The sequence below is a fragment of the Microcaecilia unicolor genome, chromosome 3, assembly GCF_901765095.1.
Source record: "Microcaecilia unicolor chromosome 3, aMicUni1.1, whole genome shotgun sequence".
Lineage (NCBI taxonomy): Eukaryota > Metazoa > Chordata > Amphibia > Gymnophiona > Siphonopidae > Microcaecilia > Microcaecilia unicolor.
Genome location: NC_044033.1, coordinates 262,494,452 through 263,416,323, shown reverse-complemented (window position 1 = coordinate 263,416,323; position 921,872 = coordinate 262,494,452). Strand labels below are relative to the sequence as shown.

General features: G+C 44.3%; 2 protein-coding genes and 1 long non-coding RNA gene across 10 annotated transcripts; 2 read left to right on the top strand and 1 right to left on the bottom strand.

Annotated features, from left to right (window-relative positions):
• The first annotated feature begins 25,656 nt into the window (after window positions 1-25,656).
• Window positions 25,657-73,106, top strand: MANEA (mannosidase endo-alpha). Of its 6 annotated transcripts, none has more exons than XM_030198043.1 (6): window positions 25,657-25,742; window positions 38,958-39,083; window positions 41,924-42,511; window positions 60,124-60,233; window positions 65,602-65,678; window positions 71,384-73,106. In XM_030198043.1, exons 3-6 carry the CDS (start codon window positions 41,965-41,967, stop codon window positions 72,015-72,017), a joined length of 1,368 nt encoding a protein of 455 aa, XP_030053903.1. In that variant the 5' UTR covers window positions 25,657-25,742; window positions 38,958-39,083; window positions 41,924-41,964; the 3' UTR covers window positions 72,018-73,106. The 6 variants fall into 6 exon arrangements, with proteins under 6 accessions (XP_030053903.1, XP_030053902.1, XP_030053901.1 ...); XM_030198042.1 differs by lacking the exon at window positions 25,657-25,742 and adding an exon at window positions 25,993-26,045; XM_030198041.1 differs by lacking the exon at window positions 25,657-25,742 and adding an exon at window positions 26,071-26,179.
• Window positions 73,107-87,165: 14,059 nt separating this feature from the next.
• On the bottom strand, window positions 87,166-655,799 carry SASH1 (SAM and SH3 domain containing 1). 3 transcript variants are annotated; one of them, XM_030198038.1, is made up of 20 exons: window positions 655,732-655,799; window positions 440,441-440,569; window positions 338,487-338,537; window positions 338,306-338,355; window positions 291,582-291,622; window positions 279,462-279,548; window positions 276,339-276,451; window positions 269,692-269,793; window positions 186,589-186,721; window positions 176,684-177,030; window positions 167,447-167,521; window positions 157,651-157,794; window positions 144,860-144,995; window positions 136,014-136,183; window positions 132,094-132,303; window positions 130,418-130,568; window positions 127,529-127,642; window positions 105,707-106,746; window positions 92,450-92,581; window positions 87,166-88,243 (listed from the first exon to the last, which is right to left on the bottom strand). In XM_030198038.1, the coding sequence occupies exons 2-20, from the start codon at window positions 440,483-440,485 to the stop codon at window positions 87,983-87,985; spliced, it is 3,402 nt and encodes a 1,133-aa protein (XP_030053898.1). In that variant the 5' UTR covers window positions 440,486-440,569; window positions 655,732-655,799; the 3' UTR covers window positions 87,166-87,982. The 3 variants fall into 3 exon arrangements, with proteins under 3 accessions (XP_030053898.1, XP_030053896.1, XP_030053897.1); XM_030198036.1 differs by lacking the exon at window positions 655,732-655,799 and adding an exon at window positions 529,735-530,593; XM_030198037.1 differs by lacking the exons at window positions 440,441-440,569; window positions 655,732-655,799 and adding an exon at window positions 529,735-530,590.
• Window positions 655,800-721,700: 65,901 nt separating this feature from the next.
• LOC115467370 lies at window positions 721,701-733,803 on the top strand. The gene is made up of 3 exons (XR_003941684.1): window positions 721,701-721,773; window positions 725,226-725,233; window positions 733,793-733,803. It is a non-coding gene; the product is annotated as an uncharacterized LOC115467370 (long non-coding RNA).
• The last annotated feature ends 188,069 nt before the right edge of the window (window positions 733,804-921,872 follow it).

Sequence of the window (921,872 nt, the reverse complement as noted above, 5' to 3'; positions counted from 1 at the left end):
TTCTGACTGTGAGGGAATAGTCTTAAGGGAAAGGAGCAGCATTCTATAGACTCTCTCACACCATCCTCTAAACAATCTAACTTTTATTGCTAAACTCAGAGAAAAAGTGATTCCCCAACAATTATCTACATTTTGGAGATCTATCAATGTTTATCATTCTAAACTATCCAGATTTCATTTTGGTCACAGCACAGAAACTATAAGGATACTGCGCATCACCATGATGCCAGGAATGACATTCTGCTTATTCAACTTCAGCATTTGATGTAGTGGATCATACTCTCTTTTTATCTTGTCTTAAAGATACAGGAATCAAAGGGGTTGTGCTCCTACCTTTCAGAGTGTTTATTCCAAGTCTTAGTTTCAGATAACTTGTCCAACTGTTATCCTCTATTCTGTGGGTTGCCTTAGTACTCTAAATTAGCTCCTGATCTTTTTAATCTTTTATTATTGCCTCTTTGGTGTCCCTTATTCAAGAGCTCATCATTTCAACAGTCTGTTGCATAACCCTTCTGACATTACCTCTTAGCAAGGACAATGTAGGCTTGTCCTTAGTTCTGCTAAATCAGAAGCCTTTTTTTCTCCCTCACCAAGCTTCCTGTATCCATTTTTGGCCTTGTATTACATCAACACACATTCCAGTTATGTTATGTTATTTATTTATTTATTTATTTGTCACATTTGTATCCCACATTTTCCCACCTATTTGCAGGCTCAATGTGGCTTACATAGTACCGTAGAGGCGATCGCCAATACTGGTTACAACAAATACAAAGTGAGGTTGTGGTAAAGTAAAGTTCATGTGTGACAGACACATTGGGGAATCGTAAGAAGAAGAGTTAAGTTATGTCCAGTATGTCCAGTGTGAGCTTTGGTTTTGTTGTGTTGCTGGGTTAAGGCATTTAAGTTGGATCATTTGGGTATGCCTTTTTTGAACAAGTTAGTTTTTAGTAATTTCCAGAATTTCAGGTGGTTATATGTTGTTTTCACGGCTTTGATATTCCGTTCCATAGTTGTGTGCTTATATAGGAGAAGCTGTATGCATAGGTTGATTTGTATTTGAGTCCTTTGCAGCTTGGGTGATGGAGATTTAGGTATGTTCGTGTTGATCTTGATGTGTTTCTGGTTGGTAGGTCTATGAGGTCTGTCATGTATCCCGGGGCTTCTCCGTAAATGATTTTGTGAACCATGGTGCAGATGTTGAGTGGAACATTTTCTTCGTTGTAGTTTTCACTTGGCTCTCTAGTGTGAGGTTTCAGTCGATAATGACAAGAATTTTCAGGCTGTCTGAGATAGGGAGGGTGTAGTCTGAGGTGGTTATGTTGGTGGGTTTGTTTGTGTTATATTGGGATGAGAGGATGAGACTGTGTGTTTTCTGCGTTAAGTTTTAGTTGAAATGCATTTGCCAATGAGTTCATGATGTTTAGGCTGAGATTGATTTCTTTGGTGATTTCTGTAAGGTCATGTTTGTATGGGATGTAAATTGTGACATCGTCTGCATATATGAAAGGGTTGAGGCCTTGATTGGATAAGGACTTGGCTAGTGGGGTCATCATTAGGTTGGAAAGGAGTGGTGATAGTGGTGATCTTTGAGGTACTCCACAGTCTGCTTTCCATGGTGATGATATGTTTGAATTTGATTTCACTTGATATGTTCTATTGGTTAGGAAACCCTTGATCCAGCTAAGTACACTTCCACCAATCCCGAAATATTCTAGGATGCTTAGTAGTATGTTGTGATTTACCATGTCAAATGCACTAGACATGTCGAATTGTAGGAGAAGTACGCTTTTGCCTGTTGCAATCTCTTGTTTGAATTTGGCTAAAAGAGTAATTAGAACTGTTTCGGTGCTGTGGTTGGAGCGGAATCCTGATTATGATTCATGCAGTATTGTGAATTTGTTTATGTAATCAGTTAGTTGTTTAGTTGCCATGCTTTCCATCAGTTTGACTATTAGTGGGATTGATGCTACTGGGCGGTAGTTGGTGATATATAAGGACTCTGTTTATAAGGACTCTGTTTAATCTTTAGGAGTCCTTATAGACAGTTCCCTCTCATTTGGTCTCCATACCTCTTGAGTGGTTCAAATTTTTTCGGGGGCCTACAGATCAGATCTCTTAGGTCATTTTTGGATGAGGGCATTACAAACTTAATTCACACCTTTATTTTGCATCATCTGGATAACTGTAACTCTCTCTTCTCCCTTAAATGGTTATAACTTACAAACCACAACAGTAAAATTGCTTTATCATGCCATAAAAGAGACCACGTCACTCCTCTCCTGTTGGCTTCCTATTACCAGCAGAATACATTTTAAAATTATGATGCTAAACACATAGGGCTTTCTAAATTGGTCAGCAACTATATTTGTCAAATCTGTTTATACCATTATGCTCCTTCCTGTTCTCTTTGGATGTCCAATATTTATCTTTTGGTGATCTCTTGACTCTTCCAATGCTAGACTTTGCCATGACACATCATGTTCTACAGTCTTTTGTGCCTGCCCCGTGGAATGTGCTGCCAGTAGATCTTAGATTAGAATCTCCCGTGAAATGGTTTAAGGCTGTCTTGAAAACCTGACTTTTTGCACAGCCTTTTGTTAATCAGCTAGTGATCTAATATTTTGCTCTTCATGTTTTTCTGTTCCCTCACGTGTACAGTTTGACATTTGTCTTTTTTGTTATTTCATACCCTTCCTATGATGTTTATAATGTGTTTGTGGTTATCCTATGTCCACTGTTAGATCTTTATATGTTGCAGTACATTCTCCAGTGGTTTGTACAACATCATAAAGGATTGCACGAGTGATGGTCTATCAAATATTGAATAAATAAATAATAAAAACCCCACTATTCACCCTTGTCCATTGAGAATATAGACCATTTAATCCTACTCTCTGTTTTCTTCTTTTAACCAGTTCTTAATCCACAGTAGCCCATTGCCCCCTATCCCATGACTTTCTAATTTCCTCAGGAGTCTCTCATGAGGTACTCCGTCAAATGCTTTTTGAAATTCCAGATAAATTTATTCACACTATGCGGTTCCTTTGAAATACAAAGGCACTATCACTTCCTTCCAAAGCTCTTTCCAGATCTGAAAGCAAACGCCGCTGTTGTGATGCCTCCTATAATTTTAATTGAATATTCAGATATCATTTTTACCTCATTCCGCATAAAGTTAATACAAGGAACACAATTCTCAGACGCTAGCCAAAATGGTATTAGGATAGTCCAACTGAAAGGGATCACCCCTAGAGCTTATTTGTTGACCTTTATTTCAGATCCATCCAATGGCCTATGGTTTTTCCCAAGGGGGTTTTACTTCCCCCCCCCTTGATAGAAACTAATTCTCTATAGCTATGAATCTTTCTTTCATTCATTCTTTCTTTCTCTGCTTTCTGTCAGTTTTGTGACCTTTGTATGAGGAACAAACTTTTCTTCCTTCTTTATCTAATTAGTATAATTACTTGTAATTACCAGAGGTACTGATGTTAGATTGTTGTAAGTTTGTTATAACTTGAAACTGATCTCTGATGCTGTGCTGGTGGGTGAGTAATTAAACAATTGTAATTCTCTGTAATTCCTGTAAATCATTTCTATGTTATTTTGTGATATTTCATAAGTTTTTAACGAATAGCAAACGAAATTGCGCAGCCTAGTACATGGGTCAAACAGGCTGATTTATTTTTCTTTTTAACTAGCTTGAAGAAGACAAATGAACTATATTGATGAGTATAATTCACTGTATCAAAGCATGCTGTGAAGAATGGAATAGAAAGCCAGGACTAAATTAATTTTATTTTCAGACTTCCCCACTTGCTCCTTTTGTGAATTTCTTGCAGGTGGAAAGCCAATAGTGCAGTAGAATAATCCTAATATTAGTGAAAGTGTTATAGAATGTTAACTATTTTATTTATTTATTGGGATTTATTAACCACCTTTATGAAGAGATTCACCCAAGGCGGTGTAAAGTAGGTACAGTTTAACATAAAACTTACAATTTTGTTAACAGCATAACAATAGTAAAATAACCAAGAATAAACATAAATACAATAAATGAGGTAAACTTGAAAACAGTAAACTGAAACCTAATAATAGAACTACCGTGAAACAGTATAAAAAACATACACATTTAACAGCACTGGAATTCAAATACCAGAGATATAACCAATGGGCAAAGGGGGCAGTTGCCCCTGGCCCCTGCATAGAGGGGGATCAACTGCACAGTTGCCCATTGGTAAGTTTAGCCCAGAGTCCAGTCTCTCAAACTCTCATTTTGTCTCTCTCTCCCCCCACACCCAACAAGTCCTGAAACTCCTGCTCTCTCCCCATCCCCCTTCCACTTTATGGCGGCCCTCTGTACTTCTCTAACTTCACAGACAGTGGCAGCGATTAGGACAGGCTACTGGCGTCGGAGCCTTTATGCTGCCACATCCCATCTACTCTGATTCAACTTCCTGCTTCCGTGTAGGCAGGACGCAGCTGTGAAAGGGTCCCGATGCTGGCAACTTGTGCTAAGAGCTGCTGCTGCTGCCTGCAAAATTGAAGTACAGAGGACTGCCGGGGAGTAGGGGGTAGATAGGGAAGAAGAGAAGGAGATGCAGGATTTACGGGAGAGAAAGACAAAGCAAGAGAGAGGCCAGAATGGAGGAGGAGAGAAAGAGAGGGATAGAGCTGCTAGACCATAAAGGGCTGGAGGGAGAGCAAGAGATGCAGGACTTGCGTCAGCACTGGGGGGGGGGGGGGGGGGGGGGGGGGAGGAGACAATGTGAGAGAGAGAGCCAGAGTGGAAGAGGGAAAGAGAGGGACAGAGCTGCTAGACTGCAAAGTGGGGGGGGGGGGGGAGGTCAGTGTGTGCAAAGGAGAGATGGTGCTGGAAGAAGGGAAGAGAGAGAGAGAGGAAAAGCTAAACACGAGGATAAACAGAGACATAGATTAGGGACCATAAGGACAGGGAAGCAAGGAGGACAATGCTGGAAGGGGGCAGATAGGTACACAAAGGGACAATGCAGAATAAAAAAGGGTGAGAAATAGGGTAATTGAAAGGGCAGATGGTAAACATGAGGGAAGAATAGCAGAGCTGTCAAGAGGTCCCGATTTTTGAGAGGGAGATTTTAGTACTTGCCCCCAGCCCCACCCCACTCTGCCTTGGCCCCACGTATTCTTCATGGCTCCACCCCCTAGCACACCTTAATCCTGCAGACATTGCAGAGAATATTTTATATACACCAGTGACAGTAGGGATGGGGTAAGAGGGAGTGTTTCAGTTCACTGTATCCAGCATCTATTCCCCACAGGGGTATAAATGCAAGGGTGCCTCGCCCCCCCCCCCCCCCAAACACACACACAAACACACTTTTGAGCTTATGCCTACTCCAAAATTGTGGCACTGGTTGAATCGCTGGCAGAAATGCCCAAGCCCCACTAGCTGAAGAGGTCCACTGCATGAGCCCCCTACTGTGCTGTTCGAAAAGTGCAGCAGTGGGCAGCATGCTTCAGCCACTGAAGCCGGACCTCCTGCATATGCTCAGTTCAGGCACTTGAAAATGGAAAATAGGCTAGTCCAATAAAATGGTATAATCTTAATACTTTTTTCCATTAGCTTTCAGAGGCCAAAACCTCCTGCCTCAGGTCAGGTCACTGTTGTTATAGTATTCAGGAAAGAAGTGTTGGTCTCTGAAGACTAGTCAAAAGTGTATTGAAATTAGTCCAATATAAAGGTATCATCTTATTTTCTATTGTGTGTTTTATTTCTATTTATTAACATTTATTAACACAGCTATATTACTTTATCCTAAATTAACAATAAAATTATTTTCTCTACTTTTGTTGTCTGGCCATTTACTTTTTCCAATTGTGTTGCTCCCATTCTCTTATTTCCTTCCTTCGTCTTCTCTTTACTCTTTTTCCAGAGTTTCCTTTCCATTTGTCATTTTTCTCCCTCCTTTTCTTTCAGTTTTCTTCAATTTATTTTTCTGCCTGATGTCCAGATTTAATTCATTCTTACTAGCCAGTCTTTAATTTCCCTCTTTTTACTTCATCTACCTATGGCTTTTAAGCTTTTCCTCACCCTTGTTCTCCCCATGCCCCTTCCTCTTATTCTCCAGTCTTTCACTAACTTTATCCTCTCCCCCTTTCCATCTAGCATCTCCCCTCTTTCTTTCCCTATCCCTCCATCCAGTATCTTCCTTCTTTCTCCCCATTCTTTCAGTGTCTCCTCTTTGCAACCTTCCATCCAGGGTTGCCTTTCTTTCTCTCAGTACCCTTTTATCCAGCGTCTTCCCTCTTTCTCTCCCCATCCTTCCAGTGTCTTCCCTCTCAATCCTCCTATCCAGCGTCTCTCCTCTTTCTGTCCCCATCCTTCCAGCATCTTCCCTCTTTCTCTTTCCATCCTTCCAGCCAGGGTCTCCCCCTTTTTCCCCATCTTTCTACCCAGCATCTTCTCCAGCCCTTTTCCATCCATGCCCCCTCTTTCTCTCTCCATCTTTCCATTCATCGCCTCTCTCTCTACCCCTCTTCCATCCAGGTACCCTCTTTTCTATCTTTTCCTCCCCTCTCTCCATTCAGCATCTCCTGCCTCCACACCCCCTCCCCTCCCCTTCCCTCTTATATGGCATCTTCTGTACAAACCTTTTTTGAACCCTGCTAAGCTAACTGGTTTTACCACATACTCTGGCAACGATTTTAATGATGGCCCGCATGTGGCCACCCCTGTGCTTGCATGTAGTTTGTGTGTAGCAATCTTTATGTGTTCTATTTTTCACTAGATGGTTTATTGGTGTTTTAGGGCCCATTTTAGGGTTGCCAATTAGATCCAGATTCGCCCGACAGGGTTGATCCAGTCCTGGGCTTACCCCAATGCATGCAGGGCCTTGCTTTTCTTAGGGAAGCCAATAGGGAAATCCAGAACCACAAGTCCCTGCATATAACATAGTAAGCCCAGGACTGGATCAACCCTGTCAGGTGAATCTGTATGTAATCTGAGTGATGCAGCAAGCTATGTGCAGAGACAGAACATTATTTGTAACTGCAACATTGCTTTAGAACAGTTTACTTGTAGATGCTTTGGAGAGAGCAGCTACAGAATTGCAACATGATTAAGGAGCTCCTCATCTCCCTGGACTAACAACATTATTTAACCTTTTAATTTGCAAGGAACACTTACATAATCCATTTCTTGGCCTTACATTTGATGGCTACTAGCAAACAATCCAAAATTGAATCGGCATTTGCAATGAGTTCTAGCTCCAAAAGATTGAAGCCGGATCCACCATCGCCGGACAAAACTACAAGAGACAAACCTGATAAAGCTGCCCCATTTGCATCAATCATGGAACAATTAACTTCCATAACTGGTATGCTTTCTGAGAACTCTTCTGATGTAAAATGTATAAAATCGGAGGTGGCAGGTATTAATGCGCGTCTCGAAATGTTTGAAGGAAGAATCGAGCAGTTAAAGCAGCGAGTCAGCCATATGGAAGACCAGGCCCTTGTATTTCAGTGCACTTCTAAATTGGCGCAGGACATTCAACTCATCATGGATGATGCAGGGAATCGGCAACGTCAAAACAATATTCGTTTATTTGTCTCCCAGAAAAATCAGAAGGGGAAAACCCCATTAAATTTCTTGAGGAATTTATTTCTAAGCTTTTGAAGCTCTCATTTCAATATCCTTTTGAAATAGAAAGGGCGCACAGAGTCCCATAGAGGACCTTTGGCTGGAAAATGCCTTGGCCTATTATTATGAAAATTCTGAGATTTCCTCAAGTTCTGGAGTGTGGTAGCCGTGTTAGTCCACTCTTAAGGTTATCAATAGAAATCAAACAAAATAAAACATGGAAAAGAAAATAAGATGATACCTTTTTTATTGGACATAACTTAATACATTTCTTGATTAGCTTTCGAAGGTTGCCCTTCTTCCTCAGATCGGAAATAAGCAAATGTGCTAGCTGACAGTGTATATAAGTGAAAACATTCAAGCATTACTATGACAGTCTGACAGGGTGGGAGGAGGGGGGTGGGTAGGAAGTATGCATGGGGACATCAAAGCATATCATTGATATTCTAACAGGATGGGTGTGGATAGGTGAGGGGAGGGTGATCAACAGAGACATACAGCTCTATGGTTTATAATGGGCTAGGAACCCCAGATTCTTGTTAAGTCCTTTCTGTTGGGTGTTAAAATATTCATTCTGACTTCAAAGGTCTTACATTCTTGTATGGTTTTAAAGGAGGACTTAACAAGGATCCGGGGTTCCTAGCCCATTATAAACCATAGAGCTGTATGTCTCTGTTGATCACCTTCCCCTCACCTATCCACACCCATCCTGTTAGAATATCAATGATATGCTTTGATGTCCCCATGCATACTTCCTACCCACCCCCCTCCTCCCACCCTGTCAGACTGTCATAGTAATGCTTGAATGTTTTCACTTATATACACTGTCAGCTAGCACATTTGCTTATTTCCGATCTGAGGAAGAAGGGCAACCTTCAAAAGCTAATCAAGAAATGTATTAAGTTATGTCCAATAAAAAAGGTATCATCTTGTTTTCTTTTCCATGTTTTATTTTGTTTGATTTCTATTGATAACCTCAAGTTCTGAAAATTCTGCAATCTGCTAAATCTCAGCACATCGTCAAATGGAATGGTCACCAGCTTAATTTTCTCCCTGACTTTACCAAAAATAACTGTGGATATTCGCAAGAAATTTCTCAGTCTCCGACCTCGTCTGAAGGACTTAAATGCTTGTTTTGGTCTGCTAAATCCTGCTCATATGAAAGTGACTCACCTCAATGCCACAAATACATATACCAATCCTGCTGCAATGGAAAAATATATTTCTGAACAGAAGGGATTTATTATACATACCTCTACGTGAGTTGTTATATAAAGAGTTACTGCAATCTTTTCCGAGATTCTGGCCTTGCACTTGACCAGATATATGTACACTGTGCTTACTGCTGCATATATATATATATATATAATTCTTTTATTCTATAGCATTGCTATTAACCTATTTGGTAACTTTTGTTCGTTGCTATTGAATATGCATCGTTGTTTTGTCAAATTTTATAAAGGTTATACTTAATACAGTCTCTCATTTTCGGGAGGGGTGAGGAGATTTTATTTCTTTTTCATCTCCATTCACACTCTCTCCTCCGCAGGACTCCTAAGGGAGGTTCAGACTGTTATGATGTTTTTTTCTTTTCTTTTTTTATGCCATAACTGTTCTGTTTTCACTTTCGTTATTGTCACAATCTATACACTGCAAACGTTCACCATATTTTTCTGGTGCCATATTGCTATCATATATTTTCTTGTACCATATCTCTAAATAATCATGTGAAATGTGTCTCTCTTAATGTAAAAGGTATTTTAAATCCTATTAAAAGGAAAAAAAAATTGTCTTATTTACAAGGGAACTTAAGGATTGGGGTTTAAAGCAGGAATTGTAGGTTAGTGATAGGCAAAATAAAAATATAAAAAAGCAAATTTTATCAACTAATCTCCATAGTCTTTTCCCCTTAGTTTTAAAAACTTTGTACCAAAGCATTAACAGATATTTTTTTATTATATTTGTACCCTGTGCTTTCCCACTCATGGCAGGTTCAATGCGGCATACATGGGGCAATGGAGGGTTGGGCAATGGAGGGTTAAGTGACTTGCCCAGAGTCACAAGGAGCTGCCTGTGCCTGAAATGGGAATTCTACTCAGTTCCCCAGGACCAAAGTCCACCACCCTAACCACTAGGCCACTCCTCCACTCTCTAGCAGGCACTGCAGGATCTAGTTTAGTTAGTGTTTAACTTTAAAAAAGGAGACTATGATAAAATGAGAAGAACGGTGAAAAAAAAACTAAGAAGAGCGGCTGCGAGGTTCAAAACTTTACATCAGGCGTGGATGCTGTTCAGAAACACCATCCTGGAAGCCCAGGCCAAATATATTCCGCATATTAAAAAAGGAGGACGGAAGACCAAACGACAGCCGACATGGTTAAAAAGTGAGGTGAAGCAAACTATTAAAGCTAAAAGAAAATCCTTCAGAAAATGGAAGAAGGAACTGACTGAAAGTAATAAGAAACAGCATAAGGAATGTCAAGTCGAATGCAAAGCGCTGATAAAGAAGGCTAAGAGGGACTTTGAAAAAAAGATTGCGTTGGAGGCAAAAACACATAGTAAAAATTTTTTTAGGTATATTAAAAGCAGGAAGCCGGCAAAAGAATCGGTTGGACCGCTAAATGACCGAGGAGTAAAAGGGGCAATTAGGGAAGACAAAGCCGTAGCGGAGAGATTAAATGAATTCTTTGCTTCGGTCTTCATCGAGGAAGATTTGGGTGGGATACCAGTGCCAGAAATAGTATTCGAAGCTGACGAGTCGGAGAAACTTAATGAATTCTCTGTAAACCTGGAGGATGTAATGGGGCAGTTCTACAAACTGAAGAGTAGCAAATCTCCTGGACCGGATGGTATTCATCCCAGAGTACTGATAGAACTGAAAAATTAACTTGCGGAGCTATTGTTAGTAATATAAGTTTTATCCTTAAAATAGAGCGTGGTACAGGAAGATTGGAGGGTGGCCAATGTAACGCCGATTTTTAAAAAATGTTCTAGAAGAGATCCAGGAAATTATAGACCAGTGAGTCTGACGTCGGTGCTGGGCAAAATGGTAGAGACTATTACAAAGAACAAAATTACAGAGCATATTCAAAAGCATGGATTAATGAGACAAAGTCAACATGGATTTAGTAAAGGGAAATCTTGCCTCACCAATCTACTACATTTCTTTGAAGGGGTGAACAAACATATGGATAAAGGTGAGCTGGTTGTTATTGGGTATCTGGATTTTCAGAAGGCGTTTGACAAAGAACCTCATGAAAGACTCCAGAGGAAATTGGAGAGTCATGGGATAGGAGGTAGTGTTCTATTGTGGATTAAAACTGGTTAAAAGATAGCAAACAGAGAGTAGGGTTAAATGGTCAGTATTCTCAATGGAGAAAGGTAGTTAGTGGGGTTCCCCAGGGGTCTGTGCTGGGACCGCTGTTTTTTAACATATTTATAAATGACCTAGAGATGGGAGTAACTAGTGAGGTAATTAAATTTGCTGATGATACAAAGTTGTTCAAAGTCGATAAATCACGGGAGGATTGTGAAAAATTACAAGAGGACCTTACAAGGCTGGGAGACTGGGCGGCTAAATGGCAGATGACGTTTAATGTGAGCAAGTGCAAAGTGATGCATGTGGGAAAGAGGAACCCGAATTATAGCTACGTCATGCAAGGTTCCACGTTAGGAGTCACAGACCAAGAAAGGGATCTAGGAGTCGTAGTTGATGATACTTTGAAAACTTTTGTTCAGTGTGCTGCGGCAGCTAAGAAAGCAAATAGAATGTTAGGTATTATTAGGAAAGGAATGGAAAACAAAAATGAGGATGTTGTAATGCCTTTGTATCGCTTCATGGTGCGACCACACCACGAATATTGTGTTCAATTCTGGTCACCGCATCTCAAAAAAGATATAGTGGAATTAGAAAAGGTACAGAGAAGGGCAACGAAAATGATAAAGGGGATGGAACCACTTCCCTATGAGGAAAGGCTAAAGCGGCTAGGGCTCTTCAGCTTGGAGAAAAGGCGGCTGAGGGGAGATATGATAGAGGTCTATTAAATAATGAGTGGAGTTGAATGGGTAGGTGTGAAGCGTCTGTTTATGCTTTCCAAAAATACTAGGACTAGGAGGCGTGCGATGAAGCTACAATGTAGTAAATTTAAAATGAATCAGAGAAAACTTTTCTTCACTCAACGTGTAATTAAACTCTGGAATTCATTGCCAGAGAATGTGGTAAAGGCGGTTAGCTTAGCGGAGTTTAAAAAAGGTTTGGACGGCTTCCTAAAGAAAAAGTCCATAGACCATTATTAAACTTGGTGAAAATTCACTATTTCTGGGATAAGCAGTATAGAATGTTTCGTACTTTTTTGGGATCTTGCCAGGTATTTGTGACCTGGATTGGACAGGATTCTGGGCCTGATGGACCTTTGGTCTTTCCCAGTATGGCAATACTTATGTACTTATGTATAATCTCTCTCCCCCCATCAATTGCTTTCTTACAAGAGACACATTTATCTTCTATAGAATCTGTAAAATTAAAATCTAAATGGTTTACTACTTGTTATTTTTCTCCTGGAAACTAAAGGAAAAATGGTATTGGTATTTTATTGGCCAAAAACCTTCAGTATTCCCTTTTAAATCGCCATACAGATTCTGAAGGAAGATGGGTTATTGTTGTATTGCAAATACATAATGTATCCTATGCTTTTATCAAATGTTTATGGTCCTAATCTTGACTGTCCTCAATTTTTCAAGGATTTATCTCATCAGATTTCACTTCTCAGTGTAGATCATGTTATAGTAGGTGGTGACATGAAAATTCCCATTAATAATAGGAGCCAGCTCTGTGGGTGCTGTGGGTGCTTGAGAACCCCCAATATTAAGAACATTCCTTGTATGTGTTCAGGGAGAGGTTATTTCCAGGGCTTAGCACCTCCAATAATTTTGAAAAATTGGCTCCTATGCCATTGATCATGTTCTTGATAGGAAATCTACAGTTAAATATAAAATTACCAATTCTTATAAAAGCACTTCATGATCTACTGTATTAACTCATTATGGTCTAGCTGATGCTTGGAGACTGCTTCATCCAGACACGTTGGATTACACCTTTTTCTCCAATCCTCACAAATCATATTCTAGATGGTTTCTTTCTAAATCCCATATTGACAATTTATTCACTTCATCGATTGAACAAATTCATATTTCAGATCATGCTGCTGTCACAATTTCTATGGCCATTTATTCTGAATTGCAGGAGGCCAAATTATGGCGTTTCAACTCATCCTTATTGCAAGAGGAAGCATTTCTTTAAAAAATGACTGAAAGTACTGTATCATTCTTTGAGCTGAATAATACTCCAGATGTTTCTCCCTTAACTATAGGGGGCTCATATAAGGCATATATTCGGGAAATCATTATTGCTCACTCAGCGTATATTCATAAACAACCAGTGCGTTTTTTCTAGCAAAAAAGGTGCCGGTACTCAAATGCCAGGCCACCCTTCAGGAGTGGGGTGATCACTGAGGGACCCACCCCACAATAGCCAGGGCCCCTGCAACCAGTCACGGAATCTATGACAAGGCAGAATTGGTGTGTAGAGCCTGAGCTCTTTCATTAAAATTTGGGGACCATGGGTCAATTTTAGTGGACCATGGACAAGGTGCTGGTACTCAGTACCCCCAAGTACCCCCTCAAAAAAGCCCTGTAAACAATGTAAACAAGATCTAGTCCAACTTGAAAAAGAAATTTGTACGCTTGAACACAAATATATGTTAACTGGTATGGCTGAAGACCTCACTAATCTTCAGAAACTTAAATTCAACTATAACAAAATACTAAGCTTAAAGGCTGGCATTCAACTTTCTGCTCAATCTGCAGTGTATTATTCTGGCATGAACAGAATTGGTAGAATCCTTGCCAACTATTTAAAGGGAGCAAAGAAAAAAACTATGATTCATGCTATTAACTACCAAGGTACTGTATTGACTAAGCAAAAAGATATTCTCAAGCATTTTTTGGACTTTTATAAAGATATCTACTCTTCTCGCCATAATGCATCTCCTGATCAAATGATCTCTTTTTTACAATCTCTGCAGTGTCCAAGTGTGGATTCACAATTCCTTTCACATTTGGATGCTGACATTTCCTTACCTGAGATCAAAAAAGGCATTTCTTCACTGAAACCCAGAAAATCTCCTGGAAGTGATGGTTTCACCATAGAATACTACCAAAAATTTGTTTCTATACTAATGCCTAGATTATTACACTTGTATAACTATTGTCTAACTAGAAAAAAATGTTCTTCTTCTATGTCAGAAGCAATTATTATCCTTTTTAGAAAAACCTGGTAGAGATCCTCTTTTGGCTGGCAACTATCGCCCTATATCTCTGTTAAATTATGACTGTAAAATTTTTGCAAACGTTTTGGCAGATAGATTAGATAGAATATGGCATTGATGGTATGATTTACATTGTTACTTCTCGTTTTGTATGACTTTCTTTCAAGTGAACCTTTGTATTATTCTTTTTAGCTATCTGAGGTTGCACTGATTTTCACAGTGACATTGCAATGTATGGAATATCTATATATCATATATATGATTGTTTGTTGTTGGGTTATATGTTTACCAGATTAAACTATTTGAAAATCTAATAAACATATTTGATCAAAAAGAACAGTTTACTTGTAGAGATCAAGCCAATATTCAAAACAATTATACATTTGCTGGCAGCTGTCAAATGCATAATTTCCCTCTTCTCATGCAGAGACCCTAGGGTTCTGCTATATTGGATCGCAGAGTGACCTCTAGTGGCTCTATAGGATTACTGACGATTGATTTTTTTTTCCCACTGTGCAGTTTCCAGAAAGAAGGACTTCTACCTGATCAGAATTTATAAGCAGGGGAGGAGATCAGTTTTGGAGGGAACTTTCCAGGGGTATAAAACGTTGTGTATAGTTCAGATCTTTGTCTTTGGATCCTGTCTCCCAATCATTGACCTTGAAATACAAATGCTCTTCGGAGGAGAAATAATACTCAATATATTTTTATTTTATTTATTTTATTGCATTTGTAACCCACATTTTCCCACCTATTTGCAGGCTCAATGTGGCTTACAGAGTTTTGTTATGACATAGTCATTCCAGGCTATCAGTTACAATTAGTAAAGTACAAAGATTAGGGAAGGGAGAAAGAAGGTGTGAGGCAGGTTAGTGTAGAAGGTGGACTTTAATGACTGGGTGGGTTGGTGAGGTAGTTTTGTAGGTTATGGGTTCTCTTTGTAGGCTTTGTTGAAGAGATGTGTCTTCAGAGATTTGCGAAAGTTAGTTATTTCATCCATGGTTTTCAGGGCTGTAGGTAGTGCATTCCACAACTTCGTGCTCATGTAAGAGAAGGTGGTGGCGTGTATCAGCTTGTATTTTAGTCCTTTACAGCCGGGGAAGTGCAGATTGAGGAATTTGCGGGCTGATCTTATGGTGTTTCTGGGAGGTAGGTCCATGAGGTTTAGCATGTAGATTGGGGCGTCTGCGTGAATGATTTTATGTACAATCGTGCAGATCTTGAATGCGATGCGTTCCTTTAGTGGTAGCCAGTGAAGTTTCTCTCTTAGGGGTTTTGCACTTTCACATTTAGTTTTTCCAAATATGAGTCTGGCTGCAGTATTCTGGGCTGTTTGGAGTTTTTTGATAGTCTGTTCTTTGCATAAAGTGCGTTGCAGTAGTCCAGGTGACTTATTACCATTGACTGTACCAGGGTATGGAAGATGTATCTCGGGAAGAAAGGTTTTACTCTTTTGAGTTTCCACATGGAGAGGCGCTGCATGAAATAAATGTGTTTATAGAGACCTTCAGTATTTTGTAAAGCAGAAATACTTTACAGACCTGTTTTCAAATGGTTCTTATTGCACCATCACATATACGGTCACTTATGGCATCAGACAAAATCACAGCATGTTATGTGCGCTTTTTTTGTGGCGGCTGCAATGTAAGCCACATTACATCATAGATCTCACTCTTTTTTAATAATATAACGTGCAAGTGCTCATAAAAGTCATAATTTGGGTTTTCCCAACTCAAAATGAAACTAGTGCCCAGAACAATCCAAATCTATTGTTACACCACAATTAGCTTTAATTAAATCCAACACAGCTTTCTTAAGGCTCGAATATTGAGACTGATGAGGGTCCTCATTTCGTAACCTGCTTCAGAGACCTGTCTCAGTTCAAAATCAGCCAGCAACTATTCAATGTAAGGGAAACTCTCCCCAACCGTTGACCTACATGTGAGGGGAGAGCCCATCCAGTCTAAAGACAACTAGCTATAGTAGAAGTACATAAGAAAGTTTTGGCTACCCTAGCCATAGCAACTTCAGCTGCTTAAGCTCTGTTGTGTGTTACTGGTATAGTGGAAACCTGTATGTAACATGTACACCACTTTGGTCCAGCTCTTGATTGTTGTAATCTGTCCTTGAACTGTATAGGTATAGGCGGAATACAAGAACTGAAGTGGTATATCACGAATCTAATAAACATAAACCCACTGTACCTACTCTTGGGGCAAAGGACAAAAGGAGAATTTGGACACTCAAGCAGGGGCGGACTGGCCATTCGGGCAACCGGGATCCTGAGTTTTCAAAGTAGCACTTTATTTATTTATTTCAGTACATTTATACCCCGCCTTTTGCCACAGTGTTGCAGCCCCAAAGCGGCTTACAATGAACTTATTAAAAATAAATAAAAACAAATACAGTGCAGTTACATTTTTCTGGTTGGGTATGAGAGAGGCCCCAGGAGACATGTTGCTGTAAGCGGTTCTTATTTCTTCAGCCTCTGGAACTATATTTCAGGATCCTATACAGGTGATACGTGGTCCTCAGTACCCTGCTGAAAATATACAACTACGACAGTGCAAAGAAGCAAATCACAAAAGCAAAGTCATTTTAAAACACTTTTTTCATGTGAGGTCCAGAACTAAAATGAGCCCGACATTGGCCGTGTTTTGCCCATGCAAGGGCTGCATTAGGTGGAAGATCATAATGTAGCTGTACTACCATATAATAGTGCCAGTGCACAGGTGTCATCCCTGATTTATAAATTTGGGGATGGTCTGATTTCTGGAGGTTACTTTATCCAACTGCCAGGGAATACTCCTTTTTCTCCGCTCCACACCGTACTTATTCAAGAATTGATTATCTTCTGGTGGAGTGGAACTATTTATTTGGTGTGCTTGTACATTTGGGGTTCCCTAATTCCTTTCTGCATATGGTTAATCTGTTCTATTCCCGGCCATCTGCACGGATAATGGCTAATGGTGAGTTCTCTGCCTCCTTTGAGTTGCTTAGAGGTACGAGGCAGGGCTGCCCCATTTCTCCCCTGCTGTTCAACTTGGCACTGGAGCCCCTGTTAGTAGCTATCCGAGACTCTACTGATGTTACTGGAGTGGTGATGGGAAATGAGGAATTTAAGCTCTCCGTATATGCGGATGATATCATGCTGTATCTCACTAATCCATTGGCATCATTGACTGTCCTTATTCAGCTAGTTTCTCATTTCTCCATCTTCTCTTTTTACAAAATTAATTGAGACAAAACTGAACTGATGCCTCTTAATGATGTTTGCACCCCTTTTACCCTTCCTAGTTACCCCCTTAAGTTGGTGGTCTCCTCCATCAAGTATCTGGGTGTCCTTTTTGATAGAGACCTTCATACTACTGTGCAACTTAACTCGGCTAGAATTGTCACCATGGTTGCGAATTCCCTTTCGTCTTGGTCTCCACTTCATCTCACTTGGTGGGGTCGACTTGACTCTATCAAGATGATGGTGGTCCCCAAAATCACGTATGCCCTTAGCATGATTCCTATCCTGTTTCCAGCTGCTTTTTATAAGAGGGTGGAAAGGTTAATTTCCAATTTTTTGTGGAACTCGAGGGCACCACGCATTTCCCTAGGAAAGCTTAAATTGTCTAAATTACAGGGGGAAGTAAAATTTCCAGACCTTTTGTTGTATCATAAAGCGTTTATTATTCACCAGGGTCTGGAATGGGTAGCCCCCTTTGATGTAAGTCTTCCACCCAGATGGTTGCTGCTGGACCGGTCTGTCCTCGCCCCTCTCACCCACACTTCTTTAGCTGGTGCGAACCTCCCCAAGCGCATTGCTTACAACCCTATTATCAACATCACTCATAAATTATTGTCTTCATTTGATAAAATGTTAAGCGTTCCCTGGTCCTCTACATTATGCATGCCTATTAGGCATAACCCTAAATTTACAATTGGTAAAAAGCAGGTTTCCTGGTCTCACTGGCAGCGGATCGGTATATGGAATCTTGGCCATTTTGTTGACTTCAATACTCGTACTTGGAAAACGTTCGCAGCTATGCAGGTTGATTTCCCCTTATTAGACTCAATTTTATCAGTGGTTGCAACTAAGCTCCATGCTGAAAAACAGCCAATTGCAACTCGCCAGGATGACTCCTTCTCCGGAGCTTCTTGAAGTAGCCAAAAAACTCCAATCTGCAAAACATGTTGCCTCGCATGTCTATACTTTCCTTTTAATTAAATGACCCACTACATGTCTGGGTCTGCGTAGGTGTTGGGAACAGGATATTCAGCAGCCCATTTCTGATCACAGTTGGCAACAGCTTTGGCGTTCTCTGTTTAAGTGTTCATGGGCTGCTGCCCTCACACAGTCTCTTTATTTTTTTATGCACAAGTCCTTATGGACATCCCTCCCGTCACATACCATTACCCCTTCCATTTCCAATCTCTGTTGGTCTTGCCATACTCAGCGGGGCACTCTCAAACACCTTATTTTTGACTGTGTGTGTCTTGCACCATTTTGGACTGATGTGTGGCTTACTTTAACAGATGTCTTTCACTTCGCTGGTCCTATGTTGTACAAGTATGTGTTGCTCAGAGACCAGTGTTTTCGTTCTCTGTTAAGCTACAATGACTGCTTACTTGTGAATATTTTGCTTGGTTTAGCTTTGAAAGTTGTCTTTGGGCACTGGAAGTCTCTGAGTCAAGCCACACATCAGGACTGGTGGAATTTAGTATTTCAGACTTATAAATATGAAACGTTCCTAGCTAGATATGAAACGTTCCTAGCTAAAAAGTCATGTCGATATATTCATCATAAGGAGAAGTGGTCTTTGTTACTGACCTACTTTAGAGATGCATGTTGAGAAGCTTTTCATTCTGTCCCCCTTTTTTTTTTTAACCCTTCCCCTCCTTCACACCTTTTGAAATTTGTTTACTGTTGTATTGACTTGTTCACTGTAATACTGTTTTAAAACAATAAAAATACTAAGAATAAATGTATTTTATGTTACAAAAGAACCTAATGTGTTAAGAACATCACTTTATCCATACTCCAAATTGGGTTTAAATAAACAACTAGTAACTTGTACTTACCATCTGTCTGGTTACTGGGTCCTAAAATCCTTTTAGTTTTCTTTCCCCTCCATGGTCTAGGACTTCGGAGACGAGGTTAGTTTAATTGTCTCCGAGCTCAGAGTTGAACTGCAGGCTTCAGGTATTCGGCCACCGGTAATAGTAGAGCTTGCAGGGCCTTCTGAGATGAGGAAGCTATATTTATCTTACCACAATATCACTTTGCATTTGTTTACACCGGAGTCTTCAAACACTTCTCCGGTACTATGTAAGCCACATTGAGCCTACAAATAGGTGGGAAAATGTGGGATACAAATGTAACAAATAAAGAAACAGCATCTACGCTCCTGTAGCACTGCAGAGTAATCTTGAAAGATGTGTACCAGAACTCCTTCATGTTTTAGATTGTAAGCTCCTTGAGCAGGGACTGTCCTTCCATGTTTAAATTGTACAGCGCTGCATAACCCTAGTAGCGCTTTAGAAATGTCAATTAGTAGTTGTTGTAAGGAATCATGTTTTTGGTGAACGCTTTGTAAGATTTCAACATTGTGAATATGATTGTGAACTTTCACCACCACCACCTGAAGGTGGCTGTTGCCATCTTGTATGCGGCCCACCCTGTGGGCCCCTTCCAAACACAGTGGGCCAACACTATCAGATAAGGCAAATTCAGAGCTCAGTCAGCGCTCTAATAGATTTCCTAAGATGCGATGTGGCAGTGTTTCAGGTAAATCCAGTATCCAGAGATTATCCCTCTGGGATCTACTTTCCAAGTCGTCTAACTGGGCAGCCTGTCCCATGACTTGCTTTTCTAGTGCCAGCAGCCGCTTTGCCGCATTCCCCACATCCTCCGCAGCTGACACCCTCTCCTCTAATTTCCTCATGTGGCGAGTAGTATCTGTGAGGAGAGATTCCAAATTGATTAATTGGTCTGATAATTTCCCCAATCGCGGCTTCATTGCTTTACATACTGAATCCGTTATTTGTTGTGAGCAGGGTGAATGAAGAAGATGGGGAAGGCTCTGCGAGTCTCATCTTATCTTCACTGCCGTGTATCTTCTCCCGTTCAAGTTTTGCAGCTTTGCAAGGCATGAGTCCCAACTTTGGAACTAGAAATTTGTCTATAAAATAAGGCTACTCCTTTCTACAAGCATCCAGTCCAAAAATTGTAATTGGGAGGGCAAAAGAATTGCATCGAGGCGCAGAAACCCCAGAGAGAACCAGGCACATGTCTGCTCCTCTCCGTATTAAAAAAAAATATTTGTATTGAATTAAAAAAAAAAAAAAACCAAACATTTCGAAGCAGAAGAAAGAAAAACATGTACAATAATACAATACATAATAAAATAGGCAAAGCTGAGTTTTAAAAGCAATGCTATATGGCTAAGTAATAGAAGAGAGAAAATGGTCTAAAGTTTTCCATTTCTTAAGACCAGTTGGAGGACCAAGCAAGGAATAAGTAATAGACTGTTCATATTTTTCATATAATAAAATCCAGTTCCACCAAAGATAAATATTCACTTGAGAGTTATCTTTCCAATGCGATATTATTAATTTTAATGAGACGGATACTAAAAAATCAAACAATAATTTATAATTTTCTGAAAGAAAAATGGAATACAAATGGACTTCCAGATTATATATTTTGGTAAAAAAGATTCTTGGAACCTAAAAATCCTTTTTAACTTATCCCAAACATCTGACTAGAATATGACTAGATTAGGGCATTCTAATAAGAGATGCATAAGAGTTCCAGTGTTTTTTTTGCATGACCAACATAGATCACAATTTGAGGACCCAGACAGCTTACTCTTTCTAAGTGTCCAAAGGGTCCTATGCATGGGCGTAGTTTGGAGGGGGCGAAATGCCCCCCCCAAATGTAGGGCCAGCGCGGCGCAACGCAGCAGGCAGCTTTCAACTCGTATGGTCCCTCCTCCCCCCCCCCGCATTTAACCCTTTTACTTTCAGTCACAGCGACAGCAGTGAAGAAGACAACACAGCGGGCTCGCCTCCAGTTTCTCCATTCCCTCGCACAGTGTCCCGCCCTCGCAGAAACAGGAAATTCATCATCGCAGAAGGCGGGACACTGTGTCAGGGAACGAAGAAGCTGGAGGGGGGGCAGGAAGGAACGGAGAAGAGGGCTGTCGGGGAGCTGAGGGAGAGCAGGGAGAATCGCTGGACACGGATGAGAGGGGAGGGCAGGGGGAGAGAAGAGATTGCTGGACATGGTGAGGAGGGCAGGGGGAGAGAAGAGATTGCTGGACAGGAGAGGAGGGGAGGGCAGGGGAGAGAGGAGAATTGCTGGACATGAATGGATGGAGGGGGCAGGGGAGAGAGCAAATTTGCTGGATATGGATGGAGGAGAGGGCAGGGGAGAATGGAGAGTTGCTGGACATGGATGCATGGAGGGGAGGGAAGTCAGGAAGAAGATGCACATGGATGGAGGGGAGGGAAGAGAGGAGAAATGCTGGACATGGGTGGAGTAGAGGGCAGGGAAAAGAGGAAAAATGTTGGACAAGGATGGAGGGAAGGAAAGACAAAGGAAGGAGATGCACACGGATGGAGGGGAAGGGAGTGAGGAGAAATGCTGGACATGGATGGAGGGGTGGGAAGACAGAGGAAGTAGATGCACATGGATGGTGGGGAGGGGAGTGAGGAGAAATGCTGGATATGGATGGAGGGAAAATTGCTGAATGTAAGGGCTGGATCGGAACACTTTGAGGGCAGATGCTGAAACTGGAGAAAGGTTAGGGACAGGACTACAGATGGTAGACAGGACGCATAAGGACACAGGAGGATGCAAATGAATATGCTAATATGCCCCACCCCATCCTTTGCCTCCCCCCAAATGAAACAGTCAAACTATGCCCATGGTCCTATTGTACATAAAGAAAAGAGATTTATTAATGCAGCTGATAAGGAGGCCCTTGGGCCAGTCAACCAAACATGAGACCATTCAATTTTTTGGATTTAATTACTCTACACAATTGATACCACTGTAATAATTTAAAATTAGGAATATTAAACTCAGCTTGTAACTGAGCAAAAGTTTTAAGACAACCATCATATATTGACTCAAAAACAGATATTGCAATTTTGCCAAAAATTATTTTTTTAATTTAACAGCATTTTTCTTATTTAAAAGCTTCCCATATTTCATTATATATATATATATATATATATATATATATATATATATATATATATATATATAATGAAATAAAACTGAAAATCACTCAGGGACCTTTTTAGTAAGGTGCGTCCAAAAGTAGCCTGCGCTGGTGTAGGCACGTGTTTTGGACACGCACTGGTCCATTTCCTGAGCACACCTGGAAAAAAGGGGATTTTTTAATGTGCAGGAAAATGGACATGCGGTAAAATGAAAACCAGCGCACATCCATTTTTTGGCCTCAAACCTTAATGCCACCCAATTACTTAGCAGTAGGGACCCACGCGCTAGCCTGGCGGTAAGCGTGCAGTGCATGCCAACTGCTGATTACTGCTGGATGAGGGCCCCGCGATATTTTCTACTGCGTGTTTTGGGAGCACGCCAAAAATGGAATTACCGCCCAGAGTATGCGGTAGCTGGGCGGTAGTGCCAATTTGACACATGTTGGACGTGTGTACGCACCTTTGTAAAAGGGCCCCTAAAACAGCATAAAAAATTATTGTAACTGGTAAAAACATCAGTAATAAACTCTCCTGCATTTTGTGCTAATTTTTCTATACTGTTCTATACAATACAGTGATTCATGGCCAAATTTCAGTGAGTATATCGTATTTCCTGATGGGTTCATCTTAACTGTTGTTGTAATCTGCATTGGGAAGCCTGGAGTTATTTAGACGGAATATACTGAAATTAAATAGAAGTAAAATTAACCTCTCATGGAAACATAGAAACATGCTGGCAGATAAGGGGCAAATGACCCATCCTCAGAAACCACTAACTCCTCCTTTTCCTAAGAGATCTGTCTGTCCCATGCCTTCTTAAATTCAGACACAGTCTTCGTCTCTACAACCTCCATCAGGAGGCCATTCCATGCATCCACCACCCTTTCTGTGAAAGATATTTTCTCAGATTTGTCCTAAGCCAATTTCCTCTTAACTTCATCTTATACCCTTTCATTCCACAGGTTTCCTTCATTTGAAAAAGGCTCACCTCCTGTACATTAACACCACTATCATATCCCCTCTCTCCCGCCTCTCTTCCAGGTTGAGGTACATGAGCCTGTTCCTATATGTTTTATGTCCGAGACCGCTGACCAATTTTGTAGCCGCCCTCTGGACCGACTCCATCTTGTTTATATCATTCCATAAGTGCAGTCTCCAGAATTGCACAAAGTATTCTAAATGCAGCCTCGCCAGAGACTTGTACAAGGGCACTTTCACCTCTTTTTTCCTGCTGGTCATCCCTCTCCTTATGCACCCGAGCATCCTTCTGGCTTTGAGTGTCACCTTTTCTACCTGTTTGGCCACCTTAAGATCATCAGACACAATCACCCCCAAGTCCTGCTCTTCTTTCGTACACAGAAGTTCTTCACTCCCTATACTGTACTGCTCCCTCAGGGTTTTGTGACCTAAGTGCAAGACCCTGTATTTCTTAGCATTAAATCTTAGTTGCCAATTTTTGGACCATTCTTAAAGCTTTGTCAGATCCTTTATCATACTATCCACACCCTTCAGAGTGACCACCCTATTACAGAGTTTGGTATCATCTGCAAAGAGACAAAGCTTACCAGACAGCAGTGGCGATCCTAGCTGGCATGACACCCGGGGCGGAGCGCTGATGCGCCCCCCCCCGGGTGCAGCGCGCGCCCCCGGGTGCATGCTGCTGGGGGGTGCCGCGGCGCGCGCCTGTCAGCTGAGTTCGCTGACTTTGCTAACTTCGCTGCAGCTCCCTCTGCCCCAGCTGGAACAGGAAGTAACCTGTTCTGGGGCAGAGGGAGCTGCAGCGAAGTTAACAAGTCAGCAAACTCAGCTGACAGGCGCGCGCCGCGGCACCCCCCCCAGCGGCGTGCACCCAGGGTGGACCGCCCCCACCGCCCCCCCTTGGTATGCCACTGCCAGACAGCCCTTCGGTAATATTACTCACAAAGATGTTAAAAAGAGCCGGTCCAAGTGGATAGTCTTCACAATGAACTCCTTTTATTATTGACCAGATAGAGATAAGAGTTTTCAGTTTTGGCTATAGCCCATTTAGCTATGTTTAAACAAAGGAGATCTGTATGAAACAACATATTTATTTTTATTTTGACTTGTAAAACCATTTGTCTCTGAAACATGTTCAAACAGAAAAATTAATTTGTGTATCTAAAATGTAAACTTCTACAAAACAGATGAAGATGTGATTCCATGTGCCTCAATGAAAGGAGAGTTTAATTTTACTTCCATTTCATTTCAATATATTCTATCTTTGTAACACCAGGCTTCCCAAGGCAGATAACAACAACAGTTAAGATGAACCCATTAGGAAACAGGATGTCCTCATTGAAATTTGGCTATATGTATTGTATAGAACAGTGCAGAAAAATGAGCAGAAACTAGAGTTTATAAGTGCTGTTTCTACCAGGCCAGCTACAGTAATTTGTAAGCTGTTTTAGTGATATTCAATTTTTATTACATGATATTTATACCTAGATATGGGAAGCTTTCAAATAAATGTTTAAAAGCTATGGACCACGCATAGGCAGTCCGTTATTTCCAATAATCTTTTGCTATTGTTTTCAATAACATTTGCTATTGTTTTAGGTGAACCAGTGTGGCGGCAAGCCACCCCGCCTCCTGTTTTATCTAACTTCCTTGACCATAACAATAACCCTTCCTTAGAGACAATTTTCCCTTCAGCACGCCCAATCACTGTTTCCATTGTATCACAAACAGGGGCATAATCGAAAGAGAAGGGTGCCCATCTTTCGACATAAATCGGGAGATGGGCGTCCTTCTCTCAGCATCGCCCAAACCAGCATAATTGAAAGCCGATTTTGGGCATCCTCAACTGCTTCCAGTTGTGGCGTGTCGGCAGCGTAGCGAAGGTGGGACGGGGGCGTGGTTAAGAGTTGGGCGTCCTCGGCCGATAATGGAAAAAAGAAGGGCGTCCCTGACGAGCATTTGGCCGACTTTACTTGGTCTGGATGTCTGGATGGGGCATGGCTGAGGGCAGATCTATGAGTGACAGCCCAGCCTAGGAACAGTACAGGACTTCAGTGTTTCACTGGCACGGAGTGAGCTTCAGAACGTTGGAGGTGGGAATTATTTATATAGATTACTATTCTACCTATGAAAAGTTATCCCGTTGTTATACTTCCTCTGTGTACATCCATATGCTGCACAAGCCGGCATGTTTGAAAATATAAGTGGGATCAAATAAAAATGCTACCAGCAATAAAGAACGACAACGTAGATGCAGCAGCTCATAGGTTTGTTTGGTTTGTAATATGTGTACTTGAATGACGGCTGCGCGGAGGAGGGAAAACTGAGATTAACCAAAGTGGCTTCAACTTTATGACATCATCCCGATGTTTTCTTCAACCTCCTTGGGGGAGAGCGCGTTGAGCTGGAGGTGGGGCGGAGAGTTCCGTTGGCCCCGCCCCCTCGAGGTGCCAACAGTATATTAGGGAGGGACTAATGTTAGCCGCTCTCTCCTCCTTTTCCACAATAAGCTAGCTGAGTGGCAATGTGGCTTTAGGGACGGAGAGTTTAGTTGGCCCGGGCCCCTGATCCCTCCTCTTTCTTCTCGATGCATAAGCAACGTAAGGAGCTGAGGGTTCACTGGCTGTAAGCGTTATAACTGAGAACTCAGTTGACTCCTGGGCGGTGAGAGTTAAGTCAAGGAGGTTGCTGGGTTCAAGTGGTCTCTCTTCCTTCTCGAGAGGCTGGCTGGTTGTTTGTTACAAGGAGGTTTACCGTTAGGTTAAACTTCTTCGGTTTGATAGAGTTGGGGGCGGGGCTGAGAATTCAATTGGCTCCGCCTCCTCATGGTCCTGCCCTCCCCCTGTACTGGGGCTGGTCACGTGTTGTGTTGTGTTGTGTTCTTTCGGGTGTCTAGTTGGTTGGTATGTATTCTTGTTGTGTGTCCATGTGCGTTTTGGTGTGACTGTACCGGTGGTAGCTGCTAATTTGAGATCTTGATTTCTCATGGTATCATGTGGAATGGTGCCCTCTCGTTCCTGGTTCTTCATCCATTGAGGTATGGGGTAGAGAGGGTGTTTGGCTACGAGGTCATCGTTAAGGTGGGTCCTTCACATGCCTCCTGATGTCTATAAACAGCGGATTGTGCCTTTGTCATTTTGGTTTCCTTTTAGGCCCGTATTAAAATAACGAATCAGGACGGAGCCCGGATCTCGCCGATATCATGTGTTTTGTATTCTGGCCTCTTTCTGGCAAGCGTCTGAGTCTCCCTTTTTGCATTTGGTGCTCCTCTCCCAGTCCCAGCAATAAAATAAATAAAATCTAACCCCCCCCCCCCAATAAAAGGTTTGTTTTGTGGGGGAGGGGAAAGAGGTGGTGTGCAAAGGCTAGAAACCTTTAAGATTATATATACTTATGTTTTAAAAATCCATGCAGAGTGTTGCTGTTAATGATGTTTCTTATGGCATACAAGCTAGCCCAAAGGGAAGCTGCCTCCAAGAAGCTCTAAATGCTGATTTTATTGTGGAAGAAGAAAATAGGTTTTAGGTATCTTGTACTGGCTGGATAAAAGAAAGCTTGGCACAACCATGCTTGGAATACTTGTGATGCTTCTGGTTTGTGACATGTACATATACCCCTGGATTCTGTATATAGCACCCAAAGTTGTGTGCACAACTAAGTTAATGAGCTCTAATTGGGTGCTAACAGACAATTGATGATTGATTCTCATTAAAATTTGCTCGTGCATATTGATGCATGCAAGTCGATGAGGCACAGCAGGTGTATCTCAAAAGGGGGCATGGGCATGTCAGAGTGATCTGAAAAGTTGGTCACAGAATTAGAAAATATTGCCAAAACATTGCTAACTTGGGTGCTGGCATTTACACCAGGTTTCAGCATAAGTCCACACACACATGCATGTTGCAGGTGGACCTTTTCAGGTAAATATATACTTTGAAAACAGGGCTAAAATTCCTTGGGTTCCAGTCTGGTTACTTGCCTAAAATTCGGCACCTGTGACTAGTCTGGAATAAGGAGAACCACTGTAACAGAGAGGTGCTGATGGAGGTGAAAGGAAGGAAGTGCAAGACAAAAGTAAGAAAGTGGAAAAGAATCCAGGGGCTCTTATTCTAAGCTGCATTATGTTCTCCCGCAACTTAAAATAGTGTACTGTTGGATGCGCTCAGGCATCATACGGTAACTACCAAATGTGCACGTGCTAACTCCCTGCTTAAATTTTTTTTTTTTTTTTTTTTTTGAGGAGGTGTTGGGGTGGAGAATGGAGTGGAGGAGTGGCCTAGTGGTTAGGGTGGTGGACTTTGGTCCTGGGGAACTGAGGAACTGAGTTCAATTCCCACTTCAGGCTCAGGCAGCTCCTTGTGACTCTGGGCAAGTCACTTAACCCTCCATTGCCCCATGTAAGCCGCATTGAGCCTGCCATGAGTGGGAAAGCGCGGGGTACAAATGTAACAAAAAAAAAAAGGGCTTTCCTGCTTTTAAACAGCACAGGAATACCATTTGAGCCCTTACCACCTACAAAAGGGTGATAGTAATTGTGTGGTAATTTTTAATAGCTGCATGCTAATGGCAACATTCACACATGACCATTAATACAAAAATAGAAAATCACCCATTTTAGGGCTGCAGTAAAAGTGACCATAGAGCATGGGAAAGACCCAAGTAAGGGCACACTAAAACTGCTCTTTATTGCAGCTTAGTAAAAGGACTTCTCAGAGAAGGAGAGCAAAGAGTGGAAAGTAGGGGGGGGGGGGGGGGAGGAAAATCAACCATGGATAGTAAAATATGTGCTTTCCTGTTTAAAAAAAATATCTGTGCCCCTCAATTTCTTGACTGGTGCTTTAATTTTCTAAATGTTTTCCACACCAGTTGAAATAGATATCCAGAGAGGATAGTTGTTCCTGCAGAAAGTTAGGCCCGAAATGTGGAGTGGAGGAGTAACCTACTGGTTAGTGCAGCGGACTTTTATCCTGGGGAACTGGGTTCAGTTCACTGCAGCTTCTCGTGACTCTGTGCAAATCACTTAACCTTTTTAGCACTCGATAAAAATGCTAACACGCCTTTGTAAAAGGTGTCCTTAATGCAGGTACACTGGTATTAGGTGCATCCCTACTAATTATGCTTGACTGTAATATGGGGAAGGGAACTTGTGTCTGAGGAAACTAGGGGGAATGCTAAGTGTAGCCTTTGCACAATTATGACAATAATTTTTATAAAGAACTTAGGGGTCCTGTTACTAAGCTGCTGCAAAAAGTGGCCTGTGGTAATGTAGGCGAGTGTTTTTGGCGCACTGCGGGACAGTTTTTACTGCATCTGGGGGGGGGGGGGGGGGGAAATGGCATTTTTCAATGGGCCGGGAAAAGGGCCTATGGTAAAATTGAAACCAGCATGCTCCTATTTATGGCCTGAGCCCATAAACGCTACCCGTTGATCTAGCAGTAAGGGCTCATGTGCGATGATTGGTCAGTGCGCGCCAACTGCCGATTTAATGCTGAAAATGCCGTGCATAGTAGAAAATTTAAAAGAAAATTTGTCTCTGTGGTATGGGAGCATGCCAAATCTGAAATTACTGCTGTTAATTGAAACGCTGGCCACTGGTGATCACGGTCGGTTCGAACAGATTGTTTGAAGGAAGGGAAGAGACCTGGCAGCCAGAGCTAAGTTCTGTGTATTGAATTTTGGTTGCACTCATTCAGCGGGCTGTTTTTAAATGAAAGGAGTTTTTTGCCAATGATGAAGTCCTGCTCCTGCAAGTTGTAATGTACATCTAGGAGCTTCTCCAGGCTTTTCCTTCTTGAATACTCCCCATGTTTGCTTGCTGTTTATAAGCAGGGCCGCCGAGAGGGGGGGACAGGGGGGACAAAAGTCCCGGGGCCCGGGCCTCCAGGGGGGCCCGGTGCCGCCGCAGCCTGGCCCACCCTCTGTCGCCGCCTGGCCCGCCCTCCATCACTCCTAGAACTAACCTTAGCCTCTTTTCACTTCGCAGCAAGCAGCAGCAGGTCAGGCCACTCCTTCCTTCCATGTCCCGCCCTCGCCTGACGTAACGTCCGCGAGGGCAGGGCACGGAAGGAAGGAGGAGAGGTCTGCCCTGCCGCTGCTTGCTACGAAGTGAAAGAAGGCTTAAGGTTAGTTCCGAGGGCCCGGCCCGATAGTGGGTGGAGGGGGGCCCGGCGACCTTGGGTGGGTGGCGGGGGGGGGGGCCCGGCGACCTCGGGTGGGCGGGGCCCGGGGGCAGCCTTGTCCCGGGCCCGGCTCTGGCTCTCGGCGGCCCTGTTTATAAGAGAACCCCTGTGTTTTGTATTTTGCAAAGTTTTCAGCAGGCCAGTTTAGGACTCAACCCTTAAGATGTCATCCTCAGAAAGATATGCTAAAAAAAACATGTTAAACACCTAACATTGTGGCATGTATGACAATCGAGTCTCTACAGACTTTTTGTCCCTTTAATGTTGAAACGTCCTGCACTAATTTATCAGTAACACAATAACTAACTACATCTTATGAAGTTAGCACATGCATTAATATGATCCACATATTTAGATTAGTAGCTGTGCACAGTTTTTGTTTTGTTTGGATGAAATAACCCTGTTACTCATGCTTGTTGATCAGTAATGCAGGTATGAGCATTAACACTCTTTAATTAGTGTATAGGCTCCTTACTGCTTTTTGCTTCTGATTGTTTGCTTGTTTCTGCAGAAATCAAAAGCCCTAAGCAGCGGCTTGCTTTGATAAATGAAACTGAACAGATTTAAAACACATTTTCAAAGCAGTATTCAAGAGAATCTGGAGTTTATCTGAGCCCAGGTTATTTGTGATTTATGTGGTCTTGTATCCGGGAAAGAGCTGAAAAAGCTTCTTTTTTTTTTTAAGCCTCTAGGGAGGCACTCTGTGGATAATTAGTTTGTTTGCAAATGGAAGAGCACGCTAAGGACTAGTGAGCTAAATGAGATTGTTTGTTTATTAGGTTCTTCATATATCATCTTTAGTGTTCTTTCAGAAAGAGCATAAGGATGTGGGAACTGTGGCTGGCTTTATTTTTTTTTAAGACCTGCAGAATTAAAAATGGGCACCATTATTCCCAGGAATCCATCTCCATGAGACACTTCCCTGTATACAGATTTATAAAGATGATATATAAATGGATACATTGAATTACATTTGGAGGCATGACAAAAGTTGGGGGCTGAATATCTTTGACTGGGGTGACCATAGAGTTGGATTGAGGGAGAATGCTAGATGTACTGACAGTAATTAGATTTTAGCAAAGCCTTTGACATGGTTTCGCATTGTGTTGTGGTTATGTGTGCCATTCGTTAATAAACATATTAAAAAAAAAAGTGCCCTCGGGGTTAGGAAGGCGACAGAAGGTAGTGGTAAATGGAGCTCATTCTGAGGAAGGAGATGTGCTGCAAGATTTGGTTCTTGGGCTGGTTCTTTTTTTTTTTCCCCTTCCAATTTTTATTTTAGGATATTTGTACAAATACAAAAATAAGTCTAAAGGTTACTGTTGGGGTCTGCTTACGATTGTCACACATTAGACAATCGTATCCGTGAGAGCTTACACCAACTGGCTATTGCTGGAACACTTATGTCCTTGGGTTTTTCCTACACTAACAAAACAAATAATACTCAGAAGTGAAATAAACAGGTTATTCTGGAAACAAGTAAATAATGGCTCAAGCAGAGGCTTATAGGAAGTCTGAAATACAGAGAGACCCCTTTGTCTCCAACCTATTCACTGCCCGAAACTATCTTAGCACATCCCACTAACCAATCATATACCTTCTATCCCATCCACATCTGACTTCTATCAATTGTTAGTTCATACCCTAATTCTTATGCCTCCCCACCTGAGCCACCCACCTACTAGAAACCTCTCTCCCACCATACCGTCTGTCACAAATTCCATGCCTCCCTCCTCATGCTGTTTCAGCAGTTTTATTGTATCACATATCCAAACTGTAACTAAGTTATTTTTTGCTATACTAGCTAACCTGTGGCTGGCTAGCAGACTGTTCCCAACTTCCCATTTTCACTATCTAGATATAATATAGTTTCAAACTGTATAAAACACAGGAAATCTTGACCCAAAGATTAATAGAAATCTAAATATCTGATAAAGTTATCTTAATGACACTGGACCATTCTGTATTCATATCCTTATCTACTAAAAGCTTGTAACAAATTTCACAATCAATACATTCTTAAGCTGTCTTGTATAGTATCTGGCCCTAGATATGACCTTAACACTGGTCAGCAAAAATACAAAAAAAAACCCCCAGGTTTATTTTTCCATGCTTGTGATGCACCTCCTTCCCCAGGATCTTCCATAACCATCTCCACAAGCACACACATCTGTGTTTCAGTGAAGGGTCCACTTTTCCCATCACTTGCCCAGCAAATCTTTGCTAAATGCATAAACATGTTTTTAGGTCCAGTCTAGTCAGGAAGAGTGTGGGTCACATGGCTGTCCTTGCACAATTTCCCAAGGCCACCATTCAGCCTGATCTAGTTAGCAAGGATTGAAAACAGCTCACAGAATAATTAGGGGGGAGGGGATGAAATAAATCTTACAGGTAACCCTTTTTTTCATTATTCAGAGGGATGCTCTGAACATACAAACAGGAGTCCGAGCCCCTCCTCCCAAGTTCCCTCTATTACAAATACCATTGTAAAGGCAAAAGGCCATAAGTAACAGAAAAAAGTAGAAGTATAATTGAATTAACATGCATATAAAACATTATCAAGGAGAATGTTGATGCAATGGAAGAAGGGATAAAAAAGGGTTAGAAGAGATGAGAACAATAAGTATATTAATGAGAAAATAAGCAGAAGAAGACACTTGACAATAATTATCTAGAATTGACCATGTCTTATGAAACGACAATATTTGTCCCTTCTGCATGGCATAGTAAACAGGGGGGACAGTAAATTCTACCATTCAATTAAAAGAACGTTTAAGTTGTTTTTCCAGTTATAATTAAATGGATTGCAAGTGAAATCATTAGATTAAACAGTTTTGTATTTTGATGTGTAATGTCTAAACCAGGAGTGGAGGATTTCAAAATGTTGAACGATAATGTATTGGAAGGGGAAAATATTGTCTTATGTAGATTGTAGTAATGCAGCTGAAAAGGGATAACCTTACGGTTTTTGTCCAAAATAGATCCCATTCCTTTTTAGAAAAGAAGTCCAGTTCTTTTTCCCAATCAGAGGCGAGTGTTGAACAAGTGTTCAGTTTAGACAATTGTAAAAGCTTTTAGAGGCTGTTTTAGGGGGCCATAAGAGCTTGGCATAAACTGGAAAAATTTGAGGTAGACTTTAATCGAGCATCCAGTGATGGGTAAAGTTGACAAATAGTATGAGTAAGTTGATCCCAAAAGGCTTTGTGGGTAGAGGGAATGTTGTGAAGTTGACAATATTCCTGAATAAGATAAGCAATTGACAACAATTGGTTGGGAGTCCATATTGTAGCAAAAAAAAGTTTATGAAGTTCAGGATAGGATTTACATGGGAAACTGGAAATTATACCATATAGATGCATCTGTTGCTGACCACTTAAAATTTAACATACCACGCACCACTAGATTAATGGAACAAGAGGTGTTTTTCAATATAATAAGGTCATCAGAAAATCAAAACTTGTCCATAGTAGGAAGTAAATGTAGAGGTGTGGGGGTTACTTTACCTTGTTCAAGAATTACTCACCTAGGTAAATCTGAAGTGGAAGAGGATGAGTACCAATATTTGGCCTGAGAAATTTGAAAAGTTAGATGGTATTGCTTAAAATTGGGAAGATTCAGGCCACCTGAATTACAGGGGAGTTGTAACTTTTTGAGGGTGATACAGGGTGTGGAGGATTTCCATATAAATTTTGAAATTATTGAATTGTTTTTTTGTAAAAAGAGTCTTTGAATAAGATAGGGATCGTACTGGAAAAGTAATTTTTGGTGCTAACACCATCTTTAAAGCTTCAATCCTGTCTCGCCATGAGAGAAAAAGTGAGGTCCAGGAGTGTATGTGTCTTTAGCTATTTGTAAAATCACAGATTCATTAAGTTGTGTATCCTGTGGGGAAGTACTATGGTTTATACCTAAATATTTTAGTTTTTGCAGTTCACAAGTAAAGGGAAATTGGGTGTCTTGAGATTTTAAAACAGAGAGGGGCATGACTTTTGCATCCTGATGTGTTTGTGAATGAGTTAATACAGTCAAGTAAGGGGCCCTTTTACTAAGCTGCGGTAAAAGGGGGCCTGTATTAGCGTGTGTTTTGGGCACACATTGAGGCCCCCTTTTACCGCAGTGGATAAAAGGCTATCTTTTTTTGGTTGAAAAGAAATGGCCATGAGGTAAGTGAACCACTTGCCACGCTGCCATTTTGGGAGGGGAGCTCTTAATGCCACCCATTGAGGTGGCGGTAAGGGCTCCCACGCTAACCCAAAGGTGCACGCTGCCTGATTAGTACTGGGTAAGCACCAGCGCTACAAAAATAGAACGTATATAGTTTAAGACGTGGGGATATCAACTAAACATATTCTATATAGAGCGCCTAAGTCTAGGCACTGCTTACAGAATACACTTAAGTGGAAATTTTTACTGCAAGGATTAATTTTAGGTGCTTTTATATAGAATCTGGTCCAATATGTGGATTTTTCTATGGATATGGAGGAGATGGCCTCCTTAGTATTGTATTACAATTCTATTTGGCTCCAAGGAGTTTTTGGTAGGTTTTGTTTTCTTGGAAGTGCAAATATTTATTTACTAAAGATTTAATTTCTTGTTCAAGATTTTTTATAGTGGCCTTATAAGCATCCCACCAAATATTTATAGGATAGTCTTGTATGCTTTTATTATTGTATCAATAAATAAATCTTGCTAATGAGAAACCTCTAATCTTTAAATCCAGCAAAAAGTCCCATTTCTATCATGTTGAATGGAGGAAAAGACTTCAGATGCTCGGCTTACTGTTGTGTATTTTCAACTGTAACTGCTGTGCGAACTTCCTCATCAGTCATAAAAATCTCAGTTGAATAAATATTGTTAATTCTTTATTGATTGTTTTCTTTTTCTTATTTTTCTCTTGTCTTAATAAACTAATATTACAGACTAGTAAAACATGCCCGTTTCTTGCGGCAACGAAACGGGCGCTAGCACGGTTTCTGTCCGGACCTAACCCCCTTCGTACTCACCCCGTCGGCTTTCGTCCACCGTTGTTGCGGACCTCGGCACGCCACCGTCAATTTGCTGACATTGCTGCGCCCGGACCTCCCCCCTCCCTACTCACCCCGTCGGCTTTCGTCCGCCATTGTTGCAGACCTCGGCACGTCGCCACCGTCAATCTGCTGACATTGCTCCGCCCTCGATGTCATCATGTTTGATGCGAGGGCGGGGCCCCAACACAGTGTTTTTGGTGGCTTCACCACCATGAAGGCTTCGAACCGGAAGGAAGTGCCCAGAGGACCTGACAGTGACGTCAGTGTCCTCAGAACGTTGAGGGTGAGTTTTATTATATAGGATATCATCCATATCAGGAACACTAAGAGGGGCATAATTGAAAGGGACGTCCAAGTTTTGCTCAGGATGTCCTCACAAAATGTCTCGGTGGGGAAACCCGTATTATTGAAACAAAATGGACATCCATCTTTCGTTTCGATAATACGGTCGGGGACGCCCAAATCTTGACGTTTAGGTCATCCTTAGAGATGGTCGTCCCTAGACATGGTCGTTTCTGATTCTCGGCGATAATGGAAACCAAGGACGCCCATCTCAGAAACGAGCAAATTCAAGCCCTTTGGTTGTGGGAGGAGCCAGCATTCATAGTACACTGGTCCCCCTGACATGCCAGGACACCAACTGCACACCCTAGGGGGCACTGTGGTGGACTTCATAAATTGCTCCCAGGTACATAGCGGCCTTACCTTTTGTGCTGAGCCCCCCAATACCCACTACCCACAACTGTACACAACTACCATAGCCCTTAGGGGTGAAGGGGGGCACTTAGATGTGGGTACAGTGGATTTTGGAGGGCTCACATTTACCACCACAAGTGTAACAGGTAGGGGGGATGGGCCTGGTCTGCCTGCCTGAAGTGCACTGCACCCACTAAAACTGCTCAAGGGACCTGCATACTGCTGTGATGGCCCTGAGTATGATATTTGAGGCTGGCACAAAATATTTTTAAAGATGTTTTTTGAGGGTGGGAGGCAGTTAGTGAGGTTAGTGACCACTGGGGAAGTAAGGGGAGGTGATCCCTGATTCTCTCCGGTGGTCATCTGGTCAGTTCGGGCACCTTTATGTGCCTTGGTTGTAAGAAAAACAGGACCAGGTAAAGTCGTCCAAGTGCTCGTCAGGGACGCCCTTTTCTTTTCCCCATTATGGGTCGAGGACGCCCATGTGTTAGGCACGCCCAAGTCCTGCCTTCGCTACGCCTCTGACACAACCCCCATGAACTTTGGTCGTCCCTGCGACGGAAACCAGTTGGGGACATCCAAAATCGGCTTTTGATTATACCGATTTGGTCGACCCTGTGAGAAGGATGCCCATCTTCCAATTTGTGTCAAAAGATGGGTGTCCTTCTCTTTTGAAAATGAGTCTGTAAGGCTCAAGGACACTTACTTTAATTTTAGTGTGGCTCTCATCGTTTTGCTCCCCGAGGATTAAGAATGAATGTGGGTCCACAGGTCTTTAAAATGGACGATGAATTCATTAACAAATGGAATCATATTTTAAACCGATGTTCCTTGGACTTAATGCTTCTTATTATAGACAAAATTAAAAAGGAAATAAATAAAAAAAAATAAAGATCAAAGAAGAAATCTTACAATTGCAAATAACAGTGGGACAAGATCTATTTGAGAAACAACAGCGGGAGATTAAAGACAATATAGAAAAATTTAAAGATCAATTGCAAAAACAAAAGTTGAAGAAATTTTCAAGGGATGAGAATGATTGATTGTAAAACAAATAGAGTGCACCGTTGAGTGTATTCAACAGAAAGGGAAGATAGAGAACAGTCGAAAAAGAAAACTGAAGGTACTTCCAATAAATCTCCCTCTTCATCATCATCAGGATCGGGAAGGAATATAATTCCAGGCAGGATTTTTTTAGGATGAGGACCAGAGGCATAGAAGAATAGGAGGATGAAATTGAGGGGTCACAAAACACCCGCCCTTGAACGAGATCACAGGACAAGTGGAAGATATGATCTTCAGTTTGTCATCTAAAGAATTAACACTGACAGTATCAGTATTATTAAAGAAACTGTCTTTTGTACCCCAGAGTAAACGTCATTTTTTCCAATTTCTTATAGATGTGGTACGATTTATATGCTCATTGTCTTTAAAACTTTATTTCCATGATAAAGAACAAGGTTTTGATAGATCAATAAAAAAGAATAGGTCAACTTGGACTCCATCAGGGCACCCGTTATTAGCAACCTTTAAAAAATTGGTGTTGCAAGATGTATCATAAGACCACTAACAATCACAGTATTTTCAATCAATCTAAAGAAGAGCCAGAATTTAAACAATATACGTCAAGATCAATCAGTAATAATGAGGGCTGACAAAGGGGGAGTGCTATGTAGTAATTCTAGATAGAACATATTATGAAGATAAAATAGGGCAACAATTGAGTGATGTATCAACTACCTTTGCAGGAAGATCCCACACCCTTGTTAGCTGAATTTATTTATTTAGATTTTGCTCACACCTTTTTCAGTAGTAGCTCAAGGTGAGTTACATTCAGGTACTCTGGATATTTCTCTGTCCCAGGAGGGCTCACAATCTAAGTTTGTACCTGAGGCAATGGAGGGTTAAGTGACTTGCCCAAGATCACAAGGAGCAGCAGCGGGATTTGAACCGGCCACCTCTGTATTGATAGCAAGACCAGTGCTCCAACCACTTGGCCACTCCTCCACTCCAATTAAGAATGTGACAATAGAAGATTTAAATCAGGGCTTTCTAACAAAAAAAGAGTTTGCCTTTTTAAATAAGGAGCATCCAGTGGTGCCATTTATACTGTCTCCAAAATTCACAAAAATGCTAGATTTCTGCCTGGGAGATTGATAGTTTCCAACAGTTCAGTTTTTGAGCCTTTATCACAATATGTGGATTGGTTTTTACAGCAACTGGAAAAACCAAGTAGCTTGTATATTAAGGATACAACACAACTTCGATATAGAAGCAATACCTATGCATGATTTCCCCCTTTATAATAGTGAGTTTTGATGTAGTAGCCTTATATACTTCATTACCTCAACAGGATTGTTTGAAGGTTTTAGAGCACTGTTTGGATTTAAGACCAAGTCCCTACTTTGTTAAAGCAATATTCACCAAAGTCATCAAAAACAAAGAACTTTTTCATGTTTAATGAAAAATATTTCTTCAGAAATGGGGAGTAGCAATGGGAGCAATGTTAGCTCCATCAACAGCATGTCTTTATATGGCACAATTTGAGAATAAATGGATTAATAAAAATCAGTGGGTACAATACATTTATGCTTGGTACAGATATATCAGTGGTGTATTTGTACTGTGGAAAGGACATGAACAGCAACTTTATAATTTTCACATTTGGTTAAATCAATGTGATAAAGATATACAATTTACTTACAATGTTCCAAAGAACAAATATACACTAAAGGAATTGCATTATCAAAGTAATCATCCAATAACGGTCAGAGTTTACTGTTTTCTTAATATCAAGATTTCGGAGAAGTTGTAGTCATAAGGACAGTTTTAAAAATCAATCGAAGCTCTTTACATCTAAGTTCCGGATAAAAGGTTATCCTGATAAGATTTTGAAACAAGTGTATACGAGAGCAAAGTACAATTATAGGGAACTCTTTTAAATACTACCAGAGAAACAGAAGACCCCACAAATACACAAACCTGTGTTTTGAAATATACACAAGGTGCATCACAAGCAATGAAGAGAATTAAAGAATGCTGGAGAATAATTCAAACACATCCAGTTTTCAAGGATCATCAATTGAGAATAGCATATTTGGGGGGGGGGGGGGCATTTACAGAAATTTTACAAAATAATGTTTCCAGTGCAATGCAAAATGAAGAAATAAAGGGGAACTTGTTCATTTTGATAAATGAACCCGATTGATAATAGGTGATATGTAATCAAAGGACACACAGATTGTAATAGCAATCATGTAGTTTATATTTTGATATGCCCCTGTCCAAAGATATATGTGGGGAATACAATTAGATCTTTGAAACAACGGTTAAGTGAACATAATGCGTCTAAATGGCAGATGACGTTCAATGTGAGCAAGTGCAAAGTGATGCATGTGGGTATTATTAGGAAAGGGATGGAAAACAAAAATGAGGATATTATAATGCCATTGTATCGGTCCATGGTGCGACTGCACCTAGAGTATTGTGTTCAATTCTGGTCGCCGCACCTCAAAAAAGATATAGAGGAAGTAGAAAAGGTGCAGAGAAGGGCGACAAAGATAATTAAGGGGATGGGACAACTTTCCTATGAGGAAAGGCTAAAGTGGCTGGGGCTCTTCAGCTTGGAGAAAAAGCGGCTGAGGGGTGATATGATAGAGGTATATAAAATAATGAGTGGAGTGGAAAAGATAGATATGGAGCGTCTGTTTACACCTTCCAAAAGTACTAGGACAAGGGGGCATGCAATGAAACTGGAGTGCAGTAAGTTTAAAACGAGAGAAATATTTTCTTTGCTCAGCATGTAATTCGACTCTGGAATTTGTTGCCGGAGAATGTGGTTAAGGCAGTTAAGTGGTTAAGTGCTTATTTCTGATGGACATCCATAACATGTATTTCTGTCATCCTGAAACAGCACCGGGTACAGTAACTTCACAAACAGCCATGTACAGTTATGGCTACATGAGCCGCTAAGAAATATGTCGCATCTCTGTTTTGGATTATGAGAGGAATTCCTTAGATGGAAAATATTCATAAAAGGGTAAGTTTATTTTAATAATTTCAAGAGACTAAATTTGTATATGGGTGGGAGTCTATGAACAAAAAAAAAGAATCTGAAGGTTTTGGTAATTGGTGGCTTGAATTGAGGATCATGGGAAGTGATTCCCCCCCCCCCCCCCCCCCCCCCCGTTTCATCCAGGGAAAACAAGCCTTCCATTTTATATGAAATTTCCTAGGGATCACAGTGACATCAAATTACAAAGCAACCTAGGGCAGTGAAATTGCTTTCATTGGTCCTGGTGATGGTGTTTAATGGGTTCCCTGTAGTCCTTTCACAGAGCCAAGCAGGCAGCATAAGCCTCATGCCTTGCTCCTTGTCCATTCTCTTATGCTTTACCTTCATCTTGTTCTGTATAATGCACTTCTTTCAGCATGCTGCCAGGCAAGTGTTTAAGTGATATCATTTGGCCAGCTGTAGACTAGAGAATTTTTATGCACAGAGTTTCTGAAAACGATCGCATTTGAAAGTCTACATGCCTGCGTTCTTTCCCTCTCTCCACACAAATCCCGATTTGTAAAATTATCTCTTGTGACATTACTGTCAACAGATGACCCCCCCCCCCCCCGAGACTTAAGCTACATCAGGTGTCAGTGGGGCTCTCTCTTCCTGCTGTAGGCTTTCACTACTCTCTTAGAGCTATGTAATTAAGTGATGCTCAAATCTAGACCTGAAGGACCCCAAACATGTTCTTCATGGTAACCACAGAGCATGTTAACTTTTTTTTTTAGACCAAGTACTTTTTTTAAATGGTTTGAGAAGTAGCCTAGTGGTTAGTGCAGTGGTCTTTGATCCTAAGGAACTGAGTTCGATTCCCACTGCAGCTCCTTGTGGCTCTGGGCAAGTCACTTAACTCTCCATTGCCCCTGGTACAAATAAGTACCTGAATATACTATGTAAACCACTTTGAATGTAGTTGCAAAAACCACAGAAAGGCGGTATATCCAGTCCCATTTCCCTTTCCCAGTTTTGTGCAGTGCTTTGATGTTTTTGATGAAAGGTGGTCAATCATATTAAAAACCCTTAAATCTTAGCAGACTTAAAAAAATGTTTGGACAATTTCCTAAAAGAAAAGTTCATAAGACATTGTTAAGATGGACTTGGGAGAAAATCTACTTCTTATTTCTAGGATAAGCAGAATAAAATCTGTTTTACTCCTTTGCCAGGTACTTGTGACCTGGATTGGCCACTGTTAGAAACAGGATATTGGGCTTGTTGGACTGTCCCAGCATGGCGATGCCTGTGTTCTTATGAATATTTACTCTATGTAGCTTAAAAACAGCGTTAGTTTGGGGACTTTGAGGACCAAGGGTTTGAGAGCTAGTAACAGAACTTAAATCAGGAGACATTTAGGTGGTAATTCTATATCTGTCAGCCTGTATTTAGGTACCTACTGTATAAAGGATTGCAGGCATCTACTTTGCTTTATAGAATGCTGGCGTAATGGAAAAATACATACCTATAATTTTAAGAACAATAAATCACTTAGGGCCCTGTTTACTAAGCCACGCTGTAAAAGCGCAAAAATTTTAGCGTGCTAAATATTGGCACACAGTAACACTGGAAACACTGCTGCTCCTTGTGATCTTGGGCAAGTCACTTAACCCTCCATTGCCTTAGGTACAAACCTAGATTGTGAGCCCTCCTGGGAACAAGAAATATCCAGAGTACCTGAACGTAACTCACCTTGAGCTACTACTGAAAAAGGTGTGAGCAAAATCCAAATAAATAAATGGGTTTCTCTATCGCTGGTGCACCTACAGTGTGGCTTGGTAAACAGGGTCCTCAGAAAAGGGCACCAAAAGCTTCACAGTTTAGAATGAATGAATAAATCTCAAAATCCAAACCATATAAGTTTTTTAGGAACTCATTGTGGGTATAATCTGATTCATACTCCTTTATAGATTCAATGAATTAATTTCTTTTAAAAGGACTATCAGAAGTGGTAGATACAGATGTTAATATGCCGGTGCACCAGTATGCTCCAAACCGCTATACTCTTCATTGGTCTAGTCTTATTTTCAAATAAATAGTCTTAAAACTCTCATATCTCATTCTAAACTTGCCTTTTATATTATCGAAAACAATCATTGTATCGCAATAAATGCAAATTCTTATGTGCAAACTAAGCAGTTATCTTTTTAAAGATGAATGGACCAATGAAAATAAGAAATGACCAATGAAGAGTACAGTGGTTTATAATTTAAGGACAAGCACTTCATGCCAGCCATAGTGCTGGTATAAATTCTTGCGCCTAAATCCTAGAGATCTGCACGCAACTTACAGTATTCTGAAAGTTGCATGCGTCTGAGTCTTGCTCACACACCACCTATACATACGCCCATCTGTTGAAATGCACTACGTAAGATATGTGCATATTTAAGGAATAGAGTTTAGGACAGTGGTTCCTAAACCCGGTCCTTGAGACACCCCAGCCAGCCAGTCAGGTTTTCAGGATATCCACAATGAATATTCATGAGAGAGATCCTGAAAATCTGACTGGTTGGGGTGCCTCCAGGACTGGGTTTGAGAACCACTGGCTGAGGCAGAATTACAGCATTTATGACAATCAGCATGTAAATGTTAGCTCCCCTTTTATAGAGCTACCCCATTAGTGCTGTGTAAAGCTTCTGATCCTCTCTTCAGAGGCTGAATGTACATCTATGGAATACCATAACCCCCAGTAGACAGAATCTAAACTGAGAACTGGCACACTGTAGTGCAGATTTCCACCATGTCTCAAGAGTAGAGCAGAAGGTTTTTTTTCTGTTCAAAATTACTAATATGCCGCCTTTTCCCCTTTCGTCTTTCTTTTGACACAGTACATCTGGAAGTTCATTTTTTGACACAGAACCATGCCATCATGACAAGATTTCGAAGGAGAGCATGTATCGTATTGCTGTTGCTTGTTTTATTTGTTTGCTCCCTCATGATGGGTTTGAAGACATTAATGCCTAACACAGCTGCATTTGGAAATCCCTTTGGACTTGGACTCTTACCAGAGTTTCACCAACGGAATGCTGTGCTAGAAAGCAAACGTGATCCCCAGAGCAGTGCTGGGGACGAAGGAGCAATAACGCAAAAGAATTTTCACAACATTATTCGCAGTGGTTCAAAGGCAACTATGGCAACTCAAGTTAAGCTGGAAGACTTGCCACCTCCTAATTACGATTTCCACGTGTTTTATTACACTTGGTATGGTAATCCACGGTTTGATGGCAAATACATTCACTGGAACCACCCCCTGCTACAACACTGGGATGCAAAAATTGCTAACAGTTTTCCAAAGGGGAGACACGCTCCTCCAGATGATATCGGATCCAGCTTTTATCCTGAATTGGGGGCCTACAGTTCCAGGGACCCTTCTACTATAGAGACCCACATGAAGCAGATGCGCTCAGCTTCCATTGGTAAAATGTTTTCTAGTTCTTCTTCTGTCAGATAACCTTTTCTTATTTCTAGAACATTAGTCAATTGTGGGATATTCTAGAAGCATAGTTAACCTCCTTACTCGGGGTTACGGGTTTTTTCTTTTTCAGCTTGTTCCACTTGTAGTCTCCCTTCACAGTGGAATCGGAACAAATGGAGCGCCGCTGTGTTAGGCAGTATCAGTTTGCTTCAGTGTCATGGGTTTTATGCACCAAACGAATGGCCACACAACAATAAATTTAGAACATTCTAATTCTGCATTGAGGAGCCGATGCAGAAAGCTACCAAGTGTCAAAGTGCATGGTTACTGCAGGATGTATCCACATGTTTCCAGCTGCATTATGCAGAAAGGGGTTGAGCGTGGGAGGTAACTTGCACGGTACACGTAAGTACACACTGCATTAAAGTACATGCTAATGAGGCCATCAAGTATTCCTCCACACTGCATAGAAGGAAATGGTGACTTTTAATATGTGTACAATGCGAGAAATTTTTCATCCAATCTGGGACAGTATAGAAGGGTTGGTTCAGAAGACCTAGTGCCAGCTTTAGGAGTTTAAATAATTTTTTTGTCATTATTGTTGTGGTTGTCCTGGTCTTGCATTGTTCTAGTAAGTGGAACTGACGTTTCAGCCAACATGTTGTGGCTTTCTTCAGGGTATGCAAGGAGGTCTGCAGTTTATATGTATATTTGGCTGGGGTTTGAGGTGAATGGCTGCCTCAGGAAGGAAGGAGATTTCAGCAAACTGCAGTTCCTTGTCATCAAGCAGATGAAGCTATTACGTATGGGTTATGTCCATCAACCAGCAGGGGAGATAGAGAGCACTCAAACTTTCACAGTGCCCTCTTGGCCAGCTAGCTCCACTGCCTCTCCAGTATTCTCTATCTCCCCTAGCAGGGTGGCTGCAGCTTGTTCGAGCTCCAGAAAAATCTGCTGGGAGGTGGTTCCTGGCTTGCCAGTTGTTAACCGGGGTGTTGGAGGCTATAGCAGCCTCACTTTAAAGGCACATAGGTTAGCTCTTTCCCTGCCTTACCCATACCTCTGTGGATGTGGACATATTGCCTTGCTTTCCCTGTCCTTACCCACCAACAGTGAATGCAGGCATATAGGTTCGCCCTTTCCCTGCCTTTCCCACTCATCTGAGCCTCCGGAGTCTTCAATACCTCAGCTTTCCTCACAGCTTAAAAAAAAAAAAAAAAAAAGTCGCGTCGCGTTTTTAAACGCAGAGACGCTGGAACAGAGGTTTTTGACTTGATTTTCAGCAGGATCGTAGTTGTACACTAGATCCTTTGAGGTAAGAGTGTTTTCCAACTCCTCCGGGGTGGGCCCGCGATCGGGGCGATTTTGGCGCGAAACCGCCATCTTGGATTTTACCGCCGTTTTTCGGCGATGGCTGCGGACAGTGTAAAGCGCTGTTCCACTTGTGGCAAGCGCAAATCAGCAGCAGGGCTCTGTAAATCGTGCTTGAAGAAAAGGCTAAACGAATATTTAATATAAAAGGTTTACTCATTTGTTTAGTGTACAAACTGATTACCATCAATAGGGGTAGTCAGGAAGCATTTCTGTACTCAAAGCATATCTACACACAAGCAATATACAGCAAGCTTAAGGCAAATCAAAATGCTATACACAGACAAAGAGAAATTCAAAATGCTTACTTATTTCTTTGTTCCCTCTCCTTATAATCTTCTCCTGATATCACGTGCTTGCAGGCTGTATGCAGGCAGGCTGTAACATACCATAAATCCTTAATGTATAGCAGAACATATGCTGCATCTGGTTCCCATTATCCACAGACTTTCTGGAGCCTGCCTTTGGCTAATGTGGGCCCCATCATGTCCCAGGAGGTTTTAGTGTTGAAACAGCTAGCTCTGCATGTTTTTTGAAGCATTCCACTTCAATTTTTTATGCTTTTATTCAACATTTTTATGCTTTTATTCAACATCCTCCCTTTTGAGGACTGATTGTTTCAGGCCTCAAACATCTGTTTTAGCTCCAGTCTGTTTCCTTTCCTCCCTTCTAAATCTCCTCCCCCTTGTTATTTATGATATGCTGTGCCTGCAAGCTCTGTCTTTTCATCATCTTTATCATACATCTTTCAATCTGTTGACATATTAAAGTTCTATTCATTCTGGATTTCAGTTACCATTATCATTTTAAAAGCATCCTGGCACATCTTTGCAAACATGCTAATACATGTTGCATTAAACAGATTCAATTGTACTAGGGTACAAAATTTATATCTCTTGAGGTATATAATTTATAGGACAGTGAGCTTCATCAAAGGGAAGTACACTGTCATTCATTCTTACTTTTCATTAGCTGATGTGGCATTAAAAATTACACAAATTAAAAGCATAACATTCATTGAATCAGTTGTTACAACATTTTGCGTGTAAGTGCACTTTATCAGGGGAATGTGTTCAGTTGTCATACTATTAATCAAACACCAACATGATGTCTGTGGGTACTTGTCCATAAGCAAGGCTTGCTTATAAATAGTCTCATTTGTCCAATGAAGGTTTTCATCATCTCTTACACAGATATTATTGGGATCACAGTCATGGTGCCCACTCAATTTTATCATTGTAGTCCCATACATCATAGCTGGCAAGGACAAGGATGTGGGCACATATGATACAATCAGTCAAATTCAACATCTTGGCCACTGTAACAAGTCTATTCTCATATGTGTTCATTGTCCATTAACAAACAACAACAGTCCAATACCATCATGTTTAGGGACATGATGTTTGTTTATTCTTTGTCCATTTCAATATTATTAATTCGTCGAATATCTGCTAAATGTATCCAAGAAGTATGACCTTCCAGACGGGCAGCGGTCTGAGTAAGGGCCGTGATAGCAAAAGGTCCTACATACACAGGATCCTTCCATGTTTTATGTGTAAAGTTCTTTCGCAGTACTAGATCACCTACTTTAAAAGCACAAACATCATTAGTAGTCCCTGCCTGTGATACTACATTTGTTCGGATCATATCACTTGTCAGGTTCAACATAGGTTGTAGCTTTTGCCAGTACTGAGCTGTGCTATCAGTACTTGCTGTCTGCATCGGGAAGAAATGACGTCCTGTCTGAATTTGGAATGGGGTCAATTTAGTACGCCCATTAGGTTGGGCCCTTATTGTCATTAATGCTAATGGCAATACATCAAGCCATGTATACAACTTTCCCACCACTTCTTTATTGAGAGATTTTAATAAGACTCTCAATTTTGTTTTTAAAATGCCATTGTAGCGCTCCACCAAACCATTGGAGGTGGGGCGATACACTGATACTTTTCTGTGTGTTAAACCCATAATCGTTTCCATTTCTTTCAAAACACTGTTATTAAAATGTGTCCCGTTATCAGAAATTATTCTAGACGGACATCCATGCCTTGGCATAATATGAGTTATCAGGCATTGTACCACCTCATGTGCTGTCTCCCTTTTACATGGAAATGCTTCTATCCACCTTGAGAAAGCATCCACCCAAACTAACAAATACCTTTTTCCCTGCACTGGAACAATCATATCGGTAAAATCAATATACCATTCTTTTGCTGGGCCTTCTGGTATTGGAAGTGTCCCAGGTGATATTTTAGGACCTCGTTTAGGTATGTTAATATTGCATACCATGCAATTTTGCACAACCTGTTGAATCAGGTTATCAATTTTTAAAGTCCAAAATCTTTGCTCAAATTGTTGCCTCATTGTTTCCTTATTCCAATGCATGGTTGCATGCCACTCAGCCAATACCTTAATCGCCTGGCTCATTGGCATACAAGGTAATCCTTCTTCTGCATTAAACCATTCACTTCCCAATTTCATACATCCTCTCTTCAACCATTTTTCACTTTCTTGTCCCTCTGGCTGCCACATTTCAATCTTATCTACATTCGTAAGTGGCCCTTCCTGTGTCTGTCTAGTATTATACAAAATCTTTTCACTTTGCTTAACCACCTCCGTTGCTGCTGCATCAGCCATTGCATTACCTAGTGCTTCAAAGGTTGGCTTTTCAGTGTGGGCCGGGGTCCACACAACTGCAGTTTTTCTACCTTCACGTTCCCTTCTTGCCAAAATTTCAAACAGCAATTTCCAATATGTGTAATGTTGTAGATTTTTACCTGCACTGGTTATTATCCCCCTACGCTGCCATTTTAATATATGATACTGTAGTGAACTTGCAACGTAACCACTATCAGTATATATAGTGACATTTTGAGTCATATCAGTGTGTTGTAAGGCCGTAATAACGGCTAAAAGTTCAGCATGCTGTGCAGTATGATTAGGAGGGGTTTTATATTGTACTTGCATTATCTTTCTTAGATTCTCATCTACCTGCACGCAGGCAAAGCCTGCAACAGTCCTTTCACAAGCTCCATCTGTAAACCATATTAACCCATCAGATAAGGGTTCAAAAGTAAGACAGTGAAATGTAGGGATTTCTATAGTATCAATCTCAATCTCTTGATCAACAGGAAAAAGCAGATCTATCTTATTTCTCTGTTCTTTAGTTAATGGTATTATTCTTATATCTTGTCCTAAAAGTACTGCTTGATATTTTCCAAATCTAGTAGCTGTCAATGCTGTTTGGCTAGGGCTCAACAGCGTTTTAATCGTGTGGTTGGTATGTATTACAATAGGAACAAAAGGCATTTGTGCTCTCCATTTGCCTATTGCTGCCACAATAGCTGTCAGTAACTTTGGTATTTCTTTCATTCCCTTTTCCACATGATTAAAAGAGCCTGACAAAAAAGCTACTGGTGCATTTACTTCATTGTTTTGATTAATCATAGCTGCCCAACTATTTCCCATATCTTTTACCCACAAATGCACAGGTGATTGGATATCTATTACTGCTAACGGTCCTGGAGATAACAAATCCCTCACAATCTTAGCCAGCACTATTTTATCCTGTTCTTCCAATACAATTAGTGTATTCTTTGGTGTGGCTGCGGGCAGTTTCAAATGTTTATAAAGTCTCATTACTTTTTGTGTATAATTTGGTATCCATTGTCTGCAGTAATTTAACATTCCCAAAACAGCACGTAACTGGGTAACTGTTTGCGGTACCGGAGTTTCATTTAAAATAGATATAACTTCCGGTATAATGACCTTATGTTCTGCTGAAACATTTTGTCCTAAAAAGGTGACAGTAGACTGAGCTATAACACATTTTTCCCTGTTACATTTATATCCTAACTCTCCTAATAACAAAAATAATTTTGTAGTCCAATCTAGGCATTCTGCTTCAGTCTCAGCAGACAGTAGAATATCATCTACATAGACAAACAATGACACCGTGTCAGGCAATTGACTCCTGAAATCCTTTAAATCCATCATTAGTTGTTTTGAGAATACCGATGGACTATCAGTAAAGCCTTGAGGCATCCTAGTCCACCTATATGCCTCATTCTGTACTATAAATGACGTCAAATCCCTAGACTCTGGATGAAGAGGTATTGAAAAGAATGCATTAGACAAGTCAATAACAGTGTTATATGCATATATATTCTGGGTATGCAAAAGAGTAGCAGGATTTGCACAAATCGGAAATTGATTTTTTGTAACCTCATTTAGCTCTCTTAAATCATGTACTATCCTTACATTGTTTTCCCCTTTCGGGACAGGAAACAATGGGGTATTATACGGGGATACTGAAGGTTCAATAATACCACATTTCAATAATTTACCAATGTGTTCCAGGGTTTTGGATACTAATTTAGGTCGTATGGGGTAAGGGTCTTGCTTCGGCCCCTTTGCCCCTTCTATTAATTCTATCTTATGGGGTTTTGCATTTATGGCTAGTCCATATGGTGAATCACTTGTACTCCAAATATGTTGTGGTAATTCTTCCATAACCCTTACTTTATTTTCATTATTCAACTGTTGGACCATAGTGAGCAAACTTGGTATTTCTTTATTTCCAAAATCTAAACACAATCCTAATTGAGACAATAAGTCTCTACCACACAAATTTACTGGGCAATCAGGTGCCACTAAAAAGGGTACCACAGCCTCCCTTGAACCGTGCGGTTGGCATTCCAAGCGCCCCAGAGTCGGTTCCGTTAGCCTTTTTCTTTGTTCTATCCCCGTAAATCCCATTGTTGTTCTATACTGATTTGAAAGCTTAACTCCCTGTGGTTTTGCACACAACACAGAGGTACTCGCCCCTGTATCTATCAAAAATCTCACAGGAGTTCCATATTTGCCAATTGTCAATGTAATAAAGGGTTCCCTTGTGTCTAACCTGAAAATCATTCCCTCTTCCTGACACTGGTCTGCTTCCAGTCAATAGCATTGGTCTGGAGTATTCTGCCAAGTTGGAAAAGCATTTACAGTACCCTGTCTCTGTACTGCAGCTCCTGGTCCCTGTGACTGCGTCGCCGGCTGCTGTATTGCAGTCTGCGGGGCACTCGCAGGTATCCCTACTACTTGTGGCATTAATCCTTGCTGCGTCTGCATTTGTACTTGGGGCATTCCTGCATTCTGATAACATTCTGAAGCATAGTGACCAAATTGCTGACAAATCATATTGTTCAGATGTTATTAAAGATTTTAAATCACCTCTTTTACCTATTAGCCCTACACACAGAACTAGCTAGGACTGTGACTAATTCAAGCCAGATGATCTCTTAACACTGCAGGAATCTCACTTAAAAAAGAGTCAAACAAAGTTAAATTGCAAAGACATTCCACATAGAGAACTAGAAACAGAATAACACATATTTTAAAATAAACAGAGATCACCTTATAAGACAAAATCAAACTTATTTAAATCTAATCTAAAACAATCTTTTAAAAGGAACAAAGAAAATTTCAGTTCTTCCTGACCTTTCTAAATCAAAACCAGATGACATTCCTCAACCTTCAGGCTGAACCAAAGGCTGCTTTTTTTTTCTACATCTGCATTCTAAGCTTTTCTTCTTCTTTTTATTTTGTTGTAAGTATTCCAGGAGAGATAATAATTTTGGACGATCAAACGATCCATCCTGAGACCAGCTCAAAACAGAATCTTTTGCATCATATTTGATCCATTTCTCATGTATCTTTTCAATCTGTTTTTTTTCTAATGGGAATAATTCTATGACATGCTGCAAAGGGGAGCATTTTTTTGAACTATCTAAATCTAAATACATAGCATATACAGGAGGCTTTTCTTTCTTATCTGCCCCTTTCCCTTTCATTGTATTCTGACTATTACAATTTCTCCTATAAAGCCACAATCTACAAAAATATACTAATGCACTTAAACAAAGAAAATATACAAAACAGAAAACTACAAAGCTAAACAAATATACCAGTAATAAGGCCACAGTGTAAGCTTACTCACGCGTCTTCTTATTTCTCTTTTTAGCAAGCCCAGGAGTTATCACCTGTATGTCCACGTCAGTAGTTTGATCAATCCCACATCAGTGGAGCACAGAAATCAGGCTTTAAACAACGCTTGCTCTCTCTCAGAATCCTGTAAAAAACTTCATTAACAACAACTTAATTTGTCCTTCGTCTCGCCTTCTCTTTTCCGTGTGCGGCCTACTCCTGGCTGGCTCGCCACTTTGAAGAAAAGGCTAAACGAATATTTAATATAAAAAGTTTACTCATTTGTTTAGTGTACAAACTGATTACCATCAATAGGGGTAGTCAGGAAGCATTTCTGTACTCAAAGCATATCTACACACAAGCAATATACAGCAAGCTTAAGGCAAATCAAAATGCTATACACAGACAAAGAGAAATTCAAAATGCTTACTTATTTCTTTGTTCCCTCTCCTTATAATCTTCTCCTGATATCACGTGCTTGCAGGCTGTATGCAGGCAGGCTGTAACATACCATAAATCCTTAATGTATAGCAGAACATATGCTGCATCTGGTTCCCATTATCCACAGACTTTCTGGAGCCTGCCTTTGGCTAATGTGGGCCCCATCATGTCCCAGGAGGTTTTAGTGTTGAAACAGCTAGTTCTGCATGTTTTTTGAAGCATTCCACTTCAATTTTTTATGCTTTTATTCAACATTTTTATGCTTTTATTCAACATGCTGTACTGGCGTAGGAGCTGGCCCGAGCATGGCGAGCGATGTTTCTTCCCGCTCTGAGCTGGCAGCGGGCGCCATTTTGCTTACACAACATGGTGCGGCCTCCGTGGACACGGAGAGACCTGAGCCGGGTGGGGCACCTCGAGATGAGGTTATTTCAGGAGTGGCTAGCACCGGACAGGATTTGGGTGCCCAGGATTTTCTCCCCGGATTTTGTGCTTTTGCTGCATAAAGCATACATGATGAAAAGAGCCCTTCCTCAAGGGTCGCCTGAGGCTCCTCTGATTGGCCCCCCCCCCGATGGATTCTGGCCTGGGACTGCCCAGTGAGGCTTTTTTCCTGGATGCTTGGCCTAAAGATAAGCGCAGAAGGGTTAATTCCCCTTCAGATTGTGGTGCACCTTTTTCCCCCCCGTGGTCGGGGTGTGAGGATTCGGAGAACTCTGACAGACGTTCTTGGTCTGAGGAACCAGAGTCAGGTGCAGATTTACCACAGGATCTGGATGATCCCTCCGCGGTGAGGATTTTCCACCGTGATGAGCTGCCAGCGCTTATTTCAGATACCATGCAGGCCCTCTCGATTGAAGATCCTGACAGTGGCATGGCCTCCTCGGGTAATCCCAGGATGGCTAGTACCAAGAAAGCTGCTCGGGCCTTCCCTTTGCATGACTCCATCCTAGAGCTTGTTTCGGCTCAGTGGGCTGACCCCGAGGGACCTTTGAGAGTTTCCAGGGCTATGGGGCATTTATACCCTCTGCGTGAGGGACATATGGCTCGTTTTCAAATGCCTACAGTGGATGCCCTAGTCACTACGGTGACAAAGAAAACTACCCTCCCTGTTGAAGGAGGTGTTGCCCTGAAGGATGTTCAAGACCGTAGGCTGGAAACAGCATTGAAACGGTCCTTTGAAATTGCAGGTCTCACTGTTCGGGCGTCTGCATGCAGCTGTTATGCTGTTAGAGCCTGCCTAGCTTGGCTGCAACAGGCAGTGGCTCAGCCCGGAGATGGAGCGGAGCCCTTCTTGGATGTGGCTCCGCGGATGGAGGTGGCCTTGTCCTTTCTGGCTGATGCCCTTTATGACCTTGTCAGAGCTTCGGCTAAACAAATGGCAGTAGCAGTGGCGGCTCGCCGTCGTCTGTGGCTATGACACTGGGCAGCGGACATGGCCTCTAAGCAAAGGTTGGTGAAGTTGCCTTTTCAAGGACTTCTCCTATTTGGTGAGGAGTTGGAGAAAATTGTGAAAGGCCTGGGTGATCCAAAACCCCAGCGCTTGCCCGAAGATAGGCGGAGGCCTTCCTCTAAGGGCCAGGCGGTCCACTCCTCGTACAGACCTCGCTTCCGTGAAGCTAGAAGGTACCGCCCGGGGCATTCTGCTGGGTTCACTTCACGTGCCCGTGGTCAGCAGAGGAACTCCTTTCGCTCGGACAAGCGTTCCGCAGCCGGTGGCTCAAGACCAGGAGTTCAGGGGCGACCCTCTCAATGATGGTGCGCCGGCCCTCTCCTCGATGCCTGTCATCGGAGGACGGCTTTCCCTTTTTGTCGAGGAGTGGGCCAAGATTTCCTCAGATCAGTGGGTTCTGGACCTGATCAGAGATGGTTACAGAATAGAATTCAACGCCCCAGTAAGAGACGTGTTTGTGGAGTCCCGATACGGTTCTGCCGTCAAACGGGCGGCGGTGGAGGAGACTTTACAAGGTCTGATTCAGTTAGGGGCAGTGACCCCGGTGCCTCCCGCCGAGCAAGGCTGTGGCCGATACTCCATCTACTTTGTGGTGCCGCGAAAAGGTGGGTCCTTTCGCCCTATTCTGGACTTAAAAGAAGTGAACAAGTCCCTGAGAGTGCGGCATTTCCACATGGAATCCCTGCGCTCCGTCATTGCGGCGGTACAGCCAGGAGAGTTTCTCACGTCTCTAGACCTGAAAGAAGCTTACTTGCACATACCGATTTGGCCCCCGCACCAGAAGTTTCTGAGGTTTGCAGTGTTGGGAAAACATTTCCAGTTCAGGGCCTTGCCTTTTGGCCTCGCCACAGCTCCCCGAACCTTTTCGAAGGTAATGGTGGTAGTAGCTGCTTTTCTCAGGCGAGAAGGTATCAGGGTTCACCCGTACCTAGACGACTGGCTCATCAGAGCAGACTCTGCAACAGAGAGCTTACAAGCTACAGCCAGAGTGGTCTCAGTACTGCAATCTCTAGGCTGGGTCGTCAATATGGCCAAAAGTCACCTGTCCCCTTCACAATCTCTAGAGTTTTTGGGGGCCAGGTTCGACACAGTCTCGGGCTATGTGTTCCTACCCGAGCTAAGGTGGTGCAAGCTTCAGAATCAGGTCCGTCTGCTCCTGAGGATGCCCCGCCCGCGAGCTTGGGACATTGTCCAGCTGCTGGGATCGATGACTGCCACGATGGAAGTGGTACCCTGGGCGAGAGCGCACCTGAGACCTCTACAGTATTCCCTACTCCGGAGATGGTCTCCTATTTCTCAGGTTTACCAATGCAGACTTACTTGGCTCCCTGCGGCCCGACTCAGCATGGAGTGGTGGCTCTCGGACAGCATGCTGCGGCGAGGAATGCCGCTGACGCTCCCCGTTTGGTGCCTGGTGGTAACAGATGCCAGCCTGAAGGGCTGGGGCGCACACTGCAAGGGGAAGCATGCCCAGGGTCTATGGACACCCGAGGAGTCGGAGTGGTCCATCAACCGCCTAGAGTTGAAAGCGGTGTTTCAGGCGCTTCTGGCCTTTCAAGTGACCCTGGAAGGATTGGCTGTCAGAGTGATGTCGGACAACACGACAACGGTGGCCTATATAAATCGACAAGGCGGAACAAGGTGCAGAGCACTAGCCACGCAGGCCGAACTGATTTGCCACTGGGCCGAGCTACATCTTCAGTGTCTGTCGGCAGCTCATATTGCAGGTCAGAGCAATGTGCAGGCCGATTATCTGAGCAGGCATCAGATCGATCCAGCAGAATGGAATCTGGCAGACGAAGTTTTCCTGCAGATCTGTGCCAAATGGGGCAAGCCCGTGATGGATCTAATGGCGACAAGTGCCAATACCAAAGTCCCGTGCTTCTTCAGCAGACGGAGAGATCCTCGCTCGGCGGGGTTGGATGCCTTGGCTCAACCCTGGCCTCCGGGTCTACTTTATGTGTTTCCCTCATGGCCCTTGATAGGGCGCCTGCTCTTGTGGATTCGGCTGCACCCAGGAGAAGTGGTCCTCATCGCCCCGGATTGGCCAAGGAGACCTTGGTATGCAGACCTCCGACAGATGCTCCTGGAGGCTCCTCTGCCATTACCTCTGGTACCGAACCTGTTGACTCAGGGACCGGTAGCCATGGAGGACGCCGGCCGCTTTGGTCTTACGGCATGGCTATTGAGAGGGCGCTATTGAGGGATAAAGGTTTTTCCAATAAAGTTATTTCCACTCTCCTGCAAGCCCGCAAGCGGTCCACTTCCGTGGCTTATGCCAGGATTTGGTGCCTGTTTGAGTCTTGGTGTGCTTCCAGAGCCATTGCTCCAATGCGGGCTCCTGTCTCGCCGATTCTGGACTTTTTGCAGGAAGGTGTACAAAAAGGCTTGGCCTATAATTCCCTGCGGGTGCAGGTGGCAGCATTGGCCTCCCTTCGTGGTAAGGTGGAAGGCGTGTCTTTGGCTGCTCACCCAGATGTAGCACGGTTTCTTAGAGGGGTGCTTCGGCTCCGACCTCCAGTGCGAGCACCCTGTCCAGCTTGGAACCTGGGGCTAGTTTTGAAAACCCTGCAGGCATCTCCTTTTGAGCCGCTTCGGCGAGCATCGGAGAAAGATTTGACACTGAAGGCCGTTTTTCTGGTGGCCATTATCTCGGCGAGACGGGTGTCAGAGCTCCAGGCGCTGTCCTGTAGAGACCCATTTCTGCAATTTTCAGAGTCCGGAGTCACGGTTCGGACCGTGCCTTCCTTTATGCCTAAGGTGGTTTCAGTCTTTCACCTAAACCAGCCTATTTGCTTGCCCTCTTTTTCAGAGGAAGAGTTTCCAGAATCTTTTGGGCAGCTGCACCTTTTGGATGTGCGCAGGACTCTGCTGCAGTATCTGCGAGTTACTAACTCTTTCAGGACTTCTGATCATCTGTTTGTTTTGCTATCCGGTTCTCGCAGAGGGTCTCCAGCGTCTAAAGCCACTATTGCCCGCTGGCTCAAAGAAACTATCTTTTCAGCTTATCTGCTGGCCGGCAGGGTTCCGCCTGTAGCCTTTAAGGCACATTCTACTAGAGCGATTTCTTCCTCTTGGGCTGAAACTGGAGCACTCTCTCTTCAAGAGATATGCAGTGCAGCAACATGGGCTTCTAAGCTCTCCTTTGCCCGACATTACAGGCTGGATGTGGCTGCCAGGAGGGATGCGCGTTTTGGTGCACAAGTGCTAGCGCGTGGTGTGGCTTGTTCCCACCCTATCTAGGGATTGCTTTGTTACATTCCATACGTAATGGCTTCATCTGCTTGATGACAAGGAAGGGAAAGTTAGGTTCTTACCTTGGTAATATTCTTTCCTTTAGTCATAGCAGATGAAGCCATGAGCCCTCCCTGTATGATTGTCTGTATGCTGTGAATCTGTTTTTCAGGTTCTGTTCTAATTTCCTGAAGTTCCTTCCTTGGGAGAAAGTTGGAAAACAATCTTCAGGATTCATGTTCAGTTTAAATTTAGGAGGATGTGTTCATTCCCTCCAGCATGTTTTTATTTGGAGGATGTGTTGATTCTCTCCAGGAGGCGCGTGTGTTCCCCTCCAGTTCTATAAATAGGAGGATGAGTTCATTCCCTCCAGTGTGTTGGGAGGATGTGTGATTCCCTCCAGGAGGCGCGTGTGTTCCCCTCCACTTATACAATAAGGAGGATGAGTTTATTCCCTCCAGGAGGATGTGCATTCCCTCCTTTATGAGTTCATGCCCTTGTGATGGGCCATCGTTCGCTGTGAGGAAAGCTCTTGTGATTCCCATTGCGGTTTGCCATACTGCTTTGGAAGCTTCAAATACTGAAGAGGCAGTGGAGCTAGCTGGCCAAGAGGGCACTGTGAAAGTTTGAGTGCTCTCTATCTCCCCTGCTGGTTGATGGACATAACCCATACGTAATGGCTTCATCTGCTATGACTAAAGGAAAAAAATTACCAAGGTAAGAACCTAATTTTCCCACCTCGCAGCATACTCTGAAGAAAGCCACAGTACGATGGCTGAAACGTGGGTTCCACTTAGAAATGGCAAGACCAGGACAACTGCAACAATCGCAGCAGCAGCCACGGAAGCCTAAGAGAACAAATTTTTCAGTGACCAGCACAAGTGCCTGCAACTTTAAAACCATATATGTTTTTTAGGAACTTATTGTGGATATAACCTGAATCTTACTTCCTTATAGATTCAGTGAATTACATTTTTTTTAAAGAATCATCAGAAGTGGTAAATAAAGGTGCACCAGTATGCTCCAAACCACTATACGCTTTATTGATCATTTCTTATTTTCTTATTTTTAAATAAATATTTTTCAAATCTGTCACATCTCATTCTAAACTTGCCTTTTATATTATCAAAAATAATCACCGTATCACATTAAATGAAGCAGTAAATAAAGGCGGTAATGTGCATGTGTCTGAACAGAACAAAAGTGCGAGCGCACATCTGTGGGAAGCTAATATTTACATTCTGAACAGGTGCAGATGTGTAATGACACTTACATTTTTCCTTCTTCTTTTCCCTTTCATTCTGTTTTATTTTTCCAAATTTTTAAATTTTATTGTTCTGATTTTTTGCATAGCCATATCATTTTATTGTTTCAGTACTACTTTTTTGAAGCCTGAGTCACTACCTACATTGAGGGCCCTGTTTATTAATGCGCTAAAAATGCTAGTGCATCTTAGTAAACAGGGCCCTAGGTGTCATTAATACACATTTTTAACATGAAAAGAAATGAACATGAAGATGCACCAGAAAACGCCAGAAATAAAGTAATTTTTTGCCATAGCTGATTAGATTTATTCATGCAGTTTTACAAATGTATTAACTTTGTTTTGATGCCGTTTAAAACAGATTTTAATCTCTTTGTAATTTTTTTATTTTCATTCTGTAGTTTTTAGGCTATTCTTTTGTAGTCAGTTTATATATTGGTAAATAATTTTTTATGGATTAAATGGACCAGGCCCGCAAATGCACCATTTTAAATACCTATCAGAACTTGTATAGTCCCTTCTTTCTGGGATAGAGATGAGAGCTTGTATGTATGAACGTCTGACCAGGATAAGTCCAAAGTTTCATTTGTTAAGATACGTCTGTGCAGCTTGGCTTTGATATCATATCTGAATTGGTTGGGGCACATTCAGAAGATTTTAGTACTTATATTTCAATGATTTTATTGTGCACTTTATTTTATAGTTCCCCCCCCCCCCCCCCCCCCACTTTGTTTAATGCTTATTTTTACAAAGCCACTAATCAGTTACTTTTGTCATCATATTTAAATATTATTTACTCATGCAGGCAATGCTAATCCTTGTAGCAGACTGGTTATTTATCTTTAACAAAATTCCTAATAAATAAATAAGTTCTTTTATTATATCACTGAGAATAGGAGTTGATAATGTTTTATAAAGTATGGTAGCCTCGTTTTCATGCTGTCAAAATATCACAGATTATTTTGATTCATTTTCCTATTTTTAACCTTAGGGCTTCATTTTTAAGGTGCACAAATGTGGAGCTGAGTTATTTTGATATCCACTTGAGAGCACACACTTTTACTCTATTGGAATAGTTTATAGGTATAGTGCGTTTGACTGGAATAAACTTGAAAAGTTCTTTAATACTTCTATGAAACAATTTCAACACCTTGTTTCTGGTAAGATACTCGGGGGATCTTTTTACTCAGCTACAGTACAAAGTGACCTTTAACATTAACAATAAATTTATATTCCGCCATATACCTTTCGGTTCAATGCGGATCACATTTCCGTGAATAATAAAACATAACCTAACCAAAACAGGGAAGGGGGAAAGGGGAAAAGAGAAATGGAAGGGGGGACCAAAGGTGCGTTAGGACAGGAACCTGTGTTATTTGCCCTTTAAACACATGTTAAAGGGCTCTAATGCTGGTTGGGGTGCCGTAACTCAGCAATAATTGTCACCTCTTGTTACATATTAATGAGATGTGACATGCAAATCCATGTAAAGCAGCTGATTATACTATGGGACTAAGTGCATACCAGAAGCCATGTTATAACCAGTTAAATAGATTAGTTTACTGCCTAGGCCCATGAGGAGGCCAAGCCACAGCCTGATGACTCTGGGCCATCTCTTTAAAGGGGATGGCACTCTTCTCAGTAGCTGTGACCAGAGTACTCCCCCGAACATATGGCCCCCACCACAAGTGTCCCCAACCCCTGGGCCTACCTTAGTCTAAATCTCTAGTTTCCCCAGTCAATCCTGCTCTCCCCAGTACCGCCTTCTAAAATGGTGCTGGTGACCTCTAGTGGTAGTCTTGTGGCCTGTTGCTAGGGGTCATGTTTCTGTACAAAGGCATCTACTGCCCTTATACAGAAACATTACTCCTATTGGTAACTCTGCCCTTATACAGAAGGGTGGTATGGCCCTTATACAGAAACATGATCCCTAGCATTAGTACTGTGAGACTACCATTAGCGAGGGCAGGGGCAATGGTTTATCGCTCCTGCCTGCAGCAGTAGACACTAGTGACTTAGTTCAAGGTAGGCCTAGAGGACAGCCTGTGGGTGGGGGTTGGGGGGGGGCTGAAGGAAGGGTTACTGCCTTGGTGAGGGGTTAGCCACAAGGTGAGGCCATTTGGATTGGCGAGGGTCTGGCTGTGGCAGTAAAAGGATGGTCCTTGATTTGTGAGAGTAGGATCTTTCAGGGATGTGCTCTGGCTATTGTGGAGGGTGTCAGCCCTTTTAACATGTGGCCCAGAAGTATGGAGCTGTGGCTTGACAGCCCAATGCTCCTAGGCCATACAATAATGCTACTTGAGGTGGCCAAAGGTTGAATAAATGCAACCTTGTGTAATCTTTTTGGAGATGGCTTTCACAAATGTGAGAAGGGTCACCAACTCTCAGTTCAGTCTCAAGCTTCTGGCTTCACAACATTTTGACAGAGTATGAGAGAATTATTTACAGTGACCACAAGCTCCAGCAGGTTTATGCTCCTATACAGGAGGACTTTGAGTTGGGCAGGGGTTCTGTATGTGAACTCACAAGATGGCATATAATGGGGATGGATCAGAGCCCAAGGCTCAAAACAGCATGCTCAGGTGTTGGCTACAAAGTTAAAAGCCAAGGCAATGGGCATAACCCAGGAAAAGTGAAAATCCCAATCTTATTGGTCTTTTTAAGGCTTTCTAAGATCATATCTGCCTGTATGTAAATGTCAAGGTTCTGGAAATAGTCTCTTTGGCTGTACCAGAGCTTGCTGGCACCAAATGGGTGAAACAGCAATTGTCCCTTATGGTCCAGTCAAGTACATAGTAGACTCAGGTGATGAGAGACAGACAGTAGAAGAACCTGTTTACTTATCAGGCCTTCTGGGTGGAGTCAAGTATAGCTGCTTCAGCATCTCCACAGCAGGTCCTGTATACATCTGTAAGTACACAGTGTGAGCAGTTGAAGGAAAGCACAATGTCTCTTTCACACAGACAAGCCTGTCACTCTCACTGCAGCATAACATATCCAAGAACCTATGCATATAGCATCTATGTAGATTGCTTCTTCAGAAGACATTACAGGAGTACAGCCTATCCCCTCAACCAAAGCCATGTTGGTATTCAAGAAATCAGAACTTCTAATGTCAAGAAGGAAAGGGTCTTGGATCACTCTGGGGTAGTCATCATAGTGCTAAAGGTTAAAACAGGTATCGTATGGTAGCTAATGACGAGCTCAGAAAGCCCTTTAAGAAGGAATTCCTAATTCTATGAATTGTATGTATTCCTGCTAGCTGACTTGTTTATTTTCCGTTAGTGGAGTGGATATTAGAGCTCCATTTCTGCCTCCTCACAAAAAAAAAAAAAAAAAAAGCTGTGTAAAAGGCATCCTTTATCTTGCCATCTACCAGAAGTCTGTAGATGCTTACCTCACAGTGCCATAGTACTGAAGCTAGTCCAGCCCCCCCCCCCCCACCACCACCATACTGACAAACACAGTGTAAACCAGTTAGAGGGGAAGATGTACTTTGAAAGGAAAGTATAGATGGGTGATAAGTGCAGTACTGCCCTGCAATTTCAGAAATAAGTCCATCCATTTTGGCCGATTTGTGTGAAGATAATTTGATTAATGGGGAAAACATGTTTTCCTTGATTTCTCTGCAGTGAACTTACTGCCTTTTGCCTCTGAAATATTGAAGATCTATGGAGATTACAGATAACATGTAACATAGTTTTACATTGCAGGGCAGTATAACTATAGCTGACCATTCAAGAACTATGCTTGCAAATTTTGAGAGAAAATTAACTTTATGAAAGTCTGTTCTTACAGAAAGTAAAACTGCTTTCTTGTAGTTGTAGGTACACCCTGTGTCTAGGATGAATGGAATCATTGTATCTTGGTCTTTCAGGAGTTGTCGCTCTTTCTTGGTACCCACCTGGTATGGCAGATGAGAACGGAGAGTCGACTGATGACTTGGTGCCCATCATTTTGGACAGAGCCCATAAATACAAATTGAAGGTAGTGTTGTAGAGGTCTCAGAGACATTTATTAGGTGCTTGATTTTAATTATTAGAATGTGCACTGAAAAAACAGGACCTCTTACATAGCTTCAAAATACTTTTTGTAATTGTTTAAACATTTGGTATGACCTTTGAAATATATACTTGACTATAAGTTGAGACATTCAGGTAAAACAAAAACCCCATCAAATACCCAGGGTTGTTTGCAGGTAACACCTGTACAAGCAAAACTAAAAATTTAGCAGTAACTCCCTCCCCCTGCACTCCTGTTGGAGGCACGAGTGGCATCGCAAGCCACCCTCCGCAGACTATGTACCTTCAGTTCTCAACTGTTTTCCTTACAGCATCAGCACCTCGGAAATATACCGCTTGAGGTTTGCTCTGGAGTGTACCCTCTGACCTTTCCTGTCCATGCTGAAACAGGAAGTTGAGTCAGATGGCGACTCTAGAGCAGACCTTAAGTGGTATATCTCTGCAGTCCTGGTGAGAGTTGAAGGTACACAGCTGGGAGTGAGGATTGCGATGCTGCTTGAACTGCAGACACTGTCTACCCAGAGATGGGGTATGACACTTCATAAGCTGTCAAAATCTACAAAATTTAGATGGATGAGTCCATTAGGGAGAGAGAATTAAATGTAAACCGCTTTGATTGTACCACAGGAAGGTGGTATATCAAATCATATTACCCTTACCCCCTCTGTTACCCAACAAATATGCACATCCCCAAATTTAGGTAATGCATGTCTTGCTGTGGTAGCAAAGTCCAGCTTCTTCTGGGCCCATCTCAGAAAGGGGTCCCATACTCTGTCAAAGTTCTCAAGTTGATTCCTCCGCCTTGCCACTAATCAACTAAAAATGTAAATATTTCAGATCCTCAGGATGAGGGAGTCCATTGTGGAGGCAGAAGACTGTCTCCTAAGCCCTATCGTACTATTTCACACTTCGCTGCAGTTCCACAGGTCGTCAACAAGGAACATGTATTCTTCTTAGCCCCTGTGGCATACATTGCGATAGTAAAGCTATGGCACATTTTCTACTTGCATCCCTGATATTTTAGTTAAATTTGTGCCTTTTCTTTTCTTTTTTTTCTTTTTTTTACCTCAGAATAATTGGGCTATCCCACCAGACATGTATGTAAGTACCCACACATCCATACTGTCCAACACTGGTAAGACAGTGAGCGAAACATCATACATAGCCTATTGGGGGGTCATGGACCATTTGTGCAGCATTTCCTATGCATTTTCTACTGTAAGGGGTGGGGTCACTATCAGGCTTATTATCGAAAGAGAAGAACGCCCATCTTTCAACACAAATCGGAAGATGGGCGTCCTTCTCACAGGGTCGCCCAGATTGGCGTAATCGAAAGCCGATTTTGGGCGTCCCCAACTGCTTTCTGTCACAGGGACGACCAAAGTTCACGGGGATGTGTCAGAGGTGGAGCGAAGGTGGAACTTGGGTGTGCCTAACACACGGGCATCCTCGACCCATAATGGAAAATAAAGGGCGTGTCTGACGAGCATTTGGACGACTTTACCTGGTCTGGTTTTTCTTACGATCAAGGCACAAAAAGGTGCCCGAACTGACCAGATGACCACCGGAGGGAATCAGGGATGACCTCCCCTTACTCCCCCAGTGGTCACTAACCCCCTCCCACCCTCAAAAAAGAACTTCAAAAATATTTTATGCCAGCCTCAAATGTCATACTCTGGTCCATCGCAGCAGTATGCAGGTCCCTGGAGCAGTTTTAGTGGGTGCAGTGCACTTCAGGCAGGCAGACCCAGGCCCAGGCCCATCCCCACCTACCTGTTAAACTTGTGATGGTAAATGTGAGCCCTCCAAAACCTACCACAAACCCACTGTACCCACATCTAGGTGCCCCCCTTCACCCGTAAGGGCTATGGTAGTGGTGTACAGTTGTGGGTAGGGGGTTTTGGGAGGCTCAGCACACAAGGTAAGGGAGCTATGTACCTGGGAGCTTTTTCTGAAGTCCACTGCAGTGCCCCCTAGGGTGCCCGGTTGGGGTCCTGGCATGTCAGGGGGACCAGTGCACTATGAATGCTGGTTCCTCGCATGACCAAAGGGTTTGCATTTGGTCGTTTCTGAGATGGGCCTCCTTAGTTTCCATTATTGCCGAAAATCAGAAACGACCAAGTCTAAGGATGACCATCTTTAGGGACGACCTAAATGTCAAGATTTGGGCATCCCCGACTGTATTATCGAAACGAAAGATGGACGCCCATCTTGTTTCGATAATACGGGTTTCTCCGCCCCTTCTCCGGGATGTCCTCAGGAAAACTTGGGCGCCCCTTTCGATTATTCTTTCCTTTGTTTATAGCCTCGACTTATACAGGGGTCACCCCAATTTTGGCCATTTTTAATAGTAGTTGAATCTTTTAGGAAACTCCCTTAGCAAATGCTTTGTGTCATATGCCTTATTTTGTCGCTAAAATTTAATTGCAACATTATCATTTTTGCTAAATGCCATTTTGCTAAAACAGATCTTAATGGTCACTTCCTGAATGATTACATTTTGAAAACAGAGATCATCCAGTTTTTATAGCATCTTGCAGTAACGCCTATAAATAATAATTTTTTAATAATAGTACATTTGTTTTTTGGTTATTTGGAAAAATGTTGGGGGGGGGGGGGGGGGTCCGGTTTTTTTTTCTGGACACTCCAGCCAATTGAAAACTATTTAAGTGGCCGGGAATGGCTCCTGGCCAGTTAAATAGCACTTCGCCAGCTAAGTGCTAATATTCAGTGTGAGACATATTAGCGCTTAGTTCATAGCAGCTAACTGGCTATATCACAATATATAACCAGCTACCTGCAAATATTCAGCACTTGGCTGGCTAAGTTTAGCAGAAAAATCAGGCTGCCTAAATGGCAGGCGTATCTTTGGCTGCTGTAAACCTTACTGGCCAGCACCAGTTGACCTGGCTGATTTTAAGATTAAGCGGGCCAAAAAAAACCTGGATACTCGATGCCGATCACTGGAAATGGCCCTGGCCTTTCCTCCTATCTGCCTAGCTTCTGTCTAGATGCCTGTGGACACTTGGAAGAAAATAGTGAATATAATATGTTTGAGAGAATCTGCAGGAGGGTGAATAGTCAAGTATCGAAGGAATCTGTACTAGGACCGGGGCTATTTAACATATTTATAAATTATCTGGAAATCAGAACGACAAGTGAGGTTATTAAATTTGCAGATGACACGAAACATTCAAAATGCATACGGATTGTGAAAAATTGCAGGAAAACCTTAGGAAACTGGAAGACTGAGCATCCAAATGGCAGATGAAATTTAAGTGGAGGAGTGGCCTAGTGGTTAGGGTGGTGGACTTTGGTCCTGGGGAACTGAGTTTGATTCCCACTTCAGGCACAGGCAGCTCCTTGTGACTCTGGGCAAGTCACTTAACCCTCCATTGCCCCATGTAAGCCGCATTGAGCCTGCCATGAGTGGGAAAGCGCGGGGTACAAATGTAACAAAAATAAAAATAATGTAGACAAATGCAAAGTGATGCACATCGACGGCAGCTAAAAAAAAGCAAACGGGATGTTAGGAATTATTAGGAGAGGGATGCAAGATAAAACCAAAAATATTATAATGCCTCTGTATAGCTCTGTGGTGCAACCTCACCTTGAGTATTGTGTTCAATTCTGGTCGCTGTATCTCAAAAAAGATATAGTGGAATTAGAAAAGGTTCAAAGAAGAGCAACCAAAACGATAAAGGGGATGGAACTGCTCCCATATGAGGAAAGGCTAAAGAGGTTGGGGCTCTTCAGCTTGGAAAAGGGTTGAGGGGGATATGATTGAGGTCTGCAAAATCCTTAGTGGTGTGGAGCGGGTGGAGGTGAATCGTTTTTTCACTCATTCAAAAAGTACAAAGATCAGGGGACACTCAACGAAACTGCATGGGAATACTTTTAGAACAAATAGGGGGAAATATTTATTTTCCTCAAAGAATAGTTAGGCTGGGTAGAAAAAAAGGTTTAGACAAGTTCTTGGAGGAAAGGTCCATAGTCTTTTATTGAGATGGACATGAAGGAAGCCATTGCTTGCCCTGGGATTGGTAGCATGGAATAGTGCTACTAATTGGGTTTCTGCCAGCTACTTGTGACCTGGATTGGCCACTGCTGGAAGCAGGATACTGGGCTGGATGGACCATTGGTCTGACTTACTATGGCTATTGTGTTCTTAATATTCTGATTTTTTAGGGAATTTGAGTAATTTGGGGCTTCCAGTAACCCTGGAAGTCTAATGGATGTACAAGAACAGTCCCCTAGTCTTTCTCCACTCCTGCCCTGTCCTCTAAACTATCAAGGCTACAGTGGTAAGTGCTGGGGGGAGGGGTTTTGTTCCAGTGGAGGGGTTATGTGATTGTGTTGGGGTCAGTTATCAATTGAGGATAGGTGGGTGCTGCAAGCTGATGTTACAGTAGCTGCGCTACTGGTGTTAGTAGCACAGGTACACTTAACAAAATCACTTGAGGTGGCGGCAAGTGTACCCGCACTATTGGTAGCATAGGCGCCGACTCTGTGGGTGCTCGAGCACCCACAATATTTGACCCGCCAGAAGTCCCGCCCGGAACGGAAGTTCCCAGCCAGCCCGACCTGCGCTGCCTGCCCTCTTCTCCCAGTCCTCCGCCTGTCCCTTTCCTTCCTGCGAGATTGGACATGAGGTTTTCTGAAATGTAAGTCAGCAAGTATAATGAAACAATCCTATTACTTTATAGAATGTGTTATGATACATTTTGGAAAGGCATTCTTTATGCATTACAGAAAATTTGTTAAAAGCAGAAATACCATTTGCTTGGAATCTAGAGGTGTTTGCAGGGATATAATCTGGTTCCTGTCCCCATCAATTCTGTTCCATCCCCACTTCATCATGCTCATCATATTGCTACCATCCCTGGTGAATTCTTTTCCATCCCTGTACCATCACCATCATATTGGTACTGTCCCCTGTCACCAGGGAGAGCGCTCCCGGTATAATCAAGAAACAAATGTCCACCAGCAACTTCAATCTTAAGGCTTTTATTCCGTGCAGGTTTCTAGTAGACCTGATACACCAGCATTCACCTTTTATCTTAAGCACATGTAAGCCACCTGAAAGTGTGTGGCAAATAGTCCCCTTTAAGCAGTGCTCTGTGAAACCCAACTATCATGAACACAATCTACCCACTGGGGCTCACTGCTGCAAAGTGTCTGATACCGTTAGGTCTGTGAATATTGTTTGTATCTTATATCTTTGGCCCTGGGAAGTAGAAGCCTCACCAGAGAATCAAATCCAGGTCCTGCATAATAGCACTTGACTCTAGGCTTGCTATTGTTTGACATCTAATAGAATGTTTATTTTACAGGTCGCATTCCATATTGAGCCATACAAAGGTCGAGATGATATCAGTATGTACAACCATGTCAAATATATTATAGACAAGTAAGTTCTGTGTGATCAGTTTAAAATTATTGCATACTCTATGGCTTTATTTGCAATACCTGTGATAGCGAAGCATTAGTTCTACTGTACTTTGCATTTTGGTGGGGGGGAGAGGGGAGGGAGGACATTAATGGACATAATATAGATGTATATCTGTCGGGAAGAATATGGAGCCCTAATATTTCTTACCTTTAGTGAACTGCTGTATACTAGCCTGCTGAAAGAGACAACCTCCGTGTTTGTGCAGTGCAAAAAGAAGAATTTTGAAAACCTGCCTTGGGGATATTTGTTTAAAAACAAACAAAAAGCCAGCTTTGCCTTGAGCTGTTGTTTGCTTTTTTGGTGTTTGATCTAACTCTGAATACGGTCTGCATGTCAGTCACCTGTATTCAGCTTTACCACGTTGGTGAGACTTGGCAGACATAGCCAGTGCACCGACATCAGTTTGTGTGTCATGGAGAAGAATTTTCAGCTACTGTTGGAGTTTATTATGAGGCTCATTTTCAAAGCACATGGACTTTCAAAGTTACATAGGTTACTATGTGCTTTGAAAATAAGGACTCATACCTGCTTATTTAACAAACGCTGAAAATTTTGAACACCTGGCAGACCCTCCATCCCAACTCTACTCAGTATTTCTTTTTTCTTGGTCATATTCCAGAATAGATTACCTGTTCCTCGATAGTGTCTTAATCCCTACTGTGTTAAATTCTGAAGTGGAAGCAATTGTGTGGTCAGATCATGCCCCACTGTCGGCTGCTATAGTTCTGGGCTTGTTAGATAATGAGGAAGAGATGGCTGACCTTACTGCACAAATCAAGGAATACTTAGCCCGCAATTCCCCTCAGGTACTTCCTTGGGGGCCTTCTGGGATGGGTTTAAAGCCATTGTCGGGACATTTCATTAAATGGGCTGCCAGACTTAAAATGTAAGAACAATCAACAGGATGCTGAACTTATATCTTTTTTTTTTTAATCTTGGGGAGAACAACAACTTTTCACTAAATTCTCTCCACAAATTCACTTACAACTCTCTAAATTGCAAGATCAACAGAAAAACGTGTGGGCTGATAAGATTAACTCTGAGTTGCGGATGACAGATTATATTTTGAGGAGGGAAATAGAGCTAGTTGACTGTTAGCACACCAACTCAAGGCAAAGAAACTACAAATTTCAATCAGTTCTGCTAGGGTTGATAAGAGTAATCTGGCCTGGAAACGTAATCGATTGAGGCATTTGCTTTCTTCAGATTTACCAAATGTTATATTCCTCAGAGGTCCATCCAATTGATATAGAGAAATAGGATTACTTAGAGAAAGCCCACTTAACAAAACTTAAGGAGGATCATGTTCAAATACTTGAACAGAAAGTTCAGTCTAAGGAAGTCAGAGACTATTTCCACATTTAAATCTGTTCTCCAAGGGGGTGCACTCCCTCCATCTATGATGGAAGCAAGGGATAACGGTATTGTCTAAGCCAGGTATGGATCCAACATTATGTGGTTCCTATAGACCAATCTCTCTTCTCACCTGAGATGTTAAATTGTTGGCCAGGTTACTTCCTGTTCTGGGGCAGAGGGAGCTGCAGCGAAGTTCGCGAAGTTGGAGCCCACAGGCGCGCGCTGCGGCACCCCCCCCCCCCCCCCAGCGGCGTGCACCCGGGGGGTGTCATTTTGCCGGGAGGGGGGAAGGTGTCATTTCGCAGGCGGGGGGGGGGGGGGGCGCATCGGCGATTCGCCCCGGGTGCCATCCACGCTAGGAACACCACTGATCTACGGCCGCTAATGTTTGTCGTACTTTTAATCTTATCTAGTTGGCTAAGTCTCGAGGAATCCCCTTAACTCGACTAACCGTTGACACTGAAAAAGAATTTGACAGGGTAGAATGGAAGCTTATGCAGCAAGCTCTGATCCAGTTAGGATTTGGGCCCCAATTTTAAAAGATAGATATTGGCTCTGTACTCTAACCTTACCACTGGAATAAGAGTGTATGGGGGCTTGGGGTGGGGGTAGAATACTCTGATAGCTTGAATCTTCGTCAAGGAACACCCTTCTTTTTGCCTTTGTAGTAGAGCCCTTGGCAGCACAAATTTGCTGTCATCAGTATATTTGGGGGGGGGGGGGGTCCAAGGTGGGAGAAGAATTTAAAATGTCTTTATTTGCAGACGTTATCCTCCTCACTGTAAGGTATCCATGCTGTTCTCTTCCCAAAATGTTAGTTGAGTTACAGGAATATGGTAAGCTCTCTGGATTTAAGATGAATGCTCTAGGTGGGCTAGAGGTTACATCCAATATTTGGGGGTGAAGATTATACACTCCTTGTACAAACTTAATTCTGGCAAATTATTACCAGAACTAGTAAAAAAGGCCAGTTTCTGACACAAATGAAACGGGCGCTAGCAAGGTTTTCCTCGGAGTGTGTATGTTTGAGAGAGTGTTTGAAAGTGACTGTGTGAGAGAGAGAGAGTGAATGTGCGAGTGTGTGTGTGTGTGACAGAGAGAGAGTGAGACTGGGTGCGAGTGTGTGTGTGAGCATGAGAGTGTATGCCAGAGTCCCCCCTCCCTCTCCCAGTTCCAGGGTCCCCCCTCCCTCCCGCCCTCTGAATTCCAGGGTCGTCCCTCCCTCCCTCCTTCCGAGTTCCAGGGTTGTTGTCCCCCTCCCTCCCTCCGAGTTCCAGGGTCGTCCCCTCCCTGCCTCCCTCCCTCTGAGTTTCAGGGTCCCCTTCCTCCCCTGCATTCGTCCATATGCAGGCAACGTCCTCTGTGCCCTGCCCCCTCCATCCATCCATGTGCGGCATCTCTCCCCTGCCCCCTCCACCTCCCTCCGAGTTCCAGGGTCCCCCTCCCTCCCTCCCATTTCCAGGGTCCCCCCTCCCTCTGTCTCTCCATCCCTCCCTCCCAGTTCCAGGGTCCCATGGAACTGGGAGGGAGGGGGGACGGAGAATGTTGGAGAAGTGACGTCAGCAGGTGGTTACAATCCCAGTGACACACATTGGAACGTTGGAGGAGTGATGTCAGCAGGTGGTTACGACCCCAGTGAGACACATTGGAATGTTGGAGAAGCAAATTATTATATTAGATTATCCACTCCTCTTGATTATTAGTCTATATTATACCATACATGGCTAGGACGTATCACTATTTGCATAATGATGATACTGCCTCGGCTCCTGTACCTTTGCCAGACCTTCTCTGTAGCAATCCTGAAGGCCAGTCTGCACCAGTTGCAAAGGAAAGTATTTTTGTATATATGGAAAAAGAGGCCTTCTCAGATCTCTAGGTTATATCTTACAATATAGGTGATCCCAGGGTGGGATGGAGGTTTCTGATTTTGTGAAGTATTATAAGGCTATGGTATAAGGGCACTTTTAGATTGGTATGGCCCCTCTCACCGAAGGTCTGGGTCTGTATCGCTACATGTTACCATCTCAGCAATGGTTTAGATTTGGGGTCCCTAGGGAATCAAAACTCAGCCAGAAAGGAGAGGATTTCTCCTTTCTTGCAGCATCTTATGTCTATATAGGCTAAAGTGAAGGTGGGGACCGAATGGTTATTTTTAGCTGCTCCATTGAAAGCCCTTTCACTCTTTGCCCCACAGTGGGACAATAGGGTGCTGGAAGCTTGGGAAAGGAAGGGTATCTCCAGAACAGGGGACTTGTGTGCTGGAGGGACATTACTGTCTTTTGAACAATTGCAGCCTGACTTTTTTTTCTCTCCCCGCTCCTGATCACCATCTGTATTTCTAAGTCGAGCACCTTCTGTGTTCCCAACCTGTACAAGAATGGTTGAGCAGTAAGCTCATTTCTTTGAAGAAACGTTGTGTCTGGGCCTTTTTCAGAAAATAGTGATCTCTTAATTAATATATATGACATGCTCTTTAAGCAGGGACAGATGAAACCTCTATGTGACTAAATGCGAATTTGACATGGGAGGGCCCTATTGTGAAAGGATTATCAAAGTATTCATGATAATACTTTTTTTTTAAGATTTTCATCTCCAGCTAATCTTATTGAGAATGGAGATAAATTACTATATCGATGGTCTACTTACCCGACTCATCTCATTATTTTGATCCAAGTATCACCCAATTGCTGGAGGGAATGTGTACGGGAGGGGCATATATGGTGTGAGTGTCCTAGTATCCGGGCCTTGTGGGCGGATTGGATAAAAACATTTTCTCACATGTTACATACAAGTGTTTCTGGAGACCCAAAATTTATGGCTGTTGCATTGGTACCACTTGATTTATCCAACCCACATTTTGACATTTTAGAATACTACTTTCTTGTTTGGTTCTCTTGAGAAGGAGTGGTATGGTGTTGGATGACTTGTGTCTTACCACAGGTGGAAAGTATTAAACCTAAACTATGGCAAGCCTATTATTTGAGTAAATTGACGGCTCTTAAACAGGGGTGCCTGGCTACATTTGAAAAATGATGGGAACCCTTTGTGGAGTGGTATGCCTCTAGCTGAATGGAACTTAGCCTTAATTCATATTGTGTACACGAGTTCTTTACCTTTCATTTTGTGTATTTATTTATTACAGATTTGCATCACTCTTGTGTACATACTGTAAAGGGATTTATTCATTTTGTAGTTTTCTTGCTTTGTTACTCGTTTGATGATTTGCTTCTCTTGAAAATACCAAAAAGAATTTAAAGTGTGTGTGGGGGGGGGGGGGGGGTGAGGGAGAAAAAACTTGAACTACACAGTTCTTGAGGCAGGAGAGAAAATAATTTATTATTTAATGTCTCTTCTTGATTTAACTGTGTATTCTTATATTTCCCTTTGTGGTGCATTGACAAAGATATGCAGATTGAAGCAACAACACTAATCTATCCTATCATACTAATTCTTCGTAGACTTAACAGCAGCTCATATTCAGTGTGCTGAGGTTATAAATAAATGTTGGTCATTAATGGGCCTGACAGGGGTCCCTTTGAATATTGGGAGATAAATAATATTGTAAACACATTTGCAAGCTAGATGAAATGTATGAACTGAGGTTGGAGACACCTCTGCAATGTGTTCTGGTCCTAGTAGATAGGCGGCTTAAGTTGTTTTTTTCTGCCTGCCAACACATAGGTTCAGCTCATTGTAGCTGTTTTCAATTTGTCTTAGAGTTTTATTTTGCTATAAAACCTTTGGTGACTAACCGCACATGACTTGTGTGGGTGACAACTGTCTTGAGTTGGAGGGCAAGTCTCTCCAACTATAACCCCTCGGCAACAGTAGGATGACCTGCCAAGGTGGCATCATATATCTCCATACTGCTGGGGCCCAATCCCAGTCAGTCCCAACAAACAAGCCTAAAGCCCAAGGCCATTTCCTATTTTTCACAACATCTTTCAATCTAAAATATATATAAAAATTAGTAGTGAGGCTGGTTAAGTGGCAGTGCCCTTGCTTGAAGCTGCCATTTTAACAACTGGGCTTAAGTGACTTGGGAGGGGGAATCTTTATGTAGTTGCAAATGAAGGCTCATGTTGCTGGTCCCCAGAACCATTTCTGATTGAGCTGGAACCCCAAAACAGCAGAAGGAAACTGATGGACCAAAAGTATTTGTAGCGCATCCTAGAGAATACACTCTGAAAGTATATGAAAGTTTTCTTATTATCGCTAAGCTTGGTTGTGTGTCAGATGTTATTGTCATGATAGTTGGAATCCATGAACTGTAACTAAATGCCATTTCTTCTTTTGGCACACAGATATGGAAGCCATCCAGCTTTCTACAGGTATAAGACGAGCACTGGTAAAACTCTTCCAATGTTTTATGTATATGACTCATACATAACAGCCCCTGAAATGTGGGCCAATTTACTAACCACCTCTGGATCCCAAAACATTCGCAATACCCCTTATGATGGAATTTTCATTGGGTTGCTTGTAGAGGAAAAACATAAGCATGAAATTCACAGAAGTGGATTTGATGGGATTTACACTTACTTTGCCACCAACGGCTTCTCTTATGGGTCATCTCATCACAACTGGTCGGGTCTGAAGGATTTCTGCAACAGCAACAACCTCCTGTTTATCCCAAGCGTGGGGCCAGGGTATGTCGACACCAGCATTCGACCTTGGAACAGCCAGAACACGCGGAACCGAGTCAACGGGAAATATTATGAGACTGCCCTAAGCGCAGCACTTCATGTGAGGCCTGACATTATTTCCATTACTTCATTTAACGAGTGGCATGAAGGAACCCAGATTGAAACAGCTGTTCCCAAAAGAGGTAAGGTAGTTTACCAGGATTACTTGCCTCACAAGCCGGACCTGTACCTGGAGCTCACTCGCAAATGGGCTAAAAAACACAGTGAGGAAAAAAAACTGTGGCTAATGTGACCGGACCCAGTGAGGTCCTGCCTAGCTTCGTGGCCTATGATAGCTATACAGTTTTAAGATGCCTTGCTTTCAAAATAGTTTTCCTGTGGAATCTGAGAAGAAGCTTTTGAAACACAATGTCAGTCAATCTAAAAACCACTCGTCATAGCCAAGAGTTCAATCTTCTCTTCATGACGTTTTTTGCCAGGGACAGATTTAGTGTTGTAAATTTTATTTTCTATTAAGTATAGGCTTGTAAGATTGTTCCAACCATTTTGGTCCCTTTAGAGTTGTAATATTTATGTAAATACCACCTAACTAGGTGTATAATAGTGAAATAATACATATGGCTATTTTGTGTGCTGTTAGGGGCACAGAGTAAAGTAGGTTGTCACAGCATTGTGTCAGCCATGATGTGTAAGGTGAAACATTCTCTGGACACACTTGCCTTGTGCTGCTCAACCTTATCCCTGTGCATGCAGTAAAGTGTGTGGGATTTGTTTTTCTAAACTTCATATTAAGCACAGCACCTATTTTCTGGATGGCCTTTAGTTTTGTAATGCTGTCAGTTGACACTGTTTGCTGTATGACTTTGGTAGCAGAAAAGCCAAATGCAGAGCTGAGAGTGTAAGCCGCTAGGGTGGTCTGTACTTTAGCACAGTTTATAATCAAAACATGAATATCTAAACCCTGATAAGACAGAGAAAAAGGGTTATAGTTTGATTATTTATTCAACGGTGTGTGAACCCTTCATTCAGTAACTGCTGGCACTTCCTTGAGCAGCAATAACTTCAGCTTTCCTGTACCTGTTGCTCAGTCTGTTGCATCACCCCTTTGGAATGTTGGCCTATTCTTCCATCCAGAACTTGTTTCAGCATTTGAGGGCTTTCTTGCAGGAACATGGTCCTTGCCCCATTTCAGTAGAGTTTACCAGTAGTACTTTGACTTGACCAGTAGGGATGTATATTCATTTGAAACAAAATCAGAAATATAAGTGACATTTCCTGTCATATTTTATTATGTTTAACCTAAAACAATATAAATCCCCCCCCCCCCCCCCAAAAAAAAAATCGGGTATTTCCTATGTCATAGTGCCATATCACGCATTAGTAAAAACACTGCCCCTGAAAGTGAAAAATGTTTAAATCCTAAGTAAAATGAAAAATCCTGTAAAACGGGAGGCTAAACAAAGTGAAGTATTTTTAGCCTGAACCACCCTTATTGACCAGTCCAAAACACCAAGGGACCCTTTTACAAAGCTGCGGGAAAGTGGCCTTAGCGCACCTTTACTTGGGTCTTTTCCCGCACGCTAAAGCCACTTTTTGCCGCCGTGAGAAAATAGTTGATCTTTTTCATTTTCTGATTTAATGGGCATGTGCTAATGTTGCCATGAACGTGCTGCCATTAGCAAAAATTAGCGCATGAGCCCTTACTGTCACCTGTTTTGTAGCCATTAAGAAGGCAATTCTATAACATTTAAGCACCATATATGCATGGACAGTGAGCCCATTCTATAAGAACATATAATGCAAATAAGTGTTTTTATAGAATAGTAGCGTAAACCAGCATTGGCTTATGTGACTGCGCAAACTTAGCCTGATCGTGTCTGGCGTAAATGAGCGTGTCTAAATTCGGCATGTATGCATGGATAGTAGTAAATGCCAGCCCTGCCTGTCACACACCCATGCCCCTCTCCTATGAATGCCCCCTTGCATTTATGCGTTAAGCCCTTTTAGCACGTAATTACAGAATAGCGGTTAGATATGCTCCTGCCATTCACATGCAGTAGTGTACTCTTACCCATGTGAATGGTAGTATCCTATAAAAGTAAGAAGAATGGCACAATATAGGACATCTGTTTTAGATTGTAAGACTCTGCATGATGTCCTCATGGAGGAAAGCCATTATACTTTCGCTGTTGTGCTTGGCTTTTGGAATGAGGTTTGTATTATGGAAAGCAGTGGAGGGGGGGGGGGGGGGGTTCCTTTTGCCAAAATGTATCAGTCCACTGAACATTACTCTAGAAGTCTTATGGGTCATCCAGATGTTCTTTGGTGAACCCAAGAGGCATCCGTGCACTTCGTAGAGTGCAGTTGTTTCTTCCCAGCTATCCTTCCATGAACACTATTCCTCCTCCAGTCTCGACATGGTGGTTGACATCCCCCACATCAACCATAGAGAGATAGAGGCTTGCAGATCTTTAGATGAGGCTTGGATTCTTTATGACGACAGTGATAATTTTCCAGTTTTCTCTCGGTTTGATCTTGGAATGACTAGTGTAGAATCCCTGTAATCTTCAGTATTTTCCATTTGTAGACTATCTGACAGTGGATGGATGGAGCCCAAGTGTTTAGAAATAGCCTAACCGATGACCATCAGCTACAAATGTCTTGATTGTGGTGTGATGACCGTTATGGTGCAGACCAAACTCAAAACCTTTTGTACTTTTATATAGGACAGGATGCCCACTCTCAATCGTGCAGCATGGTTTACTTTTATCCAATTATTTAAGCAATAATATTGCAATTAATTGTGCTAAGGAGATTAGGAATTCACTCGCTATTTCACATGCTGGTCTTATTGTTGTTCCTATGTTGTATATTTTGCGTGTAGAAACTATGATAGAGGGAATCCAAAGCACAACAAAGAGCACATGAACAAGTTCAATTTTAGCAACTCTTCAAAGGAGAATGCCAATGCTTAGGTCACTAAGACACGCCAAATTGAAAACTCTCTAATAGTACACACTGTTCTCTCAAGAAGCAGAGAAACGCTCAGAAGCCACCTGGGTTGATGTCCTAATCTTGAAGGCCCTTTGTACTTTTGTGTCTGGTATATTTTGGTGTCAAACAGAGAATTGTTTATATCCTTTTTATTGCATACCAAAAGACCAATTTCATTTAAGAACTGGTAAGAACTTATAAATTATTGTAAGTGGGGTTGATAAACATGTACAGCACTGTACTTTCATCATATGGAATATGTCTGTTTATATCACTAGATTGTCAATGTTGCACTAATAAACATGCTGAAACAAAAGAAAAATGGGAAAACAATTAAAAAACAATTTTAAAAATTTTAAAGAGCTCCTTTGATTTTGAATCAGTGTAGAAATTAGACCATCAACATTGCCAAAGCATAGTGCTCTGTAACTTTCATGCCAGTCTCTGTTCAGTCAAAAATCAATTTTATGTTCTGTTAGTGCAAAAAGAAAATGGAGTTCAAGATTTAATGTGTTTTTTCTTTGAGAAGGAATCGTTGTAGACATTTAATACATTTTAGTAGATCTGCCTAAAAAAGGATGTAGGACATGACCGTACAATACTTAAGGTTCTTTCTTTGTCCAAGGACAGCAAAAGTGAGGATAGTGATGAGCTGTTTACTCAAACTTCCATTACCCTTTGAATCTGCTTTTTTTCACTAGATAAAGAGATTTTCATCAATAAACCTTAGCAAACTTGGACTAGTCATGCGTCAGGCAACTTGTAAACTAGGGCTTCCCCAGCTTGTCCTACAGCTACCTGAATGAGATAAATTTGTATACAGGGGCGACCCAGTGTTTGTGAATTTTTCATGCATGCTCGTTGTGGATATACTGAAAACCCAATGGACGCTAGAGTTCCCATTGCGGCTTGGGGGACCTAAGAGATATGCATCCACTTTATATAATGGCATCTATCACTGGAGAACATTTCAGAGAAGAGAGTAATAGAACAAATAGTAGGTCCATTTGGATTGTTCCAAGTATTCCACCTGTTCTATTAATATGCCCAAGTTATTTTCCAAGTCTAAATAATTATAAATAGTCACTTTTCATGAAAAGTGCATTGATTTTAAGTAATGTGAAAGGGGGTAAGTGAAGATCAGGAGTTGTAAGTATTCAGACAGCTCCGTACAGGTACAATCCCATGTCTATGCTGAAGAGCAGTAGTAGTTTGGATTGGAGACTTAGGAACAATGTCAGGAAATACTTTTTTCACAGAAAGAGTGGTGGATGTCTGCAATGCCCTCCTGCAGGAGGTTGTGATTGTGAAAACAAAAACAGTGACGGAATTTAAGAATGCATGGGATAAACACAGAGGATCACTATACAGAAAAAGAATGGAATCCAGTTCAGATCATTTAAGTGTAGCTTGATTGCACACACACACACACAGCTAATCCGAGGATTCATTTTGCGCCCAAGATACACAAAAACATAGTATCCATGTGTAATTCTGTTAATTGGGTCAGTTCATTGACTATTTTTTGTAGCCCCCATGCTCAACAAGTAAAATCATATTTGCAGGATATAACATATTTTTCTGTGGGAATTGGAAAATATACAGTTAACACCTGTATAGTTTTCTGAAGGGGCAGCATTAACAACACTAGCTAACACTCTTAAACACCAGAGCAGGCAACACAAAGGTAGCTTGCTCAGTGTCAGGACTGTTCTCTTTTAAAGGGCTGGTGCTATTAGTAACAATCCACCACACTCCTTCCATTCCTGTATTTGCTAGTGTCACCCCTAGCACTAGTACTTCAAAAACTACTGCTAAGTTGATTTTGATACCATTTTGAAGATCTCTGCAGGGCAGGAGCGACCAGGTAGCAACTCCAGCTCCTACCACTAATCACCAGGGAAACCCCCTGATAGATGCCAAGGGGATTGGAAAGTAGGGGTCCATGTTAGGGGGCTGTTTGGGTCTTTGATTGGAAGAACTTTGACCAGAGAGGGCTGTTTGAGTGGCAGGGGAAGACTTTGATCAGGGGCGGGGAGTTGGTTGGAAGGTACTTTGAATGGGGGGTGGGAAGTGGGCGGTGCAAGTGCCATAGCACTGGTCCCTAAGAAGTTCCCTGGGAGCATTGGTGGCCCATTGCTCCCAGAGTGGAATGATAATGGGGCTGATGTAGAAAGCTACTGTGGGCTGCAGCAGACGATTAACAGCTCCTTAATGGCTTCTATATGCAAAAAAGGTTTCTGTGCTGGTTTACTCCTATGGTACAGAGTGTACACTATATTAAAATGTGTATATATATATATTTTTTTTAACTTATTAGTAATCCCACAGCACTGATATCTACCATGGGGGCACAATGTCAGAAACCTGGTTGGCATCGGCCCTATCTCCCTCCGCTCCAACCTGATCCCTTCCCTCACCACAAACTAAAACTGCCTGGTGTTTAGAAGCACCCTTCCACCCTCTGACTGGACCCCTCCTCCCTGACTTACAGATACTTCTTTGGTGTTTTGTGGCACCCCTGGCATGACTGCCTCCCCCAACTTAAAAAAGAAGCCTTGGTGTCTAGTAGCACCCCTCTTCCCTCCCTTCCAAAAGCCCTAGTATCTAGTGGCAGCCGACCTGACCCAACCCGACTTTCAAAAACTCCCTGGTGTCTAGTAACCCCAACTTCTCCCTTAGGTCCCCCAGACCCCTGTACCTGAAAGAGGCAGGAGCAATACCTGCCTCAGCCCCAGAATGTACCGAGTGAGGTCAGTCTGGGGCTGACCCCATAATGGAGACTACCACATAAGAGAAAAAAATCATTTTTAAAGATGGAGGCACCGAGGAAAGCGTGAATGGGCATTGCTCTTGCCTCTTGCAGGTATGGGAATTTGGGAGTGCACTAGATGCCAGGGAGCTTTTTGAAAGTTGGATCAGGTTGATCGGGGTGCCATTAGACACCAGGGCTTTTGGAGGTGGGGGGGGGGGGGGGTGGCACTAGATCCCAGGGCTTTTTTTTTATAAAGTTGGGAGGGGGTTAGTCATGTTGGGGAGGGGTGCCACTAGACACCAGGGAAGTGTCTGTTGAAGTTGGGGGGGGGGGGTGGGAGGGCAGAGATCAGGGCCAATGCAGACTGCTGGTAACTTTTTTTTTTGGGGGGGGGTCATCCTTCCTGTCAGTATCTGAGCCAATCACTGTTGCATTTTTAACAAGGCAGTTTTACGCAAGACACAGTATTTGGGGGTTGGTAATTTTGTGATAGAACTGGCACACTGAGCCCACTCTCTGCCCCTCAGACATGCACTCTCAAGAAAAATGTAAAATATTTTTAGCGCGCATTTAACTCGACTTACCGCAGGACACTTGAGTGCATGCCACAGAATGCCATTTAAGCTGAGTTGGGCAGTGTTACCGCCTAATGCAGTTTATTAAAAGGGCCCCTTAGATTTGTTTAATTTATACATGGAAATTCAGCAGTACTACCTAAATGGATATTGTTCCTGAATAAATATAACACTTGAAACTGTCAGATTTAGATGTTTCAAATTATATAGAGTGTATGCAGCTGTGTATTTTTCTGTCATACTCCAAATCATGGACTGAACAATGCTGATTATATAAGGCTGTTTGCCGTCCTACCTGTCAGGACGATTCGAAGGTATTCTATGTAGTATCCATCCAAGAGTGTGGAGAGCACCCTGACATGAAAAGAGCCAGTCCAGCCAGTGTGACAGACCTTACACGGCCCTCTTGTTACAGCTACTCTTCAGCTCCTGTATAACAGTAAAAATATTTTTATTGCTTTTAGGCAGGATCACCTTCTGTGTGGGGAGTTGGGGGGCAACTTTATTTATTTGGTGCTTTGTTTCCCTTACCATGCTTTTTAAATGGAAATCCAGTTTTAGTGTTTTTTTTCCATTGGGTTCCCACTACTACCCGACCCTCCTGGCATGCTGTGAAAAGGTAAAATCAGACCCACAATAGCTTCAGGGAATGAAAGTATTTATTTATTTTCATATGAACATTATAGACACAGGAAGAATCTTTTGTCAACAATTGTTTTGCTAGATGAAATAGTATAATAATCTTTAGACTTTTTTAATACACAGGTCTCTCAGGTGGAAGCAAACTGCAAGGTTGTTGTACTGATATATTACAGCTACTTACATTGTTTAAGAACAGCAAATGGCAAAAAATAAGTTATTTAAATATTGATTTCATGTACAGAAAGTGCAACATCGTTAGTTGTTACATAATTTGCTTAATTTGTTCTCTCCTGGAATGTCAACGAAGGATATAAGCATGTTGAAACTACCCATGAATTAATGTTTCAATATATGGTTGTACCGAGGTGCAGTGGTGAGATGAGACACTCAATTTAACATTTTGGATCTAAACGTTTTGAATGATATTTTTGAATCTGCGCCCAGGGCACCGCATTTGGAAATTAGCTATGGTGTAGGTTTTTAAGCAATTTTCTGTGACTGAGCAGGCGCTGGAGGTTCAAATCCACATCATATCCACAACAGCACAATCCAGAGTGAGAGGGTGACATTCTGATGCCACTCCGGGCAAAATAGGGCCGCTGTTGAGAGAAAGTTTCAAGACTCTTTGTCTTGCGCTGTTATGGATATGCTGTGGATTTGAATTACAAATATTTGGAATATATTCTACCGTATACTTTGAGACTGTTGAAGGATTTCAGGGTCTTACTGGTCCCTCCTTGCAAGTAATCCTGTTTTCCAGTCCTTGACCAAAAATGTATTTAATAATGAAAAATCTGTAAAAAAAAGATATTTTTGAATATTGTTATAGTGGAGTTCTTTTATTCCTCTTTAAACTTTGGTAGGACTGGTACAGCATACTAATTCACAACTGAGTCATATACAGTGTGTGTGTGTGTGTATATATATATATATATATACACACACACTGTAATTTTTTTTTAATACAGCACATATGGACTAAAATTAAGGCTTATGGCAGTGGCTCCCAAACCTGGTCCTGGAGGCCCCCCTAGCCAGTCAGGTTTTCAGAATATCCACAATGAATATTCATGAGAGAGATTTGCATGCAGTGGAGGCATTGCATGCAAATCTCTCTCATAAATATTCATTGTGGCCATCCTGAAAACCTCACTGGCTGGGGGAGCCTCCAGGACCAGGTTTGGGAACTACAGGTTTATGGCACAGATACCTTTAACAGTGACACAATCCAGCAGTCATTTCTCATAGACATCTCATCACCTTTCAGGTTGCTGTGCGCAGATTTCCAAGGGAATCGCTAACATCTTTAGGATCAAGACAATATAATGTGGATATTGTGATCCCAAATGGGAGGATGGGTGACTACCTAAAGGCAGTGGCGTTCCTAGACTGGCTGACACCCGGGGCGGATCGCCGATGCGCCCCCCCCCCCCCGGGTGCCGTTTTACCTGCTGGGGGGATGCCACGCGCCTGTCGGCTCCGAGTCCGCTCGTTCCCTGCTGCTCCCTCCGCCCCGGAACAGGAAGTAACCTGTTCCGCGCAGAGGGAGCAGCAGGGAGGGAACGAGCGGACTCGGCCAACAGGCATGCGGCACCCCCCCCCCCCCCAGCGGCGTGCACCCGGGGCGGACCACCCCCACCGCCTCCCCTTGGTATGCCATTGCCTAAAGGCAGTTTTCTCTAGAGGGAAACCATGCTTGAGGATGATTATTCTCTCTTCATGAGGATAGTTAATATTCTACTAACAAAGGAATGCATACTGGCTTTTAGTTGTAGCTTTCACCTTGTACAGAGGAACCCATAATGTGACGAAGGTACTGTGTTGACTGAAAGAGGAACCCTTGCCCTCGCTGAATGTCTGACGGGGCTTTTTTCTGCAGGTAAATATGCAGTTTTTTGGGTTGTTTTTTTTTTTTTAAATCTCCACATTAGCTGCTTTTAGATGACAGGAGGAGAGGGGCTGGGTTAGGGAACAGTGCTGTGCTGGGACAGGAGGGGCTGGACAGAACAGGACACACTGGGCTGTTTTCTGCAAGGTACTGACTAACAGAGCTGAGACATTAGCCCTGAATATTGTGAGCAGGGACAATACAGAACACCAAACTCTTGCAACTGTCCACACTGTTAATTATGCTGTACATCATAATTAACAGTGTGGACAGTTGCAAGAGTTTACATAATAGTGCTAATTCAAATGAAAATAAACACCTATCATTTGAATTAGCACTATTATGTAATTTATTTTCTCTCCTTTTAACCAATTTATAGGGTATTTTGGCAACACACAAATAATTTGTCATGCCAACAAAGCTCCTGAATCTAAAAAGAAGCACCGGGTAGGTATGAAGAGCAAAGAGCACCTGGGGTGGAAGTGGAGAAAAGCAAGTGTAATGCCTCTCCGCTGTCTTTCCTATGCCATGAAGGAGGCAGAGGAAGCACCAGCAAGTGAAAGCTGCTTTCTTGTACCTCCTCAGGAGGGTTGTGCTGTAACTAAGCTTTGCAGCCAGTTGCAGTGGTTAGGGTACTCACTCTAAGGGTGCAGAGCACTGCCACTGAGTGGTCGTACTCATTGTCCTCCTTCCCCCTCCCAAAGGCTGGCTCTACTTCTGAGTACCAGCACCTTTCTGGAAAGAAAGCACTGGGTTCTGATCCTTTTTCCATTGCAGAGGCGACATACTTAGGCCCATGGACAGTTGGCACTATGCTGGCCTGAGAGTGGCATGAAGGAAACATCCCTCCAGCCTTGAGGTTACAAAGCTTTCCTACTGCCTTTGTTGCCCTCTTGGTGGTTAAAAGACAGAGCAAAAATGGCAACACTTCCCCTCCACACACAAACCAGAAGCATAGCCAGGTTTTAATATCAGGGGGAGCAGACCTTTTATAAATAGGTGCCAGTGCCACGCTGTAGGCCTAGTTCGTATAGGTGCCATTCCATTCAAAACCCGTTTGGGGGAGCGGCTGGCTTCTCCCCTTGCACCCCACCTAGGCCTCTGACACAAATCCTCTTATGGTGGTTATGGTATTTCATTACAACAATGTGCTCGGTAATCTTTTGAAAATGTTAGTCTTCCTGTAAGTGTTAAAAGCATACAACAGTCCATTAATCTGCACAGACCCTATCAGTTACCTCAAATAATGAAGTTTACATGTACTTAAAAAAGTGAGTTCCCAAAATGACACAAGGAAAGGAGTATGCATGAAAAGGATATTAAAAGCAGTCTCTCAAGAATGACCTGGAAGGCTTGTTAACTGTGCTGGTCTCTGTACTGGAGGAGAATACACTGAAAACTAAAAGCAGCTACACCATTCCAAAAACAAGTGTCAGTTTTTAACATAAAAAGGTTCCTATTTATTAATGCATTTTCTAATTAAATGCTAAATTATAGCGTGTCGAAAGATTAGTTACTTAATTGTTTTAGGAGCAAGCAAGGTGACAGACTGCCACCCGGCGGTCAGCTGGGACATGTTCCTTGCCATCCTGGTCTTACTGTCGCTCTGCGCATGTTTTAAAGTTTTAATAAGCAATTAAACAGCAGTAAATGTCTCAATGAACCTACAGCCCCCTGATTTTTACTTGGCTACAGTACAGCTTTAAAAGCAGCAGTTGCAGAAAGGAGAGTAAAGGATATTTACAATCAAAACCCACCCGCAAAGCAGAACATACAGGCCCTGCTGCCTTTACTCTTTCAACCCATTCAGCTAGTCTGTGCCGTCTGTATCGCTACAGGGCTAGTGCAACAGATCCAAAGTGCTATGGAATAAGCCTTATATCACTCTTAAATTGCATTGAAATCTAATTGCAAATCTTTGTTAAAATTTGTTCAGGCTCTTCCTAACAGCAAACATTGATGGATTCTTAGATGCTTGGAAACATACCATGTGAGCAAAGAAGGATAACAAAACCTTTTGCTACCTTGATCTCCCTGTGCCACTATCATACCCTGTCTTGTGTATGATGAGCTGTTTGGCCCAACACCCTTGCCCTTGCAACATTTTCACAGCTGTGGATTATTGCCAGCTGTGCCAAAACAGCAAGACTGGTCTTCAGATTCAGCATAAATAATGCAGCGTGTGCTCGTAAACTCGACTGTGGAATCATTCTGTAATTGATGTTGTTGCCTCAATTAGAGCTGAGTGAAGAAGAAAGGCTTTGGGCGATAGTCGTGATAATTTCACTAGCCGTGACCTCCAGAGCCAATGTCGGGGACCAGCAAGCCTCTGTTTTAGTGTTTCAGATTAATTTCCGGGCCAACAGCAGTTCTACGACTTCCCTTCAGCCTCCAGAATAACGGGTGCTCTGCTCCAGCCCTTCCCTTCACGCACTCTACAGGGAAGAGGATGGGAGGGGGTGAAGCCTGGAGTAGCCACTTACTCTCTATCCAACCCCTCTTTTCCAAGTATTCCTGCTCCTGCCTCCACATTTCCACTTCCCTTTCTGAGTACAAATTAAGTCCTGGTTTCAGCACTCTGTAAACAAGCTCCTACTGACACTATCTGTACAAGATTACCAAATCAGCACCTGTGCCTGCTGTGGGGATGGGTGCAGGAATCTTGATTCCCCCCCCCCCCCTCCCCTTTCATGCCCATTCAACAGGCAGCCTAGTCTTTGGCAATATATGTGCGTCTTTCTGTCTAGACCATGCTTAATGTGCCAAAAAACACATAAAAGAAAAAAGAAGTAGGCAATTAAAGTAGGTGGATGCGTCTGTCTTGTGCTTAGCAGGTGTGGTATCAGCTGAGGCTAGTGGGAGACATACCAGGGTCCAGGGAAGCAAATAAGGAGTGGGTCATTGCAAGGCCGGTTACTCTGAAGCTCTGTCTTACAGGAGGATGATCAGAAGCAAACGCCAGCACCATACTAGCACCAGCGTTTGCTACCGCCCCATGATCAGAGCCCTCGAGCTAATGCAACCAGCATGCAAATGCATGCTAAACAGGGCTAAACATATTCATCCCCAATGATCAGCGACCAGCGCGCCAAAGATTGAGTCGCTGGCCACAACAAACCCTACACCAGCTCCGAGCTGGCGTTAGGGTTTGCAGATCATTGGGGAGGAATGGTGAGCCCTGTCCAGCATGCTGGCAGGCCCCAATTCCCCCCAACAAGACAAACTTGCCAGCAACAGGAGGCTGGAGGTCTGGTGGACCTCCGGTCCCCCCCCCCCCCCCCCAGGTTCAGGGAGGGCTGGAGATCTGGTGACTTCCGTCAACATGTACACCCAGTCCCTGGTGGCCCAGTGGGTGACCAACCCCCCCCCCCCCAGCGACAGGGGGGCTGGAGGTCTGCTGGATCGCCGATCCCCCCCCCCCTAGGTTCAGGGAGAGCTGGAGATCTGGGCAGGGATGGGGGCAGCCATTTTGCGGCATCAAAGGAAGAGGAGGGAGGCAGGCTACCTCCCTCCTCCGACCCACAAGGTAGGGGGGTAGGGAGAGGGGGGTGGGTAGGCAGGGAGAGGGGGGGCGGATTGATCACTGGACCTCCAGCCCCCCTGTTGCTGGGGGGGGGGTTGGTCACCCACTGGGCCACCAGGGACTGGGTGCACATGTTGAGAGGAGTTGGGGGGGGGGGCGGAGACCCACCGGATCTCCAGCCCTTCCTGAACCTGGGGGGGGGGGGGGACCGGAGGTCCGCCGGAACTCCAGCCCCCGTTGCTCGGGGCAGGGGTAGTTGGGGCCTAGTGGTCCCATGGACCTCCAGCCCCAGTGTTTGACAGGTTTGGGCTTTTGACAGCCCAGACCTGTCAAGTGTGGGAGGATTGTGCTCAGCGCATGCTCAGGCACAATTCTCCTGCACTTCTACCCCATGATCAGAGATAATTGCGTGCTTAAATTTGCATGCAATTATCTCTGATCATCGGTGCGGTAAAGCCCCGTGCTGTTCCAGTGCTATTTTAGAGCGCTGTTTGGAATAGCGCGGGGCTTTTGATCATCTGCTTGTTAGTGACACAGACATAATCTGAACAGGGCTAACTTATCTATTAGAAAAGATGAGGTGGCCACCTACGGTGGCTTCTTTTGAGAGGTGGCAAAGAGCAGCTGCACTCAATGCAACAAAGCATGACCTTACACAAAATCAAAGAACCATCAGTGTGTTCTTTTAGCTGCAGGGAGCAGGCCGCTTTCAAATGATTTATGGAAATTACCTTCATTACACATATACACACAAAGCAAAGTTTTCAATATTTAAACGTATGATGTCCAAATTATATTGTTGTGGGAGGGGTTGAATTATCAAAACCTCAGGAGGGCGGAGCTAGGAGCCTAAAAAATTAATTGAAGGGAGTGCATAAGGCTTAAAGGTTCATGGGAGCACCTTGATATCCTTCCACTAGCCCTGTCACCAAGTAGGATCCTTGTGACGCTTGAGCCCAGGCTGTTTCTCTTACCCAAAACTGGCCTGGTGCTGGTTCAGTGGCAGAGGAGGTCCAGAACTCTGTACGAGAAACAAAATTCTGAGCAGCTGAAATGTCATTTTTTTTAAATGTTGTTCATGTTTGTCACCGTTGTTTTTGGAATTTTAAACCAGCTAGCCCTTGCCCAATGTTAACTGGTGTAAAGGCTTAAAATGTGTTCTCTCAGGGGGAAGTTGTCAGCATGGGCTGCATAGAATGGAACTTTGTGCTAAAATAGCACACATTAATGGTAAAAAAAAATTGTATTAATGGTAGCCCATGTTGATAACTACACTGAATGACTGCAATCAGTGTGCCATAATTCAACAAATCGTTGCAAGGCTGCTCCTTCTTGCGATAATGGGTAGTTTTCTTCCAGGATTTTTTTCTTTCTTTTTGGTTTTCCATTATCACTGATCTGTATTTATAATGACAATGCATACATGTGCAATTCTGCTTTTTAGGTGTTGCAAACTAGATTTCTGAGTATCCATAATACACAAATCAATCTGCGCTGGCTGTTGGGTTAGTTGTAGACCAACTGTATGCAGAGTCGAGAATAGATTATTCTTTTGGAGTATCCTGAAAACAGCAAAATGTATGTGGCCTCCAAGGACCAGCGTTGCCCACTCCTGGTATGCGGCAGTATAAACAGTGGGAGAAAAAAACAGAAGCTGATTTTAAAATGAAGAAAAACAAATTTACAAAAGTAAAAGAAAACAAAGATACATCTTTTGTAAAATTCAAGAACAAACCACATGCAAACCACAGTGAACTGGAAGTTGGCATGACATCCAGAGTAGAGACCTGCACGGGAACAGGGTTTGTAGGAATCCCGCGGATCCCGTAGGGACAGAAGCAGTTCCTGCGGGGTTCCCGTGGGGATGGAAGCAGTGCCTGCGGGGTTCCCATGGGGATGGAAGCAGTGCCTGCGGGGGATCCCGTGGGGACGGAAGCAGTTCCTGCGGGGTTCCCATGGGGATGGAAGCAGTGCCTGCGGGGTTCCCATGGGGACGGAAGCAGTGCCTGCGGGGGATCCCGTGGGGATGGAAGCAGTTCCTGCGGGGTTCCCTTGGGGATGGAAGCAGTGCCTGTGGGGTTCCCATGGAAGAGTATACTGCACTTGTGCCAGCCTCTCGCCTACTGAATACCAAGTTCTTTGAGTGCTGTCTTCTCCTCCTCCTCCTTGCTTTAACAGAACAGATGTGGAAAGTCTCCATTAAGGAGGTGGTAGAGATACAAATGGAGTTGAAATTCATAAAGGCATGGGGTGAACACAGAGGATCTCTAATTAGAAAATGGAAGTTATAAAAAACCTAAACTTAAATGGCTGCATGTGTCACGTGGCACTTAGATGGTGACTCTGGCTGTGATGAACTAGGGCCAATACCGGGAGACCTGTACGGTCTGTGTCTCATATATGGCAATCTGGTTTAGGATGGGCTGGAAAGGGTTTAGACAGCAACTTTAGTGGCTGGAACATGAGGACAGTGCTGGACAGACTTTTATGGTCTGTGTCCCGCAAATGAGACGATGAATAGTCTGGAGTGGGCTTTGAGGGCAACTCCAGCAGTTGGAACATAAGGATAGGGCCAGGCGGACTTCTATGGTTTATATCCAAGAAACACCACAGAAAGACCATAATCAAGCATATGATGTCACATTCATTGTTGATTTAATCATGAATTGATAATGATTGTGACTATTGGGCAGAGTGAATGGACCAATCCGGTTTTTATCTGCTGTCATTTACTATGTTACTATTAATCCTCTCTGCTCCCGGGCTGATGAGCAGACCTCAGCTCTGACATAGGCACGAGCATAAGATGTCACCTGACCTACTGGCTTGTGCATGTGGTGATCTCTTAGCCCACAGTGCCAGTGAATCAGAGAAGTCTTACATGTGCGCGCACCAGAGTGTTCCAGCTTCCGTTCCTTCCTTGCCTGCAGTGCTGTGGCTCAAACCCAGAGACTGAGAGAGCCAACAGGAATTTTTTTAATGTACCATTAAATTCTTGTGGGACTGGGTGAGGACAGGTTAAATTCTTGCGGGGACGGGTTAGATTCCCCACGGGTGTGGGTGGGGATGGGTTAGATTCCCTACGGGGACGAGTGGGGACGGCTTGGATTTCTGTCCCCGTGCAACTCTCTAATCCAGAGCTCATGGTTCAGTCGTGTGCTGGAAAGCTTGAATGAACAGTGAGCAGAACTTGTTACACCAAGAAACCTGTGATGGCACCTGTGTGAGGAATGTTCTAGGTTGGTTATAAGTGTTCAGCAGTACAATCCAAGACTTACAGGTATGACAGATGGGACACTAGGAGATAACATATCACAAAAGCTTAGTTTAAGGCAAAATTGCTGATTGCTACAATGCATCAATTGTTTTTTTTTTTTTTATTAGATCTTACTCTTCAAAATGAGATTGCAAGCATAGTTTGGTTAGTAGTCCTGCAATCACAGATGTGGTTCGTGCTATAACCTTAATTTCCAGTCTGGGTTTTTTGTTTTTTTTTTGGCCTAGCCCTTTGTGGCCTCAAATTTTACACCGAGCAACAGAGATGATGTGTAAGTCACTTGTACTAGATTTTTAATCCTCCCAAGAAGCAGGTCTGCAAAACCATTGCTCTCTCCTTCACACTCTGGCTTTTGGGATTTTTAAAAACTATACTATTACTTTTGTGAGAGAGAGATCTGCATGGAATCCATGATCCCTGTTTGTTGGCTTGCCTTGTGTTTTTTCTCCTGCAAGTATAAGACGTGGAGAACTCCCGAGTTCCTTATTCTCTGTGTGTGTGCGCTTGCTTCATACTGGAATCTCTGGTGTATAATCTTTGCAGAAGGACAAAAGAATTCTGCATACGGAAGCAGGATGCAAGAAGCGTCCATTGTCTGGCAGCCTAAACTGCTTCCGGGTTTAGGGTCTTAACAAGTCTTGCTGCAGCCAGCAACATGTTTTGATGTCTTTCCTCTTGGATTCCAGCGTCCTGCAGGTGCGTTTGTGACAAGGAAGGCACTTGGCTTAGCGTGTTGATTCCAGCCTTGGCGAGGGGGCTGATGTACATGGGCAGTCCAATCGAAACCAGCCAGTCAGAGACAGAGGTGATGCAGCCGGGGGACATGGGCTTTCTGCACATTTCAGTGAGTCCTCCGCTTGGAATCTAGATATACAAGCAGATTTTCAATGTCAGTAGCTACATACTAAACAACCCCCACTGTCACCCCCAGGAAATGAATGCAACGTCTAATATTTATTTATTTTTTTGAGAGGGTGTGTTGGGGCAGAGAGTGGATGTTCCTGCACTAAAGAGTACATCCAGATTAACACAGGAATTTCACTGCAACTACAGCGTTGTTGTTGTTGGGTTTTTTTTTTGAGAGAGAGACTGTACCCAGAATCTAGCTTTGTATGGGGCCATTTACAAAGGCACGCTGAAAAATGACCTGCGGTAGTGTAGATGCGTGTTTTGGGTGCGCGCAGAATCATTTTTCAGTGCACATGTAAAAAATGCCTTTTTAAAAGTTTTGCCAAAAATGGACGTGCGTCAAAATGAAAATTGCCGCACAGCCATTTTCAGTCTGAGATCTTACCGCCAGTCATTGACCTAGCGGTAAAGTGTCACGCAGTAACCGGGCAGTAATGACCTATGTGAGTCAAATGTCATTTGGTGCACGTCTGAAAATATTTCAAATGCGCGTATCGGATGCATGCCCCAAAAAAAATTACTGCAAGAGCAACGCGGTAGTCGGGCGGTCACTCTATTTGGGCGCACATAGATGCTTACGCGGCTTAATGAAAGGGCCCCTATGTTTACAACCACACCAGCCTGGTTTATTTTGAAGTTTTTTATCAGCTTGTGACCTATTGCCCCTGATGCAGCCATTTTTATACTGGTGAAACATGGCCATGTTGGGCATTTAATGTTGAATACCTGGGAGCTTTTAATCTACTACTAAAGACTGTATTTTTACAAAGTCTGCCTCATTGTTTTATTTTCTATATTGGATTTGGCAGACAGCCTTGTTGTTTTCCAACTCCTGCACTAAAGAGTACATCCACATTAACACAGGAATATCGTGTGAGCCCTTACCACCTACAAAATGGGTGGCAGTAAGAGCTCACATAGTAATTATTTTTTTAATGGTTGCATGCTAATGGCCACATTAGCACATAGCCATTAATGCAAAATCAGCCATTTTATGGCTGCAGTAAAAATGGCCTTAGGTGGAAAACCCACATAGGGTGCACTAAAACCACTTTTTATTGCAGTTTAGTAAAAGGACCCCATAATTGTGTAAATAAATTAGGTAACTTCTACTTTGGTCAGGTGGTATTTCTACACAAATGAAGAGGTGTGGTAGCCGTGTTAGTCCACTCTTAAAGGTTATCAATAGAAATCAAACAAAATAAAACATGGAAAAGAAAATAAGATGATCCCTTTTTTATTGGACTTAACTTAATACATTTCTTGATTAGCTTTCGAAGGTTGCCCTTCTTTCCGATCTGACGAAGAAGGGCAACCTTCGAAAGCTAATCAAGAAATGTATTAAGTTATCTCTCTATATAAAACGCACCTCCAACGTTCTATGAAGCCTCTTTTAGCCAAAAGTGAAGGGGGTGAGATCGCATTGTGTCTGCCCCGCCCACGCGTCAAACGTGATGACGTCGAGGGCGGAGCAATGACACTCAACCAATGGCATCGCTCGGCAGCGAAGCGTCAGGGAAGGAGGCGGCGCTCTCGACGTCTAGCCTTCCCTTCGCTGTGTTCCGCCTTCTTCTGACGTCAAGGATGACGTCAAAAGAAGGCGGAACACAGCGAAGGGAAACCTAGACGTCGGGAGCGCCGCCTCCTTCCCTGACGCTTCGTTGCCGGAACCGCCATGGAGGTACATTTTAAAAGAAGAAAAAAAAAAACGGATGCATGGATGCGAAGGGGGAGAGAAGAAGAGGGCGGGCCAGGCTGGGACATGGGAGAGAGAGGAGCATGGATGCGAGGGGGGGGGTCATGGAAGGGAGAGAGGGGACTTGCTGGAAAAGGATGAATGGAGGCGGCAGGGGACAGAGGAGCATGGATTGCAGGGCAGGCCTCAGGCAGAGAGGGGAAATGCTGGATAGGGATGAATGGAGGGGGCAGGTGACAGAGTAACATGGATGGCCATGGATTGGGACGGCAGGGCTCAGGGAAAGGGGAATTGCTGGATAGGGATGAATGGAGGGGACAGATGGGCATGGATGGATATGGATTGCAGGACAGGCCTCAGGCAGAGAGGGGAAATGCTGGAAAGGGATGAATGGAGGGGACAGAGTAACATGGATGGCCATGGATTGGGAGGGCAGGGCTCAGGGAAAGGGGAATTGCTGGATAGGGATGAATGAAGGGGACAGATGGGCATGGATGGATATGGATTGCAGGACAGGCCTCAGGCAGAGAGGGGAAATGCTGGAAAGGGATGAATGGAGGGGCAGGGGACAGAGGAGCATGGATTGCAGGGCAGGCCTCAGGCAGAGAGGGGAAATGCTGGATAGGGATGAATGGAGGGGGCAGGTGACAGAGTAACATGGATGGCCATGGATTGGGACGGCAGGGCTCAGGGAAAGGGGAATTGCTGGATAGGGATGAATGGAGGGGACAGATGGGCATGGATGGATATGGATTGCAGGGCAGGCCTCAGGCACAGAGGGGAAATGCTGGAAAGGGATGAATGGAGGGGGCAGGGGACAGAGTAACATGGATGGCCATGGATTGGGAGGGCAGGGCTCAGGGAAAGGGGAATTGCTGGATAGGGATGAATGAAGGGGACAGATGGCCATGGATGGATATGGATTGCAGGACAGGCCTCAGGCAGAGAGGGGAAATGCTGGAAAGGGATGAATGCAGGGGGCAGGGGACAGAGGAGCATGGATTGCAGGGCAGGCCTCAGGCAGAGAGGGCAAATGCTGGATAGGGATGAATGGAGGGGGCAGGTGACAGAGTAACATGGATGGCCATGGATTGGGACGGCAGGGCTCAGGGAAAGGGGAATTGCTGGATAGGGATGAATGGAGGGGACAGATGGGCATGGATGGATATGGATTGCAGGGCAGGCCTCAGGCAAAGAGGGGAAATGCTGGAAAGGGATGAATGGAGGGGGCAGGGGACAGAGGAGCATGGATGGCCACACACACACACTCTCTATCACACTGTGTCTCACATACACACTTGCACACACTCTCATTCTCACACTCACACCCAGACTCACTCTCTCTCACACACTCACACTTTCACTCTGACTCTCAAACAGTCACTCTCACATACACTCTCCCAAACATACACACTCCGAGGAAAACCTTGCTAGCGCCCGTTTCATTTGTCTCTGAAACGGGCCTTTTTTACTAGTGTCCAATAAAAAAGGTATCATCTTATTTTCTTTTCCATGTTTTATTTTGTTTGATTTCTATTGATACACAAATGAACAATGGGGTGCCAAACTTCCCATCCAACTTTTTTAGTATCATGTGACTGACAATGACAAGCAGTGGGCACTTAGAGGAGATGTGTGAGAGAGGGATGTGGGCGGCCTTGTCCATCCTCTGTCCCATCGTTTCAGTTTCTGCTCTGGGGATTCACTGAACACTGAGCATAAGTCTTAGATCAATCCAGGGGTCTAACAGCTGTGGTATTTGTTATGGCTTGTTTATTTGATTTGTTTTGATTTATTGGTTTTGTGTGTATGTATTAATTACCCTGTATACTGATGCTTCTCTTTTTATAATCTGCTCTGAGCTGGCTGGTTGAGTGGAATACAAAAGATATGAATTATATTAAATAAATTTATACCTTGGCCTATGATGGTAGAGACAGACATATATACACCACTGTACAGGTTGGGACTACTTTTAAGCCACATTTTTAGTAATCCAAAAGGAAGTTGGTTCACTTACAACAATGATTGCATAACTCATTTTTGAACAAAACTTAGTGTAAAGACATGGGCTAATAAAGAACATATTTAATTGCTTGACATACTTTGAAAGCTTAAATTTTTTCCTTTTATCCCATTGGGTTGGGTGGGATTTTGTGAGATTTGTAAGAATCATATTTTCAACTGGATGGTAGGAATGGGAAACCTCAAAATAGTGTTGTTTGTAGCATTGTTGGGTTGGTTTTGGTTTGTCTTCATGTTCATTTTGGCGGCAATGTCAGTAAGAGTGCGTCCTCTGCAAATAGTGTGAATTATCGGCAAATGAAAAAAAAAACCCAAATCTATGTTTTTTATGCTTATTTTAATTGGTTAATGTCATGCAATGGCATGGGATATGTTGTTGACATTTCCTAGGTCATAGAAAGTGACGTAGAGAAAGCAACCATGTGTAGCAAGAGACTCACCGCCATGCGGTGCTGCTTCCGCAGCTGTTTCACCCGTATTTGGTCCAGATTTCCAGCCGTTTCCTTTTCAGGCTGATCCAGGTCTTCAGCATATCTCTGAACTAAAGCTTCAGGAATCCCACAGCGCCCGTGCTGCGCAAGTCCGACAAACCAGAAAAAGGAAGGAGGAAAGATCAATCATTTATTTTACATACTGAAACACAAATCCAATGGCATAAAATAGGAGAGAGGCTATGTGCTCATATTCTTTATCCTGGAAATTTGCTGACTGCCCCCTCCTCCCCCCCCCAATTCTGTGGCTATGTGAAAACTCACTGTAAAACTAAGCCTAATTTTCTAAAATGAAAACGATATATTCACATTCATTCTTTCACTCGGTTTCAAGAAAGGAGCACCAGGCACAGACCTCCCAACCTTAGTGAAAGAAAGGGAAAGGAGGCTTAAAGGAACTGTTCTGACTTGATTTTTAAAGCTTTCATTGGGTAAATAGTTTCACATCAATCTGTGCACAGAACATCAAACACCACTATAGAGTGGAAGACAAATATTGGCATCATGGCTTTTACAGTGCCCTGTAAAAATATTCATACCCTTGCACATCTTTTATATTCTGCTGTCTAAAAAAATGCAATTCAAATTAAGTAAGAGTTTGTTTCACTGCTCTACATAACATATTCTACACTTGCAGGCTGATAAAACAATCAGAGAAATATTCTTTAATTAAGACCAAAGGGGGAAAAACTGTAGAGCATGACTCATATTTTTTTTTCCAAACCCTCTATTTACATGTGCACATACACATCTGTTTGTATCTGTGTTACTTCTGCGCACGTGTCTCAGAGCTGGAGAGGCTAGGGCTGGGACTTTTTGAATGGAGAATAATATAAACCAAGTGTGATCATTTGATGCCACTGTCATTTCATTTATTTAAATTCGATATACTGTAGAATTGGGACAGGCAGGTCAAAGCAGTTCCCAATATTAATAAAATACAGATTTAAAGAATAGAACTGCAATTAAAATAGGAAAGGCACAATCAACCATAGAACACCAACATTTTCCAAATTTTCAAACAGGAGTAACATTGCAACCTCAAATTCCCTGAGCCAACTCCCTAAACACCCTCTGAAACAGATACTTAAAAAAAAAAAACTTCTAAATTTAACAAAAGGATAATTCTAATTACAAATGTGGAGGTAGTGTACTACAAGCAATAAAATTCGGAACTTTGGAGTGACTCCAGCCAGGCCTGGGATGATCAAATGTTAATCATTCAAAGAATGAAGAGTTCACATAGGCACTTAGGGTATTGTTGAATGTGTAAAATAAGATGGTAATCCAATATGTAAAGTCCCCACAAGTAAGAATTAAAATCTTAAAAAATATCCTATACCTTATTGGAAGCTAGTGCTTTTCCTTGAGAAGAGAGAGTGTGATCATATTTGTCAGCATGACAAAAAAATTGAATAGCAGTTGAACTGAGTAATGCCTGCATAAATAATGTTCCAAAAATCCAGCTGAAAAGTTAGAAATGAGTAGTAGTATACCTCAGTGGGATTTGTCAAAGCTAATTTGCATATATATGATAGGTGGCCACGTCCATGTTGGTCATGTCATCCAATCCGAAGTGAGGATATGCACAAGCTCCACTTTTATCTTTTGCAAACCCTGCCCCATCACCACATAATTTGGGTAGCCCTGCCCCACACCCCTTTTTATATAACCCCACCCATTTCAGTGTTATCACAGGAAGTGATATTATAGCCTCATCCCTTTTCCAAGATGGCAGCATGCACTGGACATATGTCATTTCCAGTTTCATACTACTTATTGCCATCTTGGATAGGGTCAGGTGATGGGAAGCGATGTCAAAAGCCCATGACACTGCCCTCTACTGAATTGGAGGAATGTGTGCAGCTTAATCCTTTTTTTTTTTCTCACAGGAAAGAAAATAATTATTTTTAGCCTTCAGACCATTTCTTTTTTATTTTTTCTTTCAAAAGGATACCTTGATGTTTAATCCACAGCTCTATTGATTTTCAGCCAGATCGAGTTTGTTTTAGCCCTGTCCTTAAACCATTTCTTTATTTTTCATTGTTTATTCCCTCCTCCCCACTTGCTATTTCAGACCTCTGTTATTTCACAACAGGTGGCATCAGGCAGAAGTCCGTTCACCTTTCTCTTATCAGAAAAAATCAGCAGATACAAAGCTGTTTTAAGATACCTTTCACAAGAAACCATAAGCACTGCAAAAGAAATGCTCCACCCCGGAAATTACATTTTAGGCTTTTAAAACAAAAGCTAATGGTTTTACAATCGATTCCCCTCTCCTCTCAACATAGAGATCAACAAACATGCTGTTTTACACTGTGCTGTGCAACATCATCTCTACCCCCTCAATCACTCCCCCCTACAGACAGCTGTTTATAGAGAGCAGAGCCTCCTAGTGTGCACAGCTACTCCTCCCTTATCCTCTCATTCAGCCCCATAACCCCTCCCTCATCATCCCTGGTAGGCAAGGTCTGGTGAATGAAGACATAAAAGAACAAAAGTGTATTAACATAACTGGGAAAAGTTACAGATTAGCAAACATTTTTTTTCTTTTTTAAACAAAAGTAGTTCCTCTTCCTCAGCAATGCTTTATTTTGCTCTAACAGTGTTAACCTAAGAAGCATACAAAAGGGAAGTGGGGGAAGAGCACATCCTGATCCTGGATCAGCAAATTCAGGACCCGCTGCCCTCCCTGTAAAGACAGTGAAGTGAAGGGCTCCGGCAGATCCAGAAAGGTCTGGCCTTCAATGCCAGTAAAGGAAAGAAAAAAAAATAGTCTGTTTTATTTCTCTCTCTTGCCTTTAAAGTGGAGTAACAGAGCCAGTTCACTGCACTGATCCCTCCCCCCCCCCCTCTCATCAGCAGATAGCCCTGCACAAGAGATTGCAGTGGTAGGGAATTCCCCCCCCCCCTCGCACTCCCCTTCCTGTCATTCCACAGCCCCCCCTCTCACAGCCAGCCCCTGCCCTGCAGCCCCCCTCCATTCTGACTGGCTGCAGTCAGACAGAAGTAGGTCAAAATGTATGGGTAGCTTCCGGGCATTTTGGAAAAAAGTTACAGATCAGCAAAGTTTTTTCCTTTTTAAACGAAAATAGTTCTAGAACAATGCTCTATTTTGCTCTAATAGTATTAACCTAACAAACATACAATTTTTTAAAAGTTAAATAGAGCACATGCAAAGAAGTTTTTTGTTTTTTTAGGATACAGGGAATGCTGTGCTCTAACAGTGTTAATCTTTCAACCTCCCTGGCTCCCCCACCCTTCACTGCCGAAGACTTAAAAAAAAAAAAAAAACCCTCTTTTTTTTACAATGCAGCACTAGTGTTGAAATGCACACTGCCCTATGAAGTATGGCCACCTTGAAAAATATGCAAATTAGCTTTGATAAAGGTGAGTTATACTACTTGCATGATATGTATGAACAATTTTATCATCAAAAAAGCTGCGACTTGATTGAAGCTGATGAAGGGACTCAAACCTTTACATAGTGGCATAGTAAGTAGATGATGACATTGAGGCTCATTTTCAAAGCACTTAGCCTCCCAAAGTTCCATAGAAGCCTATGGAACTTAGCCTCCCAAAGTGCTTTGAAAATATGCCTAATTGTGTCCAGCAGTCACACCCAACAAACAATGAATATGGTATAAAATACTTGATCCTGGTCTTTCTTTGCCATTTCTGGTACATAGACCGTGGAACTCCGCCCAGTACTGTCCTCATGTTCCAACCTCTGGAATTGACTGTCGAAGCTCTCTCCAGCCCATCCTAAACTGTCTTACGATATATGGGACACAGGGCATAGAAGTCTGCCTGGCACTGTCCTTAGTTCTTCACAGCTAGAGTTGCCATCTCAGCAGCACTTCAACCCATCAACACCACGTGTAGTCACTTAAGTATTTTTATATCATCCATTTTCTAATTAGGGTTCCACTGTGTTCATCCCGTGCCTTTCTGAATTTCGTCACCGTTTTTGTCTCTACCACCACCTTTGGGAGCACAATCTAGGCATTGACTATCCTTTCCATGAAAAAGAAATTTCCTGACATTATTCCTAAGTCTACAATCCTGCAACATCAATTCATGTCCTACTGTTTCCCCTTCTCTGGAAAATATATGTTTCTATATTAATATCTTTCAAGTATTTTAAACATCTTTATCATATCTCCCCTATCCCTCCTTTCCTCTAGGGTATACATATTCATATCTTCCAGTGTCTTCTCATACATCTTTTTTTGTGAAAGCCCCATACCATTTTAGTCACATTCTGAACTGCTTCAAGTCTTTTTACATACTTAGCAAGATGTGGCCTCCAACATAATACTCTAAGTGGGGCCTACTACTACTATTTAGCATTTCTATAGCGCTACAAGGCATACGCAGCGCTGCACAAACATAGAAGAAAGACAGTCCCTGCTCAAAGAGCTTACAATCTAATAGACAAAAAATAAAGTAAGCAAATCAAATCAATTAATGTGTACAGGAAGGAGGAGAGGAGGGTAGGTGGAGGCGAGTGGTTACGAGTCAAAAGCAATGTTAAAGAGGTGGGCTTTCAGTCTAGATTTAAAGGTGGCCAAGGATGGGGCAAGATGTAGGGGCTCAGGAAGTTTATTCCAGGCGTAGGGTGCAGCGAGACAGAAGGCGCGAAGTCTGGAGTTGGCAGTAGTGGAGAAGGGAACAGATAAGAAGGATTTATCCATGGAGCGGAGTGCACGGGAAGGGGTGTAGGGAAGGATGAGTGTGGAGAGATACTGGGGAGCAGCAGAGTGAGTACATATATAGGTTAGTAGAAGAAGTTTGAACAGGATGCGAAAACGGATAGGGAGCCAGTGAAGCGACTTGAGGAGAGGGGTAGTATGAGTAAAGCGACCCTGGCGGAAGATGAGACGAGCAGCAGAGTTTTGAACCGATTGGAGAGGGGAGAGGTGACTAAGTGGGAGGCCAGCAAAAAGCAGATTGCAGTAGTCTAACGAGGGTGTGGATGAAGGTTTGGTAGAGTGCTCGGAAAGAAAGGGGCGGATTTTACGGATGTTGTAAAGAAAGAAACGACAGGTCTTGGTGATCTGCTGGATATGAGCAGAGAAGGAGAGAGAAGAGTAAAAGATGACCCCAAGGTTTCGAGCTGAGGAGACAGGGAGAATGAGAGAGCCATCAACAGAAATAGAAAACGGGGGGAGTGGGGAGGTGGGTTTGGGGGGAAAAATGAGAATCTCGGTTTTGGTCATGTTTAATTTCAGGTGGCGTTGAGACATCCAGACAGCAATGTCAGACAAGCACGCTGAAACTTTGGTTTGGATGCAGGGTGAGATATCAGGGGTAGAAAGGTAGATTTGGGAGTCATCAGCATAGAGATGGTAGGAAAAGCCATGGGATGAGATTAATGAACCAAGGGAAGAAGTGTAGATAGAAAAGAGGAGGGGACCAAGAACAGAACCCTGAGGTACGCCGACAGGCAGAGGAATAGAAGTAGAAGAGGATCCACCACAGTGAACACTGAAGGTGCGGAGGGAGAGGTAGGAAGAGAACCAGGAAAGGACAGAGCCCTGGAATCCAAGTGAGGGCAGGGTATCAAGGAGTATGCTGTGATCGACAGTGTCAAAAGCAGCGGAAAGATCAAGAAGAATGAGGATGGAATAGAGACCTCTGGATTTAGCCAGTAATAGGTCATTGGAGACTTTAGTAAGTGTAGTTTCGGTTGAGTGAAGAGGGCGAAAACCAGATTGTAGTGGGTCAAGAATAGCATGTGAGGAGAGAAAATCAAGGCAGCGGTGGTGAACAGCACACTCAAGTAATCTGGAGAGAAAAGGGAGGAGGGAGATGGGTCGGTAATTAGAGGGACAAGTTGGGTCGAGTGAAGGCTTCTTAAGGAGAGGTGTGACCACAGCATGTTTAAAGGCAGTAGGGACAGTTGCAGTGGAAAGTGAGAGGTTGAGAATGTGACAGATAAAAGGAATAAGAGCAGGTGAGATGGCATTAAGAAGGTGAGTGGGAATGGGATCAGAGGAACAGGTGGTACATTTTGAGGAAGAAAGGAGAAGTGTAGTTTTCTCCATAGTAACTTCAGGAAAGGAGGAAAAGGAATGAGGGGAAGGAGAGAGAGGGGAACGGACTAGTGGAGGGAGAGGTGGCGAGGTAGAGAATTCAAGGTTTATCTTTTGAACCTTGTCGTGAAAGAATTCAGCAAGGGTCTGAGGAGATAATGAAGGGGAAGTTGGGAGAGGAGGCACCTTGAAGAGAGAGTTTAATGTGGTGAAGAGAAGTCGAGGGTTAGAGCCAAGAGAGTTGGTCAGTTGGATATAATAATCCTGTTTGGCGCGTAAAAGAGCAGATTGGAAGGAGGTCAGCATGAACCTAAAGTGTAAGAAATCAGCAAGGGCCTGAGATTTCCGCCAGAGGCGTTCAGCGGAGCGGGTACAGGAACGTAGGTAGCGGATATTAGAAGTCAGCCAAGGTTGGGGTTTTGTACGCCTTATAGGGCGGGTCATCAAAGGTGCAAGAGTGTCTAAGGCAGAGGATAGAGTATTGTTGTAAAAAGAAACAGCCTCGTTGACAGACGTGGATGGTGCCACAGTAGAGAGGAGGTTTGAAACATGGGAGGATAGAGATGAAGGGTCAATATCGTGAAGATTCCTAGATAAATTAGATAAGATAGGACGGGACTGGGAGGGAGGAGATTTAAGTGTGAAAGTTATAAGATGGTGATCAGAGAGGGGAAGATCAGAGGCAAGGAAACTAGAGGGTGAACAGTTGGAGGAGAAGATGAGATCAAGACAGTGACCATTTTGATGAGTGGGGGAGGTGGAGCATAGTCCTGTACAAGTAATTGGGGCCTCACCAATTACTTGTACAGGAGCATCAATACTGCCATTCTTCTGCTGGTTATGCCTCTCTGTATTTAGCCTAGCATCCTTCTGGCTAAGGCCGTCGCCTTGTCACACTATTTTGTCACCTTCAGAACCTCAGATACTTTCACCTCAAGATCCCTCTCCCTGTCTGTGCAGATCAGCCTCTCGCCTCCTAGCACATATGTCTCTCTGCTCCCTATATGCATCACTCTCCACTTCTTCACATTAAATTTTAACTGCCAAATATTTCAACATTCATCTAACTTTTGCAGATCCATTTTCATTTTGTCCACTCCCTCTGGGGGCTGTCCACTTTGTTGCAAATCTTGGTATCATCCACAAAAAGGTAGACATAATCTTCTTACCCTTTGGCAATGTTGCTTACAAATATATTGACTAGAATCAGCCCCAGCTCTGATCCTTGAGGCACTCCACTACTAACCATGTCTGTCTGTTACCCAGTTTCTAATCCAGTTCACCACTTTAGGCCCTAACTTCAGCCTGTCAAGTTTATTCAAGAGCGGTGTCAAATGGTTTTTGCTGAAATCCAAGTAGATTACATCTAGTATATGTCCTTGATCTAGTTCTCTGGTCACCCAGTCAAATAATTCAATAAGATTTGTTTGGCAGAATTTATGTTTGGTAAAACCATGTTGCCTTGAGTCTTATAACCCATTGGATTCCAGGAAATTCACTATCCTTTCTTTCAGCAGCATTTCCATTACTTTTCCAATGACCAAAATGAGGCTTACCCGCCTGTAGTTTTCTGTTTCTCTGTCACCACTTTTGTAAAGAGGGACCACATCTGTTCTTCTCCAATCCCACAGAACCTCTCCCATCTCCAAAGATTTATTAAACAAATCTTTAAGAGGATCCACCAGAACCTCTCTGAGCTTCCTCAATATCTTGAGATAGATCCCGTCTGGTCCCATACCTTTTTCCATCTTCACATTTTCTTCCATGAATGGTGCAATATCTGTTCCATTCTCATATATATCTTTGTCAACCGATCACGGTCCTTCTCCAGGATTTTCTTCCATGAACACAGAAGTATTTGTTTAGCACATTCGCTTTTTCCTCATTACTTTCCACATAGTGGATCACAGCATCTTTCAGTCTTAGAATTTAATTTTTTGCCTTCCTCCTTTCACTAATATAGCTGAAAAAATGTTGTCACCCCTCCATATATTTCTAACCATTTGTTCTTCCACTTGTTCTTTTGCCAACATAACATGAACATAAGAATAGCCATAGTGGGTGAGACCAATGGTCCATCTACCTCAGTATCCTGTTTTCAACAGTGGCCAATCCAGGTCACAAACACCTGGCAGAAACCCAAATAGTGGCAACATTCCAATCTGAAGAGCCCTAACCTATTTAGGTTTTCCTCATATGAGAGGAGTTCCATCCCCTTTGGACCTTTTATAATTCTGCTATATCTTCTTTGAGATATGGCGACCAGAACTGAATGCAATACTCAAGAAGAGGTCATACCATGGAGTGATACAGAAGCATTATAGTATTTTCAATCTTATTCAATGTCCCTTTCCTAATAATTCCTAGCATCCTGTTTGCTTTTTTGGCTGCCAATGCACACTGAGCAGAAGATTTCAGTGTATTATCTACCAAGACACCTAGATCTTTTTCTTGGGTGCTGACCCCCAAGGTTGACCCTAGCATCAGGTAACTATGATTCGGATTATTCTTCCCAATGTGCATCACTTTATATTTACCCACATTAAATTTCATCTGCCATTTGGATGCCCAGTCTTCCAATTTCCCAAGGTCTTCCTGCAATTTTTCACAGTCCGCATGTGTTTTAACAACCTTGAATAGTTTGTGTCATCTGCAAATTTAATTACCTCACTTGTTCAGATTCCATATCATTTATAAATATGTTAAATAGCACCGGACCCAGTACTGGTCCCTGCAGCACTCCACCCTCCTCCATTGAGAGAAATGACCATTTATTCCTACCCTCTGTTTTCTGTCTAATAACCAATTCCTAGTCCACACCAGAACATTGCTTCCTATCCCATGACTCTTTAATTTTCTCAGGTTTCTCTCATGAGGAACCTTGTCAAAAGCTTTCTGAAAATCCAGATATATTACATCAACCGGCTCACCTTTAAGACACATGTTTCTTGACAATGTCAGGCTTACTGGTTTGTAATTTCCTGGATTACCCTTGGAACCCTTTTTAAAAATCGGCGTTACATTGGCTATCTTCCAATCTTCAGCTACGACGGATGATTTTAATGACAGGTTACATATTACTGACAGCAGATCAGCAATTTCATACTCAAGTTCCTTGAGTATCCTTGGATGTGTGCAATCCAGTCCAGGTGATTTGCTACTCTTTAATTTGTTGATTTGGCTCAGTATATCTTCCAGGTTCACCGAGATTTCTTTCAGTTCCTCCGTATCATCACCCTTGAAAACCATTTCTGGTACAGGTAGATCTCTTACATCTCCTTTCGTAAAGACTGAAGGAAAAAATTCATTCAGTTTCTCTGCTATGGCCTTGTCCTCCCTGAGTGCCCCTTTTGCTCCTTTGTGGTCTAACGGTCCCACATGTATCTCTTTTCATTTCTTCTTTCAGTTTCATCTGGTATTTTTTTCTGTATTCCTCTTCTTGAGTTTTTCTGTATTTCATGAACACCAACTCTTTTGCCTTTATTTTCTCAGCCACTGGTTGGAGAACCATATTGGCTTCCTTTACTCTTGCTCGTATTAATTCTCCTTACGTAAAGGTCCGTAGCCATTTTTATAGCTCCTTTCAGTCTCCCATTCTGTCAGCTCTTTCTTCAGGAACTCTCTCATTTTACTAAAGTCAGCATGTTTGAAACCCAGGATTTTCAGTTTTGTGTGGCTGCTCTCGACTACAGATAAAAGTTGAGATGAAAAAGATAGTTGTTAATACATCGGTACTCCTAAGTATTTAAAAGATTGTACCGTCTTCGTGGGTCAACCAAACAGTAAATGCTCTAACATTGGACAATTGTGATGACCAGAAATCCAACATGCAATTGTTTTTTTACAGACACAAGACAAGGGATGATTAGACAATCAAATACTAATTGCATCCAAACAACAATGTAAAGGAACTAAATCTGGATTAGAAAATGTTGTGAAAAACAAAAGCGGAATAGAAACAGGTATGCAAAATGTTTGAATAAAAGTGGCTAGTGGACTAAGAAAAATATTAAATAATAAAGGAGAAAGAATTGAACCTTATGGAACTTAACATTCTAAAGAAAGAGAATAAGAAACAAATCTAGTAGTGACTTGAAATGTACGATCTTGTAAAAATGATACAAACCAGTCCAACACTTGGCCTTGTAACCCTATCTCTTGCAACCACTGAATAAGGAGACAGTGGTCCACTAAAATCCTTTGAAAGGATGGATTTTACAGCTTAATCACAGGGTGCCAACTGTCCACAACAGTAACATAAAATGTAACGTAGTAGATGACGGCAGATAAAGACCTGTATGGTCCACCCAGTCTGCCTAAAGAGATAAACTCATTGCATAAGGTATGAGTGATACAAGATGTGTATACCTGAACTTGATTTGTCCATTATATTTTCGGGGCAAAGACTGTAGAAGTCTGCCTGCCACTGTCCTTTTTCAAACATTTTTTGAAATTGTTATCAAAGCCCTATGCCATTATTCTTCACTACATAGCAACTAGTAGAAGCAAACTACATTGCTCAATCATTAGGTGTCACCATATGTAGCAACCATGAAAAAAGCTACAGTCAGATCATCAAAGATCCTACCTAAACCTACACTACCCAAATTGCAAAGGACTGAAATACAAAACAACTTATGCATCTGGCTTCTCCTACATAAGCGCACAACTATGGAATGGGCTCCCAAAAGCTGTGAAAACAATCCACAACCACTTGAACTTCAGGAAATCACTAGAAACCAACCTCTTCAAAAAGGCCTACCCCAACGACCCCACATAACCCTCTTCACCTACCAACACAGCATGACTATGATCGCACAGGACAACACGCAATCTTCATCCATTTCGACCCTCCACTTATATACATCATACGATTACTATACAACTTTGTATTTGTTATCCACCGACTGGGCAAATGCCTTTGACGGTACTATGTAAGCCACATTGAGCCTGCAAATAGGTGGGAAAATGTGGGGTACAAATGCAGCAAATATTCGATTTGATCTGGCCCTAAATAGTGCCCCAAATACATTATTCGTAGTCATGATTTAAATTTGAATACAAATAATCCGGGGGCTCTACTGTGCTAAATACTACCGAAATAAACACTCGATCTCTGATTTTATGCTGCTTCTTTTATTATTTATGTTAAAGCTCAATGCCCATATTCAGTCAAATAATATTTTTCATTATTTGTATTTGACTGAATAGTAAAATATGATAATTGGTTCAGCTCTACTAGATTTAGATGAAATATACATCCAAACCTCTGAGATTCAGCACACCCTGGGGAAGGGTTGATGGGAAATGCCTCCTCTCAGTACCCTTCTCCTCCACCGCCAACTCCAAGCTCCGCTCATTCTGCCTCGCCTCACCCTATGCTTGGAACAACCTTCCTGAGCCCATACGCCAAGCCCCCTCCCTGCCCATCTTCAAGTCTCTGCTTAAAACCCACCTCTTCATTGCTGCGTTCGGTACCTAACTCTTACCGTTCAGTAAATCAAGACTGCCCCAATTGACTGCCCCTATCGGACTGACCGTTCACTTGTCTTCTAGATTGTAAGCTCTTTGAGCAGGGACTGTCCCTCTATGTAAATTGTACAGCGCTTGCCCGCTGCATAACCCTAGTAGCGCTTTAGAAATGTTAAGTAGTAGTAGTAAATGAATGTGTGTGGTTTTTGTATGTATGTGTGACTATGTTTTGTTCACATGCTTTTTGTGTGTATCTGTTTTCTTTGTGTGTGTATAAGTGCCTGAGTCTGTTTTATTTGTGTGTGTGTGTGTGTGTGTTTGGCATAGGTTTGTGTGTATATATATGCATGTTTGTATTAGTATGGGTATGTATGTGGCTGTTTTGTTTCTGTAATCAGTAGAGGAGATGAGAGGGAGGGCACTTTAAAAGGTACAATTCCCTAATCACTATGTCACAGTGACTCAGTATTTGTATGCAGCAGCTGCTATAACTACCTCCACATAGACATGTATTGGACTTTTTAGGGGAGGGGGCAGGAGACATTTTTCTGGATCCCCCAGTCTGATCTAGCCCACTTTCAAACTACATATTTTTTCATGGTTTTATGTCCATGTCAAATTGGGTTGTGTTTGGTTAAAATTTTGGAGTTTACTTTATGTCCAAACATACTGACAGCTATTTTTTTCAAACCCTTGTGCATAATTCCTTTCTCTACATTCTATTGGCATGGAAAAAAGAATATGACACATTTTAGGTTTGTGTTTTCCTAATAAAAAATCTGGTTTGACCGTTCATCTGATCAGCTCGTTTCTGTTCCACATTGGAATTTGTAGATCTATGGCCCTGTTGTTTCTTGGGCCCTTCCTGCCAAATATCCAGAGTACCTGAATGTAACTCACCTTGAGCTACTACTCAAAAAGGTGTGAGCAAAATCTAAATAAATAAATATATGCATCTTTGCATATTTTAGCTGGAGGTGCCATCCATGGACCAGATGTCTCCACTGCATTTTGAAACCTCTTCAGCTCTGTAATGCAACTTACAATGATTTATGAAGTACCTAACATGGTTCTTCTTCCTTTTTTTTTTAAGCAGAGATTTGGCCAGAAGGTAAAGATTACCTTGCTTTAAGTTACGGTTTTATATGCCAGTACTATCCTGTCAAGATTTACAGCCAGCACTAAGGAATAGCGACAGCAATCAATCTTGTAGTCAATATCACCCTTATGTGGCCTGTACTGTTTGATCTCATTCTAGGCACATCAGAAAAATTAAACCCTCACCCCCCACCCTGAACCCCAGGAATGAGTTGTTTCGTTAGGGTGCACACAGCAACTCTATAAGTTCTATAATGGTCATTGGTCTTTGTAATTCTGTTTTATTTCTAGCTTTCTCCTACCCCTTTCTTGTTTGCTACACCTTTTAGGGAACAATTCTGAAATTGCCCCTGTTAGCTTGTGGATCCTTTCAAAAGGCAATGTCCCATGCATAGTCCCTTTATCTTCCAGCTGCTGAAGCGAGGATAATTTTCTGCCTAGCGAATTTACCCAGATATCTGCTTAATTACTTTTTCTTCCAATGGAAACAGTTAAGTAAGTTAATATTTTCAGTCATCTAGCTAGAAATGCTGCTTTAAAATAAGCTTCTTAAAAACACCCCTGGTTTAGTCATGGAAGTAATGGCTTTCCTTCCTACCTTGTCCGAGTATGGCTCCTCTGTAAGATCAATCCCTTCAGATTGTAGCTTGTTTTCTATTAGCATTTCCTGATCCATCCCTCGGCTGCCTGTGGCTTTCTTTGCTGAGACTGGGCCCAGTTTCACCATGTGATGAGTGATGCTGGAAACCTTGGGGTGCTCAGACAATTGTGGGAGCTGCACGTTGGGCTCCTGCTCAGCAGGTGGGCTACAGGCGGGCACAAAGTGACAATCACTGGGCATCACTGGGCTAGTTGTTTTTACCGGCAGGCTGGGTGCTTCTGGATTTGAAAGAGTGCCACTTGAAGTCATAGGTGGGTGGTACAGGCCGTTGGCAAGGCGTGCTCTGCTCTTTTTGGCAGGGACAGGTGGTGGCTGAGAAGATAGTTTTGGCTGCATTTTTGCTACTGTTGGGCACCTCTGCTCCGTGTCCCCAGAAACTGGTGTTTTACTGGCACTCCTGGGTTCCCAGCTGCTGTCGTCATGGCTTTCCACAGTTGTTCTGCTTGTGCTTTGCGTAACTGAAGCCTCACAGTTCTTGGTCAAATACAGGGTATGAGTCTTTGCCCCTGAGCAGTCCAATTTGTGAACATCAGTGACAGCAGTCCGCTGGCTTTGTCCTGCATTAGCCTCTTCTGTAGCACCACTGCTCACAGGGCTTTTAGTCTTGATCACATCCTGGCATAGGATGCAGAGTTTCCCGCTGAGGTCCTGCCTCTCAGCATTGCATTCCCTTTGGAGGTCATCCAAGGAATGGGACCGGGGCCAGCTCTCCAGGGGCTGCGTGCTGTCCAGTGTCTCACAGCTCCGGCAGACTGTCGCTGGTAAGCTTTTGCGGTTCTTCTTCAAGCCCGGCACGGTAACAGGCTTGAGGTAGGTCTTTGGAAAGAGTTGCCTGGCTGACCTCTGCTTCTCTGCCTGCTGTAGCACTTCCACGGACTGGGTCAGGGGCAGTGTTGGATAATTTGTCGGCTGATCTTGACTGAAGCTGTGCTCTGTAGCTGGTGTTTTAGGCAAGGAACAGGCCCTTCGGGTCTTGCCTAGAATAAAAGAAAAAATACTGTATATAGGTTGTAAATGTATAGAATGGAATGTAGTATATTATCTAAGGTACATTCAATGTTGTGGTAGGGAGGTACTCAGACATGTCCTAAGAGGATATCAGCCATAATGAATATGCATGAGAGAGATCTGTGTGTGAGGGAGATGTATTCAGATCTATTTCAGCACACAAAAGAGCTGTAGAGTGGGTAATACTACTATTTGTCATTTTTATAGCATTGCTGGATATTTGCAGTGCTGATAAGTACTCGGGTACATATTGGGTTGCCATATTGGGTCAGACCAAAGCTAAGGTCCATGAAGCCCAGTTGTTTCCAACAGTGGCCTATCAAGGTCACAAGTACCTGGTAAGATTCCAATAGAGTAAAAACAAACTTTATGCTGCTTATCTTAGAAATATGCAGTGGATTTTCCCAAGTCCATCTTAATGGCTCATGGACTTTTCTTTTAGGAACTTGTCTAAACCTTTTTAAACCCTGCTAAGCTAACTGCTTTTACCACATTCTCTAGCAACAAATTCCAGAGTTTAATTACATAGTGAGTGAAGAAATATTTTCTCTGGTTTGTTGTAAATTTACTACTTAGTAGCTTCATTCTGTGTCTCCTAGTCCTAGTATTTTTGGAAAGAGTAAACAAGTGATTCAAGAATAAATTGGAATTCCAAATGTGTATAGCCATTTCCCCAATTCCAAATCTTGATGTCTCAAACTCAATAAACATGATAAACCATTCTTTTAATTTTGTTCTTTATCCCATCTGGTTACTCAGATGCCTACTGTCGTTTGACTGATTCTCAAATGACTTCCAAGAGCAAGGAAGCAACCAGGAAAACTAAAACCAGGGCAAGCTCTAAAAAACCCCCTAAAGCATTGGTTTCTTATACATATAGAGCAGACTTCAATGAACATCCCCTGAAATGTTTGTTTTATGTTCACGACATACTGCCTAATCTGAACTAGCAAGTGAAGGTGGTTTAAATAACAAAATTCAAAAAATTGGAAAGGAACTCCAGATACTACCCACAGCAAGAAAGCATGCATCTCAATAATAATAAATAAAACTATTGAACAAGCAACTGATTGCCCAAACCCTTCTGTGTTACCCAATCATCCCTCCTGCCACCCCCCAACCAGACAAGACCCTCATCAACACACTAATCAACACACTAATTCTGCCCTCTTGATCCTCCAAAAGCTCCCCCCCAACCTGAGTCAGCCTCCCTCCCCCATCCCAGTAAGCCCCCCCCTCAAAGCCTATCTGTTGATCCTTGGTGGTCCAGTGGGTGATTGGGGCAGGAGTGAACCTCACTTGCTTCTGCTTCTAGTGTCTCTGGCGTAAAACAGCTGACATGACCTCCAGCAATAGTCTTGTGGTACTTCTGCTAAATATTGCCATTTTGCTGAGGTACTTCTGGCTAGAGGTTGTAGTAGCCATTTTGCTAGGGGCATGAGTGAGTGGGGTTTGTTTTTGCACCTATCACTCACCAAACCACTGGGACATTGAGGGGTGGGGGTTGTGAAGAAAATGAGGTTGGGGGTGTATGGGTGTTTTGGTGAAGGGCTTGTCTGGTTGGTGGGTAGGGAGGGGAGAACAGTGGCAGGTACAGGCTGGTACCCGGAAGCTATGTAGGTAAAAGCAGTTAGCTTAGCAGGGTTTAAAATAGGTTTGGATAATTTCCTAAAAGAAAGGGAAAGGGAAATGGCACTTGATATACAGCCTTTCTGTGGTATTTTGCAACTACATTCAAAGTGGTTTACATATATACAGGTACTTATTTTGTACCTGGGGCAATGGAGGGTTAAGTGACTTGCCCACAGTCACAAGGAGCTGCAGTGGGAATCGAACCCAGTTCCCCAGGATCAAAGTCTGCTGCACTAACCACTAGGTAAAATCCACGGTTTATTTCTAGGATAAGCAGCTTAAAATCTATTTTACTGTTTTGGGATCTTGTGATCTAGATTGGCCACTGTTCGAAACAGGATACTGGGCTTGATGGACCTTCAGTATGTCCCAGTATGGTACTCCCCCTTGCCATATGGATATAGTGCAGTTTTAGACATCCAGATCCTGGCTTTGTAAAATCAGGATTTGGACATCCATGCAGTATGGACATCTAAAAGCCGATTTTCAGATGTTCAAACCAGGAATAGAGCTTCTAAAATAACCATCATTGTATCCTTTACAATATTTTATTTTCTATATTGACTAATATTCATCAAACATATGAACTCTGTATGTCATAAAATTTTCATCTGTATTTTGTTTCCAACATAGGGGCCCTTTCAGTAAAGGGCGCTGGAATTCATACTTCTTAACACAGGACTTCCCATACACTAAACCCAGATTCAGTGCAGCACTTTTTAAAACATTTTTCTTTTTTTGTTTTGCAAGCTGTGCATTAATGTTGCAATTAACAGAGATGGGTAGTAACAAAGTACTTGTACTTCGTTGCAGTACTTTTACTTGTAAAGAGTAACATTTTTTTTTGCTATACGTTTTACTTGTAACTTGTTACAAGTAAGCTGTACTTTTGCACTTAGTAACAAAGTACAAATTAAGTAGTTTAAACTATTTTCTATCCCTCTGCTTCTCCCCCTCTACAGGCTTTCCAAGGGATGTCAGACACGGCTTGCAGCTGATCGGGCACAAATTTCTGGACCCAAAAACAGCTGAGCTGGGACAGGAAGTTTCAGCCCAATCAGTTGCAGCCAGGGTCTGGTATCACCTGCAAACCCTAGTCCCCGCCCTCTATACTTGCCCAGAGAAGCTGTTGATTGGCTATTACTTTGTTGTTGTCAGGCTCAGCTGCCTCCCCAGCTTGAACCGCTCCTTCACTGCATGCAGGTCTTGCTCCTTCTCCCCTCCCATCCATCATAGCCTGCAGCACAGTCTTGCTCCCTCCCTCGTTTCACCTTTGTTGGGCTCGTGCTGATAAACTACCATGGGAGATGCATGGGACCCAGCTCTCTGCAGCAGCACTAGTGCTTCCTTCCCCAAACCTGCCTCCTCTGATGTAAACTTCCGAATCTGAAGCAGGAAGCACTAGTGGCACTGCAGAGAGCTGGGTCCCATGCGTACGCTTTGTAGCGCTATAAAAATGCTAAATAGTAGTAGTAGGGTCCTTCGTGTCTCCCATGGTAGTTTTTTAGCGCGGGCCCGGTGGAGGTGCATGGGGGAGAGAGAGAGAGAGAGAGAAATTAGACAAAACTGGATGGGTGGGGAGGGAGAGAGAGTGACAGAGAGAGATGGAGGCAGAGGCTATGGGCTAGGGGGAGAGAGAAATTGGGGAAGACTGGATAGGTAGGGAGGGATAGAGAAAGGAGGTAAGACTGGATGGGAGGGGAGGAGAGACAGAAAGAGAGAGTGATAGCGAGATTGGCTGATACTGGATAAAGGGGGGAGAGACAGAGGCTATGGGCTGGGGAGAGTAAGAAAAATTGGGAAAGACTGGATAGGTGGGGACATAGGAGTCAACTTTTCAAAATGATTGGGCATGCTAAACCCAATAGAAATTACTCCTCCCTAGAGACAGTCAAAGGGTTTGCTCAATATTGGGGGTGCCCACAGAGCTGGAACAGATCAGAGTTGGAGTTGGTTATAGTGGAAGAAGTGAAGAAGACAGAAGAAGAGAAACAAATGGCACATGGACAGGAGACCCTTGGAAAGTGAGTTAAAAGATGACAGGGAAGCAGTAACCAGAGACTGGGACCAACACAATTAGATAAATTAAGTGTCCAGATAGTAAAGGTAAAAAAATAAATAAATTTATTTTTAGTTTAGGATGAAGTAATGCAGTAGCCATGTTACTCCACTTTAAAAGTTAATAAATATAAAAGAAATAAAGAAAAACATCAGGTGACACATTTGTATTGGACTATATACATTTTTTGGCTAACTTTCGGAGACCAAAATCTACTTCTCCAGGTCAGGACAATGTACTGCTGTCATAGTATGCTTGTCCTGACTTACGGAAGGAGGTTTTTAACTCCAAAAACGAGTCAAAAAGGGTAATGTTAGTCCAATAAAAATGTATCACTTTATTTTCTGTTTTATTTGTTAATTTTTAATGTAGCAATTGGAATATTTGAAATGTACATCTGCTGTCTTTATATTTTGCATGGTACAAAGGGACGTGCCAATGTTTCTGTTTTCTTAGTTTTGCACTGTATGCAGAGTATAGCTTCTTGAGGATTCAGTTTAATATTTGTGTACGTATTTCTATTTTTAGTTTGTGGTTACTTATTCTATACTTCATGAGGCCTACCTCTGTTCATGTGTGAATAAGACCAGGTATTTTGTTAGCATCACATGCCCGTGAAGGACTAATATGTAGTTGTTTTATTTTCTAATAGGTGTAGTTTTAAGAGTTGTACCTTATTACTTTTGCTTTAGTATTTTTTTCAATAAGACTTTCTACTTTTGAAGCCAGTACTTTTGCTTTTTACTTAAGTACTTTTAAAAAGTAATGATCCCATCTCTGGCCATTAGTGCATGGTACCTACAAAATGTTAATGCAGGAGTACTTACTGCCTGATCAGCACGCTAGCTGAATAATGCTTCCATGCCCATTTCCTGCTCATTAAATGCCCCCTCCCAAAAATTTGCAGGTGCAAAAGGGGAAATTACTGCAAAATGCTTTAACACTTTTTGCAGTAAAGGGTCCTTTTACCCAGCTGTGGTAAAAAGGACCCTGCAGAAGTGCCGGTGGCCGTTTTTGCTGCGTGCCAGGGCCCTTTTTACAGCACCGGGTAAAAGGCCCAAAAAATTCACATGGCAATGCAGGGGGGAGCACCCACTGAGGTGGCAGTAAGGGCTTCCATAGTACCCCATGGGTAACCAAGCAGTGATTACTGCCGGGTAACCCCTTGCAGTATATATTAAAAAAAAAATACAGCAGTGCCTGAAGTGGCGCATGTTGCAGGTGGAACTACTGCTGGCGGCTGCATTGGGCCGGTGGTAGTTCCGGGTTGCCATAAATTTACATGCGGTATTTAGAATACACTTAGGCATAGTTCATGCGTCCATTTACGCCAACGAAAAGCTGGTGTAAATCCCTGCACGTAGATTTTGGAATGCCCACAAAATGCCCAATTCCACGCCCCTAAGCATGCCCCAGTAGAATTTAGGAGCAGTACATTACAGAATACGCTTAGCAATGTACGACTGTAAATTCTAATTTTTCCAATTAGTGCTTGTTATCGCTTGTTAAGAGCTGTTACAATTAATCTATGTGCATAGTAAGGTGTGCCATATGGTACTAGCCTAATTCCATAAAATGCACTAAAAATTGAGCGTGCAAATTTGGGTGTGTGCCCAGTTTTGCACACACAATTTAATTTAATGAGCTAATTAGTATTGATAATTGGCTTTTTAACAAGCAATTATTGGCACTACTTAGAATTCATTTAAATGTATGCACATAATTTTAGGTGTGAATCAAAAAAGGAGGCATTGAAGTGGAAGGGTCATGGGTGACTCGGGGGGGGGGGGGGTTCCTTTTTCGGTTACACGCTTAAGTATAAATTAAGTTGGTATACATGCGTAATTTAGATATTAGCATTTGCACCACAGTTCCATTGTTGTAAATGGTCATGTCTAAATGTAATCATGGTTCCCAGGTAAAAGCGCTAATCTATAAACCATGCCTAACTTCAAGGGGGGTCTTTTACAAACCTGCGTTAGCGTTTTTAGCTCGCAGTAAATAAGTACATAAGTAATGCCACACTGGGAAAAGACCAAGGGTCCATCGAGCCCAGCATCCTGTCCACCACAGCGGCCAATCCAGGCCAAGGGCACCTGGCAAGCTTCCCAAACGTACAAACATTCTATACATGTTATTCCTGGAATTGTGGATTTTTCCCAAGTCCATTTAGTAGTGGTTTATGGACCTGTCCTTTAGGAAACCATCTAACCCCTTTGTAAACTCTGCCAAGCTAACCGCCTTCACCACGTTCTCTGGCAACGAATTCCAGAGTTTAATTATGCATTGGGTGAAGAAAAAATTTCTCCGATTTGTTTTAAATTTACTACACTGTAGTTTCATCGCTGGTGGTAAACATTGAGACGCCTATCCTATGGGTGTCTCAGCATTTACTATCAGCTGATTTTTACCAAGCGCTAAAAACACTAGCGCAGCTTTGTAAAAGGCCCCCTAAGTGTGGTTTATAGAATAGCACAGAGCAGGGATTTAGTCTTTAGTGCATGTTAGGGCTTAATGCCCTATAGTAAAAGGAACCTATAATTGTTTATTATTATATTCCTGTCCCCCCACCAACAACTCCTTGAATAAACGTAGTAACAGATTGTTTTGACATACCATGAGGCATATTTTGAAAGCACTTAGACTTACAAAGTTACGTGTTGGGGCATTTTCGATATGACAACTAAGTCAGACTTTGGACGTTTTGCGCTAAACGTCCCAAATCTGAATAGGAAATATAGCCATTTTCGAAACAGCAAAATGTCTTTTGGGGGGGGGGGGGGGGGGGGAAATGGCCATATACAAAATGTTTTTGTGCTCTGTGCATTTATCCTTTTGGTCCATTTTTGGAAAAAAAAATGTCCAAGTGAAAAATGCACAAAATCAAGCCATTGGGATGTAGGAGGAGCCAGCATTCTTAGTAGACTGCCCACCCAGACATCCAAAGAGAGCAATGGGATACCCTATGGGTCACTGCTTTGGACAATATAAAAGCTCCCAGGTACACATCTCACTGTTACCCCCTTATACGGTATGGTGAACCCTCCAAAACCCACTGCCCCCAACTGTACACTACTAAAATAGACTTTATGGGTGAAGGGATCACCTATATGTGGGTACAGTAGATTTCTGGTGAGTGTGGGAGGGTTCTCACCTTCCACCACAAGTGTAACAGGTAGAGTGGGATATGGGCCCGGGTCCTCCTCGCTACAGTGCACTGCGCCCACCACTACACTATGCCAGAGAGCTGCTTGCTGCTTTACTAGAATTGGCTATAACATCTGAAGCTGTCATACAGGCTGGTATGTACTGTTTTTATTCACATCTTTGGGGGGTGGGAGGGGGTCAGTGACCACTGGGGGAGTAAGGGGGAGTCATGCGTTCATCTAGGGCACCGTTTTTTTTGTTACATTTGTACCCCACGCTTTCCCACTCATGGCAGGCTCAATGCGGCTTACATGGGGCAATGGAGGGTTAAGTGACTTGCCCAGAGTCACAAGGAGCTGCCTGTGCCTGAAGTGGGAATCGAACTCAGTTCCTCAGTTCCCCAGGACCAAAGTCCACCACCCTAACCACTAGGCCACTCCTCCACACCTTATTCATTCTAAAAACAGGTCTAGACCAAAACAGTGCCTGAAGTACACTGCACCCACTACAACTGCGCCAGGTGGGAGGGGGTAAGTGACCACTGGGGGAGTAAAGGGAGGTCATCCCCGATTCCCTCCGGTGGTCATCTGGTCAGTTGGGGCACCTTTTTGAGGCTTGGTCGTGAAAAAAAATGGACCAAGTAAAGTCGGCCAAGTGCTCATCAAGGACGCCCTTCTTTTTTCTATTATCGGCCGAGGATGACCATCTCCTAATCACGCCCCAGTCCCGCCTTAGCTACCCTGCTGACATGCCCCCGTGAACTTTGGTTGTCCTCGCAACGGAAAGCAGTCGAGGGTGTCAAAAAAAATCTGCTTTCGATTATGCCGATTTGGATGACCTTGCGAGAAGGACGCCCATCTGCCGATTTGTGTTGAAAGATGGGCGTCCTTCTCTTTCGAAAATAAGTGTGATAGACACCTATGGAACTTTGTAAGTCTAAGTGCTTTGAAAATGAGCCCCCGTGTCAGTTAATAAGTGTTTCTAGGATGTCACACTTTCACAATATGCTCCTGATGACTCTAGTGGCCCTGTTTACTGAGTCGCACTGTAGGCGTTCTAACTTTTTAGTGCGTGCTAATGCTAGGGACACCCATACATTCCTATGGGTGTCTTTAGCATTAGTGTGCGCTAATAAGTTAGCCTGATATTAATTGTTACTATTTTTTACAGACATATTTTAGTGTTATCCTATTCAGAAGGAATGGATCCTAAGGAGCTTAGCCGAGATTGGGTGACAGAGCCAGCCGGTGGCGGGAGGCGGGGATAGTGTTGGGCAGACTTATACGGTCTGTGCCAGAGCCAGTGGTGGGAGGCGGGGCTGGTGGTTGGGAGGTGGGGATAGTGCTGGACAGACTTATACGGTCTGTGCCCTGAAGAGGACAGGTACAAATCAAAGTAGGGTATACATAAAAAGTAGCACATATGAGTTTGTCTTGTTGGGCAGACTGGATGGACCATGCAGGTCTTTTTCTGCCGTCATTTACTATGTTACTATGTTATTCCTGACATCTGCTGCTTTACGTGAGGCACATTGTTTACCTCAATGTATTCCTGTGCAGCAATTCCCTCTATTTATTGTGTCTTTTTTAACCCCAGCATTATTTTTCGGCACAAATCAGTGTGTGGTGTGTAGATAGTGTGCATGGCTCTATTTTGTTGTTTTAAGATTTGTAATTGAATTATTTATTTGTTTGGATTTTTCTCACACCTTTTTCAGTAGTAGCTCAAGGTGAGTTACATTCTGGTACACTGGGGTATGTTCCTGAACCTGGAGGACTCACAATCTAATTTTGTACCTGAGGTAATGGAGGGATTTGAATTGGCCACTTCTGGATGTCAAGACTGGTGCTCTAACCACTAGGCCAGTCCTCCACTCCACTTGAAACTTATTGACCAACAATAGGTGGCGGGTGCCGGCAAAGAATTTAGAGATAAGTACCGGCTCCCTATAGTAGGTTGATAAGTTTCAAATGAAAGAGACTATATATATATATATATATATATATATATATATATATATATATATATATATATATATATATATATATATGAAAATGAAAATGAAAATGAAAAAAATAATTGATAAAGATAATAAGGAGGTCTTTTAAGGGCTTATGAGGAAACCACTCAGCTACTAGTCCAGTGCAAAAAAAAATAAGGACAGATTCTGAGCTTCTGCTGTCCTTTTTCCTCCATTTTTGAATTCTCTTATCAAAAAGTACTTAGTATTGTTTATACTTTATTGAATCATTTACCATTCTTTTTCATCATAGGATTTCATCTTAGCTAGAATCAGGCGTCCTTTAGGGGGACTGCAAGATGCTTTGTAGAGCATTTTCTTTGACAGTCTCTCTGACAATTTGTTGCCGTATAATATACACTTTGGGGGAAATTCTAAAAATGGTGCCGAACAAAAACCGTGCTCAGCGCTATCCTATACACGCTGCTCCAAGTTGGACGCTGTTTATAGAAGAGTTCGTACCTCCGCGATCCACACACAATTTAGTCATGAGCATTTACACCAGCCGAAAGCTGGTATAAATCTTGGTGTGTAACTTAGGCGCAGATCCCCCAAATTCCATAATACTGCGCGCATCTCTAGTGAAAGGCCTTGGCCCACCCTTGCCCCCTCCCATGGCCACACCCCTTTCCAGTTTCGTACATCTTTATAGAATAGCGCTTTGCAGGATGTGCACATAAATCTAAATTTTTGCCAATTAATGCCAGTAATTGTTGTTAGCATCCAATTATTAGCGCTACTGTTTAATTGGCTAATTAACCAATTGCATGCACAAATTGGGCATATGCCCAAATTTGCACATGCAATTTTGAGTACCATATATACAGTCTGGCCCCTTATGTTTTTAATGATCATGGATTACATAAGTAGTGCCATACTGGGAAAGACCAAAGGTCCATCTAGCCCAGCATCCTGTCACCGACAGTGGCCAATCCAGGTCAAGGGCACCTGGCACGCTCCCCAAACGTAAAAACATTCCAGACAAGTTATACCTAAAAATGCGGAATTTTTCCAAGTCCATTTAATAGCGGTCTATGGACTTGTCCTTTAGGAATCTATCTAACCCCTTTTTAAACTCCGTCAAGCTAACCGCCCGTACCACGTTCTCCGGCAACGAATTCCAGAGTCTAATTACACGTTGGGTGAAGAAAAATTTTCTCCGATTCGTTTTAAATTTACCACACTGTAGCTTCAACTCATGCCCTCTAGTCCTAGTATTTTTGGATAGCGTGAACAGTCGCTTCACATCCACCCGATCCATTCCACTCATTATTTTATACACTTCTATCATATCTCCCCTCAGCCGTCTCGTCTCCAAGCTGAAAAGCCCTAGCCTTCTCAGCCTCTCTTCATAGGAAAGTCGTCCCATCCCCACTATCATTTTCGTCGCCCTTCGCTGTACCTTTTCATAGCTAGGCGTGTTATTTGAACACAAGTGTTTATATATGTTTTAGTGATAGTATTGCAACAGTTGCGAATTGGCTTTATTCACGGTTTTGTGCCCACCTTTGAAGCTGGGTGTAGACGAGTGCACTTTAGCATTTTGATAATGTTTTCACAAAATTTTTTTTTTTAAAGCGGCACAGTCCAGCCGATATGCAAAGCCAGTTAACATGGCAGCCAACTGGTTAACTCGCTTGCATGTGGCTACCTGGTCCTTTTCAGCAGCACTTAACCAGTTAGTGCCGAAGTGGAAGTCAGCTACGTTGGGGGCATTTCAGGGTCAGAGTCTGGTTAGCTCCCAATATTCACAACTAAGCGGCCATGTTAAGTACATAAATAAGACCTCATAAATAGCTGCCCTATCTTTATGCGCTAACCCATGGCCGGTTAAGTCTAATTATTGACTTAACTGGGCGGATAGCCAGCTTAAAAAAAAAGAAAAAAAATGGAAATTCAGTGCCGAAGCCCATACAGGGCCCAACATTGAATTTCCGGTTTTAGCACCAGCGGTGCATATCAGATTATATTTTACTGTATGCACTCTGATCTAGACTGGGTTTCTTTCAAGTTTTAGCAAGTTTGGACTACAATGGTCCTCTGTAAATATGGCCCCGATATTCAGACTGTGGGAGATAGCCGGGCTGTCTCTTGTGGTCAGTGCTAAACCCGGATATTCAATGCCGATCCGTTTCTGGTGACCGGCATTGAATATCTGGTTTAACTTTGGTCGGTCTGACTTTAATCGGCCAAGCTGATATTCAGCGCTGGCCGGTTAAAGTCAGACTGACCAAAGTTATTCCACCTATTGTGGCCGCCAGTGGGTCTGGTTTTGAAAATTGGCAGATAGCCGCTTATATCGCCTGATATAACCGGCTATCTTTAAACTGCTAAATGGTGATATTCAGTGCTGGATCGCTGACTATCCAGCACTAAATATTGCCAGATAGACACCTAACTTGCCATTTTAGTGGCCATTTGCTTTTAAATATCGGGTGGTATGATTTTTCATTTCATACTTTATATTGGCACTTCCCAAATGGTCATTTGTATTTCAAATCTATATCCCACACTGTTAAGATCCTTGTGATAGTAACATAGTAGATGACGGCAGAGAAAGACCTGTACTTCACCTCTTGAAGGAAAGTGGTTCAATTTATAAAGATAAGAAAACAACACAGCAAAAACCGATTGTCCGTACACAATCGACAAAAAAAAGAAAAATAATTAATATAAAAAATTAACAGATTGTATACAGATATAGGGAGGGAGGAGGTGGTCACCTTGAGAATCTCACCGGTGAGTGAGTAAGTGATTATTCAGTGACGGTATATGAGATTTCCCCTCATAAAAACAAACAATTGATTGAAAAAATCTAGATAGATATGAAGCTTAAAAATTAATAACAGAAGCAGATGGCAAGTTAAGAAGTTAGTCTGATCCCAGACAGTTTCATCTACCTTTGAGTGACACACACCTGCAGTGATTAAGTAGATTGTAGTCGCATTGATTTGACAGATACAATAGCAACTAGGGCAGACATGCACGCGAATCCAAATTGTTGCCAATTAACTCCAATTATTGTTAACACTTTATGAATTAATTTATGCGTGCTTCTGCCCCAAATGCAAATTTGGGTGTGCAAATTTTGGCGAACAATGTAGAAACTTGGAATTAATATTTTGTAATTTGTTTTCCTTTATTTGTATGTTAATGATTTTTTATGATTTGTAATTTTATATGGTTTTACAGACGTCACCATACCCCTTTATGCAGGCAGTTGGCAAAATATGGCTGCGTCAGGTCACTGGTCATGTTTTGTTTATTGTACAATAAATTATTCTGCTTTGCCAAAGTGGTGTGCTGATTTCTCCTGCATTGACCTGGTTTTATACCAGCACGAATCATGCATAGTTTTTAAAAAAAAACTGCTCTTTTTTTGGCCAGTGATTAAGGGTTTATTCTGCTTAACTCCATGTAGTTTATTTCCATCTCCAAAATGATACCAAGTTAAAATTGCTGACTCCTACTTTAATTGGTGTCACAAACACATGTAGGGTTGTTAAATGGGGCTGGTACACATGGAAGCAGTGCCATATGCATGTGAAAGTACCAACATCTCCACACAGAAACTGCTGGGTGTGTGCTATCCATTTTTATCAATGTGTATGTATAAAATGGCTATCTCCTGCTTCTCATATTAGGAAATACTTGTGTATTCCTACATTGGCAGACCCCTTTTTACAATCCCACTGGAACTGAGGACATCCTGACCTGGGCTTCTCAATTCAGATCTCTATATTCTATACTCTATATTCTGAGTATTAATTTATTTTCAGCATTTATATACCACCTAGACCTAAGTGGTTTACAATTTCTTTACAGGCACTGGCACTGTCCCTAATGGGCTCACAATTTGAGTAGTATATTGTACCTGAGGTAATTAAACCTGGTTCCCCAGGATCTTAACCCACTGCTGACTGTTAGGCTCCAGCAGGAATCGAACCCAGTTCCCCAGATCTGCAGTCCACTGCACTAATCATTAGACCACTCCTCCATCAGTATGATCAGGCATGTAGCGACCTCACATACCTGAGCTGGCGAGGTCCCCAAGCCCTGCCAGCTGAAACTTTCCTCCACCCAAAACCTGGCAGTTGGTGGCGCTTTTCCTGGGTCGCTGCTGTGCAAAGCCCCCCACCCTCACACTGAGCATACATAGGAGAGTTCTGCCCCCAGAGGCATGGCTAGAGGGGGTGCAAAGGGAGCGACTGCTCCCATAAATGGATTAACAGTGAAACAGTGCCTATGCTGATTGGGCCTGCAGCCTATTTACAAAATGTCTGCTCCCCCTGACATCAAAACCTGGCTACACTTCTGCCCGTCCCCTGCACGTGCTTGGTTTTGCACATGCGCAGGAGCCAGGACTCCCTCATGTATGCTGTTTCACAAAAACCAAGCAAGTGTGTGTGTGGGGGGGGGGGGGGGGGGGGGGAAGATGGTGTGGTGGCGGCCCAAGAAAAGCACTGCTAACTGCCAGGCTTTGGATGGAGGAGGGCTTTGGATGGAGGAGGGCTTCCACTGGCAGGGCTTGGGGACTCTCAACAGCCAAAGCAGCAGACAGCGCCTCAATTTTGAGGGGACCCAAATCCATACTGGAGGGGCCCAGCCCCCATGGATATTTACATAGGGTTACCATTCGTCCGGATTTCCCCGGACAAGTCCTCTTTTTGAGGGCACCGTCGGGAGTCCGGGCGGATTTCAGCATTTCCTTGATTTGTCTGGGTTTCTTGGGTCATCACACAGTGTGATGACCCGAGAAACCCCGACAAATCAAGGAAATGCTGAAATCCGCCCCGGACTCCCGACGGTGCCCTCAAAAAGACACACACAATCCTCTGACGAGTCCGACCTCACCTAACTCCTCCTCTGATGCACGCATGGCGGTGTGGGGCCGACGCAGGCAGGCTAGAGGCAGCGTCTGTGCTTGTGCGTGCCAGCCAGCGCCTGCCTGCTGATCAGCATCAGCTGATGTGATGATCCTGCACGCTGCACGCAGGCGCAGCGGCTTACTGCTACTGCAGCCTGCCGCCTTCTCTTCAGCTGCCGCCATAATAACTGAGTCAACATCGAAGAGCACGAGGCTGCAGCGTCTGGACAGTCTGGTCTTCTAGTCTTGTGCCCCTTGCTTGCTGCCCTTAGCCGCCGCCATAACAGTGAGGTAAGAAGATTAATACTTTTCCCAATACCTGAGATTTCTTCAGCTGCATCTAGGACCACTGAACCTGTTGTCCTTCTAGAGTCACCTGTCTCTCAGTAGGGGACTAGCCTGCATCTTATTTACAGTCAGATCCCTCCAATTCTCTGCTCTTAAGCTTTCTAGGGCTTTCTAAGGGCAAGGCTGATCCTCCCTCTCCCTCACTTCCAGTCAAGGGGGACCTCTGCTTTTTCCTGTTGTACTTTCTTTTCCTACTATACTCAGCAGGTTATCTCCCCAGTGGCTCCTGGCTGCCTCCTTCCCAGGTCTTGTGTGGGGTACAAGTACTTTGCTACAATTGCAAAGGATGATTCTGTATGGATACACAAGTAAATTGCAGGCTGCATAATAATAGAATGTAAAGTAAAAAGGAAGTAGCAAGGAAGGAAGAGTAGGTGATGTGTCAGCAGAGTGGCAGGAAGACTGACAGAGACAGTAGGATTATGCCTTGTACCAAAGTCATCACTGGGGGGGGGGGGGGATAGGGGACGGGGGGGGGGCATGACATATGTCCTCTTTTTCAGAGGACACAATATGGTAACCCTATATTTACAGGAGGAGCAGAGACCTCCAGGCCTGACCGTTGAATCTTAGTGACAACCTCTGTTTGCAATGCTCACCCACTAGTACAAGGTAACAGATTTTATACCCCCTCTCACTGCACAGTTGGTATCATGGGAAAGGGACATATTTATGAAAAATTCTCTTGTTAATGTTGTTGTTTATCACAGTAGTGACACCTTGTAAAGTTTTCACAGCTTTTGGCTGGTTTGTGGTGTAAAACAGCCTTTATACACTGCCAGCTGACATTTATTTACTCTTGTGGTCAGAGCCAGCCTTAGCACTTGTGAGGTCCTGTGCAGACCAGATTGGTGTCCCACGCACAGTTCAGCATCTCCTCCTCCCACAATCCCCCGTCTAATGTAAAATTTGTCTCTCCCCGTCTTTAGATGTCGCTGGCAGCAACAGCGGCAGCAATTAACATACACTACCTGCCTTTCCGCTGACTCTTTCTACCCCTGCGGAAACTGGAAGTTCCATCACAGGGGGCGGCATGGGTCAGAGGAAAGGCTCTGGAGCAGACCTCAGGCAGCGTATGTCAAGAGCTGCCTCTGTCGGCGGCACCAAAAGAGAGAGACAAATTTTAAGGTAGACAGGACATTCTGAACCCTGTCAGAGAGGAGGGGTAGAGAAGCAGAGGGAAAAATGGCGATAGGCAGAGAACAACGGCAGCAGCTAAGAAATATGGGAGTGCAGAGCCCTTTGCGGCCATCCCTGTCGCCTCTGCTTAAGGCCAGCCCTGCCTGTGATTTCTCTTTACTTAGTTTTACCATGGTCCCACAGTTGTCAACAAATGTGAGTGGAGGAGGAGCCTAAAAGTTACATCAGAGGGCTGAGAACCAGGAGAGCTCAGTTCAAATCCAACTGTGGCTCGTGACCTTGGGTAAATCACTTAACCCTCCATTGCCCACTGGGTACAAACTTAAATTGCAAGCCCAGTAGGGACAGGGAAAATACCTACTGTACCTGAATGTAACTTGCTTTGGAAAAAGGAGTGAGCTAAATGCATAAATAATAATAATAAAAATAAATATCAGATGTACCACAGTGCCCTCTTAACTTAAAAAGCATCTGATAGTGCAGAGAGTTTGTTGAAGAGTACTTTGCTGGACAGCAGCACCTGACACCAGACAGTTTTTTCAGCGGAAGGTGCACACAACTTTAGTGAGGCAAGCAGCGAAAGCATTAGCCATTCTGCACAGCAAGACAAAGCAAAACGGGCTAGAAAGCGGAGAATCACACCACAATGGAGACAAACATTTTTATTGCAATGAAGCATATTGTCAAACTGTAAACCTCCGATGTGATTTAAGTCAAATAGTACATCCCTGTACTACAGTTAATTCCTTTATCTATAGAACAGAAATCACATACGACATGTATATGTACACAGCCTATATTTACATATATTGTTTTCCAGTAACAAAATAATAAAAAAAACCCTTTAATGTTTTTAGCTTAAAGGACAATTCTGCTACAGCATCTGCAAACTGAAATTAAATTACAAAAAGAATCAAATCTTTTTTCACACCTTTTTGTAAGTGTGTTTTCAACAAGGAACATGTACACATTTTGAATTCTGTTCTACAACCTGGTGCAAAAAAAGCACTTAACAGGTGTCTATTGTCACAGAAAAGCCGTTCCATCAGCCAGTGATAATTTGGGCTTTAGGTACAGGATTATAAGTTTGCACCCAGGCCAACTTTCTGGCTTTTTCAGCCTCCCTTCCCCGCACACAATTTGGCTGCTTTTCTGTCAAAACAGGCTAGTAAGAAAGTCTCCCAAAATCTGGAGTGGTGTTTGGATCATGGCAGTGGCATATTTATTCAAGGTGAGTGTGTTGTTTACGCACCCTCTGTCAGACCTGCCCCCCCCCCCCCCCCCGCCTTAAAATCATCTCTGCTCCAGTCTTTGGCCAGGCAGTGACACTTATAGGCTGCTTGCAGCCTGCACCAAGACGTTCTCCCTGAATTGTCCCACCCCAACTGATGCAACTTCCTGTTCTGTGAAGGGCGGGACGATTCAAAGAGAATGTCTTGGTGCAGGCCACATGTAGCCTATGAGTGCCACTGGCAATGCCTAGGTGAAGACTGGCGCAGAGGTAATTTTAAGGTACCAGGGTCATGGTGAAAGAATGTGGGAGATGGGCAGGGAGACATACCCCCTGTTAAAAATTCCTGGTTACACCACTGGATCATGGTAACATATGGTATGTAATGTAGCTACTCAGACAACAGAAACGCTACTTGTCAGAGTGAGCTCTGTTCTATACAGTCACTGGGTGTGTGGTAATCCTGGAGTCCTCCCTGGCTAGTCCAGGTTTTGGCGTATCTGCAGAGATTCTGCATGTGGGGAATGCAATGAAGGCAGCGCCCGCAGATTTCTCTTATATCCTGAAGGATACTACAGAAGCGGCTGAAGAAACATCGCCTGTGCAGGCTGGGGCCGCCCTATGCGAGCTAGCTTATCACCACACTACACCGGAAGGGGCAGAGACAGGGGTACATTCAGTAAATTGTGCACAAAGTTAGACGCAGGGAAGATCCGCGTGGAACGACCTGTACAGAATACTGGCTTAGCGCACATCTCGCGCCTAACTCTGTCAAAAGCTGGTGTAAATGCTGGTGCTTAAGTAAATCAACTTAACGTGACCTTACAGTTTGGGAGTGGGGACTGTTCGTCAATATCTCAATATTATGTCCCAAACATCCAACTTTAACTGACACAGTTCAGTCTCTGACATCTTTTCATCTTTTCATTTTTGTAAGAGCAGACTATGAGCAAACCTCTACCCTGATGAAGAATCTCGAAACTCGGCCTGGTTAAAAGCTCATACAATTTAAAAAGTTTATAGAAAAAAATATACCGGGTGGATCTATTAAGATATATACAGCGCCATGGTTAATGGGACGCTGTGCCCAAATGGGAGCTGCTGATGAAATAATCTGATGATCCCTGAAAAAATCTAAAAAAAATTGAATAATGTTATTGTATGAATATTTAGAGAATAACGAATGTCAGAGACTGAACTGTGTCAGTTAAAGTTGGATGTTTGGTGCTTAAGTAAAGGCAGTTGGGTGTGTAAATGACACTATTCTAGAACACTGCACCTAAGCCACTGAACTGTCCTTGCCCCTCACATGGCCACACCCCTTTGGAGTTGCGTGAAAGAGGAGTTAGGTGTTCAGTTTACAGAACGTGGTGTATATCAGTTATGTGTGCAGCTGCTAATTAGTGCCAATTAGTGCTTGTTAAAAACAATTATTAGTCTGTATCTCCAATTAAGTGGCAATTTAGCGCCAGTTAGCTAATTCTGGGGGCCTTTTACAAAGCTGTGGTAACATTTTTAGCTTGCAGTAAAAATCAGCTAGAGGTAAACACTGAGACGCCCAGGTGTCTCAGCATTTACCGCAAGCCGATTTTTACCACGAGCTAAAAATGCTAGCGCGGCTTTGTAAAAGACCTCCTCTGTTATGCGCATGAGTGACTCTACACGCCTGACTTTAGATGCCCTGTGTAGAATTTGGAGGACAATGGCTGGTTTTGATCTGATTTCTGGATTTCACTTTCTGGCTTCTAGTTCCATAACCAGTGGATGTTGCTTTCAGGAGCTGCAACAGCAGATGGAACCAGAACAGCAAACTGGGGGAAGGGGGGAAATTACCTATTTAGCTGAGCGAAATTTTGCCTGCATAGTAATTTAAACAATTACTAAAATTGGGGATTTGCTGATCAATGCCTTTCATTTTAATTCTTTCTTTGAAAATGTTTTCTAGAGCATGATGTCCCCACTCGCAAAGCAGGAGAAGAGTACAAGGAACACTTTAAAAAAATCCCTTCCTTACAATAAGCTGTGGTACGTTTGTGAGATGGCGAGTTTATTGGCAATCCTCAGGCATACCTCAAGCATCTGGGAAAAGATCTGGGCCCCACTTTCAGCGAATTGCACTTATAGTTGAGGACATTACGCCTTAAACAGTTGATATATGTGAGGATAGTTCTACTTGCTATTTTAGTGCACCATGGGGAGGGGGTAATATTGAGGTTGGAGGGTTTGAGAAGCGGGGGAGGTTGGAATAATGGAGGGAGGAGGGGGAAAAAGGGGGTAGGTAAAATGTTTAAAACGTTTACTGTGATGATTTGGAAAGTGAAATGCGTATTTCTTCTACATACCTGTGAAGTTTTTATGTGTTTGGAATTCTTTTTTATACTTTTAATTTTGTATTTTGCTAATTGATGGTTCAATAAAATAACTTTTGGAAAAAAAGAAACCCTTCCCTTTAAAGAGCATTTAAAGTAAGGGAGCCATTTTCAGACTGTCCATTTTGCCACAAAGTCTGCAGGTTTGTGTTACCTGTGGGACTTCTGCAAACTTTCACTTTGAAACTCTTGCTTTTTTCCCAGGCACTTTTTCCATGGAAAACAACATGCGCAGAGTTAAACGATGCAATCGACATGCGATACTGCACCCATCCCCAGAAACAACCTACTTCCAATGCAACTAAAGGGATACACAAATTGGCACAATGCTCACGCCTTCAACCACAGCGAGAAGGGTCCAATCTTTTCGCAGCTGATTTATGCACATGCTTTGAAAATGGCCCCCTTATTTGTGTGCATTAAAAAAAAATTGTTCCTTTCTTTACACCCCACTTCCCCTTACTGGTTTCATGATGCATTGCTGTATTTGTTAACATTGTGCTGGGGTGTGTGCGCAACACTTCTTGGGAGCTCAATCAAACCAGGTGTATTTTGGGCAAGGTTTGTCTTTTTTTTTTTCTTGCACAGGGTTGTGATTCTGGCTTAGCTGTCAGTGCTCTTTATTGCTGGAAGCACAACAGATGGCCTGGTAAGAGCGCAAGCAGCAACTAACTAGAAAACAAAATGGAGCCCCATCAAAACTCCCCGCTATCTCCTTTTCTGTGAAGTTTACAAGTGTATCTGCTTATATTGTTAAATTTCACTGGCTGCCAGTAAGTAAGCATATTTTGTTTAAAGCAGCTTGTTTCTTACATCAAATTCTACATGGCTCAGCATCCGAACTTCTTAGAAATCTTGTCTCTTTTCCGGTAGGCAGATTTTCCTCTCGACTGAGTAATAAGCTCATTCTCTGTCCTCTATCTATTAGAAATATACGTTTCCATAGTGTAGCTAAGATTATATTTTCAGAATTAGGTGTTTCACTTTGGAATTCTTTTCCTTTTCTTATCAGGATGGAATAACGTTTAAATTTTGCAAAAAGATTAAAACTTTTCAGTTTAATAAGTAATATTTATGTTAATTTTCCTTCTTGTTGCTTTCTTAATTTTGACACTCTTTATTTTTTTGCATATTATGATATGTAATGGTTGAGTATTTTAAAAGTATTCTGTTGTATTTTCTTTTGGTATAATCTTTATTTGTGCACCGCTTTGAACCCATTATGGGGAACTAGTGCTTAACAAGCATCATATTGATATTGATATTGAAAAGGAGGCACCTTTACAGGGAAAGAGAGACAGAGAGACTTCAAATGGAACAAAAAAGTCATTCTTTGGTTTCTCTGTGTGCTGGAACAGGATGCCGTGGTATTTAAGAAATGTATTTTGCTCACTCACACATTCCTTTGCTTATCTTGAGAGACTGTGAAAGTTCTGGACAGCGCAAACAAATTTAAGGCTAAGGGACATTGCTCATGGCTGGCAATCTGAGGAAACCACCACATCCATCCACACGCTCAAACCTTCTAGAATCCTTCACAAAAAACAGTGAGAACATGCCACAAGACATTTTCCGAAAACAAGATGGGCACACTTTTTGTTCACCAATGATTTTCCTTCAACTTAAAAAATAATAATAATAATAAACTTGCTCATTTGGTTGGTAATTAGAAAAAAAAGCCACTCCCCTCAACATTTCCTAAAAGTAATGCATGTACTTAGAATCCTATCTGCCTATTCCAGCTGTAAAAATACAGGAAAGAACCAAAAGTGCATGAGGCAATGGAAGAGAAGAGAGAAGCATGCAGTCAAATGGTTGCAAGAAAGCCAAGCGTGAAGAGACTCCTTTTTTTAGCTGAAGCACGAGAGCGGGAAGGATGCAAACTGTCTGGAGAAAGCACAGCACGTGCATGTCAGAAGGCTTCCACGCCATCATTACCATTCCCCAGGTTTTCAGTGCTTTCGTAGCAGCCTGAATCGCGTGGTGAGCATCCGCTCAGACCCTGGCCATCAAGGAGCAGTTTCTCTTGGGACCCGGAGTGGTCGCTGTTACCTGGGCAAGAGCAGAGGTAGAATACAAAGGTGAAGAATGAGTCTGAGAAACATAAAACGACCGCCCTCCACCCCTCCCTAAATGTTTGGGGTTTTTTTTTAATTCAAAGTTTTTTATTGTAATTTCAAATACAAAGAAAAGAAAAACTCCAAAACTTGCTGGGACACAGTGAAAGAGAAAATACCCCCTCTCCGCAATCTTTACAAAATGTTTAACTACATATAGCTTAAACATCTGAACAACTACAAAAATGTGACCGTCTCTAGGAAAAGGTGACTAAAGTCTCAGATCCAAAATGTTGAGAATTGCCAGTTTTTCGTATCATGGGTCCATAAACAGTCTGCAAAAGTTACACGTTTGAACTTCTGTAACTGTTTAATGATTTCACATAAAAAGATGGGGTTTGGACTTTTGTATTTACAAATTGTTTGCTCTAACACATTTCATTAAAACCTCATGTTTTTGTTTCTGGAGACCTCAGTCACCTTTTCCCAGAGATGATCACAAATGATCGACAGGTGCCCAAACAGACTGAATGAGAAAACACTGCTCTTTGCATTCCGAGATCAGAATTTTAAAAAGAGCAGAACCAGCTACACAATGGAGGCAGAGTTCTCTCACCCACCTCTGGCTCTCTGTTGTTTAAAATGAGGACAGCGATGCAGTATCATTTGATTTCCATTTGAAATAAGCCACTTTCTAGGGATGTGCACAGTCCCAAAAACTGTGGTTTGTTTTCCACATTTTTCCTGATTTTCCAGTGCTTTTTCAGTTTGTTTTATGCATTTGTTTTAGTGCATGCATTGTATGCGAGTTATGTGTGGTAATTCATAAGTGTCTGTGCATACAATTAAGTTTCTGTACACCAAAATTTGTAAGGTGTGATGGATTGTAGCTTTCTTTCTGTTTTTCAGTATAATATTGTAAACCACGTGGCTGTATTCTTGTCCAAGGTTTAAACACGGTAATAAACTAAACCCACTCAGTGATGAAAAATTATGGGGTAAATATTCAAAGCATATTGAACAACCAGATATGACTTCTGGCTGTTTAGATCACTTGTCCAGGGCTAACCGGGCATTTTCTGCTGCACTTAACTAGACAGTGCTGAAAATGGCAAGTTAGCGCCTAAGCTGGAACCAGCTACTTTATGGGTGTACTGGGGGCGGAGACTATTGCAACTTGTTGCTCACAGGTCTCCCACTTAGCCATCTCTCTCCTCTTCAATCTGTTCAAAATTCTGCTGCACGACTAATATTCCGTCAGTGTCGTTATGCTCATATTAACCCTCTCCTCAAGTCACTTCACTGGCTTCCTATCTGTTTCTGCATACAGTTCAAACTCCTCTTATTGACCTATAAGTGCATTCACTGTGCAGCTCCTCAGTACCTCTCCACTCTCATCTCTCCCTACATTCCTCCCCAGGAACTCCCGTTCACTGGGTAAAACTCTCTTATTTGCACCCTTCTCCTCCACTGCTAACTCCAGACTCCGTTCCTTTTATCTTGCTGCACCTTATGCCTGGAATAGACTTCCTGAGCCGGTACGTCAAGCTCCATCTCTGGCCGTCTTCAAATCTAAGCTAAAAGCCCACCTTTTTGATGCTGCTTTTAACTCCTAACTCTTGTTCACTTGTTCAGAACCCTTATTTTATCATCCTCACTTTAATATTCCCTTATCTCTTGTTTGTCCTGTTTGTCTGTCCTAATTAGATTGTAAGCTCTGTTGAGCAGGGACTGTCTCTTTATGTTCAAGTGTACAGCGCTGCATACGTCTAGTAGCGCTATAGAAATGATAAGTAGTAGTAGTAGTAAATACCTATTCAGCACTTAAGCAACTAGGATAACCCCTATCTTTATGCAGTTCACCACTGCCACTTAAGTGCTGAATATCACACTTAAACAGCTATGTTTTCACTGCCTGCATATACCCAGAGATTCAGTGCCTGAGACCAGACATGACCCAGCATTGAATTTCTGGGGATAACGCCGGTGGCGATCATCAAAACGCTGAGCACCATCGGCTTTCTACCCCTACACACCTATTTTCTTCTCTTTATGCATGGGGATAAGGACAAAGGGAAATCCACGGGAATCTGAGGTGTTGGTGATAAAACAGTCATTAATACCGCAGGGATTGGAGGGGACAGATCCAAAGTGCATGGGAACAGAAGGGGATGGATCAGAAATGAATGGGGATGGGAGAGGGTGGGGACCAGATTATGTCCCAGTGCACACCTCGACTCAGAAACTTGAACACCAATATCTCAGCTTGAAACTCCTGATACCAGCACATCATCAGAACATTCTTTTGCAGTTGTAGGACGAACCATCGAGGAAAGCAGAATGGACCTGAGCTCTGGTTCTGTAGATGGTTTATTATTTTTATATAGTTGGAAGCGATTGTTTTTTCGCAGTCCCCAGTTGACTGGGGATGGGGATGGAAAAAGAGTTGACTGGGGATGGGGAGGAGATGGTACTGATATGATGGGGAGTGTATGGAAAAGAATTGACTGGGGATGGGGGACCAAATTATGTCCCTGTGCACATCTCTATCTGCTTGCACTTGCTTAGATTATCCTGGACCAAACAAGGGCCCTCATTCACTTAAGCCTCACTGAAAGAAGCAGATCCTGTTTCATTATGCTTGGATACCATATAATGACCCAAGAAGTAATTCTGCTCTTTGTTCGTGATCAATAGGACATTAGAATCCACAACAAAAAAGAAATCCCTTCTCCCTTTTTAGCATGCTGGACAGGAAACCCAGACTTACTGTCATATTCGTGCAGGAGCTCTACAGCAGTGAGAAGGACAGCCCGGTGCTCGGGATCCTGAATGTTCAGCTCATCCAGGTCTTCCTCCTCCAGCAGCTTGAAGGTGTCCAGGTCTTCATAACCGTTAAAGAGAAAGGTGGGCATGTGCTCCTGTGAAGGAATGAAGGACAACTAAGAAACTGTGCAAAAAAAACTCCCTCATTCTATCTCAAGATCCCAATTGCAAAGAAAGCAATTCACATTTCATCATCTGCAATCAAGCTTACAATTAGCAAAATCATTACAACCCTCCCCAAAACCTGCAAGAGTCTGTTGCAAAGCAGAGAAATCTCCTATGGCCTGTTTTCAGCTGGTTTCTGAATTTACACAAATACTTCTGCATTATGTAAATAGAACGTTCCAGGTTGTGACATCTAAATGAATAAATTACATAACACTGACTTTCTGAACTGTTATTGTTTGCTTAAAGCTGCTACAGAATGTCTCCAATTCTCACTGTAGTTAATAGGCCCTTATTAAATTACTGCGCTTGCAGGTGATGCTCTGGCACTAATAAAGTTTGTTTACAGTGATAAAATGTTGCAGTTCTGCTTGTTCCCAGGAATCAGTTTTCCCAGGTCTTCCTAATAATCAGCTGTGCGGCAGCTGTGTACAATTTGACCGCCAACCCAGAAACAGATCCCATCGCTGACTGCAACCCAACACCCTCTATTCTTTCTTTTAGAGCAGTATTTCTCAGGTCTCTCCTGGAGGCCTTTCCAGACAACCACAATGAATATGCATGAGGTAGATGTGAATACAATTGTTCCTGAAGCAGATTTCGCAATCCCTAGGGAGTGAAGATGAGCCCAGAGCTGTTCTTAAGTGACAATAAGTAACTGGCAAAAGGAATCTGTCTGAAACAGCATTGAAAAGAAATGCATTCTGCTACAGGAGAGGGCTACAGAATTTGACCTATATGTAAAAAAAACCTGGAATTGCGAAAGTCAGAAGGATGCTTGGGTGTGTAGGGACAGGAATGGCCAGAAGGAAAAAGGAGCTGATAATGCCTCTGTTATTTTCTCTCTTCTCCATTTTTATTGTATTATCAGAGGCTTTTTGCTTCTTTTTTATAAACAGTTTTTGTAATCCACACTAAATGGCAAGATGAAGACTAGAAGTCCCTCATATTGTACTTTATTGTATTTAGTGTACAGTGCCAAAAATAAACCCCCAAAAGGCAACGATCTGCTTGCTAAAGTAGATGAAGACTAAAAAAGCAGACTTGTTAAAAAATATATAAAAAGTAGTATAATGAAACAAAACCCAGAGGTAGGAGTTAAAACAATGCCCGACGTGGCCACGTTTCGCCCTCAGACTGCGTCAGGGGTAAAACTAAAAAAGAGGGGTTATGGAAATGCACGCCTTAAAAATAAAATATATTAGAACCTCTATGCTTGTTTCACTGCTCAGCATCCAACACTCCTTAATGCGGACACTGTCATGCATATTCATTATCTCCCCCCCCCCCCCCCCCAGATTCCAGTCTCAGTCCCACGGTGCAGAGTGGAAGAAGAAGATTCTCCAACCGAGTGTTCAACTGTCAGATTCCACAAAAATTTGGACACAATTCACAGATGATAACTAATTACTCAATGGGTATCTCTCCACATTTACAAAATGAAGATGAACAAACCTTCAAATTAATCCTGTCCAAAAGGTCTTCAACAGATTTTGGCTTTGGGGGTCTTCCTTTCCTTCGTCTTCTTGAGGACCGTTTAGGTTTTTCCTCCACGTCACTCAATACATCCACATAGATAAATTTGAAAGTGCCAACTTTGTTATTTAACAAGCCCATCCAGGTACCCATGGGGGGTTTGCTGATTATGTCAATTATGTCTCCTTTCTGCAAATCAAATACTAAGAATTATTCACTACCACAGCATCTTGAGATCTCAAGTAAAGATGCAAGAAACACACTCATTATAGTGATAAGAAGTCAAAGGGGTGACAAGCAAGATATTTAAGTTAATAACAAATTTATAGCCAGCCTTTTAATTTGACTGAATATACAAGGCAGATTACATCATACAATATCAGTAGTCATAAATAACCAACTTCAAATTATTAAATACATAATTCCAAAACTAAAAATATCAAAACATTATATAGCAGCAATGCAGTATGCAACGTTTCATGAATCACTTAATAAAGAATTAGGACTGCTATGAACAGCAAAATCTAGCAGCAAGTGGTTTAAAGAAAATACATTTAACACTCATCTTGAAAGAGTATTTCCAGGAAGCTTTTGTAAAATGAGGTAACCTCAAGCCAGGTGACATCAAAAATGTTTAACTACAGTTCTTTAAAATCCCACTAAATCCAATGGCAGATATCCCGGCCTTAACAAAAACGTCCAGCTTTCAGGCTGTAGAAACTTGAAATTCAGATCCTCTGCCTACCAACTTATTGATGCTAGGTATTTATAAAGAATTTTTGTGCTTGAGCTGCCTATTCATCACTACAGAGTCCTTTTACTAAACTGAATTAAGTGGAGGGTGAATAGTGGAGTGTCACAGGGATCTGTACCAGGACTGGTGCTATTTAACATATTTATAAATGATCTGGAAGTTGGAACAAGTGAGGTGATTACATTTGCAGATGACACAAAACTATTCAAAGCCGTCAAAACACAAGCAGACTGTGAAATATTGCAGGAAGACCGTAGCAAACTGGAAGACTGGGCATCCAAATGGCAGATGAAATTTAATGTGGACAAATGTAAAGTGATGCACATTGGGAAGAATAATCCGAATCATAGTTACCTGACGCTAGGGTCAACCTTGGGGGATCAGCACCCAAGAAAAAGATCTAGGTGTCATGGTAGATAATACACTGAAATCTTCTGCTCAGTGTGCGGTGGCGGCCAAAAAAGCAAACAGGGTGCTAAGAATTATTAGGAAAAGGATGCAAAATAAACCCAAGAATATTATAATGCCTCTGTATGGCTCTATGGTGTGACCTCACCTTGAGTACTGCATTCAGTTCTGATTGCCGTATCTCAAAAAAGATATAGCGGAATTAGAAAAGGTTCAAAGAAGAGCAACAAAAGGCTGAAGAGGTTAGGGCTCCTTGGAAAAGAGACCGCTGAGGGGAGATATGATTGAGGTCTACAAAATCCTGAGTGGTGTAGAACGGGTAGAAGTGAATTGATTTTTCACTCATTCAGAAAGTACAAAGACCAGGGGACACTCAATAAAATTACATGGAAATACTTTTAAAACAAATAGAAGGAAATATTTTTTCACTCAAAGCTCTGGAACTTGTTGCTGTAGGATGTGGTAACAGCAGTTAGCATATCTGGGTTTAAAAAAGGTTAGGACAAGTTCCTGCAGGAAAAGTCCATAGTCTGCTGTTGAGATAGACATGGGGGAAGCCACTTCTTGCCCTAAGATTAGTAACATGGAATGTTGCTATTTGGGTTTCTGCCAGGTACTTATAACCTGGATTGGCCACTGTTGGAAGCAGAATACTGGGCTAGATGTACTGGTCTGACCTAGTATGGCTATTCTTATGTTCTTATGTGCATTTAACATGTGAAAAAAAGCTTACTGCAAAATGTGTTAAAGTGTTTCGTGGTAATTTGTCTGTCAAACTAGCGCTAATCACATACTATTTTTTTGTTATTTTTCAGGAGGCAGCATACACTGTTCCCTCTAAACTGAACGGGGCACTGTTACCAGTGCGTGGTATTGCTTCAATATTGTGTCCAGTCATTAAGGACAGACAGATTCCTTGGAGTTCTGCAGAGCTTTCCCATCCTTCTATTTTGAAATCTGATAGTGAAACAGCACCACCCAGGGGTGCACAACCCAGTTGAGTTTTCAGGATTTCCCCAATGAATATGCATGAGATCTATTTGCATACATTGGAGGCACTGAATGCAACTAGATCTCACACATATTCATTGACATTTCCTAGTAACTTTGACTACTTTTGATATTTAACAAATCTTTATTTATTCATTATTCCTTCACAAATTTATAAATCCATAAAACTCCCTTGACCTTGAAACGTGGTAAGATGCATGCGTGGCGTCTGAGGAGAGGTGTTCTCCATTTTGGATAGCAGTGGCGTACCAAGGGAGGGGCAGTGGGTGCGGTCCGCCTCGGGTGCACGCCGCATGCCTGTCAACTCTGCTCGTTCCGTGCTCCCTCTGCTCCGGAGCAGGTTACTTCCTGTTTCCTGTTCCGGGGCAGAGGGAGCATGGAACGAGCAAAGCAGGTAAAAATGCACCGGGGGGGGGGGGGGGGGGGGGGGGGGGGGGGAGGGGGGGGGGGGGGGGTCCTTTCACCAGGGGGGTGAGGGGTCACGCTGCACCCAGGGGGGAGCATCAGGGATACACAGAGTGAAGTGAATAAACAGAGGAGGGACTGATAATGAGGAACTGCTTAGCCTAAGTAAGCAGAGTGGAGCCAAGCTTAACAAAGTGAAACCACATGAACAGCAGCCCTCAGATTGAAGTCCATTGCATCCCAAAGAGAATTGAGAGAAGGAGGCAATTAACAACCAGCTGGGAACTGAAAACAACTTAAGATAAGAGACTGCCTATGACACCAGGGAGAGTCTTTAGACTGTTTGATCTGATATTGAGAACTGTGGTTGTACAAAGGACCTCAGTGGATAAAACACAGAGATAGGAGTGATAAACAGTGCTGTTAGTGCACAGGCTGGATTTCAATTATGAATATGAGTTAGTTTGAACCACTCACACTGTGAATTTAATGTATTTTATGTTTGAATGCAGAGAGGTGTATGGTATGAACGTATGTGATTGAAACAGCGAGGACAAGGGAGTTTTATGGACTGACAAATTTGTGAAGGAATAATGAATACATAAAGATTTGATAAATATCAAAAGTAGTCAAAGTTACTAGGAAATGTTAATATATTTATTGTAACTTATTGAGGTAATTTCTTACAGGGGTAGGAGTGGGGAACGCATATTCATTGGGGAAATCCTAAAAACCCGACTGGGTTGCAGCCCTAAAAATCCGAGGATGCCCACCTCTGTGTTGGAGCAAACAATTTGCAAAACAGCAGTCCAAAACCCATCCTTTTATGTGAAAAAATAAAGCAGTTACAGAAGTTCAAACGTAACTTTTTCAGTCTGCTTATGGACCCATGACATGAGAAATCAGCCATTCTCAGCATTTTGTATCTGCTACTTTAGTCACCTTTTCCCACAGGCAGTCACGTATATACAGATAACTCAGAAGCAAAGTTAATCTGACTTGCTGCTGATGACTAGTTTAAAAAATAAATCCAGAACAAATAGATGAAATATAAATCTGTATTATCAATCAGCTGTAAGTAACCCAGACACTTACATCTCACTACTTCTCCTCTGTGCACCAGTTGCCAGAGAGAATGGAGATAAGCTTGCTGACCCTTCTTGCAAGCAGGGATCACTTTGTAGCCCATGGGGCTCCCTGCAGGTCCACAAAATGATGTACATCACCCAATCCCCATAGACCTGGTTGGAGGCATAGCATAACCTAGTAGAGTACATCTACAAGCCCTTCTCAGAATGAAGGGGTATAAACCAAAGAATACCTTGAGTTTGAGGGAGTCAGTGTCATAGGGACTGGGCGTAAAATCGGTGTGCACCCTGGCTCTTCCGCAGAAAGGCCCTCGGTAGGGAAGCTCTTCATCATCACCATCTTCTGATTTCACACTTTCCCTGTTGCTGGCTGAAGAATCAGTTGTGCTCACCGTTTGACCACCTGGGCTCGGAAAACAAGAGAAATTAGAACTTGCTACCTATTGTATATGCTCAGCAATCCCTCAAAGCCAGCATGGGATGGAGGGGGGAGGAAGAGAGAGATGCAGTAAAGAGGTGAAGAAGGGTGAGAAAGGGAAACATCTTGCACAAACTACAGCAGGGACACTGCAGTACCTTGAACATTTAATTCAGTGCACTATATCCAAAGACCTCAGCTTCTGATAAAGCCAAAAAGCCATTTTATCAGCAAGCCAGTCCTGAAGGAGTCAGTCAGGGCTGCTTTTATCAATGGGCAAAGGGGGCAGCTGCCCTAGGCCCAGCTTTACAGGGGACCCATAAATAAAAGGGGCTCTGAGCACCTTCCTTCTCTCCTTTCCCCTCTCGCAGAGCAGATCCTTCCCAGGGTCAAAAAGCAGCATAAAGGCATGGAGTTTTCATCAGCTCCTCAATATCTCTCCATTCGGATCTCTCCCTACATACCATTCATCGGTTAAGTCTCTCCTATCTGTACTCTTCTCCTGCACTGCCAACTCCAGACTCCATTTCTTTTATCTTGCTGCACCCTATGCCTAGAATCGACTTCCTGAGTTGGTATATCAAGCTCCATCTCTGGCCGTATCCAAATCTAGGCTAAAAGCCCACCTTTTTGAGGCTGCTTTTAACCCTTGACCCCTATTCACCTTTTCAGTACCCATTCCCACGATAACTCCCCAATCCCTTATTTGTCCTGTTCGTCTGCCTTGAATAGTCTGTAAGCTCTGTTGAGCAGAGTCTGTCTCATACATGTTTTATGTACAGTGATGCGTATGTCTAGAAGTGCTCTAGAAAATAATAATAAGTAGTAGTAGTAGTAGTGGTGATGGCTATGTCAGTCCCACCCCTTCTGATCTCACTTCCTGTTTCTGAGAGATGATCAGCAGAGCCAACAACAACGTGGACCTATGGTGGCTCCATGTTTTTATGCCATTTTTTAATCTTTGGGAAGCAAATTAAGCTGCACTGCTGGATGGGGGTGGGGGGCAGGAGGGAAGACAGAAGGGACAGGGAGATGTCAGGCTATGAGAGTGGGGAGGGGAGAAAGAGGGAACAACTGGGCTCTCTTTAGGCCTGCTACATCTGTGGTTGAGATATCTGGATAAAATTAGACAGATAGCAGCCAAACATCGCCACCATGAAGGTAATTCTCCACATAATGTAGACACCCGCTTTCCTATCTAGAGCAGTAACGTGATAGGTGAGATACGCACTTGTGTATACGTCTATATTCCAGAGATATGCATGTTTCTCACAGTAATCTGTAAGTTACGTGTGTATCCTTGCATCTTGTCCGCACTCTACCCAAACTCTGCCTAGGTGTATTCCCACTCTCAAACTATGCACTATTGAAGATGAGCACGTAATTCTAGAACGGTGCACAGGTGCATATTTGGCACATTATTTACTGAATTTGTATCCCATATTTTCCCATTGATAGGTTCAATGGGGCTTACATGATTCATTGGGGAGACGGTTACAGGGTATCGAACAACGTTACAATTCTTGAAAGATAGTGAGAGTCTGAAGTAAATTCCTCACAATTAATACTGAACCAGGTTAGGTGCTTGGAAGGATCAATGATATACCAGTATTTTAATGGTTTACACGCATATCTGGCACCTAAATATTGGTGTCGTCTTTAAAGAATAACCTCTATCTGGCTAACTTTAAATCCTGCCCCAGGGCACCCATAGCCCCTCTCCATTTATCCGGATAAGCTTTGGCTGGACAGTCACCTTGCAGGCGGCAGATTTTTAAACCAAGGGACTTACTATGAGTAGGTCCTAAAGTTACCCAGATCAGCCCTTTTGATTACTGACCAGTTTTCATTTGGTGTAGGCCATGCCATTGATTGTTTTCAGCAGCCAATGATGTAGTCCCTTTTTGAGTTCAACCTATCCTAAAACTCAGCGCTAGTACATTCTTCTGTAGAAGGCACAGAGTAACTTTTTCTTGGATGGTAGCTAGGACCTCAGCAGTGACTTGTTTCACATGAGGCTCACAGCTCATCATCGGTCCTTAAGCGCTGCCAGCCTTACTTGTGTTCAATTTTAATTCCTTAACAAAATGACTTATTGACCTCGTTTTTGTAAAATCCCCCAATTCTCAGATTATTTGATCAAATATTTAAATTTATATCAGTTGCACTTAGCTTAACTACACTGTATTGTCATCAGGATCCCAGCCGACATGGGTCATGTTTTGCTTAGCTGCTTCAGGGCACAATCCTGGCAATTGTCATAGCTCATATTCAGTTTCTCCTGCTTTCTGAGTTCATGCATATGTGCTGTTTACAGTGAGTGAAGTGGGAGGACCAGGAGGCAATATGAGGTAATAAGCCACACACTGGATAACAGTGTCCAGACTGTGCAGGAGACCACGAATGATATCACATGCAGCTTTGAGTACATCAGATGCCAGTGCGTGATATAATGGGCAGTTTCATTTTTACCCTGTATATTTTATATTTCGAAACAATGCAGTTCTGTTGAAAAGGCCTTAAAGGTACGCATGCTCAATCTTATACAGGGGGAGTATGGCAGTGCTACATGTGACATCACTTGAACTTGGGTTACATAAAAGCGCTTCATTCTGTAAGGAACAAGGGCCTGCTGCTCTACTGTGCCTCTATAACACAGAGAAATCATGTCCCGGAAATATCAGGCCACTCCCAGCTCTGGTCAGCTTGAAACTGGGGGGGCTTCAACTACCACAAGCATCCAAGGACAAGAACAGTGGATGCAACTGATGAATTTCACCGCTCTCTTGCATCTGGAAATGTCAAAAGGTCCCATTCTGTGCTCCTCATTACCATGTCGCCTCTAGTGCTTTTGAAGAGTGTGTGTCTTCCTTGCGGCAAGCGCTCAGTGCACACTGAACTGCTATTATTAGGACAAGGGACAATAAGAGCTATCATATCACAAAGCTTTTAAGCATCTGCATGCCGTTGGCAGAATTGCAAATTCCAGGGACCTTAGTGATAGCAAAACACTTCCCCTGCCTTCCTCACTGCCTCTCTGTCTTGCACCCTATTCCCTCAGCCAGCTTGCTTCTCTTCATTTCATTGTCAGTGTAGCTTTGAGGAACACAAAGTTTGTCATTTTGATCTCAAATCAGACAAACATTTTGCAAATAATCCAGTTAGCCACAACTAAAATGTAACTGCAGTGATGCAACAACAGATGTTAGAGATCCAACGGATCAAAGGCAGTAGAGTGTTCATCTGGAACTCATTGCCAGAGAATGTGGTAACATCTGTGAGCTTAGCAGGGTTTAAAAAAGGTTTGGACAAGTTCCTACCAGAAAAGTCTATAAGCCATTATTAAGGAGGACTTGGGAAAATCCACTGCTTATTCCAGGGATAAACAGCATAAAATCTGTGTTTTACTCTTTTGAGATCTTGTCAGGTACTTGTGACCTGGATTGGCTACTGCTGGAAACAAGATACTGGGTTTGATGGACCTTCAGTCTGACCCAGTATGGTAATGCTTGTGTTCTTATGTTCAGCAGCACAAAGCCAGTGATGGAAAGAGGAGGTATAGTTACATCTCATAAAAGAGGGGGGGGGGGGGGGGTTTACTGTCCTGATGAATATGAATCTTTTATTCAGTAATGAATTTGCATACAGGAAGTGGATGTAGTGGTTATACATCGCTATGAAGTAGCATAAGCAAAATCTGAAAAGGGAAGCAATCCTATATCTAAGACTTTTGTAGGTTTTTCATTTTTGGCTTTTAAACAATAAATGCCCTTTTTGACATTGACTGCATGTATCTGAACTTTGGGCCTAATATTCAGCGCGAGTTAACTGGCCGGAAACTGGTTAACTCACGTCTCGGCGGACAACCAGTCATTTTCAGTGGCATTTAACCAGTTATCACTTCTGAAAATACCTGCTTAGCACTGAAAATAAAGCCGGCGAAGTTGGGGGCATGACTGCTTTAGCCTGATATTTAAGAGGAAAATACTGTCACTGTAAGTATGCACGTCAGCCCATGGTTGGAAGGCCATGGTACCGTCAAGAGCCGAGAGGAAAATATACAATATACGTCTTCCCCGGTTTCTTGGAGGAGCCTTCCCTTCCTGCCAGATAGAGTAGAAAACATGTAATGTGCATAGATATAACCTGGAGATCTCTGCCACTCTCTGTAAGCTTTAGGGGCCCTTTTACTAAGCCGCGTAAGCGCCTATGCGCACCAAACGCACGCCAATTCCGAGTTACCGTCCGGCTACCGCGTGGCCCTTGGCGTGCATCTGCTACACGTGTCCGAAAAATATTTTTTTCCTGGCACACGTCAGCTACGCGTGTCAAGTGGCATTTGACGCACGTAGGTCATTACCACCCGGTTACTGCGCGAGACTTTACTGCTAGGTCTGGTGGTGGGGATAGTGCTGGGCAGACTTATACGGTCTGTGCCAGAGCCGGTGGTGGGAGGTGGGACTGGTGGTTGGGAGGCAGGGATAGTGCTGGGCAGACTTATACGGTCTGTGCCAGAGCCGGTGGTGGGAGGCAGGACTGGTGGTTGGGAGGCGGGGATAGTGCTGGGCAGACTTATACGGTCTGTGCCAGAGCCGGTGGTGGGAGGCGGGACTGGTGGTTGGGAGGCAGGGATAGTGCTGGGCAGACTTATACGGTCTGTGCCAGAGCTGGTGGCGGGAGGCGGGGCTGGTGGTTGGGAGGCGGGGATAGTGCTGGGCAGACTTATATGGTCTGTGCCAGAGCCGGTGGTGGGAGGCGGGACTGGTGGTTGGGAGGCGGGGATAGTGCTGGGCAGACTTGTACGGTCTGTGCCCTGAAAAGGACAGGTACAAATCAAGGTAGGGTATACACAAAAAGTAGCACATATGAGTTTATCTTGTTGGGCAGACTGGATGGACTGTGCAGGTCTTTTTCTGCCGTCATCTACTATGTTACTCCCTGCTGTGTGCGTTAGCCTGATATTTGAAATTTAACCGCCAGGCTTAGCAGCAAATAAAGCCACATAAAAAGCAGGGCTATCTTTGCCTGCTAAGCCATGGCTGGTTAAATCTGAATATTGACTTAATTGGACATGCGCTACCTGATATTGAAAACCCAGATATTCAATGCCGGTCACTGGAAACAGCCCAGCATAGAAAATCCAGCTTGAATGCTGGCAGGGGGCTGAATATTGGGGGGGGGGGGGGGTCTGTCTGAAATAGTATTCCCTTCCCCTACCCCCTCCCACAGACCAACAGACCAAAGGGAACAGTTTTTCAAAACTATGCGGGTGATTGCAAAGGATTGTTACCTGTGGACCTTGCACCATGCTTTCTCTTTCCCCAGAAAGAACATAGTAGTAGAGATTTACACTTCTTATTTCTGTAGGTATTTTGACAGTCAAAGTAACACATACAATTTTGAAAATGCAAAAGCACATGTTTTCTTGGCACCTCCTACCTAAATCTGCCCTAAGAACACCTCTGTGAAAATAAGGATAAATGTGTGCTGTGGAGCATTGCACATGCTTTTCAGGCACACAGGGTGGGCATTTTCAAGTCATTTGTGAGGGTAAATGGCTTTTGAAAACTTCTCTCTTGCTGTAGGTGAGACCCGTTTTTCATAGATATAGCAGGTGAGGGGAACTTTTTTATAACCTGTTAATCACACCTCCAAAACTAAACAAATATCTGGCTGGGTAGGTTAAATTAACAAAAGGTCAATTTATTCTGGTTCTATTACTACTGAAAATCTAGGGGGAAACAGTTTGCTAGATCCCAGCAGGCAACCAAATGTTGCTCTACATCTCTGATGAAACTGGTTTACTCCTTTTCACCCTCATGATCAAAAGCCCTGCGCTGTTCCAAACAGCACTCTAAAAATAGAGCTGGAACAGCGCGGGGCTTTACCGCACTGATGATCAGAGATAATTGCATGCAAATTTAAGCAGCGCAATTATCTCTGATTATGGGGTAGAAGTGTGGGCGAATTGTGCCTGAGCATGCGCTCAGCACAATCCTCCCGCACTTGTTTGACAGGTCGGGGCTGTCAAAAGCCCAAACCTGTCAAACCCTCATGATCAACAGGGCTGGCGGTCCATGGGACCACCAGGCCCTGTCTACCCCTGCCCTGAGCAACGGGGGCTGGAGGTCCGGTGGACCTCCGGTCCCCACGACGATCCCACCCCCTCCCATATTCCAGGAGGGCTGGAGATCCGGTGGGTCTCCAGCCCCCCCAAACCCCCAGAAAATGGTCCTGTAGTGGTCTAGTCAAGTGGCCGCCGGCCAAACCCTCTCCCACCCTGCCTCTCTCCTCTTCCCTGTGTTGCCGCCGCCGCAAAATGGCAGCGCCCAGCCCCCCCATCCTGGGATGCGCTAGGCGGGGCTACATACCATGTAAGGGAATCGCTCCCTTACATGGTCTGTAGCCCCGCCCAGCGCATCCCAGGATGCACTGGGCGCCGCCATTTTGCGGCGGCGACAACACAAGGAAGAGGAGGGAGGCAGCCTGCTTCCCTCCTCCAAGTAAAGGTAGGGGGGCCGGGAGGGGGTTGTCCTTAACGCTGGACCACCAGGGATTGGTCGGACAACGCTGGGGGGGGGGGTCAGCCCCCCCCCCTGTTGCTCACTGGGTGGAAGGGTGGGAGAGGGTTTGGCCGGCCGCCACTTGACTAGACCACTGTAGGACCATTTTCTGGGGGTTTGGTGGGGCTGGAAACCCACCGGATCTCCAGCCCTCCCTGAACATGGGGGGGGGGGGGTGGGATCATTGGGATCATTGGGGGGGGGGACCTCCAGCCCCCTGTTGGCAGCTTTGCTTTGGGGGGGAATGGGGGCCTGCCAGCATGCAACTGCATGCTGGACAGGGCTCACCATTCCTCCCCAATGATCGGCAAACCCTAACACCAGCTCGGAGCTGGTGTAGGGTTTGCCGCTGCCAGCAACCCAAATTTTGGTGCGCGGGCCGCTGATCATTGGGGAGGAATACCTAATGCCCTGTTTAGCATGCATTTGCATGCTACTTGCGCAAAGAGCCCTTGAGCGCGTTGTTTCACGCGCTCGAGGGCTCTAATCATGGGGCGGTAGCAAACGCCGGATCTAGTGTGGCGCTAACAGCCACTAGCGCCGGCGTTTGCTTTTGATCATCTGGATGTTTGTTTCTAGGAGTAAACCAGGAGTCTCGGCTCCTCACCATTAACTTTCCAGTTCAATCCATAACATGGTTAAAATAATTTGGAGGTTAATATTCAGACTCCGAGGTCAGTGTTTCATTTAAACACTGACCACAGTGGTCAAAGTTATACCTGAATATAATGTGCCAGCCAATATCCAGATATCAGCGTTGGTATACTGGCGATTACTGCTCTGGGATGCAGATTTAACTCATGCCTTTTTCTCAGCTCTTCAAGGTGAGTTACACTTTTTTGCTGTCTAAGTTATTCAGTTAGTTATCTGGACTTTCACTGGTCTCTGTATAAATCCCGGCTCTGCCCCCTCCCCCTGGACCACCTAGCTGCTATCATGATATCGCAGGGTGGTCAATGTTGCTCAAAATCCATGCGAGGTCCTGGTCAGCTGGACTTATCCGGATAGCAGGTGTTGCTACCTGGATATTTCCTTTGAAATAAATATTGGGCCCTTGATTTTTTTTGAGGGGAAAAGGGGGGGTTTGTGGTTTGGTCTAATAGTTTCTTCCTCCTCCAGCCCTCATTGTGTGCCTTCAGTTTAATTGGGACTGCCCCTACTCATGCCATTTCATTTACTGTATTTGTATACCATTATGCTAATAACCTCTTGATACTAGTGGGAGGATAATTTGACGTGTTTAACCCTCCCCTCTTCCATTTACCCCAGCCATCACACTGAGTGTGCTCAGCAAGGAGCCACACATCGAGAGTCCCCCCAGAACAGTAGCTGTGCATGCTGTATCTGGTCACTAGATGGCAGCATCCTTCTTACCACCTCTCTCTTCCTTCTGCTGATTGCCTCCCAGCTACAGAAGCATGACCCAACCCAGGTCTTCCATAGGGTAGTGCACAGCACTGCCACAGAGCCATTAAACCAGCTCATGGTAATTTTTTTGCTTCCAAAAAATCTCTAAAATCCAATTCAGAGGACCAAAGTAACCAAAGGGAAGGGAAATGGGACTTGATATGCCACCTTTCTGAGGTTTTTGCAACTACATTCAAAGCGGTTTACATATATTCAGGTACTTATTTTGTACCAGGGGCAATGGAGGGTTAAGTGACTTGCCCAGAGTCACAAGGAGCTGCAGTAGGAATTGAACTCAGTCCCCCTGGATCAAAGCTCACTGCACTAACCACTAGGCTACTCCTCCATGGGCAGCAAGATGTTATCTGCTGCCCATAACAGGAAGACTCTGCCAGATGCATAGACATGGAATTTTCAGATATCCATAAATTAGCATACAAAACCCTGCACCTACGCATCTCTTAACTGAAGAACTATCAGACTGGGTCAGACCTAAAGTTCTTCAGGTCCAGAATCCTGTCTCCAACAGTGACCAGCAGCGGATGCTTAGAGGATGTGTATAAACAAATGCCAGGACATGTAAAGTGGTTCATCCTGTTACAACTGTACCAGTTTCCAGCAGTCATGGTATGGTATGTATGATCAATGAGGGAAGAAAAAGCCACCAAAGACATTTAGAGGCTGAACTTACTCATTGAACTCTGCCCGCTTAAGGAGCTCCTGAGGCTTTCTACAGACCCTCCAGCTTTCAGTTTGGGTTTGTCCAGAGGATCACTGTCGGGCTGTGGGGACTGCGGGGAGCCTGGCATTCCATCAAGGCTGGAGTCCTGGAAGACATGTCCAAAAATACCAGTCACGAGGGTGAACAAAACCTCACCGCTACTTCCCAAATGCAACACATGTGGGAGTCTTTTGTCGGAATATCTCATTTCAATCTGTCTGCTCAGTAAATTATTCACCAGACTTCACTAGCCAAGAATAGAAATATAGGCAATGTTTTTCTCGGTTGTTTATCGGCAGGAGGCAATTTTGCCTTTTCAAGAGTCTGCAAACTTATTTAACACTTTCTCATCTTCCACAACATTCTGTTCTCACTGGAATTTTTGTTAGAAAGAAAAAAACCAATGTGATCGAAAACATTACAACCTTGTTTGGGGTGAAGGGGAATGTGGTAGGCACAGAAACATTTTGCAGAACATTGTATGTGAAGGGGAGCTGTACCCTGTGTTCCAGTCCATCCCAGTTAAAAATCAAACTACACACTTCTATTGAGCTAAAGGAACAAACCCAATGGCAGCGGACTGTGCTACTCAATAATTACCCAACCTACATGAAATTCAAGTTAGGGAAATTATTTGACGGCACAGCCCACTCAAAATTACTTGAGAACATTAACAACCCAATTTTAGTTGCCAAGTTTGAAAATCAAAACGATCACATTCTACACAAGAAAGGCATAACCCATACTGGTTTCATGTGCACATTTCTAGACCAGCACCCCATTCAGAATCACATAATACATTATCAGTTTTATTGAAATATGTATGACCCTCATTATTATTTTTGCAACATGCAAAGTTAGTCTCATGGGGGGGAGGGGGAGAATTTTATAAAGGCTTTTTATTGGGTGTATATGCTTATAGAATTTCCCCCCCCCCCCCCCCCCCCCCCCCCGGTATGTCTACTTTTATGCGACTCAGGTGCGGGCGTGTTTGGGATGAGTTTTGAGCTGAACAGGGATGAAGTCCGTGATTTTATTTGCCTGGGATTTCTGCGGCTTTTCTGGGGCGTTTTTACAGAGAGACAAGTGTGTGTGTGTCTTCATAAAATACACCTCCAGTAGGAACTCACTTGCCCTCACAATCTAGGTGACCTATTATAAAATTATTCTCATTGAGGGCAGTTCTAAAAAGTGTGTCTATATCGAGTCTATTCTATAAAGGAAATAGGTGCCTTTACAGACTGCTAGTGTAACCGGACCTATACGAGTGTTTGTGGAAAGCATGAGTACTTATGCCAGCTTTCATGCCTAGATCTGTGCTGCTCTCTACAGAATGACCCTCTACAGTGTCTGCAGTATCTGGAATTGAATGAACGAAATGAGCGTTTTGCCAGTGTGATGTCACCACAAAGCACGGTGGGAAGCAAACAGTGCCTGCTCCTCCACACATTGCCTCATTTAAATATGTTCAAAACCACTCACACAGCTCAACTGCAAAGAAACCAGTGTGAAAGTGAAGCACTCTGCAATACAGTGCCAGAGCCGGCTCAAGGGACTGTGGCACCCTGAGCCAACTTTTGCATTGGTGCCCCTCCCCCCACATGCTCTCTGGTTTGCTCCTCCTCTTTATCAAGACACACCCCCCCCAGCGATAAAGGGCACCAAAATCTCAAATCCCGTGAGATATGCCAAACTGGAATTTTGGCACCCTTTATCACTGGCGCCCTGAGCCAGTGCCTCATCTGGTCCATAGGTTGAGCCGGTCCTACCAATGCAAATGGAAACATTTTCTAGATAGGATTTCTTTGGAAACTGCTTGAATCTTATGAAAAAAACTAGTATCGTCATTTAATAATATGCTGGATAACATAAATGCTTCCTACACACTCCCTGTATTTCAACCTGCCACACAACAGATGCTCCAGGCAGCTGAACTGCTGGAAACCAAGACTTTCTTCCAGGAGGAGAGCAGCCTGCAAGAATCTCAGGCAAACAAAAACAAAAACAGGCAAACAAAAACATATTAGGATCTTGAAGCTAGAAGGATGCTAGACTATGGACCATAGACACAGAATGGTAAACAGCCTTAGTAAAGCAGATCCCCAAATGAAGCCGTGTGAGACCAGATTTTATCCTGGGATAGTGGAAGCCTTATGTCATGCTGACTGACATGTCTCACTGACAATGTTAGGAATCAAGAAATCTAATGTTAAGCGTAGACAGTGGGGTGCCATGGAAGGAGGTGCATGAATTCAAACCCAAGTGGAGATATGTGGGGCTACAAGTAGTCTTGTAGGTGTCCAGGATGAAGCACTATCTCAGAAGGGGGGGGGGTCACCCCTCCCTGAAATAACTTAGGGTGGAAGTTATCAAGGTGCGCTACTGAAAAAACATGTCATTTTACTGTTAACAACACAAGTGGAGTGGAGGAGTGGCCTAGTTGGTTAGAGCACCAGTCTTGAAATCCAGAGGTGGCCGGTTCAAATCCCACTGCTGCTCTTTGTGATCTTGGGCAAGTCACTTAACTCTCCATTGCCTCAGGTACAAACTTAGATTGTGAGCCCTTCAGGGACAGAGAAATACCCAATGTACCTGAATATAACTCACCTTGAGCTACTACTGAAAAAGGTGTGAGCAAAATCTAAATAAATAAAATAAGTTAGTGGTAAAATAAGTACACATCTTAACAGTAGCTCACATTAGAAACTACTCTCCTTATTTGCCTCATATTGATGCCCAAGAAGATACACTTAGCCGTACCTCTTAGCGCCCTCTCGTTATTATATGGCTATTACCATCCTCACTGTGCCATTCTCTAAGCATCAGCTGCCCCTGAACATTCCCTCCAGCAGCAGCTGCGGGCAGGATTCCACTCTCATCTGTCCTGAGAAGCTTGGTCAGAGCACTCAGGTATAGGCGTCATGCCTACTCAAGAGATAACTCTGTTGCATGATATCATGGGAGGAACATAGATGTCATGCTCTACAGACAGAATCCTACAGCAAAGAAATGTACTGCTAAATACAAGAAATATGTATTGAGATGACTGATTTAATCAATCGTGTCAAATCTGCTTACTATATCATCTTCTAGATGCTTACAGGACCACTGCTTGCTGAAAAAAACTACAGGACCCAAAGTAGTGCTTACTTCTCATGCTAAGAAACCCTCATCAGCCTCCACAATATCCCAACCTTCTAAGACCCCGTTCTCCACTCTCTACTAATAAGCTGAAAAAACACACTATCAAATGTCTGCATGTGAATGCCAGAAAACTATAAAATAAGATTGGAGAGTTAGAACATAATACAGACATAAATGTATCTCATAGTCCTGGGGGTTACTAGGGTACAAATTATAATGGCATGATAGGGCAGATCAAACTGGTTGAGGGGTGAAGCCATATGTTAAGGATGGCACAGAGACTAGCAGGATGTAAGTTCTACAGGAAACATACTGTATCCTAATCTTTATAGACAGAAGTTCCAAGGGTGATCTAGAAGAGTACAGCAGTAGGAGTATACTACTGTCTGCTTGACCAAGAAAAGGAAACAGACAATAGAATACTAACAGATTAAGAAGGCCTCCGTTGAATGTGGTGGACAGGATCTGGGTGTTTTTGAAGAGAGCTCATGAAGTGTAGCAAGAGCTAACTGGAATTTTTTCTGAATGCTCTATTTTCTGAAAATTTCAAAATAGAACTGCTGTTGACACATTAAGCAAATTTCACTAAGGGGTTTTTATGCCGATGATAAGTCTAGAGCCATGTAACAGACTGCTGAATTTGTTGAAATAGAGCCTGGGCTCATTGAGATTTTTTTCCTCTTAAGTGATACGCTTTCTGCACATTTGCCATTGTGTTTTATTTAAGGTTTGAATATTTTATTGGTTTTGGAATTGCACTCACTTCCTTCTTTTTGTTGAGTCATCTTATTGGGCAGACTGGATGGACCATACAGGTCTTGATCTGCGAACATAGTAAATATCACTATGTGAAAAGGGCTTCTGCAGTGTTGCCAATTCATTAGATTTTTTTGAAGGTGAAAACAAAAGTGGATAAAGTGAGCGGGCTGATATCTGGATTTTCTGAAGGTGTTTGGCATAGTCCCACATGACAGGAGGAAGAAGAATAGGAATCCATATGGAAAAAGGTCAAAAGTCTGTTCTGGGTCTTGTACTCTTTAACATTCACATAGGAAGAACATACATTGTACCAGCTGTGGGTACAAAATGTTGCGTTCTGAGTTACGAGTACCCACCCAAGAAAAAGATCTTGAAGTGATTGTGTATAATCGTTTTCAGCCCAGCATGGCACAGCTGCCGAAAGATCAAATAGAATATTAGAGGTTATTTGAAAAAGAATGGAGAACACAACAAAATATCATAATGCCTGTATAGTTCTGGCTGTCCCTTGTTAAAAAGAACATGGTGGAACTAGAACAGCTCAGAGATGAGCAACAAAAAGAATAACGGGGATGGAACACCTCCACTATTAAGAATGGCTAAACTGATCAGGGCTCCGCAGCTTGGAAAATAGATGACAGATGGGATATTAAAATGTTTTATTACGTATTGTGTTGACACTGCAATGTAATAAAGGGCCTTGAACAGTGACAGCTCTAAGCTACTGGAGACCATAAGCAGGAGGAGCTGAAGTCAGGGAAGTTCTTATAAAAATACTAAAATTTGTAAAAGTGAGTCCAGGGACATACTTCATCTCATGGGGACCTGCTCATTACTGGCTCTGGCTTTCAGAAGCACATAAATAGAGTGTATATATTTTGGTAAATAGATAATTTACAGATATCTATGGGAAGAATGGATCCTTTCCTGAGAATATTTTTCTTTCTCCCTAGTATTTGGTTTGAAGAGTGAAAGAGTAGCTTAATGCTTAGAGTAGTAGGCTGGGAACCTCAAAGCCTAGGTTGAATTCTCAAGGTGGCTCCTTATGGTCTTGGGCAAATCACTTAACCCTCCATGCCTTGGGAGAAAGCAATAAACCACTCCTGTTATCATGCCAAGAAAACCATGGGGGGGTGGGGGGGAGGCGGGAGAGGTCCTTCAGTGAGTGGTCTGAAAGAATCAACTCTGACTCAACGGCACATCTGAATCTGGATTTGGTTTGAACATTGCTCTTTGGGCTTTTAGCTCTGTTCACACTAGAATTTTCTAAAGAGACGCTTGGTATTAGAAAACAGAATTACAGCAGAACTGTAAAGCTATTCTATTTTTTAAAAAATTGTTACCATTCTGTAAGTGCTGTTAAGTATCAGCAGGCTTCTATACTCAGATAAGGAGTTGCTGAGGTCTCGCTGTTGATTGGTTAGTGGCCATGTTCAACTATTTTTGCAGAGTTGCAGGAAGGACAGGGCTCTCTGATCTGTGATGGTCCCTTCTGCTTCCTCAAGTGTCACTGTAAATCTGCAAAGGACCTATGACTATCATTTATAGCAAGTCCTTGCTCAGTCTGGACCGCTTCCTCCTTGCACTCTGGACCCAGAATGCATTCTCAGAACATTACAAAATGCAGAAGAGCTTTGCAAGGCAATCCACAGCCAGAAAATGCTGACTGACTAGGAAATCACACGTATGTGTGGTCGGAAACCCATCTCCATGAAACCTATTATTACAATTCTGCACAGACATCAGAAAATGGCTTTAGAGCATTTCAGTCTACATCTCAAGTAATACAAGAAGAGAGGATAAAAAAAAAAGAACCTCCCCCCCCCCCCCCATCAGATCACTAGTGTAATAGGCCTTATACTCACTATTTCGGGTTTTCCCTATGGTTTAAGTCCGATCTTGCTTGCATGTATTTAGTCTCCCACTATGTACATGGCTGAGGCTGGCTGGCCCATAGACACAGATGTTATGTGTGATTTGATATGTCTGGGTTTTGTGCTTTTGGTTTAGTTGCAGCCCTGGTGAATTTCATTACTTCAGAGGACAGGCGACGATGGAAACAATGAGCCTGCTGACCAGTGGTTCTCAGTTCAGTCATAGGACACACCCAGCTGTTCTGGATTTCAGGGTATCCACAGGAAATTAGCCTGACAGAGCACACACATCTATCTCAGGCATATTCACTGATGAGATTCTGAAATCCTGAATGGCTGGGTATATCCCAAGAACAGTGTCAAAACCACTGCTGTAAAGGGCCATAAGAAAAGTATCTTATTCTATGACATCCAGAGAGCAGGAATGGAGTTATCGGGGAAAGGGCGGAAATCAGCGTGGCAGTGCCTTAAATGATTTTAAATATCATTTCATTCCTGTGATGGGGCTTTTCAAACACATGTAACCGATGTCTTTAAGAGAATGTGAAGAATGGACACAGCTGATAACACCAACAGAGCACTGGTGTCCCCCCATGAGGTAGGAGGTGTGTCACAAAAAAATGTGGTGTAGACAGCAAGTTTGTGTTTCATTTACAAGCAGGGCTTTTTTTGAGGGGGTACTTGGGGGTACTGAGTACCGGCACCTTTTCCATTGTCTGCTAAAATTGACCCATGGACCCCAAGTTTTAATGACAGAGCTCAGGCTCTACACACCAATTCTGTCTTGTAATAGATTCTGTGACTGATTGCAGAGGGCCTGGCTATTATGGGGTGGGTCTCTCAGTGATCACCCCACTCCTGAAAGGTGGCCTAGCATTTGAGTACCAGCACCTTCTTTGCTAGAAAAGAACACACTATAACCATCAGTGTCTGCAAGTTGGGAAGACCATCAATATTGAGAGGAAGGTTCTTGAAATCTCCATAATTGGTCCTTATTTCTGCTTCCCCATTACCCCCAATAATAACTGCTGCTTCCAGCCCTAACTGAAAATGTTGCAGGTCTGCTGTCCACAGGTTCTGTTTGCTATACAGTTTCTAAGTAGCACATTTGCAGGTTTTTGTGTTGCTTCACAATATATGGCAGGGGAGGGGTTTGTGTTGCTGTTACACCAGAATTTGAATATGTATATTTTTTGTGTATGACGAGTGAGAAATCTGGGAGTGCTGTATTGCATACAGCTTTTTCATATGGGATAGGCAAATTCATACTAAACTTACAGCTAAACAATGAAATATTTAGATGTGCTTTGTTCAGCTGTGAATTTTAGTGTTCGATGTGTCACATACATGAACGTTGTCTCTCCTCGGGACACACCAAGCCAGTCTGATTTTCAACTTGCCTGAAATAAATTCACATGCACTGCCTCCATTGTATGCAAATCTATCTCATAAATGTTTATTGTGGTTATCTTGAAATTCTCACCGGCTGGGTGTGTCCCGAGAACTGGGTTGAAAACCCCGACTCTAGAGCAGTAGTTCTCAAACCTGTCCTGGGAGACCACCAATCAGTCAGGTTTTCAGGATATCCCTGATGAATATGCATGCGAGAGATTTACATATAATGGAGGTGACAGGCATGCAAATCTGTCTCATGCATATTCATCAGCGATAACTTGAAAACCTGCCTGGCTGGTGGCCCCCCCCCCCCCCCCCCACAGGATAGTTAAGAGAATCACTGCTCTAGAACAGCAGTTCTCAACCCAGTCCTTAGGACATACCTAGCCAATCAGGTTTCCCTGTTGAATACACATGAGACAGATTTGCATACTGTGGAAGTAGTAATGCAAATTTGCCTCATAAATGCATGTTCATCATGGATATCCTGAAAACCTGACTGGGTGGGTTTGTCCTGAGGACTGGGTTCAGAATCCCTGCTCTAGAATAAAGATGGCTTTAAAGCCTTTCAGAGGTATAATGACATGACATGATTTACATTTTCAGTTCTTGTTTCTTCCCATTCAGCTCTCACTAGGAGCTGTTTCTTTTCTCCCCAAATTATATTTAGGGATAATTAAAAAAAAAAGATAAAAGAAAGCTGTGTGTGTGAAAAATGCAGGTAACTTTGCACTTTTATAATTTTATGCAGATTATCAAACAAAATACACTGGGTAGCCTTGCACATGTTAGTTCTGAATTTTGAGGTCAAAACCATGGATTGACTGGAACATCTTCTCATAGTTTAGATCTGGTTGCTCAGAAATGTTTGGGCGTGTGTGTGTGTGTGTCTGTGTGAATGCTGAATCTGAGTCTCTTTCCTATTCAAGAATGGAGTTCCTTTCTCTTTGTAGTCCGCTGTGATCCTTTTGACAAAAGGGTATATAACATTTTGAATAAACTAAACTTACTTCTGCAGGATAACTTATGCTGAGTGAAAAAAAAGTACACATATTGGAAAATCTAATGTATGTGAGTAGTTTCATCCCATTACCTGCACATATCTCCCAGAATACCTTGTTTTATATTTTAGTTACTCAGCATGGGTAGATTTCACCATGACAAATTTAGGAGGAAGTTACTAAGTTTCAGTAAGATACAGTAAATAAAACTATGGTAAAATATCATTAAGAGTCAACAGTGGTAGCCACATAAGTTGCGTTATTCTGTTCTCCACTCAACGTGTAATTAAACTCTGGAATTCATGGCCAGAGAATGTAGTAAAAACAGTTTGCTTAGCGGGGTTTTAAAAAAGTTTGGATGGCTTCCTAAAGGAAAAGCCCATAGACCATTATTAAAATGGACTTAGGGAAAATCCACTGCTTATTTCTAGAATAAACAGCATAAAATGTATTGTACTGTTTTGGGATCTTGGCAGGTACTTGTGATCTGGCTTGGCCACTGTTGGAAATAGGATGCTGGGTTTGATGGACCTTCGGTCTGTCCCAGTATGGCAATACTTATATACTTATGAAGCCAATAAGGCATGGACCAATGTTCCTGTGAAGCCTTTCTTAAATGGGCTGGAGCCGTATAAATAGCAGTTCCTTTCCCCAAAGTAAAGTATCCCCCCAAATTGACCCACTCACTCCTAATCACCTTTGTAAAAACTAATCTAAGCCCCTCCCCAAACACTCCCTGTTGGCCCACCTGGTCCTACCTGACACAATCCCTGGTGGTCTAGTGGAACAGGGTAGGAGAGGTCCCCAGTTATTCCTACCCTTCAGCTCCAACTTCAAACTGGCAGCTACACCCTTAGCCTGGGTAAGATGCTGTTACCTCCTCCCTTACAAAGCCTGGGGGAGGAGTAATCAAGGGACTGGTGTCTTCATGAGGGGGTAAAGTGCAGGGCTCTGCAATCAGTACATCAAACCTTTGGCTCCGACTCCTACTGATATTAATACTTGAAATTTTTTGTTCTGGATCTAAAGTAGATCCAAGACATAAGTATAAAATGATAAATTTATCATATATTTTTATGATGTAAGTTTTTATTTTGAAGCTGGAATTGGAGTTGGTACATTTTTAAAAAATCCGACTCCACTCAAAATTGCTTCCAACTCCACAAATCCAACACTGACTCTGACTCCACTGCTCTACTCAGCAATAGGAGTGGAGAGGGGAAGGTACTTCAGCTGTGTTTATAAGCTGGGTGTTTAGTGGTTAGTAAAAGGCAAAGAACTGTACAGATTGGACAAGGTTACAAGTTTGTTGAGAAGGAACAAAGACCACTTTCAGAAAACATGGGGTGGTATCCCTTATAGTGGGGAATAGAAGGCTGGACACAGGATGGAGGATAAAGGCCACCAAACACATCTCCAGAAATTAGTGGCTAATGAATCTCCTCAAATACATAGTTCCTTTATTCTTCTCATTTCTTTAAAAATGACCATGTCCTGCTGTGGTAGGGGATTTTGAATTAATATTATATTATTTCTGACTTTGGGTAGGTTTGTCATAAAGGGGTGAGGGAGGGGGAGGGGGAATATAAAATTTAAATTTTAGTTGTAAGGGTTTCTTTTAGTTTAGTTCTCATTTCAATTCATTTCTTTTTTCATTTTCTTATGTATTAGGGCTTTCATTCATTCTTTCCTTCATTTCTTCAAATTAAAAATGTTTTCAACTGTACTAGATGGAAAATTCTGGCTAGCTCTTCTTGTAGATCTACAGAGGATTCAGCAGATATATACGGTTTGAGTACTAATGACCAGGGTTGGATGTTTCTCTTTATTTTGCTTGATCTATTACAAGTTGTTAAAGGAACAAAGTTATATCTTTAAAAAAGTGGATATTTAGAAGTGCAAAAAATCTAGATTCCCTCCCACCCACCTCATATAGAGTGTTAATAATTCCTCTATCTCCCTGCACTAAGGGCTAGATTCTATATAAGGCGCAGTGAGTAGCATGCGTTAAATTGTGTGTGTGGCTACTCAATTGAGTAACGAGCAAATCAGTGATGATAATTGGCCAATAACAACTAATTATCACTAATTGGTAATAATTGGAATTTACACACGTTTTTTAGGCATATTCTAAAGAGAGGCACGTGTAAATTCTAACACATGTAGCTGAAAAGGGGGTGTGGCCATGGCAGGAGTGTGGGCATGTTGGGGGTGTTACTTAAATTTACACGTGTTGTTATAGAATTCGAAAGAATGTGCCTACACCAGGTTTTCAGGGGTTAAATGGCTGTGTTTAAATGCAAGCGCATTGCCTGTTCCTATGTGTTATTCTATACACCACACTTAACTTTAGGCGCGTTATATAGGATAGCGCTAGGCGTGTTAATCGGACGTGTCTAGATTTTAGACGCCATTTACAGAATCTGGCCCCAAATGTCTTTATCCACTCACTTGTCATCAGTCAGCTCAATTACTGCAACACACTCTACAGGGGAACCAAAACAAAAGAATTCAGATGCCTACAGGTAATGCAAAACACAGCCATTAAGTTAATTACGGGACACAGGAAGTATGACCATGTCATACCCCTATTAAAAGATGTCCATTGGTTAACAGTCTCCCATTGAATCGGCTATAAAGCCCTCCTCCTTGTATATAAAATTAATTCCTCTGGTGAACCATCTTTTCTTTTCAGATTCTTAACCCCATACTGCCCCCTCAAGAATGCTGAGGTCCTCACAACAAAATCGGCACTGTTCCATCCTTCCACAAAATCATCTATGATTTCATTAGGCATTTCTCTTTTTCAGCTCAGGGCCCTGAGCTCTGGATCCTGTTGCCACCTAACCTCAGGCTCCCTTCTTCCCTGTCGCAATTTAAATCCGACCTTAAGACCTTTCTTTTCAATGACGCTTATACCTGAATTAGGAGTCCGTGGGTAGTATGACTGGACCGCACAGCTGCCTATTGTGTCCCCTCCCCCTTCTCTTATTAATATTGTAGTTCTCCCCTCCTTCCCTAATGCTGCAAGTCCTGGATATTAACCCTGTCAACCATCTATCTCTCTGTCTAGGTTGTAAGCTGCTATAACATTTATCTTGCTTTCTAGACTGTAAGCCACTCAGACATAGGTTGGATGGGCAGGATAGTAAATCCTTTAATGAACTTGAATTCACTTTACTTTTACAAAACTTGATAGCATGCTTCTCCAGAAAGCCCACCAGTTTATACTTACAGAAGAGCATGGCATGGTGAATATGGTACTAGCCGTAGAATAATAAGAGGGAGTTGAGAGGTACAGCTAAGTTTATCTTCATGGGCACTAATATCAGGAAAATATGGTGAAATGAGCACAGACAAAAATCATTATTTAAATAGGTGTTCCAATAACTAACACAGAGAGCCAGCAAAAGAGAAAACGCTCTCAAGGTGTTGTTTACAGTCCTGCAGGTGCCGTGCACCCACTGGTACCACCACTAGATGGTGCTAGTTGCCAGAATAAATATTTGCATTCTCTAGCTGTTTTAAAGTAATGATCAGCTGCTTGGTGGTTTGAAGCAAACTGTACGCACGTAAGAGGGATTTATACCAAACTGCACAAAAGAGGTTTACACAAACCAAAATGACAAGAGCCTGCCAAAGGGACCTCTCTTGCAAAAAAGCAAACTTACTGTAATTTGAAACTTGACAAATTCCTTGGTGATAGAATGAGAGAAATGGTAACAGCCACAAAGAAATAACAGTGTATTTGCAGAGTGCTGTGCAAGGTCATCCTCAAGGGTACAAGATTCTGTCCCCCAGGAGTTTACAGTGCGAGTTGGAGCACAGGGTGCTTTCAGACTGCATAACATGCGTTGTCCATAAAGACTGGAATGGCATGCAAGTTCTCTGTCCTGCGGTCTAAACTTTGTACCATAATGTCAGGACCATTCGTAGCATGGTCCAACAAAACCCGTCACAGTACCATCCAAACAAAACAACAGGAATGTAGCCATATCCTGCAAGCCGATCACTCCATTTTCCCTTGAGGATCTCATTTCTTGAAATGAAACATCTTCCGAAGAAGGGCTATTTACAGTCTCAAACATTCACATCAATAGCATGGCTAGGTGGGGCCATGGGGGCCTGGGCCCCCCAAATTTGCTCTAGGCTCCTGGTTGGCTGGCAGGGGTCCCCAACCTCCGCTAGCTGAAGACTTCATCCAGCACTGGTCTGCAGTGGCACTGCCGCATTGCCTGCCCTGCTCTGCTCTTTCTTCCCCTCACATCCAGGAAGAGAGAGCAGGACAGGCAATGTGGCAGCGCCGGAGACCAGCACTGGACGAAGTCTTCAGCTGGCGGGGGTGCTTCAGCTGGTGGGGTTGGGGGACCTCCGCCAGCCAAGATGAACAGCAGCAGCAGTGGGGCGGCGACCAAAATGTGCCCCCTCACCTTGGACTCTGGCCCCCTCCCCCCTCAAGGTATGGCTGCGCCCCTGATTCACGTATAGTCCCACCACCCTGCTGAAGTAGGTCCGATACCAGAGCCTGCAAAGAATCCTAATGTTTAGATGAACATGGTGCTTTATGTTGAGGGAATCACCGTCTTACCTGCTCAGTCATGGAGCTGCTGTATTTCTTGGACATCCTTTTCTTCATGGTCTCTTTCACTGACTTCACCTTCTTGCCCAGGGATATGCGGGAAGTGGTGGGGGATTTGATGACTTCTTTGTAAACCAGGTCTCCTTCTTTGCCCTACAGAGTCAAACACAGGTTTTCATGTGTTACGTAAACTACAATTTCCATACTGCCCGCATTATCTGCAAAGTCTGCGTGTAGTTGTTAACTTGAGAACTCTGCACTAATTTTCAAATTTCTGCATGTTGTTTTATTTTGAAAATTGCACCTCCTTTTTCTGCTATCCAAATGAAAACATTTTTGATAAAGGAAAACAAAAACAGTTCTCAGAGACACTGGTTGTGAGTGTTTCTGTTTTACATATTAGGTCTTATAACGATGCTTTTATTTTTGTTTGTGTTTTAGAAATATTTACCGCTGATGAAGCCATGCTGAAACATGTACGTGTAGGGTTTTAATGTTTGCTTTTAATTAACTTGTTGTTATACTGTTTTTGTTTTCATTTGGATATTCCATACTACCAGGCCTCTACGGTTTGCAATATATATTTTAGATAATACAGAAGCAGGTGTGTTGTTTCCGTCCCTGTCCCTGGAACAAATGTGGGGAACACTGTGCACATAATACATATAGTAACACAGTAAATGATGACAGTCTGCCCATCCAGTCTGCCCAACAAGATAAACTCATTTTACATGGTATGTGATACTTTATATATATACCCGAGTTTGATTTTCCTTGCCTTTCTCAGGGCCAGTGGCGTACCAAGGGGGGGGGGGGCGGTGGGGGCGGTCCGCCCCGGGTGCCAGTGGGTGGGGGGGTGCTCCGCTCCCGCCGCCTCCCGTGGCCGTTCCCGCGGTGCCGCACATTAAAAAAAACCGGCGAAGCAGCGTCGCAGGCAGCGCCTCGTGCCCTGCTTGTAAAAAAAAAAAAATCAAATCTCCTTCCTTATCCTCCTCGTCTTGACGTCGACTCGGGCCTTCCAATCAATTTGATTGGAAGGCCCGAGTCGACGTCAAGACGAGGAGAAGGAAGGAGATTTGATTTTTTTTTTACAAGCAGGGCACGAGGCGCTGCCTGCGACGCTGCTTCGCCGGTGGGGAAGGAGAGGGGCGAAAGGGACTCAGGTGGGGGTGTTCAGAGGGGAGAAGGGGACTGGGGTGGGGGTCTCAGACAGGGGAGGGGAGAAGGGGACTGGGGTGGGGTTCTCAGAGGGGAGAAGGGGACTGGGGTGGGGGTCTCAGACGGGGGAAGGGGAGGGGAGAAGGGGACTGGGGTGGGGTGCTCAGAGGGGAGAAGGGGACTGGGGTGGGGATCTCAGACAGGGGAGGGGGAGAGGAGAAGGGGACTGGGGTGGGGATCTCAGACAGGGGAGAAGGGGACTGGGGTGGGGGTGTTCAGAGGGGAAAAGGGGAGGGGAGAAGGGGACTGGGGTGGGGATCTCAGACAGGGGAGGGGAGAAGGGGACTAGGGTGGGGATCTCAGAGGGGAGAAGGGGACTGGGGTGGGGGTGTTCAGAGGGGAGAAGGGGAGTGGGGTGGGGATCTCAGACAGGGGAGGGGGAGAGGAGAAGGGGACTGGGGAGGGGATCTCAGACAGGGGAGAAGGGGACTGGGGTGGGGGTGTTCAGAAGGGAAAAGGGGAGGGGAGAAGGGGACTGGGGTGGGGATCTCAGACAGGGGAGGGGAGAAGGGGACTGGGGTGGGGATCTCAGAGGGGAGAAGGGGAGGGGAGAAGGAGACTGGGGTGGGGGTCTCAGACAGGGGAGGGGAGAAGGGGACTGTGGTGGGGGTCTCAGACAGGAGAAGGGGAGGGGAGAAGGAGACTGGGGTGGGGGTGTTCAGAGGGGAGAAGGGGGCTGGAACTGGGGGCTGAAAAAAGGGGCAGAGAGAGAGAGAGGGGACAGATCCTAGATGGAAGGGGGAGCGAGAGGGAGGGCAGACCCTGGATGGATGGGAGAGGGAGGGCAAATGGTGGATTGAAGGGGCAGAGAGAAAGGGCAGGCAGTGGATGGAAGGGACGGCAGAGAGGGCTGACACTGGATGGCAGAGAGAGAGAGAGAGAGAGAAAGAGAGAGAGAGAGAGAGAGTGAAGACAGATGCTGGATGGAAGGAAGACGGTGAAAAGAAGATGAGGAAAGCAGAAACCAGAGACAACAAACTGTAAATAAAATATATTTTTTTATTTTTTTTGCTTTAGGATAAAGTATTGTAGATGTGTTAAATGTTTATAATAGAACATGTAAATAAGGTAATCTTTTTATTGGACTAATTTTAATACATTTTGACTAACTTTCGGAGAACAAAACCCCCTTCCTCAGGTCAGGATAGGATACTGTAACAGCACTATACTGTACTGACCCGAGGACGGAGGTTTTGGCCTCTGAAAGCTAAATGTATTAGTCCAATAAAATGGTATTATTTTACTTTCTATATTTGTTTTATTTCTATTTGTTAATTTGTAAAGTGGTGATTGGTACTTGTTAGTTTTTTTCAAATTTACATCTGCTGTCTTTATATTTTGCACAGTACTAGGGGACAGTTTCTGTTTCTGTGGTGTTGCATTGTATGCAGAGTCTGGCATTGGGGGTTCAGTTTAATTTTTGTCTAAATAGAAAGTTTATGATTACTTATTCTATAGTGGATTAGGGTGTATCTGTGTTTGTGAAAAAGACATGGCTTTCAGTTGGCATTGACTGTGCAGGATCTACGATCTGTACTATTCTGTCTGGTTTCATTTTACAATAGGTGAATTGATGTTCTAGTGCTCACTGTAGTGTTTAAGATGCTTTCCTTTTCCTTGTGTGACTCGTAGAAATGACTGCTTATGGTATGGTAGAATTGCTCTATAGGTCCTGAGTGTTTTGTATTCTCGGCATGCCTAGTACTGGATTTGGGGGGGGGGGGGGGTGTTAAAAAATGACCGGCCCCGGGTGTCAACTACCCTAGGTACGCCACTGCTCAGGGCACAGACTGTAGAAGTCTGCCCAGTACTGTTCTTGTACTAAGTTCTGAAGCTAACATCGAAGCCCCTTAAAATTTACACTCCAGCCCATCCCTACCTACAGACCGTAGATATTGCACTGAGTGGGCAATATTTCCATGCCTAATACATTGTTTTAACTACGGAAATATTTTTGAAAATTGTATTCCTAGTCTTTTTCATCTGGACAGGTTCTGTAAATGCTCAATAGATGCTACCTCAGACTGGATGTGGCAGCCACCTTGGGGGGAGTGGGGTACGGGGAAGGAGACACAGCTATACTGGAATGGGTACAAATTACTTACAATGCTTTTATTATTCATGCCAAATTATTTTCTAAAAGATACTGGGTCTTTCTTTAAGCTAAACAGGTCACATCCCAATTGAACGTTTCAGCCTGAGGACTCTACCTGAAATTTATTTATTAGGATTTATTTACCGCCTTTTTGAAGGAATTCACTCAAGGCGGTGTACAGTAAGAATAGATCAAACATGAGCAATAGGCAATTACAGCAGTAAAAATATTCAAAAACAATACAAAGTATGGCATGGTATACTACTTGCAATGCCAACACAATATACAATAGAACATTATAATTGATAATGAAGGGTAAAGCAACGATGTAACATATGAAATGATAACAGGACTTCTTTAATAAGTTATTTGAAAGTTATCTCTGCTTGGGTATAGGAAGCCCAAACTGTAATGGCTGGGCTGTCACTATAAATGTTGGTTCTATCCTGCTTTCATGCTTTTGTCCTACTCCAGACCTTGGCAGAGCCCACTAGCAGTAGCTGGGCAGGGTTTATCAGGGGGAGGGAGATGCAGGGCTGCTTGGCTTGAACCTCACATAGACAAGGAGCCTTCAACTGGAAAAAATATTTGTTTGATATTATTAATTTGCATAACTAGATTTTTCCTTAATTATAAATGTTTGCCATCTTTTACAGCTACAAATCTGTCTCAACTGCTTATATATTGGGGTTTTTTTTTTTGTTTTTCAGTTCCAGGACAGTTTGAGGGCTCTGTAGCCTCCTAATTTTCAATGGCCTGAGCCTCTTCAATTCTCTGAAAAGCCATGTAGCAGGATGAAGTAGTCATTCACTGCTTTATGCTTCCAAGACTGAAGTGATCTTACTGCTGTTGGCCAAAAGCAGCCACTCCTTAGGACTCCTTTGTTCCTTGCAGGGGAGAACTGGTGAGGTGACCACCTCTCCCCCACCATCAGGCAGCTAGAATTGAGGCAGGGGCTCCTGCTTAGCATACATGACATGTCCTATCAACATTTAAAGTGGTTACACAATTATACCTGATATCATGCAGTGATGGGCAAAATTGTTTGCCTGATAGCCAGAATAATGGCTGTATATCATGCATAGAGGAGGACCAACCCCCTGCCAGAGAGCAGGAGGAATCCTCCCCCTTATAATTCCAGCTTCTTTGGTGGAAGAGAAGTGAGGCCCCTTTATCTACCCCAGTGGCATAGCCAAGGGGGGCATTGGGGGCCTGCCTGGGCCCCCCAGCTATTTTGGGTTCAGGCCCCCTCCAAACCTGCTACATGGTTGGTGGGGATGCCAATGCCCTGCCAGCCAAAGAGATTCGCTGTGTGAGCCATTCCCCTCCAACTCGTGCTGTTGCAGTAAAGAGAAACTCGACAGCATGCCAATGCTGGGACTCCTCGCACATGCTCTGTTCTTGCGTGAACTTACTGGCTAAAGCAGCAAACTTCTTTGGCTAGCAGGGCTTCGGCAGACCTGCCAACAAAGGTAACTTTTTTCATGTGGGGAGGGGGGTAGGGTGGAGGAAATGTGTTGCCCCCCCAAAAAAATGAAGGACTGGCTGCACCCCTATCTATCTTCCACGGAGGAGCAAGGATGCCCCCCATTTGAGTGTCTCTAGTCTGTGGGTGTCATTTCTGGGTGGAAGTGACAAACTACCACCACAGGCTGGGACCCCGAATGCCACCATAAGCTGTATAAGCTCTATCTACATTTCTTCCCTTGGTTCATTAATCTCATCCCATGGCTTTTCCTACCATCTCTATGCTGATGACTCCCAAATCTACCTTTCTACCCCTGATATCTCACCTTGCATCCAAACCAAAGGTTCAGTGTGCTTGTCTGACATTGCTGTCTGGATGTCTCAACGCCACCTGAAATTAAATATGACCAAAACCGAGCTTCTCATTTTCCCCCCCAAACTCACCTCCCCGCTCCCCCCATTTTCTATTTCTGTTGATGGCTCTCTCATTCTCCCTGTCTCCTCAGCTCGAAACCTTGGGGTCATCTTTGACTCTTCTCTCTCCTTCTCTCCTCATATCCAGCAGATTGCCAAGACCTGTCGTTTCTTTCTTTACAACATCCGTAAAATCCGCCCCTTTCTTTCTGAGCACTCTACCAAAACCCTCATCCACACCCTTGTCACCTCTCGTTTAGACTACTGCAATCTGCTTCTTGCTGGCCTCCCACTTAGTCACCTCTCCCCTCTCCACTCGGTTCAAAACTCTGCTGCCCGTCTCGTCTTCCGTCAGGGTCGCTTTACTCATACTACCCCTCTCCTCAAGACCCTTCACTGGCTCCCTATCCGTTTTCGCATCCTATTCAAACTTCTTCTGCTAACCTATAAATGTACTCACTCTGCTGCTCCCCAGTATCTCTTCACACTCGTCCTTCCCTACACCCCTTCCCGTGCACTCCGCTCCATGGATAAATCCTTCTTATCTGTTCCCTTCTCCACTACTGCCAACTCCAGACTTCGCCTCTTCTGTCTCGCTGCACCCTACGCCTGGAATAAACTTCCTGATCCCCTACGTCTTGCCCCATCCTTGGCCACCTTTAAATCTAGACTGAAAGCCCACCTCTTTAACATTGCTTTTGACTCGTAACCACTCGCCTCCACCTACCCTCCTCTCTTCCTTCCCGTTCACATTAATTGATTTGATTTGCTTACTTTATTTTTTGTCTATTAGATTGTAAGCTCTTTGAGCAGGGACTGTCTTTCTTCTATGTTTGTGCAGCGCTGCGTACGCCTTGTAGCGCTATAGAAATGCTAAATAGTAGTAGCAGTAGTAGTAATGTGTCCATGCATTCTATACACTGAGGTACATTTTCTAAAAGACATTTAAAAGATCAATAGTATTGTTGTTTAACTTTGTTGTTAAAAGTGCCACAGGGTGATTTTTTTTTTGAGGGAACCAATCCATAAATGTAAATAGTAAATAAATACATACTCTGCAGGGATTTTACAGATCTCTATGGACTGTATGTTTTTTCATGTGTTTTTAAAAATAAATATCCCTTGGTTGGTACGTCTCTGGTCATTCCCCCTTTTTGTTCTGTTGCTTCTCATCTAGTTAGATTTTCCTTCTTCTTTTGACTTGGCAAGGTCAGAGCACAGTTTGAAGCTGAACTAGCCTGCTTTTAAGAGTGTTTAAAAAAAAATCAATACTGGAATCTTCTTTTTTTCGTATCAGGGTGTAAAATTGTGGAATAAATTACCTTTAACTGTTAGGAGATTATCGCTATACTATGCTTTTAGAAGAGCATTAAAAACATTGCTGCTCATTGAGAATGACATCTATAAGAGTTAATAAGGTCAGGAGTTCGAATTGTTGTAATTTCCCTTGGTTAAAGGAATTTAATTTGTTATCTGCTTAGAATCTGTTTTGAACTTAGCGGAATATAAGAAACATGTATAGTATAGTATAGTATCTGTTGTCAGTAGTCCACAATTAGATGAAAAGCTCTTGGGCTGAATGCGGTACTCTGAGCGAAATATTACGCTCAATTGAAATGGAAGAGGATTTACAGAGCGCCGCTCAGGAGGAGACAGATGGAACAAGACTATGGCTCTTGTACAGAGTCATTTCAACAAGGAGGAGCCGGAAGCATGCCTTTTCAGAAGTGCTAAAGCAGACCTAAACCCCAAATTTATTAAAGTGTGTACCACGTTTCTGTACACTAACATGCATTAGTGTACATTAATTGCTGAAAGCACCATCTAATAGCAAATAGATCCCACTGCGTAACATGCATTAATAGAATTAGCTAATAAACTAGCACACTTTACTAAATCTAGCCCTAAATGCAAATTAGTGTAAACCAATAACAGCTTGTAGATATGGTGGGCATTAACCAAATCTCTTGCACTGTTTTATCCAGGGAAATGGGTTCTCTGGCTTTGATGCTCTTGTGATTTTTATCTGGGTGGGAGCAGCCAAGACCGAGCATGGCCTAGACCGAGCTCATTGTCTTTCCACCCAAACCCATTTCTCCTCTCCCTCCACTCTCTATTTCAGTCGATAACACCCTCATCCTCCCTGTCTCATCAGCCCGCAACCTCGGAGCCAACTTCGACTTCTCCCTCTCCTTCTCTGCCCATATCCAGCAGACAGCCAAGACCTGTCGCTTCTTTCTCTATAACATCAGCAAAATTCGCCCTTTCCTCTCTGAGCACACCACCCAAACTCTCATCACCTCTCACCTTGACTACGGCAACCTACTCCTCACTGGCCTCCCACTTAACCATCTATCCCCCCTTCAATCCGTTCAGAACTCTGCTGCACGTCTTATCTTCCACCTAGACCAATATGCTCATATCACCCCTCTCCTCAAGTCACTTCACTGGCTTCCGATCAGATACCGCATACAGTTCACGCTTCTCCTACTAACCTACAAATGCACTCAATCTGCAGGCCCTCACTACCTCTCTACCTCATCTCCCCTTACGCTCCTACCCGTAACCTCCACTCACAGGACAAATCCCTCCTCCACCACCGCCAACTCCAGACTCCGCCCTTTCTGCCTTGCCTCACCCTATGCTTGGAATAAACTCCCTGAGCCCATACGCCAAGCCCCCTCCCTACCCATCTTCAAATCTTTGCTCAAAGCCCACCTCTTCAATGTCGCTTTCGGCACCTAACCATTGTACCTCTATCCAGGAAATCTAAACTGCCTCAATCTTGATTGACTGCACTTTTTGTCCTTTAGATTGTAAGCTCCTTGGAGCAGGGACTGTCCTTGTTTGTTAATTGTACAGCGCTGCGCAACCCTGGTAGCGCTTTAGAAATGTTAAATAGTAGTAGTTGCCCCTTCCCAGAAAATGCCACTCACTGGGACCATGCACAGATTTTCAGAAGCATTATCTGCATGATGCTGCTAGAAATCTGTCCTGACTGCACCAGCACTATCCAGGTGGTGGCAGGGCGGCCTGGGGATGGAACAAAGGTAGAGCTAGAAGTTACTCGGTACTGCCAATATTCAGTGTTGATACCCGGATAACAATCTGCATAAGTTAGGACAGCAAATAGCTGAATATCAGTGATACCTGGACGTCTGGCAACTGCTCAATACCTGGATATTCTGCACTGGTATTCAGGTACCACCTGGCACTGAATATCTAGATATAACTCTAAACAGCATGGTCAGTGTTTTAAAGTGACGCTGACCACAGTGTTTAAATATCAGGGGTCTGATGACTGCTTGCTCACTCTGTAAATGGGTACAACAGGCGTAAGTTTACCTGCAGAGTTTAAGAGGCATTCTCAGGGTGGCGTTAGATTGTGGAAAGGAAATAAAAACACGTGGAACCCACGTGCAAATTCCTGTAAGCACTTTTCCTTCGGCAATAACTGAAGCCAAACTACCCGAAGCAAACCCCATGGATGAAAACTAGCTGTGGGATTTGCCTTTCCATGGACAGGCTGATTATTTAGGGAAGAAGTTATCGACATGGGCTACCGTTAAAATGGGTTATTTTACCACTAACTCCTGGTATTTTCGCATAGGTCCCATTTTATGCAATCAGACTTAGTTACTAATCTGGGTTAACAGTAAAATAACCCATCTTAACAGCAAGCAGCCCACATTGATAAATTTACCTCTTAATTACAGAATAAATAAATGTCTCTAGAAATTGAAATCACTACTATATATTATCAAAGTGAGCCAAGCATTGGGCAATCAAGCCATTGTGATATCACTGATGAGGTTGGTGGAATGAGCCATTATGACATCACAGTTTCAGCTCTGGTTACCAGAAACTGCAACTCTTCACACTAAGGGGGAAAGTTATCAACACGGGCTACCATTAAGATATGTTATTTTACCACTAACTCATGCTATTTTAGCTCTGGTCCCATTTTATGCAATGAGACTTAGTTACTAATCACTAGGGTTAACAGTAAAATAATCCATTTTAACAGTAACCCATGTTAATAATTTCCTTCCTTAGTTAAAGAAAAAAAAATGTCTCTAGAAATTGAAATCAATAATGTATATAATAAAAGTGAGCCAAGTATGGGGCAATCAAGCCATTGTGACATCACTGATGATGTTGGCTCTCAGACACTGGTGGAATGAGGCATTATGATATCACAATATCAGCTCTGGTTACTGGAGACTGAAACTCTTCACACTAAGGGAGGAAGTTATCAACATGGGATACTGTTAAGACGTGTTATTTTACCACTAACTCATGCTATTTTGGCAATGAGATGTAGTTACTAATCACTGGGGTTAACAGTAAAATAACCCATCTTAATGGTAGCCCACATTGATACCTTCCCCCTAAAGGAGCCCACTTAGCACATACAAACAGGTAACCCTTAGGACTTACATAGTTGGACTATGAGCATTTAAGGCAGCTTACATAAGTTCCATAAATACAACACTGGATCCTGGATAAGAAAAGACACATTCCTAATCATAAACAGCATAGAATGTACCATTATGGCCTATACAGACTTCTTCAACTTAAAATCACTGGCTCTCCTGCCTCTGTACTCACCATGAGGTCAGAACTGTTGTTTCCAATGTTCAGAGAACGATTGGTTAAGTCAAATCCACCAAAACTGCAGGTTCTCTGTAGGAAGAAAAGGAGGAAGAGAAGAAGAGAGGGGCAGAGACATTAAAAGAAAACTAAAATAAGTAAGCATCTCTTCTCATGTGGGTTACAATGCAGAAAAAAAGAACGCGTGTGCACATGAGACGGGAACAGGAAAATGAAATGATGAGAAATGGGAGGTTCACGTCCCACCACAGTGATTCATGCTGGGAGAGGAATCCAAGCCAGATGGTCCGACACAGACATTGCTGTTCACAGGGTCTCTAGCTCACACTGCTCCTGAGCACGAGTTCAAGAACCTTTGGTTGGAAGAAATGGTGTACTACATCTCCAGGCTGAATCCTACAGCTTCCTGACAGTCTTTTCCCCCTCACTAACTGGTCAAACGTGATACCAAAATCCATGGGAGCAAACCCTTTCAAGAAGTATAATGTTTCCGAGGGACAGCCTATCAGTTGAATACTATTCATCCTGAGAAATCCGGCCACAGGTTCAGGTACCCATTGCCATCTTCTCGGAGATAGGAAACGGATTTATTAAAAAAAAAAAATTAACACTCACTGTTGCATAACTAGCCTTACAGGGAGGGGTAGGGAGTGACTCAATGCCTCTCTGTCCTGTCCAGCCACTAATATGGCTCTTCAGACTGTTCCTGCTTACCAAATTGTCAGAATGGATTAGTCAGATGGGCAAATCTTTTCTTCCGAACGAGACACAGAGAAAAAGGCTTTATGAAGATAAAAGCCACATTTCTAGGGTAAGAAGTTGAACTTTCTGCGGTCTGACAAATCCTGTTTCCAAAGCTTACTTTTCATTTGAAAGATAAAAAGTGGTTAAACTATGCAATTGTACCCCAGTGTAACATGCAGCTATTCAAAAGTACTTAACTATAAACTATGTCAATAGACCTTAGCATGCCCTTACGCAGGTCTTTCCTGTGTGCTAAGGCCATTTTTACCATGGCTGTAAAAACCCCAGGCCCGATATTCAACCGGTGGCTTTCAGTGTTTTACTGACCGTCGCTGGCGTTGAACCAGAAAGTCAATGCCAGGCCATATCTGGATACCAGCACTGAATTTCCAGGTTTGCATAGCTATAGTTGGTTTTTAGCTTGGTAGTAATCAGCTATTTTCAGATGCATTAACTGGTTAAGTGCCACTGAAAATTAGCGGTTAGCCCCAAACAGCCAGACAGGAGCTACTGGCAGTTAGTTCACTTTGAATTTCTATTTTTCCCATTAATGGCAATGAGCTACTGTTGCCATTATCTACTATATATTGGAGATGTACACATACATTATTTATATTTATACATGTTTTAGATGCGTTTATGTTTATTTTAATTGCTCAATTTTGTTTTCAATATGTCATATTTCCTTGTAGACTCCTGAGGCAGGCGCTAGCTGAAACACGGTGCCCTGTCAAGTCTGTTATAAAAGAAGAGTGTTTTGTACAACTCAAGGACTTTTTGTGTCGATAAGCATTGTGTCGTTGCAAGTCCCATTGCCTGCTTAACCCTCCTCTGTTTCCAACTTCCTTGTTTTTCTGCCATTATTGCGTGGCCATTTTTAAAAATGACAGCAGGAGCACTTATCCCCTCCTATTTTGTAGGCAAAGGTCTACTGCATTATCCATGTGCTAACCAGTATGTGAGCAGCAATATAGATGCACTAACACAAGAATACCTACTCTCCACCCCAACACGCCCCCTCAAAAGTTATTTAAGCATGCAGTTAGCACATACACAATCAGAAACTACTGTGTGATGTATCCCGTGGTAGTCCATTTTTTTTTGCTGTATTAGGCTTGTATTAGTATCTAATAATAATTAGTATCCGTTCCCTTTATCTTGCTGCACCTCACACCTGGAATAGACTTCCCGAGCATGTACATCTAGCCCCGTCTTTAGCCGTTTTCAAGTCCAAACTCAAAACCCACCTCTTTACCACTGCATTTGACTCCTAACTCACTTACCCTGTTCTTTATCCTCACCTCTTCATTCCCTTACCCTTAATTGTTCTGTCTGTTTATCTGTCTTTATCCTCACCTCTTTTCCCTACCCTTAATTGTTCTGTCTGTTTACCTGTCTTATGTAGATTGTAAGCTCTTTGAGCAGGGACTGTCTTTTGTGTATGGTGTGCAGCGCTGCGTATGCCTTGTAGCGCTATAGAAATGATAAGTAGTAGTGGTAATGCAGCTTAGTGAAAGGGCCCTTTTGTTTACACCTGCTCCCTTGCATTTGAAATCCCTTAAGCAGCTCTTTTGTAATTGCCTAAGAGCGGAGGGAGGAGCCATACTGGGAAGGGTCACAAATGAAAAGTGACATCACAGCCCATATAGACCAAACATGACATCAACACACGTTACGTGGAAGAACGCGATATTATTACGCATGCATTCATCTGTGACACTGTTCTGAAGAGCTTAAAAAGTTTCAAAAGTTGTAGCTAATACAAAAATGAAAAAATAAATAAATAAAAGTTTCAAAAGTAATGACCTAGCAACAGAACTTTTCAGTGCTTGCCTATCTGAAATCAACAAGATTATGGAAAAGACAAAGCCCACACAGCACTGATGCTTTCAAACTGGAAAGACTAGTAAAAGAATAAGAACAAGAAAGAAAGTTCAATAACAAACACTAAAATTTCATTAAGAACCTTCTGTGCTGGCATCAGAAGGAACCCAAGGGTGAAACAAATACTTCTATCAAAAAAAGTACTTTTTGAAGAAGGTATCTTATAATAAAAGAACTTCTCAAAGACTTGCAGTTTGAGCAGTTTGCTATGTACATAGAAATGTGTGGTTCACTTTGAGGATCCTTCTCATTCCAACATAAAGATTCTAAAAGATTGTTAACTCCTCTCCAACCTCATTACATCTCTATTCCAATGAGGAGGGGGAGTTAACACATCTGAATGGTAGCCCACATTGATATTTTACCACTAAATGATGCTTGTTTTGTGCAATGAGACCTAGTTACTAATCACTAGGGTTAACAGTGAAATAACGTCTTAACGGTAGTCCACATTAACAGTTTCTTCCCTAAAAGATCCTATGTATGTATTTTGGAAGATCTGTGGATCATCAGTGTCAGAAACTAAACTGAACATGTTCTGGAACCACCATTAGGAAGTTTCAGCCATTTTCCTCTGCTACTTTTACTACCATCCATCAGCGTTAACAGAATCAATCTAGGGCTGGGGTCCCAAGCTTTTTATGAAAAGGGTCACATAGCCCTACTTCAGATCACCAAGGGGGTCAGATGAAAATTTTGATAGGTCTCTCCCTCCTCCCACAGAGCTGCTCCTCCCTCTCCCCTCTGTCCTGTTCTCTCCTTCTCCTTCCCAACAAGTTGCAGCTCACTCTGCTCCTTAGCTCCCTTCTTTTGCTGGAACTACCTCTGCTTTAACTTGATTGTTTGTTTCGCTTCTACTGCACTTGCCCCGTCTCTTATTTATGGGATGAGGGACTGAACAACATGGAAGGTCTCCAAAAAGGTTCAAAAATTTGAACGCCAGCAAGGTAGACAAATTCAATAGTTTAATATTGCGAAGTATTACACATCCCAGTAACTAAGGAGAATAAACACAATGGGGTTGATAGTCAAAGGTGCTTAAGCAGGCAGGAGAGTGGCACTTAAAATGGGACATGCCACTAAATATCTCCCCTAACTGCTGTGGCCCTGTCCGATTAGTTAGGGTTATCATATTTGCCCTGACAAAAAAAGAGGACACCAATAGTCATGCCTCCTCCGAACCCCACCATGCCCCCTCCCTATGCCACAAAGTCACCTTGATGACCCCCCCCCAAAGAAAGCCATCCCCTTCTATATATTTCCTTCCTCCAAATCTTTTTCCAGCCTCCCTCCACCCACCTTTTTTTTTACAGCTTCCTCTACCTACATTCCACATCCTCTCCCCTCCCTTATCATGCCCTGGTGGTCTAGTGGCCTGTTTGGGGCAGGAAAGGACCTCACTCTTTCCTGCCCAGCGATGCTGCTGCCTGCTCGCTGTCGGCGTTGCTTCAAAATGGCTGCCGACACTTCATGCAGTGACTTCTCAAGACTTCTGGAAGTCTTGCGAGGCTGCCGCTCGAAGTCTTGGCAGCCATTTTGAAGTGGCACCGGTAGCAAGCGGGAGACTTACTTGTCCTCTTCTTGAGGACACTGTGAGACGTCCGGGCGGGAGATTCCAGCCTCCCCATTTCTCAGCAAACTCGGACAAATGGGCAGGCTGGAAAAACCCACCTGAACATCCCAGAGTTTCCTCAAAAAGAGGACATGTCTGGGTGAAACCGGACATATGGTAACCCTACGATTCGTGCCAGGTGGGCTGGGGGTAGAGTCTGGACAGAGCTGGCAGATATGCAGGTACTGGCCATGTTCAGTGCTGCAGTCCACATACTAACCGGGCAAACAAGATTGCTTAAAAAGCGATCTATCTTGCCTGGTTAGGTAGACAGGTATCAGCACTGAATATCAGCTGGCACCTGCATAAATTCAGGGGTCTAAGGCTGACAGGGGGTCTTTGGCAGGTGTAATTTGACCGGCAGTGGTGAGCTAAAAATGCTCGTCCTCTCTTTCCATCTCTCTTGTCAAATATCCACTTCTCCCTCTCTCATTGTTTTTCATCTTTAGCTCAAACTGTTCCACCACCACTCTGAACCTCTATGCACCATATTCCTATCCCCTCCCCCATATACACTTCCTTTTTTTTTTTCTCTGTTTCCCCATTTTTCCCTTTCAACTGCATCTAAGCCCTCTACGTTCTGGTTTCTTTCTGGGATATGGATGATGCATATGTATGCTTACCATCCCAGCACATAACAGTGCAAGCAGAAATGGTGGCAGGGCCACCACAGAGACACTGAGCACACACACCTGCCTTGCTCCACTAACCCAAGTGGACACTGTCAGTCACACTCTGCCATTGCCAACTCCAGATTTTTTGTGGCAGTCCTGGCAGGATGAAGTTTATGGATCTTTGCTCTGTTGCATAAGGTTATACACTATCTATGAATCAGCATTCCTCAGATACGGGGGCAATCTATAACAGCTAAATTTGGTCGCTCCATTTCAGAAGGTGAATTTAAGACTAAATGGAACAGGATTAATTTACCAGCACTTCTTTTCTTGATATTGGAAAGAAAAGTTTGTTCTGTGACCCCTGGTGCAGGCATATTTTTATGCCGAAACACAGCTACGTCGGGTCTCAACTGAATGCTGGCAAAATAAAAGTTCCCTGGTTCCTACACGTTTGTGGATGCCACTTTTTTTTAATTTTGTGGCTCATCGCATTCGTGGCGGGTTTTTCCTTCTTTTTTCATAATCTAAAATAGCTGTCAAACACAAAAGTTTTATGCTATTTTTCCCTTGCAATCCATTAAAGACATTGAATTGCTAGAATTACCAACCCAAGACGATGGATCTCAAAAGTTAGATGGTATATGTCAAGCTACCATTCTTCAGTAACTGGAGAAAAGACATCCAATATTTGTATATAAAATTAATTTAGATTACTCATAAATGTCCAGGTTGGGACTGTGGCATAACACTGAGAACTACGTGACTCCTTCTTGCCCTATGAGAGTCACTGTCCATTCTGCCAGTTCCCACTCTCTAGTTGCTATCGACCAACTAGAAGGGTCCGGTGATTCCTATGTAGTTATGTGTAATCATCCCATAAGATTTAAAGGGATAGTAACAATCCTTTCTGTCCCTCAAATTAGAACAGCTCCAGTGCCAAATGGAACAATTAAAACAAACTAGGCCTACAACAAATGAACAAAACTAATTATCATGTACTAAATTGCGACGCCGACATGCTAATGTGTGAAAAATTGTGTGCACTCGTTGCGAAATAGCACACAGAGTTTACCCACTGGGAATTATATGCAAACAAGCCCAGTAAAAAATCTGCATACAAAAGTTTGCAAATAGAAATTTATAAAAAAAAAAAAGGAAAGAAAAAATGCACCCCTAAGGGTGTTTCTTTTTCTAAAATGAAATTAGGCCCACAAACCCAATTTGTCACATGGTTTTATTACACATTAATGGCTACTGAGCTGTTTGCGTGATTTTGCATTACAGCTGCCTCATTAAGGACCCCTTTTACTAAGCTGTGCTAAAAAGTGGCCTTAGCGCGCCCTTACATGAGTCTTTCCCACATACTAGGACCATTTCTAGTGCAACTGGAAAATGGCCAATTTTCCATTTCCCAAATTAATGGCCATGTGCTAAAAAAATGTTTTTTTTAATTTATTTTATTATACTTTATATTCCAACTTTCATAGACATTGTTCCCAACTTGCTCAGGAAAAAAACCTTCTAAATCAGTGGTTTCCAAACCTGGTCCTGGAGGTACCCCAGTCAGTCAGGTTTACAGGATATCCACAATGAATATTCATGAAAGAGATTTGTATGCACTGCCTCCACTGCATGCAAATCTCTCTCATGAATATTCATCGTGGATATCCTGAAAACCTGACTGGCTGGGGTGCCTCCAGGACCAGGTTTGGGAACCACTGTTCTAAGCAAAATGAGCTCTTTAGCAGGAAACCCTCACGATAAAAAGAGTGCATTTCAATTGTCAAGAGAATATTCTTTTGCTCCTGTTATGAAAACCAAAAAGCTCTGTACGATTTCACATCCTTTTCGATACCTCTTACTTTTTAAGTAAAACAAACCTGTGAGACTACTTTTGCAAAGCATTGAATCATCTATGGGAAATACTATTTGAATCTAGAGTCTAGGACCTCCTATTTAACTTCTCTTGATTGGCGATTTTCCAGTACCTACATGTATTCCCACATCCTCCTCATTAGTTTCCTGCCCTCTACAAGGACCTGTTGACATAGAGAATGGACTATTCAATGGAACGGTCATGCAGTCAAAATACACAATAATACACCGGAGAAACAAAATTATCACCATACATGCTTTGGTTACCAGAACAAAAACAAACAAACAAACAAAAAAAAAAGGTAAGATAATATTTCTCAAAAAAAGTGAACAAAATGGTGAGGTGAGGAGGTGAGGCAGAATGACCACTTCCACTGAATGTACGGGCGTTGCGATTTCCCAGAGGTTGCAACAGGCAAGAGATACCACTGTGTTCCAGCCACATACTCTTTTCCAAGGTCGGGAGAGCAGCAGCTTTCTATAGTTTGAAACCAGGGAACCTTGTGTTATGTAACAAAAATGAACCAGTCAGTGGAAACTGCAAGCCTGAAAAAGGGGGCATTCCCACCCTCCCCTTGTTAATTGTATCATGTAACAGATATCTGTTTGTGTGTTTCCTGAGAGGGTCTAACAGTGGGACTCACTGAAAGTCAAAGACCCTTTCCCTTTTGTAGTTGTTCTTCTGATGAGGACATTATAAGGGAACTCCCTGTTCATCACTTTGTGTTTCAATCAGAGGAGAGGCAAGGAGGGTTATCTTTAGAAGAAAATGTGCATCTTTCTAACTGATGGTGAATACTAGACAAATCTGGAGAGTAGAGAGCAGAAAATGAGCAGGCTGCACAGAACAAGTGAGCCCTTCATTAAAAAGAAAAAAAATAATGTTTCTCCCAGACTCTGTCTTTGGCACATGCATGAAACAGAAGAATTCTAGAGTCTTAGCCATGTTTGAATCAACCCAAATAACTAATTTGCATGTGTTAAGTAATGTGGGGAGGTCACATGGTTACAGCAATAACTCATGAGGCAGGAGAGCTGCCTGGAATCTCTGCCCTGCCTCTAAGTCTAAATGAGGGTCTCTCACTTCCAGGAGTTTAGGGGTTTAGCTTAATTTGTAAGCTGAGGCAAAAGGACTAGGAGACTTTTCAGAGGCAATAATGGTAGAAAACTGGAAGATTCTACCACTAAAGAGAAACGTGGATAAGTGTCCCATTTATCTCAGTGGATCTCAGTTTACTTTGCTGTTTTTGGATAATAATAATAACTAGAATAGCGTTTTGTTTTGTGTTTTTGACAATTCTGATATAGATCAGGGATCAGAAGCAGCAGTCATGCTATTTCTCTGCCAGCTGTGGCACATGTAACTCCATGCACGTACTCACCACAGCGGTGGCCGTGTGCATGAATCTGAAATCTTGGATTTGAGGCTGCACAGTGATCTAGTTTGGCTAAAAGGCTCCATACAAATCTAAATCTTGATGATGGTTGAGTTATGGGACGCCTGTACCCCAATGCCTCAAAAACCAGCCTTTCTTGCACCTTTAAAAAAAACAGGCAAATGCTCTTGAAAAAATAGCCGTGAAATTCTACAGACTCAAATTTTCAAGACTACACTTTATAGAAACAGATGTCACCTAACATTATAACACTTATGGAGTCACATGTATTCTGGTATTTAAGTGTCTCAATATAATCCCTAAACACTGCAGGAACTTAGGTTAAAACATGTTTTTAGGGGGAAAAGCCTGCAAGGAAAAAATGTTTTAAAATGTGTTTTGAATTAATCAGTGTGGAAAGGAGAAAATGTCATGAAAAATTTTTTAAAAATCATACCAGTTTTCTTTGCAACTTATTCCTCATACCCACTTCACTGAATATTTAACATTTTTAGCAGGCATGTTTGGAAGGAACATCAAGGCATAAGAACGTTATGAACAAGGCTGGAATGAAGTAATAACCCTTGACTGCAACCTCATGGGAAATGAAAGGCCGTTTCTGGAAGGCTCCGTGACTCACAGACTTCTGGTGAATTCTTAAGAGAACTCTTTTAGTGCAGCGGTCCATTGTGGCAGCCCACTTCCTCTCGGCCTGCTCATCCTCCTCCAGCAGGCACTGCCTCAGGTCCTGTTTCTCAGCCTTGGTCAGGGTCCTATCAGTGACTGGGCGCACCAGCTGCGACAGGTTCAGATGACTGTAAAGACTGCGCTCCACCACATAGGTGATGTTGAAGTCACTGATGGATGTGCGACCCCGCAGCCTTCTGTTGGGGAAGCCACAACCTCCTCCTTTGGCTTTCTGTGAAAATGGTTGTTGGTCACTGGCCGTGGGATGCCCTCCTTTCCTTTGAGGGCGCTGCCAAAGAAAAGCTCTGGAACAGGAGTAGTTAGAATCCATCTTTTTCAATCTCATCTGCTTACGGACACTCTGGATCTCTTCCAAGGAGACCAAGAGATGGTGATGCTTCTGCCTGTTGCCATAGAAACAAATACGCTCCATACTTACCCCATGGCTCACTGAGCTGAGGCCTTTCTTCATCTCCCCATCGGTCAAAGAGCGAGAAACTTTCTGCGTCTTCTCCTCTTCTGGGCTGGAGAAAAATAAGCCCATCTTCTTGGCAGGCTTGATAAGGCCCCGGCTGTCAGATTTGCTGAAAGTCTTAATCAACTTCCTGTTGGTATTCCAGGTGTCCAGGCTGGTGGAAGAAGGTGAAGTGGTGAGCGAATCTAAATCCTCTTCCGGCTGTTTCTCAGAAGAATCATCCAAGGAGAAGGCCTTCTTGTGAACTCCAGAGTAAAGCGCAGATTTGTCATCCACTATTGGAAAGCTTTCTGTTGTGTGCTCGTCTACCCCTGCATATGAAAAAAGCATATGTCAGCTGTGGAATGAATTGCCATGTAATATCCGCAATATCACTTGTTATTACACTTCTAGGCGAATTGTTAAAGGATTTTTTTACCTTATATTTGACAGGTATTTACATTGAATATGAACTAGAATAGTCATAATAGATTATAAGAGGGATTATCTCTTTGGTCTGTATCTTGTTTGTAATCCGCCTTGAGTCACCTCGGTAAAGTGGAATAAAAATGTCAATATTACATTAGATTATACTAAATGTCATTGCACATCAATATATCCTCCTACTGAATATAACTTCAGGTTACCTTTTCATTATATTTCTAGAACAAAAGCAGCAGAAGCAGCATCTCATACAATGTCAAGGGATGAATCATCCAGTCTGAATTCTGCCCTGTGGGCCAATTTTCTTTTTACATTAATGACACAGAGGATTTCCGTGTCTTAGGGGTCCTTTGATTAAGGTGTGGAACAGTTTTGCACTTACTGCAAGACACTAACCGTTGGGGGCGTGCCAAGCATCTTCCCATTACAGTTACTGCACAGATCTCCTGACCACATGGCATACACTTACCAATACATGAATCCGTGCTATTTGCACTAGTGAAAGTGTGCATAAGTAACCATGATACTAACTGCAATGCACAACATCCATGCCTACTCCCTGCTTATTTCCCACCTCATCACAGGCTATGCCAGTGGTTCACAAACCTGTCCTGGTGGAACCACCAGCCACTCAGGTTTTCAGGATATCTACAACGAATATTCTTGAGAGATTTGCAGTGGAAGAGGTGCGTGCAAATCTCTCTCATGGTTATTTGTTGTGAATATCCTGAAAACCTGACTGGGTGGAGGAGGTGCACGCAAATCTCTCTCATGGCTATTTGTTTTGGATATCCTGAAAACCTGACTAGCTGTGGAAGGTTCATGCAAATCTCTCTCATGGTTATTCATTGTGGAAATCCTGAAAACCTGACCAGCAGGGGTTCCCTTAGGACAGGCTTGGGAACCACTGGGCTACGCAGTTAGCAAGATACTTACAGGCAGATAATCAAAAGCAAACGCCGGCGCTAGAGGCTGTTAGCGCCATACTAGCGCTGGCGTTTGCTACCTCCCCATGCTCAGAGCCCTCGAGCGTGTGAAACAACGTGCTCGAGGGCTCTTAGCGCAAGTAGCATACAAATGCATGCTAATCAAGGCTCTTAGCGCACGTAGCTTGCAAATGCATGCTAATCAGCGCTTAACGCATTCATCCCCAATGATCAACAACTAGCGCGCCAAAGATTGGGTCGCTGGCCGCGACAAACCCTACGCCAGCTCCGAGCTGGCGTTAGGGTTTGCAGATCATTGGGGAGGAATGGTGAGCCCTGTCCCCATTCCCCCTACAGCAAACCTGCCAGCGAAGGCAGTTGAGGATGTTCAAAATTTGGATGTTTCTGTGACGGGGCAGTTGAGGACGTCCAAATTTTGGATGGTTCTGCAATGGGCAGTTAAGGATGCCCAAAATTGGATGTTTCTATGAGAAAGACGTCTTTCTCATAGAAACATCCAATTTTGGACATCCTTAAATGCCCATTGCAGAAACTTCCAAAATTTGGACGTCATCAACTGCCCCGCCACAGAAATGTCCAAATTTTGAACGTCCTCAACTGCCCCGTTGCTATACCTCTGACACCCCCTTGAAATTTGGCCATCCCTGCAACAGGGCAGTTGAGGATATCTATCTTCCGATTTAAAGATGGGCGTCCTTCTCTTTTCATTGGTCTCCAGCCCAGACCTGTCAAACAAGTGCGGGAGGATTGTGCTGAGCGCATGCTCAGGCACAATTCTCCCACACTTCTACCCCATGATCAGAGATAATTGCGCTGCTTAAATTTGCATGCATTATCTCTGATCATAGGTCTAATAGCGCCCCGCGCTGTTCCAGTGCTATTTTAGAGCGCTGTTTGGAACAGCGCGGGGCTTTTGATCATCTGCCTGTTAGTGTGCACTGTTGTGCCAGCGTGGTAATGGTGACCATGTGCTAATTCATGTGCTGTTTGGCTCTCTTTAGTAAAAGGACCTCTAAGTTGTCTAAAAAGCACCCCAGTCATAGGCTGGTATGGTGTCATGTGTCACAACTAATTTAGCCAATCCGGAATGGATATTTTAAAAAATGGTATACTTAGGATAAGGTCATCAGACAAGTAATCCATATTGTGTGACTGTACATTTCGTATAATTCCGCCATCATCTTAATGAAAAGTCCTTGCTTAAAGGATACTCATTGACACTCTCCCAATCACTTGCCTTTCTTTCTCTGTCTTTGGTTCCATCTCCCTTCAGTTTCAAATAGACCCAAGGGGAAGTGCAAACTTCAGCAAGTGTAAACAAGACAGGGTCCTTAAAACTGGGCACCGAAAACTTTTGGAAGGACTCTTCTATATAGGGCACACATCCTTTATAGCAGCGATTTTCAACCAGTGTGCCGTGGATGGTCTGCAGGTGTGCCACGGGACTCAGTGGCTGCGGTGCCTGGTAGGGAACTCCAAGCCCCGCCAGTTGAAGATATCTCTGATGGCACCCAGAAGCTCCTAAGCACAGCTTGGCAGTCAGCAGTTGCTTCCTGAGCCGCCAATGCTGGTACTCTGCACATGCTCAGTTTTCACATATGTACAGAGTACCAGTGTTGGGGATTAAAAAAAATTGTTTTTGTTCTCTGGGTCAGGGTAAGTGAAGTGCCAATCAAAGCTGTTGTTGAAGCTTCTTTCTCCTGCGGTTGACTGCTGGATTTTTCTTTCTTTTTTCTCAATTCTTAGGAACTCTTAAATTTTTATCTTGCCTTTATGAAAAAATATTATAGACTAGTGGGTTTTTTTTATTTATTTATTTTTTAATTTATAGAATCTTTATTAAATAAAGAACATTACAACCACAAAAAAGAAACCCCTACAGATCAGGGGACAAAATACAAATATTCTTGTTGTATCAAACATACCCACTGACTAAGGAGTTGTTCCATTTCATTTAACATTCAAATACAGAACAGGCTAACAATCTGAAAACATAAGAAGCCAGCCAGGGATCACTTCTAGGTTTATAAAGGAGAGATTTTCTAGATCAAAGCAAACCCAAAAAAGAATGAAGAAAAAAGGGAGGGTTTTTAACAATTTTTTAACGTTAACTGTGTGTGCTGGGGGGGGGGGGTCAACTCGAGGGGGCAGGGCATGCAGGGCAAGAAAGGGGTGGCGAGGACATATATTCTTTAAAAAACTCATGGTGTACCTTGACAATTTTAGCACCTTGTCAATGTGTCATGAGATGAAAAAGGTAAAAATCTGCTTTATAGAATAGTGTTTAGTGCCAGTTTCCACACCCAACTCTGGCTGCCAGACATACACCTGCTGAAACCTGATGTAAATCCCGGCATCCAAGTTGGGCGTGCTGACCCTCTAAAACACTGTGTGCAATGTTTCGGGACACCCATGACCCGTCCATGTCCCTCCCATGGCCACACCGCCTTTTGAGATCTGCGAGAGACCAGTTAGGCACGGTCTGTGCAGATCACTAATAACTGCACCAAATTAGTCAATAATTGACGCAATTCAGTTGCATGTGGATCTCTGATCCGCACACCAATCTTTCAGCGCCATGGGGGTGAATGTCAATAAATAGCACATCAAGAGAGAAACAAACAGAATGAAACAATAATTTAAATGACAAGCTGTTTATTGGACATAAGGGGTCAATTCAATAAAGGATGCTCAAACTTAGGAGCCTAAAATTAGGATACTCAGCTACCATTGTATAATTGCACATTAGCATGTACCTTTTCTAATTTTACTAAGGCGTGCTAATAGATATAACCAGATGGAACTCTCTACCCAAACAACTCAGTCAAACTGAAGACTATCTCATATTTTGTAAACTATTGAAAACTCACTTGAGAAGATCGACCTCTAACAATAGAAATAGCTAACCCTCTAACTAAACTTACAATAACAACAACTCTGTCCATATTCACATTCTGTCCTGTGTATTACAAACATGTTATATGATCAGGATTTCATGATATGCTGTTATTAGCAATTTTGCATTTATATGTATATATATTTACTTTGTTCTATGTAATCAGAATACCTTGTCAGTTCTACTTTTGTTATATTGTAAGCCACATTAAACTTGAATCCTACTTGACATAATGTGGAATATAAATATCATAAATAAATAAATTAGCGCATGATAATCATTAGCACGCACTAGTAAAAGGACCCCCTAATCTGTTAGAGAATAGTAGAATAACTTGACATTTAGGTGTGAACACTTATGCCATGGGTGCTGTAAATGATACACTTGTTCATGCAAATGGAATTATTCTACAAAATGCATGCTAAAATGCCCTGCCCATGTCACTCCCACAGGAACGCCCCCTTTGCGCTTGCATGTGAGAATATTCAGGTGTCCAGTTACAGATTAGAGCCTATGTGTGTGTACCTGCCGTTTTACCCTTGTTTCGGCGCTCAACTATCATTATCTCCCATTTGCGCGATTTCAGTTGGGTGCCTAATTGAAGGGCTTATTTCTAGGGCTGAATTTCAATTAAAATTTGTAATAATGATTAATTGAGCAATTAAAGGTATTTTTTGGTACCACTGTAGCTCCTTGTATTTCATCGAAATACAGCCCTAAAAAAACTACAGAATAAAAAGCAATGAAAGATAAGAACATAAGAATGGCCATACTAGGTCAGACCAATGGTCTATGTAGTCCAGTATCCTGCTTCCAGCAGTGGCCAATCCAGGTTTCAAGTATCTGGCAGACACCCAATTAGTGACAACATTCCATGCTACCAATCCCAGGGCTAGCAGTGGCTTCCCCCATGTCCATCTCAATAACAGACTATGGACTTTTCCTCCAGGGACTTGTGCAAACCTTTTTTAAACTCAGATATGCTAACCACTGATACCACATCCTCTGGCAAAGAGTTCCAGAGCTTAACTATTCTTTGAGTGAAAAAATATTTCTTCTTATTTGTTTTAAATGTATTTCCATGTAATTTCATTGAGTGTCCCTTGGTCATTGTACTTTTTGAAAGAGTGAAAAATCGATTCACTTCTACCCGTTCTGCATCACTCAAAATACAAATTGACAAATTACAAGTTAAAGAATCTAAAACAGAATGCAGAATAGCTGTAAACAGCCTCACAATATTCATGGCCTTCTTGGGAAAAGCAAGCCTCCCTATTTCCAAAACCCTCTAAGTCCAATGCAACTAATACAGACTTAGTGGGTTTTGGAAATAAACCCTTCAACCTTCACCTAACTTTGAGCACCCTATACAGAATTACTCCCTATGTTTAAATCTATAATTATTGATCAGTTTACAATAAAAAGCATTGAAGTGACATTATTTTTGAACGTTTTCACAATAAGCAAAAATATTGTGCCCAAGCCATACTGGGACAGACCAAAGGTCCATCAAGTCCAGCATCCTGTTTCCAACAGTGGTCAATCCAGGTTATAAGTACCTGGCAAGATCTCAAAACAGTACAATACATTTTATGCTGCCTATCCTAGAAAAACTCATTAGTAGAAGTAAAGATGGGAGGACGAAACAAAACTGACTTTTGTTATATATTGGGAAAGTCTCATACAGTCACAAGGGTGATTTTTAACACCAATTCAGGTGAACCCCTGTCTCGTGACGCTTATAATCATAGACTAACCCCCTCCTTCTGATTTTTCTTTTTTTTATTTGTTTTTTAAGTCTCTATAGTACTTCCAATTAAGATGTACTCCCTTATAAGTCTGAGTGTCTGGCGGTATAGAATATATCGTGTCTGAAGTGGCTAAACTTATACCACTAAACAGAGTCACTACAGATAAGTGCGGTTATATAATTATTCGAGTGGTATAAGACATACCTTTTCTAATTCCACTATATATTTTTTGAGATACGGTGACCAGAATTGCAGAATTCTTCTCTCTGATGTTTCCCCCAGTTTGCAAGTGCAGCTGGCACTGAGGGAATGATGCAGAAAGCCATGCGGCAGGGCCATACACTCATGGCTGAGAATGTGGCTTCTACAGAGAAATTAATGAAAAAATATACCATGGCAATGCTGCAAGCAATGAGCATGCAAATTACTGTCATGTTACAAAACACGGCAATAATTCGTAGCTCACTGCAAAATGTGGTGCTTGGCTCATACACTCAGTGGAAGGGTGACATTAAAAAAAAAAAAAAAAGGATGCCACTGGGTTAGCATCCACCCTCCCCCTAACGACAACAAAATTCCTGGTAGTCTAGTGGCCCTCTTCCTCCTCCCCTCCAATGCCCCTGCCCCTGATAACTTTCTTGTCCCTGGTGTCTAATAGTACCCCCCTTCCTCCTCCAACTCAACCCCCCTGCCTCAACATTATAAATAAAATCCCTTGTGTCTAGCAGCATCTCCCCCACTCCCTGCTGCGTACCTTGAAAAGGTAGGAGCGATGCCTACTCATTCCTGCCTCTACACTGCCCTTATTTGGCAGACTGACCCCACATGGTATTTTGAGAATGCACTGCATAGGATAAGGCACTGCCATTTTTCAAGATGGCGACACAGAGGCATGAGTGAGTAGGCATCACTTCTGCCTCTTCCAGGTACACAGTTAGGGGTTGTGGTATGGGGAGCTAGAGGGGGTCATGGGAGGTGGGGTGGGTGGAGGTGGGGGTCTTGGGGAGGGGTGCTGCTAAACACCAGAAACAAAGGGCCAATGCAGAAAGTTGTCAGGGATAGGGGGTTGGGTTGGGTCAGGGAGCATTAAAATCCACTCAACTAACCCTTTCTATGCGGCCTCAGGCCTGGCGGTATATTTTTCAAGTTAACTTGCCTGGTAGACATTAGTGCACTGCTGATAAACTTCTCTATATTGCTATGGACAATCTGATATCCTCCTTATCGTACTTTTTAAAATTCTGTGCGCTGATGAGTTAACTTCAGCACTGAAATCCTTTCTACATCATCTGACCACAAACGAGTTTATCGACCGGTTGTTAACCACATGCTTCTGCCCATGGTAGATTTCTGCATTGGCCCCTGAGAGCGACCAGATCTGCGGCTCTCTCTGACATTTTCTTATTATATAGCATGGTACCAACCAAGGGCTGTGTGAGTAGTATGGAGGGGTGCAGAAATTGCCCCCAGCCTGTCTCCTCTCATTTCTGGTGGTGAAGCGGGCAGGGTGCATCAGGGGTGACAGTGGATGAGTTGCACAGGGCACTTATAATCCTGCAATTAGTTATACATATAAACTCTGCTTTCAGTATACCATCCTATCTGCTGGCCAATTAAAACCAAATACTAACCATTCAAAGCCAATTAAAATAGTTAGTGGTTGCAAGAAATTACTAAGATAAGAGCACAAGGTAAAATTCTGTCACTACCCCTCACGTTTCCCTGTCTATAAGGTTAAGCAGCATTTGCTTAGCCCTGGCTTTTAAAATACATTCATCAGATCAGAGCCATACTCCAGCTTTCAACATACAGAATTAAGAAGGGAGGTATCAAAAGTAAATCCAGAGCGGTTTGGCAAGTTCAGTCATGGTATCAGAGACTGGCAGAATGCACACACTGCCTGAATTCACAAGACTCACGTGCTTGAAGGGCAAGACTGGATTGTAGTGGGTCCAACTCTTTGAAAATCTGTTTTCCATGGTGCAATTAACTGATGCCAATTTTAATTGTAATATAAACTTAGTTGAACACACAGTGACCATTCATCAAATCTCCTCTGGGCCCCTCTCACACTATAGTTTGCAAGTCACAAGAATATTTGAAGCTTTCCAGGGGCCTGATTTATTAACGATTTTCCTCTTGTTCTGTGCTTAAAGCAATTCCTTGCCTAACCCAGGCTAAAACAACCTCGTAAAGAGCTCAGATTGCACATTAGAATCACAAGCAGGTATTCTACTTTACCTAACATACAAATAATGAAGTGATCCAAATCACAGTCCAAGAAAAATAAAGATCTCATACATAAATATGAGGGGGGAAAAAAAGACCTCAGCATCATCTCACATATAAACTAAAGAGTTATTGTGAATATTCCTATATCAGTGGTCTAAAAAACAAGGCCCCCATTTAAAAAAATAATTATATTGAGCAAGGAAAAATCTTATTTTAGGAAAGCAGACCTTGGTATGATGTATAGCAAAGACTTAACGTTATCTACTGCATAGACAGCCGCCCTAAAACAGCTGAAATCAGCAAAACAATGGACATTGTCAGTGATCGCCCTAATTAGAATTTAGGCGCACAATTCGCCAAGTGTATTCTGTAAAGATGTGTGCCGAACTTCTAATGTGTAGGCAAAAAGGGGCGTGGTTATGGGAATTTCATGGGCGTTCCAAAATTTACGCACCTATAGAATATGACCCAGTGCGCCTAAATCTATGCGCCGGGATTTACACAACATTTTTGTTGGTGGAAATGGATATGTGTAGATTTAGGCGCTGAAATATCAACTAAGTGTATTCTATAATCGGCGCCTAAATCTAGGCACCGATTATAGAATATGCTTAGTCGGCACCGATTTTAGTGCCGATTTTTTTAAGCATCATATATAGAATCTCCCCCTTAGTGGCTAGCTGCTAACTGGCTATGCCACATGACTTAGCCAGCTATGTGCGAATATTCAGCTCTAAACCGGGTAAGCTGAGCAGTTAAGATAGGTCTGCTATTTAAGCGACCTATTTTTAAATGCTATTAGCTTAACCGGCTAGCGCTGAACATTCGCTTAGCCAGTTAAGTTGCTGCGCCTAAAACTGAAACCAGATATTCAATACCAGTCACTGGATACAACACAGCACTGAATATCCAGGGTCAGCGCAGTCTGCGGCAGCTAACTACACTGCCTGCTGCCGGCTAAATATCGGGGGGGGGGGGGGGAACTATTTAGTTTATAAGTGACGTTGAGGTCTTCCTCCCCCTCTTATTTATTTATGAGATAATGAAGCCTTTTCATTAAACTACATTAACCAGGTAGGGCCCGATATTTAATGCAAGTTAACAGGCCAGGAAGCAGAATTTAACCTCTGAAAATGCCCGGTTAGCACTGAAAATAAAGCAGGTGATGTTGGGAGCATTCCGGGGGCGTGACCAATTAAGACCCGATATTCGAAACGTAAGCGGTCAGGCTTAGCAGTCAAATAAGGCCGCATAAAAAGCAGGGCTATCCTTGCCTGCTAAGTCATGGTCAGTTAAGTCTGAATATCACGTGCTAATCGGCACTTTTGCAGTTTAGCGCAGAGGCCACTTACCACCTCTGCACTAGCTCCAAGCACAGTACCGCACGGTATCTGCAAAATTTAACATGGCACCTATAACAGCTGTCCCATTACATTTGCAGCTACCGCATGGTAAAGTCTCATGTTAAGCTGCGGTAACTACAAATTTTAGCACAGTTTACGAAAAGGGCGCCAATTATTTCTATTTCTTGTACTGTGATTAGGGTCACCTCACTATTCATCTGCTTGATCAACATATGGTGATCTTTGCATCTGTAGTCACTTGTTTAGAGTCTGTTACCTTCCATGCTGGGCTTTTTCATTTCTTCTACCCGAATCAGTTTCTTTCGGACTCTGCGAGTGGAGTTCACCAGCTTGTGCAGCCTCTTGAACTTCACCGACTCCTCTGTTTCATCATCCGATTGTTCTCTCGACTACGGAATTAAAAAAAAACATAAAAATAAGCAAAACGGCCAGGGGGTGGGGGAGGACCAGACAGGAGGTTAATAAAGAATGTGATGTGAAGCCAGCTCTATCATCATGCTCTTGCTGATTATCTCTGTCCCTTTAGACTTGGGCTTCCTTCCAATAATTCTTAAATCCCATAATTTTAGAGAGCAACACACCATTTTTCTCCTGGTTCTGTAGATCCTTGAGGTCCTGAAGCCCCTTCAGTGTATCTGCCTCGTCTCTTGTGCTGTCCCTTGTCCTCTTTTGTTATGTTAATGGCATCGGGCTGCTCCAGTAGGGCCATTCATGCTGTAGTTTGGTTAGTGACTGATCATTCTGGCCTATCAGTAACTTATTGTTTAGAACTGATCATCATAGTTGTTTCTCAAACTTCCTCCCCCCTTAACTCCTCCCTTCCAGAACAAGCTTTTTCCCCTCCCTCCACATTCCCAATAAACAAACCCTTCTTGGATGGGGAAAGAAATGTCCCTCCTTTTCTGTCCCCTTAAAAGCTCCCTTAGCACAGTTACAATATCCCACCCCCACCCCAACTTTCAGACTGCCTTATGAAGATATCTCATGCCATGGTGTTAAAAGTGGGACCAAAACATTCCTGGCTGGGGAGAGGGGGAGAACCCTGACCTTCCCTGCAGCGTACACAGCATATAATTCCCCAACATTCGACTCTCTCCCCCTTTTTTCTTGTTGTTATAAATTTCACTTTGCATGACTGAGAGCACGCAGCTCCAGCTGTGTTCCCTCCCGAGCCAAACATTACTGACACACAGATGCATTCCCCAGCAGCACTGACACTGGCTGAAACAATCCTTTCCTTGTGAGGAAATTCATTCCAAAGCCGGCTCTAATGTTGAACATGCTGCTTCCTTTGTTCTATCGACTTAGGATGAAGAAAAAAATATACAAAATACAGCCCTTACAGTACTGACTCTATACAGGGGATACTTCTATCAAGTGGATGCTAACATTTACATATCTACTACATGCATAAGTTAGAAAATTGGCATATTTATGCTTGTGTGCACACATACATGCGTAGATGCCAAAATTCTGCCTAACCGCTAGCCTGTAAATATGTGCATATCTTACATAGCACTTATTTAGTTAGTTAGTTATTAGGATTTATTTATTGCCTTTTTGAAGATATTCACTCAAGGCGGTATACAACAAGAATAAGTCAGACTGACAACGGGGTATACACTAGAGGTTCTCAACCCAGTCCTCCAGACACACTTTGGGAATTCGTTGCCAGAGAATGTGGTAAAGGTGGTTAGCTTAGCGGAGTTTTAAAAAGGTTTGGATGGCTTCCTAAAGGAAAAGTCCATAGACCATTATTAAATGGACTTGGGGAAAATCCACTATTTCTGGGAAAAGCAGTATAAAATGTTTTGTACTTTTTTGGGATCTTGCTAGGTATTTGTGACCTGGATTGGCCACTGTTGGAAACAGGATGTTGGCTTGATGGACCTTTGGTCTTTCCCAGTATGGCAATACTTATGTACTTAAGTACTTATGTACTAAGGTGCTCTGAAAAATTGGTGCGTGTCCATTTTGGGCCTGAGAACTTACCGCCACCCATTCACTTAGCGGTAAGGTCTCGCGCATTAACCGGACAGTAATCGTCAACGTGCGTACAATGCTAATTACTGCCCGGTTACTGCCACACGCCGGAAAATAAAATATATTTTCCGGAGCATGTAGTGGATATGCATAAAAAATGAAAATTACCACCCGGGCCACGCAGTAGCCGGGCGGTAGTTCTGAATTGGCACACGTTGGGTGCATGTAGGCGCCTACGAGGCTTAGTAAAAGGGCCCCCTTAGCCAGTCAGGCTTGCAGGATACCCACAATAATTATACATGAGATCCTCAGAAGCTTAGTCGAAATTGGGTGGCGGAGACGGTGGGGGGAAGAGGGGTTGATGGTTGGGAGGCGAAGATAGTGGTGGGCAGACTTATACGGTCTGTGCCAGATCTGGTGTTGGGAGGCAGGACTGGTGGTTGGGAGGCGGGGAATAGTGCTGGGCAGACTTATACGGTCTGTGCCCTGAAAAAGACAGGTACAAATCAAGATAAGGTATACACATGAGTTCATCTTGTTGGGCAGACTGGATGGACCATGCAGGTCTTTTTCTGCCGTCATCTACTATGGTACTATGTTACTTTGCATATAATGGAAGTTGAACATGCAAATTTATGTATATTCATTGGGGCCGACATTCAGACAGCGGGAGGCAACCTGGCTAACTCCTGCACTTGGCGGTAAACCCAGAAATTGAATGCCGAGAAATATCCAGTGACCAGCATTTAATTTTTGTTCTATTTTGGCCGCTATGAACACAGCCGGTTAAGCTGATATTCATCAGCTGACCGGCTAAGTTATTGCAGCCACACCTGCTATTTATGCAGGTCAGTCAATGAATAGCATCATAGCCGATGGCCAGGCTAGAATATTCAGCTGAGATAGCCACCTATCTTGTGCTGAATATTAGCTCTTAGCCAGCTTAAGGTTATTTAATAGCCAGGAGCCATTCCTGGCCAGTTAAATAGCGGTGAATATCAGGCGGATTGTGGATATCCAGAAAACTGGCTGGCTAGGTGTGTCCCGAGGACTGGGTTGAAAACCCTTGGTATACACATAAGCAAACTCTGGGCGGAGAGTGGGTGGAGTTCACACTTATGTGCCTATCATCAGAACTTATATGCACATCTATGGTAGGTGTAAGTGCTTACACCTAACAGCATAGATACATATATAGGCAGGTACTGTTACTCTAATGTTCTATAAGGGAAAAAAATGCCTACTCTCCTTTATAGAATAGGAGCCTATAATACAGTACAACGCGGATTATCCAGATTATCCTCGACAGGGGGTAGTCCGGATAATTATAAATCAGGATGACTGGACAAATCTATGAAATATTAAAATTGCTCACCAGAAGGATATGGCACTGTCTGGAGCTGGACAGAAAGAAGGACACTAGCGCCTCGCCGGGCCGTTTTCTATCCTTCTGGTGAGCAATTTTAATTTTTCAACTATCTGTGGGAAATGGAGACTGGGGGGTGGGGGTGATGCCAGTCCGGATAATTGGACATCCAGATAATCAGCGTCATACTGTACAGGTGCATGGTTATTTAACTGCCCTCTATATGCGGCTGTGCAGCTTCTCTAGCAGGCAGTGCAGTGGACTCTGTCACAGACAGAAAGCAGCGAATTAATTATCATTACAACTTTCAGCTCATTGAGAAACTGAACACTTCAGTTCCACAGGAAATGATGCAGCCTTGTCATGGCAATGAATATGCCTGTGATTTGTTTTCAGAGAAGACGGTGATAATAGTATTGTCACATGTATGATCATCTTTGGGAAAAGGTGACTAAAATCTCCAGAAACATAAAATGGGGTTTTAATGTACATAAGTACATAAGTAATGCCATACTGGGAAAAGACCAAGGGTCCATCGAGCCCAGCATCCTGTCCACGACAGCGGCCAATCCAGGCCAAGGGCACCTGGCAAGCTTCCCAAATGTACAAACATTCTATACATGTTATTCCTGGAATTGTGGATTTTTCCCCAAGTCCATTTAGTAGCGGTTTATGGACTTGTCCTTTAGGAAACCATCCAACCCCTTTTTAAACTCTGCTAAGCTAACCGCCTTCACCACTTTCTCCGGCAACGAATTCCAGAGTTTAATTATATGTTGGGTGAAGAAAAATTTTCTCCGATTTGTTTTAAATTTACTACACTGTCTGTTAGACCAAACAATTTGCAATACAACAGTCCAAACCCTATCCTTTTATGTGAAAAAATAAAAAAAAGTCATAGAAATTCAAACGTGTAACTTTTTCAGACTGCTTATGGACCCATGACATGGAAAAGCAGCCATTCTCAACATTTTGAATCCAGTACTCTAGTTACCTTTTCCAGAGACTGTCACAATAGCATATTTTATTATTCAGCTGAATATGAATACCAAATACAAATAATGGGCATTGAGCTTTTAACACAGCAAATAATAAAAGAAGCAACGTGAAATCAGAGATCAAGTGTTTATTTCAGTAGGATTTAGCACAGTAACATACATAGCAGATGATGGCAGATAAAGACCTGTACGATCCATCCAGTCTGCCCAACAAGATAAACTCATTACATATGGTATGATGTGATATTTCATATGTATACCTGATCTTGATTTGTCTTTGCCATTTTCAGGGCACAGACCGTAGAAGTCTGCCTGGCACTGGCTTTGCTTCCCAATTAGTGGTGTTGCTACCTAATCTCTGCTAAATTTCTTTAGATCCATTCTTTCCGAACAGGATTCCTTTGTGTTTATCCTACACATCTTTGAATTCCGTTACCATTTTCATCTCCACCACCTCCCATGGAAGGGCATTCCAAGTATCCACCCACCCTCTCCGTGAAAAAATACTTCCTGACATTATTCCCCAGTCATTTTATCCCTCCTTACCCTTTCTCCCAAATTACACTATCCTATCCTGTCTACCCTCTTTTATTCTAGTCATATATTATCTAGCTCAACTTATCATACACTACTAAGCCCAACTTTACATTGTTTTACTACTGTTTTATTAAAATTCTATTAACTTTGTATTTCAAATTACTATGTAAGCCGCATTGAGCCTGCATTATGTGGGAAAGCGCGGGGTAAAAATGTAATAATAATAATCCCCCCCTTTAAACCTCAATTCATGTCCTCTAGTTCTACCAATTTCCCATCTCTGGAAAATGTTTGTCTGCGGATTTATACCTTTCAAATGTTTGAATGTCTGTATCATATCATCCCTGTTTCTCCTTTCCTCCAGGGTATACATGTTCAGGTCAGTAAGTCTCTTCTCATACATCTTGCTAAGCAAACACCATAGCATTTTTGTCACTTTTCTCTGAACTGCTTCAAGTCTTTTTATATCCTTTGCAACAAGATACAGCCTCCAAAGCTGAACACAATACTCCAAGTTGGGATTTCTAGTTTTATTGGTGTTGGGGGTTATCCCTTCTTTGTTGTCTGTCTCACGCATGCCTAAGACCATTTCCATTTTTATTTATTGGTCCAGCTTTTACACACAGAAAAAGTTTAGAAAATTTCCCCCAGTGGAACCAGTTTCAGTAGAGCCCTTGATTATTCGTTTTTGAATTTAAATCACTATTTGACCAAATACAAATAATGTATTCGGGGCACTAAGCCGTTTTGAGCCTGCCATGAGTGGGGAAGTGCGGGGCACAAAAATAAATAAATATTCAGGGCCAAACTGAATCGAATAAGAATATTTGATACAGCTCTAAAACACACACACACACACATGCATGTATCTAGGGCACGGGTTCTCAACCCAGTCCTCGGGACACACTCAGGATACTTATAATCGATATGCCTGTGATAGATTTTTATACAATGAAGGTAGTACATACAAGTCTATCTCATGTATATTCATTGTGGAAATGAGATATGTGGAAAGTCTATTTGCAGCTTGGTAGAGAAAGCACCTAGCTTGCAGTAAGCATTGATGCTCTGTACATGCCCAAGAAAAAAAAAAAAAGCAGAATAGTAACAACTGCGTCATAGAGGTCCTCTCCCCTTGACTCAACATCGTCATACTCCTGCAGAAAGCACAGGAAGAAACGTCCACTCATGTCTGCTGCAGACAAACGCAAGATACAAGCACTTTTGACAGCACAAGATACACACAATTGTAAAGAACGTGTTTCTATTATGGCAAAGTTTTATAGCGAAAGAAAATGATCCTGACAGCCTTTGCAGTGGTGTTCTGACATAAAGCAAACCTTTTTGCCTGCACCATAGACAGACATCATATGCTTGTGTTGACTGACGTCATATGTGTTCATGAGGATTGATTCGTTGTTTGTTGTTCCATGACACTGCACTTCAAATACTGTGTGCAATTCTGGTCACCGCATTTCCAAAAAGATATAGTGGAGTTAGAAAAGGTACAGAGAAGGGCAATGAAAATGATAAAGGGGATGGGATGACTTCCCTATGAGGAAAGCATAAAGCGGCTAGGGCTCTTCAGCTTGGAGAAGAAACGGCTGAGGGGAGATATGATAGATGTTTATAAAATACTGAGTGAAGTGGAACAGGTAGACATGAATCACTTGTTTACTCTTTCCAAAAATGCTAGGATATGGGGGCACGCAATGAAGCTACAAAGTAGTACATTTAAACAAATATGTGAAAATATTTCTTCAGTCAATGTGTAATTAAACTCTGGAATTCGCTGCCAGAGTGTGTGATAAAAGCTGTTAGTTTAGCAGGGTTTAAAAAAGATTTGGATAATTTCCTAAATGAAAATCCATAAGCCATGATTAAGATGGACTTGGGAAAATCCACTGCTTACTTCTAGGATATACAAAACAAAAAAGTAGTGGAGGATTCCCAGGAGTCAAACTATGTTGTGCGGGGTGAGTCTCATATAATCGCCACGGCTGGTTTCACTTCACTCCCGTGGTGAACCTCTGCCCGTGTAAATATTCTAATCACAGACTCTACCCCTGACCTACCTATGCTCAAATAACTTTATCTTTACATCCTTTTACTTATCACACTGCATAAATAGATATAAAGGCTATGTGTCACTTATCTTATTGGAACCGGTGCGCTCACAAACCCCGACAGGTTGCCTGTTTCACAATACATGCTTCGTCAAGGGGGAGCCATTACGCCCGGTTGATCAATTTGACGCCTCTGCTTAACGCATGTGCAGGCAGATACTATTAAAAAACGCAAGCAGACTGCTCCACCGAGAAGTCGCCCTCATGTAACGACAGCTCAGACCTGCCGGAAAATTTTGAACGCTCCAGATAGGCATTTCTTTATGTGCATTGCTCGTTTGCTCGGAACCATCTGTGCAGCACATGGAATGCTCATTTAATACAAATGAGCTCATTTTGAAGATTTGTGTAGCATTTTCGTTCACTGCTTCTGCGAACGGTAAAAGCAGTGCTGAGACCCTTTGTGCATTAGCTGCACAATAATGTGTGCGCTAACCTGGCTAAAACTGGTCTAAATGAAATGTTGCAAGCTCGGTTTGCTTTGAGCATCTCCTCCCTCAGTGTAGATGCTGCAATTTTCTGTACTTTCAACTTTGGAGCAGTGGCGTAGCTACGTGGGGCCTGAGGGGGCCGGGGCCCCCGCAGATTCACCCCAGGACCCCCCTCCCGGCGAACCCGCCCCCGCCGCCGCCTACCTTTACTTTTGCTGGCGGGGGATCCCACTCCCCGCCAGCCGACGTCTTCTCAGTCCTTCCTGCTCTTCAATTTGTTTGCTGACGTCCTGCACGTAATTGTACGTGCAGGACGTCAGACTCAGAGAACAGTTCTGTTCTCTGAGTCTGACGTCCTGCACGTACAACGTGCAGGACGTCAGCAAACAAATTGAAGAGCAGGAAGCGACTGAGAAGAAGACGTCGGCTGGCGGGGAGTGGGATCCCCCGCCAGCAAAAGTAAAGGTAGGCTGCAGCGGCGGCGGGTTCGCAGCGGGAGGGGGGGGGGGGGGGGCAGTGGGGGGGGGGGGGGGGCGGCGCCGGGGGGAGGGCTAAAATGTGCCCCCTCCCCCCGGGCTCTGGACCCCTCACCCACGGAAGGCTGGCTACGCCCCTGCTTTGGAGCAGGAGGAGGGGGGGGGGAAACAATAGGGAATGAAGAAGAAAACTATCCTTAATCCCTCCTGTAGGGCGTTGCCCAAAACAAGCACTTTTAGAAAACCTATATCTGTTAAGCAGCAGCTGTAAATCCCAACATTGATAAATGAAAGTATCCACGTGCATTCTCCTTCTGAAACGGGGTGCACAGATGTAGATTTTGTTCCCTCCGAAACCCCGTCCCCCTGCACGTCAGGGGCGTAGCCAGACAACAGATTTTGGGTGGGCCTAGGCAAGAATTGGGTGGGCACCAAGTGTTCTCCCCCCCCCCCCCCTCCAAAAAAAAAAATCTCAGCTGGTGGGAAAACGCTTCTTTCCACCTTGGCAGCAGGAATGCACTGAGCATGCGCAGGTGCCGGTGTTGTGGAGAGTAGCATTTTTGTTACCATCGGGGGGAAATCTTCAGCTGGCGGAGCTTGGGATTCCCCACCAGTTACCACTAAACAGGTGCTACTGTCGGGTGGGCCTGAGCCATAAATCACCCAAGCCCACCTGTGGCTACGCCACTGCTGCACGTAGTGCACCTTGCGTGTGTAGAAACTGGAGTTTCTGTGTGTATCTGAGACACACATGCAAATATGATAAATAACCACCTTAATGTCAGTGTAATCCTTTAATACCGTTCAGTGCTCTTGGTTACCAAACCTGGTTAACTATCACTGCGTATTTCAGGGAAAACCACACAAAGGACAGAAATGGGGTAATAGCTCCTCAGTATACTTCGACCGGCCAATATTCAACCCATGGGAGGCAAGCCGGCAAAGTTCCACAAAAGGGCACCAAGAACAATGCCCATTTTGGAGAATATTCGATACAGAAAAGTGCCTAGTTTGTGAAAGTATGTGCGCAGATTATTTTATGATCTATGGATCAGATATTCAGACCGCGAGAGGTAGCTGGGCTGCCTCCCACGTCAACGCTGAGCCCGGATATTCAATGCCACGCCATTTCCAGTGACCGGCACTGATATCCAGTTTATTTTTGGCTGGTTTCAACTTAACCGGCCAAGTCGATATTCAGCGCTGGCTGGTTAAGTTGAATCTGGCCAAAGATAGTCCAGGTATTCACGCGGCCACATATGGCCGCTTTACTGGCACCCAATATAACCAGTTAGCCGCTAGCCGGGGATATTCAGCAGAGAGCACCGGCCGTCTCCCACCAAATATCACTGGATAGCCGGCTAAGTGCCATTTAACAGACCAGGAGCCATTCTTGGCAGGTTAAATGGTTTTAAATATTGTGTGTGTGGGGGGGGGGAGGGGTATGAGTGTAAATGTGCACCCCACCCATGCCCTCCTAAACTCCATCCACGCGAACACCCATTTCCAAAGTACATGCCATCAACTATTGATGCAACAAAAACCACGGAAAGTGGAAAAAACACAGATATCCCCCAGAGAAACACAGGAGAAAAGGAAGGAGTGGGAAGAGAGTCAGGCTCTTCAAAACAGGCCAGAGACTAGATGTAAATCAATAAGCGACGTTTAGAAGCACACAACTCACCTTCACCACAAAGGTCTTTCTAAAGACCATTCACTCTTAAAATTCACTACCAGAGGATTTACATTTCATATACAGATAACAAGACTCCTGAGGAAGGAACCATGTGTTTTGAAACATGGCACCCTGTCATCCTCCATTAAAGCTTATTGATTTATGTCTAGTGTTTCTGGCCTGTTTTGAAGAGCCTGGCTGTTCCCGCTCCTTCCTTTTCTCCTATCAACTACTGACGTGCACTTACGAATAGCTCATAGTTGGAAAATAGTCACTTATGCTCGTATGTGTCCACATATCTGCATAAATTACTACAATACCAGTATTTAAGCACACATTTACCCACCTAAATCTAGGCAGCTCCCTGTAAATTACCTTTCATCATTTATGTGCATGTCTTATAAAATATATGCATTTGCACTTGCATTTATAAGGATATACATAAAAAAGTTACTCCTGCTTCTGAGCAACTGTAACATAACCTTGTAGCTCTCCAGTGCGTTATTTAACAAGGGCAAATAGGTGATTATGTTGCCATTATACACAATGTCCAGAAAAAACAGGACCGCTCATACAGTTTCAAAATACTTTACAATTGTTTAAATATTCAGTTTGACCTTTAAAAATAAATTAGCATAATGTTTTTTTTCTTTGTTAATTCATAATTTGTATTCTGAGTGTCCTCCTTCAACCTTCGACGCCACTGAACTGCTGTCTCAATGAATTCTGGGGTTTCATTAAGAGCTCTACTGTTTTGCGCACTTGATGCACTGGAGCTCCATTCTGTTGAAAAATAAAGTACTCAGAAATGTCTTAAATGTCAGAGAGAAGTTTCTGCTGCAGTAGGGCATTTTTGGGTCATTTGGAAAAACGTTGTGGGTCCCGTTTTTTCCCAGACACCTTGCAAAATAGGCCCAATTCATGTATTTATGCCTTTCCTACCTAGGCACCGTGTTATAAATTACCCCCTTGTAAGATATAGAGCAGAAGGTTGCAGGAAATAGCAGAACAACTTGGTCAAACTGAAAAAGTGAAGTTGAAAGTATACTAACATACAACTTCCTAGACACATCACGAAGCAGAGAAAACAACTTTCAAATCAAAAAAGTTATTGGCTCCTCCATTTGAGTTGTGGTATATACCAATAGAAAGCTTGTGCCGTCTTTCTTTTAGGATTCACGGTATATCAAGAATAAACTGAACATAAACCTGTTACAAGCCCCTGTGGAGCAAATCAGGAAGCTGCATATACCTACTGTAACATTGTAACATAAGATACAGGGGCATTTTCGAAAAAAACGTCTAAGTCGGAATTTGGATCTTTTACAAAGGTGTCCAAATACGGAGGCGGGGAGAAGGCCATTTTTGAAAAAAGATGGAAGTCCATCTTTCGTTTTGAAAATACCAAGGATGTCCTTGGATTTGGATGTCCTTAGATTTGGACGTCTTTGACTTTCGGCGACTTTCGAAACCAAAGACGTCCAAGTCAAAAATGTCCAAATGCAAGACATTTGGATGTGGGAGGAGCCAGCATTTCTAGTGCACTGGTCTGCCTGACATGCCAGGACAGCAATCGGGCACCCTAGGGGGCACTGCAGTGGACATCATAAAATGCTCCAAGGTACATAGCTCCCTTACCTTGTGAGCTGAGCCCCCCCAACCCCTCCCCCCTAAGCCCACTACCCCAACTGTACACCACTACCATACAGGTGAAGGAGGGGGCACCTAGATGTGGGTACAGTGGGTTTCTGGTGGGTTTTGGAGGGCTCACATTTACCACCACAAATGTAACAGGTAGGGGAGATGGGCCTGGGTTCACCTGCCTGAAGTGCTCTGCACCCACTAAAAAGTTGTTTTTTGAGGGTGGGAGGGAGTTAGTGCCCACTGGGGGGGGGGGGGTAAGGGGAGGTCATCCTTGATTCCCTCCGGTGGTCATCTGGTCATTTCGGGCACCTTTTTGTGCCTTATTAGTAACAAAAACAGGTCCGGGTGAAAACATTCAAGTTTTACTCATGGACATCTCTGCTTTTTTCCATTATGGGTCAAAGACGTCCAAGTCACGCCCAAGTCCTGCCTTCACCACACCTCCGATATGCCCTCTTGAAATTTGGACGTCCTTGCGACGGACTACAATTAGAGACGTCCAAAATCGGGTTTTGATTATTCCGATTTGGACGTCTCTGAGAGATGGACATCCAAGTGCCAATTTATGTCACTTTTTGGACGTCCATCTCTTTTGAAAATGAGCTTGATAAAGACCTGTATGGTCCATCCAGTCTGGCCAAGAAGATAAACTCATATGTGCTACTTTATATGTATACCTGACCTTGATTTGTATCTGTCATTTTCAGGACACAGACTGTAGAAGTCTACCCAGCATTAGCCCCACCTCCCACTCCCAACCACTGGTGCTGCCACTCAATCTCTGCTAAGCTTCTGAGGATCCATTCCTTCTGAACAGGATTCCTTTATGTTTCTCCCAACATTTTAAAATTCCACCACCTCCCGCGGGAGGGCATTCCAAGTATCCACCACCCTCTCCGTGAAAAAATACTTTCTGACATTTTTCTTGAGTCTGCCCCCTTTCAACCTCATTTCATGTCCTCTTGTTCTACCACCTTCTCATCTCTGGAAAAGGTTTGTTTATGGATTAATACCTTTCAAATATTTGAACGTCTGTATCATATCACCCCTGTTTCTCCTTTCCTCCAGGATATACATGCTCAGGTCAGCAAGCCTCTCCTGATATGTCTTGTAATGCAAATCCCATACCATTTTTGTAGCTTTTCTTTGCACCGCTTCAATTCTTTTTACATCCTTAGCAAGATACGGCCTCCAAAACTGAACACAGTACTAAAGGTGGGGCCTCACCGACGACTTGTACAGGGACATCAACACCTCTTTTCTTCTGCCAGTCACACCTCTCTCTATACAGCCTAGTAACCTTCTGGCTACGGTCACCGCCTTGTCACACTGTTTCGTCGCCTTCAGATCCTCAGATACTGTGGTTCCCGATATGCTCCAGGATCGGTTAAAGAGCAGATGGAAGCAAGGAACCCAGACATGAGCCCTGAAAACGCCTGACGAAAGAACTTGAAAATGAATGGTTATTGTTTTTGTTTGGGAGTATTCTGCAATGTATTTTAAACCTATACGTCATCAGAAAGCTTTCCGAGTTGGCCACATTGTTTGCCTATGTGAAACCAAAATGCTCCTTCAAGTCCAAAAACACAGATTCGTATCATAGTGTCTTGTGTCTTATGCAAATATGGGATGGTACAGAAATCAGCTTTTACTGGGAACCCCCCCACCCCCAACCAAAACTCATCATATAGAAAAAAATCTGCAGTATTTCTTCTTTTCTGCTCACAAGTTTCTGAGAGTGAACAGCCTGATCTTCCATTTACTGAAAGCCGTTCCTTTGTGGACACAGCCATGGCAAATCAGCATCCCAGCTCCTCTTTTTTTCCCAGAATTTCTGCCAGGAGTGACAGTAGAGAGCCAGCAGTAAAAGGACTAAATGACTCTTAAGCTTTCATTCTGGAAAATCAGAGATTAGTCCAGGAACGAAAAGGACATTCTAGCCATTCAGTAGAAAGTGGAGCCTCTTAAAATAGTTGAATTGTGGGGCTAGACTATGATTCAGATAATTTTACTGGCATGACAATTTTGCATGCGTTGCTGAAGTAATACATTATAAGCTCCATTTTGTGCATAGCATATCGAGGTAGGAATTTGACTGTCTGGGATGCACACAGTTCCCCTGGAATTTTACAAAAGACTCTTTTAACTACTTTAAAAGATCTCAGCAGAGACACACCTGTATTTGGATGGCGAGAACAGGCATTTCGCAAACCTATACATGCACAATAAGAGCTGGGTCAGTTGGCATTTCCATGCCTAGATGCCAGGGATTACAAGTACCAATTTTCGACACCTCCATGTACTGAATAAGTGCTAGCAGCTATATATACAGGAGCCCTATTTCAGAAAAATAACAATTTAACATTTTGAACACCAAAAATCAATCAGTCCAGGAATTTATGCACAACTACCCTCATCTCTCAATTCAGTGCCTGGCCAGTGTACTTTGGAGCTAGTGCAAAAGCCCAGGGGGAATTTAAAAAAAAATTTACTATACATGTAACTCCACTTTAAAACGTGAAATACACATGTAATCAGGTCCTCATTTAGGCAGGGCTGAGAGTGACCCCCTGAGGTGGCACAAACAGATACATCTGGGTGTCTGATTTCTCTACAAAGAATAAAGGACCACAAATTAGAAATTGTCCTCTAGCACAGCATCAGCCCTTTCCTGCCCTACCTCCCCTATCCATCCCTGTAGCTTGGCATCAACGATTTCCTTCCCTACCTCCCAACCATCCCTGTAACCCAGCTCTTCCGCTCCCCATCCCCCATCCATCCCAGTAGCCCAGCATCAGCCCTTCCCTTCCCCACCACCCATCACATAGGTAAGCATCAGCCCTACCCCCAACCTCTCCCTGAAGCCTAGCATCAGCCCCTAACCTTCCCCCCATGGTCTGGCATATCCCCCACCCTGAAACACACCAGCATTAAATATAAGACCTTTTTTTTAATGTCCTGGGCACTGCAGAGCCCAACTCCACCCAAAAACCTGCCTACTTCAAGTTTAAAACTTTTTTTTTTAACCTGGGCACTGCACAGACTACCCCCACCGAAAAACTCACAACATGAGAAATATATATAACTTTTTAAAATTTTAACCTAGGCACTATTAAAATGTGTTGTTGATGGGTTTCTGGGTGGGGGAGGGCTCTTCATTAATTAAATATACCTTTTCCCTCCTAGGCATTTAAGAACCCACCCCCACCCAGAAGCCCACCACCAGCAAGCATTACACTATAGTAGTACACAGTAAACTAAAAAGTATTTATTTTACCTGGACTTAGACAGCTAGGCTTGCATGTGGTGCCAGGTGGTGGAGACTGTGCACTGTGCTCCATGTGTGTTGGCTCTTGTGCCTCTTGGGGCTGCGGGGGAGCGCTAAGGCCTGGGGAATCAACAAAAAGCTGATCCTGATCCAGCGAGGGCAGTGAAGAGGAACTGCAACACTAGCAGCAGCCGGCAGGCTTTCCTGTGCGTTGCTGCGATGCCTTTGTGTGAAGGGGGCGCGGGGCAGCCAAGACAAGAAGGCAGAGTGAAACTGGATAGTTGGACTTGGAGGGAGGCAGTAGGGAGGGCAGTAGTGGTGTGGGGCGAGCGGGTGCCACGCTAGAATGGACTTCCGGATCAGGACCCGATACTTCATCGCACTAAAAAAAAACGCTGGTACGGTAGGAGGAGGACCAGGGGAGAGCTTCCGGCTGCAGTGCGGGCTACCTAATAACGTGGTTGAGCCACGGGAGAAAGGTGCAGGTTGGGAGTATACAACCTCTCAAGATAAATTGGGCGGGCCTGAGCCAAGATTGGGTGGGCATGGGCCCACCCAGGCCCACCCGTAGCTACGCCCCTGCCCCAAGGTGGGGAGAATGTAATCCCCTTTCGTCTGCAACAGTCCCTGGACACCCTATCTATAGGAAGTACCAGCAGGCTCCTACACAGTGATTAAAGAAAAGAAATAATTTACAAAACATTAGGGGTGTGCAGATGGAGGTGTTTAGTTTCATTTAGTTTTTACCTTTTGGATTTGCTTTATTTTGTCTGAAAATAGCAAGCATCATTTCATAATAGTGTAGGCTCTTTTATTTGGTACACACTACATAAAATATTTTGTGGGACTTTTACAAAGCCACACTAGCATTTTTAGCACGTACTAAAAATAAGCGTGCGCTAAACACTACGTTTAGCGTGCGCTAAACACTACGTTTAGCGTGCGCTAAACACTACGTTTAGCGTGCACTAATCATTAGAACGTTAAAAACGCTAGTGTGCCTTTGTAAAAGTCCCCCTCTATTATTTAGCTTGACAAACAGAAAATGAAAATAGTAGAGGCACAATAAACTAGAGGATACAGAGAAGGACAAGAGCAAAGGACAGTTCCCAAGTTCTGGTGCTGGTCCACATAATTTCTGGTCAGCAGGGCTGTGGAGTCGCAGTCATGGAGTCGGAATTGGTAAAAATGTACCAACTCTGAATTCAGCTTCAAAATAAAAACTTACATTATAATATATGGTAAATTTATCATGTTATACTTATATATAGATTTTAAAGAACTGGTAAATAGAACTATATTTACCTGTACTTTAGATCCTAATATCAGTAGGAGTTGGAGTTGGAAATTGCAAAATAGAGGCATTGGAGTCGAAGGTTTGTTGTACCGACTCCACAGCCCTATTCGTCAGTTTACATTTTTGTCTCGTGGCAGGATATAATAAATTTTGCTATTATAACAGCAGTTTTTTTGGGGGGGAGGGGGTTGGCATTTTCTCCATTATTATAGAGTTTTTCCTGCTCATTCTTTTGTAGAAATAATTGATATTCTCCATTAGTTTTAGGAACTGTGAATCTCTGCTATCTTTACACCCAATATTCAAAGCAATTTAACTGGGCAGGAAAAGCTGGGTATTGGTGGTACCTGGGTACTCAGAACTGGTACCTAGGTATGAACCAGTGCTGAATACCCAGGTATATAAAAGTACATGGCAGCGAGCATTTTAAAAAGTTCTGACCACTGCAGATTCAATATTGGACCATTATATTGTGAGTCCCACAGGGGAGAAAAAAATATCTACGGTTCTTGAATATAACACATCTTGTACTAATTGAAAGTTCTGAGTAAATCTAATTAAATTAAATTTATAAAAAAAGGCTCATCTAGGGACAGAGCTGAGCTACAGCCTGCCACAGAGCAAGGACAGACACAGAAGGACATCCAAAGAAAAAAATCCCTACCACTAAGCAGAGGCAAGATTTCACTCAGTGATTGGGAGAAGGCAGTGAACTCAATCCGGGACCAGTAAGCCAGGCCGGGCAGGGCTTTGAAAAGGTAGTTTCAAGCAAAGAACGCCTAAAGGCAGTCTCCCCCGATATTCAAAACCATTTAACTGGCCAGGAATGGCACCTGGCTGGTTAAATGGCAGTTACCCGGCTACCGCGATATTCAGTGGGGGATAACCAGCTAGCTGAATATTCCCCGTTAGCTGCTAGAAGATAGAAACATAGAAACATGATGGCAGATAAAGGCCATATGACCCTTCTAGTCTGCCCATCCTCTGTAACCCCTAACTCTTCCTTTTCCTAAGCGATCCCACATGCTTATCCCATACCTTTTTAAATTCTGACACAAACCTCGACTCAACCTCCACCGGGAGGCCATTCCATGCCTCTACCACCCTTTCCGTGAAATACTACTTTCTTAGATTACTCCTAAGCCTATTCCCTCAACTTCATTGTATGCCCCCTCCTTCCAGAGCTCTCCTTCAGTTGAAAAAGGCTCATTTCCTGTACATAAATGCCCTTGAGATATTTAAACGTCTCTATCAGGTCTCCTCTCTTCCAGCATATACATGTTGAGGTTCATAAGTCTGTCCCTATATTTTTTGTGTTCAAGACCGCTTACTAATTTTGTAGCCGCCCTCTGGACAGACTCCATCCTGTTTATATCTTCGTACGTGCGGTCTCCAGAACTGCACACAGTACTCTAACTGAGGCCTCACCAGAGACTTATACAATGGCACTATCACCTCCTTTTTCCTGCTAGTCATCCATCTTTTTATGCACCCAATCATCCTTCTGGCTTTGACCATCGCTTTTTCTACCTGTTTGGAAGCTTTAACGCCATCAGACACAATCACTTCTTGAAACTACTTTTATGTCAGGCTTCTCAAACCAGTCCTCGGGGCACACCATAGACTGGTACTACTTCCTCCTTGGTATGAAAATCTATATCAGGCATATTTATTATGGATATTCAGAAAACCCAATGGGACTTCATGTGCCCCAAGGCCTAGGTTGAGAAGGCTAGCTTTATGTTACAGTTTGTTTAATGTTTAACCTGATAGTTTATATTCTTAGAAATATCATAACATGCTATTTTGTACAGTACAATTAATACTAATGTTGACTGTGTTTGAATAGTGGGAATTCTGGGGTGCAAGGGGGGCTTATCAAGGGGCAAACTGTCTCTTTTGATATAACAAAAAACTGTGAGGTAGGTCCAAGGAGGATATCAAATAGTCTTTATTGGAAAAGATGACCCTGTTTATAATAAAGACTATTTGATATCCTCCTTGGATCTACCTCACTGTTTTATTTGTTGCTCACGGTTATGTGAGGTTTCTTCCTCCTTTTTGCTTGTCTTCAAACCCTGATTCTAGGACCTGGGAGGACTTAGCCCAGGAAAAATCTCCAGAAGCCTAAAGGTGTAAGAGGCCTGACTCCTGTAGGCCATAAACAGGATGGATAGGGCAGGGCCCCGATTACACAACATATGTGTTGAGTATGTTTTTTCCAGGGTTTTGTATTACCTAATTGACCACAGGGTAGTGGAATAAGTTTGTGTGACTGACTCTAAAATTTGATGATTTTTTTTTGCATGATGAGTAAGAAGTGTCCTAATTCTGCTTTGAGCTCACAGAAATAGCCCCACTAATGGATTGCAGAGATGGTATTAGTCAAACAACACTCTATTATTTAAGAGCATTGAAAGACCAGACTATGAAGTTTTATGCTAAGATTGACTCTGCAATGGGAATGATTATATGGAAAACATTATGAGGGCTTCAGAATTTTGAGTTGGACAGCATAACAAGCGAAGGTGTGCCCTTGTCAGGGCCTGTGTTCATGGAGATGCCCAGCTCAATCACACAGGAATGCAGTAATGAAGCAAGAAATAAAGACACAACCTTTGCCTCCACCATACCAACTTCCAGGCTGGCTGTAACGCAGCCGATTTTGCTTGGAAACTGAGACTGGCCTGCTTGCCTGGAAAGTACACTATTCTTTTCATGAGGCATTGCTGTTTCTGGAAAAGGCTTGTCATCTTTGAAGCCACAACATCATCCACCTGTACTTCCCGAACATCAGGTGGCTTGGAATCTTCACACATGTACTAGCTCTTAGGTTCAAGCATACAGGGACCTACTTAATAAGCAGCATCAGCTATTAATATAGAAGTTAACACATGCTATCTGTCAGTGCCAGCCCAAGGCAAGATGCCACCTGAGGCAGAGCTAAGATGCCGCCGCCTGGGCCAAGATATATTTACCCGTTTCGTCACGTTCCAAACCTGGCAGAAATTCCCATACACTACCCTGCCGCCAGCACCCGCCTCTTTCCTTTACTGCGGCTGCCTAAGCCTCTGACAAAACAGGAAGTTACATCAGAGAGGCAGCCGCAATAAAGGGAAGAGGCGGGTGCCGGCAGCAGAGCAGCATATGGGAATCGCTGCTGCTGCTGGGTTTGGAACATGACAAAACAGGTAAATGCCATGAACGGGGTTGGTCGCTCTCCAAAAAGTGAAGAGATGCCACCCCTGAAGAGTGCCTCCTGAGACCTTGCCTCAGTAGTAGTTTTAGCTGTATTAAGAATTAAATAGTTATCTTTTAACCATTTTTCTACTGCAAAAAGACAAGACTGAAGAGACTGCAAATTAGGCTGTGCACCATCAATATGATGAACCAAAAAAATGTCATTCACATATATATAAAATGAGATATTGAAAGTTTGGATGAGGGCAGCCAGCGGGCTCAAGAAGATACTAAAAAGTAACGGTGATAAAATAGAGCCCTTTTTTCTATGTGGTTTACAATTTCTATCACAGGTACTTTACACTGTCCTTGATGGGCTCACAAAGCTATATATTGTACCTGGGGCAATGGGGGGGCTAGTGGCTTGCCCAGAATCACATGGAGCTGCAGAGGGAACTGATGCTGGCCCCCCATGATCTCAACCCACTGCTTGTTGGTAGGCAGAGGTGGGGATTGAACCCAGTTCCCCAGGTTCACAATCTGCTGCATTAACCACTAGGCCGCTCCTCCACTTACAATTGTGCTACTATGTATGTTTGTGGATATTTAAATTATGAATGCTTTTTGCCTAGACCCCTGATGCAGGCGGTTTTGCTGAAACACCAACCGTGATTTGACACTCCCTATTCTTGAAGGCTCCTTACGCTTTTTTTTTTTTTTTTTTTTTTTTTGCTTATCTATTCCATTTGGCTGTGCTTTGGATTCCCTCTCTTACATTAACCATAAAATCAAGCACACCCAGGATGCCTAAGTAGGAAGTCCATAAAGGGGCTGTGATAGAGCTCTGTTATAAACTGATGCAGATGATCACAATGAAACATCATTTAAGATAAATGTTTAAATGAAATTATTTTTTGATAGCAGCTTACATTATTGATATATTTGTAATGGAAGACTGAACAAATGACTAATTGCTATAAAGCTGGACTCATGTTCATGTTTATTAGGGTCTTTTTATACTGCCTTTCTGTGGTTTATCCAAAGTGGTTTACATACAGGTACTTTCTCTGTCCCTAGTGGACTCATAATCTAAGATTTTGTATCTGAAAGAGTGGGAATTGAAAACAGCTCACAAGACGGTGGAGTGGGAACTTGCCCCGGTTTGTATGCTGATAATGAGCTGATATAAGAAGGACCAGAAACTGTCTATTTCTGTAATGCTCTCCCATGTTTGATGGCCCGTAAATAGGCCAGATTAGATATAGGAGTGCTGTTCTTTTTTTAAACGATTACTGAGATTCTCCTTATAATTTTCTAATCAGTGAGAGAGAGCATTTTATAAAGGCAACAAAAGCACCGGTTTGCCTTTATAATATAGGCTTCCAAAAACAACATTTCTAATATGCAAATGTCAGTACACATGTTTAAGAACATAAGAGTTGCCATACTGGGACAGACCGAAGGTCCATCAAGAACAGCGTTTCGCTTCTGCATCAGGGTCTTGGAGACTGGGTAATGCTGGATGTAGCCATAAATATTCAGTCTCCAAGACCCTGATGCAGAAGCAAAACGCTGGCCACCGTCGGCTTGGGGCTAGAGGGTACAGATTGCTGCAAGCGAGAGCAGAGGAGCCGCTGTACACAAACTCTATGCGAGTGCCGCAGCACAGCTTATATTGATGGGCTCTTGAACGAAGATAGGTGCCTTTTTTGATTATTTAATGCTCACCGGATGGTAGTAAGATCTGTTTTGACTGCTTGGAGGTTAAACGTGCCTCCATATGTGTCTTAATAAAAGAAAATGCATATAAGATCCTAAGCAGATGGTATTATACACCGGATAAAATAAAAGCTGTGTACCCGAACTCCTCGGATTTATGCTGGAGATGTGAGAAGGGGAGGGGAACTTACTTTCATATATGGTGGGAATGACCGGTTCTGCAGGAATTTTGGAAAGAAGTAACAGCACTACTGACTAAGGCGGTGGGTATTCTGATCCCTTGTGATCCTAAATGGTGTTTATTGGGTTGGGGAAACCAGGGGGGGAAGAAGTGGCAATGTAGGATCAAGAGGATGGGGATGGCAGCGGCAAAAACGTTGGTGGCCTTAAAATGGAAACAGACAATGGGACCCACGGGGAAGGAATGGATAGAGAAACTTAAGGTGGTAGCAGCTATGGAAAAGATGAAGGACAGACGCAGAGGGAGATACAGTCCCACTGCAGAGGAGTGGTTACATCTGGAGACACTTCTGACTGGGGCATAAGACTAGGGAGGGGGGGAGAGGGGGGGAGGATTATGGGGAGAAAACTGGAATGTGGTAACTATTGTAGAATAAGTAGTGTGACATGTTATGGGAGTCATTGGCTCCAGAATGTTGTTAAATTAATGGTTCAATAAAATTTCTAAATTAAAAAAAAAAGATCTGTTTTGAGCCGGTTAATCTATTTCTACAGAGAGACTGCAGAACCGATATAGTGGAACCATTTTTGTGTAGGCAGTACTCTTCTATTGAAGGTTTTTCACGGCCAGTGATGAAGAAAGGATCAGCTACATCCGATTAAGCTCTATAGATACAAGATATCCGCGAGCTCTTTGAGGCCGTTTTCCTTCTGTAGAAATTCCAGCAGGAGATATCTCAGATCCTACCATCATTTAGTGGGGATCTTATATTTAAGGATGCCTAGAATACCCTTCTGCAGGAGGTGGTAGATACAAAAACAGTGACGGAATTCAAAAATACGTGCAATAAACACAAAGGGTTTGCATGAGGAAAAAGAATGGAATAAAAAGAAAAGTAGCACTGTTTTTATGGCAACTCCAATATTTGGGAAATGTCAGGCAGATTTCTACGGTCTGTGTTCCAATTATGGCTAGACAGATCTGGTTGGGCTGGAGTGGACTTCAACAGGAACACCAGTAGTTGGGAATTAAAGCCAGTGCCGGGCAGACTTCTACGGTCTGTGCCCCAAAAATGGCAAGGACAGATCAAGTATACATGTGTTACACATCATATCATATCATATGCTGTGAGTTTATCTTGTTGGGCAGTCTGGATGGACCATGCAGGTCTTTATCTGCCTTCACCTGCTATGATAGGTTTAAAGTGTTGGATATTTTTTTACAGATTAGTGAAAAAAATCTTTTTTAGGGATGTGCGTTGCTAGCACATCTTAAGGCCCTGTATACTAAGCTGCGCTGTAGGCCTGCTAGCGTTTTTAGTGCACGCTAAAAAATAGAACGCACTAACTGTACAGACACCCATATATCCCTATGGGTGTGTCTAGCAATAGCGCACGCTAAAAATTTAGGAGTATATTGCACATTATTGTCATTAGCATGTGCTGTTAGTAGATGACCCTTGAACTGAACATCTTTTGCTTGTGCATGTCCTTATTGAAGTCTTTAGACAACAGAATGTGAAAAATGTACCTTGGTGTGAAGACTTCTGCAGGGCAGCGTTTATGGATATCTTTATGCGTACAGCCAGCCTATGCGATTAATCGCGCGATTAACGGTTTGTTTTTGGCATTTGTTTTTGTTCCCGCCGTAGCTCCTTGTGACTCTGGGCAAGTCATTTAACCTTCTACTGCCCAGAGTCACAAGGAGCTGCAGTAGGAACAAAAATAAATAAATAACATACAGTTAATTGCACAATTAATCATGATTACAAATTTTAATCAAAATGCAGACTTTCAAAATTATGGACCCTGTTTACTAAGCCGCGCTATAGGCGTGCTAATGTTTTTAGCGCTTGCTAATGCTAGAGACACCCATATATTCCTATGGGTGTCTCTAGCAGTAGCATGCGCTAATTTTTAGCGCAAGTTAAAAACGCTAGCGCACTTTAGTAAACAGGGCCCTAAATAAAAAATAACGAAAATATATGAAATACAAAAGACATACTGAAATATTACAAATTAAAACATCTAAAGCAGCTTGCAGACTAGCTATAAATAGCCCTACTGTTTTCACAGCCTACTTCAGAAATGCAGCACTAAAAATAATCATAGTGAATAAGAAAATGGACTGACTAAACTTAAAAAAAAACAGACATATTAAAGTCAAACCTAAAATAAATTACCTCTCCCATCCCCCCTCCTCCAAACCTCACAAAACAGAAATGCCTTCAATAATTTTTTTAAGCCTAAGTAAATAACATTCGGAGCAGAGTTGCAAGGGAAGATCTTTTCAGGACTGTGAATCTGCCACAGAATACTCTGTTTACAAAGGCGCATTAGCGTTTTTGGTGAGCACCAGGGGCGTAGCTATGTGGGGCCACGGGGGCATGGGCCCCCCGCCGCCAACCCCTTCGACCCCCCCCTGCCGACGTCGGGTATCTTTGCTGGCGGGGGTCCCCAAACCCCAGCCAGCCGAAGTCCTCGTCTCCGACGCGGCCGCGTTGCTGATCTGCAAGGGCAGGCTTCTGTTTCTGTGAGTCTGACGTACGTGCAGGCGTCAGACTGACAGAAACAGAAGCCTGCCCTTGCAGATCAGTAACGCGGCCACGCTGGAGACGAGGACTTCGGCTGGCGGGGGTTGGGGACCCCGCCAGCAAAGTTACCCGGCGGCAGGGGAGGGTTGGCGAAGGCGGGAAGAGGGGGTCGAAAGGGTTGGCGCTGGGGGGGGGGTCAAAAGTGGTGGTGGCGGCGGTGATGTCAAAAATGGGGGGGGGTCGGTGGCACGGGGGGGCTAAAATGTGCCCCCTCACCTTGGGCTCTGAACCCCCCTCCCACTGAAGTCTGGCTACGCCCCTGGTAAGCACTAACCGTGTAGACGCCCATAGGAATATTATGGACATCTACATGGTTAGCATGTGCTAATATTTAGCAAACGCTAGAAACGCTAGCACGCCTTTGTAAAAAGGGGCCATAAGCTTTTAGGGATTCAGTTTACATGAAGGCACATTGAGCAATGCCTGATGTGATAAGTGTAAAACACATGGCAGTAAGCTGCGAGAAAGAAAACCTCACAGCCTTAAACACCAAAGCCGAGTGCTTAAATCAGAGGCACTGTCTGGGAGCTACTGAGGTGCACACAGACATGGTCTAATGCAATCATAACGTGAGTAGCCCATCAAACAAGCAGCAACATTCAAAATCTCTCTCTCTCTCCTGCTCCTGACGGGACCCGAGTGATCCTGACAGGAGCCGGAGAGAGAAAACTCCGGCACCAGGCCCCCCTTGAAGGCTGGGGAGGACCTGGAGTAGAGAATGACACGGGGACAAAATTTGTCCCCATCCCTGCCCCGTCTCCGTGATTTCTGTCTCCGTCCCCACAGGCCCTGTTTCCATCCTCGCCCCGTCCCCGCATGCCCTGTCTCCGTCCCTGCCCCATCCCTGTAGGCCCTGTCTCCATCCCCGCGGGCTCTGTTCTCATCTGTAGAAGCCTCAAACACTTATGATTTTATATTTAAATCTTTATATTAAATTATAAAAAGGAACAATATACTGTGCAACTGTTGTGTATAAATTACAAATAGAAAATAATAACAACAACAACAACTAGCAGCTATAATAACCCTCCCACCACCACCACCCTCTACCCTTCCAACCCCAACAATAGCTGACTTCTACTACCCCAAGGAATCTTAATCCACCCTGTTAAATTGTCCAGGGGTACAAAATACAACCCATGCTGTATGCCCTAAGGGGAGAAATATGCCCTATGAAGCACTGTTATGATTTTTTAATCTGTGGATGAATAAAGTCATCAACAAACTCAGGATTCAGTCTAGCTCTCCTGTCTTGCATAGTCCCTCCTGCAACAAAAGATGTCTTCTTAGAAGATGTGCTGGTAGCAGGATGTATAGGATCCCCCATGCAAATTTTGCTAGCTGTGGCCAGCATGTTTGCTTGTTTTTCCAAAAAATAAAATATTGTCGCCTGCATCAATCAAACATAAATAACAGTCCAGTTCATTAACAGGCTTCAAAGTAGAAAGTGACACAGGGACAAAGTTTGTCCCCGTCCTCACGGGCTCTGTCCCCATCCCTGCCCCGTCCCCATGGGATCTGTCCCTGCCCTGCCTCCGCAGGCTCTGTCCCTGTCCTCATCCCCGCAGTTTCTGCGGGTCCCCGTCCCTGTGTCATTCTCTAACCTGGAGTTTCCTCAGATTTTCTTGTGTATTGTGAGATCTGCCTTCTGCTTAAAGTCTTTACCACACAGGGCATGTATATTGTTTCACTGCAACATGGATTCTCTGGTGGACTCGTCTAGCAATGAGCCATAGAATCCATTCAGAAGTTAAAACAGTTGCATATAGAAAGTGTGGTAAAAACGTCATTGAGGACAGGATCACAGTCCACCAGAGAATCCATGTTGCAGTGAAACCATATACATGCCCTGAGTGTGGTAAAGGCTTTAGACAGAAGGCATACCTCACAATACACAAGAAAATCCACAATAGAGTGAAACCATTTACATGTTCTGAGTGTGGTAAAAGCTTTGGTTGGAAAGAAAGCCTCACAAGCCATCAGAGAATCCACACAGGGACGAAACCATTTACATGCACTGAGGAGGTAAAAGCTTCAGTTGCAATGTTATAAAAAATAGAAAGCTTGGAATCAGGTGGAATAATGGAAAAGTGACATCCCAGGAAAGCAATAGGGCACCCTAGGGGACACTGCAGTGGACTTTGTAAAATGATCCCAGATACACATCTGACCATTGCTCCCTTATCTTGTCTGCTAAGCCTCCCCAAACCCACTACCCCTAACTGTACACCACTACCATAGCCCTTACGGGTGAAGGGGGCACCTATATGCGGGTACAGTGGGCTTCTGATGAGTTTTGGAGGGCTCACAGTTTCCTCCTCAAGTGTAACAGGTAGGAGGAGGTAGGAGCCTGGGTCCACCTGTCTGCAGTGCACTGCACCCACTACTAGACTATTCCAAGGACCTGCATGCTATTCTGATGGACCTGAGTATAACATCTGAGAGTGGCACAGAGGCTAGCAAGTAATGTTTTTCATCACATTTTGGGGGTGGGAGGGGGTTAGTGACCACTGGGGGAATAAGGGGAGGACATTCCTGATGCCCTCCAGTGGTCATCTGGTTATTTAGGGCACCTTTTTGTGCCTTATTCGTTATAAAAACAGGTCTAGCCCAAACGTCTAAGTTTTAGTCCTGGACGTTTTTGTTTTGTTTCATTATGGCTGAAAAACGTCTAAGTATTAGGAATGCCCCAGTTCCACCCTGAACATGCCCCTGGCACTCCCCGTTGAGATTTGGATGCACTTCAGAAGGACTTTAGAGAAAAATGTCTAAAAATAGGTTTTACATATATTCAGGTACTTATTTTGTACCAGGGGCAATGGAGGGTTAAGTGATTTGCCCAGAGTCACAAGGAGCTGCAGTGGGAATTGAACCCCGTTCCCCAGGATCAAAGTCCACTGCACTAACCACTAGTTAGAGAGTTGAGGGCTTCTTTTACAAAACCGTGCTACTGATTCTCAGTGTAGCAAATGAGAGAAAGCCCATTCAATTCCTATGGGCTTCCTCTCATTTTCCCTGTGCGGAAATTGCAAGCACGGCTTTGTTAAAGAAGCCCTAAGTGATTTGCTCACGATCACAAGGAGCAGCGGTGGGATTTGAACTAGGCACCTCTGGATGTCAAGACTGGTGCTCAAACCACCAGTCCATTCTTCCACTCCGCTTATTTTCTTCATTAGGATTTATTTACCATCTTTTTGAATTAGTTATTGTAAGCTGCTGAGAAGGTACCTGATGGGCACTATAACAAGTAATGAATAAACCTGAAACTATTTACAACTATAAATTTATGGGGTTAATATTCAAAGCAACTTAACCAGGCAGGAGAGGCTCCTGCTTGGTTAAATCACTTATGCAGGGCTATCCACTGATATTCAGCAGCTCTTGACCAGATATTGCCTCTGAATATCAGAACTAGCCACCAAACTCGAAGCAGACGATTTTCTGGGCGGTCTAGAGAAGGAGTTGGCACTTTTGTGGTTAAGTGCTGATATTCATTACCTAACTGGATAAGTTAAGCAGACAAACAGGACTACAAAACACACAGTCCTAGCTTTGTCTGGTTTAACTTATGTGGTTAAGTGCTGAATTTTGCACATAACCGGACAAGTGATAGCCAGCCACACATACTCAGATATTAAGGGGTCCTTTTACTAAGGTGCGCTGAAAAATGGACTGCGCTAGTGTAGACACATGTTTTGGGCGCTCGCAGATCCATTTTTCAGCGCGCCTGTAAAAAAAGGACTTTTTAAAATTTTTTGATGAAAATGGACGTGCAGCAAAATATAAATTGCTGCGCATCCAGTGGTGTGCTGGTAAATTTTTAACAACAGGCTCTCTCCCTGGTCCACCTTGGTGCCCCCCCCCCCCCGTCCACCACTGCGCCCCCCCCCCCGTCCACCTCTGCGCCCCCCCCCCAAAATTGCAGAGCTGGCTACAGCCGAGGGGGGGGGGGGGCATGAAGGGTGAGCAGAAATTAATGCACTAGGAAACCTGGGTGACCTCCTAAACCTAAAGTCATGCAATTTTCATTAGCCTCCTGGGGGGAAACCTTGAAAAGTAATAGCCAGTGGCCAGAGCAGAAAAGAGCATCAGCTAAGTCTAGGCAACCCTTGGACAAGTTGGCAGCGACATTCAACAGGCACGGTACACCGTCCCCATTCAACAGCTGTTCAGAGTCCACCATCAATGGAGGATGCAGCTTCAGTCTTTTCACCTGAAGGAAGGAAGGAAGGAAGGAAGGAAAATCCGCCCCCCTGTGGCATTCACCATCACCCCGGACACGTCCCGAGACGAAAGGGTCACCGCACGCTCACCAGCCCCAGGGCGTCTGACCCCAGCCTCACCCCCTCCCCCCCTTTTAACGGATGTAGGGGGAAAGGTGCGGCAGCTCCGTTTACCTTCATGTCGTTGACGATAGTCTGGAAGAGCCCCCCCCAGCGTGCTGCACTCCTTCTCCAGACCCGCATGCCGCATCCATCTTGACTTGCTGACAGAGGGAGCGGGAACCAGATGCCGACGCCGCGGTTCTTCTCACACACTCCCAGGAAGGGCGGGAAGAACTCTGATCTCAGTGCATGACTCACAGCAACAGCAGCAGCAGCCGCCGCCCAGTCACTGAGCACCACCGCGAGACACAGGAAGGAAGTGCACGTCCAACAACCACCTGGCAACAAACTTTCTGCCTGCTGTGCTGCCTGTCTTTAAAATGGCTGCTGAGACTTACAAGGGCGGTCTAGGCCGCCACCGGAAGTCTCAGCAGCCATTTTTAAAGAGATGAGGCAGTGGATAGTCGGCGCGGGCAGTGGGCAGGAAAGACTGGGGATCTTTCCTGCCCCGAAGAATCCATTAAGGCTTTAGGTATGTGCTGGGACCCGCTGCTGGGGGGGGGGGGGGAGGAGAGGCGCTGGGAACCGGCTCGTCCTGCCTCAACAACCAGCTCGCAAGATGTCATAAAAATTAACAAGCGGCTCTTGCGAGCCAGTTCGAGCCGGCTCCAGCACACCACTGCGCGCATCCTTTCTGGGTCTGAGACTTTATAGCCACCCATTGACTTAGTGGTAAGGTCTCACGTGGTAACTGTGCAGTAATCGTCCACGCATACAGAATGATGATTATCACCCGGTTTCCGCCACACGCTGGAAAATAAAAATTTTCCAGCGTGCACAGCGGACACCTGTAAAAATAGAAATTACCGCCTGGGCCACACAGTAGCCAGGTGGTAACTATAAATTGACATGTGTTGAACGCGCGAATGCATCTATGCGGCTTAGTAAAAGGGCCCCTCAATGCCACTGCCTGGAAATGGCCCATCATTTCTGGGCATAATGTTGCCGCCAGCCAAAAAAAAATTGCTAACTGCTATTGGCTGAACTTTTACCCCTTAGGTGTTTATTTTCCAGCTGATTAGGGGGTTTTCAGAGTGCAAAACAAGAGCATAGCAGTAATTCTGCTGCATAGGAACCATAGCTGGACAGGGCGAAGGGGGTCCCAAGAATTCTTCAAGCTGAAGGAAGCATAACTTGAAAGCAGGCTTTGGAGCCCATTCCCCAGTTTCTGCCCTGGGTCCCTGAATAACTAAATCCAACCCTGTTGCTGGGATCAAGGACAGACTGACAGGGATCTGGGCCCCTGGGCAATAAGGGTCATGCCCCCCCCCCCAAACCTCCTATCTGACAGATTACTGGCTCTGCATCTGTCAAAATATTTCTAAAACACACTTTAGACATAAACCTGATGTAGAAATATTCAAAATCATTAAATCCTGTTAATGGTACATCCAGGGTATACAACTGGAATAAGCTGCATGTTTTGCTTTCTAAATGCTGCTGAGACTCAACCTTTTTTCATTTGGACACACCTGAAGGACGATGCTCACATATGTGACACACTGCATACATGACCCTCACGGACCTCTAGTCTAACACAGTATAACATTCGTTATGAGTTAAATGTACATATGCTCTGCATCCACAAAAATCCAACCTCTCCCCAACAACAGATGCAGATCAGAACTAGGAAATTTCCTGATGGAAGTCACTATACAAAAAAACAGTCTGATTCTCATTCATCTGAGGAGTAGCAACATAAATCTCTCCCTGATTTGGCCGGGCTCTGCAGATGACTTCTTAACTTTCTGCACCATGCAGCTCAAGTGTCTGCAGAGCCCGCCATGCAGGGAGAGATAAGAAGCGCCAAGGAAGGTGAAAAGGAGCCCTGCTGTAGAAGTAAAAGCGGGAGGAAGGGGAGAGAATCTGGATGAAGGCTGGAGAGGGGGCTATGAGAGAAACTGTGGGGGAGTGGGACAAGAGAGAAACTGGGGAAGAAGCTAGGCATGAGAGAATCTGGATGAAGGCTGGGGACGGGGGCATGAAAGAAACTGGGGGATAAGCTGGAGGCGGGGACATAAGAGAATCTGAATGAAGGCTAGATGCATACTGTGATTAAGCAAGATTAATCTCTGCGATTGAAATTTTTAACCTCACGGTCGGTCATGATTGAAATTTTGAATTGTCGCCCACCCCTACATAAAAAAACAGTCATTCTTCTTAGCTGGTTAAGTGTCAAATATCGCACTTAACCAGCTATGTTTTCCCCGGCTCCGTATACCCAGAAATTCAATCCGGAGCCTGGACATAACCCAGCACTGAATTTCCAGGTATAACACTGGTGGTGGTCAGTATAACGCTGATCGCTGCTGGTTGAATATCAGGTCCTATGAAAGAAATTCTATAAAGAGGCGTCTTCATTGTGTCTACCTGTAGCCTATCCTATGTGCACGTCTCTTTATGGAATACCAGCTCATATATATCTAGGTGCGAGCACTTGCACCAGCTGTAATTTATAATCTACATATCAAACTCTTGTCATGTGCATGCCCACCTGGAAACCACACACCATCACAATCGGACCCCATTTTACAGAATAGCAAGCATATGCCAGAATTCATGTCATTTATGCATGTTCTTGGCCCCTTCTTCATAGACTTCCCCCTGTCCAGTCATTGAATGGCCCTTTTACAAATGAGACTACTGCCAGGCTAGTGAACCCCTTTGGTGGTAATTTCAGATTTGGCGCACGCCCATACCACCAGGACAAATTATTTTTTTATTTCCTACCGCATCTCTGGTGTTAATCAGCAGTTGGCATGCGCCGACCAGTAACCATGAATGTAGTGCGTGAGCCCTTACCGCTAGATCAGTGGGCGGCGTTAAAAGTTCAGGCCGTAAATAGGTGCGTGCTGGTTTCAATTTTACCACAGGCCCTTTTCCTGGCCCATTAAAAAAAAAACCTTCAGGTGCGCTAAAAACTGGCCCAGCGCGCAACAAAACACCCGCCCACACTAACGCAGGCCACTTTTTCCTGTGGCTTAGTAAAAGGACCCTTGAAAATACACGGATAGCAGATAAGTCTGAATATCAGCCTGTGTATATATAAAGATAAGTAACTCCATTTTTTCATATTGGTACACACAGCAGCTAAAAGTTAAGGGCACAGGCCCACCTTTAGACGCTGCGGGAATTAGGTGTTTCTTCAAAGTCCGGGAATAGGTTCTTTATGGTGGGACCTGCAGATGCTGAGAGGTCTTATCTGTAAGGGATCACACACTCTTCATGTCGGGTACAGCAAACTTTAAGCGCTGCATTAACTTATCGATAACGTTAAAGCACAAAAGAGGACCTAATTCACTAAATAATACAGGCTAAACAATCCTAAACCATAATAGTGAATGCTTAAGTTATTCTTGAAAAATTCTAATACATGATACAATGAAAAAAAATTTTTTTAAAGGAGGAAAAGACCTCATCAAACTGCGGCAAATATTACAATAGATGTGATGCACCACTCTATCAGTGGTCAAACTTGGTCAGTTAAAACCAGTGGCGTAGCAAGGGGGGGACGGGAGGGGTCCGCCCCGGGTGTCAGCTCAGGGGAGTGCTCCCTGCCAGCTCCCCCCCTTGGCGAATCGACACCCCCCCCCCGACCAGCTCCCGCACCCTACCTTTAAAAAGAATATCGGGAGGCGAGGCGCAGCACCTCGCGCCTGCCATGCACGTAAAAGAAATGTGGACCGTCGGGTCTTCCCTCGCTCTATCTGTCCCGCCCTCCGCTGACACAACTTCCTATTTCCGCAAGGGCGGGACAGACAGAGCGAGAGAAGGCCCGACGGTCCACATTTCCTTTACGTGCAGGGCAGGCACGAGGCGCTGCGCCTCGCCTCCCGATATTCTTTTTAAAGGTAGGGTGCGGGAGCTGGTCGGGGGAGGGGGGGTGTCATCGTGCTGCACCCGGGGGGGGGTACAACGGTGAACCGCCCCGTCCCGGGTGGCAGCCCCCCCTGCTACGCCACTGGTTAAAACCATGATCATAGGTCAAAAAAACCTCCTTAAAATGAAAAAAGTGTCCAAAAAAACAATATCTTCAAAACGTGCATCCCATATAGTCTTCGTATTATTTTCACCAATAACACAAATGACACTTATCTTGTCATGAGCACAGCAGTACACTGTCCCACGATCTGGAAAATTGTTGAACACGACAGAGTTATTCACACAGTCTTCAGCTCCATGGACCCTTGGTCTTTTCCCAGTGTGGCATTACTTATGTACTTATAATATAAAGGAACTGAACAGTGCAGTCCAAACAGGGACCCACTTCGCTTCAGGCTTCTTTTGGAGACCTCACTGTGTCATACACAGTATTTTACTCGCCGCTCTCGAACTGCAGACCTTCAACAACTCTCATTTATCGATAAACAGCTACAGCACTATGAAAGCTTGCCTGTACTGCTTTCCCTCCATCCTGTTCTTAATGTACTAACTAAGTGTAGTTTTGGTGCTCATTCAGCCTACGCACTGGTATCAACCCCTGTCAAACAGGTTGGTGGTTTGTGGCAATCCCTCGGCAACTGGAATGAACCCGTCATCTCATTTCACCAGGACAGACCATCTTAGTCGATTCTCCTACTCCTGCTTATTATTTAATACATAGCATTGTGCAGGATAATTCATGAGATCTAATTCAGTAAGGGGCCCTTTTTACTAAGCCGTGTAAGCGCCTATGTGTGCCCAATGGGCGCCAATTTGGAGTTACCGTCCAGCTACTGCGTGGCTCTTGTAGTAATTTCATTTTTGGCGTGCGTCCGCTACGCGCATCCGAAAAATAATTTTTATTTTCTGACACGCGTCAGCTACGCATATCAAGTGGCATTTGATGCACGTTGGTCATTACCGCCCGGTTAACACATGAGACCTTAAAGCTAAGTCAATGGCTGGCGGTAAGGTCTCAGATCCAAAATGGATGCGCGCCAATTTTTATTTTGCTGCACGTCCATTTTCAGCAAAATTTTTAAAAGGCCTTTTTTTTTTTTACAGGCGCACTGAAAAATGGATCTGCGCGCACCCAAAACCGCGCCTACACTACCGTAGGCCATTTTTCAGCACACCTTGGCAAAAGGACCCCTTAGTCCCTAGAAAGAGAGAAAATGAAGGCAGCTGAAGACCTTATGTCCTACTATTATCCCTTCTTCTCCCTTAGAGATCTTGTGTACTTGTCCCAAGTGTTCTTGAATTCAGATGCAGTCTTCGTCACCACAAAAAAAATAAAAATAGAAATATGCTATACACCCTGGCCAAGCCACTTGGCTATCCCAGCTTCGCCAAATATAACACATTCTGATTTTCAGTGAAGTCAACATGATCCCAAAATTATAAATAACCATGCGGGAGTAGCCTAGTGGTTAATACACCAGGCTGGCAACCCAAAGCCCAATTCAAATTCTGCTGCTGCTCCTTGTGATTTCGGGCAAGTCACTTCACCCTCCATTGTTTCAATTACAAACCAGGGGGCCCTTTTACCAAATAGGGGTAAAAAGTGACCTTAGTGCGTCCTTACGCGAGTCATTCCCAAACATTAAGACCATTTTTACCCCATGGGGTAAAATGGCCGATTTTTCTATTTTTCTTAATAATGACCATACGTTACAAGTCCATAAATCACTACTAAATGGACTTGGGGAAAAATCCACAATTCCAGGAATAACACGTATAGAATGTTTGTACGTTTGGGAAGCTTGCCAGGTGCCCTTGGCCTGGATTGGCCGCTGTCGTGGAGAGGATGCTGGGCTCAGTGGACCCTTGGTCTTTTCCCAGTGTGGCATTACTTATGTACTTTTCCCATTAGTGCATGGTTATTAGCGCACAAGATCCTACCGTCACCCATTATGAAGGCAGTAATGGCTCATGCACTAATCATGCACAGCAATGTAGCTGCGCTAACTGATTAGCAAAGAGCACGCCAACTCTCCGCCTCCAGACCTGCCCCCAGCACTAAAAAATGAATTATATTTTTTAACACGTAGGTAGCACAGGCCAATCCTAAAATTACCATAGGACGCCTGCGCGGCCCTACCATAAGGCCATTTTGGCTGCGGTAAGCACACATTAGTGCTTACTGAAGCATTGTAAAAGGGCCCCTCAGATTGTGAGCCTTCTGGAGACAGAGAAATAGCTACTGTACTCGGATGTTACTACTGAAAAAGGTGTGAGCTAGATCCAAATATATAAATGAAATGCAACACTCCAGATCTTGAACAAAAAGCATGATTTGACCCAATAGTCACAACACTACAGATGATCTAGTCCTGCTTCTTGAAACCCTATTTTACTTCAGCAATACTTGCAGTGATAAGAAAAGAGAACATCAAAGTTCTGACCACATTATGCAGATCATTTTAGAATGACTGCACAGTATTTACATGTGTAAATGCATACAGGAATTAAATACCAATTTTACAATGATGCTATTTAGATAGGCCAGACATCTATACTGATGTTTCCCATTCTACAATGGGAATACACATATACCTTTGAAACAAAAACAAATCAAAAGAAAAATGAGAAGCTATTAGAGCCAAAAACAAAATGGGAAAAATGATCCAAATGAAGAAAACAGAAATGTCATAACCATTGGCCAGTTAGATGCAAAATATCTACAAAGCTAAAAGAGAGCTGTAAAGAAGCCTACCACAGAGGCAAAAACTAATAGTAAAAACTTATTCAGGTATATGAGAAGCTGAAAGCCTGTGAGGAAGTCATTTAGACAATTAAATCATCAAGAAGTAAAAAGGGCACTCAAGGAGGTCAAGGTCATTGAGGAGAAACTACATGAGTTCTTTGCTTCAGTCTTAACAGGGTTGTATTTAAAAGTTGTTAATATGAAGAAACAAACTCATTTTAGTGAATTTGGTAGATGAAATTGGCCAAATCAACAAGCTAAAGAGTGGCAAATCACATGGACTGGATGGTAAACACCCCAGAATACTCAAATAACATAAAAATAAAATTGTAGATCTACTATGAGTAATCTGTAATCTCTTCTTAAAATTGCCTGTGGTACCTGAAGATCTGAAAGTTGCTAATGTAAAACCTGTTTTCAAAAAGAGTTCCAGTGGTGATCTGGGAAACTACAGACCAGTGCGCCTGACATTAGTGCCATGGAAAATGGTACAGACTATTATAAAGAACAAAATTACCAAAGACATATACACACATGGTTTAATGGGACAGAGTCAACATGGATTTATCCAAGAGAAGTCTTGACTCACCAATCTGCCACATTATTTGAAGGTGAATAAAAATGTGGATAAAGATTAGCCAGTTGATATAGTGTATGTAAATTCTTTTAGAGACGCCTGAGGAAATGAAAAAGCTGTGGAATAGGAGGCAATCTTTTGTTGTGTCTTGAGAACAGGCTAAAATACAGAGAACAGACAGTAGGGTTAAATTCTTTATATGAAGGAGAGTGAACACTGGAGTGCCACAGGGATCTTTAATGGGACCAGTGTTTTTACTCTTTCAAAAAATAGAAAGACTGTCATGAAGTTAGACAGTAATACATTTAAAACAAATAAAGTATGTTTTTTCACTCAGCGCATATTTAAGCTCTGCAACGTGTTGCCAGATGTGGTAAAAGCAGTTAGTGCAACTGTGTTTAAAGTAGTTTGAATAAAATCCTGGAGGTGAAGTCTATAAACTGTTAGTAAAGTGGACCTGGGGAAAGCCACTGCTTGTCCCTGAGGGTCAGCAGCATGAAATCTTGCTACTTTTTCAGATTCTGTCTAGTGTTTGTGACCTGGATTGGCTAGATGGGCCTTTGGTCAGATGCAGTATGGCAATTCTTAGGTTCTTATGATTAATCCTGGTAGCTTGTCTTTCACTTACATGGTCTCCTTATATCCCAAGTAGACCTCAGTATGGTAGTCCTGGATTCCCAAGTTCACCGGGGATAGGGTGTAACACTTACAGCATTAACAAGGTAAAAATATGAATGCTGCCAAAAGTTATTCACCCTGAGACTCACCTCACCTACATTAGCATCCTTTATCCCATCAGGCTTCAGCTTGACTCCCTGCCAGACAGTTCACAAGCTCAGTTCAAAATACACATGATGCAGAGATTCCTAGTCCAAATAATCCAGGTTGGGTTTCCTTTAAACAAAACTCATGTGCAGGCAGCATTTCACTCTGTTTCAAAGCCTTTCTTCAGTTGACTACAGAAGTAAAGAATAGTTACGCTACCAGTCTCAGCAGCTCAACTGACCAAAGTGCTGCCTATACTCCACCAGCAGTAAAACAGATTTCCTTATTTCTCACACAATGAGCTGGGCAAACAAACTTTATAGACCTGTGAATTCCTGCTCCCCAGAAACAGTGGCTTCTTTTGGCCTCTCAGTCTTCATGCTTTCCTGCTCAGGATGCAGGCAAAGTCATTCTCTCTTTGAGCTGTATGCCCTGAACTGTCTTCCATGGGAATAAACCTCAGTCTGCTCTCAGGGGGAAACGCTTTCCTTTTAGATTGGAATAGTTAATCTTATTCCAGATGCACAAAACTTAACAAGCCAGCAATGTGCTTTTTCATACTGGTTGTAGCTGGATAAGCGAGCACAGAGTTCAGCGAGACATGCACAAAGGGTTTCTGCAGGCTCTTTACTTGTCCCAGTAACAGCTAACGAGAACTGTACGCAAGGTTATTTTAATGAGCTAATTACTATTCAAATGTGCATTCCAAGTGATGCACAGCCATCTTCCTAGCGATGCACAGAAAGGACTGCATACTTTTAGGATTAAATTTTTACGGGTAGTCAGGAGCTGTCGGTACTGCTATTTCTGTTTCCTTCCCATTACCACTGGAATTCTACTCTTGGCTGCAGCTGCCTGGATGGCTGAGGAGAGCTATAGCATCTCTAGAGCCCCCCCCCCCCCTTCCACCAAGCATGCACGCATGAAGCCCTTCACTCTCTCCTTTGCCTCATTCTCCTTTGCTTCCCTCTGTGCCTGCTTGCAGAGTTGACACTGCTCCCTGGCTCTACTGCTGTAGAGGGAAAGATCGGGCAGGTATGGCTGCACACCCAGGAAAACAAGTGCTGCTTACACAAGAGGAGACAGCTGTGGTGGCGATAAAAAAAAGTTTGAAAACAGCAAAAATAAGCTACACACTGCTTTCATAAACGCAGCTTATATGTGTGTATGAAAGACTTCTGTAGCATGCGCAGAGCAGCCATGCTTAGCGACTGGCTGTTCTGTGCATGCTCGGGTGATTGAAAAGCTTCCCTCCTGCTGAGCTGCTCGCTGTTTTTGCAAGCAGCTCATCTGCATCCCATTTCTTTTGAGCATCGCTTGCTATTTCCAATAAGGTAATTTTTATCAAGGTGGAAATAGCGATCGGTGCTTTACCAGGACTTAGGTGCATCTGCCTCTTAAAGAGCACTTGCTCTCAATTTGTGACTCCATCCACCAACCTACACTCCCTAGCCTTGCACTGTAGACTCATGGGAGATGTAGTCCCTAGTGGTGGCCATATTTGGTCTAAGATCCCTTCTGCAGTTTCTCTTCTCTTAAAAGTCTGTCTCTTTATCAGGGTGGCTCTTTTTGTTACAGTTCAGCTTGCAGAACAGTGGTTGTGGTCTGCCCTCTGGCTCCTTACATACGTAGATACACATATATATTTAATATTATACACATATACAAAACAAAGTTTAATCTTTAAAGGTGAGGAGGACAATTTTTAGAAACCCAGATATGCAAAACCTTAATCTGTATATACATTTATAAGTATACACTGGACACTATCCTATACATACTTTTATATGCGTACAAAGTAGGTGGTCCTGGAAGCAGAGATGGACAGGGGTTGGCATTTGCACAAAACAACAGACATACTGATGGGTATTTAGACCTGCTCCAGAACAGGTGTAATTATAGACATGTGCCTGTCACTGCTGGGTGTATGTATAGTGGCAATAGCAGAAAGGAACATACAGTGGGGGAAATAAGTATTTGATCCCTTGCTGATTTTGTAAGTTTGCCCACTGACAAAGACATGAGCAGCCCATAATTGAAGGGTAGGTTATTGGTAACAGTGAGAGATAGCACATCACAAATTAAATCCGGAAAATCACATTGTGGAAAGTATATGAATTTATTTGCATTCTGCAGAGGGAAATAAGTATTTGATCCCCCACCAACCAGTAAGAGATCTGGCCCCTACAGACCAGGTAGATGCTCCAAATCAACTCGTTACCTGCATGACAGACAGCTGTCGGCAATGGTCACCTGTATGAAAGACACCTGTCCACAGACTCAGTGAATCAGTCAGACTCTAACCTCTACAAAATGGCCAAGAGCAAGGAGCTGTCTAAGGATGTCAGGGACAAGATCATACACCTGCACAAGGCTGGAATGGGCTACAAAACCATCAGTAAGACGCTGGGCGAGAAGGAGACAACTGTTGGTGCCATAGTAAGAAAATGGAAGAAGTACAAAATGACTGTCAATCGACAAAGATCTGGGGCTCCACGCAAAATCTCACCTCGTGGGGTATCCTTGATCATGAGGAAGGTTAGAAATCAGCCTACAACTACAAGGGGGGAACTTGTCAATGATCTCAAGGCAGCTGGGACCACTGTCACCACGAAAACCATTGGTAACACATTACGACATAACGGATTGCAATCCTGCAGTGCCCGCAAGGTCCCCCTGCTCCGGAAGGCACATGTGACGGCCCGTCTGAAGTTTGCCAGTGAACACCTGGATGATGCCGAGAGTGATTGGGAGAAGGTGCTGTGGTCAGATGAAACAAAAATTGAGCTCTTTGGCATGAACTCAACTCGCCGTGTTTGGAGGAAGAGAAATGCTGCCTATGACCCAAAGAACACCGTCCCCACTGTCAAGCATGGAGGTGGAAATGTTATGTTTTGGGGGTGTTTCTCTGCTAAGGGCAAAGGACTACTTCACCGCATCAATGGGAGAATGGATGGGGCCATGTACTGTACAATTCTGAGTGACAACCTCCTTCCCTCCGCCAGGGCCTTAAAAATGGGTCGTGGCTGGGTCTTCCAGCACGACAATGACCCAAAACATACAGCCAAGGCAACAAAGGAGTGGCTCAGGAAGAAGCACATTAGGGTCATGGAGTGGCCTAGCCAGTCACCAGACCTTAATCCCATTGAAAACTTATGGAGGGAGCTGAAGCTGCGAGTTGCCAAGCGACAGCCCAGAACTCTTAATGATTTAGAGATGATCTGCAAAGAGGAGTGGACCAAAATTCCTCCTGACATGTGTGCAAACCTCATCATCAACTACAGAAGACGTCTGACCGCTGTGCTTGCCAACAAGGGTTTTGCCACCAAGTATTAGGTCTTGTTTGCCAGAGGGATTAAATACTTATTTCCCTCTGCAGAATGCAAATAAATTCATATACTTTCCACAATGTGATTTTCCGGATTTAATTTGTGATGTGCTATCTCTCACTGTTACCAATAACCTACCCTTCAATTATGGGCTGCTCATGTCTTTGTCAGTGGGCAAACTTACAAAATCAGCAAGGGATCAAATACTTATTTCCCCCACTGTATATGAGTACTTTCTCATTCTAAAATCCTGGTTTTTACATACACTCTGCATCCATTTATGTGGCTGGTTCTAAAATTGCCTCTATGAATTCACTGCTTGATTTTACAGGATTGTTCTGAGGGGAGGGAATTTGGGTGATCATGATTGCTAATTATCAAAATCTTGACGTGGGGTGAGACTAGGGCTTGAAAGTTAACTGAGAGCAATATAGAGCTAGGGTACTTAATGCCCTTGTGACAGTCATACTCCCCTTCTGTCTAGGCCCTGTAGCTCCGTTGATTTTTAAGTGGAACTCTAGTTCCCTAGATGAAATGAGTCAGCCTGTCATTTTTTTACACTCATCGTAGTTAGTGGTCAACAGGCAGATCATGAACAAAACTTTGCCTGCCTTGAAATATGGACAAAAGCCTAATTTGCACAGGTCATCTACATGGGGAAAAAGGAACATCCAAGTCAGGGCAGTCACAATTTCCAGAGTATTTTACAAAAGATTTGTTGAACATAGAGCCTTTTGTAAAATATAAGGCAATGGGAAATAGAGATGTATTTGAGGGCAAGTGATGTGGGAGCAGCTACTTTACAAAGAAACACTTTTAGGAAAACAGTGGTATCCCTTGGGGCTTTCAATGGGTAAATGCGGAATAGTACAAAGCTGGATATCCAAAGGGAGGCAACTGCTCCAAAACACAAATACTAGGGTTTGTTGAGGTGGTCTATAATACCAGAGAGGTGAGCACAATTGCCCCTTCCCCTATCACTCCTGACATGTAATGTTTGTACGTTTGGGAAGCTTGCCAGGTGCTCTTGACCTGGACTAGCCGCTGTCGTGGACAGGATGCTGGGCTCGATGGACCCTTGGTCTTTTCCCAGTGTGGCATTACTTATGTATGCCTTCATGCAGGTGTAAATGCTGTCATCTAGATTTTGTGAAACAGGAAATGCACTCATACTTCTCAGGCCCAACCAAATCATGACCCTTTGAAAACTGTGTGTGCTGCGGGCATACTGAGATAAGTAGCAGCTGTCCTTAGAATCACTATTTAGACGTGCTGGGCAATTTACATGTATAAAACCACGATTTACACGTGCAAATGCCGCCCAAGTCTTCTAAGAACCTCCAAAGGCTTGTAGATTCCAAAACATGACCCATTTTAAGTAGAGGCTCCAATTTCCAGTCTCACTGATGGCAAATGATGGCAAAACCATTTGAGTCTGGACACTTCTGACTACAAATATTCCCAAAACACAGGGAACACCAATTGAAGTTTAAATATGAACACGCTTAATTTTCATCCACGCTGCTGAAACGATTTTCATCCGTAAGCCCCCTGATAGCTCAGCTTTTTAATTATTTTGGCTAATCTATGTAGTAATTCTGTGGTGAATGTTAAAGTGTTTCATTTCTGGTTTCCGTGGCAACATGACATCAGCTTGCAGACAGCTGGCTCCATACTTTGAAACCATAACAAACGGACCAAGCCAACGCACAAAATTATCCTTGCTTTAAAGGGAGAGCACGCCACTCAGCTGCCAGTGGGAAAGAGCAAGACCTGTGGGGCCTCTGGCATTCTCGCTAGGGTGGAGTCTCCTTCTCAGTTTCTCTTGGAAGACATGGTATAACCTTGCACATCTGCAATGCTCTCATAGCAAGAAGCTGAGCCAGTTCTGGAGAACGCTCTGTTAGACAACCGTATGATGGACTACAGGGAGCAAGGGGAACGGAAAGAACAGCATCTGTGAACACTGAGGCTTCCACATGGTGGCCGTCAACATTTGCTATTGATAACTGGCTGCACAACAGTGATGACCTCAGTTACCACCTTCCAATCAAGGTCCTGACCGACAAATGTAGGAAGGGATCGCAAATCACTTTTAACCAAAGCAAAAGCCATTAAAAACACTGGTTGGGTGTTTTTCTCTCTTTGTTCCCCCCCCCCCCTTTTTTTTTACTTGAATTTATAATATATTAACCACTTTTCTGCACAAGCGGATAGCATTTGGATATTTTATGTTTGTAATCATAGCTATAATTGTTAATAAAAAAAAGCAAACTGGTTGAACTCATACAGGCAGAAGGCTATGCACAAAGCTTTAGAAACACTGCATCTGCTATGCTGGAAGGAGAAAGTAGCTGGAAAGAGGCAAGATTGAGGAGTTAACAAAAGGAAATATTTCTTCAGCAGGACAGTGGATGCACAGAACAGTCTTGTGGCAGAAGTGATGGAAGTAAATTTAGCATCAGTATTCAAGAAGGTACAGGGGCAAACATAGAAGACAACTCGACTGCAGGAAAGTGAGTGCAAAGTCAGAGACCAAACAGGGTCAACAGTATAGCCACATGAGGTGAAGATAGATAGAGCCAATAAGTCTTGTGATCTTTATCAACTGTCATATTCTACACTTCCGCTTAGAAAGATTGTCTTGGCTTCACTTTGGTATGAAAACTATGGCTCTATACTAACATACAGTAAGTTTTAGAAGACTATAAATCAAACCAACATTCTTTGTATGAACAGATTCAACGACCTTGTATCTTCTAAATCCAGCTAAATATAACCAAATACTCTCATGACCCAATCCAAACAAAAGTAATCCTCTTCTAATAAATATACACTGCATCAAGAAGCGGAAACATGTGTAAAGCATAAACGGCTGCTGGAAACAATCAAAGTTTCTCCTTTCGTTAAGAACAGACTTTCCTGAAAAATTCCAAAGAGACATTTATTGATAAGTCCCCAAAGACGTCCCACATTACAATGCGCAAAAATTAGTCAGAGCAGGGAATCTGACAACGAGAAGATTTTTAAAAAATACTCTTCTTTTATCAGTCTAATCCATAAAACTTTCTTTCCAATTTTTTAAACAAGCTTTCTCATAAACTCCAGCAGTGCCAGTGCCAAATGTGTCCTTTCTTCAGTTTTTACATTTTTTTTAATCTACCAAAAAAGTTGACTCATTTCCCTCCACTCCTTCCATCGTGTACACACATATAAAAAAATATATATGTTTAGTTACAAGGGGACAAGGACAATCAGCAACTCTTAATTCAAAAACAAGAAAAAAAAATCCCTCTTCAAAGCTCAGACGTGGCTGCGGAATTAGAACTCAGCAGTAACCAAGACCACTTTCACTCTTTGTACATACACGAACATCATATGCAGACCCATTACATCGTGGCACATTCAAGCACTTACCAGCTTCGGCATTTAAGCAGGCCTCCGGCACAATTCCAAACGATCCCTCCGAGCACTTAGTGCTTGCTCTGATTTCAATCCTTGTAGCCCTCAGAATTTGAGACCAGGCACTTTTCAAGTTACTACCATTTGACTGCAATCACATGCAAGCAGTTTCTCCTCTCCTGAGTTGCATTATCAAACGCAGAATTTGGCTCCAGCGCAACTTGTTCATATGCGAAGCAATAACAAAAAAAAAAAAGGAAGCAGAAGAAAGGATGATACTGGACTTAATTAGCCACTTTCTGCTCAGTGACTGAATCCCTAGTTCCTTGCTGAGCTGCATAATTTGCCAGAAAGGCATAAGTCATCAGCTTTAAGCAAATCTTCTATTCACCACAAGGAAAAAAGGGAGTGTTGTATGTGGCAAACAATCCCAGTTTTCACTGACGAAGGCTAAGTGACCCTGTGCTGGCCTTCAGTTCCTTAATTGCTGTCTGTGGAATTTCAGTGAAAGCAAGAAAAGTTTTAAAAAAAGAGAGAGGGATTCCTGGAAGTAGGGATGAGGCCTGAACCCATACTTCTGTTGGGAGTTTTAGATTACAAGGAAGGAGGAAAAAAAAAAAACCACCACAAAACTTTGTTCACAATTTTTGTTTTGTTTTTCTAAACTTTTATGTATCTAAAAAATCATGCATCTTCCTATAAATTTAGCCTTAACATTTGAATGCATGCTTGTCAGAAGTTGATAAATCTTCCCAAATGCAAGACAGCATACTGAAGATAAGAGCAAGGGGACAACTCCTTTTGGGGAACATTTTTCCAGGCCAGGCCAGACCAGTATATCAATGAGCTCTCTGAGTTCACAATTAGAATACTAAAAATGGACCCCCAAAACCACACTGGGATGTATGATATTTGCAATTAAAATGATCAAATACTTTAAAAGTAACACAAAGGGACTGAGAGAGACATAGTTTCCTCACTCATCGCCAGACGGCCTTTTCATAGCCATAAATTCTGTTTGTCACCTTAACATTCTCAACCCTATCTCAACACCTTCCCTCGTCCTTTTATTTTATAACGGTTTATGACGGAAATAAATGACTTTATTGTAATCCAATCTACAATTTTTATGAACAATGGGGCACCATCATGCTTAGCTCTTCTTAGAATGACCCGATGAAGATACACAGTTCCCGAAACCCAATCACAAATGTGAGAGAGATTAGTCATGTAGGGAAATAAAAAGGTGTCGCCAGACACTGAAAGAAGCTGCACACTGCATAAAGGGGCCCTTTTTAACAAGGTGCGGTAAAATCTGGGCTTAGCGTGCTCTAACACTCTCCTTTCCCCTGCGCTAAGCCCAGATTTAGGGGTCCTTTTACAAAGCTACAGTAAAAGGTGGCCTGCGGTAGTGTGGGTGCGTCTTTTCTGCGCACGCTGGGCCACTCTTTACCACGGCTGGGAAAAAGGCCATTTTTAATGGGCCGGAAAACAGGAATGTGCAAAAATTAAAACTAGCTTGCGCCTATTTACGGCCTGAGCCCTTACTGCCAGCCATTGACCTAACGGTAAGGGCTCATGTGCTACCCAGGTGGCATAGGCGCCGACTCCTTGGGTGCTCGAGCACCCCCAATATTTTACCCACCAGAAGTTCCCTTTGTCCCTCCTCCCTCCCTCCCTTCGAGTTCCAGGCCCCCTCCCTCTGAATTTTAAAAGTCATCATCTTACCTCGTCGGGGTTACGGCGGCAGCAGCGGTGAAAAGCGTGCAGGCTCAGCGCTTAGTTCAGTCTTCCCTTCTCTCTTTCTCAGCTCTGGTCCCGCCCTCGGGCTAGACTGAACTAAGCGCCGAACCTGCACGCTTTTCACCGCTGCTGCCGCCGTAACCCCGACGAGGTAAGATGATGACTTTTAAAATTCGGAGGGAGGGGGCCTGGAACTCAGAGGGAGGGAGGGAGGAGGGGGGGCCTTGGAACTCGGAGGGACCCTGGAACTCGGAGGGAGGGGAGATGACCCTGAAACTTGGAGGGAGGGGGACCCTGGAACTCGGAGGGAAGGGAACCCTGGAACTCGGAGGGAGGGGGACCCTGGAACTCAGAGGGGGCAGGGGGGACGACCCTGGAACTCGGAGGGGAGGGGGACCCTGGAACTCAGAGGGAGGGGGAAGGGGCACGAGGGAGGGGGACAGGGGAGGGGAGAGGGAGGGGGAGGAGGACAGAGGGAGGGGGACGGGGGAGAGGGAGGGGGAATGCACCACATGTAAAAAAAAAAATGTCAGCACCCCCAATCATTTTGAAAAATTGGCTCCTATGCCAGGTGGTAACCATGCAGCACACGCTAACGTAGCCGCGCTTCCGATTACCGCTGGGAACGCCCATGCGGTACAAAATAGAAAAATATTTTCTACCAGGGGATTCGGCGTACGCCAAACTTGGAATTACCACTAGGCACACGAGTTACCCTAGCGGTAGTGCCGATTTGCTGAACGCTACCCACGCAATAGCCCTCCCAGAGCTTTGTAAAAGGGCCCCTTAGTGCGGTATTATTGTAGGGCTTTTTCTTTTGTTTTAATTTCAGGTGATATGCTAGTGTTCCCAAGAGCATGTGAGCTGAAGAGCCTTAGCCGATTTAGCCTTTCCTCATAGGGAAGTTGACTCATCTATCATTTTCATCGCTCTTCTCTGTACCTTTTCTAATTCCAGTATATCTTTTCTGAGATGTGGTGACCAAAACTGCAGTTGCACCATGGAGCGATACAAAGGCGTTATAACATTCTCATTTTGGTTTTCCATTCCTTCCCTAATAATTCTTAATATTCTATTTGCTTTCTTAGCTGCACACTGAGCTGAGGGTTTCAATGTATACTTGTATGTTTAATCACATTTTTTTCTTTCCTGGTTTGCTTGTCTTTGTACGCATGCTTGTGGTCTCTATGATTGAGTTAGTGCTTAATTTGATAAGGTTAGTTTGTTCTTTCCTATCTACAATGGGTGTTCCTTTTTCCTTGATTGTTTTTTAATGACTTTATTTTAAACCGCTTTAATTTGCCTAAAACAAAAGCAGTATAGCAAATTAAGAGCCCAGTTTAGTAAGCTACGCTAGAGGCGTGTTAGCATTTTTAGCGCGCGCTAACTATGAAGACGCCAATAATATTCCTATGTGCTAAAAACACTGGAAAACATTAACACAGGAGCACTTCCTGCCTTCTATTTAGGAACTGCTAAGAGCTCTCATGTTAACCCTGCGTTATCCAGTTAGTGCGTGCTAATCCTAATGGGCTAACTGGATCATGTGGGAACTTATGTTCTCCGCCAATTACATGCCTCCACCTACAAATCCTATATAATAATTCTCAACTTCAACGTTCTGACTTGCTGCCTGGGACCGTGCCTCATTCCGAGTTGGTCTGCTAGGCTCCGTAGATCAGGCTGACATCACCGTAGCCATTATGATGTCAACTTCAGAACCCGGGAGAAAAAATAAACATGCCTCACAGCTGATCCATGTCCAGAGGAGGGTCGCTGGACATGGGTGGCTAGAGGGGGGGCAGGGGAGAGAGGAGTGTCGCTGGACATGGGTGGCTGCAGGGGAGTCGAGGAAAACCTTGCTAGCGCCCGTTTCACTTGTGTCAGAAATGGGCCTTTATTACTAGTATATATATATATATTTTTAATATGTAACATATGAGTTACCTTGCGCAAACAGGAAAAATACCACAAAAAGCTTTAACACTTTCTGCGGTAGCCTGTAAGCGTGCACTGACTGCGAATTACGAGCTTAACATCCTTTAGTAAAAGGGCCCCAAAGCAGTGGCGTAGCCACAGGTGGGCCTGGGTGGGCCAAGGCCCACCTAGTTAGGGCTCAGGCCCACCCAACAGTAGCACATGTTTAGCTCCGCAAGCTGAAGACATCCCTGATGGTAACAAAAATGCTGCTCTCTGGCACCTGCACATGCTCCGTTTTTAGTGCATGCCTGCTGCAGACTGTTAAGGTGGAGGGAAGCATTTTCCCGCCTGCTGTTTTGGACTGTGTTGGGGAGGGAGAACACTTGGTGCCCACCCACTTCTTGCCTAGGCCCATCCAAAATCTGCTATCTGGCTGTGCCCCTGCCCCAAAGTTAAGCACTAGATCTGGTGCGTACCTGCATGCTTGTATTTGGCAGTTGGCCTAGCTTGCATAGAAGACATATGAAGAGCAGCTGAATTTTGTGACTCAGGGGCCCTTTTACAAAGCCATGTAGGCTTCTACGCACGCCCAATGCGTGTCAATTTGGAGTTACCACACAGCTACCACGTGGCCCTAGCGGTAATTTCATTTTGATGCACATCCGCTACGCGCGCCGGAAAATAATTTTTATTTTCTAGTGCACGGTAGAAACCGGACTGTAATCGTCATTCTACGCGCATAGACGATTACCTCACAGTTAATGCTTGACACCTTACCGCTAAGTCAATAGCTGACGGTAAGGTCTCAGACCCAAAATGGAAGTGCGCCAATTTATATTTTGCCGCATGTCCATTTTTGGCAAAAACTTTTTAAAAGGCCTTTTTTACAGGCGCGCTGAAAAATAGATCTGCGTGCGCCCAAAACATGGACCTACACTAGCGCAGCCCATTTTTCGGCACACCTTAGTAAAAGGACCCCTCAACATATAGAGTCTGATATTCAGCTGGCGGTGATCAGCATTTTGCTGACTGCCGCCAGCGTTAAACCCTGGAAATTCAAATCCGGGACACATCTGAGCTGCAGCACTGAATTTCCAGGTTTAGGGAGCCGGTTAAGTAGGATATTGAACACTTAACCATCTATGAGGAAGCACATAAAGACAGGACTGCATTTTATGTGGTCCTATTTATGTGGTTATTTTAACCGGCTAAGTGCCGATTCGCCCCTGTATTGTCCCCCAAAAAGCCAGTTTCGGCTTGAGCACTACCCAGGCTGGCGATTAGTGCCACTGAAAACAACTGGTTGACCAACTCAAACCCGGCTATTTTGAGGGCGTTCTGGGGGCTCAGTCGGCACTTAGCCAATTGAGTGCTGATATTCAGAACCATCCAGGTTAACCGCATAAATAGAACCACTTGAAAATCAGTCCTATCTTAATATGGTAACCCAGAGCCGAATAAGTGCTGAATATTGCACTTCAGCAGCTATGTGTTAACTGGCTCTGCAAACCTGGAAATGTAATGCTGGTGCCCAAACATGGCCCAGCATTGAAATTTTGGGTTTAGTGCCAATGGCAGTCAGCAAAATGCTCATCTCTGCTGGCTGAATATCAAACCCCTTATTATTATCTTCATGATGGAAGATGATGCACACTGTTATAAAGGGGATGTAATTCCTCCCATATGAGGAAAGGCTAAAGAGGTTAGGGCTCTTCAGCATGGAAAAGAGAAGGCTGAGGGAAGATATGATTCAGGTCTACAGAATCCCAAGTGGTGTAGAATGGGTAAAAGTGAATTGATTTTTACTCTTTCAAAAAGTACAAAGACCAGGGGACACTCAATGAAGTTACACGAAAATACATTTAAAACAAATAGGAGAAAATATTTTTTCACTCAAAGAATAGTTAAGCTCTGGTTAGCGCATCTGGATTTAAAAAAGGTTTGGACAAGTTCCTGGAGGAAAAGGCCATAGTCCGCTATTGAGACATACATGGGGAAGACACTGCTTGCTCTGGGATTGGTAGCATGGAATATTGCTACTATTTGGGTTTCTGCCTGGTACTTGTAACCTGGATTGGCCACTGTTGGAAACAGGATACTGAGCTAGATGGATCATTGGTCTGACCCAGTATGGCTATTCTTATGTTCTTAAGTTCATCTTTGTGGTAACTGGGCTTGGTGTGCTGAAGGGATCAGGACTCTTGAGATGCTCAAGAAGCCTCACTCCTTTGAAGTTAACCCCTCTCCTTTAACCTGCCTCAACATGGTTTTGTCTGTCTGTATTAGATTACAAGCTTCAAGAAACAGAGACCGTCTACCATATGTGTTTAGGAAGTGCACCTGGTAGCACTATGAAAATTATAAAAATAATGGGGTCAATATTGAAAGGGGTTTAACAGGGCAGGAGAGGCTACCCCACTGACCTTGCTGGCCACTGATATTCAGTGGTTCTTAACCAGTTAGTGTCATGACTGTGACTATATTCCATACCGACACTCACCTTGCCCTCGGGTGACCGAGCTTTGTGGTTGCTGTGTTTTTCCCTGTTTCTCAGACATCTTCCAGGTTTCATTCCGGTCCTGATGTTCCAGCATGCCAGACCTGCCCCGAGGTTTCTGCTGCCAAGCCTCACCTGTGACCTCGTCTGTAGTTGCCTTTATTAAGCAACTAGAAACTTTCAGGCTTTGCCACAGAGGTCTTCAGATGTGCTTTCGTCTATGTGTGCTTGTTGCAGTTCTAGCTTTGCTAGTTCTCGTTCTGTGCGGCTTTAAGTTTCAGTTCCTTACTGTTTGTATCTTGCTGCTCTGTGTGGCTTTAAGCTTCAGTTCCTTATTGTTTGTATCTTGCTGCTCTGTGTGTTTCATGCCTCAGTTCCTTACTGTCTGTATCTGCCTCGTCTGTCTTCAGTCCTAGCTTCCTTCCGTGTAGCTGCCCTGTGTGTCTTTGGTTTCAGTTCCTTCCAGTGGGTATTAGTGTGTCTGTCCTTAGCTTGTGCTCCCTTCCTGGTTGTACTATCCTGTTTGGGTCTGCCTTGTTCGAGTATCCTGAATTTCAGCCCCGCCAAGCCAAGCCCATTTCAGCATCTGGTTCCAGTCCAGCCGAGCCAAGCCCGTTCCAGCTTTTGGTTCCAGTCCAGTCAAGTCTATTCCAGCTTTTGGTTCCAGTCCCGCCAAGCCAAGTCTATTCTTTTGGTTCCAGTCCAGCCGAGCCAAGTCCGTTCCAGCTTTTGGTTCCAGTCCAGCCAAGCCTATTCCAGCTTTTGGTTCCAGTCCCGCCAAGCCAAGTCTATTCTTTTGGTTCCAGTCCAGCCGAGCCAAGTCCATTCCAGCTTTTGGTTCCAGTCCAGCCAAGCCAAGTCTATTCCAGCATTTGGTTCCAGTCTAGCCTGTTGGTGTTTGTCCGCACCTTTCTGTTGGGTGGTCTTCCTGCTGTTGCCGGTCTCTGGCAGCAGCCCAAGGGCTCACTACTCCGTATCGCCTGCAGGGGCGTGACAGTTAGTGCCACTGAATATCATCGCTAACTGACCATTCCCTAACCAGTTTTGTTATGTTATACAATTCTTGTATTCCGATACATTCCAAATGGATTCTAAGTGGATAACAACAATATAAGTCCTATACAATAGGAGAATTACAACACTCCATTTATATTTAAAAAATAATAATAAATAATTGTATACCTTTTACTGTCAATCCTGCAAGGATTTTTCTTTTAAAAAAAATGAGCCTTAAGAACCTTTCGAAAGGAAAAATATATCTTAATTTGCTGAATACTCAAACGGCAATGAATTCCAAACCTTCACACCTTGGTACAGATATGAAGATTCTATAAAAAAAAAAGATTTGCACTATATATTTTTTTTACAGATGGATAATTTAACTTCAAGCACCATTCTTTACATACTGAGCAAAAAGCAGATGGAAAATCCAGGCAATAAATTAAACTGTTGGAATTATCACCATATAGAGACTTAAAAATCAGACAGACCAGTTTAAACTTTATCCTCATGTCAATGGATGGCCAATGTACATGTTAGGGGCAGAGTTTGAGTGGAGGCAGTACTTAGCGAGTACTTAGCAAGGAAATTGGAGGGTCATGGGATAGGAGGAAATGTCCTATTGTGGATTAAAAACTGGTTGAAGGATAGGAAACAGAGAGTGGGGTTAAATGGGCAGTATTCACAATGGAGAAGGGTAGTTAGTGGGGTTCCTCAGGGGTCCGTGCTAGGACCGCTGCTTTTTAATATATTTATAAATGATTTAGAGATGGGAGTAACTAGCGAGGTAATTAAATTTGCTGATGACACAAAGTTATTCAAAGTCGTTAAATCGCGACAGAATTGTGAAAAATTACAAGAGGACCTTACGAGACTGGGAGACTGGGCGGCTAAATGGCAGATGATGTTTAATGTGAGCAAGTGCAAGGTGATGCATGTGGGAAAAAAGAACCCGAATTATAGCTACGTCATGCAAGGTTCCACGTTAGGAGTTACGGACCAAGAAAGGGATCTGGGTGACGTCGTCGATAACACACTGAAACCTTCTGCTCAGTGTGCTGCTGCGGCTAAGAAAGCGAATAGAATGTTGGGTATTATTAGGAAAGGTATGGAAAACAGGTGTAAGGATGTTATAATGCCATTGTATCGCTCCATGGTGCGACCGCACCTTGAGTATTGTGTTCAATTCTGGTCGCCGCATCTCAAGAAAGATATAGTAGAACTGGAAAAGGTGCAGCGAAGGGCGACTAAAATGATAGCGGGGATGGGACGACTTCCCTATGAAGAAAGACTAAGGAGGCTAGGGCTATACAGCTTGGAGAAGAGACGGCTGAGGGGAGACATGATAGAGGTATATAAAATAATGAGTGGAGTGGAACAGGTGGATGTGAAGCGTCTGTTCACGCTTTCCAAAAATACTAGGACTAGGGGGCATGCGATGAAACTACAGTGTAGTAAATTTAAAACAAATCGGAGAAAATGTTTCTTCACCCAACGTGTAATTAAACTCTGGAATTCGTTGCCGGAGAAAGTGGTGAAGGCGGTTAGCTTAGCAGAGTTTAAAAAGGGGTTGGACGGATTCCTAAAGGACAAGTCCATAAACCGCTACTAAACGGACTTGGAAAAATCCAAAATTCCAGGAATAACATGTATAGAATATTTGTACGTTTGGGAAGCTTGCCAGGTGCCCTTGGCCTGGATTGGCCGCTGTCGTGGACAGGATGCTGGGCTCGATGGACCCTTGGTCTTCTCCCAGTATGGCATTACTTATGTACTTATGTACTTATGATATTCAGTCTGCTAACTGGCTAAGGGGCGGGGAGCCATTTTTCCCATGCGCCAGGGCCCTTTTTACCACAGTGGATAAAAAGCCTCCAGACAAACATGGCCATGCCCGCACGACCATGCAGTGGGGAGTCCTTACCACCACCCACTGAGGTGGTGATAAGGGCTTCTGTGGTAACCTGGCGGTAACTGGGCAGTGCGTAGTGATGCCCAATTACTGCCAGGTTACCACCACCCAAGCCATTTCCGTGGTTTTCTTTTTCCCCCGGAAATGGCGCACATTCAGGGAGGAACTACCTCTGGTGGCCGCGTTGGGCCAGGGGTAGTCCCGATTTAGCGTTCGGAAAGCCTGCGCTGGGCTTACCGATGCTTTGTAAAAGACTCCCTAAGTAAGCAAAAAGACAGTCCTAACTTTAGGCACTGAGTTAATCGGGCACCAGCTTGAATATCAGCTGCTGGCTGGTTAACTTCTGGGTCAGCACACATATGCGGATATTCAATGCTAGGAGCCATGCATGTCCCGTCACTGATTATCCAACGTAAATTCAGCTCACGGCTATGAGTGACTTATAAACCGCTTACCACTGTGAGATAAATATTACTCCCAATATATGTTCAAATTATTGTGAATATTCTGGTTTTTGCCCCTCCTGCTTGCATAGCTGTTACATATATAGCAACGTAGTAGATGATGGCAGTGGAGGAGTGGCCTAGTGGTTAGGGTGGTGGACTTTGGTCCTGGGGAACTGAGGAACTGAGTTCGATTCCCTGCACAGGCAGCTCCTTGTGACTCTGGGCAAGTCACTTAACTCTCCATTGCCTGCCGCATTGAGCCTGCCATGAGTGGGAAAGCGCGGGGTACAAATGTAACAAAAAATAAAGACCTATATGGTCAATCCAGTCTGCCTAATAAGATAAACTCAAAACATCTGATTTTCTTGACTTTTCTTGTTTGTGAGTTGTCCTTCCTATCATAATGGAATTACGTTCTCTGTCTCTTTTTAATTTATATTTTTAGTCTTTGTTTGTAAACCACCCATTATGAGCTTAACAGTTCAGAAAGGCGGCACAGCACATTTTAATAAACAAACATATATTCTTGATCTTAATTTGTCCTTGCCATTTCCCGGCCACAGACTATAGAAGTCTGCCCAGCACTGGCCTTGTTCCCCAACTACTGGAGTTGCCATCGAAACCCCACTCCAGCCCACCCAGATCTGTCCAGGCATGATCAGGGCAGGGACCATAGCAGTCTGCTTGGCATTGGTTTTACTTCCCATTAATAAGAGTTGGCATCTAAGCACCGCTAAGTTTGTTGGGTTCTATTCTTTTCACAAAGAATTCTTGTGTGCTTATCCAATGCATTTTTGAATTCCGTTACCGTTTTCATCTCCACCACCTCCTGCAGGAGAGCATTCTAGGCATCTACCACCCTCTCCATGAAAAAGTACTTCCTGATATTATTCCTGAGTCAGCCCCCCTGCAACCTCAAATCATATCCTCTAGTTCTACCGTCTTCCCTTCTCTGGAAAAGGTTTATTTGTATATTAATAGCTTTCAAATATTTGAATGTCTGTATCTTATCACCCCTTAGCTTTACATTTGAACCTTACTGTTTTTTTTTGCAGTTTCTCCTACACTTCAGTTGGAACCATGGCTGAGATCTGGCTCCATGAGCCTTCATGAACAGCCACTTAAGGAGTTTCCCCGCTGCTTTCTATCATATCCCCCCTTTCCAGCACAACTAGTCAGGTCACTTGGCTGGAGATAGGCATCTGGACTCATTCTGAATCCTTACAATCAGAGCTCTCAATCCGATCACCAAGGGCTCCTTTTACTAAGCGGTGGTAAGCCCAATGCGGGCTTACCACTCGCTATACAGGAAGTACTGCCAGGCTACCACAGCAAACCAGCGGTACCTTCCCACCCCTAGAGCAACTTCATTTCTGGTGCTACAAAAAAATTTATTTTTGTAGCACCGGAGTGTACCTGACGGTAATCGGGCAGGGTTACCGCTGGGTTAACGTGGGAGCCCTTACCGCCACCTCTGTGGGTGGCGATAAGGGGCCCCCCCCTGAAATGGCCAAGCGCAAGTGCTTTACTTGCTGCCTGGCCATTTCCTGTAGGAAAGCGAGACTTCCCTTTTACCAGCTGCAGTAAAAGGGGCTCCAAGTGTCACCTTTAAATATTGAGTGGGACTCCTGTGACCCTCTCCAACTCTATGCAGATGCAATGTACTGCTGCCAGGTGACTCATTTGCAAGATGTGAGGACTCTGGACCAGTCCTGGATTTCAAACTCAAAAACCAGTGGATTATGGTATTTGTAGTCCCTGATTTTTCTCATTTCAAATCAGCACCACAGGAGCCAAAAATCACTGGAATGCAAGTTCAAAAACCTGGAATACTCAAAAGTCTACTTTCCCTGTACCGGGTCACTTTTCCAAACTGTAAACTGGTCCTTGGAATAGGCTCCCCTCACCATTTCCACATCTAGTTATTTCACCTCAAACAGTCACTATACAATGAGGCATGTTCGCTGAAATACCCCACAACTGAAACCATTAAAAACAACTTAAGAACATACCAGTTAACTATAAGTTTGTAGCCTTAAATGAAAAACAAAAACATGTCTGTATCAAAGCAGTTTTGTGACAGACTTATCCTACTTGTCTCACAGTGTTCCAGATTTCTTTATCTGTTTCTGCAAAATCTTAAGCACAAATGGTGTACAGTTATCACAGGCACGCAGGCAGAATGATCCTACTGCTTAAGGATGGTAACATTGTAAGCAGAGACAAAAACAACACAGAGGTATAACCAGTTTCCTGAATGGACTTCGAGGAAACATTCTGTTTGTAAATCCAGTCCTGGGGTGTGCAAAATAGTTTAACTTGAACTCAGACCAGTGAAATCTCTGCCTGTTTTGAGTATGGCCATTTTATTTTCTTTCTTTCTTTATTTGTTACATTTGTATCCCACATTTTCCCGCCTATTTGCAGGCTCAATGTGGCTTACATATAGCCGTAAAGGCATTCACATATTCCGGTATGAAACAAATACAAGGTAATGACAGGTAGAATAAGGTTCATATGTGAACAGATGCATTAGGGAATCATAGAGAGGAAGAGTTATTTTATGTCCATTGCGAGCTATAGTTTCGAAGGGAGGAAGAGTTATTTTGTGTTTATTCCGCGCCTTGGTTTCGTTGTGTTGCAGGGTTTAGGCATTTATGTTGGGTCGGTAAGGTATGCCTTGTTGAACAGGTTTGTTCTGAGTGATTTCCGGAAATTTAGGTGGTCATACATTGTTTTCACGGCTGTTGGTAATGCGTTCCATAGTTGTGTACTTACAGTGGGGGAAATAAGTATTTGATCCCTTGCTGATTTTGTAAGTTTGCCCACTGACAAAGACATGAGCAGCCCATAATTGAAGGGTAGGTTATTGGTAACAGTGAGAGATAGCACATCACAAATTAAATCCGGAAAATCACATTGTGGAAAGTATATGAATTTATTTGCATTCTGCAGAGGGAAATAAGTATTTGATCCCCCACCAACCAGTAAGAGATCTGGCCCCTACAGACCAGGTAGATGCTCCAAATCAACTCGTTACCTGCATGACAGACAGCTGTCGGCAATGGTCACCTGTATGAAAGACACCTGTCCACAGACTCAGTGAATCAGTCAGACTCTAACCTCTACAAAATGGCCAAGAGCAAGGAGCTGTCTAAGGATGTCAGGGACAAGATCATACACCTGCACAAGGCTGGAATGGGCTACAAAACCATCAGTAAGACGCTGGGCGAGAAGGAGACAACTGTTGGTGCCATAGTAAGAAAATGGAAGAAGTACAAAATGACTGTCAATCGACAAAGATCTGGGGCTCCACGCAAAATCTCACCTCGTGGGGTATCCTTGATCATGAGGAAGGTTAGAAATCAGCCTACAACTACAAGGGGGGAACTTGTCAATGATCTCAAGGCAGCTGGGACCACTGTCACCACGAAAACCATTGGTAACACATTACGACATAACGGATTGCAATCCTGCAGTGCCCGCAAGGTCCCCCTGCTCCGGAAGGCACATGTGACGGCCCGTCTGAAGTTTGCCAGTGAACACCTGGATGATGCCGAGAGTGATTGGGAGAAGGTGCTGTGGTCAGATGAGACAAAAATTGAGCTCTTTGGCATGAACTCAACTCGCCGTGTTTGGAGGAAGAGAAATGCTGCCTATGACCCAAAGAACACCGTCCCCACTGTCAAGCATGGAGGTGGAAATGTTATGTTTTGGGGGTGTTTCTCTGCTAAGGGCACAGGACTACTTCACCGCATCAATGGGAGAATGGATGGGGCCATGTACCGTACAATTCTGAGTGACAACCTCCTTCCCTCCGCCAGGGCCTTAAAAATGGGTCGTGGCTGGGTCTTCCAGCACGACAATGACCCAAAACATACAGCCAAGGCAACAAAGGAGTGGCTCAGGAAGAAGCACATTAGGGTCATGGAGTGGCCTAGCCAGTCACCAGACCTTAATCCCATTGAAAACTTATGGAGGGAGCTGAAGCTGCGAGTTGCCAAGCGACAGCCCAGAACTCTTAATGATTTAGAGATGATCTGCAAAGAGGAGTGGACCAAAATTCCTCCTGACATGTGTGCAAACCTCATCATCAACTACAGAAGACGTCTGACCGCTGTGCTTGCCAACAAGGGTTTTGCCACCAAGTATTAGGTCTTGTTTGCCAGAGGGATTAAATACTTATTTCCCTCTGCAGAATGCAAATAAATTCATATACTTTCCACAATGTGATTTTCCGGATTTAATTTGTGATGTGCTATCTCTCACTGTTACCAATAACCTACCCTTCAATTATGGGCTGCTCATGTCTTTGTCAGTGGGCAAACTTACAAAATCAGCAAGGGATCAAATACTTATTTCCCCCACTGTACATAGGAAAAGCTGGATGCATAGATTAATTTGTATTTGAGTCCTCTGCAGCTTGGGTAGTGGAGATTTAAGTATGTTCGTGTTGATCCTCTTGTGTTCCTGGTGGGTAGATCTATGAGATCTTTCATGTATCCCGGGGCATTATCATAGATAATTTGGCACTGTGGGGTGTCAGAGTAAGAGCAGAAGTAGAGAAAACTTGCAGAAGTCTACTGCAGACTTTGCATGGGTCTGATAGTCAATGGCCACAAGCATACAGGGCAGATCTTGGCAAACAGCCACCCCACTGCCTTAGTAAAAGTTTGCAAACAAACTAGGGTGAGCCTATAGATTCTCCATGGGTTGGACAAATTAGTTATTGAATTACTTTTAAAGAAGTTGGCACATCCTTTGTCCTGGCTCCAGCCATTCAATCTGTGTTAATTTCCTCCCCCCCCCCCCCTTTTGTCTTCCTGAAGGAAAGAAGAGGGATTGGCCTCTTGGAAATAAAAGGCAGGTAGTAATACTAGCAACCAACCAACCAGTGATGCACCCAGAGAAAGGATAAAGGAGTGCCTATTGGTTAGTGAAGTGGGCTGGGTTTGATTCTCATTAGAGCTCCTTGCAACCCTGGGTAAGTCATTTAACCCTCCATTCCCCCAGGTACAAAAACTTAGATTGTGAGCCCACTAGGGACAGAAAAAGTACCTGCATATAATATATGTAATGGATGTACCATGAAAAGTGGTATATCAGCCTTTACCCTTTATATACAACACAGCAAGGTGGTAATTCTCTACTAGTCACCTAAAGTTTGGCACAGGGATGATGCACGCTAAGTGTGAATATTATATCGGCAACAACGTGTGAGCAGTTATGCCAGATGTGTAGCCAGACCTCAGATTTTGAGGGGTCAGGAGCCCAAAGTGTGTGTGTGGGGGGGAGAGGCACAAAATTTTGCCCCACCCCCTGCCCTCTCTCCCCCACATACCTAATCTGGCGGGAGTTCCCAAGGCCCGCCAGCAAAACCCTCCTCCATCTGAAGCCAGGCAGTTAGCAGTGCTTTTCCTGGGTAGCTGATGCGTTGGCCACCCCCATCCCCCCCACACATATACATAGTAACATAGTAGGTGACGGCAGAAAAAGACCTGTACGGTCCATCCAGTCTGCCCAACAAAATAAAAGCTGGCTCACAAGCAGCATTATTCTTTTAAAATGAGATTCAGTAACCTGTGGTATTGAGATTCCACAAGTTGCTGAATCCAGTGGTGAATCAAGGTGCAGTAAAATGTGATCTTTTACTGCACCTTGATGAATTCCCTCCTAAGAGCTGGAATATTCATACAGGGATGACGTGCACAGCAATAACCATCAGACCATGGCTGCAGCAACACTTCTCTCTCTCTAAAATCATTTGATAGCTCAAATGCAGAATTCATTTAAATGTGCGACATAACGCAGTAATGAACCTGGACATTTGCTCCTGCTCCTCTGGAGCTTTTATAACAAGGCTAAAGCACTAAGGGGGTCTTTTACTAAGGCGCGTTCACGTTTTTGGCGCGCGCTAAAATTGTAGGTGTGCTAAAAATGTTAGAAACGCCAATGCATTCTTATGGGCATCTCTAACGTTTAGCAGACCCACAATTTTAGCACGTGCTAAAAATGTGGACACGCCTTAGTAAAATACGCCCCAAGAGGTTTCATTCACAGATACCAAGGCCTTTTCTCATAATTTCTCCCTTTGCATCAAATCCAGCAATCACAATGACGGCGCTTAGCCAGGGGAGAAACAGGAGAAGAACAAAAATGCTCTGCAGAAAACAGAAACAGCAAAAAGCGGAGATGGCCAGGGGGATAACAATGTTAATGGAACTACACTCTGGTTATAAATGTTATTGTTCACCCAACACAGAGGTGTTTCAGCAAGTCCCTGTGTCCGGAGTCCTTATATTTGAACGTGAGTAAATACAATGTGTTCGCAAACTTTAGCCTCTCATATAATCAGCTGATCCAACAAAATACCCGCTACACCATTCAAAATGGCACCGAGAAAGTAAGTCTTCACAAGACAATCCTTAGTGGCTGTGAAAACAAAGCCAAGCATTCAGCTAGGGGCCACAGAGCCCAGCCCTTTCTGGAATCTGGCACATGTACCCAGAGCTTGAAAAGAGCAAAGACTGGGGTTCCCTTCCCACGGCCCCTTGGGATTGTGAACTTTGACTCTGCAGCATCCACAGTCCTACCTAGCCAGAGGAAGAAAAAAAATCAGGTTTGGGAAGCAAATTTATAAATGTATGCTTTCCAAGAGGCAGCATCCAGCCTTGCTGCTGAGCTAAGAGGTTTTATTTATTTTTTAAATGAACTGGGATCTGGAGCTGCGAACCTTCATTTGCAGCTACTTGGGAATTTTTTCCTTGTTTTATGTATCTCCTCCTCTGCACCCAATATATCCAGTTTGGTCATTGCATTGTCAGACCTGGGACAGGTACTATGCACTACAACTCCTTCTGGAATCCAGCCACCATGTCTCACCTCCAGGAACAATCCCGAGGCCAGCAGACCTGACACCTATAGTAAGGCAGTGCACAGCAGATGCCACCTCAGCCACCAGCGTGACAGCTTAACGGGTGAGTCAATAAAGCACTAACTTGAAACATACTGCATAAAGGGCATCAAAATGCCCTGCCACTGATGTCATACTTCAGGAGTCCCTGCATCCCACTCCCACCCCCCCACAAGTCCAGCATCTCTCTGCCCCCTCCCCAGGGAAAGACACATCAAGGTACTTCAGTGGGGGAGGGGGGGAGGCTGAGAAAGGGAGAGATGCTGGACTGAGGGTGGGAGAATGGATTGAAAGAAGGGGGGAATATGCCATATTTGCAGAGACAAAAAAAGTACACAAAATATTAAAATGGTTGCTACCTTTGCTGAAGAAATATTTAATTGCAGCAAATGTGTAAATGGCTTTTAGTTAATGAACACACATCAAACAATGACCGACTTTCAGTGAAGCAGTAGACAATAATCTACTTTTCAAAAACTTCCAGGTTTGAGTTTGACCAAGTCTAAGCCCACTTGTACTTATGAGAGTGGATATCCACTCAAACACATGTGTAACCAACTCCAATATACTAGGACTAGGAGACATCAACCTTCACCTAGAAGACCCAAACTCTATCAACACATGAGAATGTAAGGAATTCCTCCGCTTATTGGATCTCAAATGGCCACAAATCCAAGCAACCCACATCAAAGGGCACACACTTGATCTCATCTCACACAAACTTTCAACTGACCAGAACTTAACAATAACAGATATCAAATGGACAGAAACACCCTGGACCGACAACTTCAAACTAAACTTGTCCCTACACTGGTAGAAGAAGGGTTTACAATGAATACAAGAACGCACATCCTACAGCACAAGAGGTCAAGTAGACACGAAAACATTCTGGCAACTGATTTACAATAACGAATGGACAGCACAAACAGAATCCATAAACTACCTCATAGAATGGGATAAAAGATGCAAAAGCATACTAGATGAAATTGCACTCTTACGAACAAGAACCTCCTGCAAGCACAACTCGATACCATGGTTCAACGATGAACTGAAAATGCCAAAAGCACACACCAGGAAACTTGAACGAGTATGGAAAAAAAACAAAAGATGAACATACACTCAACACAAGGAAACAAATACAAAGAAAATACAAATACGCAATAAGACAGACAAAAAGATCATACTATAAAACTAAAATAGGGACAGATTACAAAAACAGAAAGAAACTATACCAACTCATGAACAAACTCCTAAACACCAACTTGGTCACTACAATGAATACAGACATCCCATCTGCAGACAAACTTGCTAAGTATTTCAATGAAAAAATTGTAAACCTTCGCAGCACACTACCTCAGGACAACACGGACATCGAAACCTTCCTTAACGAATTGGACCCAACCACTGGAGAATACCCGGCTGACTGGATTTGGTTAAACTTTGCCCCCCTTACTATCGAAACAGTCACACAGGTGATTAGCAGGTTCTCCAACACTCACTGCAAACTAGATACCTGTCCCAGCTACCTAATGAAATCCACCCCTGACTGCTTCATAGCAGACCTCACATCCCACCTAAATTACATGCTTCAGCAGGGTCTCTTCCCCAAGGAAAATGGCAATATCCTACTCACCCCAATACCAAAAGACACCAAGAAAAAAAACAAATGAAATCACCAACTACTGTCCAGTAGCGTTGATCCTGTTGGTAGTCAAACTGATGGAAAGCATGCTAACCAAACAACTTACAGATTACATATACAAATTCTCAATATTACACGAATCACAGTCAGGTTTCCGCCCCCTCCACAGCACTAAAACAGTACTACTCACCCTCCTAGCCAAATTCAAGCAGGAAATAGCAAAAGGCAAAAACATCCTTCTCCTCCAATTCGACATGTCTAGTGCATTCGACAATGTAAACCATAATATACTAATAAGACTACTAGATAAGTTCGGGATTGGTGGAAACACACTGGATCAAGGGCTTCCTAACCACAAGAACATACCAAGTAAAATCAAACTCCAGCATATCATCACTGTGGAAAGCAGACTATGGAGTACCACAAGGATCACCACTATCACCGACCCTCTTCAACCTAATGATGACCCCATTAGCCAAGACCTTATCCAACCAAGGCCTCAACCCTTTCATATATGCAGATGTCATAATATACATTCCTTACAAAACCAGACTGACAGAAATCACTAACGAAATCAATCTCAGCCTGAACATCACGGACACATGAGCAAATGCATTTCAACTAAAACTCAATAAAGAAAAAACACATTGAGGGGCATAATCGAACGCGAACGCCCATGTGCAAAAACGTCCATCTCCGGAGACGACTCCGCGAAGAGACGAAGCGAACCGTAAAATCGATAATCGAAACCGCTGCCAGCCATCTCAAAAACGGACCTAATCCAAGCCATTTGGTCATGGGAGGGGCCAGCATTCGTAGTGCACTGGTCCTCCCGAGATGCCTCTATGCCAGCCTCAAATATCATACCTAGCTCCATGACAGCAGTATGCAGGTCCCTGAAGCAATTTTAGTTTAGTTGGTGCTGCGCGGGACCCATGCAGAGAGCAAAAATTGGAAGAAAAAAAAAAACATGCAAGTGCAGTCAGGGACGTCCAAATTAAAACAATAGTAATAGGGGGATTTGAACCAGAGCAATTTTAGTTTAGTTGGTGCTGCGCGGAACCCATGCAGAGAGCAAAAATTGGAAGAAAAAAAAAACATGCAAGTGCAGTGAGGGACGTCCAAATTAAAACCACCCACCTTCTGATTACAAGACTTGTGCTCTAACCACTGCACCACTTATTCAGTTGCTTAGACATTCCTTCCCTTTCCATTAAGTCCCTCCAAGTTTCTGTCAGCCAATCACAGCTCGTTTAGCTGACAGGGATGTCAGGTAAATGAGCTGTGATTGGCTGACAGAAACTTGGAGGGACTTAATGGAAAGGGAAGGAATGTCTAAGCAACTGAATAAGTGGTGCAGTGGTTAGAGCACAAGTCTTGTAATCAGAAGGTGGGTGGTTTGAATCCCCCTATTACTATTGTTTTAATTTGGACGTCCCTGACTGCACTTGCATGTTTTTTTTTTCTTCCGACTTTTGCTCTCTGCATGGGTTCCGCGCAGCACCAACTAAACTAAAATTGCTCGGGGGACCTGCATACTGCTGTCATGGAGCTAGGTATGGTATTTGAGGCTGACATAGAGGCTGGAAAAAATATTTAAACAGTTTGTTTTTTAGGGTGGGAGGGGTTAGTGACCACTGGGGGAGACAGGGGAGATCATCCCCGATTCCCTCCGGTGGTCATCTGGTCAGTTTGGGCACTTTTTGGAAGCTTGGTCGTGAAAAAAACAGGACCAACTTTGTGTGGACTAAATGCTAGTCGGGGACGTCTTGCTTCTTTCCATTATCAGGTGCGGAGGTCCATCTGTTAACCACGCCCCGGAACACCCCTGTCCCGCCTTCGCTACCATTCGGCCACGCCCCCGAGAATTTCGCCCGTCCCCGTGACGGAAAGCAGTTGGGGCCATCCAAATTCAGCTTTCGATTATACCTGTTTTTGAGACGGACGTCCATCTCCCGATTTGTGTCGGAAGATGGGCTTCCGTCTCTTTCGAAAATAAGCTGGATTGTCTCATCCTTTCATCCCAACACAGCGCGGACAACCCCACAAGTATCAACACCCCTGACTACACCCTTCCTATCTCAGACAGCCTGAAAATCCTCAGCGTTACGATGGACCGTAATCTAACACTAGAGAGCCAAGTGGCATCCACAACAAAGAAAATGTTCCATTCAATGTTGAAACTTAAACGCTTGAAACAACTCTTCCTGAGGGAAACATTTCGCAACCTGACACAATCAATGGTACTAAGCCACGTAGACTACTGCAATGGAATTTATGCGGGATGCAAAGAACAAACCTTAAAGAAACTTCAGACCGCACAAAACAGGGCAGCTAGGCTTATATTTGGAAGAACGTTATTTAAAAGCACAAAACCCCTCTGCGAAAAGCTATACTGGCTCCCAATCAAAGAATGCATTGCTTTCAAAATCTGCACCCTGGTTCACAAAATCATCTACGGCGAAGCCCCGGGATACATGACAGACTTGATCAACTTACCAATTAGAAACTCATCCGAATCAACACGTACATTTCTAAATCTGCATTAAGTTGCAAAGGACTTAAATACAAATCAAGTTACGCATCCAGTTTCTCCTACATAAGCACACAACTGTGGAATACACTACCAAAATCCTTGAAAATGAGGTACGACCACCTAAACTTCTGGAAATCACTAAAAACTAAGCTGTTTAAAAAGGCATACCCTACCAATCCAACTTAAATCCCTGATCTCTGCAACACAACAAAACTAAAGTACGTAATGGATACAACTCAACTCTTCCATTGCACGATTCCTTAATGTGGCTGTGCTACATGAACTTTATCTTACCACAACATCACTTTGTATTTGTTCACACCGGAGTCTGCAAACGCCTCTCCAGTACTATGTAAGCCACATTGAGTCTGCAAATAGGTGGAAAAATGTGGGATACAAATGTAACAAATAAAATAAATAAAAATAAATATTCCTCAACAACTTTGGCTGGATTTTGAGATATGTGTGAAAGTCTTTGCATGACATATGTTTAATATCTTGCTGCACGAACAAAATACCAGCAGGAACACAGAGAGGAGATAAGCAATGCCTTTCTCTCTTTAGCACCCCATGTGTCTAGACTGACTAATAGACCAGAGATGGTTTCATTATGTGGGAAGTGTGTTGGTTACAGGCACATAAAAGAAAAACAGGATATTTTCCAAAAAATTAAAAAACCTGGAGGACATATCTGAAGAAGACCAAAAGGAGGACATGTCCTCTTCAAAGAGGATGAATGGTAACCCTAAATATGCCTGACCTGGGGGCACAGAGATGCTGGACAATGGAAGGGAGGGGAAATGAGATGCAGGACTATGGGAGGGAGGGAGGGAGGGAGACAGAGCCAATACTGGTGGGGAGGGCGTGCCAATAACAAAGTGGAGGTACCAGAGAACAGTTGACTCAGAGTGCCAAAAACCCTTGATCCAGCATCGGCCACCAGGCCAGTCTACTATTATTTAACATTGGCACGTTAGCATCTGGTGGGTTAAACCTTCCCACCATTTCCTCCCCATCACAGAACTGTCCACAACAACATATAAAAGGCACATGACAAAAGTGATAAATGCAGAAAAAATACTATAGTGGTTAGGTCAGATGCTGGAAAATGCTAATTCCCATTTCATCATCCAACATGACATGGTCACAGTTTCAGGGCGGACACTAATCAACAGCAGTTTATAATAAGGAACAGAAAATTTTATGCTATTTTCTTTCTGCAGAGGGTTCATTGGCACTTAAGGGTGCTTTCTTCTCTCGCCCACTCGCCATCATGAAAGGCCTGGACTGAAATTGCACATTCAGGTCTCCAAGGCCCAGGAATGAGGTAGTGTCAGCTCAGTACAAGTGCTGGCACACTGAGGAAGTGTTTCCATGGCAACTTGACCACCCCAGTGTATCATCATCATTTGTAGCCCCAGGGGTGCTCCCCAGTTAAGATATGAGATCAGAACTTCCATGACTGCCTGTTCTGTTTTTCAAGTTTGAACATCCACAGATGAAATGCAGAAAGTTGAAAGAACCAAATGAATTTGAGGATACAATAACTTTCATGAAGAGTTCTGAAGGCAATGAGAAGCACAAGCGATTTTGTGACAGAGAAATACATAGAAGCACTGCTATAAAACACTTAGGGCTCTGTTTACTAAGGTGCACTAGCATTTAATTAGATTGCAAGCTCTGGAGCAGGGACTGTCTCTTCATGTTCAAGTGTACAGCGCTGTGTACGTCTAGTAGCGCTTTAGAAATACACACTGGGCCATATTCTATAACAACACGTGCAAATTTTGACCTGCCCACGAAACGCCCATTTCCACGCCCATAGCCATGCCCCTTTTGAACTGAATGCATTATTTTTTATTTTATTTATTTTTGTTTCATTTGTATCCCACATTTTCCCACCTATTTGCAGGCTCAATGTGGCTTACAATTTTCCGTCATGACTTATGCCATTTCAGAGTACAGATACAATTGGTAATATATATATAACACAGATAATATCATGAACAGAATATGCTTTGCGAGCTGTGCATATAAATTCTAGTTATTACACATTAGTACTTATTATTGCTTGTTAAGTGCTGTTATCAAAGCTGATTAGCTTGTTAAGTCAATTAAGTTATGTATCCTATTATAACACTAGTAAAAGAGGCCCATTTCCAACAGAAAGGAAACGGGCGCTAGCAAGGTTCTAGGGCCCCCTCCCCCTCCAACCCCCTCCCGACCCCCTCCTCCTCCTCCCCCCTCTCGTCTCAGGACCCCCCCCCCCCCGGAGGAGAGGGGGGATGTGGAAACCGAAGGAGAGGGGGGCGTGGAACTCGTCGCGTCGTGGTTTCCCAGGCAACACGGTGACATCACCGGAAGGCTTCAGACATTATGAACCAGGCTTCAACTTCCTGGCAGTCAGCTTCAGAACGTTGGAGGTGCAAATTATTATAGTACTAGTAAAAAAGGCCCGTTTCTGACACAAATGAAACGGGCGCTAGCAAGGTTTTCCTCGGAGTGTGTATGTTTGGGAGAGTGTATGTGAGAGTGAGTGTTTGAGAGTCAGAGTGAAAGTGTGAGTCCAATCCATGCTCCTCTGTCACCTGGCCCCTCCATTCATCCCTATCCAGCAATTCCGCTGTCTCCTTGAGGCCTGCCCTGCAATCCATATGCATCCATGGCCATCTGTTCCCTCCATTCATCCCTATTCAGCAATTCCCCTCTCCCTGAGTTTTGCCCTTCCAATCCATGCCCATCCATGCTCCTTTGTCATCTGGCCCCTCCATTTTTCCCTATCCTGCATTTCCCCTCTCTGCCTGAGGCCTGCTCTGCAATCCATATCCATCCATGGCCATCTGTCCCCTCCATTCATCCCTATCCAGCAATTCCCCTCTCCCTGAGTCCTGCCCTTCCAATCCATGCTCCTCTGTCACCTGGCCCCTCCATTCATCCCTATCCAGCAATTCCCCTCTCTGCCTGAGGCCTGCCCTGCAATCCATATGCATCCATGGCCATCTGTGCCCTTCATTCATCCCTATCCAGCAATTCCCCTCTCCCTGAGTCCTGCCCTTCCAATCCATGCCCATCCATGCTCATCTGTCACCTGGCCCCTCCATTTTTCCGTATCCAGCATTTCCCCTCTCTGCCTGAGGCCTGTCCTGCAATCCATATCCATCCATGGCCATCTGTCCCCTCCATTCATCCCTTTCCAGCAATTCCCCTCTCCCTGAGTCCTGCCCTTCCAATCCATGCTCCTCTGTCACCTGGCCCCTCCATTCATCCCTATCCAGCAATTCCGCTGTCTCCTTGAGGCCTGCCCTGCAATCCATATGCATCCATGGCCATCTGTTCCCTCCATTCATCCCTATTCAGCAATTCCCCTCTCCCTGAGTTTTGCCCTTCCAATCCATGCCCATCCATGCTCCTTTGTCATCTGGCCCCTCCATTTTTCCCTATCCTGCATTTCCCCTCTCTGCCTGAGGCCTGCTCTGCAATCCATATCCATCCATGGCCATCTGTCCCCTCCATTCATCCCTATCCAGCAATTCCCCTCTCCCTGAGTCCTGCCCTTCCAATCCATGCTCCTCTGTCACCTGGCCCCTCCATTCATCCCTATCCAGCAATTCCCCTCTCTGCCTGAGGCCTGCCCTGCAATCCATATGCATCCATGGCCATCTGTGCCCTCCATTCATCCCTATCCAGCAATTCCCCTCTCCCTGAGTCCTGCCCTTCCAATCCATGCCCATCCATGCTCATCTGTCACCTGGCCCCTCCATTTTTCCGTATCCAGCATTTCCCCTCTCTGCCTGAGGCCTGTCCTGCAATCCATATCCATCCATGGCCATCTGTCCCCTCCATTCATCCCTTTCCAGCATTCCCTCTCCCTGAGTCCTGCCCTTCCAATCCATGCTCCTCTGTCACCTGGCCCCTCCATTCATCCCTATCCAGCAATTCCCCTCTCTGCCTGAGGCCTGCCCTGCAATCCATATGCATCCTTGGCCATCTGTGCCCTCCATTCATCCCTATCCAGCAATTCCCCTCTCCCTGAGTCCTGCCCTTCCAATACATGCCCATCCATGCTCATCTGTCACCTGGCCCCTCCATTTTTCCGTATCCAGCATTTCCCCTCTCTGCCTGAGGCCTGTCCTGCAATCCATATCCATCCATGGCCATCTGTCCCCTCCATTCATCCCTATTCAGCAATTCCCCTCTCCCTGAGTCCTGCCCTTCCAATCCATGCTCCTCTGTCACCTGGCCCCTCCATTCATCCCTATCCAGCAATTCCCCTCTCTGCCTGAGGCCTGCCCTGCAATCCATATGCATCCATGGCCATTCATCCCTATCCAGCAATTCCCCTCTCCCTGAGTCCTGCCCTTCCAATCCATGCCCATCCATGCTCATCTGTCACCTGGCCCCTCCATTTCTCCCTATCCAGCATTTCCCCTCTCTGCCTGAGGCCTGCCCTGCAATCCATATCCATCCATGGCCATCTGTCCCCTCCATTCATCCCTATCCAGCAATTCCAGTCTCCCTGAGTCTTGCCCTTTGAATCCATGCCCATCCATGCTCATCTGTCACCTGGCCCCTCCATTTCTCCCTATCCAGCATTTCCCCTCTCTGCCTGAGGCCTGCCCTGCAATCCATATCCATCCATGGCCATCTGTCCCCTCCATTCATCCCTATCCAGCAATTCCCGTCTCCCTGAGTCTTGCCCTTCGAATCCATGCCCATCCATGCTCATCTGTCACCTGGCCCCTCCATTTTTCCCTATCCAGCAATTGCCCTCTCTCCCTGAGGCCTGCCCTGCAATCCATTTCCATCCATGCCCATCTGACCCCTGTATTCATCACTATCCAGCAATTTCCCTCTGTCCCTGAGTCCTGCCCTCCCAATCCATGCCCATCCATGCTCCTCTGTCCCCTGCCCCCTCCATTCATCCCTTTCCAGCAATTGCCCTCTCTTCCTGAGCCCTGCCATCCCAATCCATGCCCCTCTGTCCCCTGCTGCCTCCATTCATCCTTTTGCAGCAAGTCCCCTGTCTCCCTTTCATGACCCCCCCTTGCATCCATGCTTCTCTCTCTCCCATGTCCCAGCCTGGGCCGCCCTCTTCTCCCCCCCTCCCCCCTTCGCATCCATGCTGTCGTTTGTCCCCTGCCCTCCCGCTCCCATTGTTGTTGTTTAGTGGCCACCCTCTTCTCTCCCCCCAACATGGTTGTTTTTTTTTTTTTTTTCTTGTTTTTAAATTTACCTCCGTGGCAGCGAAGCGTCAGGGAAGGAGGCGGCGCTCTCGACGTCTAGCCTTCCCTTCGCTGTGTTCCGCCTTCTTTTGACGTCATCCTTGACGTCAGAAGAAGGCGGAACACAGCGAAGGGAAGGCTAGACGTCGAGAGCGCCGCCTCCTTCCCTGACGCTTCGCTGCCGAGCGTTGCGATTGGTTGAGTGTCATTGGTCCGCCCTCGACGTCATCACGTTTGACGCGTGGGCGGGGAACCCCCTTCACTTTAGAATGTTGGCTAACAGAGGCTTCATTAGAACGTTGGAGGTGCGTTTTATATAGAGAGATAACATATGCCTGGATTTCGATGCAGATTCTAGGCGCACTATATAGAATCCAAGGGTATGTTCCTTAACATGTCATTTTCAGCTTGGCAGTACTCTGCAAGTATGCGCCTAGCTGCGATGATGTATAATTAGTAGACAGACATTCATATGGGTGGTGTTTCAGCAGAGCATGAGTGAGGTGCATAATTACAGGTGTACAGAACCTTCTAAGGTATATAGGCCACACCCAGTACATGCAAGGATGCATCGTGTGGAGTGGGGCGACGCCAGTTTCAAGATAGCACCCGGAGACGCAGGAGCGAGTGGGCATCACTCCTGCCTCCATCTAGGTATGGGGATCTGGGGGAGGGCTGGGCTTACACTAGATCATTAGACCACCAGGCCAAAGTGACTGGGGGTGGGTGGGCTGGTCCTGGTCTAGCCAACGGTCCATCAGGGCAAGCTGGGCCTGGCCTAGCCAGAGAGGCCATGAGCTGGGAGGGCACCACCAGACCATCAAGGCATTTTTTAAAATTATTTATTTATAATTTCAACATTAATTTACAAGCATTACATCTTGTTACGGAAATACAGAGCAAAAATAGTAAACATTAGGAATCAAATAAATTACCTACTCTTAACATTCAGAGATAAGTAAAACAAAGAAAAATATAACTCTTTCTTAGACCACCTAATAGAAGAAATGGGGGGCATTAAGTAACACTGGTGGAAGATATTATAAATACAGAAAAACATTATAAACAAAAATGGCCTGGTACACTTCACTTAAATTTTTTTCTCAATCCTGATCTTCCTAATACTCAGAGAATATTTGGTCACTTTCTTCATTTCTAGGAAAACTTTCAACTGCTCTGGTTCAAAAAAGACATATTTTTTATCTAAATAATTAACCAAACATTTACAAGGGTAGGACAAAATAAATCTTGCCCCCAACAATCGTGTCTCTTCTCTAAGGGCCAAAAATGCTTTTCTTCTATCCTGTGTGGTTTTCACCACATCTGGGTAGATCCATATCCTGTCTCCGAGGAACGGTTTTGTTGAGTTTTTAAAGAACATTTTTAAAATGGAGTTTAAGTCCTGTTCAAAAACCAACCATACAAGTAATGTTCTCCTTTCAGAAATCTCCATTACAGAATGTTCTAGAAGAGCTGTTAAATCTTGTATGCCCTGTAATTCCTTCAATTTCTCCCCACGCTTTAAATCAGGTAAATAATATATTTTGTTAACTGGGGGAATTAAATCCGGGGAGTAGTGAAGGTTTTCATTCAAATATTTTTTAAACATAGCCAGCGAGTTCGTTTCAGAGGAAACAGGAAAATTCAAAAATCGTAAATTCAAACGCCTGTTATAGTTTTCAAACTGCTCTATCTTTCGGTGTACCATCAATTTATCTTTTACCAACAAATCCGTTTTTACTTTTAGAGTAGACAATTCCTGTTGAACGGCACAATTAGTTTTTTCTGAATCTTTTTTAAAAGTCTCTAATGCAGATGTTAAGGAATCCAATTTACTCACGATTGGAGCTACAGTAATGGTCAATGTCTGTATTGTCTTCCAAATAGAATCCAATGTTACCGCCTCGGGAACTTTTAGTTCAACTTTGTTTAATTCTCCCAGCGTCTCAGCCTGGGCTCCGGCAACAAGATCTCCTATCGCGCCATCTCCGGACGTCTCCAGGAAGTCTAGCCCACTTCTGAGAGCTGCTGGGCAAGGCGGGGGATTAATCTCCGGTGAGGATAATGATGTTTCTACTCCCTGTAAAATGCTTTGATGTCCCCATGCATACCCCCACCCTCCCACTCTGTCAGACTGTCAAAGTAATGCTTTGATGTTTCTCTTATATATACTATCTGCTACCACATTTGCTTATTTCCGATCTGACGAAGAAGGGCAACCTTCGAAAGCTAATCAAGAAATGTATTAAGTTATGTCCAATAAACAAGGTATCATCTTATTTTTTTTTCCATGTTTTATTTTGTTTGATTTCTATTGATAACCTTTAAGAGTGGACTAACACGGCTACCACACCTCTCTACTACCTGTGAGAAAGACGATCCACCAACGTTTCCCATCGCGGGAGTTTGACTCAAACCGGTCTGTCGTGGAGTGCTGGTGGTATATCTGTCGAGCGTCGTCTGAAGTAGAGGAGTTTCCAAGTTTGTTGCCGGTAAGCCCTTTACTACTCCTTTCTGCTTAGTGTGCGGATTATTTGAAGAGGGACAATCGACTTCTTTACTCCTTTGAGTACAAAAACTCAGCCACCAGGGAAAGATTCAGAGACGCTGCAGAGCTTCCACCAGCCCATCCGCCATCTTAACACACCCTCCACTTCGTAACGCCCATTTTTAAAAAACCATCAAGGCATTTTTTTAAGGTTTGGGAAAAGGGGGTGGATGCCGCTAGACACCAGAGATATGTTTGCAGGGGAGAGGAGGCAGGAAGAAGTGTCAGGTTGGGTTGGGAGTAAGGGACCTGCTGCAGCATGCTTTTTTTATTGTCACTTTCCTGTCAATTGCTGAGCCAATCACTGCTCAGGCACTGACAGGAAAGTTGACATGTTTTACGCTAAGCAGCAGATTTGCCGCAATTTTAACGCAACCTGGATTTGCATGCTCAATACTTTCAGCATGCTGCAGCAACTTTTCTGCACTGGTTTTGCAGTAGAGTGAACCTTTGGGCATTGGCCCCCCTCCCCCCCCCCCCCACTGCATTAGAACAGGCCGCCATGTACAAAACATAAACATGTAAAGAATTACTGCCAGCTAAAATTAAGAGCACTTAATACAATGCAGAGAGGCTAGGGAAGTTCACTGGGATCGCTGGACTTACAACATAATAATCTTTGAAATGAGGGCACACTCTTTGCTTTAACAACATATGAAGTGGAATATCAATAATTTTGCACCACCTCGGTGAAACTGAGAAAGAATGGTGATGATGGTGCTGGTAAGGAAAAGGAGAATGAAAAATGCTTTGAGAATATGACCAATAGTTTTATAAAAAGCTACAAACCAGAAAGCTGCACAATGACTGCTCAACTGCTTTATTTCAACATAGGGAGTAATTTTCAAAGTGACGGTATGGTTTCACAGCTGCTGTGTATTTTGCACTAATCTTTCAAGCAAAAGTTTATGATTACTTTTATTGAAAACTGTCCAAAAAACAATAGTCACACAAAATTCCACCCCCTCTCCCTAAATGCAGGTAAACCTTTGCACACTTTTTTCACTACGCATATACTTCTACCCGCATAAGTGTGGGCAATTTTCAGACAGCCGATTTACAAGAGCAAAATGTTTTTACCTGCAGACATCACTTTGAAAATTGCCCTCCTCATCTTTCTCTGTTTTGAATATGGGAAATGTGGACTTGATGGCTTTGGAGAAAGAGTTCTGGGCAGTTCAAATACGGAAGAATACACACCCTTTGTTGAGAATGTTAATATTCTACAATTACCACATCCAACATTTGTCATTTTGACCTATAAAGGATGACAACATACCAGGATCATACAGACTGATCTCACTCATCAACCAAAAATTGTAGCAGATAAAACTAAATGATAGGAAAATTAATTCTGGAGGAGGATGGGGAAACTCTAAAGCATAGGCGGTAACATTTACTCGTGCATTTAGAATATTACTACTACTACTACTATAAATCACTTCTATAGCGCTATCAGTCGTACGCAGCGCTTTACAATTGAATATGAAGACTAGCATATATATGTGTAGGTGCACCCTTAAGTGAATACGTGCCAATATTTCACCTAAGCACTATTCTGTAAAAAAGATGCACCTCTTGGACAACGTGTATTTGCAAGGGGGCATACGAGGGATAGAGCCAGGGTGGGGCACGTAATTTACAGATTATAAACTGCACACAATCCTCTGGCGCCTAGGCATGAGCATTTACACCAGCTCTATGGCTGAGGTATGTGCTACACAACATACTGCAGCAGGACATGTTTATCCACTCCTACCGTAGCAGCATAGGCGTAGTTTGACTGTTTCATTTGGGGGGCAAAGAATGGGCGGAGCATATTAGCATATCATTTGCATATATACATATGCAAATGAATATGCTAATGTGGAGGAAGGAATTGAATTTACAGGCAAAATATCACAGATGCACATTTCAAAAAGCTGACACATTTCAATTAATAAATTATGAATAAAATACTTTTATGTACCTTTGTTGTCTGATCATTTAGTTTTTCTCTTCGCTTTGGTCCCAGTGTCTTCTGTTTTATTCAGTGTCTTCTTTCCAGTAGGCTTCCCTCTGCTCCCCACCCCTCGCAGTCCCATCCATCTCTTGCTCCTTCCCTCTGCTCCCCACCCCTCGCAGTCCCATCCATCTCTTGCTCCTTCCCTCTGCTTCCCACCCCTCCCAGTCCCATCCATCTCTTGCTCCTTCCTTCTGCTCCCCACCCCTCCCAGTCCCATCCATCTTTTGCTCCTTCCCTCTGCTCCCCACCCCTTGCAGTCCCATCCATCTCTTGCTCCTTCCCTCTGCTTCCCACCCCACCCAGTCCCATCCATCTCTTGCTCCTTCCTTCTGCTCCCCACCCCTCCCAGTCCCATCCATCTGTTGCTCCTTCCCTCTGCTCCCCACCCCTCGCAGTCCCATCCATCTCTTGCTCCTTCCCTCTGCTCCCCACCCTCTCGCAGTCCCATCCATCTCCTACTCCTTCCCTCTGCTTCCCACCCCTCCCAGTCCCATCCATCTCTTGCTCCTTCCCTCTGCTTCCCACCCCTCCCAGTCCCATTCATCTCCTGCTCCTTCCCTCTGCTCCCCACCCCTCCCAGTCCCATCCATATGTTGCTCCTTCCCTCTGCTCCCCACCCCTCGCAGTCCCATCCATCTCTTGCTCCTTCCCTCTGCTCCCCACCCCTCGCAGTCCCATCCATCTCCTGCTCCTTCCCTCTGCTTCCCACCCCTCCCAGTCCCCATCCATCTCTTGCTCCTTCCCTCTACTTCCCATCCCTCGCAGTCCCATCCATCTCTTGCTCCTTCCCTCTGCTCCCCACCCCTCGCAGTCCCATCCATCTCCTGCTCCTTCCCTCTGCTTCCCACCCCTCCCAGTCCCATCCATCTCCTGCTCCTTCCCTCTGCTTCCCACCCCTCCCAGTCCCATCCATCTCTTGCTCCTTCCCTCTGCTTCCCACCCCTCGCAGTCCCATCCATCTCTTGCTCCTTCCCTCTGCTCCCCACCCCTCGCAGTCCCATCCATCTCCTGCTCCTTCCCTCTGCTTCCCACCCCTCCCAGTCCCATCCATCTCTTGCTCCTTCCCTCTGCTTCCCACCCCTCCCAATCCCATTCATCTCCTGCTCCTTCCCTCTGCTCCCCACCCCTCGCAGTCCCATCCATCTCCTGCTCCTTCCCTCTGCTCCCCACCCCTCCCAGTCCCATCCATCTTCCCTCTGCCCCCCCCCCCCCCGCGAGGTCCAAGATGGTGACTCCGTTTACCCCCTCTCTTCCTCCCTCCCTCCCTCCTCCGCAGGCAACAGTCTTCAGCTTTTTCAGCGTTCCTGGCAGCGGTAGCGATGTACACGCTGCCTTCGGTCTGCCCCGGAAGCCTTCTCTTCAAGTTCCTGTTCCCACCTATGCGGGAACAGGAACTTGAAGAGAAGGCTTCGGGGCAGAGCCAAAGGCAGCGTGTACATCGCTACCGCTGCCAGGAACGCTGGAAAAGACTGCTGCCTGCGGCGGAGGGAGGGAGGAAGAGAGAGGGGTAGACGGACACGCTCCTCTCCGTCCGCTACTCCGCTTGGCTTCCCTGCCCTCTCTGTCTGCGTCCCGCCTTCCTCTGACGTCAGACAGAGAGAGCAGGGAAGCCAAGCGGATGGAGAGGAGCGCGTGTGTGCATGTGTTTGTTTTTTTTTTTAAACTAATGGCGCGGCGGCGCCTCATCGTCGTTTGGGGGGGCATTGCCCCCCCTCGCCCCCCCCAGTCTACGCCTATGTAGCAGAGATAACATTTAATCATCTCTCTGATCTCATGTGCAACTTTCTTTAAATTAGTCACCTTGGGGCCCTTTTACTAGGCTGCATAAGCGTCTAAGCACTCCCAACACGCACCAAAATGGAGTTACTGCATGGCTACCGAATGGCTCTTGTGGTAATTTCATTTTTGCTGTGCATCCGATACACGCAGCCAAAAAATAATTTTTATTTTCTGCCGCGCATATCGGACACACACCAAGTGGCATTTGGCGCATGTAGGTTGTTACCACCCGGTTACCGTGTGAGACTTTGCTGCTAGGTCAATGGCTGGCAGTAAGGTCTCAGACCTAAAATGGATGCGCGGCAATTTTCATTTTGCCGCACATCTATTTTCGTCAAAATTTTTTAAAAGGGCCTTTTTTACAGATGCGCTGAAAAATGGTTCTGTGCGTGCCCAAAACCCGCGCCTACACTACCACAGGCCATTTTCAGTGCACTTTAGTTAAAGGACCCCCTTATTTTCTGACTCTTCTTACTCTCTTACCAAAACCCACTCCCCACAACAGTACAACACTACCATAGCCCTTATGGGTGAAGGGGGGCACCTTCATGTGGGTACAGTGGGTTTTTGGAGCCACGGGAGGCTCAATTTTTGTAGGAGGCAGCTTTAAGAAAGAAACCCAACTCTGTCTGATTCTTGGGGCTGAGTTGTGGGGATTCCCATGGCTCCAAAAACAAGTCTACTGCACAAAAGCGCCTGAACCTGTGGCCCCTCATATGGGATGCTTTCAAATAAATTAAAAAGCTATCAAATTTTTAAAAAGCCTACACATAGGTAATCATAAACCTCACAAGTTTGCTATTACATAAGTACATAAGTATTGCCATACTGGGACAGACCGAAGGTTCATCAAGCCCAGTATCCTGTTTCCAACAGTGGCCAATCCAGGTTGCAAGTACCTGGCAAGATCCCAAAACAGTACAATACATTTTATGCTGCTTATCCTAGAAGTAAGCAGTGGATTTCCACCAAGCCCATCTTAACAATGGCTTATGGACTTTTCTTTTAGAAAGCTATCCAACCCTTTTTTAAACCCCGCTAAGCTAAATGCTTTTACCACACTCACTGGTAACGAATTCCAAAGTTTAATTATACGTTGAGTGAAGAAATATTTTCTCTGATTTGTTTTAAATTTACTACTTTGTAGCTTCATTACATGTACCCTAGTCCTAGTATTTCTGGAAAGACTAAACAAGTGATTCACATCTACCTGTTCCACTCCACTCATAGACCTCTATCATATCTCCCCTCAGCTGTCTTTTCTCCAAGCTGAAGAGCCCTACCCGCTTTAGCCTTTCCTCATAGGGAAGTCATCTCATCCCCTTTATCCTTTTTGTTGCCCTTCTCTGTACCTTTTATAATTCCACCATATCTTTTTTGAGATGCAATGACCAGAACTGCACACAGTATTTAAGCTGCGGTCGCACCATGGAGTGATACAACAACATTACAACATCTTCATTTTTGTTTTCCATTCCTTTCCTAATAAAACCTAACATTCTATTTGCTTTCTTAGCCGCCGCCGCAGCCGCACACTGAGCGGATGGTTTCAATGTATCATCAATGATGATACATGAGCCTGCAAATAGGTGGGAAAATGTGGGGTACAAATGCAACAAATAAATAAAATAAAGATGACACCTAGATCCCTTTTCTGGTCAGTGACTCCTAATGTGGAACCCTGCATCATGTAGATATAGTTCGGGTTCCTCTTTCCCACATGCATCACTTTGCACTTGCTCACATTAAACGTCATCTGCCATTTGGATGCCAAGTCTCCCAGTCTTGTAAGGTCCTCTTGCAATTTTTCACAGTCCTCTTGCGATTTAACACATTTGAATAACTTTGTGTCGTCAGCAAATTTATTTATCTCACTAGTTACTCCTATCTCTAGATCATTTATAAATATGTTAAAAAAGCAGCAGTCCCAGCACAGACCCCTGGGGAACCCCACTATCTTCCCTTCTCCATTGAGAATGCTGACCATTTAACCCTACTCTGTTTTCTATCTTTTAACCAGCTTTTAATCCACAGTGTTTATCCACTCCTACCCTAGCTGAAATAACATTTAACCATTTCTCTGACCTGATGTGCAACTTTCTTTAAATTAGTCCCCTTACTTTCTAACTCTTCTTACTCTCTTACTTATCTATATGTTCCATCTTTGCTTTACCCTTCACTATCAATTAAAAATGTTCTATTACGTATTGTGTTGACATTGTAAGTAGTATACTATGCCATACTTTGTATTGATATTTGAATATTTTTACTGCTGCAATTGCCTATTGATCATGTTTGATCTATTCTTACTGTACATTGCCTTGAGTGAGTTCCTTCAAAAAGGTGGTAAATAAATCCTAATAAATAAATAAAATAAACAATAGAACACTACCTCCTATCCCATGACTCTCCAATTTTCTCAGGAGTCCTTCATGAGGTACTTTGTCAAATGCCTTTTGAAAATTCAGATACATAATATCAACCGGCTCACCTTTATTCACATGTTTGCTCACCCCTTCAAAGAAATGTAGTAGATTGGTGAGGCAAGAATTCCCTTCACTAAACCCACTGTTTTCAATAGCATCTTAAAATGTTTGGGCAGTGGAGGGCGGGACGCTGGGTGCGGTCCGCCCCGGGTGCACGCAGCAGGAGGGCTGCAGGGAGCAGCCACGCGGCTGTTGGCTTCGCTGGTTCCCTGCTCCCTCTGCTGTTACTTCCTGTTCTGCTCCCTGCAGGTAGGAAGAATGTACCGGGGGGGGGGGGGGGGCTTAGAGGTGATACGCCGGGGGGGGGGGGGGCTGCTGTGCTGGGAGGGGTGTCATGCTGCACCTTGGGGAAGGGGGGTGCGCAGTGGCGATCCGCCCCAGGTAGCAGCCGACCAAGGAACGTCACTGTGTTGGGTCACACAATATGGGGGCAAGCTCCGCACACTGGCTTCAGACCACAGAATGGGCCAGATAGGCTCATGCTGTCTCCAATCATAAAACCTCCTTGCTCTTAACACATGACTTTTTAGTTCAACATATGTTACCTAATAATGAAATTTAAAGCATGCAAAGCAGCTTATCATTATGCAAAATGAATAATGCAACTTGTGTTTAATCTCACAATCTGTGGGAGTATATTTCTTCTCTGGGCGCATCAGCAAATTAAAGCATGACCTGATGTTCCCAAGGGGAGCTGGTGGATAATGGGGAATGGGGTAGTCCTGTTTGTCTGTCCTAATTAGATTGTAAGCTCTGTTGAGCAGGGACTGTCTCCTCATGTTCAAGTGTACAGCGCTGCGTACGTCTAGTAGCGCTTTAGAAATGATAAGTAGTAGTAGGATTGATTCCTAGTCATCTCTTTCCCAGCATCAAAACAGCCATCTGAGCCCCAAGCAAGCAAAATCATCCATATTTTCCTAGTGGAATTTGCAGGGCATTAAAATTTTGGTACCCTCCTGTGCTTCGGCATAATCGGGCAAAGAAGAAAAACATTTAAAACGAAAAAAACACAAGAGCAACAAGGATCTTCTTTGGAGGTAGGAAGTGTGTCAGGGCACAGCAGCCATCTGGGCTCCCCCCCCCCCCCCATTGTATTTTATGTCAGTTTTTTGAGAATTTTTGTGTTGTATTTTATGTTATCCTTGAGTTTTTATGAAAAGAGCACGATTTATAAATGAAGTTCAGTTGTAGTTTGCTAACTTCAATCTCTCAACATATAATTCTATTATTCTAGGCAATTTTCACTTGCGTATTGATGAATATAATTCAGATGATATAGCTGATCACGTTTTATGAATTTTTGATTCCTTAGGTTGGAAACAAATGTTGGATGTACCAACACACACAGGTCATATTTTATATTTAGTTTTTATTGCTAAAAGATTGACTTTTAATTCAGCTAGAGTTGAGGAAGTTCTACCTATTCCCCGGTCAAATCATTATATTGTTACATTGCAACTGAAATTAAAGACAGGAAAAAAAAAAACATGAGGTTGCAAAGACATATCATTGATGGGATGCCTATGAGTTATCTGACCTGAAAACTACTTTATCTGCCAGTTTGAGTAATCTTGAAACATTTGATGTTACAACTACGGTAGAGACATGGAATGCAGCTTTAATGAGTTCATTAGGTGCAATATGCACCCATGAAGGAATGCCGAGTGACTTGTTCCCATAGAGTCCCTTGGCAAAATGATGAGCTCAAAGAGCTTAAACATAAACCCAGGCAGAGTGAAAGCGAATGGAGGAAATATCCGTCGAGAATTATGAAAGAACAATATAATCCTAAAAGCTTGGACTTATAATACAGCAAGTCTTAACGCTAAAAAGCTTTACTTGAATACTATTATTGAATGAGCCCCCTCAGAGTTTAAGGAGTTACTTTCAGTTGTTAATTGTTTAACATCTGAGCCCAAATCTTTAAATCAATTAGATACACCTTTAACCTGTCGGGATTTTGTTTTGGGAATTGCTTCTAAAGTATCAAAAATAGTCAATTTGATATGGAAAAATTACCAGTTGAAATTACTTATCCTCTGTCGGAAGACAATTTATTGACAAAATTTCAACTGATTACACTAAAACAAGTGAAGCAAGTCCTTTCTGGGGTCAAAAATTCATATTGCCCATCGAACCCATGTCATCCCTTAATTGTGAAAGCTTGAAAAGAACTGACAACTGATTTTCTTACTTGCATCATTAATAAATCATTTATTGAAGGGAAGATGCCAGATTTACTGAAGAAAGCTGTGGTTAATTCATTAATTAAAAATCATTCTTTAGACTCTACCTTGGTCAAAAGCTATTGACCTTTCTCTTCATTACCGTTTCTTTCAAAGATAATTGAAAAACATAGTTTATGAGCAACTACTGGAATTTCTTGATCTGCATAACAGCTTGGATATTAATCAATTTGTTTTTTGGACACAACATGACACAGAAACATTGTTCATTTCTATTTTGGATTTAGTTAGAGCAGGTTTTGACAAATGAAAACATCTTTTCTTAGTCACTTTAGATATTTCGTCTGCCATTGACACTACAGATCAGAGAGTATTAATCAATCATTTACAGTCTATTGGCCTGAATAGCTCAGTGTAAAACTGGTTTTGCTAATTATTAGCAGGGAGAAAATTTTGTGCAGTGAAAGATTCTGTAGAACCTTTGGAAATGGATTGTCCAGCTGGGGTACCACAAGGATCTTCTTTATCAGCAATACTATTAAATATCTTTTAGTTACCATATGCCACTTCCTTAACTGCTTAAATTTGCAATTTAGACTTTATGCTGAAGACATTCAGTTTTTTCTATATATTGATAAGTCAGAGGATTCTCTTAACATGTTACTTCGTTGCTTGCAATTTGTCAATCAGCGGATGAAAGGAAATCATTTGAAACTGAACGTATCTAAAACCCAGATTTTAATATCATTGATTTTCCCTTCTAATGATATCCCTGCAAACTTCTCTATTGACAATGAGGGGCATTTTTAAAAGAACATTCAAGTCAGAATTGGGATATCCTGCTCAGAACGTCCATTGCACAGCAATTTTTGAACAGGAAAAACATCCAGATTTCTTGTTTGAAAATACGTGAGAATAATGTCCTTAAGCTGGAAATGTCCATCCTGAACAACCATTTTACAAACTGAAATGTTTAAATTATAAACGGGAGAAATCAAGGCACAGGAATATCTGTCCGGCAGTATTCCTATGAAAACAGCCACACAGACATCCTTATAGAATAGAGGAGTAGTGGTTAGAGAAGTAGACTATAAACCAAGGGACACAGGTTCAAATCCCACTGTAGCTTTTTTTGTTTTGTTTTGTAAATATGATCCCTCTAGGAATAGAAAAATGTCTATTTTTCTGTTCCTGGAGGGAGTCCCAGGAAAAAAAATTAATACAGTTACAGTGGGATTTGAGCCTGGGCTCCTTGGTTTACAGTCCACTACACTACCAGTAGACCAGGGGCGTGGGCTTTGACGGGAGGGGGGCCAGAGGCAAAGGTGGGCGGGAACATTTTGGTCCGCCTCCCTGCTGCCGCCCTCCCGCTGCAGCATCTGCCTCCCTGCCACTGCTAGAAGATACCGCTTCCGCTGTTCCTGCTCCCCCCCCGCCAGCCAAACTAGGGGTCCCGGAGTCAGTTTGAGGGGGCCCAGTCCCCCGTGCCCCCCCCCCGTAGCTATGCCACTGCACTAGACTGCTACTCTGACCTGCTTGCTCCTTTGTTCAGAATGCCCATAATGCCTACAACTGACATACAGCCTGGTTTTCCTTTCCAATTTCACTTTCAGGGGAGAGGGAGGGCGACAGCAAATCACTAGAGGATTTATGAGGGGGTCATACCTTAATGCCCTCCAGTGGTCAGCTTCTCAATCAGAGCAGCTTTTTGTAACTTGGACATGACTGAAACAGGTCTAGATAAGAACATCCTTTTTAGACATGGACGTTTCTCCCTATTTGAAAACTGCTGTTTGACATCCTACTTTTCCCTCTCTGGTCCTGCCCAAAGCAAGTCCCCTTGCTACTTGGGCAAACTGCAGTGTGAAACATCCAAATTTTGACTTTCCAAATTCTGGATTTGGATGTTTTTAGCAGATGGACAGTGTTTTAGGCATTTTGAGACGTCCATCTGCTTTGAAAATGAGCATCAATGTGTCTATCCCAGTAGCTAGTAAAATCCGAGATTTGGGCATTATTTTGGATTCTATTCTGACTATGACATTTCAAGTTCAAAAAATGATTTATCTCATTTTTTTCTAAGTTGCAATTTCGAAGATTAAGAGATCTTCTTTGTCAAGTTTGAGACTGATAATTCAAAATATAATTATTCCCTGTTTTGACTACTATAACAGCTTGCTAATTGGACTATCTAAAATTTTTCTAAAGGTGTTACAGATTTATTTATTTATAGCGTTTATATTCCACATTTTCCCACCCAAGGGCAGGCCCAATATGGCTTACAGGAATTTACTCAGTCTTTTGCTGGAGTTATTTCAGCGCATGGGAGCATTGGGTCTGCAGAGCACAATTCCTAGCTGAAGCCCCCCCCCCCCCCCCCCCCCCCCCAAAATATCAGGACTTACTCATCCATCCTTGCAGCCACCACAAGATACCTGCACCCACTCCCCACCCCCTACATATGAAAGACCCCTAACGGGGTTACCTTTATTGGTGGTCCTGCTCGGTCTGGCACTTTTCGCAAAATGGCACCCCTAGTGGTAGTCTCGTGCGACTACCTTTCCTGGGTTGCCAGAATAACGTTGCTTGTAAGCTGGCTCACAAGCAGCATTATTCTTTTAAAATGAGATTCAGTAACCTGTGGTACTGAGATTCCACAAGTTGCTGAATCCAGCGGTGAATCAAGGGGCAGTAAAATGTGATCTTTTACTGCACCTTGATGAATTCCCTCCTAAGAGCTGGAAAGACAGATCTACTCACTTGACTTTATTCTTCTCCCTGGAAAATCCACTTGCTCAGAATTTTAGCATATTGGTCAAAACAACAAAATAGGGGTTTCGGTAAGGGGTGTTGAGAAGTGCTTGCAGCCTCAAAGGGGTGTGTGGGGGAATGGGGTGGAGAACACCTGAAATTTAACCATGAAATAGGAGTTTGAACTCAAGTTTTGCCACACTGTGGCTGGAGTAGGCCTCAGATTTTACAAGATGGGCTGTATCGGGGTTTTAAGATTCTCTAAAAACCCATTATCATATGTCAGTGGAACATTTTAGTCTAACACAAAGGAGAAGGATGTGTGTGGGATAAAAAAGATGAGAGAAAAGCTTAGACCGCCACAAATGGTCATTAATGGTGCCTCAAGCTTTGAGTCTCACACTTCATGTTCAGCTTGAAAGAGCTTAGGCCAGACTGTGATTGGGATAATATTTTATTTACTTAGATTTGGCTCACATCTTTTTCAGCTGTACATACCAGCCTAGGAGCCAAAGCAAGGCTCAACAGATGAAGCACAATGAAGGAAAATTTCCCCTGTCACTGAAAGTGAACGTCGTATCCCTTCTCTACTGCATCATGGAAATATCTGTTTTGAACAGGAGGCATCCTAAAATGTACTATATCATACAAGTTGCTAAATGTTCCTGTATGACTGTGGTATTAAAATACTACAACACACTAAACCAAAGAAACCAACCCAGCCCCTGATTTTCCAGCACATGAGCTGTACCACGAAACATAAGCCATATCCACAAACACGAAAGTGAGAACAGACATGTCCTCTACTCTGCTTCTCTTGCAGCTTCTGCTACAAACCAATATATTTGTCCTGCTCATCACAAGTTGTTTTTTTTTCTTTTCATTTTTCCAGAAAAAAATTACAGATTGCTAAGATGAAATGCTACATCTATCTACAAAGGACTAGGCAGCAACGATTCATTCAGAGTCTAGAAACGTGTTTGCTTTAAACTCTGCTATGCAGTTACTTTAATCATTAAAGTAAAGCCTGTCGCTTCTCTGATTCCAAATGGACATAGCTGTTCTTTTGTGAGTTACACAGTCTACAGAAAATAAGATATAAATACACTAAATTGTGGAACAACATTTTGACAGAGATCAATCTTTTCAAACTGATAATCTTATAAACTGAGGTGGAGATTTTCAATCACCCCTACAGAAAGAAAGGCACTTACGTTACAGTTAGATGACCCGTCAAATGATGGATAGGAGGTATCAGTCCAGTCTGCAGTTTCTGGGGTATCTGATGGCCTGTGCTGGGCTTCATATTCCTTGAGCTAAGATTAAAAGAGGATTGGACAAACTCAGGACAGGAAGGACACCAAATCAAACTATATCTCATGACCAATCAGTTTGTTTCATCACAGAATATTTCTGTGAAATAGTCTCATGCTTGAATTACTGAATTTCATATTCAAAGGGACATCATTTGTGCTAGTGTGATGGGAAATATAATGTTTTGAAAAGAAGGATTATTGTTGTTTGCTCTTTTTAAGGTTATGAAGAAATAGCTTTAAACCCTTACATAGAGCTGCCTGTGTTTACTCGTCTGTCAGCAAAACAAGCAATGAGCTTTAGAGCCCAAATAGAATCGAATTTGTGACCAAAACTGGCTGGTCAGTTTTGGCAGAAACCTAAACTGTCACACAACAGCCTCCACTCCCTCCCGCCCAAAAAATAAAGCTTCCCCTAGCGACAGCTCCCCTTCTGAGTCCCCACACCAGTAGCAGCCCCCGCCTTACTGGCGGCCCCTTCCTGGGTCTACCTGCCCATGCTGGTTCTAATCTCAGAATGGCTGCCAGGATATTCTAAGGCAGTAATTTCTACTGAGCAGTGGCACCGGACAGGAGCACATAGAGTTTGTTCCTGCCCCCAAAGAGGCCACTAGACCACCAGAGTTTCTTAAGGTAGGCCCTGGGAGGGCCTATGGATGGCCGGGCAGGATAGAGGGGTGTGGGGTGGAGAGTTTTCGTTTCAGTTGCAAATGCACTGGCATTTTCAGCCAAAATCCGAAGTCCAAAGTCAGATTTTGAGCTGGTTTTGATGCCGAATCTGAAATCAAACCCAAAATTTGGTCAGTGTCTAATGAACATGCTGACTGACAGCAACAGCTATAGGTAGCCAGTAGTAGAGGAGGGATCCTGTGCATGCTTCCTCCGGATTCCCCCATTCTAGTTCCTCCCAACTCCTGCCTACACTGGTCTTCTGTAATCTTGCAACTCATGCTACTGAGCTCTTTCCCACTGCTCTACCTACTCATGCTCAATCAAGAGTTGGACTTAAGATGCTGGCACCTATAGACCACAAAGATCAACCAATGTAACACACACAATTCCTCCACATATATTCGAAACTGTCTTATAATATCTGCTTGTCATGCTATTATCTTGTTTATCATAATCATATTGCTTGTTATACTACTATCTTGCTTTTCATTATCATATTGCCCAGATTCCTCTGTAACACTAAATGTCTATTTCCTAATGTCTTCCATTTTTCAAGATGTATTGTAAACCACATTGAGCCTGCAAAAAGGTGGGAAAATGTGGGATACAAACGCAATAGAATAAAACAAATAAATAAATATGACTGCAGATGGGATGGGAGAGGGCTGGATGGACTGCTATGGAGGGACACCTTCAAAAAAAGCTTCTCTTCAATCTGGATATTTGGTGTTTTCAAAAACTGGTGTCCTAGGCAGCTGTCCATGTTGTCTGTTCCTAGATCTTGGCCTGACTGAGCCCCCTTCAATCTACCACCTATTCTCACATCACTGAACTCATCTTTCCAACCTCCAGCCCTGCTAAGTCCATAACCAACCCCTCCTAGGTACTCACACCTCCAAGCCACCACATTTCTCAGACTCATTCACACTGTCAAACTTCTCTCACATCCCCTATGTCTACTATCACAGCTGAACGCCCCCCACTGCACTACCTGTACATATCACCGGGCCCTTCACCCTTTCCACCTACATATCGTTAATGTCTCCTTGATCCCTCCTTCTTCTCTTATCTCCTCAGTAAAATCTCTTGGGCCCTATCCCTTCCCTAGTGACATCTCTTAGCCCTGTCTCTACCACACTCATGTATCTTCCAATCCTGTTTCTTCCCTCCCCTGGTAAATAGCTTATAGCCCATACCTTGCCTTTCCAAGCCTCCCCTCACTACAGACCAGGGGTGTAGTCAGCACTGGATTTCTTGGGAGGAGTGGACTGGGGATGCAATGCATTTCTTCCCCTCCCCCCCAGCCACGACTGCCACATCATTTCTTCCCTTTGGTAATGGGGATGCCCAATCCCTGCCAGTTGATGAGATTCATGGCCAGAACTGCCTCAGCGCTATCTCTGCAAGGAGGAAGAAGTTGACAGTCTCCCTTCCTGCCACTAACATCGGCACTCATCGTGTGGAGGAGTGGCTTAGTGGTTAGAGCACTGGTCTTGCAATCCAGAGGTGGTCGGTTCAAATCCCACTGCTGCTCCTTGTGATCTAGGGCAAGTCACTTAACCCTCCATTGCTTCAGGTACAAGCTTAGATTGTGAGCCCTCCTGGGACAGAGAAATATCCAGTGTACCTGAATGTAACTTACCTTGAGCTACTACTGAAAAAGGTGTGAGCAAAATCTAAATAAATAATGTTCAGTTCATGCGCAAACTGAGCAGATGTGAGGCATGCTGATGTCAGTGGGAAGAAGGGAGGTTGTCAACTTCTTCCCTGCAGAGACAGTGCTAAGGCAGTTCCGGCAACCACGCAAAAAACATAACCAAGAAGATGTTCCACTCTATGTGGAAATTAAAAAGAATAAGACCTTTCTTCCCAAGGAGTGTTTTCCGCAACCTGGTACAATCAACGGTGCTCAGTCATCTAGACTATTGCAACGCACTATATGCCGGCTGCAAAGAACAAATAATCAAGAAACTCCAGACAGCCCAGAACACTGCAGCCAGACTCATATTTGGCAAACCAAAATTTGAAAGCGCCAAGCCCCTACGAGAAAAACTACACTGGCTCCCAATCAAGGAACACATCACGTTCAAAATATGCTCACTAGTTCATAAAATTATCCATGGAGATGCACCAGCTTACATGTCAGACCTGATAGACCTACCACCTAAGAATGCCAAAAGATTATCCCGCACATTCCTTGATCTGCACTTCCCCAGCTGCAAAGGAATGAAATACAAAATAATGCATGCATCAAACTTTACCTACCTGAGCACACAGTTATGGAACGCACTGCCACGCAGATTGAAATCGACATTCGAAAGAACGAACTTCCGCATACTATTGAAGACACATCTCTTTAATAAAGCGTACCACAAAGATCAACAATTGTGAATACGCACAACTCGCATATCTATATTCAGAACTTGTTTCATAATATCTGCTTGTACACTATGATTTCGTTTATTATGTTTGTTTCACTATCATCATGCTGACCAAGATCCTGCAATATCAAATGTTTATCTATTAACATTCCTCCGCTACTCATGATGTATTATAAGCCACTTTGAGCCTGCAAAGAGGTGGGATAAGTGGGATACAAATGCAATAAAATAAATAAATTAGCTGGAGTGATTTGGCCATCCCCACCAGCCAATCAAAGGGTACTGCAGTTGTAGAGGGGCCTGAGCCAAAAGTGGGGGCCCCAGGCTCCCAAGCCCCCCCCCCCCCATGGCTACATCACTGCTACAGACATTCACCAGTCCTATCCTTTCCCTTGTGCATTTCTCCCAGTTTTTCCCTTACCGCTCTCCTCTACTGATATCTTCCAACTTAGGCAGTCACTACCCCAGTCATGCCTCTACTCTATCCCACCACCTGATAAGCCATCCAAGTACTATTCTTCTTTCCGCCTATGTCTCTGATGCCTCCTAGCTCAATCTATTCAACGCCTCTGAACTCCTCCCACTCCTCAGTGATACTTCCCAGTCCCACACCCTGCTCTCCGTTTTCCTCCCATTTCCTAGCCTCTCCACCTCCAATGTCTTTGGGCCCAGCCTCCCTGAAGATGTTTCCTGCTCCCATTCTTGCCCTTTCAAGAACACCTTCACTGAAACCTCCAAGCCTCACAATCTCTTGCTCTTCTTTTGGGATCTTGCCAGGTATTTGTGACCCGGATTGGCCACTGTTGGAAACAGGATGCTGGGCTTGACGGACCTTTGGTCTTTCCCAGTATGGCAATACTTACGTACTTCTTCCCACCCCCTTTCCAAGGTCTCCCAGCCTCTGCTGATGCACACGAGTCCCATCCATCCTGCACCACACCCCCTCTGTTTCACTCCCCTTGTGGCACCTCCACATTCCTGAATTCTGTCTAAACAGTGACACCTCCATTGCCTAACTGCCTCTCTCGCCTATGATACTTAATACTTCCACCCCTCTGGCAGTACTTCTACCATCAGCCATGTCCCCCACCCTTGTGATGCTACTCCTCCTCCCTCAACAATTTATTTAGACCTAATTGACTTACCGGCACGAAACATCAACAGTTCGTCACGTACCTTCCTGAACCTCCACTACCCTAATTGTAGAGGACTCAAATACAAATCAATACATGCATCTACCTTCACATACCTCTGCACAAAAGCATGGAACAAACTACCAAACACTATAAAAATAACACGTAACTTAACAAACTTCAGGAAATTACTGAAAACACACTTGTTTGAAAAAGCTTACAATAAGAATCCTCCTTAGAACTTGATTATTCTATATCTAAACCAACCACCTACTAATCCCTCTAAACTGATTATATTAGCCATATTATCATATTTGTTTTCTTTTTCATTATGTGTTATGTAAATTATTCCACAGACATATCTTCCTTAATTCTCACATAGTAATATGTTAATTTAGAACAAACCTCTTACTCTGTTCATAACTATATCTTTTGCAATATAATGTAAGCCACATTGAGTCTGCAAATAGGTGGGAAAATGTGGGGTACAAATGTAGCAAATAAATAAATAAATTTATTCCTATATATCATTCTCCTTTGTGCTCCAGAGCTCACCACAACATTACAAAATGGGGTAAGAAATAAAGTATGAATTTTTATAGCCTTAGACCCACAGCCAAATCAGCTGGCAATGAAATAAATGAGATTGCGTCTTCCCGAAACACTAAAGCTTTTTACTATGAAAAGATAAATCTTACCATGCTTTGTTAACCATATTAGCACTGGGGTAGAAATGATGTAACATTCCCTCAACTGAGATATATTATAATTGGACTGACAGCAAAATGTTGAGGTCAGCTCTCAGTCTCATAAGCTCCTCCACTGAGATAAATAAAGTCTCATGAAAATACATAGTTTGTTCCATAACTGTTTATAATTTTAAAGAAGACTCTAGGAGGTCGTTTCGTAGTTTGCAGTTCATAGCCAGAAAAGGGACCCGCCTCTCCTTTATTATGATTGAAACACCTCCCTTAACATTGTTCTTGTTTTTTTCTTTTTAGACTCAGTAATTAGGTAGAAAATTTGAAAGAAAGAAAATATAATAAAGTAAAAAAACAAAACAGAAAGTATTGGCAACATGAGCTCAACATGTAATCAGAACATATCTACAATAATTTGTAGGCTATCTGTAGTTACTACTAAAAAAAAAAAGTGAACAAAACATTTAAACTGAAAAACTTCTGAAAATGTAATATCCTTTAGGAAAAAGAGCCCATGTGATGTTTCTTGAATCCTCTAGGGGGCAACAGTAAATAGCTAACCACAACATTGCACATGCTGCATGGTTGTGTCTTTCAACCATGCCTGCATGCACAAGGTTTGTCTGCAAACAAAGACAAGATACTTTATTCATATAACCAGTGTGTTTTTTTCTAGCAAAAAAGGTGCAGGTACTCAAATGCTAGGCCACTCTTCAAGAGTGGGGTGATCACTGAGGTACCCACCCCATAATAGCCAAACCCCATGCAACCAGTCACAGAATCTATGACGAGACAGAATTGGTGTGTGGACCCTGAGGTCTATCACTAAAACAAGGGTTCCATGGGTCAATTTTAGCAGACTGTGGAAAAGGTGCCGGTACTCAGTATCCCCAAGTACCCCCTCAAAAAAAGCCCTGCATATAACTGACATCCCCAGCCCCTCACATTAGATTTCTTCTTCAGATAACAGGGGAAGAAAAGGTGATCCCTGAGAGTGAAGTCAAGCCATTCCTCTACAGACCAAAAATTTGCTTGTGCACTCCTGGGGTGAGGGAATCTCAGCAGGAAGCTTAAGGACTCTGATATTTCCCAGACAAGTAGGTACTGCACGCTCTCTCTTTCCAAACCACCAATGTTCCCTCCTCAGTCCACCACATCTCATCAACAATAATAAAAATTTTATGAATCATATATGTAAGAGAGAGAGAGAGAGAGAGAGAACTATCATAAAGTCAAAATAAAATTCCCTTTTGAAACTGCTTCTTCAATGACCTGATGAAGGGAGAGGATAACTCTTAATGAAATGTCAATAATAAATTAAGTTAGTACACTAAACCTACAACTTGTTTGATGATCCTTATATCCACATATCCAAGTAGTCTAACATAGCAATCAATATTCCTTTTGGAACAAGATTATAAATCAGTGTGTCAGGAGTACAAAGGAAACTTACGCTCAGCCTGGGTAAGCTAGTGTGATTCATAATGACAAGATACTCAAGACAGATGTTCAGCAAAAGATACAAACCATCAGTTTTCTCCTTTGATCTTTTCTTGCAACCGCACAGCACAGTCACTGAAAGTCAACAGAGAAGTTAACAAACTAATTTGCCCCTCACGACACTGCATGAACGGAAGCAAACACAGCCAGAGGCTTCCTACCCTAGCAAGTGCCTCTTCTATGGTTATCATCTTCTCCTTGACCATCATCATCAGCTGGATCCGTTCTTCATCGCTCATTGTGATCTCGCTGGCCACATAGCCAACATCCTCCCCTGTTCAGGAGGAGAGAAAGTGCACAAGTCACAGGGGATAGCGACCACTTTCCTGCCTTAGTTAACCGAATGCTTATATGTTTCCAATTTGTTGAGGCAAGTCAGCAGAACACAGCTGGGAAAAATATGAGGCAGGGAATCAAATCAAAATAATGAAATAGGAAAGACAATTTCCCATAAAACACAGGTCTTAATTCACCATTATCTTTCAGAGCCTGATAATATGCTGTTTTAATTTGCAGCAATCGGCTGTTTGGAAGTAATGATATGTTTTGGTACAGAAATACTATTATTACTATGAATGGAATTTAGTGTAGATGCCAGAGGCATAAGACACAAAATTGTGGCAGTCTCCTCTGTTAACATTGCTCCTTGAAGAAGCTTCTTACATGTAAACAATCTCGGGCCCTCTCTCATATTCTTTTACTCTGTGGTGTATGTACATGTGAGTCTAGGGCTAGGTAATTCAGTGCTTCAGGGAGAGACTGCATTTTTGGTTGTGTGATCTCAGAGATGACCAGAAAAATAAAGCAGCAATCTGTCATTCCTTCTCACGCAATAACAGTGCTTTTTGGTATCCGCTAACAAACCAATGTATAGATGGCAGGAAATCACTGCTCTATGTGCATATAGAATAGATCCACTTATACCTTTCTAAAGCATATTTGGGAAGTGCCGAGACATAGCATTGGCAAGATAAATTCTGCAGCCCAAACTGCTACTATGGTAGCAAATGATGCACAAAGAAGTTTTGTGATTTTGGCATGGTGTACTTTGCTTGAACCCTCTGCACTGATTTTTGGTGTTAGTGATATGTGCATGTGTTCAGCCCAGCTGGATCACTGCTAAAGGAGAGTGTCCCAGCAGAGAAACTGGAGGTGATGAAGAAAGCTGAGAATAAGAAAATAAAATTAAAGGAGTTGCACTGGACCCAGGTACGATAGGAAGATCCCCTTAACTACTGAGGATTCCCATCCTTATAAAGCCTAATAAGCCACCCGAGAACCACAGAAGGGACACTGGATCTCAGGGACAAAATAAATTCCAGGGATCACAGACCCAAAGACTTAGGAGTTCAGCTTACTGGACTGACCTAAACCTGAACAATATGGCTTGCGACGATGTCGTCATCTTATACTGCATCAGTAAATGTATGCTGGGACACAGTTTCAGTCTTCAAATATAATTAATTGTTTCATCCTAAAACCTGCTAACCCTACACCTGGACCTTGGATAGGACTTTTCCCCCCTCAGCAGAAGATTTGCACATAAGGACTGAATGCACCAATGGAAATATAAGGAGATATTATTTGGCACTTTGGGGGGCCCCCTTTCTTGACAATTTTAGTTGAATCTACAGCGTAGGTTACACAAGGGAAGCATAGCTAAGGGGATGATTCACTAAAGCTTTTGCCCCATTGTGTGCTAATGAGAAAGACCTTGATGAATCAAGCCGTAAGTCCCCATTAAAACAAAAAGCAAATATTGGTTTTGTCCACAGCTTCCTCTTCCTCCTCGGGGCCCCAAATAAGCTAAGGCAAAAAGTATGAATTTAGAAATAATTCCATACAGTAGCAGCCGGTATGGGCCAGATTCAGTAAACGGCACTCAAAATGAGGTGCCAGGAAAAATTAGCGTTAAGTGCTACTGTACACAGGACGCTCTGGGCTGACCTCCCTTTACAGAATAGCTTATTGGGAAGACTGGATGGACCATACAGGTCTTTATCTGTCGTCATCTACTATGTTGCCTTCCTTTACAGAATACTAGCCTATCAGGGTATATATACGCCTACAATTTAGGCACAGGCACTTACATAGACCTGGTGTAATTGCAGATGTCTATATGCCAAAGATACGTATGTACTGTCTAGTATTCTATAAGGTGCATGCGCATATGTGCACCTCGCCCATCCTGACCCACGTATATGCCCCCTAGCTAATATACACTATGCAAGACAGACGTGTATTTACAGAACAGTGCTTAGGCGCAAATGACATATGTGCATATATGCACAGAAAAAACACAAAAGAAGGAGAAAGACCAAAACCTCACGGATGTATAGACAAAACAACAAAGAAGTGAGGCAAAAAAAACGGTGAGAACTTCCAAAGTTTTAAAGTATCTAGGTCCTTTATTGTAGTCATAGATTCAACACATCTAGGACCCAACATGGGAGTACTGGTTCAACACGGGCACTGAGATAAATTTAACATAGGATGCATTCTATCGGCATTTGCAATCAGTATTCTTACCGACATACGTTTACAGGTTTGCTGACCCCTGAGACAGGCTCACACGCTGAAACACGGCCGTATCGGGTCCTAGATGGGTTGAATCTGTAACTACAATAAAGGTCTTAGATACTTTAAAACTTTGGAAGTCCTCGTAGTTTTTTTGCCTCACTTCTTTGCTGTTATCATCTATGCAAAGATATATGCTCGTGGTCTAGTACTCTAAACATTTATGTGTGTAACATGTGCGAAAATGTTAGCACCTATTTTACAGAATTGCACCTTTATTGCCCAGGACCAGAGATTCAAGTTTCCTTCTTCTCTATACACGAGCAACAATCTCCTCTCCCAGACAATTTCAAAAGTTTGTAAGGTAGCCCACTTGCAAATGATTCTGTTCCATTCTCCTGGAGATGACTCCTGTAGGCGTTTCCTGTTGGCTCTGTTTGCTGGTTCTCTTAGTTTTTCATGCCCCTCTGCTCCCAACTCTCAGCTGTAGTTTGAGCGGGGCTTTTGGCCCTCTCTCCTTCCAGAGTCTGTCCTGCCTCTATTTTCCCCCCTCTGCAACTTTACTTGGATCTAGTTGGAGGTCTGTTTCATGCAACCTGTTTCACTGATCCCTCTAGTTAGCAGGTGGAGAATGTAGGGCTTGTTATTACAGTAAATGGAGAACTGATTTATTAATTCAGAACGCAAACAATCCACTGATATATCTGACCCTACATGATATAAATTCTATGACCTACTTTCTTAGTATCATGAAAGCAGTACAATACCTTTTGATGTCTGTCTCATTATCCCTCTTTGGTTTTTTCGGAAATTTTGCCAAAAATATTTATTTTTCTTTTTCCAGTCTGCTTTCCCTGAAAACAAACAAATCCAATCAGAGGAAAGGATCACAAGCAGATCAGCAAGGGTCTTACTTAGCAGTCAAAAGTTTTCTTTAATTATTTCAGTCTGACTCTGCCCTGACTTCTAACATTTATTTTCCAAGTGGCAAGACAAACAGATTTTTATGGACTTATTAGCTAGTGCCTGGTTATTTTTGACGGTTGAGTGTACACTGTTTTATCATTACAAAAAACATTTGTATCTTGAAAGTGTGTGAAGAAATCTGATTTTCAGCTACATAAGTGCTAAATTGCTGGACCAGTTGACAAACTTCTGACATGTTTTTCCCACATACGATTGCTATACATGATGAATTGGCAGTTGGAACGTTCCACTGTGAGGGAACTCTTATGCACTATGTTTTATTGGAGTGACTGCATGAGGAAATGTTTAAGAATTTGAAGGGTGAAGGTGTTTTAGAATATGTTAAGAGGTGAAAAGGTTACTGGTTACATGTCAACTATAATGTCAATTAAGAGACATTACATAAGAACATAAGCATTGCTATACTGGGACAGACCCAAGGTCCATCAAGTCCAGTATCCTGTTTCCAACAGTGGTCAATCCAGTCTGTCTCCTCTTCACTTCCCTTTATTCTCAGCCTGTCTCCCTTTTCCCTTCCCTTCATGTGTAGCCTATCTCCCCCCTTCCTTTTATGTGCAGCCTGTCTCTCCGCCTATCTTCTAGGCGGTTTCCCAGTAGCAGGTAAATTGGTGCTCTAATGTACATAACTACTTCTGAAGGTTACAGATATGGATGGGGATGGAGGAGATTACTTGTGGGGATGGGTGGGAATGAGTTAGATTCCAGTGGTGTGCCTCGACAATTATTGCACCTTGTAAGTGTGCCGTGAGATGCAAAAGGTTGATAATCACTGCTATATAACATATGAAAATGACAATAAAAATAATCGAGAGAGAAATTAGATTGTCACAGACTAACATTTTCTAGGACAAAACGAAAGAATATATAAATATATTAAACCTGTTCCAATTACATTTTGTTGCTTGAGATTCCCTTTCTTGTTTTTCCTTTTGATCTATTGTTAACCCTGCTTCATAAGATTCTGCTTTCAGTTCAAAACAGCAGCTGGGTTCCAGCTGATAGATTACGCTTTTGGGGACGTATCACAATCAAAGTAAGTGACATAAAAGAAATCATCTGGTTAGTTCATCTTCAGATACATTTAGGGTTCTTATAATTTTGTGCAGAAATGTCACGGTTTAATTCACCCATATTTGTTTTGGTTTCTAGAGTGTGAGCAGTAGAAAAATCCTGAATTATAAGGGGACCCCTAGATTTTGTCAACTAACTTTTTTGTTTATCAGTGAAATTTAAGAAATTTGACTAATGGGTACCAAAGTAAAGGTCAAGCAAAACTCTGCATAGTTAACTGCCAGCACTCGTTGCTTACTTACTTTTTGCACTATGCAAAAGTGACATCAGCGTGATGTCAGTTTACACTAACTGTGAAAATGGTGTTTACTGAAGAAGATAGAGTTATCATCAAGTTTTTGTAATAAACTAAACATTAGGGTGCAAAAACAACTTATTGTAGAATTTCCAACAAAACATTTGGACGTTGGGGGCTTAAATAAGCTTCTGAAAAAGGGAAATGGGACTTGAGCCTTTCTGAGGTTTTTGCAACTACATTCAAAGCGGTTTACATATATTCAGGTACTTATTTTGTACCAGGGGTAATGGAGGGTTAAATGACTTGCCCAGAGTCACAAGGAGCTGCAGTTGGAATTGAACTCAGTTCCCCAGGATCAAAGTTCACTGCACTAACCACTAGGCTACTCCTCCAATGCTGGAAGGGGGTAGGTGTGCAAGTTAGTCAGCAAATGATGCAGGAACTGGTTCAGGGCAAAAGTTAGCCTACCCTCATGTGGAAAGCTTTGCAGTAGAGCCAGCATCTACTTCAAAATTACCACAAAAAAAGAAAAAAGGATGCTATAATCAATGAGCACACAAGCTACAGAAAGCCAGGGTCAGGGTACCGGCAGTTTGAAGCAGAAGGGTAGTATAATGGATAAGGCATTGGCCTGGTAACTGCAGGTACTGGGTTTAAGTCCCATTGCTCCTTCCAATGTCACTGGGGCCTTCTGCTCACCCCTTGCTCCAGATGCAATCACAGGTTCATGCTGTCTTTAAGGGAAAGCCACTGCTGTCTCTGGGATTGGTAGGATGGAATTTTGCAAATATTTGGGTTTCGATGAAAAAGGAAAAAGGGGGGGGGGAACTCCCCCAAAAATTAGTTTCCCAAAACAGTGGCGTAGCCATAGGTGGACCTGGGTGGGCCAGGGACCATCCACTTAGGGCTCAGGCCCACCCAACAGTAGCACACGTTTAGCGGTAGTTGGTGGGGATCCCAAGTTCTGCCGGCTGAAGACTTCCCCCTGATGGTAACGAAAGCGCTACTCTCCACGATACCGACACCTGTGCATGCTTAGTTTTCAGCGCATGCCTGCTGCAGACTGCCAAGGTGGAAAGAAGCATTTTCCCGCGAGGTGAGATATTTTTTTGGTGGTGGGGGTGGGGGGTGGGGAGAACATTTGGTGCCCACCCACTTTTTGCCCAGGACCACTCAACATCTGTTGTCTGGCTACGCCCTTGTCCCAAAAAAAAATCAAATAAACATCAAAGGGGAAGTAGAAACAAGTGGCAATACAAAATCAACTACCTTAACTTGGCAGGACTTAGAAAATCACTTAATCAGGTGAGGGATTTAAACAATAAACCTGGTGATAGATATCATTCAATTCTTAATGTCACCAGAATTATAATCACTAATATTTTTATAAAAAAAATTTTTATGCTGTGCTCAGTAACACTGTCGTGCCCATTAAACCAAGTCAAACTCTGGAGAGGGTACACAGTCACCAAACATCATCGCACATACCCTTCCTTCCTTCCATTTTCAATGCGAGTTAAATACTCTGGATATTATATAATGAAAATACTTATAGAAGAATGAAACTTATATTAATTGGCGATGTGCGCTGACTGTAGCACCTCCAGATACCATAAAACTAGTGCTTTGTGATTAAAATCTCCGACTCCACAGTCAGTTAGTAATTGAAAAAGGTCACATAAGTTTTATGTATGTTGGACAATTGCTATGTTTCATTCCAATTGTTCAGTCTTGTACTTTATAGTGTATGTGACAACAGTATTAGGGTGTGGCAATGTGTATTGTTATTGCTACGTTTTCAACACATTTCTGCATGTTTACTAAAACTTTGACTTAAAAAGGTGCATAGAAACTCATTTATAAGGTAAAATGCACAGTTCCTTTTTTTTTTCTATTGGGACACTGCTAAAACTTTCCCTCACTCTAAGGAAAAATAGGAAAGAAGCAGGAACAAACACTCATATAAATCTACACTTTCCCTATTTGAAAATATTGATTAACGTTCTCTGTGCAAAAGCTGCTTTTATAGTGCCAGTGAAATGTTTCCCATGCTGGATTACAGGAACTGGAGAGTGAGAAAGAGAGTTTATAAAATAGCTCACTTCCACCCCAAGTGATTGGGGCTATTGATTGGCTCATATGGGCTTAGTTCCTTCGATATGAAGATTTTTATTTGACAAAGCTTACAAGTAGCTTTCTGTCAGAAATATTTTAATGTCCCAAATTTGAGTGAATCAAGCCATGATGGGGTTGCATCAGTTTAGCCAAATGCTGTGCTTTCCAGTGTGGAGCTGTATACTTTGGCTTTGATTTAAGGTAGCTTGGAACATAACATAAGAATAGCCATACTGGGGTAGATCAATGGTCCATCTAGACAAGTATACTGCTCCCAGCAGTGGCCGATCCAAGTCACAAGTACCTAGCAGAATCCCAAAGAGAAGCAAAATTCCATGCTAGCAATCCCAGGGATAGCAGTGGCTTCTCCTCTGTCTATCTCAATAGCAGCAGGGGCATAGCTATGTGGGGCCACGGGGGCCTGGACCCCCGTAGATTTGGTCCTGGACCCCCCTGCCGATGACACTCTCGACCCCCCCCTCCTGCCACCAACCCTCCCCTGCCGTCGCCGCGGGCTACCTTTGCTGGCGGGTGACCCCAACCCCCACCAGCTGAGGTCCTCTTGCTTCCTGTGGAAGGCTTCGTACAACGTGCAGGACGTCAGAATCAGAACAAAGCCTTGCGCGGGAAGCAAGAGGACCTGGGCTGGCGGGGACTGGGGTCCCTCACCAGCAAAGGTAGGCGACGACGGCGGCGGGTTGGCGGCAGGAGGGGGGTCGACAGGATCGTCGGCAGGGGGGGCAAAGTTGGTGGTGGTGGCGGCGGCGGGGGTCGGCAATGGCGGGGGGGGGGGGTCGACGCTGCTGGGGGGAGGCTAAAATGTGCCCCCTCACCTGGGCTCTGGACCCCCCTCCCGCTGAAGTCTGGCTACGCCCCTGAATAGCACGCTATGGACATTTCCTCCAGGAACTTGTCCAAGCTTTTTTTAAACTCAGATACATTAACCACTGTTACCACATCCTCTGGTAACGGGTTCCACTGCTGGAACATTTGACAGTATTTCCACGTAATTTCATTGAGTGTCCTCTAGTCTTTGTACTTTTTGAAAGAATAAACAATTGATTCAGGTTTATCTGTTGTACCCCACTCATTATTTTGTAGTCCTCTATAATATCCCCCCCTTCAGTCGTCTCTTTTCCAAGCTGAAGAGCCCTAAGCTCTTTAAACCTTTCCTCATATGGGAGGAGTTCCATCCCCTATATCATTTTGGTCACACTTCTTTGAATCTTTTCTAATTGCATGGTGACCAGAAACACAATACTCAAGGTGAGATCACTCCATGGAGTGTTACAACTGCATTATAGAATTCTTTGTCTTATTTACAATCTCTTTTCCTAATAATTCCTAGCATTCAGTTGGCATTTTAGGCTGCAACCTAGATTCTTTTCTTGAGTGCTCACTCCTAAGGTGGCCTCTAGTATCAGGTAGCTAAGATTTGGATTATTTTTCCCAATGTGCATCATTTTGCATTTATCCACATTAAATTTCATCTGCCATTTGGTTTCCCAGTCCTCCAGTTTCCTACGGTCTTCCTGCAATTTTTCACCATCTGCATGCATTTTAACAACTTTGAATATTTTTGCATCATCTGTAAATGTAATCACCTCACTGGTCATTCCCATTTCTAGATCATTTATAAGTATGTTAAATAGTACCGGTCCTAGTACAGATCTCTGGGACACTCCACTATTGACACTCCTTCACTAAGAAAAATGGTCATTTAACCCTACCCTCTGTTTTCTATCCATTAACCAGTTCCTAATCCACAGCAGAACACTGCCTCCCATCCCATGGCTTTTTAATTTTCTCAGGAGTCTCTCATGAGGACTTTGTCAAAAGCCTGCAGAGTTTCACTCTGAATATACACGGATCCTACCACTGCTGCAGGAATATTTTTACTCTGTGTACTTTGCAGCTGACCTACCCCAGCCCAATCCTCAGAACGGCCCATTTCCCCCATGGTGTGTGTTTGAATAAGGGGGTAGATTTTCAAAGAGGGATTTTCTGCAGGCGACTCAAGGAAATTCCTTTAATAATCGCACTTTCATGTGTTTGGCATTAGACACAGCAAAATAAACCTCTCAGAACTCTTGTCAGTTAGAAAATTATTCACCCCCCCTCCAAAAAAACAAAACAGGACGACATCCCTGGGCCTGTGTCATTACTTAGAAAGATTTAGACAATGATATTGGTGCCTTTCAGAGATATAAAAATAGGGGCACAATAACTTTATCAATTTAGAAAAGAAATGCAAATGTGAAAAGTGTGTGGCGCATGGCTCATGGAATCCCCTTCTGCATGCATGTATATGTATATATGTGTAAGTTTGTTTGCCATCTCTGTGTGGGGAAAGGAGAAAGCAGTTAGAATGGAGCATAGTTTTGGAAAGAATAAAAAAATAAAACCAAGTGTGATAATGCATAGAAATTATACATCATTTTGAGGTTATCGCAACAAGCAGAATATCAAATGACTGTTTCTATTGTATGTCTTTTGGATTCCTGTTAGGATGATATAGGCTATTTTAGAAACATCTATGTGTAAATATACAAGTTTAAATTATATGTGTGTAAATAATTTCAGAAAGCCACTGTTTACATGTAAAGAGCCACACCATGCAGCGATTTCAAGGGAACATGGTTTGGGAGGGATTAAAATCTACAATGTGTTGCCCATTTTACAAAGGGTACTCATGTAAGGAGAAAATTTTTTTTTATATCAGATCAAAGGCATGCGCATGTTTTAAGAGTGCTCATGTTGGTCAGGGCTTTACACGAGGGATTAAGAGAATCATCCTCCTTAATCCCATATAGTTTGTTTCTGGTTCCAGAATAAAAACCATGTTAAAATTGTGGCCTCACTACTTTAATTGCACACCGCCTTGAGTGAATTCTTTCAAAAAGGCGGTAAATAAATCCTAATAAATAAATTAAATAAATACATTACACTATTAGATGTCACTGTCAGCAGATTTCATAGGATGCCATTTACAGTTTAACCACTCAGTGCCACTGTCCTACAGCAAGAAGTATTAGTTGGCAGTACATGTAGCATACGTGATTCAGCAGGATTCACAGCAGAAATCACAACAAATACAATGAAATGTACAGATATGTGTCTGGTGTAGGGGTTAGGGTTGTGTGTCCTGAATGCAGGGGATGTGGGTTTAATTCCCATTGTGGGTGTTTGGGGTTACTGTTCTGTGTTCACAGCTGAAGAGTTGGGAGCAGGTCCACCAAAGACAAGCACAAATAGAAATGGAGATGCGGCAGTCCATGAATGATTTTCAGAGGACTGTAAACTAAAGGTGAACAAAGCGATGGGGCCAGATGGCATACATCTGAGGATAATGAAGGAACTAAGGGAAGTTCTGGCAGCTCCACTGCTTTTCAATGCTTTCTAGAGTCAGGAGTGGTCCTGGTGGACTGGAAAGAGCAGATGTTGTCCTTCTTCACAAAAGTGGAAGTAAGGAAGAAGTTGAAAACTACAGGCCAATAAGTCCGACTTCTGTGGTAAGTACATTAATGGAAACACTTTAAAAAAAAGAATAGTAAAGATTTTGGAATCCAATGGATTATAGGACCCCAGGCAACAAGGTTTCACAAGAGGCAGGTCTTGTCATACAAATCTGATTAATTTCTTTGACTGGGTGACCAGAGAGTTGGATCGAGGGAGAGTGCTAGATGTGGTGTATTTAGATTTTAGCAAAGCCTTTGACATGGTTCCACACAGATGGCTAATTAATTAAACTGAGTGTCCTCGATATGGGCCTTAAGTGACTGACTGGGTTAGCAAATGGTTGAGTGGAAGGCAACAGAGGGTAGTGGTAAAGGGAGCACATTCTGAGGAAAATGATGTTACCAGTGGTGTGCCGCAAGGTTCGGTTCTTGGGCCGTTTTTTTTTTAAGTCATTTTTGTAAGCAATATTGCTGAAGGGATATATAGTAAGGCTTGCCTCTTTGCGAACGATACCCCTGATGGTCTGGAAAACATGAGGAGGACTTAACAAAGTTAGAAGAATAGTCTGGAATTTGGCAGCTTAGATTTAATGCTAAAAAATGCATTTGGGCTGCAAAAACCCAAGGGAACGGCAGTTTAGGGGGTGAAGAACTTTTGTGCACAAAATAGGAGCGGCACTTGGGAATGATCATATATGATGATCTTAAGGTGGCCAAACAGGCAAAAAAGGTGACAGCGAAAGCTAGAAGGATGTTTGTGTGCACAGGGAGCAGAATGGCCAGTATAAGATGCCCTTGCATAAGACTCTGGTGAGACCTCATTTAGAATATTGTGTACAATTCTGGATACCGCACCCCCAAAAAGATATAAACAGGATGGAGTTGGTCCAGAGGGCTTCTACTAATATGGTCAGTGGTCTTTGTCATAAAGCATATGGGGACAGACTTAAAGATCTCAATATGCATACTATGGAAGAAAGGCAGGAGAAGGGAGATATGATAGAGATATTTAAATGCCTACACGGCATAAATGCACAGGAAGCAAGTCTCTTTCAACTGGAAGGAAGCTCTGGAATGAGGGGGCATAGGATGAAGGTGAAAGGGGATAGACTTAGAAGTAACCTGAGGAAATACTTCTTCATGCAAAGGGTGGTGAATTTGTGGAACAGCCTCCTGGTGGAATTGGTAGAGATGAAAGCAGTAAGTTCAAGAGAGCTTGGGACAAGTACATAGGCTGGGTGTGTACTAAAAAATTGGGACCCCTTGGCAGCTCTGCTCATTTAGCAGCAATCCCTTGTTTTATGCCCAGTTTTCATGAACTCTACCCCCACTCTTTTATGATTTTGATACCGTTTTACAGATTAATAAGCTCCCTCCTCAGTCTGTTTTTTAAAATTCAAACCGATATATCCCAATTGTCATTCACTGACTGTGTGGCCCTGACTTAAGATGTCTTCTTATTTCATGTTTAGGATCCGCTTCAAAACTATACAACCAATTAATTGCATAAATCTGAAAACACTAGATAGGATTTTGTTTATCAGGTGATTTGGACAAACTGTACCTACTATAGTGTCAGTATTATCCTTGCCCTTCAGGAATGTGAGTAAATTGCTGTACACTGATCCGTTGCTCTCCTTATGAAAGAAAGCTCTGATTCTCTTCCCAGGCTGCAAGTGATTTCTGCTGTGGTACAATTTTCAGCAGCTACAAAAAGGGCCTTTTCAGCGTATGGACAGAGGGGCTTTAAAAAAAAAAAAAAAAAAGAGGTATCGGTCCGATACTGAGCCCGCAACAGCAACTTTGACAGCACTGACTGTTGAGGGCCAGAATGTGGAATCAGCTTCTAAAGAAGATCTATGGTTTAATACATTATTTGCAATTCCGAAAGAAATGAAGGCTTTTCTATTTAGCAAAGCTTTTCTTTTCGAGGGGGATTGATTGGGGACTTTTTATATGTTATCAGAGATATTGATTATCAGAGATATTGAGTCCAGTTATAACTGGATTTTTTGGGGTTATGAGAGGGATTTTATGTAATGTATTGTATGTTTAGATAATTATGGATGTGATATTTTGTAAACCGCGCAGAATTTGAGATAAAGTGGTATATAAACTGTGATATAACTAAGGGGTACTTTTACTAAGGTGCGCTGAAAAATGGCCTGCGCTAATGTAGGCATGTGTTTTGGATGCGCGCAGGTCCATTTTTCAGCACGCCTGTAAAAAAGGCCTTTTTGGGGGCTGAAAATGGACATGTGGCAAAATAAAAATTGGCACATGTCCATTTTGGGTCTGAGACCTTTCCGCCACCCATTGACTTAGCGGTAAGGTCTCACGTGTTAACCGAGCAGTAATCGTCAGCACACGTACACTGACGATTACCACCAGGTTAGCGCCACATGGTAGAAAAAAATACATATTTTGCACCACGCATATCGGACGCGTGTAAAAAATGGAATTACCGCTCGGGGCACGTGGTAGCTGGGCGGCAGTTCTAAACTGACGCACGTTGGATGCGTGTAGGGCCTGTAACTAATTAACTTGGATATTTGATGCTGGGCCTAATCCAGGCACCGCCATTAAATAAATACCTAGATCATCTGTGGCTGTTGGATGCTATCCGGGTGTCGGCAGATATTCAGACTGGTACCCAGACAGCAACCCGGATAGAGATTTTAGCTGCCCTATCTTCATCTGGGGACTCTGGTTAGTGGACTGAAAATCGCTGCTAATCAGGTAAGTCCAGACTCAGCTTCCAGACTGCCCTGGCCCTATCCCGGAGAGCAGGGCCGTGCCGACACGGTAAGTGAGGTAAGCATGGCAGGAGGGCACCATCCTCTGGGGGGGCGCCCCGCCGCACCATGCTTACCTCGCCCTCTTCTCCCCAGATCCTTGTCCTTTTTTTTTTGTTTAAATTTACCTCTCCGGCGCATGGCAGCGTAGCGTTAGTGAGGAGGCGGCGCTCCCCCGCCCCGACGTGTCAGTCTCTTCCCTTCCCTCGGTTCCGCCTTCTTCTGACGTCAGAAATGACGTCAGAAGAAGGCGGGACACTGAGCGAAGGGAAGAAGACACGTCGGGGCGGGGGAGCGCCGCCTCCTTCTCACTAACACTACGCTGCCGCGCGCCGGAGAGGTAAATTTAAACAAAAAGGAAAAGGATCTGGGGAGAAGAGGGCGGGTAGTGTAGCGATCGTTTTCGGGGGGAGCGCGCCGGCGGGGCCAACTGCAGGGGGGCGCCGGAGACCCTAGGCACGGCCCTGCCGGAGAGCCTGGTCAGCAGGAGATAACCAGGTAGGAGCCTCTCCTTCTCAGTTATCAACCTTTCAGTATCACCCTCTGCATACTTACAAGTGACAACAGAAATGGCTCCAGTGGCACAAGCCAAAAGACATGTAAAGTCAATTTTCAGAAGTTATGCATTCACCAGCAGCTGGTGAATATATCATTCTACTACTCATATATCTTCAGGCAAAAAATGTCTAATTGCCTCAATACTGCCTGTAATGGCAGAGAGGGTGGAAGCCAAAATGGGACGATATTCAGTTGCTATCTGAATATGCTGGGGCCGATTATCAGCCGGCGCCAGGCAGCCCGCCTAACGCCGGTGCTAAACCTGGGTATTCAATGTTGGGCCATTTCCGGTGACCAGCATTGAATATCCAGTTTTTGATTGGCCGCTTTAAACTTAACTGGTCAAGTCAATATTCAGCGCTGGCCAGTTAAGTTTATAGCAACCAAAGATAGGCCTGCTATTTGGGCTGCCCAATTTGGCCACCAAACATAGCCGGCGATGCACTGAATATTCACGGCTAGCCAGTTACATCATGTGATATACCCAGTTAGCCGTTATCTCCCAGATTCTATATAGTAGACCTAGAGATCAGCGCCAATATCGGCGCAGATTCAATAACAATGCGCGTAATTTAACAAGCACTGATAACAGCACTAATTGGACTAATTAGAATTTACGCGCACAACTCGCTAAGTGTATTCTCTAAAGCTGTGCGCAGAATTTCTAATGAGCGCAGGTAAAAAGCAGCACTGTTATAGGCACGGAAATAGGCGTTTTGTGGGTGTTCTGAAATTTGCACATCTACTTACAGAATATGACTCAGTGCGCCTAAATCTACACGCTGGGATTTATGCCATGTTTTCACTGGTCTAAATAGATGCATATAGATTTAGGTGCTGAAATATCAACTAAGCGTATTCTATAATCGGCCCCTAAATCTAGGTGCCGATTATAGAATACGCTTAGGGCCCTGTTTACTAAGCCGCATTATAGGCGCATTAGTATCTTTAACATGCGTTAACCGTGTACGTGCCTACAATATCCCTTTAGGCGCCTACACGGTTAGCATGCGCGCTAATTGAAGGCGCATTAAAAACGTTAATGCACCTTAGTAAACAGAGCCTTCGGCACCGATTTCAGCGCTAATTTGTTAGGTGCCCTATATAGAATCTAGCCCTATGTGCTGGCTGTGAATATTCAGCGGGAGTTACCCGGATATCTACCACTCAATATTCGCGGATCGCTGGTTAAGTGCTATTTAATCGACCAGGAGTCGTTCCTGGCCAGTTAAATAGTGCTGATTATTGGCCAGGCTGTATCAAGGGCCAACTAACAGAGATAAGAGAGCAGCTGTGTTGCTGTTGTGTATTCAGTGCTCTTGCTGATCTATTGTGGTGGTAAAGCTGGTGCTGGCATTTACATTAAAAATGGTGACGGCTAAAGATTCTCAGTGGAGGAGTAGCCTAGTGGTTAGCGCAGTGGACTTTGATCCTGGCGAACTGAGTTCAATTCCCACTGTAGCTCCTTGTGACTCTGGGCAAGTCACTTAACCCTCCCTCCATTGCCCCTGGTACAAAATAAGTACCTGACCATATGTAAACTGCTTTGAATGTAGTTGCAAAAACCTCAGAAAGGTGGTATATCAAGTCCCCTTTCCCGCTTATAATTCCTAATTATATGCAATACAAAAAAAAACTCCAACACTGGAGGTGATCAACACTGACCTACGGAGCCTTCTTCCGAGCTTGATTTATGGAGAGAGAGCCTGAAACACAAAAGAAAGGATTATTGCATTACAGTACCACAAGGGGGGGGGGGGGGGTTCTAGGTGACTTTTTATTACCTACCCTTTTAAAAGAAAAGAGTTTGGTAGTCTACATTATAGACATTTTGTAACCAGGCATTTTAGTGTCCCCTCCCCCATCCTGATAATCATTCCTGTCTTCCTCCATACTTACTCACCATCCTCTCTCTTTCTCCTCCAGCTTGGATGGAAGAAGGAATTCTGCAGAACTGCTGTGTTTTTATCCATGGCTGGCACATTTCACTCATTTTTCCACCCCTTTGGGCGGTTACCCCATTTTTTCCATCCCTAGTTACGGCCCTTTCCTCACTGCGCAATTCATAGTACTGGGCATTCCTAGATTTGGCAATAGCCATTCCCATCAGGATGCATCTGCACTGGCAGAGCAGTATGAAGAAGCTTATAGTGTGCCTGCCCAGCCTGAAAACTACAGAAAGGGGTTTTCCCCGTACTTTTTTTTCCCCATAAAAACATTCTCCAAAGGTTTCCTGGGATCTCTGGCTTGGCTTTTCATTTGGTCGTTTTGCCAACATACCTATGTCAGTGCATTAAAGGCTCCTTTTATTAAGGTGCGCTAACAGATTTAATGCGCACTAACAATTACTGTGTGCTAAATGCTAAGAAGCTCATAGGAGTAAAATGGGCTTCTTAGCATTTAGCATGCGCTAAATCCATTAGCACACCTTAGTAAAAGAAGCCCTAAATCTTTAGCCATTCCACAGACAAAAACGTTTTTCTTCTTCCATTCACTGGCAGACCAGCTGTACTAAAGGTTATTGATGGCAATGATATTTGGCAATGATTTCCGTGTTGCCTGTCTGAAATACAAGTACCACTGCTTCCTGCTGAAGCTTTCAGTCCTGTCTTTATTAGAGGCCTATACAATATAAGTTCCCATCTGCTCTGAAGATGTAACACTCAGTACTAAAAAAAAAAACTTTCATTAATCCTTTCAAAAAGGTGTGCTACATATATATAAATTATATGTAGGAACATGCTCATATGTTTTCAAGGGACATACACAGACTCACTGGTCTTCAAAGTTGTCCAGGCATATAATCATAGCACAACTCCACTGTTTAAAGTAGTTCCCTCAAGTTCCAAATAATGTTTTTATACAATTATGGAAGGGCCCTTTTACTAAGCCGCGTAGGCGCCTACGCACGCCCATGTGCCAATTCAGAACTACCGCCCAGCTACCACGTGGCCCGGCCGATAATTTCATTTTTTACGCACATCCACTACGTGCACCGGAAAATATATTTTATTTTCCGGCGTGTGGTGCTAACTGGGTAGTAATCGGCAGTGTACGAGCGCTGACGATTACCGCCTGGTTAACACGTGTGACCTTACCACTAAGTCAATGGGTGGCAGTAAGGTCTCGGCCCAAAATGGACGCACATCAATTTTCATTCTGTGGCACGTCCATTTTCCGCCAAAAAAAAGGCCTTTTTTGCAGCTGCGTGGAAAAATGGACCTGTGCGCATCCAATACACGCATCTACACCAGCACAGGCCATTTTTCAGCGCAACTTAGTAAAAGGACCTCTAAACTTCTCACTTGACTTGCTAGATGAAATAAATGAAACGGGTCCCGACACAGTCCATGTTTCTCTGGAGCTGTTACAAGACACCCGCTGTCTAATCTTAAATCTCACATACAGTACTTTTAACTGAAAAACAGACGCCGGCAAAACATGGACCATGTCGGGACCTGTTTCATCCATTTTATCTAGCAAGTTAAGTGAGAAGTTTACAGAATCCTATATAATAATTTTCACCTCCAAAATTCTATGCGTCTGCCTGCATGTGTCCGTAACTTTCTTCACAGATGCGCTCCGAAGCCCTAGCTGATGTCACTAGACCCATTATGACACGTCCTATATAATTCTCATCCCCAACGTTCTATGCATCTGCCTGCCTGTGTCCGTAACTTTCTTCATAGATGGGCTCCGAAGCCCCGAGAGTTAGCAGCGGGAAGGGGGGCTCGAGAGGGTCGCGGCAGGGGGGTCCAGGGGGTCAGGAACTCCAAGGGGGGGGGGGGTCGGGAAATCGGAGGAAGGGGGGTCTGCAAATCGGAGGGAGGGAGGGCGGGGGGTCTGGAACTTGGAGGAGGAGACAAGAGGGGATGGGGGAATGCACCACCTGTACAAAAACTAAAACAAAAAACGGGGGGACGACCCTGGAACTCGGAGGGAGGGAGGGGGAATGACAACCTTGGAACACGGAGGAAGGGGGGGGGGACACTGGAACTGGTTAGGAGGGAGGGGCCCCAGGCACACACACACTCTCTCTCACAGACACACTCGCACCCAGTCTCACTCTCTCTGTCACACACACACACTCGCAGATTCACTCTCTCTCTCTCACACAGTCACTCTCTCAAACATACACACTCCAAGGAAAACCTTGCTAGCGCCCATTTCAATTGTGTCAGAAACGGGCCTTTTTTACTAGTTGTTATATAAAAACGTTATTTGGCACTTGGGGGAACTACTTTAAACAGTGGAGTTGTGCTATGATTATTTGCCTGTACAACTTAGAAGACCAGTTAGTCTGCATTTGTCCCTTGAAAACATAGGAGCACATCCCTACATATAATTTATATATATATAGTACACCTTTTTTAAAAGATTTATGAAAGTTTTTGTTAGTGCTGAGTGTTACATCTTCACAGCAGATGGGAACTTAGTATTTATTTATTACATTTGTATCCCACATTTTCCTACCTATTTGCAGGCTCAATGTGGCTTACATAGTACCGTAAAGGCGTTTGCCAATTCCGGTATAAACAAATACAGTAATGTTGTGGTAGAATAAGGTTCGTGTGTATAGACACATTAAACGAATTATAGAGAGGAAGAGAATCATAGAGAGGAAGAGTTATTATATGTCATTACGAGGTTTGGTTTTGTTGTGTTGCATTGATTCCCAATGTTGTGATGTGGGGAACCTAACACTATGCCACATGCATGATGAAGCAGTATTGTATAGTGTATTTACTTTTCTCATCTATTCTATAAAAAGTATCTCCGGTTTGGTTTTGTTGGTTTTATTAGGGGTCTGCCATGTGAAACGCACTTCACTGAATCATGCAGGCTAAAAATTTCTATAAACAAAGCTTCAAACTGAAGTATGAGATGAGGTGAGAGCAACATATTTCAAAAAAAGTCAACAACATTTCTACAATTCCTGTATTGAATCTAAAACAAGGTTCAGTAGATCTGCTCACTATGCTATCCAATTTCACGAAAACAGTTTTTGCCAAAGTCTCAACGTAGCTTTTGGGGTATAATACCTCTTATAAATACCTATGGTATTTATTTATTGGGATTTATTAACTGCCTTTTTGACAAGATTCACCCAAGGTGGTGTACAACAGATACAACTAGACATAAAATTTTCAATTCTGTTAAACGCGTATCAATAATACAATGACAAATATAAGAATAAATACAATCACTGAGGTCAACTTTGAAATGGCAAATTAAAATCTAGTAATAGGACTAACATGATATAGTTATTAGAAATATACACATTTAACAGTACTGCAGAACAATCATATAACACAAATATAAGTATCAGTACAATACAAACAATATCATATTAGACGGCATGGAAGAACATTCAAATAACAAAGATATAATATTACTAGTAAAAAAGGCCCGTTTCTGCCTTTGATGAAACAGGCCCTAGCCGGCACCGGACTCCCATACCCTCCCCATACGGTTGCGTCCCTGGTGGTCTAGAGGTACCTGTTCGGTCGGGGCAGAAAAGAAAGAACCCCTCTTTCCTGCCCGTAGCGGTGCTGGTAGGTGCCTTGCTGCATCGTGTGGGATTCCGGCTCTCGGCGTTTCAAAATGGCCGCCGAGAGTTGAAGTCTCGCGAGGCAGCTTCAACTCTCGGCGGCCATTTTGAATCGCCAAGAGCCGGACTTAGACACGATGTTGCCGGGCAGCTAGCAGCAGCGCTCCAGGCCAGGAAACCGGGGGTTCCTTCGTTCCTGGCCGTGCAAACAGGTACCGCTAGACCACCAGGGATAGTGGCGTAAGAGGAGGGGAGGTGACAGGGGGGAGGGAAGGTGATGAGGGGAAGAGTTTGCTACCGGGTGCGGGGCGGTACGTTGAAAGGGGCGTTGCGATGGGGCGAAAGGGGGCGGGGTGATGGGCACGTCTTCGGCTGCAGGTATTTTTTGGAAGGGGAGGAGTAGGGAAACACGCGCTCCCCGTGCGTTTTTTTTGCCTCGCCCTTGATGTCATCACGTGTGACACGAGGGCGGGGCATGCAGACATGGAGAGTGTTGTGGCTTCACCACCATGAAGTTACAAACCGGTGTGTGAGTGCCTGCAGTGACGTCAGTGTCCTCAGAACGTTGAGGGTGCGTTTTATTATAGTAGATGTCAGCATGATACCAATGAAACACCTAATAAGCACACATTAGAACATCAAATAACATATATATAATCCCCCCTCCCTTATATTCTGTTATCAGCTCTGTTAGTGCAACATCACAAAACCCATGTGCACCATCCATGAAGACGTCCCTCTCACAGAAGGGTACAAAACCAGCCAAAAGCTAAGCTTTGAAGTTTGAAGTGTGTGTGTGTGGGGGTGGGGGGAGGTTTGTGGTTACAGACACTGTGCATTACTCTCAGGACCCTTTACCTCCTTGTCCGCTAAGCTTCTGTGGATCAATTCCTTCTGAACAGGAGCTTAACGGAGATTGGGTGGCAACACCAGGTAATTGAGAAGCAAAACTAGTGCTGGGCAGACTTCTACGATCTGTGCCCTGAAACTGGCAAGGACAAATCAAGGTCAGGCATACATATAAAGTAGCATATACGAGTTTATCTTGTTGGACAGACTGGATGGACTGTACAGGTCTTTATCTGCCGTCATCTGCTACTATTGGGCTCATTTTCAAAAGAGAAGGACGTCCATCTTTCGACATAAAACGGAAGATGGACGTCCTTCTCCAAGAGACGTCCAAATCGGTATAATCAAAACCCGATTTTGGACATCTCCAACTGCAGTCCGTTGCAAGGACGTCCAAAGTTCAAGGGGGCATGTCAGAGGCGTAGTGAAGGCGGGACTTGGGCGTGTCTGACACTTGGACGTCTTTGACCCATAATTGAAAAAAACAAGGACGTCCCTGATGAACACTTGGACTTTTTCACCTGGACCTGTTTTTTTTAACAAATAAGGCACAAAAAGGTGCCCGAAATGACCAACGGAGGTCACTAACCCCCTCCCACCCTCAAAAAACATCTTTAAAAATATGTCGTGCCAGCCTCAGCTGTCATACTCAGGCCCATGACAGCGCATGAAGGTCCCAGGAGCAGTTTTAGTGGGTACTGCAGTGCACTTCAGACAGGCGGACCCAGGCCCATACCCCCCTTACCTGTTACATTTGTGGAGGAAACAGCAAGCTCTCCAAAACCCACCACAAATCCACTGTACCCCCCCTTCACCCATAAGGGCTATGGTAGTGGTGTATAGCAGTGGCGTAGCCAAGGGTGGGCTTGGGTGGGCCCAGGCCCACCCACTTTGGGTTCAGGCCCACCCAGTAGCAGCATACCTATGATGTGGCTGGCAGGGATCCCCAAGCCCAACAAGTGTCCCTCCTGCATACCTTGTAAGTAGCAGATCTTCGCCTGCAGTGAGCAGTGACATACATACTGCTCGCACTGGCCCCACAGCCTTCCCTCTGATGTATTTCTGCCTAGGCGGAAACAGGTAGTTGCATCAGAGGGAAGGGTGTGGGGCCAACATGAGCAGTGTGTATTAGCTGCTGCTCGCTGCTGGTGAAAATCTGCTATTTAAAAGGTATACGGGAGAGGGGGGATGTTTGAGAGACCATATGGCATGCAGGCGAGAGAAGGAGAGACCAAATCACCTGTGGGACAGGGCGAGGTTCTTCTGCCCACCCATCTTGGGCCCAGGCCCACCCAAAATTGGGTGTCTGGCTACGCCCCGGTGTATAGTTGTGGGTAGTGGGTTTTGGGGGGAGGAGGTTGGGGGGCTCTGCACACAAGGTAAGGGAGCTATGTTCCTAGGAGCATTTTATGAAGTCCACTGCAGTGCCCCTAGGGTACCCGGTTGGTGTCCTGGCATGTCAAGGGGACCAGTGCACTACAAATGCTGGCTCCTCCCACGACCAAATGGCTTGCATTAGGACGTTTTTGACATGGACGTCTTTGGTTTTGAAAGTCAGAAACATACATGTCTAGGGACGTCTAAATCTAGGGATGTCCAAATTTAAAGATTTGGACGTCTCTGACGGTATTTTTGAAACGAAAGATGGATGTCCATCTTGTTTCGAAAATACGTGTTTCCCCACCCCTGGATTTCGCCATTTTGCAAGGACGTCCAAATTGCAACTTGGATATTTCTTTCGAAAATGCCCCTCCACATCTTTCTTCTACCCCCTTTCTGAAGGCTATGTAAATTTACACACCCACTACAGATTAGGAGAGCATTAGTTGGTCTCTCTGAGCTTTAATGCCACTTATAATGAGCATCACGGTGTACTGCAGACAAAGGGCCTGTGCTCCCTTCAAGGCACACACGTGCATCCCTACACCACGGCTCGCCATGTCCGGTTACCTCCAATCAACGTTTCACTGTAGCAAGAACATCATGGGTTGTGCTGCTGCTGCCATGCAGTTCACAGTACAAACAGTTAAAAGAGGAGAAAAAAATGCAACAGAAATGAGGAGAAGCAGGTCACATCACAGGGGAACATAGACTGGCTCCAGAACGAGAAGAAAGGAAGAACAATTTGGAGGAACATAAACAATGCAGAAGAGGAGATTAAAGGAATGAAGAAAGATTTGAATGGGGTGAGGGAGAGAAAAGGGGATATATCTGTTAGAAGACATGGACAGAAGACAGCTTAACTGGAAGGGATAAGTCAGGGATATGCTATGTGGAAGGAAAAGGGAAAATTAGTGTAGAGACCACTAAGATTTCTGACAGTTGAATAATGCTGGAACCTTCAGAATAAAGGAATGCTGACCTTTATTCTCACCTCACAAGTAGGGGCGTAGCCAGACGTTAAGGTGGGAGGAGCCAGAGCCCAAAGTGAGGGGGCATATTTTGGTCCGCCTCCCCAGCAACCGTTGCCTTGCCACTGCCCCCCACCCATCGCCTCTGCTGCTGCTGCACATACCTTGACTGGTGGGATCCCCAACCCCCGCCAGCTGAAGCGCCACCGCCACCGCACATGCCTTGGCTGGTGGGGGTCCCCAACCCCCGTCAGCTGATGTGCGTTTTCCAGTGCTGGTCTCTGGCGCCGCCGCATTTCCTGCCTTGACTGCTCTCTCTTCCCCTCATGTCATGTCCGGCATGCTCGTTTTAATTAAACTGAGAATGCACACATGCTGTTTCACTAAAACGAGTGTGCTGGATGTAGGGGAAGAGAGAGCAGGGCAGGAAATGTGGCAGCGCCGGAGACCAGTGCTGGAAAAAATGCTTCAGCTGGCAGGGGTTGGGGACCCCCCTCCCAGCCAAACCAGGGGCACATATCCAGTTTGGGGGGGCCCAGGCCCCCTGTAGCTACACTACTGCCCACAACTGTGCTAGTCAAAGACCTTTCTTTTGTAGTAGCTTGGAGGTGAAAAGTTACTTCAGTCCTCTGGCATGGATGTTAAGGGAATGGTCAGGGACTCTAAACTAAACCCTAGTCCTCTAGTATAGAGGTGTAGTGGCCAGGGATGCGAACTAAAGACAAGGGACCTCCTCCTTGGCTGGATGTTCATATGAGGCCTGGTTTTCTCTCCAAGGGATGAATCCGCCAACCTGTCAGTCAGGAAGGAATGTTCTAGAAGCTGTGTCTTCATTCCTGACTGACAGGGTGGGAGGACCATCCCTTGGAGAGAAAACCAGGCCTCATATGAACATCCAGCCAAGGAGGAGGTCCCTTGTCTTTAGTTCACATCCCTGGCCACTACACTTCTATACTAGGGAACCCAGGGTTTAGTTCAGAGTCCCTGATCATTCCCTTAACATCCATGCCAGGGGACTGAAGTAACTTTTCACCTCCAAGCTACAACTAAAGGAAGGTCTTTGACTAGCACAGTCATTGATCCTGAAGAGAAAAGGAGTTGGAACCAGCCTCAGAGCCTGGAAAGCCGCTGGACTGTTTGAAGGAAGCACAAGTACGGAGACTGTCTTCCACTACTGCCTGAAAGGAGTATAAAGAGAAAGGACAAGAAGTTCTACTAAACGCAGCTGGAACAGAAGAACAACCATGGGAAAGAATCACAACACCAGAAATCCTTCTGGGAAGAAACAGCTTTATTCTAAGAACTCTTATCTACAGTACCAAAGAAGAACTAGGGAGGACATCTCTGAGAGGTGTAACTGTTACTACTTTTTTTTTCTCTCTCTTAAACTTACTGACATATATAAGAAGTACAAATAGTTTCTCTGAAGCAATTATCCCGGGCTTGAATATCAAAGTTAAAGTAAACCCTTCACCACTGTTTCCTCCAAGCTGACTGGGAGTCCCGCCAGTAAGGTGTGCTGTTTCACTACCACATTTTCAATAGTGAGGGGAAGACCAGCTCTGCAGGACTCCAGGAAACCTGCCTGTCCCTAACCACTGAAAACACAATACTGAAGAACCCACCGGCAGCAATGCAATCGGAACACTCCCGCTCAGCTTAGAGGGAACAGAGCCCTTAACAGTTTGGAACATATCTAACTGTGTGGATTGGTTTGTTTACTGTGAGAAGTGTGCTGAGTGTATGGATATAAGTGCCAGCAGGCCTCTGAGCTCGGCTAGTCCTGGCCCCAGTCCAAGAAATATAGTTGTACAACCCGCTGACGCTCATGTGGGAATAAAGGGTTACATAAGGTTTAGGGGACATGAGAAAGAGATACTGGATTGGCAGACATTAGGAGTGGGTGAAGGATGCTATAAATGACTGGCTTGACAAAGATGAGGGGGAAGAAAGAACTAAAGTTCAGAAAAGGAATAAGTAATGGTGCTGAGACAGCTTTTTAACGCATATTTTCAATGGTGTGCACGTAGACTACACAGAAGTCAACAGTCCTAAGTTTGAAAGAGCAACCCACACAGAAAGCCACTGTGTGCTGGTGAAAACGTCTCTCAGGAATGGGAAGCGTCATCTAACAGTCATCTTTGCTAGTGGCCAGGCCTAGGCCTGGAAACCAAAGCCTCCCCCAAACCACAAGGCTAATATCACGTGCTGGCCAGAATTCATTTCTTGGGAGAAAATAGTTACAGAACCCAAGGGCTTTGTCATGAAGAAAAAGGTTTGCCAGTGTGAAAGTGTGCTTAGGAAGTCAAGCATGTGTATTTGATACTGCTTTAAACTCTTTCATCACTGGTTACTGGAACATTAGTAGGCAGCGTGAGTGTGAAACCAACAAACTTAGCCAGGGTATTAGAAGCAAACTAGCACCCAAAGAAAACTGCTGTTCCGTGGGAAGCGCTCCAGATCTGGCACTTTCTGTTGGCTTTTTTTTTTCTTTTTTGCTATCCCTCCCTCTCACCCTTTTCATGCCCTACTTCTTCATTATGAAAGATTACTGGCGTGCCAGAGCTCAGGAAATTCATTTTTTTTACATTCTGTTTGCCTCCAGCTTTTCACAATGATGTGCACAGCACACTGCACTATGACGGATGATGGGCGGAGCAGGCGCCTTTCCCTGTGTGCACAAAGGCCCCACGGACCTTTCCAGATTTTCAATAGAATACAATGCAAACATGGCAAAAAAAAAAAACCCCAAACCATCTGTTTTCTCTGTTGTTTTAAAAGGCCAATAAATCCACATACACCATTGGCATGACGACAAAGTCTTGCCTACTCTATGAAAATGTGGAAATGTACTTCAGCAATGGGAAGGGAAAAAAAAGAGAAAATTCATCATCAGCAAACAAACAGGCCCCCCTTTCTCACCACCCCGATGAATTAAGCAGATGATACACTCGTCTGTATGAACTAGGAGTGCCACACTTTGAGACACTATTACTAAACTGTGTTATGCTGCTAAAGTGGCTGATACCTTGCTACCGTCCACTGCGTTAAAAACAGCAGCTAGTGGTAAAAATGTCATGTTCACTGCTTGATGCGGGAATAGGTGTAGCCAGCGATGACAGCTAGTACACGGTTTGGCACCATGCACTAGCCGTCAGGACAGCCAATGGCGCTGCTGAACTTACTGCAGCTGTGCAACAGGCAGTTTGATAGTGCAGCTCGCTGCCACTGGAGGTGTGGTGGCATTCTTCCAGATACCCCCCAATCAGATCCTGATACCCCCGACTCCCTAATCGGACCTCCTTATCAGTGGTGTAGCTATGGGGGGCCACGGGGGCCTGCCCCCCCAAATTGGCTCTGGGGCCCTCGGTTTGTCTGGCGGGGGTCCCCAACCCCTGCCAGCTAAAGCATTTGTCCCATGCTGGTCTCACACTGCCTGGCACCCTGTTCTGTTTTCAGTCGCTGTGCATGCTGAGGAGGGTGGTGGCGGTGGCAGCGGGGTGGGGCGAAAGGGGAGAGCGGTGGCGGGGTGGCGGGCCAAAATGTGCCCCCCCCCCTAACTTTGGGCTCTGGCCCCCCTCCTGTCGAGGTCTAGCTACGCCCCTGCTCCTTATAAGGAAGGAGGACCCCCCCTAGTGGTAGTACCATGAGGTTACTGCTAGAGGTCATCAGGCAGCAACCCAGGTGGCAACAGAGGAGGACCACTACCTCACCAATGTAAACTCCTGGGGACGTCAAAAGGCGGGAGAGGGGAGGGCTTGGGAAGGAAGGATTTATCTGATAGGGCAGGGAACTGCAAAACTTACACACTTTAGTAAAAGGGCCCCTTTATTCACCGACAGCCCAATGCTCAGAACTGCTGTAGAAAGCCAACAGCACAGAAAAAATACCGCTGGAACAACACAGAAAGTTAGCTCGCCAATGCTCAAAAGGAATGGTATTCAAATTATATGTGCGCTGTTAAAGCAAAAGCAAGGAGGGGAACGTGCTTGGCACATGTGCAGAAGAGTTTCGTGGTAAGTTTGGCTCTTGTGCAAATGCGCCAGGCAAAACCCGAAAATGAAGCGCACACTGGCGTCTGTTTTCTACACCTTTAAATATAGGCTTTTCAATTTCTTTTACTTGGAAGGATTAAATTTAAATGCAGAAAACAGGCACCAATGTATGCTTTCACTTTCAAGTTTGCTTCAACTCGTGCACATTTGTTTCTCACTAATTTTTATTTATTTATTGCATTTGTACCCCACATTATCCCACCTTTTTGCAGGCTCAATGTGGCTTACAGAGTAAGGTTATGATAAAGTCAGTACATGATTTAAATACATTTGATCATAAGCTGAGGTAAGAGAGGTGATAGATGGGCTGATGTTGGGTAGGTTGTATGAGAAATGTTTTAGGTGTGTTTGGGTGATTTGGGGGATGAATTGTATCATTGAGGGTGGTTATTGTAAGCTTTGTTAAAGAGGTGTGTTTTCAGAGCTTTGTGGAAGCTGGTCAGATTGTTCATGGTTTTCAGGGTTTTGGGTAGCGCATTCCAAAACTGTGTGCTTTTGTATGCAAAGGTCGAAGCATAAGCTTGTTTGTACTTCACTCCTTTGCAGCTGGGGAAATTCAGGTTTAGGAATTTGCGGGCCTATCTTTTGGCGTTTCTGGGCGGTAGGTCCACTAGGGTTAGCATATAGAGTGGGGCATCTGCGTGAATGATTTTGTGCACGGTTGTGCAAATCTTGAATTCAATTCGTTCCTTGAGTGGAAGCCAATGCAGTTTCTCTCTTGCGCTTTCATATTTAGGTTTTCCAAAGATGAGCCTAGCTGCCGTGTTTTGGGTTGTCTGGAGTTTTTTAATGGTCTGTTCTTTACAGCCTGCGTACAAGGCGTTGCAGTAGTCCAAGTGGCTTATAACTAGTGACTGCACTAGGGTGCGAAAGATATTTCTTGGCGCTTAGGGGCTTGCACAGCCTTCCTTCTGCTTCGAAATTATAGAAAAACTGGCAGATTTTAAAGAAAGACTCGTGAGAAATCCTCTCTTCAAAACACCCTAACACCTGCTCCGAGCTGGCGTTATTTTTTCAGCAGTAAGGGCGACTTTGTTTGCACACTGTTCTCTGAGCATTGGGAGAGAACAGGAAATGACTTCACTAACATGCATTTTACTACATTAGCATGCTGTTTGCACTAAGCTCTGGTGCGCTCGTTGATTCCTGCGCCAGAGTGTCTGACCATTCTGCGCTCACTAACGCGGGTGCTAGTTCGACGCTAATGACCTCTAACGCTCGCATTTGCTTTTGAGCATCAGGGCATGAGAAATAGTATCCACATTCACAGTCCCAAATAGATCAATACGAAAGCATCAACACATCATTCTCACAGGTTGCTCACATTTTCTGGAAGACTCAGGCATCTAATTAACGTGAAACCAGACTGTTGCTATAACAGTTTCAACAAGGCAATTTATCTAAGGAGAAAAGCTGACACTGGGAGGAAAGCGAGACTTTAGTATTCTTATCAAATCTGCATAAACTCTGAAGGAAACGCAAAGGATACTTGGGTCCTAACCTCCCTGGCATCAATGTGTGTGAAAGAGATGGACAGCAAAAGGGCTTTCATTCAATTATTTCCTCATTAGGTTTCCATAGAGATGCCTCTTTAAAACAGGTCAAAAACCCTTTTTTTTTCTCCAGTGCATGCACAGTGAGCTGTTTCTCTACAGCAGGACAGGTGCATGCTCGGTGATCATCAATTTGGTTCAACTCGTGCAATCTGAGCACGGAGCAAGGGATGTGCAGAGCTTGATCGGGTCGAGCCTTTCATGGTTTAAAAACAGGATCAAAGGAAAACCCAGCCACAGGAAAAAAAAAGAAAAGCCGACCAACTATAAGAAAACCATATTTTAGTTCATTTTTTATCAAAGCAGAAGTTACTCTTATAACAGAAATAGGGAGAAAAGTATTAAAAAGACAAAGAAAGGCGTGATGCATTTTAACAATAACAACATCTGCAACAAGTTAGTGATTATTTGGAAATCATTCTTAACATCTCTGCACAGATCGCTGGGGAAGAGGAAGGAAACAAAGCACTATAGCCCAGCTGTCTTGTTACACACTGGGTCCTCTCATGATGGGTATATGGCTGCGTGCACTGTGCTTCTTGCTGTGTGAGATGAAGGGAGTTTCCTGAGCTGCTAGGCATCAAGCAGGCCGCTGGTCTTGGGGATGATGAAATGATTTCACTGATGCACAGCTGATCAGAGTCATGCTAGTTTTTCCCTGGCCAACGATGTCTTTGCAATAATAACATTTTTCTTCCTTTACCTCAAAGGCTGAACTAAACCTTCACATACTACATGCATACACTCTCAGTTAACTAGCTACAGCTGGATATAGATCGAGTTTGACGTATGTCTGGAGTCAATAATCAGCGTGATTTAAGCCTTGAGAGGCTGCCAAATAGACCATTCTTCTAGCTTCACTAGATCCCTCTACATGTTATCCATGGCATCTACCCTACTGCAGATTTTGATATCATTTGTAAAAAGGCTTTCCTCAGTATTGCTTACAAAGGTTTTATTATTTATTTTTGATTGCGTATGTATTAAAAGCCCACACAATCCCATATGTTTATGTATTAAAAGTCTGCAGAATCCCATATCTGACCAACACTTCACAATCGACCAAAACACATACCCAATCAAAACTCAAATGAAAATATAAGGAATTATTCTCGACAAACATCTATCACTTGAAAATCACATATCAGCAATTACGACAAAGTGTTTCAGAATGCTCTGGAAACTGAGAAGGATTAGAGACTATTTTCCCAGCCAATCATTCTGATAACACAATAATAACACAATCGATGATAATGTCACAAATAGACTATTGCAATGCAGCATATATAGAATGCAAAGAAAGTATACTAAGATCGTTGCAAACCGTGCAGAACATGGCAGCAAGTCTGATTTTCAAAAAGTCAAAATACGAAAGAGCAACCCCATTGCTTGTTATGTTACAACTGGCTCCCAATCAAGGCCAGGTTGTTATTTACATCTAGCACCCTCGTTTTCAAAATCTTGTTTGGCGTGTCACCTGACTACATGTTAGTCTTGATCGAATTATCACCTAGAAACGCAAGTGTTGGCTACCTACTACTCCACTTACCCAACTGCAGAAACATAACCTAGAAATCCATATATACAGCTGGTTTCAGATACCTAGGCACCAAATGGTGGAACTCAGTTCCACAGGCCATAAGAACCATCACTGATTATCTTCAGTTCAGAAAAGATTTAAAAACATATCTTTTCAAGAAATTCTATGAACACACAGGACAAAAGGAACAATAACCTTTGCAACTGAAACTGTGAAACACCACCACTGTAACCTCTCATATTTATTACTTGTAAGCTATACTATTCGTGGCACATAATATCTGCAACTGTAACTGAAATCGTGAAACAATATAACTGCTTTCAACCATCAATTGTAAGCCACACTGAACCAAAAGAATAAATAAAATAAAAAGAACTAGACTAAGAACTGATCCCTAGAGCAAGCCACTGGTAAAAACCCTTGTCCTCAGAGTGAACTCCATTTACCACTAATCTTTGTTGTCTTCCACTCATCCAGTTTCTAAACCGGTCAGTCACTTTAGTGCCCATATACTGAGGGCGCTCAGTCACCTATATAGAACTGTGCTTAAGTACTCCATGTCCAGTGTTCTCCCTAAATCCAATTCTCTGATCATTCAGTCAAAAAAATTAATTAGAGTCTTCCAATCCATTGGATTCCAGATAACACACTATCCTTGGTTTTAGAAGTGTTTCCATTAATTTACTCACTACAGAGGTCAGACTAACAGGTCTGTAGTTCTCAATCTCCTCCTTACTTCACCTTTTGTGGAGAAGGCCCACATTTGCCCTTCTCCAGTCCTCTGGGACCACTTCTGACTCTACAGAAGCATTGAAAAGGTCAGACAGCATTTTTTTCAATACCCTCAGATATATCCTATCCAGCCCCATCGCTTTGTCTACCTTTAAGTTAGCAGCTCCTGACAAAGACAGTCTTCTGAAAATCATTCAAGGTCTACCTCACTTCTATCTTATCTTTGTTTGTTTTCTACAGTCCTACTCCCAGCCCTTCATCTGTGAACACAGGACAGAAATATTTGTTAAGCAATTCCACTTTATCCTCATCAGCTTCTACATATTGCTCCCCTTTACTTTTGAGTCTCACAATGCCACTTTTGCACTTCCTCCAATCTCTAGCATATCTAAAAATGTCATCCCCCCCCCCCCCCTCATTTTACCATATTGGCTATTTCTTATTCCACTTGCATCTTTGCTTTCCTGACTACTTTACCAACTTCTTTTAGCTTTTCCTGACATTGTTGCCTGACTTCCTCCTTCTGCAATCTCTTGTAGTTTATGAAGGCTAACCCCTTTCTCCTTACTGTTTCCAGCTACTTCCTTTGAGAACCAAAGCAGCCTTCTTTTCCTCTTACTTTTATTTACTTTCCTTACAAAAAGGTTTATTACCCTTAAAATAGCTCCTTTCAGTTTTGTCCACTGCTTTCCTACTTCGTCCAAATATTTCCATCCAGCTAACAACTTCTTGAGGTAACCCTCCATTTAAACAAAGTCAATTTTCTGACGTCTAGAACCCATGCTTTTGAATGAACTCTCTCCTCGTCTGTCTAAATATTGAAGCACAAACTCCGATGATCACTGAATGCCAGATGATCACCCACTATAACATCAGAAACACTCTCCCCATTCGTAAGGACTAAGTCCGGTATGGTCCATCTCACGTGGGTTCCATTACCAACTGCTGAAATAGTTCCCCCTAAACAGACTCAATAATCTACATAGTACTTCCCCTTTCATAAGAACATAAGAGTAGCCATACTGGATCAAACCAATGGTCCATCTAGCCCAGTATCCTGTTTCCAACAGTGGCCAAGCCAGGTCACAAGTACCTAGCAGAAACCCAAATCATGGCTACACTCCATGCTACCAATCCCAGGGCAAGAAGTTGTTTCCCCATGTCTATCTCAATAGCAGACTATGGACCTTTCCTCCAGGAACTTGTCCAAACCTTTTTTAAACCCAGATAAGCTAACTGCTGTTACTACATCCTCCGGCAAAGAGTTCCAGAGCTTAAGTATTTGTTGAGTGAAAAAATATTTCCTCCTATTTGCTTTAAAATATTTCCATGTAACTTCCTTGAATGTCCCCTAGTCTTTGTACTTTTGGAACGAGTAAAAAATCGATTTACCTCTACACTACCCAGGATTTTGTAGATCGCAATCATATCTCCCCTCATCCTTCTCTTTTCCAAGCTGAAAAGCCCTAACCTCTTTAGCCTTTCATCATATGAGAGGCGTTCCATACCCTTTATCATTTTGGTTACTCTTCTTTGAACCTTTTCAAATTCCGCTATATTTTTTTTGAGATAGGGCAACCAGAACTGAACATACTCAAAGTATATTGTGAATGTCTGTTATTATTATTATGAATGTTACATTTGTAACTCGTTGTGGGTGTTGTTGGGAGGACGGGATAAAAAATTGAGTGAATAAATTAATAAATAAAATCCACTTTTGCGACCTATATATCAGACCAATGAACACAGATTTTCCCCTTCCCTCTTTCCAGATCGAAGCATAGTACATCTATCCAATAAGTCCTGCAATTCTGAAAGGAATCAAGTCAGTACTACAGTCTTTAAGTATGGTAGAGTTAGATCACAATAGTGATACAATAAGAGAACTATAACACAATGAATGCAACCTTATTTACGTCATTACTGACATAGGCTTTACCTCATTCTTGTGAGAGCGATTAACCATGAGGCTACAATTCAAAAACCAGAATCAGAGCAACAAGTTTCTCAGTGCACTGGGCTGGCACAGGAACAGCCCCGTACAAAGGTGACCGAAGGCCACTTATCCATACTGATTCGTATCTATGCTCAGAAAAAGATGAAGCAACACTGGATCAGCACAGGAACCCTTTTCAGCCAAAACAGAGAGAAATGGAAAAACAAAGGTTCATGGGTCAGACACTGCCTTTCCTGAATATCCAACAGGTGACGCAGAACCAAGTGGCAATGAATAGTAGCTATGGGTGATGATGATGCTATTGGCAATGTGATGATAACGGGATGGTGGAGGTGGACCAGAGGAGGCATTTGTTAGTCTTGTGTTGCTCTTTTGGACCGAATCAGAAAGGTACCATAGGCAGAAGCACACATTTATTGAGCGTTCTGCATGCATGTTACTGGCCACACATTATAGAAAGGGGTTCACCGCAGAAGTTAACTCACATGGTAGATATGGGCACACACTATATTAAATTAGTGGTAATGACTACAGTAGATATTCTTCTGCAATGTACGGAAGAAAACAGGGAATGGGAAAATTATCACCAGGTCCACGGCAAAACAGAAGGGTTGGTCAAAAGGACATAAACCTCATTTGGGGGATTTAGATGCCTCATTTTTCTTGTCGACAACCACAGCAAATGCCTGAAACTCGACATAACGGAAGATAACGGTGCTGTGCATCTGTCCGAACAGAAAGAAAAGCGCCAGCACACATCTGTGCATGAACTGGAATGTAGTTTCGCACATAAATATCAGCCTCGCAAAAATTTTATATGCCAGCGATTTTTGTGAGGCTAATATTTATGCATAGAACTATAATCCAGTTCAGGCACAAATGCTTGCTGGCACTCTCGTTGTCTTTGGACATGCGCACAGTAAGGATGCCTTACCATAGAACCTTTGTGCGCATGTGTCCGGCAGGCTTCCCCCAATTAGGGCCAGATTCTGTACATTTATTACAAAATTGACTCGCAAATAGAAAACAAAAACACCTCAAAACCAAAATGGATATTCTTAACTGATACCAAACCGCCTACAGAAAGAAAGGGAAAAGACCTCAGAAGTCCGTAGTAATATAGCACCCTACGTTCCGTTCCACAGAGTGCTCTACTGACGCTCAATTAGAGGTCAATTAAAGCAGTGTCCACTGGACCCCAATCTATCATCTAATATAATAAAACGCACCGTGAACGTTCTGAAGTCACTCAAACACTCCCTGAAGGGTTCGTGGATTCATGGTGTGAAGCCACCCAGTCTCTGCCCCGCCCTCGCGTCAAACGTCATGACGTCGAGGGCGGAAAAAAAAACAAACAAACGGATCGCACCCACTCACGGTGCGTTTTATTATATTAGATTTACCTCCGTGGTGGCGGTTCCAGCAGCGCAGCGTCAGGGAAGGAGGCGGCGCTCCCGACGTCTCTAGCCTTCCCTTCGCCGTGTTCCGCCTTCTTCTGACGTCAAGGATGATGTCAGAAGAAGGCGGAACACAGCGAAGGGAAGGCTAGACGTCGGGAGCGCCGCCTCCTTCCCTGACACTGCGCTGCCGGAACCGCCACCACGGAGGTAAATTTAAAAAGAAAAAAAAAAGAAAAGGGATGTTGGGGGGAGAGAACAGGGTGGGCAGTAAAGTTGAACAATGGGAGCGGGAGGGCAGGGGAGAAACGACAGCATGGATGCGAAGGGGGGGGGGGGAGAAGAGGGCGGGCCAGGCTGGGACATGGGAGAGAGAGGAGCATGGATGCAAGGGGGGGTCATGGAAGGGAGAGAGGGGAATTGCTGGAAAAGGATGAATGGAGGGGGCAGGGGACAGAGGAGCATGGATGGGCATGGATTGGGAGGGCAGGGCTCAGGGAGAGAGGGGAATTGCTGGAAAGAGATGAATGGAGGGGGCAGGGGACAGAGGAGCATGGATGGGCATGGATTGGGAGGGCAGGGCTCAGGGAGAGAGGGGAATTGCTGGAAAAGGATGAATGGAGGGAACAGGGGACAGAGGAGCATGGATGGGCATGGATTGGGAGGGCAGGGCTCAGGGAGAGAGGGGAATTGCTGGATAGGGATGAATGGAGGGGACAGATGGGCATGGATGGATATGGATTGCAGGACAGGGCTCAGGGAGAGAGGAGAATTGCTGGATAGGGATGAATGGAGGGGGCAGGTGACAGAGGAGCATGGATGGGCATGGATTGGGAGGGCAGGGCTCAGGGAGAGAGGGGAATTGCTGGAAAAGGATGAATGGAGGGGGCAGGGGACAGATGGGCATGGATTGGGAGGGCAGGGCTCACACGCTCTCTCTCATATACAATGTCTTTCTGACTCTCACTCTCACACACTCTGTCTCACACTGTATCACATTCACTCTCTATGTGCCACACAGTCACTCACACACTCGCTTGGTCTCATACACTCACTCACACAGAGAATCTGTGTCTCACACACACTCTCTCTCTCACACACACACACTCTCTCTCACACTGTGTCTCACATACACACCTGCACACACTCTCATTCTCACACACACACTCTCTCACAAACACACCTGCACACACTCTCATTCTCACACACACACTCTCTCACAAACACACTCACACCCAGACTCACTCTCTCTCTCACACACACACACTTTCACTCTGTCTCTCACACAGTCACTCTCACATACACTCTCCCAAACATACACACTCCGAGGAAAACCTTGCTAGCGCCCATTTCATTTGTGTCAGAAACGGGCCTTTTTTACTAGTAGGCCATAAAAACCCATTCAAAAATATTTTTATTATTTTACATTTTTCCAACATTTCAGTAACCAATATAAACTGTACATGCAGCATGCAGCGCACTTATCTTTTCCCAACGGACCCGTTTCATCATCCGGCTTCAGCAAGGAACCAAGATAGCGGAAGTCAGTTAAAGCATTGCATCCCTTTTCCCTTTCTTTTTGTAGGCAGTTTGGTATCAGTTAGAATATCCAGATTCTGTAAATGACATCTAAAAAATAGGCACGTCCAAAAATAGTGCTTAGCACTATTCTATAAACCAAGCCTAAAGTTAGGTGTGGTTTACAGAATAGAACATAGGGCTTGGGAATACACTTACATTTAGGCGCGGTCATTTACTGAAAACCTGGTGTAAATAACCGTGCTTAAATTGGTGTGGTTCCCATGAATTCTAAATTTGAGGAACGACCCCAATACTCCCACACTTCTCCCATGGCCACGCCCCATTTTCAGCTATACATATTAGAATTTATGCGTGTCTCTTTTTAGAATGCACCTGAAAAGATACGCAAACATATTCCAATTATTGCCAATGAGCGCTGATAATTGGTTATCGGCCAATTATCAGCACTGATTGGCTCGCAACTCAATTAAGTTGTATGCGTATATTGGGTGCTTGCCCAATTTAACACACGCAATTCGCTGCACCCTGTATAGAATGCAGGGGTTAGTGCACAAGTTGTACATGCTTTGAATTTCTATCTCATTAGCTTACAGCATCACTGCGGAATATTTTCTCATTAATCTCACAGAAGAATCCAACTTTCTGCATCAGCCCCTTTGTGAAGAAAGTAAAACATCTTACTGAGGCCATTCCAACTACCTTAACAGACAATATGCCTTGATCTTAACTAGCACATCGTCAGTTCTTATGCTGCTTTTCTTACTGTGACCACATTTTTGGGGTGGGGTTGGGCAGTAGGAAGCTTAAGAAGTGGCTGCATCATTAAAACGCATTCAATAGACAAAGAGCGAAAAATAGATCCTTCATAAAATGAAGCTAGCTGTGTAAAGACTGAAAACAAAGATACAGAGCGCCTTTGTCAAGAGCAGCATCTCCCCTCTACTAAAAACAGGATGAGAGGCAGGATACAGGAATCTAAGGTCAAAAGGGCTGAAATCAGCCGGCATTTCCCGGCAGTAAGCATAATAGGATGAGTTCCTTAGTCCTCAGCTCTGCACACTGAGACCTATGGTGCCTTGTAAAAGTCTTCATACCCTTGTAAAATTTTTATATTCTGCTGTTTAGCATATACAATTCAAAATGCATACTACACTTTCAGAAAAAATTACAGAAATATTCAAAATTGATTCTGCGGGCGTTTCAGTGGTTTCAATCACTTTTGCTCCTTAGAAAGCAAGTATTAATGCTCTTTGTCAATAGAAAACTACATTATGGGTGGCTGCTCAGAAACATCTAAAGCAGTGGTTCCCAAACTTGTTCGGGTCATGGCGCCCCAGGCTAAACATTTCCTCTCAAGTCCCCCAACCCCCAGTTGCTGCTGTCACCACCTTCTCTCCCTTCCGTCCAGCTTCTGCCCACCTTCTCTCACCCTTCCATTCAGCTTCTGTCCACCTTCTCTCTCTCCCTTCCATCCAGCTTCTGCCCACTTTTTCTCCCCTTTCCATCCAGCTTCTGCCCACCTTCTCTCCCCTTTCCATCCAGCTTCTTTCCACCTTCTCTCTTCCTTCCATCCAGCTTCTGCCCACCTTATCTCCCCCTTCCATCCAGCAACTTCTCTCCCCCTTCCATCCAGCTTCTCTCCATCTTCTCTCCCCCTTCCATCCATCTTTTGTCCACCTTCTCTCTCCCCTTCCATCCAGCTTCTCTCCACCTTCTCTCTCTCTTCCATCTAGCTTCTGTCCTCTTTCTCTCTCCATCCTTCCAGCCATGGTCTCTCCCATCTTCTCTCTCTCCAGTCCTTCTAAATCCAGTGTGTGCCTATCTTTCCACTCATCATCTTTCTCTTTCTCTACCCCTCTTCTATCCAGCATCCCCACTCTTCTATCATTTTTCTTCCTCTCTCCATTCAGCATCTCCTTCCTTCCACTCCACTCCCCCTCCTCCTTCCACCTGATATCTTCTGTTTCCTGGCCACTGCTGTTTCTCCCACCTGGGACTAACCCCGTGGCCACTTAGAGGGTCTATCCACAGCACAGCTCAGGTCCACCTGCATGGGCACGTGCACTAGCACCTCCTCCCACCGACTAGGTCCCAACCACCTCTGGGTGAGTCTCCTGCTCTTAAGTTATCCCCAGTGATTTCTAGGTTACTGGGGCCATAGTCCCAGTGGTCCCACAGTTCATAGAAAGCATTCACAGATCCACCAGGATTCTTAAATCAGTCCAGACAAGCAGAGTCAATAAACTAAAAAAGGTTTATTGTCATAAAAAATTTGAACAGTGAACTATAAAAACAAATGGAAAATAATAGGAAAATAACAGGTAACTGAATAAGGATCAATTATAAAACTATCTAAACATTTTACCACTACCTGAATAGCACCTGGGAGATATATGAAATATAGCTGTTCATAGGTTACAGAATATAACTGCTGACAGGGTCTCAGTGAAGAGGTCTTTCTCTCTCTACTTCCAAACTGAGACTGGAGAAAAATCCAGTATTTCCAAACTGAATTTGAGCTCCTGGGCCAATCATAGCCCAGAACAACATTTTTTTAAAGTAGCTGGCCACATCACTGCAGTTACTTCCTCTTTGTGTTAAATTAAAGAAGGAACAGTCATTTCTCTGTAACAGCTTGAAACATAAAACATGCACCACCTGCTGGCCAAACTAGAGAAATACACTTCAATAAATAATACAGTTTACAGGCTTGCAAACCCACTGTTTTGTCACAATACTTAACTGGTTAGCAGTGATAATCAGACCACTAACTGGTTAAGTAAACAGATAAAGCTAAGACAGCAAAAAGGCTGTCCTAACTTTATCCACCAAGCTAACGCCACACCAGTCTAAATATTGGCTAGCATGTGGTTAACTTCCGGCTAGCCTCTGTAATCAGATATTTAATGCTGGAGCCTGGACATGGTCCGGTATTGAATATTCAGGCTCAGTTTTGCCCGTAGCTGTCAGTGGCTTAAAAAATACTGACTGCCGTGAGCTGAATATTATCCCCCCCCCCCCCCCCCGTATTTAAACCAAGTGGGTATAATAAGAGAATTTGCCAAAAAGTAGAGGAAAGAGGAATTATGAACTCCAGAAGGCAGCACTCTTTGGCACAATGCAAGTAATATGGCAAGTACCAGCAGTAAATTTGAGAGACTGAGACTATACTCCACATGCCTTGGGAGTGAAGTTCATCACGTATACATAAAACTAACCTATTTGGAGATGTTATTGTATCTGGTGTTTACAAATAGGCATAGTGTTCCTTATGTCACATTAGATGGTCACCTGATGCACAGGGATCACCAGGTAGTGTCAGACCTGCTAAGGAGGATATAGTTTTGAAAGAAACAGTTTCAGCACAGGTTACTATATATTACCATAACTTCCCTCTGTACCTGTTGCCCTCCCCCCCCCCCCCCCACCCCCACACACACACAACTTCTTTCAGGAAATATCTTATGTGGAGACTTCTAGGTCTCTACAAAATTATCTATCTAGTGTATATGTTAAAATTATGAACGTTGCAGGTTTGAGAGGGTTCAATAGAGGGGATGTTGGAAAGACAAACTCCCTTTTTTCTAGAAGGGGGAGGGCCAGATTATACAAGGAGAATTACATGAGTTGGTGAGCGATAGACCTGGGAGGGAGTTATGTAGAGTGGTGTCTGAAAAAGAGACCCAACTGGCACCATTTGAACAGAAAGCTGAGATTTTGTGGGTCTTTTGGACTTTTACTGCTGCATTCTTGTAGTCAGACTGTAGAGAGAGAATAATGAATGAGGAGGGGGTCCCGCCACTCAGAGAGACGAAGGAGAGAAGTATCAAGAGAATTTGTAATGAAGGCAGTCTTTTATCCTTTTTTCCTTTGCTTTTTGGAGTTTTTTTTTTTTGGTGTTTTGGGGAACTTCCAAATGACTGCCATTCTCACTGGCAAGCACTGGACATGGAATTGGCACCTTTGGCGAGTAACATTGTGCTCGCATGGTGTGACTCAGCCAATCCAACAAATGTTCTGCCAGCTGATTTAAAATGCTCCCTGGAGGACCTACAGAGAGCAAGTGCAATCAGCATTTGCTTCATGGGGATAGTAGCCCACAAGCAAGTCTGTGAGCCTATGCTTATGATCAGTTCAATGTCCAAAGCCTTATTGTGTGAGACACTGCCAATTATCAGGATATACCTATTAATTCCTGCCAGCAATCACAATTCCACTGTTAGCGATCAGGCCCAACTCAGAAGAGACCATCAGAATTACCCATCAAATAGAGCACAGGATATGGCTCTCTGTGGATGAAGAAATCATTATTCACTTGTCTAAATGCCAAAAGGTCCAGGAGATTCAATCTGGGGTCCTAAACTGTCCCTTTTGCAGAGAGGCTCTAGAAGAATTAGATGAGCTGACATCCAAAGGCCCCAAACAGAAGCAAGAATCAAAACCAGTGCACTGGGTAAAATCAGCTACTTGATAGAAGTTGCAAGGTCAAGTGATGGATGGCATTTGCCTAGACAGAGGAAATGAAGGAAGCTGGGGTGTCACAACAAAATCAGCCTAGACCAGTGAGGTGAGCACCTGGGGGGGGAATACTCACCCCCTGAAAGCTCCATTATGTCCCTGTGGTTTATATATAAAGCTGAAGAAAAGTTGGGAACCATGAGGTCCACCTTCAGTGCTCCTACCCCTTGTCACCCCCTGTATTAGGAGGTGGCAGTAACTAGTATAAAGGTGAAGAAGGTATCCCACTGATCAAGCAAGGGAATATGAAGAGGCCTTGGGACTAGTCTCAGCAATGGGACCTGCAATCTGTCTATCATAACCCACTAGTGTTGACTCATGTTGAGGATGTGGGAGGCCCATAGCGTGGCTGTCTCCATATCTAGCGCCTGCCTGTGCTCCATAAAGAAGGATATTAGCACTAGATTGCAAGTTTATTTTATTTTTGTTACATTTGTACCCCGCGCTTTCCCACTCATGGCTGGCTCAATGCGGCTTACATATTGTATACAGGTACTTATTTGTACCTGGGGCAATGGAGGGTTAAGTGACTTGCCCAGAGTCACAAGCAGCTGCCTGTGCCTGAAGTGGGAATCGAACTCAGTTCCTCAGTTCCCCAGCACCAAAGTCCACCACCCTAACCACTAGGGCACTCCTGCTAGACTTTGCCTTGCTGTGGGGTCTCTCATTGATAAGTTTCTTCTGAGGCATTTCTAAGGTAATTCATCTCCAGCCTTGACCCGGGTAAGACTTCCACCTTATGTCACGGCAGTGGACCCTCTTTTTGCGGGCAAAGAGGTCTAGAACATTGTTGCAAGTACAAGGTCAGGCAGTGTAAGAGAAGTGGACTTAGCCAAACTGCTCCTATTTGCTGAGTTGAGTTCCAGTGAGAATCTTGGACAGAGACTGGATGCCCAGTAAAGAAAAACTACCTTTCTAATCCAGAGTTCAATGCTATGTCCAATGGTTGGTGTGGGAGATCTTGCACTTGCTGTACTCCTGTTTGGCCTTCTTTCTGATAAATGTGTTAGCACTAAAACGAGAAGAGTGGATTCATGATGAGATTTACAACAGAATGCACTCTGACCCAACTTATAGAGCCTATTCTAGGACCAACCTTGGTGAAGGCTACCATTCAAGTCCAGTATCAACAATGGCAGATAGAAAGATCCATCAGAAAGCATGTTGTAGAAATGATTGGCTCAGAAGTAAATAAGAGGGTATACTCTGTGAGCCACATAATGCCAGGTAGAAGCACCATAAAAATATTTGATCCTGCATAGTACAGCTCCTAAACTTTTCCTACAGAGATAGGAAGATCCATTGCTAAAGACTAAGTTTAGATTTTTCCCTATCTTCAATTACACCAGCGTTCTTGGAAGAAAGGGACTTTTAGGACACTAGAACAATTTTCTACTCAACAGGTATTTCTTGAAATGCCAAATGGTATTAAACTCCAGGTTACCTGTAAAAGATCCCTTGGAATACAAGTCCCAAACTGTGGAATGATTTGCCTCTGGAACTCCACCAGATACAATCCGCCCAATATTTAAAACCATTTAACCGGCAATATTCAGCCGAGATTGCCGGTTATTTCCTGCTGAATATTGCCAGTTATGACTAGTGCTGAATATCGGCTTGGCCAGTTAAGTTGAAACTGGCCAAAAAACACCCAGATATTCAATGCCGGTCACCCGAAACGGCCCAGCATTGAAAATCCAGGCTCAGCACCAACCACGGAAGTCAACCCCACTAACTCCCGCAGTCTGAACATTGAGCCCAATGGTACCAACAATTTAAAAATGTTTAGAAGCGTGGTTTCATAAGAGATGTTTCTGTGAAGGAGTTTAGAGGTAATTATTTTTTGAGAGTGGTCTTTATGAAGGATTAGAGGAGGTATATATGTTCCCTGGACTTTATGCTATTATGTTCAAATTTTAGATTCCAATTCACCTCAGGCTGTCTGATAAGGTGAAAAATAAGTAATGTAAAGTACTTATTTGTCTTGTCTGTACTTTGTTTCAGATGCCATAAAGAAACAGCAGACAGCAGCAGTGATGCCAAAGTGCTGCTGTTTTCAGTTGGACTTTGGACTTTTTATTAATGGAGAAATTATCCCAGGAATAGAAATTGATCGTAGTAAGGAATGCTAGAAGACCAGGTTCCATAAAGATAATTTTTATTTACATTTCAACAATTTTTATTGATGACAAGTCAACATAAATGATTCCAACAATATGGGTATACCGAAAGTCAAATATCAAAAGTTACTCCATTGAACAAATTTATCTCCCCTATCCCCACCCATAACCCACCCCCTTCTTCTACATTAAAGTCAAACATTTTATTAATGACCTTAAAGGTACAATAAACAGCACAAATGCATGACAAGTTAGCCATATTTGTCCCCTCCCCCCACCCCATGAAGCTTCCCAGTTCTACCTCTCCCCTGTACACAAAAAAAAAAAAACACCCAATGTGGAGGATATGGTTCCTTAACCCCCTACAAAAAGGATTAGAAAGAAAAAGCACCAAGACTACCTTTCCACTCCCCTACTCCCTTGCACAGTGGAGAAAGAGAAAGAAAATCCTCCACCCCCCCCCCCCAATCCAAAACCAGAGAAAAAGTGTGGACTAACTGAGTAAGACTTAATGGACAGGCACTCCCAAAAGGCATGAAAAAAATATTACAGAACAATCCACATTTTATACAAAGAGACATATCAGATACTCCATCATATACAACTTCGATTGCAAGACATAAGCCCTAAGAATCACATGAACCTGACACTCCCTAAGCTCCGTACTGTGCACCCAACTGAAAACATCACCAAGACAGCACAATAAATCCTGGGATCGAATCTGAGATTGCAAATCTGTGACCATCTAGTTACTATTTAACTGAGATCTCTTGGGGAGTAAAAACCCAATAACCTCTTTTGGAGCAAAGAAATGGAAATAGGGTTCCCCCAATGGCACATCGAAAAATTCCTGAAATTTGGAATCCAAGTGAATAAGCAATGAAGCGGAATTCAGCGAAGCACTATTGTGGGAAAGTTTTGAAAAGCATACCTATCAGCAAAGCTCAAGAAATACTGGCGGGGTCCCTCAAAGTACTATCTGGTAAAAGGAAATGACCCAAAGTGTTAAAGTCCCTCTCCACCCAAATCAACATCCAAGGATTATCTGTGCCCGGAGAAAAAGCCAAATTCCCATGAATGGGCAAGAGATCATTATAACGGGCCTAGTGGTTAGGGTGGTGGACTCTGGTCCTGGGGAACTGAGTTCAATTCCCACTTCAGGCACAGCTCATTGTGACTCTGGGCAAGTCACTTAACCCTCCATTGCCCCAGGTACAAATAAGTACCTGTATATGTAAGCTGCATTGAGCCTGCCATGAGTGGGAAAGCGCGGGGTACAAAATGTAACCCAAAAAAAAAAAGCCCGTAGCTTAGCCAAATCTCACCACACCACTTGTACCGGTTGTATCAAAGCACTCCCGCGTACCTCAGCTGTCAACATAGAAAGTTTTGCATGCAACACATACAAAAGTTATGCAGGAGAGCACAGAGCTTGCGCTATATGAAGTGGAGTATACCCCTCCCCTTGATAAAGCCAGTCACACAGATGATGTAACATACAAACCATATTATATAGTTTAACATCAGGAAGACCTAGACCTCCTCGCCTCCAATTACCTACTAAATTTTGGAACTGTATTTTCGGCTTCTTGCCCGCCCAACAGAACTGGGTCATTAAACTAGAAAGAGCTTTCAAAACTTTATTAAGTAGGTACAGCGGTATGGTTTGTAAAAAGTACAACCATTTAGGAAAAATAACCATGCTAAAGACAGCAATTCTCCCCAGCAAAGATAGTGGGAGACACAACCATTGTTTCAGTAAATGTTTTGTAAAGAAACATTAGTAGTATATAGCTGGGAGGTATCCACACAAAGTTGAATCTCCGGGTAGGTAAAGGAGTCCTGAGCCCTACGCAAAGGACATCGTAGGCTCTCCCAAGCAGTATTATCTAAATTAGTTGTTAGGACTTCAGATTTGGCAAGAATGAGTCTAAACCCAGAGAAGTCCCCAAACTCCGAGAAGATGTCTAGTAATGCCGGCAAAGAATTCTGAGGATCAGTGAGAAGAACCAAAAGATCATTTGCAAAAGTAGTGATTTTAAAACTTTTCAAACCTATCCTCACCCCTTTTACATCTGCAGTGTTCAGAATATCTCTAATCAAAAGGTCTAAGACAAGCACAAACAAAAGTGGTGAGAACGGAAACCCCTGTCTTGTCCCCCATGCCACTAAGAAAGGATCAGAAGACACCCCATTTACCCTAATTTCTACTGTGAGATTGTGATATAAAGCTTGGATAGCAGCAAGAAAGGATCCATTAAAACCATATGAACGCAACACCTCAAACATAAAGGACCAGTGAACCCTATCAAACACCTTCTCTGCATCAAAACTGATAAGCAGAGAAGGTGTGGAGCGATGGCCCACCATTTCTAAAGAACCCCAAAATCTTCCTCACATTCTTCACCACTGAGCAAGATCTCACAAATTCCACGTGAGAATCCGCTATCAACTGAGAAAGAACCTGAGCCAGGCAATTAGCAATATGGGCAAATGAGTCCACCCGAAAAGGATCCTTTCCTAGCTTTAAAAGCACTACAATTTGCGTTTTCTATACTGTGTCAGGTAAGATACCAGCACATATAAATCAATTAAACACTGTAGTCATACAAGGAGAAATCTCAGGGGCCAAGAGTTTATAAAATTCAGACAACAAGTCATCCACTCCAGGAACTTTATGCAACTGGCTAGCCATAATAGCCAACCACACTTCATACTCCGAAATAAGCGTGTTAAGAAAGGCCCTCTGGGAGTCTAATAGATGAGGCAATGATTGATCAGAGAGACAGGACGCATTCTCCAGACCCATGTCCACCAGGGAGGACTAAATAGGTTCGAAAAAATCCCTGAAAAGATTAGAAGTATTCGCCTCAGACCTAATTAAAGTGTACCACACCATCTTGTAGCTGAGCCAGCCAGCATGCTCTACCAAATAAGCCAATAAGCTTCCATGCTTATTATCATGTTTATATAACTGGTAGCAGTAGCATGCAAAAGATTTTTGAGTCTTGGAATGGATCAAGTGATTCAACGCAGAATGTGATGCCAGCAAACAAGACTTAGTGGTTGCAGAGGGCTGATGTCCAGAAACTTGTCTATCTTTTTTTACTTGAGCTTCTAAACAAAGGAGCTCAGCCTCCCTAGCTCTCTTTTTATGAACCGAGTAAGATATGATGTCCCTGCGCAATATTGTTTTGGTGGCTTCCCAATCAAGAACGAGGCCTTCTGTAAAACAATCCTTATTATTACTCAGATATGCTTTCCATTTATCAATTAGACAAGAATGAAATTTGAAATCATAATATAGGGAACTTCCAATGAAACTCACTCCTATCCCTCCAGTCCCAGTCCAATACTATCCAAATCAAAGCGTGATCAGAAACCTAAGTGAGGCCAATCTCAGCCTGTTGCAGATGAGAAGACAAAATAGTGAATGTTAAAAAAATAGGCAATATGGAACTGTGTATCATGAGCCCTTGAGTGATGGGTGAAAAGTTTATCCCCAGGGTGAAAAAATCTCCAAGAATCTAGCAAGCTTCAAATCATCCATCAGGGCAATTCTGGAAGGATTAGAACTATCCAATAAAGGATCAAAAATTGAACTAAAATCACCCCCCATGATTACAGGAATATTGTCAAAAGTCTGTAGATGTCCAATTAGGGTTTTAATGAAACTTTTATGATATTGATTGGGTGCATAGACATTCACCAATATCATGGGCTTGTGATTCAAAATAACATAAGCTATGATTTAGAGGGGCATAATCGAAAGGGGCCGCCCATCTCCGGGAACGGATACGAGAAGGGGCGGTCCCAACCGTATTATCGAAAAAGATGGGCGGCCATCTTTTCTTTTGATAATGTGGTTGCACCCGGCCAAATGTCAGAGATGGGCGGGTTTGAGATGGGTGGCATCGGTTTTCAGCGATAATGGAAACCGAAGGCAGCCATCTCAAAAACGAACAACTCCAAGGCATTTGGTCATGGGAGGGGCCAGGATTCATAGTGCACTGGTCCCCCTGACATGCCAGGACATCAACCGGGCACCCTAGGGGGCACTTTTAAAAATAAAAAAAAAACATTAAAATACCTCCCAGGTGCATAGCTCCCTTATCTTGGGTGCTGAGCCCTCCCAAATCCCACCACCCAGAACTCTACACCATTACCATAGCCTTTATGGGTGAAGGAGGGCACCTACATAAGGGGTACAGTGGGTTTTGGGGGGGTTTGGAGGGCTCACATTTATCACCACAAGTGTAACAGGTGGAGGGGGGGATGGGCCTGGGTCCACCTGCCTAAAGTGCACTGTACCCACTAAAAACTGCTCCAGGGACCTGCATACTGCTGTCATGGAGCTGGCTTAAAGGCTGGAAAAAAAAGTTTTTAAATTACTTTTTTTTTGGTGGGAGGGGGTTAGTGACCACTGGGGGAGTCAGGGGAGGTCATCCCTGATTCCCTCCAGTGGTCATCTGGGCAGTTCGGGCACCTTTTTGGGACTTGGACCTAAAAAAAAAGGTTCCAAAAAAAGCGACCTAAATTCTCGCTACAGGCGCCCTTCTTTTTTCCATTATGGCCTGAAGCCGCCCATCTGTTAACCACTCCCATGCCCGCCCCTGTCCCGCCTTCGCTACTGTGTTCGTCTACGTGATGGAGTGCAGTTGAAAGCGCCCAAAATCGGCTTTCGATTATACCAATTTGGGCGCCCATCTCCCGAAGATGAGCGCCCTTCTCCTTTCGAAAATAAGCTGGATAGTGTCCTAAAGGATCCACTATAAAACATTTTTTCTCCAACAGCAGGCCCTTCAGAAACAAAATAAGAACCCCAGCCTTCCTATTGTGAGTAGGTCCCAACAAATAATCCCCCACTCACCAACAACACAATTTCTTATGTTCCAGGGAATTCAAATGTGTTTCCTGAAGCATCGCCACCTGAGCTTTGTGTCTATTTAAAACCTGTAGGATTTTACTGCGTTTGATAGGTGATGTGACACCCCCTACATTCCAGGACACCACTTTAACCATATCCCTCCACCACTTCCAAGAAGAGCAATACCCAAACATCTGGATGTGGAACAAAGTCCCAGTTTGCGCCCTCCCCCACATGTGTATCCCCATCAAGTTACACAATGACAAAAAACATAAAAGGGGGGGTCACAAAATGCAGGAAAAGAACTATCAAGACAAGAGCCACTATAACCAAACCCCCAAATTCACCCAAATATTCTCTATGCTTCATACCCTCACCCCACCCTAAGTCCTCATTCCATGTAGATTCCCTCCCCTTCCCCATCTCCCCTCCCTAACCAAACTAGAAAGAGCTTTCAAATCCTTATTAAGCAGGTACAGCGGTATGGTTTGTAAAAAGTACAACCATTTAGGAAAAATAACCATGCTAAAGAGAGCAATTCTCCCCAGCAAAGATAGTGGAGATATCTCCTCTCCCTCTCCTCTAACTGCCTCCCATTGGAGTTCGCTAGTTGAACTCATCACATCTCAGTACCCAAATCCTCCCTAACAGCAAGGTCCCACAAGTCAAATAAAGCTCCCCAACTGACTAATACAATGAAGAAATGCAAACAAACCAATAGGAAACCTGCATCAAAATTTCCCAGTCAAGGCATAACAGTGTTATCAGGTCCAGAAAAATGTCAAAAACTGATCTGCAACACGATAAAAGTCAAGCAGTAGAAAAAAATCCAAAGAGTCTTTCATAAGCAGAAAGAAAAATCATTCAAGCTCCCCTGAAAGGCATGAAAGAAAACCAATAGTGGGCATCAAATGGATCGCAAATTGGCACTGAAAGACAGTCTATGGATCCCAATACAGCCCAGAAGCCCAGCATTAATTCAGGAAAGCGAATGCTACATACCTGTAGAAGGTATTCTCCGAGGACAGCAGGCTGATTGTTCTCACTGATGGGTGACGTCCATGGCAGCCCCTCCAATCGGAAACTTCACTAGCAAAGTCCTTTGCTAGCCCTCGCGTGCCCGCGCGCACCGCGCATGCGCGGCCGTCTTCCCGCCCGAAACCGGCTCGAGCCGGCCAGTCCAGTATGTAGCAAGACAATACACTTCAAGGGAAGACACAACTCCAAAGGGGAGGCGGGCGGGTTGGTGAGAACAATCAGCCTGCTGTCCTCGGAGAATACCTTCTACAGGTATGTAGCATTCGCTTTCTCCGAGGACAAGCAGGCTGCTTGTTCTCACTGATGGGGTATCCCTAGCCCCCAGGCTCACTCAAAACAACAACATTGGTCAATTGGGCCTCGCAACGGCGAGGACATAACTGAGATTGACCTAAAAAATTTACCAACTAACTGAGAGTGTAGCCTGGAACAGAACAAACAGGGCCCTCGGGGGGTGGAGTTGGATCCTAAAGCCCAAACAGGTTCTGAAGAACTGACTGCCCGAACCGACTGTCGCGTCGGGTATCCTGCTGCAGGCAGTAATGAGATGTGAATGTGTGGACAGATGACCATGTCGCAGCTTTGCAAATTTCTTCAATGGAGGCTGACTTCAAGTGGGCTACCGACGCAGCCATGGCTCTAACATTATGAGCCGTGACATGACCCTCAAGAGCCAGCCCCGCCTGGGCGTAAGTGAAGGAAATGCAATCTGCTAGCCAATTGGATATGGTGCGTTTCCCTACAGCCACTCCCCTCCTATTGGGATCAAAAGAAACAAACAATTGGGCGGACTGTCTGTGGGGCTGTGTCCGCTCCAGGTAGAAGGCCAATGCTCTCTTGCAGTCCAAAGTGTGCAGCTGACGTTCAGCAGGGCAGGAATGAGGACGGGGAAAAAATGTTGGCAAGACAATTGACTGGTTCAGATGGAACTCCGACACGACCTTTGGCAGAAACTTAGGGTGAGTGCGGAGGACTACTCTGTTGTGATGAAATTTGGTGTAAGGGGCCTGGGCTACCAGGGCCTGAAGCTCACTGACCCTACGAGCCGAAGTAACTGCCACCAAGAAAATGACCTTCCAGGTCAAGTATTTCGGATGGCAGGAATTCAGTGGCTCGAAAGGAGGTTTCATCAGCTGGGTGAGAACGACATTGAGATCCCATGACACTGTAGGAGGCTTGACAGGGGGCTTTGACAAAAGCAAACCTCTCATGAAGCGAACAACTAAAGGCTGTCCTGAGATCGGCTTACCTTCCACTTGGTAATGGTATGCACTGATTGCACTAAGGTGAACCCTTACGGAGTTAGTCTTAAGACCAGACTCAGACAAGTGCAGAAGGTATTCAAGCAGGGTCTGTGTAGGACAAGAGCGAGGATCTAGGGCCTTGCTGTCACACCAGACGGCAAACCTCCTCCAATGAAAGAAGTAACTTCTCTTGGTGGAGTCTTTTCTGGAAGCAAGCAAGATACGGGAGACACCCTCTGGCAGACCCAAAGAGGCAAAATCTACGCCCTCAACATCCAGGCCGTGAGAGCCAGAGACTGGAGGTTGGGATGCAGAAGGGCCCCTTCGTCCTGCGTGATGAGGGTCGGAAAACACTCCAATCTCCACGGTTCTTCGGAGGATAACTCCAGAAGAAGAGGGAACCAGATCTGACGCGGCCAAAAAGGAGCGATCAGAATCATGGTGCCTCGGTCTTGCTTGAGTTTCAACAAAGTCTTCCCCACCAGAGGGATGGGAGGATAAGCATACAGCAGTCCCTCCCCCCAATCCAGGAGGAAGGCATCCGACGCCAGTCTGCCGTGGGCCTGAAGTCTGGAACAGAACTGAGGGACCTTGTGGTTTACTTGAGATGCGAAGAGATCCACCAGGGGGGTGCCCCACGCCTGGAAGATCTGTCGCACCACACTGGAATTGAGCGACCACTCGTGAGGTTGCATAATCCTGCTCAACCTGTCGGCCAGACTGTTGTTTACGCCTGCCAGATATGTGGCTTGGAGCACCATGCCTTGACGGCGAGCCCAGAGCCACATGCTGACGGCTTCCTGACACAGGGGGAGAGATCCGGTGCCCCCCTGCTTGTTGACATAGTACATGGCAATCTGATTGTCTGTCTGAATTTGGATAATTTGGTGGGACAGCCGATCTCTGAAAGCCTTCAGAGCGTTCCAGATCGCTCGCAACTCCAGAAGATTGATCTGTAGATCGCTTTCTTGGAGGGACCACCTTCCTTGGGTGTGAAGCCCATCGACATGAGCTCCCCATCCCAGGAGAGACGCATCCGTGGTCAGCACTTTTTGTGGCTGAGGAATTTGGAAGGGACGTCCCAGAGTCAAATTGGAGCAAATCGTCCACCAATACAGGGATTCGAGAAAACTCGTGGACAGGTGGATCACGTCCTCTAGTCCCCCAGCGGCCTGATACCACTGGGAGGCTAGGGTCCATTGAGCAGATCTCATGTGAAGGCGGGCCATGGGAGTCACATGAACTGTGGAGGCCATGTGGCCCAACAATCTCAACATCTGCCGAGCTGTGATCTGCTGGGACGCTCGCACCCGCGAGACGAGGGACAACAAGTTGTTGGCCCTCGCCTCTGGGAGATAGGCGCGAGCCGTCCGAGAATCCAGCAGGGCTCCGATGAATTCGAGTTTCTGCACTGGGAGAAGATGGGACTTTGGGTAATTTATCACAAACCCCAGTAGCTCCAGGAGGCGAATAGTCATCTGCATGGACTGCAGGGCTCCTGCCTCGGATGTGTTCTTCACCAGCCAATCGTCGAGATATGGGAACACGTGCACCCCCAGCCTGCGAAGCGCCGCTGCTACCACAGCTAGGCACTTTGTGAACACCCTGGGCGCGGAGGCGAGCCCAAAGGGTAGCACACAGTACTGGAAGTGGCGTGTGCCCAGCTGAAATCGCAGATACTGTCTGTGAGCTGGCAGTATCGGGATGTGTGTGTAGGCATCCTTCAAGTCCAGAGAGCATAGCCAATCGTTTTGCTGAATCATGGGGAGAAGGGTGCCCAGGGAAAGCATCCTGAACTTTTCTTTTACGAGATATTTGTTCAGGGCCCTTAGGTCTAGGATGGGACGCATCCCCCCTGTTTTCTTTTCCACAAGGAAGTACCTGGAATAGAATCCCAGCCCTTCTTGCCCGGATGGCACGGGCTCGACCGCATTGGCGCTGAGAAGGGCGGAGAGTTCCTCTGCAAGTACCTGCTTGTGCTGGAAGCTGTAGGACTGAGCTCCCGGAGGACAATTTGGAGGTTTTGAGGCCAAATTGAGGGTGTATCCTTGCCGGACTATTTGGAGAACCCACTGATCGGAGGTTATGAGAGGCCACCTTTGGTGAAAAGCTTTCAACCTCCCTCCGACAGGCAGGTCGCCCGGCACTGACACTTGGATGTCGGCTATGCTCTGCTGGAGCCAGTCAAAAGCTCGCCCCTTGCTTTTGCTGGGGAGCCGCGGGGCCTTGCTGAGTCGCACGCTGCTGACGAGAGCGAGCGCGCTGGGGCTTAGCCTGGGCCGCAGGCTGTCGGGAAGGAGGATTGTACCTACGCTTGCCAGAAGTATAGGGAACAGTCTTCCTTCCCCCGAAAAATCGTCTACCTGTAGAGGTAGAAGCTGAAGGCTGCCGGCGGGCGAACTTGTCGAATGCGGTGTCCCGCTGGTGGAGAGACTCTACCACCTGTTCGACTTTTTCGCCAAAAATGTTATCCGCACGGCAAGGCGAGTCCGCAATCCGCTGCTGGATTCTATTCTCCAGGTCGGCGGCACGCAGCCATGAGAGCCTGCGCATCACCACACCTTGAGCAGCGGCCCTGGACGCAACATCAAAAGTGTCATAAACTCCTCTGGCCAGGAATTTTCTGCACGCCTTCAGCTGCCTGACCACCTCCTGAAAAGGCTTGGCTTGCTCAGGGGGAAGAGCATCAACCAAGCCCGCCAACTGCCGCACATTGTTCCGCATGTGTATGCTCGTGTAGAGCTGGTAGGACTGGATCTTGGACACGAGCGTAGAGGAATGGTAGGCCTTCCTCCCAAAGGAGTCTAAGGTTCTAGCGTCCTTGCCCGGGGGCGCCGAAGCATGTTCCCTAGAACTCTTAGCCTTCTTTAGGGCCAAATCCACAACTCCAGAGTCATGAGGCAACTGAGTGCGCATCAGCTCTGGGTCCCCATGGATCCGGTACTGGGACTCGATCTTCTTGGGAATGTGGGGATTAGTTAATGGCTTGGTCCAGTTCGCAAGCAATGTCTTCTTCAGGACATGGTGCAAGGGAACAGTGGACGCTTCCTTAGGTGGAGAAGGATAGTCCAGGAGCTCAAACATTTCAGCCCTGGGCTCGTCCTCCACAACCACCGGGAAGGGGATGGCCGTAGACATCTCCCGGACAAAGGAAGCGAAAGACAGACTCTCGGGAGGAGAAAGCTGTCTCTCAGGAGAGGGAGTGGGATCAGACGGAAGACCCTCAGACTCCTCGTCAGAGAAATATCTGGGATCTTCCTCTTCCTCCCACGAGGCCTCACCCTCGGTGTCAGACACGAGTTCCCGGACCTGTGTCTGCAACCTCGCCCTGCTCGACTCCGTGGAACCCCGTCCACGATGGGGGCGTCGAGAGGTAGACTCCCTTGCCCGCATCGGCGAAGCTCCCTCCGCCGACGTGGTCGGGGAGCCTTCCTGGGAGGTGGCCGCGGTCGGCACCGCACGCGGTACCGACGTCGGGGACCTCAACCTGGGCGATGGGCCAGCCGGCGCCATGCTCGACGGTACCGGAGGCGCAAGCACCGCCGGTACCGGAGGGGTAGGGCGCAACAGCTCTCCCAGAATCTCTGGGAGAACGGCCCGGAGGCTCTCGTTTAGAGTGGCTGCAGAGAAAGGCTGAGACGTCGATGCAGGCGTCGACGTCAGTACCTGTTCCGGGCGTGGAGGCTGTTCCGGGCTGTCCAGAGCGGAGCGCATCGACACCTCTTGAACAGAGGGTGAGCGGTCCTCTCGGTGCCGATGCCTGCTGGGTGCCGAATCCCTCAGCGACCCAGAGCTCTCGGTGCCGACACGGGGAGGAGACCGGTGTCGATGCTTCTTCGATTTCTTCCGAAGCATGTCACCGGAGCTCCCCGGCACCGACGAGGAGGACGTCGAATCCATCCGTCGCTTCCTCGGGGCCGAGACTGAAGAAGGTCGATCTCGGGGGGGCTGTACCGCAGGAGCCCTCAGGGTAGGCGGAGACCCACCCGAGGGCTCACCGCCACCAGCAGGGGAATGGACAGCCCTCACCTGCACTCCACCCGATGCACCACCGTCCGACGACATCAGCAGACGAGGTCCTGGTACCACCGACGTCGATGCAGCTATCCGATGTCTCGGCGCCGATGCAGAGGCCCGATGCCTCGATGCACTCGATGCAGGGGCGGCCGAGGAAGATGGTCTGGACGCTGACGACGTCGATGCACTCGAAGATCCCGGTGCCGATGCCGACGAAGAGCCCGAGAACAACACGTTCCACTGGGCTAGTCTCGCTACCTGAGTCCGCCTTTGAAGCAGGGAACACAGACTGCAGTTCTGAGGGCGGTGCTCGGCCCCCAGACACTGAAGACACGACGAGTGTCGATCAGTGAGCGAGATAACCCGGGCGCACTGGGTGCACTTCTTGAAGCCGCTGGAAGGCTTCGATGTCATGGGCGGAAAAATCACGCCGGCGAAATCAAAAGCCGAAATGGCGAAATTTGAAGCACCAAAATTTAGAGGGAGAAAAATCTCGACCGAGGCCAAAAAGAGGCCTACCCCGACGACGAAAGAAAACTTACCGGGGCAAAAAGCTGGAAGTACGGGGAGGATTTACACGAAACCCGGCGGGGGGTTTCCGGAGCACTTCCCGACTAAGAGAAAACTTTCCCGAAGGAAAAAAACACGCTCAAAATAAATTGGACGCGCGAGGTCGACTTTCCGGGGCTCGACACGGCGAAAACACGACCGTACCGAGTGCGGACAAAAGAAGACTGGCCGGCTCGAGCCGGTTTCGGGCGGGAAGACGGCCGCGCATGCGCGGTGCGCGCGGGCGCGCGAGGGCTAGCAAAGGACTTTGCTAGTGAAGTTTCCGATTGGAGGGGCTGCCGTGGACGTCACCCATCAGTGAGAACAAGCAGCCTGCTTGTCCTCGGAGAACCAAAATATCACCCTTTGGCTTTGGGCCTTATACATATAGAAATGAGAAAGATTTTAGCCAGTTCAGCGTCCTCAAAGAAGTTTTCAGCTCCCTCACAAGACACTCTCAGCTTCACGGGATACAGTAAAGATAACTTAATTTTCTTATCATGCAAAGCTGCACAAAAATGAGCGCAAACACCTTCTGAGCCATGGCTACACGTGCAGAAAAATCCTGGAAACGTAACATTTTTTGTCCTTTGTAATTCAATGAAAGATCTGAATGAATAGCTCTCAAAATGGCCTGTTTGTTTTTTGTCAAAAGCGACTTCCACTGCCACCATTACCTCTGCAATTATTTCAGTGGATCAGATGGAGGGGCTGGGTGGAGCTGGACTAGCCGCCATCTTGTTGTCAGACACCTTGGTCCGCTCCCTGTCTCTTTTCTATGGTTTGGCTGCCATGTATCAATGCTGTGCCCCCTATCTCCATACAAGGAATTGCACAGCAAAGCAGAAAAAAAAAAAAGAGTTCCTCACAAATTGACAAGGTGAGTCGATATTGTAGCCCGGTCAGGAGGGTCAAACAGGAGGAAATGCAGGAGCTCCGCGTTTCAGCAACCACTCACCAGCATGGTATCACGTGACTTCAAGATCATTTTTATTTAAAGAAGTTAGTTAGTATTAATGTATAAGTTCTATAGGTAATTAGTTTTAGATAAATATAATTCTAGATCTCTTGATATTTAAAAAAAAAACACCAAAACAATATAGGATGTTTTCTAAACCTACAAAAAATTATATAATGGGAAAAACATTTATATAAAATCCATAAAACTTAGAATTCCATTACTATAAAAATCATAAAAGCTAAACAATTGTTCTGAACCTCTTTGAGTTTTAATGCTCCTATCAGTGGATTTTGTTTTTAAATGTTCCTTTTAACACTACTATTCTTAGTCCTTTTATGTGAATGGTTTAAATGTTTGCTTTTCAGCCTATAGTCCTGGGGAGGTCCTTATAGGAACTGATTGTGGATTGACACCCCCACCCCCAGGCATCCTGCCAGGTAATAATTTGGCCTCTCCAACTTGCAGAGCCATAGTGTGATTGGAGAGGTGTTAGATTATTTTGGGAGTGTGATTTTCCTAATATAGGAATTATTTACGAAAGAGTGGAGTGTAATTTGTACTTTTATACTTACGAGGACTGGAGTAATTTGAAATGTACTTTGGTATATTTTTCAGCCTAGGGGTTAGAATCCATGATCTCGAGGACCTATGTTAACATCATGGCTTTTCCTGCCCCTCCGGAAGGCATGCGTGTTTTTCATATTTTGAGAACATCAAGTCCATCAAATCCAGTATCCTGTTTCCAACAGTGGCCAATTTTACTGGCGTGATAAAATTTGTACCTGTGTTGCCAGAATAATACATTGAGAAGCTACTTTTGTAGCATATTGCCTGACCCCTGCAGTGGGAATGGATGCAAGTGATGCCAATTTAGAAATTACCTGCACCATTTTCACCTGCTCTCAGGCATGCACATGTTTGCCATGTAATTACATGGAAGTAACTCCAAAAGCTGCCAAAATGCATTCCAAGGAAAGCTTCCAATCAGGACAAGCAAACATATGCATATGCAGGGTGTATTATGTGCAGTTTAGCCCTATTCCCGTGCAATGTTATAAAGGGAGAGAGAGAGAGAGAGAGGAGCAGAGAAAATAGAACAGAGATGTATTACACTGCTCTCTATTCCAGACCCTCCCCCTGTCGCTACCTTGGGGCTACCACCAAAGAAAAGGGTGGCACTGGCACTTAGCACCCTCAAGCAGCAGCAGAGAAAAGCCCTGGGTAACTAATAAAAAGAACAGTGCTATGTTTATATATTGATTTTAAGCCCAAGAATTCAGGGTGCTTTACAGACAGATTCCACAGGTACCACTGCCTCATTTTCTCCAGTGTAGTGGATCTCTCATAATGGTGAGGCTAATGGATACCCGAGAGGTGGGCACCCAACAATTATAATGGAGTCTATGGACAAAAATACTCTCCAGTTCTCTCCAAATTCTCTCTCATGGCATAAAACAAGCACTAGAAAGTATGTGGCATAGGGATCAATTGCTCCTGTCACTATCTATCCCACAAAATGAACAGTCCAGGCCCGATATTGAGCTGAATGTGATAACTGCTCAATAATAATCTGTTTTATTCTTCTGGGATCTTGCTGGGTAATTGTGACTTGGATTGGCCACTGTTGGAAACAGGATACTGTGCTTGGTAGACCTTTGGTCTGTCCCAGTATGACTTATAATTAGGCAGGGTAACGTCAAGAGACAAAAAGGCTGCAGGGCCCAGAATGTTCTTCCCACAACTGTACAGGAAAGTATATTTTGGCAGCCTGCTGCACCAGAATGAATGATCAGGTCCACCATGGTAAGGTCTGTGCCTGCAAACCCCAGGCTTGTGCAGCTGGCAGAGATCGGCAGACTTTACTAAGGACTGCAGTTTCTTGTTGGTAGTGAGAATGCTGACAGAGAGGTTTATTACACCACTTAAGAGCCAGGGTTTGGAGTTCTGAAGGTTGAAAAAAGGCCAAGTGCATGTGACCAAAAAAAAGGTTCATGTTAGAATAGAGGCTTCAATGCAGAGCATTATCTGCATCATGAAAAACTATATCAAAAGATTTTCTACAGAGCTGGAAAAAAGTAAATAATGATTAAGGAGCAGAATGATAACTAGACTCCAAACTACTTTTAACATTCTTCTCATAGCGTTCCTTTATTAGCCACTCCGAGCCAGTACTAAACAAATCAGCTTGATCAATTTGCGTACTATATTGTGCAATACCTTTTCAAGAAGCCTTTTAACTTTGTCCAAAATGTGACTGAGCTCTGGTGCCACTACCTATGCATTTCAAAAAGGTTGAGGAAAACAACTTGGGGAAAATAACTTCAGGTACATACTGTTTTCTCCTCTGCCTGCTGCCAAGTGCTGTCTAGTGAGCAGCACATTTTAACAGCATCCATTCTTGAATGCCATTAGACATCAGGTGATAGGGGCTGAATCAAGGAAGAAAATTATGGTGCCTGCTTCATTTTCCACAAGGTATGTACATAAAAAAAAAAGCTCTGTTCACAGTTAACAGAGTTATTTTGTTCTGCAACACAGCCAAAAAGTTTCAGATACTCTAAAAATGCACTCTGAGGGCTATGCTGAATTGCGTTCTTGACTGGAAGAGACGTACAAGTAAACAAAGAGGAAACAGGCGCCATTCTGAAGCAAGCACTTCACTGGAGCTGGGAATATTCCCAGAGCTACCTTGGATTACTGGCATTGCTTTCCTTTAAATAGCATTTAGAGACTACACAACGTTACGAAGATAGATAATAACTATAATTTTCTCCTACTCATCTGTGCAGAAAGATAGTGCTACATCTTGAAACAAGGAGACAAGGTTGCACAACAAGTAGATCCTATCAGACCACTGGTGTAAATTCCTCCCCAAGCAGTACCGGAAGAATGGGGGCCCAAGGAAGAAGAGGATCCCTCTGTATGTACTCGATCCTCTGAGGTGGGACCCCCAGGCCTTTTCAGAAATTGTCAATGCTATGAAAGCCAAAACCAGATATATAAGGCACAAAAAACTTATATGAAAAAAAATTATGTGTGAACGAAGAGAACCCCTCACAAAATTAACTCACCCAAAGAGTGGTATACCTTATTTGTGTGGATAAATTGCATCATTCATCGGGCATTCTCAAATAATAACCAACAATCAAGTGCTCCAAAATGTGTCTCACACAAAAAATAAGTCCAAACTGTTTTACAAGGAAAAGTAATATTTCTAAATGCAATTGTACTTATCTGCTTATCAAATGTTGCAACAAAATGATGGCCAATGACTACTTCTGCAGTGCTGTATACCAATCCGATTAAAGCAGAGAGCCCACCTACACAGGCCTAACACCACTGGTTTCCAAGGAAGCGGCAGTAAGCCCAACGTGGGCTTACCACTCGCTATAAGGGAGGTACCACCGAGTTAGCGCAGCAGCCTGGCAGTAGTTCCCTCCCCCAGAACATGCCATAGTCTATTATTGAGATAGACATGGGGAAGCCACTGCTTGCCTCGGGATTGGTAGCATGGAATGTTGATACTATTTGGGATTCTGACATGTACATGGCAGATGTCTGTGTGGCCTGACTACTAGGAATGCTGGGCTCCAATACATCTCAATGGCTTGTTTTTGTGCGTCCTTCCCTTGGATGTTTTTTTTTTTTTTCAATAACGGTTACCAAAGAAAAACACATTGAGCACAAAACAAAAGAATGGCAATTTTTGAAAAAAAAAAGACGTTTTTCTGGATCGAAAATCACTATATTCACCACTTGATTTTTGAACATTTTCAAGAAAACATCCAACATCGGATTCAGACGTCATATCAAAAATGCCCCTCCACATAGCAACATTTATATAACATTTATACGAATATATGAGAATTTTTGTTTATAATTTCACTCCTGGGCCTTAGAATTTGCAACATTAGTACACAGGCACCAAAATGTGACCCATCTTTATCATAAAGGGAAATAATTAATTTTCAGAAAGCTTCCTTGTAGAGCTTCCCTCTGAAAACTTGGTCTGAGGCTCACACTGCACACACAAAGCACCTCCATTCTTTGTACCTGCACTGGAGCAGGTCAAAGGTATGTGTTTAAAAGTGCAACTGACTGCCTTGTGCACTAAGGGGTCCTTTTATAAAGTCGCGCTGAAAAATGGCTCGCGGCAGTGTAGGCGCAGGTTTTGGGTGCACGCCGATCCATTTTTCAGCGCACCTGTAAAAAAGGTCTCTATTTTTTTTTCCCGAAAATGGATGTGCGGCAAAATTAAAATTGCCGTGCATCCATTTTGGGTCTGAGACCTTACCGCTAGCCATAGACCTAGCGGTAAAGAATCTGGGCGGTAATGACCTACGCGCATCAAATGCCACTTGGTGCACGTCCATTATGTGCACCAGAAAATAAAAAAATATTTTTCAGACAAGCGTAGCAAATGCGCAAAAAATGAAATTACCGCAAGGGCTACGCGGCAACCGGGCGGTAACTCCAATTTGGCGCGTGTTCGGCATGCGTAGGCACCTACACGGCTTAGTAAAAGGGACCCTAAATACAGGGCAGATAAGGACACACCTTCCTACACTTAATGCACATTAATTTTTGTATTAAACATTTGGTAAATGTAAAAACTGCTGCACTCCAGTCAAAAAGACCCCTTAGAGTCCAAAAACAACTCAGAGTCTGAGATGAGTGGACAAAAAAAAACCCAGACAGCTGTTTTGGTTTAAATAAATAAAAAAATAAACCCAATTCTATATTTTTAATGTCCTTTCCCAGCTTCTGCCGTCTTGTAATAATGATGAATTACTGAGCAAGAGCTCTGAGACAGATGAAAAACATTATCCCTCTAATTCTACAAATAGCGCTTAAAATTTGTGCGCAATGTAATTGCTTAATGAGCCAATCAGTGCCACTAGGGCGCTAACCATCAATTATTGGCACTAATAGGAAACAGATCGAATTTGTACGCACATTTTTTAGTCTCTATTTTATTATTATTATTATTTGTTACATTTGTATCCCACATTTTCCCACCTTTTGCAGGCTCAATGTGGCTTACATATAACCGTTAACGGAGTTAGCCGATTACAGTCTGAACAAATACATGGTATGAATGAATACAAAGTGATATTGTGGTAGAATGAGGTACATGTAAGGTAGGTACAGTTGGTGGGAACTTAGAGAGGAAAAGGGAGGAAGAAGAGACAGGTAATATTCGTTACGGTCTTTGGTTACATTGTGTCGCAAGTGTCCAGGTATTTTTATGTTGGGTCGGTGGGTATGCTCTTCTGAACAGGTCTGTCTTTAGTGCTTTCCAAAAATTTAGGTGGTCGAGCGTAGTTTTTACTGCTTTGGCATTGCGTTCCATAGTTGTGCGCTTAGGTAGGAAAAGCTGGCTGCATAGGTGGATTTGTATTTGAGTCCTTTGCTGCTTGGGTAGTGGAGGTTTAGGTATGATTGTGTAGATTTTGTGGTGTTTCTGGTTGGCAGGTTGATGAGGTCTGTCATGTATCCTGGTGCCTCGCCGTAAATAATTTTATGAACAGTCGTGCAGATTTTGAAAGTGATACGTTCTTTGATTGGTAGCCAGTGCAATTTTTCTCTGAATGGTTTTCCAAATATAAGCCTGGCTGCTGTGTTTTGGGCGGTCTGAAGTTTCTTTATGATTTGATCCTTGCATCCTGCATAGATTCCATTACAGTAATCTGCGTGGCTTAGTACCATGGACCGTACCAGGTTACGAAATATTTCCCTTGGGAAGAATGGTTTTATGCGTTTGAGTTTCCACATTGAGAGAAACATTTTCTTTATGGTGGATTTCGCTTGGGTCTCTAGTGATAGGTTACAGTCGATTGTTACTCGGAGAATTTTCAGGCTGTCTGAGACAGGGAGGGTGTATCTTCGGGTGTTAATGTTTGTGGGTTTGTATGTATTGTATTGGGATGAGATGATGAGATAGTGTGTTTTTTCTGTATTGAGTTTTAGTTGGAATGCATTTGCCCATGAGTTCATGATGTTTAAGCTTAGCTTGATTTCGTTGGTGATTTCCGCCAGATCATGTTTGTATGGGATATATAGTGTAACATCATAGCATAGATAAATGGGTTGAGGATGTGCATGTAAATTACTCTGCGCAGATCTGAAAAGGGGGCATGGCCATGGGAGGGGCATGGGCAGGTCAGAGGCGGCTCCAGCATTTGTGCAGAGTGTTATACAATTCGGTGGATCCGAATCTAATTTAGGCGTGGGGATTTACACCAGGGTTCAGCTGGTATAAATCCTTGTGCCCAAAATTGGGCACAGATCCTGGAACTAAACACTATTCTATAAACAGCACCCAACTTGGAGCATCGACATAAGAACATAAGAATAGCCATGCCAGGTCAGACCAATGGTCCATCTAGCTCAGTATCCTGATTCCAACAGTGGCCAAGCCAGGTCACAACTACCTGGCAGAATCCCAAACAGTAGTATGGAGAAATATCTCAAGGAGTTGTTAGCTGGATGGGAACATCTGGGAGAAGTAGAAAAGCAGTGGACAAAACTGAAAGGAGCTATTCTAAAGGTAACAAGCCTGTTTGTAAGAAAAGTTAATAAAAGTAAGAAGAAAAGAAGGCTACTATGGTACTCGAAAAAAGTGGCTGAAAGGGTAAGGAAAAAGAGGTTAGCCTTCATAAATTACAAGAGATTGGAGAAAAAGGAAGACAGGTGACAATATCTGGAAAAGCTAAGAGAAGCTGGTAAAGCAGTCAGGAAATCAAAGATGCAAATGGAAGTAGAAATAGCCAATATGGTACAAAGGATGCAAAAACTTTTTAAAAGTTAGATTAGTGACAGGAATAAGTGCAAAATGGTATTGTCCTTAGGGGGGGGGGGGGGGGGGGGGGGCAAGATTGTGGTAAAAGAAAATGACCCAAAGTATTAAAGTCCCTCTCCACCCAATTCAATATCCAAGGATTATCTGTGCCCAGAGAAAAAGCCAAATTCCCATGAATGGGCAAGAGACCACTATAACATGAAAATGTGACAGTAAAACAGCACCTTAAGAACTCCCACTCAGCTTTGAGGGAACAGTGTTTACACTGGTCATTCAGTGGTCCAAGTTCAAGGGGGGGGAGGTTCTGACATTAAATTTTTTGAACAGACTGAAGAATATTCACTGTGATCCCTCCACCTTGCACAAGCAGCACAGGCAAATGAGAAGTGGAAGTCATGTCGACATCTGCACTGCCTGCTGCCCTCTTATGTTAATCTTGAGCTCTACCACTGATATTTGCTGTCTCCTGCATCTCAAACATTTTTCATTCTGCACACAACAATGGAATTAATTTCCCATAATTCATTACTATGACATCAGACAGGTCACATAAAGAACCCCTTGCTCCACACTCTGTCTTTTCCCACCAAATGTCAAAACGAAAATACTGAAATCTCACAGGGCTTTTTTTCTTTGGTTGGCTGCATCTGGATTTAGGTACAATAAAATCTGTTTCATTTTAAAGAGCTGCTTTCTCTTGGGGGGGGGGGGGGGTTCTTGGAATAACAAAATCAAAACAAACTTACTTTCTCTCTGTCTCTGGGGTAGACACAGTGCTGCAGAAGCCAAGGGATTCCTAAAAAGGGAAGATTTCACTGGTGTGAGTGCCAGGAGAACAAGTAATGACTTTTGTTTCAGCCATTGTGCACAATATCAAGCAAAACAGCAACTGCGTAAATAATGAGCATGATTTGTCAGTGTGCTTACTTCAATCTGGGACCGCAGCTGGAGTGACGTGGGGCTGGCATCGGATTTTTCCTAAAACAGAACAGATGCAGAGCTAAGTAAGAGACACTCAAACATGGCACATTCCAGTAATTAAAATGCTTAGCAAGATTTATCAAGGCAGAAACTATACAGATACCACATGTGCTGTGTACACGTGAGAAAACATATATACATCTCTTGAACAAGCTGACGGTACTATATTTACCCAATTAGAAGGAACCTGTTTTAAATCTGGATGCCACAAATCGACAATCATCTATACTGACCAAATTGGTGGCCTCCAGGGTCAATGATATTCTAATCACCTTTATTCAGGAGTTGCGGCACATTGGGGTTAATTCTATAACTAGGTGACTATATGCGGGCAGTCAGAGGGCACTTGGTAGGAGTCTACTCGATAAAGAAACATAGCCAGTTATATATACCTGCTTATAATTGAACGAGAAAAACGCCCAAGTTCCGACCTAAATCGGGAGATGGACGTTTATCTCACAAAAACGAATAAAGCGGTATAATCGAAAGCCGATTTTGGACGTTTTCAACTGCACTCTGTCGCGGATGCGGACAAAGTTGATGGGGGCATGTCAGAGGTGTGGCGAAGGCGGAACTGGGGCGTGGTTATCTGCCGAACAGAGATGGACGCATTTCACCGATAATGGGAAAAAAGTATGCGTTTTTACCTAGAATTTAGGACACTTTTCCTGGACCCTGTTTTTTCACGAATAAGGCCCCAAAAAGTGCCCTAAATGACCAGATGACCACTGGAGGGAATCGGGGATGACCTCCCCTGACTCCCCCAGTGGTCACTAACCCCCTCCCACCACAAAAAATGATGTTTCACAACTTTTTATTTTCACCCTCAAATGTCATACCCAGCTCCCTGACAGCAGTATGCAGGTCACTGGAGCAGTTGTTAGGGGGTGCAGTGGACTTCAGGCAGGTGGACCCAGGCCCATCCCCCCTACCTGTTACAATTGTGCTGCTTAATGCTTATTAGTCGTCCACCCCCCCCCAAACCCACTGTACCCACATGTAGGTGCCCCCCTTCACCCCTTAGGGCTATAGTAATGGTGTAGACTTGTGGGCAGTGGGTTTTGAGGGGGATTTGTGGGGCTCAACACACAAGGGACGGGTGCTATGCACCTGGGAGCTCTTTTACCTTTTTTTTTGTTTTTGTAAAAGTGCCCCCTAGGGTGCCCGGTTGATGTCCTGGCATGTGAGGGGGACCAGTGCACTACGAATCCTGGCCCCTCCCACAAACAAATGCCTTGGATTTATTCGTTTTTGAGCTGGGCGCTTTCATTTTCCATTATCACTGAAAAACAAAAACGCCCAGCTCACACATTGTCGAATAAAACATGGACGTCTATTTTTTTCCAAAATACGGTTCGGTCCGCCCCTTCACGGACCCGTTCTCGGAGATAAACGCCCATGGAGATAGACGTTTTCATTCAATTATGCCCCTCATAGGAGTCCACAATCAATAGTGTCTTCTATTTTCTGGCTCCAGCACTATATTTTTTATTTTTGTTACATTTGTACCCGCGCTTTCCCACTCATGGCAGGCTCAATGCGGCTTACACGGGGCAATGGAGGGTTAAGTGACTTGCCCAGAGTCAGAAGGAGCTGCCTGTGCCTGAAGTGGGAATCAAACTCAGTTCCTCAGTTCCCCAGGACCAAAGTCCACCACCCTAACCACTAGGCCACTCCTCCACAATTCTCTGCCTCAATACATTAGGCTTGAAAAATTATACAAGACATTTTGGACCCTATTAAAGTCTTGTTTCAAATGGCTTTCGGCAGTTACTGAGCCCTTTGAGAACTATTTTAAAGACAAGAAGATTGGTTCCATATAGCATAAGGATGGATGGGTGGCATGTGTTTTCTTGTGTGGATGATTGTTGCCTTCCTTTAATACAATGGAGTTCCTTGTCCTGTGTTACTTTTTATGTTTTTAGCTGTTTGGTTTGTAAATTACTATGATTTGCTGCCAAAGCTCATATGTACTTGTACCCACAGGCTATGCAACAATTTTCAAAGCTAAACTACATGTGTACTTTCACTTTGAAATCTGCTGTGGGCATGGTGTATTTTCAATGGCTAGATTTCAGCTGGAAGCACAGGTGTGGAGATCTGGAAATGCAATCTATACGTTCACGTTTCTTCCCCTGACCCGGGAACCTCAAAAAAGGTAAACCCTGTGGAACACTGAACAAATGAGGGCAATCTTGAGAGAGCTGGTTAAAAAGGTGAAAAAGGCTTTTGACCAGTGTTGTATAGTAACTAGGTAAATATAACTAGTTACTATACTTAAGTTCAAGTTTTGTTACTTTTACCAAGTAATAATTTTACCAATTTTTACTACTTTTAGCTAGTTACTTCTGATGCTTGCAGATAAAAGTAAAAAGTAAACGTGGCAGAGTGGCCTAAATGATGATTCCTCAGTAAACCAAATGAAACAGCAAAACCTGGAACAGGATTTTGCAATTGCAAACCTCGTCACAGAAACATTGGATCATCTCATCTTAAATTTTGCTGTTCAGGGAATACAGCCTATGAGAACAGTAGAGTTGCCTATGCTTGTTGAACTGGTTACTAGTCTCAAGCCAAAACCATGATAAGTTTGGTCACTTCGAAGTGGAGATGAAGCTGAAGCTGGTTGCAATTCTTGGTGAACAGACATATATCTCTACCATAGGAGCCGGCTCTGTGGGTGCTATGGGTGCTTGAGCACCCCCAATATTGAGAAAATTCCTTGTATGTGTCCAGGGAGGGGTTATTTCCACTGGGCATAGCACCCCCAATAATTTTGAAAAGTTGGCTCCCATGATCTCTATCTCAACAGATTGCTGGACATCCCATGGAAAATTTCACATTGGCGTGACTGTCCACTGGATTGATCATCTGCTTGTCTGGCATTAAGACTGAAGAGTTTCTATACATTTTACATTCTTGCATCAGTTCTTCAATATATTCAGAGTTTGCCATCAGACGAAAAATAGTTAGGGCAACAACAGACAATGATTTCAACTTTGTGAAAGCCTTCTCTGTAATTGGAGAGCATGGCAATGATAATAAAGATGGAGACGAAGATGCAAGTGATGAATTAGCACTACTAGTAACGCAGATGATAATGATGATAAACCATTCTTTGCTTTAAGGAAGTCAAGGGTTTCAGACAGAGATTTCTTTGATCAATACCAGCAGACTCAGTTAAAAGGCATCAGTAATATTGCGGCCTGGCCTGATTTGAAGGAACTTTTTATCAGACTGAACAATCCCACTTCCTGATAGTACAGTTGTTGAACACCTTTTCAGCTGTGGTGGATTAAAGACTTAGAAAAAATCCAAAGCACCACAAAGAGCAACCAAGGATATACAAAATTCGAATGAAAACCTAGCTATAATAAATATCCAGTGGCGTACCAAGGGGAGGGGGGGCCGTGGGGGCGGTCCGCCCCGGGTGCACGCCGCTGGGGGGGGTGCCGCAGTGCGCGCCTCTCTGCTCCCAGTTCACTACGCTCGCTACATTCTCTCATTCGCTGCTGCAGCAGCTCCCTCCTTCTGCCCCGGAACAGGTTACTTCCTGTTCCAGGGCAGAGGGAGGGAGCTGCAGCGAACGAGAGAATTTAGCGAGCGTAGCAAACTGGGAGCAGACAGGCGTGTGCAGCGGCACCCCTCCCCCCCAGCGGCGTGCACCCCGGGGGGGTGTCAATTCATAGGGGGGGGGCGCTGCACCCGGGGGGGGGGGGGGCGCATCTGCGATCCGCCCAGGGTGCCATCGAGGCTAGGAACGCCACTGTAAATATCCATAAATATCTGATGTATACATTTAAATAGAGGATTAAAGACCCACAAGCAAACTCACATGAGTGACAGTTTCAAAATTTAGTTTTATTAAAAGCGAAGCAGGTTGAATTGTAGAGCAATAACATTGTTGGGATAAAAATGTTAACAATAGTTGCATTCACTGAAGTTACAGTACTTTTACTTTTTACTCCAAAAGTATTATATTAGGCAGTAACGGTTTTACTTTTACTAAGCCACGGTACCATTTTTAGCACGCTAGAGACGCCCATATAGTCCTATGGGCGTCTCTAGCGTTTAGCGTGTGCTAATCATTAGCACATGCTAGAAATGCTACTGCAGCTTTGTAAAAGACCCCCTAAATTTTGTAATGTTTTCTTTATTGTACTTTTACTTAAGTATTAAAATATACATTTATTTTTACTTTTACTTAAGTACTTTGAGCAACATTGCTTTTGACCCACATAAATCAGTGAAATAACTAACCAACATGATTTCAATTAATTCCCACATGTGACTACTACAGGCAGGTCCACTCACAAAACCTCCAAAGTGGATGCAATGAATCTTCAGATGAAATGAGGCACAGGATCCAGAGAACAGGAAATGGGCGTAGTTGAAGAAGGAAGGAAACACTAAGACCTGAAGGTCTGAATCCCTATCTAAAGTGGCATCAAAGACACATTATTACTGACAACTGATACTGATCATTTTGCCAAAAAAATTGTTGAATAGCAGAATCTTAAGATATAAGTAAATATTCCAGTGAGGAAACACCAGCACAATGAAAAACAAAATCTCCGTGCAAAGCAAAGCTGTAGATTTTCTAGAGTGGAGTGGAGTAGTTGGCTTAATGGTTAGTGTAGTGTGCTAGGTTTGTGCATACCTTACCTTGACAAAGGCTAGACAGAAACAGGGGCTTGGGTATACATACAAGCTTGGTAGAAACGGGATTCAGGATACACAGGGTTCAGGATATACATGCAAGCTTGGCAGAAGCGGGGTTCAGGATATACACTCAGGATATACACACTAGCTAGACAGAAGCAGGATTCAGGATATACACTCGGGATATACATGTTACGTCTGTGCTTTCCTCGCCCTCTGGTGGCCAGAACGGGTGGCTACTATGGACCATCACCCGTTCCAGATTTTAGCACAGTCCGGTCCGGATCTTCCAGGCTGCCAGGTTTGCTTGTGTTGTTTGATTTGTACAGCGCTGCGTAACCCTAGTAGCGCTCTAGAAATGTTAAGTAGTAGTAGTAGTAGTAGTTTGAGCCTGCATAGCACCCTTAGCTGCCTGGTGATTGCAGCAGAAAAACAAAATCTCCGTGCAAAGCAAAGCTGTAGATTTTCTAGAGTGGAGTGGAGTACTTGGCTTAATGGTTAGTGTAGTGGACTTTGATCCTGGGGAACTGGGTTCAATTCCCACTGCAGCTCGTTGTGACTCTGGGCAAGTCACTTAACCTTTCAATGCCCCAGGTACAAGTAAGTACCTGTATATACTATGTAAACTGCTTTGAATGTAGTTGCAACAAACACAGACAGGCAGTATATCAAGTCCCATTCTGTAATGATGGTACAGGTACAGCTTGTCCTGGAATCTCACCACATTCTAGATAAAGCTGGATGTTCTAAGGTAGACTCCAGTTCCTAAAGTTCAGCCTCACAATAGATTTTCTGGAGAGTTTCTGCTTGTGTCATTTCTTCCTCTGTAGAAGAGGGTGTCATACCTTACATATTGAAAGTGCAATCATGCGTGCTCCACATTCCCATATCAGAGTGAGACTCCTGCACCCATAGCAATAGGAAGCTGACCCAGACAATCAGGCGGTCAGCCACACAAACGGGTGGCAGCCCAGCAAAGCTAGAGGGGGGCGTGGCTAGGAGGAGAAAAATGGGGGAGAGTCAGAAGGAAGAGTTCGCAAGTAGGTGTAGACAGGATAGAATAGGTATAGCAGAAGGGGAGGCAGGATAAGATTGAGGGGGTTGGGGAAGAGTCGGGAAGAATGTAGAACTTTATATATGTCTCATGTACTTGTTATGAATGGCTGTTTTAGTAAGAATTGTGTTTTCTATTTTTAAGAATGATTGTTTTAGTTTGCTTTCCTTATGATTGTTTTATTATGATTTTACATTACCATTTAAACCGTTTTTGTTTTGTAACCACAATTTGAAATGGTATAGTAAAATGAATAAATGATAAACAATAAGGGAGGACCTAGGGATGGAGAGAGGGGTGGACAGAGGAGGCAACAAGAATGGCATTCCCAAAGGTGCAGTCGCCATTTTGCAGGCTGCTCTAGCAGGTTCACAGTTATTCTGTAGTTATGGGTCCCAGGCCTCTTCCTGTAGTCTTTGGCTATGGTGAGATAAGCTGCACTAGCAGGTTGGACTTTTAGCCTCCCTTGCTTTTGGCATAAAGGGCTCTCCGTACCTGAAGCAGGTTGTGTAGACACCTTTTCCTACCTTTAGCGAGGCCTATGAGCTATTGGGCTGAAGGGCGCTCGCTACTCAGCACAGCGCCAGCCATGGTGTGTGCAGCACTGCTTTTGCATGTGTCCTTGACTTGCACAGAAGGCCGCCTCCAGGGTAAGGTTTGCATCAGGTGGGGGATAGTGGTTAGAGAGGGGCCAGAGACAAACTGATGGATGCCCATGGTCAGTGCAGTTGGGGGTGCCACAAAGGCAGCGGTGGTGATCCTTAAGGGGGCAGTGCTTGCAAAGTGGAACAGAGCTTACGTAGGTCCAGTGGCATGGTGAGTGGTGCAACGTTGGATAGTACGGCACAGCCAGGTGGCCCTATGCTAGAACAGATTTCGGCGGTGGCTGCGGGCCTTAGAAGTGGCACTCCCTACCTACCCCCGAAGCCACTTTGTGCAGTGCAGCCATGTTCCCTTAATTTGGGCTGATTTTGGTGGCGGCAGCCGAAGGCCATGGAAGCAGTGCATTACTGATGTTTTTTCATGTGGCTCCATGTCCACTCGCTCCCACCCTTCCTCGCTTGCTCGCACCCTACCTACCCGTGAAGCAGCCTGTGTGCTGGGGGGCTGTGCAGCGCAGCCATATTACCTTTCACTTGGGCTAAGTTTGGCAGCAGCCGTGGACAAGTGACGCGCCGCATTAGTTTGGAGTGCCCCCTCAAACACTCGCTCCCTATTCTCCCCCCCCCCCCCCCACCGAACCAGCCAGTGTGATGACGGGGAGCAAAATGGTTTGTCTGGTGGGTCGGACTTTTGTCATTCCGCTGGCGCTGGGGCGAAAGCAAAAGAAAAAGAGATATGAATAGGAGGGATTCCGCCAGTTAAATAGAGAGTTACATTGCATCAGAGAAGTTATCACATCACAGATATAATAGCAAAGTACATGAGTGGGCCATGGTAATGAAATCACTATAACCGGTGCCATCTTGCTGCCAAGTGGGTGAGGTCTTCATTATTCACTGGGCAAGCAGGCTATGGTATCCATGTTGGTGGGGTCTAACTTGTTTTAGCAGCCATATTGTTAGGGTCATATTAATCAGCCCTATGTTCTAGCACTCCAAGCTCGTCAGGTATTCAGCTTACCTCAGCCTGCGTAATACCTACCTAAAGCAGTCTTTCACAGAATTGGCACATTGCATGCTGGCCCATATGACTCCACAGAAAACGTGACTGACTATTGCCCGACAAGCTTCAATATCAATAGAAACCATATTTATTTCCATTTAAATAAAGACGATATAGGAGTAAAGTATCCACTGATTTGCAATAAAGGTTTGATTGCAGCTGTGACCATATAAGAGCCATGGCATGTACAGCAATGGTAGCTACTGCTAATAATGGCTTGTATAGTATTCTTTTACAGACATCTTTCCGGCTACGATAGCCAGATGCTCCTGGACATTTGATCTCGGCACAACCACGCTGCCCTGGCATGAGAGGCACTCACCCAGTCACCTCACTGTGTTATCAGCCTGACACACGCCCAAGCAGGTCAGGTTGTATTAATAAGCCACAACTAAACTTTTTCCCTCCAGGTATAGCGAGTCAACAGTTGACAAATAATACCACAAAAATTTCACACAGAATAGCCTAGGACAAGCTGCAATATGCTTCAGGACACTATTAGCTAACCAAGCAGGTTAACAGCGACAGACATTAAAAGATTGGGTGGATATTGCCATACAATCTTTTCTCTAGAGAAATGAACACACATTAGATAGTGACAGCAGCAAGCCACAGAAAGCAAATACGCATGGACAAGGAAAAGTTATTCCTATACAGCATAAGCTGCAACATGCTGCAATGCACTATTAGCTTGCCTGGCAAGTTATCAGTGGCGGGCATTAAGCAAGACATGTGGAGGAGTGGCCTAGTGGTTAGAGCACCGGTCTTGCAATCCAGAGGTGGCCAGTTCAAATCTCACTGCTGCTCCTTGTGATCTTGGGCAAGTCACTTAACCCTCCATTGCCTCAGGTACAAACTTAGATTGTGAGCCCTCCTGGAACAGAGAAATATCCAGAGTACTTGAATGTAACTCACCTTGAGCTACTACTGAAAAAGGTGTGAGCAAAATAAAAAAATAAATAAAATCAAAAAGATGTGCAGATATCTCTGCACAGTCATGTATCTGCCAATGCAATAAGTAGTGGCACGAGACAGCCACAGAAAGCAGGATTGCACAAGGGCAGGAGAAAAGTGAGCTATTTATAGTATTTTCTACTGTGGTTTTGGTATAGGTATACCTTGACACGTAAATTTGTTCCCCGCGCCCAAGAGTTGGAATGTGGAGAAATGAAGTTGTCTCCTTCTTGATAATTATTATGGGTGTATCTGAAAGGTAAGGTAATGGAGTTTAAGAATTGGCCACAGCTAAGAGTCCTACATGGTGGGGGGACCGCGACAAGCGAGGCTTCGCTGTCCCAGTCCTTGGCAGTGGGTCCTAGTTTAAGAGAGTACACAGCGGGAGGTTTCAGACCAAATTAAGCTTCAACAGTGGGCAAATATGTAAGTTGTGTTGGCACATGATAGCAGCTGCATGGTTGATGCCCCCCCCCCCTCTTATACGGTGGGGGGGGGGGGGGAAGTGACAGTAAGAGAAAGTCAGCAATGTCTCCTCAGACTTGGACGGAATGGGGAGGCTGAAGGCATCAAGAGAGACTCAATGTTTAAGAAGGGGAATGTGATTTTATGGCCAACCCCTATCAAGGATGTGATGGCAGCGCCTCAGTACGTGTAAGGTACATGCCACAGGTGGCGCAGGAATGTGGTTCATGTAAGGCTGAAACGGTGGGAGCTGTGTGACTTAAAAGGCTAAAAACACTGCCCACAAGGCTCTAGATAGGAATTTAAATTCATGTATTTAATTGATTGATCTTGTAAGCTGTATACTTGAATGTAATTGCATGAAACTGTAACTATTTTGCATATGTAACTAATAGAATGCTGCGGCCACAATAAATTCTACTATTTTGTCGGATAACTTGTTAAGTGTTGACTTATGGAGTGGTTGTGTGTGATGTGAAGAGAGTACAATGGTGACGCCTGCCCTGTTTGGGAGAGGAAACACTTGTAAGTGGAAGTGTCAGCCAGGTTCTAAGATGGGAGCAGCCAGGTTCTAAGATGGGAGCAGCCGAGTTCTCAGTGGCTGCAGGGGAAGACAGACAGACAGGGAGGAAGAGCACCTGTTTCCCAGCACTGCCTATTGGCTGACAAATGGGTGACAGGAAAAGGAAACCGCACAGGAGAGATGTGCTTCCTGTCCTCTCATCTTGCACCTGGCTGCTTGAGTCCCTCACCGGACTGCTGGCACTAGGAGGTGCCTCAGCAGCCAACATGAAACTGAGCCCCTGCTACTTGGGCAAAGCCCATTAGGACAAACCTCAGGAACAGCCTAAAAAATAGAATCATTCCAGGCTTTCTGCTGCTTGGTGATAGCCTGGTGTAGATTGTGGAAAACACTTAGAACTGCTGCAGCCAGTGCTAGGAGGAGAGAGGTGGGAGAGAAGGAAGAGTGGGGTTGTAAAGGAGAGTGAATAATGAGGTGAAGAAAAAGGATGAGGAGGTATAAGGGAGTGGAAGGGCCGGAGGATGTGGTAACAGCGGTTAATGTATCTGGGTTTAAAAGAGGTTTGGGCAAATCCCTGGAGGAAAAGTCCATAGTCTGCTATTGAGATAGACATGGGAAGTAACTGCTTGCCCTGGGATTTGTAGTATGGAGTGTTGCCATGAGTTAGGTTTCTTCCAGGTACTTGTGACCTGGCTTGGCCACTGTTTGGAAAACAGGATACTGGGCTAGATGGACCACTGGTCTGACCCAGTATGGCTACTCTTATGTTCTTATGTAAAACAGCAAGAGAGGGAAAGACAGGGAGAGAAACAGAAGACGATAGGGAGAGAGGGAGGAAATGGATGAAGGGAGAGATATTAGGGGAAGAAAGAAGATAAACTGATTATGTGAGAGGAAAAGGGAGAAGACAGAGGCTGTGGCTAGAAATAGGGACAAATAGAGGAAAGAGAACCAAAGGAAGGTGAAGAAAAAAGAATAAGGCAAGAAGAGCAGAACACTTAAAACAGCTAGAGGAAAGGAAGACAAATAAAGTTCAAAGAAGATCAACAACATAAGGAGAAAGCAGAGGTTAAGGAAAGAAACCAAATCAGGGACACAAAAGACATTTTGTAGTAGACTCCTTCCTTTGTCTTCATTGTGAAGGAGGACTGTAGGTTTAAATTAATTTTGAGCAAGGGGGGGGGAGGAAGAGGAGGAGAGAGATTTATTAATTTATTCCAAAGTTCAAAGTGGCTAAGAACAAAACATACATGGAGGGGCATAATCGAACGAAAACGTCTATCTCCATGGGCGTTTATCTCCAAGAACGGGTCCGTGAAGGGGCGGACCGAACCGTATTTTGGGAAAAAATAGACGTCCATGTTTTATTCGTCAAGTTCTGAGCTGGGCGTTTTTGTTTTTCACGGATAATGGAAAATGAAAGCGCCCAGCTCAAAAACGAATAAATCCAAGGCATTTGTTCGTGGGAGGGGCCAGGATTCGTAGTGCACTGGTCCCCCTCACATGCCAGGACACCAACCGGGCACCCTAGGGGGCACTTTTACAAAAACAAAAAAAAAGGTAAAAGAGCTCCCAGGTGCATAGCACCCTTCCCTTGTGTGTTGATCCCCCCAAATCCCCCTCAAAACCCACCGCCCACAAGTCTACACCATTACTATAGCCCTAAGGGGTGAAGGGGGGCACCTACATGTGAGTACAGTTGGTTTGGGGGGCGGTGTGGAGGACTCCCATTTACCAGCACAAGTGTAACAGGTGGGGGGGGGATGGGCCTGGGTCTACCTGCCTGACGTCCACTGCACCCCCTAACAACTGCTCCAATGACCTGCATACTGCTGCCAGGGAGGTGGGTATGACATTTGAGGGTGAACATAAAAAGTTGTGAAATTGCATACTTTTGTGGTGGGAGGGGGTTTGTGACCACTGGGGGAGTCAGGGGAGGTCATCCCCGACTCCCTCCAGTGGTCATCTGGTCATTTAGGGCACTTTTTGGGGCCTTATTCGTGGAAAAACAGGGTCCAGGAAAAGTGCCCTAAATTCTCGCTAAAAACGCATATTTTTTTTTCTATTATTGGCGAAAGGCGCCCATCTCTGATCGGCCGATAACCACGCCCCAGTTCCGCCTTCACCACGCCTTTGACACGCCACCATCAACTTTGTCCGCATCCGCGACGGAGTGCAGTTGAAAACGTCCAAATTTGGCTTTCGATTATACCGCTTTATTCGGTTTTGTGAGATAAACGTCTATCTCCCGATTTGGGTCGCAATATAGGCGTTTTTCTCTTTCGATTATAAGCTGGATAGTCAGACAAAAACATATTCAGGTAAAATAAATAAAAAGACAAACAGCATAAAACTTAATGAAATACAATGAACATGAAATAAAGCAGCTCGTGTTTATAAAACTAAAACAAATATGAAGACCACCATATACCTAGCAAGCATTTATAAGTTGGAAAATGCTCTTCAATCCTCTGACTCACTTACACTTGAACAAAAACAGTCCCCACAGATTGATTTGTGTTGCAACTGACATTTTTGGTGTTACAGAATTTCTTCGGTCATGATAACCTGAGAAACGTAAATTTGCTTGCCAGTGAATCAATTTTCACACATTTAGGGAAAGGGAAATTGGACTTGATATACTGTCTTTCTGAGGTTTTTGCAACTACATTCAAATAAGTTTACATATATTCAGGTACTTATTTTGTACCAGGAGCAATGGAGGGTTAAGTGACTTGCCCAGAGTCACAAGGAGCTGCAGTGGGAATTGAATTCAGTTCCCCAGGATCAAAGTCCACTGCACTAAGCACTAGGCTACTCCTCCACTCAACACATTCACAAGATCTCCTCAAGGACAGGCTCTGGGAGTTCCTGTACCTCTTAGGACCTCCTTCAGTCTCTGGAATCCACGGCCTACACTGCTCCTCAGTCACCTGCTGCATCTATTTTGCACTGGTTTCTCTTCTCCCTAGTTCCCCGAGTATCATTTCAATGCCAGATCAGGCAGATTAGGAAAGTCAGCATAAAATTCTTCTTGCAAGAAACTCAGTGGGCTGCTTTGAGTTCCAGACCCTCTTCTGGCAACCCAGACAAAAATTCTCTTCAATTCAGAAATGGTATGCCCTCCTTCCCTGCGAAAATCCAACAGGTGGGGGCTATCTTCTAATTTATCGATTTGCGTTACAAAACGTATGAGGAGAGACTTTCTGAATTAAACATGTATACTCTGGAGGAAAGGAGAAGCAGGGGTGATATGATACAGACGTTCAAATATTTGAAAGGTATTAATCCGCAAACGAACCTTTTCCGGAGATGGGAAGATGGCAGAACGAGAGGACATGAAATGAGATTGAAGGGGGGCATACTCAAGAAAAATGTTAGGAAGTATTTTTTCACGGAGAAAGTAGTGGATGCTTGGAATGCTCTCCCGCAGGAGGTGGTGGAAATGAAAACGGTAACGGAATTCAAACATGCGTGTGATAAGCATAAAGGAATCCTGTGCAGAAGGAATGGATCCTCAGGAGCTTAGTCAAGATTGGGAGGCGGGGCTGGTGGTTGGGATGCGGGGATAGTGCTGGGCAGACTTATATGGTCTGTGCCAGAGCCGTGGTGGGAGGCAGGGATAGTGCTGGGCAGACTTATACGGTCTGTGCCAGAGCCGGTGGTGGGAGGCAGGGATAGTGCTGGGCAGACTTATACGGTCTGTGCCAGAGCTGGTGGTTGGGAGGCGGGGCTGGTGGTTGGGAGGCGGGGATAGTGCTGAGCAGACTTATATGGTCTGTGCCCTGAAGAACACAGGTACAAATCAAAGTAGGGTATACACAAAATTAGCACATATGAGTTATCTTGTTGGGCAGACGGGATGGACCGTGCAGGTCTTTTTCTGCCGTCATCTACTATGTTACTCCTCCCTGGACAGAGTGAAGGAGTTAACTATTCATGGGATGCTCAAGCCCCTTCTGCATCTACAGGGCTAGCACCTATGACTGAGGAAACTCTTACCTCTCAGTCCTCAACCCTAGGACCTTAAAGAAAATAGGAATAGAAAGCTTTTGATTTGCTATATTCTCTTTAAACCCTTTAGGGAACGGGAGAGAGCCTATAGACCCTCTGCTTCAGCTGTGTAACCTCCATCCTATACACAACATTTTCATGCCATCTGTGTGGCTGCCTGCATAAGCAGCTCAATGAACTGCTCACTCTTCCAATCACTCTAGGGGTCACTATAAACCAAGCTTGTCCAACCTATGGCCCGGGGGCCAGAATCTGGCCCACCAAGTGCTTTTTTTCTGGCCCTCGGAAGCTTGGCAATCCTTGTGGTGCTTACATTGGGATTCCTGCTTCCCCACCATGACTCAGCTCTCTGTAAGCTTGAGCCACGCGGTGCTGGAAGTTTAGATTTGATAATATGGTTTCAAGCCTCAGACTTGAAACTGCGAGACCAACCTGAACTTCTGGCATCATGCAGCTCAAGCTTGCAGAAAGCCATGTTGTGGTGGGGAAGCAGGAATCCCACTGTTTCTTCTGCAGCTGAAGCCTGGTGAGGGGATAGAGATGGGGTAAAGACTGGGGGGGGGGAACATGAGAGAGACTGACTGGGTAAAGGCTAGGAGGTACATGAGAAAAAGTGAGAGAGACTGTGTGAAGACTGGGGGGGGGGGGGCGGGGTACTTGAGAAAGAGAAAAAGACCGGATGAAGGCTGGAGAGGGGACAATGCACCATCATATTTAGTCACCATTTGACTAAACATACGACAAAATATGATTGTGTGTGTTTTGGCCATCCAAATCTTACAAAATATAAAATATGGCCCTTGATAGACAAGCCTGTTATAAACTCTCTCAGGCACAGTCCACTCTAGCACTTACCAAAAGGGGTGTTTATACAAATAGATCACACCATCTACTCTCTACTTAAAAGGGGACATATTTATTTAGTGGGGATCTTATATTAATAAGACTAGAGCCACCTGTATGATTTTCTGCAATCACTGCTCCCTAATCAGGTTAAAAGCAAGGGGGGAAGTGGGGAGAGGCGGAGAGCACAAGAACTTTCCTCCTCTAGCCTGTGTCACTGGGGCATATTTATATTTATTTATTTAAACCATTATATCCTGTGTTACTAGAACTCTAAGCAAGTTACAAATTACACATACGAGGCCATATTTCAGTAAGAACTGGTGAGGAGGTTGTGGTTGGGGAAGTAGTGGTATGATGTCTTGTGCTAAGCACTGGTTTCCAAACCTGGTCCTGGAGGCCACCAGCCAGTCAGGTTTTTAGGATATCCACAATGAATATTCATGAGAGATTTGCATACACTGCCTCCACCGCATGCAAATCTCTCTCATGAATATTCATTGTGGATATCCAAAAAACATGACTGGCTGGGGGGTCTCCAGGACCAGGTTTGGGAACCATTGTGCTAAGGTCTTCCTCTCAAAAACTGATCCTTCTGGCAACTCTGATGTTCTGTTCTCCTCTCCAACACTCGCTCTACAGGACCTGTAGTCCTATGCTTGGGAAAAAGTCACTAACAACGTCCATATGTGTGCTACAGGCCAAGATTTCACTTCAAACTCAGATAAACTAGTCTAGTGATCTTAAACTCAAGAAACGCAGAAGTCCTTCATGTTAAAGAGCTCAGGAGCCGATGCAGAAGGCAACCACGGGCATAGCCGCTGGGTTATTGACGGTTGAATGCCAGTTCTATGTGTCGAGCAATGCAGAGAGGACTTTTGCACGGGTGTTAACTCGTGTGGGAAGCAAAGCCACAAGTTGTATTGCTATACAGAAAGCACACACACCGCCCACTTTTAACGTGTGCACAAAGTGTGAAATTTACTGCGAGGGTCCAGGGTAGAAGGTTTTGCAAAGAGGATTTCATGTCAATCTTTCACATTTAAGTGCTGGTTTGGTCTTGTTATGAAAGCTGAAGGAAGCCCGTAAGGTAGATAGTGAGTAACAAAACATGTGCCAGTGCCCGAAGTGAAAGTGAAAACACGCATCTTGCATTCTTTTCTTCTGGCCCCCAGATTATGGAATAATTTGCCCCTGGAGCTACGCTCTGAATCTTCCTACAAAAGGTTCAGAGCCGATTTAAAAACTAATTTATTTCAAGTGGCTTTTGGTTAATTTTCAGCATCTGGGGGAAGGGGGGAAGACAAGACTGGCAAATCTATTGTCTGTATTTCTCGTCTTGATTTTGAACTCACATCCCAGAGCTGTGTGGGATTTGTAGTGTCTGATCCTACCCACTGCACTCAGGGGGTCTTTTAGAAAGTTGCGGTAGTGTTTTTAGCACACGTTAAACACTAGAGCCACCCATAGGAATATATGGGCGTCTCTAGCATTTAGCACACACTTTTTTTTTTTGCTAAAACTACTACTACTTAACATTTCTAAAGCGCTACTAGGGTTACGCAGCGCTGTACAGTTTAACAAAGAAGGCCAGTCCCTGCTCAAATTAGCTTAAAAAACATCATGCCTTTTTTAAAAGGCCCACTCAATGCTGCAAGTCCCATAATGCACCAGGATGGGGTGGTCAGAAATCCGGTAGTGTTCCAAAATCTCCAGCCTGGAACTGGGTCGCTTGGCATCTCTGTGATATAGAAAGTCCTTTTAATAAACATAAACATTGGTGCTTGTTCTTCTGTGCCGAAATATGAGCCTCTTGAAAATTTCAAGTGCAGATAATTTTCGAAAGGCTCATATTTAGGTGACACTTTCAGTTTTGGTTCGGACATGCACACATGAAGCCACCTTACCATGAAACCTTGTGTGCATGTGTCTAGCATATTCCCCTCCCCTTTTTTTATGCAGATTAAGCGCACATAAAATTTCCAAAAAAATTAACTTGCTGTATTCCGTGCTATTACATTTGAGGTAGAAGCCACGTGCTCAGACATCCATGTGCGGTTCTACCACAAACCTTTCTGCATCTCCCTCTTAGACAGCAGACACAGCCAGGCTCACAGGTCAGGGAGGGACAGAGAAAGAAATGAACAGAAAGGAAAGCTGCACCATTTTTAAATTAGCGCTACAGTAGAGCAAACCCCACCCACCCAACCCAGCTACCACGTTGTTGCAGCAGCAGGAGATACCCAAGGAGCCAGTAGTAAAGCAGGGGCCATTCAGCGCCAGTAACCTTTGTTGCAAGATACCTTCTGCAGTGAGGGACGTACCTACATAGTAACATTGCAGATGACGGCAGATAAAGACCTGAACAGTTAATCCAGTCTGCCCAACAAGATAAACTCATTGTATGAGCTACTTTTTACGTATACCTGACCTTAATTTGTCCTTGCCATTTTCAGGGCACAGACTGTAGAAGTCTGCCCAGCACTAGCTTTGCTTCCAAATTACCAGTGCTGACACCCAATCTCTGCTAAGCTTCTAAGGATCTATTCCTTCTGAACAGGATTCCTTTGTGTTTATCCCAGGCATTTTTAAATTCCATTACCATCTTCATCTCCAGCACCTCCTGCGGGAGGGCATTCCAAGTATCCACCACCCTCTCCGTGAAAAAATACTTCCTGACATTTTTCTTTAGTCTGCTCCCCTTCAACCTCAATTCATGTCCTCTAGTTCTACCGCCTTCCCGTCTCTGAAAAAGGTTTGTTTGCGGATTAATACCTTTCAAATATTTCAATGTCTGTATCATATCACCTCTGTTTCTCCTTTCCTCCAGAGTATACATGTTCAGGTCAGTAAGTCTCTCCTTGTACGTCATGTAACGCAAATCCCACACCATTTTTGTAGCTTTTCTTTGCACCGCTTCAAGTCATTTTACATCCTTAGCAAGATACGACCTCCAAAACTGAACACAATACACCAGGTGGGGCCTCACCAACAACTTGTACAAGGGAATCAACACCTCCTTTCTTCTTCTGGTTACACCTCTCTCTATACAGCCTAGCATCCTTGTGGCTATGGCCACCGCCTTGTCACACTGTTTCGTGGACTTCAGATCCTCAGATACTATAATCCCAAGATCCCTCTCCCTGTCTGTGCACATCAGACTCTCACCACTTAACACATTAATACATTAATAATGATGGTCCCAACTCTTACATGGAGGTAGGGGATCCCAAATATGGAAATCAATTCATGGAACCCCTCCCGCTTTGAACGATGGAGAGGGAACTCCAAAAAAACAGTGTTGGCTCGGGAATGCTTGTTACGGCGGTCCGATTGAGAAAACGGCATGCGGTTAAGCCTCGGCTTGGATGGCAGGGCTCAGCCATACAAATTTGACAATGAATATTGCAAGAGCTATGCAAGGCACAAGGAGAATGGCCCCCTAAAAACATAAGCAAGCAAATGGCTCCTGGGTGGCATGTTGACAAGAGCACAGGACAACTTTAGGCTAGGATGTTCTTGTATTAGTTAAGAATGTTAATGTTGATTTATTGTATTAGTTAGGAACATTAATAGTGATGTAATGTTGAATAAGTTGTATGTTTACACAAAATCAGGTATTGTTATATTGCTGCAGCTTTTATAATAAGTTCTCACTTTCGGAAGAAAAAACGGTCTACAGTGTGGTTAATGAAATGAAAGTGAAGCAAGAAAACAAGAAAAGGTAAAGAGGTGGAGGGGGGGGTGGGGGAGTGAGGGGAGGAAGAAGAAGGGAAACAGATGTGGCTCCCCCTATTGTGATGAGGCTCAGAATTAGAACTCAGCAATGGCTCTTGGTCTCTGCTCCCAGTTTCTGGCTGTATGCAGTTTTCTGTAACCCCTTCTCCCAAGCTCTGAATAGGTTTTCCAGATGCAGCTGAACAGGAACCTGATAGGAAATGTCATTGTGCCTCTCTGGGTTGGCAGGGAGGTTAATAAGGAAACTCTACCCTTTCAGGGAATTAACCCTTTCGTGCCAGCTGCCCCCTTTCAGCTATAGTCCCATACAGCAAAAGATTTTGCATATCTCATCTCTTACTGCTCACAGATCCTAGTCTCTCTTCCACATCAAAATAATACAGCGTTGTCACCCAGAATGCAAAGTGTGGACAAGGTTACTCACTATTAATGATCCTGAGGCTGTGTTGGGGTCCTTGCTTGCAGAGAGAAATCTACTTTATACTGTAAATAAATCTCATTGACACGACAGCAGAATATACATATCACCTCATCCAAGAGCTACAATCCAAAAGAGAATCTCCCCAGCACTCTAAGGTTCAAGCCGGTGAGTTCTTTGAAAAAGGAGATTTTTTTTTAAAATCTCAGTATCCAGATGTATCCTGGATCACAAATTCTCAGCCCTGACCTGTCTTCTTCTGTGTGCCCTGCCTTCCTTTCCGCCCTGAGCAGTCACTCCATCGTGTGCTAGGACAGAGTCACTAAAACTGTCACTTTCCTGTGATTCTGTTAAGACATCGAGACCCCCTTCACATCACCATTGTAATGTCATCTATGATTCACTTCTAATTCAAGCAATGGTGACTTCAGCCTTGACTGCTCATTTTCTCCTGACCTGAGGAAGGAAATGTAACTCCTGAAAACTAGTCAAGAAATAAATTAGACTAGTCCCATAAATCACCTTCCCCATAGACAGAGATATATATTTTTTATTGATCTTTACTTTCATGCATTCCAATGAACTAACATGACTCCTACACCAGTGCAGGAAAGTCACTTCTCTCTCTGATGCTCGGGTACTATTTAGATTGTCAACCTATTTGGGCAAGTACAGAGCCGGTGCAAGGGTGCCCAAGACCAGTGTTTCTCAAGTTAATCCTGGAGTATCCTCTTGCCAGTCAGGTTTTCAGAATACCCACAGTGAACATGGATGTAAGAGATTTGTATATAATGGAGGGAGTGTATGCATATCAAGTTCATGCATATTCATTGTGGATATCCTGAAAACCTGACTGGCAAGGGGGTACTCCAGGATTGACTTGGGAAACACTGTCCTACACAAAGCTTTACCCCCCCCCCCAATTAACTTTCAGACCCCAAGCCTGCAGCTCTCCCAAGATTTTGATACTTAAACTCATCAATCATGATCATCACACAAACATCCCATACAAGTCATAGGAGTCAACTTTTCAAAATGATTGGGGGTGCCGAAACTTTTTTTTTTTTACAGGTGGTGCATTCTCCCCCTCGCCCTCCCCTCCCTCTCCTACAAGTTCCAGGCCTCCCTCCCTCTCCTACGAATTCCAGGCCCTCCCTCTCCATGTCCTCTGGGTTCCAGGCCCCCTCCCTCTCCTCCAAGTTCCAGGCCCTCCCTCTCCCTGTCCTCCGGGTTCCAGGCCCCCCCTCTCCCTGTCCACCGGGTTCCAGGCCCCCCCTCTCCTCCGGGTTCCAGGCCCCCCCTCTCCTCCCAGTTCCAGGCTCCCCTCCCTCTCCTCTGAGTGCCAGTCTGACCCCAGCCCGACCTCTTCTCCCACAACAGTCCGCCCTCACCTTCCTGCGTGCCGCCCAGAATTTAAAACTCATCTTACCTCGGGGTCCCGGCGCAGCAGTGAAAGGCGAGCAGGCTCGGCGCTTCAACCTTCCCTTCTCTCTCAGGGTGGGACCAGAGATGAGAGAGAAGGGAAGGCTGAAGCGCCGAGCCTGCTCGCCTTTCACTTCTGCCGCTGGGACCCCGAGGTAAGATGAGTTTTAAATTCTGGGCGGCACGCAGGAAGGCAAGGGCGGAGGACTGTTGAGGGAGAAGAGGTCGGGCACTGGGAAGGTCGGGCTGACTGGGAAGGGAACTTCCAGCGGGTCAAATATTGGGGGTGCTCGAGCACCCACAGCACCCACGGAGACGGCGCCTATGATACAAGTGCAGGTTAAAGTATGGTTCTTTCAGTCTGTGTGGCTGTCAGGATTGTTTTGCTCTGAGGCTGCTCTTTGCTGTCCCCTAAGAAAATGCTGCCCCAGGCCACCACCACGTCTTCCCTAATGGGTGGGCCAGCCCTACACAGGTAAATAAGGGGCCCTTTTACTAAGCCACGTAGGCGTCTATGAGCGCTGAATGTGCACCAAATTGGAGTTGCCGCCCGGTTATCACGTGGCCTTTGAGGTAATTTCAATTTTGGCATGTGTCTGCTACACGCTTCTGAAAAATATTTTTATTTCTTGCGATTGGCAGCTACACGCGTCCAGTGGCATTTGACGCGAGTAGACCATTACTGCTCAGTTACCGCGTGAGACCTTACTGTTAGATCAATAGCTTGTGGTAAGGTCTCAGACCCAAAATGGTTTGCCGCACGTCCGTTTTTGGCAAAAAAAACCCAGCATTTTTTGTAGGTGCGCTAAAAAATAATTCTGCCTGCGCCCAAAACACACATCTACACTACTGCAGGCCATTTTTCAGCATACCTTACTTAGTAAAAGGATCCCTAAGTTATGCACCTGAATGAAACTTGCCTTGTGCTCAGATCTAAAAAAGGCTAGTCATAAATTTATGGACTGATATTGCGCCCTCGGCAATCAGCGATTATAGAGGCTGTGACCACCATGGGCAGACTTTGAGCCAGATAATGTGAGGCCTAGTCTGGGCAATGGCATTGAATATGCAAGGTTATAGATAGCTGCCAGGATAACAATCCAGATAAAGTTAGAGCAGCTTTACTTTTTTGATCAAGGATAAGGCAAGAGTCTTGGGAGTGATTCCAGATTCCTCCCTGACTTTTGAGCCACAAATCAATCAGATTTGGAGAAAGATGATTTCTAAATTGAGACAAGATCAATTAGATCACATTTTTTATCAGTCTGCCTGTGCTTTACTGGTCCAGATGCTGATTCTTCCGCACCTGCATTACTATAATATACTTTATCGGGAATTATCGTCAAAACTGTTTAGGAAATTTCAACTTATCGAAAATACATCTATCAGGTTGATAGTTAACCTTAGGAAATGTGATATTACCCTGGCTTCTGGTGTAGCAGAGAATCTTGTTTAAATCTGTCTGCATTGTGTTTTGGGCCATCTATGTTCTTGCATCGTCCTTAGTTATGGATTTGGTATGTATGTATGTCTATGAATAAATTCTCAAAGTGACTGCATTGCCTACTGATTTTACCATCAGTGGTTTTGAAGGGGGCCCAGTTTCTTAAAACAGTTAATACCATCTTTCCTAATTTTATGATTCATAAGTATATAAGTATTGCCATACTGGGAAAGACCAAAGGTCCATCAAGCCCAGCATCCTGTTTCCAACAGTGGCCAATCCAGGTCACAAATACCCGACAAGATCCCAAAAATGTAAAAACATTTTATACTGCTTATCCCAGAAATAGTGGATTTTCCCCAAGTTCATTTAATAACAGTCTATGGACTTTTCCTTTAGGAAGCTGTCCAACCCTTTCCTAATTGTATGATTCCTTCTTGGAATTATTTTCTTACCATTATCAGAACAGAAACTAATTATTTGTCCTTTCTCAGGAAGCTCAAAACCTTTTTCTTTGCCTAAAAGCATTCAATGGAAGATTAGTCTCTGAATCAAGTTTATTTTTTATGCTGTATTATGATGGGCTATTGAAATTTTACTGTATATTTTTTATGTGATGTAAACCTCATTGGACCCTATTAGGGGATTCATGCAGTATATACGAATGATATTGATATTACTGTTTTCTCAGCTTTATTTAGAGTACAGTTACCCAGTTGCTAACCAGGAAAGTCCCAGCTTTGCCTAGACTCTGCCCCAACTCCGCCCTGATTTTGTCCCAGACTTCGCCCCCGACCGCCCTGGCACTAACTGGATAGTGCTGTGGTGATATCATATTCAGCCACTCTATTTTTTAAAATGCCACTGATCAGCTGCAGAGCCAGTCAGCAGGATTTAACCAGGTAGGAGCCTTCCATAAACAGTTTAAATCTCACTAAATACCTACCCCTTCAAGTCCAAATCCAGGTAACAAAACTGACTTTCTTTAGTATTCCTAAACTGATCAGTCCTGTTCTGACTTTTCTGGACAGAGTATAGGATATTCCCATGTTGATAAACAATGTGGTGAATCAGAAGGCTTTACAAGCTGGTGGCACAACAAGTAGAGGAAAAAGAAAGCTCCATCCCACAAAAATAAAGGATTGTGTGAACATAACAAATTCAGAATTATGTATAATAAGAATGATTTCTCGGGATGGTAGGGAGAGGTGACATTGCACACTGTCTTTGAGCAGATCTTTTAAAATTATTATTCCAAATTTTCATCTTCTGGACCCTCTTGGAAGCCAAGTTTATCCACTCCTATCCTAGCTGATACAATATTTAACCATCTCTATGACCTCATGTGCACCTGTCTTTAAATTAGTAACCTTATTTTCTAACTCCTCCTACTCTCTTACCTATCTATGGGCCCAGTTTACTAAGGTGCACTAGCGTTTTTCGCGTGTGCACAAAATTAGTGCAGGCTGTGTAGGCGCCTAGACAGTTAGCGTGCGCTAAAAGCACTAATGCGCCTCTAGTGCAGCTTAGTAAATGGGCCCTATTTATTTATTTGTTACATTTGTATCCCACATTTTCCCACCTATTTGCAGGCTCAATGTGGCTTACACAGTACCATAAAGGCGTTTGCCAATTCCGGTATGAACAAATACAGTAATGTTGTGGTAGAATAAGGTTTGTGTGTACAGACACATTAGGGAATCGTAGAGAGGAAGAGAATCATAGAGAGGAAGAGTTATTTTATATGTCCATTACGAGCTTTGGTTTTGTTGTGTTGCAGGATACAGGCATTTAAGTTGGGTCGGTAAGGTATGCCTTTTTGAACAGGTTAGTTTTTAATGATTTCCAGAAGTTTAGGTAATCATAAGTTGTTTTCACGGCTTTTGGTAATGCGTTCCATAGTTGTGTGCTTATGTAGGAAAAGCTGGATGCATAGGTTGATTTGTATTTGAGTCCTTTGCAGCATGGGTAGTGGAGATTTAAGTATGTTCGTGTTGATCCTATTGTGTTTCTGGTTGGTAGGTCTATGAGGTCTGTCTTGTATCCTGGGGCTTCGCCGTAGATAATTTTATGAACCAGGGTGCAGATTTTGAAAGCAATACGTTCTTTGATTGGGAGCCAGTGCAGTTTTTCTCGGAGGAGTTTGGCGCTTTCGAATCACGTTTTTCCAAATATAAGCCTGGCTGCCGTGTTTTGAGCGGTCTGAAGTTTCTTTATAATTTGTTCTTTGCATCCCGCATAAATTCCGTTGCAGTAGTCTACATGGCTTAGTACCATTGATTGTATCAAGTTGCGAAATGTTTCCCTCGGGAAGAATGGTTTCACGCGTTTGAGTTTCCACACTGAGTGGAACATTTTATTTGTTGTAGATTTCACTTGGTTCTCTAGTGTGAGGTTACGGTCGATTGTAACAACGAGAATTTTCAGGCTGTCTGAGACAGGGAGGGTATAATCTGGCGTGTTTATGTTTGTAGGTTTCTTCATATTGTATTGGGATGAGAGGATGAGACAGTGTGTGTTTTTTCTGTGTTGAGTTTTAGTTGAAATGCGTTTGCCCATGAGTCCATGATATTCAAGCTGAGCATGATTTCGTTGGTGATTTCTGTCAGATCACGTTTGTAAGGAATGTATATTGTGACATTGTCTGCATAGATGAAAGGGTTAAGGCCTTAGTTGGATAAGGATTTGGCTAGTGGGGTCATCATTAGGTTGAAAAGGATCGGTGATAGTGGTGACCCTTGAGGTACTCCGCATTCTGCTTTCCATGGTGGTGATATGTTTGAGCTTGATTTCACTTGATATGTTCTAGTGGTTAGGAAACCGTTGATCCAACTAAGTACTTGTCTGCCAATCCCGAAGTAATCTAGGAGTCCTAGTAGTATTTTATGGTTTACCATGTCAAACGCACTGGACATGTCGAATTGGAGGAGAAGTATGCTTTTGCCTGTTGCTATTTCCTGCTTTAATTTGGCTAGGAAGGTAATTAGTACTGTTTCAGTGCTACTGAGGGGGCGAAATCCTGATTGTGATTCATGTAATATTGTGAATTTGTTTATATAATCAGTAAGTTGTTTGGTTACCATGTTTTCCATCAGTTCGATCACCAGTGGGATTGATGCTACTGGGCAGTAGTTAGTGATTTCATTTGATTTTTTTCTTGGGATCTTTTGGTATTGGGGTGAGTAGGATGTTGCCATTTTCCTTAGGGAAGAGACCCTGTTGAAGCATGTAGTTTAAGTGGGATGTAAGGTCTGCTATGAAGCGGTGGGGGGCGGATTTTATTAGGTAGCTGGGGCAGGTATCCAATTTACAGTGAGAGTTGGAGAACCTATTAAACTGTTTCCGCGGTGAGGAGAGCGAAGTTTGACCAGGTTCGGTCTGCTGGGTATTCACCAGGGGTTGGGTCCAAGCCAGTGATGAAATTTTCGATATCGGTGTTGTCCTGAGGTAGCGTGTTAGTAGGTTTGCAATTTTTTCATTGAAGTATTTAGCAAGGTTGTATGTTCCATCTTTGCTTTACCCTTCACTATCAATTATCAAGTTCTATTACATATTGTGTTGACATTGTAAATAGTATACTATGCCGTACTTTGTATTGTTATTTGAATATTTTTACTGCTGCAATTGCCTATTGCTCATGTTTGATCTATTCTTACTGTACACCTCCTTGAGTGAATTCCTTCAAAAAGGCGGTAAATAAATCCTAATAAATAAATAAAATAAAGTGAAAATCATAGGCTCACAACCCTCCAAATCCAAACCAAGATAACAGTATTTGTCCTCAAACAAACCCCTCTACATGTAACAAAATCATTTTCTGCAGCCCTTTCTGAGCTGCTTCCCACGTTGAGTTCTCCTGACTGACCCTTCACTCTGTCACCCTGTGGGAAACTCAACTAACAGGTTCCACAACAGACTTCCCCTGCCAGAGCTCAACAGAAAAAGGTTGTTTACAACACTCATGAAGGGAAACAGACCTCATCAATTTTAATCCAAGCAGCCAGCTGCTGACTGCAAATGGGGGCAAAAAAAGAGGGAAGTGATTCAAGCAGAATTAAGACATGTTGAATTGATACCAAGCGCGGCCAACGTTTAATCACTTTCCTTAAATGAAAATAGTGATGTGCTCTAAAACTTCATGCTTCATTCACCCAAATACAAGAATCAGAAACATTTCCAGCAGAAAGACTGAGATGGAAATCTCTGCATGTTTATTTTTTGTTTTTCTTTAAAGAAAACTTAGCAGCCAGGGGGAAAATTCTTTAAAAAATGTATTGTTTCCACTTTTTTTAAACAAATTTCCTTTTATTTTTCTTTAATAGTGTTTGGCATTCTTTTCTCTTCTTCTGCCACCCAGGAGAAGCTCCTTGCCCTGGCCTCATCCTTAGTGGCATCCCCTCTACTAACCTTGGTGGCAGGTGCGAAGTGCCGAATTTTAGGAATCCGATGTTATTTGATGAAGTCAACAAATGTTTCTTCAGGATGGGCAAAAACGATTTCTCAGCTCTAATATTGCATTAGCTATATGGCAATTACCTTGCTTACGAGAAACCTCAAATCAAACTATAGCAAGTGTATCCGATTTTACATTTCTCTTTGAACAGAGGAAAAGACTTCAGATGCTCAGCTTATCGTAAATTTTCAACAAAAACTGCCGTGCGAACTTCCTCATCAGTCATAACAACCTCCGTTCAGTGAATTTTATTTTTTTTATATTTTTTTCTTCATTTTCTTATTGTTTTCTTTCAGTGCTTTATAACATAGTGTTTCTACATCTCTCCCATATTAAGAACCTTAAAAATCAAGGACACTTATCTCATTTTTGATATGTTTCACATCGGTTTGCTCAAGAAGCTGAGATAGACCTGAAGGAGCATGACCGGGACACAAAAAATGTGAACGGCTGGCAGTTTGTCTGCTGAAGAAGCAAGCTGTGAAATGGAGGTGCTCTGCTGAGCAACCCAATGTGAAACATATCAAAACTGAGATGTGTCCTTGATTTATAAGGTTCTTAATATGGGAGAAATATAGAAACACTATCAGGCTTATTTTCGAAAGAGAAGGGTGCCCATCTTCCGACACAAATCGGGAGATGGCGTCCTTCTCTCAGGGTTGCCCAAATCGGCATAATCGAAAGCCAATTTTGGGCACCCTCAACTGCTTTCCGTCACGGGGACAACCAAAGTTCATGGGGGCGTGTCGGAGGTGTAGAGAGGGCGGGACTGGGGCGTGCTTAACAGATGGGCATCCTCGGCCGATAATGGAAAAAAGAAGGACGTTCCTGACGAGCACTTGGCCGACTTTACTTGGCCTATTTTTTTCACGACCAAGCCTCAAAAAGGTGCCTGAAACTGACCAGATAACCACCGGAGGGAATCGGCGATGACCTCCCCTTACTCCCCCAGTGGTCACCAACCCCCTCCCACCCCCAAAAAAAACTTAAAATTTTTTTTTGCCAGCCTCTATGCCAGCCCCAAATGTCATACCCAGCTCCCTGACAGCAGTATGCAGGTCCCTGGAGCAGTTTTAGTGGGTGCAGTGCACTTCAGGCAGGTGGATCGAGGCCCATCCCCCCCACCTGTTACACTTGTGGTGGTAAATGGGAGCCCTTCAAAACCCACTGTACCCACATCTAGGTGCCCCCTTCACCCCTTAGGGCTATGGTTGTGTTGTACAGTTGTGGGGAGTGGGTTTTGGGGGGGGGTTGGGGGGCTCAGCACCCAAGGTAAGGGAGCTATGCACCTGGGACCTTTTTCTGAAGTCCACTGCAGTGCCCCCTCGAGTGCCCGGTTGGTGTCCTGGCATGTCAGGGGGACCAGTGCACTATGAATGCTCGCTCCTTCCATGACCAAATGGCTTGGATTTGGTCGTTTCTGAGATGGGCGTCCTCGCTTTCCATTATCGCCGAAAATCGGGGACGGCCATCTCTAAAGACGGCCTTCTCTAAGGTCGACCTAAATGTTGGGATTTGGGCATCCCCGACCATATTATCGAAACAAAAGATGGATACCCATCTTGTTTTGATAATACGGGTTTCCCCGCCCCTTCACTGGGACGTCCTTAGAGATGGGCGCCCTTAGAGATGGTCATCCCTGTTCGATTATGCTCCTCCACGTTATAAAGTAATAGAAGAAAATAAGAAAATTAAGAAAAAATATTAAAAAATAAAATTCACTGAACAAAGGTTTTTATGACTGATGAGGAAGTTCGCACGGCAGTTGTGGTTTAAAAATTTACAATGATAAGCCGAGCATCTGAAGTCTTTTCCTCCATTCAAAGAGAAAAATAAGATCGGATACACTTGCTATAGTTTATGATCAGATCAGTTCAAGCTTCTCCTTCTAACCTACAAACGCACTCGATCTGCAGCCCCTCCTTACCTCTCTACCCTCATCTCCCCTTACGTTCCTACCCGTAACCTCCGCTCTCAAGACAAATCCCTCCTTTCAGTACCCTTCTCCACCACCGCCAACTCCAGGCTCCGCCCTTTCTGCCTCGCCTCACCCCATGCTTGGAATAAACTCCCTGAGCCCATAAGCCAGGCCCCCTCCCTGCCCATCTTCAAATCCTTGCTCAAAGCCCATCTCTTCAATGTCTCCTTTGGCACCTAACCACTATTCAAGAAATCTAGACTGCCCAGCTTGTCATTTCGTCCTTTAGATTGTAAGCTCCTTTGAGCAGGGACTGTCCTTTTTTGTTAAAATGTACAGCGCTGTGTAACCCTAGTAGCGCTATAGAAATGTCAAGTAGTAGTAGTAGTAGTAGTATGATCAGATCTAATATTGAAATATAAGGTTAGAGGTCCTGTGTATCTCATGAAAAGCCAATAAACCTCATCTATATGCGTTTTATGATGAGGGCAATTTCCAAAAGCTATTTACCTGGGTGGATGGGTCATTTGAAAATTGCCCACTCTTCCCGTGGTTAAAAGTTTGTGCTGGTGGTTCTTTGAGTTTTTCAGGACATATCAGTTTGCTTGGACTCCAGCCCAGCCCATCCCCTCCTGACCTGTCACCAACAGTTCACTTGGGGGACCTTTTACTAAGGTGCATGCGTGCTTACCGTGCGGTAAAAGGGCACTATCACATGATGCGCTGAGGTGTCCTGCAGCTGTTTGGGTTTTAGCATGCGCTAATCTCGTGTCAAAAAAAATATATATTTTTTGGTATGGGAGGTGTGTCTGGGGGTGGAGAGTAGGTGTGTCTGCACTAATCGGGTAGCACAGGCACATTTCCACACGCTACCCGATTAGCGCAGGAGCAGCGCAAGAGTCCTTACCGCCTCCTAAATAGGTGACGGTAACAGCTCCCGGTGGTAATGGCCACATACTAATGGAGAAATTAACGCGTGGCCATTACAAAACTAGCCAAAAAAGGCCATTTTACTGTCGCAATTATAGTGGCCTGAGCAAGTGCCAGCCACTTTTTAGCACGGCTTGGTAAAAGGATCCCTTGGTGAGGATGGAGAAAGGGTTGACTGGTGTACCTTCCTCATAGAAAATTGCAGTAATCTCTTCTCAAAATATAGCTAAAAAACAATTTTTTTAAAACTTAGCTCACATCTTTTCAGTAGCAGCTCAGCCCGAGTGTGAAGTGACTTGCTCAAGATCATAAGCAGCATCAAAGGGAACAGAGCCTCGGCTTCCCCAGCTGTGATCCTGCTGCTTCAGCCTCGAGTCAACTCCTCCACTCCTTCTTCACGGTTTATTAATACAAAATATTTCACACTTGGTATAAAAGCCCAGGGGCTAGTGGACATGTCTTGCATGCAAAGCAATTAATTATACACCAGAGAAAGTAAAATCAGCCAACAAAATCCAACTAAACCCAACATGTACCTTTTATGTGGGAGCCACAACCAGGTCAGAGACTTTGAACTGGTTCCCAGGATAGTTTACATTGATTAATTTTTTTCTTGAGAAAGCAATAATATTTTCCAACCTTTACTGTCTCTGGCTTGATTTTCTGGCTCAGTGTGTCTTCTTTCTCATTCTCTGGTCTTGAGAGTGTTCTTGTTTTATTCTCTGCTTCAAACACTTTCACTCCCTTTGGTCTCTGTCTTTCTAAACAGATACTTAAATCAGTGGCATAGCTACGTGGGGCCACAGGGGCCTGGGCCCCCATAGATTTGGCCCTGGGCCCCCATAGATTTGGCCCTGGACCCCCCTGCCGACGACCCTCTCGACCCCCTCTCCCGCCGCCAACCCGCCGTCACCATCACCTACCTCTGCTGGCGGGGGACCCCAACCCCCGCCAGCCGAGGTCAAGGCTTCGTTCTGTTTCTGTGAGTCTGAAGTCCTGCATGTCAGACTCAGAAACAGAATGAAGCCTTGCGCTGGAAGAAGAGGACCTCGGCTGGTGGGGGTTGGGGTCCCCCGCCAGCAAAGGTAGGCAACGGCAGTGGGGATGGCGGGGGGGGGGGCTAAAATGCGCCCCCTCACTTCGGGCTCTGGACCCCCCTCCCGCCAAAGTCTGGCTACGCCCCTGATTAAATACTTGTTCTTCCTTCTCTTTCTGTCCTCTTCCTGCCTGCTGTCCTTTCAATATTTCTTCTCCTCATAGGAAACTAGCTCTGTGGGTGCTTCAGCATCCCTAAGATTGAACAATCTCCTTGACTGTGTTCAGAGAGGGGTCATTTCCATTGGATTTAGCACCCCCAATCATTTTGAAAAGTTGGATCCTAGGTAGACAGCTGCACGGGAACGGGGTTCGCGGGGACGGAGGCAGTTCCTGCGGGGTTCCCGCGGGGATGGAAGCAGTTCTGCGGTCTTCTCATAGAAGTGTAAGCTGCACCTGCACCAGCCTCTCATCTACCGAATACCAATTTCTTTGAGTGCTGTCTTCTCCTCCTCTTCTTCTTCCTTGCTTTAACAGCACAAATGTGGAAAGTCTTCCATTAAGGAGGTGGTAGAGTCACAAATGATGACAGAATTCAAAAAGGCGTGGGGTGAACACAGAGGATCTCTAATTAGAAAATGGAAGTTATATAAAACCTAACCTTAAATGAATGCATGTGTGTGGATGTGTCAAGTGACGCTTAGATGGCGACTCTGGCTGTGATGAACTAGGGCTGATACCTGGCAGACTTATATGGTCTGTGTCTCATACATGGCAATCTGGTTTAGGATGGGCTGGAAAGGGCTTAGACAGCAACTTCAGTGGCTGGAACATGAGGACAGTGCTGGACAGACTTTTACGGTCTGTGTCCCACAAATGAGAAGACGAATAGACTGGAGTGGGCTTCAACGGCAACTCCAGTAGTTGGAACATAAGGATAGGGCCAGATAGACTTCTGTGGTCTTTGTTCCAGAAACATGAAAGAAAGACCATAATCAAGTATATAATATCACACTCGTTGATTTAATGATGAATTGATCATGAGTGTGACTATTGGCAGAGTGGATGGACCGTTCAGGTCTATTTGCTGTCACTTACTATGTTACTATTAATCCTCTTTGCTACCAGGCTGGTGCACAGACACAGGCACGAGAATCAGATGTCACCTGACCTACTGGCACGTGCATGTGGCGACCTCTCAGCACACAGTGCAAGTGAATCGGAGACAAGTCTTACATGTGCACACCAGAGTGTTCCAACTTCCGTTCCTTCCTTGCCTACAGTGCTGTGGCTCAAATCCAGAGAGAGACTGAGGGAGCTGACTGGAATTTTCTTTTATGTACCATTAAATTCTTACGGGGATGGGTGGGGATGGGTTAAATTCTTGCGGGGACGGGTTGGGATGGGTTAAATTTTTGCGGGGATGGGTGGGGATGGGTAAGATTCCAGCGGAGACAGATGGGGATGGGTAAGATTCCAGCGGGGACGGGCGGGGATGGGTAAGATTTCTGTCCCCGTGCAACTCTCTAATCCTAGGCTCCCCTCCATACTTTATCCCCTTCCCCCTGCATTATCTCCCTGGATTTGCTTTCTGTCCCGTCCCCTCCATTCCAGGGTCTCTTCCTTCCCCCTTCTATCTCTGGTCTTGTTTCTCTCCCCCCCATTATTAGCCCTTTCCCCTTTCCTTCCAGCCAATAACCAATCCTCTTACTTCTTCTATCCTTGATCTAACCTCCCTCACATGGAAAAAGAGATGTTGGGTGTTAGATCTACTTCCTAATATGTTCCACCTCCTTCATCCACGAGTTGCTAATGTGTCAACCCCCCAACCCCCCCCCCCAAAAAAAAAAAATGAAAGTGGCAAGGGATGTTGGGGGTCTGTGACAGCTTTGGGAGCAGTAGACATCTATGTTTTTAAAATGGCTGACAGAACCATTTTTGTTCCAACACATAAACATTTATGTTGCCATTTTATAACAGAGATGTTCATTTACTGTCACAGAGATGTTTCTGTTCCTGTATTGCCCCGTTGATATTTTAGATCTCTATTTTTATAAAATGCTACACATCACTGTTCTAAGATACTAGTGGAACTTCAGACTTCCTGACTTGGATGTCCAATGCCACTCAGATTGTCTATGTTGATGGCTACATGGTCAACATAGGTGCTAGCTCTGTGGGTGCATAAGCACCCCCAATACCGAGCAAACTCCACTACTCTGATAAGGGAGTACCCCCTAATCATTTGGAAAAGTTGGTTCCCATGATGGTCAAACGTACTGTTACAGTTTCAGGCTAAAAAAGAGAGAGTAGTCTAGCCCCATGAAAAGTTGCACAGCTGTGTCTGAAGACATTATCCTCCTCAGTCTGTAACAGGACACTTAAATTTATAAGAATACGAGCTCTTATGCATGTAAGTGTACATTCACATTCGTAAGTGCCAGCAGAATGCTCTGCACTATTCCATAATATCTCACAGGCACAGCTTTAATTATAGTAAACATATACAGTAGTTTTACATCCCCCAAAGAGAAAGATTTTGATATACTGTTACACAAAGCTAGAGTGACTTATCCACACAAAAAAGATATAGTGGAATTAGAAAAGGTACAGAGAAGGGCGACGAAAATGATAAAGGGGATGGGACGACTTCCCTATGAGGAAAGGCTAAAGCGGCTGGGGCTCTTCAGCTTGGCGAAAAGACGGCTGAGGGGAGATGATAGAGGTCTATAAAATAATGAGTGGAGTGGAATGGGTAGATGTGAAGTGTCTGTTTACGCTTTCCAAAAATACTAGGACTAGGGGGCATGTGATGAAGCTACAAAGTAGTAAATTTAAAACAAATTGGAGAAAGTTTTCCTTCACTCAACGTGTAATTCAACTCTGGAATTTGTTGCCAGAAAATGTGGTCAAGGCGGTTAGCTTAGCAGAGTTTAAAAAAGGTTTGGACAGCTTCCTAAAGGAAAAGTCCATAGACCATTATTAAATTGGACTTGGGGGAAAATCCACTATTTCTGGGATAAGCAGCATAAAATGTTTTGTACTTTTTGGGGGATCTTGCCAGGTATTTGTGACCTGGATTGGTCAATGTTGGAAACAGGATGCTGGGCTTGATGGACCTTTGGTCTGTCCCAGTATGGCAATACTTATGTACTTATGTACTAACTAGACCCAAATCCATTAGTCCTATTGGACCCATTCAGAAGCACTTCAGGAACAGTTCTTAACACTGTCAAAAGAATCCATCATTTGTCCCCTTACTAAGAAGGCAGGTCTGGATCCGTGCATCTGCTCTGACTTCAGATGGCTTTCAAATATTTTTCTGTGTTAAGTTACTAGAAAGGGCCGTGGCAACCCAGTTACATGAATTTCAAGCAGATCATAGTATTCCAGATAAAGCACAATAATGTTTTTGTGCTCATCATAGCACTGAAATCATAGTTCTAGTCCTGATTTGTCAGCTTAGACAGGAAGGGAGGGGGAGTAGTGCAGTGATTGAAAAGATTTGTTTTTCTGTCTCTACTCTGGCAGGTTCATCTGTTTAAACTTTTAATGTAAGATTATGTATAGTAGTCTACTGAACAATTTCATCAAAACTGGACTATTGCAGTGTTTTATACTTAGGCTTCCAGGAACTTCAGTGTGAAGATTTCAATTAGTCTAGTTTGTTGTCCACTTAAACTCAGGGCAATATTTTTATAAGCACATTTCATCAGTGGTTCAGGAATTACCCTGGCTACCCCTAACAAAGATGGTACCATATAAAGTGTTTTCAGTTCTTTTTATGGGCTTGAATGAGCCACTTTCACAGAAGTTGACAGATTTGTTAGAAGCTTAAAGGCCAAGCTGGATGCAGTTTCCGTGGGGAGCAATTGTTTGCAACTTCCTATTTTAAAAGGTATGAAATTACACAGAACGTGAAGAATGGCCTTTTTTTTTATGCAAGCCCAAGTATGTAGAAATCAGTGGTGCTGACAGAAGATTACCTCTGCTTTAGAAAATACATTAAGGCCAGCTTATTTCTTGTAAAGCTATTTAATATAGGTTAACAAGTCTTGGAAAATGGCTCTTTGGATAGGGAAAAACGTCAAAAGCTGTTGTTGATACAGATGTTATTTCTTTAATTTCTGTTTTATGTGCTAGGTATTTCTGCACTGATGTATTTTTTTGTGCAGGTGCTTCTCTTGGACCACATGTGGTTAGGGTGGTGGACTTTGGTCCTGGGGAACTGAGAAACTGAGTTCGATTCCCACTTCAGGCACAGGCAGCTCCTTGTGATTCTGGGCAAGTCACTTAACCCTCCATTGCCCCATGTAAGCCGCATTGAGCCTGCCATGAGTGGGAAAGCGCGGGGTACAAATGTAACAAAAAAACAAAACAAAACATCAGTGAACCTGACAGGCAGTATTTAGATGAACATAAATGAATAAATGCATTTAACACTTATGGCAATATTGTCAGAGCATGTGGACTATTTTACATATGAAGACCCATCCTAGATGGATCCAGGAGAGGGAACTGAGACATCCAGGTTGGGACATGCACAGTTCCCCCTGTAATTTACAAAGGCTCAGCCAAATGAATCCATCCGCCTTGCAACACCCCCCAGACATCAATACTTCCCAGACTGGTTCCCTCCTCTAACATCAGACATCAACAGGCTTATTTTTGAAAGAGAAGGGCGCCCATCTTCCGACACAAATTGGGAGATGGGCGTCCTCTCAGGGTCACCCAAATCGGCATAATCGAAAGCCGATTTCAGGTGTCCTCAACTGCTTTCCGTCGCGGGGACGACAAAAGTTCACAGGGGCGTGTCGGAAGCACAGTGAAGGCGGGACTGGGGCGTGCTTAACACATGGGTGTCCTCGGCCGATAATGGGAAAAAAAAGGGCATCCCTGACGAGCATTTGGCCAACTTTACTTGGTCCATTTTTTCTTGTGACCAAGCTTCAAAAAGGTGCCCGATCTGACCAGATGACCACCGGAGGGAATCAGGGATCACGTCCCTTTGCTCCCCCAGTGGTCACTAACCCCTTCCCACCCTAAAAAATAAAATTTTTAAATATTTTTTCCAGCCTCAAATGTCATACCCAGCTCCCTGACAGCAGTATGCAGGTCCCTGGAGCAGTTTTTAGTGGGTACTGCAGTGCACTTCAGGCAAGCGGACCCAGGCCCATCCCCCCCTACCTGTTACACTTTTGGTGGTAAATGTGAGCCCTTCAAAACCCACCCAAAACCCACTGTACCCACATCTAGGTGCCCCCTTCACCTCTAAGGGCTATGGTAGTGGTATACAGTGGTGGGTAGTGGGTTTTGGGGAAGGGTTGGGGGGCTCAGCACCCAAGGTAAGGGAGCTATGCACCTGGGAGAAATTTATGAAGTCCACTGCAGTGCCCCCTAAGGTGCCCGGTTGGTGTCCTGGCATGTCAGGGGGACCAGTGCACTACGAATGCTGGCTCCTCCCACGACCAAATGGCTTGGATTTGGTCGTTTCTGAGATGGGCGTTCTCGGTTTCCATTATCGCTGAAATTTGGGACGGCCATCTCCAAGGACGACCATCTCTAAGGTCAACCTAAATGTTGAGATTTGGGTGTCCCCGACCGTATTATCGAAACGAAAGATGGACGCCCATCTTGTTTCGATAATAGCGGTTTCCCCGCCCCTTCGCGGGGCCGTCCTGCGGGCACATCCCTAGGAAAACTTGGGCACCCCGTTCGATTATGCTCCTCCATGTCTCCCAGAGATAAAAGAAGTGGGAAAAGTAAACCAGACTTGTCCAAAGAACTGGGACCAAAACAAATACTTAATAATAAAATCAACATAGTTTATTGTTTCCTTAGAAATGACTCGACACAACGTTGTGTTTCGGCTTGGCGGCCTGCATCAGGAGTCTTATGTCGTCATTTAGGTTGAAAAACAGAAGGCTTGAACTGTGATGCCGGGAGCCTGCACTTGCTGATTGCTGACTGTGGTGCTCGGCCACACAATTTTGGGAACGTAGCGGCAAAGGCAGAAGAAGAGTGGTGGCATGGAGGATTGCAGAGGCACAGCTACTTTGAGCTCATGGGCAGAACACTAGGGGGAAAATGCATAGGGTGCGAGTATGAATATGTGACTGAGTGTGTGAAAGACAAAATCAAACTGTGAATATAAAGCAGTCTCAGGATAGGATAAGGCAAAATTGTATGCATGTTCTATCTACAGGCTAATATCAGTGAGAACCATGATTCCAAGGAGCAAAAGGAGAACTGGCCCTTTAAAAGTGCATTACAAAACAGGGAAAGCTAGGTTAAAAAAAATTGTATGGGGGAGGGGAGGGGATGGGAGAGGGTGTTGTGTTATTCAACAGAGGGAGAAAAAGAGGATTTATTGCAGATAGATGTCCTACAATGAATGAATGTCCCAGGTCCAGGAGCTTTACAAACAAAAGTTGTACACTGGCCTGTCATGGAGCACTGGCGAATGATTAACGCAACCTGGCAAGGCCTGCCACTTACCTAGGTTAACTGTTTACTGGGGTTTGAGATGCTGAGCAAATACAAAATCCACACCTCAAAGATCGATACCTCTGGTTGAGTTGCCACCAAATACGAAGCAAGCATAAAAGTGAACAATCTCTACCAAGGCTGCAATCAACTAGAGAACCTTAGCCACTCCAAGAAGACCCACACAAAATGATAAATCCATGTTGGCGTACCATGTGGCCAAGGATGCATAGCTAACTGTACCTTTAGATTTTAATGTTATTTTTGCTTATGTGGGTGTGGTGAGTTTTATTGAAGGTATTATCCATGAAAAGAGGGAAAACAAAAGATAAGGGAGATGGGGTGGGGAGAAGGAGCTGCAGTGAAGTAGGTAAAGAGAAACGGGAGTTAAGCGCATGACCAGCCTGGCAGAAGTTCTCTGATTTTAGTATTGCTCCTTTGGATTTACTGCATGAAAAATGAATATATTCTTTCTGGAGTCATTTTCGAGGTTGACTGGACACTGCTAGGATTACCGAACAAAAGCATTTATTGACTGCAGTAAAGAGGCAATATTTTGGGTGTGTATGAAACTCCTACTGAGACTCTTCCCACGCTAAGGCACAAGTACATTTTCATGGCAGGCAGTTCAATGCCCTGAGGAAGCCCAAATGCAGAGCTGCCAAGTGACCCAGCTCCAGGACAAAGGCCTTCTGGCAAGTCCTGAATTTGCATCCCAAAAGCAGTGTGGAATTTATGGTCCCCGATTCTACCCATTGAAATCTGCTGCGGGTCCAATACTGCACAGGATAGGGTTGACTGAAATTCAGGACTAGCCTATCATCTCCCTCTTGGAACCGGTTAATGTGGAAGGTGGGTAAATAGGACATTTGCAGATATGCTCATTTTCAGGGGAAAGGAAGGAAGAGGGAGAAAAGAAAGAAGTCTGTAGAAAAAAGAAATCCACCCCAGTGGCTGCATCTATGCAATCCCATCTGCCTTTTGGGGTTGGTGGGATGTCCTTCATGCTGGTTACTTGTTATTAGGATGGCAGCTGTCATCAGATGTGCGGAACGACATATTTTATAGCATGATAATCACGGTAACTCTCCACCTTTCAATCACTTTATCCTTGCCCCTAAATTATCTTAGGCACAAAAATAGGTATTACCAATCAACTGCCTGATATTATTTCCAGAACATAAGAATAGCCATATTGGGTCAGACCAATGGTCCATCTAGCCCAATATCCTGCTTCCAACAGTGCCCAATCCAGGAAACAAGTACCTGACAGAATAGTAGCAACATTCCATGCTACCAATCCTGAGGCAAGCAGTGGCTTCCCCATGTCTATCTCAATAACAGACTATGGACTTTTCCTCCAGGAACTTGCCCAAACCTTTTTTAAACCCAGATACCTTAACCGCTGTTACCATATCCTCCAGCAGAGAGCTCCAGGGCTTAACTATTCATTGGGTGAAAAAAACATTTATTTATTTATTTATTTGCTGCATTTATATCCCACATTTTCTCACCTATTTGCAGGCTCAATGTGGCTTACATTATGCCGCAATGGCGATCGCTATTAACGGGATGAAAAATTCAGATTATCAATACAATTAAGGTACATAGAAAATAACAGAAAAATAAGGAGTAAATAATTCATATCAGGCATATGAGATCAAGGACAAGATATAACATACAATAATTTCCTTCTTTTTGTTTTAAAACTGTTTCCATTTAACTTCAAGTGTCCCCTAGTCTTTGTACTTTTTGAAAGAGTACAAAATCGATTCACTTCTACTTGTTCTACACCACTCAGTTATTATTTACAGCCCCGCAGTTTCAGCTCCTTACGAGATGAACACATGCTTCACCTTTCATTTCTATTCTAGAAAGGATGCTGTATCATTCTTTTCTATTTTCTATCTTAGTTTGCACAAGCTGCTCCTACTTTTTTCCCCTCCAGGACCACAAACCCACTTTCTCTGCTGCAGTGTTCCCAAATCACCACTACAACTGCAATAGGAAAGATATTTTTTACTGCATTACGGTTTAACTTTATATCCTGCATTTCGTGTAACAGGTTCCAGAGCAGCTAGCAAAGCAAACCAATAATACAATTACTTAATAAAACATAAGGATGTCTCCAATGTGTCCAATGAGTGGAGGAGTTGCCTAGTGGTTAGTGCAGTGGACTTTGATCCTGGGGAACTGAGTTCCATTCCCACTGCAGCTCCTTGTGACTCTGGGCAAGTCACTTAACCCTCCATTACCCCTGGTACAAACCAAATACCTGAATATATGTAAACCGCTTTGAATGTAGTTGCAAAAACCTCAGAAAGGCGGTATATCAAGTCCCATTTCCCTTCAGACACTGTATGATGCAATCAGCCAGGAGGACTGTGTTGTACCTCAGACACCCTCTAATGTTCCCCCATCACTCCTCTCTCACACTTCCATCTTCAGAAACAAATGATAGAGCTGGTCACCTGAGCCCAGCCTAGCCAAATGCACCCCCCACCTCTAAAGATGGCTAGCGGTGGTCCGAAGGGTGGAACTATCCTCTGCTCCAGTCCCATCGACTGACATAACATAGTAAGTGACGGCAGATAAAGACCTGAACGGTCCATCCAGTCTGCCCAACAGTCACATTCATTATCAATTCAAGGTTAAATCAACAATGAACGTGAGATTATATACTTGATCATGATCTTTCTTTCCATCTGTAGTGTCAACATCACCCTCAGTCAGGGCTTTTTTGAGGGGGTACTGAGTACCGGCACCTTTTCCACTGTCTGCTAAAATTGACTCATGGTCCCCAAGTTTTAATGAACGAGCTCAGGCCCTACACACCAATTCTGCCTTGTCATAGATTCTGTGACTGGTTGAAGGGGGGCTGCCTATTGTGGGGTGGGCCCCTCAATGAACACCCCATCCCTGAAGGATGGCCTGGCATTTGAGTACCGGCACCTTTTTTCTATAGAAAAAAAACACACTGCCTTCAGTGGCCATTACTTGCCCTACATCCTACACACTGGCTTGGGTCACATCCTGTTTTAACATGCAACAATACTTTGAACAATAACGTCTGATGTAAATATAACTCTCTGGGCAAGTGGGTGCCAATCACGCTGGGTAGTCTGGGTAATGGGTCTCAGCTTGCCTGGTTCCATGAGGCCCTTTCCCTTTCTCCCTATCCCTTCAATCCAGGGCCACAAGGTCAGCTGCCTCATAGCCCCTCCCCCCCACATGCACACCCTTACTGCATTCCATCTATTCCCATTTCGTTGGTTGCAATAGGCTTAGATGGAAGGGGTCTTTGTGGCCATGTTAATAACTGGCGGGTAGATGGATGGTGGCTAAAAAATTGGCACCAAAAACCCCCTGCTTAAGCAGTATTCTACAAAGTTCGGCGCAGTTTATAAAGTAGCGCTAAGCTTTATAGTCGCGTGTAAATTTAGGTGCAACCATTTGCACCAATGAAAACATGGTGCAAATAACTGAGCCTAAAGTTACATGCGGAGCACTGTTAGTCTGTAATTACATGTGTAACTCAAAACCACGCCCCCTGTTCTGCCCCAAAATGCACATGACCATCCCCTTTCCACGCTCCCTTTTTTGGGCCACGCTAACTTGGCTCATGCGTCTAACTTTATGCACGTAACACCCAATTAAATCTAATTATTGCCAATAATTGCTTGTAATGAAGCCAATTATTGGAACTAATTGGCTCATTATTCATTTCAACTGCGTGCACAAATTGGAATTGTGCCTAATTTTGCACACACAAGTTTTGGCGACCTTTATAGAATCAGGGGGATAACGTATATGTTTGTATGTAGCTAATTCAAACAAGAAGAACTATGCTTACATCTTTACCTTCTAATTTTCTTAATTTTGTAGCTTGAGCCTGTTGGGAACGTATTCTGTTTGTGTATTAAGGGGCTCTTTTACAAAGGTGTGTAAGGGCCTACTCGCATCCAGCGCAAGTCAAATCGGCATTACCGCCCGGCTAGTGCGTGCACCTGGCGGTAATTCCGAGTTTGGCGTGTGCCCAAACACGCGGTAGAAAATTAATTTCTGGGGGAGAGGGTGGACGGGCATGTTGAGATTAAAAAAAAGAAAAGGAATGTCAGTTATATGTTGGTATCTTTTATGCTTACTATTGTGAACCTCAGTTGTTGTTGGTTCAGATGTTGTATTATTCAACTACATTATATATCAATAAAATTACAAATAAACTAAAAAAGAAAGTTAAAAAGAAAAGAAAATTAATTTCTATTTTCTATCACGGGGGGTGTTCCTGGTGGGAATTGGCAATTGGCCTGCTGGATGGTTACCACACAGGTATCGAGTGAGGCCTTAGCGCTAAGTCAATGGATGGCATTAAGGGCTCAGGCCGTAAATAGACACATGCTGGTTTAAATTTTGTCACACACGTCCATTTCCTGACCCCTCCCAAAAAGACCCTTTTTTCTAGACAGGATGAAGAAATGCTCCAGCCTACATCCAAATACACACACCCACACTACTGCAGGCCACCTTTTGGTATGCCTTTGTAAAAGGGCCCCTATTTATTCAGCTGTGCTAAGGTTGTGTGTAGTTAACATGCACTAATTGGCAAAATTAACGCATACTAACTGCAAAGCCTCTGCAGTTTTGAGAGAGTCACCTTGCTGGGTTTTACAAATGAGCATTGGCGGCTGGCTCGCTGACTGCAAGTTAAACAGGCAGGAACTTCTCCTGCTCACTTAAATCACTTTGAATATCGGGCCCTTTGTGCACAAATTTAGGCACTCAGGCTTTATAAATTTTCAAAGAGGCCAATTTATGAACATAAATCTCAAAGTTAGGAACATAAATAATTTGAATATCGGGCCTAAACTTACTAGCATTAAGCCTTCTAGACCAGTGTTTCCCAAGTCGGTCCTGGAGTACCCCCTTGCCAGTCAGGTTTCCAGAATATCCACAGTGAATATGTATGAGATTAATTTGCATGTAATTCCTCCACTATATGCAAATCTCTTTTATGCATATTTATTGTGGATATCCTGAAAACTTGACTTGCAAGGGAGTACCTTAGGACCGACGTGGGAAACACTGTCCTAAACCACACACACTGAGGGGCCCATTCCAGTAAACTGAAAGGAGATCATAAAGAAGCCATAATCCAACCAAACAACCCAGACAACTATCCCTTACAGTGACAGAGTGAAGGCCCCACCGACTGAGGAGTGATTTATTAAAAAGAAAAGTCTTAACATTCAGAGGGTCCTAGAACACGTGGAGGGGCATAATCGAATGGGGTGCCCAAGTTTTCATGAGGGTGTCCTTGCAGGACGGCCCCATAAAGGGGCGGGGCAACCCGTATTATTGAAATAAGATGGGCATCCATCTTTCGCTTCGATAATACGGTTGGGGATGCCCAAATCTCAACATGTAGGTCAACCTTAGAGATGGTCGTCCTTAGGTCGTTTTCGAGATGGTCATTCCCGGTTTTCGGCGATAATGGAAACCGAGGATGCCCATCTCAAAAACGACCAAATCCAAGCCATTTGGTCGTGGGAGGAGCCAGCATTCGTAGTGCACTGGTCCCCCTGACATGCCAGGACACCAACTGGGCACCTTAGGGGGCACTGCAGTGACTTCAGAAAAAGGTCCCAGGTGCACAGCTCCCTTACCTTGGGTGCTGAGCCCCCCAACCCCCCCCCCAAAACCCAAAACTGTACACCACTACCATAGCCCTTAGGGATGAAGGGGGGCACCTAGATGTGGGTACAGTGGGTTTCTGGTGGGTTTTCGAGGGCTCACATTTACCACCACAAGTGTAACAGGTGGGGGGGGATGGGCCTGGGTACGCCTGCCTGAAGTACACTGCACCCACTACAACTGCTCCAGGTACCTGCATACTGCTGCGATGGACCTGAGTATGGCATTTGAGGCTGGCATAGAGGCTGGCAAAAAAGTATTTTTAAAGATTTTTTTGAGGGTGGGAGGGGGTTAGTGACCACTGGGGGAGTAAGGGGAGGTCATCCCCAATTCCCTCCGGTGGTCATCTGGTCAGTCCGGGCACCTTTTTGATGCTTGGTCGTGAAAAAAAATGGACCAAGTAGCCCAAGTGTTCGTCAGGGACGCCCTTCTTTTTTCCATTAGCGGCCAAGAATGCCCATCTCCTAAGCACGCCCCAGGCCCGCCTTCGCTACACTGCCGACACGCCCTCTTGAACTTTGGTCGTCCCCGCAACGGAAAGCAGTTGAGGGCGCCCAAAATTGGCTTTTGATTATGCCGATTTGAGCGACCTTGCAAGAAGGACACTCATCTCCCGATTTGTGTCGGAAGATGGGCGCCCTTCTCTTTCGAAAATTCACCTGATAAACTCCCTTGATACTTAAAAATCATTTGCAAAGAAACCTCCACACGAATTATGCTTCAATAGATGTGAGCTGGGACAATAAAGCCAGACAGGCTCACCGTCCCATCCAAGTACTCCTAGAGAGCGAAAGGAAGATAGAGGACTTAGAGGTCCTTTTACTAAGCTGCGCTGAAAAATGGCCTGTGGTAATGTAAGTGCGTGTTTTGGGCGCGTGCAGATCCATTTTTCAGCACGCATGGAAAAAATGCCTTTTTAAATTTTTGCCAAAAATGGACATGCGGCAAAATAAAAATTGGTGCGCGTCCATTTTGGGCCTGGGACCTTACCACCAGCCACTGACTTAGCGGTAAGGTCTCACGTGTTAACCAGGTGGTAATGACCTACTTGTGTCAAATGCCACTCGGCTCGCACAGCGGAGGTACACCAGAAAATAAAATTTATTTTTTGGACACGCTAATTGGACGCGCACCAAAAATGAAATTACTGCAAGAGCCACACGGTAACCGGGCGGTAACTCCAAATTGGCGCATGTTGGGTGCACGTAGACGCTTATGTGGCTTAGTAAAAGGGCCCCTTAACCTTAAAAACTCCTTCCAATGGAGAAAAAAATCTTTTCAATAAAAACTCTCTACCTCTTTTTAAGGTGGACGTCGCCAACAAGGTAGCAGATTCATTTTCAGAGCTGGAAGATGTTTCCAGCATATATGAAATATCCAAATGATCTATAATCAGTTATTCCAATGCCTTAATGCAAGGCAGAGAAAAGTTCGTTTCACATGTTAAGTGCATGGCAGATAACGCACAATGCGATTAGCTCAACCTCTGGCGGGGGGGGGGGGGGGGGGGGGGTTAACTGTTCTGTATTACCTGCTGTCAAATGACCCGCGCATTACCTGTAAGTCTCAAACCTTCCCATTATGGACGCAAACAGGTGTTTTTTTTAGCTAACAGAGAAATTGGTGTGTAGATAAGTTAACACATTACATCAATTTAAGAGAAGCCTGCACTAAATGTGAGCGCACAATACCCACAGTAAAGAGCTAATGCTGTGTTGTAAATGTGTTACTAGAGAGCAGTTTCTTTTTCCTGGGAGAATGTCATTGGAATGCCTCTGTGTTTCACTTTATATTCTGATATTAGTCAACATTTGTCTATTTCCGATCTGAAGAAAGGTTACCTTCGAAAGCTAATCAAAAGATGTATTAAGTTAATTAAATAAAAAATGTGCCATCTTATTTTCTTTTCTCTGTTTTGATTTGTTTCTATTTATTACCTTTTTCAGGCAGTAAGTGTCTGTCTGTGTCAGTGATTTGTGACGCTGTGTTTGTTATTCCACAAGCCCGATTGCATAATCACTCTGTATTCCACAGCTGAGACTTCAAAACAAAGGCCTCTCTGTCCCTCAACTGAAAGATAATTGCTCGGTTTGTTTAGAACAGGATATGAGACCCAAACAAAGTACAAAAAAAAAGGTCATGCATACCCCCCTTCTCATCTATCAGTGAGCTCCAAGGACCTGCACAGGTCTAATGGGGCTACAGGGCATAAACAGGAGAAGAGAGGGATCTTACAGATGAAAATCCTAGACGTGCTCTCCTAAATCAACTTTCTGATTTTACAAATGAAAACCTGTGCTAACAAAAAGGAAAACTTTTAATCTAAGGATTAAAATCTCTAAGAGATCAATTATTCTGGCACGAAATACACACAAAGGGTTAGATGGTGCTTAAAAATCGGCACCGAAAACAAATTGCAACTCAACGCTACTCTATAATGGGCACTGAAAGGTGAGCGCCCAATATAGAATTAGCAATGAGCACCGAATTCAGCACCCAAATTTTGGCGCTAGGGCTTAGGCCTGTTGAAACCAAGTGTAATTCTCAGCGCCCAATTTAGGAGCATAACCCTGGTATTCTTTAACACTGCATGCAGTTAACACACTCAATGTGTAATTAAACTCTGGAATTTGTTACCAGAGAATGTGGTCAAGGCGGTTAGCTTAGCAGTGTTTAAAAAAGGTTTGGATGGCTTCCTAAAGGAAAAGTCCATAGACCATTATTAAAATGGACATGGGGAAAATCCACTGCTTATTTCTAAGATAAGCTGCATTAAATGTATTGTACTTTTTTAGGATCTTGCCAGGTTCTTGTGACCTGGATTGACCACTGTTGGAAACAGGATGCTGGGCTTGATGGACCTTCGGTCTGTCCCAGTATGGCAATACTTATGTTCTTATAATTTTAGGAATGCTACTGATCTGTTCATGCACCTCCCCTTGCCACACCCCCTTTTGGGTGAACATTGTTATAGAATAGTGCACAAATTCAAACTGGTGCCAATTTGCACCCAATTATTGGCACACGTGTAGCTAGTACTCAAAATTAATGTGTAGTAACTGCAAAACTTCTGTATTAACTACTGGGGATGTTCCTAGCATTTTTGAGAGGACTGCCCTGCAATTAATGCAAAGAAAAAATTCACTGTTGGGCATTGGGGGTGGGGGTGGGGAGATATTTTTATAAATGGGTTCCTGGTAAGAGCCTATTCTATAAAGGAATCTAATTCTGGTGGAAGCACTAACACCAGCCATAAAGTTGGCACATGTGCACATTAAGTGCTGGAGATACATGTATAACTCATAGTATTTTATAACAAACTCAATCTAGGTCCAAACTCTATAATTGGTTGCACGTATTATACTACAAATTACTCTCTAGTAACCGTTTAACATTTTAAAAAATTCTTTATTAGTAAATCAATATAATCTTCCTAAAATTAAAACCATTCCCTTAACCCGTAGTTACACCAAACCAATCCATACACACTCACAAGGTCATTTGTGAGTGTGTATGGATTGGTTTGGTGTAACTATAGGTTAAGGGAATGGATTTAATTTTAGGAAGATTATATTGATTTACTAATAAAGAATTTTTTAAAATGTTAAACGGTTACTAGATAGTATTTTATAAGATATGTATCTAAAAGTGCCCATGGCCCGCCCAGACTCTACCTGTGTGTACACACCTACCTGTACAATGTGTGCTAAGATATGCGCATATTTACAGAGGCGGTAGTATGGCATATACTCACGTATGTGCCCACAGCCATTATTCTGTTGACTTTTTTTTATTCATTCCTTCTTTTACACACCTTCAGGGGAGCTTTAACCACCTATGGGGCCCTGGGCAAACTTTTGTGGATGGGCCCCCAAGCCTAGTAGCATCCTTCCCCCACCCCCTTCCCTTGTGGAGTGGCACAACTTCCTTAGACCCCTGCCCTTCTGTGTCCTTGTCTCTCCCCTTATTCAACTTCTCCCCTTTGTCTTTCCTTCCCATTACTCCGTAACCAGAATCTCTCCTTCTCTCTCCCCTGCCTCCCCACCCCTTCCAGTCCAGCATTTCTCTTCTACTCCTCTAATCTGGTCTCTCCCCCCACTCCCACCCATCCACCCCCACCCTGGTCCGGCATTTCTCTTTCACCCTCTTTCGTCCTTGTCACCAGTAGCAATTACCTCAAGCCACGTTCAGCCAGTATCGGGACCTTCTTCCTGCAGGACTCCACCTACTATGATGCAACTTCCTGTTTCCGTGCAGGTAGGGCCCTGGAGGGAGAAGATCCCGACACTGGCTGAACGCAGCTTGAGGTAATAGCTGCTGGGGACAAAGATGGAAGACTGCAGGAAGGGGGAAGAAAAGAGAGGGAGAGATATATAGTACCCGCAGTGGGCAAGCAGGAGAGAAGAGAGAGGTTTTGAGCTCGGGGGCTGAATTTTCCAGTGGGCAGCTGGGCCTTTTGGTAAAAGCAGCCCTGCAGCACTACCTCTTATCAAGCACAGCAAGCAGCATCATTAACACTGTCATTCTAATGACATAACTTGCGTAACTGGCAAGTAACTGTACCCTCCTCCTGCATGTCAAAACACCCGCAATGCAGCCAGTTGCATTTCCTGAGGTCGTGTTAACTGTTCTGCACTATCAGATGCGTTAGCAGTTAATGCACAGTCCTTTCCATGTCCCAAATTAGTGATTTTGTGTTCGCTGTTTATCGCAGGAATTCGCTTATACTAACAGTTAAAACACTGCATTAACTGTTAGTGCGCAGTTAATTCCTGCATTAAAGACCAAATGCACTGCAGTAAATGTGTTACTAGACAGCAGTCTCATGTTTCTTTTTCAGGCAGCTTCTGCCTGTGTCAGTGATTTGTGATGCTGAGTTTGTTATTCTACGAGCGCAATTGCATCAGTCGCTCTGAGAATTCAAAACAAAGGTCCTTCTGCCCCCCATGTGAGAAATAACTTTAGCAAAGCAGGACAGAGAGGGTCAAAGCACAAAAAACACAGAACAAAAAGAACCAAGCCTTCAAAAAAAGGAACAAATCTTTAATTTGTGACCCCAACAGGGGACGTGTTTCGGCGCACAGCGCCTGCTTCAGGTGCCATGAAAGATTTATTGAACCTGACAAAGGGTCAATGACTGTTGTAGCAGTCAATATTTTTCTGCCTTGAGGCACTAAGAGTTGGCGTTCTCCAAAAATGGCAGTGAAGGCAAAACGAGAAATTTTTTTTAGAAAAGCTGCTATTGAGCCCCGCTGTTCCAGAAGGAGGAGACCTCTGTGACTTGGGGCTTGATACCACCTTATCTCCCCCGGAGCGCAATCCACCACCTCCACCCGAAGGCTTTCTCTTCCAACCAGGATCGTCAGAACCGGAAGTCGGTGAAAAACGACCCTGGACTAGAGGCTCTGGGGAGAATTCAGCCAACGGAGTTCTGAGACCTTCGGGCCTGCAGATAATGAGAAGACCTTTGATAACTAGACCGGAGACGGTAATGTTGGAGAGCATTTGGGACGCTCTCCAAAACTTAGATGTTAAACTGACCAACTCCACCGCAGAAATTTCAACCCTAGTAAGTACAGTGGAACTTCTTTCTAATTCCTTTGAAATTTTTAAGGCAGATTCTACGAATCAAATGACAGTCTTAACTGAAGAAGTGAAAAAACTTCAAGATTTTGCCACGGTGACTATTAAAGATAAGAATCTGATTCATAGAAATACTGAACAAATAGAAAATTACAACCGACGATTGAATCTTCGTTTTTTTAATTTTCCTCACTCGTTTGGGATTTGTCCATTAGACGATTTTAAAAAATACCTAATAGAAGTTCTGGGATACTCTCCGGACCTTATTCCTCCAATTAATCACGTATTTTATGCTCCTACTAAAAAGAACCCAGAACTCGACTTAGAAATGGAATCTCAACATTTACAACAACAAAACGAAAAAGAACTGAATTTAAATTTAACTGAGATACTAGAATCATCCATATCAGAGAAATCTGAAAGAAAGACCTTAGTATCTTTTGTATTTGAACAAGATTTAGAAGCAGTAAAACGTTTGTTTTTCAGGAAATCACAATCTTTATTCTATGGGAAAAAGATATGGATGTATCCGGATGTTACTAGACAAACCCAGGAAAGGAGAACAGCTTTCCTAGCCCTAAGGAAAGAGGCACTAGCAATAGGAGCTTCTTTTTATCTAAATTATCCTTGTAAATGTGTGATTAAATACTTAGGCCTTAAATATATCTTCTTTCAACCAGATCAACTAAATGCCTTTGTTAACCAAAAAAAGTTGGAATCAGTTTAATATTATATCTAAGTTAGATTGACTTTATAGCATAAATAGTCAGGCTTAATGTGTGCTAAACTATATACAAATGAAAACATTATTCCGCAAGTTCTCGCCTGAAAACGTAGCTCCTTCTTCTATAATTGTGGTCTAAAGATGGCTTATATTTTCTTCTGTAATTTCTTTCGTATTTACTTTATTTTTGACTCTATTAGTAGTCATTTGCCTTGCCTGTATTACCTAATCAAGTATTGCACTTGTAAAAATTTGTAATAAACTAATAAATATAAATAAAAAAAAGAAAAGCTGCTATTTACATGTTTATATCTGCGAGATGCATAAGTTTCACAGGGTGCTTTGGGCTGTCTTGAACAGACTGCAGGTATTTCCAATTTTACAATGGTAATACTTTCAATTCTCTAACTCGGTGCCTCAATTTAGGTGACGCAACGGGACACACTCAGTGCTAATTCTATAATGGCACTTAGACGTACCTACGCAATTGCAGAATACTAGCACAAAGCTGCATTTGCAAGCTAAAATATAGACACACCCACTTACCACAGGCCAACGGTTGGTGTGAGCTGGGGTGCTTAAGTGTGCTATGCCATGCATGCAAATGATAGTATTCTACGCAGCATCTGGAAAAAACGGGACCCCTTACATAGTTTCAAAATACTTTTCAATTGTTTAAACATTTATTATGACCTTTGAAAGTACGAGCCTAACCTTTATTAGAAAACTCCCTTTCAAAGACTAGGGCAAGGCCGGCTCAAGGGATAGTGGCTTCATGAGCCAACTTGCTTTGGCGGTCCCCCCCCCCGTCCAGTTTCACTTTCTCCCTCCTCTGCACTGTACAGAACTGCATGGGAATGACAGAGAGAAGGGAGTTTATGTTGGTCACGGGCAGCAGCAGCATGAAAAACTACCTTTGTCCAGCTGCGGGTCTTCCCTCTACCATGTCCCACCAATAGGAAACTGCATCACAAGAGGCAGGATGTGGCAGAGGGAAGACCCAGGGGCTGGCTGAAAGCAGCATGTCATGCTACTGTTGCTACAGTGGTGCATGCAAATCTCTCTCATGAATATACATTGTGGATATCCTGAAAACATGACTGGCAGGGGTGCCTCCAGGACCAGGTTTAAAAACCCATTGAAAATTTTGGAATGTCATGATTTGGACATCCCTTTCTCCATCTAGAAGACCCACATAAAACTGGGCTTGGAGGGTAATTCTATGACATTTCCTTCACACCAAAAGCTTGCTTTACAGCTAGAATAGGGCTCTCATGAAGCTGCATAACCTACTTGCATACATCTACTTTCACACAATCTGGGATTAATGTGCACATCTTATAAAATACGTCAGTACACATGTATTAACACTTGCACAAAGTTACAATTTTTCACATGTGTATATTTGTGCATAGGCATTTGTGTGGTGTTGGGTCTGGCTCTGGGTGTAAAATTTCTAAAGTCGCACAGGTGCCTATGTTATATTGCCTTTGTAAAGTAAGCACATTTTGGGGCTTCTCATACAGGCGTCCTGGAATTAAATTACCACCCCCCCCCCCCTTTAAATCATTGAAGCCAAGCCTTCTGAACACAGAGTGCAGCTTTCAGAAGCCTGTGAAAGGAAGATAGTCTTTTGCTGAGGAGAACAGGCAGGAATGCCGCAGCTGCAGCCAGGCTTCCCCTGCAGGGCATGTTCTTGGTGAGAAAAGGTTCACAGAGGCTAAGCTGCTTGGAAGGTGCCAAGTTCCTGTCTGGTGCTGACAAATCCACTGTGGGGAGCTCTTCGGCTGAGGCAGCTGCACAGTACGCAGGTACAGTGCACTGAACTCTTTATTTTGAGGTGGCTTGCCAATGGATTGACTAGTTGTGACATTTTGTGGTCAGTTGTAATTAATAGGCTGAGTGAAACTTTCTCTTTCATCATGCAGAGAAGCCTAGGGACACAGTCCTTTGAGCTTACTTAGTGGGGGCAAGGGGGAGGGGAAGAAAACTCGTCTCAGTCCCATTTCAAACAAGTTCAAAACACCAAGCACCAAACCTCAAAGCACTTTAGCTCTTCCTGAGAGAATCAAACTGACACGCTTCAATGCAAGTATATAGTTATAACATAAACTATAGAGTGTTGCATTCAAGTGTTAGCCCAGGGAATACTGCCCTCTCAGTATTTCAGTTACTCAGACTGACGCAGTTTGCATTCTTGGTGTCCTCCTGGACTCAGCTCTCTCTTTCAGGCCCCAAGTCTCACAGGTAGTCCAAAGATCATTCTATAAACTCCATCTGATTCACTGAATCCAATTCCTGATTTTTCCTCTGCACTAAATATTTTGGTTCACTTTTTAGTTATCACCCAGTTAGATTATTGCAACTCACTCTACAAGGAACTTCGGCTTCAAGAATGTCTTCAAATTATACAGAACACCGATTAGGCTCATTCTCGTTATCAGAAAATTTGATGATGTTACCTTACATCTGAAAACAGCTCATTGGTTGCTGCTCACCAGGGGCATAGTTATGGGTGGGCCTGGTGGGCCTAGGCCCACCCAATTTCAGCTCAGGCCCACCCAGTTTCTACTGATCCTCCAATCGGTGCACTACACAGTGGGGGACCCAGGTCTCTATCTCGCTCTACCTGTCACACTTGTGGTGTAAACTGTGACCCCTCCCAAGGTCACCAAAACCCTACTGTACCCACATATAGGTGCCTCCTTCACCCATAAGGGCTATTGTAGTGGTGTACAGTGGGGGACAGTGGGGGACAGTGGGTTTTGGGTGAGTTTTGGGTGGGTTTTGGAGGGCTCTGGGGACAAGATAAGGGAGCAAAGGTGAGATGAGTACCTAGGAGCATTTTTATGACGTGCACAGAAGTGCCTTCTAGGGTGCCCCATTGCTCTCTTGGAAAGTCTGGGGGACCAGTCTACTAAAAATGCTGCCTCCTCCTACATCTCAATGGTATGAATCTCTACGTTTTGCTAGGGTTACCATATCTGCTGTGGAAAAAAAAAAAAGAGAACACAAAATATCACCCGCTCCGCCCCCTGCCCTTTGTCAAACCCCTGCCCCACTCCTTGTCCTGTCCTCAAGAAAGCCAGATTCCCTCTCTTTCCCCATATATATCTCCTCCCAAATCTTTTTTTCCCGCCTCCCTCCACCCACATGACTCCATTCACATCCCCTCCCCTCCCTTCCTGTACCTTATTGTAGTGCCCTGGTAGTCTACTGGACTTTTCGGGGCAGGAACAAGCCCACTCTTTCCTGCCTGACGTGGCTACAGACCTACTTCAAAATGGCTGCTGAGAGTTCAAGCAGTGACCTTGCAAGACTTTTTTTTTTTTAAGAGTTCTACTGAGAGAGACTTCTGTAAAACCTAAAAGCAGTGTAAAATGTATGGCTCTGGGTTTTCTCTATACCTTAAAAATTGTAGCCACACAGCTCTGCTTTTTCTGAATTGCCCGCTGAAAGGGGGGAATAGGGAGGGGGAATCTTTGAGAGGTTCTGGATGTTTGTGCTTCCTGATGCATGCGATTGCGCCAAATACAGCATCGTGTCGAGTCCTTTATTTAAGCATTGCTTATTAGCCTTTTTTTTTAACATTTGGCCCAATTTGGACCCTTCATTGGCCCTTGTAGGTCTTTTTATGTAAAAAAAAACATTGGCTATTTTTATACATCTTTGGGAACTCTCCTTTGTTTTCAACATATGCCTTTTGGTTCACCCCTGCTTTTTTTGTGTTACGCTTCAATTCGTAGGGGACCTTCTCCTCTCTAGTTTGTGGTACTTAAGTGCACGTTTACAACTGCCACAGGCCTGGTGTAAGTGGGCATGTTGAAATGTAGGCATCTCAGTGTCAACTTACTCAAGTATTCTATAACAGAATCTCGGTTCCTGTTACAAAATTACCACTCAGTACATGGATCAAGTCACCTAAACTGAGGTGCAATGTTATAGAATTGTCCCTCTACATACCACTAGGAACCAGTTGCACTAGGACCCCAATATTCTGGCACTAGGAGTAGTCTTTGACTGCCACAAGACAATCTAGATTTCAGGATATCCACTCAATGGGCTTGAATGCATTTCCATGTACTGCCTCCACTATATGGAAATATAGCTCCTGCATTTTCAAAGTAGATATCCTGAAAGCCAGGCAGTTAAGCTGACACAGGGCATCTTCATTGTCAAGTTCTGGCTGCTGAGGTGATGAAGAAAAGGTAGAAGGTTGATGGGTGAACGGGACTCAGAGCACAGTTTAATATTTCAATTTAAAATGTTACTTTAAGAAATATAAATATGAAAGTACACTCTGAGGAGTGACATTTCTATTTAACCAACCCTCTAAGTCATCTAAGCTGAAGTGTTCCTTTGAAGCCCCAGCACTAGAAACCTCTCTGAGATAATTGAATTGGCAGTTAAGCAAAACCCCGGAGAGCTCTCTTGTTCCTTCAGACTTCTGTTTCATTCCTGAGGAGATGGGAATGTTCCAAGTTTCTTTGAAAGCTCCTCTTACTCTCATGCCCAACACTCTGAATCTAATTAAACCGGAGCACAGTTAGGCTGACTTTCAGCAGACTCAAAAATAGGGACCATGGGGAGAAATGGAAAAAAAAAACAGTGTGAACACCTGGAGAAGGAGAATGGACAACAGGGAAATAGATTTTATTTAAACATGAAGTGGCCATAATTAAAGAGTGTCCCCTTTATTTTCTAAACATACATAAATATAGAAAGGGAGATGAGTTAGGCAAAAATCAAAGAGACCACTCCATCAGACCAAAGACAGACATCAAAGAACCAAGGGACAGACAATTCAATATAGTGCCAATCAACATACTGTAAACATAAACATAAATATTTAAAGTGAGGTAGAGCCCTTGGCTGCTCTTATATTGGATAATAAGTGCTTCCCAGACAAACTTGACTGGATTACACATTCAGGGGCTTTCACTTCATAGAATACAACACCATCAAAGCCTGCCAGTTTTGCTACCACACGAACTACAGGGGCTGCACCCTGAAATTATTATTTTTGTTTTATTAATCATTTGTTTTATTGTTGTTTTGTATTATTTAAAATGAAAAAAAAAATAGCCATCAGGAAGATAATATGTGTCGGCTAGGCTCTCACCCCTTTCACCCTCTCCCATCAAAGTTTCATTTTAAAAATTCTCCCCTCCCTCTCAATTGGTGTCATCCACTTCAGCAAACACCCCCCTTTCTCAGCTCCTAGGCAGCCCAGCAGTCTTTCTCACCATCCACTCAGTGGTCTTCAAGGGACAGGAATGATCCTCTTCCAACCCTGCTGAGGCACTTTTTAAAATGGCTCCTGCCAACCTGAAATTTGAGGTATTTTGTTGTATGGCAGAAACTTAAAATGAGCCAGACTGGTGTCATTCTGAAAAGCTACAGTAGTGGAGCAAGAGCAACCTGGGTTTGCTCCTGCATTGTCAAGACTCACATCCATGGATGGGGTACAGGGGGAGGGTGGGGGGAGGGAAGAAGTAGAGGAAATTGGGGGAAGGGGGGAGTGGGTAGCAGAACGGGGTTTTTGGCAGGAAAGTCCCTGGTGTTGGCTATATCTGATTTTATTTTATTTTTTTAAACTAAACAATACACATTTTGAAGAAAAAAGTCTTCATTTTGTTTGCAAAATGAAGCAAAATAGGGAATTTGGTTGCAGTATCCTATTTAATTTCAAATAAATCCACATCCCTGCTGTGCTACACAATGTTATGGTTAATCTTTTTCTGTTAGTGGATTTCAAATATCTATATAGCCCTTTCACAGTATAACCAGGTGCTTCAATATATATTACATGCCCTGTTTGATAATATCCATAGGCGGTCGGTGGCCCAAATGTTTGGGGAGGCTAAAAGGGGTGGGGTTAGGGGGGCGGGGTTAGGGGTGGGGCCAGGGTGGAGCTTAAATCCATAATTGTCTGATAACACACAGAAAAAAAATAAATAAAAATAAAACTCACAATTAATACCTTTTATTAAATTTAGATATTAGATATGTATCATATGTCAAAGAATAAAGTGGTTGCTCAAAGCATATACTAACCACAATCGCTCAACTGCAAAACACTATGCACAACTTTGTGCAAAAACACACTCAGAACCTTACTGTACCATAAATATTACACTGGGCAGAACCTAATACACCAATATACCACCCATATGGAAAATGCAGACCGTCAACAATATGAAACAAGGGATCATAATATCACAATTCTCATGTAGAGCCACAAAACATCCTAATTCATGTTTAATGTGGGATAAAATGCCATAAATAAGTAAATATAAACTTTTAATGTTGAGCACCTGATTGATTCTCAAAGTGGACATATTCCAAACACTATAATGAAAATAAAATGATCTTTTCTACCTTTGTTGTCTGGTGACTTTGTTTTTCTGATCATGCTGGCCCAGTATCCGATTCTGCTGTTATCTGTCCTCTTAACTCCGTTTCCAGGGCTTCCTTTCCATTTATTTCTTTACTTTCCGCCTTTCTTCTTCATTTCTTGCTTTACATCCGTAAGTAAAAGCTGGGTCCTCTGCAGACTTGACTGTCCAGTGGATCCAGCTTCTGCCTATTTTCTCCACCGATATGCAGGTTTTCTCCCTTTTCCCTCATCTCATCTCCTTCCTCTCTCTTCCCTCCCCTCCATCCATGTCCAGCATTTCTTCTCTCTCCCTTCCCCTCCATCCATGTGCATCTCCTTCCTCTGTCTTCCCTCCCCTCCATGCATGTCCAGAATTTCTCCCCTGCATCCATGTGCATCTCCTTCCTGTCTTCCCTTCCCTCCATCCATGTCCAACAATTCTCCTCTCTCCCTGCCCTCCCCTCCATCCATGTCCATCAACCCTCCTCTCTCCCCTGTCCTCCATGTCCAGCAACCCTCTTCTCTCCCCTGCCCTCCATCCATCCATGTCCAGCAACCCTCTTCTCTCCCCTGCCCTCCATCCACACATGTCCAGCAACCCTCCTCGCCCCTCTAGCCATCCATGTCCAGCAACCCTCCTCTCTCCCCTGCCCTCCCCTCCATCCACCCATGTCCAGCAACTCTACTCTCCCCTCCATCCACCTATGTCCAGCAAATCTCCTCTCCCCTGACCTCCCCTCCATCCATGTCCAGCAACCCTCCTCTCTCCCCTGCCCTCTATCCACCCATGTTCAGCAACCCTCCTCTCTCCCCTGCCATCCCCTCTATCTACTCATGTACAGCAAACCTCCTCTCCCCTGCCCTCCATTCTGTCCCCTTTCCCCCTCCATCCATACCCAGCGCGATTCTCCTCTCCCCTGCCTCCATCCATCTGGGCGACCAACGCCGTGTGTCTCCCCTTCCCTCCCCTTACTTCCTATCTGCCCCGCGCCACCCTTTAAATCTTTAATTTACCTCGTCCCAGCGACGGCCGCATCATTCCAGCCCGCCCTGCCCGTCTCTAGTCTTCTCTCCCTTCGTGACGTGGTTCGTTCCGCAGAGTCCCGCCTTCTGACATCATTTCCTTGAGGGCGGGACTCTGAGAGAACAAACTCACTCTCTTTGTGAGTTCGTTCCCTCAGAGTCCCGCCCTCAAGGAAATGATGTCAGAAGGCGGGACCCTGCGGAACGAACCACGTAACCACGTCACGAAGGGAGAGAAGACTAGAGACGGGCAGGGCGGGCTGAAATGACGCGGCCGCTGCTGGGACGAGGTAAATTAAAGATTTAAAGGGTGGTGCGGGGCAGATAGGAAGGAAGCTGAAGGGGAGGGAAGGGGAGACTCACGGCGCCGCTCGCCCACCCAGAAATTCGGACGAACAGGCGGGCAGTCGGCCAAAACCCCTCGGGCGCCGGCTGGGGAGGCTTAGCAAGTCTGAATGCACAAAGGATTTTTAAAGTGTAATATTTGGGGCATACAGTTACTGTGTCAGAATTTTGATGGAAGAATACGGAATATGACATCTCCTGTGGACTGGATCCTGTAACTATTTTTATCTTTGTAAATCAACAATTAGAAATAAATCTACTTGCCTGCAATCTCCCTTTATTACTTGGGTTTTGGGGACCAGCACAGAAACATATTTAGGAAGTTCCTGAAGTATATTTCTGGTCTGTGCCAACTTTTTGACAGACAAAACCCAACACTTGCCCTGTTCCATGCCCCTCCCTTGCCGCACCCCCAGTCCCTTGCCACACCTACTGCTAAACCCTTCCCCTCTACAACCAAAGGGTTGCCATCTTAGAAGAAAAAAATGCCATACGTATGTATGTTGTATGATTATTTTACAAATAAACAACCAGGCTAATTTTTTATGAATACGGAAATCAGATAAACCAAGTACTACACCCACAACTTTTTATTTATAAAACATGCAAGCAGAATACTGCACCTTGGACAAGCTGAAAAACAGACAGATCCTCAGCAGATATGAAACAAAGGACCACAGATAAATAATAAGATATGAATGCAAAATACTGAATTGGAAACTTCAAGAAAGTTAGACTCTACATATACAGCAATACTAGAGAAATAAAAACTGAAATGCAAGTATGAGAGATATGCATTTCTAAAAGGTGACATGTTCCAATTAATAAATTCAAAATAAAATACTTTTTTTCTGCCCTAGACCAGGAAGATGATGATGGAGGGGACAGAACTGGCAACCACACATCTACAGAGTCGATCCTGTGATAGCTTTAACTTGTTTAGACACTGCTGCTGCTGGTCTGTAGAAATGGCAGCAGTAGGGCTGGTGACTTGACCTGCTGAGTGGCTGCTGGAGGGTGCTCGGGGCACACCTAGCCAATCATGTTTTCAGGATTCCCCCCAATGAATATGCATGAGATAGATCTACATGATACAGATATATCTCATTTATTTATATTTTGCTCACACCTTTTTCACCTAGCTCAAGGTGAGTTACATTCCGGTACACTGGATATTTCTCTGTCCCAGGAGGGCTCACAATCTAAGTTTGTACCTGAGGCAATGGAGGGTTAAGTGACTTGCCCAAGATCACAAGGAGCAGCAGTGGGATTTGAACCAGCCACCTCTGGATTGCAAGACCGGTGCTCTAACCACTAGGCTACTCCTCCACTCAGCCAACATTCCATGTAGAATCAGCAATAATAGCAACATTCCATGTAGAATCTCAAAAAGTAGCAACAGAATCTCAAATAGTAGCAACATTCCAGGTAAAATCTCAGATAGTAGCAACATAATCTCAAATAATTTATTTGGATTTTGCTCACACCTTTTTCAATAGTAGCTCAAGGTGAGTTACATTCAAGTACACTGGGTATTTCCCTGTCCCAGGAGGGCTCACAATCTAAGTTTGTACCTGAGGCAATGGAGGGTTAAGTGACTTGCCCAAGATCACAAGGAGCAGCAGTGGGATTTGAACCAGCCACCTCTGGATTGCAAGACCGGTGCTCTAACCACTAGGCCACTCCTCCACTCCACTTGTGCATATTCATTGTGGATATCCTGAAAATGAGACTGGCTGTCTGTGTTCAAGGACTGGGTTGAGAACCCCTGTCATTGAGCAATGGTTCTCAAATCCGTCCTGGGACCACCAGTCAATTGGGTTTTTAGGATATCCCTAACGAATATGCATCAGACAGATTTGCATGCCTGTCACTCCATTATAGGCAAATCTGTTTTCTGAACTGTGAGCCCCTGCAGGCTGACAAGTGGTTCATTTTGCTAAAGGTTCACTTTAATAACTCACCCAGTGAATTCCACAGTATAGAAAGAGAGCATTTATTCTCAATTCCACAGCCACTAGAGTTGCAAAAAAAAAAAAAAAAAAAAAAACCTCATTTTGAGTTGTGATTTGCAAGCTCCTTTCATTTTATGACAGGTTCTGTGATTTCATTACAAGTTGTCAATAAAACAGACAGAAATGACTAAATTGCCTAAAAATGAGTACTAAGGGATAGAATGTGCTTGCCACGATCTAAGGGGGGAATGAAACTGTTCAGACACACTCTAAAGCTCAGATTTCATTGAAAAGTTCCACGTATGCAGGGGCCACAGCTCCACCTAGGTCTGTGGCTCACTGGTGCGAAAACATTAAAGACATTTGAGAAGTTGACACAGCACTTGAATTTCACTGTGCAAGCCAAGATGCTGCAATCCTTTGCACCTTTGTACAAAAAAGCATATTACGTCCGAGACAAAAAAAATAGCCATCTGCCAGCGCTGTGAGAGCTTCTGCCTATCTGCAGTCCTTACTGCAGTGGGGCTCTTCACCTCAACACAGTGGTTTTCAACCTACCTCATAGACCACACTTGCATAAGTGGCAAAGTGCACATGACACCTGTCTCAGACACCTTAAAGATGCTTGGAGTAACCATTGATCGTAATCTTACACTTGAATGCCATGTTAAGAATACAACTAAGAAGATGTTTCAGTCAATGTGGAAACTCAGAAGACTAAAACCTTTCTTCCCAAGAGGCATCTTTTGCAACCTGGTACAATCGATGACATTGAGTCATCTAGATTATTGCAATGCACTGTATGCTGGTTGTAAAGAATATATCATCAAGAAACTTCAGACAGCCCAGAAGCAGCTAGACTCATATTTGGAAAGTCAAAATACGAAAGTGCAAAACCCCTAAGAGAGAAGCTCCACTGGCTCCCAGTCAAGGAACGTTCTGTCTTCAAGGTTTGCACTCTGGTTCATAAGGCCATTCATGGAAACGCTCCGGCATACATGTCAGACCTTATTGATTACCACCCAGGAACGCTAAAAGATCAGCACACACATTCCTGGGACTTCAGTTCCCTAGCTGTAAAGCCTAAAATACAAACTAGTACATGCGTCCTGCTTTTCCTACATTGGCGCACAGCTGTGGAATGCATTGCCACGTCATCTGAAATCTATTCATGACCTCATCAACTTTCGAAAATCACTAAAAACTTTTCTTTTTAACAAGACTTACCATAATGATCAACAATAGGAACTCTAACATATGACCAATTACTTGATAATCTTACTGTTTTCTGATATGTTTTTTGAATTGATTATATCCATTATGTTACACCTGTTCTTTATGTAAACAATTGTTTATCTACTTTTGATTGACGCTTGCTACGATGTATTATTGTAAGCCACATTGAGTCAGCAAATAGGTGGGAAAATGTGGGATACAAATGCAACAAACAAACAAACAAACAAACAAACAAATAAATAAATAAATAAATAAATAAATAAGACCATCATTAATGGACAGCAAGCAGAACTAGGCCATTTCTCCATAGAACTCATCATACAAAAACAAAAAACAAGTTGAAAAGTGAAGGGAAATCTTGCCTCACAAATCTACTGCATTTTTTTGAGGGGGTGAACAAACATGTGGACAAAGGGGAGCCGGTGGCTATTGTATATCTAGATTTTCAGAAGGCATTTGACAAAGTGCCTCATGAAAGACTCCAAAGGAAACTGGAGAGTCATGGGATTGGAGGCAGTGTATTATTATGGATTAAAAGCTGGTTAAAAGATAGGAAGCAGAAAGTAGGGTTGAATGGTCAGTATTCTCAATGGAGAAGGTTAGTTAGTGGGGTCTCTCAGGGGTCTGTGCTGGGACTGCTGCTTTTTAACATATTTATAAATGACCTTGAGATGGGAGTAACTAGTGAGGTAATTAAATTCGCAGATGACACAAAGCTATCCAGGGTCATCTCGTCGCGGGAGGAGTGTGAAAGATTACAAGAGGACCTCGTGAGACTGGGGGATTGGGCGTCCAAATGGCAGATGAAGTTCAATGTTGACAGGTGCAAAGTGATGCACGTGGGAAGGAGGAACCCAAATTATGGCTATGTCATGCAAGGTTCCGCTTTAGGAGTTACAGACCGAAAGGGATCTGGGAGTCATCGTGGATAGGACGTTGAAATCTTCCGCTCAATGTGCTGCGGCAGCCAAGAAGGCGAACAGAATGTTGAGTATTATTAGAAAAGGGATGGAAAACAAGCATGAGGATGTTATAATGCCGTTATATCGCTCCATGGTGCGACTGCACCTGGAGTATTGTGTTCAGTTCTGGTCGCCTCATCTCAAAAAAGATATAAAGGAATTGGAGAAGGTGCAGAGAAGGGTGACGAAAATGATAAAAGGGATGGGACGACTACCTTATGAGGAGAGGTTAAGAAGGCTAGGACTCTTTAGCCTGGAGAAAAGGCGGCTGAGGGGTGATATGATAGAGGTCTACAAAATTTTGAGTGGGGTAGAGCGGACAGATGTGAAGCGTTTATTTACGCTTTCTAACAATAATAGAACTAGGGGACACAAGATGAAATTAGAATGTGGTAGGTTTAATACAAATTGAAGAATCCGAAAAAATCCCATTGATGGCAACCTCTGCTAACGGGTCCTTATATAATGCTTTTATAGCCTCTTTAAAATAGCCCCTTATCCCATATGCCTCCAATGTCGCAAACATAAACATGCATGCACGCGATCAAACGCTTTTTCAGCGTCAAAGCTCACCAGAAGTGAGGGCACCGATTTCCTCTGTATTTCTTCCAGCGCTAACAAGATCTTTCTCAGATTTCGCACCACCGACCGCTCTCGTACAAAACCTACTTGTGGCGCCGCTACTAAAGATGGTAATACTCTAGCGAGTCTATTCACCAATATTTTAGCAATCAACTTTGCTTCAAACGGTAACAAGGAAATAGGCCGATATGAACCTGCCTTATCTGGATCTCTGCCTGGCTTTAACAAGACAATTATCTGAGCCTTCTTCAGGCTTGTCGGCAGGTCTCCTCTCTGCACAATTGTATTGAAAACTTCCATCAAACAGGATGCTATATCATTAACCATCAGTTTATAAAACTCGGATGTATAACCGTCAATTCCTGGGGCTTTGTGCAATGGGCTATCTTTTATACACCACCTAACTTCATCCTCAGTTATCTTGGCATTAAGCATTTCTTGCTGTTTTTCCTTTATCTGGGGAAGTTCCTGGCCTGTCAGATAGGACTCCGCCTCAAGCCCTGTCTCTACCGGTGATGAATACAGCTTAGCATAGAAGTCGCAAAACAAATTGGAGAAAGATTTTCTTTACTCAGCGCGTGGTTAGACTCTGGAACTCATTGCCGGAGAAGGTAGTGACAGCAGCTGGCCTTGCTGAGTTTAAAGGGGGTCTGGACAAATTCCTGAAGGAAAAGTCCATTGATCGTTATTAAATTTGGGGATTTTGCCAGGTTCTTGGGGCCTGGACTGGCCGCTGTCGGAGACAGAGTGCTGGGCTTGATGGACCTTTGGTCTTTTCCCAGCATGGCAGTGCTTATATACTTATGTACCCTTACTGTGACAATGGCATCTTTCCCCTTATTTTAACTTCACAAATTCCAGTATCTCTGTCTGGTGAATTTGGCTGAAACAGCCATGGTAAAGTGTGACTCAGCAGAGCAGCAGAAGATACCTTAGACAACAAAAACCCAAGCCTCTGCCACCACAAAGAAAATGTTCTACACAATGTGGAAATGCAAACGTGTAAAACCATTCTTCCCATGGGAAACATTTCGAAACATGATTCAAATAATGGTACTAACCCCAGTGGCGTAGGAAGGGTGGGGCGGTCCGCCCTGGGTGCACACCGCTAGGGGGGGTGTCGGCTCCACTGGTTCCCTGCTTCCTCTGCCAGAGAGAGCAGGGAAACAGCGGAGCCGATGCAGCTCCCAGCAACGTGCAGTCGGGGCGGATCGACCCTCCCGCCCGCTCCCCGCTTTCCTCTGCTAGTAAGAATGCGCTCCGGGGGGGGGGGGTGCACGTGCCAAGGGGGGGGGCGCCGTGCTGCACCCGGGGGAGGGGTGCACAGCGGCGACCCGCCACGGGTGTCAGCCGTCCTCGCTACGGCACTGACTAACCCACACTGATTACTGCAACGGAATATACAGTGGGGGAAATAAGTATTTGATCCCTTGCTGATTTTGTAAGTTTGCCCACTGACAAAGACATGAGCAGCCCATAATTGAAGGGTAGGTTATTGGTAACAGTGAGAGATAGCACATCACAAATTAAATCCGGAAAATCACATTGTGGAAAGTATATGAATTTATTTGCATTCTGCAGAGGGAAATAAGTATTTGATCCCCCACCAACCAGTAAGAGATCTGGCCCCTACAGACCAGGTAGATGCTCCAAATCAACTCGTTACCTGCATGACAGACAGCTGTCGGCAATGGTCACCTGTATGAAAGACACCTGTCCACAGACTCAGTGAATCAGTCAGACTCTAACCTCTACAAAATGGCCAAGAGCAAGGAGCTGTCTAAGGATGTCAGGGACAAGATCATACACCTGCACAAGGCTGGAATGGGCTACAAAACCATCAGTAAGACGCTGGGCGAGAAGGAGACAACTGTTGGTGCCATAGTAAGAAAATGGAAGAAGTACAAAATGACTGTCAATCGACAAAGATCTGGGGCTCCACGCAAAATCTCACCTCGTGGGGTATCCTTGATCATGAGGAAGGTTAGAAATCAGCCTACAACTACAAGGGGGGAACTTGTCAATGATCTCAAGGCAGCTGGGACCACTGTCACCACGAAAACCATTGGTAACACATTACGACATAACGGATTGCAATCCTGCAGTGCCCGCAAGGTCCCCCTGCTCCGGAAGGCACATGTGACGGCCCGTCTGAAGTTTGCCAGTGAACACCTGGATGATGCCGAGAGTGATTGGGAGAAGGTGCTGTGGTCAGATGAGACAAAAATTGAGCTCTTTGGCATGAACTCAACTCGCCGTGTTTGGAGGAAGAGAAATGCTGCCTATGACCCAAAGAACACCGTCCCCACTGTCAAGCATGGAGGTGGAAATGTTATGTTTTGGGGGTGTTTCTCTGCTAAGGGCACAGGACTACTTCACCGCATCAATGGGAGAATGGATGGGGCCATGTACCGTACAATTCTGAGTGACAACCTCCTTCCCTCCGCCAGGGCCTTAAAAATGGGTCGTGGCTGGGTCTTCCAGCACGACAATGACCCAAAACATACAGCCAAGGCAACAAAGGAGTGGCTCAGGAAGAAGCACATTAGGGTCATGGAGTGGCCTAGCCAGTCACCAGACCTTAATCCCATTGAAAACTTATGGAGGGAGCTGAAGCTGCGAGTTGCCAAGCGACAGCCCAGAACTCTTAATGATTTAGAGATGATCTGCAAAGAGGAGTGGACCAAAATTCCTCCTGACATGTGTGCAAACCTCATCATCAACTACAGAAGACGTCTGACCGCTGTGCTTGCCAACAAGGGTTTTGCCACCAAGTATTAGGTCTTGTTTGCCAGAGGGATTAAATACTTATTTCCCTCTGCAGAATGCAAATAAATTCATATACTTTCCACAATGTGATTTTCCGGATTTAATTTGTGATGTGCTATCTCTCACTGTTACCAATAACCTACCCTTCAATTATGGGCTGCTCATGTCTTTGTCAGTGGGCAAACTTACAAAATCAGCAAGGGATCAAATACTTATTTCCCCCACTGTACGTGGGATGTAAAGAACAAATCTTAAAGAAACTTCAGCCCAGAACATGGCAGCCAGGCTTATCTATGGAAAATCTCATTTTGAAAGCGCAAAACCCCTTTTCGAAAAACTGCACTGGCTAAAGTACGCATCACCTTCAAGATTTGTACTTTAGTTCACAAAATAGTCCATGGTCTTGCGCCGAACTACATGACTGGGTTAATCAACCTACCAATGAGAAACATTTGAATCAGCAAGAATGTACCTAAACCTTTACTTCCCAAGATACAAGGGCCTGAAATATAAATCAACATATGTGTCCAGTTTCTCCTACATATGCACACAGCTCTGGAACACATTACCAAAAGACCTGAAAACCATGAACAACCACCTAAATTTTTGAAAAAACCTAAAGACTCACCTTTTCAGAAAGGCATAACCCATATAACCTACATAACCTCCGAACTAAGTAACATTACAATCAATTAAGTAACAGTCAATACTCAATCCCTCGACGAATGATACCACCCTCGCAACCCGCTTGGAGCGAACCACCCCGAAATCTTTATATTATACTATCCACTTTATATATGTTCACACCGGAGTCTGTAACAACCTTTCCGGAACTATGTAAGCCACATTGAGCCCACAAATGAGAGGAAAATGTGGGATACAAATGTAACAAATAAAATAAAATAAATAAATAAGTGGGTTGGAAGGGATAGTGAGTGTGGGGTGTGAATAGTGATTGATAGCCTATATGAGGTCTGTGTACATCAGTGTTATGCTGAGCATATTTTACCTACAAGGAGTGAGTTCATGGTTTTGAGTATGTGCATGAGTGTGTGTGTGTGTACATGAGGGTGTTTAAGTCTGGGGTGACAATGTGGGGGATGGGAAATAGGTATTTAGGATGTGTGTATGTGGGGACGGATGGGCATGTAGGATGTGTGTAGCCTTCTTTCACCTGTCCTCTGTGTGTACATGTTGGCTGTGTGTATGTGTGGCTGTAGAGGAACTGTCTAATATTTATTGTAGTGGGCTGCGAATCTGTGAACTTGAATTTCATTCCCACTGCAGCTCCTTGTGATCCTGCCCAAGTCCCTTAACCCTCCATTGCCCCAGGTACAAAACTTAGATTATGAGCCCACTAGGGACAGAGAAAGTACCTGCTGCGTATAATAAATGTAAACTGTACCACAGAAAGGTGGTATATAAAATACATGACCTTTTATCGTTCATTTAAGTTCTTTCTCCTTTGCATTTTCCCCTGACCCCCAACCTGTTGCACTATTCCTTCTCCCTACCCTTTGCCATCTCCCCTTTCTCTGCCACTCACCCAGTTTCACAGTCCACATTCATTCACCCTCCCTAACCCCTGTCTAAATCCCTGCTTTTTCCCTCCCCAGGTACCTTTCTTCCCCATTTTTATAACATAAATGATAACAACATAAAACTGTACTCACTGCTTTGAAAGCAAAGAGCCACTGTAATGAGCGGAGCAGGTATGCAGGAAGCTCGGCACTGCAAATTATGCCTGGGTTCAGTTTTGCAGACAGCATTCTAACTACAAGTATAATTAGGGATTGGAATGGCTGTAAAACCCAGGACTGTGCATATCATTCCTGCTCTGAGACAGGGTGTTTGGAAAGACACATGCTATCTAGAAGTGATGTGATTTGAATGCAATCTACACACATTCAGATACTATACTCATGTATAAAGGAGTTACTTTGCTGGAATGTGTGTCTTTCTGTGTTACAGTTTCAGGGTTAGGTCTGAAAGCGTGTCATAGATTTGAAAACTGCTTATTCGTGCACAAGCTTGATTTCTATTTTTGATCGCTTTATCTTCCAAGAATTACAAGCCTTATAATATTTGAAAGACAAAAACAACATAATTTAAAAATAATCCTGGATTTAATGGGCAGACAGTGCAGCTTGCATAATAATGGAGTGGCTTTATCAAAATGCGATACTTTGAAGACTAGCCTAGCTGCAGTATTTTGACTTGAATGACTAGCTAATTAGTGCCAATTGGCTTTTTATAACAAACACTAATTAACATGTACACGCCTAAATTTTATGTGCGAGTCAGAAAAGGGGACGCAGAAATGGGAGAGCCATGGGTGGATCAGGGTGTAACTTTTAGTTATGCGCGTAATTATAGAATAAGGGGTCTCAGTGCCTAAATATGCAGGAGTATACTGAAAGTTATAATGGTAAAAGAATTTAACTTTTTATAGATTGTAAGGAATCTTTTTTGGATGTCAGCACAAGTTTTATTAATAATATTTTTGCGTTACAGAGAACCTCTTCCTTGATAAAGCAATATGCGAAACTTGGCCATGTCGGCGGGGGTTCCCTGATATCTCTATGTTGCTGCCATTAAAGATAAGTTTGAATTTGAAAAAAATTTTTTTGAACAAAAGTAAAATAAATATTAAAATAAGAGTGGGATTCTATGAGGATTTGCACCGCGCCATTTCATTTATAACGATAGAGCAAGATTGTTCAGATGGTTGCGAGATGCATATAGATCTGATAATCCCTATAAATGTGTATACAAGATTATGAGGTCTATCTTGTTACAAAGATCTGGATACTGTTTTGATTAGATTTTGAAACTTCCTGCTAAATATAGGCAGGGCATTTGCACCACGATTTTGTTGGTACAAATGGCCACTCCTAAATATGTGCACGATCCCTGGGCTTAAGCGCTATTCTATAAACTGCACCTAACTTTAGGAACGGTTTATAGAATACCACTATGCGCTTTTTTTCTGCACCATTTAGAGAATTCCCCCTATCCCCCAGATTATATAGCACACCTAGCGTTCCATGCTGAAAACCAAGTGTATTCCATAAAAACGTGCGCAGCTTAATTGGCTTAACAAACCAATCAGCGTTGTTTACAGCACTTAACAAGCAATAATTACACCTAATTGGCAATAATTAGAATTTATGCGTATAATTCCCTAAGCGCATTCTGTAATGCACCGTGCCTAAATTTTTATGTGTGCAGCCAAAAAGGGGCATGGTTATTAGCATTCCAAAATTTACACACATTGTTATAGAATATGGCCCTCTGCGCCTAAATCTACTCGCTGGGATTTATGCCACTTTCTCTAGTGTAAATGGATACACATAGTTTTTGACGCTAGGATATCGCTAAGCATATTCTATATGTCACACCTAAATCTATGATTTTTTTTATGTTTCAACAATTTTTATTGATCATCCAGCATATTGATCATAGACAAAAAGCTCCATCTATAACAGTGATGGCGAACCTTTCAGAGACCGAGTGTCCAAACAGCAACCCAAAATCTAATTATTTATCGCAAAGTGCCGGTACTCATTATGGGCGGGGTCACCACATATGACTCCACCCACCCCTGTGATAGCCACACCCCTTACACCAGCCATGGCGCATATGACATCATTGAAATATTATACTAGTATAGGAGAAAAAAATAACATGATGTTCTTTCATTATAAATAATTTCTGTAATCTGTTACAGCTCCAGTATACCCAGTGCAAAATAAGACAGCAGATGTAAATTCTCAAATTGGACATATTCCAAACACTAAAATGAAAATAAAATGATTTTTTCTACCTTTGTTGTCTGGTGATTTTGTTTTTCTATCCATATTGGTCCTAGTCACTGATTCTGCTGCTCTCTATCTGTTCTCTTAACTCCGTTTCCAGGGATTCCTTTCCATTTATTTCTTTACTTTCCTCCTTTCTTCTTCATTTCTTGCCCTCCATCCATGTCCAGCAACCCTCCTCTCCCCTCCAGCCACAAATGTCCAGCCACCCTCCCTCTCCCCTCCAGCCACCCATGTCCAACACCCTCCTCTCCCCTCCAGCCACCCATGTCCAGCAACCCTCCTCTCCCCTCCAGCCACCCATGTCCAACACCCTCCTCTCCCCTCCAGCCACCCATGTCCAGCCACCCTCCTCTCCCCCCTGCCCTCCCCTCCAGCCACCCATGTCCAGTCACCCTGCCAGCCCTCCCTCCCAGCACCAGGCAGCCCTCCCTCCCACCCACCAAGCACCAGGCCTCCCTCCCACCCAGCATGTAGCAGCACCCAACACCAGGCCTCCCTCCCTCCAAGCATCACCCAGCACCAGGCCTCCCTCCCTCCCAGCACCCAGCATCAGGCCTCCCTCCCACCCAGCAGCACCCAGCACCAGGCCTCCCTCCCTCCCAGCACCCAGCATCAGGCCTCCCTCCCTCCCACCCACCCACCCACCACGCAGCAGCACCCAGCATCAGGCCTCCCTCCCCACCCAGCAGCACCCAGCACCAGGCCTGCCTCCTGCCCTCCCTCCAACCAAACAAGCATCAGGCCGCCCGCCCATCTTCCCTCCCAGCACCAGGGCCCCCCCTCCTCCTCCGAAATTTAAAAGGCGTACCTCTAAGGCGTCGTCGGAAGCGGCAGCGAAAAGCATGTTCTTCACTCGACGCGCCTTCAGCCTTCCGAAGGCGCGTCGAGCGAAGAACATGTTTTTCGCTGCCGCTTCCGATGCTGGCTTAGAGGTACGCCTTTTAAATTTCGGAGGAGAGGGGACCCTGGTGCTGGGAGGGAGGGAGGGCGGGCGGTCTGGTGCTTACTTGGAAGAGGGAGGGCGGGCGGCCTGGTGCTTGGTGGGAGGGAGGGAGGCCGGCCTGGTGCTCGGAGGACGGGAGAGTGGGCGGACCAGCGATGGCGCGCATGCCAAGGGAGAGGGCTCTGCGTGCCCTCTCTGGCATGCGTGCCATAGGTTCGCCATCACTGACCTATAACAAACTGGTTATCAAAACATACTAAACAAAAACATGGTGGTAAAATCCATCATCAAAGGTTTAACAATTTCTACCCCTCCCCAACCAAACCTGTTGAGCCCCCCTCCCAAATCGTACACATATCTGTTTAGTTGAAATAATTTGGTAATCTCCCAAAACATCCAACAGGTGTCATCCATACTTGTATCAAATTGCTTCCCCTCCCACCACCACACACATCCCCAAATCATAGTCTCCATGAGACAATAGAATAGTAAGAAGTGAGAATTATACTTCGAGAAAGTACTACCAGTGTTCAACTAAACAATTCTTATCTCCCCTCCGCCCCCTTTCCCCTTCCTGTATTATAACCTTACAAATATGGCATATCATAAAATAGAGACACACATACCTTACTGAGAGAGGAAGCAAATTGTGGAACACAGCATACATCAATCCGCTTCCCCCAAGACCTATATTCAACTTAAACCAGATAGTAAGCCTGTCAATAAATCCCCTCCCAACAATCGCCTGTCATACCACTACAATTCCCAGTCAGCACAGGAGTGTTCCCATACAAACTGAACTGAGCAGGGGCTGCCAGCCTGATTCACAGCTGTCCCCCCCCCCCCCCCCCCCCCGAGGCACAGGGATGCTCAATGGAAGAGGGATTTGGTCATAGGGAGTCTGGATCTTGAACCACTGCCAGGAAGAGTAACAGTAGCATCTCTAGACAAAAATATTTGGGGTGGCAACAGGAAGCATGCTAGTTATGGAGGGGGTAAAGACAAAGTGATATTTCCACACATCACGCCCACCATTATGCCCCCTTCTATCCCCACTTTTAAATCAGCAAAATGAGACACCATGGCCTTCTATGCATAAAGAAACCATTCCCCTCCAGCTACTTTCAGCTACCAGTAGAACTGCCATTAATAGCTCCGTTCATAGCATCAACAAATTCTTCTGTGTGGTATGAAGTCTGGATTCTTTACAAGATATAAACCCTACACCTCCAGTTCTGTATCACAAACAGTGATATTCCCCAACAGTGGAGCTATCCTCCTTATAACTTGCCATACAAAAAATATTCAAATTTTAATTTTCACCTCATGAACAGCACACACTCCTTCCAGTGCCAGACAATTTATTTAAATCAGGTGGGTTTTTGTTTGTGTGGCGACTCTACAGGATGTGGAAACAACTAGTCTTGAGCACTTTTATTTTGGGTGCCAAGGGCCTGCTTTCAAACAGGCCAGACACTTTGCAAAATAACACAAAACTCTGAAAAACGCACTCAAAATCTACATAGGAAAAACTTACCAAACCATAACAGCCCTAGCCCAATTATGAAAAGACAGTGCTATAAATAGTACGCTGGGCCCTAGAGCACCAATCTATCTGTTATTGAGAAACTAGAACAAGCTGGGCTGGTACAGATTCCTATACAGATACTGCATGCTAACAGAATCCTTCAACTCAGTCACACATTCAGAACTTGGACAGACCCTCACCAGTTACAGACTAGAGAACCTCAAAAAAATATGTGGACAAAAACTGAAATGGAGACCCCCAAGGAAGCTAGACTCTATAGGCAGTGAAAATACTGGTGAAAGAGAAACAGAAATGCATTTTCTCCTGTACTTTGCAAAATACTAAAATAGAAAAGATGTACATTTCCCCCAAAGTACACCCATTCCAATCCTTAAAAAGTATTAAATAATAATTCTTTACTACCTTTGTTGTCTGACATTTTTTTTTAATTGGGCTGGTCCCAGTCTCTTTTCCATTTTCCTTGTGTCAGTCTTCTAAATTATTTTCCATGCTTGCCTTTCCATTTCTTCTTCTTCTCCTTATCTTCTTCCTTTCCTTCTCTACATCTATCTGGCACTGATCTTTCATGGGTTTTATTTTTTTACTTTTCTCTATATTTAGATGTGCCCATTTAATTTTATCCTCATTCTCTCTTTCTCTAATCCTCTAGTCCTTAATCTTCTTTTCCCATTTCTGTCTCATCCCCTCTCCAGCACTCCCATTGCTCCCTCTGTCTCTCTCTTTCCTCAGTAAGCTATCCTCCATATTTCACCCACTCCCTAGTCCTCCATTTCCATCCTCTGTATTCTCCCTCTCAGCCCTAACCTACCCTCCACTGCCTCTCATCCCCTCACCTCCATCCTTCTCTCTCCTCCAGGCCATTCTTCTATCTCTTGCCCTCTACTCCATCTCCTATTACAGTGGTTCCCAAACTTGGTCTTGGAGGCACCCCAGCCAGTCAGGTTTTCTGGATATCCATAATGAATATTCATGAGAGAGATTTGCATGCCATGAATGCAGGGCATGAAAATCTCTCTCATATGGATATCCTGAAAACCTGACTAGCTGGGATGTGTCCAAGACCAGGTTTGGGAATCACTGTCCTATTGTCTCATACCATCATTTTAACCTAATTTCTGCCCACACTAAACCCCTTTCTCCTCCTCTCATGCCCCCTCCCTATCACACCCATCCTTTTTCAATGCCTCTCATCCTCTCTCCTTTCTTCCAGTTCACAGTCCAGCTTATAATCGAAAGACAAAAACGCCCAAGTTCCGACCTAAATCGGGAGATGGGCGTTAATCTCACAAAAAAGAATAAAGCGGTATAATCGAAAGCCGAATTTGGACGCTTTCAACTGCACTCCGTCGCGGATGCGGACAAAGTTGACGGGGGCGTATCGAAGGCGGAACTGGGGCGTGGTTATCGGGCGAACAGAGATGGGCGCCCTTCGCCGATAATGGAACAGTTTTGAGCTAGAATTTAGGACACTTTTCCTGGACCCTGTTTTTTGACGAATAAGGCCCCCAAAAGTGCCCTAAATGACCAGATGACCCCCAGAGGGAGTCGGGGATGACCTCCCCTGACTACCCCAGTGGTCACTAACCCCCTCCCACCACAACAAATGATGTTTCACAACTTTTTACTTTCACCCTCAAATGTCATACCCTCCTCCCAAGCAGCAGTATGCAGGTCCCTGGAGCAGTTGTTAGGGGGTGCAGTGGACGTCAGGCAGGTGGACCCAGGCCCATCCCCCCCCTACCTGTTACAATTGTGCTGCTTAATGCTACTAGTCGTCCAACCCCCCCAAACCCACTGTACCCACATGTAGGTGCCCCCCTTCACCTCTTAGGGCTATAGTAATGATGTAGACTTGTGGGCAGTGGGTTTTGAGGGGGATTTGGGGGGCTCAACACCCAAGGGAAGGGTGCTATGCACCTGGGAGCTCTTTGACCTTTTTTTTTGTTTTTGAAAAAGTGCCCCCTAGGGTGCCCGGTTGGTGTCCTGGCATGTGAGGGGGACCAGTGCACTATGAATCCTGGCCCCTCCCACGAACAAATGCCTTGGATTATTCGTTTTTGAGCTGGGCGATTTCATTTTCCATTATCGCTGAAAAGCAAAAACGCCCAGCTCACACCTTGACGAATAAAACATGGGCGTCTTTTTCTTTTAAAAAATACGATCCGCCCCGCCCCTTCACGGACCCGTTCTCGGAGATAAACGCCCATGGAGATGGGCGTTTCTGGTCGATTATGCCCCTCAGTATGTCTCAACTTTTCCTCACACTTCATCCCCTTTCTCTTACCCCTATTTCAAACCGTCACTTATTCTTCCAACCCATCAACATACTCCCACTCATACCAATTACTCCACTTGAAAGTCCCACTCCACATGCCTATGAAGGGTCAAAAGAGTGAAGCTGCTGACAATCCAGCCACCCAGAGGCTTAACCTTGACTGGTCCACTACAGAGGAAACCACAGCACTCGAGACAGAATTACAGTGGAACTAGAGGGAACCACATAACTAGCAGACCACAGAAATAGTGCTTGTCACCAACTACAGAGAACAAGCATAGAAATACTGTTTGCCATTTTAGAGAGAGGGAGACTGAGGACATTGGCCTAAATGTCTATTTACAGAGAATTGATGTGTTTCTGTTTGTCATTTACCAGTATTGCACTGCTTATAGGGTCTGGATTTCTTTTGGGGATGGGTTTTAATTTCTTTTTGTCTGCTTGTATGTTGTGATCCCCTATTTTGGTATGAAGTGAGGATTTATCAATGTTCTGCATGTGTGACTAAGGTGAAGGATTGTGCCAGCAGGTAGTGTCTATACAGGAATCTAAGAGAAGGACTAGCAGAGAGGAGAATAAGACTCGATCTTAAGGAGTTAGCAGCTCTTTTATTCAACTATACAGTCTGAGGAGGAGTTTGAACGATGCTGGAGATGGAAGTGAATTAAACTGAGCAGAGGAGGCCTTGAACTGTTTCTTTGATAAAGCTATTTGATTCTTTTTGTAACTATGTGACCTTGTCTTTACAATTTGTCTCATTGTTGTCATCATTCTTCTGTATATACTTGTACATTTAGTGCCCAGTACATAGTTCTTATTTTTTTAAACCAAATTTGTTTCCAGTTATCTTTCTACCTGATTTCTTTACTCTGCCTAATTATTATTATTACTTCTGAAAGTTAATGACCAATAGAGGGGGACCCTATACTAGTCTGTGTGCCATGAGGAAGAAAGTGGAGTACATTATTGGCCACAGATACTTCCTAACACTCTTCTTCAAAACTGATTTATTTAATTCTATTCATTAATATGTCTGTAAGGGGTCCTTTTATTAAGCTGTGGTAAGCACTAACACATGCTTGGCACAGCTTAAAATGGTGTACCGTGGGGTGCGCTGAGGCGTCCCGTGGTAAGTTGCAAATGTGTACACGCTAGTCACAACACTAAAAAATCATTTATATTTTTTTTTAGCACAGGGAGCGTGTCTGAGGGAGGAGAGTGAGCACTTCTGTGCTAATCAGTGAGCACATTGGCATTGCTGTGCGTTAACTGGTTAGCACAGGATTAGCACGTGAGCCCTTACCACCTACTAAATGGAGTAAGGGCTCATGTGCTAATTTTTGTTAATAGCTGCGTGCTAATGGCGAGATTATCGCATGGTCATTCAATCAGAAAATAGAAAATCAGCCATTTTCCGGCTGTGGTAGAAATGGCCTTAGCAAGCACGAAAGACGTGCAAAATAGTACACTAAGGACATTTTTTTGCTGCAGCTTTTTAAAAGAGCCCCTGATACATATATTTATTATTATATGTCTTTTAAGTTTCACTAAATACATTTTATTTATCCATAGAATGCATTTTCATGTTTTATTATGGTATGATTTTTATTTTTATGTATGTATGACAGAACAATGTGTTTTAATCCTATAAAAAACTGCCTTAATACCTAAAGTGTATTTCTCTAGTTTGGCCAGCAGGTGGTGCATGTTTATGTTTTAAAGCTGCTACAGAACAAAGCCTTTGCTTAAGCCTTTTGGAAAAGCTCTGATTGGACCAGGAGCTCAATTTCATTTGAAGTGTACTGGCTTTTGCCCCAGTCTTAGCCAGGAAGAAAAGAGAGTAGTTTCTCCCTTATACGTGTGAAGCCCCACCCAGCGCATCCCAGAATACACTGAGCAGGGCTGGGTGCCGCCATTTTGCATGCGGCGCCGAAGGAAGAGGAGGAAGGCCACCTCCCTCCTCCAACTCAAGGTAACAGGGTGGGGGGATTGACCGTGGCTTACTGGGCCACCAGGGACCTCTTACAATGCTGGGGAGGGGGAGTTTAGGGGGTGGGAGACCCAGTGGATCTCCAGCCCCCCCTGAACCTGTGTCGGGGAGGGGGTTTGGGGGGAGGGGGTTGTCGGTCAATTAATCGGTTCCTGGGGGGGGGATTGTCAGTTACTGCAGGGGGTTGCTGCATTGGGGGGAATGGGGGCCTGCTATCATGCAAATGCATGCAGGTCAGGGCTCACCATTCCTCCCCAATGGTCTGCAAACCCTAACGCCAGCTCCAAGCTGGCGTAGGGTTTGCCGCAGGCAGCGAGCCAATCTTTGGCATGCTGGTCACTGATCATTGGGGATAGATAGGTTTAGCATGTATTTGCATGCTATTTGCGCTAAGAACCCTGTTTTGCATGCATTTTTGCATGCTAGTTGCGTTCAGAGCCCGCAAACGCATTGTTTCACGCGTTCGGGGGCTCTGGTCATAGGCCGGTAGCAAACGCAGGCGCTAGTATGGCGCTTACAGCCTCTAGCGCCTGCGTTTGCTTCTGATCATCAGCCCATTAGTGAGCAGTCAAGGAGCTGCTAGATCATTAATTTTTGAAAATCCTCCCAGTTCCAGCACAAACTCTGAACACAGCAATCAGCATCCACCAGCAGGACTCCTGCCACCACCTCCTGAATGGTGATAGTCTGTAGGGCTTGGTTTTCAGTACGCACAGACATAGGAACTCTAACTACAGACACACATACTGTACAGGAAATGGTGGTCAGGAGTCTAGCACAGGAAAAGACTGAGTACTAAGATCTGCTGGATCAATTCTAAAGCAGGAGACAACTATGGAAACAAACAAATCACAGAACCAATCTATGGATGGAACATAACTGAACAGTTGTATGAACCAAAAGACTGTGAGCAAATTAATATGGTTAAAAAATAGATTATCAATAAAGTCCAGATATTTAATCAGAATTTATAGATGTCCAGAATTTCAGATGTTTGTTACTAAGGTTACCAGATTTTTGGCCCAGGCAGGGGTCAGGCGGGGCAGGATGAGGCAGGACAGGGCCTCCCCAGGACAATTTTTCATCATAAAAAAGATAATCTACTAAAAATAAATATTTTATTCCTTCATAGCTTAACATTACATTCTTTAAGTTCCTTAACATTAAATATTTAGGGACCAGTACCAAAGTCTTAGGCTGTGTGTTATGTCCCAAATAAAAGAGAATTAATTATACAATGAGAAAGCCAAATCAACTGAGAAAATCCAGCTGTTCAATCAACATTATGTGGAACATATGTTCAGGTTCGGAAGCAAAGAACTGGGTCTCAAGACATTATACATTGATGAGTTATCTATCAGATAATAAAAATATCCAACCTTTGGTGCCTCTGGCTTGGTTTTATTGTTCAGTATCTCTCTCCCTTGTCTTGCTCTCTGGTCTCATCTGTTCCTTTTGTTTTTCTCTCTGGTGTCTTCCTCCATTTTCTTTTCAGTTTCATCTTTTGTCCTTATTTTGTCTCATTCCTTCACCAGTAAATATCTGAATACTTTTTTCCTTCTCAATGTTTGTTTCTACCCTTTGCCCTTGATATTCTTCCATTTTCCTATCCTTCCTGCTTTCCTTCTCATTCCTTCTCTCTCTCTCTCCTCACGAGTTCTCTCTTCCATGTCTTATCTTCTTCCTCCCACATTTTAAATTCCCACGTTTTCTCCATTCCTCTGATGGGTACTCTCTTATTACTTTTCACTATCTCTCTCCTGATACGCTATCTTATCCCCCCTTCCTGACCAGCAACTCTCTCTCTCCCCTCTGATCCCCTCCTTCCCTGACACAGCATCTCCACCTCTCTCTCCTCTCCCCTTTTGGTCCAGCATCTTCACCTCCCTCTCTCTGTCCTCCCCACTTCCAGTCAAGCCAACTCCACCTTGCTGTCTCCTCTCCCTACAAGACCCAGCCATCTTTACCTCTCTCTTGACTTCCTTCTGAACTAGTCCAGCATCTTTACTGCTCTTTCCTTCACCCCCACCTCCCTTTGTGGTTCCTTTCCATTTGTTCTGGTGTCAGCATGAAAAAGAACAGAAATGTGCCATAGAGGCTCTGCTCATGTGTGCTGGAAATCTCTGCCAAGTCCTGCAACCTCTGACTCATACTTCCCTTGCCATGGAGGTGGGATCTAGCAGAGACTTGCAACATACATGAGTAGAGGCTCCGCCTCCAGGGTATATCACTGTTCTTTTTCACACTGAAACCAGAGCAAATGGGAAGGAGGCGGAGCTGTGAAGGGAGGTTTGAGGGGGAGGAGTAGACCTGGGTGAGGGCAGCAAGAGGGAGGGATTCAGGATCATGTAGGGGGAGGTGAGTGGGGGCAATACTATGCTGACATAGGCATTACATCTTATTAACTTGCTAGAATTGGTTGAGCATAATTGTTTATGTAAGATCATATTTAATATGAAACTTGATAGTCTTTGGAACTCAGTCTATAATATAGACCCTTTGCCATTTTTATCAGGACCAGTTTAGGTTCCGTGTGAGTGTTCTGCTAGGTTTAGCAGGTGGTTTTGTGTTTCATCTTCTATCGGCTCAAAGAATCAGTGGACAGAGCACACGACAGCATCTGCTTATCATTATATGGAAGCCAGTCTTTTGAACATCACCCCCTAAATTTCTCCTAAAATACAGTTTTGTTCTGCAAATGGTTCACACTAATCAGAAAAACAGGCCGTCTTCAAATCTAGGCTAAAAGCCCACCTTTTTAATGCTGCTTTTAACTCCTAACCCTTACTTGTTCAGTATCCATGTTTTATCTTTCCCACCTTAGTAATTCCCTTATTTGTCCTGTCTGTCCTAATTAAATTGCAAGCTCTATTGAGCAGGGACTATCTCTTCATGTCCAATGTACAGCACTGTGTACGTCTAGTAGCGCTATAGAAATGATAAGTAGTAGTGGTAATAAAAAAACTAGGGGCCCAGTTTACTAAGGTGCGCTAGCGTTTTTAGCGTGTGCTCACCGTGTAGACGCCCATAGGAATATTATGGGCATTTACACGGTTAGCATGTGCTAATGCTTAGCGTGTGCTACAAATATTAACATACTTCTAGCATGGCTTAGTAAACAGGGCCCTAGGAACACAATGTAAAGAAAACAAAAATAGACTATCCTTACTTAGGTTGGCCCTCTGACTGCAGTCTCATAGAGAGTGAAATATGTTCACCTCTGATTATTCTTCTAAACCATCTAAGCTTCTGGAAATGAAGAATTTGATTTATCAAACGTTTTCTCCTATTTTATGACCTCAGCAGGTAAAATATATCAAAAGTAGGCATACTGGATAAAATGAAAGAAAACTGCAAGTAAAGTTAGAGAATGGGGAATAAAACTATTTAACCAATTTTATGTAGCAACAATTTTATTGATGACATACCAAAAGAAGCAATACAAACATATTGAAACACAATGAGGGGCATAATCGAATGGGGTGCCCAAGTTTTCCTGAGGGCGTCCTTGCAGGACGTCCCCGCGGAAGGGGCAGAGAAACCCGTATTATTGAAACAAGATGGGCGTCCATCTTTCGTTTTGATAATAAGGTCAGGGACGCCCAAATCTCAACATTTAGGTCGACCTTAGAGATGGTCGACCTTTGAGATGGTCGTCCCCAGTTTTCGGCGATAATGGAAACTGAGGACATCCATCTCAAAAACGACCAAATCCAACTCATTTGGTCGTGGGAGGAGCCAGCATTCGTAGTGCACTGGCCCCCCTCACATGCCAGGACACCAACTGGGCACCCTAGGGGGCACTGCAGTGGACTAACTGAAGCAATAACTGAACGGAAAAAGCCCTTCCCTTACCGATTTGGAAAGGAATGGGCATGCATGAAGGAAATCGCATGCAAATGAGCTGCTCGCTGTTAGCTCATATGCACATGATTTCCTTTCTAAGGAGAGAAAGCCAGTGCAGAGCAGCCAAGCGTTATGCGTGGCTGCTCTGTGCATGCCAAAGATGGCTTCATATATGCAGACAAGCTGCGTGTATAATAGCTGTCTACAACCTTAAAAAAACACAAGTCCAGGTGAAAATGTCCAAGTGCTCGTCAGGGACGTCTTTTTTTTTTCTCTCTGAGTATGGATGAAGGACGTCCAAGTGTTAGGCGCCTTCGCTATGCCTCAGTCCCTGCGATGGGCAGTTGAGGACGTCCAAAATGTGGATGTTTCTGTGAGAAGGATGTCCGTGCCTTTGCTATGCCTCCGACACCACTTTTTATTTATTTGGATTTTGGATCACAAGTAGCAGCAGTGGGATTTGAACCAGCCACCTCTGGATTGCAAGACCAGTGCTCTAAACACTAGGCCACTCCTCCACTCCACTCCCTTGAAATTTGGTCGTCCCTGTGGGGGGGGGGGGGCAGTTCAGGACGTCCAAAATGTTTGAAAGAAGGATGCCCATGCCTTCGCTATGCCTCCGCTGACACACACATACCCCCCCTCCCCCCCCCAGGGACCTGCATACTGCTGTGATGGACCTGAGTATGATATTTGAGGCTGGCAAAAAAAGTTTTTAAAGTTGTTTTTTTCAGGGTGGGAGGGGGTTAGTCACCACTGGGGGAGTCAGGGGAGGTCATCCCCGATTCCCTCCAGTGGTCATCTGGTCAGTTCAGGCACCTTTTCATGGCTTGGTCATATGAAAAAATGGACCAAGTAAAGTTGGCCACGTGCTCGTCAGGGACGCCCTTCTTTTTTCCATTATCGCTCGAGGACGCCCATCTGTTAGGCATGCCCCAGACCCGCCTCCGACACACCACCAGGAACTTTGGTCATCCCCGTGACGGGAAGCAGTTGGGGATGCCCAAAATTGGCTTTCGATTATACCGATTTGTGTGACCCTGAGAGAAGGACGTCCATTTCCCGATTTGTGTTGAAAGATGGGCGCCCTTCTCTTTCAAAAATAAGCCTGAATGTGTCCATGACCAAAGCACAACAAAAAGAATACTCCATATACAATCTGCAATCAAAATTTCTTCCACCTTACCCCCTCTACCTCCTCCCCCTATCCTATATTTATCCCCACCCTCCCAAGACCCTCCAAACCTGGAACAATGCAAACCCAACTAACAAATTGATTCTTCAAATTTGTATAATCAGCGAACTAGGAATATTAAACACTGAAGCCTCATGCAAAAGAAAAATGCTTCAAACACTGTTGATTTAAATGTCCATTATATTCCTTCCCGATCCCTCGAATCTTTCCCCCCCCCCCCTTTTTCCCCCATACCAACTACAAACTTGAAAGAAGAAAAAAAGACCTCTAATAATAACACCGCTGGGTATAGGTGGGATCACCACTCTTGGATCCCTACCTATAGAGAAAGAGAGCATAACCCTGTCTTAAACCATTTTAAACAGTAGCTCAAGGGAAAGCAGTCCTGTGTGCAACTGGTTACTTGAAATATTGCTTTAAAAAACTGCCTTTATTCTTACTTTTTGTGAGTTTTGTTCAATGTATTCAATTACTTCACATTTCCAAGTAGAAAAACAACCTGATAAAATCAAGATACAGCAACCTGACCCCTACAAAGTAGACTCAACATGCACATTCCATAATGAGTTATAATAATATTGTATTAGCACAGATTAACACTCATAAACATCAATGCATCAACTAATGCTCTCAGCAAGGAATAGGAGGAGCAAGGATAAAGAATAATCTAAAAATATACTCAAATTCAACATTAAACAGACATTTTAGGGCTTATTTATCAAGCATGCTTCCTATTAAAAACTTAAGCAAACAGACTCCTATTTAGTTTGCAAATCTTACTTATCTCCATCAAAGGAAACATAAGTACCTGTTGCTGATGCATGTTATCAACAAAAAATGTGCTGAAACGTTTAGTCCACTTCAGACCTTTTCCATACATCGCCTAAAGCAGATAAAGGTGACTCCACAGAGCAAGAGCAGGGTGATGAGAAAATCACTAGTGAAATGGTATGTTTCAGGGTCCTAGGAGGGACCTTTCAATAAGTTTTACCGAGATAGAGCAGAGCTGACCACAAATTTGAAATAGACACGAGCAGCATAAAAATCAAAAATGCGAAGCCTGAGAAGCCAGACTCTGCATGCAGACCAAAATAGAAATGCATTCCCCCCCCCCCCCCCCAACTGCCGAAGACAGAAACAGGAGACACATTCTGAGAGAAAATGAAAGACTTCCCACTGAAAAATGAGGAAAAACTCTGTGTAATTCTTGGGGAAATAAAAGTAACAGATGTTAACAGTGGCAAAACAGGTTGTGTTCTATCATGAAGCCCAATATAGGCTCTTTATTTATCTGTCTGCTAAAACCACTGTAAATGAGTTCCTTCTCTCCTCATGCTCATTTAGTAAGAGGGCAGTTTTCAAAGTGCTTTGCAGTGGGGTGAGGGGGGAACATTTTATATATGTTATAGAAAAAGTCAGCAAGTTTTACCACAGTCCAATTTAGAGCACAACTTACACAGAAAATTGAACTTAGTCTTTCTGTAGCTGGGCCCACAGATGAACCTGTACCTTTAAAAGGGCCGGAGGTGTATGAAATGGTGTACTGACACTTCATCACTTGATATGCTTCATGTTGAAGATATTTCATGAATATATGCCAACAATTTAAGACTGAGATGCTTTATCACTGAGACAAATCACTATCACCTGACATGCTATCATTGAGACACTTCATTACCTGACATTTCATCACTAAGCTTCATTCTGAGGATATTTCACGAATATATGCCAACACTTTATAACTGAGATACTTCATCACTTGGACACTTCATCACCAAGACACTTTATCACTGAGACACATAGAGGGACATTTTCGATATGATGTCTAAATCCGATTTTGGATGTTTTGCGGAAAATGTTTGAAAATCTAGTAGTGAATATGTCCATTTTCAAAAATTACCATTTGCTAGATGTTTGAACATTTTTCAAAAAATACAAAACCATCCAAGGGAAAACACACACAAAAACAAGCAACTGGGATGTATGGGAGGGCAAGCATTCTTAGTAGACTGGCAACACGGATATCCCAGCAGAGCAGTAGGGCACCTTAGGGGGCATTGCAGTGGACTTCACATAAAAGGTCTCAGGTACACATCTCACAGTTACCCCCATACATTGTATGGTGAGCTCTCCAAAACCCACCAAAAACCTACTGTATCCAACTGTACACCACTATAATAGCCCTTGTGGCTGCAGGTGTTACCTATATGTAGGTACAGTAGGTTTTGGTGGGGTTTGGAGGGGTCACATTGTTCCACTCCAAGTGTAACAGAGTGGACTATAGGCCTGGGTCCCCCTCCCCACAGTGCACTGCACCAACCACTAATCTATTCCAGGGACCTGCTTGCTGCTCTAATAGAACTTACCATAATACTTGAAGATGTCATAGAGGTTGGTATGTACTATTATTATTATTATTATTTATTTATTGCACTTGTAGCCCACATTTTCCCACCTATTTGCAGGCTCAATGTAGCTTACAAAGACCTGTTATGGGATCGCCATACCAGGTTAAATAATCCAATTGGTGTTATAAAGAAGTTAAAGGAGACAGGAGGATTTGTTCAAGCAGTTGTAGAAAAATAACATTCTGAGTAATGTTGGATAGGTGTTGGATAGGTGTTTTGTTATAGTTAGTTAAGGGTTTTCGTGGTAGGCTATGTTAAAGAGGTAAGTCTTCAGGGATTTGCGGAAGTTGGTTAATTTGTTGATCGTTCTCAGGTGAGTTGGAAGTGAATTCCATAGCTGCGTACTCATATAAGAAAAGCTGGTCACGTGTGTTAGTTTGTATTTTAGTCCTTTACAGCTGGGGAAGTGAAGGTTAAGAAAGGTGCGGGAAGATCTCTTAGCATTTCTGGGTGGTAGGTCCACGAGGTCCAGCATGTAGGTCGGGGCATCTCCGTAGATGATTTTATGAACAGTGGTGCAGATTTTGAATGTGATACGTTCTTTAAGTGGGAGCCAATGTAATTTCTTTCTTAGGGGTTTTGCACTTTCACATCTTTTGGGGGGGGGGAGGGGTCAGTGAGCACTAGGGGAGTAAGGAGGGGTCATGCCTTAATCCCTCCAGTGGTCACCTGGTCATTTAGGGCACCTTTTTGTGACTTAGTCATGATTGAAAGAGGTCTAGACCACAACATTTAACTTTTAGCCCTGGAGGTTTTTGCTTTTTTCCAGCATTTTTCCATTATGGCAGAAAAATGTCCACATTTCGGGAATGCCCAAATCCTGCCCCCTTGTGATTTGGATGCACTGCATACAAACTGCATAGAAAACTGTTTTAAAATAGGTTTCAAAAATAGCAATTTGGACATTTTGGTTAAAAAAAAAAGTCCATCTGCTGCTTTGTGCTGCTTTTTGGGTGTTTGTCTGTTTTGAAAATGAGCCCCTTTATTATTTGGACACTTTATCCCTAGGACATTTCAAACTGGGGCAGTTCATGACCTGAAAATGTTATGACTAAAATGTTTTAGCAAGTCTCATATTTAGGCCTGCACAAGTACAGGCATGGATGTGTGCTGGCCTGCTCCCTCTGTTGGCACTTTTGCACATATCTCTCCATATAAAACGCACCTCCAACGTTCTAATGAAGCCTCAAGTCTCCAAACGTTCTAAATTTGTAGTTGTGTAGATCGCTGTTCCTCCATGAGTGTCTGCCCCGCCCTCGCATCACAACGTAATGACGTCGAGGGCGGAGCACTGACACTCAACGAATTGCATCGCCCACCCATTGCTACGCGACGAAACATAACGTCAGACGCATCGCGAACCTATGCGAACGACCTGCAAGAAAGGAGGAATACCATCGCCACGCCCTCGCATCACAATGCGATGACGTCGAGGGTGGAGCACTGACACTCAATGATTCGCATCGCTCATCCAAAACACGCTTCCTGGCTACTGTAAAAGCAAGAAGGGCTCCTTCTCCCTCCCCGCCTGAGTCTTTCTCTTCTCACCCTCATGGACAGACCAGTGTGAGCTTTTGCAAAAAGCAGCAGACCACAAACAAAGGCAGGCAGGAGGGAGGGAGGGAGGGAGCCAGCCAGCCAGCCTGAACATGGGAGGGAGGGAGGGAGGGAGGGAGGGAGCCAGCCTGAACGTGGGAGTGGGAGGAAGGGACCCTGAACGTGGGAGGGAGGGAGGGAGGGGGGCCATGATCCTGAAAGGCGGAGGGAGGGGGGGCCACGATCCTGAAGCTGGGAGGGGGGAGGGGAGAAAAAGGGGGAGGGGAGGGGAAGGAAGGGGGGAGGGAAGACAGGGGGAGGGGGAAGGAGAGCAGGAGACGGAGGGGGGGCCCCTGCCGCACACTCTCATTCTTTCTCACACACACACACACTCTCACACAGACAACCTCACTCTATGTCACACACACACTCGCACATTCACTCTGTCTCTCTCTTTCACACAGTCACTCTCAAACACACTCTCTCAAACATACACACTCTTAGGAAAACCTTGCTAGCGCCCGTTTCATTTGTCTCAGAAATGGGCCTTTTTTACTAGTAATTTGAATATAATGCTAAAATGCCCACAATGAAGAAGTGTCAGGCAATGAAGTGTATCAGTGATTTTTTTTATTTTATTTTTGTTACATTTGTACCCCGCGCTTTCCCACTCATGGCAGGCTCAATGCGGCTTACATGGGGCAATGGAGGGTTAAGTGACTTGCCCAGAGTCACAAGGAGCTGCCTGTGCCTGAAGTGGGAATTCTACTCAGTTCCCCAGGACCAAAGTCCACCACCCTAACCACTAGGCCACTCCTCCAAACTGTACAAAACAACCTGCCCACCCCTTAGTTCCTCCATCAAGTACCTGAGGATCCCTGATACCAATCAAGAACCACCTACATTCCAATCTCTTGAACATGAATTCACAACCCACCTGTGCCTACTAGGATTTTTCTTGGTGGCTAGGTGGGGGAGAGGGAGGAACAGAGCAATTTCTAGCTGCTCTTGCCTCATCAATGCCCAAGTTCAAAATAGCACTCAAATCCTTGTAGAAGTAGTTTACCACTACGAGTCAAGCTGCTAAATAAGGGGTCACTCCTGCCTCCCCCCACCCCCCACTAATCAGCAGGAAGACCCTCTGTGTGTGCTGGAGGAAGGATGGGGAGGTGGCAGGGATCATGCTGTGGGTTATCAGTGGGTACAAGTTGATGGGGAGAGATTGTGGGGGAAGGGGTATGTGGTAGTTTTCCCCTGCCTTGGAACAGATAGAAATGTATGTGCCTACTTTCCATGAGTAATTTTACATAAGGTCACACACACATATATATTGCAATTTTAAAACATGTGCAGCATACAGACCAGGCATCCTGTTATAAAATTACTGTTTTAAGTGCAATTTTCAAAATGATTCTCCACAGGTAAAAAGAATGTTTACTTGTATAAAAACAGGAAACTTATTTTAACTCCCTACAAATATTTCTCAGCAGGGAATACCTGAAAACTTCTACAAACCCTCAGGTACCCATTTCTTAACAAGGAATTTTCAAAGGGAAACTCCCTGGAGTGTTTCCCTTTGGGAATATCAGCTTGCAGGCCCGTGGGTACAATGTATGCAGGTCCCGGGAGAACCACAGCCACTGGCAAAAAGGTCCTTGTCTAATATATAACTTTCACAGCATGTGCACAAAATGTCATAGCATAACAAACATCTCTTGATTTGAAGAAATACTAAATACATGTACATATACAGGACACGAGGTAACACCTAAAGTAAAACAATGACACTAGCACAGGTATGAACCAATAAGGCTTCATCTGTAGCTATTGATCATTCACACAGTTTTATGAACATTCAGAACTCAATTTCCTTCTTTTAACAAGTCTTAAATGTGTGCTGATCCAGACCAGGGTCACCAAGAAGGGGGAGTAGAAGGACAAGTTTCCTGGGCCCAGCCTCTATCTCTCTCCTGTGTGTGGGGACTCATCAGGTGATTGCGTTAATGTGATAACCCGCAGTGTTGCCAGGTGGAAAATTTTTTCCCACCCAATCCAGCACAAAAACCGCCCAAAACCCGCCCAAACTCAAACCCCGCCCCTGACACCCCCACCCCCGCGTCATCACCCCCGCCCCCGCCGTCATCAACCCCGCCGTCACCGGCCCCGCCTCCCACGTCATCGGCCCCCACCCAAAACGTCACTAACCCCGCCCAAAATGTCACTAACCCCGCCCAAAAACGTCACTAACCCCGCCCCCCGCGGCCGAAAAAGCCGCCCAAAAAAACGCCCTGAAGCCCAAAAACCAGCCCAAAAAACCGCAACCCGCCGCGGGCAAAAATTTTCCGCAGCGGGTCGCAGAAAACCGCCCAATTGGGCGGTAAAACCGCCCACCTGGCAACACTGATAACCCGGTCCCGGCACACAGGAGCAGGAGAGTGGCAGACCGAGGGAGGAGCAGACTGCAGGAAGGTATGGGGCAGGGGGCGGGGCAGCCCGAGTTGGGGGGGGGTGGCTGTGGCCTGAGTGTGGGGGGAGGGGGACAGCAGCTCCTGATCCAGATATTTTCAACTGAGAACTATACATATGCAGCTTCTAGGCTGAGCAAAACAGATTACAACCATAAACAAATTACAGGCAGGTTAAAAGACACAGAATCAAAGAATCTCAAATTACTTCATTCCCACAGGCCAAACCCATGTTTTCAAATTCTGTATTTATGCCTGGAAAACAGCTCAGGCCACTCAAAGATACTGCTGGTGGATTCCCAGAGTGTTATGTTCTTTCTGGAGCCAAACCTCCATCTCTTATGTAACATCTCCAATTTCTCCAATTCAGCAAAAGGCCTCTCCAAGGGATGAAGGGAACATTTCTATCTCTAGTGAATGCAATTTAGAGTTACTGGTCATGTTAGGTTGGTGAGAGGCCTTTAATCCACTCTCAAATGGTGGTTATTGCAGCGCTGTTATGAAGTATAATTAATTAATGCCCTAAATAGCATTGACAGGCTTCCCCTGACCATTGAACCTTATGTAGACCAAGATATAATTAATATAACCTGGAACAATATATTATGCTATACATCCCCATCTTCGTGTATTAACTATCATGCAAGTTTTAACTTTTATTTTATTTTTACTGTTTCTGCATTCTTAAAATATATTTTTGTTTATCTAATACTAGTTAATGTTTCTATTAATTTTACTGTACTGTTATACTATGGTTTGTAAACCTCCATGATGTGTGCAACGAAGGCTGAATGCTCAATAAAATAAATAATCTAGTTTCAGTAGCTGTTCATACCCTAATGAACAATCTGCTTCTCAGTACTTGCTCTTCCAGCTCTTTCCTTTATAACCATTACCCTCCCCTAAGCTTTTCTATCTTCTGTTGGTTCCTTCTGGTTGTTAAGCTTTTGCTTCTTGCAAAAGGAGTGGAGTGGAGGAGTAGCCTAGTGGTTAGTGCAGTGGACTTTGATCCTGGGGAACTGAGTTCAATTCCCACTGCAGCTCCTTGTGACTGGGAAAGTCACTTAATCCTCCATTGCCCCTGGTACAAAATAAATACCTGAATATATATGTAAACCATTTTGAATGTAGTTGCAAAAAAAGCCTCAGAAAGGCAGTATATCAAGTCCCATTTCCCTTTCCCTTTATACAGCGGGCCGGATATTCAAAGTGAAATATCCGGATAACTGCCACCATTTTCCAGAAATTTCTCTCTCAGGTGCAGCTATCTGCGGATATTCAGGAGTACTATCTGGCTAGCGCCAGGGTGGCGCAGAAAGATTATTTATTTATTTTAAACATTTAGGGCCCTGTTTACTAAGCTAGCGTTTTTAGCATGCGCTAAACATTAGGAATATATGAGCATCTCTAGCATTTAGCACATGCCAATTTTAAGCGTGCGCTAAAAATGCTAGCACGTCTTAGTAAACAGGGCCCTTATATTCCGCACAATTCTACATGTTCTAGGCAGATTACATCTGAACATAGGGGTCCTTTTACTAAGGTGAGCTGAAAAATGGCCTGCGGTAGTGTAGATGCATGTTTTGGGCGCGTGCAGAATCATTTTTTTAGTGCACCTGTAAAAAATGCCTTTTAAAACGTTTTGTCGAAAATGGACATGCGGCAAAATGAAATTGCTGCGCATCCACTTTGGGTCTGAGACCTTACCGGCTGCCACTGGCCTAGCGGTAAAGTCTCACGCAGTAAATGGGCGGTAATGACCTATGTGCGTCAAATGCCACTTGACACGCGTAGCTGATGCACGCCAGAAAATAAAAAATATTTTGCAGATGTGCATAGCAGACGCACAAAAAAATGAAATTACCTCAAGGGCCACGTGGTAGCTGGGTGGTAACTTGGAACTGGCATGCGTTGGGCACGCGTAGGCGCTTAAGTGGCTTATTAAAGGGCTCCTGAGCTAATTCTTCAGCCAACGGAGAAGATTAATTATTAACAATTTTCGTATGTTCGTTAGATTATTTACTAATCCAAATAATCACTTGGTATCCAAAAAGTCCTTTCATACATAGGTATTTACATTTATAATCTCGCACTGCTCTCCTCCAAGCCCTTTATTAGCCTCTGAGCGGTCCTTATTCCATTTTCTTTGAAATTGTCTACACAATTGTTTAGCATACAATAATTCCCAATTGAACTAAGGGGACTTTTTAATAAGTGGACGCCATTTGTTGTAACAGGAGCAATCTCATCTAAGATTATTTTACTGGTACGTGCAATTAAGTGACACTACGTAAACATTTTCTCTAATCCTTCCAGGTGCATTTCTGTTTCCCTTTAGATTTCAGAGAACTGTCTTCACCAGAACTAGATAAAACACCATTTCCACTATAACTGTCTTCCGATCTGCCCCAATCATAAACTGAATTAAATTTACGATTGTAGGTAATTAATATTGAGATCTTATTTCCTTCTCTCCAGGGCAATGATCTTCTGTTCTATTAGCAATAATTGGCAGAGTAACCATTTAAAATGAGTGCCACTATAATTAATTTACCACTGGAGTCTCAACAAAATTATAATAAACTTATTAAATCTCAATAACAGTTATATTTGCCTAAAGTATATAGGGCCAACCTAAAGTAACAGTTTACTTTAAAGCAGTGGCGTAGATACGTGGGGCCATGGGGGCCTGGGCCCCTGTAGATTTGGCCTTGGACCCCCTGCCGACGACCCTCTCGACTCCCCCTCCTGCTGCCAACCCGCCGTCACCTACCTTTGCTGGCGAGGGACCCCAACCCCCGCCAGCCGAGGTCCTCTTCTTCCGGCGCAAGGCTTCGTTCTGATTCTGAGTCTGACGTCCTGCACGAAGCCTTGCGCCGGAAGAGGAGGACCTCGGCTGGCAGGGGTTGGGGTCCCCCACCAGCAAGGGTAGGCGATGGTGTCAGCGGGGGAGGGTTGGCGGTGGGAGGGGGGTCGAGAGGGTCAGCGGTGGGGGGTCAAATTGGTGGTGGTGGCGGCTGGGGAGGTGGCAATGGCGGGGGGGTCGGTGGTGGTGGTGGGGGGGCTAAAATGTGCCCCCTCACCTCGGGCTTTGGACCCCCCTCCCGCCGAAGTCTGGCTACGCCCCTGCTTTAAAGTTATTCTAACTTTTAGATTACATTTCATTGGTTTTATTAGAATTTGAAAGCACATTCCTAGCAATAATAATATACACATCATCACTATCATCATTAATAATCATAATAATAATCACCATCATCATCATAAAATTAACAAACTGAATTCCTAGTAATAATGACATACACATTATCATCACCATCAGCATCAAAAACATCAACATCATCATCTAATATAATAAAACGCACCCTCAACGTTCTGAGGACAACGTTCTGAAGCCATCTGACGTCACTCCCAGGCTGAAGGGTTCGTGGATTCATGGTGTGAAGCCTTCATGCCCGCCAGTTGTCTCTGCCCCGCCCTCGCGTCAAACGTCATGACGTCGAGGGCGGAAAAAAAACCAAACAATTCCAGCAGCGCAGCGTCAGGGAAGGAGGCGGCGCTCCCGACGTCTCTAGCCTTCCCTTCGCTGGGTTCCGCCTTCTTCTGACGTCAAGGATGACGTCAGAAGAAGGCGGAACACAGCGAAGGGAAGTCTAGACGTCGGGAGCGCCGCCTCCTTCCCTGACGCTTCGCTGCCGGAACCGCCACGGAGGTAAATTTAAAAAGAAGAAAAAAAAAAAAAAAGGAAGGTTGGGGGGAGAGAAGAGGGTGGCCAGTAAAGTAGAACAATGGGAGCGGGAGGCCAGGGGAGAAACGACAGCATGGATGCGAAAGGGGGGCATGGATGCGAAGGGGGGGGGGGAGAAGAGGGCGGGCCAGGCTGGGACATGGGAGAGAGAGGAGCATGGATGCGAGGGGGGTCATGGAAGGGAGAGAGGGGACTTGCTGGAAAAGGAAGAATGGAGGCGGCAGGGGACAGAGGAGCATGGATGGGCATGGATTGGGAGGGCAGGGCTCAGGGAGAGAGGGGAATTGCTGGAAAGGGATGAATGGAGGGGGCAGGGGACAGAGGAGCATGGATGGGCATGGATTGGGAGGGCAGGGCTCAGGGAGAGAGGGGAATTGCTGGATAGGGATGAATGGAGGGGACAGATGGGCATGGATGGATATGGATTGCAGGGCAGGGCTCAGGGAGAGAGGGGAATTGCTGGATAGGGATGAATGGAGGGGGCAGGTGACAGAGGAACATGGATGGGCATGGATTGGGAGGGCAGGGCTCAGGGAGAGAGGGGAATTGCTGGAAAGGGATGAATGGAGGGGACAGATGGGCATGGATGGATATGGATTGCAGGGCAGGGCTCAGGGAGAGAGGGGAATTGCTGGATAGGGATGAATGGAGGAGGCAGGTGACAGAGGAGCATGGATGGGCATGGATTGGGAGGGCAGGTCTCAGGGAGAGGGGAATTGCTGGATAGGGATGAATGGAGGGGACAGATGGGCATGGATGGATATGGATTGCAGGGCAGGGCTCAGGGAGAGAGGGGAATTGCTGGATAGGGATGAATGGAGGGGACAGGTGACAGAGGAGCATGGATGGGCATGGATTGGGAGGGCAGGGCTCAGGGAGAGAGGGGAATTGCTGGAAAAGGATGAATGGAGGGGGCAGGGGACAGATGGGCATGGATTGGGAGGGCAGGGCTCACACTCTCTCTCTCATATACAATGTCTTTCTGACTCTCACTCTCACACACTCTGTCTCACACTGTATCACTTTCACTCTCTATGTGCCACACAGTCACTTACACACTCGCTTGGTCTCATACACTCACTCTCACAGAAAATCTGTGTCTCACACACACTCTCTCTCTCGCCCACACACACACACTCTCTCTCACACTGTGTCTCACAGACATACTTGCACACTCTCTCATTCTCACACTCACACCCAGACTCACTCTCTCTCTCACACACACACACTCACACTTTCACTCTGACTCTCAAACAGTCACTCTCACATACACTCTCCCAAACATACACACTCCGAGGAAAACCTTGCTAGCACCCGTTTCGTTTGTGTCAGAAACGGGCCTTTTTTACTAGTCTTATCATAATCAAGACATCCTGTATTTTTTTGTGCAGCTCAAGTTCAGATCCTGAGACACTGTTATATTTTGTGCCATATTTCCATAAACATGTGTTTTTTGTTTGCATTTATGTTATCAAAACTTTCAATATGTAATCAGTTTAATTTGAAAACTAAATTTGGCACAATTTCTAGTATGGATATTGCAGAGTACCTGAGGGAACGGGCATGTCCTGCTCAGTTACCAGGGTTTACCTAGTGTTGTCTATAGTGGTTCAAGAATCTCTCTCATTCCCTGAAGGGACGACACTAAAACCAGGGTTGACATTCCCTGCAATCCCACTCTTTCACAGAGTATCCTGAGGGACTTGATGACACTTTTCTTACAGTTTTTCCATAGGTTTGGGAAGATGGGTTAAGTTGCAGATATAAAATGCAAGCAATCTCTGATACCAAATTTTACATTACCAGGGTTTATCTGTTTATTTTGATTACTTAATTGCTTTCAAAAAAGCTGTAAGTAATGAACCATCATATTTTGCACAATAAAACTGTATAATTAAATCAAAATACAAACATAAGATAAAATCAAAACAGAAACATAAGATAAAGTTAACAAAACTAAACTATTCAGCCATAAAATTTGAGGTTGACCAATGAATTTTCTGAAACACATTCCTGACAAGTTTTCAAAGCGATAACATTTCACAGTCACACTTGTCAATTGCTTTGCAAATTCAGGGTCCTATTTACTAAGACGCGCTAGCGTTTGTACCAAGCACACTAAATGCTAGAGAAACCCATATATTCCTATGGGTGTCTTCAGCATTTAGTGTACGCTAAACACGCCATTGCGCCCTTACTGCGGCTTAGTAAACAGGACCCCAGGTCCTTTTATTTTTGTTACATTTGTACCCCGCGCTTTCCCACTCATGGCAGGCTCAATGCGGCTTACATGGGGCAATGGAGGGTTAAGTGACTTGCCCAGAGTCACAAGGAGTTGCCTGTGCCTGAAGTGGGAATCAAACTCAGTTCCTCAGTTCCCCAGGACCAAAGTCCACCACCCTAACCACTAGGCCACTCCTCATAAGTATTTACTTTGTTCAAAATTACTTAAACATGTAGGGCCTGATATTTAAACTATTTATTTGGGTAACAATGCTGGCGCCCAGATAAACAGCACTAACTAAGGCTAATCACTAATTTTCAGCAGTATCATCCGGACAATGGCACAGAAAAATATCAGTGACCGCACTGCTGCTATCTAGATAGTGCCAGGGCAGGTCGGGGGTGGGAGGTGGAGATAAATCTGAGCCAGATGTTACTCAATTAGCTGCACTATTCTGTTGCTACACAGGAAACTATCTGGATAAAGTTAAAATAGTGTAAAAGCTGTCCTAACTTTATGCGGGTAGTTATGTGGGTAGCGTACTGAATGTCACTGGAACCTGGATAAGGGCAGTAGCCACTTTATACCCAGTGCAGAATATTCAGGTTTACAAAATCCACAGCGACCAGCATTTTAAACATCAAATACTGTGTGCTGTTTATTATCCCTGTAAATACTTGAAGTAGTCTTTAACGCTTGGATTTAATTATTAACATTTTAAATCTCACATACACAGTTAAACTCATTTTATTTCTCCCTACTACCTGTAAGTAATAAATGAAACTCTTGAAAACTATTATTGATTTTCATTCTTTATAAATATCTTTGTGGTATTTTTATAATTTTTGTTTTTCCATTTCACAGGAATGTTTCCATAAGTTTGAATAGTGAGCCAGTGTGGTAAACTGTCTATAATTACAATCAACATAAACAGTTCAACAGTTTATAAATAAAGCTTGGAGCAATGTTTCTTTTCTCTCATTTTAAACTCTTCCTTCTCAGGTTTTCCAGAGCAGACTCAGATCTAACCACAAAACTGGTAATTATTCCTTTATGCTTGTCTCTACTCTTTCCTGTTTATATATGCACAATAAATTATACACTTCTCTTCCTTTTTGCAAGACCAGTAAAGATTCCCACCCACTTCAGATGTTGTATCATTTTATATAGCTAATTAAGCTTAAATGCTCAATTGTGATCAGAATTGAGTAGAGTTATTTTGAATTGGTCTATCTGGATTCTTGTCAAATTCTAAAGGGGTCTTTGACTAGTGTGCTCAGCAGTTAACGCACAAAATAGCGTGTTAACCACTTTTGTACAAGCGCGTCAACTGTTACCATTGGTGGCATGGCAGTTTGAACGTGCTAATTCACACATTAACTGCATGTTGTATTAGAAGGAAGGAACCAGGCGGATCATGGGTGGAGAATGAGTGTGGAATGCAAACTACAGTTAGGAGAAATTAGACCTTACCTGATAATTTGCTTTCCTTTAGTCCCTCCGGACCGGCCCAGGATTGGACTGATGGGTTGTGCACGCCTTCCAGCAGGTTGGAGACTGAGAAACTTCTGTCTCTAGAGAGCCAGTAAGAGCCCTGGCCATGTGACCCTAGCCTCAGTATTTTCTCAGTCTCCAGCAGGCAGGAGGTGAGCCCATTAGTCTCTCTCTCTTTCTTTACTTCGGAAGAAAAAAAAAAGGGATTGTGCCCTTCTGTACCTGGGGAATCTTGTTGAGAGGCTAGGAGATAAAGGTCTTTTCTTCTTTAGCTTCTAGGGTGGTAAACTCAGAGGTTCCCGGGTCCCTTCCCTCTTCCTCCCCATCAGTGGCGTACCAAGGGGGGGCGGTGGGGGCGGTCCGCCCCGGGTGCACGCCGCTGGGGGGGGTGCCGCGCGCCGGTCAGCGTCGTTGGTTTCCATGCTCCCTCTGCCCCGGAACAGGAAGTAACCTGTTCCGGGGCAGAGGGAGCATGGAAACCAACGATGCTGACCGGCACGCGGCACCCCCCCCCAGCGGCGTGCACCCGGGGGGGGGGGTTCTTTCGCCGGGGTGGGGGGTCGCGCTGCACCCGGGAGGGGGGCGCATCGGCGATCCGCCCCGGGTGTCAGCGCCCCTCGGAACGCTACTGCTCCCCATCTCCCTTGGTTGTCAGGGAAGGGCCAACCCTTTCGAAGGAAAGGTGTTTTAGCCTTTGGGAGAGGCAACCACTTCTTTAGTTGTAAAATCCCCCCAAAATAAACTCCCTGGCTCTTTTACAAAGCTTTGGGAAAACGTGGCCTGCGTTAGTTTCGAAGCGTGAAATTGGCGAGCGCTGAGCCATTTACACCAACTAAAATATGGTGTAAATCTCGACACATAGATTTAGGTGCACTGGGCCATATTCTATAACTAGGCGCCTACATTTTGAAACGCCCATTTCCCTGCCCGTAGCCACACCCCTTTTGCCTGTGCGCATCAGAAGTTCAATGCACATCTTTACAGAATAAGCTTAGCGAGTTGTGCACCTAAATTCTAATCAGTGCCAATTAGTGCTCATTATTGCTTGTTAAGTGCTGTTATCAGCGCTCGTTAGCTTGTTAAGCCAATTAAGTTATGTGCGGTGTTATAGAATCCATGCCGATTTCAGCGCTTAAATCTAAGCACACTATATAGAATCCAGGGGTAAGTGAACCTGCGCTAGTTTCAACCAGGTTGACACATGCTAGTATAGGAGCCAAGTTTTCAAAATTATTGGGGGTGCTAAGTCCAATGGAAATAACCCCTCCCTGGACACATAAAAGGAATTTTCTCAATATTGGGGGTGCTCAAGCACCCACAGCACCCACAGAGTCGGCTCCTATGCGCTAGTGCAGTTTTCAGTATGGTCATTGCTGAGGACATGCTGGGCACACTCCCAACAATAACTGCACAGACTTTGCACTTAGCGCATTTTAATTTTTATTGTTAAGGTGCGTTAGTGCAAAAACTTAGCACACTTTAGTAAAAGATCCCTTCAGTTATCTTAAAAATGAATTCAACATCTGCCTCTATGTAACCCCACCTAGGAGTCTGGTATTTCCCTACATGCAAGTAGGGTTGCCTCAGTGAGTAAATCTCTAAATAATGAAATGTTGACATACCTATGAATTAACATATATTATCTTGCTCATAGGCGCCGACTCCGTGGCCAATATTTCAACCCGCCGTCGGAAGTTCCGGCTCCAACCCCAGCCAGCCCGACCTGCCTGTCCTCCTCTCCTTCAATAGTCCTCCACCCTCGCCTTTCTGCCGTCCAGAATTTAAAACTCATCTTACCTCGCTCGGTCCCAGCAGCAGTGAAAGGCGAGCAGGCTCGGCTTCAGCCTTCCCTTCTCTCTCAGCTCTGGTCCCCGCCCTCGCGGAAACAGGAAATGAGGGCGGGACCAGAGCTGAGAGAGAAGGGAAGGCTGAAGCCGAGCCTGCTCGTCTTTCACTGCTGCCGGGACCGAGCGAGGTAAGATGAGTTTTAAATTCTGGGTGGCAGGAAGGCAAGGACGGAGGATTGTTGTGGGAGAAGAGGTCGGGCTGGAGTTGGGACTGAAACTCGGAGGGGGGGAGGCTGGAAAGGGGCAGGTGGTGGTTGGGGTGAGTTACTGGACATGGAGGGGAGGGGAGAGAGGAGAAATCACTGAACATGGAGGGGAGAGAGGAGAAATTGCTGGACACGGAAGAGAGGGCAGGAGAGAGATAAGACTTGTTGGACATGGTTGGAGGGAGGGGAGGGCAGGGGAGAGAGGAGAATTGCTGGATATGAATGGAGGTGAGGGCAGGGGAGAGAGGAGAATTGCTGGATATGAATGGAGGGGGAGAGGGGGGAGGAGGGGAAATGCATCACCTGTAACAAAAAAAAATTTCAGCACCCCCAATCATTTTGAAAAGTTGGCTCCTATGATCTTGCTACTGTTGGAAGTAAGTCTTTCTTGGCTTAATAGTGTACCCATGTAAAGTACAAAATTGCTTAATTCAGCAGAGCAGGGATGGGAGATGTCCTCACCAGTTTGTCCATCAAAGATACTCTCTCTCCTGCTAGCCACTCCTCTCCTCTCAAAGGCCATTAATCCTCCTCTTGTGTCCCCTCCCAACCTGCTTGTCCCCTTCCCAATCATCTCTCTTCCGCAGAAGTCTTGCAAGGTCACTGCTTGAATTCTCAGCAGCCATTTTGAATCAGTGACGGGAGCTGACCAAAAGTTAAAGCTTCTTTTCCCTTTTCGTCTCCCTCTTTCTCCTTCTCATCCCCCCACCCCCCCCTTGGTAATCATGCTCCTTAACACTAACTCTCTGCACTCCTCCCACTTCACCACCAGTCATTATTATTCAGCCCACAGGAGGCAGCCCGGTTGACTCCCGTGATCGGCGGTGAGACCGGATATTCAATGCCAGGCTGTTTTTGGCCAGCTTAAACTTAACTGGCTAACTTGATATTCAGCACAGGCTGGTTAAGCTTATAGAGGCCAAAGATAGGCCTGCTAAATTTAGCTGGCCAGCGTCTAAATATTTGCGGATAGCTGGCTATATCATGAGATATAGCCGGTTATTGGCTATGCTCTAAGTGCTAATATTCAACGGAGATAACCAGTTATCTCACGCTGAATATTAGCGCTTAACTGGCATAGCACTATTAAACAGGCCAGGGATCGGAATAAATTTAACTTATTTAATAAATTTTGTTAAAAAAAATAAATATAAGCTAATGTTTTATTTCTAATAAAGTGTAATAAGTAGGTGATGCAATGTAACATGACAAATGTCTTCAGTGATTCTCTGTTTTTGTTATCGTACTACAACTGGGGTCCATGGCAAAAGTAGTGGTAAGCCCAACGCGGCCTTACAGCGCGCTAATATGGCTACAGCCAGCCCAATACAAGCACCGGTGGTAGTTTCAGCCCTAGCGCGTGACATTTCCCATGCTAGGGAAAATAGGGAACTATTTTCTAGCACAGCAGTTACCCGGCAGTGGCGGTAAGTGCTTCCCCTCACATGGCCACATGGTAAGAGCATCCTTGCCACATAGCCAGGGTATTTTCAGCCTTTTTTTAGCCGCTGTGATAAAAAGGGCCACAGCACATGGCAAAAACAGCCCCCACCGCTACCACAGGGCCCTTTTTACCACAGCTTACTAAAAGGACCCCTAAGAGCACAATAGTAGTCGGTAATTAAAACATTCTGTTTAAATAAATCCCTGGCACCTCATCTGAAATCTTAAGCACCAGGTGGAGGGGGGGGGGGGGGGGTCCCCACCAAAATGGTCTGCACGGGCCCAACAATTGCTAAGGCCAGCCTTGGCCACCAGCCTGAATAAGAAGAACTTTCAAGCACACCCTGATATGCTGCCTGAACTTATTGTTCAATCCAATCCAATTTTATTTATAAATCACTATAACCCAAATTTAGACCCTGTGAATTTCTGAAGGAATCTTTCTATGGTATAATGCAAACTTAAGATGAGCAGTAGCAATAGATTTCAGAAACTGAGATCCTGTTCCAACATATCATGGCCTACAATGAAGTTCATTACTGCCGTGGTATGCACAAAACTAACCTATTTGAAACCCTTGCCTCTGAGAGAAAGGTTTTGATCAAACTCACAAAACTAAAAGGGGAAGCAGGAGATATATCCCAGGATCTTAAAGAAGCTTAGAGGGGATTTGGAAGCTTGGAAGCCTTGGTGAAAATCTTCAACAGCTCCTTGGAGACAGAAATGTCACCAGAGGACTAGAGATGGCAAGTTGCCCTCTCACAAAACTTCAAGTAGTAGGGAAAGGACATATGCCAGCCAATAAAAACAAAAACAAAAACAAAAAAAAATATATATATATATCCACAAGTGGATATTGTTGCAGCTTGTTGCTTCACATCAAAGAGGCCTTTGGCTTTTGTCATCTATAATAATTGTGATATACAGACATTACACATCAGATACATTTGACTCTTGAGGCAAGCAATTTCATTACCAAAACACGGTTCCGTGTCGAGTTTGCATATATTTTGATATTCAATAAGTCTACTGCAATCAACCTCTGGATTTTTATTGGTTGACCTATGTCCCTTCCCTACTACTTGGACTTTTCTAAGTTGTCCTCTCGCTTCACAAAAGTAGACTCAGAATGGAGGTCAGTAACTATAGTCAGCCTATGGGTGGATAAACTAATGCTGTTACACCTAAAGGAGAGTAGTATATCTGGAATCCAGCACGTTATAAGAGCCAAAGAAGCATGGCTTTAACAGCAGGGGAACATCGTATCAGACCAAGGGAGCATGTTGGAATGGGTAAAACTGAAATCCTTGGTGGGCCTTACTGTCCATAATTTCCTATGTTTCTATGTGAATACAGCTTAAATGGAAGAAGCACTAAACGAGTGGCCTATTTCACTCACTTAACTATTTGTCATGTTCTTATAAACTGCTTCTTTAAAAAATTTAAAAAAAAAACATGATTTTTAGTTTACAATATAAATCATCTTCTCTGGACAGGCCTCACATACAGGGCGGTTTCCAATAAATGTCTGGTTTGTGAAGAATTATTCTATTATTGATTTTATGATTAATTTTAAACCAAAAGGTAATACTGTGTTCAGCTATAGAGAGTCGGATATAGGACAATTTTTATACTACCTGCACAATTGCAAAATCCATAAACACGTTTTACTGACAGATGTTTCAGTTTTCAAAGTGAACACGTACACCTACTTTCACTTTGAAAATGATCTAAGGACTGAAGACATGCGTTCGATTATGCCGATTTGGGTGACCCTGGGAGAAGGATGCCCATTTCCCAATTTGTGTCAAAAGATGGGCGCCCTTCTCTTTCGAAAATAAGCCTGATAGTTTGTCAGTGTGGATTCACTCGCGTATGTTTTTCGACCTGCCTGTCTGTATCACGGACATTTGGTTCGACCTCCGCTCCAAAGTGAAATAAGCTCTACTCCTTCTAGTTTGGTTTTATTCATGCAGAGGTTTTCCCAGTTTGTGTTTGCACCTTTGGAACTGACATCACCATAATCACTGTCATTCTAGTGTTTTCCTCCATTACCATGATGTCCGATTTTCTTGCATCAGGATTTTTATTGGTTGGAATTGAAATGATCCAGCCTCAGCGCCGGGTCACATTTCATCTGCCAGATGGCTCCCAGGAAAGTTGCAATGACAATGGATTGGGCAACAATGAACCCAACATCACTGCAAGGATGTCACACCCCTTGCCTTCCGTCAAGAAGAATTTTATGAGCAGGCTTCACCTAACAGCTGGACAAAAGGATATGGAAATTCAGATCCAGAATCCACTAAAAATGACACTAAACAACAGAAGTATCTGAGCATCAATTCACTAGATGAAGTGGTACACTCTACTCAAAGTTATCACTCTTTGTGCAAGAGCTCTGAGAATAAGTCCTCAGACAAGGTTTTACATAAGAGCAAAAATTGACCCTCCTCACTCGCCCCCATCAAGCTTTGAACTTCATGCTCAGCAGTGGCTCTTTTAATGTTTATATTATTGCCTGCTTCTGACTATTTCGGTGGCACTTTACAACATCAGCTCTCCCTCCCTGTCTCCCTTTCTGAGGAACTTTCAAAAGCTGGCAAGGAGTGCAGCACTCAAAAGAGGCCAGCAAATTAAGAGGGTAAATAACTCTACCTTAAAAACTGGCTTAGTCAAAGGGTAGTGACTCCAGGTTCAGTAGCTTTGCATATACTGGACCTTAGCTAGTGTATCTTGGACATGATTTCAGTCTCTCACATTTACAGCTAGAACACTACTTAATGCCTGCATTGTCATAAAGAGAGATACTTTTGGAATTCACAGGGTGAAATATGTACAGGCAACATATCAAGGTGCACGTCACTCCTTGAACACTTTCAGGGAAACCATGCCACACTACTCTTTGTTCATGGAGCTGAAGTATTGCTTTAATGAGCAGAGACATCAGGATGCATGAGCTGGAAGGATCCCTGCCCTCTGGTTAGTAAATTCCTGGGTAATGGAGCTAAAATGAAGGCTACCTAAAATTAGCCAGTACTACTGGGCACCAGTTCATGCTGAACTATGATTCATATACCCAGACCTTTGTATCTGAGAGGCAGCTGGGGCACTGCAAGGGATAAGAGGATGAACTTACTGTATAACTCTGTCACCCTCCTGTACATCTCTAAAAGTTCTAAGCATTTTCAGCTTCAAAGTTTTCTTCCCTAACCAATGTAAACCACTGCAAAAAAAAAAGTGTGGTATGAACAAAATCTCATGGACCCCCTATTTTGCCTATTCCCATCACACCCCCCCCCCCCTCTAATAAGCAACCATGTCTCCGAGTGTCCTCACCTGGTGTTGGATGGATGTTGGGGACCTTGTGGGGTCGAAGAACAGGCAGTGGAAGATTTATAGCCTGTAGTTCCACTGTGGGCTACAAGAGGAAAAAAAATGAACTTGGCTGTCAAAATAGTTTTTCTCTTTTGTCAAACCTGGGACCCACTTAGTTCCACTGTCCCTACTGCTGACGCTAATATAAAAAAGTTAGTCTGCCCTGCCTTAAGCCTTCTTTCACAGCTACCTGGCTGACTGGATCTTATATCTCTTTCCCATCCTTGTCCAGACCAGGGATCATGAGCCACAGGTCCTCTGAATCCTAGACAGTGTGAATTACAAGTCTGGTCTCTAGGCGTCACTGTTGGATGATGGCTAAGATCCTTCCCCTTCCCCTAAGGATTGTGAATGCTGCCTTCACATTGTCTAGGTCTCAGGCTGGCCTGGTGAATGGTGAACACTTGAACCCTGCTCTTTGGCATGGCAGTGCACAACACTTGCCACTGTGCCACTAAACTGACCCAATCATCTTTCCATTAGGGCAGGAAGTCACTACTGGATTGAAAATAGGTATGGAGCCAGCCCAGGGGCTAATGACAGTGCTGAGTTCAAATCCTGGTCAAATGCTCTGATCCACAGATGTTGCCTTCCATCCCATCCCTCAAAGAAGCATTTGAATTGAGCCCAAGTAAAAGGTCAGCAAGGGACAAATACTCTCCAAGGATCCACAGGACTAATGTACAGTGCTTTACACCCTAAATCAGAGACAGTACAGAGGAAACACTTTTATCCCAAAGAACTGCCAACATTTCAAGTATGTAGCTGCCAGTAATCCTTGCAGGCTTCATGATTTCCTGTCCCGGATATCGCAAGCTGTGTTGGGTATCAAATTTTACTTTAACTCCATCCTGAAGATAACCTTTCATGCGTAACTTTGCATGTTAACCCCCAAGTTCTGTCAAAGGCACCTAAAGTTGTATGCACTAATTTGGGAGTACGCCTAAATTGTAAACACAACTTAATTGATAAATAAGCCAATCCTCTTCTTTTGTGTTTAGTCCTACGTTGGGGGAGGGGGTAGTGGGAACTGGGGGGGGGGGGGGGGGGGGTAAAGAAAAAGTACACCATGTGGCAGCGGTTTCAACTGATTTTAAGGCTCAGATCTTATGCGAGTTATTTCAGTTGTATGAACAACAATCCATTTAACATGGACTAGATTACACATGGGTGATGTTCATGTGGTTTTTTGGTGTGTTTTTTTCCTAAGGGGCTGTGCTTTTTGTTCAGCACTGTAGTAACCAGGGGTGGGCAACCTTTATGAACAGAGGGCCAAATGAATGTATGTACTACCCCTAGCTGGCTGCAACATTACATAACGACAGGGGGTGCGTACACAACACACGCAACTTGAATGGACACACCACTGCTTCACTGTTCACACTGTCTTGTGAAGACAGTATGGAAGCTCATGTGCTGCACAACTCAAACTCACCAAGAGCCAGAATCCTAAGGGAAAACAGAGTAGTGGTTCTGGAGACAGTGCCAACAGCGATCATCCAGTTGAGGTGGGTGGAAAGTGTATCTTGAGGGGAGAGAGTCAGAGAGCCACATCCAGGGTGAAAGGAGGATACCACTGGGCCCCAGGACTTGAAGTAAAGGACACTGGCCTATGTGATCTATTGTTACCCTCTACAATGTCTTCCCTGTGCTCTTCAAGTGAATACATAGTTGTGTATTTTCCAATGTAAATACCATGCGAGTATCATACATAGTGACTTCTATGCCTCAATTAATTTGTTTGTTTTAATCTCTATGATCTATTTATTTTATATGTAATATGGCAGAAATATGTTTATACTGGTCTAAAAGTAAGAAATCAAAGTTATAGAATGAATGATAGTTCCATAGCAAGTTATTCACATGTTTTTATAACTTGTTATATGGTTTATTTCCAATCCCCTAATGCCTCCCCATACCTAACCATTTCATTTCACTTCATGGTCGTCCCAGGCATCCAGGTCTCAAAATGAATAAGGGCTGGGAGAGAAGCATCTTATGGGAATGCCACTGTGTGGGTCAGTAGGTGGTCAGCTGAGTACCATGTCGTAGATGGTCAGCTGAGTACCATGCCGTTGTCGGCCACTCCTCCATGGGCCTCAAGAAAGACCCAGAAGCCATCCCAAAATGTTGCTCATTAACCTCTACAATACATTTTATTTAAAATGTTCTGTTTAGAAATCATCACAGAGTCAAACTGTTGGGGCTCTGTCAGCTGCTAGTATAAGAACATTTATTGTGGATCCTGTTGACCCTTACCATGTCAAGATCCTGGGAAACCCTGCGCTTGCGAAGCTCCTCCATCCTCTCACAGACGTCAGTGAAGCAAGTGTTGTAGTAGTCTGCGTACTGCTGAGCGAGGTCATCAATGTTCCCCAGTGAACCATCCTGCAATCAAGGAGCAGAACAGTGGTTAGTATATCTATGGAAGAGTCACGGAGAAGACCTTTACAGTACGAGGAAGGCAACTTTACTGACACAGCGGGGTATTTTCGATATGACGTCTAAATCCAACACTGGACATTTTGCTGAAAAAGCCCAAAAATCAAGTCGTGAAAATGACCATTTTCAAACCAGAAAAACGTTTTATCTTTTTTCTTTGAAAATGACCCATTTCCTTGATGCTGCTGTGCTTAATACATCTACCTTTTTGGATCATTTTCAAAAAAAAAAAAGTCTAAGTGAAAAACACACAAAATCAAGCCATTTGGATGTAGGAGAAGCTAGCTTTCCTAGTAGACTGGCCACACAGGATTCCCAGCAGAGCAGTGTGGCACTCTAAGGGGCACTGCAGTGGACTTAATAGAAAAGGTCCTAGGTACACATCTCACCATTAACTGCTTCTATTGTATAGTGAGCCCTTCGAAACTCACAAAAAAACCACTATACCCAACTATACACCACTACAACAGACCTTATGGCTGTAGGAGTTACCTATATGTGGGTACAGTAGGTTTTTGGGGAGAGGCTCACACTTTCCACCACAAGTGTAATAGTTAGAGTGGAGTATGAACCTGGGTCACCTTCTCTACAGTACACCACACCCACCACTAGGCTATTCATGGAAACCTACTTGCTGCTCTAATAGGCCTGGCCATAACATCTGAAGCTGCCATAGAGGCTGGTATGTACTATTTCATTTACATCTTTTGTAGGGTGGGAGGTGGTCAGTGACCAAGTGGGAGTAAGGGGGTATCATTCCTTTATTCCTGCAGTAGTCATCTGGTCATTTAGCGCACTTTCACATGGCTTAGTCGCTAATAAAACAGGTCTAGACCAAAACGTCCAACTTATAGCCCTGGCTGCTTTTGTTTTGTTCCATTATGGCAGAAAAACGTCCAAGTGTTAGGAATGTCAGATCCCACCTTTAACACGCCCCTGGCACGCCCCCTTGTGAATTGAGTGCACTTCTGATGGACTTCATAGAAAAATGTATAAAAATTGATTTTGAAAATACTAATTTGGATGTTTATGTGAGAAAAATGACCAAATGCAGATTTATGCCACTTTTTGGACGTTTTTCTCTTGAAAAATGAGCTCCACAGTCTCCCTCATCCACAATCCTGTCCTCATTGGCCCACTGTCCTCCATACAAAGCTAGAGACAGAGGACAACGCTGAAGGAAAAGTGGAAAAAACAAAGAGATATTCACCTTTGCAAATTATTTGGGAAAAACTCACATCTTCTACCTAATTCCTATTGGCCAAAACTAAGAAGAACATATTAGTATTGACTAAATGATTTTGCACTGTTTACCACTTTTTAGTAAAGAAGTGTGGTAGCCGTGTTAGTCCACTCTTAAGGTTATCAATAGAAATCAAACAAAATAAAACATGGAAAAGAAAATATGATACCTTTTTTATTGGGCATAACTTAATACATTTCTTGATTAGCTTTCAAAGGTTGCCCTTCTTCCTCAGACATTTGCTTATTTCCGATCTGAGGAAGAAGGGCAACCTTCGAAAGCTAATCAAGAAATGTATTAAGTTATGTCCAATAAAAAAAGGTATCATCTTATTTTCTTTTCCATGTTTTATTTTGACCACTTTTTACTGAAAGAAGTTTTGACTGTTTGTGCTAAAGATTTGGCATTAAAATCTGTGGTGACAGATTTTGCAAACAGGCAGAAAAACAATGACACATTTTTCCAAACTGATTCATGAAGCAACAGCTTTACATTTTACACAGTTTCTACTCAAGAATGAGAACATCACGAGACTCTGTTAAAAAGCTATAAAATGGCCCCAGATAGGAATGTTACAAGTCGCAAGTGTCCATCTAAGTAAAGTGTCAAAATTGTTTTCACGTGTTCTGTACCAAGACAGTAAAACCACCACCCTCTAAAACAAGGTCAGAATATTAGACCCAGCAAAACACATTCAGAAACAATCTGAACTATGTCTCGACTTGTTTCTAAAAACAAGATAGTGAAGGAGGTGGGGGGGGGGGGGGAATTCTTCTTGTTGAAAGTATAGCACAAAATTGTAGCTGCAATCTCAAAGGTCCTTTTGTCCTTGATAGACAATCTGAATTTGCAAAAAAGCAAGAAAATCCATTTTACATAAAATGTTGCGTCTAGAATTTAGACGTTCAAGTCAAAAGGATCTGCTGAACTCCTGTAAGGTTGTGCAGGAGTACAGAAGCAGCCATTTTAAAGAAGCAGAACAAACATGGCAGTTTCCATGTGCAAGTGTTGGCATTTCCCTTGATTTCTATCTGCCATTTTCAGGGCACAGATTGCAGAAGTCTGCCCAGCACTAGCTGGTCATTTTTATAAACCTAGCTGTGTAAGGGCAGCAAGTTGTTTTTCTTCATGTTGGAGGCAGAAACAAACAATGTTCTTATGAGCAGAATGACTCCCTTAATCACATATGTAAAGCCCTGGCCATGGCAAGCAGGTGTCAGATGAAATGCTGTCTGTGTTTGGAAGGGGAAAACTGCCTTTAAAGGTAGATGGGGGAAGGTGGCCTGATACAGAAAGGGGACTGTCAGCTCTTTTTTTCCCTGCACACGCAATGTTGTCAGGTAAGCTCTGGGCCAGCTTAACCTATAGGGCCAGTGACATTATTACAGGCTCAGGCATTTGGAGCCCTGTATCTCCAGCGCCCTGGGCCAGAGCCTCACCTGGTCCATAGGTTAAGCGGACCCTGCTATTTTTTTTTGTTACATTTGTACCCCGTACTTTCCCACTCATGGCAGGCTCAATGCAGCTTACATGGGGCAATGGAGGGTTAAGTGACTTGCCCAGAGTCACAAGGAGCTGCCTGTGCCTGAAGTGGGAATCGAACTCAGTTCCTCAGGACCAAAGTCCACCACCCTAACCACTAGGCCACTCCTCCACTCCACACTTATTTTGTAATGTAGTGCCTTAGTGTAGATGTGGGTGGAGCTTGGGAGGGGCATGCACCTGCCACCAACTTACACACGTAAATTATAGAATACTGTAGGGGGAAACTGTCTTTAAATGTAGATGGGGCTGATGCAGGCAGAGTTAGGTGAAACGCTGTCAGTATTCAGGAGGAGGAAATTGCCTTTAAAGGTATGCTGGGGGGGGGGGGGGGGTGGATGGCCTGAAAGCATGCCAGTGGGGGCTGCATCAATGGGAGGTGTGCCAATGGGAGAGCACCAAACCAAAAGTTGCCTCAGGGCACCAGGGACCATTGAGCTGTCTCCTGCAACATAGTGCTTAGAGCACTTACACATGCAAGGCATACATAACTGCACACGCCTAGTTATAGAAATACCCTGTATGTATCATGGCAGTGCTGGTCACTATTGAATAAGAGCCTCTCCATTCCCAATTAGGAGCCAAGTAAATACCTTTAGAAGTTGCTTTAAAAGCTTTCTCTCTTTTTTTTTTTTGTATATAAGTTGGTCCTTATCCGTTACGATATGTAAAATTTAAGGGAAAAATCAAACCAGTGAGCAGAGTCTTCCAAAATGACTGGGGGTAACCAACAAGCCTCATCCTGATAAATGGTTACGACACTCACATCAGGAGTAGGCTCCATATCCTGTATCAACATTAACAAATACTTCTTCATGTAAAAGATGACAGACGCATGGAATGACCCCCCCCCCCCCCTCGTAGAGATAAGAGAGACAAAAATAGCTGGATAGGCTCTATTAAGGGGCTTTTGTTTGCTTAACTACACAGCAGAATAGCAGGCAATAAAAAGCAGACAAAATTGATATTAAATAAGGATTGATATCCTCTAAGCAGTCATCCTCTGCTACTGGCAGCTGGGATAATCTTTGGCCGTGTGGACAGCAATAACTGGGCAGAGTGGATGGGTCACTAAGCGGAATGGTGCAAGAGTATTGGGATGCTTTAGGTAAACTTTCAGCCTCCCCTCAATTCAATTTTAAGTCCCTGACCTGCCCCCACACCAAGATTTTGCTAATTAGCCTTTGCTTCTGGTCCTTTATCGCCAAGCTTGGTTTCTGAGATCGGCCAATTCTAATTTACTTGCGGTTCCCTCTGATTCCCGTATTTAGCCGGATACTTCTCGGGATGCAACATTCTGCGCTGTAGCTCCCGGCCAATTCTAATTTATTTGTGGTTCCCTCTGATTCCCGTATTTAGCCAGATACTTCTCGGGATGCAACATTTTGCGCTGTAGCTCCCGGCCAATTCTAATTTACTTGCGGTTCCCTCTGATTCCCGTAATTAGCCGGATACTTCTCGGGATGCAACATTCTGCACTGTAGCTCCCGCTCTTCACCCTCTCCCTCCGCCCCCTCCCCAATCTTGGCACGATTTCTTCTCCTTGTAAATATATTTGGCTCTTTAGAAAGGCTTTTACCATTTGTGTTGCTTGATTTTCTTTGTTTTCTTGCCCCTCCCCCCTTCATGTTGCCTGGCTTATGTTTTTAAAATGTATTTCTTAAGGGTAATTTATTTTGTGTTACACCTCCATTCCCCTTTTCTTTGTGTTTCCTTTTCCTTCATGAATCGTTGTCCTGTCTCTAATTCTTTGGATAATTTCACGGTATAACAAATGAACAAAATAAATATCATAAACAAACAATATGGGCCTGGGTCACCTTTTCTACAGTACACTGCACCCACCACCAGGCTCTGCTCTAATAGGACTGGCCATAACATCTGTTGCTGCTAATTGGGTTTCTGCCAGGTACTTGTGACCTGACTTGGCCACCGTTTGGAAAACAGGATACTGGTCTAGATGGATCATTGGTCTGACCCAGTATGTCTACACTTATGTTCTTATGAAGCTGTCATAGAGGCTGGTATGTACTGTTTCGTGTACCTATTTGTGAGGTGGGAGGGGGTCAGTGACCACGGAAGGAGTAAGGGGTGTTATTCCTTTATTCTTGCAGTAATCATTGGTCATTTAGGGCACTTTTTTGTGGCTTATTTGATAATAAAACAGGTCTAGACCAAAATATCCAACTTATAGCCCTGGATGTTTTCTCCATTGAACTTACAACGCCGAAACCGCAGCAGGCAGATCAGCTCCTGTTTGCCTTCCTTCCCTACCTGTGTCCCGCCCTCGCCGACGTTACATCACTCAAGGGCGGGACACAGGCAGGGAAGGAAGGCCAATGGGAGGCGATCTGCCTGCTGCGGTTTCGGAGGTGAGGCGCTGTACGTTTAATGGAGAGGAGAGGGCCCGGCCCAGGTGGAGTGGGGGGGCAGTGGCAGCAACCTCGGGGGGGGGGGGGGAGGGAGGGGAGGGCAGGAGAAATGCTGGACATGGGAGGTCTCAGAAGGAGGGGGGCCTTGGAGCTGGGAGGGAGGGAGGGACGGAGGGGAGCCTTGGTGCTGGGCGGGAGGGAGGGACAGAGGGGGGCCTTGGAGCTGGGAGGGAGGAGGGGCCTTGGAACTTGTGCCTTGGAGCTGGGAGGGGAAGGGAGGGGGAGGGGGCCTTGGAGCTGGGAGGGAGGGACAGAGGGCCTTGGAGCTGGCAGGGAAGGAGGGAGGATGCTTGACATGGGAGGTCAGAAGGAGGGGGGCCTTGGAGCTGGGAGGGATGGACAGAGGGGGCCTTGGAGCTAGCTGGGAGGGAGGGACGGAGGGGGTCCTTGGAACTGGGAGGGAGGGATGGAGGGGGGCCCTTGGAGCTGGGAGGGAGGGGCAGAGGGCCTTGGAGCTGGCAGGGAAGGAGGGCCTTGGAGCTGGCAGGGAAGGAGGGAGGGCAGGGGGCCTTACAGCTGGGAGGGGAGGGGGAGGGAATGGGGCCTTGGAGCTGGGAGGGAGGGAGTTAGACATCAAAATAGAACATACCAATACTCACCCGTTTTAACGGGCTTAACGGCTAGTAAATCAATAAAACGTAACAACATACACTCACTTTTTAAAATTAAACTTTGTTTTACCTGGGCAAGGGTGGGTAGGGAATGGAGGGGTTAGGCGGTGGGGTGAAAATAAAATGTTGACAATAATAGATATGTATGATGGAATTAATGTAAACAGTTTATTAATGTTTGAACATGTTACTTGCAATGGTGTTCTAATAAAGAAGATTTAAACATAAACTTTGTTTTCCATGATGTCCACTTATATGTTTACAGGATTGTTGTGGGAGGAGTGGTATTGAGGTGATCATGGTTGTTGAGTTTAATTATCAAAACAAGGCTGAAGGGGGAATGTAAGGTTGAAGGATTGCCTAGGGCATCTCATACTCTTGATCCAGCCATGCATTTGAATTATAGGTATCTCCAAACTGTCTTTCATTTCCTTACTTACCGATCATGAATCAAACGGACTACATGAAACTACAAAAAAATTGGAAGTAGAAGCTGTTTTCCATTAAGCTTCTCCTGTGTACTAAATTTATGAGCATCCATTTTTTTCTGAGTTCTGCAGCCTCCAGTCTTAACTCCTTGTCATTTTTCATTTTGCCTTTGCCGAAGAGAGCTTTTTCAAAAATGATGCTTCTCTACCCTGTAACAAAATCCTCCCTCTAAATCACAGATCGGGGCAGGCAGTGCAATAGCTCACACCAATTCCTGTCAACTTGTGTTCACAGAATGATTGGTGGGGAAGTCAGAATAGTGACCAGTGGACTGAAGGAAAGTAATGAGGTTTCCCCCCTTCCTTTAGTATACATTGAGGTAGGAAGAACTCTCTTAGCAAAATTACATTTCTAGCATCGAGCACACAACATCTGCTGTGCAACTAGAAAATACCATAAAAATAATCATATCCTAGGTCAGGGGTTCTCAACCCAATCCTTGGGACACACCCAACTAGTTGGGTTCTCCAAGATATCTATGATGAATAAGCATGAGATAGCTTTGCACAGAATGGAGGCAGTGCCTGTAAATTTATTTCACGTGTATTCATTGTGGATACCCCAGTGGCGTTCCTAGGGCGGCTGACACCCGGGGCAGATCAGCGATGCAGCGCCCCCCCCCCCCCCCCCCGGCGAAACGATACCTTCTCCCCCTCCCTGGCGAAACGACACCTCCCCCCCCTGGTGAAGCTACCCCCCCCCCCCCCGGGTGCATTTTTACCTGCTGGGGGGTGCCGCGCGCCTGTCGGCGTCGCTCGTTCCATGCTCCCTCTGCCCCAGAACAGGAAGTAACCTGTTCCGGGGCAGAGGGAGCACAGAATGAGCGGCTCCAACAGGCGCGTGGCACCCCCTCAGCGGCGTGCACACGGGGCAGACCGCACCCACTGCTCCCCCCTAGGAACACCACTGGGATACCCTGAAAATCTAACTGGCTGGGTGTGTTCCAGGAATGGGTTGAGACCCCTGTCCTAGAGTGACTTTATTGATGTTACGTCATATACTACAGTCTTAACTTTGTATAGCATCATACCAAGGATGGTGCAGGCCACACAGAGTGCCAAAATTGCTCCCAGCCCATTGTCTCTTCTCATTGGTGGTGACAAGAGTGGGTGCAAGCGGACTAGTTGCACTGGACACAACTACAGCTTGCTATGGTCCTGATTTTGTATAAACACTGCAGACAAGCAAGTCATCAGTTTTATATGCTACTGTCATGTTAGAATGCAAAGCATAATCTGTAGGTAAATATATGATTATTTATTTTGATTTAAACTCATGACTTCTAGTTGTAGCTCAAGGTGAGTTACATTTAGGTACTTGTCTGTCCCTGCAGGGCTTACCATCTAAGTTTGCACAAGGTCAATGGGATTTAAACCCCGGCTTCATTGGTTCTCAGTCCATGGTTCTAACTGTTAGTCTACTCCCTCACTCCAGATGATGATGGCAGATTACCATGTAACATAGTAGATGACAGCAGATACAGACCTGTCTGCTCAACAAGATAAACTCATAGTATGAGATATGATGAGATACAAATACATATACTTGATCTTCATTTCTCCTTGCCATTTGTGGGGCGCAGACCATCAAAGTCTGCCCGGCACTGGCCTTGTTCTCCAGCTACTGAAGCTGAATCTGTCCAGCCATGATCAGGGCACAGACCGTAGAAGCCTGCCCAGCACTGGCTTTGCTTCCCAATTACTGGTGTTGCCACTTAATCACCGCTAAGCTTGTTTGGTTCCACTCCTTCTATATAGGATTCCTTTGTGTTTATCCCACACATTTTTGAATTTTATTACTGCTTTCATCTCCACCACCTCCCATGGGATGGTATTCCAGGTATCTACCACCCTCTCTGTGAAAAAGTACTTCCTGATATTATTCGTGAATCGGCCCCCCTGCAACCTCAATTCATGTCCTCTAGTTCTACCACCTTCCCATCTCTGGAAAAGGTTTGTCAATTAATAGGTTTCAAATATTTGAATGTCTGTATCATATCACCCCTGTCTCTCCTTTCCTCCAAGGCATAAATGTTCAGGTCCTCAAGTCTCTCCTTGTTTGCAGCAACATCACCTTGGGTTTTTGGCCTCACAGGACTTTGTAAGCTGAAAGCAGGCCACTATTGGATGAAAGGTCTCCTGTGAAGAATACAGCAGAAAGTAGTCTTGGTGGCTCTACGAGGGAATTTGCACTGAACTAGTGCCCCTGCATTGTACTGTGGTGCACTGTTCTGCTGAGGATGCAGTCTCATACATAAGACATCAAAATAACTTGTCTGATGTAAACATTAGAAAAAACTTGTGCTCTTTGTGTGTTACATAATCATATGGCTTGTTAGGTCCATGAAGGCCCACTGACTACAATCTATTATATGTTATGCATTAGGGATGTACACAGGACAAAAGTTTACAATTCATTTGAGTACCCTCCCCCCCCCATTTTTTTTAACATATCTTTATTTTTCAATATTTCATTACAAGACAGAACTAATGCTAGAATGGAGCACTGTTTCTTTAGTGCCCTGCATAACATACAGAACAGCATTATGCATAATTGCTAACAAACACACAAACTAGATCTTCCCTCCCACCCACCCTACTGTATCCCTCAGTTCATATTTGATTTGTTTCACACATTTATTTTAATAAATATTTAGGGCCTGATATTCAAAGGGTTTAACTGCCACTGAATATCCCAAGATAGCCCTGTATAGGCAATTTAACTGGTCAGGAGCCTCTCCCTTCCTGGTTAAATCACTTTGACTATTGAGCCCAAAATGTTTCATGCAACAGTCTAGAATCTGTAAACTAATTTAGAAGTTCCACAAAACTGTATGATGAGTCCTAATTCTCCCATGCTTATTTGTTAGATACCTGGAATGCCCTCCCGTGGAAGGTGGTAGAGATGAAAACGATAATGGAATTTAAAAAATCCATGGGATAAACACAAAGGAATCCTGTCTAGAAGGAATGGACTCAAAGAAGCTTAGCAGAGATTAGGAAACAAAACCAGTAATTGGGAAGCAAAGCCAGTACTGGGCAAACTTCTACAGTCTGTGCTCTGGTCGTGGCTGGACAGATTGTCCCATTATAGCAACACTTACGTTCCTATGTTCTCTACACAGAAACTACATGCAAACAGAATACTGCACCTCAGTCACACACAAAACAATGAAAGACCCTCACCAAAATCTGAATAATGGATTACAAATTAGAAATAGAAATTATGCAGACAAAATTGAACTGGGAACAACCTCGGCATGTTCTGCAACACTGGAGAAAAAAAAATGCATTTACTTTTGAACTGAACACAATACAAAGACATCTGCGATGCATATTTCTCACAGCTAACATGTTCCAATTAATAATTTTAACATAAAACAGTTTTTTGTACCTTTGTTTTCTGGACATTTTATTTTTCAGTAATGTACATGAGTACATAAGTACATAAGTAGTGCCATACTGGGAAAGACCAAAGGTCCATCTAGCCCAGCATCCTGTCACCGACAGTGGCCAATCCAGGTCAAGGGCACCTGGCACGCTCCCCAAACGTAAAAACATTCCAGACAAGTTATACCTAAAAATGCGGAATTTTTCCAAGTCCATTTAATAGCGGTCTATGGACTTGTCCTTTAGGAATCTATCTAACCCCTTTTTAAACTCCGTCAAGCTAACCGCCCGTACCACGTTCTCCGGCAACGAATTCCAGAGTCTAATTACACGTTGGGTGAAGAAAATTTTCTCCGATTCGTTTTAAATTTACCACACTGTAGCTTCAACTCATGCCCTCTAGTCCTAGTATTTTTGGATAGCGTGAACAGTCGCTTCACATCCACCCGATCCATTCCACTCATTATTTTATACACTTCTATCATATCTCCCCTCAGCCGTCTCTTCTCCAAGCTGAAAAGCCCTAGCCTTCTCAGCCTCTCTTCATAGGAAAGTCGTCCCATCCCCACTATCATTTTCGTCGCCCTTCGCTGTACCTTTTCCAATTCTACTATATCTTTTTTGAGATACGGAGACCAGTACTGAACACAATACTCCAGGTGCGGTCGCACCATGGAGCGATACAACGGCATTATAACATCCGCACACCTGGACTCCATACCCTTCCTAATAACACCCAACATTCTATTCGCTTTCCTAGCCGCAGCAGCACACTGAGCAGAAGGTTTCAGCGTATCATCGACGACGACACCCAGATCCCTTTCTTGATCCGTAACTCCTAACGCGGAACCTTGCAAGACGTAGCTATAATTCGGGTTCCTCTTACCCACATGCATCACTTTGCACTTGTCAACATTGAACTTCATCTGCCACTTGCACGCCCATTCTCCCAGTCTCGCAAGGTCCTCCTGTAATCGTTCACATTCCTCCTGCGACTTGATGACCCTGAATAATTTTGTGTCATCGGCGAATTTAATTACCTCACTAGTTATTCCCATCTCTAGGTCATTTATAAATACATTAAAAAGCAACGGACCCAGCACAGACCCCTGCGGGACCCCACTAACTACCCTCCTCCACTGAGAATACTGGCCACGCAATCCTACTCTCTGCTTCCTATCTTTCAACCAGTTCTTAATCCATAATAATACCCTACCTCCGATTCCATGGCTCTGCAATTTCTTCAGGAGTCTTTCGTGCGGCACTTTGTCAAACGCCTTCTGAAAATCCAGATATACAATATCAACCGGCTCCCCATTGTCCACATGTTTGCTTACCCCCTCAAAAAATGCATTAGATTGGTGAGGCAAGACTTCCCTTCACTAAATCCGTGCTGACTTTGTCTCATCAGTCCATGTTTTTGTATATGCTCTGCAATTTTATTCTTAATAATAGCCTCCACCATCTTGCCCGGCACCGACGTCAGACTCACCGGTCTATAATTTCCGGATCTCCTCTGGAACCCTTCTTAAAAATCGGAGTAACATTGGCTACCCTCCAGTCTTCCGGTACTACACTCGATTTTAGGGACAGATTGCATATTTCTAACAGTAGCTCCGCAAGTTCATTTTTTAGTTCTATTAATACTCTGGGATGAATACCATCAGGTCCCGGTGATTTACTACTCTTCAGCTTGCTGAACTGACCCATTACATCCTCCAAGGTTACAGAGAATTGTTTAGTTTCTCCGACTCCCCCGCTTCAAATATTCTTTCCGGCACCGGTGTCCCCCCCAAATCCTCCTCGGTGAAGACCGAAGCAAAGAATTCATTTAATTTCTCCGCTACAGCTTTGTCCTCCTTGATCGCCCCTTTAACACCATTTTCGTCCAGCGGCCCAACCGACTCTTTGGCCAGTTTCCTGCTTTTAATGTATCTAAAAAATTTTTTACTATGTATTTTTGCTTCCAACGCTAATTTCTTCTCAAAGACCTTTTTTGCCCTCCTTATCTCCGCTTTGCATTTGGCTTGGCATTCCTTATGATCTATCCTGTTACTTTCAGTTGGTTCTCTTCTCCACTTTCTGAAGGATTGTTTTTTGGCTCTAATGATTTCCTTTATCTTACTGTTTAGCCACGCCGGCTGACGTTTAGTCTTTTTTCCCTTTTTTCTAATACGTGGAATATATTTGTCCTGAACCTCCAGTGTTAGTGTCAGTTTTCATTTCTGCTTTTCTGTCTGCTGCTATCCATTTGACATTTCTTCTCTCTCCTCTTGTCTTGTTCCATTCATTTACTATATCTGTCTGATCTTTACTTTTTAGTTCTTTCCTTCCTCTTCTGTTCATTTCATCCTTATTACCCTGCAGTCCTCCATCTCCTTCTTTTTACCTACATATCAACTTACCATCTCTTTCTCTCACTCCTTTGCTCTATTTTTCCTGTCTCTCTCCTTCCTTGGCCTCCTATACCCTGCTTTCATCTACCCATTAACACATTTCTACCCTCTGTACTCACTATTTATTTTGATTTAGCTCATACCTTTTCAGTAGTAGCACCAAGTTGAGTTACATTCCTGTGCACTAGCCGCCTTATTTTCGAAAGAGAAAGTTTACAATTTTTCAACACAAATTGGGAGATGGGCGTCTTTCTCCCGTGGGCGCCCAAATCGGTATAATCGAAAGCCAATTTTGGGCGTCTTCAACTGCAATCTGTCGCGGTAACGGCCAAAGTTGACGGGGGCGTGTCGGAGGCGTGGTGAAGGCGGGACTGGGGCGTGTTTATCGGCCGAGGAGAGATGGCCGTCGTCGGACGATAATCGAAAAAAGAAAGGCGTGTTTAGCGCGAATTTGGGTCACTTTTTTTGGACCTTTTTTTTTCACGAACAAGTCCCAAAAAAGTGCCCTAAATGACCAGATGACCACCAGAGGGAATCGGGGATGACCACCCCTGACTCCCCCACTGGTCACTAACCCCCTCCCACCCAAAAAAAACAACTTTATAAACTTTTTTTCCAGCCTCAAATGTCATACCCAGCTCCATCACAGCAGTATGCAGGTCCCTGGAGCAGTTGTTAGTGGGTGCAGTGGACTTCAGGCAGGTGGACCCAGGCCCATCTCCCCCCCTACCTGTTACACTTGTGCTGGTAAATGGGAGCCCTCCAAACCGCCCCCAAAACCCACTGTACCCACATCTATAAGTGCTATGGTAATGGTGTAGAGTTGTGGGGAGTGGGTTTTGGGGGGGATATGGGGGGCTCAGCACCCAAGGGAAGGGAGCTATGGACTTCAGACGTAGTTAACTTTTGTTTTTTAGTTGTTACAAGTGCCCCCTAGGGTGCCCGGTTGGGTCCTGGCATGTGAGGGGGACCAGTGCACTATGAATCCTGGCCCCTCCCATGACGCAATGCCTTGGATTTGTTCATTTTTGAGCTAGGCGCCTTCGGTTTCCATTATCACTGAAAAACGAAACCGCCCAGCTCAAATCCACACAAATCCGATGCATTTGGCTGGCACAAACCGTATTATCGGAAAAAAGATGGATGCCCATTTTTTTCCAAAATACGGTTTGCCCCGCCCCTTCACGTACCCGTTCTCGGAGATAGACGCCCATGGAGATGGGCGTTCGCGTTCGATTATGCCCCTCCACGTATTTACCTGTCCCTGGTAGGCCTACAATCTAAGTTTGCACCTGAGGCAATGGAGGGTTAAGTGAGTTGCCCATAATCACAAGGAGCATAACAGGATTTGAACTTAGCTTCTGTTTTTATCAGCCAATGCTCTAACCACTATGCTACTCTACCACTCCACTATCCTCCTCTCACTCATATCTTTGACATCCTCCTTGGCCTCTCACTTTGTCCCACTATTCCCAGCATCTCCCTTCCCTCTACCTGCCTTCACCCTTGTAGCCCAGCATCTCCTCCCCTTTTCTCTCTTTTCTTCTTTCTCTTCCCTCTACCCTTGTAGTCTAACATCTGCCTGTCCCTTCCTCTTCAACCAGAGTTGTAGCTACCATTGAGTGAGCCCAGCAAAATGCCCAGGGTTGCCCAATGGTAGGGGCGGTCTGCTACTGAACCCCATAGGTCTTGACATTTCTCCTCCTCTCTGCCCCCTCGCAGGTCCAGTATACCCTCTGGGGCCCTTGAAATCCACAGCAGACAGCTAGCAGAGGCAGTAAGGTAAAACAGACTGCCTCCAGCCAGTAAGGCCTCTCTATTGCTATGTCCAGCCTCTCTGATGTCAGTGGGTGTACTTTGGGTGGGACGTGGCAATGGGAAGCGCCAGCCAGAGGTAGACTATTTACCTCACTGCCTCTGCCAGCTGCCTGCTGTGGTTCTCAAGATCCCCAGGGAGAAGAAGGGGGGTTAGAGAGATGCCAGGACCTGCAGGAGAGAGGGGGAGAAATACTGGGGCTTATGGGGGAAGGGAAGAGGGGGTTAAAGAGATGCCAGGACCTGCAAGTGAGGAGGGGAGAGGAAGAGAGGGATACCGGACCTGCTAGGGGAGAGGCAAGAGAGGGAAAGATGCCGGGATCTGTGGGGGGGGGGGGGGGAGGCAGAGGGTAGAGAGGGATGCCTGGGGAAGAAAAGGTGAGAGATAATGTTGGACCAAAGAGGGTCAGTCGAGGGAATAAAGAGAGAGAGAGATGCTGGAGCCTGGGTAAATGGAGGGAAGCGAGAGAGACTGGACCCTGAAGGGAGAGATACTGAATCAGTGGAAGGACAGCTTGATACCAGTCTGTGGAAGAGAAGCTGGGCCCGGGGTGGGAAGGAGAGGAACTGAGAGATGACACGCTGGATAAGTGGAGTGGCAGGGACACAGAGAAAAGATGCTGGACAATGAGGAGGACAGGTGCTAAACATGAGGGGAGGATAGGAATAGGGACAAAAGATGGATAATGAACACTGAGAAGAAATATCAAAATGATGGGAAACCCTGGAAAGACAGTTAAGAGAAAAAAAGAGAAAAGCAGAAAACAGAAATAATAAAGGTAGAAAAAAAGCATTTTTGTCTGAATTTATTAATTATAATATGTTAGCTGTAGGAAATATGCATCTGATATCTTGCATATGTTTCTATTACTATGACAAGTTTTCTGCATAGGTAAGGAATGTGTTTGCTTTTTGCAGGGCTTGTTTACTGCAGATTTGAAGGGGTTTCTCCTCCTCCACCCCTGTCCCCTGGTTCCCCACTACCTTGGGAGAGACGGCATTATTGAGAGGAGGGCAATCTTAATTTTTCCACCCAGGGCCCATTCAATCCTAGCTATGCCACTGCCTTCACCCCTGCTTATCCCTGTCTCATCTCTCTTTCCTTCCCCAAAATCTCCCTATTCCCTCTCCCATACAGTGCAGCATCTCTCCTCTCCCTTTTCCCCACTATAGTGCAACATCTCTACTCTCTCCTTTCTCCCCAGAGTGCAACACAATCTCCCAGTTCTTCACTACAATTCAGCATCTCCCCTCTCCTCTTCAACCCTTCACCTCCTACAGTGCAGTATCTCACCTCTGTAATGCGGCGGGAGATGTGATCACACAAGCCCCAGCATTCTCCCTGCTGTGAGCTGTGCTCCTTCCTTGGGTTGTAGCAGCATGTGGCTCTTATTTTGATTTCAGAAATGAAAGGATATTAAGCACCATCTGCTGCCTGCACCCTGAGGAGGGGGCAGAGCTCACAACATATTAAGGGAGAATGCTAGGACTTGTGTGGCTGTGTCTACTGCTGCTGCACTCCCCTGCCACTACCACCTCCTCGGAGTCACTGCCCTGCTTGTGCCAGCCTTGCAACACACCTCCTGGGTCCTCGCAACATAACCAGTGTGTTAGGACACCCTGGTTGAGAAGCACTGCTTAAGGGCAATAGTTTGGGGACACCTGGCATAAAGAGAAAAGGTAAAGGGTCATGGATTTGATATAATGCCTTTCTATGGTACAACCAAAGGAGTTTATACCTAGGGCAATGTAGGGTTAAATGACTTACCCAGGATCACAAGGAGCCACAGTGGGAATCAAACCCAGTTCCCAACATTCTCAGCCCACTGCCTTAACCATTAGACTACTCCTCCACTACCCAGACTTACAACTCCCCACCCCCCAGTGGCCCATCCATCTCTCCCTCTCTCTTCCTTCCCTCCATCCTGTTGTGAAGCATCTCTCCCTCCCTCCCTCCTTTCTGCTCTGGGCCCAATGACTCTCCCTCTTCTTCCCTCCCTCCTTTCCATGGTGGAGCATCTCTCCCTCAACTCCCCTCCCTCCATCTACAGTCTGGCATCTCTCCCTCCACTCTTCTGCCCCCTGCCCACAATCTAGCTTCCCCCCCCCCCCCCCCCCCCCCCCCCCCCCCGTGTACCATAAAACTTGTTTTTAATCTCTAGAGGTTTACTGACAGCTGATCCCAAACCTTGCCAGAAGATGTCTCTCAACCCCTCTGGTGTAACTTCTTGTTTCCAGTGGGGAATGACAGGTCAGAAGGCAGGCTCTGGAGCTGGGCCAAGCAGTGTATATGGTGGGGGGGAGTGAAGAGAAAGATGCTGGACCATGGGGGAGGAAACATCCTCCTGAGTGCCTGAATGCATATGAAGAGGGGTGAAAACAGCTAAATGCATGTGTCATGTGCGAGATTCAGTATCTCTGGATTAAACAATAGAACTGATTAAATTAATAGAAAGAGAAAAGCTTGGTAGACACTAAAAAAACAATATGTCAGCTTAAAAGGGTAACAAAGTTCAATCAGTTGCTGCCAGGGAGCACTGTGCCAAACTTAGAGAAGCAGCACACTGTTTGTCTTTGAAGCTACTTAGAACAAGTTAGGCAGGTGCGTGTCTGGAATGATACAGGTGAAGTGGATCCTGCCTGGAGACAGGGAGCAGCCTAGAGGACCTCCTCAGACCCACCTTGCCTATTTTTCTATAATTCTTTGCAGGACGTCAGAAGGTTATTCATGCATGCAATCACAAAAAGGAGCATTAACACCTACAAAAATACATTACAGTTTTTCAGAGTCAGTCAGTTATGTTGATGTGCTCCTGGAAGAGACTTCCAATATGAAAACCATTTAAGATTAGCGTTGGCTTCCCTGGCCTTCTCGTACTGTGTTCTTGAAAGAAGCATGCTGTTTTCAAAGGGTATGTGGTGGCACTGAGTACCGGCTTTTTCTATTGCTAACATGTGGTCATTTAATCTGCATTTGATAAGTCTGTCCATATTTTGCATATGTGACTAAGGCAGTGTTTCTCAACATTTCTTCTGTTATGAAACACCTAGCAGACAATGTTCATGTGTAACGGAATTTAAACATGCCTGGGATATACATAAAGGAATCCTATGCAGAAGGAATGGATCCTCAGAAGCTTAGCCGAAATTGGGTGGCGGAGCCGGTGGGGGGAGGAAGGGTTGGTGGTTGGGAGGCGGGGCTAGTGCTGGGCAGACTTCTATGGTCTGTGCCCTGAAAATGATAGATACAAATCAAGGTAAGGTATACACAAAAGCAGCACATATGTGACACACTGAATACTAAAATTCACAGCTGGATGAAAAATCAAAATATTTCATTCTTCACATTAAGCTTAGTGTGAATTTGCCCACTGTTCAATCCCACATCAAAAAAACTGTATGTAAACAATCAGTCCCAGATTTCTGACTTGCCATACAAAACAAACATTTGTTCAAATTCTGGTGTCACCTCAGTAACAGCAACATAAAATCCACCCACTGCCAGATACTGTGAAACAACACAAAACCTTGCAAACATGCTACTCAGAAACTATGTAGCAAACAGAACCTATGAACAGCAGACTTGTAAGATTTCCACTGGGGAATGGGGGGCAGCAGTTATCATTGGGGTTCTCAGGAGGCAGAAATAGGGGATGTCAAAGTTATGGTGATTTCAAGAACCTGAGTCTCTGGATCTCTGCTCTCCCCAGCTTGCATGAACAGATGGTTGATGAGGAAAGTACAGGCTTGCTAAGTCAAATTTTTTGTGACACACCTCCCACCACTTGGAGACAGACCAGTGTGTCCCAACACACTGGCTGAGACCCATTGGACTAAGGTGAGGTATTTTGAGCATGTAGTTTCTGTGTAGGGAATCTTTGGGAGTCTAGCTTGTTCTAATTCCCAAGTGGTGTGTTCTAAGGATTGGTGTAATGTTTGCAAAGCTGCCTCTGTGAGGGGGCGTGGCTATTATAGGGGTAGGCACCTGAGTGGTCACCCCATTCCTTAAGTATGAACCTGCAAGAGAGTACCAGCACTATTTCTGCTAGAAAAAAAAGCACTAGGAAGCGGGATATTTAAGTGAAGTGTTTACATCAAGTGCACACACAGATATTTTATCATGCAGTCATTAAATTATAGCCTGTAGCCATAAATTAAAAGGTGCTATACTGTAGGGGTAGCTTTTCTTCTGAGTTAACTGCTCATGAAATACACGTCTGGCTTCCAAATATCTTGTATACAGGGAGGTACCACACTTAAGCTTACAATGAACAAAGAAAATGATGAAGTGGCTGAAATGCTACCGAGTACTGCTTCTACATGGGCTTTTTTTTCCTCACTGTATCTAAGTTGTTGTTTTGGGTTTTTTTTGTTTTGGTTTTAATTTCTTGCCAGATGAGAACTCCAAAAATGAGTCTGAAATACCAATACTGTCATGCTTTCTTTTGATAAATTTACATCCACCTGCTCCTGGAGATCAGCAGTGCAGAGGCCTGTGACTGCTCTCCATTCCTGGTTCACGAGTACAGCCAGAACTTAAAGTGAGAGTGCCACAGCAAACACATAGAAGGGGCTGGAAATATCTTCAACTCATTCCCATAGGTTTTCTGTATTTGTTCCCCCTCTTTTTGTTTTCAGTTTTATTTCTATTTCCCAAATATTTGGGCCTCCTCCTCATCCTAGTGTTAGCCAATGAGAACTCAGTTTCCATAGAAGTGGTAAGAAAAGGTGTGGGAATACTGGAGAGATGAACTGACAGACATATGTATAATGACGCATTCCAGGTAATCATACTGTCTGTCAGATCCAGCTGGGAACTGTAACAAACCTGCACTTTGTACTAAAATCAGAGACCGACTGAGGAAAATGGTCTGTAAACAAGTCCCTAGAGGCTAGTTTTTTTTAAAGGGCTCAAAGAAACTACACTATTCTAAAATGCATAATTACTGACCTGTGATGGAGTCTATAGGAAGCTACCACTCCCCCTTAATGATACTCCCTCACAGTAGCAGAACCATCTTAAACCTCACATTCCCCCACAAGGGGGAAGTGATACAGGAGAGGCGGAGCAAGGACATGGTCCAGGAAGTATACAAACTCAGGGCTATGTTAACTAAGCCGCGCTGTAGGCGCGCTAATGTTTTAGTACATGCTAAAAATTAGTGCACGCTAACGACAAAGACACCCATTATATTCCTATGGGTGTCTCTAGAGTTAGCGCGTGCTAAAAGGTTTGCACGCCTACAGCACAGCTTAGTAAACAGGACCCTCAGGGTCCAAATAGGTTGAAGAGGCCCAAAGAAAAGTAGCAAAGCCCCAATGCATATGCCTCCACCACGTATATGTAAACTGCAGCCACAACAGGTAGGCCAAGTTCAACTTGGGAAATTGCAGAACTGTATCCTTGAACTGACCAGAGGCTGCTTATTTGTCAGAGACAGGACTGGTATCTCTGGTCACACAGGCAAGAGTCAAGTGGAGGGTGCTGCCTTGCTGAGAGGCAATAGTGCATGCTGTTACCCTGCAGAAGCAGGCCACAAGAGGAGATTGCTACTTCCAAGGACTAAGTTTTTATGGGGTTTTGTTCTCCCCTATCCTGACCCAAACATCTTAACCCATTGTGTGGCTCCAGGCCCATCCTCATTCACGTTATAGTTATAGTTTATTAAACTTTAGCTTACAATAGCAAGATCCCAGCGGTGTACAGCAAAAAAAAATAAAACAAACAAGAAAAGGAACGACCATTTAAATAGGACAGACTCAATCATACTAGACCATTCAATGCCTTACATGCAGACCCAGCTCAGCTCACATTAGATTCCACATTTGGTTAGGCCATTTCCAATGTGTCAAACACCCTTTCCCCTGACCCTCAGGTAATGAAACTGCAAATGCTAACCTGAAATAGTAAGCCTTTAACAAACGTTTAAAACGCGCCAAAGACTGAACTTCCCATAACGATAGTAGAAGAACGTTCCACAGGATTGGCGCTAAAGTTTTTAAAAAGTACCTTTCCTTGTGGACCACAAATGTGTTTCTTTAACTGGGGGAACCTCTGAAAGCACTTTATCCTGCAAATGCAAAGGTTCTTCTTGTTGGTTGATACTGTCGATGTAAAGTAAGCATTATAGGTAATTTTCATAAACTACCCTATGAGTTAACACCATAAGTACATAAGTAGTGCCATACTGGGAAAGACCAAAGGTCCATCTAGCCCAGCATCCTGTCACCGACAGTGGCCAATCCAGGTCAAGGGCACCTGGCACGCTCCCCAAACGTAAAAACATTCCAGACAAGTTATACCTAAAAATGCGGAATTTTTCCAAGTCCATTTAATAGCGGTCTATGGACTTGTCCTTTAGGAATCTATCTAACCCCTTTTTAAACTCCGTCAAGCTAACCGCCCGTACCACGTTCTCCGGCAACGAATTCCAGAGTCTAATTACACGTTGGGTGAAGAAAAATTTTCTCCGATTCGTTTTAAATTTACCACACTGTAGCTTCAACTCATGCCCTCTAGTCCTAGTATTTTTGGATAGCGTGAACAGTCGCTTCACATCCACCCGATCCATTCCACTCATTATTTTATACACTTCTATCATATCTCCCCTCAGCCGTCTCTTCTCCAAGCTGAAAAGCCCTAGCCTTCTCAGCCTCTCTTCATAGGAAAGTCGTCCCATCCCCACTATCATTTTCGTCGCCCTTCGCTGTACCTTTTCCAATTCTACTATATCTTTTTTGAGATACGGAGACCAGTACTGAACACAATACTCCAGGTGCGGTCGCACCATGGAGCGATACAACGGCATTATAACATCCGCACACCTGGACTCCATACCCTTCCTAATAACACCCAACATTCTATTCGCTTTCCTAGCCGCAGCAGCACACTGAGCAGAAGGTTTCAGCGTATCATCGACGACGACACCCAGATCCCTTTCTTGATCCGTAACTCCTAACGCGGAACCTTGCAAGACGTAGCTATAATTCGGGTTCCTCTTACCCACATGCATCACTTTGCACTTGTCAACATTGAACTTCATCTGCCACTTGCACGCCCATTCTCCCAGTCTCGCAAGGTCCTCCTGTAATCGTTCACATTCCTCCTGCGACTTGACGACCCTGAATAATTTTGTGTCATCGGCGAATTTAATTACCTCACTAGTTATTCCCATCTCTAGGTCATTTATAAATACATTAAAAAGCAACGGACCCAGCACAGACCCCTGCGGGACCCCACTAACTACCCTCCTCCACTGAGAATACTGGCCACGCAATCCTACTCTCTGCTTCCTATCTTTCAACCAGTTCTTAATCCATAATAATACCCTACCTCCGATTCCATGACTCTGCAATTTCTTCAGGAGTCTTTCGTGCGGCACTTTGTCAAACGCCTTCTGAAAATCCAGATATACAATATCAACCGGCTCCCCATTGTCCACATGTTTGCTTACCCCCTCAAAAAAATGCATTAGATTGGTGAGGCAAGACTTCCCTTCACTAAATCCGTGCTGACTTTGTCTCATCAGTCCATGTTTTTGTATATGCTCTGCAATTTTATTCTTAATAATAGCCTCCACCATCTTGCCCGGCACCGACGTCAGACTCACCGGTCTATAATTTCCCGGATCTCCTCTGGAACCCTTCTTAAAAATCGGAGTAACATTGGCTACCCTCCAGTCTTCCGGTACTACACTCGATTTTAGGGACAGATTGCATATTTCTAACAGTAGCTCCGCAAGTTCATTTTTTTAGTTCTATTAATACTCTGGGATGAATACCATCAGGTCCCGGTGATTTACTACTCTTCAGCTTGCTGAACTGACCCATTACATCCTCCAAGGTTACAGAGAATTTGTTTAGTTTCTCCGACTCCCCCGCTTCAAATATTCTTTCCGGCACCGGTGTCCCCCCCAAATCCTCCTCGGTGAAGACCGAAGCAAAGAATTAATTTAATTTCTCCGCTACGGCTTTGTCCTCCTTGATCGCCCCTTTAACACCATTTTCGTCCAGCGGCCCAACCGACTCTTTGGCCGGTTTCCTGCTTTTAATGTATCTGAAAAAATTTTTACTATGTATTTTTGCTTCCAACGCTAATTTCTTCTCAAAGTCCTTTTTTGCCCTCCTTATCTCCGCTTTGCATTTGGCTTGGCATTCCTTATGATCTATCCTGTTACTTTCAGTTGGTTCTCTTCTCCACTTTCTGAAGGATTGTTTTTTTGGCTCTAATGATTTCCTTTATCTTACTGTTTAGCCACGCCGGCTGACGTTTAGTCTTTTTTCCCTTTTTTCTAATACGTGGAATATATTTGTCCTGAACCTCCAGGATGGTGTTTTTAAACAGCATCCACGCCTGATGCAAGTTTTTTACTCTGCGAGCTGCTCCTTTCAGTCTTTTTTTCACCATTTTTCTCATTTTGTCGTAATCACCTTTTCTATAGTTAAACGCTAGCGTACTTGATCACCTTCTATAGAATACCTTTAACTAATGACAATGTATATATAATGGAGTAATATGGTCACATCTAGCAGCCCTCCCTAGAATCCTGATTGCTCTGTGTTGGAGTGTTTGAAGTATCTTAAGATTCTCATTAATAAAATCTGCTAAAAAGTGTTAGAATAATCAAACTGTCACAAAAACTATTTAAAATAAAATCATAACATTTCTTCTCATCCACCTAACCATGAATAGCACGCAATCTGCACACAGTAGTGAATCCACGCTGAACCATCGCATCAACATGCACAGTAAAATCCATCTTTGCACCAATAACAATACTCACGTAGCGAAAAGTATCTACTACCGGAAGATTTTTACACAATAAATTAATTGAAAGCTCAGGTCGAGGTCGTACACCTGTTATCCAACATACGTATTTTATTTATTTGCTGCACTTGTATCCCACATGTTCCCACCCATTTGCAGGCTCAATGTGGTTTACAAAATGTTACAACGACATTCACATTAATAGAATAAGAATTGCAGAATATAGATGCAGATAAGGTGCATAAGAATATCATAGCAATCATTTTAATGGAATAATAATTTCAGAATTTTTACAAATAAAGGTGCATAGGTATATCATGTAGGATTGGAAGTGGATAAATAGATAAAACATAGCATAATGACAACAGGACAAGATATAATATCCAGTAATAATATTCAGTAATGAGGATGTAATAAAATAAACAAATTAGGAGAGTTCCATAATAATTGTTTTTGGAGTAATTTGGTAGTCAAATCGTTATGGGGGATCTTTTTTGTACGTCTTTATGAATAAGTAAGTCTTCAGTAATTTTCGGAAGGTTGTCAAGTCGTGTGTTGTTTTTATGTTGATCGGTAATTCATTCCACAGTTGTGTGCAGCAGGGGCGTATCTGAAAGTCGGCGGTAGCGGGGGCCGAAGCCAGAGTGAGGGGGCACATTATAGCCCCCCCCCAGCCGCCGCGGGTACCTTTGCTGGTGGGGACCCCAACCCCCACCAGCCGAGGTCCGCTTCCTCCTGCCGCTGCGAGGTTTTTTAAGTTCATCGGGATTCGTCCTCCGTCACTCTGTGCTGCTGTTCAAAGAAGCTGCTAGCTGAATGCAGTTTCGGACTGAGTCTGACGTCGCTGCTGCACGTTGTACATGAGTCTGACGTCCTGCACGTACAACGTGCAGCAGCGACGTCAGACTCAGTCCGAAACTGCATTCAGCTAGCAGCTTCTTTGAACAGCAGCACAGAGTGATGGAGGACGAATCCCGATGAACTTAAAAAATCTCGCAGCGGCAGGAGGAAGCGGACCTCGGCTGGTGGGGGTTGGGGTCCCCCGCCAGCAAAGGTACCCATGGCGGCAGTAGGGGGGTCCAGGGCGAAATCTGCGGGGGCCCAGGCCCCTGTGGCCCCACGCAGATACGCCCCTGGTGTGCAGATGTATGAGAAGCTAGATGTATACCAAAATTTTATTCACATTCAAAACCAACCTTCCACTGTGATTAAGCAGTTCTGCAAAGGAGAAAAGTCCAATGTCCCTGTAGCAATTCTTAACTACCAATAAAACATCATCTGCATACACATAAGGACTGATACCATATTGCTAGATTACCTCTAATAATAGCACATGATGATATAGATATGGCTTAATAAGAATGAATCAAGAAGGGTTTAGTTAAGGGAAGTCAATTCACTTTCCTTGGGCAGCAGTCCTAGACTGTCCTCAACCAGACCCAGAAGTCATATTTAGCCTCAAGAATGAAATCTTGCACTTGGTTCCTGTTGGTGAAAGTAGTTTGGCACATTTGGAAGCTCAACAGAGCAGCGTGTGCTGGAGACTGGGGAGTGGTCTTTGGAGTTGATTCCTTATTGACGGTAGGAGTGATGCAAGGATGATGGTACCTGCTGAACTGCACTGTGGGGGCTTTGAAGAAACTGGAAAAGGAGAACATTCATAGCCAACTATGCAATACCTATGGTGCAGTGGTCAGTTACTAATAGTTTTAAAGAAAGAGTGAAGCTCTCAGTAGAGAATTATTATGAAGTGTAAAATCAACTGATGTTGCAGAATCAGTCTTGGCAGTTGGGAAGGATGGAACAGTAAGTTAAGTCCTTACAAAGTGTGAATGTTACTGTTTATAGATCCGATCTTAAGATGGAGGCTGTGGAAAATCAGGAGCAGTGACCAGAATCCTGTCAGGTACTTGTGACCAGGACTGGCCACTGTCGGATTTTGGGCTTAATGGATCTTTGGTCTGAAACAGCATGGCAATTCTTATGTCTATTAATCAGCTCTTCTGGGCTTTTCCTTCCCTTGATCCATATTCAACTTTTAAACTAGTTGCAAATCAATGTCCATAATGATTCCTGACTTGTCTTCATCACAAGGGCAAACAAGAGGGACGCTTTTGGAAAAACCCTGTCTCAGTTTATGAAGTGGAAGCCAGTAGGTGCTGCTTTAGAGAGGTAAAGGTTAGGCCATCCTCCTGTCCTGAGAATGTGAATGCTGGTTCCATGGATCTCTCATGCCCAAACTAAGTAGGGTAGACAACGTTTAATGTGAGCAAGTGCAAAGTGATGCATGTGGGAAAGAGGAACCCAAGTTCTAGCTACATCATGAAAGGTTCCACGTTGGGAGTCACTGACCAAGAAAGGGATCTAGGTGTCATCACTGATGATACGTTGAAACCTTCTGCTCAGTGTGCTGCGGCGGCTAAGAAAGCAAATAGAATGTTATATTAGGTATTATTAGGAAAGGAATGGAAAACAAAAATGAGGACGTTATAATGCCTTTGTATCGCTCCATGGTGCGACCGCACCTTGAATATTGTGTTCAATTCTGGTCACCGCATCTTAAAAAAAGATATAGTGGAATTAGAAAAGGTGTAGAGAAGGGTGATGAAAATGATAAAGGGGGTGGGACGACTTCCCTATGAGGAAAGGCTAAAGCAGCTGGGGCTCTTCAGCTTGCAGAAAAGGGAAGATACGATAGAGGTCTATATTGCAGTAGTCAGGTCTAGATAATATCAATGCCTGTACTAGCAATCTAAATATGGAAATGGAAGTATTATCCAGGTAGCATTCTGCACTTACCACATACTAAATGGTTAGTATGCAGTTAAAATATGACCACTTACCGCCTTGTAAATTGGCAGCACTAAGTTTTTCCATATTAACTGCCAGCAAGTACTGTGTGCCAATAGGAGCATTAACATGGGACTTAAATAGAAAATGCCACTAGGTGCCAACTGTGGTAACTGGACATTTTACCATGTCTTAGTAAAAGGATTCCACAGCTAATTTGTTCATTTTAGTTCCCATGAAACCTAGGTCTGTTTACCGTACTCCAATCATTAAAGGCAGGACTCGGAAACAAAAACGTAGTTCACAAGCGATTTTGCACAGTTATTGCAAATAGCTTCACAAATGCAAATTACACACTGGAAAATGAAAAATAATGTGTGTGGCATTTGCAAAAGCAATTACATGCACTCTTTTTCCTGTGCATTCGCAAAACCTGTTTGCAGTTTTGTACATGTATGCATACATATCAAAAATTAAGAGATGTTTAACAACTGAGGAGTAACAAAAGATGCAGGATTAGAAAGATATTTGGATTCCCAGGCAGCTGCCTTTTTAGGGACTGTTTCATGGAGAAGCCAAGATGAAATCACACCACTATGTCAAAGATTCACTGTGGGAAGACACAATACATGGCACATTAAAATTATCTATGCGGTAATTCCCTTGAAAACCACATTTCCTATAGTATTTCATAGTACATGGAAAAATGGTCCCCGCTATTAGGCTTCCTAATCTGAACATACTAAATTCCCCTGGAAACAGTGAACTTCATGGGGAGCACAGGTTATCCAAAACCATGATAGAAACTTTTCTAACACTGAAAAGGTTTTAATAAAGTTCATGAAAATAAAATCCTTCACCGAAAAAAAAGAAATTCAGGAACAAGAGGTCATACAATTAGATGATCATGGATGCCCTTAATTCAGGGGCACTAGTATACAAGAAGTGAGTCTTTTTCAAATGAAGGAAAACGCTGGAATGAGCGTGCATATGATGAAGTTAAGAGGAAATAGGCTTAGGAGGAATCTAAGAAAGTATTCGTTCGCGGAAAGGGTGGTGGAAGCGTGGAATGACCTCCCGGTGGAGGTCGTGGAGACTAGGACTGTGTCAGAATTTAAGAAAGCATGGGACAAGCACGTCGGATCCCTTAGGAAAAGGAAGAGTTAGTGGCTATGGAGGATGGGCAGACTGGACGGGTCAGTTGGCCTTTATCTGTCATCATGTTTCTATGTTTCTATGTAAGTAGAGGTACCCACAACCATGTCACAGTTTAAGCCTGCTTGAAAAAGAAAAAAACCTCAGGCTAACCAGAGTGGTGCAGAGCTGGGGGGCTCCCAAGAAGACACAGTGAATCAGCAAAGGGAGAACATGGGAATGAGTATAGATATAGAACTTCACAGCAGATCCAGTTTGCCATCTACACTAACCGCTCATCTATTCCTCTCCCTCAAAGATCCTTTGTGCTTGTCCTATGCTTTCTTGAATTTAGATACAGTCCTTGTCTCCATCACCTATACTGGAAGGCTGTTCCATGCATCTATCACCCTTTTTATAAAGAAACTAGTAAAAGAGGCCCGTTTCAGAGCAAATGAAACGGGCGCTAGCAAGGTTTTCTTCGTCCCACCCCCCTCCCTCCCTGGCCAACCCCTTCGTTGTTCTGCCATTGCTCCGCCCCCAACGTCATGACGTTTGATGCGAGGGCGGGCAACGGAGCAATTTCCCACCCCCCCCCGCCTCCCTCCCTGCCTGCCAACCCCTTCGTTGTTCTGCCATTGCTCCACCCTCGAGGGCGGGGCCCGGAGCGATTTTGGTGGCTTCACCACCACGAACCTTCGAACCTTTTTGAAGGAAGTCAGGGCTTGGCTTCACTGACGTCAGTGTCCTCAGAACATTGACGGTGAGTTTTATTATAGTAGATACTTCCTTGGATAACTCTCATCTTAAGATCCCTTGTTCAGAGCCTCTTTTCCTTTGAAAATGGTCCATCACCTGTGCATTTTTACCTTGGAGAACAGCCTACTTAAAGATAAAGAAGAAGAAAGCGTTTTAACTGAGCCTACTAAACAGTGCCATAGTGAGGGTGGCTGACACTCGGGGCAGGTCGCCGCTGCGCACCCCCCCACCCGGGTGCAGCACGGCGTCCCCCCTCTCGGCGCACACCCTCCCCCGGAGCGCAATCTTACTTAGTTTAGAAGCGAGGGGCGGGCGGGAGGGCCGATCCGCCCCCAAGTTCACGTCGCTGGGAACTGCGTCGGCTCCATTGGTTCCTTGCTCTCTCTGCCCCGGAACAGGAAGTAACCTGTTCCGGGGCAGAGGGAGCAAGGAACCAACGGAGACAACACCCCCCAGCGGCGTGCACCCGGGGCGGACAGCCCCACCGCCCCCCCTTCCTACGCCACTGCTACTAAAATCCCATGATGCAAAGAAATGGAAGAGGATCTGAATGTTGAATTAAGTATGAGATGGACGACTTCCCTATGAGGAAAGGCTAAAGCAGCTAGGGCTCTTCAGCTTGGAGAAAAGGCGACTGAGGAGAGATATGATAGAGGTCTATAAAATAATGAGTGGAGTGGAACAAGTAGATGTGAAGCGTCTGTTTACGCTTTCCAAAAATACTAGGACTAGGGGGCATGCGATGAAGCTACAATGTAGTAAATTTTAAACAAATCGGAGAAAGTTTTCTTCACTCAATGTGTAATTAAACTCTGGAATTCGTTGCCAGAGAATGTGGTAAAGGCGGATAGCTTAGCAGAGTTTAAAAAGGTTTGGACGGCTTCCTAAAGAAAAAGTCCATAGATCATTATTAAATGGACTTGGGGGACAATCCACTATTTCTGGGATAAGCAGTATAGATTGTTTTGTACTTTTTTGGGATCTTGCCAGGTATTTGTTACCTGGATTGGCCACTGTTGGAAACAGGATGCTGGGCTTGATGGACCTTTGGTCTTTCCCAGTATGGCAATACTTATGTACTTATATGACTGTACAAATCAAAATGAAAAAACAACAAAGCCTGGAACAGCCTACCAGAAAAGGTGGAGGAGGTCAGTGCTTGAAATGCAATCTGAACCTCTTAGCGGTTAGATAAGAAAGGTTGTGGTAGGAAGAGTCTTAAGAATCTCAGTAAACTTACAGCAGGCCATAACCCGCAGCTCTCCAGAAACCAGTCAAGTCAGTATTGGTAGGTTCATGGTGGCTGGTGGTACAATACAGCAGGTCACAAGACCTAGGTGACAAGATGTTTGGTCAATAACTTTATTAGTTTTAGTGGCTATTTGGATTGTTGCAGGGCTTGAGGAGAGATCAGGGGCGGAGGGCACTGTGCCATGGTAGGTATTGAACAAATACTGACTTGGATAAGGAGGTGGGCAGGGTTCTGCTGCTGGCAGCTGGGATATATTTGTGCAAACATGGTGTAGAATAACAGTACAGAATGGATATGCCAATTTGCCATGCCATCGCCCACTATGTTACTAACAGCACTATTTTTTTTTACCCAAGAACAGAGATGGAAAAACACCATTCTGCCACATTTTGAACCAACTAGTACTTTATATGTTTGCACTCTGCGTGAAAGATAAGTTTAATTTCCTGAGTTTGGAGGCTGATAAAAGGAGGAATACAAACCCATCTCGCCCACTCCTATTCATAACTGGACATTCATGCCTCCCCATTACATCTGGCATCAGCTCCAGGCAGCTTTACAGACAACAATGTGGACTTGGCAGTGTGTGATTTTTTGAGTGGATGATTGTTAGGAGACCAATGTAATTTCTCCATCATCTTTTTATATAGTAACATTACACCTTCACGCCCAAATTATGGAGCCAAGTCATAGTGTCCATGTGACATATTGGTCACATATGTTGGACAGTTAAACGCTTCAGCCTGTAATGTGGAATCCACCATGGAGGGTAAGCTGATGCCCAAAATTGCAATTTTGTTCAGACAGGTGGCACCAGTTCTCGCTTCTTGATAGAAGCTTAACCCTTCTTGCTTGGAACGGGACAGCCAACAGTCCTGGTTCTGTCTCACTGACAGCACCGAAAGAGAACAGAAAGGCTGCCAAGGTTTGCTTTAACTCCTCTCTTATCTGAGCATATCGTACTGTCTAGCTATGCTGAGGTGGAACTGGATGGGGAGCTCATGTAGATGGTCTTCACACTCAAAGTGCATGGTCTTCTCAGGAGACAGATCTTCACATCAACCTCCTAGAGCTGAGGGCCATTAGGAACATAGTAGAAGACGGCAGTTAGAGACCTGTGCTGTCCAACCAGTCTGCTTAACAAGATAAACTCATATAAGGTATAATATGTATACTTGATCATGACTTGTCCTTGTCATTTTCAGGGCACAGACTGTAGAAGTCTGCCTGGCACTGGCCTCAGTGTCCAGCTACTGAAGCTCAATCTGTCCAGCCATGATCAGGGCACAGACCGTAGAAGTCTGCTCAGCGCTGACTTTGTTTCCCAATTACTGGTGTTGTCATCTAATCACTGCTAAGCTTATTTGGTTCCATGCCTTCTATACAGGATTCTTTTGTGCTTACCCCACATATTTTTGAATTCCGTTACCGTTTTACTACCTCTCGCGGGAAAGCATTCCATGTATCTACCACCCTTTCCGTGAAAAAGTACTTCCTGACATGAGAGGTTTGCTGTTGATAAAGACTCCGGTCAAACTTCCTACCGTGCCATGGGATCTCAACGTCATTCTCACCTAGTTGATGAAAGAACTATTTGAGCCACTGGATTCCTGTCATCTGAAGTACTTGACCTGGAATGTTGCATTCTTGGTGGCGCTCACTTCAGCTCGCAGATTCAGTGAGCTTCAAGCTCTAGTAGCTGATCCACCTTACCCCAAGTTTTCATCACGAGTAGTTTTCATACGCATCCTAAGTTCCTTCCTAAGGTGGTGTTTGAACTGCAAGTAAGCCTTGGCCTTCTGTTTGGAGCAGACTAAAGCTCATGGACAGTCCCACCCAACGTTTTGTTTCTTTTGACCCTAACAGGATGGGAATAGGCAAAGGCACTCTTTGCAATTGGCTAGCAGATTGCATCTCCTTCAGGTAGCCTGAAGGAAATGGTGAGCAGACCAGAAAAAGACTGTAGAAGTCCAAAATAATACACCTTTATTATGCAACAAGAGTGGTTTCGAACACAAAGCCCGACTTAGCTACGTTTTGCCAAATGGCTGCTTCAGGAGCTAAAACAACTAATAGGAATATAATAATAAATACAATGTTGCTAACTACATAAATAGATTTTAAAAAGTGCAGCAACATACTAATATTTGACGTTATTTTTATTATTGTTAAGTAGCAAAAACTTCACCAACCAGCTAAAAACACAAAAATCATCAAATTAGAATCTGCATTAAACAATCTAAAAAAACCTTAAAATAATTTGGATTTCTGCCAGGTACTTGTGACCTGGCTTGGCCACTGTTTGGAAAACAGGATACTGGGCTAGATGGACCATTGGTCTGACCCAGTATGGCTACTCTTATGTTCTTAACCTTTATGGAATTCAGATGAGTTATTAATGACTAATGCAGTGTTTTTTAAAAGATAATTTACCTCTGACGCAGGCATATTTAAATGCCAAAACACAGCTGTGCTGGGTTAATCATTATTCACAGTTGCTGAAGCTAATAAAGAATCAATTGGTTCCATTATTATCCACCTTTTATTGACTCTGTAGTTGAGAGGTGAAAAGGGAGACTGAAGAGTTAGGGTAAGAGAGAGAAAAGGGGGTAAAATCTAGTTCTGAATGAAGTCACAAAGAAAAGAGAAATGAAGAACCTATGTGTGTGTGCGTGTGTGGGGAGGGGGGGTGGGTATTTTACTTTCTCCCTGATGGGTTACTGTTAAAACATGTTATTTTACCAATGAGATCTAATAACTGGCATTAACAGTAAAATAACACATCTTAATGGTAGCCCAAGTTAATAACTCCCCCCGCCCCAAATTGTATCTGTGATCTCTTATTTAGTATTAACCGAGGGTCTGTCCATATTCTTCATGCATGATCATTACAAAGGATTTTTCTAGCATACAGTTGCAAGATTCTTACGCTGTCTAGGAATTTGACTGAACCTAGCTTTTTGATTTCTTGTAATTTCTTTGGGATTGTTCCACATCTTCTTGCTTTTTTATTTGCACAGAACCTGAAAAGGTAATTGAGGTTTATAAGAATCTGTGATGTGTACAGCGGTCTGTTTCAGTCCGACTTGTTCTGTTCTGCACTAGCATAGGCCATTTTTCTGCACACCTTAGTAAAAGGATCCCTTAGTGATCTGAGTGTCGCTCCTAACCAGATAACTGCTGGGACCACCCACGCACCACCCCAGCAATATCCAGATAGCGCTGAGGCAGCCTACAAGAATATTCAGCAGCACTACTTACACAGTACCACTAAGGGCGGAAGTTATCAATGCATGCCACCTTTAACGCTTGTTATTTTACCATTAACTCAAGCTGTTTTTGCACAGGTTCCAATTTATACAATGAGACCTTGTTACTAATCACTGGGGTAACAATAAAATAGCACATTTTAATGGCAGCTCACATTGATAACTTCCCTCCTTAATTAAAGAAAAACAAAACATCTCTAGAAATTGAAATAACTACTGTATGTAATAAAAGTGAGCCAAGTTACTTATTTGTTGAACCCAGGAAATTATAAGAGTTTGTGAAGTTAAAAGAACAGATGAAGAACCCTCTGCAGCAACTTACTACTACTACTACTACTATTTAACATTTCTAAAGCGCTACTAGGGTTACGCAGCGCTGTACAATTTAACATGGAAGGACAGTCCCTGCTCAAGGAGCTTACAATCTAAAAGACAGGTGTACAATCTAATCTTCCTTTAAGTTACCACTGTACCGGCTGCAATTACCGATTAACCTTCCTCCCTCAGAAAATATGAATTGTAAGAAGAACCATTCTGTGTTTTTCTTATTTTCTTTGAGATTGTTTTCCTGATCTTGGATCCCCCAATTGTGGACAATAATGTGGACTAACAAAGATGATATTTTTCCTTAATGTTTGTTTTAATTGATATTTTCTCTTTTCTTTCCCATTTATGTATTGGACATATGTAATATAAAATGTAATATAAAATGAATAAATAAAATTAAAAAAAAAAAAAGTGAGCTAAGTATAGGAAATCAAGCCATTGTGACTTAGGCATTGGTGGAATGAGGCATTATTTATTTGCTGCATTTGTATCCCACATTTTCCCACCTATTTGCAGGCTCAATGTGGTTTACATTATGTCGCAATGGTGATTGTCACTAACAGAATAAGAAGTTCAGCTTATTGTTACAAATAAGATGCGAAGAATATCAGGAAAATTAGGATAAGTAAGTAAATAATACATGACATAAAAGTGAGATTAGTATAAGATATAATGTTCAATAATGATAATGTGATTGAAGAAATCAAATTAGAAGAGATCAGTATTGGTTGATTCTGGTGTAGCTTAGGAGTCAAATCATTATGGAGGATTCTTTTTGTAAGTCTCTTTGAACAGGTTCGTCTTCAGCAACTTCCGGAAGGTTGTCAAGTCATGCGTTGTTTTTATGGTATTCGGTAGTTTATTCCATAATTGCATGCAAAGGTAGGAGAAGCTAGATGCGTGTATTGATTTGTATTTAAGTCCTTTGCAGTTGGGGTAGTGGAGGTTTAAGAACGTACGTGATGAGCTGTTTGTATTTCTTGCTGGTAAGTCTATTAGGTCTGACATATATGATGGGGCTTCTCCATGGATGATTTTATGAGCTAAGGTGCAGACTTTGAATGCAATTCTTTCCTTTAATGGGAGCCAATGCAATTTTTCTTTAAGGGGCTTGGCGCCTTTCCAATTATGAGTCTGGCTGCAGTGTTCTGTGCAGTTTCTTGATGGTTTGTGTTTTGCATCCTGCATAGATGGAATTACAATAGTCCAAATGGCTCAATACCAATGATTGCACTAGCTTGCGGAATACCTCCCTTGTGATTATGACATCACAATCTCAGTGAAACTCTTCAAACTAAAGGGGGAAGTTATCAATGTGGGCTACCATTAAGATGTGTTATTTTGCCACCAGCTCATGCTATTTTAGCACAGCTCCAGTTTTAAGCAATGAGACCTAGTTACTAATAACTGGGGTTAACAGTAAAACATCACATTTTAATGGTAGCTCACACGGATAACCTCCCCATTTGTCTTCTGATAGATGCATTTAAGGGAAATATATTGCCTTTCTGTGGTACAACCAAAGCGGTTTACATATAGAAATACTGAAACAGAAATAAATTAAAGGCAGATAAAGACTAAGGGGTCCTTTTACCGTGATGGCCATTGTCTCGACCTCGTTCTCTTCTCTTCCTGCTCACCTTCTAATTTCTGCACCTCAGTCCTTCCTATCTCAGATCATCACCTAATCACCCTCACACTTCATCACCCTCCCCCTCAACCTCGCCCAACTATAACCACTACCTTCAGGAATCTCCAAGCTGTCGACCCCCCTACCCTATCCTCTCACATCTCCAATCTCTTCCCGTCCATCTCGTCTTCTGAATCTGTCGACACGGCTGTCTCTACCTACAATGACATTCTCTCCACTGCTCTGGATACCCTAGCACCATCTGTCTCTCGCCCCACTAAGCGCATTAATCCTCAGCCCTGGTTAACCCCATGCATCCGTTACCTTCGCTCTTGCACCCGATCTGCTGAACGACTCTGGAGGAAATCTCGCACCCTGTCAGAATTCACCCATTACAAATTCATGCTATCCTCCTTCCAGTCCTCCCTATTCCTTGCCAAACAGGAATATTATTCTCAATTAACCAATTCTCTTGGCTCCAACCCTCGTCGCCTCTTCGCAACCCTCAACTCCCTACTTAAAGTGCCCTCCGCTCCCACACCCCCCTCACTCTCTCCTCAAACATTAGCTGACTACTTCCGCGATAAAGTGCAGAAGATAAACCTTGAATTCACCTCCAAGCCTTCTCCTCCCTGTGACTTCTTAACCCACTCCCTCAACCAACCTAACCTGTCCTCCTTCTCCTCCTTCCCTGAGATCACCGAAGAGGAAACTGCTCGCCTTCTTTCTTCCTCTAAATGCACCACCTGTTCCTCTGACCCCATTCCCACCAATCTGCTTACCAACATCTCTCCTACAGTTAACCCCTCAATCTGTCACATCCTCAACCTCTCTCTCTCCACTGCTACTGCCCCCGACACCTTCAAGCACGCTGTAGTCACTCCACTTCTTAAAAAACCATCACTTGACCCCACCTATCCCTCCAATTACCGCCCCATCTCCCTTCTACCCTTCCTCTCCAAATTACTTGAATGAGCTGTCCACAGCCGCTGCCTTGATTTCCTCTCCTCTCAGGCCATCCTTGATCCGCTTCAATCCGGCTTTCGCCCACTACACTCAACAGAAACAGCTCTCTCCAAAGTCTGCAATGACCTATTCCTTGCCAAATCCAAAGGTCACTACTCCATCCTTATCCTCCTCGACTTATCTGCCGCCTTCGACACCGTCAATCATAATTTACTTCTTGACACACTGTCCTCATTTGGATTCCAGGGCCCCGTCCTCTCCTGGTTCTCCTCGTATCTTTCCCAACGCACCTTCAGAGTATCTTCTAATGGCTCTTCTTCCACCCCCCCGTCCCGCTCTCTGTTGGAGTTCCCCAAGGATCTGTCCTTGGACCGCTTCTTTTCTCAATATACACCTCTTCCCTGGGCTCACTGATCTCATCACATGGTTTCCAGTACCATCTCTATGCCGATGACACCCAGCTCTACCTCTCCACTCCCGACATCACAGTCAAAACCCAGGCCAAAGTCTCGGCCTGCCTCTCAGATATCGCCGCCTGGATGTCCAACCGTCACCTGAAACTGAACATGGCAAAGACTAAGCTCCTTGTCTTCCCACCCAAACCCTCCTCTCCTCTTCCCCCACTCTCTGTCTCTGTTGACAACACCCTCATCCTCCCCGTCTCGTCAGCCCGCAATCTCGGAGTCATTTTCGACTCCTCCCTCTCCTTCTCTGCCCATATCCAGCAGACAGCTAAGACCTGTCGCTTCTTCCTCTATAATATTAGCAAAATCCGCCCATTCCTCTCTGAACAGACCACCCGAACCCTCGTCCACTCACTCGTTACCTCTCGTCTTGACTATTGCAACCTTCTCCTTGCTGGTCTCCCACTTAGCCACCTATCCCCCCTTCAATCTGTCCAAAATTCCGCTGCACGTCTTATCTACCGCGTGAACCGATACTCTCATATCACCCCTCTCCTCAAGTCGCTTCACTGGCTCCCGATTCACTACTGTATTCAGTTCAAGCTTCTCCTAATGACCTTCAAATGCACTCAATCTGCAGCCCCCCATTACCTCTCTACCCTCCTCTCCCCCTATGTCCCCACCCGTAACCTCCGCTCTCAGGACAAATCACTCCTATCTGTACCCTTCTCCACCACCGCTAACTCCAGACTCCGTCCCTTCTGCCTCGCATCACCCTATGCCTGGAACAGACTCCCCGAGCCCATACGCCATGCGCCCTCCCTGCCCATCTTTAAGTCCTTACTCAAAACCCATCTCTTCTCCCTTGCTTTTGGCGCCTAACCACCTTCCCCATTCATGATACACTGACTACATTGACTACATAGTTTGTTACCTTTAGATTGTAAGCTCTCTTGAGCAGGGATTGTCCTTCCCCATGTTTTAACTTGTACAGCGCTGCGTAACCCTAGTAGCGCTATAGAAATGCTAAGTAGTAGTAGTAGTAGTACTTTTACAAAGACGTGCTGAAAAATGGCTTGCAGTAGTGTAGGCGTGGGTTTTGGGCGCGTGCCAATCCATTTTTCAGCGCACCTGTAAAAAAGGCGTTTTTTAAAAACGAAAACGAATATGCGGCAAAATCAAAATTGCCGCATATACATTTTGGATCTGAGACCTTACCGCAAGCCATAGACCCAGTGGTAAAGAATCTGGGCGGCAGTGGCGTAGCCAGCCAGCCAATTTTGGGTGGGCCTCAGCCCAAAGTGGGTGGGCACAAAATTTTCTCTCTGCCCCGCCCCCTTCCTCCCCCTATTCTCCACCTCTCCCCCAGCACCTCCCAACTCAAAATAGAAACAGAAACACTTTAGCTCATGAGGAAAGTGACATCCGCTATGCATATTTCTCAAGCTATCATATTTCAGTTAAGATTCAAAATCAAATAAAATGCCTTTTCTACCTTTGTTGTCTGGTCATTTTCTTTTCCATCATGTTGATCCAGTTTCTCTTTTGAACTTTCCAATCTTTCTGCTATTTCTCCTTCAAGCAGCAGCTGTCCATTTGTCTTTTCCTCCTCTCTTGTTCCATTCCCTCACTTGCCTCTGACATATTGACCTTTCCATTTTAGCTCTTTCCTCTCTTTTATTTTTCTTTTCTTTTCTCTGTCCACCCAAATTTTATCCTAACCCCTTTTCCTTTGTTTTACTTTTCAGATACCTGTCAGATTTCCATTTCCTTTCCACACACTAGTTCTCCTATTCCCCATCTTTCTACTTCCCCAGCCATCCATTCCCTTCCATCTTCAATCCATTCCCCATTACCATATTTCTTTCCCCTGTAATCACCATCTTCCTCGTGTTTATTTCCTTGCCACCCCCTTGGCCTCTCCCACATGGTTCCACCTTTCCCAGTGTCTCTCTCCCTCCACCCTTCTAGCCCAGCATCTGCTCCCTCTCTTCTCCCCACCCTTCACCCCCTCCCAGCATCTTCCTGTCACTTCTCTCTTTTGTCTTGCCCCCCTCTCCTGTGATCCAGTGTGGCCAGGATTTACCCCACTCCTTCCCTGATGTCCAAACACACGTCCAGAACCTCTTCCTTCCCTTCAGCCCGCTCCCCTTTGTCTTCCTCATCTCCCCCCCCACACATCCAGAACCTCTCCCTTCCCCCACACACATCCAGAACCTCTCCCTTCCCTTCAGCCCGCTCCCCTTTGTCTTCCTAACCCCCCACACACGTCCAGAACCTCTCCCTTCCCCCACACACGTCCAGAACCTCCCCTTCAGCCCCCTCCCCTTGCAGGGCGAGCAGACCACTGTCTTCCTCACCCTCTCCCACCCCCGCCGCAGCGCTTGTATTCGACGCTATCGGCACTGCCTCCTCCACCTCACAGTCTCCGTCTTCCCCCCCCCCCCCCCTGTGGCAGCGCTTACAATTTGCTACCGGCGCTGCTTGACATCACAGACGCGGAGCCGACGACCTGCTCCAGGACCTTCCCTCTGCCGCGTGCGTTCTTCTGCCCTGCGTAAACAGGAAGTTGAATCAGTGCGGCAGAGGGAAGGCCACGCCCCCAGAGCAGGACGTTGCACCGCGTCTGTCAGCTGTCATGCAGTGCCGGTAGCAAATCACAAGCTGCCACAGGAGTAGGAGACAGACTCGGAGACTGTGAGGTGGAGGAGGCAGCGCTGATAGCGTTCAAGACATGCGCTATGGCGGGGGTGGGAGAGGGTGAGGAGACACGGTAACATCTGGGTGGGCCTGACTGAAAAACAGGCAGGCCTGGGCCCATCCAGGCCCACCCGTAGCTACGCCCCTGCTGGGCGGTAATGACCAACGCGCGTCAAATGGCACTTGTCGTGCATCTGAAAATAACAAATATTTTTCAGACGCGCATATTGGACGGGAGCCAAAAACGAAAGTACTGCAAGAGTCACACGGTAGTCGGGCGGTAACTCCATTTGGGCAGGCGTAGACGTTTACGCGGCTTACTAAAAGGGGCCCTGAATGGCCTATCCAATCTGCGAATCCATGCCATCTAATCTCCCTTCCTCTCCTGCATATATTATATGCAGATAACTGTAGCACATTGGCCCAGATATGTCAAATAGACTGATAAACCCATGCGCTGGTAGTAAAGTAGTCGTGGATGTGTACAATCATGTTTTTCACAAACTGGGAAGATCTTTAACAGAATCAGTTGAGCAGCACAAAATGTCAGTAATTACACTCAACTGACCCCAGACTGACTGCCCACTGGCAGCGAAGGCTTGTAGTTAAAAATCTATTCCTACATCTGTATTTACAAAGTACATACTGAATCCTTGAAGATATTCTGTGGAAGCCGAGTACGTGCAGCTGCCTGACTTGGAAGCCAGCCTTCGAAAGAGCCCGCAGGTTGCTCCTGACTTTGAAGTCCTCCTTTGATTCTCTGGACAAATGTCTTATTAAGAAAGTTTTTTGAATCTAAGTGAAGAATCACGGCTTTATTTCCCACACAGTGAGAGTCATGTTCTGCTCCACTGAAGGAAAACGATAGCAGTGCCAAAAGCGTTAAACAACTTATTCAATTTTCAAATTACTAACAAATGAATAACTATTCATCAAAACACCAGTAGTCTCAAGAAAAATGTCAGGAAGTATTTTTTCACAGAGAGAGTGGTGGATACTTGGAATGCCCTCCCGCGGGAGGTGGTGGAGATGAAAACGGTAACGGAATTCAAACATACGTGGGATAAACATAAAGGAATCCTGTTCAGAAGGAATGGATCCTCAGAAGCTTAGCCGAGATTGGGTGGCAGAGCCGGTAGTGGGAGGCAGGGCTCATGCTTGGGAGGCGGGGTTAGTGCTGGGCAGACTTCTACGGTCTGTGCCCTGAAAATGGCAGCTACAAATCAAGGTAAGATATACACAAAAAGTAGCACATATGAGTTTATCTTGTTGGGCAGACTGGATGGACCATGCAGGTCTTTTTCTGCCGTCATGTTCGGGAGATGGCCGGCCTTCTCCTAAAGCCGGCCAAATCGGTATAATGGAAAGCCGATTTTGGCCGGCTTCAACTGCTTTCTGTCACAGAGCCGGTGAAAGTTCAAGGTGGCATGTCGGCAGTATACCGAAGGCGGGACAGGAGCATGGTTAAGAGATGGCCGGCTTCGGCCGATAATGGAAAAAGAAAGCCAGCCCTGACGAGCATTTGGCCGACTTTACTTGGTCCCTTTTTGTTCACGACAAAGCCTCAAAAAGGTGCCCCAACTGACAAGATGACCACCGGAGGGAATGGGGGATGACCTCCCCTTACTCCCTCAGTGGTCACCAACCCCCTCCCACCCAAAATAAATATATAAAAAAATATTTTTGCCAGCCTGAAATGTCATACCCATCTCCATGACAGTAGTATGCAGGTCCCTGGAGCAGTTTTAGTGGGTGCAGTGCACTTCAGACAGGCGGACCCAGGCCCATCCCCCCCTACCTGTTACACTTGTGCTGGTAAATGGGAGCCTTCCAACCCCCCCCCAAAACCCACTGTACCCACATGTAGGTGCCCCCCTTCATCCTAAGGGCTATGGTAGTGGTGTACAGTTGTGGGTAGTGGGTTTTGGGGGGGGATTTGGGGGGCTCAGCACACAAGGTAAGGGAGCTATGTACCTGGGATCAATTTGTGAAGTCCGCTGCAGTGCCCCCTAGGGTGCCCGGTTGGTGTCCTGGCAACTATTATCCCAACTCTACAGATCTCACCGTGACCTCTCTAACCTCATCACTATTCCTCTACTTCCCTCCTCTTCTCTGCCCTTCTCTTGCGCCCTTTGTAATGCCCGCTCTATCTGCAACAAACTCCCATATGTTCATGACCTCTTTATCTCACGTCACCTCCATCTGCTCGCCATAACAGAAACCTGGCTCTGCCCTGATGACTCTGCTTCAGTCGCAGCCCTCTGCCATGGCGGTTATCTTTTTCACATATTCCTCGCCCTGCTGGCCGCGGGGGCGGTGTTAGATTACTTATCTCTCCCTCCTCCAGATTTCAATCCCTTCTTCCACCTCAATCTCATTGTTTTTCCTCCTTCGAAGTCCACTCTATCAGCCTTTTCTCTCCTCTGCCTCTTCGAATAGCTGTCATTTATCGTCCCCCTGATAAGTCCCTTTCATCCTTTCTCAGTGACTTTGATGCCTGGCTTGCCTTCTTCCATGATCCTTCCTCCCCCTCTCTCATCCTTGGTGACTTTAATATTCCTGCTAATGATCCTTCTAACTCTTATATTTCCAAGTTACTCGCTTTAACATCCTCCTTTAACCTCCAACTATGCTCCACCTCCCCCACTCATCAAAATGGTCACTGCCTTCATCTTATCTTCTCCTCCAACTGTTCACCCTCTAGTTTCCTTGCCTCTGATCTTCCCCTCGCTGATCACCATCTTATAACTTTCACACTTAAATATCCTCCCTCCCACTCCCGTCCTATCTTATCTAATTTATCTAGGAATCTTCATGGTATTGACCCTTCATCTCTATCCTCCCATGTTTCAAACCTCCTCTCGACTGTGGCATCATCCACGTCTGTCAACGAGGCTGTTTCTTCTTACAACAATATTCTATCTTCTGCCTTAGACACTCTTGCACCTTTGATGACCCGCCCTATAAGGCTTACAAAACCCCAACCTTGGCTGACTTCTAATATCCACTACCTACGTTCCTGTACCCGCTCCAATCTCGGGCCCTTGCTGATTTCTTACACTTTAAGTTCATGCTGACCTCCTTTCAATCTGCTCTTTTACGTGCCAAACAGGATTATTATATCCAACTGACTAATTCTCTTGGCTCTAACCCTCGACTTCTCTTCACCACATTGAACTCTCTCCTCAAGGTGCCCCCTCCCCCAACTCCCCCTTCATTATCTCCTCAGACCCTTGCTGAATTCTTTCACAACAAGGTTCAAAAGATTAACCTTGCATTCTCTACCTCGCCACCTCTCCCTCCACTAGTCCGTTCCCCTCTCTCTCCTTCCCCTCATTCCCTTTCCTCCTTTCCTGAAGTTACTATTGAGGAAACTACACTTCTCCTTTCTTCCTCAAAATGTATCACCTGTTCCTCTGATCCCATTCCCGCCCACCTTCTTAATGCCATCTCTCCTGCTCTTATTCCTTTTATCTGTCACATTCTCAACCTCTCACTTTCCACTGCAACTGTCCCTGCTGTCTTTAAACTTGCTGCGGTCACACCTCTCCTTAAGAAGCCTTCACTCGACCCTACTTGTCCCTATAATTACCAACCCATCTCCTTCCTTCCTTTTCTCTCCAAATTACTTGAGCGTGCTGTTCACCGTCACTGCCTTGATTTTCTCTCCTCACATGCTATTCTTGACCCACTACAATCTGGTTTTCACCCTCTCCACTCAACCGAAACTGCGCTTACTAAAGTCTCCAATGACCTATTACTGGCTAAATCCAGAGGTCAATATCCCATCCTCATTCTTCTTGATCTTTCCGCTGCTTTTGACACTGTCGATCACAGCATACTTCTCGATACCCTGTCCTCACTTGGATTCCAGGGCTCTGTCCTTTCCTGGTTCTCTTCCTACCTCTCCCTCTGCACCTTTAGTGTTCACTCTGGTGGATCCTCTTCTACTTCTACCCCTCTCTGCCTGTCGGCGTACCTCAGGGTTCTGTTCTTGGTCCCCTCCTCTTTTCTATCTACACTTCTTCCCTTGGTTCATTAATCTCATCCCATGGCTTTTCCTACCATCTCTATGCTGATGACTGCCAAATCTACCTTTCTACCCCTGATATCTCACCTTGCATCCAAACCAAAGTTTCAGCGTGCTTGTCTGACATTGCTGTCTGGATGTCTCAACGCCACCTGAAATTAAATATGACCAAACCGAGCTTCTCATTTCCCCCCTCCCAAACCCACCTCCTCGCTCTCCCCGTTTTCTATTTCTGTTGATGGCTCTCTCATTCTGTCTCCTCAGCTCGAAACCTTGGGGTTATCTTTGACTCTTCTCTCTCCTTCTCTGCTCATATCCAGCAGATCGCCAAGACCTGTTGTTTCTTTCTTTACAACATCCATAAAATCCACCCCTTTCTTTCTGAGCACTCTACCAAAACCCTCATCCACACCCTTGTCACCTCTCATTTGGACTACTGCAATCTGCTTCTTGCCTGCCTCCCACTTAGTCACCTCTCCCCTCTCCAGTCAGTTCAAAACTCTGCTGCCCGTCTCATCTTCCGCCAGGGTCGCTTTACTCATACTACCCCTCTCAAGTCTCTTCACTGGCTCCCTATCCATTTTCGCATCCTGTTCAAACTTCTTCTACTAACCTATAAATGTACTCACTCTGCTCCTCCCCAGTATCTTTCCACACTCGTCCTTCCCTACACCCTTTCCCGTGCACTCAGTTCCCTGGATAAATCCTTCTTATCTGTTCCCTTCTCCGCTACTGCCAACTCCAGACTTTGCTCCTTCTGTCTTGCTGCGCCCTATGCCTGGAATAGACTTCCTGAGCCCCTACGTCTTGCCCCATGCTTGACCATCTTTAAATCTAGATTGAAAGCCAACCTCTTTAACATTGCTTTTGACTTGTAACCACTTGTATCCACTCGCCTCCACCTACCCTCCTCTCCTCTTTCCTCTACACATTAATTAATTTGTTTGCTTTATTTTTTGTCTACTAGATTGTAAGCTCTTTGAGAAGGGACTGTCTTTCTTCTATGTTTGTGCAGCGCTGCATACACTTTGTAGCGCTATAGAAATGCTAAATAGTAGTAGTAGTAGTGAGGGGGACCAGTGCACTACAAATGCTGGCTCCTCCCATGACCAAATGCCTTGGATTTGGCCAGGTTTGAGATGGCTGCCATTAGTTTCCATTATCGGCGAAAACCAATGGCGGCCATCTCTAACGTTGGCGATCTAGGGCAGGCCAAATGTTGAGATTTGGCCGGCCCTGACCGTATTATCGAAACGAAAGATGGCCGGCCATCTTGTTTCGATAATACAGTTGGGTATTTCGCTTGACGCGGCCGGCATTAGAGATGGCCGCCCTTATAGATGGCCAGCCCCATTCGATTATGGCCCTCCACGTTACTATGTAACATGAAATTTAAAATGTAAATTTCTTTACAAGAAAATAAGCTTTGTATGATGAGTTGCTATTACCAATGAGCACGAGGAAGTATAAACAGATAACAAACAAGCAAGAAACGATAAACTCTTCTTAAACCACCATAATCTGAAAAGGCATATACTGCCATCTTCACTGGCAATAGTACATATTTTGAAAGGAATGTCTATTTCCAATTCATATATAAACTCTGTATTCGTATAATGTAAAATTAAGATACATATCCACTACGAAATGGGTAAGGTCACTTATTCTGTATTCTTCATCTTTTCAGATATGATAAAAAGGTAGTAAGGTTCATATAATAAGCTATTTTTGAGGTTTCTAAATGCAGATTTTATATTTTAAAAAATGTATTTCCCCTAAAGCACGCTATTCTAGAGAATTAATTTCTGAATTTAAATAGCGCAAGCTTCTTCTTATTATTATTATTTATTTATGGTTCATTTATACCCCACATTTTCCCACAAATGCAGGCACAATGTGGCTTACATGAATTACAAAAGTAGAGAAGTACAACACATGTACAGTAATTTGAATATTGTGATTAATTTTCTAACTGCTGGTAATTTTTACCCATTTTCAAAGTGAAGGGACACAGCATCTGCCAATTTGTGCAGGTAGAATTTTCTGTGAACTTTTTCTGAAAAATTCAAAAGTATGTGCATAACTGGATGTTCAGCCTTCATGCCAACCCACCCTCCCCAACTCCCACCCACCCATAGCACGTCTCTTCATTTACAGCCAAGTATTCTAATTAGGATAACAAGAAGGGCATTTTCATTATAGAGTTTTCATTACATTTCATTAATTTCTGAGAATCAAACATTAAATAAATCACATAGAGGGGCATAATCGAACGCGAACACCTATCTCCATGGGCGTCTATGTCCGAAAACGGGTATGTGAAGAGGCAGGACAGACCGTATTTTCGAAAAAATGGACGTTTTTCAGCTGGGCATTTGTTTTTTTTTAGCGATAATGGAAACTAAAAATGCCCAGCTCAAAAACGTCCTAATCCGAGCCATTTGATCATGGGAGGATCCACGATTCGTAGTACACTCGCCCCCGACATGCCAGGACACCAACTGGGCACCCTAAAGGTCAATGCGGTGGACTTCAGACAACGCTCCCACATGCATAGCTCCCTTACCACGGGTGCTGAGCTCCCAACCCCCCTCCCCCAAAACCCACTACCCACAAATGTACAACACTACCATAGCTCTTAGGGGTGAAGGGGGCACCTACATGTGGGTACAGTGGGTTTTGGAGACCTCCCATTTACCAGCACAAGTGTTACAGGTAGGGGGGGTGGGCCTGGGTCCACCTGGCTGAAGTGCACTGCAGTACCCACTAAAAGTGCTCCAGGGACCTGCATACACACAGGCCTCTAGGACTTGTTGCTGCTATATAACATTGGCACACCAGTTGACACCTGAAGACTAATCTCTCCGAAAACGTCCTTTATTGGAATAAGCACGCTTACTCACAGTTAACTGCAGATCAGAGGTTGTGCCCCACTGGCAACGAGTCTCCCTGGTACTGAGATTAGCAGTAGGTCAGAGCTGGCAGAATGGTGTACAATGCCCTCTTTCAGCCACATTCAAGGTAAGAACTAAGTTCTGTAATGTGGCTAACACGTGAAAGGGATCTAAAACTGGCTTACAAAAATGGCCACTACCTCATGGACTACCAGAAACAAAACATGGCACACTCTGACCCAGTAAGCAGGGGGAAAAGCACCATGGGAGTAGAGCCTACCAACTACCAACATCGTGAGCATTTGCCACAAGCTAGTGGAATCACGGAGCCCAATACCCTACACCCACCACAATGCATTGCTGATGTGACTCTGCAGTGCGCATAACAGAAAAGGTGTCACACTCACCCGAGAGCCACATCAGAACCAGGGAGAGGCTGTCACAGGATAGAACACATTCTGCTGTCATGGAGGTGGGTACGGCATTTGAGGCTGGCATAGAGGCTGGAAAAAAAGTTTTTAAAGTGGGTTTTTTTTGGTGGGAGGGGGTTAGTGACCACTGGGGGAGTCCGGGGAAGTCATCCCCGATTCCCTCCAGTGGTCATCTGCTCAGTTGGGGCACTTTTTGGGGACTTGTTCGTGAAAAAAAAAGGGTCCACAAAAGTGACCCAAAATCGCTGTAAAAACGCCTTTTTTTTCTATTATCAGCTAGACGCCCATCTCTCCTCGGCCGATAACCACACCCCAGTTCCACCTTCACCACGCCTCCGACACGCCCCCGTCAACTTTACCCGTTTCCGCAACGGATTGCAGTTGGAAACGCCCAAAATCGGCTTTCGATTATACCGATTTGGGCACCCACAGGAGAAAGACGCCCATCTCCCGATTTGGGTCGCAATATAGGCGTTTTTCTCTTTCGATTATAAGCAGGATAATATACTATATAATATTAAGGTTCTTTATATTAATCTGATATGCCTAGTACCTTAACAAGTTTTAATTAGTTAAACAACTCAATAATAGTAAGATGCAAACAGCAGTACAGCAGCGAGATGGATGCTATTCTGTCTTTTGCAATGAGAGTCACACTCACATGTATAATTATCTCCCAGTTGGCAAGAGGTTATATGTGTGTGCACAATGCAAAGAGCTCCTAGATCTCAGAGATCATGCTAGTTGATAATGCTTCCACACCCATTCCTCACCAATGACACGCCCCCTGCTGAAAATTTATTTTTACAAATCAATAGCATGTGATTACCACGCACTGACATGCAAATTACCGCAAAACGCTTTAACACGTGTTAGCGCTTAATGTGGTTTAGTAAAAGGGCTCCAAAGTGAACAATAAAATACAATCAAAATAAAGCATCACATAAGTAGAGTCTAATTCCTGACCCATTTTCAGACAAAAATTGTACGGTGCTTTAAAAAAAAAAAAAGTTTTAATCACTTCTCTCCCAAACAGTCCTCCGCTGACAGCATGCCTGGACATAATATTGAAAACCTTTGAGGCCAGAGGGATGTGCCTTCTGAGACTCTCCTTCAATGTCATTAATTATTGCTGTCAAGGGATAGGAAAGTGGCGTGGGAAATGGAAGCTACTGCAATAGCAGCAGACAATGCTCCCTAGTTCCCCCATGACTGAATGTGACATCTCTGCAGTGTGCCTGACACTTGAAGTGAGAGTGCAGCACTACCCTGTGAACCATGGAGTCAGCCCTCTATGGTGCTTTTTTTGCAAACCAGTTTTACTAGCAGCCATTTCACTTCCTGAGGTTATAAGAAATGAAACGACTGCTCCAAGAATGAGCATGTACACCGACTTGCAGATTTGTATGGGTTTTTTGGGGGCTCAATCATGGGAATGCACTGGTTTCGTTTAAGTGTCACGGTCAGTGACGTGCAGAATCACTTGTATGTCCAGAACCTATATCAATACATTCCAGAGGCACTAAAATCTCAGCTTTTAAAATGTTCCATCAGTCCCAAGAGCCAAGTCACTGAGGCACCTAAAATTAGGCAAAACAAAAAGAGCCAAAACAAAATCTTAAAGTAAACCACAAATAAGACGAAAAAAAGGCCAAACAAAATACAAGGGGCCCAATATTCAAAACTATTTAACTGGCCAGGAACGTCCAACTGCGGATATTCAGCAGGAGATAACTGGTTACCTCCCGCTGAATATCCAGGGTTAACAGCTAGCTGCTAACTGGTTATACTGTATGACATAGCTGATTAGGCGCAGATTTACAGTGCCAAACCTGCTATATTTAGCGGTTAAAATAGGCTGCATAAATAGCAGGCCTATCTTTAACCACTAAGCACTTAACCGGTTAAGCTGCCGCAGTCAATGAAACCAGATATTCAATGCCGGTTGCCAGAAGAGGCTCGGATTTATTTTAAGTTAGGCATTACAGTCTACAGGATGATTCAGGGAGGGGTCCCTTTTTATTTTTTTGAAGTGATGTCTATATTACTGGGCAGAAATTTAACAGCCCAATATTTGTTATCTTTTCCATCATTCAGGAATGTTAGGTATAAAAGAATTTTATCATCTTCTCTTCCTTACAGGGGCATAGCCAGACCTCGGCGGGAGGGGGGGGGCAGAGCCCAAGGTGGGGGGGGCACTGTTTAGCCACCTCCCCCTGCCGCCGACCCCCCCCCCCCCCGCAGCCACAACCGTAACTCCCCCCTGCTGCTGCCGCCACCGCCACCACTGCAAAAACCCTCCCCGTCGCCGCCAGGTGCCTTGTTTGCTGGCAGGGGTCCCCAACCCCCACCAGAAGAGTCTTCTTCAGCACCAGTCGACTCTGGCGCCTTTGCTGTGTGATGATCTGTTTCGAACTCCTGACGTCCTACACCATGCACATCCTGTATGTAGCCCCGTGCAGGACGTAAGGCATCAGAAACAGATTATCATACAACGAAGGCGCCAGAGTCGACCGGCGCTGAAGAAGAGTTGACCGGCGCTGAAGAAGACTCTTCGGCTGGCGGGGGTTGGGGACCCCCGCCAGCAAACAAGGTACTTGATGCGGCAGCGGGAGGCGGCGGTGGCTGGGGGGGGGTCAAATGTAGAGGGGGCCAGGGCTTAATCTGTGGGGGCCCATGTCCCCGAGGCCCCACATAGCTACGCCCCTGCTTCCTTATCAAGCTCCAGTTATTTTGGAATTCATTGGAGCTGAGGCAAGGTCCTGAATAGCTTAAGCTCAGAAGGATGCTTAAGACCTTTTTGTTCAAGAAATTTGTAGTGGGATCCTTTAATTAAGTCTTTTTATTTTATGTTATTATGGTATATTGTATTATAGACTGAACATTGTGTTCATTTCTTATTTTGTAACCCTCAGTGAACTGTAATGGTATTAGCGGGCTACAAGTTCTGTATAAAATAACTAAAAATAAAATAAATAAATAAAATATCTGGGTCTAATGCCGGCAGCGGACAGCAAAAGCGTTTCATAACATGGAGCTATTGCTACTGCAATTATGCCATGCCAAACGCTGATGCTGTCTTAGCTGTACCATGCCACAAGCCGGGGACACAGCCACTATGCTATAGAGTCAGAGAGGCCATTCCATGCAAAGAGCTATGGGCAAGGAAGCTGTGGTTTGCAGGGGGCTAATGTCACAGAAGCTTGTCAGATGCACCATGCAGGAAGCCAGTGACAGCTGCTGTGACAGCTGTGCCATATTGGAAGTCAGTATCACCTATGTTGTGCCAACTGATCCATGAAGGGAGCTGAGCTGAAAAAACTGCCCTTTACGGGGTTGGAATCAACAAAACCATGCCATGCCGACAGTCCGTGCTGTTTCATCAAGCTGATGCTTTGAACCCATGCCACAGAAGAAACTAGCGCTCATAGACCAGAGCCATGCTGGAGGCTGTGTGCCGGAGGCTGGAAAACTAAAATCGCGTAATGAAGAAGGCAAAAGCTGCCAAAGCCTTACCATGCAGGCAGCAGACCCCAAAGGCACATATGCAAGGAAGTGTTGCCGAGGATGTAGTCCTACAACTGCCAATCCCTAATGCAACACTGCTGTGTTCTCCAGATAAACAAAGTCAAACATTATGGTCCAACCTGAACATCTGATCATACTCAACAAATTACTCAAATGTGCCACATGGACAAATAGGAGTTATTTAAGGCAGTAACCTCCCATCTGACCTAGAACATGCAGATGTCGAGAAAGGACCCTGCTACCAACAAGCTACCTCAGGTAACTGTAGGCATTGTAGACCCATGACAGAGCTGACTGCCCTGAAGAAAAAATTAAGTGCCAACAGTTTCATGAAGCAGGAATAAAAGACAGCAACTGCCATTATGGTATCATCAGCAAAACACCGAGACCAGCAGAGTCGGAGCCATCAAGATCACGGTCAACAAGCTGAGTCAGACTCAAAAGTAAGAAAAACAATAAAGGCACCGGGGCAAAGAACAATAAGCCAAAGCACAAACTGCGTCAACCGGAATCTCCTCTTGAGAAAGGTGCTGGCCGCTGGGAGAGGCCAAATATACGTTGTTACTGGCTAAAAGATGAATTCTGTCAAGAAGAAAGCCAGAAAGAAAAAGCCCCCCAGACGAAAAGATTCCCACCATTCTCTAGACCATTAAGAGTAAGGCTGCAATAAAAGAACCACTGGAGAGTTACGCAGAAACTGCATTACTTACGTCATATCCGAGAACTTTGTCTTACCCAAAAACATAGATGCTCGCTATAGAGATGCTTGACTCACTGCAAGATAGTTTAACCCCCCCCCCCCCCCAATACATGCAGCACTGAGAAGGAAGAGGGGGGAAGGACCCGGCTCCACCGAGTGTTACCCAGCTCCATCACACCAACAGCTAAACTGATCAGTATTCAACTCCCTGCTCTACTGCCACCCAGATATAATCTGGGCAAGGAGCTGGGTTTGAGCACCAAAGCAGAGCTGCAGGTCCGTCAACATCTGCTTGGGAGACAGGAGACAAAACAAAAATACTGAACTTCCTGTGGCTGCACGATACCCTTAAAGGGCAACTCACAAGGAACTTCTTTCTTTTTCTGTCTCCATCCGCTGGTTGACGGACACAACTACTCCCAATGGTCTGGACTGGTCTGGAATGGACGTGAAGGAAGGAGAAGTTTATTTTCAGTCCAACAAAGTGAGAAAAACAAGTAGACACACGTGAAGGGCAGACTACAGTAGAGTGCTCACGTCTGCATGCCACAAGGGCCCTTTCATTAGTAAGTGTGCACTTCTAAATGGCAGCAAAACAAATAGCGTGTAAATGCAAGGAAGGGGGCATTCACAAGGGCAGGGTGCCACTAACACACACAACTTACAGAGTACTGTACATTACTCATACTCTTGCGGCATTTGGACACCCGTAACTGTGGGTGCCTATATGTCAGGGGTGTCGATACCAGGTTACGTTAGTATTCTATAATGGAATCTGACTGCCCAGATGTTGCTACATAACAGGCCCACACTGTCCAGTATCCAGGTGCCAACAATACTCAAGACTGGTACTCAGCGGGTAACAGGGTAAAATTAGGACAACTTTCTTTCTATCCTAACAAGTTAACTCCCATCTCCACCTCTGCAATCTCCAATATACAAAGTATAAACACTGACCGCTGCCTGCCACAAAGCCAGAGCCTAAACAAACCACCAACAGTGGAGTATTTAAAGACATATAGAGGTGGTACACGGTAGGAACAGAGAATTTTGAAAATTCACCTTTGCACAGATACAGATTAAAAATTTAGTGCAGCGTCCGTGAACCAATATCAATTTTGGCGCTGTATTTACAACTTGGGAATTAAGTGAAGACCAGTAGATCCGTTCACATCCTATCTAAGCTAAGTAGTTTTAATACTTGTTTACATATTGTTTGAATAGTTTGCTACTAGACGACAATATCTGGCTGGAGGAAGGGTGTGCGATGATGTGAGCAATGTGTGTATATGCTTCTCAATTCTTTGGGTCACAGTAACACACCAAAAAAACTGAGTACAAAATTATTTTTTATTTTCATTATTTTTTACATTTTTTTAGTTTGCACAAATTTATATATTTTTAAGTATATTGTTTTGAATTATGGTTTCTGAATATATTCATAATCTTATATATATAAATCAGTATACTTAGAAAAATAGAGGAGGAATAGAAAAAAACTCAAGGAAAATGAATGTTGCCTCTGCAATACTGTGAAATTTTGTCCTGGAAGCATGGTCCAGTAAATCAATGGAAGCATCACAAAATTCACATGGGAGTCATGTTGTGGATTCTGAATTGCATGTGTGACTAGGATACCTTTATGAGATCCTAACTGTTAAAAGTGACTCATCAGATCCTGTGCTCCTACAGTTTCCTGCTGTTCAGTGCTTTAAATAGAAAGGGAAACGACTGGAGCTGCCTGGGGCAGCATCAATGTTTCCTTACGCAAATTTTAAAAAAAAATAGACTTCCTGTAACGACTTAAAACAAAATACTAGGAGCCATTATGTGTGTGTAAGTGTGACCATATAAACTCACACGTACCTCAGCCCCTCCCTCTAAGCAAGGCTTCCTCAGGAAATCCTTACTGCTCCAAAAAGTTGGCCACCTCTGGCTGAAAGATGTCAACTGCATTTTGCTTTCAATTCAGACCTCGGCCATTAGGCCAGACCATATTAAAATGCAATTTTGCTCTGGTGGAAAAGTGATCGATTTTCCAACCATAATTTACTATTTGTATTCCTGGTAAGCAACTCTTAAACATGACATGCTACAAAATCTGAGCAAACATTTAAATAACAGTGAGACGGTGGTATGCTAATACGTTTTTGCATCATTCTGTAATAAAAAACAAATCTCAATTTCAACTACTGTTTGCTGAGTACATCTCATTTTTTCTAATGCTATGTGACCAATACATTTGCATGTCTTAGCTGAAGGTAACAGATGTCTCTCTGCCACTTTAGCTCCCTCTTGTCTGTGCTTTTTAGCTGGAGAATTCTTTATAATAGTAGCCAAAATACAACTTAAACATTAACCTCATGATATTCAGCCTGCGGAGGTCAGCATGTTTTAAACACTGGCTGCTACAGGCTTTTTATACCCAGGGCTGCTGAGAGAGTGGGCCAGCCCCCCCCCCCCCCCCCGAGGTCATCGTCGTCGCCTCCCCCCTCCACCACCATGCTGGGCCCCCTGAATTCAAATCATAGCGCCTCGCCTCGACCTCGCTCCGTGTGAAAGAAGCGCAGCAGCGGCAGTCTGCAGATCGCCTCCCTTTGGGCCTTTCCTTCCTGTGTCCCGCCCTCGTGCAAGTTACGTCAGATGAGGGCGGGACCCAGGGAAGGAAGGCCCAAAGGGAGGCGATCTGCAGACTGCCGCTGCTGCTGCGCTTTCACACGGAGCGAGGTGGTGAGGAGCTGTGATTTGAATGGAGGGGGCCCGGCCCGGTGGTGGACGATTGACGGAGCTGAGGGCAGGTGGGTGGGACTGTGGCGCCAAGCCTGGGGAATTTTGTCCCCCCTGTCCCCCCTCTCGGCGGCCCTGTTTATACCCCAATATTCAGATACAAGCTGGTGCTGGATATCTAGGTAGAGGCTGGACAGTGCTAATTATATAATAACATAGTAAATGACGACAGACCTGTATGATCCATCCAGTCTGCCCAACAAAATAAACTCATTTTACATGGTATGTGATACTTTATATGTATACCCGAGTTCTTGCCATTCTCAGGGCACAGACTGTAGAAGTCTGCCCAGCACTCCTCTTGTAGTAAAAGTTCTGAAACTAATGTCGAAGTTCCTTAAAATTTACACTCTAGCCCATCCATATCTATTCAAAACTGGAAATTTATTATGGGGCTCATTTTCAAAAGAGGAAAAATGCCCAAAAGGTGTCATAAAGCACTATTTGGATGAATTTCTTCTCAAAACATCCAAATCAGTATTTTCGAAACCTGTTTTACAAATGTCTATCTATGCAATTCATCTGCAGTGCGTACAAATCACAAGGGGGAATGTCGTGGATTTGTTTGGATTGTGCACCCATTCCTACTGCACGGTCTTTTAAAAGACCATCAGTTATTGTCGCTGTTCTGTTCCATTTATTGGAAGACTCCTAAGGCAGGCACACAGTGCCAAAAGACGGTGCTGTGCCGGTCATTTATAAGACAGCAACACGAGATGTGTTTTTTTATGCAACTTGTATAAATTGCATGTGTGCCCAGAGCTGAACACAAAAAAGTCTATCAGCACCCAGAGGTTGCAAGCATATACACCTACACATGTGCTGGAATGCTATTCCATGCGTAAATATTGTTATTGCAAAATTGTATGCTCAGGATAGCATTCTATCACAAGAGAAGGGACAAGGACACAAAAGCAAGTGACCATAAGCAGGGTAAATGGGCATGCACAAAAGTATATAATGTATTCAGGAACCCCTTCTGGTGGAAAATTACATATTCTAGGAGCAGTTTTATAACAGATTAACTCAGTGGTTCCCAAATTTTCTCGGTTCACAGTGTTCTTCGTGTTTAAATAATGCTTTTCACAGCACCTCTAGGCCATACATTTGCTCTCAGGTCTTCTTCCCCTCCTCCAGCTATGGTGATGATGATAAAGACAGCGGAATGGAGTCTACCAAGCTCCGCCAGCTGTAGCAGTCTGCTGCTCGGGCCCCGCACTCCATGTTGCCTGGGTTCACTGAGCATGCGCGGGAATAACAGTAATGGCGGCTGAAGCACGCCACCAACTTCCTAGAGCAGTATGGAGTTCGGTGATTGGGCGTCTCCGCCAGCCATTCCATGGGTGCCACAATTTTGATTGCAATCTTAAAATATGCTGTGGCACCCTTGTGAGTTTGCTGCGGTGCCCTGGGCACCGCACAGCAGTCTGGCAACCACTGGGTTAATTAATTCATGCATCAGGTATGCAGGTACTTAGAACTAGTTTTTTAAGGGAAAGCACATCTTCCCTTTGAAAATTACCTTCCACACAAAACACCTGCTATTTAATATGCAAAAATTCATGATTTTAAAGTGCTAACCCCTCCTCATTCCTAATCCTAGGAATCCCTGCATTGAGGGTGGCTAAATTAATGCGCATAAGTTTAAATGCATACAGTCTGGGCAATTTTCAAAAACGATATTTGTGTGCATACGACCCTGTTTTATACATAGAACTGCACTTAAAGGTCCCCCATATGTTTAGCTGAAGGAAATAAGCAAATGCAAGTATACAGCCTCCCAGAAGCATTTCATGTTCAGTGCTTGCTTAAAATAAAAACCAGTGTGCATATGCTTCTGAACAAAAGGGACTATTATTGGATATACAGTTATGCTAATTAAGAAAAGCTGCTAGACAGAGAAGTCGTCTTGGGGTAGGATTTTTCTTCTTTAGTAGAGGTTTTATTTTTGGCATCCATCTCTTGAAAACATTTTATGGTGGTATGACATGTAACTAAAAAGCAAATAAATGTCATAAAAAACACATGAATCCTGGGGGCCTGGATTTTCCCCACAAGGAGTCTCCACTCGGTAGAACAATCAATTCAGTTTCCTCTCAAAGACTGAGCACATGGTCCTTTTAAATATGGCTTAAGGAAAGAGCAAAATTAGAGTGGAGGAGTGGCCTAGTGGTTAGGGTGGTGGACTTTGGTCCTGAGGAACTGAGTTCGATTCCCACTTCAGGCACAGGCAGCTTCTTGTGACTCTGGGCAAGTCACTTAACCCTCCACTACCCCATATAAGCCGCATTGAACCTGCCATGAATGGGAAAGCGCGGGGTACAAATGTAACAAAAAAAAAAAATATCCAAAAATATGTGGGATCAGTCAAAGATAGAACCCAGAAGGGAAACTGTGTCTTGACTGAAAATCACCAAAAGAATAAAAATCCAAATCTTGAAAGCGCTTCAAGCTGCAGTTAATAACAAGGGAAACCGTAGGCTGGCTGAGGGCAATGCACTGTTCTTATATACTTGAAACAAATGATCCCTTGAAATCCCCTTTTCCCTCTAGATTCACAGCAGAAGGAATAACAAATATCAGACACGCACAAGGCATTTCACCAAGGGGAAGTATCTCATGCAGGGTGGAGATGTTTGCAAATTCCTGTTCGATTCTGTTTCCTCACATTCTTTGTGTGTATTTTTTAAACAGCTTAGTTTCACTATAGGTCAGCAGGAATTCTCTGGGCTCTCCGAAGGGGCATTCCGACCAAGCCACAAACTTATTAATGCCAAGGAGTCTTAGATTACTGCTTGTGATTCAAAAGCCCTACGGCATAAATTCACAACTAATCTAAGCTATGGACTGCTTGACTCTGAACAAGACACTCTGGGCTTATTGACTTCTATTTGTGGAATTAAAACATGCAATGCAATAGCAGCTAAAGATCGTACAGTCCATTCAGTTTGCCCATCCTCACCTGCTGCTCTGCTCACCTCAAATCTTATGTTTGTGTTTTGAGTATACGCTAAAATCCTCCTTTTTTTCTACAAGGTGGTTTTCTCCTGCCAGTGAGCTAACTGGACAGCCCCATGGATTTAGAGACTGGCTTCCATTCTGAAGTGTCTAATACACTATGGGCCAGAGTCTGTAAATGGTGTCCACAATGAGGCGCTGTTAAGATCCGTTCTAAGTGCTTACCCCCGGATTCTATATATGGCGCCTGAAAATCTGCACAGAAACCAAAGCGTATTCTATAACAATGCACATAATTTAATTGGTTAACTAGCTAATCAGCACTGTTAATTGGAAGTTAACAAGCAATTTGCACTAACTGGCATTAAGATTAAGATTAAAATTTAACTCGCTAAGTGTATTCTATAATGTGGTGTACCTAAATTCTAATTTGCCTAGTTGAAAAGGGGGCGCGGCCTTGGGCAGCGCGTGGGCATTTCAAAATCTTAGGGGTCCTTTTACTAAGCCATGGCAAAAAGCGGTCTGCAGTAATGTATGTGCATGTTTTTGGCATGCGCCAGGCCATTTTTACCGTGTCTGGGAAAAAGGGGATTTTTTTCAATGGGGCGGGAAAAGGGCCTGCAGTAAAACTGGAACCAGCGTGCGCCTTTTTACAGCCTGAGCCCTTAATGGCGCCCATTAATCTAGTGGTAAGGGCTCACGCGCTGCACGTGCGGTGATCGGTCAGCATGCGCCAACTGCTGATTAACGCCGGAAATGCCACGCAAAAGTAGAAAATAAAAAAAATAATTTGTCCTGGTGTTATGGGAGCACGCCAAATCTGAAATTATTGCCAGGGGGTGTGCTAGCCTGGTGGTAGTCTCATTTTGGCGCATGCTGAATGCACGTAGAGCCTACCGCACCTTTATGAAAGGGCCCCTTTGTGCATTATTATAGAATACACCTAATCTGTGCCTAATTTAGGCATCGGGATTTAAAACAAATAATACGTGGCCTAAATAGAAGTGAACAACAACAAGTGAAGAGTCCATTATAAATGCTTAATCAAATAATCAACACGATGTATTTAAAATTCCAATCTTCCTTTATTTTCAAGCATGCTCTTCTTTTTATGTAACAAACAATTGTTGAGCACTTAGCTATGGCTCGACGGTGGAAAACCCGTTTCACTTTCTTATAATATCTTGTTAGATATTATAAGAAAGTCGATGCACGTCTCCTGATGAATCACTTAAAGTGAAACGGGTTTGGCCACCGTCGAGCCATAGCTAAGTGCTCAACAATTGTTTGTTACATAAAAAGAAGAGCATGCTTGAAAATAAAGGAAGATTGGAATTTTAAATACATCGTGTTGATTATTTGATTAAGCTTTATACTGACTCTTCACCTGTTGTTGTCTGAGTTAGAGCCACAGTAGCCTTCCTCTTTATGCTGCTACTAAATGGAAGTGACAAATCTAGTCGCATGGTGAGCTGCTCAACGTATTCTATATACTGTGCAGAAACTTAAGTCTATTCTATAAAATTTAGGCGTACTTTAGAGAATACGCCTATGCGTAATTTTTCTGCACAGATTTTTCATGCGCCATTATACAGAATCTAGCCCCAAATGTGGATTCCTGCGCCCAAATTTAAACCTGCTGAAACCTGGTGTAAATGCTGGCGCACAAGTAATGGCAGTTGGGCGTGCAAATGACCCTATCCTATAATACTGCGTCTAAAATTTTCTGACCCTCCCCTGGCCATGCCCCCTTTTGAGTTGCACACTATCCCCCCAATATTCAGCGCTATTTAACCAGCAAGAAACAGCTCCTGGCTGGTTAAATGGCATTTAACAGGCTATCCGTGAATACTCAGTGCATCACCGGCTAAGTTTGGCGGCCAAATCAGGCAGCCGAAATAGCAGGCCTATCTTTGGCCAGTTTAAACTTAATCACCAGTGCTGACCATTGACTTCCACTGAAGTCTTGCAAGGGCACTGCTGGAACTCTCAGCAAGCATGTAAAAAAAGCACAGAAGAGAGGATCAGTGTCTCGGTACCAGGTAGGAAAGAGTGAGAATCTTTCCTGCCCCGAAGAAGCCATTAGACCACCAGGCTGCCTCAAGCTATGTCCCAGGACGGCACCCAGGGACAGAGGGGAGGTAAAAGGGTGAGTGTTTCTCCTTTCTCGTGCCACCGCCATCGCCGTACACTCAAACCAAACAGAGTGATCCTATGAGCTGCTGCATCCACATTGTCATTCTTTGTTGGTGGCATTTTTATTTAATCATCCTTATATTTTTAAACATGCCGGCTTGTGCAGCATACGGATCTACACAGAGGAAGTATAATGACGGAATAACTTCCATAGGTAGAGTAGTAATTTGTTATAAATCGTAATCAGTGTGTTAATTGGAGGGGCTGATTATAGGGACACCCTAGCATGTGTTATATTCATGCAGAGATTTTTTTTCTCCTGGTAAAGGACCACTAAAACAGACAACATGTTATGAAAATCAAGTGCTCAACATTCAGAGTTTCTATTTATCAATTTACTTATTTGTGACATTTATATCCCATATTAAACATGAATTAAGTTGAAACCTGGGAGCATTTAAAATCTTTTTTTTTTCCCTGTGCCTACATTAAAAGAAAAAGATGGCATGTGGGAACTTGCTCCTTTTGTTTTATGAATTGCAGTGGTATATTATAAAAATGCACTTGCCTTTTTAATTACTACTTTTTCACAGAAAGGTACTGAATAATTAGAAAAGGGCTTCCTTTATGCAGAAGTTTTGTCCAGCATCAGTCTAAATGTGGCAACATTGTCCAGTTCAGGAAGTTAATTATGTTCAGTAGAAAATAAATCTGTTTCCTCAGGCTGCTTGCTATGTGAATACTGCATCAAATATTACATATTAAAGGCATTTGCTTTAAACTTTGTTTTAATTCATTTATCCAGTCCTTATATGTACATGGTTTTGCTTTTTAATCCCAAAGCTGAACCCTGAGGGTGGTTGAACAATTAGGTATAAACTGTGTTGTTTCTGACTTTACTTGTTTTGGAATTTGGACAGCTTTGGGTCCTGTGCTGATCTGTACATCTGCTGTCTTAGAGTACAGAAGACAATATTTCTACTACTATTTTTACTGCTTATAGAATCTGGCTTTCTTGGGGGGGGGGGGGCAAGGTGACTGCAGCACGGCAAGGGCTTGGCAGGCTGGGGGCTGGGAGCTCGGATGATTACTTGCGGCAGGGACGGGTTAGATTCCCCACCAGGACAGACGAGGACGGGTTACATTCCTGCAGGGATAGGTTGGATTTTTGTCCCCGTGCAACTCTCTAGTGCTTTATAAAGATTTGCTCTTTTCCCATCCAGCTGCAAGTGTCTATTTGGTTCCTCCCTATTTTATGATCTATACGTAGGGGTTCCTTTTCCTTTTTGGTTTTGTTGAGGTGTTTATACAGCAGCATAATTTTTGCCTTTGATTGTTATTAATGGAATTGGACCAGGTTCCGACATCATTTTTTGGATTTGCAGGTTTTTTGATAGAGTTGAGTTGTGTAGTTTTGTTTATGGATACCTGTAAGTTCAAATAGTGTGGATAAGATACATTTACCTTGTTTTTATATTAGTTATATGTTTTACATATTTCTTTTTTGACAGGTGTCATTTTATCATATAGTAGGGTTATGCTGTAGTTGTATGACTGGGAGAAAACCCTCTCCATTTGTGAGGGTAAGAGATAGTTCAAGCTGTATTACCTTATTTTGATGTGCTTTTTTAATAGGGGAATTTAATGTATTTTTGTTCCCCTCCCCTTTTTTCATTCCTTCAGTAGGTTCCTTCACCCATGACACCTATGTATGTGGCTGTCCTGACTGAGCGTCAATCATACATGAAATTAGACCCCTGAGGCAGGCGGTTGCTAAAACATGTTGAGCACATGATCTGTGGATAGACAATATAAAAGTTAGAATTCAATGGGGTTTTTTTTAATGTTGATGCTATGTGTTTATATGTACATAATAACATAAGTATTGCCATACTGGGACAGAACGAAGGTCCATCAAGCCCAGTGTCCTGTTTCCAACAGTGGCCAATCCAAGTTACAGGTACCTGGCAAGATCCTAAAAAAATACAATACATTTTATGCTACTTATCTTAGAAATAAGCAGTGGATTTTCCCCAAGTCCATCTTAATAATGGCTTATGGACTTTTCTTTTAGGAAGCTATCCAAACCTTTTTCAAACCCCGCTAAGCTAGCTGCTTTTACTACATTCTCAGGCAAAGAATTCCAGAGTTTAATCACACATTGCATGAAGAAATATTTTCTCCAATTTGTTTTATTTACTACTTTGTAGCTTCATTGCATGCCCCCTAGTCCTAGTATTTTTGGAAAGAGTAAACAAGCGATTCACGTCTACCCATTCCACTCCACTCACTATTTTATAGACCTCTATAATATCTCTCCTTAGCCGTCTTTTCTCCAAGCTGAAGAGCCCTAGATGCTTCAGCCTTTCCTCATAGGGAAGTCATCCCATCCCCTTTATCATTCTTGTTGCCCCTCTCTGTACCTTTTCTAATTCCACTATATCTTTTTTGAGATGAAGTGACCAGAATTGCACACAATATTCGAGGTGCAAATTTTATGATTGATTTTGACTTAATCTGTTTTATCTCTACCCTGTATTTTATCATTTTGATTATTTATTGGTATTGCCAATTATCCCTTTGCTCCTTCATTTTGCATATAACTTATTTGCAAGGGGGTGAGCCTTTGCGTTTTCTTGCCTATTTTTTTTTCTTGTTGGAATATGTAAGGAATGTAATAGACCTGTAGAGGTCTTTTTACTAAGCTGCAGTTAACACTAACGCATGCTTAACCCAGCAAAAAATGCTTTACCACGGGGTCCACTCAGGCATCCCGCAGTCGTTTTAGGATCAGCATGCACTACCCAAAAACTAAAAAGTTTATTTTTTACTGCTGAGGGCAGGTCTGGGTTTCCCGAACAAAAGATCTTTGCCGACCCGTCCGGCTGCTTCAGGGGATCACAAACTCAACTAGTTTTGTCAGGAAGGTTCTGCAGTCCATGTTTGTTGACGTTTGAAGGCACTTTTTGATGAATATATTTATGGACGTTAGCAGATAAGTGAGGTTTTATTTCAGCCTTTGGGTGCTTGTCCAATGCACCTTGATTTGTTGTTCTATCAGCATTGCTTGAATTAGGATTGGAGTTTTTTTTTTCTGCCAATGACTGGGCTTATGACAGGAGTCAGGGTGAATATTGCTGTCACTTAAGTCTAAAGATTTTTTCTCCAATTCTTTGTTGGATTTTGCAGCATGGGTAGTGAACAAGACACATTCCCCCCGAAATTCAAAGCTATTTAACCATCCAGGAACGGCTCCTGGCCGGTTAAATAGTGCTTAGCCAGCTAAAAGCTAATATTCTGCACGAGATAGCCAGTTATATAGTGCTTAGCACATAGCAGCTAAGTGGGTATATCACGCGATATAGATGGCTATCTGCAAATATTCAAGTCCTGGCTGGTTAAGTTTAGCGAGCAAATTGAACTGCACAAACAGCAGTCTTATCTTTGCCCGCGATAAACTTAACCAGCCAGTGCTGAATATTCACATAGCCGGTTAAGTAAGAGCCGGCCCAAAAAATCCCGGATATTCGATGCCAGTCACCGGAAAGGGCCCGGCACTGAATAGCCGGGGTCAGCACTGTCTGCTGCTGGCTCAATATCGGGGGGATTGTGACCAATTTGTAGCAACAGGTTGAAACATTTTCTATCCCATCCCCTGACTTGTGGCTCCCAAAGAGATCCATTTTGCCTCCCCCCCCCCCCCCCATTCATAGGATCACTGATCCAGATGTTTGGGATCAGTGTCCACATATATGCAGATAGAAACATAGAAACATGACGATAGATAAAGGCCAAATGGCCCATCCAGTCTACCCATCCTCTATAACCCCTAACTCTTCCTTTTTCTAAGGGATACCACGTGCTTAAACCAACGCTTTCTTAAATTCTGACACAGTCCTCGACTCCACAACCTCCACCGGGAGACCATTCCACACTTCCACCACCCTTTCTGTGAAATAATACTTTTTAGATTACTCCTAAGCCTATTCCCTCTTAACTTCATTGTATGCCCCCTTGTTCCAGAGTTTTCCTTCAGTTGAAAAAGGCTCACTTCCTGTACATTAATGCCCTTGAGATATTTACATGTCTCTATCATATCTCCTCTCTTTCAGCATATACATGTTGAAGTTCATAAGCCTGTCCCTATATTTTTTGTGTTCAAGACCGCTTACTAATTTTGTAGAATTAGTAGAATCCCAAGACTGTGTTAATCATCTTAACAAGACAGCTGAGGAAAACATATGGCCTTTCAGTTTTTTTTCTCTTTTCTTTCAACAGTTACAAAAGCGCCTACAACTGAAGTATGGCTAGGAAAATTCAAGTCAACAAAAGCTGTTGCTCACATTACAGTTTCTGCCTCTATCTAGACATACTAGACTGCATGATCCAAGAGGAAGGACTAGTTCTGTGTTCAAGATGACTGCAGGCTGAATTTCTCATGAAGCAAGAGGAGGAACAGAGATTTAGTGGCAAGGCTGAGAAGCATCCATGACAATAAGATATATACTGATGAAATGCTTCTTGAGGTATCATTTGTCTCTATAACTGGTGGGCACCCAAATTCGCGTGAGCTGGGCAAATTTAACCAGGTAAAAATAGGCTGGCTTTGAGGGCATTCCCTGGGTGGGCTTAAGACTGAGTTGAACAGTCTTAAATCTAGCAGGTCGAACTTTGACTTGAGAGAGGAACCCTTTTACTAAGCTGCGTAGGCGCGTACGTGCGAACTATGCACGTCAGTTTTGAACTACCGCCCGGCTGGCTACCGCATGGCTCGGGCGGTAATTTAATTTTTTACACGCGACCACTAAGCGTGCTGGAAATTTTCCAGAGCGCGGTGCTAACCAGGCAGTAATCTGTATTGTACACGCATAGATCATTACCACTCCGTTAACTTGTGAGACCTTACCGCTAGGTCAATGGGTGGCGGTAAGGTCTCAGGCCCAAAATGGATACGCGCCAATTTGTATTTTGCCACACGTCCATTTTCGGCCAAAAAAAGGGCCTTTTTTGCAGGTGCGCTGAAAAATGGGCCTGCACATCTACACCAGCGCAGGCCACTTTTCAGCGCACCTTAGTAAAAGGACCCCAGATTGAGGTCAATTTTCAGCTAAAACCTTGCCAGTTTGAACTGGCCAAAAATTCACTTGAAAATGCCTGGGGCAGCTAACAGCACTGCCTGCAGCTGACTCAGTATCGGGAGGGGGGGGGGAATAAAACCCATCTTGGGACCCCTGAGAACTACCAGGAGAGTGGTTAGAGCAGTGGCCTGATATCCAGGAAAGCCCAGTTCAATGCAGCTCCTTGTAATCTTGGGCAAGTCATTTAAACTTTCCACAGTATCAGGTACAAACTTAGGGGCCCTTTTAATAAAGTTTAGTGCATGCTAATAGCCATTATCATGTGCTAAATGCTGTGCACTCTATTTTATATCTATGGGCCATGTGGTACTTAGCACACGCTAATCTCGGTTAGTGCGCGCTAAGCTTTAGCAAAAGGGCCCCTTAGATTGTGAGCCTTCCGGGGACAGGGAAATACCTAGTGTACCTGAGCTACTGAAAAAAAGATTTATTATTATTTATTGCATTTGTATCCCACATTTTCCCACCTATTTGCGGATTCAGTGTGGCTTACAGCTAAATCCAAATAAAAATACCAGGCTACATAAGCAACAACTGGGTTTTCTGCCGTGCCGAAATATGTTTGCGTATCATCTTATTTTCCTTGGTTTTGTTTGTAATTATTACCTTTAAAGTGGACTAATATGGCAACCGCTGTACTTTAGTCACATGCATTTGGGAAGAATGGTAAATTAAAAGTGATCCTAACCAGTCAGGTCTACAATCAGCCATAGGGGTCCTTTTACTAAGGTGCGCTAACAAATTTAGGGCCCTGTTTACTAAGGCGGGTTAGCGTTTTTAAGGCGCCTATACTTAGCAAGCGCGCGCTAACCATGTAGGCACCTATAGGGATATTGTAGGTACGTACATGGTTAATGCACGTTAAAAATGTTAAGCGCCTACAATGCTGCTTAGTAAACTGGGCCCTTAGCGCGTGCTTAACACAAGACTACCTCTACTTCAGGAAGCAGGTGAAAGCTTGGCTCTTCAACCAAGCCTTTAACGGAAGAAGTAACTAACTTGTTAGTCTCACTCACACAGACAAGGATTGACTCGGGCTGCACATACTGCAGCGGGACATGTTTATCCACTCCTACCCTAACTGAGATAATATTTAACCATCTCTCTGACCTCACGTGCAACTTCCTTCAAATCAATCACCTTACTTTCTAATTCTTCCTACTTTCTTACTCATCTATACGTTACAACTTTGCCTTACCCTTCACTATCAATTATAATTGGACCACCTTATTTGGAATAGCTTATGCAAAAGTCCCGCCATTGCATCCATAACTACTGAACTGTAACTATCTTAACGACATCATCAACTCTGTTACCCCTTCCCCTTCTCTGTAATTACTCACTGATCTCTCCTACTTCCATGTACTTGATTGTTTGTGCCGGATTGCTATATGCCTTTTCAGACTGATGTAAGCCACATTGGGCCTGCCCGTGGTGGGAAAATGTGGGATATAAATGCTATAAATAAATAAAATAAATAAATAATGTTCTAGTACATATTGTGTTGTCATTGCAAGTAGTACACCATGCCATACTTTGCATTGTTGTTCAAATATATTTACTGCTCTAATTGCCCACTGCTCATGTTTGATCTATTCTTACTGTACACTGCCTTGAGTGAATTCCTTAAAAAAGGCGGTAAATAAATCCTAATGAACAAATTAAATAAATAAATAAATAAGAAGACACCCATAGGAATATACCGATTTATTGGTTCCAAACTTTCTATATCGCTTTAACTGTCTAGCAGGGCAAAGCGGTTTACAATCCAATCTAATATAATGGAAATCTTATCATTAGCGCAACTTAGTAAAAGGATCCCATAATGAATATGAAAGCGATTTGGAAACAGTGGGGCACTGATGTACACAAATGAAATGTTATGAATATGCCTGAGCCATATTACTGATATCGTATAAACCAGACTAATTAGATGTACCTCCTGGGCAGGGTTGGCAGCCAGTGAATCAGCACACACTGCTGAACTAATTCAGACACTATAATTATCTTCCCGCTTACAGATCATTTTTATCATATAATTAGCTTGACAAATTCCTAGAAATTACACTTTAGTGTTTGCCAAGATGCTAACCCCAAACAACTTGCATGTGGTTCACAGGCTAAAACGCTACTGCGATCACTCCAGCTCAGCATAGTCCATGGTGTGATAACCATGTAACCAAAAAAACTAGGATTTGGGTTAAAAAAAAAAAAGTGCCCTGTTAACCCATCCAAAATCCCCTGCAGGCGGAATGAAATAGATTTTGAGTGCTGATCAAATTGAATTTGTCATTTCTTCCTTTTCACCCAGGCATGAGCTCTATCAATGATACAATACAACTCTGCAGCATCACAACAAGCATTTAAGGATCTAATTGACTGATACTTTTGTTGTATGAAATGATTTGTGTCGCTCTGTTTGTTTTGTTTGTTTTTATATATTGTACATGTATACTATTTATTATATGCAAGCATTTTCTCTGTCCCCAGTAGTCTCACAATCTAAGCTATGGGGGGCTATGGGGGCCTGGGCCCCCGAAAATGGATCCAGGGCCCCTGGTTTGGCTGGGGGGGGGTCCCCCAACCCCCACCAGCTGAAGCGTTTCTCCAGCATTGCTCTCCTTACATTGCCTGCCCTGCTTCCCTCTCGTCCCGTGCATGTTCGGTTTTAATGAAACTGAGCATATGTGACACTTTGCGCATGCTCAATTTCCTTAAAATCGAGCATGCACAACGTGAGGGGAAACAGAGCAGGCAATGCCAGGAGAGAAACGCTTCAGCTAGCGGGGGTTGGGAATCCCTGCCAGCCAAGGTATGTGGCACTGCAGCAGCAGCTGGGGGGGGGGGGGAGGTGGGGAGATGGGCCAAAATGTGCCCCCTCACTTTGGGCTCTGGACCCCCCTCACTTTCAGGTCTGGCTATGCCCCTGTTATGTGGGAAAATTCCCTACCGTGGGGCACACTCAGGCATCCCGCGGTAGTTTTGGCATTTGCTCATGCTTTGCATGCACTAAGAAATAATAATCGTTTTGTATTGGGGGTATGTTCGGGGGGGCAGAGAGAGGGCCTGCCCAGCGCTAATCAGTTAGTGCAGCTACGTTTCCATGCACCAACTGATTAGCGAATGGTTAGCAAGGAAGCCCTAACCGCCTAGTAAAGGCTAAATGAAAATATATCCAACAAGCATGGGCATACACCAAAGGAATGCCGAAAATTTGGATTCTGAATTGTGTCTCCTAAAGTATATCTGTTTGGAAATATAATCAATTTTGCTTTTAACCGTAGCATCAGACTCCTGAGGCAGGCGCACTGGCGCTGAAACACGGCTGCTGTGTTAAGTGATTTGATGTTTTCCAATAAATTTCATATATAGAACTGGCGTCTCCTTTGTGGTATTTTGGAAGAGCCTGCCTACCCTACTCCTAGATTTCTGTGGCTTATGGTCATAGGGATCTTGCATTCCTCCACTTCCTGTGGTTGTTTCCTTCATCCTACTGAACCATATCAGCGTCTGCTGCATGAATCGGCACTTCTCTGGAGACAGTTTGCACTATGTCAATTTGGGATTTTGGGGAAAGGCAAATGGGACTTGATATACTACCTTTCTGTGTTTTTTGCAACTATATTCAAAGCGGTTTACATATTATATACAGGTACTTATTTGTACCTGGGGCAATGGAAGGGTAAGTGATTTGCCCAGACTCACAAGGAGCTGGTGAAGTATTTGAAATTTTCAAATGTTTGCAGTTTTGATGTTCTAAGATTTTTAAATTCACCTTTGGTGTTAAGTTTCCCCCCCCCCCCCTCCCCAAAAAAACAAAACAAAACCAAAAACAACTTGCTACTGACTATTATTGAAAGTCCAGGTGTGGTTGTAAAATGGTGCCCCCTGATTGTCAGCGTCCCATGTCACTGTGCTTACTGTGTTTGGCCACCTCTTCCCGCCACCTCCTATTGTCCCCTCCAAACTCAGAATTTAACTCTGCTGAAGCTAGTTTAATCTGAGCCCTACAGTGCAATCAGAAAAAAACTGCTGGCATCATAGGATAACAGAGAAGAAAGAAGCAAAGGTGTTATGGCTAGCTGAAGTGAAGGGGAAAAGAATGAAGTGGCAAGGCAAATGCAGGGATGAAGGAAGAAAATGTCCATGAGGAGGAAGAGGATGCTCAAAGTAGACGACAGGGGTGAGAAGCTACAGGCAAGCTGGCCAGCCAGCCACCAACCTCACTAACATGGTGGTTAAGTGTTGTCAGCTGCAGAGCTGCTGCTTCCCTGTGATTCTGCACAAAATGGCAAATTCTGCTGCAAAACACAGATTACACAACAACTAACACAGCAACACAGAAAGTTAAGCACCCTGAATAAAATCCCCACAAGAGAGGAAAGAAGATCTCACACAAACACTGAATGCAATACCAACGTTTATGTTTCCTTAAGACTTTGTAAAGCATAGGGCTTCTTTTACTAAGCCGCAATAGTAATTCCCGTGCAGCAAACACGAGCAAGCCCATAGGAATTGAATGGGCTTCCTCTCCGTTTGCCACGCTGGGAATCACAAGCGCTGCTTAATAAAAGAGGGGCATGGCATAAAATTATACTTTTTACCATCCTGCAGTTATCAAGTTGATCTGATGCATCATGTGTCAGTTTTAATTTAGTTACATTAAGCCATGAAAGCAATGCAAAATATTTTAGAGTTTGACACAAAACTGGCAATCCAGGATCACTATGCTATTCTTTGCTCCTAATCCCACTCAAGGATGGACAGTATGTGGATTGGTATCCGAGATTAGAGGGATACAATTGAATAACTTCTAACATTATAACATTCTCAATCACTGATCATTTCAATAGCACACAGTTCCCCATTTCTGTCCTGCTTGCTGGTAATACAGCTCCCTACAAGGTCAGTAGACTGGTGAGCCATAGAAGCAAGACGGGCTATGGAGTCAGAGTCAGAAGCAATTTTGGGTGGAGTCAGAGATGGTAAAAATGTACCGACTCCGATTCCAGCTTCAAAAGAAAAACTTCAAACGTTATAATATACAGTACATTTATCATTTTATACTTACACACTTTTTATCGTTCTTTTCACTTGCCCGATACTCAGCACTTAACCACCAAAGATAACCAGACAAACCAGACCACATAAAACTCAGTCCTATCTTTGTCCAGTTTTACTGAGGCAGTTACCTGCTGAATATCACACTTAACCACATAAGGGATAACCAGCTGCACAAACCAGATTATCAATGCCGGTGCTCAGACTTGGCCCAAAATTGAATATCTGGAAATAATGTTGGTGGTGGCCGACAAAACACTGACTGCCGCTGGCTGAATATTTTCCCCATTGAATATAATCCCTCTATACTTAGCGGTATTTAACCGGTCAGGAATGGCTCCTGGCCGGTTAAATAGCACTTAACCAGCTATCCACAAATAATCAGTGGGGATCGCTTGTTATCTCCTGCTGAATATTCCCAGTCAGCGCTTAGGAGATTCTTTATATAGCGCCAAAAAAATCGGCATTGAAATCAGTGCCGACTAAGCGTATTCTATAATCTGCACCTAGATTTAGGCACCAATTATAGACTATGGTTAGTTGATATTTCAGCGTCGATATCTGTGTGAATCCATTTACGCCAACAAAAACCTGGTGTAAATCTTGGCGCATAGATTTAGGCTAACTGGGCCATATTCTATAACTAGGCATCTAAATTTTAGAACACCCATGAAACACCCATTTCCTCCGCTCATAACCATGCCTATTTTTGCTTTCACACATTAGAAGTTCAGTGCACATCGTTACAAAATACGCTTTGCGAGTTGTGCACCTAAATTCTAATCAGTGCTAATTTGTGCTCATTATTGTTTGTTACGTGCTGTTATCAGTGTTCATTAGCTTGTTAAGCCAATTAAGTTAGGCAAGGTGTTACAGAATCTGTGCCGATTTCGGCACCTAAATCTAAGCACACTATATAGAAACCAAGGGTTATCGACTAACTGATTATACTCAAAAGCTTTACATACATCTGCCCCAAGATATGGAACACAATACCAAAAGTCATAAAATGTACAAATGACTACATAACATTACGAAAACACCCGAAAGCACGCTTCTTTAGAAAATTCTTATTCCATGAACCTACAAAGTCAAGACGACCACCAACAAACACACCATGTTACTTGACCACTAACAGAAGTATTACATAGACGTTGACGCATGTCACGATTCAGTTTCTAACAGAAGAACATTGTAAGCCACATTGAACTGAAAACTGATTGGAAAATGTGGGGTACAAATGCAGAAATAAATAAAAATAAATACATAATTATTATTCAATGCATCACCGGCTAAATTTGGTGGCCAAATCAGGTTGCCAAAATAGGTCTGTCTTTGGTTTAAACTTAACTGGCCAGCCAAAAATAAACCAGACAGGTCACTGGAAACGACCCAGTATTGAAAATCCAGTCTCACCGCTGACCATAGGAGTTAGCCAGGCTGCCTCCCGCTGCCTGAATATCAGCCCCAATATTCTTAAAAATAAGTTAAAATAGATACCAGAGATGCCAAGGGCAAACCATCCTAAAAAATGAGATTGAAGGCCAAACAGTGAGATTTTTCAGGCATGTCCAGAGCATAAATCTAGCAAGATTTAAGGGCAGTACTGTCTTACAAATGAAAAAAGAAACATGAAAACTTACATTTCTTTGATGCATCTAAAGAGATGTGGGCTGAGTGGAAACAATATGAATCCATTTTTAATGGAATTTGCCCAGTGGCTAAAAGTAAGTGCAGTGGTTCCCAAACCTGGTCCTGGAGGCACCCCAGCCAGTCAGGTTTTCAGGATATCCACAATGAATATTCATGAGAGAGATCTGCAAGCACTGCCTCCACTGCATGCAAATCTCTCTCATAAATATTCATTGTGGGTTTCCTGAAAACCTGACTGGCTGGGGTGCCTCCAGGATCAGGTTTGGGAACCACTGAGTAAGTGCATAAGTTTCACACAGTACAGGTTACTTTTTTTTTCTCCTGAAATTTTACTAAAAAATGTTAAAGAGTAACAGTAAAATTGTATATAATAACAATAATATTACTCAGACATGCTATAAACAATTATATAAAGCATCACAACATGAGATTGTTGATCCATAAAAAAACAGAGATAAGATAGGTTTAGAATATAGGAAAGTAATAGTCCAACAGCTTACAATTGAACAGTTGAATTCTGAAGACAAATGTCAATTAAAGACCAAAGTTTCCTTTTGCCGAGAATTGTCCCATATTTCTCTGCCAAAGCCAATTCATATTTTTGACACTGAATTACATAATTCCACCAAAAGTGTACACTCAACAGTCTTGCAGATTTCCAGCTAGAGAGTATTAATTTTTGTGCAAGTGAGATAAGAGATAAGTACGTGTACTTTTAACTGCAGAACAAAGGGAAAGGGCTAGGGCTGGGGGGAGGGGGATGCAAAGTACACAAGAAAGTATACTCAGATTTCTTCCTACCAATTAGGTCAGTCGTTTTTTTTTTCTCTGAGGCTCACCTCTTAAGCAAGCAAGGACCAGGATCAATACACTGGCACTGAGCTTCTGATGAGTGAGTGAGAGAAGGGGCTCAAAGAGTGTGAGAGTGAGGCAGCCTTCGAATGGGTTTGATGTTGGCCTTTGTAAAGGCTTGAATCAGGCTGACCAAGTAAACTGTTGCTGTTGTACTGTGTGGTTTGTCCTTCTGCATGGGTAAGGGGTGGGGGGGGGGGGGGGGGATATGACAGGGAAGATAATGACCTTACCAATGATATTCATTATTCTGATCATCTTAACAGCTGTGTGAAATAAATGTCCTTTCGTAAGTACTTTGTGTTTTGAACCTGTATTGTCCTCTGGGGAAAGAATTCTTTGGTGGGGGTGTCTCATTTCTGTCTGCAGAGAAAGGTTACAGGGCAGCTCATCTCTTTGAAGTATCCTTCACTCTAAAAGGGATCATGCTGGTGGAGGTACAGTTTCCTGGAAAGAGCTACAGAGATTTTGGATGGTGACTATTGAGGCTGAGCTGTTGTTTGGATAGCACAGATCACATTAGGCCTTCAAACTCAGGTTCCCTACTCTCCCACATAACACTGTCCTAAAACAATATGGCAAGAATGAAGTAACTTTCACTTTGCCGTGGTTTGTTTCTTGCTTTCTTTAATTCCTCTACAGATAAACAAACCTTATTCCTTCAGTGGCCAGTATTGTTCCAGTAACAGTCATTTTATAAGTAGAGGTAGATGCATTAAATGGGGTTTATTTATGACAAAAAGAATGGTCTTTAAAAACTGGCTGTCCTTAGGGTCACTAAAGGGATATGGGCAAGCAGCCCAGGGCATGGGAGCCAACTTTTCAAAATTATTGGGGGTGCTAAGCCCAGTGGAAATAACCTCTGCCTGGACACATACAAGGAATTTTCTCAACACTGGGGGTGCTCAAGCACCCACAGAGCCGGCTCCTATGGCCCAGGGTACCGAGCTCAAGGGAGGACAGAGCAGCATGAGTAGACGAGTAGCCTAATGGTAGTGCAGTGGCCTGAGAACCTGGGGAATTGGGGTTGATTCCCACTTCAGCTCCTTGTGACTCAACTTTCGATTGTCCCAGATACAAAATAAGTATCTGTATATATAACATGTAAACTACTTTGATTGTAACCATAGAAAGGCAGTATATCAAATCCCATCTCCTTTCCCTTTCACTTAACTCTCCATGGCCACAGGTACAAACTTAAGGGCAACTCCACAAGCCACACCAATAGTGTTCCAGAGATTACAGAATCGTGGCACATGCACATGACCAGTGCCATTATCGGCCGTTATGTGCTCGGCACTATTCTGTAAAACTTGGTACACACTTTGCCTAGCATGTAACTGGCAGTGGGGCAGAGCAAGGGCATGCAACTTACAGAATGCTATGTGCTGCATGGTGCTCTTAGGAAAGTGGTTAGAAATGAGAGCCAGATGCACAAAGGTCCCGTTAAGGATCCGTCTGCGTTTCCAAATCGGTAAAAATTTACCGATTTAGAAACACAGAGGGATTCACAAAGAAAATTGCATGCAAATAAGCTGCTCGTTGCTTTTGCGACCCAGTTCATTTGCATGCGATATGGGGGAAGCAAGTCAGTGAGCTGAGCATGCACAGAACAGTCAATCGCTATGCGTGGCTGTTCTGCGCATGCTACAGACGGCTCTCATACACGCAAACAATTTGAGGTTAGGACCCAAAAATCGAGTTAAAATAACCCCAGCTTTTTGCTGCGGTTATTTCACTGCCCGGGAGCATCGGGCTGCACAGCCACGCTCCAGAACAGCGTCACCCCAGCACCCAGGCCCCCCAAGCTTAAGTCCCTCAACACAAGCCCTGCCTACCCCCTCAAGTTCAAGTCCCTCACTCCCCCTCCCCCACCACTCATAGATAGCCCTAGTCCCCTCAAAGGGCTACCTTGATATCATTGGTGGTCAGGGGGAGTTGAGGAGATCTTTGGGCAGAAGCAATGCCCTTTCCAGTCCAGTGCCACATCCAAAATGGTACAATTACTACTAGGGGTCTTAGTTCCATAAGGAAATATTTTTTTTATATGGAAAAATAACCCTAGTGCTTGTTACGCTGGACTGGGCAGGAGCAAGTGGACACTGCTCCTGCTCAAAGACCTCCCGGACCCCCTGAACCACCCTAGGCCACCAATATCATCAACATATCCCTTTGATGGAACAAGGGCTACATGTGAGGTGGTAGAGTGGAGGGAGGGGGAGGGCTTGAACTTGAGGGGGGTAGGTGGGGCCTGTGACAGAGGGGGGGGCAAGAGCCTGGGAGAACTTACTCTATCAATGCAGAAAATGTGAAGAACAGTGACATACTGGGGAGACGAGACAGATGCTAAAGAAAAGAATCAACTCACACAGGCACCATATCAAACACCGCAAAGCAGATGAAGGTGATCTTATCATCATAATACTAAGAAGTAACTTTAAAACAATCCAAGAGCATAAGGCCTTTGAGGTTAAGGTGATTAAATATTTTGATAACCACCAGACAGGACTTAACAAGGCTCTGGATTTCCTATGCTATCATAAACCATATAATTATACTACTTTGCCACTCTCTGCTTACCTATCCACCTCTTCCTGATTCTCACTCCACTACCCACCCCCTCCTACCTTTTCCTCAAGACTCATTGGAATGCTTTTCATGTCTCACTTATGTTTTGATACTGTCCTCCTTTGCTCAGATTCATCACATTGTATTTGTGCTTCTTATATGCCATATCATGTCTCTGCGTAGTCTTGATGAGGGTCAGCAGGGCAACACCTCAATTTAGAATCACAGTAGAAAGCACGACAGAGGAGACACATTCTTTAAAAAAAAAAAAAAAAAAGGGTTTCAGGGGCTAATAATTTCTTGGTGCAAAATCAAAGTGAAATGGAAAAGCAACCTCGTGATAGCAGAAAATAACAACAGTTTGCCAGCGAGTGACAAGAAAAAGCATCACGTGACAAGGCAAACATGGAACGCGAGAATGATTTGGGCAAATCAACAGAAGAGTTATTGTCAAGCCAGACAGGTAGCTTAGGTGGAAAGTATTCCACCCTACTGTGTGAATGAAAGGCTGCTGGATCAATTCACACATCAAGACTTCAGCTCCCTGAGTCACCCAAGGCAGAAGATGCTACAGTACAAGAAGCCATATGCATAGGGTGGAGGTGTTTTCATTGAGGTGTTCAGGGTCAAGGCCCAGGCCGTACACCCTCAGGCCAGGGCAGCTACTGCAATGGCCTAACTGAGGGCGTCTTTTACTAAGGTGCACTCAGGTTTTTAGCGTGCGCTAAAATTGTGGGCGCTAAACGTTAGAGACGCCCATAGGAATGAATTGGCGCCTCTAACGTTTAGCGTGCTCCAAAAACGTGAGTGCACCTTCATAAAAGACACTCTGAGCATCCTACAGGAGCAGGGGAGAACATAAGATACAGGAAAAAATTCCCCAGGTGTGCAAATGAAGACTCAGAAACTGGTCTGCTTGTTTTTATTCCTTTAGTGCTATTTTTCTCAGTCTATAGAATTTAATGTTATCCTTTTACATTCCCTCCCTTTGTGTATGTGTGTGTTTCTTTTTGTATTTGCTTTTTTTTTGTCTTTTGTTTAAGTCCCTGTTTTATGGAGCCTATTTTATGTTTTGTACAGTTTTAATCATTATATTGTAAGAATATGCGGTGAAACGAGAGCCGCAAATAAATCCTAGCCTCGTTCTGAATATGAAGCAGAAAAGAAGTGCTAGATCAATAAATAAATAAATAAGTACATACACACATGGAAAAAAGAAAAGTTCTGTAGTCGCTCAATCTGAAACTGCCGATGTGCAGAATTTAACGTGCTGTGCCTAGATTAGATTAGTTGTGCAGTACTCTCTGCTCCTCTAATCAATCCAGAACCCCCCATAACTGCAAAAGTTCTACCTCCTTGCACACTCCTGGAAGTATATAAAATTTGGAAATCACAGCACTAGCTGTCAACAGCAGTGGCGTACCAAGGGGGGGGGGGGCGGTCCGCCCCAGGTGCACACCGCTGGGGGGGGGGGGGGTGCTGCGCACCTGTTGGCAGAGTCCACTCGTTCCCTCCCTGCTGCTCCCTCTGCGTGGAACAGGTTACTTCCTGTTCCGGGGCAGAGGGAGCAGCAGGGAATGAGCGGACTCGGAGCCGACAGGCGCGCTGCACCCGGGGTGGGGGGGGTGTAATTTCGCCAGGGGGAGCATCGGCGATCCACTCCGGGTGTCAGCCAGCCTTGGAACGCCACTGGTTGACAGGGAATAATAGGACTTGTATGCGCATGCGTGCATAGGGGCGGCCCAAGGCAAGATGCTGCCTGAGGCAGGGCCGAGATGCCGCCAACCCCCCCCCCCCCCCAGGCCAAGTTCTGGCATCTCCCCCCTTCATTCCCCAATTTTTTACCTTCTTTTTACGTTTTTTAAGAGCCGCGGCAGCGATTCCTCTCTACTGCGGCTGCCTCTGAGGAAACAGGAAGTTACATCAGAGAGGAGGCCGCAGTAGAGGGAAGAGGGGGGTGCAGGGCAGCATATGGGAATTGCTGCCTCCACTGCATGCAAACCTCTCTCATGAATATTCATTGTGGATATCCTGAAAACCTGACTGGCTGGGGAGCCTCCAGGACCAGGTTTGGGAACCCCTGGCATATGCCGTATATCAAGTCTTTGTAAATAAATAAATGTCAGCATGATCCCAATGAAACTGGCAGGAGGTGGAGCAAGTGCCTTCTTAGAAATAGTTCCACCTCTCTCTCCTTAGAATCTGTCTCTCTTGCACGTGTCAAAACTTGCACTTCGCAGGTCTGCTAAGCACCAGTGCTGAAATTAAACATGAGCCTTCAGCACCACTGTCCAAACAGGCATTACCTGTTTAGCTTAACCTGCCATTGCACAGCTCTTAACTAAGGAGCATGTTTACTAAAGTGTGGTAAGTTTTTGCACTTACTGCTCCTTAAAGTGTGTTAGGCGGAAAGATGGTGTGCTGAGCATGCACTCTGTATTTACCATACAGGGCAGACACTGCATGGGTACCATGTTATATACACTGGCAGGTAGCACAGGTGCTGCAGTGCTATCCACTAATGTATGTAACACAATGCTGGTGACCCATAGTGGCAGTCTTCTGGTACTGCCACTACGGGGTCAGCCTTCCATATAAGGAAAATCATGGTTGTACCACTAAGAGCCAAATGGGGGTGGAAGCAGAGGGGATTGCTCCCTCCCTGTTCCACTAGACAACTAAGGACACTGCGGGATAAGCCCCGTGGTGATTCAGGGGGCTTGGTAGGGGGTTGGCTTGGGGACAATGATGAGGGCTTTGAGCTGGCAGAGGAGCTTGGAAGGGAGGCGCTTGGAAGCTTTGGGGAGGGGCTTGGAGTGGAGTAGTGCTTTGGGGGAAAATGGGATGGGGGACTGCTCTTGGGGTGGTTACGCTCCGGGGGCTGGGCGTCCATCAGGGGGAGGGTCACAGATCCTCCCTTAGAAGGCCACAGACATGCTACCAGACCGCAGGCAGCACAGCTGCACCTTGAGTGCATGCACTATCAGCAGTCATGACTGTTAGTGTGTGGGTCGGTGCCATGTACTATCAGTGACTGTCAACCACTCCTCTGTCCTTTAGCCATCCATGAGCCTCCCATTCCCATGCTGATCAGCTAGTGAGGTATTTTTACCACACCTGCTAATTTTAGTGTGCGATAGCCATTGGCACAGCTCCATATTAATGGCAACTAAGAAGTAAAACTCAGGCTAGAAGCTTAATGCAGCTTTTAAAAGCCCCATACAAGTGGGTCAGATAGCGGACGAATATTACTACAGCCAGAAAATTTTAAAGCCTGCCCCAAACCCGGTCTAATCATTTATGCCAGATTGCCAGCCTATCTTCTAGAGTAACTTCAAGCAGTTCAAAATACTTTAATCTGTCTCCTTTGTAAGGCCAAATGCTTTTACCCAACAACCCTGGCTTTGCTATTACTTTCAGAACACAACACAAGATCTTGACTCTATCTCATAAAGCTCTTAACACTGGAACCCCACCTTATTTGGCTTCTCTGATTATGTCCTACTGTCCCACCAGATCTCTCCGTTCAGCATCTGACTCTGACTTCTGCCACCCATGCACCGCTGGAATCAACCAAACACACAGCCTTCTTCTGCATTGCCCCCTTTAGAATGCTCTACCTGTTCCACTGCACAGTGAAACCTCTTACCTAAAGCTCAGAGCCCAGGCTTTCGGGCCTGCATACATATTACACAGATAGTATCAGGCCATTCAAGCAGATTTTCAGCCTGACAGTGTTTAATTTTTAAAAATGCATGGCTAGAGAAATTATACGCTCACTGGCTGATGGTGAAAATGTAACAATTTCTTTTGAATCTGGCCCAGTCATTCTCTAGCTGCTGAAGCTGTGTGAAGCTAAAAGTTGGTCACAACATGGACCTGGAGGCCCAAGCCATTCCACTGCCTGTGAGGCACACTTCTCAGAGAAACAGGAGGTGCAAGTCACGGCAGCACATTTTCCCTCGGCAATTTTCAAAGTAACAGTATGGACCTTGCTGAAATAAACTGTCCTGTTAATTTCTATCTTTGAGGGGTCCTTTTACTAAGGTGCATAGGCACCTACTCGCATCTAACGTGCGCCAAATTGGAACTGCCGTCCAGCTACCGCATGCCCCAGGTGGTAATTCCATTTTTGACGCGCCCAAAACACGCGGTAGGAAATGTTTTCTATTTTCTACCGCGTGGTGCTTGCCCAGATGTAATCGGCAGGTTACGCGTGCTGGCCGCTGACCGCCCGTTTAGCGCATGAGACCTTACCGCTAAGTCAATAGGTGGCGGTAAGGTCTCAGGCCGACAATGGTTTTAATTTTTCCGCACATCCATTTTCGGCCAGAAAAAAAAAGGTTTTCCAGGCGAGCTGAAAAATTGACCTACGCGCATACAAAACACTCACCTATACCAGTGCAGGCCACTTTCGGTGCGCCTTGGTAATAAGGCCCTTGAATGTTTAGTAACTGCTACCACAGATGAAAAAAAACGCACCAATGCCAGATAATATTTCCAACTTAAATTGAATATGAATTATCAACATAACACAGTTATTGGTGTCCAGGATGTTCTAAACAGGATCTTACAAAGGGAATCTATAGAAAAGGAAATAGATGACTACCAAAAAGAAGCCAAGATTCCTCCTCTCCACCTCAGCCATGTTTCCAAGTCCTGAGTGATTTGATCTCTTTAGCTGTCAAAGGATACAGACTGACCAAGACAATGGTCTGTTATGTAAGGAACTAACCGGTTATAATAAACATGAGGAGCAAACATTCAATACATTAAATCAATGGTTCCCAAACCTGGTCTTGGAGGCACCCCAGCCAGTCAGGTTTTCAGGATATCCACAATGAATATTCATGAGAGAAATTTGCATGCACTGCCTCCATTGCATGCAAATCTCTCTCATAAATATTCATTGTGGATTTCCTGAAAACCTGACTGGCTGGGGTACCTCCAGGACCAGGGTTGGGAACCACTGCATTAAAAGGTTGCTGCATAAGAGATAACAATGGTGGATTTTCAAATTTCAAACGAATGAACCATTTACTTATTTATTGCATTTGTATCCCACATTTTCCCACCTATTTGCAGGCTCAATGTGGCTTACATAGTTTTGTTAAACATAGCTATGGGGTGGTGTGCCCCTTTTTCTAAGTACTGTGTTTGAAATCGCAACATTTAGAGTTCATTGTGGTTTGAGGGTAGCCGACTGGACAAACTGCAGCCATCTTGAATTAAGTTTAAGGGTCGATTGTTCCTGCACTGGACTCACCTCCTGAAGCAGCAAAATGTTTTTTTGTGAAACAGTGGTACCCTGCCAGGGGCTTTTTTATATAGTTCATCACTGTTACTTCTCAAGTTCAGTGAATTATGGAGAAAGTTAAAGAACCTTTGAAATGCAAGAGTTGTTGAAAGACTGTCATGCCTCCATTTGAACAGGAGAACCAACCGACAACAGGATTGGCAAGTTAAGATGCTTTTCCATTTTTTTTTTGTTACATTTGTACCCCCGCGCTTTCCCACTCATGGCAGGCTCAATGCGGCTTATATATTATATACAGGTACTTATTTGTACCTGGGGCAATGGAGGGTTAAGTGACTTGCCCAGAGTCACAAGGAGCTGCCTGTGCCTGAAGTGGGAATCGAACTCAGTTCCCCAGGACCAGAGTCCACCACCCTAACCACTAGGCCACTCCTCCACTTCTGTTTGACAGTTGTATATAATGGGATATAAAGTCAGGAACATTATAGTATGGTATTTTATTTACATTATTTAAGAGTGAAGTTACAGGTATAGTTTTTTGCACTTAGTAGAGGGAGGAGGTTTTATGAGGGCAGTCTTTTCTCCTTAGGTGGTTCCCATTCCTGTCTGACTATAAGAAACCAATGATAATACCTGGCACTTCCAAATGAAGCAACGCTATTAAGCACGTATTGATGATTGGGTGTTCCTGGGAGCTTTGAGGTTTAATTTTGTTTAAATTTATTGGGTGTTATAATCCCTGTGCCTTTTCTCTTCTATATTTCTTTCCACGAGACGTATTTCGCAAGCTGATACAATCATTGGTACTAAGCCATTTGGATTACTGCAATGTCTATGCAGGTTGTAAAGAACAATTAACAAACAAACTTCAGACCGCACAAAATACAGCAGCCAGATTGATATTTGGAAAACCAAAATTTGAAAGTGCCAAACCCATTCATGAAAAACTGCATTGGCTTCCCACCAAGGGACATTTTGCCTTCAAGGTTTGTACTCTTTTCCACAGGATTATCTATGGTGATGTTCCCGGATACATGCTGGACCTTATAAAACTACCACCCACAAACAGTACCAACCTATCCCGTACTTATTTAAATCTGCATTATCCAGACTGTAATGGACTTAGATACAAATCTACTTATGCATCCAGCTTTTCATGCATAAGTGCACAACTGTGAAATGCTTTGCCCAAAGCTGTAAGATCTATCCATAACCACCTTAACTTCAGGAAAATACTGAAAACCATCTTGTTTAAGAAGGCCTATCTCCCTGATCTAGATTAACTTTTTACTTCCTGTGACACAGCTAAATATGGACAAAACTAGACTTTTATCATCACCCCCTCTTCATTCTTTGTAGCTTATACCTATGTTTCTTATCATGCTTTCTACTTTATTATGTATCTGTAATATTGAACCGAAGCTTTTCGGTATTGTGTAAGCCACATTGAGCCTGCAACTAAGTGGGAAAATGTGGGATATAAATGTGCAGCAGCTTGAGACTCAAGGGAACCGGGTTCAATTCCCACTGCAGTTCATTATATCTCTAGGCAAGTCACTTAACCTCCATTCCCTCCAGGTACAAAATAAGTACCTGTACAAAATATATAAGCTGCTTTGATTGTAACCGCGGAAAGGCAGTATATCACATTCCATTCCCTGTCTTGGAGTGGAGGAGTAGCCGAATGGCAGTGCAGAAGGCTGGGGAACTGGGTTCAGTTTTCACTACAGCACCTTCTGACCCAGAGAAAGTCACATAACCCTCCGTTGCCCCAGGTACAAAAACAGATTGTGAGCCCTGTAGGGACTGAGAAAGTACCTGCATAGAATATGTCAACTGTTTTGGTTGTACCACAGAAAGGCAGTATATCAAGTTCACGACCCCTTTACTTTATATTTCCATGTAATGGTGTAATCATGCTGCCCAGTCTGGATATGAGGATGCAGCTTGGCTGGATTTTGCAGGGTGTGGCAGGCCCAGCAGGGAGAATCTGAGGCCTCCTGCTCTCTGGTGTCCTAGACCGTTTACACTTTATTCCCAGAAGACCGAATAATGGTTAACTGGAGCTGGCCTTAGCATCTTTGCAAAACCAGGCACACAAGTTATAATTTCCTTGCTCCACCAACAAAAACAAATCACATGCATACTTCTGTTTTCTTAGCTTCAGCACTGAGTTCTTCGTTTCTCATTCACACGTGTCCTTTCTTAACCAGCATCATTTTTCAGGATATAACACAATTAAATATTTTACCAATATATTCTCTGCAATTATCTCCCCATTTTCTCTGCGTTTTCTAAATAAATTGTTGTAATTCAAGGGCCCCTCGAGATGGAAGCCCTGGCACGATCACACCTCTGCTTCTTCTAAGCTAAGTGGAGTCCTCCAGCTGCATTGCTGCCAGTAGGGGGCGATGCTTCAGTGTTGTGTTTTCAGCCACTTGGGAGAGGCAGGTTCCTGGAGATCCTGCAGAGGTTGCCTGTCACTATATGATAGTGAAACAGCACCTCCCACACACACACACTGGCTAGACTGTAGGTGGAGGACTCCCAATCAGCTTAGATTAGAGGGATCAGTGAATCACACCCTCTTTGCTTCTCTTTTGTCAGGTCTGTGCATAGTGAGAGAGCGATTTTCAAAGCCATTTCCAAGGATAAACTAGTGCATCACCCACAGACAACTGCAGAAAAGGATGTATGTTGCCGGTTGTAGCGGGAGATACTCCAAAGGGCAGACTTAGGAATCATTTTCAGAAGTATGCATGCATTTTTTATTCTGAAAATGATTCCAGGAGCCAACTGGTGTGGATATTTGTCAGAAGGAAAAATTATGCATACTTTCACACTGAAAATCCAGCATGGTCCATGGAGAAAAAATACACAAGTACTCTTACTGTTATAAAATTACCCCTGTGGGGTTAAAGATGCTGGATGTTGCAGAGGCAACAAACAGAGGGGTCCTTTTACTAAGATGCAGGAAGAATTGGCCTTAGCATGGAGTGGAGGAGTAGCCTAGTGGTTAATGCAGTGGACTTTGATCCTGGGGAACTGAGTTCAATTCCCACAGCAACTCCTTGTGACTCTGGGCAAGTCACTTAACCCTCCATTGCTCCTGGTACAAAATAAGTACCTGAATATATGTAAACCGCTTTGAATGTAGTTGCAAAAACCTCAGAAAGGCAGTATATCAAGTCCCATTTCCCTTCCCTTTCGCGAGTCTTTCCAATGCACTAAGGCTATTTTTACTGCAGCCATTAAAAAAACCCCTATTTCCTATTCATTTCATTTCTGGTCATCCGCTATTGTTATCATTAGCATGCAACTATTTCACAAAATTACATGAGCGCTAACTGCTGCCTATTTAGGTGGCAGTCAGGGCTCTCGTGTTAACCACGCACTAATCAATTACAGACCTGCCAAGTCTCCTGTTTTTGCAGGTCATCTCCCACACTCCAGCCAGGATCTCCCGCTGAGTGACCTCCCCATCCAGCGGCAGCAGGAGATGATGTCTTATGAAGGCGCTTCCTGCTGCTGCCGGATGGGGAGACCACTCCTTTTGCCGCTGGGCACTGGCCGCAAATCAGCTGTGCTGGGGCGGGGCAATGGGTTGGGTTGGACGGAGTTGTGGCGGAGCAAGGGCAGGGTGGAGCGAGCCCTTTATCTCCAACTCAGTGGGTCGGCACCCTTGGCAGCTCTGCAGTTAGTATACACTAATGAGGATGCACTAACTGGTTAGCATAAGAATGTCCACTCTCCATCCCCGACACATCCCCTCAAAAAAAAAACATTACTAAAAAATTAATGTGCAAAATGTGTTGTTATTATTATTATTATTTATTACATTTGTATCCCGCGCTTTCCCACTCAAAGCAGGCTCAATGCGGCTTACATAGTAATGGGAAGAACAATATAATATAACAAATATAGGAGCGTAATAAAAGAGATAAGTAGGTAAAGATAGGTAATGTGGAAGGGAGGAAGGTGGGAGATTTAGTATGGAGCAATGTCGTCGTCTTCTGGATATGTTCTGCATTAGGCTATTTTTGCTGCATTAGGCATGCCTTAGCGGCTAACACAGCTTAGTTAAAAGGCCCTATTGTCCCTGAGGAGGGGGAGGGGGAGGAGTCATGGTGACATCTAGTGGCTGGATTCAGGGCCCATGATTGCTGGGTTCTGGAAGGAGCCCTCATGCATCATCCTCCAGCCTAGGACTGTGACTGAGGTTGGGGGGGGGGGGGAGTTTATAAGCTAAGGTAAAAATCCCTGGGTGGGTGCTGAGGTGCACAGAAAGGCCAGCAAACATTAAAGTATTTACAAACTGGGCTGCCTTTTTACTGGAGCAACTTTACTTTGACCGGTTTCCCAAGATAACAGTCCCTTCCTCAGGTCCAGAAAGAAAATGTGCACGTTAGAGCAAAAGATGGCATTCTCTGGATATACTGTACAAAAGAATCATGGATTACACCGACTTCTAGTTCCAGCCATTCATGCGGGCTATTACGAAAGCCAGAATGATTCATTTTAAGGAAAAATTAGTAAAATTCCACACACAGGGCAAAAGGCTTTGTGACTAACAGAATTTATCAGCCACTTCAAAGACTGCAATACCTTAAATGATACCTAGTGGAGGAGTGGCCTAGTGGTTAGGGTGGTGGACTTTGGTCCTGAGGAACTGAGTTCGATTCCCACTTCAGGCACAGGCAGCTCCTTGTGACTCTGGGCAAGTCACTTAACCCTCCATTGCCCCATGTAAGCCGCATTGAGCCTGACATGAGTGGGAAAGCGCGGGGTACAAATGTAACAAAACAAAAAAAATTAACATGTCTAGTTTCCATCCCAGTGAGTCCTGCAGGATGTCAGAAGGGATCAGGATGGGGCTGCAGAATGAAAACTGGATTTCGCTTTAATGAAGGATATGAGGTTAGGCTGGTAATGATTTCCACCAACCCCTCCCTCTTCCTCCCATGGTCAGCAGGAAATGATATATAAGAGCTGCATTCACCAAGTTTAACACACAGACATGGCACTCCTTCCAAGAAAAATCCCACCTGAAAACACAAAGCAATGCCTATCATCCTTTCTTACACAGCAAGACAAAAATATAAGGCAGCAGAACAGAACAGTTATGCTTGTGAGCCAGCTTTTATCATGTTGGGCAGACTGGATGGACCATACAGGTCTTTTTCTGCCGTCACCTACTGTGTGTTACTGTGTTAAGAGAAATCAGCTCCATCAGGCAGGGAAAGAAAGGCTTGCTTTAAACTTTTCTCTGTCACTTTACCCCCAACACCTCCCTGATATTTAATTCTCCCTGACCCAGAAATGATTTAGAAAGCAACTCTGGATATATCTGCATCAAAGGTGCTATTTAAAAATGCAATTACATTGCCATAGTACCAGGGCAAGACATTAAAGCAACACCCTGAGGACAGCAATTAAACACAGGGCTTTGAGAGCCTACAGTAGCTGAACTGGGAAAGGTTTATAGGTCACTGTAGGCTCACCCACCATTGAAAGGGAGACAACTGGGGGAATGTGGTTCAACTCAAGCTGTATGATTTCTAAAAACATATTTGTTAAAAGGAAATCAGAAAATCGCTGTTAGCTCATTTGCATGCGATTTCCCTCCTAAGGAGGGGAAGCCAATCGGCCAGCTGAGCATGCGCAGAGCAGCCAAGCGTTTGGCTGGCTGCTCTGCACATGCCAAAGATGGCTTCATACACGTCCTTCACTCAAAAAAAAAAAAAAGGACGTCCCTGACGAGCACTTGGACGTTTTTTTCTTCAGATTTTGAGATGGGCATCCTTCTCTTGGACATGTTTTTCTTACGTGCCCGAAATGACCACGCCGGAGAGAATCGGGGATCGGGACGTGCGAGGACGTCCAAATCAAAACTATTTGGACATCCCTTTCGATTATGCCCCTGCAGGTCTCTCTCAGCCAATCACAGCGCGTTTAGCTGTCACTGGCGTCTATGATAGTGGTTAACAGAAAATGAAGCAGCATGGTGCCTGCTCAATTTTTTAAAAAATTGTACTGAAGCCAAGATTTAGGGCCCTGTTTACTAAGAAGTTATAGGTGCGCAAACTTTTTAGCTCGCGTTAACACTAGAGACACACATAGGAATATAGGGGGTCTTTTACTAAAGCTTAGCTCGAGTTATCTGCAGCAGGGTCCAAAGGAATAAAACAGCTTAGTAAACAGGGCCCTTATTAATTTATGTTCCATTGATAAACCTTGCATTGCACACACAGCACTGCTATGCGGTTTACCATAACAATAATTTAAAAAAAAGATAATTTTGCATGAATGCAGCCTTTATTAGAATAACAAATCTCACCCCACAGTAGCTAAACTGGGAAAGGCTTATGGGTCATTATCCGCCAGATTCTACGTAGCACGTCTAGTTTTCCAAGCCAAAATCCAAGCGTATTCTATAACAATGTGCCTAACTTAATTAGATTAACAAGCTAATCAGTGTTGATAACAGCACTTAACGAGCAATAATGTGCACTAATTGACAATAATTAGAATTTACACCTACAACTCGCTAAATGTATTCTGCAATGAAGAGCACCTAAATTCTAATGCATACAGTCACAAAGGGGCGTGGCTATGGCTGGGGAAATGGGAGTTTCATGGGCGTTCCAAAATTTACACACACACTATTACAGAATATTCCCCTCTGTGCCTAAATCTACGTGCTGGTATTTACGCCAAATTTCCCTCTGTGTAAATGAAGGCACATAGTTCTAAACGCTGGGATATATATCAACTAAGCTTATTCTACATACCACACCTAAATCTAGGTGCAGCTTATAGAATACGCTTAGGCGGAAATTAATTTCCGTGTGGATTTTTCAGGCGCTAGATATAGAATCTGGTCCTACAGGCTCACCCACCATTAAAAGTCAGACAGCTGAAGGGAATGTGGTTCAGCTCGTTATGGAAGCAAGGCGCTGAAATGGCCCAAAATGGAGGAACTACACTCACACTTTCAGTTACAGAATAGCGCCTAAGTGTTTCCGTATGGATCTGAAAAGGGGGCGTCATGATGGAAGGGATATGGGCAAAATGCACGCAGTGTAATAGAATTCAGGGGATCCGCACCTAACGGATTTTATTTATTTATTTATTTATTTAGATTTTGCTCACACATTTTTCAGTAGTAGCTTGAGGTGAGTTACATTCAGGTACACTGGATATTTCTCTGTCCCCGGAGGGCTCACTATCTAGCAGGCAGATGATCAAAAGACCTGCACTGTTCCAAACAGCGCGGGGCTTTACCGTACCGATGATCAGCGCATTATCTCTGATCATGGGGTAGAAGTGCGGGTAAATTGTGCCTAAGCATGCGCTCAGCACAATCCTCCCGCACTTGTTTGACAGGTCTGGGCTGTCAAAAGCCCAAACCTGTCAAACACAGGGGCTGGAGGTCCATGGGACCACCAGGCCCTGACTACCCCTGCCCTGAGCAACGGGGGCTGGAGGTCCGGCAGACCTCCGGTCCCCCCGACGATCCCACCCCCCCCCCCCAGGTTCAGGGAGGGCTGGAGATCCGGTGGGTCTCCAGCCCCCCCCCCCCCAAAACCCCCACCAGCCCACCCCAACTCCCCCCCCCAGCGTTGTCTGATGATCCCTGGTGGTCCAGCATAAAAGACAACCCCCTCCCGGCCCCCCTACCTTAGTTGGAGGAGGGAGGTAGCCTGCCTCCCTTCTCTTCCTTGGGTTGACGCCGCCGCAAAATGGTGGCGCCCAGCACTGCCCAGTGTATTCTGGGATGCGCTGGGCGGGGCTACAGACTGGGATGCACTGGGTGGTGCTGGGCACCGCCATTTTGCGGCGGCGTCAACCCAAGAAAGAGGAGGAGGCAGGCTACTTCCCTCCTCCAGCTAAGGTAGGGGGGCCGGGAGGGGATTGTCTTTTACGTTGGACCACCAGGGATCATCAGACAATGCTGGGGGGGGGGAGTTGGGATGGGCTGGAGGTCCGCCGGACCTCCACCCCCCCGTTTCTTGCTGGGTGGGAGGGGGTATGTCTCGGCCACTAGACCACCAGGGACCATTTTCTGGGGGTTTCGGGGGGCTGGAGACCCACCAGATCTCCAGCCCTCCCTGAACCTGAGGGGGTGGGATCGTTGGGGGGACCGGAGGTCCGCGGCACGTCCAGCCCCTTGTTGGCTCTTGGCAGGTTTGCTTTGGGGGGGGGGGAGGGAAGGGGGCCTGCCAGCATGCTGGACAAGGCTCACCATTCCTCCCCAATGATCTGCAAATCCTAACGCAAGCTCAGAGCTGGCGTAGGGTTTGCCACAGCCAGCGACCCAAATTTTGGTGCGCTGGCCGCTGATCATTGGCAATGAATGCGCTGAGCCCTGTTTAGCATGCATTTGCATGCTACTTGCGCAAAGAGCCCTCAAGCGCATTGTTTCACGCGCTCGAGGGCTCTAATCATGGGGCGGTAGCAAACGCCGTTGCTAGTATGGCGCTAACAGCCTCTAGCGCCGGCGTTTGCTTTTGATCATCTGCCTATAAGTTTGTACCTGAGGCAATGGAGGGTTAAGTGACTTGCCCAAGATCCCAAGAAGCAGCAGTGGGATTTGAACCGGCCACCTCTGGATTGCAAGACCGGTGCTCTAACCACTAGGGGATTAACACCTGGTTTCAGGTGTTGTAAATGCTTGGGCGCAGATTCCGGCGCTATGAAGTGTTCTATAAAGGGCATATATCTCAGAGTGCGTCTTGTAGAATATTGTTCAGCGCTGATTTTTTTTTTTTTGGTGCTATATACCGAATCCAGCCCTTAACATGACAAATGCTGGTAACGCCCCCAATAGTTGCCATGTTAAATCTGCATGGTAACGCCCCCATATTAAGCCACAGTAACTGCAAACTTTACCAGTTTATTAAAGGGGCCCTCAGTCAGCTTTAAATGTTTTGGTTTTTTTTTTAAATCTAACATAAAAAATGTATCCAGGGAAGTGCACAGGACAAAAACTTTTGGTTTGATTGGGCTTTTTTTGTTACTGATTTTCGGATGGGTTTTCAGTTTATTTCACACGTTTTACTAAAACTTTTTCAATGTGCATAAGTAGAGAGGTGTGGTAGCCGTGTTAGTCCACTCTTAAAGGTTATCAATAGAAATCAAACAAAATAAAACATGGAAAAGAAATGCTTTGATGTCCCCATGCATACCCCTACCCTTCCACTCTGTCAGACTGTCAAAGTAATGCTTTGATGTTTCTCTTATATATACTATCTGCTACCACAATTGCTTATTTCCGATCTGACGAAGAAGGGCAACCTTCGAAAGCTAATCAAGAAATGTATTAAGTTATGTCCAATAAAAAAGGTATCTTATTTTCTTTTCCATGTTTTATTTTGTTTGATTTCTATTGATAACCTTCAATGTGCATAAAAACGTTTTAACACATCCTCATCGATGTACATTACTTCACAGGCTGAAGCGCATTTTTTAAGGCATGCTAATGAACACAGGGGCCCTTTCAGTTTTGCCATTTAGGACCTCTTTTATCAAGTCGCACTAGTGATTCCTGTGCTGTGAATGAGAGGAAGCCCATTCAGGGCTCCTTTTCCTAAGCTGCAGGAAAAACTGCCCTGCATTAGCAGGGGGGGGGGGAGCATTTTTCCCGTGCACCAGGGCCCTTTTTTACCGCAGCTTAGTAAAAGGAGGGAGCCATTAAGGTGGCGGTAAGGGCTCCCGCGGTAACCCGGCAGTGTGTGGCGATGCTCGATTACCGCTGGGTTAGCACCGCACTACAAAACAAAAACATTGTTCCAGCAAAATGGCACACACTCAAGCAAGAGCCAACACCAGCTGGTGCCTATTTTATAAAAGTGTGCTCCTCCTGACGTCAAAACCTGGCTAAGCCTCTGCCACCCACATTTAGCCCCCAATATTCTGTACCAGTGCCCAGACGTGGCCCAGCACTGAATATTGGGGGATAAAGGACTCAAATACAAATCCACCTATGCTTCTAGCTTTTCCTACCTGAGCGCATAATTGTGGAACGCACCACCAAAAGTAGTAAAAACCACACTCGACCACATGAATTTACAGAAAGCACTACAAACAGAACTGTTCAGAAGGGCATACCCCACCGACCCAACATAAAAAACCTGGACATCTGCGACACAACTTAACCAAAGATCGTAACAGACTTATCCTAACTCTTCCTTTCCCTCTCTAAGTTCTCCCCAATTGTCTTTACCATACATGTATCTCACTCTACCATAATATCACCTTGATATTAATTGCAACTTGTATTTGTTCATACCAAAATTGGTTAACGCCGATTACGGTACCATGTAAGCCACATTGAGCCTGCAAAAAGGTGGGAAAATGTGGGATACAAATGCAACAAATAAAGAACTACCGCTGGCAGCCACGTTGGGCTGGCAATAGTTGCAGGTTAGCGTGTTGTAAGCCCACGTTGGGCTTAGCAAAGCTTTGTAAAAGAGCCCCTCATTTCCTATAGGCTTCCTTTCATTTGCCGCGCCGGAATCGCTAGCGCGGCTTAGTAAAAGAAGCCCTTATACAATAGCACTTAGCACCGAAATCTGCTCCGTGAGGATTTACACCAGCTGTCCTTTCACTGGTTTAACAAAAAAAAAAAAAAAAGTGTCAAAACTACTGTTCACACAAACGAAGAATTAAAAGAATTTGGTCACTTTCTTTCCAAACTAGAAATACTAAAGCACATGGTTACTTCTGACACACTGCTGGTGCACAGCAGGCGTGAAGAGTTCTGCAATGCTAAACATGAATGTGCTACCTGGTGAGCGCAAAACACTCATTCCTAAGGAGGTCTGGTCTTCCTTGCCTTCATTTTTCCCTAACACCATTGCTCCAACAACCTTCTTTCTAAAATCAACTCAGTCTGGGCAGAACCCTACAAAACAAATAACGCTACCCTTCAGACTAGCACCGTAGATCTCCAGAGAGGAGGAATGAAATACTGCAGCAAGGTCATATGCTTTTTGAGCCGTACAAAAGTGAAACACTGGTTTCTGCACTACCCCACAAATATTGATCTGTAAGATGTTGCAAGAACGTTTCAAAAATCTGTACGTATCAAGAGTGGATGAAATAGAAGGGGTGATACATACAGATGCAGTCTGGACAGGACCCTCCGTGTCCAGACTACACAGGCACTGTATCATCCCTTCTCAGCTCCTGCATAACTCACCAGCATTCCCATCACATCTTTCCAGAGTCCAGAGAAGGCTTCAGACACCAGGCTGTCTGCCTGGGGTTCAGGGTCAGGACAGGCTGCTCCATCCTCCTCCATGACCGGGGGTGCTCCTGTGCCTCAGCGAGGGCACCAAACGACTGACAACTTTCTGTCAAAGGCTTGACACCTTCCTCCACCACCGACCACCGGCAGTAAACACTCTCCCAGGGTCCTTCTGAAGAGCTTCACCATGCCTTTGCCACCGGAGTTCAATCACTGCCCCTCGGCAAAAGGGTAATTCAGGGCAAACCCAGTATTTTGCAAGTGAGCTGCCAGGTTCTGTAAAGTCATTCCAGACCTCCCTTCTCCAACACCACCCCCAACTCCCCCTGTGCCTACTAGATCCAGAACTGTGAAGCTGACATTCCTTGCAAAACTTTTTTTGCTGGAACAGAAGCAACAGTACCACTGAAAGCAAGTCCGTACCACAATTCCTCCGTGGGGCGGCTTTAATCCTCTGAGCCACACTTCAGGGTATAAAGACAACCTTTCAGCAAACAAAAAGCCACAGTGAAACATAAACTCTTTCTCAAAAGGTGTATTTTAAGGCCATCACGGTGAGACAGATGCTTAGAGCTCTTTATTAAAATCTGAACGTAACCAGTAACCCCTTCCTTCGGAAATAAGCTCGTCCAACTTCACATGACTGCTCAGTCTGTGTCTCTCTCTCCCTCTGTCACCAGCAAAAGAAAGCTTTTAGCAACAAAAGGTACAGTGATGTCAGTCAGGCTCTTCGTATGGAAATGAGCTACAGGCAGGCAGAACAAACCAGCCCTTGAAAGAGCAGCCCCTGGCTTGGAACAAGTTCCCAAACCCTGAAGATTCAAGTTAGAAAAAGCAAAACGCAAAAACCTGCACTGGGCAGCTCATGCTGCTTTGCAAGGAAGGATGCAGGACTGGGACAGACCCCCCTGCCCCCCCCTTTCCTCCAGCTTCAGTTTACCTAAGTGTTCGCAGCTCCACCTCTAAAAATGTAAAGAACTTGTTAAGCCCGGGACTTGGTCATCTGCCCGCTATTTATTTTCACCCTCTCAAGCATAATACTTGGAAAGCTGAAACAAGCAACTGGCTGAAGGAACTGAGCAGCACTTGGTATCAATAATGGCTTTGATACACATCTGTGAAACTATTTGCAAGGTCAATGTTATGGTTGTGGCAGGTTTCACTGCACTCACAAAGACTAAGGTTCTGAACTGTGGAATTTCTGTTTAGAAGGTATTTAACAGGGTGTGTGCGCTCCAAGAAAAAGTTTATGGGGAGTACTGAACTTTCCTTTCTTAGGCCCAGATGCATCAACCAAACGTAAAAAAAAGTACTTAGCGAATTAAAAAAAACGAAGAATGCATTAAAAAAACAGCTCAGAAATGTTCGGTGCGGTATTGAAAAGTACAAGGTATCATACGTCCGTAATCCCCATCCGTAAAAGGCCCCTAAAGCATGCGCAGAGCAGCCAAGCGTTATGCTGGCTGCTCTGCGCATGCCACTGTCAAAACAAAAAACAAACAAACACGTGGCTCCCAAAATAAAAACAAAAGTCAAAAAAGGCCCGGGAGGGGGTAAAGGCGCTCGTCAGGAGCGTCCTGTTTGAACGGCCTTGCCCCCCCCCACCCCGTCCGAGGTCGCCGCTGCTCCCCGCATTATAAATTTAAAAAGCAAAACGAAGAAATCCTTACTTTAGAAGCCCCGGCCGGCCCCTTCCATTCCTCTGAACTCTGTCAACCCCACAGCTCCGCCTCCTGACTGACACCCTCTGCCCTGTGCCCCGCCTCCTCTGCGGGTCCTCGCCGCCATTCCCCCCCTCCATCAGGCCCCCGCAGCGCCTCTCACCTCTATGTGAAGACGCTGCACGGGCAAGAAGATCAGCTGACGCCTCTGTCTTCCATTCTTCCTTCGCGTCTCTCTCCTTTTGGGCCCACTCCGCCCCCGTCTGACGTTGGTTACTTACGTCAGATGGGGCGGGCCCAAAAGGAGAGAGACGCGAAAGAAGAATGGAAGACAGAGGCGTCAGCTGATCTTCTTGCCCGTGCAGCGCCTTCACATAGAGGTGAGAGGCGCTGCACGGGCCTGGTAAGAGGGAGGGGGGAATGGTGGCGAGGACCCGCAGAGGAGGCGGAGCACAGGGCGGAGGGTGTCAGTCAGGAGGCGGAGCTGTGGGGTTGACAGAGTTCAGAGGAATGGAGGGGGCCGGCCGGGGCTTCTAAAGTAAGGATTTCTTCGTTTTGCTTTTTAAATTTATAATGCGGGGAGCAGCGGCGACCTTGGAATGGGTGGGGGGGGCAAGGCCGTTCAAACAGGACGCTCCTGACGAGCGCCTTTGCCCCCTCCCGGTCCTTTATTTTTTAATTTCTGGATTGCTTGCAGAGGGAGCGTGGAGCAGCGGCGACCTGGGGCGTCAATAAAGGACGCCCCTGGCGTGTGTTTTCACCCCCCTTGTTCTTTTTTTTTTTAGTTCTACATTAGAGTTTTTAGCCGGAGAGCCCTAACGAGAGGTACAGACCTCTCGTTAGATTTCTCGGCGTTTTCCTTCGTTAAACCAATCGGAAAACGTTAGTGCATGTCATTTCAAAAGGGTTTCTACACTAATTGCTCATCTGCATTCCATTTTCGTTAGCTGCTACGGTCCTCGAAAAATGGGCTTTAGTACATGAAACGGTTGGCAATTTCTTCGATAAAGGGTGGTTAAAGGGTTGTTAACGTTTTGTGCATCTGGGCCTTAATACCTTCCATTCAAACAGCACCTGCAGTGCAGAGGGAGCCCCATTTGCAGCTGCTCTGGAATCTTCTGTGATAATACTTAACACTTCTACTCACAGGAGCCAACTTTTCAGAATTATTGGGGGTGCTAATCCCAGTGGAAATAACCCCTCCCTGGACACATACAAGGAATTCTGTCAATATTGGGAGTGCTCAAGCACCTACAGCACCTTCCTACTAGTGTCCTCCATGGATCTTCTGTGATAATACCTTACACTCCTACTTATGCCCTCAGTGGATCTATGATAATACCGTAAACTCCTACTCCTGCCTTTCATTCTATTGATGGCCACCTTTTGAGAATACCCCTGATCTGCCCATGCCCCTCCCATAGCCACGCCCCTTCTGGGTTTCTATGGAATTTGGAGGCACAGTTATAGCATAGCAGCAGCCAGAGGCCTGCAACCCCTAAGTGGCACCAATTAACATCAGTTAGCACCCAATTATTGATGTTACTTGAATCATTAATCAATTAGGTTGCGTGTGCATCCCAAGATCGAATGCGAATTTGGGTATCAAATTTGCGCGACCTTTATAGAATCCAGGGGATACAGGATAGATACATATATGCTTTCCTGCACACTGGATGGGCAATTTATTTATTTAACAAATTTAGATCCTGTTCCATCCAAAGTTCTGGGCGTGTTACAGAAAACATACATAATAGTTGACTTAATTATCACACACAAGCAAAATACAAGTTCAGATCTGTGGGTAAAGCTTTAACCATGGATATGCCTTGGAAAAATTGCTAGGAAAAAAACAGAAGAACAAACACCACACTACACAATGCAAACACAACACATAATGCAGCATACGTAGGCTGCAAAGAACACCTACTATGATCATTGCAGACCGTCCAAAACACAGCAGCGAGATTAATATTCAAAAAGTCGAAATATGATAGAGCAACCCCACTACTCATAATGTTACACTGGCTCCCAATCAAGGCCAGACTATTTTTCAAAACCAGCACAATCATCTTCAAAATACTGTTTGGCATGTCATTGGTCTACATGCTAGACATGGTCAAACTATCACCAAGAAATGCAAACCCAGGAACCAGAGGTTACCTACTACTTCACCCGCCCAACTGCAAAAACATACTATACAAGTCCACCTACACGGCGGTATTTAGCTACCTGGGCTCAAAATGGTGGAACTCAATTACCATAGTCAAAAGAAGCATCACGAACTACCTCCAGTTCAGAAAAAACCTACAGACCTACCTCTTCAGGAAATTCTATGAGTAAAATATGCACTTATCATTCTAGAACAACAACACCCAACACAACCTCTAACAGTAATGCATCTTTTCATCTAAGAAACAAAGAGGCAGATGCAGCAACCAAACGTAAAAAAATCTAAATCGTTAAAGTCCCTAACGATTTTAAAATAACGAAAAATGCACCAAAAAAAAAAGTCACACATGCTGAGATCGGTATTGAAACGTACAATGTACCAAAGAATCACAATACACATCGTTAATCGGCCCCCAAATCATGCGCAGAGCAGCCAAGCGTTATGTTAGCTGCTCTGCGCATGCCACAAACAGTCAAAACACAGTCAAATCACAAGCACATGGCTCCCAAATCAAATCAAAACAAAAATAAAAAAAAAGGGTCGGGAGGGGGCAAGGGCGCTCATCAGGAGCGTCCTATACGGACGGCCTTGCCCCCCCCCCGCTGCTCGCCACTTTCCGCCGCTCCCCCCACCCCGAAAAAGCAAAATGCTAGCTACCCCGGTCCCCCTCCCTTCCTCACTACTCTGTCACCTCAGCTCCGCCTCCTGACATCCTCCGTCCTGTGCCCCGCCCCCTTTTGGGGTCGTCGCCGCCATTCCCCTCTTCCATCGGGCCCCCCTCCCTCTTACCGGGCCCGTGCAGCGCCTCTCTCCTCTGTCCGAAGGCGCTGCACGGGCAAGAAGAAAGCTGATGGCTGCCTTCGCCCAGCTTCGATGGCGCGTCTTTCTCCTGCTGGGCCCGCCCCTGTCTGACGTCAGTAACTACGTAGGTTACTGACGTCAGACAGGGGCGGGCCCAGCAGGAGAAAGACGCGCCATCGAAGCTGGGCGAAGGCAGCCATCAGCTTTCTTCTTGCCCGTGCAGCGCCTTCGGACAGTGGAGAGAGGTGCTGCACGGGCCCGGTAAGAGGGAGGGGGGCCCGATGGAAGAGGGGAATGGCGGCGACGACCCCAAGAGGGGGCGGGGCACAGGACGGAGGATGTCGGGAGGCGGAGCTGAGGTGAGAGAGTAGTGAGGAAGGGAGGGGGGCAGGGGCTGCTCGAATTTTGCTTTTTCGGGGTGGGGGGAGCGGCGGAAAGTGGCGAGCAGCGGGGGGGGGGGGCAAGGCCATCCGTACAGGACGCTCCTGATGAGCGCCCTTGCCCCCTCCCGATCCTTTTTTTATTTTTATTTATTTTTGTTTTTCTGACGTCCTTTGGACCAATCACAGCGCTTTTAGCTCTGCTAATGCGCTGGGATTGGCTCAAAGTTTGTTTATTTTTTCTCTTAATGATTTTTCCTGCCACAGAGCTGACCTAACGAGTGGTCCAGACCTCTCGTTAGTTTTCCTGCCTTTTTCCTGCGTAAAGGCAATCGGAAAAGGTTAGTGCATGTCGTTTCAATGGGGTTTTCACACTAATTGCTCATCTCCATTCCGTTTTCGTTAGCTGCTGGCTTCCTCGGTAAAAGCTCTTTGATGCATGCAACGGATCAAATTTTCCTCGTTGGAGAGTCATTAAAGGCTCATTTAGCTTTAGTGCATCTGCCTCTAAGACACACCTTCTCAAGAAACCCAATGACAATTCCATATGCACTAATAGTTATCTTGCCAACCACTGTAAAACACAGCATCATACAACCTTGTAAATGTAATTGAATCAATGTAATCTCTAACAACTGTTAAATGTAAGCCACATTGAACCAAAACTCAAAGTCGCATTCTTATCTGTTTCGCAGTATATTTGTTTTGTTATCATCAATAAATGTATGCTAAATATAGAATTGATAAGGGATGTTAGTTGGGTAGTAGGGAGGGTGGAGGGGAGAAAATTAAAACTGTCTAGTGATCTTAGATCAATGGTAGGATTTATTGCATTTGTACTCCTTATCGAATTGTTGTTATGTTACTACTAATAAAAAGATTTAAACATAAAAATAAATAAAATACAGCGGCGACAAGAATAATACAAATGGTGTGCTAAAGTCCTTTAATTAAAATGTTCAAGAAAACATGACGACTCGGCACGGGCCGTGTCTCGGCTCAATAGGCATTTCTCAGGGGTCTTAAGGTTTTTATCCTATGAATATGTGAAATGTTTGTTCTCTTGAAACTGAAAACAAATACGCAAAAGCAGTGCCGTAATGAAAACCACCGCAATATGTGGTGCTCTTGCACGAAGATCATCGACTGACGTATCGAGTAGAATAGCGTTCCAACAAATTGCGCCAAAAGGAAAAATCGCCCACAGACATGCATAAAAATGATAGTATATGCCTTAAAAATGAGCACACATACAGCAACCAATCAAAAGTGGATGAAAAACGCCTCCATGCTAAACCGATCATGGCTACAGAAATCTACAAGCCCTGGCATCTGTGAAATTTGTGGTCAGGACTTAACACTGATGTGCAGCAGTAATTTACAAATCTGGCCACAGGACTCTATCTTGGGGCCACTAAATCCTTTCTGCAGCCAACCTCTCTTTTATACCTTTGCAGCAGATCTACAATGAGAAAAAAGAAAGTACAACCTTACGCTACAATCTACGTGATGAAAAATGAGTGTGTATACAAGGAAAATGTTTGTAATCATATTATCACAGAAGCTCTTTTAGGTCAATACTTGATGGATCCAAATGACTAAATAAGGGAGTGAGGCATTTAGATCTACCTAAAACATACAGGACTAGATTTTATGTTTCAACATTTTTTATTGATGACACTTCTAAATGAATACATCCAATAATACAAATACACCGAAGTTCAAAAAGTAACATGTACTCATGAAGAACAGAATAATGCAGTCCGTCAACATACTTTTAACATTTGATCCCCACCCCATCCCTCTATTTGACTTATTTAACTTATTTATGTTTCCACCTTTTTATTGATAAATCAAGACACCAAACATAGCCATTGCATAAAGTGTACAACAATGCAGACTACAAACTGCACTCCACCTAAAATGGAAGAACTTTTTGAAACAATTTTCCCATCATCAGTTCCCCTCCCCCCTTTTTCTCCCTCCTCCAGGACTAGATTTTATATACGGCGCCTGAAAACTTCACGCTAAAAAAATTTCTGCCTAGGCGTATTCTATAAACCACGCCTAGATTTAGGCATGGTTTATAGAAGATGCCTAGCAGATTTATAGAATACACCTAGCGGCCATGCCTGCGCCTAACTAGATGCATCCATTTACTTGGTGTTAATACCGGCTCCCTGCACGTAAATTTTCAGAATGCCCGTGACCTGCCCATTCCACACCCCTTTTGCCAGCTCGCATTAGAATTTGCGCGCACCACTTTATAAAATACGCTTAGCAAGTTGGGCGCATAAATTCCAATTAATGCCGATGTCAATAATTGCTTAAGTGGCAATTATTAGTGCTGACTGGTGTGTTAAGTAATTAAACTGTGCGTGCAAATCCGGAATACAACTGGATTTGCGTGCAATTTCGGTCACGCTATATAGAATCCAGGGGGGGGGGACGTATTGTATTTTTTCATTTGTAGATAATAGAGTGCAGTGTGCACCATTTGCAAAGATGGCACCCTGTTCGGGATAGTTATTACACATGTGTGAACTATCGGGAAAAGAGAATGCTCGCTTTGTATAGGGTGTGCACTCTCAATGACACAGCACCCGGAAAACTGCCCATACAAAATGAACATTCTCAGAAACAACACGGGAAACCTGGGTTGAAGTGTCTCAGTTTGACAAACTTTTAGCCTATAATAAAACTCAGGCCCCGATGCACAAAACTCACCATTAAGCACCGTGCATGTTTGTATCCGGTGAACTTAGCAATCTTGAAACAGTGATGATGCACAAAGGAAACTGCATGCAAATGAGATGCACAGAAAAGTTGTAAGCAGCTCGGTAGGGAAAGCGCCTAGGCCATGCGCAGAACAGTCTCTGGGTAAGTGTTGATGTTCTGCATATGCACTTCCACCTTCAAAGCTCAGCTTTCCACTCCTACGGTGCACATGACCAGCGACAACATTACATGTGTTTGTGTGTTTAAGCTTGCTTATTTCATTTAAAAGGCTACTGCAAAACAGTTTCAGTAACTTAAGAATTGGAGGGGGGCAAGGGGGTTACGTTTACAAAGAAAATGCTTTGTCGATGAATCGTTTGCTCAGTTTAAGTGGTTTTTTTTTGGGGGGGGGGGGGGGGAAGGTGTGTTTTGTTTTTTGCTTTGCTTACATTTGCTATCCCTTGTGTGACAAAGCCTGAGCAATACAAGTAGTCTATATAATCGAGGAAAATGCAGTGTAAGCAGGCTGTTCCACTAGGCAGTGACGATCCTAGGTCGGCTGCCACCCGGGGCGGATCACCGATGCGCACCCTCCCCCCCGGGTGCAGCACGACACCCCTCCCCCCCGGCGTATCAACCCCCCCCCCCCCCCCCCCGGGTGCATTCTTAGCTGCTGGGAGCAGCCGCGCGGCTCTCGGCTCCGCTGGCTCCCTGCTCCCTCTGCCCCAGAACAGGAAGTAACCTGTTCCGGGACAGAGGGAGCAGGGAACCAGCGGAGCCAACAGGCGCACGGCTGCTCTCTGCGCCCCTCCAGCGGCGTGCACCTGGGGCGCCCCGCCCTTGGTACGCCGCTGCCACTAGGTCATCCCCATACACTGACAGCTGCAAACCTGACGGAAAATTCTGCACATTAAAGATAGGCACTCAGTGCACAGAAATGTCTGTGCATCGCTCGGAGTGCTCATTTTAATACCAATGAGCTTGTTGTAATACAATTGCATAGGGCTATCGGTAGCTGCTATGGCAAATGGTAAAAGGGACGCAGAGAACCCCTTTGTGCATTAGATGCTTTAGACTGGCTACAACTGGTCTAAACTTAGCAAAAGTTGGAAGCACAGTAAGTGGGGCTGAAATTTTTCCTATGTTACAGAGCTAAAAGTAAAGCATCTAGATCACTGCTTGCTCTGAAAATCAGTCTGACAGGGACACTTTAAAGATAATACTTTCAAACCTCACAGCTGGAGGATAGATACTCAGCAGATTCCTTAAAGGCACATTTCCTACCCCATCAGGGTGTCCTAGCAGGTCTAGGCCCATTCAGCCCATAGAAGAATAGTACACTACTGAATCCACATGTTTAATACAATAAACATCACCTTCCTTTCAGGCTTCTACTATTCACTATCATTAGTTCCTTGAATATGACAAAAGGGTTTTTTTTTTACACCTTGTTAAAGCAATCCTGTCTGGACAAAATGTTAATATCTGTGTCTACAGATGATCATAAGAACATAAGATTTGGCATACTGGCTGAGACCAAGGGTCCACCAAGTCCTGTATCCTATTTTTGACAGTGGCCAATGCAGGTCATCAGAACCTCTAAGAATTTTTCCAAAATATTTTTAAGTGTAGGTATGCAAACTTTCTTATCTTTGCTGATAAGAAAGTTTGCAGAGCTGGCGCTAGTAAAGATCGCAGGGGGTGTGTCCTTGAGGCAGCTCACTTGTCGAGCGAAACATGTCGGACAGTAGAACCCCCTGGGTCCGACTAAATAGAGTCTCGAAAAGATAAGTAAATCTATAATTATTGAAAGAATTTATTTGTATTTGAAGTCATGTTTGAAAAGTGAACCTGTGAAGAGGCTGATGCTTGTGATATCGCCACGTAAATCCTGTAAGGGTGGAGGGCGGTGAGCATCACTGAGGTCACTTAAAAATCCATCAAGACTGCTTATAAATTTTCTCATATGTAGAGAAATGTTGAACAGAAAATTAAAGTAGCAGTGAATGATTCATATTTGTGTAAAAAGGACTTTAACTGGATGCTAAGAAGCTTTTGATGTTATACTACTTTGGATCCAGTATAAATATTAGACGTTTTGCCAGAAAGTGAGTTTTGTGATAATTAAACTGAACCATCATGAAACAATAGAAGTTAAAGTATGTGCTAATGGTTCTTTGAGTTTCTGTGGCTGTCAGGACCTTTTGCTTTCTGTTGATGCACCCGCTTTTTACTGCCCCTAAGAAGCTGAAGCCCTAGGCAACTGCCTTGTCTTGCCTAAAGCTTAGCCCGGCCCTGCATTTATTAGACGGTAAGTTTATGCTTATTTGCTTTCATATACCACGTCTCAACAAATATTTATTAGGCTTCTCTTCCATGGCGGCACGTGAGAGAAAAGCTGAAGACTCACGTTGGACAGATAGAAAAAAGGACACAGAGGTCTCCAAGGGGCAAATGGAGTCAGAAAAGAAAAATTCAACCAAACATGGACAAGAATGGACTCCAGAGTTGACCACTCAGTAAAATATGGTGCTGAAATGTGAAAGAAACAAAAGCAGCTTGTACCTGTCAGCTCACAGGTTGGCACAGGCTCTCCCAGGTTCTTGGCATGTTGTGTAACAAAAAAAGCAACCACTATTCTGTGATACCGAACCCTGAAATTCCAGGGATCACAAAGGAGAGAGCTAAATCCATAACTCCCCAACAATTTAACCCAACATGGAAAACATGATCCCATCTGCTCAGCAAATGTTACAGAATGTGTGACACCTGTTGGTTTTAAAAAGGGCAAAATTCTTGCCAGGGCTCTGGGCATTTCAACAAAACAAAGGACCACTTGTATCATGTGCCTGCCACAGCTATAGCACTTTGGAGGAGAAGAGAAAGGGGAAGAGCGAAAGACCCTCATTTAGGCTCTCATACACCCGTGATGGTCACCACATGCGTGGACGTAGAAAAATAATCTCCACAGCCGGCTGGTCTGGAAATTCCTCACTTGCCCTGATGTGTGAACAATCAGCTGTCCAGTCTTCATTGTACCACACTTGCTGCCCATCAATCTCCCAGTGGGACAAGGGCCTAAAGGTTCCCAGAATTCGGAGAATGATTTCATGTGCAATCCAAAATCAAAACAAGGATGGCAGAGCAGTCGCCCATCAGCAGGGAGGAAGACCAGACTCTGAAGCAGCATTTTCTTCCTCGAAATACAGATATCAGATAGGGAACAGCCCAGTATAAATTTCCAAATGTGTATGGTCACTATAAAATTAGAACTGAAGACCTCAAAACAACCTGACGCTTAATGCAATTTCGGCGTCTTTGACTGGGGTTGTCTCCTTCAGTTAAGTGCTCGACTATTTATTGCTCTATCAGAGTGAAAAAAAGAATCATCATGAAACAAGAAATTATTCTCAAGACCGTTGTGCTGTAAAATTGAGTAGTGTCATACACATTTGGAAATTTATATTGGGCTCTTCCCTATCTGATATCTGTTTGACTTTGCTTAGAGTCTCAGCGTGGTTTTTCCCCGATTAGCAAGTACTTCCTCGAAATACACCATTAAAGCGTTTGCGATTATTTGCCTGTCAGTGAGTGCTAATTGTGCTTTTTACAAGAGGGGGGATGTCATGGATGGGGAATAAGAAACAAGATGGCAAGCGATCCGCAAAATCCAACGTGGAGACAAACAAAGCAGATCAATCAGTGATATGGTTCAAAACTTTATTTTCAGAGATTCGCCCGACACAGACTGTGTTTCGCCCACAAGGGCTGCGTCAGGGGCTAATAGTCCAAGCAGGACATGAGATTGAAACGTAAAAAACCAGCAGGGTGCTTTCCTCAGTCAAGATGAGGACATCAGCTCAATGCACAGGGTAAGTCTCTGGGGGCATTCCAAAAGCTTATGTGCAGGGTTACAGAATACACCTGCTGTGTGTGTAACTTTGGCGCTGGTATTTACACCAAGTTTTACTTGGCATAAATGGACACATCTGGAGTTAGATGCCAGCTGCAGGACGTCAGACTCACAGAAACAGAACGAAGCCTTGCGCTGGAAGAAGAGGACCTCGGCTGGCGGGGTTGGGGTCCCCCACCAGCAAAGGTAGCTGATGGCGGTGGCGGGTTGGTGGTGGGAGGGGGGTCGAGAGGGTTGTCGGTGGGGGGGAGGGGGTCAAAGTTGGTGGTGGTGGTGGCGGCGGCGGCCAGGGGGGGTCAAAAATGGTGGGGGGGGGGGTTGGCGCCACCGGGGGATTGGCTAAAATGTGCCCCCTCACCTCGGGATCTGGACCCCCCTCCCGCCAAAGTCTGGCTACGTCCCTGGCGCCTAGGCGGAAATGTTTCCGCCACCCATTTTTCTGGTGCCATAAATAGAATCGGGTCCTAACAGGATAACGCTCGGTTAACATGGGAGCTCTTAATGCCTCCTAAATAGGCCATGTTCATTTTTTGCAGGTCTCGCACTAATGGAGAAATTACTGTGGGACTAGCATAAAAAGAAAATCCTTAAAATACAGGTGCCTTCAATATGAGCTTAGTGTACGGGAAAGTCCCATGTTACAATGCGCTAAGCCCATATTTTAGTGTGTTTTAGTAAAAGGCCCCCAAAATCCTTACTGTATGTTATCATGTTTATGGGAAAAAGAGGAAGAGGCACAGGAGGGTCATTTTATAACTGGGCACACAGGCTGACAAGGCAAGAAGGTGCCTACTTTATAAAGAAACATAGGTGCCTATGCCCTTATTTTCAAATCTCTATTTGTGTTTTAGATGTCTGAAAATCGGCATTTAGATGTCCATATTGCATGGATGCCTAACTCCCGATTTTCTGAAAGCCAGGATAGGATTAACTAAAGCTGCAGTATATCTATATTGCAAGGGGGGGAGGAGGGTCTGGGCATGTTTTGGGTGGGACTAGAGGGGTGGCAAAATATGGACATCCAACTCTGATTTCAGAAGGGGAAGGGATGTCTATGTCCAAGAAGACAGCCATTGCCATTTAGACCTACTTCCCCGGACAACTATGCGTGGGATAAACATAGAGGAATCCTGCTCAGAAGGAATGGATCCTCAGAAGCTTAGCCGAGATTGGGTGGCAGAGCCGGTGGTGGGAGGTGGGGCTGGTGGTTGGGAGGCGGGGCTAGTGCTGGGCAGACTTCTATGGTCTGTGCCCTGAAAATGACAGATACAAATCAAGGTAAGGTATACACAGAAAGTAGCACATATGAGTTTATCTTGTTGGGCAGACTGGATGGACCATGCAGGTCTTTTCCTGCCGTCATCTACTATGTCACAACCACAAATGCAAGTGTCCTGACCCCCAGTTTGGGAAGCCCTGCTATAGATGCTCTTCTCCCCATATTTGTGAAGAACTCACATTCAGTAGGTTCACTGTCTCAGAGATACCAAGGGTGGCCAATCCCAATAAGTGAGATTTTTTCAGGTTGTGTGTCCAGGGTAAAAACCTGTAAAGATATGAGAATTGTAGTACTCATTGCAATACAAAATTATATTTAAGTTTCTCTGATTTTTTTGTAAGGCTGCCCATGGTGTGCTGCTTGTCCTGTCAACTCTCAGCGACACCTGCCTATGGTCTGCAGCACACTGGTGTGCATGGGGGGAGGAGGAGTTTCTGCACTGTCTTGTGGTTTGAATCGGGGCAGCTCTTCTGGACCCTCTGTGGGCTGCTCCCTATGCCAGGGCAAGCAGATGATATTTTCCCTGTCTTTGCCAAGTGACACTAACACAATCAGAGCCCACATCTGCAACATGTTAACTAACTTATTTTGTATGTCATTGCCCCCAAGAAGACAAGGCTTTCCCCCTAAAATCACCTCATAAGGTTTATTCTTAGCTCTGGACTCAATCAATGAGTTCTCTTCAGGGGACTTGCTCTGCCCCTCAGCTCTCTGCTGGAATCAAGTTTCAGAGATATCCACTGCTTGTCTTTTCCTGCTGCTTTTCAGTCTCTTCTTTTTGTTTCTGTGCTCAGCACTGTAAAGATCTCTCTCCATATGCTTCATAACATAGACACCCGAGACCCCTTGGGCCGAACAATTACTAATTCTTACCGTCCTTTAATAAAGACACTACACATATTATATTTTTAATGTGGCATAACTAGGCCGCAGCTTTATTTTAGATACAAAACATCTCAAAACCCTGGGCATACCCAAGCCGCTCCAGCCTCTGGCTCATTACCTCCTCCAAGTTCGCCACCCTAGCAAGACTTGTCAGTTGTAAACAGCGCTTGCCCGGACACCTGAAGAGGTTGTCCGGTTCCCTGTGGGGGCTTTTAAACCCCGCTCGCATGCTTCCCATTGGTCAGCATGGGGTACCTCAGTGCGCCGGGCTCCTGCCCCCCCTGCGCCTCGCACACTCTCGCTGTCCTCTGCGCGCATGCCCGTCGGGGCACGGCGCCATGTTATATTCGGCGCCGTGCACCCGCGGGGCACTATGCCTTGCTTGTCTCTCCATTCAACTCTCAGATGCATGAGAGGAGGAACTATGTGCTTGTGAGTATGTGAAGTCCTCCAACCGCATGGTGTGTCTCATGCCAAATGGGTGTGATTTGGTATCTCTGCTCTCCTGGGCCCAGATGCACTAAACGTTTTTCATCGTAAAAGCAGCCCTCAAGGAAGAATTTCCTATCCTTTCCTTGCACTAAAGCCTATTTTCCGACGACAGTAGCAGCTAACGAAAACTGAATGCAGATGAGCAATTCTTCTACAAATCCCATTGAAATGACATGCACTAACCTTTTCCGATTCGTTTAACGCAGGAGAACACCGTGAAATCTAACGAGAGTCTGTACCTCTCATTAGGGCTGTCTGTCTGCTAGAAGTTAACAAAATCCAATAAAAAAAATAACTGGGGGGGGGGGCTAAAACGCGTCAGGGGCGTCCTTTATTGACGCCCCAGGTCGCTGCTGCTCCCCTCTCCCTCAGCACCAAAAAAGAAAGAAAAAAAAAAAAGGATCGGGAGGGGGCAAAGGCACTCGTCATGAGCGTCCCATATGGACGCCTTGCCCCCCCCCGCACGAAAAATCTCCAATTTTAGCAGCCCCGGGCCGGCCCTCCGCCCTTCCTGTATTCTTCCACACTAGCTCCGCCTCCTGCCATGCTCCGGTCCCGTGCCCCGCCCCCCCGCCACCCCCCGCTTTGCCTTAGCGGCCCATACAGAGGTGAGAGGCGCTGCACGGGCCGGTAAGGCAAAGGGGGGGGGGGTCGTTGGACGGGGGGAGCGGCAGCCACGACCAAAGGGGGGGTGGCGGGGGTGGGGCCCGGGACCGAAGCATGGCAGGAGGCGGAGCTAGTGTGGGAGAATACAGGAAGGGAGGAGGGCCGGAGAATACAGGAGATTTTTCGTGGGGGGGGGGGGGGGGGGGGGGAGCAGCGGGGGGGGGGCAAGGCGTCCATACGGGACGCTCATGATGAGTGCCTTTGCCCCCTCCCGAAACACACGTGTTTGTGGGTTTTTTGTTTTGTTTTGACAGCTGGGCCTTTGTGGCATACGCAGAGCAGCCAGCATAACGCTTGGGCTGCTCTGCGCATGCTTTAGGCGCTGATTAACGACGGGTTTAACGATTTTGTGATACATCCTACTTTGCAATACCGATCCGAACATTTCTGGAGTGTTTTTGTAGTGCATGCCTCGTTTTTTTTTAAATCGTTAAGCACTTTTACGATTCTTATTTTTAATGTTTGGTTGATGCATCTGGGCCCTGGTCCTCTCCTGAATCCAGCTTGGGGTATCCAATAGCTTCCCTGTACATGCAGGCCTCTTGGCTTTCTCAGTCAGCCTCTACCAGGTTCCAAGCCACAGCAGCACCTCCCTTACCTACAGCCTTGCTGGGTACACTGGGCATAAAGTGATTACACCAAACTCTTCTCACTGATGTATCACTCTTTTCTATTTGCCTTGAGGCCAGTTGGGTACTTCAGGGCCCAGTCTTCACAAGACAGGCACTGCTTGCTTCTGAGGGGAAGAAAACACACTGACATAACGCTGACTTGAAACCCTCCAGAACCTATCCTGTTCCTCCCCTGGTTTCTCCTTACAGGGAATCCAGCTAGAAAATTCCAGGAAACCCATTAATCTATGCTAATGCCAGGGCTTCTACTATCCCTGAACAGTGAGCACAAAAACTATGGCTAGGTCAGTTACTGGCACCTGGGTCACACATTTCTTCACACATAAAAGTGGTGGATGGATAAAATGGTCTCCCAATGGGAAATGGTTTTGATGAGAGCAGTGTTAAATTTCAAGGAAGTATGGGACAACCACAAAGGTTCTCTGAGGGAGAGGAAGGGACAGTAATGCTGAGCTGAAGGTGAAGAATGGCAGACTGGATGGGCCTTATAATCCTTAACTGCAGGTCTACTCAGTTTCTATGATTTTTTTTATTTTTTAATGTGTAACTCTGGAAAACACAGGTATCTCTAGTAAAACTTTCTTGCTTCACACAGCCACAGGACTGGCACAATGATATGTAACATTTATGTAACACTCTAAAAGTTCCTTTACAGAGCAAACATCTAAGCTTGTTGAGTTCTTAAATGTATAGGTTTCAGTGTCTTTTTACCCAAGAGAGCAACAGAATTTGTTTAAATTACAGGTGCAACACATTTTCTCTCTCCACTTTGACTGATAAGTGAGGACTTCTGGTCGTTGTAACTTAAAAAAGATATAGAGGAATTAGAAAAGGTTCAAAGAAAAGCGACTAAAATGATAAAGGGGATGGAACTTCTCTCATATAAGGAAAGGCTAAAGAGGTTAGGACTCCTCAGTTTGGAAAAGAGACAGCCGAGGGAGGATATGACTGAGGTCTACAAAATCCTGAGTGGTGTAGAACGGGTAAAAGTCAATCGATTTTACTTGTTCCAAAAACTACAAAGACTAGGGGACACTCAAAGAAGTTACATGGAAATACTTTTAAAACAAAGAGGAGGAAATATTTTTTTCACTCAACAAATAGTTAAGCTGTGGAACTCTTTGCAGGAGGATGTGGTAACAGCAGTTAATATATGTGGGTTTAAAAGAGGTTTGGACAAGTTCCTGGAGGAAAAGTCCATAGTCTGCTATTGAGACATAGGGAAGCCACTGCTTGCCCTGGGATTGGTAGCATGGAATATTGCTACTATTTGGGTTTCTGTCAGGTACTTGTGACCTGGATTGGCTACTCTTGAAAACAGGATACTGAGCTGGATGGACCTTTGGTCTGGACTCAGTATGGCTATATTTATGTTCTCAGCATTGGCTTTTTGTTTAAATGATTTTTGCTCCTTTTACCTATCACTGTCCCTGACCTTCTTCCTCTCACATATCTTTATTCTAGGACCCTCAATTTGCAGCAATTGCCTCCTCATATAACTTTACCTGCAGCTGAAGGCAACTGGTCTCAGCTGTTACACCCCACTCAAGTTGCTTCTTGGTCATTTCCTGCAATCACCAGGCCACTTTTTCTCTCTTTCTTCATTGCAGCTGCCATTGCTTTCTCTCCTCTAACCTCTCTCTGTCCCTGCTGCTGTCTCCCCGGCTCCCACCCCTACATGTACAATAAGCTCACTGTTACAGCTCAGTCATTTGATTCTGTTTCTCTGTATGTGGGAATGCTCCTCACCAGACAGGCCCACAGAGCAGCTGGAGCTGTTGGGGAACAGAAGGGAGGAGTACAGTCCACATGGGGCTAGATGCAATACAGGGCACCCAAAGTTAGGCACAACATCCTTTATAGAATACTAGCTTAGTGTGTATTTTGGGCTGGTTATTCAGCGCTATTTAAGCGTCCAGGAATGACTCCTGGCCAGTTATATAGCGCTTCACCGGCTAAGTGTTAACATTCAGCGCAAGATTGCCAGTTATCGCCGCTGAATTTATTGGGATTTATTAACCACTTTTATTTCGAGATTCACCCAAGGCGATGTACAGCAGATATACTTTAACATAAAACTTACAATTTTGTTAACAGCCTAACAATAGTAAAATAACCAAGAATAAACATAAATACAATAAATGAGGTAAACTTGAAAACAGTAATTTGAAACCTAATAATAACCGGCTAAGCACAAATATTCAGTTCTAAACCGGCTAAGCTAAGCAGTTAAGATAGGCCGCTATTAACTTAACTGGCTAGCACTGAATATTCACTCAGGGGTCCTTTTACTAAGCTGTAGTAAAAGGGGGCCTGCACTAGCGTCAGCATGTGTTTTTGACTTGTGCTGAGTCCCCCTTTTACCACAGCGGACAAATGGCCGGCCATTTTTGGGGAAAAGGAATGGCCGCGTGGTAAGATTACAGCACGGCCATTTCAATGGGAAGCTGTTACCGCCATCCATTGAGATGGCGGTAAGGGCTCCCGCGCTAGATGGCGGTAACCGGGGTAGTGAGCGGCGCTGCCTGATTACTGCCAGTTAAATTCTGGCGCTACAAAAATAAGAAGTATTTTTGTAGCACCAGAAATGGTGTGCGCTAGGAGTGGGAACTACCACCAGGCTCCTGCGGTAGTTCCTGATTGGCGTATGTTAGTAAAAGGGTCACTCAGTCAGTTTATTTATTTATTTGTAGCATTTGTATCCCACATTATCCCACCAATCTGCAGACTCAATGTGGCTTACATTATGCCGTAGTGGTGATTGCCATTTCCGAGTACAGAATTACAAATGGTATTGCATTAAGGTGCATACATACATGGTAAAGAAGAATACATTATGGTATTGCATAGAGGTTTCTACGGCCAAAACTGGATATTCAGTGTCGGCTGCTGGACACAGCCCAGCTTTGAACATCTGGACAGTGACGATCCTAGGTTGGCTGCCACCCGGGGCAGATCGCCGATGCACCCCCCCCCCCCGGGTGCAGCATGACCCCCCCCCCACTCCTGGCGCAATGACACCCCTCCCCCCAAGCGCATCAACTCCCCCCCCCCCCCCCAGGGTGCATTCTTGGCTGCTGGGAGCAGCCGCGCAGCTCTCGACTCCGCTGGCTCCCTGCTCCCTCTGCCCCGGAACAGGAAGTAACCTGTTCCGGGGCAGAGGGAGCAGGGAACCAGCAGAGCCGACAGGCACGCGGCTGCTCTCTGCACCCCTCCAGCGGCGTGTACCCGGGGCGGACCAACCCCACCGCCCCGCCCTTGGTACGCCGCTGCCTGCCGCCAGCTGAATACTGAGGGGTTTCTGCCTAACTTTGGACGTGAGCATTTACAACTGCCAAAGGCTGGTGGCAGTTAGGCGCACAAATGCAGGCATCCTGTATCATCGTGCCTAATTTCTGGGAATGCCCCTAACCCGCCTATGTGGAGACAAACAAAGCAGATCAATCAGTGATATGGTTCAAAACTTTATTTTCAGCGAATCTCTGAAAATAAAGTTTTGAACCATATCACTGATTGATCTGCTTTGTTTGTCTCCACGTTGGATTTTGTGGATCGCTTGCCATCTTGTTTCTTAGGACCTCCTAACCCGCCTATGCCCCTTCCATAGTCACGGATCCATTGGAGTTGCACATTATAAAATGTAGGCGCGCGTGTTATAGAATGGATTATAGGGAAGATTTGTGCGTAACTCCTAATTAATGCCAAGTGCTTGTTAACTCCAATTATTGATTGTTGTCACCTAATTGACTAGTTTGTGTGTGGATCTGGGATTTGTGCCCAAATTTGAGTGATGTATAAAGAATCCAGTGGATGATGGCAGGGAGAGGGATGGGAAGGTATGACTGGTGAAAACAGAGGTCTGATGAGGTGAATCATGAAAGATGAGAATGAGAAACAGGATGGGTAGAAGTGTTTTGATGGGAGGGAGAAGAAGACAAGTTGTTGTGGAGCAAAAAGAATGACATTAAATAGAAACTTTTGGAGGAAGAGTTGACAACAGAGATTGAGTGAAGGAGAAGAGGAGATCCTGGAGAAAGATAAGCAAAAGAGGCGGGGGGGGGGGAGGGGAGGGGGAATCAAATTGGAGACAGAAAACAGTAGTGCGAGCATGGCGTGGGGTAGGGAGAGAAAAAAGAGAAGGAATGAAATTTGAAAAGAAGAAACATTAAGAAGAAAAGAAATGACTCGTACACACAAAATATATTGTGAATAAAAAGTTAATTTTTAAAGATGTTCTTAAAATAGGTAATATATGTTAAATTATGCATTTTGCCAGCAAAGTACAACAAAATCTTAAAGACGGCTCAGCAGGATCTCTTAACTCCTGCCACAGGAAACCAGGGACCTTACTTCATATACACACCATGCTTCAGGGAAGAGGAGATGCATCATTTATTTCCATTGCCATGGTCATACACTTATATAATTCACATGATTTAACTCTTTGAACACTAAAGAATAACGCTGGCTTCATTCCAAGCTGTTGTCGCAAAACTCTCTCCCCCTCCCGTCATGGGAGCAGGAGCCCACCGGTTACCTCTGTACATGGGACTCCTTCAGCTGCTCCTTCTTTTGAGCACAAACTTGGTAAAGCTGGGTAAAAGCTCAAATATCAAAATTACGAGCTCTGAGCATTAAGTCTGTAGATCCCAGGACTATTGGGGTTTATACCACAAACTGAGATCACCACCAAGTTTAAGTCTCAATTGGGGCACAATGGACAGGTTCTACTGTCTTTAGTTACCTGCTGTTGCTGACTATGGGGTGAATTCTATATATGGAGCCAAAAAAACTGGTGCCAAATTTGAGCGACATGACGCACTGCTTTTTTCTTCAAACATAAAGGTCTTTGTTAAGACCCCCTTTCCATAAGGACTCCACACTCGAACACAGACTATTAAGACTCCTGAGGCAGGCCAGTGGCCGAAACACAGATCTGTGTTGAGTCTGTAATAAAGTTTCGTTTGCTCTACTCAGTTGTCCCAGACTCTGGAGTCACTGGTCCACTTCCCACTTTCCCTCACAATAGCACCATGAACACAGAACCCTAAGGATCTACTGCATATTAAATAGGGTTGCACATCAATTAAAAATTTTAAGCACTCAATTAATCGTGATTAGAATTTTCAATTGCAGGATTAATTGCATAGAACTTAACCCCCCGTGCAAAATCTTCTCTCCCCCTCCCCCAATGTGGCATCTCTCGTCTCCCCTTTCCCCTCTCAACTTCCCTTCCCCCTCCCACAGTGTAGAATCTCCCGTTTCCCCTTCCACCTCCCAACAGTACAGCATCTCCCCTTCCCTCTCCCAACACTACAGCATCTCCCCTTCTATCTCCCAACAGTGTGGCATCTCCTGTCTCCCTTTCCCCCTCCCAACAATGTAGCATCTCCCTTCGCTCAAGCTGGAACTACAGCTGGTGGCCATATTGGGCTGGCGGTAGTTCTGAGATAGCATGCGGTAAGCCCGCATTGGGCTTACTGATGCTTTGTAAAAGGGCCCCTTTGAAAATATGCCTCCACATAACTTTGTTGATCTATGTGCTTTGAAAATTAGCACCTAAAGTACATTAGTAACATGTTAATTAATAAATCCACATATATATCTATATATATATAGATACATAAAGGGAAAGGGAAGGGAAAGGGAATGGGACTTATATACCGCCTTTCTGTGGTTTTTGCAACTACATTCAAAGCGGTTTACATATTATATACAGGTACTTATTTGTACCTGGGACAATGGAGGGTTAAGTGACTTGCCCAGAGTCACAAGGAGCTGCAGTGGGAATTGAACCCAGTTCCCCAGGATCAGAGTCCACTGCACTAACCACTAGGCTACTCCTCCAAAAAGGAGAAAAGGATAACAGTAATTTCTTTTTGTTTTCCAAACTAGATAACGTTCACACGCCTATGCATTGGATTCATGACAGTGCATACTTAGCACAAATTTGAAACATGAGATCAGCAACACCATTCCTCAGGTCTTGAACATTTTATCCCCGAAGAATAAGAGATCTTTTAAACTGAACATGATGAAACTCATGCTTTACAACATCTTGTGTAAGCCCAGAGCAGTACCCTTGCCAAAATCTCCAGAAAGGACTTCTATGTAAGTACATTGCTCACTAATCATAAAATTCTCTGTTACAGTGCCACAGTGTGTAATAAGTTCTCAGTGGCTTCATTCTCTAATTAAAGACTTTTTCTAAACTAGGAATTTCTTACACAGGTCTCATGTGTGCACTGTTCTCCTGCTCTCCAAAGTTTGCCTTGGAGGAAAGGATCATAGACACATGCTCTCTTCTACTGCCAAATAAATTAAACATGATCAGACTGTTTGTTTCTATAAATCAAATGGAGCCATTTGTATTGAACTTCTAAGGGAATCCAGATTCTGCAGCCACCTGGTCACCAGAAAAGGGAAATCAGCACCCGTATTGAATGGAAGCGGGCACAACTCTTCTGGTTCCCAGAGTCTGCCTATCTGGGGTACCAGCCTGCGTCTGATTTTGTGAAGAGTGGAAATGAAGGAAGTTGATGCCATGGGGCACTCTAGATTTCCTATCAGTGGGTCATTCCTAATGACTATGTGAACTTTTGAACTTTTCATCTCCTGCTCTGCTGCCGGGAATCTGAAGGCCCAAAGCCTGTGTTAGGTGCCTAGACTTTGATGGAGAGTTGTTACTCATTTCACGCTCTGGTTGTGAAACCTTCTCTCTTGTTGCAAATGTTTGATCTGGAAGGATGTTGTGTTCTATTTTCTATTCTATTTTTATACTTGCATATCGCCTTTTTCCTCAGAAGGGGACTATAAAGTTTTTTACATCCAAAAATATCTGATATATCAATATAATGCTCAATAAAAAAGGTGTTTTTCCTCAGGTTTGTTTTGTATTGTGTGTTTTGTTGGAGTGCCTGTGATAGGGAAGCAACTCCCGCAAAAAGCGTCCAGCATGACTATCCTTTTTCAAGGCGGGGGGAGGAGGGGTGAAGACTACAAATCAGTATTAAGGTAATTTATTTCTGTAAAATGGATGTGACAAGACTAAACTGTACACGTTGCCAAACAATGACTACAGTATTTAATAAGAAAATCAGTGAACTCTACAGGGACGATGCAGAAACTTTGCATCAGAGCTGTGGGCTGACGCTTAATGCAAGGCTTCCTAACTCAAGAGTAATAGCAGTTTCACTCCCCCAGTGTGGAGAGAAAGAACACCACAGTGACACAAACTGGAACCCAGAATTTTATGTACTAGAATGTTATTCTATGCATAAAATGTTTGTGATACTAATATTTATCTGCACAATAGAATTCCAGCACAGGCATGGATATAAATGCACGCAGCTCTGGTTGCAGATTAGAGAATGACACGGGGAACCGCAGTAACCTAAGGGATGGGGACGGGGACAGAGCTCACGGGGACAGGGGCAGATCCTACGGGGGTTGGGTGGGGATGGGGACAGAGCCTACAGGGACAGGGAAAAACTTTGTCCCCATGTCACTTTCTAGTTGGAAGGGTAAAGGGTGGTGGTGGGAAGGAGGGTTATTATAGCTGCTCATTGTTATTATTGTTTTCTATTTGTAATTTATACACAACAGTTGCACAGCATATTTTCCTTTTTAAACTTTAATAAAAAGATTTAAATATAAAATCATAAGTGTTCAAGGCTTCGGTAGATGAGGACAGAGCCCATGGGACTGGGGCGGGGATGGAGACAGGGCCTGCGGGCATGGGGCGGGACGGACACAGAACCCACGGGGACGGGGCGGGGACACAGGGACAAACTTTGTCCCCGTGTCATTCTCCAGTGCAGATACTATTTTTTTTTGCTCAGACCTGTGTGCATATGCAGCTCAACAGTGCAGCACACCTCCCCCTCAGGTCTTTTTTTTTTAACCCATGCTCTTTACAGAACCCAGAAAAATAATGTTGTAGGTCTCTAAGCAGTAAAGAAAAGAAACTGGCTGTTAAGCCCTCGCTAACGCTGACTACAGAAGAGCGAGCTAACCTTTTACACCTCCTCAGACCTTGTGCTAAAGCCCCAGAATTGAGCTCACCTTCTCAGTATGTGTGAACAGCTAATAGCTTCATTAATACGGATTTAAATGCTGGTGGCTAGGCTTGTATTCCAAATTCACTTTTTCATTGTACACCGAAGAAGAGTTAACCACTGCACAAAGTCTAGTGCACATGACTGAAACATCGCACAGCTATCATGATTAGTTATTGGCATTTAGAGGTGTGTCCTACCCTCAAATGGAGGACATACAGCAGGGGTTCAGGACAGTAGATTAGGGACTTAGCCGCAATACTATGTATGAGTCCCAATCACATTGCAAGAGCCTGGGACAGGGTTACACTTTGCTGGTGCAGCAACCTAAGAACCAGGGGAACTGGGTTCAAGTCCCACTGCAGCTCCTTGTGATTCTGGGTAAGCCAAAACCTGTATATAATATATAAACTTCTTTGATTGTAACCACAGTATATCAAATCCCATCACCCTTAACCTACTCAGTTCAGTAAATACATTTGTAATTGCTGAGTTGTATGTTGGGGGGGGGGGGGGGGGTCACTCCTTCCTCTCCTTGCTTTCCCGAGTAGCCTAGTGGTTAGTGCAGTGGACTTTGATCCTGGGGAACTCAGTTTGATTCCCACTGCAGCTCCTTGTGGCTCTGGGCAAGTCACTTAACCCTCCATTGCCCCTGGTACAAAATAAGTACCTGAATATATGTAAACCGCTTTGAATGTAGTTGCAAAAACCTCAGAAAGGTGGTATATGAAGTCCCATTTCCCTTTCCATCTGTCTTCTCCAATATGCCACGTTTTCTGTAACTTCTACTGCTGTGTCAGCCGCATATCCTTTGTCATCATCTCCTGGGCATTCCAGCCCTGCCATATACAGCCCACTGATGTCAAAGACAAAATAAGCCAGATATGACACTGGCATGAGCATCCAACCAACCAGGGACAGCTGTAGCACCAATGATAATCTGTGTGTGTGTGTGGGGGGGGGGGGAATGCTATGGGATACTCCATGAGAACAGAGAACAAAAGTGGTGCCAGCCTTGCTTGGGAGGAGAACTGCTGGACAACACAGTCTGAGAGAGCCCCCCCCCCCCCCCCCACCGAGGCTCTCCGAAAACAGCTCTGAACTGTTGACCTCAAGAATCCCTCAACATCCAGACCACTGTTCTGGTTCAAGACTTGGAATGCCTTTGGTCAAATTAACCATCCACAACAGGAATAATCATTACAATCGTGTCTACTGTGAAATGTCTCTTTATTAGAGACAGTAAAATCCTTGTGTCTTCGACACTGTGAAATATGACATCACCTTCATCTTTTTCAGACACAATGCATGCTGCCAGCTAAGCCTTTTTGACACAGTCAAGACCTACTCTGAGACAGGTGTTAATTTTTAGACCTAGCAGCACTGTTAATTAGTATACGGAGGAGGGTGTGCCGTTCATTTAGATCTCTGCTGTCTAGTTTAACACAGAAAATGCGCTCTCCTATGTGTATTCTAAACAACCTCAGCATGCATGCTAACACAAAGGGCCCTTTTACTAAACTGCGTATGCGTCTACGCACGCCCAACGCGCACCAAAATGGCGTTACCATCCGGCTACCACGTGGCCCTTACGGTAATTTCATTTTTGGCGCGTGTCTGATACGCGTGTCCGAAAAATAATTATTATTTTCAGGCACGCGCCAAGTGGCATTTGACACGCTTAGGTCATTACCGCCCAGTTACCGTGTGAGACTTTACTGCCAGGTCAATGGCTGGCGGTTAGGTCTCAGACCCAAAATGGACGCGCAACAATTTTCATTTTGCCACACGTCCATTTTCGGCAAAAATTTTAAAAAGGGCATTTTTTTGCAGCTGCACTGAAAAATGATTCTGTGCCCGCCCAAAACACACACCTACATTACCGCAGGCCATTTTTAAGCGTACCTTAGTAAAATGACCCCAAATTCCCTGAAAGTTGAGAAAAATTAAATAGCATTACAGTGCAAAGTTACATTTTATTTGACCACAGTACATTTATTCACCAGTATCAAATCATCCACAATATTTAGAGAAATACTTGACTCCTTATCAGGGCTTTTTTTTGAGATACTTGGGGGTACTGAGTACCGGCACCTTTTCCATTTTCTGTTAAAATTGAGCCATGGACCCCGAGTTTTAATGACAGAGCTCAGGCTCTACACACCAATTCTGCTTTGTCATAGATTCTGTGACTGTTTGCAGGGGGCCTGGCTATTATGGGGAGGGTCCCTCAGTGATCACCCTACCCCTGAAGGGTGGCCTAGCATTTGAGTATTGGCACCTTTCTTTGCTAGAACAAAAAATGCACTTCTCTTTATCCTCTTTAAACTGTATGTTCTTTTTTTTTTTTTAGCATTTGTAGAATCAGAAAAAAAAGGGGGAATTGTGATTTTTGATACAAATTGGCATTTCATACCTTTCACGGAATAGTTTAAATGTTCTCAGTTTGGGATTCTGACTACTTGTCTTTCCACACCTGAGATCATGGCAAGTTACTTTCAGGTATATTACTCATCCCCAGAGGGTACCTGAAGCAACAGAGACTAAAATTAGTTTAGGTCACAAAACGTAGCAGTGGCAGGAGTGGGATTTGAACCCTGGTTCTTAGTGCACTGCTCTAACCACTGAGATGCTGCCATTTCACTCTTCGGATGATGACACTACTGTCCAGGACCCAGCATGGTGTTAGACATGTTGGGTCCCTGGCCAGAAATTTTGGAGGAGGATCCCAAAGTCCACAGGCAGGTTTTACTTTCTTCAGGTTTCACCAGGCTTGGGGCCTGGGCAATTGCCATGATGCAGCTACTGGATCTGACAATACCATGGACTTTAGTTAAGACAGCTGATGTGGGAAAGAGGGTGACATGGTAGCCAAAATATGACCTGCAGGTGGACCAACTAGTGGTTTCTGCTTTCCAGACAGGTCTTATAAGCAGCACATCAGCTGAAAGGATCTTTCCCAAAGGCCTGTGTGTGTGTGTGTGTGTGTGGGGGGGGGGGGGGGGGGGGTCTGAGTTGTTTCCAATCAACAGGGCTCTTTCCCTTCTAGGTCTCAGTAGGATGCTGGGACAGGGCTTTTCACCTCTCAAAACATACAAAGTTACCAGGTAGGAGTCCAGGCCTCAGCAAACACAGCCAGCCACAAATTACCATTTAATTAAGGACATGTGGATTCAAACTGTGGGTGAACCAAGGCAAAAGTAAGAATGTTAGCCTAATCATGTCTTCACTTGTTATTGGACCTGAGCTAAATACTATTTTGAAAGGAATCTCTCCTCATGCTTGCCTAGGGCACTCTTTTGAAAATAGGGTCTTTAATAATGTCCTGTAAACAATGAGTAGAGACTTGCATTTTTGGTCCCAAAAATCTACAATAATTTTTCTGACACTGTTGACGAAGTAATACAACAGACATCGATAGGCAGATGCTCAAAACTCTGACGCTGTTCCGAATAGCATCAGAAAAATACCACCGGATCAGCACGGCAAAGGAACCCCCTAATGCTCAACGCTAATTATATTCAAATGTAGGCACACTGTTAGCGTTGAATATTAGGAAGTTCAGGGGGGGGGGATTTTGGATGGCGCATAAGCTCAAGAGCTCTGCGTCAAACATAACTCTTAAGCGAAATGCCCAGAACGCCACAAGGAGGAAGAGCTGCCAGTTGGGTCAGTTTTTGGGATCTGCAAAGTACTTTCTAGTGACCGAGATTTATCACTGTGGGTAGATTGCATAGGGGACTTGATGGCCTTTGACTGACTGGCATGGCATTTCTTGTATTTTTATCTCTCTGATTTCTCTGGAAAAGAATGCAGCCCCGTTATTACACCATCGTTCCCAAATGGTCGTGTCATCACCCGAGTTTCTATATGCTATTCACCTTTTTTAGCTCCTGTTTTTAGTTTCTGTTTCTCATATCCTTTGACTTGCTGCGTTGGGAGGAGGGGTCTTCTCCTATTTCTTCTGTGCCCTTACGACAGCTCCAAGCTGGCGTAGGGTTTGCAGTGGGAAGAGCGCCCTTGTTTGGCGCACTGTGCTTTGTGCATCAGGCAGGAATAGAAAATCACCTAATCAGCATGCATTTGCATGCTCATTGCACTCGGAGCCGCCAAACTTGTTAGTTCACTCGCTCGCTGGCCCTGAGCATTCAGAGCTAGTAAATGTGGGCGTTTCTTCAACGCTAAAAGCCTCTAGTGCCCGCATTTGCTTCTGGGCATTGGGGCCTAAGAAATCAGAGCTGTGTGTATATGGTTATCTGTGTCCTGATAGGGGGAGTGCGAAGGACTGCTTCAAATATTTAACCTACAAGCCCAAAAGCACATGGAAAGCTGAATTAAAGACACACTGTGGTATAAGCACAGAAGAGAGTTTTGTAAACAAATGCTGCAAACAGATTAATCTTCCAAACAGACCTAGGTACAGAATGAGGAATCTGCCTTTGGAAAGCACAAAAAAACCAACCCAAAAGCAATGAAAGGGATATTGTGTTTGTTAGACCAGAGGATGAACACTGTAATGATACTCCTAAATTACTGTCACTCTGATGTAGAAATCCCATATCAAGTGGAGATTTATAACATACGCTACACTGCCCGATTCTGTAAATAGCCACTTATCACAAAATAAACCCAGGAGGAAAATTACTCTTTTAAAAATATCAAAGCATAAAACAATATAACAGTTTTTAATTTTCACCAAGCCTAACACATTGTCCAAAGTGCAACAGAAAGAAAGAGTAAAAGAAAATTCATAACTGGCAATCACTTGTAAGCGCTGAGAACTGTGATTTTCCCAAGCCCTGCCAGTAGCACCATCAGCACTGGCGTGCAAAGCCTGGCAGTGTGGCACAGATGGCTAACCTTGTTTAAACTGTGTTTATCTGTATAGCTTACTGTTAAAACCAACTCTGTCACAATATTGAATAAGCGCATCAAATTACAGCCTTTGGAAATACACTTAGCCAAAGCCAGTGTGAAAATAAGCTACGCTGAGAAACAAAATAAGCCGGTGTTACCTGGCTATAATGTGGTGTTTGACATGAACAACCAACAAAAGAAAAGCACAAAAGAGCCTTCAAGACTGTTAATAAAAAGAATTCTTGCTTATTCCAGATCCGACAGAGGCCGTGTTTCGGTGTGTCTACAAATAATGAACACTTAGAGCTACATTCTACGTATGGTGCCTGAAAATTCCGCATAGGAAAAAAAAATACGACTAGGCATATTCTGTAAAGCATGCCTATATTTTATAGAATAGGCATAAAATTCCACGTGGTATATAGACTACGCAGAGTGCCTCTCGACCCAACCAAATTTAGTAGCGGCCATTTACGTCATGTAGGTGTAAATCCCGATGCCTAAATTAGGTGCAGACCCCTGGATTCTATATACCGCGCCTAGAGTTATGTGCGGTTCTGTGCGCAAATCTAGGCATATTCTATACGTGTATAGATTGTTTTAACAAACCGTTAAGCATTGTTAACAGCTCTTAACAAGCAATTATGAGCACTAATTGGCAAAAATTGGAATTTACGCGTGTACATTGCTAAGCGTTCTCTGTAACGTACTGCGCCTAAATTGTAACACACACAGGCAAAAAGGGGTGTGTTGAGGTGTGTGGAAATGGGCAGTTCATGGGCGTTCCAAAAATCTATGCATGTTGTTATAAAATATGGGCCAGTGCGTGTAAATCTACGCACAAGGATTTACACCAGCTTTTCGCTGACATAAATGGAAGCGCATAGATTTACACACATTAACTGCACCTTAGCATATTCTAAAAACTGCGTGTAGATGTACGCATGGTATTTAGAATACGCTTATGTGTAATTGTCTAACACGTGTTAATTTTAGGTGCCATATATAGAATTGGGCCCAGATTGGGTGTATTCTATAACACAGTGCATACATTTTAGAAACACCCACACCCCGTCCATGGCCACTCCCCCTTTTTAATGCTGCACCTTAGAATTTAAATGCACCACGTTACAGAATACACTTACCTCACTGTTTACTATGGAGTGGAGGAGTGGCCTAGTGGTTAGAGCACCTGTCTTGAAATCCAGAGGTGGCTGGATCAAATCCCACTGCTGCTCCTTGTGATCTTGGGCAAGTCACTTAACCCTCCATTGCCTCAGGTACCAAACTTAGATTGTGAGCCCTCCTGGGACAGAGAAATATCCAGTGTACCTGAATGTAACTCACCTTGAGCTACTACTGAAAAAGGTGTGAGCAAAATCCAAATAAATAAATATGCCGTGCTAATGCTGACACAGCCCATTTACTTTTACTTTGAATGGGCTGTGTCAGCATTGCCACGCAGCTTAGTAAACAGAGGGGTTAGCAAGTTGTGCACATAAATCTTAATTAGTGCCAATTAATGCTAATTACTTGTTAACATGCAATTGACAGCACCAATTAGCTAGTTTACCAATTAAGTTATGTGTACTATTATACACACCATACATAGAATCTCAGGGTTACCCCATAAAAAAATCAGAGCTGCACAAGCACAATATATCTGCATCTAAAATCACCACGGTTTGTCACAGAACCGCCAAAAGACGCCTGATGCAAGAACAGACACGCTGAAACACGGCCCGTGTTGGGCCTATTAATCTAAAGAACTCTTGTTTGTTCCTCTCTTGAAGGCCCTTTTGGGCCCGATTCTATATATGGCACCTAAAATTAACACGCGGTAGGCAGTTATGCCTAAGCGTATTCTAAATACCACGCAAAAATCTATGCACGGTATTTAGAATACGCATGGTATTTAGAATACGCTTAGGTGTAGTTCATGCAACTAAATCTATGTGTGTCCATTTACGCCAACGAAAAGCTGGCGTAAATCCTTGCCCATAGATTTACACGCACTGGCCCATATTTTATAACAATGCGCGTAATTAAATTTTGGAACACACACGAAATGCACATTTCCACGCCCCCTAACCACTCCCCATTTTGCCTGCGCGCATTAGAATTTATGCACAGCTCATTGCAGAATACACTAATTTTTCCCAATTAGTGCTTGTTATTGCATGTTAAGAGCTGTTAACAACGCGCATAGTTATAGAATATGCCTACATTTACGTACATAACTGGGCGTAACTCTAGGCGCACTATATAGAATCCGAGGGGGTTGTGCTTTTCTTCTGTTGCTTCTGTTTGTGTACTTCTGACCCTCTCTTCTGCTACCTGCTTGACATGTACACCAGCGGCATACTGAGGGCAGGGCAGTGGGGGCCATCGGCTCCGGGTGCACTCTGCAGGAGGGGTGCAGGAAGCAGCCACATGGCTGTCGGCTGTGCCCGGTTCCCTGCTCCTTCTGTTACTTCCTGTTCCGGGGCAGATGGAGCAGGGAACCAGCGGAGCTGACAGCTGTGCGCGGCTGCTCCCAGCATCCTGGGGGGGGGGGGGGGGGGAGATTGGAGGTGATGTTGCACCTGGACGGGGTGTGCAGCGGTGATCTGTCCCAGGTGGCAGCTGACTAAGGAACACCACTGATGCACATGCACACACCTACCCATCCTCATGATGGATCCATCATGATTTGGAATCTGTGCAGCGATCTTGAGTAAAGATCGCTGCACAGATTCCAAATCATGATTCAATGTACAGAGGAGCAAGTTGTTTGAAAAGCATCCTGCCAGATAAAAGGCTTTTTAGATGCTGGCTACATGCATGCATATCTAATTTATGCCTCCTTTTACTAAAGCTTAGGAGCCCTTTCATTAAGCTGGTTAGGTGCTAATGAACACCTAACACAGCTTAACCCTTTCGTGTCCAATGTTCCCATCAATCTGTTCCCATGTGGCTTATTACCGGAACATTGGACACTAAAGGGTTAAAATGGTGTACCACAGGATACACTCAGTCATCCTGTGGTAAAATGAGTTTACCTTGTTGGGCAGACTGGATGGACTGTTCAGGTCTTTTTCTGTCAACATTTCATTTACTATGTTAATTGCCAAATTAGTGTGCACTAACCACATGATAAAAATATTTTTAATTTTTTGAGGGGAGTATCAAGAGGCAGAGCTAACCAGTTAGCACAGGAATACCACATAAGCCCTTACTGCCTACAAAATGGCTGGTGGTAATCAGTGGTGTACCTAGCTGGTTCGCCACCCGGAGCGGGTTGTCACTGCGTCCCCCCAGCGCATCACCTCCCCCCCCCCCCCAAGGTTCATCACACCCCCCTGAAACGCATCACCCCACCACCTTTCCTCCTAGCAAGGGGGTGCATGGAGCAAGCGTGAGGCCGTTGGCTCAGCTGGTCCCCTGTCCCGGAGCAGGGAGTAAGACCAGAGGGGGCAGGGGACCGGCACAGCCAACAACCATGTATGTGCTCTGCAGATCCCCTTGCTAGCTGCACCTGGGCCAGACCGCCCCCACCGCCACCCTTGGTACGCTACTGGTGGTAAATGCTCATGCGGTAAAAAATTTTAAAGGCCACGCACTCATAGCAATATTAGCAAGAGATCAAAATCAGGAAGAAACAGGAAATTGTCTCTACATGAATCCAAAGCAAATGGAAGAGCAGAGGATAACACAATGGCTGCCACGTGGGGAGTGTCCAAAAATAATTATTTATTGTGGCACAAACAAAAGACCCCGCACAGGCTATGTTTTGCCTCAGGGGTCAGATACACTTAAAATAGCAAAGCTATGTCAAGTTCCTGGCGTAAAAACAGTTCTGCGTTGACTTGGCCATTTCGAACAGTGGCATTCTTGGCACCAAGGCATTGCTGACTATGTCTGATTAGTGTATCTGACCCCTGAGGCAGGCAGGCACAGCCACCAAAACACAGCCCTTGTCGGTTTTTTTGTTTGTGCCACAATAAAGATTTATTTTTGGACACTCCCCGCGTGGCAGTTAGTGTGTTATCCTCTGCTCTTCTGTTAGCGCATGACCATTAGTACAAAAGGCTGTTTCTACAGCTGTGATAAAAATTACCTTAGCACGTGAGAAAATCCCACATAAGGATGCGCTAAGACCACTCCTTGCTGCAGTTTAGGAAAGGATCATTTAGTGTGCATTAATGGTTATTAGTGTGCGCTAAACGCTGCACATCCTACTTGCTGACCTGAACATGTATACCTTGGAGGAAAGGAGAAACAGGGGTGACATGATACAGACATTCAAATATTTGAAAGGTAATAATCCGCAAAGGAACCTTTTCCGGAGACGGGAAGGTGGTAGAACTAGAGACTGAAGGTGGGCTGAATTGAGGCTGAAGGTGGGCAGACTTGGGACTAATGTCAGGAAGGAGAGGGTGGTGGATATGTGGAATGCCCTCCCGCGGGAGGTGGTGGAAATGAAAACGGTAATGGAATTCAAACACGCGTGGGATAAAAACAAAGGAATCCTGTTTAGAAGGAATGGTTCTATGGAATCTTAGTACAGATTGGGTGGCGATGCCGGTAATTGGAAACAAAACGGGAGCTGGGCAGACTTCTACGGTCTGTGCCCTGAGAAAGGCAAGGACAAATCAAACTTGGGTATACATACAAAGTATTACATACCATATAAAATGAGTTTATCTTGTTGGGCAGACTGGGTGGACCGTACAGGTCTTTATCTGCCGTCATTTACTATGCCTATGAACAACGTAACACTTACCACACTAATATCCGTTAGCATGTGCTAAGTTTTAGTAAAAGGGCCCCTTAATGGCATATTTATAGTCTGAACCGGACTTAGGGGTCCTTTTGCTAAAGGGCTGGCGCGCAGCAACAGGCTTGCCGCACGCCCAGATGGTAGTTCCCAACCCCAGCGTGCACAATTTGCAGCACTACTAAAATATTTTCTATTTTTGTAGCGCTGGTGTGCACCACTGCCCGGTTACCATTGGGTTAGCGTGGGAGCCCTTACTGCCACCTCAACGGGTGACTGTAAGTGCTCCCCCTCCCCCTGAAATGGTCGTGCGGCAAGTGTTTCACTTACCGCACGGCCGTATCTTTTCCAGCAAAAAAGTGCATAAGTACATAAGCATCGCCATGCTGGGACAGACCAAGGGTCCATCGAGCCCAGCACCCTGTCACCGACAGCGGCCAAAAGAACAAGCAATTTGTCCCGCCTCTCCTAGAAATAGTGTATTATTCCCTTGTTCATTCAATAACATTCTATGGCCTTTTCCTCCAGGAAGCCGTCCAACCTTTTTTTTTGAAGTCCGCTAAGTTAACCGCCTTAACCACTTTTTCCGGCAGCGAATTCCAGAGTTTAACTACGCGTTGAGTGAAGAAAGATTTCCTCTGATTCGTTTTAAATTTACCACACTGCAGCTTCATCGCATGCCCCCTTGTCCTAGTATTTTTGGAAAGCGTAAACAGACGCTCCACATCGACCCGTTCCATTCCACTCATTATCTTATAGACTAAGGGGTTGTTTTACTAAGCCGGGGTAAAAAGTGGCCTGCAGTGGTGTAGGCGCGGTTTTTGGGCGTGCACAGAATTATTTTTCAGCGCGCCTGTAAAAAAAAAAGGCCTCTTCCCCCCCCCACCCGAAAATGGATGTGCGGCAAAATCAAAATTGTCGTGTGTCCATTTTGGGTCTGAGACCTTGCCGCCAGCCTTAGACCCGGAAGTTAAGAATTTGGCCAGATGCCACTTGGTGCACGTCCAGTACACACGCCAGAAAAACAAACATTTCAGACGCGCATAGCGGGTGTGCGCCAAAAATGAAATCACCGCAAAAGCCATTTGGTAGTCGGACGGGAAGTCCATTTTGGCGTGCGTTGGATGTGCGTAGACACTTACGCGGCTTAGTAGTAAAAGGGGCCCTAAGTGCTTTGAAAATACATCTCCAGGAGCCTTTATCCTCCTGGCCTTTGCCCTTTGTACTCCCCATCACTACAGCTCCGGGCACTGCATTTTACAGAAACACAAGATGAAGTAAAAAGGAACAGAACAATCAATACAAAAGAGAAGGGATAATGGAAATCTGGAGTAAAAAAAAAATTGCATCCGCTGATATCAGATACTATACGTAAATAAATAAATATTGGGCACGTGGCAGCCTCTGCACAAAGGAGATGTTTAGCACAAGCCTGACACTTTGGAAATACCGACACAGCACCAAACAATCTTCAAGAGACTCCAAGCGTCTGGCTGAACCCTCCCCCCCCCCCCCCCCCCCCCCAGTGCATCACCTAAGGCTTCTTCAACTGAACTGAGGGCTTACTTTCTGTATTTTTAAATCCCTCATTGGAGGAAACAAATTGCAACTTGTGGAACGCAAACGGCACAAAGGCAGATTGTGAGATGGGACTTACCATGTGACAGGAACCCAGAGCGATTCTTTGTGCACTCCGGAGCAAAGGAGCTTCACGGGTGTGCACACCTCTGCTTTTACATTCCTGATCAGCAGCAGGGCCTGAATCCTGCCCGTGGCACCGAAAGAGACTTGCACGCCAAAAAAAAAAAAAAAAGTCACAGTGTAACTGTTCTGCAGACTGCTGACCCCGCTGGGTTTCCTCCCTCCCTTCCTTCCAGTTTAATAAAGGAGAAAAAAGTCACCCTTCATCTGGCCTTTCCTGTCACAGACACTTCTCTCACCCCCCACCCCCGCCCCTTTCTACAATCCCAACTGCAGCGATGCAACTCCCACCATATAGCACAGATCCCATTGTCACCACCCACCAAAAGCCTCGGCTCAAAAGGTCTAACACCTCCCCTCCCCCTCCCCCAAACCCAAGCCTGATAACATACAGGCCCTAACAACTGAGGTGTCACCTCTCTTTCTTATCTTACCTGCCTCAGATACCCAGAGATACCTTCAAAGCACTTCCACAGCTGATATTAGTGATTATTCCTTGTGGTTCACTAGTGCATGGGATGTTAAGACCAATCCGAGAGATTGATGTTAAAATACCAACATTTTAACCTGGTTGTTTAATTCAAAACAACAAAAACCAAGGGCAGGGCAGAGATGTTAATTCCAAGTGTCCCACCCAATGCCCTTCAAGTAAATAATACTGGAGTCCTGACAGATCTAGAGGAACTTGCAAACAATGTGAAAATTCTAAAGTCTCAATTTACTACTACTACCACTTAACATTTCTAAAGCACTACTAGGGTTACGCAGCGCTGTACAAATTAACATAGAGGGACGGTCCCTGCTCAAGGAGCTTACAATCCGATCTACACAGGCCGGACCCGTTGTCGGATAATACATAGAACAATGGAACCACCTCAAACAATGCAGGAACAAAGGCAGTAAAAGCAGGGTCCCGGCTCACAATGGTGGTAAAAGTAGGGTCCCGGGTTCGGAAATAGAAAGAGAACCCGCGTGCTGTCACCGGGGGTCTGTCGGATATGCCAGATGGTCGGATCAGCAAAGGTCGGATCATCGAGACTGTACTGTAGTGAGATTTATTCCAGCTTTCAGGGGATTGAGGGGCCAGTGCCGAAAGCCACGAGGTCAAGCTGTGCTTGATGGCGTGTGTAGCTTCTACAATGAGATTAATGAGAAAGTATTCCAGGGTTACGTGGTAACCTAATGAGATGCAAATTCAAAGTGCGCGGAACTTGTGCGCTAATCAGGGAAAGCCCACGGGACATGCGCACAAAGGTTCTGTGGTAAAGGAGGCTTCACTGTTCGCATGTTCAAAGAAGATAAAGATGTCACCACATCCACATCACAAGTTTGTATGCTTTCTAATAACTTACAATTTCATAAAGGATTGAAAACGTATCTTTTAAGTAAGTATTTGAATGAATAACTTTGTAAGGCCTTCTTGACTTTTAAGATTCTGCTTTTAACTCCTAACCCCTATTCTCTTGTTCAGTACCCATGTCTGTTGTGTCATTTACACTTTAAGTAATTCCCTTACCCTTATTTGTCCTGCTTGTCTGTCCTGATTAGATTGTAAACTCTACTGAGCAGCAGGGGCGTAGCCAGACCTCACTGGGAGGGGGGGCCAGAGCCCGAGGTGGGGGGGGGCCCGCCGCCCCTCCCCAGCCACCGCAGCCACCACATTGGACCCCCTCCTGCCACCAACCCCCCCGTCGTCACCGCCCACCCCACCACCGCATCAGATACCTCGTTTGCTGCAGCCGAAGACAGAAACAGCTGATCACAGTAGGAACTTCCTTGAACGAAGGCGCTACTCCGGTGCTGAACTAAAGAAGACTCTCTTCGGCTGCAGTAAACGAGGTATCTGATGGGGCGGACGGCGGCGGGGGAGGGTTGGTGCCGGGAGGGGGGTTCAAGGGGATCGTCGCCATGGGGGCCAGGGCCAAATCTACGGGGGCCCAGGCCCCACATAGCTACGCCACTGCTGAGCAGGACTGTCTCTTACATGTTCAAGTGTACACTGCTGCATATGTCTAGCAGTGCTATAGAAATGATAAGTAGCAGGGCCACCAAGAGACTGCCACCGCTTCCCCCCCCCCCCCAGGAAAACGCCCCGCCCCACCCCAGGATGCTGCTGCTGTCACCCCTCCCGGATACCGCATAACCAGGCCAGATTGTGGGGTCCGGAGCCCAAAGTAGGGGGGCACATTTTGCCCCACCTACCTGCCCCCACCATAACTCCACATATATTGGCTGACGGGGGTCCCCAAGCCCCGCCAGCAGAATCCTTCCCTCCAGCGCTGTTCTCCACCTCATTGTCTGCCCAGTGCGGCTGCTTCTCCTCACGTTGCGCATGCTCAGTTTCATCATCAAAACCAAGCACGTTCGACGTGAGCGGAAGCAGGACAGGTAATGCGGCGAACGCCTCTGGAGGGAAGGATTCTCCAGGGTTTACATGCTCAGGTCAATTGCTTTACTTGCCACGTGGCCATTTCCTGCAGAAAAGCAAGACCTACCTGCGGTAAAAACATGCGTCAAAGCCAGCCCCCTTCTGCTTGAGCACCTCCAATACTGAGAAAACGCCTTGACTGTGTCTAGGGAAGGGTAATTTATATTGTGTTTAGCACCCCCAATCATATTGAAAACTTGGCTCCTATGTTTGCATCTAAGCACATGTGAGTGTATCTTCCCAGTTCCACTAGTCCTGTATAATAAAACTCACCCTCAACGTTCTGAGGACACTGACGTCACAGGTCCTCCGGGTACTTCCTTCCGGTTCGAAGGGTTCGTGGTGGTGAAGCCAGCGAAAACACTGTGTTGGGGCCCCGCCCTCGCGTCAAACGTGATGACGTAGAGGGCGGAGCAATGGCGTCAGTGGCTTCACAACCAACGACTCAGCAGATTGAAGGTAGCGTGCCGAGGTTCGCAACAATGGCGGTCAGTGCCTTCACAACGCCGAAGGGGTGAGTAGGGGGGGATTCGGGAGGAAAACCATGCTAGCGCCCGTTTCATTTGCGCCAGAAACGGGCATTTTCACTAGTATTATATAAAGGAAAGTTGTCACCTGCTTTCCTCTATAGAATACTGTCAAACAGTGCAGCTAACTCCACTCAATGTTAACTACTACCAACAAAAAAATAAGCAGAGTGCTAAGGGAGAATCATATGGTGGAGTTTATAGGTAAAGTCTCATAAACAGGCAGCAGTTATCGTTAGGCATCTTTTATGCTGCTTTGTTGTAATCATAGACTTTTACCCGCCCTCCTACCATTAACTAAGCTACCCAGCACGCTTATTATCTAACTTTTTTCGTCTTTTTTTTTACTTTTTTCTTATCTATATATATAAAACTCACCCTCAACGTTCTGAAGACAGAGACGTCAGTGAAGTCAAGCCCTGACTTCCTTCAAAAAGGTTCGAAGATTCGTGGTGGTGAAGCCACCAAAATCGCTCTGGGCCCCGAGCAATGGCAGAACGAGGGGGTTGGCAGGGAGGGAGGCAGGGGGGTGGGAAATCGCTCCGGGCCCCGCCCTTGCGTCAAACGTCATGACGTTGAGGGCGGAGCAATGCCAGAACAACGAAGGGGTTGGCAGGCAGGGAGGGAGGGAGGCAGGGGGGGGTGTTGCCGATGAAAACCTTGCTAGCGCCAGTTTCATTTGCTCAGAAACGGGCCTCTTTTATAAAGCATGCCATTTAGCTCTTATGTTATATTTATAGCAGATGGCTTAAAGAGTTTATAACTTATCTGTATGCCTGTACATCAGATACCTAACGATAACTGCTGCCTGTTTATGAGACTTTACCTATAAACTCCACCATATGATTCTCCCTTAGCACTCTGCTTATTTTTTTGTTGGTAGTAGTTCCTCTATAGAATAGGCATCACACAGGTACCCAGTTACAGAATTACACCTACTGTGCCATAGCCAGATCTGGTCTTTTTCACAGTCACACCAGGACAGTTCTAAGGGTCAGAAAATGCTGTAATTTATCCAGGTAACAAACGCTGTCAGCTGCCTCACAAGATGGGACAGATCTAGGTCCTGCTGAGGGAAGTATAATGTTGTCTCCCCAGCAGTCTGTGTGGATACAGGGAAATCCTCAGTGGTATTAACCTTACCATCACCTCCACAGCAGCACAAGGACCAGGCCTAGATGCTCCCATGACTCCTACTCAGGACCATGTCCAACCTTCTGGGATGGAAGCACAAACAGGGCCTTTAGAGACAGAAAAAAAAAATCCCTCCTTGGTGGGAAACCAAAGGAGCTGCCAGGCCAAAAACAAACACCCCTCCCTCCTATAATCCATGTTTTGCATATTATCACAATGCTTTGAAGAACTAGATTACCCTTAGACATAAAGTAAAACAGGTTAATTTGAGCTCTTCTCCTTGGCCCACTTTCCCAGCAGTTTTTGTGACTGGAACAAGCCACTTTCCTGTTTTTTGCCTACGGCAACATTTTTTGGACAAGAAAGCCTCCTGTGACTAAGAATGTAATGTGGTGATTTATTTCTGTTTACATCTCCGGAACACTCAGCTATATTTTGGCACTAATCAGTAATAGGTTACTGTCCAGGAAAAGCAATCAGGGATTGATTATCTTCATCAGCAAGTAACTTGGGCTCTGTTACGAAATACTTCGCAAGAGATTATTAAGAGCCCTGCAAAGAGAAAGAAAATGTCAGCTTTGCATTGCAGCGTGATATTTACATTTTGAGACAGATACCCAGTACTCACATGTCCTACTCACCAGGGAAGCTTCAAAGTGTGTGTGGGGGTGGGGGAGGGAAAGAGAAATAGAGGGGAGAAAAAGGCTATAAGCCCATGCTCAAAATGTACCACTGACACTAGAGCCTCAGGGTGTAGCCAGACAACAGGTTTTGGGTGGGCCTAGGGAAGAAGTGGGTGGGCACCAATTGTCCCCCCCCAACCAAAACATATCTCAGTACAGCGCTGTGCAACCCTGGTAGTGCTTTAGAAATGTTAAATAGTAGTAGTAGCTGGTGGGAAAACGCTTCTTTCCACCTTGGCAGTCTGAAGCAGGCATGCGCTGAAAACTGAACATTCGCAGTCTTCAGCTGACCAAGCTTGGGATCCCACCAGCTACCACTAAACGTGTGGTACTGTTGGGTGGGCCTGAGCCCTAAATGGGTGGGCCCCGGCCCACCTGTGGCTACGCCACTGACTAGAGGTGATTAGCACCAGACAAGTGCCAGCATTAGTGAGTGCCCAGAGGGCTCTAGCGCAGGAGATTATGTGCTTGCCAAGGATTAGCACAAATAGCATGCAAATGTAGTCAAATGGATGTTAATGAGGCATTTCCTATTCTATTCCAATGCACAGAAAACAGTGCACAAAACAGAGCTGCCCTTACTGTTGAAAACCTAACGCCAGCTCACAGCAGACGTTAGGGTGTTCGAAGAGAGGATTGCCTGTAAGCGCCGGTACTATGAAATAAATATGCGCAAGTCCAAGCAAACCCGAACCGAAAGTGAAAGCACACATTTGCGCCTGTTTCCTGCATTTAAATATAAGCATCCTAAGTTTAAAAAAAAGAAAAGAAAAGTTTATATTTAAAGGCACAGAAAACAGACGCCTATGTGTGCTTTGCTTTTGGGTTTGCCTGGCGCATGTGCACAAGAGCTGAGCTTTCTGTGAAACTCTTCTGCGAATGCACTAAGCATGCCCCCTCCTTTCACCATGGACGAGCTGGTTTTCTGCGCTATTCCAGTGGGATGGGTTCTGTGCTGTTGGCTTTACCATGGGAGTTCGGAGCATCGTTCTGCTAGATCTCTTGAATATTGGACTCTTAGGTAAGATTACAAGATATCCCTGTCCTTCCAAAATTCAACAGACACAATATTCAGCCCATGGCGCTCATCGATTTTTAAGCTGCTGACTGAAATGGGCTGAATTAAACCTGGATAGCCAATGGTAGGTCATGTCCAGACTACGGCATTGAACATCTGGGTATGTGTGGTCAGGGGCGTAGCCAGACCTCGGCGGGAGGGGGATCCAGAGCCCAAGGTGAGGGGGTACATTTTAGCCCACCTCCCCCAGCCACCGACCCCCACCACCGCCAACAGTAACTTTTATCCTCCGAACTAACCGGACATTGGTCTGAGTATCATCTGGTGCCCAGTCAACTTCTGGGTAACTACACAAAGGGGGCGTAGCTAGGTGGGGCCATGGGTCCCCACAGATTTAGCCCTGGCCCCCTCTACTTTCGACCCCCCCCCCGGCCGCCGACCCTTCCCTGCCACTTTCGACTCCCGCCGCCTCTGCCCCTGCTCCTCCCCCACCGGCAGGTACCTTTGCTGGCGGGGGTCCCCAACCCCCGCCAGCCAAAGTCTTCTTCAGCGCTGGTCTCTGGCGCATTAGCTGATCTGTTTCTGTGAGTCCTGACTCTTGACACCCTGCATGCACACAGGACATCAGGAGTCAGGACTCACAGAAACAGATCAGCAAACGAGCTGGAGTCCGGCGCTGAAGAAGACTTCAGCTGTTGGGGGTTGGGGACCCCTGCCAGCAAAGGTACCTGCTAGCAGGGGAGGGTTGGCGGCAGGTACCTGGTGGGAGTCGAATGTGGTGGGGGAGGGTCAGTGGCGGGGAAGGGGTCAAAAGTAGAGGGGGCCAGGGCTAAATCTGTGGGGGCCCATGGCCCCACCTAGCTACGTCCCCTGTGTGTGGTTACCCCGAAGTTGACTGGGCACCAGATAATACTCAGACCAATGTCCGGTTAGTTCGGTGGATAAAAGTTACTGTCCTAACTTTATATGCTTACTTAACAGGTTAGTGGACTGAATTTCACTGCTAACCAGTTGTGTTAGCTCCTCCCAAGCTTCAACCCCAGAGCACCATGGCACTAACCAGACATTGCCATCGTGGTCACAGGCAATATTCAGTGGCACTAAGTGCTTGTGTTGCTGAGTATGGTGGATGCTGAGCTCAGCATGCTTTATCTTGGCAGAAGCCTCTCCTGCCCAGTTAAACCCTTTTGAATATTGGGCCCAAGACTTTCAGTCCAACCTCCGTGATTAGCAATGGGTAGATACATTCCATATTGTAAATTCTTTGGCTTTGCAAATTTACTGTGCATGGTTAGTAATGGTTTGACTTTTCTGCCAGGAACTTGTCTAAGGCAAGTTATGTTAATTTCCTTGACCAAAGTTTTCAGCAACAAATTCTACATCTTAATTGCATATTGAGTGAAAAAAAAAATACTTTTTCCAATTAGTGTTAATTGAGCTACCTATTAGTTTCATTGAGTGTCCGTTCTTGTCCTCTTTGAAATGGTAAATTATATTCTCTGTTTCCCTATCTCACCCCTCTCATGATATTATAGACCTGTCTTACATCTCCACTGTCTTTTCTCCAAGCAGAAGATTTAGCCCTTCTTCCTTCTCTGTTCTTTTTAGATAGGGTGACAATAGTCAAGGTGCAGTCACATCATGCTTTGATAGAATATTTTTCATTCCATTCTCCATGTCTTTCCAAATAATTCCTAAATATTCCATTTGTTTTCTGGACCACCACCACACATTGAGCTGAGGATTTCCAATGTGGTTGGCCACACAAACTCCAATATCCCTTTCCTGAATGATGACTCCTAAGCTAAAAGCCCACCTTTTTGATGCTGCTTTTAACTCCTAACCCTTATTTACTTGTTCAGAACCCTTATTTTATCATCCTCACTTTAATATTCCCTTATCTCTTGTTTGTCCTGTTTGTCTGTCCTAATTAGATTGTAAGCTCTGTCAGCAGGGACTGTCTCTTCATGTTCAAGTGTACAGTGCTGCATATGTCTAGTAGCGCTCTAGAAATGATAAGTAGCAGTAGTAGTAATATGGAACCCAGCATCACGTACTCATAAGGTTAGATTATTTTCCCCTAAACACATCACTTTGTGCTTGTCCGGATTGCATTTTATCTGCTATTCAGACAGACAGTCTCGTCAGGTTTTCCTGAAATTTTTCACAATCCGCTTCTCATTTAACAACACAGGCAGACTAACCATTCGGGCAAACGGACAGTGCCCGAGGGCCCAGAGGCTCTGCTTGGATGCCTGCCGCACACTACAGCCCTCCCCGCTTCTACCTTTAAAGGCACACCGCTGGTGATCTAGTGGCCTCTGCGGGGGGGATCATGTTCTTTCCTGCCCATTGTGCTACTGCTATTCCCCCTGCCTGACACTGCCGTACTTTAAAAATGGTGGCCGAGACTCCCTGTGGAAGTCCCGCGAGACCGTCGAGACCACCACGGGAAGTCCCGGCCATCATTTTGAAAACACAACGGCACCGGCAGGCGTGGGAATAGTGGCAGCATAGCGGGCAGAAAAGAACATGCTCCCCCCTCCCTGCAGAGACCACTAGGCCACCAGGGCCCTTCAGGTAGGACCAGGGCAGCGGGGGTGTCGGCCGTGGCAGTAGGGGAGCAGCAGCGCAGCAGTAGGTGGTGTATCAGGCAGCGGCAAGGCAGGGGGCCCAGACCGCCCTCAGTCCGCCCCTGTTTAACAACTTGAAATAAGTTTGTGACAGCTGCACACTGAATTGCCTCTCTGGTCATTCTGTTTTCTAGATCATTGATAACTACATTAAAAGCAGCTCTCCCAGTATGGATATCTGAGGAATCCCACTATTTACATTTTTCCATTGAGAAAACTGATATCTTAGTCCTGCTTTCTAATTTCTATCTTTTAACAGGTTCCCATTCCATGAGAGGGCATTACCTCCTAGCCCATGATTTTTTAATTTCCTGAGGAACCTCTCATGAGAGACTCTGTCAAAGAAATACCACATCAACTGTTCTCAGCTGTCTTGATGAAAGGAGCATATCTCTGAAAAGCTAGCATTAAGGCAGTCTAATAAAAAGGTATTCTCTACACTTGCTTGTTCACCCTTAAGAACATAAGAATAGCCATACTGGGTCAGACCAATAGTCCACCTAGTCCAGTATCCTGCTTCCAACAGCGGCCAATCCAGGTCACAAGTACCTGGCAGAAACCCAAACAGTAGCAACACTATTTCTACAGAACCTACAAAATGCAGATAATTAAAATCTAAAATATAATTGACAATATTAAAGCACACAAAGCTGTTTTTGCTTATCCAATGTACTTACATTGTATGTGTATTTTGAAATTTTGATGGTTATCTGCATTGTTATTTGTTATGGTTGATTGTCTATTTAAGTGGTTCTCAAATCTGACCTGGGGGGCAGCCAGCCGGTTGGGTTTTCAGAATATCCCTAATAAATATGCATAAACAATTAAGTAACTACTTGTTAATAACTTCAATTTCTTTTTTTATTTGTTTATATCACAATGCAAATAAAATCCACTTTTAAATTATTTATATAGTTACCATGCATTCCATTCATACGTGTCCATACATAGCTATCACCATTCACTCTCTCTTCTCTGTTTCCACCACTACACACTTGGAGATTGTGCGATACACTAATTCTAATTTTCCATTTAATACATCATTTCTTTGCAATATATGTTTTCCTGTTTATCTGTTACAGTCATATTTAAATGTTTATCGGTCTGTGTCATCACTCTCCTTTTTACAAGTGTTGCTGCGTTTTCCAGCTTGCTGTATTTCCTTCAGCGATATTGCAAAATCTATCTGATCTTGATGTTCCAACTGTCCTTATAAATCACCCGATATTCTCCTCGCACTAAACTGTGCTGTATCGTACTTCTCCCTTAATATTTCCATGGGATTCAATAAAGTGTGGCGTACTCCAGCTCAGATCCCCTTCTTAGTTCAATTGTGAAGCGCTGCGTACGACTGGTAGCGCTATAGAAATGATTTACATAGTAACATAGTAGATGACGGCAGAAAAAGACCTGCACGGTCCACCCAGTCTGCCCAACAAGATAAACTCACATGTGCCATTTTTTGTGTATACCTTACCTTGATTTGTACCTGTCTTTTTCAGGGCACAGACCGTATAAGTCTGCCCAGCACTATCCCCGCCCCCCACCACCGGCTCTGGCACAGACCATATAAGTCTGCCCAGCACTATCCCCGCCTCACAACCACCAGCCCCGCCTCCCACCACCGGCTAAGCTTCTGGGGATCCCTTCCTTCTGAGCAGGATTCCTTTATGTTTATCCCACGCATGTTTGAATTCCGTTACCGTTTTCCTCTCCACCACCTCCCGCGGGAGGGCATTCCAAGCATCCACCACCCTCTCTGTGAAAAAATACCTCCTGACATTTTTCTTGAGTCTGCCCCCCTTCAATCTCATTTCATGTCCTCTAGTTCTACCGCCTTCCCCTCTCCGGAAAAGGTTCGTTTGCAGATTAATACCTTTCAAATATTTGAACGTCTGTATCATATCACCCCTGTTTCTCCTTTCCTCCAGGGTATACATGTTCAGGTCAGCAAGTATACCCTGGAGGAAAGGAGAAACAGGGGTGATACTCAGACACTCAGACAGCGCCTTAAGCTTGTCAAACCCATAAATATGCATGAGAGAGATCTGCATATAATAGTGGTGACAGGCATGCAAATATGGGTAATGCATATTCAGTAGGGATATCCTTAAAACCCTGGCTGGGGTCCCAACCACTGGTCTATTTAGTTTTTATTTAATCTATATAGTTCATTACTTGTCATACTTTGCCTTGAATCTGGAGTAAAGGAAGACACGGGGGGGGGGGGGGGCTGTGTGAGATATTTGTGTCATGGTTTCATTCAAATGCTCTGCACCTGATGATTTCATTGCTTAATTTATATTTTTGTTCGAATTTTAAGCTGTCTCAATGCCATAGGTGGGAGGCAGTATGTATATCAAATGTAATGAATGAAATGAAAATGAGTTTGTAACACATAATGATCGACATGGTGCCCTTTTTTCATAAAAGCAGGGCTTGTTTTGAGTGGCTACTTGGGGGTACTGAGTACTGGCACCTTTCCCATTGTCTGCTAAAACTGACCCATGGTCCCCAAGTTTTAATGAACGAGCGTAGGCTCTACACACAAATTCTGCCTTGTCATAGATCCTGTGGCTGGTTGCAGGGGGCCTGGCTATTGTGGGGTGGGTCCCTCAGTGATCACCCCACCCCCTGAAGGGTGGCTTGGCATTTGAGTACCCACACCTTTTTCGCTAGAAAAAATGCACTGGTTACATTAGACATTCTTTGCCGCAGTGGCGTTCCTAGCCAAGATGGCACCCGGGGCAGATCGCCGATGCGCGCCCCCCCCCCCCCCGGGTGCACGCCGCTGAGGGGGTGCTGCGGCGCACGCCTGTCGGCTCCGAAAAGTTTGCTAACTTCGCTCGTTCGCTGCAGCTCCCTCTGCCCCGGAACAAGAAGTAACCTGTTCCGGGGCAGAGGGAGCTGCAGCGAACGAGCAAAGATAGCGAACTCGGAGCCAGGCACGCGCCGCAGCACCCCCCAGCGGCGTGCACCCGGGGCAGACCGCCCCCACTGCCCCCCCCCCCCCTTGGTACGCCACTGCTTTGCTGCACTCAACATATTGCATACAATGTTTTAAACATAGACAGACACCTAGCGTGGCTTTTTGCTGTATTTTGAGATCTCCACGAAGGTTTCTTAAACTTTTTTGCATTCCCAGTCTTCCATTTCCTGTTAATGACATTCCCTGTAACTGCTGTCTGGTAAATAGCAGCTGCCGAGGAAGGTTGATGGTGCCAAGGGTACATCATGGTAAACACTCCTTTCTCAGTAGTCCAGTGTATCCAAGCCAAAAAGCAGTGCACTGAAAAATCACATCCCTTTCATCCTTGGCTAAAGTAAAATCTACAAAAAAGCGAAGCATTTACATGGGATGCAGGCCACCAGTTTAGGTCCAAATTATGCAAAGCATATTCAGCAGCAGAATCGTTCAATCAAGAGGGAGATTTTGCACAATGGACTAGGAAGCACTGCAGAATTATCTCAGTTCCCTTATAAAAGGCACACACTAAAAATATAGTGATGAATACAGATAGTCACTGGCACCATAAAATCAAAGGCTTTCCTTCAGGAGACCAGGATTACAGCCTTATCTGCCTTCTAGTACCTTCTCACCAATTTAGCTCTTGTCATGAAGGAGCTTTGCAGAGTTGTTTGCAGATAGAACTCTATTCCTATTCACATGGCTCAGCTAGCCTGCTGGCTGAACAGGACTTATCACTCCTTGAAACCCTGAGATATCAACTTTATTAAAAATAAACAAGCCCGCAAAAGACAGGTCAGGGCAAACAAACAATGGAGGAAGGAGGGAGCATGACTGATAGAGAGGAGAAATGCCAAGAGACAAGGACTCCCCACTGAAAATGGCATGCATTCATTAAATGATCCATTCAGATCACTTGGCCAAGAGGAGGGCTCTGCTTCTACTGGCGAACAGATTTCTTCTTGTTCTGCCTAGAGGCATCTCACACATACGTTAGTCACAAAATACTAAAACAGGGTATCTATGTTTCAGTATAGCTGTACACAAAGCTACTGCACAGAATATAATCACAGCTATGCACAATTCTAAATCTTTATTACTTTTAAATATCTTCAAATATCCTACTACTGCACAATGTACAATAGTTAAAACTTGTACATTACTATCCACACACTACAATCTCACCACTCATACACCATTCATCAAACCCTCTTAGATTCCATTCCCACTAATTCCTAACACCCCATATAAACATTATAATTTATCATGTAATACATAACATGGCTGGTAGCAAGACAGAAGAGTTTATGACAGTTTTTCTCAGCACTGATCCAGCTTGTAAAAACTACAAATTGGCTGAATTACTGTCAATAGTTCACCATCAGTTCTCCATCTGATTGAAACTTTTGCAAACCCGATAAGGGTCCCGCTGTAAATATAGTGAAATCCAAGTACTCCAAAACTCCAAACATAAACAACGTCAAATATATCCTACTCTCAATAATCTGTTGTTGCCAACACCAAGTCCCTCAAGACATAACCATTGTCAGACGACAAAATAATTTTGTTCAGGTGCAGGAATCCTTCAAACATCAGATTGAACTTGCATATCCACCATGACCCTACACGGTTTGTGTTTCGCTCATATGAGCGTCATCACGGGTCGGCCACAATGTGTAGCTGGGACACATAATCACGCTCCCATGCTGAGCAACGGGACGTCTCAAAAGGACGCCTGCGATAGCTTTTAGAAGCACTGCCATTTTCTCTCACTGTACAATAGGGGACCTTTTATTAAGGAGCAGTAGGCCTAAGACGGGCCTAGTGCATGCTAAAAGGGAAGTACCACAGGACGTGTTGAGGCATCCCATGGTAGTTTCCTGCTCAGCGCGTGCTAATCCCACGTTCTAAACATTTATTTATTTATTTATTGTGAACATTTATATCCCACATAATCCCACCATTGATAACATTGTTGGATTTTGGTTCATGAAGAGCGCCCTACATCAAGGCCAATTTTGTTTGATAAACCAATTGCCATGGTAGATCATTTTCGCAATCTAGAGCTCACATTTCATGATCAAATGTCATCTCTCAAAGAGAGGTTTTTATGTTTTGCTCAGTGAGGCAGCATTGCACAGTTTAATACATATCCATCTGATATCTCATCTGGACTATGGTAACATGGTATATGCTTAGGGTTGAGGACATGTCCGGGTGTCCAGACGGGTTTTGCCAGTCCGCCTGTTTGTCCAGATTTCTGGACAAACGGGTGGGCGGCAGGTCTATCCTGGCCTCCCCTTCCCTTACTTACTATCTACTGCCCTGGTGGTCTAGTGACCTCTTTGGGGCAGAAAAGAGACCCCTCTTTCCTGCCCGGAACGCTGCCCTTGCCTGCATCCTGTTGCTGTGATGGTCTCAGGATTTGAAATGACCGCCGAGAATTGAAGCAGCCTTGCGAGACTTCAACTCTCGGTGACCATTTTGAATCCCGAGACCATCACAGCAACAGGATGCAGGGCAAGGACAGAGCTCCAGGCAGGAAAGAGAGGGCTCTTTCCTGCCCCGAAGAGGTCACTAGACCACCAGGGCAGTAGATAGTAAGTAAGGGGAGGGGAGGTGACGGGGGGGGGGGTGGCAGGGGAGGGAAATAATGTGACCCGGGGGGAGGGGAGGGGAATATGTGATGGGGGCGGGGTGAGGATGCGAAAGGGGCGGGGCAGGACATCTGTCCTCTTTTTGAGAGGACAAAATATGGTAACCCTATACATGCTGGAACAACTCAAAGCGATATTAAATGATTACAGACATTACAAAGTACTGCCCTAAGGGATCGCATAACGTATTTATTTAAAATGTATCATTGGTTACCGGTCAAATTTCACATTTTGTTTAAAATTCTCACTCTGGCTCATAGATCCTATTATGAGTGGCTTCCACCCTACTTAAGGGGTCCTTTTACTAACTTGTGGGAAAAAGGGACCTGCGGTAGCAGCGGGGGGCTCTTTTTACCGCAGCAGGTAAAATGCCCCCTCCTCCAGCCAGAACTACTGCCGGTGGCCACATTGGGCCGGTGGAAGTTCTGGATTAGAGAGTGGTAAAACCACGTTTGGCTTACCGTTGCTTTGTAAAAGACCCCCCAAGTAATTTAGCTATTCCCTATACTCCTGCAAGGACTCTTAGGTCTTTGCAGAACATTAGAATGGCTATTCCCCATTTTTCTAAGGCTCATTGGGAATCTAGATGCTCCTGTCCTCTGGAACAATCTTCCAAAGGCAATAAATGCAGAAATGAACTTAAGAGCATTTAAAAGGTTATTAAAGATCAATTTTTTAAATATTAACTTTCAATATTCAGCCAGAAGAGGAGAGAAAGACATATTGATGGAGATGGGAAATAAAATGTAGTAGAAAATGTGGCATTTTGTTTGTGGGAGTTCTTTTTTGTTTTTTTCTTTCGCTGTTTTTGATTTTCTTTTACGGAATATATGTGTTAGGTATATCCTATCATGACTATGGAGTTCTTTTCCGAAAATATTTGTACTTTACTGTAAACCGCTTATATCTGAAAAGAGCAGTCAATAGAAATAGAATAAAATAAAACATAGAAAAGAAAATAAGACTAACTTAATACATTTTTTGATTAGCTTTCGAAGGTAGCCCTTCTTCGTCAGACCAGAAATAAGCAAATTTTGATAAGTAACAGCATGTATAAGTGAAACATCAAAGTATTTCAGTGACAGTCTGAAAGGATGAGGGAATACTTTGATGTTTCACTTATACATGCTGTTACTTATCAAAATTTGCTTATTTCTGGTCTGACGAAGAAGGGCTACCTTCGAAAGCTAATCAAAAAATGTATTAAGTTAGTCTTATTTTCTTTTCTATGTTTTATTTTATTCTATTTCTATTGACTGCTCTTATCAATGGAGAAAGAATAGTTTCTCTATTGATAAGAAAGATTTCAGTAGAACTAGTGGACATGAATTGAGGTTGAAGGGGGGCAGACTCAGGAGTAATGTTAGGAAGTATTTTTTCACAGAGAGGGTGGTGGATACGTGGAATGCCCTCCTACGGGAGCTGGTGGAGATGAAAACAGTAATGGAGTTCAAACATGCGTGGGATAAACACAAAGGAATCCTGTTTAGAAAGGAATGGATCCACGGAATCTTAGCAGAGATTGGGTGGCGACGCCGGTAATTGGGAAGTGAAACTGGTGCTGGGCAGACTTCTACGGTCTACGCCCTGATTGGGATGGGCTCGAGTGTAAATTTTAAGGGGCTTCGACATTAGCTTCATAACTTTTAATACAAAGAGTGCTGGACAGATGTCTATGGTCTGTGCCCTGAGAATGGCAAGGACAAATCAAACTACTACTACTATTTAGCATTTCTATAGCGCTACAAGGCGTACGCAGCGCTGCACAAACATAGAAGAAAGACAGTCCCTGCTCAAAGAGCTTACAATCTAATAGACAAAAAATAAAGTAAGCAAATCAAATCAATTAATGTGTACAGGAAGGAGAGGAGGGTAGGTGGAGGCGAGTGGTTACGAGTCAAAAGCAATGTTAAAGAGGTGGGCTTTCAGTCTAGATTTAAAGGTGGCCAAGGATGGGGCAAGACGTAGGGGCTCAGGAAGTTTATTCCAGGCGTAGGGTGCAGCGAGGCAGAAGGCGCGAAGTCTGGAGTTGGCAGTAGCGGAGAAGGAAACAGATAAGAAGGATTTATCCATGGAGCGGAGTGCACGAGAAGGGGTGTAGGGAAGGAGGAGTGTGGAGAGATACTGGGGAGCAGCAGAGTGAATACATTTATAGGTTAGTAGAACTCAAAGATAGGCGCAGTGCCCCAGAGGTGCACGGAGCCGTAGCTAACCTGGCGCCGTGCACCGAGGGGCATGCGCGTTAATGCCAGCAGGGTGCCAGGAAGCGGAGTGGGCGCGTTCCCGCCGCAAATGGAGGCACCCCGCTGGCATGGGAGGAGAGAGAGCAGGGTTTAAAAACCCCGAGTTGGAGCTCGGACAGCCTCTTTTGCGTCCGGACTCCAGGTGCACGACTTTTGCTTCAGGTGCGGTGCTGGGGCACCTTCTACGCGGCGGGGAGTTAGCGGCGGCGGCGTTTGATCGGGCCTGCCCTTCAACAGCGGCGGCGGCGTTAACGGCGGCAGCGTTAACAAATTGTAGCCCGCCTCCCTCGGCGCTATTTCGTCGCGTGTCTTCTCTTCCGGGATCGGATTTTCAGTCCCCTGGCAGCCCGCCACAAGAAAACACCCGAGGACGAGTGAGGCATGGCGATCGGCCATCCCAGACACCGGCGATCCAGGCCCCCGCTCCGCCCCAAGAGTGCAGCAGATCAGCGCAGAGGAGAGAGAGACGGGCGAGCAGGGAAATCGTAAGCAAAAAAAAAAAAAAAAAAAAGGGGAGGCGCGTTTTCAGCACCTCGTGTGGTTTTAGTAGGTCAGGAGCCAATTAGCAGTAGGTAGGCTTCCATCTATAGTATGCATGCTGCAGGCAGGGGGCAGGCATATTAGATAGAGCATGCTTTTCTATGGGGGCGGCCATCTTGGATAGGGCAGTGCAGAGAGCATGCTTTTCTCTGGGGGCGGCCATCTTGGATAGGGCAGTCCAGAGTGTCTTGTATGATTGAGGGCGGCCATCTTGGGGAGGGCAAATAGTCCTAATAAGAAATAACTGAAGAGGGTAGTATTATTGAGGGCGGCCTTTTTAGAGAGGGCACATATCCTAACGAGACATATCTGAAGATGAGAATATGAGGCGGCCATATTGGAGATAGCAAAGTTAGCAGTGCGGACCGGGAAAGCCGCGGCTATGCAAAACATAAATAAATAAATAATAATAATAAGTAGAGAATAAATAATTACATAAATAGTAATGAATAAAATATAATAGTAACATCTATTATAAATCACTAGAGATAATGGCGAAAGGGCAAGCCGCCCATATTACCGTGATAGAGTATTCGCTCCTCGATAGGCCACAGGGCCCCATGCAAAATATATATATACAAAAAAAAAAAAAAAAAAGGGGGGTTCCTTGCCAGTGGGCTTCTCGGAGGGCGAAGCGGATACTAACTTGTTATCTTTTGAGTCTATTTAGATCCTTTGTCTGTCGACAACCTTGCCTTACCCTCCCCATCAGAATGGAAGCGGATGCAAGTACAAGTGCGGTCGAGAACTGTCTCACCCAAGAAATCAGAATCGAGGACGGGCACAGTGCATCACCCACGCAGGCTGACGAGGCAGCAGGATGCGAAGCGGACGTTACCAACGCAACGGCGGAGACGCAGCCACCCAGCACTACAGACAAAAAGAAAGGACAAAGAAAGCAACCGAGCAAGAAGGCATCGGGCCAAGCTATCCCCGTAGACACCGTATCGGCCAAAAAAGACAGCAAAAAGAAAACCACGGGACGACAAGACGCAGCCAATGCAGCGGAGAGCATCCCCATACAAACTGTGCCGGGCACATCAGGAGGATGGCTGCACCAGCCGGCAATCTCAGGATGGACTACGCCTCAGAGTGCAGTAACGCAGGCAACGGAGCCTCAGGGGCCAGTGATGGGGCAAGGGCCGCACGCCATCGCGCCTCCATGGACATACGGCATGGGTTGGGGATACCCCCCACAACCTCCGTACTACGGGGCGTGGCCAGGATTTGGCCCCCCCCCTTTATCAGCCATGGCAAGCGACAGGCGCGGCCCGACCCCCTGCACACCCAGTAGCCCAGGGCAACTTAGACCCTAGCTCCGGGGGTCCTAAACCTGCTAGCCCGGTACGGGAGCCTGCTCTGAGAGACACCACGCAGATGATGGACACTGCAGGTACGTCCAGTGGCACACACAGACCTGATAATGTACATGTCGACATGAATGTGGGGGAGAGAGAGGGTTTTTCTGAACAAAGTAATAGTCGAACAGAACAGGGCGCACACACAGAGAGAGGAGGCACCTACACGTGTCAAAGCACGCTTACCAGCGAGGCTAAGCCCACAAAAAACAAGAAGGGTAAGAAGAAGAAGAAAGGGAAAGGAAAGAAAAAGAGTAGGCGAAGAGACTCTGACACAGAGAGCAGTACGGATTCGTCGTCCTCATCCTCCTCTTCTTCGGATGAGGACGACGAAGAACAGAACACGGAATTAGCGGCAGCCGGACCCAGGGACGAACGTCCCCCGCCCCTGGCAGCCCTGCCGCGCATATGGAGGCTAGTCCCCAAATCCACACGGAAAAAGATAAAGAACAAGAAATATTTTGATATGTTTCAGGTGCTAGAGGGTAGGAAGAGGAGCAAGAAGAGAAGTAAACACGCAAAAGAGAATTCGATGGCACGGCCCAAAAGCATTCCTAGATCGTTATTTAACTGGTTATGGGCATTCCTCAGGGTGATAGATGCCGCTGGCCATGCCGACCCAACCCAATACAGCCCGATGCTGGCTTATGCCCACAGCATAATGCAAGCATACAGAGATTACGAGGGATACAGATGGTTAAAATATGACGAGGAATATAGGGACAGGATGGACGACGACCCCGCACTGGGGTGGGGATGGAAAGATGTAGACCTATGGCTATACACGATGACACACAGAGGGGCGGCAGCGGGCACCCAGGGTAGGTCCTTTCGGCCCGGAGGGTTGCATGGTGCGGGAAGAGCATATGGGCCACAGGAAGGAGTGTGTTGGCGATTCAACAGGGCCACATGTACCTTACCGAGCTGTAAATTCAAGCATGCTTGTGCCACGTGCGGGGCCCCACACCCCGCCAGCAAATGTGTTAAGAAAGCCCCCGACAGAGCCGCTGCCCAGCTCTGACGCACATAACATAGTAAAAGCTCCTTCCCCGGTTAACCTAGCTGCCATGCGGCCTTGGTTAGCTCATTACCCTCGCAGGAAGGATGCAATTGCTATAGCGGAGGGTTTTGCACACGGATTTAGAATTCCTTATTACGGCACACAACGAGGCAGAACATCTAGAAACTCCCCCTCAGTGATGCGCTTGCGGCAGGAAGCCAGGACGCGCATCTCTAAGGAATTAACCTTGGGGAGAGTGGCGGGCCCTTTCCTTTATCAGCCTTTCGAAGGGTTCATAGTCTCCCCGTTAGCAATCATTCCTAAGAAAGAACCAGGAAAATACAGACTCATACACAATCTATCATACCCGGCGGGTGGATCAGTGAACGATTTCCTCCCCCCTGAGGCTAGCTCGGTGCAATATGCTACGTTCGACACGGCCGTACAGTTACTGAGGCGAGCAGGTCACGGAGCACTCATGGCCAAAGCAGACATCGAATCAGCATTCCGACTATTACCGGTACACCCTGACAATTTCCCCATACTGGGTTTTAAGTTCGAGGGGCAATACTATTACGACAAGTGCATGCCCATGGGTTGTTCCGTGTCCTGCTCTATATTCGAATGTTTCAGCACATTTTTGCACTGGGTAGTGGAGGCAGCCTCGGGGAGAAAGAATATCGTACATTACTTAGATGACTTCCTGTTTGTGGGTTCAGCAGCCAGTACAGCTTGCCAGTCCACGCTTACTCAATTTCGTGCAATAGCAAAAGCCTTCGGTATCCCTTTAGCGAGAGAGAAAACATGTGATCCAACTACATGCTTGCAGTTCTTGGGCATTGAGCTGGATTCCTGCGACATGGTGTCGCGACTCCCCGTAGATAAGACTGAGAGGCTGAAAACACTAGTGGCAGATGCCTTGAGCACAGAAAATTTTACTCTGCGTGAAATGCAGTCGCTGGTGGGCAGCCTCAACTTTGCGTGCAGAGTTATCATCATGGGTCGGACATTCCTGCGCAGGCTATCCAGCTCAATGGCAGGGGTTCGTAAGCCTTCACACCACATCAGGATGACAAAAGCCATGAAAGATGACCTCAGAGTTTGGGACACGTTCCTGAACGATTTCAATGGTAGAGTTGTATGGCTAGACGCCCCAATATCAAATACCGACTTGCAGCTGTATACAGACGCGGCTGGTAGCATCGGTTTTGGCATCTACTTCCATGGGGAATGGTGCGCGGACGTATGGCCGTCAAATTGGAAAGAACAGCCCGTCATTAGAAACATCGCATTCCTGGAAATATTCCCCATAGTAGTAGCAGTGGCCATTTGGAGAGCGAGATTAAGCAACAAAAGAGTAGTTTTTTGGTCGGATAACAGGGCAGTGGTAGACATAATAAATAGGCAAACGGCGCGATGTTCGCAGGTAGTGGACTTGGCGCGTGAGCTAGTCATGCTGTGCATAGTTAACAATATCTCGTTGCGCGCGAAGCATGTTCCTGGCACTCGCAACCCAATTGCTGATGCTCTTTCTCGTTCAAAGTGGGAAGAATTCCGGAAACTGGCACCACAAGCAGCGGTGGAGGGGGAGCCGGTGCCCAGCTACCTATGGAGGTTCGGAACCCCGAGGCCTGGCAATTGCTGAAACAATCTCTGGCCCCGCGAACATGGGCAACTTACACAGCGGCCTACCGGAGAGTCTGTTCCTTCCTGTATACGCAGGGATGGCGGGAAGGCCCAGTATCAGACAGCGTGATGGCGGATTACATAATACATGCGAAACAGAATGGAGGGTCCCACAGCTCTGTATCTAGGCAGCTGACCGCATTCTCATTCTTCACAAAAGTTGCGGGATGGGGTGACCCAAAAAACAGGTTCATAGTCAAAAAACTATTGGAAGGCTGGCGGCGCGAACGCGGCGCTAGACCGGATTGGAGACTACCAATCACACACGATTTGTTGCTGGAAATCTGGCATGCACTGGAATCCTTGTGCACATCAGAATTCGAGACTCGGCTTTTCCGAGCAGCATTTACATTGGCCTTCTTCGGGGCAATGAGGGTATGTGAGTTGGTGGCTCCATCCAAGAAAAACACTGTAAGAGCGGGCCTCCAGCTAAGCGGGGTCAAGTTGTCAGACAATACACTACGGATTGTAATCCACAGATCCAAGACGGACCAACTGGGCAAGGGACAGACTGTCACATTAACCCAGGTAGATTCCTTACAAACGTGTCCCGTAGAGAATGTCAGGAAGTACCTATCACTGAGGCCCTCAGGTGGCGAAGCTCTCCTAGTGCACCTGGATAGATCCCCTCTTACCCTATTCCAATTCTCCGCGGTATTGCGCAGATGCCTTGAAAAGGCAGGACGCGACCCAAAGGGATTTGGAACACATTCCTTCAGGATAGGAGCCGCCACATGCGCGGCAGCTCTAGGTTTCCCACCACCATCCATCAAAAAATTAGGCAGATGGCGATCCGAGGCTTACAGGGGATACATCAGGGACAAATCGCTCGGCAATCAGGACCCCTGGCGTACTATGTAATATACACTTCATTCTATATTGCAGGGTCTCCAACCGTGTGGATCGTTGGCCACTCGTTCATTAAGTGGGCGGCACGCAGAGCGGAGACAAGACCAGGTGGTTCCCATTTAGGCATGGCTACAAGAGGTCTGAGGATACATTGGACAGGTGTGCCAGGCATGAAATGGCCCCAGCTGGTCCCATTACTTCGCCGCCAAGCAGACATCTTAGCCACCCCCATAGCTATTATAATTCACCTGGGAGGAAACGACATCGGTACACTCCCCTGCATTGACATAGTACGCGCAGCAGAGCGGAATTTGTTGCTAATTTCTCAACTTTTTCCCACTACACACATAGTATGGTCCGACATAATCCCTAGATGGCGGCACAGAAACAGGAAGCTTTGGGGGAGGCCCAGAAAGAAAGTGAACAGGCAAATAGCAGCGGGGGTGATGGACGGAGGCGGATGGCAGATCACACACACTTGGGCTGATGAAATGTGTGAAGGATTATTTTGGAAAGATGGTACACACCTATCTGACATTGGAAATGACTTGTTTAACAATGATCTCCAGAACGTGATAGAGGAGGTAATGTTGGCACAACAGGCCGCAGCTTTTGGTGTGGGGGGCCCGGGGCAAGCTGTGCTACCCCGGCCGAGTGGCGGGGTACCCAAGCCTGATGGTGTAAGCTAGGCAGCTGGGGCAGCTGCGCTTACGGTTGAGCTCCCTTGCTCGACGGCGGGGAGCTCAGGTGACGATTGGTCAGTCTTGCTATGACGGCGGACTGGGTTGGACAATGAGCCGGAGGCTGGACAGGCTTGGGTATACCCATGGTCCAGATGTTTTGTATCCAAATAAAGCTGCGGCCGTGTTATGCCATATGAAATACTGTGTACGTGTAATTATTATATTTCCTGTACTGTTTGTGAATTTGTAATCCGAGGTGTCTCGGCTGCCCATGTTATGTAAAATGAGTTTATCTTGGGCAGACTGGATGGACCCTTCAGGTCTTTATCTGCCATCATTTACCATGTTACTCAGGTTACATAGATTAGTCACACTGTGGTTCAGGCTGTTTTCAGCAGTTTCTTTCTTCAGGAACTACATTTTGTTCTGAGAGTGTGAATACCACCATTTGGAGCCCATCAGACTCTCTTCCTCTCCAAAGGTGTTAATAGGTGCATATCTGGTCAGACTTTAAGGAGTCTCTTAACTCTTGGTCTAAGAAGCATAGCAGTTGTCTCAGTGAAGGTGTTAAGCTGTTAAAATGTGCTTCCAGTGTTTACTAAATCAAATCTCCCTTGTTTTGTGTGAGGTGCTATTGACCATTATTTTGTGGCAAAATTGAATGGGTTTGCTGATAAATCCAAAGCAAGGTTGACACTATATGTAGCTGGGAATGACTAAACCTTGACAGGAGCAAACTGGTGAAGCTGGTCCACTCTCCAATGGGCCCATGTTTAAATTGGTCCCCTCAAATCGATTTAAAATGTAATGTCCGCACTAGAGGCAATTAGTGCAGGACTAGCGCTGGCATTAGTGAGTGCGTTGTTCAGACGGCTCTAGTGCTTGAGACAATGTGCAGACCTTTTACTAAGCCACAGTAAAAAGCGGGCTGCGGTGGTAGTGTAGGTACGTGTATTGGGCATGTGCTGGGTCAGTTTTTACCACATCTACAAAAAATGGCCTTTTTTTTTTTAATGGGACAGGAAAAGGGCCTGTGGTAAAAATGAAACCAGCGCATGCCCAAAACTGGCCTAAGTCCTTAACGCCAGCCATTGATCTAGCAGTAAAGGCTTATGCGATATACATGCAGTGACCGGTTGGTGTGTGCCAAGTGCCGATTACCGCCGGAACCGGCACGTATAGGAGGAAATAAATTATTCATCCACGTGTTATGGGTGGATGCTAAATCTGAAATTACCACCAGGAGGGCATGTTGGCCTGGCGGTAGTCTCATTTGGGCGTGCGCTGCATGCACATTGAGCCTACCGCAGCTTAGTAAAAGGGCCCCTGTGTGCGCCAAAGATTAGTGTACATAGCATGCAAACGTAGTGAAACAGCTGTTAATGAGGTCATTTCCTATTTCCTCCCAATGCTCAGAGAACACTGCACAAAACAAAAATGCCCTTACTGCTGAAAAAATAACGCCAGCTTGAAGCAGGTGTTAGGGTGTTTGAAGAGAGGATTTCGCATGATTCTCTCTTTAAAATCTGCAGGTTTTTATATAATTTGGAAGCAGAAGGAAGCCCGTGCAAGCTCCTAATTGCTGGTAGTGAGAGACGAATGGGTGTGAGTCAGAGCAAACTCCCAAATTAAAGCATGTATTGGGGAAGAATATGCTTGGCGTATGCACAAGAGCGTTTCATGGTAAGCTCAGCTGTTGTGCACATGCGACAGGCAAACCAGAGAGTGAAGCACACATTTGTGTCTGTTTTCTGTGCCTTTAAATATAAGCTTTTCAAATTTGTCTTCACTTGAAAGGCTTATATTTAAGCGCAGAAAACAGGCGCCAATGTGTGTTTCCACTTTTGGGTTTGCTCAGCTCTCACACATTTCTGTCTCAGTACCAGCGCTTATAGGCTTCCACGGGCTTCCTTCTGCTTCCAAAAGAAATCAAAACCAGCAGATTTTAAACTGAAAATCAAAAGAAATCCTCTCTTCAAAACCCCAATGCCAGCTCCAAGCTGGAGGCAGTTTCCAGCAGTAAGAACAGGGTTGGTTTGTGCGCCGTTCTCTGAGCATTGGGAGGACACAGCATTCATTAACATCTGTGTTTGGCGCATATGTTTCCTGCATGGAAAGCCCTTTGAGCATTCTGCGCAGATTAACACCAGCTCTAACGCAGGTGTTAGGTTCTGATCGTCGGCCCCCATGAGGCCAATGGAATAAAGTGTGGGAGGCTGGGGGTCCCTTTCACAAAGTAAGCCCAACATAGGGTTACCATATGTCCGGATTTATCCGGACATGTCCTCTTTTTGAGGACATGTCCGGGTAACCGGGCGGGTTTTGCCAATCTGCCCGTTTGTCCGGATTTCTGGACAAACGGGCCCGCCCACCAGCCTGCCCGTTTGTCCAGAAATCCGGTCAAACGGCCAGATTGCTAGTTTCCCCTCCCCTTAGTTACTACTACCTTGGTGGTCTAGTGACCTCTTCCGCCTTCGGGGCAGGAAAGAGCCCCCTCTTTCCTGCCCGGAGCGCTGCCTTGCATGCATCCTTCCTGTTGCTGATCTCGGCACCGATTCAAAATGGCTGCCGAGAGTTGAAGTGACCTCGCCACACACTGCCCAGTTTCCGCAGGATTATCGTGGGAGCCCTTACTGCCAACTCAATGGGTGTGGTAAGTGCTCCCTTCCCAAATGGCCACGCGGCAAGTGGTTCAGTTGTCGCATGGCCATTTCTTGAAAAAAACAGACCTACCTTTTTCCCCACTGTGGTCAAAGGGTGCCTCGGCACGTGTGAAAACATGCACCAATGCCAGCGCAGGCCCCCTTTTGCTGTAGCTTAGTAAAAGGACCCCTTAGTGCATAGCATAATATGGGCTCTGCACACCATTTTTTTTTGTTACATTTGTACCCCGTGCTTTCCCACTCATGGCAGGCTCAATGCGGCTTCTGCACTGGTGAGGATTTACTGCAATAGATATCACCAAACTGTCCAATTAAATCCAAGGCTAATTAAGATATTATTAAACATAGATGCAAAGAAGTGCACACAAGGCCTGCACTCTTCACACCTGGGTTTCTAATGCTGGGGATTTAGCACATGAGCCAAGGAAGAATAAAAAGTTAGTTTCCTTTCTGTGGCTAGAATCAGTGAGGGCTTTATGCCAGTTTTGTTTGTTGTGCGAACATGAACTACCCACATCTATTTTCTTGTTTTATGGAAAAGGATGAGTGAACGATCTAGTGAATCAAATAAACCAAAACCGGCAGAGGGATGAGGAGTAGAGATGATCACATGGCAGAATGAAGGGTTAAAGGGAAGGTGCAGCAGCTGTGAAATGATGGACGATGCACTCAACTGAAGAATTTTACCCAACATCATACCAATAATATTTATGCACGAGCTTTCACTTGTAGTTTAGAAGCTCGTGTGAGCTTGTGAGTGCCTTGGTGTGTACCTTCACTTGTTTTGGCACACGGAGCGTTTTGTTTGTTGTTTTTTTCCATACTGACTACAGACATCCTTTCAAGTGGACAGTGGACATTTCAGTACAATCTAAGAGACTCCTGATGCAGGCCTTGTTGGCCAAAACACAGCTGTGTCGAGTCTCGTTTGTTTCACAATAAACTTTTAGACCATCTGAAGCATCGTCTGCTTAGTCTCGAGTCATCTTCGGTGTTGTGTTACGGAATATCCATTTGACATTTCAGATACACACATCTACCCCCTGATTCTATAAAGGTTGCCAAAAATTGCCCCCGCAAATTTAGGCATGTTCCCAATTTGCGCATACAATATAGATGAATGCAGAGAAATTATGGTCTACCAAGTTGAAGGCCGAAGCCAGATCTAAAGAGACAGTCAATGCAACACAACCATTATCTAGTATGGCATGTACAGTGGTGGAAATAAGTATTTGATCCCTTGCTGATTTTGTAAGTTTGCCCACTGACAAAGACATGAGCAGCCCATAATTGAAGGGTAGGTTATTGGTAACAGTGAGAGATAGCACATCACAAATTAAATCCGGAAAATCACATTGTGGAAAGTATATGAATTTATTTGCATTCTGCAGAGGGAAATAAGTATTTAATCCCTCTGGCAAACAAGACCTAATACTTGGTGGCAAAACCCTTGTTGGCAAGCACAGCGGTCAGACGTCTTCTGTAGTTGATGATGAAGTTTGCACACATGTCAGGAGGAATTTTGGTCCACTCCTCTTTGCAGATCATCTCTAAATCATTAAGAGTTCTGGGCTGTCGCTTGGCAACTCGCAGCTTCAGCTCCCTCCATAAGTTTTCAATGGGATTAAGGTCTGGTGACTGGCTAGGCCACTCCATGACCCTAATGTGCTTCTTCCTGAGCCACTCCTTTGTTGCCTTGGCTGTATATTTTGGGTCATTGTCGTGCTGGAAGACCCAGCCACGACCCATTTTTAAGGCCCTGGCGGAGGGAAGGAGGTTGTCACTCAGAATTGTACGGTACATGGCCCCATCCATTCTCCCATTGATGCGGTGAAGTAGTCCTGTGCCCTTAGCAGAGAAACACCCCCAAAACATAACATTTCCACCTCCATGCTTGACAGTGGGGACGGTGTTCTTTGGGTCATAGGCAGCATTTCTCTTCCTCCAAACACGGCGAGTTGAGTTCATGCCAAAGAGCTCAATTTTTGTCTCATCTGACCACAGCACCTTCTCCCAATCACTCTCGGCATCATCCAGGTGTTCACTGGCAAACTTCAGACGGGCCGTCACATGTGCCTTCCGGAGCAGGGGGACCTTGCGGGCACTGCAGGATTGCAATCCGTTATGTCGTAATGTGTTACCAATGGTTTTCGTGGTGACAGTGGTCCCAGCTGCCTTGAGATCATTGACAAGTTCCCCCCTTGTAGTTGTAGGCTGATTTCTAACCTTCCTCATGATCAAGGATACCCCACGAGGTGAGATTTTGCGTGGAGCCCCAGATCTTTGTCGATTGACAGTCATTTTGTACTTCTTCCATTTTCTTACTATGGCACCAACAGTTGTCTCCTTCTCGCCCAGCGTCTTACTGATGGTTTTGTAGCCCATTCCAGCCTTGTGCAGGTGTATGATCTTGTCCCTGACATCCTTAGACAGCTCCTTGCTCTTGGCCATTTTGTAGAGGTTAGAGTCTGACTGATTCACTGAGTCTGTGGACAGGTGTCTTTCATACAGGTGACCATTGCCGACAGCTGTCTGTCATGCAGGTAACGAGTTGATTTGGAGCATCTACCTGGTCTGTAGGGGCCAGATCTCTTACTGGTTGGTGGGGGATCAAATACTTATTTCCCTCTGCAGAATGCAAATAAATTCATATACTTTCCACAATGTGATTTTCCGGATTTAATTTGTGATGTGCTATCTCTCACTGTTACCAATAACCTACCCTTCAATTATGGGCTGCTCATGTCTTTGTCAGTGGGCAAACTTACAAAATCAGCAAGGGATCAAATACTTATTTCCACCACTGTAGTTTACTTAATAGTGTTGTCATGATGGTTTCTGTACTATGGCCCTCTCTAAAGCTAGCCTGACAGGGACGCAGTATATTCTTACTTTCGATACAGCTAGCTAGTCGTTCAGGAACCACCTGTTCTAATACTTTTGCTGGAATTTTAAATTGGAAATCGGTCTAAAATGTTTAACATCTACAACTCTCAGAGAAAGTGCTTTCAGAATGGGACAAATGAGTGCGTGTTTCCAACTTCACGGTACTACACTAGTATATACACTCTGATTAGTAACCATTTGTAAAAAGTAAAGGAATCAAGACGTGTTTTGAGATTTTAATCCAGGAAGATGGAATATTGTCCAGGGCACATTTCTTAGGTTTCATAGAGGAAAGAAGTTTAGTTTACGACATCAATGAGCAAAGTTTAAAAGAATGCCATTGAGCTGATGGGACTGGCGTTGTTTCCATTGGTGCAATGTCACCTAAAAGGTCACTAAATATACAGAAACCCCTATTTCAGAGGGTTGAACTTTACCAAATAAGGATTGCCCTGTTAAAATTTGAGATATAAGTAGGTTGCCAATGAATCTGCAACTTAGTAAAAGACCCTCTTGGTGTCACTGACTAAACCCATAAAAAAAATTCTCGGAGTTACCATCCATCGATCGACACCTAACACTCGAGAGCCACACGAAACACACAACCAAGAAAATGTTCCACTCAACGTGGAAGCTAAAAAGCGTAAGACCTTTCTTCCCAAGGATTGTTTTCCGCAACCTGGTACAATCAATGGTGCTCAGTCATCTAGACTACTGCAACGCACTATTCGCCGGCTGTAAAGAGCAAATAATCAAGAGACTTCAGACAGCCCAGAACACTGCAGCTAGACTCATATTTGGTAAAACGAGAAAAGCTACACTGGCTCCCACTTAAAGAACGCATCACGTTCAAAATATGCTCGCTAGTTCACAAAATCATTCACGGAGATGCACCAGCCTACATATCAGACCTGATAGACCTACCACCCAGGAATGCCAAAAGATCATCCCGCACATTCCTTAACCTGCACTTCCCTAACTGCAAAGGTCTGAAATACAAACTAATGCACACATCAAACTTTACCTACTTGAGCACACAGTTATGGAACGTACTGCCGCGCAACTTAAAAACGATTTACGAACTAACGAACTTTCGCAAACTACTGAAGACCCATCTCTTTAACAAGGCATACCTCAAAGATCAACCAATGTGAATATACACAACTCCTCCACATATACTCAGAACTGCCCTACTATATCTGCTTGTTATACTACTATCATGTTTTATCATTATCATGTTTCCAAGATCCTTCTGTAACACTAAATGTCTATTTCTAATGTATTTCTACTATCCACATTGAGCCTGCAAAGAGGTGGGAAAATGTGGGATACAAGTGCAATAAATAAATAAAATTAGTAGTAATGTAAATGCCCTGATGGTGGAATGAGATATTTCACCTTAAGATGTTGCCAAACAAATCACAGTTGATTTCCCTGATTAATTTCCACACAAAGCCAGCAAATTTAGCATTAAATTGTTTTATTCATGTTATTAACTAAATGTTAAGTAATTATGTTTTTGTAGCTCAATACTAATAGATGTTTTCCAATTTCAGCGCTTCAAATGAGAACAGCAGTGTTTTCAAAGATGCCAAAACATTCTCAGGTAAGTATATAACTAGACATGTGAACTTTCTACTTGAAAGCTGTACATCAAAATTCTCCCAATCAAAAGCTAGATTCTTTAAAGTTTTTTTTCCCTATTTTGTTTTTCAGGTTTTACACCTTGGATATTCCCCAGGATTCCAGGTCTGGTAAATATCTTTTATTCCTCCCCTCCCTTTTCTCCACGCTTCCCTCTGTCTTTCTCTCTATCTGTTTATCTGGGGGGGGGGGGGGGAGGTTCTTCTTGTGTGCACACTTTTGTCTTTTACCCAGTCACTTAACTCTTTCTGGAACTCTCTTGAACAGTGGGCGCCATTTCCTCTGAAGATTGAACTTCAGCGACTGTAAGCTCTCTCACAGGAGAGTAAAGCTTCTTCCATACTTCTCCCTACTAACCTGACAATCAAATCAATAACGAAAATCCTTACCGACTCTTTATGTGTATGTGCAAACCATTTTTCTTTAACAGACACGGTCGCATTACATAATACAAACTGGGGGGGGTCTTTAACTGAGTTGTGCTAGAGTTTTTAGCTTGTGCTACAAATCAGCTGGCATTAAATGCCGAGACGCCATGGGTGTCTCAGCATTTAGCGCCAGCTGGTTTGTAGCACGAGCTAAAAATGCTAGCGCAACTTAGTAAAAGCCCCTCTTGGTGTCACTGACTAAACCTATAAATAAAATTTAAGGAAATTTCTTCCTATCTAATCTCCTCCCAGCACTAGTCCCATCAGACTCTCAGACACTCACATCACACATCAATTTTCAAGATTATTACTACAGCTTTCCCCATTAAGTATTTAGTCGCTCAGCTGCTTCACTTCCAAACACTTTTCTTTCAGCAGCTCCTGCTGTAGAGTCTGAATATTTCTTATGGAATTGACAAAACTCCTTATCTGTAGTCCAATCAGAGTATTTGCTTAACTGGACTCCACATTAGCCACTCCTCACACCCAACAGGTCTCAAGTGGAGGAGTAGCCTAGTGGTTAGTGCAGTGGACTTTGATCTTGGGGAACTGAGTTCAATTCCCACTGCAGCTCCTTGTGGCTCTGGGTAAGTCACTTAACCCTCCATTGCCCCTGGTACAAAATAAGTACCTGAATATATGTAAACCGCTTTGAATGTAGTTGCAAAAACCTCAGAAAGGCAGTATATCCAGTCCCATTTCCCTTTCTTCTACATCCTTCATTTCCCCATCTTACTTTGAGCCTAGAACTATATCTAAGATCAGTAAATTAACCACTCACTCACATTCTCTACAAACACTCAACTCTTGCTCCATTTCCACACAGATACTTCCTTTTCAACCCTTGCAGTCACAAGTCCCTCACATCTGGCCCTAGCAGGCTCTCCCTCCTAACCGCCTGACTCAGTTTAGAACTTTTTCGGCACTGGTGTAGGCTCCTGAGCCACCAGACTCAGATGACATGTGCCAGCTTTACACCCTCTGCATTCCAGTGCTAACAAGCACCATTGACTAAGCCCAGCACCTTTCCAGGGGCCCTTGGTCTGGTTTTCTCTCCTTTCACCTCTTCTGCTCCTGCATGCTCTCTCTCTGGGCCAAATTAGGCCCAGAACAGTTTTAAGATTAAAGTTGCCAGTTCCTGGCGTGGGCCAGCATATTCAGGTGTAGACATTCGCACACACATACCCACAGTCCAGCCATGGGGCAGGCCTGGACTCCGCTCCCATGCACCTCAGCTCCTTTCCCTGCCAGCATGCAAATCTCTCTCATGAATATTCATTGTGGATATCCTGAAGACCTGGCTGGCTGGGGTGCCTCCAGGACCAGTGTGATAAACTGACCCTTAGCCCTGCATCCTGACACTCTGCTAGGGGTCAGGTGATGCCATTTTCCAAGAAGAGAGAGAGCAACTCTGTATGCCTCCCTGGACCAGGTAAAGTAACTATAGGTCCAGGGGGTGAGCGAGAGGCAGCATTTTTGCAGATGAGGGTTGGGAGGAGAAGCATCTAGCCAGCCCCCCCCCCCTTTTTTTTTTTTATTATGTCTTTCTTCCTGACAGTGTGTGAGCCAGTCTCTGTTCATGCACTAACACAAAGGTTGACAGCTTACTCCTGAGGCAGTGCATACATTTTATGCAGTTTATCCCTTAAGTAAGCAGTGGATTTTCCCAAGTCCATATTAAGAATGGCTTATGGATTTTTTCTATTAGGAAATTATCTGAACCTTTTTAAACCCCGCTAAGCTAACTACTTTTACCATATTCTCTGGCAACAAATTTAATTATATGATGAGTGAAGAAACAGTTTCTCCAGTTTGTTTTAAATTTACTACTTAGTAGCTTCATTGCAAGCTCCTTAGTCCTAGTATTTTTGGAAAGAGTAATCAAGCAATTCACCTCTACCTATTCCAGTCCACTCAGTATTTTATAGACCTCTATCATATCTCCCCTCAGCTGCCTCTTCTCCAAGCTGAACAGATCTAGCTTTTCTTCTTAGGAAAGTCATCCCATCCCCTTTATCAGTTTGCCAACACTTTCTCTATTTATACTGCCAGCTAACAGAACCATTGTCTTTGGAGCTTTTCACATAGGCCCCCTGTTATGAAATCACCCCATGATGCAGAGTAGTGATGTCTATAAGGATAATGTAAATGAAGTGAAGAGGATTTCACCCAGGGAATGAGGGCTAGTTGAGAGGTACACTGAACTAGGACTAAACTTTCATATATCCTTAATAGATCTTCATGCTGGCAGTATTCCCTCTGTACTGGAAGTAATTATAAACATGAGCAACCATAAAAACAAATTTCATGCTAGATATTTCACAAGAAATTCCAATTTTTTTTTTTTAAGGAAATAAAGCATGGCTCCAATGATCCGAGAAAGCAGAGAGTGTTAGGATAATTGCTGCAGTTCATTGGCATTTTGTAATCAGTTTATTTACATCCCACACCAGTCTTCTTCTGCCTGATGTTAGCTTTCTGTAGACATTTTATATATCCTCTCCCTGCAAAAATGAGAATGAGGAAGTGGCATAACCAGATATTAATTTTAGGGGGGGAAGCAGTTAACATTTTTTTTTTTTTTGGGGGGGGGGAGGAATCAAGTACAACCTTTTCTCTTCCTTCCCTCCCTAACTCACCATCCTCCAATTAAAATTAAAAATAGATGGCAGGAAACCCCCCAAGTCATGCCACCTGAAGAGAACCAGAGCCACCCACCCCAACTGCAAAGCCAGCAGACTGTAGCAACATATTGTGTATTGGTGGGAGAGTACTGCCCAATGATGATCTCAGAAAATCAGAATCAGGAAGTGTTCTGTCAGTACTGAGCATGCTCACAATGCAGCTCACAGCTGCTTAGGGCCTTATTCTATAAAGGTTATGCTCCTAAATTTATGCTCTTAAATTACAAGCATAATCTATTATAGAGTATGCTCCTAATTTAGGAGCATACATTTTAGGAGCATAACCTTTACAGAATGAGGCCCTTAATGTGCTGCAACTGTCTGCTGGCTTCACCTTGCAGTTGGGGTGGGTGGCTCTGGATTTGTTCAGGTGGTGGGGCTTGGGGATCCATGTCAGCTAAGGGACATGTAAGGTAAATGCCTAGTTATAGAATTGCGGGGAACAACTATATATACACACACACACACACACACACACACACGCACCTCCTGCAGCCCCAGGACACAAAACCACTTACACACATTCCCAATGTTGCAGCCTTGGAGCAGGGAGATAAACACACATGCCCAGTCCTTCATCACCAACAGCAGTGAGTATCTCCTCCTCCAGCAGCAATGGTGCCCTGCCTATGACAGGTACAAGCTGGGGCTGTGCTGAAATCCTAGGGGGTCAATATGGTAGGTTGGTTTCAGTTTTGGCAGGTTTAACAGTTTCATTTGCTGTTCCTAATCTGGCCACTGCAGCAGTAGTCCTGAAGCCAGGAGCCAAAGCAGAGGCTCATTTTCAAATTCTGAATCATGGGCTTGAAATTCAACAACTAACCTGGCCCTGTCACTCCGTTACCATTTTCCTAGCAGAGGGAAGGAAGAGGAGGATCAGAGCAGTGGAAAAGCTGAGCAGATAAGGGCAGAAAAAGAAAAATCATTGGTACTGAGGTTGAGGGACAAACCACTGGTACTGAGACTGGGGAATGAACCACTAAGACTGAAGCAGGAAGAAGAAACATTGGTACCAAGGCTGGGGGATGAACCACTGGTACTGATGCTGGGGAATGAACCTGAAGAAATAGCAACACGGTTATGGGTCAAGGGATGTTGTTAAAGGTGAAGGCTGACCAAACTGGCAGACAAGACTGTAGTTAGAATGGTATGTGCTCAGGAGTTTAGGAAACAGAACATGAGGTAATAGACAATAGCAGGGAGTTTCTGGCTGTACAACGCAAGAGAAATAGATGATGAGTGAAAGTAACAAAGTAAACTCTCATGAAAGGGCCTTGTATATACTAGGTAAAATAGAAACAATACTGTTTCTATTTTACCTAGTATATACAAGGCCCTTTCATGAGAGTTTACTTTGTTACTTTCACTCATAAGTAGCTTCATGATTAGTAAATGTTTGAGACAGTTTTCAGCCAATACTTTTGTATAAGCAGAACTGTACTCCTATGAGAAAAATTTATATTAATTCTGTATACTCTATTGGTAAGTCAATAAATGAATTGCTTTTCTCATACGTGCGCGGCCTTGGTCTTTTATCATTCCAATCTTTTGATGAGATAAGCATGAACATTGGAATGGTGGTACTGAGGCTGGAGGACAAGCCACTGAGACTGAGGCTGGGGGACAAACCACTGGTATTGTTCCTGGGGGATGAACCACTGAAACTGAGGTTGGGGGATGAACCACTGAGACTGATGATGGGGGATGGACTACTCGTACTGATCCTGGGGGATGAATCACTGGTAGTGACGCTGAAACTGAGGCTGGGGGATTAAACACTGGCCTTGAGGATGAATCACTGGTATTGAGGCTGGGAGATGAACTATTGGTACTGATCCTGGGGGATGAACCACTGGTACTGAGGTGCTGGGCCGCAGAGAGGGGGGCAGGGGGGGACAAAATTCCCCGGGGCCCGGGCCTCCAAGGGGGGGCCGGCACCGCAGTCCCACCCGCCCTCCATCGACGACCGTCTGCCACCGGGGTGGGCCCCCTGCATTGAAATCACAGCGCCTCTCACCTCCGTGTGAAAGCGATGCAGGCAGCAGGGCAGCAGATTGCCTCCCTTCGGGCCTCCTTCCCTCCCTGTGTCCCACCCTTGTCTGATGTAACTTCCGCGAGGGCGGGACACAAGGAGGGAAGGAGACCCGAAGGGAAGCGATCTGCTGCCCTGTAGCTTTCACACGGAAGTGAGAGGTGCTGTGATTTCAATGCAGGGGGCCCGGCCTGGTGGCGGCCGTTGGGGGGGGTGGGTGGAGGGGGGTAGCGGCAACCTCAGGAGGGGCAGGGCCCCGGGGGTGGCCTTGCCCCGGGCCCGGCCCAGTCTCTCGGCGGCCCTGCTGAGGTGTGAGGACAAAGCACTGGTAGTGAGGCTTGCACCAGAACCACTGGTACTGAGGATGGGGGACGAACCACTGAGGCTGAGGATAGAGGACAAAACACTGGCACTCAGGCTGGGGAATGAACTACTCATACTGATCCTGAGGGATGAACTGCTGGTACTGTTTACTCTTTCCAAAAATTCTAGGACTAGGGGGCAAGCAACAAATCTACTAAATAGTAAATTTAAAACAAACCAAAGAAAATATTTCTTCTCTTAAAGTGTAATTGAGCTCTGGAAATCATTGCAAGAAAATGTGGTAAAAGCAGTTAGCTTAGCAGTGTTTAAAAAGATTTGCATAATTTCCTAAAAGAAAAGTCCATAAACCATTATTAAGATGGACTTGGGGAAAATCCACTGCTTATTTCTAGGATAAGCAGCATAAAATCTGTTTTACTCTTTTGGGATGTTGCGAGGTGCTTGTGACCTGAATTGGCCACTGGATACTGGTCTTGATGGACCTTCAGTCTGTTCCAGCATGGTTATACTTATGTTCTTATGAGGCTTGGAGGTGAACCACTGAGACTGAGGCTGAGCTGCTCTCAATCTGCAGGCTGAAAACCCCATGCTGTGGGAGGAGAGGGAGAAAAAGAAGCTGGATGGTGGGTATGGACAAAAAAGGAAAACTTGCACTGGGGGCTGGATCTGATTTGTTGCAAGGACCACATCTAGCCCACAAACCTTAGTTTGGGAATCCCTGAATTAAGTAATATCAGATTTGAAACAAATCTAGTAATTTTTTTCACAAATAAACTGAGGAATTTATTGTCAGAGATAGGGATCAAGTGCAGTAGCATAGCTGAGGTTAAAAAAAAAGGTTTTACTTATTTATTTGAAATTATGTTTTGCCTGTCTATGCTGACATTTTGGCAAACATTTCACAAGCGTGCATTTATAATGACAATATCATGGGCATGAAACACGTTTTTGGAGACCAGATCCTTTAACAACTATTAGCCAGGTAGACAGGAATTGCAACAGGGACTGTATCTCAGCATTTTGGATCTGCAGGGTACTTGCAAGACACTTTAAGTAGCTAGGATCAAAGATAGGATGCTGGACTTGATGGGGCATGTCTTCTGTTCTCATGCACACGGACTCTGAAGAAGGAGGGAGAGGAGGACAGCAGGCACTGAGACAGAGCAGGGGTGACCTCTGCTGGCATAAGGTCTACATTGAGGAAGCGGGGACTATGCCTACTACAACTGATGCTAGTTATCATTCCTATGAACCAAGCAGCCTGAGAAAGGAATAAAGAGGATACTTTCATTGAAAGCGTGGAAATAAAGATGCGATGAACTGATATGGTAGTCACCTGGTTTTCCATAGTAAGGAAGCAGCATGGGCTGGGCTTAGCAAGCAGTTGGAATTCAGAACAAATCGGAAAGTGCATGTTGTAAGCATTGCACACAAAGTGTGCTTCACTGGGGTAGTGAATGAGCGAGGTGGTGAGTGAATGGAAAGGTAGTGTGTATGGGGACCTGTGCAGGTAGTGGAATAAGTAGTGAGGAAGGATAGGGGGCAGGGGGAGGAAGGAATGTGAACTATGTCTAAGTCTGGGGGAGCATGGTTTGGGAGCGTGGCTTCTGTGTAAGTGAAAGAGGTTGGGGTGTCTGGAGTCTGTGGGAGTGGGAGTGTGCCTTTGAACACAGGAGGGGGCACTGTGGGATATGCATATAAGTGAAAAGGAGTACGAAAAAGAGCAAGTTTTACAACCTTGGGGGGGGGGGGGGAGAGTTACTGCAGAAGTTATAAATGCCTGGGGGGGATGAGTGTAAAATTACCCCCTTCTCTCTCAGTCCCCCTCCATTTGCAGCCTTGGTTTCTGCCACCAGGGGTACTGGGGACTGTGCTGGCACTAGCTCCTTTCAGTCACAAGAAGTCCCGCTTGATTGCTGAAGTTTTATCTGTGTAAGTGCATGTCTAAGGTGTAAGGATGTACACGGTGGGGCTCAAAAGCAGTCTACTACCAGAGGTGGGTGATGAGATGCAGTCAGAGAATGGGACTCTTCTTAGAGCTCCAGTACAGGGGCTGGGGAGGGGAGGGTTCCTCAGAGCTCCAGTCTCGGAGTGGGGTGGGGGAAGCATTGGGGTATGTATAGGAACTCAGAGCTAATGTAATAGACTGCAATATACTTTAGCACAGTAGATCATTTTTGATTTTCCCGTGCTAACCTTACTCCTGATACAATAAGAGCACAGGGGTGAGGGGGTGGGCATACAGCAACATGGAGGCTCTCTGGTTGAGGTAGGCTTAGCAGACCCACTTGGGCCATGAGGCCTCTGATATGAAGTGCTGCCCTTCACCTCAGGTGACCCTGCTGCTCCTGAGCTGAAGTAAGGATTCTGCGCTAGAGAGAACGGTTTTTTTAACACCAAAATTCAGCAGTGTTTTACATCTGGAGCATTTTCCTATGCGGATTTGTGTGCCAATCGCATTACTCTTTAACACAGTGCTTTTACTTTGGTCTTTTACATACTGAAACTCTTATTGTATCAGGAGTAAGGTTAGCACAGGAAAATCAAAAAGGATCTACTGTGCTAAAGTATATTGCAGCCTATTACATTAGCTCTGACTTCCTACACATGTGCAGCATTTGCTGTTAGCTGACATTTGGAAGAGTGAGGGCAGACCAAGGAGAAAAAAATCTTCAGCTGGCAAAGTTTGGGGATCTCCACCAGCCACAGCAAGAATGTCAGAATTTTGGGTAGGCCTGAGTCCACTGGTGAGTCCACGCCACTGGTGTCCACCCGTAGCTACACCACTGGCTCCCGCTCTTCCATTTTAGAATATGTGTACTTTCCTTTCTAAGTGATTTGTGATGCAAATTCTGTGCCACTTTAGCTGTCCTTCTCTGGACTGCCTCTATTGAGTCTATGTCCTTTGGGAGATATGGAAGCATATTTTCAAAGACTTACAAAACTATGTGGTAACCTATGGAACTTTGAAAGTCTAAGTGTTCTGAAAATGAGCCCCATGGCCTCCAGAATTGCAGTCAGTAGATCGGATGGTCTGACCAATGATCTGTATTGCCTCAAGTTTTAATATTGGTGAGGTCTCCCTGTGGCCCTCAGTGAGCTATATGGTGCCCGTGCCCTAACTACAGCACTGTTCCCAGAGTGTCCTTACAATTGTACAAGATTTTGAGTACTGTGAAGCTTAAACTCACTAAGGATGGATGTTTCAAAGGGATTTTCCCCTTGGGTTTGGAAAGTGGAAATATAATGCGAACACTGCACACTGCACTTACCTCCTCCCATTCTTGGGGCCCTGTTTACTAAGCCACGGTAGAGACGTGTTAACATTTTTAGCGTATGCTAACCATGTAGATGCCCATAATATTCCTATGGGCGTCTGCACGGTTAGCACATGCTAATTCTTAGCATACACTAACGGTGTTTCTAGGTCAGCTACCACCTGGGGTGGATCACTGCTGCACCCCCGGCGCATCCCCCAACCAGCAAATCACCCCCCCCCCCCCCCGTGAATCAAGACACCCCTCTGGTACATCAACTCCACCCCCTCAAGCACATCGCTCTTACCTCCTGGGGGTGTAGTGAGCAGTCGTGCAGCTGTCGGCTCCGCTGGTTCCCTGTCACAGAACAAGAAGTAAAGTCAGAGGGAGTAGGGAACCGGCGTAGCCACAGCTGCATGACTGCTCCCTGCACCCCCATGTAGCGTGCAGCCGGGAAGGAACAACATACCCTTGGTACGCCACTGCACGCTAAAAACGCTAGCGCACCTTAGTAAACAGGGCCCTTGGTTTTTTAATGACCCCATACAGCTTGGCTCTGATCATGAGACAATACATGAGCTACTCCTGCTGCTGCTGAGCAGTGGCGTAGGAAGGGGGGGGCGGGAGGGGCGGTCCACCCTGGGTGCACGCGCTCGGGGGGTGCCGGCCCCGCTGGTTCCCTGCTCTCTCTGCCCCGGAACAGGTTACTTCCTGTTCCGGGGCAGAGAGAGCAGGGAACCAGCGAGGCCGACGCAGCTCCGAGTGACGTGCACTCGGGGCGGATCGGCCCTCCCGCAGGTAAGAATGCGGTTGGGGGGGTTGCGCCGCAGAGGGGGGGTCACGCCGTGCTGCACCCAGGGGGGGTGCGTAGCGGCGACCCGCCCCTGGTGCCATTAGCTCTCGCTATGGCACTGCTGCTGAGTCAGATGGGGTAACTGAAAAATAAGATTTGGGATGGCATGACAACACTGCTGCCGATGTGCTGTGTTCACCCCCTCTTAGCAGGGCCGGTCAAACCCGGTAAGCGGGGTAAGCACCGCAGGGGGGTGCCTGCCTTCAAGGGCGCTGCTGCGGCACTGTGCCGCCATACCGCGCCACCCTTGGGGGGTTTAAATCTTTTATTTACCTCCGTCCCAGCGGCCGCGTCATCTCAAAGCCCTGCCCGTCTCTAGCCTTCCCTCCTTTCGTGAGTTCGTTCCCTCAGAGTCCCGCCCTCGAGGAAATGATGCCAGAAGGTGGGACTCTGAGGGAACGAACTCACGAAGGGAGGGAAGGCTAGAGACGGGCAGGGCTTTGAAATGACGCGGCCGCTGGGACAGAGGTAAATTAAAAAAAAAGACTTAAACCATGTAGGGTGGCAGGAAGAAAAAGGGGGATGTTGGGGGGAGTCGGAGAAGAGGGCGGGCAGGTGGCCATAAATGGGAAGGGGATGGGGGCGAAGGAGAATCACACTGGGCTGAAAAAGGGGGCAGGGTGGGAGAAGGGGGAGGGAGAAGAGAGAAAGGAGATGCTAGACGGGGGGAGGGGGGTGCCGACTGATAGTCTGCAGGGGGGCACCAGAGACCCTAGGACCGGCTCTGCCTCTTAGCATGCCACTGTTGCTCCCAAATCTTTGCTGCCGAAGGCAGTCGCCTCAAAGGCCTAATGATAGAACTGTCCCTAGATAAACAGAGAGAGACGCACCCTCGAGAACAGGCACTCTTGCTTGAAAGAAACATGTCTAATTAGAGAGAGAACCCAGGAGAAAAATGGACTTGAACATAAAATTGTTGAAAAAGAGGACAACCAATATGGCCTAAGAGCAGAAAGGAACAGAGAAAAAGCATTGCAGTCAAGTCTGGGACTTTAAGTTTAACAATTTCTGCTTCCCTTCTGATTTTCTCATAATGTCATATAACACAGCAAATAAGATGTCACTTTAATTAAGCAATAAAATGGGATGCCACAGACACAGAGCAGTTGGCTAATTTCTGTTTGAGCTTAAGGTGAGGGGCACACTTTGCCTCTACGGTCATTAGCCTTGCAATGGCTGCCCAGTCCTGGAGGATTTTTTTTGTAATTAGAAACTCTTTGACGGGTGACTTTTCCCCCAGAATGTAAGAAGAAAATACATTTTCTAAAAGTCTGAGTTATGTAAAACAGAAGAAAGATACCCACAGCACACAAAAGCACAACGGAGTTCCCAGAATGCTAAATCTGAAAGTTTCACCAAATTAGTTTCTTTAATTTCATGCCAAATATGATGCTCAGCATGTTTAAAGAAACCCAGAAAATATCATCACCCATTCCTGAAGCAATACTGCAGTCATATTTAGAAATCTTCAGCGCTTTACCCAGACTTTCTTCAATTTGGTTGCATTTCTTGACCTCTGTCATCTCTTGGGGGTGGGGCAGGGGGGGGGGGGGGAGACAGCGGCATGAAGGATAAGGAATCTTTTTCTCACCGCAAAGGGAAATAGTAAATTCTGTTCTCCCCCTTTTACCCTCAAACTTTGACCTCTTGTTCTACTTTTCATTGGAGAATGTTGACTTCTCGTGCATTTATGCCTTTGCTATATCTGACAGTGTATATCATAGCAGCTCGCACCAGAGGAATAGCCAGACTCGGTATTTTGGATGGGCCCAGAGGTAAAGTGGATGGGCCCTTCCACGTGCCCCCTCTCCCCCAAACCACACACCACAAAAATCTTCCTGGAGATATTTTTTAAGAACATAAGAGGGTTTTTTTTTTCACCTACCCCACACATCTTCTCCCTCTTCTCTGCGGCGTCCCGGCATCTGCGCTCCTGTCTCTGAGCTCCGTCCCTTCCCGATGTCAGTACAGGCATCCTCGGCGCTTGCAGCGATTCATTCTCACTCCTTGTGCCAGCTCTGTAGGCTTCCATCTGCCATGTCCTGCCCTTGCTGATGTCATTGCCTGTTTCCTGTCTGGCTGAACGTGGCAGATGGAAGCCTGCAGGGCCAGCGCAAGCAGCAAGAATGAATCGTTGCAGGCACCGAGGACTTCTGTACTGACACTGGGGAGGGAAGGGGTTCAGAGACCGGAGTGCAGATGCCGGGATGCCGTGGAGGAGAGGGGCAAGACAGCAGTGTGGCGCTGCAGCTGGGTGGGCCTGTGCCCACCCGTAGCTACACCACTGGCTCCCGCCCTTCCATTTTAGGGTATGTGTACTTTCCTTTCAAAGTGATTTGTGATGCAAATTCTGTGCCACTTTAGCTGTTCTTCTCTGGACTGCCTCTATTGAGTCTACATCCTTTGGGAGATATGGCCTCCAGAATTGCAATCAGTAGATCGGATGGTCTGACCAATGATCTGTATTGCCTCATGTTTTAATATTGGTGAGGTCTCCCTGTGAGCTGTATGGTGCCCGTGCCCTAACTTCAGCACTGTTCCCAGAGTGTCATTACAATTGTACAAGATTTCGAGTATTGTGAAGCTTAAACTCACTAAGGATGAATGTTATCAATATGGGCTCCTGTTAAGATGGGTTATTTTAATGTTTACCACAGTTATTATTGCATAAAACGGAACCTGTGCTAAAATACTGTGAAGAGTTTCAGTCTCCAGTAACCAGAGCTGAGATTGTGATGTCATAATGCCTCATTCCACCAATGCCTAAGAGCCAACCTCATCAGTGATGCAACAATGGCTTGATTGCCCTATACTTGGCTCACTTTTATTACATATATCAGTGATTTTGATTTCTAGAAAATTTTCTTTAATTAAAAAAAAAAAAGGGGGGGGGGAGGGAGTTAGCAATATGGGCTACCATTAAGAGGTGCTATTTTACTGCTAACCCCACGTATTAATAACCAGGTCTCACTGCTAAAATGGGACCTGTGATAAAATAGCACAAGTTAATTATAAAGTAAGACATCTTAAGAGTTGCCCACATTGATATACACCCTTAGTGCAGGGTTTTTCAACCCACTCCTCGGGGGCACAACCAGCTAGCTGAGCTTTTTTTTTTTTTTTTTTAGGATATCCTCATATATTCATTGAGGCTATCATGAAAACCCTGGGTATTCCTCGAGGACTGGGTTGAAAAATTCTGTGCTTAGTGTGAAGAGTTTCAGTCTCTGGTAACCAGAGCTGAAATTGTCATGTTATAATGCCTCATTTCATCAATACCTAAAAGCCAAACTCATCAGTAATATCACAGTGGCTTGATTGAATTGTATTTGGCTCACTTTTATTGCATATAGCAGAGATTTCAATTTATAGAGACATTTATTTTTTCTTTAATTAAGGAGGGAAGTTATTGACATGGGCTACCATTAAGATGGGTTATTTTACTGTTAACCCCAGTCATTAGTAAGTAGGTCTCATTGCATAAAATGGGAACTGTGTAACAACAGCACGAGTTAGTAGTAAAATAACATGTCTTATCCCCCCCCCCCCAAGAGCTGAGTAGTGCAGAATGCAGATAGAAAAATGAACAGTTGTTATCGCATACAGCATTGGAAGCAAGCTTAAAGAGAAGATGGAGACAGGAATGTATGGGGAAAGAATCGACAAGAGGGCCTTCAATGACAAGAGCATCAAGAGTGATCCTATAATTGTAACCCTATGGGTTAAATTTTAAAAGATTACCTGGCTCATTCTGAATCTGGTGTGGAGACAGTGAGCAGTGCAGTGAAACTGAGTGGTCTGTGTGCATGCGCTGAGTGTTCCACATGCTGATGGAACTCTCAGGAGAGTGACAAACAGCTCAGGCTGGCAGTTGGGATGGAGCTGTATTGATGAGAAGATGTTACTAGGAAAAGACTGGAAGAAAGTTTATGCTGGAGATCATCACCTGAAAGAAAAGGTGCCCACCGTTCAAGAGAGAGAGAGAGAAAACAGAGAGAGCAGCTAAGTGACTGAGACTATTTTAAAAAGTGCACAAAAGAGAAAATAGTAAAGGAAACCTGAACAATAAGTGAGAGATAACTAAGGAAAAAAAGAGTACAGTTACATGTTGAGATCCTTGAGGGTCTAAGACAGGAGAAAAGAAATGTTAAAGAATCTAGTGTTTTGTAAAATTGAATGTGCTTACATGATTTATGTACCTAATATTTATAGTTATCTGAAAATGCTCCCAATGTTTAAACCTGTAATTGAAATACATATGTTGAATGTGTAAGTTGGTAAAATTTAATTAACATTTAAATATTCACTAATAAAAAAAAATATTTTCTTTTTATTGTTAAACTCCCTGGTTGGTGTTGAGTCATTTCGGGGAAACACTGTGACATATTTGGTACCATCATTGTAATACCTTGCTCTGCCACCAGGGGGTTTACATAATGAAGACCCCAGCATTTAGGTGTCAAGAAGAAACAGAAATGACCCAAATATCAGCACATAAGCACAGAAATGCCAATATTCTGGCTTTGCGCCAGGGGTATAGTCAGACACCCAATTTTGGGTGGGCCTCGGCCCAAGATGGGTGGGCAGAACTCCACCTTGTCCCACAAGTGATTTGGTCTCTCCCTCCCTCAGCTGCATACCATATGGTCTCTCAAGCATTCCCCCCACCCCCGCATACCTTTTAAATAGCAGATTTTCACCAGCAGCGAGCAGCAACTAATACACACTACTCATGTTGGCCCCACAGCATGTATCAGTTGCTGCTCGCTGCAGGTGAAGATCTGCTATTTACAAGGTATGCAGCAGAGAGAGCTGTTGGGGGTTTTCAGCTGGTGGGGCTTGGGAATCCCTGCCAGTCTCATCATAGGTGTGCTGCTACTAGGTGGGCCTGAGTACAAAGTGGGTGGGCCTGGGCCCACCCGAGCCCACCCTTCGCTACGCTACTGCTATGCGCTGTTCTATAAATTGACACCTGAATGTGTGCATACATGGGCTGGGTCTGGATGGAGCGTGGATTGGCTGCAGAGTTACACATGTAAAGGGGGCCTCAGTCGTGTCAAAAACACACGCTGACCTCAGAACAGTTCCCCTTTTTCTGGAGCCTGGTAAAAAGGCCCTAACTGTGCACTAAACAATATTATAATTTTTTTTAGGGGGGTGGGCATTTCTGCACAACTCAGTTAGCGCAGCTACATTACCGTGCACTAACTGGTCAGCACAGGAATAGTACCTGAGCCCTTACCACCTAGAAAATGGGTGGCGGTAAGTGCAGACGCACTACTTTTTTAAATGGCTGAACGCTAATGGAAACGTTAGCACACGGCCATTAATACAAAAAAATAGAAAAAGAACATTTTTACAGCTGCGCTAAAAATGTCCTTGGAGTGTGAAAAACCTGCACATGGGTGGACTAAGGCCACTTTTTTACCACAGCTTAGTAAAAGTACCCCTAAATTCCTTTTCAATAATTCCATCTGTATAATAAATTAAAAAAAAAAAAGGGAGAAAGGAAGATAACTCCTGGATATTTTACCAGTAAAATTAAAAACTAATTAGCATCAGTGCTGGTATATGATTGAAGACTTCACATTACACACATTAATTTTAAACTGTGATACCAAAATAATGACGTGTGACATTGTATCCACCCATCTCTTTCTCTCTCTCTCTCTCTCTCTCTCTCTCTCTCTCTCTATATATATATATATATATATATATATTAAATAAGAAATATATTAAATAAGAAAGTGTGTAGACTTTCAGATTACAGGGGAATATCACTGCAAAGGTGCAACCATACAATACAAAACCTTACATATGTACTGTATTGGTTTTTGACAATTAGTCTTGTAAACTAGTGTGAATGTGAAACACAGATTGATACAGTATACAAAAATTGCATAGTATGTTATAAGTTGTGGCACGATTACAGTGTGGGGACTGAGGGGTGTACCTGCATTACCTGAACTCATTCTGAGCTGCAAAACATGCTCATTTTACGTGGTGACAGGGATGGGAAAGCCTCTTGAGTGTGCCAGTACAGTATCTGCCACATGGTCACTGGTTGTAATGAAAGCTGCTAATATTGCCTCAATCAAAATGGTAGTCCAGGGCCGACTTGCCAAGCTGTGTACAGGTGCTCTCAGCCAAAAATATAATAAAGGCTATTACTCTATCGGCAAGGCACAGATGTGCAGGCTGCCTGATCTCAAGGTAGTGTTATTGCCAAGTGTCTAGGTCTTTTGGCAGGTCCTGTGTCAGTAAGTCGAAATGCTGTTCTAGTTCAGTGAACCTGAGCAGTGCCTGCTGCTTCCCTGCAGCCCGGCCATTTATAAGGGAGCAACTTCAGGCATTTAAAGAAAAAAATGCCGCACTTCGACTGCTTACAGAATTAAAAAAATGTATATTTTACAGACAGTAGGGAAAGGGCAGACTTACCCATTAGGCTCAATAGACATAGTGCCGGGGGCCCACAAAAATGTTTTATTTTTTTTGAAATCAGAAAGAATAAAAATGAAGTCAAAGTTATTTGTTTTTATGCCTTGCCTTTTGGCATTGAAAATAAACACAATAAATAGAATAGAAATACATAAAATGCAAATCATATATAAATAAAATATACATACAATTCAAATTCAAAGCTCAGTCATATATTAAATGCCACTGAGGGAGGGGTACCTAGGGCCCATGAAAGTCATAATCTGGTCCCGAGTATGAATTCAAATTTGTTAGCACAAACTCAGGACTTTAGTGTGGCTTTTAACATTGAACATAAGTACATAAGTATTGCCATACTGGGAAAGACCAAAGGTCCATCAAGCTCAGCATCCTGTGTCCAACAGTGGCCAATCCAGGTCACAGATACCCGGCAAGATCCCAAAAATGTACAAAACATTTTATACTGCTTAGCCCAGAAATAGTGGATTTTCCCCAAGTCCATTTAATAACGGCCTATGGCTTTTCCTTTAGGAAGCTGTCCAAACCTTTTTAAAACACCGCTAAGCTAACCACCTTTACCACATTCTCTGGCAACGAATTCCAGAGTTTAATTACACGTTGAGTGAAGAAACATTTTCTCCGATTCGTTTTAAATTTACTCAGTGCATCTTTTCTAGCAAAAAAGGTGCCGGTACTCAAATGCTAGGCCACCCTTCAATGGTGGGGTGATCACTGAGGGATCCACCCCACAATAGCCAGGCCCCCTGCAACCACACAGAACCTATGACAAGGCAGAATTGGTGTGTAGAGCCTGAGCTCTTTCATTAAAACTTGGGGTCCTTGGGTCTATTTTAGCAGACAATGGAAAAGGTGCCGGTACTCAGTACCTCCAAGTAACCCCACAAAAAAAGCCCTGAATTTACTATATTGTAGCTTCATCGCATGCCCCCTAGTCCTAGTATTTGTGGAAAGCGAAAACAGGCACTTCACATCTACCTGTTCAACTCCACTCATTATTTTATAGACCTCTATCATATCTCCCCTCAGCCGCCTTTTCTCCAAGCTGAAGAGCCCTAGCCGCTTTAGCCTTTCCTCATAGGGAAGTCATCCCACCCCCTTTATCATTTTCGTCGCCATTCTCTGCTTAAAACCAATTTAGATTAATAGTAAAATTAGTTTATTTCTAAAACTTAGTGTCCATGGTAATTTGGAGATACAAAAAAGCATCAAGGGCTGTCAAAGTATGGGATAGTCAAGAGTCCTCTATTAGATCCAACACAAGCCCTGTTTCCACGACAAGTACCTGCACTAGGAGCCAATAAAATCAATTTTAAAAAATGAGGTAAAAGCCCCCCAAAATCAGCAGACCAAAACTGATTGAAACTGTGATATCTGCAGAGAGTTTGCTGCCAATTTCAGGATAACAGAGTGTTATGGGCATCTCTAGTGTTTAGCATGTGCTAAAAGTCCTTAGTGCCCCTTTGTAAAACATCTGCGGCAGGAAGTGCTTATGTAAACACTGGCCACTGCAAGTTAAACTAGGGGCCCTTTTACTAAGCTGCATAGGTGTGTACGCGCATCCTACGTGTGTCAATTTTGAACTACCACCGAGCTCCCGTGTGGCCCAGGCGGTAATTTCATTTTTTATGCGCACCGGGAAATTTCCAGCATGTGGCGCTAACCTGGCAGTAAAAATCGGCATTGTATGCAAACTGACGATTACCACCCAGTTAACGCATGAGAACTTACCGCTAAGTCAATTTTTCATTTTGCCGCATGTCCATTTTCGGTAAAAAAAAAAAAAAAAAAAGAGGCTTTTTTTTGCAGGTGCACTGAAAAAATGGATCATGAGCACATCTAATACACGCATGTACACCAGCGCAGGCCATTTTTCGGCACACTTTAGTAAAAGGACCCCTTAGATTCAAATTTTCAAAGCTGGGCTATATCCAGCTACTGGCATGGAATATCGGGGTCATTAGCCACTGCTGGAAGTTATCCAGTTACAGTGGCGTACTAAGGGGGGGGCAGTGGGTGTGGCCCGCCCCGGGTGCACGCCGCTGGGGAGGTGCCGTGCGCCGGTCAGCTTTGTTGTTTCCATGCTCCCTCTGCCCCGGAACAGGTTACTTCCTGTTCCGGGGCAGAGGGAGCATGGAAACAACGAAGCTGACCGGCGTGCGGCACCTCCCCCAGCAGCGTGCACCCGGGGGGGGGGGGGTTCTTTCACTGGGGTGGGGGGTGACGAGGGAGTTTGTGCTGCACCGGGGGGGAGGGGCAGGGGCGGGGCACTGCACCCTGGGGGCGGGGCGCATCGGCAACCGCCCCGGGTGTCAGCGCCCCTAGGAACGCCACTGTCCAGTTATGGCCAATATCCCGTGCTGGTCTCCAGGCAGCTAACTAGGCAGGTTAGGAGGGCTGTTTATGTGCTCCAGCCTGCCCAGATGGTTATCCAGATAACAGCACTGAATATCAACAATGCCTGCTTACCTCCCAGCTCCGCATCTGCTCTTCCCCCAGTGGTCTGTGCCACAGAGGTTTGTGCAAATATTCACTGGCATTCTCTATTTAAGCACCACTAAATATCTGCCCTGAACTCGGTCAGCGTGAGTTAACCGGGTAGGAGCCGCTTTTACCAAGTTAACTCATGGTGAATATTGACCTCTTGTGTGTGCAAAGGATTTACTGGCTTCCTATCCGTTTCCACATACAGTTCAAACTCCTCTTATTTTTTTTTATTATTTAAATTTTCCAATATATCACCACATACAATGAATATGCAATCGGCATTATTTAACATTAGGAAACAAAAATGATAAGTATATATCTTTACAGCCCATTTGTCCACAAGTTAAAGAAATTTGATTCCAAGATTAAGGAAATTTAAAAAAGAAAAAAAATACAAAAATTAATAATCAATAGATGCTTCCTCTGGTTCAGACCCCAGCCTGCTGATTAGGGAAGGTTTACTATATTCACATCAACTCTTGCATCAATAAACTCTTTCAACTGTTTTGGATCTACAAACTGAAAATATTTACCCTCAAGCATCACATTACAAAAACAAGGAAATCACAAAACAAAATTTGCTCCCAATGCCACCACCCTGGGGTGAAGTTCCAAAAAGGCCTTTCGTCTCATCTGTGTAGGCCGTGAGAGATCTGGAAAGATACGGACCTTTGAGCCCAAAAACAGATTTTCTAAGTGTCTCAACGAAAGCCGTAGTACGGCATTCCTATCAGGCTCCAACGTGAAAGTGGCAAGCAGAGTTAACCTCTGAGTAACTATTTCTAATGAGCTTTCTAGGAATGAGGTAAGATTCATTCCCTCCCCTATTACGGGGGGGTTTCCCACCATCACTCCAGTACTCCCGATGTAATAAGCCCGTGTAATGGGAGGGAGTGAGTCCTTGTCCATTCCCAGGATGTCCACCAAATATTTTTTAACCATCTCCAAAGGAGAAATTAATGGCGATTTGGGAAAATTAAGAAACCTAAGGTTAAGCCTTTTAGTCTGATTTTCAAGGTATTCAAGTCGTTTATGTAGGAAATTATTGTCTTTAACCAAAGCAGATTCTATAGATCCCATTTCTTGAATTTTGATATCCACATGTTCCAATTTCTGGGTTTGCTATGCAGTCACTTGTGCTTGAAGCAGGGCAGCCTCAGAAAGAACTTCAATATCTGAAGAATTCTGCTTTAAAGTAGTTTGCATAGAGGTTTGGATATTGTAAACCATATCCCATAGTGACTCCAGCGTCACAATTGCTGGTCTAATCGCTCCACTAGCCACAGGAGGAGATTGAGATAGACTATCAGCCCGAGCTAACTTGGAAACAATAGCTTGAGGCAATACCTTTGAAGCCTGTTGTAGTAATGTTTCCCGAAGTTGAGAATCTATCTCCGTTGCTGCAGTCACTCCCTCAGACAGGACCAGCTGAGCCACTTCGGCGTCTGTCTCTGTTTGAACAGCCAGCAACTCTCTTCCAGGCTGGGGAGGTGCAATTCGCTCCACAGGGCTCAAGGAAGCCCCGTTTCCACTCTCAATCGACTCCGAAGGGTCGAGAGCTGCAGTGGGGGTCGAAGTTCCCTGAGGACCCGATTGCTGCCTGGAAAATTGCAGTGTTGTTTGTTTCATCGTCGAGGAGGTCACAGGAACTGAGGGAAATTCCTTTACCTTTCCCCTCTGCTTCCCCATGGTTAACGAGGCTACAGAGGCACCGAGAGAAACTCACAAACACAGCAGCCTCCAGGAGCAAACACAGGTGCGTCTATTCACAGCACCATCTTGGAAACCGTTCAAACTCCTCTTATTGACCTATAAGTGCATTCACTCTGCAGCTCCTCAGTAGCTCTCCACTCTCATCTCTCCCTACATTCCTCCCCGGGAACTCCGTTCGCTGGGTAAATCTCTCTTATCTGCACACTTCTCCTTCACTGCTAACTCCAGACTCTGTTCCTTTTATCTTGCTGCACCATATGCCTGGAATAGACTTCCTGAGCCGATACGTCAAGCTCCATCTCTGGCCGTCTTCAAATCTAAACTAAAAGCCCACCTTTTTGATGCTGCTTTTAACTCCTAACCCTTATTCACTTGTTCAGAACCCTTATTTTATCATCCTCACTTTAATATTCCCTTATCTCTTGTTTGTCCTAATTAGATTAGCAGGGACTGTCTCTTCATGTTCAAGTGTACAGCGCTGCGTACGTCTAGTAGCACTTTAGAAATGATAAGTAGTAGTAGTAGTGCTCCCCCTTTTACAAAGTCACACGGTAATGTCGACACAGCCCATTCACTTTGAATGGGCTGTGTCGGCATTACTGCACCAGCAAGCCATTAGGTGTGGCTTTGTAAAAGGAGGGGGAGGGGTTTAATGTGTTAACCCACAAATTAATGTAAAAGGGATGATTTACGTGTGTTAAAGATGTAACAAGTTTTTAATAACATGAATGTGTGAAAAAAAACTGAAAAAGCTTTCAAAAATTGGAATAAAGGCTAAATGAACCAAGAACAAACTGAACTGTAGACTAAACAGATTTATTTAAACTGTTTGAAATTTTAAGTATTTCCAACCTTTTTCTTTGTTCTGATCTGAATTTATGGATCATCTGAGCATGTCTTTATTTTTTGTTGCTCTTAATTCTTTAGCGGCACACATAATATTTCAAGAGCATTATAAGTTCTCTGTGAACTTCTATGTTTATTTATTTTAAATGATTTATTTATCTTCACGCACCATTCCTTATACCCCGGACTCGCTCTCTTCATTCAACGGACGCCCGTTGCTTGGTTCTGCTTTTACCGCGGTTTGCACAATTTCAATCAACCAGACACACAGCATTCTTTTTTCTTGCTCCTAAATTGTGGAACATACCTCCCGCTATTCAAGCAGAACAATCATTTCCTAAATTTAAATAATTGTTAAAAACTTATTTTTTCAAATCCATGCTCATCTGCTGCATTCCTGGCTAAACTGACCTAGCCCTACCCTCCTCTTACCTTCCCCTCTCTTCTATGGTTGATTATTCCTATCATTTTTCAATTGATGGCGTTTTTCTTCTTAAATTTTATATTTGTAAACTACCTCGACCTGCTTGCCAAATGAGGCAGTATATCAAGTTCTAATAATAAACATAAGCATTTCTAACCAAGGAACAAACAACATAAGAAATCATGTTTTTCACTTGCGCCGAGGCCCCCTTTTACCACAGTGGGTAAAAGGGAAGTCTCTCTTTCCTGCAGGAAATGGCCGTGTGGCACTTAAAGCACTTGCCGCGCGCCATTTCGGGAGGGTGCCCTTACTGCCAACCACTGAGGTGGTGGTAAGGGCCAGGGCCGCCGAGAGACTAGGCCGGGGACTGCAGCGCCGGCGGCCTGACCCCGGCGCCGGGCCCCCCTTGGAGGCCCGGGCCTGGGGAATTTTGCCCCCCTGCCCCCTCTCAGCGGCCCTGGTAAGTGCTCCCGCACTAACCCATTGGTAACAGGGCAGCGAGTGGCACTGCCCGAATACTTCTGGGTACTCTCCGGTGCCACAAAAATATTGGTTCTATGTGGCTTACAAGTTACTTTAGTTATACATGTTACAAAGTTGTTATGAGTTGGTGCTTGTCTTGTTCAGTCTCTGTGCCAGGCTCTGTCCAGGCTTTGACACTGAATATCTGTTTTGTTTTTTAGCCATCTAAAACATAGCCAGCTAAGACAATATTTAGTCCTTGCCCATATAAGTCAACCCATTTAAAGATAGGACTGTCATTTATACGGCCTGATTTAAACAGTTTACTTATGCATTGACCCCCACATTCTATGTAATGCGCTTAGATTTAGGCAACAAAATCAGCGCAAATTCTATAACACCGTGTGTAACTTAATTGACTTAACAAGCTAAGGAGCGCTGATAACAGCACTTAAGCAATAATGAGCACTAAATGGCACTGATTAGAATTTATGCGCACAACTCGCTAAGCATCTAATATAATAATTCGCTCATCCAAAGTTCTGAAGCTGACTCCGTGGCAGGGAAGCCCTGAAACCGTGAAGCTCTATAGTGTTCATAGGCTTCATAATCGCTCCGCCCATGGTAACGCAACATCAGAAGAATCCCTCCTTCCTTCCGATTTCCAGACCCCCCTCCCTCCGATTTCCAGACCCCCCCTCCGAGTTCCTGACCCCTGGACTCCTCTGCCGCAACCCTCTCGAGCCCCCCTTTCCCCCACGAACCCTCCCCCGCCGCTGTCATGTACCTGTGCTGACGGGGGGCCCCAACCCCCGCCAGCCGAAGTCCAGCATACAAACAGATTACATCTTGATCAGATCATTCGTCCACACCGCGCGGCCAAGAAGAGGACTTCGGCTGGCGGGGGTTGGGGTCCCCCGCCAGCACAGGTACGTGGTGGGGAGGGTTGGCGGCGGGAAGGGGGGCTCGAGAGGGTCGCGGCAGGGGAGTCCAGGGGTCTGGAAATCGGAGGGGGGGCCTGGAAATCGGAGGGAGGGGGGTCTGGAACTCAAGGGGGGAGGGAGGGGGTGTCTGGAACTCGGTGGAGGAGAGAGGGGTTTGGAACTCGGGGGAGGGGACGAGAGGGGAGGAGGGAGGGAGGGAATGCACCACCTGTACAAAAACTAGGAAACAAAAAGCGGGGGGATGACCCTGGAACTCGGAGGGAGGGGTGACACTGGAACTGGGAGGGAGGGGCGGGGGCCCCTGGCACACACTCTCACTCACACACTCCCTCTCTCTCACAGACACACTCGCACCCAGTCTCAATCTCTCTCTGTCACACACACACACTCGCACATTCACTCTCTCTCTCTCACACAGTCACTCTCACATAGGCTCTCTCAAACATACACACTCCGAGGAAAACCTTGCTAGCGCCCGTTTCACTTGTGTCAGAAATGGGCCTGTTTTACTAGTATTCTATAACGATGTGCAACAAACTTCTAATGTGTGTCTGGTTCCTCTATGCAGTAAGAATGGAGCCGAGAGTTCACCATTAGCTGCAATTCGAGCAGATGGTAGTGAATACAGTAAATGCAGCATATGTATGAAATAGTCAGGAAAACCAAAATGTCTAAGTACATTAAACAAATACTTCCACTCCACCCGGTCAAAGGCTTTTTCAGCATCTAAAGAAACAGATAATATAGAACAATCTTTAGACTGAGCGAAGTGGATGAGATGACAAAACAATCTAGTGTTATCAGCACCATATCTGAGCTTTACAAAACCAGCTTGATCTCTGTGTATAAGTTTATATTTCAGCGCCGACTAAATATTGTCTTAGCTGGCTATGTTTTAGATGGCTAAAAAAACAAAACAGATATTCAGTGTCTAAGCCTGGACAGAGCCTGGCACAGAGACTGAACAAGACAAGCACCAACTCATAACAACTTTGTAACATGTATAACTAAAGTAACTTGTAAGTCACATAGAACCAATCACCTAATTGGAAAATGTGGGATACAAATGCAGAACATAAATAAATAAATAAATAAATAAAATAGCTAAATCTTAGAACAACACAGGTGGAGGGCAGCAAAATGCTCACCTCCGCCGGCTGAATATTGGAGGGTATGTTATTTCATTTCATCCAGCTAGTGAAGTTTCATTTTGGTTTATTGATTTTATTTAATACATTTATAACCCGCCTATCCACGAGGTACAATGAAACACTCATAAAAACCCCCATAAACAATACACAATCTTACAAATCGCAAACTCTAAAAATTCAGAAACCACCTAAATAACCAGGTTTTTAGCAATTTCTTGAACTGGGGAGCAGATGCCGACTGACACACAGATAATGGCTAACCGATTCCACAAACAAGGACCAGCAATAAAAAGAGCTCGACTATGAATTTCCTCCAAACGTACTAGATGAAAAGACAGAATGACCAATAAATTCTGGTTTTGAGACTGTAATGCCTGAGAAGGACAGTAAGACTGCAAACTGTGCACTAAGGCCTCAGGAGCAACACCCTGCCGTGCTTGAAACACCAATAACAAAAGTTTAAATTCAATACACTGCACCACAGGCAACCAATGCAACAACATCAACTGTGGCATGATATGCGCCTCCCAAACCAAACTCAAAAGAACCCGTGCAGCAGAGTTCTGTGCAAACTGCAAGGCCCGCAAGTCATACGCGGCAAACCGCACAACAAAGCACTACAATAATCAAAAGAAAATGACACATAACTCTGCTGCACAGTACGAAAATTCTCCACAGAAAAAAATGTCCCCCAAGTCTAGATATCATCTGCAGTTTAAAGAAAATAACTTTAACCATAGCAGCTACCTATGGTCTAAAAGGCAGCCTTTTATTATGCAAACCAAAGCTGAAATAGCCACTAAAGACAAGTGACAATGAGAAGGACCACAATGGACAGGATGAAGAACAACCTGGAAACAGGGTAGCAGGTTTCATACAGTTGCAAGAGAGGGGCAGCTGAAGGCCGGGAAAGATGAACCTCTTTTAATGCTAATTAAAGTTCTATCATTTCAGCATGATGGGAAAGTACTGTTTGCCGGGGAGTTGAAAGCACAAAGGTTCGTTAGACTGGGCAGCCATCTAGAATGCATGCATCATTACACATTAAACTAGACAGAACTTAATTAGCTGAAGACACTGATCCAATTTATTTCACGCTCCCTTGTCTCAATTAGTCTAGTCACAATGACCTGTTCCATTCTGCTGTAAAGATTGACATTTTAGAAACCATGCACACAAGAACCTATGTCGGGCCAGCCAGTAAAAAAGCAGTTGATGAGGGCTGTACATGAATGTGCCAAGCCTTTCTAAGTATGGCTGGAAGCATGACTTGTAGAATATGAGTATCTCGGTTATTTTCTTCCATTAGTGACAGAGAAGGCTGGAGTCCCTTTAGCCTAATCCATTCTTTAAGGCAGGAAAGGGATCTAGGAGTAAACTATTATCTCTGATAAATTAAAGGGTGCTGTTCGGTGTGACAAAATAGAGAGGAAGCTAACAGCATGCCTGGGTGCATAGAAAGGCAAAAATAAGTAATTAACCTTTACGGAACACTACTGAACACTAGTGATACAATTACCGTGTGTACAGGAGCTACATCTTTTGAGAGATTTTGAGGGGTCACTTTTTCATATTGCCTACACACTGGCAGAATCAACGGGTCCTTCATACCCACAGATCTTCCAGCTGTTTCAGACTGAAGCTATGTACTTTGAAAATGGCTGAAGGACAAACGTAGCCGTGGGCACTTGCACCAGCTGATTCTGTTGGTACTATTTCTGATTAACATAATCTGAAATGCATGGAGCAGCTGTTCACCTACATCCTTCTCCCCCAAAGACAGTGATGGTCAAGCTGCATGGAGAGGCAGCAGGGCTTTGGCATGTTTCCAAATAAAACTGAGTACAGGTGGCAGGTTACCTAGTATAGATAGCAGGAGAGTTTGGCTACAATCTTTATCCAAAACCTCTGGAAGGCAGTCAAACTTGCCCAGCTGCCAGATGGGAGATATCCTTGAATGCACAGAGCGCTAGTAAGCACAGGAAAGACTGATCTAGGCAGAACCAAACGATCTTTTTCTGTGGATATCTACTGTGTTACTATTCTACATACGAAGCAAGAGAAGGTGCCAAGTCTTTTCACAACAACCTAATGTCTTCTTGTAGAAGAGGAAGATCAAGTCTAGGCACTGAGAACTGAAGCTGAATTGTAGCATGATGTTGCCGTTATTGCAGTATGGAACAGATTGAGCATGGTAGGGATGAAATTGAATGTGAATGACAGCTGGTGTCAGTAAACGATATTTGCATTCAGATAGTAAACAGTAATTCACCTATCTGGAGATTTACCATTTGATCAACTAACCATCTGGATAGACCAGAGGTCAGCAAAGATAAACTTCAGGGTCATTGAAAATATATCTATTTGGTTTTTCTACTCAAGCAAAATTGGCAGAGCAACCCAAAATACTGAAATGTCATCCAACTGCTGGCATGAAAACAGCCTAAAAAGAGGCACTGTTAAAGAATACAGGACAATAGGTTATATTAGTTTAACAGTACATAGGAAATCTAGATGGGATTTGAATCATCCAGGTTGGATATGTCTATAACATCAGCAAAATCCATCCCTTCATCTCTGAGCACTCTACCAGAACCTTTATCCACACTCTTATCACCTCTCGTCTTGATTATTGTAACCTACTTCTTACCGGCCTCCCTCTTAGCCATCTCTCTCCTCTTCAATCTGTTCAAAATTCTGCTGCACGACTAACATTCCGCCAGTGTCGTTGTGCCCATATTAGCCCTCTCCTTAAGTCACTTCACTGGCTCCCTATCCGTTTCCGTATTCAATTCAAACTTCTCCTTTTGACCTATAAGTGTATTCACTCTGCCGCTCCCCAGTACCTCTCCACACGCCCCCCCCTCGAATACTCCGTTTTGTAGATAAATCCCTCTTACCTGTCCCCTTCTCCTCTACTGCTAATTCAAGACTCCGTTGCTTTTATCTTGCTGCACCTCACGCCTGGAATAGACTTCCCAAGCCTGCACATCTAGCCCCGTCTTTGGCCGTCTTCAAGTCCAAACTCAAAACCCACTTCTTTACCACTGCTTTTGACTCCTAACTCACTTGCCCTGTCCTTTTATCCTCACCTCTTTATTCCTTTACCCTTAATTGTTCTGTCTGTTACCTGTCTTATCTAGATTGTAAGCTCTTTGAGCAGGGACTGTCTTTTTGTCTATAGTGTACAGTGCTGCGTATGCCTTGTAGCGCTATAGAAATGATAAGTAGTAGTAGTAGGGTATGCTCAAATTCCAATGTGTTTTCCAAATACTCACTGGACTCAAAGGAAGTAATTTTATAAGGTGGTGTCTGGTTTCAGGTGGGAACAACGCAGTTAATATTGTAGTCATTTATGTAAATAAATGGCAAAGTATGCACATAAATGACCTCTTATAAAATACCAACCAGAGTGTCAGGTTCTCAGGTTCAGAGCCCGCGGGGCCAGGCTCTGGAGCAAACGTGAGCCCTTGGGCTGCTGCCGAGGAGCGACAGCAGCAGGCAAAACCCACCAACCAACACTGGGTAAGCACACCGGCAGGGACTGCAGGCACTGCCCAGTGAACCGGAACACATGGACTGGAATCCCCCGGACTGGAGGACACAGGACTGGAACACACACCGGACCGGAACACACTGGACTGGAGCACACCAGACTGGAACACACACCGGACCGGAACACACTGGACTGGAGCACACTGGACTGGTCCGCACAGCTTCACCTGCGCTTAGCTACTAAGCCCCCCAGGAGTTGAGCTCCTAGGTTCGAGTAGCCGACAGGACTTACTGGATACCGGATGACATAGGGACCAGGACTGGAAACAGAAGTGCTCCTAACCCTAAACTGATCTACGTGCTCCCAAGCCCTAAACCAGCAGGAGTGTTCCTAACAGTAAACTGACAAAAGGACTTCCTAAGCCCTATACTAAACAGGAGCTCCTAAGCCCTGCTCAAGAAAGGGACTTCCTAAGCCCTAAACTAACAGAGCAGGGAACTAAACACAAAGCTAACACAGGTGCTACTAAGCACCAAGCTACAAGCAGAGCTCTACACTAATAAGCTAAACACAAAACTAACAAGCTACCTAAGCACTGCTCTAGCAAGCTAGATACAACTAACAAGGTGCTTCCCAAGCACTACTCTGGCAAGCAACCAGAAGAGCTCCTAGCACTAAAAGGGAAGACAGGGGAGCCACAAGGAAAAAGAAGGGAAGCTAACACATAAGCCAAAAGTGATTCTAAATCACCAAACACCAACAGCAAAGACTGCAATGCTCCCAATAGCACAAACACCAGAAGTACTTCTAACAGCAAACTCTGCAGTGTTCCTAACACCACCAAACCCTGAAGTACTTCTATCAGCAACAGAGCTTCCAAAGCCCTACACATAGCAATACTTCCAAAACCAAGAGGGAAAAGCAGGGGAACCATAAGGGAAAAGCAGGAAAGCTAAACACACAGTCACCAGTGCACACTGCACTAACACTAACCTGGCCCTTAGCAAAAGCAAGCAGGGAAACTAGACACAAAGTCAGAAGTGCACACTGCACCACCCTACCTAAAGCAAACACCACTGTTGCAAAGGCCCTGAAGGAAACAACACCAGTTCCCTATCAAGGCCCTCCCTGATGATGTCACACTCCCTAGACCTAGGCAAAAGCACACTGCCCCAGAGAGGCCCAACCCACACCAATGCAACACTGTGAAGCACTTGAAGCCAGTACACCCACAGAGAGGTAGAGCAACTCAGGCAACACACACACAGGTGCAGTATAGTGAAACCATTAGAGCCATGCTGCTGGAAGCTGCCAGCACAGAGAGGCAGAGCCAGCTCAGAAAGGACAGAGAAAAGAAACAGAAGCCAGCTAAGAAGCTGACCCCCAGGAAAGAGGTAAGTTTGAGAGGGGTTCAGACCCCAATCATAACACAGAGTAAACGAGTGAAATGTCTGCATTTGTATATTTTTCTTTAATGGCCATGTGCTAATTTCCCAATTAGTGCATGGCTATTACCGCAGGAGCCTGTACCACTGTGGTAATCAGGCAGCCCATGGCAGTGCTTTTTGGCACTCACTAGTGCCTACTGCAGCTTAGTAAAAGGGTTTTAATATTTGTTGTAGCTGACTTCTTTTTATGACTGATTAAATGCTGCTTATGGATGAGTTCTTATTGATGTTGGATTTGGTCACTGTCCATCAGATCCTGTATAAGTTGTCCAAAGTTGGGTGTGGAACCCAGATCCATGCATTAGTTATAAAATTAATCCTTTCAAAGATTGTAAGCTCTTTTGAGCAGGGACTGTCTTTTCTTCATGTTAAATTGTGAAGCGCTGCGTACGACTGGTAGCGCTATAGAAATGATTTATAGTAGTAGTAGTAGTAGTAGTAGTAAACGTACATGCATTGTTTTCATAGCACACACTTTCCCTGTGGGTGAACACATGGTCAGAGTTTGGACAGAGTATGGGCGGTGTGAGCAAGTATGCATGTGGATTATAAAATACTATATAATGTGAGCAAGTGCAAAGTGATGCATGTGGGAAAGAGGAACCTAAACTATAGCTATGTGATGCAAGGTTCCACATTAGGAGTCACCGCCCAGGAAAAGGTTCTAGGTGTCATCGTTGATGATAAGTTGAAGCTCTCTGCTCTGTGTGCAGCGGTGGCTAAGAAAGCAAATAGAATGTTAGGAATTATTAGGAAAGAAATGGAAAAGAAAAATGAGAACATTATAATGTCTTTGTATTGATCCATGGTGCGACCGCACCTCAAATACTGTATGCAATTTTGGTCACCGCATCTCAAAAAAGATATAGCCAGGACTTTTTTTTTGAGGGGGTACTGAGTACTGGCACCTTTTCCATTGTCTGCTAAAATTGACCCATGATCTCCAAGTTTGAATGAAAGAGCTCAGGCTCTACACACCAATTTTACCTTGTTATAGATTCTGTGACTGGTTGCAGGGGGCCTGGCTATTGTGGGGTGGGTCCCTCAGTGATCACCCAACCCTTGAAATTTGACCAGGCATTTGAGTACCGGCACCTTTTTTGCTAAAAAACAAACAAACAAACAATGCACTAGATATGGTGGAATTAGAAAAAGTACAGAGAAGGGCAACAAAAATAATAAAGGGGATGGGACGACTTCCCTATGAGGAAAGGCTAAAGTAACTAGTGTTCTTCAGCTTGGAGAAGAAACAGCTGAGGGGAGATATGATAGAGGTCTATAAAATACTGAGTGGAACAGGTAGATGTGAATTGCTTGTATATTCTTTCCAATAATACAAGGACTACAGTGCACACAATGAAGCTAGTAAGTAGTAAATTTAAAACAAATTGGAGAAAATATTTCTTCATTCAATGTGTAATTAAACTCTAGAATTTGTTACCATAGAATGTAGTAAAAGTAGTTAGCTTAGCAAGGATTGAAAATGGTTTAGTTAATTTCCTAAAAGAAAAGTCCATCAGCCATTGTTAAGATGGGAAAATTCACAGCTTATTTCTAGGATAAGCAGCATAAAATCTGTTTTACTTGGGATCTTGACAGGTACTTGTGACCTGGATTGGTCACTGTTGGAAACAAGATACTGGGCTTGATGGACTTTCGGTCTGTCCCAGTATGGCAATGCTTATGTTCTTATATACTATAATTTTCATGTATCATTGCAAAATGTAGGTGCAGTCATTTACCCAAGCTATACGGCTGCTGTAAGTGATCACAACTTAAAAGAAAGCACATTTAGCTTATCTTTTCTTTATAAAAGAGGCTTGAAATAACATAGATGTTTTTGCCACCTTAAACTAGGCATCCCATTATAAAATAACCTTCTGATTTGCAGGCTAAGAATCACTGATGTAGCAATGTGGACAGAGAGAGAATGGTGAGACATGGAAACATGGAGCAATACAATGAGATAATGCTTGTCGGAGACTGGAGCAATAAGCAACATATGCTAGAAATGTCTCTAAAAAGCTCAGTACTGTTGACAGAAGATTGAAAAATGAATTCTGTTTTCACTGAAAGTAAATTACAGACTTCAATTCATTTTCATTTAATAGAGCTGATGGGTTGCCGACAGGGCAACTGTGGCTTAGTGTAGCAGCAGCATGCAGCCTCATGGAAGCAAGATTTTATGCCACAGAGTGGCAGCAGGAGCGAGGCAGAAAGCCTAAAGCAGAAGGAGTCCTGCTAAATCCAAAGGGCTGTACTGCAGCCACTGTTTCAGCTACAAGAGGCTTTTTAAAGTGCAGGCTCCAGAGCCAGGTCTTGGTTTGAGGATTGTGGGTAAACTGCTATACCAATCTCTGCCTCGTATTCCCACAGTTCTAACTGGATGGTCAGTCTTGATCCTCACATACCCTATCAGAGGTGGCCAGTTCAAATCCCACTGCTGCTCCTTGTGATCTTGGGCACGTCACTTAACCCTCCATTGCCTCAGGTACAAACTTAAGATTGTGAGCCCTTCTGGGACAGAGAAATATCCAGTGTACCTGAATGTAACTCACCTTGAGCTACTACTGAAAAAGGTGTGAGCAAAATCTAAATAAATAAATAATAGCTCTCACAACTTAGTCACAAGCATATCAGTGTAATAGAGCAGTCACCTCTATTCTTTTGTGAGTGAAGTGAACTAGGCAGAAGTGGTTCCTGCCCGGTTAACTCTCACTGACTACGACCTAACATAGGGCCCTATTTAGGTCATGCTAAAATTTAGCATGCGCTAACCGTGTAAGCGCCCATAGGAATATTATGGGCGTCTACACAGTTAGCGCGTGCTAATGCTTAGCGTGTGCTAAAAATGCTAGCATGCCTCTAGTGCAGCTTAGTAAACATGGCTCATAATATTTTTTGTGGTACCTAACTGGACTGTGCCACTGAATATTATGTCTGACCACCACTAAAGCTCTTTCCTGTTTGTGCTGAGGCGGTCTGGGGTGGAGTTGAAAGTTTTCCAGGCATTGCTGATAGTCAGAGCTGGCGCAGGAACCAGCTCTGCGGATACCAGTGAGTGCTGAATACCCCCAATTTTGAGCAAGCTTTTTCACTGTGTGCAGGAAGGGGTAATTTGTATTGGGCTTGGCATCCCTAATCATGAATTGTTGGTGCCCATGACCGCCAGTGCCTGGATAACTATCCAGCAAACAGGATCACACAAATGGGGGTTACATAAGAACATAATTGTTGCCAGCGGTTATCCAGGTATTGCAGCTCTTCATAGCCAGTACACGGATAGCTCTCTGGGTTTATAAAATACTGAGTGGAATGGAACAGGTAGACGTGAATTGCTTGTTTACCCTTTCCAAAAATACAAGGACTAAGGGGCACAACAATGAAGCTACTAAATAGTAAATTTAAAACAAATTGGAGAAAATATTTCTTTACTCAATGTGTACTTAAACTCTGGAATTTGTTGCCAGAGAATGTGGTAAAAGCTGTTAGCTTAGCAGGATTTAAAAAAAGGTTTGGATACTTTCCTAAAAGAAAAGTCCATGAGCCATTATTAAATGGACTTGGGAAAATTCACTGCATATTTCTGGGATAAGAAGCATAAAATCTGTTTTACTGTTTTAGGATCTTGCCAGGTACTTTTGACCTGGATTGGCCACTGTTGGAAATAGGATACTGTCCTGTAACACTTGCTGGGCCACCTCAACCCAAAAATAAACCAGCGAGAGAGTCAGCAGAATGCTTGGTGCTGGACAGCAGTTTCAGAGTGTAAGGTGCAGAGGGAATCCCATTAGCGGTGTTTTCCCCAATTACAGAGGGAAGCCTGGGCGCAAGGTGAGATATTTCAATTTCTTCTCTTGGACCTTCGGTTCCATCTTCCCCCATGGTTTTGGGGCATTTGCTGAAGAAACCAGCAACAGTCACTTTGGACTTATTATGAGAAGCTCTCAAGATACTGGACAATTACATTCAAATATCAACTACACATTTTTCTACTTGTTTAGGTGATATAATTTCACAGTTATCTGGCTAAGTTCTAGATGAGGTACAGCAGGTAACTTGACTGGACTAATGCTATTACTACTACTTATCATTTGAATAGCACTAACAAAAATATGCAGTGCTATGCACTAAACATGTAAGAGACAGTCCCTACTTGACAGAGCTTACAATCTAATCAAGACAGACAAACAGGACAAATAAGGGATTAGGGAATTACTTATGGTGGGAATGATTAAAAAACAGACATAAGTACTGAACAAGCAAATAGGAGTTAGGAGTTAAAAGCAGCCTCAAAAAGGTGGGATTTTAGCCTAGACTTGAATATGGCCACAGACGGCACTTGACGTACTGATTTAGGAAGTCTATTCCAGGCATACAGTGCAGCAAGATAAAAGGAACAGAGTTCGCAGTGGAGGAGAAGGGTGCATATAAGAGAGATTTACCAGAAAAACGGAGTTCCTGGGAAGAAATGTAGGGAGAGATAAGAGTGGAGAGATACTGAAGAGCTGCAGAATGAATGCACTTGCAAGTCAATAAGAGGAGTTTGAACTGTATGCGGAAATGGATAGGGAGCCAATGAAGTGACTTGAGGAGAGGGCTAATATGAGCATAGCAACATTGGCGAAATATAAGTTGTGCAGCAGAATTTTGAATGGATGGAAGGGGAGAGAAATGGTTTAGTGGCAGACGTGTGATGAACAAGTTGTGGTAATCTAAACATGAGGTGATACGAGTGTGAATAAGGGTTCTGGTAGTGTGCTCAGAAGGGAAGGGATGAATTTTGGTGATGTTATGAAGAAAGAAATGACAGGTTTTAGCAGTCTATTGGATATGTGCAGAGAAAGAAAGGAGTCAAAGATGACCCCCAAAGTTATGAGCTGATGAGACAGGGAGTATGAGAGTGTTATTCACACAAATAGAGAATGGGGGGAAAGGAAAAAGGGGTTTAGGAAGTTCAATCTTGCCCAAGTTTAGTTTCAGATGCTCAATTGGCTGATATGCAGAGACTGAATTCTCTTCAAGATAAGAGGAAGGAATGACAACTTAGAAGAATGGAGGTTCTGGAAAACCATGGGAGAAGGAATAATATTCATTTTCTGAATTTTCCCAAATTCCCACTAATTTCACCATTTAGATATGGTCAAAAAATATCTACTAGAGGTACTGGGTTTTTCAGAAGAGACTCTCCCTCCTATTGTGAGAACTGTATATCTTTCATTGCATGATAGTGACGTTCCTGTGGCTAGGTCTCAAGAAGGGCAGGACTGCCGAGGAAGGGAAGGAGGAGGGGGGAAATTCCCTAGGGGCCAGCCTGGAAATAGGAAAGTCGCTTTCTTCAGGCTTCTGGTGGCAGACACAGGCAGAACGTTGGATTGGTCTCCTGCTCCTGTGTGCTGGGTTATCGCATTAATTCTGCTCCGCCGGCCACGTTCTGCCTCTTATGTGAAGTACTTCCTATTTTCACATAGGCAGGAGGGGATGCGGCAGGAAGAAGGACCAGTGGCCAGCAGAGCAGAGTTAACGCGATAAAATGATAATCCGGCACACAAGAGCAGGAGACAGATCCAGCAAACAGTAAACTACTGCCAGGTGGGGGCATGTGGGTGGCCTGTGGGGGGGGCAGGAGCCTGTGAGGGGGTCCATTGGGGGGGCCTGGGGCTGCCCTCAAGATTGTTTGCCTTGGGTCTGGCTTGGTTTCTTGCCAGCCCTGGTTTGGGGCCCCCTGCAGCATGGGGACCTAGTTAAACAGCAGTGTTTGCCCCTCCTAATGCTGGCACTGCCTGCAAACACTGATTTAATGTTTCTCAAGTTCTTTAACTATGATTAAGCAATTCTACTGCTACAATCAATCATGCTTACTACTCTATTTTGCCTTTGGGAACCGTCTTGCGATACTGAAGCATGGATTTGTGCTGTGGACTGTCGTGCTCCTCAGAGGTACGAGTTTGAAGTGCTGTGATTACACAGTGCAACGGAGATTAATCTGAAGTTCATATAAGACTTTTGCACTGCCAGTGACTGCGGCAACTGTATATTACAGACTATTATGGATGCGCCACAGCTAGAGTTAGTACAATGCTCACAATAATGAAAAGCAAATATCATGAATTTTACAAACCTTCTACAATCTTTTCAATGCACTTTGGTCCTGGACATCAAGAGTTCCAGGTTGTTTGCATAGAAAAAGAGCAAAAGAGTGCCAAATCTAAAAATGTTAAATTTAAGGCTTGTGAGTTTCCAGCCCTTCCTAATAAAGACAGCTGTGTTTTGGGAAGGTTCCTAGAAGCCATCTGAGATGAACTGAGAAGGAAGTAATGCCGATCTGATCAAAGAGTGCCAGGGCACAGTTTATACACTAGACTATGCCTCCCCGGGCCTCCTCCTGACTACTTCCAAAGCCTGTGAGCTGCTGAACCAAGCTGCCCCCTAGTAAGGCAGTGTGGAAGCGCAGCTAATGCTCCTGTCAAATCTAAGACCTCACAGGCTCTCCAGAGACCTCTGCAAGAACTGAGACAGCAGTGACAGATCAATGCATGACTTGAATGGAAAACAAAGAACAACAAGGGGTGAAGTGAAACAAAAGATCTTCTCTTTGCAACTGCTACTTAGATAATGCAGAAATGCCAGAAGCCAATAGAATAAATAGCAAATTGGAAAAAAGAGGGTTAGAAGAGGATACCTATCAACTGTTTTGAAGGTTCTTTCATTTCAATAGAGATTCCAGTAATTTGACATTTCTGGGAAAACAACTTTCCTTCTCAGTCACTATCTGGGAAAGTTGTTTTTATTTACTATTGTGAGCTCAGGGTCACTACAGTACGGGCCCTCGTATTCAAGCAGTATTTGCTGAAGTACCCTTTTCTGAAATAGATTGGGTCTGTTAATTGCTGAGATATAAACTAATGAGGAATTTTCTAGCTGGCTCCCTCACAGTAGAAGATAATATGAAAAATTCTGGTAGTGGAGCCATAGTTAAAGAAGAGTGACAATCATAACCCATCCCCAAGGATGGGTTGCCTTTCTCTATGTAGGAGTCTCCATGAAGCACCAGAGTGAGTCAACATCCTGTGGGAGGAAGGGGGGGGGGGGAAGCAGCAGGGAGGTTGGCCTATTGCCTAAAAGGGGTTTCTTAATTTCTCTGGTCTAGTGGCATGGTACAACTTGATGTGCACCTTACGCTTTTGAATGGCTATTTGTATAATTTTCATATATATATTTTGGATTCCTTATATTTTGCTTTCTTTCTCCCTTTTTCCGTCCCTCATTTTTTCTCTTCAAATCCCTGTTTACTAAAGCTTAGCTCGAGTTATCTGCAGCAGGGCCCATTTTATTCCTATCGGTCCTGCTGCAGATAACTCGAGCTAAGTTTTAGTAAACAACCCCCTAAAAGTAGTGTGATTTAAGGCTATTCCTAGCTGTTCCTTTTAAATATTGACACATTCAAATTAAGTCCCCTGAGGCAGGCTTTTTATGCCATAATATGTTGGTCACCTGAAATGTTTGTGGACTTCATATAATATGGAATTATTTTTGATGCTTGCTTTATTTGCTTTAATTTGATCTGGCAGTACGTTTCCAGTTTGACCAGGGAATGCTTGTTTATTTTTGGTTGTGTAATCACAAGATTTGTCTACTCTGAGTCAGTATTTGGAAATATTTTGTGACCCCTTGAAGCAGCCTTCATGGGTGAAACCTGACCATACTGGGGGTTGTGCTTCCCAGTCAAGGGCTTTTAATTGCTGAATAAACACTTTTGAAACTTTGTTTTCATCTTTATGTGTTTTGGTGCTACTTTTCATTTCTTCTCAGGATTCCCTCCGTCCAGGGGCTCTGCATCCCCAAAAGTCTGACTTCCTGTTAAAGGGGGTAGACAACCTAACCGAAGATTTGAACCAAGGTCCTCTGCATGTCACTGTTTAGTCTAGCTTTTAGGATGTCCACAATGATTATGCTTGAGATATACCTGCATACAATGGAGGTGGTGCATGTAAATTTATCTCCTTCATATTCATAATGGGTATCCTGAAAAGCAGGCTGGCTGGGGGGGGGGGGGGGGGGGTACTCCAGGAATGGTTTGAGAAATGCAGGTATAATTAGTCCCCCTTTTTCAATAGCACTAAATCACCTTGGTTAAAGGCAGATACAGATCAAGTTTTCCAACATTCTTTCTCTCTCTCTGCAGCAGACACCGCACACAAAACATCCTCAGGGGAATTGTACTGTAGCAAAATCCTTGGCAGTAGTGCAAGAACAAAATCGCTGAGACCTACTAATATTTAGGGGAGGATTATGAGCCAAAATTGGCCGGACATGAAGATCCTGCCCCCTTGCCCCCCCCCCCCCCCTCCTCTTCCCCACCTAAGCTTGACTGTAGACTGTGCTGCTCCAGGCTCTGGTTGCTATCAGTACAAGCCCCCCAGCCCCACCTCAGCTGATGTAATAAATTCCAGCTGCAGTGTGTCCTTCCAGTCTGACATCTTAAAGATAGAGGAGCTTATGAATTGGCATATTCTTATACTGCTAGCCTGCAAACCCCTCAACCTTTAAGTGGACAGACTCAGAGGCGACATACGGTATTTTGGGTGAGGTGCTGATCCCCAGATTGCACAGTCCATCCCGATAATATTTATTATCCATACCACACCATTGACATCTACAGCTCTGTCAGCTAATTCATACCGATACAATGCCTCTGCTTGAATTGAAAGAGCTCAGGATTTCAGCAAACTGAAGGTGAGGGACCTGGTCAAGGTCATACACTGATGGTCTGATGATCAGAAGAAAACGCTGTGCTAGAGGCTATTAGCGCCATACTAGTGCCTGTGTTTGCTACCGCCCCATGATCAGAGCCCCTGAGCATGTGAAACAACATGCTCGCGGGCTCTGAACGCAACTAGCATGCAAATGCACGCAAAACAAGGCTCTTAGTGCAAGTAGCAAGCAAACGCATGCTAAATGTATTCCTCCCCAATGATCAGCGAGCAGTGCGCCAAACATTCGTGCACTGTCTGCGGCAAACCCTACGCCAGCTCGGAGCTGGTGTTAGGGTTTACAGACCATTGTGGAGAAATGGTGAGCCCTATCCAGCATGCATTTGCATACTAGCAGGCTCCCCATTCCAATGCAGCAGCCCCCTCCACCGCAGGAGCAAGAACACAAACACCTCCCCCCCCCCAGCGACACGGGGGCTGGAGATCCAGTCCCCCTGACCCCCTGACACAAGTTTGGGGGGGCTGGAGATTTGGTGGGTCTCCAGCCCCCCTAGCATACCCTCAAATAGAGCCCTGGAGGGGCATGGTGGATTTGGGGGGGGAGGGGCGGAAGGCGGTCCAAGAGACCACCAGGGATTTTCAGCAAGCTGTCAAATGTATTTGACAGCTTTGAATCGCAAACAGCAACAGATGCACAAAAGGGAATCTGCGCATCTCATTTGCATGTCATCCCCTTTGTGCATTGGTCGCTGTTTGTGACTTGGTAATTTTTACCACTATACCCGTATTTAACAGGTGCCACTGTGCATGGGCTCCTAAGTCAGATCTTCCATTTACCCTGCAGGATTTTAAATGATCCGTGCTTCCCACTGGTGATACCAATATCCTGAATAAAAATATGCTCTTGTAAACTTCAGATCACTTCCATGATCAACCCACAATGAGCCCCAAACTCCACAACCTATTCTTCAGCTACCCAATCCATTCCAGCATGTTTCATTAAGTAGCAAGTGTTCTATAAAAATATTGTCTGTGGACTTAAATCAACCCATAAACCTAAACCCGTCATCATGTACACTTCTGGTAATGACAATACTATGTGCATGGGACACGCTGCTTGCCTATGTTTTTTTACTGCTCCATTCTCACAAAATACAGAGACTATAAATTAATTTAAAAACAAAAACTTGAAAGTAGGCTTTCTTGTTAAATGAATGCATGCTTAATAAGAATACTTGCTTACATTAAAACGAAGCTTTATATCATTGCAAGGTGATGCAATGTCATACATGATTACAGTCATAAAGCTGTTGGAATGAGGGAATGCTGTGATTTGAGCTGATGTATATGCAAATCTGTGTTGGCACCATGCGAGGGTAAACAGATGTGAAGCCTGAATATTGTATGGAATGACGGAGAGGTGACAAAGGAAGACAGCCAACAGATAAAAATAATATTCTCCCTTAGGGGTTTTGTTCTGCATTTGTAACGTGTGTGAATTTCTGGTTTTCTTCTCTCCTTCTTTTTATACTGGATCCTGTGGCTAACTTCACATAAACCACAGCCACTGTGGTTTGCCTGATGCACAGAATTTTGGAAGACAACTGTAGACAGAATAACTTACCTGACAATTATCAGGCCTGAGTGGAGCTGGGTAAAGAGGATGCAACTTCTCCAGGGCCCTAATGCTCAGGGGAGTCTCAAATTTACAAGATTTCAAAACTAACAAGTTGGAATTCAGCCATTGCTGGCAGCCAGCTGTGGCACTTAAGAAATATCCAGATATTGAGCACCACATTTTTGTCCCTATAAAATTCAAGATCTTGACTTTCGTGTTCAAGGGCCGTCTTCCTGACACCCCAGAAACACATTAGATTTAAATTAGCCTGTTTGTTTTTTTAAGTTATTATTTGGTCAGAATTCAGAGAGTCTTACAGAACTGCTTTCGATTTCTTCATTGGGACGCTATACTTTTGTACTTTTTGGGGATCTTGTCTTTTGTACTTGTTTGGGATCTTACCAAGTATTTGTGACCTGGATTGGCCACTGTTGGAAACAGGATGCTGGGCTTGATGGCCCTTTGGTCTTTCCCAGTATGGCAATACTTATGTACTTATGTATACTTGCTTCTCTTGTGTTCTACATATTGGCTTTCCATCCTTTCAGAATATTTGCTTTAAATCTGTTTATGAATGTTCATTTATTTATGACATTTGTACCCCACATTTTCAGGTTCAATGTGGATCACAGCCAAATAAAACAATTGATCATATACAGTTACATTAGATATAATTTCAAGGAACCTGTATGAATAAAAGTAGTAGAATATGATTCATTAGAATTGACAGGAATATTATAACTTGAAGATTATAATGAGTTAATTGCATTTGTCAATAAGAGATTACATGGAGGGGCATAATTGAACACAAATGCCCATCTCCATGGGCGTCTATCTCCGAGAACGGGTACGTGAAGGGGCGGGCCAGACCGTATTTTCAAAAAAGATGGGCGTCCATCTTTTTTTTCGATAATACGGTTTGTGCCGGGCAAATGCATCGGATTTGGGCGGATTTGAGCTGGGCGTTATCATTTTTCAGTGATAATGGAAACCGAAGGCGCCCAGCTCAAAAACGAACAAATCCAAGGCATTTGGTCGTGGGAGGGGCCAGGACTCGTAGTGCACTGGTCCCCCTCACATGCCAGGACACCAACCGGGCACCCTAGGGGGCACTTGTAACAATTACAAAAAAAATTAAAATACCTCCCAAGTCCATAGCTCCGGTCCCTTGGGTGCTGAGCCCCCCAAATCCCCCCCAAAACTCACTGCCCACAACTCTACACCATTACCATAGCACTTATGGCTGAAAGGGGGCACCTACATGTGGGTACAGTGGGTTTTGGGGGCGGTTTGGAGGGCTCCCATTTACCAGCACAAGTGTAACAGGTAGGGGGGGATGGGCCTGGGCCCACCTGGCTGAAGTCCACTGTACCCACTAACAACTGCTCCAGGGACCTGCATATTGCTGACATTTGAGGCTGGCATACAGGCTGGAAAAAAAAAGTTTTTTAAGTTCTATTTTTTTGGGTGGGAGGGGGTTAGTGACCACTGGGGGGGAGTCAGGGGAGGTCATCCCCGATTCCCTCCGGTGGTCATCTGGGCAGTTAGGGCACTTTTTGGGGACATGCTGGGGCCTAGGACAAAAATAAGGGGGGTCCTCATCCCTTCTCCACTCTGCCATCCTCCAATCTACCTAACTGCCATTACTACCACACTCCAACAGACCATCACCAAATACATAACAAGTGATCAAAAATTAGAAATAAAAATATGTAGACAAGAATGAAATTGAGAACCCTAAGAATTTAAATTCAGCATGTACAAGAACATTGGAGAAATAAAAACAGAAATACATTTCCTTTTCTACTGAGCACAATACAAAGACATTTACTATGCACATTTCCCAAAGCTAACATATTCCATTTAAAACATTCAAAATATAATGCTTTTGTCTACCTTTGTTGTCTGGACATTTTATTTTTCCATCATGTTGGTCCCAGTTTCTCTTTTCTACTTTCCTGTCTGTCTTCTGCTAATTCTCCTTCCAGTGGCTGCTGTTCATTTGTCTTTTCTCCTCTTTTTTGTCTTGTTCCATTCCTTCACTACACCTGTCTCTGACATCTTGATCTTTCCTTTTTAGCTCTTTCTTCCCTCTCAAATCTCATTCTTCTTCTTTATACTTTTCACACACTTATCATCTTTCCATATCCTTCTCTGATGCCCTAGCTCTCCCATTTCAGATTCAGGGTCTTGATATACCATCTATAGGTACTTTCTCTGTCCCTAGTGGGCTCACAAGTGAATAGGCTTTGTCAGCATTGCCATGCCGGGAATCGCTAGTGCGGTTTAGTAAAAGGGGCCCTAAGTTTTTATACCTGGGGCAATGGAGGATTAGGTGACTTACCCAGAGTCACATGGAGCTGTAGTGGGAATCAAAACTCAGTTCGCCAGTCTACTGCACTATTAGGTTACTCCTCCATTCCACTCCCATTTTCCATCTCATTCCTTCTCCAGCCTCCTATTCCCTTCCATCTTTCCTCTATTCTCCATTACCCTTCTCTCACTCATCTCCTTTCCATCCCCCCTTGGGTTCTCCCACATGGTTCTATCATTCCACTCTTGTAGACCAGCATCTTCTCCATCTCTCTCCCCTCCCCACCCTCATAGACTGACATCTCCCTATCCCTTCCAGTCCACGTCTAGCATCTTCCTGTCCTTTCTCTCTTCCCTCCTAGGAGTTACATGTGTAGCTGCCCAATGTCCTATTCATTACCATGCACACCTAAATTTCACAGTGCATAATTCCACAACTATTCCAAATCACAAGTCTATAATTCCACCAAATTTGTGCATTATGCGTAAGATGAGGTTTTTGAATCACTACTTCAGATAGAAACATCTAGGAAGATCACAGTATTACAAGATTCCAGCCCATAACATGATTCTTTTTTTAACCAACATTTTCCTGGTTCTTCATGGTGCACCAGAAACCTCACCTGTATGGTTATACCTTGAATCTGGGTGGTGTTTTAGATTATAGTTTCAAACAATTATACCCGAGCACTAAGTTTTGGAAAATATTGTTGGAATATTGTCCTACAAAGAGTCCCCCCCCGCCCCCCCCAAAAAAAAAATTCAAAACCTCTGAAATTCTGACAGTCTGTTGAAGAGAGAGGGATCCAAAAATATTCTCATGGATGGGCCAGATTTTCCTTACTTCTTTGCAAAGGCATTTATGCAAATATGGGTAATATGGGGGGGGGGGGGGGGGGGGGGGGGAAAGCATTTTGCCAGCCTGCTTTCCAAAGACTTTTCAATAATCCACTAAGTACTCTGAAAGTCACAGAGAATAGCAGGCTTTCTCATTTGCTTTCCTTATCAAATTAAATTTTCCCCTGGGTCTTCCTTTATAGCTATCAAAGGAGCCATAAAACAGTTGAGACTGTACAGAAAATAACCTCTAATGCATAATCAGTTACACGAGAAGAAGCTTCTTTGCATATTTGCTAGGAATTTAGATTCTGAGGCTGGGGAAGTACATGTTTATCATGACAAAACAATTTTAAAATGTGGTAAAAATCAGCCTATATTATTCCAAACAGATGTAGTATTTGTGCCATTCTGTGCTCTGGTCTGCATATGAATTCCTTTTCTCAAACTGCTGAACCTCGGTATCAACTTTCTCTTTTTATATTCTGCTCCACATATCACCCTTATCTCTTCTGTATTATGTTATACAACTGATTCTAGTGTCCTGTATAATAAGAACATGAGTTTTCCTACAGGGTCAGATCACAAGTTCATCTAGCCCAGTATCGTGTTTCCAACAGTAGCCAGTCAAGGTTACAAGAACTCGGCAGAGTCCTAAAAAATAGCAAGATTCCATTTTACTGTCCTCAGGGATAAACAGTGACTTTCCTCAGGTCTACCTTAAAAACAGTTTATGGAGTTTTCCTTCAGGAATTTGTCCAAACCTTTTTAAAACCCAGCTATAATAACTACTTCTACAGCTTGCTCTGGCAATGAATCCAGAGCTTAATTACATGTCGAATGAAAAAATATATTTTCTCCTATTTGTTTTAAATGTGCTGCAATGTAACTTCATGGACTGTCCCCTAGTCTTTGTACTTTTTGAAGACTAAATAATTGATTCATGTTTTCCCATGGCATATGGAAATCTGTGAGGAACTGTCCTCTAAAGAGGAGGATTGTGACATTTCTTGAACTAAATGGAAAGCGGGACCTGAGACAGCATGGCTTCACTAGTGGCAGGTCGTGTCAGATGAATCTGACTGTCTTCTTCGACTGGGTGACCAAACAGTTGGATGTGGGAGGGGCGCTTGATGTGGTATACTTGGATTTCAGCAAAGCCTTTGACATGGTTCCGCACAGGTGCCTGATAAATAAATTGAGTGCCCTCGGTATGGGACCTAGAGTAACTGATTGGGTAAAAAATTGGTTGAATGGTAGGAGACAGACAGGGTTGGTCTTAGCAAGTGCGGGGCCCTATGCAGACCAATTTGATGGGGCCCCACCCTAGCACTGCCCCCACCCTAACTCCGCCCACACCTAGCTCCACCCCACCCTAGCTCCAGGGCTGGCCACCCCTCCCTCCGAGCTCCCGGGCCGCTCCCTCCAAGCTCCAAGGCCCCCCTCCCTCCCTCCCTCCCGGTCATTTTTTAACACCCCCTCTCCAAAATTCTGTACTAGGTATGCCGAGAATACAAAACACTCAGGACCTATAGAGCAATTCTACCATACAATAAGCAGTCATTTCTACGAATCACACAAAGAAAAGGAAAACATCTTAAAACACTACAGTGAGCACTGGGACATCAATTCACCTATTGTAAAATGAAACCAGACAGAATAGTACAGATCGTCGATCCTGCACAGTCAATGCCAACTGAAAGCCACGTCTTTTTCACAAACACAGATACACCCTAATCCACTATAGAATAAGTAGTAATATTTAAACTTTCTATTTAGACAAAAATTAAACTGAACCCCCAAGATGCCAGACTCTGCATACAATGTAACACCACAGAAACAGAAAATGTCCCCTAGTACTGTGCAAAATATAAAGACAGCAGATGTAAATTTGAAAAAAAATTAACAAATACCAATCACCACTTTACAAATTAACAAATAGAAATAAAACAAATATAGAACATAAAATAATACCATTTTATTGGACTAATAGATTTAGCTTTCAGAGACCAAAACATCCTTCCTCAGGTCAATACAGTATAGTACTGTTACAGTATCCTATCCTGACCTGAGGAAGGGGGTTTTGTTCTCCGAAAGTTAGCCAAAATGTATTAAAATTAGTCCAATAAAAAGATTGCCTTGTTTACATGTTCTATTATAAACATTTATTAACACATCTACAATTCTACTTTATCCTAGAGCAAAAAATAAAAATATATATATTTTATTTACAGTTTGTCGTCTCTGGTTTCTGCTTTCCTCATCTTCTTTTCACTGTCTTCCTTCCATCCAGCATCTGTCTTCGGTCTCTCTCTGCCATCCAGTGTCTGCCCTCTCTGCTGTCCCCTCCATCCAATGTCTGCCCTCTCTCCCTGCTCCTTCCATCCACATCTGCCCTCTATCTCTGCCCCTTCCATGATCCATCCACCATCTGCACCTGTCTGCCCTCTCTCTCTCTCTCCCCCATCCATTCAATGTCTGCCCTTTCTCTCTGCCCCATCAATCCACAATTTGCCCTCCCTCTCCCATCCATCCAGGGTTTGCCCTCCCTCTCGCTCCCCCATCCAGGATCTGTCCCTCTCTCCGCCCCTTTTTTCAGCCCCCAGCTCCAGCCCCACTATACCACCAGTCCATTTCAGCCCCAGCCCTTTTCTCCCACCAGTCCCGAGCTTCAGCCCCCCAGCCACTTCTCCCTGTCCCATTTTCAGCCCCCAGTCCCCAGTTTCAGCCCCTGCCCCTTTTCAGCCTCCAGTCCCAGTACTAGCCCCCTTATCCCACCTACCCTCCTTTTCAGCCCCCTTCATCCACATGCCTTGTATTAGGGCTCCCCTTTTCAGAACCATTCTCCCACCTGACCCATGCATGGCCCCCATTTTCCCATTTGGCCCCTTCTCAGACCCCAGCGCCAGTCCCCTTCTCCCATCCGAGAACCCCCTCCCCACCTCAGTCCCCTTCTCCCGTCCAAGAACCCCAGTCCCCTCCCCACCCATCCCCTTCTCCCATACGAGAACTCCCTCCCCAGTCCCCTTCTCCCATCCAAGAACCCCAGTCCCCTCCCCACCCGTCCCCTTCAACCATCCAAGAACCCCCTCCCAACCCCCTTCTCCCATCCGTGAACCCCCTCCCCACCTCAGTCCCCTTCTCCCGTCCAAGAACCCCAGTTCCCTCCCCACCCGTCCCCTTCTCCCATCTGAGAATTCCCTCCCCAGTCCCCTTCTCCCATCCAAGAACCCCAGCCCTCCCCACCCATCCCCTTCAACCATCCAAGAACCCCCTCCCCACCCCCTTCTCCCATCCGCGAACCCCCTCCCCACCTCAGTCCCCTTCTCCCGTCCAAGAACCCCAGTTCCCTCCCCACCCGTCCCCTTCTCCCATCTGAGAATTCCCTCCCCAGTCCCCTTCTCCAATCCAAGAACCCCAGTCCCCTCCCCACCCATCCCCTTCAACCATCCAAGAACCCCCTCCCCACCCCCTTCTCCCATCCGTGAACCCCCCCCCCACCTCAGCTTTAGAAATGTTAAGTAGTAGTAGTAGTCTCCGTCCCATTTGAGAACCCCCACCCCACACACCCTTCTCCCATCTGAGCCCCCCCCGACCCACCTATCAGCTCCATTCTCCTGCCGCCCACCACCCTCACTGCCTTTAAAAAAAGAATTTGGAAGTGCCTGAGGGACAGGCAGCGCCTCGCGTGTGCCCTGCTACTAAAAATCTCTTCGACATCGTTGGGCCTTCTCACATTGAGTCCCACCTGCCCTCACGGTAATTGGAAGTTACCTCAGAGGAGGGCGGGACTCAATGTGAGAAGGACCAACGACGTCGAAGAGATTTTTAGTAGCAGGGCAGACATGAGGCGCTGCCTGTCCCTCCAGCGCTTCCAAATTCTTTTTTTAAAGGTAGGACAGGGTGGGAGCAGTGGGAGCGGGGCACCCCCCACCCGCTCACATCGCGCACCGTCCGAGGGAGGGAGGACTGCAGCTCGGGCGGTCGGGGCAACCTGAGGCATGCCGCACGGGGCCCCCCTGAGCGCAAGGCCCTATGCGGCCGCCTCGGTGGCCTCGCCTTAAGACCGGCCCTGGAGACAGAGGGTGGTGGTAAATGGCGCTTGGTCTCAAGAAAAGGATGTCGTCAGTGGAGTACCGCAGGGATCGGTCCTGGGGCCGGCTCTTTTTAACGTCTTTGTGAGCGATATTGCGGAAGGGCTGTCTGGTAAGGTTTGTCTCTCTGCGGATGATACTAAACTCTGCAATAGGGTGGACACCCTGGAGGGTGTGAATGACATGAGGAAGGACCTAGCGAAGCTAGAGGAATGGACCAATATTTGGCAACTAAGGTTTAATCCCAAAAAATGCAGGGTTATGCATTATGCTTCAGTGTGCGAAGGAAGAGCGGGACTTGGGGGTGATTGTGTCTGACGACCTTAAAGCTTTCAAACAGGTAGAAAAAGCGACGGCCAAAGCCAGAAGGATGCTTGGGTGCATAAAGAGAGGCATGACCAGCAGGAAAAAGGAGGTGATAGTGCCGTTGTATAAGTCTCTGGTGAGGCCTCATTTGGAGTACTGCGTGCAGATCTGGAGATCGCACCTACGGAAAGATATAAACAGGATGGAGTTGGTCCAGAGGGCAGCTACGAAATTAGTAAGCTGTCTTGAATGCAAAAATTATAGGGACAGGCTTATGAACCTCAACATGTATATGCTGGAAGAGAGGAGGGAGAGAGGAGACATGATAGAAACGTTTAAATATCTCAAGGGCATTTATGTACAGGAAGAGAGCCTTTTTCAAATAAAGGAGAGCTCTGGAATGAGGGGGCATAAGACAAAGTTAAGAGGGAACAGGTTTAGGAGTAACCTAAGGAAGCATTATTATTATTATTATTTTTTGTTACATTTGTACCCCGCACTTTCCCACTCATGGCAGGCTCAATGCGGCGGGCAATGGAGGGTTAAGTGACTTGCCCAGAGTCACAAGGAGCTGCCTGTGCCGGGAATCGAACTCAGTTCCTCAGTTCCCCAGGAACCAAAGTCCACCACCCTAACCACTAGGCCACTCCTCCACAGAAAGGGTGGTGGAGGCATGGAATGGCCTCCCGGTGGAGGTGGTGGAGTCGAGGACTGTTCCAGAATTTTAAAAGGCATGGGATAAACGTGGGATTGCTTAGGATCAGGAAGAATTAGGGGTTACAGAGGATGGGCAGACTGGATGGGTCATATGGCCTTTATCTGCCGTCATGTTTCTATGTTTCTATGAAGTAAGGATTTTAACACTGCCCTGACTCCCTTCTCTTTTTCTGTATGCCAGTCAGTGAACACACCAAAGTAAATAACCAGGGCATGGGAGCCAACTCTGTGGGTGCTTGAGCACCTCCAATATTGAGAAAATTCCATGTATGTGTCCAGGGAGGGGTTATTTCCACTTGGCTTAGCACCCCCAATAATTTTAAAAAGTTGGCTCCTATGAATCAGGGAGCTAATATTCAAAGGCACATATGCAATTAGCTGGCGAGCAGGATATTCTGTGGCACTAATATTTCCTCTGTAACTGTTACCATGGTGGCATGACAGTGTGTACTAATTCATGTGATAACTGCATATTTTCTTTGTGGGCAGCAGTGGTGTAGCCAAGGGTTGGCCCGGGCGGGCCCAGGCCCACCCACTTTGGGGCTCAGGCTCACCCAGTAGCAGCACACCTATGATGTGTCTGGCAGAGATCCCCAAGCCCACTGGTCAAAACCTCCCAACAACTGTCCCTCCTGCATACCTTGTAAATAGCAGATCTTCATCTGCAGCGAGTGATACATACTGCTCGCACCGGCCCCACAGCCTTCCCCAGTGGCGTACCAACAGGGGGCGTTGGGGGTGGTCTGCTCCGGGTGCACGCCGCTGGGGGGTGCCGCGCGCCTGTTGGCCGAGTCCGCTCATTCCCTCCCTGCTGCTCCCTCTGTGCGGAACAGGTTACTTCCTGTTCTGGGGCAGAGGGAGCAGCAGGGAACGAGCGGACTCGGAGCCGACAGGCGAGCGGCACCCCCCAGCAGGTAAAAATGCACCCGGGGGGGGGGGGGGTGCAATTTCGCCGGGGGGAGGCAGGCTGCACCCGGGGGGGGGAGGAGGGGGCCGGGTGTCAGGCAGCCTAGGAACGCCACTGGCCTTCCCTCTGACGTATTCTTGCCTGTGTGGAAACAGCAAGTTGCATCAGTGGGAAGGATGTGAGGCCAATAGACATACCTTCATCTCTCACACTATTTAATGACAAAGTTTTTCCAGTAGAATCTGAATCAAAAGTTTTGGGTGTAGTACTTGATTCCTCTGTTTTACGGTCCTATGTGAATCAGCTATGGCATAAGACTCTTTCTAAACTGCGGCAGCTACGTCTAGGTTAGATCTTTTTTTTTAATCAGCAGGCTTTCACATTGATGGTTCAAATGTTGATTATGCCTCAATTAGACTACTGTAACATTCTTTTTTTGGGTTTATGTCCTTCTCCGGAGTAGCCCCCACACTCTGCAATGCACTGCCTGAAAGGCTGTGCTCAACACAAGACTATCTCTAATTCAGGAAGCAGGTGAAAGCTTGGCTCTTCAATCAGGCCTTTACTGGAAGAAGTAACTAACTCGTTAGTCTCACTCACATACACAAGGCATACTCAGGCTGCATATACTGCAGCAGGACATGTTTATCCACTCCTACCCTAGCTAAGATAACATTTAACCATTTCTTTGACCTCATGTGCAACTTTCTTTAAATCAATCACCTTACTTTCTAACTCTTCCTACTTTCTTACCCTTCCATATGTTACACTTTTGCTTTACCCTTCACTATCACCTATAATGTTCTATTATGCATTGTGTTGACATTGTAAATAGTATACCATGCCATACTTTGTATTGTTTTTGAATATTTTTACTGTTGTAATTGTCTATTGCTCATGTTTGATCTATTCTTCCTGTACACCGCCTTGAGTGAATTCCTTCAAAAAGATGGTAAATAAATCCTAATAAATAATAAAAATAATAAATAAATAAATATATTAAAAAATTACAACTTATCTAGAATACAGCAGTGAAAGTAATTTTTAATCAGTAAATATAGTAGTGTTTCTGAGTTCACCCGTAAATTGCATTGTCTTCCCATCAATGAAAGAATTATATTTCTCTGCCTACTTGTTTTTTCAGATTTGTACGGTCTTACATCTGATTTCCTGTTTAATATGGTTTCTGTATCTATATTTGGGCTGTCATCCAGATTGCAAAATCAGTTAGTGTTAAGCCCTCCTTTTATTAAGAATGTGCGATTCTTTACAATGGCTAATATCATATTTTTATTTAAGGAGGAATCATTATGGAATTCATTTCCATTTTTTTTTTTAGAATGGAGACAAATTATCTTATGTTTAGAAAGAAGTTAAAGACATACCTGTTCCCTGAGGTTTAGTCTGTTAATCATAATTGTAATGTATGATGTTTCTGATTCTAATGTTTTTTAGTGATGTATTGTTACATTATCCGCCTTATTTTTGAAAGAGAAAGACGCCCATATTTTGACCCAAATTGGGAGATGGGCGTCTTTATCCCATGGGAACCCAAATCGGTATAATCGAAAGCCGATTTTGGGCATCTTCAACTGCAGTCTGTTGCGGAAACAGCCAAAGTTGACGGGGGCGTGTAGGAGGTGTGGTGAAGGCGGGACTAGGGCGTGTTTATCGGCTGATAATCAAAAAAAGAAAGGCGTTTTTAGCGCAAATTTGGGTCACTTTTTTTTGGACCCTTTTTTTTTCATGAACAAATCCAAAAAAAGTGCCCTAAATGACTAGATGACCACCGGAGGGAATCAGGGATGACCACCCCTGACTCCCCCAGTGGTCACTAACCCCCCCCCCCCCCACTCAAAAAAAACAACTTTAAAAACTTTTTTTTTCCAGCCTGTATGCCAGCCTCAAATGTCATACCCAGCTCCATCACAGCAGTATGCAGGTCCCTGGAGCAGTTGTTAGTGGGTGCAGTGGACTTCAGGCAGGTGGACCTAGGCCCATCCCCCCCTACTTGTTACACTTGTGCTGGTAAATGGGAGCCCTCCAAACCGCCCCCAAAACCCACTGTACCCACATCTAGGTGCCCCCCTTCAGCCATAAGTGCTATGGTAATGGTGTAGAGTTGTGGGGAGTGAGTTTTGGGGGGGATTTGGGGGGCTCAGCATACAAGGGAAGGGAGCTATGGACTTCAGAGGTAGTTAACTTTTTTTTTTAATTGTTACAAGTGCCCCCTAGGGTGCCTGGTTGGTGTCCTGGCATGTGAGGGGGACCAGTGCACTACGAATCCTGGCCCCTCCCACGACCCAATGCCTTGGATTTGTTCGTTTTTGAGCTGGGCGCCTTCAGTTTCCATTTTCGCTGAGGTTATCAATAGAAATCAAACAAAATAAAACATGGAAAAGAAAATAAGATGATACCTTTTTTATTGGACATAACTTAAAACATTTCTTGATTAGCTTTCGAAGGTTGCCCTTCTTCGTCAGATCGGAAAAAAGCAAATGTGGTAGCAGACAGTATATATGAGTGAGACATCCAAGCATTACTTTGACAGTCTGGCAGGGTGGGAGGGAGGGGATGGGTAGGAGGTATGCATGGGGACATCAATGCATTTCATTGATATTCTAACAATTATCGCTGAAAAACGATACCGCCCAGCTCAAATCCACACAAATCCGATGCATTTGGCTGGCACAAACCGTATTATTGGAAAAAAGATGGACGCCCATTTTTTTCGAAAATATAGTTTGTCCCGCCCCTTCACGTACCTGTCCTCGGAGATAGACGCCCATGGAGATGGGCGTTCGTGTTCAATTATGCCCCTTCTATGTATTCTATCTTTGTCAGTTTTCTGGCTTAGATTTTTGTAAACCGCATTGAACCCTGTAAAGGGGAGTTTAGCAGTTCACAAGAATAAAATTGGTATTGATATTGATACAACCATTTTGAGATTTGTTAATATTTTTATTTATTTATTTTATTTTTGTTACATTTGTACCCCGCGCTTTCCCACTCATGGCAGGCTCAATGCGGCTTACATGGGGCAATGGAGGGTTAAGTGACTTGCCCAGAGTCACAAGGAGCTGCCTGTGCCTGAAGTGGAAATCAAACTCAGTTCCTCAGGACCAAAGTCCACCACCCTAAACCCACCCTAACCACTAGGCCACTCATATAGCAGGGGTATCCAACCTCGGCCCTTGCCCAGTCCGGTTTTCAGGATTTCCATAATGAATACGCACGAGATCTATTTGCATAACACGGAGGAAGTCTATGCATATTCATTGTGGAAATCCTGAAAACTCGAGGACCGAGTTTGGACACACGTGCTCTATAGATTTTCTATGGCAGTCCTCTCCAGTGGAAGGAGATTGTGTTCTGTTTGCTGGAAAGCTGTGATTTCACTCTGTTTGAAGTTACAGTTTTCAAATTTACTGTTTTTGTCCACTTGGTGGGGTAAAAGTATTCTGTCATTTCGCCTTTAACTGTAATCCAATGTGCAAGAGACCAGATGTTAAAAAATCAGCTCACACAGATGCAAGATCAAACAGTACAGAGAAGCCCAAGGTGAAACCTCCATGGGGCAGCAAGTTTCAGAATTGGATCCCATCATCAATGGCTTTATGATCAGAATACTAAAAGGGCAATTCAAAACCATCCAGGAATGTACAACTTTTGAAGTTAAATGGGCCAGATACTTCAAAACTGACAAGAAAGGACATAACAATGCTTCAAGCCAGCATTGTTTTTCACCATAAACTGCATTATTCAATTTACATAATAATGAGTTGTTTTGCATGCTTTGTATCTCATTATTAGGTAGCCTATGGTAACCTAATCTAAAATGTATTATGGCAATATAACACATTATTAATGTTTAACGTATGTTCAGGGGCAAATAACACGCATTATTGCTTAACAAAACTCAGTAACTACCCTATTGATGCACATATTAGGGTTCCACTTTTATAAAAGCCTATATATGAACACAAAGTACTACCAAAGTGATTTGTAGAGTTTTGTGAATTTAATTCAAAATATTCAACCTTAGGCAATCATTGAAACAGTTTTCTTCCAAAGTGTTATTTTTCTTCAGAAATAAATATATTAAGATCTTACCTGTGGTGCCTCTCAGGAGCCAACAGTCAACATGAATATATGTTTTGTCTTCTGTATCAGGGTAGGCTGTTTCCTAACTATAATACACTATCAACTTCATTTTGAAGTCTCGTTATGGCCAAAGAAATCATGGTAAAATAACCCCAGCCTTTTCCTGGGGTTATTTCACCACCCGGGGGCATTGGGCTGCACAGCAGGGACCTCCTGGCTTCTGGGCCCTCCTTGGTTGAAGCCCTCCCAGGTCAATCCTTACCCACCCCCACCACTCACAAAGTCCAAGCTCCTCAATCCCCCCTCCACCACCCCCACTTCTATGATAGCCTTCGCCCCTCAAAGGGCTACTTTTAGAACATTGGTGGTCAGGGGAGCTCTTTGGGCAGGAGCAAGGCCCACTTGCTCCTGCCTAGTCCAGCGCCAGCTGCAGAGTGACATCCCTAGCGGTAGTCACATGACTACCACTAACAGTCATGTTTCTTATATGGAAATATACGTGTATACTTTAACATAACCCACATGTAGGCGTGTTCTGGAGCAGAGTTTTGGAGGAGCATGAGTGGAGTCATCATTTACTGGCATTCTTTATAAAATACATGTTCACTTTACATGATAATCTTTAAACCTGATTCTGAGCAGGCGTAAATGCCCATGACTTTAGTCTAGGCGCTATTGCTGATGTTTTGCTGCTATTATCAGATAAAGACACAGAGAAGGCCATTTTCAAAATGATATCTAAGTGCAATACAAAAAGGTTCAGACTATGATAAAATGAGAAGAATGGTGAAAAAAAAACCTTAAAGGAGCAGCTGCAAAGGTCAAAAATTTACATCTGGCATAGATGCTGTTCAAAATACCATCCTGGAAGCCCAGGCCAAATATATTCAGTGTATTAAAAAAGAAGGAAGGAAGGAAGACCAAACGACAGCTGGCATGGTTAAAAAGTGAGGTGAAGGAAGTTATTAGAGCTAAAAGAAAATCATTCAGAAAACAGAAGAAGAGTTTGACTGAAAATAGTAATTAATAGCATTATTTAATGGCAAGTCAAATGCAAAGTGCTGATAAGGAAGTCAAAGAAGGACTTTGAAAAAAAAGGCTGTGTTGGAGACAAAAACATATAGTAAAAAGTTTTTAGGTAAAATAAAAGCAAGAAGCCGGCAAAAGAATCAGTTGGACCGCTAGGTGACCGACGGGTAAAAGGGGCGATCAGGGAAGACAAAGCCGTAGCGGAGAGATTAAATGAATTTTTTGCTTTGGTCTTCACTGAGGAAGATTTGGGAGTGATACCGGTGCCAGAAATGGTATTCGAAGCTGACGAGTCAGAGAAACTGAATGAAATCTCTATAAATCTAGAGGATGTAATGGGGCAATTTCACAAATTGAAGAGTAGCAAATCTCCTGGACTGAATGGTATTCATCCCAGAGTACTGATAGAATTGAAAAATGAACTGGCGGAACTATTGTTAGTAATATGTAAATTATCTTAAAATTAAACATTGTACCAGAAGATTGGAGGGTAGCCCATGTAACGCCGATATTTAAAAAGGTTCCAGAGGGGATCCGGGAAATTATAGACCGGTGAGCCTGTCGTCGGTGCCGGGCAAAATGGTAGAGACTATTATAAAGAACAAAATTAAAGAGCATATTCAAAAGCATGGATTAGTGAGACAAAGCCAGCATGGATTTAATGAAGGGAAATCTTGCCTCATCAATCTATTACATTTCTTTGAAGGGGTAAACAAACATGTGGATAAAGGCGAGCTGGTTGATATTGTGTATCTGGGTCTTCAAAAAGCGTTTGACAAAGTAGCTCATGAAAGACTCCACAGGAAACTGGAGAGTCATAGGATAGGAGATAGTGTCCTATTGTGGATTAAAAACTGGTTAAAGGAAAGAAAACAGAGAGTAGGGTTAAATGGTCAGTATTCTCAATGGAGAAGGGTAGATAGTGGGGTTCCTCAGGGGTCTATGCTGGAACCGCTGCTTTTTAACATATTTAGAAATGATTTAGAGATGGGAGTAACTAGTGAGGTAATTAAATTTGCTGACGACACAAAGTTATTCAAAGTTCTTAAATCGCAAGAGGAAAGGCTGAAGCGTCTAGAGCTCTTCCACTTGAAGAAAAGACAGCTGAGGGGAGATATGATAGAGGTCTATAAAATAATGAGTGGAGTGGAACAGGTAGAAGTGAATCATTTGTTTACTCTTTCCAAAAATACTAGGACTAGGGGGCATGCGATGAAGCTACAAAGTAGTAAATTTAAAACGAATCAGAGAAAATATTTCTTCACTCAACGTGTAATTAAACTCTGCAATTCGTTGCCAGAGAATGTAGTAAAGGCAGTTAGCTTAGCGGGGTTTAAAAAGGGTCTGGACAGCTTCCTAAAGGAAAAGTCCATAGACCATTATCAAATTGACTTGGGAAAATCCACTGCTTGTTTCTGATATATGCATTATAAAATGTATTGAGCTTTTCTGGGATCTTGCCAGGTATATGTGACCTGGTTTGGCCACTGTTGGAAACAGGATACTGGGCTTGATGGACCTTTGGTCTGTCTCAGTGTGGCAATACTTTTATGTACTTATTGAAAGCAGACAGGTTGTTGTTTGTGCGTTGACTCTACAGGATGTGGAGACCAGAAGTGTAGCCAGGTTTTGACATCAGGGGGAGCAGACTTTTTGTAAAATAGGTGCCACTGCGAGGCTGAAGGGTTGATCTGCACAGGCGCCATTTCATTCAAAATCCATTTGGGGGAGCAGTTGTTCCCCTTGTGCCCCACCTAGCTATGCCTCTAGTGGAGACCATTAGTCCTGAGCATTTTAAATTTTGGGCGAAGTCTTACGAGGCCACCGCAGCCATTTTCAAGAAGCAGCGGTAGTGGGGAGGTCAGCAGCAGTGGGCAGGAAAGAGTGAAGTTCTTTCCTGCCCCGAAGAGGCTACACCACCAGGGTGAGCTACAGTAGGCCTGGGGGGGGGGGGGGGAGAGAAGGCCAGCCCCTCTGTTCATCAACCCGCTAGCCAGTCAGCTCGCCAGCCCAGAAACCCGGACAAATGGGCTGGCTGGAAAAAAACATCCAGACCTCCGACAGTCCCCAGAAAAGGAGGACATGTCCAGGGAAATCCAGATGTATGGTAACCCTATTCTTACCCCTCAAGTCACATGTAGCCATGGGCGTAGTTTGGGGGGGGCATTGCCCCCCTCCCCCAAACGCACGGCCGGCGCAACCCGGTTGCAGACAGCTCTCGGTCCCTCCTTCCCCCCCTCAGCTCCTCAACAGCCCTCATCTCCGTTCCTGCTGCGCTGCGATTCAACATTTTAAGTCGCTGCTATGGCACTCCAAACAGCACAGCGGGCTCACCTCAAGCCTTTCCCTTCCCTCTCAAGTGTCCTGCCTTCCTCTGATGATGTATTTCCTGTTTCTGCAAGGGCAGGACACTGAGAGGGAAGGGAAAGGCTGGAGGTGAGCCCGCTGTGCTGTTTGCAGTGCCGTCACTGCAACTTAAAATAAAAGGTTGAATCGCAGCGTGGCAGGAACAGAGAAGAGGGCTGTCAGGGAGCTGAGGGTGAGGAGGGACTGGGTTGGAAATGAACTCAGGGACTAAAAAGGGGAGCTGGGGAAGTCACTGGACTCCTCCTCATAGTTACATCCAGCTTCTACTGTATTCTCTTTCTCCTCTACCACCAGTAATATCCAGCTACTGCTTTGATGTTCTTCCTCCCACACCCCTGAGTCCCACCTAGCTCCCCCCCCCCCCCCCCCCCGTCCCGTTGTCCAGGCAGCCTTCCAGGTCTGTGGGAAGTAAGCTGAGCTCGGCTAGGGAGGATCCCACAGTCCTGAAGCTCCCTCTCTCCCTTAGCAGCGATTCCTATAGGCTACCTGACACCAAAGCCTTCTTTCTGCCGTGTTCCACTTGGGCCGAAATAGGAAGTGGCACCAAAGAGGAAAAGGATGCGGCAGAGAAGTTTTCCTGGTCAGATGCATGCAGCCTATCATTTGATGTTGCAAAGTGGTTTAGTTGGGCAGCGTGACAAAACTAGTCACAGGAATTTATGCCAGCAACTAAATTAGGTACGGAACGAGTGTAAACTATAACAGCGCACATAATTTTTAGAAATGCCCATGACCTGCCCATTCCATGCCCATGGCCACATCCCCCTTTCAGCTGCACAATTAGAATTTATGTGCATCACTTTACAGAATATGCTTAGCAACCTGTATGCGTAAATTCTAATTAATGCCAATTAGTGTCAATAATTGCTTGTGAAGTGGCAATTATCGGCACTGATTGGCTTGTTAAGATAAGTTGTGCACACAATACAGAATACGACCTGATTTGTGGATGCACTATATAGAATCCAGGGGAATATGTATAAATCCAGCCCTGGTTATATAGTATATGAAAAATGCCTTGTAAAACAATGTAGAACAACAATGTTCTATGCATGATATTTCCAGCAAGCCTATAATAACAATTCATAACCATACAATGGTGCCAAACTACCTAGGCAAAAAGTCAGCACGCAGTAAAAACTATTTAAAATCTTGACAGCAATGTTCACTTTCTCTTTCAGTTGTGCTGCATCAAAGACACGAGGCGTATTTTCAAAGAATTTAGACTTACGAAGTTAAGTAGCAACCTATGGAACTTCGTAAGTCTAAGTGCTTTGAAAATGAGACCCTTTTAAAGACACCTACCAAAGGTGCCAGGTGAAGAGGCAGAAGAACTTGCCTTGTGAAGAGGGATTTTAGTAGTGTGCAAGTGCTCTAATTTTGCACGGTTTGAATACACTAGAAAGTGACATGCTTAACTCAGATGCAGAAAGGCTCCTTGTAGAGCCGCACATGGATATCTGAGCTCATGGCTTGTACCGTGAGCGTAATATCAAGGAATGCGCAAGTTAATTATATGCAAATTTTATGTGCAGCAAAAATGGGGCACGTTTGCCGGATGTACGTGCACAACAAGGTTTCAGAGTACACACAGCTTCTTTTGCACGTGTGAACTAAACCGAAAGTGTCAATTTACACCAGCGCCTGTTCTTCAGCACCTAAATACGAGCCTTTCAAAAATTGTCTGCACTGTACTAAGCATCAGGCAAATAGGAACAACAAACATACTCTGAAATGTCTATATGTAAATGCTAGGAGTCTAAGAAATAAGATGGGAGAGTTGGCATATATTGCACTAAATGAAAAATTGGATACAATAGGCATTACTGAGACCTGGTGGAAGGAGGATAACCAGTGGGACACTGTCATACCAGGGTACAAAGTATATCGTAGTGATAGGGTAGACCGGACTGGTGGGGGGGTGGTAGTATTGTATATTAATGACAGCCTTGACTCAGATAGATTACAAATTCAGCAGGACACAAATCACACCTTTGAATCATTGTGGGTTGAAATTCCATGTAGAAAAGGGAAAAGGACGGTGATAGGAGTGTACTACCGTCCGCCTCGCCAGGATGAGCAGGTAGACGCAGAAATGATAAAAGAAATCAGAGACGCAAACAAAATAGGCAATGTGATAATAATGGGCGACTTCAATTATCCAAATATAGACTGGGTAAATGTAACATCGGGACACGCTAGAGAGGTACAATTCCTTGATGAAATCAAGGACAGCTTTATGGAGCAGCTGGTGCAGGAGCCAACGAGAGAAGGAAAAATTCTAGACTTGGTCCTTAGTGGAGCGCATGATCTGGTGAGGGACGTTATGGTACTGGGGCTGCTTGATAACAGTGATCATAATATGATCAGTTTTAATATCAACCTTGACGTAACTATACACAGGAAGTCAAATACGGTAGCGTTTAACTTAAAAAAAGGAGACTATGATAAAATGAGAAGAACGGTGGAAAAAAAACTTAGGGGGACAACTAAGAGGGTAAAAACTGTACAACAGGCATAGACGCTGTTCAAAAATACCATCCTGGAGGCCCAGGCCAAACATATTCCGCGAATTAGAAAAGAAAGACGGAACTCCAAAAGACAGCCGGCCTGGTGAAAAGTGAGGTGAAGGAAGCTATTAGGGCTAAAAGAAATGCCTTCAGAAAATGGAAGAAGGAACCGTCTGAAAATAACAAGAAACTGCATAAGGAGTGTCAAAGCAAATGCAAGGCGCAGATAAAGAAGGCCAAGAGATATTACGAAAAAAAGATAGCATTAGAGGCAAAAAAACATAGTAAAAATTTTTTTCGGTATATTAAAAGCAGGAAGCCGGCAAAAGAATCGGTTGGGCTGCTGGATGACCGAGGGGTAAAAGGGGCGATCAAGGAAGACAAAGACGTAGCAGAGAGACTGAATGAATTCTTTGCTTCGGTCTTCACCGAGGAAGATTTGGGTGGGATACCGGTGTCGGAAATGATATTTCAAGCAGACGAGTTGGAGAAACTTACTGACTTCACGGTAAACCTGGAGGACGTAATGGGGCAGTTCAGCAAACTGAAGAGTAGCAAATCTCCTGGACCGGATGGTATTCATCCTAGAGTACTGATAGAACTGAAAAATGAGCTTGCGGAGCTACTGCTAGTGATATGCAATTTATACTTAAAATCGAGCGTGGTACCGGAAGATTGGAGGGTGGCCAATGTAACGCCCATTTTTAAAAAAGGTTCCAGGGGAGATCAGGGAAATTATAGACCGGTGAGTCTGATGTTGGTGCCGGGGAAAATGGTAGAGGCTATTATTAAAAACAAAATTACAGAGCACATCCAAGGATACAGATTACTGAGACCGAGTCAGCACAGCTTTTGTGTGGGGAAATCTTGCCTGACCAATTTATTTCAATTCTTTGAAGGAGTAAACAAACGTGGACAAAGGGGAGCCGGTTGATATTGTATATCTGGATTTTCAAAAGGCGTTTGACAAGGTACCTCATGAAAGGCTACAGAGGAAATTGGAGGGTCATGGGATAGGAGGAAATGTCCTATTGTGGATTAAAAACTGGTTGAAGGATAGGAAACCAGAGAGTGGGGTTAAATGGCCAGTATTCACAATGGAGAAGGGTAGTTAGTGGGGTTCCTCAGGGGTCTGTGCTAGGACCGCTGCTTTTTAATATATTTATAAATGATTTAGAGATGGGAGTAACTAGCGAGGTAATTAAATTTGCTGATGACACAAATTTATTCAAAGTCGTTAACTCGCGACAGGATTGTGAAAAATTACAGAAGGACCTTACGAGACTTGGAGACTGGGCGGCTAAATGGCAGATGACGTTTAATGTGAGCAAGGGCAAGTGCAAGGTGATGCATGTGGGAAAAAAGAACCCAAATTATAGCTACGTCATGCAAAGTTCCACGTTAGGAGTTACGGACCAAGAAAGGGATCTGGGTGTCGTTGTCGATAATACACTGAAACCTTCTGCTCAGTGTGCTGCTGTGGCTCGGAAAACGAATAGAATGTTGGGTATTATTAGGAAAGGTATGGAAAACAGGTGTGAGGATGTTATAATGCCGTTATATCGCTCCGTAGTGCACCTTGAGTACTGTGTTCAATTCTGGTCGCCGCATCTCAAGAAAGATATAGTGGAATTGGAAAAGTTGCAGCGAAGGGCGACTAAAATGATAGCGGGGATGGGACGACTTCCATATGAAGAAAGACTAAGGAGGCTAGGGCTTTTCATCTTGGAGAAGAGACGGCTGAGGGGAGACATGATAGAGGTATATAAAATAATGAGTGGAGTGGAACAGGTGGATGTGAAGCGTCTGTTCACGCTTTCCAAAAATACTAGGACTAGGGGGCATGCGATGAAACTACAGTGTAGTAAATTTAAAATAAATCAGAGAAAATATTTCTTTACCCAACGCGTAATTAAACTCTGGAATTCGTTGCCAGAGAACGTGGTGAAGGTGGTTAGCTTGGCAGAGTTTAAAAAGGGGTTAGACGGTTTCCTAAAGGACAAGTCCATAAACCGCTACTAAATGGACTTGGGAAAAATGCACAATTCCAGGAATAACATGTATAGAATGTTTGTACGTCTGGGAAGCTTGCCAGGTGCCTTGGCCTGGATTGGCCGCTGTCATGGACAGGATGCTGGGCTCGATGGACCCTTGGTCTTTTCCCATTGTGGCATTACTTATGTACTTATGAAATTTTTCAGAGGCTGATATTTAGGTGCAGAACAGGCACCGATATGTGCTTTCACTTTCAGTTGTGTTCAGACCCATACACAGGTTTGTTACTCACTATCTACCTTAAAACTTGCATAGGTTTCTTTTTCCTTGAATAATAATAAGATCAAGAAATCCTCTGTGCAAAACCTTCTACCCTGGACCCTCGCAGTAAATTTCACACATTGTGCACACATTAAAAGTGGGCGGTGTACTCTGAATAGCATGGAATACTTAAAGTAGCATATCAGCATACATTTTAATATAACTCTTGGCTGTGTTTCCCATGCGAGTTACCACCCACGCACAAGTCCTCTCTGCATTGCTCGGCACACAGAACAGGCGTTCAACCATCAGTAACCCTGCGGATAAGCCCGTGGTTGCTTTCTGCATTGGCCCACAGTCACAGGCACAAGGCCCTCAAATGCAACAGCATTTCATACCTGTAGTGCTACAAAGGAGCTTAATTTGTCCTGGGCCTGGAACCAGGGCCCCAAGTCACCAGTTTAAGGAATTTTGCCATGCTAATACTTGCTCAGATTAAAAAAAAACATAATAAATCAACTTTTGCTTCAACTGAACAGATCAATGAAATCAAAATAAAGAAGAGTGGAAGACTAACTACTTAGAAATGTTTACTTACTGGCCTCAGCGCAGCTTCATCTTATGTTGAGAAAAACAGCGTCTTTGGACTTGTCGAGCTGGTCACACACAGTGAGCCTTTCATGCCGTGCAGAACGCTTACTAATGTTACGCTTGCCTGTGGCATCATTTCTATTCATGCTTTCTCGGCAGGTCTAGTCTTGTGAGTGTGTGTACAGGGGAGTGTTTGGCATTTGCTGACGTGGGTGGGGCCATTTTTATCTTTCAGCCTAGCAGCAAGCACACCTGTGATGGGATTGTGCAACTTGTCACTTAGCATCGGTCATTCGATAGCTGTTTACTGACCAAAATTCACAAACACTTTGTAACATTCAAGGGAAAGGCAGCTAACATAAGATTTTGCTTTGCCAGATGCACTTTTAAACTTCTAAGGGGCAAGTAAATATTACACAGTAAATATTATGGAGGATCACTTATTTTGTCTGCAGGAACTTCTCCCTGATGCAGCATAGCGAAACACGGTGTCACATGACAGCCTCCTGTATGACTTTCAAGCTGAGATATCACAAGCTGCTTTCTACTTGACAGATAAGGGCATTAGTTTTGTATTGAATCTTAGTGAAAAGAAAACAGACCAATGAAGATTTCTGAGTATGAAGAGTAAGACTTACTCAGCTACATTTTGTTGTATCTGATGGTCCATCAAAAATTATAATGTAAGAGTACATTCCTGCTTATAATCGAACGAGAAAAACGCCCAAGTTCCGACCTAAATCGGGAGATGGACGTTTATCTTACAAAACCGAATAAAGCGGTATAATCGAAAGCCGATTTTTGGACGTTTTCAACTGCACTCCGTCGTGGATGCGGACAAAGTTGATGGGGGCGTGTCAGAGGTGTGGCGAAGGCGGAACTGGGGCGTGGTTATCTGCCGAACAAAGATGGGCGCATTTCACTGATAATGGGAAAAAAGTATGCGTTTTTAGCTAGAATTTAGGACACTTTTCCTGGACCCTGTTTTTTCATGAATAAGGCCCCAAAAAGTGCCCTAAATGACCAGATGACCACTGGAGGGAATCGGGGATGACCTCCCCTGACTCCCCCAGTGGTCACTAACCCCCTCCCACCACAAAAAAATGATGTTTCACAACTTTTTATTTTCACCCTCAAATGTCATACCCAGCTCCCTGGCAGCAGTATGCAGGTCACTGGAGGAGTTGTTAGGGGGTGCAGTGGACTTCAGGCAGGTGGACCCAGGCCCATCCCCCCTACCTGTTACAATTGTGCTGCTTAATGCTTATTAGTCGTCCAACCCCCCCAAACCCACTGTACCCACATGTAGGTGCCCCCCTTCACCCCTTAGGGCTATAGTAATGGTGTAGACTTGTGGGCAGTGGGTTTTGAGGGGGATTTGGGGGGCTCAACACACAAGGGAAGGGTGCTATGCACCTGGGAGCTCTTTTACCTGTTTTGTTGGTTTTGTAAAAGTGCCCCCTAGGGTGCCCAGTTGATGTCCTGGCATGTGAGGGGGACCAGTACACTACGAATCCTGGCCCCTCCCACGAATAAATGTCTTGGATTTATTCGTTTTTGAGCTGGGCGCTTTCATTTTCCATTATCGCTGAAAAACAAAAACGCCCAGCGCACACATTGTTGAATAAAACATGGGCGTCTATTTTTTTCGAAAATATGGTTCGGTCCGCCCCTTCACGGACCCGTTCTCGGAGATAAACGCCCATGGAGATAGGCGTTTTCGTTCAATTATGCCCCTCATTGTGTTTTCTGTGTTTTATAAAGGCTACATAGGGGCCTATGTGCTTTGAGAAACTAAAGGATAGACACAGGGCCAGCCCTAGGGTTTCTAGCGCCCTCCTGCAGTCTATTAATCGGCGCCCCTACCCATCCAGAGGCGGGATCACTATGGCTCCACCCCCACAGTAGACACACCCCTTTTACCAGCCATGGCATCATTGAAAATATTACACCAGTATAGAAGAAAAATAACTTAGCACACAGACCAGGAATTAGGAGAACAAACAGTCTTGCCAACTCTGAAAAACAATGTGTTATCAAAATTTCAGAATCTAACAAACAGATCCCCCTATTCAGACACTTGGCCTTGCAGTCACACGTGTAGAACAGAGATAGCCCCTCTTCAAATTCTTCAAAAAATTAACCTGAAATCCTCAGTGGCGTTCCTGGCCTGGATGGCACCCGGGGGCGGAGCGCTGATGCGCCGCCCCTCTGGCAGCAGCACGCCCCCCTGCTAGATGACACCTCCCCCCCTCTGGCGAAATGACACCCCCCCGGGTGCACGCCGCTGGGGGGGGGGTGCCGCGGCGCGTGCCTGCTCCTCCGAGTTCACTAAACTTCGTTCGTTCGCTGCAGCTCCCTCTGCCCGCCCCCAGTACAGGAAGTAACCTGTTCCGGGGCAGAGGGAACTGCAGCAAACGAACGAAGTTTAGCGAACTCGGAGGAGCAGGCACGCACCGCGGCACCCCCCAGCGGCGTGCACCCGGGGCAGACCGCCCCCACCCCCCTTGGTACACCACTGGAAATCCTAAGAAGTTAGACTCTGCATGCAGCACAATAGCCTTCCCATCGAGCACATCTTAGGATCTAGCTAGGACAGACTTAATCAGCATAAACTAACATTTTCTACAATCTGAGTTGGACAGACTAACAGGAGTTACTGAAGTGGGAATGAGAGATAGGTGATGGTTAGGAATTGAAAGCAGGCATCTAGTCCTCCTGTCCTGTGAGTTGCTGTGTTGGGGATGGGGGTGGGAAAGGGTGGGTCAGGTGCAGCACTAAACAGCAGTGTCTGACAAAACAAGGGTCCAGGCTCTGCTGTGCTGTCTCTGTCTGCGTCCTCTCTGGGCAGAGGACAGAGGTTAGCTGAGCTCCCACAAGTTATTTCAGAGCCAGATTCAGTTGGAGCAGTGATGTCCTCTGACAAACACAAGGAGGGTATTTCTCTGCTTGGGAGGGGGAGGGGATGGGACAGAGAGCTGACAGCTTTGGAGCCAGACTGAGATGAGCAGCAGAGATTAGATACTCAGCAGAGGTTGATTGCTTGCAAAGTGACGCCCTTGAAGGCATGCGCCCTCCTGCAGTGCTTACCTTGCTTACCGGGTTTGACCGGCCCTGGATAGACATTCAAAGCATTTTAAACAGTCAGGAGAGGCTGGGGCTATCTGGGGATATTCAACGGTATATAACTGAATATTCCGCTATCCGGCGAACTCCTAACTGGCTGGGGAGGAGCATCTACATAGCTGGGGTTTTTTTGTTACATTTGTACCCCGCGCTGTCCCACTCATGGCAGGCTCAATGCGGCTTACATGGGGCAATGGAGGGTTAAGTGGCTTGCCCAGAGTCACAAGGAGCTGCCTGTGCCTGAAGTGGGAATCAAACTTACTTCCTCAGTTCCCCAGGACCAGAGTCTACCACCCTAACCACTAGGCCACTCCTAGTGGCGATATTCAAAGCTAGAACAGCAAAACAGCTTAACTGGCGCTAAAGGGCACCAATTAGCAGTAACATATGTTAACTGCACTTAGCCACACTCAATTTCCAGAGTGCACAACTGCAAGGGGGTGTGGACCTGGGAAGAGCACGGGTGGCTCGGGGGCATGTCTGGCAGTTACATGCACAGGTATAGAATGCTATCATTTACATGCCTAACTGAAGTGGTGGCCCTATTAGGCCACATGAGGCGGGGGCCTCAGGCGGCATTCTTGTGAGGCAGCATTGACCCGCACTTCCCTCCCCAACTCCCTTCCTCGAAATGACCTTTTTCTTGTTTTTTTTTTTAAAGAAGGCAGTGGCAACAACTCCCACAGGCTGCCCTACCACTGGTCCCAGCCCCTTCTCTCTACTGTGGGAGGTCCGCTCTGAGAAAAAAGGAAACTACATCACTGAGGCAGGCCACCCACAGTAGAGAGAAGGAGCTGGACCAATGGCAGGACAACTTATGGGAATTGCTGCCAATGCCTTCTTTTAAAAAAGAAGAAAAGAAAAAGGTAATTTTGGGGAAGGGTGTTGGGAAGGGAAGGGCGGGGGAGGCAGCAGCAGCAGAGGAGCTGGGGCGGCAGCTCATTTTCTGCCTCAGGGAGCAGATTGTCTTGGGCCACTCCTGCCTAACTGCCTACAGTGAGGGACGAGTATTTACACCAGTCACTGAGCTCATGTTAAATGCTCACACTTACAATTAGGTGTATAAATACAGACTTACTTTTGCATTTTGTAATTGCAGTTGCATGCACGACTGCCATTATAGAATTTGCACTTATCACCTATCATCTTCATGCCAAAATTTTGTTCACTTTTTTAGAATTTATCTCTAGGTGTTTAACACAGATTTTAATGCATATTTTCCAGGTGCATAGCCCTAGGTAGGCCGGAGGTGGAGGGCAAGGTCCCTCCACTTTGAAGACAGGCCCACCTAATCCGTGGTAGCAGCACAGGACAAAGAGAGAAGAATTGGAGGCAGTGTCAACACCTGACCACCTATAGTGCCTACCTATAACTTTGGGCCTCACCAAAAAAAAAAAAAAAAAAAAAAAAAACAGTTTTAGCTATGCTACTGAATGTAATGCAAAGCTCAAAAAACCCCCAGCATGCACCATGCTAGCAACTAGATATATTAAGGGGGAACTTATCAAGCTGCGTTAGAGCCTTATGTAACCAATTCTGGGCATAGTTGATAAGACGGGCTATAAAACTAAATGAATAAATAAAGTTGTGTTACTTGCCCCTTAACACGACTTAAAGGGTTCTAATGCAGCTTGTCCTGTCCTACTGCAGTGATATTTTTTGTCACTGCAGACTATATAGTAATGAGATGCAAAACATGAAAGCACATGTAAAGCAACTCATTACTATGTAAAAACCAGAATGTGACTTTTGGTGTGCACTGGGTACAAACCGCAAGTTGTGCTATGGGCATAAAATGTTCGGCAGTGCTCTATGCTGTGGCTGGCAGACTGCTTCAGTTATTTCTGTTACCTTTTGTGATATATCCCATTCCAGCACCATACACAGTTCATTGCTCTCTAAGAGTGTTTGTAGGAGACCCCTGATGCAGGCAGACTGACTGCCGAAACACGGCCCTGTGTCGGGTCTTGATTTGGTGCTTCAATAAATATCTTTTGTTCTCCATTCACGTGTGGAAGTCATGAGTTATCCTTTACTTCTTTGGTATTTGTTTTGGACTTACATAAAGATTTTCTCATGCTTTTCCTTTGTAAAATAACCCTGGAAAAAGCTGGGGTTATTTTACCATGCCAGGAGCATTGGGCTTCAAAGCTATGGCCCCCAATGCTTCCGGGTTGGAGCGTAAAGGGCTAGTATTGTTCCCCTCCCCTTCGATCAACCCCCCCACCCTCAATCACATGCCCCCACTCCCCCAAAGGGCCTCCAACCCTCTTTGTGGGCCTACCAGCACCTCCCCTGGCGATCATATCAATAGCCATACTAAATCAGACCAATGACCCATCTAGCCTAGTATCCTGCTTCCAGCAGTGGCCAATTCAGGTCACAAGTACCTGACAGAATCCCAAATAGTAGCAAGTAACTAGCAGTGGCTTCCCCATGTCTATCTCAATAGCAGACTATGGACTTTTTCCTACAGGAACTTGTCCAAACCTTTTTAAAACCCAGATACACTGACTGCTGATACCACATCCTCTGGCAACAAGTTCCAGGGCTTAACTATTCATTAAGTGAAAAATTATTTCTTCCTGTTTGTTTTAAAGTAGTACCATGTAACTTCCTTGAATGTCTCCTAGTCTTTGTACTTTATGAAAGAGTAAAAAATTGATTTACGTTTACCCGATGTACACCACTAAGTATTATGTAAACCTCTATCATATCCCCCCCAGCTGTCTCTTTTCCAAGCTGAAGAGTACCTAACCTCTTTAGCCTTTCCTTGTATGAGTGGAGTTCCATCTCCTTAATCATTTTGTCACCCTTCTTTGAACCTTTTCTAATTCCACTATATCTTTTTAAAGATACAGCAACAAGAACAGAACACAATACTCAATATTGCACCACGGAGCGATATAGAAGCATTATAATATTGTCTTATTTTCCATCCCTTTCCTAATAATTCCTAGCATTCTGTTTGCTTTTTTGGCCGCAGCCACACACTGGACAAAAGCTTTCAGTGTATTGTCTACGATAACACCTAGATCTTTTTCTTGGGTGCCAACTCCTAAGTTGGATCTTAACATCAAGTAACTACAATGTGGATTATTCTTTCCATGTGCATCACTTTGCATTTGTCCACATTAAATTTCATTTGCCATTTTGATGCCCAATCTGCCAAATTCTAAGGTCTAACTGCAACTGTTCACAATCTGTTTGCGTTCTAACAACTTTGAATAGTTTTATGTCATCTGCAAATCATTAATAATTATGTTAAAGAGCACTGGTCCCAGTACAGATCCTTGGGGCCCTCCACTATTCACCCTCTTCCATTGAAAAAAAATGTCCACTTAACCCTACCCTCTGTTTTCTATCAATCAACCAATTCCTAATGCACAACAGAACATTGCCTCTTATCCCATGACTAATTTTCTCAGGAGTCCAGCCATCTTCAGGCAGGAGCGATTATCAGTCACTCCTGCCCTGCTGGTGTTCTGTCCAAAATTGTACCTCTAGCATAGCTACTACTGCTATGGGTCATGTTTTTGTAAGGTAAAGTCCTGCTCTAGGGGAATCTGGTGGACTACTTGATGTTTTTATAATTGTCTATTTATTATATGGACAAAAGCTGTCTACATTAGTAGATTGGTGTGTTAGAAGTTTAATAAAATGAAATGAGATAAACAAGACAATGAAGGCATATATAGTCAAAGGATCTTTATAGAATAACATTTAACAAGATGCACGCTCAAATTCAAATTGTTGCCAATTAACACCAATACTTGTTAGCATCCAATTATTGGTGCTAATTGACTTGTTAGCTAATTTAGTTGTACACGCATTTCAGGATAGTGTGTACACCATTTACAGAATCTGGGGGAAAATGTTTTTCATGTGCACATAGGGCAGCAAAACTTATGAACGAATGAAACGGGCACTAGCAAGGTTTTCCTGGGAGTGTGTATGTGTGAGAGAGAGAGAGCCAGAGTGAATGTGCGGGTGTGTGACAGAGTGAGACTGTCTGTGTGACAGTGTGTGTGTGAGAATGAGAGTATGTGACAGGGCCCCCTCCCCTGTTCCTAATGCCCCTCACCCCGTTCCCTCCCCTCCTTTTCCTCCTCCTTCCCACACTTTGGGTTCCTTAAGGCTTTCAAAAGTCTATGTACCCCCGTGGCCCTAACGCCCAGTATCCGGATACCCCACCGCTTTCCTCCTCACCCCTCCCCCAAGATGTAATACTTTCATGTCCTTCATTTTTTTTAAAAAAGTGTCCTATCTACCCTGTGTACAAATGCCCGGCATTCAGATTGTGTTCCTCTGTAAATTTTCATTTCTTTCATTCATTCAGAACTTGCCCCCCCCCCCCCCCCCCCCGAACACTTTTGGTTCCTTCAGTCTTTTAAAAGTCTCCTATGTACCCTGTGTCCTAATGGCCAGCACTCAGATTGTTTTCCTGTCCCAAATTTGCATGTCTTTCAGTCATTCACAACTCCGCCCCCCCCCTTCTCCAGTTTAACACTTTTGTTTCCTTCAGTCTTTTAAAACTCTCCTATCAACCCTGTGTCCTAATGGCCAGCACTCAGATTGTTTTGCTTTGCCAAATTGTCTGTCACTGAGGTCAGTGCGTGCCTGCCTAGCAGACCACTTCCGGCAGGCACGGTCCCAAGCACATCCTGTTGGAGGTGAGAATTATTATATAGGATATATATTATAAACAGGTACTTTTAGAGGAATCAATCTGAGTTTTATAACCTGGTGCTATGGAGGGTTATGTGGCTTGCCCAGGGCCACAAGGAGCTGCGGTGAGAATTGAACAGGTTCTCAGCACACTGCTGTAATTATAGGTGCCATCCTTAAACCATAATCATAGCTCCTGCTCTCCTGGGGACTATGAATGCTGCCTCTGAGACATCCATAAAACCTGGTCAACCTGGACAGAGGATGACCCAACTCATGGATCAAACCAGGGGCTTTTGGCATGGCAGTGCAGAACAGCTCTCAGCTGAGTCCAGTTCTTCCTCACCCCCTCAACTGAGGGTTTCACTGCTGCCGTTTTTCGCTCTGTACTGCAGAAGCTGTCTTTTCACAGTTCAGGACATCCAACTTTCAATGTAAGTAAAAGCTGCATTAAATCATCATACGGACTTTTCAGTGCGTGAATACCTGGTACTGATCTGGAATGAGGGGCACTGATATGAGCAAAATTAATTGCTATAGTTAGGTTCTGCCATCTATTTAAAAAATTAAAATATTCTCATGGCATACTTCTGGAATGAAATAACTCCGCAGGCATGTTGATTTCTAGAGATGGTGAAATATTCTTTATGTGATTTGCACTAACAAGCTGTTCATTTTTCTGACAGAAATATCCTATAGGGTCACATTTGCCATATTTTAATTAAGTCAGAGCAGCAGCTTCCATTACAAATCCCATTTTTCAAAGGCTTATAAGTAAGGAACATTGAAATGACTATAAACCGCTGCCTTGATTGCAATTTATTTTTTTCTAAATGGTTTAAATTAGATTGGGAAAGCCTCTTATATTCCATGTCTAATGGAAATCAATCCCTAGGTGAAGCTGTGGGAAATAGCACATACCTTAGTATTGCTTCGATAATGAAATGATCTCCTATGCACATTCATGAGACTTTTAAACCAACACATGTGCAAAACAGCACACAATCAGAATATAAGAGTATTACACCAAACTGTCGGTCTTGGAATAAGCCTTAGAAGCCTTAAATACTGTTTACAGGTGTGAAAAGGTAGTTTATAAGTGTTGTAGTGGTCAGGAGGGGGGCTCTCAGAGGACAAAGCATTTACCGGGCAAAGAACTCTCTGGGCTGTTTCAGGATCATGCTGGAACCCAGAGAAATAAGGAAGATCTGGCCTGGCCCCAGAAGGCAGGGAGTGGTTTGCAGCACTCAGTAGCTCCCCCAAGGGCAAGGTCAGTCTGCAAGAAAGGGAAGGAGTACAGAGGAGGTACGGTTTCCCTAGGTTACCAAACAATATGCATTAGAACCAAAGAGAGGCTGGAAAGGGGTGGGGCAGCCCCAGAAGCATAGCCAGGTGGGGTGCAAGGGGAGCGGTCGCTCTCCCAAACAGCTGTTTCGAAAAAATGACGCCTATGCGCCCTGTGCCAATAAACTTTTTTTCTGCTCCCTCCTGAGTCCTATCTCTTCTGCCCGTTTTCTCCCTCCTGCGCAGCACTGGCGATTCAGAGTCAGTCTTCTGCCAGCATCGGGGCCTCTTCTCAGGCGCGTCCCGCCTACTCTATTGCAACTTCCTGTTTTCCGCAGAGGTGGGACAAGACATAGAGAGCCTAGCTCCTCCCACCAAGGGCTCCAATATAGCAAGGGGTTACACCAGGAAGATCTGTGAGGCATTATTAAGAAAGGAGAGGGGGGAAAAGGACACAGTGACTGAGTTTTACCCCTCCTCAAAGACTATTCCTAGCCCTAGGACTGTGGAACATTATTGTCGTTTCCACCAGGATTTAGAGGAACCCTTACCTTTGTTTGGACTGTGTGTTTTTTTGCAAGCTGCTTAGAAAACTGAAAACCCCGGGAGTTGGATTTGTGTTTTGTTGAGGCTGGAGTGGCGAAGCAGCTCTACTAGCTGCACTACACCACAGTGTAAATAGGCCTACATGTGTAAGCAACAATTTTGGAAAAGGTGCTTACTTAACGTGTATATTGGGCAGCATACAGAGATTTAAGGGAGGAATGTTCTGGGTAGATCAACACGAACATACTTAAATCTCTACTACCCAAGCTGTAAAGGACTCAAATATAAATCAACTTATGCATCCAGCTTCTCCTACATAAGTACACAATTGTGGAATGCATTACCAAAAGCTGTGAAAACAACGTACGACCATCTTAACTTCCGGAAATCACTAAAGACTCACCTGTTCAGAAAGGCATACCCTACCGACCCAACTTAAGTACCTAAACCCTGCAACACAACGTAACCTAAGCTCGTAATGAACACTATATATCTCTTCTTCTCTACTATTCCTATGTCTCTGTAACTATGAACCTTATTAGACTATGAAGCAAAGAAAACAGTGGATACAAAAAAGTCCTCTCTCAAGTGGTGTCTTCTTAAGCAAGTTCTTTATTTCAAAACAATTAAAACAACGACCCGACACGAATCGTGTTTCGGCCGTATAGGCCTGCGTCAGGGGTCTATTCACTTCCAATAAAGAAAGAGAACATGTAGATAAAATTAACAACCAGTCAACTTTCTGCAAATTGAAATACTATTGGAATTGCACCAGGCCAGAAAAGAAAATCCAGCACATGGGTCCACGGAGGCGCCCAGACTTCCTGCTACACACCCCGCCCTTCGTTCCAGTTCCCTTCGTGCTGAAGAAGGAGACGGGCCTGATTTACTGCCCTTATTAGACTACAACATCACTTTGTATTTGTTTCTCTACCGATGTTGGCGAACGCCTTCACGGTACTATGTAAGCCACATTGAGCCTGCAAATAGGTGGGAAAATGTGGGATACAAATGTAACAAATAAATAAAAATAAATAAATAAAAGTAGTTCTTTGCAGTTCCAAAGGAATTCTATAAATGAGCGCACTCATTTTAATTGAGTAAGGAACCTGTTAGTTAGTACCAGTAATTGGGCACTAACAATCAATTATTGGTGCCACCTGGCAATAATTTAGATTTATGCTTGCATCTTGCTAAGCGCTAGATGTAAATTCTTTAGCTCACAACTGAAAAGAGGGTGTGGCCATGGGAAGAGCATGGGCGGGTCAGGGGCGCTCATTAGAGATGTGCACACTATTATAGAATTTTAGAGATCTGTGCCTAATTAAGGCATGGGAATTTACATCAGGGTTCAGTTGGCATAAATCCTCATGCCTAAAAGTTGGATCCTGGAGCTACATGCTATTCTACACCCAGTGCCCAACTGGGAGCGCCATTTATAGAATAGCATTCAGTGAGCATTTTTTTGCTGCCCAAATTTGGGTGCCTTTTACTGAATTTAGTCCTATATATGCCTGGTCCGGATGGTATTCATCCCAGAGTACTGATAGAATTGAAAAAAATGAACTTGCAGAACTATTGTTAGTAATTAATTTATCTTTAAAATCAAGCATGGTACCGGAAGATTGGACGGTGGCCAATGTAATGCTGATTTTTAAAAAAGGTTCCAGAGGTGATCTGGGAAATTATAGACCGGTGAGCCTGATGTTGGTGCCAGGCAAAATGGTAGAGACTATTATAAAAAACAAAGAGCATATTCAAAAGCATAGATTAATGAGACAAAGCCAACCAACATGGATTTAGTGAAGGGAAATCTTGCCTCACCAATCTACTACATTTCTTTGAAGGGGTGAACACACACATGGATTAGGTGAGCTGGTTGATATTGTGTATCTGGATTTTCAAAAGGCATTTGACAAAGTACCTCATGAAAGACTCCTGAGGAAATTAGGAAGTCATGGTATAGGAAGCAATGGATTAAGAACTAGTTAAAAAAACCCAAAGAATAGGGTTAAATGGTCAGTATTCTCAATGGAGAAGGGTAGATAGTGGGGGGGGGGGGGGTCCTCAGGGATATGATATGTGCTGGGACCGCTACTTTTTAGCATATTTATAAATTATCTAGAGATGGGAGTAACTAGTGAGGTAATTAAATTCTGCTGATGACACAAAGATATTCAAAGTTGTTAAATTGCAAGAGGATTGTGAAAAATTACAAGAGGACCTTACGAGACTGGGAATCCAAATGGCAGATGATGTTTAATGTGAGCAAGTGCAATGTGATGCATGTAGGAAAGACAAACCTGAACTATAGCTATGTAATGCAAGGTTCCACATTAGGAGTCACCAACCAGGACAGGGATCTAGGTGTCATTATTATGATATGTTGAAACCCTCTGCTCAGTTTGTGGCACTGGCTAAGAAAGCAAATAGAATGTTAGGTATTATTAGGAAAGGAATGGAAAACTGAGAATTTTATAATGCCTTTGTATCACTCTATGGTGCAACCAAACCTCAAATATGGTGTGCAAATCTGGTCACCGCATCTGAAAAAAGATATAGTAGAATTAGAAAAGGTAAAATAAATATGAAAAGGCTAGAAAAATGAAAATAAAAGAATAACTAATGAAACAGAAAGACAATACAAACAGATTAATGCATAGAAAGGTTTGAAAATATTTGATTGCTGCAACTACAAATGAGCAGGCAGGCAGTCTGAGGTGGTAGCCAAAGGCCAGGAAGGAGATGGTGGTGGTTGTGGGGGAAGAAAATGTAATAGTGTGTGTGGGAAAGAAAGTGAGTTGCTGTGGGGAGGGGGATGAATGGGGGAGGGGGAGAAGATAAAGGTAATCAAAGCCTGATCTGAGCTCCCTACCCCTTGCCCCTCCCAACTCCCCGGATAAAGCATGCAATTTATGCCTATGGTGTTTAATTTGCCACATTTACTATGTTATATGGAAGGACAGCATCAAGAAACCAGTGGAGCAGGTATTGGAGAATTGTTACTTAACACTTCTGTGGTAAGCAGGTTCACACATCATGCTATCTACAGACAAAACATTGCTCCCTACAGCAACCACTGGGAGGGGCCCTGAATCATTACAAGTAGTTCAGCGGAGAGTGATAGGAAGGATCTGGGCAACCTGTCTTTATTTCTTCATGTGTCTGTTTGTATGTACATGCCGTTCTTCCCCACTGCCGAAAAACATGGCAGGCCGAAGCACTTGTAAACCAACCAGTGGGTTCAGGTGAACTTGCTTATGCAGCATTTGAAACTGGGAACTGTAAAAAAAGCAAAAGCAAATTTATCAGTCTTTGTAGTGTGGCTAGCCATAAATTCTCCCATCAGAGAATGAAGATTAAAAAAGGGAACAGTATGCCCAGATGATCAGGCAAAAAGACATAGGTTGGATCTGAGTGCAATTATTTGACCAAAAATATGCTATTACCAATTTCTTGAACTTTCAAACTGGGAATTGTTTTCAGAGTGGGCAAACGCTGAGCATTTTCCAGCTATTCATCGCTCTTGCTTATTCTCTCTCCCTTGAGTCATTTTGCAGTAACTACCCTACCCAAGAAATAAAGAAGAGCCAACATTTAGCTAAGGAATAAATGACCTGGAAGACTATTAAATCAACACAAAAAAGGCGATTTCTCAAATGTCTGCTTGAAATCCTTTTCAGCAAATGCAGGTTTTTTTTCCCCCCACTGGGAATTTACAGCACCAATTGAGAGCTGATAATAGTAAAAGTAACTCGTCCCTGTAAAAGCGAAGGCGGCAAATGGATGTTAAAAAAAAGACAAATTGCTTCTATCCTCCAAAGAAGAAACTTACAATGTAATGATTGAAATTACAGGTATGATTAGGTCAACAATGACATTATGAAGTCTGATGTGTTTACTGTGAATTCTCCTGGGGAGAAGGGGATGGGGAGCTTTAAACAAGCAGGTGCCAGCAAATTCATAGGCAAGGGCTGAATGTTAGCTTAGCAGAAATACTTTTAATATGTCTAAATAATTTGTGAACGAGAAGCTTGGTTCTCATGACAGTAAAGGTTCTTTTTTTAAAACATGAATTTAAAAGAAAAAGCAGAAGGAACAAATGATTTACTTGGGGGGTGGAGTGGGGCGGCAGGGTAGGCTTAAAAATGTGGCAGACTAGGTGATTGCACAGTGTGGCACCTTCTGGGACAGCAAAGAGCAGTGGGCAAAGCAAAAGAAAAGATCCTGAAAGTTACCGCATTGAAAGAACCATTCAGTTGAACCTTTTTACCTGCAAGCAGGGTAAGAAATTTTCAAATAGCCCATTTACCTGGATATATGAGTTATATGGCTTTTGCAAATTGCCATATTTATACATATGTGACTGTCTCTGAAAAAACACGACTAAAGCTGCGGATCCAAAATGTTGAGAATGCTTGATTTTCACATCATGGAGCCAAAAGCAGTCGCATATTTGAACTTCTGCAACTTTGTTTTGTTCACATCAAAGGATAGGCTTTAGACTGTTGTATTGCACATTGTTTGCTCTTACAGAATTCATTAAAACTTTATTTTTTTGTTTTTGGTGATTTTAGTCATGTTTAGTCACCAAAAACGGCATGCACAATTTAATTGAATAACGAGCCAATTAGTGCCAATAATTGGCTAACAAGCAATTATTGGCACTAGATTTAATTGGAACCCACATGCCTACGTTTTATGTGGAAATGGGAGGGTCACGGGCAGAATGTTCCTAACATTTACACGCATTATCATAGAATAAAGGAGATAGACGCCTAATTTAGGTGAATATATTTGCACCACGTTTCAGCTGGTGGAAATGGCTGCTCTTAAAGTTAGGTGCAACACCTCGGCATAAACGCTATTCTATAAACTGTGCCTAACTTTAAGCAATGGCTTATAGAACAGCACTTTTTTTGGTGCCAATTTTTTAGGCTCCATACATAGAATTTAGCCCTTAGTGCCAATTATCACAACAGCCATTGACTTGGCATCACTGTTGATGCCTACCTTTAGGTTCGTCAATATTGACTTACACTCATATTCTGTTATGGAATCTTGGTGCCAAGAGACCGATATAGAATTGGTGCTAATCACATGAAATTGGAGTGCTTAGATTGAGGTGTCATTTTATAGAATTGCCACCTAGATGCAAAGGTAAACAAAAATATTTATTCTGTGATATTTAAAATTAACTTTGCTACAAAAATTTCATTCACTAACTGTCACGCTGGTGAGGAAAAGTGAGCCCTTGGCCACTGCCGAGGAGCGGCAGCAGCAGGCAAATCACCCAAACAGGAGGCAACGCAGACCACAGACAGACGGGCACAGGCCGGACTGGAGCAGCTGGACTGGAACAGAAGCACTAAGCAGAAGCAGGAGAATAGTCCATGAATCAAGCAGAGCCCACTGGCAGGCAGCAAAGCAGAAGGGAAACCAGGAACCCAACAGAGTCAATAGGCTGGCGGCAATCAGTCGTAAACCAGGAAACCAGCAGAGTCTTGGGCAGGCAGCAGACAGTAGAATAAACCAGGAAACAAGCAGAGTCTTGGACAGGCAGCAGACAGTAGAATAAACCAGGAAACAAGCAGAGTCTTGGGCAGGCAGCAGACAATAGAATAAACCTGGAGACAAGCAGAGTCTTGGGCAGGCAGCAGTCCGTGGAATAAACCAGGAAACAAGCAGAGTCTAAGACAGGCAAAGCAAGCTTTCAGGGCAGGAACCGCAACAGACCAACAAGGACAAGAACACAACTGAAGACCTCTGTTGCCAAGGCAAACCCTGAAAGTTCCCAGGTGCTTAATAAAGGCAACATACAAGGGAGTTCACCAGGTAAGGGTGCTGCTAAGTTCCAAAAATCCCAAGACAGTCTGGAAGGCTGGAAGATCCGGACCGGACCGGACCAGCATGACTTCTGGAACATGGGAAACAGCAAACAGACAGTCCATCGCAGCCACCAGGTCTGACCACCAGGTGGCGAGATGAGTGAGAGCATGAAACAGGGGCACAACCGTGACACTAACACAAGAAAAACCATGCTGAGTCAGCCCAGCACCCCTGCTCTGACAGTGGCTGACGCAGGTCAAAAGTATGTAGCACATCCCACAAAGTAGATCTTTTTCTCCTAGATCATTTCCTTATTTTGTGGATAATCCTCAGCGGTAGTACTTTGAGATAACTGCTAGGAATCAGAGGCACACTTTGCAACCTGGTGCCAAGAAGGTAAGAGCCACTGGACTCAGGAACAGATTGAAAAGAAGAGGGGAAATATGGAACCTTGGGGAACCCTGTAGTGCAATGGATAAGTATCTGAGATGGCAGATAAAGACATGAACGGTCCACCCAGTCTGTCCAACAAGATAAACTCATTTTACATGGTATGTGATACTTTATATGTATACCCGAGTTTCATTTGTCCCTGCCTTTCTCAGGGCACAGACTGTAAAAGTCTGCCCAGCACTGTTCTTGTACTAAACGTTCTGAAGCTAACATCGAAGCCCCTTAAAATTTACACTCCAGCCCATCCATATCTATTCAGCCACAATCAGGGCGCAGACCGTAGAAGTCCACCCAGCAATGGTTTTACTCTCCAGTTACCGGCGTCGCCACCCAACCTCCGCTAAGATTCTGTAGGTCCATTCCTTCTAGACAGGATTCCTTGTATAAGATCGATTTGATAGAAACAAAGAAAACCAGCTCAAAACAACTCCTGAAATTTCCGTAGAGGATAATCGAGAAAGAAGCAGAGTAGGGTGAATCAAATCAAAGGCAGCTGATAAATCTAATGATATTGTTAAGACTATTTTATGTTTATCTAAGAGGGAATGAATTTCACTGAGCAGCGCAGTGAGGAACTGTACTAAAATGAGGTCAAAAGCCCAACTACCTTGGGTGGAACACTAAAGATACCATTAGGACAACTGAGACAAGGGCCTTAGCGGCACTCTTTATGGAGCGGCTTCATTCTCCCCCTTCCTTCCCTCCCCAACTTACCTTCTTTTTTTGTTCTTCAAAACTCGGCAGCGGTGGCAGCAATCCCCATACACTGCCCTGCCACCAGCACCGGCATTTCCTCTGTTCTGCAGACTGCCTCTCTGATGTAACTTCCTGTTTCCTCGTAGGTGAACCGCAGTACAAAGGAGCATAGGAGCCAACTTTTCAAAATTATTGGGGGTGCTAAACCCAATGGAAATAATCCCTCCCTGGACACATACAAGGAATTTTCTAACTATTGGGGGTGCTCAAGCACCCACAGAGTCGGCTCCTATGCAAAGGAGATGCCAGTACTAACGGTAGAGCAGCATATGGGGATCGCTGCCACCGATGCCTTTTGAAAACAACAAAAAAAGGAAGGCTTGGGAGGGGGGTTCAGGAAGGGGGGGGGGGGAAGACAGACTGCGGATGGGGGGGAGAAGACAGACTGCGGATGGGGGGGAAGGGAGTTGGCAGAGAGAGTGTGGAAAGATGTTGGACTCGGGGGTGGGGCACCGGGCACCATCTGATCCCTGCCTCAGGCGGCTGATTGCCTTGGGCTACCCTTGAAGACGATCTTTTCAACGATTTTTAGATAAGAAACATAAGCAATCCAGGGAAACAGACCCCTTTTACATTAGTTCTTCCATACTTTCACATGTGGAAAGCATAAAAAAAGAGGCTTAATCAAAATGAATTTGGCTAAGAGAGTGGCTGCTGCCATTTACTGCAAAGAATTAAGTTACATAACATTTATAACTTGCACATACCTTCAGAGTGGCTAACAAATAAGAACAACTTATTTATACTGCAAGTGATCCTTGAGGTGACTAGGCTCATTTTCGAAAGAGAAGGACGCCCATTTTTTGACATAAATCGGAAGATCGGCGTCCTTCTCACAGGTATAATCAAAAGCCGATTTTAAACCTCCCCAACTGCTTTCCTTCGCAGGGACAGCCAAAGTTCACGGGGGTGTGTCGGAGGCATAGCAAAGGTGGGACTTGAATGTGCCTAACACATGGACGTCCTTGACCCATAATGGAAAAAAAAAAGGGCGTCCCTGACGAGCACTTGGATGACTTTACCTGGTCCTCTTTTTCTTACGACCAAGGCACAAAAAGGTGCCTGAACTGACAAAATGACCACCGAATCAGGGATGACCTCACCTTACTCCCCCAGTGGTCACTAACCCCCTCCCATCCTCAAAAGAAATCTTTAAAAATATTTTGTGTCAGCCTCTATGGAGCCTCAAATGTCATACTCAGGTCCATCACAGCAGTAAGCAGGTCCCTGGAGCAGTTTTAGTGGGTGCAGTGCACTTCAGGCAGGCGGACCCAGGCCCATCCCCCCCTACCTGTTACACTTGTGGTGGTAAATGTGAGCCCTCCAAAACCCACCACAAACTCACTGTACCCACATCTAGGTGCCCCCCTTCACCCATAAGGGCTATGGTAGTGGTGTACAGTGGTGGGTAGTGGGTTTTGGGGGGGGGGGGCTCAGCACACAAGGTAAGGGAGCTACCGTATTTTTCGGACTATAAGACGCACTGGACCATAAGACGCACCTAGGTTTTAGAGGAGGGAAATAGGAAAAAATTTTTTTTTCCTTTTTCCCTCCTCTAAAACCTAGGTGCTCCGGTGCGTCCTGTCCGAATCCCTCCCTCCGAGTTCGGGATCGCCCTCCCCCCGGCCCTGTCACCACTTCTCCCTACTCACGTCACGCGATCTTCCCTGATGGTCTAGTGACGTCGGGGCAGGAAAGAGCCCCCTCTTTCCTGCCCAGCGTGCTGCTCTCCGTCCTCCTATATGCTGCCTGACGGTCTTGGCGAGATTCAAAATGGCCGCCGAGAATTGAAGTCTCGGCGGCCATTTTGAATCTCGCCGAGACCGTCAGGCAGCATACAGGAGGACGGAGAGCAGCGCGCTGGGCAGGAAAGAGGGGGCTCTTTCCTGCCCCGACGTCACTAGACCACCAGGGAAGATCGCGAGCCCGTGAGTAGGGAGAAGTGGTGACAGGGCCGGGGGGGGAGGGCGATCCCGAACTCGGAGGGAGGGAGGGAGGGAGGGAAATCTCTACCTTCGGACTATAAGACGCACCCCCCATTTTCCTCCCAAATTTGGGGGGAAAGAAGTGCGTCTTATAGTCCGAAAAATACGGTATGTACCTGGGAGCAATTTATGAAGTCCACTGCAGTGCTCCCTAGGGTGCCCGGTTGGTGTCCTGGCATGTCAAGGGGACCAGTGCACTACGAATGCTGGCTCCTCCCACGACCAAAGGGCTTGCATTTGGTCGTTTCTGAGATGGGCGTCCTTGGTTTCTATTATTGCCAAAAATCAGAAACGACCAAGTCTAGGAACAACCATCTCTAAGGACAACCTAAATTTCAGAATTTGGGTGTCCCCGATAGTATTATCAAAATGAAAGATGGACATCCTTCTTGTTTCGATAATATGGGTTTTCCTGCCCCTCCATCGGGACGTTTTGCGACGACGTCCTCAGCAAAACTTGGGCGTCCCTTTCGATTATGCCCCTCTATGTGGTTTAAAATTTCTATTACAGGAACTTTGCACTGTCCCAAATGGGCTCACATTCTAAGTTAAATATTGTAACTGGGGTACACAGAGCTGCAGAGAGAATTGAACCTAGACCCCCAGGATCTCAACCCACTGCTGCCAGGCAGCAACAGAATTGAACCCAGTTCCCCAGGTCTGCTACCCGCTGCACTAACCATTAGGCCACTCCTCCACTACTAGGAATAACCTAGGACCTGGGCATTCTTTCTTGTGGTAACGTGAACAAGGGCAGGCCTGGAACCCTGATAAACAAAACCACATAACAGGTTAAAGGTGAACACAAAAATAATATGTTATTAAAGGTGCTGGGTAAGGGGTCTTCTTTGGTTTACAGGAATGGGAGAACATAAAACTAGTCCTTACATGTAGGAACCGCCTCTTTTGGCCTGTCCCTGCAGGGCCAGGATGTGCACTATTATCTCTCAGCAAGGTAGCATGCTCTGCTTGACACTGGCCTGGTTCCCCCGACTTCCCAGTACAATGTTTTGCAAATAACATATGGTGACTGGCATCTGGCTGGGTCAAAGATACAGTTCTGACTGTTGGGGTTGCAGTACACACATACATGGTGGCGCCATATGCAGTGGGGCTTCACTGCTTCCCTCTGGGGGGGCCTCCTCAGACTAGCTGTGCTCTGAGCTTTTATACTCACTGTTCTATGCCCTCCTGGCTCTGCCTCTCCCATTTCCCCTCCCCCCTGGGCAGGAATGTGACGTTTAAGGTGATACTGCCATTATAGGGGAGTGGTAGCTTCCTATAGACTCCTTCATACTCTCCCATAATTTTTATACATCTCAAACCTTATCCAAAACAAATTTCTGAAATGGGAATGTTTTTAGGAGTCTATGAAACAATCTAAATGAGATTTTTCTCAAAAGGTTATAGATTGTAGATGCCACCATTTGGACATCTGCCAGCCAATATGAAAAACCATTTAACTGGCAAGGAATGACACCTGGCTGATTAAATGATACTTAGCCGGCTTAGGTCGGCTGTCTCACAGTTAGCGCTTAGCATATACCCGGTTATATCACGTTATGGAGGAGTGGCTTCGTGGTTAGAGCACCGGTCTTGAAATCCAGAGGTGGCCAGTTCAAATCCCAGTGCTGCTCCTTGTGATCTTGGGCAAGTCTCTTAACCCTCCATTGCCTCAGGTACAAATTTAGATTGTGAGCCCTTCAGAGACAGAGAAATACCCAATGTACCTGAATGTAACTCACCTTGAGCTACTACTGAAAAAGGTGTGGGCAAAAAAAAAAAAATCCAAATAAATATATAATTGGCTATCTACCAATTTTCAGTGCATTGCCAGCTAAGTTTGGTGGCCAAATCTGGCTGCAAGTCTATCTTTTCCCGCTATGAACTTAGCCGTTCAGCGCTGAATATCATATTCAATGGCTATGTTCTTAGCAGCCAAAAAGAAACCGGATATTCAATGCCGGTCATCAGTAATGGTCCAGCACTGAATATTTAGGCTCAGAGCTGACCACAGGAGGCAGCTCGGCTATCTCCCGCCATCTGAATATCAGGCCCTGATTTATAAAAGCATAGATTTAAACAGTACTTTCTTCGGGTTTGGAATATAAAGATCTAAGAAACATCTAGAAGTGTATACTCAATTTCTATCTGGTAAATCAGTTAAATTAAGCATATAACAAGGAGCCTAGCCATGTAATATAAGAAATACCAGAATACGTAGCTTAAAAATAGCCCAAGCTTTCACTGGAAGCCTGTGTAATTTGATTAATAATGTGTAATCAATAGAAATAAAACAAAATAAAACATGGAACAGAAAATAAGATGATACCTTTTTTATTGGACATAACTTAATACATTTCTTGATTAGCTTTTGAAGGTTGCCCTTCTTCGTCAGATCGGAAATAAGCAAATGTTGGTAGATGACAGTATATATAAGTGAAACATCAAAGCATTTCAGTGGCAGTCTAACAGGATGGAGGTGGATAGGTGAGATACAGGGAGATATGCATGGAGACAGGAGGGTGACAGACAAAGCAGTACATTTCTATAGTTTATAATGAGCTAGAAAACCCAGATCTTTGTTAAGTCCTGTCTGGTGGGTGTCAAAATATTTAATCATTCTGACTTCAAAGGTCATTAATAATGTGGTAACTCTATCAAACTTTGATGCAGAAAACAACAATAGAGCTGCTGTATTTTGAAGAATTTGTAAATTTTTGTGTACGGCTTCTATACATCCCACATGTATTATATTACAATAATCCAACTGCAATAGTATGTGTCTGAACCACTAATGTAACCTGTTGAATTCGAAGCAAATCTGAATCCATCTCAATTTCCTTAATATCCAGAAGACTTTTTTTTACTGCTTGTATCTGAGGTTCAAAGGTCAGTAAATTTTTCATATTTACTCCAAGGATTTTGTGTTGAGGTTCTAAAAGTATATGTAATTCTCTTGATCATCAATTCAGATTGTGGGGTATGGTTAAACAGAGACCCAACACCAAAATTTTTAAACGAGATGAGAATACCCAAACAATGGCAGAGTTGTGTAGTGCAGAATTCAAGAGAGCGAGAAGATGGAAGATGAGGTACTTGTGTACAAAAATTGGACAGAGGTTGTACTGAGTGATCATATGTGATGATCTCTGAACAGTGGCACAAAACAATGGCCACAGCTAGAGGAATGCTAGGGTACAAAGGCAGAGAAGAGACAATGATGATTCCTCTGTGCAAATCACTGGTTGAACTGGAATACATTATGGAGGGCACAAAGGCAGAGAAGAGACAATGATGATTCCTCTGTGCAAATCACTGGTTCAACTGGAATACATTATGGAGGGCACATCTCCATAAAGATACAGATAACAGAGACAGTCTGGTTGCCGAATCTTAAAAAAATGTAGTGGAATTAGAAAAAGGTACAGAGAAGGGTGACAAAAATGATAAAGGAGATGGGACGACTTCCCTATGAGAAAAGGCTAAAGTGGCTAGGGCTCTTCAGCTTGGAGAAAAGACGGCTGAGGGGAGATATGATAGTGGTCTATAAAATAATGAGTGGAGTGGAACGGGTAGACGTGAATTGCTTGTTTACTCTTTCCAAAAATACTAGGTTTAGGGGGGAAGCAATAAGTTACAAAGTAGTAAATTTAAAATGAATTGGAGACATTTTTCTTCACTCAATGTGTAATTAAACTCTGGAATTTGTTGCCAGAGAACATGGTAAAAGCAGTTAGCTTAGTGGGGTTTAAAAAAGATTTTGGACGGCTTCCTAAAGGAAAAGTCCATAGACCATTATTAAAATGGACGTGGGGAAAATCCACTGCTTATTTCTGGGATAAGCAGCATAAAATGTTTTGTACTTTTTTTGGGGATCTTGCCAGGTACTTGTGACCTGGATTGGCCACTGTTGGAAACAGGATGTTGGGCTTGATGGACCTTCAGTCTGTCCCTGTATGGCAATACTTATGTACTTATGTCCAGAGAAGGGCTAAGAAGAAAGCACAGAACCTGCACCACAGGCAATACAAAGGGAAACAAAGACATACCTACGAATATTCTAGAGGAAGAAGAGGAAGGGAAGAGACATGAAAGAGACATTCAAATTCTTTAACTTATATATGAGACAGTGGCGTAGCCAGACTGCCAATTTTGGGTGGGCCTGAACCCAAAGTGGGTGGGCACAAAATTTTCTCTGTACCCCCCCAGCAAAATTTAGTCACACTCAGATGCATTTGTCACACAGGGTAAAGTGCTGCTTTTCAGTGCATCCGTTTTCAGACAATTTACTAATCCTTTTCAGTGAGCTTTCAGAGGCCAACACCTCCTGCCTCAGGTCAGTATAATGCTGTTACGGTATCCTCTCCTGACCTAAGGAAGGAAGTATTGGTCTCTGAAACTTTATTAACACCATATTACTTTATCCTAAATTAAAAATAAAATTATTTTCTTTACCTTTGTTGTATGGCCATTTACTTTGTCTCATTGTGTCTCTAGATTCTGCTTTCTTTCGTTTAACTCTTCTGCCAGGGTTTCCTGGCCATTTGTCATTTTTCTCTCCTTTTTCTTTGCTTTCTTCAATATTTTTCTGCCTCTCTCTGTGTCCAGATTTAATTCATTCTTACTATCTATTCTTTAATTTCCTTCATCTACTTATGGCTTTTCATCTTTTTCTCACCCTTGTTCTCCCCATACCCCTTCCTCTTATTCTCCAATCTTTCACTACTCTCCCTTTCCATGCAGCAGCTCTCCTCTTTCTCTCCCCATCCTTCCAGTGTCTCCCCTCTCTCTCCCCATCCTCCAATAGTCTCCCCTCTTTCTTTCTGCATCCTTCTATCCAGTGTCACCTCTTTCTCCCTACCCTTCCATCCAGCGTCTTCCCTTTCTCTCCCCATCCTTCTACCCATCTACCCTCTCTCCTGATCCTTCCATCTAATGTCTCTCTCCCTCCTTCTAACCAGTGTCTATCTCTCTACCCTTTTCTGTTCAGTGTCCCTTCTCTCTCCACATCCTTCCAGTCTCTCCCCTTTCTCTCTGCATCCTTCCATCCAGTGTCTCTCTCCCCACCCATCCGTTTTCCCTGTTTCTCTGCCATCCTTCCATCTGTTTTCCCTCTTTCTCTGCCATCCTTCCATCTTCTTCCATCTCTGTACCTCTATCTTCCTCCATGTTTAGTATCTCCTTTTCTCTGTGTCCCTATATTACTCTGTCCATCTTCTCCCCTCTCTTTGTCCCCAGTGCCAATATATTTCTACCCTCTCTGACCCTACCCCATCCAGCTTCTCTCCCTCTCACTCCCTCCTCTTTCCAGCATCTGGTTTGGTTGCTTGATTTCCTGCCTCTCTCCCTCAAGCTGTAGGTTTAATATTCCCTTTTCCTTCATCTCCTTGGTCTGGTATCTCTGTTTCCCTTCCCTCCCTCCTTGTGCTGTACCAGCAGTTCTCTCCCTTCCCTCCAGTTCTCCTCCCATGTCCAGCAGCTCTCTCCCTTCCATCCAGATCCCCTCCTCCTCTTCCTCCCACATCTAACAGCTCTCTCCCTTCCACCCAGATCCCCTCCTCCTCTTCCTTCAGCAGCTCTCTCCCTTCCATCGTCCCCTCCTTTTCTTCCTCCCATGTCCAGCAGCTCTTTCCCTTCCCTCCAGTCCCTTCCTCCTCTTCCTCCCTTGTCCAGCAGCTCTCCAACCCCTTCCTCCTCTCCCTCCCGTGTCCAGCAGCTCTCTCCCTTCCATCCAGTCCCCTCCTCCTGTTCCTCCCATGTCCAGGAGCTCTCCCCCTTTCCTCCAGTCCCTTCTTCCTCTTCCTAGCTTGTCCAGCAGCTCTCCAGCCCCTTCCTCCTCTCCCTCCCATGTCCAGCAGCTCTCTCCCTTCCATCCAGTCCCCTCCTCCCCTTCCTTCAGCAGCTCTCTCCCTTCCATCGTCCCCTCCTTCTCTTCCTCCCATGTCCAGCAGCTCTTTCCCTTCCCTCCAGTCCCTTCCTCCTCTTCCTCCCTTGTCCAGCAGCTCTCCAACCCCTTCCTCCTCTCCCTCCCATGTCTAGCAGCTCTCTCCCTTCCCTCCCTCTTCCAGAAGCTCTCCAGCCCCTTCCTCCCGCCTCCAGCAGCTCTCTTCCTTCCCAGTTCCCTCTAATCCCCTTCCTCCTACAAGTCTGACTCTGTCTCTGGCAAAAGTATCCCTTCCCCCCCAACCAACCAACCACAAATCCAGCACTTACTCTTCCAGGCCCGCCATCCAAATCCTTCATCGCTGTCGCTGCCTTTTCTCCCGCGGCTTCCGGGAGGCAGCGATCAGCGTTACCTGTCAGTGCCTGCCCTGAAATTATGCTTCTCTTCTCCCCAGGCTTCGCCCCGCTCATTTCTTCGCTCGTCGGCAGCGCTACGCTGCGCTGCTATTCAAACAGGCAGCTCCGCTCCTCTCTGCCGCGTTCATCCGGCCCTACTAACAGGAAGTGCATCAGAGGGCCGGATGGACGCGGCAGAGAGGAGCGGAGCTGCCTGTTTGAATAGCAGCGCAGCGTAGCGCTGCCGACGAGCGAAGAAATGAGCGGGGCGAAGCCTGGGGAGAAGAGAAGCATAATTTCAGGGCAGGCACTGACAGGTAACGCTGATCGCTGCCTCCCGGAAGCCGCGGGAGAAAAGGCAGCGACAGAGATGAAGGATTTGGATGGGTGGGCCTGGAGGGCAAGTGGGTGGGCCTGGGCCCGTCCAGGCCCACCCGTAGCTACGCCCCTGATATGAGAGGCAAGAATTTTTCAGGGGAAATGAAATTCCAAAACAGGAGGCCGCGGAACAAGGCTGAAAGTAGCTAGGTTTCAAGAGTAATGTGAGGAAATATTTCTTCACAACAAAGGTGGTGGATGCATGAAACACACTCCCAGTGAAAGTAAGTGGAAGTGCCAGAATTTAAGAGAGCACGGAGTAAGACCAGAACATCCTTAATTGTACGGCAGTAAAATTAAAGATGGTGTTCAAGCAGTCTGTGTAGTACACAACCAGAAGGGAAAATGGGCAGACTGAGGGCTAGGCTGCGCTAATGATTAATATGTGCTAAGGTCCTTATTCTATAAAGATTATGCTTGACCCTACCAGTCCCTCCAACTACCGCTCCATCTCCCTCTTACCCTTCCTCTCCAAAATACTTGAGCGTGCTGTTCACAGCCGCTGCCTTGATTTTCTCTCCTCTCGTGCCATCCTCGATCCGCTTCAATCCGGTTTTCGCCCTCTACACTCGACAGAAACGGCACTCTCTAAAGTCTGTAATGACCTGTTCCTTGCCAAATCCAGAGGCCACTACTCCATCCTCATCCTCCTTGATCTATCCGCTGCTTTTGATACTGTCAATCATGATTTACTTCTTGCCACACTGTCCTCATTTGGGTTCCAGGGTTCTGTTCTCTCCTGGTTCTCCTCCTATCTCTCCCACCGCACCTTCAGAGTACACTCTCATGGATCTTCCTCCACCCCCATCCCGCTCTCTGTTGGAGTTCCCCAGGGATCTGTCCTTGGACCCCTTCTTTTTTCAATCTACACCTCTTCCCTGGGCTCACTGATCTCATCTCATGGTTTCCAGTATCATCTTTATGCTGATGACACCCAGCTATATCTCTCCACACCAGACATCACCGTGGAGACCCAGGCCAAAGTATCGGCCTGCTTATCCGACATTGCTGCATGGATGTCCAACCGCCACCTGAAACTGAACATGTCCAAGACCGAGCTTATCGTCTTTCCACCAAAACCCACTTCTCCTCTTCCTCCACTCTCTATCTCAGTTGATGGCACCCTCATCCTCCCCGTTTCATCTGCCCGCAACCTCGGAGTCATCTTCGACTCCTCCCTCTCCTTCTCTGCGCATATCCAGCAGATAGCCAAGACCTGTCGCTTCTTTCTCTTTAACATCAGCAAAATTCGCCCTTTCCTCTCTGAGCACACCACCCGTACTCTCATCCACGCTCTCATTACCTCTCGCCTTGACTACTGCAACTTATTCCTTACTGGCCTCCCACTTAGCCATCTATCCCCCCTTCAATCTGTTCAGAACTCTGCTGCACGTCTTATATTCCGCCTGAACCGATATACTCATATCACCCCTCTTCTTAGGTCACTTCACTGGCTTCCAATCAGATACCGCATACAGTTCAAGCTTCTTCTTACCTACAAATGCACTCAGTCTGCAGCCCCTCATTACCCCTTACGTTCCCGCCCGTAACCTCCGCTCACAGGACAAATCCCTCCTCTCAGTACCCTTCTCCACCACCGCCAACTCCAGGCTCCGCTCATTCTGCCTCGCCTCACCCTATGCTTGGAATAAACTTCCTGAGCCCTTACGCCAAGCCCCCTCCCTACCCATCTTCAAATCCTTGCTCAAAGCCCACCTCTTCAATGTTGCTTTCGGCACCTAACCTTTATACCTTTCAGGAAATCTAGACTGCACCTATTTGACTGACTGTACATTTGTCCTTTAGATTGTAAGCTCCTTTGAGCAGGGACTGTCCTTCTATGTTAAATTGTACAGCGCTGCGCAACCCTAGTAGCGCTTTAGAAATGTCAAGTAGTAGTAGTAGCATACTCTGTGGTCCGAAATAGAATTTAGGAGCATAACCTTTATAGATTAAGGCCCTAAATGCTAAGAAGCCCATTTTATTCCTGTGGGCTTCTTAGCATTTAGCACATGCTGTTAGCGCACCTTAGTAAAAGGACCCCTAAATGAGGCTGTGGTCTATATCTGCTGTCACTGCCTCTATTTCTGTGTTTTCTGCATCTCGGTGGATCCTGCAGCCTGCAAAGATTATAGATACAGTTTGCATGAAATGCAGTTCAATTCTAGCCATCTTACTGGGCAGACTGGATAGGCCATGCTGGTCTTTCTCTGTTACTAAGATAGCATCTAAAGCTGAAACAGGCCAAAAAGGTGGTGCAGAAAGCTACAATGCTACACATTTGTATCAGACCAGTGAATTTACCAGTTATCCTTTTTATTTAGTGTAGTTGTTTCATTTACAAGATGCCAAAATGTGAAACTCCTAAGAAAACAGATAACGTTTCAGACTTTGGGGATGTAATGTACAATAAAAATCAAAACTGACATAGTCCCATTTAATTTAATTTAGCTTTTAGCACTAAGGCTGTTAGAGTAGTGATTTTTGCCACTGGCACTAGGCTTCAATTTGCCTCTTCTAGGTGCACACTAGGTGAAAATGCCAACTGCAATTAATGACAGCTCCTCTTTGATAAATAGCACCCGTAGGCTTATGTGTGATGGAGGTTATAAGCAAGGCAGTCTCTCTATCCTCCCCCCAACCCCCTACCCCCAGCTTTTCACAATATATTGTTCTGTGAGATAAGTCTGCCTGAATACAATATTCCAATTATACTCTGGAAAGAAAAAAAACAAAATAACTTGAATACTGGAAAGAAAAGAAATGCAGATTCACAATTCTGTCAGGCTCTTGAAATAACAGAGGTATCAATGATTTGTCAAATCAAGAACCTGTAGTTAAAGGCTACGAATTCCCATCAGCTTCAGACACCTCAGGCACTTGGCCTCTTGTTGAAGAGGGGAGGTGGGTGACAGTGATAAATCACTCTATTATAACCAATGAAAAAAGAAGCAGGTGGTTAAGAGCCCTAACCAAGAGCAGGCCTAAGACAAACAGAACCAGGTAGACAACTCTACTGCTTGCTGGGAATTAGCAATGCAGGCGCATGACAGGGAATGAGCAAGCAACACCAACTGTGTCAGCTACCTTGGGTTTAAGTGACAGTGATCCTAACGGCATGCGTTGTCACTGGCGGTGGCTAAGGTCAACGGAGATGTATTTCACATTGGCAAATGGAAATGTAGAAGCTTGCTCTGGATGCATTAGATCAGGAATTCTTATTATAAATTTATTGTGGCCATTCTGACAGTTGTGATAGTAACATAGTAAATGACGGCAGATAAAGACCCGTACGGTCCATCCAGTCTGCCCAACAAGATAAACTCATTTTACATGGTATGCAATACATTATATGTATACCCGAGTTTGATTTGTCCTTGCCATTCTCAGGGCACAGACCTGTACTAAAAGTTCTGAAGCTAACGTCGAAGCCCCTTAAAATTTACACTGAAGCCCATCCATATCTATTCAGTCATGATCAGGGCATAGACCGTAGAAGTCTGCCCAGCAAGTTTTTTCATCGTACTTGATGGGCAATTTCCTTGCCTATATGGAGCCTTTAATGGAGTCACTAAATAACCTACGCGTGCTTTTACTAAGCCGTGGCAAAAAGTGGCCGCGCCAGGCCACTTTTTACCGCGTCTGGGAAAAACGGCTTTTTTTCAATGGGCCGGAAAAAGGGCCGCAGTAAAATTGAAACCAGCGCATGCCTATTTACGGCCTGAGCCCTTATTGCCATCCACTGATGTAGCGGTAAGGGCTCATGCGCTACATGCACGGTGACTGGTTGGCATACACCAACTGCCAATTAATGCCAGAAATGCCGTGCGCAGCAAGAAATAAAAAAATAATTTGTCCTGGTGGTACGGGCGCACGCCAAATCTGAAATTACCGCCATGGGGTGTGCTAGCCTGATGGTAGTCTCACTTTGGCATGCGCTGCATGCGTGTAGAGCCCACCGCGCCTTTGTAAAAGGGCTCCCTAGTGATCTATCACCGTGCACACCAGCGATTAATTCAATGACTAATGTAAATGGTAGCTATGTGCTGCAGAGTTATCACTAACCCTGGTAGCTGTGTATTGTGGTATATGGGGGTGGATAAGTAGATGGCTTCCCTAGTGGATCAAATACAAAAAAATATATAAAGTAGGAAAAAATATTGTTGAAAAACAATTAACTAAAAGTTAGTTGATTGTTTATTAATATATAAATATAATAAGTGATAAGTGCTCAGAAATAGTGTTGTCACTCACAAACTAGCATTGTTTAGATGACATATATATTCCTCACCGCACTTATCAAATTAGTAATGCAGCTAATGGAGTCAAAATGTTTTCAGTAGGCAATGGCAAGAAAAGTTCTGTCATACTTATCTTTAGAAAAGAGGCTCCATATAGGCAAGGAAACTGTCCATCAAGTGCGAAGAAAAAAACTTGCTGCTGAGTGAGTGGTGATCCAGTGTCCACAGTGGCTTAGGAAGGGGGTTGGGGCGGTCCGCCCCGGGTGCACGCCGCTGGGGGGGGGGGGGGGGTCGGCTCCGCTGGTTCCCTGCTCCGTCTGCCCCGGAACAGGTTACTTCCTGTTCTGGGGCAGAGAGAGCAGGAAACCAGCGGAGCCGAAGCAGCTCCCAGCGACATGCACTCGGGGCGGTTTGGCCCTCCCACCCATCCCTCATCGCTTTCCCTCGTAAGTACGCGCTCCGGGGGGGGGTGCGCTCCGGAGGGGGGAGGGTGCGCCATGCTGCACCTGGGGGGGGGGGGCGCAGCGGCGACCCGCCCCGGGTGTCAGCTGCCCTCGCTACGGCAGAGTGTCCATAAAGTGAAAATGTGTAAAAATTCACCCACTTCTTAATCCATAATTACTGCCCTCAAAAACTCAGCCTTTAAAGTCCAGCCATCTTCAAATCTTCAGCTGCCCTCGCAGTGTCTTCAGGTGGGTGCTTCTGATAAAACTTTTAGCTGGGGCACTCTTCTGGGATGCAGCCAAAAGCCTTAGTAGGATGCCATGGGGTGAGATATAGAAATGTGATGTCAAGCAGGAGTAAAAAAAAAGCCCTAGTTTGGGAGGCAAAATTGTCTTTTGCCTCTTTTCTTTAATTGTAAAACCATAATGAGCTCTATGTATCCTCGGTTCCATGCCTTGAAGGATTTGGCCCTGGGTACCAAAACACTGAGGGTCAAGGGAAAAACCTGGGGTAAAAAAGTCCTAGGAGCTGGAAGGAGAAACTCTGTTCTGAAAATTTGCTTTGGTTGGATCAGCACAGAGAGTTGAAGTGACTGTTGTACCTAATCAGGGTTCTGGCCATCAAGTGTCCTGCAGAACTGAAGAAGCTAGCTGAGGAAGACTCAGATGCAGTGGCCCAGCCACAGGTGGGCTTGGGTGGGCCAGGGCTCACCCATATATGGCTCAGGCCCACCCAACAGTAGCACATGTTTAGTGGTAACTGGTGGGAATCCCAAGCTCCGCCAGCTGAAGATTTTCCCATGATGGTAACGAAAACGCTACTCTCCACGACACCTGCGCATGCTCAGTTTTCAGTGCATGCCTGCTGCCAAGGTGGAAAGAAGCATTTTCCCACTAGCTGAGATAATTTTTTTTTTTTTGGGGGGGGGGGGGGAGAACACTTAGTGCCCACCCAATTCTTGCCTAGGCCCACCCAAAATCTGTTGTCTGGCTATGCCCCTGTTCAGATGGTGTAGTAGCTCATTTACTCTTGGAAGCTCAGAGAGTCTGTGAGAGATGTGACTGGGAGGAGATGGGACAAACAAGCACAGAGAGGGTCCAAAGTACAAAATTAAGTCCAGAAAAGAAAAAGAAGCACCAAGAGCCTTCAAAATCAAGACACGATTCCTTTAACAATACGACTTGAAAATCAATCTTCCATTGATGAACCGACACAGGCCATGTTTCGGCGCACAGCGCCTGCATCAGGGGTCAAATGTAATGTGACATCTAATGGAATCAACCTGCAGCAACGGAACTTTCTCCAAATGTAATGTGACATCTAATGGAATCAACGTTCAGCAACAGAAATTTCTCCCATGCGCATTACTGAATTGTTTCTCAGTGCCTTTGAAGCTAAAACCGTCGACTGAACTAAGGGACGGTTTTAGCTTCAAAGACACTGAGAGACAACTAAGCAATGTGCATGGAAGAAAGTTCCATTCCTGCATGTTGATTCCATTAGATGTCACATTACATTTGACCCCTGACGCAGGCGCTGTGCACCGAAACACGGCTCATGTCGGGTCATCAATGGAAGACTGTTTTTCAAGTCATATCATTAAAGGAATCGTGTTCTGATTTTGAAGGCTTGTGGTACTTCTTTTGTTTTCTGGGAGGAGATGGTAAGCATGCCTATTCAGATTTTCCCCTTGGGATCAAGAATCTCTGAGAGAAAAGAGGAAGAGGTTTGCAGAGTGAAAAACACTGTGATATTCCTGGATCTGAGATGGAGGGAAGAAGATTTTAGAGTAGAGTGTATTGTGGGTCAAAGGAGTGAGTCCCTGACTGTAAGGCTGGAGTAAAGAAGATGAGAATTCCTGACAGGGAGAATCCTGGATCAGAAGCTGTGAGGAGAAGACCCCAAAAGAGGAAAGAAGAAAGAGGGTTACCATGTTTCCTAACTACTTTTGCCTTTTCCTTTTTGCTGTGAAATAACAATTGATCTGATTGTTATAAAGATTTTTTATACGTACAAAGCCAAAACCAGGACTGAACATGACTTCATTTGGATGAGTGAAATATATATGAACAGAGATAGAGAGAGAAAGACAGCTTCATGAAATATGTGGCCTTGAAGTGATTTTTCCTTTTACCTGCCCAACATAAGTCCATAAGGTTGGGAGCCTGCCACATTTGTTACTTAAGGCAGTCCCTGAACCCCCATCTAAAGAAGGTACCTGAGAGCCTGCTTCAAAGTATTTATCTAAAAGACTCAGGCCCTGATGATCAAAGGTAAATGTGGGTGCTAGAGGCCACTAGCATCGGATTAGCGCCTGCATTTACCTGCTCCCCCATGATCATCAGGCAAACAGTGCCCAAGCGAGGCAATAGAGCAGAAAACAGTGTTCTAATCATAGGGGCAGAATAGCGGCTTAATCCTACGCCACCTCCGAGCTGGCGTTAGGGTTAAGGCTCTGTTTCTGTCCCCTCCCCTATCATAGGCAGCCCAGGTTGTCCTGGGGGTCCATTGGACCCCCCCTCCAAAAGCAAGGTCCTGGTGACCTAGTGCCCCCCAAGCCCCCCCCCGGATCTCCAGCCCCCCTAATCTCCCCCACACCCAAAAAAAAGCATACCTGGTGGCCCAAGTGGGCAGCTGACCCAACCTCCTCACTCTCCTTGGAGGTCTAGTGCCCCCCCCCCCCGGTAACTCCATGTTAGAAGACGGAATACCACTCCCTCCTCTTTCCAGTGCCGCTTTCAAAATGGCAGGACCCTGCCCTGGATGCGCTGGGCAGGGCTTCCAGACCTGTCAAACAAGTGCGGGAGGCTCAGGCACAATCCTCCCGCACTTTCCCAGGATGATCAACGCTAATAACGCGCTTAAATTTGCACGTTATTAGCTCTGATCATTGGGGAGTTAATTCCATGTGCTGTACTGGTGCTATTTTTAGGGCACTGTTTCGGAACAGCGTGGGGAATTGATCATCGGGGCCTCCGTTAGCTCTAGCTGGCTCCTCCTTCCATGAGAACAAACGTCTATTATTGGCTACACCACTGGAGAGAGTTGGGCTGTGAACAGGGAGGAAGGTTTCAAACTGAACATTTCAGCTGTTTGGCTCTATAGGAAGATTATTCAAAACAATACTGCTAGTCAGATTCTTTAAAATGCTAATGCATCCATTTCATAACACTTTTTCTTTTGGTCTTATCCTAGGGTCCATTTGGTGGGAGAAGAGTTATCCTGATATAGTTCACTTCTTACATTTTTACATATTTATGTGCACTTTTTTATTATAAATTATGGTCTCTCTCTGAAATCTATTCTTGCTGTTTTGCCGCACTGTACACTTTAGCACTTTACCATGTCTTAAGTCCTCAATACAAGGAGGCAGGCACACAATTTCACTCATGAATGCACACAAACTCTCACACACACACATGCATACAGACAACCTCACACAAACACAGAGCAGTGAGCATTTCATGTCCCTGAAGGGGACCTCTGGGCTTATACAATCTCACTAAGATGGATTGTTCAGAGGATAAAAAAGCAAACTGCTCAGAAATGCTGAAGGTGTCGAGTTGCACCTTGTGATTTATGCATAATTATACTTTGTAGTAATGTCTTGTCAGAATACAAAACACAATAAAAACAAATCATGGGGAAAAAAAAACAAAAGAAAAGTTTGTCTTAAGGACACACAGCCTCGCATTTGCACAACATCTGGTCGTGGTTGCATTGTGAATATTAATAAGCCATATGGTCTGGCATAAGGAATTGTACATGATCTGACACTAACAAATAATATTGTTCCCTAACATAAATAGCTAACAGTATGTTTCTTTTCTCCAGGGAAAGATTTAGCTTTCAATCCCAGGCACAGAAAATGAAAGAAAAGAAAATAATCATTGTGAAATAAACCAGAGGTTCACTGCAGAAGACTGAGTATATACAGTGCAATCCCTTCCTAAGGTCTTCTACGTATTTGAAACAGTTTCTGGCCAGTTTTCAAAGTATCTTATAGCAGTGTTAAATAGATCTGAGTCTGGTTTGAAACTCATTCAGAGAAGAAAGTTACATGAAGTCTGTACTGTAAAAAAAAAAAAAAAAAAAAAGACCTGAAAAGCATATGTACACATTATGCACCAAGACCCTAACTAAAGCATAAGAATGGGCTGGAGCGCAACTGTTTCCAGTGGGACAAAATACTGGCCTTTTGAACTTGATTCCTCCAACAGGTTCCTGAATTCTAATGCTACTATACACAGACCAGCACAGAAAGGGTCCAAAGTACAAAACAAAATCCAAAACACAACAAAAAGCACCATGAGCCTTCAAAAAATGGGACACAGTTCCTTTAATTGTGAAACTTAAAAGTCAATCTTCCAGTATGGACCCGACACGGGCCGTGTTTCAGCGCACAGAGCCTGCGTCAGGGGTCAAATGTGTACTAATACAAGATAGATGCCGTGTGCAGCAACAAAACGTCCTCTTTATTCATTTATGAAAGAACGAAGGGACTGGTTTTGTTCCTAATGTGCCGAGCAACTACTTCATAAAGTGCACGGAATTCTTTTTATTTCATAAAGAGGAAGTTTATCTCCCACTGAATATCCCGGTTAGCAGCTAGCCACTAACCCCTGTATTCTTTGTAGTGCGTTTAGATTTAGGCGCCAAAATCAGTGTGGATTCTATAACACCGCATGTAACCTAATTGGCTTAACAAGCTAATGCGCGCTGATATCAGCACTTACCAAGCACTAATTGGCATTGATTAGAATTTAGGTGCACAACTCACTAAGCGTATAATGATGTGCGCCAAACTTCTAATGTGCGCAGGCAAAAAGGGGCATAGCTATGGGCAGGGAAATGGGCATTTCATGAGCGTTCTGAAATTTAGGCGCCTAGTTATAGAATATGGCCCAGTGTGCCTAAATCTACGTGCCAGGATTTACGCCATGTTTTACTTGGTGTAAATGGATGTGCACAGATTTAAGCACTGAAATATCAACTAAGCATATTCCATAAAAGGCACCTATATCTAGGTGCTAATTATAGAATACGCTTAGTCGGAATCAATTTCAGCGCCAATTTTTTAGGTGCCATATACATTTATTTATTTGTTGCATTTGTATTCCACATTTTCCCACCTATTTGCAGGCTCAATGTGGCTTACATAATACTGTAATGGTGTTCGCCAATTCCGGTAGAGAAGCAAATACAAAGTGATGTTATGTTCGAATAAGGATCATGTGATTACAGACACATTGGGGAGTAGAGAGGAAGAGTTTTGTAGTGTCCATTATGAGCTTTGGTTTCGTTGTGTTGCAGGTTTCAGGCATTTTAAGTTGGGTCGGTAGGGTATGTCTTTTTGAACAGGTTGGTTTTTAGTGATTTCCGGAAGTTTATGTGGTCATACGTTGTTTTCACGTCTTTTGGTAATGCATTCCACAATTGTGTGCTTATGTAGGAGAAGCTGGATGCATAAGTTGATTTGTATTTGAGTCCTTTGCAGCTTGGGTAGTGGAGGTTTAGGTATGTTTGTGCTGATCCGGTTATATTTCTGATTGGTAGGTCTATGAGGTCTGTCATGTATCTCGGGGCTTTGCCTAAGGGCCTTATTCTATAAGGGTTATGTTTCTAAATTTGCGTTCTTAAAATGAGAAGGGGTGGGTGGAGGGATGAGAAGGAGAAACCGAAGAAACCTATGTTAACCCCAGCAGGTTCTTCTGCTCCCAATATTGAAATTACCTTTCTGTACCATCTACTGTTGCTATTCGCCTTGAATCTACATGATGGCCTGTGTTTAGTTACATTGTCCACTTTGTTGTGCAACTAACCCTGTTTAAAATCGGTGTTAAAACCCTATTATTTGCTCAAGCACTTCAGGAGTCATGCATTCTTCCTTGGCCTGCCCCGACTGGGATCATAAGCTGCAGAATACTTTTATGGCTCTGCTTTATTTTACAGTTTTTATCTCATATGTACTACTCTATTGACATGTATTTTTGATTGAAAGGCAATATATTCAAAATGTAAACTAATCTTATGTCTTAGGGAAAAAGGTTCAGATTTACTGCAAAGCTTTACAATAATTCCTGTAAAAATCAAAGTTTCCTGTCTGTCTCTTAAAGCTACTTCTATGACATAGATTATACATTTCAAGAGAGCACAACAATTGAAAGGGACAACATTTATCAAAGTAATTTTGAGAGATATAAAATGTTAGCAGAACTGTTTAGCTGACATGAAGGAGACAAAATGCATATACTTATATATATATATATATATATATATATATATATATATATATATATATGTAACAGTTGAAGAGTGTATAAAATTTGACACGTGATAGACCACCAGCTGTAATCTCAGAGATGTATGAACTACAATAAGGAGAAAGTTTTCAATTGACTGAATGTATAAATCAGTTTCTACCACAATGAGGAGTATCTGAAATGCCAAATCAGGACAGCACAAGCATATTAAAATCAAAAGTTTTTGACACAGATTAAGTACACAGGTTGGGCCTAGTTTCAGAATTTGCAGTTGTGAACTAAAAAAAATACTTGATTTGTGAAATCTGCAGAAATGTTTACAATGCTCAAAATGCAATCACAAACTCTGCAATTAGCCATCGGATTTTCCAGGATTTAATTCATTAATTTGTGCTTTTGACTGCATAGACCCAGTGGCGTACCTAGGGTAGTTGACACCCGGGGCCGGTCATTTTTTAACACCCCCCCCCCCCCCCCCCAAATCCAGTACTAGGCATGCCGAGAATACAAAACACTCAGGACCTATAGAGCAATTCTACCATACCATAAGCAGTCATTTCTACGAGTCACACAAGGAAAAGGAAAGCATCTTAAACACTACAGTGAGCACTAGAACTTCAATTCACCTATTGTAAAACGAAACCAGACAGAATAGTACAGATCGTAGATCCTGCACAGTCAATGCCAACTGAAAGCCATGTCTTTTTCACAAACACAGATACACCCTAATCCACTATAGAATCAGTAATCATAAACTTTCTATTTAGACAAAAATTAAACTGAACCCCCAATGCCAGACTGCATACAATGCAACACCACAGAAACAGAAACTGTCCCCTAGTACTGTGCAAAATATAAAGACAGCAGATGTAAATTTGAAAAAAAACTAACAAGTACCAATCACCACTTTACAAATTAACAAATAGAAATAAAACAAATATAGAAAGTAAAATAATACCATTTTATTGGACTAATACATTTAGCTTTCAGAGGCCAAAACCTCCGTCCTCGGGTCAGTACAGTATAGTGCTGTTACAGTATCCTATCCTGACCGAGGAAGGGGGTTTTGTTCTCCGAAAGTTAGTCAAAATGTATTAAAATTAGTCCAATAAAAAGATTACCTTATTTACATGTTCTATTATAAACATTTAACACATCTACAATACTTTATCCTAAAGCAAAAAAAATAAAAAATATATATTTTATTTACAGTTTGTTGTCTCTGGTTTCTGCTTTCCTCATCTTCTTTTCACCGTCTTCCTTCCATCCAGCATCTGTCTTCTCTCTCTCTCTCTCTGCCATCCAGTGTCTGCTCTCTCTGCCGTCCCTTCCATCCACTGCCTGCCCTTTCTCTCTGCCCCTTCAATCCACCATTTGCCCTCCCTCTCCCATCCATCCAGGGTCTGCCCTCCCTCTCGCTCCCCCTTCCATCTAAGATCTGTCCCCGCTCTCTCTCTCTCCCCCTTTTTTCAGCCCCCAGTTCCAGCCCCCTTCTCCCCTCTGAACACCCCCACCCCAGTCCCCTTCTCCCCTCCTCCTGTCTGAGACCCCACCACAGTCCCCTTCTCCCCTCCCCGAGACCCCCACCCCAGTCCCCTTCTCTCCTCTGAACATCCCCACCCCAGTCCCCTTCTCCCCTCCCCTTCTCCTGTCTGAGACCCCCACCACAGTCCCCTTCTCCCCTCCCCAAGACCCCCACCCCAGTCCCCTTCTCTCCTCTGAACATCCCCACCCCAGTCCCCTTCTCCCCTCCCCTTCTCCCCTCTGAGATCCCCACCCCAGTCCCCTTCTCCCCTCCCCTGTCTGAGATCCCCACCCGTCCCCTTCTCCCCTCTGAACACCCCCACCCCAGTCCCCTTCTCCCCTCCCCATCCCCCATCTGAGACCCCCACCCCAGTTCCCTTCTCCCCACCCCAGTCCTCTTCTCCCCTCCCCTTTTCCCCTCTGAACACCCCCACCCCAGTCCCCTTCTCCGATCCCCACCCCAGTCCCCTTCTCCCCTCTGAACACCCCCACCCGAGTCCCTTTCGCCCCTCTCCTTCCCCACCTCAGTCCCGTTAAAACCGGCGAAGCAGCGTCGCAGGCAGCGCCTCGTGCCCTGCTTGTAAAAAAAAAATCAAACCTCCTTCCTTCTCCTCGTCTTGACGTCGACTCGGGCCTTCCAATCAAATTGATTGGAAGGCCTGAGTCGACGTCAAGACGAGGAGGAGATGGAAGGATATTTGATTTTTTTTTTTACAAGCAGGGCGCGAGGCGCTGCCTGCGACGCTGCTTCGCCGGTTTTTTTAATGTGCGGCGCCGCGGGAACGGCCACGGGAGGCGGCGGGAGCAGAGCACCCCCCACCCACTGGCACCCGGGGCGGACCGCCCCCACCTTGGTACGCCACTGCACAGGGTTAATCGGTGGAGATTGATCACGGTTGTGTAGGATGACATTTTTACTCATCTCCAGGAACAGAAAAGGAAAGAGAACCAGCTGAGAAAAGCAACCACCTTCAGACAGTTTTGAGTAGGCTTTCCATTTTTGTGAGAAATTCTAGCATAAAAAAATATCTATTTTCACAACTTTCCTCCCAAAGAATTCTGGGTAAATCTCTCTTATCTGCACCCTTCTCCTGCACCGCTAACTCCAGACTATGTTCCTGTTATCTTGCTGCACCATATGCCTGGAATAGACTCCCTGAGCCAGTACGTCAAGCTTCATCTCTGGCCATCTTCAAATCTAGGCTAAAAGCCCACCTTTTTGAAGTTGCTTTTAACTCATAACCCTTACTCACTTGTTCAGTACCTGTATTTTATCATTCCCACCTTAGTAATTCCCTTATCTCTTATTTGTCCTGTTTGCCTGTCCTAATTAGATTGTAAGCTCTGTTAAGCAGGGACTGTCTCTTCATGTTATTTATTTATTTGCTGCATTTGTATCCCACAAAGTGTACAGCGCTAAATAAGCCTTGTAGCACTATAGAAATGATAAGTAGTAGTAGTAAATAGACAATTGTCATTGTCTTTTGCATGGACTTGCTCATTCGTATCAGATTCTTATGTATTTGCTTTCCCATACAAGTGCTCTTACTCTGGTCTCTGATAAATTTAGCAAAAATATTCAGGAAACAAACATTTTCACCTGTCCCTTGAAAGAGAGAAAATAGTAATTTGAATACTTTGAAGAAGCCCATTCTACGAGACAGCAGCTACATAGTGCAAGACTGGTAGACAAGATAGGGCAGATGGTATCTACTCTGAGACAGAACAAAAATGAGCAAGGGAAAGGAAAGAGATGGGGGAGAACCAAGATGAATCCAGCATATATTGACCTGATTGTGCATGGAGGTGAGTATTAACCCAAAAGAGAGTCAAACAAAGAGTAGTATAGGAAAAACTAGGAGACTGGAGGATGAAGCTTGTAATAAGCAAGCACAGGAAAGCAGAAATGAAGCAAGCAATGTGTTGCAGTAAATCAGATGGGAAGGAATGAAGGTTTTGGCCAAGAGAGGAATGGAGACAGAAAAATGATGGGAAGCTGGAGCAATAGGACTCTGTGGGAATAATGTTGTTGGAAGGAAATGAAAGGGATGGTGAATAAGACCATAAATACTGTAATGCCTCTGCATCGCTCCATGGTGCGATCACACCTTGAGTATTGCGTTCAGTTCTGGTCGACGTATCTCAAAAAAGCTATAGCGGAATTAGAAAAGGTTCAAAGAAGAGCAACCAAAATGATAAAGGGGATGGAACTAATCTCGTATGAGGAAAGGCTAAAGAGGTTAGGGCTCTTCAGCTTGGAAAAGAGTTGGTTGAGGGGAAGTATGATTGAGGTCTGCAAAATCCTGAGTGGTGTACAATGAGTAGAAGTAAATCGAGTTTTTATTCGTTTCAAAAGTATAACAACTAGGGGACAGTCAAGGAAGTTACATGGAAATACTTTTAAAACAAATAGGAGGAAATATTTTTTCGCTCAACGAATAGTTAAGCTCTGGAACTCTTTGCCTGAGGATACAGTAACAGTGGTTAGCGTATCTGGGTTTAAAAAAGGTTTGGACAAATTCTTGGAGGAAAAGTCCATAGTCTGCTATTGAGACAGACATGGAAAAGCAACTGCTTGTCCCTGGGATCAGTAGAATGGAATGTTACCACAATTTGGGTTTCTGCCAAGTACTTGTGACCTGGCTTGGTCACTATTGAAAACAGGAAGCTGGGCTAGATGGACCATTGGTCTGATCCAGTATGGCTTTTCTTATGTTCTTATGAAAAAGGTGTTGTTGTTTTTAAATTAGAAAGACAGTTATTGTTTGCCCAATTGTAATTTAGCAGTCAAAGCATGTTTTTGTAAATCATAGACACTGTCAAATGAAGATAATGGGGGAAAGACACAAAACTCTTCACACAACACCAAGCAGAAGAACATATGAACCCAACTCTTTTTCCTAATTTGCTTTTGTGATGAGCAGTATATCTGCATAGGTGTCATTACAGGGGTGCAAATGCACCCCATTTACAGCCCCAGTGAAAGCCACACATGAAAGCTTCAAGTCCCCGGACCTCCCTGAATGGTTCAAGTAGGTCCAGGGACTTGGGGTTTTTCCTAATTCATGGAGGGGGCTTTGGTGTTGGTTAGGTAGCAGTGACCCCCAATTGCTGCTTCCGTGCTGGCTCCGCGGTTCTAAATGGTGACTGCAAACTCTCGTGAGACTACTGCAAGGGGTCGCAGCCACCATTTTGATTCTCGGAGCTGGCATGGGCAGTAGCAACTGGAGAAAGCTGCTGCTCGAAGGAGAGAGGTGCTGCATTAGGGGCAAGGAGGGAAAGGTGCTACATGATGGGAAGGGAGGGGGGAATTGCTGCACTTGGATCCAAGGGAAGGGAAGGGAGAGGGCAGAAATGCTGCACTTGGATAAGAGGGAAGGGAGAGGGCAGAAATGCTGCACTTGGATAGGAGGGAAGGGAGAGGGCAGAAATGCTGCACTTGGATAGGAGGGAAAGGAGGGGGAAATGCATCTGGATAGGAGGGAAGGGGAGGGGAGAGGAGGAAATGCTGCATTTGGATAGGAGGGAAGGGAGGGGGAAATGCATTTGGATAGGAGGGAAGGAGAGCGGAGAGGAGGAAAAGCTGCACTTGGATAGGAGGGCAGGGAAGGGGAGGGGGAAATGCTGCACTTGGATTGGAAGCAGGGAGGGGGAAAATGCTGCACTTTGGATAGGAGGGCAGGGAGAGGGGGAAATGCACATGGATGGAATGGAAGAGGGAAGATGTGCTGCACATGAAGAGAAGGGAGTCATGCTGCACATGAAGGGAAAAGAAGAGGGAAAGTTAGATATTGAGAAGGCGGCAGGAAAATTGAAGAAAGCTGAATGTGAAAGATCAGTGCCAAACAGACATAAGGCAGGACGAGAAGAAGAAAGGAGGTGAGAAAAGAAATAAATGAAATGGAAAGGAGGCCCTGGAAACAGAGTTAAGAGCACAGACAGAGAAAAGCAGAACCAGAGATTGGGAACAAGATAATTAGAATAATAAAATCACCAGAAAACAAAGATAGGAAAAATGATTACAATTTCAGTTTAGTGATTGAATTATGTTGGTGTTGAGAGTTTACATCTGTCGGCTTTATTTTGCACTGTACAGGAGGACATGCATTTCTTTCTATTTCTCTGGTGTTGCACGACATGCAGAGTCTGGTATCTCTGCTTTCAGTTTTTGCCTCCATGTTTTTTGCAATTCTCTATGCTGTATCAGGTGAGTCATGTTCTGCATCTGCAACTGAGGTGAAGGATTCTGCTGGCATGTGGTGTCTGTGTAGGATTATGTAACAGTCCACCTTGTTCCATTTTCCCAGCAGCAGGTTAGTTTGGTGCTCTAGGGCCTATTTTCATAGGTGGGTTAGGGCTATTATGATTTGGTAAGTTTTCTATATAGGCTTTGAGTGCCTTTTTGTTAGGAAATATGAGTTTATGATACAGAACTGGAGCATCAAGATTTAAACTGAGATTCTGACCAATTCTGTAGAGAATGAAAGTTTCACACCCACACAGAAAAATTTGTTGATTGATGCTATCAATTATGGGGGTCTTTAACTTAGGCAAACTGGCGTTTTTAGTGCACGTTAAAATAGGTGCACGCTAAACACTAAAAATGCCAATGTATTCCTTTTTTTAATTTATATTTTTCCATGTCAATACAGCTAAAGTACTTACATAGGGTTTACAAATAGTATTGTTACAATGCAGATATCGTCACCAATCATTGACAGGTGTTACATAGTAATCCAGAGGATAACAATCCCATATTGACTTTTATATTTACCATTTAATGAACCAACTGGTCTTCTCTTGCATCTCCATCTATTCCTGTCATGCACACGTACTTACTTTGTTGCAAGAGCCAACATTCATTCCACCTTACATCCATCCTTTCTCTTCTCCATTCGTTAACCCACCCCCCCTTCAATCCCGCCCTCTCCTTCATGTTTGCAATGTTTGAAAGTTATGGTGGTTCAAAAATTCGAACCACCATAACTTTCAAACATTGCAAACATGAAGGAGAGCCACATACTGTCTATTATTAACATTTAAGTCATGTGCATAGGACATATTTTTTTGTATTTAGCCACCTCAGTCACTCTTGAAACCCAGCATGTGAAAGCAACAGGCTCCTCAGATGTCCAGAACTGCAGGATCGTTTTTTTTTTTGGCCACCAAGATTGTCATGTAAATGAACCGCCTCTGAGGCTGTGTCAACCCCTGTGACGTCAGGAGAGACTGCTCCCCCAGTAGCAATGTGGCATAAGACCACTCTAATGTGCACTGGCATACCTAGTTAAGCACAGAGATGATCTTAGTCCAAATATCTAATTTGGGACACTCGAGAAAAGCATGCAGGAGAGTCCCAGGGCCAGTTTGACATCTCAGACGTTGAGTGGATCCCCACATTTTCATCTGGGCCCCCTTCGCTCTCGATATATATGCTCTATGTATTATTTTATACTGTGTCTCTTGCAGATCCGCCGACTCGACCATCTCATATAGTGTAGCAAACAATGCATGGAACTGTGAATTAGAATACTGGGTACCAAGTCCTCATTCCATCTCTGTATGATGATGTCAACGGTGCTCTCTGGGACTGATGGTTTCAATACTTTGTACCAGGTAGTCAACTGTTTCCCCCCACTGCCATGTTCGTGATTACGAGATCAGCCGTATGTCCCCCTCTCTCCATGTTTCATTCTAACTTGCTGCCAGTAGTGTCTAGCCTGCAGATATGATAACATGTGTCCATTATGAAGGCCCCATCTCTCCTTTGCTTGTGAGAAGGAGAGGAACTGATTTGTACCCGGTGTGAGCATGTTCCCTATGCTAATGCATCCCAATTTCGCCCACTCACGGAAGACTGAGGGGCCCATACCTGCCAGGAAGTCCGCATTGCCCTCCAATCACAGAAAAGGTGAAGCATCTGGGCTTCATTGTTGCCGTTTTCTCCACCAGCACTAGGCTGCACGTAATGGTGCCAGAAAACTTAACTGCGTGTTATATGGCGTGCCTAGACTGGCAGGTGCGTGCAAAAGATTTATAAAGGAGTATGGCGCACACCATCCCTCTAGCCATCCCTGTGGAGTGAATTGGTGGACCCCCATGATGCCCTCTGAAACAATCCTCATTAACGCTGCCACATTGTACAGCTGCAAGTCTGGAAGATTAAGTCCTCCCACATTCTCGTCCGGGACCAATTTAAGGTGTCCTATGCGTGCCCCCTTCCCCCTCCATATAAAGGAGCATATTGTGGACCTAAACAGTCGTTCATCTTTCCTTTTAATCCATATTGGGATAGCCTGCAAGGGGTATAGTAGTTTGGGCAATAGTACCATCTTCGTCAAAGCCACTCTACCAAACAGGGATATTGGGAGATCTTCCCATCGTAAACACAGTTTCCTGATTTAATCTATCAGTTCTAAAATATTGCCTCTGTACATCTCTGCCTGTCGGATACTGAGAAAGATCCTCAGATAACACATGGGGTGCTTTACCAGAGGGATAGGCAGGGTCAGAAGTCTCAGGTCTGGGGGTTCCCCTCCTAGCGGGAGAAGCTCCGATTTGTCACAATTAACCCGCAGTCCAGATATGTCCCCAAATTCCCTAACAAGAGCCAGCGCGTTCGGGAGATGTTTTGTGGCATCTTTAAGGTAGAACAATATGTCGTCTGCAAAAAGATTAATGCAGATGTCTTTCCTTCCCACCTGAAGTCCTTCTATTTAATCACTTTGGCGTATTTTGGCAGCTAGGGGTTCAATGGCTCATAGAAATAGGATAGGCGATAGAGGGCATCCCTGTCTCGTGCCTTGTTGCAGATCGAAGCTCTTTGTCAATTTATTATTTATCAGTAATTGTGCCTGTGGGCGAGTATAGAGAGCCCCAACCCAGTCCATGATTTTGCCTTAGAGCCCGTATTTCTCTAGAACCCACATGAGATATTGCCATGATATGCTATCGAACGCTTTCTCCATATCTAGGCCCGCGATGGCTTCTAGTCCCCCCTTCCCCCCAAATGTGTGTATAGCCACCAGTGCACGTATAAGGTTCATGGAGGCATACCGACCGGGCACAAAACCCACCTGGTTCTCATGCACAATGGATGGAAGAAAGGCATTCATTCGGCGAGCCAGAATGGCTGCCAATAGTTTGATATCTTGATTGAGGAGAGATATGGGGCGGTAGGAGCCCACTTGTGATGTGTCTTTCCCTGGATTAGGCAGTACTACGATATGGGCCAGATTTTGGTGTAGTCCCATTCCATTGTAGATGTCACTCAGAGGCTGTGCTACTATATCAGATAGAATACGATAGTATTCACGCCTGAACCCATCAGGGCCCAGAGCTTTGGTTAGCTTTGGCTGTTTGATACCTGTTCTAATTTCTTTTGGTGTTATTGGCCGGTTTAGTGCATGTATTTGATCAGCATTGAGATATGGCAGATCCAAGTCCCTGAAAAAGCCATCTCTCGTGCTTTCATTTAATTCCCTTTCTCTGTATAAAGAACTATAATATTGAACAAACTGGGCCATGATTTGATGTTCTGTGGTGTATTGTCTCCCTGCCCCATCTTTAATAGATGTGATAATTTTCCTGTTCCTATACGGTCTTACCATATTGGCCATTAGCTTCCCTGCCTTACTTCCCCACCGGAAGAGCTTGTATCATTGGTAATATATATCTGCTCGGCTCAACTGCTCAATAAGCTATCAATCTGCCTTCTAACCTTCATCATGTTTTGCTTCAGGGTCCCATCTAATCTTAAAATGTGGTGCCTCTTGAGAGTCTGATATTCCTGTGATAACCTTAGCAATTCTTTCTCGAGATATAGGCTAGTACGTGTCCCCTTACTACCGCCTTAAATGCTTCCCAATATGTCACTGGTCCCACATCCAATGTGGCATTAGTGGAATGGTTTCTAGCCATTTTTCTCTCAAATAAGTTCTAAACTGTATATTGTTATATAGTGCGGGCAAAAATTTCCAGACTCTATCCATTGGATCCTTCACAAACGATAAGCTGAGTGTGATTGCTGAGTGATCAGAGAGGGCATTATCTATAATTTGCCCCTCCAGCGCTACAGAGAAGAGCAGCTGTGATATTAGAAAGTAATCTAGTCTAGAATATACGTTGTGGGGGTGGGAGTAGAAAATGTAATCCGCATCATGTGGGTGCAAAATCCTCCATATATTCACTAACTCCAGTTGGTTTAACAGAAAATTGATTTCTTTGCTCCCCTGATCTCGGCCCCCTGTTTTTGCTGGTTTACAGTCGATTGTGGGATCTGCAAGAGTATTTAGGTCTCCTCCCAGAATAAGCTAATAATTCAGATGGGGTATCAGTTTAGCCACTATGTCTGAGAAGAATCCATGGCTATATGTGTTAGGGCCGTAAACGTTACATAAGTTAAGTTTCCAGCCCCAGAGCGCTCCCAACAGAATGACATATCTTCCCTCTTTATCTTGGATTATTTTATGGATATGGAAAGGAAGCTGCTTATGCAGCAGTATAGCCACTCCTCATTGTCGGTTATTATAAGAAGAGTATACCACTTCTCCCACCCATCCCCTTTTCAGTTTGTGATGCTCAGTAGTGGACAAATGAGTTTCCTGGAGGTAGGATATATCGGTATTTCTAGATTTCAACCACGTTAATATTTGTGTGCGTTTGACTGACGAGTGTATGCCATCCACATTAAATGACACCAATTTCAAGTTAACCATTACCAATAAGCATTTTAGTGATGTTCAGGCTAACTCTGTTTTCCATCCTGCAGGTCTCCCAGCTAAACCTGCCGGATCGTCCCTTACACGCTCCAGTGCCTTGCATGCTCACATAACAACCACCGCTCCCTGTCTCCTGCTTATACCCCTTTTCAACCATGCAAACCCCCTCCCCCTCCCCTCCAGCCCCCTAAAGCCCTGCCATCCACCCACTCATCCATCTCATTCATACCTCCCCTATCCCCCTCCCCTCCTTTGCTTAGAAGCCTGACACATCCTTTCCCCTTCCTAAGAAACTCACCAGAACACATGCCCCGCATCAACCCTGCTGTCTAAACAAAAACAATAACTTTGATATGTGCCACTTAACTCTGCATGAACCAAACATAGGGATGTCCTTCGAGTCCGAATCAAAGATCCACATATTCAAACCAACATCCGTTGCAGAATTCTGCTATGAATTATAGTGCGAGGGCCACTGATTTAGGTGCTGTACTATCACCTCATTGTCCATCATTGTCCCCCGCACTCCGATATCCTAAGGACAAAGATAACTCGTTGCATTCGAAATCCTCAACCACTTCAACAGTATCCACCTATGACCGCATCCAGGAAGCACAGTCCAGAGATATTCCAAGCCTTCAAGGGCCCATGTCTGATTCCGGAGCCTCTCCTCTGTTAAGGCGGTTCAGAAATGCTTGCGCCTCCGCCACGTCCGTTAGCACCGTCACCCGGCTTTCATGCCAAATCCAAAGTTTAGCTGGGTAGAGGAGGGAAAAAAGTACCCCTTTCTTGTATAGTGCGGTGCATGTTGGCGCCATCGATTTACGCAGCAGTGCCACCCTTGCAGAGTAATCATTAAAGAGTAACAGGCGCTGTCCCTCATATTTCAGGGTTGATTTACTGTGATAGGCCTTCAACAGTTGTTCTTTCTCCGACCAGTTTATAAAGTGCACAATGGAGGTCCGAGGCTTGTTCTCACACTCCCCACAACTTCTGATTTGATGCGCTTGGTCGCATTGAAAGTTCTCATTGAATTCTTTGACTGGGTGACAGGAGAATTAAATCAAGGACGTGCTATGGACGTAATCTACTTAGATTTCAGCAAGGCTTTTGACACGGTTCCCCACAGGAGGCTCTTAAATAAACTAGATGGGCTGAAGATAGGACCCGAAGTGGTAAACTGGATTAGGAACTGGTTGACGGGCAGACGCCAGAGGGTGGTGGTGAATGGAGTTCGCTCGGAGGAGGGAAAGGTGAGTAGTGGAGTGCCTCAGGGATCGGTGCTGGGGCCGATTCTGTTCAATATATTTGTGAGTGACATTGCCGAAGGGTTACAAGGTAAAGTTTGCCTTTTTGCGGATGACACCAAGATTTCCAACAGAGTAGACACCCCGGAGGGAGTGGAAAACATGAAAAAAGATCTGAAGAAGCTAGAAGAATGGTCTAACATTTGGCAATTAAAATTCAATGCGAAGAAATGCAAAGTGATGCACTTAGGGAGTAGAAATCCAAGGGAGACGTATGTGTTAGGCGGGGAGAGGGATCTTGGGGTGATAGTATCTGAGGACCTGAAGGCGACAAAACAGTGCGACAAGGCGGTGGCCGTAGCTAGAAGATTGCTAGGCTGTATAGAGAGAGGAGTGACCAGCAGAAGAAAGGAGGTTTTAATGCCCCTGTATAAGATGTTGGTGAGGCCCCACCTGGAGTATTGTGTTCAGTTTTGGAGGCCGTATCTTGCGAAGGATGTTAAAAAAATGGAAGCGGTGCAAAGAAAAGCTACGAGGATGGTATGGGATTTGCGTTCCAAGACATATAAAGAGAGACTTGCTGACCTGAACATGTATACCCTGGAGGAAAGGAGGAACAGGGGTGATATGATACAGACGTTCAAATATTTGAAAGGTATTAATCCGCAAACGAATCTTTTCCAGAGATGGGAAGGCGGTAGAACGAGAGGACATGAAATGAGATTGAAGGGGGGCAGACTCAGGAAAGATGTCAGGAAGTATTTTTTCACGGAGAGGGTGGTGGGTGCTTGGAATGCCCTCCCACGGGAGGTGGTGGAGATGAAAATGGTAACGGAGTTCAAACATGCGTGGGATATGCATAAAGGAATCCTGTGCATAAGGAATGGATCCTCAGAAGCTTAGCTGAAATTGGGTGGCGGAACAAGTGGGGGGAAGAGGGGTTTGGTGGTTGGGAGGCTAGGATATGGGAGGGCAGACTTATACGGTCTGTACCAGAGCCGATGATGGGAGGCGGGACTGGTGATTGGGAGGCGGGAAATACTGCTGGGCAGACTTATACGGTCTGTGCCCTGAAAAGGACAGGTACAAATTCAAGGTAAGGTATACACATATGAGTTTGTCTTGGGCAGACAGGATGGACCATGCAGGTCTTTTTCTGCCGTCATCTACTATGTTACTATGTTCTTCTCGCCCTTCTCCAGCCCCACATTTTCGGGCAGCCAGGAGCTGAAAAAATGGTAGAGGCCCTTATCTGTAAGCAATTCCGGTAGTCCGCTGGTTTCTATTTTCTTGCTCCTCTAGCCTTTCTCTGAGTGCCACTGTTTCTTTCTGTAGCTCGGTGATCTGGGCCGCCAAGATATGTGATTCATCCTCCTGGGTCGACACCCGTTGCTCCACCTCAGAGATTCGCCTGGCCTGGGAGTCGAATTTCTCACTGATTTCCTCTACCGCTGCTTGAATTTTATTCAGCCTGTCTTCCAGAGCCGTGGTGACCATTCTTGATATCTTCTGCGCCCACTCGCCTGTTTGCTTCTCGGTCAGCATTTGCTGGGGAAAGTTGTCTGCCATCTTAGGTGTGCTTGTTCTACACACCGCTTCTACGATCAAATTCAAAGAGTCTAGACGTGATCTCCTAGCAGTCCGTTCATCAGATCAGGACCTGAAGCAGCAGAGTGCTTGGGTAGTGGCAGGTTTATGCAGGTTCTCTGCGGAGCTCTCGTTTCTGCTTCTTCTCAGGTGGCAGGCATCACGTGACCCCCACCATTGTATTCCTATGGGCGTCTTTAGCGTTTATCACGCGCCTGTTTTTAATGCGTGCTAAAAACACCAGCGCGCCTAAGTAAAAGGTCCCCTTGATAATGATCATTCTACCAGGTAGTTTAAATAGGCTGGAGTGGGGAGGGTTTCTTTTATGTATAGAAGATTGCTAATTAAAAAGTGGAGGGGGAAGGGGATTATATATAGAAATGTCACTTTGACTTGCCCTCCCAACATACCTAGCTTGCCCCCCTGTTGCCACCCCAAATATTTATGTCTAAAGATGCCACTGCATATCTGAGCTTTGTCAGATACTCTGGACTGGACTAACTCTTCAGTAGTTGAGACAAAAGAACTTTTCTTCATTGACAAGTGACAGATACAACCCAGTTTCCATTTAACCGTCTCCACAAATATCTGCAACAGGTTGTAAGACATGGTCCAATATGGTCCCAAATAGCTTATTTAGGAAAATGAAATCCATGTGAAACTAAGCTGCAAAACTTATTTTTCAGATCATGCTGACCATGATGATATCTTTTAAGATGCTTTAGAGCCAGCTCTCCGACTTCAGTGTAATCAACAACAAATCTCAGACACCATGAAACACTGAGAACAATGTTCTGTCTACAGTTTCCTGATCAGTTTGGGCTAGTGGTATAATGACTTCATTTGGCAGCCCTGCAAACAAAGACTAAACAGCTTTCCCCCAATTCTAAACAAAACTGCAGACATGCATGTGTCAAAACTCTCCGAATGTACTCACCATCACTTTGCTCCAAAACTCAGCCTTAGAAGTGCAATGCTCCATACTGCAACTTTACCCTCAGTCTCTTCAGACAGCCCAGTCAAAATTCCACTTAATACAAAGAATTGATTCAGCATGGGAATGGAAAACCCTTCTGACTGCTTACACTGTGTTCAGAGAAAATGAATGCAAACTTCAAGCCCCACAAGGAACTCCACGATCTTCGATTTACATAATTTGATGCTGAGATGGGTGGTGGCATTCCTCAAGCTTATAATTAAGAAGCTAAGGCTGCCTTAGTCAAGCACATACAGAATATATTACAGTGAAGGGCATGAAATTATATATGTGCCTAAGCACAATTGCTGTCAGTAGAATTATAACTGATGACACTGTGCACATGTCCACCACGCCTCAAATGTGCAGACCATGCCAAGTGCAACTTCCATGGAGCACTTCTTTCCAAGTAAACTTGCAGCCAGATGTCTAAACAGCATCTAGTGATTATACATCCCACAGTGGCTCGTTAAGGTGTGCAGAATAGTTTTTGACAAATTTAGAGCGTGTGTTTTGGATGTATTTATAAAGCATGTGAGAGAAAAGAAGCAGTAGCCGGAAGCTGCATATAATTTTCCTGTAAAAATAACTGAACTCACCACAGTGTTCCATCTAATTTATAGGCTGTAATGATGCAAGTATGCAAAATATAGCCTACTTTCTTTCTTGATTCTATTTCCTAGTTTGTTTACATGCTTCCAAAGCCTCCCATTCTGAAGCTTGGCCCAATTTCCTCCTTTGGACTGTCTCCTACAAACTCCACTTCAGAAAGGGTTATTTACCTTGGTGAACAGAATTTCACTCAGTATTAGGTAAGACCAAGAGACCGATACGCAGAGGCATAGCTAGGTGGGGTGCAAGGGGAGCTGTTGCTCCCCTAAATGGATTTTGAATAAAATGGCGTCTATACGGATCAGCTCTTCAGCTTTACACTGACGCCTATTTTACAAAGGGTCTGCTCCCCCGACATCAAAACCTGGCTAGGGTTTCATCCATGGTAGGGATAAGCCCACCCAAACAGCAGAAAATATTCTTGATGGTCTTTAAGGCAACACTATTATTTGTGATAGATTGATCAAAGCTACACACAAAGCACTGGGTAATATAAACTTTTTCTACAAAGTTTGTATTACCCAGAGCCGGTGGGGGGAGGCGGGGCTGGTGGTTGGGAGGCGGGGCTAGTGCTGGGCAAGACTTCTACGGTCTGTGCCCTGAAAATGGCAGATACAAATCAAGGTAAGGGATACACAAAAAGTAGCACATATGAGTTTATCTTGTTGGGCAGACTGGATGGACTGTGCAGGTCTTTTCCTGCCGTCATCTACTATGTTACTAAACGTTACTATGTATGTTACCTGTTATGAAGATACTAGTAAAAAAGCCCCGTTTCTGATGCAAATGAAACGGGGGCTAGCAATGTTTTCTTCTGTGTGCATGTGGGAGTGTGTGTGTCCCTGCCCCCTGGCCTCTCTCCCCCTCCCCCCTCTGAGTCCTTCACTGTTACAGAGCCAGCGATTTGATTTCGTGCTCTGCTGTTTTCCTTCACTGACTGTGTTACAGAGAGGGCGGGGCAGACACTCATAGGGAAACCGGATATCTCGCCCCCTTCACACTTCCGGCTGGAGGCTTCATAGAACGTTGGTGTTGCCTTTTATATAGAGAGATTAGGGGTCCTTTTACTAAGCTGCTGAAAGCACTAATGCATGCTTACCGCAGGTTAAATGCACTACCACAGGGCATGTTAAGGCGTCCCGTGGTAGTTTTTGCATGTGTGTGCGTTACTTTACATGCTAAAAAAGAGTTTTACTTTTTACCACTGTGGGCGGGGGCAGAGAGTAGACAAGTTCTGCATTAATTGGTTAGTACAGCTACATTGCCGTACGCTGATTAGTATGTGGTTAGTGTGTGAGCCCTTACTGTCTACAAAATAGGTGTCGATAAGCGCTCACGCGATAATGACGATGCATTAATGGGAAAATTAGCATGTGGCCATTATTGAAGTAATAGGAAAATTGGCTATTTCCCAGCAGCACTAAAAGTGGCCTTAAGGGGATAGCGCAGGCCACATTTTAGCACTGCTTAGTAAAAGGGCCCCTTACTGTTTGGGGGGGGGGGGAAAATAAATAATATAGGGACCCTTTTACTAAGGCATGAAGGCACCTATGAGCATCCAACACGTGCAAAATTGGTACTACCGCCCGGCTACCACGTGCCCTAGGTGGTACTTCCATTTTTGATGTGTATCCAAAACACGCGGTAAAATTTATTTTCTATTTTCTACGGCGTGGTGCTTACCCAGCGGTAATTGGCAGTTTATGCATGCTGGCCGCTTACCGCCCGTTTAGTGCATGAGACCTTACTGCTAAGTCAATGGGTGGTGGTTCGATCTAAGGCCAAAAATGGATGCGCACTGGTTCTAATTTTGCCGCACGTCCTTTTCGACCACAAAAAAAAAGCCCTTTTTCAGGCGCGCTGAAATAATGACCTGCGTGCATCCAAAACGTGCACCTACAGCAACGCAGACCACTTTTAGGCACACCTTAGTAAAAGGGCCCCTTACCTTTTTTGAACTATGGCGATGCTGCCTGTTTTATATAGTCCATAACAGTATGTACAAACTACTACTACTACTACTTGACATTTCTAAAGCGCTACTAGGGTTACGCAGCGCTGTACAATTTAACATAGAAGGACAGTCCCTGCTCAAAGGAGCTTACAATCTGACCAGATGCCGCTGAACAAGAACATAAGAACAGCCATATTGGGTCAGACCAATAGTCCATCTAGACCAGTGTCCTGCTTCCAACACTGGCCAATCTAGGTCACAAGTACCTGGCAGAAACTATTCACTGAGTGAAAAAATATGGGTATGACCTGTTCAGCAGGATTTATCTGGATAGAAGCCGCTCCTACCTGGGTAAGTTCCACTGAAAATTCCTTCCTTTATACTTTTTTCTTTTTTTAATTTTTGTTAGATGTTAAAAAACCCCAAAACAAACCAAACCAAAACAAACCAATTATTTACGTTATATATCTGTTTTAAGGAGGTCATTTTATAGAAATTATGTGCTAAGCAGAATGTAGAACTGGAATGTACACAGGTATATTAAGGGTAGTGCTTTTTTTGTGCCGGTACGCACTGGTTCAGTGTACCGGCACCTTTTTTCCCCCCCGGCAAGTTCTGCACCCTTCCTTTCACTCCCCTACTTACTACTACGTCAGACTCGGTAACATGAACGGTGCAGCGATTGAGAGAGGCTGGCAGCATCAGAGCTTCCCTCTGCGAGTCCCTCCTACGTAGCTTCAACTTCCTGTGTCTGCATGGGCGGAACTCGCAGAGGGAAGCTGTGATGCTGCCAGCCTCTCTCAATCGCTGCACCGTTCGCACTGCTGAGTCCGACGCTGGCAGCCTTTCTATAGCTTCGCTGGCAGGCAGTGGAGAAGGACAGGTTGGGGGAAGAAGATTAGCTGGACATGGGAGAGGGGAGGGCAGGGGAGAGAGGAGAATCCTGGACATCGATGGGAGGGGAGGGCAGGGAAGAGAGAATTGCTGGACATCGATTGGATGGGAGGGGACAGCAGGGAAGAGAGAATTGCTGGACATCGATGGGAGGGGGCAGGGAAGAGAGAATTGCTGGACATTGACAGGAGGGGAGGGCAGGGATGAGAGGACTGCTGGACATGGAGGGGAGAGAGGAGAATCGCTGGACATGGATGGGAGGGGAGGGCAGAGAAGAAAGAATTGCTGGACATGGATGGGAGGGGAGGGCAGGGGAGAGAGGAGAATCACTGGACATGGATGGGAGAGGAGGGCAGGGAAGAGAGAACTGCTGGACATGGATGGGAGAGGAGGTCAGGGGAGAGAGGAGAATCACTGGACATGGATGGCAGAGGAGGACATGGGGGCAGAGAAGAATCGCTGGACATGGATGGCAGAGGAGGACAGGGGGCAGAGAAGAATCACTGGACATGGATGGGAGGGGAGGGGCAGAGAAGAATCACTGGACATGGATGGGAGGGGAGGGCAGGGGAAAGGAGACATATACTGGACATGGATGGGAGGAGAGGTCAGGGAAGAGAGATTTGCTAGACATGGATGGAAGGGGAGGGCAGGGGAGAGAGGAGAATCATTGGACATGGATGAGAGGGAGGGAAGGGGAGAGAGGAGAATCGCTGGACATGGGAGGGGAAGGCAGGGGAGAGAGGAGAGATGCTGGACATGGATGGAGGGCAGGGAAGAGAGGAAGGAGATGCACATGGATGGGAGGGTAGGGAAGAGAGGAGAAATGCTGGAAATGAATGGAGAGGAGAGCAGGAGATAGAGGAGAATTGCTGGACATGGATGGATGGAGGGGTTGGCGGGGAGAGAGGAGAAATGCTGGACTTAGATGGAGGGGAGGAAAGAAAAAAGAAGAAGATGCACATGGATGGAGATGAGGGGAAAGGATAAGAGAGGAGAAAAACTGCACATGGATGGAGAAAACAGGCAAAAGCTGGATCCATGTTATACCTCCTCCAGTCAATTCCATGGAGGAGGACCCAGCTTTTACTTATGGATGTATGGCCAGAAATGAAGAAGAAAGGAGAAAAGTAAAGAAATAAATGGAAAGGAAGCCCTGGAAACAGAGTTAAGGGAACAGATAGAGAGCAGCAGAATCAGAGATGGAAAATGGATAGAAAAACCAAGTCACCAGACAACAAAGGTAGAAAAAATAATTTTATTTTCATTTTAGTGTTTGAAATATGTCCAATTTGAGAATTTACATCTGCTGTCTTATTTTGCACTGTGTATACTGGAGCTGCAACAGCTTACAGAAACTATTTGTAATGAAAAAAAATCACGTTATTTTTTTCTCCTATACTAGTATAATATTTTCAAATGATGTCTGTTTATATGTGCCATGGCTGGTATAAGGGGTGTGGCCATCATAGGGGTGGTGCCATATGTGGTGACCCCCCCCCCCCCCCCATAATGAGTACCGGCACCTTTTTTTTCTACAAAAAAAGCACTGATTAAGGGTTATACATTTGGCGCTTTACTGAGGCCATCATATAGAGAAGTACATGCTAACAAAAGAGGCGTGTTCTGGTGGGGAATGTGCATGTACTGGGCAGTATGTTGTAAGTAGGAATGCACTATGAATATCAATCAAAACATTCAGAAATTCTTTAGCATCATATCTATGTTAGTGGAATGTTCTAATGCATGATTAGGTGTATCATTAATCTTATGCTAACATTGTATTATATCTCTGGTATTTGAATTCCTGTGCTGTTAAATGTTTATTCTTGTTTATTTTACTATTGTTACGCTGTTAACAAAATTGTAAGTTTTAGGTTAAACTGTACCTGCTGTACACCGCCTTGGGTGAATCTCTTCATAAAGGCAGTTAACAGATCAATCAATCAATCAATCAATCAATCAATAAATAAATAAATAAATAAATATGTACTTTATAATATACATATGAATCTATGTCACAAAAAAAGAGGGGCATGCATTTACATCAGCTTTCAATGACACCTAGGGAAACTGTCTTTGAAACCTGGTGCATTGATTACTGGCTGGTGCTGGACATTAGTTTGAAAGTAAGTGGTCAGTTAGTGGTCTTCTTTATACTGCTTTGCCCTCTGCCTTCTCCCTCCTTCCATTTTCTTCTGTCATTCCTTTTCTTTCTTTTGCTCTCCCTGTCTAATTCTTTTCTATCCTCTGCATCAGTGTCAGCCTGGTCATTTTGTCTTACCATGATATGCCTACCTATCCTTGCTATGGCTGTCTCTCTGCATCTGTGTGGCCCTCTCTCTATGCAGGTAGGAATCACAAAAAGGTATGTGCATGGATCCCGTAGTCAAGGTACGTGTATGGCTCCCTGAGCAAAAGGACAGAACTTAGCAGCCTCCTAGGGACACACTAAGCAGCTCTGTATATACAATGCATCATTGGCCTCAAACTTGTTCCTCTGAGTCTGGGCCTTCACCAGACACACTTCTTGCCTAATAAAGTATTCTTGTAGTCAGGTATAGCACCAGCTAGAGATGATTAAGAAGTACATGGAAAGGCTTGGGCAAGTATTTATTTTGGAAGTATTTTGTTCATTATCTAAATCTCTTAGTTACTTTTTTGTATATGATTGCTTTTGTGATATGTATGTTGAGTAGTATATGTCAATTTATTATACACTCCGTCGGACCTATTGGGATTTAGTGGTTTATAAATACTACGGGAGGGAATAGAATGGTTTTTCCCCAGATTAGTTTGCCCAACAAACCAAAGGTACTGAAAGACTCAACTGGTGTGTTGGGTAAGTATACGCTTGCTTATAGACAAGATCCAAATTGCTCTTGACATTTTTATCAAGAACTTTCTGTGCAGCACTGGATCTGGTGCTCACAAATGGAGGAAGTGTTTCCAATGTTTTCCTAAGCAATAGTGATCATCACAAGATATGGTCTGATATAAGAGCAAAAACGGAGTGCAGATGCACAAAACTCAAAGTACTGGATTTCAGACATGCTGATTCTGGTAAACTGGGGTGGGGGGGGAGGGAGAAGGAGCTGATGGCATGGGTAGGCATAGAAGAGCACAAAAGGGCCTTCAGGACTGGAACAAACTAGAGTTCTTTATTAAAGAGACCTGACACGGACTGTGTTTTGGAGCATGTGCGCCTGCGTCAGGGGTCAATAATGACCAGAACCCTTGCTGATCACACATAGATGATTAAAAAACAACACAATCGCTGTCCTGTTGTTTAAAAGAACTTCCATGTGCTGCTAATGATGTTTAGAAAGGGTGTTGATCAAAACAAGTCCTGTCTATATAAAGTAGAATGCGCAATAGTAAGAACTGCAAAAAGCACTATGAGTCCACATCAGTTCTTTTCTTTTTTTTAACAATATTTATTAAAAGTATTTTGAACCAGTATGCAAAAATCAACAACATACAGAATGCCACAACAGACAACGGGCTCAGAAATAGTGGAAGACACCAATACAGAAAAGGAAACCCCAACTCCCCCATCCACCACCCCTCCGCAAACTCCCTCCCCCCACAGCAAGGTCTACCAGCAACACTGAGTGCTCAGTGACTCTTGAGGGCACCCAGCCTGAACCCAAATCATTCCCATTCTGTCCCCCTCCCCCAAAGCCCCACACTGCAGTCAACAATTGGTCCAAGTGGGTCCATTCTTCCTCAGCAGAGACATAACATCCCAGAAGGCAGTCATTTTAATTTTTCTAGCTCCTCAACAATGGCTAACTTCATAGCCCAATCCACAGATATTGGCCCCTCAGCCTTTTTCCAATGGGCAGCAATGACACCCATAGCCACTGTCAGACTCAGATGCTTCAAATGTTGCTACTACTTAAAGCCCCTCCAGTTGCCCAACTTCAACAAGCACCATTGAGGGGAATGAGAGAAGGAGCACTCCAACACTGAAGAGAGAGACCAAGAAGGGCATAATTGAACCCCCCCCCCCAAAAAAAACCCACTCCCCACAACTGTACACCACTACCATATCCCTAAGGGGTGAAGGGGGACACGTACATGTGGGTACAGTGGGTTTGGGGGGGGGGGTTTGGAGGGTTCAACATTTACCACCACAAGTGTAACAGGTAGGGGGGATGGGCCTGGGTCCGCCTGCCTGAAGTGCACTGCACCCACTAAAAACTGCTCCAGGGACCTGCATACTGCTGTGATGGAGCTGGGTATGACATTTGAGCCTGGCAAAAAATGTTTTCAAAATTTTTTTTTTGGGTGGGAGGGGGTTGGTGACCACTGGGGGAGTAAGGGGAGGTCATCCCCGATTCCCTCCAGTGGTCAACTGGTCAGTTCGGGCACCTTTTTGAGACTTGGTCGTGAAAAAAATGGACCAAGTAAAGTCGGCCAAATACTCGTCAGGGTCGCCCTTCTTTTTTCCATTATCGGCCGAGGACGCCCATCTCTAAATCATGCCCCAGTCCCGCCTTCAGTACGGTGCCGACACGCCCCCGTGAATTTTGGTTGTCCCCGCCATGGAAAGCAGTTGAGGATGCCCAAAATCGGCTTTCGATTATGCCGATTTGGGCGACCCTGAGAGAAGGACGCCCATCACCCAATTTGTGTCAGAAGATGGGCGTCCTTCTCTTTCGAAAATTCACCAGCAAGTCACTAAGAGCCAAAAGGGCTGGATAGTTCCACAGGTCCACCATATATGGTAAAGGTACCCCTCTCCCTCCCACACCTCCAACAGACATAAGAAACAGTGGGGAAAAATGACTTTCAATCAATCAGGTGTGTAATACTGCGGGATAACATTTTATAGGCATTCTCTTTCAATAACACATAGACAGACACCTTCTTCACTTCCATGCCATTCATCCACACTAAGTGGAGGCAGTGCATGTAAATCTCTCTCATGAATATTCATTGTGGGTATCCTGAAAACTTGTCTGGCTGGGGTGCCTCCAGGAGCAGGTTTGGGAATAGAGGTCTGCACGAGAACGAGGTTTGCGGGGATCCCGCGGAGTCCACGGGAATCCCCTCCGGGTCAGCGGGAGTGCCGCGGGGACTGAAAAAACATGTGGGATTCCTGTGGGGACGCGTGCACATACCTTTGTTTTAGTGGGCGGAAACCAAGCTCTCCTCCAGTATGAAAAGAAGGACGCCCTCAACTTTCAAGGGGGGTGTCGGGCAGAGCAAAGGCGTGGATGTGCTCTGAGAAACGTCCATTTTGGGTGTCCTTAACTGCTCCATTGCAGGGACGGCCAAATACCAAGGGGGGTGTTGGGCAGAGCAAAGGCGTGGATGTCCTTCTTGGAGAAATGTCCATTTTGGGCGTCCTTAACTGCTCCATCGCAGGGACGGCCAAATTTCAAGGGGGTGTTGGAGGCATAGCGAAGGTGGGACTTGACCGCCTAACACTTAGACATCCTTCATCCATTAAAAAAAAGCACTTGCACGTTTTCACCTGGCTCTCTCTCTGTCTCAACTCAAGTTCAACACGTGCAGGAGATTTGCTCAAGTTGTATGTAGTGAGTCTTCCAGGCACTGCCAGACCTCGGTATCCACCGAAGAGAACTGCACAGAGGTGAGCTCAGCTGACTACTTTTATTTTTTACATGTGTATAGGCAGTTTATTTCTCTAGTGGTGGGAACTGGTTGTTTGTGAGCAGTTTTACTGCTAAAGCATTAGCATACCCACGTGTTTCTTTTGTTGAGGGCATTGTGCTGTTTGGGTGACCAATAATTCTCTCTATTTTAGTGTGGAAAAAACTTCAGTTTGTTTTATGTATTTATTGCCTTTTTCTAAGATTCAGTATATTGATGAGTGAAGAAATATTTTCTCTGATTCGTTTTAAATGTATTACTCTGCATTGTGCCCCCCTGTCCACTCCACTCAGTACTTTATACTTCCTTTTTTTATGGGGATGGGCGGGGATGGAGGAGATCACTCACGGGGATGGGTTAGATTCTGGCGAGCATGAGCGGGGCGGGTTTGATTCCGGCAGGGACGAGTCGCATTTTTGTCCCCATGCAACTCTCTATTTGGGAACCACTGTCTTAATCTATCAATTATTTTAGGAAACACATTTGTAGCATGCATCTGCATATGATATATATAATGTAGGGCTTCTAAGAAGGAATAAAATATTATCTAGCAATGTAGTATTATAAAGTTATGAGTATCCCTAAAATAAAGCATAACACATATGCATATTTTTAAAGCGCCAAAACCGAGTGGATATTGAAAACGCCACAAAGGTAGTATAAAGTGTACAAGATGTTTTAAAAGGATAGGTCCAAGGGCCATACAATCAAGATAACATTGCCACAAGAATTTGTGAGGTTTATATCCATCATAAAAATATTGCTCCTCAGAGTCTCACTGTATATTGTATGAAGATGCTAATAAAAGCATACGTTAGAAAAAGAACTGGAATTTACTCACTTAGGGCCCTGTTTACTAAGACGCGCTAGCATTGTTAGCACACGCTAAAATTTAATGCGTACTAATGCTAGAGACACCCATATATGGGTGTCTGCAGCATTAGCGCGTGCTAATTTTTAACATATGCTAAAAATGCTAGCACACCTACAGAGCAGCTTAATAAACAGGGCCCTTAAATTTCCAAATGGCAATGCTAATGACGATATTTGGAGCCAGTGTTTAAGACCCCAAAACACAGTCCAGCCGGGATATCATCAGGGTTTGGACTAGGAGGCAGAAAGTGGCGATAGGGAAGAGGTTTCTGATTCTTCTTAGCTTCCAGAGCGTTCTGAAGGCTTTCTTCACAATCCGAGGTTATAAGAGGTTTCTGATTCTTCTTAGCTTCCAGAGCGTTCTGAAGGCTTTCTTCACAATCCGAGGTTATATGGTTGTCGAGTGTCACCCAGGACTTTAAGATTGCTTTTTAATGGGAAGCTTGTTTGGTCAACAGTGAAAGTGTGGTAGGGGGTCGGATGACAGGAACTAAAAACAACCAAGAATTTGGTTTTCTCTCTAATTTTAATTTGACGGTGGAGGCCCAGATCTCCATTGTGTCAAGGCCAGTCAGGATCCCGTCTGTAATGTCTGTTAGGTTAATGGAGACATACAGGACCAGATTCTATATATGACCCCTGTAAAAATTGTAGATGAAAAAAAAATATGCCTAAATATATGACCCCTGTAAAAATTGTAGATGAAAAAAAAATATGCCTAAAGTTAGTCACAGTTTATAGAATGTACCTAGTGCCCGCCCAACAAGACTAAATTTAGTTGCAGGTATTTAGGCCAGGTAAAACTTGGTGTAAATGCCAGCGACTAAGGCATGGAGCGGGTGTATTCTGTTTGTGCGCACACAGATTTTAGAAATGCCCACAATATACCCATTCCATGCCTATGGCCACACCTCGTTTTCGGTTCTGCATCTTAGAATTTACACACACAATTTTACAGAATATAGTTAGCAAGTTCTGCGCGTAAATTCTAATTAATGCCAATAAGCATCAATAATAATTGCCTGCGACGTGGCAATTATCAGCGCTGATTGGCTCGTTAAGATACGATCTGATTTGCGTGTGTAACTCCAGTCGCCCTATATAGAATCCGGGGGATATTGACCTAAAAGCTAAGAAATACATGGAACACATGAAGGAAAAATAGATCCTAAAGAAATAGAGCCATATCTACTTCTCTTGTTAAATCCACTGGGATGAACAGTATCTAGTTCAAAAATAGGTCTCTGTTCTAGACGTACTAAAGAGAGATCTAGATCACCACCTCTCCATTTTGGCTTCATAATTTTGAGTACAAAAACGTAATTTTCCTTGCAGTGCAACTTCTGTGTCACTGGCACTTCGGTTTTAAACAGCTTTTATTATTTTTATTTTATCTTTGAAACATTCAAAATCAGTTAAAAAGAAAAGTTTGTCTTGCCTGACCCCACTAATAGTCTCTTATTCAATTCATAACTTGCTGGAGGAGTAGCCCAGCGGTTAGAGCACCAGCCTTGATATCCAGAGGTGCCTTGTTCAAATCCCATTGCTGCACCTTGTGATCTTGGGCGAGTCACTAAGGCCCTTTTACAAAGGCGCACCAAGAAGTGGCCTCAGGTAGTGTGGGCGCGTGTTTTGGAAGCGCGCTGGACCATTTCTCCACCGTATCTGGAAAAAGGAGGTTTTGAGGGGGCCGGGAAATGGACGTGGCAAAATTAAAACCAGCCTGCACTTATTTACGGACTGAGCCCTTAACGCCACCCACTGAATTAGCGGTAAGGACACACGTTACTTATGTGGTAACTGTTTAGCACACGCCAACTGCCGATTACCAATGGGAACGCCCCCGTGGTACAAAATAGAAAAATTATTTTCTACCACGTGTTTTTGGGGCACGCAAAATTCGGAATTACCACCAGGTGAATGTGCTAGCTGGGCGGTAATGCTGATTTGATGCACACTGCAAGTGCATAGGCCCTTACGTGCCTTTGTAAAAGGGCCCCTTAACCCTTCATTGCCTCTGGAGACAGGGAAATACCCAATGTACCTGAATGTAATTCACCTTGAGCATCAATACATACTAAACTACAACCACCCCGTGTTGTTGCACACAAGAAAACCAAAAACCTCAACATTATAAACTCAGCAGCTAGTCATCAGTGTCAACAGACACCTGGTTCCCCAAACTCTGCCGCATCAGTGTCCATATCAGCAGCGCTGGGACTCTCTGTACCTATGGTGGTTGGGAGGCGGGGCTAGTACTGGGCAGACGTCTACGGTCTGTGCCCTGAAAATGGTAGATACAAATCAAGGTCAGGTATACATATAAAGTAGCGCATATGAGTTTATCTTATTGGGCAGACAGGATGGACCGTACAGGTCTTTTTCTGCCGTCACCGACTATGTTACTATGTTATGTTATGTTACAATACTTTGCTGAACTCCTTTTTACTCTGCTTGTTCCCACAGCAAGGTTCAACTGGAGAGCACAAGCCTCCCTTCTAGGGCTGCAAGAAGTATTTTATACAGTCCCAGAGAAACTGCTGTTCATCCTCCCAATTAATACTGTCATGATGCTGCTTTTAACTCCTAACCCTTTCTCACTTGTTAAGTACCCGTATTTTATCATTCCCACCTTAGCTATTCCCTTATCTCTTATTTGTCCTGTTTGTCTGTCCTAATTAGATTGTAAGCTCTGTCGAGCAGGGACTGTCTCTTCACTTTCAAGTGTACAGCGCTGCATACGTCTTGTAGCGCTGTGGAAATGATAAGTAGTAAGTTTTGCAGGTTTATGCCTACACTAATCTCCTAGCCCTTCTCTACTGGCTTCCTGGTCTTTCCCTTCCTACCGGGGAGAATCATGTCGGTTTCAAGTCTGTTAGTTATGTTGTGAAATGTGTATGAATGTAATTTTGTAATCCACCTAGAACTTTGGCGATAGTGTGGAATATAAATTTTTGTAATAAATAAATAAAATAAAAATAAATTACCTAAGCTGTTATTGTTCCTTCTGACAGGGGCAGGAATCCTCTCTAATTCCTTCTTCTTGTATCATTACAGAATGTAATTATTACCACTCCCATACATTTTAGAGTTGTAATTGGGCCTACATGTAGGGTGCCCACCTGTTTTCTTAAGTGCAAAGGTCATTTCACTGTTTTGAGCTGAAGCGCTCATGCCCAGATGCTCAAAACAGTGCTGGTACCACTGCTACAGCACGGCAAAAGAACTTCCCATGCTCAGCGCTAACGGCATGCAAATTTTATGCGTGCTGTTAGAGCTGAGCACTGGGAAATAAGGAGGGGGGTAGGTGTATTTTTCAGCAATTGGGCATACTACATCAGCAACTGAGCAAACTATTTCAGCAACTGGATGCAGAACTTCAGCAATTGGGGGAACTATTTCAGCAACTGGGCACACTATTTCCATATTAGGGAATAGAGTGGAGGAGTGGCCTAGTGGTTAGGGTGGTGGACTTTGGTCCTGAGGAACTGAGTTCAATTCCCACTTCAGGCACAGGCAGCTCCTTGTGACTCTGTGCAAGTCACTTAACCCTCCATTGCCCCAGGTACAAATAAATACCTGTATACAATATGTAAGCCGCATTGAGCCTGCCATGAGTGGGAAAGTGTGGGGTACAAATGTAACAAAAAAATTTAAAAAAAAATAAACTAGGCGCACTATTTCAGCAACTGTACACTATTTCAGAAATAGGATGAACTATTACAGCATTTGGGGACACTATTTCAGTAATAGGAAACACTATTTCAGTAATAGAGAACACTCTTACCAATAGGGAATAATATTTCAGCAATTGGTCACACTATTTCAGTAAAAAGAAACACTCATCAATAGGATGCACTACTTCAGAAATTGGATACACTATTTCAGCAATTGGGTCATAAATAGGGTTCACTATTTTAGCAATATGGCACATTATTTCAACAACTGAGCTGACTATGTCAGCAATAGTGCATAATATGTAAGCAACTGGTCACACTTTTCAGTAAGACGGAGCATTATTTCAGCCACAGAGCACACTAGTGGAGGAGTGGCCTAATGGTTTGTGCAGTGGGTTGAGGACCTCAGGAACCAGGTTTGATTCCCACTTCTGCCTAATGGTCGGCAGTGGGTTAGATTCCCTCTGCAGCTCCCTGTGACCCTGGGCAAGTCACACAGCCCTTCATTGCCCCAGGTATAATATACTTTGAATGTAAGCCCATCAGGGACAGTGCAAATATCTGTATAGTCATATGTACATCGCCTTGATCTGTGCTCCAAAAGAGGCGGTATATCAAATTGATAAATTTAAACAAACTATTTCAGCAACCGGACACAGTATTTCAGCAATAGGGCACAATAGTAACCCCAGAATGAAAAAATCACCACAAAAACCTCAGTAAAATGAAAAATCCCATAAATGACATTAAAAAACCAAACCAAATGAACATTTGTGTCCAGCACACCCCTACCTGGAGCTGAACTCAGGCCTCTTGCATGAGAGGCACACAGTACTCTCTCTAAACCAGCGGTTCCTAAACCATGCGCCACGGCACCCTGGTGCACCATAGCGAGCTCTCAGGGGTGCCACAGTGCATCGCTCCCTACTTTCCCCTCCCGCAGGTCCAGCATCTGCCGCTTCCTTCTCCTTCCCTCGCCACCGCTGCAGTGCTTGCAGCTTACATTTTCGGGCCGTCCACGATTCACACAGGCACTGCGGGGACTTCCTTTTGCCATATCTGGCCCTCACAACAGGAAGCTGCATCAGAGAGGGCTGGACGCAGTAGACTGGGAAGGCCCTGGCGTGCCTGTGTGAATCGTGGATGGCCTGAAAATGTAAGCTGCAAGCACTGCAGCGGCGGTGGGGGAAGGAGAAGGAAGCGGTAGCGATCCTAGATCTGCAGGAAGGAAGGTAGCGAGCGATGCTGGATTTAGGGAAGGTAGAGGTGTACTGGTGTGAGAGGAGAGGGCTGCAGGGAGGCAGAGGTGTGCTGGTGTAAGAGAAGAGGGCTGCAGGGAGAGGGAGACCTATGTGGGAAGGTGCGGAGACCGATGTGACCGGGGGGGGGGAGGGGGGTGCCGCGAAGACCCATGTGGCCAGGGGAGGGGGAGGTTGCCGTGAACCGAAAAAGTTTGGGAACCCCTGCTCTAAACTATGCTACAGCACTTTCAGTATGTTAATATCCTGTTCCTGGTGGCTGGGTAAATTAGGTAATCGTGGTTTGATTTGTAAAAAAAAAAACCCACCTGTGGAGTAACCTGACATGTAGCTTGCCTCATTACTAATTCCAACATGATCTCTGTTTTTGTTTATTGCCACCCTTGGTCTACCTCATTTCATAAAATATCAAAGCAGTTTACAATATTATGTTAAACAGAAAATAGAAGGAGGAAATATAATTGCACACCAGGGAATCTGCCAACCCCAAGACTGCAAATCAACCCTCCTTAAGTGCCTGACAAAACAGGTAGGATTTAAGAGACACTTTAAATTTCAGCAAGGAACTGTTGCTTTAGATTTACAAAAAATATAATTCATCAACAAATCTATAATTAATACTAACTAGAGCTGTACCTAATAGCATATTTTACTTTTGGTCAAATACAAATAATGTAAAATATTATTCGGCTGAACATGAATACCGAATATGTATAATGGGCATTGAGCTTTAACATAACCAATATGTGTCTGACATGCTTCCTCTAGACCTGCCAAGTCTCCCGCATTCAGCGGGAGACTCCCGCTTTGGCAGGTCATCTCTTGCACTCCTGCCAAAGTGGGAAAGTCCCCCGCTGAGACACCGTTGGCAGCTCCCCCTTCTACCCGGTATTAATTTCCTGGTCACTGCTGCTTCTCCTGTTCAGCAGCAGCAGCCGTGACCACAAAAAAAAATTAAAAAAAGCAAGTGCGGGGCCGCAGCAGCCTTGAGGCATGGGCTGTCAGCTCTGTAGCCGCTCCTCTCTCTGTCCCCGGAGTGGCGCAGAAAGTTGAAGTCAACTTCCTGCTCCTCCAGTGGCAGCAGCAGTGGCCAGGAAATAAATATTGGGTGGAAAGGGTAGCAGGAGGCAGAAGGTAGAATGGAGAAAGATAAGACGATGGTGAGAGAAGGGACGGAGTAAGAGAGAAGCTGCTGGGGAGAAAGGTGGGGATCCTGGCTGAGAGCAGAAAGAGGGAAGACGCTGGAAAGAAGGATGGGGAGAGAGGGGGGGGGACATGATGAATGGAAAAGGGTAGAGAGAGAGAGAGAGAGAGATGCCGGATGGAAAGAAAGGGATAGAGAGAGAGAGAGACACTGGATGGAAGGATCGGGAGAGGGGGTAGATGGATGGAAGGTTAAGGAGAGAAAGAGGGAAGATGGATGGATGGATGGGGAGAGAAAGAGGGAAGATGGATGGAAGGATGGGGAGAGAAAGACGCTGGATGGAAGGATAGGGAGAGAAAAAGGAAGACGCTGGATAGGATAAGGAGAGAAAGAGGGGCGATGGCTGAAAGGGGAGAGACTGGAAGGATGTGGGAGAGAGGGGACACTGAACAGAACAGGGTAGAGAGATAGAGAGACATTGGATAGAAGGAGGGGGAGAGGGAGAGAGACACTAGATGGAAGGATTGGGAGAGAGGGTAGATGGGTGGAAGGATGGGGAGAGAAAGAGGGAAGACGATGGGTGGAAGGATGGGGAGAGAAAGAGGGAAGACGATGGGTGGAAGGGTAGGGAGAAAAAGAGAGGAGACATTGGATGGAAGGATGCAGAAAGAGGGGAGACACTGGAAGAATGGGGAGAGAAAGAGGGGAGCTGCTGGATGGAATGGGGGAGAGGACAGGGTAGTGAAAGACTGGAGAATAGAGGCATAGTGAGGAAGGGGCATGGTGAGGAAAAGATGAAAAGCCATAGGTAGATGAAGTAAAAAGAAGGAAATTAAAGAATGGATAGAAAGAATGAATTAAATCTGGACAGAGAGAAAGGCAGAAAAATACTGAAGAAAACAAAGAAAAAGGAGAGAAAAATGACAAATGGACAGGAAATCCTGGCAAGAGAGTTAAGAGACGATGAAGGAAAGCAGAACCAAGAGACTGGGAGCAACACAATTAGAAAAAGTAAATGGCCCAGACAACAAAGGTAAAGAAAATAATTTTATTTTTAATTTAGAATACATTAATGTAGCTGTGTTAATAAAGTTTAATAAATACAAATAAAACACAAAATAGAAAATAAGGTGATACCGTCACTTATTTTAAAACATTTTTGATTAGCTTTCAGAGATCAACACTTCCTTCCTCAGGTCAGGAGAGGATACCATAACAGCATTATACTGACCTGAGGCAGGAGGTTTTGGTCTCTGAAAACTAATTGAAAAAGGTATTAGGCTATTAAATAAAATATTTTCTGAAATGGCTGTGGGTTTGAGGTGTGCCAGGGGGTGGAGCCACATAGAACAGGTGGAGCCAATGTAGTGGGGAGGGGCTGGGGGGCGTGTACTAAAATCTCCCTCTCAAAAATTGGGACCCCTTGGCAGCTCTGTTCCTCTGATTAGTATGCAAGTTCTGTGCACCTCAAATTTAGATCTCCTTAGCCACTATTCTCTCTTTCCTATCTTTCTTGTACTTCCTTAACTTTTTAATTGATAATTATTGATTGTATTGTAAATCGCCTTGATGGTATTTCTTTTAGGTGGTTTATCAAATCTATGAATAAACTTAAAACTTGAAAAGAAGGAACATGAAATCACAGATCAAGGGCTAGATTCTATTTATGGTACCTAGAATCTAAATTCAGGCACAATATATAGGATATGCACGGGCCGGGCAGAAGCGCCTAAATCTAGGTGCGTCTAATGCCCGGGCTTACATCTGTAACAGCGCATGTAGATGTGATTGATAGGCCCAGCACGTCCACAGTCCACCCATGACAGTGTCCCCATTTTGGCTGTGTGCATGGGGATTTGGGCTGTGCGCCTCAGAATTTACGTGCACCGTTTTGCACAACACGCCTGGCAAAGTGTGCCTGTAAATTCCTATTAAGGTCTATTATTGTTACTAATTGGTCAGTATCGGCCAATTAACAACACCAAATGGCACACAGATCAATTAAGGTGTGCAAGTAGATTAAGCACGCATGCTAACCTATGCACACGCCTCCACGCGTCATATACAGTATTCGGGGGAAAATGTTTATTTTCAGTAGGATTTAGCACAGTAGAGCCCCAGATTATTCACATTTAAATTTAAATCACTATTCGGCTGAATAGAAATAATACATTTGGGGCACTATTTGGGGTCGAAACGAATTGAATATAAATATTCGGTGCAGCCCTTGTACATACAACAATAAGATGAGAAGCATCCAAGATTTCTAGCACTAAAGTTTGGAAATGACCTCTTTCCTTTTTTAGATTCGGATGGTATATTTGGATATCTCTACTCTGGTCTTACCACTCGCAGACAGGATGTGGCAACTTCCACTCTTCAGTATTTTGGGATATATTTAGATCCCTGGTTTCAAAGTAATCTTTCCTTCAGACCAGTCTCCAAACACCAGGACTCTAGCAATTTCATTACAATGTCTTCCTGAAGAAAAAAGTTAGGGGTCCTTTTCTTAACACGTGTTTACCATACAGGAAAATGCACTACTGCGGGGAGCGCTCAGGCATGCCATGGTTGTTTTGGCATCTGTGCACATGCACACATTCCATACGCTAAAAAATGCTTTGTATTTTTTAGCGCTGGGGGTGTGTTCAGGGGGGGGGCGGAGAGTAGGCGTGCCCAGCACTAATCAGTGCAGCTACAGTGCCACACACCAACCAATTAGCACATGGTTAGCACGTGAGCTCTTTCTGCCTAGTCAATAGGTGGTAGTAAGGGAACACTCACTAAAGACCACAGCGCATGGCCAGTAATACTCAAAATGAAAAACCTGCCATTTTATAGCCACACTAAAAGTATTATTTTATTTATTTATTTTTTAGGTCTACCCCAACGATCTTACGTAAACCTCTTCACCCAGAAACACAGCATGCCTAATGATCGTACTGGACAACACACAATCTTCATCCCTTCCGACCCTCCACATATAACTCATTCGATCACTATACAACCTTGTATTTGCTATCAACTGACTGGGCAAACGCCTTGACGGTACTATGTAAGCCACATTGAGCCTGCAAATAGGTGGGAAAATGTGGGATACAAATGCAACAAATAAATAAATAATAAAAAAAACTGGTTAAAAGATAGAAAACAGAGAGAAGGGTTAAATGGTCATTATTCTCAATGGAGAAAGGTAGTTAGTGGGGTTCCCCAGGGGTCTGTGCTGGGACCGCTGCTTTTTAACATATTTATAAATGACCTAGAGATGGGAGTAACTAGTGAGGTAATAAAAATTTGCTGATGACACAAAGTTATTCAAAGTCGTTAAATCGCAGGAGGATTGTGAAAAATTACAAGAGGACCTTACGAGACTGGGGGACTGCGCATCCAAATGGCAGATGACGTTTAATGTGAGCAAGTGCAAAGTGATGCATGTGGGAAAGAGGAACCCGAATTATAGCTATGTCATGCAAGGTTCCACGTTAGGAGTCACGGACCAAGAAAGGGATCTAGGTGTCGTCGTTGATGATACGTTGAAACCTTCTGCTCAGTGTGCTGCTGCGGCTAAGAAAGCAAATAGAATGTTAGGTATTATTAGCAAAGGAATGGAAAACAAAAATGAGGATGTTATAATGCCTTTGTATCGCTCCATGGTGCGACCGCACCTTGAATATTGTGTTCAATTCTGGTCGCCGCATCTCAAAAAAGATATAGTGGAATTAGAAAAGGTGCAGAGAAGGGCGACGAAAATGATAAAGGGGATGGGACGACTTCCCTATGAGGAAAGGCTAAAGTGGCTAGGGCTCTTCGGCTTGGATAAAATGTGGTTGAGGGGAGATATGATAGAGGTCTATAAAATAATGAGTGAGGTTGAACGGGTAGATGTGAAGCGTCTGTTCACGATTGCCAAAAATACTAGGACTAGGGGGCATGCGATGAAGCTACAATGTAGTAAATTTAAAACGAATTGGAGAAAATATTTCTTCACTCAACATGTAATTAAACTCTGGAATTCGTTGCCAGAGAATGTGGTAAAGGCGGTTAGTTTAGCGGAGTTTAAAAAAGGTTTGGATGTCTTCCTAAAGAAAAAGTCCGTAGACCCTTATTAAATGGACTTGGGGGAAAATTCATTATTTCTGGGATAAGCAGTATAAAATGTTTTGTACATTTTTGGGATCTTGCTGGGTATCTGTGACATGGATTGGCCACTGTTGGAAACAGGATGCTGGGCTTGATGGACCTTTGGTCTTTCCCAGTATGGCAATACTTATGTACTTATGTAATTAGCACAGGTTTAGCGTTTGAGTCCCTAACACCTTTGAAATAGGTGGCAATAGGGGTTCACGTGCTTAATGGCTGTGAGCTAATGGGAAAATTAGGATGTGGCTATTAATACAAAAATTATGTACCTTTATCTTTCAAATCCTAAATGGCACAGCTCCAGACTATATGGTACCATTAGTAAACGTATCTCAGAGAAACACTAAATATGAGGCAAGAAACTATCTCAGACTACACCTCCCAAATTGCAAAAATGTAATCTACAAAACTGTCCACTCTGCAGACTTCACTTACCTAGAAACCAAATGGTGGAACTCCTTACCACCAAAATAAGAAATATACTAGATTCCGCAAAATCCTATTCAAACAAACCCTTACAAAGAAGGACAATATCTCAAACAATTAATTATTACCTGAATTGGTTATTACTCTATTTACCATTAACTTTCTCTTTGCTTCATGTACAATTTTTATTCATAATAGATTTTCTAAATGTTAAACTTCCATAGTTATCCCAGTATGTTTATGATACTGTATTGTAAAATTGGATTCTTACAACAAATTACTTTCTTATGCATTATTCTTTGTTATGTATCCTATACTGTTTATTGTAAGCCCCATTGAACTCAAACTTGTTTGGGATAATGTGGGATATAAATGTCACAAATAAATAAGCCATGGTAGGACTAATGTGCGGGTAGTGTGTGCAAAATCGATCCTACCGCCAGGGTAGCACTGACGCCCTGTGGTAGTTCCAAACAGGGGTGTAGCCAGACACCCAATTTTGGGTGGGCCTGGGCTCAAGATGGGTGGGCAGAAGAACCCTACCCCATCGGTGATTTGGTCTCTCCTCTCGCCTGCATGCCATATGGTCTCTCAAATATCCCCCCTCTCCTGCACACCTTTTAAATTTCAGATTTTCACCGGCAGTGAGGAGCAACTAATACACAGTACTCATGTAGGCCCCACATCCTTCCCACTGATGCAGCTTCCTGTTTCCGCATAGGCGGGAATACGTCAGAGGGAAGGCTGTGGGGCCAGTGTAAGCAGTATATATCAGTTGCTGCTTCCTGTAAGCGAAGATCTGCTATTTATAAGGTATGCAGGAGGGACAGTTGTTGAGAGTTTTCAGCTTGGGAATCTCTGCCGGCCACATCATAGGTGTGCTGCTACTGGTGGGCCTGAGCTCAAACCAACCAAGCCCACTCTTGGCTACGCCACTGGTTCCAAAGTTGGTGCATGCAGTTTCTTGCTGTATAAAATAATTTTCTATTTTCTACAGTAGGAGGTGTTCCTGGCAGTAATCGGCAACACGGCCACATTGTCCTGCGCTGCCTGATTACCACAGGAGTAGTATGTGAGCCCTTACCTCCAAGTAAATAGGTGGCGTTAAGGGCTCAGGCAGTAAATAGCTACGCACTACTTTTCACATTAACACAGGGCCATTTACTGCCCCATTACAAAAAGGCCTTTTTTCCAGCCGTGGTAAAAAAATGGCCCAGCATGCACCAATTTCATGCACTCACACTAGCGCAGGCCACTTTTTACCGCAGCTTAGTAAAAGGACCCCTAAGCTTTTCTACTGTATGCCGGTTTTTCATCAAACTCCACCTCCCCCCCCCACACACACATTCTTTTCACACTATCATTGGAATGCTTTGATTCACATATATTTCTGCCAGTCATCTTTTGATTATTCTGTTATGACCGGAGGAAAGGAGTTTTAGCTCCCAAAATCTTGTCAAGAAATGTAGTGTTAGTCTAATAAAGGATATCACCTTATAGTTATTTGTTAGCCATTATTTCTGTGCTGCCCTGATAGAATTACCAGAGCCACTTTGAGGCTTCCATCTACTGTTGTAAATTTAGTATCACATTCTGCTTTTGGCAAAAATGTTCTAAACAGCCTTTACAACAGCACATCTTAGAATTTCAAGACAATAAAGTGAGGTCTATAAAATATGGCTTATTATTCCTATTTTATTGGCTGCTGTTCCTTTGAAAAAAATTGAATGGGATAAAAATTTGGCACTATATCTAAGACATATGAAAACTTTTATACCAATAGAAGTTATTTTTGTATAAAGAGCTGTTGTTTGGTTTTTTTTTTTTTTGTTATGTTAGCTACACTAATATATTATTTATTTGGATTTTTGTCACACCTTTTTCAGTGGTAGCTCAAGGTGAGTTACATTCAGGTACACTGGGGGATGTTGCTGTCCCTGGAGGTAATGGAGGATTAAATGACTTGCCCAAGATTACAAGGAGCAGTGGGATTTGAACCAGCCACCACTGGATGTCAAGACCAGTACTCTAACCACTAGGCCACTCCTCCACTTCCATAACCATTTTATGTAGAACTCCTACCCAGTAAAAGTTCAGAACCCAAGCGGAGTATATCCTGATTAGTGTGCAGGTAGAAGATCTGCAAGGTATTAAAATATCAGATGCCGCTGAAAGTGATGCTCAAAAATTCATATTTCTGAACCCCTGCCCAAGTAAATGTGAATAAAAAGTAGACCCAGCATTCACTCTAAACTTGCTATAAGCGGGGAAAAAGTCTCATATTGTCACCGGGACTTGATAATGATTATCAACATCCAGTATATAGGTGTATCCCGCTTCTCTGCAGGTCTGTATTAGCTCGGATCCCTTGAGAAAGTGGCAGCAAAACGGGTGCCTGTTGGGGGTCCGATAAGCTTGCAGATAAGTGACATTGCATTCTGAATCTTTATACCAACTGCCAGTCATTCTGTTCCGTTGTTTTGTATTATATAAAATTAGGTTTAAAATTAGAAAATTGAACAAAAAAGATATAATGTACACAGTTTTTGGTAGGTGGGGGGTTTTGTTAATGATTACACCAGTCACAAGTGGGATACACCTATATAATGGGTGTTGATAATCATTATCAAGTCCCAGTGACAATATAACACTTTTCCCCCCCTTATAACAAGTTTAGAGTGAACGCTGGGTCTACTTTTTCGTTGAGTTTATTACTTTGGTGCAGGGGCATAGCCAGACAACAGATTTTGGGTGGGCCTGGGCAAGAAGTGGGTGGACCCTGCACCACCATCAAAAAAAAAAATATCTCAGCTGGCGAGAAAATGCTTCTTTCCACCTTGACAGTCTGCAGCAGGCATGCAATGAAGACTGAGCATGCGCAGGTGACAGTATCAAGGAGAGTAGAATTTTCATTACCATCAGGGGGAGGTCTTCAGCTGGTGGAGCTGGGGATCCCCACCAGCTACCACTAAACGTGAGGTACTGTTGGGTGGGCCTGAACTCTAAGTAGGTGGGCCCTGGCCCACCCAGGCCCACTTGTGGCTACGTCACTGCTTTGGTGGCAGTAGACTTTTGGTGAGCCTTTGATGCTCTAGTAAAGGTGAACCTAAATTTTGCATAGGCCATCTAGGAAGGGGTGTGCAAGTTGAGACATTCACAATCGGAAGTGTATTTTACAAAAGGCTTGCTGAATGCAGAGCCTTCTGTAAAATACCTATGAAAATGCAGGAAAAATGCATGTATGTGGTGGCAAATACAGTGGAAATGATCACGTGGTGCAATGAGCTGAGGCTGCAAAAAAACAAAACAAAACACAAAATGCCCTCAAGACTGGAACAATAGAGAAATCTTTAATGCAAATGACCCAACACGGGCCGTGTCAGAATGGCACCTGCCTCAGGGGTCAAACCAGAATTCTCTTTGATAGTAAATTAAATCCAAAATGGCCCTTCTAACAGCACGTCAGGAGAGAATACTGGTTTGACTCCTGAAGCAGGTGCCATTCTGTGCCGAAACATGGCCCATGTTGGGTCTTTTGCCTTAAAGATGTCTCCATTATTCCAGTCTTGAGGCTCTTTTGTGCTTTTTTTTTTTTTGCTGTCTTGGTTCATGTACTTTTGTACCCTCTAAGTTGCTACTACGTAACGAGCTGAGGAACAATGTTTTTCCTCTGCTCCTGGATTATCCTCGTTAATCCACCCTAATTAGTAAATATCTCATCATTTATTTATTCTCTTACTTCCTCTTCTGAGTTCCCCTTATTTCAATCTAGTCACTATATATAAATTAAATAACAATCTGGTGACTACAGTTTTCCCATTTCTTTCCTCTTTATTGTTTTCTACATACAATATTATAAGAGTTTAATACTTATTACTTCCTTATGGTTTTCTCGCATCCATCCATTCAAACACATTCTTTCTACTGTCTCCTCCTCTCTCAAACCTTTTATTTGATTATATAGGATCCAAGGAGATCACACGATACATAGATTTTACATAACCCTTATGTATGCAATCAATTGTTACAACTTATCACATATATGACCTTCCTCTAAATCTCTTTCTGCAATTGTGGAAGTCCTCTTTTCCTCAACGATAGTCCATTCTAAAGGGTACTTTTCCACAGCAGAGTAGTTAACTCCAAACTGATGTATCACCGGTCAAATTTTCACAAAGTGTTAATAAGTTGTCTATAATAATTCTTCCGTCTTTGTATCACGCTTCTTCCTCGGTATTTCACTTATATGATCTCATATCAACAAACTGATCACCACCTTTACTTCCATTGGTGAATCTAGATGAACAGCACCTTACTGTGTCAAACCCAATGCACTCGATGCATTTCACCTGATGGCATCTTCAGGGGTTTAACTTTTAACATCAGACCAGCTGCTTGCACAGGATTGATCTCCCACAGGAGTCCCAGATTAATATGACAAGATAGAAGTTTATAAAATAAACAAGGAATGGTCGTTTAACATTTCAAATAACACCAGCAGATTGAAAACCAATTAGAGAAGGGTTTTCTTTCATGTAGTGCATAATTTAGCAGTGAAATCTATTGCTGGAGGATGTCATCAAAGTGGTTAACATAACAGGATTCAAAAGACGTATGGACGAGTTCCTGGAGGAAAAATTCACAAAACTTATTAGCCAAAGCCACTGCTCATCCCTGGAAATGAGCTCTAAGAAATAGATCTACTTTTTGGGATCTTCTGGGTACTGCTGAACTAGACTGGCCATTGTTGGAGACAACTTGCTGGGCTTGATGGACCCTAATTTTGACCCAGCATGGTTTCTATATGCTCTTATGCTAACTGGTTGTATCTGGGAATTGCGAAGACACGACTTAAAGCACTTCAGATTATTCAGAATTTGCAGCAAGGATGATAACTGGTGGTAGTAGATATGAACGTGTGATACCAAAGTGAAAACAACTGCATTAGTTAGCAGTGGTGTTTCCGATAAAATACAAGGTTTTGATCCCCAGAACAGCTGTTTGGAGGTTATGCCATGCAGGGACAAACAAAGCCTGGACTAAAATAATTCCAGCAACAAGCAACACTGATGGGGAAAAAAGCGATCTTGAAACATTGGCTTGGTATAGAGTGTCCCACAGTGGCGCTCCTGAATGATTTACATGTGCTCCTTGGAACGCAGTGGTATTTGTGACTTGGCGGGGAAAAAGGGAGATATTTTTTGCACAACCTGGGCGCCCTTTTGGGACACGTTATCTCCAGTTGCTCGAAGCAGAATATTGAATTCCTGAAGAGGGGAGGGGGAGGGATAGGGAAGGGATGGGGTGGAAGAAGGGGGGGGGAAGAAACGTTGAAAAAAATTGTTATCTTAAGCTTAAGGGATGACTTCTTTGATTGTACATTTGAAAACTACTGGTTTTGAACATGTCATGTTATCTTGCAATTATTTTAATAAACATGAGTTATAAAAAAAAAAATACAAGGTTTTGATTCAAGTATACTAATGCTTATTTTCATCAGTACCTTGATACATGAAACAGATAATTCAGTTTTATAAATTGCCACGACAATTGAGATCAAATATGGAAAGGAAAGTATTTGTACTAGATTTGAATAAAATACATTATGTAGAGACATTAGCAAACTCCTTGCTGAACCGCTATTATGGAATAGTTTGCCTGGATATGTACGATTTTGTACTTCATCACATCAGTTTAAGAAGGTATTGAAAACCTATCTTTTTGTACAGGCATTCTCTGATATGTAACCTCTAGGCTTGGATAGTCAGATTGTGCAGGTTTTCGTTTGATATCTAATCCTCAGGCTTCGATGAGTATATTTTAAATTGTATATTGTGGGCTTAGTAAGAAATAAATTTGTGTGGTAGTTATAGGTTTGGCATGTTTTATTTTAAGGCCCTTGGTTTCAGGCGGGGTCTATGTTTTTTAAAATAAATAAATAATCAGGGGCATAGAACATTCCCATAAGAAATGACAGGTTGAGGCGGCCATGTGGAGAAAGGTTACAGGTCTCCAGAAACTATAAGTCCAGTGGCGTAGGAAGGGCGGGGCGGTGGGGGCGGTCCGCCCCGGGTGTCAGCGGGTGGGGTGCTCCAGAAGTTACCTCAGAAGAGGGCGGGACACAACGAGGGAAGACCCGACACCAGCGAGGTGATTTTCTCTCTTCACAGCACAAGCAGGGCAGACGCGAAGTGCTGCCTGTGTCGCTGCAATGGATTAAAAAAAAAAAAAACGAAGGGTGATGGCAGGAGACAAGGGCTCTGTTGGCGCTCCACGAGGGGGAGGATGGGACCGGGTCGGGGGGGGGGTCAGATGGGAGAGGGGGAGCGCTCAGATGGGAGAAGGGGTGGGGGTGTTCAGAGGGGAGAAGGGGATTGGGGAGGGGGGGAGCCCAGATGGGTGCTCAGAGGGGAGGGGATTGGGAAAGGGTGGGGAGCCCAGAGGGGTGTTCAGAGGGGAGAAGGGGATTGGGGAGGGTGGGGGATCTCAGAGGGGAGAAGGGGATTGGGGAGGGAGGGTGGGGGATCTCAGAGGGGAGAAGGGGATTGGGGAGGGAGGGTGGGGGAGCCCAGATGGGTGCTCGGAGGGAAGGAGGGGATTGGGGAGGGGTGGGGGTGCTCAGAGGGGAGTGCTCAGATGGGAGAAGGGGTCTGAAGCTGGAACTGGGGTCTGACAAGGGGCAAGAGGAAAAATGGGTTCATGCCTGGGGCAGGTGGGAGAATGGGTCTGGGGCTGAAAAGGGGGGATGCAAGGCATGAGGTGGATGAAGGAGCCTGGAACTGGGAGCTGAAAAGGGGATAGGGAGAAGTGGCTGGGGGCTGAAGCTCGGGACTAATGGAAGAAAAGGGCTGGGGACTGGTGGGATAGTGGGGCTGAAAAGGGGGGCAAGGTGGGAGATGTGGGCTGGGGCTGGAACTAGGGGCAGGTGGAATAAGGGGGCTTGAACTGGGGCTGAAGAGAGGGGGCAGAGAGAGGGGGCAGACCCTGGATGGAAGGGGGGAGTGTGAGGGAGGGCAGACCTTGGATGGATGGGAGACCCTGGATGGATGGGAGAGGGAGGGCAGCCGGTGGGTGGAAGGGGGAGAGAGAAAGAGGGCAGACTGGGGCAAATGGTGGATGGAAGGGGCAGAAATAGAGGGCAGATGTGGATGGAAGGGAGAGAGAGGGCAGATGTTGATGGAAGGGGGAGAGACAGATGGCAGACTGGGGCAGATGGTGGATGGAAGGGGCAGAAATAGAGGGCAGACAGTGGATGAAAGGGAGAGAGAGGGCAGACAGTGGATGGAAGGAGCAGAGAGAGAGGGCAGACAGTGGATGGAAGGGACATTAGAGAGGGCAGACATTGGAGGGCAGAGAGAGAGAGAGCGAAGACAGATGCTGGATGGAAGGAAGACTGTGAAAAGAAGATGAGGAAAGCAGAAACCAGAGACAACAAACTGTAAATAAAATACATATTTTTATATTTTTGCTTTAACATGTAAATAAGGTAATCTTTTTACTGGACTAATTTTAATACATTTTGACTTAACTTTCAGAGAACAAAACCCCCTTCCTCAGGTCAGGATAGGATACTGTAACAGCACTATACTGTATTGACCTGAGGAAGGAGATTTTGGCCTCTGGAAGCTAAATGTATTAGTCCAATAAAATGGTATTTTATTTTCTGTATTTGTTTTATTACTATTTGTTAATTTGTAACGTGGTGATTGGTATGTGTTAGTTTTTTCAAATTTACATCTGCTTTCTTTATATTTTGCACAGTACTAGGGGACATTTTCTGTTTCTGTGGTGTTGCATTGTATGCAGAGTCTGGCATCGGGGGTTCAGTTTAATTTTTGTCTAAATAGAAAGTTTATTATTACTTTTTCTATAGTGGATTAGGGTGTATCTGTGTTTGTGAAAAAGACATGGCTTTCAGTTGGCATTGACTGTGCAGGATCAACGATCTGTACTAATCTGTCTGTTTTCGTTTTACAATAGGTGAATTGATGTTCTAGTGTTCACTGTAGTGTTTAAGATGCTTTCCATTTCCTTGTGTGACTCGTACAAATTACTGCTTATGGAATGGTAGAATTTCTCTATATATAGATCCTGAGTGTTTTGTATTCTCGGTATGCCTAGTACTGGATTTGGGGGGGGGGGGGGGGGGGTGTTAAAAAATGACCGGCCCCGGGTGTCAACTACCCTAGCTACGCCACTGTATAAATCAACACTGTCTTGGCTAAACCTTCATGGCACAGAAGAACATAATGGTTATTGCACTAAGCGTAAGACAGGAGGATGATACACATAAACTGACACTTTTGTTCTTCCAGGAAAATGAGGGAGAATGGGCCAAAATAGAAGGCTCTTCCACTTTTCAGATGCAACCAGACTGTTAGGATTTAAAGTCTGAAAACAAGAAGAGGTTGATATGTTAACAGGCAAAGAAGAACCCATGAGTGTAAGCAAAAGGGTGAGAAAAACTTCAGTTTAAAGAAAGAAATTAACTAGAAACTAGTGCTTTCTTAAGATTTATCATAAGATGGTGTGTGGATTATTTTCTGATTTTAAACAGAGCTTATATTCATTGAATCTTATAGAAAAAGCGTTATACTTTGAAAAGCAGAGCTACTGCACATACAAAGAGCAGAAGAGCTCAGCAGCACTCCAGATGGAGCAGACAAAATCTGATCCTTTGATAACCTTTAATTCAAGAGTGGCAGAGCAAATGGAAGTTGTGGATTATGAGGACTGGACCGCAAATGGCTAATGGAAGTAAATCATATTTTATAACAGATCCTAAGATATTCTTTACACATAGCTGACATTTCTGTATATTCGTCTTTTTATAAGGGGGCAGAAAAATAATACTGGTACTAGCAAAGTCCACAGTTTCTTTAATCCATGGACCCTGCAACAGTTCTCAAGGGGAAAATTGTGCACCTCATTTCCCTTTGAGTTTGGCCTATGGAAAAAGTACACACAGAGATTTGTCCCTGCTTTTTCTGTGGAAACTATTTCCCTTCCAATCAATGTGCATTGTTTTTTCCCCAAATTCTGTACCTATGAAAAACACCTTTATAAGCTAAGGCTCCACAAGCAGAGGTGTTGCCACTATGCTCCCTTTAAACTACCATAATGCTGACACTAGAAACATTAACTGTATGGTGCTGCTTTAATAGTTAATATACTTCCTCATTCTATAACTTTATTGCTTAAATGTAAGGCCATTTGCATGCTAACATTATAGAAAACTAACATTTATGTGTGTGAATGTAACACCCATGCATGATAAGTGCTAGTAGGGTGCTAAGTAGTATTCTATAACTTACTCCTTTTACTCGCTTTGGTAAAAGGGGGCCTCGACATTCGGCAAACCTGCGCACTCTCACCGCAGCTTGGTAAAAGGACCTCTTATTTAGAGGCCCTTTTACAAAAGCTTAGCGCACATTAACGGACATGAACATACACTGTGCCATGTGGACCATCGCTATAAAATAGAATGTGCAGCATTTTGCATGCACTAATTCAGTTAGTATACACTAAACGTTAGTAAAGGGCCCCTTAATTACGTTTACAGCTTGCACTATCCAAGCTCCTGCTTTTTCTAGAAGAGGACAAAAACAATAACATGTAGAAAACAAACAATAAGCAGACCAATTCATAACAGTCACAGAGTAATTTACCCCACATAGCTCCCTGAGTAAATGAGCTTTATATATCTTTAGTCCTCTTCCACTCAGGGGTGTAGCCAGACCTCATGGTGGAAGGGGGCCAGAGCCCGAGGTGGGGGGCACATTTTGGTCTGCCGCCTCACTGCCCCCCCCCTGCCGCAGCAAATACCTTAGCTGGCGGGGGTCCCCAACCCCCACCAGCTGGAGCGTTGTCCAGCGCTGGTCTCCGGCGACGTCACGCTGCCTGCCCTGCTCTGTCTTCCCCTCACGTCCTGCACGCTCCTTTTAGTGAAATTAAGCATGCTCCGTTTCACTAAAAGGAGCGTGCCGGGCATGAGAAGACAGAGCAGGGCAGGCAACGCGGCACGCTGGACAATGCTTCAGCTAGCCGGGATTGGGGACCCCTGCCAGCAAAACCAGGGGCCCAGAGGAAATTTTGGGGGGGCCCAGGTCCCCGTGGTCCCATGTAGCTACGCCACTGCTTCCACTTAGTTTCATTCAAAATGTTTCCTCTCTCCTCAACCATTACTTGTAACCATGTTAACAAAAATAAAGCATGGGGTACATCCTTTGTATAGTGTTTTTTTTTCTGGCTTTTGTGCAGGAAAAAAGATTGTGATTAAATCTCCACAAACTCTACCCAGCCTTTCATACCATCAACCTTCTGCTATAAGGTTAATTAAAGTGGTCTTCAAGCTTCTACTGCTCTTTTGGATATACCAAGTCATTATTATTGTTGTTCAAATATCTGAACATTACCTATACCAGTCATTAGAGATAAGTTGTGACAAACTATTAATACAATTTATATGCGAATTTCTGATGAAGCAGATTTAATGCTCTGTATTGACTGCGCGAGACTACGGCAGGCTTGTTGGTTTGGACTGACCCCTTTCTTCCATTACCAGTAACTCATTAGTGAACTGTTCCGTCTAGCTAATCATGCAGAATAAGGCAAAGCATGCTCACTACTGCAGGCTGAGGCCTGGCCTCAGCTCATCCTTTGTAGGACACTGCCTTTTCCTCTCTGGCCACTAGATGGCAGTAATGGTTTGGTGAGCAGCCACAAGAATGTGATGCTAAGGAAAGTTTTTCTTTTGCAAATTTCCTTGTACTGATTATATTACTGAAATACTGGGCTGAAGAGACAGAGTTGGGTCCAGGGCAGGGAAAGGCAGGGCAGGGCTGCCCCTCCACTCAGGCCGCCACTGCTGCTGTGCCCCCCTCCCCTTCCTGCATCTGCTTCTCTCTAAGTCTGTCACTCCCCTGCTCCTGTGTGCTGGGAGGTTATCACATTAATGCAACCACCCGGGTCCCGAGACACAGGAGCAGGAGAGACACAGACTAAGGGAGCAGAATCTTATGGCACCGGGCCCCCCTTGGAGGCTGGGCCTGGGGAATCACCCCCCCCCCCCCTTGGCGGCCCTTCTTAAATGTGCTTTTCTATACATCTCCTAAACAATAATGGTAACAGATGAAGACACATAAAATGACTGAGTTGGAGATCATCATTGTCTCGTATGCCTTCACCACCAATTAATATTGTTTGAATAAAGACAGCAAGCACGACTGCAAGAGTGAGAAGGATACAATATAGTACGGACCGAAAAAGATCTGCTTCTTCCAGATCAGCAAGTCCCCCATCAACATGACAAACTAATGTTCATAAATGTTTTTTTCTTGTTGCTTAATTTTGTAATTATTTAACTGCATTTTCTTTCACACAGCTAGAGAAGTCTCAAAAGGGAAGATGAAAAGCTGGAGTGGATTAATGTACCACTGATGACTTGGATTTAGCTGGTGGCTCTGTTCCATTGAACCCAAGGCACAGGCTTTACTGTTCTCTCTCTCTCTCTGTCCAGGAAAAAAATAACAAGACACTAATTCAAAAACTGATTCTCTGTTTCACAGTCCTGCAGTTCCATACCAGTAAAGTCATCGCAAACCAGGGCTTTTTTGAGGGGGTATTTGGGGGTACTGAGTACCGGCACCTTTTCCATTGTCTGCTAAAATTGACCCATGGATTGCAAGTTTTAATGAAAGAGCTCAGGCTCTAGACATCAATTCTTCCTTGTCATAGATTCTGTGACTGGTTGCAGGGGCCCTGGCTATTGTGGGGTGGGTCCCTCAGTGATCACCCCACCCCTGAAGGGTGGCCTAGCATTTGAGTACCGGCATCTTTTTTGCTAGATAAATTGCACTCTCGCAAAGCCTCACATACTGATGGGGATCCGGTTTATGGAGCCAAGGACATTAGAGCCTCTCAATGCTGCTCTTAAATTCAGCTATTTCTTAATTTGCTTCATTACAGTACAATGCTCAAAACCATATCCTCTTTTGCTTGGTGTCTAACTTCAGGTTTTCTTGAACCAGCAGCTGTCTCCTTTCGGAATTGTTCACGCCTGGGAAATTCTGCATTCTAATCTTGTCACACAATCTGAATATGTGCCACTATATGTCAAAGAGCTAATTTACCATAATCCCATCAGTTACAGTGCCCTGTAAATAAATTATTTTGCTGGCGTGCTCAGAACCAATCAACAGGCAATTATAATGGGTATGATTCAGGATCAGGAGAGGGAGGGGCTGATTTAAACACAGGACATCCATTTTCAGTTTAAAATATGAACCTTTTTTTTTTTTATCAAATCAGACAGAGCTGTACAATTACAGTCCTCAGAAAAAATCCACTAATGGAACCTAATTTTGAATTTGAATTTGTAATATTGGTATAATAGGCACATTTTAGAAAATCTTTTGAATTGTAAATAATATATTGCTCCCAGTCTGTTGATTAGCGAGCAACTTTCCGAAAATGCACATAAATATATAGTCTGTGGTTACATTCTATTCATACACTTTACCCCAGTTTTCAACAAGAAAGAATTTCTTGTTGAAAACTGAGTTTACAAAAATACTCACAAACCTGAACCTGCTGTTTGTGTGGGAGCTTTACACAGAGCCAGATTCTAAAAATGGTGCTGGAAAAGGTTGGGTGCTGAGCGCTGTTCTATAAAGGGCGTTCACTCATCTTTATAGGATCACACTTAGCGCCAACCCTAGACAACGATAGCTGACACCCACGTCCTAACTTTAGATGCCTACTGAAATCAGGTGTAAAAGCTGGTGTCCAAGTTGGGCCTACTGACCCATTATTCTGTAACAGCGTGTGCGGCTTTTCAGAACACCTCTGACCCACCCATTCCCCTCCTCTCCCATGTCAACACCCCCTTTGAAGTTGGGTGCCATCGAAATTAAGCACTCGGTTTATAGAATATGGGCATAAGGTAGTTACATGTGTAACTACAAATCAGGGCCAGTCTTGTGGGGCCCTGTGCAGACCAGTTCAGTGGTGCAGAGTCAGTTCGGTAGTCTTTCTCTGGCTTGCCCCTAGCCTCTGGAAGTGCTGCAGTCTCATGGTATCCTTTTGGAAATACAGTGATATCTCAGTTTTCGTCGATAATCCATCCGAAAATAATCGGCAAAATCCGAAACTGACGAAAACCGAGGCAAAGACTAATGTAAAGAATAAATGAACATTTAACATGGAATTGTTTGGCTAGACGAGAAATGCCACACTGATCAGGAGAACGCGTGGTTCGCTCTTTGTTTTCGCAAAATTAGCAGCAAGGTCACGTGGGCACACCGACGAAATCCAAGACAAATTTTTCGCCAAAAAATCGACAAAAACCGAAAACGACGATAACCAAAGTCAACAAAAACCGAGGTATTACTGTATATAGCCTCTCGGTATCTTCTGGAAGGTACAGTTTCCAGAACCTGACACAGTATTTTGAGTGAAGTCTCAGCAATAAGGTATACAGAAACATTATCACCCCTCCTTTTTTTCTCTCATTTTGTCAGACTGGCAAAAACATTGGTCTTCAACCTTCACTGTCTTTTTAAAACACATACCTCCCCTGATATTCAGCCAGTGGCAGTCAGAGATTTTCTAATTGCAGATTGCCAGGGGTTTGTATACCTAGACATTCAGCACCAGTATCTGGGTATCGGGTGGCACTGAATTTCCAGGTATATGTACATATCCAGGTTCTGGCAAAATACAGACCAGTACCTGGATAAAGTTAGAATAGCCTAATTGGCAATTACACCAGTTAGCAATCTAAATATTGCCACTAACTAGGTAAATGCCAATTCCACCCAGGCTTTACTCCCAGACTGCCCTGGCATTAACTAGATAGTACCAAGGCAGTTTGTCTGAATTTTTAGTTGCATTATCCGGATGGGAGCTGTTCCTATCCGGATAAGTCCCACAATGCATGAACCCTTGAGAGTTTAATGACAATTCAAAACCTTTCACAGCACTCTCTTGCCGCCAGTACATTTATATTTTGCCACAGCTCAACACATTTAGGGGCCCTTTTACTAAGCTGCATAAGCATCTACGCTCACCCAACGTGCGCCAAAATGGAGTTACTGCCCAGCTACTATGTGGCTCTTGCAGTAATTTCATTTTTGGTGTGCATCTGATATGCGCGTCTGAAAAATAATTTTTATTTTATGGTTCGTGTCCGCTACGCGTGGCAATGGCATTTCACACGTGTAGGTCATTACCGCATGGCTACCGCGTGAGACTTTACCACTAGGTCAATGGCTGGCGGTAAGGTCTCAGACCCAAAATGGATGCGCGCCAATTTTGATTTTGCCGCATGTCCATTTTCAGCAAAAATGTAAAAAAAAAGGCATTTTTTGCAGGCACACTGAAAATATGGATCTGCGCGTGTCCAAAACAAGCACCTACACTACCGCAAGCCATTTTTCAGTGCACCTTATTAAAAGGATCCCTGACTGTCTGATGCTCATCAAAGATGTTGCAGTATGATAAAAGTAACAAAGGAATAAACCTGCATTTATTTCAACTTGGCAGAAGAAGCTAATCAAGAAATGTATTAAGTTATGTCCAATAAAAAAGGTATCATCTTATTTTCTTTTCCATGTTTTATTTTGTTTGATTTCTATTGATAACCTTTAAGAGTGGACTAATACGGCTACCACACCTCTCTACTTAAGCTTGGCAGAACAAACATAGGAGCCTAGAAAGTTCTGTTGAATCTCAAAGTACAGGTTTCTTCTGCAAAAATCATGGCTGAGGTTAAAATTAATTGTGACCATTTTTTAAAAATCTGAATGCAACCAAAAATGTCCCTTGCTCTTCACAGGATTTCCTTATCTCTTCTCTTGATAGTATTGCTTTGCAGATGTGCCTGTAAACCTCCTCACCCAGGTGTTTATCCTAACCAATTAAAATGTAGATTAGCTCAATTCATATGCTAATTAGCGAAATTAACATGCACATTAGATGCATTGTATGTTAAACACTTTCAAACCTATGAATTTCACATATGGAAAACCTGGCTAGGGCAGGAGGATCTGTTTCAGATTCAGAATCTCAAGCTCATTTTTGCTTTGCATTTTCTCCAGAACCTCCTGAGCTGTTTTCTCGTTACTGGATAGAATCATCCAGCCATATGCAGTGTGTGTAATTTTGTGCTGCTGCTGAGGTTTCAGGTCCTTTCGAGTCATAAAGCTAAGAGGCACGCTTTTCTGTCACACACTGCAAGTTAATTGCTTACCTGGTGGTGGTGGAATCCTTATCATGGAGGTTCTTAGAGTGGAGAAGGGACTTGGTAGTCCTTTTACAAAGGCGCGCTGAAAAATGGCTTGAGGTAGTATAGGCGTGGGTTTTGGGTGCGCGCCGATCCATTTTTTAGTGCACCTGTAAAAAATGCCTTTTTCTTTTTGTCGAAAATGGACGTGCGGCAAAATGAAAATTGCTGCGCGTCCATTTTGGGTCTGAGACCTTACTGCCAGTCGACCTAGCGGTAAAGACTCGTGAGGTAACCGGGCAATAATGACCTGCGAATGTCCATTATGCGCGCCCCCGAAAATAAAAAAATATTTTTCAGATGTGCGCCAAAAATGAAAGTACCGCAAGGGCCACACGGTAAATCCATTTTGGTGCACGTAGGTGCTTACGCGGCTTAGTAAAAGGGCCCCTTAGGCAGAAAAAATAACTTTTCCACTGAAATTATTTGTTCTTTGTGTATGGAGTGAAATAAAGAAAAGCTGGGTTCATATCCTTTGAGCTACCAATGAATAGATTCATGGGTTTTTTTTCTGTGTTTGGTAGCATGAGAAATACAATGCAACAGTACTGCAGCTACTAGGGAAAGGCATTTGATTTGCTCTTTTGATTTGGAAAACGTTATCCCCCTCATTCTATAACTTGGTGCCTACATTTACATGCTGAGGAGGAAATTCTATAAATGGTGACAAAATTCAGTGCCAATTTTTACCTGTGCTAAGTTAGAATCGCATTTAGGGGTCCTTTTACTAAGGTGCACTGAAAAATGGCCTGCGCTGTTGTAGGCGGGTGCATTGGATGCGCGCAGGTCCGTTTTTTTAGCGCGCCTGCAAAAAAGGCCTTTTTTTGTGGCTGAAAATGGACGTGTTATCGCCACCCAATGACTTAGCGGTAAGGTCTCATGCGATAACTGGGCGGTAATCGTCAGTGCGCATAGACTGCCGATTACCACCACGTGGTAGAAAATTAAAAAATTTTCTGCCGCATATTATCGGACACATGTAAAAAATGGAATTACACCCTGGGGCTCGTGGTAGCTGGGAGGCAGTTCTAAATTGACGCAGTTGGACACTCATAGGCACCTTTATGCCTTAGTAAAAGGAAGGGAAGGGGAAATGGGACTTGATATATTGCCTTTTTGAGGTTTTTGCAACTACAATCAAAGCGGTTTCCATATATTCAGGTACTTATTTTGTACCAGGGGCAATGGAGGGTTAAGTGATTTGCCCACACTCACAAGGAGCTGCAGTGGGAATCGAACTCAGTTCCCCAGGATCAAAGTCCACTGCACTAACCACTAGGCTACTCCTCCACTTAGTGCCCAGACTATTCTCGCTTATACCTGCTGAAGCAGTATTTAACTTTGCATGCTGAAGCAGTATTCACTTTTTGGGATGTCTGTGACACGCCCATGGCCACATCCCCTTTTGAGTTACACACTAGTAGAATTAAGCACCATGCCTTCCAAAACAGCATGCAGCTAGATGTGTGCACAAACTTTAATGAGTGCCAATTCAATAATTGGTTGTTTGCACCCAACTGTTGATCCTTACGGGCTTGTTACTCAATTACTTTGTGCATGCATCTTCAGCGCGCACACAAATTTGGGTGACAGATGTAGAATCCGTGGGCGAGTGCACATGTAAGCTAGGGCTCTTCAGCTTGGAGAAAAGGCGGCAGAGGGAAGATATGATAGAGGTCTATAAAATAATGAGTGGAGTTGAACGGGTAGATACGAAGCGTCTGTTTACGCTTTCCAAAAATACTAGGACTAGGGGGCATGCAATGAAGCTACAATGTAGTAAATTTAAAACGAATCGGAGAAAATGTTTCTTGACTCAACGTGTAATTAAACTCTGGAATTCATTGCCAGAGAATGTGGTAAAGGTGGTTAGCTTAGCAGAGTTTAAAAAATGTCCATGGACATTGGGGACTTGGGGAAAATCCACTATTTCTGGGGTAAGCAGTATAAAATGTTTTGTACTTTTTGGGGATCTTGCCAGGTATTTGTGACCTGGATTGGCCACTGTTTTAAACAGGATGCTGGGCTTGATGGACCTTTGGCCTTTCCCAGTATGGCAATACTTATGTACGTATGAATGCTTATGTGTGTGACTCTTAAAGCTACACATGTAAGTGCTAGTCAGGAACTACGTGGTATTCTATGAATTTAGGGGTCCTTTTACTAAGCCGTGGTAGGCTCTATGCGCGTGCACCAAATTGAGACTACCACCAGACCAGCGCACCCTGCTTGTGTAAATTTCAGATTTGGCGCATGCCCATAACTCCCAGGATGAATTATTTATTTCCTCCTACATGCGCCTGTTCCAGCGGTTATCAGCACTTGGCACACGCCGACCAGTCACCATGTGTGTAGTGCATGAGCCTTTACCACTAGATGAATGGATGGCGTTAAGGGCTCAGTCCAGTTTTAGGTGAGAGCTGGTTTCATTTTTACCACAGGCCCTTTTCCCATTCCAATAACAAAAAAACATTTTTTTTGTAGATGAGGTAAAAACTGGCCCAGTGCGTGCCCAATATGAGTGCCTACCCTATCGCAAGCCACTTTTTACCACAGCTTAGTACAAGGACCCCTCAGTGCGCAATTCGCTAAAGGTCAAATTCTGTAAATGTCTAAAAGAAAGCATGTTCAAAAATAGTACTTAGCACTATTCTATATACTGCACCTAAAGTTAGGCGCGGTTTATAGAACAGCGCATAGAGATGGGGAACGCGTCTACATTTAGGGCACTGAAAACCTAGTGTAAGGAAAGGGAAAGAAAGGAGAGAGGGGATGGGACTTGATATAGCGTCTTTCTGTGATTACATCAAAGTGGTTTACATATTATATACAAGCATTTATTTTGTACCTGGGGCAATGGAAGGTTAAGTGACTTGCCCAGAGTCACAAGGACCTGCAGTGGGAATTGAATATCTAAATGTAGATGTGTTCCCTGAATTCTATAACCACTCACGTAATGCCCCAACACGCCCACACACCTCCCCCATGGCCATGCCCCTTTTCAGTTAGAAGCATTAGAATTTACACACACCTGTTTTTAGAATTCGCCTCAAAAGAAACATGCATAAATTACAATCATTGCCAATTAGTGCTGAAAATTGGTTGTTATTGGCCAATTATTATCACTGATTGGCTCATTACTCAATTAAGGTGTGCGTGTAAATTGGGTGCACACCCAATTTAACATGTGCAACTCACCATGCCTTATCTAGAATCCTGGGTAGAGAATTGCATGGGGACAGACATCTTACCCATCCCCGCCCGTCCCTGCGGGAATCTTACCCATCCCTGCAAGAATTTAACCCATCCCTGCAAGAATTTAATGGTACATAAAGAAGTTCAATGGCTTTAAAATATTAGTGGTTGAAATTAACTATGCTTTCTAGAGGCTATTTAGAGGTTTAGATGCCGTGTTTAGAAGAAGAAGTCCTGTTGGTGTCGCCTCAGTGAGGACATTGCAGGCTGCAGCTTCAGAACGGCATCAAACATCTGGATCAGTCTCTGCTGTGGGAAATTTGGTGCAGCCTTCAAGAACTCTCTCCTAAGATAGAAGGAACAGGAACATTGAGGAATATATGTGAATATAATAAAACGCACCGTGAACGTTCTGAAGACAACGTTCTGAAGTCACTCAAACACTCCCTGAAGGGTTCGTGGATTCATGGTGTGAAGCCACCCAGCCGTCTCTGCCCCGCCCTCGCGTCAAACGTCATGACGTCGAGGGCGGAAAAAACCAAACGGATCGCACCCACGCACGGTGCGTTTTATTATATTACATTTACCTCCGTGGTGGCGGTTCCGGCAGCGCAGCGTCAGGGAAGGAGGCGGCGCTCCCGACGTCTCTAGCCTTCCCTTCGCTGTGTTCCGCCTTCTTCTGATGTCAAGGATGACGTCAGAAGAAGACGGAACACAGCGAAGGGAAGGCTAGAGACGTCGGGAGCGCCACCTCCTTCCCTGATGCTGCGCTGCCGGAACCGCCACGGAGGTAAATTTAAAAAGAAAAAAAAAAAGGGATGTTGGGGGGAGAGAAGAGGATGGGCAGTAAAGTTGAACAATGGGAGCGGGAGGGCAGGGGAGAAACGACAGCATGGATGCGAAGGGGGGGGGGGGGAGAAGAGGGCGGGCCAGGCTGGGACATGGGAGAGAGAGGAGCATGGATGCAAGGGGAAGTCATGGAAGGGAGAGAGGGGAATTGTTGAAAAAGGATGAATGGAGGGGGCAGGAGACAGAGGAGCATGGATGGGCATGGATTGGGAGGGCAGGGCTCAGGGAGAGAGGGGAATTGCTGGAAAGGGATTAATGGAGGGGGCAGGGGACAGAGGAGCATGGATGGCCATGGATTGGGAGGGCAGGGCTCAGGGACAGAGGGGAATTGCTGGATAGGGATAAATGGAGGGAACAGATGGGCATGGATGGATATGGATTGCAGGACAGGGCTCAGGGAGAGAGGGGAATTGCTGGATAGGGATGAATGGAGGGGGCAGGTGACAGAGGAGCATGGATGGGCATGGATTGGGAGGGCAGGGCTCAGGGAGAGAGGGGAATTGCTGGATAGGGATGAATGGAGGGGGCAGGTGACAGAGGAGCATGGATGGGCATGGATTAGGAGGGCTGGGCTCAGGGAGAGAGGGGAATTGCTGGAAAAGGAAAAATGGAGGGGGCAGGGGACAGATGGGCATGGATTGGGAGGGCAGGGCTCACACTCTCTCTCTCATATACAATGTCTTTCTGACTCTCACTCTCACACTGTATCACATTCACTCTCTATGTGCCACACAGTCACTCACACACTCGCTTGGTCTCATACACTCACTCTCACAGAGAATCTGTGTCTCACACACACTCTCTCTCTCGCACACAAACACACACACACTCTCTCTCACACTGTGTCTCACATACACACTTGCACACACTCTCATTCTCACACACACACTCTCTCACAAACACACTCACACCCAGACCCACTCTCTCTCTCACACACACACACTCACACTTTCACTCTGTCTCTCACACAGTCACTCTCACATACACTCTCCCAAACATAAACACTCCGAGGAAAACCTTGCTAGCGCCCGTTTCATTTGTGTCAGAAACGGGCCTTTTTTACTAGTGTGAATATAATACGTATGCAGACATATTAATGTTCATATTAATGTGAGTGTTGTAACATATTTTAAGCCACATTGAGCCTGCAAATAGGTGGGAAAATGTGGGATACAAATGCAGCAAATAATAATAATAATAATAATAAAATTCCAGTCAGCTATCTCAGTCTCTCTCTGAATTTGAGCCACAGCACTACAGGCAAGGAAGGAACGGGCTTTGGAACTTGGAACACTCTGGTGAGCATATGTAAGACTTGCCTCTGATTCACTGGCACTCTGTGCTGAGAGGTCGCCACATGCATGTGCCAGTAGGTCAGGTGACATCTGATGCTCGTGCCTGTGTCAGAGCTAAGGTCTGCGCATCAGCCCGGGAGCAAAGAGGATTAATAGTAACATAGTAAGTGACGGCAAATAAAGACCTGAATGGTCCATCTAGTCTGCCCAGTAGTCACACTCATTATCAATTCATGATTAAATCAATGAGTATTATATTATATACTTGATTATGTTCTTTTTTTGGTATTTCTGGGACACAGACCATAGAAGTCTATCCAGCCCTATCGTTATGTTCCAACTGCTGGAGTTGCCGCGAAGCCCACTCCAGTCTATTTGTCTTCTCATTTGTGGGACACAGACCGTAAAAGTCTGTCCAGCACTGTCCTCATGTTCCAGCCACTGAAGTTGCTGTCTAAGCCCTTTCCAGCCCATCCTAAACCAGATTGCCATATATGAGACACAGACAAAACAAGTCTGCCCGGTATCGGCCCTAGTTCATCACAGCCAGAGTCGCCATCTAAGCATCACTTGACACATCCACACACATGATGCCATTTAAGGTTAGGTTTTTTTTTTTATAACTTCCATTTTCTAATTAGAGATCCTCTGTTCATCCCATGCCTTTTTGAATTCCATCTTCATGTGTGTCCTTAATGGAAGACTTTCCACATTTGTGCTGTTAAAGCAAGGAGGAGGAGATAGCACTCAAAGAACTTGGTACTTGGTAGATGAGAGTCTGGTGCAGGTGCAGCTTCCACTTCCACGGGAACCCTGCAGGAATTGTTTCCATCCCCACGGGAGAAGGTGCAGAGAAGAGCGACGAAAATGATAAAAGGGATGGGACGACTACCTTATGAGGAGAGGTTAAGAAGGCTAGGACTCTTTAGCCTGGAGAAAAGGCGGCTGAGGGGTGATATGATAGAGGTCTACAAAATAATGAGTGGGGTAGAGCGGACAGATGTGAAGCGTTTGTTTATGCTTTCTAACAATAATAGAACCAGGGGACACAAGATGAAATTAGAATGTGGTAGATTTAAAACAAATTGAAGAAAGTTTTTCTTTACTCAGCGCGTGGTTAGACTCTGGAACTCATTGCCGGAGAAGGTAGTGACGGCAACTGGCCTTGCTGAGTTTAAAGGGGGTCTGGACAGATTCCTGAAGGAAAAGTTCTTGGGGCCTGGATTGGCCGCTGTCGGAGACGGAGTGCTGGGCTTGATGGACCTTTGGTCTTTTCCCAGCATGGCAGTGCTTATGTACTTATGTACTAACCCCACAGAACTGCTTCTATCTCCGCGGGAACCATGCATAATTGCTTCCATCCCCGTGGGAACCCCACGTGTTCCGCGGGATTCCCGCTCCCATGCAGGTCTTTAATCCTGGGGTAAGTGTGTAAATGTGAGGTGAAGTGCACAGGAGGAGGCCCACATGAGTGTGTCTAACATTTTTGCCCGTAACTTACAGAATACTGTATATTACATGCTAAAGTGCCACCTTTACATGCAGCGACCTACACCTGTTATTGACATGGTGTCAGTAGGCTCTTAAATGTAGGTGGTAGGGGGGAAATGGGACTTGATATACCGCCTTTCTGTGGTTTTTGCAACTGCATGCAACTACATGCAAAGCGGTTTACACAGTACACACAAGTACTTATTTGTTCCTGAGGCAATGGAGGGGTTAAGTGACTTGCTCAGAGTCACAAGGAGCTGCAGTGGGAATTGAACCCAGTTCCTCAGGATCATAGTCTGCTGCACTAACCACTAGGCTACTCCATTCAGATGCCCACTTGTGCTAGTATTCTATAGCAGAATCTGGGTGGCCTGATGCCATTGTAGAATTAACTCTCTGAACAATGCAAGTAGGTGCCCAGTTAAGAGAATTGCCCCATTAGTGTTGTTGTTGTTACATTTGTACCCCGCGCTTTCCCACTCATGGCAGGCTCAATGCGGCTTACATGGGGCAATGGAGGGTTAAGTGACTTGCCCAGAGTCACAAGGCGCTGCCTATGCCTGAAGTGGGAATCAAACTCACTTCCTCAGTTCCCCAGGACCAAAGTCCACCACCCTAACCAGTGTGTTACGAATGTGCATACAATCAAATTTATGCACATAAAATAAACGATACAAGTATCATATATACTCCATATTTACCTGCCAAATCAATTGTTGAGATCGGCAACTCAGAAATGACTTGATATTTCATCTCATCATGTCATATGATCTGATGAGGACAGCAGTAAGATATTACATAAGTACATAAGTAATGCCACACTGGGAAAAGACCAAGGGTCCATCGAGCCCAGCATCCTGTCCACGACAGCGGCCAATCCAGGCCAAGGGCACCTGGCAAGCTTCCCAAACGTACAAACATTCTATACATGTTATTCCTGGAATTGTGGATTTTATACTGCTGGTTCAGTTTACTAAAAGAAGTTGCCTCTTCGAATCAGAACTATTAGAGTTTAAAAGAGAGCTCAAGACACTGTTGTTTATGCAAGCCTACAGTTGGGGTAATGAATGATGATTTAACATCTGCCCTGGGACTCTAATTATTTTTAACAGTTATACTGTGATATAATTTGGTAATATCTAGTTATGTAATCCACAGAGAACAATGGATCAATCAGAATAAAACTTTTTCAATAAATAAAAATCCATCCAAATTATAACATTTTTCAATTAAGAGGGGAAATAGTTAAGTTGAATATAATCCAAAGGTAGAAATTTGGGTGCTTATGAGAAGCCAAATGCACTGTGCTTACCACAAAGATAACGTAATGATAAACACATCAACTGCTGATAAATTAAAATTTGTAGATGTCCATGCCATATGTTCTATTTCTCTCCCCCCCTCCACCCATTCTCCAACATCTTTCTTCCTAGGTTTATATTCAAGTATATAAGGTGATTTTGATTGATGTGAATTAAAATATTTTCTGTTACTTCAATCTAATTTTACATGGACTGAATAAAAAAGACAAAATATTGGCAAAAAATATGAAAATGAACCTAATTTTTTTCTGTGTATAATGCTAGGAGCTATCATACAACCACCCATCCACAGAAGAATTCTGTCAGGTTCTCAGGTTCAGAGCCCGCGGGGCCGGGCTCTGGAGCAAACGTGAGCCCTTGGGCTGCTGACGAGGAGTGACAGCAGCAGGCAAAACCCACCAACCAACGCTGGGCAAGCACACCGGCACCGGCAGGGACTGCAGGCACCGCCCAGCAACCGGAACCCACGGACTGGAATCCCCCGGACTGGAGGACACCGGACTGGAACACTGGACTGGAATTCCCAGGACTGGAACACTAGACTGGAGCACACTGGACTGGTCCGAACAGCTTCACCTGCACTTAGCTACTAAGCCCCCCAGGAGTTGAGCTCCTGGGTTCGTGTAGCCGGCAGGACTTACCGGATACCAGGTGACACAGGGACCAGGACAGGAAACAGAAGAGACAGCAATGCTCCAAGGAACTGGACTAACCAGGGCACTCCTAGGCCTACACTAACAAAAGGACTTCCTAAGCCCTATACTAAACAGGAGCTCCTAAGCCCTGCTCAACAAAGGGACTTCCTAAGCCCTAAACTAACAGAGCAGGGAACTAAACACAAAGCTAACACAGGTGCTATTAAACACTAAACACACAGCAGAAGTGCTACCACACACTACAAAGGAAAGCAGGGAAGCTACACACCTATGCAGAACAGGTGGTTCCTAAGCACTACACTAACAAGCTAAACACAAAACCAACAAGCTTCCTAAGCACTACTCTAGCAAGCGAGCTACAAAACTAACAAGGTGCTTCCTACAGCACCAAAACCCAAACAGCAAAGACTGCAATGCTCCCAAAAGCACAAACACCAGAAGTACTTCTAACAGCAAAATCTGTAGTGTTCCTAACAACACCAAACCCTGAAGTACTTCTAACAGTAACAGAGCTTCCAAAACCCTACACACAGCAATGCTTCCAAAACCAAGAGGGAAAAGCAGGGGAACCACAAGGGAAAAGCAGGAAAGCTAACACACACAGACACCAGTGCACACTGCACTAACACTAACCTGGACCTTAGCAAAAGCAAGCAGGGAAACTAGACACAAAGTCAAAAGTGCACACTGCACCACCCTACCCAAAGCAAACACCACCGTTGCAAAGGCCCTGAAGGAAACAACACCACTTCCTTATCAAGGCCCTCCCTGATGATGTCACACTCCCTAGACCTAGGCAAAAGCACACTGACCCAGAGAGGCCCAACCCACACCAATGCAACACTGTGAAGCACTTGAAGCCAGTACACCCAAAGAGAGGTAGAGCTAACTCAGTCCACCCACACAGCTGTAGTAAAGTAAAACAATTAACCCCATGCTGCTGGAAGCTGCCAGCACAGTCCAGAGAGACAGAGCCAGCTCAGAAAGGACAGAGAAAAGAAACAGAAGCCAGCTAAGAAGCTGACCCCCCAGGAAAGAGGTAAGTCTGAGAGGGGTTCTGACCCCAATCATAACAAATCCCATGAACTTCTGCCATCAAACTCGGAGGGAGATGCTCAAGGCAATCTGGGCTTGCAACTTTTTATTTAGACTGGCTAAAACATTATTTTGCAGCTAATGCACTGAGGCTTTCGGCCACTGCTTTACTGTGGCTGAAAGTCCTATGCTAACCAGCTTGCTAGTATTAAAATGACCTCATTAGTGATTCTGTGCACTGAATGGTTCAGGCACTGACTAGAAAGTAAAAATAGCAGCCCCTTACCCCCAAACACTTCCCCGAGCCTGAGTCTCCCTCCTCAACAAAAAAAAATCCCCAGTGGGCTGGTGGGCCCCTCCTGACCCCCCAAACCTAAAAAAATACCCGGTGGTCCAATGAACCCCTCTCGACCTCCCACCTTTAAAAAAATCCATGCTGGTCTGGTGGACCCCTCCCAACCCCCCCAAATAGTCTGTCTGGTGGTGCAGCGGGTCCACCAACCTGATCCGGCAGGCCTCTGGCCTGGCCAGGCTGGGTCGAGCCTGACTCCCTAGTCACCACTGGCCCTGGTGGTCTAGTGAAAGCCCCCTACCAGATCCCTCCACATACTTTTGGTAGGAGGCAGGATGGATACCTACTCCCTCCTGCTTTTGAGCCCACCCTCTTCTAATGGCAGTGTCTCCCTGTCCGGTGTAGTCTAGGATGAACTGGGAGGGATCTAAATAACATATAAGGAGGTTTTTGCCTTATATGGTACTTAGGCCTCTCCCAGTGCATCCCAGGATGCACCAGGCAAGGGTGGGGTGCTGCCATTTAGAAGAGGGCGGACCCAGAGGCAGGAGGAAGTAGGTATTCCTCCTGCCTCCTACCAAAGGTATGTGGAAGGGTCTGGGGGGGGGGGATTCCACTAGACTACCAGGGCCAGTGGTGACTAGGGGGGTCAGGATCAGCCCGGCCTGACCATGGGCCCGCTGGGTCATTGGACCCGCTGGACCACAAGGCTATATTTTTTGGGGGTGGGGGGGCCAGCAGCAGTCCACTGGACCATCAGGGAGTTAGACGCATTGGGAGTCCCCCCTCCCCATTCACTGGACACGTGTACAAGATCTGTTCCTACCGCAAAATCTTTTGGACACCCACCAAGAATGTTCAGACCCCTTCACTGACCAATGCTCAACACTAACAGTGCGCATATAATTTGCATGCTGTTAGTATTGAGCATTGGTCACTAAAAAAATCGATGTTCCAAACGGTGTTTTCCAGCACCAGAGTTCTGTGCATCTTTCCCTCAGATGGTTCTGATAGCAGACAAGGATGTCCATGTCTTTCCCCTTTCAGTGGTTTCACTTGCCTCTGGAAGCAGAAAGCTTTGTCCTTGCACCTACGATTGTCATCCCTGTAGCAAAGCCTGTTACATGGTATTCTAGTAATAAATGTCTGCATGTAGCAGCATTAAGGATAAAGATCTCAGTAAATACAGTATTTGCCTGCTTTTACTCTAATCATCCATTAATCGAACAATGGCAGCAGCTACTTAGCATCCAGGATTCGATGGCATTGAAGTGAAGATCCGGGAAATGATGCTTCATCACTATTTGTCATGTCTAGGTTTTCACTTCTGCCCAGAGAAGTGGAAATTTTGCTGTCAAATTGACTGAACTAGCCAACAAAATGCTAGCAAACAGAAAAGGGACTGATGAGAATTGATTCAAACAGTTGATTGAACAGGCACCATGGTCATTGGCAGCATGCACCCATCCCTTTTTCAAGTCTTTCTTTTTCCTCTGCTGATTGACATGCCAGTAATAGAAATGAAAAGATGAATGCATCACACATTCTGTTGTCTCTCCAGCTTTTACCTTTTGCTGCTTCCAGCTTTGTCTTCTACCTGACAGGCAGATGATCAAAAGCAACGCCTTTGCTAGAGGCTGTTAGCGCCATACTAGCGCCAGCGTTTGCTACCGCCCCATGATCAGAGCCCTCGAGCGCGTGAAACAATGCGCTCGAGGGCTCTTAGCACAAGTAGCATGCTAAACAGGGCTCTTAGCACAAGTAACCTGCAAATGCATGCTAATCAGCGCTTAATGCATTCATCTCCAATGATCAGCGTCCAGCGCGCCAAAGATTGGGTCGATGGCTGCGACAAACCCTACGCCAGCTCCAAGCTGATCATTGCAGATCATTGGGGAGGAATGGTGAGCCATGTCCAGCATGCATTTGCATGCTGGCTGGCCCCTATTCCCCCCTACAGCAAACCTGCCAGCGAGGGCAGTTGAGGACGTCCAAAATTTGGACATTTCTGCAATGGGCAGTTAAGGACTTCCAAAATTGGATGTTTCTATGGGAAAGACGTCTTTCTCATAGAAACATCCAATTTTGGACGTCCTTAACTGCCCATTGCAGAAATGTCCAAATTTTGGACGTCCTCAACTGCCCCGTCGCTATACCTCCGACACCCCCTTGAAATTTGGCCGTCCCTGCAACAGGGCAGTTGAGGACGCCCATCTTCTGATTTAAAGGTTGGCGTCCTTCTCTTTTCATTGGTCTCCAGCCCAGACCTGTCAAACAAGTGCGGGAGGATTGTGCTGAGCGCATGCTCAGGCACAATTCTCCCGCACTTCTACCACATAATCAGAGATAATTGCGCTGCTTAAATTTGCATGCATTATCTCTGATCATAGGTCTAACAGCGCCCCGCACTGTTCCAGCGCTATTTTAGAACACTGTTTGGAACAGCGCGGGGCTTTTGATCATCTGCCTGTGAGAGGGAAAGCATGGAGGAAGTAAGACACTCATTTGACACAAAAAGAGAAAAGAAGCCTGCAGAGAATCAGTACCCAGTTAAGGTATTCAACTGCTTTAATTTACAAATGTAACTCTTCTGCTCCAGGGGGTGAGAATGCTTCCAGTGACAAGTCCTGGAGTTCTCTCCCATGCATATTCATTACTGTATCTTGAAAACTTGACTCATTTGTGTCCTTTGAGACTGGGAATGAATACCACAGCCTTATAGGCAAGGGGGTCACTATGGGGGAAAAGCTATATATGGTGCCAAATATTAGGCGCTACTTCTGTGCCAAATTTTCAGTGTGAAAAAATCGTTCTAATGCCTGAAAGGCGCCAAAACGGGGCAGGACTCTGCAAAGGGGACATGGCCATGGGAGAGGCATAGGTGGGCCAGGGGCGTTCCCTTAAAATGCACAGTGTAGAGTTCAGGGGATTGTGTGCTGGGATTTACATCTGGTTTCAGTTGGTGTAACTTTTTGTGCCCAAAGTTGAGTGCAAATTCCGGTGCTATGCACTATTCTATGAAGAGTGCTGATCCCAGAACAGCCGTTATAGAATACTGTTCAGTGCCAATTTTTTTTGTGTGTGAATTCTGACTGCCTACAATTTCCCCCTCTATGTAAAGACCCATTGGATACTTAACAGATAAATATGTCTCTCACAGGGAGGACCTATCGTGGTTGGTAAGAGTAAGTGAGTGGACTGAACCATTTGCTTAAGCATCATTGAAAGGCAAATGCCACAGTGGTTCATTTCTAAGGTTTAAAAGAGTAACTTGAATAGTGTAAGTCAGGTGCAAGCCCCGTCCATACGTATACCCTTGCATTTATGTGCTAAGTATGTTGTGTGCCTATGTTACAGGATAGCATTGAGTGTGCAGCTAACACTTAGACGCATTACTGTAACAATCACATACATGTCAGTATTCTATAACCTATATTATGTTACGTTATAGGTGTCATCTATAATCTATGTTATGTTATCTATAATCTATGTTATGTTATGTTATAGGTGTTAGTATTCTATAACCTATACATGCAATTGGTGACTATCTCATTTATGCCTGCTATTGACATGGCATATATGGACATGGATGGGAAGTGGCCATATGGTCTTTAATTGCTTCTATTTTTCTCTGTTTCTATAAAGTACAACAGATTTATACTAATCCTCTATATAATAATTTCTCAATCTGCATCCCTGGACAGCTGGCTGGCTAGGTTTGTAACCGTATGCAAATGAGCTACTATGTAATCGGCTCACCTCCAGTCTTCCCTTTCATTCCCTCTCAGTGTCCCTCCCTCATGGAAAGAGGAAATTACATCAGAGGAGAGCGGGACAGTGAGAGGGAAGGAAAGGGAAGATTGGAGGTGAGCCAAGCCTGCCACTGCTACGACTTGAGGTAAAATAAACATTTTTAAGGCAGGGCAGCAGGAAGGAAAGGAGGGCTGTTGTGGGAGAAGAGGGCGGGCAGGTGAGGGCTGGGGTTCAACTGAACTCGGGTGCTTAAAAGGGGGGCAGGTGGGGGCTGTGGCGAGTCACTGGACATGGATGAGATGGGAGGGGAAGAGACAACGCTGGACATGGAGGGGAGGGGAGGGCAAGGGATAATCGCTGGACATGGAGGGGAGGGGAGATGAGAAATCACTGGACATGGATGGGAGGACACACAGAAGAATCGCTGGACATGGATGGGAGGTGAGGGAAGAAATTGCTGGACATGGATGGGAGGGTAGGGGAGAAAGGAGAATTGCTCGAGATGGATGGAGGAGAAGGCAGGGAAGAGAGATTTAAAACATAGGCGGTCGGTGGTCCAACTGTTTGGGGAGGCTAAAGGGGGCGTGGTTAGGGGTGGGGCCAGGGGTGGAGCTTAAATCCATAATTGTCTGATAACACACAGAAAAAAAATAAATAAATAAAAACAAAAGTCACAATTAATACCTTTTATTAAATTTAGATATTAGATATGTATCATATGTCAAAGAATAAAGTGGTTGCTCAAAGCATATTCTAAGCACAATCGCTCAACTGCAAAACACTATGCACAGAGGAGGAGCGGTGGCAAGATGGCGATCTAACGCACCTATGAGATGCTCCCGCTGCCTTGAAATAATATTTCCTAAAACAATTTTAGTTACTTACAATGCCTCACACTAAAAGAAAGGCGATAACCAGGGGCCAACTGCAGGCGGCCAGGACTTCGTCTCCGCGGCAGCAAACGTTGGAGCGCTTCGTGGTGAATCAACCTCGTGAAGCTGGAGAGGCGAGACCCGCAATGGACGCCGTCGTAGGAGCGCCGACGTCCCAGGGTTTGGACATCTCTCTCTCGCTCCCGGGGATTATTCCACCTCCATGCCCGGCAACACATAGGAGAGAGCAAGGTCTGTTTGAAGCAACGGAAGTCGTTGAAGGTAACATTCAGTCCGGCAGTGCCTCTCCTGAGTCTGCAACGGAAGAAAGCTTGGAAGAAGCAAATCCTGCAGAAATAACGCTGACTTTAATTTGGAAAGCGCTTCAAGATCTAAAACAAGTTGTTTCTAAGTCCGTTCGAGAAACCATTTCAATTGGGACAAAAATGACTCAGTTAACGGAATCCTTGGATAAGGTACGTTCAGAGACAATGGAAAAAATATCCCAGAATTATGAGGAAATAAAAAGTATAAAGATTATGGCTGATTCACTGGTAAAATATAAACTGTTGCTTCATAGAAAAATGGCACAGTTAGAAAACTTCAATCGAAGACTGACTCTTAGAGCAATAAACTTCCCCATAATACCTGGGATATCTCCAAATGATTTACTTAAAAAATACCTAACTGAGAATCTGAACTTACCATCTCAAGCTATCCCTCCTTGTAATAAAATCTATTATTTAAAAATGCCAGCAAAGAAGAATGAACCTGGACAAGAAGGTAATGAAATAGATCTTCAGAATTTAACGGCTATATTGGAAGAATCCATAACTGAAGTGACAACTCGCAGTACTTTAATTATTTCCTTAATATTTGAGCAAGACTTAAGTTCACTGATGAGATTGTACTTTAAAAATCTCCAGAAACCATTTTATGGTCCAAGAATATGGATCTATCCTGATGTTACTAGAGTAACTCAGGAAAGACGTAGAAAATTTTTGTTACAGAGGGATAGAGTGAGAGAAATGGGAGCTTCATTTCTACTCGCCTACCCCTGTAAATGTATTGTCAAATATTTGAATAACAAGTATATTTTTTATGATCCTGAACAATTACAGGGTTTCGTAGATAGGAAAAGCTTGAATTGAGAATAATTATAAGAAATAGCGAGAAAATATCAGAAGTAATGCCACTGACAAATAGACAATGTTTCCTTTTATTAATCTCTCCTATATGATTTTCACCACCTTTTCCCCCTCTGAAGATTGAGGTCTGAGAAAGAGATATGATTGTTATAATATTATTTGCTTGAGACCTGTGGGTCCAGATGTTTATTTTCCTTTAATATGATCTCTGTGTTTTCACAAGTGTGTTGTTATTACAACTTGTATATTGTTTAAATAATAATAATAATAATAATAAAAACACTATGCACAACTTTGTGCAAAAACACACTCAGAGCCTTACTGTACCATAAATATTACACTGGGCAGAACCTAATACACCAATATACCACCCATACGGAAAATGCAGACTGTCAACAATATGAAACAAGGGATCATATCATCACAATTCTCATGTGGAGCCACAAAACACCCTAATTCATGTTTAATGTGGGATAAAATGCCATAAATAAGTAAATAAATATAAACTTTTAATGTTGAGCACCTGATTCTCAAAGTGGACATGTTCCAAACACTATAATGAAAATAAAATGATCTTTTCTACCTTTGTTGTCTGGTTGTCCGATTCTGCTGCTATCTGTTCTCAGTGAAGGTCAGGAAGTCATTCTCCTTAAATATCTCCCTGGCAACCCAGCCAACCCCCCCCCCCCCCCCCCCCAACCGCTCTCCCAGCAGTAAGGTAAACAAACCATAAACCAATTTCTACAATTGGTTACACACGGCTAGAGGGCTTTCACTGCAGCTCCTGCTGTGAGGATGAAGGTAAATCAACAATTTAAACCTCTCAGAGCACAGCAGGGGAGGCTTAGCCTGTCCAAGCCTCTTATACCGGGCGCCTAGGATTTAAAACATAATTGAGATTAGACAATAGCCTTGCTAGGGTCCCTTTCATTTTTCACGAAACGGGCATTTTTGCTTGTTTACTATAACCTCATTTCTGAATTCAGTGGTGAAATCTGGATGGTACTTGTCTACTTGTGTTCCAGCCAAATTATGGATTTACTTGCTTAATTTCTCAAATTAGTTGAATAGCACTAGAAAACTGTAGCAACTGTAGCTGAAAAACTTTTTAAAAGATCATGCAACAATAAGTTCAGGTCTTCTGCTAAGTATTAGTATTGATATAATCTATTGATTGTCAAAGAAAGGTAATACTGTCAGCGTTCCTGTTTACCGAGACTGGAGGAGTATTATACCATTGGTCAGAGAAACTGAGAGAGGATTCTGATTTATCACAGCGGACTCTAAAAGATAATTTAAACTCAGGACCTGTATCATACTACTGCTACTACTTGTCATTTCTATAGCACTACAAGACGTACGCAGCGCTGTACACTTGAACATGAAGAGACAGTCCCTGCTCGACAGAGCTTACAATCTATCTAGTTTTGACCTGGATTACCTGTCTTTAGACCTGAGCCATAGACCCAATCCAAACCTGCATTAAGCTTATTCATTGCCTTTAATAATTGGAGGTGAGAGGAAGATGGGAAGCTAGGGAACCATGAACTACTATTCGTGACCACCAGAGCATTTCCCTGAATAGACCCTATTCTTCCTCTGTAAACCAGTCATCATAGTAACAATCCTCAGAAAAGTAACAGTGACAATAGTACTCAACCCACTGGAACCTTAGTCACATCTCTACATACAAAAGAACATGAGCACTGCCACACTGGGCCACCAAACAAGACCATAAAGCCCAGTATGCTGTTTCCACAGCGGGTAAAAGACTGGGTTAAAAAAAAAAACCCCACTTACCGCATGGCCATTTTGTTTGGTTGGGGGAGACCTTACTGATACCCACTGAGATGGCGGTAGGGGCTTACGCACTAACCCGGTGGTTACCGAGCAACGCCAATTACCGCTGGGTAAGCCTCGGCGCCACAAAAATAGGACATATTTTTGTAGCGCCAGAAATGGTACGTACTTGAGGTGGGAACTACCGCTGGGCTTTTGTGGTAGCCTGGCGCCACCAGTGGTAGTTCTGGATTGCTGTCACCAACCCTTTAGTAAAAGGGCTCCTAGAGTGTTTCCTAAGGTTTTCATCGCCTTTCAAGTTTTCTTTCTTTTTATGTGACTACCTAGGCTGGATTCCAATTGCTGCCTCTTCAGTACACAGCCAGTCTCAAGTCAGCAACCAGTTCTGGTTTCCTGCATAGCAACAGCACTGCCACCATCAGGTCTGAAGTATTTAGCTCAAACCAGAACTTACCAAACTTTCTGTGGCTTCAAGAAAGTGCATGACTTTCGGGAGGCATGGGCTCAGACAAATGATTTTAAAAAGCAGAAAAACAAATCTTTGGCTTATTGTAAAACAAAAACTAAGACTTTGGATTTAATGAAAAGAGATTTCTGAATGTATAATGTAGTAACATTTTGGCTACTTGCAGTACATGCACTCAGATTAATTCTAACATTTAAGTAGATGCCACTGAAGTCCACAGAACGAATGAATAGCTGAAGAAGGTGGTTGTAGAAAGAGGATGAGCTGGGCACATTTGGAATACATAGAAATTTTCTAAATAAACAGTTACTTGCAGTGTATCTGTTCTATGTTGGTTTTTTTAGTTATTTTGATCAGAAAAACCTTTGGGTAATTGAAAAATTCCATTTAGAAGAGTATAACAAGAGGGAAGTTATTTTGTGCTGCCTTACCTTGCAGCAAGTTCTAGGCAGCACAAAATATTAAACCAGCTTTTGGACTGATCAAGGCAATGTCACGACGAGGCAAATGAAATTTTTGTCATAATTTTCTCCTCAATACAGAGGCTTTGTGAACACACCACTGGAGCTGAAAATAAGATTTTCTTTTAGAGATTCGCTCCACTGCTCCCTTTAGAAGGCAGATAATATTGTCACAATCATTCTCCCATTTTCTATGAGTGGGGGAGGGGAGGGCGCAGAATAAATTGACAAATGAGAGGAGGAGAATCCCAAAGATCAACTATTTTAGTGCTCTCCAATGACATGGATGTATCTGCTTTTTATATCTTCCTGATTCACCAGGAAAGTGAGCAATTAAGTTGTCCTACTACTGGATAAAGGCTTCTGTTTTAAAAGAACCTCCATTTGTAAATAGAGGCATTTTGTGGATGTTATTTACACATGGAGATCCACCAGGGGCGTAGCCAGACACCCAATTTTGGGTGGGCCTGGGCCCAAGATGGGTGGGCAGAACTCCGCCTTGTCCCATATGGTCTCATCCTCTCTCGCCTGCATGCCATGTGGTCTCTCAAACATCCCCCTCCCACATACCTTTTAAAAAGTAGATTTTCATTGGCAGTGAGCAGCAACTAGTACATACTGCTAATATTGGCCCCACAGCATGAATCAGTTGCTCATCGCTGCAGGTGACGATCTGCTATTTACAAGGTATGCAGTTGTTGAGAGCTTTCGGCTGGTGGGGCTTTGGGATCCCTGTCAGCCACATCATAGGTGTGCTGCTACTGAGTGGGCCTGGGCCCACCCTTGGCTACGCCACTGAGATCCATACCATGAAGAAATTTCAAGGGGGTGTGGCGGGAGACTATGGTTAAGGGTGAGGCCTGGGTGGGGCAAAAATCTACCCATTTAGTTTCCATGTCAAAAAAACAAAAAACCCAGAATACAGCTCTACAGGAAAAAATTATGTCTGTTGGGTTTAAGAGTCTCCCACAGTCAGACACTGTGTGAAATAACACAAACCCTACAAATGGACTCTCAGAAGCTTTTAGCATACACTCACACTACATCAACCATACCTATGAAAATTCAGCACTGAGGTGCCCTTTTACTAAGCCGTGTAGGCGCCTATGCACTTCCAACGCGCACCAATTCGGAACTACCGCCCGGCTACTGCAGATTTTACGTGCGCCCACTACATGTGCCGGAAAGTATATTTTATTTTCCAGTGTGCGGCGCTAACCGGGCGGTAATTGGCATTGTATGCACGCTGACGATTACTGCCCGGTTAACGCGTGAGACCTTACCGCTAAGGGAATGGGTGGCGGTAAGGTCTCAGACCCCAAATGGATGCGTGCTAATTTTCATTTTGCCGCACGTCCATTTTCGGCCCCCCAAAAAAGGCCTTTTTTTGCAGGCGTGCTGAAAAATGGGCCTGCGTGCGTCTAATACACATGTCTATACCATCACACGCCACTTTTCGGCGCACCTTACTAAAAGGACCCCTGAATGTATTCTAGAACATTAATACACAGGGAACAGAGGACACAGAACTACTACACATTCCTACACTGAACCCATATGTTAACAGAATCTGTCAGACTGTCACCTATTAAAAAAACGAACTGCAAATTAGAAACAAACAGGCAGGCAAGAATTACATGGAAAACCTAAGAAACCAGACTGTGAGGCATGGAACACTGAACAAAGAGAAGCAGAAATGCCCTTCTATACTAACCCCAAAAAAATCCCCAAAACCCAAGTAATGTACATTTTCAAAACTAACTTTTCATTCTCTAAAAACTGAAATAAATATTTTGTGCCTTTGTCTGATCATTTTATTTTACAGTTGAGTTACTCCTGGTCTTTTTTTCCAGTCCTTCTTGTTTTTGCCTGTCCTTTTCCAGGATCTCATTTCCGTTTTCTGTTTTGTTACATCCCTGTCTACCTGTTTCTTCCCTTCCCTTCCTTCTCCGATATCGATTTTTTTGTTTTATCCTTTTTCTTCATTTCTAGCATCCACCTTTTTATCTATTTTAGCAAGATATTATTCCTCTCCCTTCCATCCTTTACTCCTACACCAACCTTTTTAATTCTCTCATTCCTTTGCCAACCTATTTCTGTCTTTCATCCACTTTTTAGTCCCATTTCCATCCTCTGAATTCATACTCTAACCAGTTCATCTACCTCTGACTTTCATTCCCTCACCAATCCCAGTTCCTTGCCCGTTACTCATTTCCTGCCCCCCCCCCTCCAGTCCCTTTCTTACGTCTTACCCCTTTAAAAAGGCTCCAATTCCCTCTTAATTCCCTGTTTCCTCCTTTTGCCACCTCACCTTCCCTTATTTTCAGCACCATTTACTGATCCCGGCCCTATATGTGTACATATGTTTCTGCACAAAACTCCTTCCTGCAGCGGAAGTTAGGCATGCATGCACATAAAAGTGCTGCTAAGAAAGCAAATAAAATGTTAGGTATAATTAGGAAAGGAATGGAAAACAAAAATAAGAATGTTATAATGCCTTTGTATTGGTGCATGGTGCGACCCCACCTCGAATATTGTGTTCAATTCTGGTCGCCGCATCTCAAAAAAGATACAGTGGAATTAGAAAAGATGCAGAGAAGGGCGACGAAAATGATAAAGGGGATGGGGCAACTTCCCTATGAGGAAAGGCTAAAGCGGCTAGGGCTCTTCAGTTTGGAGAAAAGGCGGCTGAGGGGAGATATGATAGAGGTCTATAAAATAATGAGTGGAGCTGAATGGGTAGATGTGAAGCGTCTGCTTATACTTTCCAAAAATACTAGGACTAGGGGGCATGCGATGAAGCTACAATGTAGTAAATTTAAAACGAATCAGAGAAAATGTTTCTTCACTCAACGTGTAATTAAACTCTGGAATTCGTTGCCAGAGAATGTGGTAAAGGCGGTTAGCGTAGCGGAGTTTAAAAAAGGTTTGGGTGGCTTCCGAAAGGAAAAGTCCATAGACCATTATTAAATGGACTTGGGGAAAATCCACTATTTCTGGGGTAAACCTGGATTGGCCACTGTTGGAAACAGGATGCTGGGCTTGATGGACCTTTGGTCTTTCCCAGTATGGCAATACTTATGCACTTATAACCTGTGCTTTATTTCATTGGCTGCTGAAAGGGGTGGAAATCAACCAAGGCAACTATGTCTCGCACATCACAATGCGGGAAGAAGCAATTAGCAGAAGTTACGAATGCACTTCATGTGCGCCTCACGCCTCCCATCATCTCCATAGAAAACATGTCAGAATCAAAGGTGAATGGGAGAGAAAACAGAAAGTGATATATCATAAGGAGGTAGAAAGTTTGGATAATTTCTGAAAAAAAAAAGTCTATAACCCATTATTAAGAGGGACAACCCATTGCCTATTTCTAGGATAAGCAGCATAAAATCTGTTTAAATGTTCTGGGATCTTGTCAGGTGCTTGTGCCCTGCACTGCCACTCCTGGAAACAGGATACTGGCTTGATGGACCTTCAGTCTGTCCCAGTATGGTGATGTTTATGCAGTGGCGTCGCAAGGGCAGCTGACACCCGGGGCGGGTCGCCGCTGCGCACCCCCCCCCCCGGGTGTAGCGCGACGCACCCTCCCCCCTCTGTAGCGCAACACCCCCCCCCGCCCGAAGAACATACATGGAAGGTGGTGAGCGGCGGGCGGGAGGGCCAATCCGCCGAGTGCACGTCGCTGGGGGGGTGTCGGCGCCTCGCTGGTTCCGTGCTCTCTCTGCCCCGGAACAGGAAGTAACCTGTTCCGGGGCAGAGAGAGCAAGGAACCAGCGAGGCGCCGACACCCCCCCAGCGGCGGCCACCCGGGGCGGACCGCCCCCCCCCTTCCTACGCCACTGTGTTTATGTACTTGAGCCATATTACAAGCAAAAAAGCACTAATAGGGAGTTATGAAAAGCTAGCTCATATTTAGTGTTAAACTGTCCATAAATCTCACAACACTGAAGCTAAATTTCCATAGTTCAAATTATCAGCGACTTTTAAATGAAGTTAGAAATGAAAGCTCCAACACATCTGGGTAGAACCTTCATAAATGTTTGAGGACAGACTTCAGGAGCAACCTCAGTAATATCACCAGAGCTGTAATTCTAAGATCAGCATCTACAAGCACCTGCTTTCCTGAGCCTTTTACAAATGCTATGGCTGTTTGGAAGGCCTAAATGTTCATTACTGCAATACCTTGTACCTCGGTGTGACAAAGACACAGTGTAGGGCACCGTAGGTTTTCCAGGACTCTACAGTATGGACGATCCTTGGCTGTTATTGGTGTTATTTGAGCATATAGCACCAGGTTTGAAGCAACTACACTACCTGCTGGTGAAATAGAGTGCACAAAGTGTTGACATTGCTTTTTAAACCGTTACATTATATTTGGTGCAGGCAGTGCAGTTTCATAAACCAGCAAGATCGTTAACATCCGAGCATGCAGGATCTCACTCTGTGGCTTTGTCAGTTGGTGTACATTTTGTAGAAACTATGTCTACCACCTTTTCCATAGCGGGACCTCTGTTGTGGAATAAACTTCCAGGACACCTGCGATTGCGTGCTACTCAGCATCAATTCAAAAAGGCATATTTTAGATGACTTTGGACATATCAGCGGTGTTTGACACTGTACATCATGGGATGTTGATTGATCGTTCGAAAGCACTGGGGGATTGGGGGAAATGTTTGAAAGTGGTTTTCTTCATTTATCTCTCAAAGAACTTTTTGTGTACTGATAAGTAACAATTTTTCTGACTGGATAAGCCTAAAGTCAGGAGTACCTCAAGGCTCTCACCGATTTCTCCATAATTTATATATAATATTTATTCTCTTTAATATTTATATGGGGCCGATCTGTCTTGTTCTCTTTTGCCTTGATGTCTATATGTGGATGACCTTCAATTTGTTTGCCTATTGAAGGATCAGTTGAAAACGTTTTAACGTTCCTGAGTATCTACCTCCACTCGATAAAAGCTTGATGACAGCAAACAGATTTAAATTAAATGTCACTAAATTGCAGATACTGTTTCTCTTTGGAAAGGTTTTTCTTTCAGAAGACAGGTGAGCAATACGGGTTGATACTTCATTATCTTTAATTGAACAGTTGAAAAACACAATTCAAAAAGTATTTTTCAAATTGAAACTGATTAGATGATTAAAAGATTTTTTTATCTGATCCAGATTTTAGGACAATGGTTCAATGTTTGATCACACTGTTATTAGATTATTGTAATTCATTATATCTAGGTCTACCAGCCTACTAACTGTGTACTTTACAGATTGCCCAAAATGCAGCTACTCAACTTTTAGCCAATGTTGCACGATTCACTTATATTATGCCTATTTTGAAGGAATTGCAGTGTCTTCCTGTAAGATGGAGAGTGAAATTTAAATGCTTAGCTCTTATTCATAAAGCCCTGAATGACAGTGCCCCCTTGCTTATTGTGAGATCTTTGAGAACATAGGAGCCAACTTTTCAAAATTATTGGGGGTGCTAAGCCCAATGAAAATAACCCCTCCCTGGACACATACAAGGAATTTCTCAATATTGGGGGTGCTCAAGCACCCACAGCACCCACAGAGTCGGCTCCAATGTTTGAGAATCTACAGACCTTCTTGGATGCTGTGATCGACTGATATTATTATTGGATATTCCTTCTTTTCTCCAGATAAAACTATCAGAATATCGACCTTCCATTTTCTCTGTAGAAGGGGCTTCCCTTTGGAATGCTGTACCTCTGAGCCTGCGTAAAACTACTGCAATGCTCCCATGCAGAAAAAACTTGAAAGCGCATTTCTTTCACAAGCACTTGCTAGTATATATCCGATTGCTGTAACTCTTTGGACTTTTATCACTGCTGATATATGCGACGTAAGTTTTTATTTTATTATCAGTCCTGCTTTGTTTTGTTTTATTGGTCTTTGTGGGTTATTTTAGGTAATGTTTTAATATGTATGTTATTACGTAAACTGCCTAGAATCGTAGGATAGTGTGGTCTACGAATGTTTTAAATAAATAAATAAAAACGGAAGATTTGCCAAATCCAGCATGGGAGAACCGAGGCTAATGCCGGACAGACTTCTACAGGCTGTACTCTGCAAATGGCAAAAGACTAAAGATGATTTGTCAAATCCAGCATGAGAGAACCGAGGCCGATGCTGGACAGACTTCTACGGTCTGTGTCCCACAAATGGCAAGTGAAGGTTTGGCAGCTCCAGAGTTGTAGACCAGTTTATTGTCATGTGCTCCGAGTGAGGGTGCTGTGCAGCTCAGGAGAGAGGATGACATTTTGACTTGTTGAATACTGTCAACAATACTTGGGGATGATATACAGTTATAGCCAAGACTCCATCATATTTGGTTGTCCATATGGTTGACATGCAGGTGAATTTTTGAAAGAGAAGGGTGCCCATCTTCCGACACAAATCGGGAGACGGGCGTCCTTCTTGCAAGGTCGCCCAAATTGGCATAATCGAAAGCCGATTTTGGGCGCCCTCAACTGCTTTCCAATGCGGGGACGACCAAAGTTCACGGGGGTATGTCAGCAGTGTAGCAAAGGCGGGACTGGGGCATGCTTAGGAGGTGGGCGTCCTCGGCCGATAATGGAAACAAGAAGGGCGTTCCTGATGAACACTTGGGTGACTTTACTTGGTCCATTTTTTTTCACGACCAAGCATCAAAAAGGTGCCCAAACTGACCAGATGACCACCAGAGGGAATTGGGGATCACCTCCCCTTACTCCCCCAGTGGTCACTAACTCCCTCCCACCCTAAAAAAAATCTTTAAAAATACTTTTTGCCAGCCTCAAATGCTAAACTCAGGTCCATCGCAGCAGTATGCAGGTACCTGGAGCAATGTAGTGGGTGCAGTGTACTTCAGGCAGGTGGACCCAGGCCCATGCCCCCTACCTGTTACACTTGTGGTGGTAAATGTGAGCCCACCAGAAACCCACTGTACCCACATATAGGTGCCCCCCTTCATCCCTAAAGGCTATGGTAGTGGTGTACAGTTATGGGTTTTGGGGGGCTCAGCACCCAAGGTAAGGGAGCTATGCACCTGGGACCTTTTTCTGAAGTCCACTGCAGTGCCCCCTAGGGTGCCCGGTTGGTGTCCTGGCATGTCAGGGGGACCAGTGCACTATGAATGCTGGCTCCTCCCATGACCAAATGGCTTGGATTTGGTCGTTTTTGAGATGGGCATCCTCGGTTTCCAATATTGCCAAAAACCGGGGACAACCATCTCAAAAACGACCTAAGGACAACCATCTAAATTTCATGATTTGGGCGTCCCCGACTGTATTATCGAAACGAAAGATGGACGCCCATATTGTTTCGATAATATGGGTTGCCCCACCCCTTTACGGGGCTGTCCTGCGAGGATGCCCTCATGAAAACCTGGGCGTCCCGTTCGATTATGCCCCTCATGGTGGAGACTTGACAACCAGTGTTTAAGCATGGGTGGCTGGGGCCCTCAGAGAGTGGTGGGTTAAGCTTTGACCACCTTGTTGGGTAGACTGGATGGACTATGTGGGTCTCTATCTGCCATCATTTACTGTGTTACTCTGTATTTCAAGTTTAAATACAGAAACATTAAAACAAGAGCTACTATATGTTCCTGACACAGGCATGGATTACACGCATCTATGTGTGTATGTGATATCCATGGCCATATGTAATCCCTTGCTTTCCTGTGAATCTTGCACATTGCAACTTTGTATATTTCAGTAAAGAAAAAGTAAATAAAAAAAGAATCTAACAGACTGTTATTAAATGAGCAGAAAGTATGTTTCCCCGAAACAAGCTAAAATATAAGTCAAAAAGGCCTGTAGGTCTTAAGGTTCATTATTGGTTCAACTTAGTCATGGGATATCCAATTCCACTGACCCCCAGCAATTCATTCCAAAGGCTGGCTCAGCCATTAGATTACATAGCAACAGTATAGTGATGGCAAATGAAGTCATCGTTCCTAGGTCCTTTGTATGGATGAGAACTGTCACAGCATTTCTTTCTTTCTATCTATCTATCTATCTATCTATCTATCTATCTATCTATCTATCTATCTATCTATCTATCTATCTATCTATCTATCTATCTATCTATCTTTGTACAGTGTTGTATGCTTTGATACAATTATACCTGCACTGTGCCATGGGAATGTATGTGATTTAAAACTTTCACATTAGCTTATCTGCTGATACGCGAAAAGATGCACTGGAAGCGAGAGTCAGCCGATCAGATTGCCCTGTTTGATCTTTTCCTTTGCAAACAGGGTTTTTGCTTGCTTCAGAGAACATTACATGACTAGAAAGAACTGTTACGGGCCCTTTTACTAAGCCACATAGGTGCGTAGGCGCGTCCTACATGCGTCAATTTTGAACTACCACTCGTCTACTGCATGGCCCGTGCGATAATTTCATTTTTTACATGCATCCGCTACGGGCTTTCTGGCGTGTGGCGGTAATCGGCATTATATGTGTGCTGACGATTACCGCCCGGTTAACACGTGAGACCTTACCGCTAAGTCAATGGGTGGCGGTAAGGTCTCAGGCCTAAAATGGACGTCTGCCAATTTTCATTTTGTGAACATCCATTTTCGGCCCAAAAAAGGGCCTTTTTTTGCAGGTGTGCTGAAAAATGGACCTGCACGCGTCCAATACACGCGTCTACACCAGTTCAGGCCACTTTTCGGAGCACCTTAGTAAAAGGACCCCATACTCAGCAGGCTGCAGTCATCACAGTGCTAATTTCCTTGGCTTTGAAAATAGCTGCGAACTCTCACGAGATTACCGTGAGAGGTCACAGGTGATTATTTTAAACTGTGGAGCCGCCACGGACAGCAGCAGTAGCAGCATGAAAAAGGTGGGAAAGGGGAGTCAGAGGGATATACTGGGTAGAAGGAGGGTAGAAGGGGATATTGGAGGACATGCTGGATATGGAGGAAGATAAGGGCTGCGAGGGCAGTGGTAGTGTGTGTGTGTGTGGGGGGGGGGGGGGGTGGTAGCATGTGTGTGGGGGGGGGGGGGGGGGGCAGTAGTGTGTGGGGGTGGCAGTAGCGTGGGAGGGCCCAGAATACTCTCAGTCCGCCCCTGCTGGACAATATGGGCCTCATTTTATAACAGAAGGTCTAAGTGAGAAGTCCCAAAAGTTACCTACATGTATTTTAAGCCTATTTATTACAGGAAACAAGAGCGCTTATGTGTCTTTATAAAATAGGCACTGAGAAATGAGCCCACACACACATTTGTACCTGCTACAAAGCTGCATGTATTCCACCTCTGCTTCTCCCCAGGAATGCCTACACATGGCACGCATGTTCTGTCATGTCACTGCACATAGGGGCCCTTTTACTAAGCAGCGATGAGCCCACTGCGGGCTTACCAAACACCAATTTGGAGCTAGTACTGGCCCAACACGGGTACCAGTGGTAGTTCTACCCCCCTCCCCCCCCCCCAGCGCGTGGCATTTCCAGCACTAGCGGAAATATTTAAAAAAATATTTCCAAAGGGTTGTACCAGGCGGTAATTGGGCACTGCCACATGCTACCCGTGTGCCGGGTTAGCACAGAAGCCCTTACCTCCACCTCAATGGGTGGCAGTAAGTGCTCTCCCTCCACATGGAAAGAGCAATGTTACCACATGGCTGTGTCTTTTTTGCCGCATTTTATCCGCTGTGGTAAAAAGGGCCTCAGCGAGTGGCAAAAACGGCACTCACCGCTAGCACAGGGCCCTTTTTACTGCAGCTTAGTAAAAGGGCCCCATAGGTACATGCACATATACCCCTAATTCTATCATCATTTGTGCCAATTTGCATGCAGAATACTGGTGGTTGTGTGAGATAATTGATTAATAAGGCGTAAATTGCTACTGACTGTGATAATCGGAGTTAATTAGCACTACTTTGCACTTACGTGTATTTAGGTGCTATTAGCTGGCTAGGTGCTAATATTCAGCTTGGTGCACATCCTTTAGGTGCCTAATTCTATACCTACCTCTGGAGTGGAACAAGTTGCCATTGTGACTACAAAAGGAAACCCTGCTGTGTATGTTTAAACGCCAGATGAAGGACCATTTGCTGTGTTTGGCTTATCATGTGCCTGCAGAGCTGGGATTCAGCTGACTTTGTTTTTGCAATTTATTAGCTTACTAGTAAAAAAGACCCGTTTCTGTTTTAAAGGAAACGGGCACTAGCAAGGTTTTATTTGAAAGTTTTTTTTTTGTAAACAAACAGTTGTTTGAAAAGTGTTATAATGAGAAGGAATATTTGTGTAGTTTGTATAATGTAGAAGATGATCCATGAGTGTGTATTTTTTTTTTTTTATGTGTAAATCATGTGTTGCCGTGTTGTACCACCATGTGCAGTAATCCTCGTCCCTTGTGCAGTAAGTTTTTTTTTGTTGTTGTTAATTTGTAATTCTCCAAACGGGTTTGTCTGTGTGTTTGTGTATTAACCCATGTGTTTGTGTTAATTTTTTTTTTTTTGCATCTTCACATTGTGTGTTGCATTCCTGTGTGTGTAATTTCACAAATGAAATGGGCAACATGAGGATTTTGCTCGTATTGTGTATGTTTGAGAGACTGTGTGTGAGAGTGACTGTGTGTGAGAGAGAGAGAGAGCGCGTGTGTGCGTGACAGAGTATGTGTGTATGTATGTGTGCGTCTCCATATCCTCCTCCTTCCGGCAAGCCCTTGCAGGAGCACAGGGGTGTGCAGTGAGAGAGTGGATGTGACAGAGAGACAGAGTGTGTGTGTGTGTTTGAGAGAGTGTGTGTGACAGTGACACACAGAGAGTGAAAGACTGTGTGTGTGTGTGTGTGTGAGAGAGAGAGTGTGTGTCTGTGTGTGACACTGAGCTAACACAGCCTAGCAAACCTCCTCAGAATGTGGCTTCATTCCAGGCACAGAATGTTGGAGGTGTCGTGTGACGTCATAATGCGTCCGAAGTCATCTGATCCACACAGCAGACCACCTCAGAATGTTGCTTCAAGCCAGGCACAGAACGTTGGAGCTGAGAATTATTATATAGGATATGCATTGTTCCAATTGGATTTTTTAGTATTTATTTCATTTGTTATTTTTGTTATTGTAAATCTACATGTTTTTATGTATGTACTACTGTTCTCTGTCCTGGAAAAAAAAACAGATTATAAATAATAAATTTAAATCTAAATAGTGCTGCACAGTTTTATAAAAAGGGTGCTCCCACATGGAAAACATACTTTACATATGGAAACACCTTTATGAAATTACCTCTTCCCACCTTTGTGTCACCACTGAAAGAGGCTGAAACTCCCAAGGCTGTGGACACTGAACAATGTCCCCAGACATGACTGCCTTCCACATGGTAGCATACAGGTTACCCAAAAATAATGTAACCCTATGGGTTAAATTTTAAAAGATTACCTGGCTCCTTCTAGATCTGGTGTAGAGATAGTGAGCAGTGCAGTGAAACTGAGTAGTCTGTGTGCATGCGCGCTGAGTGTTCCGCATGCTGATGGAACTCTCAGGAGACTGACAAACAGGCTGGCAGTTGGGAAGGAGTTGAGGAAACACTGTGACACATTTGGTACCATCATTGTAATACCTTGCTCTGCCACCAGGGGGTTTACAATAAGCCAGCTGGGACAGTTTGGTGAAAACTGCAAAAGCAATTCCCCCTTGGGAGGGCTTAATGGCTTTCAGAGGCGTATTAGATTACTGCAACTAAAACAATGGCAGTAAATTGGTAGACAAGCAGGCAAAGAGTGAGGCAAGGCTCCATGAAATAAATATTGAATAAATCCTGCTCTGAATATGTATTGTTCTGACATTTCGATTCATATGCACAGAGAAATTGAAAAAAAAAAAAACTCCTGTCTTAAGCTTTTCAGTTAATGATCCAGAGTAACTGTTGGGATGAATGTCTAACTCAGACGAACAAGGCGTGAAGTTCCTGGTGCCCTATAACAGCCTGCTGATGGACTTAAAGGGATTTCTTTTCTGGCTGTCATAATTCATCAAACTTTCTCCACTCACAAATTTGAAAAGAATGCTTTGCCTGGACAGTAATAATCATCTTTCTATTGGCTTATAGGGGCAGCTGTCAGACCATATGCACTTACTGCCCTAATCAACTATATCTAGACAATATCGCTCTTGCCACAAATAGCTCTGGTTATGAAATGATTTTTAAACGATGATACTAAAGCATTCATTCCAGTTAAAGGGAAACAGAAAGCATGTATGGAGGATGGGGGAACAGATAATTCTGCTGAAGGTGAGCTGGGGCACTGCAGAAGAATCTCCCTCATTCCTTCCCCTTCACTGATTGCCTATGAATAGGAAATCAGTATTGTTCGTCTCCCTGGTGGTGGGGGAAGGGAGGAATCATGTCATATCTGAGCTGAGGGTGCTGTTGTCTGCTGCCACAGAAGGAGTATAATTAATGTGTTTTCTTGACTTCTTTAAAATGCAACACTGTGCCTTTCTAGGGTTCATCAAGCTGAGGTGCGGCAGGGATGGAGAGAGCGGGAGGAAAATGATTGCTGGTTTTTGCCAGGTGCTTCTCAGCTCCCTTACTCTGACATGAATTTTCCTCTTTCGCATGCAGAAATTAACGGTATTTAACTTGGTCTGTGTGCCAGTGTATTAGGCTTATTCATCTAGCACACAAGTATCAGTTGAATGGTATGACAAAATTAAGGGGGTTGTTTCAGAAGCCATGTGCTGCTTTTACACATGTGCAAGGCCATAATGTGTCAATTCAGGTGTTAGAAAACCACTATTTACATGTGTAAAACTGCCAGAGACATGAAAAGCATTTCAATTAATAAGTGCCTGTGGGAAGATGCTAAACACCTATGCATTGTATAAAACACTAGCACAAGCGGGAAGAGGCGCCATTAACTGCCATTTACCCACCTATGTGCTAGCTGCGATTCTATAAAATACGTGCACGTATGTTCTATAGTGTGAATGTAAAAGTAGTGTTCATGTGGGTAGCTGTACTGGATACATGTGTAACTTTCACAATACTGTCAGTTATGTGCGGCATAACCACGAACACTTAACGTCTGCTATTGACACAGTGTAAGTGATCACGGCCACATGTTCACAAGTGGTGCATTAGTTCAGTATTCCATAATGGCACATACCTCTGTGATTACCCTTATAGAACACTGCTTATGCCATGTGTTTTGGTTCTAATTTCATGGCACCCTATTAGGTGTCTTTTACTGAATTGCCTCCCATAGACTGTAGCCATACCTGGGATTGCATACAGATAAGTGATATTATGTCATCTCCATCAGTAAGGAATGATAATACAATTGTAGTCACATAACTTGAACACATGTGAGATGTAAAGACATGCAAGAAATTGCAAGCAACGACAATTAATAGGAATATAAGCATAAAAAACTATAAAAAAGACACTAGATATTTTTGCACGTTACACATCACGGAAGGTTGGGGGTTGTCTATGATTATAATTGTCACAAGACAAAGGCTTACCTGATTGGTGATAAGAAAGTTGCCCTAGTGACTGTATGAGACTTCCCCATAACAAATTAATCATTTTTTGCACTGTTTGTTTTATATTCTACCATCTATTGGTTTTGTATGTATCCCAGAAATAAGTAGTGGATTTTCCCCAAGTCATTTTAATAATGGTCTATGGACTTTTCCTTTAGGAAGCCGTCCAAACCATTTAAAAACCCCGCTAAGCTAACCACCTTTACAACATTTTCTGGCAACGAATTCCAGAGTTTAATTACACATTGAATTAGTTTTAAATTTACTACTTTGTAGCTTCATCGCATGTCCCCTAGTCCCAGTATTTTTGGAAAGTGTAAAAAAATGATTCATGCCTACCAATTCCATCCAACTCATTATTTTATAGACCTCTATCATATCTCCCTTCAGCTGTCTTTTCTCCAAGCTGAAGAGCCCTAGCCGCTTTAGCCTTTCCTCATAGGGAAGTCGTCCCATCCCCTTTATCATTTTTGTCGCCCTTCTCTGTACCTTTTCTAATTCCACTATATCTTTTTTGAGATGTGGTGACCAGAATTGAACACAATATTCGAGGTGCAGTTGCACCATGGATCGATACAATGGAATTATAACGTCCTCATTTTTGTTTTCCATTCCTTTCCTAATAATATCTAACATTCTATTTGCTTTCTTAGCCGCAGCAGCACACTGAGCAGAGGGTTTCAACGTATCAACAACGACGACACCTAGATCCCTTTCTTGGTCCGTAACTCCTAACGTGGAATCTTGCATTATGTAGCTATAATTTGGATTCCTCTTTCACACATGCATCACTTTGCACTTGTTCACATTAAACGTCATCTGCCATTTAGACACCCAGTCTTCCAAGGTCCTCTTGAAGTTATTAACAATCCTCCTTTGATTTAACAACCTTGAATAATTTTGTGTGGTCAGCAAATTTAATTACCTCACTAGTTACTCCCATCTCTAGATCATTTTGCCTAGATTTATGAGTCTACTTTACAAGCTTAGTGTTGAAACAGTGCTAAGCTCCCAACTCCTCACCCTCTCCAATCCTTCCCTGTTGCCATCACTTTTTATGCTCCAAAGTTTAGGGGGATAGAGAAAATAAGAGGTTAAATTTAGGTACATTTTCAAAGAGGCCAATTTAGAAGTCTGACTTTCAACATTAGGGGCTTAAACCCTTTCAGTATTGGCCTCTGTACATTTATTTCATGTATGAACAATATACTTTCTTTACAAAATTCCCATATTTTTTCACCCAGAGATGTACACATTTTGTAAATGCATACTACCCTCTCTTGTTTTCTTCCCCTTGCAATCTGTAGAATAACTTTCTTCCACCAGCATCAGTTTCTGTGTACAAAGCCAATATACTAAGTAGCCATTTAGTTAAGAAATAGCATGGGGTCAGTGCTCTGTTTCCTTTGGGAGCTCTTACATTCCTAAAGTTACTTCAACTGTGGTTTTCTAGCTCATTGATTTTCTTCAGGGCACTGCGAGGTGGCTCCTCTGTGCCATTACGTTTTTAATCTGTTATGCAGGAAGAGTTTCTAGACCCCCATGTTCACTATTCTTTATCGCCATGCACTAGAGTTTGCTTCTCCTGATAATTGGAAAGATGTTTCTAGAATAACTTACATTCCAATGGAATGTTGGCACAATTCTAGGAAACGCTACCAAATAAATCTATTAGATGTTGTAGTGGACCTCAAATGAATAAACTCACTGTACAGGATACTTCACTCTATGGATAGAGATGCAAATCCAGTCAATTTGCTCCCAAAAATTAATGGTCAGTAGATAAACAGCTAGGTATTTTTTTTTTTTGGGGGGGGGGGTTGCCATGGGAAACAATGAGTTTAGCAGTTGTCAACTTTCTGTGTCTGAGCATACTATGATATGTTGTGTTCAGAGCTTTATTCCTTACCATTAGGATAGTGATGTGCATAGGGAAGAAAAATTCAGGGGCTCTTTTACTAAGGTGTGTTAGCTTTTTTAGCTTGCTCTAAAAATCAGCTTGTGCTAAATGCTGAGAACAGCTGATTTTTAGCAAGAGCACTCCAGTTTTCATTTTTTCTTGAATGTTTTCCAATTTTAAGATGCATTTTCAGTTAGTTTCACGCAAAGGGAATTTTTAGTTCATAATAAACTGATATAGAGGGTCATTTTTGATATGACATCTAAATCTGATTTTGGAGTTTTGTGAAAAAAATGTCCAAAAATGCAGTAGTGAACATAGCCATGTCCAAACCAGAAAAACATCCAACTTTTTGTTTTGAAAATGGCCATTTCCTAGACATTTTTGTGCTCAATGCATCTATCTATCTATTGAAAAAAAAAGTTCAAGGGAAAAACACATTAAAAACAAGCCATTGGGATGTACGGTGGGATGGGGCAGAATTCTTAGTAGACTGATCATACAGACATCCTAGCAGAGCAGTGGGGCACCCTAGGGGGCACTGCAGTGGATTTCACATAAAAGGTCCCCGATACACATCTCACTAAATGTTAACTGCTTATATTGTATGGGAAGCCCTCCAAAACCCACTAAAAACCTACTGTACCCAACTGTAAACCACTACAATAGCCCTTATAACTGGAGAACAAGGTCAGTGATAGGCAGACTTCTACGGTATCATACCTTATACTAGGAGTTTATCTTGTTGGGCACACTGGATGGACTGTACAGGTCTTTATCTGCTGTCATCTACTATGTTACTATGTAAATGTTACCTATATTTTTATTTTATTTATTTGTAGCATTTGTATCCCACATTTTCCCACCAATTTGCAGGCTCAATGTGGCTTACATTTGCCGTAATGGTGGTTGCCATTTCCGGGTAATAGAATTACAAATGTTGCTACATTAAGGTGCATACATACATGGTAACATAGATGGAACATAACATACATGGTACAGTAGGCTTTTGGTGTGGTTTGGAGAGCTCACATGTTCCACTACAAGTGTACCAGTTAGAGTGGGATATGGACCTGGGTCCCCTTCACCACAGTACACTGTACCGACCACTAGGTTACTCCAGGGACCTAAATGCTGCTCTAATAATCCATACATCTGAAGCTGTCATGGAGGCTGGTATGTACTGTTTCTTTCATGTCTTTGAGGCGTGAGAGGAAGTCAGCGACCACTAAAACTGAGTATGCATGCGATGTGAGGCGAAACAGGGCACGCAATGCACAGAGAACAGCGCTGGAGAAAGGCTTCAACTGGTGGGGGTTGGGGACCCCCACCAGTCAAGGTATATGGGGTTGGGCAGGGAGACCAGCCAAACTGTACCTGACCCACTGAGCTCCTGACCCCCAAACCTTGAGGTCTGGCTACATCCCTGGTTCAGCCTTAGTTTATTGAGCCTATCCAGGACACATGCTCTCCACACAGGTCCTGGTGGGGGCAGAGGCAACCAAAGACCATGTGCTCTGCATAACAATAGTTTTTATTAACTTGATGGACTGCACAGATCTTTATCTGCCATAATTTACTATGTTACTATGTCCCCTGCTGTCATTCAACAACTAGAAATGTAACATGATATGAGTTTAATCGTAATTAAATGTGTAGCATAATATTGATTATGCTGAATCAGATATAAAAATGCAGCTTTTAAAAGACTATTGAAACTGCAACAGAGAAACTGGCTTTCATTTCAAGTCCCTATTCCCCCTCCCTTTTCCTTGGGAAACCTTTGATAAGCAAAAGCTTGGCTAGGCGTTCACCTAAAACCATTAACACCTCTACTACTTAACAAAAGGACAAACAAGTAAGAGGCTGCTTTGAAGGTTTAACTTTCTTCCTCTGATCAAAAGCCTGGCTGGTCAACAGAACAAAGGATCAAAGGTAACCAGTAGACACAAGGAGACAGAAAACCTGTGAAGGTGGGAATCCACACACCTATTGACAAAAGTAAAGTATAATGTGTATCTGCTACAGAAATTGAGACAGGAAGCCTTGTGCTTCAAAAGACCATTTGCCAGCAAAATCCAGACAGGAAGTCTTGTGATGTCATAAGACATGAGACCAAGATACCACAATGCTTTGCAAATGCCCAGGGTCGAGTGCAAACCAGGAAGCAAATGCCCAGATTCACGTGGCATGTCTTCCTGCAGCTTGCAAAATATAAAAGACAGAAGCTGGGCCAGACACACACAGATTTCTCCCCTTCAGCTGCAGCCCAGATCCATCTTTGTCAGAAGCCCTGCTACAGACTCTCTCTCTCTCCTCTGCAATCAAGGAATTCTCTGCAAGATTTCTCTGCTCTCCTGCTGTGCTTTTGTCCATCACTGACTGCAGAAATTCCTGGGCTCCTGTAACCATGCGGTTCATCACTCAGCTTCTATGACAAAGACTTTTCTGTAAGTTATAACTTCTGATTTGAAAACCTGCTACCTTACTTAAGCACAGATTCTCTGTAAGACTCGTACCTCTCGCTGCAATTGTATAGATAACCTCCTTTTGAAACTAAATATATGGTCTGTTCTTTCTTAAACCTGGTAATGCAGGTTAACGTAATCCAATAAATATACTTAATTCCTTTCATTCAGTGTAATCGTGAAGCTTGTTGCTTTAATCGGCAACTGGTGGAGAATTATTCAATATATATCTTACAACTTATAGAGATTAGCTAGTGCTCAAGCAATTCTCCCAAGTATAAATCATTTCTTATTACAGAAACATTTCCCTAAGCACTTTCCCATAAGCACTCCCCTTAGGGCTAGGCTTCTCAACTCTCCCTTTCCAACCCCACTTCCCCTCCTCCCAGTGACTCTAGGGAGGGGTTTCCCCATCAGTCTACTAATCCCCAATATAATGGGGGGATTACACTCACCTGTCCACATACTTTACCCACATTTCCATATCATCAAGCTGATCAATCCATAGACTGGTGGGTTGTGTCCATCTACCAGCAGGTGGAGATAGAGAGCAAACTTTTGCCTCCCTATATGTGGTCATGTGCTGCCGGAAACTCCCCAGTATGTTCTCTATCTCAGCAGGTGGTGGTCACACACAGCAGCAGCTCTGGCTAGGCCTCCAAGCCTAATTCTTAGGTTTTGTTGAGTGCCTGGGGTTGAGGGCTCTTTTGAGCAAGTGCAAACCTGGTGGTGCCATGTCCCTCCTTTTCTCCCCCCTCCCGCTGGCTCCGTTAAAAAAAAAAAAAAAAAAAAATTTTGAACGTCCTTAAAGGCGTTTATTTCGACGTTTATTTAAACGTTTATTGCAGCTACTCACTGGGACACCAGGTCGTTACAGCTCGGAGCGGACAGCAGGTAATTTTTACCTTTTTATAGCGGGCAGGGGGTTCCCCGATTTATCTCCACGTGGCATATGGCGTCGGAGGGCGAGGGCGTAAAGAGTCGCTCCCCGGATCGCTTGGGCGCTTCTAGAGGGGATGCGGGGGTTTTAAAGCCTGATTCGCCCTTGTTGGGTGACAGTTTCGTGGCCGATGAATGTCCCGGTCCTTCCTCCGGCGTGGCGATTTTTCCCGCCATAAACGCCCATCCCCCGCTCCTCGCCTCCGCCATCTTGGCCGGCCACGCGGCTCGGACGGCTTCTTCTTGGGCCGCCCTTGAGGTTGGAGACATTAATGCCATAAACGCCCTTAATTTGGGCGACGGCACAAAAGCGGCTACAGTTAAGCGCCGTTCTTCCCGCGCGGCTCCTTCGCGGAGTGTCACGCCAGACGCCATTTTGGATGCGCAGCATGTCTCTCCCCCGCTCTTGCGAGCGCCGGTTGAGGGTGCGTCTAGGGCTGTTGCCCAGGCTGCGGAAGTACACAGTCTGGGGGGTTTCTCCCCCGAGTTTGTTTTGCTGCTGCATCAGGCCTTCCTTATGCAAACGCTGCCCCTGCTCCCTCGTCTGGTAAGGAGGTTGAGGTTCCCAGAGGTAAACGCCCTCGGGTTGATTCACAGGCCTTGGAGGACTTTGTCTCCTCCGATGTAGATGAGGGCAGCGTATCTGAGGTCTCCCAACGGTCCTTTGAGGATTCCTTGGAGGAGACGGATCCCCGCTCGGATGGAGCGGATGACCCCTCTGCAGCGCGGCTTTTTAGCTCAGAGGATTTGTCCAACCTGTTGGTACAGGCCATGGACACTTTGAAGATTTCCTCTCCGGAGGACGTCTCTCCCTCAGCCCCTGTTGGCTCTGCCATTATGCTGGGGATGAAGCGCCCGCCTAGAACCTTCCACGTGCATGATGCCATGCACACCTTAATTGCGGCTCAATGGGATGTCCCGGAAGCGAGCCTTAAAGTGGCTAGGGCTATGTCCCGCCTCTATCCTTTGACTGAAAGTGAACATGAGGCCTATCTGTGGCCTACCGTGGATTCTTTAATCACTGCGGTGACTAAGAAAACGGCGTTGCCGGTGGAAGGTGGCACGGCCCTAAAGGACGCCCAAGACAGAAGATTGGAGGCGGCCTTAAGGTCGTCCTTTGAGGCAGCTGCTTTAAGTTTGCAGGCCTCAATTTGCGGCTCCTATGTGGCCAGGGCGTGCCTGACTATGGAACAGCGGGCTTTCCCCTCGGATCTTTCCTTGAGGGCTGATTGGCCGGCCCTGGAATCGGGCTTAGCCTATTTGGCAGACTTGCTGTATGATGTCTTGAGGGCCTCAGCGAAAGGCATGGCTCAGACAATCTCTGCGCGGCGGTGGCTTTGCCTGAAACATTGGTCTGCTGACCACGCCTCTAAATCCCGCCTGGCTAGATTGCCTTTTAAAGGCAAGCTGCTCTTTGGGGTCGAGCTGGACAAAATCGTGACCGATCTCGGCACGTCTAAGGGCAAGAAGTTACCAGAGGTCAGGGCTCGGGCTAGTACTCGCCCTGGTACCTCCAGAGGACGGTTTCAGGAAACCCGTCGGTACCGCCCGGGCAGGTCGGGCTCCTCTGCCCCCTCTTCCTTCAAGAGGAACTTCTCCCCCAAGCAGCATTCCTTTCGCAGAGACCGCCGACCCGGAGGTGCTCCCTCCGGTCCTCCCCCAGGGTCTCGTACCCAATGACGGGGCCTTGGTCCACGCCCCAGTGCAGATTGGAGGACGGCTGTCCTCGTTTATGGGCGAGTGGACCACAATAACTTCAGACGCTTGGGCGATGGAAGTCATCAGAGACGGCTACAAGCTAGAGTTCTGCCGACCCTTAAAAGACGGGTTTGTACTCTCTCCCTGCAAGTCTCCGGTCAAAGCTGTGGTAGTGCAGCAGACCTTGAACAATCTGATCCGCCTGGGGGCGGTCGTTCCGGTGCCAGAAACTCAGCTTGGCAAGGGATGTTACTCCTTTTTCTTTGTGATTCCAAAGAAAGGAGGTTCTGTACGGCCTATCCTCGACCTCAAAGGGGTCAATTGGGCCTTGAAAGTTCGGCACTTTCGCATGGAGACCCTCCGCTCTGTTATAGCGGCAGTGAAGGCAGGAGAGTTCCTGGCATCCTTGGACATCAAGGAAGCGTACTTGCATATTCCCATCTGGCCTCCTCATCAACGCTTTCTGCGTTTTGCAGTAATGGGCCGACACTTCCAGTTCAGAGCCCTCCCGTTCAGGTTGGCTACTGTTCCGCGGACCTTCTCCAAAGTAATGGTGGTCTTCGCGGCCTTCCTGAGGAAGGAAGGAGTTCAAGTCCATCCTTATCTGGACGACTGGTTGATCCAAGCCCCCTCTTATGCAGAGTGCGGCAAAGCTGTGAACCGGGTGGTTGCTCTTTTGAGCTCCCTGGAGTGGATCATCAACTGGGAGTAAAGCCAGCTGCGCCCGACTCAGTCCCTGGTGTATCTGGGAGTTCGATTCGACACCCAAGTGGGCAGAGTGTTCCTGCCAGACAATCGGATTGTCAAGTTTCAGGCTCAGGTGGACTAGTTCCTAGTAGCCTCTCCTATTCGGGCTTGGGACTACGTGCAGCTGTTGGGCTCTATGACGGCCACGATGGAAGTAGTGCCCTGGGCCAGGGCTCATATGAGACCACTACAACAATCTCTGCTGCTGCGCTGGACTCCGATGTCGGAGGATTATGCTGTGCGCCTTCCCTTGGACCCAGCAGTGCGCAAGGCGCTGAGCTGGTGGACGCAGACAGACAAGTTGTCTGCAGGAATGCCTCTGGTGATCCCGGAGTGGATTGTCGTCACGACAGACGCCTCTTTGATGGGCTGGGGAGCCCACTGCTTGGGAAGGACAGCGCAGGGGCTCTGGTCTCCTGCAGAGGCAAGTGGTCTATCAACCTCCTGGAACTCAGAGCCATTCGGTTGGTGTTGTTGGAGTTCATCCCGGTACTGGTGTTGAAGCCTGTACGGGTCCTGTCGGACAATGCCACGGCTGTGGCCTATGTCAACCACCAGGGAGGTACCAAGAGCGCCCCTCTAGCCAAGGAGGCCATGAATCTATGCCAGTGGGCGGAAGCGAACCTGGAACAGCTGTCAGCGGCCCACATTGCCGGAGTCATGAATGTCAAGGCGGACTTTCTCAGTCGCCATACCTTGGAGCCCGGAGAGTGGCAGCTATCTGCTCAGGTGTTCTTGGGCATCACGAAGCGCTGGGGCCAGCCGAGCCTAGATCAGATGGCGTCATCGGCCGATTGCCAAGTGCCGCGCTTTTTCAGCAGAGGATGGGACCCTCGATCCCTGGGAGTAGATGCTCTTCTCCTACGGTGGCCGACACAAGAGCTTCTCTATGTGTTCCCGCCCTGGCCCATGTTGGGCAGGGTGCTAGACCGGGTGGCAAAGCATCCCGGCAGGGTAATCCTGGTGGGTCCGGATTGGCCCAGACGTCCCTGGTATGCGGACTTGATCAGGCTCTCAGTCGGCGATCCTCTGCGGCTGCCAGTGGAGCAGGGCCTGTTACATCAGGGTCCCGTGGTGATGGAGGATCCCTCCCCCTTTGGTCTTACGGCCTGGCTATTGAGCGGCAGCGTCTGAGAAAGAAGGACTTCTCAGACAAGGTCATCGCCACTATGCTGAGAGCGAGGAAGCGCTCTACTTCTACTGCTTACGCCAGGGTTTGGCGTATCTTTGCAGCGTGGTGTGAAGCAGGCTCACTTTCTCCCTTCACTGCTCCAATTTCTTCAGTGTTGGCGTTCCTGCAAGAAGGTCTGGACAAAGGCCTGTCGCTCAGTTCCCTGAAAGTTCAGGTAGCGGCTCTGGCTTGCTTCAGGGGCCGCCTGAAGGGTGCTTCCCTGGCTTCGCAGCCAGATGTGGTGCGCTTTCTCAAGGGAGTTAATCACCTGCACCCTCCTCTGCACTCAGTGGTGCCTGCGTGGAATCTCAACCTGGTGCTAAGAGCATTGCAGAAGCCGCCTTTTGAACCCTTGTCGAGGGCATCTCTGAAAGACCTGACGTTGAAAGCAGTCTTTTTGGTGGCTACCTCTTCAGCCAGAAGAGTTTCCGAGCTCCAGGCACTCTCATGTCGAGAGCTTTTTCTGCAGTTCACTGAGGCAGGAGTGACTATTCGCACAGTGCCTTCCTTCCTGCCCAAGATTGTTTTTCGCTTCCATGTGATTCAGCAGCTCTGTCTCCCTTCCTTTCGTAGGGAGGTCTACCCAGAGGAATACTCTGCTCTCAATTTCTGGATGTGAGACGAGTCATCATCAGATACTTGGAAGTGACCAATGATTTCCGGAAATCGGATCATCTGTTTGTCCTGTTTACAGGTCCTCGTAAGGGTCTGCAGGATTCTAAGCCTACAGTGGCAAGATGGGCAAGGAAGCCATTGCAGCGGCTTAGGTGGCCGCGGGGAAGGCCCATACCTTTGCCAGGCATTACCGCTTGACTGTGGCTGCTCGGGCGGAGGCCCGGTTTGGAGCTTCAGTGTTGCGGTCAGGGATTTCTATGTCCCGCCCTGGGTGAGTACTGCTTCGGTACATCCCACCAGTCTATGGATTGATCAGCTTGATGATATGGAAGGTAAAATTATGTATCATACCTGATAATTTTCTTTCCATTAATCATAGCTGATCAATCCATAGCCCCTCCCAGATATCTGTACTGTTTATATTCTGGTTGAATTTTAGGTTCAAGTTTAGTCTTCAGTTCCTTCAGGAGGACTTCGTGTTCAAGTTTTTTCACTTGGATTCTTCAAGAGTTGAGACGAGTTTGTGTTACAGTGAGCTGCTGCATTCCTCTCCCCTCCGTTTTACGGGGCTGGATTGAGACTTAAATTCTGCCGGCACTCCCTCCCGCTTCGTGCGGCTGTAGGGCAGCTTTGTACCCCTCCCGCTTCGGCGGTGTTAGGGTCAGTCAGCTCCTCCCGCGGTTGCGGTTGCAGGATAAGCCAGATCCCCCCGCATCGGCGGGTGTGGTGTCCCTCCCCCGCTCTGCGGGGATGAGCTGGACGGATTCCCCTCCCCCACTTGTGTGGGGATGAGCTGGGTTAATTCCCCTCCCCCGTTTCGGCGGTGGTGAGCTAGGCAGAGTGTCCCTTCGTGGGTGTAATTCTCTAAGTGCTGAGTCCTGCGGATGGAGCTTTGATATCGACATACTGAGGAGTTTCCGGCAGCACATGACCACATATAGGGAGGCAAAAGTTTGCTCTCTATCTCCACCTGCTGGTAGATGGACACAACCCACCAGTCTATGGATTGATCAGCTATGATTAATGGAAAGAAAATTATCAGGTATGATACATAATTTTACCATATTTACACCAGGTCCTGTGCACAATTTAACTGCAAGAAAGACATGTGAAGGATCATTTTCGAAAGGACGTCCAAGTCAGAATTGGGACATCCTGCTCATAACATCCAAAACCGATGCCCATCACACAGCCATTTTCAAACAGGAAAAACATTAGAATTTTCTGTTTAAAAATAAGCGAGAAGGATGTTCTGGTGCTGAAAACATCCAAAATGAACATTCATTTTCCAAACTGAAACATCCAAAATATAAAGGACAAAAAAGCCGTCACAAAAATGTCCATCTGGCATCATTTGTACAAAACTGGCAAAAACGTCCCTGCAGAGCAGAGGGGCAGCCTAGTGGTCAGTGCAGTGGACTTTAAACAATGAAACCCAGGTACAAATCCCTACTTAATTCCTTTATAAGTTATTTCGAGCCCTCCAGGAACCTAAAGATACATCACTATAATAGCCATCATGCTTGCAGGTGTTCTATGTATTCAGGTATAGTAGGTATTTCTGTGTTCCACGAGGGCTCACATATTTGTACAGAAATAAGGGTTAAAGTGGGAGTTACACCTGGGTCCCATGAATGGCCCAACCATTAGGCCACCTGAGGCGGGGGGGCCTCAGGCGGCACTCTTCAGGAGTGGCATTTAATCTCCCCTTCGTGGTGTTACCCAGCAGTGGCAGCGAGTAGCATGCATGCGCTGCCCTGCCGAAGGCACCCGACATCTCCCCTTCCTGTTTTGTCAGAGGCTCAGGCAGCCGCAGTAAAGGGAAGAGGCGAGTGACGGCGGCAGGGCAACACCACGAACGGGCTAGAGGTAGGAGGGGGGCGACATCCTAGCTTCGCTTCAGTGCCTCAGGCCGGCCCTGCTGACTCCTATTCAAAGTCCACTGCACTGACTACTAGGCAACTCCATACAGTTTCTTGGTGCTCTATTAGGAATGGCCACAATACCCGAAGCTGGCCTGGCATTGAATTTCCAGACATTACACTGGCAGTGGTTACAAAACCAGCTGAATATTGACCCCACTGTATGCATAGTGCCGCTGAACAGCCCAGTACCATCTAGGTGGTCAGCATTTCTGACTGTAGGTACAGCAGCACTAAATATGTGTAATTGAAAAAACTCACTGACTACTGTGGCCTGAGATAGTTATGTATCATTTTTCCATCGGGTGACACAATAGTATATAGTTCTGACTTGATAACACAGTAATGCTCCATTATAATAAATCCCATAAAGTAAATTTTGGTTATGGTAAGTTGAAGTCATGTCCCCCATGGCATTTCTTGTTAGTATTTGTTACAGCAGTCCCATGGGTCTCTATCCATCATTACTGCTTTGCACAGTGGCGTAGGAAGGGGGGGGGGGGCGGTGGGGCGGTCCGCCCCGGGTGCACGCGCTGGGGAGGTGTCGGCACCGCTGGTTACCTGCTTTCTTTGCCCCAGAACAGGTTACTTCCTGTTCCGGGGCAGAGAAAGGGAACCAACGGAGCCGACGCAGCTCCCAGAGACGACGTGCACTCGGCGGGGCAGAGCGCCAGCAGTAAAGATGCACTCCGGGGTGGGGGGTTGTGCGCGCCGAGGGGGGGGGTGCGCCCCAGGTGTCAGCCGGCCTTGCTACGCCGCTGCTGCTTTGTGTACCAGTGAGTGCATGTGGACACAGCAAAGGGAATGGGAACCATGTACTAGCCATAAATACACTTGACAACTGTAACTGCTCAAGAACCGAACATGCGAGAGGAGTCCCTGCGTTGGAGGCTGGAGCTGCACTGCCGACTTTTTTTTTACTGCAGTGGGCATGAGGAGGAGGAATGTTTTTGGCTAGCGGGGCTTCAGCATCTCCACCAGCAAGGTTAATAATTTTAACGTGCCAAGGGTGCGGAGGGGATATGCATTGCCCCATCGGTTCACCCCTGCCCCTCCCCCAAAATGGAGGGCTGGCTGTGCCTCTAGGACAAAAGGGTTTAGGAATCACTTACACTTTATTATCAGTTCCACTTCATGTAGCAGATAGATAAAGGAACACATTAAAAAAACCGGGAGAATGAAGGAGGCTGAATAGACAATGGATTGAACACACTAGTTGATTACTGTAATAAGCGAGATTCGACAAGGCACCATGTTTCAGCACAGAGGTGTCTGCCTCAGGAGTCTTGTACTGAAATTTCTTGTAGAAAAAAAACAACCTTTGCAGCTGAGCAGGCAAATGTAAAGCGGTCTTTAAAAAGACCGTGCTTAAATAAAAGATAAACTCCTCAAAAAGGATAGATTGTTCTGGGTTGAAAAACACAAAGCGAGCATGCTCAGCATGCTTCCTCCTCTTCAGGCACCTCTTCAAATGGCGGTGCAACCTACCTTGCCCATCCTGGGATACACTGGGCAGGGCTTAACCCTTAAATGGAAGTTAACCCCGCTTAGAGCATCCCAGGATGCACCGGGCAGGGCACCGCCATTTTGAGAAGGCACAAGAAGAGGGGAGGAGTGCCACTCCCTCCCTCCTCCAACTACTACTACAAGGTAGGCCGTGGGCGGGGAGGGTTGGAGAGGCATCGGGCGAGAGGAATAGCGGTCCACTGGACCATCAGGGCATTTTTGTTCAATGTGGAGGGAGGAGAAACCTAGCGGTCCCACTGGACCACCAGGGCTTTTGCGTTTTGAGGATGGGGGGCCTGGAGGTGGATTCTGGAGGAGGTGGACTTAGGTTTGACATGTCCGGAAGAAAATCCCGGAGTTGTCAAACCTCTTCTGCTGTTTGACAGGTCCAGGCTGTCAAAAGCCCTGACCTGTCAAACAAGTGCGAGGCGCTCAGGCACAATCCTACCACACTTCACTCCTATGATCAGAACTAATAGCGTGTCTAAATTTCCATGCTATTAATTCGGATCATAAGAGCATTATAGCCCTGCACTGTTCCTGTGCTACTTTTAGAGCATTGTTTAGAACAGCGCAGGGCTTCTGATCATTGGCCTGTGAATTTCTAAGGATGAGAGAAGATAGTTTGTTTCTTTGAATGCTCTCTTGGGGGCATATGTATCGTTAATCAAGTTAAGATGGCTTGAGGGGTTAGCTCCTGGTAATTATCTCTCCTTGGGTTTATAATTATTTTCCTTTGTCAGTGGTGTTCCTAGGGGGGGGGGGGGCGGTGGGTGTGGTCCGCCCCGGGTGCATGCCGCCGGGGGGGGGGGTGCCGCTCGCGCCTGTCCTCCATTGTTCCATGCTTCTTCTCTGCCCCGGAACAGGTTACTTCCTGTTCCGGGGCAGAGAAGAAGCATGGAACAACGGAGGACACACAAACGGCACCCCCCCCCCCCCCCGGCAGCGGGACCCGGGGGGGGGGGGGGGGTTCCTTCGCGGGGGTGTCCTTTCGCCAGGGGGGGGGGGGGGTTCTGCGCTGCATCGGGGGGGGGGGGGGGGGTGCCAGCCCCCTTAGGAATGCCACTGACCTTTGTCTTGGTTTTTTTGTGTATTTTTGGCTCCTTGAATTTTGTGGGCAAATTGTGAATAACTGTTTTCTTATTTCAATTCTTTTAGTTGTGTTATCTTAATCACTTTGAGGGATGATATTATTGCAGTGGTTCCCAAACCTGGTCCTGGAGGCACCCCAGCCAGTCAGGTTTTCAGAATATCCATAATGAATATTCATGAGAGAGATTTGCATGTACTGCCTCCTCTGCATGCAGATCTCTCTCATGAATATTCATTATGGATATCCTGAAAACCTGACTAGCTGGGGTGCCTCTAAGACCAGGTTTGGGAATGATTGTATTAATATAATAAATTTCATAAATATAAAGCCATGCAGATTATTGCAATGGAATCTACGCGGGCTGCAAAGAACAACTCATAAAAAAAACCTCCAGACTGCCCAAAATACAGCAGCCAGGCTGATATTCAGCAAAACACGCTTCGAAAGTGCCAAACCCCTCTGAGAAAAGTTGCATTAGCTCCCAATCAAAGAACGGATCATCTTCAAAATCTGCACCTTAGTCCACAAAATCATATACGGCGTAGTCCCAGAATACATGACAGACCTCGTAGACTTACCAATAAGAAAAGTCAGATCATCAAGATCCTACCTAAACCTACACTACCCAAATTGCAAAGGATTGAAATACAAAACAACTTACGCAGCCGGCTTCTCCTACATAAGCGCACAACTATGGAATGGGCTCCCAAAAGCTGTGAAAACAATCCACGACCACCTGAACTTCAGGAAATCACTAAAAACCAACCTCTTCAAAAAGGCCTACCCCAACGACCCCACATATCCCTCTTCACCTACCAACACAGCATGATCGAACAGGACAACACGCAATCTTCATCCATTCCGACCCTCCACTTATACCTCATACTGTTGCAGGAATTGAGATAGGAATTTGTGATGCTTCAGGAGTCAGACAGCACACACCAGAATGAGAGAGTAATCTTCTTTATTTGCCAGCAAACAAAGCAGGACATCAGTTCTAGCTCTCTTCTCTTCTCTTAGCTCTTTATGTCTTTCTCTCAGCTCTCTGGGTCTTTCTCTCAGCTCTCTGTGTCTTTGTCTCCTTCTTCTGTCTGTTCCTTCTGTCCTTCTCTTTCTTCTGAGCTCCTTCTGACGTAAACTGCTTCTGCTCCCACTTAAATAGGGTCCTAAGCCCTCCTCCTAGCCTAGCCCCCTTTACTCCCAATTGGTTAAGACATTGATTGGCTACCTTGCCTCAACCAATCAGCTCCCTACAAATATCAGTTACATAGGTTCCAGACATCCTAAACTGACCTCTAACCTGGGGCCCCTCAAGCCAGACATTTGGGCTCCAGTCTCTTACATGTTATTATGATTGATTTCTCATATTCCTAGTACTAACTGCTAACTAAACTCTGGCATTCATTAAAGAGGTCAAAAGTCAGTCTTACTTAATAGCATACATATCAGGTTATTACTTCCAAGACCATTCCTGCATTTTACCTATAATTAATCAAGGAGAAGAGAGCTGACTAGTTCTGACCTTTTTCACCTCTCAGCTCCATACACAGAACTAGCTAAGACCACAGAAAACTCAAAACACATGTTGATCTCCTCACTGCAGCCTTAAACAGCAGACAAAGGATCATTTTAAAAGTAACACAGAGTTGAACAAACATCCTACACAGAATTATTAATTTACACAGAATACAACATATTCTAAAATAAGCATAATCAGATATATCTTATAAGATATATCTATATCTAAGCTATCTACATATTAAGCACTTCTAAATAGTATTTCAGCCTATTCTTAAACTACAATATGTCATATATCTGGCTCGTGCCTGCTTACAAAACTATTCAGTAAGCCTAATAATTTACAGATGTGCCAGCTAGCATTGGCAATTCACAAGGGACAGAGTTGCATTTCTCACTGACCTTTCCTAACCTTAGCTCGGCCAAACTAGACTCTAATTAACTCCAGCCTGCATTCCTTCACTACTTGCAGAACTGAAGAGAATTCAAACTTCAAGCTTTTAATATCATTTCTTATATATATATAATTATTTCTCAGAGTTAACACTTTCTTTGCCCATGGCTGCCTCATTCCCCCCTTTGAGACTAAAATCAGCTTATGCAGAGATAAGTCTCACAACTCAAACTCTGGAGATTATAGTGATCCTAATTAGGAATAGACTTGTGAATCACCATTACCCTACTTGTTAAGGTCCGACGGCATACTGCCGAAGCACATGAGGCCAAGAAACAAAACAAAAACCCTGCTAAAACTAAGACTATTAGGGAAATGAACAAGGGACGTATCCAGGAGGTCAATGACCACCACCAGGAGGTAAGATCTAATCCTCCTCGGTAATCCTCCACATTAAGGCTGGCCAACTGTAGGACTTTATCCATGGCATGCCTAACTACATGCGTCCTATTTATGACAATAGTACAGCACTCTGAAGAATTTAGCACTGTGCAGAGGCCACCCTGAGCTGCAAAGAGATAGTCAAGGCCCATACGGTTATATCTAGAAACTATACTTAATTCATTAATTTGATCCTGCAATGCATTGACTACCACGTTCAGCTCATGAACTAAAACATGGAGTAGGGATTGAAGTCTCCGGGTAGCCATACCTAGTTCAGTAATACCCGCTACCGGGCCTCCAATTGGAATCCAGGCCGTGGCAGAAAGGGCTACAAGTCTCTTTTTAGTCAGAGGATAAGTAGAATTAATATACTGGAGGGCTAATTCAATCGCCTCATCCTCTGTGGCAACGGAGGAGGGTAAGGACAAAGCCTCTCGCTTAGAGCGGTGCGGGGATAGTGGCTTAAGAGGAATAACTTTAGGAAAATAATTCAAGGTTACCAATACACAAAAATCATATGTGGAGGGAAGAATCATGTGGAGGACATTATCACAGAGCCAGTAATGACCAAGGAGAGGGCGACGAAAGTTCCCAATAAATGTAGGCACAGGATGGAGATTAGGATGCCCATAATGCGAGCCCCTATCCCAGGGGGAACGAAGAAGAAATGGAGACTTTGCACACCATAGGTGCCAATCCCCAATTGTAACAGACCGCTCATATGATGCAACCCCTTCATCCCCCGGGGACTTATGAAAGTAGAAAATAGGATGGGACACTATAGTCTTCTCAGTAGTATAGTTAGGAGCCAGATAATCACCTTGGTCATAATCTACAGGTATGGTAGTAGGGCACATAGGAGTACCTGGAGAAACTACCCACACAGGTTCCTCCTTCTCTAGGAGAACATTAGTATAGTTACAGGGAATGGGAAGAACAGTTGAGATGCTTCTTGTTAAACAAAACACTCCAGAAGCTGGATAGGGAGACGTAAAAACTGGCCTTAGAGAAGAGTCAGAGGGGGAAGTAGCATTATAAAAGGACCACCAAGTATAATCCTGGCTCCAAGGGCCTGAACTCGAAAAGTAGGGAGGTATAAGAGCTGGGAGTTGCACAGGGACAGGAACAGCTGGGACATCTGTAGTATAAGGAGAAAATCGGGAACACACAATACAAGGGGAAGTAATCTTTGCCTGGCTAATTAGTTCCTGGACTGAGTGTAACCAAAGGTTGGAGCGAGTTGGGGTATTAGGAACAAGGAGGCAAGGAGTAGAAAACAACAAAAGCATCCAAACTACTAACATTTTCTTTCTTCCTAATCTAAAACAAATACAGCAAACTAATTAAGCAATAATATTTCAACAGTCTGTGCTAATCACAGATTACTCTCATATAATGTTCTCAGTCTTTGAGTTCTTATACCAGTTGGGATAGACCCTCAACTGACAAGGATCAAGCTCTCAAATTCCAAGAAAGCCAGAATCCGGCAAGAAAGAGTCTCAGTATGAAGCCGAAGTTCAGCCGCTCCTGCAGTATGCAGTTGACCCTTCTTTTCAGCTAGTAGATTCTTTGGTTCGGGTCAGGCGCAACTTCAATGGCTCCGCTGGATCTCTTTCTGCTCTCCACTGTTTAGGCTCCGTCTGATCCGTGCTGGGCTCAGTCTGGTCAGCAGACTTGATTCGAGACCAATGGACCCATGGAGTTATCCCTGCGACCTTCACAGCTGCAGGGGTAGAAAGCAAAACAGTAAAAGGTCCTTTCCATCGGGGCCCCAAAGGCTGGAGCTTCCAGTCTTTCACCCAAACTCTATCCCCTGGCAGGAAGGAATGTACCTGAGCCTGGAAGGGGACAGGGTTTATTTCTCTCACATAAGACTGAAGCTCAGAAATTATCTTGCCCAAGAGGGCTACCTGCTCCTGTACCTGGGCAGACCCTAAAATCCCTATGTCTCCCTTAATTCCCTGTAAAATGGCTGGGGGCTTCCCATACACAATTTCAAAGGGAGAGAGGGCTGTTCCTTTAGTTGGGGTGCATCGGAGGCGGAAGAGGGCTAGTGGCAGTGCCTGTGGCCATTTCAGTTGGGTTTCCTGACAAATCTTTGCTAGGCTATTTTTCAAGGTTCTGTTTGCTCGCTCAACCTGCCCTGAACTCTGGGGACGATAGGCACAATGCAATTTCCAGGTAATGCGCAATGCGCGGGACAGGGCCTGAAGTGTAGCTTCAACAAAGGCGGGACCATTATCTGAACCTATGGCAAGGGGCAGTCCATACCTGGGGATGACATCCCTAAGGAGAGCTCGAGCTACTTCTGTGGCTTTCTCAGTGACTGTAGGATATGCTTCCACCCACCCAGAAAAGGTACAGACCATGACTAAGAGGTATCGGAACCTACCGCTCCTGGGCATTTCTGTGAAGTCTATAACTAGGGACTCAAAGGGTGTTAGACCTCTAGACTGAACTCCTGGTGGAATACGGGGTCCCTGACGAGCATTATTCTGGGCACAGAGAGTACATCGGGCAGAGGCAGTGGCAACCAGACTATCCAATCCTTCCAGCACCACTACTCGACTGAGTAGACGGGCTAGTGCTGTTTTCCCTAAGTGTGATAGGTCATGAGCTTGAGACACTACAGGCCAAGCTAGGTGGCGTGGCACCAGAACTCTGGTATCAGGGAGATGTAACCAGCCATCAGGTCTCCTTACTGCACCTTCTTCTTGAGCCCATTTCTCTTCCACTTGGGTATACATAGGTGTCCATTCTTGCAATCGAATTTGGAACAGGGGAGTCACAGTAGTTGCTGGGGGTCCTCGAGCAGCTTCCTTGGCCACCCGATCAGCATGGCGATTCCCTCGGGCCACTGGAGTATCTATTCTTTGGTGTCCCCTGCAATGAATAACAGCTACCTTCTTAGGGGCCCACACAGCCTCTAGCAGCTGAAGTATTTCAGGTCCATACTTAACAGGTTGGCCTGCAGCATTTATGAGTCCCTTTTCCTTATACAAAGCTCCATGAGCATGTAGGGTTGTGAAAGCATACTTAGAATCAGTATAAATGTTGGTCACCAGTCCTGCTGCTAGCTCCAGAGCTCGTATGAGGGCCACAAGTTCTGCTTTCTGGGCTGAAGTTCCTTGGGGCAGGGCTCTTGCTTCTATCACCTTGTCCTCTGTCACCACAGCATAGCCTGCCAATCGCTTGGAGTTCTCCACATAACTGCTTCCATCTGTGAAATAAATTACATCTGGGTCCCTCCATGGAACATCTTTAAGATCTGGTCGACTGGAGTACACTTCATCCATAGTTTGGATACAGTCATGATCTGGTGGTCCCTCAGATGCTGGCAAAAGAGTGGCGGGATTGAATGTAGCCACTGTTTCCAGGTGTATCCGTGGATTCTCACACAAGCTGGCTTGGTACTTAACCATGCGGTTATTTGTAAACCAGTGGTTGCCCTTATACTCCATGAGGGTAAGAACTGCATGGGGGACTTTAACAACCAGTTCTTGCCCCAAGGTCAACTTATCAGCTTCCTGGACCAGTAAGGCTGTTGCTGCAATGGCCCTCATGCAGGCTGGCCATCCTTTAGCCACTCCATCCAGCTGTTTAGACAGGTATGCAACAGGCCTCTGCCAGGATCCCATCATCTGGGTCAGCACACCCAGAGCAACCCCCTGTCGCTCATGGACATACAATGAGAAAGGTTTCTCCACATCAGGAAGGCCTAACGCAGGGGCTTGGAGTAGGGCTTTCTTTATGGCAATGAAGGATTGTTGAGCAGTAGGTCCCCATTCAAATGGTTCCTTTTCACCCCCCTTTGTGGCTTGGTAAAGGGGTTTCGCCATCAATGCAAAATTTGGAATCCAAATTCTGCAGAATCCAGCTGCTCCCAGAAATTCCCTAACTTCTCTTCTGGACTTGGGTTGGGGGATTGCAGCTACCGCTTGCTTCCTACTAGCATCCAGTCTCCGACTTCCCTGGGAAATACAGAAGCCCAGATACTTCACTTCTGACTGACAGAGTTGGGCCTTTGAGCGTGAGACCTTATAGCCTGCATCCAAGAGTAGCTCCAGCAATTCTCTAGTAGCCTCAAAACACTCTTCCTGGGTCACTGCTGCAATCAGGAGGTCATCTACATACTGGAGTAAAACTCGCCTGGAAGGCTCAGATTTAAAAGTCTTAAGGTCTTGCCCTAGGGCTGTCCCAAAAATAGTGGGGGAGTTCTTGAACCCCTGTGGCAGGCGGGTCCATGTATACTGAAGCTTCCTTCCTGTTACTGGGTTTTCCCATTGAAAGGCAAAAAGCAATTGACTGGCGGGGGCCACCCGAATACAAAAGAAGGCATCTTTTAGGTCTAGTGTCGTGAAATGGGTAGCTCCAGAAGGTATCAATCCTAGCAGGACATATGGATTAGGCACTACAGGATGTAATGAAATAGTGGATTTGTTGACCACTCGTAAGTCTTGGACTGGCCGGTAGTCCTCAGTCCCTGGCTTCTGAACTGGCAATAGTGGCGTATTCCATGGAGACTGGCAAGGTCGAATAATTCCATGGGATAACAGACGATTCAAATGTGCTTGAATCCCTTCCAGAGCCTTTCTGGGAATTGGGTATTGGCGAAGATGGATTGGCCGGGCACTTGGAAGTAAGTCTACATGTACAGGAGGAATATTTCGGGCCAACCCTGGGGGATTATCTTCTGCCCATACCCCACTGACCTGAAAGCTGTCTGCCAGGGGTAGGTCAACTTGGCCATGCGACTGATGCAGCCGCCATTCTTCTTCAAGAGGGCAGCAGAAACTCAATATACCCTTAGGGCTGGATGCTGGGGGCCGAAAGGAGACTGAAGTCTGGCCATCAGAGTCAAAAGAAATTTGGGCCCTAAGCTTGGACAGCAGGTCTCGACCTAACAAAGGGATTGGACAGTCTGGCATATACAGGAATTCATGAGTGACTATGTGTGAGCCTAATTGGCATCTACGGGTTGTCAGAAAGGGCCTCCGGTTCTGCACCCCCGTGGCTCCCACCACTCGGACAGTTTTTCCAGACACAGGCGCTAATCGCTCCGTCACAACAGAATGTTCAGCTCCTGTATCAATCATGAATGGAATTGAGCGGCTCCCTATAGTTAGCTTGACCATAGGTTCCTGGGAGCCCAGTTTATAGGAACCCGGTCTGTCCTATTCGTCCCATTCTGCCATCTCGGCTATCCCGATGATGTCAGATTCAGGAGGCTCATATCTTCCCTCTCGAACTCGGCCTCGGCTTCCTCGATCTCCTGGTCCCCTTCTCAGTCCCTGGCGCCTCTGGGGGCATTCATCTTTCCAGTGCCCTCTTTCCTTACAATAGGCACACTGATCCCTCTCCAATCTTGGTCTGGGATTCTCCCCCCTTGGCCGGGATTGATTGAAGGAATCTCGGGCCCTGGCTGGTGGTCCGGGGTCCCACTTTGGCTTCCCATTAGCTAGAAGTCGACCTCGGTTAAGGGTGGAATTAGTAATGGCTGCCGCTAAAAGGTCGGCCTTCTTCTGCATCTTCCGGTCAGCCTCTCGGCGCACCTCCTGATCTCTATTAATGAAAACCTTGGTTGCGATCTCAATTAACTGGGTGGTATTCATCCCTGCGAATCCCTCCTGACGCTGCAACTTCTTCCGGATATCTGGCATACTCTGGGCCACCAATGCGCTATTCACCATTCTCTGGTTTTCTTGGGCTTCAGGGTCAAATGGGGTGTATGTTCTGTAGGCTTCAATTAGTCGCTCTAGAAAGGCCCCAGGGGATTCAGTTGCCCCTTGGAGAATTTCAGAGACCTTTGCCAGATTAATGGGCCTCTTTATGCCTTTCCTCATACCTTCCAGTAAGTCCCGGCAATAGCCAGACAACAGTTCATAGTGCTGCCCATCATTTGGATCCCAATCTGGAGCTGCGCGAGGAAACCGAGCTCTAACCCACCCCTCTAGGTCCGGTGTCCTCTCGGGAGCACGCTCTCGCGTGATGGCCTCAGCATTTTGCAAAATCTTCCGCCTCTCCTCAGTTGTGAAGAGGGTCAGGAGAAGTTGTTGACAATCAGTCCAGGTTGGGTTATGGGTGGCCATAATGCTAGTCACTAGGTCCACCACTGCCTGAGGCTTTTCAGTATAAGAGGGGTAATGCGTCTTCCAATTCAGGAGATCAGTGGTTGTGAAGGGTACATACTGGTAGGCCTGTGCCTGTATAACCTGACCCTGATTATTAGGATCCGGTCGAGTGGTAGTTACCTGACGAAGTGGCAGAACTCTCGAGGAGGTGGGAATGGAACCTGAGGTAGAGCTAGGAGCTACCCTCCTATCATGCTCAAAGGTGATTGCAGCAGGTCTAACCCATTCAGTGGAGGTGTGTTGAACCCCTGAGGGATGGGGAGGGGTACTCATAGACTGAGAGGTGGTCACAGGTGATTCAGTCCATTGAAAGGGATGCCGGGCCCCTAATGAGTGGGTAGGGGTGCTAGAGGGAGAGGCTGGGCTGTCAGGAGTTGAGGAGTCAGGGAGTGGAGCCCAAAGTGGGTCTACAGAGGTTAACAGGGGAGGATGTGGCACAGAAGGGTAGAGGCCAGGTGAAAAGTCCAACCTAGGATGTGGTGGGGTTCGCACAGGAGGGGAAGAACTATCCGGAGAAGCCTGTGCTGGAGAGGCTTGGGCTGGGCGGCGTGGATCTCTAGGGGTGGCACGGAACCCCAACAATGGGCCATAAGGTGGTGGCTCAAGGTCTGAGGGGTCATCAGAGAGTATGGGTTTCTCAGACAGGGTAGGGGCGGAAGCCACCGATTGGGTGGTAAGCTTCCTGGGGCTCTTTCCCTCTTCTAGTTTAGATTTTCTAATCTTTCTTTGAACACGACCTAACATGAATTTTACTGGGGATCCCATATAAGTTTTCAACCAGGAGGGAGGGTCAGTCACAAGGCTGTCCCAGGAATCTATATAAGGGAGTTGTTCAGAATATTCTGATTCTCCTACTACTATGCTATAGACCTTCCGGATTACTTCAATATCTAAGCTGCCACTAGGGGGCCACCCCACTCCCATAGATGGCCACTCAACTTCACACAAGGTTCTTAAAGTACCTGAGCTTAAAGTCTGTCCATAGTCATTAATTAAAAAGCCTTTCTTGAAATTTCTAAGCATACAATCTAGGGGGGTAACAATTTGTCTAGATGATGTCCCACCCATAATGCTTACAGTTACAACACACAAAAAGGGAGGGAATTTTTGAGAGTGCAGTAAGGGGTCCGCACTCTCGAGACACTAGGTAGACAGACAACAATCGCTTCCTTCCGTTGCTGACCAATTGAACTCGCGTTAATTGGAAATGCAGCTATAAGAAGTCCGCACTCATTTAATCATTCACTCATCACACATTCCATACAGAAAATCCCACCCAACAATTTCAGATTTCTCAAATACAGATAAGCTCAAGCGTTTTCGCTTCTAGTCCCCGCGACTAGAAGGTACTAGGGCCTTTGCTGAGAATTGATCAGATTCTCCTTCCCTCCTTCTTGAGGGGCTGGTTTACAATTTCCTAGCTAGGATTACAATACAAAATACAGAATACATACCCGGCGAATGTTCTCCAGTCAGTTGGGTGCTGGGATTAATGCAGGATTCATAATCCCACCGCTGCCACCAAGAATTGTTGCAGGAATTGAGATAGGAATTTGTGATGCTTCAGGAGTCAGACAGCACACACCAGAATGAGAGAGTAATCTTCTTTATTTGCCAGCAAACAAAGCAGGACATCAGTTCTAGCTCTCTTCTCTTCTCTTAGCTCTTTATGTCTTTCTCTCAGCTCTCTGGGTCTTTCTCTCAGCTCTCTGTGTCTTTGTCTCCTTCTTCTGTCTGTTCCTTCTGTCCTTCTCTTTCTTCTGAGCTCCTTCTGACGTAAACTGCTTCTGCTCCCACTTAAATAGGGTCCTAAGCCCTCCTCCTAGCCTAGCCCCCTTTACTCCCAATTGGTTAAGACATTGATTGGCTACCTTGCCTCAACCAATCAGCTCCCTACAAATATCAGTTACATAGGTTCCAGACATCCTAAACTGACCTCTAACCTGGGGCCCCTCAAGCCAGACATTTGGGCTCCAGTCTCTTACATGTTATTATGATTGATTTCTCATATTCCTAGTACTAACTGCTAACTAAACTCTGGCATTCATTAAAGAGGTCAAAAGTCAGTCTTACTTAATAGCATACATATCAGGTTATTACTTCCAAGACCATTCCTGCATTTTACCTATAATTAATCAAGGAGAAGAGAGCTGACTAGTTCTGACCTTTTTCACCTCTCAGCTCCATACACAGAACTAGCTAAGACCACAGAAAACTCAAAACACATGTTGATCTCCTCACTGCAGCCTTAAACAGCAGACAAAGGATCATTTTAAAAGTAACACAGAGTTGAACAAACATCCTACACAGAATTATTAATTTACACAGAATACAACATATTCTAAAATAAGCATAATCAGATATATCTTATAAGATATATCTATATCTAAGCTATCTACATATTAAGCACTTCTAAATAGTATTTCAGCCTATTCTTAAACTACAATATGTCATATATCTGGCTCGTGCCTGCTTACAAAACTATTCAGTAAGCCTAATAATTTACAGATGTGCCAGCTAGCATTGGCAATTCACAAGGGACAGAGTTGCATTTCTCACTGACCTTTCCTAACCTTAGCTCGGCCAAACTAGACTCTAATTAACTCCAGCCTGCATTCCTTCACTACTTGCAGAACTGAAGAGAATTCAAACTTCAAGCTTTTAATATCATTTCTTATATATATATAATTATTTCTCAGAGTTAACACTTTCTTTGCCCATGGCTGCCTCATTCACCTACCAACACAGCATGATCGAACAGGACAACACGCAATCTTCATCCATTCCGACCCTCCACTTATACCTCATACGATCACTATTCAACTTTGTATTTGTCATCCACCGACTGGGCAAACGTCTCTGACGGTACTATGTAAGCCACATTGAGCCTGCAAATAGGTGGGAAAATGTGGGGTACAAATGCAACAAATGAATAAATTAATAAAAAATAGTGTGGGCTAAGATATTTCATACTTATTTTATGTCAATACTATGAAGCACATTTTGTTTCTCATAATATCTTTATACATGCATCACAATCAAAGTGAAAAGCAGTTGAAAGCGTTAAGCTACAAACTGCATGTCTTGCAATATTTTACTGAAAAGAGTATAGGAAAATATGTTTCCTCTAGCCTGCACCATCAAATGATCAACCCTTTAATACTGATCCATGACAGAAGTAAAAATGGGAATATAAATAGAAAATATTACACTGCAACCGTGATAAACTGCAAATATTACATTTGTAAGTGGTAATTTTGCTTATAAAACTCATGCATTTTCAATGAATAGGGATAATACTAGTTTTCCATGTCATTTTCTGATGCTTAAGATATGGTTCTCTAAAAAAGAGTGTAATCCCAATCAAAGGTTTAACTATGCAAGTTTTGAAAATGTATAATGCATTCAGATTTCACCTGAACCCACAGGCTCAAGAAGAGGAATGGGTTGCATGGGTCTAAATGCTGAATCTATCATATTTCACACCAAAAGGTATGCCTGAAGGTAACTAAATACTGGGTTGTAATCTCAAATGATGAATTAATCATACTGGACCTTTAGACGGCGTGTCAAGGTGGAATTCAAATAGAATATTAGAACTCAGTTCAGCTGATACTCTAGTCAGGTTTTTTTTATGGTTGGTCCAGCGGTCTGCATCCCAAGCTGCTTAACAGAATTTCACTTTTTCCCTGGAATATTCCTAATGTACGATATGCATCAACCAGAAACTCCATTCTTGGGAATCAGGATTTGAAAATGGGATAATTGTGGAAGCATAATGTTAAGTGGAGGGAAAATGGGCAAGGTTGGTTCTTGGTCTATTTGTGGTTTTCTGGATTTATTTCTTCTTGTTTCAATATTTTATAAATGGGTGAAAAAAAGAAAGGGATATTGAGGGTTTTGGGTAGAACTGTTCCTTTGTTCTACAGCCAGCATCTCTCTGCAAGATATGGCAGGTGACCTGGAAACAGCATTAATGTGTTGATCCCTCCCCCCAGTTGATGATTCTACATTTTGCTGTGCTCAACCGCTTGAGAGAACTTGCAGAAATGCTGCTGGAGCTGAACTAGGGCAGGGGTGAGAAGCCTTTTCCAATGAGCAAGTGAAATCTGATGCTTCAGGAGCAGTGAGCATGGAAGATATGGCTACCCCCCACTGACATGCTGTGGGTCAGTAGGACTGTATATAGCTTTGGAGCCAGCAGTAGTTTCCTTGCCAATTTATCTGGAGGCTAGAGAGTGTACTGCTCCTGGGAAATATGTTACATGCATGGTGTGACATTTGAAGGGTAGTTAGATGAACTGCGGCTATACTCCAGGGGCTGGTCTCACAGTTGTTTACCTTTGTTAAAGAGAATGCGGCAAAGCTGATGGAACATGACAAGCAGCTGGTTCGAGTGGAGACCTCAGTGAATAAACGTGGGGTACAACAGGACCCTTTATGGGTGACTCTCATTCAAAAGGTAATCTTTCATTACACATGAAACAAGAGCTTTAGAGAATGTGGCTAGATCCAAGGAAATTCAGATTCTCAATTTTCCAAAAACTAAGCTGTTGTCCCCAGGTGAACTTTTTAAGATGATGGGAAGGTTGCTGGAGTCTCTATGCTGTACTATGTACCATCAGATACACAGTGTGAGGCCGTTGAGGAAGGGGAGTCCAGATACAATTACATGAATTGAAAGACTGACCTCTTAGGAGAATATTTCCTCTTGTGCTATATTGCTTTTCATGCTGCACTCTGAATATGAAGTAATATTGAAAAAGTAAGGGGTCGATATTCAGTCGGCAGTGTTTTGCTGAACACCGCTGGTGTTATTCCTGGATATTCGGCTGAATATCCAGTTTTGTGGAGTGGCTAACATATAGCTGGTTAAGTCTGATAGTCATCACTTAACCACCTATGGATTACTGCATAAAGACAGGACTGACTTGTATGCAGTTTCATCCTTGGAATGTCCCTAAACTAGCCAGTTTTCAGGTCAGTGCTAACCGGTTATTTTCAGCAGCATTAACTGGTTAAGATCAGTGGCATAGCCACAGGTGGGCCTGGGTGGGCTGGGGCCCACCCACTTAGAGCTCAGGCCCATCCAACAGTAGCACATGTTTAGTGGTAGCTAGTGGGGATCCCAAGCTCTGTCAGCTGAAGACTTCCCCCTGATGGTAACGAAAATGCTACTGTCCATGATACCGGCACCTGTGCATGCTCAGTTTTCAGCGCCTGCCTGCTGCAGACTGCCAAGGTGGAAAGCAGCATTTTCCTGCCAGCTGAGATATATTTTTGGTGGTGGTGGAGACAGAACACTTGGTGCCCGCCCTTTTCTTCCCTAGGCCCACCCAAAATCTGTTGTCTGGCTCCGCCCCTGGTTAAGATTGGCTGAAAATTAGCGGTTAGCCCCAATCAGGCGATTTAACCGGTTAGGACCCATTTGTGGTCAGTTAAATCACTTTGAATATCGCAGTTAGCTTAGCAGGGTTTAAAAACGATTTGGATGACTTCCTAAAAGAAAAGTCCATAGACCATTATTAAAATGGACTTGGGGAAAATCCACTGCTTATTTCTAGGATAAGCAGCATAAAATGTATTGTACTGTTTTGGGATCTTGCCAGGTACTTGTAACCTGGATTGGTCACTGTTGGAAACAGGATGCTGGGCTTGATTGTTCAGTGCTTCTGTTTATATATTTTTTTTTATTGAAGAAGCAAGACACAATACAATGCCAACAATATGTATACAATTGCAAAAATTCAACAAGCACAAAAGTATACACACAACAATTAACCAATCTATGCCAGAAGTGGAAACACACCACTTCCCATTTTCATTTAGGTAATGAATAGAAATAAAACATGGAAAAGAAAATAAGATGATACCTTTTGGACATAACTTAATACATTTCTTGATTAGCTTTTGAAGGTTGCCCTTCTTCGTCATTTAGATACCCTGTCCCATCCCCCAACTCCACCCTCATCTTAATAATGGCTGAACTATTTTTAGGAAATTAGCCAACCCTATTTAAAACCCTGCTACGCTAACTACTTTTAGCACATTCTCTGGCAATGAATTCCAGTGTTTAATTACATGTTGAGTGAAGAAATATTTTTTCCCGATTTGTTCTACCTGTACTTTTTAATATGTGTATTGCATGCCCCCTAGTCCTAGTATTTTTGGAAAGAGTAAACCAGCAATTCATGTCTACTTGTTCCCCTCCACTCTGTATTTTATAGACCTCTAGTCACTGAGTGAAGAAATAGTTTTAAATTTACTATTTAGTAGCTTCATTGTGTGCCCCATAGTCCTAGTATTTTTGGAAAGAGTAACCAAGCGATTCACATCTACCTGTTCCACGCCATTCAGTATTTTATAAACCTCTATCATATCACCCCCCAGCCGTTTCTTCTAGCTGCTTTAGCCTTTCCTCATACAGAAGTCATCCCATCCCCTTTATCATTTTTGTCCCCTTCTCTGTACCTTTTCTAATTCCACGATATCTTTATGGAGATGCAGTGACCAGAAGTGCACCCAGTATTTGATTTACGGTCACACCATGGGGTAATACAAAGGCGTTATGACATTCTCAGTTTTGTTTTCAATTCCTTTCCTAATAATTCCTAATATTCTATTTGCTTCCTTAGCCACTGAGCAGAGGGTTTCAACATATCATAAACGACGAAACCTAGATCCTTTTCCTGGGTGGTGACTCTTACTGTGGAACCCTGCATAACATAGCTAGTTGGGCTCCTCTTTCCCACATGCATCACTTTGCACTTGGGGACCTTAAAAAACAATTCTTAGGTGCAAATTGTACATATAAGTTATAGAGTAAAAGCAATTACACTGAACCTTGGTGCCAGGGGCGTAGCCAGACTTCGGCGGGAGGGGGGTCCAGAGCCCGAGGTGAGGGGGCACATTTTAGTCCCCCCCCAGTGCCGCCGACCCCCCATTTTTAACTCCCGCCACCATTTTTGACATCCCCCCCCCCGCTGCCACCACCACCTTTGACCCCCTCTTCCCACCACCGCCAACCCTCCCTCGCTGTCGTTTATCTTTGCTGGCGGGTTCCCCAACCCCCGCCAGTCAAAGTCCTCTTCTCAGGCGCAGCCGCGTTGCTGATCTGCAAGGGCAGGCTTCTGTTTCTGTGAGTGACGTAGGACGTCAGACTCACAGAAACAGAAGCCTGCCCTTGCAGATCAGCAATGCAGCCGCACCTGAGAAGTGGACTTCAGCTGGCAGGGGTGGGGACTCCCGCCAGCAAGGGGAGGGTTGGCGGCGGGAGGGGGGGGTCGGGGCCAAATCTAAGGGGGCCTATGCCCCTGTGGCCCCACATAACTACGCCCCTGCTTGGTGCCACTAATTGGCAATCATGTACATAAGTGCTTGGTGCTATTCTATAACATATGTGCCAAAATTGCTTAGCATGTAAGTGCGAGGGAGCATAAACATGCATGTGTCTCTGAGATACACACATGACTTATAGCATACTATACGTTTTGAGCACTTCAGGGCACAATTAAGCACCAACAGTTACAACTGCCTTTCACCTGGCATAACTGTTGGCGCCAATGCCAACTTATGCTAGTATTCTACAGGGTAATCTTGATACCAAGATGGCATTATAGAATTGGCACTAACCCCTGGATTCAATAAATGGCACCCAAATTTGGGCACGCAAAATTGCATGTGATCCTGAGATCTGCATGCAAATAAATTAATGAGCCGTCAGTAATTGGCTGTTAATCAATTATTGATGTTAATTGGCTCTAATTTGGATTTGCGTGTGGATCTGTCTACACACGATGCTGGAGTGGAGGAGTGGCCTAGTGGTTAGAGCACTGGTCTTGAAATCCAGAGGTGGCCGGTTCAAATCCCACCGCTGATCCTTGTGATCTTGGGCAAGTCACTTAACCCTCCATTGCCTCAGGTACAAACTTAGATTGTGAGCCCTCCTGGGACAGAGAAATATCCAGTGTACCTGAATGTAATTCACCTTAAGCTACTACTGAAAAAGGTGTGAGCAAAATCTAAATAAATAAATAAATATAAGGATCCGTGCCTAATAAATGGGGACGTGGCTATGGGAGGGGTCAGGGGTGCTCCTAAGAATTATGTACAGTGTTACAGAATTTGGGGTCAGTGTGCTCAAGTTGCATGCCAGGATTTACACAGGGTTTCAGTTGGTGTAAGTACTCACACCCATGGTTTGGTTGAGTGCAGGAATGCACGCTAAGCTCTATTCTATAAAAAGTGCTCAGCCTGGAGCTCCCTTTATAGAATAACGTTAAGCATGAATTTTTCCCAGTGTCTTATTTTTGGCACCATTTACTGAATCTGGCCCTAAGCGCATGGCATTGGGGCATCAGAATCTTGGCGCTAGCTTAAAGAAGTGCCACCTTAGTGTTTTTCAGCTTCACACTAATGGATGTGAACTCAGGGCCAGATGCACTAAACTTAACGAGCTATTAACGAGCAAGTAGTAAACCGTGGCATGCACTAAACGTGCTGTGATTGGCGGAGAGAAACCTGGAGGGGGGCATAATCGAAAGGGACGTCCAAATAGTTTTTATTGGATGTCCTCGCACGTCCCGATGCCGGCGGTGGTAATTTGGTGCAACTCTCACCCCCTATTGCCCCCAGAGTCGCATGATCACAGGGAGGAGGGTCTGCACGGTCAGCCGCAATCCACCACCTTCTTCCGAGAGTGGGGTGGAAGGGATCACCGGCTGTACCGGCAGCTGCAGCTTGCACTTCGGCCCGCGGCTCTGACAAGTGCTCTTCAGGGACATCCTTTTTGGACATATTTGGCACGTGCAGAGCAGCCAGCATAACGCTTGGCTGCTCTGCGCATGCTCGACCGGCCAACCGGTTTCCGAGGGAATAGAGAATGCAAGTGAGCAACAACGAGCAGCTCATTTACATTCCATTTCCTTGATGCATGGCCGTTCCCTACTGATTCGCTATGGAATCGGTAAGGGAAGGGCTCTTCCGAGGACTTGAGTGTATCTAGCCCTCAATGCGGGGGACAAAAATCAACTCAAAAAATCATCCCAACGCTCACCAGAAATTTTCTTCTTGACTCTTTATTACAAATCAACTCTTAAAGTTAACAGACTTTATTTGTAATAAAGAGCAGAGAAGAAAATTTCTAATGAGCGTTGGGATCATTTCTGATGAGTGTTGGAATCAGTCTTTGACCTTAGTGTTTTTCTGCATACAGGTCATTGAGGCAAGACAGAGATGAACTGTGTTTATCTTGCTGTAAAGCAACCTGCTGGCAAGCGGCAGGGAAGCGTTGCTTTTTTGTTTTTCTCTGCACATAAGCCTGCTGAGGTAAGAGCAGGAATAAACTGCTGGTGTTTGTTTTCTAGAAAAAGGATCTGCCAAGGCAGGAAATTAGAGTTTTGTTCTTCCGAACCCTGTAGGGACAATGGCAGAGACAAGTGGCTTTCGTTTATTTTTACAAATGAACTTGCTAATACAATATTTGATTTTTCCCCTTTTTAAGTCTGAGGGGACAAGGCAAGATGAAAGTGTACTGTAATTCTAATTTGCTGGAGGCAAAACCAAGAAGAGCACTGCTTTTTCCCTGTAAAGGTATGCTGGGGAGCTCAGGTGACAGGTTCAATGAGGTTTCAAGACAACTTGTTTATCCCAAAAGATGTAGGTTTTTTGGACAGATGACCAAATTGCATTGTGTTACCTGTTCAGGCTTGGGTTTCTTTTAAAGTGGCCTGCATCACATTTCAAACTTTGCAAGGCACTGTGCCAGACTTTCCTAACAGTTTATTAGATTCAGAGTCTAGATTTTCCTCTACAACAGTAGTTCTCAAACTTGTCTTGGGGGACCACCAGCCAGTTGGGTTTTCAGGATATCCCTAATAAATATGCACGAGAGAGATTTATTGTTTATTAAAATTGCTATACTGCCTCATTCTGGTAAATAGGTCTTGGCAGTTTGCATAAAATGAAGGTGACAGGCATGTAAATCTGTTTCATGCATATTCATTAGGATTATCTTGAAAACCGACTGGCTGGTGATCCCACAGGACAGGTTTGGGAATCACTGCCCTAGAAGACCGTGTCACAATCATCTTAATTTTCCCCCAATCAGAGATGTTTAATCAAAGTGACTCTGCTGCCTCCTTTCCTTTCCAAACCATTAAGCTATGGAACAACCTTCCCATATAGACAAGGTATCATTTTTCGTACTAATCTTTTGTCAAGTTTTGAAAACATTTTATTTTGCAAAGTATTTTTCTAATCTGTAATTTTGGAATTAGCTTTCTCTTCTATATATGTAATACCCTGGTAATTACTCCAGTCTCTTAAACCTGTAAACAGTTTGGATCCTTTACTGGGAGTGGGCAACTGAAAATTCAGAGAATAGACCATTTTGAGATGCAGATATGAGGGGAGGGCATGAGAGTGGAGGAGTAGCCTAGTGGTTTGTGCAGCAGACTTTGATCCTGTGGAACTGGGTTCCATTCCCACTGCAGCTCTTTGTGACTCTGGGCAAGTCCCTTAACCCTCCATTACCCCAGGCACAAATAAGTACCTGTATATACCATGCAAACAGCTTTGAATGTAATTGTAATCAATAGAAATAAAACAAAATAAAACATGAAAAAGAAAATAAGATGCCTTTTTTTATTGGACATAACTTAATACATTTCTTGATTAGCTTTCGAAGGTTGCCCTTCTTCGTCAGATCATAATTGTAAAAACCACAGAAAGGTGGTATATCAAGTCCCAGTTCCCCAGACAGATCATGAGAAGAAAGGGAGGAGGAAAAACAGGGGAAGGTACCTAGTTTCTGCCCTGGTATGCAGTGAAGGTAACTTTACAACAGGTCACCTAACGTGCCACAGGAGATGTGATTGGGAGGGGAGTTGAACTGTTACACCAGTATTCAAAAGGAAAGCATACATGTACTTATTACACTATGAAAAGCAGACACACATTAACAGCTGTGATTGAGTACACACATTTCCCAGTTCATTTCACATGCATACATTCATTTTGTGTAAAGTATGTGCAGACACCAAACCCTCCCCAAGCTTGCTCTGAAGAATGGGTCCATTCTGGGTGGATACATTCAGGGGGCAAGTCGATAACAGGGCACTTAGAATTAGGCATCTGGAGGGTGCATGGTAGGAGCCTTTTTAATAAAGGAATGTAATGACATAACAATTGCCATACTGGGTCAGACCAATGGTCCATCTAGCCCAGTATCCTGTTTCCAATCCAAGTCACAAGTGCCAGGCAGAAACCCAATTAGTAGCACCATTCCATGCTACCAATCCCAGGGATAAGTAGGTCTGTCTTAATAGCAGATTATGGACTTTTTCTCTGGGAAATTGTCCAAACTATTTAAAAACCCAGATATGCTAACCGCTGTTATCACATCCTCCGGCAGCGAGTTCCAGAGCTTAACTATTCTTTGAGTGAAAAAATATTTCCTCCTATTTGTTTTAAAATTATTGCCATGTAATTTCATTGAATGTCCCCTAGTCTTTGCATTTTTTGAAAGCGTGAAAAATTGATTCAGTTTTACCTGTTCTACACCACTCAGTATTTTGTAGACTTCTATCACATCCTCAGCCTTCTCTTTTCCAATCTGAAGAGCCCTAACCACTTTAGCATTTCGTCATATGGGAGGAGTTCTATCCCCTTTATCATTTTGGTCACCCTTCTTTGGACCTTTTCTAATTCTGCTATATCTTTTTTGAGATTTGGCGACCAGAATTGAACGTAATACTCAAGGTGAGGTCACACCATGGAGTAATACAGAGGCATTATAATATTCTTGATCTTATTTACCATCCCTTTCCTAATAATTCCTAGCATCGTTTGCTTTTTTAGCCACTGGCGCCGCACACTGGGCAAATGATTACAATGACACCTAGATCTTTTTCTTGGGTTCTGACCCCCCAAGGTGGACCCTAGCATCAAGGTAACTATGATTTGGATTATTCTTCCCAATGTGCATCATTTTGCATTTGTCCCCATTAAATTTCATCTGCCATTTGGATTCCCAGTCTTCCAGTTTCCTAAGGTCTTCCTGCAATTTTTCACAGTCTGCAAGTGTTTTGACAACTTTGAATAGTTTTGCATCATCTGCAAATGTAATCACCTCAGTTGCCATTCACAGAATACCACTATATGCAGTTATATACACACTTAACATTAAGCACAAGCAGGGCCCGCCCAAGGCAAGATGCCGCTTGAGATGAAGCTAACATGCGCCCCCCCCCCCCCCCCCCGGCATTTACCTAGTCATGTTCCAAACCCGGCAGCAATTCCCATACACTGCCCTGCCGCCGACATCCGCCTCTTCCATTTACTGCGGCTGCCTGCGCCCAGGAAGTTACATCAGAGAGGCGGCCGCAGTAAAGGTAAGAGGCGAGTGCCAGTGGCAGGGAAGCCTATGGGAATTGCTGCCGCTATCGGGTTTGGAATGTGATGAGGTTAAACGCCGCGAAGGGGAAGATGCCGCTCCTGAAGATTGCCACCTGAGGCCCCTACCTCAGGTGGCCTAATGGTCGCCCCTGAGCACAAGCACTTACCCCAGTCATAGAGCTAGTGAAAGTGTGAGTCTTTAAGTGCAGCAGATACCCGTGTTACTTTACAGTATTTTGTAAATTCTGTGTGTAAATGGGATTCCTGCCTATGTCCTGCCCATGCTCTGTCATATTACACTATGTAAGTTAAGGGGTATCTTACATGGCATACTGGCATATATCCATGTAAGTGCACACATATGTGTTAGGCAGGTCCGCCTCTGCATTAAAAAAAAAATATCTCAATCGGCAGTGCAGCGCCAGGCGTCTGCATGAAAGAAGCAGATCGCCTGGGGCCTGGCCTTCCCTCACTGTGTCCCGCCCTCCACTGATGTGACTTCCTATTTCCATGAGGGCGGGACACAGTGAGGGAAGGCCGGGCTCGAGGCGATCTGCTTCTTTCACGCAGACGCGAGGCACTGCACGCTGGCACTGCGCTGCTGATTGAGAGATTTTTTTTAAAGCAGGGGGTCGGGTGGCAGACAGAAGGGGGCTGTCAAGGGAGTTAGGGTAGGCAGGTGGAGACTGGGTGGGTGGGTGGACTCAGATGGGAGAAGGGGGCTGGAGCTGGGACTGGGGCCTCAGAAGGGGCAGGAGGGAGAATGGGACCATACATGGGGGAGGGGCAGGTGGGAGAATGGGTCTGGGGCTGAAAAAGAGGGGCAGATGAGAGAATTGGGCTGGGGCTGAAAAGGGGGGGTCATAATGCAAGACAGGTGGAAGAAGGGGACTGGAACTGGGGGCTGAAAAGGAGGGTAGGTGGGATAAGGGGGCTAATACTGGAACTGGGGGCTGAAAAGGGGCAGGGGCTGAAATTGTGGGGACTGGGGGCTGAAAAGGGGACAGTGAGAAAGAAGGGACAGATCCTGGATGGAAGGGAGAGAGAGGGAGGGCAGACCCTGGATGGATGGGAGAGGGAGGGCAATGGTGGATGGAAGGGGCAGAGACAGAGAGAGGGAATAAACTCTGGATGGAAGGGAGAGGGAGAGAGAGAGAGAGAGCAGACAGTGGTTGGAAGGGGGGGGAGAGAGAGGGCAGACAGGGGCAGATGGAAGGGGCAGAGATAGCAGATGCTAGATGGAAGGGAGAGAGGGGGCAGATGGCCTGAGTGGAAAAGCAGCCATAGGAGAAGGCCGTGCGGCAGAACGAAGAAGATCAGCGCTGGAGGACGATCTCTTCTGCTGGCGGGGCCTTGGAATCCCTGCCAGCCAAGGTACATAAAAGTCGCAGCAGGCGGGCAGCAGCAGCGATCGGGGGGAGGGGGAAGCAGCAGTGATCGGGGGCAGCGGTGGCAACAATACTGGGAGGGGGGCCTGGCGGCGGCCTTGCCTCGGGCCCAGCTCAGTCTCTCGGCGGCCCTGATGTTAGGATTCTAAACAGGCACACACAATGCACATTTAAATGTTAGTGCCTGGTTTCTAGAATGGCCACAATAGTTTATATACCCACAAATTCCATATAGGGCACCCAAAATTGTGCACCCACATGCTCAAGATGTACATGCAAATTGATTGAATAACGAGCCAATTAACATGAATAATTGGGTGCTATTAGTATGTAACTCAAAGGAAGTGTGGCCATGGGGTGTCAGGGGTGTTCTGAAAAGTTACATATGTAATTACAGAATACGGCCTCAGCGTGCCTAACCTAGGTGTCAGCATTTACACCGGGGATCAGCAGTGGTACGTCTAGCACCTATAGTTAGCGGCAGAAATCAGCACCATTTATAGAATTTCCCCTATGAGGGTAATTCTATTTAATAGGTATTAACATTTATGCCCTGATTATACACAAAAATTATCATAATAATGGAACATATAAGTGCTGCTCTTTAACTATGCGCGTATCTTACAAAGCACATATTATATAGGCAGGTATAGACATAGGCGGAGTCTATGTGTACGCTGTGTTGGTTCAGATGCTGGTGTTATCTAATTTGGATTACTGCAATTCTCTATATATCAGACTGAGCAGTAAATTGTTAGTCAAACTTCAACTTTTTCAGAATAACACAGTACGGCTGATTTTTCGATTAAGGAAATACGATAGTATCGCTGGTTATCTTAAAGAGTTGCACTGGCTTTGTATACACGTGCAAATTTCAAAACGGTTTGCTTAGTTTTTCAGATATTATATGGGAATTCTTCTGAATTGCAGGTTCAGTTTTTTTCTCATTGTTTTTATAATTCTGTTAGAGTTCGTGAAAGTTTATTATTGGAAGATCTGACTTTTAAGAATACAAGGGTCCTGTTTACTAAGGTGCGTTAGTACTTTTAACGTGCCTGTAGGGATATTGTAGGTGTGTACATGGTTAACGCACGTCAAAGATGCTAACACGCCTATAACCTGGCTTAGTAAACAGGGCCCTTAGATTTAAACATCAGATAGGCTCTCTGTTTTCCTTCCAAGGTATTACTGCATGGAATACTTTAGCAGAATTGGTTCGTTTAGAATGGAATTATAGTCAGCAACGTAAGAAGCTGAAGAACTTTTTATTTGATAAACTACAAACCTCCCCCGCCGCCGTCGCGTACCTGTGCTGGCGGGGGGCCCCAAACCCTGCCAGCGCGGTGTGGATGAATGACGTGATCAAGTTTGAATCAGTTTGTGCTCGTGCGTGCGTGCATCTAACATCTGACATACGCACACAAACAGATTCCAACTTGATCACGTCCCCTGGGTTTTTGGCGTAATGCGTCCAGTGACGCCAGCTGGGGCTTCGGAACCCAAAGTTACGGACACAGGCAGCCAGGCTCATAGAACGTTGGAGGTGAGTATTATTATATAGGATATGGGTGTCTCGATCGTTAGTGTGAGCTAATTTTTAGCGTGCACTAAAAAGGGTGCATGCCTACAGCATGGCTTTGTAAATATTATGGTGCGCTACCATTGTTAGCATGCGCTAAAAGCTAAATTCGCCCATATGTTCCCATATGTTCCTATGGGCGACTTTAGCGTTTAACGCATGCTAATCATTAGTGTACGCCAAAAAACGCTAGCACATCCTTAGCACAGCTTAGTAAACAAGACCCTAAGTGCTATTCTATAAACAACGCTGATAGTTAGGCACTGCTTATAGAATATGCTTAGTGCTAGGATCACCACCTAACTTTAGACATGAGGATTTAGACCAAGTAAACCATGGTGTAAATTCTTGCATCTAAATTAGGTGCAGATCCCCCTTATTCTATAACAGTGCACATAAATTATAGGAATGCCTCTGGTCCGCCCATGAGCCTCCCATGGCCGCATCCCCTTTTTGGAGCTGCACGTAAATTTACACATGAATCCCCGTGACTAAAAGTGCGTGCATACATTTCTATTAATGCAAATTAGTGTTGATGATTATCCGCACCCAATTATCAGTGCTAATTGGCTTGTTCTTCAACTAAATTTCATGCGGTATTTCACAGATATGGAACCAGTGTAGAGGGGCAAGGTAGAAACAGTAAGCTGCCAATCACTCTGTCCTGAAAGACAGAGTCAGGCCATACAGGAGGAACAGGATAGGACAATTCTGAAGGAGGAAAAATATGACAGGACAGGCTTGAAGCTTCTAGTGTAGGGACACCATACAGTTGGGGATAGATGGGAAAGCAAAGATATATCAGCAATTCAAAAAATGAAAATTGAAAAGAAAACACTTAAAACCCAATGGTTTCACTCTGCTGGCTTCATCAGGGATAATGCATCCAGTAAAATTTTGCCGTATTCATACTAAAGCCCCGTTAATTCTCAGAGGAACCAGTGTTGCCATCCACTTTTCAGGAATGACAAAAATTGACACAGCTCAACATTTGCACAGACCGCTATCAAATCTGATGAAGCCAGCAGAGTCAAACGGCTGGGCCAGTGTTTAATGCCAATTATAAGCAAAACTTGATGGCAACATGAATAAATATGATATGAACACAAAATGACACAACGACAAGGTTTTTTGACCAATGATATTATTCATAACCCCAGTAAAGACACGGGGGTCCCAGGTGTTTGAGGTCTTTTTCCTTGTATGTTGCCAAATCCAAAGGTCACTACTCCATCCTCATCCTCATGCTTGGAATAAACTTCCTGAGCCCATTCGCCAAGCCCCCTCCCTGCCCATCTTCAAATCTTTGCTCAAAGCCCACCTCTTCAATGTCGCATTCGACACCTAACCTTTATGCTTTTATTCAGGAAATCTAGACTGTCTCATTTTGACTGCCCTATTTGACTGACTGTACACTTGTCCTTTAGATTGTAAGCTCCTTGAGCAGGGACTGTCCTTCTCTGTTAAACTGTACAGCGCTGCGTAACCCTAGTAGTGCTTTAGAAATGTTAAGTAGTAGTAGTAGTAATATCCAGTTCTGTATAACTAGCAGCACTGTGTATATATAGTCAGCTTCTCTAGTATTCTAACAATAATAATTGTATTTGCATTCCACCATCCCAAGCAATTTAAAGGGCAGATCATAGAAAAAAACCATTTCTGAGGTGTTATATCCAGCCCTGAGGAAAAAAGATCTACAAGACCTTTTCAAACTTCTTGCTGCCACTCTGTAACATTAATATGTTTATATTTGCACTTAACATCAAAGAAATGAAAGAACCCCCTGAGACATTCAGTCCATCAGCTTTTCAAATCGCCTCTGGGAAGCTTTGCTCAGTTTGCTTGCAGAATGAAGAATCAGGGAAATGCTGCTTCCAGCAAACTTCCCTCCCCTCCATTCCTATTTCTCTTCAATGAACTAGGCTTCTTTCCCTAAATTTTAGCATGTCTGCAATTGCTGCTGGAACTAATCTTGTATCAATTAGATGAAAGGCCTGACATCTTTGCTACCAATAGAGACAAAGAAGCAAACGTTTCGCCCAGAGTTTATTCCCTGAACCCTCCCTCACACATCTTTTCTTTTTAATTAACTTCCATTCACAGCCCGTTATTAATTAAAAAAAAATTTCAGTCCTAAAGCAAGTCTTCAGCAGGGGACCCCTCTCACTTGTCAAACTGCACTTTTATTCTTATTTACAAATTTTATTGTCCTTGTTAACATCTTGTTTATTATTTTTGTGGCAGCTTTAAGGCTTCAAGTGGATTTTATGCACAAAACGCTCCTCTATTATAAGGCAATTTTCAAAGTTATTTATGTGGGTAAATAGCGATTTACTTATGAAATCGTCTTCAGTTTAGCTAAAAGAATTGCTGGTTCCATAGCATGTGTACTTTTAGCGAGATTGGCAAGGAGAGGTTCCCAGGGTGCGATTTGGGCAGGTTCAGAAAATAATACAGTGTATTTTCTCTTGTAAATTTGGTCCAGAGTCCATGGTTAAGAACTACATAGGGCCCAATATTCAATGGGGTTTAACCAGGCAGGAAAGGCTCTTGCCCAATTATGCCCTACTGAACTGGCCGGAAGCCAACATTAAGTGGCACTTGACAGGGTTTTGCCATTGAATATTGACTCTAGCTGGCCATTCCCTTACCGGCTAAGTTAGAGAAGGTCTGGAGGCAGAGTTAGGGTGCTAACCCCTGGATTCTATATAGCGCGCCTAGAGATCTACGCCAAAATCCAAACATATTCTGTAACAACACGCGTATGTTAATTACCTTAACAAGCCAATCAGTGTTAACAGAACTTAACAAGCAATAATGAGCACTAATTGACAATGATCAGAATTTATGCGCACAACTCCCTAAGGGGTCATTTTACTAAGGTGCGCTGAAAAATGGCCTGCGCTGTTGTAGGCGCGTGTATTGGATGCGCACAGGTCCAGTTTTTCAGCACGCCTGCAAAAAACGGATTTTCTTTGCCGAAATGGATATGCGGCAAAATCAAAATTGGTGCGCATCCATTTTGGGCCTGAGACCTTACCGTCCCCTGTTGACTTAGCGGTAAGGTCTCACGCGTTAACTGGGTGGTAATCATCAGCGCGCGTACACTGCCGATTACCGCCTGGTTAGTGCCACGCAGTAGAAAATACAAAATATTTTCGGACGCACGTAAAAAATGGAATTACTGCCTGGGGCTTGCGGTAGCCAGGCAGTAGTTCCAAACTGACACGCATAGGTGCCTACGTGCCTTAGTAAAAGGCCTCTAAGTATATTCTGTAACCAGGAGCGTAGTCAGACTTCAGCGGGAGGGGGGTCCAGAGCCTGAAGTGAGGGGGCACATTTTAGCTCCCCCCGGTGCCGCTGATCCCCCCACCATTGCCCAACCCCCCTGCCACCACTACCAACTTTGACCCCCCTGCCGACGACCCTGTAGACCCCCCTCCCACCACCAAACCTCCCTACTACTACTACTATTTATCATTTCTAAAGCGCTACAAGGCATACACAGCGCTGTACACCATACACAAAAAGACAGTCCTGCTCAAAGAGCTTACCATCTAGATAAGACAGGTAAACAGACAGAACAAATAAGGGTAAGGGAATAAATAGGTAAGGATAAGGACAGGGCGTGAGTAGTGGTTAGGAGTCAAAAGCAGTGGTAAAGAGGTGGGCTTTAAGTTTGGACTTGAAAACGGCCAAAGACGGGGCCAGATGTACAGGCTTGGGAAGTCTATTCCAGGCGTGAGGTGCAGCAAGACAAAAGGAACAGAGTCTAGAATTAGCAGTAGAGGAGAAGGGGACGGATAAGAGAGATTTATCTACAGAACGGAGTACCCGAGGGGGGGGCGTAGGGAGAGACAAGAGTGGAGAGGTACTGGGGAGCGGCAGAGTGAATACACTTATAGGTCAATAAGAGAAGCTTGAACTGAATACGGAAATGGATAGGGAGCCAGTGAAGTGACTTAAGGAGGGGGCTAATGTGAGCCGTGCCGTCGCCTACCTTTGCTGGCGGGGGACCCCAACCCCCGCCAGCCGAGGTCCTCTTCTTCCTTTGTTCTGTTTCTGAGTCTGACGTCCTGCACGTTGGCGGCAGGAGGGGGGTCACGGGGGCCAAATCTACAGGGGCCCAGGCCCCCATGGCCCCATGTAGCTACGCCCCTGTCTGTAACGCACTGCACCTAAATTTTAAAGCATGAGTTATCAGAAGGAAAACTTTTCTATGACCTGATCACAAAAGAGAAACTTAAGAAACCTGAAACCTCTTGGAACAAAGTGCTTCAGACTGATGAAATAGAAACTGAATTGTTTGTCCACAACCACAGAAGATACATATAGAGAAAAAAAGGGTAAGATATTTGATTGTGACTGAATAGATATGGATGGGCTAGAGTGTAAATTTTAAGGGGCTTCGACGTTAGCTTCAGAACTTTTAGTACAAGAACAGTGCTGGGCAGACTTCTGTGGCCTGTGCCCTGAGAATGGCAAGAACAAATCAAACTCGGGTATACATATAAAGTATCATATACTATGTAAAATGAGTTTATCTTGTTGGGCAGACTGGATGGACCATTCAGATCTTTATCTGTCGTCATTTACTATGTTACATAGTAAATGCGGCACTTTGAGGCACCCACCCACATCTACAGGAGTGAGCACGTTGTTATTTCCTGTATAAGGTAGAAGAGCTTTTTGGGATTAGAAGAATCCTTAATCTGGGCCTTCAAAAAAGGACCTTTTTGCAACCTGTGTTTTATTGTGACAACATGCAACACTACAAGTATGTTTTTCAATCTACAATATCCAAAAACACCCCCCCCCCCCATGCAGCTTATAAATTCAATATCTATGTCCTGTACATTGACTTAAACGATGGTATAAATGATACCCAATTGGATCTTTAATGAGTAAAGACCTCAGTGATTACTTTTCACATGAGGAACTCGCCCCATGACTCATCCAACTCTTCATCGGTCCAAACTCTAATATTTTATTTAACAATACTCTCATGTCATGTAATGCTTTGATATATATATATATATATTTTTTTTTTTTTAATTATTATTATTATTATTATTTTTGGTTTGGTTTTTTTGTTTTTGTTTTAATTATTATTATTTTTTATCAGCACTTAGCTTTTAGTATGAGGAGGACCAAGCATCAGCACGGCTATGTTTCGCTTCGCTTCATCAGGGTATGGTCCATTCAAACAATGTTGAGCCGTGTGCGCCGATTTACCTGTGCTTCTATTCTACTTTTTTTTATTTATTTATTATTTTATTTATAAGTTTTAACAAATTATTACAAGAACACTTGTAATGAAAAATGGAAGAAATTATACATCATTTTCATAGGAAATTCAAAGTCTAAAGAGATTACTTTATCTCATCCATTTCAAGTCCACCATTTGAGAGGAGAAATAAGGTAAAATTCCAGGAAAGCTTACTCTCATTAATACATAAGATAGAAAAAAAAGAGAACATAATATGCCTGTTACTATCCTATTTACGGAGTAGATGTAGACAGAGCCTGCAATTGCTGACTAGGATTAGCTGCAAACTTAGAATCAAGAAAATTGCTCAATTGAATTGCATCATAAAAAATATATTTAACTGAGCTAACTTTTATCACGCATTTACATGGAAAATTTAACCAGAATAGTCCTCCCAACTGTAGAACCCTTGGACGGAGCTTCAAAAACGCTTGGCGTCTCTTTTGTGTTACTCTAGCAATGTCTGGAAATACTCTGATTTTATTATTCATAAAGAGTTCATCTCTATGACGGAAAAATTGTTTAAGGACCCAATCACGGTCGGGTTCTAACACAAAAGAGACAATCAATGTTGCTGGAGTCGTCATCATTTCTTCTTTTTGAAGTTCTTGTGTTAAATTCAATATGTCAAATGAAGCATCAGATCTTTGTTCTTGTTGGCCCACTATATCTTTTTGTTTCTTAATTTTATATGGCGGTAGATAGTAAATTTTTGAAATTGGAGGATATGCTTGTTCGGGAATCTTTAAAATGTCTGATAAATATTTCTTAAACATTATTAGTGGAGCCATTAATGAGGTTTTTGGAAAGTTAATCAGCCTAAGAGTTTTTAGCTCTTAGTTGATTTTCCAAGTTTTCAGTCTTTTGATGTAATATAGTATTCTCTTTTATCAAATTAGTTTGTATTTGTTGAGAAGTTTTTAATGCTTCATTATACGACAATAAAGATTTCTCAGTACTGCTCATTCTAGTTTCTAAAGTTTCAATTTTTTCCAAAGGTAATTGAGTTGCTTGTAGCACCTGAGATATCTTCTGTGAAAAAGAATTCTCAAGCCCTACCAAGGCTTCCCAAATCGAGTCAAGAGTTCTATTCCCAGGTTTAGAAGGCAAAAATGACTTACTGGGTATAGCAAGCTCAGTCAAATCTTTCTTCAGTGTCTGCTCCTGATTCCCAGCCAGCAATTCACTGATTCTTCTTCCTCCGGCTTCCAAAGCTGGCAATTCTTGGTCTGCTGCAGTTCCCTCTACTGGATGCACTTCCAGGTCAGAGACGCCGAGTGCTTCCTGCCCCTGCTGTAGACCCCTTGCCGGCATCATTGGAGGGCTCCGCTGTTCGGGGCTAAAGGTGATATCGGCCTCAAGCTGAGGGAGCGAGGAACCTCCCGTCGCTCCCTCCTGCAGCGAGGAATCCTGCCCCTTACCTCTCACAGGCATCGCAAAACGATTCATCGGTCCCGAAACCACAGCAGCTGTGGAGGGAATCACCCGCTGCTTGCCCCTCCGCTTCGGCATCTCCAGGTAATAATTCTTAAAGATTGAGGGAAAGCGGGTGACGAGCCGTCTGGCTAGTGTTCCCTTCCGGACGCCATCTTGTTTCTCCTTCTATTCTACTTTTGACTACATATACGGAGTTTTCAATCTACAATATGCAACACTACAGGTATGTCTCTCAGAGGCCCTTTTACAGAGCGGTGGTAAGCCCAATATGGGCTTACCGCTTGCTCTTTCAGGACTACCGTTGGCCCAACGCGGCTGCTGGTGGCAGTCCCGCCATGAGCATGCTCCATTTCCAGGGGAAAAAGAAAACCCTCGGAAATGGCTTGCAAGGCAGTAACCCAGCAGTAATCGGCACTGCCTGGTTACTGTCAGGTTAGCGTGGGAGCCCTTATCAATACCTCAATGGGCGGCTGTAAGGGCTCAACACCGCATGGCCATGCAGTGAGAGTTCTCTTACCACATGGCCATGTGTGTCTGGGGGCATTTTACCCACTGTGGTAAAAACGTCCCTGGAGAATGGGAAAAACGACCCTCGCGGCTAGAACAGGGTCCTTTTTCCTGCAGCTTGGTAAACGGACCCCTGAATGTACAATATGCAGGTTTTTTCCACAAAACCTTTTTTTTTTTTGCCTTTCTGGTCAATCTTTTGCCTTTAGCCTATTCCTAGATGAAACACAGAAAATCACTGTCTGGTATCTAGATATAGAATGGACACCTTTTAAGGCACACATCCTGATTTGCAATCTGAGCCCAAGGCTACCACTAAGGGTTAGCCAGTGCCATTTTGAAGATGGCAGCTGCCAGGGCAGGCGCAAGTAAGGACCATTCCTGCCCCCATCACTCCCTGAACCTCTTGGGATGAATTAGGGTCTTGAAGGAGAGAATGGAGGAAGGAAGGGAGCCAACCTAACTTAACCCTCCTTTATGGAAGGGGCAGGGCCTCAGGGAGGCAATGGGGTATTTCTGATATTTCAGCCCCATGCAAATAAGGCTACTTTTCCTGGTACTTTAAAAAAAAATAGCTACAGCGCTCAAGCTTTACTTATTTTCTGTCAAAATGGATTTGCAAATCCTTTGCATGATTTTGCATCACAGTAGCTCACTAATGGAATATTTACATACACTGTGGCATACAAGTTTATTACTGTGAGGCGTGCTTTAGCAAAGTGACTTCAAAACGTGTTCTTTGTGTAAATAAATAGCACAAAGCACCTACATTTTGGCTATATCACATTTCCAGGCATTTTGTACTAATTTACACACTTTAGTACATAGGGCACATGATAAGGATAATTTCAAAAAGCTGTTTACCTGGGCAAATGGGCTATTTGACTTATCAGGACCTACTGTTTTGCTTTGACTGCAGCTATTCTCTGCTGTTTACTAGAAGCTGCCGCCCTAGGCCATCCACTTAGAGGGGCATAATCGAACGCGAACGCCCATCTCCATGGGCAGCTATTTCCGAAAACGGGTATGTGAAGAGGCAGGACAGACCGTATTTTCGAAAAAGATGGGCGTCCATCTTTTGTTTCGAAAATACAGTTTGAATGGACCAAATGCCATGGATTTGGTCCTTTCTGAGATGGGCATTTGTTTGTTTTTTTAGCGATAATGGAAACTAAAAACGCCCAGCTCAGAAACGTCCTAATCCAAGCCATTTGGTCTTGGGAGGGACAAATGTACAACACTACCATAGCTCTTAGGGGTGAAGGGGGCAACTACATGTGGGTATAGTGGGTTTTAGAGGCCTCCCATTTACCACCACAAGTGTTACAGATGGGGGGGGGGGGGGATGGGCCTGGGTCTGCCTGCCTGAAGTGCACTGCAGTACCCACTAAAAGTGCTCCAGGGACAGGACTTGTTGCTGGTGTATAACCTTGGCATATCAGTTCACACCTGAAGATGTCCTTTATTTGAATAAGCACGTTTACTCACAGTTAACTGCAGATCAGAGGTTGTGCCCCACTGGCAACAAGTCTCCCTGGTACTGAGATTAGCAGTAGGTCCGAGTTGGCAGAATGGTGTACAATGCCCTCTTTTAGCAACATTCAAGGTAAGAACTAAGTGCTGTAACGTGGCTAACACGTGAAAGGGATCTAAAAGTGTCTTACACAAATGGCCACTACCTCATGGACTACCGGAAACAAAACAGGGCACACTCTGACCCAGTAAGCAGAGGGAAAAGCACCATGGGAGTAGAGCCTACCAACTACCAACATTGTGAGCATTTAACACAAGCTAGTGGTATCACGGAGCCCAATACCCTACACCACAGTTCATTGCTGATGTGACTCTGCAGTGCCCTTAACAGAAAAGGTGTCACACTCACCTGAGACCCACATCAGAACCAGGGAAAGGCTGTCAGAGGATAGAACACATTCTGCTGTCATGGAGGTGGGTACGGCATTTGAGGCTAGCATACAGGTTGGCAAAAAAAGTTTGTAAAGTGGGGGTTTTTTTGGTGGAAGGGGGTTAGTGACCACTGGGGGAGTCAGGGGAGGTCATCCCCGATTCCCTCCGGTGGTCATCTGGTCAGTTGGGGCACTTTTTTGGGACCTGGACCTGAAAAAAAAAGGGTCCAAATAAAACGGACCAAATTCTCGTCAAAAATGCCCTTCTTGTTTCGATTATCAGCTAAAGACGCCCATCTCTCCTTGGCCGATAACCACGCCCCAGTCCCGCCTTCACCACGCCTCCAACACGCCCCCATGATCTTTGTTCATCTCCGTGACAGACTGCAGTTGAGGACGCCAAAAATTGTGTTTCGATTATACCGATTTGGGCACCCACGGGAAACGGACGCACATCTCCCGATTTTGGTCGAAATATGGGCGTCTTTCGAAAATAAGCTGGTTAGTGGCATAATGGTTAAGCCTCCCTCCTTCTCTTCTCAATCTCTTCCCTCAATTCCCACAGTTCTCTTCCCTCAAGATCTTCTCCTTCTTTCGTTCCTCCTCAATCCTCCCCATGCCAAGCCTCTTTCCTACAATATTATCTGATTCCTACCCCACACCATTCACTGAGACACCTTCCTCTCTCATCCAAGCTTCCAGCAAATAAAACTTATTCATGTACATAAGAAAAGGTGGAAATTGTTTTTTTTAAAGATAAAGTATAATTTGCATATTTGATTAGCAGAAGCATGCAAATGTACCTCAATTTCAGAAATTTTGCTACACAAATTTAGAAATCTCATCGTTTGCCCTGAACTGCCACAGGGAGCTGGGGGAGAGAGAGGTGAGGTTACAAATAAATTAACAATGTGCTTTGCATCAGGGGCGTAGCCAGACACCCAATTTTGGGTGGGCCTGGGCCAAAGATGGGTGGGGCAGAAGAACTCCGCCCTGTCCCACAAGTGATTTGGTCCCACTCTCTCTCTCGCCTGCATGCCATATGGCCTCTCAAATATCCCCCTCCCCTGCATACCTTCTAAATAGCAGATTTTCACCGGCAGTGAGCAGCAGCTAATACACACTGCTCATGTTGGCCCCACAGCCTTTCCCTCTGAGGCAACATCCTGTTTCCGCATAATCGGTAATACATCAGAGGGAAGGCTGTGGGGCCGGTGTGAACAGTATGTATCAGTTACTTCTCGCTGCAGGCGATGATCTGCTATTTACAAGGTATGCAGGAGGGACAGTTGTTGGGAGTTTTTGGCTGGTGGGGTTTGGGGATCCCTGCCAGCCACATCATAGGTGTGCTGCTACTAGGTGGGCCTGAGACCAAAGTGGGTGGGCCTGGGCCCACCCGGGCCCACCTTTGGCTATGCCACTGCTTTGCATACATTAAGGAGCATTTATGGTAGTCCTATTTTATCTAAAATGACAGGTTTTTTAAGGTTGAGATAAAGAAGAAGGGGACAGACTTCAAGTGCACAGAGAACCAGTCAGTGAGCCTTTCTACGAACACATTTGTTCCAGTCATCAAAGATACAGACGACATAATAGTCGCTACTATGATCACCACAAGAAAAAATAGATTAAATAAGAAAAATCTATAAAGGGAATTCAAATGCAATTTTATGAAAGAAAAAAAATTAAATGTTTGATAGTGGAACGACATAAAGATATGGAAAGACATAAAGTCTCGTGAAATGTAATATTTTCTGCTCGTAAAACGGAGTGACTGTGCTCAACGATGGTCTACATCGAAGAAGAGACCTTCTCCATAACTTTAACCATCAAGGTCAACCATGACACATTTAAACCTTGTTTCCAGGCCTTTGCACTCATCTGTAATTCTAAAACTTCTTCTCCAGCAAAGCTCTGCTCGCCAGTGCAAGGCTATTCCACTGGGATTAATTATCCACAGGTTAATGAATTTAACGACTATGAACCAATATGACATACTAAGTACAGTCTTGCAATAAAACAGTATATTTATACACAGGCAGCCAAGTGACTAGACTGTGCCAAAGTGTTAAAGTGAGCTGGCCTCATCAGTTTATTTATTTCAGACACACATTAGCAGTGTTTATGGAATATCATTGAACACCAGTGGTTCCTTGGCATTCATAGTGCCATAAACTAAATTTACAACAGCATAATTAACCATGCTATTAATAGTGCCTTTCCCAATGAGTATTAATTATAACTACATAAGAAGGAATATCAATTCAAGTTGGGCACTATTAAAATTCTAGTCCTAAAGGAATGAAGCAACAGGCTTTAGAAGAAATCTGATGTTAAAGATGTATACTTAGTTTTAGTAGCCACAGCACAATGAGCTTCTCTGATTTCAGAGGCCCACATGACTTACGATCCCATTGTTGTTACAGCATTTATGCAAGAGATACACTTGCTTGATATTCAGCAACCCAGAACAACTTCCGGCCCAACACAGCTGCCAACGATAGTTCCGCCTTGTGCGTGCACCATTTCTGGCGCTACAGAAAAGAATTCTGAAATTTCTAGCACAGCGCTAAGGTTTCTGCCGGGTTACTGAGGAAGCCCTTACCGCCACCTCAATGGGTGGCGGTAAATGCTGCCCCCCCTCCCCCCCGCATGGCCATGCGGTAAGAATAACCTTACCGAATGGCCATATCTTTTATAGGGGCTTTTTACCCACTGTGGTAAAAAGGGCCCTGGCGCTGCAGCAAAAATGTTTGTAGACCAGGGTTCAGGTGATGCGCCTTCCTGCCTTCACGTACATCCTAATTATGGAAGCCAAGTCATGCAGTGCTCCTCACATTGGCTGTGACAGCTATGAACAGGCAGATGGGGGAGAATGCATTACACAAGCACAGGTGATATGTGACCTGAGGTGGACATGGGGACAGAAAATGGCATGGTAGCCTTTCTGTGCAGCATGTGCAGTATTGCAGGGATGTGTTCCTTTGGGAATCTACACCAGCGGAGGCCATTTTTTGGCGCATCTTAGTAAAAGGAGCCTTAGGGTAATAATCATTGTTGCTGGATTCTCACCTTTGTGTAGATGCAATTCTTATTGTACTTATTCTTAACCTGTTGTACACCGTTTACAACATGCCCAGTGGAAAAGTGGTGGATCACTCTGGAATATATACATTTACCCCTGAATTACATAAAGTGAGGATTAATACTCAATATGGAGCTTGCTCTCGTTTTTTACCAAAATATCTTCAAAAAGCAAGACAATTTCCCTCTATTCTATTATTACAGAGGAAAAGGCTTCAGACACTCAGTGAGCCAATTCTTTAAGTTTATAGGCTCACTGACTCGTTTAGCGGCTTCAATTTCTCAACAAACTTAGCCTACCACGAGCATCCTCATTAGCCAAAAAAACCTCTGCATACTTTTTTAAACTTTTTTTAAGCTTTATAATCCTTAATAGTGTCACTTTATTTTAATCAATTTAAAGGGTACACTTATCTTCTGCTGCTTTCTCATACAGGACTCCCGGCACGCCCTACAGCGAGCTCCCGTTTCGCCAATAGCTTCTTAAGGAGCAGTACCGTTTATCTCTAAGGATATATAACAAGCAGATTACTATAATCCCAAAGATGGTAGAGGAAATCATTTACCAACAGCTAGGAAACTTACTTGAGAACTTCCTGTACTAACAAAATGCAGCGTCCTATCTTCCTAAAATGGCGGACGCTATTTATCGTGACGCCGTCGGCGTCTGTCCAATCATGTGCTCTTTACTATTTAAAGGGCTAAGTAATCATTTAAACTGAAGAAAGTTGGGCAAACTAGAAAACAACTTTCCAGTCTACTCTTGTATTGAGCCCCATGGGACTCAGAGTTTGTAATCTATGTATCCATCTTTGTTCTTTGCGGATAACTGAGGATTGCAAGTGGAGTCTGAAAAGCAGATTAGACTGCACGAATGTGTGTGCCTGCATATGCAGAAGACAGCATGTAGCCCTTATTAAATTTTTCTATCAATCAATACTGTGTTCCTTTATTTAAATAGTAATCCTGCTGTGCAATCACAAGTGGGCCTCAATCAATAAATCGACTGTCACCAAAACCATTTTGGTAACAAAGCTATACGGCAGTGACAAATCTAAAGGAAAAGATTTTGAATTGTAATTTAAGTTTAAGGACTTAAGTCTTGTCAATCAGGGATGAAACTATTGTGATGGTTCATAACGGTTTCCAACCTTTTGACCAGTCATGACTGCAGTGACTAAATTGATTTGCCAACCACGTTTTCCAGAGAAAGATGGCAAGGCTCTATAATAGCCATTTGGATCCAGAGGGGGGGAAAACAATAAAAAATGCAAATTGGCCTATCTAAAAATAAATTAAAGGCCAAGACATTAGGAAAATAACCTCTTGAGAACAAGAGGGTCGTTAGAGGCTTTTAAGGTCCCTGTGATAGATGATGCACCCCCAGGCCCTTTATAATCCAGTGTCTGCCAGTAATCATTCTCTTTCTTTCTTCTATTTAAGTCAGCAAGGCTGTAGGACAATAAATTTTGACATCATAACTCCCAGTATCAGATCAGCTTGATTGTTATACAAGCTGTGGTAGTCTACAAACCATTCTTAGGATATATAATTTCATCGTGTGAGACAAAATACATGCCATTTTCACTCACCCCCGCCTAGAATTTAATATGAAATAACATCTGTGAAGAGATGAGAGAGACATGTGATGCTGAGATCCCAGAGAATTCACTGGAAGCAGAAAGTGGCTCGTAATGAAATTTGGCGTGGAAGGGAAACGACTGGCACAAGAGGCCTGAGCCAGACGCAGCTGTAAAATTGGGAATCTGATGATAGTGGAATTAACATAATAGAAGGAGCAGGTTCGCCTTCACCTCATACGAATAGTTGCTTATCATTCAAAGGGTCAGAAGTGCTAGAAAAGGAGTTTTTCAAAGAGATCATAGTGTTACAGATTGCTGTATTTATTAAGACACTTCTTGATTAGAGAGGGAACATTGTGTATTGCTGGTTACACCGCTAAGAACAGAGAAGACCATCCTCCAACTTGTTGTAAGCAGTCCTGGCTCGATTACTTGAAATGTGAACTTTTTCTTTTTTTTTTTTTTTATTCTATGGCTTTCTTATTGTTTTTACTCCTCGATTCTCTGTATGTTGTGCCCACAACTATTTAATTTCTCATTGTTTTATAAGAGATATAGGTGCCCTCGCTGCCTGTTCATCCAACTCTCTTTCCCCCAGTCTACCCTTGATGTTCATACTATATCCATGTTTTACGTGCATCACCAGCAGTGTGTTTTTTCTAGCAAAAATGGTGCCAGTACTCAAATGCTAGGCCACCCTTCAGGGGTAGGTTGATCACTGAGGGACTCATCCCACAATAGCTAGGCCCCCTGCAACCAGTCACAGAATCTATGACAAGGCAGAATTGGTGTGTAGAGCCTGAACTCTTTCATTAAAACTTGGGGTCCATGGGTCAATTTTAGCAGACAATGGAAAAGGTGCCGGTAGTCAGTACCCTCAAGTACTCCCTCAAAAAAAGCCCTGATCACCAGTACCTCAATTTCACTTCATGGTGATAGAATTATGACATTTTCTCAAAAGCTCTAAACACCAATATATCCATAAGGAAGAAACACAGCCTGTAGGAATATAGGTCCTCTAATTCTTGTCTGTGTTTTAACTACACCTTAAAATGTTCTAGTACAGCTTCTTTAAGTAACTTGGGTCCAGCTATTTTTTTTTTGTTACATTTGTACCCCGCACTTTCCCACTCATGGCAGGCTCAATGCGGCTTACATGGGGCAATGGAGGATTAAGTGACTTGCTCAGAGTCACAAGGAGCTGCCTGTGCCTGAAGTGGGAATCGAACTCAGTTCCTCAGTTCCCCAGGACCAAAGTCCACCACCCTAACCACTAGGCCACTCCTCCACTATTCACACTATACCTCTAGGATGCACAACTGTGAGCCAGATAAATGCTAAATGCAAGGTTCTGGTAGTGGGTATAGACAGAGGGGTGTTTTCGGTATTCATAACACAACTCTACAAACTGTAACTTCTCAGCCATTAGGGGGAGTTGGACTGGGAGTAAAAGCAGGGAGAAGAAGCAGTGCTGCTGGCCCTCTCCCTGAGCTGGAGGGTGAAGAGGTATTTGAATTTCTCTCCAGTGGGAAGAACTATGAGAGATTCTTTTGTCTGGTGTGTTCAAGTGTGGGCTTTGAGGGAAGAACTATCAACAGTGGTCCAGGAGGGTGACTATCCCAGTCCAAGGGATTAGGAACCCTGCCCATAGAACTGCTATACTAGCAAGGTAGCGAGTAATTCTGTGAGGAGCTGCCTAGATTTGGGTGGAAAAGTATGTATGTAAGTGCCAGCATTCTAATCATTTATGTGAATATGTGAACTCATAACCCCCCGATATTCAAAGGCATTTAACCATCGGCACCTGGCTATCTGCCAATACTCAGTGGGACATAGCCGGCCATGTCATAGTAACATAGTAAATGACGACAGATAAAGACCTGAATGGTCCGTCCAGTATGCCCAACAAAATAAACTAATTTTACACGGTATGTGATACTTTATATGTATACCTGAGTTTGATTTGTTCTTGCTATTCTCAGGGCACAGACCATAGAAGTCTGCCCAGCACTGTTCTTGTACTAAAAGTTCTGAAGCTAACGTTGAAGCTCCTTAAAAAATACACTCTAGCCCATCCATATCTATTCAGTCACAATCAGGGTGTAGACCATAGAAGTCTCCCAGCACTGGTTTTGCTTCCCAATTACCAGTGTTGCCACCCAATCTCCGCTAAGATTCCGTGGATCCATTCCTTCTAAACAGGATTCCTTTGTGTTTATCCCAAGCATGTTTGAATTCCATTACCATTTTCATCTCCATGTATCTACCACCCTTTCCGTGAAAAAATACTTCCTGACATTACTCTTGAGTCTGCCCTCCCTTCAGCCTCAATTCATGTCCTCTAGTTCTACCGCCGTCCCATCTCTAGACAAGGTTTGTTTGCGGATTAATACCTTTCAAATATTTGAACGTCTGTTTCTCTTTTCCTCCAAGGTATGCATGTTCAGGTTGGCAAGTCTATCCTCGTACGATTTGCAACGCAAATCCCATACCATTTTTGTAGCTTTTCTTTGCACCCCTTCCAGTCTTTTTACATCTTTAGCAAGATACAGCCTCCAAAACGGAACATAATACTCCAAGTGGGGCCTCACCAATGACTTGTAGAGGGGCACCAACACCTCCTTTCTTCTGCTGATTATACCCCTCTCTATGCAGCCTAGCATCCTTCTGGCCACGGCCATCGCCTTGTCACATTGTTTCTTCATCTTCAGATCCACAGACACCAACATCATAAGGTCTCTTTCCTGAGTCGAGCTTACTAATCTTTCCCCTCCTGTTCGGTATCTCTCTTTTGGGTTTCTGCACCCCAAGTGCATCACTCTGCACTTCTTGGCATTAAATTTTAACTAAGCCTACTGACGAGGGGAAATGCTAAACCACCAGAGTCATATCGTTAATATACACATTAAGACTCCAGAATTATATAACAAATACAACTTTTATTGTGTCTATGTGTCTTTACAAATCAAATGACACATCTACAATAAGCTTATAAATACACCACCATTCATTCACCATTCACACTTCACCAGCGATAACAACCAGTGCAATGTATGTCATTAAACATCATAAATGTAATTCATGCAATGTGGCTACTGTAGTGCACAAATATCCATCAGCAAATGTCCATCAAAAATGAACTGACACTTATCTTCTTATGTACTGTTCTTTCTGTGAGCGCATTCAATAACGCTGATCCTGAGTTCATATGGCACAAAGCATACCCTTGCTTGTGCTCCACAGGCAATGTGACTCACAGCAGTCTAAATCAGCCGCTGTGTTCATTATCGCTCAAAATGAATACATCTGCTGAACTCGAATAGTACATTGCCAGTTTTCAGATTTTACAACCAGTTGCAGGTCATGGGTGAAGGGTGACTAAAACCACCTTCAAGGCAGATATGCTTTTCATATTCATCACAATTCCCCGATGCTGGATCGCATTTCAGTACTCTTCCTCAGGAAGAATCATCTTTTCACTATCATTCTTCTGAGTGACTGCTTGCCAGGTGGGAACTCGCATGAGCGAGGGCCGAAAGCCGCATCACTGAACATAGACGCAATAAAAGTTGTATTTGTAATATAATTCTGGAGTCTTAATGTGTATATTAACAATTCTACCAGTACTGCCCCAGTTAATAAATAATATTTTTTTATTTTATATATGCAGTGCTCAGAACTTGCTTGTGTACCCTATACCATATGCCATGGAGTGGGTCTGCAGCAACAAACCATCACTGCACTAGTCCTGCCTGCCTCCTGTCTTCTATTATTGTCTACAACTCGATTTCAGCTACATTGGAAAATCTCTTTAATAAAGAGGATAAATCACTTATCTTTCTGGAGGTCAGAATAATTGTTTGTATCAGGGCTAGCGTTGTAGCTGCTGGTCTCCTTCACCCTCATGTGCTTTCGTGATTAAAATTGTGGTTCAGTCTTTATTCCCTTTTTTTTTTTAACGTGGAGCCAAGTTTCACCGTCATGGGATTCTCAAGGGAATCAACCATTCTTCTAATGCTTGAAGATCCCTTCTCATTGTTTCTACTCCCTCCACTGTATCCACTCTATTGGCTATCTTCATGTCAAACAATACCATTTTGTTTTTATGGGGTACTTGAGGACAGATTATCCCATGTGGGAATCAAACTCACACATCTTCCATTATGAGGCAAGTTCCCTAACCATTACACTATCTTATCTAGTGGCATGGGTGACATCAGTCACTACTGAATATCCCGCTGAATATGGCTGGTTAGCAGCTATATCAGGCGATATAACTGGCTATCTGCCAATTTGTGGTGCATTGCCGCTTAACTTTAGCGGCTATATTTGGCTGAGTGGAAGGCAGTCCTATCATTGGCTGGTTTGACTTTGACCAGCCAACACTGAATATCGGCTTAGCCGGTCAAAGTCAAATCGGCCAAAAGTAAACTGGACATTCAATGCTAGACACTGAAAACGGTCTAGCATTGAACATCCGGTTTTAACGCCGACTGCAGGAGTTAGCCGAGGTCTGATTATTGGCCTCATAAAGCATGGGCCGGATTCAATAAATGGTGCTCAAAATTGGGCGCTGGAAAAGATTGATGCTAAGCACTATTCTATAGAGTTTGTGCCCTAACTTTGGGTGCCTGCTGATACCTGGGTGTGCTCAGCTATCTTGTTTAGGAACGTGTGCAAGTTTTTGGAATTCCCCTGATACGCCTATGCCCCTCTCATAACCACACCTTCTTTGGGGTTGCATGCTATGGGAGTTAGGCACCCTGCATCACTGAATAGTGTGAAGCCAGATGCACATGCAAATTCTAATCATAAGCAATTAACATCAATAATTTGTTGTTGGCATCCAATTGATCGTTAATTGCTTGTTAAGCTATTAAGTTGTGTGTACATCTCGGCAGCATGCCCAAATTTCAGCACCTAACTTCAGGCACCACATATAGAATCCAGGGGTTTATGCATAAAAGAATAGTTTCTGGTTATGTAAATCCCATTATTCAATGGCATGTACTTTGCAGCAGGGTATTCACATGAGCAGAGTTTGGGCACAGCATGGGCGCGGCACACATTTACATACACAGATTGTAAAATACTATAATCCAGATGCATTCTTTAACAATATAGGCACAAGTATGTAAACCGGCTCTATGGCATTTGACCTATTACACTAGTATTCCATAAAGCATAGTAAGCACCTACTTTTCTTTATAGAAAAGGTTCCAAATGGAGATCCCAAGATGGCTTCCAAAGAGGTAACATGGTTCTGCTGAGCTTGCAGTTCACCCTTAGATTAGTGATGGGGAAGCATAAGGGCCACTTGAGATCCCATCCCACTGTGTCTTCTAATAGCCTTCACCCTGTCCAGGCCTTGATGGACCATTTTGTGGAACAGAGAGTCCATCAGTGTGAATTAGGAGCTGCTCTCCACTGAGAAGAGTACATAAGAAGATAAGAGTAACCATACTGGGTCAGACCAGTGTCCATCTAGCCCAGTACCCTGTTTTCCAAACAGTGGCCAAGCCAGGTCACAAGTACCTGGCAGAAACCCAAATTCTGGCAACACTCCTTACTACAAATCCCAGGGCAAGCAGTTGCTTCCCATTTCTGTCTCAATAGCAGACTATGGACTTTCCCTCCAGGAATTTGTACCAGTGGCGTTCCTAGGGGGGGCTGACACCCGGGGCAGATCGCCAATGCGTCCCCCCCCCCCGGGTGCAGCGCCCCCCGGCAAAAGGACCCCCCCCCGCAAAAGAACCCCCCCTCAGGTGCACGCCGCTGGGGGGGGGGGGGTGCTGCGCGCGCCTGTCCTTCGTTCGTTCCATGCTCCCTCTGCCCCGGAACAGGAAGTAACCGCCCCCACTGCCCCCCCCTTGGTACGCCACTGATTTGTACAAACCTTTTTTAAACCCAGATATGCTAACTGCTGTTACCACATCCGCTGGCAAAGAGTTCCAGAGCTTAACTATTTGCTGAGTGAAAAAATATTTCCTCCTATTTGTTCTAAAACTATTTCCATGTAACTTCCTTGAGTGTCCAGTTGTCTTTGTACTTTTGGAACGAGTAAAAAAATTGATTTCCTTCTACTTGTTCTACATCACTTGGGATTTTGTACATCTCAATCATATCTCCCCTCATCTGTCTCTTCTCCAAGCTACCTCTTTAGCCTTTACTCATACAAGAGGAGATTCATCCCTTTTATCATTTTGGTCGCTCTTCTTTGAACCTTTTCTAATTTCGCTATATCTTTTTTGACATACGGCGACCAGAACCGAATGCAATACTCAAGGTACAGATGCACCATGGAGTGATACAAAGGCATTATAGCATTTTTGGTCTTATTCACCATCCCTTCCCGCTGGAGTAAATGACATCATTAAGACCTGATGACTGACAACTTCCTCCTCTGCTTGGAAAAAAATAAAATAACACAGAAGAGTGTCCCAAGCTGTTCATTGAGGATTGTTGCATCCAGGAACACATGATGTACCTGGCTGCAGTAACCCAGATAACTGGCCTCAAGTCAAGTCCATTGTCTCTAAAAGGGGCTGGTGGTGGGATAGGTAACATCCTCCCCCTCGCCCATGCCACACCCTTGTCATCTTGACCCTTAACAGAATACTTCAAAACTTCTACTAGGGATCAGAGGCACTAGTTGGCATTACTCCTGTCGCCAATAGCCATGGGAGCTTCAGGGGGTAGGAAGAAGATTTTGGTTGTGTAGGGGGAGGGATATTGGTAATGTTGGAGGTTTGGGGGAGGTGTTTGCAGTTGGGGAGGTGCCATTAGCTTCTGCACTGCCCCTTGATTTAGACATCAGGTCTAAATTAGGAGCTCACACTTGTGAATGTCTCAGGGTAGGTGCAAAAGTCAATGTGGATATTTTTAAATTTAGATATTGCTTCCTATTGTAAAAATTGAAGTACATGTGCAATTTGGATGCACACCCAAGCCATGCCACAGAACACCCCCTTTAGATCACTGCATTCCAGGGGGTTTACACATGCAGATAACGGCTATAGGCTGTAAATGCTGCTATTTACACATCTAGATGCTTCTAAAATTATTTCCAAAATATAATTAAAATACAGTGGAATTCACTAAGACTTCTCAAAGCATATAATTTCACAGAATATGTTTAATAGTAGATACTATTTTACTTCAAAGTCAAATGGTTTACATTTTAGTGCACTTTCTCAATCTAGGTCTTCAGGGATGGGAGGCAGTAAACATATTTAGATATTAGGACAGGTTCCAAGTGATTAATTAGAGAAGACTTCTCAGTCTGTCAAAGCTGAAATGTGTAATAAAAGCGCTAGCAATGTGTATAGAAATTGAAATACAGAGCAAGCAAATGCTACTACTACTACTATTTAGCATTTCTATAGCGCTACAAGGCGTACGCAGCGCTGCACAAACATAGAAGACAGTCCCCGCTCAAAGAGCTTACAATCTAATAGACAAAAAAAAAAATAAAGTAAGCAAATCAAATCAATTAATGTGAACGGGAAGGAAGAGAGGAGGGTAGGTGGAGGCGAGTGGTTACAAGTGGTTACGAGTCAAAAGCAACGTTAAAGAGGTGGGCTTTCAGTCTAGATTTAAAGGTGGCCAAGGATGGGGCAAGACGTAGGGGCTCAGGAAGTTTATTCCAAGCGTAGGGTGCAGCGAGACAGAAGGCGCGAAGTCTGGAGTTGGCAGTAGTGGAGAAGGGAACAGATAAGAAGGATTTATCCATGGAGCGGAGTGCACGGGAAGGGGTGTAGGGAAGGACGAGTGTGGAGAGATACTGGGGAGCAGCAGAGTGAGTACATTTATAGGTTAGTAGAAGAAGTTTGAACAGGATGCGAAAACGGATAGGGAGCCAGTGAAGGGTCTTGAGGAGAGGGGTAGTATGAGTAAAGCGACCCTGGCGGAAGACGAGACGGGCAGCAGAGTTTTGAACCGACTGGAGAGGGGAGAGGTGACTAAGTGGGAGGCCAGCAAGAAGCAGATTGCAGTAGTCTAAACGAGAGGTGACAAGGGTGTGGATGAGGGTTTTGGTAGCGTGCTCGGAAAGAAAGGGGCGGATTTTACGGATGTTGTAAAGAAAGAAACGACAGGTCTTGGCAATCTGCTGGATATCAGCAGAGAAGGAGAGAGAAGAGTCAAAGATGACCCCAAGGTTTCGAGCTGAGGAGACAGGGAGAATGAGAGAGCCATCAACAGAAATAGAAAACAGGGGGGAGCGGGGAGGTGGGTTTGGAGGGAAAATGAGAAGCTCGGTTTTGGTCATATTTAATTTCAGGTGGCGTTGAGACATCCAGACAGCAATGTCAGACAAGCACGCTGAAACTTTGGTTTGGATGCAAGGTGAGATATCAGGGGTAGAAAGGTAGATTTGGAAGTCATCAGCATAGAGATGGTAGGAAAAGCCATGGGATGAGATTAATGAACCAAGGGAAGAAGCGTAGATAGAAAAGAGGAGGGGACCAAGAACAGAACCCTGAGGTACGCCGACAGGCAGAGGGATAGAAGTAGAAGAGGATCCACCAGAGTGAACACTAAAGGTGCGGAGGGAGAGGTAGGAAGAGAACCAGGAAAGGACAGAGCCCTGGAATCCAAGTGAGGACAGGGTATCGAGAAGTATGCTGTGATCGACAGTGTCAAAAGCAGCGGAAAGATCAAGAAGAATGAGGATGGAATATTGACCTCTGGATTTAGCCAGTAATAGGTCATTGGAGACTTTAGTAAGCGCAGTTTCGGTTGAGTGGAGAGGGCGAAAACCAGATTGTAGTGGGTCAAGAATAGCATGTGAGGAGAGAAAATCAAGGCAGCGGCGGCGAACAGCACGCTCAAGTAATTTGGAGAGAAAAGGAAGGAGGGAGATGGGTCGGTAATTAGAGGGACAAGTAGGGTCGAGTGAAGGCTTCTTAAGGAGAGGTGTGACCACAGCATGTTTAAAGGCAGCAGGGACAGTCGCAGTGGAAAGTGAGAGGTTGAGAATGTGACAGATAAAAGGAATAAGAGCAGGAGAGATGGCATTAAGAAGGTGGGTGGGAATGGGATCAGAGGAACAGGTGGTACATTTTGAGGAAGAAAGGAGAAGTATAGTTTCCTCAATAGTAACTTCAGGAAAGGAGGAAAGGGTATGAGGGGAAGGAGAGAGAGGGGAACGGACTAGTGGAGGGAGAGGTGGTGAGGTAGAGAAAGCAAGGTTTATCTTTTGAACCTTGTTGTGAAAGAATTCAGCAAGGGTCTGAGGAGATAATGAAGGGGGAGTTGGGGGAGGGGGCACCTTGAGGAGAGAGTTCAATGTGGTGAAGAGAAGTCGAGGATTAGAGCCAAGAGAGTTGGTCAGTTGGATATAATAATCCTGTTTGGCACGTAAAAGAGCAGATTGGAAGGACGTCAGCATGAACTTAAAGTGTAAGAAATCAGCAAGGGCCCGAGATTTCCGCCAGAGGCGTTCGGCGGAGCGGGTACAGGAATGTAGGTAGTGGATATTAGAAGTCAGCCAAGGTTGGGGTTTTGTATGCCTTACAGGGCGGGTCATCAAAGGTGCAAGAGTGTCTAAGGCAGAGGATAGAGTATTGTAAGAAGAAACAGCCTCGTTGACAGACGTGGATGGTGCCACAGTAGAGAGGAGGTTTGAAACATGGGAGGATAGAGATGAAGGGTCAATATCGTGAAGATTCCTAGATAAATTAGATAAGATAGGACGGGACTGGGAGGGAGGAGATTTAAGTGTGAAAGTTATAAGATGGTGATCAGAGGAGGGAAGATCAGAGGCAAGGAAACTAGAGGGTGAACAGTTGGAGGAGAAGATGAGATCAAGACAGTGACCATTTGATGAGTGGGGGAGGTGGAGCATAGTTGGAGATTAAAGGAGGATGTTAAAGCGAGTAACTTGGAAATATAAGAGTTGGAAGGATCATTAGCAGGAATATTAAAGTCACCAAGGATGAGAGAGGGGGAGGAAGGATCATGGAAGAAGGCAAGCCAGGCGTCAAAGTCACTGAGAAAGGATAAAAGGGACTTATCAGGGGGACGATAAATGACTGCTATTCGAAGAGGCAGAGGAGAGAAAAGGCGGATAGAGTGGACTTCAAAGGAGGAAAAACAGTGAGATTGAGGTGGGAGAAGGGGTTGAAATCTGGAGGAGGGAGAGAGAAGTAGTCCAACACCGCCCCCACGGCCAGCAGGGCAAGGAGTATGTGAAAATAGATAACCGCCATGGCACAGGGCTGCGACTGAAGCAGAGTCATCAGGGCAGAGCCAGGTTTCTGTTATGGCGAGCAGATGGAGGCGACGCGAGATAAAGAGGTCCTGGATATAGGCGAGTTTGTTACAGATAGAGCGGGCATTCCATAGGGCGCAAGAGAAGGGCAGAGAAGAGGAGGGGAGTAGAGAAATAGAGATGAGGTTAGAGAGGTCGCGGTGAGATCTGTAGAGTTGGGATAATAGTTAGTGAGGGGGGCCAGGATTGGGATTGATGTCACCTGCTGAGAGTAAGAGGAGGAGTAAAAGAGAGCGGAGGAGAGTAGGAGAGGTGTGGCCACGAAGGCGTCGAAGGCGAGAGGTATTTAGGTGGAATGGGCAAGGCAAAATGGAGGGAAGAAAGAGGCGGAGATTAAAAGCCAAGAGGGAGGAAGAGGGTAGGAGAGACAGTGAGGTGATGCTGCCGTGTCTTGAGGTTCAAAAGTTGTGCAGCCAAAAAAGACAGAAACATTCATGTACCATTACACACATCTGATCTAGATCTCTTCAGACAAACAGAGAAATATGGCAGATAAAGACCATATGGCCTATGCAATCTGCCCATCCATACTAAATGCTGAGCTGTACTATCTCTCCCTCAGAAATCCCGTGCTTGTCTCATGCTTTCTTAAATTTGGATATAGTCTTCATTTCTACCACCACCTCTAGGAGCCTCTTCTATGCATCTGTAAATTTCCTTACATTATTCCTGATAGAGATGAGTAGACAAAAACCTTTTAGTACGCTTTTTTTCTGTATTTACCATCATTCCGGAACAAATGTTATCAAGAGTCACTATTGGGCTCATTTTCGAAAGAGAAGGACGCCCATCTTTCGACATAAATCGGAAGATGGACGTCCTTCTCCCAGGGTCGACCAAATCATTATAATCGAAAGCTGATTTTGGACATCCCCAACTGCTTTCCGTCGCAGGGACAGCCAAAGTTCAAGGGGGCATGTCGGAGACATAGCGAAGGCGAGACTTGGGCATGCCTAACACTTGGACGTCCTTGACCCATAATCGAAAGAAACAAGGACATCCTTGACGACTTTACCTGGTCGTGTTTTTCTTACGACCAAGGCACAAAAAGGTGTCCGAACTGACCAGATGACCACCGGAGAGAATTGGGGATTACCTCCCCTTACTCCCCCAGTGGTCACTAACCCCCTCCCACCCTCAAAAAACATTTTTCAAAATATTGATTGCCAGCCTCAGATGTCATACTCAGGTCCATGACAGCAGTATGCAGGTCCCTGGAACAGTTTTAGTGGGTGCAGTGCACTTCAGGCAGGTGGACCCAGGCCCATACCCCCTACCTGTTACGTTTGTGGAGGAAACCCACATCTAGGTGCCCCCTTTCACCCGTAAGGGCTATGGTAGTGGTGTACAGTTGTGGGTAGTTGGGTTTTGGGGGGAGGGGGGTTGGGGGGCTCAGCACACAAGGTAAGGGAGCTATGTACCTGGGAGCAATTTATGAAGTCCACTGCAGTGCCCCCTTGGGCATCCGGTTGGTGTCCTGGCATGTCAGGGGGACCTGTGCACTAGAAATGCTGGCTCCTCCCATGACCAAATGGCTTGCATTTGGTCGTTTGTGAGATGGACATCCTTGGTTTCCAAAATCGCTGAAAACCAGAAACATCCATGTCTAGGGACGACCATCTCTAAGGACGACCAAATTTCAGGATTTGGACGTCCCTGACCGTATTATCGAAACGAAAGATGGAAGTCCATCTTGTTTCGAAAATACGGGTTCCCCACCCCTGCATCGGAACGTTTTGCGAGGATGTCCAAATCGAAACGTGGACGTCCCTTTCGAAAATGCCCCTCCACGTGAAAGAGGGCACACTCTTCTTAAGGAGTGTGCGTAACATGCGCACGCTTACTATCAGGAAAGAGCACACACTCTTTGCACGTAGTGTGCACTCTTTAAGAAACTTAAACCCTCTTTATACATGGGGTAATTCTCTACAGGTTGCCGGTTCTATAATGGCAGTAATGTGTGCAATTGCTGTTACAGAATACTACTATAAGTCCACATTTGCGTACCTAAATTAAGGCGTGAGCACCTATGTCAGCTCAATGGATGCTGTAAATGCTTTTGTCCAACTGCAGGCAGTGAGGCACATAATTGTTAGTACAGTAGAGTCCCAGTTAACTGACCTTCAGTTATCCAAAACTCCGGATTAACCAATGGTCAGGTAACCGGGATCTGCCCACCCACTTGAACAGCAACTGCCTCCCCAGTAACAGGTCCCTCCCTGAACTGCCTCCTGATATTGGCCCCCATGGAAGTGTCTCCCCAATATTGCCCTCCCAAAGTGTCTCCCCAGCTGCCATATCAAGATAGTTCTCTCCCCCCCCCCCCCCCCCCCCCCCCCACTGAGGTGTATCTTTACAAGCCTTGTTGGTCCACCGGTGAATTCAGGACACGAGTGATTCCCACTCACTTGTGCCCCATGTGGTCTACATTTTCAGAATGGCTGCCATGAACTCTGCCAGGCTCATATGTCTTCCATATAGTTCTCATATATCTTTAGTAAATCAGTTATCCAGAAACCTCTGTAAGCAGCCACACCACACTGTTTATCATTTTCCAGAGCATTAAATAATTCACTTTTCATCTCATTCTTAGTGGAAGGTGAATTCTCAAAGTGGGCACAAAAAACTAAAGGAAGATTTCCTAGTAATAAGATTCTATATAGGTTGCCAAAAGTTGGCCGTGGATCCCAGATCCACACGTAAACTAATGAATCAGTCGTTAATAATCAGTAATTGGTGTTAACTGGCAATAATGTGGCTTTACAAGTTGATCTGTCCTGTGCCCTAAGTTTATGGCAGACAACTCAAAAGGGGGCATGACCAGGGGAGGAGCATGGGTGGGTCAGAAGTGCTGCCAGAATTTAGGCGCAATGTTAGAGAATAGGGTCATTTACACGCCAATTGCCATTAGTTGTGCTCCAGTATTTGCAACAGGTTTCAGCAGGCGTAAGCAGGGGCGTAGACAGACTTTGGCGGGAGGGGGGTCCAGAGCCCGAGGTGAGGGGGCACATTTTAGCCCCCCCCCCCCCCGGCGCCGCCACCACCACCACCACCTCCCCCCTCGTCAACGACTCTCTCAACCCCCCTCCCACTGCCAACCCACCGTAGCCTACCTTTGCTGGTGGGGGACCCCAACCCCCGCCAGCCGAGGTCCTCTTCTTCCGGCGAAAGGCTTTGTTCTGTTTCTGTGAGTCTGACGTCCTACACGACAACGTGCAAGACATCAGACTCACAGAAACAGAATGAAGCCTTGCAGATCAGCCAGCGGCCGCGTCCTTTTACTAAGCTACAGTAAATGGGGCCTGTGCTAGTCTCAGTGTGTGTTGTTGACATGCGCTGAGGCCCCCTTTAACTGCAGTGGGTAAAAAAGGCTGTCTTTTTTGCTAGAAAAGAAACGGCCATGTGATAAGTGAACCACTTGCCGTGTGGCCATTTCGGGGGGGGGGGGGAAGGGGGGAACACTTACTGCCACCCATTGAGGTGATGGTAAGGGCTTCCTGTGGTAACCGGGCAGTGTGCAGTAGGTACTGATTACCACTGGGTAAGCACCAGCGCTATACAAATAGAAATGTTTTATAGCGCCGGAAATAGTACATGCTGAGGGTGGGAACCCTTTAGTAAAAGGGGCTGTAAATTACTTACCTGTGGCTCAAAAGTCAATCTTGAGTCTAAGAGAACGCCCGGAATCTTACCTCTTTTTCAAAATCAAAACCATATAACCATATAAGAGATTTTCTTGCCTTGTTAAACAGTGCTCAACTGGCTATCCGGGGATAAGCGGTGACATTTAGACAGTGCCTCCGAATATCCCCTCTAACCGTGAAAATGGAAACCGGCTATTTTGCGCGCAGTCTGGGGGGTGGAGTCAGCACTTACCAGGTGACGGGGCCAATATTCAGCCCTTAACCGGATAAGTTAACAGTACAAACAGAACTACAGAAATAGCTGTCCTATCTTTGTCCAGTTTAACTTAACTGGTTAAGGGCTGAATATTGCAGGTAACTGGATGAGTTCCAGCCATCTGCACATACCCAAATATTCAATGCCAGTGCCTGGACATGGACTGCCTTTGAATATCTGGGTATATTTATGCCAGTGGCAAAGAAATCACTGACCACTGCCAGTTGAATACTGTCCCAGTGCTCCTAACATGGCCATGAATTGACAGTATGGGGTAATTCTATAAGAGGGCACCTTATTTTATACCGCATGCTGAGTGCCCATCCTATATCAACACCTGTGTGCCCAGATGCTGTCATGGAATGCTAAAATCTAGGCACCCACAGTAACACCAGGCAATAGACCATGTGGCAGTATTCTGTAAGTGGCAGCACCACCAATGTCCCTCCAAAGCTACGCCCACATGAACACCAGCTCAGTGGACTTTAACTGGGCAGAAGCCTCTCCTGCTCGGTTAAACCCATTTGAATATTGACCCCCAAAGTATTAAAACAGGTTAGTTTTGTGCATACAACAAACTCAAAGGGGTATCAAAAATATTCTTACATGTATGAATAACCACCAACCCCCCACCCTCGAAGATACAATTGTATAGATACAATTTGCAAAGAAAACCTCAAAATCTTTACAATTATTACTGAGTGAGCTCAGCAAAAAACCCAGGTCCACCCAGTGTTTGAGGCCACTTGCTCTACGTGCCCTCCTCTAATGTATTAACTCCCTGCTCTCCGTGCCAGCATGTCTGGCATCACTAGCTCTTCCTCTCTCTCCCACAGGTTGAATATCTCTTCCTTTCTCCGCCCTGCCCCTGTGGTCCTCAGGCTGAGGAGGTAGATGAACTAAGGTGTGGTATTTACAGGTTTTTTTTTGATGGGGTACTTGGGGGGACCCATGGTCCCCAAGTTTTAATGAAAGAGCCCAGGCTCTACACACAAATTCTGCCTTGTTTTAGATTCTGTGACTGATTGCAGGAGGCCTGGCTATTGTGGGGTGGGTCCCTCAGTGATCACCCCACCCCTGATGGGTGGCCTGGCATTTGAGTACCGGCACCTTTTTTGCTAGAAAAAACGCACTGGGTATTCATGGGAGTGATTATAAAAAGGGGGTTCTGGAAGATTCCATGCCATAAACTTAGTGTACCACCCATGAATCAGCAGGAAGCTGAGAGTCACACATACACCATCTGTGTACTGAGGTTCTAAAAGAGGCCAGCCTTACACTAAGGAAACAGAAACTAAAGTTGTGTCCCTGGTAGGAGAAGAATTCACTAGACAATGCGTGGAAACAGTGGCGTAGGAAGGGGGGGCGGGGGGCGGTCCGCCCCGGGTGCACGCCGCTGGGGTGTGTCGGCTCCGCACTGGTGCACTGCCCTCTCTGCCCCGGAACAGGTTACTTCCTGTTCCGGGACAGAGAGCAGTGAACCAGCACAGAGCCGACACACCCCAGCAACGTGCAGTCGGGGCGGATCGGCCCTCTCGCCCATCCCTCGCCGCAGGTATGCGCTCCGGGGGGGGGCGCTCCAGTGGGAGGAGGGTGCACCGTGCTGCACCCGGGGGGGGGGGGGTGCGCAGCAGCAACCCGCCCCGGGTGTCAGCTCCCCTCGCTACGGCTCTGCATGGATAGAGGCGTCTCAGTTTAGACTGAGAAGAGAAGGAGCTGTTCCCCCAAGGAGCTTCACTAAAGGGTAGGCCTACAAAGTCTGAGAGCAGGTCACGAAGAGCAACACAAAGAAGGGAGAATTGTGAAAAGGAGGTTTAGTTAGCAGAACAGAGTTTCAGCATTTAGTAGATATCTTTACTTTAATGTTTTTCTCCACTTGAAGTTCTCTGAATTAAGATGAATTTGACTTTCACATAACCGGTAAATTATATATTTTAACCAGAGCCTCTGTGGTCTTTGTCAGTTTGTGGAGGTGCATGGTGAGGAAGAAGATAGTGAAAACATGTGACAGCACCATACCTCTATTCAGGAAATCTAGACTGCCCCAACTTGACATTTTGCCCATTAGATTGTAAGCTCCTTGGAGCAGGGACTGTCCTTTTTGTTAATCTGTACAGTAGCCCTCTAGAAATGTTAAGTAGTAGTAGTAGCATTTTCTGGCTGGAGACTTCAAGAGTAATTCTTCCCTTGCCCATCAAGACTCGTAAAAAATAAACTCTGCAGCACTTAAAACTGGCAGGAAAAAACACAGTCCACTAAGGAGATTGCTACCTTTCTTTCACAGTTCACTACTATCAGCTGCCTTGCTGGAATTTGGTCCAGATGATGTGCAATAAAGTCACCACATAAATGTACTCAGTGAGTAGGGATGTGAGTTCATTTTAAACAACATGGAAAATGCCAACCACATTTCTCATGTGCCATGTTGTTGTTTGCTCAAAATGATCAGAAAAAAAAATCCAGATTTTTCTTTTTATTTCCTTCTGTGTCTTAAGTAGCGCACACTCTTCTGAGAGAATATGCCATATTCCACTGGCTACAATATTGGGATCAAGTGGAGATCTGCCATGCTAAAATCAGCAGACAGTACAGCAGACCACCAAAGGAAGATAGGAGATATAAAAGGCTTTAATTGCACCAAGGAATACAATGATCTCGGTGGCCACGTTTCACCTACAAGGCTGCATCAGGGGAAATAACTAGAGGGAGATGGGCAAATATACACTTCCCTCTGGAACTAGTAATCATAAGCGGTTAGCCTTCAAGCATTTCATACAGTCTGTACTAAACCTTTTTGTTCCTCCTTTCTTCATTTGGTGGTCTGCTGTTCTGTATGCTGGTTACAATATTATCCTGAAATTAAAAAAAAAAAAAAAGTAACAGTACAAAAATTTCTGTAAACAACATACAAAACTAAAACAATGAAAGTATTTAGGTTGTGCACTCCTATCAGCGAGACCTGGCAAACGAAATGCATTCTCCCCCCTTCCCTTGACATGCACAGCAATTCACTGATATCATTACTGAGTTTTAAACTGTGATCCCCATGGTCCTGCCTGCTAGGTGTTAGTTTCTCTTTAAACGCCTACTTCACTACATGTTTTGACTTCTTCTCTATTAACTAATGAAACTCGGCTATACATATAAAGTATTACATACCATGTAAAATGAGTTTATCTTGTTGGGCAGACTGGATGAACCGTTCAGGTCTTTATCTGTCGTCATTTACTATGTTACTATATCTAACTCAGAAATAACATCTTCTTCAGTTTAACCATGTTCCAATATGATATTTATTACTCAGCAGAATAAGAACTAAATTTAAGTACAGGGAGGTTAACAATGATGCAAGGGGATCTGAACCAGGGTCTCACATGGGGTGATACTCAAAACCTAACGCTGGTGCTAGAGGCGATTAGTGCTGGATTAGCTCCAGTGTTAAACTGAGCAGAATGTTCAGAGGGCTGTATTATTGCTATGAACGTGCATGTCAAAGATGTGTGCAGTTTGTATTTTAACGCATTCAAATACCTGTTTAATGAGGTCAGTTGGTATTCCCCCTCAATGCTGAGAACACAGTACAGAAACAGAACGCAGAAAAATTACTGCCAGCTTGGAGGTGGCATTCAGGGGTTTGTTGAGAGGATTTTCTCAAGATTTGAAACATTTGACTGCCCAGTCTTGTGGGGTTTTTTTCATGCAGAAGGGAAGTCAGTGTAGCCTCTGCTGCTGACAGTGAAGAAACAAACATGAGCGAGTCTGGGCACCTGGCAGGACTGAACGTGAAAGCTCACATCTGTGCCTGTTTTCTACACTTAAATATGAGCTTTTCAAACATTTTATTTTTGAAAAGCTTATATTTAAGGGTGCAGAAGGATGGTAACAATGTATGCTCGAACTTCCTGTTTTGCCTGGGCATGTGCTTACTGTGAAAGTCTTGTGCTCATGCGCCAGGTCCCCCTTAACTTCCTAATGCTCAACGCTAACAGTTCTGGTTGCTGTATCTCAAAAAAGATATAGCGGAATTAGAAAAGGTTCAAAGAAGAGCAACCAAAATGATAAAAGCCAGGTATGGAACTCATCTCGTATGAGAAAAAGCTAAAGAGGTTAGGGCTCTTCAGCTTGCAAAAGAGACATGATTGAGGTCTACAAAATCCTGAGTGGTGTAGAACAAGTAGAAGTAAATTGATTTTTTACTCATTCTAAAAGTACAAAGACTAGGGGGCGCTCAAGGAAGTTACATGGAAATACTTTTAAAACAAACAGGATGAAACAGGATTTTTTCACTTAACGAATAGTTAAGCTCTAGAACTCTTTGCCAGAGGATGTGGTAACAGCAGTTAGTGTATCTGGGTTAAGAAAGGTTTGGACAAATTCCTGGAGGAAAAGTCTGTAGTCTGCTATTGAGACAGACATGGGAAACAACTGCTTGCCCTGAGATTTGTAGTATGGAGTGTTGCCACTATTTGGGTTGCTGACAGGTACTTGTGACCTGGCTTGGCTACTGTTTGGAAAACAGGATACTGAGCTAGATGGACCATTGGTCTGACCCAGTTTGGCTACCCTTACGTTCTAATTTACATGCTATTAGTGTTGAGCATTGGGAAGTTTTTTTTCTGTGCTGTTCCAGCGTTATTTCCCAGCGCTATCCCCGACAGTGCAGGAGTTCTGCGCATCGGTCCATTAGTTTCATAACTGTTTGCTCCAACCACAATATGTAACAATACAGCGCTGGCCCCAATTTAGAATCACAAATTTATTTTAATTAATCATTGGAATGCTGCAGCAGATGTTGATCTGTTGAAGAAGCAACCTTGTACTTGTAAAGCATCGCAACTAAGTTGCCATGAACAGTTTCGCTATGTATTACTAGGATGTCACTTCTGAATGGAAAAATGGTGGGGGGGGGGGGGGGGGGGCTGGAATATACCACCACTATCCCTTTGTAACTGTACACACACAGACTCATCCTGTTACAGGCTGTAGCCTATAAAGGCGAGGTAGCATTGCAGTATTAATAACCGGCAGTTGTTAACTACTGTGGAACATCAGATAACCTTACTGAGAATCTATATGGAGATCTTCAGCTGCAGAGTAATGAGTCCCAGTGGAATGAAAGCACTGGCCCCTCTTTGTTGTAGCTATCGATTGACTGCAGAACCCTGATGTGATTTAGATAAGAGAGGAAGAGATAATGACATTGATTATTCTATTTAGAAGCCAGGCTGAGACTAAACCCAGATTCAATACATGCAGAAAACAGTTCAGGGCAATGCGAGTCCAGTCTTGATGGGGGTGGGAGAGAGTGAATATATCTGAATACACACGAGCTTCCAGGGACATGCTTATGTAGGAGAATTTCTTTTTGGTGGTATTTTTTTTAAACAATATAGCCATATACTAGAACACTCACATTGATTAAAATGGGTTGCAGTCTGGACAGCATTAAACCATTTCAATTACACTCTAACCAGAGAACACTTAATACCTCTCTAGGGCTTCTGGTTTTAATATATACACACACAGATACCCACCCGGTGGCAAAAATCTTTTACTCTTGATGTGTTAAACTAACAACATTCAAATTACTGTGGCATTAAAAAGAGTGCATGAACAGAAAAAACAGCACACACCACCTTTACTCGAAGAGGGCATCCCCCAAATGAAATATGTAACTAGATGGGAGCTGGATTTAGGGGGTACCTGTTTCTGAAAAAAAATGGCAATGTATAAATGCTAATACTTTTAAAATCTCTATCTCAGCTAATCTAGTTGAAAATGTCTCTCTTTATGTCGGTCCATGAGCAGAGATTGACTCAAACAATGACAGAAAGGGAGAAATCTTCAACCCCCCATGCACCACTAGGGGTCAAGTGTTGCCATTTTCCCAGATGTCGGTGGAACAAGAAGGATGCCACCGGAAGCCTCCTTGGACCAGCTAAGTACTACTACTGCTTATCATTTGTATAGCACTACTGGACGTACACAGCACTGTACACTTGAACATGAAGAGACAGTCCTTGCTCGACAGAGCTTACAATCTAATTAAACAGTTGGTTCAGGATGGTCCAGCAGCATAGAGGCAGCCTCTATGATGGTGCACAGGCTGCGGATGCCTTGGGCCAAGGGAACGGTGAACCAGATAGCCTCAGGGCTACTTATGGTGGCTAGCAGGTCCACTTGGGCCATGAGTCCTCTAAGGTGAGTTGATGCTGCTCTAAGATGAGTTGCTTTATTTCACTTCAGATAACCCTACTGCTTCCATCTTAAAGCTGAAGGAGATACTCTGTGCTAAATGGAAATTAAAAAATGCCACAATTCAGAGGTTCTGCGCTAAATGGAAAAAATACAGCACGCTGCTATTTTTTTCACACATCAGGAGCAATTTCCAATTCGGTTAGTTTGCAGATAATTGCATGCCAACCTCACTACAGCATGATGGTTTGGCTGTGGATTTTTCCCACTAAAACCTTACTGTATTAGGAATACGATTAAGAGAGGAAAATTCAAAATAAACTGCTATACTAACGGATTGTACGGCATATTGCACTGGCCCTCAAAGACGTTGTGAGCTGGACAAAAGTGAATAAAGATATCCAAATCAGAGCAGGCTGTAAAACGGATCAGACACGGAATTTTCCACTAGTACACTATTCATTTAGATAAAAAATGTCATCTGGAGTGGAAGAGTGGCCTAGTGGTTAGAGCACAGGTCTTGCAATCCAGAGGTGGCCAGTTCAAATCCTACTGCCACTCCTTGTGATCTTGGGCAAGTCACTTAGCCCTCCATTGCCTCAGGTACAAACTTAGATTGTGAGCCCTCCTGGGACAGAGAAATATCCAGAGTACCTGAATGTAACTCACCTTGAGCTACTACTGAAAAAGGTGTGAGCAAAATCTAAATAATACATAAATATCCTGAATCTGCTGTCAATTTCCTCGGTAGACTGCAAATTGCTTGCCACAAACCATTTGCATAAAACCATCAATATATTCTGCAAGGAAGGCAGCCTGTGTTATCAAAATGCACACATGGTTCTCACCAGTCACGCTATTAACTCTGAACTAAAACTAGGAAGAAACCAACACCTTAGTTAGCAGGAACGCCACAACATTTTTCTCTGCTACGGTACTGGAGAGAATAGTGGCTGGTTTGAATCACATAACTCTTATTTGTTTATTAGGTTTTATTTAGCACCTTGTTTGAAGAAATTCAACCAGGCAGTGTACAGAAGAATAAGCCAGACATAGATAAGAGAGAATTAGAACAGGAAAATATTGATACAGTACATATTATAGCACAGTAAGCTACTTACAATGCCAACACATCAGTGGTTCCAAAACCTGTCCTGGTGGTTCCCCCAGCCAGTCAGGCTTTCAGGATATCTACAATGAATATTCATGAGAGAAATTTGCAAGTAGTGGAGGCAGTGCATGCAAATCTCTCTCATGAATATTCATTGTGAATATCCTGAAAACCTGCCTGGCTAGGGAGCCCCCAGGACAGGTTTAGGATCCACTGCAATACATGTTAAAAAGTAATCCTTCTGAACTATTAAATATTATTTATTATGTATTTATTGGGATTTATGAAGAAATTCACCCAAGGCAGTGTACAGCAGGTAAACATAAAACTTACAATTTTGTTAACAGCATAACAATATTAGCCTAGACTCCAATCAGTTAAGGCCACCGATGCCCTTTGAGTAGGCAAAAAAGTATATCCAATATTTGGGAGTCAAGATCTCTCTGGAAATTACAATACTATCGGGCTCATTTTCAAAGCACTTAGCCTCCCAAAGTTCCATAGAAACCTATGGAACTTAGCCTCCCAAAGTGCTTTGAAAATATGCCTCTATATATGTTAAACTATGGTAAACCTACTCCCAGAAATGTTTTTGAAGTTGGAGACCTAGTACAGACTACATCATACCTGGCTGGGAAGGATCACTGTATGTAAAATGGTGATCCTCCCTAAACTACATTACCTCGTTCAAATACATGTCCCAGATAAACATTTTCAGATGATAAAAAAAAATATTTCATAGTCCACATGTGTTTTAACAACCTTGAACAGTTTTGTATCATCTGCAAATTTGATCACCTCACTCGTCATTCCCTGGGGATAATGTTATGAAAACGTTTTTTGTGTGTAAAGATTCAAGGTTATTTTATTGTTATCCCACTTGAGAAAATCCATTAAGTGGAGTACCACAAATATTAAAAATGCAGCACTAGATAATCCATCAAGGAACTCCAACCAATTAAAAGAAAAGAATAGGCACACATATAATAAAAACAAATCACTGCTAAGTTGCTGATACTCGAGGCCCCAGCAAAAACCTCCAATATCCTGCTATATGAGCCAGAGTAGAAAAAAAAATCAACTACACAATAAACTTAGTGAAACAAAAATGTGCCTTCAACAATCTCACGAACAGTTTCTAAAGAAGTTTTCTCCTTCAAAAAACCTGGCAATTGATTCCAAAGGAACGAACCAGCCATGCTAAACATGGGCGTGTGCAAGGAAAAATGATTAAAAACATGACAGAAGATAAGGGCCAAATGGTCCATCCAGTCTGCTCATCCTAGGTAGCCACTAAGTCTTCCTTTTCCTAAGAGATCCCACGTGCCTGCCCCATGCTTTCTTACATTCAGACACAATCCTTGTCTTCACGACCTCCACCAGGACACCATTCCATGCATCCATCACCCTTTCCGTGAAAGAGTATTTTCTTAGATTCCTCCTAAGCCTATTTCCTCTTAACTTCATCCTATGCCCTCTCATTCCAGAGTTTTCCTTCATTTGAAAAAGGCTCACCTCCTGTACATTAATGCCACTGAGGTATATAAATGTCTCTATCATATCTCCTCTCTTCCAGTGTATACATGTTGAGGTTCATAAGCCTGCCCCTACATCTTTTATGACAGAGACCGCTGACCAACCTTGTGGCCGCACTCTGGACTGACTCCATCTATCCTGTTTATATCTAGAAACAGAAACTTCTCTGGCCATTAAAGGAAGTATCACAACAGACTCTCATGGAATTCAGAGTAGTTTATGTTAGTCATAGAACAGATTAAAAGAAAAACATAGGTCTGGAAGCATTTCCTCCTGTAGCTGCTTTGCTGTCACCTGTCTGCTTGATGCGAGAGTGATGGTTACAGGTAATAGAGCAAGAGTGTTTGGTACTCAACAGTTCTTCAGCCATGGGTCAGCAGTTGTCAAACTCAGGGAATGAAAGGGCACTGACCTCCCTTTAATCTCTTACTAACATTTGACTCAGAAGTTGTAAGAGCTCCCTGCTTCAACCTTTTATTCTTATGTTTGTTTGATATTCATAAAATACTGAGCCAAGATGATTCCCTTACCCCCCCCCCCCCCCACCTTGAGAACAAAGAAAATGAAATGTAAAACTCATAAAAGGATCAAATATGAAGGGCAATTTGGGATTCAAGTTTAAAGGTTAAATTAAACTGCAGACTGTTTAGTGATGGGCAGCCAGAAATTTATCATTTTGTGTTGTTCCACATGTAGATGATGGGAATTTTAGTTTTATGCGTTTTCAATTGGCTCTTTTGTCAGTTGTTGATAATGGTGCATATTATGCGGTTCTTTCACTAAGGTGCGTTAAGCACTTAAGGGTCATAAAAACATAGACGTTGCCATACTGGGACAGACTGAAGGTCCACCAAGCCCAGTATCCTGTTTCCAAGGGTGTCCAATCCAGGTCACAAGTACCTGGCAAGATCCCAAAATGGTAAAACAGATTTTATGCTGCTTATCCTAGAAATAAGCAGTGGATTTTCCCAAGTCCATCTTAATAATGGCTTATGGACTTTTCTTTTAGGAAGATATTCAAACCTTTTTTAAACCACACTAAGCTAACTGCTTTTACCACATTCTCTGGCAACGAATTACAGAGTTTAAATACACATTGAGTGAAGAAATATTTTCTCTGATTTGTTTTAAATTTACTACTTAGTAGCTTCTATAAAGGGCGCTAAAAGGCATCCAGAATCTAGGCGCTAAGCTAGCATTGTGTAATGTCACATTTGCATGCCAAACCTGTTATTGAATACTAGTTCAAGGAATTCTAGAAATGGAGTCTAAAGTTAGGTGCTAATTCTGTGCCAAATGTTCACTGTGGAAATATGTTCAAATGCATTCAGGGTGCCGAAACAGGGCTGAAACAGCAGATCGGTGTGGAAACACACTGACGTACCCTGTTACAGGATAGCGCCTAAGTGTATCCAGGCATAACTTGCACAGGGGACATTCCCATTGGAGGGGCAGGGGTGGGTCAGGGATATCCTGGAAAATTGCACGCAGTATTATAGAATACCACAAATGCGCATCCAACTTGAGTGCCAGAATTTACACCAGATTTCAGTTGGTGTAAGTTCTCATGCCCAAAGTTGGTGCGGAATTCAGCGCCCAATGTTATTCTTTAAAAAGCGTTCATCCCAGAGCGTCCTTTATAGGATAACACTGGGCGCAGATTTTTTTCAGCACCCACATTTCAGCACCATTTACTGAATCTAGCCCTTTCCCCTTGATTCTATATAGCGTGCCTTAAGTTCCGTGCTGAAATCTAGGCGTATTCCATAACACATGTAACTTAATTGGCTTAACAAGCTAATCAGCACTGTTAGCAGCACTTAACAAGCAATAATGAGAACTGGCAATTTACATGCACAACTCCCTACGCGTATTCTGTAAAGCACTGCACCTAAATTCTCATGCGCGCAGGCAAAAGTGGGCACGGTTAGAGGCGGAGAAATGGGCATTTCGTGGGCATTCCAAAATTTGAATGCATTGTTATAGAATATGACCTAGTGCTCGTAAATCTACAGGCGTGGATTTACGCCACATTTTCATTGGTGTAAATGGATGTGCATAGATTTAGACACTGCAAATTCCGCATAGGCTTCACGGTAAACCTGGAGGACGTAATGGGGCAGTTCGGCAAACTGAAGAGTAGCAAATCTCCTGGACCGGATGGTATTCATCCTAGAGTACTGATAGAACTGAAAAACGAGCTTGCGGAGCTACTGCTAGTGATATGCAACTTATCCTTAAAATTGAGCGTGGTACCGGAAGATTGGAAGGTGGCCAATGTAACGCCCATTTTTAAAAAAGGCTCCAGGGGAGATCCGGGAAATTATAGACCGGTGAGTCCGACGTCGGTGCCGGGGAAAATGGTAGAGGCTATTATTAAAAACAAAATTACAGAGCACATCCGAGGACATGGATTATTACTGAGACCAAGTCAGCATGGCTTTTGTGTGGGGAAATCCTGCCTGACCAATTTACTTCAATTCTTTGAAGGAGTGAACAAACATGTGGACAAAAGGGAGTCGGTTGATATTGTGTATCTGGATTTTCAAAAGGCGTTTGACAAGGTACCTCATGAAAGGCTACAGAGGAAATTGGAGGGTCATGGGATAGGAGGAAATGTCCTATTGTGGATTAAAAACTGGTTGAAGGATAGGAAACAGAGAGTGGGGTTAAATGGGAAGTATTCACAATGGAGAAGGGTAGTTAGTGGGGTTCCTCAGGGGTCCGTGCTAGGACCGCTGCTTTTTAATATATTTATAAATGATTTAGAGATGGGAGTAACTAGCGAGGTAATTAAATTTGCTGATGACACAAAGTTATTCAAAGTCGTTAAATCGCGACAGGATTGTGAAAAATTACAAGAGGACCTTACGAGACTGGGCGGCTAAATGGCAGATGATGTTTAATGTGAGCAAGTGCAAGGTGATGCATGTGGGAAAAAAGAACCCGAATTATAGCTACGTCATGCAAGGTTCCACGTTAGGAGTTACGGACCAAGAAAGGGATCTGGGTGTCGTCGTCGATAACACACTGAAACCTTCTGCTCAGTGTGCTGCTGCGGCTAAGAAAGCGAATAGAATGTTGGGTATTATTAGGAAAGGTATGGAAAACAGGTGTGAGGATGTTATAATGCCGTTGTATCGCTCCATGGTGCGACCGCACCTTGAGTATTGTGTTCAATTCTGGTCGCCGCATCTCAAGAAAGATATAGTAGAACTGGAAAAGGTGCAGCGAAGGGCGACTAAAATGATAGCGGGGATGGGACGACTTCCCTATGAAGAAAGACTAAGGAGGCTAGGGCTATACAGCTTGGAGAAGAGACGGCTGAGGGGAGACATGATAGAGGTATATAAAATAATGAGTGGAGTGGAACAGGTGGATGTGAAGCGTCTGTTCACGCTTTCCAAAAATACTAGGACTAGGGGGCATGCGATGAAACTACAGTGTAGTAAATTTAAAACAAATCGGAGAAAATTTTTCTTCACCCAACGTGTAATTAAACTCTGGAATTCATTGCCGGAGAAAGTGGTGAAGGCAGTTAGCTTAGCAGAGTTTAAAAAGGGGTTGGACGGATTCCTAAAGGGCAAGTCCATAAACCGCTACTAAACGGACTTGGAAAAATCCAAAATTCCAGGAATAACATGTATAGAATGTTTGTACATTTGGGAAGCTTGCCAGGTGCCCTTGGCCTGGATTGGCCGCTGTCGTGGACAGGATGCTGGGCTCGATGGACCCTTGATCTTTTCCCAGTATGGCATTACTTATGTACTTATGCTATAAACTGTGCCTAAATTTATTTGTTACATTTATATCCCACATTTTCCCAACTTATTTGCAGGCTCAATGTGGCTTACAAAGTACCGAGAGGCGTTTGCTATTTCGGTTGATAACAAATACAAGATTGTGTTGTGCTCAAATGAGGTAGAAGTGAATCAGGCATCATGGGGATCGAGGGGTGGAGGATAGTAAATTATCCAATATGATCATAGATTATGTTGTGTTGCTGGGTGTGCGGATTTATGTTGGATCGGTGGGATAAGCTTTTTGAAGAGGTGGGTTTTTAATGATTTCTTGAAGTTTAGGTGGTCATGTATTGTTTTCACTGCATACGGGAGTCCATTCCATAGTTGTGCGCTTATGTAGGAGAAGCTAGATGCATAGGATGTTTTGTATTTTAGCCTTTTGCAGTTTGGGTAATGTAGGCTTAGGTATGATCGCGCTGATCCGAGTCTGTTTCTAGTTGGTAGATCTATGAGGTCTGTCATATATCCTGGCACTACGCCGTAGATGATTTTGTGGACCAATGTGCAGATTTTGAAGATGATCCGTTCTTTGAATGGGAGCCAGTGCAGCTTTTCACGAAGGGGTTTAGCGTTTTCGAATCATGTTTTACCATATATCAGTCTGGCTGCTGTGTTTTGGGTGGTCTGGAGTTTTTTTTCTGAGTTGTTCTTTACATCCCGCATATATGTCACTTATAGAACACACTTAGGTGGAAATGTTTACCACTCGGATTTTTTAGGCGCCTTATATATAATCTTCCCTTTGTGCCTAACTTTTGAGCACGACCACTTACACCATCTCTGTGGCTGTGTAAATGGTTGTGCCCTAAATGTGGCTGTTGCACATGTAAATGGAGTATTCTATAAAGCACACAAGAATAGTAGGATGCTCATGATCTGTCCATGCCCCTCCCAGGGAACGTGTTTTCTTCCATTTTCGCACTTAAAGGGGGTCTGTTACAAAGCAGCGGTAAGCCCAACGTGGACTCACCGCTCGCTAAAACGGAAGTACCACCAGGCTACTACAGCAGCCCGGCGGTAGTTCCCACCCCTAGCATGCACCATTACTGGCGCTACGAAAATAAAACTATATTTTTTTGCTTTAGTAGATATGATGTTATTTATTTCATATTCTTGTTTTTAAGATTCATTTCTTTTTAAGTCAGAGTTATATTTCTTTTTTTTACTAATTATATATATATATATATATATATATATATATATATATATATATATATGTTATTCACATAGATATGGTTCTTTGCCTTTTGAAATATCCTGGTATTACATTGTACTATCCAATTTTATACATTGTATTTTTAGTTATGTTTTTATATTTGTAATTTTGTTTATTATTATTTTGTAGCCCCTGACGCATAACTTCTGGGTGAAACACAGCCAGTGTCGGACTTTGCCCTAGGTTGAAACTCTACAATAAAGATTTGTTTATGTCTATCTCTGATCTGCTCTGTCTGATTCCACACTGGAGTTTGCGGATCGTCTGCCTTGTTGTTTTGTGGGACCAAGTGCACCAATTGCCAGCACAGTGGTTTAGAAATTTGTGCATGCTAACTTGCGTGTTAAGTGCTTTTTGTGTTAGGGGGTCAGAACAAGATGGGACATGGGTAGAGAAAATATACCTCAAGTTGTCGATTATGCTGTCAGTGTGTGATCATTTAGCACCTCCTCAATAGAAGGAGGTAGGTTTCTGTGCCAATTGAGAGCAGCACAAATGTGCGGTAATGAACATTTCAGCGGACAACAAAAAGAGAGTCCAAATCTCCCGCAAAAACGCACAAAACAACAAGAAAAGCGGAAGAAACCCAAAAAGACCAGACTGAAACCACAGATGCTAAGAGCACCAAAAAAGTTTTATTGGGACCCTACACGGTCTGTGTTTAGGCCGAAAAGGCCTTCCTCAGAGGTCTTCAAATTGACATATACAGATGTTTCTCCAAAATTCTCATGGAGTAGAAAGACCCCTGAGGAAGGCCTTTTCGGCAGAAACACGGACCGTGTAGGGTCCCAATAAAACATTTTTGGTGCTCTTACCATCTGTGGTTTCAGTCTGGTCTTTTTGGTTTTCTTCCGCTTTTCTTGTTGTTTTATGAACATTTCAGCACCATAATTGCAGAAGATGAGTTGGGCATGCTGCCAACAATTCGTGCACAGTCTTTACACTTAAGGCATGTTAATTTTTGGTGTTAAGGCTCATTAAGTGTACAAAATGTGCACTTTAGTAAAAGGGCCCCATGTGGAAAAAGGGGGCACAGTTTAGAAAGAATGTGATTCTTTTCCAGATAGGGCCTGCATGTGCAATATTTCACACTTGTGCAGTCTCTTTCCACATAATGTATATTATTTTCAAAGAGTGTGCACTATTATTGGCAAATGACAAAACGTGAAGTGTGTTTTTCCTGCTCGTTTTGGTAATGACATGCAACAACAGACAGAAAAAAGAGAGGGATCAAGAGCACACCAACCAAACCAAAGCACAAAAAGAACGCAAGGGCCTTCAAGACTGGGACAAGCTCTTTATTCATGAAAGACCCGACATGGGCCGTGTTTCGGCGATGATCCGCCTGCATCAGGGATCAAAAAGATGTTCAGAATGTCTATTGAAAATCTAAGACAGATCTTTTGAAAGACAAACCAGAAGAACTCCAGATAAAAATCCGTTCATGTGCGGGCAGCAATAACTTGCTTACCAGTGCTGATCTCGCACAGAGAAAGCCGCGAAACCAATGACTTAACCTATGTTATTGTAAACGACAGCCCATCCCTAAAACTTGATTACAATCTGGAATACTGGAAGGAGCATCTTTGCATTGGTCACACAGATGCCTTCATTTATTTAAGTAATATTTGTATCTGCATACCTAAAGGGTACAGAGTCATGGATTTGATATATCACCTTTCTGTGGTACAACCAAAGTGGTTTACATATATATGTAGGTACTTTCTCTGGTCTCTAGTGGGCTCATAATCTACTAAAATGCCATGTTGCTTCAGAACCCTCCAATGATGACACTGCAACCCTGAGTTCTTGCAAGGGAATGGGGTCTTGATATACCGCCTTTCTGTGGTTTTTGCAAATATATTCAAAGCGGTTTACATAGTATATACAGGTACTGACTTGTACCTGGGGCAATGGAGGGTTAAGTGACTTGCCTAGGGTCACAAAGAGCTGCAGTGGAAATCAATCCCAGTTCCCAGGATCAAAGTCCACTGCACTAACCACTAGGCTACTCACATTCTTTGGCTTTCAAAGTTTTCCTTCGATGTTGTGCCTATTTGGAAACATTTTAGTTAAGCAGACTTTCTGCATTTCATTCTGTGAAAATTTCATTAAGGTTAAAATAGTGACATTCTCCTTTGCTCCTCAGTTAGTTATTAGTCAACTCTTGGAGAAATGGGTCTGTGTGCCTTGCCAATCCTGTTCTTTACAGAAAACCTTTTACAGGTGAGTAACATTGCTTTTGCCACTGACAGGCAAACAAGTGGGTCCCTCCCAAATGTAGGGCTGCTCAGTCTTCTCTTGTCTTACTAACATGGTCAGTTGCAAGAATGGTCAGCTCACAGGGGCAAACTGGCCAGAACTGCTTGACCAAAGGCACTGCCCTGTGCTGAGGCCTGTCGAAACAATAATGTACAGTAAGGTATGAGGAGAGGACCATGTAGCTTCTTTGTACATAAGTACATAAGTAATGCCACACTGGGAAAAGACCAAGGGTCCATCGAGCCCAGCATCCTGTCCACGACAGCAGCCAATCCAGGCCAAGGGCACCTGGCAAGCTTCCCAAACGTACAAACATTCTATACATGTTATTCCTGGAATTGTGGATTCTTTCCAAGTCCATTCAGTAGTGGTTTATGGACTTGTCCTTTAGGAAACCGTCTAACCCCTTTTTAAACTGTGCTAAGCTAACCGCCTTCACCACGTTCTCCGGCAACGCATTCCAGAGTTTAATTATGCTCTTCTAGCACACAAAATATGCCCAGCAGACTGTAGGTATTAATATGTAGTGACACAACCAGTGAAATAAAATTATTCTGAATTAATCTGCTTCCTTTTTATCCCAGTGCTACTATATGTAGTCTATTTTAAATGTTGTAGTGTTGTTTTACTTATTTGTTTGGTCAATGTGCATAAGTATTGCCACACTGGGACAGACCAAAGGTCCATAAAACCCAGCATTCTGTTTCCAACAGTGGCCAATCCAGGTTACAAATACCTGGCAAGATCCCGAAAAAGTTCAATACATTTTATGCTGATTATCCCAGAAAGAAGCAATGGATTTTCCCCAAGTCAATTTAATAATGGTCTATGGACTTTTCCTTTAGGAAGCCATCCAGACCTTTTTTAAACCCCGCTAAGCTAACTGCCTTTACCACATTCTCTAGCAACGAATTCCAGAGTTTAATTACAGGGACAAACGGGCCAGAACTGCTTGACGAAAGGCACTGTATTCAGCAGACTGTATTCAGCGATGTAAATTTAAGAGTGCCACTGTCGTTGCAGTAGCTCTAATTTGATGAGAGGAGCATCCATTTGTTTGCTGCAGAATTGTATTCATGAAATTAGCCAATTAACTAAAGTTTTTTTCAACTGACATTCCAGTTCTATTAGGATCAAATGAAATGAAACGTTGCATTGACTTTCTAAATGATTTAGTTCTTTTCAAGTAGCACACAAGAGCTGGTTTACAGTCTTGAGCATTGATTCTGAACTCAGTCCTTGGGACACACCTAGCCAGTCAGGTTTTCAGGATACCCGTGTTGAATATGCATAAGATACATGTGCATACACTACCTCCATTCCATACAAATCTATTTCATGTATATTCATTGTGGGTAGCCAGAAAACCAGACTGGTTAGATATGTCCTGAGGACTGGGTTGAGAACTTTGGTCTAAAGCAGATCTTCCCAAGAGTCAAACACAGCACTGAAGTAACAGCAGTTTTCAAATGTTTTACAGAAGAACTTAGTTTCATGTTCTGAGCAGAAAAACAAGACAAGGGAGACTGCTGTATGGGAGAAGCACCGCATGTGCTCAGAACTTTTCTGATTAACCCCTAGCGGAGCAGCAGAAGGGAAGGCGAGAAAAGCAGACCTGCATTAAAAACACTTAATACATTTGCATGACAAACTTTGGAGGTACCCCCCCCCCCCCCCAAACACACACCAGAGTTGTCAGAAAAGGAAGCTGCAGTGCTATTCTGAAGCTGGTCAGAGGAAGCCGGCTGCTCCACAGAGGGAGACAAAATGGCGGCATTTCCCGCCAAAACGGAAGCTGCTGGAGCGTCAGAACAGACCGCCGGAACCGGACACCCGAGGTAGGCAATGTCACAGCAGAAGGCCCCAGTTCCGAACTCTCCAGAACCGTGCAAAACTTGCAGCAACCACTGGCTCCAACACCGCAACGCTGACAGACCACCCAGCACTTCAATTTCTCTGCCATGCCGGCAGACTAACAGCTGTGCGCCTCGATCTCTGTGCTCCCCTGCAGCGCGCTGTTTTTTTGTTCTTGTTGCTGAACTCCCTGACAGCCCGGCCAAAGAGAGAGCTTTCATCAGTCAAGCTCTGGGCCGGTCCAGAGGGACGCTAAGGAAGGAGAAATTAGACCTTATCTGCTAATTTGCTTTCCTTTAGTCCCTCCAGACCGGCCCAGATCTCGCCCTTTCAGTGTATCTGCTACTGTTATTTATGTGTTTCTAGGTGAGATGAGATGAGAGTAGTTACCTCCAAGCATTTGTCTGATGACATCACCCTCCTGGGTGCCTTTTTTGTTAATAGAAAAAATGCTCTGAACAAGCAGCTGACCACTGGATTAAGGCATGACATCTCTGGTGACTGCTGTCCTCCTCCCTCTCTTCTGAAAGTGAAACTGAAAGAGATACCAGGCTCTATGACAGCTTCAGGTATTATGGGAATTCTGCAGAGAGCTAAGCTTTAGTAAAAGAACCCCTTAAGTTTAGTGAAGTTGACTTCAAACCAAGTAAGCCCATTAAAAAAAAAAGAAAAATATCTACTGTACCTGAATATAGAAGCCACTTGCAAATCTAAGAGCTTTTGGTACATTCAGGTACTCTCTATATTTTTCTGTTTCTGGAAGACTCACAATAAAAAAAAAAATAAAACAGCTAAAGTGGGATCTGAACCTGGGTCCCTTGATTTAAAGTCCACTACACTAACTGCTATGCTACCCCTCTGCTCTGAAGGGATCTGTGTAGCCATTCTTGTCCCTGTTTTTTTGCCAGTCGTAAATTTCTAAAAAGAATAATACTTATGTGTCTTTGACCACATAAACATTTATGAATATTGACTTGCTCTTATCGCTTTTTGATTGTACTGTCATTTCAAGATATATGGAAATGAAATTATTCCTAAGTATTATTGGAAAATAAAAAAATAATCTAAATGGATGATGATAATATGAAGATCTGGGACTAAGATCAAAAGAGTAGATCTAATGGTTACAGCAGTGGGCTGTAGATAGGGTTACCATATGTCCAGATTTACCCGGACATGTCCTCTTTTTGAGGACATGTCCGGGCAACCGGGCGGGTTTTGCCAATCTGCCCGTTTGTCCGGATTTTATTTTTATTTTTTTTGTTACATTTGTACCCCACGCTTTCCCACTCATGGCAGGCAATGGAGGGTTAAGTGACTTGCCCAGAGTCACAAGGAGCTGCCTGTGCCTGAAGTGGGAATCGAACTCAGTTCCTCAGTTCCCCAGGACCAAAGTCCACCACCCTAACCACTAGGCCACTCCTCCACACGGGCAGACTGGCGGGCGGGCCGTCCTATGCTAGCCTTCCGGCCCTCCCCTTACTTACTACTCTACTGCCCTGGTGGTCTAGTGACCTCTTCCGCCTTTGGGGCAGGAAAGAGCCCCCTCTTTCCTGCCCGGAGCGCTGCCCTGCATCCTGTTGTTGATCTCGGCGCTGATTCAAAATGGCCACCGAGAGTTGAAGCAACCTCGCGAGACTTCAACTCTCGGCGGCCATTTTGAATTGGCTCAAGAGATCGGCAACAGGATGCAGGGCAGTGCTTCGGGCAGCAAAGAGGGGGCTCTTTCCTGCCCCGAAGAGTTCACTAGACCACCAGGGCAGTAGAGTAAGGAAAGGGAAGAGGGGTGATGGGGTGTGTGACAGGGGGGAGGGGAATATGTGACAGGGGCTGGTGCAAGGGTGTGAACGGGGGCAGAGCAAGGGTGTGAAAGGGGATCGGGCAGGGTGTGAAAGGGGTCGGGTGGGTGTGAAAGGGGAGGGGTGTGGTGGGGCATGTGTCCTCCTTTTTGGGGGACCAAATATGGTAACCCTAGCTGTAGACCAGGGCAGCCCAGTTCAAATCTCATTGTCTCCCCTTGTGGTCTCGGGCAAGTCACTTCACTCTCCATTGCCTCAGGTATAAACACTGAGTATGAGCCTTCTGAGGGCAGGAAAATACCCGAATGTAATCCATCTTGTACTCTGCTCTGTACCTTGTGACTGAAAGAGCAGAACATAAACACATGAAGTTAAATTAACTTAGAAGCAGCAGCAGATCCAAGGCTCAGGCAAATAAACTGTTTAAGCAAATCAGAATGGTAGCTTTGGGTACCACTTCTACAACAGCGATTTGCTAATCTACAAACCACAATTACTGCACCATAGAGAGTCCAACTGAATACAATAAGGAAAGATAGCAGCTCACAGGGAACATCATATAAACCAAAAGATCACAGCAGCCATTAACTAAGTAAAGTAATAGTATCTAAAAACCAAACATTGGCACTTAATCTTGGAGTGAACTGCCGCGGTTGACGCAGATGTACTCTCCTTCAATGGATTAATCAGAGCAGGTTTCAGTTTAACAGAAAGCTTCATGCCCCTTTCAAGGCAAACAAACGATTGGCTACGAGAAAAGAGTTAAAGTTTCAGTTCAGGGAGCAGGTGCTTTGGTGCTGTCTGCCTGAAAGAGTTCTGATCTCATACACAATGAAAGTAATCAAGCCACATAGCGGCAGCCGGAAAATGTTTTTCATTCTTTTTTTCTATATGAAAGGTAGAGTAATCTGTAAACCACATGGGCCTGATATTATAACACACTTGTTTATTTTCATCAGAATTAATTTGCTGCTGTTGTCCTAAGGCTTTTAGTCAAACTGTGTTAAAACTCACCAGTAGGTACGTTGATCTTAGTCGCACCTGGATTAAGGCTTTCCTGCACTGGACCTGCAAACTGTAAACAATGTCAGCATTGTAATAAAAAAAAAAAAAAAATAGAGACTGAATGACAAAGCGAGAACTCTACACATGAGTGAGAAACCTCCTGGTCATATGGCACTTTTCATCAGTTTTCAGGGCTGAAAATAGGAAGCCTTCTGTTTACAAAAGACATTGCACTAAGCGCAGATCGAAAATAACCCATTTGAAAAAGGGACCGAAAGGAAGACAGTAAAACATTTAGCTAGCATTCAACTACAAGCAAAGATAGGGTCTTTGTAATTATGGTTTTATCGTTTCATGAGTCTTCCAATGTGATTATTTACATTGGAGATTATTACTCTTTGGGGATTCCCAAAAGTGCTTTGCTGTATGCAAAATGCTTCATGATGCTTTTGAAAATGAGGCCCAGCATTTTCCTGGCTCCTCTAACTCTTCTAGAATACTTCTTGCAGCCCTGGATATCATGTGTCTAATCACAGACAGTAAATGAAGAAACTGAGGTCTTCCACCTGAAGTTCCAGCCAAAAAGGAATGTGTAAAATATCCCTACTTGCCAGTAGTCCTGCTCGATCATCATGTATATACAAGCCAGGGCTGAGTACCATTACTTTCTGCCTGTCTCTAGGGGATAAGGCCTGGGCAGAAGGAAATCATTCCTTTTATTAATAATTTTAGTGCATCTGGCATTTCAGTAATTATTATTGAAAGGTTGAAAATGAAATTGCATGGAGACACAGAAGGTCAGGCTTCATAACTGGATAACTGTGAGGTAAAAAAAAATCATAATATGTAAGGAAGTTTGCAGCACATGAAAAGAAAATGAGGATCTTTAATGCTATTATAATATATTCTTACTGTAGGACAACTCATAATAGACTATTTCAGGTCCATCCTCACTTCTCTCACTGATGTCTGCATTCAGCATTTTTCTTTGTTGCCATAATTAACCTGATTTCATTTATAACTGGAGAAACAACAACAACAGAAAAGATAGTGTAGATTTATCATAAGTATTGAAATTATAAGAGAAATTCTGCTAAGGGCAGTGCTGGGGTGCCACCTGCTACGTTTTTGGGAAATTTATTTGCAAAAGGCTCAAACAGATTACTGTTGACAGGAATTTATCAAAGGTTTGAAGATGTTGTAACAAGGGCAAAAATACACATTAACAGGACAAAAAGGCTGGTAGGATCTAATTTAACTTGGATAGTGTTGCCACAATCAATAGGGAGTACAGCACATATTATAGTAATTGGATTTCAATTTTAGATTTGATTACTCACTTTTCCAAATCTGTGCTCAAAGTGAATCTACGGGTACAGTAGATAGTAATACTGGTTGACAGGATTAATGTGATGTCGTCCTGACGGGATAGTGAGCCCACATCTGTGAATGGCACATGTCTCTTTTCACTCTCCACGGACACCATCAGTACGACATTCACCATCAGAGGCCTACGTGGGTTTCCATGTTAAAATTCAATATCCCACATATCAGCTGGACACTTTCTGTGTCCTCACTGTAATGGCTGTTGTGTAGTACCTGTCATGTTTTCAACTCTGGAACCGGGTTGTGAGCCCTTGGGCAGTGGCAGGCAAAACCACCCCACACCAGGGGCAAGGCAGAACTCTGACAACAGTTAGGCTTCACCTGTACCTGGCCACTTCTGACCAGGAGTTAAGCTCCCAGCTTCAGGTGGCCGACAGGACTTTGCAGGGCAGGGCAGGAGCTAAATAACAGCTAGGCAGCACAGGGACTGAGTGTCAGAGGGGAAAGGAAGGAACATGGGCAGCAAGGCAGAAAACTGGCCTAGACAATACAACACAAGGCAGGGACAGGACAAGCTAGGGGACAGAAACTGGAAGCTGCAAGCAGCCACTGAAACAGGGAACAAAACACTGACTAACAAGACACAGAACTAAAAGCTGCAGAGCAGCCAGCAGGATACAAACAGACAAGGACTAAACACAAAACTAAAGCCCAGAGACAAGACTAGCAAACTAACAACAACCTAATCTAACTACACACTGACTGGCAAGAACAGACAAGAATCAAGGCAAGGATTCAAAACTAGGCAGCAGAGCAACAAGCACTAACATACCAGGGCCTCAGACACAATGCAAAGGCAAATAGAAATGTTCCAAGATGGCTGATAAGCCCAGGAGCAGTTGGAACTCAGCTGCTGCAATCACCAGGCAGCTACGGGTGCTGTGCAGGCTCAAACGGCACAAGCAACCCCAGCAGCCTGGAAGATCCAGATCGGACTGGGCTGAAATCTGGAACGGGTGACGGTCCACAGCAGCCACTGGTTCTGGCCATCAGAGGGCGAGATGAGCAAAGACGTAACAGTACCCTAGTGCTGACTTTCCACATGCCACATGTTCACGACAGTAGAGATAGAAAGGGTACCTCTGCAGGGATCTTATGAGCACCTAATTTAATTATGAGAAAGACAAGCTGGTCCTATGGGGTTAATTTAAATCAGGACAAAAGGGGAAATGCCAAGATGTATGGGGTGAACATAAGTAACACAAAAACCATCAGTTAGAATAAACACATATGCAAGACCCTCATGGTTTCCACGAAGACATAGTAAAAATATATATATCAAAAATAAAACCTCAAAGTCTCCTAGTAAGGAAATTCAATTAGAATATTGGCATCACACAGTGATACTCACTCAACTGATAACGGAGCAAGTTATTATCATCAGTTTCTGCTGCAAATAATGGGGGGGAAAAAGAACCAATGTAAAAAAAAACTCCAAACACTGGAGAACAACAATTGGTTAAAAAAAACCAACCCAAAGTCTTACCAATAATTAGAAACCACAAATGAATGTAAAATTGAAAAATATATCAACTCATGATCATGTTGAAAAACACAAAAAACTGGCAAACTGCAGGCATGTGTCAACACAGTAATCTAAAAAAAATCAGCAGCAGTCTACATCCAAATACTTATCAACATCTACGAATCCCTCAGAAAAAGTCTTTAATAGGAAGGCCCCGTTGCTCCACTCCACAATATGCAATCAACAATCCATGTATGACAGTGCACTGCCCAAACCAACTGCCCTTCTGCTTTTCAACAAGAGCACCTTGTTTTGCCACAGTTTGCTGCTTCAGGAAGAGTCCAACAAACAAACTTCATCAAACGAACATCATAATCGCTACCACTACTCCCAAGACGGCAGCAGAGCTAAAAAGAAATGCCAACTTCTACATCTACCAATCAGATTAACCGACTGATTTAAAGAGCCCACGCTTTTACGAAAACACATTCCACTCCACGTTCTTATTCATACAATTTGGTTCAATAGTATTCGTCCGGAAAATCCTTTATATGCCAAAGCACTGGTGGATATACATACTTGGTAGAATGGTAGATACACCATAACTTTACAACATTGTACTAGCTGTGAATAAAAAAATGTATTGTCCGTATTTATCTGTCGATGTGATAAATTGTGTGTGGGGCATACTACATGGATGTTTAAAATGAGAGTAATTGAGCATCTGCATTGTGTAACTAAAGGTAAAACTGAAGCACCGATGGTTCACCATTGTCAACAGATGGGACATTCATTTGAACAATTACAATGTATGGTCACACTGACCAGGTTATACTGGGTAGGGGGGGGGGGGATGCTAAAAACGTGATTTGGCGTAAAGAACAAGAATGGAATTTCCGGCTGAATACTATTGAACCAAATGGTGTTTTAACTTGTACAGCACTGCGTAACCCTAGTAGCGCTATAGAAATGCTAAGTAGTAGTAGTAATAAGAATGTGGAGTGCAATGCACTTTTTTAAAAGGCTGGGCTCTTTAAATCTCTCAGTTAATCTGATTGGTGAATATAGAAGTTGGCGTCTTTTTAGCTCAGCTGCCATCTTAGGAGTAGTGGTAGCAATTATGAAGTTCTTTGAAGTTTGTTTGTTGGATTCTTCCTGAAGCAGTAAGCTCCAACGAAACAAGGCACTCTTGTTGAAGAGCAGAAGGGCAGTTGGTTTGAGGAAGTGCACTGTCATACATGGATTGTTGATTGCATATCGTGGAGTGGAGCAACGGGACCTTCTTATTAAAGACTTTTTCTGAGGGAATCGTGAATGTTGATAAGTATTTGGATGTAGACTGTTTGCTCTGCTGAGTTTTTGAGATTTACTGTGTTGACACATGCCTGTAGTTTATTGTCAGTTTTTTGTATTTTTGAACATGATCATGAGTTGATATATTTTTCACATTTACATTAATTTGTGGTTTCTAATTAAGACTGTGGGTTGAATTTTTTGAACCAATTGTTTTTCTCAAGTGATTGAAGTTTATTACATTGGTTCTTTCCCCCCCAATTATTTATAGCAGAAGCCGATGATAATAACGTGCTTCATTATCAGTTCAGTGAGTATCACTGTGTGATGCCAATATTCTAATTGAATTTCCTCAATGGAAGATTCTGAGGTTTAATTTTTGATATATATATATATATATATATATATATATACATACACTAGTATAAAAGGACTGTTTCGGTAGGCAATGAAACGGGCGCTAGCAAGGTAATCCCCCCCCCTGCAGCATCCTTCCTGTCTCCCCTGCCCCCCCTGCAGCCACCCATCTGGTCTCAGGACCCCCTCCACACCAACCCTCCTCTGCCCCTGCAACGGCCCTCCTCTCTCCCCTGCAGCCACCCATGTCCAACGACCCTCCTCTCCTTTCCCCTTGCCCCCCCTGTAGCCACCCATGTCCAGTGACCCACCTCTCTCCCCTGCCCCCCCTGCAGCCACCCATGTCCAGCGACCCTCCTCTCCCCCTGCCCCCCCTGCAGCGTCCCTTCTGTCTCCCCTGCCCTCCCCTGCAGCCACCCAACTGGTCTCAGGACCCCCTCCCCACCTCCCTCTTCCCTGCCCCCCCTGCAGCCACCCATGTCCAGCGACCCTCCCCTCCTCCCTCGGTGCATCACCCAAACCCCTACCCCCCTAGCGCATCACCCAAGCCCCTACCCCCCCCCCCCTCGGGCACATCAACCCCCTCGCCACCCGCAGCCGACAATACTAACGGTGTACGGCCGCTTCTGCGTCTCCTGTTGAGCAGCAGCGGCTGGTACAAAAAGAAAAAAAGCCAAAAAAAGATTTTAAACCTGAAACACAGCTCCGTGGACAGCCATCTGGCATTGGCTGTCATCTCTGCAGCCGCTCCTCCTCTCCCCTCTGACGTCGCTGCGCTCCTCCGAGGTCTTCCTGCAGGGGCAGTGACGTGGAGGGGAGAGGAGGAGCGGCTGCAGTGACGACAGCCAATGCCAGATGGCTGTCTATGGAGCCACGTTTCAGGTTAAAAATCTTTTTTTGGCTTTTTTCTTTTTGTACCGGCCGCTGCTGCCACAGGAGAAGCAGCAGCGGCCGGACAGCGTTAGTATTGGCGGCTGCGGGTGGCGAGGGAGTTGATGTGTCCGAGAGGGGGGGGGGTAGGGGGCTTTGGTGATGCGCCAGGGGAGGGTCTTGGGTGATGCATCGAGGGGGGGTAGGGGCTTGGGTGTTGCACCAAGGGGGGGCACTGAGAGCTGATTGGTAGGCAGGGGGAGCGTGTTTCCCTACTCCTCCCCCTGCCTGGCTTGCGGTTTTGCAGGGCAGAGGCTTGGGTGTTGCGCCGAGGGGGGGGGGGCACTGACAGCTGTTTCCCAGGCAGGGGGAGGAGTAGGGAAACACGCTCCGCGTGTTTCCCTACTCCTCCCCTTGCCTTGGAATCAGCTGTCAGGGACATCACTGACGTCAGTGCATTCTAAACTGCCTAGCAGACCACCTCCAAGGGAGCCACAGTCCCAGGCACATTAGAATGTTGGAGGTGAGAATTATTATATAGGATATATATATATAATTTTTTTTAATTATTATTATTATGTCTTCTTGGAAACCATGAAGGTTTGTTTATGTGTTTATTCAAATATGATTTATGTATTATTGTGAATATAAGTAATTCATCAAAATTTTGTTATATGTGATCTAAGACTTATCAGGGTGATTTTACAAAGGCTATTTTTAAGCATTTATAGCCACATATGCACATAAAATGCCGTTTATAAAATACCACCACTCTTAAATGGAGTAGAGGAGTGGCCTAATAGTTAGCGTAGCAGGTTGTGGGTTCAACTCCCTCTAAAGCTCCCTGTGACCGTGGGCAAGTCACTTAACCATTCCACTGCCTCAGGTACAAAAGTAGTACAATGTACTACTTAGACTGTGAGCCCACTAGGGACAGACCTAGTGCCTGTAAAATGAAACTATAAACCGCTTAGTATATGAATGAATGAATGAATGAATGAATTAAATTTATATGTCTTGTTAAAAGGGCACATATTTTCCCAGTAAGCATAGCTGGGGCCACAATTTGGGTGTTGTGTGGCTAGAGTTCACAAGCATGTATGGTGATTATAAAATACTTGAATCAATATGCTTACTTGCAATCTTTATGTATGAACGTATACACCTGATTTTGAGTAGCATTCAAGGCCCAATTTCCGTCAGGTATGTTAATGTTTTATAATGTCTTTATACAATAGCATCTATATGGCGGAGTGGGGGGTGGGTGGAGAGAAGAATAAGAGGATATGATAGAGTAATTCATATATCTTAGTAATACAAGAACAAATGGTCATCATATGAAGATGTAAGGACGTAGACTTAATAGTAACATAAGGCAGCTGTTCTCCACAGAGAGGGTGGTAGATGCACGGAAGAGTCTTCTTCTGGAGTCGGCAAGGCCAAAAATAGTAAATGAATTCAAGAAATCAGGGGATAGGCCACTGGATTGCAAAAAAGGTAGTGGGAACAAGGAGGAATAGCTGAGGTGAACTTGGGTCAGCGGCACTGCAGTACACAGAGAAAAATCGGCAGACTAGATAGGCCTTGTGGTCTATTATGTGCGTTGCCAGAGGTGGCCAGAGACAGCCATATGCAAAGATTCATTATAGGGTCTTATTTGTGAAATAGGGTCATGTGCGAAAGACAGTCATTCAAGACTTGGGCTGGCCCTGTGTGCTACCATGTTCAGACAATACAACAATTTTATTTCAAATTTATTAATTGGAACATGTCATCTTTGGGAAATGTACATCACTGATCTCTTGTATTTCAGTTTCTATTTCTCTAGTATTGCTGTATATGTACAGGGTTTTTTTTTGCCTCTATTACTGATCTGTGGTCCCTGGTTTCATTTTCGTTGAGGGTCTGTGTGTTTTGCATATTGGTATTCCGCTAGCATGTAGTTTCTGTATAGAGATCTGTAGGAGTCCTGTTTGTTCTGTCTTATCTCTAGGTGGTGTTTTACGGCCCAGTGTAATATTTATAGCGCTGCCTTTTCACAGATAAGGTTGCTGCTCTTTAAGTCCTGGGAATTAGTGCTGTTATGGTATGGTAACATTCTGGTGTGTTTTTACACAAGTTTGTGCATAGTGTTTTCTAGTGGAGGGACTATGTGTTGGCCTTAATGAGGTGACATCAACATTTGAATATAATTTTAGTTTGTCATAGTATCAGACAGGGTTTGTGAAAAAGTCATTTTTCTTCTGAAATGACAACCCTAATGTGGACAGTTGTAGAGGGGTGGGGACTGATGCAACAGTGGGTGTGGCAAGGAACCTGGGGCAGTGCATGGGAGTGGGACAATGGAGGGGCGTGGGTGGGGCAAGGAAGGGCATGGAGCAAAGCAGGTGTCAGGTTTTTTTCTGTCAAAAAAAGTTGGCAACCCTACTCTTTGTGGCTTTATCTCTCACTCATTTGGATGGTTTACCTTTGTCATTTCTGGATCATCTGATTGCAGTAGAAGACAGATTCCCAGCAGTGGAAGTGGAAGGAGTAAGGAGGCATGCCTCCATACTCTGCCCCATCATTTCTCCCTTAGCTTGAATACAGCTATACAAAGAGGTCCATTCAGAATTCAGCCTAGCCTCAAAAACAGCATTCCCGCCTTTGCACATACCTGCTGGCTCTTCACACTATGGCAAGGCCAGGAGCTCTTAAGGAAAGCAGTACACAACATCCCTGTCTACCATCTCTTCACAAGAAAGACAATTTCTACCTGAAGATCTTTCCTTTGCCGACTTAAGGTAATGGCCATGTTCCACATATCTTACTTGGTTATTAAGAAACAGTGGCATACCTAGGGTATTTGACACCCAGGATTGGTCATTTTTTAACACTCCCCTCCAAAATCCAGTACTAGGCATTCCGAGAATACAAAACACTCAGGACCTATAGAGCAATTCTACCATACCCTAAGCAGTAATTTCTATAAGTCGCACAAGGGTATACCTAGGAAAAGGAAGCATCTTAAACACTGCAGTGAGCACTAGAACATCAATCCAAATATTGTAAAACGAAGATCATCGATCCTACACAGTCAATGCCAAATGAAAGCCATGTCTTTTTCACAGATACACCCTAATCCACTACAGAATAAGTAACCATAAACTTTCTATTTAGACAAAAATTAAACTGAACCCCCAAGAAGCCAGAGTCTGCATATAATGCAATTTGTAAAGTGGTGAAATTTACATCTGCTATCTTTATAATTTGCACAGTACTAGGGGACAGTTTCTGTTTCTGTGGTGTTGCATTGTATGCAGAACCACAGAAACAGAGAATGTCCCCTATTACTGTGCAAATTATAAAGATAGCAGATGTAAATTTCACCACTTTACAAATTAACAAATAGAAATAAAACAAATATAGAAAATAAAATAATACCATATTATTGGACTTTCAGAGGCCAAAATCTCCTTCCTCAGGTCATTACAGTATACTGCTGTTATAGTATCCTCTCCTGGTCTGAGGAGGGGGTTTTGTTCTCCCAATATTAGTCAAAATGTATTAAAATTATTCCAATAAAAAGATTACCTTATTTCCATGTTCTATTTATAAATATGTATTAACACAGCTACAATACTACTTTATCCTGAAGCAAAAAAAGAAAAAAATATTTACAGTTTTGTCGTCTCTGGTTTCTGCTTTCCTCATCTTCTCTTCACTCTCTCCTTTCCATCCAGCATCTGCCTTCTCTCTCTCCCTGCAATCCAGTGTCTGCGCTCTATCTCTGCGCCCCTTCCATCCAACATCTGCCCCTGTCTGCCCCCTCTCTCTCTTCCCCTTCCAACCACTGTCTGCCCTTTCTCTCCCTTCCATCTACTATCTGCCCTTTCTCTCTGCCCCTTCCATCCATCCAGGGTCTGCCCTCCTTCTCTCTCCCTTCAATCCAGGATCTGTCCTCTTTCTCTCTCTCTCTGCCCCCTCTTTTCAGCCCCCAGTTCCAGCCCCATTATCCCACCTGCCCCTAGCTTCAGCCCCAGCCCACTTCTCCTACCTGCCCCCCTTTCAGACCCCAGTTCCAGCCCCAGCCCACTTCTCACCTGCCCCCCTTTGCAGCCCCCAGTTCCAGCCCCATTATCCCACCAGTCCCTTGTTTCACCTTAGTTCAGCCCCAGCCCTTTTCTCCCACCAGTCCCTGAGCTTCAGCCCCAGCCACTTTCTCCCTGTCCCCTTTTCAGCCCCCAGTTCCAGAACTAGCCCCCTTAACCCACCTACCCTCCTTCTCAGTCCCCAGTTCCAGTCCCCTTCATCCACCTGCCTTGCATTATGGCCTGCCCTTTTCACCCCAGCCCCATTCTCTCATCTGCCCCCCCTTTCCAGTCCCAGCCCCATTCTCCCACCTGCCCCTACCCCATGCATGGCACCAATTCCAGCTCCAGCCCCCTTCTCCCGAGCCCCCCATGACCCTGTCTCCACCTGTCTACTCTCAGCTCCCTTGACAGCCCCCTTCTCTCTGCCACCACGCCCCCTGCAATGTATTTTTAAAAACATCTAAATTGGCAGCACAACGCCAGAGTGGAGTGCCTTGCGTCCGCCTGTGAAAGAAGCAGATCACTGCCTCGGGCCTTCCCTTACTGTGTCCTGCCCTTTCAGAAATAGGAAGTTACATCAGAGGAGGGTAGGACACAGTGAGGCGGCGATCTGCTTCTTTCACAGGTGGATGCAAGGTGCTGCACGCTGGCGCTGCCGATTCAGATGTTTTAAAAATGTGTTGCAGGGGGCCGGGTGGCAGAGAGAAGGGGGCTGTCAAGAGAGCTGAGGGTAGGCAGGTGGAGACTGGGGAATGCGGCGCCAGCAGCATAAATAAAAAACAGGATGGGGTGGGAGCAGAGTACCCCCCTTTATGATTACACCTGGGGCGGACCGCCCCCACCTCCATGCCCTTGGTACACCACTGTTAAGGAACGCGACTGACAGATCATCCTAAGATGATTTGCATGTAGAATAGCCCCAAGAAATCATAGAAAGTGAATGATACATACCTGTAGCAGGTGTTCTCCGAGGACAGCAGGCTGATTGTTCTCACGACTGGGTGACGTCCGCGGCAGCCCCCACCAACCGGAAAAGGCTTCGCGGGACGGTCGGCACGCAGGGCACGCCCACCGCGCATGCGCGGCCGTCTTCCCGCCCGTGCGCGACCGCTCCCGCCAGTTGAATGACAAGCAATAAAATATGAAACACAACTCCAAAGGGGAGGAGGGAGGGTAGGTGAGAACAATCAGCCTGCTGTCCTCGGAGAACACCTGCTACAGGTATGTATCATTCACTTTCTCCGAGGACAAGCAGGCTGCTTGTTCTCACGACTGGGGTATCCCTAGCTCTCAGGCTCACTCAAAACAAGAACCCAGGTCAATTGAACCTCGCAACGGCGAGGGTACAACAGAAAATTGACCTACGAAGAACAACTAACTGAGAGTGCAGCCTGACCAGAATAAATTCGGGTCCTGGAGGGTGGAGTTGGATTTACACCCCAAACAGATTCTGCAGCACCGACTGCCCGAACCGACTGTCGCGTCGGGTATCCTGCTGGAGGCAGTAATGTGATGTGAATGTGTGGACAGATGACCACGTCGCAGCCTTGCAAATCTCTTCAATAGTGGCTGACTTCAAGTGGGCCACCGACGCTGCCATGGCTCTGACACTATGAGCCGTGACATGACCCTCAAGAGTCAGCCCAGCCTGGGCGTAAGTGAAGGAAATGCAATCTGCTAGCCAATTGGAGATGGTGCGTTTCCCGACAGCGACCCCTAGCCTGTTAGGGTCGAAAGAAATAAACAATTGGGCGGACTGTCTGTGGGGCTGTGTCCGCTCCAAGTAGAAGGCCAATGCTCTCTTGCAGTCCAAAGTGTGCAACTGACGTTCAGCAGGGCGGGTATGCGGCCTGGGGAAGAATGTTGGCAAGACAATTGACTGGTTAAGATGGAACTCCGACACCACCTTCGGCAGGAACGTTGGGTGGGTGCGGAGCACTACTCTGTTGTGATGAAATTTGGTATATGGAGCGTGAGCTACCAGGGCTTGAAGCTCACTGACCCTACGAGCTGAAGTGACTGCCACCAAGAAAATGACCTTCAAGGTCAAGTACTTCAGATGGCAGGTATTCAGCGGCTCAAAAGGAGGTCTCATCAGCTGGGTGAGGACGACGTTGAGATCCCATGACACTTTAGGAGGCTTGATAGGGGGCTTGGACAAAAGCAAGCCTCTCATGAATCGAACGACTAAAGGCTCTCCAGAGATGGCTTTACCTTCCACACGATAATGGTAAGCACTAATCGCACTAAGGTGATTCCTTACTGAGTTGGTCTTGAGGCCAGACTCTGATAAGTGCAGAAGGTATTCAAGCAGGTTCTGTGCAGGGCAAGAACGAGGTTCTAGGGCCTTGCTCTCACACCACACGACAAACCTCCTCCACTTGAAAAAGTAACTCTTTTTAGTGGAATCCTTCCTAGAGGCAAGCAAGACCCGGGAGACACCCTCAGACAGACCCAACGCAGCGAAGTCTACGCCCTCAACATCCAGGCCGTGAGAGCCAGGGATTGAAGGTTGGGGTGCAGCAACGCTCCGTCGTTCTGCGAGATGAGAGTCGGAAAACACTCCAATCTCCACGGTTCTTCGGAGGACAACTCCAGAAGAAGAGGGAACCAGATCTGACGGGGCCAAAAGGGCGCCACCAGAATCATGGTGCCGCGGTCTTGCTTGAGCTTCAGTAAGGTCTTCCCCACCAAAGGTATGGGAGGATAAGCATACAGGAGGCCGGTCCCCCAATGAAGGAGAAAGGCATCCGACGCTAGTCTGCCGTGTGCCTGAAGCCTGGAACAGAACCGAGGCAGCTTGTGGTTGGTCTGAGAGGCGAAAAGGTCCACCGAGGGGGTGCCCCACTCTCGGAAGATCTTGCGTACCACTCTGGAATGAAGCGACCACTCGTGCGGTTGCATGACTCTGCTCAGTCTGTCGGCCAGACTGTTGTTTACGCCTGCCAGGTATGTGGCTTGGAGAAGCATGCCGAACCGGCATGCCCAATTCCACATCCCAGCGGCTTCCTGACACAGGGGGCGAGATCCGGTGCCCCCCTGCTTGTTGACGTAATACATTGCAACCTGATTGTCTGTCCGAATTTGGATAATTTGGCAGGACAGCCGATCTCTGAAAGCCTTCAGTGCGTTCCAGATCGCTCGGAGCTCCAGGAGGTTGATCTGCAGATCCTTTTCCTGGAGGGACCACAGACCCTGGGTGTGAAGCCCATCGACATGAGCTCCCCACCCCAGGCGAGATGCATCCGTCGTCAGCACTTTCGTGGGCTGTGGAATTTGGAATGGGCGTCCCAGGGTCAAATTGGTCCGGATGGTCCACCAGAGCAGTGAAGTGCGGCAACTGGTGGAGAGGCGGATGACATCTTCTAGATTCCCGGTGGCTTGGAACCACTGGGAAGCTAGGGTCCATTGAGCAGATCTCATGTGAAGACGAGCCATGGGAGTCACATGAACTGTGGAGGCCATATGACCCAGAAGTCTCAACATCTGCCGAGCTGTGACCTGCTGAGACGCTCTGGTCTGCGAAGCCAGGGACAGGAGGTTGTTGGCCCTCGCTTCGGGAAGGAAGGCCTGAGCCGTCTGAGTATTCAGCAGAGCTCCTATGAATTCCAGAGACTGCGTTGGCTGGAGATGGGACTTTGGGTAATTTATCACAAACCCCAGCAGCTCCAGGAGTCGAGTAGTGCACTGCATAGACCGGAGGGCTCCCGCCTCCGAGGTGTTCTTGACCAGCCAATCGTCGAGATATGGGAACACGTGCACTCCCAGCTTGCGTAGGTAGGCCGCCACCACCACGAGGCACTTGGTAAACACTCGAGGGGCAGAGGCGAGCCCAAAGGGCAGCACACAATACTGAAAGTGCCGTGCGCCCAGGCGGAATCTGAGATACTGTCTGTGAGCTGGCAGTATCGGTATGTGAGTATATGCGTCCTTTAAATCCAGGGAACATAGCCAATCGTTTTTCTGAATCATTGGCAGAAGGGTGCCCAAGGAAAGCATCCTGAACTTTTCTTTGACCAGGAATTTGTTCAGGCCTCTCAGGTCTAGGTTGGGACGCATCCCCCCTGTTTTCTTTTCCACAAAGAAGTACCTGGAATAGAATCCCTGCCCTTCCTGCCCGGGTGGTACGGGCTCGACCGCATTGGCGCTGAGAAGGGCGGAGAGTTCCTCTGCAAGTACCTGCTTGTGATGGGAGCTGAAGGATTGAGCTCCCGGAGGACAATTTGGTGGCAGGGAGGCCAAATTCAGGGCGTATCCGCACCGCACTATTTGGAGAACCCACTGGTCGGAGGTTATGAGAGGCCACCTTTGGTGAAAAAATTTTAACCTCCCTCCGACCGGCAGATCGTCCGGTACGGACACTTTGAGGGCGGCTATGTTCCCATGGATCCAGTCAAAAGCCCGTCCCCGGCTTTTGCTGTGGAGGCGCAGGGGGCTGCTTAGGTGCACGCTGTTGACGGGAACGAGCGCGCTGGGGCTGTCCCTGGGCTGCAAAAACCTAAGGGAACAGTACAGTTTAGGGGGAGAACAACTTTTGTGCACAAAAGAGGAACGGGACTTGGGTATGATCGTATGTGATGATCTTAAGGTGGCCAATCAGAGAGAAAGGTGATGGTGAAAGCTAGAAGGATGCTTGGGCATAGGGAGAGGAGTGGCCAGTAGGAAAAAAGAGGTGATTACCGTATTTTTCGGACTATAAGACGCACCGGACCATAAGACGCACCTAGGTTTTAGAGGAGGGAAATAGGAAAAAAAAATTTTCCTCTTTCCCTCCTCTAAAACCTAGGTGCTCCGGTGCGTCTTGTCCGGGTTTTGGACCTCCGTCCCGTACTTACAGGATTCCATGTTCCCTGGTGGTCTAGTGACGTCGGGGCAGGAAAGAGCCCCCTCTTTCCTGCCCATCGCGCTGCTCTCCGTGCTTCTCAATGCTTTCTGATGGTCTCGGCGAGATTCAAAATGGCCGCCGAGATTCTCGGCGGCCATTTTGCATCTCGCCGAGACCGTCAGAAAGCATTGAGAAGCACGGAGAGCAGCGCGATGGGCAGGAAAGAGGGGGCTCTTTCCTGCCCCGACGTCACTAGACCACCAGGGAACATGGAATCCTGTAAGTACGGAACGGAGGTCCAAAAACGCTACCTTCGGACTATAAGACGAACCCCCCATTTTCCTCCCAAATTTTGGGGGAAAAAAGTGCGTCTTATAGTCCGAAAAATACGGTATGCCCCTGTGTAAGACTTTCAGAATTTTGTGTGTTCTGCAAACTGCACCTTCAAAAATATATAAACAGGATGGAGTCAGTCCAGAGGGCAGCTACTAAAATGGTCAGGGGTTTTCGTCATAAAGCATATGGAATGGAAAAAAACAAATGAGTTAAAGATCTCAATATGTATACTTTGGAAGAAAGGCAGGAGAGGGGAGATACCTACGTGGCATAAATGCAGCGCTGCGTACGCCTTGTAGCGCTATAGAAATGCTAAATAGTAGTAGTAGTAAATGCACAGGAGGAGAGACTCAACTGAAATGGAGCTCTGAAATGAGAGGGCATAGGATGAAGGTGAAAAGGGATAGGCTCAGAAGTAACCGGAAGAAATACTTCTTCACAGAAAGGGTGGTGAATTTGTGGAATGGCCTCCAGGTGGAAGTGGTAGAGAGGAAAACAGTATCTGAATTCAAGAGAGCTTGGGACAAGCATGTAGGATCTCTAAGGGAGTAATAGGGAGAATAGATGGCATGGATGGGCACATAGGATAGGCCATATGGTCTGTCTACATTTTTCTGTGAGAAACTGGTTGAGTAGTAGGCAATAGAAGACAGTGACTAATGGAGGTCACTTCAAGGGAAAAGAGATTATCAGGGAAGAGAAGAAATGATCAGTGTGTAAGTCTAGTTTTGTTCAGTATTTTCATAAGTGGATGAGGTTAAAGAAAATGCTTATCTTAATCTAGGTTGATACCAACATCTCCAACAGAGAGGATGGCATAGATAAAATGAAGAATGTGGAAACTAAAATTGAATATAAAAAATGTGTAATTTCATGCATTTGGGGTGCAGCAACCCAAGAGAGTAGTGAGGTGAGGCACTCATGCACACCATATAGGTAACATCAAGACTGCAGAACAACGTGACATGATCGTGGCAAAAGCCTGGGAAACAGCAGAGGGCACAAGAAGAGAGATCACCAGTACAAATGAACCCGTTGATAAATATTATGCACAGAAAACACTCCAGCAAAGCATGAACGGCCCTAAAATATTTCTGAAGAGAACATATTTCATGCTACAGTAAATATTTCATAAAAAACAAAAATCACACAACACTGTGGAAAGGACATGAAGGTTAGTGTATTTACTTTCTGAGTAGACATTTTCTATTACCAACCTTTCAAAAGCTTACAAGATTTCTGTGCTCTCAAATGCGAAAAAGGTAATATACAGAACCATCCTTACTGACATCTGGGCAAGCTGTCTGCAACTTTCTTCCTTCTGTCATTCTGCCCTTTCTAATCTTTACTGTTGTGGCCTCCTTCCTGCAATCAAAGCTTAATTTTATAAACAGCCTGAAGTTTGGATATAGGACTATTTTGATGACTATTTTATTTGCTTCCCCCACCTGCCATTAATCTCTCATCCTTTTTATACTGAAATAAACTTTCTAGATTCACACACCTTAATGGTGTGGGTCATTTTATTCGCGAGGACTGTGGGGTTCTATTGTTTGATGTCAATATCTGTATCACTTTCTCCTATTGTCGTCTTTGTGACAATCATAATTTGGAATGTGTGGCAGAAATGGTGAGATGTGAAAATGCACTGCATTCGTTTGTTTCCATTCAGGTTAGATACAGGCATATGGCATATATCATATACAAATGATTTTATTTGGGAGTATGTCAGTAATGTTTAGATACCTCGTTAATGCAGATCATTTCTTGGGAACCCTAGAGGAGTAGATACATTTTTTTTTAGCAAATGTGACTTCTAATTCTTTAAAAATTCAATAAAACTACCTAGACTTAGAAATGTTTCTAATGAAGCACCAAAAAGAGGGGTCCTTTTACTAAGGTGCGCTGAAAAATGGCCTGCGGAAGGGTAGGCATGTGTTTTGGGCGCGCACATATCCAAGGCCTTTTCAAAATTTTTGCCGACAATGGACATGCGGCAAAATAAAACTTGGTGCGCATCCATTTTGGGTCGGAGACCTTACCGCCAGCCATTGACTTAGTGGTAAGGTCTCTCGTGTTAACCGTGCAGTAACTGCCTACGCGCATCGAGTTGGTTACTGCCCAATATATTTTCTGGCCTGCGTAGCGGATGCACATCAAAATGAAATTACTGCATGGGCCATGCGGCAGCCGGGCAGTAACTCCAAATTCACGCACATTGGGCACGCGTTGGTGACTACGCGGCTTAGTAAAAGGGCCCCAGCTCTCGTTTATAATCTACTTTTAGGCAAACGTCATTTATGAGATTCATAATAAAGTTTTACTAATTAGCAATTAATAAAAGCCATGTACGCTGTATTTGTGACATGCACCACAGAACTTGTGACCTTTTAACATACTTCTAAAAAAATATTACTTAGTAAGATGAAAAAGACAGTCCCTACTGTAAGGCTCTCTTTCCCTCATCTGGATACTTTCTGCAAAAATTCAGGTTTGAAAACAGTGTTCTGGCTGGCATATCTGCATATGTTTGGAGTACAGAGCTACACAGAGCGCATATCTGTCAGTCCCAAGCAATGTGTTTACTTTTCAGTCAGCCATAAATAAACTGTGGGGTAATTCCAACCCTAATAGTTCTTTAAGGCTAAAAGCCATACAAATGGTCAAGCTACCCCATGGAGGTCACTTGACAGATATTATGCATTCCTGACAAAAAGGCTGCAGGCTGCCATGTCTTTAGCTTAACAGCTTATTTGCCATTTCTTTTCCATTCCATTTCATTTCATGCTCAGTAAAGCAGGAATAAGGGCACCTTTCACCAGTGCTGGCTTTCAATGAGTAGTTTTGTTATGAAAGCCTAGGTTACACTGCTTTACCATCCACAGTCAATCAAAGTCCACTACCTGTGGCCCACATAAGGTTTCCAAGTGATTAATCTGAAACTCTGGCAGGTAAACTTCAGGCTGCCTGATTGCTCCCTGGTTAGATAAACGTACATTAAACTGTGTGTGTTTCTAGGTGAAAGAGTTATACTTTACTTTGGATCTCCTTTCCTTGCTGTACTTAAAACTATTCTGATAGCTGTAGCAACTGAAAGCTATTAAGGAATCAAAAGTAAATGACAATATAATCATGCTATAAACCAGGATGAGGGGAAATCTCCTAGCTTTAATAAATGCGATCATATGACATACTTCAGTTCTTCTCTTGCAGATGCTAAGAGAAATTGTCTTTCACCCTGTAAAATTGTGTGTTTTCCAGGCCAGGTCCCACAGTGCAGTTTGCAAATGTTTCTGTTGGCACAGTGTTTTCATTGAGTTCTTTCCCCTTAAGTTACAGAAGTTTTAATTCTGAAGCAAAAGGCAGCTTGCTGACCTTTTCTCCCCAGGACTTTCTCTGCTCTCAAGTTTTTTACCTAGACTTTTTGGATCACAAATGAAAAGATGAGACAGCAGAAAATCTCTGAATTTCTCACCTCCTCCTAGGATCTGTTCCATCTCTCATGGAATCATTTTTTTTATTTATTTATTTTATTGCATTTGTATCCCACATTTTCCCACCTATTTGCGGGCTCATTGTGGCTTACAATTCATTGTAGTAATGGAAGTACAATCTGTTACAACATAATTATGGTTACATTGTGAGGAGTTAATTTAAAACAAGGTCCAAATATCGTTGAGGAGAATAAGACAATGGAAAAGAACAACTAAACAATAGAAGAGCAACGGATACTGATAGGGCAACAGAGCAATAGCAAGAGATCATTCGGGTGTACTATTTTCTGTTGTTACCTGTAAGTTGGGTTTAAATGTGTTGAATTTTCGGGGGATAAGCGTACAGAAAAGAATGTATTGATGCATTGCTAACAGTGTGTGTGGACTTCATGTTTTTTTATCTTTTCAATATATTTTTTCAAAAAGATGGGTCTTTAGTAGTTTGCGGAAGTCGATTAGTTCTTAGGCCGTTTTCAGGTTTCGTGGTAGTTTGTTCCAGAATTGTGTGCTCATATAAGAAAAGGTTGACGCTTGCAGCACTTTGTATTTTATGCCTTTGCAGTTAGGGAAGTGGAGGTTGAGGAAAGTTCGGGATGATCTTTTAGCGTTTCTGGGTGGTAGGTCTATTAAGTCAGACATGTAGGCTGGAGCTTCACCGTGAATGATTTTGTGGACTAGTGTGCATACTTTAAAAGTGATGCGTTTCTTGAGTGGGAGCCAGTGTAGCTTCTCTCGTAAGGGTTTCGCATTTTCGTATTTTGGTTTCCCGAAGATGAGTCTGGCTGCTGTGTTCTGGGCTGTTTGAAGTTTCCTCAGTAATTGCTCTTTACAACCTGCGTACAGTGAGTTGCAGTAATCCAGGTGGCTTAGTACGAGTGATTGCACTAGGCTTCGGAAGACGGATCTTGAGAAGAATGGTCTTATTCTTTTCAGTTTCCACATGTAGTAGAACATCTTTTTGGTTGTGTTGTTTGCGTGGGTTTCAAGTGTTAGGTGGCGGTCAATAGTAACTCCAAGGATTTTTAAAGTTTCTGAGATTGGAAGATTTAGTTTTGGTGTGTTTATAGCTGTGAATTTATTCGTGTTGTATTGGGAGGTAAGTATCAGGCATTGAGTTTTTTCTGCATTCAGTTTCAATCGAAATGCATCTGCCCAGGTGTTCATGATGTGTAAGCTTTGGTTGATTTCATTGGAGATTTCTTTGATGTCTTGTATATGTATATGTAGGTCTTCATTATATTACTGAATAAGGAGATAGCAGCATGTGTAGTACATATTCAAGGATGACTGAAACTGCTTTTTTCAGTTTTGGCCAAAACTAAAACTGGCTGCTACTGCTTCAAATCAGCACTATGGCTTGGTCTGATCCAACCCACACCATTCTATCCTTGAACAGAAGTAGCCCCTCTTCTTGAACCCCTCCCCCACACCCATAGGCCCCTACTCGGGCCTACCTTACAATTGCTGGTGGCATAGTCAGAGCAGGAATGATTCCCAGTTACTCCTCATGTTGACTCCACTGTCAAAATGGCTGCCACGACCGCCAGTGACAGACTCGTAACTGCTGCTAGAGGTCGTGGCAGCCATTTTGAAAGCAGAGACTGCATGGACAGGGGTGACCGGGGATCGCTTCTGCTCTGACTATGCCCCTAGACCAGTACAAAAATTGTAAGGTAGGCCCCGGGGGGGGGGGGGGCACAGGAGGGAGTGGAGCCTGCTCCTGTCCTGGGGAGGAGTGCTATGGGGACACAGTGTAAAGTTTGGGTTTCAGCCGAAAGGGTACTGGCATTTTTGGCTGAAACTGAAAAACGGCTCAATACTAATTTTGGGCCTGTTTTGTTTGAAACCAAAAATTTGGTCAGTCTCTAGTATATACATGACATATGGAGGGTAATTTTATAACTGGACACTAGGGATGTGCATTCACTTGAAATGACATGAAAAATGTTTCTAGCAGGAATGGAAAACGGATACAGGCACTTCAAACACAGACCAAGGAGCACCCAATATAAGATTAAAGATTTTACTAGTGATTCTTAATGACGACTCCACATGGCACTGTGTTTCGGCACACATGTGTGTGCCTCAGGAGTCTCTTCGATGTATTGTATTATGGAAATAACAGTCACTAATAAGCCTGTCTTCAAAGAGTGAACCATTAAAGGGGGTCTTGAAAAAGACCATTTGTCAAGAATCGTCTTGAAGATTTGCGCTACCGGTAGTGCAAATTTCTCAACAATTAGTTGAGGAGCAGCCTAATGGTTAGTGCAGCGGGTTGTGAACCTAGAGAACTAGGTTCAATTCCCACTGCTGCCTGATGATCAGCAGTGGGTTGAGATCCTGGGAAACCAGGATGAATTCCCTCTGCAGCTCTTTGTCACCCTCCATTGCCCCAGGTACAACAGTAGTACAATGTACTACTTAAACTGTGAGCCCACTAGGGACAAACCCCAGTACCTGCAAATGAACATGTAAACTGCTTAGGTCTAATTGGTATATAAATACTTGAATGAATGAAATGAATGTCTCAATTTAAATAATGTTTTTTCCCACTTGTTGAAGGGATTAACTGCAGATGGGGTTTACTGGAGGCTGTGGCCAACACAGGAGGACTGCCAATCCACCTCTTTACTAACAGATATTAGCCCTGTATGCTGTGGATCTACCATACCCTACAGCTAAGTACTATTGATCGCAAGCTGAAGGTCCTCGTGGCTGATTGCGGGGGACTGACTGGTTTGAGATTCTATATTCGGGGTGGTTCGTGCAGTCTACATTTTTTCTGTTTTGTTGAGTCAGGTATTGTTTGTGTTAGTTTGGTGTCCCCCACTAGGTGATTAGTAAAGGAATTAAAAGGGTTTTTTAAAAAAAGTCAATCGTTTTTCTCACTTATTGTGAGTTTTTGCGTTTGATTGTTTTTCTCCTTTTTTTCCTTACTGGAACCGATGATATTAACGGACTCCTATACTGATAGTGGTTCTTCAATACATTGGTATTTATCCCTATCTGGAGATTTGAGGTTCCCATTTGTACAATTGTGTAAGATTGGGAGACATCCGCAAACTAAAATGTGCAAACTTTTTTGAGTAATTGAATAGTCATTAATTAAGTTTGGACTTCCCTGTTTCAATATAGAGTCATAATAATGGTGCCATTTTGAGGGGGGGAATAGGCCCTGAGATAGCATTAAAGTTATGTTTGAGTGCAAATAGCTTATGAGTAAACTAGGGGTTGATTTCAGAAGGTACCTAGGGCAGTTATCAAGTAGGCATTGTGATTTAGCATATTATCAGCACTAATTGGTCTTAACTGAAATTTACATGCACAATTTTAGTTGTACGGATCCGAAAAGGGGGCATAATCATGGGAGGATCAGGGGCAATCCTAGAATTTATGCATACTGTTACAGAATAAGGTGGATCAGCATCTAATTTACATTTATGTTTATTAATGATTTGATGAATTGTCAAATCCTGGGAAATCCCATATCCAAGCAATTTACTAAATGTCACAAATATATAAAAGGAAGAGAAAACAGAACACCACTGAGTGACAGGACAGATCCCAGGTACACCAGAAAACAGACACACCAAAACTAACTTTAGAAAGCTACAAAGGAAAGCGGAGGCAACTAAAACTTAAATAAAAACTAACTGTAGGTGCCGTTGATACAAAAGAACTTAGAGCGTTGTTTTTTCTGTGTTGATTTTTCAGAGCTATTTGCAGAATTTGGTCTCATATATGTCAACTTTGATTTTGTATGTGCTCTGCCTACAATCTACTCTAGAACATCCCTACATCTAAACTGTGTACAGTATGTGCGGTCTTGCATGTTTTTAAACTTGGCGTAATTTTACAAGAATCATAATTAAGTCAAAGTAGATTTCAAGCAGGGGTAGTCAATGTATTATTCATCCAGAAATCCCAGGACTCCTTACCTATAGGATCTTCAGGTTAATTATCAATTGTAGTCAAACACTCTTCTTACATAATCACATTAAAATATTGAAAAGTCTCTCATATCTTCTTATCAGTGTTTCAAATACATTCTGGATACATCACATACAAGTTTTCATATTTCTTTTTCTCATATATATATATATATATACATATACACGCTGTGCAGACGACCAACCCTGATGCAGGAACGAAACATGGACCATGTCGGTGGTCTGCATGATTGGAGATGTGTTTAATTTGTTGGAACACCATCGCTATTTTATTAAATTATATATTAATAAAATAGCGATGGTGTTCCAACAAATTAAACACATCTCCAATCATGCAGACCACCGACATGGTCCATGTTTCGTTTCTGTATCAGGGTTGGTCATCGGCACAGCGTTTGATGATGCAGCAGATGCCATGGTGAGAGAAACACATTATTTTTCCAGCGGTAAGAACAGGGTTTGTTGGTACGCTGTTCTATGAGCATTGGAAGGGTATAGCAAATGACCTAATTAACATCCACTTGACTACATTTAAACAATTTGTGGCCATCTTTGGCACACGTGTTATTTCCTGCGCGAAAGCCCTCTGAGCATTTTGAACAGATTAACGCTGGTCCTAGTCCAGAGCTAATCGGCTCTATTAACCGGCGCTAAGTTCTTAGCATAGGCCCCTGAATGCTGTGTTAGAGGCAGAAATGGATTGGTTATGGGCGGAGAATACGCAAGAACTGCACACTGCACTTAGCAAACAATACCTATTGTCCACTGTCACTTCTAAAGTTAGCATAGAGGCAATTATTGCCTTCCAAGAAGAAACAGCAAGTGCATGTACAGCATGTTCTTTTCTTATCAGTGGGGCAGCACTGGGGCCTGTATTACTTGTTCTAATAGGTAGTGAGGCTACACCTGTGTTATCTGCTGATGTGTTTAACACAGGCCTGTGTGCTAAATGCAAGGCAAATGCCTGTCACTCCTACTGCATTTACTGCAAGGGCTTTGCACTTACCACACCTCAAGTTTTGCACTAAGGGGTCCTTTTACTAAGGCACGTAAGCACCTATGCGTGTTCAACAAGCACCAAATTGGAACTACCGCCCAGCTATCACATGCCCCAGGTGGTAATTCCATTTTTGATGCGCATCCAAAACATGAGGTAGAAAATATTTTCTATTTTCTACCATGTGGCGCTTACCCGGCGGTAATCGGCAGTTTACCCACACTGGCCGCTTACCGCCCGGATAGCTTGTGAGACCTTACCGCTAAGTCAACGGGTGGCAGTGAGGTCTCAGGCCAAAAATGGACATGTGCTGATTTTAATTTTGTGCACGTCCATTTTCGGCCACACAAAAAAAAAATGCCTTTTTTCCAGGCGTGCTGAAAAAAAATGACCTGCGCGCTTCCAAAACACGCACCTACGCCGGCGCAGGCCACTATTAGGTGTGCCATAGTAAAAAGGCCCCTAAGGCACTACCTTATAGACTAGTGCTTAAGTATAGTGACGAGTGTAACTGCTATTTACCCTGTCTTGGTGCTTAACATCTGTTTTAGCCCCCCTAACTTGTGATGCACTATATAGAATTAGGGGAATAGTGTCCAGAGCAGGAGAAAACCTCTTCCACTCCTGACCGGGTTCAAAATGGCAGCAATGACCCCGACTGGTATTCTCATAATAGGTGGTCACGCCTTGCGGTACCACTGCTAGGGATGATAGCTTCCTTTTGAGACAGGAGTGGAGGGAAATCCCTCCTGCCCCCGCATACTACAACCGGGGATAAACTGGTAAATGCTGGGGGTACAGTTGGGTAATGTTCTTAGGGGGTGGGGCTTTGATGGGGGAGGTGTTTTGATTGGTGGTATCTTGGTATGAAGGGTATTTTTGGGGGGGAGGGCATAGTTGCGTATTGGTACTATGGGTGCAGTTAACACCACATTTTTAGGGGGATGTTAAGTGGATCCATGCTATCAGCAGCCTTGACAATTAGCATTCGGTAATGCACCGCATGCTGTCTTTCTGGCCATACCCCACCCTTTTTCCACCTCAAAAAGCATTAAGGAGTTAATGTATGATTTGAAATTGGGGTTAATGGCTCTTTAGTAAACATACTCCTAAAAGCTTTAACAGCACGCAAGTGAACTGAATGAGCACTAATACACATTGGATTCTATGGATTCTAGGTTCCAAGGACTATTGGTCTAATTTAGCATGAATTCACCTTTTTTTCCTCAGAAGTTACATGGAGGCCCTTTGGCTAAGCGGCGGTAAGCACTAACGTGTGATTACCACAAGCTGAAAAGGCACTACCGTGGAGAACAGTTCTTAGATCATCGCGCGCCAAACCTGTGCTAAAAAATATCAACTATGTTTTAGCGAGGGGGCATGTACGGAGGCAGAGAGTTGGCGTGTCCTGCGCTAATCAGGTAGCGCAGGCAAAGTGCCATATGCTGCCCAATTAGCGCGGTGTTAGCTTGGGAGCCATTAGTGTCTACAAAATAGTTGGCAGTAAGGGCCATGCGCTAATTGGGAAATTAGCACATAGCCAATAATGGCACAAATTAAATTATGGCCATTTTATAGCCACGCTAAAAGTGGCCGCAGCGTGTGGGAAACCCATGAGCTAACAACAGTTCTGGCCACTTTTTAGCATGGCTTAATAAAAGGGCCTCATGGTTTGCTACCCCAGAAATCAATTTTATGTTTTTGCTACACTATCAATTTTTCCTAACCAACATGAATACTACTTATTAGAGTTGGACCAGTCAGTGAATGAAAAGAAAAGTAATTAAGAACAAATTGTATTCTATTTCTCTTCCTTTAGTCATTACTCTAAAATAAAGATTTCCAGCTTTGCAGAATGTAGGATTATTGTTTTCTTAAGGAATATGAGTTCTTAGGTGACAGATAGGCATTCACTGCATCCAATCCATCTTTGTAATTTGTTTTGTATATTATTCAATAATTCTTTAGTTCTTGTCATTCTTTGGCTTTTTGAGAAGAGAATGAGATATAAATGCTGTTTAAAACTGACTGATTTCAACCGTAGGCATCTGTGAAGAAAAATGATTATTCGATTATGTATTGAAAAGTATAGTATTCTAAATCCAAAATTTCAAATTCAGAATTAGTCATTATTTTGTATGGAACTTTTTTTATTATAATTTTTATTTTTGTTAGAATTTTTATTGAATTTTCTAATTTCATTTTCACTGTTTAATTATGATTTTAAATGTATCTATCTTTATGTTTTGTATACATGGTTTTTGAAAAATATATATTTTATTTTCCTTTTGCTCCAACAATTGGGCTTTTTACTACACTGTCGGCCTCATTTTCAAAAGAGAAAGCGTCCAAAAAGTGGCATAAGTCTGTATTTAGACATTTTTCTCACAAAAATGTCCAAATCAATATTTTCTAAACCTATTTTTAGACGTTTTTCTCTGAAGTCCACCAGAAGTGAGTTTAAATCTCAAGGGGGAGTGCCAGAGGCGTGTTCAGGGTGGAACTTGGGCGTTCCTAAGACTTAGACATTTTTCAGCCATAATAGAACAAATAAAATTTGTACCTATCATAAAGGATGACCCCTTCCACACACACACATATACGCACAATGGCCTTACTGGTTTGGAGTCAATCCTGAATACAAAAGTGCTTTTTGTTAAAAAAAATAATAATTTGCACATTGAATCCTGGATGTAAACATTGTTATACATCTAGAATTATATGGCTGAAAATGGAACAGGTTATACAAATTCTGGGGTGGTTACATATTATATGTGTATGTGACATTTCAATTTACTTGCCTGTAACACATGTAAATGTTTAGAATAATGGCATTTACACAGGTAAATATTAAAAACTTACTTAAGAGCTATTTTGCAAATATCCGGTTAACTTAAACAGCGCATATTGGCAAGGACTGGGTACACATGGGCAGACCATGGGTGGCCCTTACACTTGAGTGTGTAATTTACAGAACACTGTATATTACATGGATATATGCAACACTTAGGAACTACATAGCTCAATGATCCATACAGGCACCCCAGGGGTGGGAGGGTATAGTACTCATGCCCAGTAGTGTACCTAGCTTGCTTGCCACCCAGGGTGAGTCGCTGCTGCGTCCTCCCCCCCAGGTGCATTACCCCCACCCTCCCGAAGCGTATCACCCCACCCCCTTCCTCCTAGCAAGGGGGTGCACGGAGCAGTCGCACGGATGTTGGATCTGCCGGTCTCCTGCCCCAGAACAAGAAGGAACGTCAGAGGAGGCAAAGGACTAGCAGAGCTGACAGCCACGCGACTGCTCTGTGCATCCCCTTGCTGCCTGCACCCGGGGCGGATCACCCTTACAGTCCTGCCCTTCGTACGCTACTGCTCATGCCTAAATATTAAGTGGGTATATATCCTATTAAGGCTTGTATTCTATAAAGGAAACGAAGCTCCTATCATGTGCCCAGTCATAGAATTGCCCGCAGAAAGGGCAGTAGGTAATTTTATAACAGGTCTCTTAAGATAGGAGGGCAAGCGGGTGCCTATTTTATAAAGATACATATACACCTATGTATCGTTATAACACTGCCCCAGGGAAGCTGCTGAAATTACAGTTCAAATGAAGCTGCGGACATTTGCACTTGGTCAGAAGCAGATGCAAATGTTCACACACAAATTATGCACTAACACATGTAAATAGTGACTCAGTCCATGCTCCACCCATAATCCACTCTCTAACATACAGTGGGGGAAATAAGTATTTGATCCCTTGCTGATTTTGTAAGTTTGCCCACTGACAAAGACATGAGCAGCCCATAATTGAAGGGTAGGTTATTGGTAACAGTGAGAGATAGCACATCACAAATTAAATCCGGAAAATCACATTGTGGAAAGTATATGAATTTATTTGCATTCTGCAGAGGGAAATAAGTATTTAATCCCTCTGGCAAACAAGACCTAATACTTGGTGGCAAAACCCTTGTTGGCAAGCACAGCGGTCAGACGTCTTCTGTAGTTGATGATGAGGTTTGCACACATGTCAGGAGGAATTTTGGTCCACTCCTCTTTGCAGATCATCTCTAAATCATTAAGAGTTCTGGGCTGTCGCTTGGCAACTCGCAGCTTCAGCTCCCTCCATAAGTTTTCAATGGGATTAAGGTCTGGTGACTGGCTAGGCCACTCCATGACCCTAATGTGCTTCTTCCTGAGCCACTCCTTTGTTGCCTTGGCTGTATGTTTTGGGTCATTGTCGTGCTGGAAGACCCAGCCACGACCCATTTTTAAGGCCCTGGCGGAGGGAAGGAGGTTGTCACTCAGAATTGTACGGTACATGGCCCCATCCATTCTCCCATTGATGCGGTGAAGTAGTCCTGTGCCCTTAGCAGAGAAACACCCCCAAAACATAACATTTCCACCTCCATGCTTGACAGTGGGGACGGTGTTCTTTGGGTCATAGGCAGCATTTCTCTTCCTCCAAACACGGCGAGTTGAGTTCATGCCAAAGAGCTCAATTTTTGTCTCATCTGACCACAGCACCTTCTCCCAATCACTCTCGGCATCATCCAGGTGTTCACTGGCAAACTTCAGACGGGCCGTCACATGTGCCTTCCGGAGCAGGGGGACCTTGCAGGCACTGCAGGATTGCAATCCGTTATGTCGTAATGTGTTACCAATGGTTTTCGTGGTGACAGTGGTCCCAGCTGCCTTGAGATCATTGACAAGTTCCCCCCTTGTAGTTGTAGGCTGATTTCTAACCTTCCTCATGATCAAGGATACCCCACGAGGTGAGATTTTGCGTGGAGCCCCAGATCTTTGTCGATTGACAGTCATTTTGTACTTCTTCCATTTTCTTACTATGGCACCAACAGTTGTCTCCTTCTCGCCCAGCGTCTTACTGATGGTTTTGTAGCCCATTCCAGCCTTGTGCAGGTGTATGATCTTGTCCCTGACATCCTTAGACAGCTCCTTGCTCTTGGCCATTTTGTAGAGGTTAGAGTCTGACTGATTCACTGAGTCTGTGGACAGGTGTCTTTCATACAGGTGACCATTGCCGACAGCTGTCTGTCATGCAGGTAACGAGTTGATTTGGAGCATCTACCTGGTCTGTAGGGGCCAGATCTCTTACTGGTTGGTGGGGGATCAAATACTTATTTCCCTCTGCAGAATGCAAATAAATTCATATACTTTCCACAATGTGATTTTCCGGATTTAATTTGTGATGTGCTATCTCTCACTGTTACCAATAACCTACCCTTCAATTATGGGCTGCTCATGTCTTTGTCAGTGGGCAAACTTACAAAATCAGCAAGGGATCAAATACTTATTTCCCCCACTGTACCTACACTAAAGATGCATAAAATATGCGCATTCTTGTCATTGTATTGATTTTTACATGGGATGTAATTTGTGCACCATGCAGGGGCATAGCTACGTAGGGCCACGGGGGCGTGGGCCCCCACAGATTATGCCCTGGCCCCCTCTACATTTGACCCCCTCCTCCCGCCCCCACATCAGGTACCTCCTTCTTCAGCGCCGGTCAACTGCGGCGCCGGAGTCAACTGGCACTGAAGAAGACTCTTCGGCTGGCAGGAGTTGCAGACCCCCGCCAGCAAATAAGGTACCTGATGCAGCGGCAGGGCAGGCGGCGGCAGTGGCGGGGGGGTTGCGGCTGTCCAGCATGGAACAAGTTAATTGACTTTTCTGTTTTAAGGGAAACTTTGTTTGAGCTAACTCCCATTTGTAGATGTGGCCAGAAATACTTGTCAAAAACACTGGATCTGGCAGACGACTCAGAGAAATTTAATAAGAATCGCTTTAACAGGGCTCCCGGATTAATTGGTTACCCTCGGTGAGCCGCTTTTTCTCGAAAGGGTCCAAAGTGGCGGGGGGAGGGGGCGGCTAAACAGTGCCCCCCCCCCACCTCGGGCTCTGGCTCCCCCTCCCGCCGAGGTCTGGCTACGCCCCTGGCACCATGTGTACCATTTTACATAGGTACAGTTCAATATATGTGCCAACATTCCTTTATATTTAAATCATTTTTATTGAGTGCATCCAATAAAGAAATACAGCAAGCCAACAGATGAACACACCTTATAAAGCATTAACGAATACTACAAGAGGTAAGGAGCATACGTCATTTCTTTCCCAGTAACAACCACTCCCCCCACCCCATGAGACTCCTATGCATCCGACACGCAATCAGGGGCAAGAGTTCAACAATTCTGAATTCTACCACATGCAGCGTAAGGGTAATCCAAAAAGATTCCCAAGTGTCCTGAAACCGACGCCCCACTGGGGAGGTGAGAGACGAAAGGAGGCCACTCCATAGAAAGAACTTGTATCATTAAAATGTGCCAATGTTGTTCAGTGGGGGCGTCTTGGGATAGCCAAAAATCCTTTATAAAATTACCCCTATAATGCAATCATGTGAGTGGCAATGGGCATATCTGTGAGGTGTGAGCACTTATGCCACTCATACAGCTAGTGTAAATATTTGCACCAAGATTCTTAAAAAATGCATGTAAGTTAGACTATTCTATAATTTATGGGGGCTTTTCTATACAGGGGTGCTTAGATATAGGCACCTCAGTTCAGCATGGGGAGAACCAGTTTGATAATGACATCTGAGCTAATTTTTAGTGCACACTAAAAACATTAGCGCTCCTTAGTAAACAGGACCCTTAGTGAGTTCAGCACGTAAATCTTAATGCAAATTAGTGCTGATAATTAAGTTATTTGTGCAAATAAAGGCGCAATATATAGAATCCGGCGGATGACGGACTATAAATGTTTGAATAGAATAGAATTTTCTAAGACACTGTATCTGAAGCTTCTGCCTATTGGCTTCTATTTTCCCCTCACTAGTCATGTGACTGAGCAAACAATCACCCCCTCTAATTACACACTCCAATTACCCCTTTTCTAGTCCTTTATTTGGGTTTGAGCAGTGTTTCTTAACCATCCCCTGGAGGCACACCTAGCTAATTGGGTTTTCAGGAATTCTATAATGAATAAGTTTGAGATAGATCTGTATATATAATAGACCCATTGTATGCAAATCCATCTCATGCATATTCGGCTTTGGGAAGCTTGAAAACCCAACTGGCTAGGTGTGAGAAACACTGGGTTAGAGAGCAACTTTAGAAGATATTGCTTGTAAAGGGTAAAGTTCTTCTTGTTGCGCAGTGGCAATTAATGGAATAAGCATTAGAAAAAGAGGGTAATTTTCAAAACTATTTCCATGAATAACACAGGGTTTTTTTGTACTAAGCCGAGTAGCATTTTTAGCTCGCGGTAGAAATCAGCTCGAGGTAAACGCCAAGACACATCCATTATATTCCTATGGGCATCTACCGCGAGCTAAAAATGCTATCACATTAGTAAAAGACCCCCACAGAGGGTTACTTGTGGAAAAATGATTTTATAAAATTGTCTACCATATAGGTGGGTAAAAAGTATGCCATAGTACTGTTTTGCATATACGTGTTAACTGCTGCATCAGGACTCATGTTTGGAGGTGAGGCTGGGACGGGATTTGGAACTATGCACATAATTTTTGAATTTTCAGAATCGTGCCCCTATTTTTATTCATAAAAAGAATCTACACCGAGTAGCAGGTATAAATGCATGTAGATACTCCTCTTGGCATCATTTTTGAAATCTGAGCACGCACGTACTTTTTCTTTGAAAATCCTGCAAATTTCACAGAGTGTGTACATTTCACCGGTGAGGGCAGTCAGAAAATTATCCTCCCCTTTAAGTTTTCTTTCATCTCGACCTGCATAGCATGTGAGCTTTCTCTTATTCCAAGATAACAATCTCTTGTTTCCTTCTCATTAAAAAGCTGCTACTTTACACTAGATAATCTTCTTTACCTCATCCATTCGATGTAGATGACCCCAATAAGCACTTTGGCATATATTGAGGTTGGGGGGGGGGGGGGGGGCGGGTGACAAGTGTGGACACATTTTTGACTCTTTGCCCTTAATTTAAGCTGACAACACAACACGAGTATGCTCATTTCATTTCCTCCACCCAATTACTGATATTGGTAACATCAAGAAAGTAACTGCATATCAGTTAAGGGATAATGAAAAATCATGCATATTGTAATGAAGCTGTTCATGTATTACACTGCTCTAGCAGAGATGGGTTATAAAAAGAATGCTTGTACAACTCTGGAGATGTGCACGGTTTCTGACTCAATTAATTTTATATGAAATAGTCTGAATACTTTTACTTGCCAAACGTGGCCAATAATATTTGGCTATAAAACTTTTCCATTTGAAATTTGGGTGAATTTGAGTCCACTTATGTTAAGCAATGAATGATAGGGGTGGTGAGACTCGAGTTCTCTCTGTTTTTGCTACAACAGAGAAAAATGACCCCAGAAAGACAGATGATTGCAAGAGATAATCTAGAAAAGCTGACCATATCTATAAATATTATATAAAAACAGGGGAATTCTATATAAGTTACTGAATGTTAGGTGCTGCTTTCGGGATGGAAAAGTGTTCAAATGGATACACTACGCCACAATGGGCAGAAATGACAGATCTGCGCAAAAACCATAGGCGTAGACTGGGGGGGGCGAGGGGGGGCAATGCCCCCCCAAACGATGCGAGGCGCCGCCGCGCCATTAGTTAAAAAAAAAAAAAACACATGCAGGCACGCGCTCCTCTCCATCTGCTTGGCTTCCCTGCCCTCTCTGTCTGCGTCCCGCCCGAAAGGAAATGACGTCAGAGGAAGGCGGGACGCAGAGAGGCAGGGAAGCCAAGCGGACGGAGAGGAGCGTGTCCGTCTACCCCTCTCTCTTCCTCCCTCCCTCCGGCGCAGGCAGCAGTTTTTTCCAGCGTTCCTGGCAGCGGTAGCGTTGTACACGCTGCCTCTGGCTCTGCCCCGAAGCCTTCTCTTCAAGTTCCTGTTCCCGCATAGGTGGGAACAGGAACTTTAAGAGAAGGCTTCCGGGGCAGACCGAAGGCAGCGTGTACATCGCTACCGCTGCCAGGAACGCTGGAAAAAACTGCTGCCTGCGCCGGAGGGAGGGAGGAAGAGAGAGGGGTAGACGGAGTCACCATCTTGGACCTCGCGGGGGGGGGGGAGCAGAGGGAAGATGGATGGGACAGAGGGATGGTGAGCAGAGGGAAGGAACAGAAGATGGATGGGACTGGGAGCGTTGGGAGCAGAGGGAAGGACCAGGAGATGGATTGGACTGGGAGGGGTGGGGAGCAGAGGGAAGGAGCAGGAGATGGATGGGGTTGGGAGAGTTGGGAGCAGAGGGAAGGAGCAACAGATGGATGGGACTGGGAGCGTTGGGAGCAGAGGGAAGGAGCAAGAGATGGATTGGACTGGGAGGGGTGGGGAGCAGAGGGAAGGACCAGGAGATGGATGGGGTTGGGAGAGTTGAGAGCAGAGGGAAGGACCAGGAGATGGATGGGACTGGGAGCGTTGGGAGCAGAGGGAAGGACCAGGAGATGGATTGGACTGGGAGGGGTGGGGAGCAGAGGGAAGGAGCAACAGATGGATGGGACTGGGAGCGTTGGGAGCAGAGGGAAGCCTACTGGAAAGAAGACACTGCATAAAACAGAAGACACTGGGATCAAAGCGAATAGAAAAACTAAATGATCAGACAACAAAGGTAAATAAAAGTATTTTATTCATAATTTATTAATTGAAATGTGTCAGCTTTTTGAAATGTGCATCTGTGATATTTTGCCTGTAAATTTCATTTCCTTCCTCCATATTAGCATATTCATTTGCATATGTATATATGCAAATGATATGCTAATATGCGCCGCCCATTCTTTGCCCCCCCAAATGAAACAGTCAAACTATGCCTATGGCAAAAACACACTTATGCGCCATTTATAGAACAAGAATAGCCATACTGGGTCAGACCAATGGTCCATCCAGCCCAGTATCCTGCTTCCAACAGTGGCCAATCCAGGTCACAAGTACCTGACAGAAATGCAAACAGTAGCAAGATTCCGGAATCTAAAAGAGTAACAAGATTCTGGAATCCCCAAAGTAGCAACAATCCATGCTACTGATCCCAGGGACAAGCAGTGGCTTCCCCATGTCTATCTCTATAGCAAACTATAGACTTTTCCTCCAGGAACTTGTTCAAAACATTTTACACCTAGATATGCTAACTGCTATTACCACATCCTCCGGCAATAAATTCCAAAGCTTAACTATTCTTTGAATGAAAAAATATTTCCTCCTATTTATTTTAAAAATATTTCCATGCAATTTCATCGAGTTTCCCCTTTTTGTATTTTTTGAAAGATTGAAAAATCGGTTCACTTTTACCCGTCTACACCACTCAAGATTTTGTAGACCTGAATCATATCCCCCTTCCCCCAGCCAGCTCTTTTCCAAGTGGAAGAGCCCTAACCTCTTTAGCCTATCCTCATATGGGAGGAGTTCCACCTCCTTTATCATTTTGGTCACTCTTCTTTGAACCTTTTCTAATTCTGCTATATCTTTTTTGAGATATGGCAACCAGAGTTGAATGCTATACTCAAGGTGAGGTTACAACATGGAGTGAGATACAGAGGCATTATAATATTCTTGGTCTTATTTTGCATCCCTTTCCTAATAATTTTCTAGCAAACTGTTTGCTTTTTTGGCTGCTGCCGCACAATGGGCAGAAGATTTCAGTATATTGTCTACAATGACACCTAGATCTTTTTTCTTGAGTGTTGAATCCTAAGGTGGACCCTAGCATCAAGTAACTATGATTTGGATTATTCTTCCCAATGCGCATTACTTTGCATTTGTCCACATTAAATTTAATCTGCTATCTGGATGTCCGGTCTTCCTGCAATTTTTCACAATCCGCATGTGTTTTGAGAACTTTGAATAGTTTTCTGTCATCTGCAAATTTAATCACCTCACTTGTTGTTCCGTTTTCCAGATTATTTATAATACGTTAAACAGCACCAGTCCCAATACAGATCCCTGTGGCACTCCAATATTCACCCTCCTCCAATTTTTTTTTGCGCCAAATTTTGAGCACCATTTACTGAATCCAGCCCAAATTTTTTTGTTTGCTTGTTTTTTATACTAGGAAGTGGCTGCTGCAAACAATAGATCTTTTCCAGAAGTCTAAATGATGTGGAAGAATATGGCTGCTCAGCCGACTCTCAAATTTATTTTCATATTGCTTCTGGAGCTATAACAAATTTGGTGATATCTTAAAACCAAGTTGCGCACAATAGATATATAAGAATATTGACCTATGTTCAGTCACTTTCAAGATTTATTAATCCCCAAAGTCTAATAATGATCTGAATTTGCTTAGGTCAATATTTTGTGGAGCTAATAAATCTTCATATTGGCAATAAAAGCCAATATCTACTTAGGACTGTTTATTTAAGTATTACTATAATATATGCATGAAATCATAATATTAGACATGAATATAGAAAAATAATGCATGGTGAAAGATAAAAGGACTTGGCCAAATCCTAATCTCTTTCCTATTAGGAAAAATCTGTCTTTGTATTAGTGCAAAGAAATGCGTCCAAACTGTACAGCTTCTTATCCCCAAGTCTAGTACACGGTATAAACCAGATGACTTGGACATGACCACTTTCACTTGTAAATTCCTCATGCTGTCTCTTGATTAAGTGCTCCTTCATTCATTCACTCACTCACTCACAGAAGACCAGTGTGATCTGTCCTTGAATCCATGACCTTTTCCTTGTGTTGCTGCAGTTAACCTACCAACTGGATACTTTCTATCCATTTCTACTTGGACATGCTCACTTGATCGCTCTCACGGCCTTCACAGTGATACCCAAAATATTCCTGAGTGCATTCTTTTAACAACATTTGCAACAATAGCAGAAGAATGGCATACGCTCAGCAAAACAGGGAGGAGATTTCAACACATCATAATTCAACTTGGTAGTCATTGTTCTGTAAAATAATATCCAGTGCAAGTCACATAAAGTGATGGATCACTGAAGGAAAAAAAATAAAGTAATTACCATCATTCTAATATTCCTATTTAAATGCATGAAAAACTGATTAGCTGAAGGCAGTCCTGTACATGGAGCTGGAATGGCATCTGTTTAATATTTATGCTAATGTGAAAGATATTTTAAACAAAAGGTTAGAGGTGGTTTTTGCGGCTGCAAAATGGACATACTTCCAGTGGCAAAGCAATTTTTAACGGCAGAGAAACACAATGCCGTCATCTGTCAGTGGCGGAGCTAATGCTACAGGTCAGTCTTCTCTGAGTGTTTCCACAAGTGATTCTGACGTTCATTTCATTTCGGTTTAACAAGTCGGCACCTTTCCTTTATAGGATGCTAGCTTAGCAGTGCCAATGTGCAAGCATATTTTAGATGTAATTACTTATACCCAGCCATAAAGCCTTACACCAAGATTGCTAAGAAACATACACGAATTACAGCATTCTATAATTTACATGTGTAACTGTTCCTCCATCCGTGCCCCACCCAGACTCTAGTCACTTGCAGGGCCACTGAGAGACAAAGTTGGGCCCTGGGGCAAACAATCTTCATGGCTCGGGGAAAACAATCTTTAGGGCCGAGCCACTGCCCCCCCCCCCCCCATTGCCACTCCCCTCTGCCGCCACCACCGTCACTGCTTCCCCTCTGCCAACGCTCCCCTCCTGCAGCAGCGAACGAGAGAGATTGCTCTGCTGGCCACAGATCCTTCTTCCTGCCGTGTCCCGCCTCCTATGAGGTAACTTCCTATTTCTGCATAGGCAGGACGCGGCAGGAAGAATAACCTATGGTCATCAGAGCAGTCTCTTTTGATCACTGGCGCCGGGCCCTCCTTGGAGGCCGGGCACATGGAATCTTACCCCCCCCCCCCCCCCCCCCCCCCTTGGCGGCCCTGTCAAACTATGTGCTGTCACATTTAGGTTCCATGTTATATAGTAGCGCAGAGCTGCAATATTGGCATTTATGTGGATATTTTGATCATTTACATATGTTCTCGGTGCCTAAATGTCGGTGCCCTCTTTATAAGTTCAATGCACTTCAATTCACTTGGAAAACTAAAGAAAGACTGCATTGTAAAATTACAAGGAGCAACAGAAGAGGTTTTTAAATTCCTGCAACCACAGGGTACAACAACAGAGCAGGAAATAAGCAAGGATATATAAAGTCCAGGAAAAATGTATTTATAAAATACAAATTAAAAAGGGAATAAAATACATTTAAAGCTCATCGCTCCAAGGATGCATCAGGGGCATATAAACAGGTCTCAATACAATCTCATAAAGAACTTTCACACAAACTTAATTCATTGATGAATTGTCTAAGGCAACTCCTATGAACAGGATTGCAAAGGAGTGAGTTCTTCTTAGTGCAGTATTTAAGATTACAAGGAGGCACTTTTCAATAGCCTGCCCTGTATGACAAGCACACAAGGCAGGCTCTCTTAGCCCTCATATACTGTCACAATTTTCACAGGAAAACAATTCATGTCTTTTCTGTATGAAAGAAGCAATCCAAGAAAGAAAAAAGGGCGGGGTCCTCAATTTCCACAAAAAGTCAAGCAGAAACAATGAGGGTGAAACTGAGGAGAGTTCCAAATGACCAAGGCAAACCAGGAGTAAGAGCGTCCAAGAGTTTATTTGCCAAAATATGCTGATACAAAGACCCTACATAGGCCGTGTTTTGGCACAAAGCCTTCCTCAGGGGCCTAAAAACAGATATAACAATAAAAATAAAAGTATATTAAAAGCACAGCATGAATTACTAAATAATGACGCATAATGAATAATAAATAGGCACAAATGAAACAAAACCAGCACGAGAGAGTAAATAAATAAATGAATAAGAAATACATAATAAGTAAAGGTATAAATAAAGCAACATGAGATATACGAGTATGTGTGAAAAACTGTTGAGCGATTGGAATATTATGGTATAATAATGTGGACAGTAAAAATTGAAAAATGAAATAATGTATGTACCCCAAAAAAGATGTTTCTACATTGGTGAGTGAGTAGCAAACAAAAATGAAAGATAGTGAATGGTGACAAAAGTGGACAGACATGATGATATGTACAAGAGCTAATGAAAAATGAAAAAAGTGATAGAATGCGTAAAATATACGGGTCACATACTGTAGCAATTCAGATAAAGTCAGCACATGCAAAATATATTTTAAAACATCCATGTACTTTGCAGTGGCGTTCCTAGGGGGGCTGACACCTGGGGTGGATCACGGATGCGCCCCGCCCCCGGGTGCAGCCTCCTCCCCGGCGAAAGGACACCCCCCCCGCCCGGGTGCACGCTGCTGGGGGGGTGCTGCGCGCGCCTGTCTGTCGTTTGTTCCATGCTCCCTCTGCCCCGGAACTGGAAGTAACCTGTTCCGGGGCAGAGGGAGCATGGAACAAATGACGGACAGGCACGCGCAGCACCCCCCCCCCCCCCCCCCCAGCGGCGTTCACCCGGGGCGGACCGCCCCCACTGCCCTCCACCCTGGGAACGCCACTGGTACTTTGCACCTGCTAGAGGTGGAGGTGGCTGAGGGGAAGTAAAAGTGTGTGGATCTCATCTTTGCCCAGAGGTCAGGTCCTTAACTCCTACCTAAGCTTAACCTCTACCTGTGTTTATCTGAGAATTCAGTCGTTGGAGTTAGAATGATGGGTCTGTGTGTAACATAAGTGGTAAATTCTATGAAGAACGCATTCATAAATGCCAGTTACACATATACATGGCTAAGATAATGACACATACATGTGGAAGTATGCAGAAATTCGACTATTGCAATTCCATCCATGCTGGACTTAAAGGTGGTCTTCTGAAAAAATTACAAACAGCTCAAAATACTGCTGCTTATCTTATATATTGATCTCCTCGCTTTGCCAAAGCCACTCCTCTTTTATATGAGCTACATTGGTTACCAATAAGAGATACAATATCTTTCAAAATGATGTGTTTTCATTTAACAAATTCTGTTTGGTCAAGCCCCATCATACATGAATAATCTTATTGAAATATCCCCTCGTAATGCTGTTTCATCATCTAGAGAATATCTTGTCTTCCATTTTCCTATCTGTAAGGATGTGATATATAAAACAATTCACTCTGCTAATTTCTCCTATCAAGGCACCACAATTTGGAATTCTCTTCCTAAATCAATCAAGTTTACAGTTGATTACCTAACTTTTAGAAGTCCTCTAAAAACACATTTCTTCAGTCTGGCCTTTCTGAATACAAAGAACTCTATTTGAATTTTACCCACACCCTTTTCTTAATCTCGTTTCCCATCTAGTCCTACCTAATCATGCTGTCACCTATCCACCCTTAATTATTTGTTTGTCCTTGAGATAGTCTAACTCCCTGGTTACTTACTGCACATGTATTAATTTGCTTCTTGAACTTATTGTAATTTGTGTTATATTCTGTACATTATTATGTTTTATTCACTTTATTGATTGTTTGTAAGTCACATTGAACTTGAATCTATTTCGGGCTAATATGGGGTATACATGCCATGAATGAATAAATAAATAAATGCCAAAAATTCACCCATAAATATACACATATCTCGCATAGTGCATATTTGACAGTTGGGCATACACATAGCTGGAGTCTGGTGGGTGAGACTCAAACGTACATCAATTGTATGTAAGATACATACAATATCTCTGGTATTTGGGCACATATATCACCTGTTATACTAGTATTCTGTAAAGGAAAGTAGGTGCTGTGGCGTACCAAGGGGGGCAGTGGGGGTGGTCTGCCCCGGGTGCATGCCGCTGGGGGATGCCGCGGCGAGCGCCTGTCGGCTGCGAGTTCGAATCGCTACGCTAAATTCTCTCGTTCACTGCAGCTCCCTCCCTCTGCCCCGGAACAGGTTACTTCCTGTTCTGGGGCAGAGGGAGGGAGCTGCAGTGAACGAGAGAATTTAGCATAGCGATTCGAACTCGCAGCCGACAGGTGCGTGCTGCGGAACCACCCCCAGCGGCGTGCACCCGGGGGGGGGCGCATCGGCTATCCGCCCCGGGTGTTGTCGAGGCTAGGAACGCCACTGAGTAGGTGTCTACTCTTCTTCATAGAATAGGCTCTTATCAGGCACCCTCTAGATACCTATATATAGGCGCCATCTTATAGAATTGCCTTCTAATCCTCGGATTCTGTATAGGTTGCCCAAGTTTGGGCGCAGATTCCAGATCCGTATATAAACTAGTCAAGGACCCTTTTACAAATGTGCGTAAGGGCTTATGCATGTGCAGCACGTATCAAATTGGCATTATCGCCTGGCTAGCGCGTACACCTGGCAGTAATTCAGAGCTTAGCGTATGCCAAAAACACACAATAGAAATTAATTTTCTATTTTATACCGCGGAGGCATTCCCGGTGATAATCTGCAGCTGGCACGTGCTGGCCAGTTACCACACGGGTAACGCATGAGCCCTTACCGCTAAGTCAATGGGTGGCATTAAGGGCTTAAGCCGTAAATAGAAGTGCCCTGGTTTTCATTTTGCCGTGTGTTAATTTCACGCCCCCCCCCCCCCAAAAAAAACCCTTTTCAGATGTGCTGGAGAAATGGTCCAGCGCGCATCTAATACATGCGCCCACACTACTTCAGGCCACTTTTTGATGCACCTTTGTAAAAGGGCCCCTCAATTTGGTGGTAACAATCAATTACTGGAGTTAACAAGCAATTAATTGGAAGTAATTAGGAGTTACACACAGTTCTGTCCTATTCTATAACATGTGTACCTAAATTTTATGGCATGCAACTCCAAAGGGCGTGGCCATGGGCAGGGCCGCCGAGAGTGGTGAGCAGGGCCACCGAGAGTGGGGGGCAGGGAAGGCAAGATTCTCCTGGGCCCGGCCTCCAAGGGGGGCCCAGCGCCGGTGTCTGTGTCTCTACTGCTCCTGACAGGACCTGGGTGATCATGTCCCAACAGGAGCAGGAGAGAGAAAACTCTGGTGCTGGGCTCCCCTTAGTGGCTGGGGAAGAACAGACACAGGGCTTTGGGGCCTCTGGTTTGGCTGGCAGGAGTCTCCAAGCCCCACCAGCAGAAGCCTTCCTCCAGCGCTGTTTTCCGCCGCATTGCCTGCCTTGTGGCTGTTTTTCCCCCTCACGTCGCGCACAGGCAATGCGTCAGAGAACAGCGCTGGAGGAAGGCATCTGCTGGCGGGCTTGGGGACCCCCTCCTGCCAAGGTATGTGGAGTTGCGGTGGGCGGGGCAGGGAGGTGAGGCAAAATGTGCCCCCCACTTTGGCCTCCATCCCCCCCCCCCACAATTTTTTTAGTCTGGCTATGTGGCGGTCGGGGGGGGGGGGGCAGGGCCTAGCTCAGTCTCTCAGCAGCCCTGGCCATAGACAGGTGATGGGCCATCTCAGAATTAGGCGCGATGCTACAGAATGCTTGCATTTACGTGCCTAACTGGCACTAGTTGGGTGCTCGCATTTACACAAGCCTTTGGGAGGCATAAGAGCTCATGCCCAAAGTTAGGCGCAATATGTGCGCTACGCTAGTATTCTGTAAAGGGAGCTCTGTGCAGATCATCCAGGCGTCTAACTTTGGGTGCCATTTATTGAATTCCCCTCTATATACAGCAGCTGGGCTGATATTCGGTAAAACACGATTCGAAAGTGTCAAACCCCTCCGAGAAAAACTGCACTGGCTCCCAATCAAAGAACGTATCACCTTCAAAATCTGCACCTTGGTCCACAAGATTATCTACAGTGTAGTCCCAGGATACATGACAGACCTCATAGACCTACCAACCAGGAATGGAACTGGATCATCACGAACTTATTTAAACCTTCATTACCCAAACTGCAAAGGACTCAAGTACAAAGCTACCTATGCATCCAACTTCTCCTGTAATAGCACAGAACTATGGAACGCACTGCCAAAAGGTATGAAAACAATCTACGACCATCCAAACTTCAGGAAATCGCTAAAAACCTACCTGTTCAATAAGGCGTACCATACCGACCCAACATAAATGCCTCAACCAGGGGCGTATCTGAACTGCGGCGGTAGGGGGGGCCAGGGCCAGAGTGAGGGGGCACATTATAGCCCCCCCCCCGCCGCCGCCGCCGCCGCCGCCACCGCCGATCCCCCTCCCCCCAGCTGCTACCATTTCCAACCCTCCCCCTCCGTTGCTTGCCTACCTTCGCTGGCGGGGGACCCCAACCCCCGCCAGCCGAGGTCCGCGTCCTCCTGCCGCTGCCTCTGCCGGCTGCCTTTGGTCCTTTCATTTGTCCATTGAAGCTGGCGCCGACGAAAGTTTCTTTTGACTCTGACGTCGCTGCACGTTGTACGTGCAGGACGTCAGACTCAGAAACATTTTCTGAGCCTGACGTCCTGCACGTACAACGTGCAGCGACGTCAGACTCAAAAGAAACTTTCGTCGGCGCCAGCTTCAATGGACAAATGAAAGGACCAAAGGCAGCCGGCAGCGGCAGGAGGACGCGGACCTCGGCTGGCGGGGGTTGGGGTCCCCCGCCAGCGAAGGTAGGCGAGCAACGGAGGGGGAGGGTTGGCAGCGGTAGGGGGGTCCAGGGCGAAATCTGCGGGGCCCAGGCCCCTGAGGCCCCACGCAGATACGCCCCTGGCCTCAACTCTGCAACACAGCAAAACCATAGATTGTATTGGACACTATATAACCTTCCCTATCTTTGACAACTAAATGTGCCTGTATCATACCTACCCTATCCAACCTTAACATCACATTGTATTTGTTCCCATACCGGACTTGGCGATCGCCTTTACAGTACTATGTAAGCAACATTGAGCCTGCAAATAGGTGGGAAAATGTGGGGTACAAATAAATAAATAAATATTCATGCAAGCACTAATTCAAGAAATTTGCAGGTGCTGCAAGTTGCCTGCAACATTAATCTTATCCTTTGGGGTAGGCAACTCCCCTACTATAGGGCTAATCAGAGTCTGGTTATGACCTAATGCACAGGAAGGGGCAACCGTAACTTTCTAGGCGCTTGCTCACCCGACCAACCAGAGCATGGCTGATACTCCAGGCACATAAGAACAGCAGCTGCTAACTTTGGCTCCCCAGGATTTTGGCTAGAAGCCCGGGTCGGTTAAAAGCTTTTGATAAAGGTTCCCATACAGAGAGAAAGAGAGGGAGAGAAAGAGAGCCACTCTGCACAAACAATTACTAGATAATCAAAATACCAGGCATTACGGCCTCTAACTCTGTAGATCCAAGAAAACAAATAGGCAGTCGATCTACAAGATCCAGCACGGAACAAAAAGAATCAGATGTTTTAATTAATAGGACAATCAGGTCCAGGGAGCATTTGTTTAGGACAGCCTCCCACTGTTTCTTGAACACATCATCCTCACTAAACATAGTGGGCAGCTTATTTACACGTAGTCCTCAAGGTATCCTCTTATATATACAGTAGTTCAACAGGGTTGACCCATGTCGGTCCTGACTTATCTATCTCTTATTAAATTTTATTGCTTCCTCCCAGTAGAGTAACAGATCATACAAAACATTATTATCCTTTAAAAAAAAGTGTCTGGGGGTAGCAAATCAATCATCTCTTTATCCTTGTAGCTCAAAATGTCATGCCATGGTGAAAATACCAAAACATCTAACAATCAAGGTCCAGGGAAAAAAAGGCAGTCGATCTACAAGATCCAAACAGGGCATGTACTTTTTACACTTATGGATATGGAACCCTTGAAGTACTGCATATACAGTGGGAGAAATAAGTATTTGATCCCTTGCTGATTTTGTAAGTTTGCCCACTGACAAAGACATGAGCAGCCCATAATTGAAGGGTAGGTTATTGGTAACAGTGAGAGATAGCACATCACAAATTAAATCCGGAAAATCACATTGTGGAAAGTATATGAATTTATTTGCATTCTGCAGAGGGAAATAAGTATTTGATCCCCCACCAACCAGTAAGAGATCTGGCCCCTACAGACCAGGTAGATGCTCCAAATCAACTCGTTACCTGCATGACAGACAGCTGTCGGCAATGGTCACCTGTATGAAAGACACCTGTCCACAGACTCAGTGAATCAGTCAGACTCTAACCTCTACAAAATGGCCAAGAGCAAGGAGCTGTCTAAGGATGTCAGGGACAAGATCATACACCTGCACAAGGCTGGAATGGGCTACAAAACCATCAGTAAGACGCTGGGCGAGAAGGAGACAACTGTTGGTGCCATAGTAAGAAAATGGAAGAAGTACAAAATGACTGTCAATCGACAAAGATCTGGGGCTCCACGCAAAATCTCACCTCGTGGGGTATCCTTGATCATGAGGAAGGTTAGAAATCAGCCTACAACTACAAGGGGGGAACTTGTCAATGATCTCAAGGCAGCTGGGACCACTGTCACCACGAAAACCATTGGTAACACATTACGACATAACGGATTGCAATCCTGCAGTGCCCGCAAGGTCCCCCTGCTCCGGAAGGCACATGTGACGGCCCGTCTGAAGTTTGCCAGTGAACACCTGGATGATGCCGAGAGTGATTGGGAGAAGGTGCTGTGGTCAGATGAGACAAAAATTGAGCTCTTTGGCATGAACTCAACTCGCCGTGTTTGGAGGAAGAGAAATGCTGCCTATGACCCAAAGAACACCGTCCCCACTGTCAAGCATGGAGGTGGAAATGTTATGTTTTGGGGGTGTTTCTCTGCTAAGGGCACAGGACTACTTCACCGCATCAATGGGAGAATGGATGGGGCCATGTACCGTACAATTCTGAGTGACAACCTCCTTCCCTCCGCCAGGGCCTTAAAAATGGGTCGTGGCTGGGTCTTCCAGCACGACAATGACCCAAAACATACAGCCAAGGCAACAAAGGAGTGGCTCAGGAAGAAGCACATTAGGGTCATGGAGTGGCCTAGCCAGTCACCAGACCTTAATCCCATTGAAAACTTATGGAGGGAGCTGAAGCTGCGAGTTGCCAAGCGACAGCCCAGAACTCTTAATGATTTAGAGATGATCTGCAAAGAGGAGTGGACCAAAATTCCTCCTGACATGTGTGCAAACCTCATCATCAACTACAGAAGACGTCTGACCGCTGTGCTTGCCAACAAGGGTTTTGCCACCAAGTATTAGGTCTTGTTTGCCAGAGGGATTAAATACTTATTTCCCTCTGCAGAATGCAAATAAATTCATATACTTTCCACAATGTGATTTTCCGGATTTAATTTGTGATGTGCTATCTCTCACTGTTACCAATAACCTACCCTTCAATTATGGGCTGCTCATGTCTTTGTCAGTGGGCAAACTTACAAAATCAGCAAGGGATCAAATACTTATTTCCACCACTGTATATGGATGGTTAACAATTACATACGTCTTTGTATAGGGTCTGTGATTATAACTGATATTATTAAATTATACTAATATTTCTTTTAACTTATATGTCTTTGTATTTTTATTCACAGTTCTGTTGCAAGCCCCTGATGCAGCCCTTTGAGAGGGCAATACATGGCCGTGTTGAGCTTTTAATTATTTATGGGTTTTTGGTTTTTTTTTAGTGGTGAATAAATTGGACATTTTCTTAATATATTTTTGCGATCTGCTTCTTTTTGTTCCCTCCTCTAACTCTGTAGGAAATCCTGCAGAAGATCTGGGTCAGTATAAATGAATGCATTCCCAATATATTTCAAAATACATTTGCAGAGAAACGTCAAAAAGAAATAAGCCCTGATGCCCAAAGCTTGGGGACAGAACACAAGAAATCTCTTGCATAGCATGTGTATCAGGTGATATATTAGGAAATACATTCATGCTACAACCATGAAAATCTTGAAAAACAATTCCAGCACCAAATCTCTATCAAAGGAGGTAGCCAGGTGGCTCTATTTATTGTCTCTTCTAGAGATGATTCCACAATCGCTGTTAAAGCCAGCTTCTGAAACACCATCCTCGTGATCCTGCTGGTAACAATTACAGGTGCATAATATACCCAATGGACTGCTGGCTGGCAAGTTCGCAGGTTCAGCCTCTCAAGTAGATAGTTTCACAGCATCTCATTCAGAGAGATAAGTGAATTCTTGGGAAAAAAATTATAAAACTGCAGGTTCTTACAACACAAAACATTTTCCATGCAATATCTTAGGGGCCCTTTCACAAAAGCGTGCTGAAAAATGGCCTGCAGTAGTGTTGGGTGTGCACATCCATTTTGAGCCTGAGAACGTACCGCCAGCCATTGACCTAGCGGTAAAGTCTTACCTGGTAACCAGGCAGTAATGACCTCGGTGCATCGAATGCCACTTGGCACTCATCCGAAAATAAAAATTGTTTTTCGAAAGCGCGTATTGGACGTGCACCAAAAATGAAATTACCACAAGAGCCACGCGGTAGCTGGATGGTAACTCCATTTTGGCGTGCGTTGGACGCAAGTAGATGCTTACGCAGCTTAGTACAAGGGCCCCTTTGTTTCTTCAATAAGGGACACATTAGTAGATTCTACCACCTCCAATTTCACCTTAATTCCCAGAAGTGCTGATGCATATGCCTGGGCCCATCAAGCTTTTGCAGTTCTAAAGCCACCTGTTCAGAAAAACAACATAACTGTGAGGTGACCTAGCACAGTAGCCTCCATCTTTGCCATAATATTCCACAAGTGAAAGTTTATTTCCTGAGGAATTACTGTAGTAGATGACAACACTTCCTCTGTCATATGAGGGAGGGGAACCGGTTTCCCTAGCCCAAGACAGCAAGCAGCAGGCGTCAGATCAGCACTTACTGGGAGTGGACGAGTAGCCTAGTGGTTAGTGCAGCTCCTTATGACTCTAGGCAAATCACTTAACCTTCCTTTGCCCCAGTTACAAAATAATAAGTTCCTGCATGTAAATCACTTTGATTGTAGCCCACAGAAAGGCCATATATCAAATCCCATCCCCTTATCCCTATCTGTAGCATTAACCTTCTCCACTCTGTTGCTGTTCCTCTTTTAAAAGTACAGAACCAGTCAGAGTGTTAAAACTCTGATCCAGCCTGAACACCAGACTGAATTCTTAACTCCGCTCCACTGTGTTCCTCCAGAGGTGAAGAACTTGCAGAATTCCTCTCATCTCCAGGACTCAACTCAAATGCAGCCGCTTCGGCATCAGGCCTCCTCAAGGACAGTGGCTCTGGCATTATTGGTTTCAGCAGAAAAGCACTCAAGAGACTCCATGACACTCTGACCCTGCACCTGCCACATCAAGCACTTCTTCCTGCTCCTGGGCACAAACAAAAATCAATCAATCAATCAGGCCCACTACCAGCAAAGAAGAACCAGGTGTTCACTTTCCCTTTGCTTTACTAACCAGTAGCGTAGCCAGACAACCAATTCTGGGTGGGCCTTGGCCCAATGTGGGTGGGCATGTAATTCTCTCTCCCCCATCCCCACCCCCATGGTATCTGCCCTTGGCTCCTCAAAATATAAATGTCTGAGCTGGCAGGGATGCCATGCCCTGCCAGCCAAAGACCTCTCCTGCCTTACATGTGCCTGTAGCAGCACTTATTCAGCAGGAGCGCTTCACCACTAATGCCTACTTTCTTGCACATGCTCAGTTAGACCTCAACTAAGCATTGTTAATATGTGATCTAGCTTGAGGCCTATCTACTGGAATAGTGGTGGGCCAAGCTACATAGCTTTAAACAGCTGAGAAGCCCTGACTAGGCCTGATAACCAGCTAATGGCCTTATAGTTGAGAACCTGCAAAAGCAGGACTGCATGATGAGTCTTAACAAAACCTGGTACAACTTTCAAATTGAATGTAGCACCTATGATGTAGGAATAATGGACAAAAATGGATAAAGTTTGGTTTTTAAAATGGAGTTTGTCTTTCTATAAGATGGCACCCAGATTACAAGATGATATGACACTGATATGTCCATATTAAGATATCTTTATAAAAGGAAAAAAAGTTGTTTACAAAAAGGGAAATTGCACAATCACTTGCAATAGCTAAAACGGAAAGGAGAGGTGGGTACAAATGGGCACCTGACCGGTAGAAAAGTATGATTCAGAGGTTGTGCAATATTAAGAAAAAAAGTGTCTTGCCATTGACTTGTATTGAGACCTGCGCCTATAAAAGAGATGAGAATTAGGCAGATTGTTGGAACTTTCCCCAACGCTTCACCGACGGCAGAGCTCTGTGCAGTTGAACCTAAAATCTGTCTGATGATTGTACCGAATTGAAGACTTGATTTTGGTAAGAATAAAAATCTTATTTCTGTGAACTATCTCTGTCTTTATTTCTATTTATTCTATACCTGTCATCTGTTCTACAAAATACTCCATACACAAGTAAGATTCCACACTGAATTAATCAGGGGTGATTTCTAATAAGCATATATGTGGGAACACAAATGGCCAAAGATTCATTTAGACCCAAAAGGACAGAAAGCTGTGGTCATGGGAATTAGACTTGAACTGCGCCTTCTGATGCCTCCCCAACAGCGATACCCATGGGAATTCAGGGAGGCGGTCCACAAGATCATAGAAGAACAGACCCTCTGTACACCTCCGTGTGGAAGGATCCCACGGGGGTACACAGAGGGGTAGATTTATAACAGCATGTACAAAGTGCACCTATTGAATAACTGCTGCTGCAGGCATGACCCAGACAGGAGAGGTCTTTGGCTGGTGGGGCTTAGTATCTGCGCCAGCCAGGAAAGCAGAGGATTTGCGACCCAAAAGTGACAACCCCCGAGCCTCTTAAAGGTGCAGGGATTTGCAGGCCACAGTACAGGAATAGCTGCTAGCTCATGAACTCCTGTACCTTTAAGGGGGCAGATTTGAAAGGAGGGAAACTACTGCTTCTGGAATTTGTTTAAATGAGGCAGAGACTTGCAGTGATAATACACTGAACCTAGCAGCCCACACTGCAGCACCAAAGTTAGATGGGGAGGATAAGGGAGAGAGAAAGAAAGGGGAGAGGTGATCAGAGTTTTAATTGTCAGAGGATATCACTTCTTCTGTGAACTTTTAAAGAATACCGCAGTAAACAGAGGGAGCATTTTTCTCATAAGGTAATAAGAAGTCAATTTGTAAGGGAGGACATCCTGGTCTTCAAAACTGAGGCTCTCTGTTACCCAGCGTTCTGGGACCTAATAATTTCCTTTGGAAAATTTCACATCAAAACCTAAAAATGGCAATTGGTCTTGCAAGTTAGAACCAAAGCAGTATTTTTAATTTTTCTACTACCTTTATTTCTATGTAGCCAAGAGCATTAACATGCAACATGGCAACCACCCTATTTACTTAACCACTGAAACTATGGATCTGCTTTTGACGTTATTGCATTTGGTACCTATTAGAACTTCAATGGACTTCCTAAATGTATTCCTTAATTTTAGCTCGATTCACCTTCAAATAACTATCATCGTGCCAATTTATACATGTTGCTAAAGTAATTCAATCACAGTGGTTAAAGAGAAATAAAAGCAATAAGAATTTATTTTGCCACTCACCTGCTCTCATATATATTATTGCACCAAATGTCCCTTCAGGATGTGTAGACATGAAGCTATTTGAGAGCTCTCGTTCGCACTGGTAAACCGGCGACCGGTGCTGCCTGGACACGTGCTGGTTTGTCCACTGCGCCCAGCTCCTCGTTTCCGCGACATGGAGCGTCACTTCACTCACTACAGCTACGTGCCGCCCGAGAGACTAAAAAGCAGGTGGGAGGTGGCTGAGCAGGCCGGCGCTGCTGCGAGGCAGAAAGGCAGTGGCTGATCAGCTCAGCTGTGCACTTTTCTGCGCTTAAACTGGGTGGGCCTGAGCTGAGATTAGGTGCTACGCCCCTGTTACTAATGTTGTAAAAGAAGAAAAGGCCGCACATTCTGGATCTCCAAAGAGCAGCATAACCAGCGCCATCTTGAAACCATTTCTCCAAAGTTCCAATTCTGACTACTCGCCTCCTACTTTTAACCCTTCTCATCTTCCAACCCCAGCCCCAGAGCTCAACCCCCAGGCACTCTTTACTCACCTATGATCCATGAGGCCAAGGACGAGTAAGAGTAGGAAATGTGTGTTCACGTGTGTGTGGGTTTTGCAGAGTGACATTCTCAACTGGTCTGCCTGTCCTCTGCCCTCACACTCCACATCCCTTTTGTCTACAAATTAGGTCTTTGGTCTGTGGTTAGGCATGATTTAGATCATATGCAAATGCCAGTCAAAGTGCCAAAGCATACATGGAATGCCTTTATTTAAAGCGGAAAACAGCACAGAGCAGACAAGCAGATGTAGAAAAAGTGCAATTTATTCAAAACAAAGCACCCGGCATAGCTACATTTTGCCTCAACAGGCGGTGTCAAAGGTAGGGCTAAAGGAGATTATTGTCACAACTTTTCCCAAAAGCCAAAATCAAATTTCAACAAACTTAGTACTTTCCAGACAGAGGAGCAACACTTTTCCTTTTGGCTTTTGGGGAAAGTTGCCACAGTAATTCGGTGAAGCACCCTGTTGAGGTGAAACGTGGCCACGTCAGGTGCTTTGTTTTGAATAAATTGTACTTTTTCTACATCTACTGGTCTGCTCTGCACCGGTTTCCAATACAATTGTTCTCAGATCACCGCCTCTGTTTCCCTGTGATGCTTTTATTTAAATGCATCAATTTATTTTATTTGAATGTAGCTCATGTCTTTTAAGTAACAGCTCAAAGTGAGTTACCTTCTGGTACAGTAGGCATTTCCCTGTGCCCACTCCCAGAGTAACATAGTAGATGACGGCAGAAAAAGACCTGCATGGTCCATCCTGTCTGCCCAACAAGATAAACTCATGTGCTACTTTTTGTGTATACCTTACCTTGATTTGTATCTGTCATTTTCAGGGCACAGACCGTATAAGTCTGCCCAGCACTATACCTGCCTCCCAACCACCGGCTCTGGGACAGACCGTATAAGTCTGCCCAGCAATATCCTTACAATCTAAGGGGCTTTTCTTTACTAAATGGCGTTAGGGGCTAATGCAGCAAAAAATGAACTGTACAGGAAGGAATGGGAAAGAGACCACACAAACCAGAAGAAAGCAAGGAGACTTCAAATGATGATAAACAGTTTATTGATGAAGATGAGTCTACATTAATAAACTGTTTACCATCATTTATGTCAGAAGGCATACCCCACTGTATCTGACATAAATACTGAATAATGAAATATGGCATTTTGATCAGGAAACAGACAGTATTCAACCCCGACACATGATCACACCCTAACATTTTGTTTGAATCCCCCAACCTATTTACCGATACATGTGGAGGAGTAGCCTAGTGGTTAGTACAGTGGACTTTGATCCTGGGGAACTGAGTTCGATTCTCACTGCAGCTCCTTGTGACTCTGGGCAAGTCACTTAACCCTCCATTGCCCCTGGTACAAAATAAGTACCTGAATATACGTAAACCGCTTTCAATGTAGTTGCAAAAACCTCAGAAAGGTGGTATATCAAGTCCCATTTCCCTTTCCTTTTCTTAGTATCTAGATTGTAAGCTCTTTGAGCAGGGACTGTCTATGTGTATGGTGTACAGCGCTGCATATGCCTTGTAGCGCTATATAAATGATAATTAGTAGTAATAGTACCCTTATACTGTATTTTCTCACACCGGAGTCTGTAACCACCTCTCCGGAACTATGTAAGCCACTTTGAGCCTACTAATAAGTGGGGAAAGGTGGGATACAAATGTAACAAATAAATAAATAAATCATTTGAAGTCTCCTTGCTTTCTTCTGGTTTGCCTGGTCTATTTCACACTCCTTCCTCTACTGTTATTTTGTTGTGGGATTTCAGCATTCCTCCGCCTTGGCAAACCCTCATGCAAAAAATGAACTACCATGGGACACACTACAGCATCATGCAGTAGTTTTTGAATGTGCATGTGCTAACCACATTCAGGAGGTAGATTTGAGAATAATCTAAGGCAGTACAGTACAATCTGCTTAAGTGCAAGGGTCTGGGACCAAAGAAATACATGCAGTTAACCGGAGCGTGCACTTAACCGTTGTGACCCAAAGAAGCTTGACATCTGATAAACATATGTACAGTACTGTTTATTATACATACGGCTTACTTGAAGTAATCAGTCATAGTCCTCTGTACACTATTGTGTCTGTGAGTTCCATAGATTATGTCTGCCAGACTGTAAAAACTGTCATAGTACTGACATCCAGTGGCCTCCAGATAAGCCCACATGGTGTTGAGACTCTTCAGAGCTCTTGCAAAAGTGACAGGAGGTTGATGAATTTCATCAGCATGTGCCTTGCTGCTCATTTCATCATCTGTTTCATCATCATCATCAGCCGTTGCCCATGTGTAGGCGCATATCTGGACATCAGTGCTGTCGTCAGCTGTTTGTAGATCGTAATCAACAGCTACATAGTGATGAAACTCCTCTTCAGTAACACAGGCTGGGATGTCAATATCCTGTTCATCTGACGCATTTGCAACAGCTGCATCTGTTTCGTCCCTCTCCACATCCTTAACATAGCTTGCCCGCTTGTAGCAGTTCACAATGGTTGCCTGTGTAACATGATTCCAGGCTTCTTTCTGCATATGTAGGGAATCCAACAGTGATAGATTACGTTCCAGTTCAACAGAACAGCACGTTTATCCTTGCCAGTCTGGTCATCCATAACGCTCATCAGACGACATAGCACAAGAGCCCGATAATGTTGTATGAAATTGGCTATTATGCCCTGATCCATAGGTTGGATCAGAGAGGTAGTGTTTGGTGGCAGGAAGACCACCTTGACGTTAGACAGCCTGACATCATCACTGTGTGCATAAGGTATAACAAAAGAGAGGGAACAAAGTACAAACTAAAGTCCAAACAAAAAAACAGCACCACGGGCCTTTAAAATGGAACAAAGTTCTTTAATGAACGAGCCTTGACCCGACACGGGCCGTGTTTCGGTGACTAGCACCTGCGTCAGGGGTCTACATAAAATACAAAACATAGAAATAATATATTTTTGAAAATTGTTAACATATAATGAATAAAACCAAGAATTAAAAATAATATTTAGACTCATCAAGCATACATATATAAGCCTATATAAACACCTAAAGCATTTAATATTTTAACATTGCATTTAATAATTTAACATTCTCATATATTATTATAGTAATTTGAAAATAAATGGATAATTAATCAAAACAAAAATGGTAATGGTAACTCACCACAGTGATGACGTGGAAAACTTGGGGAATAACTCGAATATTTTCATCTACAATATTCCTTACTTTTGGACAAAAAATTTTTCATATATTAATATATGTTTAAAATGCTTATTTTAATTATTAATAATATATTTTATAGAAAGGCCATATTATATAATACTGGCTATAACTGAATTTAAAAATAATTTTTTAAAACATTTTAAAATATACAACAAATTTCAAACATTACACTGATAATATCATGAGCCTTCAAAAACATTCAAATCAGCACAGAATAAATAGATATATACATCTTCAAATATAAAAGCCAAAAATATAATATCTAGTGGCATTACTTGATCTTAATTTTGAAAAAACAGCATTTTGTCACTATATGTGTATATATATATACATATATATATATGCATATATATACATATGTATCTGTGTATATGTATATCTATATATTATAACATAAACAGGGCTTCTATTATCTTTTGAAGCTCTGGGTATATTTATTTGGTTATCTGCCAATTGCAATTAATTATGTAAACTTTATTTGTAACTGCTATAATGGTATTTTAGCTAATGACAAAATACCTTAAAAATTTGCATTTATTTTGTTATCTACCAGTCATAATTAATTATACAAATGGCATCTTGAATAGTGGCAAAGGATTAACTATTCAAGATGCCATTTGTATAATTAATTATGACTGGTAGATAACAAAATAAATGCAAATTTTAAAGGTATTTTGTCATTAGCTAAAATACCATTATAGCAGTTACAAATAAAGTTTACATAATTAATTGCAATTGGCAGATAACCAGATAAATATACCCAGATACATATGTATATATATGCATATATATATATGTATATATATATACACATATAGTGACAAAATGCTGTTTTTTCAAAATTAAGATCAAGTAATGCCACTAGATATTATATTTTTGGCTTTTATATTTGAAGATGTATATATCTATTTATTCTGTGCTGATTTGAATGTTTTTGAAGGCTCATGATATTATCAGTGTAATGTTTGAAATTTGTTGTATATTTTAAAATGTTTTAAAAATAATTTTTTAAATTCAGTTATAGCCAGTATTATATAATATGGCCTTTCTATAAAATATATTATTAATAATTAAAATAAGCATTTTAAACATATATTAATATATGAAAAATTTTTTGTCCAAAAGTAAGGAATATTGTAGATGAAAATATTCGAGTTATTCCCCAAGTTTTCCACGTCATCACTGTGGTGAGTTACCATTACCATTTTTGTTTTGATTAATTATCCATTTATTTTCAAATTACTATATAATAATATATGAGAATGTTAAATTATTAAATGCAATGTTAAAATATTAAATGCTTTAGGTGTTTATATAGGCTTATATATGTATGCTTGATGAGTCTAAATATTATTTTTAATTCTTGGTTTTATTCATTATATGTTAACAATTTTCAAAAATATATTATTTCTATGTTTTGTATTTTATGTAGACCCCTGACGCAGGTGCTAGTCACCGAAACACGGCCCGTGTCGGGTCAAGGCTCGTTCATTAAAGAACTTTGTTCCATTTTAAAGGCCCGTGGTGCTGTTTTTTTGTTTGATCATCACTGTGTGCAGCACAATTATCACAAAGCAACAAAATCTGACGCTTTTCCCCAGTCATCCATTAATTTGTGTTAGCCTAGTATGACACAGGAAGTCGCTTAACATTCTTGAAGCAACGGGGCTGTTTGCTCTTTCCAATGACGAGTGGTTCCAACTTCTCACTCCCATCCATATTGCAGCAAAGGAGGATCGTCAGTCGGTCCGTCGATGTTTTACTTCCTGTAGTTTCGGCTTGTTTGAATGCAAGTGTTCCATCAGGAATCGCTCGCCAGTAGAGACCGGTTTCATCAGCACTGAAAATGTCACGAGGTAAAAACTCATTCAAGATGGTAGGAAAAACTGAAACAACCTAATTTTCAGCACCAAAGTCATCAGCGTCTTGTTCTTCACCATGCTGTTTCTTGAATTTTATGTTGTTCCTCTCCTTCCATCTTTGCAACCATCCAACAGTGGCTTTGAATTCAGTTAGTCCAAGACTTTCAGCTAGCTGATTAGCTTTCTCCATAAGCAGTGGACCACTGACAGGAAACTGAGAAAACCACAGAAGAACAGCATCTTCTACATCCTCAGCTTTTCCCGCCCGTTTACGTTTCCGGTGTGGATTTGTATTGTTTTGACAGTCTTCCAGAAGCTGGTCTTTCTGCTTCAAGATACGGGAAATTTGACTGGGATGGACACCATATTCTTTAGCAATAGATGCTTGACTTTGTTATCTAATTTTTTTAAGAACTTCTATTCGTTCAGCCAGTGTTAAAATCTTACAGTTGTGCCACGACAACGACTCCAGTGTACACTCTAACAAAATTCTTTCACTTATTCTGCCTGTGGCAGTTAACCAATAAAGATTTCAAATTTACCGCCCCTTTGTCACGTGCAAATCGGATTCCATATTCCGTGTGTGCGCTTATGCAGAGACTTTCCTGCAGAGGAGCAGTCTTAAACCATGCATATAAGCGTATCTTGCACTTATCAGTGGTGCGCTAAACTGAAGTTTGTCCCCATAGAAATTGATAGCGCCAAAAACGGGACCGAAGTATGGCATGCAGTTAAACAGAGCATGCGCTTAGCCGACGTGCACTTAAATGGAGTGCACTGTATCTGCATTACCGTGCACTAACTAGTTAGAAGAATGATGACGCAGGAGCCATTACCGCCTACAAAATAGGTGTTGGTAAGTACACCCGAGGTAATTTTTAAAACTACTACTACTTATAATTTCTATAGCGCTACTAGACGTACGCAGCGCTGTACGCTTGAACATGCAGAGACAGTCCCTGCTTGACAGAGCTTACAATCTAATTAGGACAAACAGGACAAATAAGAGATAAGGGAATTACTAAGGTGGGGGTTATAAAATAAGGGTACTGAACAAGTGAGTAAGGGTTAGGAGTTAAAAGCAGCATCAAAGAGGTGGGCTTTTTGCCTAGATTTGAAGACGGCCAGAGATGGAGCCTGACGTATTGGCTCAGGAATTCTATTCCAGGCATATGGTGCAGCAAGATAAAAGGAACGGTGTCAGTAAGTACACCCGAGGGAATTTTTAAAAATGGCCATGTGCTAATGACAACATTAGTGCACGCCCATTAATGAAAGATATGGAAAATCAGGGTTTTACGGTCATGGTAAACATGGCCTTAGCGCACGGGAAAGACCGCATAAGGGGAGCTAAGGTCTATTTCTTACTGCAGCTTAGTAAGAGAACCCTTAAGTTTGTACCTGACTTTTGAGATTTGCTCTCCACATTTACTGGGCTGCTGCTATTGATTTCAGCAACTGGATTTAGACACGGGGGTCATCAGGTAACATGCCATTGACTTCAAATTGAAAAGTGATTTATAAAGATGTTACACTATTGGTCTCCATGGGCAAATGCACAAAGCTGACAAAATGAAAATCTTATACTTTTGTTTTTTTTTTATTCATCCAGTTACTGCACAGTTTTGGTCCCTGTGGATAACGATGTTAAGTGCTTAGGGCTATTAACTTCTTGTTGAATGTATTTTTGCCTACTACAGAAATAACTTCACACCATAGCCCAGCAAATCACATAGTACTGGGAGGACACAGCTCACCGCCACTCCTAGGTTCATGTGCTCTGCAAGCTCAGATACTCAAACAATAAAATTAAAGCTAATGGACTGACAGACGTATTATCCATGGTTTGCTGATGATCTCTGAACTTATCCATTTGTCTCAACCCATCTTGTTCCCATCTATATATCTGCACTTGGCCCCTTAGCTACATGGTAAGCTGTATTGTAGAAAAGCATTAGTATCATATCTATGCCATCTGAATGTTCTAATGCATGCTTATTAAGTGTTTCATTGGCTTCATGCTGACATTGTATAATATCTGTTATTTGAATGTTTTTCCATGCTGTTTATTATGGCATTGATTATATTGTACTTACACATCATATTTCTGTTATATAGTTGCTCTGCAGTGCTGTTAAATGTGCATAGTTTTTATACTGTTTCTTGGTAGTCTTATTATTAGGTTTGAATTGGCTGTTTTGAAATTTACCTCAATTATTGTATTTATGTTTACATTTGGTCATTTTTCTATTGTTATGCTCTTAACAAAATTCTTAGGACCCTGTTTACTAAGGTGTGCTTGCATTTTTAGCTCGTGCTAATGCTAGAGACACCCATGGGTGCCTCCAGCGATAGTGCGCGTTAATTTTTAGCGCACATTACAAACACTAGCGTGCCTACAGCACGGCTTAGTAAACAAGGGCCTAAGTTTTATATCAACCTGCATCTGCTGTATACTACCTTGGGTGAATCTCTTCATAAAGGCGGTCAATAAATCCCAATAAACAAATAAACATCAAGGGGAAAAGTTTAATAACAGTAAGCTAAAGTGACCAAAATGACAGACCTTTTCTACTACAGATTAAGTTTATTTTTAACATATAGCAAAAAAGAATAAAAAAAATGAATGACTACCTAATAAAACACAAATGTATCATGCAACAGGTAAAAAAATGGCCACACTAAAAACATTTCATTCAGTCTCTGCTATTCCCAAAGATCTGTGTGTCGCAGCTGCATCTGAAATGTTTTATGGCACAGCTGTGCTGCCTTTGCACTAAAACAGCTGAAGTTAATCTGTGGCAGTTATATTAGGCCTTGGTGTATAGTACAAATAGAATAAAAGCAGGGTGAATTAATACTGTGTTTCCTCCTGGTAGGCATAGAAAATTCACAGTAGTCTGCCTCTCTAGAAGAGAGGATTCCACTCAGGAAGCCAGTTCAGACATTCACAGTTCAACCCAGGCCAACTGCATTTGAGTAATGAGAACTTCATTTCTCTCCTATAGCCCCCAGGTGTCCCTTTTTACAACTCAGAAAATCCTTTCACTTTGATGCCAGTGGACCTTAATCTTGTAAGTCCAGCTCTGACACTGTAATACTTTATTAACCCTTTCACTACCTGGCATCTGCATGCAAGAGCCAGAATTATCTCTATTCTAACACAAAAAAGTTTTGATTAGAGATGATGATCTCTCCAAACCTCTCCAAAGAGTGTTGGATGCATGAATGGCCTCCCGGTGGAGATGAAGCATGCATCTGAATTCAAGAAAGCTTGAGACAAGCACACAGGATCTCTAAGGGGGAGGAAGAGATAGCAGATGATATGGACGGGCAGACTAGATAGGTCATATGGTCTTTATCTGCCATCATTTTCTATTTTTTCTGTTTCTATGTAAAAGCACTTTGCTAAAAATGGTTATCAGGCGAGTTCCCACCCACCAATTCTCCCTTAAGGTGGACAATTCCCACAAAGGACTTCCACCCCCCCCCCCCCCCCCTCCCTAGCCTTTTTTTAACCAACCGTAGCTTCTTTCTTGTATCAGGTCCCATAAGTACTGGCGGGGTTTGTTTGTTTTTTTTTTTTTTACAGCATCTGGAACAAGGAGGTTAGAGCAGCATACGGATGTACACAGAGGTCGTATAATAACAGAATAACTTTTCTTAGGTAGAATGGTAATTTATTATAAATCGTAATTAGTGTGTCATTTTGAGGGATTGAATTAGGTTCAAACCTAGTTTGGGAGTGTGTGGGGACGCATTGCACCTCATATGAACTGCAGTTTATATTTATCTATTTATGCATTTACTTATTTATTTATGACATTTAGATTCCAGATTAAACATGAATTAACTTGAAACCTAGTTTGGGGTATGTGGGGTACATAGGTAGAGTAATAATCTCTCTATATAAAACGCACCTCCAACGTTCTAATGAAGCCTCACTTACCCAACATTCTGAAAGTGAAGGGGGTGAGATCGCTTTGTGTCTGCCCCGCCCACGCGTCAAACGTGATGACGTCGAGGGCGGAGCAATGACACTCAACCAATCGCATCGCTCGGCAGCGAAGCGTCAGGGAAGGAGGCGGCGCTCCCGACGTCTAGCCTTCCCTTCGCTGTGTTCCGCCTTCTTCTGATGTCAAGGATGACGTCAAAAGAAGGCGGAACACAGCGAAGGGAAACCTAGACGTCGGGAGCACCGCCTCCTTCCCTGACGCTTCGCTGCCGGAACCGCCACGGAGGTAAATTTAAAAAGAAGAAAAAAAACAAACACAGATGTTGGGGGGAGAGAAGAGGGTGGCCAGTAAAGTAGAACAATGGGAGCAGGAGGCCAGGGGAGAAACGACAGCATGGATGCGAAGGGGGGGGGGGGGGGGAGAAGAGGGCGGGCCAGGCTGGGACATGGGAGAGAGAGGAGCATGGATGCGAGGGGGGTCATGGAAGGGAGAGAGGGGACTTGCTGGAAAAGGATGAATGGAGGCGGCAGGGGACAGAGGAGCATGGATGCCCATGGATTGGGAGGGCAGGGCTCAGGCAGAGAGGGGAATTGCTAGAAAGGGATGAATGGAGGGGGCAGGGGACAGAGGAGCATGGATGGGCATGGATTGGGAGGGCAGGACTCAGGGAGAGAGGGGAATTGCTGGATAGGGATGAATGGAAGGGACAGATGGGCATGGATGGATATGGATTGCAGGGCAGGCCTCAGGGAGAGAGGGGAATTGCTGGATAGGGATGAATGGAGGGGCCAGGTGACAGAGGAGCATGGATGGCCATGGATTGGAAGGGCAGGACTCAGGGAGAGGGGAATTGCTGGATAGGGATGAATGGAGGGGACAGATGGGCATGGATGCATATGGATTGCAGGGCAGGCCTCAGGGAGAGAGGGGGATTGCTGGATAGGGATGAATGGAGGGGCCAGGTGACAGAGGAGCATGGATGGGCATGGATTGGAAGAGCAGGACTCAGGGAGAGGGGAATTGCTGGATAGGGATGAATGGAGGGGACAGATGGGCATGGATGGATATGGATTGCAGGGCAGGCCTCAGGGAGAAAGGGGAATTGCTGGATAGGGATGGAGGGGGCAGGTGACAGAGGAACATGGATGGGCATGGATTGGGAGGGCAGGGCTCAGGGAGAGAGGGAAATTGCTGGAAAGGGATGAATGGAGGGGGGGAGGGGGCAGGGGACAGAGGAGCATGGATGGGCATGGATTGGGAGGGCAGGGCTCAGGGAGAGAGGGGAATTGCTGGATAGGGATGAATGGAGGGGACACATGGGCATGGATGGATATGGATTGCAGGGCAGGCCTCAGGGAGAGAGGGGAATTCCTGGATAGGGATGAATGGAGGGGACAGGTGACAGAGGAGCATGGATGGGCATGGATTGGGAGGGCAGGGCTCAGGGAGAGAGGGGAATTGCTGGAAAAGGATGAATGGAGGGGGCAGGGGACAGATGGGCATGGATTGAGAGGGCAGGGCTCACACTCTCTCTCATATACAATGTCTTTCTGACTCTCACTCTCACACACTCTATCTCACACTGTATCACATTCACTCTCTATGTGCCACACAGTCACTCACACACTCGCTTGGTCTCATACACTCACTCACAGAGAATCTGTGTCTCACACACACTCTCTCTCTCGCCCACACACACACACTCTCTCTCACACTGTGTCTCACATACACACTTGCACACACTCTCATTCTCACACACACACTCTCTCACAAACACACTCACACCCAGACTCACTCTCTCTCTCACACACTCACACTTTCACTCTGACTCTCAAACAGTCACTCTCACATACACTCTCCCAAACATACACACTGAGGAAAACCTTGCTAGCGCCCGTTTCATTTGTGTCAGAAACGGGCCTTTTTTACTAGTTTGTTATAAATCGTAATTAGTGTGTCATTTTGAGGGTCTGAATTAGGTTCAAACCTAGTTAGGGTGTGTGTGGGGGCATTGCCCCCCCCCCCACATGCACTGCAGTTTGTATTTATCTTATTTATGACATTTAGATCCTGTATTAAACATGATTTTGGTTGAAACCTAGTTTGGGGGGGTATGGGGGGCATGAACTGCATGTCTGGAAGGGGAAAGGGATGTGTACAAGATAATGTTGTGTAGTGGGGTGATGGGGTACTGACCTCCCCCCCCCCCCCCCCCCCCCCAAACAATCTGGAAGAGCAAAGGGACGGAGATTACTTTCCTTGTGTGTTTTGTATTTTTTGGGTTATGGGTGGGAATTGTCCTCCCTGGTGTGGTGGGAATTGGTTCAGTGGGAATTGTCCTAGGTTGGAATTGTCCAGATGGGAATTAGTGGGTGGGAACTGTCTGGTGGAAACTGTCCAGTTGGGAACTGACCTAGAACCCTAAAAATAATTCACACTAATGGCAGCTATGAGAAAGAGCAGCTGCTTGGAAGTTATTCTATCAATGTAGCAGTTTTGTATCAATTCTGAAGAGTAAGTGTCATGTTCCTGTGTAGAATACTACTCCGGAAACTTAAAGGTCAGTTTTGAAGTGAGCAAAGAACCAAGGCCTTGGCCTTCTGCAGGTGCTTTGATGTCTATAGTATAAAGTAGGGAAAGGAAAGAAAATATGCCTCTTGCATTACTTATGTAGCAACCTCTAAAGTTCTGTATTGTGAGGATCGAGGAGAGCTCCAGTGGCTCAGCTATAATACTGCATTTTCAGTTGTGAATACCTCAACCGCTTCCAGAACAAGGCAAGAGATCTCCTGTGCAGTGACATAATGGTGGGATGAGATCCTTTCTGGAGGGAAATTGTGATTGGTATAAACTCCCAGCTTGTTTGAATACGTGGAGGGGCATAATCGAAAGGGACGCCCAAGTTTTGCTGAGGACGTCCTCGCAAATCGTCCCGATGGAGGGGCGGGGAAACCCGTATTATCGAAACAAGATGGACGTCCATCTTTCGTTTTGATAATACGGTCGGGGACGCCCAAATCCTAAAATTTAGGTCATCCTTAGAGATGGTCGTCCCTAGACTTGGTCGTTTCTGATTTTCGGTGATAATGGAAACCAAGGACGCCTATCTCAGAAACAACCAAATGCAAGCCCTTTGG

Excerpts from the sequence above, each read along its gene's own strand:
- MANEA (XM_030198043.1), top strand. The coding sequence starts at position 41,965 with ATGACAAGATTTCGAAGGAGAGCATGTATCGTATTGCTGTTGCTTGTT. Across the intron at positions 60,234-65,601 it reads CCCATAAATACAAATTGAAG|GTCGCATTCCATATTGAGCC; the intron begins GTAGTGTTGTAG and ends TTTATTTTACAG. Across the intron at positions 65,679-71,383 it reads GTCAAATATATTATAGACAA|ATATGGAAGCCATCCAGCTT; the intron begins GTAAGTTCTGTG and ends TTTGGCACACAG.
- SASH1 (XM_030198036.1), bottom strand. The coding sequence starts at position 529,836 with ATGGAGGAGGATGGAGCAGCCTGTCCTGACCCTGAACCCCAGGCAGAC. Across the intron at positions 440,570-529,734 it reads AAGATGTGATGGGAATGCTG|GATGGTTCACTGGGGAACAT; the intron begins GTGAGTTATGCA and ends CCTTGATTGCAG. Across the intron at positions 338,538-440,440 it reads TTTCCCAGGATCTTGACATG|GAAAAATCCGATGCCAGCCC; the intron begins GTAAGGGTCAAC and ends GTTCTGTTTTAG.